Source organism: Crocodylus siamensis, chromosome 2 (assembly GCF_052110815.1).
Source record: "Crocodylus siamensis isolate JL-2025a chromosome 2, ASM5211081v1, whole genome shotgun sequence".
Lineage (NCBI taxonomy): Eukaryota > Metazoa > Chordata > Crocodylia > Crocodylidae > Crocodylus > Crocodylus siamensis.
Genome location: NC_143396.1, coordinates 194,730,908 through 195,748,367, shown reverse-complemented (window position 1 = coordinate 195,748,367; position 1,017,460 = coordinate 194,730,908). Strand labels below are relative to the sequence as shown.

The 1,017,460-nt window shown below is 43.7% G+C and overlaps 6 protein-coding genes and 2 long non-coding RNA genes across 38 annotated transcripts; 4 read left to right on the top strand and 4 right to left on the bottom strand.

The window, feature by feature from the left end:
• Nucleotides 1-276,976: 276,976 nt before the first annotated feature.
• On the top strand, nucleotides 276,977-432,807 carry SYT9 (synaptotagmin 9). 5 transcript variants are annotated; one of them, XM_090032770.1, is made up of 8 exons: nucleotides 276,977-277,466; nucleotides 346,515-346,863; nucleotides 350,494-351,040; nucleotides 416,477-416,597; nucleotides 423,541-423,712; nucleotides 424,761-424,890; nucleotides 425,435-425,588; nucleotides 431,573-432,807. In XM_090032770.1, the coding sequence occupies exons 1-7, from the start codon at nucleotides 277,319-277,321 to the stop codon at nucleotides 425,540-425,542; spliced, it is 1,575 nt and encodes a 524-aa protein (XP_089888896.1). In that variant the 5' UTR covers nucleotides 276,977-277,318; the 3' UTR covers nucleotides 425,543-425,588; nucleotides 431,573-432,807. The 5 variants fall into 5 exon arrangements, 4 of the variants coding, with proteins under 4 accessions (XP_089888896.1, XP_089888898.1, XP_089888899.1 ...); XR_016440265.1 differs by lacking the exon at nucleotides 425,435-425,588 and having other exon boundaries at nucleotides 424,766-424,890; nucleotides 432,030-432,806; XM_090032772.1 differs by lacking the exon at nucleotides 425,435-425,588 and having other exon boundaries at nucleotides 431,573-432,806.
• On the bottom strand, nucleotides 346,547-645,446 carry LOC149871560 (uncharacterized). Of its 2 annotated transcripts, none has more exons than XR_016440266.1 (5): nucleotides 645,221-645,446; nucleotides 641,637-641,686; nucleotides 481,575-481,638; nucleotides 469,700-469,758; nucleotides 346,547-346,665 (listed from the first exon to the last, which is right to left on the bottom strand). It is a non-coding gene; the product is annotated as an uncharacterized LOC149871560 (long non-coding RNA). The 2 variants fall into 2 exon arrangements; XR_016440267.1 differs by lacking the exon at nucleotides 346,547-346,665 and adding an exon at nucleotides 453,968-454,586.
• OLFML1 (olfactomedin like 1) lies at nucleotides 609,596-625,110 on the top strand. The gene is made up of 3 exons (XM_090032745.1): nucleotides 609,596-609,967; nucleotides 612,622-612,910; nucleotides 618,865-625,110. Exons 1-3 carry the CDS (start codon nucleotides 609,842-609,844, stop codon nucleotides 619,641-619,643), a joined length of 1,194 nt encoding a protein of 397 aa, XP_089888871.1. The 5' UTR covers nucleotides 609,596-609,841; the 3' UTR covers nucleotides 619,644-625,110.
• PPFIBP2 (PPFIB scaffold protein 2) lies at nucleotides 645,437-851,150 on the top strand. 13 transcript variants are annotated; one of them, XM_090032754.1, is made up of 30 exons: nucleotides 645,437-645,664; nucleotides 709,853-709,950; nucleotides 733,138-733,352; nucleotides 762,845-762,937; nucleotides 767,873-767,986; nucleotides 784,674-784,805; nucleotides 793,094-793,276; nucleotides 796,546-796,638; nucleotides 802,967-803,075; nucleotides 805,767-805,799; nucleotides 807,710-807,771; nucleotides 809,984-810,059; nucleotides 815,201-815,307; nucleotides 815,515-815,579; nucleotides 815,820-815,888; nucleotides 816,338-816,398; nucleotides 818,960-819,001; nucleotides 821,531-821,684; nucleotides 823,443-823,475; nucleotides 825,912-826,050; nucleotides 826,962-827,090; nucleotides 829,032-829,182; nucleotides 829,396-829,507; nucleotides 833,677-833,765; nucleotides 836,971-837,093; nucleotides 838,441-838,563; nucleotides 839,204-839,392; nucleotides 840,647-840,829; nucleotides 842,846-842,911; nucleotides 846,757-851,150. In XM_090032754.1, exons 2-30 carry the CDS (start codon nucleotides 709,887-709,889, stop codon nucleotides 846,826-846,828), a joined length of 3,081 nt encoding a protein of 1,026 aa, XP_089888880.1. In that variant the 5' UTR covers nucleotides 645,437-645,664; nucleotides 709,853-709,886; the 3' UTR covers nucleotides 846,829-851,150. The 13 variants fall into 13 exon arrangements, with proteins under 13 accessions (XP_089888880.1, XP_089888877.1, XP_089888873.1 ...); XM_090032746.1 differs by lacking the exon at nucleotides 645,437-645,664 and adding an exon at nucleotides 688,808-688,864; XM_090032751.1 differs by lacking the exon at nucleotides 793,094-793,276 and having other exon boundaries at nucleotides 645,558-645,664.
• Nucleotides 851,151-851,294: 144 nt separating this feature from the next.
• CYB5R2 (cytochrome b5 reductase 2) lies at nucleotides 851,295-864,646 on the bottom strand. The gene is made up of 9 exons (XM_090032774.1): nucleotides 864,463-864,646; nucleotides 864,181-864,318; nucleotides 862,564-862,636; nucleotides 858,035-858,141; nucleotides 856,347-856,476; nucleotides 854,774-854,857; nucleotides 853,254-853,339; nucleotides 852,296-852,395; nucleotides 851,295-851,670 (listed from the first exon to the last, which is right to left on the bottom strand). Exons 1-9 carry the CDS (start codon nucleotides 864,466-864,468, stop codon nucleotides 851,498-851,500), a joined length of 897 nt encoding a protein of 298 aa, XP_089888900.1. The 5' UTR covers nucleotides 864,469-864,646; the 3' UTR covers nucleotides 851,295-851,497.
• A 6,907-nt stretch (nucleotides 864,647-871,553) lies between these two features.
• Nucleotides 871,554-911,899, bottom strand: OVCH2 (ovochymase 2). Of its 10 annotated transcripts, none has more exons than XM_090032762.1 (21): nucleotides 911,782-911,899; nucleotides 909,118-909,227; nucleotides 907,668-907,759; nucleotides 905,455-905,627; nucleotides 903,968-904,063; nucleotides 900,472-900,623; nucleotides 900,027-900,222; nucleotides 897,415-897,438; nucleotides 892,145-892,235; nucleotides 891,903-892,036; nucleotides 889,809-889,949; nucleotides 888,753-888,883; nucleotides 886,282-886,375; nucleotides 881,224-881,355; nucleotides 878,942-879,022; nucleotides 878,123-878,217; nucleotides 875,720-875,782; nucleotides 874,983-875,178; nucleotides 874,478-874,629; nucleotides 874,090-874,253; nucleotides 871,554-872,254 (listed from the first exon to the last, which is right to left on the bottom strand). In XM_090032762.1, exons 1-20 carry the CDS (start codon nucleotides 911,870-911,872, stop codon nucleotides 874,092-874,094), a joined length of 2,406 nt encoding a protein of 801 aa, XP_089888888.1. In that variant the 5' UTR covers nucleotides 911,873-911,899; the 3' UTR covers nucleotides 871,554-872,254; nucleotides 874,090-874,091. The 10 variants fall into 10 exon arrangements, 8 of the variants coding, with proteins under 8 accessions (XP_089888888.1, XP_089888889.1, XP_089888887.1 ...); XM_090032761.1 differs by having other exon boundaries at nucleotides 871,555-872,254; nucleotides 875,720-875,789; nucleotides 878,031-878,217; XM_090032763.1 differs by lacking the exon at nucleotides 881,224-881,355 and having other exon boundaries at nucleotides 875,720-875,789; nucleotides 878,031-878,217.
• Nucleotides 901,755-935,420, top strand: LOC149871556 (uncharacterized). Its single transcript, XR_016440268.1, has 3 exons — nucleotides 901,755-902,046; nucleotides 903,978-904,093; nucleotides 935,015-935,420. It is a non-coding gene; the product is annotated as an uncharacterized LOC149871556 (long non-coding RNA).
• Nucleotides 935,421-964,336: 28,916 nt separating this feature from the next.
• Nucleotides 964,337-1,017,248, bottom strand: FAR1 (fatty acyl-CoA reductase 1). Of its 5 annotated transcripts, none has more exons than XM_090032742.1 (12): nucleotides 1,017,092-1,017,248; nucleotides 999,655-999,849; nucleotides 996,095-996,270; nucleotides 992,708-992,887; nucleotides 986,117-986,294; nucleotides 984,826-984,870; nucleotides 984,593-984,720; nucleotides 983,797-983,864; nucleotides 981,461-981,632; nucleotides 972,118-972,247; nucleotides 969,309-969,436; nucleotides 964,337-966,739 (listed from the first exon to the last, which is right to left on the bottom strand). In XM_090032742.1, the coding sequence occupies exons 2-12, from the start codon at nucleotides 999,841-999,843 to the stop codon at nucleotides 966,577-966,579; spliced, it is 1,557 nt and encodes a 518-aa protein (XP_089888868.1). In that variant the 5' UTR covers nucleotides 999,844-999,849; nucleotides 1,017,092-1,017,248; the 3' UTR covers nucleotides 964,337-966,576. The 5 variants fall into 5 exon arrangements, with proteins under 5 accessions (XP_089888868.1, XP_089888870.1, XP_089888866.1 ...); XM_090032744.1 differs by having other exon boundaries at nucleotides 984,602-984,720; XM_090032740.1 differs by lacking the exon at nucleotides 981,461-981,632 and adding an exon at nucleotides 981,957-982,128 and having other exon boundaries at nucleotides 1,017,092-1,017,247.
• Between the last annotated feature and the right edge of the window lie 212 nt (nucleotides 1,017,249-1,017,460).

Below are 1,017,460 nucleotides of genomic sequence, written 5' to 3'. Positions count from 1 at the left end.
CAGACCTGGAACCAGTTTGAAGCTGATTGTGGGTCCCAGCCCCAAAACTGCCATGGGGTTGGTCTCAGAGCTCCTTGTGCTGGGGATGTCAGAAAACCACATGTGCAGCTGGTGTGCACATGCAGTTTTTAAAGGTCTCAGCACATGGGGATTCTGGGATCAGGGAACCTCTTCCCAGTCCCAGGGTCTCCAGGGCTGCAATGTGTCAAGTGCCTTGCTCTGCAGCTCCCTGAGAGGTGTAAGGCAAGGCAAGCTGCAGGGAATCCCACAGCTCATCACCTGGGACCAGAATGTGCCTGGCTTCTCAACCTGTGGAACAAGGCAAGCAACCTGCCAGGGGATAGGGAGCCCTGTAGGTCCTCATGACCTGGTACCCCAGCCCAACTGATAAGCTCCATAGGCAGGGCTGCACCACCCGGCTGTCAGCCTGCCAACTAGGGCTGTGCGAAGCTTCAGTCACTGATTCAATTTGGCAGAGATTTGGCCCAACTTGGTGGCCAAATCTCTGAATCCGAATCGAATCAGGAGACCCTTTAATCTCTCTGAATCAAATTGGAACCCTCCGAGTTGATTTAGAGCATTTTGGAAAGATTCAATGATTCGGATGTAGACACAGCTTTAAATGTTTTTTCTACATACCTCAAGGTACGTAGAAGGCTTGTGAATGTTGAGATGCTGGGGTGGATGGAGCATCCCACAGGAGTGCAGGAGGGTCCCCAGCACTCTCAGCAGTGGACCTGGAAGTGGATCAGAAGTATGTGAGGGGTCTCCCTCTGCCCCCCGGCTCAGTGACTGGTGTTCTGGGTCTGGAGGGGCACCTGAGGTCTCTGCGCTGTCAATTGCCAAGCTGGAGGGGAGCGCAGAGGGGTCTCCTGTGTGCTTGGTGGTGGAAGTAGACCAGAAGTATTTTTGGTCCACTTCTGGGTTTGCCACTAAGCATACAGAGGAGCACCCCCAACATTTCTGTGGGACGCTCCATCCGCCCCACCATTGCAGCATTCACGAGCTATGCCTGATACCTTGAGGTATGTAGAAAAAACATTTAAAGCTGTGTCTATGCTGAATTGCTGATTCTCTGAATCAGCATTGAATCTTCAGATTCAGAGTTGGCTAAATTGAATTGGGACAGTGATTTGAATCAATTAATCGAATTGCTCTCCTCGATTCGGGCCAAATCCAAATCAAATACAGCCCATTCCGCACACCCCTACTGCCAAGCCAGGAGATCTGGCAAACATGCAGCTGCTACATGGTGGAACTAGTTTGCCATACATTCAGTTTAAGACGCAATGGAAATATGTTACAAACATATTGTGGCATATGTTTGTGGCTTCCCATTTTGGTGGTTTCCCATTTTCTTGTGCCATTAAGTGTATGAATGTTGGACTGGGTTACAATTTATGGCATAATTAACAGGTTAATCACATTTTAAGTGTAACATCTGCCAGTGCTCTGACCTGCATAAAGTAGTCCTTTTTTGCCTCTATAGTACCATTAAACCATGTCATCGATTCAGCTTAATCACCTTCCTCCCTCCCACACCTTTTTTTGATTTTCTAGAAGTCACAGAGTCTTTGACAAATGGAAAGGTTGAACTTTTTTGCTGGAGAGCAGCCTCTTCCCTCTCTCTGGCAAATGGTAGTTGTGTCCCATCCCGTCCCCCCGGGGGGGGCGGGCATCCTGGTTCCTGGCTCATGATGCCAGAGTCATTTTAGTTTTCTTTTCTTTTCTTGAATCAATGACTGTCTAATGTCAAGGACCGACCCACTGGGCCATAGATGCACATCCATCTTGCTGGCTCTCTCAGCAACTTTTCTTATTACAAGGCTAGTAGGAACATCAGGCTCTTAGGCCTGGAAGAAAGAAAGCCATCAAGTCCAGGCCTCTGCAGTCACAGGCAACTACTGAACAATTTCTTTCTTGTAGATCCTCAGTTTATGGCCTGTTTGTGATGATGCTTGATCAACCACACAGGTCTCTTGGGCAAAAAATGGTCACCACCAACACCTTTTCAAGTTGCTTAGGACTGCTGAGGCCTTATTGGGAATAGTGTGCTCTGTTTTGGGCTCCACACAATTTCAAGAAAGATTTGGACAAATTAGAAAGTGTAGTGGTTAAGCAACACAAATTAGAGGTCTTGGGAACATGACTTACAAGAAAAAGTTAGAAGAATTGGGCTTATTTGGTCTGGAGAAGAAAAGATTGAAGGGAGATTTGATAAGAGTCATCAAACAGCTACAAGGTGATGATAAAGTGCTTCAGGGGAACAGGACCAGAAATAACAGCTTTAAATTGAAATAACAGAAATTTAGTTTAAATATTAGGAAGCTTTTCACTATGAAACGACTGCTTAAAGAGGTCATGGAGCCTCAACCTTTAGAAAGTTTTGAGACAGGTTTAAGACAAAATGGTTTAGACAGGCAGGATCCTGCTTTGGACACAGGGTTTGACTAGATGACTTCTTGAGGTCCCTTCCAGACCTATTTTTCTAAATCAGCATTTGAGACTGAATAAGTGTTATGCTTCATACTTGCCTCAATATTGCTGTCAGCTAGGTGTGTTGGTTCAAGCAGACAAGCTTCCCTCTTCTGCCAGAATGCCTCCCTTACAGCCTGAAAACTGAAAACCTATTCTCTGATGAGTAGTGGGAGTTCAGGCAGACGAACCTCTGCTCCAAAGTGTGCTAATCAGACTTCTTGAAGCAGACTCCATTAACTGAGTCTGCTGGGGTATGCTAATTAGCACACTGCAGTAGTCTCCTTGACCCATATATTCAGCATCTCTGTATCTCAAAGTGGTGGCAGAGGAGCTTTAACTAAAGTTGTCAAAAGAGTTTTAGTTAAAGTGCCCCTTTTGAAATGCAGGATGTGGAACACACATGATCCTGCAGGTATTTAATTACAGTGGTTCTCAGAATTGCTTTAATTAAAGCATCCCCACTCCGCACATCTATAGAAGCCCCGTGATGCTTTAAGAGAAAGTGCCTGGTCAAAGGCACCAGAACCTACATTTACCCTACTCAGCTTACTAATACCATAACCACTAGCATACCTCAGGATATTCCTTCCCACAGTTCAAGACAGGAAACTTTAAGTACATGAACTGGCTTGGAAAATCCCTCAAATCCCATCATAAAGCCCAGATAGGAAATACCTGGCTACCAAAACAACACTGGAGCAAAAGGAATACACCCATCTGAATTCCCAAGATCTCTCTTGGGAACCACCCAAGAGACCCTAGGTGGTGGGCCTTGAGGTCCATCCAGCTTACTCTTAGCGTGGACTGCCCTGCTAACCTCTCTGCACACTATGGGCATTTATAGATGTGCTCCGTGATGGGGGGGAACTGGAATTAACAAGCTGCACTAATTAAAAGTACCCAAACATCACATGTGTCAGTGCCCCCGCACTGAAAAATGGTGGCGGGGTGCTTTGAATTGAAAGTCATTGAATGAGCTTTAGGTTAAAATGCCACACTTCGATTTTTCAGCCCAAGGACTCTAATACACATGACTGGAGGCTGCTGGAGTATGTTAATTTCTGCGCTCCAGCAGGCTCGATTAATTAAGTCTGCTCCAACACACTGGATTTACAGCACGTCAGGGCAGCCTCACTGCCTGTCGATAGGAGCTCTAAAATTCTAGGAGTCACATAAATCCCAAGCAGAAAGACAAGTCTTAAGTTTTTCCCATTCCCCTAGCACTAGCCCAGGGCTACTGCAGCAGCCCCAGGCAGGAAACCCCTGCAGTCTGGCTAGAGGAACACTAGGTAAGGTTCACCGCATCCCTCCTACTTATTCTTAGCATGGACTGTCCTACTTACGGCTGTGCTATTCTCTAACCCTGAGCCTAGTTCAGGCTGTCCCATGGCCCCAGGCAGGAGACCCCAAGCAGCCTGACGCTAAGAACAGGCTTGAAAACCCACACATCCCATTGCAAATGGCAGCCAAGAGCCCTAGTACTCAAAACAGACCTGGAGCAAAAAGGAACCCTGCCACCTCCATGCCTGGCTCCCACCATTGGAACCTCCCCAACCCCACCCTTAGGTGGAAGGCCAAAGGGCCCATCCCCTTACTCTTAGCACAGAGTGCCTTACCTATCTGTATCCTCACTACTACTTTGGGAGCTCTACCTAAGCGAAAAGGCAACTCTAACCATTTGCCTTACTCCAACCCAAGCCTCAACCCTACATCTAGTCCTAGCTTGGGCTTCTCAAGCAGCAGCTCCAAGGACCCTGACTGTATATCATATATATAGTCTCTATGTCACCCAGCCACTCGCTATGGGGCCACAATTTCCAACCTGCTTATTTTAGCATTGAATGTCCTACCTACCAGTGTCTTGGTTATAATTAATTCTGGAATTCCTACTAATCCCAGGCAGAAAGACAGTTGTCTCTAAACCTTTCCCATTTTCTAACCCTAGTCCTAAACTGAGTAGCCCCAGGCAGGAGACCCCAGCAACATGACTGTAGGGACAGGCTTAGAAAGCCCCCAAGTCCAACTGCAAAGCTCGCCAGGGAAATCCTTAGCAGCCAAAACAGCTCTGGAGCCAGGGGAAAACTCTGAACCCCCATGACTGACTCCACTGCTAGGAACACTCCCATTCTCACAAGTAGGTGAGGTGTCCTAGGGCGCAACCTGCTTACCCTTAGCAAAAATTTCCCTACCTACCAAGTCCCTAACTATAGCCTCAGGAACACTACAAATCCCAAGCAGAAAGATGGTTCTAAACCTTTCCTATTCCCTAACCCTAACCCTAGCCTGGGCTGCAGAAGCAGCCCCAGGCAAAATGTCTCAAATAGCCCAATTACAGAAACAGACTTGGTAGGCCTTTAAACCCTACCCTTCAACCCAGCCAGTAGGTTGGCATTTTGGCAGATGGTCCCTAGCTGCCAAAACAGTTCTAGAGCAAGAAATAACGTCCTACCGCCAAGCCTGCATCCCTCCCATCCCAAACTATAAGTGGGAGTCAGTGGGGAGAGGAGGCCCAGGATACATCCCACTTATTCCCAGTGTGGGCTTTCCTAGGTACTGATGTCCTACTTATAACTCTGGGAGTCCTACCAATCCCAGGCAGAAAAACAGCTTTTAACTTTTCCCATTCCCTAATCCTAGTTTAGACTGTTTCATCTTCCAGCAGATGATCCTGAGAAGCCTGACTACAGGACCCTGCTTGGAAAGCTTCAAAACCTCACCATTAAGCCCCCTAGCTTTCAAGATATCCTGAGATGAAAGGACCCTCCCATCCCAAACAAGGTGTCTCCTCTGCTTGGAGACTTCCCAGCCCCAACCCTGTGTGGGGGATCCCTGTGGTTCATCTCACTTACTCTTAGCATTAAGTGCCTTTTTTGGCAGGTAGGCATCTCCCAGTTAGGACTAGGGTTTTGGTGGTTTTCTGTCAGGCCACTGTCTCAAACCCAAGACCTTGGTTTAACCAGATTAGTCACTCAGCCCCATCTGCTCAGCTGAGTACCCCAGACTGGATACCAGTAGCCAGAAGCCTCCTAGGGTCTAGCCATCTGCCCACTCCCTGCTGCCTGAGTGGTCAGTTAGGTTCAGCTGCCCTTCCACTTCCCAACACAGGAAGATAATGGGGCTCAACCTGTACCCAGGCTGCTTGTCACAGCTTGTGCCTCTACCAGAGCCCTCGGCTTCTCAACCTGGTTCAGACTCCATGCTCTGCCTGAACCTTCAGCTTCCTAACCCAGCCTCTTCCTCAAGGTCTGACTCCAAGCTTGTTCTCCTGGCTACCTGACATGGCTTATTTTCTAACTCTGTGCTGACTCTTTGGCTCACCACCCAGAGCAGGTGAAGCCCTCAGTTCTGCAGTCCAAATCTAGCATGTCCACAGGGCAGATCTGGCCTACGGGCCAGATGTTGCCAATCCCTGCTCTATAATAACAGTATAATTAATCTCTGCATTTCACTGTATTCTGATGCCCATCGTTATAGTGACATTGCGTTCCCACTTCAGGGAAAAGCTATTAATGATGCACACAATATTGTGACATTCAGGAATAGTTGACTTCGTGCTGATTTTATTATTTGGCACTCTAATGAATATCAAAATAACATTGTTACATTTCCATAATCCTAACTGCAAAAGATGTACACTTTTATGTTTTTTTCTACTTAGGAAGCAACATCTTAACCACAGGGAAAAGACCTTACCAGCAAAATGGAATATATTTAGGAACCTTATGCTACAACATTTCAGTTGCTTTTCATTCTTTGCTCCACATGTAAACAAACGCATTTTGGGTCTTTATTACTATGCCTTCAACATGGAAACTCAGTAACTTCATGTAGTGTTTTGCCGTATTGTGGAAAGCAAGGCAATTACCATCTACCTGACTGTTATTTAGCTTCTTATCTTCCAGTTTCCAAAGCACAGAACATTTTTTGCCATAATAGATGGTTACATTAACTGCTCAGCAGGCAATGACATTTTTCACACTCAGCCCTAGATGGTCCAGTGCATCTAAACCGCTACTGTTATAGGCTTTACAATCTCCTCAGGTTCTTCAGAACAGTCCTGAAGAACATTGTTTACTCCACAGGCTGTATCAAAATAGCAAATATCAAGATGAGAAAGCCTTCTGATATGCTTAAAGCATCTACACAAGTGGAAAAAACAGAGATGCTGCTGACTTTCAATTTGTTTCCTGCAGTTTCAAGAGCTGATGTCAAGAGAATAGTTTCAAATAGGACTTTTTAAACATTCATCTGATGAATTTTAACTTCAGTCATTGATTTCCAACTACTGATATACGGCCACTAGCGCTGCATGAAACAACACCATTTTGCTTCAACTTCTGTTTCAACGGAACAGTGTTTTGCTTTGAGTTTAGTTTCATTTCAAAAGCACCATTCCATTTCGACTCATCGAAACAGTTTTGCTGTTTTGACACTGTTTTGAGTTTTGCCCACACCCCCAGAGGAGTCCAGCAGAGCCCTTCTGGAGGTGTGGGTGGGACGCTGCCACTGCCACCAGGGACTGGTGCTGAGAGCTAAGCCTGGTGGAGGGAGGCAGAGCACAGCTCTGGCACTGCGCTCCACTTCCCCACACACGGCTCAGTCCCACGGGGCTGGGAGCTGCTGCATGCTGAGCCCCATGGGGGAGGTGGAGCACAGAGCCAGTGCTACATGCTGCCTCCCCGCAATGGGCAGCAAGCCCCTGGGTGCTGAGCCCAGTGGAGGGAGGTGATGCACAGCCCTGCTGCTGTGTGCCACCTCCCTCCACCAGGCAACAAGCCACTAGGAGCTGAGCCTGGAGCAGGGTGGAGAGCAGCCCCAGTACTGCACTCCACCTCCCTCCACTGGACTCAGCACCCGGTGGCTTGCTGCCTGGTGGAGGGAGGCAGCCTGTACTCTGCCTCCCTCCACCGGGCTCACCTCCCAGTGGCTTGCAGCCCTGTGGACCTCAGCCCAGTGGCAGGAGGTGGACTGCAGCACCAGGTCTGCCCACCTCCTGCCACTGGGATGGGCTCCAGGGGGCTAGTGGAGCCGACCGGAGCGCAGCCTGGCATCAGGAGGCGGGCAGGACCAGCGCTGCACTCCCATCAGCTCTGCCAGCCCCACAGAGCGTAGCCCGGCAGCGGGAGACAGGGAGAGCCAGGGCTGCGCGCCCCACCAGGCTGAGCCAAATGGGGCTGTGGAGCCACTCTGAGCAGCACAGCCCTGGCTTTCCCCTGCCTCCCACCATGTGACTGCTGCTTCGAAACTCAAACCATTTTGAAAGTTTCAAACCATTTCAACTGGCCTTGTTTCATTTCAAGGCTGCTTCAAAGCCCTTCGTTTCATTTCAATTTCACTGTTTCGAGCTCAAAATGAGTTGAGACGAAACAGCCAGTGAAATTTCACACAGCTCTAATGCCCATTTGTATGCTTGCAGGAAAATGTTCCTTCCTACTCCAACATTTTAATAGCAGTAGCTTTAGTTTTGCCCTGATGAAATCTTAAGGGTACAGCATTCAGAGGTTTCAGAAAATGCGTCATCATCCTTAGAAGACAAGAGCAGTAGCTCATGCCTTGGAGTGAAACAGCTACCATTTTGCCTGACTCACCAACAATCTCCACTGTTAAAAGCATGAACCTCTGTAGCTTAACCTAAATAGGCTTTGAAACTGAGACCTGTAACAGACGCGTGTCCTCCTTACACAGGCACATGTGAACATGGCACACACTGTCAAAGCCTTGTTAGACTTTACACTATAAGCCAAATAAACCTTAAATTGTCTTAGTGTTATTCGGCTTAGTGGAGCAGTCACACCTTAAAATGAAAACCTTGCTCTGGCTGTCCACCTGCAAAGCTGTAACTTGCCATTAGAGGCTTGCTGAGCAGGGGCAGACTAGGAGCAGGACCCACTCGCTGCCCCTGCCAGCTGGAGAGCCAGCCTACTACTGTGTCATTTTTAGCAAGACCAGAGAGACCTGGGGAAGCAGCTTCCCTGGGGCTCTGTGGCCTTGCTGAAGCTGACACAGCAGCTTCATGCTGAGAACAGGGCTGTCAGGGCTCAAGCCTGGTGCCCTACTATCAGTGTGGAGCCACAGTGGCAGTTTCAGTGAGACAATATAGCTTTAGGGCTACCGCTCTGGAACTCGTTTGTTCTGCGCTTTAAGGGGCCTGATCCTTTTTTCTCCCGAGTTCAGGTGGTGTTCATCCCTGCACTGCCTCCAGCAGGAGCAGAGCCAGTCCAGGAAGCAGTGGGAGGCACTGTGCCCACCAGGTGCTCCAGAGAAAAAAGGGTCAGCCCCATGGAAGCCAGGCAGTGCTCAACTGGCTGGCATCCTAGCTGGCAGGATGTGAGGCAGTGACAACTTCCTAAGCTGCAAAGAAAAAAGCATCAGACCCCTTGGAGCTCAAAGCATCCTGGGATGCTGAAGGACGCCAACCTAGGCAAAATGGGAAGTGGCCACACCATAATAGAACAGGAACAAAATTATGCAACGCTGAGCTGAATAACAAGTGCTTTAAACCAGCGTTTCTCAAACCATGGGTCACAACTCAAAAGCACATTGCAAGAATATATCAAAAGGGCAGTGAACAAACTTTCAAAAATGGACTCTCCTTTAAAGGAGAAAAATGCAGGAAACGGTGGTTTTTCCCTTGCAGGCTGGCAGAGTTCCAGCCTGTGAAGGGCTGCTTGCTCCCCCACCTCCCCCCATGCCCCACATGTTACCATGCAGTTAGTTCAGAGCTCCAGAAGCCACCAACATTTACTGTGTAAAAGGCCCTTACATACATAGGCAAATACAACTTTAATGCAGAGGATGGTATCTGTAAAAATACCCAGATCTTTATTTAAAAAAAAAAAGCACATTAAAAACCTGTTTACACATCTTTTAGATGTTAATGAGCACCTCAACACACAATCAGTATCTATTCACATAGATGAAAAACAGCAGCTTCTTTTTAGTATTTTTATTTATAGTTAATTAGAAATAAACTTTTTTATCGAGAAGGACCAATATTTAGGAATGTGAATTTGCTTTTTGAGAAACTGTTTCCATTCATTTCAAGGTTGATATTAGTGATCTACATGTGCATATTAATGCACAACAATAAACTCAGATGCATATTGTGTCAGAGTTTATAACTGTTGGGCACCACATTTTACATGTGCACCTGGGTCTGCAGCACATAGAGCCAAGTTGGAGTAGCCCTGCCTGGTACGGGGCTCAGCGGGGTCAGACTGCCAGCCCAGGGCTGCTCCAACGCAGCTCAATGTGCTGCAGAGGGGCTGGCTGGGGCATGAGGGTGCTCTAGTGTGGGGCTAGCTAGCAGGCAGCCCCATACCGAAGCACCCTTGTGCCCTAGCCAGCTAGGTCTGCATGTACATGTGCACTGATATGCATGAAAAAACTCTGCAGCCACTAACCTGCTGTGGAATTTATTAGTTTCCTGTGGCCTAATAGGGCCACATGTGTAGTTGCTAAGACATTTATGCCAGACCTAATTAGGCAAGTCTGCAGCAAATGTCTTATGTAGACAAGCCCAATGAGTGCTTTATTAGTTGGAGGGGAAAAATGTGTCAAAACCTTTAGATAGATATTCTACTACATCTGATTTTTTTTTCCCTTCCTCAGAACTGTAGGAACTCTATATAAACTACTACTACTCCTCCCCTGTTACTCTATGTCGAGGCTTTGTAAAAGCAGTCAGGATGAGATGGCTGCCTGTCCTTTCCAGATCCCATGCAATATAGATTGGGTCACAAAATAAATGTAAATTATACCTGTGTAAGACCGTTGTGTGCTCACACCCTGAAACTGATAACTTACAGTTACTAACTACTTTTCATGGAATGCTTTGTCTAAGAATCAGTGAAGGGGAGAAGTGCTTTTGTCACAAGAGGACATGTAACTCCAACTTAAAGACCAGGAGAATTAGCAGCTGGCCAGTGATGAAGAAGTGGAATAATAAAAAAGAATTCAGATAGAAAGGAGCATGATACCTAGTAATGGACAGGACTTTTTCTGAAGTTTTTCAACTAATCATACTATCTTTTGGGGGTGTTGGTTGCAGCCATGTTGGTCTGAGGACATAGCTTGCAAAGAACATTTTTCTAAGTATTTAGTTGGTCTAATAAAAAATATCACATTTACCCAAAGAACCTGGTCAACTAATTATAGAAATTCTCTTTGTTCCCCTATTGGCCAAGCTGTTGCTAAGTCTGGGTATAAGGACTATTGTGACCATTTAGGCTAATACAGACAGTCAAAAACCTCAAGGGTCAGCTTTGAGCCTGTTTCTGTTTGCAGTCATGATGGATGTGTTTACTGAACAAGTAAGAAGGAGACCACCCTGGAATATGATGTTTGCAGATGAAGTGGTCATTTGTACTGAGAGTTTAGAGCAAGTGCGAGCTGGATTGGACCAATGGAGAGCAGTGCTTGATGGAAGAGGAATAAAGATTAGTTGATCCAAAATTAAACATATGCACTGTAAATTCTCAGAGGTACCTGGTGTTGAAAAGGTGATAATCAATGAGAAATATGTTCAAAATGTTGACAGGTTCAAGTATCTAGGATCAACTGTTCAGAGGAATGCAGAGTTAGATGAAGAGTTGAACCACCAAATAACAGCAGGGTCAACAAAGTGGAAATTTGTGACAGGAATATCATACGACAGGAGAGTACCAGTGAAGCTGAAAGGGAAAGTCTACAAGATGTGCAAGTCTGCTATTGTACAGAGAGGAGACATGGCCCCTGAAGAAAACTCAAGAAAGTAGATTGAATGTGACAGAGACAAGACTGCTCCAACGGATACGCGGACTGATGAAGATAAAGTGAGGAATACTTACATCACAGGATTAGTGAAGGTAGTGGGAACATCTAAGAAAGTACAAGAGAGAAGTCTGGCATGGTAGGGGCATGTTCAAAGGAGTCCAGAAAAATACGTAGGAAAAGAAGTTACCAGAATGGCACTACTGGGGATAAGGGGAAGAGGAAAACCAAAAATGAGATGGAAAGATATAGTGGAGAGGGACATGAGAGAGAAGGAGTTGGAAGAAAAAGAAACTTATGACTAAAGACTGGATCTGCAATAGTGACCCCATTTAGCCAGGATAAGTGAGTGAAGAAGAAGACAGACAGTCAAAAAGCCAGAGGTTGAATTGATTCAATCTTCGCAATTTAGTCTGTGTGTGGAGAGTGAATCAACATTATGTTTGATTCTGGAAATGCAGCCACATGCCTGGAATGGGTCAGGCCATAAACCAGGGGCTTCCAGAGGAAGTGCAAAGCATCCTAGGGGACTGTGAGTTAACCTGAACCTGAACCTGGATCTGGGACAGAAGTTCAGTAAACTGGTTTACTCTAAATCAGTTCAGTCTGGAACTACATCCATCCAGATTTATCTTACACTGGTTTTGGTCATTTTGAAAGTGGTTTATGTGCACTGAATTTCTGTTGTGTTACAGATTTGAACCAGTTTCCAATCACTTATACCAGTTTATGTGTATTTTCTATCCCTAGCCTTAAATGCTAAATCAGAGCCTGCTGCAAATGAAGCTGTTCTGATGGCACTTAAGCTTCAGCTGACAGGTGGAACTTGATTATTACGTTAGCTGCATAGATCAAGAAATCTAAACTATAAAAGCTCTGGCCATTCTACCTGGTTTGCACTCTCTCCCTCACCCATTCCCAAATGGCAGCTGACAGGAGTACTTTCTGGGTCTCTGAAAACATCTCTAAAGCAGATTCCTATATTCACCACTTCAGCTTGTTTCCTCTTTTTATCTTTACTTTCTGGGATGATCATAGTGCCAAATTTTTAGCTTAATCTCCACTCTGCACTCAGTTCTGCCAGTAGGTCTCAGCACAAACCAAAATGTCCCACTGAGTTATACTATGTCAGCTTTTAAATGTAACTTGATAGAATGAATTCCATTCCTTTTAGAATCCTAGCTATGTTGTATTCACAATATTTCAAAAACTACAGGCTATTCATCTACTTGGTATATTTGACAGCATTTTGTAATCATTTTTGCTCTTCCCCTCTATAGCAAGTAAGTTTTACCAGTAGTGTTCGAGTGATGGTGTAGCCATTATAGAACTATACAGGAGGCAAGGATTTGGTGGGGGGGATATTTTTTATTGGATCAACTACATGGATGTTTTACCAGTTATTTGTGCAAATCAACCTTCAGTAGCAGGCAGAAAAATAAATAAATGATAGATGTCATTTTACCTCAGCTCATCAAGCCACAAAATTGACATGGGGACCTGAAGGCACCTAAACTACCAGCAATTAGAGGAAATACCAAGTTCTTCAAGATGCAAAAATCATAGGAATGGTAGAATATTAATTTTTCTTAATTTATACAGAAAAATACAGGTAGAACAAGATCTGTTATATGGGATGTACCGAATGGATTATTTATGTTCGGTGGTTAAGAAGAAAGTAAGCTAAGACATTTATAAAAGTTAAACTCTTAATGTTCTGGGTCAGAATGATGCAGTCAGAGAACAGAAGCACACACTATAAACCATACATTTTCCATATTACCTCTAAAGCTGGTTCATTTCTTAAGTTTTCTATAATGTACATCACACAATTCTTTTCTCTACATTGTTGGTATTAGCGCTTAACAAATAAGCAGAAATGATCTACAGTCACTGAAGAGGACTTCAGCATAATGCAATACTGATTACTAAAATATAGCTTGAACCAGTGTAGGACTTCCAATATGGACTTAAAACTCTCTTCCGGTAATAGAAATGCAGTCCAGTAGATGGCACCAAGAGCCAATGTATGCGGTTGGTTGTGTAAAAACAAAAGAATAGGAACTGAATGCAGCATTGACTTGCATTCCCTTTGGCCTTATTAATATCAGTAGGCTTGCTTGAGATGTAAATCAGCAGTGAATTTTCTGCTCACTTTTATGTGTTATTGCATAACTATTGACACTATGTTAGCAAGAGGCTGACAACCTGTATGGGTCATGTGCTTAGCACACGTATGAATCTTTATTTTTATCCTTTAGTACAGAGATGTCAAAGTCCCCCAGGCCCTTGAACTGGATCCAAACTATGTGGCTTCTTGCGGGTCATGTGTGAATCACAAGGAGTACCATGGGCCAGGTCCAGACCCAGTAGTGCAGGTACAGCAAGGGTTAATGCAGTCATTGCATATAGTCTGCACCCTACGTATGGTTGCTGCCTCCAAATATGTGTTAGATCCTACTACAATGCATTTTGAATAAGCTTGCACCAGTGCTTCAGTGCTTATAAACTTAGTGTAGCTTTTATGCATACTTTCAGCCAGGTGATCATACTGTGTCACAGCAGGAAGAGTGTGCAGTTAAACACAAATTCAAAGTGTATTTCTGTTCCACTCTTTTATACCTGAGAAGTGTGTGCATCAAACCTGCATAATTGCATCTTACATTTTACTGATTAATGATCTTTACAAAGCAACATTACTACATACCTTTCTATGTTTATTATGGCTGGTGTTGGTCTTACATGCTCTCCTCCTGATCAGTCATGTTTGGCATCCTTCCACTTTACGATTTACAGATTTGTAAACATATTCAATTACAGCATCCCTACAAATCTGTTGTTTCTGGTTTGGTCTTATGTGCTTTTATCTTCTCTGCTAATTTGTACTATCCACCTCAGGAAGTTCTTGAACAGATCCCAAATGTTCTGATGAGCTCCGGCTCCCACAGCACTTTAGACTTGCAGACTTTTAACTCTCACTCTTCCTGACTTGCCTTATTGCCTATACAAACCACCCACTTCCTGCTCTGTGACGTTCCCTTAGGGTAAATACATACTGACCATATACTTTACCAGCCAAATTGTAAGAGGAGGATATTGACAGATATTCTAGAAGTAGTGATTCAGTTTGCTCCCCCCTCTGACCCCCACCTTCCAACTCTTGCTTAGAGTTTCTTTTAAGGCTGCAAAGTGTGCAACTATAAAGAATTTCTTCTCCTGATTACCTATTGCCAAAGATCATTCTTGTGAAGTAGCAGCTGTGGCATAGGATGTATTTTGTACCATGTTTTCATAGAATCATAGCAGGGCTGGAAGGGACCTCCAGAGGTCATGTAGGCCAGCCCCTGCCCAAGGCAGGATCATTTTATCCAAACCTTCCTACGCAAATCCATTGTCTAATCCAGTAGTACCCAAACTTCCTCCCAGTGGGCCATATGGGCAGTACCCAATCCATCCATGAGCTGGATCTGCCCCAGGGATGGTCCTATACAACCACATGGATAAGGGTGGGGGGGCAGCTTGGCTCTGAACCAATTGTGTGAGGGGAAGGGCGGGGGGGGGGGGGGGTTATGGCCTGGTTTTGTCCTGGCCCTGTGGAGGGAGGGGACATGGGCCAGCTGTGAGGTAGGACAGGGGTGGCCCAGCCCCAGTACGGATATGCAGGGGGCAGGAAGAGGGGCTTGGGAATTATAAGAGACATAAGAGAGAGCGCCGATCTCCCACATGGGGCTTGGGAATTTGTAAGTGGAAGAGGGTGGTGATATTGCCACTGTTCCCTCACTGCCAGAGTTCAAGACCTGTGGGAAGCCCCGCAGGCTGGATGTCATGGCTCCAGAGGCCACGTCTCACCTGTGGATCAGAGGTTGAGCACCACTAGCCTAACCAATTAGACAAACTACACAGTCAAGCCTGACAATGGCAAGACATGACACCCTAACCTGCCACAGGTAAAGCAGGGGACTTATGGTAGTCAATGCCCTGCTGCTGCAGAGGTTATTAAAAGTGTTCAAGAGATCCAAGGAAGAAGGCTGTGCATCCTGCTAAGGAGAAGGACAAAAACACCCATAGTCCATACTAATCTGACCATAGACAGTTAACAGCAGTTTTAAAATTTAGGACACATTATGCCTTACATACCCAATAGGTTGATCAAAGAATTAATACTAGATTTTTTGTGCTATCATTTTATAAGCATGATAAAACTTAAAACTTCTGGTCCTATCAGGTCCTATCCTTACCTAAAAGATAAGCAGGTTCTCTATTTGGCAGTCATGTCCAACTCCCAATGATAAAACACACATAAACAGCATTTCCTCTTCTCTTATGTCTCTTATAATCAGCAATATGCACCATGCAACACACTCAACCATGTTTTCCTGCTTGCAATTACTGTGTTCTGCATTTCTGACAATTGCTATTGCCAAACAGTGACTTCTGCTGTTCAGATAGGTTAGATAACCCTTACACAGAACTGCCACAAAATATAGAAATCATTTTAAAAAACAGTCTATGAAGCGAATCTTTTGAATAGTCCTATCTATCAGGACACTGAGAAAGTACCTCTCTGTGAACTTGTGAGTCATGATTTTCATATCCTTTATAGCAGTTTGAACAGGTTGCCTCCAAATGTATTTTCTGTTTTTAATAAAGAGGCCCTCATCCCCTGACTGTATCACCCTGATCTCACTGTGAAAGATATGGAGAAGTGCACAGCAGAGTAATGAGAAGCATGCAACAGAAGTATCATATTGCATTTGAGCCACAGAAAAAGAAACACTAGTGCTATGAGACATTCAGGCAAAAGTTCACACAACTGTTTAGGCAGAATCATATAGCTAGAAATTAGTCTAAGAGATGAAAACATAGGAACAGACATTTATTTTGTCCTCAAAGGATATGTTCTTTTAACCAGGCCTTTGGACAGTAACTATGCTTTGCGACTTACTGAATAGATAATTACTGTTTGTTATGCTTTTTCCCTTACTGGTTTTAATGGCAACAATGTAGGCTGGGTTCAACTCTTCAGGCCCCCTCACCCCTTGCAAAAATAACTAAAACAATGGCTTTAATCTACAGCTGGATGAAAAATGTCTAAACAAAACTAGTTTCAAAGCAAAACATTTAAAAAATAATTTTGAAAGTGTTGCAGCAAAACACTTCATACTTCCAAAACAAAAGAATAATAAAATAATCTTATCAAATTTAATTTTGGTTAAGTAGTAACTACCAATTATTAATTGCCAGTTACAGTACTATTTTAAAACCATTATTACATTTAATTTTGAAATGGTAAAATAAAAACTAAAAATATAAAACTAATATTTAAAAATCATATAACATCAAAATAGAAAAGTTTTAGAGGACCTTCACAGAGGTTTGGAACCCTTCTCACCCAGTGCCTCTGAAATATCTCATCTGGACTGGCCTGTGAAACTTTGCATGATATATCTTTTTACAGGTGAGGAGCAATGATTCATGGAGTCATATCTTGTAATGGTAGGGGACACTGTTCACATTTTCCCCTTTTGTTACAAAATCTAACTAGCTTTGGCCTGATGAACTACTAGCTTTGTCTTCATATTCCATGTGACATTATAGCCAAGGGTACCTAGAATAAGGGTACTGCTGCATTTTTGTATCCATTTCATAAATATAAACCATAATAAATAAGTTATATTCACTACTTAACCTTGCTTGAGATTTAGCTTCTTTCAGATGTACTGTTAGGGCTCTCTAACTTATAGCAATTGGTCTTTCTAGGTTTTCTAAGCAAGGACACCTCAACCATCTAGACCCTGCTCAAGGACAACACTCTAAATGTGGGCTCTAGAGAACAGCCCATAAGGGCATCATTAATAATGTCATTTTCAGTGCATGTGCAGACAGCATAAAGAGCATATGCTATATGAAAATGAAATTTAAAAAAAAAAATCTATTCAGTGGACAGTACATGTCCTGTACACTGAAGGAAGCAAGGGATTGTATATGATTGTAATCAAAGACTGTATCAAAATACATTTAGGGAAAAGGGAAAAAACTCCATTATCAGAAATGACAATCTGCATTTCCTGATTTGGGAGTACCTGAATTTTCAGCTTCAAAAAAATGTTGAAAGAAGGCTTAGTTATGAATTCTGATATCTGAATGACCTACCATGTTGGGCACTGTCTTAAGCACCGGCCAAATGTAGAGTAAGCAGAGTCTTCTGCCTGTCACCTCCCCTTCCGTCCTTTCCTGTCTTTGGGACAAGCTGCATAGGGAATGCAATTTTCCATTGTATCTCCCTGTTGTTGGGCCCACATGTTCAAGACAAGGTTAATTCAGTCTTAAAATGTGGTCAGTAGTGATACTAATCTTTTATTTAAGAGACAGTTTGACATTCAAATGGGAAAAGCAGGCAGCAAAAAAAAAATTAAAATAAAAAAATCAACATTTAAGAGATCCATGCAAAGGGTAGTCAGTAGCCCCTCTCCCTACTCTTGATGTCCCATGGGCAAAAAGAAAACTTCTAAGACCCACAAACATATAGGCCCCAGCTTTCTAGGGATATCTCTACTGGGGTGTGTTCCCATCACTAGGGGTGGGGTTCCCCAGCAGTTCCCAGAACAGGGGCTCTCAGCCCACGTAGCTGCACTCTACTTCATGAACAATGATTAATGAACCTTCACAAGCACCCACAAGCACCCCTTGTACTGCAGGTAAAGAGACACAGAGACAACTGCTGCGCATGACAAGTAAAGAAAATTCATGAAAAACAATTCTTTAGCACCTGACAAAGTGTAGCAGTGCAGCAGCTTAGGGACTACCTGGTTCAGTGAGTCATGAGCTTTCATAGACCACAGCCTACTTTGTCAAATGCTATGAATGGACTTTTAGAAACCAAGGGTTTAAAATAGAAAGGAATTTAAATACCAAGGAAAACACCGGTGGGAGAGAGCTCTGCTCCAATTCCAGTGTAGGTGGTTGTGCACAAAAACTCATGCATCTGAATCAGTTAGTCTCTACGGGCTCCTATACACATGCATGGAGCCTGCTCTGATGCACTGGAAATTAATTGAGTCTGCTGGAGCATAGAAATTGATGTGCTCTGGCAGACTTCTGTGTCACATGTATCAGCATCTCCATGCATCTCTATGCTGAAAAAATGGTGGCGGGCTGCTTTGGAATAAAACATGTTCGATGAGCTTTAGTTCAAGTGTCCCAACTCCAGTTTTTCAGCATGAGGATGCACAAGGACACTGATACACTTGACACAGGTGCTTTAAATTAGTGTGGCTCACTAATTAAAGCATCCCGCAGCATGTGTAAAACTGCCCTAAGATGCCACCCTGCCCTGCTGTCTGCCTGACTTCAGACTAACATGGCTACCACCTCTTACATAGTACCAGCTTTCTGAAAGTCAGACAGTTCTTGGGTAATGCTGACATTCCCTCATTATACCTGCAGGTGGCATTATAAGATTGGTTTTAGAACTGCCATTGTCTGACCACTGGATTTCTATAATAGAGTAATTAAGTAGCACAGATCCAGCCTGTGTTTAGAGAAAGTACACTTTGCAGAAAGCAGTTACTGCAAGCATAGGACAGAACAAGAGCAGACAGAGGGCCAAATCAGCCCTATTCTACCAGTGGCAGGAGAACTACATGAAATTTAACCAGGTTCAGATCTGGCCACACAACCATGGTTACTAATAGAGAAGAGCTAAGGCTTGCAAAACCTTTTAAGAGACATAACTGGTTTCTGGCTTCCTCATGCACTGAAAAGGAGAGGGACTTTTTCTCAGACCCAAAGAAAGACTTTGATGAAACACTCAGTGCTACAGAAACACCTACATTAGCTCACAAAGGGCTTTATTACATGATAATTTGGGGCTGCTCCTGGAGCTCTGAACCCCTAGATTTTGCACATTAATACTTTAAAGTGGTTTAAAGCACTCATTATGTGGCTCAAAGTTACGCTACTCCAGGGCAGGATTATCTCTTGTTCCATGCAATCCAGCTCCCGTTCCCCTAAGGTGTGGCCACTCCCCACAGATGTATTGGGGTGGAGTCTGGAGCAATCACACTCAAATTGCAGGTGCAATTGCTCCAGACTCCAAGATAGTACTAAGCCGATCACCATGTGCACAGCTCACTGTGTAAAGTGTAATAAGGCCCAAAGAGGAATCCAGAGCCCTGGTTTACTCATTTAAGTGCCTTACGAGTACATAGGGAGGGTCAGGCATCTCAGTGTGGGCTCCACAAAAGCCAGCATGTTGAGCACAAAACGAGTAAAGCCAGCAAGCTGAGCAGGAAAGACAATAGAGAAATTCTGAAGACAGGTATTTTGCCTGAATTCACACACCTTGATGGTGCATAAGCTCAGTATTAAGTGCACTTAGTATAAATGAAGTACTTGGTTTGACTCACAGCCTGGAATCCTCTCCCAAAGACTCACTCATCTTTCAAAAGAAGGGGCATAGGTGCTGTGGTTATTCTTGCTGCTGAAAATATGGTGAGAGAAGCAGGACTGGATAGCTGCCTTTAATACAGTGGTTAGACAACTTGCTCAGAGTGTGAAAGACAGGGCTCCAGTTCCCCACCTGAGGGGGTTCAAAGCCACAGCTGCTTTTCTTCTCCCTTCCCCTGGGAGAGTGTGAAAGCAGCACTGAGCTGCTCAGCCCTATCAAAATGGAAGTACTTTGGCACATATGCAGCAGCAGAACTCTCCATGGCAGGAGATTTTAACCTCAGCAAAGCTACCTCTAGATCTTAGGCAGCCCTTGTGTAGGGATTTCAAAGATCCCAGTTTTGGACTTGGGTTATTAAATTCTGCACAAGTTCCACTTTAGGAGTTCAACTCCTCGGTTTTTTTTGTTTTTTTTTTTTAATATTTCCCTAGGTGCCTGAGGCCCGTTTTTGAGCTTTCAGGTCAGAATTTAATTCAGTGTGTATGGGTATAACTCTACTGTCTTCACTGAAGTGACATTTCACTTGTACCAGCCTTGGAATGATTATGCTAAAAGAACTGGATATTGTGCAGTGGGTGTTATCACAGAGAAACTAGGCCAAGCAGATAAGAGTCTGGGCTGGAGCAAAAAATCTCTGAAGCTCAGTAAGTGACAAAGTAAGGTATAGGCAGATTTGGTAGCACCACTGTAATTATTGCTTATTAATACCTTTCTTGAATTGCTCTCTCCCTCACCAAACATTGTTTTCAGTTGCTTATAACTTTAACCGATTTAAAGTGTTTTGAATGAAGTTTTCCATACCAGGCCTGCAATTTTTTTCTTTTAATTTCAGCTAAAAGACTTCAACAGTTTTCAAGAATGAGAGCAGAGAAACTATGTTGTTTTACCCTAATTACAAGCTTTAAGAGCTCCTTGTTATGGAGTGGGTTTTAAAGTTCGATGGGGAGGTTGGGCTAATGTCCAGTATGAGCCTTTTGCTGTCATCATGAAGAACATGAGGCCCATCTGTGACCAAATTTATAAGCCCTGAAAAAAAAATCTTTGTTAGCATATGGCTTTAGAGATTTGTTAACATTGTGGTACCTAAATCCTCCCAAAGAATTCATCTGCACTGACCATGCTACAGGGCTATGCAAAGCTTTCTGTGTTCCTGGCTTCTGTAGTGTGAGCACTGGAACAAGGAGGAAGGAGCCTGACCCTCTTGTGCTCTCAATGGTTTGCTGCTGGAGCCTGAACAGCACAGACGAGGAGGAAGAATCAACACAGAGGACTGAGGAACTAGAAAGGGATACAGCAGGAATATAGGAACAGGCGTGTTGAAGGGGACAAGAAGAGGGGAAGAAGGCAGTTGAGGGAAATGAGAGAGCTGACAAAGGAAGCAAAAAGTTCGGAGAGAGCAGGAGCTGGGGGAGTGAAGAATAGGAGTTGTGCAATATGGAGTAGCTAGGAGCAGAGGATAGAGAAGGCTGGAGTAGATGGGGTAAAGGATAGGAGCTAGAGGAATGGATAAGCATTTGGGGGGAGTGGGACAGGAACCAGGGTCGGGGTAGATGTATAAGGGAGGGGGACAGGGAGCCTGGAGTTGGTGTGGAACAGATTGGAGGAGAGGGCACAGAGACAAGTTAGAGCCGCAGTGGCAGAAAGGTTTATACTCATTAGATCCACTCCCCTGCAGAAACTGTACCAGAACATGGGGGACACCTAAGTCTTAATATTCCTCTGCTGCCATCAAATGCCTATGAACCCACAAGCAAAATGCCATCACCAATGGTGATGTGTAGGGTGTGCATGTGGGTGCATGTGCACCCCGTGAGATTGGCAATGCACACCCTGAAAGAAGCACCACCAATGTTGCTGGCGGCACCTGCGGTCTGTTGCCTCTCACCACCCCTGCTTGTCATGAATATGGCCAGCAGCGTCTGCAGGCGGTTGCTAGCCACTGCTGACACTGCCAGGGGCATCTGCAGGTGGTTGCCAACCGCTGGTCAGTGCTTCCCACCCCCGCCCCTGCCGACACCACTGTGGGAGCTCCCTGCTTGCCACTGCCACGGCCCTGTCACCATCACTGCTGCCACCACCTGCAGGCAGTCACCATGCCCCTCCCCAGCCTCCAGGGGCACGTATCATCCATGCATTTCACCCCTGTAACTGGCTTCTATTACCAGCTACTCTTATTGCTAATGGCAGGGGGACTGAAACCTCTGAGCCCCACTGTTGACCTATATATTTCAATATCTACAGTTTGCATTTAATTAGCAAACTACATTACAAGAACATTAAAGATGCACTGTCCAACACTGCCTGTATAGTCTTTATTCTGCTTCCCCTTGTGCACAGGCATCATGATATTGTCTTTAATTCTCTAAGTCTCTCACTATTTTTACACAGGATCCCTGCTTTCTTTGGAGCAGGTGGCACTCTGGCAACAATCAGGGTGGGAGCATGAATAAGGCTGTTGACTAAAGATCCTTACCTGTTTATTGCAGAAGGTATAAAGCACGCAGCAGGTAAGGTAGGAAGCCATAAGAGGGTGATCTCATGGTAAATGCTCCACTTCGAAGTATAAGTCTCTCCCTTCCTGGGCACACAGTTTCAATGTGGTGTTGAGCAAATCAAATAAATGAAACTGTTCATAAGTGGCTATTAATTGTGTGTGTTCTTCATTTGTTGTCTTTTCAGTGCGAGACACACGAGGCCAGATTTGCAGAAGGGCTGATTGCTCACAGCTGTAACTGAAGTCAATGGGCACTGCACTGGGGACACATCATTGTGCTATAAAAATGCTAAGTTCTCTAAAAACTTGTAGATGTCTTGGTTTGGGCACCCAAAACTAATGAGCATTTTGGCCTCTCTCTCACTCAATTCTCTAGCTGTAAAATGGGCATAACAACAGCAGCTCAGAGGGTCATTGTGAAAATAAAATAATGGTTGAGAAGCACTCAGATACCAAAGGAAAGTAAGATGATCTGAAAAATGCTCACAGGGGAATGAATCATTTTATATTTAATGCAGGGTTTGGGTGATGTGTTTTAAATAAGGCTATATACTGAAGAAAGAGGAAATAGGTAGTATTTGAATAACCACCCATTCCACTAACTGTAGGGAAAATGAATGTAATCATCTATTAAAAAACTAAAGAAGCATGCATGCATGCACATGAGACAGCTGTTAAAAGGCTGTGCAGGCAACTGATGTCTTATAACTTTGAAGTGCTTCACTTTGCAACCGGCATGATCTTTTAAGATAGCTTTTCCTGTGGTAGCTCTTTAGTGTATATTGTGCTATGGACATTTTCTTTTTCCGGAAGAAATCCAAAAGGCAAATTCATCAAGGATAGTCAGCTAGTATATGGAAAACAGGAGTCCAGACAGACCTGTTCCTGAAAGGTAAAACCATATCCTTTGCCATGGGGGAAGATGTTCACTACATAATTTTAGTTCTAGGTTCTTTGCCTTTGTTATTACACAGCCTTGGTCCTGCCCTTATATGAGTACCATCTTGTACAACAAGTTCACTCGGTTTCTATAAAATTCATGGCTATCTTCCAAGGCTTCTGACATATTTTTCAAGACATCCTAAAATTATCAAAAGAAAATTCCTGTGAGAAGAATGAAATCCTTCAACAACCAGAACAAAATCCAACAAACAGAATCAATACAGAGGCATATCGTGGTAACTCTGTGCCCTGGGCATTGCTGGCTGCATGGCTTGCATGGAGACACTGAAATTTATGGCCCTGACATCTCTTGGCATTAAGTGACCTGTGCCTTTTCCTTCAAAATCTTGCATGGGTCAGTCCTTCCATCCAGATCACAGGACAGTTCCTCGCAACACAGACACCCACCTTTAATATATTATGTGCATTATGAGTGATTAGAGCTGTCCTCCAAGTGTGACTCGTGTAAAATCTGGATTCAATTCTATTCTCTTTTGAAGGTGATTCAAACTGCACTTTCCAAAAGAGTGCCTTGACCCCCTAGGCCATTAGTAATTCTGCAATGAAAGCATTCATATTCTCCACTGTAGCTTCACATACATAATTGAAGGAACCATTGGGCTAGAGGAAAAGAATGCAACCACTCGTCCTGCCTTCCATCCTAGTGAGCTGAATGTAATCACCTAAGAGAGGGATTTTCATACAGTCTACTTTAAACAGTCACAAGATAAATACATAAGAAGTCCTTGAGGCACAGACAGAAATCTAAAATCTATGCCCAGATGAGTGTTCTAATCCGGGGGGGGCAAAATGCGGCCCATGGGCCAGATGTGGCCCACCAGACCATACTATCCAACCTGCAGGATCCCTAAAAGAATTAGAAAATAAATATTTCTCTTGCCCTGGCTGCCTGTCATGTGGCCCTCGATGGCTTGCCAAAACTCAGTAAGTGGCCCTCCACCTGAAATAACTGCCCGCTCCTAATTAACCACTGAGCTGGAGAGTAATGTTTCCTTCTTCTCTCTCATTGGCCCAATGACTTTTCAATTATGTTATGCAACCTGGAATGGCTTCACCAGGAGTGGAAGTCTTCTACTACCACAGCCACTGCTTCAGGACAGTCAGTTGCATGCTTTTATGGGGAAGTTGGTGATATGGGTTTGAATGCCATCCAGCCAAGGAGGGAATTGTACCTGCTTTTCCTATCATTGGATTGCTCTAACCTCAGAGCTCTTGGATAAAATGGGATCACAATAACAATGATGTTTCATAAAGAAAGCAGCAGCTGACTATGCATTTTGCACAGAGCAGTCTGGTCGCGGTGCTCCGAGAGATCTGACTAGATCAAGCCCCTCAGAGGAGACAAACAAGGGAACGCCCAGTTCGTAGATCCCAGAGTGCCTTAGATGAGACACACAGCTGTTTAGCCATATGAAAACTGAAGTACTTCTCTTCAGAGAAGCAGAACGTTAGGTATGTAGTAAGCTTTACATGTGATAATGTCTTCAGACTTAGCTAGCAGCTGAGACAGGTGGGATTGGAGGGGGGTTAGTTATAATTTTGGAGTTTGCCTAAAATTCTTTGTAAATCCTGCTTTTGTAGATCTGCTGCTTAGAGCCTACTGTCTTCATCAAAGAAATTACCACCTTCTGACAAAGAGGAATGTTAAGCCCCTTTATGTGAAAGCAAGCATTGCTTGTCTAAAATAAAGTTGCAACTGAAGACAAACAAAACATTTGCTTTCTGGGTTTTTTCTTCGTGTATCCTTTTTCAACTCATATAGGAGCTATTAAAGAAAGCTAACAATGTGTTGTTCACTCATTCTCCTAATGACTTTAGAAAGCAATCACACAACCTCCAAAGTCTTCCTGACAACCTTTCTTCACAAATTGTTGGCAAGAACTACATTTAATAAACCTGTTATCAATTCTAGATACCTCAGCTGTAACTCAGAAAAAAACTCAACAACTGCAGATTATAGGGAAGAAAATTAAACTCTAAAGAGCTATGCAGCTTTAGGTGGGGAAGGGGCCACGTCGCATGTTACCCTTAGGACGTTGTTAACTGCACTTAAAATGCAAGCATCTGAGCATTCAAGCAGCAAAATGTGTGCTAAGTGCAATCACATCACAGCAAGCATTACCATACGACTACTTGGAACACATTCTAACTTTTAAGGCAGCCTGGTAACGCTTACTCCAATCCAAATAAAACACATGTCCCATGTGACAAGGCCTACAGACTGGGTCAGCATAGCTCATAAGGGCCATATCTATACTGCCTTCTTACCAGTCCCTAGGCAGCTGCTAAGAAACAAGCCTCACCTACTTGCTCCTGCTTTGACCTCTCCTAAATCCAGTAATTAGGGAGACTGCAAGGTTGGGAGCACTTGTTCTGTCTCAGAAGGGCCTAGAGCATGCAACTCAAGCTGCCAGACATTGGACTGGAGGGAATTGGAATGAGCTGGGTTTGCTTCTTACTGAAGGTAGTGGGTCCTCCAGAACAATATATTCATAAGACCAGAAGGTACCCTGCATTGTGAAAAAATATATGTCCTGTAATTACATCACAAAATAAAAAATACTTGCTTGAAAGAAATTATATAAGATCTAACCCAGTGGTTCCCAATCTGTGGGACAAAAATTTGCTGGTGGTACTTAAAGTTGAACTGAAAAATTTGTTGGTGGTACTAATCATTTTAAAGTGGTGGTGCACAATGTCAGCTTGGGAACTGCTGCTCAAATCAACAGTGATAGGAATGTAACTGCTCTTATTGCAGGAACCCAATCTAAACAGGAGCTAAATATTCCAAATATAACTCAACAAATGCTGAAGTTTTGTGTTTTTGAGTAATTTTGCATCTGTATTTTTAAACCAAAGTTTCACAATTTTTTTCATAGAGTAAGCCCCCATTTTACTTGAAAGACTATCTTAAAGACACCTCCTCTGACATTTAAGATGTATGGATCACACATTCACAGGACTGCACAAAGTCCCAAGCTTGCTGCTTTCTGAGGAGACTCCTTCAGCTTGAGTTGCAAGCAGAGCCCCTCTAGAGTTTACATGAGCGATGGCTAGAAAATGGTATTTAGAGGTTGTTTTGGGTAATTGGCTTATAGGTAAAGCAGATATGTAATAGCAAGGGTTAAATGATTTGTAAAAAGCCTGTCTGTGACAAAGTTTCTTCAAGGCCCACTGTGTGTGATACAGGCAACCAATGAACAGACATACAAGCTGGGAAATTGAAGACATGTTCCACACTGTTCCACAAGTGAGGTGGCATCAGGTCACAATGCCCAACTGCAGGGCCCTTGGGTTTTTGGGAAATAGACCAAATGAAGAGAAAACCAGTAAAGCCCAGATTAGGATGTATGCATGTGATGGATTTGTGAAACAAAGGATTACGCTGACTGTGGACAGTAAGACAACCCCTGAGAGACCAATCAGCAATGCCCAAAGATGAAGTGTCATTACAGAGGGAAAAAGTTACAAAAGGAGGAGAGATTTCAGGGCAGCAAAGGGTCCCCAAGAGGGGAACCACAGGCCACCATGCACATATGGCATATCACCAGCCCATCTCACCCTCACACTAGGGGAGTGGGGTTGTGGGCCTCGGCCTCCAGGCTGATGACATCTAACATTCAAGAGAGAACCTCAGAGTGCAGCTTGAATACTGGCCAGATGTACCTTGACTTTGTGCAGCCCTAGGGCAGGTAAATATAAAATTGTTTGTATTATTCTTATCTGCTATGACTGTATCAATAAAATTCACCTATTATCTAATGGAAAAGTCATAGTTGGTCTGAGGTTTTGGGTCCACCTGGAACAAGTCATAAAGTGGTGGTGCACACCTGGACAAGTCATTATCTGGGTCATAAATCCAGTGCCCACATATGTTCCATAACAGAGGCCTGGAATTGTACCATGATTTGAGTAAATTCTTTGCCAACTCTTGAAAGGGAGAGGACAATAGTTCCCACCAACCCTCTCATCTCTGCTCCTAGGCCTTCCCCTCCTACTCTTGGGTCTGACTCCATGAAACACTATCTACAGGCTTATGTAGGAGAAATAAATGTTATTTTTATTTTATAGATGGGGAACAGAGTCACAACATTCTATATATATAAAAGCCTTTGTCTGTCTGTAGCACTTTATTCACACTCTTCTTGGTTTACTGATGCAACCAATCAGAGGGCTCCAGGATTGTTCGGACAGGAGGTGGCAGCACAGTGGAGCACCGCCATGATGGCAGAGACAGGGGGGACAGAGCAGGGGGGTGGGGGCAGCGCTGATCCCTGAAGGCGGTGGTGATGGAACACAGGGCCAGACGCAGGGTGTGGAGGAAGGCGCATGGATGCAGAGGCGGATCCCACCTTGCTGCCGCATCACAAGGGGCAACAGGGCTGCATAAGAAGCAGGCTGGGGCCATCCACATCTGCCCCCCTACATGACAGTGGGGACTGAGGGCCCAGACCAGGCAGACGAGGCCAACAGCACTGGTCTCACCCCTCTGTTCTGGCACATGGGGCTGGACACAGGAGGGTGAAGGAGGTCACACAGGGTTGGAGGTGGCTCCAGCCTTACCGTGGCATCCAACAGATGCAAAAGGAAAATAAAAAAAACACAAGCACAAGAAAACACAACACTGGCCTTGGCCTTGCTCCTTGGAGGCAGAAGGGGACAGCAGGGACAGACTGGCATGGCAGAGTACTGTCATGAGGGCAGGGAAAGGATGGGATGGAGCGGGGGGGCACTGCCAGCAGTATGGTGAGAAGGGAGCCCCATGGGGCCAGAGGCAGAAAGGCAGCAGCATGGGACATTAGGTGGCAGTATTCCATCCCTGCCCTCCCCCCATCATTCTTGATGGGCAATTGGCTAATGATTAAATAAGGGCCTTGTCACACAGCACGCTTAGCATGTGTTTTATTTAGATCATGCTGTATTAAAGGTTAGAACATGTTCTGAGCTGTTCCCTAGTAATGCTTTCTACAGTGTCAACCCACTCTAGATAGGAACCAGCTGTGTCCATGTCCCCCAAACACTGATGCTGACACCGGGCACTGCAGTTCATATATCCACCTATGAGAATATGCAACCCCCACACCCAGCCTGTATACTCTCCATTGTGTGCCTACCACTGCCCACTCTGGGAATACCTGGCTCTGGCCTGATGGAGTGAATCAGATCTTTGCTGCTGTTGGTAGGCAGAGAGAGACAAGGGCAAGCCATGTCTGTGCCACTAGCAGTCTTCAACTGACTCTCGTATGGTGCTGAGCTGGGGCCAACAGTCAGCTGATTGCTAGTCCCAGCCTTGGCATCACACAGGAGTCTTGAACTTGTACTATCTTCATGGAGGAGACCCAGGATAAATGAACATGTGGCACTGTGGGTGCAAGTCTGATGTATGTTTAGCAAGTAACTGCTATACTCCCAACTTAGCCAAGGACAAAGGACATGCGGTGGCCAGAGGAAACACTTCAAGGACACCCTCAAGGTGAACGTTAAGTGTGGCATTGACACCACAAATTGGGAAAAAGTAGCCCAGGACAGGGTTACATGGCAATGCCTTGCAAGAGAAGGTATATCTTACTTTGAGGAAAACCGTTTCACCCTGGAGGCAGAATAACAACAGAAACAAAGGGAAAGGAAATAAGACTCAGAGAGTTGTGGTGGATGGGTCGGTTTCGACCTGGAAGAGTGTGGGCAGTGGGGTCCCGCAGGGCTCGGTGCTTGGACCGATACTCTTTAATGTCTTCATCAGCGACTTGGTCGAGGGGGTGAAATGTACTCTGTCCAAGTTTGCAGATGACACTAAGCTATGGGGCGAAGTGGACACGCCGGAGGGCAGGGAACAGCTGCAAGCAGACCTGGACAGGTTAGACAAGTGGGCAGAAAACAACAGAATGCAGTTCAACAAGGAGAAATGCAAGGTGCTGCATCTAGGGAGGAAAAATGTCCAGCACACCTACAGCCTAGGAAATGACCTGCTGGGTGGCACGGAAGTGGAAAGGGATCTTGGAGTCCTAGTGGACTCCAAGATGAACATGAGTCGGCAGTGTGACGAAACCATCAGAAAAGCCAATGGCACTTTATCGTGCATCAGCAGATGCATGACAAATAGGTCCAAGGAGGTGATACTTCCCCTCTATCGGGCGCTGGTCAGACCGCAGCTGGAGTACTGCGTGCAATTCTGGGCGCCGCACTTCAAGAAGGATGCGGATAACCTGGAGAGGGTCCAGAGAAGGGCCACTCGTATGGTTAAGGGCCTGCAGGCCAAGCCCTACGAGGAGAGATTAGAGAAACTGGACCTTTTCAGCCTCCGCAAGAGAAGGTTGAGAGGCGACCTGGTGGCTGCCTATAAGTTCGTCAGGGGGGCACAGAAGGGAATTGGTGAGTATTTATTCACCAAGGCGCCCCCAGGGGTTACAAGAAATAATGGCCACAAGCTAGAAGAGAGCAGATTTAGATTGGATATTAGGAGGAACTTCTTCACAGTTTGAGTGGCCAAGGTCTGGAACGGGCTCCCAAGGGAGGTGGTGCTCTCCCCTACCCTGGGGGTATTCAAGAGAAGGTTGGATGTGTATCTAGCTGGGGTAATGTAGGCCCAGCACTCTTTCCTGCTTATGCAGGGGGTCGGACTCGATGATCTATTGAGGTCCCTTCCGACCCTAGCATCTATGAATATGAATCTATGAATCTGTGGTCCATTGCTCCCTTTTACCACCACCATTGTGCCAGAGCCTGTAGCACTACCAGCCTGTAGCATTTGCCAGAGTCTGAGACTCTAGGATTAGCCTTCTTAGCCATCAATGGACTCATTTACAACACTTTACTTGACCTGTGGGAGTGATCATCCTCGACCATGAGGGATTGCCACTGCCAATTTAATACAATCTGGAAATACTTCTCCAACAAAAAGTCATAACTGTTCTATGATACCATTGCACTTGGCATGTGTTTTATTGCCTGAGTGCATGACCACTGGTATTTTAAGTACAGTTGACATTTTAAGTGTAACATGGTCCTAAAAATTGTCCAAGGTTACATGTGAAATTTTTGGCAGAGGCAGGACTTGAACTTACACTCTCTGAGTCTCAGGACAGTAACTCAACCAGACCATCTTTCCCTTCAAGTGATACCAGGCCAAATAATGTCTGCTGCTCTTCAACAGCCCATTTATGTTGCACTCTTAGAAAAGTAAGCACTACACAGAACTTTTCATTACAAACTTGGGAATACAGAAAAAGGTATGGATTAAATTAAATCTGAACAAATCAGTTTAAAAATAAACTGTGGGTTTCATCTCATATAAATAGCAATAATTGTTAACATGGAAATATTATTCTATGCTGACTCTTCTGAAGAAGAAGAAAAAATTGTGAAATGTCAATTCTTTTAAAGCAGTTATGTATAATGTGGATAACCGCACATAAATCTAACCCAGCTCAAATGAACCTTACTATGGTGCCCTGTTATAAACATTCAAATCCCAAGTAAGCAGACATGGGCGACTGCTGCCTCCTTAGTCAGGAGGGACACGTGCCTGCCCTCCCCCCCGCCAGTCAGTGACAGGGAGCAGGGAGTCCCCCCATGGCCTATCACATTGACCTGGAAACGTGAGTGGTGCTACTGGAAGTCCCAGCGTTGCTTCTTCTGGCACCCCCACTCCCCAGCCAGTGCTTGCAGGGGAGCATCAGTGCTCCCACCTGCCCCCCCGTCCATTGCCTAATCTGGCTGTCAAGGGGTGAACATGTATCCCTGTGCACCCCCTACGTGTCACCACTGTAAGCAGCCATATACTAATCAAACCAATCTAATAAAGAGATGGTAAGCCTAGTTTTAAATGTCACCTCTCCTCTGAATATTCAAACCTGCACTGCATGTTCAAATGAGTATTCATGTACATTAAAACACTTGACTGGCAAGTCCACAGGCAGTAATGTTGCCCACAGGGCATAATGTACTTGCAAGCTCAAGGGCAATCCAAGTGTTCTGTGCAGTTTTATCATGTAATGGTCCAGTCACTGAGAAGATTTGTGTTCCATCTCCCTGTCCTGCCGTAGGTTTCCTGTATGGCCTTGGAAAAAGCACTTGAGCCCAGATTTTAAAAAGAATGTAGGTAGAGTCCTACTCAGAAAGGCCTGAGAAACTTTTGAGTCTAAATCTCATTTTCAGAAGTTACATATGCAATTAGGGCTAAATCTGCAAAGGGATTGAGGTACCCAACTGCACTTTAATCCAACATTTAGATGGTATTTAAATCCTCACCTGCCAGCTAAGAAAACTCTTGCTGGTAAAGTCCTTGGTTGGTGGGTAAATCAACTAAGTCCTGATACCAAACTGCTTCTTACCTACCTCAGTCCCAGGATATATTTCTAGACTTGGTGATTCCCCAATTATCTGACCAGATGGTCTCAATCCAGCAGTCATTGTGATTGCATTCCTGCTGGATTATATGTAACACAATGTATGGCTTTGAATAAGCTATTCTTGTATGTGGTCCCTTATACATCAAGGATGTAAGACATCTTAAATGTCAGATAAGGTGTCCATATGACAGTCTCTCAAATAAAATCATCTCACAATGAAAAATGGTGAACTTCTGCTTTAAACATACAAGGGTCTTCTCAACAGTCCTTCCTTCCTCTGAGGAAGCCCATGCAGAGCCACACAGTGTATTTAAGGGTCCAGCATAGTATGTTTCGCATATAGACAAGCCTACAGGTATTCAATTGTAACATCAGGATATGAATACTTCCTTTATTCCATTCTTTATCTGTTTTGTATGTTTAAGTTATAGACTATTTGGATCAGACATTGCATCTCACTACAGTGGCTAGTGTAGTGGCTCCCAACCTTGGGTCACTACCCAAATTAGGGTTGTGGCGGGTCTGCCCATTGCTCCATCCCTCCCACCTACAGGGTTCTTTTGGTGCATGGTCCACGCAGCTCTTGCCGCCATTGCCCCCATGATCCCGGCCCAGTCTGGGTTCTCCTGGCACCACCAGGCATCAGTGAATTGGCAGCAGGGGCAGGGGTCGCAACCTGGATTTAGGCTAGTGTAATAAGATTTTTATGTCTGCTCGGGCTGTTATACACTATTATAAGAATAATAAATAAAAATAATAATGTCTGAAAATCTAAGCTCTGTATGAGGAATTCTTGTATAGAAAGAAGAACTGGGACACTGAATTGTTATTAGTTTTATGTCCCCAAGATAAACTTTGCTAGTTAAGAACCTTCAAATTTTGAATCCCATTATTGGACTACATGATGCAAGCTAGTATCTCTGCATGGTATAGCCAAATTACAAATTAACCCTCTCTTTAAGATAGGTTGTATCCTCTAAAAGATTAGTATTGTATGATCAGCCTTAATAACATTATCAAGCAATCTGTGAAAAGCTGTTTGCTAGACAGTGCACTCTGTCTCTGTGGCTAAGACTCCTGCTCTGTGATTAATGACTGTTCTGCTTTTCATTTGTCCCCTGCCAAGTTGCAGTTGCCCATCCTTTTGTATACTCCTCTTCTGAAAGCCAGAAGAGCATTAAATATCACCAAAGGAGGTAAGCTGAGGATGGGAGTGAGGGAGGAAGGGGGCAGGGAAGATTTTCAAAAATATATCAGGGTAAAGTTACCAAAGGTAACCAAATGTTCACATTTACATTTTAACATCCAGCAGCTCTGGACTCCCCAGTGTCACAGATTCACAGAAGGGATGGGCAGGACCTTGTGAGATCATTGGGTCCATCCCCCCTGCTCTGGGCAGTTGTGTGTCCAGTCTCCTTTTGAAGATCTCCGGCGTAGGTGCCTGCTAGGGCTGTGCGAAACAGCATCATTCCACTTTGACTTCCATTTCGATGGAACGGTGTTTTGTTTCGACTTTTATTTCATTTCGAAAGCACAGTTCCGTTTCATTTCATCGAAACTATTGTGTGGGTGTGAAATGTACTCTATCCAAGTTTGTGGGGTGAAGTGCACACTCCAGAGGGTAGGGAACAATTGCAGGCCAACCTGGACTGGTTGGAAAAGTGGACAGTACACAATAGGATGCAGTACAACAAGGACAAGTGACGGGCGCTGCACCTAGGGTGTAAAAATATTGAGCACACCTACTGGCTGGGAAGTGACCCTCACAGCAGCATAGAAGTGGAAAGGGATCTTGGAATCATAGTGGACTCCATGATGAACATGAGTCATCAGCATGATGAAATCAGCAGCAAGGCTAACCGCACCTTGTGTAACAGATGCATAACAAATAGATTCAAGGAAGTGATACTTCCCCTCTATGCAGCATTGGTCAGACTGCTGTTGGAGTACTGCATCCAATTTTGGATGCTGTACTTCAGGAAAGATGTTGATACACTCGAGAGGGTCCAGAGGAGGGTCACTCTTATGGTTAGGGGCTTATAAGACAAGCCCTGTGAGGAAAGACTGAGGGACCTGGACCTCTTCAGCCTCTGCAAGAAAAGGCTGAAAGGTGAACTTGTGGATGTCTACAAATTAATTAGGGAGACGAAGCAAGGGATCGGAGATGCTCTTTTCACCAGGGTGCCTCTTGGAGTAACAAGGAACAATGGACAAACTGACAGAGCAGATTTAGGCTAGATATCAGGAAAAACTTCTTCACAGTAAGGGTGGCCAAAATTTGGAATGGACTTCCAAGGGAGCCCCTCTTTCCCTTACCTTGGGGGTCTTTAAGAAAAGGCTGGATAAGCATCTGGCTGGGGTCATCTGACCCCAGCACTCTTTCCTGACTAGGCAGGGGGTTGGACTCAGTGATCTGTTGAGGTCCCTTCTGACCCTAGCACCTATGAATCTCTGAATCTCTGCTCTTTCAATGTTTCATCCACCCAGTGCCGGGAAGATTGTTGCTGATCCTGGCCCCAGCTGGCAGCACCCTGTCACCCAGTAGGCAGATCGGGGGCCTGCACCCCCAGGAGGAGTGCAGCACAGCACTAATCTTCCCAGTGCTCAGTACGGGCTGTTCCCAACACTGTTCCAGGTGCCAGGAGCAGCCTCCTGTGATCCAGCAAATCAACTGGGGGCCCTCCACACCCGTGGGAGTGCTGCAAGGCTCTGCTGACTCCTTCCCAGGGTATGGGGAGCATCGATCTGCCTGCCAGATGACAGGAGGCTGGTGTTGCCAGCTGGGACTGTCACTAGGCACAGCCTGTGCCCGGGATCAGGGCAGGGACGATTCCCCAGACGAGCTGAGCTCTGGTGCAGGTCCCAGGGCGTATCAGCTCTTGTGGGGACGTAGGGCCTCTCTGATCTTGGGGTGGGGGTGGGTCCCTGCACAAGCTGATTTGCCCCAGGCGCCGCACCCTCCTCAGGCCAGTTCTGGTATGGAGCCCAGGGCATATCAGCTCATGCAGGGACTCACTGCTGTCTGATCCCAGGGTGGGGGAGGGTCCCTGTACAAGCTGATTTGCCCTGCCCCTGCCTGCCACTGGCTCTAGGTGGCAGCACCAGCCTCCTGTGATCCAGGAGGCAAATTGGGGGCCGTATCCCCAGGAGCAGTTTGGCACAGCCCCCACAGCCCTCCCAGGGGTGTGGGTGTTACTTATAATTGCCAATTTATCAAATCAAGAGCAAGACCTTATAAAGGGGGATAAGGCAAAATGCCACATTTATTGAATACATGAACTAGACATAGAGGTTCGGACACACCACTCATACAGATACACACACATCATTACACACAGACATGCACAAAACAAACATTCCATTCAGATTTTATAGTTACCAGCAGCAGTTGCTGAGTAGGGGCATTGGGTGGCAGGCCCAAGACTGTTGAGAGATGATGGAGACAGCAGCTGGAGCAGAGTGAACAGACGTGTCTGTGCTCCAGAGGAAGCAGCAGTTGAGAGACTCACCCAACTTGGTATTTTCCAGAGACCTCTTTTATGGGGATTGGCATCCTTTGTTTTGCACTTTGGGGTTTTCCATACCCAGTTTCTATTTTTGCAGTTGTTTCTCATTCATCTTCTGCTTAGCTCAGCCTGAGGTCAGTTTGGTCATAAAACTTAGTATCTCAGCCTTGGAGTGTCCTTGCTCCCCATCTGGCAGGATGTGTGCATTCCTCCTCCTCGTTATCTCCTTTGTGCCCTAGGCCTCAAAGGGATTCTTCAGCCATCTATTAATTAGTTTACTGACTGGTAACTTACACATTTGGCACCTTGTTGCTTACAAACACAGTTAAATCTTCTTTTCCTGTCTCTATGCTATTCTCTCACAATTCACCCTTTCACATACACTCATACATAAAAGGGCATACAAAGTTCATTCACTTATGTCAAGCAAAAGAATACAAAATAGAGTTTTCAAGTTACTTACAGGACAAGACAAACATGGTTACGTTTCACTATTATTACACTCTATGTTAACATCAGCTACATTAGTTGAGTTCATGCTACACAGGTGGGCCCCGATCTGCCTGCTGGATGACAGGAGGGTGGTGCTGCTGGCTGGGGCCAGTGGCTGCACCAACCTTCCTGGCACAGGCTGTGCCTAGCGACAGTCCCAGCTGGCAACACCAGCCTCCTGTCATCTGGCAGGCAGATCGGGGCTCCCCATACCCTGGGAAGGAGTCAGCAGAGCCTTGCAGCACTCCCACAGGTGTGGAGGGCCCCCAGTTGGCTTGCTGGATCACAGGAGGCTGCTCCTGGCACCTGGAACGGTGTTGGGAACAGCCCATACTGAGCACTGGGAAGATTAGTGCTGTGCTGCAATCCTCCTGGGGGTGCAGGCCCCCGATCTGCCTACTGGGTGACAGGGTGCTGCCAGCTGGGGCCAGGATCAGCAACAATCTTCCCGGCACTGGGTGGATGAAACATTGAAAGAGCAGAGATTCAGAGATTCATAGGTGCTAGGGTCAGAAGGGACCTCAACAGATCACTGAGTCCAACCCCCTGCCTAGTCAGGAAAGAGTGCTGGGGTCAGATGACCATCCAGCCTTTTCTTAAAGACCCCCAAGGTAAGGGAGAGAGGGGCTCCCTTGGAAGTCCATTCCAAATTTTGGCCACCCTTACTGTGAAGAAGTTTTTCCTGATATCTAGCCTAAATCTGCTCTGTCAGTTTGTCCATTGTTCCTTGTTACTCCAAGAGGCACCCTGGTGAAAAAAGGCCCCAGGCAGCACCACCGACCTCTTGTGATCCAGGAGGCAAATCAGGAGCCCACACCCCCAGGAGCAGCTCAGCACAGCCCCCCCAGCCCTCCTGGGGGTGTGGGTGGGCCCCAATCTGCCTGCTGGGTGACAGGAGGCTGGTGGTGCCAGCTGGGGCCAGCAGCAGCACTGATCTTCCCAGCCCTGGGTGTAGGCTGTCCCAGATGGCAGGACCAGCTTCCTGTGATCTGGCAGGCTGATCGGTGCTCCCTGCACTCATCGGAGGGCTGCAGGGCTCTGCTGACACCTCCCAGTGGTGTGGGAAGAGTCTGGTGCTGCTGGCTGGGACCAGCACTGGGTACAGCCTGTGCTGGGAAAATTGCTGCTGCCTGTGGCCCCAGCCGGCAGCACCAGCCTCCTGTCATCCAGCAGGCAAATCGGGAGCTCACCTACACCCTCGGGAGGGCTATGGGGGTTGTGCCAGACTCCTCTTGGGGGTGTGATCCCCTGATCTTCCTGCCAGATGATATGGGAAGAGGCTGGTACTGCTGCCTGGGGCCAGTGGCAGCACCAATCTTCCCGGTGCTAGGTGGACAAAAAGTTGAAACAGCATCAAAACACCAAAACAATTTCAACGAAATGAAACAGTGCTTTCGAAACTAAACAAAACTCAAAATGAAACACTATTCTGTTGAAATGGAAGTCGAAGTGGAATAGTGCCAAGCAAAATGCCTTTGTGTCCTATACTATAGCACTCATGCCACAGGTTGCCTACCCCTGTTCTAGTTCCTTTTCCACTTGATAAAAGTATGCATTGTGTTATAAGTTATGATTAGGCTTGGCAAGATTAAATTTTTATCTATAAGCTTTGATAAATGTCAGTTTCACTTCACAGTCACAGATTGACAGAAAAATATTTCCACCAGTAATAATCAAAATTTATAGAAAGGGGACTGCAACAGGGAACGCTTTACCCCTGTTACTGGACTACAGAAAAAGAGAGATGGGGGGACAGAGGGCAGAGGGGTTAAAGAGGAAAACAATGAGCGGGCTAATGACTTGTCAATTAAGCAATTAGTTGCTCCTTCCAGCCTAATGACTCAGCAAATAAGCAATTAGTACTCTTTCACAGGTGCAGGAAGTAGGCTGGAGGGAGATAACAGACTACTATCCAGAGCCCACAGATAAGAAAGGGTATTTGGGGCTCCAGCATGGTGGCAGAAAGGTCTTGTCTGGACCAGCTTAGTACTGGGGCTGAGGGTGACTTCCACCTCTCCCATGTTCCCAGAGCTGTGGGAGTATCACTGCCTTTTTCTTCTGGTCTCTGCCTGCCCAGCTCTTTCCTGATGAATAAACAGTGATTTAAAGCATATATGGTTTATTGATTTGTGGATATTTACTTTTTTACATTTTGACATGACTTTATAATGCTGTTAACAGTATACTGTCATTAACTGTCTGCCCCTCCACACCCATAAGTTTACACAATCCTGAAAACTTCAATTAGTAAAATTATAAAAAGTAAAAATTAATAAAAGTCAAAATAAATGCTTCAAAATAAACACTGATTTCTAGCTGTCAACATTATTAAAAAATAAAATTTGAATTCTGCCAATCCTAGTGATAATGCTTCACACCATTTGTACTCCCTCTTCAAAATCCTAGATCCACTCATTTCCAGCATTCATTTTAATCTGTTTTTCAGTCCTAAACCACTATGAATATGCAGAGCTACAACAGGAAGGATGTATTTTGCTTCGTAACATCTTAAATGAGAACACTAGCTATTAATTGCTCTCATGACTATGCCTCCAAATACTTCATGACAAATGAATTGTGCTATACATTGGCTTTTAAAATCATTTGCTAGCTTAGTGATTGCGGGGTGGGGGAAGAAATCCTTAATGCTGTGCTGCTACAGACTGGCAAAAATGTAATGTTTCCAGATTACAGATCACAGAAAGAGATAGTCAGTGTTCAGCATGAAAAACAGATCTTTTTTCCCAGGAATAGCCTTGTTTAACACTCACAAAGTCTATAAGAAATTGCAGACATGATGGGTATGTCACCCTAATGTAATTAAAGCTGATGACAAAACTCCTATTGCCTTTAGAAATACAGACAATGCACCCAAAGGAATAAACCCATTTAAAGAAAGGACCTCTTGGAGCCTTCTTTTATCTTCTGGAAGTCCCTCAGTGCCCTGTTGATTAAAGTATATAAGGAAAACTTAAGATTCTGCAATGAGAATGTGGAAAGATCATTTAATTGGACTGATCAGTGGTGCAATCCTTAGGCAAGATATTTTAGGATTTACATATACATACCATATGTAACTACATGGCATGTGAGATTCACCCTAACCCATTAGGGATCCCTGAGCATTAAATAGCAAGTACAGAACTGTAAATCCACCCTTCCCCTTAATTGTTCTGAAGGGCCACTTTGTAGTAGTTCCATAAAATAAAGCATGATTGAAGGAGAGAGTATAGATATGGGAAAGTATAAGTATAAGTGAAAGGGTGCCTGGTCCACTTCTGGGTCCACCGCTGAGCACGTGGGGGACCCCCCTTCACCCCTCTCTGGCTTGGTGATTGTCCGCGGGGGGACCCCGGGTGCCCCTCCAGACACAGAACACCAGTTGTTGAGCCAGAGGGCTAGGGAGAGGCCCCCCACATACTTCTGGTCCACTTCTAGGTCTGCTGCTGAGTGCGCTGGAGAGCCCCCCATGCTCCACCCCAGCATCGCAGCACTAATGAGCTGCCTGGTACCTTGAGGTATGTAGAAAAAACATTTAAAGCTGTGTCTATGTCCAAATTGCTGAATCTCTCTGAATTGATTCAGAGGATTTAGATTCAATTCAGAGAGATTAAAAGGTCTCCTGATTTGATTTGGATTCAAAGCTTCGGCCACTGAATCAGGCTGAATCTCTGCCGAATCAAATCGGGGACTGAAGCTTTGCACAGCCCTAGTAAACACATTTGTGTAGCTCCTTGCAGTTCTTTCTTCCTCTGTTTGGGAAATTGGGATTGAGCTGTCCAGCTGGCATCCAGAATGTCATAAGAGAGAAGAAGCCTCCATGAAGTGGCCTGGGATTTTAAAGGAAAGGATTTTTTTTCACCTCTGCCTTCAACTCACAGTCCTGAGCTCAGCATGTGGCTTCAGGGTGAGCCATCTGCCCTACAACAGGAATGTAACAGTAATGTTTTAGTGTTTTATTAAACCATGAGGTTTGAAGGAAATAATGAGATGTATAAAAAAAACTAAAGCCAAACAAATGTAACATCTTTACAAATGAATACAGTGGGAGAAAATACAGCAAGTATATAAGGAATGTGGTTACTGGCATACCCACATGCTAGTGATTTCAAAAGAAAAGGTGAATATACTTTTCATACACTCTTAAATATAAAGCTATTTCACAAATTCTGTATAGTTCTCTTTTTCTACAGCTGCATTGTCTCTGAGATTCATAGAAGGTTATGTACACAGGTGCACCAAATGATGGCTTTATTTTGATCACTCACTACACACCAAGAGCAAACTCACCAAGGCTTGCTGACCTTACGAAGGGTGAAAAGCATCAAAGAAAACAATGGAATTTCTTACAAGCTCCTCGCTGTAGTGCCCTGCCTTCAGTAGTTGAAAAGGACAGGTATTCATAAATAGAGCTGCTATTCATGGTTCAAGTTTTATGTTAAGCATTCCCTGTTACGGGTTTATCTCTAAATCTTTGTTATTGGTGGGTTCTTAAATGTAACCACCTTGAACCAGATGACCAGCAATATTCATAGCTATAAGAAAAATGCACTTATACTCATTCTTCTTTCTTGCTTTCAGTGCTACGAAGAGGTTTGCCTAGTGCGTGGAAATTCCTCCAAGAAGAAGAGCTAGTGGTGTAAGCATCATCTATAAAATGTCTAGGTTCCCTATATTCTCAGTTTTTATTGCCATCATAGCTCCTTCTCTCCCCCTTTTCGGGGAGAGAATATATATTTAGGGCTTACACTGAATCCCTCCCCAAGTATGGTGTTTACTCTGAGACCCCCTCTACACATGCAGGTGAAAGTGTGATGGGAGCTAAAGCATGATTCCACAATCATGCCTCTTGCCATGCAACACATGCATGGCAGAAAGTGTAATTGTGGGATTGCGCATTAGAACCCACTGTGCCTTATTGCTGGTGCCTATCTTGGGCTCCCCCTGCATGGCAAGAAGCAAGTTCCCATGGCTGGGAATGTCATGCACCCCAATTGAGGGGCTTTAAGCTGCAGGAGCACCCCATGCAACCCTGGGTGAGGGGATTGTCCCTGGGGTGAATTCTCCTGCTCTGAGGGTTTGCCAGAAGGCACACTGTGGGGCCCAGTGTCTAAGGCTGTGGGACTCTGGGTCCTGGCAGATGTAAGGTGCTGTCCTGGAGTCCAGAGCAGCCGAGGCTGAGATTTGTCAGCTATTTCTGGACATGCATCCCTGGCTGGGCAGGGTATATGCTTGTGGCTGGGAGACCTGTCAGCTGATGGGGCTCCCAGCTGCAGGTGAGACCCTGCTACATGTGTAAATCAAAGCTTGATAGCTACCAGCTATAAAGTTAGAGTACATTTTTCAGGTCTAACTTTATAGCCGGTTGGGACTTTTTATTTTGTGATAAACTACTTTGCATGTGTAACTGTTCTCAATGTAATTTGCAATTAACCTGTTAATTGCACAATACCTGTAATGTATAAAGGGGGCCTGGACAACAGCTTAACAACTAACAGCCTGATCCTACTAAAACTCAGGACCATGCACAGTGCTTCTGTACTGTCTCATGGAAATAGACCTACTCACAGTAGGAAGCACTATATGTTCCAGTGTCCACTTTACTCTGTATGAGTATTTTAAACCCCAGTAAGAATGCCTTGGCATCCATAGCTGGAAATATATACCCACAATGTCACACTTACCTACTCTTCCACCTTAGAAAGGCAAGTGGTTTCATGAGGGATAGAAAGACATGTTTAGTATGCTTTTAGTTGTTAATAGGTTTTGGAATGAGAGTTTATATATCAAGTAAATGATCTCTATTTTGAAGCCTTATTTTTACAACTGATTGTAGACTGAGCCACAGCTCATATAGTCATATGCAGATATTCATGGAAAACAAAAAACTTGAAAGGAAGCACCATTACACAGATTATCTTTACATATATCAAGTACAGAAGGGCTTCTTCCTCTCTGCTTTTTTTAGTAAGGGAGTCACCAATGTCTTAATACATACAGGGGGGAGAGAATGTAATACACATGCATATGCTACATCTTACTGTGCCATGAAATATTATTGATATGTCACCCTTATTTCAAACTCTAAATACAGACCCTAGATTCCCTAAGCATGAGATTCATTGTTATGTGCTGTGCAAACATAGCTGAAGAAATGGTCTCTCAAATACTTGCCTTTCTTTGAGTGATCACCAGCTGGATAGGAAACAGCATTGTCAACATAGACATCTACCATCTGAGTTCCTTTGATTGATGACCAAGATAGGCATTTATTGTCCATGTAGCCCAACTTTAGAGAGAAGCTACTCATATAAACACAACAGCCAGATATGTGTCTGCTTGTATTGGAGAGAGAGAGAGAGAGAGAGGGAGAGAGAGAGAGAGAGAGAGAGAGAGAGAGAACACATTAGAAGCAGTGCAGTAGAATGGCTTGGTTGGTACTCACTTTGAATTTGGAACACATGCACGATTGACTCACAAATAATACAGTAATCCTAAACCCATGCTGATAAAATCTGTGCTAAATGTACAAATTAATATATGTAAATACATAAAGGAAGAACATATGATAGTGTAGGTATTCAATACATATGCACACAGTCATTTTTAACTATATAGTAAGAAACTAGCAATTATTCAGTGTGAAGTTTGCCTTTCCTATGTATGATTTATAGACACATTGGCTTTAACCACATAATAAGAAATTAGCAGCTCTTTCATGTGGTGTTTCCCTTCACTGTGTGTTTCATAGTTTCATAGTTTCATAGTAGCTAGAGTCGGAAGGGACCTAGGAAGATCATCTAGTCCGATCCCCTGCCTTGGCAGGAAAGAGCACCGGGGTCAGATGACCCCGGCAAGGTGCTCTTCTAACTTCCTTTTAAAAATCCCTAGGCTAGGAGCCTGCACCACTTCCCCTGGAAGCCGGTTCCAGGCCCTAGCCGCCCTGACTGTGAAGTAGCGCCTCCTAATATCTAATCTAAACCTACCCTCCGCCAGCTTGTGACCGTTATTCCTGGTCACTCCTGGCAGCGCACGGGGGAACAGGGACTCCCCCAGTACCTGCTGATCCCCCCTGACCAGTTTGTAGCAGGCCAATCCAAGAAGTGGAACTACTATGAACACTTCAGTAATATTATTTACCACTACTGTTTGAGCCACTAGCTGGATAGGTGGGTGAAGGTGGCTGAAATGTCCAACTCTTGCAAATTCTTTGATATTTCAATATCAAAGAATGTTTGACTGTGAGAAAAGCAGGTTTCAACCCTGCCTCTTGAACACTTCACAAGAACAAAATGAAGTACCAGAATGAGTGGCTACTTCCAACTCTGCTAGGGTGTGTTATTCTTTTCTTCTCCTTCATACTGGCCTCTATAGAAAAGCTATGAACTTCAGGTAGAACCAGACGTCACCTGATGTTTCATTTGTGCCACCATAATGGGTTTTTTTATGGCAGCCACAAGTGGTGAGCAAATAAGCAAATAGGCCTTGCTACCTTTTTTGTTGTTGTTTGTTTTCACCAAATGAAAGGAACATCAGCCATCCGAGAAAAGGTAACAACAGACTCTGTTGCTTCATTGTGGCAGATGGCTATTAGCTCCATGGCAGTAGAGTAGGGGCAGCTAGAGCTGCTCCTACTCTCCAGCCACCTCAATCAGGTGCTCCAGGAGCTTGAGGGGCCCTGGAGCACATGCCCACTTTCCCAGCTTACAGAGGGGTACCCCGGGGAATCTGAGTGCCTCTCTATAAGCAGGGAACCCAGGGTTTCCTGCTCAGCCAGACCCATCTTCTGTGATTGCAAGAGAGAGTCTGGCTGAGTGGAAAAAAGCCCTGCTTTCCTCCCTCAGCCAGACCCCTCCCCCTGGATCATGGGAGGGATGGGTCTGGTTGAGTGGGGATAGCAGGGAGATTACATTGCCTCGTGCCCCGTGCCCCGAACCAGCAACGGCAAGACAAAGGATGACATGTTTCACCAATGAAGCAGATGACCTGTGCCACGACACATTGCAGTATGACCCACTTCATTTGATGACTTCTATTTCTAGCCTAAGTAGAACCTGGAATTCAAAGACGCGTGCACTTCCAGCACAGCACTACAGTCAAGAGCATTTATTTAGAATCGAATATAGCACGCGGATGAACAGAGCTTCTATCAGCATCCAAAGAGAGGCTGCATGACTACACAGAGTAAGATGCAATCCATCTTGGCAGAGTAATGCATCTATGATGACAAGTACCGGAGTAGGCCATTTACTCTACAAAGAGGTTGAAATCCTCCTGTGACTGGTGTGTGTGAAAACTGCTTTCCTTAGTTGCCCATCTGTGTGTGTGTGTGTGTGTGTGTGTGTGTGTGTGTGTCCCTCTGGTGTTGATGGCATCATATTAGACTAAACAGCACTATTTGCTCATTAATGGATTTAATTTCCTTCATTTTCCTCTGTATAAAAAAGAAAACCTTCCAGAATTAAACCTTTCTGAATTGAAAGAGAAAAGAATGAACAAAAAAAAAAGATAGTAAGGTTTGTAATAAGATCTTTTTCCTTTCAAGTTCATTTTAGACTCTAATCAATTAATTGAATTCACCAATAATTGTAAGAACATCTTTCACAATCTTCCCTTGAAAATATAGGTATTACTGGGGGTTTTTTAGTTTTTGTTTTCCTTTTCACCTCACAATTTTCATTCATGGTTGAATGTTGCTTCTTTTCTTACCATAGCTTCTCTCTTATTTTTTGGGAACAAAATTAAAAAAAAAATCATATTAGGTCAATCCAAATATTTCATTCCAATACCAACTTTTTTTTTATTTTCATGGTTTATGACGCTTTGAAACAATATTTTAAAAAGGAAAGAAAATAATCTTTTCAAAACAGGACATTGTTCTGTTCCAAATATAGAAGAACTTGTGAACCATATCAAATACTTTCTTCCCTGCTTTCCTTTCAACGTAAAGTTTTGTTTAACATCACATGTTTCCAGAGAACATAACATTTTAAATTAATTGGCATTTTGTGATGAAAAAATTATTCCAATGGAAAATTTCCAAGCACTTTTAATGACAAACCCTTATGCATATGCTCAGTGTTCATCCAGGATATGTCCTCAGAGTATGCTGCATGCTCCAGTTATATTTAAATTACATCCCCAAATTTTGCATGTGTCAAGTATACTGTATGCATATGTTGGGGACAAACAAATATTCAGTACATTTTGCAAGCACACTGAACACTTGGGACTAGATGTTTGTGTTTTGTACGTGTGAATGCATGGAGGAAACATACAATGGGCTCTTTTCTGGAGTTATGCCTTCTTTTTTTTCCCCACCTCCTCCTGACTTTCTTAACCAGAATAGAAGTTGATGAATTGAAAGTATACAGTTTCTCTGCGTCTGGGAAAACATAAATAGCAAGGACAAAGTCAAAAGTCAGAATGGAGCTGCTGGGCACCTATCCACATGCAAGGGAATGGGATTACTTTAATTGGAGTGACTCCAGGAGCCGCTAATTAAAGTGCCCATAGCATCATGTGTATCAGCATCCCTGCACTGAAAACAGGCAGCAGGGGTGCTTTAACTAGCGTTTTAGTGAAAATGCTTCCACCACCATTTTTCAGCATGGGAACACTGATACACGTGATGCTGGAGTGTGGTAATTACCATGCTCCAGCAGACTAGATTAATCAAGTCTGCTTCACTGCACTGTAATTAATTACAGTGTCAGAGCAGCCTCAGTGCAAATGTATAGGTACCCAAAGATTTGTTCCCATTTTGGTATATATACTATAAAGTCAGTACAAATTTCTACAGATCTTTTATTAAGGTCTGGGAATAATGTTATTTATGATATGGTACCGTAAGCATACATGATGATTAGGCCCCCTCTACATGTGACAGGTATTGCACAATTAACTGGTTAACTGCAATTACCTGGAGACCAGCTACAAATGCAAAGTAGCCATTGCATGCTAAAAAGCTCCAAGCAGCTATAAAGTTGGACCTTGAAAATGTTTACTAACTTTTATAGCTGGTTGCTATCAAGCCTTAATTTGCATGTGCACCAAGGTCTTACCTGAAGCTGGAAGCCTCTCAACAGGGGTACATGGGGCTCCCAGTCACAGGAGCTTTCTGGTGCAGGGGGAGCCTAGGATCGGGATCCCTTGCATGGGCAATAAGATGTGATGGGGTCTAATCCATAATTGTGCAAATCTCATATTGGATTCCATTGTGCCTTTAACTTCACACATAGGCGGGTCCTCAGAAACCCAGGATAAATCAAGAAACTTACAGTATGAGGTAATGAGCTCTGTGTAGAAATACAGAGATTTCTTTATGGAGCTCCACTGGCTTCAGCAGTACTATGCATGCATGAAGGATCATCAGTATGAGTTCAATTGCAAATCGGGGTCATGCAGCATGGTGACAGAAAATGCAATGAATAAACACTTTAACACAAGGCAAGCTAATATGGTGAGAGTACAAAAAACTTAAGTTGATTGAGGGAACATTTTACCCTTATTTCATGTATTTCCCCTACAGGATATCTGGTTTTGCCTATGCATATTGTTTTTGTTTGTCATTTTCTTTGTTTTTTAAAGTTTTATTTAACTTTTGCTTCAGCATAATTCACTGCCCCCCCACTCTCAGGAGAACAGTGACTTATAGAAACATTACTGGGCTCCTAGCAGAGACCCACTGACTTCCATGGAAGCACACCAGGGATGCATCTGCCCCATAATGTTTTCCAAAGAAATTATAAAACAATAATATTTGAGGGGTTTTGTATGGCTATGAGGCTGAATCGTTCCTTGCAGCAGGAAGGGGGGAGACAAAATTGTAAAAGGAGGAATCATTTCAATTCTAATGCATGCTGGTATAGATCCTAATTTGAGCTAGGTAGTAAATAAGGCTTTATTGCCTCTGCCTTCAAAAACATTATATTTTCAAGGGGATAACCCTTGAAACAATAAAAATACATTTTTTCTAACTAAACAGATTAGATGAGTAACAGGCACCCCTTAAGGTGCAACTGGGAACCTGCATGTTCTCCATTAAGAACGAATGTCTGGAGCAATGTTCCATTTTCCTGGACAGGGACCTCCTATATAATAAGAGATGGTGCTATTGTTTACATTATCCCACATTAAAAATCAATTATCTGTGCTCTGCTTCATCACTCATTTGGCTGAATAGCTCTGAATTAGACCCCTTAGCATTTCCATTTGTTTTTGGCTTCACTCTCCAGGGCTATATTTCTCTCTATCTGCTTTGAGAGTGGTTAATCAGGTGCTGCCAAGGCACACAAGTAACATCCTCTGTTCTCTCTCCCTCTCTGCTACCAGTCCTGTCTGTCTACTCTGAGGCTCTATCACTAACTTCCATGGCTCTGTCAAACTGTCTCCTGATTTTATAAATATACAGATAAAAATGTGTTAAAGCTTGAGTAACTATTAGTAATATAAAGGTAAAACACTGAAGTGGTGATGCAGGCATTACAAATCAAAGACATTTCAACTAAGGTTGAATTAAAGAGAAATTGAAACATGGTCAGCTGGTAGAAATGCACACTTAGGCATCCAAATCATTTTAAGTCTGTCCTAGAACACTGCCATACAATAATCATACCATTGTGTTACACATTGTAGCATTTAAATAAACTGATTTTTAAACACTAATGCCTTTTTCCTACTCTTCCCCCCCATGCTGTCACAGGGTGTTTCTAATTCTGGGGAGGATGCACAGTCTTTGATAACTTGAATCTCTGTTGTAAGTTCAGAAGTCCCTTTGGCCAAAACTATGGGACCAAAGCAAGCACTTCCATAAATCAAGAGAAGAATGCATTTAACCCTTCCTAACTTACCCAGCCTGTATTTCCCTTTCTTAGGCAAGTCCAGATGAGCACAGACATTCATTTCCCCAGGGACAAGTAGCAGCAGCACACCTGGTGCCCCAGCAACCTTACTTGGGGTCCTGGGGGGCCTCCTGGGGCTGCAGCCATGGTAGGAAGCCTGGCTGGCAGCTGGAGCCTGGCTCTAGCCAGCAAGGCTCCAGTTTTGGCTGGCATGCATTGCCACCATGTGCACTGCACCACTTTTATTCAGAGTGGGTTATTCTGATCCTGGGATCTCCCAGGGTCAACCCCCCCCGCCCAGCACTACAAAGTTGCAGTGCAGGGAACACCTGCATGTGTGGTGTGTGGCACTGCACACAGGTCTCTGGCACATCCTTGCTCATCCGGATGTGGTCCTTGAGGCCATTGTTCCTAGTCCTGTCCCCTATGTCCACAGAAAAAAGTCCATTTCTATCCTTACTAAAATCACTCATCAGGTATTTGAAGACTTACCAAATCTCTCTCAGTATTCTCTTCTGCTGTCTAAGTAACCCTAGCTCTTTTAGCCTTTCCTCATAAATCTTGCCTCCCAGGCACCTAATCATTTTTGTTGCCCTGCACTATACACTTTCAAACTGTGTTTGAAGTGTTGTTCCCAAAACCGGACACAGTAGTCCAGGTAAGGCCTCATCAGTGTTGAATAAAGCAGAAGAATCATTTCAATCAATTTTCACATGACACTCCTGTTAATCCAACCCAGGATGCTATTGGCTTTTTTTTTTGCAACAAGAGCATGCTGTTGGCTCATTCAGCTTGTGGTCCACCATAACCCCCAGGTCCTTCTCTGCAGTACTGCAACCAAGCCAGTCATTCTCCAGGCTGTATTTGTGCATGTGGTTAGTCCATCCTGAATGCAGTTGCACTTTGCATTTGTCCTCATTGAATCCCATCTCATTCATTATGGACCACTTTTCCAGTCTATTCAGATCATTCTAGATCCTAACCCAGACCTCTGGAGTGTCTGAAATTCAATCAAACTTGGTGTCACCTGCCAATTTGCTAAGTGTTTACTTGATCCTGTCATCCAAATAATTAACACAGATGTTGAACAGTACCAGACCCAGGACAGACCCCTGGGAAACCTCACTTGATAGCACCTAGACATTGAGGCTTTGAGGACTATACGGATACAATGATCCAGTTTTGAATCCATCGTGCAGTACTTCAAACTGTATTTCCTTAGCTTGTAAATGAGGATGGAAGGCCATATAAAAAGCCTTGATAAAATCAAATATACCACATCCACCATTCTCCCCTCATCCAAAGAGCCTGCCACTTTATTATAGAACGAAATCAGGTTGGTCAGATGCATCTTGCTCTTTGTGAATCCAGGCTGATCACACTGTCCTCCTCTAGGTACTTCACAGTGGATTCCTTGAGGGCCTGCTCCATGATCTTTCCTGGTAAAGAGGTCAGGCTGACTGGTCTTAAGTTTCCCCAGGTCCTCTTTCATCCCCTTCTTAAAGAAGGGCACTACATACGCCCTTTTTCAGTCATCTGGGACCTTGCCTGACCTTCATGAGTTCTCAAAAAGGATAGCCAATGGCTCTGAAATTACTTCAGCCAATTTTTTCAGTACCCTCAGGTGCATCCCATCCAGCCCTGCCAATCTGAAAGCATGCAGCTTTGCTAATTCCTAACATGTTCTGGCATTATTCTAGGCTGTTTGTCTCCTTCCCTATCTTTGCTGCCAAGCTTGTAGCTGCCCCTATTTGTGGGAATTTACATAAAAAAGGCATTAAATACTTCAGCCTTCTCAGCATTGTTTGTGACTAGATTACCTTCTACATCCCATAAGGAATCTTTAGCCAGCCTGGTCTCCTGTTGCACTTCCCATTCTTCTGTCTCATTGGGATAGCTTGCTCCTGATAAGCTTTGCTAGAATTTCCCCTCTTTTTTTTTAAATGAATGAGTTACATGAGCATATTACGGCTTTACAGGTTGTCTGCACACTATTCCCCAAGGTATAGTCCATACTAGTAGAGAGCTGTGCTGCCTTAGGCATAAATCAGGGAATAGACTGGGATTTAAAATTCCTGGTTTGATGCCCCCACACTCTGGCAGTGGAATAAGTTACTTGCCCTTTTTGTGGAGAAGTTCATGCATCCAATAAGCCAATCATAGAAAATTAGGGTTGGAAGGGACATCAGGAGGTCATCTGCTCAAAGCAGGACCATCCCCAACTAGATCATTCCAGCCAAGGCTTTGTCTAGCAGGCTTTTAAAAACCTCCAAAAATGGAGAGTCCACAACCTGTGTGGGTAACCTGTTCCAGTGCTTTTGTATAGTCCTAATGAGAAAATTGTTGATAATATTTAACCTGAGCTTCCCTTACTGCAACTGGAGACCACTGCTCCTTGTTCTGTCATCTCCCATCACTAAGAACAGTCTAGCTCCATCTTCTTTGTAACCTCACTCAGATAGTTGAAGGCTGGTATTAAATCCCCTCTGCCTTCTCTTCTCTAGACTAAATAATCCCAGTTCCCTCAGCCTCTCCTCATAAGTGCCCCACCCCCTCACCATTTTCATTGCTCTCTGCTGGACTTTCTCCAATTTGTCCACATCCTTTCTGTAGTGGGGAGCCCAAAACTGAACACAGTACTCCAGATGTGGCCTCACCAGTGCTGAATAATCACTTCCCTTGACCTGCTGGCAACACTCCTACCTTTGCAGCCCAGTATATCATTAGCCTTCTTGGCAACAAGGGCACATTGTTGGCTCACATTCAGCTTATTGTCCACTGTAATTACCAGTGTAGTTTTTTGCAGAGCTGTTGCCCAGCCAGTCAACTCCCAGCCTATACTTGTACATGAGATTTGTTCCATCCTGAAGTGCAGGATTTTGCATTAGTCCTTGTTGAACCTCATGAGATTTCTTTTGCCCGAATCCCGCAATTTGTCTAGGTCACTCTGAATCCAACTCTATACTCCAGTGTATCTACCCCCCAGCTTGGTGTCATATACAAACTTGCTGAGGGTGCACTTCATGCTGTCTTCCAGGTCACTGACAAAAATATTGAACAAAACCGGCTCCAGGACCAACCGCTGGGGTGCTCCACTTGATAACGGCTCTCAACTAGATATCGAGCCATTGATTACTACCATCTGAGCTCAATGCTCCATCCAGTTTTCTATCCACCTTACAATCCATTCATCCAGCCCATACTTCCCTAGCTTGTCTTCAAGAACACTGTGGGAGACTGTATCAAAAAACTAGCTAAAATCAAGGTATTCCTCATCCACTACTCTCTCTGCATCCATACAGCCAGTCATCTCATCTTAGAAGGCAATCAGGTTGGTCAGACATGACTTGCCCTTGGTGAATCCATGCTGACGCTAATCACCTAATCTAGCTGGAAGATAAGGACTGATGAAAGATGGTTCTATTTATTCCCTACAATTTTCTTCCATCAAGGTTATTTGGCAAGCAAGATGTCTGGACAGAGTTGAATCTAGGCAGGATTGATTCCAGCCCCACACCTCACCACTCCTAAAAGCTGAAGCCACGAACAGGAATTCATTTCTAGCAGTGAAAACTTACAAGAAATTTCTACTGCTATAACTCTTTCCAGGAGATGAAGTAGTGTGGGCAATCTGCAGCCACCACATCTCATCCACTCTGCACCTTCACCAGATCCTGGTCACCCTATGTCTTCCCCAAACCAGAGAACTTCCCTAGGGAATGGGCAGGGAGCAGCTTTCTGTACTCTGTTCCTGGTCTCTGGGGAGTGGCAGTTGCTTCCTTCGTCTCCCAGACCAGTTTGGGGAAGGGGAGGCTGGGTTGGGGGGGAGCAGGGAAAAGTTCTCAGCCTATTTTCCACCCCAGGCAGTCCACAGTCTGGGGAAGAGGTAGGCATCACCATCACCCCTCTGCTCCATTTCCCATCTGAACCAGACCAAGACCAGACTGGGAGGAGAGTGGAATAGAGGAGTTCATTCTTGTGAAAGAAAGTCTGTCACAGGGAAGATATTCCAAGCTGATACCTGGCAAATTTTTACCTAAAATCAATCATATGGTATTGTCTCTACTATCAACTAAATGACTCCTAAGGCAAGGCAATTTTCCAGATTGTAAATAGCTTTATGTTTTAAATAGCATCACCAGAGCAAGTCCTTGGTTTTATTTCAGTGGATGTTTGCCAATACCCATAATGATCAGCCAAGCTTGGGAAAGCCTGCACAACTTGAGAAGCATTACAGTCAAGTTGCATCTATACTTCCTTTGGAGAATAATTCATATCTCTTCAAATCAACAGGACTGACAACAGAGTACTAAGGATGGCTGACTTGTTTCTGAAAGGCCTACACAATAAATTATATGTTTAACAAAGTTTAGCAGTGGTGGCTTCTGACATTTCAGGGTGGGTGAACAGAGCTGACAAAAGAAATCTTTTATCCTGTAACAATGTAATAAGTACAAAGACTGCAGAGAAACTACTGAGCTGTAGCTAGACAAATCAAAGAAAATTTTAAATAACTGGGTTCAAGGAAATAAAATTCAAGAAGAACAGAAGAAAAGATTATATTCATTTTTGCACTAACTTGGTTGCATGAAACCTTAAATTGAACTGGAAAAGATTAGGTGTTTGAACTTTTCAAGCCTTAGCTACAATGGCAGCACTATGGCAGTCAGAGCACATAGTGATCTGCTCTGTTGGCAGGAGTAGCTTTTCGGCTGCCAGAGTTAGGATGTTGTTACACATTACCCTTAGGCCATACAAAGAGCTCTTAATATGGGTGTGTCCACACTTCAAAGCATGAAAACTAGTGCAAAGTGCCCTCTAGGCATCTTAACCTCACTTTGGGTGAAGTTTATCTTTGAGCTGTGTTACCCAGCTTGTGTTACAGTTGTGTGACTGCTTCAGAGAAAATAACCAATTTTCAGTATTCCAGCATCCCAGGATGCACCATACCCTCCCCCCTACTTCCTTCTCTGTGTGGGAAAACTTTCTACCAGGGGCTGGTACTGGCACTAATCCAACCCCCTTCCCACCTCCAGAGGTTGAAGCCAAGTCTAAGCCAGCTATTACCTACCTGCCGTTATCACCCAGAGGCAATTAGAGGCAGAGAATGAACCAAAGGGAATGCCTTTTGACAATACTGCCAGCCCCTGGTAGCAGCATGACCCCTGCCCACTGGTTCCCTAAACCTGCCTACTTTTGACCCAATCCCAAACTGATTACACATGAGATTTTTCTTATTTTTAATTTTATTTTTTACTTCTTTCATTTTATTCTTTAGGATTCTCCTTCACTTTGATGACAGACTTCCTTCATTTCACCACAGCCCCTTGCTCTCATACCTGCAACCTACCTCTCCCATCCCACCCCCACCTAAAGCAGGTACCCTGGCTTTCCAGTGGCAAGTCACAGTTGTGCTGGTCAGATGGCATTAGGCCTTAACGTGTGACTGCTCAAAGCTTATCTTAACACCAACACCATCTACCATTCCAAAACACTTAATATAGCCCAAAAGTTAACAACACCCTTATACCACCTCCTCTGAGCAGCAGAAGCGCTACCAAGCCAAGTCTTCCTCTGGTGGTAGAACTGCAGCTACGCTGGGGGCTTTGCTGTCATATGTTTAGCAGCTACAGGCTGTGATCTTTTCATAAAACCTAGGGTTATATGGCTATGCGAGAAGAACTTTGCCAGCATACCACTTCAGATAAGTGTTGTAATATTAGCCCCATTGTATAGATTGGGAAACAGAAAGGGAGAAATTACTTGGTCATGGAGTGATTCAATGTCAGAAACATATTTGTTTGCTTTTTTTAACTCTGTATTCAGGAAAATACAGAAACAAAGCAATACCAACACAGGAATACACATGAGTTGCATGAGGTTGAAGTTACATCTTTATGCAAACTTGCTTTTGCCTTTTCCCTATTCCTGCTTCCTTTCACAGGTGTGTACCTTACCTTCCATTTGATCTTCCCATGGCTCTGTTTTCTCCCTTCTTCCATGGTTCATTTCCCTGTCTGCAGTTCTGACCTTAACGTGGTTCTGAACATGTGTGAAGATGCACCTGTGAGGTTCAGAGGCACAGGACAGTCACTCTGTCTTTCCATTTGCTTCATGTTTTGCCAAACATGTTTTCCTGCTTCAGAATACAAAATACATATATATAATATGAAAAACAAATCCAAATAATTCTTTCAAATGAATAAGCCTTCCATACCTCTTTCTCTTCCTTTTCCTCCTGTGTCATGTTACATACGCCTAAGACTTGTTAGGCAACATATTAATACACCATTACTTGTTGGAAGAAGGTATTATCTGTAGATTATTTCCTTTGGGAAATATGTATTACCCAGGGCATATCTAATATCCCCTGCCACATCTTGAAAAATATACAAGAAACCTGAAATTAGCCCAGTCAAAGCTTTGTTGTAATTCAAACTCTGTTTTTCTGCAAGCACATCTGGTAGAAAGTCAGTATAAATGGGACCTGAGATATCAGTTTTTATCGAGAATAGTGTAATATGATTCTGACATTTCAAACTCTTTCAAAATATAAATCTGTTCTAAAGAAAAAAAGAACTGCTTTCATTTTTATGATTAGAATTCAACAGTAATTGTTGAACCTGCATAAATGAAGCACAGAGGCATTAAAACACCGCACTTAATTATGCCTCCTGAACATTATTTAAATACCAATATTTACCTCTGAGTCTACATCTAAATTGCATGTTTCCAGACTGGCAGAAAGAGCTTTCTGAAGTCAATATGCAGATTGCTTTGGGGAAATGCATATAATAATTATGTACCCAATAGGACATTGTTTTCAATAGTTTGCAAGAGATTATACTGGTGAGTTACTTCTTAAAAATGAGCAGCTCCACTTGTGTGCAGTGCTAATGAGGTGAATCTGAAAGTAGTACCTCACTGATTTCAGAAAATATCCACTCATTACTTAACCCTTTATGATGAAAAATGAGTGCGTGTGTTTTCTACTGGAGAGGAGGGACTTCCGCCAAATACAGGAGCTGAAATGAGGGCAGTCAGACAGAGAGGCATGAGGTGGCTTTAATGGGACCAGGGAGGCCATACATAGAGAACCCCACAGAACTGGCAGGTCTACCTAAATGGTTTGATGGAACAGTTCAATAAAACCTTAAAGGGAACACCAAAACACTTCATAAGAAAGGAGCTGAGACATTAGGAGTCAGGGAGGTACCATAGGTCTTAACAGAATTCTCCCCATATGGATGAACTGCCATATGGGTAGCAGGCATAGGGAATCCTGGACTTAATTATGAAAGGGTAGGAAGAGCAAGTAGACACAGGTAAGAACCCAGTACAGCATATGTTGCAAATAAGGGAATGGTAATACAACAAATAGCTAAGGAGAACCTTCAGGGGCCCACGGAAGATGAGAGATCTCATACAATAAACAGGAATGAGAGCAATGGCCCAATGTGGGTGACAGTCTTAGTCCTCCTTCCTGACAACAATTCAAAATTAATGCTCTCTTGGCAAGGACTGTATCAGATTACAGGGCAAGTGAGGACAGTTGATTCTGAGGTCAGGCAGCTGGGAAGAAGAAAACTGAGTCAGATATATGAATATGTTGAAAATGTGGGGAGAAAAAACATTGTTAGTCGCATTATATCCAGAAGACCTTGACCCAGCCCAGGGGGGATAGGTGGCATATCAACAGTGGCACTAGAAAATTAGTTAACAGATCTGCAGAAAGAGCAAGCAGAACAACTGGTAAAATGAACTGGAATGGATGAGAAGCATAACCCACAAGACAGACCTCACCAGGGAAAGTAATATATGTGGCATGAAGGAACATACCAAAAACACTGCAACAACCCATAAAAGCAGAACTGGAAAAGATGTCAGAGAGTGGAGATAACAATAGAATCCCAAAGTCACTGGCAAAGTCTGATGGGGTTGTTCAGATGGAGAAATTTGCTATTGGATCAATTTTAGAAGGGTAAATGAAGCAGTCAAGTTTGATGAAACTCAATGGCTTGGATTGATAAATGCTTGAGAAGAACGGCCAGGCTTATTAAATCTCACCACGATCTGATCAAAAGCTACTAGCAAATCCCTTTTGAGCAAGAAACACAATAGAAAACAATGTTTTCTACCTAACGGGGCCCTTTAAATTTAAGAGGATGCTATTTAGTTTATATATGACTGCATCCACACAATATTTTATCCATATAACTCATGGATAAAATACTAGCAGCCCACCAAAATTATGCAGCATCCTATATGGATTATATAATATTTTTCCAATGTCTCAGAAGAGCACCTCAGAATGTTAAGAGCTATACTCCAAGACTTAAGAAAGGTGGCACTAACAGCCAAGCCTAGCAACTGTGTCTTTGGGAGAGAAGAGGCATGATATCTAGGAAAGCGGCAGATCCAACAACCCCTGGTAGATCAGGTCTAAGCTTTAAAGGACTATCAGCACCTGAGAAAAAATGTATGTGAACCTTCTTAGGCTTGGTCAACTATTATCAATGCTTTGTGCCAGGGCTTTCAAAGATAACACTTATCACAGCTCACAAAAGCCACAGTGTGTACCAAGGTCCAGTTGACAGCCAAGTACAAGCTAGCCTTTAGGAAAATGAAAGAAGCTCTGTGTACACAACCAGTGGTGAGAACACCTGATTTCATGAAACCCTTTCTTGGTACAAAGCTGATGCATTAGGCATGGCTTTCAGAGCAGTACTGTTCCAAAGGGAAGAGGAGACAGTACCCAATAGCTCTATATTAGCTGAAAGTTGTGTGGACACAAATGACCTTATGCAACAGAGAAAGAATGCCTGGCTATAAAATAGACCCTTGAAATATCATGGTACTTTGAAATGGCTGCAATGGACGAAGACTAATAATGCCCACCTGATACAGTTGTATTCAAGTCTGTAGTCCTATTACTTCTCTAGAGCATGCAGACCAGGGAAAAAACAAGTAAATGCAAGTAAAATCCATCCATAAAAAGCAAGGAAATCCATCTAGGCATGGCAGATGAGGAAATAGTTATCCAGGTAATTGGAGAGTCAAGCAGATAGTGATGATACCTGAGGGGCAGGATGGAAACCTAGAGTTACAATCCATGAATGGTTATACCAAGAAAGAACAGAAGCAAGATGAGGAGTCCACTCTGCTAAGCACTGCACAAACGCACATTTGGAAGCAAGTCCAGCTTCCCAAAAGATCAGCACGTAAATCAATATGACTCCTCAATATGACTCCAATATAAGTCAAATCCTTGGGAATGGAAAAGGATTTTATAGAAAGCAAATTGAAGTACATATTGATTTAGATGACTTGCTCAAAGAAAGTCTAAGACACAGACAGAATTTGAACTCAGATGTTGCTAGTCTTACTTCATCATTTCAATCATGTGACAATCCATTCTGTTCACCTTCTTACCCATGGGAAGCATCAGAAACAGTTGATTAAAAAAGTTAAAGGTCTGTCTAAGCCTAATACCCCATCAGGCTTGCCTGGTTAAGACAAACTCATTTCTACAGCCAACCACACCAGGGAACAATGAGGCTAGAACAGGTGCGAGCAATTATTTCGGGCAGAGGGCCACTTACTGAGTCTTGGCAAGCCATTGAGGGCTATGACAGGCAGCCAGGGGAAGATAAATATTAATTATTTAATATTTGGACCTTTGCTCATGTTTTTTTATTTTTATCTAAATATTTATTTTATATATATACATCTGGTCCCTGGGCCGCATTTTGCCCAGCCCTAGACTAGAATCACATCCAGCTACCTTGGATCCCCCACCCAACCCATTTACCAGGTACCCATTTGCAGCAAGGTGCAGCTAGGCAGGCCCTACAAGAAGAGGATCAAGGACTGAACCTGTTCAGCCTCCACAAGAGAAGGCTGAGGGGGGATCTAGTGGCCTGTTACAAAGTAGTTAGAGGGGACCAGAAGGCATTGGGGGAGTCCCTGCTCCCCCGAGCACTACCAGGAGTGACTAGAAATAACGGTCACAAGCTGGCAGAGGGTAGATTCAGGCTAGATATCAGGAGGCGCTACTTCACTGTCAGGGCGGCTAGGATCTGGAACCAACTTCCAAGCGAAGTGGTGCTGACTCCTACCCCCAGGGTCTTTAAGACAAGGCTAGACAATCACCTTGCTAGGGTTGTTAGATCCCAGTACTTTTTCCTGCCAAAGCAGGGGGTCGGACTTGATGATCTGCTCAGGTCCCTTCCAGCCCTACTAATTATGAAACTATGAATAAGAAGTAGTGTTTTACATGAGCTCTGAGTGAGGCCTTACCCCATGCCCATAGAGGCATAGTGAGATGCTTTAATCACTCTGCCATCATATCCTGAGAACCTAGCATGGACCTATAAACTCCTAATTATAAGAAAGCCCCCAGATTCCAACTGAGAGCTATGCAAGGCATTCGATAACTGCAGGACAGGGATATTTTTCACAAAAAACTGCTTTGGTTTTACTCATGTGCAAATAAGATTCTAATATCTGAGTTATAAGTAGTGACATAATATTGGATTTTTAAAACTGTTTATGTGAAGTTTAACTGAATGAAAGTCCTGTGCACATATGCTTAATTCTGCAATTTAGACTGGTGCTTTTTCAATGAATTAATAATGGAAGAATATAACAGAAGGACCCAATCTGGCATGCCAGATGTGAACCTCCTTGAATGTTGGGGGAATTCAGATCTGGATCCAAATGCTTCAGCTTCAGATTATCTGTACATACCACTGAAAATGCTTTCTGAAATTATTATTTGGCACAATTTTAAGGGAAGTTTTTAAGAATCAGTGCTAGATGTGTTAAGCTTTGTATGTTGCATGTTTGGGCCTACCTAATTAATATATGCACTAGATGGGGATACCCGATTCAGGCGCAATCACATGTGCCTGACCAAACTGATACATATATTTATTTGCATCTGCAAGTTTTGTTTCATTGTAAAGTATTGGCCTAATCCAAAATTCAACTAAGTATTTAGGCCCACGCTTCACTTAAAACACATTCTTTGATCCAATTAAAATTAGTGGACCTTTGCTCATGTTTAAGCATTTTGCTGAATCAAAGCCTTATTGGATGAAATGATCACAACCTGTAGTGGCTGTCCCTAGCAAGCAATTACTTGTTGACAAAAAATAGCATTTCTTCACTATAATGAAAGCAGTAGAAGCTAAAAGTTTTTGTACTATAGAACAATGGTTTCCCTTTCACATATGAATCAGGGTGGATCAGTGAAGAGCAGGGATGCCACCTCAAAACAATGTTTTTTAAATGACAACTTATACACTTTTTACTGACAACCACAGCTTTTTTACTGATGGATTTTTACTTGATGTAAATGTACTTTTTCTTCCAGATTTTCTATTATTTTAGGCCCTAGTCCTTGTAAAACGGACAACTATGTTTAATTTTTTTGTACTGAATTGCTCCTTTCCCTGTCAACAGGCATACTGAGTAATTTAGGAGCCTGAGTCCTTGGTAGGATAATTGGATCTGGATTGATTAAAACAAGTACTTCATGGAGGAATGTCCAGACTAGAATCAATCAATTCTAATACATATTTTAAAAATAGAATATGATTATCTTCCAATAAGATTCCATTTCCTTTGGCAAGAAGACTACATATGTTAATTGAACAGTAATAATATTTATCATTTTGTGCCTTGAAGGGTCTCAAAGCACTTAAGCTTTAGTGGCAATGAGGTAAAATAAAGTCTGAGAACTGGTTCTCTGTTCATAAAACAATGGTTAAAACATCAGAAAATTTCTTCTTGACGCCCCATTAATGTAATAAACAGATGAGATGTAACCACAGACATACACATGGTTCAGCATGCCTACTGACAAGTGACAGAATGGTTCAGTACAAAAGCATACCTATCTGTCTTTCCAGGACTGGAGCCTAAAAGAAAAGAAAATCTGGATTAGTATTGAAAATATATATGGTATATATCATGGAGCCACAGAAATCAGTGGTTTAGGTTAGATATTAGAAAGAACTACTTCACTGTAAGGGTGGCCAGAGCCTGGAATAGGCTTCCCAGAGAGGTGGTGCTCTCACCTTCCCTGGAAATCTTCAAAAGGAGTCTGGATAGGCACCTGGCTGGGGTCTTATGACCCCTGCCACCCCCAGTGCTCCTTCCTGCCCATGGCAGGGGGTCGGACTCGATGATCTGTCTAGGTCCCTTCCGACTCATTGATTCTATGATCCTATGGATGGCAACCTTACCTCTGGCTCTAGTAGGACTAGTTTTCATCCCAGATCTCTAAACTCCCAGCCCTGTGCCTTGACTACAAGATAATTTTGTCTCCTTATGAAGGCAAAAAACCCCATATTTCAGTATACTATTTGAATCATAACTGCAAAAGAGAGGGCAAAAGTTAAAGCCAGATTGTTGTTTATTTGAAGTACAAGGGAACATAAACATTCATTATAGTAATTTTATAAAATGGGATGTATAAATTTAGCAATCCAATTGCTTAATGGTGAGTCACAGCTATGTCATTAAAGTACAGTAATCATATGATTATGGTATAATAAGCCTCCTTGCTATATCAACTTTGGTAAATTAGGAGTGATGAATAAACCAACACAGGAGAGAGAGAGAAAAAAAAAAAAAGAAGAGAGGGTGATTTTTGTGTTTTTGTTCTAATTTGTTTTGTAAATGTACAACTATGCCAAATCCTTAGAACAGTTTTCCCCCTCTCTGTTTGTATCTCTATTGACTGCATTCATATTTAAATGCTACCATAAACACTATCTAGAAAAAAAGAGTGAAGCATTAGAATCAATTGAACAATATATAAAAATGTTTTTAAAAGTGTTTATCCACTTGTAAAGCATTCCATTAATTTTGAGGTAGGACTATATAGCCTTTGTTACAGAAGGGTAGGCATACCCAGGGGGTATGTATTTACCTCTTTTTATGAACCTCAGTCCTGTCAAAGCATATGCTTTCATTTTTCTTCAAACAAGTTCCATCATATAATTGATCTCAGTAGGGTTATTCCCATAGCTTAAAGTTAAATATGTACAAATATTTTTTTGAGGTCAAAGGTCTTAGGATTTAATTTTTCTGGGGTAGGGTATCATTTTTGATAATGTGTGTGCACAGTGTACAGCATAATGAACCACATCTTGGAGCAAATCTCTAGGTACCACTGCAGTTAATGCATTAAACAACAATGATAATGCAGACAAAAAGGATATCCACATCCCAATCATTAGGATATATGCAGTCAGAATACACGCAGCCCTTGATGAAAAGAATTTTCCATCAAGGAGGGTCATGGTTGTTTGGGGAAATGGAGCATACCTCCCAGGCACAGAGCCTTGACTCCAGCACAGTTGTACTGTTTTCTGTTGGCTCACGTAGAGTGTGTCCACAAATGCAGGCATGTGTGCTTGCAGCAGTTCAAATAGGAGTGGCACATATTTGAACCAGGGCTTTTTGCCTCAGCACACATGCCTGGACACACACTTTGGTGTGGGGTGATTTGGGCTACTTGGGGCAAAATAATCCTGCCCAGCTCCTCCTGGATCTGCAGCAGGGGGAGCTAGAGCCTGGGGCCAGCACAGATGCTGGCCCCAGCAATATAAAAATCTACACTTGCAAGTAGCTCAGGGCTACTTGTCCTCAGGAGCTTCTGAGGCCTGGCCACTTGGTATCTGAGGATACTACCCCTTGGGCTAGCTGGGCTGCTGAAGCAGCCCTAACATGAAGTGGCCCCCACCCCCTCTACCCACTGCAGGAGTCTGGCAGTGGGGACTGCTGCCTGGCTGTGACCTGCTGCCACCTGCCCAGCATCCACCCCCTTGGATCTGTGACCCCAAGGCTGCATTCCTACTAGACCCAGATGGGGTGCCCCCACTCTGCCATCTGGGCAGCTATCATCCAGAAGATATACTCCTTGTGGTGGCCCACTTTGAACTATCAAAGTATGTCCTCTTGGCTCCAAATGGCTAAGAGGTCAGCCACCTCATCTGCTCTCCAGTTGGGTCCCCAGTGCTGGCCCTAGACAGATTCCTCTGCCCAGATATCAACATTTGTCTCACCAGCAGAGATACTGGTGTTCCCCATTTAAAAACTGAAAATACTCTGATAAGAAACCAAAATTCTCTCATTAAAATACCAAAAATAGTGTTCTTTTGCTATTAAAATGAAATACCACTATATATAGAAAGATCAGTTGGGCAATGTTTTATTGATATATTTACAAGTGTAAACCAATTTGGAGCAGGGGGGCATTGGGGAAGTTTGTGGGGGTATAGGTCTTGTGCTTTGTGGCTGGGTATGTGGGTGAGGGATTTGTGGGGATGTCTTGGGGATGTGGCTGCTGTGGATGGATTGTGGGGGTGCTGCTCAGGAGGGGTGGGTCCCCTGCTTCCCCCCACTGGGCGCAGCTCCTCCACAGAGCACATGGACTGTCCCCCCCTCAGGGCCCACAGACCCCCCTACAGGGCCACAGCTTCCGCCCACACAGGGCACACACCCCCCTACATGGCTCACATGCACCCCCACAGGGCCCACTGCGCCCCTCCATGTGAACAAGTATCCTTGTAAAAGCATGTCTTTCCAATGGTGAAACTCCCGCCTACAAACTATGGCTCTGCATCCTTTCATCCCTACTTAAACACCACTTTGAGGGATTAAGTCAGGTTTAAGTGATACCCTGGCTCCATAAACATGAAAACTTCCACCCTAAATACAGACATTCTGAGCTGTCCTGCCTAGTGACAGAGAGTGTTGAAATTTCAGAAAATGAATCTGCTAGTTTCAATACCTTGCTTATTAATCAAGTGGCTTTTGGAACAGCCATCTCCAAACAGAGAGACATGGTAATGTTTTAACTGCAAGAAACTTGTAGCTTGTGGTTTTATTTACAAATTAATTTAATTTAAGCATCCAAGTCACACCATCCCATTTTTATATGCAGGTTTCTGAAGTCAATGGCATGCAAAAGGAGTGATCCGGCCAGTATCATGCCGGGAAACCCTTGGTTCCCAGGCCCAAATGACCAGCTACTTATTCACATCTGAGCTGACTAAGAGCAGCTTTTGCCACAAGTACAGAGCAGGGCTGGAGCTCCCACCTCCAGGACCATAGTGATACACCTTAACATAGTGATTCTCAACCTTTTTGACCAAAGATACTCCTTACTAGACACAAGGCCCCTCTCAGAAAATGCCAGCTCTTAGCTTTTATTTGCTTTTTTATTACAAAAAAAATACTAGAACACCCTGCTGTTGCAAAGAAAAACCACAATAGTTCATAGTGGTTTTGACACTACAGAGCCCTATGGGTGTGGACAGAAGTGACAATTTTTTATCCAATCTAGCCACACAAAGCAATCTACAGCCATGATCAAACACAAGTGCATGGCTACAGACTGCTTCAAAAATGGCCAATTAGGTGGGAATCTGAACCCTCATTGCATGAGGGGCCAGATGAAGATGTTTCAAAATAGAGCATCTTCTGTAACTTGTGTGACACCCTTAAAAGGATCTTGTAAGCACCCCCGTATGCAGCATCAGCCTGATTAAGAATCATGGCCTCAACCACTCTACCACTGCACATCCTTATTAACAAATGCAGAGGGCTTTCTTAAATCAGAAACTTGAATATTGGTATTAGTTAAATAAGCTTACAAAACATACCCATTTATGGTTTTAAATAGGATTCCTTCTTTGGGATAGATGCAAGGATAACATTGTATATAAGGATAACATATGACTAATTCAGGAGTTGGAAAAAAACCCATCAAATATTTTAATTAACTATCATTCAATTAAAAGCACAAAATCAAACAGCAGTTACCAGATGTTTAAATTTTCTTTGTTTATCCCTTTTAATGAAATAATACTGCATAAAAAAATTTTACGCAGTACTATCCATGTGCAAAAAACACTTTCTAAATATTAATTAAGAACATTTATGTATAGAAGGTAAAGATTTATGCTATTGTACAAGCAGGGAATTTGAGACCGAGAGGTTTAGTAGCTTACCTAGTGACATAGAGTGACCAGAAATATGATGTAGGCCTTTGTTCAGAATTGCGCTGGCAGAACACGTCATAAAAACAGAGGTCTTCCTGTGTTATTTGTACATTAACTTTGATGTAAAATAAGGGTCTTGTTTTTTTAAAAAAACTTTTGTATGTGCACAAAAGCAACATAAACATATATCAGTTGAATGATCAGGCATGCAGATATTTTCAACCCATTTGAGATGAAAACGAGGACCATTCAAAAACTGGTCCTTACTGCCTCCAGAATTTGCAGACTAGTAAATGGAATTGCTTCTATGCACCAAAATAAAAAATAGCACACGTCCTGCTTTAACATACATGAAATGGAAGCAAAAGTTTGATTGCTACAAACAATTTTCCGAAAGGTTTCAGCAAAGGTTATACCAGCTCTTAACCATTAAATGTAAACAGGACAAGAACTGGCATTTTGGCTGGCATTTCCAGAATGTTTACTAATTTGAGTGCATAAGCTCTAAGAAATGTTTGCATAATTTCACTATTTAAATCCAAGGACATATGGAGCATTGACATTTTAGGCTGGTCAATTTGATTTTAGTTCAGGAGCAAGATTTAGAAATTCTGCTAAAAGATCAGTGGAGAAATATTTGCATAGGAAGCAAATAGCTTTAGTTTATTGTCTGGTGTTTTTTAAAATAAATTTATCATATTTTTGCATCAGGAAAGGAGATAAAAGGAAAGTGGCTGAAGATAAGGATAGGGAAATGGAATATAGCTCTCTGGTTTTATTACTTTACCTTGTGCAGATCATGGCCTCCTTGTGCTTCAGGTAGCCCATCTACAAAACGGGCATATGAAAATTACCTACTTCAGAGGGGAGTTTTAGTGACAGGCCAAGTCCATTCTTAGACAGATGATTGAAACGCCCATTGATTTCAGTATAAATTGTGTTTTTATGTGAGGGCAGAATTCAGTCATTAACATCTGAACTGGGCTTTGAGATCCGTTAGTGTGCCTACTGTGTCACTTTTCTTCATCAAATCAAAAGGAAAAGGTTACAATGACTTACAAGCAGGAGGAGGAGGAGGAATTCACTTGGTTGCAAACTTGCAATGGTTTCCAAGTAAGAAAGGACCTGGTGTTCACTGGTCCATCTCAGCCTCAAAATACTATAGCATTTGTTCCTGGCCCTTTGGCACCTGGTGTCATAAGTTAATGACCTGCAGACAAGAGCCACCGCAGGTGAATTACAAAAATACCAAAGAGCAGAAGCTAAAACATTAGTCCATTGGCTCAGAAAATGGCTATGGCCTTCTATCAGTGGATCTACATGAGATCCTTCTCCTTCCTTTGATGACAAACCTAACTTGGGGACCCACCCCTTTGCTATGGAAGCTCAGATGCATTCCTTGCTGAAGGGAGCTCTCTCTCACTCCAGAATATCAGTTCATCCCTTTCCAGCCATGAGATCAGAGCAGAGGCCAGGCTTTTTGTGATCTATTATGGGCAATCAGGTGGTCCTCCTTTTGGGAGACTATGAAGAAATTTTTTCTCACCACCTACCTAACCAGGGCTTCCAGAGGTCGGGAAATCCAGAGGTCAAAAAACAAATAAACAACAACAAAAAAATTAATCGGAGCAGTGTGCACTGCTGAAAAGCGGAGCTGGGCCACCCAGAGCTGCAATGTGGCTGCCATCCAGGCTGTACCTGGCAGGATCACCATGGCTGTGGGCCTGGAAGGCCCCTAGGCCCACAATTAAAGCTGCTGCCAGCCTCCCCTACAACCCCCCAGGGTAACTTGCTGCACACCAAAGCACATGTGTCCCCGGTGTCCCTGGGGTACATGCAAGATGTACCACTGCTAGTTGTCACCAGGGAACCAAACATCCACATACATCTGGGCGTACCCTCGAAGGCTACCTTCTGCTCAAATAATGGGCCTAATTCTCTGCTGTGTGAATTGCCACAGCCCCATGCGCATCTATGGAACTATGGTAATTCATACCAGCTGAGGATGTGGCCCAATCAAACATGTTCCTGGATTGGAGGTGTCAAGTCAAGTGGAAAACTGTTAAAATAAAGCAAATCCTGTGCAGCACAAGTGAAGTAAAATAAGAGGTTTCCAGCAAGGGCAAAGAAAAAACTAATTGCTCCTGGGCAGATATAATTCAGAAAACCTAAATTCAGCCACAAAAATATTTTAATTTCCTCCTAATCCTTAGTGTTTCCCTTGCTGCAGCCTGGGCTGGAAACCAAAGTGATTTTTTTTTGTTGAATCAGCCCATTACTGTTAACTCAGTTATGTAATATCAAAAGAGATATTTAAAAAAGCAAACACAATAAAATCACAGCCTTCTACAAAGTAATAATACGTTTTTGAGAAAATCTGGTGAATCAAAAAAACCTGCACCAAAAAAAAGGGGGTGGTACATGTGGCGGCAGCCAGGCTTCTTGCTGCAGGAGCACCCCAGCTGCAGCTCACAGAGGTCCCCGCAACCGCAGGTAAGGATGCTGGGGCCAGCACATTTGGTGGACCCAGCCTCCCCCACCCCACCCATAAGTAACCTGCCATGTACCAAAGCATGCACACCTTGTGCCACTGCTACTTGTCATCCATGCCTGCTTGTCTGGATGTGCCCCTTGTAGGCTATTATTTTTGCTTGCTATGCTAAGTAGCACATCTTGTTAGCCACTTTTGAAAATTCCAGTGTCTATTTAAGGTTTAAAATGTTTCTCTGAAACATGGATTTTGCACTAATCTAGTCAGGACATTTCCTGAAACCCTACTACTAAAAAAGGCAAGGGACTGGAGGTAGGGGGAGTCAATGAATAGGCTGAAGAACAGAGTTCTGAAACAAGAGTTATATCTATTAACAATTTTACCATAGTCTTCAAGAAGGCCAGGACGTTACTCCATGATACTAGTGTAGTTTCCCTGGCAATTTAATTAATTTTTGCTTTTGTTTCCTGTCTGTCCTGTCACATGTGAATACGGCCACATGTGTATATGGTTAAGAGGGAGGAAGGAAGTTTACAGTTAAGACAGACAATCCAGGGTAAGATTTCAACCTTACCTCTCACCCTGATGACTGCAAACTCTTGTGGTCCTGGAAGATTTACCAATACAGCATTAGCTGAGATATCTGGTTTTAAATCAGAATTCCCTTCCCTTTTGTGTCTTCAACTTCTAGAAGTACCATTTTTGTAGAAATAAAAGGCAAATTATTTGTTCTGGCAGAAGAATGTAATCCTAATGCATTGCAAAGGCTTGTCCTGCAAAGTGACTGTTTAGCAGTAGGAGCCTTAACACATGAGGGAATCACACTGCAAGCAAACTGACTGTCTTTTTAGCATGCTTATATAAAAAAAAATACAGATTAAGACTCAATTCTTCTACATAATGGAAGTTGATTGCCTGAAAAGGATCCTGCAGTTCTTATGCTTTAGGAATTTATTCAGAATGCACAGATTTAACTTCAGACGGAAAGAAAAAATAATTTTATGGCAGGGAGAATTGTGGAGGTGACTGTCTACATGTCTCCAAGGGGAAATTTAATTAGTTCTGTGCTATGAGCATGCTGCAAATGCACATACAGAAACACAAAGCCAAGATGATGATGGAGACAGAGAATGAATGATTTACAGTAAAAAATGCTGCTAATACTTATATGACCACTTAAAATTTATTGAATAGTAACTGGTACCTTTAGCATTGTTCCTTAACTCCAATTATAATTATTATATATTGTCCTAAGGACTGCTTAGCACAAGGCACAGAAAAAATATTTTTTAGATATAAAAGCACTAGGGCCCCAATAATTATGCACATTGTAACGAAGATGTTATTCATTTAACCAGCATCAGCTTTTAAAGACACATTTTTCTTTCTTAAAAATGGTCCCAAGTAACTTGAAATTGGAGGGGATCTGGGACAGAAGTTTAATAAGCTGATTTAACATAAATCATTAAACTCTAATACTACATCTATCCATGCTCATCTTGAACTGATTTCAGCCATTTTGAAAGTGGCTGTGCCCAACTGGTCTCAAGAATATGCTCACGAGCCACTTTGAAGCATGTGCCTGGTGTCGGCCACTGCGTGGATTCCAGTGACTTCTGAATGAGCCCACGGTCACCCTGGGGAATGCCCAGAGACTTGCCTGTCACAACTTTGATGGTATCTTCAGTGGTGAGTTTTCTTTCAGTGGGCTCGTTCAGATTGGCTGCAACCATCAGCGGGTATCCATGGGGCTCTGCTGCCCCTATGCCCCATCCATGTGCCAGCCTCCAGGACAGCCCTTAGTGTTCACAAGGCTCACCCTCTGATGTCGTCTCTTCCCATCCCTCTCATGGAGAGGGAAACGATGCTTCGTCTCAACCCCTGCATTCCCAGGGTGTCTTGAGTTGCCCCAGGCCTCCCTATGGACCTCTCACTAAACCTGGTTGTTGGCCATGGTCCTTCGGCTATTCCTACCTTTTGAGTGACACTTCTGCCCCTGCTCTTACCTCAGGGCCTCTTGGGACTGATCCCCATCAAAAAGGGTACAATGACGAAATAACAAAAAAAGAAAAAAGAGAGAGAAAAGGACTTCACCAGTAGTTCAGGGTAGGGTCCTGGTCTGTCCCCTTTCCTACTCGTGTACTCAGTGCTTTATGGTCTTTGTCATCCCTCAACAATATCCGAGGTCCTCTCCTTCACTGGGGACCTACTCTGGTGCTCCAGTTCTACATCCCATGTTGCATGCCAGTGTTGGGAATGCCCGGAGTGGAAAGCGCCCTTGACGTGTGCCTCCTGCAGTGCCTCTCTGGCTTCTCCCTTGGTGGCGACTTTTATCTCACCTTGGCGGCATCCAGGGATGATGTCATCCACCCATGTCAGCTCAAGCCAGAAGTAGGCACAGCTATTTGGTGCTGGCACACTGCATCCACCTCCTCTCCCCCTGGAAAAGGTAAGATTGCCCTAGTTTCAGGGCTTTTTGTGTAATGGTGAGCTGTCCTATTCCCTGCCCCACCATGGGGGGGTCCCCCATCTCCTGATCTTCAGTTCTGGTTTCCCATCTTGCATTCCATGCATCTTTAAGGTCTGATGTCCCATGTCGTTGGGCCTGCTCTTGTCCCCACACCTGGATAAAAAATCTGCTACGATGTTATGTTTTCCTGGCTGGTGTGATATGTGAAATGTGAATGGTTGCAGGGCCAAGGCCCACCTAGTAATATGGCATTATCAGTCTTGACTGTACTCAACCATTTTAGGGGCATGTGGTCTGTCACGAGTTCGAATTCCCTCCCCATTTAGTACTGGAAATGATTGACTGCCCATCGAATTGCCGGAGACTCCCTTTCTATTGTAGCATACCGTGTTTCTGCCAGTAACAGTTTCCAGCTTGGATAAGCAATGGGTCTCTCTAGTCTGCCACCCTCTTGAGTCAGGACTGCTCCAATGGCAGTTTCTGATACATCTGTTTATAAGAAAGTTTTACGGAAGTCAGGTATATGTATTACTACGTCTTCGCAAAAGGCTTTCTTTAGATGCTCAAAGTTACGTGTCATCTCTGGAGTCCATTTTATGGTTCCTGTCTGTTGCCCTTTCAAGGCTTCTGTGAGGGGTGCTTCCAACTTGGAGAAGTAGGGAGCAAACCATCGGTAATAACTGGCTAACCCCAAGAATGACTGGAGTTGTTTGCTGTTCTGGGGTGTTGCAAATTTACATATGATCTCTACTTTGTTGGCCAGTGGTCTGATGGTTCCCTGCCTAACCAGGAAACCCAGGTACTTGGTCTGTCTTTGGGCCAGTGCACACTTCTGTGCCATCATCCTCGCCCTTTGTAGCTTGGCCAATAGGTTGTGTTGCACCCATGTCTGAGTAAATATGACAATATCATCTATGTAGGCTGCTGCATACTCTGCATGAGGAGCCAGGATCTGATCCATCAGCTGTTGGAATGTAGCCGCTGTCCAATGGAGTCCGAATGGCATACACATAAACTCATAAAGGCCCCATGGTGTCCCGAATGCTGTCTTAGCCTGATCCCTCTTAGCTACTGGGATCTGCAAATACCCTTTTGCTAGGTCCAGTGTCATGTTATACTGGGCCTTCCCTATGCACTGAACTAATCCAGCCATGTGGGGCATGGGGAATGCATCAAAGACTGTCAGTGTGTTCAGGCGACGGTAATCAATGCACAGCCATTGGGACCACGTACTGTCACTCCAGGAGGGATTACTGTCATATAACAGGCATCTCAGACCCACCCAGGCTCTTCACGGAAAACGTACTTGAATTCTCGCACCGTTGTTCGCATTTCGTATCTCTGGATTATTGATAGTTCTTCTCCTATCTGGACTAAGTCCTCTGCCTCTGATTTTAGCTCCTCCCATGCCATTCCCTGAGGGCTGAGGTCCTTTGGGTCACCGTCTGTGAACATGGCCCACCCCTGAGGATTGTGCCATTACCACAGGAGGTTCACATGGTAGATCTGTTTTTCTTGTAGATGGCCTGGTCTGTGGACCTTGTAATTAACCAGGCCCACCCAATGAATTATTTCAAAGGAGCCTTGCCACTGTGTCAACAGTTTGCTCGTGGATGTGGGTAGAAACACAAGGACCCTCTGGCTGGGCTCAAACTCCCTCTCTCTGGTATGGGTGTCATACTCTTCCTTTTGACGGAGCTGTGCTTCATGCATGTTATCCCTGGCGAGGTCCTGGGTGACCTGGATCCATTGTTGAAATTCTTGTTGATAGGTGGTTGGGTTCCTCACACCTCCAGTATCCTGCTCCCAGTCCTCCCTCAGCATTTGCAGCAGACCCCTAGGGCAGTGGACCAGTACAAGGTCAAATGGTGAATGTTTCATTACCTCTTGCAGAGTGTCTTGAATTGCAAATAATACCAACAAGAGGAGCAAATCCCATTTCCACAGATTGCCCTGTATACATCATCAGAAGCATCCGTTTTATGGTACCAATTAGATACTCGCTCAGGCCATTGGTCTGAGGATGGTATATGGAGGTCCAAAGTTGCCTAATTTGGTGGATGTGGCACACAACCCATAATATCCCCGACAAAGTTCTGCCCTTGGAGAGGATTTCTTTCAGTATCCCCATTCTCGCAATCTATTTGATAAATTTCTCTGCTATCCGTGGTGCTGTCGCTGCCTGGAGTGGTATCACCATGGGGTAGCACATGGTGTAATCAGTGAACACCAGTATGTACTGGTGTCCCGAACTGGTCTGAGACATTGAGAGGGCCCAGAGGAGGGCCACCTGCATGATCCAGGGACAACAGGGCAGACCCTACAATGAGAGACTGCAGGACCTGAACCTGTTCAACCTTCACAAGAGAAGGCTGAGGAGGGACTTGGTGACCATCTATAAACTCACTAGGGGGGACCAGAAAGGTTTGGGAGAGACCTTGTTTCCCCGAGCGCCCCCTGGCATAACAAGGAATAACGGCCACAAGTTGTTGGAGAGTAGGTTTAGATTAGACATCCATAAGAACTACTTCACAGTCAGGGCAGCTAGGATCTGGAACCAATTTCCAAGGGAAGTGGTGCTGGCTCCTACCCTGGGGGTCTTTAAGAGGAGGCTTGATGCCTACCTGGCTGGAGTCATTTGAGCCCAGTTTTTCTCCTGCACAGGCAGGGGGTTGGACTTGAAGATCTACTAGATCCCTTCCAACCCTACTTCTATGATTCTATGAAGGGCTCAACTACATCCATTGCTATCCTGGAGAATGGCATATCGATAATAGGTAGGGGTTGGAGTGGGGCCTGTGCCAGTGGCCCTCTCTCAACTTCTGGCATTCGGTGCATGCCACCCAATTGCAGACAACCTCCTCCCCTAGCCCTGGCTGATCACTGAGCCCAAAATCCCCAGTGGCAAAACCAGAAACGCACTTCTGCGGGAACTTCCGGTTTCGCAGCTGTTTCCAGGGGGTGCATGGCCAATCTCAGGGGTGCATGTGCACCCCCTACACATTGCCAATGTAGTCAACTATTTCCATACTCTCTGAATATCAGTGCATGAAACAAATCACATGGGTTGATGACTAAGTTTTTCTTTCCTCAAAACAGATTAGCTGAAAGTTCTTCAAATGCACAGGCATGATAATTGTGTTCACCAAGGGCAAGGGCCAGAGAACAAGTATGGCCAGATGCATTCTGTGCTCCAGCAAGTGTGATGTCTTCACAAATCATGCTAAAATAAGAGCTTCTAAATGTACTCCTCTAAATGACCCTGACAGGTAATTTAGAACAAAATCCTTAGTGCAGAAGATTTTTGAATTCTGCCAGCTGCCAGCTTAAGACTCAACAATCTTGTCATGTTCATTTCTCATTTTCTATGTGGTCAGAACTGTGCACACGTTTCCTGTGCTATAAGCTTGGGTTCACCAAGTCATAAAAGAACAGCAGCATATTTTTTTCTGAAAGGAGAAAAAAGTAGAAGATGAGGCCCTGCTTTCTGCTCAGAAACTTAATCAATGTTCCATTATACATCTTGTTTTTGAGGAAAGTTTCCCTTTTGAGCCATATGGACTAAACTCTATAAATGTAACAAGTTTACAGGTTTTTATTTTAATGACTAACATACAGCATCTGAAGGGAGGGCCAAGGTCAAATGAAGGCTGGTTTCAGCCAACTTTTAAACAATTTACTGCCTATTAGTCCAAAGCCATAATAAAAATATAATGCAAAACTGTTCTTCTGAAAGGAAAATAATCCTTGTAACTATACTGAAGGTGTCCAATTACACAGATGTACACGATACATCACAAGACTTCCTCATGCTCCAAACTATAGAGATCTCCTTTGACCAATTCTTTCATTTATAAAAAACCACTTGATACAGCAAGTTCCATTGAAAAAACATTCTTAGTTAAAGTTCTGGGAATTGTCTGTATATATTCTGACATTATGTCATTCTATCTGACATCAGCTCAATGCAATAAAATCAATCCTACCAAATTACAGACATATATCATCAGGCTACAAACCCTGTTTAGGTCTATAGGGATGAAGTAGGTCATGATGCCCACTTGCTTATATTCCAAGTGCTGGCTTTGGCAGATCCTAATTAGAGTTTCATTTGCACTAAGAATTGTAACTGTTATAACCTGGTCAAGGAAGGTGTGTGATGTAACAGGATCATTCATGCATTTTGCATTAAAGAATCATTGGATCAAATGAAGCAATTGTATTGACATCAGGGTCTACAACACAAGTTTTGCCCTCCTTGGGGAATGCCTTGATCATCAGGCTACATATGCCAGTCTTGCAGATTTCACTGCACAATGATATACCTTCAAAAGGATAGATGGAGTCTATAACATGGTGAGTAGGGCACTCTACTGAAAGGCAGGAAAAATAAGTTTGAACCTCCTTAGGCTAACAATGACACAGCAGCCCAAACTATTCACTTCAGGAACAAGTGTTCTAAACACTGAGCTATTGAACAAATGGTGCGTGGCACCACCATCATTATCATGACTTGAAAAAGCAAGCCAAAGGAATGGCCTCAGTTCTTAAGTTCAGGAATAGGTTGAATCCCAGTCTTACACAGGTACCTAATTTTGGGATTTAGATAGATGTCTAAATCCAGGAGACAAAATGAATTTCAGAGACATCCTTCTTGCCAGCATTTCCTATTGGCTAGTTTACCTGTCTCCCCTCTCTCATCAACATGCTGGTTACCATGGCTCCCATCCTAGGTACCTAATTCTTCCCATTCATTGGACACATCTACACGAGATGCTTTACTTAAGAGTAGCACAAATTCTTGCTCACTAAGTGTCACTGTCTACATGTACAGATGCTTACTATGCAATAAACTGTTCTAATCCTGAGTAAATTTGTTACCTATAAATATAAGTAGTAAATTTACTTGCAATTAGTTACTGTATAGTAATGCTCATGTAGATGCTGACTGGGAGCAAATTTGCTCCTGGTCAGCCCCACCACCAGGGGGCCACCCACAGCCCAACCTTTAAAAGTCTGCAGGGATGCTGGGGCCATGGGCCACAGAGTGACCAGCCTCTGGTCACTGTGAGGCACCACAGAGGCCTCCAACCAATCATGTTGCCATGCAGCTGCCAAGCCTACACTGTGCCCTTGAGCTGGGGGCTACAGGAGCCTGTCAAGTCTGCCAGCACTGAGGGCCATTTGCAGCCAGTGTCTGGCCACTGTGTCCCACTCCAGCTGGCCCCCCGGCCACCTGAAGCAGACTGTCCAGACCTCGCTGCTGATACCTGGCACACCCTTGCCGCATGCATGCCTGCCTGTTCTGCACTTTGCCCCTGTGCTGGGTGCTGCACACTCCTGCCCTAGTCCACCAGCACTGGGACTGTCATGCAGAGGCCCAGATAGCCATCAAGGGAGCCACACTGGTGTTCTCTCTGATGCTACACGCCACCTCCTGGGACTCCAACTGGTCCCAGGAAGAAGCCACAGACCTCATGGTGCTGTGGGTGGGGGTGAGGTCCTTAGCCAGTTTGCACAGAGCCGCTGCCCCAACATGCACATGTATAAGAGCCTGTCAGGCCACATGCAGGAGCACCGGCCTGACTGGTTGATGTACCAATGCTGCATAAAGGCCTTGCTGGCACAGTGGGTCATGGTCACCAACCACACCCATTGACTGGGAGCTGATTCTCTGAATCGCATTGAATCTTAAGATCCAGATTCAGCCAAATCAAATCAGGGACAGTGATCTGAATCAACTAATCGAAGCACTGACCCTGAGATGGTACAGAGTCACTTGGAAGGACTTGATGCGTTTAAGTCGGAAGGCCCGGATGATCTCCATCCGAGGGTACTCAAGGCACTGGCTGATGTCATTGCACAGCCACTGGCAAGAATATTTGAGCACTCGTGGTGCATGTGCCAGGTCCCAGAGGACCAAAAGGGCCAGCGTGGTCCCTATTTTCAAGAAGGGGAGGAAGGAGGATTCAGGCAACTATAGGCCAGTCAGTCTCACCTCCATCCTTGGCAAAGTCTTCAAAAAGATTATTAAGGCTCATATATGTGAGAGCCCAGCAGGAAAACTTATGCTGAGGGGAAACCAGCATAGGTTCACAGCAGGTAGATCATTCTTGACTAATCTAGTTTCTTTTTATGACCAGGTTACAAAACACCCGGATGCAGAGTAGGGGTAGATAGATAGAGGCTGTGACTTGGATGATTACACAGTCTGGTGGGTGGCAAATAGGCTAGAGGGTCGTACCCAGAGAGTGGTAGTGGATGGGCCAGTATCGACCTGGAAGGACATGGGCAGCGGGGTCCCGCAGGGCTCAGTCCTTGGACTGATACTCTTCAATGTCTTCATCAGTGATCTGAACAAGGGAGTGAAGTGTACTCTGTCCAAGTTTGTGGATGATACAAAACTGTGGGGAGAAGCTGACATACCGGAGGGCAGGGAACAATTACAGGCAGACCTGGACAATCAAGCACCTGCTGGCTGCTTGGCTCAGCCCTTAAAGTGGCAGGCACAGTGCCCTGCCACAGGCTGTTAATTGCTTTTTGTATTCCACTTTCTATTTTTTAAATATTTATGTGGGAACTGTCAGAAAACTATACTGAAGGGACAATATACTCCCTGGCTAACAATTTTTTTTTTTCCTAACAAGGATGAATGGCATCATTTTGAGTGAAGTAAGGGTATATTTGTAGCTTCTATTTCAACTAGCAAATGACTACTGGGGGCAGTGGCAATGCATAGGGGTGCACGTGCACCCCCTGAGGGTGCTGGTGTACCCCCTAACAGCCACCACTTCCTGGTTAGGCAACAAGTGAGGCAGGGGAGAGTTGGGAGCTCTGGTGCCCTGCCCTGCAAGTGCTGGCTGGGGAGCGGGGGCGCAGTTGGTGAGATCGGCCCTGGCGGAACACCCCCCACCCAGTCGCTGACTGGCCACTGGGGGGGCATATGCTCCCTCAATTCAGGAGGAACCAGTCACCTATGCTATTGGGCTTTATATAGGAAAGCTCTGCAGTAGTTAAAGTACCTTAGTTAGGGCCTTGTTACATGTTACACTGTGAGATGCAAAAATGCTAGCTTGCAGTCATACCTTCAATTTGAGTGGGACATCTGTAGGGAATGGTTACACATTAATGGAACAGGAGCTGGGTTATGCAGATCAAGAGATAATTCTACCCTGAAGTGGCATATTTTTGAGCCACATAACAAGTGATTTAAGCCGCATAAGGTATATCTACACAAGATGCTATGGCACTGCAGTGACACACTACGGCACTATAGCGTCCATTGGCAAAAACCATGAAGATGACACTACATCACTGTAGCAATGTGCTCCCTCATTATAATGCATTGCTACAGTGACATAGAGGCCAAAAATTACCATGTGTGGCTGGCACAGTGCAGTATGGGTTGTTACCGCACCATCTTTTATTACTTACAAAAGGAAGTGCTAAATGACGTGCCCATAAAGGTGTTAACTTTCAGACAATCCAGAGTTAAGAGCTACAGGAGCTGCCCAAAAATTAATGTGTAACAAGGCCCTTGAACTCTCATTTAGAGTACTTTTATAAAGTTCTGTAAAGTTAATTTGAGCAAAACTTCATCTTGTCTTTTCAAAGTTCCTATATAGGAAAATGTCACAACTCTCAGATCTTAATGAAATATCACAAAAATACAATAAATGTTTAGCCTACAATCGAAGTCATTTATGTATAAACAGACCAAGAAGGCAGTGATAAATAAGTCATTACAAGGAGTCACTTTGACCACGGTTATGATGATAGGTCTGCACAAGATTTTTACCACAAATTCAGGGGTTTACACTTTGACTGAAAAAGTTAGGGCCAGAACTTGGTTTATAACATCAATATTTTGGCAAGCTGTACTGCCTAATGCTCTGAATACACTAAACAGGAAGCCTAGTCACCCGATATAGTTAGGTTCTGGATTCTACTCTGTGGAAAGATGATTAAAATCTAAATTGTAACATTTAGCTGTTGGTCACCTAAGTCCTTCACTGGATCTGCCCCTTAATTTTTTACCAGTAAATTTTAAAATTGAAGTACTCCAGGTAATTGATAATGGGAATTATTTATGTTTGATATTCAGTGGGCATGTCTACACAATTAATGCACCATAGGATGTATTAAGTTTAGTACATGTATAATCAAGTATTAAATGAATGCACAGTAGCTGGCAGTACTGCACAGTAGTGTTGGTGCACCTCTTTTTAGTGATGCTACTGAACAGTAGCATAATAATACTGAGCAGTAGCATATTAGCACTGTTTGTGCCATGGCACGCTACTGTGCAATATTATTGGGTAGGGCTGTGTGAAGCTTTGGTCTCTGATGTGATTCAGCATTGATTTAGCCCTTTTTGGTAGTTGAATCTCTGAATTCAAATCGAATCAGGAGACCCTTTAATCTCTCTGAATCAAACCCTCCCAATCAATTTGGAGAGATTCAGAAAGATTTTGCAATTTGGACATAGACGCAGCTTTAAATGCTTTTTCTACATACCTCAAGGTACCAGGCGGCTCATCAATGCTGCAATGCTGGGGTGGTTGCAGTGTCCCACAGGATCATGGGGAGGGGGTCACCGGTGCATTTGGCAGTCCTCCAGGGAGTGCTCAGGGGAGCCCCCTCATACGTCCCCGGCTCAGTGACTGGTGCCTTCTGGGTCCGGGGGGGGGGCACCTGGGGTCCCCCCACAGCCAATTGCCAAGCCAGAGGGTGCAGGGGGACACCCCAGCAGTGCACTCTCCGGCAGACCCAGAAGTGGACCAGAACTACTTCTGGTCCGTTCCAGGTTCACCACAGAGCATGCGGGCCCTCCTCCCCCTTGCTCCTGTGGGACTCTACATCTGCCCCACCATTGCAGCATTTACAAGCTGCACCAGGTACTTTGAGGTATATAGAAAAAACTTTTAAAGCTGTGTCTATGGCTGAATCGCTGATTCTCCAAATCAACATCAAATCTTCAGATTCGGATTCAGTTGAATTGAATCAGGGACAGTGATCCAAATCGACAAATCAAATCACTGTCCCTGATTCAGGCCAAATCTGAATAGAATACAGCCCATTTCGCACACCCCTATTATTAGGCTACAGCACATTAGCGTCTCAGTTACTAACTGGGCGTGTCTACATATCTGAGGTACCTAAAAATCAAATTACTAATATTTTAAAATAAAATTGCCAATCTGGATTTCTCTGTCATAGGATTTGTAGGATTTTATTAAGATCTTAATCCTAGTTAGTTAAGCAATTAACTCCAATTTAGGAACCAAACTTGAAGGAAATCAATGAGTTAGGTGCCTACATACCTTCATGGATTGGTCCTTAGCATTTTGAAGTCTCTCCACTGCTTTATCAATGTTCAGTGTAGGCCCATTTAAATGGCACGTGTGTAGATCTATGACCACATGCCTTTTATCTTGCAATAATTCTCAGCCTGGGGATATACTCTTAGATAATGACAGATAGATACATGGACCTTTAGTATATAACACCTACTCTCCTTAATGGGTGTGCAAGTGGAATTTTTAGCACACTTACAGAAACACATGCACATGCACATGCACACACATACACACCTCTATCATGGTGATATAAGGCTCTTTGGACACCTTATCATGCTCATAGGATGTTTCTATTGGACTTTGGTTCAGTAAGTCTTGCTATGAGGGAGGGGGAGAGAACTCACTCCAGGATGTGGTTGAATTAATAAATAATAGAAAGGGATGGAAGGAAGAAGGGAAACTAATAATTAGGCAGTGTAAATTTCAGCTAATGGAGAAACTGACAGGTTATTCCCTCCAGGGGAGAAGGATTTAAGCTGGTACAGAAGGAGAGAGTATCACAGCTATTTAGCTACTCCAAGGCCACCAATCGGTGGAAATTCTGATTGCTGTCACTGTACATGTTTAGTCTTTGCCAGCCTTCCAGAGGCTAGAGACATCAAAGCAGAATGAGTGCTGCAAGGAACAATGCTCAGTCATATGATAAATCAACTTAAAACTACGAATTTGTTAATGGAGCATTAAGGCCTGTATCAGAATTTAGAAACCCTGGGACAGGATATGGAAGTGCCACTCCCTATCCTCTCCTTCCCTTTGTCTTTGTGTTTCTCCCTTTTAAAAGTACACTTGTCACACAAGGCCAATAGAAACATGCTGCTTAAAGAAATCTGGGGAAAGACATGAGGCCATGACTGCTCTCCATCTTGTGTGCCAGAGTCACAGAATCTCTCAAGTAGATTTAGATCTGGATTGCTTACATTGCAGGAATTTCCCTAGGGAAGATAAATACTGATTCCTGGTAAGATTTTCCTCATCTCCAAACCTTGAATGTGTTTTTATTGGATGAAAATGATCTTGTTCACATTTATGCTACACTGTAGAGGAAACCGTGGGTTGCCTGATGAATACATGATCAGTAACTTGGTATGATTCCATATAAGTATTTAACTTATCAGTTAAATAGATTTATTTTTTATCAAGGCTTTGCATTTCCTCTTAAGTTGTATGCTCTTACAGGAAGGCCATAATGCTTCTAGTCAAGGTGCAGTGGCAGATGTTGTATCATTGGGAGTATAATTAAATAATATGTATTTGGGGTTGAAAGAAGTTTCATTCAGGTTGAGTTTTATTCACTGATATATGTTGAAATCTTTGGTTAGTTAGATTTACTTTTGATCAATCCAAATTGAGCACCTTTCAAACAAAGTTTCATAGTTTCAACACAGACAAGTGCCAGGTGATGCACCTGGGGAGGAACAACTGGCACCATACTTACAGGTTGGGGAACTCCCCTCTTGTCAGCATGGAGGCGGAAAAGGATCTTGGAGTCATATTTGACTCCAAGATGAACATGGGCCGGCAGTGTGGGGAGGCAGTTAGGAAGGCCAACCGCACCTTGGCATGCATCCACAGATGCATCTCGAGCAGGTCCAAAGAGGTGATCCTCCCCCTCTATGCGGCACTGGTCAGCCTGCAATTGGAGTACTGCATCCAGTTCTGGGTGCCACACTTCAAGAGGGATGTGGACAGCATGGAGAGGGTCCAGAGGAGGGCCACTCGCATGATCAGAGGGCAGCAGGGCAGACCCTATGAGGAGAGGCTACGGGACCTGAACCTGTTCAGCCTCCACAAGAGAAGGCTGAGGGGGGATCTAGTGGCCTTTTACAAACTAGTCAGGGGGGATCAGCAGGCACTGGGGAAGTCCCTGTTCCCCCGAGCACCGCCAGGAGTGACCAGGAATAACGGTCACAAGCTGGCAGAGGGCAGGTTTAGGCTAGATATCAGGAAGTGCTACTTCACGGTCAGGGCGGCTAGGATCTGGAACCAACTTCCAAGAGAAGTGGTGCAGGCTTCTACCCTGGGAGGTTTTAAGAGGAGGTTGGATGAACATCTTGCTGGGGTCGTTTGACCCCAGTATTATTTCCTGCCATGGCAGGGGGTCGGACTAGATGATCTACTCAGGTCCCTTCCGACCCTAGAAACTATGAAACTATGAAAGGTTCCAGAACCCTACCTCTGATCTGAAGAAGACTGACAGGCCCCAGGGGAGGCTCATGTAGGTCAAGGGTTAGTGAGGAACTAGTTAGGGAACTTCTGGAGGGACTGGATGTATTCAAGTCAGCTGGTCCGGATGATCTCCACCCTAGAGTACTGAGGGAATTGGCTGAGGTCATTGCAGGACCCCTGATATGGCTTTACGAGCACTCCTGGTGCTCTGGTGTGGTGCCAGAGGACTGGAAGAGGGCCAATGTGGTTCCCATCTTCAAAAAGGGGAAGAAGAAGGACCCAGGAAACTATAGGCTAGTTAGTCTTACCTCGATCCTGGGCAAGCTTTTTGAGAAAATTATTCTGGCGCATATCCACGAGGGGCCAGTGGGAGAGTTTATGCTTAGGGGCAACCAACACAGGTTCATTAGAGGCAGGTCCTGTCAGACCAACCTGGTAGCCTTCTATGACCAGATCACCAAATCATTAGATGCAGGGGTAGCAGTGGACGCAGTCTTCCTGGACTTTCAGAAGGCCTTCGACACTGTCTCTCACCCCATTCTCATTAAGAAACTGGGGGGCTATGGTGTCGATACCCACACAGTCAATTGGGTCACCAACTGGCTGGAGGGCCGCACCCAGAGGGTGGTAGTGGATGGGTCATTTTCGACTTGGAGGGATGTGGGCAGTGGGGTTCCACAGGGCTCGATCCTTGGGCCCACACTGTTCAACATCTTCATCAGTGACTTGGACGAGGTGGTAAAAAGCACCCTGTTCAAATTTGCTGATGACACTAAGATGTGGGGGGATGTGGGCACACTAGAAGGGAGAAATAGGCTGCAATCGGAACCTAGACAGGTTACAAGGGTGGGCGGATGAGAACAGGATAGGATTCAACACTGACAAGTGCCAAGTGATGCACCTGTGGAGGAACAAACTGGCACCATACCTACAGGTTGGGGAACTCCCTTTTTGTCAGTACAGAGGCGGAAAAGGATCTTGGAGTCATCATTGATGCCAAGATGAACATGGGCCGGCAGTGTGGGGAGGCAGTCAGGAAGGCCAACCATACCTTGTCATTCATCCACAGATGCATCTCAAGCAGGTCCAAGGAGGTGATCCTCCCCCTTTATGAGGCACTGGTCAGGCTGCAGTTGGAGTACTGCATCCAGTTCTGGGTGCTGCACTTCAAGAGGGATGTGGACAACATGGAGAGGGTCCAGAGGAGGGCCACTTGCATGATCAAGGGGCAGCAAGGCAGGCCTAAAAGGAGAGGCTACGGGACTTGTTCAGCCTCCACAAGAGAAGGCTGAGGGGAGATCTAGTGGCCTTTTACAAACTAGTCAGGGGGGTTCAGCAGGCACTGGGAAAGTCCCTGTTCCCCCGAGCATTGCCAGAAGTGACCAGGAATAACGGTCACAAGGTGGCAGAGGGTAGATTTAGGCTAGATATCAGGAGGCGCTACTTCACGGTCAGGGCGGCTAGGATCTGGAAACTACTTCCAAGAGAAGTGGTGCTGGCTTCTACCCTGGGGGTCTTTAAGAGGAGGCTAGATGTACCTTGCTGGGGTCGTTTGACCCCAGTACTCCTTCCTGCCATGGCAGGGGGTCGGACTAGATGATCTACTCAGTTTCCTTCCGACCCTAGAAACTATGAAACTATAACATTCACACAATACTCCCCTATAGAAATCTCAAAATATTTTCTGTATAGTCTCTTTGCCACTTCCCAGATCACTATAAGACAATATAGTTTACCAAGAAACCATTTATTTTTTTCCTGGGTGTCACTGGAAGGTGTTGTATGGCTTTGGCCTTCTCTTACTCGGCGCCTTGCCCCCAAGTGACATCAGGGTAAGGTTTGAGCTCGGATGCCACTTGGGTGGTATGGGTGCTACCTTTACTTACCTGCTGTGACTTTGTTTTTGTTGGGGAGGCAGGTCCCTTCAGGTGGTGCCCTGAGGATGAAGACACCTCAATCCCTGTTCTTGCTTCTTGGGACTTCAAACCTCCCCTTTATCCCACCCTTACCACATCCAGAGCCAGGATGGATACTATCTTTGCAGGAGACTTTCCCTCTTCTCATGGCTTGGATGACTTTCCCTCTTCTCATGGCTTGCCCACCTCCAAGTGGGTCGGGACTTCCCGGTCAGTTTGCCCTTCACTGTAGCTGGTTCCTTGACTTCCTGCTGATTAGTGCATATGAGCTGGCCCTGTCTCAGCCTAGCTAGGGCTTCCAACAAAAATCAACACCTGGATTTCCACCAGAGGGTTCCCCCTGGGATCTCATGTCCCAGTGCCCCTTTTATGGTCCAAAGTAAAGAAGGAACTTGAAGGAATGGACGAGGGACCCACTTGTCCCTGCACCCAGGTGACTGGGGGTGGGCTGCTGTTCCATGCCCCACCCTAGTCTAGCTCCTCAGTTTGGCCAGCACTGGCCCCCAGCTAACTTGGAGTCACTCCCGGTCTTCCCCAGCTTGGATGAGTACGTGGTTCCCACGCTGGGTTGCTCATGCACCCACCCCCGCTGTGCCCCCTATGTGGGGTAACTGCTTCTGCCGGTGCTTCCCGCTTCCTGTGCCAGGGCCCTCCACTCCCCCTCTCTTGTCTGCAGCTGGGCAACCTTCCTCCTTGTTGCCTGCATCTCTGGGTTGACATCCTTTCTCCCCTCCGCTGGCGCCTCTGGATCAGTGCTTTCTTCTTCCTCCCACAGCATCTCTAGTCAGCGTCCTCCTCTTCCTTCCCCAGAATCGCTGGGTCAGCATCCTCTTCTCCTGCTATTCACCACCCCTCAGCTATTTTCCTGGCTGCTCTTTGAGAAGCCCACGGTTTCCAGAGGCTCTGCCCACATCCCTCACCAATCTGCAGCTGAAGGCAGCTCTGGAATTGCAGGGCCACTGCCTGCGCTTCCTCCCAGCTGCCACTCTTCAGGATCCCTAGGGTGAGTACTGGGGTGCATGGGGTGGGGTTCTGGGACCCCTTAGAGGGGCTTTCACTGCCCCTCTCACACTGAGGGTATTTTTATGTTTTCTTTTAAGAGTTTAATATATTTGCACTGAACACTGTTCCACCAAAATTAGAAAAGAAGTTGTCATCAAATTTATTAGTCAATAAAGCTATTTTTTCAATAGAATTTTTTTTCAGCATTTGAGGTAAGTGGAGCTTAATTTGTGGATGGAGCTTGAAGCATTTCTGTGTTTTCCCCTCAATTAAACAAGTATCCAGAAGCATAATAAAGCACTACTTCTCACTTATTAGTCAAGGCTCACCAAAAAGCTCCTCGGTACATTTTTCAGCCACAAAGGAGATTCATACCTGCCTTGCTTGAATGTTATCCCCCATGTGTTTTTCCTACCAAAAAAAAAAATTCCCAGTTTCATTTAAAACTATAAACAGTTTCATGCTCAGTGAAACAAGATTTAGACATGGATGTTTGATGGCCTCTGAGATACTTTCTAGTGTTCTTTCTGGAAACCAAGAGCAATTACAATATTGATGTTGCACACAAACATGTTGAAACTCTGCACTTCTTCCAGCTTGTCATTTGCTTTTGACAATGCAATCAGAATGTTTGGAAGTGAAAAGAAAAGCAGAAGCTACACAACCAGCACTTACAGAGCAGGAACAGAAGGGAAGCCTCAGGGGTAGAGGTAGTCTGTTTATGAAGCATTTGCTGTATCCATGTTTACCAGGATGGAGAACAATAGCAGAAATTACACTGAAATGTAAGTTCACTTTTTCATTATCCATATTCGAGTGAATAAAATCACCTGTCATTGACAATGCATAGCTGTAGAATTTTGTGGTAAAATACAACAGACATTTTAAAACTCAACAGTAGTAGCTGTTATTCCCCATTCCATTTTCATATTATGAATCTTGATAATAGATTGATGATAAAATTATGGGCTGACTTACAGTGCTTTCCTTAGGAAAGAGAGCATAAAGGGAAGTTCTCCTTGTCCCTAAGCCAGGGGTAGACAATGTTTTTTGGCTGGAGTGCTGAAAAAACCCACAGTGTCTACCTCGGAAGGTGCCAGAGTGCCTACATGCTGGAGCCCGGAGCAGCTGTTTGCAGCCTGCTGGCTGCAGCCGACCCACAAAGCAGTATGCTTGCAGCTGGGCTTGCAGCCTCCCAGTTGCCTGCTGGGAGTAGCCTGGGCCCTGTGGCTGGCAGCAGCTGCCTAGAGTCTGGGCTGGCAGTGGTGTGCCAAGCAAAATGGCCTTGTGTGCCATGCTTGGCACATGTGCCAGGGTTTGCTGACCCCTACCCTAAGCTCACCAGAAGCAAAACATACACAGCGGTCAGTGCAACAATAAAAGGACTCCATTTGGATTGTAGGAACTTGGATATTTATGAGAAGAGCTGTGTGCTCAATACTGCTGCTTGCAGCCATGTGGTGCAGTGTGCGCTCAGGGCTATTGTGAAATTCTCCAAGCACATGGAGCTTTCTGGTGTTACCCTCTCTAAATTCATAGATTCATAGATGTCAGGGGCTAGAAGGGACCTCCTGAGATCCCAGCAGTGATTGCTTGAGTCTAACAAGGCCAGATAAGGATTGTTTCCAATCCTTTTTGCCCTTGCTATGAACCTTTTGACTATCTTGAGAGCTGATTCTGCCTTTCCATAGCTCTGGGTATGTCTTGTGCTCAAATTCCCATTTTGTGCTAAATCTGTGGAATTTATCTGCTATATTTTGTGGCCCATGGTCTGAATACAAGGTACTGGGGGTATGTCATTTCTGATTACTGTTCTTGTTTGAGTGTCCTCTAGATAGTCCACCCCCCAAAAACTGGAGTAATAACCTACTGTGACTGTATAGACTGCTTGCAGATGTCAAAAAATGTAAAATAAAAACAGTTGCATTTTAAACTCAGCATGCCCCCACACCAAGCCCAGCACATGACCTGAAGAGGCAGTGTTGTTAGTTGGATCCAGGTTGCCCAACGTCTGTATAGAGCAGGTGCTTCAGTGGGGGTTTTTGGGTGCCTTTATCTAATAACTGATTGAATCAGCTTTAGCTAAAAGTGCCAGAAAAAAGCCTCACTGAAGGGCCCAATTTATAGACACTGCAGAACTGGGTTGAAGTAACATGCTCCTTCTTGCAGTAAAGTGCAGGGTTTTCTTGGGTTTTTTTGTTTTTAACATCTGCAAGCAGCCATAATTTCCATCACTAAACTCAAACAGGTGCATCTCAACCTTTTCCAAAGTTGTGTTAGGACTTCATGAAGCTGCAGCCTCTCCTTCTGTTTCTTGTCCCCATGTTCTTTGCACACCTCATACTGCTCTGTATTTGACCTCGTCTGGGAATTCATGCCTCCCCAGAAACACGCTGCAGTCATGCCTCTGTCCCCAGGTGAGAAGCATGTATTCTTTTCATAATATACTGTCTCAATTTGGCAGGCTTTACAGCTCTGTCACTTTTAAACAAGATCCTTTTTATATACATAGCTCATGCCTAACCTGCCAGGAGGGAATGATTTCCTGGGGCACTTGTTCCTTGTAGTCTGGCCACCCCTGGAGTACCACTCATATCACAGTCTGTAGTTATTCATCCAATTCCATGCTCTCCCATACTGTCTGGAGCAGGGATCCTCATATAGCATGCCAGGACAACCTGGGTGCCCTGACATCCTTTTAAGAGTGCCATGGGGTGCCAAGCAAACAATCCCCTACACACCTACAGACTTGGCGGCACCAAACTGACCAGCACCATGAAGGAAAGGGACCTAGGGGCAATAATAAACCGCAGTATGACTATGAGCCATCAGTGCGACACTGTAGCCAGCGGGGCAAATAATACTCTGGCGTGCATTAATTGATGCATCTCAAGCAAAACCAAAGAAGTGATTCTTCCGCTTTACTCAGCGTTGGTGAGACTGCAGCTGGAGTATTGTGTCCAGTTCTGGGTGACACACTTCAACAAGGACATGGAGAAGCTTGAGAGATTCCAGAGAAGAGCCACCCAGATGATCAGAGACTTGCGCAGCAAGCCAGATGAGGAAAGGCTGAGGGACCTGGGACTCTTCAGCTTAAAAAAGAGAAGGAGAATAGGGGACTTGGTAGCAGCTTACCACCACATCAGAAGTCTACATCAAGGACTTGGTGAACAACTGCTCACCAGGGCACCCTTGGGGAAAACCAGGAGTAATGGCCACAAGCCCCTGGAAGACTGTTTCAGGCTCAACATTAGGAAAAACTTCTTCACAGTTAGAGTGCCCAGACTGTGGAATAAATTCCCTCCAGAGGTGGTGCAATCGCCTACCCTGGAAATCTTCAAGAGGAGACTAGATGATCACCTTGCTGGGGGTCACCTGACCCACAGTTGACGTTCCTGCCTAGTGCAGGGGGGCTGAACCCAATGATCTTCCGAGGTCCCTTCCAGCCCCTTACAGTCTATGAATCTATGATGCGTAATGCACAGTAGTGTATTTTTACTGTGCATTAGCATATTAGCAGGGTTTTTGACATGACACTTTAATGCACAGTAAAATAGGCTACTGCACAGTAAAGTGCACATGAAAATGCACCCTCAGTGCATCTCATGCAGAAAAAGAGGAAGAATTTTGTTTTAAGTCTAGAACATTCTAACAGTGATCTTTTTCGTTTGAATATTGCTGTACAAGATGAAATACTAACTACGTTAGTCACAAAAGAGCTCTGACGTTTGTAATAAATCTACAGTTACTAATCTAGCCTGACATTAGAGAATCAGGGTGTAAGATGTTTCCTTGGAGGAGCAAATGTTTGTCATTTACTATATTATGTTAAAAAGGTCTGAGAATAGCTGTATTATGCTTATGACAAGTCTAGCACATTCAAAATGCTCCTTGGTAGTTAATATGTAAAAATGGTTCTTTTCCCACTACAGGAAGAAACATCCAACAGTAGTTAGGAATATATTTCATTAAAAAACCTAATGAAGCTTTTTAAAAAAGCAACCTAATTTACATTAAAAATAATCTATTTAGCCATAATTTTGTGAGGTATTATGCATATTTTCTGTTATTTCTTACTCTGAAAAAATTAATGATATTTCATAAAATTGAAAACAAGACTTTTGTTCTATTTAGGCAGCAGTGTGGTTTAGTATTTAGTCTAAGGAACTAGAATTTGGAAGCACCAAATCTTATTTGTATCTCTGGCACTTTTTCACTGCAGATCTATTCTTTATGCCTTATATTCACCACTGGTGTAATTGAGATAATGCTGCTTACCTACCTTTGTGAAGCACTTGAAGAGGCTGGGATGTAATGTGCTAAGTACTCAGTGTCATTACTGTGAATCCCTCTGCTTTTGCTGCTTGTTGCTCACTTGAAGTCATAAACTTCAGTTTCCCCACCACATCACAACTGATTGCTCTAGACATTATCAGGTTGTTACAGGGGAAAAAAGGCTTATCAGAACTAAGGGAGATATGGGCTGGGGACCTGGATACAGTAGGAGGAACAGATCTGATCCTTCATGGAAAAAGTAGATGTAGTTTCAGCAAAATAAACATCTATTACTGGGCACGTCTACACATGCATATTGATACAAAGCTATAAAATTTGGAGCAATAATCTTATTGCTCTGGAGTTTATTGCTCCAGATGTGCCATTTGCATGTGCACCCAGGACTGCAGCATGTTGAGCTGAGTCAGAGTAGCCCTGGCTGGCAGGAGACCTTTAGGTTTAGTCTACCAACCTAGGGCTGCTCTCCCCAGCAAAATGTGCTGCAGAGGGGCTAGCTGGGGCACAAGCGTGCTTCAGTGCAGGGCTAGTTGGCAGGCAGCCCCTGTATTGAAGCATTCTCATGCCCAGCCAGATGGGGCAATGTCTATATGTGCGCTGCTGCAGAGTAAATAACTCCACAGCAGGATATTACTCGTAAATACAGGTACTATCCTGCTGTGGAGTAAATTAATTTGCTCCAGCCTAACAAGGGTGCATGTGTAGATGCCAGGATGCTTATTGAGCAGCTAATTAGTGTACAGTGCAGCAAATGTCTCATGTAGATAAACCCACTATGATCTAAATCAGCATTGCTCCCTTGACTTTATTCAAGCATTGCTAGTTTGTCACAGCTGAGGACCTGATTCAGAGTTTTCCATTGCTTATATATTATAGGCATTCTTTCTATGAACATTACTAACTATGGCTATTTCCATATGGCATATTTACTGTGCCCATCAGTAGTCCCCTTAGACCTGCTGTGTTGCTAAGCTAAAAGCACAATAGTTATGCATACAATTGGCTTGTGTATGGCGAAGTGTGTGCTTTTGGTTGTTGAATATTATGGGGGTTTTTTGTGCGTGTTTTTTATGTAGGTAAAATGGTCCCTGTTGTTCTGGCCACATGCTCTGCATATGGAAGTTGGGGCCTTGTATCCAGGCAAAATATGTAAAATCCTCTGGCCTGATTGGCCAGGAGTAGTAAAAGCTTTTCAGGCAGATTGGTTAAGAGAAAGTCTGGAGTGTGGCACTCCCTGACTGGACAAGGCCAGGGTGATGTCATGAAGAAGGATATAAGGTCAGCTAGGCCGGTTTGGGGAGAAGAAGCTGCTAAGGGCTTCTGAAGAGTGAGTCTCCTCCAAGAGAAAAGGAATTTTAGATAACGAAAGAATGAAATCAGGTAGAGGAGAGAGAGAGAGAGAGAGAGAGGGAGAGCTATCCCAGTGTCTGGGAACTCCTCTCTTCTCCTTTTCTTCCCCCTTTTCTGAGGTTTTAAGGCAGGGGTAGGCAACATTTTTGACCAGAGTGCTGAAAAAAACCACAATATCTGCTTTGTAAAGTGCCAGAATGCCAGCATGCGAGAAAAACAAAACTGGGGCAGGGGGTACATGGCAAGACGTGCTGAATATTAATACAGTTAATAATCATAAAAGATACCCGTATTTTTTTACAGTAAATACCAGGTTTTCTAAAAATTCTAAATCTGGTGACAATAAATAAAACTTCATATACTACCTTTGTTTTTGGGTATTCATTTTTAGTTAAGCATGTTGTGATGAGAGAGAGAGAGACAAAAAAGGAGAGAAGAGAAAGAATCAGACACATACACGTGCACACAAAGAACCATACACACCACCCAGAACCAGACACAAGAATGCACGCACAGACACACAGAACCAGAGGCAGACAAACACACAGAACCAGATGGACACGTGCACAGTGCCAGGCTGCTGGGCAACCGGACAAAATTTGACCCAAAGATGCCATGGGCCTGCCGCAGCCTCTGTGGTTCTCCAGGGAGCCAGCCTCTGGGCTGTAACATGGCCCACCAAGGCCCTGGCCTGGAACTCGCCCACAAACCAGTTGCAGGGTTGGCACTAGGGATGCTTTGGGGAGGCTATAACCACTCCAAAATTAACCTTAGCCCCCCTTTAGCCACCCCTCCCAGCACTGCCACCACCCACCCCACACAGCTAAGCTCACAAAGGTATGGCACTCCTGGCAGGGGCAGCACCAGCCTCACCATCCCAGTGGGAGAGCTGGGCTAGCCCTGGGCTTGGAGCGGAGGCGGGGGGGGGGAGAGTTGGGTGGGCTCAGGTGCATGGGGTGGATTGGCAGCAGTGGCAGTGCTGGGAGGGGGGTAGCCTCTTGGCCCAGCTCCACCACTGGGAGGCAGCTAGTGCCATCCTTGCTCCGAAGCCCCAGCATTAGCTCCATATACCTAAGGGCAGATGGTGGGGGAGGGGCCTGAGGCAGCACAACCCTGGCCTCTCCCCTGCTGTCTGCTCTGAGGTACATGTGCAGTTGTTGCCAGCACAGAGCTGATGACAGGACTTCAGCACCCAGCCCAGCTGTTTGTAGCCAGCCTGGGCTCTGGGCAGCTGCAGCAGGTAGGCTGCAAACAGCTACCTGCAAATAGCTGCACCAGGCTCCAGAGCCCCAGTATCAGCTCCGTGCTGACAGCAACTGCACGTGCTCCTCAGAGTGGATAGTGGGGGAGGGTTGCGCTGCCTCAGGCCCTATCCCCACCATCTGCTCTGAAGTTTTGAGGTATGTGCATGCTGGCTGGAGCTGCAATCACTCCCCAACAGATGCACACACACCATACATGGGAGCAAAGATCAACACGCTCCCACTTCTCCAGAAGCAATGGAGTCCCTTGCAATGCAGAGGGAGGACCCATGGTCTCGAGCAGCTCCCTGTGGTGCAGTGAACCCAACGAGCAATTCATAGGACTCTCCAGTGTGGGCCCCCCCTCACCAGGCCATTGATGAAGGGCAGGTATAGGGGTGTAGGCCCCCAGAACCATCCTTTGGGAAGTCCCAAGTCCCAGACTGCCTGGGCATGAGCAAAGCCTCCCCAAGAGGGTGCCACTTACAGACTTTGTTTTGAATATTGTTTTTAAATAATATTGAGTATTTTCTTTTTTTTTCTTTTTTCTTTTGGCCTTTCTTCTCTGTAATAAATTTGGTTTTTGTGTTTACACTGCTGAGGAGGAGGTTTGGTTTATGTGGAACACACCAACAAATTTAGTGTTCCTAGATTTCTGGATGGGGGCTCAAACCATAGGTATAATTTATGAGGTACCCTGAAATGTGAACCCAGCCCTTCCTGCTGCTGACTGGTGCCTGGCAGAAGGGTTACAGTTATGTCCGCACAGGACAGCCACTGACTTAATTAGCTTGGGAGAAGGCTAACTGAATCTGTGACATGGCTGTGCTAATTAGCTTGCTAAAAGAGCTGTGAAGAAGCAGCTAAAGGTTTAGGAGGCAGCCTGCCTACAGTTATATGGCATGTGTAAGGTTGCTGTGCCTGGTAAATTTATCAGTATGGACATGGCTTCTACTGACCTCTCTCTTCAATGCGTATTCTTATGGCACACCCGTTGTCATAGCGTCTAATTGATGCCCATGGAAGTCCATGTCTCGTCTTCCCTGGGCCTCATTCCTTTTCTTAATTTTCTTTATGTAACATATGCTTTTTTATACAACATAAAAAAAAAAGTTTCACTTAATGGACAACAAGATTACTCTTGTTGTGCTAGTTTTGGAAACCATGCCCCTTGGGTAAATTTGCTTACCAGTCTCTCAGCAGATAAAGCCTGCATATCAAAGAGTTTTACATAATGGGCTCCACACCTCAGTTTGTGTAAATTGGCACAGCTCCACTAAAGGCGCTAGAACTACATAAATTTACATCCATCTGACCTCATTTGTTTAAAACAGATTTTTCTCTTCTCCATCTTCTCAGCAAGGTCATCATGTCAAACTTAAAAAAACAACACATATGCCCAAGGTTCCCAGTAAAGCCCAGCTGCATCTTTCCACATTTCCATGTCTATTGTTTAATGGTCGCCGCCATAGATTAGAGCTTGTAAATGCAAGTACTATCCTGCAGTGGCATCATGTATAATAAGCTTGAATAACATGATATTAAGCCGTTTTTATGGCTCTTGCAGCTGACGAAGAGAAAGAGAGAGAGCTTCTCAGCTATTCTTTATAGTTATTAGCCTGATTCCCTCTTTATTTCTCTAGCAAATTATTGTGTGTCTTGTTTTACCAATATGTTGTGAGCCACTTTGTATTCAATCTTTCAGATCTTCTGGGGAAGTGTGCATGAAGGAGAGAATACAAGAGGGTGCATCAAGTGTTCTGAAATGAAACAACGTATACTATGTAGTAATTAATATCATGGCTCCACACAGCAGACTAGTATGGTTTAAAATTAATTAATTCTCAAAGCACTTGTAAAATTAAAGTTCGATCAAAAATTGAAATGGCCAAAGGACATTCCTTTCAACAGCAAAATCCATTCATTCTCAATGTCATATTAGCACACTACTGGAAATACTAGGTTTGCAGTTTAAGGCACAGATGTTAGTATGATACAGTTCTGGCAAAAAAGGAAACTGCTGCTAGAAAATGAAATGAAAACTCTGGAATGCAAAGTCTGTAGCATTTATACTGGCCCATTTCAGAGGACTGCACGTAACAGCACTGTTTTGTTTTTACGTCTGTATCACCGTTTTGAAGGGACAGTGTTCTGTTTTGTTGTTTCAAAGCACTGTTTCGCTTTGTTTTGTCAAAACTGTTTCACTGTTTCGATGCTGTTTCAACATGTTTTGACATTTTGCCCATAGGCTATAATGGGGAATCACAAAAATGCCTATAACTGTCATTTCTTGCCTGATTCAAATAAAAACAGCAGGGAGGATAGCCCCACTGAGGCCACAACGTGTGTCAAGTTTCAAGGAGATCCCTAGGAGTTTCTAAGAAACTGCACCTCACACTGTTTAGAACAAAACTCACATCACTTCTAAATGTGAAGGCACAGGGGAATGAAAACAACAGCCAAAGTAGCCCCTGCTGAGGCTATGAAGTCTGCCAGGTTTCAAGGAGTGAGGTGGATGGGTTTCTGGGAAACTGCACCTCAAACTTTTGACAAGCAAAACTTGTGATGTGTGACTTTGTGTGTGTTAAGGCGCAGCAAAATGAAAACTGCAGGGATGGTAGCCCCTTATGAGGCCACAAAGCCTGTCAAGTTTCAAGGAGATAGGTGCAGGGTTTTCTGGAAAACTGCACCTCAAACTGTTCAGAGCAAAACTAGTGTCACTTGCAAATGTGAAGGCACAGAGAAAGCTCAGTTCAAAAAATGCTTTTTATGCTGTTTTTCCGTCCTTCCCCCAGAGCACTGGGATTGGAAGGGACCTTGGGATAGGATCACAGTTACTGGCCAGTCACGCAGTCAACATCAGAGCCGTCCTACCCCCCTTCTCACTTCCTCTCCTTAGTTTCCCTTTAGCTGCAAGCAAGCCCAGCTCTGAAACGCAAAATGTTTTGAAACTTTCAAAATGTTTTGAGCACCCTCATTTTGTATCAAAGCTGTTTCAAAGCCTTTTGTTTCATTTGGATGTCACTATTTCAAGCTCAAAACAGCTTTGAAACTAAATACTCATCGACATTTCTCACAATACTATTAGCTATGTCCATTGCGATCCCTCCCATCTATACCTGAGCTGTTGTGCATGATCAGAAGCAATCTAAACCAGCCAGCTCAGCTCAGCTGAGCTCCACAACTCATTCTGATGATCCAGATCAGCTTCAATGGTGCATAAACCCTGCTTCCTTAGACAGAGGCAGACCATGCTGAGTGATATTTGAGAATGAGAGTATGCACGTGGCTCAACAGAAAGTAACACTGATGTCCACCTTTTGCCCAATAACCTGGTGTGGTAGGGGTTATAACATTTCTTTGCAACAGGGAATTCTGGGTTCTGCCCCATGCTGCCTCGGTTATTTCCATTTTTAACTAATTACTGTCCAACTCACAATGACTAAATTGTTCCAGGTAGGGGCTAAAACCAGATTCCTTCCTCCAGCAAAGTGCTCTTCTCCCTAAATCACAGAGGGCGCATCTATACATTCTATTACAAGGCCTGAATAAATTGTGAAGCTTACGACTCTGCAGTTTATTGCTCCCAGGCATGCTGTTTCAACATGCACCTGGGAGCAATTAACTCTGGAACAATAAGCTCCACTGTTTATTCAGGAGCAGCATGTGGAGCTGGGTTAGAGCAGCCACAGCTGGCAGGAGTCCCTGGGGGTAAGCCTTCCAGCCCATCTCTGCTCCCCCTGGCTCAATGCATTGTGGAAGGTCTGGTTGGGGCACAAGGAAGCTTCAGTACAGAGTTAGCCAGCAGGCAGCCCCTGCACTGAAGCACCCTCATGTTCCAGCCAGCCCATCTAGCATTTACATGTGTGCTGCTGTGAAGCAATATTTACAAGTACTATCCTGATGTGGAGTACATTAGTTGACTCCAGACTAATAGGGGTTAATATGAAGATGCCCAAACATTTACTGAGCAGCTAATTAGCCAACCACACAGTAAATGTCTTGTGTAGATGTGCTCAGAGTCAAATTGACACTCTCCTCCTGGTGTCATGAAGTTTGCCTATTGGCTAACCAACATTCAACAGAAAAGGCTGGTGTACCCTCAGGGGAAGTAGAAGATGGGGATTTGAATCTCCCTCAGGCAGGTCCAGATGTCCCATTTCCTAAACAAGTGCTCAATGCAAGAGCAAAAGTGAACACCCACACCACCATCAGCTGTCTTCCAAAGCAAATGGGTTAAGGTTTGCTATGCTTGGCACTGCATTCAATATAGCTGTGAGGGTGTTCTGTTTCAGGTGAGCATCCCTCCCACACTGAACGATTTGTATTCCAATACTGTACCTTCCTTGCAGACCTGAGTCCTATGCTTGAGCTCCCAAGAGCAGGAGTTTAAACACTAAGTACTCCTGTGCTTAGTGTTCACACTGGTAAGCTGTAGGCACTTACATGTAGAATGAGTAGGTGGTCTATATCAGCCTTTGGAAGTACCTTGGAAAATTATTATATTTACATCAATACCAGGGAGACTGAAACTCTCAGTCTTCCCCAGGAGTGCTGTGAAGTATGACAAAGCATCGAGAATTTTGAGAAAATTTGCCTCACTATGGAAGGAAAGAGCTGTGACCTCACATTACCAGGATCCAGGTCCATCCCTATGTGGGGGTGGGGAGCAAATCAGGGTGACAGCCCCGGGCCCCGTGCTTTGGGGGCCCAGCATCCAGCTGCTCACTACCCTTCCACCCCCACTGCTACTACAAATGGCAGCAGCAGCTTTTTTGGGTCTGGGCCCATGGGATCAGAGTGGGGGCAGGGCCCTGCATGGGTTGATTTTCCCCGGGCCCCGCACCCTACTCATGTCACCTCTGCCAGGATTCATTCCTTTTTCCCAGAACTGTTTGTCATGTCTGCACTTGAATGTACAGATCTCAGATTGGCCTCTTCAGTTTTCTGGACTCATTGATGACTTGTCTATTTACTAGAACCCTGTTATCCCCATATCAAGGGAGTCATTGGCACATATATAGGAAGCCTCAGCACCTAGTCCTTTTGATTAGGATCACTTATACCTTCCCTCCTCTGCCATCTCTATCATACTTTAGGCATTGTGATACCTAAATGGAATTTAGGTGAGAGATTAATTCTGTAGGAAAGATTTACAAATATATTCTGCAAGTGACAGACAGGTTTATAACCACATACTTTTCCATTAATATTGGGCAAGCCTGTCACTTGCTGAAAATTCCCTTACTCTCCAGGGCAGACTGCCAAGAAGTCACAGTGGGAAAGTGTGTGTGGGGTGGGGGAGAGGAGGGAGGCAAGTCTTAACTTGCTGTAGGCAGGAAGTGATTACAAGGGTATGGAACAAGGGTCGATTTTGCTGTGCCACCCCCTTTCTGCTGAAATACACTGGCTAGCTCAGATTAGCTGCGGTGGAGCAGAAAGTTATCTGTACTTTGATAACATGCTGGCACAGACAGTTAGCCCTCTGGGAATCAGGAACATAATAGCTACTGACTGTCTTATTCTGACTGCCCAGATCACAACTTTATAGTGAAGCTTTGTAATGGGTTTTACAGGCTGAAATCCCATGTGCCAGTCTGAAAATGTAGAGCTCCAAGATCCTAATGTTAAAATCAGCAGCATCAGCTTTTCCACACTGTCTCCACAATTTACCAGAGTCTTAACATGAAGTGATACCACAGATAGCAAGAAAGTAACTTACCCCCAGTCCTCTTCAATTCTCCGTGTCTCTGCTGAAGTGGCATATCTGGGTGAAAATGTGTGCATTATGTGAGAGGTCAGTAGTGCTCAATATATTGGTCCTAAAAGCCGAATGTGTGGTGCAGGACCAGTCTGCAGGCCAGATATGGCCCTGTGCTACCTCCACCCACCTGATATGCTGGGATTGGGCCCCCAGGCTCTGGCCTGCCTTTGCCTGGCCCTACACATTGGGATCAGGCCCTGAGGCTCCATGCTGCCACCATTCGGTTCCCCATGCTGCCTGGGGGCAGCACAGAGCTGTGAGGATCCCTGTGGGCCAGGTGACAGGACATTAGGGGCCTGTAGGCATTGAGCACCCACTCACCACTTATGTTATGAGTGGGGGGGGGCAGGTGGGAACACCAGTGTCCCCCCTGGAAGTGCTGGCCGATCACTGCAGCCACTTTCAGGAGTGGCTGCTGCTGCTGTTCCTGGGATCACCTGAGGGACACCCCCCCCCCAGACTGCAGGATCACCCATGGGGGAGCCCCCTCTCCAGTCAGTGGGACTGGTCATGGGGGGGCATGTGCCCCTCCCTGACTAAGGTGGCACCAGTCGCCCATGCCTGGAAGCAATAAACTCTAGTGCAATATGCACCAAAATTTATTGCTTCACATTAATTGCAAGTGTAGATGCACCCAGTGAATACTAAAATCAGACTTCCTTATTCAATTGCTGCCCTGTATGCATATAACTTAACTGCACATGTAAACAACGTCTTAAGCAAACTGGTCATTTGCAAACATAATTAATATAATTGCATATGTAGCCAAAGCAATTACATGTCATATTTAGACAGACACACTCTCTTGCATGTGTAATTTTGGAAACATGAACCTTTGTCACTAACAGCCTACACAGAAATTGAACTGGCAACTTATAAGTGAAAGGCTCTTCTTCCTATTGCCAGCTTGCTCAGCCAATTGCACATTTTTCATATAGGGTATATGAAAGACTGGCACTATATGCATGATGGGCCCACAAATCCAAATCAAAGATTATGAGATGCTGTTTGAGGTGGTTTCTCAGATGCTTCAGGGTATAATGATATACACTGATCCTTTTTGCTCTTGAAAAGTACCCCTGCAGCAATTCAATAAGTTTTAAACATCTTCCAGTGGACCATTACTTATAACGCATTAGATGTCATTGTGGTCTCTCTCCAAGGTGCAATTTGGACCAAACTCCCCCAGCGATGTCAAGTGCGTCTCCAAGGTTATGCTGACAGTATTACTATTTGTGCCAGAGGCTCCACTGCGAGCAGGGCCATACTGCATTAGACAATATACAGAGAGATAGAAAGAGATGATCCTTGCTCTAGACAGCATACAATATTAATTGACAATACAGAAAAACTGTAGTCGGAGAAACTGAATTGCAGAGATGTGAAGTGACTATGTCAAGGTTAAATAGCAGATCAGTGGCTCTCAGGTCATCTGTGTTCCAGTCCAGTGCCTAAGTACTGACACCCCAGAAGAGCTAGAGGGCTTAAAAGCCACTGCATAATATATTATAATTCATAAGACTACTAAGATGCCCATAATCCAACTCAAGGAAAACTATACAAGAGCTCTGTCTTTATCCTAGGAAAAAATGGGGTTTACACATACATTTAGGAAAGAGCTTAACTGTATTGGGAAAGTAATATTACAAATTACAGGGACAATTATTTTCATAGAAGAACCCAATGCCATTCTTTAGTTTGATTCTTGGTTCCATTATGACTGTGGCAGAAGGCCACCTCTGGTTCTCCCCCAAAACCCTGATCTGTGACAATTTGGTTATCTCTTTAGGTAACCTAAAGTGGATACATTCCTGAAGGAGGGGAGGAACCTGCTCCCTCTGCCTACGTGCCTGGCATCACATACCTGGGTGAGGGGCTTGGGCTCCCCAGTGAGCTAGAGACTGCCAGTCTGCCCAGCAACCAGTGGTGCATTTCAAATTGGTTGACTGACAGCCAACAGGTGCTGGCCTCCATTGGACCAGGTAAATGAGGTCAGAAGGGCTATATAAATTAAGGACTGCCCAGGAGGAAGGGGCAGCAGCTATGAGGGAAACTCAGAGAGAAAGAGGAGAGCTGGATCATCTGAAACTTGCTCTCTCAAAACTCATGATCAAGGAACTGCCTGCCTCCAGAGGGAATCTCCACCTGCCTCTGGATGATACTTGTAAGGTACCTGAGATCTAACTAGATCTATAGCAGTAACTCAGATGCATGATCAAAGGCTACTCCAGCCACCCTGTTACTCTGTGGGATTTCTCTGATACTATTCAACTCTGTACCCTATTCCAACCCTACTCCTTGTAACCAATAAAGTTCTCCTTTGTACCTGGCATGGGAGACTTATTGGGTCTAGATTATGCCTTGGGGTCCCGTTGGTTCAACTAACTAAGGGAAACCACTACTTGTGCTTCTGACTGAGGGAAGCACCCCAAGTTCTTGAAGAGAGTCAAGTACCCTCGAGGGCTACTAGGCCTGTGTTTCCCAGGGGGCACAGTGCCAGAATCAAGCCTGTCCCTGGGTGGTGGCAGCTCTATCCCCAGGTTAGTGGGTGTGCTCCAGGAAGGGGGTCAGCCAGATGTGAGGTGCCCCCAGGGAAGCACTTGGAGCCTGGAAGGTGGTTGGGCACAGTGAGGTGGGTGGCTGATCAGAGGAGCACCCCCTACTGGCCTGCCACAATAACCACCAACCACTGCTGCAGCAGTTGCAGAGGTACTACAAAGCTAACCCAACCAGCTTCCGGAGGAGTTCCCCCATATAGGAGGATTCCTAAAAAGCTAACTATTTTATAACCATCTCCTCCAGCTACTTTCTAAACTCTTCATGACAAGCATTCTAGGGTGGAAGGAAAGATGATCAGGGCAACTTTATGCTACAGCAATCCTTGTTTAACAAAATCATCTCTTGGGGGCACAGGCTACCAAGGTTAATCTGAGTTGTGCAAGAGACTAAACTCAAGATAAGGGGAGGGCAGGGGGGGCACCTTTACTCTATCAACTCTATGACAAGAATCTTGCAGCTAGACCAAAGACTCTAGACTTCCTAACTTTTCCTTTTTATGCTTGCTTGCTTCAGAAGAGATTCTGAATTGAAACATAAGCAAATGACAACGAACAGAAGATTGAAACACACTCATTTATCTTTATGGTACAATTAAACCCTATAGAAGTTAAACTATTACCAAAAAGGAATATCAATCTATAACAATGATATAACAGATTTTATCTGAGAACTGTAATATCTGAATTCCTTAGGGCATGGGTGGCCAACCTACAGCACACATGCCACAAGTGGCATGAGTACCTTCTGTGTATAGCATATGACAGACAAGGGAGGGACAGGCAGTATTGGGTAGATAGGGCAGAAAATAGAAAACAGAGTGGTGAATCAGGCAGAGGGAGGGGAGGGGATGGGAGTGGCACACCTGCCAAAAAGGTTGGCCCTCAGACATTTAAAATAAATATTTTCTTTCTAGGGCAGGATCATCATATTACTGAAACAGCAACAAAATTATTTCAGCAATGTTATCTTTATCTACAGGATAATGGAACACTTAAGACAATTTTATTATAAAATGTCAAAGGATGGAGCTTCCACAATTCCATTTAGAAGGCTGATGCAGTAGCTAATCAGATTTTTTCTGCTGTTACCTCTTAAATTCTGTAGGTAACAGCATGTAAAAGTTTAAATTAGAGTGAGCTTTTCTTGTGAACACCACTTTTGAGACAAACAGATTAACAACTTTATATTATAAAAGTATTTATAATAGAACCCATGAATCAGAGAAGTCAGAAATAGGGACAACAAGTTTACAAAGTTAGGGTCATCTTCTGGGAGGTGGGAGATGAAGAGATATGGACATAGTTTCTAATTCTCCACTAAAAAAAAAATTGCCACCTTCAAGTAAAAGAAGTAAAAAAAATGAGGAATTTTCAGATTTGTGGGGGCCTATACAATTTTAATTTTGCTTCTTTGTGTACATGCACTCTGAGATCCAGTTAACTCATACTATTTTTTTGCATAGATTTGCTTGCCCAAATAGGCCTCATTTCAAGAAAGTACTTATAAATGGACTTAATTTCTGAGTATCCCCCTAGCTTAATGTGTTGTGAAGGGGCTGGCTGAGGCACAAGGAACCTTCAGTGCAGGACTAGCCAGGAGACAGCCCCCGCACTAAAGTACCATTGTGACCCAGCCAGCTCCTCCAGCATCTACATGTGTACTGCTGCAGAGTAGTATTTACAAGTACTATTCTGCTGCAGAGTAAATTAGCTGACTAACAGGGGTGCACATGAAGAAGCCAAGACATTTACTGTGCAGCTAATTAGTCAGCCACCCAGTAAATGTCTTGTATAGATGCGTTCAGAGTCATATCTCCACTCTCCTCCTGGTGTCATGAAGTTTGCCCACTGGGTAACCAACATTCAACAGAAAGGGTTGGTGTACCCTCAGGGGAAGTAGAAGATAGGGATCTGAATCTCCCTCAGGCTGAGGTAGGTCCAGGTGTCCCATTTCCTAGGCAGATGCTCAACGCAAAGCAAAAATCAGGCCAGCACCACCACCAGCTGTCTTCCAGAGCAAATGGGTTAAAGTTTGCTGCACTTTACACTGCACTCAATAGAGCTGTGAGGGTGTTCCGATTCAGGTAGCCATCACCCCCTCTGAATGATTTGTATTCCAACATTGTACCTTCCTTGCAGCCCTGAGTCCTATGCCTGAGCTCCCAAGAGCAGGAGTTTAACAGTCTCTTCTGCTGTTTGCTGGCAGAAACTGTTACACTTCTCCTTGGACCAAATATTGATATTTGATCCAGAGTTTTCAAATTTTTTTTATGCAGATACTTGCAAATTCAACATGTATAGTTCACACTAGTCCACCAATGCTATAGTTATAGGGACCCATCCCGTAAAGGCAAAGCAGAAGCTATTAAAAATAGTTTTAACAGAACTGGAAGGAACAAAATGGAAGAAAATGTAAAACAAAATGCTTATGCCTATGGCCTAGCCTACCTATAGCCTGAGAAGATCAAGTTACCATGCTAGTAAAATCATTAAAAAATAGGAACCCTTAAATGGGAAACAATTAGAGCTTGAATCTTTATGTCACTTGGCCAGTGTTTTAGTACTACTGGTGAATAAGGGGCAACCCAATGTGAGTAAATTTTATAGAACTTGGCCCTTCAAATATTATTTCTACTTTGAGAACAAATTGAGGAAAAGCAAATTGTTTTTAATTCACTCTGATTTATTTTATTAAATGGCCCATTGTTTTATTAAGTGGCCTATATTTTCCTTTTCTCTATTACATGTTTCAATGTGTATTTGTGAGGAAAATCAGCCTTTCCTCTGTTGCTGGCAAATGGTATATTGCAACAGTATTCATGCCACTACTGTTTTCAGCCAAGGACTTGGGAAATAATTGTGTGGCTCCTTCATTACAGAGTATAGCAATCATATACTGAGTCCGTTACTTTTTACCAGTGTTGCTCAAATTTCCTCTCCTATTCCCTATTATGGAAAAGGTGCTTTCTTGTTTACTTGTTCCTTCCTAGCCCTGAACAGTTAAATATGCTATTGCTCATTAAAGATATTGCTGGAGCCTATGAATCAACAGATGCACCAGTTCATAATAATATACCTAATCTATGATTATTATCAATTTTGTGTTTTATAAAATAATTTAATGTCAAAGAGAATCGTCTACACTTCCTATGAATAACAAACCAGGCTACACAAAGCTTCAGCTGCAGGACCTTGAAAATTACTTGCTGATAGCCACATAGTCAACATAAGCTTCACCATTACAATTCACATTCTAATGGAATAGGACATTCACCCATTATTTCTGTTGCTTAAATTCAGAATCATTCAATTTCCTTCCCAGCTTCTCTTCCTTGTATCCATGACAGCCACATCTTGCACAGTGAGCTTACTGAACAACACACGAAGTGTTGACACAAAGCAACAAAGTACCACAGGTAGGGAAAAACACAACAGTAACATGAGTTCTAAAGTCAACAGAGTTGTGATCCTTAGGTCTAATTAGTAAAACATATTCATTAGGGATTATGTCAAATAGAAAGAGTCAGAAGGTAAAGATGGTAGTTGCAGATTATTAATGAACCATTAACAAGTGATGTTAAAAGAAAAGAAAAAGAAACATAACTTTAAACAACCATATACCTCAAGAACAAATACATTTGACATTCCCCATCCCGCCACTGGCATATCAATCATCACTTGATTCATGAACAGCCTTAAGGACCAAAATATAGGGACCACCTGTAATGGCGCTGGGACACTTGGAGTTCATGAGGATATTTTGCTTTGTGGGTGAAATTTGTCCTAGTTGCTGCTCACACCTCCTAACAAGATTGAAGTGTAGCATTCATAGATTCATAGATGTAGGGTCGGAAGGGACCTAAGTAGATCTTCAAGTCTGACCCTCTGCTCATATGACCCCAGCTAGGTAATTATCAAGCCTCCTCTTAAAGACCCCCAAGGTAGGAGCCAGCACCACTTCCCTTGGAAGTTGGTTTGAGATCCTAGCCGCCCTGACTGTGAAGTACTGCCTTCTAATATCCAGCCTGAACCTACTTTCAAACAGTTTATGGCTGTTATTCCTTACTCCGGGAGGTGCTTGGGGCAACAGGGTCTCTCCCATTCCCTGCTGGTCCTCCCTGGTAAGTTTATAGATGGCCACAAGGTCCCCTCTCAGCCTTTTCTTGTCCTGTAGCCTCTCCTCATAGGGCCTGCCCTGCTGTCCCTGGATCATGCAAGTGGCCCTTCTCTGGACCCTCTCGATGCTAGCCACATCCCCCCTAAAGTGCGGTGCCCAGAACTGGATGCAGTACTCCAGCTGTGGCCTGACCAGTGCTGCATAGAGGGGAAGGATCACCTCCTTGGCCCTGCTTGTGATGCATCTGTGGATGCATGACAAGGTGTGGTTAGCCTTACTGATCACATCCTCACATTAGCGGTCCATTTTCATTTTGGAATCAATAATGATTCTAAGATCTCTTTCTGCCACTGTGCTTTCAAGAAGGGAGTTCCCCAGTGTATAGGTATGCTGCTGGTTCTTAGTGCCCAAGTGCAGTACCCTGCACTTGTCAGTACTGAATCCCATCCTATTCTCATTTTTCCACTCCTGTAACCTGTCCAAGTCCAGCTGTCCCTCCCTTCTAGCGTGCCCACCTTGCCCCAAATCTTAGTGTCATCAGCAAATCTGAACAAGGTGCTTTTGCTTTTCACCCCCTTGTCCAAGTGGCTAATAAAGAAATTGAACAGTGCGGGCCCAAGGACAGAGCCCTGGGGGACTCCACTGCCCACATCCCTCCAGGTCAAATATGACCCATCCACCACCGCTCTATGGGTGTGGCGCCTCAACCAATTTGCAACCCATCTGATTGTGTAGGCATCAATTCCATAGTCGCCTAGTTTTTAATGAGAATGGGGTGGGAGACAGTGTCAAGGCCTTCCTGAAGTCCATCCACTGTGACACCTGCATCCAATGATTTTGTGACCTGATCATAGAAGGCAATCAGGTTGGTCTGGCAGGACCTGCCCCTTATAAGCCCATGTTGGTTGCCCTTGAGCATCATCCCCCCAGCTGGTCCTTCCCAGACGTGCCCCTGGAAAATCTTCTCAAAGAGCTTCCCTAGGATCAAAGTAAGACTAATGGGCTTCCCTTTTTTGAAAATGGGGATCACATTGGCCTTCTTCCAGTCATCTGGCACCTAGCCAGAGTGCCACAAGTGCTTGTAAAGCCTTGCGAGGGGCCCCTCAATAACCCCTGCCAATTCCCTCAGCACCTTGGGGTGGAGAGCATCTAGACCTGTGGATTTGAACATGTCCAGCTCCTCCAGAAGTTCCCTAACTCAGTCCTCCCTGACCCTAGGCCTGGCAGAATCTCTCCTGAGTCTGTCCTGAATCTTGGTGGGGGAGTCCCAGTCCCTGCACAAAAAAATGGAGGCAAAGAAATTGTTAAAAAGGTCTGCCTTTTCCTCTGGTGCAACCAACAGATCGCCAAGCATGTCCTGCAGGGGCCCCACATTACCCAGTGCCTTCTTCATATGCATTTAAAAATGACTTTTTGTTGTCCTTGATCCTAGCCCTAGTTCCATATAAAGTGGAAACAAATGTTTATTCATCATAAAATGGGAACAAAAGTTTCATTTTTTTTTAATTTCCATTTTTTACAAGGCTTTACTTCACTGTCATCTTTACTAAATTCTAAAATTCCACAATTTAGTAATGATGACACTAAAGCTGAAACTGCAGAAGACTGCAAACAAAAATACACCAAGAGTCAAATATGACCTAGAGAAGCTCAGGGATCCCTCAATAAAAGCTGACTTCAAAATAAAAATTGGAAGAAAAAAACTCGTAATGCTAACTGTCTTACAAAACACTACAGACAGATTCATTCAAGCAATCAAAGAAACAGAAGCTTTGCTTGGAAGGGCTAAGAAAAAGAATCAACCAAGGGCGAAAAAGAAAATCATGGAAATCTGTGATACCCAACGAGCACTGTAAGTTAAACATTTTGATTCAGAATCTGGCAGTCTCAATCACAGAGAAGCAAACAGGAATGCAAGAAATTAAATAAGAAAGGTGAAAAAAAAAGACTGGATTCTAAACAGGTGTGAAGAAATTCAAAGTGGTTTTGAGAACAACAGCAAGAAAGCATTTGAGAGCCTGAAGAATATAACCAAAACACACCAAGCAAGAACCATGGCAGTAGAAGACAAGAATGGAAAATTGCTTACTGTAAACTATGCAATACATAAGAGATAGGCAGAGTTCTCAAATTAACTCTACAACAGTTATACCCAAACAGGGCCCAAAATACTTGACCAACTAGAAAAAGGAGGATTTGGAAGTACCTAAGAGGAAGACCCAGACATTTCAAGAGAAGAAGCAGAAGAAGCCATTCGAAGGCTGAAGAAAGGAAAACACCTGGGGAACCTGCTGCACTCTTGAAGACAGGTGCAATAAGCATGCTTCACAAAATTGGCAACATGATATGCAGGGAGAAAACTTGCCCAACCCAGCAGATGAAGTCAGTCATCATTCCCATTCCTAAAAAGAGGAATCTCTACCAACATGGAAACTACCGCACCATCAGTTTAATCAGCCATCTAAGCAGAGTACTTCTAAGAATAATACTGAACAGACTCAAGTAGATACTGTGCTGGCAGAAGAGAAAGCTGAGTTCAGAGTGTGGGAGAAATACTGCAGTCTTGTCAGATGCCTTAGAGAATTTCACAGAAACTGTATCAGTTATAGGGTGGAAGATCAACACTCTGACCTTTGCTGAACAGTCTGCCAGCGGAGGTGGTTCAAGCACCTACATTGAACACCTTCAAGAGAAATTTGGATGCTTATCTTGCTGCGATCCTATGACCCCAGCTGACTTCTTACCCTTCCGGCGGGCGGGCGGGGGGGGGGGGGGAGGGGGCGCGCTGGACTCAATGATCTTCTGAGGTCCCTTCCAGCCCTAATGTCTATGAAATCTGATGACATCAATCTGATAGCAGGGACATCTGAAGAGCTTCAAGAACTTATAGAATGCTAGACAAAACTGCAAAGAGTTATGGAATAGAAATAAGTGCTGAGAAAAGCAAAGTGATGACGACTTCCTAGATCAGGTGCAATAATGTTGATATGAAGATCAGCGTACAAGTGGCTTACTTGGCATGGTATAATTAGATGTGCTGAAGTGTACTACCTGTCTGGCAGGGCCTTTTTAGCGATCAATAAATATTCTCAGTGCCTGAGCCTGAGTGGTGTTTTCTGTTTTCACCTACCACAATTTAGACTGTACCTATTTTGAGCAGAAGGCTTCCCATGGGTTAAAATGTTCAGGTGAAACCGAAGGCTGTTTTTTCAGGGCTCCTACCTCCCCTTATACTCCATCCTTTCACCAACCAGCTCTTACTCCAGAATAAACTTAAAGTTACTTTATAAGGTTTAATGTCAATAATCCTACTTGATCCATTTAATTTTGTAATAGTCTTATCACAACTTATAACTGAAACCGTGTTGTTATCAGACTCACAGTTAGATGTTGTCCTTGGTCTGGGGTCCTGCTCTGGTGCCCCTCTTGCTGGCCACTCCTCTGACTGACTGGACTTATACCACCTTTCTTCTGTCCCTTCTCTGTGCAAGTTCTTCCCGGCAACTACCCTAACTTGTTGGTGCCAATTGTTTCCACTGTGCCAGCTTTCCTGCTGGTGCCAATCTTCCCCAGCATGCAGGCTCTCCTGCCAGTCTTCCCCAGTGTACCTGCTCCCAGCTACCTGCCAGCTTTCTTTTGAAGCTGGCTCAGTACTTCTAGCCAAACTGGAAGCAGCTGGCTGCCTCCCCATGTGCACCCAGCACTTGCCTAAAAAGCATGTCTGAGGCTGTGGGGGGTCTGTCCGCTGATCCTCTGATGCTGCTGACATGCTCACCTTCAGGTAGGCAGCTCCAGTGGCCCTTCCAAGGTCCTTTGCTTTTATCTCAGGGTCTGGTAGTCTTCCTCTTGCTGGTCCCTGCCCCATGCTCTCCGGGAGCATGGGAGATGCGCTCCTACAATCAGCGATGAAAAACTAGAAAGAATAACAAGTTTTAATTATCTGGGAGCCACCATTACAGAAGAGTTAACATACCAAAAGGAACTCAAGACCAGAATAGCCATTGCCACCAGCCAGCTACAAAGCTAATGAAAATCTGGATAAGTAGCAATATTACACTGAGGGTAAAGTTACATCTGCTGCATGTTGTGGTTATCTCTATGATGCTTTATGGCTGTGAGGTATGGATGCTTAATAAGAAGTTAGAGAACAGAATTGAGTCATTGAAATGTGAAGCTTTAGGAGACTGCTGCATGTCTTGTACACTGAGCACTGGAACAATGCGTCAAGCAGCAAATCAGTCAAGAAACTGGAGCCTGTGAACCACTGTTGGAGGCTATGAGACATGGTTCAGATACCACAAGAAAGCCGGACACCCCTGCCAACACCAGAATGCAGTGAAGGGAAAGAGTAAAAGAGTAGAATATTGGTTCCCAAGAAGAAGCAAGGAACCAATATTAGGGACTGGATTGGGCTCCAACTGACAGAGTGCACAAAGCTGGTGAAGCACAGGGGAAAGGGAAGGAGGGCTGTTGCAGCATTTGAGGTGCCCCAACAGTTGTAGCAGTCTCAGGACTGACCTGACCTGACTTTACTGTAAGACTGTGAAAGTGAGAACAAATATTTAAATTTCAAACCTGAGAAAGTTTGAATCAGTAATATTAGTGGAGATAGGCTCAGCATTGGCCACCTCCACAGAAGTGAATGTCAGCCTGCGTGCACAAAACAGATGGCACCGTACGTGTGAGGATTGGTATAGGACTGGGAGTGGACCAGGGGAATAGTGGCATGTGTAGCCAATGAGCTTACATAAAGTACAGCTCCTTTGACTCATGTCTCTGCATTGGAGGAAAAAGGGATTATATCTGCATGCCATGTCTGTTAGTCTCTCATTATTTAGCCACAACTTTGCCTATAGAAGACAGAAACTTCTGTTATATGAAGAGAATTTGTCCCTTGTTCCCATGCTGTCTGAGTGTCTAGGCTATTTGCTTGGATTGGAGTCTTCCCCATATTTTGATCATAAAAGCTAGCAGGGGCAGATCCAGAGGGGAGTGTGGAGGGGTATGGCTGTGAGGCAGTTAGCACAGCTTCATCAGGTTCTGTCCAGCTCAGTGCTGGCCAGGATCTCTAGACCGGGTCTCTAGGGTGGGAGCGGTGGAGGGGGGAATATTGTACTGGCTGTTGGAGAGCAACAGCAGCTTGGGCTCCCTGCACTCTGGCTGCTGCTGCTGCTGGGGGTTGTGCAGGCAAGAGCCTCTGCCAGGGACAATAGTGTCTCAAGGGCAGGGGTTGAGTAATTTGGAGGAGGCACCACAATGGGGATTTCCAGAGAGTTTGTGCTGGGAGGGTTCTGCAACCAGGGTATGGAGAGCAACTCCCCTAGCTGCAGCAGCCATGACCCACACCTGCACCTACCCCACAGCAGCAGCTAGAGTGGAGGCAGCTCAAGCTGTGTCATGTAACATTACCTCTACACCTGCTACTCGCCAGCTTTTAGTGCAAGATCCCCTCCACACAGGCCCAGGGACACGTGGGAGTGCCCCAGTGTCCCACTGCAGGATGTGGAAGGGGCTTTCAGCTCCCTCACCCATTGCCCCAAATCCTGTGGCCCAGGACAGGAAGCTTGGACCCACCTTCAACATGCTGCGCCCTCCCTCCCCCGCCCATGAGCAGAAAGCACCATGGGGCATGTCTACACAAGACGTTTATTGTGCAGTAAACTAGCTCCATAGTAAATGTCTCATATTGATACATGCAACCCCTGTTAGGCTGCAGCAAACTGATTATTTACAAATACTACCCTGTTGTGGAGTTGGGGGTTTTTTGCATGTAGCAATGTACTTGTAGACACTGATGGGGTTAACTGGGGTATGAGGGTCCTTCAACACGGGGCCTGCATACCAACTAGTCCCACACTTCAGCACCCTCATGCCTCAACCAGCCCCTTCACAGCACACTGAGACAAGTCAGAGAAGCTTGGGGCTGGCATGCTAACCCCACTATGTGCCCTGCCAGCCAGGGTTGCTCTGCCCTGGCTCAACATGTTGTGGTCCCAGGCTCATGTTCAAATGGTGTGCCCAGAAGCAATAAAATCTGGTGCAATAAGCACTGGAGTTTATTGCTTCAAATTCATTGCACACTTGGATGTGCTCATGGGGTCACAGCCCCTTTTCCCCTAGGTCTACCCATGAAAGACAATACAGTTTTCAGGTCTTCAGCACCTTGCAATTGTCAGATCTTTTCTGTAAAGAACATGAGAAGTGCCATACTGAGTCAGATCAGTGGTCCACCTAGCCCAATATCCTCTTTCCAAAGGTGTCCAAGGGCAACCTGGGTGACTGTGGGACTGTCTTCCTTTAATTTATCTATGCATAGCATATCTCTGGGCAGAGTTTCACGGGACAGCATTCACAAGCTCCTTAGATACATTCAAAGGACAAATTAAAAATCTCTATAGGCCCTTATCCAACATCTATGGAAATTAATCAGTCTCTTTTAACTGCCTTCTCTGAGGATTGATCAAGTCCATAATGCATATGGAATATATAACTACAATGATATACAGGCTTAGAGGACCTTTTATAAAATTATTTTACAGAAGCAATGAAATGTAAAAAGCTAGAAGTTGTAATAAATATTTGAGACACATTCTGAAGATTTGTTGCTAATTGTTAATTTTTAGATACTTAATTTGTAGTTAGCAATTGCAGTTATCACTTCCTAGGGCTAAAATATGAATGTAATTGAGAATACCAACACAATTTTTTTAAACAAACACATTCTTAGGGTAACTGAGGAGTCTATTCTCCCTCCATATGCATGTATTATTTTTATTAATAAATTATACCCACGAAAAAAAGACTCTTTTTTTTTTACAACAAGGATCTTAGCTATTTATTTACTTCTTAAAGTGAGACGGCAAAATAGCATGCAGTTATTAATGTGCACAGCAATTAAATTTACATGGGAAATCCTCATCACATGGATCTATGCCTCTTATTGACTTCTTTTCAAAGACAGCAAATATAAAAATATCCAAGGGTGAAATCCAGACTCATGAAATCAATTGTAATAGGAGCAGGGTTTGATAATACTTTGGAGTCAAAATGTGGCCTGGCTAGCAGGGCAGCTTACATGGGTAAAAGGTCTCCTATTTATCCCCATGACAGGATAGGAAGGAAAATACATCTGAAAAGCTGTCATATCTCCTACTGGCAAAAATGGGTTGGAAGAAAATGGAATGGGGTCAGGGCTGGGCTCTAACTAACCCCCACATAGTATCAGCCAGTGTAGCTGTTCTGAGTACAAACCCAGTTACTGCTCTGCCTGTGGCCAGGGTAACTGAAAGACAGAGTTCATATTTCTTTTCTGAGTTGCTTGTGAGGCAGAACAATCATAAGCCTCTTACTCTGGGCTCATGGCAAAGGCACCCCCGAGCCCCTAGTCTTGCTTTCAGCATTTTTGTTGGTAACTTTTGCATATGCTTTACTCATAATCCTAAACATTTTGGTGTCAGAGATTCTACTGGCAAAACAGATTCATTTAAATGATGTTCCTTAAGAACACTTTAAAGCAGTGGTCTCCAACCTTTTAAAATAGGAGATCACCTTTGGCATTTAAAAGCAACCCAAGATCCACTGTGCGCTGCTGCCACCCCCTCTGCCCCCACACCCAGGTAAGTGTGTGGGGAGGGAAGGGGAAGGGGGTGCAGAATGAGGCAGAGGGAGAAAAAATATTTGGAGGCACACCTCCCCACCAGGTAAGTCCCACCTGGCCAGGGCCGCACTCAATTTACCCCTGAGGCATTGTCCCTCACTGCAGGTGCCTCGGTCTATATCTCACACCTTCCCTCCCCCACAGACTGACCGGCTGGGCTGGGGCACGTGCATGCATGCACACAGGCACTCAGTCTCCCACCCCAGCCTTGGATCGACACCAAGAGGCTCTAAGATCTACTAGTGGATCTCGATTGGTGGCCACTGCTTTAAATGTAACTAGATCTGTGCAAAACTTTGTGCTCAGTAACTCTATGAAAACTAAAATTTTTGTCACTTAAAGTCTTTTATATTGATGTCAATGGACAGGGTTTTTTAAATTTAAGTAGAAATATGCCTTTTACTTTCAGTTAGTTATGTAATTTATTTTTATTGCACAATCAATTAGAAACAAATATCTTATTCAGTGAGGTCCCCAATTTTCTGATTTTGGTATGTTAAAAAAAAAAAAAAAAAGGTCACAGTCTTCTCAGATATGTCCAGCATTTTTAACTAATACTTTTCATGTTCCCTAAAGCTTTTTTCAAAATTTGAAATATCAGCTGCTGATGTTTAGGTTTAGTTGGCAATGTAGGTCAATGTAGTAATGTACCTGGTCCTTCCCTGGAAGAGAGAATTTTAATTTATAAAACTCTGCGCAAATGTTCATAGAGGCAAATGTTAAGATTACGTTCTAAAAGAATGTGTTAGTTATCCATATATGCCTATGATTCATGTTCCCTAACATTTGTGGCACTGAAAATTTCACTTAAATATTTGTAGAAACTGAACACAAAAAGCATGAATTGGCTAAATCTTTGTATGTTTAATATTTCAGACAAATGTTTGCAAAAAACATTTTGCATTATGTTTTCAGCTGTGATATTTTCCTTTTGCAATTCTGGATACAAAACCAGTATAAGTTTAGTTCTCCCAATATACAGTTTTGGCTTTGTGGAGATGGGGAGAAATCAAACAACCAGAAGTTAATTTTTTTGTGCAACTCAAGTCAAATTTAGTAATCACTGACTCAGCTTCAAGAAAGTATCCTGTTTCAGGAAAGTACCTCAGCATAGGATTAATTTTAATTTGAAATCAGCAGGATTTAAGCATATATTTCAGTGCTTTTCTAAATGTGGGTCTGAGTCCTGATTCATTGCATTAATATTAACAAGTTGCATACATTGAATTAAAAAAATGTTAACAATCATTCTTTTTGGTGACATGGATGATAACAATTCCATGAATATGTACTAACACAGTGGTTCCCAAACTGATCTGTCATCAAGTGGTATAGTGGTGCGGAGAGCCAATGCTAATGAACTGTTGCAAACTCACTAGTCACATAATATTAGGTTTCTTTGTAACATCCCACCAATAGCTAGTAAGAGACAATGGAAAATGCCCAATTAAGAACACAGGAAGGAAAGAGGCCTAAAAACCTAACTCTTTTTAGAAGACTGCTCCAGAACTTCATTCCTCTAATGGCTGGAAATCTTCTTCTAGTTTCTGGTCTAAATTATTCATAACCCATTTGTCCTTTTTTTTTTTTTTTTGAGGAGTGGGTGGGGGGAGAAGAGGTGGATGGTGCAGGATCATCCTTTACCATAACTTTCACCTCTTCTTTTTTAATGCACATTGCCTAGATACTCATTTTAGGGGCCCATAATATCCTCTCAGCCTTCCTTTCAGTAGATAATACAACCTCTTTAGGCCCTGGTTGGACATAAATTTTAGTGCTCTAAATAACATTGTATAAACGTTGAGAAAACAGAAGTATATGCCCTCTGTAGTGCTACAAAAGTGGCACAACCACTACAAAATTGTTGGGTGAAACAGCAGCTTCTCAGTAGTGCTAGATTCTATACAGGTGAATTGCACCATAAGAGGTGGTCTCTCAGTCTCCCCAGGATCCCACAGTGCTGCACCATCCCCAGTACCTCTTTGGTGCTCAGCTGTCATCAGGAATGCAATGCAGAAATCCTTGCAAGCCTTTCTGGCTCTGGTCCCCTGGTTCTGGCTGGGGGTGGAAGAGTAGAGCCACAGACCTAAGAGACATGAGGCTGCAGTGTTTACTTACAGGCTCCCCTTTCCTGGCTGGGAGGTGAAGGATGTGCAGAAGTGGTGCTGCAGGGTGGAGACCCTATCTGACTGGAGAGCACACTGGTGCATGCCTTTGTGATGATTTTGTAGCACTCGGGGGTGGGGGTGGGGGGCCTTAGCAAAAGGGTGTTATATTTGTCTACGTCTGTGAAACACTACAAAAATGTAGCACTAAAGTACCATAGCTCTTGCAGTCCCACAAATGTTCTGTCTGTCTAAGGCCTTAGTCTCCTCTCTCCATCCCCCAATCACCTCAATAGCCCTTGTCTGACTCAGTGGCATAACTAGGGCAAGATCACCAGGGTAGTAGTCCAGGATGCTGACTTGGAGGGGTGGAGAAAAATATCAGCTGTTGCTATAGCCATCCAATCTCACCAGCAACATTGCAACAGCCAGAAGTTACCTCTGCTCCCCTATGTGCTGCTACCTCAGGCACCTGGACGCCTCTGTCTATACTTTCTGATATATTGGTGACCACAGTTACACACAGTATTCCAGATGAGATTTTACCACTGCTTTGTACAATGGTATTAAACTCCTGTCTCTGTTAATGTCACTTGATAAATCTAGGATCACATTTCTCTTTTTCATAGCTCTATCGTGTTAATGAGTCGGTCATCCTGTAACTGATTAATGCCCTCAGGTCTCTCTCTCTTCCTCCGCTGTTACCAACTGACAAGTAAACAGATCAGCATATACCTCCATAAAACAACTTTTCCAGGAAAGCAATTCCTGAAGATTGCCACTTAATTGCAAACGAGAAGGAAGATACTCTCCCTTCAGCTGTGGTTTATACCATGCAAAAAAAGTTTGAAACTGATCTAATGGTTGTATCCTAAAGCCAGGAATTAGAACTCCTGAATTCCCCTTCAGCCTTCTCCACTGCTTTATTTTGTGAATTTGCACAGTTTCCATGTCTAAGCACCCCTAAGCTAACTGTAAAAGATAGCAGTTCTGTACTTTACAAGGTTGGTATGAGGCTTAATTAAGTAATACCTTTAAAGGGCTTGGAGATCCTTAAATAAATAACAACCATTATATAAGCACAAGGTATTACTGTGGCAGAAGTAGGCAAGTTTATTCAAATTAAACTTACATAAGTAACTCAAATAAGCAAATCAAGAATTTATGCAGTGGGTGCAATGTGTTTACTTACAAGAGAAATTATTCAAAAATATTAAGAAAAGGTACAGTAGGAATTTAAGTGCGTCATACCCTAAGGACAACAATAAACAATCTAGCTTCTTATAAGCCTACATTTTGCAGCATAATTACTGATATTATGGCACGCTAGGCTACTCATTAGAGAAAAGTCAAACACTAAGGAAGGCACCATTAAGTAGAAGTGGCTTTTTGAATATAAGACTAGTATAAACAACCTGCTCAAATATGTAACCAATTACTTTAATCAGATAACGCTCATTCAAGCAAAACCCCCAAAAGCCATGTACATTGTGTCTAGTAATAGCATTGATAAGCCCTAGTCATAAAATGTTAATTGTGTTCTATTAAAACTCACTAGCACTGCCTATAAAATTTTAAATACTGTTTGCTTCGTTTTTCCCTAATTGGTCACAAAAATGATTTCTACCTTTCAGTGATATGTGAAATCAGAGATGATTCAGGGACTTGATGGAGAGAAACACTTTGATGTTTTTCTGTGCAGTTAGAGGATCTTTAAGCAATAAATTACAATTATGTAAATATTAGTCCCCCTTGGGGATAAATGCCTCTTTCAGGCATAAGATGATTACAGCATAAAAATTATTAGATGTGTCCATGACCACACTGCACTTCTGTTCCTCAGAAAATGTTATGGAAGGGCTTAATCCTACTCTCAATGTAGTCAATGAATTTGGACAGTAGGTTTCATTTAATCTAACGCGCACCCTAAAAATGCACAAATTAATAATATCTCATGTACCATGTTATACCTACATGTATCTCCATAGTTAACAGTCTGATTTCATTATTAACAATACCTTCAATTTACATTAAGTATGTTGTCTGAGGATATCAAAACATTTACAGACAAAGAAGTGAAACTTCTCCCAAATACTCAAGCAAGGTAGTTAAGTATTATACTGATGTAACAGCTGGGCAGCAAAAGACTGTCCATAATCAGATATTATGGATAATACAGTGGGATTGTTTGGTGATGGGGAGGATTTGTTTATGTGAAATACACTCACGTTGCTCTTGACATTACTGCTTAGTGAATGATAGCTTGATCCGATGCTTGTGACTTGTCAGAGATTACAGGATTTGAGTGAAATAAACAGCTGCAGCTACATAAAGAAAAGAATGTATATAAAGAAAAACACATTTTTTATAACACTGATTATACTTCTAGCTCACTCCCTTTTTTTGGAACTTGTAGTTTGTTTTTCTTTTTCCTGTAGGTTAGTTTATTTTATGCTGAGGGATTTATATCTAATAATAGAAAATAAACAACATCTTCTTGAATTCTCTTTGGCTCATATATCTGTTTGTATAGTTATTAAGGGTTCAAATGTAATTTAAACACCAAACTCAGACTAAAGGGTGATGCTAGCCAAGAAATGGACTACCTGAACGTGATTTAGTGTCACACTGTTCATAAGTGGTAAGAGTATCCCTGGTGTAGATCAGTTCCACTGCCATACCAGCACAGCTGCATTGGCAAGAGCATTTAACCAAGGAATAGACAAGAAGAAAGAACACTGACATGATAGATAATGCCATGTCTAGAAGCATGAGCCCAAGGAACTGAGGTGATGGTAGAACAGTTATCATATAAATATCAATCCGTTGTCATAAGACTGAGACCAAGCCTGCCATTCTGTTTTGGGTGACTACTCAAACACTTGCTAGTTGTGGTTTTTCTGAGACAAAAGTTTCAGGACTTGTAGAGATTTGCCCACAAACTCAGGCAATTCTATTCTGCCCTAGAACCTACAAGGCCAGACTGCAGCCTCCTGAGCATGTTGAGAAGGGAAGCGTGGGGTGTGTGTACCCATGCTAGTGCAAATAGAATCCAAATTCTTCCTACATACCAAAAAAATGCTTGTATGTAGCTATGCAAGTGCCACTTAAGCACATAAGGTTAAAATGGACCTTAGCCCTAGATTTTTAAAAGAAAGGTACTGGCCAGACACTTAAAGATGGGCTCAAAAGAAGCATGGAATTCACATGGACCAGATGTTGGATCCTGGCTGGAATCCACAGTCACTGGCAGTTCCTTAATATGATGCTAACAGCCTTGCAGCAAATAGATAAGTCATTGGTGAGTCCATAAATGACTAAGGAAGTCAATCTGAGATCTGCAGGATTGACTGCAGACATGGCAAGTAGTTTTAGGCAGGAAGAGTAAATTCTGGTGATGTTGGGTCATGGATTACCCTTTGTCTCTCTCATTTATCTGCCTCCATAGTAGATAAGTTTGCTTGAAATGATCAATGCCTTGTTGCACATTCCAGCAGGGATGTCGGGGGACAATTCAGCACTTGAATCTCCCAGGTATTGATGTTAATGCTTTTTTTTTTCCCCAGGTTGGTCTTCAAGGTACCCTTGAATCTTTTCTTTAGCCCACCTCTACAGCAGTGACCAGTCGCCAGGATTCCATATGACATGTCCTGTCCAATGCAACTGGTACCATATAAATATAGCATTAGTGCTGGTGGCTTTTATTTGAGCTGGAATGCTGGCATTCATCCTTTCTGTCCTTCCAATTGACATGGAGAATTTTATGAAGACATCACTAATGGTAACGTTCTAAAACTTTCAGGTGTTCCCGATATGTCATCTAAGTTTCACACCAATAAAACAGAGTATGGATGATAATAGATATTTTGCTACAAATTCTCACACAAGAAAAGAGGTCATTTTCCTTTGTAAAAAAACCCCTATCAGTAAAACAAGAGTACCCATGAACCACACAGAATGCTAAATCCTGGAATCTTTAATCAGTCTTCAGTGGGAGTTAGCTAAGACTAAGAGCTGCAGGCTAATGCATCTATTAGCACACTTGGGGTTGTCAAAACAACTTTATACATGAATACTAGTGATTTAGTATGAATGATCAAGAGCAGAGAGCATAAAAAGGTCTTACTTTATGGCAAGACCTCCATGCAAAGTCCTATGTCATTGGTTCACGAAGCAGTGAAGAATTTTCAATGGGATAAACCAACCCCAAGATCATTCTTAAAAGCTCTTAAGCTTTTCAGTACGATGAAGATTTTATTGCACAGCACTAATAACTAGAGCTGTGCAAAGCTTCAGTTGCTGATTTGATTCGGCGGAGATTCAGCCTGATTCAGTGGTTGAATCTCCAAATCCTAACTGAATCAGGAGACCCTTGAATTTCTCTGAATCAAATTGGAACCCTCCAAATTGATTCAGAAAGATTTGATGATTCGGACATAGACACAGCTTTCAATTTTTTTTCTACATATCTCAAGATACCAGGCAGGTCATGAATGCTGAGATGCTGGGGTGGATGGAGCATCTCACAGGAGCCTGAGGCGGGGGGGGGAGGAGGTGTTCCCCAGCACACTCAGCAGCAGACCCGGAAGTGGACCAGAAGCACTTCCAGTCCACTTCCAGGTCCGCCAGGGAGCACACTGGACCCCCCCCCCAGCTCAGTGACTGGTGCCTCCTGGGTCTGGGGGGCACCTAGAGTCCCTCATGGGTGATTGCTGAGCCAGGGGAGCATGGCAGGGGGAGGGGAGCAGCATGCTCAGTGGTGGACCCAGAAGTGGACTGGAAGTAATTCCGGTCCAGTTCCAGGTTCACTGCTGAGCATGCGGGAGCCCCCTGCCATGCTCCTGGGAGCCCCCCGACAAGCATCCTGGGGGATGCTTCATCTGCCCCACCATCGCAGCATTTATAAGCCACGCTTGATACCTTGAGGTATATAGAAAAAACATTTAAAGCTGTGTCTATGGCTGAATGGCTGATTCTCTGAATCAGTGTCGAATCTTCAGATTCAGATTCACCCAAATTGAATAGGGACAGAATCAACTAATCAAATCACTGTCCCTGATTCAGGCCAAATCCAAATTGAATATGGCCCATTTTGCACACCCCTTTTGTACATGCTACTAATGAGAACGCTCTTCCTAATATCTAACCTAAATTTCTCTTGCTGCAACTTAAAATCATTGCTCCTTGTTCTGTCATCTGCCAGCACTGATAACAGTCTAGCTCCATCCTCTTTGGAACCACTTTTCATGGTAGTTGAAGGCTGCTATTAAATTCCTTTTCAGTCTTCTCTTCTCCAGACTAAATAATCCCAGTTCCCCCAGCCTCTAACCATTTTTGTCATCCTCTGCAACTCTTTCCAGTTTGTCTACATCCTTTTTGTAAAGGGGAGCCCAAAACTGGACAAAGTAATCTGGATGTGGCCTCACTAGTGCCAAATAGAGGGAAATAATCACTAGGGCTATGCGAAATTTCACCCAATGTTTCATTTCAAAGTTATTTCAATGCATTTAGAGCCTGAAACAGTGACATTGAAATGAAACAAAAGCCTTCAAAACAGCTTTGAAATTAAAAAAGGGCACTCAAAACATTTTGAAAGTTTCAAAACATTTTGAGTTTTGAGGCCAGGCTTACTGGCTTCAGCGCCAGTCCCAGCTAGCAGCAGCAGCCTCCTGTCATATGGTAGGCAGATCAGGGCCCACCCATACCCAGGGAGGGCTGCACTGGACTCCTCCAGGGGTGTGGGCCCCTGATCAGTGTGCCAGATGACAGGAGGATGCTGCTGCTGGCTGGGAAGATCACTGCTGCTACTAGCCTCAGTCAGTAGCACCAGGTTTCTGTCATCCAGCAGGCAAATCGGGGGGCCACACCCCTGGAAGGAGTCCAGCACAGCCTCTACAGCCCTCCCAGGGGTGCAAGCAAGCCCCCAATCTGCTTGCTGGATGACAGAAACCTGGTGCTACTAACTGAGGCTAGCAGCAGCACTGACCTTTCCGGCATGGGCTGCATCCAGTCGACAGCACCACCCTCCTGTCAGCTGGCAGGCAGATTGGGGCCCCCTGCACCCCTGGGAGGAGTCAGAAGATTCCTGCAGCCCGCACCCAGCACTGGGAAGATGGGTGCTGCCACTGGCCCCAGCCAGCAGCACCAGCCTCCTGTCTTCCAGCAGGCAGATGGGGCCCGCCCACAGCCCCAGGAGGGCTGTAGGGCCTGTGCCAGACTGCTCCCATGGGTGCAGGTCCCTTATCTGCCTCCCACATCGCAGGAGGTTGGTGCTGCCACCTGGGGCTAGCAGCAGGCAGGCCTGGGGCAAATCTGCTCGTGTGTGGGGGGGTGGGGTGCATGAGCTGATTTGCCCTGACTCTGCACCCTCCTCAGGCCAGCTCCAGTATGGGGCCCAAGGCATATCAGGTCATGCAGGAACCCACTGCCCCAATCCCAGAGCAGGGGATGGTCCCTGCACGAGCTGATTTGCCCTGGGCCCCACACCGACCTCGAGCTGGCTCTGGTACGCAGGGCAAGGGAAATTCCCCACACAAGCTGATATAATGTGGTACAGGGCTCGGGGCATATCAGCTTGTGCAGGGACCCACCGCCCCAATTCCAGGGAGGGGGAAAGACCCTGCACATGCTGATTTGCCCTGGACCTTGCACGGTCCTTGAACCAGCTCCGGTATGGGGCCTGGGACATATCAGCTCACGTGGGGACCATCCCCCCTGATTCCAGGAGGAAAGCTGCTTAATACACATGATACACATGATGCTGTGGCAATGCTGGATGGTTCTAATTATGACTGAAATGTCGACAAGCATGTGTATAGGCAGCCTAAAGTTCTAGGGCATAGATACCACACCAGAACTCAGCAGCTGTGGCAGCAAGCATACCTAATGTTTCTGGTGACCTCAAGTTAAACCCATTAGTTATTAGGAGTACTTTTAGCCTTGTATCGGTCTGTCTTGTCTATATTTTTTACAGCATCCATTCTCACTGTACCACTCCCTTAGCACATTAGTGCTATCATGGCATAATTCACTTTTCCTCTAATAACATAGCTACTACAGTGCATGTTCCTGCCAGTCCACATTACAGTATACTGGATGGGCAGGATGGACAACAGCAACATCATACTAGTGCTAGAGCTAGTGCTTCAACACTTACAAGCAAGACTCTCTGCCTCATCCATTCCTACCTGGGCAAGTTTTTATTTGTTTGCTTTTTTTTTCCTCCTTTCATAGAAGAGAAAAATATGTTCAATAAATAACAGGTCATGAATTCTGTTCAAATATAAATCCAAGTATATTTCTCTGCCGATGAGTTCTAAATATGAATTAGTATGTAGCATAGATATACCATAAATTGCAAATTAAATCTGATAGCCATATTACTATGGAATCCAATGAGAGGTAAAGGATTTTTCTGGGTGATATCTTTTATGGGACCAACTGCATGGGTGGGATAGGCTTAGAAAAGGTTTTGAACGCAATGCATACTTCTTCATGTCTAATAAATTTCAAGGTTCATTAGGTGAATAGAGATGTCTTTTCTTCGGATCGCATGCATTTTCACTGATGATACTTGAAATTTCTCTTTAAGGTACATCAAGCTGTCAAACTGTTATGCTGGATTTGTGGATCCTGCTAACAGACACACTCCAGCTTTGGCTGGTTGACAATGACATGTGTGAAGGGAACCAGACATTGCACTGTTTGTACTGTATTCCTATGGCATCAGTCAAAGCACTGTCAGACGCTAAATTAAGCTGTCACAGGGTATGTGTGTATGAGCACTCACACATTCCTTAGAGCCCAAGGTCATATGAAAAGAGGAAAGTTCTCCAAACTACTCAAGAAGCTAAATTAAGTCCAAACAAAGTCACAGTAATCCCCTTCAGCACCCAAAGCATAGGGTTAGGGTGGTGTGGGTGGTGAGGAAGAGGGGATTATTCTGGCCCCTGCAGAGCAGGGGAGAAGCAGCATCTTGCCTCATGTGGCCCTCCTTGGGTGACAACTACTGTGACTGCTCAGTAGCAGCGTGGGCTCAGGCTGCCACAGCTGAGAAAGAGACAGCAGCACAGGTTCCCTGGGGACCTCTCCTGATATCCCAATCTCTCATCCCCCAACCTGGGTGCAGGGCTGTGTTTCATGGCAAAGCCTCCCCAGGGGGGTGGTACAAATTCACCCCCTTCTTCCCCACCCCCCACACTCAACAATTACACTGCTGGGGACAGAGTCTGCCCCTTCGTGGCTCCTACTCTTGCAAAGACTCCTGGGGGTAAGAGATGGGGGGCAAGAAGGGGGAAGAGCCACAGTGGTGCCCCCTCTAGGTTGGTGCCTGGGTCTGGTGCCCCACTCAGCCCTTCTAGTGACACTACTGTTAATGGCCATGTTTTAGGTGACATAAATGAGTATTCATAAAGCATGTGATAGCTATTCTCTTGTATTCTTTCATATACCAAAGCTCAGGACTCAAATAGGTGTCTTTTTCTAACCTTCAGAGTTTAAAATTTGTGTGTACGTAGAATCATGTTTCAGGAAAAGAAGCTTATGATTTCTGGTCTTACAGAAGAAAAATATTTTCCTAAAAAAGTGAAAGACCTATTCTGCAATTATTTATTCCTTTTTTGGGCAGTTCATGCTGCTTCTATATAGTTTGGGCCTCTTCTGCCAAGATGCCCAGGTAACTTCTCTTCTTCAATACAGGGCTGGCAGAACAGAATTTCTGGAACACAAAAATGAAAACACTTATTCCTCTTCCATGCAGATAAAGATGCATGCATGTAGGGTGTTTTCTGCATATGCAAATCTGGCAGGTGTTTTCAATCACGCACATTATGCAGTTGATAATATTATAAGCTTCAAATTCAGAAATTTGAAAGGAAACACATAGGTACTGGCATATGACATGAATGAACAAAATAACCCAAGACATTTTGCTGATCAGACTAAAACTAAATATCCTGGTACAGGCAGGTAGCTAAACAAACAATAAATTACTATCTTGTGATGTATGTTTTCTCATATTGGAAGAGAATGAACCAAAACCAGAACTAGGAGGGATGCAGTGATGGATGAGTTGGAAGGGAAAATAACAACATTAAAAAATACTCCAGATCCCTTTCAGCAATGGAAATTAATGGAACATTGTCAATTAGTCTGAAAGACTTAGTATAATGTATCTGGAATATGTGTGATGGATAGTCTCTGTAACTCAATAATAAAGGTCAACACTAGAGAATTGTTCCCCAGCATTTACTGTAATTTGCTATTTTCTTTATGAAGGGGGAGAAAAAAGAACAACAACAAAAATCCATATACATTTTTTGCAAGGGTGAAATGTGTTGTTTTTTCCAGCTGTAGGGTTTTCCCATGTTCTCTGGAATTAGAGGTATTATTAGAAAAGTGGCCCTGATTCTGCAAAGACATCTGCATATATTTAATAATAATGGCACTCGAGTAGTTCCAGTAAAGTCAACAAAATTCTTAACAAGACCAGAGGGTAGGCTGTATGTTTCTGAATGTGATCAGATACACTGCTGTCATGCTGCTGTGTGTGATACCCTGATTTCGGCCACCCTTCCTCAACTTCAGTAAAATTTTGGAGCACGCACTGAATTTTCAACATGCAACTTGTCCCATTTAAGTAAATAAGATTTTTCACGTGCTTGACAGGTAGGTATATACTGGGTCATCTTGCTGAATTCGGGCACTAACACATGAGCGCATCATATTGACTACCAAACCCGCTTCTCCAGGTTATGCCATTGCACTGCCCCCCCTTTGTCAGATAGTGGCAGAGACTGAGATTTGGCAGGTCAGGTTCTTGTAAGAGAACAAACTAGTGACAAGGAGTTTGTGTCAATAAAACAAGGTGGATTAAAAATATAACCAAATTCAGCCAAAAGCAGTGCTAGGATGTGAGGCGGAAACATCTGCCTCAAGAATTGACTCTAATACGATAAGAAAGGAGGCAAAATCGCTTGCTAACAACCACATTCCTCCCCCACAAAAATCAGAAAAAGAAAAACCCTGTTACAAATCCCCACCACTCACCCACACACACTTCTTCCTAGACTAAAAACTTGCTTGCGAAATAAGAAAAAGAGCTTGAAAGACCGAGTAACATCTGGTGCTGCCTGCACATCAGTCTCAAACAGCGAATATTTCTCCAATATGAGAGAGAAGGCATTTTAAAGGAATCCCAAACCATTGTACTATTTTTAGATCCATTTAATACCAACTTATTCCCCTGACACGAGTGCAGCCATCTGTCAAATTCCTTCTGGAACACAGAAGTCAAATGCATAATAGATTTAGAAATTACAGAATACTCTACATAATGACAAGAACTCTCTTCAGTAGCTCATTAATAAGACATATCCTGATACTTCTATATAATTGCATTTATTTTTCTTATCCCCACTTGATTGCAATTAATTCTGGAAAAGGAGCGTCCAAAACTAACATTTCTATTGCAGCCATCCTCTGCCATTTGTCAAACAGATTCTCTCTCTCAAACCTGATCCTTCTGGAACCTTTTTAACAATGCCTTCAGGAGAAGAAACCTCATATAGAACAAGATCAGGAAGACATCTGCCACTCATGTTAACTCTTCCTCAATGAAGCTCATGTTATTAGGAAGAAAATTCAGGTCATGCAGTTTCTTTGATATGAGCCTGATCCTTAGTGCAAGCTACACAGGGATGCTGCTTTGATAGCAGTCTGATATGTTCAAAAAGTAAATAAAGAATAAAAAAGGCTCTGCTTGCAGTTGTAAACATTGCTAGGATGAACAGCATATTCAAGCCAGGTCCATCATGAGTAAAATTTTTATATGTGGGGTATCAGACTAAGTAGAGTCAAAGGTTCGATCTTTGGAGTAAATGTTCACAGGCTACATAAAAGAAAGCATGGTCCAGGGTCAACAAGAGTAACTTAGGATTTCATAAACCCAGATTCTGCTCCTCCTTTGCTATACATTCACTTAGGATGCCCCTGACAAGCTTTAAATATATTGGGTGAAACTGTGGCCTCACTGAGATCACTGGGAATTTTGCAATTGACTTCAGTGGACTTAAAAAGGAAGTCATACACCATGAACAGAGCTGGTAATGTTGTTTATTATAAAAGACACCAAATATTTTTCATGTACAACAAACACCTTTTTTTTCTAAAAGGAGTGGGCAAGAGGGGCAGGAGACCCAGGTGCTGACTTAGGTGGACACCAAAATTGTTCTGTACCCTCCCAAGGGGTCCCCCAAGTGTTGTTCCTGCTGCAGCAGCTGGTGTATGGACAGCAGCCTAGGACTGTTTGGGGTAAGACTCCTGTGCTACCCTGGCCTCCCACTCTTGCAAAGCCTCCTTGTTATGCCACTGAATTCAATGAAAGGTTTCAGCCATTTTCAAAAATGAGATCAGGGAAAAATGACTGTGTTAATGAAATTTTTACAGTGCTCCATGTTCTGCTGCAGTAACTTGAAATCTGGCAGAAGGATTGCCCTGGTGTCAGGAAGTGCTTGCTACTGCTCTCATGAAAAGTCACTCCCAGATGGCTAAGTGATAAAGTTTTCCAATGGCATCCATTTGCATAAGCTAATTAGAGACCATTCAGTTTGGCATCTACACTCTCCAGAACTTTTGTCTGGAAGAAGTACACTGTAGCTCACGGTTTCAAATGCTGGTTGGGGCTTTCATGATAACTGCTTTCTAGTCTGCTGTAAGCCACGATAGAACCAAGCACCAAAAGGCAGACCAGAGAAACTCTTGTCGTACACTGTCACCTTACTGGTGTCCAGATATGTGTGTGCCAAAGCAAGAGGAAGAAGCAACCTAATCAATGCAGAAGAGCTAAACAAGGGGGAAGAGACTGAGACAAAGAACAGTAAGGATAAGGGCAAGTGAGGGACTGGTACCTGATAGATGGGGTAGAGGCAAGGCTGAAGCAAGGGCAGAGAAGCTTAAATAAAACAGGCTTGGACTAAGAATGAGTAAAGGGGAGTTAGAGAGGCTGAAGACCTCATGAAGACTTTCTAGGAAAAGACTAGAATTCAAAACTGGAGAGACAGGAGCTGAGATGACGAACTGAGAAAGAGAGACTTGCACTGGGCAGCCAAAGCGAATGTGGTCTGGAGTTTGAGGAAACGCAAAGTTTAGGGTTAAAGGATCTGGCTGCTGGGGACAGGGTCACTGGAAAAGGCATAAAGGTTACCAAAGCATGTTGCTCTTCAGAAGCTGGAATGGAATGCAAAATTCTTGGGTCTCACTATTCCTCTCCCATCAGCAAATAGCTGTGAAACACACTGGCAAAAGGTCTCATTCCCCAATGCTACGCCACACAATCATGAAAACTTGTAATTGTTGTTAGCTCAAGTAGCAGAGGCTTCAGTGGGTCTAATATGCCAACTCAGTTGACCATAGATAAGTTTGCTTCCAGATGATGGAATGTCTGGGGGTTTTTCAGATTACTTTTTTAAAAACATAGAACATTACACCATCAAAGGGTATTAAGGATGCAAAGTCAAGCATTCAAAAGTTTGGAAATGCCAGAATTAAAGTTGCCCTGTATACATATGATATAGTCTTTAATTGCATGATCACACAGTATTTTTCCATAGAACCCCATCTCACTATAATCACAGTCATCCACCCTTTCTGATAGAGGCTGCCTATTTTTGGTGAAAGCTACAAATGTTACCTAGCTTTCAGATATACAAGTGCCTCTCTCCATACATAATTTAAAATTGTGCTTTCTCCTCTTTGATGCTGCACATGACCCCAGAATGTATAATAAATGTTTCAGTCCCATCTACTTAGACTGTAACCCATTTAGTGTTGGGACTCCTTGGATTCTGTGCGAAGCGGGAAACAGAGATTTGTTTGTTTGTTTTCTTCAGAGCAAAGCATATTGTCAATATTAAATCAATTAGTGTTTTCACAGTTTCATAGTTTCTAGGATCGGAAGGGACCTGAGCAGATCATCTAGTCCAACCCCCTGCCATGGCAAGAAAGAGTACTGGGTTCAAACAACCCCAGCAAGGTGTACATCTAGCCTCCTCTTAAAGACCCCCAGGGTAGGAGCCAGCACCACTTCACTTGGAAGTTGGTTCCAGACCCTAGCTGCCCTGACTGTGAAGTAGCGCCTCCTGATATCTAACCTAAACCTACCCTCTGCCAGCTTGTGACCGTTATTCCTGGTCACTCCTGGTGGTGCTCGGGGGAACAGTGACTCTCCCAATGCCTGCTGATTCCCCCTGACTAGTTTATAACAGGCCGCAAGATCTCCCCTCAGCCTTCTCTTTTGGAGGCTGAACAGGTTCAGGTCCCATAGCCTCTCCTCATAGGGCCTGCCCTGCTGTCCCCTGATCATGCGAGTGGCCCTCCTCTGGACCCTCTCCATGCTGTCAACATCTCTCTTGAAGTGCGGCGCCCAGAACTGGACGCAATACTGCAGCTGTGGCCAGTGCCACATAGAGGGGGAGGATCACCTCCTTGGACCTGCTCGAGATGCATCTGTGGATGCATGCCAAAGGTGCGGTTGGCCTTCCTATCTGCCTCCCCACACTGCCGGCCCATGTTCATCTTGGCGTCAATGATGACCCCCAGATCCCTTCCCGCCTCCGTGCTGACAAGAGGGGAGTTCCCCAACCTGTAGGTATGGTGCTGGTTGTTCCTCCCCAGGTGCATCACCTTGCACTTGTCTGCGTTGAAACCCATCCTATTCTCGTCCGCCCACCCTTGTAACCTGTCTAGGTCTGATTGTAGCCTGTTGCATCCTTCCAATGCGCCCACGTCCCCCCACATCTTAGCGTCATCAGCAAATTTGAACAGGGTGCTTTTTACCCCCTCATCCAAGTCACTGATGAAGATGTTGAACAGTGTGGGCCCGAGGCCCATGCCCTCCCAGGTTGAGAAGGACCCATCCACTACCACCCTCTGGGTGCAGCCCACCAGCCAGTTGGCGACCCATTTGACTGTGTGGGTGTCTACACCACAGCCCCCCAGTTTCTTAATGAGAACGGGGTGAGAGACAGTGTCAAAAGCCTTCCGGAAGTCCAGGAAGACTATGTCCACTGCTACCCCTGCGTCTAATGATCTGGTGATCTGATCGTAAAAGGCCACCAGGTTGGTCTGACAGGACCTGCCACTGATGAACCCATGTTGGTTGCCCCTAAGCATGCAGTCCCCAGCTGGCCCCTCCTGGATGTGTGCCAGCATAATTTTCTCGAACAGCTTGCCTAGGATCGAGGTGAGACTAACCAGCCTATAGTTTCCCGGGTCCTCCTTCCTGCCTTTTTTGAAGACGGGGCCCACGTTGGCCCTCTTCCAGTCCTCTGGTACCTCACCAGAGCACCACGAGTGCTCATAAAGCCATGCCAGGGGACTTGCAATGACCTCGGCCAGTTCCTTTAGAACTCTAGGGTGGAGATCATCCGGGCCGGCTGACTTGAATACATCCAACCCCTCCAGAAGCTCCCTAACTAAATCCTCGCTAACCCGTGGCCCAGGTGTGCCTCCCCCGGGGCCCGGGGGGGGGGCCCAGCAGGGAGGTGGCTGTTCTGGTCCCTACTTAGGAAGACAGAGGCAAAGAAATCGTTAAACATGTTAGCTTTGCCTTCTGGTGTGACGACCAAGTTTCCCATGGCGTCCTGCAAGGGCCTCACATTACCCGGGACTTTCTTTTTACCCTCTACATATTTAAAAAAGGACTTCTTATTGTCCTTAATCTGGGAAGCTAGCCCCAGTTCCATCTCTGCCTTGGCCTTCCTAACTATCCCCCTACATCCCCAAGCAACTACAGAATAGTCCTCCCTGGTGATGACCCCTTCTTTCCATTGGGTATAAGCCTCCTTTTTAGCAAGGAGACATTCCTGGATGCTTTTGGTGAGCCACGGAGACTCGTGTGTTCTCCTGCTCCCTTTGATCCTCATTGGGATTACCTCCCTTTGGGCTTGGAGGATCATCTCCTTAAGGAGCGACCACTCTCCTTGGACACCTGGCTCCCCTCCCCTCTGGGACCTCAGCGCTTCTCCAACTATCCTCCCTAGCTCGTTGAAGTTTGCCCTCCTAAAATCTAGGGCTGCTGCCTTACTGCATGCCTTTGCCACCTTGCGCTGGATGGTGAATTCCAGCAGGCGATGATCGCTGTCGCCAGGTGGTCAAGCACCCGCAGCTTCCTCACCAGGTCATCACCTGTGGCCAGCACTAGGTCCAACAAGGCGTCCCCCCTGGTGGGGCTGTGCACCTCCTGGGTTAGATGGAGGTCCTGCACTCTGGCCAAGAACCTGTGGGAGCGTTCACACCTGGCTGACTGCTCTTCCCAGCACATGTCCGGGAAGTTCAAGTCCCCCATGACTACCACATCCTTAGCCTTCACTACCTCTGTGAGCTGACCCAAGAATCCCTGGTCAAGCTCTTCTCCCTGGTTGGGAGGTCTGTAGTAGACTCCAACTGTTAAGTCCCTTTCCCCCCGATTATTAATCATACAACAACAAGTACATTTTAGCCACATGCCGATCAGATGCTACTGAATAATTTTAGAGGAATTTCTAGCCAAACAAGTTTTTCTTCATAATTACTAGAAATGTAATTGAAAAGCTGAGATTCCCACATGATTACAGAAACCAGGGATTTGGCCTGAAAACTCATAATTCTGCAACAGTAAGGCCCCTTCTACATCCGTAGGTAGAGGTGCAACTGGATCTAATGTGTGATCCACACAGTCATGCATTAGAACTAATCATACCATATTGCCAATATAAGGGGAGCCAGATCCTGTGCCACCCTGCATCCACAAGAAGCAGGCACTTACAGCTGGGAACCCTCTTTGTTGAGGGGGCTCCCAGACGCAGAAGCCACATGCAGCCAAGACCCAGAGTCCTGCAGCTGATGGGGCTCTGGGTCCTGGCTGTGTGTAAGCTGTAGCCGGGACCAAGAGACCCATGTGGGCTCTGGGGTTTCATGCACCCCTGAGCCTTGGCTATCATGGTTGCCATAATCTGGCTGGCTGCCCTGTCAGCTGATGGGCTCCCAGCCTTGAGGAGATCCAGCTACACATGCAAATTAAACCTCGATAGCAACCAGTTATAAAGTTAGTACACATTTTCAAGGTCTAACTATAGCTGGTTGGAGCTTTCAATCATGTGATAGTTACTTTGCACATGTAGCTGGTCTCATGGTAATTCATTGCACAATACCTGTAATGTGTAGAGGGGGCCTAAGTTTACGCATTGCTGCTCACTGGCACCCTGGCTGATTGAAGTAGCACAGAATGCAATCAATTAGGATAGCACATTTTCTCTACCCCTAAGGAATGACTTCTGTATTTATGAATATCTATATTATTCTTGGTGGATAACGCCTCTGAAAGTGTTTAGAATTAACTCCTGCTTCATTCTTCTGAAAGGAAGAATCTAATCCATATTGTCATAGCACTGCTGTGATTTACAATTTCGCTGAATGGCAAACATATTAAAATGTACTTCTTTAAATGGGCGAGAGGACAATGGGCTTGTTATTTCCTAGCTGCAATTTTCAAACCCAGTTTTAAAGCAGCAACATTTATTAATCTTTTATTCAGAAAATGTATAATTAATGTTTAAATTTAGCATAACTGAGCAATTATGTTACAGAAGATTTCCAGCTGAACAAGCTGATCACAGCTTATAGGGGCTCAGCCAAGGGAAGGGTTATTTTATGACATTATATTAGGGAATGTGGATGGTCCAGTGGTAAGGCTGCCCATCTGGAGACTTGGGGTTTATTCCCTTCCTCACATTGACTACCTATATCACCAGACATCAAGAAGACAAATATCTTTGTGGGTTTGGGCCTTTGCATCAGTTCACCTTATGCAGGACTTATGTAATATCTCCCTATATTATAAAAGCATTGTGGAGCACTTGGATTGTATGTACATAGGAAAGACTTGAATCAAACATTGCATTGAGCAGGAATTAAGATATTCTGCTAAGCACCTTAGAGGATCACCTCCTTGCAAAAGATTAAAGAGGCTTTAACAATTTTGGTCCAGGCTACAAGTAAATCCATACCCAGAGTCACTCTTGGTAATTTGTAACAATTGTCTCTTGTTCATTTAGAAACATACAAGAGGCCAGAAGCAAGGTATAAGAAAATGTCTGAAGAAAGAATAATGTTGCAATATTTTGCCTATCATGTTTGTAGTAATTACATCCTGTGCATGCAACAATATTTTACAAAAGAAAAGAAATATCATGAAAAGTTTTGCCCCTGGACCATCTTATCACCTTCAGTTTCTGGAACTGTAGGTACAGGGAAGTTTTATGAACTAAAAAAAAAAAAAAAAAAAGGTTTTCAAATAATTTAGCATTAACATTTCAAAGGTTACTATTTGCAATTCTAAATGCTACTATAAAAGGTAATCCAAAGCCTCCCCTAAAACATATTTTATATTTTCCACTCTGTCACATATACAATGCTGATGTGATTTACTGATGTCACTGAACTACACCGGCATAAGAGTGGTACAAATAAGCGAAGAATCAGACTGGCAATATGCAAAAGTTACCAAAAAGAAAAACTATGTTCAGAAAATACCAGGAATTACCTCAAGTTTTCTCATCTAGACCTTTCAAAATTCTAGAAATATATATTTTATGAGATCTCCATACATTGTGAATAGTCAGTCTCAAATATCTCATTCACTTCATGTTCTCAGGAAGCTCAAAGGTTCACTTGGCTTCATCTTCACCATAGCCAAAGAAAGCATCCCAGTTGTTCAACACAACACAAAGTTACACAAAGAAACCTGACAACTTTTGCGAGAAAGCGGTTTTTAAGATCAACTCTTTGTGGAATATTCAAAAGTCCTAGGAAACAAGTCTGCATGTTTCATTCATTTTTGCATTAATATTACTTTCTGGACCAATGACCCTACATTTTATCTTACAGTAAATAATACAGGAGCCTTGTGGAAGAAAAGGAATGGTCTTCTTTAATTCCCATGCATCACTGTGAAAGGAATGGTGGCATTCAATGAAATCTTGTCACAACTTCCTATGCTGTACCATTTTCATGCCTTTACTTACCTTTAATCTTTTTTGTTCTATACCATTCTTAATTCTTTTTAGTCTTTTTAGTCTTTCTTTAGTTCTCATTCTCTGCATTCTAGTGTTTATAGCAAAAAACACTAGCATTTTTTGCCATAAACACAAGGCATTCATAAGTGACAGAGGATGCAGAAAAGGCTGAAGTATTCAATGACTTCTTTACCTCAGTCTTCATAGGCAAGGTCAACTCCCAGATTACAGCATCTGACAAAGCATTCTGAGGAGGTGAGCAGCCAGCACTGATGAAACAACAGGTTAGGGACTATTTAGAAAAGCTGGATGTGTACAAGGCCATGAGGCCAGATGTCCCCTAAGGGTGCTGAGGAAGTTGGCTGATGTGACTGAAGAGCTGCTAGCCATTATCTTTGAAAACTTGTAGTGATTGGGAGAGGTCCCAGATGATTGAAAAATCTTTAAGAAAAGAAAGAAGGTGGACCTGATGAACTAATAACTGGTCAGCCTCACCTCAGTTCCTGGAAAAATCATGGAGCAGGTCCTCCCTCAAGGAATCTATTTCTAAGCATTTGGAGGAGAAGGTGATTAGGAATAGTCAGCATGGATTCACTAAGACAGTGGTCAGCAACTGATTGATCGGGATCAACCAGTGGATCTGGGAGCTTCTCGAAGTCAATCCTGGGCTAGGCCCCTCATCTTCACCATAGCCAAAGAAAAGATCCCTCTGAGAAGCAGCGGTCCATGTGTGCACAGCCTCAATCCAGCTTGGGAAACTTACTGAAGGGGGCTGAGGGCTGGGGGCTCAGGCCAGGGGCTGGTGGCTGGGGCCAGGGGCCAAGGGCTGGAGCTGGGAGCCAGGGGCCAGAGGCTGGAGCCAGGGACTGGAGCCAGGGGCCAGGGGCTGAAGCAGGGGCCAGAACCAGAGCCTGACACGGGCTCCCCAGCTCCAGGGAAGTGCTCCACTCCCCCACATCAGGGCCAGGGAGCGGAGCACTTCCACGGAGCCGGCTGAGCTCCCTGGCCCTGATGCCACATGCCTCCTTGCTCCCTGAGACAATGTGGTGGGGAGCAGAGCAGTGTCCCAGAGCCAGCGAAGCCTCACTGGGGCAGGCAGAAGCTCCTTCCAAAGGTGAAGCAAGGCAGGGATGAAGGCTGGGACAGGGGGCTGGCGCAAGATCCGTCAGCTCCGGGGAAGTGCTCCACTCCCCAGCCCTGATGTGGGGGAGCAGAGCACTTCCCCAGCCCCTGCCTCTCCTGGTGTGCAGCCTTGAAAAGGGTGTGCACAGTCACACTTTTAGTTATGCATGTCCATGCATGCACACACCTTAGAGGGAACCTTGGCTGGGGGTGGGGGCTAAGCATGTGCCTACATGTGTGCAGTCCATGCCCCCCAGCCCAGGAGGTCAGTCAGTAGGGGAGGGAAGGGGCAGATGCCCAGGGGGCACATGCAGTGGGGCTCAGGGCACAAAGGCCAGCCCACAGCTGCAGCTGCCTGCATCATGCACAGATCAGTGGAGCATGTGTCCCCTCCCCCCAAATGCAGGGCAGCGCTGGTAGCTATAGCAGCTCTGAGGTAGGGAGTGGGGGGTGGGGCAAGGGCAAGCCCAGGCCAGGGCAGGGTAGGGGCTGGAGCCATGAATGGCTTATCCGGGGGGGGGGGAGGTGGGCATGCAGCCTCAGAGGGCATGGGGGGGTGCCCCCAGATCTGCCTGTGGGGTGAGGTGGGTTGTGGGCCCAGCCAGCCTGTACTTGGACTAGGCAACTGTGGTGCTGGCACTGGAAGCAGAGCCATGGGGGAGGTGCTGCATAGCCCACCCAACCACTGCTCCCAGCTGCCCGGGAACATTTCTGGCACAGTCTTCCCCTTCCCCACCCCCCCGAGGACATGGGGGCTGGGGGCTCACAGGCGCAGGGGAGGACAGGCTGCAGCTGTGGGCTGAAGGGCTGCAGCAGGCTGCTCCCACCAAGCCTGGCCCATGCTTTGCTTAGCATAGACAGCAGCAGTGCTGAGAGCAGGGGTTGGGTGGGCTATGTGCCCCCCCTCACTGGGGCCCCACCCCCAGCACCACTGCCACAGCCACTTGGCCCGAGCACAGCCCAGTCGGGAGCAGCTCAGTGCCACCCCAGCCCCAGCCTGCCCCACCCCATCATCAGATCTGGTGGCATGTGCCCCCTGTGCCTTCTTGGGCTGCATGCCCCCCCTTCCCCATGTCCCCTCGACAAGCTGCTCATGGCTCCATGTCCCACCTCATCCTGCCCTGCCCCTGCTATGCAGGGCTTGCCCATCCCTCACCATCATTGGTGGGGGGCATATCAAAGTCCCAGAGGTGAGGGAGGAAGTAGGGCTAGGGCTGGGGCCCTGATCTGCCCACCCTCCCCTCCCCACAGGCTTACCTGCTGACATGGGGGGTAGATTTTTGATTCCCTTTAAATTCCAAAAGTGATCTCTGACCTAAAAAGGTTGGAGACCACTGCACTAAAGCACATTGGTCAGGCATGTGACTGCCTTCTATGATGAGATAACTGGCTCTGTGGATGCAGGAAGAGCAGTGGACATGATATACCTTGACTTATTTCCCAGAACATCCTCCCAAGGAAGCTAAGGAACACCAGATTGAGTGAATGGAGTGTAAAGTGGACAGAAAACTGGCTGGATCATCAGGCTCAGAGAGCAGTGATCAATGGCTCAATGTCTATTTGGCAGCCAGTATCAAGTGGAATGCCATAATGGTCAGTCCTGGGGCTGATTTTGTTCAACATCTTCCTCAATGACCTCAGCAAGTTTTCAGATGACACCTAAGGGTCACCAAGCTGACACTTCAGTTGACCATACTGAGAGAATAGTAGCTATACTGGAGGGTATGGCTAGACAAATGGGAGGCCTGGACCAAAAGGAATCTTCTGACAATCTAAGGACAAGTGCCAAGTCCTGTACTTAGGACAAAAAAATCCCATCTACTGGTACAGGATGGGGACTGACTGGCTAAGCAGCAGCTCTACAGAAAAGGACTTGGGGGTTACAGTGGTCAATAAGCTGAATATGAGCCAACAATGTGCCCTTGTTGTAAAGAAGGGTGATGGCATACTGGGCTGCATTAGTAGGAGTACTGCCAGCAGATCAAAGGAAGTGATTCTGCCCCTCTGTTTGACATTCGTGAGGCTATATATGAAGTACTATGTCCTGCTTTGCCCCCCCCCTACAAAAAGGATGTGGACATATTGGAGAGGGTCCAGCAGATGGCACAAAAATGGTGAGACGGCTGGGGAACATGACTTATAAGGAGAAGCTGAGGGATCTGGGCTTATTTAGTCTGGAAAAAAAGATACTGGGGGGGGATTTAATTTCAGCTTTCAGCCACCACATTTGGGAGTTCCATTGTGTTGGAGCACAGTGCAGGAGTGCACCATGCACTATGGTAGCAGCATGTGGGGTGCTGCCATGGATTGGAGTATCCACAGCCAGTGGGACTCTGATCTACAGCAGCCTATGGGGGCACTGCCACAGATGGGAGCCTGATGAGCTGCCAAATCTCCCATATGCACAATGGAAGTTGGTGGAGGGGGAGCCCAGGATTATGTACACTGGCAATAAGGATCTGATGCTGGAACCCCCAATAACACCTGCTTCCTTGCATGTCTGATGTGGCAGGAGGCATGATTGTGTGGGTCACATATTAGAGCCTATTATATCCTTAACTGAAAGTCTAGAGGGGAGGGCTGTGTGTGACAGGTGACAAGAGACAACAATTAGATTCAGTCACACAGTCATGGTAGTTTAAGGAAACAATGAGATTACATTGGTTAGCATAATTCCTGGTAGTTTCAGCATACCTGCAACCTATATACTGTTAAATTTTTGTAGATCATATAGAAACAAGAATTCTGAGGAAAAAATAATGTGGATACAGTATTTATAGGGATCCAATCTCAGCTGTGAAAGGCAACATAAAATAAAGTACAAAGATGTGTAACAAGTGCATGTTGGAGTCAATCACTAGAAGTTGATCAGCTTTGGGAGACAATGTCTTTTGGGGTAAGTACAGACAGTCAAAAAGCCCAAGGCTGAATTGATTGATTCAGTATTTGTAGGTTAGTTTAAGCTGCAGAAATTAAAACTGAAACAGAAGTGAACAAACATTTACCTTTCATCAGGAAATGTAGCCACATGCCTGCAGTGGCTCAGGCCAGAAGCCATGTGGTGCTAGAAAATGGCTCTCTGGTACATAGCCAGCATGGGCTGTGTGTTCACTTCTTCTTCCTACTGCCCCCAAGGTCTCTGGGATTTGCAGTCCAGAATTACAGCACCAGGACGCTGCAGGGTTGCTTATCACTTTCTCTTCCTGCTTCCAGGTGCCTCTGGGATTTGTAGTCCAGACTTGCAGACAGCAGTAAGTTTGAGCAGGGGAAGAGGTGTTTAACTCCTCTCCTTGGCCCCAGCTTTGAGCCAAGATTTGCCTAGGCAGGTAGTACTCCCCTCACCACCCCACTCCCAGCAGACTGGGCTGCATCCCCAGCTGGGTTTGCTCTTCCCCCACCTTATCAGCCAGCCCTCACTGCTTCAGATAGGAAGCAGAGGGCAGAGCCAGCATTGCTCTCTGAAGCAGACAGCCCAGCCCAGCCCAGCCCAGGGCTGCAAAACATGCTGGGATGATGGAGAACTGTGATTTAACTTGAACCAGGATGGGATCTGACAGAAGTTTCATAAACCAGTTTGACCCAAATCAGTTAAGTCTGATACTGTATTCAACCAGGTTTATCTTAAACCAGTTTCAAAATGTCTGAAACTGGTTTATGTGCACTAAGCTTCTGTTCTGTTACAGGTTTAAACCAGTTTCTGATCATTTAAACCAGTTTATGTATAACTTCTATCCCTAGCCATGGTGAATGGATAAGCCAGCAAGGACCATAAAACAGAAGTCAAATAGCTTATGTTTAATGTGAAGAAGAGAAGGTTTTAGTGGAGAGATGCAAAGAGAGGGATGACATCATTCTGGTAGCATCATGTATGGGTGTGAGCACAGCAGGACCAGAGAAAAACAGTAACTAAGAATGGGAGATAGGGAAGGTCTGGATAAGAAATTTAACTGAATGGATGGGTAGAAAAAGCCAAAAGTTAGAGAATTATGCACAACAAATCATCAGGATGATGATCTGAAGTGATTAATGAAACAGATGGGACAAATCAGATTATGATTTATTTAACCAGTTATTTTTGAGGAATACAATTTTTTGCTATTTTTATACTTAGTGGTTAGTTTAGAACTGTAATAAATAAGAGAGAGTATTGAACCAAGGCAAAAAAAATCTATTACTCTCCCATTATACTAAGTTAAATGTAAAGGCTCCATGTGAAGAAACAGAAAAAAATCTATATTTTGTATGACTAGTGCATATGCCTCCATATACTTGTCTATGGTAGGGTTATTTTCTATGGAGTTGGATCTAAAGGGATTGTTACAGAAACCTAGCAGCAAAGGCTTAAATATTTGTTTAGGTAAGGATATTTCTCCAGACAAAGTCAACAGGTTTTTAGCTGTGAAAAAACTCCTCAGTTCAACACTGGTCTCAAGGCTATTTACCAGAACTAAGAATCTGGGGATCAAAGGGCACTGATATCTTCATAGGTCTATCTAACTTCTAACAGGAGCCATTTATAACTTCATTAGGTCAATATAGATTGACTGAGAATCTAAACCTGGTCTCTAAAGAGAGGCTTTAAAACAGTACAACATAGGTTTTACCTCACCTTTCTTATTTTCCCTGAAATATAAAATCATATATCATCTCAAAAAGGAATCCCAGAAATATATGGTCAACCTAACCCTACAGGAGCTACATCTGAATGCTGTTTGTGACTTTATCTTGTTTAGAAATTTGAATGGTCCTTTTTAGTCAGGGCCTTTGCAGTTCAGAGCAAGGCAATCTAGAAGTAAAGGATTTTTTGTTGCTCAGCATCAACCATGAACTATGACCTTTAACAGGTGTACACCTTAATCTGGTGCCTCAGTGCAGTATACGTTGAACTAGCAACCTCAAGCAAATAACCTAGCCTATGACTGCTGTGGTTTAGTGAGTTGGGCAGCCAGACTACGGCCTCAATGACCAACTCTTCCCCCAATCTGTAAAAAAAAATAGATACAGGGGCTCGCTCTTCTCCCAAGTTTGAGACAAAAGGGTCTTAATACCTAAGTAGGTCCCTTAGGTGGTACCACAATACTATTAAGAGTTGAGAATCAAGAGATTTTGAGTTCTAAATGTATTTTTATTGGCCATGGTAATTATCCATCTTGCACAGCTTTCACTGTTAAGCAGCGGCTTATTGCCCTGCTGAGAAGTTAGACAAGTGATGACTAGAGCCCTGATCTATAATACAGCATATCAAAATCCTACCCACTTGTAGTCATTACCTCACAGAAAGAACCTGCTTTGCATTTATCTTTGTCTGTGCTCTGTGTAAAACAGGGCATTGGTGAACAGGTAGCCATTATGCATTATCTTCTAGTAGTTTGTTAACCAAGAACAACAGCCTTCCCTGGCTGCAAGCTGATATTTGTTAGTTCTAGAATTCAAGTGAACAAAATTGATCCCCCCCACAAATAAAAAAATAAATAAGAATCAGAGATCAAATGTATGCCAAGTGTGATGTGGGAGTTGTTACAAGTATACGAACATACTTTTATATGTTAAAATGCAAGATATTTTTTTAAAATTACAATAAAATACACTAATGTGGTTCAGTGTGGAGATTGAAGCACAGCTGGGAAATATCACATGTATGTTTTTTCATTTCACTTCAGTTCTAAACCCCTTTTGCATAAGCTTCATGCATGTTACATGGGTGTTAGATTCAATTACATGGTCATGAACCACAGAGGCTTGGTGTAAGACTGCGGATGGGGTCAGTGGTCCAGAGACCACGAGTAAAGGAAGTTAGAAATGGGAGCTCAGAGGCAAAAGGATGATCAAGGTGTGGATTGCAGTCCCCAAGGATGAAGGCAGGAAGCTATTCAGAGAGCCAGGAGACAAATCAAAGGACACACAATGGTATTTGTGAAGGGAAAGACAAACAACAGATGATGGTCACCCCATGTTTGGTGCGAGGGGGAGACTTCTCTCAGTTTCCCCAGCAACCCAAAGTGCTCCACTCTCCCTCGCTCTCCAAGGGGGTTGTGTAACACCAGGAAAGAACAGCCTGGGATCAGACCATCAGTACCAGGCTCACCTGTGGTGAGCAGAGCTACATCTCAACCTTGCTTGGGGGTTGCTGCTCTGTTCACTGCAGCCTACGGGGACCAGCAGGCTGTCAGTAGATGGACTTGCTGGCAGGTTCCCCATCCCTTGTAGAAAAGGAAAGCAGAACCCTTTGTTGCCCCTGTCTGAAGAGCACATCTCTGCCTGCTCATCCAGTGGTGCTGCAACACTGCTGCTGGGGGACTCCGCACATCTGTCCTTACCCTGTACTGCTATATTTTGTTGTGCTTCCAAATTCTGTGGCCAGCTGTAGATGCAGCTGCTGATTGGAGAAGCTCTACAATTGTAAACTCTCTTTCTTACTTGGGAAAATGTTAGTGTGGATTTAACCAGTCTCCTCACAGTCCAAAGGGAGTAGAATGGGTTGAAGAATCTGCATAGTTAAAAAATATCTAAGACAGTATGCCTTATTTATTTTGCTGGGATAAGAGGGGAAAGGGAAAGGGCTGGAAAACTGAAATGAGGCAAAATGAGCTAAAACAACTACAAAAGTGTAAGGCTATTAAAACATGACCCTTCTGCTGATGGATCTAATAGCAAAACTTCCCATACATTTAATGAGAACTAAATCAGGTGTACTTACATGTACCCTTTTAAACTGTTTTGTAAGGTTTGGATAAACTAGAACTTTTTAAACTGGTCTGGGCAAAATGCGGCCCCTAAAAATTTTAGAAAATTAATATTTATCTGCCCTGGGCTGCCTGTTATGCGGCCCTTGATGGCTTGCCAAAACTCAGTAAGCGGCCCTCTGCCCAAAATAATTGCCTGTCCCTGCTCTAAAACTTTTCAAACTCTGATCTTGCAGAGTGCCCCTTACACTTTCTGTGTATTTATAATCCCAGCATTCAAGAGGAAAAAAAGAGACAGAAGGGGGAGCAGTTGAAAGCATGTCAGGTATATAATAGCATAGGTCCAGTCTGACAAGGTATCCTGCAGTATAAGGAACGTCTGCAGCAGATTCTATATTTCCTTAATTCATAAATGTCTTTACAGGTTTACAATCTTAAAAGTAAGAGTCTGATTTCCAGTCTACATTGGTTTAAAAAAAAAACCCCACCAAATTTCAAGATTGTTCATATAGAACATTATGAGCTTTTGGGACAGAATCCTAAGATACAGTGAGAAGATAATATGGTTATTATGACTTATAGCTTCATTTCTGATGCATTCATTTGGTCAAGCAGAAGGTAGAGCATGGTGGCATTTCAGACTAACATGGTTTACCGTCTCTGTTTTTGTTTTTATATTTTACAATTGTAAACGTTATTATATTTTAACATTATAGAATTACATAATTTTGTTTTAAATATACCTTATTTTATTTTTAATATAATATCTTTTTAAATGTACCTTTCTCAGTGATAAATTCTGCCATATTCAGTCTTTTCTCTTCCCCACCAATTCTTTCCTGTTTGTGAGCAGCAGATCAAGAAGAGCATGGCCTCTAGTTGGCTACTCCAGCACTTATACCAGGAAGTTGTCCCCAGCACTCTCCAAAAACTTCCTGGATTGCCTGAGCACTTCTGTATTGCCCTCCCAGCAGATGTCAGGGTGATTTGAAGTTCCCCATGAGAACCAGGGCTTGTGATCAGGACACTTAAGCTAGCTGTTTGAAGAAACCCTCATCCACCACTTCCTCTTGGTTTGGTGGTCTATAGCAGACCCCCACCATGACATCATCCTTGTTGCTCTCCTCTCTGACCTTAACCCAGAGACTCTCAACAGCCCTATCTGCAGTTCCAGGCTCTTTTACATAAAGTGCAACTCCTTCTTCTCTTCTCCCCTGACCGTCCTTCCTGAACAGTTCATACCCATTCATGACAGTGCTCTAGTCATGCGAGCTCCCACCAAGTCTCCATTATTCCAATCACGTCATAGTTCCACGACTGTGCAAAGACTTACAATTCTTCTTGCTTGTTTCTCAGGCTCCCAAGTTAACTAGTTGTTTGCCCTGATTTCTCAGGAAGTATATGAGCACCTCCCCCACTGCCTCCTCCCGCTTGCTCTTCCTCCAGGTCTCCCACTTCCCCACTTACCTCAGGGCTTTGGCTTCCATCCCCCTTCAAACCTAGTTTTTGCAAGTTGTTGTTATCTGAATTTAATAGAAAGGGCTGGAACAAATCTTTAACAAGCGTCAGAATGACAGCAGAGATTTTCAGGATTGACACTGATTTAATCAAGGATGTTAATAATGTATTGATAATGATTTATTCTGTTCTTTCTGAACAGTGCTTTCATAAATTGATCATAACCTCTTTCTGAACAGATGTATGAATTATATTAAGTTAAACTGCATTTATTTATGTAGCTCACTTGTTCTTAATAGTAAGGAAGGAAGAAGAAACCATTAACATGTCAGTGTATCATCTTACATACACTCATTAGGTATGTACAGGCATTAAGTCAACATAAACTCAGGCATTCAGAGGATTAAATCTGACCAAAAAAAATGGTTCACCTGATCTAAGTTATCACACTTCCTGAGGTACACTAACTTAGATTGAGGGAGGGTTAACCTAATCTTGCAAATGCCTCCAAAGGTTTGCAGCACATCCTCAGGGCTGTGAAAATCTAGCAGTTTGCCCCAGGCTTGGAGCTGTGCTATTACCACCACCCTGACCTTGATCAAGCTATTTTTAGTCCCCCAACCTTCCCCCAACCAGGCAATTCCACCCTTCTGCCCCCCAACCACCCTCATACACCCACCAATCCTCTCCTGCAGACTCATCAAAACCCTCTGGGCTCGCTAGCCTCTCCCCCAGCCCGTCATTTATCTAGGGCTGTCCGTGCTGTTCCTGGCAGTGGTTTCTGGTCTAGATTTAGGCAGCTTAAATTAAGCCTAGCCTGGGTGTGCCCCCTGCCCTGACTCAACCTGGAGGTTGCACCTAGCAGCAGCAGGGCAGACCTGGCCTAGCTTCTAGCATACCCTATACACTCTTCCCATTGTCAAGAAAACTGCTGACCTCCAGCGGTGGCTGCTGCATTGAAACACCTAGACCCAGTGGCATCAACAGCCTGCCCTTTCTGCAAGGAGGAAGTGAAATAGATGCTCTTCCATGCTTTCCTGACTGCCTGTCTGGCTGCTTTCTCTAAACTCAGCAACCTCTTTGGCATACTACATTTGTACTTCTCCCCAAAAAAGTATATTTTCTGTCTCATATCAGGCAGCCAAAGAAAATGCCTTGTACAGTTTGGTCAAGTGGATGAAATGTTACAAGTGATTTTTTTCAGAACCAAAACAAATTTCTCCAGCCTAATCTATATTAGTATCTTAAGGTTTTCTGTAATTCTCAATACTATAACATAAATGCTATCTGCTGCAGCATGTAAATGGACCATCCAGCTGAAGTGTCAAGTTTGTTTCTTACTCTTACAAGAATGAGGAAATTTACATTGCAAGCTATATACTTAACAGAAAGCAATTAAAGCTTGCCCGCTTCCCCAAATGCTTTATTACATCATTGAGAGTCTGAGTTGAAAGGATGGCGTTAGATGTTTTTACTGATACCTAACTGTATCACATTCGATTTATCATGTTGTGATTTAAGTTTAGGGCTTATAAATGCCAGGGATAAGAAATATTACCAACATTACTGCATAAATAAGTCTTAGTGCTGTCAAACACCGAACACATGCTCCTCAGTCATTTGTTATACTTAGCCATCCACTTACAACAGTACAGCATTAAATTATGTTGAGTTTGTGCATGGTAGCGTCTTTCACTCTACTCTCTTATTTGGTTTATGCTGTTTTAATGTTATAGCATTTGACTTCCATTAGTTACCAAGCATGCATTAGACATTGCATTAGGCAATCAAGATCAACTTCAGAGTATACCATACTTGAAGGAAACTGAGTAGCTGAGAAGCAGCATTCACAGGTTTCTGTAAAAGACGAACCAACAATGACACTTTTTACTAGCACACCTTACACAAAAAAGCATTGATTCCACACTTATCAATACCTATTGATTTTAATGGTTTAGGTTCAGAGCCTAAATGAAATCTCAAGCATCTATAAAATAGCAGTGTATTTACTAGAATTCAAGATGATTACAAATTTAAGACAACCCCCACAATAATTAGATTATATACATGGAAAACTATAAATATGTTATAATTTTCCATGTATAACATCCAATTTGTGGAAGCTCATCTTAAACTCTTCCCCATCCCCATTCTATGGCAGGGAAAGCAGCAGCAGGGGGGGCAAGGGACCAGACCCTTGTCTCTTGTTCCCCTGCCACTTGCCTTCCCTGCCTGCCCCCTGCCATGTGTTTCTGCCCCCACACCCTGATCCCCTTTGCAACCTGCCCCCTGCCCCAACAACTGTGCCTGCCCACCTGCCCTCTGCCCCCCTGCAGCCTGCCCTCCTATTCTTTGCCCCCGCTGTGCCTGCCCATCACTATCTCTTCTCTGTCCCCAGCTTACCTTCTGCTGCAACTCTGTTCCACCTCTGGGGCAATAAGCAGCAGTGGTGGTCCCAGCCCAGCCTAGCCAGGGAGAAGCAGAAGGTAAGGAGGAAAGAGGACAGCTGAGGGGGAAGCTATGCAGTCTCCCCCACATCCTTCCCTCCTAAGCCACACATATGGCTCTCCACCACTAACCTGCTGTCTGCCTCAGGCTTGTACTTAAATGTAAGCCAAGGCTTTTCTTTCCCTATTCCGATTTCAGAAATAAACCTAGTCTTACATTTGAGTAAAGGTGGCATTTTATAAAAATGCCCTTCCCTGTTTGGTTATGTTGGATGCTCTTTATGTAGATAAATAGGCCACTGTAACATTATATTAAGAATTTAAGTTGTAATCAACATTTTGATTTTGTTACACCCCTTCTGTACAGCATTGTTCTTTCAACACATACTTTGAAAGAACTCACCCAGTTTTATTCAGTTCTCACTCATGGAAAACTCATATTGCTGTATGTGTTCCTTGAATGTCCCTTGAGGGCTGAATTACTAAAATTTAATACAAAATGATTCCCCATATCAGTAACAATGTCTCAGGACTGTGGTGCCCAACCTTTTGCCCAGCAGCCAGATGGTCAGCGCCCGGTCCTTCCACGGGCCAAATCCAGCCCCTAGGATGGGTGTGGCAGACACCATCCAGCTACGTGGAGGGGTGCAGGGCTTAAGCTGGCCCCAACATGGCTCCACAAGGGAAAGGACTTAAGCTGGCCCCAACATGGCTCCACTTGGCCCTGTGGGAGGAGAGGAGAGGGCATTGTCCTGCCCCAAGCTGGCCCTGCTGGGAGGCTAAAGGGAGCATGGCCTAGCCCTAACTCAGTCCTGCAGGGCTGGTGGGGAGAGGGCATGGCCTGGCCCCAAACCAGCCCCATAGTGGGGAGGTGGCATGGCCCAGCCCCAATCCAGGAGTAGGGGAGGGGGTATGGGCTGGGCTGGTGGGGGAAGGGAGCATGCACAGGGCTTGGAAACTTTGCAAGGAGGGGAGGCCATATTTCCCTGCTGGCAAATTTCTGGACTTCTTGGAGATCCCCACAGGCCAGATGAGATGTCTCGGTGCTACAGTTGGACAGCAGCCCAGAGGTTGAGCACGCCTGTCTCAGGATATTAAGAAACTGAAGCCATGTTTAAAATTGTCTTTACCTTTTAGCATTTAAACAGTCCATTGTCTCCATTTCACTCAGATGGAACAATGACAAATAAGATAGACAGTTAGTAATTTATTTCATTTTCTAGTTCTCATACAATAGCACAAGCTAGCAATAACTGGCTAGGTCACGCTGATCTTCAGATTCCAGCTGGGTGGCTTTGAAAGCTCTAGATGTAGCAGACAACCTGGAAGACTAAAGTGAGGCTTCCAAATAAATGACTTGATTTTCAGACATGATCGAAATACTCCATTCTTGTTGAGCACAACTCCAGATCCCATGGGGTAAAAAGCCACTGTTACTTGCATCCAGCCCACCCCCTTGCACAGGACAAAGACCTGAGTCTCTGGCTTCCTGATCAGTGTCCCAAGTATAGGGGCTAGAACATGGGAGGCTCCTCCTCCAACACATGCATGCAGGCTTGTGTGTCCAAAGTGCGAAGCAGGGGCCAAAATGTCCAAGTTTGCAGCTACAAAACTGCTCTTTAGATGCACTAATAAAAAAGACTGCAACACAAAAACTTGTTTCAAACTTAAAAGCAAAACTTTTAACTTTCATAGATTCATAGAAGGCTGGAAGGGACCTTGGAAGATCATTGGGTTCAGCCCCCTGCAACAAGCAGGAAAAATAACTGGGGTCAAATGACCCCCAGCAAGGTGTCTGTCTAGTCTCCTCTTGAAGGTTTCCAGGGTAGGTGATAGCACCACCTCTGGAAGGAGCTTATTTCACAAATTGGACACCCTAACTGTGAAGAAGTTTTTCCTAATGTTGAGCCTGAATCCATCTTCCAGGAGTTTGTGGCCATTACTCCTGGTTTTCTCCAAGGGTGTTCTGGTGAACAGTTGCTCACCAAGCCCTTGATGTACTCCCCTAGTGTTGCAGTAATCTGCTACTAGATCCCCACTCAGCCTTCTTTTCCTCAGGCCAAAGATTCCCAGATCCCTCAGCCTTTCCTCATATGGCTTGCCTTTTAAGACTCTGATCATATGGGTGGCTCTTCTCTGGACTCTCTCAAGCTTGTCCACATCCTTGTTATTGGTCTATAGTTACCTGGGTCCTCCCTCCTGCCCTTCTTGTGGATGGGCACAACATTAGCCCTCTTCCAGTTCTCAGGGACTTCTCCAGAGCACCACAAATTGTGGAAGAGGTTCACCAGGGGTTCCACAATGACTTCAGCCAGCTCTTTCAGCACTCTCAGATGAAGATCATCCAGTCCCACTGACTTTTATACATTTAATTTTTTTAATTGGTCATACACCAATTCTACAGTAGGCAATTACTTCTACCATGCTCATCCTCTACTCTACCTGGTACAGTTTTCCTCTTGGTCCAGTGAAAGACTGAGACAAAGTAGTCATTCAGGATTTCAGCTTTCTCCTGGGTACTGGTAACCAGGTCTCCTGAGTTGTTGAGCAGTGGCCCCACACTCCCATTTATTTTCCTCCTGTTCCCTATGTGCCTAAAGAAGGACTTCTTGTTGTCCTTGATTCCCATTGCTAACCTAAGTTCAGTCGCCGCCTTAGCCTGTCTTCCGATATTTTGAAATATCAGAAAGTAATTTTGACTATTTCTGAACAATTCGACTTTTTTTGAACCAAGTAATTTCCTGAAGTCTGCCATTTCCCCATAGCTGAGTTTTGTTTTCACAAATTGCTATTTTCTGACAAAATGGTTGCAAGAAAATTCAGAAACTTCATGGTGAACTACAGGCAGGGAAACTGGGTGTGTCTACATGAGATGCTTTATCGCGCGGTCAATTAATCTACTGCATAATAAAGGATCACCATCTATACATGTGTACGCTTTACAGTGCAGTAAATTAGTCTACTGTACACTTAGTTCCTACTTGTAAATACCTGTTACTACCTAACTAACTGCAGTAACACATGTGTAGGCACTGACGGAGCAAATTTCCTCTGCATCAGCCCCAAAATCAGGGGGCCACAGGGAACAGGAGATTTCTCTAGTCCTGGTGCTACTCAATTCATGGCTTCTCCCAAGAGCCAGGAACTAAACAGCACTGGGACAGGGTAGCTCTCTGCCCCACCCTGTCCCAGCACTGTTCAGTTCCTGACTCCCCACAGGAGCCAGGAACCAAGCAGTGCCAGGACTGGGGAGATCTCTGCTACCCGGCACAGCACGGGGGTGGCCAGGAGCTGTCCCACTTCTGAGGCAGTTCCCAGCCAGCCCCTGCCTGGGCAGGGATTTTCCCATGTAGATGGGGTCTGGCCAAAAGCTATCCTACTTCTGGGGCTTCACCATGGGTCAGAAATTTGACTAGTATACAGAAGTTATTTAAAGTGCTGTAAAATACAGCTCTTCAAATCTAATATCTCATTTAACAAATGGTTAATTCAAAGCACTATACCCATTTCTAAAATGCTCTAAAGACATGTTCTTCTATTAAATTAGAGCAATAAAATGCTTTAAATGGTGAAAAAAGCAACTTCTGTACACACAATAGGTCATATGGGCCACTGTGCTCTCTGAATGCTCTGTTGGGACAACAGAATTCACTCCATTTTTTCAATTCAGGTTTTGTTCAGAGGGAGGATTCACCTGATAATCGCCAATTAGAAATACAGAGAAGGACTTGCTTCCACACCTTTGTTTTCAATGAAAGCCTTTAGTCCCCGCCTACCATAATTGCTATACAATAGCAGCTTGTCATAGTTGCTGTATTAGAAAGTATCTAGTCTTAAATTGAAAAAAAGAAGAATTAGACCTGTTTAAAACAAATGAGTCATCCTTCAGGATTGTACAGATTGCTCCAGTGTTTAAAGCAACTAATATTATTTTTATGTTCCTTTGAACAGATATATGTGGAAACATATGAAGGTAAATACACACACACTATATATGTGCACACCCATTTAATGAGCAGCAGTTTTCTTCCAGAGCTTATTCCTGTACACTTAGTGCCCAAGGATTGCATTAATATCAGAGGCCTCATAGGAATTTTAAAATGCTCCAAGAGTAAAAATCTTGTGTTCCACAATATACTATAAACACACACTATGGAATGCAAAAAAATAAAGAAACTGGAGATCATATGATGATTTAGACCAAAACAGAAATCTTTGATCTTATAAAACAGAGTTACCATGGTAACAAACCTTCAGGAAGGAATGTGCTACCATAAATAAGTAATTTCAAAGAATTTCGACCTCTTTACTTCAGAGAATCTTTTTGCTTACATTTTAATTCACAACTCAAGCAGCCATGCTTGTTTCATGACGCATGCTAACAGCTATCACCATTAGTAGTCTCCTTACCAGCAAAATAGTACAATCTGCTGCCATACAATATTATTTATTAATCTTACCACTCTGAATAATGGATGCAAGTCATCAAATGCTGTAGAAGTTTAAAATACATTATGTTCTTAACAGCTTTGCAATGCACTTAGAGAAGACAAGAGCTTTAGTTTTTATTGGGGAAAAGATATAAGCTACTTCAAGCACCTTCCAAATTGCAGGCGTCTAACCTTGTGTCTTAAGCCCTATTTAAGTCATCCTGCAAAAAAATGAGAAGTCTGTAATTATTTCATTAAAAAAATGACACTTGTAAGATAAAATAAAAATATACAACATACACAACATTTTTGATGATGGGATATGCTATGCTGAAAAGAAACCACGTAAAGTATGGTTTCCCTTAGTTGATCTGTTTCGAATGGATATTCAGATTCCTGTCCACTTATATTATAATATTTATGTAAATCCAAATATGACCCTGCATTTATGACCTCTCCTGCCGGCCCCCCACTCCAAATAATTAAAATGTCTATATACAAAAAAATTATAAATTTGTTATAATTTTATAGGTATCAAATCAAATATTATTGGATGGTTGTCTTAAATTTGTTCCCTACCCTCCACTTCTCCCTGCAGTCTTCCTACTCCCACAGACACCTTGACATCCCCCCCTCCAGCCATAGCTTCCTGCAGCTTCTGCTCCCCGTCTCTACCCTTCTCCTCGCCTACTCCCTACAGTGTCTGACCCTCCTCCCCACTCTCCACAGTCTCTTCCCCCACTTTCCCTACCTCCTGCCCCCCACTCCCCTCCCACCGCCTTACTGCCAAATGCTGCTTAGGCTCCTGGATCAAGAGGCTCAGCATATGGAAGTGTAGCTCCTGCTGGATCAAGCAGCAGTGTCAGCACTGCGATGGGTCAGGCAGGGGATGGACTTTCCATCTTGTCTGTGCCTGGGAGGGAATCCACCCTGAGTCAGAGCCAAGTTGTACCTGGCAGTAAAGGGGAAAGTGGGAGGGGAAGGAAGCAGAGGGGGGCAGAAGCTGCAGAGGGGCAGGCAGCTGCTGTGGATCTGACTGTGGCCCTGACCCAGGCTCAGGACCAGAATCAAAGCTGCAGCAGCCACCTGCCCCTCGTCCCCCTGCGTTGTTTAGATTTGAGTAAATTTGGTATTTAAATTATGTATAGATATATAGTATACATATAGATAGCTATATAGCTATAAAAATAATGTAGAGCATATACACATGCGCACATGCACACACATACAACTGCTCTACACTCCTCTTTGCACTTAAGAGGCAATTAAACTAAAAAAGGGTGATTAATTGGCTTTACTGACATCAATTCAGCATTTCTCATTGATGATTCACTTTCAGATTCCAGGCTGAGTTAGCAGGACTGGCAGTGTGAACGGCCTTCTTTTAGTTATAAGATTTGGCAACTACTAAAATGCAAGTGTGGGACCCAGCATAGATGGATGGAATCCCTGACCAGCACACCACCTTCTAGCTAGGGCTGCCTGGCAAGGAGCCATCTCTAGAGTCTAAAGGATATCACAGTAGGGTCAGAAACATCCCTAACTCGGGCATTTTATTTTCTCTGGCAGTGAAAAATAATTTGCAAATTCACAATGTGAAAACCCAACACAAAGCCCTCTTTGGCTCTTTATTTCCCTTTCAATCTTAAGTGTTGTCTACGTTACATATGTCAAGTCTTTCACAGTTTAGCAAAGAAATGCTACATATAAATTTCTAGTTGTTTGGATTGTTAAGCAATTGAACTACTATGAAAGTGGCTGTTTTAGATATTTGCAACACTGTCTTGATAAATATGCGCTTATTATCTATTGTAAGTTAATAAAAATCAAAGCAGTTGGTTATCGTGGAGATGATTATAATTAGCCATCAGTAAAATTACATGATAGCAGGGAGTTTGTAGGGGGAAAAAACTTCATAATATAATTAAAAGTGCAGGCAAGCTACACAGCCAATTAAGTATAATTTGCCAATGGCAAGAGTTCTTGGCATTGTACTGCCACATGATATTTTCTGAAGAACGTTCATGCATCTGATGAAGTCTCAATCAGGGATCTTGATGAGAGGCCAAGGTTTAGTTGTTGGTTCTGGAAAAATGTTTTTTTTCGAGCTTGGTCCACAGCCCATTGAAGTTGGTGAGAAAGCAGAAGATGATGACAAGCAGGTTCAAAAGCCCTTGGTATTAAAGATAGCTGACAAATGTGTATTAGAGCTGAACTAAAATGAAAGTAGTTATTAGTTTGTGATATTTTAGTCTCATTCTGATTTTACAGATCCAAAAACTGAAGGGATGGTCAATACCAAGAGGAGGAGGATTCAGAACCCATTCAAGTCAAACCATCAGAGTTCACAGATGTGCCTTTGTTGTGAATATTAATACATACTGCAAGACATCCAGTAGTCGAGCAAGGGAAATATCCCCCAATATTTGAACACTAATAAAACCAGGACAAAGATACAAGCACTTCTCACTGGGCTTGGGCAATTATCTCAGTTTATATCATGAGAGCTGGTGTTTCTTTGTTCTCTCATGTCACAAAACTCCTACGTCCTCTTATACTTCACATTGCGTCTCGGGGCGGGGAAAGACTCTGGAACCTGGACTAGCACTTGTATTAAATACAATTCTGATGTTTCTTCATATTACTGATTATTCTCATTCAGGTTCTGCATCAATATTATTATTGAAGCATTTTCATCTTCATTCACAAGTCTGAATGAGAAGTTTTCACTTAAAAAATAAAGAAATAAAATAAAAGCTGAAGTCCATGCATTGACCTACATCTCCATGATAGCGACCAACTCTCTTGAGGTTAATCAGACTTCTACATGCAATTCAGTAGAAATGGATGCTTCTCAGAATGCTTAGTCTTCTCTGATGAAGAGCCTGCTATTTTAAAAGAAAGGCTTCTAGCACAATTAAGACATTTCTACCTAACATTATCAACAGAATCATGATCTCTGAAGTCTCATGGGAAACACTCATAGGGATAAAGCCAGTAAGTCCTGTACTATCTTCTTAAAAAGAACATGGGCTGTTCTGGAGGTTTTTTGAAACTCCCTATGTAGTTCTGCAGCAGAATTATATTCTAAAAGGTTTCTGGAGGATGCTCAAAAAATTCATCCAAATCTTTTGCATGTGGAGCATAATCATCATTATTTTCCACTTCAGAGTTAATTCTTCTCAACAGAGGTGATGCTTCTCGAGCTGCTCTTAAAATATGGAGTTAGTTTATCATATTTCTCCACAAAATTCAGACTAGGCCCAAAAGAACTATTGGCTGCAACTTCCTAAGAAGCCATGGCCAAATATAAACAAAATACTTTTTGGACCATACAGAATCTTAATATGACAGCTAGTGTAACTAAGCATAGTAATATTCTTGTACCTTTGTGCCATTGATGAATACTGAGACTATTTTTATATTTCTGCATAAAGTGATTGTTGCTTATGTATACTTATACATTTTTCAGATCATGCTTGCAGGCCTGGGCTCTATAGTAGCAGAGGAATAATTTCTACCCGTAGTTCAAATAATCAGATCCTGTGCTTCATATTAGAAGCATCCTTCATGTAGCAGACTTTCTGAATTTTACTTCTAATGTACAGTCATGGTTTCATTAAAAAAACAAACAAACAAACAAACAAAACAACCCCCCCCGCCAAAAAAAAAAGCTTTCTGACTGTCCTTGAAGCATTCATCATCAAATGAACAACTGAAATTACTTCCTCCCTTTCACCTCTTACCCAATGTCTAAAATACAGGCCAGAGCAGGATGGGCTGCAAGTCAGAATCTGGCATCTTTTTGTTCCTCTCAGGTCATGAACAGGTGCTATACTTGCATCAGAAAAAATAAGTGTACATAATTCAAGCAGTTTGTGTTAGAAAAATCTAGTGAGCCTGCCACAAGCAGGTAGCTCTTTAAACAGCAACTTCCATGTTTTCTAGAAACACTTGAAATGCCTGTACAGTTACACGCGGCACAAGGGTTGGCTACCTTCAGCCCTCAGAGAAGTCAGATCCAGCCCATGGAAGTCCAAGCCGGCATGGGAGAATCACTGTCACAGTGCTCCCCATCTCTTCCATAGTACTCCCTTCCACTGCAGAGTCTGCTGCTCCATGATATCTGAGCTTCTCTCACTGTAGACTGGCTGAGATCCTGGAAGGTGACTGCTCTGGGAAGGAGTGGAGCAGAGCCTTCCAGGCTACAGTAACAACAGGCTGGTAAAAAGTTGCCAACCCTTGACATAGTGCAATGCAGGTGAGTCCCTCAGGACCCCCAGAATCCTACAGTCCTTCATAAAAGAGGATGGAGCTAAACTGTTCTCAGTGGTGTCAGATGGCAGAACAAAGAGCAACGGTCTTAAGTTGCAGCAAGGGTAGTTTAGGTTAGATATTAAGAAGAATTTTCTCACTAGGAGGGTAGTAAAGCACTGGAACAGGTTTCCCAGAGAGGTGGTGGAAGCTTCATCCTTGGAGGTTTTCAAAACCTGGCTAGACAAAGCTTTGGCTGAGATGATCTAGTAGGGGATGGTCCTGCTTTGAGCAGAGGGTTGGACTAGATGACCTCCTGAGGTCCCTTCCAACCCTAATTTTCTATGATTCTATATTCCCTTCCTCCAAAGGGAGGGAGAGTGGCTGGCTACCTGATAACCTGCCCAGCAGTGAATTATCAGGGAGTCCTATGGACCCTGGTGCCTTACTTATTTGAGGAGTCCCAGGGTTGCTCAAGTGGTAGTGCCAATTCCTATGTTTGTCCAAGACTATTTAAGGAGTAACAGGCACTTTACAACCACTCCCTGAACAGTCTTTGGTCTCCCGGGGATTGCTCACGGCATGTTGGGAATGCCTGAGGGTGGTTGGGGCAAAGCGGGCAGTACATTCTCTTGACAGGAGAGACGGCAGCAGGCTATCAATGACTGCTCTCTTGGGGGCACAGGACTCAAGGAGCAGCCCTTATCATCCCCTGGCTAGAGCTCACTTCTGAGACATTGGTATAGCTGTCCTGCCTGGGTGCTGGAAAACCATTCTTGAAATATTTCCCTAGCACCAAGAATTTCTGGGAAATCCTTAGCATTGCAAGTGAATGCCTGTCCATATCCTCTGTATAATGAGTTGATGGTTTTAATTCATCTCTTAATTGTCAAATTTCCCTATCAGAATTGACACTAGGGGTGCACTGATAGAGATCTGGGGGGGGGCTCATGCTGACAGCCAACTTTTAAGGAGGCATATCAGCCAATACGATCCGATTTCTGATAGAGCTGCATGCATCTGGTAAGTCTGTTGCAGTGGAAGGGAAGGGAGGGAGGAAAGGGGCAGGGTCAAGTGCCTCTCCACCACAACAGACTTACCAGCTGCATGCAGCTCTCCATGCTGCTGGGCTCTGCTCCTCCCTGCCTACATGTTGTGCTGACACTGCACACATGCACTGGCATTTATTGGCTAAATTAAATTGGCCACATCAGGCCAATTTCCAATACAGCCAATTCTCTTTATATTGGTACCAATCTGATATCACACTGATGTATCGGTGCACCTCTAATTGACACCTCTATAGAAAATTTTACTGAAGAAACTAAACACAAGTGTTGTGAGGACTGTTCTGCCTTCTTTACACTCCTATTAGTCCATCCGGATCAGAGGATAGGTGGACTGTAAGGGGATGGCAAAAGCTTGTGCTCCTCCTGCAACCTATTTTCTGAATAGAGGAATTCTTGTCTATAAGCCTCCTTATCCAGCACTATCCTTAAGTATTAAATGCATTTTTAAATCATTTAAGAGGAAGGAGAAAAACAATACCTTTATAGCCAGTGTACCTAATGCACAAGCTTAAGACAGTAAATAGCTCTGACATTTGTATAACTTAATTATGACTGGCATAATTCAGACTTAATTGAAGTAGGCACCCAGAGGATTTTCCATTTCCCGATAAAGTTCATGGAAAAATTCCTGTGGACTTCAGTAAGAGTTAGATAGGACTTTTACTGGTCAATTCCTCTCTTGCCTAAATAACCTTAATAAGCAAGTAGCTTTTCTCCAGATATCCCTCTTGAGGAAACAGAATCTTTTCTGCCACACAAGCAATGTCCACACAAATGTGAAGAAAGCTGAAAAATATACCTGCCAACCCATGTGTACACATGCATCCAAACACTTTAGAAGGAGATTAAGAAGAACAATGCCAGGGATACTCAGTAAAGGATGATAATTCTGTACTGAAGGCTTACGGTACTCAGTTGTCTTCAATCAAAGTTGTTATTTGAACAAAATGTTGTTAACCTCTGACCTAGAATGCAGGACCACAGAGGTGGCATATAGCTACCATTAGTCTCCCTGAAAAATATGCTCACAGTCTAAGCCACTGAATCTATGTACAAGACATTGTTATTAAACCTTCTTCTTGGAGAACAGTAGCCCAAATTCAGAGCTGCAGCCAAGATGAGAGCTACGTAGGTCTTTGCTACTTAGGAAAATTGTTTCAATCTCAAACTGCTTAGCAACTGATTTTATTGAATGGATACAACCCTATAGATCCTCTTAACTGGGTTGGGAAATGCCTTGCATTTAGGTCAAGATGGAACTGAATTGACATAAAATACTTTTTGACTATGGAAATCAGTTATCCAGTGTCACAAGTTTTGATGTCTTGGTCATATGACCTTCAGCCCTCATTTCAAACATCTGTAGGACCTTCAGCCCTATATCTACACCACATCTGGATTGATTAATTAATTTAACATATTAAATTAAATCTCCTAGTATATGTAGATAAAAAGTATTAAATAACAAAGACATGTTTCACCAGAAATCATAGAAAATTAGAGTTTGAAGGGACCTCAAGACATCATCTAATCCAACATACCCTACATCCCCCAACACACAGCCATAACTCCTCACAATCCCCCTACCACAACACCCCGACTCCCACAACCACATCCACATAAGAGTAAGGCTATTTTTGAGCTATTCTGTGATCACCTCTATATACACACTACCCAAACATTTTTTGAAATAAAATTAAAATCCGTTATAGTAGATACTTGACTTTTAGCATATAGTTTGTTTGTTTTTTCCAGTTCCAAGATGGCAACCCCCCACCAAAAGGGTACTTCTGGGGGCAAAGGTCAGGGGCTAGAGGGTGGGAGTTCCAGTCCCAAGGTGGCAACTGGGGAAAGCCTGTCAAGGAGCGGGGAGACCAATGCAACTTAAGTGTCCCTCCAGCTGAAATAATTGCCCACCCTGGTCTAGCTCCATCATATTTGGAACTACCATTCAGGTAGTTAAAGGCTGCTATTAAATCCCCCCTCAGTCTTCTCTTCTTTGACTAAATAAGCGCAGTTCCTTCAGCCTCTCCTCATAAGTCATATGCCCCAGCCCCCTAAGCATTTTCATTGCCTCCCACAAGACTCTCCAATTTGTCCACATCCTTTCAGTAGTGGGGGGTCCAAAACTGGACATAGCACTGGTGAGGCCACATCTGGAATACTGAGTAGAGGGGAAGTTGCTGGCAACACTTCTACTAATGCATCCCGGTATGCTGTTAGCCTTCTTTGTAACAAAGGCATGCTGTTGGCTCATTTTTAATTTACTGTTTACTGCAACCCCCAGGTCCTTTTCTGAAGAGCTGGTGCTCAGCCAGTTAGTCCCTAGCCTGTATTGGTGCATGGGGTTACTCCGTCTCAAGCGTAGGACTTTAGACTCTGCTTATTGAAACTCATGAGATTTTTTTTGGTCCAATCCTCCAATTTGCCTAGATGATGAATTATAATGGCTTACACAAGGAAATAAAGGACTATACTGTCAGTATTCCAAAGCCAAATAAGCTCACAGGAAATGTTTTTCAGGAACATAAAGAAAAAATGGATTCCTAAAAACAATCTTTGAAAAAAACAGAACCACTGTTTCTTGTTGTCTGTCCACTGCATCATATTTAAGTCAGGAAACAGGGTCATTAGTGGTTTTCTGAGTCCTGATGGTTTCTGTTTGTACCAATATATTTGTTATCAGCCTAACAATGTATGTTTAGGAAAAAAACATAGCTATATTTAAGAGATACAAAAGTAAATCAACAAAGGAAAAATTGCAATTACAAGGGAACAATATAATTACACAATATTAACAAACTATGTCATCCCTGTTTCAGTGAATTGTAAACAAGATAGCATTAAGCAAAAAGGCTTCCAGGAAAGCTAAGTACTGTAATGAGGTCACTGGCTTAGGAAAGCATACAGATTGGAGTCCAGAGCAATTTTAAAAACTTGTCCTCTACAACATCAGTGTTAGGTTTTCAGCTTTCTCTTCTTCCTTTTTAGTGACAAGGTTATTTACCTGGGTAAAGAACCCACTCAATGGAAACAGCATAAATACTGTACCAAACTTTCATTAGATTCCCGTTTATTGTTTTCAATACTCTCTTTTTTAACTTCCTAAATCCCCTGTGTTTTATTTGCACCCTGTTTTATATTCTCTGTTTTCACACTATTATCACCTATCTATTTTTATCCTCTCCCCAGCTGCCTACATTAACTCCTTTATCTCAGAATTTAGCTTTTTGCCCTTAGATCTACTAATTTGCTTTTCACACTCTAATTCCTTTTTGCTTTCCCTCTGTGATGCAACACAACCCTTTTATCAGCTACCCCAACACATTCATCTTTCTTGCTTCTTCTCAAATTAATAACTCCAGAGAGATTTCCTAGCCATTCTATCCTGAAAGCACAAGTTAAAAACAGTAGAAATAGAATCCCCTTAAGATCTTCGGTCTGGAAGAAAGATTTATGTAGAAGAGTCTCATCTTCTAAAGGATCCTTTTTAAAATGTCTTTAAAAGTCCATTTACACTAAATGTGTGTGGAAAGTTGAGGTACATCAAAAGATCTTTCTGTAACCAAATACAGATGACCAGGAAAGTGTTGTAGTTGCATTGTACATTTCCTTTCAGTGTGTTGGTGATTTAAACGCCATTTGTGCTTATTACTAGTTCAAAAGTATTGGATGATGAGGAACGGGATTTTCTAATTCTAATACATAAGAGAGAGTAAGCAATCATTGTCAGAAACTTAAAAAATTGAAATAACCCCTTTGTGTTTAAATGGCCTAGAGTCCTAAAAACTCAAAATTTAAGTGGACATGAAGCCTGACAGACTATTGGGTTTCAAGCCTCTTAGAAGTGAAAACAGGGGATTAAACCTCTCACTTCCAATCGCTTTCAATAAATTTTAATTTATGATTTTTTTAAAATTTATAATAATTCTAAAAAGCTTTTTAAATATAGCCAATATATGGAATTTCTGTGAATTTTAAGTTTCTGTAATGTTTATGTAGCATGCACATCTTTCTCTTTTACTGAGATCTTTTGGAACAATTAAAAAAGCTCATTTAATGTTGGTATTGGAAAGATCTATTCTATTCTATCTATTGGAAAGATAAATTTTAACTCTAAAAAAATTAGAGCCACGTTTTCAGAAAATACACTCGGTACCCAAAGGCAAGAGCTGTACTTCTGAGGAGTGTACACTGTGTTTTCAAGTATCACGAAAAGGTCAAATTCTTGCTTAAACAAACAACAACTCAGCCTAACTAGGTTGCAGCAACCTGTACTTCCCTAATGAAAAGGTTACAGTAAAAGACACCTTACATGGTGAGTGGTGGGGAGGGGGTTGCGGAAGGAGGAGAATAAGGCTTCTTTTAACATAGAAAAAGAAGTGTTTAGAGTTCAAGAGTTTTAAGCACATTCATCTGCGGACTGCAAGTGAATTATTTTTCTGGATTTCAGTTGCTGTTTTACCGTATTTTATTTACTGCATTTTCCTATCTTTTGCCTTTGATATCACTTAATATTTAGACAGAAATCACTGCATTTTTGGCATCTGCTACTTGTATAATGTGTGCAAGATTGCCATCTCTTAGAAAACATTGGCTGCAAGATATTGCATATTGCTGGTCTTGAGTATTTATTTGTATTACACTATGATAAGAGTCATCTAATGCTCTGGAAGTTCTTGACAATCATTAATAAAACACATCCATCCATTACCTCTGATCAGATTAAATAATCCATAAACATAATAAACAACAAAAATTCACCCTCTCACCCAGTACTCATACCACTCCTAATGGGCATCTATCTCCTGGGCAAGGGAGAAAAAGAGGGTCTTACAGTGTCCCTTTATGATGAGCAGTTTGGGATGCCATTGATGCAGAGAAGCTAGGTTTAAAGGCCTGAAGCCCTAATTGAAAACATCCTATTTGCCATTCCTCATAGTATCAAGGGGGCTTCATTGCAGGCATTTCTGCTAGCCACAGTTGTTGCATTATCATCACAGGGTGAGAGGTGGTCTCTATGATAGAATTAAAGCTATTTAGGATTTCAATAGGTAAAAGTCAACCACCCCAGAAACCAAGAGAGAGCCAGTGGAAATACCAGAGCACATGTTCTGAAACATACAGAATACACACATTCCTTACTCTACATACAATATATGCAAACACACTGAAAAAATAGCATTACGTTGCAAAAATGTCTTTTCCTTTCAGTTTAGCAGGATCAATAATAGTTGTCACCTCTCTTCACCTTTACATTATTCTTAGCTTTTTCATTCCTCTAAGCCTATGAGATCAGACAGACTTTGCAACACAGTATCACTATAGAATAAAAGGAAATCTAAGGAAGCAATACCAAATGAACAATTAACTATAAAAATGCAATGGACTTCATTATACATGCTGAATAATATACTTAAAGTAAATACATTTTGAACATGAGTCGTCTTTTTTTAAAAGAATTCTGGAACAAATTAACTCCGTAATACAGCTACTTCAGACACAGAAGAAATCTTTGAGCATGTGGTTAATCTCTTACCAAGAACAGAACAGAGAGGATTTTCCTTCAGGAAGTTGTTAGATTTTGCAGAGACTAGGGCTGGCAAGCTGATCAGTTTACTGGTCTAATATTGTCAACTGACCAGTCAATTGACTGCATATTTTTGACTGGTCAAAGATTATAGTAATTTTACACACACACACAATAAACAAAGAAAAAAATCCCTACATTTTTTGTAGTTTTATTGACAAAATATGATTTTGATTGTTTTTTGATACATTTCTTAATGGACAATTTCTGCTTTTCCTGTGTCTTGTTTGAACCTATTGGCATTTTTTAAATACATTTTTTGACCAATATTTGATCAGTTGACTGAACTTTGCTTGATTGGTCAAATACCCAACCCTAGCAAAGATATGCTTTTTCTCAGGATCCACTAGCCAGGCACCATGATCCTTTTTGGTCGCCCCTGCAGAGTTGGCAGCCCATTTACACTGATTATTCCAGCTAAAACATTAGTGTTTGTAAAATTTTTAAAAAAGTGTTTGAAAGGGATCAGATGAAAATAGTTTTCACTGTAACACTGTAGCTAAACCACCAGTTAGTCAAAAAGGATTGAATGTTTGGGAGTCAGGATTAGCACTGTGTGTCAGATCATTTTCCTTCTACTTTGGGGTAGAGAAGCAAAGTTTGAGTATAAAACAAAAGAGAAAGATGTTTTGTAGTAGATGTGTGGAACGAGAAGAGAATAGTGGGCTCTACTGCTTGCTGAGAATATTATACAAAAATCTGAGATGACATTTTTAAATTCTACATGTCTTTTGGGGATTTTTTGTGATGGAAACTCCTAACCAGTTGGAGCTAAAAAAAATACATCTCCTTGCACTATTTTATTCACACTTAGTAAACACTGACAGTGTCTTCTAAAATACAGCTCTGCAGATTTTGAACAACACTGAGCACTCAGATAGGACCTTTTTATATCACTTTAGATGGGGTTTTAAAATATTCCAACCAGAAGCCACTTTTCCTAAAAGCAAACAGATTCCCTTTTAGTTCAAGTTGTACAACTTTAGTTTTCTCTGTCATAAGGCAAAGACTGAGATAGGTCTGGAGTGTACCAAAATGCCATTAGTGAGAAGTCTTAGGGTCTTGTAATTTTGCATAGCTCCTGGAGCTCTTAATCCCTGAATTGTCCTCAAATGAATACCTGAAACTACTTTTAAGTGCTCATTACATGGATTAAAATCACACCACTCCAGGGCAGGATTATCTCTGATCTGTGCTACCCAACTCTTATTATACTAAGATGTAGCCATGCTACGCCTTAGGGCGGAGCTGGGCAATTTTTTCAGTTGGAAGGCTGATTAGTGAGTTCTGGTGAGATATTGAGGGCTGCAAGAATACGCTCCTTGTCAAACTTAAGCGCCCTACCCTTGACAGGCGCCAAGCCCCCTGGTCACCACCTTGGGACTTGAAATCCTGCCCCTAGTCCCTGACCTTTGCCACCCCTCCCCTTACCCTGGAAGTATTCCTTTTGGGAAAGGGGTTTGCCATCTTGGAACCAGAAATCCTGCCCTGTCACATGGTCCATGATATCAAAAATCCACCCCTTGACTGCAAAACACTGCCTCTCCACAGGGCCCACCCTCATGGTGCATGGCCTGCCCTGGGGCCCTAAAAGATCTTCCCTCTAGGCCACGAGGCACAGGCATGACCCATCAGGTAGCAAGGAGTTGCAACCCCTCTAATAACCTGTCCCATCATCCTCAACCAATTGGTGGGGCTTTCAGAGGTATCAAACGTCCCCAAGTTGAATGGTGCCAAACCAATCAAGTTAAGGACTGCACACATAACATCTTTTAGAAAAGATCTTTTTAATGAAGTATAGATAAAAATAAATCATACTAAAAATGAAACATATACTGTAACATTTTAATTTTATTTCAAAAAATGGTTTTGTCCTGATTTGTGTGTTTGAGTAGTGCATATAGAGGGATTGCATAACAGCTCAAAATACTCTTGTATACCATGTGGGGGTCAGGGAGTGTATGTGGGGAGGGTGTCTAGAAGAGCATTGTGTGTGGTTGGGATGTGAGGTATGGGGGGCATGAGATGTGTAGGTGTGGAGGGGGGGTTGGGTGTGATGTATGTGGGGTGGGGTGTGTTGCTGGAGAGGCTGCCTTCCACCCACATGTATTTCTAATCCCACTGGGCAGATGGAGTTGGTGGAAGGTGGCTGGTGGCTAAAGCCCCACATAGTTGGGCTGGAGCTACCCAGCTTCCTGCTCATCTACTCTTTGCGACTTACCTGAACCCAGGTCCGCTACAGGTAGGGGGCAAGGAGGGAAATCAGTGCTGCCTGCCTCATTTGCACAAGACTGCAAAGAGGTGGGAAAGTAACTGCTGCTGGCAGGCAGCAAGGGAGATTTGGCTGCTCCCTAGATGGGACGTAGGGAGGGAACCAAAGCCTGGCACCACCTGCTTCCTTGGCTTCTATCCCATGTCCACCCAGTGGGGCTGCAGTTGAGCTTGTGCTGGCTCCTGCTGCTGCTGCTTCTGTCCCACCTGCCTGTCTTGTGCATCCACGTGTTGCAGAAATCTGCTATGGTTCGTTTCTCGGGAGGCGAAAAAAAAAACCTCTCAGTCACAGACACACTCCATTAGCAATACAAAAGGTATATATTTGCAAATAGGGTCAGAGAGAGAGACAAAAGATCAAACACTCTGCCCGCGGGGAACACTTCTCAGCAGGCTTTTATCCCCTCTCTCCTGAGCACGTGTACAGAAGCAGGAACTCTTACAACTCATTTCCGGTTCATACAAACATGTATGTGAATACGTCACATCATACATCGCATGTGTATTATAATTAACTACTTAAGTATGCGGGGTGGATAGGCTTATATGCATTAGCTTATTACGCGTGCTTAGAAAGAACTTCAGGTTACAAAAGGTTCAAGCTCAAGGCTAAGATGGCAATTATTCTTATCTAGCCTAAGAAATGTGGGAGCCATGAAAGAAAGTGTGATTTAGTGTAACAAAGAGATAGTAAATTTGCAGAACAAAGAGAGAGTGATACCTTAGTACAAAGAGCCCTTAGTAGCCTTTTTTTTTTTCTTTTTTCCCTTCAATCTCCAACCCCTCCCCTCTTCCACCAAGGAGACAAGGAGAGCTAGCAGTTGTGCTTTTCTAACAACACTATTGATAATGAATGCATTTTTAATAATATTTCTAACACACGTGCCAGGCTCCCTCCCTCCCACATACACTGGTCTGAGACCCTTTGCTTTTGTCCCACTCTTGCATGGCAGGGCAGGGGACTGCATGGATGGGAGATGGGACATGGAAGAGCTCAACTGCCTCAAAAGCAGAAAGGATGCATGTATCTCATGCCTTTCTACCTCCAGCTGTGCAAACAACTCCAAAGCCAGCGGGAGGGTGGCAAGCTATACCTCCGCTCTCCACCCCCCAGCATTGCTGCTACTTAATCTCCCTACCTAATGCCCAGAGCACTGCAGCAGGGACAGGAGGAGGAGCAGCAACTGGAGGTTGGAGGGACCAAGCAATTCCCTGGGTCTGCTGCAGCAGCATCCCCACTGGGAAGCTGTCCTTGTGGCTGGCGCCTGGGCCTTCTGTAAAACACTCCCCTCTTCCTGAGGAGCAGGGGAGGACCTTAGGGGCAGGTGAGAAGCCTAGGGTTGGAGGGAGGGAGATTTTTGTCTTGCAGTCCTCTGAATATGTGTTTGCACCAAACCAGGCCCCTGAATATGTGTTTGCACCAAACTCAAGCTATGGTAACACTGATCAAAAGTTGTGCTACTCACACTGTAAAGTGCAACAGGGCTCTTATACAACCCTGGAAATCCTACAAGTATGTAACTTAATTTTAGAGCAGGAAAAGAAATACAATGGCTAATTAGGGTCAAGTCTATTTTTAGGTAAAAATAACAACAATAACAACAATACACATCAATTAAAACCCAGGCTGAACAGCCATTGGCTTGTGCTCATGAGCAGTTTGTAATGTCCATTTATATTTGTCAGATTTGCACCATATAGACCAACTAAATCAGAGATGCAAATGGGAGGAAAATATGGATGCTTCTAATGATATCATAGGTGAATTCATAGTGCTTCCTACTGTGGGACAAGCTGGGGCTAGAACTGCTTTCACAAGAATGTACCAAAGAAGCACCTGCAACTTGATTTTCCATTTTGTTGCGAGAGACTGCAAACCACAAGCTAACGGCTAGAAAGTCCCAAACTTTGCAACCAATTTCACAACTATGTAACCCAAAGTAGGCCTGCGCTAATGGAATTTTCCAATACCTTGTAATCGAGTATATGAGCAATGGAGAATAGGCACTCGGGGTCGGCTTTGATCTGAGTCTCATGACTCCAGGCCGACCTGCTTGCAAGCAATAGAGGCTTTGTCTCTGTGGCTTGTGGTGTGACTCACTTCTGGGGACCAAATTGGAACTTAGCCTCCAGGAGCTCGAACGGCCCCTTGTGCAACACTACTGATGGGGAACCCATAGAAAAAACAAAAAATGAACCATGTAACAATCACAGCATGACTTGGAGGAAACATAAAAGCTAGAATATCAGCCATCAAGGTCTTGATACAGTTGAGATTCTATATTTGTTGAAGGTTATATTCTGCAAAGCTATGCCAGTTTTAAAGTCCCTGCTACAGTTGGCTTCTACCAGATATTGCTTTCAAGCAAAATTTGTAAGGGCCTTGTTACACTGTGAGCTGCACAAGTGTCGATTGATGTTAGTGCTAGATTAAGTGTGGAGCAGTCACACGTTCAGACCAGTGGAGGCCTGGAGGACTAAAAGGTAAGAACTGCCCCCGCTTCCTATTCTAGGCTTCCCACCGCATCCAGGATTCCCCCTCTCCCATGGGCATTACTTACTTGCGGCTGCCTGCACTGTTTGTCCCAGGGGCCCAAAGTTTCCCAGGCAGGAAAGGATTAATCTGTCTGCCCAGGCTGCTGCCCCAGAGAGCAGCAGCAGCAGGGGAAGGCTGACTATGCTATTTAACCCTTCCCTGCCTGTTCTTCTGACAGACAGTGGGGGCAACCACAAGTAGGCAGGGGAGGAAGGTGGGGGGAGAGCAGTGAGCAGAGGTCTGAAGACAGTGAGGGGGTGGGGAAGTGGGCCATTTACAGTAAGGGGTTTACAATAAGGTGTCATCTGTTGCAGACAATCCAGGCTCCAGGAGCCACCCAAAATTACAGTGCAACAAGGCCCCAAGTTAACAAATCAATGTCTTTGCCACTGAAAATCACAGTGGATGACAAATTTTCTACTGCTAGTTTGCATAATCAAGTGAATTATTTTGATTGATTCATTTTTTCCTTTCTCTACATAAAGCTAGCATGTCAAATATAAAGCAGCAAAGTTAAAGTGTACCCAATTACCTGAAATCTAGACAGTGTGACACTTTACAGCTTGCAATTGCTTTGCTTTTATCCATGACAATAAAATTTCTGTTAAATGAACTGCTTACTGCATTATTTACTCCTGCTACTTGAAGTGTTAAAACTTTAGAAGGCAATATAGATAGAATATTTTTGATAGTACAGTTATTGTACACAGGGTACCTACAATGGCCATGAGGGCATGCAGTAGAATGGGGGTACTTGGGAAGGCTCCCAGGGGTATGCAGCGGCAGTGAGGAGAAGTGGGGGCTGGGGCCACCAGCTCTTTGCACTGCTTGTATCACTGCATGTCACACACTTTTGTTTTTGATGCTGCTGTGCACCATCAGCATTTCCACTGCTGTGTGCCACCAGCACTCCCCCCCCGCCCCCTCAAACCACTGGGGGACAACTCACTCCACCCCCCACCTGCTTCTCAACCAGGCACCGGGGGACTCCCTGCATCTAAACTGGCCTGCGGGGATACTCCAACTAAAAAAGGTTGAAAACCCCGGCAGTAGAAGAATGGTTAAGATAGCTCACTATTGTTCCAAAGTTGTGATTTAAAGCCCCATTTTGGATTCATAGCAAAGGTCTGCCGCAGAGCGTGCAAGGGACCCCCCTGTCCCCCGGCTTTGTGACTGGTGCCTCATGGGTCTCAGGTGGGCACCCAAGGTCTCCGTGCAGCCTATCACCAAACCAGGGGGAGTATGGGGGGTGTCCCCAGAAGTGGATCAGAAGTACTTTGGTTCTACCGACAAGCATGTGGGGGGGACCCACTCCATGCTCCCATGGGATGTTCCATCCACCCCACCATCTCAGCATTCATGAGCCGTGCCTTATATCTCAAGGTACATAGAAAAAAACATATAAAGCTGTGTCTATGGCCAAATCGCTAATTCTCCGAATAAGAACTGAATCTTCAGATCAAATCAGGACAGTGATCCGAATCAGCTAATCTAATCACTGTCCCCTGAATTGGGCTGAATCCAAATTGAATACTGCCTGCTTCGTACACCGCAATAGCTCAGCTCTGGCATCAGCCCTGAGCCCAGGGCCAAAGATGTAGCTGAGTGACTGCCCGTCTCAGAATAGTACTTGAACATAATATGAGGCTTCTTCCGTTATGCTGATTTAGGGGGAAAAAACCTTGTCTTGGATTTGAGTAAATAAGATAAATCCAACTTTCATTCTGGTTTCTGTTAGATTTCAATGTTTTTAATAAAAAAGAAAGAAAGAAAACAGAAGCCTAAAAGTCTAAAAGCTTTTGGCTTTCATTAAAAAATTAGAATATTTTGATTTGCTGCTGCAGCAGCTAATAGGTTTTGTAGTTTGACTGTCTCATCCCCTGGGGGTCAGACTTCTTAGATGGACTTCATCTCTCATCATAGAAATCACATGATGCACGGCATCTTTTCTTATAAAGAAAGGAGGCCATCGCACATCAGGAGATATAGGCACGTACCAAACTGAGCAATAAAGAAAGGGAACAAGAAGGCACTCATACTGTCAATCCTGTGAGGCTCTACAGTTGCGTTACTGAATCATATGTTGAATCATGCTACTGTTGTTGAAAAAATAATTTTCATTAAAAACATTGACTTTGAATATTTCTTTTGATTCTCACAACATATTCTGGCTAGCTTTACTTTCTACTGGGGGGTATTTACATGAAACATTTTACTAAAGAGTTGACCAATTAGCTTCACAGTAAGACATCACCATTTACACCTATGGCCCTATTAAGCCGCAGTAAACTAACCAACTCTGCCAATGGATAACACTGACAGATATAAGTATTTCCTACACCTGAGTTATTTACTCTACTGCACTGCATGTGTATACACTGACCAGGGCTGTTGGGGCATGGAGGTGCTACAGTGCAGGGGCTGCCTGTCTGCTAACCCCGCACTATACCACCCTCATGCCCCGGCCAATCCCTCTGCAGCATGTTGAGCTGGGGCAGAGCCCCTCTGGGCTGGCAGGCTGACCTCCTGGGAGCCCCTCCAGTCAGGGCTGTGCCACTCTGGCTTAATGTGCTGTGGTCCTGGGTGCATGTGTAGATGTTGCACCAGGGTACAATAAACTTAGTGTGAACTACATCAGATTTTATTCAGGTGCACTAATTTCACATATAGATGTGCCCACTGACATTAAAACTTGATTGTTTGAATGCTTGTAGAAAGCCAAAGGGATACAAGCATGGTTGCCACCATTTTATTTTCACAGGGTAGAAGATGATTTGGTGGATGAGGGGGTTTTTTTATTTGTTCTTTTTATATATAGTGTTTACTGTGCTCTGAAAATGCCTGCTTATTCTGAGAGGTGGTGTGAAAACCTGATAAATTATACAAAAGAAAAACTTAATTAAACAATGTAAGTTGTTTCCAGTTACTCAAATGCAAGGGTGCTAGAGCAGTGCAGACCATCATCGTGGTTAAAGGTTGTTTTTTTTCCAATAAGCTAGCCTCCTTCTTGATTAAGTTATTCATTTCTTTCTGCCTTGATGAACTCACTTCCTATTGAATCAGAATGTCCTCTTTAAACGGTAACTAAACCAGGGAAATCTATAGCATATGGTATCAAAAGCCTGCTTTCTAAATGGTATTTCTAGAGGCTGACAAAAAGAATAATGATATAATATATTATTAAAATATGTTATTGTACCACAGATTGTTAAAATGAAGTACTTGAAAAATATAGCTAGAATACTGAATTAGTTCAGTAATTTATTCTTTCTGAATCCAATTTTATGAGGTGGAGATAATTTAGTAGTCTCTCACATTTGGTTTGAACACAAATGATGACTTACTTGGGTCATTGCCACTTTCTATTCTGTTTTGTTCTTTAAACAGGTTCAGTCCACAGTCAAGATGATTCTCACAAGTCTAAAGATTATTTAGAATTTTCAACGTGTAGATGTATTATGTTATATACTACAAAATTTCTTTCAAAAATTTCTCTTTTTCCTTCAATGTTATCATACACATTTAAAAATTCAAGAAAGTCAGTTGTGTCAAGCTACTTCACCAAAAAAAAAAATCATCCCAATAACTCCTGCAATAAAAGACACACAGCCTGATCAATCATTTACAGAGAATACGTCATTCTTCTATTTGGAACAGGATTAAATACAAATTGTGGAGACAGAGACATAACAGGGAATATTTCTTCTCCATAAATTTACCCAAAAAGCTTACCCAACTGTTTTTCTTTCCTGAAAGAACGGCTGCTGTGGAAAACAGCAACAATGGCAAAAACTGAAGAACATATTCACTAGAAAGGATCATCTGTTATACCGAGGGAGAAAAATTGCAGTTCATTTCAGCAAGACATACATTAGCCAGCACAGCTGAAAAATACAGGAAACAGTGCTTGTGAAAAACCAGCTAGATTAAGGGCCTGGTTCTCCGCTGAAAAGGTTTAATGGGCCAAGACTGAACTCTGGGCAGCTTCCCCACTTGCCACCTTCCCTCCCCTTGACCTACACTAGAGGAACACACATTCCTGCTGCCAGAGCTGGAGCTGAAAGGTGCAGGAAGAGGAGCAAGGTTCAGGAGGATGAGGCCTCCCTGCCCTCCCTCCTTTCTGGTGCCACTGTATCCCCTTAGTTATCACCTCGGGTTCATGCCCCAGTCACCCACCCTCCTTATGCTGCTGCTCCACTGTCTTGAAACACATGGCATCTTTTACAACTGCCCCAAGTGATATGTTATCATTAGGCAGAGATTTGCTCACTTGACATGCATTTAAAATGACTCCCCTAGGTGCAAATCAATAGAGAGGCATAGTTAACATCTAGAGCAGCAGAAGGCAACCTCTTCCAGCTGCAGGGTGGACTGACCCACCATGGATCAGACGCAAACAGATGGTGAGATGGGTGCTAGGACCCACAGCAAGCACTCCTCCCTGTGGTGGCATGGGCAGGAGAGCTTGCAGCTAAAGCCCCGGATTTCTGCGCTGCGATCCAATGGCACCATGAAACACATCTGGCCAGTCTGTCACTGGTCCCTGATCTAGAGCAGGCCGATTGGGCAGTGACCAGTCTGTCTGCAAACTGGATCCAAGTGGTGATCCTAACCCGGTGCTTGAGGCAACTGCAGTGGGCCTCATGTGGCTGAGCAAGTTGCAGCTCTGCCCTGGCCCAGCCCAGCCCACTCCATGGGGGAGAAGGGGTACAGCCCTGATCCAACCCTCCAATTGTGGGAGGGGGCATATTAATTGTCACTGCTCCCCCACCACCTAATTTCCTGATCCATGGGGAACCCCACTGGCCAAATGCAATGGCTCTACAGGCCACGTTTGTCCTGCAGGCTGGAGGTTGAGCACCCCTGAGCTAGCATGTTGCAGATGACTGACGGTGGAGTTAGATTATCAGGCCCACAGACCAAAGAATAAATTGCACCTTCTTGCAGGGTAGTGGAATGGCTTCTGCAGCATATGCTGTGTGAAAAGAATACTTTTTCACAGAATTCCCTATACCTTCCCAACCCTTTTCTCTTACTGCTTTCTTCTCTACTGAGACTTTTAAAGTCACTCACTTTCCCCATGGCTCCACTACTTCAACAATGCTCCTTCCTACTTTACGTCCTCATCTTCTGTATTTGCCTTTCTGCCTTGTTCCTTTCTACACTAGACAATACAAACTCCTTAAGAGATATCCAATATACTCCTTTACAAGCTTCCAGAAAGCTCTTTCTCTTTTGTTATTACACGATGATAATAACTAGAGGCAATCTTGCTGCCTTCTAGATTTCCCAAATTATTACAAAATATGCATACTTATTTTTGCTTTCTATCACCACAGTCCCCAAGCACTTTTGCAGCACAGCTTTAATTGGGCCTTTGTTAGTATGTTTGTTGGTTTTGGTTTTAATGCCCTATTCAGTTACCAACCTATTCAGTTACCAATTGACAGCAGTTAAGGGTTGCTTGTTTCCATATCCCTTTCTTTCTGTTATACTTTTCATAACTGGCAATGATGTTATTTTTAGGAGCACCCAAGCACCCCTAGGATTTTCTGAACACTGATGGCTTATTTGTGTTGTTGCTGCATCACAAAGCAGCCCTCCTACTCTGAAAAAAAAAACAAAACCCAAAGCCAGACAAATCTTACATAGTTTCCATAAGGGTAGGCTATAGCAGCCAGAGGCACACAATCATTACATGGATTATGTTAGGTAAGTACTTGTCTACACCAGCTGAAAGGAAAGATGACTCCAGCAGACATGTTATTATTGAATCTCTCTTCTTTGCACTGAGGAACAGCTGAACAAAAGAGGATAAAAAACTACTAGCCCATGCTCTGTACTGAAATAGGTCTACAAAAGGGGATGTCTTCATTTTGTTTTCACCAAGTTAAGATGTCTGTTGGCAGTTTTGTCATCTTTGACTTGTGTATTTGTGAATAAAAATAAAATAGTCAGGTGGTTTCTCTTCCAATTGCAAACTAAGTACACTGTAAAGTCTGTTACCACATAGTAAGTGAGTAATACTTAAATACCATATTTCCTTGCATACATGCCCCAGATAAAATTTTCGCCTTTATTTTGAAAGGAAGAATAAAGAAAAAAAGTTCATTCCTTGTAGTAAGTAATTGGATAATGGCAGCTAGTGAGCAAGCATGCTCGCTGTTCTGTCCTTGTGAGCCACGTGCAGATTTTATATTCACTTTTCCCTGATAATTGCAGAAACTGATCTTGCCCCATTTCATGCATCATGTGAATTATAATTTCCAGCAGTTGGCTTTTGGAAAAAGGGCCATGCTGTATGCAAGAAAATATGGTATTTACTATACCACAGACAGGTGGAAAGAATTTGAATCTGTATTTATGTAAATACATTTATACATTTATAGTAAATGTGGCAGAACCTATAGATGATAACACAGTTTCACAATAATTTGAAAGCACTTTCATAAAAAGATCAAAAACCAAAAAAACAAAAAGGAATCTCTGCTTTCTATACTATGTTTTTGCTACTGTAATTGAAAGATAAACAGCATAAGGTAGTAACACAAATATGTTAAGTACAGAAAATATAAAGTATGTACATGAGCAAACACAAGATGTTTATTTCCATCTGTTTAGACATCTTTTAAATAACCAAGAAGTTTAAAAAGTCTATAGGACTAGTTTCATCTGGTGGCTCATTGGTGGTTTCCACAATGAGGAAGCATTTAGGCCCTGTTTCTGCAATCCTACATAGAAGCATAAGCATATTCTAGTGGGTAGCCTATGGCAGGGTTGGTTATTTTTAAGTACATTTTGAATTCTAACAATAAATTACTGCATTTTACCAGTATCACTTAAGAGAAATGTACAATCCCTAAATAGGGTGCTTGTATGCTGCTTTTTTTTTTTTAAACAGTCAGAGAAGAATGTTTTTAAACAGATGTGTATGCATATTAGGCATACGATACATATTAAACAAAATGTCATGAAATAGTTCTTAAGGGTCAGTGTATGTGGCATGCACATTAATACAATCAGCTACACTGTAAAGTAGCTTTTTCTGCAATGCCTTCCTTTCAGTCAAGCAGTCTCCATTATACTATTTAACTTGAATTTTCTTCCCATTCTGCAATCTTTGCAAAGCAAGAAGGCATTTAGCGTATTTGAACTCCAATGTCACAAATTGTTCTACATGGGAAGAACCCTATACATATACAGAGGTTCACTGACATCAGTATTCCAGATGGGGGCCTTAGGACCAGACTATTATTGCCAACATCAAGCAATCAAAAAGTCAGGCATCAGGCCTTAAACAGATTCACAATTAAGAGACTTTTAAAATAGATTTGGCTTTCATACGGTTTAGCTTCTGGCTTTAATGAGAACTGGTTTAACCATGGGGGTTTACACATTTGGAGTTTAGGGTGAAATGTTTAAATTCCAAAAACTGAAATATTTATTTAAAAAATTGAAATGCCATCAGACATTTGCATTGTAGTAGTGCAGAGTCCTTGTTTTTCCACTCTTATCTTTGGATCAAGTCACTCTATACTTCCCATGAAGCTCTACCAACTACCGACTCTTTGGTGCAATTGCTCATGGGACATGCCTGGTATTGCTGGGAAGCCTGGCCCAAGGAAGAGAATAGGACCAATGAGGCAGCCACACCCCAGTTCCCAGAAGACAACAGGGTGACATGCCCAAAGTGCAACTCATGTTTCAGCCAAAAATGAAGCAGAAACATTTTCACATTAAAGTTTTCAACAGAAAGGAAGGATAGAAGAACGGGCAGAGGGATGGAAAAACTGTTTCCCTTCTACAATTATGGCCAGGACTGCTGTTAGATTTTTCAAGCTTCTCAATAGTCATGACAGCCCAAAAAGTGGTCTTTTTCTTTTTTTTACTCTGAAAACTTGAGTGTCTCATGTAATCACTTAAATCCATGATCTGGAACTTTAAAAACAGTCACCAATAGAACAAGACTCTTAATGAAGTAATAAGAAAACAATTTACCAGATTATTATTTTGGAAGCGGAGTAAGCTACTTAACACTTAAGGAAGCAGTCTATTCTTTTCTGGATGTCTAGGCACAAGTTGGCATTCTTTGGTGTGTGTGCAGCCCCTGCATGGCTACACGCAACTACACAGTCGTATCAGCTGAGCATGAGTAGTAGTGGCTGGGGCCCATACGTGTACCACTTAAGGACACCTAGTAGCCTTGGTCACGTGAATGGCTAAGGCACTCTTTTAGCAGACTAGAAGTCCTGCCCCCTCCTCCCTCAGAGGCAGTTGAACCAAGGCCACTTTTGGCTGTCAGCATGGCACTTTAAGCAGTGTAGGTCAGGCTAAGGAACACACTTGAGAAGCTAGAGTTTCTGGCTTCCTCACCTCACTCAGAAAGGGGTTGGCATTTTTCAGCACAGCACTCTAGCCATCACACCACAGATCAGACATTATTCACACTCTTCTCTAGAATACCTCTTAAAGTTGAGCCACTAACAAGTTACTGGAAAAAGAAAAAGGATGAAGTACAGTGCAAGGAAAATGCTTTTTTATTTATTTATTTGTTTTTGGAAACAAAAGTTTTGTATATGACCAAATCCACACACACACAAAAAATACATACATACTATGGCACCATAGCTTTCTCTTGCAGAAAAGCCCTTGCTCCTATTCTAAATCAATTTGATTTTCCTCCATTGATAAGCACCCAAAAAAGTGTAATTTTAAAAATCACAGGATTTGTTTTTTGTCTGACTGTCACCCATTGGCTCCTTGCACTGATTTAAATTTTGAAAACTTCATGAATAACTAACCTATGCAAACCGCTTTTTATGTTGTTTCATATAGTAGGAAGGAGATCCCTAGCATCTCTCTTCAATAATCTATTAATTTATATGGCATATGCTGGCTCTCCTTGCATTATTTTTACTCCATGAAATTTCTAATGTTAAAATATTGAAGTAGAATGTAGCTAAAAGAATTTGCACTCTTTGCTAGTGCAGGTGCTTTTTAGCCAATCTTCTTCCACTATGATAAATTTGAAGCAAAATTTATCCTTTGAGAAAAGCTTCTAAGCAACATTTTTAGTTAATAATGTATTGCTTCTTTTACAGATAAATACTGTCACAAGATATTAACACAATATGACAACAGTTCCATCCTCTAGCTAATATATTGTTAAGAACAGAAAATATTTTACCTACTATAAACTTTATCTTACTGAACAATCCAAAACAATTCAACACAAATAAATGCTTTGTACAAAATATTTGAAACAAAAATTCACTTCCAGCCTGGTTGCCAAAGTTTTTGATTCAGTCAAGAGCAGGTCACCTCTGGAAATCAATCTGGAAAAATCAGGTCTGATTCTTACATGTTAGCCAACTATATCTTTTTAATATATTTAAATTTTGTCTTGAGCCCTTAGTGACATATGCACTGCCCCTATCAAAGAAGGGACTGGCTATTAGGAGGAAAATATGAAAGTATAAAGAAAAATTTCACATATACAAATAAGGTGGGGGGTTTTCTACTCATTACTTCAAAATACTCATTGTTTCTTCAAAATACTTAGTTCTCATACAAACACTCAACTCCATATTTTGCAGACTGTCAAGCTGTCACACCAACTGGAACAAGTCATGCATCAGAGATCGACACTACCAAAGACATCTTATCAACATTAACGTTATCCAATAACAATGAAAGGAGTGATTATGAGCGTGACCAGGTATTCAAAAGTTTGTCCAAATCTATCCCAAGCATGCAGTTTGTCTAATAAAAGATATCACATGCAAAAATCCTTGCCTCTTGCATGTCTCCTAGACTACCACAGCCACAACAGCACTCCAACACTACTAAGATTTATCAAAGTCCAAAAAAAAAAAAATCTATAGAAACAGAAGAATTTGCACTGATTTTGCCAAACTGTTTTTATTTAAACCTATAGAAATATGGAAAACATAGAAATACTAGACAATTTTCCAAATGAAATGTTTTAATTTTTGCTTTAAAAAAAGATATTGTATATCTATATTTTCTTCAATTTTATTTCTTAAAAACTGACATTTATACTTGCTCAGAATCAAAATACATTCAATCTGAAATTTTTTATTTACTGGATTAGTTAGAGAACCAAAAATAAGTTATTTGCCCAGCTCTAACTCTACCTTCCATTTAGGTAGTATCACAACTGAGGTTTTTGTATGCTTTAGACTCAGATAGCCGTTGCTATCAGCAAATTTCTCACTCAGGTATTTATATTGGATCACAGCTCATCTCTTCCAAGCCAACGATAAGTAGAAAAGGAACTCTTTGGAGGTGGTTGCAGAAATATCTTAGCACCGCAGTCTCACTTAAGCTGTGTAAGGAGATCACAGGTTTTAGGGTTTTAGGGTTTGTTTGATGTTTGCACACCTGTTTGTTCTGTTCTTTTTCTTTGGGGACAAGGTTGCCTAAGTAAAGATCTGGAAACCAGGCCATATAGCTGACTGGCCTTAATACAGAAGCTGGGTAAGTGACCTGCTTACAAGATGGTTAAGCAAACCCTTTCTTAACTTCCTGCAGCTGACAACCCATCTCTTTACTGTTATGCACCAGGGCATGGGCAGTCTAGCCTACATTTGCATATTTACTCAAACTTAAGATGAGGTTTCTCCCCTCCCATTCTTCATGGGGTTGTGGGGCCCTCATCTTAGATTTTCATACTTGGGTCAGGGCCACAGTCAGGCCTACATCCCTCCCCTCCTGCCTTCTACAACTTTTGTCCACCTCCCCCCCCCACTCCCCATTTCCTTTCAACGCCCTTACTATCAGGTGCAACTTGGTTCTAGCTCTGGACGGGTCCCCTACCATGTGTAGGGCACATAGATACTGTCCCCTGTCCAGCAAAGTCAGCATTACTAATACTACAGCATTGCTTGCCCAGCTAGTCAGCAGCATGACACTACCACTGTTCCTCCTGCCGTAGCCATGGGAAAGGGATGAATTTAAGACAGCCCTCTGATAATTCAATTCCACACCTGGAAAGTTGCAACAAATTTATAGATTTTCTAGATATAGAACCTAATTATTGGGAGGTTGTCTTAAGTTTAAAGCCATCGTAGATACAAGTAAATACAGCAGTTACCCAAAGTGCAGGTATGGTCCAGAATGGGCCTCCCAGGGAGTTGAGGTACAGAGGGGTCTGGCATCAGAACTGGAGTTAGAAGTCATAGCCAAAGTCAGGACAAGCCAGGGTCAGAAGCCAAAACTAGAAACAAGGCAAGGCATAACCAAAATCCAAAGGCAAAGAAAAGAGCCAAAGTCCAAACCAAAATCATGGAATACCAAGGGTTGTACCAGAGTTGGGAGCTGGAGCCAGAGCTAGGAGTCAAAACCAGAAGACCAACAAGGAAGCACGCAGCCAGTTAAGGGCAAAAACTTTTGCCTTTTCCCAGGCAAGGAGACTGTAGGCTGGGCCTGGCTTTAAAGGGATGGAGCAAATGGGGCCTGCTACCTGTGGCTTCAGGGGGCTGATTACCTCAATCAGCCTGGCTGGGACCAGGGTGCTGTTTTGGGCTTGCAGCAGGTGGTGCTTGTTCTAGGGATGACTTGTGCTGAGCTCTTCATTGCAGAGGACTGGGTCTAGGGTTCTGGACTGACCTCATTACACTTACCATCTCAAGCACATTATTGCAGATGCCAAATTTAGTTTCCTTCTCTCAATCTACCGAGCCCCAAATCCTCTGAATCTGTTCTCACCTCTCCAATAGCCCAGCATCCTACAGCCCATAAGGCACTAGTTACTGGTTTCTTGTGAGTCCTTTCCTGACACCTTCACTAACATTTTGAAAAACCCACAATGGGCTGACAAGCCTCAAGCTTTATTTTTGCCATTTATCAATAAATGGTGGTTTTTTGAACAAGCATCCTATTCTGGCTCCAAACAAGAAAATGGGGTTTTATGGAGTCCTCAGATATTAAAGCACTATCCCATGTCCAACCACAGGTCTTACCTCCCACAACATTAGTTCATCACATTACCTAATATTCTCTACAAATGCCATGTAAAGGAGGTAAAATATGGGTCTTTGGACTACTTGAGTCAGTTATTACTTATATATCAATGCTCCATTCTGATAAGGAATGAACTAATTAGAAAAGCATGCTTTAAGATCAGAGCACATAAAAACTACTACACTTAAGTCTGTTGCTATTAGTGTTTGCAAATTTTATCCACTTCCATGAAGGCTGGCTGGCCACAGCTGTTTATTCTTTACCAAACAGTAGAAAGGATGAGTACTTGGGTAGACGATTTTGTCTTGTTTTTGGCTTGTTGCTATTCTGCCTAATGACTACCTAATGAGCATGACTCCATATATTATGATAGAGGACAACTATCAACTTAAGTCAAATCATATATTGATTCTCAAACACACTCAATATTTTTCCTAGCCTTTCCAGGACTATAATTCTAAGGTCTGATTTATTAATAATATTGACTATTGAGATGCACATACATATACATGACACAAAAACTATTACTTTATTTAGGGCCTACATTTTTTTTATCATTTGAGTGGTTCCAATGGAATTGATATTCAGGTAAGTGAGGGTTTTGCAGAATTAGGACAATTAATCCTAAACCCTTCAAGGAATCCACATTGTGTGTTTTACATAAAGTGAATATAACAGTCTTGGTCTTACAAAAAGATAATTAAAGATACATCCACTGATGTTTTACTGATGATTATTTAGAAGGTTGGAAAATACTTGGAGCTTATCAGTATTCTTTTCATCCAGGAGACAGTAATGTAACTAAAGTAAGGTGACTGGGACAGCAGTGCTAGGCACAGAATTAGGTGGGGAGGGGAAAGATAAAAAAACAGCAACTACCCCCACAGCTGCACAATCACGTCAGTGGCATAGCAGCAGTCAGAAGTCACCACTGCTCTTTGTGTCCGGCTGACTTGTTATGCCTTTGCAGCAATTTTCTCAGCAATCTAATAAAACTTGTCTGATTACAGCTAGGTCTTTTGGGAATACTGACTATCTGCTAGTTTGCAGATCCAGAAACTTCTACTTTTTTTTTTTTTTACAACTACTCAAAAATACTTTATTTATCAGCTGGGAAGCTCCCTTCTCTGACAGATATAGTGATGAAATACATTATTTTATTTTTCTTTCTGAAAACCCATGCTATTTATGTAACAGAACATGCAAGCAAGATTGCATTGAAAATTCCATCAAAGTTTACCTAGGTCTGTTTTTCAAACACATTAAACATACAAAGCTAATTATTTGCCCTCTCATTAGCTAATACCCTCTAACATAATACAAAGGAGCCATCAATGCCTTCTTTTTTTAAGGTACCCAACATATGATATTGACTTTGGGAATTTACCAACTATAATTTAGATATGTTGATCATCACAATAGACAAGGGGTCCATCTATTATTATTTCATTCCATTCAGATAAATCTACCTCCAAGCAATACTGGTATTAATCCGCTACAGCTAAGGGGAGGGAAGTTGCAAAAGAAAGATTTACCAGCCTTCACCTGGGAAATTTCACCCATCACTCAGCTTTTTTGCATGAAGACAGTTTCACAAAAAGCGATGGGAGGATCGGGACTCAACATATAATGTTATTTAAAATATGGTCCAGACCTTTTCAAGCTTTCTGGGGCTTAAAACCTTTTGTGGTACGTTTGTAACAAGCACCATGACTAGGACCTCTAGGTACTGAAGTCATACAAATAAGCAAACAGTACCAGAGAAATTGAGTAAGAAAAAAATAATTCCTTAAAATAAAAATACTGAATTGGTAATTAGAAAATAGAAGCTACCACAGTAATCTATTTTGATAGCATCCATGTGTTCTCTCTTAACACCAAACCCAGTGAAATGCGATCACTCTTGAAAAGGGGTGAAAACACACACAATTGAAGGTGACAGTGGTATGAGCAAAAGAAAATAAGGTGTCCATAGTATTTATACTCCCACCTAGTGCACAGAAGTCTTTTCATGATCAGGTTCAAGGATTTGGGAACAGGACAAGACATTCATCTCTCATCTCCCCTACAGGGGTGCCTTAGTTAATGACTAGTACAATAGCTCCTGTCTTTACCAAATACAAGAAACCTAAGTGGTCTCAATCACAGTAGCAGGTTTTACAGTACCTCTCCAACTCTGAGTCAACCTGTCTCTGAGAAGACTTTGCTGTCTCAACATAAAGGAGTGCATTCTGCTTGTACTTACTTCCACTTAGTATTTTCTGACCACCAGAATGGATTGCAGGAATTTTTTAAATTGATATACAGGTGAAAAGTGGGCAAAAAGACAAGGTGGAAATGCATTTCCATTTCTTAACCAGCTGTGCAGCTAACAAGTGTTTCTAGTCTCTGAAGAAAGGATTTAGAAACTCTCCCAAATGAATTTCTGAAGTCTTGCTCTTCTGAAGATACATTTTTTAGGCTGTTGCATTAGCTCAACTTTGTAAGGAATGGGACTCATGGATTCTATTCTGATACTGGCCCAAAGTCGCTTCTCCCTATCCTCCTTTGCCTACTAATGTAATATAAGAAGGAGATTTAACTCCAAATGCATAAGGAGCTGATGTGAGACATTAATTAATGGAGTAGAACATTAGACTTATACAGGCTTTTCCAGGCAATTACATCAGACTTGTAATTGTTGATTTTATCTCAAGTGTTCAGTCAAACATCTTCAGTTGCTTTTAAGTAAGAAATACGTAGGGAGCATAATAAAAATAAAATACTTATCACATGAAGTCCAAATCAAACAAAAACACAAAATAATTTGAGGTAAGTGTTTTCAGATGTGTTTTAGCATGTTTTTATTAAACGAACGAACAATGACAATACGATTTGTTTTTGAAGAGTAAGCTACTGTAGTGGACTTATCAGAGTAAATAGCTGTATGCAGATTTGCCACTTCTAAAGCCTTGAAGTATTATTTAAAGCCCAAGTGACAGCTCTTCTCATTGTATCCACATTTAGTACAACAATCCACTGAGACCTGGTTTATAAAACAAGTCAGCCAACGCAATCTGTGCAAAAACATGTAACTCTGTAAACTGGAATATGAAGCTATTGCAGGTTTTGTTTAGAATTCATGACTGAATATTTCAACAACTCTGTTTTAAAGCTTTTGTCAACAATAGGAATGAAATGTGAGATGTGTTAGGCTACGGAAAAACTGTCCATGGGAAATGGTAGAAACCCTTTTTGTATGGTAGACTGATAAAGGATTAGACTAGATGACAATAGTTTTATTTTTTCATAGATTCATAGATTGTAAGGGCTGGAAGGGACCTTGGAAGATCATCGGCTTCAGCCCCCTGCACTATGCAGGAAAGACAACTGGGGTCAGGTGACCATCCAGTCTTCTCTTGAAGATATCCAGAGTAGGTGATTACACCACCTCTGGAGGGAGTTTATTCCACAGTCTGGACACCCTGGCTGTGAAGAAGATTTTCCTAGTGTTAAACCTAAAACGGACTTCTAGGAGTTTATGGCCATTACTCCTGGTTTCCCCCAAGGGTGCCCTGGTGAACAGGTGTTCCCCAAGCCCTCGATGTAGACCTCTGATGTAGCTGTAAGCTGCTACCAAGTCCCCATAGCTTTCTCTTTTTTAGGCTGAAGAGACCCGCATCCCTCAGCCTTTCCTCACATGGCTTGCCTTGCAAGTCTCTGATCATACAGGTGGCTCTTCTCTGGACTCTCAAGCTTTCCCGTGTCCTTGTTGAAGTGCAGTGCCCAGAACTGGACACAGTACTACAGCTGCAGTCTCACCAATGCAGAGTAAAGTAGAAGAATCACTTCCTTGGTTTTGCTTCCTTGGTTTTGTGTAATGGACTTATTTTGTCCATTAAGTTCTATAGTTTTATGTTTTATGGAATAAATTCAGTGCTAACATTTTTAACAAAACAATGCTTGGATTAATAATGCTACAAACATTTTGCTTTGACATTCTTCATGCTTCTTTTCATGTCTTTGCATCTTTCAAAAATACTAGTAAACAAGTTTGCCAGGAGGAAAGTTTACAAACTACTTAAGCAGAGATTTACAAGCAGCAAAAAATAACATAATCATAGGTCTTGATTGGATAGCTACTCTCTGATTGGATAGCAACATATGGTTTGAACTTTATCTCATTTATATTACCCTATTATTAAATATGAAAATACTTACCATGAACTGTTTGTAAACAATCCATATGCAGAGGTTATTGACAGCAATTCAATAAATAATTTCTACACACATAATTTAAAAAACATTCTCCTAGCTGCAAAGTTTCTTGTATAAGTGATATTTTATGCAAATTTTAATTTTAAGTAATTGATTGACATATCTACAAAAAAATATGTAAAGCCATGAACATACTGCATTCCAAACTTGACAACTGTGGTAAGTGCTGAATGTATGGGGCTAGTTATTGGATGGGAGTATCCAGAGGCAAGAACTAGACCAGCAGTTCCCAAACTGGGTTGCAACCCCAAATGGAGTGGCAACATCAGCGGTTGGGGTCACAATGAACAGGGATCAGATTTTCCCAGTGGGTGGGACCCAGCATAGAAGGGAGCACCAGACTCTCATGGCTGTCAAGGTGAGGTGCAGCAGCATTGTGGGCAGGCAGGGAGCACCTTAGCTTGGTGGCCATGGCAGTGCAGCGCTCTCTCCCATGCCAGGTCCCACCCACTGGGCTATGCAGCTCCCGGGCGGGGAGGGGGGCAGCATAGCAAGAAGCCCACAGAAGGTAGCTTGCATCCTGCTCCCTACCCCACCATGGGCTCTGCTCTGGCTGTGCCAACTGCAGGGGAGGGGATGGTGGGTGGGGTGGGAACCAAACTCGATACTTTGCTCCACCACAGTAGCTGCCGCCTTCCATGGACATCAGCCAGGGCTTGGGCACTGCTGGGAGGCCTGTGAGCCCTGGCCCTGGGGCACCTGGGGGCTGTGGGGGCTGCGGGTCTAGAGGGAGAGGCACCAGCAGGGCCAGGGGTTGCAGGTCAGGAGTGAGGGGCACCTAGGGTGGTTGGGGGGCTTTGGGTTGGGAGTGAGGGGCCATGCTGTGGAAATGGGTCATGCTGAGAAAACAGGGTCATAAATGGGGTCACGCTGAGGAAAAGTTTGGGAAGCACTTAACTAGACAATACCAACCCACCTTATTTTCTTCTCTTGCCAATGTTCCCTCCAGCCAAATCAGTGATTAGAAGAGAAGCCACTATAGCCCCCTGTGGCTGACAAAAAACTCTGCAGGCACATCTGCACAGGGTGCTGGATATCTCTGACAAGGTGCATGGTAAGCAGAAGGCAGGGTAGAGAAGTACCTTCTAGATTAGTACAAGCTTTCATGAACTTATAGACTACCTTACAGACTAGTACAAACTTTCATGAACTGAAGTGCATGGTAGGACCAAAATGCAGTAGTAAAGTGCCTGATGCATGATATTTAGGAGTCCTGTGTAATCTGTTCAAAGACAATTTACTCATATCTGAGAAAATCACCAAGGACTTTATGCTGGCTGAGTTGTACTTTTCTCTATGAGTAGTTCTTCTGACTGTAGAATCTGGATCTGAATAAGTTGCATTATAAATTGTTTGACTACCTCAAGTTAAAAGAAAGGCTTCAAGGGAGGAAGAAAAAATAACACAGTGCAAGAATATGGTCCTTACCTTCTCATATTTCATTTTGTATGTACAATACATGGCAATAGTTTCCATCAGAATTCATGAATTCACAAGTTACAGAATATTTGACCTAATTCTAAGTTGGGAAGTTCTTATAAACTTAAAGATTTCTGCAGCAAAAAAGGCAAATAAGCCATTTTACATTAGGAAATATATGAAGATACCAGTATTCTAGTCTTCAATAGGAAATTGATTAAAAACTCTACAATGAAGTATCACTAAGACTGAAAATGTGATTAAATTGCGATCCAAGCCATTAGCAAACTGACAATTCCAAAGTATTTTTTAAAGAAATCATAGGAAAATGTTCCTCTTAACGTAGACCTTCTCCGTTTAACATACTTTCTCATTCTCCAGGGAAAGGTGAATACATACTGAATGTATTTCTTAAATTGCATTTGATTACTTCTGAGCTCTTCTTGAGATCATTTACAAAATCACTGCATTTAGCATTCAGGACTAGACCAGCTTTACTGTTCAGTGAGGCGGGACGAATCAAGGAAATTTAATCAATTAATTCCAATACATATTCTACTGACATTAGCTTCATAAATCTTTAAAATCAGTTAAGTCAATTCAAAATTTAGGAGGAACTCACTAGAAGATATTACAAGATAAAATATGAATCTCAGAAATTTCAATCGTATTCTATTTTAAGTCAGGGGCTTCAAATTCACGCAGCCCCATGCGATGGATAAGGGTCGCTGAACTGGTATGTGGGCTGGATCAGGACCATGCACCAGAATCTGGGTGCAGGGCTTGGCCAGTGGAGCAGCACACGCAGCATGCTTCCTGTGCTGGGCTCCTGTACTACATGCAGCCTATATTGCCAGTCTAGCCCTGTATGCTGAACGCAGCATGTACTGGCCCCATGCCAGGGCTTGTGCTGTATGTGACGGAAAAAAGACCCAATGCTATGAGCAGTGCACACAGCACTGAGGGTCTAGAGCGTGTGTTGCATGTGGTACCTACGTTGGCCCAGCCCTGTGTGATGGCTCTGTAACCAGTCTGGATAGACCCCCAGGCCACTGGTATATGCCAAAACCAGCATGCAGAGCCAGTCCAGACAGGCAGCACATGCAGCACATGTCCCATATCTGCTCCCTGTGTCATGTGCACAGTGACACCAGACAAAGCCAGTGCCAGCTGCACACAGGGCTGAACTGGTTGTGCCCACTGCATGCATGTAGCCCAATTTGGACTGGGCCTGGAGTCAATGCTCAGACTTAGTCTCACATGGGTCCCACATGCAACACACACTCCACACCGACCCTTTGTGCTGTGTGCAGTACACACAGTGCTGGGTCCAGCCCACATACCAGACTGGATCCTCCATGGACAATGCGTAAGGGGGCACAAGGGGGCACGTGTCTCCCCTGAGAGTGGCCTTCACCAGCCAGGAGTGGGGGACAACAGCCAGTGCTCCCCACTGAGAATGTGGGGGCACCGAGAGAAGCACTGGTGGCACTTCTGGGTTTGCCTCTGGCACTCCCAGTTTGCTGCCAGCGCTTCTGTCGGTGGTGGCGATTGGCTGCTGGGGGGCCCACCTCCCTCCCCACAGTTGGTGATCAGCCACTGGTGCCCCACCCCAGGATCAGGAGGCACCAGTCACCCATGAGCTGCACATACTACATATGGTACATGGGGTTGGTCTGAGACCCATGGACCAGACCATTTGACACCCCCATTGTAGGTATTTTAACATACTTCTGTTTATCAGTTTCATTTATTGATCATAAGAAAAAGCAATATACACAAGTCATGAGATCACAGCATCCACAAAGAAAATTATATACAGCCTTTTTCCATGAAGCAATGTCTAGGTTTTCTGTTAATTTTATTCAGCCTTGCCTGGGAACAAGAGTTTCCCTCAGTCCCTTTTATGACCGTGAAAGAGTTGATTTGCTTTGAATGCAGAGAGGGAGAGCAGAAGAGTCATATTCAGTCTCAACTGTGGAAGATGGCAAAAGAGGGAAAAAACTGTAGCTGTGGAGATCAGAGGACAGGAAGTTATGCAAGTTTTTGTAGGGACATACTAAACTATTCCATTCTAGGCCTCCAGAAGTAGTTCTGCCCCATTTTTGTCATGAAGCCTAATGGATCTATCTAGTCTTTAAGGGTGTGGACATATGTAACAATCAAACTATTCTCAAATATAACAGATTGGGAAGGAATTGGTTCACAATTGTTGCAGCTTCAGATGTGTCCAGTCCACCTGTACATGTCTTGGTATTTGAGTTAAAATGCCTAAATGTTTTAGGCATTGCTGTGGCTCTGACAGTCGGAGGTGGGTGAGGAAGAATTTTTGCACTCACGCTTTGGTGGTCCCAGGGGTGGGTGACTTGTGGCTAAGGTCATTCTCACTTTTCCGCTTTCCATTCTCTCCTAAACATGGATTTCAGTAAAGATCACTAGTCTGAATTTGACTGAACTCTGAAGTGTGCTTCCCTCGTCTTCCAGTAGAGGAGGAGTGCTTGGACCTACATTTTTGGTTTCCTAGGACCTGGGTGGGGGGCACATAATGAGGGGCTGTGGCTGAACAGGGAGTGAGGACAAAGCTGGTTGTTAAAGAATATCCTTTATTGAACAAACAGTAATAAAAGTACTGACAGAAGGGAAGAAAAAGGTTGTAGTAGAGTTCTGACCAAGTACCAGAGCAGCCAACCAGAGGGAATGGGAGTGAGGAGTGATGTAGTGTGAGATGCCTGCAAGACTGACCAGACCTATGTCAAAGGGTGCTTGATTTTTACACAAAACATTGACCTGATTAAAGGGAACTAGTTGAACAGAGTACTTGACTTTCCAGGTATACTTTTGAACCATTCCAGGCAGTTCTAAACAAATGTAACAGACTTGCATGTCTGTTTATTTCAGGTTTAAACTGCATTTAAACCAGTCCACGTGTTACATGTGTCCATACCCTAACATACAGTGTTACATAGAGCAGAAGGATTGGTGCCAGTGACAAAACATGTCCATCATATATTGGTAATGAAAGTGTGTTGCTCTACTGGTTCCAATAAAATGGAGTGTTCCCTAACTCGATACTGCACCATTTGTTATTAATAACAGCTGGAAACAGATGTCTTCAGTGGAGTGTGATAAGCTTCCAACAGGTGCCACACCCTGTACAGGATTCCTCTGGTCCATATCTGCAAATGCAGGGGGTGGGACTCCTGTGGCTTGCAGATATGTACTGGGGAATCCCCCTAAATGGGGTCCCCTCACTCCCCAACAAGTTGGAGGTTTCCCCACTTACCAAGACTTGCTCCTGGAATTGCTGGGGACAGGTCTGGGTGAGCAGGGAACCTTAACTTCCCTATTTAGGGAGATGTGCCCCGAGGTACCCCACGGTACCTCTTTCTGAGTGGAGAAACCCAGGAAGGTGGTTCAGGAGGATTCTGGTGACAGAACTAATAGACATTTGCCATGATAAGCAACAGAGTCTATTACTACTTTTTGTCATGCCACTGATATTCTTCTGATGTGTTGAAACAATGGGTAGTTCACCATTTGTGCAGCCATAAGATATTTTTAGGGCAGCATAAAGGAGATGTCAGGCAACATTTGTTTCCACCCAAAACGTAATGGGAATTGGAATAAGAAATAGCATTAAACTTAAAATAAATTGACACATTTAGAAATAGTTAACTTTTGTTTGGTTTCTCTTTTCCACTCCTAGCAGAGAACATACAGGAAAACATAGTAAGGACCTCCCAGAAGAACTGATACCAACCATTTCTACTTAACACTGACGTCAGCTTAAATTGTTTTAAAATAAATAACTTTTCCCATTTTTTAAATGGGTGGTGTTATTCTTGTACAGAGGCCATTCAACTCTCTTCTCAAACTGCAGAACGTAGAATAATTCAACCCTTAGGTGCACTGGGCAGGACGTTTCATTCATGCCTTATAGCAGTCAAGACTTCTGTTTTACATGCCAAATAAAGGTGCCTGAGCCTGCAGCAGTTGTTACTGAACCTTTTGCTGTGGCTCTAATGCTTACTTAATATTTTACATGAGCATTTATTGGACACTGGAGGTAGAGACAAAGTAACAACTGCTTTACTTTCAAAGAATATCAATGCAAGCTGTTACATTGTCTAAGTATTACAGCTGAATGGTTTTGTAGAATGCATGCCTAGAATATCCATTCCAACCTTAACCATGTTTCATGCAGGGAAAAAGTTGGGGAAATTTACCTAACTTGTAGTAATAGTGGATCATGCACAGTATCAGAGATGGTAACAGCTGCTGTGTGCCCCTGATTTCTTAAAGCAGCTACAATGTAAGTTTATCCATAATGGGCACATCTTACACTTGCAATTAGCACTTCACAATAAACTCCAGAGCAGTTTCCACTGGAGTTTATTGCTCCTGGTCACCATGTTTGCACATGTAGCAAGGAACATAGCATGTCGATCTGAGCTTTTTAGACTCAAAGCATCCCTGGATAGGTTCAAGGCACCCCTCTGAAAATGCCAGCTCTTAGTTTTCACTCCTTTTTTGACTTCAGAAAAAGTAATAGACCCATTTCCTTCTTACAAAGAACATGAAAGACCAAAGCTATGGATTTCTATTTAAAATCTCTGGGTTCATCTTGAGAATCTTGGTTGCACACCTAACAGAGCTAACATTGTGTGGCACCCACAGCACCCTTGAAATGCACTCCAGGGTGCCATAGTGTTGAATTAAAAATCGTGGTTCATTTCTCGGGAGGTGGAAAAAAAACTTTCAGCTACAGACACACTTTATTAGCAACACAAAAGGTATATATTTGCAAATAGGGTCAGAGAGAGAGACAAAAGATCAATCACTCTGCCCCCGGGCACAATCATTAGCAGGCTTTTATCCCCTGTCTCCTGACCACGTGTGCAGAAGGAGGAATTTTTACAACTCATTTCCGGTTCATACAAACATATATGTAAACATGTCGCTTCATACGTCCCATGTGCATTATAATTAACTACTTAAGTATGCGGGGCGGGTAGGCTTAATATGCATTAGGTTATCATGCGTGCGTAGATGGGACCCAAGGTTACTCAAGGTTCAACCTGAAGGCAAAAATGGCATTTGCTCTTATCTTAGCCTAAGAATGTGGGGGTCATGAAAGAAAGTGTGATTTAGTGTAACAAAGAGATAGTAAATTTGCAGAACAGAGAGGGAGTGATACCTTAGTACAAAGGGCCTTTGGTGGTTTTTCCCTTCAATTTCCAACCCCCCCCCCTTCCCTCTCCCATTAAGGAGACAAGGAGGGCTAGCAGCTGTGTTTTTTTTCTAAATCTGCTATTGATAATGCATTTTTAATAATATTTCTAACAATATCCCCCCTCGAGATGCTTTCTGATCTTTACTTCATTCGGGCATATCAAGATAATTACGAGGAATTTTTCTGAGGACCATGACCTTTGCAGCAGTCTGTGCTTTTAGAGGGACTGCTGCGACCTGCATTCCTTCTACTGTGGTGGTTATCAATCTAGTGAGACAAGGAATAAGGCAAGGGATAAAAATCAAACCAGTTAGAGCACACAAAAGCACAAACCCTACCTTTTTCCACCAGGGCCCTCCAAATAATTGAAACCACCAGTCCTTATTCCATGTGGTTTCCCACGTTTGTATTGGTACATGGGCTATTTTTCTAATCTCTTTGGCAATCTCTAAGACTGCTTTCCCGTTGTCATCTATTTGGAGGCAACAATTAGAAAGGTTGAGCTTTCCGCAGACTCCGCCTTCCTCTGCAAGTAAATAGTCTAAGGCCATCCGATTTTGGTATATGGCTGCTCTCATCTGAGAACTTTGTCGGGCCAATAACTCGAGAGCAGTGGCGGTCTGGTTAGTAATTACTTCCAAGACTGCCTGCAACCGGATGATTCTATTCAGCATATATATTGGTGTCCGGTATCCCCAACTCCCATCATTAGCCCATGTAGCTGGTCCATAATACTCAATAATCCTCTGAGGAGGCCACTCATCCTTCTTCCACTTTTGGGAGCTACCCTGTGTCAAACTTACATCAATACTTCTCTTGGCCCTTTTCCAATCATCATACAAAGAGACTCCTAGCTTATTTCCAACCTCAGACGGTAACAAAAAGAAAGCTGGTACAATTACTCCCATATAGCAAGTTCCTGTCCACCCCTGTGGTAGTATTGTATAGGCCCGTCGTCCGCAAATCCAATAGTATCCTCTTAAGGCCCTATTTTCTCTATTGGTGGCATTTGGAGGGGCCCAACCATAGGGCATCTCGGGAAACCCCAAGCCTCCTTCTGGACCCAAAGGACCAGCAACTGCGTGGCCTCCTTTCATGGAACATTCCCATAGCCCATCCTGGTTCTTGTCTGTACAATCTGTCCGATCATCACTTTGATTTGTGGCACTCCAATACTTATTAAACCACACAATTGTTCCATTGGGATGCTGCCACACTAGCCGATTATACCCTGGGCTATTAGGATAATAAAGCCGTTCTAATCTTGTAAGGTTCATCCACCTTACTTTTAAAGTCCATATGCAACGGCTGTGTCCCAACCTTTTTCCTGTACCATTATTACTGATGCAATACTCTCCTAACGCCACTTGGGAAAGTTCCCAACTGTGGTTCTCATCCCATTTTTGACTAGTACTTTTAACATCTGCCTTACTACTTACTAGCCATTTCGGGGCCAAAGGAAAAGCCCTCCAAGGCCACTGGCCTCTGGCCTCCCGAAGCCCCCCACAGGCCCAGCAGTTGGTAAGATTAAAAGTACCTGCAATTCTTTCCATCATATCAACATACAAATTTGTCCCTGGGGGAGCAATTTGGGAAAGCGAGGGTGTGAGCCAGCGGTTAAGGCTGCTCAATTCTGCTTCTTTCATTATGCAGATAACAACAAGGCACATTAAGATTCCCACCATATTTTCCCTTTTACTTTCTTGTCTAATTTTCTGAGCTTTGATTAAGCCGTCTCAGGCGCACTTGGAGATCACCAGTAGGTTCACAGCTCCACTTGCTGGCTTCTTGTTCCGAAGACGACTCAGCTTCCGGAGTGAGTTCGTCTTGGGAGATGTTGTCCTCTGACGCTTGTGGATGTCGTTTCACACGGGTATGGTGTATCCAACAGTCATGGCCAGTAATCTTTACAGCGGTGTGGGTTGTTAGAAGTACCTGGAAAGGGCCACTCCACCTCTCAGTCAAAGGCTCCTTTTTCCACCGCTGCACCAAGACCCAGTCTCCCGGGGAGAAGTCATGTACCGGTACATCTAAAGGCAGACGCTGAAAGGAGGCTGCATACCTGTGAAGAGAAAACAAGACAGACTGCAAGGCAATAACATATGTATGAAGTTCACTATTACCTAATTCAAAAGTTACATTCTCTCGCATCCCAGGAGGTAAGACTCGAGGTGGCTTGCCAAACATAATTTCATATGGGGTCAATTTGAGGCCCCGTCGGGGAGTGTTTCGAATGCAAGTAAGAGCTAGCGGCAATGCTCGAGGCCACTTAAGGCGTGTTTCAATACAGATTGTGGTGAGCAAAGTCTTTAAAGTTCTATTCATGCGTTCCACTTGTCCTGAACTCTGTGGTCTCCATGGTGTGTGTAGTTTCCAAGTAACCTTGAGAGCTTGTGCGACTTCTTGAACCACTCTTCCCACAAAGTGTTGTCCTTGATCCGACTCGATGGACTCAGGCAGGGAATACCGGGGAATGATCTCCTGTAACAAATACTTCACTACTGCAGCTGCAGTGGCAGTCCTGGTGGGCCAAGCCTCGACCCAACCAGAGAGCTGGTCTACCATGACAAGTAAAAACCCGTGATGTCCGGATCGTGGGAGCTCGGCAAAATCAATCTGCCATGCCTGTCCAGGGTACGCTGCCCAGGGTCTACCTCCCATTGGCACAGGGGGTTTCCTTCGAGGGTTTACTTTCTGGCATGTAATGCACTTGGTAGCAATGCGCTGAGCTTCTACATATAGCCCTGGGGCTACTGCTTGGCGGATCACTAGATCACCCATGGCCAAACCTCCCATATGGGTTCTTGCATGGAGCTGTTGCAGCACCTCCCGAAGCAATGGCCTGGGTATCATGACTTTCCCTCCTGGTACTATCCACCACCCCTGGGAGTTCTTTTCTGCACAAGCTTTCTGTGCAAATTTATCTTCTGCAGGGGAATACTGTGGGACTAAATCCTGAACGTATGGCCATATGGCATGGGACATAGCCTGCTTGGATACCTCTTCCGCTTCTCCCCCAATAAATGCAGCTTCCTTTGCTGCTGCATCAGCCTTTGCATTTCCAAGCTTATGCTTTTTCTCAGCAGCCTTCCCATGGGCCCGCACATGAATGACTGCTACCTCTTTAGGCTGGTGGAGTGCCTCTAGTAGTTTGATAATCTGGGGGCCATTAGCAATCTTATTCCCAGAGGCAGTAATGAAACCCCTTTCTTTCCACAATAGTCCGTGCGCATGGACTGTAGAAAAAGCATAGCGAGAGTCAGTGTATATATTAACTCGCTGGTCTGTCCCCAGCTGTAATGCTCGGGTGAGCGCAGTGAGTTCTGCGGCCTGTGCCGACCATGAGCTCGGCAATGACTCCCTCCATACTACCTTATCCAAGGTTACCACTGCACATCCTGTTCGTCTTTTTCCATCGATGACAGAGCTGGAGCCGTCCACAAAGTATTCAACATCTGGGTCTTCAATTGGGTCCTCAGCAAGATCAGGTCGCACCTGCGTGGTCTGATTCAGGACCTCAAGGCAGTCATGCGTCGGTTGCCCTGGCTCTGGCAGCAAGGTTGCAGGGTTTAAGGCTGTAGTATGTTTGAAAGTAAGTCCTGGATTAGAGAGCAAAAATATCTCATACCGTGATTGTCTGGAGGGGTTAAGAAATTTCCCTCCCTCAGTCCCTAGGATCTGGGGAACTCCATGAGGAGTGAGTATTTCCATATCCGCACCCATGACTATCTTCTGGGCTTCTTCAACAACCACTGCTGTGGCTGCCACAGCCCGAAGACAGGCTGGCCACCCGAGTGCAACTGGATCTAGAACCTTTGAATAATATCCCACGGGTCTCCAGGTCGGGCCCGATGGCTGTGTCAGCACCCCTGATGCAACCCCTCGATTCTCATGAACATACAGTCGATATGGCTTTTTACTGTTTGGGATGGCTAAGGCTGGGGGCTGGGTTAATGCTGCCTTCAGCAGATCAAAAGCATGCTGCATTTCTTTATTCCATTTCCATTTAGTGAGACTCTCCTTAGTCAGGGATTCATACAGTGGTCTAGCCTTCCCACCGTAATCTGGTATCCATAGTCGACAGAACCCAGTTAGCCCTAGGAATGCTCGCAGCTCCTTGGGTGACTTAGGTGGGGTTAGACCTTGAATCGCCTGTATGCGATCTGCACTCAGGGCTCTGACTCCTTTTGAGAGCTTATATCCCAAAAATGTGACTTCAGGCTGACATATTTGGGCTTTTTCTCTAGAGACTTTATATCCTTTTTTTCCCAGAGTGTTTAGGAGTGACCTGGTGGCTTCCTCGCAGACCTGCAAGTTTGGGCTTGCAACTAGCAGGTCATCCACATACTGGAGGAGAGTCACTGCGGTGTGTGATCCCTTCCATTCCCCCAAGTCCTTCTGAAGGGCAAGTCCGAAAATATGGGGGGCTGCTATAAATCCTTGTGGAAGAACTGTCCACATGAGTTGGGCTTTATGGAAAGTATCTGGATCCTCCCATTCAAAAGCAAACAATTTTTGACTCTCTCGGTGAAGAGGAATAGAGAAGAAAGCATCTTTCAAATCTAGCACTGAAAATATTTCAGCTTCCCCCGGTACTTGTGTCAAAATCGTGTGAGGGTTCGGGACTACAGGATGGTCTGAAAGGACCTTCTTATTTACTGCCCGTAAGTCTTGGACCAGTCTGTATGAGACCCCATCTGCCTTTGGCACTCCAAGAATGGGGGTGTTATAGGGTGAAGACCCTTCCACTAACCATCCGTACCTCTTGTATTTCTCTATTAACGGCTTGAGTCCAGCTCTGGCCGCTCGGCTGAGTGGGTACTGCTTTACCCGAACGGGCCCCTCCCCATCCTTGAGTACGATCCTTACCGGGGAGACGAACTTAGCTCGCGCAGGGGTTCCATCAGCCCATACCGAGGGGTCTACTCCAGTCATGTGATCTTCTGGACTTACTGCAGGGCGTCGGTCCTCCAGGAGAGCCATCTGATAGTTCGAGCTCTGCTTGACAGGTAGCTGGACCACCATCTGATCGTCTCTGAAAAAGATCTCAGCTTGCAATTTTGTGAGTAAGTCCCGCCCAAGGAGTGCAACCGGGCAACTTGGAGAATACACAAAGGAGTGCTCGAGCAAATGGTCTCCCACCTTGGTGAGGAGTGGTTTACAAACAGGGAGTCGAGTTTGCATTCCCTCAATCCCTTCTACAAGTACATGCTGTTCACTAGTTCCTGCACAGGGGGGGTTTTCTGGAATCATTGAAAATGTAGCCCCAGTATCCACCAAGGCTTCAAAGTTTTTGCCACCAACCCTAATGGTTACCATGGGATCTTCTCGGGCTCCAACCCGAAGGGTAGTGGTCTTAGATCCCTGTCCCCTTCATTCTGAATCCTCACCCTTGTCTTCTGCCCGCATGAGGTGACCTCTCGGTTCCCCCTCTCTCTTCTCCTTCAACTTCGGGCATTCCCTCTTCCAGTGTCCTTTCTCCTTGCAATAAGCACAAACATCTGCTCCCACTCTTTCTCCCTTCCTCTTCTGTATCCCAGCCTTTCCAGGGTTCCCTCCAGTTATAGCAGCTGCTAGTGCTGCCATCTGTCGCTGAGCCTTTTTATCCTCCTTGCGCTCCTGCACTTGCTCACGATTCCCATACACCTTATATGCAATTTCCACCAGCTCTGAAATCGGTTTCCCAGCACCTCCCTCAGTTTTCTGTAACTTCTTACGGCTATCAGCAGCAGATTGACCAATAAACATAAGATTTACCATGCGCTGGTTATCTGGGGCTTCTGGATCCAGATCCGAAAACCTGCGAAACGCCTCATACAGCCTCCCAAGGAAAGCTGAGGGATCCTCCTCTCTTCCCTGTCTCACCTCATACAATTTAGACAGATTGGTAATCCGAGGCACTGCCTTTCCCATTGCTTCCACTATAATTCCCAAATACCGTGCACTCAGCTCTCTGCCCTCTGCAGTATGATTGTCCCATCTCGGCTCTTCTACAGGGTAGGTATCACGCAGAGTACGACCAGCAGCACCCTCTGACTCAACTCTGGCTGCCGCAATACGCTCTGCTGTACCTAACACTAATCTCCTCTCCTCCGGGGTTAGGAGGGTCTGGAGCATCATCTGGACATCAGCCCAAGTGGGTCGATGAGTCTGCCCAATAGATCGAAACAAATCCCTCATCTTTTCAGGGTCTTCACGAAAAGAGGGGCTCTGATTTTTCCAGTTAAATAAATCTGAAGTGCTAAATGGGGTGTAGACAAAAGTTGCAGTGCCTCCTTCCCCAATAACCTCTCGCATCGGACAGTTCAACACCGGCTGTGACTCTACAGGCTTGCGCAAATAATAACCCTTATTTCCTGATTCAGATGAGGCACTTGGCTGAGGCTCACGCTCTAACTCATTAGGTATGCATTGGTACGTCAGTGGTGGTCTCTCTAAGGGAGGGGGCGGTGGTGCAGAAGGACTGGATGCCGAGGAGGCGTCTGACTCATCTTCGCTACCCGACAGGGCAACCGGAGCACAGGTCCGGTACTTAGCCAATTCAGAATCCCCCCCCTCATTAGACTCAGGAAGTACAGGCGGCCCCCCCCGAGCCTTTTTCTTAACAAGCATCACATGAGACTTTGCTAAGTAATTCTTAATCCAAGGTGGCTGATTTTGAACCACCCACAACCAACAATCAATATAAGGAAACTGATTCCAATACCCATTTTGCATAACAATTTCATGGATAGCTATCACTTCTTTTAGCACAAAGGATCCTTTCGGGGTCCAGTGGACCCCAAATGTTGGCCACTCGAGTTGACAAAACTTAGTTAAATCACCTTTTTTCATTTTTATTCCATAATCGGCCGGCCTTGCAAATTTATTAAAATGACGTAATAAGACTTTTAGAGGGGTATCAATATTGTTTTCTACACGAGAGCTACTCGTACCCATTTGCCCACAAAAATGCGCCCAATGCACACCAAATACCAAAAAGATCTCAACAACAGATGATTTACAATGAGAGCTAAGCCTAGAATTTCTCAGCAAACTTACACATCCTTTGTTTTAGATCCGTACACCAGATTGGGCAAAGGGAATTCGTATACTCACTCAGATACCCCAGAGATCTCGATCCAAATTCCAAAGTGTGTCTGCCTCTCCAGAAACTCAGAATTTACATAGGATACTTCCTTTAACTTCCCGGATATTTGGACTTAAACCTCAAATACCAGGGCGAGTCCAAAGTCGGCTCGGTGTGCACAAACCCCTGGTACCGGAGGTGCTCCGTCACTGAATTCCGGGGTAGTCCTCGAGAAGCCCCACGTTGGGCGCCAATTGTTGAATTAAAAATCATGGTTCGTTTCTCGGGAGGTGGAAAAAAACTTTCAGCTACAGACACACTTTATTAGCAACACAAAAGGTATATATTTGCAAATAGGGTCAGAGAGAGAGACAAAAGATCAATCACTCTGCCCCCGGGCACAATCATTAGCAGGCTTTTATCCCCTGTCTCCTGACCACGTGTGCAGAAGGAGGAATTTTTACAACTCATTTCCGGTTCATACAAACATATATGTAAACATGTCGCTTCATACGTCCCATGTGCATTATAATTAACTACTTAAGTATGCGGGGCGGGTAGGCTTAATATGCATTAGGTTATCATGCGTGCGTAGATGGGACCCAAGGTTACTCAAGGTTCAACCTGAAGGCAAAAATGGCATTTGCTCTTATCTTAGCCTAAGAATGTGGGGGTCATGAAAGAAAGTGTGATTTAGTGTAACAAAGAGATAGTAAATTTGCAGAACAGAGAGGGAGTGATACCTTAGTACAAAGGGCCTTTGGTGGTTTTTCCCTTCAATTTCCAACCCCCCCCTTCCCTCTCCCATTAAGGAGACAAGGAGGGCTAGCAGCTGTGTTTTTTTTCTAAATCTGCTATTGATAATGCATTTTTAATAATATTTCTAACAATAGCACCCTAGCTGAGAATCACTGGTGTAGCTCAGTGGTGCTCAACTTTTTTTCCCCAGCAGAGCTGCATCCAGCCTTTTTTCCATGGGGTAAATTCAGATGGTGGTCCTCAATCTGGCACCTGGCACACAAAGCTCTGTCCACAGTAGTCTGGAATAAAGTATCTTTTGAGCCAATCTTCACTTAGTTACTGTAACAGAAAACCCCCTGTTAGGAGGAGGGTTTGAGTGAGTAAAGGACTAGGGATTAGGCAGCTAATGAGACAATTAACTGTACCTGGTACTGGGGAAGAGACAAAGAGGACCAATCAGGTAGCTGGAAGGGAGCTGGGGTGAGGAATATAAAACTAGTTCCTGAGCTGGAGAGAGGCAGTCTGGCCCTGCAGGATAAAGAACTCTTGTGTAAGGTGGCCACAGGAGGTGGGCTGACTGGTGCCTATGCAGTACCATAGAGCCATAAAGAAGTAACCAAGGGGAAACCTTGGCTGCAGGGAAGTGCTAACCCAGGATTGGGAGGATTTTGTTTTACAGATGTCAGGCTGGCATTTATATTTTGGTTAGGTTTACTGGTGGCAGACCTGTCCCTAGGATATGGCAAATTGGGGTGACCACCCTGGGCCCTGTGCTTTTGGGGGGGCCCTGCAGAGCTGGGTGGAGCAGTGATGGCCCCTCCCATGGGGCCTACCCATAGCTAGTGACTCAGCCCTGAACTGCAGAAGCACAGAGATCTCCCCCCCCGCCCCACCTTTGTGGGGGTACCATGGCCCTGCACAATGTTAAGGGGGCCGCGAACAGCCCAATTTGCCCTGGGCTGCACCCGCCTGCATCAGCTCTGACTAGTGGACCGGAAATGGCTATAAGGGGTAATGAGGAGTCCACAGACAGGGGTGCTTGAGGGTACTCTACTGCAGTAAGCATCAGAGGTCAGGCCCCAAGAAAGAGTCAGAGACTATTGAGGTACAGGTGGATGCCAGAAAAGGGGGTTACTGTCCAGGCAAAGCTGAACCCCAGAGGCTGAAGTCTTGAACAGTAGGGCCAGGTGAATGGTGTGGCCAGAGAGGAAAAGGGGGCTGAGGCTGTGACACCTGAGACCCCAACAACTGCCTCAGAAACCTATGGAGTATGTCCCCTTCAAGGGGAAGTATCATGAGAGGGCAAAAAGGCCCCAGGTGTAGCCGATCAAGGCAGATAGATCAACTTACCCTATAAGATGACTACTGACCCTCAAGGACCCCTCCTATCAACAATAAACAACATCATGGCATGGCAGGTGAGTGATGGGAGGTGAGACAGGGTTGGTGAAGAACTGGCAAGTGGAGTATTCCCCTGTGGGAATTACCATTACCAATATGTGATTATATTCAACTACATAGATTTATGAAGAATACAATAAACTCGTTCAATGAACTCCTGTAAGACAAACCCCCCCCCCACCTATCCATGAGTTCTGGATATAATCGTGACCATTGCTACTGTGGCTTTTCAAGTGTCTCTTACTTTCCATAAAATAGATGCAAGTACTTTATGACTGTCTTATCTTCCCTGGATATGCCCTGAGAAAAGCAAGAGTCTACCTCAATCCTTACAGAATTTATTGATTTCAGTGGAGATAGATGGTGTTTCAAAACAGAATTTTAGCCCTGTCTTTTTATTCCAGATGCCAATGCTTAACAAGTAAAGACACAGTTCTTTGCTTAGCATATTTCATTCATGCTGCACTGCTCTTTATCATTTTTCTTGCTCTTATCTTCATGACTTTTCAGATCTGTCTTGCTTCCTCCTCAAGATGATATATTATATCTATTGATTTGCATTCCACCTCCATTTTTTCACTGCCATGTGTTATTATTTATTTATTTGTTTATTTATTTGGAGTAGCATAGGCTTATTTACATAGAGACTACCATTTATGGTTATTGCTGTATTGTCTTCCCTAAGTTGTATTACTTCCTAAATCATTTTATTTGCTGGGTAACTTCCTGTCTTTGGATTTCATTATGTCTGCTAAAACACCCATAGTGATAAGGAGGTAGATGTCTCAGTGTAATACATCATTTTACAAACTTAAACTATGTTTCTAAAACAGCACTGTCCCCACTTCCGCCTCAATGGTCAAACATGAAGTAGAATATTTAACTGACTTCTTCCAGGCATTCAAAAGACAGAAAGTTTCCTAAAAGTTTCCTTTTAGAAGGCAGCTTAAAATGGTGCATAAATATAGAGTTGTACTTCTTGATACCCTCACTTGCAAGAAGACCTCTATTTTACCTTGAAAAATTGCTAGAGCTTGAGTTCTGATTCTTTTTTCCTTAAAACTATTTGCAGTCACTAAATGTATCTGTAGCAGGACCATGCCCCAGGAGTGGCCGTGCTGTGTGGCCATGAGGAGGAATCTCTTGGCTCCTGTGGGACCCACAATTTTCTTCACCTGCCATGCCTTGATGGTACTATTATGATGTTAAGAGAGGCTGGCCCACCATCCCAGAATGAGCCCTTATTCACTTTGGCTGGCTGGTACCCCTTGCACCATCTGGCCCTAGTCTAGCTCCTCAGGCACTAAGTTATGGCCTTATGGCCCTACCAGTGCCTCAGGGTTCCAGGTGCCTTATGGGTTATATTCATGGGTTCCTTCTGCCCCTGTGGCCACACCCATGCCTTGCAGATGTCTCTCCAGATTTTATCACTGGCTTCTATGGGCTTCAGCCCTTTTAGCTTTTGCCTGCCAGTTACTCTAGCTGTGGACTCCTAAGCCTTGATCCACCTGCAGTGGCCTGGGACCTCAGTTCCAGCTTCATCTTTCACTTGCATACTCTGGGCACCCGGGCCCTGCCTTGTATGTACCAGGCCTGCCCTCAATCCCCAGGGTCTCTGACTCCAGGCTGGGCTGCCTTCACTGTCTCTGCCCTCGGCCCTCTGGGTCCCTGATCCTGGGCCAGGCTGCTCACCGCCTCAGCCAGCATCCCTCTGGTCCCTGACCCTAATCTAGTCTTCCTGTCACAGAGTGCCCCATCAGGAACCCTTCTGTTGCCTCCTCACCTCCTCTGTAACCACAACCTGGTCCTCTTGTGTCAAGCTCAAAATGACACGTTCTTTAAGAACATATACACAAGCAAACTGCTTCAACACAAAAATCCTCCCTTGCTCAGGTTCATGTTGCCCACAGGACATAGATCCCTTAGAGCTCTCTTATTCCTGCCCCTCTGGTGTCTTGGGTGTCTGCCTGTCTGCTTCCAGGATCTCATCTCTCTGTAGCATGCAAGGGGAGATTGACTGCTTGGCCTCAGGCACCGGGCTTATGTGCCATGAACCCATTCCTTTCATGAAGCTCCTCAGCCATGTGTTGGGGTCAGTGGTGATGTGTAGTAGGTGCACAGGGGTGCACATGCACCCCCTGAGAGTGCCGGTGCACCTCCTGACTGGCCATGCTTGCCACTTAGGTGATGGGCAGAGGGGGCAGGCAGGAGCCAGCTGCAAGTGCCAGCTGGGGTGTGGAACACCATTCCACTCTGAGAAGTGGCCACAGCCACTCCCAGAAGTGGCTGCAGCAATTGGTTGTCTCATGATTGGCTGCAGGGGGACTCCTCCCTGGTTGGCAAGATCAGCCATGGGCACCAGTCACCCATGCTTGGAGTTGATCCTGCCTTCTTTTGCTGCAGCAGCCAGCTGTTCTTTCCCTCTTGAAGTGACAGGGGCCAAGGCCCCTGTTACAATAACCATGACCTATTACGGATTTTTTAAAAACAAGATTTTATGATTTTTCCAATATTATAATACCATATATCATGGTTTATTTCAGTGATATACCTATTAATCTCTCTATGCATTTCAATTTAATAACCTATTAAAAATATTTCATAATACTAATCCATATAATATTTCATGTTTAAGAAAGAGTCAGACTCAGAGCTCATCAGAAGTTAAATTACCATCATCATGGTAACTACTGTTTATTCATAGCTATAATACTGTATTTCCCTGAATCCAAGACAAGCCTAAATTTAAGACAGACCCTGCAATAGTTAGATTCTATACACTGAAAATTTATAAATTTGTTATAATTTTCCACATATATAATTCTAATTATTGGTGGATCATCCTCACAACCACTGCAGTAGGGAAAGCAGTAGTAGGGGGGGCAGGTGGTAGAGATGGCAGTCGGGGGGGCAGGTAAGGCTGAAAGAGGGCAGAAACAATGCAGGGGAGAGATGGGTGGAAGAGAACCTGAGGGATATGGTGCGGAAGGAGGCATGGGGAGTGGAGGCTGCCCAAGGCAGAGGTAGGGGATGCAGAGGCAGGGGTGAGGCAGGAGGAAGGCAGCAGCTGCCTGTTATCCCTGTTCCCCCCGCATCCTCTTGCTGCCACTGCCTCATACTCTATTCCAAGATTATGGGTTTTTTTCCCCCCATGTTAAATGGCAGGGGATGACACCTCATCTTGGAATTAAGTACATACAGTAGTTTACGTTTTGTAGTTCAACATCATTTCTTTTTTTTTTTTGTTCATGTCTGGTGTACCAATATACTTACCAACCAAATACTTCTGGTAAAATTCAATAATGCCATAAAAATGTTTTAATATAAGATATTGTATTCAATGATATGTCTATAAATTCCTTTTTAGCTATATCAAGAATATGCTTAATGAAATTGCTGATTCTGCTTAAGACAATATTTTTGCTTTCACTGCTCATTCTTTTCCAGTTTAATGTTACACAATAGTGTAATGTTGGTAATATCTAATATACTATCTGATATAACAATTTGGATGTGTCCCAGTCCTGGCGCAAGGATTTTTAACTGTTCTTTTATCATTCTCTGAGAATTAGGTCCCTGTGTGTGTATGTGTGTGTATGTGCATGCATGTGTGTGAGAGAATGTGATATCACAAGACAACGTGGTAGTGGTACAGTGAATAATTTAACTACATGGGAAGTATAACAGAGGCAAGGATAATATTTGTAGCTTTCTACTACAGTCATCCCTGGTATAGGATCACAGGATGCCTATACAGATTTTCCAATGCATTCTAATTAGAACACTCTAACATTGCTGCAGCCCCCCGGCTTTAAAAAATGGCTGCTGCAGCAGCATTTTAACTAAAGCTTGTCGAATGAACTTTAGTTAAAGCATCTCACAGATATTTCTAAATGAGTGGGGCTTAATACATGTGACTAGGCAGCATGTTAATTAAAGTAGCTCTATGGGAACCACTCAATTTAAATGCCCTCCCTCCCCCCACACCTGAGCATGTGTATAGGTAACCCTAGTTACTATTGCAGAAGGGGGTTATCCCTAATGTATTAAAACTAAACTGAGCCAGTTAAATTACTTCAGTAGCTTTAGGATTTTCAAGTTGCTGTTACCTCCCTTAAGGTTTTTCTTATTTAAAAAAAAAACAATAGCTCAATACCCAGAACTATCTTTTTTGGAATACTTGCCTGGATGCATTCTGTCCTATGGTTGTAGATGCAGTAATCCTGCTCTAATAATGAAATCTCAGTTTTCTGTCCAGGTTAAAAAGCAAATGTAATCACAATCCCTTGTATAACCCTAGACATACAGCACATGTGGCTTTACAGTATATGATGTATAGCCTGTCATATCTTTGACATATCTTTACAAAACAAAGAAAACACTGAAATAATTCTAAATCAAGCAGGCTGTTGTGTGTCTGGGAGATGATCTCCTACTCAAGCATACAGTTATTCCTTGAGGCCTTTATTTGTGAGCATAAAATCAATACAGATTCTATGCACAAGGTAATAGATGCACTAGCCAAAACATATCTGAACATTAATAGGTTTTTATGATGAGTCATGAGCCAAAACATGAATATTAAATATAATCTTTGTTAATGCAGTGGAGGGAACAGATTAAATCACCAGATATAAGCCTGACTATATGTTGTCTTGTATTGAACATTGTTCTAGCTTGGATGTAGCAGGAATCTCATGAGAACCATTATTCCTATGAATTCTAGACTGGAACCTCACAAGGAACATAAGCAAAGCCAGCTCAAAATGGTTCCATATTTTTAAATCTGAACCCCAACACTTACTGAAATCAGTGGGCTTACCTAAATCAGTCACAAAATTCAGTTCTGGATATAAAGCCTATGGTGAGCTCAGAGGCCGGGAGGAGAAGGAGAAGGGGAAGGAAGAAAGAAGGGGAAGAAGAGATATGAGAAGCATCAAGGATAGTTATGCTCATTCCATATTAAAAGAACTGTGTAGAACTGAATAGGAAAGAAAATAGACTCTATGAAACAGGCAGAAACATATTGAATAGAGCAATCCCTTTCAAGAGGGATTTTTATACTATTCTGCAGAATTCTATTGCAGGGACAGAAAATTAAATTCTATGGTGTAGTTCAGAAGACTTACATGTAAGTAATGATTTTCTGGTTCTTTCTCATAAAAGATTGTAAGAAAGAGGAGACATCTATGATATTGAGGTCTAGGGTCACATTCTTCTTTGTACAGGAAAAGGATATGCCTATTCTGAACTTTAGCTGGACACCTGTCTAATATGTACAAAAACTAGTTTTACAAAAGCTCATTGGCCTTTCAGCACCTACTTGCCTTAAGTAGGACTGCATAAATGCAAAACAAAGAAAACATTGTTCTGCAAAACAGTGAAAAAGTAATGTGTCATGTAATGAGCACTGAGGCTAGGGACAGACATTCAAAAAGCCTAAGCCTGAATTTATTCAATCTTTGCAGGTTAGTCTAACCTGGCTAGGCTGAACTGCTTTGTAACTGCACAGACATCCCAGATATTCGGGCACATTCCTGCAGTGGCTCAGGCTGGATGCTGGGGGGCACTAGAGCAGCCCTCCTTTTCCTTCACAGTACTGAGCTGAGGGGGGCATGGCCAGACCTGGGCAGGATGCTCTGATGAGCCCAATAGGGAATTGATAATGGTGTTTATCACCCCTAACTCAGTGTTTATCACCCCATTAAGAAAACACCAGAGGAACATTACCAGCTATCTGTTGATTATGCCTGTTGATTCAACAGGGACTGTAGCCAGCATGTGGTCTGCCAGCTAATGCACAGACACCTCTCTGCAAGGCAGAAGGGAGAGGGAAATTCCTGCTTAGCACTCCTGTGGGGGAGGGAAAGAGCAGCCTGCAGCCTGTGCTGGAGCTGCAGCCAGGGAACAGAAGGGAGGAGGGGAGGGGCCAGCCCTGCTGTGGAGCAGAGAGCCCTGCCCAGCCCAGAGAATATGCCAGGATGCTGGGGATCTCTGGTTTATCTTAAACCAGCAAGGAGTCTGGGACAGACATTGCATAAACAGGTTTGACCCAAATTAGTTAGGTCTGATACTACATTCAGCCGGGTTTATCTCAAACTGGTTTCAGCCATTTTCAAACTGATTTATGTGCACTGAACATCTGTTCTGTTACAGGTTTAAACCAGTTTCTGATCACTTAAACCAGTTTGTGTGTAATGTCTGTCCTAGCCTTTATTTCTAAACCTTATGTAGTAAAAAGAAGAATTTTTATATCTTTCATGACGTTGAAATACAAATAAAGAAAAGATCAGGAAGACACTTCGTCAGAAAATGTTATTAGAAGGATTTAATTCCATCTTCAAGGAAAATACTTTACAATTCTCTCTACTTTCTTTTGGGCAGGAGTTATAACTGAAAATTAATTTAAAATTGAAACTTCTTTCATCCCAAGTTCTTTAGCGTTTTTCAAACATTAATTAAACCTCAGTGACCTGGGTTTATCCAACCATGGTGAAGTCAATAGACTGCCTCTATAGTTTAATGAATCATTGGTGTTCACATGTTACAGATGGAGAAATGGAGGCCTGGTGACCTTTAATATACAGCATGTTGATGTCACTGGGCATAACCCTGGGTAACTCAGAGGGATGGAAGACCATGAGTGTCAAGGAAGTCCTTCTGCTCCAGGCTCAGAAGAGCCAAACCCCCCCCGCCTTGCCCAACCTTTGTAACCCTTTCTTTGGCCCCTGCAATCTCCTGTTCTTCTGGAAAGCAGGCGAGCTAAAACTGTTATCTGTGGAATGCAAGGGCACCGCTCAGAGAGAGAAAGGAGGAGGGAAAGGGGAGAAAGAGGGAGGCCAGCTGGGGGAAAATCACTGACAGTGAAACTGACCGGGGTATAAAGATCCTGCTGTTGCAGGGTTAGGTGCGCAGGATTTGAGACTATACAGTCTCCCTGTGCCTTTTACTTGAGCTCAAATAAACTCTGTCTGCTTCTCCCCCAGTGTGTTTATTTGGCGAGACGCACACCGGGCAACGAACCCAATTGTTGCCTCCCTCAGGCACCTTGTGCCGGCAACAGTTTTGGCGCCCAACGTGGGGCTCGAGGCTAACATTTCGCCTTGCCCGGATCCCTCCTGGGGTCGACAATTTGCGGCAACAACCGACACCCAGCGCACACCGGTGGTTTCATCGGGGGCCTCGGCAGAGACGTGGTTTGATCGACCCCGGAGGGCACAACGGTACAACGCACTCTAATAGTGGAGAAGCGATCGTGGGTGATGGTGTGAAACCGGTCCCTTGGATAAGGTAGGATAAGCTCAGAGCATTGTCTGTTAAGACCTGGGGATGCCCAGTGTCTCCCTGTAGGACCCGGGGACGCCCAATGTCTCCCTAGAGTATGGGCAGGGACAGAGTACGGTTGGCAGGGCACGGTGTACACCCTTAGAACGCATTCTGACTAATTGGAAACTGTTTAAGTCAGATCTAATGACTAAAAATGATCTTAAAAGGTTTTGTACAGTGAAATGGCCTCAATATCAACTGGAGGATCAGGAAAGGTGGCCTCCGGAAGGGTCAGTTAACTACAATACAATCCTCCAATTACTCCTGTTTTGTCAGCGGACGGGTAAGTGGAATGAACATTTGTATGCACAATTGTTTATGGCTTTATGGAACAAGACAGATATTTTGCAGAAGTGTAATTTGACTCCGATAGGATCAGTAGTTGTTAGTGTTGAGTCTCAGCATTCCCCCCCCATTACTGTAATGCCAGAGTCGGCGTCCCCTTCGGCTTTAACACCTCCACCATATAAAGATCAGATGCCCCCGGTTCCAGAGATTCCTCCCTCAGTGGGATTTTATCCTTTACTTACTGAAACTGTAATAGCCCGGCCTGGGGCAGATGGGCGTGCAGCCCAGACCATGCAAGTATACACCCATGTACCTTTTAACCCGGTGGACCTGGCAGCTTTTAAAGCACAGGCTGGAGAATTTTCAACTAGCCCGAGTAAGTTTATCTCTGTCTTTAAGGGATGTTTAGCTAGTCACAAGCCTGATTGGGACGATTGTAATATCCTTATGCGAACCTTATTATCTGAAGTAGAGTGGAATCAAGTTATTTCCAAAGCAAGGGAGGAAGCACAGCGGAGGCATGAAAGGGATCCCATCAACGTTCCTGGTCCGGCAGAATGTGGTTCCCCTAGCAGACCCTGGATGGGACCCTAACAACCCTGTGGATCATACCTGTCTTACCTCTTACAAAGAACTGCTTATTCATGGGCTCAGGCACTCAGCTGTCTGACAATAATTGGGCAAAGCCATATGAAATAGTACAGGAGCTGAAGGAAAGTCCCGTTGCATTCCTACAGCGCATCCGAGACGCCATTCAGCAAAATACCAATGTAGACCCTGATGATCAGGCGATGGAGGTGATTATAAAGGGTATTTTTACCAGCCGTGCAGCCCCTGATATAAAGAGGAAGTTACAAAAGAAGGAAGACTTAATGGGTATGTCTGTAGCACAAATCCTGGAAACTGCAAACAGGGCGTATACTCTCAGAGGAGGAGAAAAGGACAAGAGACAAGTTAGAATGCTAGTAGCAGCAGTACAGGCTGGAGTCAGAGAAAGGCCACAAGAGGGTTGGAGAGGCAGAGGTATAAGGGATCGTGGGCATGGGCGCCTTGGCCCACAAGAAAGACGCCTGGGACGGAACCAGTGTGCCTTATGCTGGCAAGAGGGACACTGGAAGAATGAATGCCCAGAGAAAGGGAGAGACTGCACTCCTGTAATGGCAGCGGAAGGACAGGAGTAGGGGTGTCGGGGAAATGGACCACCCCACCCCCGGAACCCCGAGTAAAAATGCGGGTGGGGAATTCAGAAATTGATTTTTTGGTAGACTCTGGGGCAGCACGGACTGCTGTAAATCAACCTCTTCAACTTCCCGTAGCGGGCTCTCTCATCGTGGTGAGTGCCACGGGAAAAACGACTCAGTGCCCAGTGTATGCTCCTGCAGAATGTGCTCTGGGAGACCGGGCTCCTTCTCACAAATTGGTCTACCTTCCAGATTGCCCAACACCCCTGCTAGGACGAGACCTGCTTTGTCGATTAGGTGCATCACTGCATTTTACCCAGGATGAAATAATCCTCACATTGCCCCCTGGAAATGCATGGATAATGACCCTCGCGGTTGAACCCTTGGCTATGAACACTCCCCCAGAGTGGAACCAGTGGGAAGACCAGGTATACCCATTGGTATGGGCAAAGGGGGTCCCCGAAAAGGCTATACATAAAACCCCCATTAATATCCAACTACTGCCAGGAAAAGGTCCAGTACGAATCAAGCAGTACCCAATCAAAAAGGAAGCCAGAAAGGGACTGCAAGAGACTATAGACTGTTTCCTAAAGTACAGCATACTGCGAGAGTGTCAGTCAGCCTGGAACACTCCTATCTTGCCTGTACTAAAGCCTGAAGGCACATATCGACTGGTGCAGGACCTAAGGGCAGTTAATGAACAGGTTAAACTTTTCATCCCCTCGTCCCAAACCCGTATACCTTGCTGGCCTCCATAGGGGGGCAGTATACTCATTTCTCAGTTCTTGATTTGAAAGACGCTTTCTTTACGATTCCAGTTGACCCCCCCTCTCAGGAGATATTCTCTTTTGAATGGGAGGACAGAAAAAGGGTTAAGAAACAACTTTGTTGGACAGTATTAGCCCAGGGATTTAAGAACTCTCCTACCCTTTTCGGCCAGTCCTTAGCTAAAGACTTGGAGGAGTGGAATAATGAGCATGAAGTTCTCTTGTTACAACATGTGGATGATTTATTAATTGCTGCCATAGATTTAAACTCTTGCCTTAACGCCACGGTAAGCCTCCTAAACTTTATTGGACTTCGAGGATATCGGGTGGCTCAAAATAAAGCTCAAATTGCTCTCCACGAAGTACGATACCTGGGATTTCACATAAGACAGGGGGAGCGCCAGCTTTCAAGTGAGCGAAAGGAGGCTATATGCCAGGTTCCCACCCCAAGCAACCATAAGCAGCTCAGGGCGTTTCTTGGCATGGCAGGTTTTTGCAGAATATGGATCCCTGAATTTGGACTATGGGCAAAACCACTATATGACTGTGTGAAAGGGGCAGACCATGACCCCTTTTATTGGGCTCCAGAAGCCGACAAGGCATTTAAGATACTAAAAAGGAAACTAATGGAAGCCCCCGCCCTGGGTTTACCGGACCTTTCTAAACCTTTCCAATAGTATGTGCATGAACGAAAAGGGATGGCTCTGGGAGTGTTTACTCAATTGTTGGGGGCATGGAAACATCCCGTTGCTTATTTCTCCAAACAGCTTGATCCAGTTGCCAAGGGATGGCCAGCGTGTTTACAAGCAGTTGCGGCAACTGCCCTAATACTTGAGGAAGCTGAAAAGTTAACGCTGGGAGGAGTTGTGCAGGTGTATACCCCACATATGGTCCAGGCTCTGCTAGACGCGAAGGGGGGTCTCTGGCTCACCCAGGCTCGGGTGGCTTGGTACCAAGCTAAGCTTTTGGAGAACCCTGAAGTGACTCTGCAGCCCTGCCCCTCCCTCAACCCGGCTACTCTCTTACCTGAAACGGAGGAACAAGAGCATGATTGTTTAGACATCATAGATGCACAGTACTCCAGCCATGCAGACCTACAGGATCAGCCACTTCTGAATGCTGATTGTGAGTGGTACACTGATGGCAGTAGCATTGTTGTAGAAGGGCAAAGAAGGTCAGGTTATGCTGTTGTGACCCTCTATGATGTTGTTGAGGCCAAGGGTTTGCCCGCCGGAACATCTGCTCAACTTGCTGAACTGGTGGCCCTGACCCGGGTGCTAGAACTGTCAAAAGGGGAAATGGGTCAACATCTATACTGACTCTCGGTATGTTTTTGGAGTACTGCATGCCCATGCTGGCCTATGGAAACAAAGGGGGCTGCTGACAGCCCAAGGCTCCCCAGTGAAGTATGGACCCCAAATTCTCCGACTCCTGGAAGCTGTTCAACTTTCCTCAGCAGTGGTTAATGCACTGTAAGGCGCATCAGAAAGAGGATCAAGACGTAGCCGGGGTAATGCCCGGGCTGACAGAGAAGCTAAAAATGCTGCCACCCTGAGGATGCTGAAACCTGCTGACACCCACATGCATGCCCTCACTCCATCAGTGGGGGAGCTCCCGGATCCCCAGTACTCGTACAAATCAGACCCTCAAGCGTCATCTATCAAAGATCTGCCAGGAGGCCTCTCTGCGATGGCCCGATGCTTTACCCCTTGCTTTGCTTCATATCCGTGCCCCCTCCCCAAGGGAAGATTAGGGCTTAGCCCCTTTGAAATTATGTTTGGAAGGGCATGGCCTATGAACAGGATGCCGGTTCCAGCAGAGGAGTGGGAAATAGGATGTAATATTTTGTCATGGTATATGTGCTCTCTGTCTGCTGTTCTTTTTTTCTCTCCATAGGTACACTAAAGACTTGCAGCCTCTTCCGCTGGATGCTCCAGTCCACGCGTTACAGCCGGGGGATTTCGTGCTCATTCGTAGCTGGAAGGATGAGCCCCTCCAAGAGAAGTGGAAAGGACCTCACCCTGTCCTACTAGTTTCCCACACAGCGGCAAAGGTCAATGGACACAAGAACTGGATTCATCACGAGACAGACTTGGCATGATCTTTCTCCCGGCGTACGGAGTGGGCCGGTTAGCCAAGCTGTATCGTCAACTTTCTGCATTTCTTACAAAATTTGCCAATGACACTTTAGCTATTGAAAAGAGCCTTAACTCCGAGATTTATCAACTTCGTTTATTATCTCTTCAAAACCGTCAGGCTCTAGTTTATGTTTTGCCATCTCAGGGCGGGGTATGTGCTCTAATTGGGAACGAATGTTGTACTTATGTCCCAGAAAATTCCCAAGGTATTAACAAACACATTTCAGCTGAACAGGCTTTTGAGCTGTGGAAAAGTCAGGAACGTGAACCCCCTGTCTTTGATTCTCTCTGGAGCTGGTTGCCCAACCTCGGAGGCCTAGGAGCGGGCATCCTTCACCTCCTGATCACCAGTGTTATGTTGTGTTTAATTACTCTCCTCTTATTTGCGTGCTGTAACGCCCTCCTGCACAAAGCCTGTGCATCCCCCTCCCTGAGCGCTTCACTATACCCCTGCATTGAAGAGCCCAATCCTCAAACACTCAATCACTTTTTATCTTCAGAATATGAGAAAACTCAGCCAAAACTTTGTTGAGTATTCTCAAAGGGGGGAGCTGTTGGTGTCACTGGGCATAACCCTGGGTAACTCAGAGGGATGGACGACCACGAGTGTTGAGGAAGTCCTTCTGCTCCAGGCTCAGAAGAGCCAAAACCCCCCCCTTGCCCAACCTTTGTAACCCTTTCTTTGGCCCCTGCAATCTCCTGTCCTTCTGGAAAGCAGGCGAGCTAAAACTGTTATCTGTGGAATGCAAGGGCACCGCTCAGAGAGAGAAAGGAGGAGGGAAAGGGGAGAAAGAGGGAGGCCAGCTGGGGGAAAATCACTGACAGTGAAACTGACCGGGGTATAAAGATCCCGCTGTTGCAGGGTTAGGTGCGCAGGATTTGAGACTATACAGTCTCCCTGTGCCTTTTACTTGAGCTCAAATAAACTCTGTCTGCTTCTCCCCCAGTGTGTTTATTTGGCGTGACGCACACCGGGCAATGAACCCAATTGTTGCCTCCCTCGGGCACCTTGTGCCGGCAACAAGCATATACATGACCAATTCAGAAAGAACCTAAGAAGTCCTAGGTCCTCACTATGGCCATTGCCAGGCATACCTTTCAATCAGTAAGAATTTCTCTGATCTCCCATGAGGCTGGAAACCACAGCAAGAGAGCTTCCCTGGCCCCAGTTCTTGTCCTGGTAGAAAGCATTGACTAAATTAGGGCTGTGCAAAATGGCACCATTGCGTTTCAATGGAAAAGAGTTTTGTTTTGAATTTCATTTCTATTTGAGACTGCTGTTCCATTTTGTTTTGTTGAAACAGTTTCATTGTTTTGACACTGTTTTGGCATTTTGCCCATAAACTATAATGCGGAAGCTCAAAACAACCTATAACTTTGTCATTTCTTGCCGGATTTGGATGAAACTTGCAGGAATGGTAGCCCCTCCTAAGAGCATGAGGCCTGCCATGCTTCAAGTAGATAGGTGCAGGATTGTCTGGGAAACTGCACCTCAAAATCTTGAAAGCAAAAAACTCATGTCACGTGTATGTGTTAACCCACAGCAGCATCAAAACTTCAGGCTTGCTAGCCCCTCCCGAGACCACAACACCTGCTAAGTTTCAAGGAGATAGGTTCAGGGGTTTAGGGGAAACTGTACCTCAAGCTGCAGACAATAAAACTTGTGACACGGGTGACAGTGTGTGTGTTAAGGCCCAGCAAGGTGAAAGCTGACAGGGTGACATGGGTGCTTGTGGGACTGTATCTGTCTTGAGGCACAGGGGGGTGAAAACTTCAGGCCTTCTAGGCCTTGCTGCAGCCACAAAGCCTGCTAGTTGTCAAGGAGATAGGTGCAGGGGGAGTCTGGGTTCTGGGGCCCTGCACCTCTAGCTGCTGACAGGCAACACTCGTGACACGGGTAGGTGACACCGTGTGTGCGTTAAGGTGCACCCTCACTCAACTGACAACATGGCAGAAAGCAGGGCAGTTCAAACAATGCTGCCTTTTATGCAGTTTTTCCATCCCTCCCCCAGAACGCAGGGATTGGAAGGGACCTCAGGAAAAGATAACAGTCACTGGCCAGGTACACAGTCAATAATGAGAGCACTCCTTCCCCCTGCTTCCCTCCTCCACCCTTACTTTAGTTTCTGTTTCCCTGCAGGCAAGCCCAGCTTGAGCTTTGAAACTCAAAACGTTTTGAAAATTTTGAAATGTTTCGACTTGCCTTGTTTCGTTTCAAGGCTGTTTCGAAGCTCTGTTTCATTTCTATTTTGCTGTTTCAAGCTCAAAATGAGTCAAAACAGTGTTGAAATGAAACTGCTGGCAAAATTTCATACAGCCCTACTGACTGTACGATCCAGCTAGGGATCCTGGCCTGCAGAGCAAGTGAGGAGCAAGGGTTAGCTCCTCCTCTGTTCTGCTTCCCCTCCCCCTGTCACTGGGAACACAGCAGAGGGAGCCATTGGGCAACTCCCCCCTGTTGCCAGCTCCTCAGACTGGGATAAAACCTCCCAGCCTATTGCCCAAACTGGCCAGTCCCTAATCTGGGGAGGAGGAGAGCAGCATTACCCTGCCGTTCCCCTCCCCTCAGATCATATGAGGAGGAGAGCACACAAGACTTTATTCTTGCACCTGGAAGATCTGTCTCAGACTGGGGGACATGTTTCCCCAACAAGAAAGTGAATGAATGCTTATATACTTGTAGCTGCTACTGGGAACATAGCAATTCTCCCAGTAGAAATGTAACATCCATACATGGCCTATCATTTCTATATATAACTACAAGTCTTTCAGAAGAAAAGCCATAAAACAGGATCAGCTGCACAGCACAAAGTGGCACGGCACAAAAAGATTAAGTATATCTGTGTGAAACAGAAATCCAAAATAGAGAAATATGAGAAACATACAATAAAAAGTATACAAACCAAAAAACCATGATTGAAAAGAAGAAACAATAAGCTGGAATATTTCACTATAAGCAGCATGATTGATTCTAGCTGTAAGCCAATATTCCTACAATACTTTTCCCTACTTAAGAACGGGGGGAAGTTACTGCTTTCTTAGATCTCCAAAGGATTCACAGTAATTCTGCATGTAAAAGTGAATCGTACTGTAGCAAAACTCCACACTGCAAAGTTTGTGCCACATTAGTTCAAAGGCCTAAAAACAATAATGATTGGGAGTGTTTTTCCTAATGGGTAGTAGCAGTAGTGGCTTCTGCTGCCTAGAAAAAGCTGCAGCCCAGCACATACTCACATTTTATCCAAATACAGCTACTGTTAAAAAAAACCATGGATTTAGTTCAGATGAGAAATCTCTACTTTTCTTGTTTGTGACTGAAACAATTCAGATTTTGCTGCAAGGCAGACTGAAAACAGAACAGTAAAACATTTCTTCATTAAAAGTCTTTTTTCCATTGCAGTCCTGATGTTTGAACAGGTATTGGTCTTTGATTCGGACGCAGAGATCCTATTTCACAGATGGAACAATGGCTAGTTGTGCTTTAAATCCATAAATCTGACAAAATAGGTATTGAAACTAGTGGTTTTACTGCTCCTCACTATGAAGGAACAATTTGATGAACTCAAGAGATCTTAAACTCATTTTGCTGGTTTAATGTCACCTTAGGCAAGTCTCACATAACAGTGTAGTGTTAATTAAACATGCACAAAAATGATATTTTCTGAAATAGCTTCTTTAATCTTTTATTTGTACGGTGCCTTTATACTTTGTATGTTATAATTTCTTTGTATGTTGAAAATTTTCCATGCTAGACTTGTGCCCCAGCTTTCCAAGCCTCCGTGCATATATATCACCTTTCAAATCCTGTTCAAATCACCCATCCTGTTCAACATCTTCATTAATGATGTGGACATTGGAGTCAGGAGTGGACTGGCCAAGTTCGCCGATGACACCAAACTTTGGGACAAAGCATCCACGCCAGAAGATAGGCGAATGATCCAGGCTGACCTGGACAAGCTCAGCAAATGGGCGGACGAGAACCTCATGGTGTTTAACACCGAAAAATGCAAGGTTCTCCACCGTGGGAGGAAAAACCTGCAGCACCCTTATAGGCTCGGCAGTCCTACGTTGGATAGCACTACAGAAGAAAGAGACTTGGGGGTCATCATTGACCACAAGATGAACATGAGCCTCCAATGCGATGCTGCGGCTAGTAAAGCGACCAAAACACTGGCTTGCATCCATAGATGCTTCTCGAGCAAATCCCAAGACTTCATTCTCCCCTTGTACTCGGCCTTGGTGAGGCCGCAGCTGGAGTACTGCGTCCAGTTTTGGGCTCCACAATTCAAAAAGGATGTGGAGAAGCTTGAGAGAGTCCAGAGGAGAGCCACGCGCATGATCAGAGGTCAGGAAAACAGATCTTACGATGACAGGCTGAGAGCCATGGGACTCTTTAGCCTGGAAAAGCGCAGGCTCAGGGGTGATCTGATGGCCACCTATAAGTTTATCAGGGGTGACCACCAGGATCTGGGGGAACATCTGTTCACCAGAGTGCCCCAAGGGATGACGAGGTCGAACGGTCACAAACTCCTGCAAGACCATTTCAGGCTGGACATAAGGAAGAATTTCTTTACTGTCCGAGCCCCCAAGGTCTGGAACAGTCTGCCAGTGGAGGTGGTTCAAGCACCTACATTGAACACCTTCAAGAGTAAATTGGATGCTTATCTTGCTGGGATCCTATGACCCCAGCTGACTTCCTGCCCTTTGGGCAGGGGGCTGGACTCGATGATCTCCCGAGGTCCCTTCCAGCCCTAATGTCTATGAAATCTATGAAATTAGAACATCCCATAAATCAGGGAGGTATAGAAATACTGAATAAGAGTAATATGCTTTAGACGTGGTTTTGATTTCTCACTATGCAAAAGGTTACGTGATTGATCTTAAGAAAGTTTATTAGAATTGATTTATTGGAAGCACTTTGGATTGGTCAAACTCCACTCACACTGGAATTTTTAATTTTATTATCACATTTGAAAAACCACCCACAATCTTAATGGGAAGTTATATTTTGATAATTTCCTGCTCTATATGGGCACTGAAATTATCATTGTTTAGAAGCTGATGCAGAAGATGGAAAAATGCTCTAAAAAGAATAGAGGAAGATCTTGAATAACAGTGTCCAAAGCCAAAGCATCTCTATATGAAATCACTGCAAAGCAGCATCCATCTTCCAAATTAGGTAAGCTGTCACAAAAAGTATTAAATTTGTAAAATTAATGTTAAGCTATGGATTGGCTTCCACCCATTCCTTGGTCTTAGTCAGTGCATTATATGCCCATGTCCCCTGGTATTTGCACACTGCATATCTTGTATTCTGCATTGCATTATGTATGTGGAGTAAAAGTACATCTGCCTTGCCCATTCAATATCATAGTGTAAGATGAGACTACTTAAGGCTGTCTTAGATTGAAAGCTTGCCTTAAAATACATCTTCATTGTGAGGGAGCAGGATAGTGTCATCTCGGTTTGGGCAACTTAGTGTGGCAGAATTTCTCTCAAACATAAAGACTTGACACAAGGAGCTTACACAAGTTATATTTTTGTGCAATAAGGCCCCTGAAAGTGCAGTTGTGATGTTACACATTCACAGTTGCAGAGTGCATTTTTAAATGACCAATCATGCAAAAAATGAACTCTTGTTACATCAGTTCTTAGCTGAAGGCGCTCTAGAGCTGAGCACCTTAGGGAACTTTTGTTCAGGATCCTTGTGAGGGTTAAGTGTGGGCAATTCCATTCGCACCCCATGGACCTTTGCAAAGCTGGTTTGGTGCTCACGCTGGTGGGCATCAGTGCAGGCCTGCCCCCGAGCTGTCACAAAAAAGAGACAGTCTCTTCCCTGTGTAGCGGGGGAGGAAGGAAGAGGGGTGGAAATAGGAGTTGGAAAAGGTACCCCTGAGGGGGTTTTGGGGGGGAGCCAGCCCAGGCCCACAAGGCAAGGGGGCTTCATTCTCCCCTTCCCCCACCTCAGCTCCAGCTGCAGCAAAACTAAGCCAGCATCTGTGTGCTCCCACTGTCTAGAGGCTCAGGTGGGGGGTATAGGGGAAGGGAGCCCCCCCCACCTCACAGATCCATCCTGGATCCCCCCAGTACCCCAGCTGGGGTAAATGGGGGACAGGAGTGTGAGGAAGGAAGGGCTCCCTTTCCCCACCCCCTACTGCAAGTCTTTTGACATAGGCAGCATGCAGCTGCCAATGTGGCTTTGTGAGCAGGGGTGGGGGGGCAGGGCTAGGAAGAGTGGCAGGACCCGTGCAGGCAGGCTTGACCCCCGCCCCCAACAGGCTTGTTGGGTTCAGTTGTAGTCTAACTCATGGCTGCTTTGTGTAAAGCACAAGGAGTTAAAAGCTCCTCCCTGACAGGATGCCTAAATGTCTGTAGGCACCCACAGACAGGGAGGATCTCTCTGCTGGCTGCTGCATACAAAGGTGTAACTATGGCTTGCTTCCTTCTTGCACTCAAAGTGGTGCACTGAAATATTAGCTTCTGTTCTCAAGGGAGCCTGTATACTGCTACTGTGCCACACAGTACTGTTTGCTTCACTGATTTTTGGGACTAAGAAGTGACATGCATATTCTTCACAATAACTCCTTGCACGTTGCTCACTGCTTCACGTTTCAGCATTTTATAGAACACCTTTGATGTTGCATGCTAATGCCCTTCTGGATTGTACCTACATACAGCATCATGCCCCACATAGTGGGGGACACTGCCTCTCCCTCAATAGCTCTCATGGATTCTCCTTCACTCTGCATCATGGAACTGAGGTGACTCACTGCATTCATTTAAAATACTATTTAACAGGACCCTGAGGAAAGGCACCTTTTGATGACTCTCTCAAGAGGGACAATATTTCTCAAACGCACTTTAATCCAAAGCCAGCAATAATTCAAGCTATAAAGTAACAGCTTCAATACTAATTTAACTTTATTCCATATTAAACAATTAAGAGTAGAAATTATTGACATCAAAATTATATTTCATTATGCAGCAACCCTGTCATGGAGTAATCATCTTGGGGAAAGAGACTGAAAAGTGGAATATGGTAAAATTTACCTTAATTTACCCTCTCTGTCTTTAAAATAGAATATGAACTCACAGGGACGTCACTTGCCATTCATCCTCAGGTAGCACAACCGCAGATTGTAATAGAAACATTGCCTGCCTGTGGAAGAAGAACCATATTTACTTGCAGAAGTTAGGTAAGAACTATCTACAGCAGAAAGGCAAACAAGATTTGGCCCCACATCCTTGGAAGGATGCATTCCAAGAGCCATGAACAGGGGCAGAATCTTGACCAGCTGAGAATTTTACTGTGAAAAGTAACCTCTGCAAGAGTGATGTGATCTAACCCAGGGGTGTCAAAGTCATCTGGCCCTGTGAGCTGGATGAGTGACATGAGGCCAGACAACTTGCTGGATTGGGCCCATGAAGCTCAACCCCTTCTCCCTCCCCTAGCATACTGGTTCTGGTAGCTGCTCCAGCCAGTCTGGAACCTGTGCTGCATGTGGTACAGATCCCAAAGTGGCTGGAATGGGCACCGTGTGTGGCATAGTCTGGGCAGGTATATGCAAGGCAGATCCCAAACTGGCCTGAGCATGCAGTGCCTGCCTTAACCAGGTTGCGCCCCACATGGCACCTGCTCTGGGAACCCCACACATGATACCTGCACTCCAGTTTAGGGTGTATGTGGTGCTTGCAAGTATCAACAGATTTCCTGTGTGTTCATTCCTTCTATTTAGCAACCAAAAAAATCTATTACAGCATTTATACTTGTAGAGCCAATATAAGGTATAGCCACATGGCACAATTCAGTATGGGAAGAAACACCAGCTAGTTTTGAGTATGCTAGTGTTGAGCACCAGCACAGTGCTTCTCCTTTGTTAATCAGCCCAGCTGAGAAATAGGTAGGTCACCTTGGTGGAGCTCAGCACTAATTCAACTCTACTGCTCCCTCTGCCCACCTTTGCCTCCTCCTGCCCTGCACCTGCCTAGGCCTACACAGCCTTCCTCCCTCCCTCCCTGCTGCCTCCCCCTCCCTGCCACCTAGCCCCAACAACAGCTGCCACCATGACCCTCCCTGCCCTGTTCCTCTTCCTCCTGGGGGGCAGCGGGGACAGATGGTGGGGGGGACACCACCACCATGACACCCCACCCTTCACCCTCAGGCAGGGAGGCATGGGGATGTCCCAGGGCTTGGGTGGCCAGAGCGTGTTCGCTGCTATCACAAACTTCTCCGGCAGAGGCTCAAAGTTCGTCCTTCACAGCCGAGGCCTGCACAGCCCATCGCCGCCTACCCTCTTAGCAGCACATGCACAGTTGGCCAAACACACTACAGACAAACACACAGACAGACGCATAGGCTAAGCCCATATATGTATAGTATTCTCGCTCTCTCTCTCATATATATGAGAGAGAATACTAGTGGCGTTTCATTTAAATCCTGAAAAACTGTAGATTTGGGGTTCCTTTTTTTAAAATTGGGAATTTTTTAAATCAGAGAAAACCAGGATCCTGGGCATTCACTTTCTCTTCCCACAGTCCCTGGGATTTGCAGTCTAGAATTACAGCTGCAGGATTCTGCAGGGTTCCTTATCACTTCTTCATTCTGCTTCCAGGTACCTCTGGGATTTGTAGTCCACATTTGTAGCCAGCAGTAAGTTTGAGTGGGGGAAAGGGGTGTTTAACCCTCCCACCCCCAGCCAGGGTTTGCCTGGGGGGGGGCAGTCTCCCCCTGGAGACTGGACTGCATCCCCTGCCAGGCTTGCCCCCTCAACCCTCTTGTCAGCCAGCCCTCACTGCTCTAGCTAGGGAGGAGAGAGATGGGGCCAGCCCTGGCCTCTGGAGCTGCTTTCCAGCCCTGGGCTGGGCTGTCTTTCTGGGATTCTGGGGGACTCCGATTTAACTTGAACCAGGAAGGGACCTGGGACAGAAGTTTCATAAACCAGTTTGACCCAAATTAGTTAAGTCTGATACTTCAGTCAACCAAGTTTCTCTCATAACAGTTTCAGCCATTTTGAAACTGGTTTATGTGCACTGAATTTCTGTTCTGCTACAAGTTTAAACCAGTTTCTGATAACTTAAACCAGTTTATGTGTAATTTTTGCCCCTAGCCTTAGAGTAGCTCTTTATTCATGCACTGATCAGGTTTAAGATACAAAACCAGGAATTCTGCACTGCACTTTGGTTTCAGTGTTTGAGTTTCCACATCTGGTGCCCACATTATTTTTAATTAGCTTGTAACATACGGTGCACCACTAGCCTTTCTTGCTTTGGTCTGGGCCCCTGACCAATCTGGGATTCAGCCCCTTCCCAAGCCTCACCTCTTTCAGGGCTTCAACTCAGCTCTGTCCCAAAAAACAAAAAGGAAGAGTAACAGAAGGAAAAACAAAAGGATGTGTGTGTGGTTGGTAGGGGGTAGAATCACAGGGTGCTCAGCACTCTGCTCTGTGGCCTCTGAACCTCACAGCCATTGGGTGTTACTAACAAAGTGAACAACAAAAGGGAACACAGACCTCTATCTGATTAACGTAAACAGTCCTCAGTACTTCCCATGCACACTCACTCACTCTCTCTCTTTCTTTCTCCCTGTCAACAGAGGCTCTTCTTAGATATATGTCCTCTTGCTGGGCTTGTACTTTCCCTTGTCTCCCTAAAAGACTTGTCTTGCTTGGCTGTCAGGGACAGCAAACTCCTCTGTCCTGGAGGAAAGTTTATGTACCAGTCAGCCCCTCCCCACTGATCAGCTGATGAGACTTCCAGCTCACCTAGCTCAGGGGCAGCTAATTCTCCCCCTCCCCATCTTGTTATTTAGCTGGTGTGTCCTGCAGCTGGCTGGTTGTAGGCTGGGCTTTGTAGTGGATGAGTTTATAACCCAGGACTAGACACTTCTCCCCAGGCAGTCTGTTCTTGCCTACAGAAGGCAGCTTGTCCTCTCCTGTTCAGTTATGTGTCTATCCTGGCAGCTGGGATCTCCACTAGTCTTGCTAGAGCAGTTAGAGGTTTTTTTCTGCTGCAAGTAACTGTTCATTCCAACTGGTTCCCCTCTTGGGGTGCAAAAGTTCTGGTTTTAAAGGGTCCTTGCTGATTCTTCTTTGGTCCTCTCTTCCTTGTAACAAGGTTAGGGTTTCAGAGCCCTATACCAGGTGGGAGTAATAGGTTCCATCTCAGAATCCTAATTAAGTTTAGAGTTAAATACAAGTTGTTTGTGCCCATAAACTCAAGACCTACTATGAACTCTTGAATATAGTACTACAAGGAATTTAAATGGCATCTTTTGGATTCCAAACACTCCTTAGTTCTCATTAGACTGCAAAATACGTGAAAAAACAAGTTACATGCTAAATAGTAGTATCATTTTTTGTATTTATTATTGCATAACTCCTATACTTCATTAGACCATGAATTGGGGGATGTCAGAGGAAGCTTAGAGCAGATAACATTTAAGTTTTTTAATGTTTAAGGGTGCCTATACATGAGCAGAAAGTCTGCTCTGACATGCTGTAATTATAACACATTGAAGCAGACTCAATTCGAGTCTACTGAAGCGTGGTAATAACAGCACTCCAGCAGCCTCCAGGGTCTTGTGTATCAATGTCTCTGCACTTCAAAATGGTGTTGGGGGTGCTTTCACTAAAGCTCATTCAATAAGCCATTTTGAAATGCAGGGATGCTGATACACAAGATACCCTGGGTACTTTAATCATAGCAGCTCTCAAAGCCACTCTAATTAAAGTACCCTTCTCCCCCACTCCCAGAGCATGTGTATCAATTCCCTAAGATTTTAATAACATAGCATAACGGTGGAAAACTTAATTTTCATTTACACTCCCCTTAACAATTCTAAATCAGCTGTGGTTAAAGAAAAGTCATTGGTGATCTAATCATAGGATTATACTGGGGAGAATTAAGGGTTCTAACTGGGAAGTCATCATTTTAAAAGACTAAGGAAGATCATTCTTGGTAATGAAACTCTGATTCTTTCCATGGGATTGTAGGCAAGCAGTGGACCATTTATTTATTCCTGCCCCCATAAGCACACCTTATTTTTGGTGGGTTTATTAGTTCCACAGGAGGATTATACAGCTTTTACAATCAAAGTTTCTACATCACAGAAAAAGTGAGCTTTAGTCAAAACTACATACGATGCTACAGTACAGTAGCAATGAGCTACTGAACCATAGCTCATTGCTACTGTGCAGTAGGGTTGCTGAGTACTAACTGTGTGGCGACAATACTGTGCAATAGTAATGAGCTGCAGCGATGGTATTGAGCAGTAATGCCAGTTACTGCACAGTCATTTAGTACCTGCTTATGAAAGTATTAAATGACTATGTAGTAACAACTGTGCAGTGGGCTGCTTGTGTAGACACACCCACTAGAAAGCAGAATATACTGAAGTTTAAACCAAAAATCAGAGACTTATAGATGCAGAAACTAGTCAATATTAAATACATGATCAGCTTGTTCTTTTCCTCTCAAATATCCACCTCAGACAAATATTGCAGCTTCTATCAGAAAGCAGAGAGCAGCCTAGCAACAGAGTGGGTGTTTTTCCACTACAAAGGGAATAGACAGATCTAGAAACTCAGTTTCATGGCAAGGGTAGCATACTAGGTTGCAAATGGCAGCTGAATGGAAGAGTCTTGTTGACCAGACTTATCCCATGCTCAGAGTAGAGTGGAAGTGAGGTTCAAAAGTCTGAAGTTGTGTATCTTGGTCTGGAACAGACAATCTGAAGACTCATCTGCAGCTGCATAGTGAGTCTGTAATCTATTTCACTATATGTGGAATAAGAGAAGGACAATTATTACCTCTCAGAAAAAAACTTTGTAACACTTCATTCCAGACTTCTTTCTTATCCTATATGTGTTACCCCATAAGAGGCATGGGTTAAAAGGTTTAGTCTCTGGTGACATGGTGCTGTTTGTCATTGACAAGATTTTTGTTCTCAGCCCCTTGGAGGGCCACATAGCTTTGCATTTTCACCATTTGTTTTTAATATTTGTATAAAACCTTTTAAAATGTTTTAAAAGTCTCTTTCTCAGTAATTCAGATCATCTGTGGTGTCTTGACTGAGAGTTCCAAGCATTCTACACTTTCATTGCATGAAAAAGCTACTGATCTTTGGGAATTAAAATGGATCAAAACAGTGATAGCAGAAAATGGACATCTGCAATGACTATAATTAACTATGTCAAACACTGAAAGTGACAGAAGCATTCTACGAAAGAAGAACACTTTGATGCAGTAGAACTTCCTTGGACTGAAATAGTGTCCCAAAGACAGACAGATATTTTGCTTTCATTTAGATAGTCAGTGCTTAACACCCACTACCACTGCTGATGCTGCATACCAGCAGCCACCTCACTCCTGCCATCTCTATCCTATAAAAGGAGAGTTCCTGGTTTCTGAAGTCTAATGAAGTAATCAAGACACATGCCCTCTGTCTCCTAGTCTTCCTCAATCTAAACTTTTTTCAAGAAGACCTTTGAACTTTGCTTTACCTTTTCCTTATGTGATATGTGATGACTAAAAAATGGTATTTAGAAGTATGCTTTCAGGAATCAGCTTGTAGATAAAGTAGATACTGCATTAGAACAATGGTCCAGGGCAAGGATTAATTAGTTTCAAAAAGCCTGTTTATGACACAGTTTCTTACAAAGCCCACGTGTTTGAAGCCAGCAGACACACAGGCTGGAAAACTGAAGATGTGTACCACACTGTTCCATAACATGAACAGTGTACCCAAACAGAGATAAAGGACTCTGCAGTACTGGCACCAGGTTACAGTGCCCAACTGGAGAACCATTGGGATTTCCAGTTTTGGTGAACAGACCAAATTAAGAGACCTAGTAAATAACCAGATTAAGATGTGTACATGTGATGGGTTTGTTGGAATAGAGGAATGTGCTGACAGGACAAAATGTGGGCAGTATGATGACCGTAGGGAAATCAATCCATGAGAGAGAATACAAAAGGAGGAATTTCAGAGTAGCAAAGGGTCCCCAAGAGGGAAACCCGAAGCCACCATGGACAGAGGGCACGCCACCAGCCCATCTCACCCACCCTACTGTGTGTGTGTCTTGCAACTGAATTCAATGGGCATTACCATATATCTTATTCAGATGAATTACATTAACCTATCCTTGTGGTAGGTTCCCATTAGCATATTTGCCCAATATGGGCCATGCACATTATAATCATGGTCAGTGTTGGCAACAGTTAATCAACTTCATAGTTGGTTTCCATTACAGAGCACGTGCTGCTTTTAGCAGTAGTCCAAAGATAGTCAATGTGTTTAATGAGGTTTCTTTGTATGCAAGGGGCATTTTTTTCCCCATGCTGATTGGGGAGAAACCTTCTATTATATTTGAGTAAATATAGTATTTTACAAGGCTCTTGCCAAAAAGACTTGTGTGAAAAAGATGTGCTTTGAAAAGAATCTATAAGAGGCAGAGGATCTCTTCAGTCATTTAGGAACTTCAGTATTATCCTACTGGGCAAAGAGAAACACCTTGCAGAGGTTTGATTTCTAATTAGAATGTGAGAGACTGGAGTTGGATAGCATATCCAAGCTGCTCAATTAGGAAAGGCATTATTGCTCTTCTACTGTAAGCCTCCTTACTTCATCAGGACAGAAAATTGTTACAAATAGTTAATGCTTCATTCAGTCTCTGGGTAGCAACCTTCTTGGGAAATATAAAATTGTTTATATCAGAATACAGGCAACAGATACAGCCAGAGTTATTTTTTAATCTTTTTGTTTCCATGGAGACCAGTGCCCTGCATATGCTTCCCCTAACAAGTGTCTCAAAGTCAAATCACACTAAGTAAAGATTTAGAAACCACAAGACTGCCCAACACAATGTAATAGTGAGAGCTCTCCACCAGTTAGGTTTAGAAATCCTTAGGCACATTATTGTTGTTCAGCTCTTGCTGTCAATTCTTTGAAAAAAAATTTATTCCTAGTATTAGAACATGGCCCAGTTATGTTACCATTACAGCTACAGTACTGATAATTCACTTTGTCTTTCTTTTAAGAAAGCTATTATTGCAGTAAACTTTGAGCAACATACTTCATAATTCTCCACTTTCAAAAAAGGAAAAAATATAGACAGTAGTGCTTCATAACATATAAAAGCTTAACCATAAAAATGATAGATAAAGTATCAGCTTCTGCAGCTATGAAGTGATTAGAATGCTTGCAGGGGGAATTAGAAAGGGAGCGTGTGCTTAGGACTCCTTCACACACCCATATGCCACACCAGTGATTCTCTGAAGCTATTCTCTTGTTCTCTGGAGTCTCTACTTCCTGTCCTAATTCATTCTTTTTAAAAGTAGACTTGTAACTGTTAGTCATGAAACACCTCAAAATTGTAAGCTAAGTGAATACTGGTATATTACAGCCTGAAACAATAGCTCTAAAGGGTGTGAACTGTCCCGTTTATCCCAGAGAAGTGTTGCCTTGGATGTCCAGTGAGGATTATTTAAAATGTCAGTGCTGTTATCTATTTAATTCTTTACGTGAGTAGGGAGCCAGATGCAATTTATTGTGAAAGGTGTCTCATTATGGCATTTGGGAGATACTACTTATTCATCTTACTCTCAATTAAGAAGCAGTCAAGGAGCCTAGCATAGCTCAATATGGCTATATTCAAGCCCCACTGAGTATGATAAGAGTTTTAGTAGTATTGTGGAGCCCAGACAATACATGCTACCATATCTTGAACTTCTATTTACAATAAGCTGTCTCATTTTGGCAACACACATGGTTAGAATAGTATTATCACCACTGATTATGCACAGGGGGTGCACATGGGGGCACGTGCACCCTCTGAGATAGGCCTTGCACCCCCTGGAAGTGCCAGCTGCAAACCAGGAAGTGCAAGCAATTGCCTGCTGTAGAACACCCTCCCTGTTGGCAATCTGGTGCCCCCCAGACTCAAGAGGCATCAGTGACCCATGAATTTATCACCACCTTCCTCTGCTTCTCCATATAACCTGTCCCTTATACGTACCACATAGTAGGTAATAATCCAACTGACTCTTCCTTAAAGAAACTACTTATAAAGCTGTTCCAATTGTAAGTTAGCATTTCCAGCCATCTGCATACATGCTGACCTCCTGGTGCTCCCTCCAAAGTAATCCCTCCTGTTCTTCTCGCAGTATTCATTCCAAGCAGATTGCTATAGCACTGACAGATTTGGACGGGGGGCTTCACACCATTTTTGTGCTTCCTAGAGCAATCCAGAAGCCAGTAGAAATCCTAGAATGAGTCAGAGAAGCTTGGAAATGGTCTTAAACTAGTTCAGTTGCCAATTGTCTAATAGACCATTCCAGGCATAGGAAATCACCAGGCTAAGGACACTTTCTGTGACACTTTCCATGGGTGCTTGTACACATGATGAGGGTTTAGCGCCTCTATATTGAAAAAGCGGGTTTTTAACTGTGATGATTGAAGACCTACTGTTTCAATTTAGGGGCTTCCATCACTGTTACAGAGAGGACATGATCCTTTTTTCTTATTTTTTTTCCAGGAGCCTGCTTGCACCTCCCATGGGCAGGAGGCAAGGTACCAGCAGGTCAAGCAGCCCCCAAGCTGCAGGGGACCCTGATCCTTTCCTGTGTGGTGGCAGTGACCCCCAGGGCTGCCTAGGCAGACTGCTAGAGGGCTGGATGCTGCCCCAGCTCAGGCTTGGGGAACAGTTGGATTGAGCAGGGTGCTGCCTCCAAGGTGGGGCAGCACACGCTCACTAACTGCTTGCCCTGTGTTTGTAGTAAAAGTGGAACAGTGGTGTCCTCCTGTGTCAAAATATTATGTGCTAAGTATGTGCTAGATGATCTATTCCATAGTATTGTAGGATTCATGTCACAGCTTTGGAATGACACATCAATTACTGACAATAGCTCATATCTTACATACATGAGCAATATGCCAAGATACAGACTGCCCAGAAAGAACATGGAATATGCTTCAGATCTAGATCTGACTTAACTAATACGGACAAACCATTTGAGAATCCAAAAGTGAAAGGCAATTTGGATGAAGGTAATTAAGTAATGATAGAGCTCATAATTCTAAGGAAAGAAAGGAATTAGAGAAGCAAAATAATGACAGTGGACTACTGAAAAGTACATTTTAAACTTGGCCACTTAATAGGTAAAGTCCTATGGGAAGGAGCTATAAGGGGAAAGGAATTCAAGACAGTTTAGAGTTTCTAATGCAGAAACTACTCTGATGCAGAGGAGAGATAGAAAGTGTAGTTAAAGACTTATAAGGGTATGTCAGGAACCCCAATACCCTAAAAATAAATAAAAAATTAAAAAATTAAGCAGTAGATAATGCACAAAGTAGTCATACACACACACACACACACACACACACACACACACACACACAAAAGACGACACAGAGACTATTCAGTGCCTGTTTTAGTTCCATGTTCATTAAAAAAAAAGATTAATTGTGAACAGAATGCTTGGCACAGTTTATATTAATAACAAGCAGACCACATGATAGAATAGGAGAAGGGATTAAAAAACATTTAGATAAATTAGCTGTAATCAGGTCAGCAGGGCTAGATTAAAAATTTACTCTTGAGATCTTAAGGAGCTAGACAAAGTAGTCTCTGAATCATTGGTGGTCATCTTTGAGATCTGGTGGAAGAAAGACTGGAGAAAACCAAAATAGTAACTACCTTGAAAAAAGGGTAAAAAAACCAAGGACCTGATACAGACCAGCCAGATTATTCTGATATTTGACAGGATATTGGAACAAATTGGTAAACTATTTCTTTGACAGAATAACTGGATTGGGGATTCCAGAGAGGTATATATACCTTGAATTAGTAAGGCTTTTAAAACACACACCATTATGACAATTTCATCATTAAACTATGGGCTAGACAAGAATACTATAAGGTGCATGCAAAACCATTTTAAAAATCATAGATATTTTTTCAGTAGCCTGAAACCAAAGTAGGAGAAAATATGAGGCAATGTCCTAGCAAGGCTCTGTCCTGGATCTGACTAATCAATATTTTTAATAATTATTTGCATGATTGAATCAAGAGTCCTTTTTTAAAATTCTGGATGACAGCAGGGTTAGAGGAGTTATAATCACCTCAGAGAAAAAAATTAGATTTAGAAGTATACACTGTAAAGGTGGTCTAGAAGCAAACAAATGATAATCAATAAAGACAAAATGCAAAGTGCTATATTTAGGAGGAAGAGAAACAAGTCAAATGGACGATACAAAATGTGGAAGCAGCAATACTTCAGAAAGAGTATAAGGGACGTAGCAGACCACAAATTGGGAGAATCTATACAAGATGTGTACTGTGCAATTGCCTAATTAGCTGTGTAGTAAATGTCTTGGCATCTACATGTGTGCCCTTATTAGTCTAGAGTAAACTAATTTACTCTTCAGCAGGATAGTACTTGTATAGCACATATGTAGATACTACCCGGCTGTCTAGGGCACGAGGGTGCTTCAGTGAGGGGGCTAGCTGTCAGCTAGCTCTGTAGTGAAGCTCCCTCATGCCTCAATCAGCCCCTCCACAGCACACTGAGCCAGGAGAAGCCGCCCTGATCTGGCAGGCTGACCCGCAGGGCCCCTGCCAGGTAGGCCTGATCTGCCAGGGCTCCACACACTGTGCCTGAATTGACTGCCAAGCTTATTGCTCCAAAGTTAATTGCTCCCAGGCACATGTTCAAATGGCCTGAGAGCAATTAACTCCAAAGCAATACACTCCACATTTTATTGGGCATCATAATTGCAGGTGTAGATGCACCCACTAAGTGCAAGATCACAAAGTGAAACTGTTGCAAAAAAAAATAAAGAAATAAAATAAAATAAAGTCAGGAATGGGGTGGGGGTAGGAAGGAAGCTCATTCTGGAATGTATGATCCAGGCTATTGCATGCAAGACAAAAATATGGCAGTTATCCCATGAATTTGGAAACTCACTCAGTCTGCAGTCAGGTGTCTCATTTGACCCTGAGTTTAACCCAGATCAAAACTGGAGTGTTACAAGCTGCATGGTTACTCTTTCAGCAGTAAGTGGCTGGTGAGAGTATGCTTCCCAACAAGCTTGTCCCTAGAACTAACCACAAGAGTTGTAACCAATAACAGGAGTATAGCACAATGTGCCATGTAAAAGTGTCAGTACATTTGATACAGCATGTTTCAGAGGGACTTGAAGTGGAAAGTGGGACAGCAGATTTGTGTGTCTTCAGGATCTTAAGCTTGATCCTGGGACAACATCTGCTCATAGTTTTAGAGAATGATAGAGATCAGTGGTACTCAACCTTTGGCCCACAGGCTAGTTAAGTTGTATGGGGCTAGTCCATGGACTGGATCTCCATATAGCCTGTCCCTTATATGTACCACATACTAGGTAATAATCCAACTGGCTCTTCCTTAAAGAAACTACTTATAAAGCTGTTCCAATTGTAAGTTAGCATTTCCAGCCATCTGCATACATGCTGACCTCCTGGTGCTCCCTCCAAAGTAATCCCTCCTGTTCTTGCAATACTCATTCCAAGCAGATTGCTATAGCACTGACAGATTTGGATGTGGGGCTTCACGCCATTTTTGTGCTTCCCAGAACAATCCAGAAGCCAGTAGAAATCCTAGAATGAGTCAGAGAAGCTTGGAAATGGTCTTAAACTAGTTCAGTTGCCAATTGTCTAATAGACCATTCCAGGCATAAGAAGTCACCAAGCTATGGACTGGATCAGACCTTGAATGCCAGGATGGGGTCTGCATTCCCAGATCAGGCCCCATGCTCCTTCTGTCTAGCCCCCTATGCTGGCATCAGGCCCTGGGGCTCTGCACTACCTCTCTCTGGCCCCACATGTCAGGATTGGGTTCCAGGGCCCCTCACAGCCTCTGCCCAGTTCTGGCACCCTATGCCACCTCTTGGTATTGGGATTAAGAGTGGGATTTTGTTATGAGCAGGGCTCACTATAATGATATTGTATGGTAATTTGAAATATAGTAATGGAGTTTGTTGCTGCACATGTTAGCCCCAGACTAGTGCTCAGCAATGCTAACTTTGGAATAGGAGGTGCTGGGTTAAGGCAGGCCTTTATGGTCTATAGCAGGGGTGACCAACTGGTGGCCCACAGGCTGCATGCAGCCCCATTAGCTGATTGCTACTGCACTAGCATAGGGAAAAAAAACCATGTGGCATTGGGACTGCACAGTTGTTTAGTAATGCAGTCAGGTGCATATGTGGACATGCCCTGTAATCCTAAGGGCCACATTTAAATCCTCTCTCTCTGTGGAGAAAAGATTAATACAAGTGTATGGCATATAGAACTACCAAGACTCGAAGACAGAGATAATGGGTCTTGTGTAGCCTTCCTCAGTTTTTTGGAAAACTTTTAATATATTTTTCATCATGTGTTCAAGTTTCATCACAGGTGGCTCGACTTTTTTAAATGCTCATCTCCCTGCATTTCTCAAAAGAGGATTGTGTTCTCTTACAAATCTCGCAACCTGTTATGGTTTCTAAAGGAAGCTGTGCTCTTCTTAAAAGCTGACCTTCATTCAAGTGCATCTGCCATACATGCATAGCACATCCTTTCTTAACTGCATACTTTGTGACCTTAGCAAAAAAGGTGAACGTGAACACAAATGCACACACATGAATACAGTTTTCTCCCGATAGTTATAAAATGCTCCAGATAGTTACTCAATCCAGTGTAAATTCTATACTAGGATTCAATTGAATTAAATGCCTTCCATATAGCAAAGGAAGATCAGTTATCGTTCCAACTTTTGAATCACTTGCCATTAAATTATAAAATTCAATTCATTTTTCTGAAAAGATTATGGTGTCGGCCCCCTTTTGCCAGTATCATATTCTAACCTAATGCGCATATGGGTGCACGTGTGTGTGTGTGTGTGTGTGTGTGTGTGTGTGTGTGTGTGTGTGTGTGGAGTAAACACAGTGTTTAATCATACTTCCATATAGGCAATAGGCTAGATTATTCCAAGGACCAAGTTAGAACAAGCAGGAGTGTATTATGAATTTTTCCTGGATGGACACACCTCAAAATGAACCTCTTGGCTCCTTTTTTAACAATTTTCCAACTATTTAGTTAAGGAGTCTTAACTAAAGATACGCTTGCAGAAGGTAGGCTTCTGAACGACAGCCAGCATGGCTTCATCACAGGCAGGTCTTGTCTTACCAACCTCATCTCCTTTTATAATCAAGTAACTTGCCACCTAGATAACAGAGAAGAGGTTGAGAGAGTCCAAAAGGGCCACCCTTATGATCAGAGACTCACAAGCAAGCCCTACAAAGAAAGGCTGAGGGACCTGGGACTGTTCAGCCTGAAGAAGAGACAGCTGAGAGGAGACTTGGTAGCAGCTTACTGCTACATTAGGGGAGTGTGACAAGAGTTTGTTGAACACTTGTTCACCAGGGCACCCTTGGGGAAAACCAGGAGTAATGACCACAAACTCCTGGAAGACTGTTTCAGACTCAACATTAGGAAAAACTTCTTCACAGTCAGGGTGTCCAGACTGTGGAATAAGCTCTCTCCAGAGGTGGTGCAGTCGCCTACCCTGGAGATCTTCAAGAGGAGACTGGTCCTTGCTGGGGTCACCAGACCCCAGCTGTCTTTCCTGGCTGGTGCAGGGAGCTGGACCTGATGATCTTCCGACCTTACAATCTATGAATATCTATCATCGCTGTGATGCAGCAAATTCACTCTCACTATTAAAGCAAACACCCTCTTTTACTGAACTTTTCTCACAGTCCTGTGGGATTTGTTTTAATGAGGTTGCACCACTATACTTTCAGGGGTGAGTGACCCAGTGCAGTTAAACAAGGACTCACCTGAGCTAGGGTTTATTCTGTACAAGTGAATCTAAATCAACCATTTTGGGGAGGGTATTTAAACTGTTTCTCTTTTCACTGTAAAGTACATCAGCACTTGGCTGCACTGGAAACAGACATGACAACTTCTTGCTAAAAATGTGACTGTCATTTTTGATGCTACTGGAAAAAACAATTGATAAGTCAATTTTTCCCCAATATACATTCTGTTCTTACAGGCCAGAGAAATTTGAAAGGTCTCCTTAGCTTTAAATAGCACATGCTGCCTGAGATATGTGATAGCTTTCTTTCCAATGCTCAGACACTATAGTGCTTCATAATCGTTGAGCTTGCCTCCTGCTTAGCATATAGAATTCTATTTGCTTAAGAAGCCTTAGAGTTATCTTTCCTCATGGAAATATTTTTGGCAACCTTAATGAGAATACAAAAACCTGCTTAATGTGAGTAATTATAACATGAAATAGTATGTACAGGTGCATAAAGAGTGATTTACAATTATTAGTAATTGCTGCTAAATTAATTTATATTCCTGATCTGAAAGACTCATGATAAAGTATAATTTAAAGCATAGAATACATGCTGTGTGAAATGTTAAGGCTACACATCCTGCTAAATATTAGGGGATTTGCAAACAAATTTTCAAGCATGTTGCTGCATGCTTTTCCTACACTCTGCTATGGGTTACACGGCATATATCATTGAATGTATTATCAATATTCAGTATACCAACAAAAAACTTCACAGCAGTTAGGACCAGACCTCCAAGGTGCCGCTGCTTAGATAGCAAAGCATCTAAAATTTAGGCACCATGGCAAGCGAGTTAGGTGTTGAGGTTTTCCAGACAGTGAATAAGGAGGGTCTAGTTCTTCCCACACATGATCCAAGCCACTTAATCACTCAGTGGGAAGGCACCTAAAAAGTTAGCCAACAGGAAGCCAGGAGTGTCTTTAACTTCCTGTTGCTTGTCAGGAGTTTAGTTTACTCTAGACTGCAAGGGAGCATTTCTGTCTGGTCAAATCTATTAGTTGGAGGATACCTATCAGAACCACTAAAGCACAAAACCCTCATTCAGTTTATATCTACATGTGCAATTAATGCGCAGTAACCACAAGGTGCCTTAAAATGCATCTAGGAATATGTCTACATGTGTGCTTGCATTGGGAGCAAATGTGCTCCCAATGGGAACAGTTGAGTCCAGGGCTGCTCCTGTCCCCCTGCCCTGTTCTGCCCTCCTGCAGCAGCCTGGGTAAGCTCAAGGCTGGCAGGGGGAACAGAGTTCAGGCCTGAGCTCCAGAGAGCAGGGGGGAACTGTCCCAGAGCGAGGGACAGCTCCTAGTCACATGGAGTTTGGGATCACAACCTGACTCAGCAGCTCTGTCTTGGGGTGTTTGTCCTGTGGCTGAATGGCAACAGCAGCCTGAGCTCCCCCTCACTTTGCTTGCTGAGGGGGCATGGGAGCTTCCAGATCCCCCAAGAGCTTAGCAGTGTTGGGATGGGGGAGCTTTTTGTTTCCACAGTGCTAAGCTGGGGACAGAGAGCTTCCTCATCACCTCAGCCCTACCACTGCCCACAAAGTACATGCCCCAGTCTGCTCCCACTCCCCACCTGTGCCTGGGTAGATGCAGAAATGAGCAGCACTGGGATTAGGGACAGAGACCTCCCCTGTTTCCCTGCAAGTAAAGTGAAGGGAGAGCTCAGAACGCTGCTGCTGCTTGGACACGGCATCACCCCAAGTCAGAGCCACCAAGCTGGACTGCAATCCCAAGCCCTGCACCAGAGCCTGAGACAGCTCCCTCCTCCTGCCCCCTGCTCCCTGGGCTGGCCAGAAGCAAATTGCTCCCGGTCAGCATCTACATGTGCTCTACTGCACAGTAGCTAATACATCATTAACCTAGTACCTGTATTTGTTGGTCCTAGCAAGCAGCTCATTAGCTTAATTTACTGCACAGTAAGTCCCACATACTTGTAGACACTGATGCTTTACTGAAAGTTAGATTAGTCTAATGCATAGTAAAGCATCTTGTGTAGAGCATGAGCATGAGCAATAGTACCCATAGCATGTATATAGGCTTCTTGTGCCCTCATAACTTGGGGCTAGGGCACTTCCCTGAGAAAGTGGAGGCCTCTGTGGTCTAGGACCCCCTCATCCAGAGGAAGTTTGAATGAAAGGCACCCTCACTCCCTAGGATAGCACTCTAATTTCCCACCACAGGTCAGTTATTATTTACTTCTTTCCATTCCTTTTGAAATGGAACCATTAATACAGTCACTGGGGGGCGGGGTGGAGAAGAGAAGAAAAGTGCAGGGGGAAGTTTCTAACCCACAGGGCATCTCTACACATCAATATATGGTGATGTTGCTACAGCAACCCACCAGGGGAGTATGCTGCTACAGCAATAAAGCTGCCAATCATGTGTAGATCCACGTAATCGCTACATCACCATAGTGCACCATATGACTCCATAGTGCATTGTATAGATGTGCCCACAGAGAACAAGGGCCCAGGCCAGCAGCCACATCAACTGTGCCAAGTACGTCCAACTTACTCCCTTCCTTCTAGCCCCAAAAAGAAGTGTCAGAGAAGGGTGTAACTAATGTCTTACCTCTAGTGTGGTAATCACTGTGCTGTGTTGACAAGTCAGAAAGACCCATATTCAAACCCTCTATTTGGGACAGGGAGGAGGAAAGATGGGAGGGGGTCTCTCTTTCTCTCATTGCTAGCATGCACAACTGTGTAGTCATCCATATGTGCTCAGGGATAGAACTCCTCTAGGCATGTAAGTACCAAAAAATAATCAAAATGACCAAAAGGCCCAGAGAGAATAAAATGTTACTTCTTTTGTCTGACTGCTTAGATCTCAATTGTCCTACTTCCTAATCCTAGTTTAAAAGCACTTGTATCTTCAGCCTGAAGAGATTCAAATCCATATCTCCCACTTCCCAAGAAAGCACCTTAACAACTAGGGTATGGTACAATAGATGCCCATACATTCCTCTTGTTGAAGTTAGCCTACTGGCCAGGTAGAAGTCCAAAGGCTAGGTGGGAAGCAAGCAAGAAAAATGCAGTTCTTTGGTCAAATAATGGGAACATTCTTCAATTAAAGGGAAGTCCAAAGTTCTAGTCACTCCCAGCCAGGACTGTTTAAATTGGTCCAGCACCTGTCAGAGATTAAAGAAGTATGATGCTATGGTTGGTGATCTGAGTTGCTTCTTAACATATACAGTAGCTGAAGTCTAGACATATTTCAGGCCAAAAATGCCTAAATTCAGTAGGTGCCTTCATTTTAAATGATTTTGTGGCCACTGAGTGGGGTCACTTAGGATTGTTCTTTGTGATTTTAGCAGAATTTAGGCACTTAATCCTGTGTAAACCATTTAGATTACATTAGGGAAATATAGAGGAAACCCAGAAAGAGATTTTGCTTAAAAGGATACTACCACCACATGCTTTATATTATATTACTGTGTGTAACTGTTGCTTCTCCACCTTTTTTGTAAGAAAGAAAATGAAAGATGAGAGCCTCTTTCTTTCCATCTTTCAAGGAACTTCACAATCTACATTTTCTAATCATAATCAAATGACTGAATAAGAATGGTAAAAAATGTTCATAGGAAAATTTCAACTGATTTTTGGTTTATTTACACTTCTGCAGTATCAGAAGTGCAGTAATCACTGCAAGACTGATTTGATGCTAGATGTTCCAGTCAAATTGTATACAAAGTGTAGGGATTATGTTGCTCAAAATCAATGATTATTCCTTGTTGCTAGACTTGTCACATGAATATTGGTGAAGGTTGCTAAAACACAGACTCTTGGAAAATAAATTCAGGACTGTCAATTGCAAGTAATTTCTGATTAAATTCAGATTTGCTTCAGGCAGTTAGTACTAAGTAGTTGTGAGAGTGGATTACTTTTATCACTTGTGGTATGCAGACTGCTCTCAGGTGATATACAGAATAGTTCAATGCTTAGGAACATTAGCTGTCACTATAATTATACTGGTTATAAATTTAAAAGGTTGCATTGCAAGTACCTTGGTGGGAGACATTTGATCTTACATCAAAGCCAGAACAGCAACAGCATATTGGCCATCCAGACTAAGGTCTATCATTGAAGTTAGAGCTAGGTGACAGTAGCAAGGGCAATAGTAGAGTCATCTTTCCCAGAAAAGATTCCTACATGTTTCAGAGTAACCTCTTTTCTTAGCAGAAGATTAGGAAAAAAAGGTTGCCCTTTTCTACTTCAGAATGGACATGGCTAAAGATAAAAACAGCAGGTGAAACAAGAAGCAATTATCTAGAGGATGGTAAATAAGAACTCAGAAAATTGGGAATTATAAAGCACCATAATTAAGATCATGATTCTGGAAGGTACTAAGTGCCTCTTGTGAAGCATTGAGGTCTTTTATGTGAACACCAAGATCCAGCCTCCTATGCGTACAAGAGGCTCTCTCATTGGGCTTTAAGCATAAACAATTAAGCTAACTCTTACGCAGTAGGGCTGTGTGAAATTTTGCCGGCCGTTACATTTCGACACTGTTTCTACCAATTTTGAGGTTGAAACAGCAAAATTGAAATGAAACAAAGGCTGTCAAAATAGCCTCGAAACAAAATGAGGCTAGTCGAAATGTTTCAAAAGTTGAAACATTTCGTCCATAGGCTGGGGGTGGGAAGTCAGTCCAGCTGGGCTGACTTCCTATCCCCAGCACAAGATCCAGCAGGGGATGAGAAGTCACCCCAGCTGGGTTGACTTTCCATCCCTGGCGCTAGAGAGTGTGTGGGGGGATGGAAGGCAGCCCAGCTGGGCTGACTTCCCAAACCCAGCTAAACGTTGAAACAGCCTTTTTGTTTTGAGGGAACAGAATGCAACACCTGTTTCAACTCAAAATGAAATTTGATATGAAACACTGTTCTGTGGAACCGTTGAAACTCAAGGTGAAATAGAACGGTGCCATTTCCACAGCCTTACTACACAGCCTACTCTGGCTAATAAATTAATCAGAAGTCTATTGGAGGAGTCACTAAAATACTAGTATTTTGGAGACATGATTTAAATGTAAAATATAAGTGAAGGATAAATATCTTCTAATACCAGAAAGAGGCCTGTCATATAAGGTAAATTCAGAAGTAATGTATCAAATTAGTAGAAATAGGTCAGTTCCAGTTACTGAATAGCAGGCAAGGGAGCATGTAGGAAAAACTGCCTAGGCATCAATAAAAAGAATCAAGAACACATTAAGGCGGGGAAACAGAGTGAACACTAGCAGATGGTAGCACACTGACCTTATATTTCACAACAGTGATATTTAAAAACAACAAATCACGAAATGGTTTAGGAAGGAATAAAAATAAGTCTATATGTAATCAGAAACAAATAGGTACCAAATATGATAACTGGACAGACAGAAGTAGGCAAGACATTCTCAGAAGAAAGTCAATCATCTGCTTTGTCTTTTAGTAAAATTTCTAGATGATGGAAAAAATGGGATATTGACAAGAGCTCCATAATCCTTTCCTCATGTAGAGGGCTAAAAATTGTTGGGATGCTGCTGGAATAGTTGGGCAATAGTAGTGCAAGAATGGTAAGGCAATAGTGAAGAACAAGCTAGAGGAAATCCAGAAGTAGGAAGGGATCTGCATGGGCCTGCTTCCTAAAAGGAAGTGCTCCTTCTAAAGCCGGTAGAAGACTACTACTGACATCACTGAACCTTGGATCAGTTAGTAAAAATGGGTAAGACTGCTGCATGTTACAAAAGTTAAGAGAAGGGGAGTGAGTGAGTAATAAAGAAGCAATATTTTAAAAGACTATTTAAAAAGATGAGAGAAAGATCTAGAAATCAAAAGCATTATACATCTTGAAGAAATGGAGGTGAAACCAGGTATCTGCCATTAGAGATTGCTGTTACTGTATACTTGCAATAAATCCCACACTTGCAATATATGTATACTTGCAATATCCCACACTTAAATGGCACCTTCAAAGAGAAGATTTCAGAAGACTTTTCAGAAGTGGTTAAATGATCATTAGCCACCAATTTGTTTCTCTTATTTTAAAGAAAGCCAGCCATTAAGGAATACAGAGATCAACAAGAAGGTAGGAGCAGCCTTACATCCAGATTTTTGGAGGTGCCCTACTATAACGCAAAGGAGTTTCTAAAATAAATTTTTGTGGAAGTTACTGAAATAGCTAAGTAATCTCAAGGATGAAGCAGAAGGATGTGTGCTGCCCCAAAAGAAAACCTAACAGGCAAGCAAAAAAATCAGTTTAGAACAACTTTCCCAGTTTAGGCAAAAGAACTACTTCTTTTGCCTAAACAGTACCTAGAAGATAGTGAGGCAGAAGGCAGGGCAGGGCAGTACCTTAAGCTGCAAACAGATATAGCATTTCTTCAGGGAGAAAGCTTTTTGTCCCGCGATCCTACAGCTGTGCACATCCATTGTCCCACTGCAAGTACCTGTGTATCAGGTAAGATAAAATGTGCTAATGCAATGGTTCTCAACTTTTTCAGAGTCGAGGCACCCCTCCATAACTTTTCTGACTTTGGTAGTAATTGGGAACCAGTGTTGAGAACCAGTTAAGAATTGCAGTGACATAACTAGTCATTTTTGTGACCTGGACACAGAATGGGTTGGGAAAGGGAGGGTTAGAGGGGTCAGGCCACTTTATCAACCACAGGCTGGGTGATTGCAGTGAGGCCCCAAGGTGCAGTTCTCTGTCTCACTCACCCTCTCCTCCGTTAGCCCTTTCACAGATGCCAGGATCTGTATGGATATCCTGCCTGTAAAAGATTTAATTTGGCTGTATCTGTGAGAGAGACAGCAGTGAGGAGAGGGTGCCAGGCTGCGAGGGAAATCCTGACCAGCCATGCTCAGCCCATTTACCCAGTGGAGTAAACAGGCTCTGGGTGAACCTATGCTGAGCACAGACCCCTGCTGTCACTCCAGCGTCGCTCCTGGGCAGAGTGGTACCAAGTTCTGTCAAAGCCAGGAGGCAGGAAGAAGCGCAGGCTTCCCAGGGCTGCTTCTGGTGCCCAGTTCATTGCCCCCCATAGCCAGGGAACAGGGCTGTGTCTCCCACAGTATTTCCTTTGGGTGGGGGCAGGGTATCATTCCATCCTCCATTCTCCCCACATACACTGCTGGGCTTGGGGCTGTGCCTGCTCAGCTCCTACAGACATCAGCAGCCCAGGGCTGCTGCTGCTGCTGTGACAAAGAATCCTAGGGGGAGGGGGCTATACTGTCATATCCCAAGTGGGCACCTGGGGCTGCTGCCCCACTTGCCTCCCCTCCTTGTTACACTACTGCCTCCTGTGCATTCCTGTTCCCTCCCCATTGTCAGTCAGCATCCAGGGATCATCGTACTCCAGTTGCTGAACTGCAGCCAGACACAACTGTCATTCATGCCTTTCTTTCCAGAAGAGCACTTGGTGGGTGGACCCGGAAAGGCTGCAGCAGAGGAGCTCCTGCTTCAGCTGTTTCCTAGTCCAGCTGACATGTCCTTTCTGCAAAGAAAGGTGTGGTGGACAGTTCCACCTGGATGCAGCAGAGCCTAAAAAGGTCTCTGAGCACTGCTGCAGCACCCCTAAAAAGGTCTCTGAGAACCACTGTGCTAATATTTTTTCCCAGAACACTGTGCTTTGTGTCTGTAAGGTTATTATGACTCATTCCACGGAGAGACCTGTCAGGCTGTGTGTTCTTGCTGGAGAAGCAGCAATGCAGCTTGGAAGGACTACGTGTGTAAATGGCTGTGCTACTCTTGTTTTCATGTGGGTCAATACCTGGGACAATCAGGACTGCCTCCAAGGAGACATTTAGGGTGCAGACAGAAGTGACAATTTTCCCCATATCTGGCCACAGAAAGCAGCTGATAACCTTGACTAAACACCAGTGCACAGCTGCAAACTGCTTTAAATAGTGGCCAATCAGGTAAAAATCTGAATCCTCATTGCTTGAGGGGTCAGATGAAAACATTTAAAAAATAGAGATCTTCTGTAATTCCTGTCTGTGTTGCCTCCCAACTTCAAGCTGTTTTCAGAATGGGAGGGGAGAAAGGGAGTGGAGGGAGTCTGGTCTGGGGGTTTTTCAGCCCCTGCTGAAGTGTGGGGCTGGTGTATTGGAGACCCCCACCCCAGGTGGGTGGCAGCTGGCTGGGGAACCTCTAAAATGAGCTCCCTCCGCTCCCTCCCATTCTCAAACAGGGACAGGCTGGGAGAAAGGAGGGGGTGTTGTCAGGGAAAACTGGCTGCAGGCTCCCTAGCAGCTAGGTTCCTCTTCCCCCTGGAAGGCACAGTGAACTTCTGTTTGGTCTGGGGATCGTTGTAACTCAGAATGCTTCCTGCAAAGTGTTCTCAGTTACAGCGGGGAGTTGCACTTGTCTGCACCCCTATTTACAGCTTTAGAGTAACTCAGAGAGCAGCATGACCTTTCATAGACAATAGCCTTACCTTCTGTCTGATTTCAAACTAACATGGCTAACTATTTTACATACAAGATAGTTGGTATAAAGTGGCATATGCTCAAACAATACACAAGAATTGCTTGAAATCTCAGGATGCTGCAGACACATTAGTATGATTGATGAATTCATTTGCACAGGAAGAGAGTCAAGAGCAGTTTAGCTTTAATTTGGCTAAATCAGGTTAATGGTTATGGTTATATCCCTTATGCTTTTGTACAACTGATAATAAGACAACATACTATAAAGATTCAGCTGTTCACTGAAAATGTATTATAGCTCTTTCTTTATGTGCTTTCTAATGAGAAAAATTTCATCAGAAGATTTAAGCAAAGCTTTGTACAGGAAGAGAGTGTGCATCATTAATACCAATGCCTTTCTCAGCACGAAATACCTTTGCATAAGGAGTGCAAGGCACAGGTATGCATTGGCCCTTACAAGAACATGAGAATTTAGCTTTAAAATAAGCCTCTCTCTATGGAAAAAATCTTTATCGGTTTTTCTAGTGTAATTTGGTCTTCCTTTTTATTTCCTTCCTGATATTCCCCCAATTTGTTTTTCCCCATACTTCTGAGTAGGTGTCCAGCTCTCACCCTAGAATTGCATTCCTGTCTAATCTGTCCACTATTGCACTATTTCATGCTCCTTCACAGTTGGCAGCCCAGAGGTTGCAAGTATGAGGCCACAACATAAGTGTTCTTGGTGCAGCCTGTCCACTTCCAATTAATCTGCAGGTTCTGCTAAATATCTTGTCATGAAGAAGAAGGAAAAGGAAGCCTTTTGATACCTCTAATGTACACAGAGTTTTATAATTCTTCTGTGATGCTGCCTATGACCCTGGTTCTTTGAGATTTTGTATACCCCTCCCCCCACCAATATTATTGACTTCGTTTGGACTGGAAGAGGCATGACACTTCTCAGAATATGCTGTTTAAGATGATTTGTATGGGGAAGTCAGATCATGGTAATGGAGACCCATGTGTTAACCAAGTAATACCTATTTTTGCCAGTTATCCCCAGAAAAGTAGTAGTAATTTTATGCACTTAGAATTTTTTTAAAAATCTACTCTAATCAGCAGCAATTATGGAACTAATAACAATTGTTCTAGCTAGTGTTTTAGAATGTTTAATCCCTTTACATTAGCAATGGGATTCATAAGCAAAAGATCAGGCAGCAGGGGTGAATGCTTTAATCTTTTTCCTTACCAGTACAATTGGCACAGAAGTAGTCCATTTTACCCAGGGGGTTACAATTACATTTAAGATTTCATGTGAAGATGGCTTTCTAAAATTGAAAAGTCTGCATATTAACAGAAACACCATAGCAGGAAAGAATAAAGGCTATAGTAGCTAAGGATCATTTCTCCTCCCCAAGGTGTTTGAGGAAAAAGTAACTAGGTTTAAGAAGTGCAAGCTCTCATCAACAGCACTGACCTGAAGGCAACAGGATACTGGGGTTTTAAAAGTTTAGAACTTCTGAAGGAAGCTGATCATCAAATGGTCACATCTCTGAGCAAACATTTCATGGGATTTATTTATTTATAAATAAAAAGAGAGAAAGGAAGTAATGTTCTGAGAGAGGAAGGTGAATCTTGAGATTAAGGCACAAGACTGGGACCCTGTTTCCTAGTCTGCTTCAGACTTCCAGGATTTTATAACTAGAAACAGAGCTTTTTCAATGAACTAGTTTTGGATTTTTTGTTGGAAAAATGCATTTGCTGAAACCAGAGTATTGTATAGGAGCATTTTAATGTTAAACAAGCAAATAAACCAAAACCCTTTCCTCAGAAACAGGGAGGGGGGGAGGGGGGAAGAGAGTTCACACCCCAAAATACCCAACAACTTAGTAGCTGGGGTACTTAACTAGAAAACAAGAGAATAGAGGAAGGACTCTTGTATCCAATGCAAGCTTCCCAACCACTTATCTTGGGAGGTCTATTGGGAAGAAAGGAGGGAATCTGTTGCTTTTCATTTAGAATACTTTGAAATATCTTAGTTTTGTTCCATTGCATACAGGGCATAAAACGTTTTTGAAATCTAAAAGTTTCCTGGGATCAGAAAACCATTTCCCAAGCAGCTCTTGCTTTACCCATGTAAGCAAAAGGGGAAACCTGGCCTCATATCTGATATTCAGAACATTACTTGAGGCCAGAATCTAACAACTTGCATAGTTATATCCAGCTATCCTTATGGTGTGAGGCAACTGCAATGTAATTAGCATTTATAAACCAAATTTAGATCCTCAGACACAATGTGGAATTACAGAAAGCAGAATTTTAAAACAGAAAATAAGTAGAATTAAAGAAGTTCTGCAGTTTCACACACATGCACATGTTGTTACATGTAAGTGAAATGCTAAAAAAGATATAAGTGAAGATAAATGCTGCGCCATTAATTATTCAGGTTTCTATGGTATAGTTGTAGGTACTTTGATCATATGCAAGAGAACTCCAATCACAGTATGAACATGCACTTGCAGAGAGCATGGTGCTTTCACATATTTTATTAGTGCTTCTTCCCTGTAGACTTATTTAACTAATATTCATCTCACGAAAGTCCAGATGCAATTATTTCTAACTTTCTTTGCCCATCAAAGGGGTCTCTGATAATATCCTTTAATAATAATAATCATTATCATCATTACCAACAAGACAGTAGAGATTCAATCTTATTATGGACAGCTGCTGAATAGATTATATGGTTTTTCAAGAAAGACCAAAATTATCAACATACTTCTTGTTTAAAAAAAGGGATAAATTGAAATGACCTTTGACAATTTAATAAGTATGGCCATCAAAGAAATAAGACCTTTGTGTGGTCACATGTCTGGATTGGGGAAGTGCATAAACTAAGAAAAGTATTTAAGTGCTTATCAAAGTAAAAATAAAATAAATTATGGTAAGGACTGAAGACATGACTGAACTTAACCTTCAGAAAGAACAGCAACAAAGTGCTTATCTCCGAATCTGGGTACAGACAAAATTACAAAGCGGTTAATCAGTTTGCTTAAATGATGAAATGACTTGAAGGTCACCTCTTGCCCCAAACTTATGTGCCTTTTGTAGGTTACAGTTTGGATAAAGCACTCACCTCCCTCATACTAGACTTTCCCCTATCCCTCCAATTGATTAGCTTTAGTTTTTCTTCCAGTCTTTGGGACTATTGAAATTAACAAGAGACTTTCCATGGCCTTTGGATCAGGCCATTAGTGAGCCCGAAGCAGGTCTGCCCTGCCTCATCCTAAGCTCCCCAGCTAAGGGCTCCACCACTGCACAACACCATGTAGGCACGCTAGGTTGCAGGCTCACTTAACACCACTGCACTGCAATGCTGCCTTGGGTGGGAGTAGGAAGTGGAAACTAGAAGTGGGAACATGGAGACCCTGGCTGCTGCTGCTGCTGCAGTTGGAGTGATGGGGGCAGCAGCAACTGAGCAAGAGCCTGGAGACCCTAAGCTAGCCCCTCACAAGCTGCGTGTGGCCCATGAGATACCAGTTAGATTGCCCTGGCCCAAAGCATTTGTGCAGATCTGTTTTCATAGGCTCTTATTGTCAGCATGGCTCTATTCAGACCACATTTGTGTCAATAGCAGTGTTTGTATGGAATTCAGTGGGAAGTCTTTAGAGTTTTGCCCATATTTATTGATACATGTTTCTTTGTATACCTACAGAAAATCATTGATGTTATTAAATTAGAAAAAGGGAATCAGAGTAGGCAAGGACACAACCAGTGCCTTACTAGTGCAACAAGAGAAAACTAAAATGTTTCATATATGCTCAGAGGGTCCTAGGAAGATGACCATACCTCATGCTATAGTCAGGCTATACACACACACACAAACCCACCCAAATCTGACCAGAAGACCAGGAGGAAATTTGTTTTCCCGACCTCCAAATCTGGCAATCAGTTTAATGCTTAGTAGAGGACTCTCCAGTCAGGTACCTGACAGGTATTTAAGTGCCAGCAGGAGTATCAGCACACCAAAGACAAAATTTGCATCCTTAGCTGTGGCCAACGTTCAGTGCTTCTAAGAAAGGAAAAAAAAACCCCACAAGCAAGAAGCTAATAAAGCTTTAATGGGGTAAGGAGGAAGGAGAAATCTGACCTTGGTCCTTATAAGTGACCATTAAAAGCCCTGAAACATGGGAATACCAGGCACCTCCCACAGACATGAAGATATCTATTAGTACTAAATTACAGATCGCAAATACTTGAATACACATATCAGATGTGAAGATTAATGATCTGAGAATTACTTTGTTCCATCATATTATCCCTGTTGAGCTCATCTTAAAGCAGTTCAGGTTCCTTGCCCCTACTACTTTGCTTGGAAGACCATAAAAAATGTCACCCCTGTAATAGAAACTTTTTTTTCTAATTTCCAATCTAATTTTTTTCCTAACCAGTTTGTAGCCATTTTGTTTTGTGCCAGTATTACTTCTTATCTTAAATCAGCAATTCTCAACTACGGTGCTGCATCATCTTGGGGTGCCTCAAGATCCTTTCAAGCGTACTGCAAGTTGCCACACAATGTTAGCACTATTAGGTGCACAAACATAATTCACAACGTAAACCCAGAGATTTCAAATATGAATCCATAGAGCTAAAATATTTTGACGTGGTCTTTGAGCTCTTTGCAACAGAAAAACTGCTCAATTAATTTTCTGTGGTTAAAAAAACTGGGCGGGGGAGAGGGGATGGGGGAGAATTTAGAGCTGGCATTTTCCAAGGGGTCTAAAAAGGTTTAGAGCTATTATCTTAAATACTTCTCCCCCCTTCCTGATATGTATCCAATGAATAGATGTGTAATAAGTAGATGTGTCCCCTATCAACTTTTATTTTGCTAAGCTAAACAATCTAACCTCTATTATTCTCTCATAGGATATGTTCTCCATTCCATTAAACATCTAATGTTCTTTCTGTATGTATAATCCAGTTGAAATTAATCTTTTTTTGAATATTTGTGTCCAGGAGTGTATATAGTACTTTAAGTGAAGGTTTATTAATGCCATATACAATGATACTACTAGACTTCCTTGTCTGTTCTGAACATCCCTGATACAGGCCATATAATGGGTCACAATACAATGAACTTTGTCATGTCTGAGTTTTACCTATCGGTTAGAGTGCCGATGCCAGCAAAGCAAAAGACCATAATAACTTAGTAAGGATGCAGGCCATAAAGACCCCTCAGCACTAGTAGCCTTTATTTCTTTGCTGAAGGTAGCATTACAATTGGAGTTTGTTAAAAGTTGTTCTCCACACTTAGAAGCTTGTTCTCTGCAATGATAAGTATTGCAGGTGCCAATCACAAGGTTGACCTTTTGAACCCACTGAGGGCAGCCAGATGAATAATGTATCTGGGTCAAATGAATAGGTATCTAGGTCACTTGAATATGTATCTAGGTCACTGTGTAAAAATGTAATTGGCGGTCAATAATTATTCACAATTGGTATGAGGTGATTGGTCATTGCTGACTATAAATAAGAGCAGATTCCCGCCATTAAGCGGAGAACTCCGAGCACACCAAGGAGACACAGTCAGCAGATTGGCCGCCTGTAGACATCTCCCCGCCACCGACCTTCATTTGGCGTATCTCGTTCACCGGTTTATCTGATCGTCTCGTCAAAGAGCTCTCGGAAGTTTACTGATCGAAAGTGCATTATAGTTTTTCCCTGTGTATGAGCTGTTGACCAGTTCTGGGACTGTTGAGTCGGGCAGCTGCACCTAGCCTCCGGGTTAGAAAGCAAGGGCTTGGCTCAGGAACCCTGTGAACCAACAGACCCCTTTAGACCGTTCTGTTTTATGCACTGTCACTGAACAAGTCAGCTATCCTGCCTACGCTGCAACCATTGGTAGCGTAAGTACAATAAACCTTTCATACAACCAATATGCTTCAAGCTGCCTGGCTCCTACTTGCCGCTACTCCCCACCTGTCCGGTCATCTATCCTTTCTGCGTCAAGCCGGTCGTGCCGACCCAGGCTCGCAGGTCAAGGGTATGCTGGTTACGAGGTGCAACAAACTTGTGCACCCATATACTCAACCAACACGCTCTCTCTTTCTCTCTTGTCTTCAGTCCATGAGTCCTTATCTTACAGAAAAATGCTCTGCTTCACCTTGTGTAATAATCAATTATTCCTCCATATATGGCAATACTTCCTTACCATCTCCTAATGTCATAACTATGCATCTACTTCCTGCACCAAGGTTACTAATGAAAATTGATGTGTCCCGAGATCAAGTCTTGAAGAACACAATCAGTAGCCTCTCTGCAGTCTGATAACTCCCCTTTCAATATAACCTGATGTAGTCCCACTTCTGGCAACTTTTTATCCCTCTCATGATTAAAGAATGATCATGCCCTCCATTTGGAAAATAATTCCCCATGAGGTACGAGGCAAAGATCTAGACCAGGGGTTTCCAACCTTTTTGAATGTGGGGTCAGATCATAAACTTTTTATCACCCAGTGGGCCAGCGAGCCATAGTCAAAGACCTCACAGGAAGCAGAATCACATCACCCCCCCCGAAACCAAAGTACAGTGTTTACTTTCATTTCCCATCGCAGCACCTTGGGCCTCAGAAAACAACTTGGAGGGTTGCATGGCGGCCCATGGGCTGTATGTTGGACAAGCCTGGTTTAGACAGATTAGGTACACTGTCTAAGAACTCGGTTATTCTGTCATAGAAGGCTATTAGAGTGGTCTGATATGATCTTGGTTGAATAAAGACACATTGTATTTTATCACATTTTCTGTTCAAAGCCATATTCTGGAATATTCTGTCCATCATTATGTATTTCAAGAGCTTGCATAATATTGAATGAAACTAACAGGCCTGTGATTTCTGAGTCACTTTTTCCCAGGCTGAGATTTGCCTATTTTGCAACAGTATCACATTATTAGCTTATATTTACTTATGATCTGCTATATTCCCAGTATTGCTATACTGCAATTACTGCTGCCCAGCCAATTATTTCCCCATTTTGTATTTGTGCATTTGAGATTTCTTACATGCAACACCTTGCACTTGTCATTATTTAATATCATCTTACTGATTTCAGCCATCAAATTTCAGTTCGAGATTTTAATGCTGTCCTTCAAAATACTTGCAACCCCTCCAAGCTTGCTGTCATTCACAGACTTCATAAGTGTATTCTCTATCCCAGCATTCAAGTCATTAATGACAATAATAACTAATGCCAAACTCGCTACAAATCCCTGCACCATCCTGCTCTCCCAATATGACAACAAAATATTGATTATAACTCTGCTTCTGATTTTTTCAACTGGTTTTGTACCCACCTTGGATTAGTTTTGTCTAGCCCATATTTCCCTACTTTTTTTGTGATAATGTCACATGGGACTTTATTAAAAGCCTTTCTATGGGTGCATTACTTCTACTGCTTCCCCCTCATTTACTAATTCAACTGCCCCATCATAAAAGGGCATAACATGGTTACATTTGGTTAACATGGTTTGTTCTTGACAAGTCCATGTTGACTATTTCTTACCCCCTTATTATTTCAATACAGGTGTGGCCAACATGTGGCATGTGTCACAAGTGACACAGACAGTCTGTGTGTGGCATGCAGGAGATCAGGGAGCGGATAAGCAGCGCAGTGGCAGGTAAGGCAAAAAGCACAAAGCAGAGCAGATAATTGGGCAGGAGAAGAGGATCACGTGATGCTTGTGGAGGGTGCAGAGGTAATTGGTGTCAAGCCAGCCAAAGGCATTGGCTCTCTACTATTCTAACAGATGCTTATAAGCTAAAAGTTGATCCATTTGTTCCAGTATCTTTTAACTATCAAAATTAAGCTGCCTCACAGATAGTTTAAGTCCTATCTTTTCCAGTTTTTTCATGATAGTTGTTATGTTTGCTCTTCCCCAGTCCTCACAAACCTCACTCATCCTCCAGTCATTCTCCATGACAATTGCTAATGGTTCAGTCACCACCTTTAGGGCTTCATGGAGGCACCTCCATTCATTCAAGAACTTAGCAGGCATCAAGCTTTTCTTCTAAAGTGTGCCACCATTACCAATGGATTCTATTCTCTTCTTTGCCTGAGAAGACTCCATATACAACTCCCACCTCAAGGAGCATCCATTAGCACGAAAGTCTAAGCCATTCTGGGTGGGCTGGAAGGAAAGAAGGTCTAGAGCCAAGTGGTTAAGTCAATCCCCTACAAGTGAAAAGGCCTTGGTGCTGGTTCCTGTTCCAAGAATTGTTTTTTATATTTTATGAAACACCCTGAACCTCTGACAGGAAGGGTTGGGACCAGGCCTCAGCATGATTCAGCCTGCAGACTAGTTCTGCACCACCCATCTAGTAGGGGTGTGTGAAGCGGGCCATATTCAATGCAGATTCAGCCCAATTCGGGGGACAGTGAATTGATTTATTGATTTGGATCACTGTCCCAATTCGATTCGGCCAAATCTGAATATGAAGATTCAATGCTGATTCAGAGAATCAGTGATTTGGCCATAGACACAGTTTTAAATGTTTTTTCTCCATACCTCAAGATACCAGGCATGGCTTGTGAACACTGAGATGGGAGGGTGGATGAAGCATCCCACAGGAGTGAAGGGGGGGGTCCCCCATGTGCTTGGCGTTGGACCCGGAAATGGACTGGAAGTGCTCCCCCAACCCAGGAGGTACCAGTCACCAAGCTTGGAGGTGATGGGGGGAGGTCCCCCACATGTTCTATGGCAGACCTGTGTACTTCTGGTCCACTTCCAGGTCTGCAGCCAAGCGCACTGGGGACCCTCCCCCCTCCCAAGCTCCCCATGGAATGCTCTATCTGTCCCACCGTCTCAGTGTTCATGAGTTGCCTGGTACCTTGAGGTATGTAGAAAAAACATTTAAAGCTGTGTCTATGTCCAAATCATCAAATCTCTCTGAATTTCTCCAAATCAATTTGGAAGGTTCCGATTCACTTCAGAGAGATTCAAGGATCTCCTGATTTGATTCGGATTCAGAGACTTGGCCACCAAATTGAATCAGTGACTGAAGCTTCACATAGCCCTACCATCTGGCCCACAGGACCAAAAAGGTTGAGCACTGCTGATCTAAACCAAATAACTCATTCTTTTCTGCTTAATAACAAGTTCTGGGTTCTTCCTGCTAGGGTACTTTTAACAGCAGTAAAAAAACCTTCCTCTGATGGCAAACACAGTAGGATCTCTCTGTTTGTCTTCCAGCTACCCTAAGGATGCTTACTCACTGGCAAGCCATAAATGATGAAATAAGTGCTTTGTCAAAAAATGTCCAAAAGAAAAATTCTAAGTGATCAGCTCCTACTGGTTCTGTGACTTCTCCAGATTCAAGTGACAAATTGGGGAAATAGGAAACTTCAGATGCATTAGGCAGCTGGCCAGGGCCCAGCACCTCTTCCATCAGTTCATCCTCACAAGATCTTATTGTCAAAGGGAATGAAAGTAATCTGGCAGATTTTGGAAATGGAATAGGAGGCAAGAAAAGTATTATTCTGAAGGGTTAGATTTAAATAGTATCACCACTTCCAATTAACCAAATAGACATATTACATTAAAAGGAACTAAGTGTAAACAGGTTACCTTGTATTCTTATCAAAGTGTTCATCACGGTGTTGCCTGTAAGCCCCTGACAGAATTTCATGTCAACATGTGGCTTTAGTCATCTGAGTATAAATTATTAATGTTTGCTGTGGTAAGATTCTAGGAAATGTATGCCTCAAAGAAACAGCTTAACTTTTTCTATGATATTTAGCACAGCAGCAGAGTTCATTTATTTATCTGACACTCTGGGATTTGTTTTAACTGCAACAAACAAAGAAACAAGTCATTTGTAAGTCTGCTGAGAAAGAAGATGCCTGAATTGTCCTTCTTACAAAAACCTCATTGACTGTGCAACTGTCTGATAAATACTGGATGTCATAATTCTGCATACTGATAGTGAGTCAACCTCCACAGTGTTTAGCTTCTATCAGTAAAGCCCATGTAGAATGCTGTTTCCTTCTGTGCTCCTAAATAGCAGTTTTTTAGCTGCATTAAGTACCAAAAATGCCACTTACATTAAAGCAACAATTTTACTTCCCTTCCAGCGTGGGTGCATAAGTGTGAAAGTATATACTGATCATATATGGTAGGTTATGTGCATATGCAGCTACATACATGTACCCCTTGTGGACTAGTACCTATGTCTAAATCTGGAAAATGTAGGCAACCAGAATCTCAAGACTTAGGTGCTATTAGATGGAAGAGAAGGTTCCTCTCATAATTTTGTCCCAACGGCAAAATGGTTACACTACTCATTCAGAGGGCTAGATATTTGGTTCTCTAGACCTCACCCCTTACCCAGTCTGAACATGGGTCTCTGACATCCCTGCAGTATTTAACCACTATGTCACAGATTAAGCGTTATCCATTACCCTCTCACTTGTTCCTTTTGAGGCTGTGCTTCAGGATAACCAAGAGTGGAAGACAGCAGGAAGAAGACAGACAACAAGATAAAGGGTATGTGGTTCAGCAAAATGACTGCTATTCTAAAAGGGAGGGGTTTTGGGTTATAGCATGGACCCTTGCTCCTACTGGAGCAAAAATTTCCCCTACTCCATTGCTTCTTATCCAGAAGATATATTACATACACCTTCTTCCACCCACCATTACTATATGAAATAATTTTATTTGTTATGTAGCAGGCTCATGCTTGCAGCACTGCCACTAGCATATCCTGCCCATTTGAGGTGTGCCACACCAGGGTCTACTCATCCATCACAACTTGATGTTATCTGTGGTTTTACCTGGAGGTGTTGTCCAGTGGTTTCCCAGACTCCATGCGAGTCAGCTGGAACTTCTTTTGGGGGGCTCCTTCTACACCCCACCCCTTTCCACTCAGGTGGTTCAGATCAGATCTGGGTGTGCTGAAGGCAATGTTTGTTCCCATGAAAAGCCTGCCCTTGTGGTTTTCAGCAGGGATGTGGTTATGGCTTCTCTGACTCAGAGTAACTTAGACAAATTGTAGGACTGGGCCAAAAGAAATCTCATGAGGTTCAATAAGGACAACTGCAAAGTCCTGCACTTAGGACAGAACAATCCCATATGCCGCTATAGGCTGGGGCCTGACTGGCTGGACAGCAGCTCTGCAGAAAAGGACCCAGGGTTAACAGTGGACAATAAGCTGAATATGAGCCAGCAGTGTGCCCTTGTTGCCAAGAAGGCTAACAGTATTCTGGGCTTCATTGGTAGGAGCATTGCCAGCAGGTCAAGGGAAGTGATTATTCCCCTATATTCAGCACTGGTGAAGCTACATTTCATAGTTTCATAGTTTCATAGTTTCTAGGGTCGGAAGGGACCTGAGCAGATCATCTAGTCCGACCCCCTGCCATGGAAAGAATACTGGGGTCAAATTACCCCAGCAAGATGTTCATCTCACCTCCTCTTACACACCCCCAGGGTAGGAGCCTGCACCACTTCTCTTGGAAGCTGGTTCCAGACCCTAGCCGCCCTGACTGTGAAGTAGCGCCTCCTGATATCTAACCTAAACCTACCCTCTGCCAGCTTGGGACCGTTATTCCTGGTCACTCCTGGCAGTGCTCAGGGAAACAGTGACTTCCCCAATGCCTGCTGATCCCCCCTGACTAGTTTATAACAGGCCACAAGATCCCCCCTCAGCCTTCTCTTTTGGAGGCTGAACAGGTTCAGGTCCTGCAGCCTGTCCTCATAGGGCCTGCCCTGCTGTCCCCTGATCATACGAGTGGCCCTCCTCTGGACCCTCTCCATGCTGTCAACATCCCTCTTGAAGTGTGGCGCCCAGAACTGGACACAATACTCCAGCTACGGCCTGATCAGTGCCGCATAGAGGGGGAGGATCACCTCCTTGGACCTGCTCAAGATGCATCTGTGGATGCATGCCAAGGTGCGGTTGGCCTTCCTAACTGCCTCCCCACACTGCCAGCCCATGTTCATCTTGGAGTCAATGATGACCCCCAGATACCTTTCTGCCTCCGTGCTGACAAAAGGAGAGTTCCCCAACCTGTAAGTATGGTGCTGGTTGTTCCTCCCGAGGTGCATCACCTTGCACTTGTCTGTGTTGAAACCCATCCTATTCTCGTCCGCCCACCCTTGTAACCTGACTAGGTCTGATTGTAGCCTGTTGCATCCTTCCAATGTGCCCACGTCCCTCCACATCTTAGTGTCATTCAGCAAATTTGAACAGGGTGCTTTTTACCCCCTCATCCAAATCGCTGATGAAGATGTTGAACAGTGCGGGCCCAAGGACTGAGCCCTGCGGAACCCCACTGCCCATGTCCTTCCAGGTTGAGAAGGACCCATCCACTACCACCCTCTGGGTGCGGCCCACCAGCCAGCTGCCAACCCATTTGACTGTGTGGGTGTCTACACCACAGCCCCCCAGTTTCTTAATGGGAACAGGGTGCCTCCCCCGGGGCCCGAGGGGGGCCCAGCAGGGAGGTGGCTGTTCTGGATTACTGTGTTCAATTTTGGGCACCCTGCTACAGAAAGGACGTGAACAAATTGAAGAGAGTCCAGCAGAGGGCAACAAAATGGTGAGGGGGCTGAGGCACATGACTTCTGAGGAAAGACTGGGGGACCTGTGCTTATTTAGTCTACAGAAGAGGAGACCAAGAGGGGACTTAAGAGCAGCATTCAGCTACCTGAAAGGGAGTTTGAAAGAGGATGGGGCTAGACTGTTCTTAGTGGTGGCAGATAGCAGAAGAAAGAGCATCAGTCTCAGGTTGCAGCAAGAAAGTTTAGGTTAGATATTAGGAAGAATTTTCTCACTAGGAGAGTAGTAAAACACTGGAACAGGTTACCCAAAGAGGTGGAAACTCCATTCTGGGAGGTTTTCAAAACCTGGCTAGACAAAGCTTTAGACAGGATGATCTAGTTGGGGATGGTCCTACTTTGAGCAGGGGGTTGGAGTAGATGATCTGAGGTCCTGTTCAACCCTAACTTTCTATGATTCTATGACTGATAAACTGGCAACTGAACTGTCTTCACCAGGGCACCCCAAGGGAAAACAAGTTCTAATGGTCAGAAACTGCTAGAAGACGGTTTTAGACTGGACATAAGGAAAATCTTCTTTACGAGAGGTTCACCAATACATCAGTCAGATATTGGATTGGTACCAATATAAAGAAAATTTGCTGCATCGGATATTGGCTGATAATTTGGCCAGTAAATGCCATGTTATATGCAGTCACAGCACAGCACTCAGACAGCAAGGAGCAGGGCAGGTAGCATGGAGAGCTGCCTCCAGCTGGTAAATCCACTGTAGTAGAAGGGGAGGGAGGTGGTGGGAGGGAAGGAGTGTGCAGTGGGCAGAATCAATGCACCCCATAATGAGGGAGGGGGAAGTGGCAGGCACTGCCCAGGCAGGGTTGGGTGGGGTACAGGATGGAGGCATGGCTTATGGGGGGCAAGGTGGCTCCCACCACTGCTTGCACCCAGGAAAGTGGAGTGGGGGGGGCATGTATCCCCAGATCTGCATGGGGTGGCGTAGCAGGGCACTAAGGTGCCTGCTACTTGGAGAGCCGGGATAACTCCGCAAGTGCCAGTTGCTGGGGCAACTAGGGAGAGTCAGGGACACACACCTGCTAGCAGTCAGCTGACTGGAAGGGGCAGGGCCTGGGTCCCATTTAAACCCCAGGGCAGAGGCCAGGTAGGAGTTCCCTGCTGGCAGCCAAGGGGGAAAGAACTCTCCTGGAGTGAATAATGAGTAGAGGCCAAACTGCAGGTATGGCTTGAGATAGAACAACTCACGTGTGGCGAGAAGAAGGTTGGAGCCAGAGGGCTTAGATTGATGTTTTAGGCCAGGGGCTTGCATTTTGTTTGCTATTTAACAGGAGGTTTGGGTGAGGATGTTAGGGATTGGAGGAGGCTTCATAGGGGACCCATGGCGGCATGGGAACCCCAGCCCCAGGGAGTGGGCAGCGAGTGCCAGAAAGGGCATGAAATGTGAGTGTGCCGACCCCGAGCACCAAAAGGGTGCAGTATCGAGGGTGTGCCAACTCTGAGCACCAGGATAGGTATAGTATCGGGAGTTCTGAGTACCCAGTAAGGCAGAGAGAGACTAGGTCAAAGAGAACCTGAGTGCCAGAGAGGCGCCGGTAAGTGAGATTAGGCTGTGAAGACACAAAGTGTCAGTGAGGCGCTGATCGAGATAGGGCTGTAGAGATCCCAAGTGATAGTGAGCATCGAGTGAGACTGAAAAACATCTGTGAGGCTTGGGGCGTGGTACAGGGGTGGTTGGAGCCACGCATAGCTCATAAGGCTGGGGTGCACGGAACACCCATTACAGAAATGGGACTAGTAATAGCGGAAGAACCACAGTTATATATAACACCAAAGATGTGGTGAGCGAGATTTGAGGGTGCTTGTAGGCAGCTTGGCATGGTACAGAGGGCAACTAGGGGAGAGCACGGTGACCCCTAAGACACCCTTCCTGTTACAGGTGGGCTGCAGCCAGGGCTCTTCTTAGTGGAAGCGGGGCTCAGAGTGAGCTCCAACCACTTTGGGAGGATGCTGTATCCACTCCAAATTTCACCACTGAAATTGCTGCCATGTGCCCACCCAGCACAGCCCAGCTCTTCCCATTATGTGGGTGGAAGCGTGACATGAAGCTGGGCTGCACCAGGTGACTGGCAGCAGCGGCACTGGGAGCAGAGCAAACCTGCGGTGAAATTTGGGTGGCTGCAGCATCCTCCCAGTGCTGCTGGTGCCCACTCCGAATCCAGCCCCTACCAAGAACAGCCCTGCACAACCCAGCTGCTTCCCGCCCTGCCCTGCCCCATGCAGATCCAGGGGCACACTCCCCCTTCCCTGTGCCCTCCCAGGATGCAAGCAGCAGTGGGAGCCACCCCCACCCCATCAGCCGTGCCTCCATCCCGCACCCCCCACCCTCTCCCTCACTGCGGGGGGGGGTGTTGATCTGCCCCCCCCCACCTTCTACCACAACACACTTACCACCTGGAAGCAGCTATCTCAGATATCAAAGTGGTATCAGCTGATATGCCTCCTTATATATTGACTATCGGTATCGGCCCCAAAATCTCTATTGGTGCACCCCTAATTTTTACCATCCGAGTCTCCCGAGTCTGGAATAGAGACCTCCCAGAAGTGCTGCAAGCACCTATCCTGGATACCTTTAAGAAACACTTGGATTCTTACCTTGCTGGGGTCATCAGCTCCCTTTTGTATGGGGCTGGACCCAGTGATCTCCCAAAGTCCCTTCAAGCCCTAATGTCTATGAAATCTATGAACAATACTAGAACTGAAACTGCTCGAATGATGTAGATGAACTGGGCAATGATGCTTACCACATCCAGTGCTTTCCATCACTGCTTTAAGATTTGTGTGGTGTGATTTGCATAGTTCACGCGGTCCCACATTGTGCGTATCTCCTGGGAGAGCCAGTTCTCTGGATTAGCTCACACCTGGCCGCATATTGCAGTGTCTTGTGGGGCATTTCTTCACACCCGCAAGACCCTCATGATCCTCATACTTCCCTGCCAGGGGATTTTGGATCTGTAACCACTCAAATGCAGCAGACAGAACTGAAGGGTTCCCAGGTGGGTTCTTCCCTTCAGCAGGTCCCACTGATGCCTCTTGGGCTGCCCTCTTCCCATCCCAGCTGACCTGTGTGTCTCTGTTGGAGAAGTGATGAGTGGGCAAGATCAAGTTCAGGTCTGCACCCTTTAACCTGTCTGTTGTCACTCCCACACTAAGACCTGGTTTCTCTCTCCCAGGTGTCTGGTCATCTGCTGTGTTCTCTGGTTTGCTAGGGCTTCCTGCCCCAGGAAGAGTCTCTATCTTCAGCGCAAGAGGTAAACATGCACTCTGGCATCCCAGGGGTTTTTCAGTTGCCTTCTGACCTTTTGCCTCTTTATCCAGAAACTGGTTTCTGTGGGGTCATGCTGGTTCAGTTCTGGCCACAGGGAGAGCATCTGGTGGCACAACCAGTGCTCCTCCTTCTCTCCCCCTTGCAGTTCAGCTGGCAAGCTCCTTTTACTTGCAGGGCTTTTTGGTGCCAAACAAATCCATGAACCCCTTTCTGTAATCTGACCTCAGACTGGCCACCTGGACACTAGAGTTGTGGTAAGTGGGCTGTGAGCCTGCTGCAGTTGAATATCTCAGTTAAGAGAAATTGGAAAATTTCAAGAACAAGTTAATCTTCCTCTTTAATATGCAGCTATATATCAGGACCCTGAGTTTACAATCTTTACTCATTCAAGTAAGGTTTTCATGCAATCCCATCAATGGTGGCTCTGATTCAAAGGATATTTGAAGTTACACACACACTTTAAGGACATGATTAGTGCCTTCACTGCAAGATAAGCCTTTGCTCCCTCCCTTCTCCTTTGGGAAATCTGGACCCATTGAAAGTAAATTCAAGTTAAGCAAGTGTTTAAATACCCCTATGAATCAAGGCTGGTGAGATAAGGGAACATATTAATACAGAGTGCCAGGGTTGATCCTAAAATGTGACGGACTCAATCCAAAAGCCAAAGTTATTATGGAAGGACTAGAAAATTCTAAAGGAAATTAATCCCAAATGTAAGATTTGATTATATAGTGTTGGCCTGAATAGTAGTGTAAGACTAGGTTCAGATTAATAGTGGTAACAAAAGGATTTAGGGAATGTTCAGTTCTCCAGTGCAAATGTATACACCTTATGCATATGCTCATTAGGAAGGTTCAGAGAAGCTTCCATACGCTCAGTAGCAAGAGAGAAAAGAACAACAACAAATCATAACATTGGAAACTACTAGATATGAGTTGGTCACAGTTTAAAGCAACCCATTCACTTGAGTATTGCTTCCTAGGGCTGTGCAAAGCTTTGGTCCCAGATTCAATTCAGTGGAGATTCAGCCCGATTTGTTGGCCAAATCCCTGAATCAAAATTCATAGATTTCATAGACATTAGGGCTGGAAGGGACCTCGGGAGATCATCGAGTCCAGCCCCCTGCCCAAAGGGCAGGAAGTCAGCTGGGATCATAGGATCCCAGCAAGATAAGCATCCAATTTACTCTTGAAGGTGTTCAATGTAGGTGCTTGAACCACCTCCGCTGGCAGACTGTTCCAGACCTTGGGGGTTCGGACAGTAAAGAAATTCTTCCTTATGTCCAGCCTGAAATGGCCTTGCAGGAGTTTGTGACCGTTCGACATCGTCATCCCTTGGGGCGCTCTGGTTCCCCCCAGATCCTGGTGGTCACCCCTGATAAACTTATAGGTGGCCATCAGATCACCCCTGAGCCTACGCTTTTCCAGGCTAAAGAATCCCATGGCTCTCAGCCTGTCATCGTAAGATCTGTTTTCCTGACCTCTGATCATGCGCGTGGCTCTCCTCTGGAATCAGAGAACCCTTAATCTCTCCAAATTGAATCAGAATCTTCATATCGATTTGGAGAACTTAGGAAAGATTCAGACATAGACACAGCTGTAAATGTTTTTTCTACGTACCGCTAGGTAGCAGGCAGCTTGTGAATGCTGCAATGCTGGGGTGCATGGAGTATCCCACAGGAGTGGGGGGGCTCCCCAGTGCACTTGGCAGCAGACTCAGAAGTGGACCAGAAGTATCTTTGGGGAGTGCCGTGGGAGTCCGCCTGTGCCTCCCCAGCTTGGCATTTGGTGCCCCCTGGCCCTGGGGGGGGCACTCAGGGTCCCCCCACAGCCGATCGCCAACCCAGAGGGGCATAGGGGCTTCCCCTGCATGGTCCATGGTGGGCCCGGAAGTAGATTGAAAGTACTTCTGGTTCACTTCTGGGTTTGCTGCCGAGCACGTGGAGGACCTCCCTGCACTCCTGTGGGATGCTCCATCTGCTCCAGCATTGTAGTGTTCACAAGCCGTGCTTGTACCTCAAGGTATGTAGAAAAAACACTTAAATCTGTGCCTGTGTCCAAATAGCTGATTCTCCAAATCAGCATCGAATCTTTGGATTCAGATTTGGCTGAATTGAATCAGGGACAGTGATCTGAATCAACAGATCGAATCATTGTCCCCAATTTGGGCCAAATCTAAATCTGAATTGAATAGGGCCTGCTTTCCTTCCCCTTACTGTATACACAATAGTTATAAAGTAGCCCCCTCACATTTTTACAGGGTAGAAAAAGATTCCATGTAGAGGCAAAGTATGCATTATTACAGTCACTGTAGTATTGCTAATGGTCATCAATATTGCCTGGAGTTTAAGGATAGAGAATTTTGCCAGTTCTTCATTAAGGAATGAGTTCTCAATACAAAAATATGTACTTGCGCTAAATTTATTTATATCACAGATGAGTGCTATAGCATGGTGATTTATATTCTTGCTTTACCCTGGAGCAAGAATAGGGGTACTGAATCACCAATTTTGTAAAACACAAGTCAGCAAAATACTATATATAGATATATAGGCCTGATCCCAAAAGCTACAGATCACTCAGTCAAAATAGGGCATCAAGATAACCATTTTACTATCAAGTTCCCAGTCTGCCCAAATTATCATTAACTTTCATAAAAAATATATATATTTTAGGTTTAAGTTTGCTCCCTTGAGCTTTGCTTTGAGCTTGTGTTGGAATAAATATCTATTAACTCTTTAAATGTGTTATACTCATTCAGTTAGTGTCACAGTACTCCTTGAAGGAGAAAGTGCATTTATAGCAGTGAGCAACTGTCTTCTTTTTTGGATGGAATATAACCTGCCCAACATAGGCCACAAGCTGTTAACAGGTAAAGGCAATCATAATTTGCTTCGAGTTATAGGATGTTAGAGTAGAAATACCCAAGTTCCATCTGTGAAGTCTTATAGCTGGCATTCTGTAAGTGTCACACGTAAATGAATATATTGAGGACCCTGAATATAAGATGACCCCCCCCAATAATTAAATTCTATATATGGAAAATTTATAAATGTATTATAAATTTCTAGGTATAGAATCTAACTACTGCAGGGTTGAGCAATACTAACTGGAGGGTTGTCTAAGTATTGGAGGCACTTCCTCTGTCCTGTCCACTACTTCCCCCCTGTAGCCTTCCTGCTCACTTTCCCACCTGCACCTCCCCCCCACAGCTCCTCAGAGCCTCTGGCCCTCCCTTCAAACTCTCCCCAGTCTTTGCCCCATCCCCTACAAATTCTCCAGTCTCTCCCCTTTCCCTTCCCATTACCATCAGACTATCTGGGCTGCTCCATTTCAGAGCACAGCATGTGGAAGCTAAGCCCTTGCCTTGCCATACAGCAGTGTCAGCACTGCTGGTTGGCTGGGCTGGGAAAGGAGTTTCCATGTGCTCCATGCCCAGGAGAAATCCCAGCCCTGACAGCACAGGGGAGGGAAGGAAGCTGCTGTTGCTATCATTGTTCCTATTAGATGTGTTGTATTCCTCAATGGATGGCAGACTCAATATTGGAAATTAATGGGTACTGAACAGGATACCATAAACCTTTCATACAAAGCATTAGAAGTTTATGAACATTTGGGGATTTATTTTAAGATGATCAAGTGGCTCTGAATTCTTACAAGTAATGAATAAAATCTTTTGGTTTTCAAATTACATTTTCAAACATTGTGCATAATTACAGTTAAGTGCCCACACATCACAGTAAAAAAAATCTGATTTTTGACTATTTGACCAGCTCTACCTAATATTTCTCTCAGAGGTTTCTTTAAACTAATCTAATTAGCATTCATAAGTTTAAAATCCTTGGGTAAATTCTGCCATAGATTTGCAAAGATTTATATTATTTTTCTAATTTACTTTGCTCACAGATTTGATTGGTACAAGTGACAGTAGGACTAGGTCCAGATTTCCCAAAGGAGAAGGGAGGGAGCAAAGGCTTATCTTGCAGTGAAGGCACTAATGAGTGCTAGAAACCTAGGTTTAGTTTCTAGCTCTGATGAGGATGTGTGCACCCTTTAGCAAGTCACACTTTCGATGGTTGGATATTAGTAGATGACACTTGGATTTTTAACTCTCATGGAAACTTTTGACAGTGTCACTCACTGGATCTCACCCTCCTTATGACAAGATTTTCCCATCTTGCTGAGGAACTGGAAAGATACATTTGTTGATGTTTATGCACAGATGAGATGCTCTAGTGCAGTAGAGCTCAAGCTTTTGGCTAGATGGGTGGCACAGAGCCAGCCTGTAGGCCAGACTGGGCCCAGAACTGCTGTCTGGCACATGAGGAAATCAGGTCCTGTACTGATCCCATGAGCCTAATCTAGCCTCAAGTAGCATCAAAAAATCCTATTTTGATGTTTTCAAAATTAAAACTTTCAGTTAAAAAAAAGAAAGTGATGGTGCAAGGATTTGGAGCTTGTTCAAGGCTGAACAACAAAATGTTTTAATGGACCCAAACTGATTTTGCTTAAATGTTGGTTTGTAAAATTTTGACCTTTTTCCAATTCAGGATGGGGAAAAATTTCCAAAAATCTTAGAAGTTTTCACAGGATAGGAACGGTTTCCCAACAGTTTCCTGCTCAACAGGTAATTTCCTAAAGGTGTCTTTTATAGTTCAACTCCACCTTTGTCTGAGTCATGTCCAGAGTAGTGCAACACTTCTTTCCATCCATTCCTAACTTCATACTTTATTTCATGCTCTCTCTAGTAGCTGCAGTGCCATTTTTCACCTAATGCACAAAGCGTCCTCCTGCTCTTCCTAGGCTCTGTTCCTCCAGGAATCCTCCTTTTGCAGATCATATTGATAGTAGACATCCACAAGCCACATTTGTATGCCCTGCAAACTGTGTTGAAGTTTGATCCTAAATGCTATGAGACCAGATCTTATCTCTTCAGTTAATTTACTACAGCATTTTGCACATAATAAATGGAGAACAACAGTATGCTTGCTTCCTGGGTATATGGAGGTGTCCCTCAAGAAGCCCCAGGCCCCTTACATATATTCAGTTTTTCCTGCAAGAGTCACTGCTCTCCCATGAGAAACCATTTGCTGGACTCTGCTTCTCCAGTAGGGAACAGAACATGCTACCTTCACAATCTCCACATTGCACTGCAGGGAAACATAGGCTGACCCTGGGCAGTCTGGGTCAGCCAATTGGGTCAGCCAATTAGGACTGCCATATGCACTGCAGTCATTGGTCATTACTCAGGCAGACTACGAGAGCCTGCAGAACATTCTAAGATATGTGCACAGGCCCCTCCTGCAGCCCCATCATGTCAGCACTGCAAACTCTCTGCTCTTCAGGGCCTCAGCATTTGAATGTCTGCACACATGGCTGTAGGTAAATGTATCTACCAGGAGAACAAATCTGGGAGAATTCTTACTGGCAGAATAGATTGGTCCAGTAGGCAGGATTTCTTTCTTTCTTTTTTTAACAAATTCTCAGAGAAACTGAACAAGAACCTAAAAGAAAAGAAGCCATAAACAAGCCCGTCCCTCACACCTTGACACAGGCCTCAGGAGAAGCCATTTGCAAGTTAAATCTTAACTTGAGGATCCTTACTTTCATGCCTGCCTCTAGGTATCTTCCTTGTTCCAGTCACAAGCTCCTTCCCTCTCAGGCATACCGCTTACTGCACAGCTTGACTTGCTCCAGTTCAACCTCATGCAGAGAAAAGGGAGTCTACATATAGTCCTGCTTCCTTTCCTAACACACTAGAGTTCTCATACTTTTGGGAAACCAGAATGCCTCAACTTGAACCTCAGCAGCAGCAACTTGCCTAACATCTGGCTCACTCTTCAAAAAGTTATCAGACATTTATAGCAGGTTTGTGTTCCAATGCAGCCGTGACACCCCCTGGTGGCCACACAGTCCCTGTTCAGCTCCAACCTTAGGGTGCCTTCATCTCCTTACTTACCTGCCACACCTCTGATGTAGCTGTTTAATTAGGGGGAGGCTGCCTAGGGGTCCGAGAATGAGCCTAAATGTGGACTCCATCCTCCCCCTCCCACTCCCCACTCCCATGCCTCACAGGTGATACTCCTGATGTCACATGTCCCCCCGGCCTACGCTCCTCCTGGGCTCTGAGCTCCCAGCCCCAGTCCTTATCACCCCTCTTGGGCTACAGGCTCCTTGGCCCCCTTGGTTTCCAGCTGTGACCCTGACCTTCCGTCTCGCTATACCCTGGCCCTACGTCTAGGCCAGTTGAGATCTCCAGCGTCCCTGGTCCTGGTAGTGGTCCCTGACCTACAGTCTGCCTAGACCCTGGTCCCACTCCTAGGACAGTGAGATCTTTGCGCTCTCTGGCCCTGCTGATACTCTGCCCTCTCTTTGGGCTCAGGCCTTCCAGCCTCAGCCCTTACCCCTCTTGGGCCATGGTCTCCTTGGCTCCCTTGGTCTCCAGCTGTGATTGCAGACCTTCAATTTCCCTAGAACCTGCCCCCACTCCTAAACCAGATGAGATCTCTAGACTGGCCCCAGCAGTCTCTGGCAGTGATCCCTGACCTTCGGTCTCCCTAGACCCTATCCACACTCCTAGGCCAGTGAGACCTTCAGGCTCCCAGACCCTGCTCACAAACAGCTCTCCTGAGCTACTGACCTTGTTCTTAGGTCTGTCTGTTCTAAGACCTATGCTGTTCCCAGGCTCTGGCCTTGCCCCAGCCCTCTAGCCCTTTTTACCCTGTTCCTGGGCTCTGTGCTGCTTAGCTCTGCTGCCAGAGCTCCTCTCCCTGTAGCTCTCAGAGCAAGACTGCCTGATCAGCTCAGGCTCTGGGTTTATATAGCTCAAGTTCAACGCGGCCCCCCCCCCCCGCCGATCCTGGTCAGGTGCCACCTTAATTGGCCCCTGCTACATCTGCAGGCTATTTCTTAGGCAGTCTGCCTCCTTAAAGTGACAGGTGTGCTAAGTGCCCTGTCGCACCATTATAAACAGCACTTTTGTAATGCTGCTCCCTTGGTGTATAATAATGCATCATTCACTATTAAAGTTCAACAAAAATACTAGTATATTTTACTTTTTGTTCATTGTACACTAAAGGCAGAAACATTTATTACAGAACAAGATGGTACTCCATTTACATATTAGCAAACTTTTTTTGAGTGATCTATGGAACACATGTTAGTAATATCCAATGACTTGGCCATTGGGCCTTCCTTCAGCTACAGGGGAAAAGAAAACATGATATATATCAGTTGTTTAAATATATTTTTGAGACAGTACTTCTATTTACCAGTTTTCCTCACACCATATTTTCATGTATATTCATTAGATTTTTTTTTAGTTGAGCTGTACAAGAGGAATTGAATGAAAGGCAAACACTCAGGGCAAAGTTAAATAAATAATATATATCTGGATAATAATATCCAGAAAGATAGAGATATATAGACAAAACCACAGAAGCTGGACAGAATACTAGCTATAAAGCTAGGCAGCTAATTCAGCAAGAAATAAGCCACTCTATCAAGGGGTCAGATGTTGGATCAAAGTCTGGTTGCACAACAAGGAAGAAACTTCCTGACATGCCCTCAAATGCTTTGTGCATTTAGTTGCTGAAACATCCAGGGTAGGTGAAGGTCAGAGCTAGAGCTAGAGAGAATGTTGCAGGATTCTAGGAGATATTTGAAAAAGGAGGTGGAGGTGACTTTGTACAAGGGAATGGGAAGTAGAGTATACTCTAAGAAAAAAAGGATGAAGTGACCAGCATGACTAAGACAAACAGAACATTCAGAAAAGAAGACTAAGGCTATCAGAAAGAATGAGATCTCAGATATAAGACAGTATGCTATAGTGATCAAAGCCTACTTTGTACTTGAGCAACCCCATGGGGAGCTTAACTATGTTAAGGGTATTCACTTCATGCCGTTAGCTGATTTCCTTAACTTGCTGAGGTGTTTTATGTAAGAAGTCCACAGGTGATGCTCAGAAGAAGAGTGAGTGACTGGAATGAGTACATTTTACTTTGAAAGCAGATGTAGGGAGACTGTTTTTGGGGCTTTAGGATCCAGATGTCTATTGCATCAGAAAAATGTAGCAAGGGAGAAAAGAGTGGGGTGACATGGATGAGACCCACACAGCATTAATGTAGTTGGCAATAGCTAACTCTCATCATTTTTAGCGTTGTTCTTAAAGTCTGCGTTCTGGGAATGTGAAAAACTTAGCTCTTGCTTTTAGCTATATACCTAAATATAAATATAGATAACAGAAACAGCTAAGTTTTTCACATTCCCAAAGCGTAGACTTTAAGAACAACACAAAAATCATGAGAGCTGGTAACACTCTTTACGGCAGAAGACAGAACATGGACTTTGGAAACCACCAAGGTGCTTGAGTTCTTCACCCTGCCCCCAGCCCTGCTCCTCAGACAGGACTCTTCAGTGGTCATTTTTTTGTGTAATTACATATACAACAACTGTCAGGAGAAGCATCAAAAGCAGACTTAAATTCACACTTTTAAGAATCTATTTTTTCATATCAGATTTTTTCAGCTTTCATGAAGCTTCCCCAAGGGCAATATCAAGCAGCATGTGAGGGTGAACCTCAGAACCTAGAGTCATCTCCGTTAATAAGTTTGAGATGCATGAAAATCAAAAGGAGAAAATTACCCAGCTGTAAACAGCTTATGAAAATGAGGCAGGACCTAGAATATGCTTTTTTTCTTGTGAATAATGACAACATTGTAATGGGGATCCTGTTACTTTAAGGAGAGCATGGCAGATCAAGTTTGCTGTGAGGGCTGGCTACTAGGCAGCTAAAAAGCAGGCTAGAGAGCTAGATGCCAGAAACCAAGCAGGCCGCAAACAACAGCATAGCAGCTACCACTTCAGAGGGGACTGTCTTGGAGCTAGCTGCTCGTCAGCAAGCAGCCAAGGGGAGACCTCCAGGCAGCAGAGAATTAAGGACTGCAAGCAGCAGAGCTAAACTGCAGCAGAGGAGGGCAGGCTGGCCCCACACTGTCATGACCCCACCACTCCTGGGAGCTCCATGGAAACTGGTTACAGTGACCCAGGCAGGGGCTGTTGGGAAATGGAGACCCCCCACAGGCCCAACCTGGCCTATGAGCCAGACTGTGCCTCCGCTGCTGTAGGGAGAGGGGCTCTTGGGGGAAGTGGCTGTAGGAGGCAGACTTGCTGGCACCCAAACTGTCCCAGAGAGCTGCAGGGGGAGAAAAAAGGGGACTTATGGCCTGTGGTGAGGCAGTGACCTAGAGCAGGGTGGATTTCACTTGTGAAGTAGGCTGCTTGCATTTTTGTTGGGATTAGCTTGGTAGTAGAGGACTGTGTTGTGTCTATGTGGGAGGTGTGGAGGCCATAGAGGGGTGCCTGGTGGAGCTGGAGCAGCAGATGCAACACGGCTTGGGGCCATGCACCTAGACTGCAGAGGGCTGGAGGAGCTAAGCCAAGGAGGAGGTGAAGCTAGACCAGGCTTAATCCAAGGGGATAAAGCCCGGGGAGCAACGTAAGCCAGACTAGGGCCAGGGGCCCAGGGAAAAGAGGGGCTGTTACCAGGGCCAGAGGCCTGGTAGGCTGACTGAAGCATTTGACAGAGTGGGTCAGAGGACCCCATGGACAACTCAGAGTAACATCTGAGAGGCATGGATATGGCTACAGGGGAGGATGGAAGCCGCGGATTACCCATGAGGTGACTAATAGGGCTAGGAAGGCCACAACTTAGTGTCCAAGGAGCAAGGCAGAGCTGGATGGGGCTCACTCTGAGGCCCTGGGGGCAGCCTCCCAAAATCTTCCAAGTAACGTCAAGACATTGCGGCCGAGATAAAAGGGAGCTGGAGTGGAGGCAGGGGTCAACTGGCCACCAGGGGGCATTATAGCCATCCTAAAGCCCTGGTCCTGTCACAGGCACATATTTACAGGCAGTCCTCAGACTTATGATGCAATTGGTTCCATGATAACTCTGAAAACCGTGTCTTAAGTCGAAATGCTGTAATTTGGAAACAATTTTCCCATAGGAACAATGTTACAAATGGGGGATTGGTTCCTTTGTCACATTGAACACAACTGCCTCCACCTGGCCAGTCTGTTGTGGTGGAGAGTGGGGGGGAAGATCAGCGCCCCCACAGTGAGGGAGGGATCGGGGCTGGGGCAAAGGCTGCCCAGCCAGGCCAGGGGGAGCATGGGGAGGGGGTGTCCGCTGCGGGCCACTGGTTCGGGAGCTACTTGTCTCGCAGCTTGTCCGGTGGCTCTCACTGCTGCACACCAGGAAGTCATGCGGGGGGGTGGGGGTAGGGCGCAGGGGGCAGGGAGGCGTTGGGAGGCCAGCACGGCTCCAGTTGCTGCGTGCTGCTTGTCTGGAGGCAGTGCAGCAGCTTCGCTCTGCTCCGGCTAGGCAAGTGGCAGGAGAGCATGGCCCCCACTCCCAGCACCTTCCACTGCCCACACAGAGTGCAGCCCAGTGTAGCCTTGGCCCTGCCCACCCCGCGCAGATCCAGGGGCACATGCCCGTCCCCATGCCCTCTTGGGCTGGCAGGACGTAGTGGCGGGAGCCGCCTCACCATCTCCCCGTGCCCCCACTCACCCTGGCTGGGCAGCCCCTGTCCCAACCCCAGCCCCAGCCCCAGCCCCAATCCCTCCCTTGCTCCAGGGGTATTGATCTGCCCCACCATGCCCCACCATAGCAGATTTACCAGCTAGAGGCAGCAGTGTCCAGCATTGTAAGTTGAAACCCCGTCGGAACCTCAAAACTGCGTTATAATTTACAACGGTTGTAAATGCCATTTGTCATAACTCAAAACAGTCGTAAGTTGAGGACTGTCCGTATTTGGAATCATTTAAAATCTTTTGCACAGTGTTTTTTGATCCTGCTACCATTTTTTCTTCAGCCTTAGGCCATAAAAGTTTATCCTCTATTGGACTGTATTAGACCTATACAAGAAGTCACCTGGAATTTCTGCATAACCTTTATTCAGGTCATTAAGGCTTCCTTACTAGTCCTCCTTAGGATCATTTTCTGAAGAGTAGCTGAGTTCCAATGATATTAGGATACTGCCTATCAGATGAATGTGTCTAATCCCCTAATATAGCAGGATTTTAGTGATGCTGTAGAGCATTTAAGGGATTTTTGGTACAGGTTTTCTGTCTGATACAAGATAGACAATTTTTTTACTTATTTCAGGACCTGCTGTGATGAAGCAGCCTAGCCATCAGTCATTGAACAAACTCAGCAATGATATTTAACTAATTTTGACACACAAGCAGATTACAGCTCTCCTATGGAGTAAAACACTGAAAACTGCAAGGCTTATTGTTCTAAACACTGATGTATTATGTTATATTTATAAAGCTGAAATGATGGTAATAGATGACACCCACTTCTGCATAATGAAGCCTGAGAGAGCAATGAAGTAATGAACAAACAGTGGCTGTCATTTCTCTTTCTGCTCCTTCCCCACAGCCCTTAACATTGATCCTGAGGAAAGAAATTCATTAAATTCAAGCTCCCCTTTGCTATAGCAAAATATTTTAGGCTATTGTTTGTATTCAAGAGCATCTAGTATGATTCCATACTGCATTCTGAAAGAGTGATATCAAATTTTCCTTTGTGAATATAAAACATGTTTTGTATCGGATCTTTGGCACAGTGGATGGTCTCATATTAAGTATACAGACCAAAACAGTGGTGCATCTGTTTATTTTATATGCTTCCACCTTGAGAATATGCCCAGGACTTTATGGGGAAAATAGTTGCTCATTTCTTTCTTAAGGAAAATGAAGACACTGCCCAGTAAAGCATCTTCTGAGAACTCAATAAAGGTTGTAGAAGTTGTTGCCTCTCAGTCCATGGTGTGCTTTAGGCATTTTCACTTTTTGGAAACATAAGAACAATTGTCTGTAACTGGGAGGTGACAGAGAATAAAGGAGTCTGTCACAGCAAAAAGCAGATCATACCCAGGATTTCACAACAGCCTGTTGTCTTCTGTCCAGCATGGATTTCACATTGCAGTCTTTAGTAGTTTATCATAACAGCTGTTGACCCACTTCAGCTTTAAAAATCTCCTTCCAACCTTCCTGAATTAGTTCACTGTTCTGCATTCTTTTCCATCTTGATTTCCTAAAGCGTGCATCTTACTTTCTATCAAAGATACCATAACAATACAGTGAGCTATATACATCTAATCTATACAAAACAGAGAAGTGCATTTTATATATTGTACTAGAGTTAATTAGTTTATGGGTACAGTCCAGCTATTGTAGAAAGTTTGAAATGTAATTTCCCTGATATTGTTCCAAAAGGAGAATCATTTATGAATATCAAAATGCATTGTATTTGACTGCAGTCATCTGATAACTGACTTTTACATGATCTTGATAAATGAATGGCAGGCATGTAACTCTTAAAATGTGGATCTGTGGACTCTTGTTATTAGTAAGCCGGCTTCCTTTTAAATTCTGGGAGACATGAAAAACCTCAACTGTATAGTTCCTAATTGGGTAGGCACCAGTGGAAATTCATATAACACCAATAACTTTTATCTTGTACAGGGAAGGACAATATAATTGCAATGCATTGTCCATTAAAGATGAACTTCAGTTTCTTTAGCAAATGTTATGTTTTGAAATTAATGGTAAGAGCACTATGCTCACAAACAAGAGTGCTATAGATTCTGTCAACACAATGCTTGCACGGAGAAATTTTCCCTCCATTCAGAAGTGCATTTAATACATGTATGCCTCTAATAAATTCCATGAACCAGAAGTAAAGCATTCTAGGCCTGGCCATACAGAGAGCTAAATAATATATTCTCCAGCACTGGTTCATGATGGAACAAAAATGATAATATAAAAAAGATCTATTTTCTAGACTACCTCAAATAGGTTTGTAACAACAAACTGACTGCAACACTGAGAAGCATAATAGGAGGGTGGTGGATATCATCGGTAGGAAGCCATGTGGGACAAAGTTGAAACTGCTACCTCATCCATTCCATGCACCAGCACCCACAAGTATGTGCTGCTGATTTGCTCCAATTCCCAACATGCCAAATCTGGAAATGAGGTAGAGAAGCCATCCTGAGGGAGCTGTTTCACCTCCCCCCCCACCCTTTCCAGGCTTGCCACAGGTGGAGGAGGAGCAGATGAGTGGGGATTGCTTCTCATTGGTGCTCTCAGGAGTTCAAAGTCATGTCAATATAAACATATCTGAAAAGAGTGCTAGATCACTCCATCTAAGGCTATGTGTGATGCAGCATGAGATAGCTCAGTACCAATAGCAGTGAAATCATAGCAGCCAGGACTTCAGGACAAGATACACAAATCTGCCTGGGATCTTGGGTACTTATATTCAGGTAGCTATTTTCTACTGAAGTTCATGTTGCTGTGGCTTCACTGCTTTGGGTGCCCAAAGTACTTGGATTAAAGCTGTCGTAGGTATACTGAGACATGCTGCAACTGTACTTTGAAGTAAAGAGTGTGCATTATGCAAAGAGTGTGCATTATTTTACCTAGTTAGTGTTTTAAGTTACTGTATTTTCTTATATACAAAAGATTAGTACCATGGCAAGGAAGTTTGGCAAAGCTCAAAGCACCAACCAGTCTGCTCACCCCTTGCACACAGATCTGGGGGGCAATCCCCACCCCTACCCCCCATGCTTGCCCCAGAGTGCATGCAGCCAAGGGAGCTATGCTCCCCTTGTCCCGATGACCCCCCAAGTGAGCCACTCATAGCTCCGTCCCACACCCCGCCCTGGCCGGGCAGCGCCTGTTGGAGCCCCTTTGCTTCAGCGCCCAGGGTGGTCACCCCGCTCACCTTCCACTTGCTATGGCACTGCAAAAGATAAACGATGAACCGTGTTTTTGGAAGGCAGAATAAAGAAAAAAAGATCTTTCCTTGTAAAAACTGAGTAGCAGCAGCTAGGGTGACAAGACTTCTTATTGTTCTGCTCCGTGGATTGCCTGCAGAATAATTTTTGCTTTTGCTTGGTAAATGGCAAAAACTATTCATACTGTATTTCTCACTTATAATACACACTCTAATGTCCAGCCACTGGTTTTTGGAAAAAATGTGTCTTATATGTGAGAAAATGCAGAATTTTCTGGAAAAAGTCTTCCTGCCCATTAAATACTGTGTTACAGGTAAAATGCTTTGAAAATCTGTCATGTAGATAAAAAAAAAAAGATGGCAAATGAAAATAGTAGCGTTTTAGTAACTGAACTGATTAATCATTTTCAGAAGGAAAGCTGAAGTTGTTTTATGTATTTCAAGAACTTCAAATGTCCCTGGAACACATGGAACCATATAGTGAACACCTTTAATTCTTTCCATTCTATTGTAAAAGAATGCTGTTGTTTCGTTTTTGAGTACATTATATTATGTCTATTTATAGAACCTCACTGAAATGCACAGAGGAAACATGATCTAGTTGGAAAAAATGGCCTATTTTCAACATGGCAAAAGATTAATAGTGTCCCAATACACCACTCCATACTAGGATCAGTGTTGATTAACACAGGTTTCATTAATTATTCTGAAGAAGAGAGAGAACAATTAAAATATAGGTTAGTCAAAGATAAAGAAGACATTGAGGAACAAAGACAAGTTGCTGGGCCACACAATAGCAGGCATGATCTAATGTTTGCAAATGAAAGGAAATGCGCAGTGGAAGGAGTAATTTCAATTACTTTTAGACACCCTAGACTATGTTCACTGTTACCCTTCAGGAAAAAGACATGGCCATTATTACTGTGGATAGAGTGCTGAAAAACTATTTACAGCTTTCATGAATACATGCCTTGTTTAGTAGCATTTTTTTTTTTACCATTTACCTTTTAAGGTTATTACATTAAATAAAAGCTGCAGCTTCTAAACAAATACTGGTCTTCTTTCTACAAGGCTTTTCTCTGAAAAATATCCCACCATTGTTACCACAGACAAAGTTTTCCAAATTTCTTAGCACCTTTAAACTCCTGGCATTTTTTAAAATGCTACAAAAATGTTTCCATCTTTCCTCCAAAAGTTGAAAGTATCTCCCTCATTTGCACTCCCCAAATTATGCCAGTTTGTGTTACAGATGGTATAATATCCAATCCTGGGTTGGTGATGATCTTAAGTATCTGCAGGGTAAAAAAGAGCTTAGAACCCCTTTTTCCAAAGACTTAGTAGCATATTTATATAGCCTGAGCAGAACATGTCAGACCTTGAAAGTCCAGTTATTTTTGTAAAGTAAAATTAATGTAGATGATTTTAGAGGTTTTTGTTATATTCCACCCCATTCTGTACTCCTCTTGCAGAAAGAGTATCATGTTACAAGAACTAGTACAAGTAAAACTGTTTAAAAACTTCTTTTACATTCTTTTAAAGTAGATTTTTGGTAAACCATAGGGAAAAAAATATATGATGATCTCTTAATAAAGTCCCACAGAATCAAGTATTCTCTCCCTTTCTCACACACATGTGCGCACATGAATCCCTGAGACCATTTAATATGAAAAAGACATTGAGATTTGGTTTGGCATTCACTTACACAAAGTACGACTTGCAAAACCAGAAAAGGGTCAAACTGCAAAATCTGGATAAAGTTTTTGAAAACCTACAAATCCACCATTTAAAGATTTTCAGAGCCAAAATATAATTTTTTTGTAAAGGGATGTCTTTATAAGGTTAGAGTCACTTTTGATGAGACATGTTAATTATAGGAGATGCTACATTGTTTGACCCTTTGCACTATATGGCCCTATTTCAGTTGCTTATAACACTGCCATACCATAAGGCTTAGGACAGAAGTTACACAGAAACTGATTTAAAAATTCAACAAAGCAGAAGCTCAGTGTACATAAACCAGTTCCAAAATGGCTGAAAGGTTTAAGATAAACGTGGTTGAATGTAGTATCAGACTTAACTGTTTTCAGTTAAACCCATTTTTGAAACTTCTGTCCCAGACCTTTTCCTGGTTCAAGTTAAATCAGAGTCCCCCAGCATCCCAGGATAGGCTGTGTTCACTTCCTCTTCTTATTGCCCCCGAGGTCTCTGGGAGTTGCAGTCCAGAGTCACAGCAGCAGGACTGTGCAGGGTTGCTCATGACTTCTTCCTGCTTCCAGGTGCCTCTGGGATTTGTAGTCCATGATCACAGCCAGCAAGAATCTGCAGGGTTATTCCCTTCTGTTTAATACATGCTTACTTCAGAGAAAGGACTATTCTTGTTCAAGCTTTTATGAATTCAATGCCACTACCTTTTCCCCACCCACCCCTCCTCAGTCTGGTAGGCACTGCAACCCATGCAGGCAAACCCTGCAGTTATCTTTGGTCTGGGGCTTGGCAATGCCCTCTCCACTTGAGCACAGCTAGCAGGCTGGGAGATGTGCTCTAGCACCCCCCAACTTCTGGCTTGAGACACTAAAGGCATGTGCCTGCATTTCCTGAATCAAAAGTGAATGCTTTTGTTTGGAAGATTCGAGAACCTTCATGTTTTGGATTAGGTGTGAAATTGGGCAGGTCATACAGCTTTTTTTGTTTGGGCCTTATGCATCTTTTCCCTTCCTTCTTATGACCCACCTCATTTGGCCAAGTTATAGGCCTATGAAAAATCACAAAGGCAAAGTACAGCAACAGCTTACTACTCTTGCTAACATTGGGTTCTTCTACATATGCATTTGATCTGGGCTCAGTTTACTCTGGAATAAATTTGTCCAGATTAAACACTTCTGGGCAGGTATCTACACATGCAGGGATTAGGCAGCAGATTTGCTGCTCTTAGCACCAAACTTCTTGCAGCCCTGAAATGGGCACCCCCTGGGTGTTAGCCCAGGGGCTGGCGGGAGCACAGAGCCAGGAGACACTGTCTCCTGGCTTCCAAGGGCTGCCTGCTGCTGGGGCTGGGACAATGTCCCCCTGCCCTGGCAGGAAAGAGCTCCTGGCCCTGGCTCCCCAATCAGGGGCATAGGACTTGGAAAGAGCTGCACAAGACAGGCAGATCCCCACTCCCTGCCCTGATCTTCCAGTGGGACACTAGCAGATTGGTGAAGGGGGCTGGGACCTACCCCACCCCAGCAGCTCTTTCCAAGCCCTGTGCCTCAAACACCAATTGGATTATGGGGCTGGGACCTGTGTCTGACCAGGATGGTTCCTAATCCCCACCCTGCACATTGGGTAGAGGCTGGGCAGCTTGTTTACTGCTTAGCTCTGCAAGCTGGGAACTACAGGGGGGAAGAGGCTGGGGGTATTGTTTCCTGCCCAGCTGCATGAGTGCAGAGTTGAAAGGGGAACAAGATCCCTAGGCTGTCCCGTCCCCCCAACATCCAGCTCCATGATTGTGGAGATGAGCAGGGAACAGGTTCATCCCTGCCTCCACCAGCAGGGAGCTCCCAGTGCCAGCTCTGTGACTGCAGGGCCAGCTCCATGACTGAGGAGCTGGCACTGGGAGATAAGGGTCTCCCAACACCGCACTCCCCAATTGCCTTTTCAGAGCAAAGGGCTTGGAGCTCCCTGCTTCTGAGGCAGGGAGACATAGTCCTCACCCAGGCTGCTGTGGTGGAGCCTGCCCTGGCAGCAGGCAGCTCCTGGCAGTAGGGAACTATCTCCTGCTCCCTGGGGGATGGCTGACTGAGACCAGATTTTGTTCCTGATCAGGCATCTACATGAACATTACTGTGCCATTACTAAACTTGAGTAAATTTACTGCCTGCATTTGCATGTAGCAAATTTACTCATGATTAGTGAGGTTTACTGCATTGTTAGCATGTGCACGTATAGACGCACATGCTTAGTTTGCAGTAAACTATGCTAATGTACAGTTAAGCATTTTGTGTAGACACGCCCATTAATTCTATGCCTTCAGAAGCAGAGGTCCAAGATATAAAAGCTCCAACCACGTTGATGATACAGATAGAATTTCTGTTTTTCAATTTGCAAACATATTGCATTCTTTCGGTCTGAGGGAAAAGGCTTTTTTCCTCAGGCCTGAAGAAGAATGCATTCAAAAACTTGCCCAAGTCCATCCCAACCAAGCAGTTGGGCCAATAAAAGATATATCCACATAAATTCTTGCCTCTCATATTTCCTGGACTATCATGGCCACAACATCACTCCAACACTACCAAAAGCATGTTTTTCAATTTGCTTTTTAAAAACCTAGGGAATTACACAAAATGCATTTATGTTTGAAGAACTTTATTAAAGATTGCAAGGTGATGCACTGAAAAGTTAGGAAATTCCAGAATTACAGTGCCTGTGCAAGTTTGGGTATCTTCCTTAGTCACATGCATTATAATACTACTAGCAAATTGCCCAGCAAGAATGATAGGAAGTGAGGGGGAGTAGGGACGGATCGCCCCAGGAGAGGAGGGGAGAGGGAAGCTTGCATGCAGTGGTCACTGTCCTGCACTGCTGCTGCTTCATGTCCTGCCACACCCCCCTGCTCCGTGTCCAGCCCTGTGCCACCCCCCACTACTCCACATCTGACCCCATGCCACCCCCTACCACTCCGCATCCAGCCCTGCACCCCCCCCAGACTCCATGTCCACTTGGCCTGCTCTGGCTGGCGCACTCGGCTGGAGCCATGCCCCACCCATCATTCGTGACGGGCATTCTTGATGCAGCACTGGCTGGAGCCACGCCCTGCCAGGAGCCACTCCCCACAAGAGCATTACAGACAGACAGACAGACACTAAGCCCCTTATATAGAGAGACTCTTTTAACAGATGTGCTCATACTGTTTCTTATACAGGATTCCCTGACTTATTCAGTGTACAAAATGGATAGTATTCTGGTGATGAATCAGGGTCATGGAGTAAACCTCCTTATTTGTTGCAGGAGTTGAAAGGTGCATAATAAAGGAGGCATGGTATTGGAGGACAAGAAAGAAAAGTCCTATGGTTAATGCAGCTGGATTCTGCCCTCGAAAACTAGATTCTAACCATGCGGTTGACAAAGTGCTCCTTGGCAATCCTGGACAAGTCTCTTAAACCACACTTTTCACAGTTGAGCACTAATTATCCTAATTTTCTGAGTACCTGAGTAAGACACATGTGGTCTGATTTTCAGAATTCTTGAGCACTCATTCAAGGCTACAGCCAAAGCAAACTGTGCCTTTATCATGTGATATGGAAAGCTCACATGGATTCAAGTAAAAAAAAACCATGGAGACAGGATGTGAAAGTAATTTTACTAATATTATGAAGCACTTGTATACTATAGTGAGGAGCACATGGGAGGACATGAATAATTTTGTCTTAAGACCAGGGTTGAATAAAGTAAATAAGGCATGGGCCATATACTGAGAAACAAGAAGAAAACATGTTGAACAGCTGCTCACTAAGCAAACATAGTCTGTTAGTGAATAGTGTTAGAGAATTTAACTTTCCAACTTTAATAATAGGTGTGTGTGCATGTATTTTTGGAATAGATTTTCATCGTCTACATGGTCAGCAATCACAATGGGGAAAAGTAGGTAGTGATTCTCTGTCAGTCTCTAGCTAAAAAATCTCTACTGACATAAGTCACAGCTGTCAGCAGAAAATATGGTTATGATGACATATGGTCTCTGGATTCCATAGGCTTTGTATTGCTTCAGTGCAGTGTGAATACATCTGAGGGCCTGCCTGGATCCTCAGGCTTGACTTTGCCTTATAGTATTTTTATCTCTTTGTATTACAGTAGCACCTATGGACCTCAGTACCATAGGCAAGGCTGCCTGGCCACCCAAACTGGTACTACACAAATCCATAATGCTCATAGTATGGGAAACAAGCAAGAGGAACTTACCCTCCTTCTAGCTGCCACCAACCCAGACATAGTGGGGCTCACTGAAATGTGGTGGGAACCAACGCATGATTGGGTGGTGAATATCAAGGGCTATAGGATGTACAGGAGGGATAGGACAGGGAGGAAAGGTGGGGGCGTGGTGCTCTACATTAAGGAGGAATACACATCCTCATCACTTAGCAAAGAGTCAGAGGAGGGGGCACGCTGACGTGCTCTGGGTTAGAATACAAGGCAGTCGAGGAGAAAGAGACTTAACGGTGGTGGTCTACTACAGACCTCCCAACCAAGGGAAAAAGCTAGACCAGGAATTCTTAAGTCAGCTCACGGAGGTAGTTAGGTCAAAGGACGTGGTCATCATGGGTGACCTGAACTTTCCAGACATCTGCTGGGAAGAGCAGTCAGCCAGGTCTGACCATGTAGGTTCCTAGCCCAAATGCAGGACCTCCATCTAACCCAGGAGGTGCACAGCCCCACCAGGGGAGATGCCTTGTTGGACCTGGTGCTGGCCACAGGTGATGACCTGGCGAGGGGGCTGCAGGTGCTCGACCACCTGGGTGACAGTGATCATCACCTGCTGGAATTCACCATCCAGTGCAAGCTGGCAAAGCCTACAGCAAGGCAGCAGCCCTAGATTTCAGGAGGGCGGACTTCAATGAGCTAAGGAGAATAGTCAGGGAGGCACAGAGGTCCCGCAGGGCAGGTGAGCCAGGTGTCCAAGAAGAGTGGTTGCTCCTTAAGGAGATGATCCTCCAAGCCCAAAGGGAGGTAATCCCAACACGGATCAAAGGGGCAGGAAGGCGCAAATGCCCCCATGGCTCACCAAAAGCATCTGGGAATGTCCCCTAGCTAAAAGAGAGGCATACACCCAATGGAATGGAGGGGCCATCACCAGGGAGGACTACACTGCGGTTGCTCGGGGATGCAGGGGGGCAGTCAGGAAGGCCAAGGCAGAGATGGAACTGGGACTAGCTTCCTGGATCAAGGACAACAGCAAGTCCTTTTTTAAATACATAGGAGGCAAAAAGAAGGTTCTGGGTAACGGGGGGTCCCTGCAAGACACGCTAGGAAATTTATTCGTCACACCAGATGACAAATCTAACTTATTTAACGACTTCTTTGCCTCCATTTTCCTAAGCAGGGACCGGAACAGCCACCCACCCATTGGGCCCCGCTCAGGCCCTAGGAGAGTTGCACCTAGGTAAGTATTAGTGAGGAACTAGTTAGGGAACTTCTGGAGGGACTGGATGTATTCAAATCAGCTGGTCCGGATGACCTCCACCCCAGAGTGCTGAGGGAATTAGCTGAGGTCATTACGGGACCCCTGGCACAGCTTTACGAGCACTTGTGGTGATCTGGTGTGGTGCCAGAGGACTGGAAGAGGGCCAACGTGGTTCCCATCTTCAAAAAGGGGAGGAAGGAGGACCCAGGAAACTATAAGCCAGTTAGTCTTACCTCAATCCTGGGCAAGCTTTTTGAGAGAATTATTCTGGCACATGTCCATGAGGGGCCAGCAGGGGAGATTATGCTTAGGGGCAACCAACACGGGTTCATTAGAGGCAGGTCACGTCAGACCAACCTGGTGGCCGTCTATGGCCAGGTCACCAAATCCTTAGATGCAGGGGTAGCAGTGGACATAGTCTTTCTGGACTTTCGGAAGGCCTTTGACACTGTCTCTCACCCCGTTCTCATTAAGAAAGTGGGGGATTGTGGTGTCAGCACCCACACAGTCAATTGGGTCGCCAACTGGCTGGAGGGCCGCACCCAGAGAGTGGTGGTGGACGGGTCATTTTCGACCTGGAGGGATGGGGGCAATGGGGTTCCGCAGGGCTCGGTCCTCGGGCCCGCATTGTTCAACATCTTCATCAGTGACTTGGATGAGGGGGTAAAAAGCACCCTGTTCAAATTTGCTGATGACCCTGTTCAATTTTGCCGAATGTGGGTGGATGTGGGCACGCTAGAAGGAAGGAATAGACTACAATTGGACCTAGACAGGTTACAAGGGTGGGCGGATGAGAATAGGATGGGATTCAACACTGACAAGTGCAAGGTGCTGCACCTGGGGAGGAACAACCGGCTCCATACCTACAGGTTGGGGAACTCCCCATCTTGTCAGTACAGAGGCGGAAAAGGATCTTGGAGTCATCATTGATGCCAAGATGAACATGGGCCGGCAGTGTGGGGACACGGTCAAGAAGGCCAACCACACCTTGTCATGCATCCACAGATGCATCTCCAGCAGGTCCAAGGAGGTGATCCTCCCCCTCTATGCGACACTGGTCAGGCCGCAGCTTCGTCCAGTTCTGGGCACCGCACTTCAAGAGGGATGTGGACAACATGGAGAGGGTCCAGAGGAGGGCCACTCGCATGATCAGGGGCAGCAGGGCAGACCCTATGAGGCGAGGCTACGGGACCTGAACCTGTTCAGCCTCCAAAAGAGAAGGCTGAGGGGGGATCTTGTGGCCTGTTACAAACTAGTCAGAGGAGAACAGCAGGCACCGGGGGAGTCCCTGTTCCCCCGAGCACTACCAGGAGTGACTAGGAATAACGGTCACAAGCTGGCAGAGGGTAGATTCAGGCTAGGTATCAGGAGGCGCTACTTCACAGTCAGGGCGGCTAGGATCTGGAACCAACTTCCAAGAGAAGTGGTGCAGGCTCCTACCCTGTGGGGTCTTTAAGAGGAGGCTAGATGAACACCTTGCCGGGGTCGTTTGACCTCAGTACTCTTTCCTGCCATGGCAGGGGGTCAGACTTGATCCTCTCAGGTCCCTTTCGACCCTGCTAACTATGAAACTATGAAACAAAAAGACATTCCTCACTCTAAGAAGCTTATACAAGGCTCACATGACCCACTGGGTTTTTTTTCAGTTTGGTTCTTCTAGAAATACATCCTTCTAGGATCTGCTTGGTTCTTTGCAATTTGCTCCTTCTTGACCGTGAGTAGAGTAAAATGACTGCGCTTCCCAAGTCTAGGTCACGAGGGAAGGGGAGGGGCATAAAACAAATGTCATTGGTAATATTTGAGGAGGGAGACACTTATCTTCCATCCCCTGGTCTAACATGCTCCATTGAGCAGGCAGTTAACAATACTGACATTTCAAATACCAGCCCTGGTATCTGAATAAGAATGGAGAAGAGCACACATATCACAGTTATTGTTTAAGTGTGCAAACACAGTATCTTTTAGTCTCAAAATTGTGACAAATGTATATTTCAGTAACCACAATAGGTGGGGATTTACTGTTTCCCCCCCCTTATGTTAAATCTTAGATTTTTTGAAAAACACAGCAGAGTGAAAGAGCTGTCCCTGCACTGTTTGAATTGTGCTCAGTTTACACGTAATGTTTTACTGGCATAGCTGTAGTAGGATGTATATATTGCACCCCTACCTGATATAGCACTACAAGCAAAATCCTGACTATACATGCACTTTTAGGGCAAACACGCCTTTAGCCAGGATAGTTTATTCAGTTGGGGAAACTGTTTAAGATGTATCAGGAAACAAAACCTCTTTTGCCATTATAAACTATTTTTCCACTGAGGGGGTTTCTAAGGAGGCATAACAAGCAGGGTTGGCACCCTGGGCAAACCCTGCATGAGACTGGGGAGGGAGGAAGGAGAAAGCAGGAAGGTCATGTGTTCCAAAAGCTGGGGAGGGAGGAGTGCAAAAGTCACCTAGACTGGGGACTCAAGAGAGTCTTTGGCTGCTGCAATCATCTCCACGCAGTTTGCCCACCCCAGCTGTTGCTCCTACAGCAGCAGCATGGTGTCCATGCACCCGGCAGGTGCTTTTGCTGCCAGAACACAAACTCTGCAGGGGTGCAGGAGGTGATTCTGGCACCCCTAAGTTGGGTGTCACTCACCCATCCCTAGTTAAGCTACTGGGTTTCTGATACTTCATATCAGAAGTTGGCAACATTTTCTTGTGGTGGGCCAGAACAAGCAACAGCCCCCACTATGATCCAGCAGAGGCTGCCCTCTGTTTAAACCCTTGCTGCCCACCTGTAGCACAGCATAAGCAAAGCACCCCACTGCCATATGCTGCTGATGCCATGTCTCTGCCAGCCTGATTCAAAGGCTGTAGGTTGCCAACCCCTGCCTTTTACCACTATCCTTTTAAATGTAGGGAAGGGTTCCAATCCTCAATCCAAGTTGTCGTAGGTTACTCATCTGATCACTAAAGTAAACTGTTCTATGTAATCCGAAGCTTCATTTTTATTCTTCACAAATTAGATGGTAACAGTTAAACCTTTAAACCGTGAGCCAAGTATTAGCCTATGAATGGTTCTTTGTGGCACGGGGGTGTTTTTGTTTGTTTGTTTCAGTGTAGCCCACGGAAACTTGTTGACAGTGCTCAGTGTACAGGACCAGAACTGGGGAAAAATACATGACACATGATAATGCTTCTCCTTAATTTGCGTTCAACAATTGTTCAAAAGTCAGACATGCCTGCTCTTTTAAACTAACTGAAAATACCCCCCCCCCACACACATACACAGTTCTAATATTTTCTCCATCAGTAGGTTCTAGACAGTAAGTGCATGCATTATTTATTGAAAATAATTGCAAGACAATTAGTTGAGCGAAGGTAATAATTTCTGAATGGGAGTAGGTAGTGAGACACAAAAAAGGCATATGGTATTTTACACAGTATTTCTAAATAATAAATGCCAGCTAGAAAAGAAAAGCAGCATGAGCTTGACTGATCAAGAATAAGCAGAGAAAATGACATTTTCACAGGGGCGTATATTGATCCAGACCTCAGTTGAAGCCTATGGGTTTTGTTTTGTTTTTTTACACATTATCTCATTTGTGAAGTGTTCCCACAACACCCAGGTCTCTGCTCTAGGATTGAGGATTTCAAAGTATCCCTGGCTCTGTTCTCTACTGCAGTGGTTGTCAGCCTTTTTTAGACTCAAGGCACCCCTTAGTAGATTTGAGGCACCCCTCAACAGACTTGAAGCACCAGTCAGAAAGTGTTGCTTCTTTGTTTTTAACTCTTTTCTTGACTACAAAAAATAATAGAGCAGCTCTTCTGTTGCAAAAAACTCTGAAAGACCGCAGCATGGAAGAATTGTTTCAATGCTATGGATTCCTGCTTGATGTCTCTGGGTTTATTTTGTGAATCCTGTTGGCACACCTAACAGTGCTGACATTGTGTGGCACCCCGCAGCACCAGGATCTCAAGGCATCCAAGGGTGCAATGGCCCACTGTTTGAAAATCACTGCTCACACTGATCTTTAGCAGCTGACGTTTCTTGGGATGAGAAAAGACATGAACTTCTCTACTGTGTGCTGTGAAAACCCAGGGAGGACAATTTGGAGCTCTCAGGGAGTACAGTTCTACCATGACGGGAGGCATGGTTTTGTACTTCCCCTCATGCTCCCTCATTTCCCCATCAATGCTGTTATTATGCAAGCCATGCTTCACGCCCTTCAGCAAAATAAAGCACAAGTCTGGCTTCCACCTCCATGCCTCTACTTTTAACTGCAGACACCTGCCCTTCACACCTAGTCCTACCCTCCTCCCTGGCACTGTTTTGCCCATGCCCCTCCCTGCTGCCCTGTCTTGCATGTCTCTGCACTGCGCTTTCCTCTGTTCCCTGCCTGCTTGCTCTTTCCTCCGTCGCCCCACCTTACTGCCCCTCTTCACCTTGGCACTTCTCTACCTGCTCATCTCTGCCCCTGCCTTACGCCATTTAGGACGTCTCCTGCCCCTGCCCCCTGTGCTCTCTACCAGCCCCCTTCCCCACCAAGGCTTTGCCCAGTCATTTTCCTTCCTAATTCCCTCCCCGAGGCCATGCCCCTTGTCCTGTGGCCCTCCATGCTTCCCATGCACACTGGTCCAGTTCAAGCTAACCCCTGGGACCTCAGACGTGTGGGCTTGGGTTTTGCAGCTCTGCACCTATCAACCTAAGGAAAGGAAAGGAGAGAGAGAGAGAAAGAGAGAGATAAAGTGCCCAAAATATGGGAGCAGCTCCTCAGTCAACCTAAGCGTGTGTGCACATCCAAACTATGGGAGCAGCCCTGCACCAGTCAACCCAAATGTGTGTGTATGTGCGTGTGTGTGTCTAAACTATGGGCGCAGCTTCCTGTCAATCAACCTAAGTGTGTGCGTGTGTCCAACCCAAGTGTGTGCATGCGTGTCTATCCAGACTATAGGAGCAGCTCCCCATCAGTCAACCTAAGGAAAGTGTGTGTGTGTGGTGTGGATGTGTCCAAACTATTGGGAGTAGTGGCTCCATCAGTCAACCCAAGTGTGTATGTATGTGTGTGTGTGTGTGTCTCCAAACTAGGGGAGCAGCTCCCCAACAATCAACCTACCGAAAAAGAGAGAGAGAGGGAGTCTCCAAACTGTGCGAGCAGGTCGATCCGTGTGTGTGCGTGTAGTGTGTGCGAGGCGCTTTGGCCCGGGTTGTGCCTCTCCTCGGGGCGGAGGCAATGTCCGGCTGCATGCCCAGGGCCGCCTCCTCCTGCCCTTCCGCGAGCGAGGCGGGGCTGGGCTCCGCCCGCCCTCCAGCGTCGTCCCCCGGGGAAGTTGGCGGGCTCGGAGGACCCCGCGTGGCGGCTGGCTCCTGGCCGGCGCGGCAGGGCCGGGCGGCGCAGTGCGCGCCGCGCCCGCCGGGGAGCGCTGTTCGCGCGCCGCGCGGAGCCCCGGCCCGGCCCGGCCCTGCCACCGCGTGCAACTAGTGCCCCCGCCTCCTCCCTGCGCGGCGGTGCAGGCACCGGGGCACGGCGAGAGAGGCAGCCGGGCTTTGCCAAGGCGGGGGAGTGGGCTCCCCGCTCGGCGGCCGCCTGCCCGGCAGCACCGGCGGCGGCGGTGGCGGTGGCGGCAGCAGAGTGCCCGCCGCGCTCCCGCTCCGCTCACGAGGATGCTGGGGGGCGATGCCTGGCGCCAGGGAGGACGAGATCTGCCAGACCGCGCTGCAGCTGCTGGCCGAGCTCTGCTCCATCGGCGCCGTGGAGAGCGAGCACTGCCGGGACTTCGTGTACTACCTGCGGGACAGAGCCCGGCCCCGCCTCGCGCACTCGGGTACGCGCCCCCTCGCGCCCGCCGCCCGCGGCTCCGCTCTGCCTCTGCCTGTGTGTGTGGGGGGTGTAGTGTGTGCCTTATGCGTGTGTGTGTGTTATGGAGGTGTACTGTGTGCGTTACGTGTGCATGTGTGTTATGGGGGTGTGTAGTGTGCGCGTTGTGTGTGTTATGGGGTGTGTAGCGTGTGCGTTACATGTGTGAGTGTGTTATGGGGGTGTGTAGTGTGTGATTTGTGTGATGGGGTGTGAGGTGTGTGAATGGGGGTGTGTATGTGTGTGTTATGTGTGCATGTGCTACGTGGGCGTATGTGTGTACTGTGTGCGTTACATTTGTGTATGTTATGGGTATGTGTAGTGTGGGTGTAGTGTGTGGTATGTGTGCGTGTGCATTGTGTGTGCATCTGTGCATGTTATGTGTTTGTTGTATATGTGTGCATATTGTGTGTGTTATGTGTGTGCACTGTATGTGTGTTATGCGTATGTCTGTGTTGTGTGCATGTGTTATGTATGTGTCTATTTGTACGAGGTGGGGGTGAGTTACTGGAGGAGAGAGGGGGCAACAGCTCCCTATGGCTGCCTTGCTCTAACTTTGCTTCACTGCTTAGGGGAAAGAAAGAGACTCCCAATCCCCTCCGCCCCCCCCCCCAGACTCCTTCCCCCAGTTAGGACGGCAGGGGCTGCGTCCACCTCCCCTGCCCCCTGAGGAGAGGAGGATCAACAGGTTTTCCCCTTCATGAAAGGTTCCCTCTGCCCCACCCCCCGCCCCTCAGTCAGTCGGACGGTTTTTATTCACTGGGACACTATGGATTGTGTGGGATGGTTTGGATAGCCTTGATCCTGCCTCAGGCAGGGGGGCGGACTAGATGCCCCCAGAGGTCCCTGCCAGCCCTGCTTCTCCATGGGTGCGTCTGCACATTAATGCACCTTAGTTACTGCGCATTCCGTTTAGTACGTCCTTAATAATGTATTAACTAAATGCACAGTACCCAGACTTAACTGCACCGTAGTGCCGGCGCAATTATTTAGTGACACTTACTACGCATTAGAATAACACCGCACAATAGGCTACTAGCACCGTTTTGCAGTGACATGCTACTGCGCAGGATTATTAGGCTAATGCACCGTAAGCATCTAATAGCTATTCTTTCCAAGTCCAAGCACCACACTGTTGTGTCATTCCCCAGTGTCCTCCAGAGGGCTGGTGAAAGAGGAAACCCAAAGGAGGGAAGGGGGTTGTTTGAAGCGCACCTAAATTGCTAGCTTTCTTTTTCAGGCTAGCTGAAGAAATCCATAAGAGATCAGTGCATTAAGGGCTGCCCCTTTCCCAGGCGTGGATTCAGTGCCTTTAGGTCCTAGACCTGCTGGCAGGTGGCTGCACAATTATTGCTAGCTTTCACACCACATTAAATTGGAGTTGCAAAGAGCAGAGCTCCTTGTCAACAGCCCTGTAAGCACATTTTCATTATTAATAATAATTTTTTTAAAAACCCCAAAGGTATCATAGAATCACAGAGAAGTAGTGCTGGAAGGGACCTGCAAATCATCTAATCATCTAATCCAACCCCCTGCCTGAGGCAGGATTAGCCTACCCAAAGCCTCCTATACCATCCGTACAGTGTTTCAATGAAATATATTTGTACGTGCTCATCTGAAGGCAGCCTGAGTCCCAGATATCTTTTTTTGAGTTAGAGCTTATTCACTGTTTCATGATTCCATCCTTAGAGGTTGTTGAAACATGGGTAGACAAAGCTTTGGCTGGGATGAGATAATTGGATAAAAGACCTACTTTGAGCAGGGGGTTGGACTACATGACCTCCGGGGGTACCCCCTAACCCTCATTTTCTATGATTTCAATGATTAAGAAATTGCTTGCTTCCTGATATTAGTTTCAACCCACAAGTATCTTGTGAGCTCATTCAAACTATGACCTGAGTGGTCGGTCCTTGATGGCTTGAGCAAGTGATAAAGATTAACCATCTTTCTTGAACTCTGTGGTCCTTGCAATCATTCTCGATTTAATTCTAAAGCTCGTGGGTCTTTAAAACACAATGAAACCTAACATTTCTCAGGGCAATGCTTTTTTGTTTTGTTTTTTCCTTGAACTGGGTGTGTTACTTTACTATTTCAGTGATACAACAAGGCAGAATTAATCCATCTTAAGCATCATCTATCCGAGAGATGTATTTGTATTATGTCTTGAGCACGGCTGCCTTAATTTCTTGTCTCTCGAGATAGCGAGCTGATTTAAAACTTGCCCTTCAGCAGGCTTCTTAATGAGGAAGCTGAACTCCTGCTGCTGTTTAAAAAACTGTTGAACGTTTGATGTTAACTTCTATCAAAGTTCTAGATGCCTTTAGTCCTCAGGGGAAAAAGAAATTGTAGATTTTAAGTAGAGTTTAAAAGTTTGTGTACCATGTATGTAGATGGTGTGTGTTATGTATAAGCATTCCACCAGATTGGAGTTTCACAGGCGCAAAGGAAAATTAAAGTGACAAATCAATGAAAATCCATTTTTGAAAGAGTTAAAGTAAGAAAGAACTGGACTGCACTTGCAGTTTTCACACGGTGGTTGTGTTTGAGCTGAATATTACTGCACAGTACTTATTTACTGTTCTTTAAAGAAATTAATTTAGTCAGCATATTGCACCTCAGTTTTAGCCTCTTCTTCAATGTCTGTTGCTTTTTTAAACAAAGATTTTTACTGTAGTTTGGTGAATCTGATGTAGCTTTCACAAAGCAATCAAGTGACAAATACTTGGGTAGACATAAAAACCATCAGCAACCCAATGAGAACAGAAAACTGAGATAGAAAAGTCTTCTATTTACAATCAATGAAGTTTCTTCCTGTGTAGTTTGCTTGTTTCAAGGTCTATGTGCAACTATGCTATATCTCCATTCACTTAAAAATCTCTAAAATTAATTTCAGACATAAATAGTAAGAACTTACAAAATTACCAAAATAGGTAGAATTATTCACGAAATAATTAAGATTAAGGACATGAATTTAGTAGTTAAATATTTGATTCAAATATCATATCATATTTGTATTTAACTAATATCCATGATTGTGACTGTTTCTTTAGTTTTCTTACACTAAGGTATCACATGCTTGCATTTTAAATAATGATTCACAACAGGATGCATGTTTAAGTCAATTCTTGCTTAGAACAGTGAGTTATTTGTACTGTAAGGCTAGCCTCAGATACTTTTAGCAGCAAGATCTTACAGAAGTCACTTTGTATTTCCAGTAAAGTGGCATGCAGAAAAGATACCTGGCATTCTGTTTGGAAGTGTTTTAAAAATATGTTAACCAGTATAAACTTATATAAATGTTGCTTGTATAGTTGGAAGAAGATGGGATCTTCATTTTCATATACCACTTTTGTTAATGATGAAAAATGTTCCTTATTTTACCCATTTTTTTTCTGAAAACATTACTATAGGATGGGTTAATAGGATTTGTTGCAAGTCTAGTTTGTTACACAGTGTAGCTATGCTACACAGGTTTCCCTCTCTTTATGCAGCTTCTGTATGTGTGAATTCGCTCTTATATGATGACCCTTTTGATACCAAAAAATTGTTATATGCAAGGTAAAGTCACTCTTATGCTATTGGTGCGGTGGAAGCCTTCAGTCAGCTGCATTGTGCAGTGCATTGTGGGAGTGACATGCACCAAAATATGGTCTCCTGCGTGGATCTGTGCTCCTTGCTCATTGTCTGCAACACGTGTTTCTGTAGTTGTCCTCCCTATTATGGTAGTGCCCTGGGCTTGTGTGTACTGTCTGCTGTTGGTGAGTACCCAAATTGTCTTGTAAAAGTGGTAGAAATGGGTCTGGGGGTTAGTACTGTCGAGGTCTTAGAACATATCCCTATTTGTTATGTTGTAAAGTGGGCTCCTTTTATGTGAATTTGAGTTATGCACTGTTTTCCAGGAATGTATATACATAAAGCAAGGGAAACCTGTATTAGGAATTTATTAATATAATTTCACTTGCACTACTATAATTAATTCTATAATTATGGAGATGCATATAGACTGTCAGACAAATTAAATACCCAGGATTTCCCGGTACTGGAGTCAAATGCTCTAGGCTCAGAAGAAGGCAGTGTTTTCCATCTTCCAAGGTAGTGCCACTGCTTCCACTGTAGCCACTCAACAGCATATGGGCCAAACCTATTGTGATTTATTCATACAAGTGATGTCATTGAGTTATTAGCCTCTGTAGAAAGATTCATCTAGTTTTCAAGGGCTGGAAGGACAGGGACTATAATGTGAAACCACAAGGAAAAGTTTTGGCTGGAAACAGAGAATCAACATTAAAAAAATCAGCATTAAGTCGTCTTGTAACCAAGAGTTACATTAGCCAAACCAAATGATGTTTCTCTCAGGTATCCATAAATATTCTCAGACCAGACAAAAGAAAACCATCTAGGCTACAGCCAGACATTGCATTTGTCCTGGGTGAAATCCTATGACCCCAGCTGACTTCCTGCCCCTCGGACAGGGGGCTGGACTCGATGGTCTTCTGTGGTCCCTTCCAGTCCTAATGTCTATGAAATCTATGAAACCATTTTATTCTGGGGTGAAGTTGCTTGGATGTCCATATTGATTGTCCCAGGACAAACCTTAAGAAGGGTCCTGTGATAAAGTGCTAACAGTTTGTCCTGGGACATCACAAAGCATTCCTGAATGGTTGTCCCAGGAAGCAACAGCAGAAAAGTGGCAGTCCATTCAGCTGCCCACTGAACCCTGATTGGAAAAGTGATGTGTGTACATGCCACCTAAACACACACAGACCTTTCTGACTAAATGGGGTTACTAAAATAGTGACTAAAGCAAAAATTGGTGGACAAATAATGGTCAGCAGAATGACAGTTTACATTATGGCAGGGTTTGTACAAGAATGTATAAATACTATTTTAAAGTTTTTTCTTTTTTTGTCATGTATGGTTGTTTCCATGTCCTTGGGTGCTCACTTAATGCTGTTGCAACTTGAAAGAAACAATGTACAATGCTTTATTTCGCATGTAATTTACCCTACTATAGGAGGAAGGAAGAACTGAATATTCAAGAGACTGATATTCTATTCACTTTTCCACAAAGACTTCAGATGTGATGTTGGGCAGGTCACCTAGGGCCAAATTTTAAAGACCTCCAGATAACTAAGGACACAGAAAGGTACCTGGTGGAATTTTTCTATTGAATTCAATGGGAGTTAGGCAGCTGGGTAAATCCCACAAGGGCCATATCTATCTTTAGTAACCTCTACTTCTTCTTGCTCCTCCTCAGTTCTCCACTGGTAAAATGGTAATAACCACATTTCCCTGTTATACTGGAATGTTATAAATACATGAAAAACTTTAAGGCGCTCAGATACTATAGCACAGGGGTTGGCAACCCCTAGCACACATACCAGTGTGGCATGTGAAGGCATTTTGCTTGGCACCTATGCCTCAGGGCAGACAGTGGGGAAGGAGCCAGGGTTGTGTTGCCACAACAAGGATGAGGCTTCCCACAGCTCCCCTGCTGACTGCCCAGAGGTGCGTGTGCACTTGCTGCCGGCAGTGAGCTGGGGTGGGGCTCCACACACTTGGGTGCAGTGGCCTGCAGTTTACCCACTTCCTGCTGCAAGCAGCCCAGGCTCCATGGTGGGCAGCACTGGCCTGCCCAGAGCCCAGGCTGGCTGCGTCAGGTGACTGAGAGGCTGCAAGCTACTGCACCAAGGTCTGTGGATCCCCAGACCAGTTTGTTGCTGGCTGTGGATGCATGCATGCCTCAGGGTGGGCAGCAGGAGAGCAGCAAGGGGCCCAATCCTTGTTGTGGTGCCACTGCCCAGGCCCCTTCTCCACCATTCACCTGGAGGCACACATGCACCCACTACCAACAGCGAGTCTGGCTGGGGTTCTGCACACTTCAGTGTAGCAGCTTGCAGCCTCCCTGTGGCCTGCCACAGCTGGCTTGGGTTCTGGGCTGACCCCTGGCACCCGCCATGAAGCCTGGGCTGTTTGCAGCAGATGGAGAAGAGGCTGGAAGCCGCTACATTGAGGTCTGCAGAGCCCTGGCCCAGCTCGCTGCTGGCAGTGGGTGCCTGGATGGCGGGGAAGGGGTCAGGGCTGTGCTGCCACAAGAAGGATCAGGCCCCTTATGACTTCCCCATTATCTACCCCGGCAATACAATGTCTTACAAGTTGAGGTTGGGGTGTTTTTGGCACTCTGCCCAAAAATGTTGCCAAACCCCGCTATAGCAATTAAGACCTGTGTAGGAAAGCTACTTTAAGGGGCATTATAGGATCTTAGAAACAATCACCCAGTGAGGGAAGCCACTCATAAAATGTCCAAGCAAACCTGGCTAATGGACTTAATTAAAGGCAACAGGAAATTTTGCAGTTGAGGGATAAAAATTTGTTGCTGAAAATAAATTATGGCAACTTGCAGTCAAAACCCAGGGGAAGGTGGCTTGGTGAGGGTTTTTTAATTAAAACAGGACTTATGGCTGAAAGGCCGTAATTGTTTGTCGGTTTGCCTTTAAGAAATCCCTCTCCCAACTCCTCCCAACTTTTAACACTTGATGTGTGTCATACTGTCAGGTAGATCAGTTGTGCATCACAGGTAGCTACATATTTTTCAGACAGAACTGTGATTCTGAACCATAAGCCAAGCAAACATTTTGCAAAATGATCAGAAGAAAATGTAATATGATTCTGATTTAGAATCATAGAAAAGTATGGGTGGAAGAGACCTCAGGAGGTCATCTAGTTGAACCCCCTGCTCAAAGCAGGATCTTATGTAAACCATCCTGAGCAAGATTTTGTCTAACCTATTCTTAAACATTTCATGAACAACCCTCTCTCACAATTAACAGGCATGTGACCTGAAATGTCAAACACATGCTAACTTCAAAACTACCGGGACTTGCCACATGTGAAATAGCGAAATAAGGACACTGTCAGTCTCCTGCCAAATACTGCAGGGACAGAAGTATTTGTTAAAAAATACTCAAGAGATCCAAGGAAGAAGAACATATACCCCACTGGAGAGGTACCAGCTTAGCACAGGTGATCTCTTTGTTAACAGGAGTTGCTGCATCTTTTTTAGAGTAGCAAACACTAGTAAAGTACTGTGGATTTGCTGTCATTATAAATAGCTTTGGATGTTTCCCAGCTGGATGACAAAGTACTGTTCATCAGCTGTCATTTCAAAGGGTTATTGATACTACTTTTTGATGCGTTTGTGTGCCTTCCCCCCCCCCCAGTTTCATGCTGAAGTTCAACTCAGAGTAGAATTCCCCAGATTTCAGTTATTTGCCAGTGGCGGACCTGCCATTGCCCTTTGTAGATCTCTCTATCTCTGCTGAATTTCTGCATTGTCTCTTGTTATGACATGAGATGCCCTTCCCAGATTATCTTAACTTCTGATCTCTATGTACTCTGCTGAGTATTTGATGCAGTGCTGGAGTGCTCACAGCCTGGTAATCTGCTTGTTCATACTGCTGAAATATAAATATGAAGAGTTTATGTAAAGGATAAACTTAGAGGAAATTGTATGTAGGAGATTATATCAAAAAGACATTGCACATTCTGGACTGAATTGTTCTTCACTTTTCCTTTTTTTCCTTTAGTAAAAGAATGCAATTCTAAAAACTTACAATAAAACATTTAAAAAGGTCATTGGAAACTCATGTGGACTAACAGTAGGATGAAAAGAAAGATCAGGAAATGCTTATGCAGATAAGGGAGTCATATAAAAGGGCTATGACATTAATCATGGTGATTTTTTCATTAATGTCACACTGAGAAGAATAATAGCACACATATTAAGTAAAGTTTCCTATTCTTGCTGTCACATTTTGAGGATAAGCCAATAAGATCATAGGTTAGTTTTAATTACATACTTAAAAATGACCAGTATATGCTAAAATAGGATAATTGTCAGTGTTATGTATTTAGTGATAGACATTAGACATGAAGCACTCCATAGGTCATAAACAAAAGCTATGGATTTTTACAATAATGGAAAATCAGACTTTATTATTTAATCAAATTAAATAAAGCTCATTGCAACCAAGGAGTCATGATATTTAGTCATGGAAATGGGATGGGTATTGCAGGAACAACAGGAAAGGGCCAATTTACATTTATGTTAGTGGAATCTAGAGTCTTTTCATCAGTATTTTACTTAAATAAGTGTGTGCAACTCCATGTGTGTCAAGTATCCAAGTTGTAGCGATATTGGTCTAGAGTAGGGGTTTTCATCCTTTTTGGATCAGTGTACCCCTAGCAGCCAGATGTAGGGGGGGAAGTAGGGAGGCGGCTGGCATGGCTGGACGCAAGGGGGTGGGGGGTGGCGCAAGGCCATGTGTGAGCTTCCTCCGCCTCTCACATCCAGCCAGGTGGGTGGCACCTGTGCAGCAGTGCCGGATGGTGTGTGTCAGTGCTCCATCTCTGTCTGTCTGCATGTACCCCCAGTGGCCTTTTCAAGTACCCCCTGGTTTAGAGACAAAAAGGAATCAGGACTCATGGTAGAGGTGATATCTTTTGTTAGACCAAATTAATACTAGATTTTTGCAAAACAAATTCTGTTTGAAACAGGAGATTTTACCATACCTTCAACTCTCCTATAAACTTTCATTTCTACCCAGGAGAATTTTTACAAGCTTTTCTCCTATGCCTGAAGAAGGGTGTTTGTGCCTGAAAGCTTGCAGTTTAAAGATTTTTTTTTGCAAAAGTCTAGTTGGTCTAATAAAAGATATCACCTTTACCACGAGTCCTGATTCCTTTATGCAACACCACGTGGTTCTTTTAAACAGGAATAAGGTGACTTGGCTATGAAATAATTTATCAACAGAAAAACCAGACAAAAAAAAGTGTGAAACAACAGAGATGTCTTGATGGTATTCCTCCATCTGCTTGGCCTAAACACCAAACTTGATTAGCGAGAATTTTGCCTTAAACTTCTTACCCCTTAGTAAGGTCATGTTTTGTGAATGCACCCAATTTAAATAATGGGAGCTGGAATTTTTCTGAATAAAGCAAAATCCTTTATATGAAAACATTTTTTAAAGTTTGTATTAGGCCTGGGATTTTAAAGTTGCTTAAGAAAGTTCCAATTCAGGGAGTGTGTGATTCTCAATCCCCTTGGCTGCTTTGAAATATCAGGCAAGATTCTGTCATGTGTTTCATCCATCTGCCTTAACTAGGGCTAACTCTCCAGGAAGGTTTCTTTTCCTTTCTCTTCTCTCTTTCCTTTTCAATCACAATTAAAAGTATTTTAACTTCTTATGAGGGGCACATCCAACTTTTCATGCATGCATAACCTGAAACTGGCTCAGGCCTCAAACAGGTGTTCATTTCTAGCAGTGGACATTTTTTGAGAAATCTTTCTGAGAGAGGTAGCAATACAGTTCTGCAGCTGCCCCCACTTCCCTGTACTCAGTGCCTTCTCCATACCTGGGTGATGCAGTCTGGGGAAGGAATGGGGAACAGTGACTGTTCTACTTCTCCCCTTCCCAGGGGACTTGGGCAGTGAGGCAAAACTCTTTGCCTGCTCCTCAGACTGGTTTCATATCCTCATCCCACTGTTGGATGGTTGGGCGAGTGACTTCAAAGCTGGTGGGAGCAGGACGTGGGCTTGGGGAGAGTCTACCTGAGCCTACTCCCCTGTGCCCACAGCTACATGTCACTGCCCGTGCCACTCAGCCCAGATGTGAGACTGCAAGAAGTCAGCCCTTAAAGTGCCATACAGGGGGCAGGCAAAACATCCTCCTATGTAGCAGGTTCAAACCTAGTGCCTGCTGGAGACCCACCTGAGCCTGCTTTCCTGTACCACTGTCTTCTCATTGCCAGCTGTGTAGCTGGATGGTGGGGGCAGTGATTTCAAAGCTGACAGTGCTGGGAACTGGGCCTTGAAATTGCCGCCCCCACCCTCCTTATCTGGTTGTTGCAGACATCAAAAGGAAGCCATCAGGGCTGGGAACCCAGCTCAAGGAGAGCCTCACCTGCACTTGGTTCCTGGCCTCATTATCACTGCCTTTGCTCTCAGCTGGCAATGCCCAGTTTGGGAAAATGGTGCAGCTGCTGCTCCTTTCCCCTTCCAGCCTGGGGAAAAACCCCTGGCCTGTTCCTTAAACTGAGCTGTTGCAGTTTGGGGAAAAGGCAGAGAAAATTGCTACTTGTGTCCCAGACCAGACCATACCAGACAGAGAGGAGTATACAAGTGTTCACTTTTGCCAAGAGAGCTTCTGTTATGAGGGCAATCTTTCAGGTTCAGGTTTCTCACAGAGGGTTATGTTTTCCTGTGAAGAAAGGGAATGCATGCTTATACATTTGTAGTTTCTACCAGGAGAGCTGCAGTTCTGGTAAAAATGTAATGCCTGTGTGGTCTCAACTGATTTTGTTCACACTTTCAAAAAAGAAGCAACTTCAGAGATTACGTTAAGCATTAGAAATTTCAGACAAATATGAAAAAGTTAAGAAGTCATGAAGAAGAGAAAAAACATTTAATGATGGCTCTGATTTTACTTGCTCTGGGTCAGATTCACTACTGACTGCATATTTTATTGTGGTTATATTTAAATGTAAAATGCTGCTATACAGATTTGATGGTATTATCACTCGTTTTGCATTAGGGAAAATCAGTCCATAAGATGCATAGAGCATGAATATTTTCTGATGTTAGGACATATGAACTAGGTAGTTTGCAGCCCTAATTCCTTTGAATTTCAGGAACCAAAATACTGTTAAAATGTAACACTAATTCCATATTTTAGATAGGAACTAAATTCTGCTTTCCACTTTTTGAAAAGTAGGAGCAAATTTGGGGGATCTAAAGAAACATTTGTGGTTCACCTTTAATCTGAGATGCTGTAATGGTTTAATTGGTTTCAGGGCACATTTACTGTAAATGGTTAGGTGCTTAGAGATTTTCCATTGACACTAATAAGGTTAAGTACTTGGGTTAAGCTGGCAATGCTGTTTTAAACAGATAACTGTAAAATGATATGCTTTGAGAAAGAGGAAAAAAAGGATGATATGTGTGCTTATCAGCAAAGATTGGGGGACGCTTTTAATTGTTTGTTTGTAAAACAAAAAAAATGTTAGGGATGCAATATTAATTACAATAAATAAAATAGCAAAAATTATTTTTTCCAGACAAAGATGTTACTATAACATTACAAGAACTGCAGTTCTTAGAGTAGGGGTCTTTACTTCTTGTATGTATTCTGTGTATATACCTATGGTTATCAATTACAACTTGCCACTTAAAATTATGAGCACTGAGAGAGAGAGAGAGATGTTTGTTGTTGATAGGTATCATATTATTAAATTGTGATCCACAGGCTCTACCCTGATTCAGAAGAGTTGTATGTGATCTTGTACAAACTCATGTGGACAGATCCTTGATTCCACTGAAGTCTTTTGCAGTGCCAGAGCAACTTTAAGGCTGCTCAGAAAACCCAGTTGAGTTTTACAGCTTAGGAAATCATGAGCTGGCATGAAGCTAGGTTTTTATTACAGTCACACCTGACCTTGTACCACAACAGTCCTATGGATGCTGTAACTTGTATGCTCAGTTTTGACTTTTACTAGCAATGGGATAGGTAATGGAGTAAAGATTGCTAGCAGAAACTTTTCCTTTTCTTTTCCCCACATTGCACGGGGGAATTGATGCTGCTGAGTACTGTGCCCATGCTGTTAGTAAGAGGGCTACAATTAATCTGAAGAAAAACAAACCCTTTTCTTACATTCAGAAAACAACATAATTGCAGAGATTTAACTGAAAAGTTAAACCTGCCTCGTCAATTTAGACAATAGGCTTCATGGAGCAAATGAGAACTAGAATTTGTCTCATAGGTTTCCGGGTAACATTGACAAAGCAGAATCAATGTTTCTGGGGGGGAGGGATGGGGATGTAAACTCATTTATGAACTTCATGCTTCTTTGGAGCTGCATCAAACTTGCACTTGCCCATAATTTGTATCATGGTCCTTAAATATAACAGTGCTATGCTATAATTTATGGGGTAATGCCAACTACATTTGCAGTTTGAAACTTTTGACATTTTGTTTTTTGACAGAAGATGAATATATCCAGTCTTTACTGTATTATATTAGGTGTCCATTTGTATAAGCTGTTAAACAGACTGATTTGTTAGCAGTGACCTGCTAAAATCCCAGTACAAAACTAGATGAAGAATCACTTTATTTGACCTTCCTGTTGTTTGGTAGTGTTAGAATGATGTTGTAGCCATGATGCTCTTATGCAAGATGCAAGGATTTTTTTGGTTGATATCTTTTATTGGACCAACTGCATAGTTGGAATAGTTGCCTTCATATGCAAAGCATTCTTCTTCAGGATGTTTGCCTTTCTGTTATTTGTCCATTCTGTTACCTATTTGTCCTGCTATTTTGATGGCTGCATTTGATCCCTATTTGCATTTCTTTGGGACATGCAATTTTAACAGGTTTTAATGTAGTAACAATAGCAAATACCTAAAAAGATACCTGTAACCACTATTAGATTTGCTTCATGACATAAAAGTCCAAGGCAAAAATGTACATTTGGCAGAGAGGACACCCAGGTCTCCTCTCAGCTTGTCAAAACTTTATTTTTAAGGATGCTCATGTTGCCACTCTACCTATGCATTTCATAACATGTTGGTATAAGAGTATAATACCATATTTACCTGAATCCAAGATGAGTTTGAATTTGAGAAAACCACCCAATAATTAGATTGCAGAAATGAAAAATGATACAGTTGTTTTAATTTTCTGTGTATAGAACCCACTCATTAGAGGGTCATTTTGAATTTACTCCCGCCCCCCACCCCGGTCACAGGAAAAACAGTGGCAGGGAAAGTAGCCGCAGGGTGTAGGCAGCCTGCTCCAATGCCCCTTGTCCTTCCACCCTGCCACTTGGCCCCCTGTGCCTGCTCCCCAGTAGCCCTCAGGCTATTTCTGTGAAGGGGAAACTCCTCTATTGCCCTGTATGGGAGGCTGAGCCTACTGGCTCAATATGGCCAATACACTCTCTGGTACATAGGAGCCATAGGATGCTGTAGACCTTGCTGTTTATTTTTGAAGGTTTACATGGGGTATGAAATGACTTCTAGGTGGAGACACTCGTGTAGAAAGAACTACTTCAGCAGCAACCTCTCCCCACGTGCCCCTCCAGTAAGTACCCTCTCTCCCTGCCACTTGTTCCCTTCTGGTACTTGCTCCCCACCCCTTACATTTGTAGCTGCTCTGGCTCTGTTTCCCCTGTGCCCACAGAGTACCTGTCCCAGCTAGGCAATTGTGGCGCCTCCTGCTCTAGCCTGGGTCAGAGCCGGAACTGCAGCAGCTCCCCCTTCTCTGTCTTCCACCTTGTACCCCTTTTCTGCGGTTCCCTTCCCTTTCCTTGTCTTTCCACTTCCCTCCTCCCTTGTGTTTCCTCTTCCTTGTGCTCCCCTTTCTTTGTGCATTCCCCTGTTCTCCCTCCTGCACAGCATGCCTCCTTCCCCAAGTGCCCCCTGGCACCACACAGCTCCTTCTTCTATGCTCCTGACTGCCCCTTCCATTGCACTTCCCCCACCATTGCATGCACCTTTCCCCATGCTCCCCCATACACATGCACACCTGCTCCATATGCCCCCTACCTTGCTATGTGAGCTACCCTGACTTCATCTGGAGCTGCAGCAGCTGCTTGACTGGCCTGAGGTCTAAGACAAGATTTTTCCCCATGTAGAATGGGGAAAAAGAACATGTCTTAGATTTGAGTAAATGTGGTATGATACAACCTTAAAACTTATTTCAGTCTCAGTCTTTCTCCTGAGTCTGATTTTTTTCCATCTGTAAAACCCGGATAACATTTGTCTTTCTCTGCAGTGTTAGAAGTATTGGAGAGATAAAATAGGGAGCAGGTACCTAAGAGAAATAAAACACTTACATAGTGCATATATAGTCTTAGTGTCAATAACCTTCAGAGACTCCCCTCCTCTTTTTGCCCCATTTTATATTTGCTTCTCATTATTCCAGTGTTTACTTGAAATTCTTTAAGGCCTCTTGGTCTTAAAGGCTTTTACAATTTACAAAGAATGAATACAGAGCAAATGTTCTTGCAGGGTGCTTTTTCAATGCTTTCATTAGTATATCTTCTATTCTGCAAGACACTAAAGCATGCATCTGATATCAGACAGGTGCATAGTCACTGTTTTTTTATGGAATATTGCACATGTTTAAGTTAGGCATCTTTCTAAATAATAGCCTATATTCCAAAGCAAGACAGTATTGCAATGTAATGGGATATAACAAGGGTTATTTGAAATAAGCTAGAGGCATATGCTAGTTGTCTCCATGATGACATATGTTATGCTAAATCTTAGTTCCTCATCCTGTGCTACCTCTGAAAACCACTAATTTTGATTAATGGAAATACCTCTAGAGTAAGTAACGTACAAGTCTTGCCTTTGTACTGGAGGAACCTATAGAAATATATAGTAAAATTATAGGATGGATCATTCCATACATCCCTTAAATATTTATTAGAAACAATTCAAATAGGTTTGTGAAACAATATTGAAAATTAGCATAGTATATCATATACAAATCAAATAAACATTATTCGTCTACTGTCATCCAATGGCTTAGGAATTTTCGTAAAAACAAATATACTACCAGCGTGTCAAAATAAACAGTCATTTAGACCAATCATATAAAAAATGGTTAAGATAAAAAATAATCTAAAGGAAAACATAAGAAGCAACACCATTTTCAAATTACTACAATTAATTACAGCAGTGTCCCTCTTAAGTCCTAGCTTCTAATCTGAAATGCTTTTCAGTACTGCGTACATTACATATTGTAAGCCAAATTCTGTTCTCTTATGTATAGCTGTAGCTCCTGCTGAGACCTTATGATAACATTACTTGTGACAAGAGTTTAGTTTAATAGGATGTATATATTCTTGTTTGAGGACAAAAATCTGCTTTATTAAGATATTCTAAGAAGTAGGAATAACTTTATTTTTCACTTGTAGTCATTTGCATGCACAAAGCCCCACAGTTAATTTTTAATGGATCTATGGATTATTAGTTCCTTGTAAAATTTTTGTGAACATGTGTTAAAACAACGTCGTTGTTAAATAATGTCAGCATTCTAAATTGTTACATTTTGTGCTTATTTGAGTGACCAAAGTACAACTAATTGGTCATGTTTTTCTCCCTAAATACTCTCTAATTACTAGAATTTATTGCGGGTGCAGATGGCTCCATTTAGATATCTACTTGATTGGATTTAGATTTCTAGAGCTCTGAATACAAAGTTACTGAAATCAAAAATAGTAGTTGGGTTGGGTTGAGGTTTTTGCTAAAAAATTGACACATGCATAATTTGTCTTTATTTTTTTACTGGGCATTTGCAGGATTACTAAATATGCATGTCAAAGCTAAAATGAAAATGTATTTAATACAGTTTTATATCCTGATTTAGCTAGCAATCAGACAGTGCAAGTAGTCAGTGTAGACATAAATTTTAAGTTCATTTTTCCCTGGTACTTGAAGACATAATTTGGTGACATAGAAATCACTGTCTGTTGTGGGATTCACTGAAGTTTAGATAGCCGATATGAAAATAATTTCAATGGTATGGTCTACTTCCCTATGAAGGTGTTTATGTTCCTACTTAAGGCTGACAACTATTTTTCCCAGTTTGTATTAAAAGCCTCGTATGATAAGACTTCTATCCCTTCTCTCTCTCCATCGTTCAGTCTGTTGGGTATTTATTTTGTGATGCAGTAGAACCTCATTTTACACATATTCAACATACCTGAGTCTTGCATTTACGCAAGTTAATATTAGCACCCAAGCAGAAAAATAAACCCTGAGATGCGCGTTATTCATATATATACATGAGATGTGCAGACCGAGTCAAATGCAGTCATGTGCAGCTTGGGTTCCCAATCAGGATTCTGGAGTCAGGATTCAGCCTCAGTGTTGCCATTGTGTTCAAGATGAGTGCTTCTGATATTGATTCTACAAGTGCTTCTGCTTCTACAAGGGAAAGGAAAGCTATAACTTTGGAACAAAGACTTGAAGTTGTGAGGAGATACGAAAGAGATGAGAAGACAAAGGAAGTTAGATGTGCGACAGGACTCAGTGAGTCAACTTTCTGTACAATTAGGGACAACGCAGAGAAAATTAAGGAATCCTGCAAGAATGCTACATGTTTATCTCCTGCCCGCGTGTCATTAACAAGGTGGTCCATCATGGAGAAAATGGAATACTTTAACAACATGGATTGAGCACCAGAATCAAGAACACATGCCGCTTTCGACCCAGGTGATTCAAGCAAAAGCACGCAGCATTTAAGAAGTGTTAAAATATGATGATCCTGAAGCCAAGTGTGACGGGATGTGACCTAGGGGTGCCATGAACTCCCCTACTGCCCCCCCACTGTGCCAAATCGGGTTCAGTGCACCCTTGCTATCTCGCCCGCCACATCTTTGATGGTAATATTGTTAAAGGGAGGCTGCCTTTCTACCCTCTTTGGCACAGTGCCTTGAGATGTCCCAGTCAGTGCCCTGCCTTCAGTGACACAGTACACCCTAACCTCTGGGGCCCATCTCCCGTGCTCTTGCCCGCGCTGGGGCCCATCTTCTGTGTTCTCGCCCACACTGGGGCCTTGCCTCGCGATCCCACAATTGAGGCTCAGATGGCCGTAGCCATGCCTGGCCTCCAGACCCCCTTTCCAGGTCTTGTGCCCCGCTGGGCTCCTCCCAATCGAGGTTCAGGTGGCCGTAGCCATGCCTGGCCTCCAGACCCCCTTTCCAGGTCTTGCGCCCAACTGGGCTTCTCACCTGCGTCCACTCTGGGGCTTTACCCTCCCAATACTGCCCACACTGGGGCCGGGGTTGATACACCCCAAAACGCAGCACCCTGTCCAGCACCAGGAACCCCCACACTACTGGGGAGCTCCTATGAGGCCTCCTCTAACCCCTACAGCCTCACTCAATCCTCCAGTCTTATACAACAACAAAACAGAAAACTCCCACTCCTGTGTTCCAACATAAATTCCAAGCCAAACTGGCTAACCTTCTTTCATATCCCTACTAGGGTTTCCTCCACCCAGTATCCTCATTCAGAAACTGCTCAGACCATCAGGCTTCTCTGCTCTGCATTGCTCCAACAGAGCTCTACCTTCCTCAACTGCCAGAGGGGACCTGACCTCCAGCCTCAGCCTGGCTTGTTTATATAGGCCAGGCCCTGCCCCCTTCCGGTCAGCTGACCAAACTAGTTGTCTTGGCAACCCACACCTGTGTTGCCCTGGTGACTGGCAGCTGAGCCCATACTACTGTTTGTCAGTAGCAGGCACCCTAGTGCCCTGCTACACCAAGCCATTTAATGCAAGTGCTGGATGGTGTGATAGATTTAAAGCATGCCATGGATTTCATAATCTGAAACTGATGGGCAAAGCAGCAGCTGCTGATAAAAGTGCTGCAGATAAATTTTCTTCAGGTCTACCGGCTGCCATAGAGGAAGGAAGCTACGATCCGAGGCAAGTTTTCAACTTGGATGAAACCAGACTCTTCTGGAAATGTATGCCGAGTTGCACATTTATCTCAGTCAAGGAGAGAGCCACCCCAGGGTTCAAGGCCACAAAGGATCACTGCATGCTGCTGCTCGCAGCGAATGCAGCTGGTGACTTCAAGATCAAACCACTGATTGTTTACCACACCAAAAACCCTTGGGCGCTTCAGGGTTATGCAGAGGGGCACCTGCCTGTGTATTGGAGAGCCAACCAGAAGGGATGGGTTACTGGATCATTGTTTGAAGATTATTTTTCCAGTTTGCTGCAGTTGGAATTGAGGGCTTATTGTGACAGGCAAAATCTGCCTTTCAAAATTCTACTGCTTCTTCATAATGCTCCAGGACACCCCTCAAGTCTTGGTGACCTCCATGAGAACATTAAGGTGCTGTTCTTACTACCAAACACAACGTTGCTCATCCAGCCCATGGATCAGGACATTATTCGAGCTTTCTGAGGACCTTCAAGAAGCTTATCAGTGAGACAGAGTCAAAAGAAAAGGCAAACGTCAAAGAATTTTGGAAGGCATTTAACATCAAGATGGCCACAGGCATCATTGGAGATGCCTGGAATGATGTTACACAGCAGTGCCTTAATGGTGTCTGGAAAAACATCTGGCCTGCTCTTGTGAATGATTTCTGAGGCTTTGCTGCTGCTGAATTTATCAGTGATGCAAGGCATGAGATCGTCAAAATGGCTGTGTGTGTGGGCTTTGAGCAGGTCGCCAAGGAAAACGCGGCTTTGCTGCTTGATTCCTATAGGGAGGAACTCTCAGATGAGGATCTTGAGCTGGATAGGAAGTGCCATGAAGAGGAAGAGCCCATGGAAGAAAATGACAGGTGTGAGGGAGCGGCGACTAGGGGCGGCCGTGAACCCCCTAGCGCCACCTACCGTCACTTTAGGGTGACGTAGCACCCTCAGAATCTCGCCCGCCACGACTTTGATGTTAAGATATATGATGTGGAGGCTGCCAGTTTCCCTAATGGACGGTCTAGTTGTTCGTCCCTATTCCAGACTGGGGATTTTAATAAGCGTCCTGCCTTAAGGGCAATGCGTGCCTCCAAGCCTCCCCCTTAGCACGCCCCAAGCCTCGCAGCTATTCCGGGGGACGCTTGTATGGTCCCTCGCCCCTCGGGTGCCCCTTGTTCTCACTCTCAGGCACCGGGGCTCTTCGCCCACCTGGCGCCTCCTTGGGTCGGGCCCCAATCTCTGGCCCGTTCCCCACGCCCTGGGCCTATCACGCTGGCGCCCAGCCACTTGCTGGCGCCTCCTGTGTCGGCTCCACCAGCGCCGCTCACTACCGGCCCCCCCTGGGCCGGGTTCTAGCCGGCGCCTGGCTAATCGCCGGATCGGTCTGAGTCTGGAGCACTCTCACCGCCCTAGCCTCGGCGCCCTTGGGCCGGCACGCTCTTGCCGCCCTAGCCTCGGCGCCCTTGGGCCGGCACGCTCCCTCTCCCGGATCTCGGCTCTATCGCCGCCCTAATCTCGGCGCCCTCAGGCCGGCTCTCTCTCGCCGCCCTAGTCTCGGCACTCTCGGGCCGGCTCTCTCTCGCCTGGCGCACTAGCCTTAGCTCTATCGCCGCCCTAGCCTCGGCGCCCTTGGGCCGGCGTTATCGCCGCCCTAGTCTCGGCGCCCTCGGGTGGCTAGCTAGGCCTGGCTATTCGGCCCCTCTCTGGGGCCTTGCCCCTCAGGGCCGCTACCGCGCTCCCTGCGCGTTGCCCCTTTGGGCTTCCCCCCTCCGGGGCCGACACGCCACGCGCCCTATCTCTGCCCCGCTCTCGGGCCTTGCCCTCTCGGGGCTGACTCCGCGCCCCCGGCGCCCTGTCTCTGCCCCGCTCCGGGGCCTTGCCCTCTCGGGGCTGACTCCGCGCCCCCGGCGCCCTGTCTCTGCCCCGCTCCGGGGCCTTGCCCTCTCGGGGCTGACTCCGCGCCCCCGGCGCCCTGTCTCTGCCCCGCTCCGGGGCCTTGCCCTCTCGGGGCTGACTCCGCGCCCCCGGCGCCCTGTCTCTGCCCCGCTCCGGGGCCTTGCCCTCTCGGGGCTGACTCCGCGCCCCCGGCGCCCTGTCTCTGCCCCGCTCCGGGGCCTTGCCCTCTCGGGGCTGACTCCGCGCCCCCGGCGCCCTGTCTCTGCCCCGCTCCGGGGCCTTGCCCTCTCGGGGCTGACTCCGCGCCCCCGGCGCCCTGTCTCTGCCCCGCTCCGGGGCCTTGCCCTCTCGGGGCTGACTTCCGCGCCCCCGGCGCCCTGTCCCTGCCCCGCTCCGGGGCTAAACACCGCCCTTATGGGCTGGGGTCTATAACCCCGCACACTGCACCTCCCTGGCGCAATATAATGCCCAGCCACACCAACACTAGTGCCCCTGGCACTGTGCCTCAACTGGGCATTGGGAACCCCCAAGCTGTGGGGGAGCTCCCGTGAGGCCTCCTCGCTCCCCTACAGCCTCCCCAGTCCTCCGGATAAACTGTAACTTAATACTCCAGCCATCTGGCTATAACATAAATACAAAGGCTCCACACGCCTAACAACTCCAAGCCCCACCAGGGCCCGCAATCCTACCTCCAGTCAGGGCGATGCTGTTCCCTGCATCATTGCAGCCGGTTAGCGCGATGAAGTAGCCGCCACTAACCCCGGCCGCTCAGCTCAGCCGCAGAGCTCCTGCTCCTGCGGCAGCCAGAAGGAAACTGTGTCTCAGGCTCTGGCCTGAGCTGGTTATAAAGGCCTGGCCCTGCCCCCTTCCGGTCATGTGACCGCCTGGTTGCCCTGGTAACCCGGCACCTGAGCTGCCTGGGTGATTGGCAGCTCTGCCAATCACCCTCACAATCACGGAGCACCTCTGTGACTCCGTGACAACAGGCCCTCCCCCCGATTTCTCACGATGAAAGGCATGGCTGATGCGTTCAAACTTTTGGATGGCTACCTAGCCTTCTGTGTTGAAAATGACCCCAATCATGAAAGAAGTGCTAAGTTTGCCAGGCTGATGAAGGAAGCCAATGCCTGCTACACGGAGCTTTACAGGGAGATGCAGCGCTGCTCAGTGCAGTCTTCCTTGGACAAGTTCTTCAGGAAGCAGGACAGCACTATCTCAATTCAATCAACCGACTCTGAACCCTTGGGGAGAGATATCGCTGCTATCTTTTGATGTTTTTGACCTGGATGAATACTCAGCTCCCCACTGATGGATGGATTGAAGATTGTTGCATGTCGATTTTGTATTTTTTTTATTATTTTACTTGCAATGTAAATGAATAAATATGTTTACAATATATTTTTGTAACATTATAAAGTACTTGTCAAAAAAGGTTGCATTTGGTGTCTTTGGTGTCCTAAATGTGAGGTCCAAGAAACACGCCCCTCACTTGCCTATTATTTCCTATGGGAAAATTCACCTTGAGTTGCGCGAATTCACGATACGTGACGTTTCTCAGGCACACAATACATGTGTAAGTCAGGGTTCTATTGTATTTAGACTAATTTTTCTCATTTTAATTATAGCTCATTTTTGCTAGCTATAGCCTTATGTTTGTCATGGCTCTTCTAACATATGCCCATCTGTCCAATAAATATATGGACCATCTTAGAATCCACAGATATCTAGGATAGAGGGATTCCTTCTTCCCAACCAGGTCCCTTACATCTGAGCTGGGACTAGAGTAACGTGGGAGCTATGAGAGATGCTCTGTTTATCTGCATACCATGCACATCCATTCCCCCCTGCCCACCACCCCTAGTTGGGGTTTGTATCTTAACCCCTCTAAAATTGGCCCTCTACAATTAGGGTCTGTATCTTCAGCAGGCGAACTAATTGTTCTTTACTGGCATACAAGCAGGGAGGGATACAAGCAAGCAGACACTCTGCTCTAATGACTACTTAGATGGCTCCTACTTCTCCTTGGCCCCAGTGAGCAGAAGGCATCGAATCTTGTGTTGACCTTCTCACACCCCAGTAGCTTTTGGCTGAGAACTGTATCTAGTGCCTGAAGCAGCAATTCAGCTGATATGCTGCATGGAGTTCGTGTTGTCTTGATGAGGTTTGTGGTGTGGAAATGACACTATTATTTAAAGGAACATATTTAAACAACTATTACCAGTAAAAAAGGATCAGTCGTGCTAATGCCCTTGCAAGGGCATTGAGCCTATCCATGTGGCTGTTCTGCCACAGTAGGATGTTTCTGCTACTTCACCCATCCTAGACAGTTTCCTAGGATGCTACGTTTTCCAAATACTCTGGGTGTGTCCAGAGGAGTGCACATGTGCATTTCCTTGGGACATATAGCAGCGGCATATAGTTTGCAGGTAGTAAATTTACCACACAGTAAAGCCAAATAGTATTAATTGCATGTGTAGATGCACCCAGTGAGGCATAGCACACATCTGTGATTGTCCTAGCAGTGAGGCAGGGACTAACCCACAATTAAGTTACTTGTTCCTGCCTTTCTCTAGGGAGAAGTAGTAGGCTGCATCAACTTTTTACCAGATGTGAATTACTTTCAGCTCCGTGCTAGGAATCCTAGCTAATAGCTCTGACTCTTTCCTTGCTTATACCTGGGCATTTACATTTTTTCAGTGAATTCATTTATATTTAATAGGTGAGCTTGCATTTTGACTTTCTAGTTCCACCTTTTCTCCAGAAAATACAGATATTATTGCTGATTTACTATAGATCTATATTCATGGATTTTCTGTATTGGTAGGGATTTTTGCTGTACTTTGGCATTAATTTAAGCTCTTTTATGGCTTTATTTAGACTGAACAGATAGAGGGAGATTATTTTAGTTTAAAGCTTTACGCCCCTTTGATGTGAGGTTTGTGACATTGTCTGCTTTCAAACTGATAAAAAGATAAGTAAGTTTACAAGCCCACAATCTTACTTTGCTGGATGATCAGGAAAAAAACCCAAACAATTAAATATAGGTTTCTTATTTTAATAAAGTTAGTTGCAGTTTATAAAGAGTTTCTTTGCTAAATTTCAGTTTATCACGAAGTAAATATTTATGTGTATGTTCTTTAGTACTGATACCAATGAATATGTTATAGAAAGCTGATGGGTTTTTTGTTCTTTTCAAACAAATGGTTGAAGTAGAAAAACATTATACATAACAGCTGGTGTTCATACATTTATAACATTGGCTTTTGTAATCGCACTGAATCTGCATGGTTTTAAGATGCTCAATATGTTTAGCAGCATTTTATGGATACTGAATACTTGTTAAGCAAGTATTTTAGCTTTCTGTTCTGGCAAGCAGATACACAGCTAGGATTCATAGGATATTCATGATATGCTTAACAGGGTTCCAGAAAGGTGATGGGATGTACCTAAAACTGATGCAAAAAGTTACACTCTAAGCTGTCTTACAGAAGCTGGGGACATATCAAACAGTAAGTGCGAGTAGAATCAAAGGCATCAGGTCCCTCAGAAAATTATTTTGGATTACTTCTACTGGTATTAATGATTTCAGATTTTGGAGAATCACAATGTGTAGGAAAAAAAGGAATAACAGGTTGGATACAGAATTACTCCCAACAGTATACTACTTGCATTTTATCCAGTGTACAAGTCTCAAGCAATAAGGTTTTTGGCTTTTCCCTTGGGAGACTGTTTCCTCAGCCTAATAAATTTCAGTGATGAAGCTTGTCCAGATATTAGAATTAAGAATGGATAACATGAAACAATTATCTCATTGCCTGCTTACCATCCTGAATAATTCCTGTTCACCCCTGGTGTAGCCTGTATCTACTTGTGGCCACCTGCTAGCTAAGCATAAGATATTACATCTCTTTTAATCTGTCCTTGTAAATCAATCTCTCTAGTTCCTAGGTCACTTGTGCAGCTATTCTCTTAACTTCCTCCAATTTGTCAATACTTTTCTGGTAATATATTGTTCCAAAAGAGCCTTATTAACTTCCTGCTCTATTGCCTTTGTGAAGCTCAAATCTGCCCTGGGTTTTTTTTGCTGTCATAGCACATTGTGAATGCATATCTAACTTCCTGATGTGTATCAACCCTATATCTGTTTTCCATATTTTCATACATATTGCTGCTTCAGATTATTTTCCCCAGATGTTTTATCTTGCATTTTTAAGCACTGTATCATTTGACTATTTTCTGCCCATGTTCTAATCTCTTTACATCTCTCTGTTTCATTTCTCTTTTCTCAATGGTATTTGCAACTGCTTCAGTTTAGTGTAGTTTAAGAACATCATGAGTACTGTTAAATACCTTTTCTACCAATGAAAATGATAAGTAACAATGTATCTACACTGTCTCTAATATCAGGCATTGTGCCTTGTCTATTTTATGTCTATCAAAATGTTTTAATTATGGTGTTTCAAGACACCCTATAAAAGACTTCATTGGCATGTGTCATAGTTTATAACTAATTAGAACATGGTCTGAAGTAAGCTAGTAAGAAATTTCTTACCATAATATCCATTTAGAAGGGATAGTACATTACTAATGATAATGATATCAGCACAACCAAGAGTTTTACGCTTTTACAGTTTAGTTTGTGGCCGATGAAAAACCTTTCTGAACATCAAAAAGAGAGCTTTTGTATTTCCCCCCTCCCAGGTAGGTTTATTACATAAGATTAATAGTAGGTCATTGCATCTGTCTTGGAATGTTTCATGCCATAAATAAAATATAATAATCTCAATTCTCTGTTACTTATGATCTCAGCACAAAGAAACTATAAATCTTGTGGCTCTAGCTATGTAAGCTCTACTATCCCCTTGTTCATAGACCCATAGTGGTGGGGAGGAGGTCAAGGGGGATAACCAGAACACTGTGGCAATAGTCAGCTGCTGAAAAGATCTCTCTGGTGGATGGATAGCCAAAAGCTAGGGGGACCAGTCCTGAAGCTATTATGAATTTATCTGGTTTTCATGTGTATTAAAAGAATCACTAAAAAACTGTGCTATTTAGTTAATGCGCATTAAGATAGGCTAATGCTAATGTGCATTAAGCACCATTTAAAAACCATAGGCATTTATATGCATACTTTTTGGTCCCACAACATGCCAGAGATCTGCTGCTTTGGAGCAGACTTGATTAATTGAGTCTGCTCTGCACGCAAGGTGATGTGCACAGTGCTGTGTTGCATGCAGTTGTATAAGTGGCAAAATGTGTGTCAGCACCTATAAAATGGCAATGGTGTGCTGCAGCTACTTGTCCACAGGGAATGCCCCTGCCACACATGCTTTGGTATATGGCAAGTTGCCGTGGGTGGGGTAGGGAAGGCTGCTGGGGCCAGCACTGTGCTGGCCCCAGCAGCCTCACCTGGGGTCCTGGAGGCCTCCCAGGTCTAGGGCCATGGTGATTCTGTTACGCGGAGCCTGGCTGGCAGCTGCAGCACAGCTCCAGGTGGCCTGGCTCTGCTTTTCATCAGTGTGCACTGGTTGGGTATGCATTGCTAGCCAGCGCACACTTTTTTTCCGTGTTTTTTGTTGTTGATAGTCAGCGGTCAAAAAAGCCCACAAACCAGTGAAGAGAACACAGGACTGCTTGGCATGTGGCGCTGCAAACTTGTTTGAAGCACCACGTGACTGCACTTATCTAGACATGCCCAATATGTTTATAGTGTCAGGCATTACTTATCTATGCGCAGGTACACACACAGTTCAGCAATCAATTTCTATAGTCTTAAAATGTAACAAAATATTCTAGTAAATTGGTATTAGGTTTTGTTCTTCCTTCTCTCTCCTCCATCTCTTTAGGGTTCCCCCTCCCCACCTCCCCAACTTCTGTACCAGTGCCCTGTCTTCAGTCTTTTTCTGTCTTGTTTTCCTGCCAGTTTACTTTTATTGTGACTCTCTCCATCCAAAAATCACTGCCACCAATACCTTTTCCCATTTATTCATTCCCTTTTCAAACTTTCTTTGGTCAACTTCTCTCCCTGCTCTTTCCTTGAAACCCTTCATCATAACCAGCACTATGGCATTTATCAGTGATAATCAGTGCATCATATCTTATACTGTCATAATGTCCTATAGACTAAGACACAAAGGGTTCATCTACACATGCAGTTAATGCACTGAAAGCTTACTGCTTAGTGTAATACTGCGTAGTAAGCTTTCTCTGGGAGCACATCTACACATGCGCCTGTTGGGAGCAAATTTGTTCCCAATGGCCATATGCAGATGAGCGTGGACGCATGGTATGGGGCACTGCAGACCCATTTGTGATGCAACACACCACACATGCAGGTATTCATTGCATTTGTACCTTGCAGCATTGCGGGGGAGGGGGCTTGACCCCAGGGGATCTCAGGGTCAAAAAAAACCATGGCAAAAAAAGCAGGGCAGCACACACGGAGGCAGCATGGGCTGCCCAAAACTGGAGCCTGGCTGGTTGGAACCACACTCTGGCTGCTAGCCAGGCTCCCAACTCTAGGAGTGCTGTGACTGTGGCACCCTGAGGCCCCCAGGACCCCAGGAGAGACTACTGGGGCCAGCACAGTTGCTGGTGCTAGCCTCTCCTACCTGACTCATGGTGATTTTTTGTATATCAGAGTGTGAATGGCATGGGCGTTCCCCAGGGGTAAGTAGCAATGGCACAAGGTGTGCCGCTGTTACTTGTCCTTGTGGAAACAAATGGCCACACTCGTGTGGATGTGGCCAATAGGAGCAGTTCAGGGCAGGGCTATTCCTGCCCTGCTCTGCTCCCATTCAAAAGCCAGGGAGAGTTTTAGGCTCCCCCAGATGTCAGCTCCAGACTGGCAGAGGGCACCAAGGTCAGGCCTGGGCTCTGGGGTGGGGAAACTGTCCTGCCTTTGGAGCAGCTGCCTCCTACTCTGCACCCCTACCCCAATCTCAGAGCTGGGGCTAGGCCATTGTCCTCTGCCCTAGCAGCAGGCATTGCCAAGGCAGGGGACAGTGTCCCAGTCCCATCTCTGCTTTGCCAATGCACAGTAAATCTACTACTTGTATTTACAGGTAGTACAAAACTGTGTATTAGCCTATTTTAATGCACAGTAGCTGCGACTCATGATTACATAGCGATGCTTGTAAATGTAAAGTGTCTCGTGTAAATGTACCCAAAGTAAAGATGGTGGCTGCACCAATAAGATTTGGAATGGGGAAAAGGATCTAATGTCATTAGGATCCTATACCCTCATGCTAGATAGACCAGTCATAAGGAGAGATTGCTCCTGCAACTGTTGTGACTTTGTTCTATGTAGCCCTAAGTAAGAAAAGACCAGCTTTGTCTGGTACAAAAAAATGTTTCTAAGTCAGAAAAAAAATGAAAACTAGAAGGACTGAATGACACCAAACAGAAATGTCTACTAATATCAATTGAAAACTGTGTTATGTTCATGGGTGGTGACCAAGAAAATCAATGGACTAAAACTTCTGTCTATCACTGGTTTTCCTGATCTGTAAGTTTTCCTGGTCTATAATTCCAGTCAGCCAAAAGGAAGCATAATTTAAGACTCAGACCATCCAGGCGGTAGACAGGAAGGTATGTGCTTTCCCACTATGACTACCACCCTGTTTTCTGGAACCCCAATTCCACTGTGATACTGCAGGACTTTCATCATATTTATCTTAACAGAAAGTCTGATGTGAGTAGACCAGAAAGAGGCATTCAGATGACCTCACCACTTCTACAAGCTTTGGCTAAATGCTGAATTAGGGAATAGGACACTTGCACTCCTATTCTCACCCTTGCCCTCGTGTGTTCTTTTCCTTCCCCACCACATTTCTTGTGTTCTATTTTGCATTTTTAATTGAAAAAACAAACAAATGTAAAAAAGAAGCCAAGACAAAGGTTGGCTAAGAATGTAGTTTTCAAAACACTGCTATCAACCAGTGACCAGAAAGGCAGTTAAAAAGCATTGCTTTGAACAGCCCAATGCACATACAAGTTTGCCAGGCCTTGGGATGCTTTATAAAATTGTGTGCTAGATCTGCTTGTCTCTAGCAGAGAAGCTACAAGCAAGAGTCACCATAAAGGGAAACTGCATTTTTCTACCCTTGCTTTTCTCCTCTTTTATATTCTCCTTGGAAGTGGGAAATAGGATTGGATTTCAACATCAACTGCAGCAACAGCAACAGCAGCAGCTCCAGCCCATCTCAACTACTTTTCCTAAAATGGACTCTCTTTTTTACCATCTTTAACACTCTCAGAAACTGCCAAACGGACTCTTTACAGATAAAGAGGGAAGGAGGGGGCATTGCTAAAATGAAAGCTTTTGCTTCATAGTTACTTCACAGTTTTTAATGTTTTCTTTTTTTTTTTCTATCTCTTCACTGTAGAGGAGAATAGATTTTATATGGTGGCTGTTGCCATGGTATTAAACAGGCCAAGGTCATTTACACTGGAAACTTCAAACCACATTTAACTGTTTCATGTCACACAGTGACAGGGTCCCATTAACTCCTCTGTGACAAGTTGGGCCTATTTTTTCCATTTTAAATCGTAACTCCTCTTACCCTTAAATGGAAAGTCATTTCCCGTGTGTCACCATCAGCTCCTGCTGGCCTGAAAAAGCTTTACCATAGCTCCATCTGTCCATCCACGGTTAAGTAATCAAATGGATGACCACTCAATTCCTTGCTGATGGCTTTAGAGGGAAGGAGCTTCTGAAGTTCTGTGAATGTCCCAAGCAAGATAGCGAGAGCTGTGGGGGGAATAAGGCTTCCCCCAAACCACTAACCAACAGTCCCTTTACTTGATGCGTTCACTAAACTAGATGTGGAACAGCACTCCTGGCAGTCTCTCCTCTCCTTTTAGTATACTCTGGCTGGCATGAGATGTGTTTATTATACCTTTACAAAAGATTCTCTTTATTTGATCAATAAAAAAGAGTGAATCAGGAAGCGGAAAAACCACAGAATCACAGTTGGAAGAATAGGAATCTTGAGAGGTCATTTAATACAACCCCCTGCTCAAGGCAGTGCCATCCCAGACAGCCACCATTATGGTTAGAAAGTTTTTTTCTAGTTTCTTAATCTAAATCACCATTGTTGCAATGCAAGGCAGTTATTGCTTTTTGTCTCATCTTCAGTAGACACTGGAAACAATTGATAGCCATCCTTTTTAGATTTATACTATAGCCAGATACTCAGGCCTCCATGGACAGAAGCAGCCCCTAGGGTAAAAGGAGCTGCCAACACTGTCCTGCTTTTGCAGGCTGAGCCTGAAGTGAGGGAAGGGCTGGGAGGCTGAGTTGGGAAACATATAGCCAACCAAGGTGGAGAGGAAAGGTCCCAAACTGCCTGCTGCTTTAAAAGGTAGTGCAAGCCCTACTAGGGTGTTCAAAGAGCATCTATTAGCAAGGGCCAAAATGTGGTGAAGGGCTGTTTATTTTTCTTTTGTTTAGGGCTGTCAATTACTTGCAAGTAATACCCACAATTAATGCATTAATTTGATTTTTTATTAATTTTTTTAATACATGTTAATCACTGCTGGTGATGGGGGGGGGGAACAACCCCTCCCCCCTTGCTGCTGCCTGCCCCCCCCACACCCTGCTTCCAGCCAGGCAGTCACAGAGACGCACAAACACATGTACACACACACCGGCCAGCCAACCACAGACGTGCAGTCAGAGGTACACACACACACACCGGCCAGCCAACCACAGACGTGCAGTCAAAGGTACACACACACCTCCACCCTAGCGTTCTAAAGGAATTGGCCGAGGTCATTGCAAGTCCCCTGGCACGGCTTTATGAGCACTCGTGGTGCTCTGGTGAGGTACCGGAGGACTGGAAGAGGGCCAACGTGGTCCCCATCTTCAAAAAAGGCAGGAAGGAGGACCCGGGAAACTATAGGCCGGTTAGTCTCACCTCGATCCTAGGCAAGCTGTTTGAGAAAATTATGCTGGCACACATCCAGGAGGGGCCAGCAAGAGACTGCATGCTTAGGGGCAACCAACATGGGTTCATCAGTGGCAGGTCCTGTCGGACCAACCTGGTGGCCTTTTACGATCAGATCACCAGATCATTAGATGCAGGGGTAGCAGTGGATATAATCTTCCCGGACTTCCGGAACAGCTTTGACACTGTTTCTCACCCCGTTCTCATTAAGAAACTGGGGGGCTGTGGTGTAGACACCCACACAGTCAAATGGGTCGCCAACTGGCTGGTGGGCCGCACCCAGAGGGTGGTAGTAGATGGGTCCTTCTCAACCTGGAAGGGCGTGGGCAGTGGGTTCCGCAGGGCTCGGTCCTCAGGCCTGCACTGTTCAACATCTTCATCAGCGATTTGGATGAGGGGGTAAAAGCACCCTGTTCAAATTTGCTGATGACACTAAGATGTGGGGGGATGTGGGCACATTGGAAGGATGCAACAGGCTACAATCAGACTTAGACAGGTTACAAGGGTGGGCGGACGAGAATAGGATGGGTTTCAACACAGACAAGTGCAAGGTGATGCACCTTGGGAGGAACAACCGGCACCATACCTACAGGTTGGGGAACTCCCCTCTTGTCAGCACGGAGGCGGAAAGGGATCTGGGGGTCATCATTGACTCCAAGATGAACATGGGCCGGCAGTGTGGAGAGGCAGTCAGGAAGGCCAACCGCACCTTGGCATGCATCCACAGATGCATCTCGAGCAGGTCCAAGGAGGTGATCCTCCCCCTCTATGCGGCACTGGTCAGGCCGCAGCTGGAGTATTGCGTCCAGTTCTGGGCGCCATACTTCAAGAGGGGTGTCGACAGCATGGAGAGGGTCCAGAGGAGAGCCACCCGCATGATCAGGGGACAGCAGGGCAGGCCCTGTGAAGACAGGTTGCGGGACCTGAACCTGTTCAGCCTCCAAAAGAGAAGGCTGAGGGGGGATCTTGTGGCCTGTTATAAACTAGTTGGGGATCAGCAGGCATTGGGGAAGTCACTGTTTCCCCGAGCACTGCCAGGAGTGACCAGGAATAACGGTCACAAGCTGGCAGAGGGTAGGTTTAGGTTAGATATCAGGAGGCGCTACTTCACAGTCAGGGCGGCTAGGATCTGGAACCAACTTCCAAGAGAAGTGGTGCAGGCTCCTACCCTGGGGGTGTTTAAGAGGAGGTTAGATGAACATCTTGCTGGGGTCATTTGACCCCAGTATTCTTTCCTGCCATGGCAGGGGGTCGAACTAGATGATCTGCTCAGGTCCCTTCTGACCCTACACACTATGAAACTATGAAACATCAGCCAGGCAGGGTCCTGGGAATAGACTCAGCAGCTAGATGCAGGTAAAAGTATGGGCCGGGGGGGACAGAGGCTGGAGGATCAGGTTTTGGGGCCGGTCTAGGGCTTGTATACATGTGTGTACATCCAAAAATATTTATAATAAATTGGGATTCTATTATTGTTTAACTGCATGATTAAAGTTGCAATTAATTACAACTATTTTTTAAATTTCGTGATTAATTATGAATTTTTTACAGCATTCAACAGTCAGTCCTATTTTTGTTGTATTAACTTAACTTGTTTCCCTTGTAGAGAAGGGAACAGTGAATGGGTTTGGAGAGCCTTAATGCTTGGCCAGGTTGGGGAGGAGGAAATTGGCTTGGAAAGGACAGTAATGAGTCGGGAGGTGGGGGTACTCCCCTGTATGTAAGGCAAGGGAATGGGAGTGGGTAAAGATCAGAGGGACTGTGTATGGGAGGAAATGTAGGTTTGGGAAGTGAGTTTGGGTAGGGACAGGGGGAGGGGATATTCCACATGGTCAGAAGCAGGAGCAGGAGGGTTGGATGGGGTTGGGATGGTTTGCTTCTGAATTTGACTTATTTTTCTCTAAATGGGGGTGAGGGAGCAGGAAATTTGTTTGTATTTTAAAAGTTTTTTTAATTTCTGTATGCTTTTTCTCTTTTATTATAAACTGTCCTGAGCCTTTTGGGGAAGAAACCCAGCCACACTGAAGTTGGAAGCCCTGTTCTAGAGTATCCATGGCTGTAATGAATGGGCTACCTTTCCAAATCCTTACCTTTATGCGGCAGTCCCGATATTCTGTAACTTAGCTGCGTTGAATTCACAGGAAATATCTGTCAAGTACAGGAGAGCTGTTATAACAGGGATCACCATCTCAAACTGTGAACTGTTCATAAGATCATGGATTCACTGCAGTATATATCATTAATCTGCAGTTGTTGCTACCAGAGTGAGACTTTATTTTTAAAAAAGCAGGAAGAGAATATAATTATTACTATTGTACACATGAACTGCTGCATAACAGACATCTTTCATAAGCTTCTGTTTTTAGAATGCTTCAGATTGTTCCTAGTGTATGACAGTGAGTATGAAAAGGGGCACTGATCCATTAAGTATTCTTGACTGCAATATTAATGTATTTGACTTAAAAAGCTAAACATTGATCATTTTGTTTGCCTGTGGTTAGTCACTAGAAATGCTTTTCAGAGGTGTTGCTGACTCATACTTAGAAGTAACGGCATGACTAGGACATATTTAGTTTAAAGGAAAAGGAAGATATCTAAAAAGTGATTCTGGATTAGAAATGAAAGTATTTTTGCAGTTATGTTAGAGGTGTCCTAAATCTACCCTGCGAAGAAAATTTCTCTCTCCGTTGATACAACTCTTGTTTAAGAGAGTTTATATAGAGACAGCAGGGTCTGGTAGATCGGACAATGAGCTTGGATTTAGGAAATAAGGATTAATTCCCTAACTGTTGCTAACCTGTTGTGTTACCTTGGACAAGTATCTTCACCTTTTTGTGGTACTGCTTCCTTGTCCATTTATAGTTTGCCTCTGTGTTCTTTTGAACAAGACCCATCTCTGACTCTGTTTTCTCAGTTCCTAGAACAACAGGGCCCTGATTTCAGCTGGGGCTTCATAGTATAAATGTAATGTAAATAATAAATAATTATAAAATAATTCCCTGTGTGGGGATTGAATTAGTCTATAGAGCTGGAGTTATGGTGAAGTCATGATGGTCCAGGAAATATGCAAGAGGCACGGATTTTTGGGTGGTGATATCCTTTATTGGACCAACCACATAGTTAGAAAGAGATCTTGGCTTGGATCTGAGAAAGGGTGCCTTGTACCCTTGTATAAAAGCTTGTTTAAGATTCTCTCTCCTGACTATGCAGTTGGTCCAATAAAAGATTTGACACTGCTCCCCCCAAATCCTGGCCTTTAGGGCACAGACAGAAGTGATAATTTTTGGCTGATTTGGCTCCAAAAAGCAGTCCACAGCCATGACCAAACAGAAGTGCAGATTGCTTTAAAAGGGCCTGAGCTCATGAAAATCTGAACCTGCATTGCATGAGGATTCAGATGAACATGCTCCAAAACACAGTGTATTTTGTAACTTGTGTCTGCAGAGCTCCTATCCTGTCATTGTTTTCAGAATGGGAGCGGGGGGAAAGGCAGTAGAGGGACCTCATTCTTGGGATTTCCCAGTTGGTACTGGAGGGTGAGGTGGCTGGACTGGAGCCCCCCCATCTTAGGAAGAGGGAGTGTTGTTGCTACAGAGACCAGGCTCACAGCAAGCAGCTGGAATCCCCAACTCCCTGACCCAAGAGCAAACTTCTGTTGGGTCTGGGGTACATTGCAACTCATAGCACTTCCTGCAAAGCACTGTGCATTGCAATGGGGAGCTGCTCTTCTGTCAGTACCCTTAGGCCATGTCCAGATGAGCAGGGGTATGTGGTTTGTGGCACCACATTCACACCCATGGAATATTAAAATGTGCTCCATGTTGCAAATTTGCAGCACAGGGGCAAAATTTGCCACCAGGATTTCCCAGTAGCAACTCCCCCCCTCCCCACAAGAAACAAAACAAAACAAAAGCATGCACCAGAACAAATGGAGGCTTGGTCCTCCAGTGAGATGCTCTGCCTGTTGAATAGAGTGTCTCTATGCTCTATTTGTGCCCTGGCTGCCAAAGCACGCTAGAAGCCAGGAAGAGCTGGGCAAGGGCAGTTTGCCTACAGCGAGATGATGTGTTCTGCAACAAAGTGCACATGTAGGGGTATGCACTGTGGCACAAAGTACTAGCATAAATTTGTGCTGCTACTGTTGTGTCACTGAAAATGCACAGCCCTGGTCATCTGGAAATAGCCTTAATATCTATACACATTTTAATTCTGCAGTACTAGAAATGAGTGATGATTTAGATTGATAGGTTTGATAGGATACACTTTGGAGCTTTGATACACTTTTCAAAATCCTGCATTCTAGCATTTAAATCACCAATTAAAATTAGGCACTTTAAGAAGCATTTACTTGCCTAAGTATTGGTTGGAATATCCAGATATAGGATTTGGTTGTAGCACTTATGTTTGCAAGAGTGGTTTTCTGTGTAATATAAAACCAAATAGAGGACCTTTGTATAAACCATTTTACCTCAGGTTCTGGCTAATTTTTTACATTACATAAATAGGCATTTGAGTTTGCTTTCAGCCATTATCTGAATACCCCAAAATACTGCAGCCTGCCACTTCAGCTGGATACAGGGTTGTCAAGTATCTGCTGTGTGCGCATACCATTTGTGGACTAAAGTGGTTTTCATCTTAGTGCATGTGTAGATGAAACAGGGGCCCTAAATTGAAGCAGTGGGTTTTAATTGCTGCTGCTGCTTCAGTTTAGGGCTGATTAAACCCCTGTGTCACGCACACACCCTGCTGACTTACCTGCTTCTTTGGCAGGGAGGGAAGTGCGAGCTGCGAACGGGCAGAGAGGTCCCTGGGTGGGGCGCGGGGAGATCAGGCTCCCCACTTTTCTTGGGCAGAACCTGCTTTCCCAGGCTGCAGCCAGGCTGCCTGCAGGGCTTCCTGGGCTGTGGAGCTGCATGGAGCCCAGTGCTTCACTCTGCGGCTGTAGGGGCAGCACACTAAAACTCCTTGAAGGAATTTTAGTTTGCTGTGCCCCAGGTCATATAAGGCACATTATGTTGCCAAATTTCCTACAGCGACTGGAATTAATGCACAATGTCACCGAGGCTTGCAAACACTGACACCATTAAAGTGGTGCAAAAGCATTTAGCCCTCTTTAAAGTGTCGTGTGCACACGTCTCTCGTTTTGTCTACACGTGGCCATAGACTTTATTTTGGTCTTAATTTATTTGTTCTTCAGCATGCATCTTGGTATCTAAATTCTATTAGGAAACATCAACAGCCATAGAATGTCTGAATTATTTTTGTAGAATTTGCTTATAATATGCCAAGTTTCCCATATATGAAAGTTTCTGATGGAAGTTACAGAATTAAAGCATTAGTCACTTTCAACTGAACAATCTTAATGCTAATACTCAAATAATGGTTTAACTGAGTAACCTTAATGCTCCAGCTTCCTTTCATAAATCACTGGAAATTTCAAATGCACATGTCTACAAGGTTATTTTGCTAATTAGATTTAATAATATGATTGTATTAGATTTTTTGATCAAAATGGATATAATCTTATCCTTCACAATTTTCCCAATTCAAGGGAGAAAGCAAATAAATCATTTTCTGCTCTCTCTGTCTACTTTTTCAAAGGAATGTTTCTATTATTGGTCCTTTTAAATGTTTCTGTTCTTTGGGTCAAATTGATCCCTGGTGTGAAGGGGTGGTCTGGGGCTCATGTTACCTGTGGCACCCGTGCCAGACCAGCATATGGCACAGAGGACTGGACCCATGCCTAATCCAGCCTGCAGGGCCAGTCTGGCAGTAGTGCTACATTTAGCATGGCCTTGGCTGGCTCCGTATGCTGTATGCTGTGCTGGATTGGAGCCGGAGACCACTGCATGTAGCATGCAAGGTTGGTCTAGGGTGTGTGCTACATATGGTGACCACACCAGACCAGACCTGGTGCTGGATTAGGGACCAGTCTCAATGAAGTCCACAGACCAACTGTGCATACTGTATCCAGGGAGCAGAACTGATTCAGTGTGGGTGCCACTTGCAGTGCATGCCCCAGACTGGCTCTGTCGGTTCACGTAGTACACACCTGGACTGGCCCTACATGCTACATGCCACACATGGGGCCAGGGCCAGCATGTGCTGCATATGGCATGTGGGGCTGGAGCTAGCATTCACTCTGTAAGCAGCACATGTGGCCAGTCCAGGGCATGTACCACATGCAGTTCCCATACCAGCCCAGCCCTGCGGCTTGATCCAACACACGGGGCTGGTCTGTAGGTCCTGACTGGTCTTCAGACTGATTACATGCCCAGCTGGCCCATGGGGCTGGATGAATTTGACACCCCTGACACTCTTATTTTGAAATGATCTTTTTTGTTAACAAAACCAGTACCAATAAAGTATGATTCTTTTGGAAAGTTACAACTGTATGGCTGTGTTTTGGGACATGGTATAATTCTACCCATCTGCCAGTTATATGCAAAGAATGAGGCCAGGAAATTTCAACTCATGTCCACATGGGATTTGTCTGTTGGGGATTGCTCCAGTTTTGAGGATTGCCACAGAACAGGCAGAAGTCTTGCATTCCTCAGAAGCTGGGAAATCAGTCACAGAATCATAGAAAAGTAGGGCTGGAAGGGACCTCCACAGGTCATCTAGTCCAACCCCTCTCCCTAGGCGTAATCATCCCTGTCTAAGCCAACCTATACAAATCCATTTTCTAACTCTTAGCAAAACTACCCAGTGAACCCTGACACAAGGCAAGACCTAACAACATGTCACAGATAAAGCAGGGAGACCACGGCAGCCAATGTCCTGCTGCTGTAAAGCAGGTTGTTAATATACATTCAAGAGATCTTAGGAAGAGGGCCATGCCCCACTCCACTATCTTCCTCTGTGGTGTAGGGAGAAAAACCTTCACCATCCATAACAATCTGTCTGTGAGCTAAAAATCCTTTCTGACCCCATATGTGATGATGAGTCTGACCTGGAGCAGAGGGACAAGACCCTCTAGCCAAGAACCTCTGGCTTTAAGCCCCAGCAGGAGCACTGGTACTGCCCCTCATCCCCCCATCAAAATCCCCAGCCTTGGTTGCAGCCAACCCCCTCTGCCCCTAAAGAAAACTTAAAAAAACTCTGGCATGTGGCAGCTGAGGGGGGTGGGGGGTGGAATTCCCTTCCAACCCCTTGCGACCACCAGCAAAGCCCAGAAGCATGAGAATTACCCATAGCTATAGCTATGCCCAGATCATAGGTACAGCTATGCCCACATCCCTGACCAGTGTGGCTAGGTACAGACAGCCAAAGAGCCCAAGGATGAATCAGTTCAGTCTTTGTAGGTTAGTCTAAACTGCACAGATTAAACTGAAGCAGAAATGAACAGACATTTACCTTTGATTCAGGGAATTCAGCCACATGCCTGCCATGGCTCAGACCAGAAGCTGGGGGGGCACTAGAGCAGTGCTCTCTGACTATGTGTTCCCTTCCTCTTCCTGCTGCCTACAAAGTCTCTGGGATTTGCAGTCCATAATTATAGCAGCAGGACTCTGCAGGGTTGCTCATCACTTCCCCTACCTGCTTCCAGGTGCCTCTGGGATTTGTAGTCCACAGTTGCCACTAGCAGTAAATTTGAGCAGGGCAAGGCGTGTTTAACCCCCCTCCCTGGCCCCAGACCCCAACCAACCGTCATTGGTCCAGCTAGGGAACAGAGGGGTGGGGGCAGCCATGCTCTCTGAAGCAGACAGCGCAGCCCAGCCCAGGGCTGCAAAGCATGCTGGGATGCTGGGGAACTGTGATTTAAACTTGAACTAGGAAGGGATCTGGGACAGAAGTGTCATAAACCAGTTTGACCCCAATCAGTTAAGCTGGATACCTCATTCAATCAGGTTTATGTTAAACCAGTTTTGGCCATTTTAAAACTGGTTTATGTGCGCTAAGCTTCTGTTCTGTTGCATGCTTTCTAATCACTTAAAACAGTTTATCTGTAACGTCTGTCCCTAGCCTGGCTGTCTAACCTCTCCTTGAATACCTGCAGTAATGGGTAGACTAAAACTTCTGTAGCCAGTCTGTTGCATTGCCTCATTATTCTAAAAGTGAACAGGTATCTCCTGATATCCAATTTATACCTACTTTGCTGCAATTGGTCTGTGTCCTACTTTCTGCAGCAAGAGAAAAAAAGGTGTTCTTCCTCTTCAAGACAGTCCCTCAAGTATGTGAAGACTGCTGTCATGTCCCCTCTTAAGTGCCTTTTCTGCAAGCTGAGTGTGCCTTGCTCCTTCAACCGCTGTTTGTACAACTTACCTTCCAAGCCCTTTATTGTTTTTGTCACCTGCCTTTAGACCCTCTAACTTTACCACATGTTTTTTAAGTTGTGAAGCCCAAAACTACACACAATACTCTAGATAAGAGCAAGCCAGTGCAGAATAGAGAGGTAATATTACCTCCTGTGTCTTGTACCTAATGCTTCTATTGATGCATCCCAAAACTGAATTTGCTTTTTGTGGGGCTGCATCACACCATAGACTTAAATTGTGACTGTGATCTACCAAGACTCCCAGATCCTCTTCCATAGTGCTGCCATCCAGCCAGGTATCACCCATTTTGTATTTCTTTTTTCAGAATCATAGAAAATTTGGGTTGGAAGGGATCTCAGGAGATCATCTAGTCCAACTCCCTGCTCAAAGAAGGACCATCCCCAACTAGATCATCCCACTCAAGGCTTTGTTTAACCAGGCTCCAAGGATGGAGATTCCACAATCTCTCTGGGTAGCCCATTCCAGTATTTTACTACCCCCTCAGTGAGACAGTTTTTTTTCCTAATGTCTAACCTAAACTTTCCTTGTTTTGAGACCATTGCTCACTCCTTGTTCTGTCATCTGCCACCACTGAGAACAGTCTAGATCCATCCTCTTTTGAACCACCCTTCAGGTAATTGAAGGCTGCTATTAAATCTCTCCTCAGCCTTTTTTTCTTCAGATTTAGTAAGCCCAGTTCCCTCAGTTTCTCCTAATAAATCACGTGCCCATCCCCCAACCATATTTGTTGTCCTCCACTGAACTCTCTCTAATACATACATGTCTTTTCTGTTGTGGGGCCCAAAACTGGACACAGTTCTCCAGATGTGGCCTCACCAGTGCCAAATAGAGGGAAAGACTCACTTCCTTTAGTCTTCTGGCAACACTTGTACTAATGCAGCCCAGTATGCTTTTAGCTTTGTTTGCAACAAGGGCACACTGTTGGCTCATATTCAACTAATTGTCCTCTGTAACCTCCAGAACCTTTTCTACAAAGCTGCTGCTTAGCCAGTCAGTCCCCAGCATGCACCTCTGTATGAGATTGTTCTGTCCTAACTATGCACTTGTCCTTATTGAACTTCATGAGATTCTTTTAGTCCAATCCTCCAATTTATCTGGGACTTTCTGAATCCTAGCTATACCCTCCACTGTTCCCCACAGCTTGCAGTCATCTGCAAACTTGTTGAGGTTACACTCCATCCCAGGAGCTGGCAACATTTTGGGGTGGAGAGCCAAAAACACCCACAGCCTCCATTTGTTGGCCTACCAGGGGCCCCTTTCCTGCCATTTGCCCTGAGGCATGTGTGCCAAGCAAAATGCCTTTGCATGGAATGCTCTGGCACCCATGCCAGGGATTACCTACCCTTGCTCTATCCTCATCTTCTAGATAATTGATCTGGACAAAACTAGCCCCAGGATGGATACCTGGGGCACTCCACTTGAAACTAGCTGCCAACTAGACATTGAGCCATTGATGACTACCCTTTGAGCCTGATGGTCCAGCCAGCTTTCTATCCAGCTTCCAGACTGTTCATCGATCCCAGATTTCCTTATCTTCCTTGAAAGAATGTTGTGGGACACTGTACCCAAAACCTTGCTAAAATCAAGGTATATCATGCCCACTGCTTTCCCTGCATCCACAGACCCAATCATCTCATCATAGAAGGTAATCACATTGGTCAAGTATGACTTGCCCTTGGTGAATCCATGCTGATTGTTCCTAATCACCTTCTCCTCCAAATGCTTAGAAATGGATTTCTTAAGGGCTTACTCCATGATTTTTCCAGGGACTGAAGTGAGGCTAACTGGTCTGTAGTTCTCCAGATCCACCTTCTTCCCTTTCTTAAAAAAAATGGGTACCATATTTGCCCTTTTCCACTCATCCAGGAGCTCTCCCAATCACAGGGAGAGTTTTCAAAGATAATGGCCAGCAGCTCTGCAGTCACATTGGCCAACTCCCTTAGCACTCTCCGCTGCATTGCATCCAACTTTTCTAAACAGCTCCTAACCTATTCTTTCACCACTGTTGGCTGCTCATCTTCTCCTCAAACTACCAGCTGCAGTAGTCTGGAACGTACCTTGCCCGTGAAGGCTGAAGTAAAAATGGCATTGAGTACTTCAGGCTTTTCCACATAACCTGTCACTCGGTTGCCTCCCATATTTAGTAAGGGACCCACACTTTCCCTGCCCTTCCTCTTGGTGCTTACATACTTGTAGAAACCATTCTTGTTATTAATAAGATCCTTACTAGCTTCAACTCCAATTGTGCTTTGGCCCTCCTGATTTCATCCCTTCATGCCCAAGCAATACTTGTATATTCGTTCCTAGTCATTTGTCCAAGTTCCACTTCTTGTAAGCTTCCTTTTTGTGTTTTATCTCATTAAAGAGTTCCCTTATAAGCCAAGTTGGGCTTCTGCCATACGTGCCAGTCTTCCTGCGCATCCAGATGGTTCGTTCCCGAGTCCTCAGTAAGATTTCTTTGAAGTACAACCAGCTCTCCTGGATTTCCCTCCCCCCCGCCCGGACTGGCCTCACAGGGGATCCTGCCAATCAGTTCTCTGCTTTTCTGAACTCCAGGGTCCTTACTCTGCTGCTGTTCTTCCTTCCTTCCTTCCCTCAGGATCCTGAACTCAATTATCTCATGGTCACTGCTGCCCAAGTTGCCATACACTACTACATTTGCTACCAATTCTTCCCTGTTTGTGACCAGCAGGTCAAGAAGAGCTTGGACCCTAGTTGTTGTTTCCAACAGTTGCACCAAGAGGTTGTCCCAAACACTCTCTAAATACTTCCTGGATTGCCTGTGTCCTACTGTATTGCTCTCCCAGCAGATGTCAGGTGATACAAGTCCTCACATAAGAACCAGGGCCTATGATTGGGAAACTTCTGCTAGTTGTCTGAAGAAAGCCACATCTACCTTATTCTCCTGGTCTGGTGGTCTTTAGCAGATGCCCACCATGACGTACCCTTGTTGCTCTCCCATCTGACCCTAACCCAGAGACTTTCAACAGGTCTATCTCTAGTTTCTTACTGGAGCTCTGAGTAATCGTACAGCTCTTACGTAAAGAACAACTCCTTTTCTTCTCCCCTGCCTGTTCTTCCTGGACAGGTTGTACCCATCTGTGATAGTGCTCCAGTCATGTGAGCTGCCCCACCAAGTTTCTGTTATTCCAATCACATCATAGTTCTGTGATTGTGCAAGGACTTCCAATTCTTCCTTGTTCTTTCCCAGGCTCTGTGTATTTGTGTACAGGCACATGAGGTAACTAGCTGATTGCCCCACTTTCTCAGGAAGAATGAAAAGGCCTCCCCTGTTACCTGCTCCTGCTTGTGCTTCCTCCGGGTCACCAGCTTTCCCACTTACCTCAGGTTTTTTACTCCATCCCCCAGCAAACCTAATTTAAAGCCCTCCTCACTAGGTTAGTGAGCCTGTCTGCAAAGATGCTCTTCCCTCTCTTCATCAGGTGGACCCCGTCTCTTCCTAGCAATCCTTCTTGGAACAACATTTCATAATGAAAGAAGCCAAAGCCCTGCTAGCAACATCTGTGCAGCTACGCATTGATCTACAGGATGCGTCTGCTCCTTACTTGTCCTTTCCCCTTGACCAGAAGGATCAAGGAAAACACTGCTTAAATCCCTGTTCCCTTCACACTTGCACCCAGGGACCTATTTTCACTTTTTGATCTGCTCAGCAACACCCTGGCAGCATCACTGGTGCTCACATGAATGAGAAGCATGCGGTAAAGGTCTGAAGGCTGGATGAGTCTTGGTAATCCTTCCATGATATCTCAGATCTGTGCTCCAGGCAAGCAGCAGACCTCCAAGGACAATTAGTTAGGCAGAGTTATGGATGCCACTGTCCCACACAGGAGGAAGTCTTGAGCCACCACCACCCATTGCTTCCTCTTGGTGGCAGTGGTCTCAATCCACCAAACCTTGAGGAAGTCTGGCCTGGCCTCTTCCACCAACAGAACGTGCTCTGGTGGAGACTTCTGCTTTCTGTCAGAAGTAACAAGCTTTCAGCTTTCAGCTTCCAGCTTCCACCTTCCTGGGAGTCCATGTCCTCCTAGTTTTCTAGTGCCACCTCTGGTGGTCCTTACTTCACAGTCCTAAAGGTCTCCTCCAGCACTGAACTGATGACATCCTAATGATAGAGGATAATTTAGAGCCTTGCCACCTCCTCCTGTACCTCTCTTGCCTGCCCCTGAGGGACACCACCAGGAGGCACCACCCACACTGCAGGCACTCCCCCACGTGGCTGTCACTGGAAGGAACCTGCAAGCCTCAATCTCCACAACACCAAACGAGGACCTTGGTGGAAGCCTCTATAGCAAGTGGTCCTGCCTGGACAGACACCTCACAGGTGTAAGCAGAGGAAGAGGTGACAGTGACACTGACTCTGGAATTGCTATATCTTCCACCATTTCTCTGGGTCTCCAAATCTGCTGCCTCTCCCTGCCCTGTCTCCAGCACACCTTCCTTAGTAAACTCCCCTGTAAGCTGGCCTGCTCATTGCTTCTCAATCTCGAAAGGCTCCCTGTTCCCAAATAACCTACTTCACTAATAAACTCCCTACCAAACTCTCCTTCACTCTGGACACTTGTTAAACAAGGGGCTTAAGTATTGGTTTAACTGCTGAGTGTTAACTATTTATACTAAATCTATGTTCCTCTTAATTAAAGAAATTATTTACCTTAAAGGCTCCCCTTCAAAGACAAGGGCAGAAAACTGACTTGCAAACTACCCTGCTTGCAGTCCCTGTTTGTTCACTTCCTAGTCCCTTAAGGAGCTTCCTTTTATACTTTCCTGGACCTGGACTGACTTCGCTCCCTGGTTAGGGCTTTTGTCAGACACAGGCAGCAACCACCCAGCTAGCAGCTCTCACAGCTGCTCAGAGCACATGCCCAAGCACATGGCTCACCAAACAAACGCTCTTCAAGCCAAACATACACAGCCCTGTCTCATTTACCTTCCCAGAGCAAGATCTAGCTCCTGATGCCTTCCTCCTCTTCCTCTTCCTCTTCCCCATTCCCTTCCTCTTCCCATTACTTCACTTGCTCCCAGCAAACTGCTTGCAAACAACCCTGTTGACTGTCCCTGTTTCCTCACTCCCTGGTCACTTGGAGAGTACTCTTTTATACCCTCGTAGGCCTGAGTTGGCTCCACCCCTTGGTTAGGGCTTTTGTCAAGCACAGGCAGTAGTCACCCAGCTAGCAGCTCTCCCAGCTTGATGATTCTTCCCAAGGAGTAGCACCTTGCATTTGTCAGCATTGAACTTCTTCCTGTCAACTCCAGCCCAGTTTTCAAATCTGTCAAAATCTTTCTGAATTGTGCTCTCACATGTTCACAGTCCTTCCCAGTTTTGTGTTGTTTCCAAATTTGCTCAGAAAGCTCTCTATGCTAGCATCCAAATAATGAATAAACATGCTGAATAGCACTGGGCCCAGGACAGACCCCTGTGGGACTCTACTTGAAACCTGCTTCCATTCTGACATGGGTCCATTAATAATTGCCCTTTACGTGCAGTTACTGAGCCAGTTGTCTATTCAGCTTATATTAATTTTGTCTCCACAATCTTATTCTTTTGGATTACCCCACAGATCTGGTGGAGTAATGTGGACTAGACAAAATAGATACACATATGTAACAGCTTGGTGTTTCCAAGCTATTTCCTAAATCTTCCTGAATCAGTATGGCTCCTAAAAGCATATGTGCTATGGCTTTCTTGTTGGCTGTTTCTCCATCTCTCCATCAGGAAAGAATGCTGACAAGGCAAACATTTCTTTATACTGCATATTCTCTAGACATACTTTGCAGGTGTTATGAATGGTATGTTTAAGTAGTATGTTGTGTATCACGTGTACAATTTATTTCTTTGGCACTGTTAGTTACATTCCTTATCTTATTTATAGCTTTAATTACCATAATACATTCTGAAAGGCTGGGGCTGACTGGCTGGGCAGCAGCTCTGCAGAAAAGGACCTGCAGGGTTACAGTGGACAAAAAGCTGAATATGAGTTAGCAGTGTGCCCTACTTGCTAACATGGCTAACAGCATACGGGGCTGCCTTGGTAGGTGTGTTGCCAGTAGGTCAAGGGAAGTGATTATTCTCCTCTATTTTGCACTGGTGAGGCCACATCTGGAGTACTGTGTTCAGTTTTGGGCCCCCCCACTACAGAAAGGATGTGGACAAATCGGAGAGAGTCTAGTGGAGGGCAACAAAAATGGTGAGGGGCAAGAGCACATAACTTATGAGGAAAGACTGAAGCAACTGGCTTGTTTAGTCTAGAGAAGAGGAGACCAAGAGGGGACTTAATAGCAGCTTTCAACTACCAGAAGGGGAGTTCAAAAGAGGATGGAGGTAGACTGTTCTCAGTGGTGGCAGGTGACAGAACAAGGAGCAACAGTCTCAAGTTGCAGCAAGGGTAGTTTAGGTTAGATATTAGGAAAAATTCTCTCGCTAGGAGGGTAGTAAAACACTGGAACAGGTTACACAGAGAGGTGGTGGAATCACCATCCTTGGAGGTTTTCAAGACCCGGCTAGTTAAAACTTTGGCTGGGATGCTCTAGTAGGGGATGGTTCTGCTTTGAGTAGGGGTTTGGACTAGATGACCTCCTGAGGTCCCTTCCAACTTTAACTTTCTATGATTCTGTGAAAGGCACTTTAGAAGAAATTTGGCCATATTACAGAACAAACTGAAAAGTACTAGTACTCACAGCAAATTATTAGTGAACCAACCTAAATACCAAACTCCATTTCATGTTCTCTTTTATACTACATTCCATATATCTTTAATTAATACATTCTTTCAACTCTGTTCACCACTGTTTTGTCATATATTGTTAAATAATAATAATAATAATAAAGCTACCACTAACATCCAGAGGCCCAGCTATATTGAAAACCTATAGTACTCTATGTGCAGCATAAAGACAAAGTCCCTGTCAGAAAGTCTGCAGGGCAAAATGTTTGCAAGAAAGAATCTTATCAGTACAATACACACATACACAATAACATTTATCTTATTAGTTACTATTAGCATTCTCTACTTCTACTGGAATCAGAATGATTCCTGTAATTGATTTTGGCACTGCAACTGCAATGTAACAACATCTCTCCTGTGTTTCATTCTAGCTCTGGTCGAAAAATCTCAGTAGCAATTAGTAGTAATTGCTGTGCTGTACCTATCCTAAAAGTACATAATATGTTACTATTACTCTGTTGGGAACTCTTAAAATTAGTGCATAATTGCTTATAAAATGATTATTTAGAATGAGGGTCTTGGTGTGTGGGGTTCTTTTTAGTGATATAAATATGAATATTTTTATTGAAAGAGTAAAAAGGAACAGATATAATGCCTAAACCAATAGATCTCCTGCACATAAAACTTTCACTGACTTGCATGGGAGTTTCTAACATGAACAAACATAAACCTGGTTGAATGTAACATCAAACTTAACTGATTTGGCTCAAACCAGTTTATGCAAGGTCTGTCCCAGACCCTTTGCTATTTAAGGTAAGCCAGACACCCCCAGCATCCTGGCATGCTCTCTGGGCTGGGTGGGGCGCTCTGCTCCACAGAGAGCTCCTCCTCTCTGCTCCCTGGCTGGAGCTTGGCACAGACTTGCAGGCACAAAGCATCTGCCTGGCTTCTCCCTGCTAAACAGGGATTATTTCCCACTGGCCCCTGCCTTACATAGACACCTCAGCATTAGCTAGCAGACCACGTGCTGGCTACAATCAGTGCTGTGGGAGAGGACAGTGGCAGACAGGCTTTTTGGAGCTAATCCACAGGAAGACATGTTTGAGAAAAGTTTCATTAGTTAATGGAGACAGGCTTTGTTTTTTTAATGAGTTAATAAACACTAAGTTAGGGGTGATAAACATTGCCTGCTGGGGAGCTCAGGAGGGGGGGAATAATCAGAGCATCCTGCCAGGCCTGGCCATGCCCCCATCAGCTCTACCCTGTGGAAGCAAAGGGAGGGCTGATTTAGCCTGAGCTACTGCAGACATGTACCTGCATTTCTGGGATGTCTGTCTGAGTTACCTGCCTAGGCTAAATCAGTTTGTTAAACTAACTTGCAGAGATTGAATACATTCAGGCTCAGGCTTTTTGAATGTCTGTCCCTAGCCTCAGAGTCTGTCAACCCTGCAGATGGAGGCAAGATGCAGCATGTATAGACTGACCTAAACTACTTCTAATCTAGTAACTAGGAGAGTAGTGAAGGCACAGCTGTCCAGACTTCCTGCTGACCCACTAGGATCATGGGGATTTACTCAGCAATAAACATACTGTAGTCATCCCTCTAACTGCAGTGTAGAAATATTCTGCATGTGTGCTAGGAGCCTTGTACACTATTTGGACTAGGAAAAAGTGCAACAGAACACCCTTCAGTACAGTTTTTATTGTGACCAGAGCCCAGGAGAGGCAGGGCTAAACACACGTCTTCTAGGGTGAGGAATGATAGCCACTTAGCAGCAGAGTTGCAGGAAAAATGGTGAACGCTTTTATGATTTTTTTTCTTGTAAATCATCAAAATATTGCTTTCTTGATAAAATGTCACCTATTTCATAGGCTGGCTGAGGCAGCAAACATTTTCATGAAAATATTAAAATTTTCAATGACATTTCAAAAGAATCCGAATCAGCTGTAGCCACTAAATTCACTCTGGCACAGTACTGAGACTTACATGTATGTTTAGGTCCTTGAAGAGGACCTTGTGTTTGAAACTTCTTGGGGAAATAGAGAGGCATAAAAATATGCTTGACACTATGCATAAGCTGATCATACTAGTCAAGTGTACAAGGGCGTAGATCCAACGCACAGACTTGAACCATCTAGAAAACTCGAGATGCATCTTAACCAGGACAGAGGAACAAACTAACTCCATTTTCAGTCCTCCCATTAATGGAATAATTGCTTAAATTCCCTGTCACAAAATGGTTTTTCCTAACATGAATGTTTAAAAGCTATACAGTCTAATACAGAGGTTCTCAACCTTTTGAGAACTGCTGTACTCAGAAGAACCCCTCCATAACTTTTGTAAATTGAGCAGCACCCATTTCAAAAATTTATTTATTTATTATAGATCCTGTCTTCTTGAAGAGGGGCTGGGAAGGAGGAGAAGCAGCCATCAGGGAAGAGTCTATGCTGCAATAAGTAGGGGGAGGAGTTACTGTTGGAAAGGGTGAGCCTGTGCTTATCTCTTTACTGGAGCCTGTGTTTGTCTGTCCTGCAGCACCCTTCACAGGCACCCTGGTTGAGAATCATTGGTCTAGTAAATGAATCAAAAGAGGCAGGTGTCTGGCTCTCCAAACATAAACCATTGTTTTCTCCCACATAAGACATTCTTCAATGAGCCTAGAAAGGAATACATTTCTCCCAAAGATGGAGGAAGTACTAAATTGCTCATATGAAATTCATCTCCTGCCAGTTCAGCCTGGCAATTTATGCTATTTATACAGCCAAGGCTACTGTGGCCTGGCTAGGAACCTCACTGAGAGAGATTGTTTTGCCAGAAGCAATCTGGGAGAGCAAAGAAAATGGGGCCCCTCTTGCAGATGCAGTACAGCCATCCTCAAAATTGCCTCCCAAGTTAATGGGGAGCTGTGTTGTCACCTGCGGCACCCTAGGGCTGTGATTTTTGAGAATGGATCTGTTTTCCAAGTTTAGGCTGACTTTTTCATTCACTAGACTGTTCCCGGAGTACCAGATAATAAAAGCTCTCTCTCTTTTCAAGCACAGAGAATGAGACATTGCAGCTCCTCATATAAAAAGGACTAGCTGTTCAGGTTTTTCTGGTAAAAATATTTTTAGCAGATAGGCTACTGGACTAGCTAGACTAATTTAATTAAAATTTAAATCCAAATGAAAAAACCTAGCTCCTATTAGTTGTAGACATGGAACATACATTCATTCCTCTTAATGGCAAATGCACATTTTAAACACTTTAAATATATTCCATCAGAATTTAGGATAAAAAATAAGAAATTGTTCAATTTATTGCTATTATTTAGTTTTCTCCACTTGCAAAAGAAAGACAAACCTAAACTAATGGGTGATGGCATAAGTTAAAGAACATTCAGAATGGTTCAGTACATTTAATTTGGTTAATTATTTTGATATTCCCAATTCAATTAATTATCAAATAAATGTAAAATAATGCACAGATAATAAATGGCATTACTGCAGAATTTATTGTAGAACAGGTTGTGAACCAGCAGCTTGAAGCCCACAAAATTCTATATTTAAGGGCTACTAAATTTAAGAACAGTAGCACACACATACATCAAGGAGATAATTAGGGCCACTTAATGGAAAACAAATAATTGACTTTTATAGGAAACATCTTTTGTTAGGTGAGTATTATTGCTGAGTTCTTCACCTAAGAACACAAGCACATTTAAAAGACCTGTAATGTATTTTGTTATAGCAACTGATCACTATAGTAGATAATTTCCTTTGTGCTACATTTCAGTCTTCCTGGTAAATTGTCTTTCACAACTTATAATTTACAGTCAGCAATCCCTTTTAACTGTATTATGTGATGACATAATTCCTCAGTTGTTTCAGGGGGGGTTTCTGTCTGTTTATTATGTCAGATGGTAGTTTAAATCTGGGGATAATATGCCTACTGTCTGGCAGAAAGTCATTGGACTTGGATTTATTATTAAATGAAGACAGCTTTCTGAAAGTTAGGTGAGTTGTTAACCCATTTACAACTGCACGTTTTGGGAATGGCAGAGAGTACAACTAAAGGGCATTAAAGTGGATATACTTTAACCATATAATGGTACCACAATCATATCACAACTCCTTCATTTCATCTCATTTTGTTCCTCTATCAAAATAGATACAGGTCTGTGAGTGTTCCTTACCTAGAAAATGCTGCTATGATGTGATTGGACACAGGCTCCATTACTCACTTTGCCACTGATCTCCTTTGGGAACTTGAGCAAATCACTATTCTGTGCTGCATCTTTATCTGTTCCTCATCTGTAAAATGATATTTACCCCACATGTCATTGCTGAAACATCTATGGATGAAAAGTGCTACATGACCATTTTATGACTGTGATATTTTAATGGTCCTGTTTTCCAGGCTACTGGATGGATACATATGAGAAAAATAAACCAGAAAGACAGATAGACCTGTAAATATTTGTTTGAACATGTATAGCAATTCTGTCTCGATGGGCTCGCTTTCCATGAATTTGTCAGACTGAGATTTACTACTACAAATATTAAATGTTCCAGAGTCTGGGGGAGTCGCTTTCAAACAGTCAGTTGCCTTTCTGGGAGAATTTATTCAGATTTTGTTTTAATAATAACGCTCATCCAATCAGGAATTGAAACATTATCAATTATAACTAAGCAAAGATAGTGGAAATAGTAGATGATTAATTCTAATAGCAAGTGATAGTAAAAAATCTAGAAAAAAGATGTTCACTTGATAAAATTATAGACTGCTTAGGCATTCTACAGATAGAAATAGGAGAAATTTAATTATGTTGTGAATTATTCTATTAATTCTAATGGTGACTATTTACAAAAACCGTAAGCATACTATGTTAAGGGCAATCAAGGCGTTAAATCAAAGATAATCAAGAGGTTAAAGAATGACAAAATCCTTCTATTTTGTGAGTTTTGCTTATATTATCCCTGGTTCATTCATAATTTTCTTTAGAAAAGTCAAAATAAATAAGTAATCTCATGAATAAGTAATGTAAACTATTCCCTTTGCTTCAATTCACCATAATATTGAATTTTCATATTCCTGTGCTGGTGAGAATTAAAGGCTTCTTTTTGTTCAAAAGTGGATAGAGTAGTCTCCCTTTGGCCAGGCTGGTAGGGTAAACTCATTTTACATTTTTCTGATAACTGCATTTTTTCAGCTTTTATTACGATAAAAGTCGTGAAGAAATCTCTGCATCATATTGTTTTTTGTGTTGCTTAATATTTCCAGAGCCTTACAAAACAAGGAGTTAAGGTGAAGAGGAGGGCTGGATAGGAGTAATTTTCAGGACATAGTAAAGCACTATTTTCAGCAGACCGCTTTCTTTGACAGGTAGATAAAGGAAACAAAACAAAACCAGCCCTTGAGTCTCTCTTTCTCCAGATTGGAGGGCAACCCATTGAAGACTGACAATCAACATGGTTGTTATATACCACTTGAACAGAGGTATCTGTCCCTTCTCATAAGAGAAAGCCCATATCTCTGGGAAATATGCTTTCATAATAGAGTGATTACCACATGGAAACAAGACAATGTGTATACCTAAAACCAAACTAACATTTATGGCATTAAAAACATAGTATTGTTGTTGTCTATATCTGCATGGTGAAGATCATTTTCACAGTCAAGGACTAGGACTAATAGTGCTACAAAAATATTACTTCCCCCAAAGACCTTAAAACCAAAATAAAAGTTTTTCAGATGTTAACATACCCCTTTTCTGAGAGGTCTATTCTTTCTTTAAAATAAGAAATCTACTGCAGTTTTTCTCAGACGTTACATCTATTACCTGACAGAGGGTGAGTTTACACAAGATGCTAACTGTGCAGTAGCTGAATAATACTGTGCAGGAACGTGTCACAGCACAAACAATGCTAAGATGCTACTGCACAGTAGCATCATTAAAAAGGTATTCGCCAGTGCTGCTGCATAGTAACTCCTGATACTGCGCACTTATTTAGTACTTGATAATATAAGTACTAAATAAATGCACAGTAACCACTGTACAGAAGCGTCTTGCGTAGACATGCCCAGAGGAAGGAAGACATACAGATTCTATGGTTCCCTTTGTTATGTCTTCTGACATAGGAATCCATAGCATGGGCTCCGATGATGAGAAAGAGAGCAGATCAGGAAGGGATGCATTATTTAAACATTCAGTAATGCATCTTGACTTTTGCCAGCTGGGATCATCAGACAGCGATTTGCTTGGTATGATTAAAAAAATGTGCATGAAGTTTTTTCTCCAAAGCAGGAAAGGACTGCTAATGCATATCAAAGCTACTTGTTGCACTTTGGGAGGTAATGATTTCTCAATGCACCTTTTGTGTTTCCTTCATTTATAAAACATTAAGGAAAGTTTTTGCTGAGGGTCATCAGACTGATTCCTGGTAACCTTGCTAATTGGATTTCTTGGTACTACCTAATAAACAAACAAGTTTTCTACTTACGAGCCCAGACCTCTTACCGTAGCATCACAGCTGGATGAGCTCTCCTTCCAAATCTTGGTTCTCTGCATCTGGACCACTGGTGATTCAGTGGACTGAATATTCTGTGATAAAATCAAGCTAGGATAGTTGGAATCCAGAGAATATGCCACAAGAAACCTTGCAGATATGTTTCTAGAAATTAATTTTGGGGCAGGGTCTTGCTCCAATATGTCTATCAAGATAGGATGTGCTCTCTGAATACATCTCTTCCACAAAGCCACACAAATTCTCTCTTCTGTTTCAAAGCTTCCCAAGTTACAAAAGAACTGACAGCCTGTCCCGAACTAGATGCACTTCTACCTTGACCACTATAATGTTCAGGTATCAATATTAATCAGGTTCTACCACTGTCAAAGCCAGGCAGGTAGCTCATATATTGTGGCGAAGTAGCACATTCAAAAGGAGTTATGGAATCTGCACTAATGTTATTCCTTGCCTGGACATAGCAAGAAACCCTTCTTGAGGAGACTTCCATGAGAAGCTGTGATCAAATTAATTCTTATAAGGGCCACGCTGTCTAGGGCTAGGTACAGATATTCAAAAAGCCCAAGGTGGAATTGATCCAAGTTACGTGGTTTTCTGTAAGTGGCATACTTTAGATTGGTACGAATGAAGCACAGATTCGCCCTTGGTGGGGGGTAGGGGGCAAATCTTAGACTAGGTTTCATCATTTTTATTCCAGTCTATGCATGCCAGACTTCTGTTCTGTTACGACTATAGACCAGTTCCTAATCACTTATGCCAGTAAAAGTGTAATGTCTGTACCTGGCCTAAGGGGCCAGTGCATAGTCAGCAGAGGGGGCACTGGGCTTTTCTACAGAAGCTTCTAACCTCAAACTTATCTCAAATGAGCTTCATGTTAAGGTATGGGACTTTTCTGAAGAGAAATGTATTTTCACACAGGCATGTGAAATACCTGAATAAAGGAAAATGAGACCAATCTAATTTATCTAATTTAATCTATAACTTTCTGTTGATTTTCTAGTACCAAATTATAAGTTCAGTAAAGAAATGTATAGAAATAGGAAATACAGCTGCTAACAAATTTATAAATTATCATCATATAATACAATCGTTTACAAACATATTATATACAGCATTACCCAAATTTTGGGTTCAGAAAGCATTTCTTGAAACACTAGAGAAGTGTTACTTCTGCAATGACAGCCACAAGAAAATAGAATGCTATAGGTCAAATTCTGCCTTCTAGTTTATGTATGAAAATTTTACTGACAGTGAATTACGTACACATTTTATAGGAACCTCTGGTCCTATCTACCTACCTATCTCAATATCTAGGTAGGTAGGTGGGGGGAGGTTGCATGTAGCAGAGGTAGGGTATGTATCAGAAATCAGGAATCTTCTAAATAAAGGGTGAGCTGTAACACATGAGTTCTTGTAGTGTTCTTAAGAATCCAGGTTGCCCTTCTCTTCATGTTTCACTCACAGTGGCCTTGTGATAAATTGGTTTTCTTGAGAAAATCGAGCCCCCCCGCCTCTGAAATGACCCTTCTTGTTTTGCACTGAAAGGCAGGAGGCATGTTGGATGAGGAACAGCATAAAAGACACATTTTGTGTCTAAAAGGTATTCTATAAGTATAAAGCTCTGAAAAGAATGGAGGACAAGGATTTGCGTAAGTGTTTAAAAACCTTTCTTTCTCAGGTATCAGATAATGTTTATATTTTATTCTTAATAAATTGTAGTTGAACATCCACAGTACACTCTGCCCTGTGCATAACACGTGGCCTGATTCTGCTCCATGCTAAGGTTACTAGTTGGGTAAAATGAGTCTGTATGGTTATGACAGACAGACACTTGAAGAGCTCCTGGATGTAAATCAGGGGTTGCTCTAATTGGCATGAGGGGCTGAATTGTCCCTGTCATCTCAAACAATGAACAGGGGGAGAATTTGTCTTAATGCAATGTTTACTGCTGCAACCTTCTCACCTGAGAAGCAGAACTCTGGTAAAGATAGGCCCTCAGAGTGGCTACTATTTATAGGATCTGACAATCACTGTACCACCTTCCTTACCTCTTTCTCATCAGCATTCAGTAGCTTTTCCTATTTACAAACCAAGAGTCATGTCTCCAGACATAATGAAAGTATGGAGTTTGTGTGAACTGCCACTTGTGAAAATGACATAGAGGAGGCTCTGAAATCTCAGCTTAATTTTTTTAAATGAAGCCTGGATGTTTTAAAGGTAGTTCTGAGTGTTTTAAAAATAGCTTTTCGAGTATGAACAAAACACAAACAGATGCAGTACCGACTGCCTGACTCTACAGGAGCTTCAAAATCTTGCTCTGAGAGGCGAATGTCTCTGATGTATTTGAACAGATTAGTAAACTAGAAGCTTATTGATGATACTTTAAATATTAATACTTCTGACTCTCTTACTGCTGACAATTTTATCAGAGAAATCATACTAAGATACTTTCCTACAACTGCTTCGAACAATAGCAGACACTGGAAAAGGGCTCAGAAGGCAGCTAGCTGCCATAAAGGATTGCTTGGGGTTGGATACATGAGGAATTCTAACCCCTAAATTTAAAGTTTTCGATGTCCAAAAGCAAAAAAAGGAAGAAAGGAGGAGCTTCCCATCCTTGTATAATCCATCATGGAAAGTTAATAAAATGACGACCTTTTTAGTTCCATCAGGGCCCCTTCAACTTTTGAAACTCCCATTTAGGAAGTCACTGCTATGCAAATGTTATTACTGTCAGCTTTTAAAAACTGAAAGTTCAAGGTTGACATAAACATACAAAATTTAATATCAAAATGAATAAAGCATGAGGGATACTTTTGTGATTTTACTATACTTATTAGCAGAGGTTTTAGAGTGGTGACTGCTACTCAAATCTTGGTTTATCCTATGAATCATATGAAAATGTTTGCATACCTAACAGTGTTACTCTTGTGCACCACCTTTAACAGTATCTTGTTCACCCCAGGGTGCCAGGGCACATTCTGGTTGGGAATGACTGATACAGAGCCTTCGTAGAGAAAAGTAAAGTTTTTTTTAAATTCTTGCTAGTTTTACAATTTATAATGTTGTAATTTATAGAATTACAGTATAAAAACTGTAACAAAGTTAAGGATTATATTATAATTATTATATATTCAAACAGTCTTAGTAATAAATAGTGAAAACCACAAGAGTATTATTAAACTTGTCACTGTATATAGAAAGAGATTTGTGTGCTATGGCAACCCATTATCCAGGTTTTAGTATTTTACATTTAACTAGTTAAGGCTGTGATTCAGCAAAGCATCTCTTAAGCTAAACCTTATTTAGGAAAACACTTAAACCTACTCTGCTTTAAAATGTGTTTAAGTGCAAGTTAAATTAGCATGTGCTTAATGCCTTAATGAATTAGGGCCTAAATGCAGCTTCTTCAATTCAACAAAATCAGTACAAAGAATAGAATTGTTGAGATGAAGATACAAAAATAGATATAGCAAGGAAAACCAATGACAAGGGAATATATCTAGCCTGGGGTGTGTCTAAATGTGCATTAATGCACTGTTGTTATGGCACACTAAGTTTAGTACCTCTAAATGTGCAGTAACCAGTGCTACTGCGCAGTAGCACCAGCACACAGTCTTCTCATGATGCTTAATGTGCAGTAGACTACTTCTCTGACCTCAGGCCAAAATAATGCACAATGTTGTAAGGAGGAAGACAAAAACTGGTTGCATTTTGAAATGCAATAAAGGTTGTGGGGTGAGGGAAGGGGAAGGTTTTGAAATCCACTTAGAATGCTACAGCCAATTCTGGCTGGCAATGTTTTCTGCTTTCTTCATGTACCCTGATATGGGGATGTATCAGAAATGTAGTATGAGTTGTTTCAGCCAGATAGTTACTAATAAGTCAGCACAAGACTTTACTTCTGGAGGCCTTCATGCCAGAGCAACTTTAGCATTTTGGGTTAGGACTGGAAAACAATTTTTTGCTGCCTCTCAGCCATGGAAAACATCAGTCCTCCATGATTGCATCACTATGAACAGAGATGTCTTTATGACTTGGAGGAAGATTAGATTATCAGCCTTGCTTAACTCAGAATTTAACCTCACAAAGCTGGCCTCCACGTTTATACTACCTTTTCTCTGTTCTCTCCCTTGTCATCCCTGTTCTCTTTGCCCTGCAAAAGATGCATTTTGTAGGTGCCGGCATAAGCCTGTAATTAATAATTTATGTAAAGATTGTGTGTGTGCATGTGTGTGTGTGTGTGTGTGTGTGAAAGAGACAAGGAAAGAAAGACAGAGACAGGGTGGGAGAGGCAAGGCAGGTGAGGGGTTTGGATGGTAGGGTGAACTTTTCAAATTCTGTTTCCTTCCCTTTCCTCTTATTGCAGAAGAGGAGGAGTTTGACTCTTTGTGGTAGGTTCTGTGCATAGCTAGCAGTTTTAGGACTCAAAAAGTCTTAAGAGTAAGAATTGCCCAAAAAAGCTTTAAGTTACCATATTGGCTCCTTCTGAAGGGATCAGTGGCATCAGGAGTTCTAGGCAGCTTGTTACAAAAATTAGCTATTCAGTTGTCATGACTGGAAGAGAGCAAACATAGTGCCCATATTTAAGAAAGGGAAAAAGGAGGAACCAGGGAACTGCAGACTAGTCAGCCTTACCTCAGTCTCTGGAAAAGATCATAGAGAATATCCTCAAAAAATCCATTTCTAAGCACTTGGAAGAGAAGAAGGTGATTAGGGACAGTCAGCATGGACTCACCAGGGGCAAGTCATGCCTGACCAACCTAATTGCCTTCTATAATGAGGTGACTGGCTCTGTGGATGCGGGGAGGCCAGTGAATGTAGTGTAGCTTGATTTTAGCAAGGCTTTTGATATGGTCTCCCATTACATTCTTGCAGGCAAGCTAAGGAAATGTGGGCTGGATGAATGGACTGTGAGGCAGATAGAAAACTGGCTTAGAGAATAGTAATCAATGGCTTGATGTCTAGTTGACAGCTGGTATAAAGTGCAGTGCACCAGGGGTCAGTCCTGGGGCTGGTTTTGTTCAATGTCTTCATCAGCAATCTGGAAGATGGCTTAATGTGCACTCTCAGCAAGTTTGTAAATGACAGCAAGCTGGGGGGCTTAGTAGATACACTAGAGGGAAGGGCTAGGATTCAGAATGACCTAGACAAATTGGAGGATTGGGCCAAAGGAATCTCATGAGGTTCAACAAGGACAAGTGCAAAGTCCTGCACTTAGGACAGAACAATCCCATGCACTGGTACAGGCTGGGGGATGACTGGCTGGGCAGCAGCTCTGCAGAAAACATCCTGGGGGTTACTGTGGACAATAAGCTGAATATGAGGCAGCACAATTGGTTCCTGAAAACTGTCATGAGTTGAAACATCATAACTCGGAACCGATTTTCCCATAGGAACAATGTTATAAATGGGGGGTTGGTTTGTGAACCAAGGGCCAATACCCTATTTTAACCAAAAATAACCCAGGATTATGTACTCAATCAATTATAGATGAGTAATATAGCTACATTAATGTGTTTATATTGTAAATAGCAATCATATTGATTCAGAAGGACTTCTTTGAGGTGACTTTGCTGGATTTTTTGAAGGGCTCTTGGTTGGACTTTTTCAAGTGTTCTTGGCTGGAGTCTTCTCAGGAGTCTTGTCTGCTTTCTTAAAGAAAGTATCCAAGGAAGTTTGGACAGATGTTCTCCAGGGAGATGGGTGATGCAGCAAACTTGTTCCCTGGCGTGGCATTGTGTCACTTCAAGAGTTGTAAAGTCGAAATTGATGTCAGAAAGTTGAAACAGGGTGTCAGTTTATAAATGTTAATCGTGAAATGCTGTAACTGGAAATGTTGTAAATAGAGGACTGCCTGTACTGGGTACTGGGCTGCATTGGTAGGTGTGTTGCCAGGAGGGAAGTAAGTATTCCTCTTTATTCAGCACTGGAGTATTGTGTTCAGTTTTGCACACCCCATCCCTCCCCCACTACAGAAAGGGTGTGCACAAATTGAGATAGTCCAGCGGAGGGCAACAAATTGTTGAGGGGGCTGGAGCACATGACTTCTGAGGAGAAGCTGAGGGAACTGGGCTTGCTTAGCTGAGAGAAGAGAAGACTGAGAGGGAATTTAAGAGCAGTGTTCAACTACCTGAAGGGGGATTCAAAAGAAGATGGAGCCAAACTGTTCTCAGTGGTGTCAGATGGCAGAACAAGGAGCAACGGTCTCAAGTTGCAACAAGGGAAGTTTAGGCTAGATATTAAGAAGAATTTTCTCACTAGGAGGGTAGTAAAGCACTGGAAGAGGTTACCCAGGAAGGTGGTGGAAGCTCCATCTTTGGAGGTTTTCAAAACCCAGCTAGACAAAGCTTTGGCTGAGATGATCTAGTAGGGGATGGTTCTGCTTTGAGCAGAGGTTACACTAAATGCCCTCCTGAGGTCCCTTCCAACCCAAATGTTCTATCATTCTATGAACTCCACTGTAAGGTAGGTAAGTAGGTAAGAATGACCCTTATCTTACAAATGTGGAAATGGAAGTGTGCAGAAATGGAATCTGAAGTTTTCATACCCAATTTAATTTAATGGAGACTGCCACTATAACTCTAACTGAAGTTATTGGATGGTTAGATATTTGGTACATCTGGATCTGGGCACTTTTTTTTTTTACCCAGGCTTTGAAAATTCCATTTTGCGTTAGTTCCCAAAGACCATAGTGGAAATTAATATCAAAGCTGAAGGCCTTGGCTCTCAGCTCACTGCTGCATCCATTTTGCTGTGCTGTCCTTTTGTGGCCAGCGGTCACATTGACTCCTCAGTGAAGGAAATGTCAGATCAAAAGCACCTACCTGGTAAGGCTACTGTGTGGAAGGTATTATTTAAAACTGATCTAGAGATCTTCCCTAACAAAAAGATTGTGGCTGTTTATATAACCCACTCTGAGTGGCTAGAACATAGCTGTGAACCTCCAGTCTAACAGGAAAAAAAGTAACTGACATCTCTTGACTCTTTTGATTAGTTTGCACTAGTTAATTTTTAAGGGTACCTTGGCAATGGAAAGGGCTAAAACCTTACTTTTCAAAAAAGCAAGGAAGCAAGCTGAACTTCTCTTTTACATTTGAGTTATGCAAATTAGGAAGACCTCAGGCTGAGAGCATCGTGGATTTAAAAAGGCCACTTCTGTTCATAAGCATAAAAGAGCAGCAGAGGTTTGAATGTTCAGTTTTGTTCGTATCTGTTTCTGTGATTTAATTTTCTTTGGCTTTTACATTTTTTAAGATGTCTCACTTCTTTAGATTTCTTCTCATCTTTCATTTATATTTCCTTTAGTCTGTCTGCTTTCACATGTTTTCCTTTTTTATCTTTGGAAAAGAAAAAGAAATACAAGATTTCCAAAAATAGCCTCTGGAAACAGAGTCTACAGAAACCTTGAACATACTTTTTCTCCTCTCTGGGAATGGATAGGGGAAAAATTGAGTTTTTTACTGCAGTTCATTCTTGGACCCCACAAGGACATCAACAGTCTGATGCATGTTAAGAAAAAAAATTCTCCAAAGTTTTTTTTTAAGTTTTATATAAAACTCTATAGATAAAAGTAGTCCTGATCCCTAACATGAGTAGGCAACCTTACTCAACTGAAACTTCCTAAAACCCAATGAAGATTCTTGCAAAAAGCAAGGTCACTAGGCTCAAAGAAAGCAACACAGGGAGTCTGAGTGAGATGGTTCTATTGAACTATTCAGAAAATCATAGAATTTAGACGTGGAAAAAAAATGTTAGTTCATCCAGTCCATTCTGTGTAGGCACAGGGTATGCATGAGAGTACATGACTAAAGCACTGTCCAATCTAGTTTTTGAATGTCCCAATCAATAAGGTTTTCATCAGATTTTAAATGCATCTCACTGCCAGCTAGTATGGCTTCAGGTTCTTCATAAATGTTTATTTAATCTGTATTGCTGTTACCTTAAGTCTACTACTTGTTGCATCTTCACCCATGTTGTTGACTTCTCGGGACTTGGTCTATAGTTTAATTATGACTCTTTGAAAGGGTTTTGTACAGGGCATTTTAAGGGTTAGCTTCATAAAATTCTACTCTACATTCTTCTCACTGACAGGAAAATAAGTTACTGATATCAATAGTGAACTACTACTGCATCTCCCTCTGCTGGGTCAGCAACTCTGGTCTAACAGCTGGGGGTCTGGAAGCAAGATTCCAGTTATTGCCCATCCACTTGTTCTTGGAAAGAACAGACCAACAAGCAGACCTGCTTATTTGTGTGCTTGGGACCATGAGTTAGGTAGGAAGGTTTCACCTACAGTCTAAATGAGAATCTAGCCCTTGGCATTTACAACTTTAGATAATGATCTGATAGTGTTTGGTCTCCTTCCCATCATATCCTCTGGCAAATGCTTAGCTCAGACAATTGCCATATGTGGCTCATCTAATTTTTTTTCTAATAAGTCAGTAACCCCCTGATTTCTTCAGTTTTTGTTTTAAATGCTCTGGCAATTAGTGTTAAGATGTCCAGAACTGAAGGTACTAGCTAGAAAGTCTTATATGGGGATTCCACACCCAAACATAAAACGTAGAAAAGACTTCTTGAAGCAGAGAACCTGTTTTGTTCCAAGGTGTCGGTGTCAGGGGGAGCAAGACGAACTCCTTAAGGAGCAGGAATGAAAATTCCTTATGGAGGCCCAGTATGTATAGGTTTTACTAGGAATTTGAGAATAATTTACATGAAAATGCATTTGAAATGGAATCGTACAGAGGTTGTTCTGAGCTTTACTGCTGTTACCAACTGGTTCAAGGACAGCCAAGTATCTTAATGTGGTGTATTAATGTCCTTCCAAATAAAAGCTTGTTTCTACCTACTTTGCAAGGTAGCCCTCTGAAGTTACATGGCCAACTGAGTTCACATATACCTATTATTTCAGTCTGCTTAGGTTCAAACTGGCCCTCATATCAGCGGAAGATGATCACGTTCAGCCCCTTCTCTTGCTTACCTAGTGTTTAACGTAAGGACCTTCCCCATTTAACAATCCCCAGAAGAAGATCTGAACTCAGTGGTATCTCAGGCAAATTTCCAGTGACAGCTAGGAATTTTGGGGAGACAGAGAAATCACTAGTGACCCCTTAAGCCCTCCACACAGAGCATGTTCTGTATGTGTGAGAATTCATTTTATTTCCTTTTAAATGGGGCTGAACCTCCTCACTGGATTAGAGATACCCCTTCTGGTCCATGTAGGGAAAAAGGATACATGGCTTCTTTGATGCAGTGAGCTCACATGCTGTGGAAGAGATCTGAGGTCTTAACCAGAGTGAACATAAAACCTCCATTAGAGTACTGGGTTTGACTGATTTAGCACTGCATCACAGCTGTGATATAGGAACTAATGTGCCCCTCTTCTTGTGTAGAATGGGACCTTGACTTGGCCTTTATTCTTGCTTTTAAGTAAAATATAGTCCTATGATATTGGCAAATTAAAGTAACTAAATTCCAAAGGGGATGGTGACATAGCAGAAGCATTCAGTCTTCAAAAATAGAGAAATATGAGACTAAAATGCAGAGAAATCCTGAGGAAGAATATGGCATGATTCTATCTCCCTGCTGGCTCTGACTCTAGGGAAGTGCTGCATGCAAAATTATTAGGCACATGCTGAGACTGCAAACAAATGGATCCAACGTTAAAAAACCATGCTTTGTTTGCTCTCTTTTTTCATAGTAAGGAACTAGGAAAGTAAAAATGAAAATAACCCTGCATGACTGCAAAGGAGAAGATGGGTATGCAAGCAGGCTGAGATGTTTTGTGGAATCCAGCCAAGTGTTTGTTTCAGTCTATATTCAATGAGCGAGAACCCCTAGTGACAAAATTCTTCTTGGTGTGTTGGTATTTTGAACAGGTATAGCTTTAGAGCTGTTTGAAAAAAAACACACACACACTTTTCATGAAAAATTACTATTTTTCAACCTGCTGTGGTGCATTTTGAATGTCCTGAGAGCCAAGATTTCAGTTCAGCCCATTACAGAGAAAACCTAATAATGACATTTTGCCTGGAATTGCATCAGCATTTTGAAATCTGTCTTGCTCCACTGGGACCAGAATATGTTTGATGTGGCATGACTATACCAGGAAAGGAAAAATGTAGGAAGAATTTTCCCCAGGGGATCCTTTGGCATCACAAAAGTTCAAGCACAACAGTAATCCTTGTGGTCAAGACATTTCTCTGTTGCAAAACGTCAATATTTCATGTGCAGAGGAATGAAGGGATATAGCTGAATGGGCTGGCTCTTTAGCCCAAAGGAAGTGTTGAAACCCTGAAACAGCTTACTTAGAGAGGTTGTAAAATCTCCGTCTTTGTAGGTTTTTAAGACCTGGCTTGACAAAGCCCTGGCTGTATGGATTTAGTTGGGGATGGTCCTGCTCTGAGCAGGAGGTTGGACTAGATGACCTCCTGAAATCCCTTCCAACCCTTATGATTATATGATTCTAAGTTCAGAGAAAACAGGAATATAGTTAATGGAGCTGGGTAACTGCATAGAGTAGGGACCGTCGTCAAAAGGAATGGTGAACTATCTTGCTGTGCTGACATGTTACTGGAAACAGTTTTCCTTCTGAAGCACAGACATACCCGGTGCTGTCCCACAGCTGTTCCACACTGCCCCTACACCTAGACCTGTGCATTAAGTCACACAGCCTGAATACTTGGGAGGATTCGGATTTGCAGCTGCAGTCTGGAATTATACCAGATTAATCTCGTGTACATGTTGCAGCCGTTTTTGTAAAAACTGAGCTAGTACAATAGACTTACACCTGATATCCTGAGTTTTATCATAATTCAGGAGCTCTTTGAACTACATAGCTTTGGTATTTGTAAATATAAATGGTGAGGATCCTTTCTGCTCTTAAAACAGAGTAGAGCAAGTCACTGACATCAAGCAGGAGAAACAAAGCACAGGGGAATACAGATAAACAGTCTCAGAAAAACAGACATCTGGAGAGGTGGAAGGAAAATTACTGAGAAAAAAAAATCAATATGAAACAGTAAATATAGCTTAAATGAAAACAGCTCCATAGGATCCTCACACTGTTAAAACCAAAGAGAATGTGATTTATATACTTGTTACTTGTGGCTACACTGCCCCAAGCTATCACAATGCCCATGGGATAAAACACCCCTTGGTATGCACAGGAACAGGATCTGTTTGGTACTTGAAAACATGCAAGAGAGATGTTCAGTATCCAAAGTAGTTACCTGCAAATTATTGTCTAGGACCAAACAAGATTTGTTGACTTTGGTATTTAGCTTCACTACTATGTTACAGACACATACAAACACACACGACCTAAAGATCCCTATCAATGCTCCCCTCCCCCCCCCAAAAAAAACAAAACAAAATAACAACCCGAAAAGACCAAATCAAATCCTAATAAGAGAGGGTGAGAAAAAAAAAAGTTGTGAAAGAATAATCATTAATATATCTCCTTTAATCATACATTTAATTTCTTTAATAGCTCTCCTACCAACACACATCAAGTAAGTAGCTGCTATGAGGGAAACACTTGCTATGGATTTTTCCTGCATATATGATTCAGCAGTATTAAATCAGCACCTTGGGTATGCTAACATCCAGCTGATTTAGGTCAAGGAAGGGACTCATAGCTGTTTAGAAGACGCAATGTATTTTAGTACAGTCCATGTCTAGTCAAGCCAGTGTACATGGTAGGGAGTAGAAGCTAATGCTTGAAGCAGGGAACTGATGTAAAGGATTCTGGGTTCTGCTTCACCTCAGACTTACCTTGGAAAGCTACTTAACCTTTTCTTTCTTCAGGATATAAAGTATAATATAATTTTAGTACCCATCCCTTTCAGGGATCTTGTAATACTCTCATACTAAATGCTTATAAGGCATTTCAACTTCCTTAGATAAAAGTACAAAGTATTATTATTTTTATCATTTTGATACAGTCTACTAGCGGATTCATTTCCGTGATTCATTAGATTCATTTTATGATCTTGATTCAGTCTACTAGCTAAGTCTCCTCTCTACTCAAGTTATCACTGGAGTGGTGGATTGTTTTGGTTACCTCAAATGTTCAAAATTGTTTATTGCTTCCATGTATATTGGTGTTGTATATTCTCTAGTAGTGTTCCTTCATTGCTACCTTCTCTTCCTCTCTGGTCTTGACAAATCTCAATGTACTGTACTTATTTCTATCAAAATACTTCTGCAAAGATTTTAACTCAATGGTCTGAGCAATCTGCCACCTTTGCTCTCCTGCACCAGCTAGCTACCCACCTCACTACTGTCTTAATCAGAAATTTTTTTTCTTTACTTTCCAGGTGCTTACTGGTCTACCCTCACCCTATTTTCCTTACAATATTGAGGGATTAACCCTACTTCTATTATCACTCTTTACTGAACATTTATACTGCAAGAAGTACCTTTGTACTTTCTCTGATGTTCCCTCTTGTACATGAGAGGAGTTCCTTATTTAAATGTGGTCCTAAAATTCTTCTCTACCCTGGTAGCTACAAAAAATTGAAGAGTGGTTAGAAGTCTTGATCTGTTCCCATGCCCTTCCCCTCCTCCCAACAGATGCCAAAAATGATGCTGATCAGTACCCTCCTTGTTTTCATTTAATGGAAAGGAGGAGGACACCATGGGCCCTATTGGCTTGTGTTACTTGTTTTCTTAGGTTGGTATTTAGCACCACTCTAAGTTATTTAGCACTCTAAGTTGGACAGCTCCTGGGTAAGGCTGATATAGCAGCAACTGAATTATCATGCCCCAAAAGGAAATTTAGCTTTCCTATCCTGTGTGCTGTGGTGGGAAAAACCACTGGTGAAGTCTATAGCCATTCATTTTTTCCATTCATTCATATTACTTTTGAATACTCTATTTTAGGGTTGACTGAATGTATTTGACTCAGATTGTCATAAGTAACTAATTAAGTAACTAACAGCAAACTGTATGACTATACATCATGCAGTTATTTGACACTTTAGCATAGTAGTAAGATGGGGAAATGAGACTAAATTGACATTTAAAACTTATAAACAATATGAAAAATTGCACTGTTTTTGTTTGTAGCTTGATGCAATGAGACAGAGTTCTTACTAATTGTGCTTAAAGCATGATCTATTGTCTAACACACAGAGAAGCTCATTTAGAAAATGCCATTACCATCAAAGCAGCTGTTTCATTCAGCCATTTTCTCTAGATTCCACTTAAAAACAAACCAAAACAAATCAAATGCCTTTTCAAGCAGGAACCTATTTGTGTCAATGTGACTAAAGGATAGGATGCTGCTAGAGCTGCATGATGGGCTGGCAAGAAAATACCACCATGCTTTCTGTAATGAAAGGGGAAAATTGGAGGGAATTCAGAGAACAAAAGTAACTGTACCCAAAGTAAAGCAATGAGTAAGGGATGTATGACAACTATCAAAAAATATGTAAAGGGCACATCTACATGAGACGCTTAACTATGGAATAGCATAGTTTACTGCATAGTAAACATGTGCAGCTACATGTGCGCAAGTTTACTGTGCAGTAAACCCCCCTAAACACGAGTAAATTTGATACCTGCAAACACAGGTATAAAATTTACTCACAATTAGTTACTGCACAGTAACGCATGTGTAGACGTGACTCAGGAGCAAATTTGCTCCTCAGTCAGCCCTGCCACTAGGGGGCCAGCCTCAGGCTAGCCCCAGGGCTCTGAGTTGGGAGCCTCTCCTGCCTTTATGGCAGCCCCTGCCTCAGGCCTTTAAAAGCCTGCAGGCATTTTGAGCCCTGGGAGACTCCCAAAAGGGAGTCTGAGGCAACTCCAGGCCCTGTGTCCCCCTGGGCAGACTACATGCTAGCCTCATCAGCCTGCCTGTACCCTGGCACTGCTGCGGCACAGGCTGGATGCGGGAGCACAGGCACAACCAGTCAGTGCAGCAGTTCTGCATAAAAGTCAAGGCCTTGCGGGCACATTAGGTTGCCATCACTGACCATAATCGTCAATCAGGGAGTGCCTGTAAGTCCATGCCCTTTATGTGGCAACTGATGGACATCTTCACGCCGTGGGACCCAGGACTCACCTATGCTGTCTACAGCAGCAGGGGTGGCCTGCCCAAGCCCATGCCCCAGCCTGGCACCTGCAGTGACATGTTACCAGGGGAAAGCTCCCTGGGCATCCAGTGGCCCATCCCACTGAGCTCCCTGGCTGCAGTCTCCACCAGGAGCTCAGGGAGCCTGTGCCAGTGCCTGCCACCCCAGCTCCGCAGCCCCAACCCCCACTATGAGGTTCAGCAGGCCATGACACCACTGGCTGCCAGTAGTGCCAGAACCTCCATGGAGGGCGGTCCCCCAGCCAGGCACCTACCTGCTGCACCCTGCTGTCTGAGGACACTGCCCAAAGCTGCACACCATTCCCAACAGCCTTGATCATGCAGAGCCACTAGCCATGCCAGCCCCAGCCACATAGTAAACCTTCCCCACTCTGAAATAGCAGAGAGTTGGTTGGATGGCTCACATAACTGGAGCACTGTCATGGATGGGTGCAAATTGTCCCCAAAGGATAGACAGAGGAGAAGAGGAGGAAGAGTTGTGTTTTATGTTAAAGAACTATATGATTGCTCAGAGTTCCAATATGAAACTGGAGATATGCCTATTGAATATCTCCGGGTTAGGGTCAGAGGGGAGAGCAACAAGGGTGACGTTGTGGTGGGTGTCTCCTATAGACCACCAGGCCAGGAGGATGAGCTAGGTGAAGTTTCCTGACTACAGGCCCTGGTTGTTCAATCACCCTGATATCTGCTGGGAGGGCAATAGAGCAGCGCACAAGAAGTAATTGGAAAATGTTGAGGACCACTTCCAGTTGCAAGTGTTGGAGAGGCCAACTAGGGGCCATGCTATTCTTGACCTGCTGCTCACGAACAGGGAAGAATTAGCAGGAAATGTGGATGGCAACTAGGGCAGCAGCAACCATGAGATGATTTAAATTCAGGATCCTGAGGAAAGGAAGGACACCAACAGAGTAAGAACTCTGGACTTCAGAAAATCAGAGAACTGATGGGCAGGATTCCCTAGGAGGCCAGTGTGAGGAGGAAAGAAATCCAGCAGAGCTGGTTGCATTTTAAAAAAACCTTACTGAGGGCTCTGGAACAAACCACCCAGATGAGCAGGAAGACTAGCAAATATGGAAGAAGACCAGCTGGGCTTAGCAGGGAACTCTTCAATGAGCTAAAACACAAAAAAGAAGTTTAAAAGAAGTGGAAACTTAGACAAACAAATAGGGAGGAGTATAAGATTATTGGTTGGTCATGCAGGAATGAAATCAGGAAGGCTAAAATGCAATTGGAGTTGCAGCTAGTATGGGAGGTGAAGGGGAACAAGATGGGTTTCTACAAGTATGTCAGCAACAAGAGGAAGATCAGGAAAAGTGTGGGTCCCTGGCTGAATGGGGGAGACAACCTAGTGACAGATGATGTGGAACAGGTTGAAGTACTCAATACCTTTTTTACCTCAGTCCTCACAGACAAGGTCAGCTGCCAGTGTACTACATCTGGCAGCACAGTTTGGGTGAAGAGGTGAGCAGCTGACAGAGGCAAAAGAACAGATTAGGGATTATTTAGACAAACTGAACATGTAAAAGTCCATGGAACCAGGTGTGATGTACCTGAGGGTGCTGAGGGAGTTGGCAGATGTGAATGGAAAGTCACTGGAAGGTGGATAGAAACAGTCAGCATGGATTCACCAAGGGCAAGTAATACCTGACCAATCTGATGGCCTTCTATGATGAGATGACCAGCTCTGTGAATGTGGAAAGAGCAGCGGATATGATATACCTTGACTTTCATAAGACTTTTGATAGTTTTCCACAACATGCAAGCAAGCCAAGGAAAACCACTTTGGATGAATGGACAATCAGGATAGAAAAGTGGCTGGATCGTCAGGCTCAGAGGGTAGTAATCAATGGCTCAGTGTCTATTTGGCAACCCATATCAAGCGGAGCACCCCCAGGGTTGGTCCTGGGGTGGTTTTGTTCAATATTTTCATCAACAACCTGGAAGATGGGATAAAGTGTACCCTCCGCAAGTTTGCAGATGACACCAAGCTGGGTGGAGTAATAGATACATTGGAGGATAGGACCAAAAGAAATTCAGAGAGACCTCAACAAATTGGATGATTGTACCAAAAGAAATATTATGAGGTTAAATAAGGAGAAATGCAAAGTCCTGCACTTAGGACAGAACAATCCCATGCACCAGTACAGACTGGGGACTAACTAGTTAAGCAGCAGCTCTGCCAAAAAGGACCTGGGGGTTACAGTGGACAGTAAGCTGAAGTTGAGCCAACAGTGTGCCCTTGTTGCCAAGAAGACTAATGGCATACTGGGATGCATTAGTAGGAACATTGCCAGCAGGTCGAAGTGATTCTTCTCTATTTTGCACTGGTGAGGCCACACCTGGAGAATTGTGTCCAGTTTTGCACCTGTCCCCATCCCCCCCCCCCCCCCCCCACACACACACAAAGGATGTGGACAAATTGGAGAGAGTTCAGCAGAGGGCAACAAAAATGGTTGGGGGCTCAGGCACACGACTGATGAGGAGAGGCTAAGGGAACTGGGTTTATTTCATTTAGAGAAGAGAAGACTGAGGGGGTGCATCTATATCTGTAAATGGCTGCACAGGTGCTACTCATTTAGTACTTCCTTTAGCTTTGGCAAGTAATAAATGACCGTGCAGTAACCACTAAATGATGGTGCATGAGTTATTTCCAACCCCACTTTACATTAGTAACAAGCTACTGCATAGTAGTTCATTGCTATTTCACAGTAGCATTTGTGTCATGGATCATGTCCACCGAAGCAACGTCATCACAATGACAAGCTACATATAGTGTCTCATGTAGACATGCCATAGGGGATTTAATAGTATTCTTCAAGTACCTGAAGGGTGGTTACAAAGAGGATGGATTTAGACTGTTCTCAGTGGTGGCAGATGACAGAACAAGAAGCAGCAGTCTCATGTTGCAGCAAGGGAAGTTTAGGAAAGATATTAGGAAAACTGTATCACCAGGAGGGCAGTAAAGCACTGGAACAGGTTAGCGAGAGAGGTTGTGGAATCTGCATCCTTTCAGGTTTTAAGACCTAGCTAGACAAAGCCTTGACTGAGATGATATAGTTGTGGGTAGTTCTACTTTGAGCAGGAGTTTGGACTAAATGACCCCCTGAGGTCTCTTCCAACCCTCATTTTCTATGATTCTATGTGTTTAAATACCAAACAAGCAAGGAAACACAAACAAAATCAACCCTTCTGCCCCCCCCAAGCACTAGAACAGGATCCCTTTTGCTCTGGCCCCCGGAGGAGTGTGGTACACCCATGCAACAAGATGTTTAGCTCATATCCTGCTTCCTTTCTCCTTGCAACAGTTCTCTCACAGCTCTTTCCTTTGGGGTTTTAAGCTCCCAGTGGAACACTTCCTTGTTAGCAGAAAGCCCAGCAGCTGAATATCCTATATCCTTAGCACAGCTGGCTACCCTTTCTTAAGGGGGCAGAGCACCCTGTTACAGTCTGTTGAACCTTACTGTGCAGTGCTGACTTCCCACAGCGAAGGCTGTATGTCAGTTTAACATCTTCATTGCTTGTAACAGAATGTGTGAACATAGCCACTGAAGCTTGATAATATATTGCAAGGCTTTGCATATTTAATCTTTTAAAAACCTTCAGGTAAAGTGGAAGACACTGTTTAATGATTACTTTGTATTTTGTGCACTTTCCTTGTGTATCTTTTACAAACACCATAACAATGTTCCCCAGACTAGCATTTACTAACATAAGAGACTAATGAATAGATTAGGTTGAATAAAATAACTCTAAATGATGTTTCAAGCTCCTTTATAAAACATGTGAAATCTCAGGAAGCACTTCTTAGGTTACATGTAAATAATGTATTTCAAAGGCATAATTCTGTGTTAATATTTTATTTACATACAATAAAACTTTAATGACAATTTTTTTTTTCCCAGAGAAAGTGGAGAAGAAAACATTTTAATACATTTTTATGACCTGACAGTTGCTGCTATAGGTATTTAATTTTTCCAATCCAAGTTAAGCAATATGTAAAGAAAGCTTAGCTCTATATTGTGTTCCCCGTAGGAGATGCACAAATCTCTAACCAACTGGAGAAAAAAATAAATGTGAAATGTCTCTGTGTGTTCCTTCTTTGCAGATATCTCAGTAAGCTTGCTCTCCTTAGTTGTCACAGCCTGTGGACTTGCTCTGTTTGGTGTGTCTCTGTTTGTGTCCTGGAAGCTTTGCTGGATCCCTTGGCGAGAACGTGGCCTGCCTTCTGGGAACAAAGACAAGCAGGATTCGCTGAACTGTACAGACACAGAAACCAATGACCATGAGTATAGCGAGGATTACTTGGGACAGCCTACTTCCTACCCAGAGTCCTCCATGAAAATTAGCCACACTTCCCCTGATATTCCATTAGATGCTCAAGCAGGGACCAAGGAGAACTGTGTACACAATGTCCGAATGCATCGCCAAATCACAGAACCAACGTCTTCTGCTCGGTCAGTAGCACAATTTTCTTCTAATAATAAAATATTACTCTCCCTGTTTCATCCCCATCCATTTTTAGACAGTATGCAGACCAACAACAAATGTTTATTTTACCTGTCTTAATCACTTTAATGGTTATAGAAAATGATTTACTTGTTGGGCTGTGCTTTATGACAGACGGTTTAAGAGGGTGTGGCCATAATGGTAGTCCTTTTTTTTTCAATCACAAACAACAAATGCACCATCTGCCTACTCCCCTCATAAACAAGAAAATTTGCCAAAATGGTGTCCTTCGGAACAAGAGAACAGTCCAGATCTGATCCTGTAAAACATGTTCATTTATACTTATTGTGCTGAGGCTGAGCACTCAGTAATATCCCTGTGAAGATTTCAAAAACAACCAAAAAATAGGGCAAGCTAATGAAACACTTAGGAGAGTCAGAAATAGGATTAGAAGTGACAGAATTTAGTTACAGCATTGACTATGGGTGAAAAACAGACTGAATAAGTTTGGATGCAGGCACAGGAAACTGAACACCAGTATATGAGGGAACAGGAAAGGAGGAAGGTGTCAGTGAGAGTGTGGAAGGAAAGGTGATAAAAGGATTATTCAGCACATGGCCATAAAAAGATCAGCACTTGAACAGCCAATTAGTGAAGTTCAGCACTAGCCCCACAGTTATTCTGGTCACCTGAATTAGCAGGTTTGGCAAAAGCTCTTGACCACAGGCTGTTCTTTAAGATAAGGTGCTGTCAGAGCAGCTAAGAGCTAAGGATTAAGTTCAGTAATTGCCAATCTTTCAGTGTTAATATCTTGATCTAGATCAGGACTGTCCAACTTCTGAGTAGCTAGAGACCACATGCTATGCACCCTCCTTCCTCCCCCCACCCCCCATCACATGGGCTGCATGTCATGTGGGTGCCCCTCCAGGCCCCAAGCCCCTCAGACTCTGTGGGCCCTGCCATCGCATCCCATGTCCAGGAGCACACCAGAAAACAAGCTGGATGATGGGAGTGGAAGCCCAGAGATCTTGGCCTTAGCAACCAGAGTGATGGTAGAAGTGGCAGCAAGGCATGAGCTTGCAGGCCAAGAGTTGGACGGCTGTGGTTTAGATAAGCAAAGACCCCAGTAAACAACAGGAATGCTCCTGAGTGCCTGGATAAATGTCCTTGTCTTTTTCTCAATAGGCTGTAGATCAGTCCTAGGAATCTGTGACTATGGAAGCTGAGCCCAAGCAAAGATGCGCCGTTGCGTTACCAGCCACATGCAAGGCAGATTTCAAACTCTGGCACTGCCTCCTATTTAAGATATAGGACACACAAGCAGATTGTCAATGAGAGAACTTTTTTTTTTCACTGACAGTCCACAAGCTTTACGAACAACCAAACTTTTTTAATGGTGTATTTTTTACATAATTTAAAGGAAATGTAAAATACAAAAATACACACTTAATTGGTACAGTTCATAGGCACAAGAGGATTTTAATTCTCTCCCCCATACCCCCAGAAGCCAGGGACTTTTTAATATTCTCAGTACAATTCCCAGAGTTTTCTGTCATAGTTACATTTTCACTGTGTTTTTGTAAAGCAAAATTCTTCCTTCAGCAGTGAGAGCTAAAGTGAGAGCTAAAGCCTCACTAGGCACAAGACAGTGGAAGTAAGAAAATCCAGTGCTGAAACCATAAAGAGACAAATTTCTCAATCATGTAAGGAAAAGGAAGACTATGAAATTTATCCACTCAAAACAATTATATTTTCTTAGTCCTAGATCAGCAGCGCTCCCTACAGAAAAGCTAGTTTAGGACTGGGGAGTGACAGTCCTTGAAGTTTTACCTCAGAAGAAAGGGAAGGAGAAATTGTTTTGAACCCTCTTTCCAACCCTCCAAACACTTAAATATACAGTTTGGAAGGGACCCCTAAGAAAGGTACTGGAAAAAAACAAGTCCTGCTCATTTTAATTCCCTTCCTACATTCAACTGGAGCCCCTAATGCCACGTGCCTTTTCATATTTCCATTGTGTGTGAGCAGCTCTGACATGGAAGATGTGACATGCAGGCTGTATGAGAGGAAGCATGTGTATATGAGACAGTCTAGTACTTAAAACCAGGACACCAGGGTTCTAGTCCTTGATCAGTTACGAATTTGCTGTATATCATTTAATTTGTGTACTTCAGGTTTCCCACCTTGTCAAAGTGGATACTGTATTAACCCACAAGTCTGTATTTACCTCTTGTGTTGCATTATGTCCATGTTCTTTAAAGAAGCGTAGGGGTTAAGTTGTCTAATTTGTTTATTTGTGACACAATAATATTTTGTCATGGAAAACTACTAATGCATAACTACATAATTATGCTTTTATTATGTAGCAGGGGAGAAAAATTAGTTGGATTATAAGAGAGAGAATGCTTCTGTTTTAACATATACACACACATTTACAAGAAATGAATGATAATATGAGAGGAAATATTGCTGATTACATTCAGCATAAATAGTCTTGACTAACTGTAACCTAAGATTTTTCCCAGGTGTTCCCTTTTATGTTCACTATCCTTTGGTTCTTCAATATGATGTATGATTTTATGTATTAATAAGAAAAAATTGTAAAACTCATAAAGATGAGGGCTTTTACCTAATCCAACTTTCTCATCTAACTGCCCTACAGGGACTGCAAATTTGATTTCTGCCATCTTCTTGTGAAGTGGAAATTTCAATTACAATAACCAAGTGACTCCAGATAATAAATCTCATTGGACCGAAGCTAAAAGGAACTTTCTCTCCTAGGAGTAATAAAACTAAAGCAGTCTTTCAGCCTAACTACTTACAATGTTTATAACATCTGATGGTAGTTATAAGAGAAGGACCAAAGCAGAAGAAAAAATATTGATAGAGATGGGTAGCAAACCATTTAAATTAAAAAGAAACAGCTTGTAAATCAAATAGTAGTTTTTATTGATCAGTAATTAATTTACAGCTGTTGGGAAATACCTCCCTCCCATATTCAGTCTTTTTTCTTCCTACCAGATATCAATAAACTTGCCTAAAGCTATGTGATGGGTAAAGGGACAGATTCTCCTCTCCATTATATAGGCATAAACCATTAAATTGTGTGGGATTGGGCTGAATATTTATACAGTCCTTTCATGGCAAATAATAGGAATAATTATTATTACAAATGTACCTATGGGACTAATTTATACTTCTTGGTACTAAATTCATTGATTTCTGTGAATTTATATCTGGCATGGGAGGGCTGCATTGACAGTTATATGCAGTTGTATTAAATCATGTATACATTTATAACTCAATGGAAATAGGTGATCCGGCGGCTTTCCAATGAGCTTGGTTATTTGCGGGGAGGGGTGTTACAAGCTTCAACTGACTTTGGAGCGTATATTTTGTGTACTTAAGGTATAAGAATTGTGCATTATACAAGCATAATAAATCTAATGATGAAGATGTACTGTAATAATATTTCAATTATAGAAATATTGCTCTATTAAAAAGGGATAGTGTGCTATATATGTTCATGCTACCTAAAGGCATGATTAAATATGCCCAATGAAATTAAAATAATGTCCCGACAAGAATCACACAACACCTGACAATATAATCAATTTAGCTTCTTTCATGTTTTGCTTAAGGCACAATTCAATACGAAGACAGCTCAATCTTTCAAACCCAGACTTCAACATCCAGCAGCTTCAAAAACAGGAGCAGTTGACTGGGATTGGACGCATTAAACCGGAGCTGTATAAGCAAAGATCAGTGGACACTGATGACGGACGGCGAAACAACAGCAAAGCCTGTGGGAAGCTCAACTTTATTTTGAAATATGATTGTGACTTAGAGCAGCTGATAGTAAAAATTCACAAAGCTGTCAACCTGCCAGCAAAGGACTTTTCTGGGACTTCAGACCCTTATGTGAAGATCTATTTGCTTCCAGATAGGAAAACAAAACACCAGACTAAAGTGCACAGAAAGACCCTAAACCCCGTATTTGATGAAGTTTTTTTATTTCCTGTTCCATACAATGACCTGACCACAAGGAAGCTTCACTTCTCTGTGTACGACTTTGACAGGTTCTCCAGGCATGACTTGATTGGCCAAGTGATAGTGGATAATTTTTTAGATTTGACAGACTTTCCCAGGGAATGTAATATTTGGAAGGATATTGAATATGTCACCAATGTAAGTATCCCAGTTTTTCATTTTACAATTTTATATTTCAGTTTAACAACTTATTTATAACCTTGACCTGTTTTAAACTGATCAAATTGGTCTCTATGATGCATTTATGCAGAAAATTATTCTTTTGTCTCTCTATTGGCATTTGACCTCAATCCATAGAATGTGTTAATATATTTCCAGTCATCATTTTACTTTTATAGGATTTTTTTTAATGTAGAATCTATGGAAGTTAATCACATCCCTATTAATAACAGAGAAAAGCTAGAGAAATAAGCTTTCTAACCCCAATTTACCATGAAAAATGCTATTTTTCCATTTTCCCTTTACAGTTGTGTTATTTATTATCTGTCATATTTGTCTTAGCATACTATTTACCTGAGTGTACAAAGTGAAGGACTGTGTATGGCTTTCCTCAATCCTGCAAAGTCAGCTGACTTTGCATCTACAGCCCTGGTGAATTCTTGACTCTAAAAGCTGGCACTAGCAGTTACCAGCCAATGTCACATAAGATGTGGAAACACCAAACTGTGTGGCGAAACCCTTCAGTTCACATGCCAAGGATCAAGTCAAAGTTAGTACATTTGCGTAAAAGCATACCGCAGGCGGTTCTTGCCTGAAGTAAACATTAACAAATACAAAACAGGAGAACTTTTTTCTTTTTAACCTAAGCTATACATGTATATATGTATATATATTCCTGCCATCTCAAGAAATCTCTGGTATAGGACCTGATATAGGAAAGCTCACAGGGATCCAGGTTTTCTGTTTCCCGCAACCAAATGGCAAAAAACGCGGATTTCCCCTTTTACCCGAGAAGAACACATTTTTTCCTCATTTTAATGGAGAAACATGGATTTTACACTTTTGCAAAGAGCAGTCTACAGGCTGGAAGAGTTCCAGTCTGCAAGGGGCTGGTGGGAGCAGGAGGAGGGTGGTCAGGCAGGGAGCATGTACTCATGGCCACCAGGTAGCCTAGAGAGCAGTTCCTGCAGGTAAGTCTGGTGTGGGGAGGGGGATTGAAGCCCCATGGGGAGGGAGGGAGTTAGGCAGGGCTGGGGCTGGGGATGCTGCCCAGTCCGGTGGGCCATAGGGCTTGGGGCCCGGAGCTGGAAAGCATGGCTGCAGGGCCCCAGTGGGGAGTGGGATGGGGCTGTGGGTGGCTCATCTAGGGGGCAGAGAGGAGTGGGGCCAGTTTCCCATCACTGCCCATAATCCTAGGGGAACAGGGGGACCTGTGCCCCTCAGATCTGTGTATGGGGCAGGGGTGAATATGGGCTGCTCACTGTGGGCTTGGGCTCCCTGTCCTGTTGGCATCCCTCAGGGCCTCTGCAGCTCAGCAGGTGGAATCTGGCACAGCAGAGCAGAACAGGGCCAGGCACAGAAACTCCTTGCTTCTGTGAGACCCATGTCTCCTGCCTGCCCAGCAGCATTAAAGGCAGTGGCACAAGGTTTGCCCCTCACTGCTCCAAGGCGGGCAGGGGGCACATCACCAGGGCAGCACAGAGTTTGCGGTGACAAGGAGCTACCCTGTCCAGCCCTGCTCTGCCTTGCCATGCCTGGTCGCACACACTGGGCTGCAGAGGCCCCAAGGAAGGACAGCAGAGTAGGGAGACTGAGCCTGCAGCAGGCAGCCTGCAAACACCTCTGCCCCACACACAAATCTGGAGGGCACAGGTCCCCCTGCCCCAGCAGGAGTGTGTGCAGTGGTGGGGAGCTGGCCCTCTGCCTACGCCCACAGCAGACCACCTGCCCCACCCACAAGCTCCAGTCCGGCCATGCCACCCATGGGAGAAGGGGAGCCAGGCTCCATGCTCTGCTGTGCTGCAACAGTTGCCACCTCCCATGGATGGCAGCCAGGGCTAGCTCACTGCTATGAGAGGCAGGGGCCTGCAGACCTGGGTCCTTGGCTCTATAGGTCTGGCAGCTGGGGTTCCTCTCTGGCAGGACTGGGAGGGGCAGGGGGCTGTGGGGGGAGAAGTGAGAGGCACCAGCAGTGCCAGGGAGCTGTGGGGGAAGTGAGGGGCACCAGCAGATCTCGGGGGCAGTGGGTGGGGAGTGAGGGGCACCAGCAGGCAGAGCAGAGGGGAGGGAAGTGAAGGGGAATAGACATGACTCTGAGCACAGAGGAAAAGGGGGATTATCAGCTGCTTGAGGGATTTTTAAAAAGTCCCCAGAGATTCCCAAAGAGTGGTCCAGTCTGAAAGGGGTACCTCTGGATTCATCCCTGGTCTCATCAGCACAGTTTTAGTAAAGGTTTATTCTGGGATAAAGCAGGGAACACAGAGTATATGCTCATAAACAGGGTTTGTAGCTAATAGGGACCATATCACTGCAAATGATGCACAGCATGAGACATAGCCTGGTTTTGCCTAACGTTGGTATCCAGATAAAAGGTTCATATAAACAGGTTCTCACAGTATTTAGCTTTCCAATTAGCATTTCCAAAATTTCAAATGTTGTATTCAGTTTCATAAAATTATGACAAACTAGCACAGAATTATTCAAGAAGTTGGATTGAAGTACAGTCATTTGAGTTAGTTCTCTTAGTAGCCATTAAGACTGGCAATAAAATCGCAAATCAGCAAAACTCTGCAAAACTCTCTTAATTTCATCCAAGCTCTGAACGAAAGGCAAGGATTATGAACCTTTGAAACAAAACTGAGCTAGGTTATGCAAGCTGATTTATGGTTGTGAAGAGGACCTGTATCGACCCTGGCAGCTTTGACTGAGTTTAGCTTCGAGCATGTTGGTTGTTTCAAACCTGAAAGTCAAAAATAGCAAAAGGCCATGCAATCCCATTAAAGTTAATGGAGTTTCACAGCACATAAATCAACAGAGAATCCAGCACAAGTAGGTGTGAACCTCCCTAAAACACACACAAAAACCAACAAACCCCACAGAATTAAACCTGCCAAATTAGCCACAGCTTGGTTATTTCATTTGAAAATATATATATTTCAGTTCCTTGTGCATCTCATTACATTATATAGGCACAGGGTGACTATATGTCCCATTTTCTCTGGGACAATCCCCATATTAGAGGCTAGTCCCAGCTGACTGTTGGGAATTATAATGGGTGTCACAGAAATGCAGGGGTGCAGGGCACTGTCTGCCCAGGAGTTAAAGTGGCACGAAGCACCTTGTAGGTGGCCAGGCAGGCGCTGCTGCCTACCCAGCATGTGGCCCCACCCCACTTGTGAAACTGCTGGTGGGGAGGGAGGGGGCTGGGTCCCAGATTTCCCAGATGATGTCCCAGATTTTCAGGATTTCCTTATGGTCAGCTATAAAGGCAGGGATTGCATGTCCCATTTTACATCATTTTCTATTGTATTGTATTCTAGTCCAGTTTGACACAGCAATGTAACAATGCACCAAATTCACTTTTACTGAATATCTAACACAATAGTCTATTTCAAGTAAGTATTGCAGATTGCACATGAAATAAGCCAGCTTCACCACGAACACAAATGTTAAATTCACTAATTGGATGGTATCACACGAGTGTCTTCTTGCTATTTTCTAATAACACTAAAACTTTGTTTTGGTCAATCTACAGTGGCTTTGATTCTTCTCATTCCATATTCTGCTGCCATCTCAGGCTTTGAAATCTTTTTATAGTATCATCTTATGCAGTTGGTTAGTAGCAATAGATACACATTATGGAGGATAAAATACCTCCACAGCCCACAAAAGACATCTATAGAGAGCACTGCCTCTAAGCACCTTGTATATTCAAATGACAGTTCTTCTACTCTGAGTCTCTCTGAGCAGAAAGCTTCTTGCTCTGCCAGTGTTTTTTCCAACCTTACAGGCAGCAACAGCAGTGTGTGTAATGGAGGAAGTAATTAATAAATGGATCAGCCCTAGATGAACATGAAAGCAGGCTTAATTTGGCTTTTGTATATTTATCAGAAAAGTTATTCTGATTTCCAGCATGTCAGGATGGAGAAGCCTTTCTATTTTTAGGCTTGGGTTTGTTTATCTATTTATTTGTTAGTTTTATATCCTGCCCTTTCCAAAAGAAGCTTACAATAAACAGACAAACCACCCAGATAGGAAATAACAGCAGATTCCTCAAACAACAGCTCCAACTCCTCTCCCCCACCCCCACCTGCTGGTCCTTTAGGTAAACCACCATAACAAGCAAACCCTCCAGCCCATGTATCCCCAGTATGCCTTCCAACTGCCATTTAAATCCAAATACAAGAAACCTCTTTCTACTGTCCACACACTCCCACTCCCCTGGCTCATCCTTAGGAGAGATCCCTCCCGCTGTGCTCTTCAACGTCCCATCCAAACCCACCCCTCTTCTACAGATCCATGGCTGCCCCCACAAAACAAAACAAGCAAACAGAAACAAACCAACCCACCCAAAAACTCCATATCCCCCCAACAAACACAATGCTGAATTCAAAAGAACCTTAACAAAAAAAAGAAAAAGAAGGTCCCTGCATCCATCTCCATCAAAGCAAGACACCAAAGGGTACCCTTCAGCAGTGCACACCCAAGGAGGCCTGAAGGGTTTGGAAGGTTGGCAGGTTGGTTGGGTCCCTCTACCTCCATCTGAGCAGCCAAGATGTTACCTAGGTTTGGCCCCAACTCTCTTCCAGAGAGAAAAATGGGAGGAGGGAGTTATGGCAACCCAACTTTCTTCAACACAAGGATGTCTTCTGGCTGGGTTCTGAGTCTATCAGTAGCCTCTGATGCTTTTATGTAAAATAATTTTTAATGTTTTTGGTACTATCCTCAAACTCAGCTTTGATCAGAAACAGCATATGGCCTCAGGAAAAAAAAAACATATTTAGTTTTAAAAATAAAATGAATTGAGTGCACACAACTACCCCACATTACAGGTTTAGATAGACAAGGGTCACCTTCTGTATAAACTGCTTGTTAAATAAGGCCGTTCTGGTACACAGACAGTCCTATCGACTAGGCATTTTACATGAACTAGGTTCTATTGTGACCATTGTTTCATAATGACTTATTTTGCATTCTCCACATTTTAAACTCAAGTTAACTTGCAGTACTGTGGATCTGTCAAAACCAGAAATTAGAAGTGGAGAGTGAGGATACCTGAGGCACAAGAATAAATGGGAACTGGGATATATCCCACTTCCATTTTCCGGTTTGCCAGTTTCAGAAGTGGCCTGGTTTGAGACGTCTATAGCCTGATTTACAAAGGAATTAAGTGCCCACACCTTTAATTAAAGCCATTAGGAGCTGCACTCACTCAACACCTTTGAAACTCAGGACCTACATACCTCAGGATGGGCACCCAAAACTAGTGGGCATTTCTGTACATTTAAATCTTAACTTATGGGTGCTTCATGTTTGGCAGGTATGAAACAGCTACAGTAGTAAGCTGACTCACTGAAGCATCTTGAAATTCAATTAATCTCTATTAAGCATTTTAGTGAGCCTTGGGTGCTAAATATAAAAGAACAAAATATTGCAGCGTACTTGCTTGTTTAAGCAGCTGCCCTATTGGATAAACCCTAACAGCAGCTAGAACAACTCCAGGAGTTGAGCACATAAGTATGGCCTATTATACCTGTACCTTTGCAGTCACGCAGCAGGTATGGTCTATTATATCTTCTAATAAAACTGTTTCTCTCTGACTTGTCTTCCTGCCTTAATGTTAAGAAATTACAAATCTTTTTCAGGGTACACCCATTTGCAGTTGGTGACAATGATTTATTACCTTGAATTAGAGCAGTTTTATAAATGATCTAATAAATTGCTGGGGCAAGAGAGACACTTCCTGACACTTGATGTCTTTTCAGCTTCTAGACATAGTTATGCTTGTGATTTGGAATAGCCAAATGCTAGCTGAGAAAATTCATGCTTTCCTGAACGCATACAATAAGCTGGCATGCCTCCTTGTTCTGAAGAACTACTGTTGTCGCTCCCTTCTCCCGCTTTCCATTCTTGGGGAAAGCTGGAGCTAAACCCAGGCAACATCTTGGCTACCCAGATGGACAGAGAATGACCCATAAAAACTCTGTGTGTGTTCATTCGAGTTATAATTCCACCTTTGTACTGCCTCCCATGTCATCCACAGGTATGGAAGGAGCTTCTCCTTATCCTCTTCAGATTCCCTCTTAAAACTCTGTTTTATTTTAATGCTTACAGAAGTCATTAGTGATTATAAGATAACTGGTATGTAATCACTTCTTACCGATCATCTCATTGTTATCTTGGACTCCCGCTGTCTGTTACATCTACCTGTTGTGTCCAGTGTCCAGTGACAGAAAAAACAAAGAAAACCTCTGTAAGTAGAGTCTAGTCCCAATGGCCATAGTTTGCTTGCAAGGGATGTTTGGTTTCTGCCTGTTCTGGCCTGTTCAAATGTACAAAAAGGTTAAAAGTACAGGCAGTCCATTGGGATAGAGTTCTTAAGGCATGCTAATTTCTGTAGCCAATGGCACACAAAAGGGCATCAACTGACTGCCTTTCTCCCAAACAGCCAGGCACCTAGTTATTGCAGGAATAACAGGTGTACCCACTAAAGGAAGGAGCCAAGCTGTCTGCACTGCAGATGGGGTGGGGGGTGTAGTGGGAGACAGTGGGTTGCCTGTGCTAGCATGAATCCAGAGTAAGGCTCAACCTCAAACCTTTGGATCTACAACGAGACACTTTACCTGCTCTTTTACCACATTACATAATTATAAAATGTACAGAAAATGATTAAACAAGGACTTCAGGTAGTAAATGATTTTATGACCAATATATATTGAGGACATGTGTATCCTGTAGATTTTTCAAGAATCCAACCCAGTGTGGATGGGAAAATCAATTAATTAGTCTTCACACTTAGCATAGCCGCTAGTATAGTTGTCACATATAAGATAATTGCACTACAAAGTGATTTTGCCATACTTCTTGCACTTTGTGATAATTCACATTTTTAAGCAAGGCTGAATTTCTCCTTTTGTATTTTTCTTTTTTATCTACTGGCCTTGTTAATTGTGTTGTGAATGTTCAAGTTACCAGAAATGAAATGTAGATCAATCAGATTAGGAAGTAGCACACAGCATGGATAATATATAGATAGATTTGAGTTTTGAATATGTCATTAGGAAAGTTATAATAGCAATAACATGTTTTTGTATTTCAGCTGGATATAAGCACATGCTTAAGGGCTGTGACAAACAGGAGTAGGCTCAAGCACATGCTTATGCACTTTGCTTTACTGGAGTCTTAGATTGTAAATATTATGGGTTAGGCATTGTGTGTTTGTATGTGTTTGCAGACCACCTAACTGTGTAGTTCTAATTCTGATTGGGCCATCCAGCCATTCATGCTGTAAATGGTAATATAGATTTGGGCTAGGGACAGAAATTACACATAAACTAGTATAAGCGATCAGAAACCAGTGCAAATCTGTAACACAAAAGAAGTTCAGTGCATGTAAGTGTTTTCAAAATGGCCAAAACTGGTTGCAGATAAATCTGGATGGATGTACTATCAAACTTAACTCATTTAAGTTAAATCATCTTATTTAACTTCTGTCTCAGATCCCTTCCAGATTCAAATCAACTCATAGTCCCCTGGTATCCCAGAATGTTTTGCACTTTTTCTGCAAATCCCACAGGGTGGGCAGGATAGCCTTGGCCCATGCTGTCTGCTTTAGCAGGAAGGCATGCTCTAGCGCCCCCCCAGCTTCTATCCTGGGCCACTGCAGGCATGTGGCTGCATTTCTGGAATCAAAAGTGAATCTCTGTCCACTTGCTTATTGGTTCAATCTACACAGCTTGGACTAACCTACGAAGACTGAATCGATTTCAGTCTTGAACTTTATGACTGTCTGTATTTAGCTTTTGTTGCTGAATCTCAATAGCCATGTACTCTGAGGACAGGAGATCAAAATCTGAGCTTTGTGGCTAGCCTCAACATCTGTATTGAGCAGGCCCAAAAACTCAGATCCCAAGAGCTTCAAGACTGGTTCTACAAGTTAGGTTTAGTTCTAAGGGTGATAAATTGATTCAGCATAAATATGTTTCTCTTTTAATACCTAGCCTGTTACATTATATGAAGATGCAAGAGATTTTCTTCTCCCAACATGTATAGTCACAAGTTAATAATGTCAGACTGAATTCTGTATCTCCATTATATTAGCTGGTCCAGATTTTTACAGGAATAATCTATAATAGCAGTGCTCAATTTTTTGGCCCTGGGAGCCAAATGAGTGGTGCAGGCTGGATTAGGTCTGGAGGCCCAATCCAGTGTGCTTGGTACTAGAGCCCAATCCAACACACACTGGATCAGATCCTGGTCCTGCACACCATCTCATGCCTGCAGTCCCAGGCACTACCCCTACCCCAGCCCTGACTCCATTAACACCAGATCATGCCTGCTATCTCAACCTTATCCCCAGATCTGCGTATGCTGGATCAGGCCCACTGCCTCAGCCCCAGCACCATGAGCATGCTGGCCAGATCCTTTACATTGAGCCACGTCATCTGGCCTGCGGGACTTGGAAATTTGGTGGTGGAGGAGCAGTGGTAGTGTTAATTGCCTCTGCTCTCTTGCCACCAATTTCTGGACCTTTGGGGAGCCCCATGGGTTGGATCACACAGCACTGCATGCCAGATTTGACCCACGGGCTGGGAGTTAAGAACCCTGCTCTATAGCTACTCCTGTACTCAACACCTTTTCCCTGTCTCCTATGCATCTCTCACTCTTTTCACCTAGATAATCTCTTCTCTAGAGATTAAAAAAAAAAAGCAGGATGCTACCTGCAGGCAGGCTGTAGTACAGCATTTGCAATGTATCAATGGAATGTATTTTACACATGCAGTACAACCAAAACTTGAATCTGGAAAATCAAATGCAGTCTTCAATTATACCATGCAATTCTATTAACTATAATTACTATAGTACAAATGTAATTAGGGAACAATTCGTCCTAATATTTTTGCAATTCAGAGACAGCTCTTCTACAAGATGAGTGAAAGAGCACTTCCATAATTGTCACCATACTTTTGCTGTTTTAAAGCAGCGTAAGCTGGGGGTGTTGTACAAGGTTTGGTGAATTATTCAGATAATCTTATGCATTTTTACATAAAGTTAGTCCTCTTAAAATCTAAACATATATTCAACCAAGAGGGGTGCATGGAAAAAAACTCTTCCAAATCAAGGTTTGCTAATTATCACAATTTTTTTAGACTTTTCACTCTGCCACTTTCCAGTAGAGGCTATGCAAAGCAATTAGAAAGTCTGTGAATTTGTTAGATTCTCTGAAAAATCCAACCTCTCTAGATTCATTTTCAATACTTGGAACCAAACTTGAATTTATTCTTCTCACAGAATTGCACATACTGTACTTGCTTGAAATGCCTCAAGCTATTTTTAGCCTTTAATACCCACTAGATAGCAGAGCCATCAGTCACCTTTCTCTATTGAATAGACTCCTTTAGAATTTTAGGATTTCACATTTACCATGCTCTGTGCTCTGGTTTTGCCAGTTTGCATTTTGTTCTTTTTTTCACTGTTTCCTGTGTATTGCAGTGGTAGGTTGAGCATGGGTGCATATTTGTTCTTGCTGCATTCTATTAATTGAGAGCCAAACAAGAGGCAGTAGGTAACTGTGCTGCCTCAGCATGATGACTCATTTGCAATGACTAGTACATTGGGGTGGTGATTTGCAAAAAGGGTAGAAATGCATCTCACAGTGTTTCACTCTTTCCAACCCCCACCCTCTTCACCCTGCTCACATGCACTGAAAGGGAAGTAAAAGTCATGTGGAGGCTGCTGTCCCCACCCACATTCAGGTAGATCATGCAAGGGAATAAGGGGACCTTTTCTGTGGAGGCATAAGATGTCTCAGTTGAGTCTTAAAGACTCCACTGCCTACCTTATTAAATCAGCTGTGTCCAGCAGATGCTGGATACAAAATGCAGTTCTCTACACAGAAAAAAAGGATTATTGGCCCGTAAACATTACATTTGGGAAGCCTTGTGGTGCATGCTCAGGGGTAGCATACAGAGTCCACTGAACAGTTGATAAGGTCATGCAATTTACCAGGTGATCTGCAAGGGCAAGAATTTACTCTGCTTTGGACAGGAGCTCATTTGATCTTCAGAACTACCCACCACCTGTGCAGAAGAGAAGCTGAAGATGTGATTCAGTTCCAAGCTGACTCTAGAGGAATGGAGTTATTCACAAAGACGTATGCAGTTAGTCTATAAGGTGCACCTCTACTCTGCCTTTGAGATGACGCTAGTGAAGAACACCATGGAAACACTTCGTGAGGCTGAGATGAATCTATTGTAAAGACCTATGAAGCAATATGGTACTGTAACAGTATGTAAATGCATATAGACATTAATGACAGAGATTGATAAAGAATGAAAGCAACAAAAAGAGGAACCGTAAAAAGGTTACATGTGCTGTTCCCACCCCGTGCTACACAATTCTGCTCAGGCATCATCTATTTATAGTTTTTCTTCCAGGAGGATTTTAGCACCTGATCATCTATTTTGCATCAAATTTGAAAAAGGGAAAACATGAATCAACTTACTTCATAGTTTCATAGTTAGTAGGGTCGGAAGGGACTTGAGCAGATCATCAAGTCCGATCCCCTGCCTTGGCAGGAAAGAGTACTGGGGTCAAATGACCCCAGCATGGTGTTCGTCTAGCCTTCTCTTAAAGACCCCCAAGGTAGGAGCCAGCACCACTTCTCTTGAAAGTTGGTTCCAGATCCTAGCTGCCCTGACTGTGAAGTAGTGCCTCCTGATGTCTAATCTGAATTTACCCTCTGCCAGCTTGTACTACTCCTGGTAGTGCTTGGGGGAACAGGGACTCCCCCAGTGCCTGCTGGTCCCCTCTGACTAATTTGTAACAGGCCACTAGATCCTCCCTCAGCCTTCTCTTGTGGAGGCTGAATAGGTTCAGGTCCCTGAGACTTTCCTGGTAGGGCCTGCCCTGCTGTCCCCTTATCATGCAAGTGGCCCTCCTCTGGACCCTCTCAATGTTGTCCACATCCCTCCTGAAGTGCGGCGCCCAGAACTGGACGCAGTACTCCAGCTGCAGCCTGACCAATGCCACACAGAGAGGGAGTATCACCTCCTTGGACCTGCTTGGGATGCATCTGTGGATGCATGACAAGGTATGGTTGGCTTTCTTGACTGTGTCCCCACACTGCCGGCCCATGTTCATCTTGGCATCAGTGATGACTCCAAGATCCTTTTCCACCTCTGTACTGACAAGACGGGAGTTCCCCAACCTGTAGGTATGGAGCCAGTTGTTCCTCCCTGGGTGTATCACCTTGCACTTGTCAGTGTTGAATCCCATCCTATTCTCATCCGCCCACCCCTGTAACCTGTCTAGGTCCAATTGTCGCCTATTCCTTCCTTCTAGCATGCCTAGGTTCCCCCCACATCTTAGTGTCATCAGCAAATTTGAACAGGGTGCTTTTTACCCCCTTGTCCAAGTCACTGATGAAGATGTTGAACAGTGCAAGCCCAAGGACCAAGCCCTGCGGAACCCCACTGCCCACGTCCTTCCAGGTCAAAAATGACCCATCCACTACTACTCTCTGGGTGCGACCCTCCAGCCAGCTGGCGACCCATTTGACTGTGTAGGTGTTGACACCACAGTCCCCCAGTTTCTTAATGAGAACAGGGAGAGAGACAGTGTCAAAGGCCTTCCGAAAGTCCAGAAAGACTATGTCCACTGCTACCCCTGCATCTAAGGATTTGGTGACCTGTTCGTAAAAGGCCACCAGGTTGGTCTGACAAGACCTGCCTCTAATGAACCTGTGTTAGTTGCCCCTAAGCATAATCTCCCCTGCTGGCCCCTCATGGACATGTGCCAGAATAATTCTCTCAAAAAGCTTACCCAGGATTGAGGTAAAACTAACTGGCCTATAGTTCCCCAGATCCTCCTTCCTCCCTTTTTTGAAGATGGGAACCACATTGGTCCTTTTCCAGTCCTCTGGCACCACACCAGATCACCATGAGTGCTCGTAAAGCCATGCCAGGGGTCCCACAATGACCTCTGCTAATTCCCTCAACACTCTGGGGTGGAGATTGTCCGGACCAGCTGATTTAAATACATCCAGTCCCTCCAGAAGTTCCCTGACTAGCTCCTCACTGACCCTTGGACTAGGTGTGCTTCCCCTGGGGCCTGAGGGGGACCCAGTGGGGGGGCTGATCCAGTCCCTGCGCAGGAAAGTGGAGGCAAAGAAGTCGTTAAATAGGTTAGCTTTGTCATCTGGTGTGACGAACAAATTTTCCAGCATGTCTTGCAAGGGCCCCACCTTGCCCAGTGCCTTCTTTTTGCCCCCTATGTATTTAAAAAAGGAGTTGCTGTTGTCCTTGATCCAGGAAGCTAGTCCCAGTTCCATCTCTGCCTTGGCCTTCCTGACTGCTCCCCTGCATCCCCGAGCAACTGCAGTATAGTCCTCCCTGGTGATGGCCCCTCCCTTCCATTGGGTGTACGCCTCCCTTTAGCTAGGAGACATTCCCGGATGCTTTTGGTGAGCCATGGGGCCTTTTGTGTCCTCCTGCCCCTTTGATCTGTATTGGGATTACCTCCCTTTTGGCTTGGAGGATCATCTCCTTAAGGAGCAACCACTCTTCTTGGACACCTGGCTCACCTGCCCTGTGGGACCTCTGTGCTTCCCTGACTATTCTCCTTAGCTCATTGAAGTCTGCCCTCCTGAAAACTAGGGCTGCTGCCTTGCTGTAGGCCTTTGCCACCTTGCGCTGGATGGTGAATTCCAGCAGGCGATGATCACTGTTGCCCAGGTGGTCAAGCGCCTGCAGCCCCCTCACCAGATCATCGCCAGTGGCCAGCACCGGGTTCATCAAGGCATCTCCCCTGGTGGGGCTGTGTACCTCCTGGGTTAGATGGAGGTCCTGCATTTGGGCTAGGAACCTACGTGAGCTGTCAGACCTGGCCAACTGTTCTTCCCAGCAGATGTCTGGAAAGTTCAGGTCACCCATGATGACCACGTCCTTTGACCTAACTACTCCGTCAGCTGACTTAAGAATTCCTGGTCTAGCTCTTCCCCTTGATTGGGTGATCTGTAGTAGACCCCCACTGTTAAGTCTCTTTCCCCTCGACTGCCTTGTATCCAGAGCACTTCATTATGCCCCTCGTCTGACCCAGTACTACTTAATAAGGATGTGTATTCTTCTTTGATGTAGAGCGCCACACCCCCGCCTTTCCTCCCCATCCTATCCCTCCTGTACAGCCTATAGCCTTTGATATTCACTGCCTAGTCACGCATGGGGTCCCACCACGTTTCAGTGAGCCCCACTATGTCTGGGTTGGTGTCAACTAGCAGGAGGGTAAGTTCCTCATGCTTGTTTCCCATACTACAAACATTTGTGTAGAGGCAAATGAGAACTGCATAAATGAAGTTGTCAGTAAGTGTTTCTAACTAAGACTCAATTATAAATTGAGCAAGGAGTAGCTCATGACCTGACTGACCCCTGAAGATATCGGAAACCTACACAGGAGCTCTTCTGATGCATACCAGTCTTTTCTGGGGGCTTGCAGCACATCCAAGAATGAAGTAAGTGCCATGTAAAAATTACTCCTGAAAGATGATACAACCTCAGGCTACAAATATCCTCCTTTTCTTCTATTTGAGAACCCACTGCAAGGTTGCCCCAGGGGTAGTCATAGGATGTGGAAGTTTTGGTAGCCTAGCTCCAGTGGAGCTAAGCTACTCTCAGAGAGGAAGCATATGGCAAGAACATAGTACTTCTGTGGAGACAAGCATGTCCTACAGGGTGTGGGAGACAGAAATCTTACCCCACTGAAAAGACAGTTGGAACAATTGGAGGCACCCTGAGTCTGGGCCCATGGCTGTCCCTAGAGAAGAAAGTTATCAGTTCCAAGGTTAACAATTCTCTACGATATAAATTTCTATTTTAATGCACTGTTTTACTTAATCATGCCTTGTGCATATATCCTCTGTTAAACATTCACATGACAGGGTAAGGCAGAGTGTTTGCTGAAGCCACCTAACCAGTCCTCAGCAGTTTCCACTGAAGGAAAAGTGCTTTCTCACATATAATGGAAAAAGAAAAAAAACAAGCTCTACTTATGCCCTATTAAATGCAGTAGGGCAGGGTTAGCATGCAGCCTGAAATCCTGCCCTGCTGTTGTTCCTTCTGCAGCATCTGTGTTCTTTGGACTCCCACTACATCCTCCATCTTCTACTTCCTGTCCTTGTTCCTGGGGCTGTGGCAGCATAGCAGAAGAGGGTTGGGGTGCCTGAGCCAGGCACACAGTGCCAAGTGGCAGGGTGCTTCTGCTGCATGCAGCATGGGAAGGGGCCTGGTTATTCACACTGTATACAACAAAAGAAGGCACCAGACTACCTGCACTGCAGGTGTGTGGCACATGTAGCAGGGGAGAATTGGGCTGCCCATGTAGCATGCGCAACTGGAAGGAGAAACCATGCTGCTTGCACTGTGCATGAGGCCAACTTATTTACATGGCAGAGAAGAGCCACAGGGGAGCCACCTGTACCTCTTGCAGCCCCCCAGAACTGCAGGCCTAGTGATGTGTGGGCCCCAGTTGCTTGGAAGTTAGACGTTCCTGCAGTAGAGGACCCTACAAGGCAGATCCCAATTCTCTGCACCCTTACTTATATAGTTACTTGTGTGGTTCACCCCACTGAAGTCAGCAGGATTGTTCACAGGAGCAGTTAAACACATAACATAGTTATAGGAGTTGGGCCTTAGTGTGACATGTTGGATGTGACAAACATGACAGTTTATTGCAAGATCAGCCACTGAAAGCACTCTACAGCCATGCACTGACAGCAGTGCACAGCTCCAGAGCGCTTTAAAAATTCTTGATTGTGTGATAATCTGAACCCTCATTATATGAGGGATCAGATGAAGGCACTCTAAACCAGAGCACCTTCATTAATGACACAGCTGACACAACCAAGCCCTGCTCCCTGTGCTGTCTTGGGAATGGGAAGGGAGTGGAGAGAGCTCACAGTGGGGGTTGCCCAGCCAGTGCTGAAGGGTGGGGTGGGTATATTGGAGCCCCTCATGAGGCTCCAGTCCACCCACCCCACCATCCAGCACCAGCTGGGCAGCTCCCAAAATGAGCTTCCTCCACTGCCTTTGCCCCCTCCCATTCTGAAAACGGTGCTAGGGCTGTGAGGGGTGGCAGAGGGAAGTATTGCTAGGGGAGAGCAACTGCAGAGATTTAGTATCTCTAAATCACAGCTCATCTCCCTACTCCCAGAACCCACCAAGGAATATCTGTTGGGTCCCAGAGATAGCTGTAACTCATGGCGCTTGTTGCAAAGCACTATGAGTTACAGTGGGGAGTTGGACTTCTGTCTGCACCCTCTTCTGTGCTCTATTCACTGTTGCCACCTCCCAAGCTAAAAGTAGTCTAGCCATGTTGTACAGCAGTGTGCTTATGCCTGTAACTTTTGCTGGGAGCAAAGGGAGCAGTAGCTGCCTTGCTGAGGACTGGAATGAATCTGAAAAGTATTTCACATCATTTATTGTGGTGAAGTGACAAGCTCAGAAAGAGAGGTCATATTAGTAATGTCTGCTGCATCATGACATTTGAGATCAATGTAGCCACATTTTTATTGTATTTAGTTGCTTGATTAAACACTCTTTTCTTTAGGCAACCAGCAGTCACAGGACATAGCTCACCTTGGAGAATGCGTAGTCATTGTGTGCTCCTTACATCAAAAAGCATCAAATTAAACTTCAACTACAACTAGAGAGAAGAGATTTTTGACTGAGCAATGGCAGTTTAGTTGTGATAAATAAAGGGAAAGGCAAAGACTGACAGCTGTTTTGGGAGTGCTGAATGAACTAATTCTACACCCATATATGTAAGCCAAACCTGGCTCAGATATCAATCTGACTATCCCACCTCTCAAACACTTATGCCAGATGCTGCCTTTGGAAACATGTAATAGAGCTAGTTGGTAGCATGTGTTTAGGCACTCTTGACTTTTGAAACCACAGCTCTGAGTACAGTTAGGTGCAGGGCCAAACACTCATAACTCCTTGTGAAATCTATGGGAGTTTTGGGTGCCAAAGATCTTTCAGGAGAGAGAAAAGGCCTTTAATACATTTGTAGCAAGAAGCTCATGAGTTTTTATTGTCAGAACTGTGTTTCTAAACCTCCAACCAGCCTTAGTCTGGGTTTAAGCTAACTCCTATGCATTTTTGTCAGAATATCAGCACACCTCAGCTTTTCAGATAACTATTGAGTCACATAGTGCAAGTGGCTGGAAGGCGATCTACCATACCTGATCAATTTACCAACAAAAACTCCGGTTAAGCTTGAGATTTCAGGGTGGAATCTGGGTCCTGATCAGGCACAGAGAGTTTGGTCACTGACTGACTTTGCGAGTGAAGATTTCATCACTTATCATTTAAACCAGGAGCATTCAAGCCTGTTTGTAAGCCAGTTCTTGCCCACTGCCCCATGTCATTCAGCCTGTGGGGCTCCTCATGGATCCAGAAATTTGGCAGCAGGAGAAAGGTGGCGCAACTCTCCCACTGACAAATTTCCAGACTGATGTGTTTAGACTCTGTGTGCTGAAACTGGCACTGATGCCAGTGTGTGGAGCCAGGTAGGGGCAGCACTGGGCCTCAGGGTCCAATTCCAGCATGTGCAGGGCTAGGAGGAAGGGGTACCAGGCCCCAGAGGCCAATCCCAATATGTGGGGAGCTAGAAGGAGGGGGTGCACTAGGCCCCCAGGACCTAATCCTGGAGGTCTGGGGCAAAAGGGAGTGGTGCCAGCCCCCAGAGACCAATCCCAGTGGGCCCCTTGGGACCAATCCGAGCACAAGGCCCCAGAGCCTGTTTCCAGCAATCAGGGCAGAGAGGGAACAGTGCTATACCCTAGGGCCCAATCTTGGGGTGTCAGGCTTGATCTGGCCTGCAGACCAACCCTGCCCCACGCACCTGGCCTGCAGGACCAAAAGGTTGAGCACTATTGACTTAGAAACTTAGCAAGAACATACTTTGGGCAGGATCAAACACTGCATGGAATAAAAATGAATGAATCAACTGATTGCACCAAGATAAAGCACAGGGCAGCAAAGCAAATGAACAGCCTCCTTTAAATGTGTTCAGCTAGGTAAATACAAGGCAAAGCTGATCTCACCAGTTCAGGGTATGACTTTTTAAGGAAAAAAAAAAGCAGAGCTTTTTACTTGGTCTAAGAATGTCAACAGTGAAGTGAGATTGCAAGTGAGCTGATACGGCGACACCCTACAATTTGGAGATTTTAGGAAATTGACGGATTGACTAATTTAAGAAGTAATGTGGCCAATGCAAAACCTATACTGTAATCATAAGCATCTCACCAAAATACTCAGCTTTTTTACTGATACATTGTTGTAATCCCCCCATTGTTCTGCGTTCCCTCTTTCTCTACAGTCAAGTCCATCTTTAAAACTAACTTCTTCCATTAAACCTATCAATACTAACCTAAAACTATAAAATAACATCACCAAAAGGTATGGCCCAAGATGTTCAGAAGCAACTGTATTAGATGCCTCCATTTTGGAATGACTATGATTTTCTGCACCGTGGAGGCCAATTTCTGAAATGGGTTAAGGACTCCCACTCTGAAAATTAGGTTCCTTCAAGGTGTCAAACTAAGCATCCAAAACCGTTAGTCTTGGCTGAAAATGCTGATGGTGTGTTGTTCTCTATGTAACCCCATATCTTTTTTGCTTCATTTTGCTGCTGGAAGTCTACCTGGATACCTACTTAGATATCAGAGACATGAGTTTGAGCCCTGCTCTAGAATTGTGCAAAAGGCCATTCCCATTTGACTCCACTGTACATGGATATCTGGTTATTGAGATGGGGAAGTCAAATGTGACAGATGTGACCATGGTCACATCAGTCCCTTGTGTACCTGTTGTCAGCTGAAATTGGCACGCCTTAAGCACACTGGTACAATAAGTCACTATGCTTAGAAGAACCTTTAACCTTTCTAAATCAAGTAGGCTGTAATTTGTTTATGGTAGGGACTGAGTATAAAATTCGTAAAAATTGTAAAAGCACCCAAATAATTCAGGCACCAAGTACATTAAGTTCCACTGAAACTCAGTGAAACTTCAGCTCTTAAGTCACGTAGGCCCTTCAGAAAATTTAACCCTTTCTCCTCTCTTTGTTGTCTGTACTGCAGTAAGTACAACAAGCACTTAAAGAGTTGTATTAGTTCACCTACACATGAACATAAAGGTATAGTAACTTGGACAGTTTGTACAAAATCATGTTGTTTGAATGGACATATTCACTTGCCACCAGAAAGACAGTAAAAATACTTCACTCCCCCTCTCAAGACTGGTGATTTGTTCCCAGTACCTGAATATATAACCTATGAAAAACTTTCCAGGAGGAATAAAAGCTCTTGACTCTTTTTAGGTGCCCACAGCATTAATGCTCTTCTGTCTACATTTAGTACACTCTTGTTAACCTGCATCAGCTTTGCCTTGTGCAATCTTTAAGAAAGTAAAAGCACTCATGAGCTGAAATAGTCTTAAAATTGCCAGCTATAGAAGCCTAAATATAATGCAGAGACACAAGTACATGTGCCAGGATACAAGTGTTATGGAAACAGAATTGCTGTCACACTCCACAAAATCACATTTTCACCTGCTCATGCTGAAAACACCTGGAACTTGTTGGTGATGCATTTCATTGCAATGTCTGCAGTTCCCAGGTTAGTTTTCTCTCTTCTTCTCCCACTCTCTCCCCATAACTTCCTCATAGTCTTTAGCTTTATTTTAAAGCTTCTTTTATTGATGGTGTTCAAGTACATTTAGTGCAATATGGGTAAAGCAGCAGCTCTGGAGGTAGAAGCTTTCTGTTTATCCATAAGGGAGATAAATCACACACAATAGCAGCATGGATTCTTTTGCTTTCATATACCTAAGATTTCATGCCTTAATCTTGACATGGGGGAACCCTTGCTGAGAACAACAGACCTTTGCCTTTCAGTTAATATTAACAGCCAAAATACCAGTCTTGACTGAGTTATATCAGTGTGCTTTTGTTGCAAAAAAGGCCAACGGTATTGTATTAACAGGAGAGTCACTTGCAAAACTAGGAAACTGATCCTTCCGCTCTATTGATCACTGGTGAGGCCTCACCTAGAATACTGTCCAATTTGGAGCCCCAGTCCTTCAAGAAGGATGTAGACTGGAAAGAGTCTAGCACAGAGCATCAAAAGTGATTAGAAACCTGGGAAGCATGTTATATGTGGAAAGATGGAAAGAGCTAGGGTTATTTAATCTTGAGAAGAGAAGAGTGAGGGAGGATTTGATAACGGCCTTCAGATACCTAAGGGACAATTATAGAGATGAAGACGGGCTTTTTTCTGTGACTGAAGGGGTCAGGTCTAGGAACAAAGGACTGAAGCTGCAGCAAAGGAAATTTAGATTGGCGATTAGGAGGAACTTTCTGGCTATGAGGTGATCAAGCATTGGAAAAAGGTACCTACAGAAGTTGTGTAATATCTGGACATTTTCAAGAGCACGTTGGACAGACATGTGGCTGGGATAGTTTAATCAGGGAAGGTCCTGCCTTGAGTGGGAGGGTGGACTAGATGACATTGTGAGTTCCCTTCCAGTGCTACTTTCCTGTCATTGTAGCATGAGAATCCTTATGCTGATTTTCTCTGCCTTTTAGACAAGTGAGAAATTAACCCATTGCTTGTCAACTATGATGGATGGCAGTTCCATAAATACTGCCATTTGTTCAGGAGATTTTGCTATCATATACTTGGGTATATTAAGTAGCAGGTTAATTGTTTGTAGCAATCAGATGTAAAATTATAAATAGGGGCTGTTAGAAGAAGGAAAAAAATCTCCTAATTGAGATAAGAAGGTTCTTTGTGCCATGGCAGTGATGAAATTCTTCAGTCTCGTTATTAACACTTTTGGAGTGAGACTCTCTCCTTGTCTTTAATTTTAATTTCACTCACACTCCTCCTTCCTACCTTTTGCTATTTTGATTCCTTTCACATTTCATCACAGATAAGTTGTCCCTTTAATGTTTTGTGATCTTATTGCTGTGGCAATGAATATTTGTTCATCTGATTATTTTGCCTTTTAACAGGCGTGATCTGATAGAAGTAACTCCAGTTTATCTGACTACTTTTTTTCTTCCACCGACTTTATTGAAGCTTTGCTTGTTTATTCCACTGTATATTATTTGGTTATCTTGTAATTAAGTACCCACCTTTTAACACAGCTGTTCATTAAGAATCTTAAGTTACTTTCCCTGGCTTTGATTGTTCTTCTTTGAAATGCAGAGGTCTTATCTATATGAACCACTTAAACCTGTTACTTAAAAAGTAAATGAAATTCTGATAGGAATTGTTTAGTATAGCTAAAAGTGGTAATTCTGTCTAATAAACTACACATTGTTAAATTTAATTGTGTTTACAATTAAGAAAAGCCTCTTGCTGAAATGATAACAGAGTTGTTGTTAAGCTGTAATGATTCCTCTTTCTCAAATTTTCAGTGGATGCCACATTTAATTTTGGCATGCCACTGATACTGTTGCTTAGAGGGTTCTGCATTTTGCAGTGTTATGAGCCAATTTTGGATAGATCAGTGATGACCTCTATTAATAAAAAAGCAACAAAATTTCACAGATAATAGAATAAATCTGTTGGTCCTTCAAGAAAAAAATTGCTTGTTGCCAGGAAGCATAAAAGATGGAGACTAGTTTTTGGGACAAAAGAAGGATAGTTGGAGAGAGAGACAGAGAGAAAGGGACTGTCCAAAGAAAACCAAATAAAGGAGCAATATAAATTTAGAAAAAAAAACCCAATCTTCTCCTTCCTTTACAAAAATATATAGAATTACATGAAAGATGCTTATTCAAAAGCGAAAAAAGCATTTTCGTTATTATGTGAAAAAAATATTATCTGTATATTTTGGGAGCAAATTGCAGAAATTGAATCATTATAATAGCATCATTTTGACCCCAAATGAGAAATGGGGTCCCTTTAATCACTAGAGGGACACAAGATATGAAAAAACTTTAACTGTGAAACTTGCCTTAAGTATGGCTCTATAACCAAGGTAACATTTCTCCAGTGATCAAAACTGAACTGAAAAAGGGAGAGAAAGAGAAGGAGCTTATCAAGAACCATCAAGCTAGGCCAAATATTTACAGTGAATGCATTTTACATTACCTGCTTTCAAGAATTCAGAATATATAAGAGCTCAAATACACCACTTTTTCAAAACTGTTATCTTCCAAAATAAAACATGGTGAATTTTCATGAATAAGTTTCTTCCCTATTGGAAGCCAGGATCAAGGCTAGGACCCAGCCCCCGCTTCCTATTAACCTCAAGGAGATGCACGTTCTTCTTCCTGACCCCATGTAGCTCCTCTCTTGGCTGGCCTACCAGATTCAAAAGGAGGTGCGGAAAGAAAAATGGCTGATGATTAATTTTTGTCCTGGGGGTCAGAGCACTGTGCTGGGAAACTAGAAAGATGCATGTTCAAACCCCACCTTAGTAAGGTAAGGGGCCTAGAATATAGGTCTCTTTCTGCCCTGATCCTTGGGTAAAAACATGGGAGGGCCATCCAGCTCCATTTAAAACCCATGAGGGCTTTCCTAGATACAATTCTGTACCTTACATGTGCCCAAGACACGCACATTTAGAATTACTTACCTGCCTAGCCAGACCACAGCCTTTCACTCATGCTTAGCAGCCATGCAGACACTGTACAACTCATACTGCCCATGGAACAGGATTGCAAACTGTGTGTTAGTGCCAAAATGGCAGTTATACAGCAGGGTAGTTGCCATTTGGGTGCATAAAGTAAAATAGGTTTCTGTTCTTTATGTTTGTAAAAGCAATATGTCTTTATTAGCTCTTCCATAGAATCTGTATTAGAACCAATTACAAAGGAAATCTTTAGAGGATTCCTAATGTAAGTATTATGACTATATCCGTAACCACTTACAAGAGGTGTACATAGAGATTGAAAAGGACATCTCTACTACTGCCTCTCTCTCCATCTCCCTCAATGCTACCCAAGTATTTAGTTTCTAGTGTTTAGTAGTCTTTTCAAAGTTATCTGATAAAAATTAGTCTCCCATAAATGGCATAAAGGTAGGCTGTGCTTTAATCAATGCAGATAGCAAGCACAGAGAAAGCAATTCAACACTATGGAAAGGTGAAGGACTGTCACAAGTGGACAGCTTTCTTTATATCCAGGTTTAAGTGGCATGACTGTCAAAGCATAATCCTTTTTTTCAACAGAGCCCTGCCATTCTATTAGAAGTCATACTTAATTAAAGAGTAATTGCTTTCAATCCCTGGTGTGAACAGATAATTCTGTCTTCATGCTTCCTTATTTTTTAGCAGAGAGTAGTTAGGAAGCAGAGCACTGTATAATGTTTTTGGGAGTCATCTATCCTAAGTCAAGGTGGAGGGAAAAGTCACTGTACATGTCTACCTACAAGTTTAGTTTAAGTTGATATCTTCATTCTAGCTCACTGGCAACAGATATTAATAAATAATACATTATAAATGGAATATTTTAATTATTTTTAACAATTTCCTCTTTAACACGTTTTTCTCAGCTCTATTTGAAATCTTCATAATTAATAGGATACTGAGAAAAAACTTTCTTCCACCTCGTACTACAGAGGAAGTGAGAAAGAACTGACAACGAACAACATGTACCTGACTGCAACAGAAATAGATACAAAGCTAGAGGATGGTTTTTCTGCTTGATTTGAACAAATTTCAGTCTTCTCAGGGATAATGAACTCTTTGACTTACTCAAATGTAGCCCTCACTCCTTATGACAGAGCTGAATTTAGCCATCAAGCCATAAGTATTTATTTTATCCTCTCTTAACATCTGTTTTACCCCTATTGAGAGTTTTCTTTTAAGGTATATAAGGAAAGTCAGGTAGGCTGGTAGACTGCTTTCTGTTATAAGATACTGAGTGCCATGGTATTTCACAAAAATTTGAGGTACTTCTGTACCCCAAGTTTCAGCCAGAAGTATATATTCATTAATACTTGTCTCAGTATTAGGATTTAGACCTTCCATCTCTCACTTTGCAAAACTGTTTCTAATTCTTTCAGATATCACTGTTGGGAATTTATACCCCAAATGAGCAGCTGTTGCCTATCTGGCCCCTTGTATTGTCTTTTTGTCTTTACCTAAGATCAAAACCTTTATCCTTCCCATCTGAAATGTTCTTTACAAGGAAACAGCTGTTCTCCAAACATCTCTTCCAAAATAGAACACTTAACATTTCAAAGTTTTCCCTTTAGCTTGTCAACATTTCTAAAGCATTACAGTCCTGTCTACAAAGACAAATATTTGAGACTGGCTTCAGTGCTAAAAGCATTCTCCTTTAAAAAGGTTTAGTATTATGAAATCATTTAATTCACCCTCAAGGTGCTTCCATTTTAGAAGCTTTTGAAGTCTGATACCAAAGAATGGAGAGCTGTAAACACTGACATTTGTGGAAGGAGTGCGAGGTACCTTATTTACCTGAATCCAAGATGAGGTTTTCCCCCAATTCAACATGAGGGGGAAAAAAACATTTTGGATTTGAGTACAAAGGGGGGGGGGGCGCATATGGCTGCTGCAGCTTTTGACTTCGGCCGTCAGCCCAGGTTGGGGCCGGAGTCAGAGCCACATCAGCCACCTGCCCCCTGTCTATCGCCCAAAGCCTTTGTGCCCTCTTGCAGCCTCTGCCCCCTCCTCCCATGCCACTTACTGTCAGGCATGGCTCTGGCTTCACTCCCTCCTGCGACACTGGGGCATAGAGCCCGTGGAAGCTCTGACCCCTTTCTGGCCATGTAACAGCAGTGTCAGCAGCTTTGGCCCCTCTCCCTGAGCCCCAGGGAGAGAAAGGAGATGAAGTTGGTCTGATAATAAGCAGCAGAAAGGGAGAGGAAGGAAGCTGGGGGGGGAGGCAATGAGGGCAGAAGCTGCAGGAGGCTGAGGGTGGGGAGAGGCTGGGGTAGCAGGCAGGGAGTACAAGTGGCAGGGGTGTAAGAAATGCAGGGGGCAGGCTGCAGCAGGGACAAGTGGGTTGTAAGGGGGCCACCTGTCTCCCAACACAGTATGTCTCCCTGCCAGTGCTTTTCCTTCTGTAGCAGTACAGGAAACAGATTTAAGATGACCCTCTGTTAATTAGATTCTATACATGGAAAATTATAACAGAATTATACATTTTCCATATACAGAACCTAATTATCGGGGGGTCACCTTAAATTTGAAGTCATCTTGAATTCAGGTAAAAACATTATTTGCAAGGAACAAGAAGAATTTATCCCTTCCCAAATCTCACTAGTAAAGTCATGAAAATGTCACACACTATCAGATATAAATCATTAGAATAATGAAATACAATGGTTTTCACTAGCTTTAAAGTTTTCTTTCTTTTTCCCTTAAGTGAAAATCAAAACAATCAAAGGAGACATTGGAAAATGGAGATATAAAGTGTTTGTTTTGGGTTTTTCTTTTTCGGTGGGGGTAGTGATTATTTGACACACAGAATTGGTACCTTTGGGCAGAAAGGCTGCATGTAACAAATACAATAATTCAAGGAAGTGGCACCTGAAGACTCATGCAACACAGTTTAACTTGTAGTGATGGACCTACCAGCTTTCCTGAATAGTTTTTTGCTGATGTACCCTTCTAATTTCAGCAGTGTGTATGGGCTTCCCATATATTCTCCTTACATCTTGTTTTGTTGAGCAGGTAGCTAAATTGCTCTATTATCTCCCTTGGTTTCAGAATTCACCATTCCAAATTATTTTGGTAGAATTACCTTGTAACAATATGCATGACACATGGAAGCAGAATGAATCATACTAGCTTTTCATTCACACCTGTTTTTTAAATTGCATGGCCCTAGTTCAATGGAAGCCACCCCCTTTTTTTTCTTTTAGTTTGTAGCACATACGGATTTATTTTCAGAATTATGAATAATCAATTAGGTCCCCAGTTCAGCAAAGGACTTAGGATAGTTACAGAGATTACACATAAATTATATGGCTATGGATAGACATTCAAAAAGCCCAAGCCTGAATTGATTCAGTCTTTGCAGGTTAGTCTAACCTGCAGAGAATTAACTGGTTTGCAAGTGGATAGATGTTCAGTACATGCCTGCAGTGGCTCAAGCCAGAAGCCTAGGGGCATGGGAGCAGCCCTCCCTTCCACAGGGAAGCTGAGTTGAGGGCAGAGTGTGGCCAAGCCCATGCAGGCCCACCTCAGCGGCTCCCTGGCAGCTGGGAGCAATCCGGGCACACAGGGCTGCTGTGCCTCAGAGGGGAACTCTTCCCTTCCTCCCTCTCCCCCACCACAGCAGGGCCAGGAGGGGGGCCCTCTTCAGTGCTGGGAGGGGCTCTTCCCCCTCCTCCTCCTCCCCTGTGGTGGGGAGGGGAGGGGGTCTCTGTGAGGCTGCCTGGCCCCAGTGGGGGACTCTTCCCCCTACTTATCCCCCATTGCTGCAGGGTGGCAAGGCGGGGCTCTGTGGGCTACTGCCTAGCCCACTCCTCCCTAACCATGGCACAGGGAGGTGCTGTTCCATGCTGGGTGGAGCTCTTCCCCTCACCCTCTTTCTCCCCCTAGAGGGCCAGTGGGAGGTCAGAGCTCAGCTGGGCAGGGTGTGGGTGTGTGGGGTGAGAGGGAGGGTGGGGGGTGTAGGGACACACTCCCCCCGTGGCATGCAGCCTCCACTGCCTGGCAGCAGCAGCAAGCAGGTAGGTCAGGGTGCTCATGCCCAGTACAGGCACAACTCCAGCCAGCGCTGCACTGGGGGAGGAAGTGGAACCTGCCTTGTTCCTAAGGCTCTGCTCCCTGAGCCTGAGCCTGCAGCTCCAGCCTTTGCAGTGGGGTAAGCACTACACTGGATCCAACTGCTCCCCAGTCCCTGCTGTGCAGGGCCCCACACTCTGCCGGGAGTGGAGGGAGCCCCGCCCCCTGCTTCCCTACAGAATCCAGCGCGGGGCTTCCCCATTCGAGAGCAGAGCTGCAGGCACAGCGCAGAGCCACGATAGAGGCAGCCAGTGCTGCACTGGAGGCAAGGAGCACAGTCCTGTGCAGCCTATCCATGTGGCTCCATGCCATGCCTGCACCTTTGCATTTGTATGGGGAAGCCTTGCACTGGACTCTGTGGGGAAGAAGAGGGTGGGGCTCCCTCCACTCCCACCAGAGTGCAGGGCTATGAACAGCGGAGACTGGGGAAAACAGCTGGCTCCAGCATGGGAGTTCCCCTACTGCAAGGAGCTGCAGGCTGAGGCTTAGGAACCAGAGTCACGGGAGTAAGGCAGGCTCTGCTCCCTCTCCCCATGCAGTGCTGGCCAGAGCCGCGCCTGTGCCTGGCAGAAGCACCCTTATCTCCCCACCTGCTGCTGCTGCGAGGCAGCAGGGGCCGAACACCACGGGGGGAGTGTGTGGGGGTTCCTATACCCCCCCACCCTCCCTCACATCCCACACCCTGTCCAGCTGAGCTCTGTGCTCCTGCTGCCCCTCTGGGGGAGCAGGAGGAGGGCAAAGAGCTCCCCCCAGCATGAAAAAGAGCCTCCCTCTGCCCCCCCCCCACCGCTCTGGGGTCAGGCAGCATTGCATGGAGCCCCCCCCCCCAAGCCCTGCAGCAGCAAGGGGGGAGGAGGATGAGGGGGAAGTGTCCCCCACAGCATGGAACAGAGGCCCCCCCGCAACCCTGTGGGACAACCTACCCAGTATGGCCCCATTAAGGTGAAGGGGAAAGAGAGAAGGGTTAATTTCTCCCTCCCTTCCTTCCCTGCAGACTGGGTCTGCCAGCTCTAGGGCCACCACTGCAGCCCCCTCCCCTCTGCTCCCCATCAGACAGGCTGACTGTAGCTGCAGTGGGGGAAGGAGGGAAAAATTAACCTCCTCCCTACCCACTTTGCCTTAACAAAGCCATGCTGGCCAGTGTTTCTCCTAGGGCCAATCCCTGCTCTAGCTAGAGAGCAGAGAGCCCCACCCAGAGAGCTGGGTTGCTGAGGGTGTCTGGTTTATCGTAAACCAGCAAGGGGTCTGGGACAGACATTGCATAAACCTGTTTGAGCCAAATCAGTTAAATCTCATATTACATTCAACCAGGTTTACCTCTAACCAGTTTGGGCCATTTTGAAACTCGTTTATGTGCACTGAACATCTGTTCTGTTACAGGTTTAAGACAGTCATGGAGTGGGGGCAGGGCTGCTTTTCCCCATGCTCAGCACCAGCTTGTAACCCACCCCCGCTGTCAGTCTGGGCCCCGCGCCAGCTCTGTGTCTGGGCTCATGTGTCGGGGCTGCGCCGTGGCGGGAACAGCTGATCGGCATGGAGGAAAGCAGCCCCCTCACTTACCATGCCAGATAGTGTTTGCTGCTACTGCTTGCCCAGAGCTCGTGTGGTGGGCAGCCCAGAGGCGGTGGTGGCAAACACTGCCCGATGCCAGCAAGCAGGAGGCGCCACTTCCTCTGCACTGAGCAGCTGCTCCTGCCGCAGCACAACCCTGATGGGTGAGCCCAGATCTGGCGCAGGACCCAGGCTGGCAGCAGGGACAGGTTACAAGATGGTGCTGAGCACAGGGAAAAGCAGCCCCTTGCCCGCCCTGTGGCTGGCGCCTCATGCTGCAGCTGCTTGCAGCCCATGTGGGGCTGCCTGTGCCTGTACGGACAGCCCCGCATGGACTGCGAGTGGCTGCAGCAGGGAGCATCAGCCACGGGGTGGGGGAAGAGCTGTTTTTCCCCAAGCTCAACTTTTCCCTGGGGTCCTCCCTTACCATTCTCCACCACCTTACCTGAGTTTCCGGCACAATACAGCCACATAGTCCCAGGCCAGAAGCCCCTGCTGGGGCTTCCAGCTGGGGGGGGGGGCCAGGCAGGCCCTGTTGTTGCAGGAGCCCACCAGGGCTTCTCCTGGGTTGTACTGCCCCTGGCTCCTGTTATTTTTGACAGGAACCAAGGGCAGATAAATATTAATTTTCTAAATTTTTGGGGGGCCCCACAAGCCAGATAGAATGGCTTTGTGGGCTGGATGCGGCCCACGGACCGTATTTTGCCCACCCCTGCTACGAGTGATTGGAAACCAGTGTAAACCTGTAACAGAACTGATTCAGCTTGTGCAGAATTCTGAAGTTCAGCAGACATAGACCAGTTTTAAAATGGCAGTGCCTAGTCTAAGATAGACCTGGATGGATGTAATATCAGATTTAATCAGTTTAGGTTAGGCTGGTCTATTGAACTTCTGTCCTAGATCCCCTCCTGACTCAGATCCCCTTCCCCCAGCATCTCAGGCTGCTTTGCAGGTCACCACTAACCCCTCCGTACAGGTAAGGTAGGTTGGCTCACAAGTGCTTGTCTGCTCTGGCTGAACGCAGGCCTGGCCCAGCCCCTGGGGTGTCACAGAGGTAGGAGCTGGGACTGAGAGCCATGCAGTAGTGGGGGGCAGGTAAAGAGCAGAGCCTCCCTGCTACATGGCCCTACCCAGCTGTGCTTGCTTGGGTCTGGGGGTGGCTGGGGCCGGGGTCAGGCTTACAGGGTGGGGGCCTTCAGTCCCACACCCCTCTGCCTCCCATCAGTGCTGCCCAGCTTGACTAACACTGGGAGGTATGAGCTGGAGCTGAGAGCAGCACAGGGCTGCTACCCAAGCTGGGTAACCCTGGGTGGGGGTGGGGGTGGGGGAACTGGAGTGGAAGCTCTTGCTCCATGGGCCCAGCCCAGCCCTCCAGACTCAAGTAAGCACAGCAGGGGCGGGGGAGGGTGACACAGCAGGGGATCTCCACTCCACCAAACACTGCCCTGCTTGACTGTCAGAGAAAGGGCAGGAGCTAGAGCTGAGCCATGTAGTGTTCGGGGGAGTGGAGGGCCCTGCTCCATGGGCCCAGTCCTGGCCCACCCCAGACATGAGCAAGCACAGTTGGGGTGTACCTGCACAGCAGGGGACCTCCACTCCTCATGCTGCCTGGCTCTGCCGACAGCCCCGGCTCCTGCCTGCCTGTGTGGGCCGAGCTGGGAAACAGCAGGAGGGCAGGAGCGGAGGCCCCCACCACTCTGGCCCAGCCCTGACCCCCAAGCAAACAAAGCTGGAGGTGGTGCCCCTTCCCTACAGCAGCTGACACCCAGGGTAGTCACACCATGAGGCATGTGGGAGTGCCCCCGCCTTCTGGCTGTGTCCAGCGCAGTCATCTGCATACCCCTCACCAAACGGCAAATGTGTTCCGTTCACTCCTAATCCAATCTACGCAGTTTAGAGAAACTCTCATAGATTGGATCGATTCTGCCTTAGGCTTTTGGAATATCTGTAGCTAGCCTTAGAGTTCTCAAATCCCCTGCTAAAGCCCATGGGATTTAAGCAAGTGCTGAAGTGCTTTGTTGAACAGGCATTCTTGGCCAATACAGAATAATTTCCTAACAAAATATTAACTTGATCAGTGACATTACCCTGTGTTCGACAAATGTACTCAGACAAGTAAAGACAATATTCAGCTCTTTGACTTTGAAGGAGGATTTCAGTTCTGATACTCTACTAAACCTGCAGACCATGCACATGACAAGGGAGATTTTGTATTTGGTGAGAAAGCCAACTTTTAGAGCCAAGATCTATCCCATGGGTCTCAAAAAGGGAAAGCTGCTTTTGTTGTATAAAGGACAGTGTGGTCAATGTAAATTACGTGTGTTACTCTAGGCCCTTGGACAGACATTATTTTTATAGTACTACAGAAGGAAGTGTGCATGCATTGTAGTGCTACAAAGATGATGGACCTTCCACAAAAATGGCTGATTGACCACAGGAACTTCTTTGGAGTACTACCTTCTGTAGGTCTACAAGTACTGCATACCATTACATTTAGGGTGCTTACACAAGTGATATTTTCCACATGACTGGGCCCCTGAAAGCTCTCTACAGCCATGACTTATCACATGTGCATGCCTGCAGAGTGCTTTTAAAATGGGCAGTCACATGAAAAATTAACTCTGGTCAAATGAAGTCTAACCCTAGTCTAACGATCAAGATGCTGTAAAGCAGTGTGCCTTAGGGAACTTGTGTTCCCTTTTGAACAGTGACAGGGATGGGCTGATGCTTGTGTATAAAACTTATCCTCCACCTCAGCCTACTGCTCCCTTCCCCTACCCATGCCCAGGCCTCTTGACAGCAGCAGCACAGAACTTCTGGGTGCTTTTGAACAGCCAGAGCTGGGAGGCAGGGGGATGCAATGGAGCTGCCTCCCCTCCAGGGCTCAGCCCAGATTCTCCCAATACTTCAGCCAGGGTAGCTGGGGGTGGGGGAGACCACAAGGCTCTATTTCACCCCTGCCAGGTCTGGCTATTCAAATGCAGCCAGCAGCTCTGTGGTAGCTACTCCCTCCCCTTCTCCTGCTGACAGCCCCACAGCTGGGGTGGGGAGTCCAGGCTGGGGAAATGAGTGTTTTGGCAGCCTCCTTGGGTGATGCAGGCAGACTCCAGCCCCCCCACCCAACCCAACAAGCAATGAGTTGGGTCGGCAGGCACAGGAACTCTAAGTCATGGCACTTTATATAAAGCGCCATGAATTACAATGAGGCCTTGAATGTCTGTAGCCACCCATAGTGCTACAGTGGGTGTCCTTAGCCCCCCAGCATGCCAGAGTGCTCTGCTTTCCTTCCCTCTGCCTCCTGAGGCACTGCTGCCCTGCTCTGCTGAACAGCTGAAAGCATAGTAAAGCAGTAGTAATAGTAAGGCTCTGTAATAACCACTTCAGGGAGCATAGCTGCACCTGCTGATTGGCCGCTGAATAGTTGATTAGGCTGTGCTGGTGGCAGCAGCTGACCAGGCAGTGAACATTGCTCAATCTGCTCTTGGGGCTGCAGGTGACTTTCAGGCAATTCAATCATGGGCTCACTGACAGGCTTCCCTGGGGATTTAAGGAGCTGCCCCTATCACTCCCTGGTTGGTAGGCATGCTTTTAAGGGGCTTTGTAGCTTTCTAGTCAAGAGGCTCTGCATGTGTGCATACCCCAGTAGCTCTGTATATTTGCAGCCCTACAAAGTGTTAAGACACTCTCTAGTGCTACAAATGAATGTGTGTCCAAGGGCTAAGGCATTAATCATGTTTGCTCTTAAACTATATATACATCAAAAGCACACATCACCATTGATTTCCAAGGCCCTTTGCACATGTGATGAAGGGCCCTTGTACACATGATGAAATTGCCCCTTTTAGCAGTTTAATTGACCTTTTTAGCAATTTAATTGCATCACACTGTACATATGCGATGGCATATTGCGATCAGATTTTATCACAGTACACGTGCAGTGGCATATTTTGATATAACTGACTTTTTTATGTAGCAGAGTAAAACACCGATGTATTTTAGTTTGCTACATAACAAATTACAGTGATATATTTGGAGATGATGGCAGGGACAGGCCATGGGGCGCTGGAAGCCCAGGTGTGTTTGCGGAAGCTTGGGCTTGGTGGGCTTTCAGTGCCCCACACACTGTCCCCGCCACCTTCTCCAGCTACCAGCACACCCAGCCTTCCCGCACTGCCCCAGGGGCAAGCCAGCCCATTCCCAGGTGGTGGGAACGCAGCAGGGATGATGCACAGGGCACTGGAAGCTTGCCAAGCCTGAGCTTTCCTGAGCACGCCCAGGTTTCCAGCGCCCTGTGCACTGTTGAATTGGGCCAGATGCTGCCTGCAAGCTGGGGCAGCACCTGCACAGCTAGCACCCTGCCTGGGTGGCCCTGGGTGGTGCTGCTGTTGCTGCAGAGGGAATCACTGAGCCCCGCACAGCTCAGGGGCTATATAACCCAGCAGCAGCTCGCATGGGCAGGCTCCATGCAGAAAAAAAAAGCTGCAAGGGGCTCATTTTTGTTTTTTTCCAGCAGAGCCTGCCTGCATCTCCCATGGCTAGGGAGTGAGCTGCCAGTGGGCCAAGTGGCCCCTGAGCTGCAGGGAACCCTGGTGCTTCACTCCACAGTGGCAGCACCCCCCACGCAGTATCTGCCCCTTAGCACCCTGCCCAGGCGGTCCCAGAGGGCACTGTCTCCGCAGAGGGAAGTGCTGGTCCCTCCCACATCTCAGGGGCCACTCAGTCCTCTGTCAGCTTGCCCCCACAACCACGGGAGATACAGGCAGGCTCTGAGAGACAAAACAAAAAACCAGGCTTCTCACCACTTTTTTTTTCTTAGCAGAGCCTGCTCACATGAGCTGCCACCACGTGGTATAGCTTACTGGGGGGGGTCAGTGCTTCCCTCCATGGCAGCGGTGACCCTGGAACCACTTGGCTGGGCTGCTAGTGGGTGGGTGCCACCCAGGGGTTGCTGCCACTATGGAGGGAATTACGGTCCCCCTCCCCCCCTGCAACATAGGGCCTGCTGGCAGTCCACCCCCTGGCCACGAGAGAGACAGGCAGGGCCCAGGGCAAAGAAAAATTAAAAAAGGATTGGGCCCCTTGGCACTTCCCACCAACACACTTTGGCAGATCTCCTGCGGTGGGATGCTGGGGGGTGTGAGATGATGGGGGCCATTACTGTTCCATCACAATGACAGAAGTCCCTAAATTGAAATGGTGGGTTTTTAATCGACACAATTCAGAATCTACTGTTTAAAACCCTACCATTTCAGTTTAGGCCAGGGGTGGGCAAAATACAGCCCATGGGCTGAATTTGGCCCACGAGGCTATTCTATCTGGCCCACGGGCCCCCTAAAAAATTTAGAAAATTAATATTGATCTGTGCTTGGTTTCTGTAAAAAAATTACAGGAACCAAGAGCAGTAGGGCCCAGGAGAAGCCCAGGCAGGCTCCCACGACAACAGGGTCCCTTGGAAGCTGCAGCAGGGGTTTCTGGCCTGGGACCACATGACTGCCTCAGGTAAGGGTGGGGGTGGGCAGGGGAGGTCCCCAGTCAGGGAAGGAGCCCAGGGAAAAGTGCTCAGGGAAAAGCTGAGCATGGGGGTGGAAAGCGGCCCCTCGCCTGCCCCATGGCTGGCGCCCCGCACTGGGGCTGCCTGTACCTGCTCCGAACAGCCTTGCATGGGCTGCAAGCGGCTGCAGCAGGGAGTGTGGTCACAGGACAGAGGAAGGGCCACTTTCCCCCACCCCTGCCACCACGCTCAGCTTCCCTGCTCCTTCCTGGCACAGAGGAAAGCAGCCCCTCCCCAGCCCCGTGGCCAGTGCTCCCTGCTGCAGCTGCTCAGGACTGTCTGGAGCAGGTACAAGCAGCCCCACACAGGCTGCAAGCGGCTGTGGTGCAGGGTGCCAGGCATGGGGCAGGGAGGGGCTGCTTTCCCCCCCCCCGCCATGCTCAGCACCACCTTCTAACCCAGCCCCACTGCCAGCCTGGGCCCTGCGCTGGCTCCAGGCTCACCCATTGGAGCTGCACATGGTGACAGCAGCTGCGGCCCCCCTACTTGCTGCTCTTGGCAGTGTTTGCCACCGCTACCCCTGGACTGCCCAGCATATGAGCTCCAGGCAGACAGGAACAGCCAACACTGCCCGTTGCAGCAAGTGGGGCGGGGGAGGCTACAGCTGCTGCCTCTGCACACAGCCCCAGTGGGTGAACCTGGAGCCAGTACGGGGCCCAGGCTGGCAGCAGGGCCAGGTTACAAGGTGGTGCTGAGCACGGGGGCAGGGAAGCAGCCCCTTACTTGCCCCATGGCCAACACCCCGCACTGCAGCCACTTGCAGCCCATGTGGGCTGCAGCACCTGCAGCAGGGAGCACCAGCCATGGGGCAGACGAGGGGCCACTTTTCCCTGCACTCAGCACCAGCTTCTACTCTGCTGGTAAGATGGGGGTTGGGGCTGTGCGCTGCCCCCTGCCTGTACCACAGGGCTGGCGGGCACTGGGAGTGAGTGGGCGGGGAGCCAGCAAGAGCACGGGGCCCTCACCAGTGTCCTTGTGATGTAGGCAGGGCCTACAGCAGGGTGGCAGGAGCGTGAGGTCCCAGCAGACAGGGGCTCTATGGAGCCGGGCTAGCTCCCCGCTCTCCCTGTTGGTGCAGCCCAGCCCAGCTCCACAGTCCCCTGTCAGCCTGTGGCCTGCTTTGGGCCCCATCAGTGGTGGCCCTGAGATATTGGTTCCAAGACATTGGGACATTGTTCCCAAGATGGTGACCAAGGGTAAGGTACCTGTCAGGGGGCATGGCTACCCATGCAGCCCTCAACAGCCTGCCAAAACCGGGTAAGTGGCCCAAAATAATTGCCCGCCCCTTGTTTAGGGAGAACTAAGCTTCTGGCATGTGTACAAGCGCCCCATGCTTAAGCTTTCTCAGCTGACCACGTGGCATTATGGAAATCTCTGCTCTTCCAGTCTGTGGAGTTTTTGTCAGTGTATTGCAATGACCAGCCTGTGAAAGGAAAACGCTTATGGGATAGGGATGATATAAATAGGGGAAAACCTGTGGTAGAGGTAAGGATAAGCAAGAAGACATGCAAAATTAAAAGCACTTCAAAGCAAAGAAGAGCTAAACAGGGGTCAACTCCCTTACCATCTGCCTCAAGGCAAACATGTACCTACTGCCAGCAACGAGCTGTGCCACAACTCCGCAGACCTCAATGCAATGGCTTGCAGCCTTTCAGCTGCCTGCCACAGGCAACCTGGACTCTGCGCAGGCCCCTGCTGCCTGCCATGGAGCCTGGGCTGCTTGCAGTGGGGAGACTGCAAGCAGTTGCACCAAGGTCTGTAGAGCCCATCTCTTTACTGGCAGTGGGTACATATGTTCCTCAGGGAAGAGAGTGACATAGCCTTGAGGGGCCTGATCTTTGTTGTGGCAGTACACTCCAGACCTTTTTTTGCCATCTGCCCCAAGCCACACATGCCAAGCAAAATGCCTTCACATGCCACACTCTGGCACATGTGCGGGGTGTTGGCTACCCCTGAGATAAACTAACTGTACTTCTATCAAGTTTCAAAAGGCATGGAGATACAGGGCAGGAAATTTGCTTGGTCTCACTGTAACCAAGCAAGTAACCTTGGGTAAGTCACCTAATTTTCTCTGCCTCAGATTTTCATCCCATATAATGGGAATACTACTTCCTTCAAAACCAATTTCACAAGGCTATTAAGAATATTAAATAAATTACAGCCATATTCTACTCCATTATCCATGATGCCACACACAGTGAAACAGAGAAGGCTCTGCAGTGCCGAGAAAGGATGGTTACGGATGCCTTGAACAAACTTCCACATTTTCCATGCTGTGGAAATCTGTTTTTAAACACTTCTGCATATCCTTATTTTTATAGACTGGAGGCAGACACAGGCAGGCTGAGTAAGAAGCAAGGGATTAGGGAATGAGGTCCAGGAATCCATTGTTCTGCTGATCTATTAGCTAAAGTCTCTAAAAGTGTAGGAGACACAAAGCCAGCAAGGGCATTACCCCAAACCAAGTTTTAACTTGGAAAGGAAGAGTGTCATAGGCTCTGTGCAGTCTACTGGGCACTTCACGTCTGCTTTTGATTGTGTGTGGCAGGTGCTCAACTACTAGACTAATAGATCTAAAACACTGGCTAAGGCAAAGACAGTCCCTATACTGATACAGAAGCTACAGCTTTTACTGTTACAGTTCCTTATCTAGCTATGTGTTGAACAAACATGTACATTGCCAGAGTCCCACTACTTCATTTCCTCCAAGTATATGCTTTTTTATTGAAAGCTCTGTTAGAAATTACAGTATAAACTATAGATACTATTCATGTTATGTCATCTGCCTGCTGAATTGCTCATGCTTCTGGGTGTGGCTATTTCATTTCCAAGAACTAGCCACACACAAGAGATGCTTGCTGCTTTGTGCTGAATTTGCTTTAGGGCACCATGATATACATGCTGTTTCAAAATGTACATTATGCTAAACCAGTGCTCTTAGTGATGTTTGTCAGACAAGGGTCTTCCATGTCTAGCATTTTATTGATAATAAGATGGGAGTTGCAGTTGCTGCCTGTGTACAGACAAAAGGCAACAGGAAAAACTGTAGGGAACTCAAATCTGCCCTCTTGTATTATTTGTAAGAATTTCCCATACATAGGTTCACAAGCATGCTGGCTGAATGACCGATACAGAGGTGTAGCTGGGCAGCTCTGTGCCCTGGGCAGCAGTGACACACAGGGCAGCAACAATGACAGGGTTGCCACTGCCATTGGCAACTGTAAGCCAGCACCAACGACTAGGGCCCCTCTTCCTCCCTCCATGCTAGGGTGGCCACTGATGCACCCCCAGAATACAGAACATCCCCTTGGTGAGGGGTGGGACCACTGCCCCCTGGCCAATCAACAGTGAGGGGCAGGGCCACCGCCTCCTTGGGCATTTAGAAGCAAGGGGTGGGACTACTGAGTCCCTTGGCCAATCAGCAGCAAGGGGCACAGGGACCTCACCTCCCCCAGCATCAGCATTCAGCATAGACACTTGGCACCCAAGAATCTGCCCTGGCTACATTCTGGTCAGAGTTGGGCTGAGTGAGGTCAGTGAGTGATGGACGCCTGTGACAGTGCAGCCAGCTGCCTAGTGGGGCCGTCCCTTCCTTCCCCAGCAGACAGACAGGTTTGCCTGTCCCTGAGAAGAAATAATGGCTTTAATGAGCTTACCCAGCTGCCCAGGAGCCCAGATACTCCTTTGCCCAAAGCTCCCTCTTTCTGCGTAGTAGGACACTCCAGGGACTCAACAAGTCTATTATTCTGTGGGTGCAAAAACAGTGACAAGAGCCTCCTCCCAGGTCACTGGTGTTTCAGCAAATTCAAAGCCATTACCTTGCGCCAAGGCAGCACAGGGAAGTGTGCATGCAGACCAACTGCCCAGCTGTGGCAGTTCAGCTGCCCCCAGGGCCTGAGGCCACCCACATATGCCCAGCCCAGGGTTAGGGAGCTCAGGCATGCGGTAGAACCTCAGCTCTTCCTGTGCCTGTACATGTACTGCAGCCACGGCGCCTTGCACAGGCACAGAGCAATCAGCCCCTGGGATCCTCCACCAACCTCCCTCCCTGGCTAGCTTGGAGCCCTACTCCTCTTGGCTATGTACCGCCTTACCTCTTGGCACGAGGACAAATGATTGACATGTATTTCTACCAGTGTACTGAAAAATAAGACTTTTGCAGTCCATTCCTCATTCAGAAATGGACAGGGGACAAAGGATTTAAAAACAGGATGCTCTAATATAAAACAGGATCAATGGCCAGTTACTTGTGCTGGAAGTTACATGGTATACCGGCAGTAATATCTTCATTGAAGTACTACAAACAGATCAATTTTTTTAATAATCTTTTTGTATTAAACTTAAACCTCAGAATTTTCTTTTTTGTTGTTTTTTTACATATTCTCCATAAGTAACACAAGACTTATTTTAGTATATATAATTTTCAGGGCTTGTCTGTTAATCCATTCTCATTTTCTATAGAAAGCCTAAAATAAAAGAAATGCAATTGGAATCACACTGAGAAAATAAATTTCATTTACAAATTACTTAAAGCATCTAATATAGTCTGAAGTAGATGTATTGAAGGGGTAATTATAAAAGACAGGCCATTCACATTTTCTTCCAGTCATATTTAATCATATCTCTACAGATATAATTTGATTGAGACATTAATAGAAGCCTATTTTACTAGAATTCATTTTTTATTTGATTTAAGGTGTCATGAAAATAGAATTTTCCAGTCAGGAAAGGAATCACATGTTATACTAAGTAAAGAAAATCTAATGAGAATGCAGTTGGCACTTTTCTAGCGATGTACAAATGCAGTTAAAATCAAACATCTCCAACCAGAATTCTTTTTTCTTGATGGACATTGCTCATGTGTAAAACTAAAAAAAAAAGGCTCTACTTCCTTGGAAAATACTATGGTGAAATGACTGAAACTGTAGATGTGGATATCCTCAACTTGTACTAGAATTAAAAGCTATGTGTCATCATTCCCAATAAGACTTGAACCTCAGGTTCATTAAGTGCAGGAAATTTTAATAAAATGCTTTTGTTCTACACATGAGCCTGAACTAAATACATATTGCAAACTAAATCCACATATCACAACACATTCCATTTGCAATATAAGAAACTGATTTCCCAAACACATACAGCTTTTCTTTAAACTGATGACATACTTTGTACACATTTGGATGTAATGTCTGTAGTTACTGCACAGTACAAGTATACATCATTATTATAAGCTTAACTGAGTGAAACTCCACTAAAAAATAAATCCCTAAAAAGTTCCAAACCCCACATTATCAAAGATTGGAAGGACATAAAGTAAAATTTCATCTTGCAGCACAGAAGCATAATTCCATTAATTCTACTGAAGATTAAGGACTAACTGAACTAGGAGGATTTATTGGTTAAATCAAACTAATGCTTCATGCTGGCTGAGAAGAAAATGAATCAAGAGGGGATGTTTTTGAAAAATGAAAGATTATTACCTCCTATTACAGTTGTATCTAATTAAAACACTGGCAGTCCTTGATGTGATTCAAAACTTCAATTGATTTTGTTTTCTTATGGAAAAACAAATTTGTTTTTGTGTTATTTTTAGTTGGGGTAGTTGCCCCCCCCACCCAAGTGCTCATCAGTATCTTGCATACAGTGTCTCCTTTTTAAAATGATCATTGCAACTGCACGGGCTGCATGATACCAGGTCATGTGTACAAATCTACCAATGAGGGTGATATTAGAAAGCCTGCTGCTGCTTCACTGAGAATCTTTAGTAGGCTAAGTAATTGGTTTAAAACAGTAAAGAAAATCTCTCAATCCCTACTGCTCTTGACCACTGTTCTTTCAATATATACCTGACTGAAGAGCAACACTAGTACTAATAATCAAATGCATCACTTCCTGTGAGAGTTTCTGCTCTCATTACTATGGAAGCACTTAAGGTGATGAGGGACATGTAAGTACTATTTGAGCACCTTACAATCAGTAATAGATTTTATCCTTGCAGCATACCAGAAACAGTACTAGCCCTTACTTTACAGTGTGGTAATGGAGCACGTGGTAAAATATGTGAATCGGGTAAGCACAAGAAGTTTGTGGCTGAGCCAGGAACCAAACTCAAGTTCAGTCATCTATGTAATAAACCAGATAAGGTACCTAGGGCATATGACTGGCTATAGTAGTAACAGTTGCTTCTTAATTGTCTGTATCTTGTATTAGGGGCAGGATTGCAACAAACTATTTGCCTGTAGATGACACCATGTTTTTGAGAAACATCAGTAGGATACTGAGACATGCTTTTTCTGAAAGGCAGTGTAGCCAAGTGAATGAAAATGTAGTTGTATTTATTTCTGGGCAGGAATAGTACCACTACCTTAGTTAGGACTTGTTTTGCCTAACTTTGCATGTCCACTTCCCTCAAACACAAATTAATTCAGAGGAGAGACAGAATGTCCTGGGAAATCCCTGAGCCTCAGTACCATTTCCAGTCTCCCACTGCTATGTAATTTACAGATTTTTGTGTGCAAATTTGATTTAGCCTAACAGTCCCGAGGGAATCAGAAATGGAGCCATTAAGGAGTATGTTTCTACAGCTCTCTTTAAGGCCACACATTTCACTGTTTATAATAATGAGCTATACTCACCTCAACATCAGAATGAAGACTGTTGACATAATACCAGAGGATGATTTAGCCTGCAGGCTAATCTCCCAACAAAATTAATAATTTTTCTGTCTATAAATAAGGTGTGAAAACAGAGGAGACTAACAAGGCATTTGAATTACCAATGGAACTCAACATCTTAAAATATACATTATCACAGTATTCGTTTTACATAAAGAAATCAGATTAAATGAATTGGGGCTAATCAAAATCACTTGAAATGAATGTGTTAATAGCCAAATTGTTTTGAATAGCTTCCAATACAATTTGAATATACATCAAGTGTTGCTTTTACAAAAGGAGTGTGTGAGGACACAAGTAGAGGCTAGGTGAATTTCATACTTTGAGACTACAGCGGAAAATAAATATTTTCCTTGCATTTCCAACACAGAATTTCTTTTTCTTTGCCTAAAAGTTGCATCTCCACAAACCGGTAGCAATGGAACAAACAGGAACCTCCACCTCAGCTAAGTACAGACAGTCAAAAATCCTGAAGCTGAATCAATTCAATCTTTTCAGGTTAGTCTAAGCTATGTGGATTGAATCAATAAGCAAATGAACATTGTCTTGATTCCAGAAATGCAGCTGCATGCCTGCAGTGGCTCATACCAGAAGCCAGGGGGTGCTAGAGCATACCTCCTTGCTTGGTTGGAGCAGACAGTTTGGGCCAAAGCTATTCAACCCACCCTGGGATGTTGAGCTACAACAATCTCTTACATTTTCCCTTGAAAGCTCCTAATATCATTTGAACCTAGTTTTTGCTCTGGTAACGTTGAGGATGTTGTATTTGTATTTAAAATACAGAAAGCACTAGTTAATTTGCCACTCCAAGGGGCAAACTGTGGAACTATCAAGTAGTGCTCAGTTATTAGAAGCTGATAACTGAGGATTAAGGAAGAGCACTGGTTTAATTGCGTGTTGTTCTATCTTGGCAAATCATAGGTGACTCGTAGGGGAAGCATGGGGGAATGGGTGGAACGTGCCCCCCCTGGCAGGGCTGTCCCTGCTGCTGCGGGAGCTCACCAGCTCTGCCCCTGCCGCCAACGCCCACCCAGACTCAGGAGGCACCAGTCGCCCATGTGGCAAATTATCCCACAGGTGAAATAACCAGAGATTACTGAGGGTATAGACAAGCATACATTTTTAGTGGCTTTGGAAGAGGAAGGAGAGCTGCTGTTCTGCTCTGCAGTTCCCTCTACGTGTACAGATACAGCTGCGATTAGATCTAATGCACAACCTTCACAATCCCACCCCCTGCCATGCCACATACGTATAGTGTAGTTGTGGGATTGTGTGTTATATTCCATTGCACTTTATTGCTGGAGCAGGGGGAGCCCAAATCCAGGCTGCCCCTTCACCAGCAAAAAGCAAGCTACCACAGTTGGGACCCCCCTCAGTTCCATGCACTCCAGGCGCAGCCATGCCCCTCAGCTGCTGGGAATCAGCTAGGTCCTGGCAGCCAGTGTCCACAGCAGCAGGACTCTGGGTCCCTGTGCTGCTGGGACCCAGAGTTGGCAGCTGCTGAGGCAGAGAGTCCCCTCAGTTGTGAAACTTCCAGCCCCAGTTGGGCATGGCGCACCCCTGCGACTGGGAGCCCTGTCAGCCGCAAGGGTACACATGCAAACTGATGCTCCATAGTAGCCAGCTATATAGCTACTACACATTTCCTAGATCTAACTTTATAGCTGGTTGGAGTTTTTTATGGCATTATAGCTGCTTTGCATATGTACCTGGTCTTAAGGTAATTGCACAATTAACCAGTTAATACCTGTAATGTGTAGAGGGGGTTTATGGGTGCAAACAGTTACATTTGTTGCAGGAGTACCAGTCCATTGTCCCACTTTAAGTACCTTTGAAGTATGCAAGATAAAATGGGCCACCACTTACTGGTATTCCCCAGACAATGCTGTGTGTATCTGTACGCAGTAGCAGCTCATTCAAGTTAATTGCTAATCATTCAAGGGACAAGCTGTCCAGCTGTGTGCTCTCCCTACACACTGAGTTGGAACTTGGAAGGGGAAAAGGGCTGTGCTGCTCCTCTTTTGTCCTGGCTTTGGATTCAGATCCATCAGGACTATCTCAAATGAGACATCTGTTTACAACCTGTTACATCTGCTTGAGCCTGTAATAATACAAGTGAGCTAAATTGCCCTGACTTTGAACTCGGTAAAAGTATGGAGTAAGGTCTGGAGCAGCAGTTCCCCTTCTCCTTTTTTAAGCTGCTACAAATGTACATTTGCCCACACCCAGAGAGTGTGCACTATAATTGTCTGGGTATGTACACATAGTGTTGGCAGGATGGGCTATCTGCTTGGTACTGATAGAAATGTATAAGAAGTGCAATATTATGGAATCTGTCGTATTTTGATCTACAGACAGCTATAATAGTCTTTTATTTGAAAATGACGGCCTGACTGCAGAAAGCAAGCAAGTGATGAAGAAGTGAGGAGTTACTAGATTTTTTGCTTTAAAAGAATTTTGCCAGAATTCTCTCTTTAACAGAAAGGACAAAAACTAGGAAAAAGTGAAAAGTAGGCTAGAAAATGAGCAGATGTCACTGTCCCCAGTGTTCTTCCCAGCTTGGATTCTACTCAGACATATATTTTGAATGTTATCACACTTATGCATAATTCCACAGGAGTTTCACATAAAGGCTGCCTAAGCTTCATTTTGCTTTCAAACAACAATGAAAGCATTAGTTACACTCGCAGATTTTAGAAACTAGTCAATAATAGGAAGCAACCTGAAATAACCATACTTCCTTTTTAAACAATTATTCTACTTACCTTTCCAGTTTTTTATTTAGTTTGATATAAAAATAAATTTATTACACTGTCTCCAAAGATAGTTATCAAACTTTACTGCATATAGTAAATCAGAAATGTATATTTCTTTTATTTCTTTCCACTTTGCAATGCCAAACTGTAGCCTGGTATATTTAAGTAATGTTAGAGACACATGTAAGATGACTAAAGTGTAAAACCATAAGTTCACAAGCCTCATCTGCTAAACAAACAAACATAAAAATCAAGACTCTATAGTCTCAGTACCTCAAGTAAATGTTAGATTTTGTAGTGAGTCTAGGAAGTTTCCAGATCCTGGTAGCATAGATGTGTTTATTGCTGAACTTTCATGTTTAAGGTTAATATTAGAGTTGGTGTTAAAACTGGCAATTTCCTTTTCTAAAGAATATATCAATTTCCTTTTGGTTTCTGTAACAGTCCCTTTAAGAAAACAATTAAACATCCATAAACCAGACAGGGACCAGCACCAGATCCAAGCTCCAAAATTCCCAATTCTTTCCAATTTTGAAATTTTCACTTCTAGCTTCTAAAGACATCTCTCCAAACTGAGCCCGTGATCAGCACCAGGAAGTCCCCACGAACACACTCCTGTCCTGCGTGTGATCAAATCGAGCAAGTGAGCAGAAAAGACATCCTGAGGGTAGTGCTGGCATGCCTACTTAGGATATTTATCCTGCCTAATTGCCAGGCTGAGTCAGACATGAAACAACAACTAGTAGTACAGCTTTCTCCTCTGCAGTGATCTCAGGATCCCTACAGAGGCAGTACAGACATGTCATAACCAACTCAGGCCTGTCTCTATAATGAGCTCATTAATCACTGCTTACATCACCATTGTGAAGTACATGATAGGTTAGGGCCTAACTAGCGCACTCCAACTGCAGCCACTTTGGGGGTGGAATGCAGCAATTGTCCAGAATTTGCCGGTACCTATATATGTCTGTTTAGGGAGAATGCCCTATCAGTTAGAACCTGCCAAAGTAACTTTATGAGGCAAAATGATACTTTGCTGATTTTTTTCTCCATCAAAATTACCTTTTTGACAACATGGATATTTTCATGAGAAAATATCAAATTTTAGTGAGTACTCATTCAATATGTAAAATATTTCTGAAGGTTCCAATATTCAGTCCTGGAGTTTTACACAGGCTATTGTTCAATTTGCTATTTAGCTTTAGCTACATCTGCTTCTTTCTCAAACCTGAAGAATAGTACTTTGTGCCTGAAAGCCTGTCTAGAATCTCCCCCAATCATGTTGTTGGACCAGTAAAAGATATCACCCCCTTGCAAAATATCCTTGCTGCTCACATATTTTCTGTGCCATCAAGGCTACAACATCACTCCAATACTACTTTAACCTGAAAGTTTCGGTCTCACGAAATCAGCATTTAGCAATGAGAGAAGCATTTGCTGAAAAAGTCTCAACCCATTCTAGTTAACCCCTCCTAGAATAAAAGTAAATAGTTATATATCTCACCTGGAAAACTACTCCCAGCAGCACAGCACCTTTTAGCACAGGGGCAGGCAAATTACAGCCTATGGGCCACATCAAGCCTGCCAGGCACTTTCATCCAGCTCGCAGCACCCACTAACAACTGTACACTGCCCAGCCCTTCCACCCTCGAGGGTGGGAGTGAGGTGTCCACACATACAGCCCTGTCAACATACCCTGTTGCACCTTACTCCCACCCTCGTGGGCAGAAGGACCCAGCTAGGCCAGCACACTGCTTCCGGGAGGAGCTGCTCCTGCCGCTACTGGAGCCACCAGGACCTCCTCAGATTCCCCAGCATCCTGCTTGCTCTGGGCAGCAGGTAGAGAAGTGTGTGGGGGGGGAGTGAGCTGCAGCTAGGTGGAAGCACGGAGCGTGGGTCTGGGGCTAGTGGCAGCACAGAGCCCACGGCCCGAGGGTGGCAGGAGCGTGAAGCTTCGGTGGGCAGGTGTGGGAGGATGGGGATGTGAGGACTCCCCACACACTCCCCCACATGGAGAGCAGCCCCCACTGCTAGCAGCACCAGCAGGTGGAGGTGCTTGGGACCTTTGTGCCTGGTGTGCAGCTTGGGCCGGTGCTACGCATGGGGCTGGGGATGCAGCCCAGCCACCTCTATCATGGGGGCTCCACACGGCATGCATGCAGCTCCCACACTCACACGGCACCAAGGAAAACCCCATGCCGGAGCCGGCTGCCTTGTGCAGGGAAGTAGGGGAGGGCACCCCTCCACTTCTGGCAGAGTCCTGGGACCTGCATGGCAGGGGGTGGGGAAGGCAGCTGGCTCCAGCACAGGGATTTCCCTAGTGTTGCATGACTGCAGGGGGTGTACGAACAGTGCGTGGAGGCCCCATGATAGAGACAGCCAAGCTGTGCTCTCCTCCCCTGTGCACAGTGCTGGCCAGAGCCACACATTGGGCGTCACCAGGCATGAGTGTCCCTGCCTGGTGGTGCTGCCGGTAGCAGGGGCTGTGTGCCTTGTGGGAGAGTGTAAGTGGAGGAGACTCCACAACCCCCACCCTCCCTCACACCCCATAAACTTCACACATCCACACCCTGCACCCATACCCCCCAACATGCCCTATGCCCCCTGACACAGCCACATCACCTCACAAACCTCCCCATACACATGGCCCCCCACCATACACATCCCCTCACCCCCAACCACACTCCACATCTCCCATACATAATATACAAGAATAAGAGTTATTTACTGAGTTGATATATTTATCCAGATCATTCTCTGAGTTTATTTTTGAGTTATTATGCAATCACCTCTACATACAGTACACAAACACAAATCATGACAAAATTATTTTTGTAATAAAATTAAAATATGTTATAGTAGGTGTTTGACTTTTAGTGTATGATTTGTTTTTTTTCTGGTTCCAAGATAGCAACCTTCTCCTCCCAAAAGGAGTATTTCTGGGCAGGAGGGAGAGACTAGGGGAGGGGAGTCCTTCCAGTGGCGAAAGTTAAGTTTAAGGTTAAGGGCAGGACTTCCAGCCCCAAGATGGTGACCAGGGGGCAGGGCACCTCAAGTGGTGGGGCTACCCTTGCAGCCCTCAACAGCTCACCAAAATTCAGTATGTTGCCCTCCAGCCAAAATAATTGTCCACCTCTGTTTTAGCACCATGCTCAGCCAGTGTTTCTGTTTTGATTGGGTGGTGCCATGCACAGAGCCATCAGCACCACTTGATACCATACAGTGTCTGTTATGGTTTTCCTTAGAGACTGCTCATTTAATTATGGCCCAGTCTATACATTGTTTTAAGATCTGACAGGAGGTGGCAGTATGATTGCTGGTGGCTGTGGCATATGTGTGAAGCTTCTGCATAGCTCTTCCGGCAAAAATTGATGAAAAATTATTTTCAAAAAGAATTTAGGAATTACAGCCGTCTAGTTGCAGCTGAGTGTTGCTCACATACATAATCCTCATTTACAGAATAAACACAAGCACAATTGTTCTTCCTCCAATGCAATCATTTTCATCTGTTCTCTCATCAAGCTAAAGAGTCAGGCTTCTGTTTAGGAAACATTAAAGGCATCTTGTACCTGTAGCTTGTTTTGGCTTTAAGCATAAGATTCATAGAATCATAGAAAATTAGGGTTGGAAGGGACACCAGGAGGTTATCTAGTCCAATCCCCTGCTCAAAGCAGAATGATCCTCAGGTAGATCATTTTGCTTTAAATCTTTGCAGGCTGTATAAAGCTTCAGTCCTTTGGTGACTGACAGACATGCTGTTCTGCTGTGCTTACGTAAGAGCATATTGCAGAATCACGGACTTAATCCAAAATTACCTAAAATGTAATGTATGTAAATGTAAAAAATGTAAATATTTTAAAACAATTCCATGACCACTGCAAAGTGGCAAAAGCAGTTGAATATAAATACATTACTTGCTAAATTTACTTACGTGTGTTCATTTATTATAACTCTCTTTCAACAGGAATAACCAAAAAAACCCAAAAGTCATCAGTATAGTATTATGTAGGTGTATTTTTTTACTGCCCAAGTAGTACAGAAAACTTAATCTTTGGCAAAAATCTGCTCTACCAACCAAGTGTAATTGTTTCCTTAAATCAAAAATTGCAGTTTATTCCTTGACAATTACAGCAGAAACTGAGTGCTGGTATATGGCACAAAGCCATAAACCCAACCAATATATGCAATAATCCTCTGACATTTGCTGCTGGAGACATCTTATTTTCCTTTAAGAAATTGAATCTACAAATTGAAATATAAAATCAAGACTTGTATGTTTGCTGGATGTTATGGTAACAAAATGACCAGTAAGAAGGCTTATTTGTGCTCTCCATTGTAAAACTACTTTATCAAATAAATTAGCACCCTATGTAAAGTTGCATTTTATGTTACAGTGCAAGAGCATCATTTCATAAGTTGTCAAGACTTGAAATCCCCAGAGCAAAGTTTAACATTTCTGGAACTGAGACTGATAAAAACAGCACTCTTGTATGGTGAGATAGAACACCCTGCAGTAAAAATAAATAGAAGCAAGCCAGGAGGGAATAGAAAGGAGATTATAAAAAGCTCAGCCCACTAGAAATTGCCTAACTTTAGAGGTTTTATTTAGTAAGAAAATAATTTAATCTTTATAGGGTAATCAGTGCTGTAAAACACTTTAACTCCAGACTCACAAAATAAAATAGTGTTAGAGAATAGTACAAGGTATCAAACACTGATTGACTATTGTGTTGCAATTCTATTGGATCTTACAGATCAGGACTTTGTAACTGGCAGCCTATGGATTTGTGGCCTCTGGGTTCCCACCTGAGGGCCACTCCCCCAGCACTGCAGAGGTTGCTGTTGGTGAGGTCTCCTTGCTCCCCATCCCTCTTCAACTTCCAGTTCCTGCCTCTGCCACTGAGGGAAGAGTAGAGTGGCCACAGCACCCAGGAAACCCACAGCTTATGGGGCCTGGGCTTCCTATATTGGGGAGGGGGGATGCCCACACAGCACAGTGTAACAGAGGGGGGCACCAGCGGCATGGCACTGTGGGGTAGGGAGCACTGGCAGTATGGTGGGGGGTATGTGGTGTGTGCCTCGCACAGCTGCAACCCGCACAATGTGCAGCCCCTGGCTGCTCCGAAGTTGAACAGCCCTATCACAGATGATCAGGGTTTGAATGAGCTCTCTCAGCTGTTGAAGCTTAATGTAGTATGATTAAATATTTTTGAGTTAGAGAAAGACAGAGAATGGCATTATACCATTATGCCCAGTGGGGCAGGGGAGAAACCTGGGTTACAGGTTTCAATCTGAAGAACAGGTAAGTAATTTTGCAAAGTGGAATAGCACTGCAAGATCTCTGAGGCTACCCCCTCTCCTAACTGTAAAGGTCCCCAGTGCCTGGAATGTGAGATATGTGGGTTCTTATTGCCATTTCCTATTGGCTCATCTAGACCACAGTTTCTCAACCTGTGGTCCGCGTACCCCTGGGGGTACATGAGACACAGGCAGGCAGTATGCGGGTACCCCAACACTCTCTCTTGCCCTCTGTTCCTCTCTCTCTTGCCCCTTCCTTCTCTCAAAGCTATGGCACAACAAATTCCCCAGTAATAACTTGACATGCCAAGCTTCATGCGACACTGGGTTCAGCCCTCCTAGCTTTGGCCAACATCACCTCTAACCCAGGTACATACTTGAGTTGTGCACCCCTGGTGTAAAAGGTGGCAACCCTACCCACACCAGATCAGACATCTGTCATACCGCAGCCTTATATATACAGGCCTTCTTCCAACATATGGCACACGTTAGTCTTTTAATATAAAATCTCCTGGAAAATTGAGTGTTGGGGTACTTATTCGAATTTTCAGAAGTTAGGGGGTACTTTCTACTTAAAAGGTTGAGAAACACTGACTTAGACCATTCCTCTACTCAGCACGCTTGTTTTTGTGGATCCTGTTCTTAGGCACACAAGTCTCCATGTGCTATATAGAGAATCTAAGCATCTAATTCAGGCCTAGCTAGGCAGCATACTCCTAGAAGTTAGAATGGTTCCCTGAATGGTTCCCTGCTTGGGAGGATGGCCCCTGCAGAACATCCGGAAATTGGTACTGGTGGCTACTCAGCTTCTTCAGAGTAGTACTTAGCACTAAATTACCAGAAGTGCTGTCTTTCAGATGATAGAAAATAGAGATCTTGACCCGATTTGTAGTAATTAAAGATGCTGCTGTTCTGCCATTATAGATGTTGTATAAACCACACTGCTCTGGCCAAATTCCAAACAGGTAATTATATTCTTCCTCCCTTAATTTACTTTGTCTGTTCAAGAGTTACAGTGTGAATCTACACTTTCTGTCCTGACCTGTAATCTATTATTGATGTCTACTGTTAGAAGAGACACCTTCAACTTAAAAAATTCTGTCTGAAATTTTTACCACCTTTTATTGTTAAAATACCAAGAGCCGGGGGGAAAAAAACAAAAAAAAAAGATGTATTTTCTTTATTTTCATTTTGGAAATTGATAGTTTACTGCTTTCTCTGTATAATCAATCAGTCATCTCCTTCCTGTTTATGCACCCAAAGCAACGAAGGACAGAAAACATGTACAAACAAACAAATACTGACACACAAATTGGGGAGGTAGGTATGGAATTCTACCCTTATTTTTAATGGACTGGATTCAAGTTAATGTTTCACTTTAACTCCCTAAAGGCCATATTTAAGTGATAAACTGGGCTCTGTGTGTGTTGGGGTGTGTGGAAGAGCAGGTCCAGCTTCCTAGGTATATACTGCAACTTTAATGGTTGGAGATTCTCAGCTAAACCACTCTATAGCAAAAGCACGGTATTTTTGTTCTTGATTTTTTTCTGTTTTCATAGAATCATAGAAAATTAGGTTGGAAGGGACCGCAGGTGGTCATCTAGTTCAGCCCCCTGCTCAAAAAAGGACTACCCACAACTATATCATCCCAACCAAGGCTTTGTCTAGTTGAGTCTTAAAGACCTTCAGGGATGGAAATTCCACTGCGTTTCTGAGTAGCCTGTTCTAGTGCTTTACTATCCACTGAGTGAGAAAGGTTTTCCTAATATCTAACCTAAATTTCCTTCCTTGCTATAACATGAGATCATGGTTTCTAGTTCTGTCACCTGTCACCACTGAAAACAGTCTAGCTCCATCCTCTTTGGAACTACCCTTCAGATAACTGAAGGCTGCTATAAATCCCCTCTCCCCAAGTCTTATCTTCTCCCCTCCACCCAAGTCTTCCATTTTCCAGATTAAATAAACCCATTTCCTCAGCCTCTCCTCATAAGTCATATGCCCCCACCCCACAACCATTGTTGTTGCCCTCTATTGAACTGTCTCCAGCTTGTCCACATCCTTTCTGTAGTGGGGGCCCCAAACTGGACACAGTACTCTAGATGTGGCATCACCAGTGTCAAATAGAGGGGAAGAATCACTTTCCTTGATCTGCTGGCAACACTCCAACTAATGCAGCACACTATTCTGTTAGCCTTCTTGGCAGTGAGGACATATTGCTGGCTCATATTCAGCTTATTGTCCACTGTAATCCCCAGGTCCTTTTCTGCAGAACTGCTGCTTAGCCAGTCAGTCCCCCAGCCTGTACCGGTGCACAAGGTTGTTCCATTCTAAGTGCAGGACTTTGCACTTGTCCTCATTGAACTTCATGAGATTTCTTCTGGTCTAATCCTCCAATTTATTTAGGTTTTATTGTCAGAGATTTGAAAATTAACTGTTTCCCCAATTTTGAAAAAAGGCTAATTCTACTTGTTACCATGGGTATTTGGAAATATATAATTATGCACTTTAAGAGCTTTTACAAATGTGAGGAAGTTAAAAAAGCTTGAAGATAAATATTTTATAGGTTAATTCTCTATAGTACAGTCACTGTATACTCAATGTAGTTTATTAATCTCTTCTTATCTAACTTACGTCAACAGCTCTGCTCTTTCAGAATAGTTGTACTGTAAAGAAACCTTAAATTCTTTGTTTGTAGGGTTCAGAGGACAATTTTTAGAAAATAATTTATCCTTTTTAATATATTACTTTTTTCTATCCATGAACTATCTACAAACAGCTGTTCACTAACAATTGCTGGAATACTTTATTTCACCCTCAGGATTTGTTCTTGAATTATTCACTTTGCCTATGCCTTACTGTTTGTGCTATGTGACAAGTCATATGATATTGTATCTTGATTTGATAATCATTTCAGTCATAATTTCAGAAATATGAGACAGCTGAGCAAATTCCTCTGGCCTGAAATTTCCATTGAGCATATTCTCACAAGCACTGGCAAGGCTTTTGCTTTCTGTGAATGTTCTTGTGATCAAAGTTGCTTTTACAACCTTTAACAGGAAATGAATGAATTAACAGAAAATGAATTAACAGGAAATGAATTAAAAAGCTTATGAGTACCACTGAAACATTTTCAATGCACTTCTGTCTGTTGTAAATGATTTATCTTTATCATAAGAAAAATATATTTAATTAGAGAAATCTGCTTTTGACTATTAAAACTAATTATGACTAAATATCTATGTCATTTTACCTGGGTGTACTGAATTTATCAGTATATTCTTCTAAGAAGTGGTCATGCTCAAACCAACTTCATGGTATCCTATTCAGATACAATTTAACAATTCTTAGAAACTGATAACATGTTTTGAAATCCTCAGACAGACTGATAAATTCTGAGAAAATTGTGGCATTTTTGTTTTTATTGCAAACCACTGACAATAATCAAATAATGAACTGCACAGCAACTAAGTGGAGCAGTAGAGTGGACCACATATTTACAGATAAATAAGAAGTCCTATGTGTAGCTAGAAAAAACACAGATAAATAAAGGAGCTTCTTTGTGGCCTTCAGGAACAAATTACAGGCTGCAAGAAAACAGTTATAGCTTGTCATAACAGCTCATGACCAATCCATTAGAGATGATCCCCGATTTGAAATTTTCCAGAGTTTGGAATTTGGTTTTTTCCTTATCAACAGTGCCAAATTCCTTGAGGAAACAGTCACAAAAATGTGGTTTCACTCACTAACTCCTATAAATCCCTCAAGGAGTTGCATAGTTTTTTATGACAACAGAGAAAATTCTACAGCTTGGAATCTCAGTGGACATGGGGAACTTCCAGCCAAGTTCTTAAAGGTTTTTTCACCACAGTCAGAAAAGTCAGTGCAATATTTATGTACCACTTAAGAAAGTTTTCTCAATCAAAAAGTAACAATGTCTAGGTCCTCATCAGTGAAATTACACAGAGCCATTATGCATCAATCAGAGCTGAGTGCAGATTTCAGAAAAAAAATATTTCCTGTAAATTTGGTGATAGGACATACAATCCACAGATCTTCATAAGTATCAATTTGTCAAGCAACACTTTGATCTTCTAGCAATCACAATGAATCAGGGATATAGTGGGCACATCTACACATTCATTAATGCACTGCATTATGGGGTATTAAGTTTAGTACCTGTAATAACAGGTACTAACAATGTGCCATAATCAGCACTACTGTACATTAGCAGAGATTAATGTTTTTTGTGTGATGCTTAATGTGCATTGGACTAATCTACTGCACGTTAGCACATTAGCATGATTTTTGCTAGATGTGCTGCTGTGCAGTAGAATTAGCCCAATAGACATTAAGCGTCTTGTGTAGACATGCCCAAAGTGCATGGCAGCAGTCTGCTCCAAATCCAGTCTGTTTGGAGATCTTAAACAGGGTGACTCACATCTTGCACTAATTCTGAGAGTGGCTAACTCTTAGAGTATGTGCAAGATGTGATAATTGACAAAAGTTAAATCAGGGTTAAAGGCAGGTTGTTACTGACAAGTTTTTTCCTCCTTCAGCCTCAGCTTTCTTAACATTGGCAAAGGGACAGCATCTATTACTCTGTATCCAGATGCTCTTTTCCTCTTACACAAGCTGAGGGAAGCAAAAAATGGGACAGGTGTACAGAGATACGACTTTATAATTAATTCTGCTGATACCATCTTTGTAGGTAGCTGATGGAGCTCTACTACAGCAAATATGTAAGGAGAGGCATCACAGGCTACTAGACCAAGAAAAGACTGAGGCAAAGCCCTGCTCCCAACTCTGGTATTAACTCCCTCTGTGGACTTTGTAAAAAGCCTCGGCCAATATGTTCAGACTTGGAGGATTAGAGAGAGGTACCAAAATCCAGAAGTGCTGAGCATCTACAGCTCCCATTGAATTCACCAGATGCTGCAGGTGCTGTGCTGAGCATCTACAGCTCCCATTGAATTCACCAGATGCTGCAGGTGCTCCGCATCTTTAAGATCAGGCTACTTTTAAATTGTTGCCTAAATACATAGGTTCATAATTTCATACATGTACATTTGAAAACCAGCCTTTACCTCTCTGTTTCCTACTATACAGATGTGGAAAGGGAATAAGTCTTGTATATCTCACATAGTAATGACAGTTCCATAGCTAATGTTTGTAAAAAGTGGGTAGCATAAGAATTAAAAAGCAGGGAAGGATAGAGCATTTAACAGGAACATAGGGAACCTGGCTTTATTTCTGTTCTGCTTTAGTTTCTCAATTTATAAACTGGGGAAAATGGTAGCTCTTTTGTAAAGTGCTTTAAGGTCTATGGATGGAATATGTTATGTAAGATCTGGTATTATTAAGAGCTATCTGGAAGTTTTAAAGTTCATAACATAATCATCAGTTCTACATTTTTTCTAAAAGTTAATGCCTACATATAAAACCTAGCATAAATATAGAGAGGGTCCACTTTAAATCAAGAGACTTAAAACACAGGATCTGAAGATTATCTATACATGTTATAGATGCATTTATAACATTGGTATTTTTCCATATTTTGGTAGTCTTCACAAAGGATGGGTATAATAGAGACACATAAAAGGACAGGACACCTGTCTTCAAAAAGCACCTAACTCAGACAAACAACAAACAAATGGCAGAGAAAAGGATAAAACATGAACTTTGGTTTTTCTCTGCAAATTCCAATTAACCTCAAGTGGCGCTTGATATAGATGTTCTTGGATAATTTCTTGCAGGCATCCCAGCAGAAGTGGGTGTAACCTGAAGAACTTGAAAGTCAAATAAATGGCTCTATAGATCTGTGCAGGAAGGTCATTTGAAGATGGATAGACTCTAAGGAGTTGCAACATCTAACTTCCAGGAATATGCTGCCTAGCTAGGCCTGAATTAGATGCTTAGGTTCTCTATATAGCACATGGAGACTTGCGTGCCTAAGAATAGTATCCACAAAAACAAGTACACTGAGCAGAGGAACTGTCTAGGTAAGCCAATAGGAAATGACAGTAAGAATCCACATATCTCACCTTCCAGGCAAAGGAGACCTTTACAGTTAGGAGTGGGGGTAGCCTCAGAGATCTTGCGGTGCTATTCAACTTTGCAAAATTACTTACATGGTCTTCAGATTGAAGACTATAACCCAGGTTTCTCCCCAGCCCCACTGGACATCATGGTATAATGCCATGTCTTTCTCCAACCCAAAAAATATTTAATCATACCACATTAAGCTTCAACAGCTGAGAGAGCTCATACCCAACAGGCTGGAACAAAAGTCACTCCCTGAAACTGAACTGAAAGAGGCTTAAGCTTCTTCAGATACAGAAGGGATTTAAACCTGGATCTCCCACAACCTGGGTGAGTACTCCAACCAATAGCCTGTTGGGCTAAAAGGGTGGGAGGAGCTCATCCTTTGTATTTGCATGGAGCTGGGCATGTTCCATGAATGCTTTCTAGATCAGACTCTGCAAGCAAGATTAACTTGGGGATCTCCTACCTTGTGACTCTGAGTATGCCTGGGTGCAGATATGCAGATACCTAGGAAATTTTACAGATGAAAATTCAGCTACCTTCAGGGTTAGGAGGCAGATACACAATGTATAGTCTTCTGTGTCTCTCTCCTGTGCATTGTGTATGGAGATTCTTCTTGAGCCTCATCGTTATTCCTAGGGACGAACAGCTTGGTTACTGGAACAACTTGCCTGCCACATCTTTGATGATGATTGCCTTCAAATTGGAAAGGTGATGTTTAGTCCTGCCTCCCCTTGGCGTCTCCCTGCAGTCCTTCCCATTGTTCCACCTTTGTAGGGCTCCGCCTCCCCTACACCCCACCTAACACCAACCGCAATGTTACCACCTGCATTGTCTCAGGCTGATGTCCTGTGCCTTCTCAGTGCTCAGGTTCCTGGAATATGATGGCTACTGCGTAGGAGTGATGTTACTGATATGCAAAGGGTAGGTGGGTAAGTCATGATGCTCAATGCTGTGAAGGGCCAGCTGAGCTTAAGGTGAAAGCCAGTTCATGAATTCTTCCTCAGTTTCTCCTTATGTATTCTAGAAAGTGATCAGAAGGGGCTAGACACTGCTGTTTTGCATGCTGGTTTAAGGGTAGGAGTCATGCTTTTCTTACAAGATGTCCCAGATTCAAATTCCAGATGAGCCTTTTTGCCTACTGCAGTGGTACTCAACCCTTTTCCGCAGGGGTCCAGATGGCTGCAGTTCACAGGCTGGATCTGGCCAAGGTCCCAATCCAGCACCCAAGGCAGGCACAACAGGCACCATTCAGCCATGCAGAGGTGGGCAGAGAACAACCCAGCTGCACAGGAACAGGAAGGCGGGGAGGCCTGGTCTTACAGGGGGGAAGGTCCAGGGGGGAAGGCCAAGCCCCAGTTGGCTGCATGGGACTTAGGGTTTGGGAATTTGGCTGGGCAGAAGGTGGCCATATGAATAACCACTGCTCCCTCGCTGTGAAATTTCTCAACTTGTGGGGAGCCCCAGGGGCTATATAAGACAGCTCTGTGGGCCACATTTGGCCTGCAGACCAGAGTTGGATCACTGTTGGCCTACTGCCCTGGAACAGAAGGTATGGATGTGGCAGTTACTTGATAGAGCAAAAGCTGCCTTTCGGGTGGGCTCCAGTGGTGCAAACAGTGTATGGTACTTCTAAGACAGTATGCATGGAAGCCATGCAGAAGTTCTGACTTCAAGCTTCACCTAGTGCAATGGCCACCCTTTGCATCTTAGTCCTGTGGTTCTCAGATTCTGGTCCTGCCTGGGGAGTTCTTTTTAGGTATAGGTACAGCATTTCAGCACTCATGCAGGGAGTTGGCCTAAAGGAGCATTGAAATTCCTTCCAACTCCATGATTCTATTTTATAGTTAGCAATTCAGCAAAAAATTAGAACCAATCACAGAAGATAAGAAGCAGTCATTTGCACTTATATCATGCTGATAATTAAAAGTATATTCTTATTGGTGCCTAAACAATTATTTTAGATTAAACAATAGAAGTTCTGAGCCAAAATCTAGATTAGTTGGGCTTTTAGAAATTCAGAATAACCCTCCCCCCCATGCACATTACAATCATGTACTGACAATAAGCATCTTAACATTAGTGACTGCCTAATCACTTACCACTAGCAAGTAAAAGAACAAATACTGCACCTGTTCAGAGCAGCAACAGTAGCACGTTGCATCACTGGTGCCTCTGAGGCCAAATACAGTTTTTCAAGCTGTTAAAATTATGTTGGATGGTTGCAGTCATTCAGCAGCTCTCTTGCTATTCAAATGATTACACTAAGTATCTTCAAAACCCCGGTTTTCTTTTGTTATTTTAAGCCATGAAGCTATTGGTGTGATCTGACATTGAATTATCCAGGAGTTAAGAACAAGACTAAGATTGCAGTGCATATCAAAGCTGAAAAAACAAATGTTAAGTACAAGGCTAGATTCTCTGTTGGGCTCAAGGTTGCTGTCAGTTGCTGGTCATGGTTCCTTGAATCTGCCTGATCACTAGTTTCTTTGAGTTGTTTCAACATGTATTAGCTGACCGTGGTCCCCAAAGGCACATAGGACACTGAGGATAGCCAAAGTACGTCATGCTCTGACTACTCCTCACATCCATGTTTCTGATATCCCCATGAACCAAGAGGTTGGCACATGACTAATTTGAACTTAGTACAGGCAGTAAAAAAGCCTGAGGCTAAATCAATTCAATCTTCACAGGTTAGTCTAAGCTGCATAAATTGAACCAATAAGCAAGTGAACAGACATTCACTTTTGATTCCAGAAATGTAGCCACATGCCTGCAGTGGGCCAGACTAGAAGCTGGAGGGCACTAGAGCATGCCTCCCTGCTCAGCTGGAACAGACAGCTTGGGCCAAAGCTAGCCTGCCCACCCTGTGAAGGGGGTTTGCAGAGGAGGTGCAAAGCATCCTGGGATACTGGCGTACTGTGACTTAACTTTAATTTGGAAGGGCTTTGGGACAGAAGCTCAATAAAATGATTTAACCTAAATTAGTTAAGTCTGATATTACATCCATCCAGGGTTATCTTAAACAGATTTTGCTATTTTGAAAAAGAGTTTTATGTGCATTGAACTTCTGTTGTGTTACAGATTTGAACCCATTTCCAATCACTTATACCAGTTTACATGCAATTTCTGTCCTTAGCCCTGTAGTTGTTCTGCACCTCCTAAGGATTTCTCCGTGCTGGGAACCCTTCACAGAGGGGTATGCAGCTGGACCTGACTTCTCTTCACTGGAGGTCACAGAGCTAAGAACCTGCCCCACAAGACTTAAAGCAAAAAGTATTTCTGCTTAACTTCCATAATGATACCTCTCTTAAGAATTTAAGTTGGGAAAAAATGTCTAGCATATATACTGAAGAATTAGCTGGGTGTGGAAGTATGTTTGCTCCTTTAGGATTCATCCCATGCTTAACTTCTCAATTTATAAGGAGACTTAATCTGTTAACTGCTTGTAGCTGAATTTTCAGAAATAAAAATAAGTGACAGACAAGATTACTTAAAGATACACTCTGGGCAGCAGTCAGCTAGGGCTTTCCACTAATGGAAACTTCTTGTTCTTTTCTTTGATGTTCCCACTGGTATCAGCAGACCAGAAATCTACTGCTAAGAAGCAAACACAACTGCTGTTTGTTTGTTTTTATAGCAAAAAGGGAGAAAAAGCCCTAAAAAGATGGAGGAGTGTCATCCAATGAATAAGATACTGGTCTGGAACTATATCTGATTCCTGGTTCTGCCACTCATTTTCTGCTTATGACCCACTTTGCTTTTTAACATAAAGTACCAGTGAACCCAACAAGCATTCTCCAGCTGAGTTGGGGGGAGGGCGGGAGGGAGAGAGAAAGAAGGCTTAGATCCTGCCTGCAATGGCCCAAGCCAGCAGGCTGGGGCACTCTGGCAGCCTCCCAGGAAGCTGCTGGACCACCCCTGTTCTCAGCCCCACCCCTCACCAACTGGCAACTGTCAGTAGCAGCTGGGAAGGGTGGGGGGTAGAGCCCCCTCACCGCACAGCCTCCCCCAATTACCCCTGCTGGGATGATGGGGGAGCTGAGCCAGGCTGATATGTGGGGGAGGAGGGTTCCCTTCCCTTCATTCCCCATGCAAGCATCTTGACAGTGACAGAGCTGGGGGGAGGGGGGAGGAGGGAGAATGGACCCCTCCTGCCTTACAGGCCTGGCCAAGCTACCCCTACTGAGGTCTTAGCGAGAGCCAAGCCCACAATGCAGGTGGGGGCTCCCTTTCCCTCCCTCCTCCCCAGTTTTTCATGTGGCAGCCTCTACCACTGTCAAGACACTCACACAGGCAGGCAGTGAAGGGAGGAGACAGATTTTCTGTCTCCTCTCTGTGACAGCCCCAAGGGAAGCATTGGGTCAGTGCCCACCCATGGAAGCACCAGCCACACCCAGCCCCACAAAGCATCATGGGATGTGGACAGAATCACCCCAAATTAGCCCTTACAGGGAACCTATACAAAGGATCCCTAAGGCACTCTGCCCTAGAGCACCCCTGTCTGATACTACCTCAGACAAGGGTTACATTTTCACATGGTCAGCCATTTTAAAAGTGCTCTACAGCCATGAATGTTTCTTAAGTTACAGCTACAGAGTGCATTCAGGGGCCTCATCGCACAAAAAATGTAACTTCTGTATGCACCCTTTGTGCCACCTGTATGTCAGGGACATTCTCTTAGTCTGTGCCTATACAGTGCTAACCACAATGAGGCATCAATCTCAGAAGTTGGGCTTCTAAGTGCTACTGTAACACAAATAATGGAGGAAAAGAATTCTGTGGAATAATACCAGAAATAAGTTAAAACTGAGCCTGCGGTCTACTGGAGCAGATTAGACAAATACACTTTAAAAAAAAAATTGGAATAAGACGATCCCTCTGAGAATCCCAAAACAGAAAAAATGTATAACCTACAAAGAGAAAGCTCTTTCAGGCTGCTTAAGTCGGAGACATTGGGTGCATCTACACGAGACACTTTACTGCACAGTAGACTAATTTATTGTACAGTTAGGCCTCAACATGTAACCATACAGGTACTAAATTAACTGTGACATAGTTACTGTGCAGTAGCACTCATGTAGATGCAAATTTGCTCCTGGTCAGCCTAGACAGCAAGGTGCCACACGGAACAGGAAGGTGATCAGTGCTGAGACAGAGATCTCTGCTTCCTGTCCTGGCTCCCAGTGTGGAGCTGGCAGTTCCGAAGGGAAAGCAGGGGCTGGAAACCCAGCTCCCACCCACGCCCCAGAGCAGCTCTGCATGGTATGGAGCTGGCAGTTCCAGAGGACAAGCAGGGGCTGGGAACCCAGCTTCTCCAGGGGGCAGTTCCCAGCCCCAATTCACCCTCCAGAGCTGCTCTGGGAGGTGGGAAGAGGTTGGGAACAGCAGCAAGGCAGCTGCCAGAAAGCTGTGCTCCTCTACTTGGCAGGAGGCTTGCTGGCTGCTGCCTCACACCTGGGACAACTCCCAGTGAACCTCCTGCTGGGCAGGGAAGTCCTACCCAGCAGGAGGCTCATTGGCAGCTGTGTCCTCACGGTCACAGGACCAAGAGAGCTCTGCTTACTCCAGGGGCAGCTGTCTCCTGCCCCTGTGCACATCAGGTCCCCTCCCCATGTGCATAGGGCAGCAGAGCTCTCCTGGCCTTGTGCACACTGGGACTGGCGCTATGCTCCTTGCCAGCCCTAGAGCTAGCACCTGGGGAAGCTGGAGCTCCCCCAGTTGCTCCAGGGGGGCAGAGCAGGGCAGAAGCAAATCTGCTCCCAACAGGGAACATGTGTAGATGTGCTCTCAGGGAAGACTTACTGCGCAATATTGTACTGTGCAGCAAGCCTAATGCAAATTAAGAACACTTGTAGACATACCCAGAATTAATTAAGAGAAAATCATCAAGGCAGATAGCTATAGTTATCTATCAAATGTATAGATGAGATCTCTTCCTGGATAAACAACATTTCTCATCTGCTTAAGCAGAAATAAGAACTGTAGAATGGATTAAAAAGTGTTTCCTGACCTGCTTAGAAGATAGAAGGTATATGGAGCCCTTTGAGATCTTTCATTGAGATTCCAGTTGCCAAATAAATATTTATCAACCTGACTATTCATGCTCAATTATATTTTCAGTAATTCTATCCTAGTCTGGCCCTTGAAAAAAGATGCTTTAGTCCAAACTATTAATAACCCCCTCCCCCACACACACTTTTCATAGATTTCATAGACATTAGGGCTGGAAGGGACCTCAGAAGATCATCAAGTCCAGCCCCCTGCCCAAAGGGCAAGGAGTCAGCTGGGGTCGTAGGATCCCAGCAAGATAAGCATCCAATTTGCTCTTGAAGGTATTCAATGTAGGTGCTTGAACCACACCTCCAATGGCAGGCTGTTACAGACCTTGGGGGCTCGGACAGTAAAGAAATTCTTCTTTATGTCCAGCCTGAAATGGTCTTGTAGTAGTTTATAACCATTCAACCTCATCATCCCTTGGGGCGCTTTGGTGAACAAATGTTCCCCCAGATCCTGGTGGTCACCCCAATAAACTTATAGGCGGCCATCAGATCACCCCTGAGCCTGCGCTTTTCCAGACTAAAGAGTCCCATGGCTCTCAGCCTGTTGTCATAAGGTCTGTATTCCTGACCTCTGATCATGCGCATGGCTCTTCTCTGGCCTCTCAAGCTTCTCCACATCCTTTTTGAATTGTGGAGCCCAAAACTGGACGCAGTACTCCAGCTGCAGCGTCACCAAGGCCGAGTACAAGGGGAGAATGACATCCTGGAATTTGCTTAAGAAGCATCTATGGATGCAAGCCAGCGTTTTGGTCGCTTTACCAGCTGTAGCATCGCATTGCAGGCTCATGTTCATCTTGTGGTCAGTGATGACCCCCAAGTCTCTTTCTTCCATAGTGCTAGCCAGCGTAGCACTGCTAAGCCTATAAGGGTTTTCTTCCCAAGGTGGAGAACCTTGCATTTTTCGGTGTTCAACACCATCAGGTTCTCGTCTGCCCATTTGCTGAGCCTGTCCAGGTCAGCCTGGATCACCCGCCTGTCTTCTGGTGTGGATGCTTTGCCCCAAAGTTTGGTGTCATCGGCGAACTTGGCCAGTCCACTCCTGACTCCAATGTCCACATCATTAATGAAGATGTTGAACAATATGGGTCCAAGGACAGAGCCTTGGGGGACCCCACTGGTCACAGGACACCGTGATAAGTGACTTCCATCTATTACTACCCTCTGGGTCCAACCACGGAGCCAATTTTCCAGCCAGTGGATCATGGTGGAACCAAGGCCACAATTGGCCAGTTTTGCCAAGAAGTGATCATGGGATACCAGATCGAAGGCTTTTTTGAAGTCAAGATATATGACATAAATCTCCTCTCCCTTGTCCAGGTGATAGGTCACCTGGTCAGAAGGAAATGTGATTGGTCAAGCAAGACCTACCCACAACAAACCCATGCTGGCTATCCCTTAGGATGTTGGCGGCGGCCAGACCATTAAGGATAGCCTCTTTAATAAACTTTTCTAAGATCTTCCCTGGGATAAAAGTTAGGCTGATAGGCCTATAGTTAGCCAGATCCACTTTCCTCCCTTTCTTGAAGATTGGCCCCATATTGGCCTTCTTCCAGTCTTCAGACACTACACCAGAGCACCAGGAGTTTTCAAAGATCCGTGCCAGAGGCTGGGCTATGATGCGTGCCAGATCCTTGAGTACCCTGGGATATAGATTGTCAGGGCCGGCTGACTTGAAGCCGGCTTCTCAAGGTGTTCCTTCACGAGGTCAGCATTAATGGAGGGCAGGGGATCTCCCTCACCTGGACCTCCCTGTGTCATAGTGGGCATGGGCATCCTGTGGGACTGATGAAAGACTGATGCAAAGTACCCATTTAATAGGTTGGCTTTTCCCTGGGCGTCAGTTGTCAGTTGCCCCATCTGGTTCAGCAGGGGTCCAATATTGCCCTTGCTTTTCCTCTGGCTCTGCACATATCTGAAAAAGGACTTTTTATTGTCCTTTTTCACCCCCAAATCCATTTTTCTAGCTGCTAAAGTATACCTATCAAAATACCTTGAGTGCTCTTAAAATTTTTAACAGCAGTGTTAACAATATCCAGTAATGAACCTCTCCCCAAAAAACAAAAGCAAGAAATAATTATCGCTCAACCACCTCATCCTACACCCCTAGGCAAAACCAGGGCAAAAAGCTGTAACTTTAAAACATGTCCTGAATGTCCGTATTTAAAGCCTTCTAATAGCGGCAAGTGAATCACTGCTAGATGAAGTAGTAGGCAGAATTAATCAAATCTAGGATAATTTCATTTGTGATCAGGTGGAAAAACTGTTAGCCAATCTTTACATCAGATATCTGATTTCCTTAGAAGATGACACAGAAGCTCCAAAACTTCAGATTTTCTACCAGAACTTCCTTTTCCACATCTGCCTTTCTGAAACTAAGATGGTGAAAGCTGATCGAATGTTCAGCTAAGCAGGAGGGAAAGTTATAGGAGACTACTACTACAAATCAGGAGCTGTCAACTATCTTATTTTCAGTGGGGCTTCCTCTACCATTCTCCACCCACATCATACACAATGTTTAGCCTTACAAGACTTAGGCAGTTGCATCACATGTTGTTTGCTTGATATTCTTCCCATGGTTACTGCTATAATAAGTCCCCTACAAGCCGAAGCATCAAGAGTTCCAAAAATATTAGGAACATCATACTGGAAGGTACCACACCTGGGTCATGAATCCAGTCATCCACAATTGCAAGCAGCTAAGTAATAGACATTGAGAGCCAGATTCTATTCCATCTATTAGGACTAGGGACAGAAATCACACATAAACTGTTAACATGATTTGAAACTGGTTCACATCTGTAGCACACCAGAAGTTCAGTGGCATGTAAACTACTTTAAAAATGGCAGAAACTGGTTTAAGGTCAACCTGAATGGTTGTAGTATCAGAATGAAATGATTTAAGTTAAATGAATTTATTGGACTTCTGTCCCAGATCCCCTCTAGATTCAAGTTAACCCTCCCCCAGCAGATTCCCCCCACAGATTCAATGTTCCCCAGCATCCCAGGATACTTTGCACTTCCCTGGTAAACTTCCCACCTCAGCAGGGTGGGTAGGCTGGCTTGGTCCAAGCTGTCTGCTCCAGCTAAGCAGGGAGATGTACTCTAACACCTCCAGCTTCTGGCCTGGGCCACTGCAGGCATGTGGCTGCATTTCCGGAATCAAAAGTGATTGTCTGTTAATTTGCTTAATCTGTTCAATCTACACAAGTTAGACTAACCTGTGAAGATTAAATCAATTCAGTGTCAGGATTTTTGATTGTCTGTACTTAGCCTAGGTGTCTAAGTAGACTTAAGCACCTATGTGCTTATTCCACTCTGTTCAAGTCCCTGAAAATTCCTACTGCATCTACTTTAGTACCACATGATCATCTGACCCTTAAGACTGAGTCACAAAAAAGCAGTGAATTGAAAGAAGACTGATACACCTTTTGTATTGAGTTTTTCAGGGACTTGAACAGTGTGGAACAGAATCTCTCACCTGGTGCCTAAGTGCACTTGCACACCTAATAGATGTCATAGAATCTAACCTCTAAATCACAAGTGGGCAAAGTGGTAGATCCTGCCAGTGACTGGACGCCATTACCCAGCAGCCTCTGCCCGTGTCGCTGTGGCTGGTTTCCCTGGAGACTCTAGTAGTGGCGCTGGGGTCAGGGTTTCCATGGAAACCAGCCCCCAGCAGCACTGGTGGGGCATGCAGCTGGACAGGCAGCTGGGGATTGCTGACAGAAGGATTGCTGACAGAATGGATTGCTGTGCCCATCACCAGTCCCTGGTGGGAGAGGCAGCCTGAACCTCCTCTCATCCAGGGTGCAGATCTGGGGGCTTGCACCCCCGGGAGAGCTGCTAGGCTGTGCTGGACTCCTCCTGGGGGTGCAAGCCCCTGGATCTGTGCCGGATGAGAGAAGGCTCAGGCTGCAGCAGCAGAAGCAATCTTGTCTGATGCTGGGTGCAGCCCACGCCTAGCACTGGTCCCAGATGGGAGAGGCAGCCTGAGCCTCCTCTCATCCGGGGTGCAGATCTGGGGGCTTGGGAAGGCTGCGGGGGTGTGCTGGTCTCCTCCCAGGGGTGCGAGCCCCCAGATCTGCATGCTGGATGAGAGGAGGCCAGTAGTGGGCGAAGTCTGGGACCAGCACTGAGCGCAGCCTGCACCCAGTGCTGGGGAAGATTGCTGCTGCTACTGGTCCCAGGCGACAGCGGCATCTTCCTCTCATCCAGCATGCAGATCCAGGGGCTTGCACCCCCAGAAGGAGTCTGGCACAGCCCTGCAGCCCTCTCTGGGGTGTGGGCCCCTGGATCTGTGCACCAGATGAGAGGAGGCTGCTGCTCCCACCTGGGACCAGCGCTGAAGCCAAGTAGGCCCGGCTTCGAAACTCAAAATGTTTTGAAACTTTTGAAACATTTTGAGTGCCCTTATTTGGTTCTGACACTGGTTCAAAGCCTTTTGTGTTGTTTTGATTTTGCTGTTTCAAGCTTGAAATGCATCAAAACAGCTTCAAAAATGAAACACCCAGTGACATTTGCACAGCCCTATTGCATATGGTGTTGGACAGTTGATAGGCTTGCAGTAGCTCAGGGTTCTTGAGGCAAGTGTAGGGTCTTATTGAGGACATGCTTTAATGTAGATTACAGGGAATTTTAGATGTGCATGAGAATAATGAGGGCCAAGCTGCTAGCTGTGATGACCCTTTCTGGATTAGGTTTCCTTCTGTTGTTCACCCCCCTTCCTCTTGAGCTTTTAATATGCTTACAACACTGTGCAATGTATTATGTTGTATTTAATCATGTTGTATTTAATCAGTTAATCCCATGCTTCAGGGATGCTTCTTGTCAAGGGGGACATTCCCTCCCTGCTTTCTCCTTTGAATGCATAGCTATGCATAACTTTTTTTTTTCTTTTTTTTTTCCACATCTTCTTCTGAAGCCTTATAGATTAGCTATGAGCAAAGAGAGATTTGACAAAGGTAGGCTGATGCTTCCTGTGATTCTCAGAAAAGCCTTTCAGGCACTTAACTGATGCATATTTAGGGATAATGGATTGCCAGATTTGGGGTCAGGAAGGAATTTTATCCTTGATCAGAACAGAATGGACTGTTTAGGGTATTCTGTCTTCCTCTGTAGCGTGGGGCATAGTTTACTTCCTTAGGTTACACGGGTATACTCATTGGCAGTGCTCTTCATCTTTTCTGCTCTCTTTCTATGGTACATCACGATGTTTGTGGCCTTTCAGTTCCTTGTTTATTCTAGGATGTTTGGGTGCTTTATGGTATGCGGAAAGGGACAAAATGAATGTTCTTATGGATGTTTTTGGATTTAGAGCAGGGGGGAGGCAAAGTCTTGCCCACAAGCCAGATCAGACCTGCAGTGCAGAACACAGAGCAGAGCAACACCCACTCCTGCACTTGATCACTAAAATAGACCTCCTACCTCAGGGCAGACAACAACATTGTAACTAGCTTCACAGATCACAGCAGTGTAGATGTCAAAGTCTTGCCCGCAAACACAGCAGTTCGGGCAACTTACTACATACAAGTATTTTTTCCTCTGTACTTTCCAAGGAGAATTAAGCTTCTTCACATACAACTGTAATTCTTAAAAGCTGATTCTTTATCTTTAGTTAATCTATGCCTTTTAGGCAGATGGACAACCAGAGGCAGAGAGACAATTTTAATATTATTTATCCCTCTCTTCCCTTCTCTTTTCTCTCTTTTTAAACAGGACAATGTGGATCTTGGTGACCTGATGTTTTCACTCTGCTACCTTCCAACAGCTGGTAGACTTACTATTACCATAATAAAGGCAAGAAATTTAAAAGCAATGGACATAACAGGAGCATCAGGTAGGAATTACTCTCATGTTCAGTATTAAAGTTGTGTCCCTTCCCCCTTGACTTAAAGAACTGTCTGGTGTTGCTATTGTTGGCATTGCCATTGTCACAGGGTATGCAAAAACAAATTTTGTTAATACCCTGATCTATGGGCAGTCTTCCTAGCTCTCACCCACCACTCCTTGATGTTAGCTAATATACAGGTGCAGGAGGCTGCTCTGGTCTTATTGCAATGTTCACCTGGATTGTGGTCCTGTCCTTATGGGCCAGTTGTATAGCTCCATACCTCCTCTACACCATGCCCCATCCCTCACAGATGGCACTCTTACAGATGTTCTACCACTTGCTGATGCAACCCCTCTCTGGGCCTTCTGAATCCTCAGCCTCTCTCAGCCCCACTGAGGGCCCTCAGATCCCTTGGTCTCTCTTGGCCTCACTCAGGTTGCCAGACCCCTCTATTTCTTCTCCAGCCCTCTCTGGGCCCTCAGGCCCTTTGGTCTCACACAACCACTCCCTGGACTACCAGGCCCCTCAGTCCCAGCCCCTCTCTGGGCTACCAGCCTCTTTTGGTCCCTCATCCTGGACACTTTTAGTTCTCCCCTTCTTGGCCGTTCCCCAGGCCCATCCGGTCCTGCACTCTATTCCTAGTCGGTTGCTAGGCTGCTGGGCCCCTCTGGTCCCATTACACTTGCTGAGCCTCTCTATATGCATCAGGCCTCCCACTGGGGGCCCTTGCTGGGCCTCACTATCCAGGCCCTTGGACCCATTTGGTCCTGCACTCTATTCCCTGGCCCCTCACTGGGCCACTGGACCCATGCAGTCCCCGTCTTCCCTGGCCAAGTTATTTTTTGTCAGGATATGCTCCCCTAGCCTTCCCCCTCCATGGGGTATCCCACAGGGGGGTGGGAGTTGAGACTTTCTGGCACCCCATCCTCGCCTTTCCCTGGAGTGGCCCATGTGTGGCATTTCATGGAGACAGGCCCACCACAGGTAGCCCCACCACACTAACCAGCTGCAGTAGGGTGCAGTCTCAGGTCTTACCCAGGACCAATCTTCAGGCCTACCTGATCTTACTTGTCTCCCTCTGGGCTTTCCCTAGGTGTATATAACCCTCCTGGGCTGCTAACCACTGGGTCCTCTAACCCTGGCTCCATCTCCCCTCTGAGTCCTTCATCTCTGGCCCCCAACTCAGACCCTTTTCCTTGATCCCTTTTCATCAGGTGGCCTAGCAACAGCCTAGGCTGCACTCCCCTTGACTCTTTCCTCTTGGCTGTGGCCACACAAGGACCTTTGGCCTCCCTTAGGCCTTGGCCGCACTCCAGGCTTTCCCGGCTTTAGCAGTCTCTACCATGATCTGTTCACCTTTTGGCCCCTCCTGGGCCCTGGCCCCGCACAGGCCAGTTGAGATTCCCAGGGTCAGTATTGAGGCTGTCAGCCCTCTCATCTCTGTGGGTCTGCTCTCTCGGGCCCCTCCATAGATCACTCCCTCTCTCTGGGGTCACCCTGAGCCCTCCAAAGATCTTCTTTAATTGAGGGCTCATCCAGATCCCTCAATAGCCCCCCCCTCCCCAATGCCCCACTTGCTGGGTTCACCCAGACCCTCCACCAGGTCTCTCAAACACTCAGCCCCTCAGGGCTCACCTGGCTCCTCAGTAATTGGCCCACAGACTCTCAGCCCTCTCTCAGGGCTTGCCTGGTCTCTTGAGGCCCCTCTGCACTCAGCCCCTCCCTCTCTGGGCTCATCTGGCCTCTCACTAGGCCCCAGGCACTCAGCCTCCTTCTCAGGGCTCTGGACCACCATATTGTGTCCCGAGGAACCTCCAGCATCCCCTCAGTTCCTACCCAGACCTCCAGATATCATTCTCCTTGTTGGCATTCAGAAGCAGCAGCTTTCAGGGTGGGTGATGTTTCTTCACCAATGGGATTAGCATATTTCCAGTTCCAAAAAAGAGGACACCTCACTCCCAACCCACAGCTCCCTGGACCTGCCAGTGCTCCTTACTCTCTACCCATAGTCCCCCATCCCCCAGGCTATGCTGGTGCCCCTCACTCCTGACCCCCAGCTTCCTGGTGCTACCAATGCCTCACACTTCTGGCCAACAGCACCTCCTCCCCAGTGCCACTCCCAACCTGCAGTCCCCCCACTCCTCCAGCTCTGCCAGAGGAGCCCCCAGCTGCCCCTGCCCCAACTGGGCCAGAATGTAGTGGCTGCAGGAGCTCCATCTCCTGTGGGTGGTGGTAGAACAAGTCTGGGCCTGGCATGGGCTGGAGGGAGGAGGAGAGGATGCCTGTAGCACCAGGCTGGGGCTCCTGTGCTGCACCATGTGGCCTGGCTACATCCCCGTCACTAGGCAGCATCTCCCAGGAGGTCCGCCCCAGCAAGCATAGGTGCTGACCTCCAGTACCACTAGCCTAGCCATGTAGTTCCCCTCTGGCCCCAAAGGACCCCCCTCCCCTCCCCTCACTGGAGGGGCATGTGCCTGTGCCCTGCCATAGCCCACACTTCTAGTCACTATCCCTCAGTGCTAGCGTGACCCCAACCCCCTCATACACCGATCCCTTACATATCCCTCCCAGACAGTTCCCAAGCCCTGGCCCTCTACCCCCTGCCACCGTGACTTATCTGTATGCAGCTGCCAGGGCTGCTCCCATGGCCCTGCCTGGATACATGCCGTTCATGTGCATGTGCATGTGCATGCGCAGATGCACATGATGCCCCCTGTCTCCAATCACCCTCCCCCGACTTCCATCAGCAGAACAGAGCAAAATCCCAGACATTTGTTCAGACTTCAAAAAACCTCCTGGATGGAGATCAGAGGGCCTAAAAAAAGGACAAGTCTAGGAAACCCTGGACATACAGCAACCTTATTCACCAGCTCTCAAGATGTTATTGACAGCCCTACTCTCAGGGTCTAGGCTTATACCCTGTCCAAACCCAGCCCCCCTCCAATCAGGTGGCTCCCTTGATCAGGCCTAGCCTCATTTGCCAGCTCCCTGGGTCATCTGACTCTGCAATTAGCCCCGATCCTCACCTGCTCGTAGCTCAGCAAGCTGCCTGACCTCTTAAGGTGGCAGACACATCAAGTATCCTGCCACAGCCAGCTCTTCTGATGTTTGGTGTTTGTCTTAAAACCCTAAGCTGGCAGCCATTTAAATAGGAATGTTTCTGCAGTTTTATCTGGGGGGGGAAAATAGGTTTTAATTTTCACGGTTGCAAAGAAAAACTTAAACATGACTGATTGGAGTTGGTCATGCTGTGGTTGTAACCAAAACAATTTAATTTTTCACAACTTCGTAGTTGTTACAATATATGTTGGCTGAAAAGTATAGAATATCAACAGCTATTAGTCCAGTGCAAATGATCTTTGATATCAGGCTGAGATTACAAACTTCCAGAACCACTTCAGTAACTATTTTCAGGGCTAGCAATGCAACAAAGTAAAACCACTTTAAGGTTTCCCTACAAAAGGATCACTTTCTGTTTCAGTGCCTAACCAGGTTGATGTTACAGTGCTGTCAGAAAGGGCTCCAAACAAAACTCACATTCATACAAAAAGCAAGGTACATTTGCATCTTTAAAGACTAACTAAACCAGAGACGTAGAGCGTAACTTTTATAAACAGAGGGCTTACTTCATCAGATGTAAAGGGACTACAGGAAACAGGAAGATTAGAATACAAAGGGTAGGGAAGGGGAAGGGGAAGGAGAAGGAGAAAGAGAGGACTGCTGAGAGAGGCAAGGTGGGTAGGAGAGAGAGAAACAAAGCAATAAATTCACTGATGGACACAGGTCTTGGACACCACTGAAAATTTGCAATAGCTGTATCACCACCACTTTGCATCAGAAGCCAATCAACTGCTCCAGTGAGCTCTACACCCATAAGTCTTATCTTAAGCCCACCACATGTTCCATTATCTATTGTAGGGGTGGGCAAAATATGGCCTGCAGGCCAACCCCAGCCTGCCAACAGATTCAAATTCAGTCTGGCCCACAGGCGAATGGCAGCCAACTCATTGGATCTGGCCCATGGGCAGCTGGTGGCTCCAGCCACCACATAGTGCCAAACAAGCAGGTAGGACTGCTTCTGCCCAGCAGCATCAGCCCTTGATGCAGTGGCATTAGCTCCGGACTCAGGTGGGGCTTCTGTCTCAGCAGGCAGGCAGTGGGTTCAGCCAGCAGATTCCAGAGCCCTGATGTGGAACCCACAGGCAGTGTCCCAGCTGGTGATGCCACCTGTCCGGCATGGCAGAAGCTTCTGCCTGGGTCCACAGCTGATGCTGCCAGAAGGTTCCAGGTCTGGGCCCTGGGCAAAAGTTTCCACTACACTGGGAGGATGGCAGCATCAGCTGTGGCCCTGCAGCAAGGTCAGGAGCCTGGACGCAGAACCTGCCATCAGCTTCCACAGCTGATGTCGCCACCTTCCTGATGTGGTGGAAGCTCCTTTCCAGACCCCTAACCTGGAAGTTGCTGGAAGCAGGAGCTTCTACCATGCCAGGTAGGCAGGAGCAGCAGCTGTGGAAACTGGCGGTAGGTTACTTGTCTGGGCTCTAGAACCTGCTGGCTGCACCCACAGCTGATGCCACTGCCGCTGCGGCCTGGGTCCACAGCTGAGCATCGGGGCACCTGGCAAACTAGAGCTCTGACCAGGAGAGGGGAGATAAAGAGAAAGGACAAAAAAAGAAGAGAAGAGAGAGACAGAGAGAGAGATGGATGTGGCCCTCAACAGGTCTCCAAAACTCATTAAGTGGTTGGCCCTCCAGCCAAAATAATTGCTCACCCCCGGTCTATACCCAAGCTCCACATTACAACCAGATCTTCTCTGATTCCACTGACTGTGATGCATACCTTACTGATATGCAGCAAATATCCCTACAAATTACACTACAATCCTAAAACTGTAGCCACTCAAATCAAAATAGCCAGACTCAGACCCTGCTCCAAGCTCCTACAATACCAACCCTGAGACAAGAACAACAGAATCCCTTTGGTTGTCACCTACAGCCCTTAGTTTGAGCATCTCAGACACATCCTTATTGACCTCCAACTGCTCCTGGAAAAGGATGACTGCCTCCTAGTAGCCAGGGGGGACAAATCTGTTTTGGCTTACAGCCTCAAAACTGTGTCTCTCCAGCATCAGACCACCTAACCATTCCTTTCACCAAGTCACCGGACCTTGCTCCAGACTCAGATGCTAGCTGTTCCCCCTCATCAACACAAAGCACATAATCACTAGACCAAACAACACAGATTATAACATCCCAGGTTCATTTACTTGCATTTCTACCAACGTCATATATGCCATCACCTGCTTACAGTGCTCCTCTGCTATCTACATTGGACAGATGGGAAAATCCCTACATGGAAGAATGAATGAACACCCATCTCACAGTAATGCCAAAAAGACAGAAAAGTCCATGGCAGAATATTTTAACCTCCCTGAAAATTCCATCACAGACTACAGAGTGGCTGTTCCTAGAGAACAAATTGTTAAAAACAAGTCTGAAGAGGAAATTGCGGAAAAATAAATCATCCACAGACTGCACTGTTAACTATAGTGTACACTGAGACCCAAGCGAGTTCTTCCTTCTGTGTTTGCAGACTGTGCAGGGTGCCACAGTGAGAAATGTGCACTGAGGAATCTGCATGATTGCAAGCACGGGGGGTGGGGGGGACTCCTATAGGAGTTTCCTTTCCGTGCTTGCAGACCACTCCTAGGTGGCATCATAGTCTGCAGGTACAGACTGGGGAACCCTTATGCGAGTTCCCCCCTCATCTAAGGACCTACCAAAATTGCGGCAGAAGTCCACTAAGCATAGATTCCATAGACATTCAGTCTGGAAGGGACCCTGAAGGATCAACAGGTCCAGCCCCGAGCAGCAGATCCTTTAATCTTGTTTTGCCATGTGCCTCCCCCACCTAATTGGTGGAGGGGCCTCAGTGCCCCCACCACTTGCTGATTGATCAGAAGGCAAAAAGCATGGCATATTTAAAACTGCATTTTTTTTTTCCTCCTGGCTGATCAGCAGCAAGCAGTGAGGCTGCTGGGGTTCCTCCACCAGTCATGCGGGGGGGTGGGGACATGCAGCAAAATGAGCAAGATTAAAGGAGCTGCTGTACAGTGCACTTTTGCCATGATTTTGGTAGGTCCCTATCCCTCCCCACCTGCAGACATGTCACAGGAATCCCTTACATAGGGATTCCCTCATCATGCATTTCTTGCTGCCCAGTCCCAGGTTGGGGCACACATCTGCAACCAGGGAACCTCCACTTGAAGACATGTGCCCCATGTTAGGGTGAGGTATCCAGGGCTATTGCTTCACAGGATATGTCCCCTGAAGCCCTGAGAACTCTTGCCCAAGTGACTGGAGAATGTGGGCACCCATAGATGTAAGCAAACAGACATTGGCTGCATAAAAGTGACATAAATTATGAGTAGCATTGTCACTTTCACACAATTTAGGCATTTGTGGTGCAGCAAAGGGTGAAGATGCCTGTTCACTTGCATTTTGTGCCATAAACATTTTTATGGCATTACAAAGTAGTCAACCTCTGTTTACAGCCTAATATAACTAACCAAATACCAGTGAACACTACTACTGCCACTAGTATTCTTACTGTGTCAGGATTCTACAAAAGCTGTAAAAGTTATCACCTGCACAGGCTCTTATGAACACAGGAATGCATATTGTAAGTTAGTGGAAATGTTCATGTTCTTTGAGAAGACAGTATGGAAGAAACAGCTTCCTGAACAAACACGTTAATTGTTCATTATAAGCATTCAACGAGGAAAAACCTTTTAAACTGTGAGTGCCTCCCAGACATTTCATTAATAAGGCATTAAGATTCCATTTAGGTACATGTAAATAAACTATGCATATGTAAGGTTACTCTTTTTGCTTTGCGTTTGTGTTTTTATTTTTTTAAATCAACCAGCATCTTATTATGATTCATATAGATCCTTATGTGAAGGTTTCTTTAATGTGTGAAGGAAGGCGACTAAAGAAGAGGAAAACTTCCACTAAGAGGAATACACTTAATCCTGTTTACAATGAAGCCATAGTCTTTGATGTCCCTCCGGAAAACATTGACCAAATTAACTTGTCGATAGCTGTTATGGATTATGACCGGTGAGATGACTGTAGCTATTATTGGATACAAACCTATGATTCAAGAATTTATAAACCAACAGATTATAAAATAATGACTCAAATTAATATAGTTTTCTCTACAATTCTGGGAAATGAAAATGTTTTGCCATGCAGGCTTCAGCAAATGAATACAATTCTTAGTACTGTGAGACATCATTTCCTCCTTAGTTTTTGAGATCCAGAATAGTACCAATCTACTTTATGACTAATTTACATAAATATTAAGATTATATTCAAGAATATCACAAATATTCAAGAGAACATCAGTATTCTGAATGGCCCTTTATGGACTAAATGTTATTTCCTCAGAAGCATAAAAGCATTTTTGCAAGTATGGCATATAGTATACTTTACTTGCAAATAAGTGCCTTTGAAAAGATGTCCTATTTCTTCAGATATCTTACGTATCAGAAGTCTTATATAGCTATGGGCTGGATTCAAAGCAAGAATGATTAGTAGTTAATCTTATCTTTTTTCAAATACTACTGAACTTCTCTATTCATTAGAAGTAGAATGTAGGCAAATAGGAGTCCAAGTATCAATTTACTTCATAGAAAATCAACAGAAACAAAGGGCCATAAAAAAGGGAAATTATTATTATGTAGGTTATCTGTGAAGATGTGGATGAATCTCAAACTTATTTATTGTATAGTTCAGGGGTAGCCAGCCTGCAGCACATATGCCACAAGTAGCGTGGGCAGCCTTTGTGTGTGGCATGCAGCAGATCAGGGAGGGGACAGCACAGCAACAGATAGGGCAGAAAGCAGAGCAGGCAGCACAAGGCAGGTAGCAGAAAGCAGAACAGCAGATCAGGCAGAGGAAGAGGATCACAGTGGCACTTGGGAAGGCTGAAGGGATAATTTGTGGCACACCTGCCAAAAAGTTTGACCTTCACTGGTATAGCTGTACATTTTCTAGAGGAGTTAATTCTTACCACCCTTGATTATTGTCTGTTTGCAGAGAATTTAAATTATATTGTTCCAAGTGTAAAATTTTAAGAAAAAAATATTATGGAACATTTTCACAGTGTAGGTCACAATGAGGTCATCGGAGTGTGTCAAGTAGGCAACGATGCAGAAAGCCTAGGTCGAGACCATTGGAACGAAATGCTCTCGTATCCTCGGAAACCCATTGCTCACTGGCATCCGCTTGCAGAGGTAAGATTGCAATTTCCTGACCATCCATCTTTGCTGTAATTGTAAAAGCTCATTACTGTGAAACGAAAAGTTGAACAAACTCTTGTGAGTTAAACAAGTAGGATCCAGGTACATAGACTAAACCCAGAGAAGGATGTGAAACCCCTGTTTAAAATGGCATGAAACCAGTTCCTTTCATTTCCAGTGGGATGTAAAATATTTCAAACTTTTTTTTTTATAAATGCAAAATTAAAAGCCAAGTCTTCTACATAGCACTGTTTTTTATAACATTAAAAATGGGGTCATTTTCAATAGTAAACAAGATGGATCTGTTTAGATCTGCTAAGGTACAATTAAATAAAAAGTTAGGCTGTTATTACAAATATGGATTGTTCTCTTGTAATATTTTATTTCTATTCCACTGGCACACCCAAACTGATGCCTAATTGTCCTGAAAATGAAATCAGCCTTGGAATAGAAAAAAATGCAATTAGAAGAAACCACACAAACAGAAAAGCTTTTCAAGTTACAGTTGGCTTCCTATGTTTCTTTTGTCTTCATTTAGGGCCCTATTCAGCAGAAATGTTATGCAGGCCTTCTACGCATGGATGGCTGCCGAAGAGGCTTCCTCACCCTTTTAACCTATTCAGCAGAAATTTGGCATTCCTGTTGAACTATTAGGCATTTCCTATGGGGCATTCTGCAGAGAGTCCAAAGGGGTAAAAATATCCTTTTAACCCCTCTGTCTTACCCTTGCTCTCTTTACTTGTTAAGGAATACTAATCCTGATTCAGGAGATGTGAAAATTCATCACATAGTCATATCTTGATTTCTGAACATTACAATAGTTTACTTCTTACTTAGGCAAATCTAATGCAATTCACGATAAGACTCTGCTGTTACCTATGAATTACTTTTATTGCAAGATGCAGCACCTAAATTCAGAAGGTTAACCTAGTCACACTAATTTGTAAAGGTTCGCACGTATAAATGTGGTACCCTGTTTTAGCATCTAGCATAATAGCTCTCAGTGCAGAATGCTAGGAAGGATCATCTTGCTGATATTATTAACTCTGACCTAACCTGTAATGCCAGTGAGTTTTGCAGAAATATGATTATTAGGCACATTGTATGTACTAGAATGAAACTCTAGTTATATACAATGGTTGGCATTTTGCTTGGGTGCAGATGTCAAATATAAGTTTCAGTAGCTAATTGGCAACTACTGGGGGCTCTAGAAATGGCACATCTCCAGGACTGGTCACAATTAGTACTGCTTAAAAGACTACCTTAGAGATACTGCAGCACAGTCTTCATGATAGGGACCTCAAAGTGTTCACTGACTTTGTCTTGCCTGCAGGACTCAACAGGGCCTATTTAGAACATGGATGGTGCCAATATGTCTGTGGCACCCTTACACAAGCTTTGCAAAGGTGTAGGAGATCATAGCTATGTATAGGCATTACATTTCTAAGTGGAGAATCGTCGCTTTCCTGATATAAATTACAAGTATTCATTCAGTATCTACTAGGAGAAACATGCGCCTTCCAGAAGAAAGATTTTCCAGGTGTCAACATGGAAGATTTCCCTTACAAGAGGAACTCTCTTGCAAGAGTGAATGCTTGTATGGTTCTTTCCCAGTCTGGTCCAAGAAGTCGGGGCAGGCACACCCTCCTTGCCTCTTCCCCAAACCATGAAGTTCATGGTTTGGGGAATAGGCTGGAGACTTTGCCTTGCTGCTCCCCTCCCCTCCTGGACTGGTTGGGGATGGGGGAGGAGCAGCAGCAGTAAGGATCCTGGTCTTCCCCTAACAAGGAACTGCCAGGTGGATGACAGTGCTGCAAAATGGGTGGGAACCAGGCTTAAGAGCAGGGGTAACTGGTGCCTCCTGAGTCTGGGGGGGGACACAATTTGTGGGTGGGCCCCAGGGAGGACCTGGGGGTGGGCCAAAAGTCCATATCCACTCCTACACTCCTATACTTCTGTGCCACAATGTAGTTCCCCTCTCCCTCCCCCAACACACCACCGGCCCACACGGCAAAAAAACTTCCCTGTCCTGAGCAGTGCCAAGTCAGGAGCCAATCTCAGGAGGGGCACATGCCTGCCCCCCCAGATCTCTGCTACCAGTTGCCTTTGCTTAAGAGGCTACCCCCAAGCATAGTTCTGGCTCTCCTGGCTTTGAATTTACCATCCCTGCCACCCAGCTGGGCAGCATTGTGAAGCTGAGGGACCCCCTGAGCTTGCTTCCTTGTACCCATGGCTTCATAATGGGGGCAGTGATTTAAAAGCAGATTGGGGCAGAAAATGAGCTTGGGGAGAGTTTCCATGAGCCTACTTCCCCATGCCCTTGGCTTCATGTTGCTGTTCCTGCCACCAGTTGGGCAGAGGCAGCAGTTTAAAAGCCATCTGGTGACAGATTTTAACATCCTATGTTTAGGGAGCTCCTTCACCCTCACATGACATGTTAAATTGTAGCCCCTTCACTACCTTGCGAGTAGCAGTGGCAGCAGTGTGAAGCTGGGCATGCAGGAAAGTTTTCTCTGGACCAGGAGAAGTGGAGTAGCCACTGTCACCCATAATTTCTCCAGATTAGAATCACCCTGATCTGGGGAAGGCATGGAGAGCAGGGAAGAAGGGACAGGTGCAGGATAAATGCTTGTACTGCTTCCTCTCCCTGAAAGATTTCTAGTGGTAGAAATTTCTCCACCATTAGAAATGAATGCCTGTTCAAGACCTATCACCCCATGTATAAGTCCAAGAAATGTTGAGCACACAAAATTGTATCCACATTGAGAAGGTGGAAACTGGTTAAAGCCTTATTCCTGGTTATCAGTGGCATTTTATACCTTTTCAGCTTTGTATACCTTTTCAGAAGAGGCAAGAACAAAATAATGCTTTGTTCTGATTGGATGTTGAAAACAGATCACCTAACTCTTAACTGTAGACAAATAATGATTGTAGTGACTTGATAAAACAAGTGACCCACAAGAACCCAGAGTCTGGAAAATGCCTATTGGCAGGGGTTGTCCAGACTATTATATACAGCTTGAGTTTTCCTCTTGAGCATGATGAACTGTAATGGTATTGAAATTAGAGTCTGACATGTCTACCCTTTTTATAGACATCACTATTCTCTCAGTACATGTTCATCTCAGTAATTAATACAGGTCATTTTACATATATCTGGATTAACAAGATGCAGGTTTCTGTAATTCTCAGGAATCAAGTGTGTCCAAGATATAATAAGATATATGTACATATAACATCATAATTATGGTCCTTGAATCAGGATTACACCCACTGATAACCGAGTTGTTGAAACTTCTGTAGCCTCTGTGGCTAGTGCCCTAGGATACTGAATATTTGCTGAATAGGACCCTCAGTTTTCAACAATGTGAAGAGTCAGTTACTTAACTAGTCTGTTATCCACTTGTAAAAGTAAACCCTGGTTGGCCTCTGTTGTTCCCTATGAATTACTTGTATGGTCATGAGCATTGCTCAGATTTAGAAGGCAAACCATGTCCGTGCCTGTTTCATGGGATCATGGAGGGTAGCTTGGTTGTAACAATTAATATCATGACTCTGGAAATCACCAAGCATGGGGCATTTCTAGCAAAGTGTAGCAACCAAGCTGATTCTTACAGTCAATAGGTTTCTAGAGAAAGAGAGAATATTGTAATGGATATACTTACAAATCAATTTATTTAAGAATTAGATCATCCAACATTTATGGTACTGTCATGGCTACAAGCCCCAGTTAGGACTGGTGTCTCTTCTTGTCTCTTCAGGGCTAACATGGTTCCTGCCTAAAGGTCCTTAACGTCTAAGCTACTCTTGATTAGGTGAGAATAAAATGCAGTTGTCAATCTTAGGTGACAATATAATCTTTCAGAAAGTTGTGTAAAAATGGAGTGGTTTGAGTATTATGTAAATTGTAAATCCTCATTACTCTTTGCAGATGAATTTCCAACAGCTGTTTCTCAATTAAATACATAACACTAAAAAGAGACAAGCACACCACAGGTGGTTATGCTGTATAAACGTTCTCTCCCCGTAATACACCGACACAGTGTTGTATAGTATGAAAAATAATTTTCCAAGACATACTGTGTATAAAAAACTCTCTCCAATATGCACAAAAAATAATTGGGGGGGCGGGGAATCTTAATTAGATGAAACTACGTGGCAACTGCTGACTAATACCAGACATTTAAAAAGTGGTCACATTACCTGCCAGATCCAGGCCAGGACACATACAACATAGAACAAGAACCACTGGACTAAAATAAACTTTCACTAAAGGTTCAATTGTTAATGCAACTTCCTGCCTCAAATCCTTCCAGGTCAGTTTAATTTCAAGTATTTAATAAAGATCAGTAGAAGAAGTCTCACCTGAGTTAGGAGTACAGGATTTGCCTGTTAAGGAGAACTCCTTTAAGTCCCTGGACAATCAGTTTGTGTGTCCCATCTTGGAATGCAAAGTAGATGCCTGCATAATTTTCTAGTTTAACTACTATTCCCAGTGCAATGCTAGGATTAGTTACAGCAGTAGAAAGGGATGCTTGTGATGCAGGTTGTCCCACTTTCGATAGACGTAGGAGTCTTCACAGAACTTCTTCTGCACAGAACACCTCCAGCATTTTATAGGGGCAGCGTCAACATAAATGTCATATATTCAATGCTGCCTAATTTTGCAATTTTACTGCCAGTCTCACAATGGTTGGCGTTTACTTAAGGCCCTGGTTGCTGGTATCAACAGACTGAATAAGAGTCTCAGCTTTATTAAGAAGAAACGTAAGTTTAAAGACAATATATGCCCCAGTGTACCGTAAAAGCTCAGGACTTAGAAGGTGAAGAAAAAGAACCCAACATATATGATTTTCTTAATAATCTCCCACTTGGTATTTGAATTGTGAGGTCTGGGGATGGGAGCACTGTATATATTTTTTAAATGCCCGAGATAGGTTAGCACAACCACCCAGCTCTTCAGGACATGGTTAACTTTATTTCCAGGTATATATGTTCTGTCTACCTTTGTACTTCACTGAGCTCAGACAGTTAGATTCACTAGGCTAGGCAATTTTACATTCTGCACTAGCCCAATGATACAGTGGTCTTCCAATGTCACAGGGTAGCATTACAGTGGCAGGAATGGGGAGCAACCACTGTTATATTCTACTATAAAACTAACAGATGACTTGGGATGGGCTACCTTTGACCCTACTGCAGCCCCGCTTCCCTTTCTGAGTCTGACTTCCCAAACAGCAGGTGCAGTTATATCCAAAACATTTTGTCAGCAGAGGAAACCATCTATAGATATATTTCCACAATTTTTTCACATTACCACTGCTTGAGGTTATGCTGAACCCTGTACTGTGCTACCTATTTAGTCAATATTGTTTTCTGGAACAAAGCAAAATATCTCCTGTATACATTTAATATAAGTGCATTTACTAAGAGCCAATGGGCAAAAGCTAATTCAGGTTTTGCCATCAAGTTCAGTGGGACCAAGATAGTACCCACTGCTTTGTTTTCCTACTATAAAGCACAATTGTTTAAAGTGGAAGACAAATAAGTATGTGAGTTCCTCTCAGACTGAGACTGTTGCGGGCTAGGTAGAAAATTCTGGAAATCCATTGATAAAATATTGATAGCACATCACTGCTGCAGGACAATGTTAAAATACTTTTTTAAAAAAAACTTCTGGTTATTATTTGGTTTTGTAAAAAACTTTTTTTTGTAAATAAAACTTAAATTTGGACTTTGAACAGACAGATGCACATAAACCTTCATATCCAGGGCCCTCTGGTGCTTCCAGGGGAAAACCAGAAGACACACATCTCAAGCTCATGATAAATATGTTACCAGTCCATAGGGGTGTAGGTTGTAGCCGTGTTGGTCTAAGGACATAGGCAGACAAGGTTCTTTGGGTGAATCTGATATCTCTCATTAGACCAATTTAAATAGTTGGAAAACAATTTTTAAAGCTTGCTAAAAAATTGTCTTCCAACTATTTAGGTTGGTCTAATAAAACAGATCAGATTCACCCAAAGAACCTTGTCTTACCAGTCCATATGCATCTCAGCATTCTTTGACAGCTGATCTAAGCAGTGATCATGAAAAGAGGTAATGACAGCCTGCTATACACTGATCTGAACTCAGTCTCACTTAAAAAGTTAGAAGGAGTTTGATTAGTTTTAGTGGAGGTTGGAGACAATAAAAGATAACAAGTCAAATGTGAGCTAAATACACAGTATCAAAGACCTAGGGCACAGGAAATGAGGGTTAATTTTCAGCCTTTTTGTTTTGCGGGTAACATGGATAAAAAAGCAGGTATCTTCAAGGGAATTTAAAAGACATTTTAAAATTCAATATTACCTATCACTGAAGTCACACAAATCAAGAGGCATTATAGATGTATTTCACACTTATGTCACTTGACAGTATTAAAATATTAATGGAATCATTTTGCCATAAAAAGCAAAAACTATAGGAAACTCTTGAGCTTAAAAAAAAATCAGCTGACAGAAGAGGGGAATCTTTTAAAAATATATTTTGTTTGACCTACTTAGAAATAGAAGAGTGTAATTTCAGGTATTGTGTATACATATGTTTCAACTAGGGTGGAATTATTTTTAAAACCTTAAATTCGGCAGAGACAACCTGAAATGTCCTCAATTAAATGTTCTTTCCTTCTGTTTAGCACAATGCATTGTAAAATGACTACACCTCAGAATCAAATGGGAAAACAGTGGCATTGTTATTTATTTTATATATATATATATATATATATATATAGCAAAAGCAATCTGTAAAACAGTACAATTTGATAAAAAGCACTTGTGCTGGAAAAAACCAGCAGCAGAGCAGCATTTGTAACAGATGCTTAGAGAGAGTCTGCTTCACCTTGATTCCTGCTGTAATAAATGAAGGTTCTTGCTTGCACCATAATTCTGTTCTGAAGTGACAAGCCTTAAAGCATGTGAACCAAGCTGTGCAAATGTGAATTATACTTTAAGTGGAACTGTGCATTCAGTGCTGAATAGCTACAAGAACTGAATTAAAAGGTAATTTCTAATACAGTGGGTTGGGCAAGGAACTACAGTTGGAAGCACTCCAGGGTCCTGCAATTCTCTGAAAGGACCTCCCTCTCCTTGAAGGCATGAGAAATGTACAAATCCAGATGGCAGTGATGGACCTCACTCAGGAAGGATAACTTCAGGAATACCCATCCCAGCTACTAAGTGTAACAGCCGTGGCGTGGAGGAGAAGAACACAGAGGGACTGGAAGCATCCAGGTTTTGTTTTCCATTTTGTCTGGGTTTTTTTTTTAGTTCCTCTTATCCTTTGGCCAAACTTAGGCATCCCTAAAACTGGAATGTTTGTTTTCAGCTGCATGCTGGACAGTTGTCATTCTTTTCTTTTTTTACCACTCATTGCAAAGGTGTGTAAAGAGAACTGTGTTGTTTTGATATAACTTTGATTTTACTACACATGAACATTGTATTATACTTTACTCTTTCTTGTTCAATGAGTAGTCCTGGTATATCTGTGTTTCATGTCTAATTTTGGAGAGTAGAGTCACATCTTTATCCGGACTCTCTCCATTAGGTGGACTTTATCTTTGTTCAGTAGAGATAATGCATGATTCTTTTGCAGTAATGGTTGAGGGATAAAATAAATAAATTTAAATTTCTTAATTTTATAAAAAAAAGTATAACATTCTTCTAAACACCAGTAAAATGTACTGTGATTTATTTATATAGATCTAGTCTATACAAATAATTTGTTCTTAATAAAATGATGTAAGAAATTGTGAATTGTAATTTATTCCTATTTTGTATTTTAATATATTAAAGTTTAAGTAAATGTTTAAAGAACTCACAACTAATGCTCTAGATATGTTTTAACTTGATGTTTCTTGATAGGTGTTGTGCTAATTTTGATGGAATAAATGAGCTCAGAGTGTCAAAGGAGTTAACATGACCCTGACCCTGTTGTATGACATTCAACAATTAAATGTGGGTGGGGTTTTGAGTATGAAAAACCTCACTGTGCTTAAACCCCCGGCAACAATCAGTATTAATGAATGATTTGAAAGATTTTTAAAGATACAGAAAAAGAAAGAAAAGCAGCTAAGGATTTTGAATTAAGAACAGCTTCTAGTTTAACGGTGTTGCTTACATCATTTTCCTACAACCAAACTCCTGGTTTGACATTTTGTACACAGTATAAAAGATGCCCTTCTTGGAGAAAAGGAAAAAAAGCTCACTGAGATGAGCTGGAGCTGGTTCTGATAAAGTCAGAACTTTGCTTTCTCCAAAATAAACCCAGATGTACACAAAAGGACAGCAAGAAAGGAACAACAAAGAGAAAAAACACATCTTTTGCCTATATTAACTCTGACTTGCAGATTTAATTCTGCAGAAACACAGGATCATGAAAAGGTCTTTTCAGGTACACCGAGACTTTAGAAAGTTGAGCTGTTTCATACAATACTTCTAGCTGCCTTTTCAGTCACAGACTAACAGCAGTGTTGGAACAGAGACAGTTTTGGCTAGCTAAGTCAAGCCCTTATGAACAAAAGGCAAAGAGAGGGATAGAAAGAGAAGAAACAAGGTAGGAAAGGAAAAGGACACCAAGAGAGAATGTAATTCTTTTTAGAGCCCTAAAGGGGTGTACAGGGTGGAATAGTTTGTCCCATTGTTATTTTGAGTGCTATAAAGAAACAGCACTGAAAACTGATAATGCCTATAATGTTTTGCTAGTTATTACTTCTCTTTAAAAGCACTACCTTCTTTCAAAACACAATTTGAGCCTCTGTACTCACAGTAGAGATTTAAAACTATGAAGACTGTATGGCCGTGGTTGACTTTGTTTTCTGCTTTTTGTTCACAACTAATCTTGAATGTCATCAGCATCTGAAACAGCTTACTGTACCACAAATAAAACGTCCCATAGTAAGTAACATCAAACATGAGAAGTCAAGAGATCCTTCAGTTAACATTTAGTCAGAGTCAGTTAAAAAGGACACACTTTGATCCAAGCATTACCTTCAAGAGAGCTATACGGGGGATGGATGTGGCTCTCTGCATTTAGACAACATGAAGATATAGTAATAAGTAAATAATCGTTCTAAAAATAGTCTTCAGTGATACAATAGGACTGAAGATGTAACAAAAAAAAAAAAACCACACACACACAACTTACAAGGAACCTGAATCAAAGGCCATTACAATAAGAAACCAGAAAAGTAACTCAGAAAGGTGGCTTGGCCCATATTCATAAAAAGCTTCCCTTAATGTGGCAAACACAAAATCAACATAAAGTTTGGTGAGTAACCAATACAGAGGAATATATAGGAATAAAAACAGTTTAAAGTTATTACATTTACCGCCCACAAGTCAAACAATTGTACTGCAATGCCAGTAATTATGCCACTCCAATAATCAGTTTAAAAAAAGCAACAAAAAGATGGTTCAGAATATATATCTAAAAGAGAGCTATGGAGAGGCTCTGAAATGTCTCTTTTGGGGAAACTGTGTTACATACTGTTCTGTACCACAAACTAGCTTCTTCATGGCTAAAAGCATGGTGTCTAAACTGGAGAATTTGCCATGGTAGATTCTACCTGCTGTGTACAATGCATATAATATGCAGATTATTTATAATAAGATTTGCAGTACAAATTCTAAATGGAACAAACAAACACACTCCAGGCCTTGCAACAAAATCGGCAGATGATTAGGACTAAATCCTCCTCTCTCTTATTCTGGCTCTGCTCCTGGAAATGAGAAGTTCCCGCATTCATGACTGAGATCTGAAACCGTCCCTCAGTAGAACAGGAACAAAAAGGATATTTCCAGTAACAAGTGTAATCATTCTGATCTGTGTCGTTATACTGTTCTGCCATGCTAACATAGTGCCTAATAAGCTAGTGGCTATATTTAGAACTGTTTGCCATTTCCAATTTAATTAACTCCATGCCCCAGTTTGGCTCATGGAATCATTGAGAAGGTCATGGATTTGAACCCAATCTGATGAAACCTGGAAAAATGAAATAACCTGCAAACAATATTCAATGAGTTTATGCCCCAGTACAAATAGGAGTCAGGTTTTAAATAGTGGAAAACCTTGTAAATGTTCTTTAAGCTACAAGTTAAGCCATATTGTCCTTTTAGACACTAAGAGCTAATAGGAGCAACTAAAATAATAGATGATCTTTGTCACAGGGCGGGGTCACAGGAGTGGCCGTGATCTCTCCTGCGCCCCTACCATGCCAAGTTAGCCTTCCAGCACCCTCATCTTGCCCACCACGTCTTTGCTGTTTATATAATATTAATGGGAGGCTGCCTTTCCTGGGCTTCTCGGACCTGGTGCTCTTGCCCTACACGGATATCTCTTGGTGCACCCCCCCAGGGCATCGCGTGGCTCCTTCTGCCCCCAATACCGCACCCAAGCCTCGCCGGTGTTCCAGACGTTCTTGTGTCTCTATGTATGTGTCCTCCCCGGTATACGCTCCCTTTCCGGGGCCTCTCTGATATGCGCGCCCTCTCTGGGCCTTTACCCGCGCACTCTGCCCCCTCCGGGCCTTTACCTGCGCGCCCTGCCCCCTCCGGGCTCTTTAGACTTGCCCTCGCCCCTTTCAGGGGCTTCCCAATCAACTTGCCCTCGTCTGGGGCCTCTCCTGTATCCTCATCCTCACTGGATGCTCTAATCTTTTGCTTGCCTTTTCCAGGGCCTCTCCGGTATACGCACCCTCTCCGGGGCCTCTCTGATATGCGCCCCCTCTCCGGGGCCTCCCCGATATACGTGCCCCCCTCCAGGCTTCTATTCGCGCGCCTGCCCCCTCTCTGGGCTTCTAATTGCGCTCCCGCCCTTCTCCAGGCTTCTAACCGTGCGCCCGCCCTTCTGGGGCCTTTGAACTTAGTCTGCCCTACCTGGGCTCCCTATTCCCATATTCACGGCCACTCTATGGCCTATGCCTCGCACTTCTCGCGCTCGCCCTCCCCTCACTGGAGCCTATGCCTCGCGCTTCTCGTGCTCGCCCTCCCCTCACTGGGGCCTATGCCTCGCGCTTCTCGCGCTCGCCCTCCCCTCACTGGGGCCTATGCCTCGCGCTTCTCGCCCACTCTGGGCCTCGCTCGCGCACTTCCTGCACTTGGGGCTCAGGTGGCCCGTAGCCGTGCCTGGCCCCCTGACCCTTCTTCTGGGTCATATACCCCACTGGGCTTTACTCCCAATAGTGCACCCACTGGGCTGGGGTCGGGACACCCCTAATTCCTCCCCAGATCACCCCACTGGGGACGGGGTCAGGACACCCCAAAACGCCATGCCTCATCCACAGTGCCAACTCTAGCACCAATCGCTGTGCCCTCCCTGGGCACACCCCAAAACGCAGCGCCCTCTGTGCCGCCAGGAACCACCCCCGTTCTTCTGGGGTGCCCCCCTGAGGCCTCCTCCTTCCCCTACAGCCTCACCCGGTTCTCCAGTAGTACACAATCACCATCAAAACCAAACTCAAAGCCATGCCAACCGGTGGTAACCCAAAAATCAGCCTACCGGCTATAACATCCCATGCCACCCTGGCTCTCCATCGAGCCTCCCTGTCAGAGGCCTCTCCATCTCATCAGCATGCGGGTGCTCAGGCAGCTCTGCCTTGCTCTGCTCCGCAGCAGAACTCCTGCCTCTCAGCCTGTCAGAGGGGAACTGACTCCAGCCTCGGCCTGGCTGTTTATAAAGGCCAGGCCCTGCCCCCCTTTCGGTCAGCTGACCCACTCAGTTGCCTAAGCAATCTTCAGCTGTGCTGCCCTGCTGATTGGCAGCCAAGCCCTATTACCAATGCCAGTAGCAGGCACCCTAGTGCCCTGCTACAATCTTCTAAGATGTGTGCTTCCTCCACACTTTAAAAATCAACAGCTAGTTATCTGTATTTTCCCACCAGAGAACAAAAATATCCAAAACACGTGATCAAAAATAATCTTTGCATAAGAAACCATGCCTAAAAAAAAAAAACTGCAGTAAACATCTATAAGGCTTTACTATTTTGCATCTACCACAATATGAATGACAGAGCCTAAAATGAAGTAACCTAAAATGAATTACTAACAAAAGCATCTCTCAGCTATGACATTACTGGAGCTCAGTTCTGGATGTCCAAATGGGAAATGTCATTTTAAAAACCCTCACTTAAAATATACAAATATTTCAAACATGCCTTTTAAACAATTTTTTTTCTTTTGGAAAAAGATCCTCTTTTATGAAAGAAATCAACTACTATATATAAATTGATATTCTAAAATGGTGAATGTTTAAACTAAAGAATAAGAATTCAGAACTCATCAGTCATTCTCTCATCAAACTCAGCCAGGAACATATACTCTTCTGGAGGAAAAGGGGGGAAAAGGTCTTATTATCCCAGCACAGATACAATGTTTTGTAATGATGAAGTATAAGGAATGTTTTTTATCTGCAAAAACAGACAAAAGCCCATCGCAGAACACTTTAAAATGACAGGACACTAACCTCCCTGCACATTCCAACACTGACCTCACCTTAAACAGTAAAACTTTAAAAACCAACTTGAAAGTAAAATTGCAGAACAAGACATCCAGGCTAAGAACAGATAGTCAAAAAGCCCAAGGCTGAATCAATTCAGTCTTTTCAGGTTAATCTAAACTGAATCGATTGAACCGATAAACAAGTGAACAAACATTCATTCCCCTTTGATTCCAGAAATGCAGCCACATGCCTGCAGCGGCCCAGACCAGAAGCAGGGGGGTTCTAGAGCATGCCTCCCTGCTTGACTGGAGCAGACAGTCTGGGCCAGGGTTAGCCCACCCATGCCCTAAGGTGGGGAGGGGTCAGTTTGCAGATGAAGTGCAAAGTATCCTGGGATACTGGGAGACTGTGAATTGACTTGAATCTGGAGATGGTCTGGGACAAAAGTTCAAGAAACTGATTTCACCTAAATCAGTTATGCCTGATACAACATCCATCCAGATTTATCTTAAACTGGTTTGGGCCATTTTGGGAGCGGTTTATGTGCACTGAACTTCAGTTCTGTTACAGATTTGAACCAGTTTCCAATCATTTATACTGGTTTCTGTGTAATTTCTCTCCCTAGGTCTAGATACTGAATTGTGTTACACACGGTCTCAGCAAAGACTATGGATTCTTATTCCATTACCTAGACTAGTTGTTACCTGCAGCTGTTAACTCCAATATCCCTCAAGATATTTATTCCTAGTTTTCTAATCTATGCACTTGTTTGCTTCTCTCAACAGTGTCCTCTCCCTCTATCCCTTTCCTTTCTATTTTAAACCCTTCCATTGTGTAGTCCATGGGTGTTCAACTTGAGTGACCCAAGCCACACACTACAGGGGTGCATACTACACAGCCCAAAGGCTGTGCTGCACCTCAGTTGTGCCACCCCACTGCACTGTACCAGTGCCATCATGCCATACCACATGAACTTCCCCCATTCCTGCACCATGCCAGTACCCCAGACTGCTCCAATCCCTGGGTCTCCCTAAGACACCCAGTCATGCAGTCCCCAGCCCTGTGGGCTGCTCCACCCCCAGGGCAAGGGCAGGGAAAAGAAGATGGAGGAGGGAGAGGGATCCCAGGAACCCTGGTGACAACAACAGGAGAGTGGCACCTAGACTAGGAGCCCTGGGTTGCAGATTAACTCCCCTAGAACTGCATGCAGCCCACAGGCCTCAGGTTGGACAGCCTTCTGTAGTCCATTCATAAAATCTGATGCAAAAGGTTGTTGCCTAAGGAAGCTCATGCTTCTTTGAACCAACTAATCTCTAAGGTATCGCCATGTCCTACTTTCTGCCTTACTTCAGATTAACATAGCTAATCACCTCTCTGCTCATGGAAGGATTAGGGAAGTTCACTTCCACACAAGAATTCACATCAGTTGAGCTCTAACTGCTGGGATAAAGGGTACACTGGTGTACATTTCAACTCTAAAATAATATGTATAAATGAAGCCCTCATTTCCAGTGAAGAGAGAATCAGTGACCTATAGGAATTCCATATGCCTGATGATCTTAGCAGATGTGTGCAATCATACCTGTTCGACAGGATGTTTTTTTAACAAAATCATCTGCTAAGGAAATCCTACTAAATAACCAAACAGAAAGGTGAAGAAGAGCAATCCAAATACAAGTCTGATTCCCTATTTCCTTATGTACTATTCTATAGAAATAGACACTGGGCAACTTCTTGTTACAAAGTAGTCCCCCAGAGAGGAAAAGCTCTCAAGTGATCTGGATTTTATCTTGTTCCTGGGTCAAAAAAGCCAGAAGCACCTGCTGATTCCTGAAAGAAGCCTTCTGGAAGTCATGTAAGTACACTTGAATGAGCTGTAGCTTCCTACAGCACCATACCATTACATAACGGCACCACTGCACTTTACTACAGCTATCATGGTACACCGCAGATTTTGGTTTTATTCTATTCCTGTTGGGCTGCATGAAGCTGGCACTTGTCTCTTTGCATCCCAAGAGCCAGCAGAGGCTACAGAAGCAAACTGTCTTAATCATATCTTTTTCAATAGGTTTCTGCTTGCTTTATTTGTATTAAAGAAAGCAATAACCCTTGATAAGGTAAGCATGGCAAGGTGAAAGTAGGCAACTGGCTGAAGCCAAAGGTCAGAGAGCCAGGGGCACATACAGCCAGTCTCCAGCTTCTAAGGTAGAACTTGAAACCAAACACTGGTCTCCTCCTTTTGAAAATGCAATGACTACTGATGACTTTCAGCTCTTCCCCCATGTCAGCATAATTTAGAGGGAAGGAAGTTCTCTCTTAGCCTTCCTTATCGATAGTCCTGATTCTTCCACTTTTGAACAAAAAGTGATTTTCTTTCCCTAAGTTGCCCAGACATAATTGACCCTAGTTAACAGCATCAAACCCTTTTAAATGCATTTTGAAGAAAAGCAGATTGCCTTAGAAAGTTACCAAGGAAAAAAAAATCACAGAGTCAAAATGTACAACCAAAAGAATCCAGATGGATGCTATGAAAAGCACTGCTAGCCTGGGCACCAGCTAGTGTGGCACACTACATTAATATCAGCTGAAATGGGAAAATACAAAAGTCCTCTTGCAGCCTAAAGCTGCACCTCTGCCTGTCAGCTCAAAGTTCAATCACATGGACTCAGTGGATGGGAGAGGAAAGGCTGTACCTAATCTTTCTGCCTGATTTAGTAAGAAGGCCACATTTTTCCCTTCTCCACACACAGACACAATTTCTTTTCTAAAATATCTGCTTAATTTTGAACATTAAAATGAAACATCTTCAATTTGGGATAATACCAGTTTATGCTAAATTGTATCTTCCTTGCCCAAGAGCATGTGTGTACTTGCCCAAGAGCGTATGATGTGCTTTACCATCATAATAGTAATGCCCAGGTGCAGATCAGGGGGAGGGGGTAGTAGTGCAGTTGCACCCCACATCGATTCCTGGTCTACCCAAGGTTTAAAACCAAGTGCCTGGTAGTGGCAGCAACATTTCTCTTCAGGTAGCCATGATGGAGTTAACTGTCTTCATGGCTCATTATACTCTGCATGATTCCATCTAAGGTCTTCATTCCACAGGTGTTAACGAGCCTCTTTTTTTCATTGATCTTAGTGCTCCATTAATTAAGCTATTGCTTCTGCTGCACTTCTTTTGTCTGTTAACTGTTCCTGGTAATGTAGTTCCCATTTCACAGCCCTGCATGCTGTTTTTAACTCTAGCTAAAAACTTTAACGGAGGCTTGGAAAGAACTTTCAGTGAAGAGCTGGATGTATTGTCAAGATGCTCGAGAAGGATAAATTTTGTTTTATGAATCTTAAAAATCAAATGCCCATTTAATTCTAGTGACTATGGGACTAATGAAACAACATATTTTGATTATTTTTTGCTTGGTGCTGCTATTTTTTATAAAATATATATATAATATAGCAAATTCATATTTGCTTTTGCTCCCATCTTAAACTGAATGATACAGCCCTGAGCCACTGGCTTGTTAATAGCATTTCTAGTTTCTTCTTAACCTGATAAAAGTATGCATTGTATTATATGTGACCATGTACCACATCTACAGCTCTTCACCTTTTCAAAATCCTAGATCAGCCTATGGTAATGACTACCATAAATAGTTAATACAGTTTAAGTTAACATCTTTCAAACACCTCTAAGGATTCTTTGGGAGAGTTCCTGGGTGGGCTAAGGAGGGATCAGGTTCAGTGATATTGAAGATCTTTTTATTTCTCTTTCTGTTTTCCCCTTTTTTCACTTGAAGTTCCATTCTCTACTTTTTTTTTTGCCTTTCCATTCCCCACCTTCTATTTCCTGTTTCTTTCCCCATCAATGATGTTTTCCCCCTGCTTTAGTGACTCTAATTATGACTCAAGCAAAAATTCCCATGAAGCTAGCATAGGACCATCAAGCCCCATGCTCTGCCAGAAGCTTTGCCTGAAAAAGGACTGCATAAATTGAACAAATGTGCAAAGTTGGTAATGAGCTCTTCCAGCCATTACTCACAACTGTTCTATTATCACACCTGTTGGGATAGCATTTCCGATAATAAGACGCATCTTTCCCCTATGGTGACAGCACTAGGGAGGCAACTGCCTCTGTAGAATGGAAGAAGGATTTAGCAAGTGAAAAAACATGGTAGGATAGGTTTTGGGACTTGAATTAAAATAGTAGTAGCATTCAAATCTGATCCTTTTTTTTTAAAATTGAGAAAAATACAGGTTGCAAGCAAATCAATTATTGGATACTTCCACCTGTTTTGAAGTTGCTATTCATTTTTCAACACACACGGAAGTTAAAGGAATATTATAAGTTAATCAAATGTTTCTTTCTAAACTACAGAAATGTCCTGATATTAATCAAACACAATGCTCAGGATTATGTTTTCATCTGAAATCTCCAAATATGTGTTTCTGAGTGAATTAAGAGGGGGGTGATATTTATGATAGGAGATTATTTAAGTAGACTTACATAATTCCCGTTTATTTAAAATAAATGGCAACATTTAATTTAATAAAGAAATACAAGAGAGTAATTAAAAATAGTATTTAGAGTAAAAAAAAAATACTAACCTTTAATGAGACTGCCCTTAATGCATCTACCGCCTTAAAAATGGCTTTTGATTGTTTTGTTCTATATTTTCTTTCTATCTGCCACATCCTTCACTCTTTAAGGCTTCTTTCAATGAGCATAACAACATAAACCAAAGCAAGCAACCTGAAATCTCAATGCCATTATTTGTTAAGGATACTTGCATCAAAAGCACTTTTCAAGGGATAAAATAAGTCAGTCAAATTTTCAGTGTGTGAATAATGCAAGAGGCCATGCATTTAACAGAGATGCTTATCTAAAATGATTAGTTATTCACAGAGGCAAAGAAATGGCTAATCTGTGCTGCTATCATCCTTCATTTAACTTCCTTTTTGTTCTGCTAAAAATGACTGCTTGAAACATGCATAGACACTGTATACATATATACAACACAAAGTAAATGCCTATAAGCTGTACATAGAAAAAAATACCTCATCATGTACAGTCTAGAACTACATATTAATTTTAGGAAAGTGCACAGGTACGATATACATGAATAGACAGAAAGACAGCACATGTGACACTTCATATAATTTGTTGAATTTCTCTAGGACAGTCTATCAAGGATGTGACAGAACTCTGTGCGCTTAAGGAATTCAGGTTTGCAATATACTCTGTGAATTATCCTTTCTGCAGGAAAGGCAACTGAATCACTAAGAGATTAGATGCCTTTTCTCTTACCTGGCAAAAGTATACTCCCTTGTGGGCTCTATTATACAGTTAGTAGCACAAACTGTTTATGCAAATAATTATGGATGCCAAATAGAAAGCAAGGTTTCACAAATCTAGGACCAATTTATGCACTAAAATTACACACGCTATATATGGTTAGGAATACTTTCTGGCAACCAGAATCTTGGTTAGACTAAGGTCAGTTTATGATGTGCTAATTACACACTGTGGCCTTAAAAAGGTGCCAGAAACAGCCACTGAGGAATGCCCTACTGCTTAGTGTAGGTCAAGGACAAAAAAGTAAAAACTGGACATCTCTTCTTCTAGCTGCCAATATTGGGATTATTCTTTGCTTTCCAGGGACTGTACTGCTCCATGGGAAGCAGAGCATAAATCTGTGCAGGTAGAATAGGGAGAATGTAAAGGAATACAGTCACCTTTGACACCACTACTCCATTCCTGGGCTCACCACAGGAATGGAGGAACAGGCTGGACTCCCAATCCTTTGCTTTATACAAAGGCTCATATTTCTCTATCCAGAAAATACATCTAGATGTTTTCATTCCAAGAGTTGCGCAGACCACGATATTCAGAGAAACAGAGTAAAGAGGAGCTAGTCAGTCTACAACTGAATGGAAAAAGCCTTGCACCTACCCATGCAAGTGAAGTGTTTCACTTGTTTGATTGATCCCAATTAGTTCACGTACCACAGAATAAACCAACACACAGAAAATGTGATGCGTAAAAAACAAACAAGGTGGAAAACAGCTCAGTGAGTGGTTCAGCTGTATGTTTTGAATAAATTTAAAATGCAAATTTTTAAAATTTTGCCAGGAATCCTATCTGATCTGTGGTACACAAGCTTCATATTCCCTTCTGGGTGTAATCAAGGGAAGGACAATATAAAGGGATGCTGTAGATGCAAAAGGAAGGTGAGCTCCAGAGCAAGGTGAACCCGAGGAGGTAGATTTTGCTGTGCTTGTTTTCATGTGGTCTAACCATCCATGCTAATTACTGCTGACACATCATTTCCACACCATTCTTCTCAAAGCACTTCCAAACCTATTACAGATGGTAAAACTGTGATAAGAAGGTTGAGGCTCAAAAGTAGGGAAATGCTAGCATTAAGGTTGCCAGTGGAATCTTAATCCAGGTCTCTTGGGAACCCTGGGTGTATCTACACAGGCCATTAATGCACTGTAAAACTTACTGCACAGTAAAATACTTTCACATACCACAGAATAAACCAACATAAAGAAAATGTTGAAACATAAAAAGCAAACAATGTAGGAAAGCAGTTAGCTCAGTGAGTGGTCTAGCTATATGTTAAATACTGCACACTGAGCTTTTCCTGGGAGTATCTACATGTGCACCCACTGGGAGCAAATTTGCTTCTCACAAGAGCAGTTCAGTGCAGAGCTTCCTTGCTCTGCCCTCCTCCCTACAGTAGCAGGGGGGCTACAGGTTCCCCTGAGTGCTAGCCCCAGAGCTGGCAGGGGCCACTGGGGTCAGGCCCAGGCTCCAGGGGGTGGAGAGAGCTGTCTCTTCTCAGGGTCAGCTGCCTCCCAGTCCCAACTGTCCCGTCTACCAGCAGCTGTTTCCCAGCCATCTGGCCCTATCAGCACTGTCCCAAGGGACAGGGCTGGGAAACTGTCCCCGCTCCTAGCAGCTGCAGGGCTGGGGTGCAGGGAAAAGCTGCTGAGGGAGACAACAATATTCCAGGCCTGCTCTCTGATCAACAGAGGGCAGCACAGGTCTGGGATGCAGCTGCCGGGGGTGGGGGGTGGAGATGGGGGCGAACTTGTACATGTGTGCTACTGCATGGTTAATCTATTACCTGCATTTACAAGTAACAGCCAACCATACAGTAGATTAATTTACTGTGCAGTAAACACTGAGTACATGTAGACAGTGGTGCTTTACTGCACAGTAGATTAGGCTGCTGTGCAGTAAGGCATCTCATGTAGACAAGTGGTGTTGTGAAAAAAATACCTTATTTTCACATTACATTATCACATACTTTTATTTTCCATCAGGCTCCTAGCCCTGTCACTTTCTAGGAGGGACAACACTGAACAGATGATAGTTAATAGTTTGTTTCTTCTCTTTGTTCTATGTATAGCCCATGCCTTGTTTACCTTTCATACTTCGTTCTGGACATGAAATTATTAATTTCCTCATGCATTCAACACTATAATATCGGAGTACTTTATTTTCACAATACATCTAGGAAAAGATGTAGGTATGCTGCATCAGTTAACTCAGTGTTAGAGATGGGGAACTCTGTCACAGAGAAATTAAAATAAAAAATACCCACTAATTTTGGAACCCAGTTTCAGATACCAAGGATCTGATTTTTCAGAAGTACTTAGTATTTTATAGCATTGATATGTTCAGAACAGAGATTTAACTGACTTAAGTTGCATATAGGAGCACAAAACATTTCTGCAAATCATATCCCAAAGTCTCACATCAGACACTCGGAAGATGAGGAAGACACAATTAGTGACCAACTCTAAAAAGTAGAGGTAAGTGATTAGCTCACCATCACAAAATAGATTCCACAACTTCTCTAGATAGCTTGTTCCAGTGCTTGACCACCTTCATATCTAGAAAGTTCCTCCTAATCTCCAACCTAAATTTTCCCTGCTGCAGCTTGAGGCCATTGCTCCTAGTTCTGTCCCCTATGGCCACAGAGAAAAGTGCATCTCCATTCTTTCAGGAATTATCCTGCAGATATTTGAAGACTTATCAAATACTGCCACCCTATGCTACTCATCCATGTGGGCACACATGACACAGCTCGGAACAATCCTGGCCAGGTCATGAGTGACTACAGGGCTCTGGGGGCTGGGCTCAAGAGTCTGGGGGCACAAACAGATTTTTCCTCAATCCTCCTGGTCACGGGTCATGGGCCTCAGAGGGAGAGGTGTATCAGACAGGTCAACAGAAGGCTCTGGTGACAATACCATCACAAAGGGATTGGTTTCTTTGACCACGGTCTGCACTTTAGAGAGAGAGGCAGTGGCTTGTTGGGGAGGGATGGCCTCCACCTCACCCTGAAAGGGAAGAAGCTCTTCTCAGCCAGGGTGGCTGACTTACTTGACAGGGCTTGACAGGGCAAGGTCTGGGGGGGCAGGGACTGGGGACTCCTGCACCTGTCCTGTAGGTATCCGCCTTCGGACCCTGGAGGAACGGGTGCGGGGGCTCCTGGAGGAGGTTAGCAGGCTGAGGGGAATCCGTGAGGCAGAGGAGGAAATTGATAGGTATTTTCTTTCTCTGCAGGGTGGTATGACCGAGGAGAGGGCAGCCCGGGATGAGCCCTCCACTGCTGAGTGGCAGACGGTCTCCCGTGCCAGGGCTATTAACCATGTTGAGGCACCAGTTCCTCCTGTCCATCTGGAGAACAGGTATGAGGCCCTGGCAGCCCTGGAGGAGGAGGGAGCAGTGGAAGATACCAGGGAGGAGACTCTGCGCACACAATGTCCTGTGCGGGCGGCGGGAGTCAAGAGGCCTAAGAGGAGGAAGCGTCGCGTCATCGTGATTGGTGACTCCATCCTGAGAGGTACGGAGGACCCCATCTGTCGCCAGGATCCCTCAGCACGTGAGGTCTACTGCCTGCCCGAAGCGAAGATTCAGGATGTGAAGGGGATGCTCCAGTCCATCATCCAGCCCACCGATTATTACCCCATGGTCCTTGTCCATGTGGGTACTAACGATGCGGCCAGGAGAGCCCCTGATCGCCTGATGGAGGACTACCATGCTCTGGGAGGCGTGCTGAGGGAGATGGGCGCACAGGCGGTCTTCTCTTCCATCCTGCCAGTGAGCGGTCGAGGCAGACGCCACAAGATGTGCATAGCGGAGACCAACTGGAGGCTACAGGAATAGTGCTTCGAGGCGGGCTTTGGCTTCCTCAGCCATGACCGGCACATCGTGATGAGAGACATGCTGGGATGGGATGGGCTCCACCTTTCCCCTAAAGGTAAGCGTGTGTTCTCTTCCAGGTTGGTGAACCTCCTTCGGCGGGCTTTAAACTAGGCTCATCGGGGGAGGGGGAAGATGAGGGTGGAGGAGACGATGAACTACCATGCCCAGCAACAGCCAGCGAGCCCAGACCAATGGTCAAAAGGGAGAAACAGGTAAGTGATGGGGGACGGGGCATTGCTGAGACTAGGGGGTCAGTGGGCACAACCGTTGGAGGCCTCAAATGCCTCTACATGAATGCTCAAAGTATGGGGAAGAAGCAGGAGGAACTTGCCCTCCTCCTAGCTGTCACCAGCCCTGACATAGTGGGGATCACAGAAACGTGGTGGGACTCATCGCATGACTGGCGGTGAGTGTCAAGGGCTATAGGCTATACAGGAGGGACAGGATAGGAAGGAAAGGTGGAGGAGTAGCACTCTACATCAAGGAGGAATATACTTCCTCGTCAATTAGCAAGGGGGTAAAGGGGGGGCACTCTGAGGTGCTCTGGGTTAGAGTAAAAGGCAGTCCAGGGGATAGAGACTTAATGGTGGGAGTCTACTATAGACCTCCCAACCAGGGAGAAGAGCTCGACCAGGAATTCTTAGGTCAGCTCACAGAGGCAGTGAGGACTAAGGATGTGGTCATCATGGGGGACCTGAACTTCCCAGACATCTGCTGGGAAGAGCAGTCAGCTAAGTCTGATCGCTCACGTCGGTTCTTAGCCAGAGTGCAGGACCTCCATCTAACCCAGGAGGTGCACAGCCCCACCAAGGGAGACGCCTTGTTGGACCTGGTGCTGTCCACGGGTGATGACCTGGTGAGGGGGCTGTGGGTGATGGGCCACCTGGGAGACAGTGATCATCGCTTGCTGGAATTCACCATCCAGCGTAAGGTGGCAAAGGGCTGCAGCAAGGCAACAGCCCTAGACTTTAGGAGGGCTGACTTCAACAAGCTAAGGAGGATCGTTGGGGAAGCGCTGAGGACCCAGAGGGGAAGGGAGCCAGATGTCCAAGGTGAGTGGTTGCTCCTTAAGGAGACGATCCTCCATGCCCAAAGGGAGGTAATCCCAACAAGGGTCAAAGGGAGCAGGAGCGCACATAAACCCCCATGGCTCACTAGGAGCATCCGGGAATGTCTCCTTGCTAAAAGGGAGGCATACACCCAATGGAGGGATGGGGTCATCACCAAGAAGGACTATGTTACAGTCGTCTGAGGATGTAGGGGGGCAGTCAGGAAGGCCAAGGCAGAGATGGAGCTAGGACTAGCTTCCCGGATTAAGGACAATAAGAAGTCCTTCTTCAAATACATAGCGGGTAAAAAGAGGGTCCCGGGTAATGTGGGGCCCCTGCAGGACACGATGGGCAACTTAGTCGTCATGCCAGATGACAAAGCTAACATATTTAACGATTTCTTTGCCTCTGTCTTCCTAAGTAGGGACCAGTTCAGCCACCTCCCTGCTGGGCCCCCCTCGGGCCCCGGGAGAGACACGCCTGGGCCAGGGGTTAGCGAGGAGTTAGTTAGGGTACTTCTGGAGAGGCTGGACGTGTTCAAGTCCGCTGGTCCGGACGATCTTCACCCTAGGGTTCTACAGGAACTGGCCGAGGTCATTGCGGGACCCCTGGCGCGGCTCTATGAGCACTCGTGGTGCTCTGGTGAGGTGCCGGAGGACTGGAAGAGGGCCAATGTGGTCCCTATCTTCAAAAAGGGAAAAAAAGAGGACCCGGGAAATTACAGGCCAGTTAGTCTTACCTCAATCCCGGGTAAGCTCTTTGAAAAAATTATCCTGGCACACATCCAGGAGGGCCTTGTGGGGGAATGCATGCTCAGGGGCAACCAACATGGGTTCATCAGTGGCAGGTCTTGTCAGACCAACCTGGTGGCCTTTTACGATCAGGTCACCAAATCATTAGATGCAGGGGTTGCTGTGGATGTAGTCTTTCTGGACTTCCGGAAGGCTTTCGACACTGTCTCTCACCCTGTCCTCATCAAAAAGCTGGGAGACTGTGGTGTCGATGCCCACACGGTCAAATGGGTCGCCAACTGGTTAGAGGGCCGCACCCAGAGGGTGGTAGTGGATGGGTTCTTCTTGACCTGGAAGGACGTGGGCAGTGGGGTTCCGCAGGGCTCGGTCCTCGGGCCCGCACTGTTCGACATCTTCATCAGTGACTTGGATGAGGGGGTAGAAAGCACCCTGTTCAAGTTTGCTGATGACACTAAGATGTGGGGGGATGTGGGTGCACTAGAAGGGTGCAATAGGCTACAAGCTGACCTTGACAGGTTGCAATGGTGGGCGGATGAGAATAGGATGGGGTTTAACATTGATAAGTGCAAGGTGTTGCACATGGGGAGGAAGAACCGGCACCACACTTACAGGTTGGGGAACTCCCCTCTTGCCAGCACGGAGACGGAAAAGGATCTTGGAGTCGTCATTGACTCCACGATGAACATGTGCCGGCAGTGTGGGGAGGCAGTCAAGAAGGCCAACCGTACCCTGTCATGCATCCACAGATGCATCTCAAGCAGGTCCAGGGAGGTGATCCTCCCCCTCTATGCGGCACTGGTCAGGCCGCAGCTGGAGTACTGCGTCCAGTTCTGGGCGCCACACTTCAAGAGGGACGTGGACGATATGGAAAGAGTCCAGAGGAGGGCCACTCATATGATCAGGGGTCAGCAGGGCAGGCCTTATGAGGAGAGGCTACGGGACCTGAACCTGTTTAGCCTCCACAAGAGAAGGTTAAGGGGGGACCTTGTGGCCTGCTACAAACTGGTCAGGGGGGATCAGCAGGTATTGGGGGAGTCCCTGTTCCCCCGTGCGCTGCCAGGAGTGACCAGGAATAATGGTCACAAGCTGGCGGAGGGTAGGTTTAGATTAGATATTAGGAGGCGCTACTTCACAGTCAGGGCGGCTAGGGCCTGGAACCGGCTTCCAGGGGAAGTGGTGCAGGCTCCTAGCCTGGGGATTTTTAAAAGGAAGTTAGATGAGCACTTTGCCGGGGTCATCTGACCCCGGTGCTCTTTCCTGCCAAGGCAGGGGGTCAGACTAGATGATCTTCCTAGGTCCCTTCCGACTCTAGCTACTATGAAACTATGAACTATGAAACTATGAAACTATAGGGGGGATGGGTGATTAATTAACAGTTCTAGCCCAGGTCACGACAGCCAGAGTAGTAACAGACCAGGTAGCCCAACGGAAATCACACCAAATACAGCCTAAGGAAAGGTCATGTCCCAGCACACAGGGGAGCCCAGGGCTTCACATGGCAGGCTCAGCTGTCTGTACACAAATGCCAGGAGTTTAGGGAGCAAGCAAGAGGAGCTGGCCCTATTCCTGAATAACAATAATTATGATCTTGTAGGGATAATGAAGACCTGGTGGGACTCCATCTACTACTGGTCTGTAGGTATAGAAGGTTATACCTTGTACAGGAGAGACCATGTTAGGAAGAGGGGTGGGAGTGTATCTGTCTACATGAAGGAGCAATACACTTCCCTTCAAATAGAGTTTAGCAACCAAGAAGGCTGTCTTGAGACCCTCTGGGTTAAAATACAGGGGAGGGGGCATGGGGAAGGGGTCTATTACAGACCTCCCAACCAAGAGGAAGACCTGGATTGAGAATTCAATAGGGAACTGGCTGAGGCTGCATGCTCCCAATGTCTGGTCATCATGGGGAACTTCAACCTCCCTGACATCTTGTGGGAAGAGCACACAGCCAAATCTGAACAATCGCATAGCTTCCTCATGTGCATTGATGACCTCTACCTAACGCAAGAGGTCTACAGGCCGACTAGGGGAGAGGCACTGTTGGATCTGGTTCCAGCCAAAGGGGATGATCTGGTGAGTGATCTGAGGGTTGAGGGAAAGCTTGGTGACATTAACCGTGAACTGATCACTTTCTCTGTCCAGTGCAGGACAGGCAAGTGTATCAGTAAAACAGAAATCCTCAACCCTTGGGAAGGCTGACTTTCAAAAACTCAGTAGACTGGTCAACCAGGCACTTGGAGACCAGGTCCCCTTAGAAAGGGGAGCCCATGAGGAATGTTGTTCCTTAAGAACATAATCCTCAAAGCACAAGGAAACCCCATCCCATTCCAAAGGAAGTGCAGTTAGTGGGCTGAGGTGCCCTGTTGGCTCACTAGGGAACTTCTGGATGTCCTGAGAGAGGCCCAAAGAGAAAATCCTATGCCGGATGGAAAATAGGAGTCATCACCAAGGACTGTTAGACCCCGCCTCCATGCAATGCCCAATGACTAGGGAGACAACGGATCGATGCCATCATGCATCACCTGCATACATTGCTTAACTGCTTTATTCAAAATGGGGACAGCTTTGGACTAGCACCAACAAACCAGGGAGCTGCCACAAACATTAATTCTTTCTACACTTATACACCTTGGTTTATGCTCATTAACATTTATTCCACCTTTGTCCCTCCTTTGTTCCATCCATATTCCCTCCTATCTTAAGCTCCACTTCTGTTTACTGTTTACTTTATTAGCATGGAATTGCCTATGCATTTCACTTATTTACATGTCTTTTTGCTATGAGGACATGCCTAGGACCCTGACCCCAGCTTCTTTTGGTCACTTGCGGTATTTTGCTGATTTCTTCACCATCTTCAAGGCCTTGTTTCTGATTTATCTCCTGATGATAGCCGGTGATCTGCCTCCTGTTCTTCTTACACAAAGAGCTATGTATCTTACAACAATACTATGTTGTTAGGAAAATGGTTGCCTAAGTGTCTTGCAATGTTACTTTTAACACACCATTCTGCCTTGTGGTTAGCAGTTTTGCTAGGCCACAAGTTATAGCCTTTTTTCAGCTGCAAATCCAATGCTCCCTGTATCAGGGAGCAATGAGGAAGGAGCCCAAGTGCTGGTTGCTAGGGCAACCAGAGGGAGCCAGTGACTCATACCCATCAGTGGAAGGGTTAGGGCCTGGATCCCATTTAAACCCCAGGACTGAGTCCAGGGAGGCAGTTCCCCATGAGCGGCCAGAGGGGAAGGAGCTCTGCCAGACTGAACTAGGTGAAGAGGCTGGATTGCAGGTACAGCCCAAGGCTGGGGAAAGATAGAGCAACCCTGGTGTGGCAGGAAGAATGATGTTATTGCCAACTAGCAAAGATTTATGTTATAGCCTAGGGGCTTGAGTTTTATGTTTGCTGTTTACAACTGGAGGTTTGGGGTGAGGCTATTAGGGGACAGAGGAGGCCTCATTTTTGGGGGCACAGACCCTGGTGCCAGTGAGGGCACAGCTGTCATGGGGGGGTGTGCAAGCCCCAGTGCCGGTGAGGGCGCAGCTGTTGGGGGGGCACACAGGCCCCAGTGCCAGTGAGGGCGCAGCTGTCAGGGGGGGCGCGCAGGCCCTGGCGCAGGTGAAGGGTCCCTCAGGACAACTCTAAGCTGCTTGCCTGCTCACATGTTTTGGGGTCCTCCATTTCTGGCATGCATCTACCAATGCAGCTCAAGCAAAACCAGGGACATCGTCCTTCCTCTGTACTTGGCCTTAGTGAGGCCACAGCTGGGGTACCGCATTCACTTTTGGGTCCCTCACTTCAGGACAGACATGGATAAGCTTGAGAGAGAGTCCAGAGGAGAGCAACCCACTTGAAAGCAAGCCTTATGAGGAGAGGCTGAGGGACATGGGACTCTTCAGCCTTGAGAAGAGAAGTCTCAGGAGGGACTTGGTGGCAGCCTAAAAGTAAATAAGGGTGGTGGCACCAGGATCTGGGAGAACAGTTGTTCACCAGGACTCTCCAAGGGATAACAAGGTCTAACAGCCTCAAACATAAGGAAAAATGTATTTATGGTCCAAGTGTTCAGGGTCTGGAACAGACTCTCCCCAGAGGTGGTGCAAGCACCCACTCTGGACTCATTCAAATGGCATTTGGGTGCTTATCTTGAGGGGGTCATTTGACCCCAACAAACTTTCTGCCTATGCCAGGGGGGCTGGATTCAATGATCTTGCAAGGTCCCTTCCAGGCCCTAAGGTCTATGAATCCTCTCCAAGCTAAATAACTCTAGTTCTTTCAGCCTTTCCTCATAAGGCTTGCTTCCCAGATCCCTAATCATTTTTGTTGCTCTATGCTGGACTCTTTCCAAACTGTCCACATCCTTCAAGTTCAAGGCCCAAACCTGGACATAGTACTCCATGTCATTAGACTGTATAATCCAACCTGCAGAGCCAGCCCCAAGCCCCTATTATAAATTCCTTGTGGGAATGATCTTTCTAATACTCTGTCAATTGCAGGTGTTGTCAAGAATGATTTCACACTGGTCCTTTGGAGTCCACAAATTACTGACCCACCCCTGTAGTCTTTGCTGAAACAAACTTCCCACAGAAGATTTTTAAGTAGGACAGCCTGCAAATAAAATCTGAACTTTCAAACTCAAAGGATTCAATGAAATGCTATTTTGCCCCTGGAAACCCTACTGGACATTTAGTTGTAATTGCATGATTGACACTTTTCTAGTAATGCATATATCTTTTTACAGGGTCAAATTACCTTTCTTAATTACTCGCAATTAAATTACTCTACCATGGGCTGCAACTGTGTTTTTTGGGGGTTTTGATTTTGTTTTTTAAATTCTAAAACGAGCGGCATGGGTGCGCTTTGCGTTTTGCTTGTAATTGCAGCTGGTTTGTAATTACTGTCTGAGCCCTAAATTATAAGAGCCTGAGGCCCCCTGAAAAGACATAATTACCAAAAGAATATTGTACATACATTTTATTTGCACATGCAACCATCAATTAAATCATTACCATCTAATCCTGTACCCAGGCTGAGGAATGTTGTGAGCATCACTAATTCCTGAAGCAACTGTGAGATAGTGCTTATGCTAAGCAAGGCCTAGCATTAAGAACAATGCACTAAAACTCCCAGAATGCTTCAAGGAGGTTGAGGAGTCAGCGATTGACATTCTGGTAATCATTTTCTGACCCTTAGATGAAAAATGCTGACTTTCTGACCCTTGGACAATGATAAAAATAGCAGGCAAGCAGCTTATATTGTTAAAACAGGAAACCACATGGCTAAACCGCAATGATGAAAAAACAGCCGCATATTATGTCAGCCTTGACATTTTAATCCTGCTAAAACCAGCAAAACCTATAGATGAATAATGTATTTAAGTTATAGAAAATTAATATAAGAAACATAAAGGTCATTAAGAATTAACATAAGAAGCGTAAAAATTATAATACAAAGCTTATCACCTGAAATTATAATATTGATAAGTTAACTAAATAACCAATAGAAGTAAGAATTAAAAATGCATATGTATAGGTGTTATCATATATAATAGTAAAGTTATGTTAGATGCCTCACTGCCAACATGGGGACAGTTTTGTATCTTTTGTCTAAAAAAAGATAAGGGACTCCTTTTAAATGAGCTGTTGACCAGTTCTGAGACTACTGAATCAGGCAGCCGCACCTAGCCTCCGGGTTAGAAAGCAAGGGCTTGATTTGGGAACCTCATGAACCAACAGACCCCCTTTAGTTTACAGCTTTGTGAAACAATAAAAGTTTTAAATTGAACATCCAGGTCTGAGCCTGTGCTTAATTCAGTCCTTATATAATTCGGCATCGAACTCACACAGCTACTAATGCTTGTTTTCATGAGAAAAATTACAACGTTTATTGACTGTATTATGGTAAGTGCATTTCTCTTATGGAAATCAGGACTGAAGCGCCTTTTATCTCTTTCTTCAGTGAACAGGAAGCACAGTTATCAGTTCTCAACAGACAAGTGAAATGGAATATGTATTTATTGATGGTGAGTACTGCAGACATTAATTGTTCAGAGCCAAATCCTGACCTTTCTGCAACAGCCACTTAGACAGGTATTGCAAGGGTGTTCTCGCCATACATACAGTGACAGCACTCATTCTGCAGCTAGTATTGTAGTCTCAATCCTGGAATAATGTAGACAATGGCTCTGGCATGTCCACTCCAAAGACCTGTAATCAAAGAATGATACAGCATGAGGGATGGAAGGGACCTCAGAAGGTCATCTAGTCCAACCCTCTGCTCAAAGCAGAACTATCCAACTATATCATCCCAGCCATGGCTTTGTCTAGCTGTGTCTTAAAAATCTCTAAGGATGGAGACTTCACTACCTCTCTGGGTAACCTGTTCCAGTGCTTTACAACCCTCCTAGTGAGAGAGTTTTTCCTAATATCTAACCTAAACTCCCCTTGCTAAAAATTAAGACCTTTGCTCCTTGCTCTGTCATCAGTCACTACTGAGAACAATCTAGCTTCATTCTCTTTGTAACCACCCTTCAGATAGTCGAAGGCTGCTATTAAATCCTCTCTGTCTTCTCTTCTGCAGACTATGTAAACCCAGTTTCTTCAGCCTCTCCTCATCAGTCAAGTTCCCCAGCACTCTGACCATTTCTGTTGCCCTCCACTGGACTCTCTCCAATTTGTCCACTTTCTTTCTGCAGTGGAGAGCCAAAACTGGACACAATGGGTGCCTATACACATGTATCAAGGCTGCTCTGATGCGCTGTAATTACAGCATGTCAGAGCAGTCTCCATTAATCAAGTCTACTGGAGCACTCCAGCAGCCTTCCATGTCAAGTGTATCAGTGTCCCCATGCTGAAAAATGGTGGCAGGGGAGCTTTAACTAAAGCATGTTCAAGGAGCAAACTTACACTAAGAAAACAGCATGCCTAAAGCAAAATATGACTCTCCTGCCCACCTCTTTCCTTTTCAGTAGCAGTGGACATTGCTCTCAGCAATTGATCATAATTGCACAATCTTAACAAACACTTTTGCCTAATAGTTCAATTAATACCAATAAAAACATTTCTGGAATGAAAACTTTTCATTGTTTACGGCAGCATTCTCGAGGCTTGTTTTTTATGTCAGGACTACTTTTGAGGGGTGTTTTATTTAGCTTATGGACTCACTAAAATAGGTTGTTTACCCAAAAGAAATTGCTATTATTAATATACTTTCTCAACACACATTAGTCAATTTAATGGTGGAGGAGCTGTGAGGGGGCTGTTTTTTGTAATAACAAAATGGAGATGGTCTGGGCAAGATTAATGAGATTAGGGAATTAATCTAGTTAATTTATTAGATAGTATAAATATTACAGCCAGGTGCTCAGTTGGCTTGAAACAGCATAGCACCACTGAAGTCAATGGAATGCTTGACTTACAGCTGACGATCTGGCACAGCCTCTTTATTGCTTATCCTTGTGTTCCACTGCAAATCTGATCCACCACTATACAGGAACAAAGGACTGCTTTCCTCTCTTTGAAGGAAAGTAACTCTGCTGCCTTTTTCCTGTCTCCCTCACATGTTCTCCATTTGTCCACATAAATACTTGCGGATTGTGTCCATCAACTACAGACAGAAATATTGCCATATGGTGAACAGAAATTTAGTCTAGGCTTTAGGTATCAGACAAGATGGCCCAGACCATGTTTTATTTCACAGGAAGAGTACCTCCTTGCCTCATATCAGCCATGGGTGATTTTTCTTCAACGGTCACAGTGCAAGGTAGGTTTGGCTAGTTATGCCAAGATTGCCTGCCTTTATTTCTTTCAGATTTTGGTAAAGGTCCAACTTGTAGCACAATGAGAATTCCAGATTTCATCACTCAACATACTAATAATAGATTCAATGAAAAGGGAATGGTAGCATTTTCTTCCTTCGTGCTACCCAAAGTGTGCTCAAAATCTTTTCAGCTTTAACCATCACTGAGGAGAACACTAAAATAATCATTTTCATCTTTTTATCCTGAAGTCTCTCAAAGCATTTTCAAACCACATACACTTAGTGCCACTGAAAGGAACCTTACCCAGAGAGGAGTCATTTGGTCCAACAAGTAGAGCCCTTAAGATACCGGATACTTAGCCATATATTCCTTTAAATATTAACCAGAATCTTGTAAATAAATCAGTGATAATCTTGTAAAGAAAAAAAATAAAACTCATTTAATTTTACTTTTTATCTGTACAATGATGCCCATCATAAAACCTTTAACAGGTATGGAATATAGTCATAGATACCAACTGGGAGCACAAGATTTCATAGACATTAGGGCTGGAACGGACCTTGGAAGATCATCAAGCCCAGCTCCCTGCCCCAGGGGCAGGGAGTCAGCTAGGGTCAAAGGATCCCAGCAAGATAAGCATCCAAACATTTCTTAAGAGAGTCCAGAGTAGGTGCTTGCACCACCTCTGGAAGGAGTCTATTCCAGGCCTTGGATAACTAATGCATTCAGACCAACTCCAACATCCCTCACCCACACAGAAACACTCAGTTCTGCCCATATCAGCCATGTCAGAAAAACCTATTTATAGTAACATATACCTGGAAGACCAACGGATCTGGGTTTTGCTGGAATGAAGGTGTAATACAGTTAGATGAAGGAATAATCTTTAATGTATTCATAAATGCATCTTTGATTTCTGAAATTTCCTATTATGCTGCTTACCCAGAGCACCCCTCTGTGCAGTGATTTCTATTTTGGAAATAAAAGTCAAATCCAAACCCTTGGTGCTACAATGAAATGAAAAACACAGAGCTTTCCCTAGAGAGTATTAAAGAATGTACTGTGTAGCCCATTTTTCTCTTCTAGCAGGAAATTCTTGCTTTATTCTTTCTGTTACAGCTACCATAGTACTAAGTGGGACAGGCAGGTAGGCTTTTTGGTCTATCTAAAGTTGAAGGCCCTCCCTAATACTGGGGGGTTAATTCCTTTAGAAGTAATATCCTCACAATTCATCTCTTCAGCTGAATTTCCAGGGAGGTAAATGTATTCAATATATTTTCTAGCCATCACTTTTAATGGAAAAAAATGATATTTAGAGGTTTGCTTTTAGGAATTGCCTTGTAGGTAGAGTAGATATGCATTAGAACAATGGTCCAGGGAAACAGCAAGGGTTAATTGGTTTCACTAAGCCTGTTTGTGACTGTTTCCTTCAAGACTCTCTGTGTCTGGAACCAGCAGACAGACTGGGAAACTGAAGACATATACCACATTGTTCTTTGATAACCCATAATAAGATAAGGTGTCTAGGTCACAGTGACCAGCTGCAGAGCCCTTGGGATTTCTGGTTTTGGTGGATGGACCAAACTAGGAGGCTGGGACACTCCCAAATTAAGACACTGGTAAATGACCAAATTAGGATGTGTGCATCTGGTGGGTTTGGGAAACAAAGGATTATCCTGTGTGACAAGGCACTGTTGGTGCCTGCCATTTTAAGGGCTAAGCCAAACAGCCAGCAGGTGCTTGATTATGGTGGCTATTTTAGAACTCTGGCTACCTATATAAACAGAGCAGCTTGCTCCCAGTGGCATGGGAGCCCCCAGGAAATACCAGGCCAGTTACCACCCTGGTGAAAGGCAGGTTGGGGTGCCTTAACCCCTAGCCCCCACAACACTGTATGTACAAGGGGGCCAGGCATGGCTACGGCCACCTAAGTCCCCACTGGGGAGGGAAGCCCCATGGCCCCAGTGAGAGGGGGCAGAGATGTGGAACCCCAGTGAGGAGGAAACCAGATGGCTGAGATCCCAATATGTGTGTGTGAGTGTATATAGAGTTGCCCCAAGAGGGGCCAGGGCAAGCTTGGCCCTGGTCAAGTAATTGGCTGGCCACTACCCCAGTGAGGGATGCCCAAAAGACAGTATGTCTGCCACCCAAGGTGTGCAGTAGTTAAAGCCTAGGCCAAAGGGGTCTGCTCCAAGAGGGAGCAAGGTGGTACAAATTGTTGATGTGTGAAAGAAACCCTGTGAGAGGGGGTGGAGTGGGAGTGGCCCTAGTGAGAAAAGGGCAGTATGAATGTGTGTGTGTCTGAGGCCTGACAACAAGAGCTATGCTTGGTCCAGCTGTAGGCCAGGAGCATTATGTCACCTAGATGCCATCTGTGAGGTTTGGGCTGTGGTGTAGGGGAGGAACAGAGCTGAAGCTAGCACCACCCGGCATCGGGGCAAGAATAGGCAGCCTCCCACCTTACTGGAACCAATCAAGAAACAACAAGGCATGGCAGGAAAGGAGGCAGGCAGCTGGCCCAGAAACAGGAGGGCAGGCCAATGGCAGACCAGCTGAGAAAGCTCCCTGTTACATGCTGATAGAACAGAACATGGACAGTGACTACCACAGGGAAACCAATCAACAGTACCCAGAAATGACATAGGAGGAGAGAGATAATACAAAAGGAGGTATTTCAAAGCAGCAAAGGGCCCCTAAGGGGGAACCCAAGGTCACCATGGACAAAAAAAGTTATCAAAAGGCTTGTTTGCTTTTTTCTTACTACATGTATTAAGCATATCTTTTCTTCAGTCATGAATAAATGTGGTACATGCAACTCATACTGTAGTTGTTCTCTTTTGAACTGTAGTGTCTTTTGCTACAGTTCAGTTAAGGGTACACTTTTGGCTCTTCAGTTAAAGGAACCACATGCGCAGCCAGTGTTATCAATCAAGACCGAGTGTCACTGCTGTAGGTAGGTAAAGTTTTCTTTGCTCTACCAACTTGCTCAAAATAAGGAAATAAATGATGTAACCAGAAAAGATTTTTGTGACTCCACTAAATGATTCCCACTCTGTGCTCTTGTTTATAAGAAAACAGGAGGTAAAGTAAGAAACAGACACAGAAAAACAACTCTAAAACCTCATAACTCTTAAATTTCAGAATGATTTCCCATGATGTCACCTTAGTCTGAGCTGTCAGTAGTATCACAGAGCTAAATGGTTTGTAAGTCTTCAATATGTATACATTATTTTAAAAATTGAATGCACGCAAATTTATTTTAATTCAATCTTATGTACTGAATTTCCTCCTAAGATCTGGGCAGGCCAGTGTATGCTCAATTAAATATGATTTCAGTAATCAACCTAAAAATGTTTAGCTTAACTGCAGTAAAATGCTGTAATGTACCAAGGCTTGTAACTTTTAATAGGCATAGAACTTTTATCCATTTAATATCTGTCAGTATATCATGGTATATTAAATTGCAAACTTTTCAGCATAATGCATTCACCAGCCAAACACAAAAAATACAGCATACGACATTTAATAGGAGTGTTCTATTGAACAGTTTTGATGCCATATGAAAAGAATCTCCTTGGAATAGTAAGTCAGAATGAGGAGCATTTCACAAATAGATGTTAACTGGAGACAAGATAATCTAGTCTTGAATAAACTGAATTGAAAATAATTGCAGATATACTTGTTTTCATAAAGAAATGTTAACTTGTGATCTAAATCATACTCTTGCCCCATTGTCCTAAGTAGTTAGCTTTGCAAAACTGAGTCTATTTGGATAAGAACCAAGTGAAATAATGAATAGAAAATAAAAACAAACAAAAAAAGTACATAAAATCCTCTTCCCCTAAATGCAGTAGAAGCCAATAATGCTGTTCCTTACACAGACACAAAAAAATCCCCAGATTTCTGCTTCCTTTCAGGGTCAAGACCACAACCCCTTCCACTGGCTTTTTGTCCCTGGTACACAGAGCCTACAGTCAACATCCTAGTCCTTGTGTTTGCATTAAGGAAAAGTTCTGTTAATTCACCTTATTTAATTATGCTATTGATATATATCCAGATGCTTTAGATGGTAGCCCTCAGTAACTTCTAGCACAGAAATGGATTTGGTTGCCCTTTCTGTTGAACCTGCTGGGTTTAACAAGCTCTGTGATTGTCTTTGGATCCAACACTTCCCTGACAGCATCCTAAATCAAAATGAACTGCTTATATATGCATCAAACAAGAACATATATAAAGGTCACATCCTGGTTCTTTTAGGCCCCAGTCTCATCGGCTGCTGGATACATGGGTTACATGATTCTCTGGCAGGGAGTGCCAAGAGGACCCTGGCAACCTCTGAGCAACAGCCTTTCCTGCCTTGCCCTACAGGCCCCAGTGGGGCTACAGGGCAAAAAACACTTTAAAATACTGAGATGGGAAAGCCAGGTTGAACATATGGTTTTTAGATGACTTGGGGAATGAGACACCCCCATCCCAGGGTCCTAGGACTTCTAAAAACTGTGCATGCAGCTGGGCAGTCCCCTGTCTGTTTAAGAGACAGTTGGCTGCTTGTTGGATCTGGTTCCAAACAGCCCCAGGTCTCTAATTAGACTGGAGGCTATTCAGGGCTGTGTCCAACAACCAGCTGATTGTTGGTCTGGCTCTGAAAGCTCTCAGCCTGGAGCCCACTCATGTCTGGGACAGAGCAGCCCCTTGTTGATCTGTAGGATTAGAATGGGGGCAGCTCTGCAGTTATGCAATTGGGATTGGAGGAATTTTATGCCATACTCCAAACACTATACTTCTTGCCATACATGTCTGCCATGATGGGATGGGGCATAACATTCCTCCAATTCCAATTGCACCATTTTTTTAACATCTGCCAGGGGACTTAGGACAGCAAGCAAAAACTTCTCTCTGCCTGGGATCCACAAGTTCAAATCCATCTATGCAGAAAGTTACCTATTACATTTCTTTCAAGGAACCAATAGAAGTGATCTCTTTTTTTTTTTTAAGACAACGATGCAAGTAATTAGAGCGCTTGCCAGGGAAGTAGGAGGCCAAGGCTGAATTCGATCTTGGATATGGGAGTTCAAATGTAAATTTCCTATCTCCAAGGACAGTGGCATAACTATCCAGCTATTATCTATTCTAGGTGAGAAAGAAACTCTTCATTTCTCCTACTGAAGCATTCAGGGGAAACTGGTTAGGGCACATAAACCACTATCTGCTCCCATGCATGTTTTCGTCTTTGACGTGCATCTAATATTGGATAAAATACAGACACAGTACTGGGAGCACATAACAGAACCCAGGTCTTCCCTTTTCCAGGTGAGTGCATGAACCACTCCTTTACAGACCTGTTCCACCTTGTGCTCTCTAACTCAATGATTCTTGAGTTTTAATGCACAGTGGGATTGTGTATAAAAAGAGGGCCATCAACAATACTTCCTCTCCTGCCATCATTTCAAAAGAAAGCAGCAGCTACAACTGCATTTTGTGCTGAACTTACTCCTGTCAGTGTGTTATACACACTCTGAGAACAGTTGCTAGATTATGACCCTCCAGGGAGTTACATAGAGGAATGACTAACTTCTGGATCCCAGCCATGTTTAGGCATGAGCTAGGTCCTGAGTTGTTCACCTCTATCAAGATGGGGCAGTTCTGACCATGGACAGAAGTGCAACTCCAGACCTCTGGGGAACTTCAAAGTGAAAAAGGAGGCTGCTTATGGAGTTCAGAAGTCTCAGGCTGCTTATGGAGTTCAGAAGTCTCCAGTGCAAGGCAGCAGCTGAGCAGGATTTTCAAGATCACAATTTTGGACTTAAGGCAGAATTAGGTGCCCAAATTCTACTTAGGCAGCAAGTCCATTTTTTAATGTGGCACTTTGTAATAACTTTTGAAATAAGATCTACTTGGTCATACCTCAGCACCCAAACTCCACGCACAGGCCTGGTTTACCAACTTGTACCTGATTTCAGTATCAGGCCTAAGGGTACCTATAGACATGCTTCAATGCATTCCGATTAGAACATGTCAGAGCAGACTCGATTAACTGAGTCTGCTGGAGCATTCCAGCTAAATTAATAGTTTTGGTTTAATAAAAAAAAATATTGGATTTACCCAAAGAACCTTGTCTGCCTATGTTCTTAGACCAACACGGCTACAACTATACCCCCCCGAGCACTGCTTAGGAAATGCATCCCATTCCCACCTCCCCCAGCTTCATTTTAAGGAACAGATGCTTACATAATCCAGTCTAACATTTAGTCTCTTTTTTTTACTTTTAAACCTTAGTTACTGCTTCCCCTAATTCAGCATACAATCTCTGTCAGACATTTGCTTTCTCCCATCAGAACTGTGAGAGTGAAGGATACAATCCATGGTTTTGCATATAGCCTAGCACATGAAAGTATTAGTACAGTCCCTCAGTGACTCATTAAAGCATTTTACAGTCAAGTTGGAGTGCTCATTTTATGAAAATTATGTTTACATATTACTCCCCTCAAAAGAAAAGAACAAATATTCTCTTAAAACAACATATTGCTATTCCTTCAAAGGAAAATCTTTGTATCCTACTCACTTAACCTATTTAAAAAAAACAACAAAAAACACACTTTTGTGACCCAGACCTGCATGCATTGAAATTATCAGAGGCTGTGCTGTAAACTTCAATGGGAACTGAAATAGCTCTTGGTTTTTGCTTAAAAGCAGGTATTCTCCCAACAAATGACTTAAAAAATCTAGGCACAGATGTGCTGAATATTATAGATGACACAGGTGATGGTGAACGAAAAGAGAAGATAGAAACTGACAATTACAGCTGATCCCGTTGCTTCCTTTTCATTTTTTGTTTCAGAATTTATCAAAATAAAGCTTCATTTCAACACGAGTTTGGCATTATTAACTTGGTAGCATCCCAGCCATCTTCTCTGAATGGTTTATTACATCAGTGAAGACTATGAAAGGAGTGACTACATGGTGGCAACAAGAACATTTTAATAGCTTCTGTCAGACTTCTGGTAAGCCAGCCAGAGGCAATTCCTGCTGTCGCACATTTTTAATAGTTTAACATTTATATTCTCCATTACTGTCTAAGCCCATCAGAATAAGAAATGACAGTGCTGATCAACAGACAAATTGATAATGCACCCACAGGGCTTATCACTCATGGGCTAACAAATTTGACTTATCTAGTGAATTGATGATAATTGTGTTATAATTATTGAACAATCATTCTGCAATTATTTCACTTGCCATTTCACAATGGAGTGAAATTGCAATCATACCCAGAATATATTATAGAAATACTAACTGGTTCAGTGTATCATAGCATACAAATTTTGACAAACAGGTAATAAATCTTCAAATTGTAATTAATGTTCTAATCTAGCTCCCACTTCAGTGAGAGCAGGACTGAGACAACGCTGACCAAAGCCAGAAGCTGTGGACACAGCTAAAAACTATTCATATTTTTTGTTTTGTTTTTATTGGTGTGTGTTTTTTGTTTTGTTTTGTTTTTACCTATAATGCTCTCAGAACCACTTGGTCTCTTTTTAACCCCCTTTATCTCTCTGATTTCTAAAGCCTCTAAGTACAGCTAGGCTGGACTTTCCCCATCAGAATGATTTTTCAATAGAAAATTTGCTTTCTCAAAAACCTAACTATTCCAAAGGAAAATTTCAATTGTTCTGGAAAAGTTTATTTTTTCCAGTCAAATACTTTTCCCACTCCTGCAGCTTCTCCATATCTCAGCAGCCAGCACTGCTAGGATCCCTGGGTCTTTGGCAGGTAGTTATGGAACCAGGGCAACCAAAGTGTCTGGGCTCTTTGGCTCCCTCAGATGGGCATCATGCGAGCCAGAAGTCCCAGCAACATACTTCATTTTAGGAATACTGAAATACGTTTCCAAAACAAAATAGCATTGGTTTATTTTTGCAAAACTGAGTTTTCAAAAGTTCCATTTTTTCATAGAATTGATATTGCATTGCCTACTATGTTCTCTGCCTAAGCAACTAGGAGACACAGTAAACTAAATGTTTATAAAAATAGGTCTCTCTAGATCTGATTGTACCTACTCTGCATATATATGTATTGAACCAGAGGGTGCATTGGGGGAGGAAAAGCAAATGCTTTTTATTAAAGGAGATGCTGTTCCCCTTGGGACAGAGGCATTAGGTGTTCTGCAGAGGGTCAGTGCACTTGACCCCTATAGGATCCCAGGGCTCACACTAAATCCAGGCTCCAACCCAGTCAATTTCTAAGATCTATATGTTATACTTGTCCTCCTGCCTTGCCCATAGCCCCCTGTCATAAGTCTGTCTCTGTCTACTCATGAAAGCATGAAATACTTAATAAAAATTACCAGTGTCCTGCCACTAACTAACATGTTACAGCAGTCAGCTTGGTGGTATATGGAACAGATAAGTTTTTATACCACGTTCTGAAGCTCATAAAACTCATACTTCAAGGAACCAACAGAAAAACTATGTTCTTAGGTTTCAATACTGAAATTAATGGGAGCCTTGGCACTATCTTATATAATTTGGTTGGGCCTACAAGCAGTTCCTAGGGGCAAGTCTTCAGAGTTGCATCTGTTGAATTGGCCGCAAGAGTGATGGAGCCAATCATAACTACCACAAAAAAAAAAGATATAGGCAAAGCAGAAAATAGCTGGGTCCCAAGTCATATAGGGTCTCATAGTTTTAGATAAAGACCCAGTGTAAGAAAAGCACAGCATGCTAACTTCATGTGCTTAAAATGAATAGCACCAGTAGCATAACTAAGGCAGGGCAACTGGGGCAGATACCTCGGACACTGCCTTGGAGTGGGGATGGAAAAATAAAAGTTAATGTCAGAGCTGCACAATTACAATGGCAGCCAGCAGCAACTTCATGTCACCACTACTCCCGTATGTCCTGCTGCCCAGGGTGCCCTACTGCCTTGTTATGCACTTTTGAGGACTCAACCATCCTTACAGACACTAAACATAAACCACTTAAAAATCCTAAATTCTGGATTTAGAAAAGTGACTTCTGACTTTAGGTACCCAGTTCAAGACACATGTTAAGGAGGACTGATCTGTAAAAAATGCTGAGCATGTGCAATCAGGCCCTGCCTTTCAGGTTCAAGAATGTGGGCACCTTAGTCAACAAAAAACTCTTAAAAATGTAACTGTAACTAAGGTTTGTGGGGCCAAATTGTTTCCCTTTGAAAGCCAAGTCAAGGCATAAAATGTTCAAGGATGTCCCCATGGGACAAGATCATCAGAAATAATTTGACATATTTCCATGCTCTTCAAGATAAAACTATAACAAAAAGGAGTGTTGGCCTTCTGCTATACACTACAATAAACATGGTAATAGTTTAATCCATATATTTATTTTTAGCCGGTTCTTTTCTGGTATGATGGGGGGTTTGTTACAATGTCCCTCCTTCTGGCTTTCAACTATAGAATAGGTTTCCTACTTATTTTTTTTTATCTCTAGTAGCACTGACACTCTGTCTAACTATGAGTAGCATTATCAGAGGAATAATCAATGTCTGCTGAAACTCTTGGGACCCAGACAAATAAAACCTAAATAGCTTTACTCAGAGACTCTTGCCCATAGTTTAGAATAAATGCTTGCATTTGGAAATAGAGCGTATATCTTGTAAATCTTGCCTGTAATTCTCTGTCATGTGGAGAGAACTTTATTTTAAGCAATGAATCAGAAAGTGAAAGACCAGAGAACTGGAAGAGAGGGGGGGAAAAAACCGAGTAATGATGGGAAAAAAAAGCGAGCATTAGAATTAAAGGCAATCATGTAGAAAAATCCCTGACAACTCTAGTAGGCTGTGGGAGAAGAGATCCATAGGCACAAAAACAGAAAGAAATAAAAGCAAAGCCTTTGTAAAGATCAGTGGAAATGAAAGGAGGGAACTGGAGCTAGATATATGCACTAAGCCTTACCTGTTATTTCAGGATGGCAAAGCCAAACTACTCTTTGAAAACAGACTATGAATAATGTTCTATGCAACACTGCTTTGTAGTCATGATTCCTGACCTGTTTGACTCTAGAGATGAGCCTAAATCAAAATCTCTCCAATCTGTTTCCCTCATGGAGAGAAAAATTGTGACCTCCAAGCATCAGAAACAACCACAATAAAATAAAGAGTCAGAGGTTTTATTTCTCTTAAAATCTATCACAGCTGATTAGTTATTCTGGTGTTTAAGTGCAGTGCATTGAAGCATGTATGCATGTATGAGGAGTCCCAACATTCTAGCAATCACTAGGAATGCGATTTCTTCTTATAGAAAGCAGCATGCACTAGCAATAAAACAAAACTATATTTGAGGAAGAGATATAAAGAGTGCAAGTAGTATTATCAAATCCTTGTTTGTGCCAATTATGTCTTACTCTGGAAGGGGTGTGACAGGGGAAGGAGGCCAACACCACCCTAGGGGAAGGTTTGGAAATGCTTTCCAAACCTCTAGACTAGAGACAGAAGTTGCACATAAACTGGTATAAGTGATTAGAAACCAGTTCAAATCTGTAACACAACAAAAGTTCCGTGCACATAATCCACTTTTAAAATGACTGAAACCACTTTAAGATAAACCTGGATGGATATATCATCAGATTTAACTGATTTAGGTTAAATCAGTTTATTGAACTTCTGTCCCAGGTCACCTCTAGGTTCAAGTCAACTCACAGTCCCCCAGCATCCCGGGATACTTTGCACCTGCCTTGCACATCCCCCATCACAGGGTGGGCAGGATAGCCTTGGCCCAAGCTGACTGCTTCTGCTGAGCATGGATGTGTTCTCTAGCACCCCCTAGCTTCTGTCCTGGACAACTGCAGACATGTGGCTGCATTTTCAGAATCTAAACTGAATGTCTGTTCACTTGCTGATTAGTTCAATCTGTGCAGGTTAGACTAACCTGTGAAGATTGAAACAATTCAGCCTCAGGCTTTTTTGATTGTCTGTATGCAGCCCTACAGAGTTCTGAGGCATATCTAGAAACATCATCCTAAGTATCCGGCCTAATGCTCACCTCTACTTATTGCATCCTCCTCCTCCACCCACTTTGAAGCCCAGATACAAGAAAACTAAAAGGAATGCATGCAATAAAAAGAACAAAAATATTTTTCTATGATCTTCTCAGAAGCCAACTCCAGACCTTGAAAGGACAAAGTCAGGACCAAGGGCAGGGAGTATCAGTAAATATAGTGCTGTAAAAGGTTTTTTACCATACTGCACTGTATGCAGAGAAACAAACAATTTACCAGTAATACCATTCTTCTAGCAGTAATTGACACCTTGTGGAAACTGCTGAAAAGAAATCCCTTTACAAGCCAATAAGTCTTATATTTCCCTCCCCCCACCCCATTTATTTTTGTTTATTTTGCTGAGGGATTTTGCATGGAAATTAGATTTTGCTTCTTAGGAATTCATTTATTCCCACTGCGGCTGCTGCTGCTGTCCTACCTCCAGTCATAATCCTCTGCTTGTTACACTTCATTTCTGCATCAGTGGATTATACTGGGTGGCAACAATAAAACAGGAACAGAGTAAGGTTTAAATTAAGATTCTGTTTTCAGGCTGGCATCCAGATACTGTTTCACATCTGTATTCCTTCCCAAAAAGTTTTCTAATGCACCTAACGTCATCTGGTCTACTATAATCTGAAGTGTTTTTTTAAGACAGTTCCTGCCAATCATAGAAATTACTTGACCATTTGATGATGTGGACAAAAGCAAATAAAAAGGAAAATGAAATGGGGTTTGTGTGGTATGGAGGAGATATTTATATTAAATTTCTCTCTTGCCCTGTTATTTCTCTTTTGTAATCTTTATGTCTTTCCAGTGATAGCTGCTTTTTGTTCCCATGTCTTACTACTAGTGACTCAGTTAAAACCACACTATGAAATGATGAAAAACTTAAACTAGAAAAGCAAGGCAATTTCTACTGGTGAGAATTTTCAACTTGTGAAAGAATCACACAAGGGAAGTCACAAAATGGTCCGTTGGTGGACAGACTTAACAGTAGACAGGACAAAGCACTAAATGTAAGAGTCCCCAATATTGTGTTTAAAAAAAAACTCTCCATAAAGAATTCAAAAATAGTATTTTGGGGGCATATGTAGTACTTCCCAGGATACACAGTGTGCTATGACTTATCACTGACATGCATTTGGGGTGATTCACATGGTACACTCCTGGTTTCATTTGAAAGGCTGTGGTGTTACGAAAATGCTGAGTTTGGCTGTGAGGAGTCAGATTATCAGTATGTACCAGAGTCCACTTCTATGGAGACAAGCTGCAGGACTGAGACCTTGAAAGACTATTATTGTTGATATTGTAATTACTCAGTCATTGCAACACAATGGATACAGGCTGTTAAATAGATGCATTTAATCCTTTAAATAAATGTTGTTATTGCATTTTGCTTCCCTTTATATCATACAAGATACTATGACAGACATCAATCTAAATAAATAAGTACATTTATCTGACAGAGACTTAGATCACTTCTGAGAGCCTGAAACATACTTTATAAGTAAAAAACTAATAAAATATCAATGCAGTTCATTTTTGCCACTACTTAGAATCTGTAAAAAGTACCAACGTGAACCAAACGCCCTTGATAACTTTAAGACTCAGAAATAGTGGTAAAAATGTACGTAAGCTATAGGCCAAGCCATACAAAGACCCACAGGGAATGAACGCTGTCAAAATCAGCACTGTATTGTAGTGACAACATCATTTTTCTTTTTAATTTCTGTTCTCTGTGAGTTTGGTCTGTGAGCAAAGGCAGGTTACACTTTTACTCAAAAGTCGCATGTAAACAGAAACATATCTGGTTGCCATGAACATCTGCCCTGGATTGCCTGGCATTTCTGATGCTCCAACTGCCACCCAGCGCAACCAGTTAACAGAGTGAATCCCTACAGTGACCTTGCCTTGCAGGCCATACTGGCCCAGCACTGTGAGCTTGCACTTGAGATTACATGGAAAAGGTAGCATAACAGACAGTCACCTATGCTGGTAAAGGCTGTCCTGAAGCTTGGCAGTAGGGCTCAGTCCTTCACCCACTCACTTGCACCAGAGTGGCCAGCTGGGGTCACCTGACCCTCCAGTTCCTCCATATAAAACCCTGCCCCAGAACAGGAAGTGTCTGGGCAGCAGGACTCAACCTGATCTCAGAGTGTCTTGCTGTTCCCTCCAGCTTGTGCTCTGAGTCGGCTCCCTACTTGATCTCCTGGCTTCTTGACATGGCTTACTCTCTGAGTCCACTCCCTGCATGGTCTCCCTCCCCCAGCTTCCTTACTTGATTTATTCCTAAACCTAGTTCTTGGATTGACCTCCTGCCTTCCTGACTCAGCTTGTCCCTGAAATCTGCTCATCCCTCTTGTCCCTGGTTGGCACCTTGATCCCCGAGTGGCCCCACACCTGGCTGCCCACAACTCAGCATGACGGAGGGTTGCCACAGTGGTCTGTAAAGAGGTTTCCCCTTGCACGCAGTTGAACACTGTCAACCAAACTTGAGCTTATGTTCATTTTCAGCATTGGCAGGGGGCACTGGGCTGCCACTTACCATTTGCAGACAAGGGTTGAGTCCTTTATGCATTGCTCCTCAGCCAGTTCTGCAAAACCCTAGTCAACAGTAGCAATAGCATACAGATTATTAGTAACTATATTATAACTACATAGCTACTCAATAATGTATACAGTAAAAAGAGCATATTATAGCAATACTAGTACCTCCTTCAGTGCAAGCTGCTTTCCACTAGCAATGCAACACACCACCATCTGTCTTTGCTGAATATGAGTGCTAGCCTGAGAGTTTAAGAGATTTTTCTATATTTTTTTTCCCCACAGTAAAGCCACAGAAAATATTTGAATTTTATTTTTTCAACATGTACTCAGAAACTGAATGAGGCAACAGTGTATACTGTAAAATCATTCAATGGTGTCAAAACTGTTTTAAATATCTCCCACATGGTACTTTCAGAAGGTGTGATCATTATAAAGCTATTTTGTAAATACTCAGCATTTTCCATTCTGCTCTGTAGCCAACCAGCTGGACCACAATCTTTTAAGTATGTTCTACTTCTTTGAACAAGTATAGTATAAATGTTTCTTCTCTCCTGTCTGCAAAGAGCAAACAAGAGTCTGCCATACCACATTTCAGTACTACTGAGGAATGATTTCAGATATGTTTAAATGAATTAAAGATTAACTGAATAACAGTATGAGATACTGGTTGTTGTTGACTATCAAAGTCTTATGGGTAGCACTAACCTTTCTAACTTATCCTGTTCCCACTAAATCAGTAGAAGTTTATAGCAGTTTGCTACTCCTGAAGCTAGGCCATAAGTCCTTTGTTTGCAGTGTTTGTGGTCAGCATCACATTTACATTAATCAAATGGTTTCAGTATCTTATTTTATAGCCAGTACCCTAACATATAAAAGCAATTACAGCAAAGGGTGGCCTGGCCATCCATAACATCAAATGCATGAATGCAAGTTATGATTATGGAGGACTCTGCTATAAAGCAGATGATGTTTCAAAACCAACAAGCTGAGATCTCAGCTTTGAATACTCCAAAAAACCTTCCTAAACTAAGCAAGTATTGGAAGACTAGGTGTTCATTGTCTATATACAACTCTTTTGTACTTTGGGACAAATTATAGAGCACTTTGTAAAACTTCAACCATGTAAGACCTCAGTGTAGTTCTTTACCTACAATAATCACCTCTTATTTTTAGAACAGGAAACACATTTATACCACCTAATGCTTCCTTTTAGATTGGCAGCTCTATGGATTCTCATTATGCTTCTGTACAGCACTTGATATAATAGGGTCCAACTGGGCCATGGAATTTAGGTGCTACTGGAACATATGTTTTAAATAAATACTGCCAGCTTCTGATTTCAGAAACTACAGAATCATTACACCTAATCTGTCTGGTATATTTACTCTGTTTACACAACAGGTATATGAGACAACGCAGTTTTTTTTTATTATTATTATATGTAAAACATGCCACCGATAAGTATTCAGAAAAGCATTAAAATAAGTGTTCTTCAAACTAGTAACTTCATGTATAGCCAACTGTGTAGCATCTACTCCATTTTTCAGGTTCCCAAAATGTATAAACTCATAACTGTAATATATGTGCAGATAAAAATACAGATCAAGATGTTTATATGGAAGAAAGAGCCATATAAAAATCAGCATGTAGGCAGGGTTTCTAACAATGAAGACATAATCCTGACTTCTGCTTACTTCACAGGACTAGCAGCACAGGAGACTGAAATCCCTTACAAAATTAGCAGGCAAAAAGGCAAGCAGAAAAAACCTTGTTATTGTCAGGATGGACAGCTGTTTTAATTGTTCCTGTTATAGCATTTGCTACTTTTCTTCTTTTTGCCATTACAAATTGTCCCTAAGAGCAAATAATTTTTACAGATTTGTTCATTATTTGATGACTATTTTGGGCTAACAAATTATAGTCTCTAAATGGCTTGTGAGCAGCTCATTGTGGGAATTCATCTAAGAATCAAATATTTGCTGTTCAAGCTGTGTGACTGACTAGTAACCAAAGTGGCATAGTAGTTTTAGTGTTCCCTAAGCTAACTTACAGAAAACAGGAGGAATTCTGAAGCATATCTTCAACTGAGGTCTGTAAATGCTACTTCAATAATAATTACAGCACTAAAAATAGTTGTCATCGCTAAGACATTTTCTGAGGGAGGTGAACACAGCGCAATCAGGGGTTTTAGGGTTTGATTCAGCAAAGCACTTAAATATATACTTAAACTGATGATGGCAGTTAACTAAGACCCAAAATTCAGCAAAATGTTTAAGCAAAATTTAAGCTGAAATCTTTGGTAAAGGAATTTATAAATACTGAGAGAGGATTTTAGAATGCATATTTTGGCATTTTAAAACCAAATTCATTATGGCTTTATTGACAAGCACTCTAGCATTAATCACTCAACAAACCAATTAGTAACAAAAAAAAAAGTCAGCCTGCTACAAGCTTCAACAGGTGCCAACTACAACAGGAAAAAAATCTGAGGGTGACTATTTATTCATGTAGCTTCACCCTCACTTTTCTTCCCATTGTAATTAGCATCACAGTCCTTTTCTGACGGCCGTATCTTGAAGCAACTAGGAAAACTTGCATATTCAAATGCTATGTGAGCTACACTGGTAGGAGCTGTAATTCCTGCTGGGTTACTGAAGGCAGACAGGTCCACAGTTAGAGACTAGATGAAAAACAGGTTACTGATCCTCCAGGTTCAGGAGGGGGTGAATTTAAGCAATCACCAACAGACTTGCCTTGTAAAAATAAAAAAATCAAGTTATAGAAGTACAGGAAAGCAGACAACAGGTGTGCCAAAGAAAGAGACCCAGACTTGGCAGAAATGACAAATCTTGGTGAAAGCCATCAGGGACTGTGGGTTTCTGTTTAAGTAGCTTTTGGTACGTTAGAACACGAACTGAAAAAACAGAAGTTGTTCAGGTGATGAAAGGAGTGGACCGAAATAGTCCTGAAGTCTTTTGAATTAAACAATGTTGATGGCCAGGGGCCAACAAAACAAATATTTAAAAATCATAACCAAGATAAATTATATTCAAGAAGCAAGCATCTCAAGGAGCAAGAATTAATACTTAATGTTAATTCTTAATTCCAAAGCAGAAAAATCGCTTATAGTGGGAGCCAATTAATAGTCAAGTATTCAAAGTTGCAAAGCATTCTTCAGCTGGAGATGTCACAGCAGTTTGCAGAGGAAAGTAATTCCCATTTAGCAATGACAAAACAGACAGAGGTGAAACGAGGTTGCCCAAGATCACACAGCAAGTCACTTGCAGAGCTTCGATATAGTCCTGATCTCCTCATTCCCTGTATGGTGTCCTGTCTCCAGGACACTTTTTCCTCTATAAATTTCCTGCACTTATTATTTGCATAGCAGCTTTTTCAGGTTCCTCTCCATTCTTTCATCATGTTTCATCTTTACAGATTCTATCTATTGTGCCAATATTCTGCTCTGGTTTGAGTTGGTGAAATCCCCATGATGTCAATGGGGCAACATGGACTGTAGATCAGCGCAGTCAGTTTTTCCATTATTGGTCTTCATGTCCTACAAGCACTCTTTACAATGCCTCTGTCAACTTACATGAAAACTGCACACAAATGAGGTAATTATGCTTAGCCAAATCACCACAGCAAACTATGAGGGACTAAATTAATGTTTTGCCTAAAGCTGTCAGAAGTGCCAAGTTTTCCCGTTATTACACAATTCATATGTTGTGTAGGGCAACAGAATAAAATAGAAAGCCATGAATTGCAAAAAGCCAGCTGAGAGCAAAAGACACACATATCTATAGTGTATGCATCATGCAGGAACACAGAGTAAAGCTGCTACCTATCCAAAATATCAAACATCGGCTTATAATTGTGCCTAACAGTAGGAAAAATTTGAAGCATAAACAATTTTTTAAAATAACGAAATAAAGATTAGTTACCACGGAGACGTCATCAGTTGCCTTGGGGTTTAAGGGAAGACAATTAGCCTACAGGATAGCTTTCAAACACTTTTGTTCCAACCTTTTAGAGTTTTAGTAATGCAGTGATCTGCTGAAATAATTATTCTTGCTCTGCATTTTCCCAGCCAATATATTTTACTGCATACTTAAAATTAAGTGATTATAGATGAAAACCTTTCCATTCAAATATTTTAAATTGAATTTATAAAAGGCAAGCCTTAAGCTTTGATTTCTTTATGGTAGACGCAAAAAAGCCAACTACTTGTTACAGGAAACACTTCAATTCACTTGTATTTCTCCAACCCTTTCCATTTTTGCACACATGCACATTTTTCTCTTTTATAAAGCTGTCCTTGGAAGAAAAAAAATGTTTCACAGCTTGATTCACGTGTTATATGCAAAATTGTTCTCTGCTAATGTTCAGTTTGCAAATGACAATCCTCATTCAAAAGACAACAGAAGTACCCATTGTGTAAATGTGTTTGCAGCTACAAAACCTAGTCTTTTTCTTCCTTTAAAATAAAAGGCCTATCTAGGATTTATGAAATGTAATCAGGGCTAGAGACAGAAATTACACATTAACCAGTATAAATGATCAGAAACCAATTCAAGTCCGTAATGCAACAGAAGTTCAACGCACATAAACCTCTTTCAAAATAAAAAGGAAAAAGGACAGAGGGAGAGGACACTGTTGAGACAGGCAAAAAATGCATAGATTAGAGAACTAAGAATAAACATTTTGAGGGATATTGGAGCTAACAGCTGCAGGTAACAACTAGTCCAGGTAATGGGATGAGAATCCATAGGCTTTGCTGAGACCATGTGTAACACAATCCAGACTCTGGGCCTAGGGACAGAAATTACAGAGAGACCGGTATAAGTGGTTGGAAACTGGTTCAAAACTGTAACACAGTAAAAGTTCAATGCACATCAACTGCTTTCAAAATGGCTGAAACAAGTTTAAGATAAACCTGGATGGATGTAGTATCAGACTTAACTGATTTAGGTTAAATTAGTTTACTGAACTTCTGTCCCAGATCCCCCCCATGTTCAAGTTAACTCTACAGTCCCTCAGCATCCCAGGATGCTTTGCATCTCCTCTGCAAACCCCAGCTCCCCCTCCCCTTTAAAGGGTGGCCAGCTTATTCTTGGCCCAGGCTGTCTCCTCCAGCTGAACAGGGAGGTGTGCTCTAGCACTCCCCAGATTCTGGCCTGGGCCACTGCAAGCATGGGGCTGCATTTCTGGAATCACAAATGAGTGTCTGTTCACTTGCTTATTAGTATAAGCTGTATAGATTGAACCAACTTGCAAAGATTGAATCCATTCAGCCTCAGACTTTTTGACTTTCTGAATTTAGCCCTCGTGTTTAATCTAATGACATTGATAGCACTACTTACGTGCTTCATTGGGCACATGCTTTCCTTGAAGTTATGCTTATAACTAAGCGTTTTTTTTCTTTGCTGAATTAGGACCCTCTTGTCTCAAATACCAAGAATAATGTTATCCATATGTTCAAAGTACAGACCAATTTTCAGTGTGTAAACCACATCCTTTGGTTTTGCCTATTCTTCATTTAAAAAAAAAAAAAAATTTAAAAAACTACAGCAGGGGTCAGATTCTCACCTCCACTCTAGCCCCTTTCTAATGGATAAAAAAAAAAAAAAAACAGCATCGAAAAGGATTTAGCTGGGGAACAACAATGCAGGCACAGGAACAGAGGAATTCACTTCTTCAGGCTACCACCTAAGGACTCTCTCACAAACTTGGCATAGAGATTATGCTCGGATGTGCTTTGGAGATGCTTCTGCCCACAGTGGGACTGAAGAAGGCTGCCATAACTTCCCATTTAGTAAAAACTGGATGAATGTGCCATGCCACTAGTCTGCTGCATCCTATGTACTTCTGAGACAACTGAGCCTTGAAAGTGTCTAGTTGCTGTTAGTAGGTGCATGATTGATCTCAGATTGCCTGATGTCTTCCCCTTGAAAAGCAACGTGGCTGTCCAGTATCTCTAGTCCCTGCAACCAGTCTCTGAGACACGGCAGTCAATTACATACATACTCTCAGAGTTCTGCTGGGGTTGAGAACACTGCATTTGCCAATTTAACCTCTTTGGCTTACAGTGGTGTGACCATTGTAACCAGAGGGACTGTAGTTACAAAAATCTTAAGTGATTTTTTTAAAGAGTTCTAGATCTTTCAAAACTCATAGAAAGCCTGAGATCGAGATTATTTAGTTGAACTTCATGCCAATTCATCACAACAGAACTTTTGCAGGATATTACCAGTTTCAACAAAATATTCATCAGGAAAAAGTTTTTCAGATCCACAATGGAATTTCTAAAATAGACAGCAGACCAGATAATTGTTTGTAGGTCAGGGTATTCATTTTGGGCATGGGAGACTCACAGTCAAAAGCTTTGCTCTGCCCGATACAAACTAGAAGCTTCAATGTGTTATTTCTCACACCTCACCCTGCTTGTCAGGCTGTGGACAACTCAGGCATGGTCATCTTCCTCTATTTTTTTTTTGTAAAAATAAAAATCTCAAAAAGTCTTGAGGCAGGCAATGAAATATTCTGAAATCTTGGAAGGATTCATACATGGTGAAACAGTTTCCTGCCCAGCTTCAACTAAAAGCCACTGGCCCCCAAGGGCAGTGTCAGTAATGACCCTCCATTATAGTCCTTCATGATGCCACCCTTCCAGGACAGAGTAGCTGTCTGGAACGCCGATTAGCAGACAGATCTCAAACAAAAGCCAAACATAGACAGTGCTAACACTTGTACTCTGAGCACAACAAAGAATTTGTCATTTGATACAGATTAGGGGTGCAGCAATAGAGATTTTTGGGGCCAATACTGATAGATGATATTTAAGGAGGCACATCAGCCGATACTGATCCGATTTCTGACACAGCTGCCTCCAGCTGGTAAATCCAGTGCTGTGGAATGGGAGGGGGCAGGGAAAGGGCATAGAGGGACAGATATCAAGGCCCCTGTCGTGAAGGAGGGGGCAGAGGCAGGGGGAGGTGCTTCCCAGGTGGAATGGCAGGGCAGAAGTCATGGCTCATGGGGACAGTGGAAGGTGGCTCCCACTGCTGCTTGCACCACGATGGGCATGGGGGGGGTGTACCCCTTGGATCTGCATGGGATGGAATGGGCTGCAGCCAGGGCTGCATGGGGGTTTTCTCAATGGGGGACTAGGGCTCAGAGTGGGCACTGGCAGTACTGAGAGGATGCTGCATCCATCCCAAATTTCACTGCTGCTTAGCTCTCAGCACAGCTGCCACCAGCCAGAGCCCTGGCTCAATGTCCTGCCTCCACCTACATGCCAGGAAGAGTCGGGACTGCACCAGGTGCCTGGTGGCAGTGGTACTGAGAGCAGAGCAGCAGCAAAATTTGGGGTGGATGCAACATCCTCTCAGCCCTGACAGCACCTGCTCCAGGCCCAATCCATTCTGAGAAGAGCCCTGTGAAGCCTTGGCTGCAGCCTGCCCCACCATGCACAGATCTGTGGGGCACACACCACCACCCCATGCCCCCTGGGGTGCAAGCAGTGGCAGGAGCCACCTCCCTCCTCCATGAGCCATGGCTCTGCCTCCCCCACTCCACCTGGGCAGTGCCTGCCCTTGCCCCCTTCCTCACTCTGCGGGGGCCTTGATTGGCCCCCCCATGCCCCTTCCCTCCCCTCTCCCCTTCCACCACACTGGACTTAACAGCTGGAGGCAGCTTTCTATGCTGCTGCCTCTGTTCCTCACGGCCTGAGTGCTGCACTACGGCTGCACATAGTACAGGCATTTATCAGCCAAATTACTGGCCTCATCACACCAATATCCAATACAGCCAGTTTTCTTTACATCAGTACTGATCCAATATCGAACCGATGGATCAGTGCACCTCTAATGCATACATATCTCATTTTCTACAATTTAGTCCCAGGACTGTTCCCATCCAGCTCAGAATCAGAAGGGCTCAAAGGAATCTTAAAGCTGCCAGTCTGCTACCTGTGGCTAGGCTGTAAACCCCTTGCAATCTCTGTTAGAGGCAGCTCTCATCTTCTACTTGCAAAAAGGCAGAACTAGCCCTAAGACTCACATCAATAACATGTAGTTAGGACTCACAGCTCATTTCTCTAAATCAGTGGTGCTTAACACCTCTAACCCTGCGGGCCAGATGAATGGTGTGGGTTCAGTCCCTGAAACTGATCCAGCACAAGATCAATCTTCAGGCACAACTCAGCATGCTGGCACAACCATGTACAACACATGTGGCCACAGCACACCCGTTCATGCTGGATCAGTTGCAGAGAGACTGCACACTGGCACAATCTGGTGTGCAGGGCAATATCATCTGGACCTCAGAGCTCCCTGCAGGTCCAGAAATTTAGCAGCAGAGGGGCAATGGCAGTATTTACTGCTCTGGTTCTGGGGTCAATCAATGCTGCTACCTCTCCCCTGCCACCAAAATTCTGGAGCTTGTGAAGAGACCCACTGGCTGGATAACTGCTCAAAACAGATATAATTCCATAGCAACATCAAACTGATATGGGAATGATTTTTCAAACCTTGCTACTAAATGTGGCCTGATTTGCAGAGATGCCTTGCATTGTTCACTGATGTCAGTGGGATTTTTGAGTGTGACAAACTTTTGAAAATCAGAAAACTACTACTGAGGAGCTTTACCATGGATTTAGAAGCCTAACTTTAAGGTTATGTACAAACATTCAGAAAGCCCAAGGCTGAATTGATTCAGTCTTTGCAGGTTAGTCTAACCTGCAGAGATTAAGCTGAGAAAACTGGATAGACAATTACTTTTGATTCAGAAAATGGAGCCACATGCCTGTAGTGGCTAGCACATAGCCAGCAACACTCTCTAGCACATAGCCAGCACGGGCCATGTGTTCACTTCCTCTTCCTGCTGCACCTGAGGTGTGAAGCCTCCCCTGCCCCCCACCATCACCATCCCTCACCACCGCTGCAGAGCCATAGCCATGGAGCCATATAGCCAGCCGCATGTGAGCCCTCCCCTCCTCCCCCCAGCCAGTGGGCTGGGTGGCATGTGTGCAGTCCATACATGGCAGGCACCACCACACTGCACCCCATGTCACTTGCCTGCAACGCCCCCCCACAAGCTGGCATGCAGCTGCCACCACCCCATACCACCACAGAGCCATGCAGCTGGTCATGGGGCATAAGTGGCAATGCAGCGGTGGCCACTGCATGTGAGGCCCTGTTTCCCCCACCCCCCCGGCTGGGTGGCATGTATGTGGCCTGCATATGACAGCCGCCACTGCACTGCTGCTGCCGTGCCCTGCGGCACTTGCCTGCCAGGCCATGCAGGTGGCTCTGGGATGGCAGTGCAGGGTACAGTGGCACAGTTGCGGTGGCAGCCTCCACGTGCGAATCCCCCATCAGGCTAGCCAGCGTATATGTGGCCCACAGAGTGGTACCCCTGCCCTCACCCTCTAACCCTGCTCCTGGGAGTGGACATAGGGGCACACTCCCCCACTTCTTGATCTACGCCCCCAGCACATTCCCTTTCCTCTGCCCTGCCTTGTTCCTCCCCCCCCCCCCCCCGCACACACTTACCTGCTGGGGTGGATGTCTGTGGGTCTGGGGGGCCTTCAATTTTTATCATGGATTTTGGGGTTTTAAATCAAAGAATTTGCAATTTTTTAAGTCAGAGAAAACATGGATTTTCCCTTTTAGCACAGAAATCCACGGATCTCTACTTTTGCAAAGAGCTCTTGCAGGCTGGCACATCACCCTGCTCATTTCCCCTTTTTTAAAATCAGAGAAAACACAGATTTTCCCTTTTAGAAGAGAAACCCATGGATTTTCCCCATTTGCAAAGAGCTCTGCAGGATGGCAGAGTTCCAACCCCTTCCAGGAGGGGAAGGGATAGGGGAAAGGGCAGGGACACTCACACTTACCAGAGTCTGCTTCAAGCTCAATGTTCTTGCTTGAGGTAAGTGGGGCTTGCGGGGCAGGGAGGTTTGCAGCCAGTCAGTGCCCAGCCAGCTGCAACAGCCCCCCCCACCCCAGCTGGAGTGCCCAGCTGGGGAACACCCAAGCTGGGGCTGAGAGAGCAGGGAGACTGCAAACTCCAGCCCCTGGCCAGAGTGCTTCAGGGGCTGAAAACCTCTCCTGTTCCCAGCCAGATCCCAAGCTGGCTGGGGGGCTGAGGGAGCAGAGAGGTTTGCAACCAGCCGAGCACTCCGGCCAAGAGTGGGGGCACGTTGCAGCCCTAACCCTCCCCCAGGCTCTCCAGAGCACAGAGTGTGCAACTGACATGGCAGGGCACAGCAGGGCCATGCAGGAAAGCTGCCTGCTGCTGCAAGTTCCACACTGCCCTGGCCATGCTTCCTCTGTGTGCACAGAAGCAGTGCAGGCTTGAGCCCCTTGCTGCTGCCCCCATCTGCAGGGGAAGCATAGCCAGGGCAATGTGGAGCTCACAGCAGCAGGCAACTATAGTGTGTGCCCCAACAGTGTGCTGTCGTGCTGGGTTGCACACACTGTGCTCTAGAGGGCCTGGGAGTGGGCAGCAGGTGGGAAGCATGAGCCTGCATCATGCAACTGCCCTGCACCCCCCCCAGATTTGGGGGGTGCGGGTTCTCCCTGCTCCCCAGGAATGCATGCTGCCACCAGGAACCAGCCCAAGCCCACAGCAGGTGGTGGTGGGAGCTGGCTCATGCCCCTGCTGCAGCAGCCACTGCCTTCTATTAGGGGCAGGAGGCTGCAGACCTGGGTCCCTGGCCCCATAGCCCTGGCAGCTGGGGCCCACTCCAGCAGGGTCAGGGGGTGGGGGTGTTGTAGGAGGCATTTAAAAAAACCCAAATCCATGGTTAAAATTATTAGAGAATTTGCAATTTTTTTAATAATGGAAAAACAGGATCCCTGCTTATTACTTCTTCCTGCTTTCAGGTGCCTCTGGGATTTGTAGTCCACAGGTTGCAACCAGCAGTAAGTTTTTAGCAGGGCAGAGCAGCTGTGTACTTGGGGGAGGGAGGGAAGGGAAGTTTAACCCCCCTCCCTGACCTCAGACCCCAGACAGGGTTTTCCTGGGGTGGCAGAGCAGTTCCTCTGCCTCCCCCCCCCCCCCCCAACCCTTCCCTGCTGGACCAGACAGTACAGCCCAGCCTAGGGCTGGAAAGCATGCTGGGATTCTGAGGGACCGTGATTTAACCAGGAAGGGGTCTGGGAGTTTTCATAACTTATTTGGGTCAAACCAGTTTAAGTCTGATACTACATTCAACCAGGTTTATCTTAAACCAGTTTCTGCCATTTTTAAACTGGTTTATGTGCACTGAAATTCTGGTCTGTTACAGGTTTAAACCAGTTTCTGACCATTTAAACCAGTTTATGTGTAACTTCTGTCCCTGGCCTAAATACCTGGATCTGTGAAGTCTGATTTAGAAAAGCAGTGTGTTGCTTTTCCATGTTAGCTAAATAAGCCCTGTGAAAGCAAACGCTAATATTTAATAATAGTGTAATATTTATGTTCCCATTTGTAAAAAGGTCATGGGAGCACTTAGGACAAATGTCTGTCATTTGTATTCATGTTAAGTAACATTTTGCTCTCTCAGAAGTTCCAGTGAAACAATTCATAGCAGAAGCTACTATTCAAAGGGAGTAAGTGTGACAGAATCTCATCCTTGCCTTGCCCTGTGATGTTTATAACAAACAAGGCTATAATAACTCCCTAAACATCTAACATACTTGTTAAGTTTATGAGTTATATTCTTCCCAGAAATGGATTGAGCACCTGATTTTATACTTTTATGGACTTTCTAAAATTATTTGTGTCTGTGCAGTATCAGCATGCATAATGTCACACTTTACTCCCACTTTGTACAAAGCACAAAACCACACAAGATATAAAAGTAGTATAAAATCAATGTACAAATGTACCTTCATCCATTTCCATTTCTGTAGTTGGAGACAGGTGAGATTTCTACCTGACGTACACAGCAACCTGGAAAACAAGTGAAGAATGAGTTTAAGTGGGCTGATAAATGAAGCCATCTGTAACTTCTATTATGAATCAGAAAAATGTGAGATTAACTGTGAGCATCACTATACATTCTGAAAGCAGAACCATATTGAAGAAGAATGAATGAAGCAGATGTTTAAGTGTGTAAGAGTAAAAAAAAAAAAAAAGCAGAATGTAGCACGTGTGGCAGTTACTCCAATACAAACTCCTCTGAAGTCATTCAAGGCATCTAAATGTCCTACTCTGTTTTGTTAAAAATAATGTACAATTAACTCGCTTTATAAATACCTGTTAATGAGAAGTCATTCCAATTCCTGCTAGAAAGCAGTCAGTGAAATATATAATTGGGGTCCAAAAGAGAAAATAGTGGTGGCCATTAGGCCTGTGCAAAGTGGCTAGTATTCGCTTCAGATTTGGATTCAGCCAGTTTGGGGGATAATGATTCTATTCGGTGATTTGAATCACTATCCTGAATCAATTCAGCCGAATCCAATTCAGAGATTCAGCTGCTGCTGAATCAGCGCAATCACATAGGCCGTATTCCCTGCCCGCTCTCAATGGCTGCCCCATCCACCCCAGCTCCCAGCTCTGTTTTTTTTTCCCCAAAGTCTCCACTCACTGGCTGCTGCCCAGCAGGGGGAAATCCCTGCTGCCCTTCACTGCCCCACACTGCATGGGGAGGCTCTGCAGGAGCCCCCAGAAGCCCTGAGGCTCCTGCAGCAGCTGGTGAGTTTGAGGGGGTGTTGGGTTTTTTTCCTTAAAGTGCCAGGAGCTGGGATGGGGGGTGGTCAGGGGCTTGTGGCACAGCCCTCCATGCAGTGTGAGGCAGTGGGGGGCAGCAGGGATTAGGCCCCCTTCCTAGCAGCACCCAGTGGCCGAGTTTTGTTTTGTTTTTTAAAAGGCTGGGAGCTGGGGTCAGGTGGGGCAGCCTTGTGGGGAGCAGGCAGGGGATGGGACCTGGCAGAGGTCCCCCCATGGTCCCCTCCCACTCCTCCAGCCCCTCCTCCCCCACCTCCTACTTACAAACTCAGAGTCTGGGTCCAACTCCCTGCTGTAGCGGGCAGGGACTGCCTGAAATCACCGAAGCTCTCCAAATTGATTCTGAGAGCTTTGAATCAATTTGGACCTTTTAATTGGTCCCCTGATTCAATTCAGCTTTGGAGATTCAGCCACCAAATCAGGCTTAATCAAATCAGCACCCAAAGCTTCACACAGCCCTAGTAGCCATTATGACACATCAGTTAATTTTAGACAATTATCTCAGTATATGTAGCAGCCAAAATAAATGGAATTCTGTAAATACTAAGAAACTTATCTGTATATCTTAGGTAAATCTCATAAATATTTAAATGTTACATGTTCCTTTTTAGCAGAATTTTGAGCCAGATTGTGCCTATAATTGGGCATACAGAAGTTCTTCCCCATTCTGATACTACCTTCCTATACAAGGTGGACTAAAATGAATATATTGAGGCAGAATGGGTGCTACTGCTAACAAAAAATAAGGGAAACTCAAACGTACATTTATGTCATCTTGTGACTTGTGGTTTCACACGAAGGTACTTGAAAATGTAAGACAGACATGGCAAAATGATGGATTAAAGGATTTAAAAGCAAGATAGCTGCTGATTTTGTCTAACATTTCTGAGGGAAATAAAATATTTTTCATGTTTTTTATAAAAAGTCATTTCTTATTACAGGAGATTGATCCAAGGTTTGTGGAAGGAAAAACGTGTGTAGCAGGCAAACACAAGGTTGGGTTCTGAAATGATGATATCCCCTCCACCCCCCATCCTATTCACAAAAGCCTATGATGATGCTGAATCTATTAACATCAACAATCTGTCCTTCACCTAGAGGTGCATAGGAAGACTGATAAGAGCTTCTTAACCTACATCTCAACATTCACTTAGATGTTACAATGTAGATCTAATTAGCTAGGTCTTTTGAAAAGAGAACACATTCGCAAACAAAACACCTAAGAAATGAATCAGCCAGTCTAAAAGCTGCTATTATAGTCTTTTAACACCTAAAATGAAATGGACTATTTCTGGGTATTAGATCTAACTAAAATCTTTATATTTCTAATACTTTATACCCTCCTTTAATCTTGTAAATCTATTTCAAAAGCAAAGCAATTAGCTCCAATACTTCTTCTCATATCATGTAATATAAATAAAGGAAAACACATTTCCATTAGTGGATTTTCAATATATGGAAGCAACTCAGCCATTTTTTTTTCTTGTTGCCTTTGAGGACTATAGACTGATAGACTATAACTCTGATCTGAATATACAAATAATAAATACATCTGAGCCTTTGTCTGATTCAGTGAAATAGGGATAAACTCTCTATAAAATAGAGATAACAGCATTCATTGTGAAGTACTTTGAGATCACATGGTGAAAGATAGTATGTACATTAGCCTTATTATAATTATTATGTTTCTAATGCAGCCTGAACTTCAGTAAAAGAATCACTTATGATACTTCACAACATTTCTTTAACAGTATTTTGTTTCTTAAAAAGAAGCAACAATTGTCTTGTAGCACTATATAGCCCATCTCTATCCGGAAAACTGCAGGGTAGCTTGGATATCTGTATCAGATATACCTAAGAGATACCCAAGCTAACAGTCAGGATTCCCAGGCTGATATATTCAGCTTCTCAGCAGGCAAATAAATTCATGCTGATCTCTTGGAAACTGCATTTTATGAATGTGTCATATGACTTTCGCGTAACTTTAACATCAAGAGCTGAAAATCTGAAAACCTTAATTTTTGTTGGTGATTCTCTTACCCGCCTAATATCCAACAGACCTTCTGTTAAAAAGGGCACAAAATTATCTTAGCCAACTGGAAAAATCCTTCTCTTGCTCCCCTTTCCCATGTTGTTTGATACCAATGTGCTTTATGTGCTGAGACCTTGATTGCTGGACAGGGACATGCAGACAGGGGATTGTGGCCCTGCCCCGGATGCTCGCAGCAGTGACAGCATGGTCTGAAGCTGGGGCAAATCCCTATTCCACTGCCTGCACACCCCTGCCTGGAGAATGAAGGCTGCAGATTGCAGCTCTGTCCTGGCTTTGGACCACACTGTCATCACCGCAAGATCCAAGCCCAACTGTGGAGCAGCTTCACACCCTGCTGTGTGCCCTGCCAGCACTGCTGGGGATGGTCTCCAAAGAAACCGCAGCACTATCACAGCACAACTGCTGCTGGGGTCTCCATGGAAACATGTGAACAGGGGCTGCTGGGAAATGGAGTCTACCATCAGCCAGAGCCAGCCCATGGGCTGGACTTCACCGGCCCCTGGTCTAACCTCAATTTTTATTTACCTTTACCTACTGGCCAAAATTTTAAAGTGTGAGTTAGAGCACCCAGAGCTCATCAGCCTCTAAGGGCAGCCTCCCATCTTTGTTAATACCATCAAGGTATGGCAGATGTGGCAGCAGGGTGCGACCCTGAGTGGCTGGAGTGACAGCAGTAAGGTCATGACCAGGGGGATCATGATGGCCTTCAGGGAGCATGCCATCACAGTAAACCACTTACATTAATACAGACATTAGTTAAATACTGGCCTTATAACTGTTTAAGGCCACGGTGCTCAAACTTTTAGGCCAGCGGGTAGTACCCAAATCCTCCATGGGCCAAATCCAGCAGGGCCCTATCTCACCATACAGGGAAGGGGTGGCAGGGGCAACCCAGCCCCAACCCAGCACAATGGAAAGGGGCCTCAGCTGGCCCCAATCTGGCCCAATAGCAGGGGGCACTGTCACTCAGGCTGGACTTTACTGCTCCATTCAAGCAGGGAGCAGAACATGTCCTCTTCACAATCTCCACATAGTGCTGGAGGGAAAATCAGGCCAACCCTGAGCATTCTGGGTCAACCAATCAGGGTTTCCCTGTGCACCGATGCCACCTATCTCCAGGCAGACTGAGGGAGCCTGCAGAAATGTGTGCCCAGGGACCCCCTGGCTGCATAGCATCAACACTGCTTTTCAGGGGCTCAGCATTCAAATATCTGTTTAGGGGTCTCTAAGTAAGTTTTTCTACCAGGAAAACAAACTCATGAGAATTATCCCAAATCATTTGAATGTGTGTACACAGCCTATGTCTATGCTACAAGTTTTTCTACTGCTCAGAATGCAAAATGATCTCAGCACAAAGGAAAAACTGTAACCATACTGTTCTATCCTGACATATTCTCTTTGGGACATAAAGCACTGCAGCCATCATTGCAAATCTTTGCTCATCCTAATTCTGGAATGCTAGCAACTAGGGCTATGTGAAGCTTTGGTCCCCAATTCAATTCAGTGGAGATTCAGCTTGATTTGGTGGCCAAATCTGAATAAAATCAGAGGACCCTTTAAGCTCTCTGAATAGAATCAAACCCTCTAAACTGATTCAGAGAGATTCTGAAGATTTGGAGATTCAGACATAGACACAGGTTTAAATGTTTTTTCTACCTACCTCTAGGTAGCAGGCGGTTCACAAACAGTGCAATGCTGGGGTGTATGGAGCATCCCACAGCAGTGAGGAGCGCTCACCAGCACACTTGGCAGTAGACCCAAAAGTGGACCAGAAGCACTTCCGGACAATTTCCAGGTCTGCCAGGGAGCACGCAGGATGCCCTCCTGCACTCTCCCTAGCTCAGCAACTGGTGCGTCCTGGGTCTGGAGGGGAGTACCCAGGGTCCCCCCGTGCCTGACTGCCGAGCTGGGGGGTGGTGCTGAATGCTCTGTGGTGGACCCAGAAATGGACCGGAATTACTTTCAGTCCACTTCTGGGCTTGCCGCTGAGCATGTGGAGGGCCCCCCCCACACACACACACTCCAGTGCTATGCTCTATGAGCCCCAGCATCGCAGCATTCACAAGCCATGCTGGTACCTTAAGGTATTTAGAAAAAACTTTTAAAGCTATGTCTGTGGCTGAATCGCTGATTCTCTGAATCAGCATTGAATCTTCAGATTCAGTCAAATCGAATCGGGGCAGTGATCTGAATCAACAAAATGAATCACTGTCCCTGATTTTGGTCAAATCCAAATTGAATAGGGCCCACTTCACACACCCTTACTAGCAACCACATCACAGAAATTTCCTGCATTGGTGTAGGAGGAAAAAAGTATTAGCTGCCATCTGCACTATCTAACCTATCTACTAAGAAAATCAAAGGTCTACCAGCAGCTACCAACCTTTCAGGCTACCATGGTTCAAGCTAGTTTCTGTAGGTAAAGACACACAATGTAGTAAATATGGCTAACATCACACCCACCCAGTTTTGATTTCCCCAGCACAAATAACCAGGTATCCATTTACAGGTGTGTGCTATTTACAATATCACCGACTGAGAAGTCTAAGATTTAAAAAAATCTTATTGTAGAAATTCTAGCCACACTTTGTTCTAAGAGCTAAGAATCTTATTTTGTTCCTTACATAATTAATTGCAGAAATATGAGTATGGACTTACTTCAAATAATTACTACTCTGAAAATGAATAATTGCATATTAAACAATATAACTTCCTGAATTTTCCATCTTAAAAGATGTTTAATCAAAGTAGTGGACTCCGTATATGCCAACATATTTTTGGAACAATTTGAAAACTACCATGGGGAAAGTACATCTTTATCTATATCTTTTGTCTACAAAGAAATGTCTGATTTTTTGAAAATATAGGGGGAAAAGCCCACAGATTTTTTCAAACATGCAATTATTTCTTAAGGAAAATGGGACCATGTCTTACTATATTCAAGACTGGTTAAAGATAAAACTTCAAAAATATTCTGACTTTATTGATAAAATAAGTCAAACCCCATATCAATTACAGACCAACAAAGGATGTCTGATTACACAGACACTGACTCAGAACATGACTAGACAAGATATTATATGAAAGCAGTAAAATCAACCTGGAAGTTTTACTTTACCTAATAAAATACTTATTACAGAAAATAACTCTTTTCTCTTTAAATATTTACATGACTGACACATTTTGGCTTGTTTTCATTAGACATGAAACATATCATATTTGGTAGTCCCAGCTTTAATACAAGGTATTTTCAAACTTTCTTAGAGATATCTGAATTATTATTGCATGTATTCACTAATAATATCAGCCTAAATGACAACTGGCAGATAATTTTAAAGTTCATTTACAGCATTCACATCTTATTTTCATGTGTCTCATTCTGTTAAAGCCATTATCAACAATTCTACATCTGGGAAATTAGTAGGTGGTACTTGAGAAAGAGTCAAAACGGAAAAATAGTAAGTACTGATTACATGACAGTGTACGTACTTATTAAAAGCATATATATTAAATAAAAAGTGTTTCTCTGAGTCTAAGATTTGTAGTATAAGAAGCCAAAAAGTGGCAAATCTTGGCAATTTCTCTTATGGTGCCCTAGGGTATTAAAACAATATTATCATTATCTTGGCTTCTAAATGAAAGATGTTTGCAAACAATTTCCTATCACACTATACAAATGGCACCTATCAAGAGTCCAATATAAATACTATCCAAAATTGTTATTTCAAGGATGATTCTGAATCCCAACAGGCAGTTAAAGCCCTGATACACACACACCCATACTGAGCTGGATAGAAATTCCATGTCTTGCCTCCTCTTCTTCCTGATTATGTGCATTTCAATTTTTTTTTATTATTAAGAAACCACCTGCCATTATTGTGCCTCGTGCCCCTCCTTAAAAAGGCAGGCAAGTATCAGTTCCCCATGCATCCTGAATTTTGCCCTCACTGGTGAATTAAAACTAGAATAATGTGTATTCCTTACAGCAGGAGTGGGCAAAATATGGCCCATGGCCTGGATCTGGCCTGTGGAGAGGCTTTGTCCACCCTGCAGTGGGTCCCTTGGTCCCACCTGGCCCAGCCATCACCCGGCTGTGGCACTTCCTGCTGCCCCCTGGGCATGCAGTGGGGCTGGGGAGGCTCTGTGGTTAGACTGCCTTTCTAGGAAGCCCAGGCAGCAGCAGCTTCTTCTGGCTGCTGCCACCACTGGCCTCAGCCCTGTGCTACCAGGGGGAACCTGTGTGCCCAGCCCCGACCTGGAGTGCCTCACACCTGCTCTGGACTCATCCATCCAGGCTCAGCAGCAGTGGCAGCAGCAGCATTGGCTGAGCAGACATTGTTGCTTGGTGCAGGAGAAAAGCAGCCACTCCCCCTCACCACTGCTGAGCAGTTCTTAGTACAGCTGCCCGGAGCCCGCACTGGGCAACCCTGCATCACTGCCACCCAGGCTGCCCTGTGGCTGCTCTGCACCATCACCGCTGCTGTGCTGGGCAGTCCAGAGGCAGCAGTGATGACGGTGGAGCCACAGGGCAGCCTAGCGCAGCAGCAATGCCTGGCACGGGCTCCAGGTGGTTGCACCAAGAACTGCCCGGCAGCAACGAGGCGGAGGGGCCACTTTTCCCCTGTGCTGAGCTACAGTTTCTGCCTGGCAGCTGCCACTGCTGAGCCTAGGCAGAGCATGTGCGGGGCATGCCAGGTTGGGACTGTTTGCATGGGTCTCTGCTGGTACCATGAGGCTGTGGCCAACAGCACCCGGAAGGAGCAACTTCAGCCCCCAGGGGGCAGCAAGATGCACCACGGCTAGATGACATGGAGCAGGTGTGGGGTGGGACTGAGGCTGCGTGCTGTTGGCGGTGGTGGGGAGGCACTACAGGGTGCACAGGCTCCAGGCCATTGTGGGATGGGGGTGGGGTCAGGTACTGACCAGCTCAGGGGGGCTCCCCTGCACAAAACACCGTGCCCTCAAACTTTCCCCCACAACCACATCCTCCCCACACACAATCACACACCCTTCAAACACTGCACCTACCCACATTCTTCCTCACACACCCCATACATGCACCCATGTGCCTCTGGGAGGAGCCCTGCTCACTGCTACATGCACACACCCCACCAGATACAAACACCTTCAGCCACCCTCCCACTCCACACACCCAAGAGTCTCCACAAGCCCCAAACCCACCCATCCAAACCCTCTCACACCCCCTGCAATATATAAAAGTAAGATTTCATTTTGAGCTATTATGCAATCACCTCTATATATACGCAATGCAAACACACACAAATCAGGACAAAGTATTTTTTTTAACTAAAATTCAAATATATTATTGTGGATGTTTGATTTCCAGTATTTTTTTCTAGTTCCAAGATGGCAAACCTACTTCCTAAAGGAGTACTTCCAGGGGCAAGGGACTTCTGGTGGCAAAGGTCAGGGGCTAGGTGGTGGCACTTCCAGTCCCAAGATGACCAGTAGGAGTCAGGGTGCTTGTCAAGAGGTGGGGCAACCCTTGTAGCCCTCGACAGCTCACCAAAATTCGTTAAGCGGTCCTCCAGCTGAAATAGTTGCTCACTCTTGCCTTACAGGGATTGACAGAGATTATAGCTTTTTCCCTCCCTACTCTTGCCATCCCACAAACTTGCTTGAGAGAATCAAGGTGTAATACAAGCTTAACACATCTCTATCATTTGGCCTAGATCATCTCTACTGACACAAGTAGTTTCCATTCAGCAAAGACAGGGAAATGAATTCTAGAGAAATCCTCCCTATCACAGAACAGGGACAAATCCATAGAAGAACAATACTCTGCTAAAGTTCACCAGAATGTCACCAGACCAGAACTATCATAAAAGAAATTCTTCAATGGCACTCTACAAGAGCAGCTAAAGCAATGATACTACCTGGCCTATTTAAAGCCAACAGCTCATGTTTACATAGAAAACCCCTTTACACCTTGTTGTGTCATCTGCTACTGATGTAAACAGTTTAGCTCTACCCTCTTTCAAATCTCCCTTCACAGAGTTGAAGGCTACTGTTAAATCCCCCCTTAGTCTTCTTTTCTCTAAACTAAATAAGCCTAGTTTCCTCAGTCTTTCCTCATAAGGCATGTCCCCCAGCCCCCACATTATTTTTGCTGCCCTCTGCTGGACTCTATCCCATTTATCCACATCCTTTCTGTAGCAGGGTACCCAAAACTGAACACAGTACTCCAGATGTGGCTTCACCAGTGCTGAGTGGAGGGTAATAATCATTTATCTTGACCTACTGGCAACCCGCCTACCAATGCAGCCCAGTATGCCATTAGCCTTCTTGGCAAAAAGGGCACACACTGCTGGCTCATATTCAGCTGATTGTCCGCTGTAACCCCCAGGTCCTTTTCTCCAGAACTGCTGCCCAGCCCTTCAGTTCCCAGCCTGCACCAGTGCATGGGGCTGTTCTGTCCTAAGTGCAGGACTTTGCACTTGTCCTTGTTAAACCTTATGAGATTTCTTTTGGCCCAGTCCTCCAATTTGTCACTCTAGAATCCTAGCCCTACCCTCCAGTGTATATACGGCTCCCCACAGATTGGTGTTATCTGCAAACTTGCTGAGGGTGCGCTCTGAGCCCTCTTCCAGGTCATTGATGAAAACATTAAGCAAAACTGACCCCAGGACCATCTACTGGGGTATTCCACTTGATACCAACCGCCAACTAGACATCAAGCCACTGACAACTACTCTCTAAGCCTGATGCTCCACCCATTTTTCTATCCACCTTACAGTCCATTCATCCAGCCCATATCTCCTTATCTTGCTTGCAAGAATCCTGTAGAAGACTATCAAAAGCTTTGCTAAAAATCAAGGTACACCACATCCACTACTCTCCCCACATCCACAAAGCCAGTCACCTCATGACAGAAGGCAATCAGGTTGGTGAGTCATGACTTTCCCATGCTGGTGACTTTCCCACGTTGGTGAATCCATGCTGACTGTTCCTAATCACCTTTTTCTCATTCCAGGGAGTGAGGTGAGTCTGACCAGTTCATGATTCTCTGAATCCTCCTTCTTCCCGTTCTTAAAAATGGGCACTATATTTGGGACCTTTCCAAATCACCATGAGTTTTCAAAGATGATGGCCAATGCCTCTACAATCACATCATCCAACTCCCTCAGCACCCTTAGGTGCATCACATCTGGCCCCATGGACTTGCAAACATCCAGCTTTTCTGAGTAGTTTCTAACCTGTTCTTTCAGCACTGAGGGCTGCTCACCTCCTTCCCAAACTGTGCTCCCTGGTACTGTAGTCTGTGAGCTGACCTCACCTGTGAAGACAGAGACAAAAAAAGGAATTGAGCACTTCAGCCTTTTCTTCATCCTCTGTCACAAGGTTGCCTCCCCCATTCATTAAGGACCCACACTTTCCCTGATCCTCCTCTTGCTACCAATATACTTGTAGAAACCCTTCTTGTTACCCTTCACACATCCCTTGCTAGCTGCAACTCCAATTGCATGTTGGCCTTCCTGACTTCACCCCTGCATGCCTAAGCAATGCTCTTATAGTCTTCCCTAGTTATTTGTCCACATTTCCACTTCTTATAAGCTGTACTTTTGTGATTTGGTTTATCAAAGAGTTCCCTACAAAGTCAAGCTGATTTTTTGCCATACTTGCTAGTTTTCCTGTGCAGCAGGATGGTTTGTTCCTTAACTCTCAGTAAGGCCTCTTTAAAGTATAACCAGCTCTCCTGGACTCCTCTCCCCATCAGTCCTCTGGCTTGCTAGGGGATCCTGCCCATGAGTTCCCTGAGTGAGTTGAAGTCTGCTTTTCTGAAGTCCAGGGTCCTTACTCTGCTCTCCATCCTTCTTTTCCTCAGGATCCTGACCTCAATTATCTCATGGTCACTGCAGCCCAAGTTGCCATCTCCTAGTACATTCCCCACCAAGTGTTCCCTGTTTGTGAGCAGCAGGTCAAGAAGAACATGGTCCCTTGTTGACCACTCCAGTACTTGCACCAGGAAATTGTTCCCAACATTTTTCAGAAACTTCCTGAATTGCCTATACATTGCTGTATTGCCCTCACAGCAGATATCAGGGTCACTGAAGTCCTCCATGAGAACCAGGGCCTGTGATCAGGGCATTTGCACTAGCTGTTTGAAGAAAGCCTCATCTACCACTTCCTCCTGGTCTGATGGTCTATAGCAGACCCCCATCATGACATCACTCTTGTTGCTCTCCCCTTTGACCCCAATCCAGAGACTCTCAACAAACCTACCTCCAGCTTCATACTGGAGCTCTAGGTAATCATATGGCTCTTTTACATAAAGTGCGATGCCTACTCCTCTTCTCTCTTGCCTGTCCTTTCTAAACAGTTTGTACCCATCAATGACAGTGCTTCAGTCATGTAAGCTATCCCACCGAGTCTCTCTTATTCCAATCATGTCATAGTTCTATGACTGTGCAAGGAGTTCCAATTTGTCCTGCTTGTTTTCCAGGCTGTGTGCATTTGTGTACAGACACCTAAGGTAATTAATCAATTGCCCCGATTTCTCAGGAAGTAGGAAAGCACCTCCCCTGTTTCCCTCTCCTGCTTGCTCTTCCTCCAGCTCTTCCACTTTCCCACTTACCTCAGGGCTTTTGGGTAGATCCACGTCCATTACCTCCCCACTTATCCTTCCTAATAGATTTGAGTAAATATGGTATAACTCTAAAATGAGTTCCCCCACCATTCACCAAAGCAGAAAAAAATCCAAGTTTTTAGATTTGAATACAGGCCAGACAAGCAACTCCTGCAGCTCTTGATGTGGTCAGAGTGACTCATACAACAGGTTGTGGGGTGCTTGGAGCAGGGTGAGCACAGGGAACAGCCTGTGTAGTTTGGGGGGAACATGAGGAAGGGGCATAGCATGGTGTGGGGAAGGGATGAAGGAGGGAACATGAGAGAAGGGATACATGGAACAAGGGGAGCATGGGGAAAAGGGCACACAGTACTATAGGAATGGGTGCATGATATGGAGGAGTACAGAGGAAAGGGCAGCTAAGGGAAAGGGGCATGGGTAAAGGAATACATGGAGCAAGGACAGCATAGGGAAGGGGCACATGGTGCAAGAAGAGCACAGAGAAAGGGAAGTAAAGAGCAAGGAGGAGTGTAGGAAGGGGGCAGGAGGAAGGGGCACATGGAGCTGCAGCTCCAGCCCTTATCCAGACTTGGGCTGGAGACTTGAGCCACTGCCTGGCCCAGCCCAGGTGTTCCATGCCCCCAGTGGAGGCAAAGTCAGAGCAAAGATAAACAGTTGGGGGCCAGGGAGGTAGGCACCAGAGGGAGACAAGTGGCACAGGGGAAAAATCACTGGGTGGGGGGACAAGTGGCAGGAGGCCAGGCACAGGATGTATGGCAAGTGGCAACAATTAGACAAAGGGTGCAGGGCAGGTTGCTTCCTGTGCCATTACTTTCCCTGTGGCAGTGGTGGGGGGCATGAATTTAAGAAGACCCTCCAATAACTAGATTCTAGACATGGAAAATGTAAACACATTTATAATTTTAATTCTGTAGAATCTAATGATTTGGGGGTCATTTTAAATTGGAAGTCATCTTGGATTTGGGTAAATATGGTAATATGCTGAGATCTCTCATCTCCATATCTCTGATGAAGCCACAGAAATTTCTGTGGTTCTACTCATCTACTGCAACCCAAATGCCTCTTCATTGGGAACAGAAACAAAGCAGGGTTTAGATATTGTACTGGAGCAACTTCTGAGCTAAGTACAGACATATGGAGGTTAAATTGGATTTAAAATGACCACCCGATTTAAACGTAGCCTGTCCCAGTGCCAACCTTACAGACCCACATCCCACAGGTGGCTTACAGACACGGTCTCTGTGACCAGCTATCAGTCTAAACCTGTAACCAAACATAAGCTCCATATACACAAACCAGTCTGAAAATTGCAAAACTCAGTTTAAGATAAACTTCCATCTATGTAATATCAGATGCATTCAATTTAGGTCAAACCAGTGCATGGGACTTTTTCCCACTTCCCTACGTAGCCCTGGGGCTGGGAAAACCCAGCCACTGGCCCAAGCCCCAGGGTTGCTCTTTTCACTCCCCCTTCCCCCTGCACTGATCTATTTTTTGCCCCTCAGGCCTTTACTCCACCCCAGCCAGTGCTCTCAACCAACATCCCACAAGTAGTTCCAGGTGCAGCCACTTTTATCAACGTTTGGCACTGCTAGAGCCGAGCAAGTAAGTTCTGGTCAGAGGAAGAGTGGGAGGGATGTGGCTGACAGTAATCATTTCTGAGTTGTCTTCTGGAAGACACCTTCCTGGGCCCCTTTAACTCTCCCCCACCCCAAACCCCACCCCCATCCCCCACCACCCACTTGTCAATTAGGCATGACCTGCTCCTGCTGGGAACTGAACCATCATCAGTGACACTATATGACAACTTGGCCACCTTAAGTCTCTGATTAGAGAAGTGCTAGGTAACCAAATCAGTGCTTCTCCCTTGAGAAAAGTGTCCATATGCATACACAATAAACATCCCAAGGGCTCTGAAATGCAGATGTGCTTGGGCTCAGGATTTAACCTTCCCTTTTCCCCTCCTTTAAAAAACAAAACAAAACAAGAGGTGCACAGGAAAAATGCTTGAAAGTGCCTGGAATCTTTCATGATTCCACATCCTCAAGTAATTAGTAGATCTCCTTTAAACGTCTATGGCCTCTCTCATGTGTTCATCCAATTAGTACTTCCTTTGTCACCATCAATGTCAGAAGAACAGAATTCCTGCTGGGTAGCAGCATTAATATAACATAAAGAGGATGAATTTTCTATTTGATCCTTATGGACCTCACTGTGCAATTTTCATAAATGATAATAGCAGCCACATGGCAACATTCCTGTGCATCATATTGAAAATATTGCTTTAAATATCTGAGAGAAATGCACAGCAGGATGGAAGTCCCCTGTTAATTTTTGTTTCTTTCTTGGAGTGGGTAATGCAAGTAATGTGCTCATAGCCTTTGCAAGGAACCTTTTAAAATAAAGTTCCAATAATCAGCATAACAAATTAAAACCTCATACTAGGTTAAGCATGTACTGAAACATTTTTAACTGAAGTTTTCCATTGGGAAATGGAGTTTTACCAGAATCAAAATATAATGATTTTGAGGAAAGTTGTGATGGGGAAAAGCTGAACTTTCTCATTTTTGTTAGACAAAGTCAAAACATTTTATTCAATCAGCTAATAATACCCTGTCTTCCAATATAGTAAAACTATTTGAACTTTAAATTTGATTAGTTTTACTGTGACATGCAGGTTATCAAAATGATAATTTTATATTTCTATATTACGTTCAGTTGAGAGGGTGTGCACACACGCACAAACACACACACACCAGGTCTGGGCTTCCATGCCTTCCTCATCCTGTCTGTATTCCCTAGCCTATTCTGCCTCCTGCTTTTCACCTGCCATGACTTGATGTTAATCAATATGTATTCAGAGGGAGGCTGCCCTTGAGACCAGGGTAGTCCTTGCCTTGATGCCTTTAGGCTATTATCATGGCCTCCTTGCTGCCCCTATAGCCATGTCCACGCCTCACTGATGACTCTCCATCTGCCCTGTCATAGGGACTATTTTCCTCATGCTCTCTCTCTCTCTCTCCCTCTCTCTGTCTACACAAAATCTGCACTGGGCCTCTAAGATCCCAACTGTTCTTCAGGCTTCAGCTTTTTTGGCTTCCAACCCTTTTCCTCTTGCTAAGACCACTCAGTTCAGGTCCAGTATTTTGGGTCCTGGTTCTCCAGGTCTCAGCCCTGCTGCAGAGGGTGTTTATCAGGTATCCTCCTCATGACCTCCTCTATCCCTATAGCCACTTCTAGTCCACCCAATCCTTTAACTTCATTCCAAAATAAAGCATCTGAACAAAAATCACGTTATGGTTATAGCAAAGGTTCCCACTGTCTAGAGCTGCCAAGGCTTCCTTCCACAGGAGTTCCTCTCACTCTCATTCATGTCTGCTACCTGCAGACTAAAACTCTCCTACCCTCCCAGCTCTGGCCCTGAGCTCCTAAGCTTAGCCATTGTTGGGTACCTGGCCACTACCCTGAAGGCGAGGGAGCTGTCTAGTAGGGACATGTGTAGATGAAACGAGGGCCCTAAATTGAAGCGGTGGGTCTTTTAAAAACACCACTTCAATTTAGGGCCCTTTAAACCCCCAGGTCATGAACACACCTGCCACACTTACCTGCCTCCTTGGCAGCGGGGGGGAGGGGGGTGAGCTGCCAGCAGGCAGAGCGGTCCCTGAGCTGCAGGGTGGGGCTGGTGCTTCCCTTCACAGCAGCAGTGCCCCCTCCCAGTGGCGGCACCTGCCTGCAGGCACCGGGCTCGGGCAGTCCTCAGAGGGAAGCACCGGGCCCCCACACAGCTCATGCAAGCAGGCTTCAAGAGGAAAAAAAAAGATCAGGCTCACCACTTTTCTTGAGTGGAGCCTGCCCTCCTGAGCTGCTGCCAGGCTGCCTGCAAGACTTTCTACACAGCCCCTGAGCTGAAAGGAGCCTTGTGCTTCACTTTGCAGCTGTAGGGGCCACAAATTAAAACTCCTCAGAGGAGTTTTAGTTTGCTGCGCCCCAAGTCATTTGAGGCATATTACGCTGCCAAATGTTCTACAGCATCTGTAATTAGTGCCCAATACACCGCCAATACATGCAAACACCACACCAACACCATTAAAACAGTGCAAAAACATTTAGCCCGCTTTAAAGTGTCATACACACACACCTCTCATTTGGTGTATACACAGCCTGGATGTTCCTTAATAAGCTGCCTGGCTTCCCCTGTGTTGCAGCCTTTCCTAGCTCCTTAGCTGCTCCTGGACTACAGGCTTCAACATCTTTTGAGCTGCCTGCTGCAACCCCTTTCCCCTGCACGTCCCAAAAAATCTGGCTCCCAAAAGGGGTCTGCTCCCCTCTCCTTTCCCTGGTAACAGGATTTGGGTTCCCTGTTACAACACACAAACACATTCACACACTTATATACATGTATGTATGTGCACATGCACATATATACTCATATTTTGTGTTGTGCTTTGATATTATCTAAAGAAAAAATACTTTATTAAAATTAAATAATGGAATGTTATCAAAATGAACCATTTAACGATTTTCTTCAGAATTTTCATTCTGTGGATTATTTAATTATTTCAGGGTTTGATTCAGTTATAGAACCAAAACAAATTTTGAAATTGTCAAAATCTTCTGCAGAATGGAAATTACATTTTCCAACCAGTCCACAAATAAGAAATTTGTCTTTTCAGTTTTATCCAGGTCCTTATCTGTTCAAGAAGAGTTATCCAAATTAAATATAGGAATCCACATCTGTTCACTTTCTATCCATCTGTCCTTAAACTGATATTATTGAAGTCTAGCTTTAATCCTCTCAGCAAATACATTGTAGCACTCTTATCTTATACAAATGGGTCCCAGGAATGTGACAATAGGAACCCTCCATCGTTGATGTGTGTGGGTAGAATCCAAACGGATGCTAATGGAAATTACTTGCTAATATTAAGAGAAAATAGACTCTGCTCTAAAACACAACCTGGAGTAGAGAACTGCCTGAGACTGTCCCAACTCACAGGAATACACGATCCTTTCTGAAGCTCCAGGAAGTATACAAATTAAAAAAACCCAAAAGACCATGAATCATCACCAGTGATTTGGGCACTTACACACATGCTCCAGGAGTGTGGGGGACTTTAATTAGAGTAGATCTAAGAGCCACTCTTGGAGCTGCTCTAAGTAAAGCACCCAGAGAATCTCATGCATCGGCGTCGTCATGCTGAAAAATGGTAGTAGGAGTGCTTTAACTAAAGCTCATTAAAGAAGCTTTAGTTAAAGCACCCCCGCTACCATTTTTCAGTGCAGGGACTCAGGTACATGAGATGCTGAAGTCTGCCAAAGTGCACAAATTACCAGACTCCAATAATTGAAACTGCTCCAACGTGCTGTAATTACAGTGCATCGAAGCAGCCTCACTGCTTGGGCATAGGCACCCTCTGGTATTAAAAGGCAAAAGCTTCTACCATTTGAGTTAATGGAGTGTATTTGAGCCCAGAGGTACTGAAGGCTCAGCTTGGGGAACACAGATGAGTTACACAATCTGAACCTACAAATGCTCCTCCCTGCTATTTTCTCTGCAGCCAAACCCTGATGCAGGCTGATGCAGAAGGTGGGAGGGTAGAGTAGTGTTTCTTTGGGGTACAGGCATTTTCCCCAGAGCACAGTGACTGCAATTGTCCTTTGTCTTTTCATGAAAAGTGCAAGTTAGGGAATGACTATTGGGCCCTCCATAGCTCTCATCCACACTAGGGCTAAGAATAATCTTGCTTTTTATAAGAACTCTGCATTGTTTGAGTTTTAGGGTCTAATTCCTAAAAATTGTTCAAGGCTCCTTGAAATTGTGCAAGGGGATTAAAACGGCCTTAAAATAGCAGCTAAAGATTCTCCTAGAAGAGAGGAATCCTCAGGAGAGTACAAGGCTAGCACTGCTAGCCATCAAGCTTTCCCTCTTCTAGTTCTTTTAATACAGCAGGCTTGGGGAGGCTGGAAAAGGGTGCAAAATTGACAATGGCTCCAAAGTACAGCACACTCTGGCAATCCTGCTCAAAACCTGCAACTTGAGAGGCTGTATTAATTTGTACTGAGGGAACTTCAGACTCATGATAACAGGGTACTGCTTTGATCACCGGTAGTTTTATTTATTAAAATATTCTCCTGCTTTTTTTTCTAAACCTGGAACCGAGACTATTTTAAAGCCTAGCCCTTTAGCCCTTTTCCTAGACACATTCTAAATTGGCTACAACTTTGCCACAAATTAATCACTTACATATATGATTAGACCTTGGAAGTAACATAACTTGGGGGTGGGTGAATGAGGCACCACACCCAGGCATCAACTTAGTAACCCATAAAGGAGGCTCCCTGGGGAACTGGTATTGTGGCAACAGCAGCCACTAGATGCAGGGACACTGAACTGCTGCTATATTAGCAACAATTGGGTGGATAGATTGCATCACTGCAGCTTGATCCAGGGACCTTTAGTTTCTGGAGTAGGTAGGACTCCTGCCCCATCTTAGATCCTCTGCCCTTATTCTCCAGCAGGGTGTTCTGCAGGGATTAAACCCTGCTAGTTATGCCTTTGGATTTGAAATATCTGCATGACTTTCTTTGTCATTAATACTGTCCATATAAGTTAGACTACTATTATCCTGGCAGGTCTACACACGCATTAACATGCTTTAGGTAATGCACGTTAAATCTAGTACCTCCCCATTGTGAGTACCAGGAAAATGAGTTTTGACCTTTCTTAATGGACGTTAACTATACAGCACAGGGTATCTATACGCATACCTTTTTATCCCACAGTGCGCCAGAGATCTGGCAGGTTGGAGGAAACTCAATTAATCGCAAGTTTGCTCTGCATGTAAGCCAATGCGCACTGCGCTGCACCACATACAGTTGTATAAGTGGGCAAATGCACAGAAAATGGCAGCACATTGGAGGTATTTTAGTTCAAAAACACACCACCACCATTTTCTGCGCACTAACGCACATTTAGCTGCTTATACAATAGTATGTGCCATGGTGCCGGGCACTTTTAAGAGTCCAGTGCTGTGGCATGAGCATGTGTGTAAAAGCCCACTGTTTTTTAAGTGTTGCTTAATGTGCATTAGCTTATTTTAATACACATTAACTAAATAGCACGAGTTTTTTTAGTAATGCTTTAATGCACATTAAAATAGGCTAATGCACATTAAAGCACATGTGCAGACGCACCCTCCTTCAACACAACTTTACAATGCTCCCATCAAATATGCCTTGAAGAGAACAATTTAAACCCAGTCTACCAATTTGCATTGCTATAACACACAGCTTTGCCCTGTCTCCAAAACTGATTATATGTGCACCATTTCAAATATAACTGCCCCCCCCGCAAATAAGCGAAACAAAACCTCCAGGTATTTCTATTCCAGCACTTTTGATCCTTGCTGATATTTTTATAAGTTTTGTTTCCTTTACTAGTGGTTGATCAAAGAAAGAATGATTATCAATGATCTACCAGGAAAAATAATATAATTACTCTTTATCCAACAATTTGTCTTTGTAATAGAGTTATCAAGACCTTTGATCTTGACTTTGCATTAACAATCCCACTTCAGTCATTTGATCAGGTAGAGCTCTGAGCAGTGCCAAATCCTTTTAGAGGAGGACATGTAGATTTAACTTGAAGCTATATTACATTTACTTTCAGGACAGAATTTCATGGCTGAATTGCCCTTGGTGCCCAAAGGAAGGAAGAGCATATCAGAAGCCTTTCCACCCTCCCCCTCAACACCCAATTCATAGTATAATACCCTGAATGGCACTCATTACAGCAATATACAGTACCTCAGAGAACCTTTAATGTATTTATCCTCAGAACACACTTATGATGTAGGAAAGTGGTATCATCATCTTTTCATACATGGGAAGCTGAGGCAGAAAAGTGAGGGGGATTTGCTTTCTATTACACAAAGAAATCTATTGCAGTGTGGGACAAGCTGGGGCTAGAACTGCTTACTCTTATGCTTTATGCTTTCACAAGAATGTACCAAAGAAGCACCTGCAACTTGTTTTTCTGCTTTGTTGCGTGAGAAGGCAAACCACAAGCTAACGGCTAGAAAGTCCCAAACTTTGCAACCAATTTCGCAACTATGTAACCCGAAGTACGGCTGCGCTAATGGAATTTTCCAATACCTTGTAATCGAGTATATAAGCAATGGAGAATAGGCACTCGGGGTCGGCTTTGATCTGAGTCTCATGACTCCAGGCCGACCTGCTTGCAAGCAATAAAGGCTTTGTCTCTGTGGCTTGTGGTGTGACTCACTTCTGGGGACCAAATTGGAACTTAGGCTCCAGGAGCTCGAACGGCCCCTTGTGCAACAGCAGGACTGGGATTTCAACCCAGGCCCTAGGCTGGGTAATCCTTCATTTCAGAAGCATGGTGGTACTGCTTAGGGCTAAGGAGAAAAGCCCGGACAGTGGGGTCCCATCCATTCCTTTGCCCAGACTTGCTTTGACCCATGCTCTTTACGGTACTGAGTTTGGTGCCAGCAGCTCTCACTGGCCTGTGCCTTTACTCTACCCCTTCAGGCACAGTCAAAATCTGTATTTTCCCTATATCCTTTTTTAAACCAAGAAACAAGCGAAAGACTAGAAAGAATTTCAAAGGAAGGTATTTAATCCCCAGTGTTTCTCCACAGTCTAATAGTGTGGACATATTATAATACTTACGTTTTATAAAGTACACAATGGACGCATCTATACATTCATTAATGTGCTTCTGCTACTGCACATTCAATTTACCACTTCTGGTTGCCTCTAAACGTTCTGCAATGCTGCTCTGACACCCTGTAATGACAGTGCATCGGAGCAGACTCGATTAATTGAGTCTGTTGGAGTGTGCTAATTACTCCAGCCACCTTCTGCATCTTGAGGATCAGCATCCCTGACCTTCAGAATTGTAGTGGGGGCACTTTAACTAAAGCTTGTTCAACATGCTGCTTTAATGCACAGTAAAATAGGCAACTGCACATTAAAATACATGTGTAGACATCCCCATCAAAGAGGAAAACAACCTGAGCCTCCTGGTTTTTACCTATTTTTTGTCTCATTAGCTTGGGCCCATTTTTAGTAAGGTACACTTACCTCACTTAGTTTCACTGTGCATTTGTAGGAGAGAGGAAAATCGCCTATTTTTCAATAAAAAAATTATCTGAAACTTATTTTTAAAATCCTCTGATCTCCACATTTCCTGCAGAAAATAACCAAATAGTCATTGCAATAAAAAATGTGAATAAAACTATTTAAAATTAGCCTAAAGAGAGAAGCCAGGGGTGTATGCAAAATTTCTCTCCCCGCTCCCAAAAAAACCCTGTGAATTTTACCAAGAATTGCCAAATGTACAACTCCTAGTTGTACTCAGCAAAAGATTATTCCCCACAGTGTATTTTTAGAGGTTATCAGTTTCATTGTAAATGTCTCTAGTGATGCTTTTTTCATGATTTACCTTGGAAAATTGCTCCACAGTCTAATAGTTTGGACATATTTTCTGGTTCTTCAGTTGAAAATGCCCTTTTCTTAATGCCCATTCACACACCAGTAGCTACCCTTTGTCTGAAATTTAATTCTCAAATGAGCCTATCTGGCCTGAGCTCTGTTAGAGGGCTTAAACAGATGACAAAAGATGACAGGCAACATATCTCCTTTCACATAGAAGTATCTCATAAATTATTAATCTGACCCAAAAAAAGATTATAATCAAAGACTAGGAGGGGCCCCTTGAGCACTGTTTGTGCATAATTCAATCCTCTGCATCATGAAAGCTTGGGGAGCTAATATGTGACTATGGAGGAACGTATGTGTATGAAGTTCAGAAATGGGGATCTTAAAAAAAACATTGGATTATCCACTACTGAACACATGTTCCAATATATGAAAATACTTTCTACTGCTCCTATGGTCAGCTTTGTTTTAAAGAGCAGAGAGAAATACTATTTGTATTCTGTCTAAATTATGATTGGATTATTCCATTATTTTTAATAACAGATGTCAGGAGAAATGATAAAACCCCTTTAGTCCCTTTCGGGAGCACTTCATTTAGATAGATACTTTGCTTGCATTGTTTCTGTGACACACAGAAAGAGGAGCAGAATTCAAATTGTACTTCTTAACAGAGGTGTAAATTTTCACAGAACCAAGAGAAACACAGCTATATGAATATTACTGAAAAACAGGAGCACTGGACATGGCTTCATAACCTAAAACTGCATAGTACTGGCTTGCAGTGGGTCAACATGAGCAAAAGAAGGAATTAAAAGATTGTAGCTCAAGTACCCACTTCATGATCTGCAATAGCTGTACCAAAGTTACCTCTACCCTGCTCTCTACTACAAACACAAGATGTGGATATGAACCACCTGTGCATTTTTATTGCATCTCAAAAAGGAAGACATCTTCAAATTATCACTGTTCTTATAGTGAATTACACAGAAAGCAACTCAATTAAACCTTAATTAGTGCTCACTGAGCTGTTCTTAACATGGCAGGCTACACACACACATACACACACACACTATCTCTGGTAAACAGTAACAACAGCTATACCTCTTTATCCTAACCACCACCAATATGCCTACAAAAAGGAGATATGGAAGGATTTGGTGGATAAACGGTAAAAAAGTGCTGGTCAAGAAAAAACAAATTTCAAAATTAGCCTTGAATTATTTCACATAGGGCGAAGAAGCATTGCCAGGCTCTTCAGGAATGCTGCACACAGTATAAATGTGCAGGTGCTCATTGCCGACTTGCACTTTACGTTGAAAGAGTGAGCAAGTAGCGTACTGTCCATTTGGTAAAATAGGGAAAATGTACATGTCACAAAACATTTGGCAAACTGTAGCTAAAGGAGAGCATCTATATTAAATCTTATCTAAATTTAATCTATATTCAATCTTATCTGATCATGCAGAGAAGGGCCACTCGCATGGTCGGGGGCAGCAGGGCAGGCCCTACAAGGAGAGGCTCAGGGACCTGAACCTGTTCAGCCTCCACAAGAGAAGGCTGAGGGGGGATCTAGTGGCCAATTACAAACTAGTCAGAGGGGACCAGCAGGCGTTGGGGGGAGTCCCTGTTCCCCCGAGCACTGTCAAGGAAAAATCTTAAGTTTGATGCTGCCATCACAGGGAGTTGAAACTACAGACAGGCCGCCAGAATGTGCCCTCTGGGTGACCTGGAGGCTTGTCAATCACAGAGCATGAGGTAATCTGATCTAACGCACATGCTCAGTTCACTGACTGCATGATGTAATTTGACTAGAAATTTCTCTGTGAAGAGCATTCTGATTGGCTACCAGATTCTTATAAAAGGTTTGTGAGCCACCACCTGGGTGTGGTGAGGTAGTGTGTGTGCGTTTTGGAGGAGAGACTGTGCTCGATCCTGTGAGCAGAGGCTGCCTTTGCAGGGACTGTCTCACGGGGAGAGAACGATCCTGTGAGCAGAGGCTGCAGACGGCAGGGACTGTGAGGCGCGAGCAGAGGCTGCGGATGGCGGGTGGAGCGACTCGTCTTTTTGATCTCGGTTATGGGACTGTTTGGCTTCGATTTTGACTTCGGCTTACTTCGTTCTGGCTTCTCATCTCCAACATCGGTTTACGGACTGTCTTTTGGACTGGCGTCACGACCCCGTTCCTCAATTCACTACATTACAGTTTTTGTTGTTTGTTATCCCGTTCATGAGCTGTTGACCAGCCCTGGGACTAGCTAGTGGGCAGCCGCACCTATCCCTCAAGGGGTAGAAAGCAAGGGCTCGCTAGTGAACCCCGTGGGCCAACAGACCCCTTTGTTGTTTGCTATACTGTAACTGAAAAAATAGCTGAGCCTCCGCTTCCCAAGCATGAGTAAATAAATCATCTTTGTTTAAACTTCCTGTACAGCTCACACTCCACCGCCACTAATCCCACCTGTTCGTATTCCAATTGCCACCCCGGCCCACCGTGACCTTGGGGCCCGATTCACTAGGTGTTCAGTTACCCCGACATGGCGTCACGAACAGGATTCATGGGAGGCGAGTTTGAGTCTGAGTTGATTCAGAGCTGCCCATGGCGCAGCGGAGTCCGTCCAGCTGGCGACCCAGACGACTTGTGGGCCCATATCGTGTATCATCAGGCCGTGGATCCTGCCATGAAGATGATTGATGGGTATCTGTCCCTCTGTGGGACAAGCGGGAAGGAATGGGCCGTACGGCTTAGCCCTGGAGCCCTGAGCTGTGTTATGCAGGACCCCCGAGCCATTTATCACCCAAGGGAAGAGACAGGGCCCATTTCCCCGGTCTGCGTGAAAACTTTGGGCGTGACAAGCTCCAGCCCGATGCAGGAGTTTGCCCGGTGCATGAGGTATTTGAAGGAGGGAGGAGAGGACTCCCCTCCGGATGGGTTTAGCTGTCCGAGCCTCATGGCCGGATCAAAGGGGCACGAGCTGCTAACCCAGCTTCGCGAAAGCCTTGAACGGGATGGAAGAAAAGAAAAGTGGAAGGGGCTTAAATGGGAAAAGGGTCAGATGATAAAGGTCCTTTTCCGAGAGTACTTGGTGGTACTGAAAGAACTCTCCGAGAATTTGGCTGAGCTGCTGTTACAAGATGGCACCAGCCGCTCTGAAAGCGCACCAACCCCCACGCTGACGTCACTGCCCGCCAAGATTCCTCCCCCCTCCTTCACGTCACCTGCTGTCCCGCCCACCTGGGATCCGCTTCCTCCGTCGTTTGTTACCACCCCTGGATCGCCTCCACAACGTCATTGGCCTCCAGCAACAGCGCCACCTCCCGAGTCAGCATCACCGCCCCCGTACATGGATCGGCGCCAATTAGAGGACATACGCGAGTATTGCAACCACACAAGCTGTCAACGTGCAACTAAGAGCGTGGGAACAGAAACAACGGAGGAAACAAACAACTGCCAGAACACGAACACGATTGAAACCAATAGAAGCAACAAACTGGAGTGTGTAACTGCATACCCAATTGCAGTACAAAAATTTGTAACCGGGCCACAAGGACAGATGCAGACGACAATAACCACAAGATCTAGAAACTGATTGGAAATTAGTGAGCTCAGGAAAGATACTCAGATCCACGACCATGAGACACCTATCGCATGGTTAGGGCATCTAGTAGCGGAAGCTGGTAGCAAAACTGTTAATCAAGAAGAGGCACTACAGCTAGTAAGGAATTCCAGATGGAGTAGAGCGAAGGTGGTTGATCCCGTTCCGGTATTGGCAAACCAATACTGGCCAATACCAATACCTGCCTTGGCAGTAGAAGCCTTACAGCGAAAAGTTCACACCTGGCATGAGAGTTCAGCTGACCGTGCCAGTGCTGCCTCACTGGTATACGCTGTGATCGGGGCATCTTATGCTCATTGGAATCCTACGTATCAACCGTTAAACCTGACACCAGCCCAGGTACAAGGAGCATGGCCACACCAGTATGCTACCACCCCTGAAGATGTACCATGTCTGGCTGAAGCCATCAACGCCGCCACTAAGATTTATGGTGGGGACCAAGGAATCACTGCTAAGCTGCTGTTAAACACCTCCATCAATTGTCCTGTCATCCACACTCTGGGCCGGTTGGACCAACTCCAAGGGGCGATAAAGAAAGTGAAAGTGAACCTCACTTCTAGTGAAAAGTATGAGACTATCAAAGTATACCCAGTGGAGAACTGATCATCAAAACCATTACGTAATTCACCGCCTCAAAGAACACCAACAGAGAGGGCTATATTCAGCTTCCTAGTTAATAAATCGGGACTGACCAAGGAGAAGCTGAGACGATAAGGGGATGATGGTCAACGAGCCCCAGCAGAGACCCTAGGCTTCCAGGAATATAGTCCCAAGTCAAAAAATGAGTGACCACCGTCGGCATGAATCCGGTGACCGGCGGCTGTGCAGATTCTGAAAAACAGAGCAATGAACAGACGACGGACTGTGAATTGGAGCAGAAAACGGTAACACCTATGGTTGAAGGAGGAAAACGATATGGTAATAGGAAAAATACGGTTGACATGGTTAAGGAAAATGATGATCCATGGAAAGTAGTTAGATTTTCAGAGACGGTGCCAGAGGAAGAAACGGTCAGTGAAATGGTACGGGAGAAGGATGCGGTCCGTCAAACGATTCACGGGGAAGACGGAGAGGTAATGATGATGAGCTTCATGAAACTACTAGACGACGATCAACGACCTTATGCCACGATTAGCATCCAGAATCTGGACGACCCCCTGGATGAAACCATTGCAAAATTCTTGCTTGACACGGGAGCCCAGGTCAACGTAATTAAACCATCCATCCCACACAAACGAACGAACAAAATCATGACAGTACAAGGGCTAAACTCAGCGTCAGCAATGTCACGAGTAAAGAACCTCGTAAAGGATCACCACTCGATGCAGTATTAGGACATGTCAACATCTTAGGGATACCAGGCATTCGGGCGTTACAGCTGAAGGACCAGGTGCTCGAGGCACTTCCGATAAACATCTTACCGGAGCGAGAGTGGCACCGACCATCCCTACGGATAACCACAGTTTGGAGGTATACCCTGATATACCTGATACCATCAAATCCACCCTGGCTGTGAATCGGCACAAAAGAATGAATTGTTGGGGTTCCGGGAAGTAATACAACACTGTCTACAACATCATGATGGAACACTTCCTATACCAGTCATTGCCATCGATTCGCAGTATATTTATCGAATCGTGACTGGCACAGCTTCGCCGTCTGAAAACGCTGACCTCTGGCAAGAAATATATGATTTACTGTCCGAATTTATGACGTTACCATTGATAAGGCACACAAGGTCACACCAAACGGATACAGACCCAACCCATGAGACAATGGACCAGTTACTGGGAGTAGTGACCGTGAAGGACATCGAAAACAAAGTATGCGTGGACCCATACCTGGAGCGGCTCCACAAGCACTGGGGTCATCCAGGTCCTCGAGCATGCCAGCAGAGATGGCGCAAGGAATCAGGAAACCACTCAAAACACGAGACCGACATAGACTGGAAAAGGGTCACCCAAGCCTGTAAGACCTGCGCCACAGAGAAAGCTCACCCGACGAGCAATCTCAAAGGAGTCTTAAATCTGAAAACATTTGCACCTGGGAGATCATGGCAGGTGGACCTGTTAGGCCCTCTACCCGGGGCAGCGGCCCCTAACAAAGTGATAGATTTAGGAACACGACAGGTCACCGTCGTGCCCCTTCGGAAGACCCATGTGGTGGCCATGATTTCGGCCCTAATCAGTATCTTTGCAGTCTGGCAAGTACCTAAAGTAATTCAGTCGGACGGGGGACCACCCTTCACATTGATTGCCATCAAGAAATTAGCACGCCTCCATAACATAAGCTGGCACCACCATATGCTGTACCACCCCCAGTCCAACAGGGTGGTGGAGCGAGCTGTAGGGCTGTACAAGGAAGCTCTGTGCCTGAAGGGACAAGGGTCATACAAAAATTGGACTAAATTTAATCATGAGGTCCTCACGAATTTAAATACTGGAAAAGAGATGTGGAATCAACGAAACATTGAGCCAGTGGAACCATGGAAACAGAAATTCAAAACGTCTGAGCTAGTGTGGGTCACACTCCCTAACCCAAAAAAATCACCATCTAAAGGTCCTAAAGGGTGTAATAGAAAAAGCAGAATATTATCCTAACACTTACACAGTGGAGCTCGGAAAAAGTGGGCAGAAACTATTAGCTCACCATAACTGGCTATCTAGGTGGTCCAGCACTAACACCATTACTTAGGCCCAAAATTTAATCTTGTATATAGTTACATTATAGAACGTAGACTGTCCTGTTTGTTTTGTGTCGTTCCAGGTTCATCGCTGAGACGTTAAGAAGCATCACAAGCACTACCAGGAGTGACTAGGAATAACAGTCACAAGCTGGCAGTGGGTAGATTCAGACTAGACATCAGGAGGGGCTACTTCACTGTCAGGGCAGCTAGGATCTGGAACCAACTTCCAAGAGAAGTGGTGCTGACTCCTACCCCGGGGGTCTTTAAGAGGAGGCTGGATGAATAAATATCTCACCAGGGTTGTTTGACCCCAGTACTCTTTCCTGCTATGGCAGGGGTTCGAACTTGATGATCTGCTCAGGTCCCTTCCGACCCTACAAACTACGAAACTAAGGTAGCCATGTGGAACATCCTAGCAGGTCTGAGCTATGCAGAGTTACCTAAAGGTTTTGTGTAATCAGTAATTTTCAATGGCTTCTATCCCTACAGAACACACACTCAACACTTAGAGAAGAACCAAAGGGTAAGCAGGGGGGCTGGGAGTCTAATATGGAGTGTTGCAAAGATTATTTATGGTACATGGGAAATCCAGTGTACATGCACATCTTTGCAATAAATGGCATTTAATAGAGGTTCATAGCAGCTTCTGTTAATCTGTGCAAGACTCGATTGCTGACTTAACTCTGGCTGTTGATCAAATGATCAGCAAGTCAGGAAAACTGGCATAGAATGATGGTATCACATAATTTTGCAGATTATAGGAAATCCAGCCTAACTTCTCCTTCCCTGGGTCATGAGCCATGTGTCAACAATGCAGGGCCTCAATGAGCTCTAAGCAGCTCCAGAATGGCAGTGGAATGCACTTTTTGGATGATGAAAGGAAGATGGTGCTGCCTCCAAATCTGTTTAGATGCCAATATTTAGATGGGAATGCTGACTGCATAATTGTCATAGGGAGTATACCACACTGTATCTGTATGGCAGGATGAAAAACATAGAAAGTGAAAGAATCATAGAAAATTTGGTACCTGATAACTGCTACCCACAGCCCAAATATATCTCTGTAATAAGCGCTGGGTCCAGTACCCAGGAAGAATGCAATATCAGAGGCAATCAGCATTTGCATTGTGGGAACATCTGATTGTAGCAGGGCACTGGAGTGTGTCTGCTCCTTTCAGGTAACAAGCAACCTGAGAAGCAGCTTTCAGGTAGCAAAGGCGGTTAATTAGGGACTCAGCTGACCAGCAGCAGGCCTGTCTGGAGCTGTATGAGGCCTGGGCCTGAGCTGATCAGGCAGTCCAGTTCTGGGAGCCACAAAGTGAGGAGCTCCTAGCAGCAGAGCTTGTGAATACTGAAAAAGCAACTCTGCAACCTGGGAACAAGGAATAGTACCTGGGACAGAAAGGGGCTTGTTTATATGGGCAGGTCGCCCTGGTTTATGCTAAGCCCAGAGTAAGTTTAAGTACCTGCCAGAGGGTGAAGGTATTTCTTATTAAGTTGTACCAGCAGTTTAGCCTGGGACCCTGCAAGGGCAAGCAAGGTCTACTTAGACAGCCAGAAGCCTAAGACTGGCTGAGTGTGACCCAGCAAGGAGTGTCTGGGAGTGTGATCAGAGGATCCAGGCACACAAAGCAGGGCTTAGTGAGAGAGAGACCAAAGAAGATCTAAAGACATGGAAAATGTCTGAATGTGGGACCTAGAGGTTCAGGAGCCAGGGAGAGGTTCAGGAGCCAGGGAATGACTGAAAGTTGGAGTGGAGGGTCTATGGGCCTGGAGAAGGGACAAGAGCTACACTAGAGGGGCCACAAGTATGAGAGGGGCTATGAGTTGGTCAGGAGAGTCTGAGAAGGAGTAGTAGTTGAACTAGAGGGTCCATGAGCCCAGAAAGGGGTGGGGGGAGGGCAGTGTGGGACCAGGGTCCAAGAACCCACAGAGGGGCATGAGTCCAGAGAGTCCAACAGCCTAGGACACAGCCATGTGTGGGGTCTGAGAGCCCAGAGGCGGGCTATACAGGTGACCACAGTGCCAAAAAGAGCCCAGAGAGAGGGGCTGAGACTATTTCAGATGACATCATTGAATAATAACACCTAAGAGGCTTGGGGCATGGTAGAGGGGCAGAACAGAGTCATGCAATTTATCCTTAAAGCTACAATTGCCTTGTAGAGACACAGGCATCTTAAGAGGATCTATTGACCCTCAGGGTTAAAATGAGACTAGTACAGCCGGAAGGACAGCTGGTAGACATTTTCCATAACTGAGGCTCACTCTAAGGCCCATAGGCAGCCTCTGTTAATTAACCTTTAAAAAGAATGAGGCGCGGTGGGCGAGCAATCAAGGGAGGGTGAGATTCAAGTCAGAGCTGGGCAGGAATTGCACAGCCACCACTGGGTGTTATGTCAGACCCTGGGGCTTGGATCTGTTCCACTGATGCTCAACTACCAGCCATCCAAAAGCTGTTGCCTTTGGATAGCAATTGGCTTTTTAAGACCACCATATGGGGTTCTTGTTTATACTGGCATCAAGTCTTCAAATCACCTCATCTATTTGTGTAATTTTCTGATGCAGAAGAGGCTGTTGCTACATGCTTTCCTATAAACCCTCTTTGGGTCTTTTGACATAGCTTATGAAACACCTTGAGTAGACTCTGATCTCTGCTAGGCCCTTTCATGGTGGACCACAGTAGAAAATTAGACCCTTGGGCCTAAGTGTCATCCCTGGAGTCAATTTCATTGTGCCCCTTGTACAACCAACTCAACTGAAGATGTAGATGGGTCTGGCTGAGTGGGGAGCTCAACTCTGAAGCCATGAATTCTCCTGGCTTTTTATGGATCTGGGTGGGTGAGGCCTCTTAATGCACACATTAAGGTAGGCTCTTGGGCCTTCATCATTTACAAGATAGTGATAGCCCTAGGTGGGTTTTTCACCCCATTTTTCCAAGGGAAAGTTGTGGTGGGGCAGCCACAATTCCCTCTTCTGCAGACGAAGAGAGCAGGGAGCACTGGTGGTGGGGAGGGGGGGTGAAATGTATTAAATGTTACTGTTTTCAAAACCAAAGGGAGGATGTAAGGCTTTGGGAAGAAAGGAAGCATAAACTTAGCTTGGAAGGGTAAAAGTGTGTGCATGAACATAAAACCAACAACAACAAGCACAGCTTGAAGGCCAGGAAGCAAGGATTACATTTCAAATCCAAAATGCCATTACTTATAGCAACTTAAACCAATCAAATAAAGCATGTAAATGATATATGGAGATCAGAATGAAAACTAAAGAATCCATTTGAAATCTGGAAGCCAAATCAACAAACAAATGGTATTGATGAACCAAAAGAATAAATACATACTAAATCAAAAACAAACACTGAAACAAATGCCAAGTGAGAATCAAAAAACAGAACAATGAACAGACGCAGAAGGACTGGAAAGGGATAGCACAAATGGTAGTATTATCTGCCTATATTATTATCAAGTCCCAGTCCCTGCTCTTGCTTCTGGAGTACATGAATGCCAAATGAGACAGGATTTCTTGTTTTCTGTGATATGGTCACTGTGGGAACATCAACCAGGCAGATGCCTGCAGAGATGCATGGGCTTATGTGGGATAAGTGCCTGGGTTATGGTTTACACAGTATCTGGGCTGCCTCTGGCTGATGTGGTAGAGCACAGCTTGCATAGAGAGTCTGGTCTTCCAGTCTCTCTCCCTTTCAGCTACTTCCCTCTCAGAATTTGCTCCAGGCACTGTAGCTGCTCCTGCACCTGCTCCAGAATCTTTCAATCTGTCATAACTCTGGTCCTTTACTTTATGGAATTCACCCCCTTTCCATTTCAGGATTTTGCCAGCAGCACAGTTCCTTAGGCTTAAAGGAGAAATCACAGGCACCCAGACAGTAGATGCCTTCTTGGTGGCAGGGCCTGGAAAGAGAAGAACAATGATGCTATTCATCTGTAATGGATGGATATATTACAGATGACTGGCATCAATTCACTGTACTCTTAAAAAACAAGGCCAGAGTTTTGCAACTTCTGCTGCATTTAAGGATTTCAAATTAAAAGCTGGGGGGGGGGGGGGGGGGGGGGGGGGGGGAGGGTAGGTGGGCTGCAGGGTTTGCCTGCAATTACAGCAAAAGAGTCCTGGGCAGATAGGGGGTAGACAGAACAGCCGGAAGAAGGAGCATGGAAGCAGTTTGTTGGATTTCTCATGGCCCATTCCCCAGCACACAGGTCAGACCACTCACACCGGTGAACAGTTTCTGAGTCCAACCCAAGCTCAACAGCAACACTAACAAGCAAGATTAGAATGGCTGGTAAAATGGCAAGGTCAAGATGTGGGTGATCTGTATGTTTGGGCTCAAAAATCCCCTTAGCAGCATAACAATGCCTAGGAATGTAAGTATAAACCTTAAATCACCCAATTTCTCAGCAATGGAGCAAATATTACAAATAAATGGTCACTCTCCATGAATTATGTACATGTTAAATAAAAAACAACATTACTGCAAGTGGCTTTAGATCTGCTATAATTTCCAGTCAGCACTAATTTGGACACTGCAGTATATCCTATATGACTTTCCCTCAGAGACCCTGGAAATATCAAGACATCTTCCACATTCTAGGAAGTACTGTTAAAAAATAGAGTATCATCTACTTATGGTACCTATATAGGCCTTATTATTGTGCTATCCTACCACTTGATAATCTTTAGCATATTTAGCCTCGTTCCATCCTACAAAGTAGAAAAGTGCTTTTTACAAATGGGTTTCTGAACCACAGGCACTCAGATACTCAAAGAAATCTAGGTGCTTAGCCAAAGTTATTTGCCCAAGGTCACATAGAAAGTCTGCAGCAAAGCAAGGAAGTGAGCTGGAGTCTCGATCCATTGGTCTAACCACTGGACCATCCTTCTCATTATCAGACAGCAACTCAGATCCACTGCAGATCAGAGGCAGGGTCACTCTCCATGAATTATGTACATGATAAATTTTGGTCCTTTTTCTTATCCATTAATTATCCATGAATAGGTTTTGATTTTTAACAGCAAACAAATGTGCTTGTTGTTTGAAAATGCTCAGCAGCTGTTCTGTTAAAACACAGGGCTCAATCCTGGTAGGTGCTGACTACTGTGGCCCCAGTTCAGCCGAGCATACAAGCACATACTTCACTTTAGGCATGCAAGGAGATCCTGGGAAGATAAGTACATACAGAATGCGCAGCACCTTTCAGGACTTATTCAGTAAACTCTTCCACACATCTGGTAAGACCATGTCTGACAGGAGTGTCTCTACTGAAGCCTTTCTGTTGGTGACTCCGCCCTCCTGTTATGGGCCAACCGCCTGCTTACTCGCCTGCCATGCCTTGATCTTAATTGATTAATCGACTGATGTAATTAGTGGGAGGCTGCCCACTTTATGTGTCCCGGTGCCAAGGGTGCTATCTGTGGCTCCTTTTCCACCCCTACACTGCAGCCCAAGCCTTGCAGATGGTACTTACGTAGTTTTTGACCTGGGCTCTGTTGTGACTTGGCTCTTTCCTTTACCTCCTTGGGGCTTCTCGCTGCCCCCCATCCCCTTGCTCTGGGGCTTCTTGCTGCCCCCTTGCTCTGGGGCTTCTTGCTCCTCACGGCTCTCTCTCCAGGCTTCTCACTGCCCCCTTGCTCTGGGGCTGGGGCCAATGCACCCCAAATGCTGCACCCTCTCTGGTGCCAGGATCCCCACATTACCGTGGAGTCCCTGTGAGGCCTCCTCCAACCCCTAATAGCCTCACCCAGTCCTCCAGTTAAAAACAGTGAACACAAAAACACAAAGCCCCTGGGCTATAACATAAAAAAACTAAACTGTCCGGCCAAACAACAGTCAATCCCTACCAAGAAATACTACAACCCATAGCAGCGATCAAGGGATGCTCATGCAGTTGGGCTTCTCCCCTCCATCTGGACTGACTGAGCTCCCCCTCCCTTGGCCGCCAGAGTGGAACTGCCCTCCTGGCCTCATGCCTGGGGCTTAAGAAGGGCCAAGCCCCTTCCTGTCAGTTGGCCCCACTGGTTGCCCTAGCAACCATCACCTATGACTCTGGCTGCCCTGGTGACTGGCAGCTGAGCCTCCCCCTTCTTGCCACTAGGGTCTCTCGCAAGCTGTTTTCTGCTCTCAGGCACAGGGCACCTGAGTGCTCTGAGACACCAAGGTAAGACCATGTTTGTCAGACAAGATACAAGACTAGATGGACCCTAATATTGAACAATTTTGCTCTAAGTTACTATGGTGACTCTTGCTTCCAAGGCCCACAATTATCTCCATATTGTCTCTTCCCGATAGTGTCTCCTGTTATCAGATTCTCTTTATGTACTATAATTTGCTTTTAAAGTTCCACTCCAGATACAGATTTCCAAACCTTCTGGAAGAGCTTTGCATATAAAAAGCCTTTAACCATGTTGCAGGCTTGTTTCCTGATCCCCTTCTAAAGTAAAGAGAATTTCATTGCCAGGAGAGGAACTTAGTTCAATTAATGGAAAAGATCTCCTACAGATACATTTTCACGGAATTCAATTTTAATGAAATTTTCTTCTGTACACTCCAGCTGATTATGTACAGTCTGACAACCCATTAACTAAATGCAAATGCAACATTCAGAGAAAAATTAGTCACAGAATTCTAGGATTATAATGTAACTTTACTTCTATTACATTCAAATATAGGCAAACAACACTTACAATATCAAATAACCACTGCTTCTGTTTTCTGCAGCTAAAACAGGCTTTGGCAATCACAACATTTTTATATGCGTTTACCATACTGAGATTTATTTGGGTGCTCTTCAAAAGAGCTTTTGCCTAACTCTTTCATGAGCAAAATTATTTGTGCACTTCAGGCCTGCTACTACAAGCCACTGAGTAACTTCTGAAACTGCAAGTGCCTTAAACTCAGTGGGCGTGTCTACACAAGGCAATGCACAGAGGACTAATTCTACTGCGCATTAGTGCAGCTGGCAAAAACTGCTCATGCACTAATATGCAGTAGATTTAGTCTAATGCACATTAACATCACTTAAAAAGCATTCATCTGCACTAATGCACAGTAGCACCAATTAGAGTACATTTAGTGCCTGTTATTACAGGCACTAAACTTAATGTGCCGTAATTATGGCACATTAATGAACATGTAGACATGCCCAGGGACTATAACAGGAGTTGATGGGGCATAGCACTTCTAGGAGAAACATCACACCTAGCAGGATCAAGCCTGTAGCTTGTGGACCTTACAATTTAATCATAAATACTGCTCGAGCCATTCTATTATCTGAATTATCCAGAAATATTATGCTATCCAGACCTGTCAAGTGCTATTCATCTCACTAAAAGCTTATGCAAGTAGGCTTCATGAATACCTGCAGCCTCCATTGAATTCAGATGGGCTGCAGGGTTGGCCTGCAATTACAATCTACAGCTGCCACAGTCCCCTAAGAAATCTGTTGAGCAGACAGATAGGTGACTTCAGTTTCACTGTCTCTCCCTCTAGATTTGACTAGGAATGAAGCAGCTGTAAAAAGTAAAGCGGAAGCAGCAGTAAAATAAGGCTGAAGCAGCAGTAAAGGTGTATTTTACTGTAATAAACCCTGTATTGTGTGTCTGTATACACAGGCACCCTATTTCCCCTTCTACATATCCCAAGCCTTCTGTCACCTCTTCCTTAGTGCCAGAGAGTCTCTCCCCATTTATCATCTTTCATTGTCCTGCACACCTCCAAGAAAGTCAGCTATTACCAGCTTCTCCCACCCCATAGAACACCCTCCCCAAACCTAGCTGCTCTCAGCCTTCCCCACCTGGATGCTCCTACAAATATAGCTGTCCCTAACTTCTCATGTCAGGCCTCTTTCCCTGAGCCTCTAAGCTGCTGCCCGCACCTCCTATTGGCTGTCTACACTTTTAATTACAACCAGGCACTCTCCCCACACTAACTCAGCTTCTCTAGCAGTGCCCTGCTACCTGCATCTTCCACTCCTGCACCCTACAAGCTCACATTCCCTTACCTGTCTCCTCATCCCCACAAGAACCTGATTACACTATCCTCCACAACACCAAAAACCCAACTTCCATTTTGCCTGCTCTACTCAGTAACCTGGATAGCTTCACCTTCTGTCAGATATTCCCACAAATCTATTCCAGCCTTCCCTCCCAGACAGTTCATAACCACTTCCCTGAAAGCCCATCACTACCACTAACTTACCCCGGTTGTCAGTTTTGTACAGCTCTATGTACTATCCAAGTTGAAATCTATGATCATATATGCAAATATACAAATCCTTTAATTAGCTAATCTGCCAACAAAGTTACAAGATAGAACTTCACAAAACTTAGGTTATACAAGGGTGTATATAAATGTTGGGTAAGTCTGCACAACAAAGTTGTCTCAGAATCAGGTGAAGGAAAGGAAAGAAAAGTGATTAAGGCACAGAACCATTATGAAAAGCAGGTTCAGTTCTCAGCAATATTGCAGACTTCCTGCATTAATTTGACCAAGTCTCCAAACATTTCTATCCTCTTTTCCTCTATGTCTGTAAAGCAGAGAACAAGATGCAGTGGAACACCGAGACTTAATTCATTAGTGTTTATAAAAGTGCTAGATGATCCTCAAGAAGTACAAAATATTATTGTGCCTTATCTCACCACCAATTTTAAAGCAGAACCAGTTACTGAAACCAATATTTATGTATAATTACTCACTGGCAAGTTTTATAAAGTAAGGTAAGATCACCCTTGAACAATAAATGAGGTAAATAGGATTGGACTATTCATTTTTAATAGCCAAATTTAAGGAGACAATTTTATTCCTGTTGTAGCAAACAAATCACTATTGAATCCCACCACAAATTTCCCCCATTCATTGCTTTTTCAAAGTGTTATCCAACTGTGATCTCTCTCTTATAACTTGTTTTCTGGTGCTGAACCTTGAAATGAACAGTAACTACTCCAACTCTGCCGCAGACACAGCTTACTGTTGTGCATTCAGATGCAGCCTAGTGTGGACAATACTTTCTCTCTCTCTCTTTGGAGACCATACTCTTGTTCATTTTCATTGTTGTTTTTCTAATAGAAAATAAAATAGAAAATAAAATCATACAGCTACTCTTGGTCTAAGGAAAACATAACACCACTTAAAATATTTTGAGCACTCTTGCTTATTACAAGTTTGAGTTTCATCACACACTGACCCAGGCATTTAATAGCCTCACCATTGAAATTGTATTGTTTGAATTGTATTTTTTTAAATAAATATCTCTACAATTATCCCTCTACAATTAATGACCTCTTCTTATTGGACAGTATATGTAAACAGAACAAGTTTTTTGCACACTTGAACACACAAATACAAAAAAGACATCTGGACATAGATATTGTAGGGTCTGATGGAGTCTTGTAGGATTTGAGAGATCAAGTCCCTCATCCATAAATTTTACACAGCTGGTATGATTAATCCCTTGGCCTTCAACTTATTTATTAGTCTGCCTAACTGTGGACTTCTAGTTCAAATATTTGTGCAGACAATGTTGTCATGGTCTTTCTTCCTCATATTCTAAGATCCACAAGAGTTTATGTGCTAAGATAATGAAATTTTTGCAGCCAACAGCTCTGTTATTTTATTTGTGTAACCTCTGCTGTTTTGCTTTAAAACACACATTAAAATAAGCACAGATCATTTAAAACAGGATTGAGAGCAATTATAATAAGAATTTATTGAGAAGGAGCTGCACTTATTGCTAAATCAAACTAACAGAATATATTAATCTTTGCCAGTTGAAGGAAGATACTTAAGAGAATTTCTATTTTTACCAAGATGTTTCTTAGTATTCTGCTATTGTTAATCTATTTTACCTTGGAAGAAAATGTTCTGGGTGACTCCAGTGATTGTGAAAGGCAGAAATTATGAAATGCCATTGGTATGCTACTGCTTCTTCAAGTTCATGTTTCAGCATGAATGAGCTTTACATTAAAGGAAAAAAGGAAAGCAAGAACAAAAGTCAAGTCTTCATGAAAGCTCACTGTCTCATGTGACACGCTGTATGAACTCTTGTCTGCCTCACAAAATGGCAAGCCAGGAAAATTCTTAAAAAAATAAAAGTGCTCTATACTTAAGAGAAAGTCTGAACACCAGTACTACAACAACAAAGGAATAACCAGGTTCTTGACAAGATCCTTCTGTTAGAAATATTATTAAAAATGCATTATCAATAGCAGATTTAGAAAAAAAAAAAAACACAGCTGCTACCCCTCCTTGTCTCCTTAATGGGAGAGGGAAGGGGGGGGTTGGAAATTGAAGGGAAAAACCACCAAAGGCCCTTTGTACTAAGGTATCACTCCCTCTCTGTCCTGCAAATTTACTGTCTCTTTGTTACACTAAATCACACTTTCTTTCATGACCCTCACATTCCTAGGCTAAGATAAGAGCAAATGCCATTTTTGCCTTCAGGTTGAACCTTGAGTAACCTTGGGTCCCATCTACGCACGCGTGATAACCTAATGCATATTAAGCCTACCCGCCCCGCATACTTAAGTAGTTAATTATAATGCACATGGGACGTATGAAGCGACATGTTTACATATATGTTTGTATGAACCGGAAATGAGTTGTAAAAATTCCTCCTTCTGCACACGTGGTCAGGAGAGAGGGGATAAAAGCCTGCTAATGATTGTGCCCGGGGGCAGAGTGATTGATCTTTTGTCTCTCTCTCTGACCCTATTTGCAAATATATACCTTTTGTGTTGCTAATAAAGTGTGTCTGTAGCTGAAAGTTTTTTCCACCTCCCGAGAAACGAACCACGATTTTTTTAATTCAACAATTGGCGCCCAACGTGGGGCTTCTCGAGGACTACCCCGGAATTCAGTGACGGAGCACCTCCGGTACCAGGGATTTGTGCACACCGAGCCGACTTTGGACTCACCCTGGTATTTGAGGTTTAAGTCCAAATATCCGGGAAGTTAAAGGAAGTATCCTATGTAAATTCTGAGTTTCTGGAGAGGCAGACACACTTTGGAATTTGGATTGAGATCTCTGGGGTATCTGAGTGAGTATACGAATTCCCTTTGCCCAATCTGGTGTACGGATCTAAAACAAAGGATGTGTAAGTTTGCTGAGAAATTCTAGGCTTAGCTCTCATTGTAAATCATCTGTTGTTGAGATCTTTTTGGTATTTGGTGTGCATTGGGCGCATTTTTGTGGGCAAATGGGTACGAATAGCTCTCGTGTAGAAAACAATATTGATACCCCTCTAAAAGTCTTATTACGTCATTTTAATAAATTTGCAAGGCCGGCCGATTATGGAATAAAAATGAAAAAAGGTGATTTAACTAAGTTTTGTCAACTCGAGTGGCCAACATTTGGGGTCCACTGGACCCCGAAAGGATCCTTTGTGCTAAAAGAAGTGATAGCTATCCATGAAATTGTTATGCAAAATGGGTATTGGAATCAGTTTCCTTATATTGATTGTTGGTTGTGGGTGATTCAAAATCAGCCACCTTGGATTAAGAATTACTTAGCAAAGTCTCATGTGATGCTTGTTAAGAAAAAGGCTCGGGGGGGGCCGCCTGTACTTCCTGAGTCTAATGAGGGGGGGGATTCTGAATTGGCTAAGTACCGGACCTGTGCTCCGGTTGCCCTGTCGGGTAGCGAAGATGAGTCAGACGCCTCCTCGGCATCCAGTCCTTCTGCACCACCGCCCCCTCCCTTAGAGAGACCACCACCGACGTACCAATGCATACCTAATGACTTAGAGCGTGAGCCTCAGCCAAGTGCCTCATCTGAATCAGGAAATAAGGGTTATTATTTGCGCAAGCCTGTAGAGTCACAGCCGGTGTTGAACTGTCCGATGCGAGAGGTTATTGGGGAAGGAGGCACTGCAACTTTTGTCTACACCCCATTTAGCACTTCAGATTTATTTAACTGGAAAAATCAGAGCCCCTCTTTTCGTGAAGACCCTGAAAAGATGAGGGATTTGTTTCGATCTATTGGGCAGACTCATCGACCCACTTGGGCTGATGTCCAGATGATGCTCCAGACCCTCCTAACTCCGGAGGAGAGGAGATTAGTGTTAGGTACAGCAGAGCGTATTGCGGCAGCCAGAGTTGAGTCAGAGGGTGCTGCTGGTCGTACTCTGCGTGATACCTACCCTGTAGAAGAGCCGAGATGGGACAATCATACTGCAGAGGGCAGAGAGCTGAGTGCACGGTATTTGGGAATTATAGTGGAAGCAATGGGAAAGGCAGTGCCTCGGATTACCAATCTGTCTAAATTGTATGAGGTGAGACAGGGAAGAGAGGAGGATCCCTCAGCTTTCCTTGGGAGGCTGTATGAGGCGTTTCGCAGGTTTTCGGATCTGGATCCAGAAGCCCTAGATAACCAGCGCATGGTAAATCTTATGTTTATTGGTCAATCTGCTGCTGATAGCCGTAAGAAGTTACAGAAAACTGAGGGAGGTGCTGGGAAACCGATTTCAGAGCTGGTGGAAATTGCATATAAGGTGTATGGGAATCGTGAGCAAGTGCAGGAGCGCAAGGAGGATAAAAAGGCTCAGCGACAGATGGCAGCACTAGCAGCTGCTATAACTGGAGGGAACCCTGGAAAGGCTGGGATACAGAAGAGGAAGGGAGAAAGAGTGGGAGCAGATGTTTGTGCTTATTGCAAGGAGAAAGGACACTGGAAGAGGGAATGCCCGAAGTTGAAGGAGAAGAGAGAGGGGGAACCGAGAGGTCACCTCATGCGGGCAGAAGACAAGGGTGAGGATTCAGAATGAAGGGGACAGGGATCTAAGACCACTACCCTTCGGGTTGGAGCCCGAGAAGATCCCATGGTAACCATTAGGGTTGGTGGCAAAAACTTTGAAGCCTTGGTGGATACTGGGGCTACATTTTCAATGATTCCAGAAAACCCCCCCTGTGCAGGAACTAGTGAACAGCATGTACTTGTAGAAGGGATTGAGGGAATGCAAACTCGACTCCCTGTTTGTAAACCACTCCTCACCAAGGTGGGAGACCATTTGCTCGAGCACTCCTTTGTGTATTCTCCAAGTTGCCCGGTTGCACTCCTTGGGCGGGACTTACTCACAAAATTGCAAGCTGAGATCTTTTTCAGAGACGATCAGATGGTGGTCCAGCTACCTGTCAAGCAGAGCTCGAACTATCAGATGGCTCTCCTGGAGGACCGACGCCCTGCAGTAAGTCCAGAAGATCACATGACTGGAGTAGACCCCTCGGTATGGGCTGATGGAACCCCTGCGCGAGCTAAGTTCGTCTCCCCGGTAAGGATCGTACTCAAGGATGGGGAGGGGCCCGTTCGGGTAAAGCAGTACCCACTCAGCCGAGCGGCCAGAGCTGGACTCAAGCCGTTAATAGAGAAATACAAGAGGTACGGATGGCTAGTGGAAGGGTCTTCACCCTATAACACCCCCATTCTTGGAGTGCCAAAGGCAGATGGGGTCTCATACAGACTGGTCCAAGACTTACGGGCAGTAAATAAGAAGGTCCTTTCAGACCATCCTGTAGTCCCGAACCCTCACACGATTTTGACACAAGTACCGGGGGAAGCTGAAATATTTTCAGTGCTAGATTTGAAAGATGCTTTCTTCTCTATTCCTCTTCACCGAGAGAGTCAAAAATTGTTTGCTTTTGAATGGGAGGATCCAGATACTTTCCATAAAGCCCAACTCATGTGGACAGTTCTTCCACAAGGATTTATAGCAGCCCCCCATATTTTCGGACTTGCCCTTCAGAAGGACTTGGGGGAATGGAAGGGATCACACCCCGCAGTGACTCTCCTCCAGTATGTGGATGACCTGCTAGTTGCAAGCCCAAACTTGCAGGTCTGCGAGGAAGCCACCAGGTCACTCCTAAACACTCTGGGAAAAAAAGGATATAAAGTCTCTAGAGAAAAAGCCCAAATATGTCAGCCTGAAGTCACATTTTTGGGATATAAGCTCTCAAAAGGAGTCAGAGCCCTGAGTGCAGATCGCATACAGGCGATTCAAGGTCTAACCCCACCTAAGTCACCCAAGGAGCTGCGAGCATTCCTAGGGCTAACTGGGTTCTGTCGACTATGGATACCAGATTACGGTGGGAAGGCTAGACCACTGTATGAATCCCTGACTAAGGAGAGTCTCACTAAATGGAAATGGAATAAAGAAATGCAGCATGCTTTTGATCTGCTGAAGGCAGCATTAACCCAGCCCCCAGCCTTAGCCATCCCAAACAGTAAAAAGCCATATTGACTTTATGTTCATGAGAATCGAGGGGTTGCATCAGGGGTGCTGACACAGCCATCGGGCCCGACCTGGAGACCCGTGGGATATTATTCAAAGGTTCTAGATCCAGTTGCACTCGGGTGGCCAGCCTGTCTTCGGGCTGTGGCAGCCACAGCAGTGGTTGTTGAAGAAGCCCAGAAGATAGTCATGGGTGCGGATATGGAAATACTCACTCCTCATGGAGTTCCCCAGATCCTAGGGACTGAGGGAGGGAAATTTCTTAACCCCTCCAGACAATCACGGTATGAGATATTTTTGCTCTCTAATCCAGGACTTACTTTCAAACATACTACAGCCTTAAACCCTGCAACCTTGCTGCCAGAGCCAGAGCAACCGACACATGACTGCCTTGAGGTCCTGAATCAGACCACGCAGGTGCGACCTGATCTTGCTGAGGACCCAATTGAAGACCCAGATGTTGAATACTTTGTGGACGGCTCCAGCTCTGTCATCGATGGAAAAAGACGAACAGGATGTGCAGTGGTAACCTTGGATAAGGTAGTATGGAGGGAGTCATTGCCGAGCTCATGGTCGGCACAGGCCGCAGAACTCACTGCGCTCACCCGAGCATTACAGCTGGGGACAGACCAGCGAGTTAATATATACACTGACTCTCGCTATGCTTTTTCTACAGTCCATGCGCACGGACTATTGTGGAAAGAAAGGGGTTTCATTACTGCCTCTGGGAATAAGATTGCTAATGGCCCCCAGATTATCAAACTACTAGAGGCACTCCACCAGCCTAAAGAGGTAGCAGTCATTCATGTGCGGGCCCATGGGAAGGCTGCTGAGAAAAAGCATAAGCTTGGAAATGCAAAGGCTGATGCAGCAGCAAAGGAAGCTGCATTTATTGGGGGAGAAGCGGAAGAGGTATCCAAGCAGGCTATGTCCCATGCCATATGGCCATACGTTCAGGATTTAGTCCCACAGTATTCCCCTGCAGAAGATAAATTTGCACAGAAAGCTTGTGCAGAAAAGAACTCCCAGGGGTGGTGGATAGTACCAGGAGGGAAAGTCATGATACCCAGGCCATTGCTTCGGGAGGTGCTGCAACAGCTCCATGCAAGAACCCATATGGGAGGTTTGGCCATGGGTGATCTAGTGATCCGCCAAGCAGTAGCCCCAGGGCTATATGTAGAAGCTCAGCGCATTGCTACCAAGTGCATTACATGCCAGAAAGTAAACCCTCGAAGGAAACCCCCTGTGCCAATGGGAGGTAGACCCTGGGCAGCGTACCCTGGACAGGCATGGCAGATTGATTTTGCCGAGCTCCCACGATCCGGACATCACGGGTTTTTACTTGTCATGGTAGACCAGCTCTCTGGTTGGGTCGAGGCTTGGCCCACCAGGACTGCCACTGCAGCTGCAGTAGTGAAGTATTTGTTACAGGAGATCATTCCCCGGTATTCCCTGCCTGAGTCCATCGAGTCGGATCAAGGACAACACTTTGTGGGAAGAGTGGTTCAAGAAGTCGCACAAGCTCTCAAGGTTACTTGGAAACTACACACACCATGGAGACCACAGAGTTCAGGACAAGTGGAACGCATGAATAGAACTTTAAAGACTTTGCTCACCAAAATCTGTATTGAAACACGCCTTAAGTGGCCTCAAGCATTGCCGCTAGCTCTTACTTGCATTCGAAACACTCCCCGACGGGGCCTCAAATTGACCCCATATGAAATTATGTTTGGCAAGCCGCCTCGAGTCTTACCTCCTGGGATGCGAGAGAATGTAACTTTTGAATTAGGTAATAGTGAACTTCATACATATGTTATTGCCTTGCAGTCTGTCTTGTTTTCTCTTCACAGGTATGCAGCCTCCTTTCAGCGTCTGCCTTTAGATGTACCGGTACATGACTTCTCCCCGGGAGACTGGGTCTTGGTGCAGCGGTGGAAAAAGGAGCCTTTGACTGAGAGGTGGAGTGGCCCTTTCCAGGTACTTCTAACAACCCACACCGCTGTAAAGATTACTGGCCATGACTGTTGGATACACCATACCCGTGTGAAACGACATCCACAAGCGTCAGAGGACAACATCTCCCAAGACGAACTCACTCCGGAAGCTGAGTCGTCTTCGGAACAAGAAGCCAGCAAGTGGAGCTGTGAACCTACTGGTGATCTCCAAGTGCGCCTGAGACGGCTTAATCAAAGCTCAGAAAATTAGACAAGAAAGTAAAAGGGAAAATATGGTGGGAATCTTAATGTGCCTTGTTGTTATCTGCATAATGAAAGAAGCAGAATTGAGCAGCCTTAACCGCTGGCTCACACCCTCGCTTTCCCAAATTGCTCCCCCAGGGACAAATTTGTATGTTGATATGATGGAAAGAATTGCAGGTACTTTTAATCTTACCAACTGCTGGGCCTGTGGGGGGCTTCGGGAGGCCAGAGGCCAGTGGCCTTGGAGGGCTTTTCCTTTGGCCCCGAAATGGCTAGTAAGTAGTAAGGCAGATGTTAAAAGTACTAGTCAAAAATGGGATGAGAACCACAGTTGGGAACTTTCCCAAGTGGCGTTAGGAGAGTATTGCATCAGTAATAATGGTACAGGAAAAAGGTTGGGACACAGCCGTTGCATATGGACTTTAAAAGTAAGGTGGATGAACCTTACAAGATTAGAACGGCTTTATTATCCTAATAGCCCAGGGTATAATCGGCTAGTGTGGCAGCATCCCAATGGAACAATTGTGTGGTTTAATAAGTATTGGAGTGCCACAAATCAAAGTGATGATCGGACAGATTGTACAGACAAGAACCAGGATGGGCTATGGGAATGTTCCATGAAAGGAGGCCACGCAGTTGCTGGTCCTTTGGGTCCAGAAGGAGGCTTGGGGTTTCCCGAGATGCCCTATGGTTGGGCCCCTCCAAATGCCACCAATAGAGAAAATAGGGCCTTAAGAGGATACTATTGGATTTGCGGACGACGGGCCTATACAATACTACCACAGGGGTGGACAGGAACTTGCTATATGGGAGTAATTGTACCAGCTTTCTTTTTGTTACCGTCTGAGGTTGGAAATAAGCTAGGAGTCTCTTTGTATGATGATTGGAAAAGGGCCAAGAGAAGTATTGATGTAAGTTTGACACAGGGTAGCTCCCAAAATACCTTTTAAAGAAAGAATTGTATTTCTAGCATGGCAGACCCAGGGTATTTTCTAGATGCTAGGGCTCTTTTATCAGGAATGCAATCAGCAGCTATTTTGCCATTCTAAACCAAATTTTATTTTCTTTGTCCTAGACATAAGAAATAATTGATTTTCATATCAATTGTTTAATTTTATAAAGCTTATGATACATTCCTACAGAATATGATAATATTTTTCAGTAGGGATATATTTCTCTATTAATTTCCCTTAGTTTTAGAGAAGCTCCCACAGAAACATATTACAAGTCTAGAGAACACTATTGGTTCTCTATTAAGATCTATGGGACTTTTCTATAAACCATAGCACACACAAAGCTTCCAAATTCACAAATGCACCTCAGCATATTCTGGACATAGTTCCCAACCTACGTATACAAAAATACAACATCAGAAGCACTGCTTTATTATGAACTGGTCCTTTAAGCTATGCAAATAATTGGTTTTCCTTTTGTTGGCTATATCAAACAACAAAAACAACATCATTTTGGGCAGTAAATTGAAAGAAATTCTCTTCTGCACAAATTAAGGGTGCAGACAGAAGTGCAGCTCCCAGCTGTAATGATTTCTGCAAAGTGTTCTGAGTCACAACATTATCCCAGACCAAACAGAAGTTCACTCTTTGTTCCAGAGGGAGGGGAATCTAGCTGCCTGTCACCAGGTTCCCATAGCAATGGCCAGGCTCTCTGCCAGTGCTGCTGTTTTCAGAATGGGATGGGGGAAAGACAATGAAGGGAGATCTTTCTTGGGACTTCCTAGACAGTGCTGAAGGGTGGGGTGGGTGAATTGCAGCCACCCCCCCACCTTGTCAAAGGGGTGGCACTGAAAACCTGCCCCACCCTCTAGGGGGGCGCTGAAAAACCCCCAGACTGAACTCCCTCTGCTCCCTTTCCCCCCATCCTATTCTGAAAACAGCAACAAACTGGGAGCTCTGCAGATACAAGTTGCAGAAGACACTGCATTTTGAAATATCTTTATCTGATCAGATTTTCACCCAATCAGCCATTTTTAAGCTGTTTGCAGCAGTGCACTTGTGTTTGGTCACAACTATAAACTGCTTTCTGTGTCCAGATCAAGTGAAAATTGTCACTTCTGTATTCACCCATGATGTTTTGTTTTCAGGATTTTTTGTAATCAAGTCAAAGAAGGTCAAGAGTCAAAGTAGGATTTAGGTATCATGCACATGGAAAGGGAAATGGGAGTGACTGTCAAACTCTTCTTATGAAGGTTTTTCATTTTGCATGAAATAATTACATATTAATTGCAGCCAGAATTGGAGCACAGTTGTCTGTCCTTCCAGGTGACTACAACAACCACGAGTCATTTCCATCCTACTTGGCCTTGTAACAGGGAGCCAAAGGCATAACAACAGTAGGCAGAACCTCTGTTGGGGTAATTTGCCTGCTGGGAGGAGCACAAGATCAGGTTGCAGAAGATCTCAGTGAAGAAAAATCCTCCTCTCTCTGTGTCCCTGGTCTGAGACAGCTCAGACCCCAACCCCACTTCTGATTCAGCTACCTGGTCACCTAGACAACTGAGCTGTAAAAAGTCCACAGTGAGGAAGGAGCTCACTTCTTCCTTTGTCTTGGAGCAGGCATTTTGAGGAAGGGGACAGCAGTCATTCTGGAAACACAGACACAGAAGGATGTGCCTCCCTGAGAGACAGACTCTCTGGAAGATTTGTAAGTACAAATCTGAAATTTGGCTACTAGTTTAGAACTAAGTTTTCAGTCATTTGTTAAAAGGGCCACAGGCTCATATTTTAAAGGTTCAATTTATTTTGCTCAAGGCATTTTTCTTTTAGGATTTCTGTGTCCTGTACCTCTTTCCCATTCTCCCCCTCTCCGACCAATAAAATACTATCTGTTGAAGTGTGCCTGGCTGTGAATCTCTGAAGGGAGACGGGTAAGACAAGCCTTTATAGCTCTCTTTGCTTGGCTAACTAAGGTGGGCATGACTTTTTACTTTCCTCCAGTACAGAAGGCTCCTTTTGAAAGCTTCAGGCTAAAAGAAGCACCCAAAATACCACAGTGGACTCAGCACCCCTTATGTATACAGGGTCTGTGTACTGCGGACTGCACAGAACTCTAACAGAGACCAGAGCCTGGGTGGTGGCAGCAATTACTCCAGGCTTGTGGGAGGCACCCCAGGGGCAACACCTGAAGCATGGTTTTGGTCAGGCACAGTGAGGTGGGTTGCTCAGCATTGTAGTGCCCCATACTATCCCACCATGCTGAAAATAATAGCAAAGGATGGCAGGCAAGAGCAAGGGGAAGGGGTGAATACCTGGAGAGCCAAAGTAAGAGCAGGAACTTTGAGGCTTCCAAGGGCTTAACAGTCACCCCTGGAACATGGCCCTGCCTCAGACCTATACTGATACTTGTGAATGGGACTTGGGAATCTAGCTGAGAAACTAGATCCCAAAATTCTTATTTATTTATTATGTATTTATTCATTCATTCACCAACTTTATTTATCATCGCAAAGAGTTTCAGACCTTCTCAGACCCAAGAGAAGCATCAGCAACAATCTTCTCTCTGGAAATCTATGGATCCAAATATCACTACAGCTTGGTAAATAATTCAACCTTACTGACAGGTCATAGCATACAGCTAGTGAGTCACTGTTGACACATATACACATTCATTAATCACAGCTCTTTACACTGGCACAAAAGCATCGGTTATTTTTTAATGGTCTCCCTTGTTCTCTGTGGTTCATTTTCTGAGGTTTTTGGGCAGAATAAGTGGCAGGAATGAAAAAAAGCTCTAGCAATAGTGATAGGAAACAGACAGACACAGGCAGGGTCTGGCAGAAAAGATTCTAGTGAGTCAGCATCCTGACTGGGGAAGAAGCAAAGAAATCCCATCTCTTCTCTAATATAGCAGCTGCTAAATCGTGCCCTCCTGGAGCCATTCCAGATTGTGAACAGCCTTGTTAACAAGGATTACCTCCACAGAACTGCAGAATCCAGCACCTCCTGATGTGAGAACTATCAATATATTTCTCATAGAAATTCATGAGTGCAGGAGATGGAGCTTTCTTAGCAACTGGTCGATTAATCTACACTTGCCTCTAAATGCCAATAGTTAAGATATCAGTGGACCTGAATGGAGTAAAATGAAAATAAACCTTCCTGGGGTAGTGTAACATGTAAACAGAGCTTTTGAAGGATCCAAAAGATTAAGACCAGAACCTAGACCTAACACCAGAGAATAGCTGTGGGCTACTGTGGTAGGTTTGCAAATTTTTTTAACACTGAAAAGGAAAGATGTAATCATCTGCACAAACTGTAATTTGTTTACTTTCAACTTACTTCCAAGCAGAAGGTCCTAGTTCAAGCAGAAAATTGTGATGTAAATGGGTTCAGGAGACCTGGTGGGACAGTTCACATAATTGGAGTACAGTTATGGATGGGTATAGTTATTCAGGAAGGTTAGAGAGGGGAAAAAGGAGGAGGTGTTGTCCTTTACATAAAGGCAATCTATACATGTTCTGAGGTGCAGTACAAAGTGGGAGGGAAGCCTGTTGAAAGCCTCAGGTACAGGTCAGAGGAGAAAGATGCAGGGAAGGTATCATCATGGATATCTGCTACAGCCACCAAATCAAGAGGAAGAGTTGTATGAGCCTTCTTTAAAATGACAAAAGCTTCCAAATCACAGGACCTGGTTCTCACAGGGGACTTTAATTATCAGGACATCTGTTGGGCGGGAAACACAGCAGTGCATAAGTGGTTCAGCAAGTTCCTAGAGTGTGTTGGGGATAACTGTTTGATACAGATGGTAGATTTTGCAGCTATAGGGGAAGCTCTTCTTGATGTATTGCTTAGAAACATGGAGGAATTAGTTAACAGTAAGAAGGTGGAAGGGAACTTGAGTGACAGTGGCTGTGAAATGATCCTAATGGAAGAAAGGAAGGAGAGTACCAGAATAAGGACACTGGACTTTACAAAATTCAGCGTTAATAAAATCAGGGAATTGGTGGGCAGGATCCCCGGGGAGGCAAATCTGAGGGGAAAAGGAGTGCAGAAGAGCTTGCTGCACTTTAAAGAAGCTTTTTTAAAAGCACAGGAGCAAGGTATCCTGAAGCAACAGAAGAATGGGAAGTTCAACAGGAGACAGGCCTGGCTAGACAGAAATATCTTCAATGAGTTGAAACTCAAAAAAATTATTCCGCAAAACGTGGAAACCTGTTTATAGTAATCGTGAAAGAATATAAGCATACTACACGAGCATGCAGGAAGAAAATTAGGAAGGCCAAGGCATGACTTGAGATGCAGCTGGCAAGGGACATAAAAGGCAATAAAAAGGGATTCTACAAGCATGGCAAGATTAAGAGGAAGACCAGAGAAACCATAGATACATTATAGAATGCAGAAGGCACTCTAGTTATGAATGATGCAGGGAGAGCTGAAGCATCCAATGACTTTTTTACTTTAGTCTTCACACACAGGGCAGGTATCAGGTGATGAGTGCAATTGGCAGCAAAGATAGTGAAGGAGATCAACAGTCTGGAGCAGGAGATGAACAAATTAGGGATTCTTAGAGAAGCTAAATGCTCTCAAGTTGTCAGGGGCAAATGAGATGTGCCCTAAGATATTGAAGGAACTGGCTGAGGTAATTTCAAAGCCATTAGCTAGCCTCTTCAAGAACTTGTGGAGGTCAGGTGAGATCCTGGCTGCCTGAAAAAAGGGCAAATACAGTACCCATCTTTAAGGAAGGGAAGAAGGAGGATATGGAGAATTACAGGCAGTGAGGCACACTTTGATGTCTGGAAAGATCATGGAGTAGGTCCTCAAGGAATCCACTGTGAACCACCTAGAGGAGAACAAGGTGATCAGCATGAATTCACCAAGAGCAAGTCATGCTTGACCAACCTTCTATGATAAAGTGGCACACTGGGTGGGGGAGTGTAATGTATGTGATAAACCTGGATTGTAGCAAGGCTTTTGACACATTCTCATTAATGAGCTAAGGAAATACAGACTAGATGGAAGTGCAGTAAGGTGGATCTAAAACTGGTTGGATCACTGCTTAACAAGTAATCTTCAATGGCTCAATGTCTAGTTGGGACAAGATATCAAGTGGTATTCCTCTGATGCCTATCCTCGGTCTAGTATTGTTCAACATCTTCATTAATGGTTTGTATAATGGAATTAAGTGCATGCTTAGAAAATTTGCAAGTGACACCAAGTTGGATGAAGTTTCAGCCACTCTGGAGGGTAGGACTAGGATTCAGAATCTCCTGGATGGACTGGAGAAATGGTCTGCAATCAGTCAAATGAGATTCAACAAGTCAAGTGCAAAGTCCTGCACCTGGGATAGGATAATTGCATGTACAAATACAGACTGGATAATGACTTGCTAAGTTGCAGTACTGCAGAGAAGAAGCTGGGCGTTACAGCAGACCACAAGCTGAATATGAGCTAACAGCGTGCTTTTGTTGTAAAAAAGCAGCATACTGTTGTTTTAACAGGAGTGTCACTCGCAGATCAAAGGAAGCAATTCTTCTGCTCTGTTTGGCATGGGTGAGACTTCACTTGGAATACTCTGTGCATTTTGGGGCCCCGTACTTCGAGAAGGATGTGGACAATTTGGAAGGAGTGCAGGACAAGAAAAATGATCAGGGACCTGGGAAGCAAGACTTATGAGGAAACCTGGAAGAACTAAAGGAATTTAGTCTGGACAAGAGCAAAGTGAGAGATGGAGATGGGTTTTTCACTGTGTCTGTAGGGGGCAGGACTAAGAGTGATGGCCTCAAGCTGCAGTTAGGGGGAATTGAGGTTGGAGATTAGAAGGAACTTTCTGACCATGAGGGTGGGCAAGCACTGGGAAAGGCTACATGGAGAAACTGTAGAATCTCCATCCTTGGAAGTTTTCAAGAACAGGTTAGACTAGGGGTGGGCAAAATGCAGCCCATGGGCTGGAAGCAGCCTGCCAGGCCATTCAGCCCACAGGGCCCCTAAAAAATTTAGAAAATTAATATTTATCTGCCCCTGGCTGCCTGTCATGCGGCCCTCGATGGCTTGCCAAAACTTGGTAAGCAGCCTTCCACCTGTAATAATTGCCCACCCCTGGGTTAGACGGACACTTGGCTATGATGGCTTACTCAAGGATGAACCTACCTTAAGCAGGGGGCTGAGCTAAATTACCTTGTGAGGTACTTTAAGATCCTATCAACTTCAGCCCCAGAAAGAGTGACTACCAAATACTTTTCATGCAAAAAATTATCACAAAAAGGGCACATCCTGCCCTCCTAAAGACTGAGCTTCCTGGGCCCAAAACCCTGACTGCAGTTAAACTGGTGGTCCCCAAGCCATGGATATGAATGATTTTGTCTGCAAAGCAGGTGGCAAGCACATCACAACAGACTGTAGGTGGCTGTTTCTGGGCAGAGGCAAGCTGAAAAACTAAGCCATTCACAACCTAGAATGGCACATCCTTTAAAAGGGTCTATACCACAGTAAGTCAGCTTCAGTACAGGTCAAAAGCTCTCTAATCAACTGCCTTGCCACTTCTGATGCCTTAGATGTCCTGTATGTGAAGGCGATTTGGACCAGCACATTAATGGGAGTGGATGCTTGTGTGCAGCCATGTCTATAATCAATGTGCTGTTCCACAGTTCAACCAGGCCATTGACAGAGTAGCTGCCAAGGACAGTGGGAATATCTCCCAGAGAGTTCTGAAAGTCTCAGAGTAGAAAGAAATAAGAAAACTGGGAAGTGAAATATAGAAAATATATTTAAGTAGTATTGACTCAGATCAGAATGTTTTGAAGTTGTCTGTATCCATATGACGTTAACTATATTTTAAGGCAGCTATCTCAGCCTTACAGGCAGACTTCAGTGGGACTATGCATAGTCCATAAAGTTGAGCCTTTGCAGGACTGGGCTTAAGTAATTTCTATTTTATATCAAAAGTGAAACAAATCATTTTTTCACAAAAATATTTATGTTCACTCCTGGCAATGACAGAGCTGTTGAGAGATTAGAATATAATTAAATACTGAGTGTTGGGAAGTTAGAGTAAAAAGAAATAAAATTTCTGCAAATTACTTTGGAGGGTGTAAAATGTACCAAATATTTCTTCAAATTATTTTCATTATAGGATAGAAAAATCCCTTTATTTTAAAACTGATTTATGTGTTTGGAATGTTCTAATTTAGTGCTAAATGTGCCATTTTGGAACAAGGCATAAGAATAAGAAAGATTCATACAAGCCCCATTACCAAGTACCCAAGCAGCCACACTTGCCGTAAGTCACCAGCTAATGAACTCTGCCCCAGTTTAAGAATAGCAAGTGGCCATTTAGAGCCACCTGGGTTCACAATTTCCAGGCCAGCCAACAGCACTGACTTATTCTGCTATGGCAAGCCTCCTGCTTCTTGTACACTCTAGTTTTCCTGGTTCCTAACTCTAGCTGTTGCCTTTTTCCAGGCTTGAGCTTTGGTTTTCCTTACAGATCTGTGTTCTGGTTCTTGACCCCCAGCCTGGCTCTGTGTTCAGATTCTGATCTCTGGATTTCTCCTTGAACATGGTAGCTAGGCTTCTGACCTTCCAGATACTGACCCTGACCTGTGCTTTGGGTGCTGCACTGGGATTTCCCCCTGGACTTGGAATTCAGCTCCAGGATTCTGTCCCAGCCTCTGGTCCCTGAGCCAGTTCTTGGTAGCTGGATCATTAGGCCAGGCCACCTGCAACCTAGCCCTTTAAAATGTTAAACAACTTCAGAAGGAAAGTGGTATGAATGGAGTGAAAAGACAGCTGTGCAATCTGATCATTCCAAAATGTAAAGCTCTACAGTCCCTTTGTAGATGCATGTGCTCATCTTTGCAGCTGGGCTCAGGGTGCTTTTTCCAAGTCATTGTTATTTACAGTTTTAACTACATCAAAACTTATTGTTGTTCTGTGCACTAAGGACCTTTCTGTCATAGACTAGCAAACTGCCCAGCAAAAATGATGGGGGGTGGGGGGAGGACAGAGCAGCTGGACCCAGAGCGGCCGGGGGGTGGTGGTGGAGTGGGCCTGGACCCAGATCAGTGGGGAGGGGGGTATAGTGAGGCTAGATCCAGACTCCGGCCCAGCCCCACTCCAACCCCCACACCACTCTGCCCTGCCCCCGCCGCTCCGGGTCCGGCCCCGCTCCACCCCCAGATGCTTCAAGTCTCGCCCTGCTCTGCCTACCCCCAGCTGCTCCAGGTCCAGCCCCGCTTCACCCCCTGCCTCCCCGCTACTCTGGGTCTGGCCCAGGTTTCTACCCCTCCTCCCCAGCTGCTCTGGGTCCGGCCCTGCTCTACCCCTCCTCCCTGCCACTCTGCATCCAACCCTGCTCTACCTCCCCTCCTTGCTGCTCCAGGTCCAGCCCTGCTCCATGTCTACCTGGCCCACGTCTGTCTCCCTCCCACCCTGCCCACTGCCTCCTCCTCCCCGCTGGCTGTTCTGCAGGGTGTTGAGGCTGGATGGCAGGGGGGCACCACCAGCATGATCCCCGGCCCCTTCGCCCTCAGGCAGGGAGGCGTGGGGAAGCCCTACTGCTCAGGCAGCCAGGGTGTGTTTGCCACCACCACAACCTCCCCGCAGCAGTGGCTCAAACTTGGGCCTGTGCAGGCTGGGCCTCCAACCAATCACCATCCACCTTCTCAGTGGCACATGCAAAGTTGCCCAAAACAGTTAGGGACAGACAGACAGACAGACTAAGCCTGTTATTATATTACATTATGCAGCCAAAGAAAAATCCTGGGTGGGTAGCTGCCATAGGACTGGCTAATTGCATTATAGTCCAGGAGGACACAGACCTATGACTAGGATCTAAAGGAATTGGCCCTTGTTCCCATTGCTATCTGATATCCGTGTAAATCTGCAACCAGCCACATCTCTCAGTGATGGACTCAAATCTGAAAAGCCACTAGTGACAGTTGTTTTATCCTGGAAGAGGAGCTTATGTCCTATGTTAACAGGTAAGTTAATATAATTGAGAAGCAAGCAGTTGACAAGTCTTATTTTGGGGTACTGAAGAAAACTACAAACATGAACACCAAATACCTGCAACTGTCACTGAATTTAGTGGAAGTTGCTGGCTCTCATCTCCTCTCCAGGTCAGCTTCTACGCCAGAATGTATGTTAGGGTTTTAAGAGCTAAGAAAGGGTTTTAAGAGCTAAGAAGTATGGATACAAGGTCTCAGGATGTACAAGGCCAATCTGGAGAAACAGTAATACCCCTTTTGCCTGTAACTTGCAAGGATGCACACAGTAATTAGAAGCAAGTTAGAAAGTATGTACACAGTAATAAATCTGGAAGAAAATAGCTAGCATGGATTTCAAAGAGAATTTTTTTTTATCCATAATAATGGTTAGAAAAGGTTATGGAGATGATTATGGCATCTCATTCAAATTGTTTTGATATGCAAAAGTCATCTCTTGCTCAAACTGTAGATCAAATGAACTCAGGGTCATATATGAGAGAGCATTACAGAATGAGCACTAATTACACGCATCTTTTATTTATGTGTAGAAACCTCAGATAACTCTTACTCCCCCATTCCAGCCAAACAAATACATTTCAGATTCAAATACAACCCCTGGTGACTGACATTCTGCCACACGCTTTGATCCTATTTTGCCTAAGGACTATAATAAGGATGGCTGTAAAAGCAGATGGCTTATTTTGGTTCTGTTACAATAATGTAAATCAACAGAATTACTAGTGGTGTCCTTGTGCTTCCCTGTCATTCTGTGTCCATTTGTCTGGTGTCTCTTGTCTGATTACTTACATAGTAAAATATCTTAGGCAGGTCTGGCTTTTGATTGTCTATTTGTACAGTGTCTACTACAGTGGTTTTCAACCTTTTTTCATTTGTGGATGGAGATGTGGACTCCATGCTTTGAGGTCTGTACCTCCACCTACAATTCCTTTGAATTTCTTTTAATTTTGAATCTTTCATGGACCTTGGGCTTTGTTTCTTCAGCTTCCAACTAACTGAAGCATGTGGTCTACATATAAAGTCATTAGTCACCATCACCACAATTATTAGCATGTGTCAGTCTTCAACAAACACATCCTTATGCTCTACCTTGACTATGAACAGTATTGGCATATATTCTAGTCATTTTAATGTTGTTCTTCTTAGTAATACTGGGGTGATTCAAGACTTCTGCAACTCTATTTACATCATGTTTTCAAGTGTTTTTATTCAGGTATTCTCCTGCTCTTTCCACTTAGACCATTGACAGGTTTAGCCAGTGTTTCTCTATTAGGCATTTTAAAAGTGACCTTTTTTATACCCAGTCCTAATATACCCAGTCACCTTTTAACAGTTTAATAAACTATGCAACGTTTGGGCAGAGTTTTTCTTTCTTATATAGCTTTTAAAATTTGTGCAGACACACATACATGCATATGCATACAGTGTAACTATACACATAGATACAATCAGGTGCCTGATTTTCATACAGTCCAGCACAGGCTCATCCAGTTGCCTCCTGTATGTACAACAGTACTCAATACACTGGTAATTCAGGTAAGTACTGGCTTACAAGAGTACCTAATGTTAACAATATACTTAGTCTATTAAATCCATCATATAAGGTATTTTCCCCTATCCAAGTTAATTTATTTAGTTTCTTAAATAGTTTAGAAAGTAAAAGGAAAGATGGATAAGTCCTAATTGGAAAATTGTTAAATTAGAACTAATATGTGATCCTTTTTCTACCAAATTCTACACTTGTTTCATTATGACACAAGACATCAACATGTGTGCAGCCAAAATGCCTTATTCCCCCTTTCCCTCCCCCAAAAATTTTAAAATGACTGTATTAGAAAGCTGAAAATGTTCATAAAGCCATGTCTAACTAGCTTCTACTGAAATAAGCAGAAAAATACTTCAATGGTACAAATTTATTTTTTTCAAACTGCTGCTTCTATGTGTAATAAATGCATGGAGAAATCAGTTTAGGAAATGTGGCACACATCAGTATAGAGCCCACCCAGGAAAGCATTAACCACCCTAATTCCACCTAATTTTAGTGGGAATTTAAAAGAACATTCAACCCAAGAGCAGGACAAAGAGTTTCAGTTTATATGCCAAAAATCCCAAGTTTTAAACTGACCTAAACCAAGTTTCAACTTAGAATAGGTATAGAATCATAGAAAATTAGGGTTGGAAGGGACCTCAGGAGGTCATCTAGTCCAACCCCCTGCTTAAAGCAGGATGAGTCTCAACTAGATCATCCCAGCCAAAGTTCTGTCTAGCTGGGTTAGGAAAACCCCCAAGGATGGAGCTTCCACCACCTCTCTGGGTAACCTGTTCCAGTTTTTTTTACTACCCTCCTAATGAGAAAATTCTTCCTACTATCTAACCTAAACTTTCCTTGCTGCAATGTGAAACCATTGCTTCTTGTTCTGTCATCTGCCATCACTGAGAATAGCCTAGCTCCATTCTCTTTCAAACCACCCTTCAGGTAGGTGAAGACTGCTATTAAGTCTCCCCTCAGTCTCCTCTTCTCTAGACTAAATAAGCCCAGTTCCTCAGAAGTCATGTGCCTCAGCCGCCTAACCATTTTCCTTGCCCTCTTCTGGACTCTCCAACTTGTCTACATCTTTTCTGTAGCAGAAGACCCAAAACTGGACACAGTACTCCAGTTCCCCCAGTCTTTCTTCATAAGTCATGTGCCCCAGCCCCCTCACCATTTTTGTTGCTCTCCACTGAACTCTTTCCAATTTGTCCACATCCTTTTTATAGTGGGGGGCCCAAAACTGAACACAGTACTACAGATGTAGCCTCACCAGTGCTGAATAGAGGGGAATAATCACATCCCTTGACCTTCTGGTAACATACCTACCAATGCAGCCCCATATGCTGTTAGCCTTCTTGGCAACTATAGCACACCGCTGGCTCATATTGAGCTTGTTGTCCAGTGTAACCCTCAGGTCCTTTTTTGCAGAGCTGCTTCCCAGCCAATCAGTCCCCAGCCTGTACTGCTGCATGGGATTGTTCCATCCAAAGTGCAGGACTTTGCACTTGTCCCTGTTGGACCTCATGAGATTCCTTTTGGCCCAATCCTCCATTTGTCTAGGTCACTTTGTATTCTACCCCTACCCTCCAGCATATCTACTACTTCCTTCAATTTGGTGTCATCTGCAGATTTTCTGAGGGTGCACTCTATGCCATGTTGCAGGTTGCTGAAAAAGACGTTGAACTAAACTGGCCTCAGGACTGACCCCTGGGAGAATCCACTTGATACCAGCTGCTGACTAGATATTGAACCATTGATAACTACTCTCTGAGCCCAATGCTCCAGCCAGTTTTCTATCCACCTTACAGTCCAACCATCCAACCCATACTTCCTTAGCTTGCCTGCAAGAATGTTGTGGGAGACCATATCAAAAGCCTTGCTAAAATCAAGGTACACCACATCCACTGATCTCCCCTTATCCACATAGCCAGCCACCTCATCATACACAGCAATCAGATTGGTCAGGCATGACTTGCCTTTGGTGAATTCATGCTGACTGTTCCTAATCACCCAGTCCAGGTCTCGGCGCCACACTTCAAGAGGGATCTGGACAACTTGGAGAGGGTCCAGAGGAGGGCTACTCGCATGATCGGGGGCAGCAGGGCAGGCCCTATGAGGAGAGACTCAGGGACCGGAACCTGTTCAACCTCCACAAGAGAAGGCTGAGGGGGTGATCTAGTGGCCTTTTACAAACTAGTCAGACGGGACCAGCAGGCACTGGGAGAATCCCTGTTCCCCTGACCACTACCAGGAGTGACCAGGAATAATGGTCACAAGCTGGCGGAGGGTAGATTCAGGCTAGATATCAGGAGGCGCTACTTCATGGTCAGGGCGGCTAGGATCTGGAACCGACTTCCAAGAGAAGTGGTGCTGGCTCCTACCCTGGGGGTCTTTAAGGCTAGACAATCACCTTGCTGGGGTCATTTGACACCAGTACTTTTTCCTGCCAAGGCAGAGGGTCAGACTTGATGATCTGCTCAGGTCCCTTTCTCTCTGTATGTGAAAAAGATGCAAAGATGGCTAGAGTGACAAGTGCTGCAGAACCAGACTTGTGCTTCCAGCTAACCAGGCAGGATCTGCTGGGCCATTGGGAAGCCCCACAACCATAATAGAAAGCACATGGGTTCTTCATCAGGAATTCTGCACAGCAGCTGGGTGCAGAATGCCATCCCTAATAGGCTGGAGGCTCAAGTGGGAGGATACAAGAAGTTGCCGGAACTTAAGAGTGAGACTGCTGGATGTTGAAGGACAGGACTTGAACTAGAAATAAGTGAGAGGCAGCCAAGCTGCCCACATTTTTTGATTTTCATAAAAGATGGACTGTCAGGGATTCCTGGCATGAAACCCAGGGTCCTTGTCCAGGGATTTTGCTTAGATAAAACTTAGTTACCCAGTGCCCAGCCAACATCATGGCCAAAGCCAGAGTTTGAACATGGACAGTCATACAGAGGCCTGAGGCAGGAGTGTAGGGGTGGAGGAGCTCCCAATACGGACCCCATACGGATCAAGTCAACAGGCCTTTCTTTTGGTGGCTATTAGCACAGAGAGCTCTCTAGAATGGCTGGTACACTGCCCTTTTAAAAAGTTCAGTGATTTCTCCTATTGTAAGCTTGGCTTGCACTTCACTTTCATGTGGAGCTGGAGGAAGGGGCTGTGACTGTTTTGGTGAAAATGTCAGTGTTAATGCTGAAGCCATCTCTAATTAAAAAAACAACCCTCTGGATCACCTCCAGAAAGAAATAATATCCTCCTTTTCTCCTGCATCAGAAAAAAATCACGCAGTTCACATCAACCAAGTCACTAGCTGCATTTAGGGCCTACTGCAAAACCCATTAACTTCAATGGGTTCAGTGGAGTCATGTGCTCAGTTCTTGCAGTTCAGCTTGTGGAAAAGACACTTAATAGGGGTCATGATTGCAGTCTTTACATTTCTGAAGGGCTGCCATAAAAAAGAGGGAAAACACCTTTTTTCTCTTGCTACAGAGAATAGGACATGAACCAATACCTTGAAGTTGCAGCAAAGTAGGTTTAGACTGGATATCAGGAAAAACTTCTTTGGAGTTAGAACAGTGAGACAGTGGAATAGACTGCCTGAGGAAGGCATGGATTCTCCATCATTGAAGCCATTCAAGAAGAGGTTGGACTCAGATTGGTCTGGGCCTACCTATACTTGTGTTCTTTTATGGGTATTTCCCATGTTTCTGGGATTTTCTGGCTGGCACATGGGGCCAGGAGGAAATTCTTTTCCCCTCCTGCTGCTGTCAGGAGTTTTTTTAAGCCTTCCTCAGAAGCCAGCCAAGGCAGGGGATTTTTATTGGGGCATTCCAATGCTCCTACAGGGACTTAAAGCCAGAGTCTTGCCCCTCTGCTCAGAGTCAGACCAATCCCCATATTTGGGATCAGGAAGGAATTTTAGTGTGTGGAGGGGGGCATAGCCCTCTTCCTGGGATTTCTAAAGCATATTTTAACAACCTTTGCAGTGACAGGATGTTGTTCACAGTCACTCCCCATCCTTTATCTGTGACAAATTAAGGTATTATGTCTTGTGATTATGTCTTGTGTCATGGCTGACTGTGTAGTTTTGCTAATAGGTTAAATAATGGATCTGTACATGAGGGTTTGGCTAGGGATGATCCTACCTCAGCCAGGGGTTTGAACCACAGGACCTGTGGAGATCCCTTTGTGTGTTGTTTATCTATGATTATATAACCTATAGGACCACTTTGCATCTATTCCTTGCCCAGCACTGATAAAGCTCCTTATTCCTCACGTTATTTCAATTAACAGTAAATGGCAAGGGATTGCCTAGATCTCTTAGGTACTTTTATGTCCCCTATTATAATGTCTGAGCCCCTCACTACTTTAATAATTGTATCCTCATGACACTATTATTCACATTTTACCAAGCCAAGTGCTACTTGACATGCCCAACATTACACAAGAAGTTGGTCGCAGAGCAAAGAATTATCCCATGATCATACCTTAACCACTGAATCTTTCTTCCTCCCTGTATGTGAAAAACGATGCAGCATAAGTGCAGTATCAGTATTAGTATGAACATCTGTGCAGCGGATTTGCAGAGCTTTAGCTCTGCAACTGCTGATCCATCTGCACAGCATAACACATCACTGTCATAGGGCATGAAAGTGCCCTGCTCCTAAAGAAGGACAGGTGTGGGTTGCCGGGGCAACACCAGAGGTCAGCTGACTGGAAGGGGGCAGGGCCTGGCCTTTATAAACAGCCTAGGCTGAGGCCAAGGAGGCAGTTCCCTTCTGCCAGCCGTGAAGGAGACAGCTGTACCAGGAGTAGGCAGGGTTGGAAAGCCTGACGACTGAGCAGCTCCATGGGTGAGAATACCAGGCAGAGGAGCCCTGGCGGGGATGGAGACAATGATGAGCCAGAGAACTTAGGGTTTATGTTTTAAGCCAGGAGGCTAGCATTTGAGTTGGGTTTTTGTGTCACAGCTGATTAGCTTATGGTTTTGGTTATTGTTACCACCGGAAGACCAGGTGAGGCTATAAGGGGTGGAGGAGGCCTCATAGGAGCTCCCCAGTAGCGTGGGGGTTCCTGGTGCCCTGGGAGGGCACAGCAATTTGGTGCCAGAGAAAGCACAGCAGTTTGGCGCCGGAGAGTGGTGCTGCGTTTCGGGGTGTCCCGACCCCAGCCCCAGTGGGGCAGCATCAGGAGGAGCCCAGTGGGCATAGGACCCGGGAAGGGGGTCTGAAGGCCAGGTTAGGCTAAGGCTGCCTGAGCCCTATTGAGCAAAGCCCAGTAGGGCATAGGACCCGGGAAGGGGGTCTGAGGCCAGGTACGGCTAAGGCCACCTGAGCCTCAATCACAGGAATTGTGAGTGAGTGCATTGCGAAGCCCCAGGAGAGGGAGAGCGCATTGAGGGGCCCTGGAGAGGAGCCCTAGGAGTAGGCATCTAGGGACACGAAGGCCCAGGGAGGGCGAACACATAGAGGGAAGCCCAGGAAAGGGCAAGAGCATAGAGAAGGGCCTGGTGGGGCCACTAGGCGAAGGCAGGCCAGGAGAGAGTCCATGAGGGCGTGGGCCTTAGGAACAGACTCAACAACATCCAGAATATCTGAGAGGCTTGTGGCGTGGTATTAGGGGTGCTAGGAGCTATGCATAGCCCATAAGGCAGAGTGCACCTAATCAATCTGTGGAAGCAACGGCCGAAATAAATACTAGCACCGTGTCCAACGGGACAGAAGGCAGCCTCCCTTATCAACTATTGAACCATCAAAGATGTGGTGGGTGAGAACGAGGGTGCTTGACGGACGACTTGGCATGATAGGGGCGCCAGGAGAGATCACAGCCGCTCCTGGGTCCCCGCCCTGTGACAATCACCTCTTTCATAGATTTCATAGACATCAGGGCTGGAAGGGAACTCGGGAGATCATCAAGTCCAGCCCCCTGCCCAAAGGGCAGGAAGTCAGCTGGGGTCATAGGATCCCAGCAAGATAAGCATCCAACTTACTCTTGAAGGTGTTCAATGTAGGTGCTTGAACCACCTCCGCTGGCAGACTGTTCCAGACCTTGGGGGCTCGGACAGTAAAGAAATTCTTCCTTATGTCCAGCCTAAAACGGTCTTGCAGGAGTTTGTGACCGTTCGACCTCGTCATCCCTTGGGGCGCTCTGGTGAACAAACGTTCCCCCAGATCCTGGTGGTCACCCTTGATAAACTTACAGGTGGCCATCAGATCACCCCTGAGCCTACACTTTTCCATGCTAAAGAGTCCCATGTCTCTCAGCCTGTCATCGTAAGATCTGTTTTCCTGACCTCTGATCATGCGCGTGGCTCTCCTCTGGACTCTCTCAAGCTTCTCCACATCCTTTTTGAATTGTGGAGCCCAAAACTGGACGCAGTACTCCAGCTGCGGCCTCACCAAGGCCGAGTACAAGGGGAGAATGACGTCCCGGGATTTGCTCGAGAAGCATCTATGGATGCAAGCCAGCGTTTTGGTTGCTTTACTAGCCACAGCATCGCATTGCAGGCTCATGTTCATCTTGTGGTCAATGATGACCCCCAAGTCTCTTTCTTCTGTAGTGCTATCCAACGTAGCACTGCTGAGCCTATAAGGATGCTGCAGGTTTTTCCTCCCAAGGTAGAGAACTTTGCATTTTTCGGTGTTAAACACCATGAGGTTCTCATCCGCCCATTTGCTGAGCTTGTCCAGGTCAGCCTGGATCACCCGCCTATCTTCTGGCATGGATGCTTTGCCCCAAAGTTTGGTGTCATCGGCGAACTTGGCCAGTCCACTCCTAACTCCAATGTCCACATCGTTAATGAAGATGTTGAACAGGATGGGTCCCAGGACAGAGCCTTGAGGGACCCCACTGGTCACAGGGCACCACGATGAGTGACTGCCATCGATTACAACCCTCTGGGTCCGACCACGGAGCCAGTTTCCCAGCCAGCAGATCGTGGTGGAGCCAAGGCCACAACTGGCCAGTTTGGCCAAGAGGTGATTGTGGGATACCAGATAGAAGGCTTTTTTGATGTCAAGATATATGACATCCATCTCTTCTCCCTTGTCCAGGTGATAGGTCACCTGGTCATAGAAGGAAATGAGATTGGTCAAACAAGACCTACCCGCAACAAACCCGTGCTGGCTATCCCTTAGGATGTTAGCCTGGGCCAGTCCATCAAGGATGGCCTCCTTAATAAACTATTCTAAGATCTTCCCCAGGATAGAAGTCAGGCTAACGGGCCTGTAGTTAGCCAGATCCACTCTCCTCCCTTTCTTGAAGATCGGCACCACATTGGCCTTCTTCCAGCCTTCGGGCACTACACCAGAGCGCCAGGAGTTTTCAAAGATCCATGCCAGGGGCTGGGCTATGACGCTCGCCAGCTCCTTGAGTACCCTGGGGTGCAGATTGTCAGGGCTGGCTGACTTGAAGGTATCCAGCTTCTCAAGGTGTTCCTTCACGAGGTCAGCATTTATGGAGGGTAGGGGATCCCCAACACCCGGATCTCCCTGTCCCATAGCAGGCATGGGCGTCCCATGGGACTGATGAAAGACTGACGCAAAGTACCTATTTAATAGGTTCGCTTTTTCCTGGTCGTCAGTTGTCAGTTGCCCCATCTGGTTTAGCAGGGGTCCAACATTGCCTTTGCTTTTCCTCCGGCTTCCCACATATCTGAAAAAGGACTTTTTGTTGTCCTTGATGCTTGAAGCTAGTTGGAGTTCAGTTGCAGCCTTGGCTTTCCTGGTTTGCTCCCTGCAGGACCGGACCAGCGCAGAATAATCTTCCTTGGAGGTGAATCCCATCCTCCATCCTTCGTAGGCTTTCCTTTTTAGCCGCAGGAGGTCCGCTAGATCCCTGGAGAGCCAGGAGGGCTGCTGTGCCTCCATGTTGGAATAGATTTGGCTTGTGCAATGAGGATTGCTTCCTTAGGAAGCAACCACTCTTCTTGAACTCCCATCTCCCTGGGGTCATGGTCCCTGAGGGCCTGACCGACAAGCCTCTTGAGCTTGTCAAAGTCGGCTTTTCTGAAGTCAAGGACTTCTGTGTTGCTGACTGACTTGCCAGCTTTATGGCTGATGGTGAAGGTGATCAGTTCATGGTCGCTGTCACCCAGCTTCCCATCGATCACTAGGTCGCCGATTAGGTCGTCCCAGGTAGCCAGTACCAGGTCGAGCAGCGCTTTGCCTCTTGTTGGCCCATAGATTTCTTGAGTCAGGTAGAGGTCATCCACGCACGAGAGAAAGCTTTGCGACCGCTCAGATTTTGCTGAGTGATCTTCCCACGAGATGTCCGGGTAACTGAAGTCACCCATGACAACCAAGGTCCTGGAGCAAGTGGCCTCAGTCAGTTCCCGGGCGAACTCCTGGTCAAGCTCAGGACTTTGAGTGGGAGGTCTGTAGTAGACTCCCACCGTTGTGTCCCCTGTGCCATTTTTCCTATGAATTTTTACCCAGAGGGTCTCTAGCTGTCCATGCCGGTCGTAGAGAGCTACACCCCCGCCCCTTTTGTCAACATGATCCCTCCTGTACAGGGTATAGCCCTCTATACCCGTGGTCTAGTCATGGGTGGAGTCCCACCAGGTCTCTGTTATCCCAATGACGTCATAATTCTTTGCACTGAACAGGAGGAGTTTGTCCCCTTATTACCCAGGCTCCTGGCATTAGTGTACAGGCAGGCAAGTGTGCCCTTAGGGGCTCTTGCCTTGCCCACAGATTGTGCCAGGGCTGGGGCAGGGGTGGGCTCCCTTAAGTGCCTTGGTCTGCTGGCTTTGCAAGGGTCGCTCAGCGGGCCAGCAGTGGCAGTCGTCCCCCCATCCCCCAGCGGGCTTAGTTTAAAGCCCAGTGGAGCAGGTCAGCCAGCCTGGCTGAGAAGAGCCTCCTCCCCAGGGGAGAGAGCTGGAGGCCATCTCTTCCCAGCAGCTCGCTGCCTCTCTCTCCAAAGAGCGGGCTGTGGTCATGGAAGCCAAAGCCTTCCCAATGACACCAGCTCCGCAGTCTTTGGTTCACTGTGTGGATCCTCCTCTCCCTCCTCAGCCCATAGCCCGAGACTGGGAGGATCAACGAAAACACCACCTGAGCTCCCAGACCTCTAAGCCCCGCTCCCAACTCCCTGTAGCACCTCATGACCTGGCTGGGGGTGCTCCGAGCCATGTCATTGGTGCCCACATGAATAAGGAGCATGGGGTAGTGGTCTGTGGGCTGGAGGAAGCTGCGGGATCCTCTCCGCAATGTCTCGGATGCGGGACCCCGGGAAGCAGCAGACTTCCCGGGCTAAGGGGTCGGGGCGGCAGATTGCCCCCTCAGTGTCCCGCAGGATGGAGTCTCCCACAACAAACACCTTTCGCTTTGACCGGTGGAGAGCGGGGCCAGTAGCTGTGGTTGAGCCTGGGTTGCCTGTGGGAGCTGGCAACTGAGCAGGCTCTGCTGGGGCTGCAAGAGGTGCGAACCTGTTGCTAAGCTCCGGTGAGGGAGGGGCCTTGGTGCGGCGGGCCTTCGGGCCCTTGACCACCTTGGTCCATGCCCCTGACTGGGCAGAGCGGGAGGTCCCAGAGTCCTCCTTAGTCACGGAGGGAGACAGTGCTCTCCCCTGTGGCTCCCAGGGGAGAAGGGCCTGGCAGTAGGAGTCTATCTCCTGCTCGCAGTCCCTGATGACACGCAGTCTCTGGACTGTGGCCTGGAGCTCCTCCAGCTGGCGCGCCAGAGACCCCAGTAGGGAGCAGACCCCGCAAGGGGAGGTGGCCATGCTCCCGGGCCCCAGAGCCTGAAAAAGGGACAGGCAGCCCCTGCAGCCAAGAGCCAGGGGCTCCGTCTGGGTGGCCATCTCTGAGGCGCCCGATGGGGGGCTGCAGAGCCCGAGGGGACCCTCGGCGTGCAGCGTGTGCCCATCCGTGTCATGCCTCTGGTAGGCTGGCTACGGCTGGGGCCGACTACTGTGGGGGGGTCGCAGGTAGGGTCTCGTGCCCTCCCACGCCCTCCCCTGCGCGAACTCCGCGCTAACTCAAGCACCTGTTTATGCAGCCTGTTCGCAGGGCTCCCTGGGGGGCTGGGCCAAGTAGGGTCCTGGGCGTGGGCTTGACCCGGCCCGGCACCAGGCAGCGGCCTCCTCCCAGGGAGCGAGGAGTTAACGCCTTCCCACCACGAGCCCGCTTACCTCCGGCTGTGCTGGGGGTCGGCAGGGGGCTCTGCGGCTGCTGAGGGGGTGTCTGGTTGGCTTCAGGGGGGCGGGGGTGCAGCAGGCTTCACCCGCGCATCTCTCACCACTCCAGAGCCTAACTGGGCTTTTTTTTTTTTTGTTCCCTGTTTGGCGGGCCCTTTTAAACTGCGTGCATGCGCAGTGGGCCTGCCGTCGGGGAACGCTGGTTTCTCAGGCCAGGGGAGCCCTGCCTGGGATTTGGGGGGGCCCTGCCCTACAGGAGGGGGACTGGTGAGTACCCCACTCTCTCTTGTCACTCCCTGGGGGGCTGGGCCAAGTAGGGGCCTGGGCGTGGGCTTGACCCGGCCCGGCACCAGGCAATGGCCTCCTCCTAGGGAGTGAGGAGTTAACCCCTTCCCACCATGAGCCCGCTTACCTCCGGCTGTGCTGGGGGTCGGCAGGGGGCTCTGCGGCTGCTGAGGGGGTGTCTGGGGGGCTTCGGGGGAGCGGGGACACAGCGAGCTTCACCCATGCGTCTCTCACCGCTCCAGAGCCTAACTGGGCTCTTGAACTTTACATAGCTCAAAAATAGAGAGAATCTATTAGGAAGTCCAAAGCCTAAGTAACCGGGGATCAAATTTTGCCCTCATTTACACCTAGACAACCTCAATTTAATTTTCTTGCTGCCCCAATTCTTTACCCCTCACAGTTAAATTTCACTATTAAAGTACAAGTTTGCTCATCAGGCTAGTGTTGAGAATGACCAAAGCTTTAAATTACCAAAATTAAACTGTGCAACACGGCACCATTCTATTTCGACTTACATTTTGATGTTTCAACAGAACAGTGTTTTGTTTTGAATTTCATTGTGATTCAAAACCACTGTTCTGTTTCATTTTGTTGAAACAGTTTCGACGTTTCGCCCATAGGCTATAATGGGGAAGCTCAAAACAACCTATAACTTGGTCATTTCTGGCCTGATTTGGATGAAACCTGCAGGAGTGATTTAGCCACTTCTAAAGGCATGAAGCTTGCTAAATTTCAAGGAGATAGGTGGAGGGGTTTCAGGGAAACTGTACTTCAAAGTCTTGAAAGTAAAACTCATGCCACGTGTAAGTGTTAAGCCACAGTGGGGTCAGAACAGCAGGCATGCTAGCCCCTGCTGAGGCCACAAAGCCTGACAAGGTTCAAGGTGATAGGTGCAGGGATTTAGGGAAAACTGTACCTCAAGCAGTGGACAAGCAAAACTTGTGACATGGGTGACACTGTGTGTGTTTAAGGCGCAGCAGGGTGAAAGCTGCAGGCCTGCTAGCCCCTACTGAGACCATGAAGCCTGCCAGCTGTCAAGGAGACAGGTGGGTGCAGGGACTTCTGAGCTCTGGGGCCCTGCACCTCTGGCTGCTGACAGGCAAAACTCATGACATAGGTGCTTGTAGGACTCTTTCTGTCTTGGGGCACAGGGGGGTGAAAACTTCAGGCCTGCTAGGACCTGCTGCAGCCATGAAGCCTGCTAGCTGTCAAGGAGATAGGTGCAGAGGGAGTCTGGGTTCTGGGGCCCTGCACCTCTAGCTGCTGACAGGCAACACTCGTGACATGGGTGGGTGACACTGTGTGTGTTTAAGGTGCGCCCTCACTCAACTGACACCATGGCAGAAAGCAGAGCAGTTCAAACAATGCTGCCTTTCATGCAGTTTTTCCATCCCCCAGAGCGCTGGGATCGGAAGGGACCTCAGGGAAGGATCACAGTCACTGGCCAACTACACAGTCAACAGTAACAGCACTCCCTTCCCCTTCTTCCCTCCTCTTCTCCCTCCCTCTCCTTACTTTAGTTTCTGTTTCCCTGCTGGCAAGCCCAGCTTGAGTTTCGAAACTTGAAACGTTTAAAAATTTTTGAAACACTTCAACTTGCCTCATTTTGTTTTGAAGCTGTTTCAAAGCTCTCTGTTTCATATTGATTTCACCATTTCAAGCTCAAAATGAGTTGAAACAGCATCAAAACAAAACTGCCGATGAAATTTCACAGAGCCTTACTAGCCAGCACCAAGGTTCCCTCTAAGCTGCATGAACGCACAGCCACACGTGCTTTAAAACCATGCCACACATGAGCTCATTAATGCTACGCACCCACCCAGTAAGGAGCTGGGCTGCGGCTTCATGAGGTAACAAGCTGAGCATGGCAGAGGCACCGAGGCTGGAGTGGGACACTTATGGAGGTAAGCTCAGGCAGCGGTTCCTCCCTGAGGTCATGTGCTGCCCGAGGTGAGGCGAGGTGGGGACAGGGGCAAGGGCTGGGGGCTGGCTCTGAGGAACTTCCAAGGTGCCATGTACCTCCTTGCTCCCAGAGGCATGGCAAGATGGGGATGGGGGCTGGCACAGGCTCTGGTGGAGCTGAAAAACTGCTCTGCTCCCCACCCCCAATGCCACATGCCTCCTCACTCCCAGAGGTGAGGCAAAGTGAGGCAAGGTGGAGGGCTGGGGTCAGGAAACTGCTATGCTCCTGGCAGTGATGTGAGGTGGCAGCTGAAGCCAGAACCAGGAAACTGCTTCACTCCCAGCGGTGATGCAAGAGCTGGGGCCGGGACTGGGACCAGGAAACTGCTCCACTCCCGGTGTTGATGAGGGGGCTGCGGCCAGAACTGGGACTGGAAAACTGCGGCCAGGACCAGGACTGGGAAACTGGGACCGCTCCTGGCGGCAAGGTGGGGGCTGGGACCAGTGCAGGCTCTGCCAGCATGGGAAAATTGCTCCGCTCCCCAACCCCAATGCCACATGCCTCCTCACTCCCAGAGGTGAGGCTCTGCTCCCAGAGGCAATGCAGGGACAGGGGCTGAGATTCCTGGTTTTGAGGGCCTTCACTATTTATACACTGCCAATATATGACATTTATGGTGCAGTAAAGCTAGAAATGGTACAAGTTAATTTGGTTGTTATCAGGCATGTTAAATAAGTGAAAAATAAAAACAAACAAATTCCAAATGAATACCCAATCCTTCTACTCCCTAAAATGCATTCATCTTTATATTCATTTTACAATGGCCAAGCATAAGAGGGTGAATGCTGAAAGGGCGAGGTGGGACCAATTTGGGAACGGACCAAAGTGGCACGCTCACAGACCAAAGTGGAGCATTCACAGACCACTACACCTTAGAGGCAACTTTGACCAGCACCACAACTGAACAAGACCTGTGTGTCATGATAGACAACAAAATGAACATGAGCCACCAATGCAATGCCGTAGCTGGCAGAGGTAATCAAACACTGGCATGCATCTACTGAGGCATCTCATGCAAGGCTAAAGTTGTCATCCTCCTGCTCTACTCAGCCTTGGTGAGACCACAGCTGGAGTACTGCATCCAGTTCTTGGTGCCGCACTTCAGGAAGGATGTGGAGAAGCTCAAGAGGGTCCGAAGGAGGGCCACAAACAAGATTAGAAGCCTAGAGAGCAGGTCGTATGAGGAGAGGCAGAAAGACATAGGAGTTCAGCCTGGAGAAGAGAAGACTCAGAGGGGACTTGTTGGCAGCCTATATCAGGGAAGTATATCAGGGCCTGGGGAAGCAACTATTCACCAAGGCTCCCAGGGGAGGACTACAAATAATGAGCACAAGTCAATTGAAGACCACTTCAGACTAGACATAAGAAAAAACTTTATGAGTCAAGTACCAAGGGTTTGGAACAGGCTCCCCCCAGAGGTGGTACAGTCATCCACCCTGGCAATCTTCAAAAAACCTCTTTATGTCCATCTTGCTGGCATCATCTGCCCCTGCAGGTTTTCCTGCCCAAGTGCAGGGGGCTGGAACCAATGATCTTTAAGGTCCCTTCCCTAAAAACTATGAAACTGGAGCTTTTTACTGTCATTGTACAAGTTAGGAAACCATGGGAGACTGAGGGCTAAGGTTGGCAAACAAAAGTGGCAAATGGATAGGAGATACACGATAAGTCATTATGATACACAGATTGGTTGCTATGTAGGCCTGGTCACAGTGGGGGTTTAATCCTCAGGGTTTTGTTTTATGACCCCTAAATTGAAATGGTGGGTTTTTAATTGAAACCCTCTGTTTCAATTTTTCTGTCACATAATGGCGAGGGACCCAATCTTTTTTTTTTTTCTTTTTTTTTTGGAGTCAGAGCCTATGCACAGCCTGGGGGCAAGCTGCCAGTAGGCCAAGGAGCACCTGAGCTGCAGGGGCCCATGGGCTTTCCCTCCACAGTGGTAGCACTCCCCAGAACTGCTCAGGTGGGCTGCTGCACCAGCTCAGAGGCAACACTGAACCCGATGCAACTGCTTCCCAAGCCTGCCCATGGAGCAGCACCTGGTGGGCTTCCAGTGGTCAGGCTCAGGAAACAGTTGGATTGGGCTGGGTGCTACCTCTGCATTGGGCAGCACCTGACCTGCCAGCAGCCTGCCCAGGCAGCCCCAGGGGTGGCAGCCCCAGGGGTGCCACTACCATGGAGGGAAGCTCAGGGGCCACTTGGCCATCCAGCAGCTGGCCCCTTGGTTGCAGAAGTGGGCAGGCTCCCCCAAAAAAGAAAAAAAGATTAGGCCCCTCACTGCTTCTGCCTTCACCAGGCACCTGCTGAAAACAGAAGTGGTGAGGGGCCCAATCCTTTTTTTCTGTGCACTCTCCCGACCTCTTCTGTGGCCAGGGGGCAAGCTGATAGCTACAATGCATTGTTACAAACTAAACTACATCCAGATGTAGTTCAGTTTGAAATGATACAAATTCATCTACCCCGCCCCCCAAACTGGTGCATGTATAATGTGTGATGCCACTAAACCACACAAATTATATTTTCGTCACATGTACATCATGATGACCATCATGTAGACAAGTGCCTAGGATCTCAGTTTTTTAAATGGGTAGTTACCCTCGCTCTGTGTGACTTGCCACCAAGGATGACCTTGATCAGCAATGACTGGGAACCCTTAGACAGAAGAGGAGCTTCCTAAGAAAGTCACCAGTAATCACTTGCTCTGACACTATTTCTTAACCATTCTTTTCATTCTGACAGTTTTCATAATTGCTGTTTTACAAACCTGCTTAGTTTCTAGACCAGCTGGAATCATGAGGTTACTATAATGATGGACTACTTTTGAATGAGGCCAATAATTAAAAAACTAACTCCAGTCTTGTGATAAATCATAGGCTACATAGAGCCTTGCATGCTTCTTTCTTTGCACAGTTAACATGCTGTCAAGGATGATATCACTGTTCTATCGATTTGGAAGATTTCAAGCAAAAAGCTAAATTGTTCCCTAGAACACCATTTCCTGGCTGGTGTACTGCCCCCCTCCCCAAATGCTCCACGATCAGACAATGTGCTGGAAAAGGTTGGGAAACACTGCCCTAGATAAACAACACTGCATTTAGGATGGAAGCTTAGAAAGAGAAATTTCACCTGCCTTGCATATTTACATCAATGTTGAAGAATGGAGAAAAATCAACTGAAAGTCAGTATCAATAGGGAGCCTCAGTGATGGGATTCAGGACTCACAATGTATATGTGCAATCTAATAAGAACAAGTAGATGCAACCAGGGTTGCTTTGATCCATTTACAACTTGCTTGTTTATCAGCATGTCAAAGATCAGAGCAAAATGAAGTACAAAGTACAGAGATTTCGTTTACAGCCAGATGCAAACATTTTCCTTTCCAAGCCTAGTCCAAGATCTTATTGTGCTTTTATGAAAGGATTAATGTTTCTGGAGATCAGAAGCTATGGGTAAATGACCTGCCAATTTGTTAAAGTCCCAGTTTGTTGAAGTCTGTGATCAGATCTCATTGCCCTCTCATACATTTCTCTAAGAATAGCCACAATCTGACTCCAAGGGCAGGTACAGACATTACACTTTTACCAGTATGAGTGATCAGAAAGCATTCTATACCCATAATAAAACAGAAGTTCAGCACATGTATACTGGTTTAAAAATGGTGGAACCTGGTCTAGGATTTGCCCTCCCTGCCCACAAAAGGGCAAATATGTGTTCTGTTCGCTACCGATCTGAACTACGCCACTTACAGAAAACAGTGCAACTTAGATCACCTCTACCTTGGGCTTTCTGAATGTCTGTACCTAGTCTAAGTGCCAGTATTTATGTCAATTAATGTATTAATTGCTTTAATAGCAATGCTGAAAAGTGCCATGAATTTATCTGATATATAATAAATTAGGTAAATTGAGCCATTCCTTGAAATGAGAACAAAGCAACTTCAAATACCTAATTTTCATTCTTTACATTTAAACTGAAATAAGGTATTTGAAAAGATCCATTCAAAAATATCTGGAGGATAATGGAAGAGGCTGTTGAGTAAGTAAAGTGGATTAAGAAATAGCTGAAGTTTAATTAGTTAAACCAATCTTTACTCAAAAAATGAAATTTTCAATGTTCATTCACCTTGGAATTCAAAACATTTTAATCTAGACAATGTCTCTTGCTACAGTTCCTCAGTATCAACCCATTCATTTTCTTTGGGCTTCATAGTTACTTATCTTCTTTTTCCTATATGTGCCCATCTGGCCTTGAACATCTGGTCATGTGCTGCTCAGGCCCGGATGTTCGGTGGTGTTCGTTCGTCCGCCCCATTATGTCAAGTGGGTGTCTCTTCCCGGAGTAGTCTTCCCCAATCTTGCCTGCCACAATTTCTAATCTTGTTTCAGTGGTTGGTGTCAGACTACCAGGGTTCTCTCAACTATGAGATGGCTATCGGGTGATCTTCTGCAAGGCTCCACCTCCCCTATACCTCGCCCTTATACCCAGCCTTGCCAGGTTACAGTTATTCTCCTGGCCAGGCTCCTGGCTGTTGAGCCCCTGACTCCCTTTATGTGGCCAATGAGGTCTGCCCTGCCTACATTATGCACCACCTGTGGTCAATTATCTGGTCTATGAGCCTTCCACTTTCCCCAAAAGCTAGCAACTCTTCTAGAGACTTAATAATACTTAGGATGCCTGCTCTGACCTACAACCCCTCCAAAAGTAGGAAACACAAAATCTAAACCAAAAAAAAAAACCCCACAGATTCAATCTGAGGGACCCCTAAGTCCCCTCTCCCAGGCCTCTTCCTTGGCCTGGCCACTAACAACATGTACAGACCCTCAGGTCTATTTCAGACTCAGTCAGTGGTCCGCTACCATTCCACTCTCTCGTCGTCCCACCAGGGACTTCTTAGGGCCACCGGCGATCCTCCCATGGGTGTCTGTCCACCTGTCTCTCGCCATAACCATGCCATGCCACCGAGGGCCATCGTTCTCAGGTTCTCCCACTGCCCTTGCCTCCCATCTCCCACCTGGCATACCTCTTCAGCTTCCCTGGTGCCCTCAACGGTCCCACCTGGTTTAATGCCATAGATTATGTTGGCTTCTGTAGCCCCTCGACCATCGTGATGGATAGTGGCATCTACCTGTGTCCCTTGGCTCTCTTCTCTGGGTTCCCAATCCGAAGGAGCCGCCCTCGGCTCTATTCTCTCCCCACAGCAGCCAGCAGTCTCTGGCTTGCCGTGTGCTCTGCTGCATTCTTCCCTGCTGGGGGAATCAGCTTCCGGCTCCTGTCACCCCTGCAGGGCCTCCAGAGCGACTGCTCCTGCTGGTGCTCCTGCCAGCATCAATTCCCCTTCTTCCTTGCTGGCGGCCCCTTTTATCCCCACCAGCCGGCTTCTGCGGCTGACATCATCCATCGGCCATAACTCTATAAAGACATGACTGACGCACCGCGTGGGTCCCGCCTCTAGCTCCGCCATGGATCCTGCTGCAGGTAAGCAGTTTTTATTTTATTTTCTGTTATTTTCATTTCTTTCAGTGGGTTCCTGACCCCAGGGCTCCCCCCTGGGTCTTTGGGGGTCTTCCCCTCTGTTTGTCCCTGGGACACTATAGACAAAAGGATTTAACTGCTTCTGGGCCAGGAGTACTGTATTCTATACCAGCAAGTAAAACGTTATTTTATAAATGGTATGTTTCATTTAATTAATATGTTGATATTTACTGCTAGGTCTCATTTCAAGAGAGCACTTTAAGGCAGCATATCATGCTGTATATTTTTTATCTAGAGTTTAACTTGGTAACAGGAGTGTACCAGGCATGACCTTCAACAAATCAACTTATAAATATTAATTGGAGAAAATTGTACGGACAGGTACATGCATGTCATGGTATGATTAAAATTACCTTGCTAACAATATCCAGATGCAATCTTTTCTCATTTCCATCTTGCATATATTAGGTGGCATGATCTAATCTTTCCCTAGTTCTTTAAGCAGCTGTTGTAGCAGCCTTGCTGGCCTGTTTCTAAGTTTAGAACACTGTAGACTTAAATGATAAGAACAACCATTATTTAATCAGAACAATGAAGGCAAAATGATTCTCTTTATCAGCTGTCAATCACAAACAGAATTTGTCAAAAGGGACTATTCATTTATGAAAGAAAAATTGCCCAAGAATGAGACTTAGTGTAACATAACTATCTGATATAAATTATATATTAAATGTAGTAAGATGAATGCCACTTGTGAAGAAAGCTATTTACTTATCATCCTGTTACATAAGATCTAAAGACTACTATATAACCGAGTCACAGATTTGAACTGGTTTATTGAAATGTTTTACGACTATAGCAGCCTAAACAAAGTCAACAAAGCTTGATTTATTTGTTGTTTTAATATAGTGGATTATATTGTTATCAGTACACAAAATATTTAGTGGCAACCTAAGACCAACCATATGCAAAAATCTTTACAGAAAATTATGACATGGCCCCCAAACTACAGACTGCTCAATGGCAAATAGATAACTGCAGCAGGTGGCAATGGTGTGTTACAAAATGGCTACCCTGATAACTGTTTCTGATTGTATAGGTATAATATAAAATGCAAGCCCCTCTGACATCCGTAAGAGTTGTACCCATTGATGTCAACAATGCCAAAAATTCATCCTAAAACACTATTTTGTCTTTTAGATTTAGGGCTTCATTTTTACTTACACACAGGCCCCTTTACATACCTTGCATACTGTTAGAACAAAGTGTAACTTTGCACATGATTTATCAGCCCCATATACACCATTCCAGCAGCATAAATGATCCTGAAATCCATTCTAAACAGGAAAACTATGTCCATCAATGCTGCAGTATATTTACGTCAGTTAGTGGTATAACATTTTCTACCAAAATAGTTACAGCATGGATGACGTTTCATCAGTATAAAGGTAATTAATGCATATAAAGCCAACATACTGGGTGGGTTAATGGCTTCTGCAATCACATCTAGGACTTCTGTAACTTGATGCATGAGGCCCTCCTGCCTGAGCTAAGAGACCCCCAAACTGTTAGCCAATGCCAGATTTGACTCATAGCCTAGCCACCCCTGTAGGGTGACAAAATGCTGTATCTACTGGGCAAGGCTCAGTTACCAGTATAGCTTGTTATAACTCAGGCTTTGTCTTTACTTAATTGTAAAGTCCCAGACCAACAACATAGCTGTGCTGGCAGAAACCCTTACTATAGTTGCAGATATTCTGTATGGTTGTGCGAAACAGGCCATATTCAATTCGGATTCAGATCACTGTCCCCAATTTGATTCAGCCAAATCCAAATCTGAAGAGTCGATGCTGATTTGGAGAATCAGTGATTGGGCCATAGACACAACTTTAAATGTTTTTTCTACATACCTCGAGGTACCAGGCATGGCTCATGAACACTGCGATGCTGGGGCAGATAGAGTGTCCCACAGGCATGCGGGGAGTCCCCCACGTGCTTGGCAGCAAACCCAGAAGTGTACTGGAAGTACTTCTGGTCCACTTCTAGGTCTGCCAGGGAGCACACAGAGGGGCCCCCTCCAGCTCAGCAACTGGCTGCGGGGGGACCCCAGGTTCCCCCCCAGACCCAGGAGGCACCAGTCACTAAGCCAGGAGGGTGTGGGGGCCCCCCATGCACTTTCAGGCAGACCCAGAAGTGAACCAGAAGTGCTTCTGGTCCACTTCCGGTCTGCTGCTGAGCACACTGGGGAACCCCCCACGCTCCTGTGGGATGCTCCATCCACCCCAACATCACAGTGTTCATAAGCCTCCTGGTACCTTGAGGTATGTAGAAAAGAACATTTAAAGTTGTGTCTACATCTGAATCTCTGAATCTTTCCAAATCTCTCCAAATTGATTTGGAGGGTTCCGATTCGATTTGGAGAGATTAAAGGATCTCCTGATTTGATCTGGATTTGGAGATTCAGCCACCAAATTGGAATGAATCTCCACTGAATCAAATCAGGGACTGAAGCTTCACACAGCCCTACTATTCTGATCAAAAAGTGCTTCTTTAATGCAGGGGTTGAGCATGGTTTTATTGATTGGCACAACTTTGCCAGTAAAGCTGTGTCTGCAGTAGCAGCACTTTGCTGGTACAGCTTGCTGGTATTCTTATACTGGTAAGACACTCCTAGTATGGTCACGGCTACATTCTGGTGTGGGAAAGGGAATAATTAACACTAATATAAGTGCTTTGACAGTGGTGTAATGGCATCCACACTAATGGGCTGCTTGTGTGTTTTACTATCTTCTAATATAATAAAAGACTTTGTCTGTCTGTTTGTGTCTATCTGTCTGTAAAGCTTTTGAGCAACTGCGCATGCACTGCCAAGAGGGTGCGAGGTGATTGGCTGCACAGCCTGGACTGCGCAGTCCCAAGTTTGAGCCACTGTTGGGGAAGTTTGTAGTGGCAGTGAACACGTCCTGGCCACCTGAGCAGCAGGGCTTCCCTGTGCCTCCCTGCCTGAGGGCAAAGTGGGGGGATTATGGTGGCAGCACTGCCCCCCCGGTTGCACATGGAGTGGCCAGGGAGGGAACAGTAGAACGGGGCCAGAACTGAAACGGCGGGGGCGGGGGGAGTAGAGTGGAGCTGGAGTGGCAGAGGGGGTGAAGCAGGACCGGCCAGGGGAGGTGGAGCGGGGCTGGACCTGGAGTGGCAGGGAGTGGGATAGAGTGGGGCCAGACCTGGAGTGTCGGGGAGGGAGCCTGGACCTTAAGCAGCTGTATGGGAGGGAGATGGACCTGGAGCACTGGGGAGGGGGCCAGATCCAAAGCAGTGGGCAGGGGGCTTGGAGTGCTGCCAGACCCAAAGTGGCTGGGGGGGGTGGGAGGCCAGACCTGGAGGGATCGGGAGGCAGGGGTACAGCAGACCCAGACCCAGAGTGGTGGCAGGGGGGCCGGACCCAGAGCAACAGGGAGGGGGCCCAGAACTGAAGCAGCTGCAGGGATGGGCAGACACAGAGCAGTGGGGAGACGGGGGGCGTAAAGCAGGCCTGGACCCAGAGCAGTGGCAGGGGGGGCCAGATCTGGAGCAGTGGGAGTGAAGTGGGCTTGGACCTGGAGTGGTAGGATGGGTGCGAGTGGCCAGGGAGGGTGTAGTGTGGAGCTGGTACCCGGAGTGGTCAAAAGGGCAGGGGGAGCGGGGCCTGGGTGCAGGTCTGGCCCTGCTCTACGCCCCCTGCCACTCTGGGTCTGACCCCACTCCACCTTCCCCTCCCCCAGCCACTCCAAGTCCAGCCAGCTCCTTCACTACCCACCTCCCTCACCCATCATTCTTGATGGGCAATTTGCTAGTACCTATATAATTGCTGTGGTAAAGCTTTTTCGTATAGGCAAGATTAGTGTAAATAAGAATTGGGCCCTTACCATAATCTAGTTTGGTAACCCTAGAGAGAGACATGCCTGGGCCAGGGGTTAGCGAGGAGTTAGTTAGGGTACTTCTGGAGAGGCTGGACATGTTCAAGTCCGCTGGTCCGGACGATCTTCACCCTAGGGTTCTACAGGAACTGGCCGAGGTCATTGCGGGACCCCTGGCGCGGCTCTATGAGCACTCGTGGTGCTCTGGCGAGGTGCCGGAGGACAGGAAGAGGGCCAATGTGGTCCCTATCTTCAAAAAGGGAAAAAAAGAGGACCCGGGAAATTACAGGCCAGTTAGTCTTACCTCAATCCCGGGTAAGCTCTTTGAAAAAATTATCCTGGCACACATCCAGGAGGGCCTTGAGGGGGAATGCATGCTCAGGGGCAACCAACATGGGTTCATCAGTGGCAGGTCTTGTCAGACCAACCTGGTGGCCTTTTACGATCAGGTCACCAAATCATTAGACGCAGGGGTTGCTGTGGATGTAGTCTTTCTGGACTTCCGGAAGGCTTTCGACACTGTCTCTCACCCTGTCCTCATCAAAAAGCTGGGAGACTGTGGTGTCGATGCCCACACGGTCAAATGGGTCGCCAACTGGTTGGAGGGCCGCACCCAGAGGGTGGTAGTGGATGGGTTCTTCTCGACCTGGAAGGACGTGGGCAGTGGGGTTCCGCAGGGCTCAGTCCTCGGGCCCGCACTGTTCAACATCTTCATCAGTGACTTGGATGAGGGGGTAGAAAGCACCCTGTTCAAGTTTGCTGATGACACTAAGATGTGGGGGGATGTGGGTGCACTAGAAGGGTGCAATAGGCTACAAGCTGACCTTGACAGGTTGCAACGGTGGGCGGATGAGAATAGGATGGGGTTTAACACTGATAAGTGCAAGGTGTTGCACATGGGGAGGAAGAACCGGCACCACACTTACAGGTTGGGGAACTCCCCTCTTGCCAGCACAGAGACGGAAAAGGATCTTGGAGTCGTCATTGACTCCACGATGAACATGGGCCGGCAGTGTGGGGAGGCAGTCAAGAAGGCCAACCGTACCCTGTCATGCATCCACAGATGCATCTCAAGCAGGTCCAGGGAGGTGATCCTCCCCCTCTATGCGGCACTGGTCAGGCCGCAGCTGGAGTACTGCGTCCAGTTCTGGGTGCCACACTTCAAGAGGGACGTGGACGATATGGAAAGAGTTCAGAGGAGGGCCACTCGTATGATCAAGGGTCAGCAGGGCAGGCCTTATGAGGAGAGGCTACGGGACCTGAACCTGTTTAGCCTCCACAAGGGAAGGTTAAGGGGGGACCTTGTGGCCTGCTACAAACTGGTCAGGGGGGATCAGCAGGTATTGGGGGAGTTCCTGTTCCCCCGTGCGCTGCCAGGAGTGACCAGGAATAACGGTCACAAGCTGGTGGAGGGTAAGTTTAGATTAGATATTAGGAGGCGCTACTTCACAGTCAGGGCGGCTAGGGCCTGGAACCAGCTTCCAGGGGAAGTGGTGCAGGCTCCTAGCCTGGGGATTTTTAAAAGGAAGTTAGATGAGCACCTTGCCGGGGTCATCTGACCCCGGTGCTCTTTCCTGCCAAGGCAGGGGGTCGGACTAGATGATCTACCTAGGTCCCTTCCGACTCTAGCTACTATGAAACTATGAAACCCTTATCTGCAGAGGTGATAACGGTTTACAAACTTTTTGGATCAAAGGTGTTTTAAGTAAGGATGTCAATGCTGAAAGACAAAGTAAGGCAAACAGGTCAGCAAGGAATAGGAGGTTGTAGGTAGTATGTGGGGATTAACAGGAGAATATCTGCCATCCCAAGAGTTATTACTGATTCAATCACACTGCTTTACAGAACACTCAGTCTTCTGGATTAGACAAAGACTTTCCCCAAAAGCATTATGTTAAGGCAGAGCATTTATCTCTCTCTTCCTAGAGATGAAACAGACCGACAGAGATGTAAGTGGAAAGCCAATCTTTGGCCCGATGAAGCAGATCTCCCTAATTATAAATCAATACTGTGATTTTGGCAAGGGCCTGTAAGTAGCTGATGCTTCAGAAAAAGGGAATAATCTTTCACAGTTTACCTGGCCAGATGTACAGTTCTCCTGCCCATGGAGGAAATTGCCCTTCCATTACTTTAGAAGTGATTAACTTATACATTAAAGTATGAGATTTGCTTACCTAGAAATCATTATGTTAGTTTGTACTTTGTACATGAAAATAATATGAATGGACACAAAATTATCTAGTCTTGTAAAAAAGAAAACAAACCCATCAACAAAAACCCCCAAGACCTCTTAGTGAATTGATGCTGAAGTGAATTCACCAAATACAATTCACTTTGCCTCAAGAGAAGTACATGAAATATTTAAACTGCAGATTTTCTTTAAAATCTTATGCAAAGGTAAGATCATTTCTGAGAGTTCTTTGGAAACAGAATAAATTTAGAATAAATATTTAGAAGAAAATAATCATATTGTTGTCATCTGGCCCTAACTGCTTAACTATTTGCTTTCTAAGTTATCAACATTATGTAAGCTCAGCTCAAGCACACATAAGCAGCCCAGGGTGGAAGACAAGCCTCACTCGTAGGATTTGGGATTTATTGATGCCTGAAGCCAGGAATAATTTCACATTCCCAGCTGATACCTATGAGATTCTATGACATTGTCACAGGTTAAACCTCCCCATTCTGGGATTAAAATGATATTATTCAAGAGTGGTTTAAAGCAAGCCTACAAATCTAACTAGGGGGATACATATGACCAGTATGAATGATCCTGCATCTTGGTAACCTTTTCAGTATTCAACAAAAACTTTTTTAGAAGGGTCTGAAAAAAAATCTACAGCTTTTCTTCCCCACCAATGATTTGAAATCCCTCTATACTTTCTGGGTTTTGTACAAAGTAGAAAAACTGTTCTTCAAAGATACCCAGAATAATTAGAAGCAGAAAGAAAATGAATGTCTATTCTTATAAAATTTCCAGGCCAACCTTTGAAATTCAACAGTAGGAAACTCTTTTTAACCACTGCTAATCCATTCAGTTTGGGGTGTGACTACTCAATCCATTGTCAATGAACCCTCTCTGGTGACACTGAAACAATCCACACTGGTCCAAGAAGCAATCACTGAAATACAGGCATACCTCAAAGATATTGCAGGTTCGGTTCCAGACCACTGCAATAAAGCGAATATTGCAATAAAGCGAGTCACACAAATTTTTTGGTTTCCCAGTGCATATAAAAGTTATGTTTACACTATACTGTAGTCTATTAAGTGTGCAATAGCATTATGTCTTAAAAAACAATGTACATACCTTAATTAAAAAATACTTTATTGTTAAAAAATGCTAACCATCATCTGAGCCTTCAGCGAGTCGTAATCTTTTTGCTGGTGGAGGGTCTTGCCTCGATGTTGATGGCTACTGACTGATCAGGGTGGTGGTTGCTGAAGGCTGGGGTGGCTCTGGCAATTTCTTAAAATAAGACAACAATGAAGTTTGCCGCATCGATTGACTCTTCCTTTCACGAAAGATTTCTCTCTAGCGTGTGATGCTGTTTGATAGCATTTTACCCACAGTAGAACTTCTTTCAAAATTGGAGTCAATCCTCTCAAACCCTGCCGCTGCTTCATCAACTAAGTTTACGTAATATTCTAAATCCTTTGTTGTCATTTCAACAATGTTCACAGCATCTTCACCAGGAATAGATTCCATCTCAAGAAACCACTTTCTTTGCTCATCCATAAGAAGCAACTCCTCATCCATTAAAGTTTTATCATGAGATTGCAGCAATTCAGTCACATCTTCAGGCTCCATTTCTAATTCTAGTTCTCTTGCTATCTCCACCACATCTGCAGTTACTTCCTCCACTGAAGTCTTGAACCCCTCAAAGTCATCCATGAGGGTTGGAATCAACTTCTTCCAAACTCCTGTTAGTGTTGATATTTTGACCTCCTCCCATGAATCACAAATGTTCTTAATGGCATCTAGAATGGTGAATCCTTTCTGGAAGGTTTTCAATTTACTTTGCCCAGATCTATCAGAGGAATCGCTATCTATGACAGCTATAGCCTTACGAAATGTATTTCTTAAATAATAAGACTTGAAAGTCGAAATTACGCCTTGATCCATGGGCTGCAGAATGGATGTTGTGTTAGCCATCATGAAAACGTTATTAATCTTGTTGTACATCTCCATCAGAGCTCTTGGGTGACCAGGTGCATTGTCAATGAGCAGTAATATTTTGAAAGGAATCTTTTTTTCTGAGCAGTAGGTCTCAACAGTGGGCTTAAAATATTCAGTAAACCATGTTGTAAACAGATGTGTTGTCATCCAGGCTTTGTTGTTCCATTTATAGAGCACAGGCAGAGCAGATTTAGCATAATTCTTAAGGGCCCTAGGATTTTCGGAATGGTAAATGAGCATTGGCTTCAACTTAAAGTCACCAGCTGCATTAGCCCCTAACAAGAGAGTCAGCCTGTCCTTTGAAGCTTTGAAGCCAGGCATTGACTTCTCCTCTCTAGCTATGAAAGTCCTAGATGGCATTTTCTTCCAATATAAGGCTGGTTCGTCTACATTGAAAATCTGTTGCTTAGTGTAGCCACCTTCATCAATTGTCTTAGCTAGATCTTCTGGATAACTTGCTGCAGCTTCTACATCAGCACTTGCTGCTTCACCTTGCACTTTTATGTTATGGAGACAGCTTCTTTCCTTAAACCTCATGAACCAACCTCTGCTAGCTTCAAACTTTTCTTCTAAAGCTTCCTCACCTCTCTCAGCCTTCATAGAATTGAAGCGGGTTAGGGCCTTGCTCTGGATTAGGCTTTGGCTTAAGGGAATGTTGTGGCTGGTTTGATCTTCTATCCAGACCACTAAAACTTTCTCCATATCAGCAATAAGGCTGTTTCGCTTTCTTATCATCCGTGTGTTCACTGGAGTACCACTTTTAATTTCCTTCAAGAACTTTTCCTTTGCATTCACAACTTGGCTAACTGTTTGGCGCAAGAGGCCTAGCTTTCGGCCTACCTCGGCTTTCGACATGCCTTCCTCACTAAGCTTAATCATTTCTAGCTTTTGATTTAAAGTGAGAGACGTGCGACTCTTCCTTTCACTTGAACACTTAGAGGCCATTGTAGGGTTATTAATTGGCCTAATTTCAATATTGTTGTGTCTCAGGGAATAGGGAGGCCCGAGGAGAAGGAGAGAGACAGGGGAACGGCTGGTCGGTGGAGCAGTCAGAACACACACAACATTTATCGATTAAGTTCGCTGTCTTATATCGGCGCGGTTCGTGGCACCCCAAAACAATTACAGTAGTAACATCAAAGATCACAGATCACCATAACAAATATAATAATAATGAAAAAGTTTGAAATATTGCGAGTATTACCAAAATGCGACACAGAGACACGAAGTGAGAAAATGCTGTTGGAAAAATGGCGCCGATGGAAAAATGGTGCCAATAGACTTGCTTGACGCAGGGTTGCCACAAACCTTCAATTTGTAAAAAACGCAATATCTGCGAAGCGCAATAAAGAAAAGCACAATAAAACAAGGTATGCCTGTAGATTCATTATTTCTGTTTCTATGACAACATGTGTCTTGCATCTTTCCTTGTTAATAGGGCAGTAAGTCACTCAGTCATAATCAAATTTCTTTTATTTGTGCATGCTTCCCCTAGCCATCATCAAATATCATGTGCCTCTCCTGTCTGGAGAATCCATAAAGCTACCACTCTTTAGTTTTTGATATCCATTTGTTCAACTCTGAACACATTAGCAGGCTTCTCTGGTTGACAGTAATAGTTCATTAAGCTGTGTTTTTTCATGTTACATTAAAACTATGCAGAACCTTTCTTTGTCATTCATCTTATACTGTCCATCAGTATCACCTGCCTTTCTAATACCTTTTTGGTCACAGATCTGTTCTTTCATAGTTGTTTACATTCAGAGTTTGTGTTCCTTCATTCTACTAGTAAGGTACATACACTTCAGACTTGGTTTTCAATTCTTTACCTGCTTTTGGTCCATTTGTTTTATGCAATTTTCTTCTCCCTCACTCTCACGTATGTTCCAGAAGGACTGCCTGTCTAAATAGTCTTGATCCTTTCAATTTGAATAGAAGCGTCCTGATATTTAATAAATGCTATCTACCCAAATGCATTCCAGCAGTCCAATGAAACGAATAGTCACCTAGGCACTAACTGGGGGTTTGAAAGTTATACAATTTTTTTTTAATTTGCCTGGTTCTTATATTTGGTATCATGTTAAGAGAGATCTTTTCTGCCTTTATTGTGATGACTAATGCTTACGTTTCTTAACATAGATTTCAAATCCTCTTCTTCTACTTCTAATTACATTATTTCTTGCATGACTGACCATAGCAGGCTTCTGATAACCCTATCTGTCCAGTTCATTCGAAAAAAGTATTGAGGGAATAGGAGTTTTAATTAGATTTGCTTTCAAAAACATTTAAACATGCCAGCTGCTGAAATTGTCACTCTTGTCATTTTCAGTGCCAAATGAGGGCTGCTATAATGCATCTATCACCCCAGAGAACCTCTGGTCTCAGTCTAGCCCTTTAAGATTCTTGTATCAATTATGAGAAAATGTGCAGTTTCTTGCTAAGCAACTAAGGAGAAGCTTTCAAAGGAGTTAAAAGAATTTGGTCTACTGATAGTAACTAAATCCTTGGATGATGGTGTTGCTATGGACGCAGTCTTTCTAGACTTTTTAAGAAGGCCTTTGACACCATCTCTCACCCCATCCTTATCATTGATGCCTGCACAGTTGGATGGGTAAACAATTCGCTGGTGGGGCGTACCCAGAGAGTAGTGGTGGACAGGTTGTACTCAAACTGGCGAAATATGAGCAGTGGGGTACCCCAGGGCTTGGTCCTCGGGCCTGCACTGTTTAACATCTTCATCAGCGACTTGGACAAGGGGGTGAAAAGCACGCTGTCCAAGTTTGTTGATGACATTAAGATGTGAGGTGAGGTGGACACACTTGAAGGGAGAGAAAGGCTGCAAATAGATTTAGACAGACTACAAAAGTGGGCAGATGAGAATAGGATGGGGTTCAACGTAGACAAATGCAGGGAGCTCCACCTTGGGAGAAGGAATCCACAGCATACATACAGGCTGGGAAGTTCCACTCTTGAAAGCACAGAGGTGGAAAAGGATCTTGGAGTCATTACTGACTCCAAGATGAACATAAGCCACCTATGCCAAACTGCAGCCAGCAAGGCCAGCCATACCTTGTCATGCATCCAAAGGTGCATCTCAAGCCGGTCCAGAAAGGTGATACTCACCCTCTATGTGACTTTGGTTAGGCCGCGGTTAGAGTACTGCATCCAGTACTGGGCGCCACACTTCAAAAGGGATGTGACTTGCCTGGAGAGGGTTCAGAGGGCCACCCACTTGGTGAGAGGGCAGCAGGACAGGCCCTATGAGGAGAGATTGAGGACCTGAACCTGTTCAGCCTCAGCAAGAGGAGGCTGAGGGGGGACCTGGTGGCTTCCTACAAACTCATCAGGGGAGATCAACAGCAAATAGGTAGAGCCCTTTTCTCCCCAGCACCACCTGGGGTGGCAAGGAACAATGGTAATAAGATGAGGGAGAACAGGTTTAGATTAGAGATCAGAAGGCAATATTTTACAGTTAGAGTGGCTAAAATCTGGACCCAGCTTCCCAGGGAAGTGGTCCTCGCCCCTACCTTGGGCATATTCAAGAGGAGGTTGGATGATTGCCTGTCTGGGGTCTTGTGAATCCAGCATTCATTCCTGCCTGTGGCAGGGCGTCAGGCTAGATGATCTGTTCAGCTCCCTCATGACCCTAGCTACTATGAAACTATGATGACTCTTGCTAAGACCCTAGCCGTAAGTGGGCACAGCTCACATCTAAATTACTCTAGACTATAAGAGTATATTCTCTTGGGCATGTGTCTAAACATGCAGGGATATGGAAGCAGATTTGCTGCTCCTAGCAGTAGATGGTTCACTCCCCCTGGGGTCCTGCACCGGCCCCCTGCCACCACCAGATGGAGCTGGAGGCTCTCGACGCAGCTGCCTGTGGCTGGCAGCCATCTTTACAAGGCAGCCCTGATCTCTGCTCCTTGGTCACCTGCTTTTCTGGCCTGGAGCAGTGTGCAAAGCACAGGGGCAGCACACAGTGGCTCTCTCACTGTAGTCTCTGCCTTCCTGCACCATAGCTGCTCCAGTCCCTACCCTGGCAGCAACATCCAGCACCCCAGGCTCCTGCTGGCCATGAGTGTCCCTTAATATACACCTTCATACTACTTTGAATACCTTTATGAGTATGCCCATGAAACTCCCCAACTTCTTAAGTTTCAGGAAAAGAATCCACATTACAATGATACTTTCATGGACACTGTTCCCCTTGAACTCAGGTAGGTTACAATGGCAGGAACTAGCTACTAGCATGGATATTCTGGGTCCTTTTTTGTATAAAGCAAGAACAGAACCATAAATCAGTGACAAGGGCAAATGCAGTACAAAAGAAGCAGTATCTTCACATTCTTACAGCCTTGTGGATGGTCAAACCTTCTTTTCCAAAAGATGGAGCACATTGTTTCTTTGTCTAGGAGTTTCTCACTCACATATAGTATGGGGTACTTGTGGCCTTATAATTGTTTGAACAGAATGGCCACAGAGGCCCTAATCCAAGGCATAGTTTTTAAAATAAATTTTTGCATGAAAACTAGACTGTGCAAGACTGAGTTATTACAGACCATTCACTTAATCTCCTGAAATACCTTGTCATACAGCAATTACAGGTGATTTGCCAAGAGGCCAATTTCTTGACAAGATCTCTGGAGGTTTCCATCACTGAGACACATTTTGGCACAAACCATTTCTAATGGCTGAATAGATCCAACATAGATCATAATTGACTTTTTGGTCCTTACAATAAGAGTATTTTCCACCAGCCCAATGCTCTCTCTTAAGGGTACCAATCTGTTCCTGATTAAATGCCACAAGTGTTTTGAATATCTCTTTCACCATTTGCAGCATCTTAGGTTTACTATGAGACTGGTATAAATTACTCTTATAGGATAAGAGTGATGTTCTAAAATGGGTGGATCAATCCTTATGGCAGATTATAACATCTAAACAGTTTGCAGCATAGCAAAGATGAGACTGTAACATGTTGCCCATCAATTCTGGAAAGCATTCTGGTTCTTCAATAATCCAACCAGCATTGTGAGAAGTTGAACAATTTGATTAAGGTGGCAAAGGCTGTTACTTCACAGGAGTCAGGGATTGTGCTAATAGCTTTTGGCCAAATGGATTTCCCTCTAACTTCTAGTACCTGTTCCAGAATGTAGTAGATGTCAGCCTGTAGAAGGTGACCATGGCACCCTTCAGTGATCAAACTAATTCTGTTCTTCACTCCAGCTCCTCAGAGTATCCCCTTTGCTAGTTCATCTGCTGTGGCTTGATGTAACATGCAGGCAGGCTGCCCCAGAATCTTGGAAGTGATCCGGGCAATGCCGTCCATGGCCTCAGTTCACTTGCTTTGCCAGACCCTCAGTTCTCCTCATCACCAACCCCTCAGTTCACTTACTCATTCTACTTACTTATTCTACTTATTGCTTCACCCTGCTGGCACTAAGCTTATCCTCTTCATACCGTTCCTGAATCTATAGGCCCTAATAACTTTAAGGCACTAATTGTGGCCCTCTTGGCCATAATCCTGCCTTAAGACCTCTAATTGTACCCTCCAGCCACCTCCATTACCACAGCTATGCCTCACAGGTGTCACTCTGGATTGGTTTCTCTGGACCCTCTGGCCCTGTTGGTCTGCCAACCCACTGGGCCCCTGGCCCTTGCAAGGCTCAGCCTATTTTCCTGGGTCTAGCCCTGTCTGGATTCATTTATGTGGGCCCTCTGGCCTTGTCTATCTGTCAGCCCACCAGGCCCTTGATGCTTTAGCTGGCCTCTGGGCCCTTGGTCCTGTTTTCTCTGAGTTAGGTTCATCCTCAGCCCAGGCTTCAGCATTAGCAGCCTGCATCTGGCCCTGACTTGGCTGCAGTCCCTCCCAAGTTCCACCTTCGCCGTGCAGACCTCAGCCCCCTCAGCTTTGGCCTATCCCCAGCTCTTTGGGTCTAGGCTAGGCTGGCATTACAGTCTGGCCCCACCAGGCACCCTCTGTGGCCTCTGTCCTCCCCTATAACCACAATGTGATCCTCTGGTTAAACTTAAACATGAAACACAAATGTGAGCCTACCAGTCTCTAGCACAACCTTATACCTCAGCCTAAACCTACTAGTCTTGCTGCAAACCCCAGCCTGGTTTCAACTTCCCTGTAGCTACTTCTGGAGGCATGAGCTTCTGTTCAGAGGATTAGGGCCTGAGTGATCACTCTGGCTCAGGCCTGAGCTTATATCTCCCTGCCCTCTACCCTTTCCTGAACACATGCCCCCTGTCACCCCTTAGCTCTCTTGCTGAGCCTAGGCATCCCCCTTTAGCCCAATGAGCTACCAGCTCTTTTCTGCTGCAGGTTGCACATCTGAGCTCATAGGCAACTGGTAGGGGGTGCATTGGGGTGCACATGACCCCCCCAATGGGGCCGGTGCCCCCCTGACAGCTGGCACTAAGCTATCAGTAAGGCTGGTATCCCCTGACAGGGCCACCACCATCAGCGTCTTCTGTGGGTGGCCCCCCCAGATTCAGGAGGCACCAGTCACTCATGTCTGAGCTGCTTACTCAGTAGCTGGCATAAGCTCAGCTGCCCACATCAGATTACAGTTCCCACCTGCTGCTCTCCCCTCTTACAGTATCAGGAGCCTTGGCCCCTTATTACAGCCATACAAGGATCAAATGGGATTCCTGCAGGCACTTGGTTCCTCATTGTGTATGCATCTGTGGCTTTAAACAGATGTCTCATTTGAGGCAGTTCTGATTGTCTCAGGTTTTGATTCAGATCAAAACAGGTGTGACCTAGCTCTTTCTATTTGGTGGCTAGGAGAGCACACAGCCTAACAGGCTTGTCCCCAGAACAAACTACAATTAAATGAGCTGCAGTTAACTACAGATGCACAAGCAGCATTAGCACATTTTATCCAACATATGTTACAGGTGAAGCAGGACAATGGGTGTGAGCATCAATGGGTGAGGATTCTGGCAAAAAAAGGCTCTCCCAGGAGAAATGCAACATCTGTTTACAAACTATTGTGCCTGAGAAGGGTGACACACCCACCCCCACTCCTGGAGAATACATCTCTTTACAGATTCCCTGATCTGCCAAAGTTGGAAGCTCTTCAGATTAGTTTGGTTAAAGCACACTAGCCTCCCTAGCAAGCAGCACACAAGGGAATGATACAGCTAACTTTGCATTCATCCATGTTTGACTCCTCAACCTGACTGACCAAGTATGGTGTAGAACCCAGATCAGTTGTACCTGGGTGGCTCAAAACCCATTTAATTTATAGTGGTGGCTGAGTAAAAGGTGAGCCATGCAGCTGTTTGTTGCTACTTTTGCTTCCAAGACAGCACTTCTCCATTCAGCTGGAGCACAAATGCAGTCCTGTGTAGCTGACTAGAGAAGTAGCTTCCTTTAAAATAAAAGTCAAAGGAAACAGCGGGAGCATCTTCTTGCAGCTGTAGATGACCACCAGCTGTTTCATAAGCCCTCAATTTACCAGAGGCTATAGAAATTAATTCTACAAATTATCCAGGTTCTGCTGTACCCACTTAGATCTAGGGGGCAACACTTGGGCGTGACTCTGGAGGGAGGCCTGAATTCATGTCCCAATGCCACAGCATACCATAGCAGCTCTACTATCAATTTTGTCAACACAGTACAAAACATGATGTTCAAAGACATAGCCCTAAAAAAACCTCCCTGCTGTCACTTTAAAAGTGGTATATTCTACAAAGTGATTTACATTAGCAATGTAGACACAAAGTATAAAGTCTAATCTTTAAGGACTGGGAGTCAAGATGTCTGGGACTTCCTTCCAGGTTTGGTGTTGAATTGATTGTTTTTTAGACAAGTCACTGTAGGAGATTTTAATAAGCACTTATGTCAATGGAATTTATACCCAGCATGCTCTCTGAGTTGGGTGGGCTCTCTGCTCCACAGCAGAGCTGGCCCCTCCCCTCTGCTCCCTGGGTGGTGCTCCGACCCTCCATTGAAAATATACATACATTTAATGTAAAGTGCCAAGTATGGTGCTTAGTTAAAATTCTGTGCAATAAAATCACAAAACAATGCTACACATTTCCATACACATTACAATGATGCATATTCTGCTTTGTTAAAAATGAGATGTACTTACATAAATTACAGTGAAAAAAATAGAAGGAATTGTACAGTAATAGTTTACCTAGTAAATACTTTGGGACACTTCTCTAATTCTATATCTTTTCCTCGGTAGCCTGTAAGCCTGAAACACCCTCTCAAGCCACATTCCCCAAGCCAACACCCTGTCTTCCTTCCAAACTTTCTCAGAGCCTATCAAGAGTAAATTACTTTGCCATTAAAAATCAGGGCTTCCGTCAAAATGTGTGCCTAACTGTATATCTACATGATATTACTAATGTAACCTTTATTCTTACAAGCCTGTATTGCTCACTTTTCCCTATTGCTTCATATCTAGAATTATATCATAAGAACTCCACACCCATTCTGTGCATTTGTTTTGAAAAGTCACACACACATTAATATAAAAAAAGAAAGATAAATAGTAATAATTTAAAATATCTCTGTGTAACAACTGTCATCTTACTTGTAAAAAGGACTTGAACCTTGGGACTTCCAGAGTTAAAAATATAAGCGTCTATGCATCTTGATCTTAGAGACTAGGGGTTTTTTGCCCAACAGCTGAAGTGTATCCATATCCTTTGGAGGTTAGGCACAGAGGGGAACAAAGTAATACACACTTAATAGTGTGTGATGCATGGTCACTTGTACCAATATCAAATAATCTGTTATACAGCCTTTCTGTAAGATCTTTTTGGGCAAATTTTGTACTTGCACTTATAGAAGCTATTCTGGGTAAGAGAAGGAACCTTCATCATGTGAGATTGTAAATCTGAAAAAGTGTGACAGATCAGTAAAACAAAGTCATAATGTGGAATTAGGACAGAAAAGAGAAGAGCAGTTTTTGCCTAAGGTGATAGATATAAAGCTATATACAGTACTTCATCTTAATGACAGTATTCATTTTTATCTCCTTTACCTGAAGAAGCCAAATGACAAAATAACCATTTGAAGCAACCAATCACTTTTTGAGGATTCAGACAAAAAAATTCCAGTGTCTATTGTCATCACAATTAGTCTGAAGGATATTTGGGAGGTAAGAGATCAGGAACAGTAGTCTACTGTAGTTAGGCCATAGTGTTCCCTGAACAGTCAAAACGAAAATGAAACAGAGTGGATATTTGTGATAGAATTTTATAATGAAAGAGTACAAAAAAGCAAATGAGAAAAACAACATTAGTGCTGCTTGCTCTGTAGCAAAACTGAATTCTGTCCTGATCACTTTCTTTTAGGAATCAAAAACTATATAAAAGGAAGTACTGACATGAGATTATAAAGAACTATATAATTGCTGTATGTGTCTCCTACTTACAGCCTGGCTTAAGAGCATAGTATTCCTTCTAATATGGTTTATAGGTAAGCAATTGCTATTCCAGGTGCACCTATCTTAAAATATCAAGAGAGTAGTCCCTGTGCAGCTGGTGAGTGGCAGCATCCAAATTGACTAATACAGTTTGCAGGAGACCATCTGATTTCTGTGTATTATCCTGAGGAGAGAATGTCAATGGCCATCTATGATACTGTCTGCTGTTCAGATTGGCTTCAGCATGGTAGAACAAAACAAAGAGCATTAATTTGAAAACTGCTACACTTTGGAAATATATTTGAAACCAGTGAATACTTTTATTAGGCATCATGCTCAATAGTGGATTTCTATCCTGGGGTCAGGAAACCCTGAATCCTCTAATTAAATATATTGAGATTCTGGATTTGCATATTTCCAACCAAAACCTAGACCTGTTTTCTACCTTCAAGTCTTCATTCGACTTATTCTGGACTCAGATTTTTTACCCCATTCCCCCCCAGTTTTAGACTCTGCAGGAAACATTATTATTGTCAATTACACATATTTATGATGGTGCCTAGGACAGTGGTTCTCTAAGAGGGAACCCATGCCCCTGTTACTAGGAAGGCCAAAGAGGGTAGGAATGGTGTAGCAGGAAGGGCACTAAGGAGTAGCAGCCCAGGTAGACTGAAGCAATTGACTTCACCTGGTCCCTGGATGCAGAAGACCCAGTCATATAGCCGGAAGGGGGCTGGGCTTGGAGGGCCAGTGACTGTCATCCTTCCCTGAGGTCCCTTCCAATCCCAGCGCTCTGGGGGAGGGATGGAAAAACTGCGTAAAAGGCAGCATTGTTTGAACTGCCCTGCTTTTTGCCTTGGTGTCAGCTGAGTGAGGGCGCACCTTAACACACACACAGTGTCACCCACCCATGTCACGAGTGTTGCCTGTCAGCAGCTAGAGGTGCAGGGCCCCAGAACCCAGACTCCCCCTGCACCTATCTCCTTGACAGCTGGCAGGCTTTGTGGCCACAGCAGGGCCTAGCAGGCTGGCAGTTTTAACCCCCCTGTGCCCCAAGACAAACACAGTCCCACAGTCATCCATGTCATGAGTTTTGCCTGTCAGCAGCCAGAGGTGCAGGACTCCAGAACCCATAATCCCCTGCACTTATCTCCTTGGAAGCTGGCAGGCTTTGTGGCCTCAAAAGGGGCTAGCATGCCTGTAGTTTTCAACCTGCTGCGCCTTAACACACACACAGTGTCACCCATGTCATGAGTTTTGCTTGTCTGCAGCTTCCCTGAAACTCCTGCACCTATCTCCTTGAAACTTGGCAGCCTTCATGTTTTGACCCCACTGTGGCTTAACACATACACGTGACATGAGTTTTTTCCTTTCAAGATTTTGAGGTGCAGTTTCCCTGAAACCTCTGTACCTACCTCCTTGAACCTTGGCAGGTTTCATGGCCTGTAAAGGGGCTACCATTCCTGCAAGTTCCATCCAAATCAGGCTAGAATTGACAAAGTTATAAGCTGTTTCATGTTTCCCCATTATAGTCTATGGGCGAAACGTAGAAACAGCGTCAAAACTGTTTCAACAAAATGAAATGGAACAGCGGTTTCAAATTGAAACGAAATTCAAAACAAAACACTGTTCCATTGAAATGTTGAAATGCAAGTCAAAATGGAACGGTGCCGTTTCACACACTCCTAGTACACAGGGCCTGAGGGGGCTGACAGGCCAGGTAGCTGCACGGGGCAGCTCAGGCCTTCCTGCAGAATTTGACAGCAAGACAGAGACCATCCCAGCAAGGGGGGAAATCCCTGCAGCCAACCCACAGAGATAGAGAGATGAGCCAAGTCCACCAGAACTGCTGGGAGTCATGAGTTACCCAAAAAGGGGGCCGCAATCCCAAAATGGGAAGAAGGCAAGGATTAAATTTGTGCACTTAAAGTTGTATTAGGAGATTACTATGAGCTGCTTTATTTAGCCTGCTAGTGTGCCTGCTAGTGCACCCCTCAATACCTGCTTTAATTGTATTGCTTATCTTTATGTATTGAATCTATTTAATATAATCTCACTTAGCCTATTGTTTAAGCCCTGCCAGGTTTTAACTGTTGACCTATTGTCTAACCTGTGTTTTTACCATTGAGTGTTCACTTACTGGGTACCTGGAGGGCCCTGCTGAGGGTAGGGGCTGTAAACTAACTGGAAGACCAAAGAGGGTCAAAGCCTATGCAGATGTAGTGCCTTCATCTGGCATAAACCTAGCCAATCTCAGTTGGGTATGTTTAATAAGAGTTACTGTTTTTTAAACATATATACATTGTGGGGGGATGGGGCGGACCACCTAGTGCTGGTCCCCCGTATCCCCAAAAATGGCCCCTGGAGAAGAGGGGAAATCTGCTGTCCGGGTCGCACTTCCACCGATCTCGCCTGCCACGACTTGATGGAATCTGGGGGGGGTTCACCCGTGTGGGGAAGCGAGCAGTCCAGACGAGACTCCCCAACTCTAAAGTCCAGGGGTCCTGAGGGCTCCTCCTCCCCTACACCTTCACCCGGTCCTCTGGGTCTGTCGCCACCTGGGTGGCTCCCTACCGGGGCTAGCCCCTAGTAGGTCACCAGGTCAACGAACAAGATAATATAAAGTCAGTTCACACATCGCTGCCCGCTTGTCTGGGGCGGAGGTTATTTTCCTTTGCCCAAGAGCCTTCGGCCCCAGTCGGGCGGGGACCCTGGGTCCCTTAGTCTGTCCACCAGTCCCGCAGTGGGGTTCCATCCTCCCACTGCAGGACCCTATGAATCCTCACGGTACCTGGCTTAGGCTGGGTGCCATTGCCTCCTGCGGCCCTGGGGTCAACGTACCCCTACCGCCTGTCGCTCCCGACCCAGGGGCACGTTGGGGCTTACCTCTAACCCCGCGGGTCTTGTTAAGTGGCCAAATGGCCTGCAGCCGCCGGAGAAGGGTCTTTGCTTCGGGGCTCTTCTTACACGGATCCTCCGGATCTGGCGCCACCGGCTCCGCTACCCCAGCTCCGCTGCCACCAGCTCCACTACCACCGGCTCCGCTGCCACCGGCTCCACCGCCCACGGCTCCGCGGTTCCCAGCTCCGCGGCTCCCGGATCCGCCGTCCCCAGCTCCGCGGCTCCCAGCTCCGCTGCCGCCGGCATAGGCTCCTGCTGGAGCCTCTCCCTCCTCCTGTTTGGGGTTGGGGGAGGCTTCTTTTATCCTTCCAGGCTGGTCCCGGCCCGGATCTGTCCGGGTTCCGGGAAGGGAAAGGCTCCCAAGCCCACTTCCGGGTTTGCACCCGGAAGTTAGGCGGAACTCCGCCGTTTTCTGCCTGACCCTGGCCCCCTGGGGCCTTGACCCCTTCACATACATACATACACATGCATATAGGTACACATATGTATACATACACATATATGTGACATGCTCGGGCGGGATGGGCTTCACCTTTCCCCCAAAGGTAAGCGTGTGTTCTCTTCTAGGTTGGCTAATTGTCTCCAGTGGGCTTTAAACTAGGCTTGTCGGGTGAAGGGGAAGACGAGGGTGGAGGAAGCCTTGGACCACTAAACCAAGTATCACCCACAAGAACAGCCCAGCCTAGACCAATGACAAGCAGAACAAATACCCAAGTAAGCAACAGGGGCCTGGGGAGTAGTGGGATTAGGGGGGCAGTGTATGCATCTTCAGGAGGCCTCAAATGCCTCTACGCTAATGTTCATAGTATGGGGAACAAGCAGAAGGAACTTACCCTCCTAGCTAACACCAACCCAGACATAGTAGGGCTCACTGAAACTTGGTTGGACCCAACACATGACAGGGTGGTGAATATCAAGGGCTATAGGCTGTACAGGAGGGACAGGACAGGGAGGAAAGGTGGGGGTGTGGTGGTCTATGTCAAGGAAAAATACACATCCTCAATGAGTAGCACTGGGTCAGAGGAGGGGCAGACTGAAGTGCTCTGGGTCAGAATATAAGGAGGTCAGGGGGAAAGGGACTTAATGGTGGGGGTGTACTATAGACCACCCAACCAAGGGGAAGAGCTAGACTGGGAATTCTTAAGTCAGCTCACGGAGGCAGTTAGGTCCAAAGGACATGGTCATCATGGGTGACCTAAACTTTCCAGACATCTGCTGGGAAGAGCAGTCATCCAGGTCTGACCACTCACATAGGTTCCTAGCCTAGATACAGGACCTCCATCTAACCCAGGAGGTGCACAGCCCCACCAGGGAAGATGCCTTGTTGGATCTGGTCCTGCCCATGGGCAACGACCTGGTGAGGGGTCTGTGGGTGTTTGACCACCTAGTCAGGTGACAGCGATCATTGCCTGCTGGAATTCACGATCCAAAGTGGCAAAGGTCTTCAGCCAGGCAGCAGCCATGGACTTCAGGAGGGCGGATTTCAGTGAGGTAAGAAGAATAGTCAGAGAGGCACTGAAGGGAGGGGAGTTGGGTATCCAAGAAGAGCGGTAATTCCTTAAGGAGAAGATCCTCCAAGCCCAAAGGGAGGTAATCCCAACAAGGATCAAAGGGGGCAAGAGGGCACAAAAGCCCCCACGGCTTACCAAAAGCATCCGGAAACATCTCCTAGCTAAAAAGGAGGCATACACCCAATGGAAGGGAGGGACCATCACCAGGGAGAACTATAGCTCTGTTGCTCGGGGCTGTAGGGTGGTGGTCAGGAAGGCCAAGGCGGAGATGGAACTGGGACTAGCTACCCAGAACAAGAACAACAAGAAGTCCTTTTTTAAATACATAGGGGATAAAAAGAAGGTACCAGGTAACGTGAGGCCTCTGCAAGACATGCTAGGAAATCTAGTCATTGCACCAGACAGCAAAACTAACCTATTTAACAATTTCTTTGCTCCATTTTTCTAAGCAGGGACAGGGTAATCCCCCACACTGGGACCCCCGTAGGCCCCAGGGGAGGCACACCCAGGCCTAGGGTCAAAGAGGACCTCAGCAGGGAATTTGTGGAGGGACTGGACGTATTTAAATCAGCAGGTCCTTATGATCTCCACCCCAGAGTGCTGAGGGAATTAGCAGAGATCATTGCGGGACCCCTGGCACGGCTTTATGAGCACTCATGGTGCTCTGGCATTGTGCTAGAGGACTGGAAAGGGCCAATGTGGTTCCCATTTTCAAAAAAGGGAGGAAGGAGGACCCAGGAAACTATAGGACCTCGGACCTGGGTAAGCTTTTTGAGAGAATTATCCTGGCGCATGTCTGCAAGGGGCCAGCAGGGGAGATTATGCTTATGGGCAACCAACATGGGTTCATTAGAGGCAGGTCCTGTCAGACCAACCTGGTGGCCTTCTATGACCAAGTCACAAAATTCTTGGACGCAGGTCTCGTGGTAGACATAGTCTTTCTGGACTTTCAGAAGCCTTCGACACTGTATCTCACCCCATTCTCATTAAAAAACTAAGAGACTGTGGCACTGATACCTACACAGTCAGATGGGTCACTAACTGGCTGGAGGGCTGCACCCAGAGAGTGGTGGTGGACAGGTCTTTTTCGACCTGCAGGGATGTGGGCCATGGGGTTCTGCAGGGCTTAGTCCTCAGGCCTGCACTGTTCAACATCTTCATCAGCAACTTGGACAAGTGGGTAAAAAGCACCCTGTTCAAATTCACAGATGACACTAAGATGTGGGGAGAAGTGGGCACACTAGAAGGGAGGAATAGGCTGCAATCGGACATGGACAGGTTACAGGGGTGGGCAGATGAGAACAGGATGGGTTTCAACACTGACAAGTGCAAAGTACTGCACCTAGGGAGGAAGAACCAGCACCATACCTACAGGCTGGGGGACTCCCTTCTCATCAGTGCAGAGGCAGAAAAGCATCTTGGAGTCATTATTGATGCCAAAATGAACATGGGCCGGCAGTGTGGGGATGCAGTCAGGAAGGCCAACCACACTTTGTCATGCATTCACAGATGCATCTCAAGCAGGTCCAAGGAGATGATCCTCCCCATCTATGCAACACTGGTCAGGCCTCAGCTGGACTACTGCATCCAGTTCTGGGCGCTGCACTTCAGGAGGGATGTGGACAACATTGAGAGGGTCCAGAGGAGGGCCACCCGCATGATCAGGGGCAGCAGGGCAGGCCCTATGAGGAGAGGCTACAGGACCTGAACCTGTTCAGCCTTCACAAGAGAAGGCTGAGGAGGGATCTGGTGGCTGTTTACAAACTAGTCAGAGGGGACCAGCAGGAAGTGGGAGAGTTCCTGTTCCCGCAAGCACTACCAGGAGTGATAAGAAATAACCGTCACAAGCTGGCAGAGGGTAGATTCAGATTAGACATCAGGAGGTGCTACTTCACTGTCAAGACAGCTAGGATCTGGAACCAACTTCCAAGAGAAGTGGTGCTGGCTCCTACCCTGGGGGTCTTTAAAAGAAGGCTGGATGAACACCTTGCCGGGGTCATTTGACCCCAGTACTCTTTCCTGCCATGGCAGGGGGTTGAATTTGATGATCTTCTCAGGTCCCTTCCAAACCTACCAACTATGAAACTATGAAATTATGTTTTATACATTTATTGACACTGTACTGTAAAATTAAATCTGTAAATAGTTAAATATCTTTGGGAGTCCCTGGTCTTTGCTCTGCTCTGCTCTGTATGGAGAGAGGTGAGCTGGCCTGAAGCTAGGCAGTCACACTCCCACCCGCTAACATCCCTTCAGTTAAAGAAGGGGGTACCAGCCACATACCATGAGATTGGAATCGCAGGAGGGACTGCTGCCAAAGCAGGGCCAATATTTGGGAGCTGAGATCTTAAACAGTAGACCAAGGCTAAGGGTACGATCAGAGGCAAAAGGGGCCACAGCTGTGACAGCTGAAGCCCCACCAAGTGCTCAGAAGCCTATGGGAGCACTCCCTTAAAGGGGACGCACCCAAAGGACAGCTCAGGCCCCAGGTGGGGAGGCTGACATGGTTGGGCAGGCAAGGAGACTGGTGAGTTTACTACGCATGGCAGGCAAGAAACTGGAGGTGAGGTAGAGCTGGCAGGGCAGAGACAGCAGACAGGTCAGACCACAGAGAGGGGGAACCAGGTGCCAGGGTGGTATCCCCCTCAAAAGAGTACCATACTCTCGACCTCATTAGACTTGAGGCAGGCCTCATTGGACTTGAGGCACCCCTTGGAAAATGCTAGATCTTAATTTTTAGTTATATTTTTTTACTACAGGAAAGTAATAGAGTAATTCCACTGCAAAGAACTCAGAAAGATCACAGGGGGTCCAAATATTTTTAATGCAACAAATTCCTATTGAAATTTTTGGTTTGCTCTTGTAAATCATGTTTGTACACCTAACAGTGCTAACATTATGTGGTATCCCATGGCACCCTTGAAAGCATCTCAAGACAACCCAGCCATGTCACCAGAACCCCATCATGGTAGATGCCATACAAATAGAATATAAAGATACTTTCTCCCCAAAACAACAAACAAACCTCTTCAGGGAAATGAGTATCTGTTTAATAAACCCTGAATATTTCATCTGAAAATCACTATTTACTTAATTTTAGGAAAAAAATATCTTTGTTAATGCAAAAAGATATGAGAAATATGTATGAAAAAGAGAAAGCACAACACTAACAAAACTATATTTGTCTGAATCCAAGACAACTTCAAATTTAAGAAGACATCCCCTCACACACATTAATAATTAGATTCTGGACATGGAATTTTTTACAATTTTCCATGAACAGAATATAATTAATGGGGGAAAGGGCTGTCTTACATTCACCCCCTCCCCACATCTGTGACAGGAAAAGCAGTAATGGGAAAACAGGTGACCAGCCCCTACACCTTGCCTCCCCTGCCCCTTCCCCACCCACTTGTACTTGTGCCCCTGCTGCCTGCCCCCTCCAGCCACCTACCTCCCTAGCCATTTACCTTCTGCAGAGCATCTTGCTCTGAGGCAATCAGAAGCATCAGATGGCCCCAGCTCAAGCAAGAAGCAGCAGCTGTGGCAACTGTGTCCTGGGCCAAGTTTGGTATTAGGGCCAGAATCAAAAGTAAGGATTGGGGTGTTGGGGGGGGGGGGGCGGTAGAGGAAACAATTAAGGAGAGGGCAGGCAGGCTGTGGGAGTTGGAGGTAGGATGGAGGTGAGAGCAGGCACACATGGTCTCTCCTGCACACGTCTCTCCTCCCCCCATATGCCACTCCCCTGCAGCACAAATCACCCTGGCCTGGGGTGGGTGGCAGGTTGGCTCCAGCTTTGCCCTGGGCCGAAGGGCCAGGGCCACAGTAGTTGCCTGCCCAGCCAGTTTTCAAATCCAAGACAACCACGGTGACTGCACCAACTATTGTGGCATTTCACTGTTAAGAATTGTTGGAAAGGTCATTACTTAGGTGGTGCTCGGAAGACTCAGATTCTTGCTAAGTCTGATTACCCAGAGTCACAATGTGGCTTCACAGTAGTAGGTCCACCATAGATATGATCTTCTCACTGTGCCAAATCCAAGAAAAACGTAAAGAACAAAGGGGACCCTTCTATACTTGCCTTCATTGACCTGACGAAGGCCTTCAACCTTGTCAGCAGAAAAGGCCTTTTCAAATTATTGGAAAAGACTGGCTGCCCACCAAAACTTCTCAGCTTAATCTGCTCTTTCCATGATGGGGTACAGTCAGCTATATGAATCCATGTCTGAGGCTTTTGAGATTCAAAACCAAGACAAGCAGGGCTGTGTCCTTGCCTTGACCCTGTTTGGGATTTTCTTCTCTCTTTTTCTGATATATGCTTTTGGAACTACCACTGAAGGAATTTATCTACATACATTCTTAGATGTAAAAGTATTCAGCCTCACAGGCTTTAAAGCAAAGACTAAAGCATGGAAAGTTTTGATTCATGAGCTGCTGCTTACTGATGATGCTGCACTGATAGCCCACACAAAGAGCAAAATTCAAAGCTTCATTAATCACTTCTCTTCTTCCTACCAAGAGTTTGGTTTTACAATCAGCCTCAATATAAGCATTCTGGCCCATGACATTGGTTGATTCATCACCAGAGATCACAATAGGTGTAAAATGTGTTGGATGTTGTAAGTAAATTTACGCTTCCTGTCTCTGTTATTACCAGCAATTTGCCACTTGAGGTCAAACTGAATACCTGTATTGGCAAAACGTCATGTATTATGAGCAGGTTGAGCAAACAAATGTAAAACAACAGAAAACTGAGTGTTAAGACAAAGGTCAAGTCAAAGAATATCAAGTTTTCATCATCAATACTTTTTTATGGCAGTGACTCCTGGACCACATAGTTAAGACAAATGCTTCAACAGTTTTTACTTACTTTGCCTTCATTGCTTTCTAGGACTTTCCTGGCAGGTCTTGGAATGTGCAAAATTCTGATCATCAACTCTCTTCCCAATCAGCATCAACTCTGAAGGTTTGGTCATATGCAGAGAATAGGCAATAGTTGTATGTTCAAAGATCTCTTGTATGCAGAACTCTTTACAGGAAGACTATATAGGCATCCTTATCTCCATTTCAAAGATGCTTGCAAAACTGATGGGAAGACAATGAACACTGAACCAAACAGTGGGGATAAGATTGCTGAGGATCAGAGTGATTGGAAACAATCTTTTAAGCTTGAAATAAAGGCTTTCAGGGAAAGAAGAACGCAATGTGCAGAGGTAAGAAGACACTTCAACAAGAAGCCTGCATCACATTTAGAACTGTTAGACATGAACATCACATGTGATAAATGCAGCAGGGACTGTCACTCAAGAACTGGGCTCTGCGGGCACACTCACAGATGCTTAATGAGCTGATGCCTCACTAGATGCAAATCAATTGTCTCATAAGACAGACAGATGCCTATACCTAGTGTGTGCTTATAATACTAGAAAAAAAATCCTAATCAAACCACCACTTCTTCACCACCCTTTGATGTGGTTTTACCAATTTGGCTGTCATGCTATAAATTGTGTTTAAGTTAAGGTGTTCTGAAAATCTGGACAGGATATGACACCTCAATTTCTAAATAACAAGCTAACTATTATTTATGAAAGAAAACAATTAAAGAATTCAGTATTAGTCTCCAGGGACAGACATTAAGCCTATTAGATGGGCATTCATGGTATTAGAAGTTTTATAGCCTTTTATTTTATGCACCATCATTATAACTCTGTAAGCATCAAAATAAATTGCAGGTAACATCAAAATGGAGTGGATGAAAATCTTTTGAATTTGCTACTGATAATTCTGTCTGTCAAAACATCACAGAGTATAGCCCCCATGGTACTGCAAAAGAAAATACCTTAGGAATACCTTAGCTCCATTAGGAAGCCATTTATAGTTTGATGAGCTTGTTTTCTGCTGAGAGTGGGAAGTGAAGTAAACACTGCTGCATGTGAAACAGAATTCCAGCATTGTATCCATTTGCTAAAGAAATAAACAGCCTACTACTTATCCATTTCATCCTTCACCCACCTGCCACCACTCCACTCTGATTCTTGTACTCTCGTCTTTTACAAGATCCAATATAAAAACAACCTAAATATTAAAATTCACTCCAATATTGCACAGTACCTACTGTAGGTGCCTAATTTTGTCTACTTTGAGTTCCCCACAAACTCACTCTAGTCCACCACAGAGGAGTTCTCTCTCCAATCCACTCCTTGCTCCTCTTTGCATAGCTGTACAGGTGTTGTACATGCTTGCTGCCCCTGTGTTAAGCAATCAGACAGACCTCTCTCTCCTGCCACTACCAGCACATCCAGAGCAAAATATACTTCTAATGAACAGGACCAGATTACAAATCTCACTTTATTGTACCAGAAGCATAGTTCAAAGGGAATAGACATTGGCATCCTTATTACTGACAGCTCATAAAGTTTTTGCCAATGATCTTGGTTTTCTCTGTTTAAAAATCCAAAATTCTCTCATTAAAAAAACCAAAATCCATATTTTTCTGCAACTTAAATAAAACACCATTATACCTATATCTATAGGTATCAGTTGAATACAATGTTTTTGATATATTTACAATTTCAAAGCAATTTGGAAGCCTACCTATGCCTCAGTCATTATAATAAAATGAATTCTAAATACCTATATATTTTGCTATTTGACTGTCATTCACCAGGACATAGGTCCAGCTGCAGCTGTCCCTGGAGCTGCTTTATGGTGCTGAGCAACACTAAAATCTGCTGGTGCCTTGCCCCTGCCATTGCCCCTCACTCCCAATCCACAACCCCCCAGCCCTGCCAGTGTCCTTCACTCCCGATAATAACACTTGTAAAACTCACTGACCATGTCTGCTTGTAGGTATAGTCCACAGATGCTCTAAATCTAATTCTAATGTCATAATTTATTACTTTTATTTTTCTAAAGTACTGTGCATACAATTTACAGGCTTTTAAAGTTAAAGGATCAAAATGCAAGAGTTTTTTGGTAACATATTTTATTGGACCGATAATATATTTGGGAAAAATGCAAAACAAACTTTGGGGCATAAATTGTTCTTCTTCAAATCCAGGAAAGGAGTGGATACAGACAGCAAATACAACTATTAAGTTGATTCAGTAAAAAATGTTACCAAACTATGCTTACATAAACTCCCTCATCATCACATCACTACAGGTACAACAACACTATGGCCCTCCATTAACATACAGGATCAAAAACATTTGTCCTTTTTAATAATATGATAGTACTTTTGTTTGTGTATTTAATACCCCAGGGTGCAAGGTTGAAATCTAATCAACATTTTAGATTACAACGGACTCTTTTTTAGAAAATGTTGAACTACTGGTAGGTGCTCCTGATATCAAGACAGACCGTCACAGAAACACATTCTGCTCTGTTTTCTGACACTATAAAGCATACTTTAGCTTCTAAATAAAAGATTTAAAGCATGCTTGCAACTGCAACATTTATGACTATGCTTTTGCCTAGTCCATTGAAACCCTTTGTAACAAAAGAACTTGGCTTCCTGCTCTAGGCCTGTGTATACGTATAATAAACTTCATTCAGGCAGGAGAGCTGCTTTTTTATTTATGGATTAATACTACAAGCAGCTACAAAGGGTACGATAAAGAAAATTCAGAAAAACATATTCTAAAACAAAGATATTTTACATTCACAAGCCCTATATACAGAATATTATTCAGAAATGGAAAATTTGCAAATTCTGGTTCAAAGTGGCTTGTATTATGATGGTAATGCATAATACAATAACTGCATAATAATCATCTATGGATGTCTCTTCTCATATCTTTTCTAGCTGCATCATTGTGACGGGGCAAGCTTTCATGCCCGGTGCAAGCACTGGCCTGCCTCCTGTCTATAAGCTAGCCCCCCACTGCATTCTTCTGCCACGCCTTGATGCAATAATATTGGGATGTTAATCAGGTGGGAGGTTGCCCATTTTGAACCCTGATGTTTAGGGGGATATCCGCAGCTCCATTCCACCCCTACACTGTGACCCAAGCCTCGCAGATAGCATCCACCAGTGGTTGCACCGAGTCTTTCATAAGACACACACGGAAATAGACAAACACACACATACTGGACTCCAAGCCATTGGCCCCCTCACTGGGGTCTGCCACCCCATCCGGCTCAGGTGGCCATAGCCATGCTTGGCCTCTTCTCAGGGTCCCTGCAGCCAAAAGACTCAAAAAAGCCTGGGCAGTGCTCCAGGTCCCTCCACCAACCTGGGACCTGCCTCAGGACTCCCATGAACCTGGGCTCCCCCTGTACCAGTGGAACCCACCAGGAATGTAGCGGTTGGGTTATAAGGTACCCCACACTCACCTTTCACCAGGAAGGTGATTGGCTTGGCATTTCTTGGGAACTCCCCCACCACAGGGAGCCCCACCATACTCCCCCTTCACTGGCAGGGTGCAGTTTCATATTTTACCCAGGACAAATGAGGCCTCCTCCTTCCCCATAGCCTCACCCTGTCCTTCCAGTGTTGCTGACAGAGCTCAGCAAAGCAATGTTTCTCCTCTACTGGCTGATCATGAACTGCCCTCAGGTCAGGGAGCTGGGCCTTAAAATGGCCACCCCAATCAGGCACCTGCCCCTCCCTGGCCCAATCCCTTTAAGTGGCAAGCACTATCAGTGCCCTGCCACAATCATTCATGCAATCTGAGTTCAACAGGTTGCTGAATGCAGAATACTTCTGCAAATTTTCTCAAGTTCATTAATTTGGTCCTCTTGGCTAAATATCTTACAGACAAAAAGCCCCAGGCTGAATTGATTCACTCTTTGCAGGTTAGTCAAAGCTGCATAGATTGAAGCAATAAGCAAGTGAAGAAACATTCACTTTTGATTCTGGAAATGCAGCCACATACCTGCAGTGGCCCAAGGCAGAAGCTTGGATACGTTAGAGCATGCCTCTCTTCTCAGCTGGAGCAGACAGATTGAACCAAGGTGAGCCTGACCACCCTGCAAGGGGGGCAGAATTGCAGGGGAGGTGCAAAGCATTCTGGGATGCTGGGGGAGTGTGAGTTAACTTGAATTTGGAGGGGGTCTAGTACAGAAGTTCAAAAAATTGATTTAATCTAAATCATAGATTTCATAGACATTAGGGCTGGAAGGGACCTCAGAAGATCATTGAGTCCAACCCCCTGCCCCAGGAAGTAAGATGAGGTCAAAGGATCCCAGCAAGATAATCATCCAAATGTCTCTTAAAGGAATCCAGAGTGGTACTTGCACCACCTCTGGTGGCAGTCTGTTCCCACCCTTGGGGGCTCAGACAGTAAAGAAGTTCTTCTTTACATCCAGCCTGAAATGGTCTTGGAGGAGTTTGTGACTGTTTGACCTTGTCATCCCTTGGGGTGCTCTGGTGAACAGGCGTTCTCCCAGATCCTGATGTACACCCCATATATACTTAAGACAGCCACCAGGTCCCCCCTGAGCCTGCACTTTTCCAGGCTGAAGAGTCTCATAGCTTTCAGTTTCTCATCATAAGGCCTCTTTTCCTGCCCTCTGATCATGAATGTGGCTCTCCTCTGGACTCTTTCAAGCTTCTCCACATCCTTTTCAAAGTGTGGAGCCCAGAACTGGATGCAGTACTCTAGCTGCAGCTTCACCAAGGCTGAGTACAGCAGGAGGATGACATCTTGGGATTTGTTAGAGAAGCATCTATGGATGCAAGCCAGAGTTTTGCTCACTTTGCTGGCTGCAACATCACATTGGTGGCTCATATTCATCTTGTGGTCAATCATGACCTCCAAGTCCCTTTCAGCCATGGTGCTAGCAAGCGTAGCACTGATAAGCCTATAAGCATGCTGCACATTTTTCTTCCCAAGGTGGAGTACCTTGCATTTTTTGGTGTTGAATGCCATCAGGTTTACATCCACCCATTTTCTGAGCCTGTCAAGGTTGGCCTGGATCACCATCCTGTCCTTGGGTATGGACACTATACCCCAAAAGTTGGTGTCATCAGCAAACTTGGCCATTCCTGACATCAATGAAAATGGCATCACATCATTAATGAAAATGTTAAAAAGTATAAGCCCAAGGACTGAACCATGGGGTACCCCATTGGTCCCAGCACACCACGATGATCGATTTCCATCAACTACCATTCTCTGGGTCCAACCTTGGAGCCAGTTCCCCAACCAGTGCACTGTAATGTAGCCAAGGCCACAGTTGGCCAGTTTTTCTATGATGTCATCATGGGACACCAAATCAAAAGCTTTTTTAAAATCAAGATATATGATGTCAATCTCTTCTCCCTTGTCCAGGTGACATGTCGCCTGGTCGTAGAAGGAGATGAGATTGGTCAGGCAAGACCTACCCACAACAAACCCATGCTGGCTCTCTCTCAGGGTGTTGCCTTCAGGCAGTTTGTCAAGAACGGTCTCTTTGATAATTTTTTCCAACATCTTCCCCAAGATAGAGGTCAGGATGGCGGGCCTGTAGTTCCCGGATCTACTTTCAGCCCTTTCTTGAAGATAGGCACCACATTGGCCTTCTTCCAACGTTTGAGCACTTCACCTGAGTGCCACAAGTTCTCAAAGATCCAGTGCCAGTGGCTGAGCTATGCCAGCTCCTTAAGTACAGGGTGTAAACTGTCTGGGCAGGCTGACTTGAAGGTGCTCAGTTAAGTCTGATATGACATCCATCTAGGTTTAATTTTAAACTGATTTTGGCCATTTTGATCATAGACCTCCTTCCTCACAACTCTCCCTGACAGCTGTCAGATAGTAAACCCAGAATATTTTTTTGTCTTTTGAAGCTGGGCCTCTGGCAGCAGTTGGAAGGCTTTGCCCATAGGCAACTAGGGCTGCTCCTTCCCATGTGCCACCACGGCCACAGCTGTGGCACTGGCCATAATGAAGAAAGTCTTTCCCAATGTGCTTCTGAAGCTCTGCCCATGGGAAACCCTTCCAACAAAGCCAGAGCTCAAGGATCTCAATCCCTGTGCACTGGGACAGGAATTGGGGAGGGGGAGCTCCGCACATAACCCCATGTTGGGCTGCAGATGTGGGGTTCTAGACTGCCATGGGGAGGAGAAGCCTATCTGTTATGGCAGTGCAAGCTGCCAATTGCAGACTTGCATGTGAAGCTGTAGGTGTGGGGCTGTCAATTGCCATGAGGAAGAAACTCCCCCCTCCCACCTCTTGGCACATACAACCCTACGCTTGCAGCTCCAGAGGCAGGGGGGCAGCATTTAAAGCCTAGAGATTGGTTAGGGAGACTGGGAGCTGTGAAGAGGGGCTGGGCTTTCCCAGCCCATCAGCTGGTAATGGGGGGGGGTTGCATAACTCAGGTTGCAGCAGTAGACTGCAGTCCAAGTCACAGAACATCTTCTGGGCTGCCAAAGGACACTGCAGAGGTTCCAGTCGACTGGGGATATGTACAAGCATTCAGTTATTTATGCAAACACTTGAACCCCAATCACTTTAGACTTCAACCTAGTCCATGGCAGTGGAGCTTTCCACTGCATCAGCCATGTCTTCCTCATCTGAAGTCTTGTGAACCCCTGTATAAAGCATTTCAACTGGTAGAACTGTAGTTCCACCAGCTGAAATATAGCACTTATACCCAAGGAGTATTTCAGGGTGGTACCAGGAGTACTAACATAATCCTTGTTACACCGCGTTCCATGTATTATATAAAGATGAGTAAAGGCAATATATACCAGAGTTGAAATTCAGCTCAGTGCAGACAGTCATCTTCAGGAATATGCACAACCTATTTCAGGGACTTAAATTTGACTTAAATATGATTTAGGCTTTCTGCAAGCTTTCTGCACATTGCTGAATTTCAGCCTAAATACTTTAGTCTTAAATAAATATAATTCCACTGACCCCACTGGAACTATGCTAGAATAATAGCTATGCAGATGAAATCCGAATCGGACATTTTTATCATATGGGGTGATTCTACAGGGCCATATTTTACCACCTCCTCTAACTTTGGGCAGTACTTTACTTAAAAGACAGTTCCACACAGAACAATGTGTTTTTTTACCATGAGTCCAAGTAGTCAAATTTGGCCCAGAGTGTTATGTATTTCCATAGATCTGTTGTAATGGCTCTTCATTCATGAGAACTCTTCAAAGCAATCATTTGTCGGTACAAATTCACACATGAAATATACAGTATCTATATACGATAAATAATAATTAGTTACTGATTCTTAATATCTTGCACTGTGCTCACGATGGTACATGTCCATTCTCTTTTCAAGCTGCTTTACAAGCTTGGCTATAAAGTTTTAGTGTTTCCTCCTCAAGCTGGCCCTTTGTGTAACTGAGACCATCCTTGGGGATACTCTAAATTAAATCTGATGACTAAAATCAAAAGGGACCATCAAGAAATGCCTATCTGTCATAAACTGTGAAAAAGAGTGGTTTAAAGATATTAGACTGGCTGTATACTACACAGGATTCCACCTTAGATAACAGGAAAAAAATCCTTTGAGCTAAGTCAGCAGCCAGCATTGCTCCTTTGCAACACTGAAGTGCACAAATCAGCCATTGCAAATCCAAGGGTCCAGCCCAAAGTACTTAGGTACAAATGAAATTCTATACTAAAAATTATACAATACTGCTGGGCAAGCTGATTTCTTCATATTCTCACTAAATTCTAACAGGTGATGAGCATAAGAAGTACCCAGGTAAGTGAAAAGGGTCCACAAATGCCCAGGAATCAGGAGGGGTTGTAGGCATCGATAGGAGGCATTAAATGCCTTTACACTAATGCTCAAAGTATGGGGAATAAGCAGAAGGATCTCGCTCTCTGGATAGCTAATACAAACCCAGACATAATAGGGGTCAGTGAACCCTGGTGGAATTCAACCCACGATTGGGTGGTAAACATTAGGGTCTACAGACTATACAGGTGGGATAGAATGAGGAGGAAATGTGGGGGTGTGGCGCTGTATGTCAAAGAGCAATATATGTCCTCAGATAACAGGATGGGGTCAGAGGAGGGGCAGACTGAAGTGCTCTGGGTCAGAATACAAGGGGGTTGTGGGGAAAGAGACTTAATGGTGGGGGTCTACTACAGACCACCCAACCAGGGGGAAGAGCTGGACTGGGAATTCTCGGGTCAGCTTGTGGAGACAGTTAAGTCAAGGAATGTGGTCATCATGCATGATCTAAACTACCCGGACATTTGTTGGGAGGAGCAGTCAGCCAGGTCTGACCACTCACATAGGATCCTTGCTGAGATACAAGACCTCCACCTAACCGAGGAGGTGGACAGTCCCACCAGGGGGAATGCCCTGCTGGTCCTGGTCCTGTTCCTGGTCCTGGCCACAGACAATGGTGAGGGGTCTCCAGGCTCTTGACCACCTGGGTGATAGCAATCATCGCCTACTGGAATTCACCATCCAGTGCAGGGTGGGAAGGGCCTACATCAAGGCAGTAGCTCTTGAGTTCAGGAGGGCTGACTTCAACAAGTTGAGGAGATTGGTAAGGAGAGGCATTGCAGTCCCAGAGAGTAGGGGAACTAGGTGTCCAAGAAGAGTGGTCATTCCTTAAGGAGATGATCCTCCGAGCCCAAGGCGTGACAGCCCAATGCAAGTCAAAGGGGGCAACAGTGCTGAAAATCCCCCTTGGCTCACCAAAGGCATTCAAGACTGCATACATCCAATGGAAGGGAGGGGCTATCACCAAAGAGGATTATACCTCCATCGCTCGAGTCTGTAGGGAGGCTGTTAGGAAGGCTAAGGCAGAGATGGAACTAGGGCTAGCAACAAGGATCAAGGACAACAAAAAGTCCTTTTTCAAATACATAGGGAGTAAAAAGAAGGCACCAGGCAATGTGGGGTCCCTGCAGGATACATTTGGCAATCTAATTGTTGCACCAGATGAAAAAGCAGACCTTTTTAACAAATTCTTCGCCTCCATTTTTCTGAGCAGGGACTGGGACATCTCCCCCACCAGAATTCAGGATGGACTCAAATGAGATTCCTCCAGGCCTAGGGCAAGGGAGGACCAAGGAACTTCTGGAGGGGCTGGACATGTTCAAATCAGCAGGTCTGGATGCTCTCCACCCCAGGGTGCTGAGGGAATTGGCAGGGGTCATAGCGTGGCATGGCTTTATGAGCACTTGTGGTAATCTGGCCAGGTGCTAGAAGACTGGAAGGCCAATTTGGTCCCCATTTTCAAAAAAGGGAGGAGGGAGGACCCAGGCAACTATAGGCCCATTAGTCTTACTTCGGTCCTGGGGAAGCTTTTTGAGAAAATTATCCAGGAACACATCTGTGAGGGACCAGCAGGGGGGATGATGCTCAAGGGCAACCAGCATGGGTTCATTAGGGGCACGTCCTGTCAGACCAACCTGATTGCCTTCTACAATCAGGTCACAAAAATCACTGGACGCAGGTGTTGCAGTGGATGCAGTCTTTCTGGACTTCAGGAAGGCCTTTGACACTGTCTCCCACCCCATTCTCATTAAAAAAACTAGGCAACTGTGGCATTGATGCCTACACAGTCAGATGGGTCACAAATTGGCTAGGGGGCTGCACCCAGAGAGCGGTGGTGGATGGGTCATATTCGACTTGGAGGGATGTGGGCAGTGGAGTCCCCAATGGCTTGGTCCTCGGACCTGTACTGTACAATTTCTTTATTAGAGATTTGGATGAGGGGGTGAATAGCACCCTGTTCAAATTCACTGATGACACCAAGATTTGAGGTGAGGTGGGCACGTTAGAAGGGAAGGATAGGATACAGCTGGACCTGGACAGGTTACAGGGGTGGGCAAATGAGAATAGGATGGGATTCAATACTGACAAATGCAGGGTGCTGCACTTGGGCAGTAAGAACCAGCAGCATACCTACAGGCTGGGGAACTCCCTTCTCAAAAGCACGGTGGCAGAAAGAGATCTTGGAGTCATTATCGATTCTAAAACGAACATGGACTGCCAATGTAAGGATGCGATCAGTAAGGCTAACTGCACCTTGTCGTATCCATAGATGCATCGTGAGCAGGTCCAAGGAGGTGATCCTCCCCCTCTATGTGACACTGGTCAGGCCACAGTTGGAGTACTGTGTCCAGTTCTGGACACCGCACTTCAGGAAGGATGTGGCCAGCATCGAGAGGGTCCAGAGGAGGGCCACTAGCATGGTCAGGGGGAAGCAGGACAGACCCTATGAGGAGAGGCTACGAGACCTGAACCTGTTTAGCCTTCACAAGAGAAGGCTGAGAGGGGATCTAGCAACCAACCATAAACTTACCATGGGGGACCAGAGGGGAATGGGTGAGACCGTCCTCCCCTGAGCATCTCCCAGAGTAACAAGGAACAACGGCCATAAGTTGATTGAGAGTAGGTTCAGGCTAGACATCAGGAGGCACAACTTCACAGTCAGGGCAGCCAGGATCTGGAACCACCTTCCAAGGGATGTGGGTGCTGGCTCCTACCTTAGGGGTCTTTAAAAAGAGGCTTGATAATTACCTAGCTGGGGTTATATGAGCTTAAACTTACTGTCACAGGGCGGGGGCCCAGGAGTGGCCGTGATCTCTCCTGGCGCCCCCTACCATGGCAAGTGGGTGTCCATGCACCCTTGTTATCTCACCCGCCACGTCTTGCTGGTAAATATTATAAAAGGGAGGCTGCTTTTTTACCCTCTTGAGCACGGTGCTCTTAGTTATCCCAGCCTTTGTCCCATGTAAATCGATCTAGTGCACCCAGCCCTGTGGGCTTTGCGTGGCTCCTACCACCCCTAATACCACGCCCCAAGCCTCTCAGTTGTTCCAGATGTTGTTGTGTCTATGGTCTTGCCTTAACGGCCCTCCCCAAGGCCTCTACCCGTACTCTCGCCCTCCTTCAGGCTTCTTCTACCCGTACGCTCACCCTCCCTCGGGGCTTCTTTCATAGATTTCATGGACATTAGGGCTGGAAGGGACCTCGGGAGATCATTGAGTCCAGCCCCCCGCCCAAAGGGCAGGAAGTCAGCTGGGGTCATAGGATCCCAGCAAGATAAGCATCCAATTTACTCTTGAAGGTGTTCAATGTAGGTGCTTGAACCACCTCCGCTGGCAGACTGTTCCAGACCTTGGGGGCTCGGACAGTAAAGAAATTCTTCCTTATGTCCAGCCTGAAACGGTCTTGCAGGAGTTTGTGACCGTTCGACCTCGTCATCCCTTGGGGCGCTCTGGTGAACAAACGTTCCCCCAGATCCTGGTGGTCACCCTTGATAAACTTATAGGTGGCCATCAGATCACCCCTGAGCCTACGCTTTTCCAGGCTAAAAAGTCCCATGGCTCTCAGCCTGTCATCGTAAGATCTGTTTTCCTGACTTCTGATCATGCGCATGGCTCTCCTCTGGACTCTCTCAAGCTTCTCCACATCCTTTTTGAATTGTGGAGCCCAAAACTGGACGTGGTACTCCAGCTGCGGCCTCACCAAGGCCGAGTACAAGGGGACCAAGGCCGAGTACAAGGCCCCAGTATGCCCTCCCTGGGGCTTATCCCGATACGAATGCCAATCGTACCTGGCCCCCAGACCCACCTTCTCAGGTCACTCACTTGCACTGGGCTCCTCGCCCCACACAACACTGCCCCACTGGGGCCGGGGTCTATACAAACCCCAAAATGTGGCACCTTCTGTGGCACCAGGAACCCCACCACTACTGGGGAGCTCCCATGAGGCCTCCTCCAACCCCTACAGCCTCACCTGGTCCTCCGGTGTAACAACAAACAAAAACCATAAGCCAATCGGCTGCAACACAAACTCAGGCCTCCTGGCCAAACATAAACCCTAACCCGTCATGCTCTTTGTCTTCCCCAAATCCCTACCGGGGCTCCTCTGCCTGGTATCCTCTCTCATAAGGTGCTCAGGCCCTCAGGCTCCTCAACTCAGCCTGCTCCCAAAGAGCTCCATCCCCCACAACTGCCAGAGGGGAACTGCCTGCTTGGCCTCAGCCTAGGCTGTTTATATAGGCCAGGCCCTGCCCCCTTCCTGGTCAGCTGACCTCAGTGGTTGCCCCAGCAGCCCACACCTGTCCTTTAGGAGCAGGCAGTTCAGTGCCCAGTGACACATCTCCCCCTCCCAAGTTTCAGTCTTACTAGGAGTGGGGCATGAAAGTGCCCTGCGACACTTACCAAGGGTCTTATGACCCCAGTATTCATTCCTGCCCAGGGCAGAGAGTCAGACTTGATGATCTGCTCAGGTCCCTTCCGACCATAAATCTATGAACCTATAACTGAATTTAGGGGATTTTAAATTCCTTGTGAGGAAGTTTAATGCAAAAGGTAATTGAGATCATGTATGACTGCAGGCTGTTTGAGAAAGTTTATGAACAGTAATAACAAAGGCCATTCTTTCTCATCCTGCCTGTTTAAACAGTAACATAAAGTCTTGGCAAGTAAAAGGGGCCTTATATCATTAGGTCAGGATGCAACTACTCTGTACACAGAAAGCAGCAAGTAATCCAAATAGAATTGCTCTATTGGTACACAAGTCCAATAATAATGCTTGCTATTCTGAGGCACCTTTTATCCAAGACTCACAAAACACTTTATAACCATTAATCAATTAAGTCTTACTTCACTTGTCATCTGTCACAGAAATGCAGAAACCTATTATTAGAAACACAACAGCTGTTTAATAACACAGAAAAACTATATGCAACAGCTAGGATGAGGAGTAGCCAAATGAAATTGGAAGAGGAAGTAAATTATCAGAATTAGAATTTGTCCAGAAGAGCCAGTTAAGACCCCATCCTCCTTTTTTTCACCTCACAAAAAACCAAACAATCTTGGAGCTTTAATTAGTCAATATATAGCCAGGTGTGTATCCTGAACAATTTCTCAGTACCACAGTGCTGTGTCATTGATTCAGCACAGCCCAGAAGGGAGTAGATTTCCCCACTTGAAATCATTAATATAATTTCCTCAGCACTTAAATGTTTCTTAGTTGTCTAAGGATGAATCTTGTCTGACTGAACCAGCCTGGGGGGGAGGTGAGGGCTGGGGAATCACAACAAAGGATGTCCTAGGCTTTTCTATCTCTGGCACCCTGTCTGCTAGGTTCTGTTTCATCGATCCTTCTCTTTTCTTCTCCTTGTCTTCATCTGGATTGCCTGGTGGTCTTCAAATCTAGGTTTCTCTCCCATCGTGCTGCAATCCATTGCCTCTCTGCTGCTCGACATTCTCTCTTCCTGTCGATTTCCTCATCTAGAGTCCATAGTCATCTGAAAAACCCATGCTGATCACTATCACTCCAACACTAAATCTCTAACTAAGCAGGGCTTTATTAGGGGTCCCTTCTTAAACTATCCACTATGACTGGCCCCCTCATCTAGTCCCAGACTAGGTGAGAACCACTTCTGCTTGGTGAGAAGTAGATCTTCTGGATTCCAAGTTGGTTTTTCATTTAGGGCGATTCTCAGCATATTGTTATTGTTGTCATTGATAGTAAGATCGAATCATTATTTCTCTATTTTTCCTCCATTTGGCAGCATTAACTGCACCCATTATAATATATACAGGGCACAGGTTTGACCATCTGGGAACAGATGCCAAACTGAAATATTTTCCAGTGGCAGCATCTGGTTTATATGCAAGAGGCAGTTGTGCTAGCAGCTTCAGAGATGCCTTTGGGTCTGTTACGTGGTGAGGCTGCAGATGGATTGACTAGGCTGCCAGATCCTCCTGGATCATTTTTGCTTTAACTCACCTTCAATTTGCAACATTTGCTCTTTATGGTTTGTTGACCAAAAAATAAAACTTAGTTTTCCTGCTCTTTAACAGAAATATCGTATATATACAAACATATCCATCCCCCTTGTCCCCGTGGTCATGCATATTATATATCATCTAAATTTGCCTTATAAATGTCAATACCACAGAATCAAAATAATTAAGATGCTTTGGGATTATCCTGGAAGTGGCAAGAACTATACAAAAAACAGGAATTCATCAACTTGCAAGGAGGGGTCTACAGCAAACTTAAATCCTTAAAATTAGTATCCGCTTCTTTATTGTAATGATCAAATTTCTGTCCCACATATATTAGTAAAACAACATTCCTAAACTTATTCTCAGAAATGTTTGAACCATTTTTTTGGCTGAATTTTTAAAAACAAAACAAAACAAGTCAGCCTGAAACAGTCACTAAGAATAGGAAATCTGAGTAAAAAATGGTTAAAATACCTCGACATTTTAAACAACTTGAATAAGAATTTTACAACTGGAAGTGATGGACAACCTTAGTCACCAGTATCGCTTCCAGCTATGCCTGTACATACTAAGATTTTTTTCACTTTCACAGTCCTTCCTATTGGACATGCCATGCCAGCTTTTCATCACTAAACACTGTATGACCATAGTTGAAACTACTGTTTGAGGCAGTGCTAGTTATTCTCTGTAGAGCAGGTCTGTGTTCCTTTCAGACTACAAAGAAATTCAACACACACATACTATATGTACACATACAGCACAGGTTTGTTAACACTGCATTAAAATTCAAAGAATGTGCTACTGTAGAACTACTGGAAGAGGCAGACATCAAGGAAAAGCAAGGAAAAGGAAGCCTGGCTAAATGGAACAGGAAGCTCATGATGTACAAAGGATTTACGTCAGCTTCTATAAAGCCATTGGGAAAGAAGGGCCAAAGAATTTTTCATATAACATCACTATGACATTTCTGTCAGTGTAGTGCTACTGAATGATTCACCTACTAGCAAGTCCAGAAGAATAGAAAATGATTTATGAGAGGGGTCAGGAAGGAAGTTACAAAAAAGGGAACTAATGGATAAGTTTAATTTGATACATATAACTAAACCAGGGCAGAAAGTAGTGTACTTTCATGTTGCCTTTCAGATGAGGATCCTCAGGTTAGTGCTCTTCCTAGCCAGATTAACTGGCCAAAACAATATTCATGTGGCATAAATCCACATATTGGCACTCGTAGTATAGGGACATATGCAAATGGCCCCCATTTTCTGCCATGATGCAAGAAAGTAATTCAAGGAATCATACTTAGGCACTTACACACAATCAGGCCTCCTTAGTCTGAAAGCATTCAAACCTAGATCGCTCTCTACTTCTCTAATTGAAGCTAATCCATTGTAGCCCGAAAAGCATTAGACCAGAATAAAAGCAAGATAAAATGACTGTAGCCCTGAATGGCTGTGAGAATTGGAGTCCTGGGTTCTGGCCTCTCTTCTTAGGTTTATTAATGATTTAAACCAAATAACAACCCTATGTAAAATGTACAAACACTGGCAGCAGTGATTAGAACTCAGAACCTCCTTCTCCCAACTGAGTACCCTCAGTCACTGGTCCGCAGAGTCATAATCCCTCTAATATTGTTCATTTTCCTGTCTCATGCTTCTTTGGCAACAGTGGCCTAGCTTCGATTTTTTTGCTTATCTTATAGCCTCATGACTCTTGAACTCCTATCTGTACTGTGGCCCAGTACATAGTAATGAAGACAGTCTCCTTTGAATTGGGAAAAGTAGCATAGATTCTGGAGTGCCTGGAACCCAAATCTTCAATTTTCTGGGTAAGTGTTATAACCACTAGATTGCTATGCAAAAGGAGGGTACAACCACATCCTCTTCTTTCTTCTAGGGGTGTATGTAGATGAAATGGCTGTCTGAGAGAAAGGGGTCATGGTTACTGTGTTTTATGCTGAACTCAGTGCTCTCTGTGAACATTCAGCATACTCCAAAGGAATCAGTCCTCCCCCTGCCTAGGTGGAGTTTATACACTGTCCCAGCTCCATTCTGCACTACAGTGAAGCTTACATGGCAGTTAGGTGCTTAGGTTCTCGGACTAGGATGCTTCTGTCTCAAAGTCTAAATTTAAAAGTGTCCATTGTTCCTTCTGGACCAAAAATTAGGCACCAAATACATTTAAACACCAAAGCTGCAGAAGTGGCATTATTCACAGCTGCAGAAGTGGCATTATTCTAGATCACTTTTGTCACTTAGATGTCTAAATTTACCTGTCTGGATCTGGTCCTTTCTCTTGCAACAATCAGAGCAATGCCCAAGGATCACATGACTAAGAAACATCCAGGCAGAACACTAGTATGCCCCTATGGGGCACATCCACACATGCAAGCACCTGCGCTTGCAGCAGCTCAAACAGAAGTGGTGCAAATTTAAGCTGGGGCTTTTTGCTTCAGCGCACGTGCTCAGACATGCACTTTCTTATGGAGCAAATTGTGCCACTTGGGGCAAAATAACCCTGCCTGGCTCCTCACGGATCTTCAGCCAGGAGGAGCTAGAGCCCAGGGCCAGCACCTGTGCTGTCCCAAACAGCATAAAAAGCTACCCTGTCCTGGCCCCAGCAGTATAAAAAGCCACCCAGGCAAGTAGCTCAGGGCTACTAGCTCTCAGAAGCTTCTGGGGCCCAGCCAGTTGGTACCAATTGATACCTGGGGACAGCTGGACTGCTGAAGAAGCCCTGAGAGTTCCCTGCACCCTCTACCCACTGCAGCAGTCTGGCAGTGGGGGCTGCTGCCTGGCTGTGACTTGCTGTGCACCTGCCAGACTCAGATGAGGACTGCAGAGCCAGTAGAACCATCTGCCCCTCTGGGCCAGCTACCAGTGGACTGTGGTTGCAGGGTTGGCCTTTGTGCAGCACTACTGTCATTTGCGTCCCCTGCCCAGCCATCTGGGCAGCTTTCTCCTGAAAGATGTTCTGGGTGTGGTGGCTTGCTTTGAACTGTCAAAGCATGTCCCCCTGGCCCCATTGTCCAGGAGGTCAGCCACAGCCAGATGGGATTGGGTGATGGGTCTGACCAAGGCAGGGGGAGGGGGTGTTGGGGGGACTCGCAGGGGGAGGGGCCAGCTTCGCAAGGGGTCAGGGGCCTCAGGGGGGCTGGCGGGTGGAGGGGCCAACCCCAGCAGGGGGAGGGGGCTCAGGGGGCTCAGAGGGGCTGGTGGGGGAAGGGGGGCTGGGGGAGTGTGTGGGGCCATCGGGGTTCCCCCCATGCTCCCCTCCCCCTGCTCCAGCCCCCCAACCCCTTACTCACCGGCACTGGAGCCCTGGTGCTGAAACTTGCAGCCTGGTTGGCCAACACACGGCCAACCAGGCTGCAAGTTTCAGCACCAGGGCGAGGGGCCAACCATAGAGACACTCTGGCAGTGAGAGCGTTTCTGTGGAGGACCCAACCTCTGGCTGCCTCAGGGCACGGTCAGAGACCATGCCCTGCACCACTTTTTTAAATATTGATTTTTTTTAGACCCCCTGGATATCCAGGGGTCTAATTTTCTCCCCACACTGCAGCTCAGGGAACACTTTCTTGTTCCCGCATGTGCCTGTTGCCCCACCTCAAAGGGGTATGAGGCAGGGCAAGAGACATGTGTGCACTTGTGTGGACGTGCTCATGGTGTGCTAGCTACTTAGTGTGAACATTGACCATGTCTTCATGGAAAACGACACTTCTTAAAGTGGAGAATGGACCTCCATAGTATAAAAATGCTGCACATCCTCTGTTCCAGAGAACTACAGCAGGAATTTTATGCCTGAGCATATGGACACATTAGTCATGCCCTAGCTACTCAGCTGTTCAAGGAGAGAAAAAAGGCAAGGCCAAGCTGGATTGCTTGCAGAGCAGGACAGACTTTTACTACAACCCAGTAAAAGACCATGATGAAAGCAATTAACTTTCTTTTTTAATCAGTGAACGTGAACAGCTACTTACAGGAGTCACAGTGTCTGCTAAGTACTAGAGATTCTACAGATTTTCCCCACGTATTTTATGATCCTATACAGTTTTTATTTAGATTAGATTAGAAAGGGATTTTTTCCTCTTTCAAGACAGACATTCTATTTTATTCCTGAGAAAAGCCTCTTAAACCTGCACATTCTCATGAGGAGCTTTCGTCATTCACTGGAATATAAATGTCATGACCTCAAAATATAATATGCATATCTTTGTGCAATGAGTTCTTCCAAGCACAACAGAAATACGATGAACCAACGGGTGGGGATTTACTACATTTGAAACAAAGGTCCAGAATTGTATATGCCATGCACAGATGCAAGACATGTGGCCTTCTCTTGGACATAGATAATTTGTTGGCAATAGAACCGAGCCTGAAGACTGAATTCAGTGCAGCAATGACAGCACAGAGATAACTGCTAATCATAGCCTGTTGGCTTCTTTAGAAGCTGTTTTTCAAAAAAGAAATGGGTTACCTTTTCAAACACCAAAGTTTAATAGATAATACACCTCCTGAGTCATTGTGGTCTGACTCAAGGCAACCTGATCAGAAACACTGACATTTTTATGGAATAACTCTGACCTTGGAGAGAGAATAAAAAGTACAAAAATCCTTCTCTCAATTGCAATTTATAAACATACAAATCCTGAATGAATCATTTCAATGCAATACAGACTGAAAGACCATGTTGAAATATGCTGCAAGTACACCACGCTGGTGTTCTACAACCCCAAATTGCCAAGAAACATAGCATTAAAGACAACCCAAATTTAGAGAAAGCTTTTTATTTCAAGTAAGCTGTAATACTAAATGGGCAAAAAATCATGAATCATATTTTTGAATCATTTAAAAAATAAACATAATACAAAGCACATTTGGCTTTCCAAGAATAAATCTATGAACTGAACTGTAGGAACACTACAAAACACTGTCTATGAATACTTCCAATTTTAAACATTTTCTTACTATGTTCATGCCCCTTGGGTGTTCACTTTCCACAAATATCTGTGGATAATGTGATTTTCAACCTTTTTGGATTCAACATTCCTTTTGTTAGACTCAAGACCCCTTAGCAAGTGCCAGCTCTTAGTTTTCACTTGTTTTTTGATACAGCAAAAAATAGAGAAATTCTTCTGTTGCAAAGAACTGAAAAAGACCACAACAGGTCAGAATTTTTTGACACTATGGTTTCTTCTTTGAAATCTCTGGGCTTATGTTGTGGATCTTGTAGGTGTCTGGACACAAAACAGAGCTAATAATCCCATGGCATCCCATCTGAAAAAAACCTGATCTGTGTATTAAGGTTTACTGGTGTGACTAGTTACCAAAAGGAGCATGAATATTCATACATTTCAAATGGCATAATAGCCAATATTAGAGGAAATTTTGAATTACGAATTTTACATGCTTTAAAACAAATGTGTTTTTTTAAAGGTTAGTCATTAGTCTACTTGCAAATGGAAGTGGGGTAGGGATAAAACCAGTGCTTTAAACTTGGTGTGCTCCTGTGCTGAGCCCAGAAGAGGCAGTACCTTAGTCGCACCCAGCTTTCCTAACATCTGTAGAGATCCAGCGCTTTAGTGGGGCTTTTTTGGTGCTTTTATCTAATAGCTGATTGAATCAGCTTTAGCTAAAAGCCCTGAAAAGCCCTGCTGAAGTGCCTGATCTATACAGATACTATGGAACCGGGTCTAAGTAACATGCTGCTACTTCCAGTACAGCACATTTTGATTTTGAGGCAGGGGTTTCCAAGTCTGTCAGCACCCTAAGTACAGGGAAAAGAATCAATACTAACTGAGTTTTGTAGCTATCCAACTTGACATCTATTTCTATAGACTGTACTCTATAAAACAATGAACCAGGTGCATAACAAATTTCTTCATGAATAATTTCAAAAAAGGAAGTCGTGAGAATGTCACAATCTGTTTACAGGTGAAATTCAGTGATACATTACTGATTATGAATTATTCAAACAGCTTGAGTTATAAACCAGTTAAGGTAAAATAAACATGCATCTTGACCTTGCGATTTTCTTTACAGGCCTGATTCTGTGAGACAACTAATACTTCCTCCAAGGGAGTGAATAATCCTGAATTATGTTCATCCCAGAGTGTGTTGGGGGCACCCACAATCTAGAGGAAATCTACATCTCTTGAAAGACTGTTTATACACTTGCCTATTTCTGAAGCATACTGGCAACTGATTTACATAACTGATTTATTTAACAAAGAACAGATACATGTTTTGTTTTTATCATTTTGAACCACATTTCTCACTACATTTTATCTCTTTATTTACATATGGAATTATACACAAGCCATTATTTTATCTATTACCTAGTTCAAACTGTGTCTGCTTCCTTCTCAGATGTGAGGAAGGGTACCTTGTGCCAGAAAGTCTGTCTAAGATCTCTATCAACTATACAGTTGGTCTAATAACAGATATCACCAAAGCCATTCTTATCTAACTCAGACAGTTTTAAATTTACACTTTAGTAGAATAATTCTGCTTTCCAATTATAAAGCCATGAGAGCCCCCCAGTGGAAGCCAGCAAGTCCCAGCACTCAGACCCTGCTTTGCTCTCTTTTAATGCAAAGCATATTATCCTCCTCGTGAATACCACACTGGTATGATATATCATGTTTGGCTCTGGGAATGGATTTCAAACTGACTTTTGACATTTTAATTTCTTGCAGAAAACCAAATCACTTCATCTAAGGGAGAAAAGAGGAACTTTCCAAATAATTTTTTTTCTTTGGCAGAGTAGAACAACAAGGGTTGATTTCACTTCAGAACAAAAACCTGCAAGTTCACAGATGAGAGCACTAGTAGAAAGGGGTCATCAGCTCCTGGCTAGTGCTGGTAAGGAATAGGGGTGTGTAAAGTGGGCCTTATTCAATTTGGATTCAGATCACTGTCCCTGATTCAATTTGGCTGAATCCTAATCTAAAGATTTGATGCTGATTCTGCGAATCAGCCATTTGGACACAGACACAGCTTTAAATGTTTTTCCTACATACCTCGAGATACCAGCATGGCTTGTGAATGCTGCAATACTAAGGTGCATGGAGCATCCCACAGGCATGTCGGGGGGCCCTCCATGTGCTCAGAGGTGAACCTGGAAATAGACTGGAAGTACTTCCAGTCCACTTCTGGGTCCACCGGGGAGCACGCTGGGGGGCCACCCTGTGCCCCGCTGGCTCAGTGATCAGCTGTGGGGGGACACCAGGTGCCCCCCCCAGACCCAGGAGGCACCAGTCGCTGAGCTGGAGAGGTGCAGGGGTCCCCCCTGCATGCTCCCCCAGTGGACCCAGAAGTGGACCGGAAGTGCTTCTAGTCTACTTCTGGGTGTGCTGCCGAGTGCGCTGGGGAGCCCCCCTGCACTCCTGTGGGATTCTCCATGTGCCCCAGCATCACAGCATTCACAAGCTGCCTGCTACCTACAGGTATGTAGGACAAAGATTTAAAGCTGTGTCTATGTCCAAATCTCTGAATCTTTCTGAATCTCTCTGAATCGACTCAGAGGGTTTCAATTTGATTCAGAGAGATTAAAGAGTCCTCTGATTCAATTCGGATTCAGAGATTTGGCCACCTAATCAGGCTGAATCTCTGCCGAATCGAATCAGGGACTGAAACTTCACACAGCCCTAGTAAGGAAGACACATTTTGGGACACAAGTGTAACAAAAAATCAGCCATGCATATGGTCACTCATGTCAGTGAAATTTACCTGCCAGAAAGCAATAGAACCTAGTCTTAGGCTTGGAGCATTCCCCTTTAGATGACTACTGCTATTAAATATCATTGTCATGGATATAGCTCCTACAAACATTTGAAGTATTTCCCTGTTGCTCCTGCAAAATGCAAGCAAGCAGATGGACAGCAAATACAAGTCTGAACAAGGTTAATAGATGGACAGGTATATAGTCTTTCTACTAAATGCTATTACAACTTATCAAAGCTGAAGGAGAATTACTGTATTGGATTGCCGTACATAAATTCAGAGCTATCAAGATCCCTCTACACTGAAATGAAAAACAAAATTCCGCTGCTATGCGCATGATTCCATATACAATTAATATTTACCCTTTGCCTTGTTTATAATAGTTACATTTTATTAAAGAGCATGAAATAAGAAAAATAAAGAACTAAAGTACCAATGTACTAGAAGGATAATTCTACTGATGCATCAGGCTTACTAGCCGAACCATTCTAATGTATGTATGCTTAGAGCTTTAAAATACACAGTACTAATATAGAAAGCTGCAAATCAGACAAAATCTCTGGTTCAGTCTATTCCCCAATCCTACAGAAAAAAATCATGATTTAATGTATACATAAATGGTACTCAACTTTCCAACCCTGCAAACCAAATGAGTGGCACAGGGTTGGATCCCACACAGGTCAGCATGTTGTGTTGGTCCATGGATGCCGGCTCAGCCTTGTGCACCCGGACTTAGCCACTCACCAGCCTGACCCCATTAACCAGGATCTGGCCATATACTGCTGCAATCTGGCCCACAGAGCCACATTATCTGCCCCATGAAGCTTGCCACAGATCTGGAAGTTTGGCAGCAAAGGAACAGCAATGGAGCAACATTTCCTTGCTCCCCTGCCACCAAATTTCCAGACCCTTGAGGATCTCCACAGGCCAAATGATACAGCTTCATGGGTTGAATCTAGCCCACAGGCCAGGGATTGGGCTACCCAGATATACAGTATTAACACAGATTTTTGGAGAAAACTACAGACCTGCTCTCAGCCAGATTACATATGAGTAAATGTCATTTTATGCATGGATTATGTTAAGAAATAAATAGTATAGGTGGCTTTCCTATTTGGCCTGGTGGTTAATGGGTGGGGGGGTTAACATCTGGACCAGAGCACTTGATGCAGCATTCTTCTATTGAACTTACTAACATCATGAATCACAGAGCAAAGAAAAGAGGCTCATGTGACATAAGCAATGGGTTTTTTACATGCCTGCTTACTTATGTCCTTTCAAAGGACATGTCTATTAGTTATCAGTTAGGTCTTCTGACTGATGGAAGCACAGGCATAGCTGCAACATGATATAGTAAGTAACCTCAATAGGAAGTTTTACATCTAACCATATTGCTCTAGTATAGTTTTAGTCCAGTGTAACCCCATTTGAAGTCATATATCTACACTGATAAAAAACTAGAAAAGAACCTTGACACTTCTCCAAAGCTCAGTATTCTTACTCAATTATTCTCTATAATAATTTGTCTCATATGTGTCTTTGTCATTCTGTCTGTCACACTCAAAAAAACATATTTGCACTCACTTTTGTGGACTTTTAGTGATTGATTTCAATTAGTTATGGTGAACTTTTGGTGTCCTAGCAAAAATTGTCCCTTAACACCCTTACTTTAACCCATAACACCCTTACCAAGGTGAAGCAGAGAATAGACTGCAATTAAATGCAGAAAGAATGACAAGAGTAAGACAAAAGAAAATGAATGAGCAAAGAGGACATCATAGAAGTCATGCAATGGAAAGGCAAAGAGTTTGCAGAGGCAATAGAAAAAAGGCTGAAAGAGTGGAGAACAATAGATTCACTGAAGATGAGACTGAGGAACATAGTTGGGGATTGATGAACGTGGTGTGCCAATTTTGTAACTCTTTAAACTTCCAAGCTGAAAGACTGTCAGATGGCCAATTCCAGAGCTGTTGTCATAAGGGTAAAGTGATTCTGCCTCCAAGAAGACTGTTTCCAGAGTATCTGTGGGATTTGATGATGAATCGGAAGAATAAGCATTACCAGAACTTTAACACAAACATTCGATCGTACATCAGTACATTGCCTGTTGAGCAAAAATCATTGTAACAAGATGTATCCTTCAGGGACCGTGTCAAGAATTGAATCCAAATGCACCATGCATGGAAAATCATCAATGTCTGAAGAAATATATGAAGGAGTTTAGAGAGGAGACACTTGGAAATATTGATAGATACCCATTGTATAGAAGTAGACCAGGCAGAACAGCTCAAGGTGGTAATGACACAGTGGATAACAGAAACATGGTATCCTATAACAAGTAGCCTATTTTTGCCTGTCATACACTTTCTTAAAAACCTGAACAGCAAGCAAAGCAAAGATGACACTAAATGATGAAAAAAAGATGTGGTATATACTGAGAGGAAAAAGCATTGACAAGGGAAACACACATTTCCCTCAGAAGAGCAAGGTGCTGATTGGTGGGCATATTCTTAAAAAAAAAAAAAAAAGAATAAGCAGGTGCATTCTTCTCTCTTGTTTCTCAGAGACTCATCTGCAAATCCCTAACTGGTATAATGTAGCTATGGTAGCAGTAAAGAACCTTTTCAAAAGGCAGAGCACAGAAAAAAGGGTATGGTTGGGTTGCAGGGGGAGAAAGCTTTTGGGGGCATGGACCATCTTCCCAGTCTATGCATGTACAGGGCCTCAGTGTGTCACAATAATGTACAGTAACTAAAAGACAGTATATGTCTTGTATAGGTGTTTCAACAAGGAGAACAATAGAAGAAAGGAAATACAAAACTTATTTTTCAGCCACAGCCTAGAGGATTCTCTTCCTGTAGGCTGCATCTGGTAAAGATCATAGTTCCAGTTTAGCATGTTTAGTGAAAGTATAGTTGGATGATCACCTGTCTACTTTGCAAATCTTTCCCTTGGAAACTCCTGCTTTTTCAACTGCTCCTGATATTGGGTAGATCTGAAGCACTAACACCAGAAGGTATCAGACAACTCAATTTCTTATAAAGCATGCTTAACTATATAGAGCCTGTTTCAGATTGACATAGCATATTATGAACCTCCTTTGTGTTAGAATAAAGGGAAAGAAAGAGGTAGTCATTTGTACTCTGCTTTTAAAGTAGGGAACTAATGCTCTTCTGATATCAAGCTTATTACTATTTTATTTCCTGTGAGCATTTAGGATTCATACAACAAGATGGCAGAATGATGCTTTGAGAATGATGAAAGCTTTTTCTTATTTGTTTGTTTGACTCTGGTGAGGTATGGAGGACCACCTCATTATCACTGAAAGAATAGAACTGTTTCTTCTCTGATAGAGCTGCCACTTCAGTTAGGGTGTTATAAGATGTTACCTTTACCACTTGTTAAATGCTCTTAAGACACATCTTAAGATGCATTAGGGCAGGAAAAGAGGAGCTAAGTGCCCTCAGAGCATCTCAGTTATACCTCCTTGGGAGATGATTACCTCCAGCTGATGTTAAGCAGCTCAGGTTGCAGTAATATCATTCTGCTCCATGGGGCCAATCCCAGAAATTTGTGGATCCCCAGAAGCCCAGGATGCACCAGTGCAGTAGGGACATGTAGGGGGTGCACATGCACCCCCTGAGAGCTCTGGTGCACTCCCTGACCAGCCACACTCCCCACTTATGCGATGGGCAGGTGGAAATGCAAGTGCCCCTCCCACAAGCGTCGGCCGGGGAGTGGGAGGGCCAGATGTAGCACTGCAGTCACTTCTGGAAGTGCCTGCTGAGTTTTACTGTGAAAGGAGTCCCCCCTCATCCCCCCACCAGTCAGTGAGGGTTGGCTGCGGGGTTGCGGGGTCCCCAGCTTGCTGACTGGTTGCTGGGGGGGGGGGCATGTGCCCCCCCCCGACTAAGGTGGAACCAGAATTAGCATGTGCAAATTGTAATATGTAACAACACCCTTAGTAGCTGTGGTTATAGCTACTAAATAGTCTACTGTAGGAGACAGAAAATAATTATGAATGTGAACTCCACTACGGTATTCTGTAGTATAGCCAACTTCCCAAGAGGCTGATTGCTTATTTTTGGAGGATGTTCCAACTTACAAATTTATATGAAACAAGATACCAGGGAGTATGATATCAAGTGTCTACTTTTATTTAGATTGAGGATAGTGCTGACAGTCATAATCTGCTCTTCCTGGTTTCAACATGGAGGAGGATCCAATTTGCAGAAGACTCATGTAATGTATTTTCTCTTGTTTCTTCATACATCAGTGAGTGAAAGTGGTCTACATATAATTCATGTTCTGACAGTTTCTGTGAAGCCATTATGATGGTTATTATGTGTCAGAGAAAAAAAAAGCCTGAATGCTCTTGGCCCCATCCTCAGGATACTTGGTTCACCTTGAAGACTAGAGAGTGACACTACATTACTTTTCCAGGTTGTCCCCCAATTCTGGAATAAAACTCCACAGGCCAATACTATACCTATTTTCCTATTATTTTGGGGACATGAAAAAAGACAGTAAACCACAAAGCCATCTTCAGGAGCCGAGGACTATCATCCACTGGGGCAGCTCTCCCCAGCTTTTCTCGGCTCCACTCTTCTGCTCGTCCCTTGCTGGTCTGGTCTCCTGGCCAAACATACTGTTCTTTTATAGCTATCTGGGGCTCCGCCCTGGATTGCAAAACATCCAGTCAGAGCAAGGGGTGGTGAAAACTTCACTGGGACCTCTCCTCCTGGGAGCTCTGATCCCGGATCATAAATGCACTAATCAGTAGAAGGGGGAGGCACGCTCTCCTGGTTGGTGGAAGAAATTCCACTAATGGCTCAGCATCCTGTTCGAGCTGGCAAGCTGCATGCAAGCTGTGCTGCAGCCAGTGCACCCGCTACACTTGAAATAGGGTTTTCTTTTTCTTTTTAAATACTTTAATTTACATTATTTCAGTTTGTTGGATTTCAGAGTTTTTCTTTTGGGGGAAGAGGAAGTTCTTCTTGAAGACAGGTACATGGCCATTATGACCTCGCAGATTTGAAGAAAAAGATGTTCCAGGCACTGGACATGTCCTCTTATATTTTAACCCATCACAGTATTGCTGTTTTTCAGAATTATACACATCTTGGCATTTTTTGTAAACAGATACCTCTATAGTTTCCTTTCTCACCCATACAAATTAATCCTTTGCCCTCCCTCCAGCATGCATGTAAGCATGTGAGTCTTGATTTAGTACATCATATATTACACTCAGCCCTGGGAGCAGGGAAAATATATTACACTCAGCCCTGGGAGCAGGGAAAGCCTGCTCGGGCCCCACACAGTGCACACCCCAGTGCACAGAGCCTCGGCCCTGGGAGTGGTGAAAGACTGCTCATCAAGCCTCATCAAGCTAAGGTGCTCTTGGAGAATCACCAGTCCCTTTCCTCCTACAGGGACACTGGACCTGGGGCCAGAAAAGACAGAAGGCAAGGCCTTGGACCCCAGCCTACAAAGAAGGAACCCCCTGCAGCATGCCAGAGCAGCAGCCTGGTCCACATGGGGTGGTCCACATCTCCACTCAGGACAACTGTGAATTCAGGAAATAGGGGCTTCTCAGGGGAAGAGATGGAGAAAAGGAACCCCCCCTCCCCCCCCAGCTCCCTCCTTTCAGAGAACTGGATGAGAGTGTACCCTGCCAAATGGGGAACTGCACTTAATATTTTGTAAACTGGTTGTACTGTGTGAGTTGTTATATTTTAGCTGCTAAATAATTTTAAGGTTATTTTCTTTTGGAGTTTATTTTTCTTGTTGTTTAATTTGTTGAGTATTATTTTGGGAATCTGGTACTTACCTGCTGGAGGCCTGCATGGGATCGCCCTGTGGGCCTAGTGGCTTACCTTAAGGATCTCAGGGTCCTGGGTAAGGGGGCTGCTCTCAAAGAATACCCTATGCAACCCCTTCCTGAATATAGTTATAAGTATGTGTATGTATAAGAGTGTATAGTGATTAATTTTCTCTAATATTATTTATTGCTTTGGGATACACACACACACACAGACACACACACATAAATCATTATATGTTAAATAAATTCTGTATATAATTAAGAACCTTCTGTGTGGTGTGGTGTGGTGCTATACAGAATAGAGGGATCTGTACCTGAGTCACAGCATTCCTCTCACAGCACTGTTGCCTGCCCACCTATCCCATCCAATTGAGGACAGGGCACACCCTTGGCTGTGTCTAGGCTACACAAGTAAAGATGTTTACCCTGAAGATAGAGAGACAATCAAATCCACAGTGTGCTTCATTATGGCTGAAGATTTGATGTCCAAACACTCTCAGATTTTATGGTAATAGACAGCAGTATAAAACCCAATAGACAAGACAGACAAAGTTCTTCTGTGCCCATCTATCATCTTCTGTTCTGGTATGAACATATGTGTAAATAAATAAATACAAAAGTACAAAAACGGTTTTAAACTGTGTTACAGTAACCACTGTGATTTTTCAAAACTACCAGTACAGATATTGTGGACCAGATATTCACCGGGTACATTCACCATAGTCTCACTGACTGCAATAGTTTACACTAGCTGGGACTCTGGCCCATTGTGCTGTTGTTGGTTTTAGGACGGCAGATGTGTGTGTGTGGTGGGGGGGGGTTGGTTTGTTTTTATTTAATATAATTTGGCCTAAAGGCTTTATGTAACTTAGTTCTGAACATCTGGGATTGATTACAGGCTCACAAGCTGGAAAGCATTCATCTGGCTTTTAGAAATAAACACATTCAGCTCAGTGCATACCACAACTTCATTTTTAATGATAGACTGCAGAAGCTTAAACAGCCATTTTAAATCTTTAATTTGCATACCCTCGGTATTTTTAGTCACTTTTTTCACACCATAGTATCAGGCAATAATTAAGTTAATTTTTATTGCTTTTCTTTATTTTTTGTAAAAATTCATGAACAATGGCAAACCTGCAACTAAGATTCTTGTCAGTTTCACTTTTCACAAGTATCGTGGGAGAGGCCCAATATGTAATGCAAGATGCAGCACTGATGCATTACATGGATCGGCGTTTTCAATCTTTAGAGGTATGTGCTATCTTTATAAGTGGATCACAGAAATATTGTATTACTGCAGATGAAATTGAATGTTTTTGTATATGCTAACAGCTTTTAAGTTAGTTATTAGTCAAATAAGGCAGTTTTCTCCTTGTGGAAAACAAAATGAATACATGTAGCTGATAAAACTTACAAATGTAATTATTTTATCATACTATTATCAATCATATGACATAATTTGATAATGTTATATCTTTATTTCATTAAAAAGAGCCAAATTCTTCTACCAGATTGATGCAACCCAATCAATTAAAGTTTTGCACAAAAAAAACCAACCTGTGCAAATATTTAAATTTACAATAAATCCCAGGACAATTACATTTCTTATTGTCATCAGTAGGCTAGGTGCCAATGAATAATGTACACATACAAGATTTAAAAAAACTTTATAAGTTTTTATCTCTAGCTGAATTTAATTTTTTTAAACTTTGAGCATATTTGCACCTTTAAAAGAGATTGAAATAATCCCATGTAGTCTGGGAGATTAGATAAAGATTTTGCTTCCATTTAATTATATAAGAAGCGGCTGCATGTCCCCCTTAAGGGGCAGGTATAGAAAACAGTGAACAAGGAGGTAAGAAAGAGTAGGCAGGAGCTTTGGGGAAATGGATTGGTTGCTAATAGGGAATCTTGGATAGGCAAGGTGGATTGTGTGGAGGACTGGTGTATGTTTTGGGGGTATATCAAGAAGAGGAAAATTTGGGGAAGAAACTATCTTTCTTCAGTATTCTTCAGTATATGCAGTAAAACTGAAATGAATACTGACTATTAAAGAGGAAGACAGAAGCAAACAGGGTACATGGATGAAATCACTTTGTTATGCCTGGAACACTAACCGCATTTAATACACCTGCCAAAGATTTTAATAATAAAACAATAAAATAACAACATAATTAAAAATAAAAAAGGCATAGGAAGTTATGGTTATATGTAAATATGTAACTTAACCCATTGAATAATCAGCATAAAATATCAAATGAGCAGGCCAGACATAAACCTACAAATTATCAACAATAAAGTGGAACACACAGGCATTATCCCCATTGTAAGGCTATTTATTCCTCAGTCACAGAACAGCTCAAAATGGAAAGCTTGAAATCCAGGTTGGGTTCTACAGTTGAAAACCCAATATATTAACTGATTAGGCTCCCACACTTAGGTGTCTTCCCTTGGAAGCTTGTACTTGTTTATCAACTTTAACATACATAGGAGGTAGCACATCATAAAATTAAGGCTATAACATTAGCCTAGGGCTCAGGAAACCAGTATTATGTTCCCAGCTTTGCTACTAGTGCTGTAACCCTTCAGACAAATCATTTTGCATCCACACCTCAGTTTCTCCATCTAAAATAACAATATTTTGTACTTTGAGAGCTACAGATAAGAACTGTCTACTTAAATCTCTTCCTCTTTCATCACTTACTCTGTTAGGAAGTTTGACCCAACTAAAGAACTCTACAATTTTCATAGTGATTGCCATTTGGGGGGAGTCTCAGTTTTGGATGCCCAATCTGAAACACAGAATCATAGAAAACTAGGGCTAGAAGGGGCCTCAAGATGTCATTTAGTCCAATCCTCTGCTCAAGGCAGATGGTCCTTATCCAAACCATCCTAAATCAGTCCTTGTTTAACCTATTCCTACAACTGTACAAACAAACCCGTTCAACAATTGCACAACGCATATCACTTTAAAATATGAAGAACACTCTCACTTGCCACAGGTAAAACAGGGGAATGAGGGTACTGTAAATGGCTACTGTTGCAAGGGCTGTGAAAAATACCCTTGAGACATTCAAGGTTCCCCTTCTCCCCCTCCCTGCCACTACAGAAAAAGGCAAAAAACCCCACAGTCCATGCCCACCTTCAAATCCTGAGTTTTAGAGGGTGACTATTCAGTTCTTCTCGAAAAATTGATATCTCCACTTAGGCACCCAGAATAACTTTTGAAAATGTACAGCAAAGCATACTGGTACCGATGGCTATAGAAACACATGGGTCTTTTGTATATTGACAAAGTATCAACTTGATTGCCCCATTTGTCATGTTTTTACTTCACACTTTTCACATAACCTCCTTCCCAAACATAGCTTTTGGGGGTCAAATTTCAATCTCTCTCTTATATGACAGAAGAGAAGCAGTAGTGTTAGCTCAGATCAGATATCTGCTGGGTTAGCAGAAGATCATTATATAAAATGTTACTGCTTCCTGACTCCAGCAGCTATGCCTGTGTGCACATTCTTATGAGACTGACTCACTAGAGCTCCTAAAGAGGTGATTTTAAGGAGCTTTTGGAAGAAAAATTCATCACTCAACTCCCTGTTCTGAACCCCCAATTACTTCCACAGGTGGAAGCCTAGGAGAATGGCTGTCTGCCTTCATATCAAAGGAAGTGTATATATTTAATAAAAACTATGAATTTTATGGATAGTGAAACATGTCCTCTTCATGCACATAAATGCCAAGAGATAATGAATTAACTTTAAAGGGGGTAGAAGAGACAACTAGACAGAATGTCTAGTATTGCTCTGTTTGTTTGTTAACTAGTCATGATTTGATTTTTTTTTCTGTACAAAATATGCACAGTTGCAGTATAGATATATATGTATTTTGTATTCTAACTCAAGAACAGGCTGGAAAAATGCAACCAAGATATAATGGATTATGTAGAAGAATTTCGGGACTTCTCAAAGAGGATAATATCACGCCTAGAGAGACTGAATGTTTATAAGACTGAGTTTAAAAATGAAGTGGAGCATTTGTTAACAAGAGTTGAAAGAGCTCAAAGGGACATCGACTATTTTGCTTCTGGGAAAGACTCTGATGCATGTGTAGAAGTAGATGAAGACCTAGTAGAACAGCAACAAATTGAAGAAGCAGAAGAAAGAAGGAAAATTAAGCTCCTGCTTAATGCAAGTAAGAACTGATTATTTTTCAAATTTAGATCTATGAGAGCAAATCCTCTAACACATTTACTCTCATACATCATGAAGTATAAGCATATGTTTTTGGTACTTGCAAATGCATAAATATTGGTCTTTCCACATACAAAAGTGCATCAAAAATAGAGAGCAAATGTAATCATCTCATTTATATACAGACTCTGTTAAATGTTAAATTGATTTTTTTGGAAACAATTTTTCTGGACCAGAGGCATTGTGTCTGTTCTTACACAAAGTGCCAGAAAAAACACCAGCCTCTCTCAATTTGTTGCAGCTCTGTCAAGTAATTAAGTATCTTTTATTTTTTTGGACAGAGCCTTGGTCCAAAGGTAATTTTTGAGATAATACAATTACTTAATCCACTCATAATTTTTTGTATTTTTTCATATTATCTGTATTTCAGTGTCACTTACTGACTTACACGAATGCAAATTTCAATGGTGAGTTTGAAAATATAACATGTAGAAGTACTAATATGAAGCACATATACATTTTATGTTTTATTTGAAAATTCCTGCCCCCTAAAATGTCATCCTTAAGAAGTATTTTGCTCTTATGAATGTAGTAATGAAGTGTATGCATTGTAGTGATGTATTGGAAATTTTAGGTTGTCTTCTAATTTATTTTATTGCCAATCAGAAACAGCATGAAGTTGAAAAAACAAAACAGATTATTAAAAATAGTAATGAAAATCTTTCCAGAAAGCTACAGGACACATTCTAGGCTGATGTAAATCTTCCTTGCTGCATTGAAGTCAAAGGAATTATATTTAGTTTTAATCAGCTAAGGGTCCCCTCCTTAATCTTCTCCAGCAATCTGTTAGCAAAGGGTTAAAGTAAATCCTAGTGGTAATAAAACTACCATTTGCTCTCTGATTGTTCAGCTTCCTCCTCTGCCATTTTCCACTGCTCTGAATGTCACAGTTTATTTCTTCCTTAGTCTTGGGATGGTCAAATGTTTGGTCATGTTCCCTGAGTCCTGAAAATTTTTTTCTAAGAGTCATGGGAGGAGGAAAGTTTCTCACCCTTAAGCATTCTTGTATGTTTAAAGTTATCCTCAGTGGTAAGTGATTTACACAAGCTAATTGCATTTTTGTAGGGCATTGCAATCAAAAAACTGTAGAAAAGAAGGGCTGGAAGTGACCTAGGAGGTCACTGAGCTCAACCCTGTGTTCAAGGCAGGATCATCACTATAAACCATCCTATACTAGTGTTTACCTAATCCAGCTGTGCTCAACCCCTGGTCTGCAGACCAGATCCAGACTACAGAGCCATGTTCCCTGGCCTGCAGAAGTCTCTAGGAGTCCAAAACTTTGGTAGCAGAGGGAGTGGTAGCAGTAATTACCACTTCCCTGCTGCCAAATTTCTGGACCTGTGACAGCATGCTGGATCTGTGTGCAGATGTGGCTTTGGGCCTGATCATGGGACACAGGAGCCAGCTGGAGCTGGTGTGGGGCTGAGGGAGGTGGCACAGTGCCCGATCTGGCCAGTGGACTGGCCCCAGCCACTCATCCGGCCTGCGCAAGCAAAAGGTGGAGCTCCGCTGGTCTAACATAGTCTTAAAACTGCAGGAACAACCCTCTTGCACAAGTACCAGGCACAATGCCCCAGAACAGCAAGAATACTATATCTTGCCACAGGTAAGGCAGGGGGATAAGGACACTCTCAATGACCTATTGTTGCAAGGACAGGAAGTCATTTGTTAAAACAGGCTCAAGAGATCCAAGGAAGAGGATCATGTCCCCCTGCTATAGAAGGGAAAGTCCAAGCTAATCTGGCTGTCATATAAAAATCCTTCTTGATCCCAAATGTGTTGATCAGCCTGACCCTAAATGAAGAGGCAAGATCCTCTAGCCAGGAACTTCCACGTATTTTAGCCCCGGTAGAAGCACTGGCACACCACAGTCAAAGTCCTCAGTTTTAGCTATAGCCAACACCCAAGGAAGGGAAAAATAAAAACTTGTATGCATCTATTGGCATGTCCATTATTTATTCCATGATTTAACAGCATAGTCAATGTTTGGAGCCTTGTTCCTCAGGTGCCCAATTCCCTGTAGAATACGCTTTCCACTGCTTGCATAATTCTTAGCTCACATTGGTTTTTAAACACAAAGCTATGAGTTAATTGCTATTTTATTATAATTAGTTACTGAAGGCCAAATATTATGGCAATGGCAAAATGATAAAATGTAGATTTTAAAGCACTTAAAAAAAATCTGTTTAAAAAACAGTGATCCAATGTATAGCAGAACTGCTTCTCTACTATTCTATAGTAGCGTCTTTTGCACAAAATTTTCCAAGATATTTTTGAGGGGTACACTGTAAGTCCCATATTGTTCCCACTTTTGATGTGACTGTGATTCATTGATTGTAGGGGTGCACCAACAGCCGATTTTAAGGAGGCATATTTCATAGATTTCATAGACATCAGGGCTGGAAGGGACCTCGGGAGATCATCGAGTCCAGCCCCCTGCCCAAAGGGCAGGAAGTCAGCTGGGGTCATAGGATCCCAGCAAGATAAGCATCCAATTTACTCTTGAAAGTGTTCAATGTAGGTGCTTGAACCACCTCCGCTGGCAGACTGTTCCAGACCTTGGGGGCTCGGACAGTAAAGAAATTCTTCCTTATGTCCAGCCTGAAACGGTCTTGCAGGAGTTTGTGACCGTTCGACCTCATCATCCCTTGGGGCGCTCTGGTGAACAAACGCTGATATCAATCCAATTTCTGATGTAGCTGTGTGCAGCTGGTAAGTCTGTTGTGCTGGACAGGGGGGGAAGGGGCATGAGTGGGGCAGATCAACACCCCCTGTGGTGAGGGAGGGAGGAGGCGGAGGCAGGTACTACCCAGCCGGGGTGGGACAGGGTGCAGGACACAGCTGCGGCTTGTTGTGGGGGGGACAGCTCCTACTACTGTGTGCACCCCAGGAAGACACAAGGGGATGTGCCCCTCAGATTCGTGTGGGGTGGGGCGGGCAGGCTGAAGCCGGGGCTGCACCAGGCTCTTCTCAGTGGGAGCCGGGCTCATGGTGGAGGCTATGGAGCAGGCTGGAGCCACCCCCAAATTTTTCCATAGCCCCACAAGAGTCCCTCTCCCAGTACCACTGCTGCATGCCCAGTGCAGCCCCAGCTCTTCCCAGCATGTGGGTGGAGACAGAGCATTGAGCCAGGGCTGCACCTGGTGCAGTTGTGGTGCTGGGAGTGGGGCTATGGGGTGGCTACAGTGAAATTTGGGCTGGTTGCAGCCCCCTCCATGGCCCCTTCCCCAAGCCCAGCCCCTGCTGAAAAGAGCCCAGTGCAGCCCTGGCTCCAGCCTGCATCTGCAACCTGTGTAGAACCTGGGGGCACATGTGCGCCCCCCTCCCCCATGCCCTCACTGGGTGTGCACAGCAGCAGGAGCTGCCCCCCTGATGAGCCACAGCTTTGTCCCATGCCCCACCCCACCACAGCTGGGCAGCGCCTGCCCCTACCCACTCCCTCCATCACTGCAGGGTGCTTTAATCTGCCCTTCCCCTTCCACCACACCTGACTTACCAGCTGTACACAGCTCTTCATGCTGCCAGGCTGTGCTCCTCGCTGCCTGCACGCTGTGCTGTGGCTGTGTGCACACAGGGACATTTATCGGCCAAATTATTGCCCTCATCAGACCGATTTCCAATATAGTCAATTTTCTTTATATTGGTACTGATCCAATCTTGAACTGATGTATTGGTGCACCTCTAATTGATTGACATTCATTTCATTAATTGCACAGCAGGCATGCCTGATTTTCCAACCCTTTGCTTATGAATGGATTGTACCGTTCCTTCATATCAAGCATAAAATGCCTTTGGGGGGTCTGACAAGCTCTAAATATAGCTAGGTCCTGATCATCTCCAAACCTTAGTGTTAACTAAAGTCCCTAAAGTGTTTGGGTAAGGGGCATCAGTATCTATGAGTGCAGAAAGTACTGCTTTGGGGAGGGAAATAGAATCTTTCCACTGACTTCAAAAGATTTGGATTGGGCCAAAGAAAGAGACTGTTTTTGACTTTTCCTGTCATTCACTTTCAGAACTTCCTGCCTTAGGGCACTGCTTGCTCTGCTTGGCAAAAAAGACTGCACTTTATTAAAAGACATTCTTTAAGCTTCAAGGAGTATTTCTTCTAATTCTTTGCTTCCCTTGGCACACAAGCAGAGTGTACATTGTAATAAAATGTTTGCTGGAAAGAGATGGGCATTTGATAAAGAACCTAGGTTCTGTACTGGATAGCAAACAGTATCTGCACAAAGGGGACATAAAATGCTGCCAGTTTAGAATTGCCCATTAATTCTGGTGGTCAAATGTTGCACCTATTTTGTACCACTGTAATTAAAATACTGCTTCATCAGCCACATTCCTTGTACTCCTGACATGCCTCTAGCCCAAGGGTTTATGACAGGAATTGTTATGCTGGTCCATCAGGTTACATTTCAGAGATGGAAAGTTCCTGACTGTGATCTGGATACTTTTCAGCACCTCCATGCTGCAGGAGTGATGAAAAGGGCATTCAACATAGTCTAGTGTGGCAGTCCTTATATTATTGCTTCTTTTTAGGATACTGTATTTTTTTATAAGAATATTTGTGTTACTTAAGGAACTATAGGCAGTGACTGAACTCTTCCTTGAGGCAGATAGTATGTGCAGTAAAATTCAAGACGGCAGGCTTTAATCTGCATGTCTTCTATAATTAAAAAGCTTGATTCTTCTCTTATACTAGGAACCTCAATAAAAAGAAGGAAATTACACCTGTGTAAAAGAACCTGGGGTAACTAAGAATAGAATCAAAGGACACGTCTGTTTGGTGCAAGACAACACTAGATAGAAGAGTGCTGCCAGCTCCCATATTGGGTGTAGATGTGTTACTGAGGTGCTGAGCACTAGGATTGTGAGAAGCTTCGGTCCCTGATTCAATTTGGCAGAGCTTCAGCCTGATTTGGTGGCTGAATCTATGAATCCAACTTGAACAGAGGACCCTTTAATCTCTCCTAATTGAATCAGAACCCTCCAAATCAATTTGGAGAGATTTGGAAAGGTTCAGCAATTTGGACATAGACACAGCTATGTTTTTTCTACATACCTTAAGGTAGCAGGTGGCTCATGAATGCTGTGATGCTGGAGCTCATGGAGTGTCCCACAGAAGTGCAGGGGGGCTCCCCAGCACACTTGTCAGCAGACCCAGAAGCGAACCAGAAGTACCTCCAATCCACTTCCAAGTCCACTGCGGAGCATGTTGGGGGGCCCTCCTGTCCCCCCCCGGCTCGGTGACTGGTGCTTCCTGGGTCTGGGGGGGCACCCTTGGTCCTTTCATGGCTGTGCACTCCCTGGCAGACCTGGAAGTAGACCAGAAATACTTCCAGTCCACTTCTGGGGTCACCGCCGAGTACATGGAGGGCCCCCACGCGCTCCTGTGGAACACTCCATCTACCCCAGCATCTCAGTGTTCACAAGCCATGCTGCTACCTCAAGGTATGTAGAAAAAGCATTTAAAGCTATGTCTATGTCCAAATCGCTGATTCTTTCATCAGCATCAAATCTTCAGATTCCGATTCAGCCAAATCAAGTCAGGGACAGTGATGCGAACGAATCAAATCACTGTCCCTGATTTGGGCTGAATCCAAATCTGAACTGAATATCGTCTGCTTCGCACACCCCTATTGAGCACATGCCAGGACAGTCAGCACCTCAGCAAAGCTTACTGGTGCATGTGCAGTATGTTCTCAAGACAGAACATGCTAGTTATATCACATAAAATGTATTTAGCCACAGCCCCTTTGTCATCACCTTTGTTGACATTTCAAACCTACCTTAATTCTGAATGAAAAAAGGACAAAGAAATGCAGAAGGGAGAATCTAGAGGATGCATACATATTCTTATTTTATAATTATTTTGCATTTGGATTTCTTTTGTTACAGGCTGTGACAACATGCTTACAGGTATCAAGTCTCTAAAAATAGTGAAGAAGACTGGAGATGTTCATGGCTCTTGGATGAAAGATCCAGGCAAAAAGCATCCAAAGATTTATTTCTTAAACAGATCCAAGAATAACGTTATTTTGGAATTTGCAAATATTAGGGCATTCATGGAAAGCAGTAACATGCTAGCAGCCCGGAGAGTTGTCCTACCAACTTATTGGCAGGGAACTGGCCATGTCATATATAAAGATTTCCTATTTTATCACAGATATGGTTCCTTAAATGAGATAATTAAATACAACATCCACAAGAGAAATATAACTGACCGAATGCTCCTGCCAGGTGCTGGACAGATGCCAGCTTATCAACTGTTTCCAACCACAAAAATAGATCTTGCTATCGATGAGCAAGGACTATGGGCAATCCATGCAGAACCGGACATTGGTGGAAACCTTGTCATCACTAAAATCAACCATCACACTATGGCTGTGGAATATACTTGGGATACATCATGCAACAGCAAGAATGCTGAAGCTGCTTTTATGGTCTGCAAAACCCTCTATGTTGTGTACAACACTCCCAGTGGAGGCACATCTCGTATAGAATGTGTGTACAATGTCTTGGATGCTTTAAATACTTATGAAGTACCTCTTCTACATTTCCCCAAACGTTATGGCAGTCATTCAGTGATGCATTATAACCCCAGAGAAAAGGAGGTGTTTGCCTGGGGTGATGGATCCCAGATCATCTACAAACTTCAAACAAGTCAAAAAGTTTAAAAAGTGTTGAAAAATTCATCAGATGAACTTAAAGGAAGTACACCAAGTTTTCTTCCTACTTATGTTCAAGGAATTTCCTTATTTTTCTATTTGCTATTAGCTGCAACTGATTAAATAAGCATTAGGTAAAAAAAAGACTAGACTTAGGCGGGGTCTTAACAAGTAATAATGCTTGATCATAACCAACAGATTCTGAATTTGAAAACAGATATACATTTGAAATGTTAAATAAAGTTAAGAATTGTCACACTGGATCAGACTAGTGCTCCATCTGGTCCAGTATCCTATGTTCAGCAGCAAATGGTATTAGATACAATTGTTAGGAACTTCACAGGGTGACACCACAAGATGATTTTCCCTTTTAGAGAAATTTTTCTATACAGCCCTAATAGTAGGCAGTGGTTTGTCACATGAATCAGTAGTTCCCAAATATCTTGTTCAGCCTGACTAAACCATCCCAGTCAAATCTTTGTCTAACTTGCTGTTAAAATCTTACAAGGATGAGGATTACATATCCTCTCTGGATACTCTGTTCCAATGTTTAACTACCCTCATAGTAAGAAAGTTCTCCCTAATATCCAAATAAAAATTCCCTTGCTGCAATTTAAGACTGTTGCTCCTTGCTCTGTCTTCTTTCTAACCTTCCTCAGTCATCTCTTCTCCAGACCAATCTACTTCTTTCAGCCTTTTCTTGTAAGTCATGTTTCCCTGACCTCTATTCTAAACCTAAATATGCATTACATTTTTAAAGAGTCTTTTTTATTAGTTTTAGATTTTCCACCTTTCAGTTTTATTGAATGAAAAATCATTTATGGGTTATGACATAGGACAAGTGTAAGTTCTCATTCAATCTTCTCCATCAAGATCAAGACAAAAGTCCTCTTGAACCTAGCAGCCAATTGAGCTATCATGGTTAAAGCAAATTAGTTTCTTAGCCAGTGGCATACAAAGGAGTCATGAGACTAGTATCATATCCGGCTACCTTTGACTCACCAATTTGAATGAGCACTTACAACAGCTGTGTCTAGTAGGGTCAGTCTGAGAAACAAATTTGATGGCAAAGCTTGAATGCATGCCAGAGTGGCATATTTTAACTTCTCTGCCACTACTTCCTGGGTTTTTCTAGGTCACTTATTTTTGGTATGGTTTTAGCATCTTCTCTTGTCAGTTTACTTTGTAAAACTCCAATTTTTCAGTCTCACTTAAAGAGACATTCTTCATACTTGCAAACATTCTTCCTACTTACTTTTGAATCCTTCCTTTAATTCTGCCATATCTTTTCAGACACAAGATGACCAATATGTACATGGTACTCTAGGTGAGGGTACCATTAAAACATTATGAACTATTGATACATTTCAAAGGCACAAGTGTCTTTGTTTTCAAAATTAAAAAAAAAAAAAGAATAGCTCTGGATTTGTGACATATAAGTAACAGCTTCAGGTTTTGGTATCTAAGGAGGGCTGAAATGCATTACACTTTTTAAAAAACTGGTGCTGGAAGTACCATACTGCACTGAGTTCACAGAAAATCACATTTTGTTCTTTACACTGAAAGAGCTGTTGTTCCCTTCTATAAATAGCCTCAACAGAACAGCCAAACATCAGGGAATGATTTAAAAAAAATCCAGAATATAGCCAGGAAAACAGAGACTAGATCGATGCTAGTATGTTTTAGTAAAGGGAACTACATAATCATAAATAGCCTAATAAAAGACAATACTAAACTTGCATATAGTTAAGTGGAGAAAGCAGGAAGTGTGAAAATTTAAAAGAAACAAAAAGTGAACCCTTACAAACTTCAAAGAAGATTCAGGTTTGGTTCACTTCTGGAGAAAAGTTTCAAGGCTATTTTTATTTTTAGGAAGAACATGTGCACTAACAAACCCATTTCGAGAAGTGGAGCCCCTGAGTGCTAATCCTAAATCTGCTATTGATTTGTTGACAATCACTTGACAAGTCACTTAACTTTTCAGAGCTTCAATTCCCACCCCCATCTATAAAAAAAAAATGACCAACAGTCCATCACAAAGCTCACTGAAGTCCATGCTAAGAGTCACAAGGCTTTCAGTGGCCCTCAGATAAGACTTCTACTGTGTAGCCAAATTCTTCCTCTCCCTTGAACTAGTTTTGTCTCAGACTCACAGCAGCTGAGGCAAAAACCAGCTGCTGAGGACCAGGGAGAATTTCTCTCTGCTCCCTGAGGCTGCCTGAGACTCGCAGGGGCTAAAGCAAACAGCTCTGGTGTTCGGGAGGGGAAGAATCCCCCTTAGCTCCCTGGGGCTGCCTGGGCTAGAGGGCTCTGGGCTCATGTGGGGAGAAGCCCCCCACAGTGGGGGCTCCCCAGTGCCCCCATTTTGTGCTGCATGGGCAGGCACCCAGCTGGGAGGACTTCTTCCTCCCTCCCCTGGCAGCAGCTGAAGCAACTAGCAGCTGGGAAAGGGAGAGGGTGGGGATGATTCCCCTCAGCTCCTCAGGGCTGCCTGGGCTGGGGACCTCAGGCTGGGAGAAACCCTTTGAGGGGGAGGCTCCACCAAGGTGAGCCAGCACCAGGATGGGGATCATTAACCCCCTGTGAGGGGAGCGCAGGAGGTTGGAGACTCTTGGCTGCACTGGCAATGGCCAGGCTGGGAGATGTGCTCTAGCATCCCCCTCCTACTGGCCTGGGTCAGTGCAGGCCTTCCCCTGCCTTTCCCAATTGAAAACTTGAATGTCAGTTCAGTTGGTTATTAGGGCTGTGCAAAGCTTCAGTCACTAATTTGATTCAGCGGAGATTCGGCCCGATTTGGTGGCCGAATCTCTGCATCTGAATCAAATCAGGACACTGGACACTGGAAGCCTTGGATTTGATTCAGAGAAATTTGCTGATTTGGCCATAGACACAGCTTCATATGTTTTTGCTACATACCTTGAGGCAGCAGGCATGGCTCGTGAACACTGAGATGATGGCGCAGATGGAGCATCCCACAGGATCATGGGGGGAGGGGCATCCCCAGCGTGCTCATTGGTGGACCCAGAAGTTGACCAGAAGCACTATGGCCGAATTGCTGATTATCGGAATCAGCGTCAAATCTTCAGATTCAGATTCGGCCGAATCAAATCAGGACAGTGATCCAAATCAACTAATCCAATCACTGTCCCCTGAATTGGGCTGAATCTGAATCGAATACAGCCCAGTTTGCACACACCTATTGGTTATGCAGGTTAGAGGAAGCTGCCCAGATTGAACCGGTTCTGCCTCGGGTTTTTTGACTGTCTGTACTTAGCCACATTGGCTTGTTACTACCAGATTGCTGATAAGTACTTGGTTGCTGGTAAAGATATGCTATATTATAATTACCTAAAAATACTTACAAAATCCTGTAAATTGCTATGGCAGGTTCCAGATGCATATTAAGAGTCATACTCTGCTCTGAAGAGCTTAACTTCTATGGAACCATCTGTTCTTTCTCTCCTGAGCGTGTCACCACTAATTTTTTTTCTGAGCAGGTCACCTGCCCCCCACACACAGCTGAGCTGACCCAAATCCCAGATATTGGACCATATTTAAAAAAACAAACAAACACCTGGACAGAAAGCAGAGGATCCAAAAAGAGGACATGTAAGGTTATGCTTTTAAGACCTCATCCTGAAAAATCCTGAGTCTCTGCAGTTTTCTCTATGTTAGCCTAGATCCTGCAAGATTGTAAGAACCATCAATTTCCACTGAAGTCAAAAGGAGTAGAAAACATTGGTATCTCTGAGGATTGGGCCTGAAAATATAACATGAAGAAACAATTCAAAAAGGAAGGCAATTACTGGAGAACTAGGAAGTATTCCAGAAGGTTTCTTTTTTAATTTATTTTTTCACATGAGGGAGCTGAATGGAGAGTAAAGGCACTTGGCAGGGAAGTAGTAGGCAGCATGACAGAAACCTGAGACTTTGAATACAAGATGAAAGGACAGAAAGCTGAGAGGATTAGGATGTGCACGTACAGCAAGAGCAGGAAATTGCATTTAGAATAAACTGAAAGGCCATGAGTAGTGAAGTAGAAACCATAAAGAGAAGGTTATAATAGTTAAAGGCTTTGTCAAGGGTCTTTTGTAACTTAGTTAAGTGACTGCCCAATTTTCCTTGAATTAAATTAATACAATTGTACAATGCTCACCCAGACATCTCACCAAATGTTTTTTTCAGGCTGATTCTAGATCTGGTTTGCTTAGTCTGAGCCCTTGAGCCAGAAGCAGGAATAAGTGGTTGTAATGTATAACAAATACTTGAGAAGTAGCCTGAATTAGCATTTGTAAAGGTGTTAGCAAATGAAATTAAACTGGCAAACAATTAATTTGACTTACAATAGGATTGGAAAGCCTAGTCTGAACAAGGCCAAGATGAGAAGTGACTAAACCATGGTCATGAGCTTTAGCAGCATAGAAAGGGTGGGTTTCTGCATTTATTAAAGAAGAAAGAGCATTCATGCATATAATGTGTATATATATATTTTTTAAAGATTAACAAGGGCTTTAGAAAAATATAAAACAATAACCAAAATGGCTAAGTCTTTTTTGCAGTTAATCTTCACTTGTCTCTTGGGGCTACACAGAAGTATGGAAAATATAATTTATGAAAAAGCCAAATAGTCCTCATGAGTTTACTCTGTTCCAGAAAGAACTTGCCTTAATCTGGCTTGCTCTTTTATTTGAAAAACAAGAAGACCAGGGCCCTGAAAATTCAGAAGTCCCATTTTCAGGCCCCAAGCTAATCTTGAACATCCCATGAAAGAGGGAGAATTAAACAAACAAGGTCTGATTTGTGTCATCATAACTTACAACATTTTTATGCAACAGTTGGCAACTTTTTAAAATGGCAGACCAAAAAACCTGGCTCAGGTTGGAGGCAGGCTGATGCTTGCAATGTAGTACCTAGTCATGGCTCATGTGATGCCCACCAGAGCCATAACAGCCAAACCCCCCAGAGTCATAGGCTGGATCTGTGAACTTGATCTGACCTACAGGTCATACACTGAAGATGCTCAGATGGGATAATGCACTCTCTGTCTAAGCTACTTCCACTTTTGTTAGCGTCAAACCCCTATAATTTTTCAGTACTCTTTACTTTTTACTGAGCACAAGCTTTCACTCTCTTCATAAGTAAGCCATTAACTTTTTTCTAGTAAAGTACAGTATAGGATTCTTATAGGCAAGGAACCATAATGAGATGCAAAAAGCTGTCCTTGAGACAAATAAGCATGAAAATAAGTGGGGGAAAGCAAATGCTGGCATCTTTAGATTGAACATATTTCAAACCACCAGGAAATACTGGGTACAGTGTATCCTAGTAGCAGTTCCTGAAAAAAAGGGAGGCTTTCTGCTGAATTTATTTTCCCCTATTGCATTTTGTGTGGAATGGGAAACATGCCTTCTCTTTACATTTTCTGAAATTAACTTGTTTAACTAAGAATGAACCTTAAATAAAGAGTCTAAACATATGTTTATAAATTCTTATACATTTTAACTTTGAATAATTTAGTCAAAGGAAACAAGAATTCCTCACACCAGTTATACTGTAATTTAGAACCAGGCAATTAAGAACAATTACTTCAAGTCCTACATTTCCATTAAAATTACAGCTGTAGCAAATTAAATCTTACATTGATATATTGTCTCTGTTTATTAATTTTTAAAGATACAAAATATTGTAACATACAATCTAAGAATGCAAGAGTCTGCAATATACCATACATAGCTGAATTAGGTATTTCTCAGTAAAAACTTAAGTATGCAAACCTCCCCTAAATGAAAAGGAAGACACCATGGGCAATTGAGCAATACTAGAGTATACAACAAATATGTGTATATCAAAAACAGATGGCAAGACAGTAAATAAGTAGGATTATTACAATGATATTCATAGGCTGTCTACAACAACAATAATAATAATAATAATAATATAAAAGCACTGCAAAACTGTGTGTTATGTGTTTAATAGGCAGATATCCAAAATATAGTTACAATCTGGGGCAAGAGTGTAACCATATACAAACACATGCATATGTTCCTACACACATAGTTGCACACACACTCACAGAATTATTACTTTCTAGATTTCAGAAGTCATAAGCCTTTCTGTTATCATACTGAAACTCTTCTAGGAGAAGTCTATATCATATTGTGGTTAAATATTTCAGCTCTAAAAATGGAATTTGTATATACATGAAATAACTATTAAACTAGTTTACAAATATTTTATTTTAACCAAAGTGAGGCTAGGTAGGTAGAAAACAAAACAGGAAATTATCAATCAACATAGTAAGGTTCTGCAGCAGAGATAATGGACAAACTACAGATATCACTAATCCTGAGCATCTGGACAATGTCTAGAGGCACTCTGCAAATTTTATTACATTAAATCATTCAAAAGATCAGACCATTAGGTCTTGGGGCACACACAAAGACTTTAACTTGGTATTATAATATATTCAACCCTGTATCTGTAAACATATAGAATCGATGGTTCTGAAAGGATATTAAATTTAAGTTTCTTAACTATAAACACAATTCACATTTTACTAGAACACTTCCACAAGAAAAGTCTCTCTGTATCATAGATGGTGTTCTCAGCAGATGTTCTTATTAGAATGCCTTTTTGCTTTTGCAAAACTAGGGCTAAAGTACAGATTGAATCAAGTCAGTAAATGATCTTGGAAAAATTAAATCTGCATAGAAGAATTATATTCATTCACTGCTCAGGAAAGATGGATTTAAAGAAATATATGGTTCTATATCTTAGAATTGCCATTATAACTATGTCTCAGAACAAGGTTTTTAAAATTTTTTGTATTATTCTTTCATAGATAATTTATACTTGCCAAATCTAAAAACATACAGAAAATTGTGTCTATAACATACATGGAATAATCCACTAAATAAACAAGGTTACACTGTTTGCTCTGGCACCATCCATTCACCTCAAGTGAGGTCATAGGATTAAGCCCCAAAGTTATTTTCTTGTGTAGATGTAAGATTTGAAAATGATGATATACCTTCAGAAGAATGGCTATATCTCTAAGTGTTATAAAGACTTACCTTAACCTCACTTCCACATTGCATTTTATCCCAAAAACTTTTTTCAATGTATCAGTGAAGAAATTGACATGTTACCAGCTTTTTTGGCATGTTACCAACACCTTATTAGACCTTAATATTTAAACAGGGTATCAGCATCATGCAGTAATGTGTACCCCTGCTCCCCAGTGCTTGGCATTTCCTCCCAACCTGCATTCTCTGTTGCTCAGCCATCCCCAACAGCCACCCCTGGCTTCTTGAAACTAAACAGCATCTTTTCCCAGATTCCCAAAATTACCGTATTTTCTCATATACAACATACATCTTTTCCCAAAAAACAGTGGCTGAAAATTACAGCATGCAGTATATGCTCGAAATATTATAAAAGCCATTTTTTCCACTTACTGGCCAAAAATGAAAATATGATCTGCAGGCAACTCACAGGGAGCAGAACAATTAGCAAGCTTGGCTGCCTAACTGCTGCTACTTAGTTACTTACTAAGCTATAAGGAAAGATTTTTTTCTTCATTCTACCTTTCAATAACAAGGTTCACATTTTAGTCTGGAGCATACTATATACAAGAAAATATGGCATAAGTTATGCCTCTAAATGGTACATTACTGAAGTAAACTATAAAGAAGTCACTTTATAAAAATCTAGAGGGGAAAAGCCTGAACTTTAGCAATCAGAATTGATTTGTTAAGAACAAACCATGTCAGACTGATTTAATCTCCTCTGACAAAGTCACTAGTTGGGTAGATGAAGGGAATACAGTGTACAGGAACTTTAGTAAGGCTTTTAATAAAGTCCCATATGACCTTCTCAGAAGCAAATGGGAAGAATATGTGCTAGTTAAAATTACTACAAAGAGGACAATTTGCCCAGTAACCAAAACCAAAGGGTAATTATAAATGGATCAATGACAGAATGCTAGGAGGTTTCAAGTGGGGTTTAACAGGAGTATGTCCTGTAGGGGTTTTGGTAGATCACAAGCTCAATACGAGTCAGCAGTGCGATGCAGTCATGAAAAAGCAAATGCAATTTTAGGCTGCATCAACAGGAGTACTACATGTAAGATAGGTAAGGGGGTAGTCCCACTCTTCCTGGTGATGACTAAGTCTCTCCAGGGTTGGCAAGCTGATCAACTGGCCATTCAAATAACATTAATTGACTGCCTATTATTTGACCACAATCAACTGTGGTCAAATATTCCATCAAGCCAAAAATACCCTTGTGTAGGTGGCAACATACCCTTTTATTGCATAAAGATGTCATTTATTAGAAAGGGAAGGCATAAGGAGCTCTTTGCCACCCTTCCCTGGAAGAATCAAGATCTGCACACACACACGCACGCGTGCATGCACGCACACACACACATACACTCTGTTTAGGAACAAGTACCCCCTAACTTTCTCCTCTCTCCTGAGCTATTCTAGCCTCCCTTTTCTTCCTCTCATTAAGTTCTGGGATAAAAGGAGAAGAACTCTTCAGTCTTGAACATTATTCACATTGATACTTAATTAACATTTTTAGCTAAAATTCAGTGCAATGTTTTAAATTTTAATTTAATTATTTCACAATAACAGCAAATGAACTTATGTAATTAACATAGATATCTAACCTGCAGATAATCAAAGTCTCTTTACAGATCTAGGATGTGAAGAAGTTAGAAAGAGTCCAAGGGCAAGCGATAAAAATGATAAAGAGGTTAGAAGCCAGGCTGTATGAAGAAAGGTTGAGAGAGCTAAGCATGTTTAGCTTAGAGAAAAAGCTGGAAAAGGGAGGCAATGATATCAATCTTCAAATATCAGAAAGGCTGCCATAAATACAAGAGAAAACAACTCTTTTCCATCATTACAGATGGTAGGACTTGAAGCAATGGCTCTAAATTTCAGCAAAGTAGATTTAGATCAGACACCAGGAAAAACTTCCTTACTGTTAGAACAAGAAAGCGGATGAACTGCCCAGGGAAGTAGTGGAATCTCCTTCACTGGAGCATCTCAGGAAGAGGCTGGATAAGCATTGGACAGGGATGATTTAGGACCTTGCATGCAGATGACCCTCGAGGTCCTTATGATCCTATGATTTGCTTAATAGCTTGGTGATTCAGGCACTTGCCCAGGAAGTGAGAAACTTGATTTCTAGGCCCACTTCATCCTGAATGGGTTTGTACCCATACCTACTTCTTAGGGCAGTGCCAATCAATGGTGTAACTATAGTGGGACAAATGGAGTACTGGCCCCAGGCACTCACTTAGAGAGAGTATTAGCATGGTCCCCTCCAGCCCCAGAAGTCTTTTCCATGGGAGATGTAACCATGTGCAGATGGGACAGAGAGAGACAGTCAGGTGCAGCCCCATGCCCTGTAGTGTATCTGGAGGAAGTGGAAACAAATTAAATATATTCCATCTGCGCCCTGCCTCCCCCACTTTATAGGCTTTGCCTTGGGATGTCCAGTCCTTCACCCAGAAGCATATCTGCGGGGGGAGGGGGAAGGGGAACGAATGGGGCATCAGGAACAGCACTGGAGAGTCTGCACCAGTTGGGCTGCTGAACCAGCATGCAGAGAGCCCATCCCTCAGCTACAGTAGGCAAGCTCACACTGCTACAGAGGAGCTGTAGCAGCTGCTACCTGAGATCAGAGAGCAGGGACAGGTATGATCCTGAACCCCCACTCCTGTTTTATAATGGTCAGCATAATTCCCTCTTCCATTCCCCCTGCCCCACATTTATTTTGTTATGCCTCTGGTGCCAATTGCGCCAGGCCATGAACTAGGCAGGACTTGACACCTCTCCCCACCTCCTACTAAAACTGGGACACTGGATGGAAAGGAATGTGAAGATCACAGAGCCCATGGGAGCATGACTGTGTACCCCAGTGAGAAGTACACTTTCCCAGGAAGAAGGAATCCTGAGTTTTACCTGCTTCTCTCTTCTTCTGGGGCTAGTTACCCAGTTCATCCAAATGCCTCTGTCTTGGCAGCAGAGGCTGAAACTCAAAAATTCCTCTCCTCCTCCACTACCAAGTACCAAACCACTATGGGTACATTTTCTCCTGTTTGCTCCCTGGCATAATGCATTTAACATTAGATAGCCACTGGTCAGGCAAAAGAAATAACAGCAGAGGCCAAAACTCAAAATATCCTCAAGCAAGAGAATTAGGAAATGTGAGTTCAAATTTGCGTAGGGTGAGGTGGGCCTAGAACCCATTTCCTGACAACTGCCTTAAGACCTGCGCTAGTGAGCAAAAGGTAAGCAGCAGCACCACCACCACCACATTGATCTCAACATCAAACAGTGTCTGAGCATGTTTTACCTGACAAAGGATCTGGAGAATTAGTCAGAATGTAAGTGAATTACCAAACTGAATTGGATCATAAAGTGTAAGTGGAGCCTTTATACCTATGTGCTCACAGTAGATTACTTCTGAGCATGAACAGCAGACCAAGTCTAGTTGCCCAGGTTGGTTTTTTTTCAGGCCCATGCAAAAAGGTTCAAATGAAAGTCCATAAAGAATCTAGGTGCCTTAGCAGAATTTTGGCTGTTACAAAAGCTAGAATAGGATCATATTTAGTGACTTTGGTGATCATAAACATATGATCTGACCCATAGTTACCAAAAGTAATACTAAAAGGTTTAATTGCATTATTTGCCTGGGACTGGAAAGTCAACTTTAGTAAAAGCACCTAGTTCTCAGTATGAGGGCAAGCTCAAGTATGAATTCAGCTCACACACATTAGGGTCTACTTTCAAATACATTTAGTTGGGCTCCTTGGCACCAAGGTTCAACCACCTGATATCCCCCACCCATCTCATCCTTGGGCATTTTCATTAGGGTTGAAATATTTTTAGAACCAGCACATTATAGAAAAGGTTAGCCCCTATTGGACCCATTAGCATTTTCCTTTTCAGCAGTCATATTGGGTGATGGAACATTGCCGAGTGTAATGAAATGCTCATTCCTTTGACCAGTTCAGCAAACTAAACTGGTTTCCTGAACATCCAGGAGCATATAGGTCTCTTGTCTGGTAGTAAGACCCTAATCCTGCAAACATGTACATGCAGAACTACCCCCGATATCAAAGGCAAATATGTACATAATTATTTTCAGGCTCTAACAAATTATAGCAGACTTCAGACTAAACTATATCCTTTTCTTCTGTAATATGTGCATGATGAGAAATCTCTATGATATGTTTCCATTTAAATGAATTGTATTTGTGTATTTGGTGTACATGAGTATATTACATGTTTTGTCAATCTTGGAATTTCAATAAGATTGTGATTTCATAAATTTCATAGACATTTGGGCTGGAAGGGACCCCAGAGGACCATCAAGTCCAACCCCCTGCCCCAGGGGCAGGAAGTCAAGCAGAGATCATAGGATCCCAGAAAGATAAGCAGTTTCTTTTATAAACAATTCATTCATCAAATAACCAAAGATGCAACTTCTTTTTTATGAATAAATTTGCTTTATTATAAACTATTGGCTTAGAACAGTGATTCTTGTACTCATCCAATACAATAAAGGATGTATACAGATTCCAGGCAAAGTATTGGAATTAACTGCGTGTGTACACCTGTATACGCAAAGCAATTCTGATTGAAATAAACATTTCATAACTGTGCTTCATAAGCTGCACATTGTGAACTACTAAACAGAATAGAACCAGGAGCAGAAGAGGCCTGCTGTTTTGGAGCAGAAAGAACTGGGTTCTATCACCAACTCCATTCCCAATTATCCCCAATCTTAGCACTATAAACTTCAGCACAGTAAAAGTCATGATGTTTTAGGCTGCACAATGTTACAGCTGATTTTAACATCACATGTTCCCTATGAGGGAGAGTCTCTTTTGTCCTTCTTGTACTCTCAATTAGTACACGATAATACAAAACTTTCTTGGAAATCTAAATTCAAAATTTTCAGTAAATGTGCTTTAATAATGTATGTGCCTCTTTTGTGCTGATTTTCTGTGGACTTTCTGAAGTTTTACGGGCAAAACATTTATGGATAGTGAAACACAAAGCCCATACACATTACTATTCATGAAAATAAACATTTAAAATGATCTGTACATGTTTGTATTAGCAGTGCTTTCATGTCCATTCAATCCATAAAACAGAAAAATCATCATTTATCTAATCTAATCTAATTACATCCAGGCAACAGATCGTGATTTCCAATATTCATAATATGAAACATTCTGCCATAATGCAAAATGATATTATGCAAACAGGAAAAAAATCACAAAATACATTATTTGTCTTTAATAAATCTATTATTAAGGAAGAAACAGACATGAATACCTTGGAAAGCCAAAATTCCACTAAATTTAGTTAACTTTTTGGCTCCATCCAGAAAAGCACAGCCGTATGGTATGTGGCACCTCAGACATGTCTGAACATATGCCATGTTCAGTTGTTCCTCATGCTGCAAAGGAGTAGTGCAGAGGGTCTTTTTAATCCCTAGATATCCAGGGGTCAAAAAAATTCGCTGAAAAAAAAAAGCGGAGCACTGCACACGGTGACAGTATGCACTGCCCAAAGCCAGAGCCTGGCCAGCTGAAGCCATATTCTGCTTCCGGCCAGGCTCCACACAGCAGAAGCGACGTGGTTGCAGCCCCAGGAAGCCCCCAGGATATCCAGGGGTCAAAAAAACCTGCTGAAAAAAGTGGAGCACTGTACATGGCAGCAGCATGCATTGCCCAAAACCAGGTAAGACTGCTGGGCCGAAATTCCTCTATCCCACCCAGGGCGACTTGCCATGCACCAGACATGCATGGCACAGGTGTTCCCCAAGGACAACTAGCAGTGGCATAAGGTGCGCCACTGCTAGTTATTCCTGGGGAAACAAACATCCACCCATGTCTGGATGTGACACCTAAGTGCACTGAAAACCTAGAATCAGGTCTTATGTGAACATTATGGCTGGGAACTTTCAAGCAACAGGGCAGATAAGAAAGCATCATATCATTTATCAAAAATAATAAGGTATTCATAACCTACAAACACTTAAAACTTTTGCAAGAGCAGGGACCTCTCTCATACCTTGCCTCTGAATCACAGTTCAGATCTGGACTGAGAAAAAGCAGTTGCTATCAACAACTCCAACAAGCAGAGGATGATCCTGCCCCATTTAAAATGGTTTAGTACACTTCACAGAGCTGTTCCTGAATTTATATCTAAGCAGTTAACTAAAGATCATGCTCATTAAAACTATGCAAAGTTGAACCTTGTAAAAACTTCACAGCAAAACTTGAGTATATATTCTTGAACAACTGATTAGATTGCCTAGAAAACCGATGTAATAGCTAAATGGGTAAGGTAGGGGGTAAAAATGTATTTATCTGCACAGACAAAACTCAGAGGGCATTTATAGATGTGCTCCAGGAGATAGGGCAGCACTTTAATTAGCACAGCTCCAAGACCCCTTCTAATTAAAAGTTTCATAGATTTCATAGACATCAGGGCTGGAAGGGACCTCGGGAGATCATCGAGTCCAGCCCCCTGCCCAAAGGGCAGGAAGTCAGCTGGGGTCATAGGATCCCAGCAAGATAAGCATCCAATTTACTCTTGAAGGTGTTCAATGTAGGTGCTTGAACCACCTCTGCTGGCAGACTGTTCCAGACCTTGGGGGCTCGGACAGTAAAGAAATTCTTCCTTATGTCCAGCCTGAAACGGTCTTGCAGGAGTTTGTGACCGTTCAACCTCGTCATCCCTTGGGGCGCTCTGGTGAACAGACGTTCCCCCAGATCCTGGTGGTCACCCCTGATAAACTTATAGGTGGCCATCAGATCACCCCTGAGCCTGCGCTTTTCCAGGCTAAAGAGTCCCATGTCTCTCAGCCTATCATCGTAAGATCTGTTTTCCTGACTTCTGATCATGCGCGTGGCTCTCCTCTGGACTCTCTCAAGCTTCTCCACATCCTTTTTGAATTGTGGAGCCCAAAACTGGACGCAGTACTCCAGCTGCGGCCTCACCAAGGCCGAGTAAAAGGGGAGAATGACGTCCCGGGATTTGCTCGAGAAGCACCTATGGATGCAAGCCAGCATTTTGGTCGCTTTATTAGCCGCAGCATCACATTGCGGCCTCATGTTCATCTTGTGGTCAATGATGACCCCCCAAGTCTCTTTCTTCTGTAGTGCTATCCAACGTAGCACTGCCGAGCCTATAAGGATGCTGCAGGTTTTTCCTCCCAAGGTGGAGAACCTTGCATTTTTCGGTGTTAAACACCATCAGGTTTTCGTCTGCCCATTTGCTGAGCTTGTCCAGGTCAGCCTGGATCACCCGCCTATCTTCTGGCGTGGATGCTTTGCCCCAAAGTTTGGTGTCATCGGCGAACTTGGCCAGTCCACTCCTGACTCCAATGTCCACATCATTAATGAAAATGTTGAACAGTATGGGTCCAAGTTCCCAGAACCTCACATATATCAGCGTCCCTATGCTGAAAAACGGCAGTGCGGTGCTTTGAACTAAAGCTTGTTGAATGAGCTAAAGTTTAAAGTTCCCGGCTCCCATTTTTCAGTGCAGGGATGATGATACACGTGACACTGGAGTCTGCTGAAGCATGGTAATTAATACACTCCACCAGACTCAACTGAGTCTCCTCTGATGCGCTGTAATTATAATGCATCAGAGCAGCCTCCCTGCATGTGTCCAGGAACCCAGAGAGATAACCTCCTACCAAGAATACTGCAATTGTTTCATAGTCACAGAAGTACACTATGGAGCATAGATGACTCGTAGGGAGAGTACGGAGCGGGGGGGCTACATGCCCCCTATAAGATTAGCCATTGCCAATGCCAACACTGGCTTCTGTGGGTGGTCGCCTATTGCTGCTCACAACACTCTTTCCCTGCCTCCTCCACCGATGCTGTCACTGGCTTCTGTGGACAGTCACTTCTTGCCACTGGGCTGCCAATGCTGCCACCCACAAATTGTGCCCACCCACTCTCGGGAGGCACCAGTCGTTCATGCTATGGAGGAGGTAAGCAGCAAGAGTTATGCAGTATTAAGCAAACAATTGGTGAATGCAATTGTCTCATTCTCATTGAGAAATAACACAAAGAAGCAAACAGTATTTGTCAGAACCCATAGCTGAAAATACAAACATTTGGACTGAAGTCTAAATGTAAGTGTTAATTTAGGGGAGTTAGATTATAGGTAAGAGCTTTGCTTGCTTTACAGGTGTGAATATGAACACACTTAAAACAAAAACGTTACTCTAATGTCCATGAACGTTTTCAAATCAAGCATTTTAGTTGGACTAAAGTAAATTACAGGCAACTGTGGAAGATCAGTTGATGGGGAATGGTTATCTGCTATGAAATAGCAGCAAGGTAGAAAGTATACTGCAGAAGCATATAACACACCACTAATGTGAAGTAAAGATCCACACCAAGATTTGATGGGGAGACATGGGAGAATGCATTAAGAATGGAAATACTTTTAACTTTTAAGTGAGGATGAAGGGAGATTGTGTGGTATTTTGGCCATGTGACAAAGGAGAACTAGAAAGTGGTTACTATTATTATCATTGCCCAGCAGGTCTTCCCAAATTATGTCAAATCTACAATGAATTAAAATATTCATCACCATGCACGATATTAATGCACTTTAAAAATTAACTGTAACTGTTTATAGGCAATAAATTGGAAAGTTAATTAACACTGTTTGCAGGTGTGTAATTACTTATGTTGTGAGACAGGAGCCCTCTGCTGGGAAATTTATAGAAAGAAATTTTAAGAAATATACTCTTTTACACAAAAAGCTACCAGCCCAGTTTAGAAACGGATATACAAAAATGTTATAGTGAGGAAAAAGTACCAGAGTTTTAAGCACATCACCTGCTCTGCCATAACTATTCACGTTTAAGCTGTTACCCTGTGGTAGATGCAATCTAATCCACAGTGCCTTAGTCCTCAGTTGGTATACTACTACAAACTATTTTTCATGTAATGCACAGTAAAGACAGTTACCATAGTGCATGCAGTAAAGCCCTATTCACATGTGCCTCATAGTAACTTGTTTGTACAGCCATGCCCCATGAGACACACACAAAGATGCAGTAGGGAGGCCCTCTTCCATTCTTATTATTTTCAGTAGGTTTCAGTGGCTGTTATCCAGAAGGACTTTGATCTATAGATCAGTCACATATCTGATTAAAATTGACAGTGTTCTAACCATTCTTCTTTCTGTCTAATTGGAGGGTAGAATCCAGATATTTTATGAATTAAGATAGCTGGAAACAATAGGAAAAATCTGCCCAAGCAATGGCGACAGAGGAAAATTGATCAGCCCCTATACTGTTTAGTTGGAATGGTTTGTAAGGCACAAAGGCTAAGAAATGACTGGCTACAGTTTTATGTAAGTATGCACCCATGTGTATGTCAGAGAGAGAGGCAAAAGCACAGGTCTTTTTCCATTGAGGGGTAAGCTATTTCAGATGAGCTTTTGTTTACTGTAGGGTAAGAGCATGCCTACAGGCACTTACTGTGGAGCACCTGAAGTACTGTAAAGCACTGTCCTCCTTCACCTTGCAGTAACTTGTGTGTGACTGTGCCTACAGGGAGAGACAGACATAACACCTGACTCATTCCAAGAATGTCACTGATTAGCTTCAAAAGTGTAGCATAGAGGGAGGATTAATTAACAGTTAATGGGCTAATTCACTTCACATTGGCTGTCAATTCCATGCTCATTCTGTTCTATTAGGTGCCCATTAGGTGCTCAGCAATGACAAGTGTTTACTGCTACAGTCATAACCACCCACCCACCACAAGCAGGGGGCACAAAGCTTGCACCTCTCACCATAGACCCTGGCTACCCCTCCTCTTCCCCCTGCAGATAAGGTTTGGTCCAAGGGTCCCAAGCATGGAAGTAAAACTGACACAGAAGCTTTCTGCTGCCCTCCCCCTGTAAACTGTGGTCTCTGTAGACAATAGAACTTTTGGCAATAGAGTCCTAATTGCATCCCAGAGCAGCCCAGTTGCCATACTTGGCTTGGGGAGGTGAGGAGCGGCACAGTTTGGAATACCTGGAGGACCAACACAGAATACTGTGTCCACACATAACATTGAACTGATTCAAGGATGACCAGCTCAAAATAGTACTTGATTGTCCCAGCATGCTTCTGAAATTTTCCAGGAAGTTTAAGCGCATGTGAAGTAACATAGATGTCTGGACTCTTGGAGTTTAACATGTATTTAGAACATTCTAAGTGTTCTGTTTGTCCTCATCACAGTCTGAGCCCACTGCAAGGGACAGAGAAAGGATACTCACAATCCCAGTCTTAATTTAAATACTGAACACTAGATGGAGTTATTTCCTTATTATTTTTCTTCCCTACTTTTTGGTCAGCTATTTCTGCCTCAAATATAATTTAAATTAGTTAAATGTAAAACAGCTTGATAAACGGTTCTCTTTGTTTGCACGTTCTGTAATGTTGCAAGCAAGTAATTGAAATGCCTAACAGAATTATTGCAACCACAGTGCAGTTGGTCTGTCATTAGCATGTAAAAGTGCAAGGTGACATGTATTTCACATCATTTAGGAGATTACTTAAAGGAAAACACTATGATGGACATTAAAGCATACAAATTGCTGGGGAGTGTTCAGTATTCTATCTAAACTATTACACAGAGAGCAAAAAGTACAATAAATAATTTCAGGTTCAGCATCAATGGCCTATTACATTTCTTCTCCCATCAGGTTCAGCAGAAAACTTTAGGTATTTTTTTTGAGAAGGCAAATAACATCTCAAAAATATTCATCTATAAACTTTCACTTAGTCCACCATGATAGTGGAAGTATTTTTTTCTGGTTGTTCTTCTTCAACCCATCCTTAGCTGAAAGTTTACCCAGTTACTAAAGACTACCAACACAATGAAGTCACTGCTGTTTCTCTATCAGACAGGGCTCAGAAAGGTTTTCCAGAGGTGCATGTGGAATGCCCACAGAACTGATGATCAGCTGTATGAGCGCAGATTAGACAAGGAAAGGACTGCCTTTCTGTATTAGGGCCTTGTTAAACCTTATGCTGAAAGTTGCTCAAATGTTAATTGGCTTAGTGGACCTGTCTCACCTTAAGGCAAAAACCTGCTCTGACTGACTTTCACTTGCACAGCTGTGACTTGCCACTAGAGGCTTGGTGAGCTGTGGCAGGACCAGGAGCAAGGGGCAGGACCAGCTTGCTGCTCCTGCAAGGCAGAGCAAGCTGGTCTCAGCAGCAGCAAGCAGTACCTACCATCGCTGCTGTGACTAACTTGTTCGGCCAAATAGGAGCAGTATGAGCTGGTCCCAGCAGCAGTGGGAGGCACTGCAGCTGCCTGGCACTCCAGAGCAATGGCATTCGCTCTACCCAATGTGCCTGGGACTGAGGCGCTGTGCACAGCACTACTGCACCCCCATGTCCCCACTTGCCCTGACTCAGTAGGGGCCACTGCATCCTGGGATGATGAAGAACTTCAATTTGGGTGAAACAGCTGTCTGGAGTGGTCACATCTTAATGTAACAGGAGCAAAATTAAGAACATTAGTGATAATCCTGCCCTGGAGTGGCATAACTTTAAAGCAAATAATGAGTGTTTTAAACCAGTTAAAAGGTGTCAACATACAGCCAATCCAGGGGTTAAGAGCTTCAGAAGCCACCTAAAACTACCATGTAACAAGGCCATTAAGTCTCTGGGTAAAGTCTGCTTGCATAGGAAATTAGATGGATAGTTGAGGGAAGGGGCATAGGGGGCAGGGGTACAGATCGAAGCCCCAGTGGTAAGGGAGAGAGTGGGGCTAAGTCAGGGGCAGGTGCTGCACAGCTGGGGCAGGGCACAGGACAGAGCCATGGCTTGTCTGGGGGACACAAGGGAGGAGCACCTCCTGCCACTGCACACACCCCAGGAGGGCCTGGGGGGGCATGTGCTCCTGGATTTGTTCATGGGGCAAGGCTGGGCTGCTGCTATGGGCTGTGACCAGGGTGGTGCCAGGCTCTTCCTGGTGTGGGGGCTGGGCCGGGGCTATGCTCAGTGGCACAAGGAGGGAGGCCTGTGGGGGGGCTACAGTGAATTTCGGGCTGGCCACAGCCTCCACCCCCATAGGCCACCTCCCAGTGCCACCACTGCCTGCCCCATGGGCAGCCCAACCCATCCCAGCCGCCTGCTGAGAAGAGCCTGGCAGCACCTGAAGCCCAGCCCTCAGCAGCAGCCTGCTCTGCTCCACATGCAGATCTGGGGGGTACACCCCCCCATGCCCTCCTCCTGGGCATAAGATAGAGAGAGAGATAGGGAGAGAGAGAGAGAGAGATATCTCATGCCCTTAATTATATCTATATTAATGCATATATTAATAATGCATTTAATGTTAATTAGTATAGCCTACCTTATATCACATAATGGGTAGCATTAAAAACAAGAAAAAAATATAAACAAGTAAATAAGCTGAAACTTTGAGACAGGAGTACACTTGTTAAAAAAGGTTGAAAACCCCTGCTTTACTGCAAAGTTTTATTTCAGACACCATAATGTGCTGCCTGCTATCAGCTGATGACATTTATTTAACTATTTCTAGGAACCATGGGGTTGGGGCTCGGTGAGTTCAGTGCCCTCATGTGCATATGTGCTGGATAGGACCCTGGCTGCTGCTCTCCACAAGCGTGCATGCATGTGAATCCACACAGGAAGAAGGATGCAGAGGCACGCACACACATGTGTGTGTGTGTCCACCTTACTCCTGTCTCCCCAGCTCAGTGCCTGCCAGGTTCTAGCTGCCCCTCCCCGCAAACTCGGGCAGGAGCTGGTGGGCAGAGCAGGCCGCTGACTGCAGGGGGCAAATGTCACTGCAGCAGCCAGAGGTTTCCTTGCCAGGGAATGAGGGGGAGGGGGCATTCAGTGACCACTGTGGGGCAAAGGAACGTTTGCTTGGCAGTGCTGTGCATAGGAGCTGAGTGGCAGGCTGGCCGACAGGCAGCACAGCAATTTCCCCTGCATATGCTGTGTGCTAGGCTGGAGGAGGACATGAGTGTGTGTGTATGTGTGTGTGCGCGTGTGTGTGCCCCTATTCCCATCCGAGATTTCTTTACCCAACCTAGATTTCCTTAAAAATAATATGGTTGCCCTATTTTTGTGGCCATGGTCATTCAGCAAGTGATTATCAAAGGAATTAGTCACATGCAAAGCTTAAGTACATGAAAAAGTCTTTGCACATTCAATAAATTTTTCTCCACAAAAATGCAAACCTCTTAACTTTGTTATCTTGACCAATAATGCAACACTGTGACATTGAGAAAGAAAAGGAAAAAAAAAACCAGTCAGTTCTGCTCAATTAATTTTTACCAGCAGAATAACACATACATGTAACTACAGGGATAACTAGCTAAAAATGGCAAGTTGGTTATTTCTGGAGGTTACCAGTGAATTGCTGACCTTGAGCACCCAATAGGTTACAGGCAACTTTCCAGTGACTCCAGAAATGAAAGGGGGAAAATTCCCAGTAGAGGTGATTAAGAAAGCATATAAGTCATTATTTTGGGGGGTTCCAGCTTCCTTTTTGCATAGACCTACTTTGGAAAGCAAGGTTCTACCCTCTTTCAATAAGGTTCTTTGTTAGAAGAGGAAAGTACAGCCCTAATACAACACAGTCTTTGTGACAGTGTCTCCATTGCTACTGAAAACAAACAAGTCATTCTTAGTGAATGTGGAGATATTTCTAGAATGGTAATTAGTCGAGAAACCAGTACAGCTGGGTTTGTGGATTCAAGGCAGTTTGACAGAATGCATCTGAAGCCAGGTCTACACTGGGAGTTAAAAAAAAAAAGAATCATGCTAGGAAACAGGGCAATTAACACATATTAAACATAAGTTAACGTTAGTGTGTAGTGCTACAGTCAAAAGCCTTTTTAACTATCCCGACTATCCAGAAAATCCTTGCCTTTAATATTAGTGTAGACAGGGAATTCAGATGATAATCACAACCAGCTAACTTTTAAACACAACTGTTTTTATACACATTAAGAATGAAATCTTGTTTTGTATCACATGAGTTAAAACACTTTAGTTAACGTATTTTCTAACATGGCACATACTCCCAGTATAGAAGGGGATCTTAGGGGGCCAGAACGAAACAGCAGACCTTGAAGATGCCAGAAAGCTGTCAGTTTATCTTTGCAAAGTAACAGAATTTTGTCAGTCCATAACTGAATTTTAGGACAGATTACAGTATCCATCCAGCCTTTTTGTATTTAAAATTCATCAAAATCCCTTAGGCCCACGTTAGAATTGTTTTGGGTATAAAAAGATGTTCCATTTCCTTTTCTTCCAATATCCTATAAATGTACAAGACCACCGTCCCACTTTGTGAAGTAACAGAGGTAAAATGTGCATATACTCTCCCTCCCACACCTCTCAATCTTTGGTAGGGAAAATAAGAATCCAGTGCAAAAACAAGTTTAAATCAGTGTAAGACCTTTGGATTCTTGTCAATTCTACTTTTTTTTTAGCCCCTTAGTACGAATCTTTCAAAAGATACTAAGTTTCATTCCCCATTTCTCCTTCTTTTATGCTAAACAGGTTCTTTCTACAAGTTTTTGTTCTTGTATGTGCTCTCTCGAGCCAAGACTGCAAACACAACCATATAACTAAATTAAAATCTTGCATAAGGGTTTTTGGGATTAGGGCCTGTGCCAGACGATTAACCAAGAACAGAACACCTTATGGCACCCTTTCAGTGTTTCAAATACCGCTGTGTTTTTTTAAATAGTTAAACAAATGTCATCCATTGATGGCAGTCAGCACATTTCAGTGGCTGAAGTAAGACTTCGTAATAAGGCAAAGCAAAAGTATGGTTTTAATTGCCTTGCATATATATTACAACTACTTACATTTTAAAATTTCATTTTCTGCTAATTGTCCCCTGTTGTTTAGTCAACTCACTAGAAAACTAACATGAACAGAAGCACTCACCATACAGATGCTGTGAAGGAGCTGTGTCATTGCCATGCATGCTTGACGCCCTATTTGGATGACAAGAACAATACAAGAGAAACTGTTAGCTTCTGGATTAGCAACTCCAAAGTGACTGATCAGCAAACCCTAAAGACCACACCATGCACCAATTTATGTGAGGCTAGAAATAATAATTTAGATGAATTAATAAATAAATAAGCAAACACATTAATAAAATCTCATTAGAGAGAACTGGAAACCTCCATCACTAGCATTTACAGCCAACTATGCTTTTATTTTTCTCTTAGAGACTGCCTATAGTAGAGAGCCTTGAAACTTCACTTACAGCATAGTTAAAACAGCACACATTTTAGGGTAAAAAATCAGCATAACCTACGTTGGTTTATGTTATCTTTCTACCATCAAGAACAATGCTGGATTAGGGCTTTTAGCAGTATTAATTATGCTGGCAATAATCATGCCACTAACCAATACTAATTAAACTTTCAAACATCAGCCAGCTCAGTTTCTATATTTCTGGAGAGAGGTTGTTAATCCTATTAGCCTGAAGTCAGGCAGAAGGCAGGGGTCAGCCTGTAGCTGTGAAGAGATAAAGTCCATTTTCTCTGGATCAAAGTCCTGTAGCATAAGTTACCACTGGAAAATTCCTGGTATGCAAGGAGCAACAATAAGAACAACCTGAACCATGAAATATTTGTCTAATAAAACTATTGCTTCTTGAATTATTTTTAATTGATTATTTCATCTGCTGTATTAATGTGCATAGGTGAAGATTCACAGAGTCACTAAAACAGAGTAGGAAGCTATCTGCCAAACTTCCATTTCTGTCATTGTAATTCTACCCCATACTTTTTGTTTCTGCAGTATTTTTCCAAGCAAAGGTTCAAATAACCCAGATGCTGGTTCTGCAATGATTGCCTCAATGTACAGAGCTCAGTACCACACCAAAGCCCAAAGTATGGCAGTGGTGAAGTTCTATAAGCACTGAGAAAGGCAGACTTTCCAAACATAGATGAGATAAGACTATAAGAATTGTCATTTACTGGGTCAGATCATAGGTTATCTTGTCCAGTAACTCACATAGCGGTGTGCTCTGCTCTGTGTCCCCCCTGGCTCACTAGTTATTAACCTTTAACTGTCATTCCCGACCCTGTTTTGTTATCATTTGTCCCAAGTAATTAGTTGTTGCCTTTTTAGAAGCCTCCCTATTTAAACCAAGCTAATAGTTTACCTAGTGTGCCTGGGCCCACGACAAATAGGCCTGTGTCACACAGCAGTGTGCTCTGCACAGTCCCCTTGGTACACTAGTTATTAACCTTTAACCGTCACTACCATCTCTGTTTTGTTATCATTTGTCCCAAATAATCATTTGTTGCATTTTCAGTAGCTTCCCTGTTTAAAAGAAGCTAATAGTTTATTTGGTCCTGTACCACGCAGCAGCATACTCTGCTTGGTCCCCGCTTGGTGTACTTGCTTGAAACCTGTGGCCCTCACTCCCTTCCATGCTTTTTTTATTGTCCTACAAATTCAGTTGGCACTGGCCAATACTATTAATGGGGACAGGGGCTAACCATTGCTCTGTAGACAGAAGGCTCACACTACCAACATGTGTCAAATAGGCATGTGTCATAGTGGCAGCCAGCAGATGCCAAAAGGGAAAACGAACTGGGTGGAACCAGGATTTTTTCCCCCACTCCTCCGCTTTCAAGAGGAACATAAGAGGAAAGATAAGCCCCTGGATTCTACAGAGAGATAAAGGAAGCAACATTTATCCCATTTCACTGATGGGGAAACTGAGCCTCAAAGAGGTGATACACCTCATTTGTAGGTACACAGGGAATCAACAACAGACTTAGAAACAAACCCTGGGTTTGGTGCTTCCCAGCACCAAAGCCTGGTCCACGCACAAATGTTTTCTCTCTAGTGGCGAGGAGCATGGGCTTTTAGGGCGCCTCTACACATTCATTACTGCACTTTTACTAATGAACGTTAAATTTAGTACCTCCATTGTGAGGTATTAGAATAGGCACATTAGCCTATTTTAATGTGTATTAGTGAAAGTGCATAGTTTTTTGTGATGCTTTAATGTGTATTAAAGTGCATGTGTAGATGCATCCTTAGAGAAGAGTTAGCCAGGTATATACAACCCAAGCTGTAGCCTTGCAGTTCTTGACCCTCCTAGACGCGAGACACCTCTCCATGCCTTTTATGAAGCCAGTGGCACCCTCTTGCAAACAGCTGCTTCATTGCAGGGCTACCTCCTGGCAGAAGGCTGGGCAGGAAAGCAGCCAGGCAGGAAGATTCACAGAGAGTTATAGAAATTTAGGGCTAGAAGGGACCTTGTGAGATCATCAGATCCAGCCCCCTTGCTCTTGGCAGGAAAGACAGCTAGGGTCAAGTCAGTGTCAAATTATGACATTCTGAGGCCCTAAGGTACGTCCAGTTTAAGAGGCCCATATGATAAAAATAATCCAATGTATGTATATTTTTATCATATTAGAATAAAAACATCCATATTTAGAGAGTCATTTTCCCATTTAATTTTACCAACTGATTATTATAAAATTTGATAGTGAGTCAGTTTTTTCCCCCTTATTTAGAGGCCCCTCACATTATGATGGCAAGCTGTAGCTTAAGTGTTGTTGTTTGTCCTTCGGAGTGTTGATGGCTGCATCCAGCAGGAGGAGGGGAGGGAAGAAGAGGGAAAAGAAGTGGGGAAAAAAAAGGGAAGGAGAAAAGGGGAAAGAAGGAAAAGGAGAAAAACGGGGAAAGGGAAGACAATGAAGTGGGGTGGGGCTAGGTCACATGAGTGCGTAGGTGATTTATAAGTCTGATCTTTGCTTTGAACAACCTGCTGCAGCAGAGGCAGGGGAGCGATGAGGATTGGGTATGGGAGGTTTTCTTTTTCCTGACCACGCGTTTCTTCATTGCATCTGCCATGTGTTGCTATTCGAAGGCCAGTGCTCTGTTCTGGATTTGGCACCTCCAGGGTGGATGGTCGCAAGCAAATTGCTCCCATGACTGGGTCAATGCTGAAACTCTTGAGGGACACCCTTAGAGTGTCCTTGCATTGCTTTAGGGTGTCCTTGTACTGACAGAAAAGAATCTGGATCTGTAGCTTAAGCTTAAAGCTGACACTGGATCAAATAACCCCAGCAAAGCATGGGTCCAGGCTCCTTTTGAAGATCTGTTTTTTTTTAAAGAAATTTTTTGTGCTCCAAGCCAAATCTGTGAGTCAGTGCAGAACCATAAGTAGCCCTACAACCGACAAACTTCCTCCACCCCTACCAGGGGCTTCAGATATTTCCAAAGTCTCTTGGTGGGCATCCTAGGCCCAAGCTAGGAGGGGGTTCAGACGTCCCGAGCTTCACCTGCCCCCAGCCATACGGCTGCAGAAGCAAGCTAGGGAGAAGCGGCCCTTTTCCATAAGGTGAGCTTTACGCCCCAACTCCTCGGCAGGTAGTAAACTGGACCAGAAGAACAGTTGCCCCCGGGAGCGCTTCTGGAAACCACCTTCCTGGCCCCAGATACAGGCGGTTTCCTTCTTGAGGCTTCCAGGGCAGGTGCCAGCCTCGTCCTACCTGTCTCCTCACATCTGGATCCTCGCCCTGCCGTTGCCCGCTCCTCTCCTCACACCTGGAGCCCGCGGGGAGCCGGCCCCTCCCGGCCCCCTCGCAAGGCTCTGCCTGAGACCCACGAGCACCACAGCCCCGGGCTCCGCGCAGCGCGGCTCCACCCCCCGCCCCGAGCCGGGCTGTGCCCGCCCCGCGGCTCCCAGGCTGCCTTGAAAGGGCACTGAGTGCTTGGAAGGGCCACCGCGTCTTCTCCCTGGGCACCGGCGTTGTTGGCGGGCCGGGGCCACCCCGGGGAGGAGTAGCGCGGAGCCCCGCGGCGCGTCACGCGGGAGCAGGAGCAGGAGCAGGAGCAGGAGCAGGAGCAGGAGCAGGAGGTGCCAGGCGGGCGCTCGCTCGCCCCGGAGCCGCGCGGAGGGCTGCGCTGCATTACCCGCCCGGCCGGGCTCCGAGGTCAGTGGCAGATCCCGTCCCCTTCCCGCACCCCAACTCTGCCCGGGGCTGGAGGTCGCTGGGGTGCACCTCCCCTCGCGGGGCTCGGGCATCTCCCAGGTTTCCCCTCCCTGAAAGGGCTCTTCCTCGCGAGTTGCTCTTGCTGCTTTGCCCCACCACGGCGGACTTGGCGGTAGTGGGAAGTGCCCTCCCAGCAGCCCAGGTGAGCTCCTGCGTGTACCTCGCTGCCCCAGTGCTTGTTGCTTGAACCCGCAGTTGACTGGACATGAAGGGGAGAGCTGTCCGGAGGGGGGAGACCTCTTGGTAGAGGCGATTCTCTTTGATTAAACCAGCTTGATGATGATGATGATGATTATTAATAATAATATTTGCAAGCTTTCAGGCTCAGGTGCCCTTCCTTAAGAATGCAAAGGTTGTAAAATTTCTCCTAGGTGGAAATGAAACTTCATACTGCACAGGAGGGGGGGAGAGAGAGAGACCAGCTGGATTCAGCTGAGCACGGGATAGAAACCTGCCTCTTTCCTTAATTTGGTTTCCCAAAGCCACAGCCCTGCTGCCCATTCATCAGTGTGGTCCTGCTCTGTTTGTTTCTTCCAGTCGGGATGAGACGGAGAAGAATCTGGGTCTGAGCAGTATTTCCCTAATGGAGACAAATGCTCACGAGAGAGGACCACAGGAATAAGCTGGCCAAGTCGGCACCCAGGCTCAGTTTGAGGGGTTAACCTTCTTGCTCTGAGTGATGTCCCCGTCACACTGCAATAGGCCAATGCCGTTCTCTCAGGAGTTCTGTAGTTACTAATACAAGTCCAGTGCCTCAAGCAGAAAGGGGGAGGCAGGAGTGTGTGGTGCTGTCTGATGATCTCCTATTTCACAAGTGGTGACTATGATATGGCTATCTCGCCCTGGATGTCACAGCTATAAAATATCCCCTGCCCCATCTTTACAAAGCACAAGTAATTGAATCCTTTTATCTGTTCAGACTTTTGCTACATAGGATGTAAGGTATCCAAGGCTCCATGTAGGTGCCAGTGGGATGTGAACAGTTGCAGGGAATTTCCCTGCCTTTATGCAGGGGGATTGTTGTTGCACTACCTTCCCCCCCCCTCACCTTACATTCAGTATTTTCCTGTCATTATTTACCAAAGCAATATAGTGTTATGCTTTTAAAATGGGAAGAGCAAGTCATCAGGCAAGCTAGCAACTAAGGTCAACTGTAGTATTTGTTCATGTCTTGAAATGTCCATTAGCAGCACATTTTGCTACCCTTGTGTTAAGGGGACTGAACTGTATCCAGTTCCTCATGGTGAACTTTATGGGGAACTTATTTTCTCACCTCCTCCAAAACCATCTGCTTTTGGTATTAAGAAGCAGTAGCTTCTGAGTGATTTGTATATATGAGTATACCAAGTAACAATGAACTGGCTAAAGAACACAGGTCTGAAACTCTTGTGATGACAAGGACAGAACTGGTGGGATAGGGGAGGTACCATATATATACACAATATGAAAAAGAGCCTACAAAATCAAAAAGCATTCAAGTGTTTTTTAGAACTTGAGAGAGATTGACCATAGAGAAGTAGGGCTGGAAGGAACCTCTAAAGGTCATCTAGTCCAACCACGTACTTGAGAGAGGATCTTCCTTTGTATACAACCCATTATCTAAACTCTGCATAAGACTACCATCAACCCTGATGCAACAAGGTTGTATATAGGAGGGCTCCAAATTCCCCTTCACTCCCAGTCTAGAAGGATATCTGTATTGTCTTTTGAGATGACACCTATCATGATAAGAATCAGGCTAGCAAATTTAACTCTGTAGATTTTAGAGTGACGCATCAGTAAGAGTCAGGCTTAGGCCCTGTTTTGCATGTGGGTCAGGAAACATGGGTTATGTTTTGACTTGGGTACTGAGTCACTGACCTGCTTTGTAACCTTGGGCAAGTCGCTTAATCTCTGCTTACTTCTGTTGCCACCTTCATTCTGTGTCTGGCTTGGTGCCAGCCTACAAAGAGACAGAAAAGTTATGGTTAGCTAAGGCTGTTAACTGAGGCTGAGGCTGTTAACAGACAACTGGTTTGATTAGGATTTGAGTATTTTTGTCTCTCAGTAAACCCCAGATCTTAGAGATGGACAAGGCCATTGTCACGCATAAGGTATCAGTGGTGTATCCAAATTAATACTTTGGTTCATTAATTAATACTATTTAAGCTGCATGTATCAAAACAGGAGCAGGACAGTTGTTTACACAAGTCATATCTCAGACTAAATTGGTCGTCAGTTTAGCCTCAACCTGTGCAGTTAAATTGCCTCAAATCCTTGTGTGGATGTGCTCCTCCATCAGAAAAGTGCCTTTAGAGTCCCAAAAGAATCAAACTGAAGAAAACTAGAGCTCTGCTAAGGATTTAAAGCTCCCCTAAACTGAGAAACTTACAGGATCTTGGCTGATTTCATCACATCCTCAGATGTCTATTGTATGTCCTTAAATAAAATTTAAATTGTTCCATATTCATCCAAATGAATAGAAATGCCTTATTTTTTTAAAGTTTTGATTGGGGGGAAAACGAAACCAAACCTCAGTCAGTTTGTCACACAAACATAGCCACTGTTTTCTTTCAATACAGGTTGTCAAACAAGTTTTCTCAGTATTTTCTAAACACAAAACAATGGGTGAAAAGTAATCGCATACAGAAACAAACCAATGTTTGATGCTCACCCTTGTCTAAGGTGATAAGCAAAAGGCTTCAGAAATCTCTTCTGGTAGTATTTTGTTTAAGAGTGTTGTGCTCTTCAAATACTTGGAGGTTGTTTCATGTTGTCCCCTCCACACCACTTGGCCTCTCCATAATAACAATTAGCCAGTGTACATGTATTTAGTTTATTGCATCTTAACATTAGTTGAGATTTAAATACTTAATTCCTTAATACTAAAATCCAGCATTCAGTCCTTTTTGCTGATATATTTTTTTTGAATGTTCTTCTGTTTGTCAGCCTTTTTCTATGGTGCATCATCAATTCTTTATTATCAACTTAGGTCATTTTGAGGAACTGCCTGAAGAAATAATTTAGACCATATTTTTTCCAGGACTGATAAGCTTTTCTCCTGATCTGTCTAACACGACTGAGGTGATAAGAGGTTTTTTAGTCTAGCTGCATGATTTTCTTATTACAAAAGAATCTCTCTTATCTTCTCTTTCAGCTTCTAAGTCCAGGCAGTCCTCGGACTTAAGACGCGGTTTTCAAGAACCTATTGTGTCATAAGTCAAAATGTTGTAACTCGGAACCAATTTTCTCATAAGAAACAACGTTATAAATGGGGTGCTTGGTTCCTGAACCAAGGCCCAATACCCTATTTTCACCAAAAAGACCCCAGAAGTTTGTACACGATATATTACTCACATTAATGTAGCTCAGTTATAGATATTTGTATTGTAAATAGCAATCATATTGATTTGGAAGGACTTCTTTGAGGTGACTTTGCTGGACTTCTTGAAAGGCTCTTAGTTGGACTTTTTGAAGGGTTCTTGGCTGGAGTCTTTTCAGGAGTCTTGCCTGCAGGTTTTTCTGGAGTCTTGTCTCCTTCGTTAAAGGAAGTGTCCAAGAAAGTTTGGACAGAATTTCTCCAGGGAGATGAGCGACACTGTGAACTTGTTCGCTAGTGTGGCGTCACATCAGATCAAGCATTGTAAGTCAAAACTGATGTCATAAAGTTGAAACAGTGTCAATTTATAAATGTTGTAAGTGCGAAACATTGTAACTCGAAACGTTGTAAGCTGAGGACTGTCTGTAGCTACTTTTAAATGGTGAAAAGCAGTGCCATCATTTTTTTAAATGCTTTAGCTCGGTATTCTTAGACTTTCTTGTTAAAGTAGGAAAAAGAATTGTACTTTGTGCTTGTTTTGTTTCCTATAAAGCCATTCCACAGGAGCAATAAAAATCTATTTAACAATTCATTGTGTAGAAGCTCATGAAAGCCAGAAGCTTTAAATGCAAAGACAATTCTTGTGGTAGTGTTGGAGTGGTGTGGTGGTGATGGTCCAAGAAATATGTGAAAGGCAAGGATTTCTGTGGGTGCTGTCTTTAATTGAATCAACTGCATGGTTGGGATCATTTAGACAAGCTTTTGAATGTCCTGCATTTGAAAGCTTGTCTAAAATTTATCCCAACCATGCAGCTGGTCTAGTAAAAGCTACCACACAAAAATCCTTTCCTCACGAATCATTCTTTTTCAAGCAACCAAACTTGTAAAGCTCACAGCATCACTATAACTGGTCTTGGTTTGTGTGGAGATTGGTGCCCCTATCCTATGGCAAAGAATTGACTTTGAAAAAACCAGGGTTCTCCTCTTAGATTAAAAGTGCTGCTGGCTTCGTTTGAAGAGACTCCAAGTAAGACATGACGCAGACTGAAGGAAGTCTTTTCTCTGAGGGGCAGTACTGAATATGGCAACAGAACTGGATGAATTCATGTGAAGTTTTTTTACCTACCACCTCAACAAAGCTGAAACAGTGAGCTAGATAAGGTGATGCTGGGCAAGAAACTTCTTTGTAGGTCTGTCTCTAGTTCCAAAGAAACCATTATCCTTTACTTTTAGGTCCAAACTGGGAAAGAGGTTAGGTGGGTGGGTCATTTTACTGTGACCCAAGGATTATCACTTTGGGACATTTTCTTCAGTACACGGGGAAAAGAATTAGACTATTGGCAAAGTAACTGAACACACAGGTTGTTTCATTCCTTATTTGTATATGTAGTTGATGGCTGTGTTTTCCCAAGTATAATATCATTCGAATATTTTCATGGTTGCAAAGTCTTGGAGTGCTTGTGAGCAGGGATGTTTCACCTCTTAAGGATATGCAGAGAGACAGTCTATTTAGTTTTCCCCAGTTTCTGCCTGGGAACTTGAAGCAGTAGATTTTAGGGTCTCTTTGACTAAATAACTAAATTCAGTCAGCCCTGTTGGATGCTGTTAAGTACCTGGGGAAAGGGTTACTTTGGTAAAGCGCACAGATTTTTCTACATGAAAGACAGTAGAGAAGTGTACACGCCTCAGAGGAGAGGACTTCTCAGCCCCCTGGAAAGGTCTGCTATAGGAACAGGTGAAGCTCTACAAATTAATTTACCAAACTTTGTGGATGGAGTAATCCATTTAAGCCATAATATGCAGCATAAAGCAAATTTATTTACTGCTGCAAAGTCCAGGTGGAGTGAATTAAAATCATCACAGCAGGGAGTTTATTAATTAAACGCCATTGTTAACTTCTTGACTTTACCCTCCTTCAGTTCAGAGATGCTTTTTGTTAAAGCAATTGTCATAATGCTATTTATTTATTTGTCCAGTGCGGTGTACTAACTAGCACCTGATGACAAGAATTTTGAATAGCAACTCTGTGGGCAGGGACAGATACTTACTTCAAATAGTTTCAGAAGGGGATATGGATCTGCAGCTCCAGACTACTCGGAAGCTATTACACTCTAACTCGGTGGTTCTCAGCCTTTTTAGACTTAAGGCATTCCTTGCAAAATGCTGGCTTAAGTTTTCATTAGTCTATAAAATAATCAAATAGGTTTTCTGTTGCAAAAAACCCAGCAAGCCCACCTATTTGAAATCTCTGTGTTTTATCTTGTGAATCATATTTGGATACCCAAAGGTGCTAACACTGTATAGCACCCCAAGGCATAATTGAAAAGATCTCAAGGCACCTCAGGGTGCTGTGGCACCCCAGTTGAAAATCACTGCTACCTGTGCAGGAGCCTGTATGATACAGACACAGTAAAACTGCTCGGAGTTTAAGACTGCCTCCTCCAGGGTTAAAGTTGGGGCAAGTTAGCTCACTTGTATCGCTATAGGCTTGTGCACATGTACAAATTTAAGTGTAACAGCTGTTGCATTCTCTTGAACAGAGACCCTCCACCTCTTTTGAAACTGCTCCAAGTGAATGTTTGTTCATGCCTGACGAAAATGCAGCTATATCAATATTAGATTTTTATGGAGGGGAAAAAAGGTGTGTGAACACAGGCTTCCTACTGAAGAACAAGATCATTTGCCACTGGAACCATGCTCTCTCTGGGGAATGAAGCATATGGTTAAGCGCTATTGTGAATCAGAAAGTATTAGGCTAGTTCTAATATTAGGCATGCTTCTAGCTTTTCCCTGAAGGTGTCTGTCTAGCCCTCTGGAAATGGCATCTATTTATATAGATGTGTCCGTTCCAAAAGCTCTCAAATTGTTTAACTGTTCATAGAGATAGAAAACAGTCCCTCCTGGTATACATGACAATTGGGACAACCACTTTAAAGTAGTAAGTGCAGACAGAGTGCCAAGTGCGGTTGGCACTGCAGTGGGAATGTAGGTAGGCAATCTATACGTGCCAGATTTGGAACTGAGCTTTCACTCCAGTTACAGCTAACTTTTTAATGGCAATTAGGCATCCCTTCGGTTTTGAAACGCTGTTTCTGGCATTGACATCCTATCCTTAAGTAAAAAGGCCAAATTTTCCACTGCCTTTCACCTTTTGTGAAAATTAGTTGTAACATGCTAATAAATCAGGGTATGGTTTATGTTCTTTCTTCATAGATGTTAATTAATGACTCCCACAGCTGAGGCAGTGGGGAATCAATAGCATAATGCACCAGTAAGTGATATCAAAGAGAAACTTGACCTGTTAAATCATCATCACCCTTCCTTGTAAGTCTACCATCCCCATTCCAACTGTACCCATCCAGGTTTATGCAAAATACAGGATTTCAGCAACATGTTCACAGGCAGGTTTTCAAGTGTTCATTACCCAGCAGCCTTGAATAAGAACCTTTGGAAAAATCTCTTAAGGGTGTGGGAAGTAAAATGATCATCATGTATAACCACCACGTAGAAAAAAACAGACCTTCAATTTGGAAAAATGTAATTGAAAAGAGGCATTTTTTTTCATGCTAGGATGCCAATAAACTCTAGTCCTGAGAGCCTGTTAGTGAAAGCAAACAGCACAATTGGAGGCCTCTACTGAGGGTCCCTCCATTCAGGTCTCCAGCAACATGTTTTGTTGACAATCTGTAGGTATATCTTTGCTGTCCTCTGTGCCATTTTGATGTCAAGTATATGTGTGTATCTTTCTCCTCACCAAACAGAGGAGTCATTGTATTATTGTACAGTAGCTGAGATTTCTGGGGGCTCCTTTAGATGCCATCACACTTTTATCTGCATATGTAATGTGCAATCTACAGAGTCACACCTCCTGCCATGCACACATGACATGGCAGGAGGTATGATTGTGGGATCGTACATTAGATCCCATCACACCATATTGCTTTGGACCTAAATCATGGTTTCACAGACTTTGTGGAAATTAAGAAGTCTGGGGTTGCCTGCAAAATTCATTTTAAACATGAGCTGCAGGGCTTGCAGCAAGGGCAGCGTGGGGGGGATGCTGCTGCCGCTCCAAGCAAGCTTCCAGATGTGCGGGGCTTGCAGCAGGGACAGCACAGGGGACAGTGTCACTGCTGTAACACATCTCAAGAGGCTCACAGCAGTGGCCGCTCCCACAGCTAACAACCCTGCCACAGCTGTGAGCCTTGTCAGCTGAGGGCCTGGCAGCAGGTTGTGCACCTCTGTGACTGGGAGCCCCTCAGTTGGCCACATGTTCAATTAATGGTGTGATTAGAACAAGCTGCAAAGTTATTGCATACTTTTTTCTTTTTTTTTTGTGGAATATCTTTGTAGCTTATTGGGTGAGCATGTAGCTGGGTCACAACTTGAGGGGTGATTATGTGGTTAATCATGCCTTAAGTGTAATGTGTAAAAGGGGCCTGGGAGATTTTTCAAGGATATATATCATCAAGCAGAGTCCATCTTGCTTCTTGAACCTGAAGTAAGGTGGCATGGATGTGTTTAGTGTAAGTTATCATTGCACATGGAGGGGTAACTACAGGAAATCTTTATTCAGACATTCATGCATGCCTGAAAGAACAAAAATTGTCTGACAGCAGAGCTGTGGCAGCTGAACACAGTCTCTGAGGTGTAAGGTTATTCTAACGGTGCTTATAAGACATGTTTGGGAATTCTGCAGGATACACAGGACATAAGTCGTAATGTTGTGATATTGAAGAATTGATTTTTTTTTTTTTTTTTTTTTTTTTTTTTTTTAATCTGCATCTCTCTTACTACGTTTTGAGCTGTTAAGTGAAGCTAGATCATTTCTGCAGTGTGGCACTATTTGCTCTTTCATATAATCCTTTCTGTCTTCTGTCACCCTAGATAATTTATATCGGGGTGAACAACCCTGGGGGGCCAGAGTATGGCATGGAGGCTAAAGCACGGTATATAAAAGAATTTTGCTTGGCACACACACATCAGGGTGGATGGCAGGAAAGAGGCTGGGGCTGCTCTGCCACAACAAGCATCAGGCCCCTCCTGGCTCCCCTGCTATCTTCCTCTGGCATACCAACATTTTACAAGCTGAGAATTGTGACTGATTTTGGCTCTCTTCCCAAAAAGGTTGCTGACTCAATTTTATATCTTGATCATCATTGCTGTATTACCTGAGCCCGGGAGCAATCTTGGGTTTTAGCCCTCTCTGTCCTACTTTTTGTCAGCCCCTACACAATCAATTCCCTTTTTCTGTACAGTTGGGCAAATGCTGATACTTTTATTTTGGTTTAAGAGTGAATGTGACTGGTTTTAATTTAACCATGACTTGATAATTCCTAGCTAGCTATTTTACACCTGTATCCTCAGTGATGCAAGTATAACTATATAACCTAAGAATTAAAACTATTGGCTGTTCAGGGGAAAAAAATATTTCTATATCCTGTAAAAATAGTGGCTATACTTTTTATTAAGAATCATGCTGAGAAATCTGAAATTTACTTGGATTAAATAATACTGTCCTTAATGAACTGTAGTACTTAGAAAGTGTTCCTGTTAAAATTTGAACATTTGGTATTTGACAACGTTCCTGTCCTATTGCTGTTCATTTTCTCTTTTCAAATTTTTAATTTTAGTCCTTGATCCTTCTAATATTTGTGCACATGGTTATTTATAGTAGTGCAGTTCTACAAGCTAGCATGAGTTTTTATGGAGGTGTTTACTCCATTTATCTTGGTTTTTTGGGGGGTTTGTTTTTGTTGTTGTTGTTTAAAAAAAAAAAAAGTGGTGCAGAGCAGAGTGGAGTTACTTATAAATTATATGTAAGTACTGATGCATGAGAACATGAGGAGTACATAAACATTCATGCATACTGTGTATAATTTGGTTTTAAAGGATATAATCTACAATGCCTGTCTTATATAAGAAACAAATAGGAATGATGTTTTTCAAAGTTAATCTTGAAAGTTTTTTGTCATGTTAAAATCTTGATAAAGGAGATAATTAGCTATCTGTCAGATCATTAACAAATGAATGGGGAACTCCATGGCTTCATTAGGAGAAATAGTCATTCCAAATTATCTCCCTTTACATGTGAGGGTAAAGATCTGCTAGGCACACAGCTGGGTATCATTCTTAATTTCATTTTCTTTAAATAGGGGAAGTTGAAAGCTTGATGATCAAAGTGACAAGCACTTTCTTAAATGTTCATGACAGTAGTATGCATGAAGTTCACTTGGATAGTGAAGGTGTAGAGTTCAGTGGAGATTGGGAGAGGGTCTGGCTATGTACTGAAGAAGAAAAACTGACAAGGCTGGCCATGTGGTGTGATCGAAACATGCTGTTTGAGTATGAAATCGTGGAATTGATTACTGAGAAACTGCTGTGTTGGCATTAACAATGCAGTAATTGGTGACCAAAGACCCTTCTCAAACTACCTGAAGCGGTCTATGTTTATGTGGAGTTTGTGTTCAGAGAGAGGGAGGAAGATTTGGCAGGCTTAATTTCTCCCTAAGAACCTTGACAATGGTTTACAATACTGAGTTGTGGAGCAGCTTTCTGGAATTAGTCTTTTTTATTTTAAATACCATATGCTACTTAGCATCTTCAATACATAGTATTGGGAGTGTAACAGGCCCAGAACATGGCTCTGATATAGGTAATAGTAATTGTTTCTCCAGGACTTTGTATAAACATATGATGTTTGTTTTTATTTGAAACAGTAATATAACAGATCTAAATGTTCATAGAAAGCTATTCTAATATCAACAGTATCTCAAGTCGCCCAACTGTGCACAGATTTACACGGTTGCTAGTGATAGACTCAAGCTTCAATACTTGGATTTGGATTTCAAATGTGCACAAAATTGCAGTTCTAATTCATTCCATTCTGGAAATATAGGAGGCTAGCAAAATTGAACATTTTTTCCAAACTCAGGGATTGGGGGGGGTGGAGGTTCTTAATCACTCTCCAGTTAGTTGTTGCTGCTTTTGTACAAGAATGTAGCTTTGTGTACAGATTTCTACCAAATATAAGTCCCACGTATGAAAGAGAACATTTTTGTCAAACTTAAGAAGGAGTCTTTAAAACACTGTGAATTATGATTTTCTTCCAGTGTAGTCCAGATGGTAGCATCTGCTTTAATAATACATAATTACTGTATCTCATTTTAATGAAATTGTACTAAGATTTATGAATATAACTTATGAGGCTGATGCATAAGTATAATTCAGTCAGTCCCCAAACTAAAGTATTCTGATGTCTCACTCTAGAGATAATGTTTTGTCTAGAGAAGACCTCAGAGCAAATGTAATTTCTTAATGACATAAGAGACTAGCATTAAGAATTTCTTGGAAGTAAAGCTTCTGCACTATGCTTAGCTGATAACTTCTTATAATACAGTACAGGATAGCTGGTGCATATTCAGATTCCCTCCTCCCCCTGCCCCCAGAAGGTTGTACAGTTCTTGCTTGAATTAGTATGATCACGAAAATTATGCATGTGTTATGCAACATACTGGCTCCATTAAAGTGCAGACTTATTAAGGTAGTTGGTACTATTAATCAAAATAATAAAAAAAGTTCTTGTACCTTCTCCATACATATCAACTATGTGCTTTGTAGAATATTTATTTTGTGTAAGGGCATGTTGTCACATCACATTTTAACCTGAGTCCTTACCTGGATTTTAGCTTAATTTCAGCAAGATGGGAAAACCTTTGACTTGGAAGTGCTTTAAGCCTGAGCAGGAATACAGAGGCCTGAGCCTGGGCTCCAGTTTTAGTCCAAGAGTTAGTTAAAAAGCCTGAGGCTGAATCCATTCAGTCTTTGCAGGTTAGTCTAAATTGCCTGGATTGAGTTGTTAAACAGGTGAACAGATATTCACCTTTGGATTCTGGAAATGCAGCCATATGCCTGCAGTGGAGGCATTATTTTCCATTTATAATCTGGTTTAATCTAAAGAAATTAAATAAAACATAAAATAATGGCTCTGATTGTCCTCTTGCTTGCACTGATTTTGCACAAAAATATACGCCTATTTATTGTAACGCAATGTTCTTTCCCTCGGAATACTAACACTGAAAAGCAAGGAATCATGGAGAAATAGTGTGCCTAACACAATGATAATCTGCAAGTGTTAGCTCAGTTTTATCACAGCATTCAACAATATAGATTTATAAAACTCAGGAACAATGTAAATACATAGAATTGTAGTAATTATATAGTATAGATTCCCAACAGAAAACCTATTACAAGATAAACTGTATGTATATATGTACAATGTCTTATTGAGAAATAAGGTATAAACAGGATGGACTCAAGATGGTGTATTAAACTCTGAATTTTCAGTTCATGGGTAAACTGAAGGTAATAGCATTGTGCATTGAAATTGTGTGTATAGGCATTAGTATGTCAAAGTAGAAAAGTATCATGACTGTAATGGGCCTTTTGCTTGAAGATGGGTACTGCATTTATTTGAATCCAAGATAAGGATTGGACAGATGTTTGGCTGATATGATCCTGGCACCCATTCCTGGGGGTCGGACCTGATGAACTGTTTAGGTCCCTTCCGACCCCAAGCACTATGATACTATGATAAAATTTTTCTCCAATCAGCATGGGGGGGCAGGAGGGGGAAGCCTGGTCTTGGATTTGGATACCAACCTGGGGCAGGTGGCAGCTCAGCTCTGGCTTTGGAACCAGGCTCAGGGCTGAAGCTGGAGTTAAGCTGCCACATGCTCTGAACTGGGATGGCTAATTTGATGGGGGAGGGGGTACATATACATAGGAAGGGAGCAGGGACTGATGGCCTTGGCCTGGAGACAACAGCAGTTCTCAAGCAGGGTGACATGCATTGTTATTAGCGTTAGGCATGCAAACATGATTCCCAGGATAAACCCAGATTTCAGATAAAAATTAATTGTGTTAAAAACATTCTGTCCTTTTGTGGGTCTTTCTGGGTTCTTTGTAACAGAATTGCTGTATTATTATTATTATTATTAATATTTTTTATTTTATTTTTTGTAGTTAAAAATGAGTGAAACCTAAGAGTTGTATTGATTCCAAAAAGGTTGAGAACCACTTGGACTAGAGGACAGCATTAGTTTGGGAATACTGGTACAGCAATAGTTAATTTAAAAAAATCACATCTCTTCCATTTTAAAATATTGTGCATCTCAGAGAGAAACCTTTAGCCACCTTTTTTGTTTCCTGTGTTCTTCCTCTGGTAGAAACCTTTAGTCTGAAAAATTGAGTGCCAAATGAGGAAAGTATGACCATTATAAAAAGTTTTTATTTTAGAAATATAAACTTCTAGGCTGAGGAGAATGAATGAATTTCTGGGCTGTGGTAGAATTTACTGTGGTTTTTTTGCATACCATCTCAAGAAGCAGGCTGTGCAGTTCAGTGCCAGCAGGATTGGGCCCTCAGCTGATACTACTAGCTGAGTTGAACTAACTGCCTGACCATGTCTGCTGAGCCTGGTGGGCACCCACCTTGAGACCATTATGTATGGCCAGCATGAAAACTGCAGAACAAAGGTGGCTCATGCTGCCAAACCTTTTGTCAATGAATGCCCCAGCTGGTACAAAAAGGCCCCAGTGGATTTCTAATCCATTACCTTAACCACTCAGCCACAATCTGGGATTTTCCTTTCTCAGCTAATTGCCCTAAATAATGAGCTACAGAGTTTGGCTGTACCTCTAGAATCCTCTAGACAACTGGTGCTCAGATTCTGGACTGTGAGCTAGGTGTGTCTCATGAAGCTGTCCTTTGGCCCATGAATCTCTCCATAGGTCAAGAAATTTGGAAGCAGGGGCACAGTGACTGTGTTTAATTGCCACTCCCCTACTGTTAAATTTTGTGACCTGAGGGGGATGCTTGTAGGTTGGACGATGTGGCCCTGCACACTAGATTGTAGTGGGACACGCAAATGGGGCCAGTGCTCAGCCAGACTGCACAGCAGATCAACCCTGCATGTGGGATCTGGCCCAGGAACTGATCCCATAAGACCTATCCAGCCTACAGGGCCAGAAGTCTGAACAACACTTTTCTAGACCTTAATGGCTGCAGGAAATAGGTGGGACAGTGTCAATAACTTGAATAAAGTCAAGATACAACTCTATTGCTTTTTTTTTCTTAGTCACTCATCTAGGTATTCTGTCCAAGAAGAAATTAGATGAGTTTGACCCAGTTTTAAATATCTGGGGGGAAAGAAGAGAGAGGGGATATCAAAAATGGGAACCTTTTAAAAGTTTTTTCTCTAGGGAACAGAAACTACCACTATAGATCAATCAAGTACTTTTTGTCTCTAAAAATAGTATATAGCAGGCGCTTTTGGAGGAAGATGTAGGAACCCTGCAAGAGGCAGATGTTGGTTAATAACATAATATGTTCATAACATAATATTTCATTCAGAACTGAAATAATTAGGCAGTGGCTGTAGCCTGGAAGCATAAAGTTTAATAAGAGAGCTTATATATTCTTGATATGTATATAAATATTCTGTGCTTTTTTTAAAATGACTTACTAGCTTCAGCTGTTCCTTGGGTTGTGAGGTTTTTTTTCAATCTAATTACAACTGAAAATGTTTCACTTTAAATGTAAATTTTAGTTTAACTTCCCTTGCTATTTTATTGTGAGTGTGGTTCAATTCCCTCTTCAGACCAGAAGGCCTGTGATTTTGGTTTTGTTACTCTAATCTCTTCTGTATTTTTGAAAATCCCTTTTTGAGGTGAAGTGACCAATATTCAACATTTCATCTAGAATTCTCTGCACTCCTGCTCATTCAGTTAGCTTGTTAATGTTTCTTGGATGTTCTCCAGTCCTCTCTGCTCCTAATTAAGCCAATATTGGCTGCAGATTTTGCTTTGCTGTTACACATTCGCCCTTCTAAATCAGAGGTGTTCAACTCCTGGCCATCAGGCCAGATCCAGCACCAAGCAATCTGTCCTATGGGGCTCCCCACAGGTATGTGGGGAGCCATGTGGTCCATGGTTCTGAGGGCTAGATCGGGTTGGTGGGTGAGTCCAGCACAGGACCCAGTTCAGCCCTGTGTCACTTATCTGGCCCATAGGGCCAAAACGCTGTGCACCAGTGTTTTAGGTCATTAATAAATTAAAGCATAACTTCACTGGTCAGAATATGGTTTTGATAAAAATTAACCATTTCTACGTTCTTTCTTGTATCCAGTTTTTAATCCATGATAGTATTTAATCTAGTACCCTCTGAAAATTCAGCATTTTTGGTATCCACTTGTACCGGCAGCAGTGGCAGTCCCTTGGAGTCAAAGATGATGTCTGTCAGGCTTGTTGGGTCCTCAGGTGACTAAGAAGCCTGATTTTTCTGGATACAGACATTCTTCAGCAATGGGGGCATGCTGTGGTGTGGGGGAGTGGGACTTTCAGCCCCAGGTTGGTCTCCTTCTCCTTCCACCACCATTCTGCCTCAGTATCAAGTCTTTGGGCCTCAAAGTGGTGCGTGCCTTGGTGAACCACACCAAATGGCCAGCAGCTTGCTCCTCCCAGCCGTTGCTGTCGATGCTTTCATGCTTGAGGGTGATCTTGAGTGCATCTTTGTACCATTTCCTTTGGCCACCTGTTGAATGTTGGCCAACGGAGAGTTGGGGAAATGAGAATCTGATGGGGGAGGCAATTCTCAGACATTGGAATGTGACAGCCTGCTCATTGAAGTTGATTTCTCAAGAGCAAGGCCTTGATGCTGGTAAACGCAGCTTCATGGAAGGTGCTTGCACTCATCCAGTAATCCTCCCATTTGATCCCCAGGATTCGATGCAAGCACTGCTGGTAAAAGCTGTCAAGAGTCTTAATTGCCATCGGTAGACTGTCCAGGTTTCACTGCAGTAGAGGAGGGTGGTCAGCACAACAGCCTTGTAAACCAGGACCTTCATCAACTTCCGAAGATCTCTATTTTTGAAGACACATTGTCACAACTTGAAGGTGGTGGCACCGATGCAGTTGACCTGGTGCTGGACCTTTTCATTGGTAGTCCATCGAGGAGAGGTGGCTGCCGAGATACAGAAAGTGCTCCATGTACTCCAGAGCCTCCCCATTTATGTAGATAGTACGAGGGATGTTCAGCTGGCCTATGGAGGGTTCATTTCATAGACATTAGGGCTGGAAGGGACCTCGGAAGATCATTGAGTCCTGCCCCTGGGGCAGGGGGCTGGACTTGATGAAGTCAGCTAGGGCCAAAGGATCCCAGCAGGATAGGTGTCCAAATGTTTATTAAGAATCCAGAGTAAGTGCTTGAACCACCTCTAGAAGGAGTCTATTCCAGGCCTTCGGGGCTTGAACAGTAAAGAAGTTTTTCCTTATGTCCAGCCTAAAATGGTCTTGTGACCGTTTGACCTTGTCATCCTTTGGGGCACTCGGGTGAGCAGGTGTTCCCCCAGATCCTGATGTACACCCCTTATATACTTCTAGGCAGCCACCAGGTCACCCCTGAGCCTGTGCTTTTCCAGACTGAATAGCTCCCACAGCTCTCAGCCTCTCATCTTAAGGCCTGTTCTCTTGTCCTCTGATCATGAACATGGCTGTCCTCTGGACTCTCTCAAGCTTTTCCACATCCTTTTAAAATTGTGGAGTCCAGAATTGGATGCAATACTCCAGCTGCGGCCTTGCCAAGGCCGAGTACAGTGGGAGGTTGACCTGAGATTTGCTTGAGAAGCATGTATGGATGCAAGCTAGAGTTTTGTTCGCTTTACCAGCTGCAGGTTGGTGGAGAACCTTGGTTTTGGTGACATTCAAGGACAGGCCAAGTCTCTTATATGAAGTGTTGAAGAGATCTAAGGTCGCTTGTACATCCTCTGCAGAGTAAGCCATCACGCAGCAATGGTCCACAAACTGAAGGTCATAGATGTCCTTGGTAAGTTTCGCTTTTGTCCAGAAGCACCCAAGACTGAAAAGTTTCCCGTCCAGTCGATACTGGATACTGATGCCAGATGGTATCCGTTATTTTATGTTCCAAGACTAAAAGATCACTGAGTTCCTTTGCAGAGACGAATCTAATTGGATCCTCCCCTAACATTATCTTAGATGTTTTCTTGCTACGAATTGTTTCTTGTTATCACTACAACAAATTTGCCAAGTATAGATCTTAGGCTTATTGGCCTATGATTTGCTTGGGTCACTTCAAAGCATTTTCTACAAATTATTTGTACCAAGTTTGCTACCTGGCTGAATCAGTGGCTATTTTAATGTGAACTTGGTGATTTTTGTTAGTGGGTCTTCTGTTAACATTCTGAAGTATGTTATCTGACCTAATGGTTTCCTCTCTCTCAAAAGACCATTTTGCTCAAGCATGTTATTTTCTAGAAATATCTTTGCTACCATAACAACTAATGTAAAGAAATACTTAATTTTCCTTAATTGCTTCCTGTCATCTGCTGAGATCTAGCAAAACATCATTTTTGGACAAGATTCTTACTTCTGATGTACTTAAGTCATTGCTTGTGTTTACCCATTTAGCTAGTTGCTTTTATAAAGGCCAGACTGGATTTCTAATTTACCTTCTTTCCTATGGCTGCTGTAGCTTATACTCTTCTCTATTGGCTTCCATAGCAAGGGTAAACAACTTGCAGTGTGCGGGTCTGATCCGTCTTGCAGAACCATTGGATCTAGTTTGGATCTAGGCATGAATTTTGGCAGCAACAGAAGACTTTGTCCCTGTGGTGGCAAAGGAAGAGTGCCAGTAGACAAGTGGTGGCAGTGGCTAGGTTCTACCACCCCCCACCTCTGACTTTTGTGGTGGATGATTTCATCCTGTAGGCAGAAAATGTTGCTATCACTCAGATTTCCAAACTTTTTTGAAGGTCTAGATAGTTTTTTTGGACTATCTGTTTCCTTAGCTTATTCCTTGCCTTCCTCTGGTTCAAGAATTTAAATGTTGTCTGAGATTATAGAGAAGCTGTAGAAAAAATTTCCCCTGTGAAATATTTTTGGTAAAATTTTTAACTTCAAAAGTGCAGTCAAACTGGAATTATTAATCTGTTTTAAGTACCACTTGAAACGAGATTAGCTATTGAGTTCCTACCACTTTATAATACCAAAAACAGCCTTCGAGCAAAGGAATTCTTTCATGTTGAGGCCAAATCTCCTTTCATTTATAAATTGTAAGCACTCTTCTGAGGGCCAAATACCCTTACTAACAAAGAATAATAGCTTACATGGAAATCAAAGAAAAAGACTGTGTTTTAACAACAGGTAAGGAACTCTAAATGCAACCATAAATTGAAGGAGAACTGCTCAGTGCATTACAACACTGAAGCCCAACTTTTTGGCCCTGAGGGCCTAAGGAATGGGACAGGAACAGTCCCAATGTGCCAGGACTGGGGCCTGGGGCTCAGCACTGCCTCTGTGGTCCTGCATTGGGTCCCTGGGCCCTGGTACTGTGAGTCCCAGCCCCCCAACTCTGGGATTTGGCCCTGGGGCCTGGTGCCATCAACTCCCCCGTATGTCAGGTTTGGGCCCTAGGGCCCAGTGCCACCTCCACCCAGCAATGTGAGCTGTGACTGGGGAGCTAATCCAGGATGCAGGGCTCAGAGCTCCCCATGAATCCAGAAGTTTGTCAGTGGGGGAACAGATCTGGCCCGCAGGCCAGGGATTGAGCACCCGTGAGTTAGAGAGATCCTTTTTTCCAATGAGTAGTCAGTCAAAGAACGCTTATTTTTACTCTACTCTTCTGTACAGCAAAGACTTGGTTACTGTGAAGTACAGAAACTTGACATAATCTCCTCTTCTTTTCAAATAGCACTTCCAATTTCCTGTTATGACCCTGTATTCAAAAACCTGTGTTTAGAAAGCTGAATTACCGTGTGTACATTAGATACAGATATCTTTCATCCACATACATACAATATATGAATACTGAGCATGCAGCACATGCTGACCATGCAGTATGCAACATAGAAACAGAGGACTTTCCCTACAAAGCCTCTAGACCTAGGGGTAGAGATATGGACATAGAGATGTGTAGGTTATGAATAGAGGAATGTGTGGAGCCTTTACTTTCTTCCCAAAGCTAAAGCACCAGTTGAACAGGTGTAAGGATGGGGTTGGAGAGGTAAATTCAGCAGATTTCTGAATTCAATCAGGGGCATGTTAATTGCGTGGGCGTGAATTGTAGTTCTCAGAATCATACTTTTTTGCTTTTATTTTTTTTTTTTCCCCCTGGTTTGCTTCTCAGACCACACAGGTACTGGCCCTTATCGTAAGCTGGGAATAAACTCTTAGTTTAGCCTGTTGTTATTTAATCATACTGTTATATGAGCCATAATTGCATTATTTAGGTCTGGCTCTTTGCTATGCACCCAGGGTTCCTCAGCTCCCTAAAATTGGCTGTGACACTTTTTTTGTGGGGAGGATAGTCAGTTGTGGCTCCAACCTGTGCTTGAGTCACATGAGTATGAGATGCTGTAACCTTGATACTATTATTTGAGCATTATTAAATGATTTTAAGAATAATTTTAAATAAATGCAGGTATCAGGCCTGGATTTCTTTTAAATTATTTTTACGTTGAACGATTACTTCTTAAAGACGAGAGGAAGGTTCGTTCCCTAAGATCTAAATGTTGAACTCTCCAGAGTTTGAAGTAGTTATGGCCTGATTTTTTGCAGAGAAGCTAAGGACCCAAGTGGTAGCTGCCGTCAGTGGAACCAAGCTCTTTGTGAAAGCAAAACTTGTCACCAAGAAGGATTGGATTGCTTTGTCCTGTAATAAAAATGGCATAATTCACTGGAGTATTTTTAAATAACGTATTTGTTGCGGAGCAATTTTTCACACTGATACAAAAAGGTTCACCTTTTCATAAATATCCACTAATTTGAGGCCTTAGTTTTTGGGTGCCTACTCTGAGATCAGAAGAGGCCTCTCAAAAAAGTGTAATTTCACTATGAGATTGCAGTGGAGGCTGGTATTTTTTACACGCCACATTTTGTTTTTCATGATGAAACAAAGCTATCTCTTGAACTTACCATAGCAAACTTTAAAGATATCAATCACTCTAATACTAGTGCTAACTGGGAGTAACTTGATACGCTTTTATAGCCCAATGTAAGTGAGGTTGTTGTGGATAGATACCATTATGTTCAGATTTGTTTCTAAATAATTTAACATTGGGGATTTTGTAAATTAGCTAGAGAAGCAAGAAACTCCTGCAGAAGCTGAGTATCATATCCTAAAGAGAAGCTGACAGCTATGAAAGATTAATGACCTTTGCATGCCCATAAGCTTAGAACAGTGTATTATTTTTGCAATCTTTCACTAACTAGGCTCCCATAGATGCAGGAGATAATTGGTTAATATTGTGGTAAGGTTGTTGCCTGAAGAAACTACATGCCTTTTATTTACTAGGTGTATGGTCCCATTGCAAATGTGATGGATATTCTTGAAAAGCTCCTCTGGGACAAACCATCAAGTTCTCTAAAGTAAAACAGGATGTATTATATCCTGATACTAAATATCCCCTCTGATGTCATTGCTGTTCACTGCTATAACTCTGCTCCAGGGCTTCCATCCTTGCTGTAATGACATTATTTAGACAACTTGAAACAACACGAGAGCTCTGCTTTATTTATCTTGTATGACACTGCTTGTTTTTTTTTGTTTGTTTTTTTTAAATCCATTTGCTTCAGAGCTGATAAAGTTATAGTAATTATTAAAACAAGTGTTGTGTATTACTAGCATTTACATTATTAATGATAAGTTTTCAGAGTTTTTTTCCCCAATGTGTTTATACAACTTCCGTGTAGGCCAGAAGTTGCATGGTATGTAGTGTGGCGGGCTTGTCGATACAGCCGGCTTGGAGAATTTTCACTGTGACTAGTGAAGTGCGTCCACCAGGAGTGGAGTGGGGGTGGGGCGGGGAAGAGAGGATAACCCCAGACCTGGCTGCAGCCTGCTCTTTGCAGGTCCAACAGCATTCTGGGGCAGAGCCTCTGGAGTGAATAAAAGGAGCTGCATGCCCAGCACATGGCAGACTCGTTGAACAGAAAAGAGGATGGGTAAAGAAGCTGATATGAGCTGGCCAGCAGGTGGGACCTGCGTCCTGAAGAGCCCAAAGAAACCTCTTTGCGAGCGAAAGCAGTGAGCGACTACATCCCCAGCTGCACCGCGGGTTACATGGCCTCAGTGCACAGAGCACAGACCCTGGGAGCTGTTCATGGGCACTTGCGTCTACAACCCCTGGGGTGAGGCCAGGGACCCGCTGCACGGGCTGGTGCATGGACCTGAGACCCTGGGAGCTGCATGAGGCAGCTTGGGTCCGCAACCTCCAGTGAGTAGCTAGGACCTTGGTGTACCCAGTGATGTGTGGAACCCGGACCCTGGGAGCAGCTTGAGGTGGCTTAAGTCTGCAGTCCCTGGCAAACAGCCAGAGAACTTGGTGTAGGTGGGACTGCATGGAGCTAGACCTTGGGAGCCATTTGAGGTGGCTTGGGTCTGCAGTCACTAGCACAAGGCCAGTGGCTTGGTGCAGGCAATGTTGCATGGAGGGTCCAGGAGCAGACTGAGCCTCAGCACCACATGACACAGCTCAGGCCTCCAACCCCCAGCAGAAGGCAGAGCCCTCAGTGCATGCAGTGGTGCACAAGGCCACCTGTGGGCAGCAGCCCAAAGGGAGCCAGTGGCCTGGGAAGCCCTGCCCGCAAGGAGCAACTTGGCCAAGGAGACGGGACCACCTGTCCAGGTCCTGGAGTCATGAGTTGTTGGGGAAGGGATTCCCACAGTGGAGAAGAGCTAACCTTGGCTGTGAGGCAATTAACCCTCAGGCAAGCTTGAGCTAACTGGTTGTTGAGGAGCCTTATATTTTGTAGGAGAATGCGCCCTAGTATGTGACACTGCACCTTATGTTTTGCGGACATTTTAACTTGCTATATATCTATATAGATAGATAGATATCTATATAGATAGAGTATGAAGTTTATACTTAACAAGGGACACTGCTGGGACCCCTTCCCTAATGGTTATATATACTTACCTGTACTTTAACTGTGTATATTTGTGTTTTGACTGTTGTTTAATTATATTTATACGTGCTCATCTGTACTTAACTATTGGTTGTCTATTTTAGACCTACTGTCTGTCAACACAATGCTTAGGGCTACCTGGAAGGGTGTAATCTTTCAGCTTTTATTTGTAGGACATAGTATTATATGATAATTGTATATTGTGTGTGTGTAAATACGTATGTATATAGTTGTTAGGGTTAGAAGGGACCTCAGTTGATCATCCAGGCTGACCCCCTGTCCTGGAAGGAAAGAGTGCTGGGGTCATATGACCCAAGACAGGTGCTTGTCCAGTCTTCTCTTGAAGACCCCCAAGGTAGGGGAGAGCACCACCACCCTTGGAAGCCTATTCTAGATTCTGGCAACCCTTACTGTAAAGAAGTTCTTCCTGATAGCCAACCTAAATCTGTTCTCTGTCAGTTCGTAGCTGTTCTTCCTGGTAATTGCAAGGGGTGCCTTGGTAAATGGACCACCTCCGAATTCTTACTGTCCCCCCCGCCCCGATCTTAAATTTGTAAACTGCCACAAGATCCCCTCTCCTCCTTCTCTTGTGGAGGCTGAAGAGATGTTCCAGGTCCCTCTGTCCCTCCTCGTAGAGCCTTACCTGCAGGCCCCTAGCCATACAAGTGGCCCTCCTCTGGACCCTCTCAAGGTTATCCACATCCCTCTTTGAAGTGTGGTGCCCAGAATTGGATGCAGTACTCCAAATATGGCCTGACCAATACTGCATAGAGGGAAGTATCACCTCCCTGGACCTGTTTGAGATGCACCTGCTAATGCATGATAGAGTGCAGTTAGCTTTGCTGATTACTTCGTCACTTTGATGGCTCATATTAATCTTGGAGTCAACTATGACTCTGAGATCCCTTTCTGCTGCTGTGCTGCTGAGAAGGTCATCCCCTAGCCTATAGGTGTGTTGGTGATTCCTTCTCCCTAGATGCAGCACTTTGCAGTTGTCTTTGTTGAACTACATCCTGTTATTTTTCTGCCCACTTTTTCTAACCTGTCCAAGTCCACCTGGATTCTATCTCTTCCCACTAGTGTGTTTAACTTTTTACCCCATACTTTTGTGTCATTCATAAATTTGAACAGAGTGCTCTCCATGCCCTCATCCAAGTAAATTTGAACAGAGTGCTCTCCATGCCCGCATCCAAGTCGCTGATGAAGACATTGAATAGCACAGATCCAAGGACTGAGCCTTGGGGGACCCCACTGCCCACAACTACCAGGCCGATACTGACCCATCCACCACCACTCTCTGGGTGTGACCCTTAAGCCAATTTGCCACCCACCTGACCATGCAATCATCTGTCACAGCCACTCAGTTTGTTTATGAAAATAGGATAAGAATAGGATGTTTATTAATAGCAATTATCTTAATTTTTTTGTATATATTAATAAATCTGTATATAGTTAAGTATCTCTTGTCCTGGCCTGACTATAGGGAATACAGGGATCTGGCTGACATATTGTAGATCCCTCTCGCAGCACTCCTGCCTGCCACCCATCCCTTCCATCTAGAGAGGGGACCACAGTACTTGAGTGCACCCAGGTTACTGTAGCACAGTTTTTCAAGCCAGGAGTCTATTTACTTTTAACAGAAAGTGTCTGGCTTTGGTTTGGTTTAATTGAGGTTGCTTTGAGACTCAGTTAAACATGATATCAAATGCTTTTTCTCTTTGGAAAAAATGATTAGCTCACTAATATAAAGACATACTGGCCACGTCTACGTGAGATGCTGACTATGCAGTTGTTACTAACATACACAAATACTAAATGACTGCAGTAACCTGAGTTGAGGTACAGTAGCATCAGTGAACAGTTTTTAGGTAATGCTGACTGCACAGTAGCTCATTACTACTGCTCAGTAATGTCACATGCTTTGTGCCATGTGATGCTACTGTGCAGTAGTAACAAACTACTGGGCAGTCAGAATCTTGTGTAGACATAGCCACTGACAGCTTCAGAGAAAGCTGTTGTGTTGTGGTTGTGTTTTGTGTTATGTTCTGCTAGCAACCCTAGGGGTCCCAGTATAGAATGATTAACTAGTGTCTTTACTACTATAGTAGTGCCTGACCTTTCTCAAAGCAGCTTTAGTTACTGTTGATGATGATGATGATAATGCTGGTGGTTGGCCCATACAAGCATATTTCCCCATAGAGTTACTCTAGTGCTACCACAATGGTGGAAGAAGTCCATATGTGCATAAGAAGCTCAGTATAGAAAAGGTTATGTGTACATACAGGATGATTTTGAAAAGTGAGAAGAATATAGGATTCTGGAAGCCTAAAGAAATTGCTGGCTTGTTGCCCCTCTTGGCATGAGACAGTGTAGAATGCACCTCTGTGAGTTACCGACAGGCTAACCAGGTCTTAAACCCATTGAGCAATGTGTTCATGAAGTGAGAAAGGGACCAACAGAGAACCTTATTGAGAGAATGTGGAGAACTCATGCATATGCTCTATGCCCTTCTGGTAGATCCTGACTCTCTCACTTCATCTGCTCCCTATGTCCTAAAATGCTGGAAATTGTCCACTCAGGAACAACACAAGTTTTCACACCCAAATTGTCCAAACGGGTTGAAGGTTTTTGAGGGCTGTATATCATTTAATGTTTGGGGTCCATAAACACTAGCAAAACAAATGTATTGAAAAGAAATCTTGAGATTTTGTGTTTGTGAATGTGAAAGGAAAGTTCCTTGTTGTAACTGAGTTTTAAGAAATAGTATAACTAGACATTTAAGGTTGTTAATATTCTGTTTAAATGAGAATAAAATGTGTCTCCAGTATAAAATACAGCTGCTCCTTCATCGGTTGGAAGCATGAACTTCTGGAAATAATGGATTCCTGTTTGCACAAAAGAGAGGATACCTTTAGCCAATTAAAATGTTTACTTAATAACATGTCAAATAACTTGACTTTATTAACATAAAGACTTTCATATGCTGTTATGTGCATCACACTATGAATCCAAACAATATAGTCTTTCAAGCGTGCGTTGTCACTAATGGGAGCTGTTTGGTAAAATGAAAATAAATACTATTCCTTAATCATATTACAGTCTTGTAAAGATAAGGAAGAAATAGCATTGTGACTGTTGCTAAATTGAGCTTTGCTACCCTATGAAAAATTAATAGTTGTTTTATTCATGATGTCAAGCAATGTGATATGCACCCATTATAAAGCTTTCTTTTTCATATCAACTGAACCCAGCTGGTAAAGTTGCTAGGTATGAAAGTGTGTGATTTTAGTGAAGAATATGTAGAAGAGGGAGTCAGGAGATTTGGACTTCTGTTACTAGATCCTAGTACCTGTTGTGACTTTGGACAAATCACCTTACCTTTCTAAAATGGAGCTTTATATGGTCCCACTTCTTATCCAGCCTCCTTCAGTCTATCCTTAAAAGTGCCATGTAAAAGTTAAATATTTATACTTGGTAACATCATGGGTCCATAATAAGAAATACAGCTCTTTATCATTTTGGCAGATGGTATGTCTGGGTGTCCCAGGCTAGGGACAGAAGTTACACACAAACTTGTTTAAGTGATTGGAAACGGGTTCAAATCTGTAACACGACAGAAGTTCAGTGCACTTAAACTGCTTTCAAAATGGCTGAAACTGGTTTAAGATAAACTTGATTTAGGTCAAACCAGTTCATGGAATTTCTGTCCCAGACCCTGTCAAGCTAACTCAGTCCTGCCCCTCCCCACCCCATTCTTCTGCCTCATTCTGCTGGCCAAGGCCAGGGCCTGGCCATGTCCCCTACTCTCTAGTCCAGTGGGGAGTGAGGGAAAAGCCTGGGAGGGTCACCTTCCTCCCCTCCCCCTCCCCCCCTGCCACCCGAGCAAGGATTTGGAGAGCGTGACTAGGGGAATTGTTGCTGGCTCCAGGCAGGAATGGGGAGTAAAGCCTCTGCTTTGGGCTTTCCCATTCCCTGAAACTGCCCCTTTTCCCCATGCACAGGACAGCCCCCACTTGGAAGCCCTGTAGGTGGAGGGGGGTGTTTTCCCTCCACCCTAAAGTCTAATATTAAAGTCTGGTAACAAGCAGGGGGGAATTTCTTCCCTGCACCAGGGCAGGAGGGGACCTTGCCAGGGGTGGGGAATACCCTCTGAGGCTGGGGTGCCCCGCCAGCCTTGGGCTAGTGGGCCTCTTTGCCCCTGGGGGTGGGGGGAGTGCAAGGCTTTGATGGGGCATGTGTTGGCAGCCAGTCAAGGATGAGCCCTGCTTGGCTGCATTCCAGTACCTTTTGGCAATGGCTGGGAGGCTGGGATGCATGCTCTATTCCCCCCCCCTCCCCCCCCCCCCAGCTACTGGTATGAGCCACTGGAGGTGTCTGACTGTCTTTCCAGTTTCAAAAGTGAATGTCTGTTCACTTGCTTCTTGGTTCAGTCTACACAGTTTAAACTAACCTTCAAAGATTAAATCTATTCAGCCTGGAGCTTTTTTAATGCCTGTACTTATCCCCATAGTCCATCCCTTCTTCAGCCATTGTTGTGCTATGTACTTTTGTGGGTGGAAGCTTTTCCTCAGCTGATATGGAGTTGTCATCCTCTCCTCAGTCAAACGTAGGGTACCTACAGAAAAGGTAACTGCTCAATAACAGCTGGTTAGAGGGCAAAACAGGACTGTCTTTTTATAAGTACTACTACTCTTGTCCCCAAATAATGACTCTTCAACACACACTAATTAACACCTTGACCACTTTGCTTATGTGCTCCATTTTTTTCCTGTTTTATTATCTTAGGCCTAAATCCACACAAGGGCTTCAGCACTGCAATACCTTTAGGTGCCAAATGGCATTTGTAACTTCAAATCTAGGCACTTAGGCTCCCTGTAAAATGCCTGCAGAAAGTTTGGTGCTTAGGAATGAAATCCAACACAGCTGCAATTGAATAGGGAGATGTATAGGCCAGCCAATAAGAAATGCTGTGGAACTGAGTTTAGCCAAGGCCCTAATACTGGATACTTAACACTGGGCTTCAGGGAGGTGCTTCCTTCAACAAGGGACTTAAAGCTACAAACTCAATCCTGGCGTGATGTTCTCCCAAAACATGCCTGGAGGAGGTGGAACTCTCTTCCTTTGTGGCATCAGCTGTTACAGAAGTTGCCTGGGAAGGTAGGAAGCATTCTAGATTCAAAGCCTTTGCTGCCTACAATAACTTGAACACATATCTGGTAGCCCTGTAATTCAAGCATCCACCTATGCTTGTAGTTGGCGGTGCAGGGGATGATTTCCTACTTCTTGCTGCTGAGGCTGGAACTACAGTTTTTTGTTTTTTGTTTTAAAGAGCTAATCCAGCATTTGCCAGTAACCTCTCATGTATGTACAGAAAGATTCTTTTTCAGTCTATTTAACTACTTCAGTGCCTAGTTCATTCAGAGCTGAGCAACTTAATTGGGGGCAGAGCAGCAAGGGAGTTGATCTTTATCTGATCTATGAAACAAATGGATGTGAGAGATCTACTAATTCTAAAATCATAAAGGATATGATAACCCAGAGAGAGAGGTTCAATTCAAAGAGGGGGACACTAATCCTTCAGCTAGGCTTACTGTATGTCATTACAATGTGTTTTGGACCTGGCAGGTAGCCAGGTCCTAAACTAAAGTAATTGAATTAATAGTTTAATTGAACACTTGTAAAAATCTTTTTACTAGTGTTTTAGTATTTCCTGCTTTAGGGCTAGGATCCAGAATGACCTGGATAGACTGTAAAAATGGTCTACAGTCAATCAGATGAGATTCAACAAGTACAAGAATAAAGTCTTGCACTTGGGAAGGAATAATTGCATGCCCAAATACAGACTGGGTATGATTTGGCTAGGCTGCAGTACTTCGGAGAAGTACCTGGGGGTACAGTAGACCCTAAGCTGAACATGAGCTAACAGTGTAGTCACTGCAAAAAGAGAAATGAAAAAAGGCAACGGCATACTGGGTTGTATTAACAAGAGTGTCATGTGCAAATCCAGGGAAGTGATTCTTCCACTCTGTTCACTCTGAACACTATGGGCATGTCTACACATCACCTTACAGCAGGGGTGGGCAAAATGTGGCCCAGGGGCTAGAATGGGCTGGCGGGCCATGTCTAACTGGCCCACAGGGCCCCTAAAAAATTTAATATTAAGCTGCCCTGAGCTGCTTGTTATGTGGCCCTCGATGGCTTTCCGAAACTCAGTAGGTGGCCCTCTGCCCAAAATAATTGCCCACCCCTGCCCTATGATGCACTATGGCAATGTAGCAATCACATGGGTGTACACATAATTGCCAGCTATGTCACTGTAGTGGTGCACTCTCCTGGTACAGCACGCTGCTACAGCAACATAGTGGGTGATATCTAAACTTGTGTCATGTGCAAGGTGCAGTAAGCGCCCATACAGCGCTGTGCTTTAGTACTTCCAAACAGAAGTACTAAAGCATTGCACCATAACAATATTGCTGTATGGCAATGTGTAGACATGCCCTGTGTGTCCAGCTTTTGGGCCCCATGCTTCAAGAAGGATGTGGACTGAGTCTACCACAGAGCAACAAAAATGATAATGATCTTGGGAAGCAAGGCTAATAGAGCTAGGTCTATGTAGTCTCAACTAAAGGGAGATTTCAAATACCTGAATGCTAATTACAGGGCAGATTGACATGGAACTTTCTCTGTGGTCATAGGGGGCAGGATGAGAAGCAATGCCCTCAAGGTACAGGAAAGGAAATATAAATTGGAAAATAGGAGGAATGTATAAGGGTGATCAAGCATTGGAACAGGCTACTTAGAGAGGCATGGTTTAGTCAAGAATGATTCTGCCTTGAGTAGGATGCTAAATTAGATGACCTCATGAGGTCCCTTCCAGCTCTACTTTCTTATGCTCCTTCCTGTGGGACAGATTCTGTCAGTGGGATTATGCAGGAAGTAAACTAATGCTATGAGTACAAAGGTGCTTCATCTGGTGGTATTATCATTTTAAATAAGAAATGCAATTTTTTTTGGATATTGAATATAAACATTTTATAACTAGAAAAGAGATCTGAAAATATGTGGAAAAAAAAGAAGTAATAAATGAGATTTCATTAATCTTTCCACTTTCATTTGTCTTTCATAACAGTATCCTTAAGGCCTCAGATACGGGGATAATCTAATAGGTACATTTTTGACAGGCCTTGTTTAAACACAAAACTAGTGTCAATGTAAATAAGCTGATTTAGAAATGGATTTAATTTCAGTGGATGCAGCCATGTTACACAGACTCTTAGATTTGCTTAAAGGTACCTTTTATATTGTTTAAGCTTTTGCATTTCTTCTGATTTTAAAGTGAATCAGTTAATATGACTTATTAAGGGAGGTTGAAGTCTAGCCTTCAGATCATGAATACTTATAGACTGGATTTGAAGACCTAGGAGATTTTGTTTCAAATTTAGGAGCATTAGAAATGGTGAAGTAATAATTCATTAAACAATAATTGAAAAGTTGAATTCAAATCCTCCGTTTTATTATCAGCTGTAAGAAGAGACTAGTTCACCTTGTTTTCAGGTACGTTTACGTTTAATAAAGACCCCTAGCTTGCTTTCTTGTATGTGCAGTGTACCCATGTTACAACTTGGATACTGTGCGTTGGCACAGCTGATAAAAGAAATTTTCCTTGGAGAAAGGGATCATAACTCCACACCCATTTTCATCATAGATTTAATAGATTTCATAGACATTAGGGCTAGAAGGGACCTCGGAAGATCATTGAGTCCAGCCCCCCGCCCAAAGGGCAGGAAGTCAGCTGGGGTCATGGCATCCCAGCAAGATAAATATCCAATTTACTCTTGAAGGTGTTAAATGTAGGTGCTTTAACCACCTCCGATGGCAGGCTGTTCCAGACCTTGGGGGCTCAGACAGTAAAGAAATTTTTCCTTATGTCCAGCCTGAAATGGTCTTATAGTTTATGACCGTTCGACCTCATCATCCCTTGGGGCGCTCTGGTGAACAAATGTTCCCCCAGACACTGGTGGTCACCCCTGATAAACTTATAGGTGGCCATCAGATCACCCCTGAGTCTGCGTAAATGTAAAATCAAAATGCCCTGTCTACAGTTAATAGGTTGCCTCCTTTATTATTCCTGATTGAATTTGTTTTTATTCAAAGCCAGGACTTACTTGTGTAAAATATTGCTAGTTCTGGTAGTGTACTTGTGTATGTGAAGGTTCCACTCTTCAATACCCACAACATGTTCTTCATAATAGTTGCACAAAATAATTTTGACAAAAACACTTAATATTGTCTGGATCAGTTTACAACATGAATTATGAGCATATTCCCAGAACAGGGTAAATAGTCTTTAAACCAACCTATTGGTCATATTCAGATACCACAAATGGTTGCATCAAGCAATTTAAGGTGAAAAATTATGAATAATACGTTAGCATCACAGTCAATTTTACATATCGAAATATCATGTTAGTACTTTTCTTAAATTATATTATAAACCAGATTTAGCTTTGAGCTGCTAATTCTTGTGAAAATCATAATTGTCTTGTTCTCCGTAGGATTGCCATCCAAGTTAACAAATTTGAATTGCAGCATGCACCTTGTAGTGAAAATTGGTCCAAGAAGTAGCTCCATTAGACACTGTCTGTTTGGGATTCTTCCCCTCTGCTGCCTGAGCCTTCCTGTCCCTTTTACCTGAAAATCCCTCTGGCTAAAAATCACTTGCCAGGATTGTATTAAAGTAGAAATAGAGTGCTTGGCTCTTAGTGTTAACCTTCCTTTTGTGGTGTTTTTTTCTGCAAAACAAAGGAATCTCAGACAGTCCTGACTGTATCCAATGTCTACTGGAGCCAGTTCCTTTGCTAGTCTTCATCTAATTTAAAGCGGGCTTAACACTCCCAGTCTGCTTAATCACCTCTTGGGTGCAGTTATATTAGATGGATGTTTTAATTCTAGACATAGAAAGCTTCATATCAGCAATTCTTATACTGTATTTCATTAGCACATTTACCATAGCATATCTCTGCTATATGCATATAATTTTTGTGCATGTTCCATGTGTCATATTATGAACAGGTTAGTATATATCATGGGGGGGGGGGTTGTTTTGCTTTGTTTTAAGTGTTCACTTTTTTTTCTTTTTTAACTGTTGCACATAAAATAATTCTTGAGGAAGATGTGCATATAATAAGAGATAATGTGTTACAATGATTTATATAGTTGTAATTTTATAGGGTTTTTTACATGTTGACCTCTTCTTTGGGATAGAAAATATTTGCTCAGTGGATTAGAGTATTGGTCAGCAATGCCTGAGGTAGTAGGCTAGAATGGCCCAGCTCGAGTGTGAGGAAGGCCGGACCTGGGACCCAGCTGCCCTTGTTGCCTCTGGTTTTCCCAGCTGGACCATAGAATGGGAAAGTTCTGTGTAGTGAGGGGCCATTGCCACCAGTGCTAACAAAATCCCAGCTCTATGGGCCAGTTTGGGGCTGTTGGCCATGGGTTGCCCAAGCACTGGATTAGTACTCCTAAAGCTGCTTTTTTATATTCTATGGGAAATTATATTTTCCCTAGTTCCTAAACTACAAACTGTTTTGTCTTCTTTACATTGTATGGAGTAGGGTGATGAGCCACCTTTTGCTACATTGTTTAAATTTTATATATATGAAGATTGTATAAATAACAAGCCTGAGGATTCTTGTGTTTTGCAAGCAACTTGGGAACACTAAGTGAATGGCCTTGCTTGACTGTGGAGAAAGCTGCTTTTAAAAGTGCATTCAGATCATGACACTATTGTTCTCTGCTAAGTAAAACTGTGAAATATTATTTTTATACTTTTGGTATAAATAAGGTGATACTGCTTTTTGAATTTTTTTTTTACCACAGATAATACATATATCTTGGCTCTTAATATAACAAATATCAGGGTGACAAACTTTGCAAGATACAGAAACGGGACACATACCATTAAAAAAAAAATTGGGGGTTATTGTATATGACATTGCATTCTATATTTAAGAACGGTAGTTCAAAATTAAATAGCATCTTACCAATGTGTTTTCATAGATAGATTTCATAGACATTAGGGCTGGAAGGGACCTCGGGAGATCATCGAGTCCAGCCCCCTGCCCAAAGGGCAGGAAGTCAGCTGGGGTCATAGGATCCCAGCAAGATAAGCATCCAATTTACTCCTGAAGGTGTTAAATGTAGGTGCTTGAACCACCTCTGCTGGCAGACTGTTCCAGACCTTGGGGGCTTGGACAGTAAAGAAATTCTTCCTTATGTCCAGCCTGAAATGGTCTTGCAGGAGTTTATGACCGTTCCATCAGATTTGTTATTCAAAAAGTTTGTGTGTTTTGTAGTTAAGTACATTTTTCTGGCAAACATAAAAATAAATAAAACAAGCAGTGTTCATGTTGATTTAAATGTGTACTTCCTATCAGATCTTGCAGATTATAGGAGTTTGCATTTCACTTGGCATTTCATGATACTGGGACAAACCAGTGAACAAGGGCAGCAAACAGGGCAAGCAGTTTGAAGGCCGTTTTGTCAATTCACAGGTCAATATGCTGCCCTCTTTTCTCCCCACCCCACTGCTTTAAGGGTAGTGCCTTTTAACTTGGTGTGAGGAAGCTGGGAGAGAATCCTTTGGGGCCAAGGAACACCAGAGTTCTCTAGGGAAGGTATGCTTGGAAGAAGGGCAGTAAAAAAAAAAGAGGCAGATTAAGAGACCCAGGGAAATGGCTGGAAGACATTGCAGTGCAGAGCCACCACCAATGCCTCTGCTTGCACCTGTGAAGTTTCTGTCCAGACAGAACTGCTCACATTGAGGCTTCCACCCAGGTCCAGGTTTGGCATTTTGGGGACTGTGGCTTGTGCTCCTTCCAGTGACAGCCAGATGGGGGAGTGCCTCCCGTGTGAGTGGTGCCTCCTGGTGGTATGTCTCAGGGAACAGGCAAGAGAGCTACAGGAGGAGGTGGTGAAGGTCCAAAGCATCCTCCATCTTGAAGAGTTCATCTGTTCGATGCTGGAGGAGACCTCTGAGACTATGGAGAAAGAACTGCAACAGGCAGCTCTAAAGAAGGGAGAGGAGATGCTGCCATGCCACCTTCCTGGGAGACCAAGTAGAAATCTTCATCTCCACCTGCAGCAATTCATCTGGAGAACAGATATGGAGCCCTAGCAACAGAGGGTAGACAACATGTTCCATTGGTGGAGTAGGACAGGATAGGCCTTTGCAAGGTGGGAAGGATAGAGATGATCACCACCAAGAAGAATTGAGGGGTGGTGGTGGTGGTCAGAGACTTTCTTCTATGGGGGATGGAGGGAGCCATCTGCTGACTTGACCTGTTACCTCAGGAAGTCTGCTGCTTTCTTGGAGCCTGGATCCAAGACGTCATGGAGAAATTATTGAGACTCATCCAGCCCTCTGACTTCTACCCCATACTGCTTATCTATGTGGGCACCAATACTACCCTGAACAGATTAAAAGTGACTACAGGGCTCTGGGTGTAAGGGTGAAGAGGATGGGTGCACAGGTGGTGTTCTCTTCAATCCTTCCAGTCGAGGGAAAGGGCCTGGACAGGGGCAGGTGCATCCTGCAAATCCAATGCCTGGTTGTGCAGGTAGTGTTGCTAGCAGGGGTTGGACATTTTTGACCATGAGATGATGTTCTAAGAAGGCTCGCTGCAAGGAGATGGGATCCACCTGACGAGGAGAGGGAAGAGCATCTTTGCAGACAAGCTTGCTAACCTAGTCAGGAGGGCTTTAAATTAGGTTTGCCAAGGGATGGAGACCAAAGCCATGAGGGAAGTGACCTGGAGGAAGAGCAAGCAGAAGGGGGCAGCAGGGGAGGTGCACTCATTCTTCCTGAGAAATCGGGGCAATCAACTAATTACCTCAGATGCCTGTACACAAATGCACAGAGACTCAGAAATCAGCAGGAAGAATCTGATGTCCTTGTACAATCATGGAACTATGATGTGATTGGAATAACAGAGACTTGGTGGGATAGCTCGTATGACTGGAGCACTGTCATGGATGGGTACAAACTGTTCAGGAAAGACAGACAGGGGAAAACAGGAGGAAAAGTTGCACTCTGTGTAGAAGATCCAGTATGAGATGGTAGATAGGCCTGTCAAATATCTGGGTTAGGGTCAGAGGAGAGAGAAACGGATGATGTCATGATGGGGTTCTGCTATAGACCGCCAGACCGGGTGGAAGTGGTGGATGAGACTTTCTTCAAACAGCTAACAGAATTTGATTGAAGGCCCTAGTTGTCGTCCTGACATCTGCTGGGAGGGCAATACAGCAGTGTGCAGGCAATCTGTGAAGTTTCTGGAGAGTGTTGGGGACAACTTCCTGGTGCAAGTGCTGGAGTAGCCAACTAGGGGCCATACTCTTCTTGACCTGCTGCTCACAAACAGAGAAGAATTGGTGGGGAATGTACTAGTACAGGGGATTTCAACCTTTTTCAACACATGTACCCCTTCTGTCTCAAGTTTCAGCTCATGTATCCCTTTATATTTTTTCTTGTTTTTAAGGGGTGGCACAGATCAAGGCCCCCATGGTGGGGGAGGGAGAGGAGCTAGGGCAGGTGCTGCACAGGTGAGGCGGGGTGCAGGGCAGAGCCACAAGTGGCTGGTCTAGGTGGCGTGGGGGGCAGGTTCTGCTGCTGCATGCACCCTGGGAGGGCATGGGGGGGGTGCCCTCAGATCTGCACTCAGAGCGGGGTGGGCTGCTGCTGCAGGCTGGCACTGGGGCAGTGCAGGGCTGTTCCCGGAGAGGGGGTTTTGGGCCGCACTGCACTCAGGGTAGGTAGGGGCAATGCTGAAAAGGGGGTTGGGGGGGGCTATGATGATTTCTGTAGTGGCTGCAGCCCCTCCCATAGGTCCCCATGGTGAGGGAGGGAGTGGGGCTGGGGCAGGTGCTGCACAGCCAGCGTGGGGCACATGACTGAGTCAAGGGGGGGGCAGCTTCTGCCACTACGTTCACCCTTGGGAGGGCATGGGGGGCATGTGGCCCCAGATCTGTGAATGGGGCAGGGTGTGCTGCCACTGCAGGCTGGGGATGGAGCAGCATTGGGCTCTTCCTGGTGGGGGGCTAGGCCAGGCTGTGCTCAGGGTGGGTAGTGGCAGCGCTGGGAGCCGGGCTATGGGAGGGGCTGCAGCCATCCCAAAATTTTCTGTAGTCTCCCCAGCTCCCCCCAGGAGCCCAACACCCCCCACTGGGAAGAGCCCGACTCTGCCCCAGCCTGCAGCAGCAGCCTGCCCTTCCCTACAGTGGCACTGGGAAGGGCAGGGACGAGCGGGTGGTGGCTGCCTCCCTTGGCTATGCACCATGCCCTGTGCTGCTTTCCCATGGATGGTCACATGTGCAGCTCCACAGGCTGCTGATAGGCCCCACATCTGGCTAATTGTGTGCCGCTGGAGGCAGGCACAGAATGCACTCCACCCTCCCCCCACCATTCAGACCCTCACAGCTCTGCAGGAAGGGGTGGCTGTTGCGCCTCCTCACCATCGGCTATTGGCTGAGGACAGTGGCCTACCAGTCGATCAGAAAAGTGAGCTGGAGTGGACGTGGGGGAGGCACCACAATGTGCCATGTGGGGCTGGTGATGCCTAGTGCACCCCTCCCCTGGGTAAAAGGCTTAGGGTGGGAACATGCCTGGGGAGACACCACCGCCAAGCCCACTCGCACGCACTCCCTACAGCCTTTCTAAGTATCCCACATGGTACATGTACCACTGGTTGACAACCCCTGTACTAATAGATGGCAACTTGAGCTGCAACAACCATGAGATGATTGAGTTCAGGATCATGAGGAAAGGAAGGAGTAAGGACCCTGGACTTCAGAAAAGCAGATTTCAACTTACTTGGGGAACTCGTGGGCAGGATCCCCTGGGAAGCCAGTGGGGGGGGGGGAACTCCAGGAGAAGTGGCTGTGCTTTAAAGAAACCTTACTGAGAGTACAGGAACAAGACACCCTGATGAGTAGGAAGTGGTTCTTCCCCTCTATTCAGCACTGGTGAGGCCATTTCTGGAGTACTGTGCTAGATATTAGGAAGAATTTTCTCACTAGGGTAGCAAAGCACTGGAGGTGGTGGAATCTCCATCCTTGGAGGTTTTTACAACCCAGCTAGACAAAGCCTTGTGCAGCATGGTCTAGTTGTGGATGGTCCTGCTTTGAGCAAGGGGTTAAACTAGATGACCTCCTGAGGTCCCTTCTAACTGTAATTTTCCAAGATTATAATTAAATTGTCTTAGATTGGCTACACCATGTGTCAGTCATTCTGGGGCTGTGTAAGCATTGTGTATGATGTGGTAGGGGTGGGGCTGTGCACTGCACTGTAGTTGTTTTGGCTTGACTCTTGTTAGGTGGTAAATTTGAACTGTTTGAGGGGAATCTGGGACAAATGCTGTCCTGGAATCATTCAGCCCAGGACCAGGACTTGATGTTTACATTTAGGGACTGTCCTGCCCAATTAAGGGAAGAGCTGTCACCCTAAAATGCCAATAAATGTTGATGCTTCAAATGCCAGAACTAGTGGTACAAATGGAGCCCCTTGTGCTGTTTGATTGGCCAAAAATGTCAGAATCTACAGCTAAGGTACCTTCTGTGTTGAGGCCTGACATGACTTTTGCCAGGTAGCTTTTAGCACTTCCCAATTTAGAACTAGAAAAAAACCTATTAAATAATTGTCTAGTCTCATCTTCCTGTGCATGCAGGGCCTTTCCCTGCAGTCATGTGTTCCCTAATAAAGTTATAACCATATTTGTAGTGCTTTATCTCATTTAGTTAAATCCAATACATGTCTTTTCTCCTTGTTTATTACTTAAAATCATCAAGGAAATAAGGTGGTAGTTTTATAATTGGAAACCTCCAATGTATAATTAGTTTTATAATTGGAAACCTCCTTGAAGTGAAAACCTTTCCTATGGTAGCCAGGTAAAGGCTGAGCTACACAATTCTGGTAGCATTGTTGCTCTGTACAATAAACTCATACATAATTAAAGCATAATTGGTGTGAAGGGTTGCAAGGTCAGTCATAAGTTAAGTTTTTTCTGTACTTGTTATCTCTTGCCAAAATTATATAGATAACATATCTCATATTCAAAGAAAACAAATTGGTTCAGCTGACGGTGAAAAATCCAAGATATTTTAAATGTTCATGTCATATGTAAAAATTAGTTGAGGAAAAGAGTTTTCTAAAATTGATGAATCATCTTTGAGACAAGAACTGCAGAAATTTATTTACTTTGACACATGCTGTTATTTCTGCATCGGCTTTTATACTTGGGGAAAATGTTACACAAACCTGAGTCAGGACATTCAATTAGTGTCAGTATTAACTATTATCTCTGGAAGAGTTACTGAATGAAACCCCTATCTTAATGTTGTCCTTTAAAAGAACAAACACACCCCAAAACAGCTATAGCAGTTTGTGTAATTAGCATAGTTTTGTATTTACAGTGTTTTTTGAGAGGGGAGCGTTTTTTTCAAAGTGTGTTTTTTATTGCAATGTGCAATCTCTGTTTTCAAATTAACAAGCTGAGCATGTGTTCAAGTTCACAAAGTCAAATGTCTGTTTTGACTAAGTAATCATTGGAACAAATTCAAGGGTATTTAGTTCACTGCACTTCTCACAATTTTGTATGTGTTAGTTCAAAATGGCATAATTCTAATTCCTTGAGATTTGTGAGTGCTCTAACTTGCACTAATCCACAGTTCTGGTCCTCCCCAACCACTAGGCTCTACTTGGTTGGAGATACTCTGGAGGTGGGGGGAGTGAGATGACAGCCCACACCATAGCAGCATGTCGGTCGTCTTGTTGGTAGTGGGCCTGATCCTTCTCTCTAGGAAAAATATGAAAAAGAGAGAGAGAAATCCCCAAACTGCTAGACTACAGACAGCATCAGGAAGACACTGTGTGCATTGTAGCTAGCAGGAGACAGGCTGAAAGCCCAGTGTAGCTGTGGAGCCCATAAGACAAATGGCTCTGCTAGAGAAATATAACTGTGAGAATACAGGCATCTGTTCTTGCTGGATCAGAAGGTTTGAGCAGTTGTGGATGGTTTCGGGTTTAGCAGAAAAAACACAGGAATACTAGGTAGATGCCCTCATTTTTGCCATGAGAGAGGCTGCAGATGATATCCAGTGTCCTCCCCCGCACTGAGGAAGAAAAGAAAGAGAATAAAAAATCGAGAGAGGCTTTTGAGGCCCGCTTCATAGGGAAAAGAAATGTTATTTATGAAAGGGCCACATTTTTAATATGAGCTATGAGGGGAAACAGCTGAATTGTTTATTACTGCAGTTCATGCTCTTACTGAGCACTGCAATCCCAGAGTTTTGAAAGAACTCCTAAGAGAGGGGATTGCTGTAAGCATCAGAGAGGACAGTTTATCAGCATAACTCATATTGGCAAAAGCCATAACAAAAGTTAAGATGCAAGAAACAATGAAGTAACAGCAGTATGACGTACAGGCTAATATTGCACCTACAACTTCTTCAGAGGGAAAGGGACCCTCACATCTGGGATACAATATAACAATAGAGGAAACAAATACTTAAAAACAATCAAGAAACTTTGATAGTGAAAGCAGTGAAAGGTTTGGCAGCAGTGGCAAAATACCAAGCCACCGTTAGCATCAGTGTCCAGCCATAAGTACAGAATGTTGGGCAATAACATAGAATCATAGAAAATTCAGGTTGGAAGGGACCTCAGGAGGTCATCTAGTCCAACCCCCTGCTCTAAGCAGGACCATCCCCAACTAGATCATCCCAGCCAAAGTTTTGTGCAAAAGGCTGTGCAAAATTTTGTGATGTGTTTTGGGTCATTTTGGCGCTCAAGACACTGAACCTGAAACTAATTGGAAGGCTCCAAAACATTTCAGAAATTTTTCAGAGAATTTCAGAGTTTTGGAGCCAGGATTGCAGGGAAACAAAAACTAAGCAGGGGAAGGGGAAATAATTGGGGGAAGAACTGCTCTGATATTGACATCTAGATCCTGGTTTGATGCCCCAGCTATCTGATCGGTTCCCCCAGCTCTCTGATCGTTTTTACAGCTCTTCCCAGGGGGTGTGGGCCCCCAGTCTGCACACAAGGTTTCAGTAGGCTGCTGCCGCAGGCTGGGGCCAGTGGCAGCCGCTTGGCATAGCCACACTGAGCGCTGGGAAGACTGTTGCTGCCACTGGCCCCAGCCTGCAGCTGCAGCCTGTTGAAACCCAGCACACAGATCCGGGGTCCTGCACCCCGCCCCCGCCCAAGAACTAGGGGAATGATCAGAGGTGGGGAATTGAACCAGGGGCTGGGGAATCCCTGCCACACAACCTGGCTCTGCAGGAAGCAGAGATACACTCCAGGGTCTCCTCACTGCCCCTGCCCACCCCATGTAGCCAGGGCAGCACAGGGTGGGCAGCAGCAGTGAGGAGACCCCAGCATTGATCTCTGCTCCTTGCAGAGCCGGTCACATGGCAGGGACCAGCAGGCTTGCTTGCCATTCTGCGCTGCTTCCCCGCCGTGTGACCCAGTGCAACTGGGATCAGGGATCTGTGTGGGGGTCTCCTCACCTGCATGGAGGGCCGTGGCCCTCCCCCTCCCCTGGATGAGCCACCCATGGCCCTGTCCTGCTCCCTGCTGGACCCCCAAGCCCTCGGCCCCATGCCCCACCTGGCTGGGTAGGGCTGTGCGAAACTTTCCTTGCAGCCCATTCAAAACAGATTCGGAGGAGATTCATCAGAGCAAAATAGGACAGTGATCCAAAACAAATCTGTCCTGCAAAACAGCCAAATCCGACAATGTTCATGAGGTCCTCATATCAGACAGTGGACCTCAGTTTACCTCCGACTTACTCCTACAATTTTCAGAGAACTTTGATTTTTCAGTACAGATTATGAAACAGCTTCTATGTAAATTCAGAGATCTGTATCTGACACGTCTGAATTATCAATGTACACCGCTAGCATCAGGACTTTCTCCAGCTGAACTGCTCATGGGATAACACCTTAGGAAGCCATTATCTATGGGACCAATGTAGCTTAGCCCTAGATTGCTCGCCCTACAGGACTTTAAGAAACAAGATACTAAACTAAGACTTCAGCAGCAAAGAAACTTCAGTATTTGACACAGACCAAAACCACTACCAGAGCTGCTGCTAGGACACAGAGTCCTAAATGTTTGGAACTATTCAAAATATGGAAAAACCCCACTAGATCCTACTTAATGGAAACTCCAGAGCATTTTCTCCTGAGAAACAGGGTTTATCTTCAATATTTTCCTCCCATGGGTGGATCTAGGATTTTGAAAAGGGCTACGCAGATGTCACGACATGTTATCACATATAACCAACTCATATATTTTTCTCCAGTTGAAGAGAAACTAGAAGCTTTACTGCTTCCACCTCAACATGAAAAGGATCAACCGCCAAAAGGGACTGAGGCAGAGCATGGAAATGAACCTCCTCCTCCTGGCTCAGTGAGAGACAGGAGCTCCCAGGAGAAAAAGGCCTGGGAGACTGAGCAGACCACCATAGAAACTTGACCTTTAAACAGCCATTTATAGTTTATATAAATGATGTATATTAAACAGCCATTTAGGTGTATATTTTATTTGGCTAGTATAGCCCTGTAAGTAGTTTTAAAGGTTATAGTTTATTATTAATCATTTATAGTTTGTTGACATCTAATCTTGGATTCTTTATTGTTAAGAAAGGGAGATGTGGAGTGATCACAATCCTGGTTCTTCTAGGTCCTCCTCCCTACCCACTAGATAGGCTGTGCTAGGGGAACAGCAATAAAGGTTAGAGAATCCCTGGGGGTAATAAGATTACAGCCAACACCATGGCTTACATGTGCCTGTCTCCTTCCCAGCACAAAGTCTTCCTTGCAGCACACAGGTTGTTAATTCAGCAAGATAGTGATCCTGTGGTCAGGCTGAGGATCTGGGCCTGTGTGTTCTTCACACAGGCACTCAGTGCATTGACTAGAGACACTATTGGTTCTTTAAATTTGCTAAGTAAGTTGTCCAACTTCATTTGACATCTCCTTACTTTCCACCACTTCACCAGAAAGCAATCGCCCTTTTTTTTTTCTGTGTTGGTCCTCCAGCAGAAAACTTGCTATTTAAAAATATCTTCCCCTTCACCTGTACCCCATTTTTCACAAAAAGTTGTTTAAAAATAATGGGTTTCTCTCTGTTATCTTGTACTTCATAACCCTTTTAAATTTCTCCCATTCATTCACTTCCAATATGCTAGTATTTGAAGAGTATTTTTAATATAAATGAAACTGCATCTATTTGTATTGATGTATAGCAACCCAGTATTTTTGGAAGGAGAGGCCTGGAGGGTACTATATAAGTTAATATTACTTAAGCCATTGCAGCCATCATCAGAAATGCATCTATACCCAGCAGCTGTGGAAAGTTATTTAGGGCTAGAGACTACACTTAATTAGGAAAGTATATAAAGTTTTAAAAGGCCAGGATATGCAAATGAACACCAGAACTGCCAGACCATGTCAAGGGGAGGAAGCAGCAATCATGAGCTTGCATGGTGATTAATTGCAAGTGCAGGGTATGTGGGGAAACAAGAACTCTTAAAGGCTCAGAAATCTGCAAGCTCTCAAAGAAAAGCATGCAGACTTTTCAGGGTTTGACCAAGCCAGGGGAAACGCCCTGTACCTGGGTCTATGAAGGTAGTTTTCCTTAAGTGTTCCTGGGGATAACTGTTCTTCTGGTGTGGTTTAGTACCCACCAAGGTGTTGGGGCTTAAAGCCCACTTTATGGAAATAGGATTTTCCTCCCTAGCTTGTTCCTGTGGCCATATGGCTGAGGGCAGGCAAAACCTGGAGGCATCTGAACCCCCTCCAGGCTTGGAGCTGCATGCAAAAAGACTTTGGAAGACTTTGGAAATATTTGAAGCCTTGGGGGGGCAGGGAGGGAGGGATGGAAGGTGTCTGGTGGTTGTAGGGCCATTTATGGTTCTGGTCTGACTCACAGATTTGGACTTGATTTGGCTTGGAACATGAAAAATTTCTTTAAAAAAAAAAAAGATGTTTCTTTGTACCATGGAGTAATAAAATGATGACAGCAATATGTTACTTGTCATGAATCAAATCATATTTCAAAATCTTTGACCTCCCTGTGAGCTTGGTATTACTATTTGCAATACATAATGGAGAAAGGATAAGGCACATAATACTCCAAAGCCACCCAGTATCAGAGAGCAAAGCCTGGATTCTAACACCAGAATTTTTTCAGGAGAACCACCTCTTTGGATAACTAACAAATCTGACAGTTGATTATTAGGCATAAGATTGAAAAACATGTCCCTGGAACAAGAGAGTTTGGGTAGTGTCCCTCTCTGACTTGCTTCCATGGAGGCATAACTGGCTACTACTGAACCCTGGGGGTGGGGTGTGGATCACTGCACACAGTGAAGGAGCAACAGCTGAAGATTTGCTGCATGTGGGGGATATTTAAAATCCACCCCCCCATATATCTGCTGCCAACCATTTAAACGTCAATTTTAAGCAGCAAAAAAAAGATGTGGTGTTTGCTTCCCCAGCTGCTTCTCCTTCCCCCATGCATCCACTGCCAGCTGCCACAGGGAAGATCAGGGTGCCCCATTCACCTACACATGGTTACGCTACTCGGACAGCTAAATCAAGGCCATGAGGCAAGTTAAAATTTGGTTCAGGTTCTTAACAGTTAAGATTATGAAGCTTTTATTTAATAAATAGAAGAATTAAAACATTGTATGGAGCGCAGCAAAGTGTGAACTGAAGTTGATCTCAAAGGCCGTGTGTAGATGAAATGAGGGGCACATGCGCACAATACTTTAAAGTGGGTTAAATGCTTTTACGTTGCTTTGATGGTGTTGGTGTTTGCACGCATCAGCACTGTATTGTGCAGTAATTCCAGACGCTGTAGCAAACTGGGTGGGGTAATGCGCCTTAAATGACTTGGGGCGCAGCAAACTAAAACTCCTCTGAGGCATTTTAGTTTGCTGTCCTACAGCTGCGGAGTGAGGCTCTGTACAGCTCGGGGGCTCTGCAGGAAGCCTGTGTAGGCAGCCTGGAAAGGCAGGCTCCGTCCAAGATCTCCCCCCTGCCCCTGGAGCCTGCCTGCCTGAGCCGTGCGGGGACCGGTGCAGCCACAGAGGGAAGCAGTGCCCCCCAGGACTGCCCAAGCCGAGTGCCTGTGGGCAGGTGCCACTTGGGGGGGGGGGCTGTTGCTGCTGCGGAGGGAAGCACCAACCCCACCCACAGCCCAGGGACCGCTCCACCTGTTGGCAGCTCACCCTTCCCTCCCCACTGCCAGAGAGGCAGGTAACTTGGGGGGTGGGCATGACACGGCAGGGTTTAAAAGGCCCTAAATTGAAGCAGTGTTTTTAAAAACCCACCCCTTCAATTTAGGGCCCTCATTTTGTCTACACACACACAAAGAGAATTGTCCCCAAGGTGTAACAGTTCTTTTAAAGACTATTGTTCTTCACCTGTTTTAAAACTGGAATCTCTGAAGTAACTGCCTCTGTCCCGTGTACAAACCACCTTTCTGGTCTTCAGATTCTGATTTTGCATGTAAATCATGTGCAGTGGAATTAAGCGTGTACTGTATAAATCAAAGGAAACACAGAGTATTAAGACCTGTGTCCTCTTATCTTCCTGAAGGATCCTGTTACTTGAGTAATTATAATAAGCAGCATCACAATCTTTTTATTTTGTGGGTTGGGCTCTGAGTTATTGTGAGCATGTGGTTTAGGGGTGGTGGTTATATTCTGAGCTTGTCATTTGCTTTACAGTAGTGAGATGTAACTATTACCAATGAGAAGTTTTGCTGCAAAAGTATAACCTTAGGGACCTGAAAAGGTGAGTGAGTTTTTGTATCTAGACATTTCCTTGTATTTGCTTTTAACTTTTCATGTTATACGGTAATTTTTTCTTTTAAAACTGGTAAGGTTTACAATAGTGATCCTTCAAAATATTTTGTTTTTCTTTCTTATTCTTCTGTATGTAAAAAATAATTCAGTCCATTTTGTTTTAAAATTTTGAAGTGTAGCATAATATAAAAAGTCTTACAAACTGGGCAACTGTTACTGTCAAGTAAGGAGAGAGCAAGAGATTTACAAAGAAATACCAGCAGCCGAGTACTACTGCTTTGGGGATTTATTTAAGTGTTCCATTAAAGATAGTTCATGCTAACAGCTACTCAGAATTAGGGTTGAAACTACCAGTCATGCAGGATCTAGGAGCTGCTTGTATTCTTGTGCTTAGCTCAGGCAAAGAGTGGGAAGGGAGTGTCTGGGAAAAAACAAACTTGCCTGAAGCTGAAGCAACAGGTAAGTCTAGAAAAAGATGTTAGGCAAGTAATATTACATTATCGCCCCGGAACAATATACACCATTCTGGTTTTTGTTTTTTTATTAATTTTTATTTATTATAGAGCTGTTGGCTGTTTTTACTGTGCCTTGACTCAGTTGAATAAATAGGTGTTGGCATAGAAGGTGTAGTATTCATGTGAAGTTGTGTAAAAAATATGCACCTTTCTACCAAAAGTTCAGATATTTTGTTGCTTGCATTTTAGCTGTTCAGCAGTGAAACTTTTTTTTTCTTTTACCTTAGGGTTTGTCTGTTTTTTGTTAATGTCTAAAATCAGAATACAATGAACCAATTTCATGTTCACAGTGCAGTGTCAAAATATGTACCTTACCTCTGGTCAAATGCATGCACGCACCCAAGTGCTATATTTCATGTTTAGGAAATGCTAATATTCTGTCATCCCAAATGGTTTATAAATCAATTCATTTCCTGGATTAAGACTACGGAAAACAATAGCCCCTGGTTTTACAATACTAATGGGAAACAGATAGTGAAGTTCAAAAGGTGGTGGTTTAAAGGCACTTTATATATTTTATATATATTCTTCACCAGTCCAAGACTAGTTGCACACAGAGTATGACAGCTGTAATTTACAGAAGCTATCAGTGGCTTCAAGAAGCTATTACACAGCCAGGGATTGCTAGGCCACATGTCAGCAAAAGGACCAGTAGCATAGAGGGCCTGTATGGGAGCCATGTGCTCAGGAGGACTCTGTTCCCAGCAGTGGAATGCTTCTTCTGGGACTGGCCAGCCTTCAGGTTACCTTGCGCTAACAGGGTGTTGCAACCCAACCCTGCTGTACTTGGGGAAAAGGGGGCAAAAAGTTTTTCCTGAATCTATTAATTGCACTGACAATACAATGCAGATGTAGCAAAGGATAGAGAACTCTAACTGAACTTGATAAAACAGATATGTTTCTTACTATTTTTGATATAACATTGAGTACTCTGTTTCCCATCTTGCTGCTCTAGTTTTAATCTTGTACACAATAAAAATAAGAATGTTGTCTGTAAACTAACTTGAAATATGGGGTTTCCCTTTTACATGTTTCCCGTGATAACCATATGTGTTAATTGTAGAAGCATTTGGGTTTGCTTGAATGGGAACCAAACAAAAACATTTCAAATTTCCTGTAAAATGAAATTTTGGAGAAAAAATTATTTTGTGTTGAGATATTTTGTTCAAACTTAACTTGTTTTACATTTATAACAACTTTGTTTTCAGGTAGGATCTTTCCATTTGCATAGGATTGCTTTTATTACATTCTTTTTCTATTTTTCTGAATAAAATGTAGTTGAAATTGACAGTTCCTGGAAAAAGCACAATATTTTTATAAAATGGCATTTTTCAATGAAAAAATCTTATCAGAAGCATTTTGACCAGCTCTAAATGCAGCATATTCTACTCTAATATGGGTTTGGCAAATTTTTTTTTTTCTTTCACACAAAACAAACTTAATAGAAAGATGTACATCCCTCTTTTGGAATTCTTAATCCTTCCAAAACAGTTCACCCTGGATGATTGGTTGTAGCTTGAAAACTAATGTTTGACCAAGATGAACTTTACTCAGGCCCCAGTTCAGCGAAGTATTTACGCATGTCCTCAAGTGCTGGACTTAATGGGCTGTAGTGCATCTCTGCTGCTTTCCTATCTTAACTGTAGATCAGTCCAAAGAAGTAGTTGTTAAGCAATACAAAGCTTGCACTCCCTCTGGGCTTGCTCTGCTAATCTATAGTGGTTTTTCTGCTAGCATTAAGTCAGGATAGATAAGCAACTGAGAGAATTTAAACTAGAGCAAACAGGATGCAATTGAGAAAAGGGCAAATTTAAACTATATATCAAGACCCTTGCCTGCATGATGAGATTATGGAAGACAGTTGAAACTGGGAAATAGCATAAAGTGGTGAAGGCCCTACTGTGTAAATAAATGATAGGGTGAGAACTAGAACATGTATTTATGGAAACTCTACAACTCTACTGAATGGCCAAAAGACCTATTAAATGTACTGTTTCTCCAAATTCCATGATTTTCTGAAGCTTGGGGTACCTTTGGTTTAGCTTTTATTGTTTGTTTGTTGTTTTCCTCCATTCATCCCTCCCCCCTCACATTCTCACATGAAGGCTTTTCTTAAATTTCAAAATAAAAGGTGAATCAATTTTTAAAATCGGAGATCTTTTTCACGAAAAACATCATTAATTTGTAGAGAGACCTAAAAATTCCATCATCTTTCTAACCTAAAAAGTATTAGAAATCCAGCTTCCTTCCAAGTCTTTGCCTGTGAGAGACCTTATGGGCAGTTTAGTTTCATGCCTATGACAAAGTTATTGGCCTGTTTACTGAATCATCATTTTTAGCAAGTCAAAAACTGAACAGTAAATTCCAAACAATGCAAACCACAGGTTCTTCCACAAATAGAAACTCTTAATGCCTTTGTTTGAAAATCTTGGGAAGTTGAGAGGTAAGCTAAACAAGAAAATCAGTACAGAAAGTGACTTAATTTTGTTACAACATCGAAGTTTATTTCCCTAAACTGATGAAATCAAGATTTAAAAACTTGAAATACATGTTTTGCTAATAGAAACTTGGGATGTGAGGTACAGGTGGCAATTAACAGTGGCTTTTGTGAGCTATCTTGTGGGTAACAGAATTTGACAGTTGGGCTAGGAACAGACATTCAAAAAGCCCAAGCCTGAATTGATTCAATCTTTGCAGGTTAGTCTAACCAACAAAGATTGAACCTATTTGCAAGTGAATAGACATTCGCTTTTGATTCTAGAAATGCAGGCACATGCCTGCAGTGGCTCAGGCTAGAAAGCGGGGGATGCTAAAGCGAGCCCTCCCTTCCCTTCTGCAGCAGCTACAAGGCTGGAGGGAAGCTGACCTGGAGGACATGTCCAGCCCCCTGTCCCCCTGGCAAGCTGCTATATATGATTATGTATGATTGGGGAGGGGTTTAAACCTCCATCCTGGCCTGCAGTGACCCCAGCCAGGGTGTGCCTGGAGGTGGAGGGGGGAAGCAGCCCTTACCAGGCTTGTCCCTGAGGTGGGGGGGCATGGACAGACACTGGCCCAGGCAATGCCTCAGACAAAGTGGGGCAGGGAGGGGGATCCAACTCCCCTGTCTCTCCTCAGGCATGGGAACAGGGACCTTGTCCAGGGTCTGCATGGCTCTTCCCCCCTACTTGTGTAACGGGGGGGGCCAGGCCAGAGCCAGCTGGTATGGGGCTGAGGCTGTGGGGTGAGCCAGGCTGGCCCATGGATGTTGCTGAGGGTGGACATGGAGAGGCTAGCCTGGGCTGGGCTGCAGGGGCCGGGCCCTTCCCAGCAGCTGTGGCTTAGATTTGGGCCATTGGAGCTGTGCGCCTGGATTGTTCCTGGCTCCCTGCACGCAGACCAGGTGGAGCTGTCATGGAGTCACAGCCAGCCCCTGGCTGCAGAACTGTGCCAACCAGCTGGCTGTGGCTCCATGACAGCCCAGCCCGGCAGCATGGAGTTGATGTTGCTGCAGCTGAAGGCAGACACCTTGGCAGCTGGACTGGCCATGTGGGATGTGTTAATCATGCCCATGGCTGCCCAGGCCAGCTCAGAGGCATTGGCAGGCCTGGAGCCCAGCAGCTGCCTGCCACAGGGGCTTACGTACCTGCAGCAGCCACTGTGCCCATTCTCCATTACTCTGCAGCACCTGGCCAGCTGCAGCTGCACCAGAAGCTGTGCTGGCTGGGGTGGGCTGGGCTGGGCTGGGCTGTTCTACCTCCCTCATTGCCAGCTGCCACTGCCACTACTGCTGTTGCTGCCACCCCTGCTCCGGCCGTGTCACTCTGGGTGGGCAGACGGGAAACTTCAGTGCATGGAGATTTGACTCCAGCTTCTGGCATCCTTCTATCCACTCTGTCTGTCCAGCATGATGAGCAGCCCTTGTGGGTGGGTGGAGTGGGTGGAAGGTGGCCGGAAGCTGGAGCCAGAGCTGGAGCTCTGTGCACTGGGCAGAAGCTGCCGGGCTGAAGCTTCTCCCTCACCCCTTTCCCCACTGCCTGGAATGGCATAGCAAGGGAGGAGGAGGAGCTGAAGGTAAGGGCAGGGGTACAGCAACACTTGGCCAGCTGCAGCCACAGCTGCACTGGGAACAGTCCCGCCAAAGCTGTGCGCTGGCAGGGCTGTTCTTCTCCCCTCACCTCCAGCTGCAGCTCCTGCCCCTGCCATGCTGCGCTGCTTTAGGATAATGGAAGCTTTAGCCCTGCAGCTTCTGCCCAGTGCATGGAGATCCAGCTTCAGCTCCTGGCCACCTTCCACCCACTCTGCTCACCTATGGGAATGCTCGTCGTGCCGGGCAGATGAAGTGGGTGGAAGGCATCTGGGACCTGGAGCCAGAGCTCTGTGCTGGGCAGAAGCCACCAGGCAGAAGGTTCCCACCTGCCCACTGAAAGTGGCACAGCAGGGGTAGGGGCTGTAGCAGGCAGTGGGAGCTGGAGGCTAGGAAGGCAGAATAGGCTAGCTGGTTCCAGCCATCATACAACTTCTGGTGAAGCTCCAGCCGGCTGGATGTTGCACAGTGAACACGAAATGCAGCAGCAGTGGTGGCTTCAGACACCCAAGCCCCCACGGTGGGTGGCTGCTGGGCTCCAGGCCCGCTGGTGCTGCTGAACCAACCCAGGCAGCTGCGGGCATGATTTAACATGTCCTGCGCAACCAATCCAGCTGCCAAGGTGCCCACCCACAGGTGAAGTAGCTTCACCTCCACACTGTTGCCTGGGCAGCTGTTGCCTGTGCCACTGGCCAAGGCTATTGCAGAGCCGCAGCCAGGTAGGAAGGACTCTGCTCCCACAGGCCAGCCCTGGTGGGCCCTTCTTAGCTGGCTGCAGCTCCATGACAGCCTCACCTGGCCTGGGCACAGGAAGCCAGGAGAAATCCAGCTGCACAGTTCTTGTGGCCCCAGCCCAAGCCACAGCTGGCTGGGAAGGGCCCAGCCCCCATGGCTCAGCCTGGGCCAGCACCTCTGCATCCACCCTTCAGCAGCACCCATGGGCCAGCCCAGCTCAGCCCACAGGTACAGTCCCAGCAGGCGGATGGCTGGGCCATGCCAGCCAGCCGGCTCAGGCCATATCCATGCCCCTGCCACTAGTGGCGGTGGGGGGGTACCCTGGGTTGCTTCCCCTGGCCAGGCAGACCCCAGCTGTGGTCCCTGGGGGGAAACGGGAAGGACTGGGGGATAAACCCCCTCCCTGCTACTTTGGCCTTAGGGAGCCATGCCAGGCTGGTATCTGGCCACGCCCCCACCCCTGCTCTGGCTAGAGAGCAGACGGGTGGGGCCAGCCCTACTCTCTGGAGCAAATGGCACAGCCCAGCCCAGGGCTGAAGAGCATGCTGGGATGCTGTGGGACTCTGGTTCAGCTTAAACCAGGAAGTGGTCTAGAATTTTTATACACCTGTTTAATCCAAATCAGGTAAGTCTGATACTACATTCAACCAGGTTTCTCTTGAACCCATTTCAGCCAATTTGAAACTGGTTTATGTGCACTGAGCTTTATGTTCTGTTACAAGTTTAAACCAGTTTCTGATCACTTAAACCAGTTTATGTGTAACTTCACAGGATCTGATTTAATCATATTGCACCATAAACTGTTAGGGCTAGCCTTGGTGCCATATAGTCAGAAGTTAAAACACTTCTGTTGCTTATTAGAAGGGAACACTGAAATTTTTACTTTCTTCCGTGGTACTGGCTCTGGAAATCAAGATTAGGTTAGGAAAGCTACTGTCTTCTGTATACAATATAAAGGAGCCAGCCTCTGGATCCATTATTCAAGGTGAGTGCATCTCTGCATAATGTGAGTGCATTTAGAAATACACAAACACATTAATTAACAGATTACTGTTTTCACTGTTTCTTGAGGCACTGTATGATTGCCAAATATACTGTAGAGAGTAATTGTTGACAAGTTACGGCAGGTAAATCCCTTTAGAAAGCAATTCTTTTAACATGGAATCCTTATTATAATTTATAACTCCTACATAAGATGGACACTGCCCTTGCATGAAAAATAGTTTTGTTTGGTTTTAGACATTTGTTTTTGGTTACATAAATCTGTCTTTTGGGAGACATGTAAAACTGGGATCTTGACTTCTGATTATGCCTGCCAAGACAATTGTTCCCATGCCTGATTTCCCTGATTTCAAAGAGGTTGGAGATTATGAACAGCTAGTTATAAGAGATTTTTCTTCCTAGAGCTTTTTGCAGTAAAGGTGTTATCAAATGTCATTGATGCTAGAAAAAAGTCAGGAGTAAAAGGTTATTGGTAACCACATTTGATAGTGTTTCACTTCTGCTTTTTTTCCTCCAATCAAGTTGCCCATAACTACAAACTGTAAAGGGCAAAGCTAGAATTAGGGCACAGTAACTCTTGACTCTTATATTCTAGGGTGTTTGTACACATTATGGGTTTCTTAGATACACCTCACAAAAATTGCTGTTTTGCTAGTTTAGTTGTGTGTGTAAATACATCTTGACATCTTTTTATCATGGTAATTTCAATGTATCGTGGTAAATTAAACCACTTCCGACATGTTATGTTTTTAGCGTAGCCAATTGTTCCACCCGGGTTGTTTTTTTTTTTTTTTCATTAAAGTTTTGCAACCTGTATTCTCAGACACAGCTAAAAACGCCATTTTCCCTGTTCTGCCATGATTTGTCCACTAGGTGGCACTTAGATTCACTTAGATTCTAGTGGTTGCAGAGCAGCCACTAGATGGGTAATAATTTTGATCCTTTCCACCTATCAGGCAGTTCAAGAAACAGGTTAATTAATATTACTTTTTGTTGGACTGGGTTTTTGGTTGTAGCTATGTTGATGTATGGACATAGGCAGTACCCTGGGGTTTTAAACTTAATGCAGTTTTTGTCTGTCAGCAGGATGACAAAAATGGCGCCAGGTTTAAAACCCAGATGTTAACTTTTGCTTCCCTGCAGTCAAAAGCGGGGCCCCTCTACAAGTGTGGCTGGTGGAAGTGGGGAACAGGGCTGGGGCCTGGCCAGCCGGGAGTGCAACACTGCTGCGTGGGGGGGTGCTTGGAGCTCCACACTGCGCTTCTACAGACAGGCGGCAGCACTAGAGTGGGTAGCTTGGGAAGCTATAGCCCCCTAAAATTCACCTTACCACCCACATAGCAACCCCCCACAGAGCTGCAACCCACCCACAGAGGCGCGACACAGCGCTCCTGGCCTGAGCCTGCTTGGCATGTGCGCAGCGCAGCCTTGAGGAGGGGAATTCTGCTCAGCTGGGCTGAGTGTCCTTCTTCAGCCCAATCAATCACAGTGCTGGTGAGGGGAACTGAGCAATGAGGCTCGGTTCCCTTCCCCAGCCCAATCCTAGTGCTGGGGAGGGGAATACAGTCAGGCTGCTTCAAAACTCAAAATGCTTTGAAACTTTGAGGCCCCAGGAGTACGCACTGAAATTCGCCTTCCCCAACCCACCACTGCTCACCCCCACATCCTGGGCTTGCACAGTAGGGGCAAGGCAAATTTTGGGGTGGCCATAGTTCCCCCCAAGCTGCCCTAGTCCCACCCATGTGCACCAGGCTCCAGAGCCCCAGCTGGGCTTTGTGCCAGCAGCACCTGCGTGCACCCCTTGGGTGAACAGCGGGGGAGAGGTGTAAGGCAGCACAACCCCTGGCCCCACCATCCACTCTGAGGCATGCATGCAGGCACCGCCAATGCAGAGCTGGTGCTCCATAGCTCCGGCACCAGCTCCACACTGGTAGTGACTGCAACACACTCTTCGGGGCATGTGGCTGGGGATAGTTGGAGGCAGTGCAACCCCAGCCCCTCCACCACTGTCCACCTGGAGGCCTGCATGCATGTACTGTTCAAGCCCTTCCCTCATTCTGCGCCTTGAAATGCATGTTGCAGTCACCGCCAGTGTGGAGCTGGTGCCAGGGCTATGGAGCACCAGCTCTGCATTGACAGCACTGGCATGCATGCCTCAGAGTGGATGGTGAGGGAGGAGTCCAGGGTTGCACTGCTTCACCCCTCTCCCCTACTATCCACCCAAGGAGTGCACATAGCCACCGCTGGCCCAAAGCCTGGCTGGGACTATAGAGCCCAGTGCATAGAGGTGGCACCAGGGCAGCTTGGGGGGACTATGGCCACCCCAAAATTTGCCTTGCCCCTACTGTGCAAGCCCAGGATGTGGGGGGCTGAGCAGTGGTGGGTTGGGGAAGGTGAATTTCCCTGTGTACTCCTGGGGCCTCTTCAGCAGCTTCAGGGCCGCCTTGGACTTCTCATCCTGGTTATTCTTGTGAATTTCTGCTGCTTCTGGACCAAGGCCTTGTTTGTCTGTTTTTCCTGGACAGAAGCAGCATCGTGAGCCCACCTAGCACTAAGGCCTACCCCTCCAGGGTCTGCCCTAAGGATGGGATGCCAGATGGGATCTCCCCTGGTTGGGCTAGGTCACCCCAGATTGAAATACGTGCTTCCTTTGGGACCCTCCTGACCCCCACCATGCCCTGCTATTGTGACACCCAGTTGTGATTTGTGGATCAGTAATCTTTCCCAGCAACATTTCCCACAGGACAGTCAGACTTTACTGCTATGGGGAAATCTGATAGGAAACATTCCCACCACCGTTAGCCACCCTGACTTGACTAACTGGGGGCCAGCTTAGAGCCAGCATCTCCAGAGGGGGGAGGTCTCATGTTATGTACCTGCCCCTCTGGTCCAGGCAGTGCCCATGGAGTCAGTCTGGATCTCAAGATTTACCACCTGTTTTGTGGACTTTCCAATGGCCTTAAGGTCTTTCAGCTTCTCCTGCTTCTCATACTATTTGAGCAGCTCCTTCTGCTTCTGCTGGTACATTTTCTTGAAGGGCACTATCAGAGATGGAGGCAGTAAGGGCTCTAAGCTGGATCTCAGGAGGCCTGGAGTCAATTCCCACCTCTACCATCCGTTTCCCCATGCAAACCCAAGGAAAGGACATGTCCCACCTCTTCCCAACCATCCTGTGTGGAGGACCAATCTGTCAGGATATCCTCCATTGTGGAGATATCTGGTTAGGCCCAATTGTAAATTACTTAGCAAAACAGGCTTTTAGAGGGAAAAGTTGGGTTTCCTAATCAAGCCATATTTTGAGCTAAAAGCATCTGCTTATGGGGGGATTGCTCCTCAGTGCTGCCAGTGCCCTTCACTCTCAACCCGCAGTCCCCTGCCACCCCCAAGGGCTGCTCATGGCTGCCCTGTACTCCCTACCTGCACCCCCCCATTATCCCCCAGCAACTCTCTCTTGCTGCCTGCCAGCCCCATTGAACTGACCAGCAGGGAGCTTCTGCCCAGCTTTGTCTCTGTGGCTGTGGACATGCACTGGGCCAGGTCAGGCTGGGAGCACCACACCATGCTCCTACAGGCAGGTGGTGGCTCTGGGAGGGGTGGCTACAGGGGGCTAAGGTGATTTTGGGGGCCTATAGCCCTTTAAAGCCCCCCCAGTTCTGCCACCTGCCTGCAGAGGCATGGCACAGGGCTCTCAGCCTGGCTCCCCCATATGGCGTTGTGCTGCACTCCTGGCTGGCCATTGTGAGAGTGAAATAAACCTAGAGAATATCTTTAGCTACAGAAACCCGATAACATGGACAAGTGCCTATAGTTCTTTCCTTCAGACAGCATTGTTGAGGTACAGAGGATAGGTGAACCTTGTATGAGCAAAGAACAAACAGCAAATTAGTAACATGGTTGCTAATCAGATGAGCCTCCCATTTAGTTTTGTGAATATTTCACTAACTGCTGTGGAGACAAATGTGTGCATCACAGGTTTACTGATTTGGAACTGGAGAAGGTAGTTTTTACTTGATAGAAAACATATTTCCAAATGAGTTATAACAATTCCTGTGGTGGAAGTTTGGACTCCTAACCTTAGACTTCTTTCAGAGTCTTAGTGCTGGAGTGAAATGAATCATTTCCCTTTAATACTCACTTCTATTTTATGCCTGATTGATTCTACATGCTAGTGATTATTTCCAGGAAGCTTGCCACTGTAAGAATAAATGTGGGTGTTTAATTACCACTTATGTTCCTAAAAGTGGACAATGGAACTACCACTGAATGAATACCATATAAAAATATCTACATATATGGAGAATTTTGAGATAATTAAAATATTTACCATAATAAAGATGCCTATCCAAGGCTATCAAAGTACTTTTAATACAACTAATCATATAATAAATACAACTAAATAAAAGATCAGCAGGATTTAAATAATCAGTCCCACAGGAATCTAGCTCACTTACCAACCACCTGGCCCTTTCACATTCTAGGAAGTGTACCCTCAGAATAACCCTATCGAATAGATTTGTCCTGCAGCATGCCCAGAAAATTTCATTCCAACTCAAGGACTAAAAGCTCTCTCTATTCTTTGGAAAGCAACTTTGTTTAATTAGTGAGAAGTATAAAAAGGTTGAATTTAGCATCCCCTCAGCTAAAGAAAAAATAAAATAAAATAGCAGTGATTAAATCTAGCATATTATCCCAGCCTATCTGCCCTTCTATATTACTATGTTCTCTGTTTCCTATGTTACCATCATATTCTTGTGCTATTAAGAGACACCTTACTATCATATTGTTGTGATATTAAGAGGCACCCCTTCTTAAATTCTTGCTTTTAACAGGTTTTGCGTCAGGCAGTAGAGATTGGGAAAGTGAGTTGTGGCCAAAGGTAGACACTCTTGGTAGTACCACTTATGTCAAGACTTTTGCATGGCTTGATTTGAGTTAAATGTAATTTCAGGTGAGCATGGAATTCCATAGATTAAAAAGAACGTAACCCTCTTTCCTGCCCTTTCTATGAAATAATTTAACTGTATTTGTTTGTAAATTATATGCTAAAATATAAATGTTCCAATGTAACAGGTGCTTCCATGGCCCTGGGACAAACTTGGCAATGAGCTTTGCTCATCTTAGCATGTAGCAGCTCATAAATGAAGTGTTGTGCCATATATTATGTATGTATGATCTCAGAGCTATACTCACAAGAAAAAAAACCCATCACCAGTGAATCACTGGACCAAATACCAACTCAACAGGTCATGCCAGAGTTAGACATGGAGCTCATGGTAAAAGAGCTAAGCCATGCCATTGGTTCATTATCAAGTGGATAGATTACTGGAAAAGATGTTACCCCAGCAAAAAATATCAAGCGCAGGGAAAAAAAGCCTGCTACCATATCTTCATCAGTTGCTACTCAAATGCTGGAAAAAAGGTAAGATACCACAAGATGTGTGTTACTTAAACACCATCGCTTTGTCTATAAATAAAAGAGATGAGGGCAACTGCAACAACTGCAGAGGTATCTTGCTACTTAGTCTAGCAGGAAAAGCTTTTGTGAGGGTCATTGTGGTGCACCTCCAACAGCTGGCAAGTTGTGTCAACCCAGAATCTCAGTGAAGATTCAGGGCTGGAAAATCAACCATAGATATATTTTCCCCATGTCAACTTCACAAAAAGTACAGAGAGCAAAACTGACCATTATACATCGCCTTCATGGATCTAACTAAAGCATTTGACACCATCAGCAGAGCAGGCCTATTTGCAGTCCTAGAAAAGACAGGATGCCCACCAATCCTGTTAAGTCTTATGTTCCTTACACTACAGCATGAAAGCAACTGTTCAGTTTGATGGGTCCACTTTGAACAGTTTTGAGATGAAAAGTGGAGTGAAGCAAGGATGTGTTCTTGCCCCTTGTGGCATCTCTAGTGGACACTGTGAGTACCATAACACCCCCTTGGCCAGGGTTCCCTAACTCGCCTGCCATGACTTGATGTTACCTGAAGAAAGGAGGGGTTCAGTGGTGTTCTTCCTGAGCGACCCAATGACAGGGTACTCACAGCAGTGCCACGGTGTTCCTTGGGCCTCCATCACCTCTACACCCCATCTGCTTGCCAACCAATTGGGTGTTCTGCTCATGGTTCTACCATTCCCAGCAAGCCCTTTTCAAAGGGGTCCAGCATCAGCTTCAGTGCCAATCAGTTGCCTACATGTTAAGGCACCTGGAGCCTCAGACCTGAACTCCCGTTCTCTGGCATCTTTCTCCCACCAAGGGAGAGGGATGCTCCTTGGAGCTTTGAAATTAAGGTGGCTGGGGAAAGACCATCGCCAGCCTGAAGCAGGACACTGTTTCCCCTGCTTTGGATGCGAGGGCAGTGCCTGCAACGCTGCTATTGGCAGCCTCTGGAGTGACCGCCTGCCTGGTGAGCTCCCCACTGGCTCTCTCCCTCTCTTCCCCACCAGTTTCCAGTGGGGTTTTTAAATTTCCCATGGCAGTGGCATCAGCTGCCACAATTAATTGGCCACTGCCCTGCCCAGGAAGCAGCCGTTTGAAAAGGCAGCCTAATGCTGGCTCGCAGGGCTGTAGCTGCGGCTGCAGCTGCAGCTGCGGCTTTGCTCCCGAATGTAAGTTTACTGGGGCACAGGGGGCCTGCTTGTTCAGCTGAGGAATGCCTGGGGCTACCCCCAGCACCATTAGTGCCTGTGGGGTCTTCTTGCTGCCACGCTTCTACGTTTTTTGGAATCTTCTTCACTTTATGGAAAGTAGAGTATTTCTTCACACAAGATCAGATGGGGAAACTCTTCAACCTGTCATGACTCAAGGCAAAGACTAAAGTTAGAAAAGTGCTTATCAAGGAGCTTCTATTCACTGATGATGCTGCCCTTACAGCCCACAACAGAGACCTACTACAAGAACTCATGGATTGCCGTTCAAGAGCTTGTCAGTAGGACTGTGCAAAACTTCACTCGTTGTTTTGTTTCAACAATGTTTTGACTCATTTTGAACTCAAAACAGCAAAATCAAAATGAAACAAAGGGCTTTGAAACAGCCTCGAAACAAAATGAGGCTAGTCAAAATGTTTTGAAAGCTGAGCTAAGTTCATTTCCCCAGTGCAATCATCACGCTAGGGTTAGGAACTCAGCCCAGCTGGGCTAACTTCCTTTCCCCAGCCCAACCTAGTGCTGGGGAGGGAAACTGAGCAATCGGGCTCAGTTCCCTTCCCCAGGCCCAGGCAGCAGCACTGGCTTCCCTCCCTCATCTGGCAAGCAGATCAGGGGCCCTCAACCCTGGGAGGACTGCCACAGCCCCAGTAGCCCTCCTGGGGCTGGGCCCTGATCTGCCTGCCAGATGAGAGAGGCTGTTTCAGGCTTCCCCATCATAGCCAATGGGCGAAACATTGAAACAGCGTCAAAATAGCCTCACTGTTTTGACAAAGTGAAATGGAACAGCTGTTTAGACTCCAAATGAAATTTGGAAACAAACACTGTTCCGTCCAAACCTCAAAACTCAAGTTGAAAACGGAACAGTGCCATTTTGTACAGCCCTATTTGTCATTATTTGCTCTCACTATCAGCATAAAGAAAACAGTTGAACCAGGACGGGGAGTTTTACAAGATCCATCAATCGCCCTAAATGAGAACCAGCTAGAAGTAGTTCAAAAGTTCAGCTACCTAGGTTCTACAGTGACCACCAACCTGTCACTGGATGAAGAACATAATGTTTGTATTGGAAAGGCTGCTACCACATTCAGCAGACTAATTAAAAGAGCATGGAACAACCCAAAGCTTACCATCAAGACCAAAATGCTAGTGTGCAAAGCTTGCGTACTCAGCACTCTCATGTGTAGTGGGGAAACATGGGCAACTTATGTACTGTCTACTACAGACCACCCAACCAAGGGGAAGAGCTAGACCAGGAATTCTTAAGTCAGCTCATGGAGGTAGTTAGGTCAAAGGATGTGGTCATCGTAGGGGACCTGAACTTTCCAGACATCTACTGGGAAGAGTAGTCAGCCAGGTCTGACTGCTCACGTAGGTTTCTAGCCAGAATGCAGGACCTCCATCTAATAGGAGGTGCACAGCCTCACTAGGGGAGACTCCTTGTTGGACCTGGTGCTGGCCATGGGTGACGACCTGGTGAGGGGGCTGACAGTGCTCAACCACCTGGGCGACAGTGATCATCGTCTGCTGGAATTCACCATCCAGCGCAAGGTGGCAAAGTCCTACAGCAAGGCAGCAGCCCTAGATTTCAGGAGGGTGGACTTCACTGAGCTAAGGAGAATAGTCGGGGAAGCACTGAGGTCCCAGAGGGGAGGGGAGCCAGGTGTCCAAGAAGAGTGGTTGCTCCTTAAGAAGACGAACCTCCAAGCCCAAGGGAGGTAATCCCAACATGGATCAAAGAGGGCACGACAGCGCAAAAGCCCCCATGGCTCGCCAAAAGCATCCAGGAACATCTCTTAGCTAAAAAGGGATGCGCACACCCAATGGAAGGCAGGAGCCATCACGAGAGAGGATTATACTGCGGTTGTTCAGGGATGTAGGGGGGCAGTCAGCAAGGCCAAGGCGGAGATGGAACTGGGACTAGCATCCCGGATCAAGGACAACAAGAAGTCCTTTTTTAAATGCATAGGGGGCAAAAAGAAGGTTCTGGGTAACGTGGGGCCCCTGCAGGACACCCTAGGAAATTTGGTCGTCACACCAGACGACAAAGCCAACATATTTAGCTATTTCTTTGCCTCCATTTTCCTGAGCAGGGACCAGAACAGTCACCCTCCTCTAGTCTTCCCTCAGACCCCAGGGGAGGTACACCTAGCCCAAGGGTTAGTGAGGAACTAGTTAGGGAACTTCTGGAAGGACTGGATGTATTCAGATCAGCTGGTCTGGACGATCTCTACCCTAGAATACTGAGGGAATTGGCTGAGGTCATTTCAGGACCCCTGGCACAGCTTTATGAGCACTCGTGGTGCTGTGGTGTGGTGCCAGAGGACTAGAACAGGGCCAATGTGGTTCTCATCTTCAAAAAGGAGAGGAAGGAGGACCTGGGAAACTATAGGCCAGTTAGTCTTACCTCAAACCTTTTTGAGAAAATTTATTCTGGTGCATATCCACAAGGGGCCAGCAGAGGAGATTATGCTTAGGGGCAATCAACATGGATTCATTAGCGGCACCATACCTACAAGCTGGGGAACTCCCTTTTTGTCAGTACAGAGGCAGAAAAGGATGTTGGAGTCATCATTGATGCCAAGATGAACATGGGCTGGCAGTGTGAGGATGCAGTCAGGAAGGCCAGCCACACCTTGTCATGAATCCACAGATGCATCTCAAACAGATCCAAGAAAGTGATACTCCCCCTCTATGCAGCACTAGTCAGGCCACAGCTGGAGTACTGTGTCCAGTTCTGGGCGCCGCACTTCAGGACGGATGTGGACAACATGGAGAGGGTCCAGAGGAGGGCCACTCGCATGATCGGGGGCAGCAGGGCAGGCCCTACAAGGACAGGCTATGGGACCTGAACCTGTTCAGCCTCCACAAGAGAAGGCTCGGGGGATCTAGTGGCCTGTTACAAACTAGTCAGAGGGGACCAGCAGGCACTGGGGAAGTCCCTGTTCCCCCGAGCACTACCAGGAGTGGCCAGGAATAGCAGTCACAAGCTAGCAGAGGGTAGATTCAGGCTAGATATCAGGAGGTGCTACTTCACTGTCAGGACGGCTAGGATCTGAAACCACCTTCCAAGAGAAGTGGTGCTGGCTCCTACCCTGGGGTTTTTAAGAGGAGGCTAGATGAACACCTTGCTGGGGTTGTTTGACCCCAGTACTCTTTCCTGCCATAACAGGAGGTCGGACTCGATGATCTGCTCAGGTCCCTTCCAACTCTAGAAACTATGAAACATGAAGAGAAAAGGTTAAACAGCTTTGCCTATGCTGTTTACACCACATACTCAACATCAAATGATAAGATAAAGTTACCAGTGCAGAGGTTCTTCAAAGGGCAAATTTACCAAGTGTGACAGCCCTACTCAGAGAAGATTGTGCTGCCTAGGCCATCTGAGTAGATTGGAAGATGGACGTATACCCAAGGACATGCTGTACGGAGAATTATTGGAGGGAACGAACAACAGGATGCCCCAAGCTTTGCTATAAAGACACATTCAAGTGAGATATGAAGGCATTTGGAATTGATCCTGGCCAATGGGAAACATTGGCAACTGATTGGAACAAGTAGTGTCATCGTCTCCACCATGGCATTAAAGTACACAACAGGAATTGGCTTCGACAGCTTGAAGAGAAAAGTCTATAGGAAGCAAGCAGCTCCCAAACCACCCAACTCTTATGCAACCCCTTCCACAGAACATTTGCAATGACTTACACAGAACATACAAATCTCGGGCTGGACTATTCAGTTACATGAGACATTGCAAACCATTTATGTCATAGGCTGCAATTTCCACCATCTCTCGCAGACAAAAGGATGCTATAAATGATCCCATGCTTTTTTAAAAATGCTTATTCGTTTCAGACTAGTACCCAGAAACTTATACGGCTTTGCAGCCACACTCAACATGAATGTAGTCTGATATTCATTCAGGACCAACCTAATTTCATATTTTCCAGGTTATTGAATAACTGAAATAGACTTGATTTTATATATCAGTTTATCAACTTGTGCCTAAAGGACTCAAGTCTTCCCTAAAAGCAACTTCAAATGCACAAGCATCCTTATCCATGATTCAAAGCCTAGAGCTAGCCACCAGAGCCCCACAAATGAACAGCTCATGAAGAACAAAAATGCTTCCAATGGAAGGCTCCTTGTAGGAATGTTACAGTATGTAACAGAGCACAGGGTGTGCTCTGTTGCTGCTGCCCATGCCTCTAGGAGTAAGGCAGCCTGCAGCTGTTGCAATACCCGATTTAGGCACAGGTGCCTGACTGGGAATAGGGACCAACTGTTCATGAATGCTGCGTGTCCCCAGAGGCTTGGGGGGCATGGTGAGCTCCCACAGATGGTGGCGGTGCTGTTGGCAGTGGAAGCATGTCGGTGGCAAGCAAAGAGCTCCTGCAGGTGGGTGCAGCACTGTCGGTGGGGGGGGGGGGGGAGCGAGCACTGACCAGCGGTGACCACCCACAGATGCCACCGGCAGCATCAGCAGCAGCCAGCAGCGATCACAGACTGCCTGCAGATGCCCCTGGCAGTGTCGACAGTGGGGGGGTGGGGGTGAGCAGTGACCGCCCTGCAGGTGCCACCAGCAGTGTCAGTGGTGCTTTATCACAGGGGGTGTACTGCCATGCTCAGGGGGTGCCTGTGCACCCCCTGTGCATCACCAGTGCAACTGTTCCTTATAAGAGCAGGAGCCTGAGCAGCAAGGCCAGCAGTCTGCTGCTTGCAGCTGGGAGAACACCACCTGGCTGGAGCTTGTGGCAGAATGCCGGGCTTGCGATTCCGGCACTGCTTGGGGAGCCATGGGCTTTGCAGAGCGGGCGAGCGCGCGGCTTGTGGGGCGGGATTGGAGGTGGCTTTATAACCGCCCTTGAGGTTCGCCAAGCTGGCGCAAGTAGATGACTTGGAGTAAGTTGTTAGTTTCTTTGTAATAAGTCTATAGGATGTCCGTTGGTTCACGAGGTTTCGGAGCTAGCCCTTGCGTTCCAACACTGGAACCAGTCCAATGCTAGGTGCGGCTGCCAGCTCCTTAAGTCCCAGAACTGGTCAATGGCTCACTGAAATGGGATGTTAGTAGTAGAAGTTATTACAGAGCAGATATAAGATAAAACAAAAGGTTTTATTCACTCACCTGGCCTCACCCTCTTATGAATAAGAGAGGAGGCCAGCTGGAATGAAGTTGCAGTAAATATAAGTATAGAGAGCATAGATATGCTGTCTAAGCTATGAAGAGAGGCAGTCGAGAAGTGGAGTCTCCGATGTTTCTTCAGTTACAGTATGCCGGATACAAAGGGGGTCTGTTGGTTCACGGGGTTCCAGAGCAAGCCCTTGCGTGTCAACACTGGAACCAGTCCAATGCTAGGTGCGGCTGCCTGCTCCTTAAGTCCCAGAACTGGTCAACAGCTCATAAATGGGATGATGAATACAAAACTGTAACACGGTGAATCGTTGTCGATTGTCGGATTTTCGAGGCCTTGGTTTTTGCTGGGATACGCCCAGGCGGGGAGGCTGAGAACTGGCTGCAGGGTGATCAGGCCTACAGGATCGTCCAGTTGTCGTCTCTGCTACTTCCTGCCTCTTTGCCTCTTTTATAGATGTTGGTTGGACTGCTTCTGTGACACTAACTATGATATAAGCTAAGCATGCAGGGATAGGATAGTTTCTTTTACACAGTAATTGCTAGGCAGATTTTCTACATAAGTTTCGTTTCTGCAAAAATGACACTTCTAGATAAGAAATGAAATTTACAGAATGTGCATATGTAGCTTAATGCCAGCGGAGAAAAGTACAAAGCGCTCATTTTGATTAACAGTCAAGACTTTAAGGTTACATAAATGTGAGAGTGCCGCACGGCAGTTATACAGAAAAAAAAATAAAACAGTTACAGAGCTGCTGCTTGTGACACCTTGGAGGTAAGGGCAGGAGTTATGGTGTTGGCTGGAGGCTCCTAGTTCTAGGGCATGACTTAAAACTAACCTGCTGGGGCTGATTGGTGTGATGTGACTGCCAGTGGCAGGGCAGTCTCCAGGAAATGCCACACCTGGGGCCTCCCCAGGGGAGGGCGAGTATGAGGCACCAGAAAGCCTCAGCCCCTGCTGCCTTGCAGGTGACGCCGTGGAGGGGAAAGGCTAGGGGAGCACACCCCAAAGAACAAAGCAATGGCCCAGACTCACCATGAGTTTTGAAGTGGGGTCCTGGCCAGGTGAAGGGGCCAGAGACGGGCCCAGCTTCACAGTGTGATCTGAGGCTGCGCTAAGGGAGCTGGGAGTAAGGCTCCAGGAAGGTGGGGCCCTGAGCCTACATGGATCTATGTGAGAAACTCCTAAGGTGAAGGGACAAGAGGAGTTTGTGCTCAGTGTAGGGTAGGGGATAAGACCCAGCGTACGGAGGGGGAATGGGGCTTGGAGCCCAGAGTGGGGTTTGGAGCCCTGAATGGGAATGGGGCTTGGAGCTCAGACTTGCTAGGGGCTACAGCCTAGACCTGGGATGAGGCTTGGAACCCTGAATGGGTAGAGGCTGGGAGCCCAGAAGTGGGATGGGACTTGGAGCTCTGAGTGAAGAACAACAGAGAGTCCAGTGAGAAAGCACTGGGACTATGAGCTCCAGGGGGCAGTTCCGTGTGAGACTCTAGAGCTTGGGTCCCAGTGTATGACACTAGAAGAACATGGAGACCATCTGCAAGGCATGGGACATAGTATAGGGATGTTTGGAGCCGTCTAACAAGTTAGTCTAAGTTGTGTAGATTAAACTGATAAGCAAGTGAACATAAATTCAGGTTTGATTCCAGAAATGCAGCTACATGCCTGCAGTGCCCCAGGCCAGAAGACAGGGCACACTAGAGCGTGCTTCCCTGGTCAGCTGGAGCAGACAACTTGAATCTGGAGGGGAGTTGGGATAGAAGTTCAATAAACTGATTTAACCTAAATGAGCTCAGTCTGATACTACACCCATCCAGGTTTATCTTTAACTGGTTTTGGCCATTTTGAAAGTGGTTTATGTGCATTGAACTTCTATTATGTTACAGATTTGAACAGTTTTCCAATACTTCTACTGGTTTATGTGTAATTTCTGTCCCTAGCTAGAGTTTGGAGACTTTCAAGGTCAGGGAACACAATTTATACCTTCCAGCCTTATAGGAGGACAGACAGAACACAAATGTTGCAGCCCTTTGAGATCTTATCACTAATGTGTGACTGGCATATGATGTGACAGGAAGGTAGGCATGTCAAAGTAAAAGGCCAACTCAACTCTATTATGGACACTGGTTCTGCAAATTGGATATGAGAGAATTTTACTGTAAAAATGTTCTTAGCACAAGCAGCAAAACGGCTGTGCATTTTCTAGTTTTCTGTTTTCTGTTTTTTTTTGTTTCTTTTGAAATGTTATCTGTTGATAGCAGTAGCTGGTATATGACAAATAATCTAGCAGGGAAATTTTGATCTTCGACTCATTCAGAACTGAGATATTTTTGGAAAATATCTCATGTTATCAAATGGGACTCTGAACTTTCAATAGAAACTGATTTTAGAAAAATGTAGTGATAAGGTAGGAAGGCAATCAGCAGGACTCGTGGGGGGATGCAGACTGTGGGTAAAAGATTCTGAATCCACTGGAATCCCCAGGAATGATGTGAAGGCCACGTATGCTCAATTCCTTCTTAATGGTGTCATATTAAGGGTGGGAGCAAATCACACCTTTTATCTGGATATGTCAACTTCAGTTGAAGAATGAGAGTTTGAGTTTCAAGCCTTCCCTTTTTTAATTTCTGTTTATAGTGAAATTATTTATAGAGAGAAAAAAAACTAAAAAACCCAAACAAGTAACTGGAAATGCTGGTTAACAGTTATTGCTAGAAGTGGGAGCAAATTGATTGGCCTCCATAGTATTGTGCTTTAGTTTGCTGATATATGACTTCAGCTTTTTCATTTACAGTGGTGGAGCAAGAAATACATTTGCTAAAAAAAATGTGCCTAAGTTATGCAGATTATATTTGAACCAGCTGCTTTTTTTATTTTAACAGTAGGAGGAAGAAAGATCTGGAAAAGTCAGACATCATGGCTTCAGATGCAAGTCACATGCTGGAAGCGGCCCTAGAGCAGATGGATGGCATTATTGCAGGTAGGATTATTTTTGAGCCACCTAATTTTTGCGGGGGGAGGGAAGGGGGTGGGCACAGCATCTGACCTAAAAACACCAAATGTTACTAGCTGCAATTTACTCTGAAAGCACTAAGAGATCAAAGTGCTTGGTGCCTCATATAGTTAAGCACTTTTTGTTGATTAGTCTCTTTCTTTCAAGAAACACACCCTTTTTAATGAGAAACAACGAGGAAAACTTTGTGTCTGCAGGATTACTTTCAGAGATTTCATAGGTTTTATAGACATTAGGCTGGAAGGGACCTTGTAAGATCATCAGGTCCAGCCCGCTGCCCAAGGGGCAGGAAGTCAGCTAGGGTCAAGGATCCCAGCAAGATAAGCATCCAAGTGTTTCTTAAAAGTGTCCAGGGCAGGTGCTTGCACCATCTCTGGGGAGAGTCTCTTTCAGGGTTTGGGGGCTCGATCACTAAAGAAGTTTTTCCTCATGTCCAGCATCAAATGGTCTTGCAGGAGTCTGTGACCATTTGACCTTGTCAACCCATGAGGTGCTCTGCTGAACAGGCACTCCCCCAGATCCTGATGCACACCCCTTATATACTTATAGGCTGTCACCACGTCACCCCTGAGCCTGTGCTTCTCCAGGCTGAAGAGTTCCATAACTCACAGCCTCTCTTCATAAGGCCTGTTCTCTTGCCCTCTGATCATGTGCGTGGTGCTCCTCGGGTTCTTTCAAGCTTTTCCACACCCTTCCTAAATTATGGAGCTTTCCCTGGATACTTGGGAGGAGAAGGCAAGGGAGGGAGGTTGCCTTCTGCTGGATTGGCAGGGGCAGGTAGATTGGAACTCCCCCTCCCCCCGGGTGAGAAGCTCCAACCTACTGTCCCCCTGACTGCAGTGGGGTTGAGAGAATCCCAAAATGACATCCCTCCCTGCCTTCTCCTCCGATCCAGAGACAGCAGCTGCAGATTGCTGTGCTGCAGCCAGAGCAGACAGAAGTTAATTAAGTCACTCCATTTAGGAGTGGCTTCATTTGAACCCTCATACAGTGTACAGTCAGAGAGCTCTGCAGCTGAGCTTTTCTATTTGGGCACAACTTAGAGCAATTTCAAGGGGCCAGTCACATGACAAATGTAATTTCTGTCTGTGCTGTTAGTGGCCTTCAGGTTTGCACTGACACCCATCACCATGTCTGACCACATTCCCAAAATAAGTATCTGTGCAGGTCCATGTCTTACCCTCTGCACAATGGGATAGCACTTGATGCAGCTCTCAATGTGTAGCAGCACCCACTCAGTAGCTCATTCTCCCTAGTGCCCGGGAGGATGACTCCAGCCTCTGGCACATCAGTTATTAGTTTCTTCCCTGCTTCCCAGTAATAGGTTTAGATCTCAAAATGGAGCCTCAAAATGTTGTTATCCCCAGCAAGAAGTATATACATATCCAGGTTTTGTTTTTTATTGTGAAAAATCTGAGATAGCCACAAACATCCACTTTGTTCTGCTCCTTTATAACTTTATGTAAAACATGTAAGTATGATAATTTCTTTAATTAAAAAATTATGCTGTATAGAGTGCAACACAAAATATAGTTTTAACTAGTAATAGATCACTGAGATCCTATTTTTCACATTTTAATATACCATAAAACATGCAAGCAAAATGTTTCCTTCCTCTTTCTCCCAACCTGTCTTGCTTAAAATGAGAATACAAATATTTGATTCCAAAGACTCAGTTTCTAAAGAACAAACATTTTTCTAAACAAAGCAAGCTTAAGGCAGTTTTATCTTTGATAACAATTTTAAATGCATATTTCTTGAGTGTCAGCATAAGCTTGTAAATTGCTTTTGAAAATGGAATTCATGCACCCAAATCACATAGGTACTACTGAACATTTTACATTATATACGGCTTCCAAGTTGGAACTTCAACAGTTCAGGCAGGTGGATGATTTTTATTTTTATTTTCCTTGCTTTAAAAAAATAAAAAGGAAAAATGAACCAAGCAGACCCAGAACATATATTAATTTAATTTAGATGACATCATCCAAGATTGGCAAGTGTTATTGTGTTTGGGGGTTTTTTGAGCGGGAGATTGGCAGAGAAGTAAAGTTGTTTATGACTAGCATGGGCTTTAAGGGATGTCATTCCTAAGAATTTTGTCAGCTACAGCAGTCCATATTCTGTAATTAATTGTAGATGCTTCCTGACATAACTCAAATTCTCTGAAGTCCCCTACTGTGAACTCTAGGCAAGATGATATATATCTTCTAGGTCACTGAGTGATATAGATGTTTTGTTTAATGAAGTTTCCAGTCGTATGTAGAGAAGGAGCTCACTTTAAATAACTTCTACAATCTTGTTTCTGAGAGGGCCTTTAGCATGATAGAATTTATTGTCCTTTTCATGCCTGTGTGGAGTCGCATTGCTATTCAGTGAGCCTTTCCAAATGACAGTTGTGCCTTTTATTCAGGAAATGACTGTTTATAGATATAAGTGTATATGCTACTGAGTTAGATGAGACAAGGCTGGATTAAATTAGATGACATATACATATGCATTATATGCACATATGTCAGTGTACCTAGAACTTTTAGGGGTTTACTACTGGTCAGTAAGTAATGAGATTTTAATACTGGGGTTTTGATTGTGCCAGTTGATGCTTTTTTTCCTCCCTTCACTTGGTTGTCACAGTACTGGAGATGGGAATAGAACAGGAAAGAAAAGCAAATAGCACACAGACTCTTACACACTACACAGCAGACTGAGCATCCTGCTCACAGCTATTTTGCAGCAGTGTTGGTGTTTATGCTCTGGAAATTTAACTAATAAACATTTGGGCATGCTTATGGGTTCATTGAGTTCTTTTCTACCATGCAGAGAGGGGTGGTGAACAAAACAAAAATATCTTGGAGGGAGATCATTTTTGTAAGGGTTTTACATTGCTCAAATTTTGTCTCAAGTCTGTTAACGTTCTGGTTAATTTGCAGTTATAAAGTTAAAAATTAATGATTGCCATTGAGAATACATCTTTTTTTTTTCTTGAATAAAATCTCAAGAAACCATAAATCAAAGTAAAGTTTTAATTTTTAACCTATATATCAATGCTTTTCTATATAGGTAATAGTTTCCACTATTGTTAGGGAAATTTGGTGCGCTTACCTGGAAACAGCCAACCAATCCACCGCTTGATGATTTGGAGATCATACTTGTCTACCTTCAGAATTTGGACCACACAGAAAAGCACCTCCACACTTTCCCTTTGCAAATAGCATGGGCCTCACCATGGTTCTGCATCTCATTTCTTTTCCCACTGTGACATGGAAACCTTATTCTTTGAATATAGGTTACAGAGCAACATAGATTCTGACCCTGTGTCTCTTAGTGCTTTCAGAGTAAGCCCCCATATTTTTTATTGTAAAAACCTGCAATTGACCATGTCCCTGAAGCAGGTTATAGATTGTGTAGAACCAGAAACTCCATACATAACCAAATGGTATAGGTTCATTTTGAATTGGCAACATGAAGAAGAGGGAGGTGGGTCCTTCTGCTACCCTTAGATATTTGGTGGGGAATATACTAAAATTGTGTGCTTGTTGTTAGAAGTATATTTTTATCTTTTAACTATCTCTTAATGGGCCTTTTCCTTTAATTTTTAAGGAACATTCTTCGATACTTTAAATAAATTGGATGCTTATCTTGCTGGGATCCTATGACCCCAGCTGACTTCCTGCCCTTCGGGCAGGGGGCTGGACTTGGTGATCTTCTGAGGTCCCTTCCAGCCCTAATGTCTATGAGATTTATGAAATTTATAATAATAATTGTTTAGGAACCTAATGGCCCTGTCACCATAATATCCAAGCACTTTTGCAGTCTTTAATGTCCTTACTAAAGCATGCCTGTGATGTAGAGGAGATATGCCTATTATTGCCATGTTACACTTGGGAAACTTGACCATGGAGATGGACATTTGCAGTAAGGCAGGGAATTTAATTCAAGTAGAGATAGCGTCCTAACCATTAGACCATCCTTCCTATGATCAGGATACAGGACTGGTTGAAAATGTTGGTAAACTTGAGAAACAATATCCTGAACTAGTCAAATGCAGCACTAAAACATGGGAAACAGGCTGCCCCCATTAAGAGAAAATCTTTATCATTTTGAAATCCTCTCTACTTGTGTTAGAAAAATGGATATAGCTTTCTTTTAATGTTACTGATGTCTATATAATCTTGGACAAACTAAAATGTTTAGTGCTAGATGCAGGTGAAGTGATTTTGTTAGTTGAGAGCAAAATGAAGTATGTCATTTGGCCACTCTACAAGTATAACCTTCCATAACTTTTGCAATGTCCTTTTCCCCCATAGCAGTCTGATTCAGAGAACAAGCATCTTATCTGACGCCTGAGCATGGATTCAGGTTATTATGCTTGATTCAGAATAGCAACCTGGTTACTATCCAGATTTTATTCTTCCTCTGCTTTTGCTTCATAAAACAAGCATCAGGGTTTCTTTTCTGAACTCCAATAGACAGGAATGCTTTGTTGGTCACCATGGGTATTGTCCCAAGTGATCAGAGGGAAAGTGAGGCAAGCTTCCTGAGGAAAGGAGAACTGGACACTTGGCAAAGAATAAACCAGGACTGACAACTTTTCTAGGAGGTTAACCCTGCTACAGTGCAGTATCAAGATACCAAACCAGTTTTGTGTGAGCTAGACTGGGTACTGGAAGCAGTCTAGCTGTGGTAGTATATGTGGCAGATCTATTTATGGGCACCTATATTTTTGCAGTTGGAGTTTCAATCTTTCTCAAATTTTAATGGAGCCAACCTATGTCTATAGCTAGTCCCAATGAAAATATTCTTCCTGTAGACCATGCAACTCAGTGCAATATAAAATATACCAACATCAGAGCATATAAAAGTAAGATTGTCAAGAAAGATTATCAAATTGAATTGTATGGGTTTGATTGAATTTGACAGAAGGGTCAGTGTTCCCAAACCTTTTATGCTTCAGTGCATGTATTCTGATAACTTGCCCCTGTAGCTGTTATGAATTAGGCATGCTGAACAATTAGTCTTAATTAGCTGCTCACTTAAAATTTCCCTTGAAGTGCAGAAAAAAATAATGCTGTTGCCAATGAACAAGACTGACCTATTCGCCAATATGCTTGCTAATATTAAGCAAAAAAAAACTCAGCCTAAAAAATGTTCCCATGTGTCCCTGTTGCGCAAAAAGGGAACATAACTGTGGCAATACGCTCCTCTGTGGTTTTGAGTTAGTCGTTTAGCCTCTTCCTTCTTTAGCCTCTTTGACAAAATGCATGCCTGTGTTACAGTGGGGCTATGAGATTGATTAATTAAAAATACTCTGTATTCATTAAGTTCAATTAAGTATTATTTAATTGTTTACATCACAGATGGTTTCTCTGGGCTACTCTCTTGGGAATCTATTTTTGGATAACCACAAGATCTAAGAAGCCTTATAATAAGATTTTAATTTTTAGCAGCATTATGGAACAGAGATGTTTCTATTCTTTTCAACTAGGATTATTAAACTAACCCTTGGTAAAAAGTTGTTGCATTTGTTTGTCACTGAAGGAAACGGATATTAAATGGGTTCTTTGAGTGTGTACAGTGAATGCAATGTAATAGTTGAAGAAGTAGATACTTAACAATTACAAAAAAGCTTGTCAGATTGCTCATATATAATGTTTGTTTAAAGTTTCTTGAGGGATAAAACACTTGCAATCATCCTGTGACAATGGTAACATACTAAAGAGACTAAAATTGCCTTTCATGGAAACCATCTTGAAGAGATCCCCAGAATTTTAGGTTCAGTTTTTAAAAGGTTTTCCTCAGGGTTCTGGCTGTCGAAGCATAACATAGGACCTCTCTTCTTCACATCCAGCCCTGCTGTCTTTACAAGAAAGTATGGAGTGATGCTGATTCCCTATCTAGCAGTGTAATGCATCTCTTCATAGACCACCAAGCTAGCTCAAGCATAATGGTCGTCTTAAAGTGGAGATGAGAGCAATGGATGAAACATACCGATAATGTTTGTTAAGTCACGTTAGATTCTAAGTTATATGCACACCAGAGTAAGTTTCTTTATTAATTTCCCAGTGGCCACATGCTTTCCTCATGAATAACCACCCACATCATTGCCAAGTTCATTTTAGAGCTTAGTATCTTTTTCTCTTGAACAAGAGTAAACCAACCATCCTTCTTAATACAAAAAAAGGGGGGGGGAACTTACTGCTCCATTTCAGAAGTGTTTGAAATGGCTCAAACGGAATAGGTAATGCTTACTATATTTCTCTTCTAATCAGTAATTTTTTCTTTTCAATGTACGGCAAATATCGTGGAGCTAATAGGCAGTACAGATTTAATGGTGTGTTTGGAGAGGGTGAGCAAGTCCAGAGTATTCTCCTTGTTTCCTTATCCTGGTTCATTTTATCCTTTTGCTCCCTTCCAGCTATCTTGGGGATCATGGTATTTCAAAGAGGGATGGGGAGGAGAGAGTCTGTAACATTTTACAAGTTGTAATAAACAGAAACTACAGATTTTTACTCGGGCACTGTATTGACAAAGGCTGAAATTGAAATAATGATACTGGAATGGAATAATTGAAGTAAAGAGCAAGTAGTTTCCTCTGGGATCAGAGTAATTAGATGCCAATAGTTGCAGTGGCTGAGGCTCATAATCTTTGTTGGCTGCATGGCACAAGGGATAATACAACTACATTGTAATTGTCTTAATAGTTTGTGCTTCAGTTAGAATTTTGTAATTCTATTGTTTCTTCAAAATATACACATAAATAAAGTTGAAAGCCTGAAATGTGTAGGGCTCAAACAAAAGAGAGAAATAGCAAACACTGTAGATGTCATCTCCTAGCATTAGACTTTATTTAAAACTATGTAAATTTTACATCTCATTCTTGTATCCCATCAAAAGGGGCTTCTTAGATTGCAAGCTAAAACCTTTTCCAAATTCACATAGTTTTATAGATTGATAAATGATTTGAGACAAGATCCTGACAAAGTACATCTAACATTAACCTATCACAAGAGCACCAGAGAAAATACCTATCACAGTCTTATGAAAACAATACAGGCCTCAGTTTATCTTGGCAATAAATAAGGAAGGGAAAGAAAAAGTTAATCATAACATTTAGCCAAAAGCTTGACTGACCTGGTTAATTGTGAAGAGTGACCTGGTTAATTTTTATGAAGGATGTTAAGTGATGATATTAAGTTCAAAATCACTCTCTGAAGTTCAGCTTTACTGAATTCTGCATTAGCTCATCCTTCATCTGTCATCAGCAGTGACATACTTAAACATGCAAGGTAATAGCCTCTCAGAAGCTTGATTCAGTGGGGAACAAATAGTATAGCTCTTACAAGCATTCTTGAGTCACATCCATATCACACCTCTTCCAAACACTTTTTCAAGTGGGGAGTAGGGCAAGGTGTCCAAGTTCTGTCTTTGCCAGATATTAATTCTCTCTCCTGTAAGAGCATTTGTCTGAATTGCATACTTCCTCATTTTTTTCAGAGCTGTTTCTCAGCTTAGCTATCTCATGGAGCATATATGCATTAACTAGCTTTAGTTTGTTTTGATTTGGATTTTTATTGTTGCCAGCAAGCATGTATGTGTGAAAATAGGCATTGCATGCCTCAGCAGACTGGAATTATAAGTGCTTTACAATTTACATACAATTTAGGTGGAAGTCAAGGAGTTGCATAAATTATTGGGTACAGTTTGGAGTTTCAAAAAACAGGTTAAATCAAGATCTTGGCAACTGCATGATGGTTGCACATGTGTGGCACAGCTCGTCTCATTCTTTACCCCCTGTTGCCAGAACAACCTGAACTTTGGAATTTCCTGAATTTTGAGTACAGCCCTGCAACTATTTTGGCTATTATCCCAAAAAACCCCTACGTCTCATTCTATTTTTATATGTTAGGCATACTGTCTCTTTAGGGAAAAGCTATGGTCTGAAAACAAGGCAAGGAGTCAAGAGGTCTTAAGTTCTAATACCCTTTATGAAAGTGATTGATTCCTTCTGTATAACAGGGACAATACTACAAGCTTTCTGAAACTGTTGAACATTAATAAATCCCTGTAAAAGTTCTCTAAGGATATTACCTTTTAAAAAGTTATATAAGTATTTTTAATCCCATATTTATGTATGACAAAACTGGCCTATGAAAAGCTAATTGACTTGGCCAAAGTCAAATGTTGAGTTATTGGTCAAGTTGATACTGGTATTCAGGCATTTGATGTCCAGTGCATACATTGCTGCTTCATGGAACAGGATTTTCATTCCATTCTAGTTAGGGCTGAGATGATTAGCCATCTTCCTCTGTTCTTTTGAAGTATTAATAACATCTAGGTATTACAGAATTAGGAAATGCAGATGCTAATATAGATTGTGTAGCATGTTAAATACAGAAAGGATATTATTCCTGTTATAACTGTATAGTTCTCTATATTTCTTTTTCTAAAATTACTTTTTATTTTTTTTTAGATTAAATGTATCATTAAAAATTTGTAAACAATGGAGGAATGTTCTTAATTTTTCCCCTGTATTTTAAAAAATCTGCCAGTAGTTGTCCTCCCATAGTTCTGCCAAAAAATATTATGGGCAGCCTATGCAAATATCCCTAACAATAAAATATAATAGGAACTTACTTTATTGTCAGGTATATGCAGTGATGTACAATAGATTTGGCACAGTCAGCATCTGCAAAAACTAATAATTGTATCCCTACTAAGAAAATATGCCTTACCCACAAATTGTATCATAGGTACAGAGACAGCAAAAAGGATTGTTCATCCATAGTTCAAATACAAGTAAAAGAAATGTTGGAGACATACATCACAGCAAGCCAAAGATGAGTACAAAATTAGACTGCTGGTAGCTCTTTCTCTGGTTCACAAAACATAAAGCAAAGGTCACAAAAGCAAGCGAAATAATTTTAAAATCAAGAACTCTGAACAACCAGAATAAGCCATTTAAGTTCAGCAGGCTAACTCCAGATGCACAAGCCTACTCGTTTCAAACAACTGAAGCAGAGACCTATAGGAAAATTTCTAAATCAACATACTAAAAAAGAAATTGCATCTCAGTGTTTTGTCATAGATCTATTCTAAAACTGTAGCATTTAAACCATGTGTGCTAAGTATAGTATTATATAGAGGTTGATGGAGATGCTTAGATAGATTATGTTGTTATTCCTAAACCAGAAGGACAATATTAAGATCCTGAGAATTCAGAGCATTTGTCTGCCCTATCTTATTGTACCTTCAAACCAGAGGTGGCTGTCATTTGATGCCAGCCATTATCTTAGCCAGAAATTACCAATTCTATGGGAGGGCTCTCTGTGCAAAAGGATTTGGATTGGTTCAGTCAACACTTTTAAGTCCTTCACTGCTTGGACAGGTCTTCTAGCAAGGATAAAGGAGTGGTTATACCACAGCTGGAGTGACACACTGCTACCCATATGCATTTGGAAAATCTGTCCCAATAACTTTAAAAATCCTTCTCTAACTTCTGTCTCAACTTCTCAGGAAGGTGTTTCCCTGAGCTGCATCCTGCCACATGAAGGTTCACAGGGTTTGATCTCTTTTTGTCCAAGTTTAAAAGTTGGAGGCATAGTGAATGAAGCATACATGAATGAGAAAAGAAACACAGTTTAATTTGTGTGATTTGTAGTTTGGGTGCCAGTTTTACAGACATTTGGCCAGTACTGAGAGCCTGATCTGAGGTAAGGGAGGTTTGGATGGGATATGGGGGTCTAGTGAGACCATGGTGGGGTGGGGGGGTGGAATTCAGGTGGCTAGCAGTATTTTTTATTTTTGGGGGGGGGGGGAAGGGGTTGGTTGGTCCACGGGGGAGCTCTCTGTTTGGAGGTAGCATGGGGAGGTCAGGAGGCTAAAAATAGCCTGGTTGGAACAGGGTGGAGAGAGGTTCTCTGATCCTGCCACATGCCCCCATGGACCCACTAGCCCCCCTGGCCCATCCACTCTTCCCTCAACCCTGATTAACTTAGGTTGGGCTCCCAGAACTGGCTGAATGTCTGTAAAAACCAGCACCAGATTGTTCCCAGTGCCAGTTTTACAGATGTTTGCTGGTGCTGGGAGCCCATTCTAAGTAAATTGGGGTTGGGGGAGGAACAGGTAGGAATGGTGGGGATAGCAGGTCTGCAAGGTCCAGGGGAGTTGGCAGGATTGGGGGGAGTGCTAGCAGGACTAGGGGAGTTGTTTGGTCCACAGTCAGGGATTTTTGCATCTGAGCGAAGGGCTAAAAAATAGTCCAATGTTAGGGTAGGAAAAGCACAGCTTTAGGGCTTGGGAAAATGACTGGGCTTTTGCAGTCCTAGGGCTGTATTCCAAATATGTCCAGGTATTTAGTTAGATCAATATAAACTATGCCCAATCTAACTTGCTGTAACTCTCAAGTGAATTAAGTTAGATCAGGACATTTTTTGCCTGATTCAACCGTCAGGGAACACGTGTACAATTTGGCACTCGGATCAACCTAACTAGGGATCTAATACGGTTTGCACATGGGTGATCTACATTAGATGGCCATTTTTTACCTGATTCAACGTCCAAACGTGTGAGTGTAACATCTGTACATACCCCTGCCGACTGACTAACAGATACTGCCTAACTAACTAGCTGTTACCTGAGGAAAAACCTCAGCCTTTTGTTAGGGACCTTCTCTAAGTTATAACTAATCATAGAATCCTAGAAAATGTTGGTTGAAAGGGACCTCAGGAGGTCATCTAGTCCAACCCCCTGCTCAGAGCAGGACCATGCCCAGCTTGATCATTCTGGCCAGGGCTTTGTGAAGTTGAGTCTTAAAAACCTCCAAGGATGGAGATTCCACCACCTCTCTGGGTTACTTGTTCCAGTGCTTTACCACCCTCCTAGTGAGAGAGTTTTTCCTAATATCCAACTTAAACCTCCCTTGCTGCAAATTCTGTCACTGCAGGAGAGAGGCTTAAAATTCAGTCTCATAATGGTAAAGAAAATTCGAATTTAGCTAAAGGACAACTGTTCTTGCTCTAAGGCAGTGGTTCTCAACCGTTCTTAGACTCAAGGCTCCTCTCAGAAAATGCCAGCTCTTACTTTTCATTCATTTTGTGACTACAGAAAAATAATAGAGCAGTGTTTATGGTGCAAATAACTTGGAAAGATTACAACATGTCAACTTGTTTTCAACGCTGTGGATTCCTATTTGAAATCTCCGAGGTCATCTTGTGAGTCATGTGTGCACTCCCAACAGTGTTAAATATGTGGCACTCAGTGGTACCCTTTAAAAAGGGTTCCCTGATTGAGAATCAGTCTTTGAAGGTAGCTATAGATCACATACAGTTCCAAAGTCCATTGGTACTGTAGAAGCAAGACATTTGAAAACAAATACAAACACAGAACAGAAGAGGTGGTAGGCAGTCTAGGGAAAAAGCATTTAAAACATGCTGGCTATAATCCCATAGGATTAAGAATCTGCACAAGGATTCTTTTGTGGTTTAGAAATCTGTTGACCTATACTCCAACTTCATTCATCTGAATCACTCTATTGTCAATTAGGGGCAGTAAACAGATCTTGAAGATGGTCAGATTTAAATAATATTTTAGCAGCATCCAAAGAATTCCTGTATGCATGTCCAAAGATATATTTTGTTTTGAATACTAACTTTATTTTCATTATAAGCAGAGTAAAATTTGAAAAAATAAGAAGCTTGCAGTATAAAGATCTTGAGTATAACTTGAGTATAGTGAGCTTTGTGATAATTTGAGTCTAAATGCCTTCCCTTTCTCACAGATCAGATTTTTTTTTAATGCTTTAAGATTCAGCTTTTCTTGATGTGGCATTCCTGTTCTTTAATTGTGTTAACACCCAGCTTTCTGGTCTAGAGTCATGAATTTGGGGTCTGCACTGAAATCCTGTGGGATTTTTTTTCCTCTTTCCCTGTTAAACTGTTTTTTGTTAGATTTATAGCTGTCTGAGCTGAAGTGGACCCTATTTTCCAATATGTAACTTGAAAGGAAACTGCAGGCCTGAACTCTACATCCCAGCACATATGAGGGAATAATTTAAATTATGGAGCTGGCTTGGATATGGCGTTTTAACCAATCACTAGTGGATTGCTTTAGCGGTTGAAGTCCCTGTGCTTCAGGGATAGACAAAGCAGAATGCTACATAAGATATGCATGTATTTCTAATTTTAAGGATTTTTTTTCCCCATGTCCCTCACTTCTCCCAATTTAACTAATTTGTATCCACTATAATAGGACCTCTGTGTAGCCCTCTGTGGCAAGGTAGAGCCATACTCCTTTTGGAGTCACCATGATTCATTTCATAACAGTGTCTGAAGAAGTTAGTTTGGCTCCCTCCTCCTTCCCTTCCCCATGCCAAGCATTCTGCTGCAAAAATGGAGTTCAGCTATGTGTTTTATTCACCCCTTATCTTTGGTTTATCTAAGTTCAGGTTTTCAAAGCCATCTTCATGGGGGGGAAAGGGAAAGAATCTTTTTTCACTTTTTAAAAGAAAGTAGAGATTCTCTGTATGTAGAAGTATAAAGGATAGACTTTGCAGCCCAGGTGCTGACCCTAAGTAAAAAAAAAAAAAATAAAAAAAATCCAGTTAAATATTTCTATAATGTATTACAAGCTGATATCCTGAGCATGTTGGCTGTTCTGTTGTGTTAGAGACTGGTCAATGATTAAACTTCTACAAAAATCATGTGGTCCTATTTACATACAGTTTGACATTGTTCTGATTTAAAAAATAATTATTGTGTAAAATGTGCATTTTCAACATATCCTAAGGTATCCTCCCTCCACAGAGATTAATTGTACCTTTAGGAAACTATTCTGTATTGATGACCAGACTAGGATAAAGTAGATGACAGTGCAGTTTAACAGAAAAGGTTTGAGTCGTCTCTTACCAGGAATTGCTTTCTGACTGTTTTCAATTTGGTGCAAAATAAAGAGACAAAATATGTTAAGGATGGAGACAGCAGAGCAGGAACTGAGAGAAGTAAAATAATACTGGGGTCAGTGGCTTGTATGGAAGTGGAGAGATGGATAGAAACAAAGGAGTAAAAGTATATAAAAGAAACAGTGAATGGAGAAACATCAGATTGGGCAAGAGTGGATTTTAAACTGTTTGTACATGATTTGATAGCTCTGGTAACCTTTTTTCACAAGACTGTTACATGTATTCTTTTCCAAATTGGTTACATATTTGCCCCAGAGCAACCTTCCCCTGGAATTAGCTGATTCACCTCAAAGAACTTTGAACTCCAAATATGACATTTATCATCACAGAACAGGAGCTAACAACTGCAGTTCTTTTCCCTCACTATCAAATCTTGTTGAATTTACCATAGAACACTAATGAAGCTGTATACTTACTACAGCTATATCTACACATTCAAATAATCTAGGAACTTCTCTCAGGTTTACTCCCTATGTAAAGAAAATTACCAAGAGCCACATGTATAGACATTCATGTGCCGAGGCCCTGAAAAGTAGAGAACTTGCAGTGCTGACCCTGTGCAGCTCCAGGGAGGGTGATGGGGGGCTTATGCACACATCTCAAGCTCTGCAGGCTCCCTTAGTCTGCCTGATGACAGATGGCAGCAGTGCATAGGGCAGCCCTGATTATCTGACCCAGACTGTCTGTGGTCAGCCTGTGTTCCTTTCCAGCACAATGTGGGGATTGTGAAGGGGGGCATGATGTACTTCCTGCTGGAGCAGCAGAGCCAAGTGACTGACACATTGGCTCCCTGGAAGCGGGGGAGAGAATGCTGAAGGACACTTGTTTTCTTCTGAGAGAAGCCACAAAATATACAGACATATGTTCTGCCAAAAGAAACTCTCCCAGGAGGGATTTAACCCTGGCTATTCCCATGTTATTTTTCTCTTGGTGTAGCCATTTTTACACTGGGAGAAAAATCCTGAACATTGTGCAGCAACTCTTCCAAGATAAACTGACTGTCTATATGAGGCCTATGAAAGCAAAAGTCTGAATTGATCAAAGCCTCAAAAGTCTTCAAACCCCCAACCTGCCCTTTGCCATCTTCCCGCTTACCACGTTCTTTCCCCTTCTCTCTCTCTCTTCCTTTCTCTCTCTCAACCCCCTCCTCCTCCTGCCCCCCCCCCCCAAGGATCAGAAACCCATGGTGCTAGGCATGGTATCGGCACAGTACAAGATTCCAATCCCAAATATAGACAAAAGACAGAAGAAAATAAATCTTATAGAATTACTTCCTTTTCCAGAGAGGTAACTGAGGCTAAGACAGAGCAAGCAACTTGCATAAGTTTACAATGTGAGTTTTTGGCAGAGCTGGTCAGCCCAACTGATTTCTGAGTTCCAGTGAAATGCCCATCTATGCTTTAAACACATTTATCCCCACACCTCCCCTTGAGCTGCTTGTCAAAGCAAGCTTATCAAGAGGGTATGTGCAGGTTCTCTTTTTGACTTTAGTATCATCTTAGATTTTAGTCCTCAAAGCAAATCTCGTTCTTGCATAGAAGTACCGTATCTGTCTGGTGTCACACCTTGCTTGTGTGCTTTGCAGCTTCAGCATGGAAGTAGTTAAATTAAACTATTTAATTAAATATTTCCTTTTACTTCCTTTTTCAATTTCTTTATTCTTCTGCATTCCATCAAATAAAAGTTATTTAGGAAGTGAACAAGAGGAAGTTGGTCAGAATGCATTTCAGTCCTAGGTTTGTTTATCAAGTGAAATAGGACGCTGTACTAAATCAAATACTGAATGGACTAATGCATTTCTCCCTTACTTTTCTCCCTAGGCCCTGCCTCCAGAGGAATTTGTCTTTTTTTTTTTTTTTTTGTCTTGCAGACAGAGAATGAAAGGGTTGCAGTGGGAACCTGCAGCTCATTGGGTTAAAAATAGCACTGAAAAGTATGTGCATGTGTTTGAGGGGAAAGAGGGTTATGTTCTCTCAGGCCCCCTCTACATGGGTAGGTAAAGGCACAATTAGATCTAAAGCGTGATCCACACAAATGTGCTTTCTGCTATGCCACACATGCATCTATTCTTGCCAAGCTTGGGCTCCCTCTTCATAGGCAAGAAGCAGGCACCCATGGTTGGAAGCCCTCTTTGCTCATGAGGCTCCCAGCTGCAAGGATCACACACAGCTAGGACACTGGACCCAGAGACCCCTACATGAGGCATAGCCCTGTATGGGGTCCTGTGTGGGCACCTGCAAGCCTTAGGGATCAATGAAGCTGCAATCCCCAGGGTTCCAGAGGTATACCCATGGCTGGGAGTCCTATCAGCTCACTGATGGGGCCCCCACCTATAGGGGAGACCCTGCTACATGTGCAAATTAAAGCTCAATAGCAACCAGCTGTAAAATAAGTACACATTTTCAAGGTCTAACTTTATAGATGACTGGAGCTTTTTACTATGTGATAGCTGGTCTCAAGGTAATTGCCAGTTAACCACAGTTAATTGCATAATACCTGTAACATGTAGAGGGAGCTTTAATGACACAACAGGGCGTGTGAGTATGCTCCCTACCCAGAGAATGAGTTACTTCAGGGGTTTTCAATCTATTTGCTTGGTGTGCCCCCAGAAGCCAGTTGACAAGAGGGGGTCCCCCAATGGCTGATCAGTGACTGGGGGGGGTGGGGAGTCCTCTGAGCACCTGTGGCAGTGAAAAGTGCTGGTGGCCCTGCTCCCTGCTTCTTCACACTACTGCCGTGTACCCCCTGGGGCCATCCAAAGTACCCCATAGGTATGTGTATGCCTAGTTGACAACCCCTGAGTTACTTATATAAGGGCTTGATTGTGCCTTATACTGGGCACTTTGACCAGTCTACCAAAATATTTAGGCCTGTTCTTATTCTTTATCCTCCAAGTAGTCCCATTGACTTCAAGTTAAAGGTGCTGTACTGGATCAGGGCTGAAATGTTTGGCACCTTGCAAGACTGAACTTTAAACTGCCTACACAGCAAATTTATTGTGCCAAGCAGCGTAATGATGCTTTTGGATGCATCCAAAGCAGGGTAGCTGTGTCAGTATGATGACTTGGGTGCATTAAGTAGTAAGAGCGGGCTAACTGGTATCCAAAGCACCATGTGGAAGTGACTAACTGCTCTGTGCACAGGCTGCTTCCTAAACAAATAGCAATGTAATGTGTTAGAAAGTACCACTCCCTGGCACAGTAAGTTTCATGTAGAAACATGCCCATATTCCCTGGGTGTAATAATTTGTGAACAACCTTGTCTGCCTCATCAATAGAGAAGATATTTTATTGCGTTGAAGACTAAACTTTATTAAATAAAAAAAAGACTTTAGAGTTGTGTTTTTACTTACTGATTATACCTGAAATACAAGGTATGCTGTTTCCAGTAGTAGGTCTTTCTTAATTACTCGCATGATCAGGGGACAGCAAGGCAGGCCCTATGAGGAGAGGCTACGGGACCTGAACCTGTTCAGCCTCCACAAGAGAAGGCTGAGGGGGGATCTAGTGGCCTGTTATAAACTAGTCGGGGGGGATCAGCAGGCATTGGGGGAGTCACTGTTCCCCCAAGCACTACCAGGAGTGACCAGGAATAACGGTCACAAGCTGGCAGAGGGTAGGTTTAGGTTAGACATCAGGAGGCGCTATTTCACAGTCAGGGCGGCTAGGACCTGGAACCAACTTCCAAGGGATGTGGTGCAGGCTCCTACCCTGGGGGTTTTTAAGAGGAGGTTAGATGAACACCTTGCTGGGGTCATTTGACCCCAGTACTCTTTCCTGCCATGGCAGGGGGTCGCACTAGATGATCTGTTCAGGTCCCTTCCGACCCTAGAAACTATGAAACTATCTTTTTTTCCCAAAATTCCTTTACAGTATTACTGAAGGAGTTCTCTATTTATATCTTCCAAGGAGTAATGATCTCATTTGCAACATGTGTATATAATGAAAGACAGTAGCAAGACTAAGGAACCTCTTAGTCTTCCATTACGTCCTTCCACAAATATTAATGTTCATAGATATTAAGGAAACACATCAAGAGACTTGTTTATCTATCAAGGCCTGGTGGGACTTGCTCAAATGAGGAAAAATTGAAAAGATCAGGGCTTTCAATTGTAAGACAGCTTTTACCACATGTTTTAAAATGAAAACAACAGCTGAATTCTTGATTAGCTAATGCATCTCATGGTCTAAGTTGGGAGTTAGCCTGCAGGCTGGTTCCAGCCCACAGAACCATTGCATCTGGCCCATAGAGGATGTGGTGCTTTGGCTGCATTCACTTTCCTCATGCTACCATAAGGGCAACTGCTGGTGGTGGCCAGGTCCTACCACCTACCTACCTATCCACCTCTAATTTGAAGTGGGTAACATCCAGCCTTCAGCCAAAAATGTTGCCAGGCCCTGGTCTAAGTCATTGTCTGCCTCAAGACTTAAAATCCCATAGTGCTCACAATTGGTTCACAGTCATAAGCAACTGAATATATTGGCTTCTGTGGAGTGTTGAGGAGCCTGACCTTGGAAGGAGGATGTCTTTGAGGATTTTAACTCATTTTTGTTTTTGTAGAATATGTTAATAATGAGAAGATAAATATTATCTTTTGTTTTGTCTTGTCTAGTTCTGTTTGCTGCAAAATACAAAGATTGCAAATCATATCAGGAAAGATAGCAGTAAGAGCAAAGCTGGAAATTCTGAAACGGAGTCTATGCAGGATTGATTGATCTCCTATTTGACACCCTTCCCATTAACGAGAGATTACTGTCTTTGAAACATGCTACTAAAAATGACAGGACTACCATCCCTCCAAGGCACAACATGTAATAGCTTCCTAAATCATAGCGTGTTAGAGTAGGGTCATGCAAATCCAACATGCCTGTGTCTCTTGAAGCGTCTTCTGAGATGCTGGGTACATTCATACACTGAAAAACAGAGAGCATTGAAAGTTCTTAGGACTTTTTGGCTAAAGACAGACATTACACATAAACCAGTTTAAGTGATCAGAAACTGGTTTAAATCTGTAACGGAACAAATGTTCAGTGCACATAAACCGGTTTGAAAATGGCTCAAACTGGTTTGAGAAAAACCTGGTTGAATGTAGTATCAGACAACTGATTTGGTCAAATCAATTTATGCAATGTCTGTCTCAGACCCTTTACTGGTTTAAACTAAACCAGACACTCCCAGCATGCCTGGGTGGGGCTCTCTGCTCAACAGCAGAGCTGGCCCCTCGTCTCTGCTCCCTGGCTGGAGCTCAGCACAGACTTGCAGGCACAGCAGGGTCTTCTGGCTTCTCCATGCCCCCCTCCTCCCCCTTCTTCCACCACTCACTGCTTAAGCAGAGATCCCTTCCTCCTCTCTCCCACAGCATGTAGTATGCTAGCTAATGCTGTGCTGAGGCAGATAGGACAGTATCTGCTTAGGGCTTTTTGGAGCTAATCAACAGTTCAGTTGCTGATGTCCCTGCATTCCTTCCTCTAGAAAAATCTGTTTAAGAAGAGCTTTAACTAATGAGCGAGGCTTTGTTTTCTGTCGGGGTGCTAAATGCTGATAACAGAGCTGATAAAGGCTATGTTACCAAGGGCGAGGGGACCCCTCCTTAATCACAGTGTCCTGTTGGGGTCTGGCCACACACCCCTCAGCTTACCCCTGTGGAAGGGGAAAGAGGGCTGCTCTACCGCCTCCCACCTTCTAGCCTAAGCCACGGCAAGCCTGCATTTCTGGAATGAAAAGGGAATATCTATCCATCTCCAAATCAGTTCAAGCTTTGCAGGTTGACTAATCTTCAATCTTTTCCATTCAGGTGCAGGCTTTTTGAGTGTCTGTCCCTAGTCTTCAGGTTCAGACCATGAAGTCCAAATGCTTGTCAAAGCAGAAACAGCCACATGAGGCATAGCCACGTGGCAGAAAACAGATCATTTAGAAGAACGGCTTGTTTTTATTTAAGTTGCATATCCTAAAATTTGTGACTTTTTTTTGCAGGATTTATTGCATCCACTTGTTGTTTTTAAAGGAGGGATATTTCTTTCTCTCTTCCCTTTACTCGGATATTTTAAAAACTAAAAAATATTTTGTAGGACTGATTTAGGGCTTGCTACGCATCAGGTGTATCAGACATTGGCTGCTTCCTATTAGAAATGTCCTAGTTTATTGAACTTTCTTTAGAATTTATAAATTACCTTTATGTTTCATTCAATAGATTTTAAATGTAAATGGGACCTTATGTGTTTTTTATTAAACTTTAGAGTACCATCCTGTAAGGGATAAAACTGTGAGCTCATTGGAAAGATAACCACCAATCTGAGTACAAAATTACTTCAGAACATGTACACCTTCCTATAACAGATATTTGTTAACTGGAGTTGGGAAAGCAAGTTAGCATGAGCTAAAACAGCAACTATACTTTTGAAAGGGAGAAATGCTATTTTTTTTTAAAAGGCCCTAAATTGAAAAAAACAAAGGCAGTTAAGTTCCTAAGAGGAACTGTGGGTGCAAGTTAAGGAAACAATACTGGAGTCTCAAGAGGGCTGTGTATTTTTTAATGAAGTGGGAAACAGGAAGGCAAGCAATAAACCAGGCAAGGTTCATTTTATTATTTGAACCAACTAGAACCTTCATAGTCTGGGGTTCTGCTTTGGTGGTTTAGTTTTTTGGGGGGGGGGTTAGTTTTGGTTTTATTTGCTCCACTTTGCTTGAATTGTAATAGACAGCATATGATAGAAAACTAGTAGAGCTGAAATGAAAATTGAAAAGGAAAATAGCTAAAGACAGAAATAAACAAGAAAAAAAATGCCTGGCATATCAAAAGAAGGAAGCCTGCAAAGACCACATAGGATCCACTTGATCGCCAGTACTAGAAGGAAGCAATTAAAAAAGATGAGCCTATTTCTGGGAGGTAAAATTATTGTGTGTCAACCTTCACAGCACTAGAGAGTGGGAAGGCACTTAACAAAGGCCTGTTTCTTACTGGAACTTAAGACCAGGGTTTTCTAGCTGAAGTAGCAAAAGAAGACATACAGGATCAAATTTATAAATTAAAAAGCAGAAAGTTACCAAGCCCAGATGGTATACATCTACAACTCCTAAAAGAGCTTAAGAATAAAGTGACTTTACTAAGTTGCTAACAGATATAGAATCTTGCAGGAAAAAGAAACAGCTGCTGATAGATGGGAAGTAGCAATATACTATATTTAAAAAAGGTTGTAGGAAAGTCGAAGCAGTGCATACTTGTACATCTGGGTTTTAAATTATATCAGTTCATGAAAAAGCATCTTGAGAATTACTCTAAACAGCTAAGTGAAGACTTTTGCTCAGTGTGCAGCTGTGGTCAAAAGAATAATTAAGATGTTAGGCCAATAAGGAGCAGATGGAGAATAATACAGAAACCATGATTTTTTATGAACCAGTGTTGTGACCTCATTTGACATGCAGTGTTCCATATTTGTCATCCCATCTTAAAAAGGAAGTTACGGTGTTAGAGAGGACTCAGAGAAGGACAATGAAAATGCTCAGATGCCTGAAAAAAATTTTAACTGAAGACGGGGACAAAATTGGCCAATTTGTTTACCTTCCAGAGAAGATGCATCAGAGTGGATATAATAAATAAACCAAGCAATGAATTGTAAAAATATGGTAGAATAAAAACTTCTATTCCCCCTATCTTATCATAAAAGAACAAGTCTCAAAATCAAAATGGATACAAGGAAAATACAGTTTTCAAAGAACTTCTAATTAGTCTACACCAATCATTTCCGCAATCTATGGAATCGTGACATAGGATGTTGCTAAGGCCAAAAAACTTAGCAAGGTCGCTGGATTTTTGCATGGGTACTGCTATCTAGACTAAAAAACCCCCGCAAAAAAAGTTTTGGAAAAAAAAAAAGCTACCTCATGCTTTGGGGCTTACAGTAGTCTCTTAACTAATAGGTGTTAACTGACTTTACAGTCTCTTAATATGTGTAATTTCATGGAGAAATGATTATCCCACGTAAGGCTGCTGTGGAGTTTCTTGCTCCTTTTCTCAGAAGCATGTTGGTTATTGGTATTGGACTGGATGGAGCACACATATCAGATCTTCTAAGGCAGTGGTGCTCAGCCTCTGGCCAGGCCCCAATCTGGCTGTGCAGGGGGAAGGGGGCATGGCCTGACTCTGACCTGGCTGTATGGAGCTTAGGAGTACAGCAGAAGTTACACTCCTGGGATATGTACAATTTTGTGCCTGCATAATTTCGCATGTCAAATGTATAAATGTGCATAATCACATAATATCACATAATTCCCCAGGGTGTAGCTGGTGAATGGGAAGGGGAGCACCTGCCTTCAGGAGTGCGGGATGCGTGTGGGATTTGTGCATGGGTGTGGATCCCCCTGCCACACACCCCATACTCTGTGGTGCACAGCCCTTGCTCCGGGGGCAGCAGCAGGCCCGCAGGGCATTCCTGGCTGGGGCATAGCCCCCAGGAGTGTGTCTCTGGCAAATCCCAGCGGCGGCATGTGGCTCCTGCCTGCAGTGCTGTGAGCCCCACATGCTGGCACAAAGTCTGGCCCAACTGTGTACACCAGCAGGCCGGGCCAGGTTGGCTCCATGCAGCCCCTGGAATTTGCTGGAGCAGTGTGCAGCCAGGGGGCTCTGCCTGCTGCGGCCAGGAGCACCCTGGGGGCTGTGGGGGGGGGCATTTGATGGTCAGGGGCTATTCATGAGGGAGGTGTTTGGGGCGGGGGTTGTGCTGGGGGAGGGGACGTGGTGGGGTGTTGTACATGCGGGGGCATCCCCCACAAACCCCACAGACTCCCTGCACAAATCCTATGCATTTCCATATCCCCCCCCACAAAGAACACACACACACCCCTTTGCAGCCCCCCCACAAATCCCACGCACTTCCATATCCATACCCATCCACAAAACCCACTCATTCACACCCCAAGCCCCTTCATAACCACCCCCACACACCCCCAAATCCCCCCACACTCATCCCACCCAGCCACCCCCACCCCCCACACAAGTACCAGCCCATATTTCTAAAAAAGGTTAAAATAGCGTTATATTTGATTTGAAAAAATATTAATTAACTGCACATAATTTTGAATTTTTCTGTGCATAATTCCCTGGGGTGTAGATGGTGGTATTAATTACCAGTTCTCCCTGTCACCAAATTTCCCAACCCATGGGAAGTCCCACAAGCCAGGTGCTAGAGATCTGTGGCCTGGATTTGGTTCATGGGCTGGCAGTTGTGCACCACCACTCTAAGGCAGCTCCTGAGGTTTTTTCCCCGCTTAGTCTTTTCAAGAAAAACCTTTTTCCATTTCAGCACCTATACATTTATCCCAGATTGTTTGGGTGGGAAAAAAGCTTAAATCTCTAATGGCTATCCTCTGTGCTATCAAATTTTTCTAAGTAAGGGTGTTATCAATTGTTATTGTACTGGGAAACTTAAAAAAGACTTTTCCCATATTGAAGCACTGGTCCAAATGTGTGAATTTTTTGCATTTAGGGTCAATGTATAGTTAGCACCTGAAGGAAGGGGGGCATTGGTGAATAAATTACATTTACCTTAATTGGAAAGTGTCTCCTCCTTATCCCATCTTGTTGGTTTTTTTGGAAGGTTAAGAAAACTTTTATATCGGCTTTCCATTTAAAATTGCCTATCAATATTCTGGCAATTTCAGTTAATACCAAACTGATATTGTGGTGTGGGTGTTGAATATGTTCTGTGTCTTGAGGGAAACTCTCACATAATTTCAGGAGTTTATTTCAAGAGGGCTGGGAGGGATCCACCAGGCATCTGTATAGCCAACTCTGATTCTTCTACCAAAGCAACTTTCTTTTTCTCCCATTGTGGTAATAAAGCCTGTTTTCTCCTAAGTTTCCTGATAAAATGATTCATGCAGCTGTCTTACAGTATAGGAGAAAAATACCATTATGTTCAGGGTCTTTCAGCTATGTGTCACTGAAGAACTAGTGACATCTAATGGTTGGCAAAGATAACTGCAGGTGATGATGGATTTTTTTAGTTTAGCTAAGATCCGGTATTCCCTTCAATCTGAAAAGGGTGATTTATTAGCTAACTCGGAAGTGCTATGAGAAGAGTTCTGGGTACATCCATAAAGCAGCATCTGGAGCATGAATCTTGTAGTATTGTATCTATATATCTATTAGTGACCTGGTTTTCAAAAAATCTCTCTTCCCTCCTTTTACTTAATTCTTTTAGGTACTAGGGCAGCTGCAGAGTATACAAATGGTATCTATGACATTATGTCACCTGCTCCATCAGTATATTTGGGTACATTCCAAATTCTGCATCTCCTAGAAGACCTGAAGATGGCACTAGAAATGTTAGAGGACCCTCGAGAGAGAGAATCATTAAGGAATCAGATACCAGGGGCCACGGCAGCATGCATACGGGAATGGCTGGAAGATAATTTGGTGAGTAGTTGGTAGCAGCTCTTCCATTTGCTTCACAAATAACATTGACCCCTGTACCTGATGCTTTTTTTTTTTTTTTTTTTGGTCCTGGAGTTCAAACAGCACTAATTTAAACAAGTTTTACACCTGAAAAATGCTTTGTACTAAAGACTGGCACATTAGAAGGTGGAAAGTCTAACAAAGTGGTACAGGTCTCTGTGGTGGGGGAAGCAGAAGGAGGTAAAGGGAAAACAATAATGCTTTCTCTTCTGTTTTGTTTCCACTGCCTTCCTCTGAATAAAAACAGTCACATGAGACTATTTGCAACTAGGTGCAGAACCTTTTTCCCTTCAAGGTCCCTGTTTCAGGGTATGACTGTAAGCCAGGGCTGGGCAGTTATTTCGGACAGAGGGCCGCTTACCGAATTTTGGCAAGCTGTCAAGGGCTGCATGGATAGCCCTGCCCCTTAACAGGTGCCCTTCCCCCGGTCACTATCTTGGGTTCTGCCCCTAACCTCTGACCTTTACCACTAGAAGTCCCTCCCCTTGCCCCTGGAATTACTCCTTTGGGGAAGAGGGTTTGCCATCTTGGGGGGGGGAAAAATTGCATACTAAAAATCAAACACTCATAAAAATATATTTTTGTCCAGACTTGTGTGCATTTGTCCTGTATATTCAGAAGTGATTGCATATGGGGGTTTGTGGGGATGTGTATGTGTGTGGGTATGGGAGCCATGTAGTGCAAAGTGGGCAGGCAGGAAAGTGGGGAAAGAGGTGGGGGGGAGAGTGGAAGTGAGCGGGAGTGTGAGGCCTGTATCAATGTCCTGGGGCCAATGCTCAGGGCCCATAGCAGGGTGGTAGGGGCACGGGGTGTGGGCTGGCAGGGGTCTGTGGAGCTGGGCTGGGCTGCACCAGCAGGGACAGGGGGGAGCTGATCTGGCTCCATAGAGCCCATGCTGGCCGGGACCCTGCGCTCTTGCCGCCCTGCTCTAGGCCCCGCTGGCTCTGGCCCCAGCCCCAAGACACCAGTGTGAGTCCTATGCTCCTGCCCAGCTGCCACTGGCTGCCGCACACCCACTCACTCCCAGTCCCCCCACCTCAGTCCCGTGGTACAGGTGGGGAGTAGCATGGAGCCCTGACTCTGCGCACCCTGTACGTGCCAGTCTTGTCTGAGCAGTGGTGGCGGGGAATGAGCTGATGCTCAGCACGGGGGAAAAGCACCCCTTCCTCCCCCATTGCCAGCACTTCCTGCTGCAGCCACTCGCAGCCTGCATGGGGCTGTCCTGCCTCTGCCACATCACTGCCACCCCGCAGGGCAGTGGTGGCAATGGAGAGCAGGCACAGGCACCCCCATGTGGGCTCCAAGTGGCTGCAGCAGGAAGAGCCAGCCACAGGGAGGGGGAGTGGATGCTTTTCCGCTGCAGTGAGCACCAGTTTGCTCCCCAGAAACTGCTGCTCTGTGTGGAGGAAAGTGGCCCCCCCGACTCACTGCCACTGGGTAGTGTTTGCTGCAGATGCCTGCCCAGTGCTCATGCTGCACTAGGCGGTGGTGCAGCTGCTTCACCGCTGCTTCTCTGCTGCCCAGAGGGGGCTTATTCAGCCACTGGCCCTAGCACAGAGCAGCAGCAGCTGGAGTCTAGCTGGGCAAACCGCGCTCTGATGCCAGCAGCTGAATAAGCCCCCTCCTGCCGGGAGGAGGCTTGCCCCAAGCACAGAATAGCAGCTTCTCAGAGCGCAAGCCCCTTCCCAGTGGGGACCATGCTGTGGAGTGCTGCGAGAGGCCTGCAGGGCTCTGGCCTGTTCGGGACCCAGCATTGCTGCGCATAGCCGGTCACAGCTCTGCTGGCCCTGCAGTGCAGCCCCTCACTGGCAAGGGGCTCACACTCCCCCACAGTATGACAGGGGCTGCCACCCCCCAATAAGGGCCCTGCCATCTCCCGCTGCAGTGGCAGGGAGGAGGCACAGCGGGGCAGGGACGGGATTATTCTTCCTTCCAGCCTCTGACGGAGGGGACAGCCAGGGGCCTATTCTAAGCAGGGAGTGAGGGGGGAATGCTGGGCAGATTTGGCTCCGGTTCCTCCTGTTGGCACAGGAAGGGGAGAATTAAAGCCCTCTCTGGGCAGTTCAGCCTGGGTTGGCCCTGCCCCCCACCACACCACAGCTTCCTTGCAAACAAGGGCCGCTCTAGCGCCCCTCAGCATCTGCCCTGAGCAACTGCAGGCATGTGCCTGCATTGCCTCAGTGCAGACAGCATATTTGTCCTGTTACTAACCAGTTCAGCCTAGACAAGATAGACTAACATGCAAAGGTTGAATCAGTTCAGGCTCTGGCTTTTTGAATGTCTGTCCCTAGCCTTGAAAGATAAAAAGACCTCACTGGAGGCGAGAGAGAAGAAACACAAGTGGAATGCCAAAATTCTTCTCCAAAGGCACTGGTTTGGTACTTATGATCTCGACCAATAATTTTCAAAGTTTCAGAAAAGTTTAGTTGTGTTGATGGGTGAGGGTTAAATTTGTTGTATCAGTCCATTTTGCTTCCTCATCATTTATCTTTACTACCCTGTTTCACTTGCTTTTTAGCTGCCTTGAAATTAACATATGCTAATAGTTCTGGAAGGTCTTCCCCTTTTAGGTTTTTTTGTTACCCACTTTTCTGTCTACATACTTTAGAAGTGCTGTTCTCTGAACCAAAAATTTGGAAACATGAAAGGAAGTTGGTGCAGATTTTAATGTAGTTTTTTATTTTGCTTTTTTAAAAAGATTTCATTTAGTTTTTTATCATTTGAATCTGTATCAAATCCTAGGGCATACTCATATGCCGAGTTCTAAGTGAAAATTCAGTCAGAATCTCAGGTCCTGGCCTTTGTGGGAAGGTGAAGGAAGTTCTTTTAATAATATAAAGTTTTAGTAATTCAGGCAATCCTTTACATTTTAAAGCATCATGCACACTCTGATTATCCCTGAGCTACAAAGTTCAGGTGAGCTGGGATCTGGTGCTTTTCATAGTTTCATAGTTTGTAGGGTCAGAAGGGACCTGAGCAGATCATCTAGTCCGACCCCCTGCCTTACCAAGAAAGAATACTGGGGTCAAATGACCCCAGCAAGATGTTCATCTAACCTCTTCTTAAACACCCCCAGGGTAGGAGCCTGCACCACTTCTCTTGGAAGCTGGTTCCAGACCCTAGCTGCCCTGACTGTGAAGTAGCGCCTCCTGATATCTAACCTAAATCTACCCTCTGCCAGCTTGTGACCGTTATTCCTGGTCACTCCTGGCGGTGCTTGGGGAAACAGTAACTTCCCCAATACCTGCTGATCCCCCCCTGACTAGTTTATAACAGGCCACAAGATCCCCCCTCAGCCTTCTCTTGTGGAGGCTGAACAGGTTCAGGTCCTGCAGCCTGTCCTCATAGGGCCTGCCCTGTTGTCCCCTGATCATACGAGTGGCCCTCCTCTGGACTCTCTCCATGCCGTCGACATCCCTCCTGAAGTGCGGCGCCCAGAATTGGACGCAATACTCCAGCGGCGGCCTGACCAGTGCCACATAGAGGGGGAGGATCACCTCCTTGGACCTGCTCGAGATGCATCTGTGGATGCATGCCAAGGTGCCTTCCTGACTGCCTCTCCACACTGCCGGCCCATGTTCATCTTGGAGTCAATGATGACCCCCAGATCCCTTTCCGCCTCCGTGCTGATAAGAGGGGAGTTCCCCAACCTGTAGGTATGGTGCCGGTTGTTCCTCCTGAGGTGCATCACCTTGCACTTGTCTGTGTTGAAACCCATCCTATTCTTGTCCGCCCACCCTTGTAACCTGTCGAGGTCTGATTATAGCCTGTTGCATCCTTCCAATGTACCCACGTCCCCCCACATCTTAGTGTCAGCAGAAAATTTGAACAGGGTGCTTTTTACCCCCTCATCCAAATTGCTGATGAAGGTGTTGAACAGTGCGGGCCCGAGGACCGAGCCCTGCAGAGCCCCACTGCCCACGTCCTTCCAGGTTGAGAAGGACCCATCTACTACCACCCTCTGGGTGCGGCCCTCCAGCCAGTTGGCGACCCATTTGACTGTGTGGGTGTCTACACCTTAGCCCCCCAGTTTCTTAATGAGAACAGGGTGAGAGACGGTGTCAAAAGCCTGCCGGAAGTCCAGGAAGATTATATCCGCTGCTACCCCTGCATCTAACGATCTGGTGATCTGATCCTAAAAGTCCACCAGGTTGGTCTGACAGGACCTGCCACTGATGAACCCATGTTGGTTGCCCCTAAGCATGCAGTCTCCTGCTGGCCCCTCCTGGATGTGTGCCAGCATAATTTTCTCGAACAGCTTGCCTAGGATCAAGGTGAGACTAACCGGCCTATAGTTTCCCGGGTCCTCCTTCCTGCCTTTTTTGAAGATGGGGACCACGTTGGCCCTCTTCCAGTCCTCCGGTATCTCACCAGAGCACCACGAGTACTCATAAAGTTGTGCCAGGGGACTTGCAATGACCCTGGCCAGTTCCTTTAGAACTCTAGGGTGGAGATCATCCGGACCAGCTGACTTGAATACGTCCAACCCCTCCAGAAGCTCCCTAACTAAATCCTCGCTAACCCGTGGCCCAGGTGTGCCTCCCCTGGGGCCCAAGGGGGGCCCAGCAGAGAGGTGGCTGTTCTGGTCCCTACTTAGGAAGACGGAGGCAAAGAAATCGTTAAACATGTTAGCTTTGCCGTCTGGTGTGACGACCGAGTTTCCCATGTCATCCTGCAAGGGCCCCACATTACCCGGGACCTTCTTTTTACCCCCTACATATTTAAAAAAAGACTTCTTATTGTCCTTAATCTGGGAAGCTAGCCCCAGTTCCATCTCTGCCTTGGCCTTCCTAACTGCCCCCCCTACATCCCCGAGCAACTACAGAATAGCCCTCCCTGGTGATGACCCCTTCTTTCCACTGGGTATAAGCCTCCTTTTTAGCAAGGAGACATTCCCAGATTCTTTTGGTGAGCCACAGGGGCTTGTGTGCTCTCCTGCTCCCTTTGATCCTCGTTGGGATTACCTTCCTTTGGGCTTGGAGGATCGTCTCCTTAAGGAGTGACCACTCTCCTTGGACACCTGGCTCCCCTCCCCCCCGGGACCTCAGCGCTTCTCCAACTATCCTCCTTAGCTCGTTGAAATCTGCCCTCCTAAAATCTAGGGCCGCTGCCTTACTGCATGCCTTTGCCACCTTGCACTGGATGGTGAATTCCAGCAGGCAATGATCGCTGTCACCCAGGTATGGTCACTGACTGCTATAGTACAAATGCAAGCTTCATAGCCCCAACAGGTAGGTTACAAGCAGTGTTCTACCACCTGACTTTAAATTTCTTGTTCTATACTAATCTTGTAAATAATACGTATTCCGTGATGCAGTCGTTTTTTTCATGGGGAAATAGAAGCCACAGTTTCCTTTTAAGACATCAGTATTCACAAATCTTGCAACTCTGTCTAGTGCTTCATAAATTGTGTTGATTTGTGTATAGCATTTGGGCAGTATGTTTTACCGAGCAAACCATCTCTTAGGTCTCTTGTGAAATACGTTAAGTCTCCTGTGTTTTCCTGTAGTTTTCACTTTATCTATAAACTCTGAACCATTTTTTATTGTTGCATAAGGTTTGTCCACAAAAGGAAGTGAGTGCACAGGAAAGCAGGGTATGAATCTTAGTGAACTATAAATTCTGACCCCAGCTTTGCGTGCACTAATTCTCCTTATTTATAAAAGTATATCTAACACTTTCTTAGCATAGATGTAAAAATGGAAAATTGTCAAAGTAATTCCCAAAGAATTCTCCTACTAAATGGTAGCAGCTCTGATCAGGCATCAGGGACAAATCTGACCAAAAAGATAGGTCAGCAAAGTCTGCAGTGAACCTAGGTCATGCATTCCAGATTTAAGAACCCAAGGCTGAGAATGTCACAGTTTCAGGCCTGAGTACTAAAATCAAAAGATGGATGGAAACCCAAAATAAATTAGTGACCAGTACACTCCAGGCAATACAGACATAAAATACCTCATATAGCAAGCCCTGCCATTCTTTGCTAAAAGCAGCTTCTGAATAGTCCTTGCAAAGTGCTTTTTGGTAATTGTGGAGGAAAAACATTGCAAACATTGGGTGTTATGACCAGAACTTTTGTAATTAATAAAGCAAAAATCAGAGTAGGGATATCTCATGATTCAAATTAAAAACACTGTCTAATAAAGACCAGAACAAAACCTTCCATGGGAACAGATTACCCCACATACAAACTCAAAGTTTCTTGCACCTTCTTCTTGAAGATGCACCAGCAATTGTTAGAGACTTCAGGTCTGAACCAGTATGACAGTTCCTATATTGTTTAACATTCTATAGAAAAAGATGGGGTAAAAAAATATTCCTGTTATTCCTAGCTACTCCTGCCTGCATATCCAGGAAAAGATGGGGAAAAAAAATACCAAATTCCTCTTAATAGATGAGCATGTGTCTTTTAATAGATGAAACAAGTATGCGAAATGTAATTCTAGACTGATTTTTGCCTTCTGCAATTTGATCGATAGCCAATATATTCCTATGTCTACCAGAATATGCCAACCATTGACTTCACTATACTGATATAATTTTAGAATAATAAAACTCTTTTTATCTAAAACACTGTCCAGTCTGTCCCCTCTCTTCATGCCTATTAAGTTTTTTTGCTCATGTGTATAGCACGTCCACATTAAATGCTGAAATGCTCGGGGAAATTTCACAGCCATAAATGACACCACATAAAGAAGAATAATTGACTCTTTGTGAAATGCAGAGTATCAAAACAAGAAAAAAATGACCCATCAAACTACTCGTTGCTTTTTTATCAGTTTTTGGTAAAGGGCTAATGCAAATGACTACTTAAACTCCTTGCAGCAAGTTTTTACTGAGTGCAGAATCATTTTCCCTTGAAGGAAAAAAAGCTTGTTGAAAAAAACTTTTCAAAATAAAGTTTAATGTTGACTGTGTAGACACAATTCACCGTCCCTCCTTTTATTGTAAAAGAACACAACATCTGAGTACTAGTTCTGTTATAAAAGAGAAAAGTAATTGCATCTGGGGATTTGTAACTGGATACAAAACCTTTCACCTCTAGGTCACCAGTTCAAATGTGGCCCCACGTTGATAGTGACAGAAACCATATGTTGGCTGTTCTGTGCACCTACAATATAAGAAAGCAGATTGGTGACCCTAGTCTAGTTCTTCTGTACTGTATCAATGTGTAAACCTAAAGTCTAGGTAAAGACATTCAAAAAATCAGAGTTTGAATTGATTCAATTTTTGCGGGTTAGTCTAACCTGCATAGATTGAACAGGCAAGCAAGTGAACAGACATTCACTTTTCACTCTGGAAATGCAGGCACATACCTGCAGTAGCTCAGGCCATAAGCCAGGTGGCAAACCCTCCCCTGGAGGGAAATTAAGCTGAGGGAAGTGACATGGCCAGGCCTGGGCAGGCCTAAATATTATTAGGGATGGATTTAAACCCCCACCCTAGCCTGCAGGGACCACAATCAGGGTGTGCCTGGAAGGGAAGAGGGGAAGCTAGGGGTCCCCAGCCCCTCCCATCCTCACTCACTCACTGGCTGGCAGCAGGAATGGGAGTGGGACCAGACCTTGGAAGCCCGAGAGGAAGTGAGTGTATAATCCCCCCATTGCAGGGGTGGGTGGCACAGGCACTGATCGGCTTCACTTGTGCAGCTGGGGCTGTGGTGGCCAAATGCCAGTAGTTTGAGGGGAAGGAGGGATTTAAGCCCCTCATTGCATGCAGCAGCAGTAGGGTAACCAACATGGCACCCTGGGCCAAGTCCCTCCAAGGAGCAGCCAGCTGGCCACAGGGGAGCAGGAGGGAAGGAGGAGGGATGTGACCTGGCTGTGGGGGGGAGGTGGGGAAGCCAGGACTAGTTACAGAGCCTGACTGCAGAAGCATGGCCTGAGCTGGGGCAGCCCCAGGTGGCAAGGATCCCCCAAAGTGGGGGCTATGGTTTGCAGGTGGGCTGCGGCTGCAGTGTGGCTCCCTGCCCCCTGCCTCTCCTGGCAGCAACAGTGGAGCAAAGCATCGTGGTGGACAGAGGTGAGGCACCTGTCACAAGCTGCCTGCTTGCAGTGGCACCAGGCACTCAGGGTCGGCTGTTACAATCCAGGGGCATGGGCAGTGGAGGGGGAAGGCAGTGGACCACTGCAGCCTGGTGTGGCCCAGCCCCTCAGCCCAGGAGTGCAGCCCAGTCCATCCCACAGCAGCATGCCCCGAGCACCTGGTTCTGCCGCAAGCAGGCAGTGGGTGACAGGTGCCTCACTTCCGCACACCACAATGGTTTCCTTTGCCACTGGGAGAGGGAGAGGCGGGCTGCTGCAGGCCAGTAGCTGTCTACGCTCCTGGTCTGTTGGGCCAGGCCAGACCGGGCTACAGCACTCCATTGCCTCCCTCTGCTGCTTCCCACATCCCAGCTCCCCTCCAACCACAGCCAGGTCACATCCCCCAACCCTCCAGCTGGCTGGTCACTCCTTTGAGGGACTTGGCCCAAGTGCTGTGGTGTGGGCCCTGCTTCAAGCAATCTGCAGCATGGGACAGAGTCAGCACCATGTTAGTACCCCCACCCCATTGCTGCCTGCAGTGGGGGAATTAAACCCTCCCATTCCCCTCAGGCTACTGGCATCTGGCCGCTGTGGCCCTGGGTGCATGAACGGAGCCTATCACTCTATCAGTGCCCACACTGGCACCCCTGCAATGGGGGGATTAAATCCCCCTTCCCCTGAAGGTACTGGAACCTGTCCATGCCCCCTCTCCTGCCACTGGAGCAGTGAGTTTGGTGGGGGCTGGGGACTACTGGCAAGGGCTGCTACCCCCCTGCCTGGCAAACCTGACAGGACTCTATTGCAGGGTTTCATACACCCCTGTCCTTTCTCAGCCGGCTGGAGCAGTGATAGTGCTCTGACTAGGGGGGAGAGAGGTGGGGCCAACGCTGCTTGGCTGGAACAGACAGCACAGCCCAGCCAGGGCTGCAGGGCATGCTGGGATGCTGAGAGACTCTGATTTAACTTAAACCAGGAAGGGGTCTGAGACACAAATTCCATAAACTGGTTTGACTTCAGTCAGTTAAGTCTGATACTACATTCAACCAGGTTTATCGCAAACCAGTTTCAGCCATTTGAAACTGGTTTATGTACAATGAACTTCTGTTCTGTTACAGGTTTGAACTGGTTTCTGATCACTTATACCAGTTTATGTGTAACTTCTGTCCCTAGGAAAACCTTATCTTGGTCAACAAAGGTTCTCATGTGTTGCGTCTGCATTAGCAAACTTCATAAACACAATTCAATCCTTTAATCTGTCATACAGATAGCACTTTACCTTATTTCTAGGTCTTCTTACCTTATGGAGGGCATTTCAGATATCCCTGAGTTGTAGAACAGTGGTTTTCAACCTGTGACCTGGGGATTCTTGGAGGTCTGCAGACCATATCTAGGGGGTCTGTGGAAGATTACTCTAATACATGCCACTTATAATTCAAAAGAGTCCACGCCTCCATTCAAATATGGAAAAAAGTTGAAAACCACTGCTGTAGAGAATAGAGTCCTCTTGCAGCAACTGAAGTGCACACACCCTTATGCAGTGGCCAGTACAAACATATTAGGACTCCCTGCCCGAGGAGCTTACAAATTCTACTATTGCTACCACCGGTGGTGAATTGCAGCTGCAAAGTTTGCTAGGGTGGATAAGGCCATGGAGTTTGGGCTGACTGGATCAGGATTGAGTTACATTGACATGCTGATGAACACAAAGTTTCAATGACCATTATCCATGTTATACAATATTCTATAAATAAATGAGATGCTTTTGGCCGTTAGGTACTTTTCACAAGCACTAAATCTATTTTAAATTTAACACAATTAAAATGGTAGCATTCTCTAGGATGTTTGCTGTACTCTAGATATAGGTATGTAGGATTCCAGGAAATTTAGCTATGTTCTTATAATAATAGGAATAACATAACCAAGAATTCTTTACCTGTATTTTTATAAATGTCTGCTTTAATTTTTTATTGTGAAAACAGTGGTGGGGACCACAGTTTAAGTAGAATTGATTTGTGAACTTCTGAAAACATGCATCTGATCCAAAAAGATTTAAAGGGAATGATATAAGCCCCTAAGTACAATCCATCTGTCGTACTGGAAATTAAATTCAGTAAGGCCATTGGCTCAAACAACAAGGCTTATAAATTTTCTGTCTTTCATCCTGAGATTTGAGGTTCTAGAAGCTACAGTGTGACTTTGCAAAGAGATTCCATTGAAGCTCCTGATGTTTCTGTAACATTAAGGACTTGGGACAGACATTACACATAAACTGGTTTCAGTGACCAGAAACTGGTATATACCTGTAGCAGAACATGCGTTCAGTGCACATAAACCAGTTTCAAAATGGCTAAAACAGATTAAAGATAAACCTGGTTGAATGTAGTGTCAGACTTAACTGATTTGCATTAAACCAGTTTATGCAATGTCTGTCTCTGACCTGTTCCTGGTTTAAGTTAAACCAGAGTCCCCCAGTATCCCAGATGTTTTGCAGTCCTGGACTGAGCTGTGTATTCCAGAGAACAGGGCTAGCCCTCTGCTCCCTAGCCAGAGCTCCAGCAGAGAAGGCAAGCACAGCAAGGTCTGCCTTGCTTCCCCTTGCCCCGCATCCTCCCCCCCCTCCCCCGGTTGTTTGCTGCTCAAGTAGGGATCCCTTCCCTCCTTCCCTCCCACAGAATGGATCCCAGCCCCATAGACCCTATGCATGTGGTATGCTAGCTAATGCTGGCAGGTGACTCTGTGCGTGTGTCTCCAATTTCACTGGGACAGAACAAAGGCAGACAGAACAGTGTCTGCTTAGGGTTTTTTGGATCTAATCAACAGGTCAGTGGTAATGTTCCCTCCCTTCCTTTCTTTGAAAAATCTGTTTAAGGAGAACTTGAACTAAGAGAGAGGCTTTTGTTTTGTAGATAGGCTGATAAACATCATGTTATCAGGCCTGTGATGGCTCCCTCACCTGTCAGGTTTGCAGACAGTATGAACAAGCAAGGATGGGGAGATTGAAAAGCTCAGTATCATCAACAGATACATTCACCCTACACACATCCTTTGCCTCTCAGAGTGCTGATCAGGGGCTGGGGGCAGGAACACTCCTGCTCCTAGAGCAGTGAGTAGGGAAAAGCATGGGACAGTGCAGGCTGGGTGGGGGTTTACACCCCTCCCTAATCAGAGGGTCCTGCTGGGGCCTGGCTATGCCTCCCCTTTACCTCCTCAGCTCAGCATTGTAGAAGGGAAGGGAGGGCTAGTCCAGCAAACCCTGGCTTCTAGCCTGAGCCACTGCAGGTATGTGCCTGAATTTCCTCAGTCCAGAGAGAATGCCTGTACAGTTGCGAACTGGTTCAATCTAGGAAGTTTAGACTAACCTGCAAAGAATCAATTCAGGCCCAGGCTTTTTGAATGTCTGTCCCTAGCCAAAATGTATTCCAAAGCTTTACTATATTTAATGGATGTGGTACATCATTCTGTGCATCCTTCCTTTGAAATACTTAACTGCATGGCATAAAAAAATCAGGAGTCTATGGAGGATGTAAAGAGACATTGCATTTGTCCCAGGAGAAGGCCTTTTGTCCCGGAATCCAATAAAGGTTCAAGTCCCTCTGAATTATGTGGGATAAAATATGCTAATGCTTTTTTCCCAGGACAGGGCTGCATGCATCTCTAAGTTTATTGAAGATCATTCCTTGGACAAACCAGCGAGCTGGATGCTCTCACTAGCCACCTATGTGGAGAGGAGCAGCAACACAGCATGGAAAGGCAATGTGTGTAAATGACTGTGCCTCCTACTTTGATGAAATTCAAATCTTGGACAGTTGGGCCTGCATGAAGAGCTTACTATTTGCAGCTAGAGCGCCAAACAGACAAAATGTGCATGGGGTATTGGCCCCAATAGCTATGTTAGTTCAGTGTTTTGGTAGAGAAAGGAAAGAAGGAAGAGGTGCATCCAGTCCTCGCAGGCTTTTGAGTGTACCTCAAGTTTCTAGCGCCACTTGGAAGACTGATTCCAAATACAGTGAGACAAGCCTTCCCCTTTTGTGGCAGGGTAGGTGAGTCAGAATTAAGACTGTAGTTTAGAACAGGACTATTGTTTTGAAAAAGCAAAGGTGTTTAATTGGGCAGCTGTAATGTTCTAATTCTTTTGAGAATCTATGCCTCTGGGTGACCAGAACTGTGTTTAGAAATGCTTTGTGCCCAGAAATATCGTTGTCTGGCAAACTAAAGAGGAAGCTAGAATTATCATAGAGAACTGTCTATGAAGCAACTTCAGTATCAGAGTTATTTGTTAAATATTTGAGTAGCTCAGTGACCAAATGGCATATCATAAAGTGGGTAGTAATTTCAGCATTAAAAACCACTGACTGTTTTGACTTGGTGAGCTAAATGATGCATATTGAGTTATCTCTTTTTTTGCTAACTCCAAATGTAATTCTGCATTGCTAGTGTGTGTGTGTTACCACATTTTTGCACAGACCCTTTTCCCTTAAGAATGTTTGACTTCAGTTCACTTAAAATGATTATAGCCTAATTTTAAAACAAGTGAGAATCCTATTTCACTGAAACCTAAAGGAAGACTTGCTTCAAGTAAAAAGTCTGTAGTTACTTCAACATGGAGCATTATACATTGGCCTTTAGTGAGCTTCTGACTCTTGAAAAAATGTCAGTATTTTCCTAACCATATTCATTTTTAAAAAATTAATTCTGGCAAACATGATAACTCTGTTTGCCAGATGGTGGGGAAAAAAGATGAGTAGGAAAATCTGATATAAATATTTTTATATACTTTTGAATTCTAAGCCATGCCCACCTCCTAATTTTGATGTTTCGCAGTAATTAAAAATAGCACTTACTATTTTGTTTGTTAAGTATTTTAAGTATCAAAAATTGTTCAAGGAGAGTTTTTCTGTTCTCTTAACTAAGTTTCAAGTTAACCCTTATGTCCCAGTTGAGCAGAATGCTAGAATTGTAATAAGTTCACTTAGGCCCCTAGAAGGTGTAATTTCCATGAAGCAACAGGTAATATTGCTTTTTGGAAACTGTGACACCATGTGGTCTGCTTCATGTTCACAGAGTAAGCTGTTCAAAAGAAAGTGCCCCAAGAACTTGCTCTGCCAGCCCTTCAGCAAGGGGAGCTAGAGAACTGCTGGCAGGGTTGGTCAGAAGAGAAGAAACTCAAGGAAACATTTGAAAGATATTTTGATACTTTCAGTCATGCTGCTAATGAAAACTGAGCTCTGAGCTCCCCCTTGGCTAGGGAGTGGCAGAGTTTGAACTCTCCCACTTTATGAAGTGCTTTTGTGTATGTGCTTTTTCTCTCCCCCCATCTTGTCCCCACCACTAGCTTTCCAAGCAAATCCCATTCCCCTCAGATTACTGTTGTTGATAAGTAATGCATATTATGTTGTTTCTGTTTACATTCTCTTTCTCAAGGGGAAGAGATGAAAATGCTCTTTTAAAAAAGCTTCCCCTCTAGAAAGCAAATCTCTGGTCATTGCTGCTGCTTCTGTACCATGTGGCACCACTGCCCATGGCACAGTAATGACCAGTTATCCTTCTGGTGTCCACAGTAAAAATGTAGTTTTCTCTATGTAATTGGGGATGATCTTTAGGAGCAGAGATCCCCAGGCAGTGTCTGAATATGGGTTGTTGTGAACCTCTGCCATCAGGGCACCATACTTCAAACTGTACTTGCCACTGCCATTGAAACATCCTCTCCTTTTATTAATATTGAGGGGGCTCAGCAATATATTTTCAAGAATCCAAATTTGGGGTAGAGTGATTCTCATTAGCTCTTAGAAAGATTTTGAATGATGGAAATGGAAAATTAGTATTTATCAAAATATCTTTCAGATGTTTACTTGAGTTGCTTCTCTTCTTCAGCAAAGCAATTGACAAATATGCTTTTAAAAAATTTCCTCTTTCTCTTTGTGTCAAACAGTCTACTTGTTGATGGTTTTTCATTTTATGTAACATCCTGCCAGAGCAATTTCAAGTGCTTCCTATTGATTTAATATGATGCACAGCTCTAATTATTTTCAAATATCAATGTTTAAAAGTAATTACTAGGTTTTCATTTGTTTTTTTAAAGAGGCTAAAATGTGAACTGCAAAAAATAAAAAAATCCTTTGATTGAAAGACTTGTTATCAAGGAAAGAGAGAACTTACCTAGTTTTCATGATCAATTTAAAAAAAAACCCCTGAAAAAATATACTTCAATCTACATTGAAACGTGTTTGGTTCAGCTGGCCGGATGTAAGGGCCATGTTACATGGGACACTTAACATGTGTTAAATGCACTTACAATGCTAGCTTCTGTGTATTCAAACAAGACGGTATGTGTAGGGCCGTAAGAAAATTGCAATGTTGTGAACTACGTGGGAACTGCAAAAACTGGAACTCCACACTGTGATTTTTAAGGGTCGCAAGCATAGGTAGCAGAAGGCCGGGGCTAACAGGGCTTAGGCCCCTCAAACGCAAGTAGTACAGAGGGCCTCAGGGCAGCCTGGGCCCGGGCTCCAGGCAGCTGTGGCAGTGGGGGAGGGCAGGCTGTGAAGGCAGGGGAAGGACAAGGTGGGGGCAGCAGATCGAGGTCCAACAGTGAGGGAGGGAGGGAGTGGGGCAGAGGCAGGGGCTGGAATAAGTGGGGCCCTGGGGTAGGTGGCTGGATGCGTAGAGCCTGGGCAGCTCGTCCAGGAGCCTGGGGGGGCTCCTGCCGCTGCACTCACCTTGGGATAGGCCCGGGGGTCATGTGCTGCCTGGACTTGTGCACGGGGCAGAGGCAGACTCGGTGCTGGGCTCTGTGCCCTGCTGCCCTGGGAGCCAGCTGCCATGCATGACGTTATGTGCCTGCTCCCGCTGACTCCCAGAGCCAGATCCCAGAGTAGTGCCAGTGGGACGCAGAACGCAGCAGGCAGACCAGTTCCACCCCACGCACAAACCCGGGGGGTACATGCCGTCTGGGCCGCTCCTGAGGTGCGTGCAGTGGCGGAAGCCACCCCCTCTCATCCCCCTGCGTCCCTGGATGAGCCACCTGGGCTCTGAATCCCACAATCCACCCCAGCCCCTGCTTCTGCCCAACTTCCTTCCTCCCTGTGGGAGCCTCAATCTGCCAGTATTGCTACACCAATAAACGGAAAAGACTCCAAAGCCTCCTGTACCTGCTTTCATCCAAGATATGTTATAAGACCCTGGCTTCACCATGCTGGCTTTCAGAAAAGGAAAGGAGAAAATATATTATTTAAGTTGGAAGCTGAAAAGTGTACGTGCTTTTAAGATACTATTGCGGCTTCCAAGTGGACAAAGAAGATCTTGGGCTTCTGCATTTCTTGTTGTGGGGCAGAAGCATGATCACAAGACCTGTGTCACTTACTCTGTTCTACTCTTTATAAGGACTTGAAGTCTTCAACAAAAATAGTGGCTGCCATAGCAAGCCACACACAAACCATTTTACATGCAGAATTCCTCATAAATGTACTTCAGAGTTCTAGCTCTTTATCAGTGTTCATTGATCTTCTTGGTCCTGTATTCTGTGGGCTGCCTAGTCCAAATAGGCTAGCATGCCTTTTGTATTTTCACCCAGGGAGTATCAGTTGGTCTCGACAAAGCAGCTAATGGAAACCAGCATCTTGCTAAAGATGCCTAATCTAGGGTGTTTTAAGTTTTACCGTACTACATATTAAAGGAACCTTTGGCACAAATGGGTGGATTTTTCTCTTCAAAGCACACACAGATCTCTTGAGAAGTTCTCATTTATAATTCCCAAACTGTAGATGCCCTCTTTGAAAGCGTAAGTCACTTTTCTCTTGTGAAACCTGGCCCTGATCCTATTTCTCCCAGTCCATAAGGATTTTATATCTCTCCCAAAGTCTGCCCACCATAAGCACTAAAATTGTTAAGAACAGAAGTAGGGAGTAAAGACAGGCTAATAGACGTGCTTAAAGTGACGAGATATCCAGAAGCTTCTTCACAGCTCTGAACCATACTGCTGACCTAAAAATTTAAATAACGTTCATTGAAAAGGTTGGGCAAAAGCGTGGACTTGGGCTGCTGATATGGTAGAAAACTAAATGTCTTTATGATGAATTTGACCCTTTTTATCTTCAGAAGCTGAAATGTATGGAATTAGAAATTTCCAAATTCCACGGCAGGGAGGACAACAGAAAAGTATGTGTTGGCTGCATAATGTAGTTTCTTCTTTTGTCCTTAACCCTCCCCACATAAACCATTCTGTAGGGATTGTTTAGAGGAGGGGTTGTCAATCAGGGGTATGCATACCCTCAGGGGTACTTAGAAAAGTCTTTGGGGGTACACGTGGGAGAAAACTCCCCACACATCTTCCTGCTGCTATCCTAATGCATCCTGACAATATTTACATCATAATACAGTGTTTATAGGGTCTCAACAAGACTGGCAGAGAAGCAGTGAAGCTGAGAGCAGCCATCTCCACAGTCTCTTCTGCCCCAGAGATGTTGGAGCTTCCACAGACCTGGAGGGGATGTGAGGAATTTATCACAGAGTAATCCCTTTCCAATCCCAATGGATCTATAATTTTCTCTTTCCCTGCCACCTGTGCAAACAGAAGACAACACTGGGTCTCTAACTGTACAATCTGTAAATTAAGGGTCTAACACATACTGCATCTTGGTAGTTTTAAGTAGTGTGTTGTGGCAAATCTCCTATTTGAAGTGGGATTAAAGAGTACTCAACTTTCTTAAAGTAAAGGTAGTGCATAGACCACAAAGTACTCACAACTGCATGGAGTATTAGCTGTGTAGTTTCTGTAGATTAGTAGGGAAGAAGTTCAGTTAGCTAACTCTCCTGATACTGAAAGGGATATTTGATATTGAATCAGTAGCAGCAGTGATCACTTGGCCTCTTCTGAGACCCTGGGATGGGAAGATACTTTTTTCAATAGCTTCGGACTACAAACAGCAGAATTCAGGAGCTATGTTAATTCAAAGATTATATTCCCATTGCTTCTATAGCTTTCTTTATTCTTGCATTTTATGTGTCGATTTCCTTCGGGTGGGGGAGACACTGGGAAATATGGAAGATAATACTACCTAAAAATACTCAAGTGAAATTCTGAATCAACCAAGAAGGAGGGAAATACTGTTCTGGATTTAAAGGAGTGGGTTTTTTTAAATATAAGAACAATTAGAAGTCAACAATCAGGGGGGTGGGAGGGAGGTACTTATTTCCTGGATAGAAAGAATAATGGGGCAGTATAATGGCAATCTAATAAAAATAAATATTGCTAAACTATAACTTTTTTTTTCTTAGCTTATCTGTATGCGAGTTGAGATTTAAATGTCGGCATTCTGATTCATGTATGACACATTTGTTTTTCTATATTTATTCACTTGGTGCCTTTGGTGCTTTGGGGCAAAGCTCAAACCGGGTGTAACACCCAGCATGCAGGTGACAGGTTAAGAGCAGGCATGTGACTGTTAGGAATGTACATTGTCAACATACCTAGCCGACAAGGTACTGACTGAGCGTGAGATAACTGGGAATTTAGATATGGTTACACTTTAGTCAAGAAGAATGCCTGTAACAAAATCAAGGGGCAGTTGCATGAAATCTGGAACGAATCACCAGACAGAAATAAGGTATGTTAGTAATTTAAAATACTCTTACAGAAGAGAGCCAGTGTTCACCTAGCTGTGAATGTTATATTGAAACAGCGTTGATCAGTAATACAATTCTCTTTGAACATTATTAATCAATGTCCTCCACGGCTGCCAAACAGAGACATTAGGAATGTCAAAAGTTTTTAAAGAATTATAAATGACTTTATCTAGCTCATTAAAGCAAAATGGGGCAGGGAAGCTCTTGAGAGGCAAGGTAGTATCAAAAATAATCTGATACTGAGGAGCTGATGTCTCAAAGTTATAACAGCAAGTCTGGTATCACACTAGAAGTACTGCATAATGTTGATCCAGTGCTTGAGAGAAAATTATTGTTCAGAACTGTTTTATTGTATGATTGTTCATCCCCAGCCCTGCCTCCAGCCAGCTGTCAGCAGCCAGGGGGAGTGGAGAAGAGGGAAATCCTGGCATCTGTGTCCTTGCTTCTGTGTTCCTGCATGACAGAATAGAGAGGGGAGGGGGGACTGCCCCCCATGATGGGCACAGTAGGGAGCAGTCCCCCCTCCCCTCATTGCTCTGACAGTGGAACTATATGCGAATGCCCTTTTATCTGCTGGAAATCCTATGGCTATGGGAACACTTTTGTCTTAGCAAGGTAGTAAGCCCCATCTCTCCAATGATATGATGCAGCATAGCCTCAGGCCCGCCCCCCCCTCCCCAATAACTATGTGTGTATGTTTTTTTTCTGCATAGGATGATATGATCTGAACCCCATTTTTTAATTTCTTACAATGTTCACATTTTTTCCCCCACAACAGTTTTCTCCTAATATGGAATTCTTTATTGCTAGTTCCAGGTTTCCACTGATAAAAATCTAAAGAGGCTGAGAAACTGGAGTATATAAGGAAAAATGAGGATACAACCATAGCTCTGTGTGAAGGAACTAAAGGAACACTATAATGAGAGGAGATTCCCTGAGTCTTCTCCTCACCCCCTTATCCACCAGAACCATTGCTTTGACTATACATTCATCTCAGCATTGCAAGTTTGAAACATTGCCATGCTGTGCAGCTTCAGCTCTAACAGAAAAAGGCTGTAAAAAGTTGGGAGCGTGCCGCTGTCCTTTGTGAAAATGAAACATTGCCCCCTCTGGCAAAAGAAGTGTTCACAGAATACTTGACTTCATCCGTAAGGGTCCTTCTTGAATGCCTTCTATTTCTCAGTGTCTTTTGTAAGAACAGGCAAGCAATTCAAAGTGCAGGGCTTAGTTTTAGGCTTAGCCCCAGCTTGAAATAAACTGAGAAACTGAGTAGTGCTATGATAAACACAGAGTAAAACAGAGACAGGAAATGGGGGGTCTTTGGGTAATGAGTTCCAGCCTCTCTTGAAACAGAAAGCCAGAGAAGGCATTACTTGAAAATAGTTTCTCAGTGACAGCTTAGTAATTTTTAGCTTGTTCTTTTACCATTAAAAGGGAATGGTTATTGCAGGTTTAGACTGCTATTTTTCCAGAGACCGACTGGCATGATATATCTTTTGAAGCCGTTTAGAATGATATTGCCGCTTGTTGCTAAATGTGATCTGCACTAAAACAAACAGATGCTCAGTCTGAAGTTTGTACAGTTGTGTGCTGCATATACATCCGTCGGAAGCATTCGGGAGAAGTCTGAGACTCAGAAGACTTAAATAACGTCTGAACATGGATCCATGTTTTTATATGTGAGGGAAGGAATAGGAAGAAATCACAGTTGTGTTCTGCAGAACAAGGCTTTATCCCCAACCCAAATAGTTGCTCTTAAACCTGGAAATATAATTGCTGAGATGGGCCCAAAGCATGGATTGTGAGATTGATATTTACAAGCACTTTACGTGGCTAAAGAGGGTAAGTAATTTATTGTGTTCTGCTGGCTCTTTGTGACAACTTATTATCGCTAACAAATTTCAAACTGTACAGCATAATGAGGAAAAATACAGCTAATGCTTCAGGTTTAAACTATTGCCAAGTTCTTCATGAGAAACTAATTATAGGCATATTTCCATAACAGGGAAAACAGCTGTTTTTGTCCTTAAAATGCAGCTAAAATCAAGCTTCAAACTAATGGTAAAATGATATTTTATTTTACTTCCATGAAACCTCCAAGCTGCTTCTGAGACTGTAAACCTACAAGGTGCATCCATGTAAGAGTTTATTATATGAAATGAGAGTATGTTGCTTATAACCTACTCTAGGATAAAAGGGGGTGTTTGCTTAACAACAGTAGTTGTTCATTACTTAACCCTTTGTGCATAGGTGTAAGTGCAAGGAACTCCAGAATGGGGGGGGGGGGGAATCTGTTTGTTTGTGGTTTTTTTGGCTTTTTCTTTTTTTAACCTATTTGTTTATATATTATAAAAACAGACTAAATGCAGTTGAACTCTTAACTTTGTGATGAATAATATAAACAAATTTAATTCCCTAATAACTTGATGAGATTATTTTTGTCTTTTCTGCAAGTAAGTAGGTGCTTGCAGTAAAATGTTCATTTCATCTAAGAACCAAGTGATTTTTAACGCTCTTAAATGCTTTCTTGACTTCATGTATTCTTCAGTTTTTAAAGGTTGTAATAAATAGGCCATATGTAAATTCTTTAAGGTAAAATGTATTTGTCCCATTTAAGTATTAGTTATCTTATTAAATAACTTTCTCTGTAGGTAATAGCATATTTAGCTTTCATACTCCCCTTTATTATTTTGCAAAAATGTCTAGCTTTAAGCATTTCATGCAAATATTTTCCATGAAAACATTTGTATGATTATGGAATCAAGCAAGTATTCTTGCAGTTTTTAGATTTTGCCTGTTAATGTATTAAAGTTGAAATGTGTGGTAACTGACTATAACTATGTGAAATAATGTAAAACGAAATTATTCTGATTGTGAATGGTAAACAGGCTCTTCATTTAGGCTTTGCAACTCTGATTTGGCTTCTTGAATGCATGTAAAGCTTCACTATGTTATTTTAATCTCTGATAAAGGGTGAAGCTTGAGAAACTTGAAGCTCACTTTTAAAAACCTTACGGGAAATATTTGGTTCATTTCTAGAGGCCCTTGTATTTCTGGATGGGGGTATGCAGCAGGAAGTGGCAGTTGATAATTTTACTATCTAAAGTTAACCTGTGCTTTGCACATATAAAGGATAGGTAACTAACTTGTAACGCTGTTTTCGCTAGGTTAAATGTTATATTTCTGTTTTTATTGAAATAAGTTTTCAAACGATACAGTTTTCCTTTTCCTGCTTAGTATCATCTCTCCAAAGTTAGGTGCATCAAGTACAGGCTAATCAGAAAGTCCATCCTATATTGGAAAATGAAGTTAGTAACACATGTAGGTTTGTTCTAATAAAATGGGAGTGGTCAAGGAAGTAACTCAGTGAGTTGGAGTCTTCAGAGTTGACTTTTAAACTGTCTTGGACATTGCAGACATACCTCTAATCTTGTGTTTCTTAGGGTAAAGAGTACATAACACCAGTGCTTTAGAAATAACTCATTTTTGAAATGGCATATAAAAGGACAATTGAAACTATATCTGAACAGGATGTGTAAGTTCTGTTAAGAGTAGAGACTGTGTTTTGTATTGTTTTGAAGAAATGAAAGTTTGATGGCATTGCTGAAGTTGTGTGCAATTCCTTTTATGTAGAGGACTATAAGGCAGAGCATCGATACTGCCCCCTTTTCTTAAAGAAAAAGTTGTGTGAGGGAAGGGAAGTGAGGAATAGAAATAAGAAGGCTGCAAATTATCTTGCACAGCTTGCAGAAGAACTTGAGCCATTACGTTCCCAAATTTTTTGATATGTGATAAAATGTAGAAATGATCTAAGTGATTTATTGAATTCTCATGCCATAGAATGCTGGTGTTGTGTCACATGTTCTCTGGCACCAGTTGTGATAGCATATTAAGATTTCAGATCCTGTAATTGTAAGCTAATGCTCTTTGGCTTATAATAAAAGCACTACTTCCCCCACAGTAAAGAATATTTCTCAGTAGAGAGCAACTGGAAATGGTCTTCCATAACCTTCAGTGAACTGTGCCAAAGCAGGCTTCAGTTTCACCATGAGTTGAAAACGCTTAAGGGATAAGGATCAGTTGTGATGTCGCAGTTGGTTAGGTGGCATAGCTGGATTCGCATTACAGTATACAGTCTCTGGACTTCAGCTACATGACTGGAGTGCAGGAACAAATGCAGGATCACAACACTCAGGCAAGTTAAAAAAAATGGTGGTGTTTTCAGATTCTCAGGAAATAAGAATCAACTTGTAAGCAGCAGTCTCCTGTGACATTTAAATTGCACAGCAGAGCCTATACTGTGATAGCTGTAAGAAGAAAAACTGCTTAAATAAGGTTCAATTAAATGCCACCACAATTGAGCTCTGCCAAATATGCTTTCCTAGTAATGAAAAGATTTGTTAAGAGAGCAGTACCAGAAAGGGTTCTAGTCTCTGTTTGGTTATGATGAAAGGGCAAGTGAACAGATCCCCAAAATGCAGCAACTGGCCCTTGGTCATACAGTCAACATGGTTAAAATCTTTCCTTTAACTGGTAAGAAAGATATTACTAGTTGTGGTACTGTTGTTCCTCATAAACACAGGGAATGCATCCCCAAACCTGTAATATTTTGCCTACTAGTGGGGGAAAAAAAAGCAATTCAGTTGTACCTAGTGCATGCTTAGCAAATTGCCATGCTCAGAGAAAACTATTTCTCATTCATCAAGACATTCATCTTATATTCCCTGAGAAGTTGAATGAGAACTGGCAGATACACATAACTCTATGCAGGTGTTATATGATTTTATGTTCAATCATTTACAATGATGGAGACATTCAGACCTTGCTAGTGTTATGAGCACACCCAAGTATGTACAGCTGTGGTGGCCATGTCAATTTATATTGATGCAAGAGTGCCTCTCAGCAGTTTCAGTCCTTGTACATGCAGTGGTCCATTTCTAGCACTGCTGCTAAAGAAACAGCATATTTCTTGTGGAGTGCTAACTTGGTGGTAGTTGCGATTCCTTTCAAGCCGTTTTACAGAAAGGTGGATTTATGAATCGGACCAGTTTGTAACTAGGTCAGACATCACAGTTTCCCTAATTTAAACATTCTTTGATGGAGTGTGAAGCCAGACATTGAAGAGGAAGGGATGAGCTCAAAGGGTACCCCTCTTGCATACAAACCTATTTCAGTTCCCCGGATTGGGGTCTTCGAAGTTTCTTAGAGAATTTTATATTTGCTCTCAATCACCAGTTTTTACTGTCTTCCCTTTGATCTCTGGTGTTCTTTCCCTTGACTTTAACTAGTACCCATGTTTCTGAATCAAATCTTATCCTGAGTTGACAGCATTAGCTAATAATATTTTTAAAAAATGTTGATCTCTATTGGAAGTTGTGATATAAGAGTTGTCTGAGATCATTAATGATGCCTTTAGTGGCCCAGTTAATTTAGTTGATGGTTGTTGACTGGAAGTGTAATGGACAATCTTCCACCGTTTGTGGAATATCCAGTATAAGGGCAATGCTATTACCTATTTTCATCTGTAGGGAAGAACATGAAATGAAAATACCTGTTCTTGACTCTTGTGTTTTGCTTTGGACTTTGGGTATTTCTACAGCATGTCCTCACTCTGTCTTGTTAGGGAGGCTGCCAAACACATCCTGGTCCTGCTTCCATGTACCAAACCCAGAACTGTGCTGGTAAAACTACCATCAGTGACCATCCTCACACATGGCTGTGTGGCAGCAGAGCTCAATCAGCCACCCATGTAGTAGGGCCGAGGCTCCCAGATTGCGACCCAGAAGAATGGCAGGTGCTCCAGGGAATGCCAGCCCCAGGTTGAGCCCAGCTTATAAAGACTCGCTGGTCCCAATGGGAGGGGAGGAACACAGTAGCAGAGTTTAAAATTTACCCGGAACAGATGGGCAGGAGGACTGGAAGTGGCTGTAGCATTCCAGCAGCAGCCACACAGCAGAGGAATTGCCCCTTCAGGGGCAAATGGTGGGAACTGTGGAATCAAGCGGCTCTCATTGAAGCCAGCTGAGAGGAGCTGGGTAACTTCCCAGAAGGCAGCGACTGGTTTTCTGCAGTGATGATGTACAGACGGGAACCAGAACTGACAAGACAAGACAGAAAAGTTGTGAGTGCTACAGCTGAGCAAAGGGGAAGGGGAACCAGCTTCCCCTAGTCTCAGTATATGGACCGTGTTTTGATTTGGAGTTTTACCTCCTGAGCTGAGGAGATATGCCGGTGCAGAGTGTTTTTATTTCCTTTATCCTCAATGCCGGGAAAAGACTTCGGGAAATTGTCTGAACATTCTTTACCTGTGTTTATCATCTGGGAAGCACCAGGCAGGGTGTAGAGGAGACGGAGCCCTGAGACACAGGACTTGTGGTGTCTGTGTAAGGGCTGTATGAGGGCATTGAAGATCAGCCTCTCTGTTTTTTTATAATACCAAAGATGTGGCAGGCAAGAACTTATAGCACTCATGCAGACGGACAAACTGGCAAACTGTCTACGTCCTGAGGAACAAGCATACCCACTCCAGGCGTGAAGTCCTGTTGGGCAGCAAAGGACAATCATTGGAGGTTACACTGTAGTATAGCAGCTTCATTGACAAATTTCCTGGTTTGGCACATGCAGGAACAGGTGGACTGCTGAGGACATACCCAGAGGCATTGCAGCTAGGACCTGTGCTAGGTACTCCAGCTTCAAAAGCCATATTGATCTATCATGTTCAGTCCTAAATGGGGGTACACCAGTGCTACCACTTATCTCAATTCTATTTGTATGAGCAATAAAATTATTAATTTTCATTGGGTGTGCTGGGGCAGTTGTCCCCACCCAACTTTCCATTACTAGCAATTTACTGAACATGAAAGTCTTATGGTCTCTATAAGGATTTTTCCCCCTAAAGATTTGTAGTTGTCTGGTTACAAAACTAGGGAAAAGTTAAGTATAGATTAGGTTTGCCAAATACTGCCATCTGTCATATCCATTTGCCCACATAAGGTCAAAGAATTCTGGCCACAATTCATACTGCATAGGCATGCACAAATTCCCCTAGCTCAGCTTTGCCCAGTTTTGGATCATATGATTTCATCTCGTGGTAGTTTACTACCGCTCCCACTTAGAGTTAGAGGACGGAGAAAGAAGAGAGACCTGTCAATGATCTTCCTCTTCCTTCTAGAAGAAAAGAGAGAAGAGCTACATGTCCAGCATCCCCTTGCAATATTTCCCTATCATGATCAGGTAGCTCTAAGCCTTAGAGTCTAAGGTACCAATAGATGAGATTAGATTATAATCATATCTATTGAATAGGCTATGTGCCTCTTCCCTATGTAAGCATTGTGAGATGCAAGTACTGGTGACCCAGAATAATTTAAAAAAAGAAGAGTTTGAGTGTTCAAGTCCTTAAATCTGGGTGTAGGTTATCAATTAGAGGGCCTCAAATTGTGGTCCATGTACTGCTGGTAGACTAGAAAACTGGCTGGTCCCCCATTGCTGGCTGCATTTTTTGTTTTCAATGGCCGAATTACAATAAAAGACAATATATTAACTGTGTCCTGAATCTTACTTTTTCCATGAAAATAACCGCTGCAGCTGACAGTTCTTATTCAGTTACTAGTGGAACTGGAAGTGATTCACATGACTGTGAGAAGGAGGAGGGGGCAGCTGCAATGCAGTCTTTCTGCAAAGACATCTGTGACTTGCCAGAAACATTTGAGAACTGCTGATCTAAATTACTGTCAGCTTTATTATTTTTTTTCAGTATGACTTCCCTAGTAACAGTGATGAATTACTGTCTCAGTATATTGCTCATCCTTTTTTTTTTTTTCAAGTAAACTGTAATGAAGATTCCTAAAGATGAAAGTTAACGTACACAAGGAAGCCACAGAAAAGTGTTAGTTTTTGTCTTTTCTCATATAGTCATTATCTTCTCTATGTGCTTGCTTAAAGGGGCTTGCTTTTGCAAACTGTGAAACATTAAACTTTGAGGGTGGATGTAGAAAATCTGAACTCTGGCTTTGGTTCTGTTCCTAAAGTAAAAGTTGTCTGAAGTAGTGTTCTCATTTATTTTTCCCTTTTCAGCTCCACATCTTATATTTCTCAGGGATTAAGTCTGATGCTATTATAAAATAAAAACAGATCCTGCCCTGAAATTTGTAACTCTTGCCATATATTCTGGAGGAACACTTAAGCTTTTTTCTTGGAAGAAAATCGTTCAATGACTGGATCACAACATAAGTGATTCTTAGAGACACAGCAGGTGTTTCCAACGTTATGTCCAAACTACAGGAGAGAATAATATTGCTGGGAAAGTCTGTAAAAACCTGGGGCAGGTGCTGGGATGAATCCATATTTGAAGCCTTTACTTTAACTGGGGAACAATGGCAGATATGCAGAGGCTAAGTACAGACATTCTGGGGGTTAGGGAGAGGTTAAATTGATTCAAAATGACTGCCCAATATTAGGGAAGTTGAGATGGAGGACTAGCAGGGAGCTGGGGGTCTGCTGGGGGTTGGGGGGAGGTGTGACCCATGAGGGGTGTGGGCAGGCTGACCCACAGGTGTGGGAGTCACACCCATACCCCCGTCCCTCTTGCCCCTCCACCCAACAGGACTTACTTGCTTGGCTCCAGCAGTGGCAAATGCTGATAAAAGTGGCTGCTTCCCAAGTGGCCTGTGAGATGGAGGTTGGGATGGCTGACTGGTGGTGGGGGAGGGCAGAAGGGTCTGAGGGGGCAAAAAATAGCCCAGTACAGGTGGGGGGTGTGCAAAGAGCAGCTGGGGCCAGTGGCTGGACTTTCCCAGCCCCTGGGCTGTATAGGGAAAATGTACAGAAGTTCCATACACCAGTTTAACCTAAATCAAATTTGATACTATATAGATCCAAGTTGATCTTTGTGAGAGGGGCAGTAAAGCCCCTCTAGTGTGTCTCAGACCCCTGCTGCATGCACCCCGATACTCACTGCAAGAGTTCAAATGAGCGGCAGCCGGGGAGAAATGCGGATGCAGGCTCCGCAATTCCAGAGCTGCCTGAGCCTGCATATTGGCGATCAATAGGGGCAGAGCTTTGGAGAGATGTGGGCTACTCAAAAAGCAGCTGGAAGCACAGATGAGCAGCCAGTGGGGGAAGAGCGGGATGCTGGCCAGGAGACACCGTCTGTGGAGCCAAGGATCACAAGCCTGGAGTGCAGGGAAACAGAGTGGAGCATCTGCCAGAGGGCTCTGGCAGACTGGACAAGAAGCCCAAACCTAGGGGGTCAAGGGAAACCTGGGAGCGACATCACAGCCCCATTAGGGAACCCAGGTATGGTGGCTGGGGATGGTGGCAGAGCTGCTAGCTCTCACAGACAGCTCAGCAGGGAGGAAGGTGCAGCCCAGTGTGGAAACTATGAGCCCCACCAGCTTGGGAGGAACAGGAGGTTGACCACGAGTCAGCTGGGACCCAGAGGCAGCCCACCCTTGCCCTGCACACAGATCTGGGGGGCACCGCCCCCCCATACTTTCCCAGGAGTGCACACAGCAGTGGGAGCCACTCTCCCTCCATCTCCACACCCTCCCAAATGAGCCACTCGCAGCTCCATCCCACATCCTGCCCCGGCTGGGCAGCACTTGTTGATGCCCCTTTGCTTCAGTGCCTGGAGTGGTCACCCTACTCACCCCCCACCCCCTTGCTATGGCACTGCTTACCCCTCGCCCCATCAGTGTAAGTACTCTATTATATTACAGATACACTGCTCTGGATGGAGTGGGAGAATTTCTGGGAACAGCTCCCCAGTTAAGCATTATCTACTACACAACTCTGTGGTTCTGTCTGTTCAGTGTAGTATCTTACTACTTCACATTTCCCAAAAACTTGAGTCCTTGATTCTGCTTCATTGATGTCTGTGGGAGGTTAAACTGACTTATTTGAAATGGGGTCAAGCACTCTTTCTGCATATATTGCTGTTGCTTCCATCTGTTTCACAGCTCTTTATTCTTTGTCTAAGTGGTACTATAAAAACTGTTGCATTAGATTATTTTTAAGGTGCATATTTGCATGGTCACTGACAACAATATTTACTGCTATGTTCTAATTTGACATTTATTTTTTTCTGTCTGCTTGTGCAGTGAGTTTACTTTAGATCTAAAGCTGATTAAACAGTTGTAGTAGTTCCTGATAATTTTCTAGCTGAAATATAGGTTATAAAAACCCACTGTTTTTCCTTATAGCAATAATATTCCTTTAAAAAAAGGCATATGATAAACTATATCTTTTCAGATATATAGTAGTTTTCTATGGGCTTGTTCAACAGAAAAGCCAGTGCAAAGGATTTCTTAGACTCTGGATCAAAGCAAGCAGCCCTTTATGTAGCATTCCTGCTTGAGCCATGTCTAGTGTGAAATGTTATTGATGGAAGTTCTTGATGTAGCTCAGTTTGGTATGCTTCATTTTTATAGTTTAGATGGCCATTAGTACGTATTTCCACACATAAGTGTAAGTTTATGCAACTTTGATCTTGAAGTGGGTTTTGTGTTTCACACTGTTTACAGGTGTCTGATGCTTTGATTTCTTTTAGATTAATCTCATAACTTCTATCGTAAGTGGCTGTTGGTTGCTTTGGGGGAGAGAGATTCTTTTATCTTTTTGGTTTAATTATAATCATATATTTTCACTGTCATCATATTCTAGGGAAATGTATTTTCCAAATTCATAAATTTGGAACTCAGCACAAGTATTGCATTTATGAATTTCCTACTTTATATGGGCAATATTTATTGGAATGTCTCAAGAAAAATAAAAACATGGGATCTGAAAGAGATGTCTACATATATAACCCACTACGGGCTCATTGATGGCAAGTGATGTGTAAATTATAGCATGACCTGGAACCCGTCTTATATAAAATGAAAAAGTATTCTCCCATGAGTCAAGAATTATGCAAAGTTCAACTGGATAGAGAACAAAGTTAGCCAAAAAGCAGAATTAATGGGACACACCTCCTGTCTCCCTGTTGCTCTCAATCTGGTTTTGGTTGGAATTTGAGTGAAACCAAAACTTGTCCTTATTTCCCACACATTGGAAGTTCCCTGGGGCCTGTGGCTGCTTTGTAAGATAGACATTTGTCGGATTTGCTGTTCCTTGCTTCAGGACAGGATCTGTGGTTCGAGAGTAGCCCTGCCATTCAGCCCTGGTGATACAGACCATGGGATCCTGTCTCATGACTTCCAGACTCTGAGTCCCAGGTTCTGAGCCAGAGGTGGGAATCCCTAGACTTCCACTTACCAGCTGCTGGAATCCAAGGATACCTGGTGCTGGGTTTTACATATGGATAATCTGTCCTGGAGCCACAGACCATGCCCAGATAGACCACCCAGAGAGAGAGACAGAGAGATCTAGAGCTTCCAGAATCTCTAGTTCAGTACATCCATTGAGTCAATCTGTCGTGGTATAATGGACCCTGGAAGTACATGGGGTATTTAGCACTGGGGCAGTTGATAGGAGTCCTGGTAGAACTCTAGCTAAGACTTGGGAAAGTTTTACTTAATCTGACATGAAAGTTAGTTTTTGCTGGAAAGTTTTCCAACCAGTCCTAAGGCAGAAATACTCAGCTTTGTGTCATTCTCTTATTTTTAGGGATCTAGAATATTCAAATTTCAAATGTATATTAAAAAGTACCTTCAAACTGCTTGTGGCATACCAGATTGCTGTCTGCAAGATCAAACTCTGAATGCTTTGTGCATTTATTTTGAATTATAGCAACCACCCAATTATACCTCGCTTTCTGTTAGCTATTGCTTGACATTTTCATTTTAATTACTTAGTATTTCTTTTCTTTAGTCTCAGGTGAATCATCATTCTTCAGCTAATAATGAAACCTATCAAGAACGATTGGCACGATTAGAAGGTGATAAAGAATCCCTCATATTGCAGGTATGTATAACAGCATTGGTATTTACTGGATACAAATTAGAGGGAGGAATGGAAGATGTATGAAGCAATCTATCTCAGGTCTGTTTCGTAAAGCAATAAATCATACCCTGTACGAGAAACATTGGCTGGCCTGTGAATGTAAATGTTGCTGGATTGGAGGAAATCTTAAGCTTGCAGCTAATCAGGCTGGCTATTATCCAGTTTGTTTTTGTATATGTAACATATAGGAAAAAATGAGGCAGTGAGCAAGAAGTAAAAGCATATGCAGAATGAGATGCTTTTCATGGGCCTCTCAGCCCAAGTTAATGACACTGTAGAATAATCAGATATGCCTGTTCCTAGTGATTGCTCTGTTTTAACTGAACTAATTTTTGTAGAGAATATGATTTTTGTGTCATCCTTCTCTGACTGAGTGGGGGCGGTGTTTGGTAATCGTGTTAGTCTGAGACAAAAATAAATGCAAAAATCTAGAACTCTTGGTTCAGAAATGATACCTTCTATTAGACGAAGTAAGACGTCTCAGAAAGACGATTTTTTTTTTTTTTACAATTTCTTAGTCAGTCTGATGAAAGGTATGATCTCTGAACCAAGAGTTCTAGATTTTTGCATTTCACTGAGTGGTGCACACATTACATTCCTTTCTCCCCCAACTCCAGAGGCTCAGCTGCCATAAATCCATAGAAGTCAGTGGAGTCATGTCAAGTGATGCTTGTTGAGGACCTGTCCTTCAGAGTTTATCACTGTCTATGGATGTCCAGTTGCACCATTGCCTCTGTATTATGGTTCTGCCGTAATATGCTATGAGAAGATATGACAGATATGAGAAGTCCTGCAGCATGTTGCTCAACATTGTACGCTAAATTGAAAGGAGAAGTTGTGAGTCAAATGCACTTCCAGATGGCCCTTGTGGTCATTATTGTCCTGTGGGACATCTGACCTCCAAAACAAAACACATGGGGCACCAGGAGTTTTGGGATCTGGGGAAAATTACAGAGGAACTGATATCCCCCCAGTGAAGTGCAGTTTTTCAACGTGCGCTACTTCTACCCACTAAGTAGCAGCCCTCTCAACTGTCCTTTATCTTCTTACCCCAATGAGAGTAAGTTTTTTGACTTTCTAGAAAAGCCTGTGACATTTGGCTTGCCCAAATCCTGGTTCTCTGTTACAAAATCCTTGCCTTTGAATTACCTAAACTACTTCCCATCCTCAAGAATCTAAAGGGATGGGAGAATTTAATGATAACATCCAAAGAAAATTTAAGCCTGAAACTGATTCAGCTTCTGCCAGGCTTCCAGCTTCTCTGTTTCCCAAGTCTTTGTCTGCAGCAGGACTTCTGCCCTATGTGAAGAAGTATTATGCTTGGAGAATATAATGCTGCACAGACATAGATGAAAGTCCTTGGGTTTTTCTGAATATTTTCTCCTTTCCTGGATGTCAGAGCAGCTGGTCTTAAAAACCTAAAGCAGGAGCCTGTCTATGTATGCATTCCCTTTGCATCTATAATTAACTCTTTGTCCATGCCTGACACATGTGGATACATTTTTTTTTTCATCTTAGTAATGAGTTTCTATGAAAGTGTCTCATGTATGTGTTTCTGTTCTCATTTGATTTAATTTACCGATTAAAGTTCTCGTTACCATTATAAAATAAACAGTAAACCCATCACAAGACATAATCATATGGCTTGTCTTGAAGTCTTCATACCACTCTAATTAGAATTGCCATTAGCAAAAATTCTGCAGTTAAACTGTTTGAAATCCTGTTTAAAATCATAAATGTTGAGCTCTAAGCATGCTTAACAACCTGTTTGGGTTTGTCTGCAAAGGAATTTCATAAAACACCATCAGCCTTAGGAATCTGTGGCTGCTTACAGACTTGGGGGAGGGGTGGGGGGGAACAATGCTTTACTTAGAACTCAGCACGCTTCAGCACCAAACCCAACACATGCCCAGAAGAGGAATTACATTAGTTGCACCTGACTTTCCCAATGTCTGTATAGATCAGGCACTTTAGTGGAGTTTTTGGTGCTTTTATCTAGTAGCTGATTGAATCAGCTTTAGCTAAAAGCATGAAAAAGCCCTGCTGAAGCACCCCATCTGTACAGATACTGTAGAGACAAGTCAAAGTAGCGTGCTGCTATTTCTAGTAAAGTGCTTTTTTCCCCCCACGTCTGTCAGTGCCTTACATGACTATCCTCAGGAATCAGGTGAAAGTTGGTTATTTGGCATTTCATTCTAACTCATTCTCCCACCCCAACTTGCCTTACTACTGTTTTGTGTTACAGTAGTACTGAGTGAGATCCCGACTAGGACTAGAGTCCCATAACATGCACTTGGTAAGAAGAATAGGCCTGCCCCACAGTCCTTCCAAACTAAATCAACAATGTCTAGACTTCTCAACCTGAAAGTGATTTTTTTGTTGTGGTTTAAGAGCCATAACACAGACTTCAGGCCAGATTCAGTGTCCCACATTATATCCATTTGCCTCTCAGAAAGCCTAGAGGTGATAGAAACCTTCTGCAGGACCCTGTTGGTAATTTCACGAGTGTGAGGTGGCTCCCAGTGGGCATGTGCTTTCTAGGCATAGTGGGTGCAAGGCAGATAGGCCCAGGCCTTATAGGATCAATTGTTCCCCCTTCTCCCTCCCCTGTAGTGTGCCAAGCCAGTTCAGCATCCCTTTCCCCCCCTTTCCTGGCTCACCCAAGTTCCTAAAGTGGCCCTCCAGCCAAAAGAGTTACCCACCCTTTCTCTAAGCACAACCCAGTGACCTGAAGGCTTTGACAAACATGAGGAAACAGTGAGTTTTAAGCTGCTCCCATCTCAGTACTGAAACATTCAGCCCATACTTGCAAAGCAGCTGGGATCTTCTTAAATGACTTTGTGGGTTACCTTAAACATTAAAAATTTTCCTTGTGGATGACAATATCAGCCACCACTTTCTCCAGCTGAGCCTGGCTTCCCCCACAGCCTCTCAACAGACCCATCTGGAGTGAAGCAGGAGCAGCTCTGGGGTCCCTTCTGCCCCTAGGGCAGCTAGAAGCAGCAGCAGGGATGGGTAGGTCCTGCCCTTCCTGTACCGAGAGTTGTAAGTAAAGAGGGTGAGGATGAGAATAGAAGTGGGGGGCAGGTGCTGCTGAGCATGAAGGGGAAAAGGAGAGCTGAGAGGAGGGGGTTAGATTCTCACCTGCTTCAAGGGCTTAAAAAAGTCCCTAGCTGCTGCTCCTGTGACATGGTCTGGACTCTAATATGGACCCAAGCATCCAGAGCTGCAAGGAACCAGAGCGTCCAAGTGAGTTAGGAGATTGAGTCAAAAGCCTGTGCGCATCTAAGCATTACCTTTTATTGAGTGCATCTTCAAAAAAACTGCCCAAGCAGGCCCTTTTCTAAGCCTGTGGGTTATGGAACTCCTGCAAGACAGTGACATACCTGGCTGTGAAAGCTTGTGCTGGAGGTGACGATGCCATTCATGTTGTTATCTGAACTTCAGTTAAAAGTGAAATCTATGAAATCTGTATTTTGTGGGTTCATCCTGAGGGTTTTTCTTAGTAAAGCTAAGTTTCAAAACTGAAGGGTTTATTAGTTCAGGATAAGGATGGGCTGGGAGGGGTGGGATTCTAGTGCTTAGAATAATAGCTTGTGTATACTGAACGACTCTACTCTGAGGCAGGCAAATTATGGTTAATCAATTCAAGACTAGGATGCAGGGCAAGGCTTTGAAAACAGCAAGGCAAGTTCAGAAATCCTGCCATGATAGGATGCTAGTATAACATTATTTCTAAAAGATTGTTATACATGGCTCTGGTGTGACTGTTGCATGTTGAGTAACTGTTGCATATTTCTGAAGCCCAACAAATTTGTCAGGCAGCAAAGCTGGACCTGCAAATGCTTCTCCTAGCTTCTGTAAGTTGCTGGGCTGCCTGCTCCTATATGTATTTCGGGGGATTGTTCTAAAGACATTATAACTTTTGTAAGACAATCTGTCTCCTTTGTGTATGTTCAGAGTCCTAAATAATAGTAGCTAATAATAAATTAATGCATAGGATCATAGTGCTAAATAATAGTAACTAGTAATAAATTAATGCATAGGATCATCCTTCAGGTGCTATCATGTCTAGGCCAAAGGGCTATTTGTTCCCCACCTCTGTAACCTTATGGTGAATATAATTTTCTGAGCTTTAGGTTTCTGGGCTAATTTGGTGGGCTCTTCTCATTCTGTTTATTGTCCACACACTGGTTTATTACAACCATTCGTATAATTCTTCAAGATTATTACTAATTGTTTCCTGCACAGTGATTCATTGCCTGTGTTTCAGTTCTTTTGCCTTCATGTTTTGGCTTGTAGAGCTTGGAAATTTTGTGGAGCAGAGCTTTGTTGCTGCTAAAACATGCCTTTTTACATATTGCATTCTTTTATAGCTTCAAAAACCTTTATTGATAGGTAAGTTGTTCTCATGTGTTTGTAAGTAGTTAGGTAATTGGTTAGTTTCCTAAAGAAGAGTTTTATTGTTTATCCACTCTAAGAAGGGAAGTGCTAGTGGGAGCTGAAATTGTAATGCCTGCTCTGATAGCACTTTAAAGTATTCTTTGTTCTAATTTATTTATTTAAAAAAATATTGGCTGTATGCATGCTACTTAAATTTATTCAGGCTGCTTATGCATAGTTTGTTGGCCCTCCCAGAGACACTGGGTCTTTCCTTTTGACTGTAAAACTACAAGTTGACCAATGCTTTCAAAGCAAGCAATGTTAGGTAAGACTCAGAAATTATGCAAGTTTTGATACAGGAAGATATTAGGATACTCAAGACTTAAAATTTTAAGGACTTTAAGTAGCAGTTGGCTATAAAGGTACACTGTCATCTTGTTTGCTTTATAAAGAAGCAGTCTTATTTACAGTCAATTTACCAGTGTTTTTCCTGCCCTTGTTCTCAAATTACAGGTGAGTGTCCTCACAGACCAGGTGGAAGCTCAAGGAGAGAAAATTCGGGACCTAGAAGTCTGTCTTGAGGGACATCAGCTGAAACTTAATGCTACTGAAGAAATGCTTCAACAGGTAAAATCTAGATTTTGAGGAACATGTGCACATTTCTGATTCAGGACTGCCCTAAGTAAACAGATACAGAATAGATTTGCCTTCTTGTAGTGTCTCCTCCTTGCATTATGCAGTGTTTTTATTTTAAAAAGGTTTGTTTGATTTCCTAATATACAAGGATTTTAGTAGTTGGTTGTGTAACATTGTAAGCAGAAGGCATGTAAAATGAAACCATTGTGTATTATTCATAATACTCTGCTAAATGAAGGCTGGTGGAAAGCTGGGCATAGATGAATAACCTGTTAGACAAGTCAAGTATATTAACAAACTATTAGTTTCTGTAAGTTTTTAAGCAGAAAATGTTACAGATATATTTCCTGCTGTCCCGTGGCTTGATCTGAAGCTGAACTATAATATAGTATGAGGTTGACATGAATGCCAGTACCAAATTTAGTCTTTTCTCTTCACTCATTTTAAGATCTTTGTTCTATTTTAAAGTGTTACTAAATCAAGAATCTTTCTTTTCTTATTCCAAATCCATTTGTCTGCAAAACCACAGTTTGCTTTCAGTTTACTGTGACCGTAACCCAGTGGTTCTCAACTTTTTTTAGTCTCAAGGCATCCCTCATTAGACTCAAGGCACTATTTGGAAAATGCCAGCTCCTAATTTACATTCATTTTTTGGCTGGGTGCAGAGCCCCAGCCCACAGAAGGCAGCCTGCCTCCATCCTGCATGCAAATTTAGGGGGCATTTGCCCCCCATGTCTTTCCCCCCATGGTGCGTGCAGCAGTGGAGAGCTGTGCCCTGTCCTTTACCCCTGGAGGAGCCTCCTGCAGCTCTATCACACAACCTGCCCTAGCCTGAGGCCCCACTCACCCCAGCTCCTGCTTCTGCCCCTGCTCCCCTCCCTGCCTCACCATGGGGACCCTGATCTGCCCCCCTCCACCTTTCCCTCCACAGACTTACCTGCTGGGCACTGTATATGTGTGCGTGTGCACGTGTTTGTGTTTGTGTGTCTGTGTTTCTTGCCCTTACTCCCAAGCCACAGGCCCCCCCAGCCCTGTTGCTGCCCCTCATTCCAGACCCACAGTGCCCTGCGTCCTGCCAGGGTGTGCAGGGACCTCCCCCTCCCCAGGCTCCAAGCCCCACATACACATCCACAGCCCCTCACACCTCCACAAATTGCCCCCCACACACATGCACACACCCCCAACTATACAAAATACCTGCATAATTTTGTACAATTTTGAGTTTTTCTAAACATAATTTTGAGTTTTCAGCTGTGCAATTAAAATTGTGATTAATTGCAGCTAATAAAAATATCTCTAATAAGGGTTTTTGGTTTGGGTTGTTTTCCTGTTTCACGGACAAAATAGACAATGGATCTAATATTGCCACAAAAATATTGACCATTCCTCTTTACTGGAAAATTATCAGTTCTGATTGCTCTATGGAGGAACTGTGGATTACGAGCTGATTCAACAAAAGCTCAGTAGCATCTCTTTAAATCCCTTTGAAATCAGAGGCACTTAAATATGTGCTTAAATAATGCGTTTCAGTGTTTCATTGAACAGAAATAGATTCTAACACCAGTTAACAATGTATGTAAGCAGTGTGTTTAGATCAGGTTAACATTGATATTAAGATAACTTTTAGTTTAAAATTGTTAAACTAAACATAAAAACTCCCATAGAAAGCCTTAGAAAGTCCTTTCCTAATATAGAGTGTAAAATACCTTAAAAGTAATTCTTGTCAACAATTACAAATGGCTTTCATTTTATAAAAATAAAATTTATATTGCATGGTTTGAAATCAAAGCCCTTTCTACATGTTTTCTGTAATCTGACCATTATTCTGCAGAGATGATTAATGATATAACTGTTTAACTCTTGGCAAACTGAAACATAGAGGCTTAGACCCTAATTCTGCAATGAGTTGTACAGTAGTGGACTCCTGAATCTGCAACGCTTACTGCAAGGCCAAGGCCAATTGCCTAAGATCATGCCATGAGATGATGAAAGAGTTAAGAATTAAACCTCAGAGATGGACTCTTAGACTCAAAGTATTGCATGCAGTACTCGCTTTGTTTATATTAAACATTTTCTATATATGGCAGGCATTCCTGTTACTGCTTCCACTGTTTCTGGGTAGGAGTGTCTAGCAGTGGTAGGCTTAAATGTGTTGTTTCTTTCATAGTAAAGGTTTAAAATAGTTTTTATTTTAAATGTGATAATTACGTAAATATTGGCATATTGACTAATTCACATTGCACCTGTAAGTGAACAGTATCTCCAAATTGTCCTAGTGTTTAGGACAGAATTATCTTTAAGTATTGCAAATTAACAAATTTTATTATTTGATTATTTTTGCAGTTACTGGCTGGTGTAAGTCCCAAACCTCGAAATATTTTCACACATGCTTAATTTTAACTACACAAGTTGTCCCATTACACTCCAAGTTTTTGGGGTTTTGGTTGGTTTTTTGTGGGGGAGGGAGGTTGTTTGTTGTTTGTTTCGACTTTCAGAGTCCCCAAAAGAATTAGTATTGGGTGCTGTGTGAATGATTGGGGTTCTTTTTCAACATCTGAATTGAAAAATTGGGGGAGTGGGGAAGAAGTTCTAAACCAGCTGAATTCTGAATTTAATTTTTTGTTTTGTTTTTGTTCCTTGAATACAAATCAGATAAAATTGCTTTTTATGTTGAACAAAACATTTCGTTTTTAGGAACTTGTAAGAAAAAGAAACAGGGCTAAGTTCACTAAACTTTGAGAGGACAAGACAATAGTGAAAGTGCATTCTACCTTTTAGCTAATTAAAAACAGTTAAAACAATTCCCTCTTCTGGTTTTGGAATACTTGAAACCACGTTTCCTATCATACAAGAGAATATCCGGAATAGCATGCCACTGGTTCTCTATCTGGTTTGACTCAAGTCACCACTTGTCTTTTAAGTGCAGAAAAATAATAGAGCAGTGATTCTCAACCAGCATGCCATGGCACCCTGGGGTGCCTTAAGATCCTTTCAAGGATGGCATGGCTCAGTATAATCAAAGCTCCCCACCACTTGGCATGGCATGGCGTGGCATGGATGAAGCTCCCTGAAATCAAATGATCCAAAGCCTGATCCAGTAGCTCCAATGGTCAGATCAAGTCCATAGGCTGTAGTTTGCCAACCCTTGCTCGACACTCTTCTAAGCTTGACCTCTCTCTCATTTCCTCCTGTTGGAGCAGTATCTCCTTTACTTAGTTCTTCCATAGTTAAATGCTCACTGAACCACAGAAAGGAAAGGGGTAGAATGAGGGTGCAGACAGATGTGCTGCTCCTGCTATAACTCATGGCACTTCACTGGAAGAGCCATGAATTACAGGAATCCCCCACACCCAACAGACATTCCCTGTTGGGGTTCAGGGGTTGGGGGATTGAGCTGCAGTTTAGAGTAGCTTCAGGTCTGCAGCTGCTCTCCCCTAACCCCATCTTTTTCCCTCCCAGCCCCGGCACCATCTTCAGAATGGGGGGTGGGGGAAAGAATCAGAGGGAGCTCATTCTGGGGGGTGCCAGCAGGTGTTGGAGGGTGGGCTTTGTGGATTGGAGCCCCCCTGAGGTGGGTGGGCTCCAATCCACCAATCTCATCCTCCAGTGCCAGCTGGGCAACCCCAGAATGAGTTTCCCTCACTCCCTTCCCCTCCTCCCAGTCTGAGCTCGGAGCTGGGAGCAGGGCTGGGCTGTGTCAGACCAGCTCTACTCCTGGCGCGGACTGACACAAGTTAATTAAGGTGCTCCACTTTAGAGCATCTTCATCTGAACCCTCTTGTAATGAGTGTCAGATTGTCTCAGGGCAGCCTCTTTTAAAGTGCTCTGCAGCCATGCCCTTCTGTCAGGGCACCACTGTAGAGTGCTTTCAGTGGCCAGTCGTGCAACAAAATCTAACTTGTGTCAGCACCCTGAGTGTCCTCTAGTGTGATGATTACAGCAGTTGCTTCAAGGTATGATGCATGGATTCCCATGGCACTTGTGCTTATTTATACAAAGTAGAGAGGAGTCGGAGGTAGAGGCTGAGAGCATTCCTGGAGTTTGGTGATTGCTCTCACTCCTGCAAGATGCAAGGATGTGTGTTTGTCACAAATCCAACTCTCAGGGGCCCTTAGAGCCCCAAGTTTGTCCCAACTGTGCTCCTGCTCGTCTCAAGGAACAGGCTGAGGTTGCTCTGAGGTAGCTCCCTATCCCAGAAAGCCTCAGCTCCACTGCTTTTATACCAGATCCTACAGCTGCAGTCAGGCAAACTCTGCCAGCCCCAGATGGCCACCCCGTTGGATTATGAAATAATAATCTAAGTGGGAAGGACTAGCCCAGAATATCACTCGCCCAGAAATTATTCTTTCTGCAGGCAATCAGTAAAGACCCCAACAACACAAAGATTTATGAAGTAGAAGAAAAGAATTATACAAGCAAAACTGACTGGAGGTTTGGAGACAGAAGGGCAAACCAAGAAAAGTTCCTTACCCTCTCATCTCTCTACACCTTAGCCTTCCTGAGAGTCTTGCCCCATCATCAGAAAGCAACCTTCCTGCTGATTTTCTGCGAGCCCTGGTCAGTGGGGTTTCTCTCATTTTTCTTCTCCCACAGCTAACTGCCAAAATCCTTCCAACAAGACCCTCCCTCCTCCCCCCATATTCTCAACATTTATCAGAACTCTCTAGAAAATTCTGATAACTTCACCTAAAATCCTTTGGCTGGACAGGCCATTCCTCTCAGCTGTCTTTGCTATCTATGCTTTAGGGCCCAGCCACTTCTGCCTGTGTCTGGGAGTGGCAATTCTTCTTGCCCTGGAGCCATAATAGCAATAGAGTTTAGCAATTCTGCCCACTCCCTTTCCTTGATTAACTTGTATCCAAAACCATAAAGATATATATAGACAGCATAACTTAACCTATACAATGATGGCAGTAACATAAATGGATACAGGATAACACTGGTTTTCCAACGAGACCATACATATCAGTACAACAGAACACAAGAAAACATTCAAAGCATGCTGTGAACCCCCAAAATGCAACAGGATTCATGACACTGTTCAGATTTCATCAGCCAGAGAAGGAAATGGTACTAGGGCTCTCATAGGCTGAGTGAGAGCTCTAAAAATTTGACTATTAGATGAAAAGATGATAGCAGAGGCACTATGTTTTTAAGCAACGAAAAGTATAAAATTATTTCATCCATAAATACTGGTTTCGCTTACTTTATGCTGTACATGCGTTCCTGGAAAATGGCACATAACTCAAATTTGCATAAAGGTGACCCACTTTACAATGTAACAAATAGGGATACATTCCAAGACCTTGACTGTACTGACCCCCAGGCCCATTTCTACCACTTTTACAAGGTAATTTTGGTACTCGCCAACAGTTGACAGTATATACAAGCACAGGGTGGTGGTGAATGTTCCCGTAAGTTGGGGACAGCAACTACAGAAACACGTGTTGCAGGCAATGAGTGAGGAGCACAGATCCACACAGGAGACTATGTTTTGGTGCATGTCACTCCCACAATGCACTGCACAAAGCAGCTGACTCTGGACTTCTACCACACCAAATGCATAAGAGTGAATTTACTCACATATAACAAAATTTTGGTATAAAAAGTGTCCTTGCATAAGAGTGAATTCATACATACAGAACCCGCATGAAGCGAGGGAAACCTGTATCCCATTTTTCAGCCAATTTACTGTTGAACATAAAAAAGTCACTCTGGTCTACTTCACAGTACAAGTCACCTTGTCTTTCAATAATTTGTGTGGTATTATTTCCCCCTCTGAGAACCCCCATCTTACTCACCTGCAACATATTGAACTACAGTGACTCTCTCCCAGTGAAATTTTAATTGAATTCGTCCTTTCCCTCTTTAATTAAATTGGAAATGGAAAGGAGATCCTTCTCTCATCTTGAAAGAAATTAGCATACATTAATAGAAATCGTTTTAAGCCAAAAAGTGGCATGGATTAGCATCTTATTTACTGTTCTGAAAATAATGATAATATATGTTGGTCCAGAATGTTCTCTGCCTTTTAATTTTATTTTCTAATAGATGATATAATTTGAGTTTTCTTAAAGTTACTTGTGCTTCAAAAATGCTACACTTAGATGTTATCACTTGAGTATGATTTATTAAAGTGCAGTTAGTAAGATACCTGATAATATCACTGCATCATCCATGTGTAATGCTGCCCTGCAAAATACTTACCAGCTGAATGCAGGCTAGCAGGAACTTGTCCACTATATAAGGGTAGGGCCATTGGCAAAGAGTCTTTTGGCAGCTGGTTTATGGGTGGTTATTCTGGACACTGTCATAAAGCTACCATGCACACAACTTGTAAAACATTGGATAAAAATAAACTACTTTCTGTGTATTAGTATTATGCAAAATATCCTTCCATTTCTTATAGAGGACTGTAATACACAGTCTAGTAGTGACACTCAGGTATTGGGAATAGAAGTACAGACTGTTGGTATGTGGCAGGAGGGTGTGATTCTCCAGAGCAATGCCTCAACATGTTCAGAGAAGTATGAGGGAAAGGGGTTACTCAACCTCAAAGAGGCCAAGCGATTCTGTCATGGATATCATATCACTGTTGCACACATCTATAGATGTTTTCTGATCTTGATATGCCAGGTTTACCGTGTCAAGATCGGCATTTCATGTTCTCTAAAAGGAAACTCAGAGCATGCTAAGAAAATGGTGGTGGGGCACTTTGAACTAAAGCACATAGAACATGTTTTATTTCAAAATGCACTGCCACCATTTTCTCAGCACAGAGATGCCCTGCACTGCTGATATATGTGACGTGCAAGGCTGCCAGAGTGCATCAATTTACATGCTCAACAGACTTGATTAATCAAGTCTGCTCCAATCCACTGGAAATCCAATGCATGGTCTCTGCATGTGTGTAAGTGCCCTTATTCAGGTGGCTTCCAAGTTGCACTGGTACTCCTCTGCCAGTAGATGGCTGGTGAAAGCACACATCCTGTCCAGCTTGTTAAAGAATGATCCACAATAACCTTACAGCTGCATACCATAATGTCCTAGGAAAAAAAAATAGCACATTTTATCCTGCAGGCTTTGGTGGGACTTGAAGCAGAACAGGTGTGTTGTATATCTGTAGGGTCCCAGGACAAGTGCAACATCTATTTACAGCCAAAGAGAAATATCTAAGAGATAGATGCAAGATTCCTTTGATGGTATGTTTTATTGGACCAACATTAAACAAGCTTTCAGATGCAGCTTCTCTTTCTTTCCTTAGGTTTGAGGAAGAAGGAGATACAGCCAAAGCTAAATATTAGTTAGAAGGATTACTTTTGTTACAGATTACTTTAATGCAAGTAATTATTTTAACACATATTTAGCTTAGTCTGAATCTACTTATTTCCCAGACATGAGGAAAGGTATTTTGTGCCAGAAAGTTTATCTAACATCTCTCCAGCTAGAATTTTGGTCAAATAAAAGATATTATCAAATCTTTTTTCTTTCATTTGCTCTGGACAGTCGTGGCTACAACATTACAACCCAGCTTCACCATGAGAAATATTAATTTGTTTCTATTTGATACTCTTAAGTCACTGCATCTTTAAAAAATGAATGGTATCTATGCTGTTCTCTTTCATGGATGAGTGATGTTCCTGATCACCTAATACTTTCATTTCACACTTTCCTTAAAAAAAACCCCAAAACTATTTCTTAGTAGCAGGAAGAGAGACATCCTCCACTATGTTAGTTCTGAGAACCTTCTCCTGACAATATATTTGTCTACAATAGGGTTGGAAAGTAGGCCTGTGTGAATAGAGAAGTATTTGAATCAGATTTCAATTTGGCCAATTTGGAGGACAGTGATTCAGTTCGGAGATTAGGATCACTGTTCCAAATAGATTCAGCCAAATCAGCTTTGGAAGATTCAGTGCTGATTTGGAGAGATTCGGTGATTTGTATCAGCCAGGGAGAGGCAGGCATAGCTGGGTAGCTGCAGGTTCTCCCACAGGTCCTCCAGCTATGCCTGCCTCTCCTTGGGCAGGGGGAACTGCAGGAGAAGCCCCCATGGCTGTCCTGCCTGGCCCCATCTCCACCCAGCCCCAGCCTAGTCCCAGCACTTTAAAAAAAAAAGAAAAAAAAAAAGAAAAAAAAAAAAGCAAGCCCTGCACTCACAGGATGCAGCAGCAGTGACTGGGGCCTCTGGGTGCTTGTGGCAGAGCTCCCCCATTATTAAACATGGGGCAGTGGGGGGCCGCAGGGATTGCCCCCCTCCCCTGGCACCTGCTCAGCAACTTCCCCATGGCGTGGGTGCAGCACAGCTTGGCAGGGTACCATGTACTGCCTGGGAGCTGGGGCCACTGGGGCTGAGTGGTGCTGGGATCCAGCTGACGCATGGAGCCACCCCAGCTCCCAAAAAGCATGCAGCACTCTGCTGAGCTGCACTACACCCATGCCATGGGGCAGCTGCTGTGCAGGTACCAGGCAGAGGAGAGCAATTCCTGCTGCCCCCCACTGCCATGTACTGTGTGTAAGGGAGGGGCTCTGCCACGAGCACCCAGAGGGCCCAATCGCCACTGCTGCAGCCAGTGAGTGCAGGGCAGGGATCACTCCACTCCCCCCGCCACTTGGCATTCATGTGGCAGCTGTCACGTCTGCCGCTGCTGCGCCCTGACAACAGCCCTTAAGGGTGGGGAGGATTGGGCATGGCCCCAAAGTGGTGAGGGCAAGGGTGGGGGGAGCGGGCCTGTTTGCCCCTTCCCCAACCAGATGAGAACTGGGGGTAGGGCCAAACACGGGACTCCATCTCTGCCCACCATGATGGTGGTGAGCACGCCACTGCTGCCCAACCACCACTGGGCCCCGACAAATGCCAGCAGGGGGGGCACGGTGACAGTGCCCCACTGCCACTGGGCTATGCCAACAGCTTGGAGGGAGGGAGGCAGGGGACCAGGGTGGGGTGGCAAGTGGATGCAAGCCGGGCAGACCTGGAGCGGGGGGGTGGATGGAAGCAGTGGGGGAAGAGGGGAACAAGTCCAAACCTGAAGGGGAGATAGGGTGGGAATGGGCCCAGACTATGGGGGGAGGGGAGGAATGATGGGGGAGCAGGTCCAGACCCAAAATGGGGGGGGAAGGGGGGCAGATACGGGCCTGTGTCCAGGCCCCTGCTCCATCATTCTAGACAGGCAGTTGGCGAGTATATTTATAAACACACACACACACACACACACAGAGGTTTTTATTGTTATCTCTCTATATATATATAATATAGCGAGAGAGAGACACAAATAATCTCTCTCCCCTGAATCAGCCACGTCAAGTATGGAAACAGTTAGGAAGCAGAATATTTTTGCCAGTAGTGGTTGTTATAACTCTGAAAGTTATTTATTTATAAATATATAACCTTTATAAATGTGACCTTATTAAAGCTCTAAATAATCTTTAGAGTCCTCTGTACATGCATTTTCTATAACAACCACTTAGGAGAGTGATATTTAGGAGAGAGATACTTGTCTCCATAGATTCTCTGCATGTTATGAAGCCTCATGGTAACACATTTTTTTGGTTTAAATTTAAGGCAGAAGCAAAATGCTCATATCAATATGGTGTTCTCCTTTTCTCTCCAACAGCTAACCATGGTTGGAAATTTTAGTACCTCCAGCCATCTTGCATTTGGCATATGTTCAGTGATAACTGTTCCAGATAACTGTGTAGCTTGTTTAGCTTTCCCATAATATCATGGTGATGGACAGCCAAAATCCATCAGTCAAAGGATCTAATAAACAATTGAAAGTTGACTTGGTACTCTTTCTTAAGCATTTAAATAGAAAGTAAAGGCTTGAAGACAAATCAGTATGATATTTCATGCTTTCCCCCTGCCAGGGCCAGGTTCTAGCTAGCCATTGTATGGGTACAAGAGATGGGAGGTGTACAGAATTCTGTTCTACTTTGGAAGGGGAGCCTAATATTACCCTGGAGAACACAGTGCCTCCCACAGGAAACAGGAGCTTTAAAGAATGCAAGGAAGGAGCAGTGTGAGGGTAAGGACTTGTTTGTGGTGCAGGTTAGCTTTTATGTAATTCCTCCTTGTGGTCATCTTTCTTATAAGCATAAGGACATAAGAAGTACCATACTGGATTTTTCCAGTGGTCCATCTAGCCCAGTATTCTGTCTCCAGCAATGGCAGAAATGGATGTTTTAGAGGAAGAACATTGAACCGGATATATCTGGAATGATCTACTCCCTATTCAGTACCATCCCTGGCATCCACAATTACTGATTCAGAGATACCAGAGGAAACATCTCTAGCCATTCTGTTCAACAGATATTAATAGATTATCATCCATGAATTTGTCTGGTCCCTTTTTTAACTTGGCTATGTTATCTGCCTCTCCCACCTCCTGTGGCAGTGATTTCCACAAGTTAACAATGTATTGCATGAAATACTTTCACTTATTACTTTTAAACCTGTCTCCTACTAATTTCAGTGGGTTCCCCCTAGTTCTAGTATTCTGGGACTTGGTGAACAGCAGTTCCCTTTTCACTTGATCCACACCCTTCATGATTTTCTAGACCAGAGGTGCTCAACTTCCAGTTCATGCAGCCATGGCATCCAGCCCCCATGGATCAGAAAATTTGGCAGTGAGAGAGTGGTAGAAGCTCCGCATGGTCAGATCCAGTCCTGCCAGGGCCATTGCCAGTCATGCAGCAGGATCAGGGCCGGGCCCCACCCCTCCCACATGTCTGGGTTAGGCCAGGCTGCTCCTTCTCTTCCCTCCACCATGCGTCTGGATCGGGGTCACTCTACCCGCCCCCCACCCCTCCCACACACACACACGCCCAGAGCTCAGAGCCACTCTGCCCTCCCACTCTTATCCTCCCCCACCATGCATCTGGATCTGGGCTGGGCTGCTCTTCCCCTCCCCGCACTGACAGATGGATTATCACCCCCTGCTGCACACCCCACGCTTGGCCAGATTGAGCCCGCATTATGCTCAAATAACCTGTACTAAGTTGCTCAAATAACCTGTACCTTTTTCAGTTCTAATACATCCTTTTTGAGATGTGGATACCAGAACTGTGCGCTGTATTCAAGATGTGGGTGAACTATGGATTTCTAGAGTGGTATGATGTTGTTCTCTGTTTTGTTTTCAATGCCCTTCTTAATGATGCCCATTGATTTTTTTGGTCACTGCTGCATGTTGAACTGTATTTTTGTAGTTGAGGCTATTTTTCCCCATGTGCATTACCTTGCACTTATCAACATCAAAGTCCATCTGCCATTTTTTTGCCCCCTCACTCACCTTGGTGAGATTTTTCTCTACAGCTTCTCTTTCTCAGTTTGGCATTTGACTACCCAAAATAATTTGGTATCATTTGCAAACTTGGAAATTTCACTGTGTATCCCCATTTTCAGATAATTGGTGAAAATGTTGAACAAAATGGATCCATGTGGGACTCCATTTTTTCTGTCCTTAAAGAATCTCCCTCCATCCCTGAAAGTGAAAGTTTAGATCTGCCTTTTGTTTCCTATCTTTTAACCAGCTCTCAGTCCACTACAGAACCTTCCCTCCAATGCTGTGGCGACTCAGACTTTTAAAAGGTGTGGTACCTTGTTGAAAGCTTTTTGAAAGTCCAAATATATTATGTCAACTGGATCTGCCTTGTCCATGTGCTCCTTTTCACACTCATAGAAATCCAGCAGACTAATGAGCCAAGATTTCCCTTTACAAAACGCATGGTGACTCTTCCATAGCAGATCACATGTGTCCATGTGGCTGCTGATTTTATACTTTGTTATGAAATCTACCAACTTTCCAGGGTTGGAAGTGAGGTTCATTGGCTATAGTTCTCAGGAGCATCTCTGGAGCCCCTTTTAAAGATGGGTGTTATGCTGCCAACTTTCAGATAAATGACATCTGGTCCTAGTAACTTATTAGTATTTATCTTAATAGGCAAGTGGGCCAGAGTCCTTTCTCAGTTATGCCAGTGTAAATATGGAAGAACTGTTCAGCTCACAGAGATTGGCTGGCTGTCAAGGGTTGCACTTTGTTACCCTAGATATTGAAGCCCAGCTGAGTTTCAACACTTCTTTATGATTTGCAGTAGCTAGTTGCCAGCAGCTGGCTTGTCTTGAATGTTGTGATATACTCTGCGCTGTTTCAGTTGTTCTGTATGTGACTTTTTAGAATATCTAGTTGTATGGCATAGGTAAGCATCACAGAAATTTTGCTTGTTTACTTTTAGTATAGGTACTGATCTGTCCTTTAGACTATGCAAATGACTATTCAAATTGTCAACTGGCGAGTTTGGTGTTTTCCATTGCTTGGCAATGTAATATGCACACAGTGAATTGGAGAGTTGTAATTCACTGTCTGCTACTGACTTGCACCATTTCATGGAGATTACACATGCACGTTGCTCTCAGCTGTGTTTTGAGTTAAGCGAATATCTTATTTCTACCACAGCTGACACACAGCGCTTGAAAAGTGCAGTCCTCATTAGTAGTGGTTCTTGCTGAATTTTGCTTATCAGGTAGGTCTCAAATGTTTTTATTTCCAAACTGCTTTACAAGAATGAAAAGAACAAACTCCCTGTCTTTGGCAGAGAATATATGTGCAGAATAATTTTTTCTTACCCAAGTGAGAATTGTCCTTACAATTTCTCTAGTAATGTTTAGCGTGCCTTTCCTCCAGTTTCTGTGGGCTGCTGAATATTTTGGAGGTTGGTGTTCTTACTTAATTTTGGGTTATAAAGTCAGTATGCAGTGTTCTTTTCCTAAACTATCCTATTTCAACGTGTAACCTTATAAACAGCTTTACAATAACTGCTTGCTTCCAAGGTAGATAAATCTGTGAATTTTGAAAGTAATAGCACATGTTCAGATTTAATTGGGATTATGAAAAAAGGCACATTTTAATGTAAACATAAAAAATGCTAATTTATACAATGTATTCTGTGTGTGGTAGAAATAAATTTACATTTAGAAATAAGATGCATGTTTAAGTTTTGCCATGCATTAAGCTACATAATGTAACAGCTTGTGAATGACTTATCTTAGTAGTTAGCTCTAAAATAACATTTTTCTTAATTTTTAAAAAGTTCTTTTAAAGAAATTGCATTGAAAAATACCAATTAAAAGAATTTTTGTCAGTTCTTCATTTGAAAAAGTAAGGTTTTAATTTGGCTTAACATCTCTCTAATTGAAAATCTTTACATTTTATAAATACAGCATACTTGTAGAATTGGTTCTATTTTTGTCCTGCACTTTGGTTCCTTAAAGATCATCCTAAAACCTCTGCAACCCAAATTACCATTTTGCATCTCATATATTATCTTTTTTGCTTCAAACATTAATTTGTATTTTCTTTTCTTACAACTGCATATTTATTCAACTTGGTTTAAAATTGCATCATATACCACCAAAATACTCTATAATTTCTCTGTAACAAAATGGGTCACATTCTACTAATGAACTGCTCAGTATGAGCATCTGCTTGAAGATGAAAATAATTGTTTCCAGATGTTATACATTTCAAGAAAGGACATTTACTTTAAACTGCACTATCAAATCAAAAGTTAGACTTTTTCATCCAAGATAAATAGTCATCTGGCATAAATCAGCATAGTTTCATTGAAGTCAGACTTTAAGTAGGTAGCTGTGCATCTGTTTTGAAGTCAAAGGATATACATCAACTTCTATTAGCTTTAGAACAAATTGTAAAGATTAGTATAAGTTGATGATAAAATCTTTTGGTGCCAAATTCCTCCTTCCCTGCATTGAATAACAAGTAGAACTATTTAAATCAATATAGGACCACAGGAAGATTAAGGCATATTCACTGCAGGAAATCACTGTGCAAAATCTTGAATATGTAGGGGAATGTGGCATACTGCTTTCTAAGGTTGGATGGTGCATGCTTGTGGCAGTAGATGGGTTTCTGCTACAAGAATTGCTTCATTTATTCAGCAGTGTTTCTGCTGAATACTATAGCAGGAACCCTATAGCAGGCCCTCTGTAGCAGGAACATCAAATTGAGTCAAACCAAAAAGGAAAAGGTTATTTCTATTCATGAAGAATGGAGTCTGCTAAGTGATGTTTTAAGATGAGAACCTCAGCAATTTCATTCTTACCATTTTTTCCATGGCACTACTTGTTAGCAGCAAGTTTGAAAGAAGAAAGCAGCCTTTTGCTTGTGTTGCATTCAATATGGAAATTAGCAGTTGTGATACTAAAGCTGCTCCAGATTGGGATGCTATACACCTGTGAACAATGATTCTTTACAGGTTGCTGAAGATATACTCCTTTATTCTTGCTTTTCAGGAAGACTGAAAAGCTAACATCATTTATAAGGGTAGCTTTTATAATATATGACATTTCTAGATCTCTGCTTTGTAAACACAACTTTCTGGTGTGAGGAGCAGTCACTTAGTATAATTATATTTGATGATTGTTGGAACAAGGTTTCTGACTAGAAAGACAATTGCATTTAGCCCCCAAAAATAATTGAACATCAGACAGAGATACAGTGCTCTGAGAGCTGCATAGGCAGAGGCATAAAGCACAATTCTTGTTCTGAAAGTACACTTTTACTTCTAGGATTATCAGTCTGACATCTACCTTGAGAGCTGGGTCAATCCACAGAAGTTGAGATGCTCTTTCATAAATAAATACAGTTAGCTACATATGATCTTTTTTTTGTTTGTTTCTCTTTAATATTTTGGGAGGGTGGACCATTTATGAACTTGGAAATCTAGTAGCTTTTCCTTTATCTTTCTTTGGTGCTCATTGAATTCCGATGCCCAGCAGAATCCATGAGGCTGCTTTTCTGTTTATTTTCCTGTCTGTGTCCAGATACCATTGACAGCGTCAGCAGGAAATGGGCAAAGTGCTGGGAACAGTGGGTGGTTTAGCTAATTGCTGTGGGAGTGCAGATGGGAGTCAATTACTATTTTAAATCTGGACAATATTTCCCTCCAGATTTAAACAGTTTAGATATGGATTCTGTCTGGGTTTCAAATAAACAGTGATCAGAAGTTTTAAAATTAATCTTTGCTTGTTTTGCTTTTTCAAAATGCTTCCTTGGTTCTGTGCCATAATGTAAGTACTTAGTCTGCCCACCAGTATGAGATGCAGATTCTGATCTCAGTAACATCAGTGCACATCCAGAGTAACTACATCATCATCACTGAAGTTACTCCTGATTTACATCATATAGCAGAGACCAGCCTTTCTTTAGTAACCCATTTCAAATTTTCACAAGGACTTATGTAACTTAGGCACCTCAGTTCTATTCTAAAAGTGGTTTAAACATTAATATGCCTAAATGCCCTTGACTTTCCATGAGATTCAGGCTGATTAAACATATGTATCACTTTCACAAATGGAATAGAGGTGCTAGAACACTTCTGGGGGGGGGGGTTGTGGGGGCGTTTCTTAATGATAACTATGTATTATCTTTTTGAAGTCTTTGATCTTGGCTTTCTTGAGACCAGTAGTTGAAGGGTATGAGGAGAATACAGAGAAACACATTCCAGTTTCAGTGATAGCAGATTGATACAAGGTTCTTTGTCCAAAACTTGTCATTTTCTGCCATCAATTTCTAGTACTTCTAAAAGTACACTGAGGTCATCTAAGCACAAATTATGGCCAAATGTTTTTTTTGTTTACATGGATTGGTTTGGACAGCATTGTCTCCTGTGCTTAATGTAGTTAAGTCTCAGCACTTTCCATTCAATACTCCTCACTTAGACAGGGTGCATGCTTTTGAGAAATCAACTGGTACTCCACTGTGCAAAGAAGAATTACAGGTGATTTCAGCATGGTAGAAAAGATTTGCTTATCATGATCAGGCAATGGAAGGAGATTTTAGGTATTTCCTAGGTTGCCATGTTGTGGAATATACTTGGCTAAATAACTTTATAAAATGTAATCTAAATATAAATTATTGTAATATTGAAATCTAGTTCTTTCTTGGTGAGGATTGTGGAATTCAGACTCTTGCCCATGGGACTATAAAAAACTGTGTGAAAAGATTTTATTTGGTACACTGTTTTCTACTGTGCCATGTGAATATTTGTGAAATATTATGTATGCTTGTGTTCATTCAGTTTCCACAGAGTCTTCCAGCTAGTGACTTGCCCACAAAATAGCTCAGGCACAAACATGCTAAAAAAAATGTTCTTTAGTAATTTGCAAGGAAGAACACTTAGGAAAAATAGCTGCAAAAATCAGTGACACATAGTTGGAAAAGGGTAGCAAAAGTTATTCTATTCTAAGTCTTCCACTCAGTCTCCTGGGTATTTTTTTTCCTTTTGCCGATAGTAAAAACAATTCCTTTTCAGCTGTTTTCAGCCGAATAGAGCCTTCTGGTGAACTTCAAAAAGTTTTCACTCAAATATGGTATAATTCTTTCAATTCCACAAAAACATGTATAGCAGCTACATTTCCCAACTGTAATAAATACTTATGTTGAATGCGTCTGCAGTGCCATGCAATTTTTGCCGAATAAACAGTGGGGGCACGTGGCTATAAAATGAGGTTTAGAATCATCTTGTATTTGTAGAGAAGGCATAAACTTTGGGTAGAGACCTTCTGTACTTACTTATCAATGAAGAATCTAGTGTGCTGTACATATTCATATAAATCATGATTACTGTGTGTCGGTTGAGGGGAACTCTCCTGTTCTTTCAGGAGCTGCTAAGCCGAACATCACTAGAGACTCAGAAACTAGATCTAATGGGAGAAGTTTCGGACCTGAAGATAAAGCTGGCTGGTATGGAGAAGGAACAGAGTGACTATGAAGAGAAGCAGAACAAGGCTGAGGTGAGTCTCCTTGCTGACCTTTTGATGCTTAGTCACTTGTGTACATTCAGCTTCTACAGGCTTACTATCATTTGGAGAAATATCAGGGCTGAACTGAGTGTGCCACAGTAGCTTTCCAGTTAAGGTATTCTTTGTGTATCTTCGGTACTGCAAATCACTAGCAAATATGAATGCATCTTCTTCAGTCTCTTGTTTTTCTTTTTCTATGTACAAACTTCCAAAGTTACAGGGCAGCTTTAGTCAGATACAGAGAATCTTTTCTGGAAGGATGTAGTAAAACAGGAAATAACTGAGCCTTTCCCTTTCCACAGGAGTTGGGGAATGAGAAAAGCAAGCAGTGATATTCAGCTGATTGGGGCTACCAGCCTCTCAGGTGCATCAAAGCCCTTGACTTCAAAGCACTCCTGAGACTGGGGGCACTGATCAGCTGACTGGATTGCTAATTGCTCGTGCAGCAGGCTCCACACTGGCAATAGGGCACAATTGGGATCTAATTGCCAATCTCACTATTGCACCATGTGTAGCATGGCAGAAAGAAATCATGATCATTGGGATCATGGATCCCATTGCATTTTTAACTGAAATCTGTCAGGGGCCTTTATACTTTAAGGTAGAATCATAGAAGAGTAGGACTGGAAAGGACTTCAGGAGATGATCTAGTCCTGTCCCATGCCCTCTGCCCCCATCCCCGACCCTGCTCAAGACAAAATCATCCTTATAAACTATCCTAAACAAGTGTTTGTCTTACCTATTCTTAAAACTTCATGTATTCTTAAAATCTCATGAACAACCCCCTCATAATTACCAGGCACAAATCCTTAAAATGCTGAAGTAGCATTAGAGCGATGTTATAGCCGTGATGGTCCAGGAATTATGTGAGAGGCAGGGTTTTCTTACAGTGATATATTTGACTGTACCAATTACATGGTTGGGAAAGAGCTAGACAAGCTTTCAAATGCAAGACATTCTTCGTGTATGAAGAGTAAAAGCCAACACAGCATAGTGAAAGCCAGCACAGCACAGCACAGTATCATCGGAAGATAAAGGAGAAAAATTCCCAGGAGTAGAAGATAAACAATTAGCAAATGAAATGAAGTTTGATTATTAGAAAATCAAAGCCTGTCAAATGGGTGCTAGGAACACCCTTACTTGCCACAGATAAGTCAGGGTATTATGAAGGTATTTTTGTTCCTAGATGACTAGGACTTGTTCCTAGATGACTTGATAAATATGAAATCCAGGTCATGCTGGGAAGATATCTTCTCCCCATAATATAATGTTTGCAACAAGTTCTCAGTTACATGAGTGTACAAATGTATGTTTACCCAGGCATACCTGTAACATACTGTCTTACTGTTCACTTTTCTGTTGCCCCCTTCCTCCCCCCTTCTTCCCCCACCTCCTCTGCACATGCTTTTGCATCACTCTGCCCAAAGGTTTCTGGCAGTGGTTGAAAGCCAGGAAGATAACAGCATCCCTTCTAACATCTGTGGCCTCCCCAGACTCTTTTGCTCATAAAAATCAGTCTCTTAATTGTAGAAGGCCTAAGCAATCTCCTTCAAGCCTAAGGTCTGAAGAGGCCTGTGCAATCTACTTCACAAGAAACTGTCCAAATCTCTTGCTAAGAGGTATGTGCTCCCAAACATTCAAATCTCCCGTTATCCTCTACCAACATTAAAATATCCTAGTATAATAATTTTTGGGGATTAACACTATTTTGCCCCCTAAAACGTCTGTAATTTAAAAAAAAGAAACCTCCCCTTTTCAGCAAAATCTATTCTGAAGAGAAAAAAATGGCCGTCTCAGACTGTTCCTTGTACTAATGTTTGTAGAGGCACACTTACAGTCCACTTAAGTGCTTCAGGGAGCCACAACTGACAAACTGAGAAAAATCTCTATAACGCAACTAAGGCATGTCAATAACGACACATATCAAGTGAAATTGAAGTTGCAATAGATATTTGGAACAGACTTGCTGTATGGCAGGATGGAAGGGGTGAAGCTGCAGAGGACAGGATAGAAAAAAGTTACCTCCACTAGCTGCTGCTTTGTCTGGGCTGCCCCTTTCCATGCATCAGTGAATTGCTCTGCTTAGAACAGAGTTCATGATTGACAACAGTGAGTGTGATGCCAAAGGGATTTTAAGGGTGCAAACAGAAGTCTCCACTGTAACTCAGAACGCTTTGCAGGAAGTGTTCTGAATTACAACGCTCCCCCAAACCAAACAGAAGTTTTGAAACAACTTCATCTGAACCTTCATGTAATGAGGGTTCAGATTTTTGCCTAATCACCAGCCATTTTTTAAGCTGTCTGCAGCTGTGTGGTTTTGTTTGGTCACAGCTATAGATCGTTTTCTGTGGCAGGATTGGGAAAAAATTATCACTTACATCTGTACCCTGAGTTACCACTACCCAAGAACAAATGCCGACTCGCCCAGAAGCCATACACTAGCTAAGCCATGTTAAGTTGCATGCTAATTATATTGCACATCCAGACTTGTTTCATGCTATTGTAAGGAATAGATTTAAAACAAAAACATATTCAAAAACAATGTATGAAAATTTAACTAAATATGCTTGCAATATATTATGATTCTTGACTGACTTATTTCAGAACAATATTATCTAGTTGACCTCATAGAATTTAACATTAGTTTCCTGGTGTTGGGGCAATATCTGGCAAATTAAGATAGCCTTCCAGAAGTGAATGAGTTTTACCTGTCAAATCCATTTCAGTTTATCATGTGCAATTTGCAGCTGTGGTTTGTGTTTGGTTTTAGTTAGTAACAAAGAGGCCGCTGAGTATCTCTAAGCTTCTTTTCAAGATATTAATTTCATACCAAATGCCACTTGTCCCTGGCTCTCCAAAAGCACGTGCTAAATTGAAAGTGCTATTTTTATCCCTCTAACAGAAGGGCCAAGATAATAGATATTTGTATGCAGACAGACTTTTCTGAGTTTTACAATTTTACTGTTCTTTTCATATAATGACTTCTCTTACAGCAGTGTGATAATCTGAATGTTTCTGAGGCCATCTCTAAAATCTTATCTGAAAAGGTCTTAGTTTTGAAGATCCAGATTGCTTGGCTGTTTTTAGGGGGGGAGGAGGGGGGCTTTTTGGGGTGGGGGAGGGTTAATTTCAACAAGTTGTGATAGAGCTTCAGTATCAAATGACATGTTGCAATTAAGATGCCTGTGCTACGTGAGCACCCAGACACAAGCTAGCCTTCTATTAGGAGGTGGCAGGAACAACTGTTGTGCTCTTCCCCCACCGCCCACTCCCTCTGTGCTCCTGGCATTGTGTATTGTGACTCTGTTCATGAGCTACTTGCTTGATGACAGTCAGTCTGTGTAACATACACAGTGACATGTATTAAGGGTAGTGCAGATCTGCACTCTCTTGAGCTTCATGATGCATAAACGGGTGTAATCGCCAGGGACTTGGTGAAGAGTCTAGAAACAGACCTGCCACTTCTATTACTTTTCTAACCCTGATTGGCAGGACTGTGAGTTGTGTCCCATGTGCAAATTTTCCCCCTACCCTTGCATGGCAGCTGAAGGGAGGAAATGGCTCCTGAAAGGTTTTTTCCCCCAATTTTCATGCCACCATACCTGCATAGTCTTTCCCTTTTCTCTTGCTTTGGATTGATAAAAGCATGGGACTACTACTTGTATCCATGCACTGGTTGGGTAAAGCTGTCCTGTATCTCTTGCCTTACTGAGAATATGTAGGAGTGGAAGTCTCTGAGTCCTTTCCTAGTCCTATTACTTATTAGGGCTGTGCGAAGCTTCGGTCATTGATTTGATTCAGAGGAGATTTGGCCTGATTCGGTGGCCAAATCTCCAAATCTGAATTGAATCAGGAGACCCATTAATCACTCTGAATTGAATCAGATGCCTCCGAATTGATTTGGAGAGATTCAGAGAGATTCGATGATTCGGCCATAGACACAACTTTATATGTTTTTTTTATGTACCTTAAAGTACCAGGCATAGCTCATGAACGCTGCAGTCGTGGGGCAGATGGAGCATCCCACAGGACCATGGGGGGGGGGGCCCAGGTGGCTTGGTGGTAGACCCAGAAGTGGACCAGAAGTACTTCCGGTCCACTACTGGGTCTGCTGCGAAGCACGCAAGGGACCCCTTCCTCCCACCCCCAGTTCGGCGACTGGTGTCTCCTGGGTCTGGGGGGGCAACCTGCAGCCAATCTCTGAGCTGGGGAGATGTGGAGGGGTCCCCCACATGCTCAGTGGTGAACCCAGAAGTGGACCGGAAATACTCTATCCGCTCCATCCTCCCCACCATCTCAGCATTCACAAGCTGCACCTGGTAGCTCAAGGTACATGGGAAAAACATATAAAGCTGTGTCTATAGCTGATTTGCTGATTCTCTGAATCAGAATTGAACCTTCAGTTTCAGATTTGGCCGAATCAAATCGGGACAGTGATCCAAATCAGTGAATTGAATCGCTGTCCCCTGAATTAGGCTGAATCCAAATCCGAATCGAATACTGCCCTCTTTTCATGCCCCTATTGCTTATGTGTTTGGCCCTGACTTTTTTCTGCAGAGTCTCCTGTGATAAGAAAAAAGATTTAAACAGTAACAGTGACAGTAAATCTAATCTGTGTCACTTTTTTAATGCTAGGTAGGAAAAGTTACATTCGAGATACAAAGTTTCCCCAGGGACTTGAATCCCTGCCAGACATACAGGTAAAGCTGCAGTGTGATCTCATGCATGAGCCACACAATTGTGCTTCCTGCAGCACATGCATGGCACTCCGCCTACATCAGCAGATAGGAAGCTCCTACAACTGGGAGCCTCCTCAGCTCATGGGGCTCCCAGCCTCAGGGGCATATCATGTGGTCCTGTGGCTGGGAGCCCCATCAGCTGATCCAGATTCCCAGCTATAGGAGTGCACCATCAGAACATGGGACTCCCAGCCACAGAGGCTCACCTGGCCACATATTCAATTAATGGTGTGATAGGAACCAGGCTCAGAGTTATTCACATTTTTGTGGAATTACTTTGTGGCTTATTCCTTGGTTTATAATGCTATTAATTACTTTAAAGTGTGAGCAGGTTACAACTTAAGATGCGATTAACTGGTTAAACATGTCTTAAGTGTAGTATGTGACAGAGACCTTAAAGAGGTACTTTTTGTTTGTATCTAGAAATTGATACCAAAATGGAACCTGTTTAGCTTGAGTTTTTCTCTTGCTCTAAGGCAAGTATAGCTAGATTTTTCTGACTGTAAGCCAGAAATCACCCTTCCTCCCCCACCCCATGCCTTTCCCTTCCCTTCTCAGAACAGAGGTAGGAAGGCAGGCACTATAGGACTGTGCCATGTTTATCTCTGTGGTGGCAAGAGAAGAACCCCCTGCAGCTGGTGGCATGTGGAAAGCACCCGCTGCCAAAGCCCTATTTTGCCAGATACCACCAAAACCCCACCTCTGTGAATCAGATCCAATGGCTCCACAAGCCGGATCTGGCATGCAGGCTTTAGGTCTCTGACCCCTGCTCTAAGGCATCTATCAACATGATTCTTTTATGTCTCAGAGGGCTAGTTCTGCTAATGATCACTGTTGCTACAAAGCTTTCTGCCTCCCCTTGGTCTCCATCCAGGCTTTATAAATACATGGGGGTAGAGTGGCAAAAACAAAAAAGTGCATTCAGTGCTTCTGAATGTTCTTGCATTTATTTAGATGTGGGTCTGGTTCCAAACTTTCCAAAAGAATAGGAAAGTTTAGATGTTCTCTTTGGCTCAAGCCAAAGTCTGGATATAACAGTTTCATAGACTTTAACGCTACAAGAGAAGAGGCCTGGCAAAGGGGATGGACAGAAAGATTACAAGAAGCAAAAAGAGCTGAAATGAAATCAATGCTAGTCTTTTCCCTCTAAGAGAAGAACAGGAATCAGCAAAGATAGAGACTACATCTGGAGCTTTTCACTTTCTCTTCTATGGAGCTCTTGTGCCTGCCTTCCAGCCTTTTTACTGTGCTCCAAGAACAGAATCCCACAATGGGAGGCCATGCATGTCTGCTTGCTACCGACTTGCCTCAGGGCAGACCTGATAAATTAGAAATAGTAGGACTCTCCACTTCAGCAAAGAGGCCTCCCACATATCTGCTACTGAACGGTTGCACTGGCCTGAAAAGGATCTGTAACTAGAGAAGCTGGCCAGTCTCTTCTCCGTGTCAGTCCATAAGTACAGACATCTACCTTGCTGCTGCACTTATGCAGCAAATGGTTCTGCAAACTCTCGTGCAGGTTAGTGGTATTCCCCATTCCCTGACAAAGACAGGTAGGATCACAATGGGGATTTTCCAAAGAAATAAGGAAGTTAGGCACCTTACCTTGGTAAATTGTGGACTAAAGTTAGTAACAATCAACAGGGATTTATTGGTACTGTGTTAAATAGCACATGCACACACGACACCAGCCACTTGATGAAACTGTGATATAAAGAAACAAAGTAGGTGTCTCCATAGTATTCAGATTTTATACAAAGCTGGGTGCTTTCCTGATGTTCTGTATTGCAGCATTCTGATAAAATGGCAGCCTTCACCAAAAAGGAACTTCCCTTCACTCCTGCCCTTTGTTGTTGCAAAGTGGCTCTGTATCTATCCAATGTATGGCATCTGTCTTGGTGAGCTGGTACCCAAGTAGGCAGGCTGCAGCCATGACAGTGCAGTAGTCTACAAAAGAACAGGTGTTACAGCTTCCATATGCCAGGGGCCAGTTTCTTTTTCTAAATATCTTAATTTGTTGAGGGTTTTTGGCTCAATTTAGGCTGTAGATATATCATTTATCTACAGCCTAAAACTTCTGCTGGGTGAGGAAGAAACCTGACCAGAGCATATATTTATGTCCTGGTTCAACAAATGACTTAAAGATGTGCTTAAACAGGATGAGCACCTGCTATGCTTAATCTGGTGCTCAACACAGTGAAAATATCAGACCTGTAATTTTTTTTTTAATATCACTTATATCACTTATAGTGATAGTGATTCTTTTTGGAGAATAAAAGGGGGCCTTTGTGTATATTTAAAATTGGCAATGGAGTCCTGTGGAGATGCTTAGGACTTTGGCTGTCTTCAGCATGGAGGTGTCTGTAACATGTATGCCTACACTCTGTAAGTTCTTCACCTGTACAAAAATGTTCTGACTGTTACTGACCATAACTGCAGCTATCTTTGTATTGACTGGACTTCAGAAAAACTCCAGATAAGCATAGAACCTCACCAGAACATCCATGTTTCATAATTGAAAAAATCAAAATCTCTTGAGTGTCTCTAGGTATTTTACTGACAGTTAAATGTCCCATCCATTCAAGGGATGGATCAGGGTCATCAGATTTACTTGATTTAGGAAAAATGCAAATCTGTAATGTATAGGTTTTCAGTAAAAGTTAATGTTGAGAAAAAGGAACCCCAATGTATCACAGTTGCTGGAAAGTCCTTTAGGATTCTGAGCTTTTAGTGCTGATTTGTTCTTAATTTGCTTCCATAACTGAAAATGTTTTCTTTTGTTGCTTATGTCAGGGTAGATCTTCTCCACATGATTGCTTTTGTTTTATGATGTCATTTGGTCTTTTCTGACATATGCTGCTAAACTGTTTCGCATGATCTCTGTGTTAAGATTCTGCCCAATTTTATATGGCTACATTTGTAGTGTAAGGGTTTGTTGTTGTCACGCTTCCTAGTCCCAGATACAGACTGGCCTGCTAGTAAAATGGAGGTTAACTAATTCTATTTTCTGTGTGAATGCCAGTGGTTAAAAATAATGTGGCCACAGACTTATGGTCCTAACTGATCTCTTGGCAACTGTCCGAGTTGATATCATAAGTTAACATAACCAATGTCACTTCAGCAAAAAAAAATGATGCTTGTGAATCCTGTATTCATTCATGTCCCAAAACAGCTTCTACCACTGGTCAAATTTGATAATAATGTTTTCAGTTGTCCTGATATCTGACTTAATCCTGCTGCACAGGATTGCTGAAGATGTTGGCCAAATTCTGATCTCCACTCTGATGTTCATTCTGAAGAATTCTAGTTCATCTATCCTGTTGGTATTTAAACACTAACTCAGTGGACCTTTTCTAGATTTATGGCAATGTATACCTCCATCATGAGGAGAAAATATAGTTTGTTCTTTTCCAGTTTGCCTCTTAACTTCATTGTATTTTTCAATGTCATGACTACAAAGTAATACACTTTACTTCCTGCCCTCATTTCTTCCTTGACCTCTTTTTTTTCTTTTTACCTGTCTTTCTTTCCTGTTTCCAGTCAGTAGTAAACCTGATCAGTGAGCTACAGGAGCAGATGTGTAGACTGCAGCTGGAAATAAATAGTAAAATCCAGGAAAGAAAGTCTCAAGATAGGAAACCTGACCTGACAACTAATGGTCCTCAGCCTAGCACAAGATCAGTGGTAGAGGCCCTCACCCAGAAGAATTGCTCTTGGTGTGATGTATGAGAAGTACCCCTTAGCATGTGTCTGTGCATTGCCTCTTTTCTCCACCAAACTGAGTTCTGTTAATCAGAATAGTGTTTTGAGCAGTAGGCATTAATCTGTGTGGCTTTTTATTACAGTGCTGTGTTAATATACTAACCCTAATAATAAATCAAGGCCAAGTACTGCTCCTGTTCATGCCTTTGTAATCAATACACAAATACCAGAGAAGGAAATACATCCTTCACATTGTAAATGGTATCCATTTCACTTTTAGCTCAAAAGTGTTTTATTATACCTGCTCTGTTCTAGAACAAAGTCTGTATGATTTACAGCAGCATAGTTTCAAGTCTTCAATCATATGTCATGAACTGACATGGGGAATATGGGAGATTATTAATTCCTGAATGTTTGAACTGCTTAACACATTTACAACAATGAAGTTACAGGTAAATATGGTAAGAACATCTAGAAGGTCTCTAAAATAATATTGAACTTACTTTTCTTTCATACTGTTCATTGCATGTATTCTCATTGGATTAAATGACTGGAAAGAACCACAATCAGACACTTCATTTTGCATTTAAAAATAAGGAAATCATGATGCAAAAATCTGTTTATTCCCTGTAGCAAGCACTTATGAGAAGCTTTTTGAAACTGACAGTACAAACATCCACTTTATTTGATCAAAGCCACTGCGCATGTCAGGGTAAAAGCTACTTTGCTTAAGCTGCTTAAGTTGATTGGAGGTGGAATGACATTGGTATTCCCATCCTAAAGCCCATTTTAAGACTTGGTTTTTAGTGGTATTTTGCTTCAGTTTTGTACCTCTAATTACAGCATGGATTCCAAATGATTCTGCAAATAATCCTCTCAGAGTTCTTTATATGTGTTTTCCCATCATTTCTCTTTCATTTTTTTTCTGTCCTACACAGATTTGGTTCTTACTAAGCTTCATTATGTTTAATAGTTTGCCATTGTCAGTATCTGCGAACAGTGAGATGTTACGCTACCATATGAACCACATGTTGAAGCAGCAAGTTCAAAATCATATTGAAAAAATGTATATCTTTGTGTCCAGAAAGCACATCCTAAGAGATATTGTGCTTGTATTCCTTGTCTCATTTGGGATGGCTGCTTAATGCATGGAAACATATATATCGGATTTCTGGATTTAGGTTAAACTTCATCCTCTTCTAGACTTCCATTCAGGGAACCCCAGTTCCACAATGCTAGTCCCAAAGTTAATTGGTACGGTTGATTTCAAGAATGAGCATTAAAGTGACAGTTGTGTTCAAGAAGGGTATGGGAGACATTTAAGAAACAAAACTTAATTGAGGATGGGCAGCTGTGGATAGAACCAGTGACAAAGCTACATCCCTGTTTTGGATGCATTTTGAAAGTGCATTGGGCACCACCATAAAAGGCAAGAAAAGTTGTACTTTAATATGCCAAAATACAGACATTACTAAACATAACATTTAGTGCTTGGAAAATTTACCCAATTTACCCAGTGAGCAATGATTAAAACCCTTTGTTTTAATCCACTTTCTTTTTAAGTAGGTCTTAAAGGATCTTTTCCTAGACTTCCTTCATTATCCAGTTCAGTAGGAGCCAATCTTTTTGGCTGGCCTGCCACAAATTAACACCATAACCTCCCCAAGCTCTGATACCCTTCCTCTGCCAGCTGCTGCTCTTCTTTTTGTTCCCTACTCTGTGCACCCTGTTTGAACTCCTGCTCTGCTTTCTGCTCCCTGCCTTGTGCTTTCTGCATCATCTTGTGCTTTGCTTTGTGCTTCCATCCCTGTCTACAACCTGTTCCCTCCTTGATCTGCTGCATGCTACATGAAAGGTCTGCATGTCCCACTTGTGGCACTCATACCACAGGTTGACCACCCCAGTCTAAATCTTCCTCCTTCCTCCCTCCTCTCCTTTGAAACTTTCTTTCCCTTCATTTTGTTCTTTGCCTCCTTTCACACAGTTTCTTTTTCTTCTCTTGTAGATCTTTCCTCCAAATTCCATGTTTTTGTTCCTCATGTCCTTGCCCTCTCCTCTGCCCATTCCACACATTCATGTGTCTATATCCACTCATACAAGGATTTTATTAGACTCTTAGGCCTTATCCCCATGAGCAGAGGCACATGGGTGCCCCAGAGGAAAAAAAGCAGTGGCCAAATGGGAAAAATGCTCTGGGTGGAGTAGGGGAGGCTGGGACCCCCAGCGTCCGGGCTGGTCCAAGCAGTCTAGCTTGGGGTCCTGGGGACCTCCTGGGGCTCCAGTGGCTGTGATCCAAGTTTGCAGAGCCTGGCCAGCAGCTGGAACATGGCTCTGGCCGGCCAGGTTCCAGTTTGAGGTGGCATATGCTGCTACATGTACACTGCCCCACTTTTTTCCATGTTCTTTTTTTGATACTAGGATATCCTGGTATCTAAATTTGGCTCTGCACTGCAAATGTGCAGTACAGAGAACCATATCACATGCATGGGGTGCATTTTGCATAACCTCAAAAGCCTTTGAGGCACCAGAAAATGCATGTGAGTGCTCATGTGGACACGGCCCAAGAGGGTAAACCTACCAACCAAAGGTGGGGAGACTTTAATGAATGTGATTAATCTTGCAGTCCCCATGTGACATGGGGAAAAACCACCTGCACTTTGCAGATGGGAAATGAGCCATGGAGGGTGTAAGTGACTTGCCCAAGGCCTTGTAAAAAGTCTGTATCGGAAGAGAAAATTGAACCTAGGTCTCCAAAATCCCTGATGAGTGCCCTAAGACTATCATTTTTCTGTCATCCTAAAGGCTCATAAAGAGCATTGCTGTTGCTCTTTCCCTCCATCGGCTCTACAGATACTGTTACTCTTTCTGTTCCTCACCATCATTTTTTGTGTTTCTTTTGGAACATAGCTGTAGTGCCTTCCTTTGTAGACCATCTGTACAGAGAAGTAACTTTGTGCTCAGTGCAGCATACATGCATCCCCTATGCCAGGGAGCTCACAATTCACAATGGCCAGATAGACAAAGGGCCTTCCCCAAAGTACGGCCCTTGAACACTGTCATTGAAGTGTATTTAATCAGTCAATAAGAAAACATTCCTAGCAATAATGAAGGCAAATCACAGTAGATTTCATCGCTTAACCTGTGGTGCAAAAATAACAAGGAAAAGTTTGCTGTGCGTGGTTGGTCCTACATTTGCTGGAGTGTGTCATGCATGACACACTACATTCTTTCAGAGAACTAACACTTGTCTGAGTCTTTGCATTTAGCTGGTCTATATTTTATTTTTGCAGAGCCTGCTACAAGAACTCAAACATCTCAAAGGAAAAGTGGAAGAGCTGGAAAATGAAAGAACCCAATATGAATGGAAATTAAAAACGACCAAAGTAAGCAGTGAATTTGGCGTTTAATAGTGAGTTATTTTACCTGGAAGCAGATGTGTACCATTTCTCCCTGTACTTACTTTTCTTGCATTTGCTATATTTCAGTAATGACTGCATAAAGTGAGGTTTTATTTGAACAAACCCATCCAATATACAGTTTGCCTTTCAAATCTCTTTCCTGCACTCTGTTGTCCTTTTCTGTTTTTAAAAACTAGCATATTGTATAACAAAGGAATTGTTTTTGGGCAGCAGATGTTTATTTCAAGCTTTTCTATTTTACTGTCTCCATATCTGTTACAAGTCACTACAGAGAAAACTCTTTAGCCTGACTGTCACAGTTACCTCAATGTGGGGAAATGTTCCATTGGGAAGGAAAAATATGGCACTGCTTAATAGTGTTTCCTTACCCTATGAACAACATTAATAGTTTTTAAGATCAGAAAGGACTATTAGATCACCTAGTCTGACCTCTTGTATATCAAAGAATTTCACCCACTTTCTTTCCTTTATTGAGCTCTAGTAACTTTTAACAAAAGCATATCTTCCAGAAAGGCATCCAGTCTTCCACCCTGCCATCAAACAAACTTTGGAATACTCTATCAAACAAATTCATTTCCTAGCCACCACAGTGAAGATTTGCAATTGCTGTGCCACCACCACGTTGTATTGGAAAACCACTGACTGCCACAGCTACCTTCACACCAGCACACCATCCTAAGCGCACCACTAGATCCATCATCTAAGCCATGCTCTGTTACAGCCAAATCTATTCTGATCTCACCAAATGGGATACACATCTTGAGGATCTGGAGCAGGAACTCCCACAATTACAATGATGTACCAAAGCTGTGGCCATGTAAATCAGCAAATCCAGACACAGCCTTTGCTCCAACCTGCTACAGTCCCAATCCCAAAAGAACAACAACATAATCTATCTAGTTATCACTTACAGCCCCAAGCTTGGACACATCATTAATGACCTCCAACCCCTCCTGGAAAGGATAACACTTCAAGATAGCCATGGGGGAAAAGGGTGGCACTGCTTACATACAATCCCCAAACTGCAAACAGCATCTCTCGATCAGCAAGCTACCTCCTGTTACCACCAGGTCACCAGGCCTTACAGTGGCCCCAAATGCAAGCTGTGGCCCCTCATAACACAGACCACGTCATTACTGGACCAAATAACAGAGATAATAATATCAGTGGTTCATTCATCTGCACCTCTCCCCACTTCATGTACACTATCAACCTTACGGTGTCGCTCTGCTTTCTATATTGGACAGGAAAGGCAATCTCTACATGTCAGAATGAATGAACATCAGTCTGACATCAATTCTGGAAACACATGAAGGCCTATGGCAGAACACCTTAACCTCCCTAGATATTCCATTGGTGACCTCAGGGTAGCTGTTCTTAGACTAGTTAAAAGGGAGGTGTATACCCAATGGAAGGGAGGGGCCATCACCAGGGAGGACTATACCTCTGTTGCTTGGGACTGTAGGGGGGCAGCCAGGAAGGCCAAGGTGGGGATGGAACTGGGACTATCTACCTGGATCAAGGACAACAAGAAGTCATTTTTTAAATATATAGTGGGTAAAAAGAAGGTACCAGGTAATGTGGGGCCTCTGCAGGACACACTAGGAAATCTGGTTGTTACACCAGACAGCAAAGCTAACCTATGTAACAATTTCTTTGCCTCCACTTTTCTGAGCAGAGACCAGGTCATCCCCCACACTGGGACCCCTGTAGGCCCCAGGGGAGGCGCACCCAGGCCTAGGGTCAGTGAGGACCTAGTCAGGGAACTTCTGGAGGGACTGGATGTATTTAAATCAGCTGGTCCTGATGATCTCCAGCCCAGAGTGCTGAGGGAATTAGCTGAGGTCATTGCAGGACCCCTGGCATGGCTTTACGAGCACTCATGGTGCTCTGGTGATATGCCAGAGGACTGGAAAAGGGCCAGTGTGGTTCCCATTTTCAAAAAAGGGAGGAAGGAGGACCCAGGAAACTATAGGCTTGTTAGTCTTACCTCGATCCTGGGTAAGCTTTTTGAGAGAATTATCCTGGCACATGTCCACGAGGGGGAAGATTATGCTTAGGGGCAACCAACATTAGAGGCAGGTCTTGTCAGACCAACTTGGCAGCCTTCTATGACCAGGTCACAAAATCCTTGGATGCAGGTGTCATGGTGGACATAGTCTTTCTGGACTTTAGGAAGGCCTTTGACACTGTTTCTCACCCCATTCTTATTAAAAACTAAGAGACTGTGGCATCGATACCTACACAGTCAGATGGGTCACTAGCTAGCTGGAGGGCCGCTCCCAGAGAGTGGTGGTGGGCGGGTCATTTTCAACCTGGAGGGATGTGGGCAGTGGGGTCCCCCAGGCCTCGGTCCTGGGGCCCGCACTGTTCAACTTCTTCAACAGCGACTTGGACAAGGGGGTAAAAAGCACCCTGTTCAAATTCACAGATGACACTAAAATGTGGGGAGAATTGGCATGCTAGAGGGGAGGAATAGGCTGCAGGCGGACCTGAACAGGTTACAGGGGTGGGCGGATGAAAACAGGATGGGTTTCAACACTGACAAGTGCAAGGTGATGCACCTGGGGAGGAAGAACCAGCACCATACCTACAGGTTGGGGAACTCCCTTCTTGTCAGTGCAGAGGCAGAAAAGGATCTTGGAGTCATTATTGATGCCAAAGTGAACATAGGCCAGCAGCGTGGGGACGCAGTCAGGAAAGCCAACCACACCTTGTCGTGTATCCACAGATGCATCTCAGGCAGGTCCAAGGAGACGATCCTTCCCCTCTATGCGGCACTGGTCAGGCTGCAGCTGGAGTACTGCATCCAGTTCTGGGTGCCGCACTTCAAGAGGGATGTGGACAACATGGAGAGGGTCCAGAGGAGGGCCACCTGCATGATCAGGGGCAGCAGGGCAGGCCCTACGAGGAGATGCTACGGGACCTGAACCTGTTCCGCCTCCAGAAGAGAAGGCTGAGGGGGGATCAAGTGTCCTGTTATAAACTAGCCAGAGGGGACCAGCAGGCATTGAGAGAGTCTCTGCTCCCCCAAACACTACCAGGAGTGACAAGAAGTAATGGTCACAAGCTGGCAGAGGGTAGATTCAGGCTAGACATCAGGAGGCGCTACTTCACTGTCAGGACGGCTAGGATCTGGAACCAGCTTCCAAGAGAAGTGGTGCTGGCTCCTACCCTGGGGGTTTTTAAGAGGAGGTTAGATGAACACCTTGCTGGGGTCGTTTGACCCCAGTACTCTTTCCTGCCATGGCAGGGGGTCGGACTTGATGATCTGCTCGGGTCACTTCCGACCCTGCTAACTATGAAACTCTGAAATTTTAAAAAATGAACTTGAACGAGAATTTGCAAAATAAGAATTCATCCACTGACTGGACTGTGTTACATATGGTCTAATTGTGACCTGTTTAATTTGGCTGAGCATGGTGCTGTCTGTTAACCGAGACAGGTAGCTAGCTAGCCAAGTTGGTTGGAATTCTACCTGACTTCAGACTAACACAGCTCAGCCAAATATGATCTAAACAAGGACTAGAGATTCTCATCTCATTATCTGGATTAGATTTCGTAACCCCTTTGTCCCTTTAAATTTATTACTTGATTGCCTCTCCCAGCACTACCCTCCTCACCACTCCCAGCCCCGCCAGCTCTCCCTCCCTTCCTTGTTTTTTGTGTTCAAATCATTCTCTCCACTTGATACACTTTTTGCCCATGTTCTTTCGTATAATGTATTAAAGTGAGCTTAGTCTCACAAAAGCTCATACTATACATCCCAAGTTTATTTAGTCAATAAGATACAACTCTATTCTGCCTTCATCCAGTCTTCATGACATCAGTAGGTGCAGAAACCACCTCGTTGCTTTGTAGTTTGTTCCAATTGTTACCCACAGTCTCTGTTTAAACAGTTGTGCCTTATTTCTAGTCTGGATTTATCTGGCTTTAATTTTCAGCCATCAGTTCTCATTAAGCATTACATTGCCAGATTAAGGAGTCTTTTAGTACCAAGTATATTCTCCCTGTCAAGCTGGAATCAATATCCTCTTATGTTAATATTCCCCATTTAGCTTTGTAGGACTAGTTGCTTGGGTAAATTTCCTCTTGTATGATCAGAACCTGCAAAACTATTTCAGATTATTTAAGAAACAGATAGTTTGCACAAATCACAGCCTAATTTAGATATAATGTTTATTACTGACCTCATTAATTAACAAATTCATTAATTATTTATACTGTCTGTGTTGGGTGAATGTGTATATATAGTGGAATTAATACATTAACTTGTTTATATTTAGCATTATACATTATTTATATTTAGCATTTTCTATGAAAATAATAGGTCTCTTCTCATCTTCCTGGACAATAAATGTCCTGAGAAGTGGTGGGAATTATTTTTTTTGGCTGCCTAGGGGCTTACGGATTTTAAGAAACAAAAGGGGAAGGGTTGTGGGGTCAGAAGGAAGAGGAGAAAAAAGGAGGGAAACAAAAGAAGATAGCTTACTAACTTATTTTTCCTCCTTTCTATATATAGATTAAACATAAACTTGCATAGAAATGTTTAAGAGTGTCTGCTGAATCTACGTATATATAGATATATCCATTTATAACAGGAGGAAAGGAAGAAGATAGCTTATTATCTTCTTTTTTTCTTCCTTTTATCTTTTCTTCCTTCTGCTCCCACAACCCCTCCACTTTTGCCTTCAAAATCTTTAAGCCACTAGGCAGCCAGAAAAATAATTCCCACCACTACTGGATAGAAATGAGTGGGAAAGGATATGGGGATGGCAAAGAATCAAAATGCAGGGCAGGCCTAGAGGAAGAGGAAAGTTAACTATAAAAATACCATGAACATAAGTGAGAACTGAAAGCTGAGTGTTCAGGAGAAACTGAGATTGAATAAGGTGTAAGAGAGAAGTCTACATCTGATATTAGGAAGTTTGCATTTATGTCTTCCTGTTGCTCCACTTCTTATATGAAAAATTGGAACAGATCCATGTCTGAGTTATTAAAAGCTACTTAGTCACTGGGAAGCATGGTAGCCATTCCGGAGATACATTTTAAACTAGATTCTTAAACTAGATTCTGCCATCAGGAATTGCAGGCAGAAGTGCTGAACCTTTGCTGCCATCCAGCTGTCTGCTTCCTTCATGTCAAATATCTTGTCATTTACTAACCTAAACCTCTTCCCTTCCTGACCGCCAAATCAAGGGACTTTATTCATATGCTGAGAGCCTTGTTATGTATTAGACTCATAATGCAAGATGCTATAATTCTCTGTCTGTTAGAAAAGTTATAACTAAAGCATAGTATATTTTCACTGAGCAAAATGCACACAATATGAATCTTCTTTCTCAAATAATGAAGTGTGTTCTGCCACCTGCTTTTGGACAGACTAACATGAAATAATGTAGTTGCCCTGTTGCCATCTTGGCAGCCCAGTGGTTCTTTTCCTTTTTATTTTCGAGGTCTTTTAATGTTGGAGATTTTACCCACTCAAATGGACAGCTTGAATTATAATGGTCTGGATCAATTTACTGTGTTTTCACTCCTGTGGGTAGTTGTTTTTTCAAGCTACTCATTGTTTTGGCTGTATTTGCAAGAAAAAATATGTGAATATGAGAGAACATAATTTTACCATGTGTTTGAGAAAAGAAGCCAAACTTATTAGATTCTTAATTCATGACAATGTCACTCTATTGATTGATTTTTTTTTTAAATGTGATAGAAATAGAAATGTTAAAATAGTAAGTGCTATATCTCTTTCAAACTATAATTAACATTAAGAAAATAGTCATCTGTATTCATGGTGAAAAACAGAAAACTTGTCAAAGATATGGGCAACTTTCCAAAACTTAGGGAAAATAAACTGTTGCTTTGGGGTTGCCTTGCCTCACAATCCTCAGATTTCCCTTTTCACACCATGTTGCCAAACTAGTTAAAGCCTTATGTATGCTGTATGGAGAACAACTTCCACAAATTCTTTCTCTCAGTTCTTGGTTTACGTAACAAGGTCACAGCCAGATCATATCTGATCAGATAATACGACTGAATCCTTAAAATCATACCATCACCACAAGGCATTCTTTCCTTGAGCTAATTTCTATTGAGAACCAATGAGTTCCTATAAAAGGAAGAGCTTTCCCCTGTGTTAGTGGTGTTCTTATGGGTCTATGCATATGTAATGCTTACAAATGACTGTATCAGGGACTGAGCACTATTCGAAGTGAAATGATGCGAGTGTTTTGTGGGAGGAAAAGGATCAGCAATACTCCTATTCTCAATTTCTGTTGTGTGCTTACAGGCTGAAATTGCCCAGCTTCAAGAGCAGCTGGCCCTCAAAGATGCGGAAATTGAACGTTTACAGAGTCAGCTTGCTAGGACGTCAGCACATAATGAGATTGCGGAAAGAGGTAAAAACAGATTGGGCAGAGGGAATGGGGAGTGGATCACAGCTTGAAGTAGAAATGTTTGTGTTTAGTTCAGTGAGGCTACAACTGCTCAGTATTTAAAGTAACATAAGGAGCACATCTACATGCGATGCTTACTGCACATTAGCCTAATAACACTGCGCAGTAGCATGTTGGTTAAACACCATGCTAATAGACTACTGCGCAGTGTTATTAGGCTAATGTGCAGTAAGCATCACAAAATAACCATGCACCAGTGCTACTGTGCATTACCTCTAGTTACATGCATTTAGTTAGTACTTTATTAAGCAAGCACTAAACTAAGTGCTCAGTATCTAAGACGTGCTAATGAACGTGTAGATGTATCCAAGGACACATAACAGTACAACTAGGATTTTTTTTTCCTGGAATGTACAGGGAAGGGTGATCTACTGAAACTAAATACAAAAAAATTGATAGCTGCACTGTGCTGAAACTTCTAATTGAGAGCTCTGTTTTAATATAATCTAATGTAATCCCTATAACAATATTGTTTTTTAGAACGTACTTCAAAGTTTTATGAAAGGTTGTTTCCGATTTCTGTAAAAATGTTCTTTATCACTTCACAGAAGTAGCCACGTGTACACCTTAGCTATTCAAACCTTCCAGAACGTAACTCTCTCATTCCAGATCATCTCATGTTCAGTCCAGTATGTCTTAAATCTGTGTGAGCAATATCAGACAGTGCCACACAGAACAGGTGATGCCATGAATCACTGCCCTTCTGTTCCCAGCCAAACTCATCAAAATTCCCCAGCGGGTTGTCTCAACAGAATTTTCATCAATATTGGGATGTAGCAGAGGCAATGCTGTGGGCCTGTGAAGCCTTTCAATGCCTTGACCCCTCTCAAGTGATATCTGCTGAATCACTGCACAATGAAATTAGTGCACAATAAAATGGGATGTAAATTTACAACACGCTACCTAGCCTGTGCTAATCTGGTGTGTTGACAGGTAAACCCAAATTCTGTTACTTTTTATGCACCTGAATAGCAGTTAACAAGCCATGTAAGTAGCGTTCTCAGCATTTATCAACAGTTTTCCCTCTGTTATCCATGCTGTGTGGACACTTAAGTGTTTATATTCCTGCTGTGCATGCTCAGTATATTATGTACTGGCTTGGCAGATTTGCAGCTATGTATGCAAGTCACAGAATTGTAACCAGACAAAACCCCAGTGAGAGCAGGGAGAGGTTCCCTTTGTTTTAGCCCCAGTAGCTGAGTGCTTAGGGTACTCACTCAGGAACCAGGAGACCTGAGTTATAGGCCCCTCTCAGTCCCCACTCCCCTGAGCAGTCAAGAGAGTGGGATAAGTGGATCCAGAAGGAAGAGAATGAACTAGAGGTTGGTTCAGTGAGATAGATGCTGCTCCTGAAAGGAACAAACCCAGGGTTGTAGCTGAACCATTGCTCCAGATGGAAGAGAAACTTCCCTACTGTTTTCCATCCATTTTATCCTGAAACTACTATATGCAGTTTGCAATGGCTCAGCTTCTAAAGGAGTACCAAAGAAAGGACCGGCTAATTCCTGATCTATGGTATAGTACTTAAAGCACTGTGCCAGGAAGTCAGAGAAACAGGGTCAAACACTGTCTGTGTGAGGGTTACCTAAAACCCAGGTGTCTGCTTCCAGCATGAGTACCATCAACACACAGCTTTGGTGCTAAAACTTGGGAGGGTGGTCCTCCTGTTTTTTTCCCAGGACTTATGCCCAGCGTACATGTGTACATAGCCATGTAGCTACTTACCAGTGCACAGCCTACTGTGTATGCACACGAGCCATGTAGTCACGTATGTCCACAGTGCAGATATGCTAGAATCGCAAACTTTGGGTAGTGATAAGTGCCAAAAATACCACTTATGAGGCTGGGCAATAGAATAGACAGAGGTAGTTAGTTGGAAATCAGGCAGAAGGGTAGAGGTGCCACCCTGCCTTGCAGTCTGCCTTTTGTACTTACTGCATGGTAATTCATACCTTGGCTTATTGCTCATGAGCTTCTTTGAATAAACAAGCCTTCTGTCTTCTCTACCAGAAATAGACACAGTCTCGCCATTTATTATACATCACTTCTTGGATGCTCTTTCAGTCCATGTTCTAACACACATTAGAATCTGTCACATGGAGTCTGTGATGCTGGTTTCAGTCAAATGCAGAGCTTGTGCATGTTGGGTGTTCAAGATTTGCATGTATTACTAGAAAATATATTTTCCCTAACAATGTTATGAAACTTTAACAGTTAATGGAAAAAAAAATGTTTTCAGTTAAGAAAACATGATTTTTTTTTTCCTTGGGATGTCCAAAGAATTTTAAATATCCTGGAGGAAAAAAATCTTGGCCATTTTACCAAAGAATCAAAAGCTCAGAAGGTTTTTTTTGTCTGCAGTAAACATCTCCTTGATACCAATGAGAAAGTGTGTAAGCAAAGTTCATTGTGGTCAAGTTATATTTGAATGGAATGGTACACAGTAATAGTAATATCTTCTTTACGAAAGGATAGCTGACATCAAACTTGAAGGTCATCTTCTGAGACAGACAAGAATAATAATGTCAAGGTCTATTTATTATGCTTGAGTGCATATTCTTATGAAGTTGCATTTTTTATCTAATCTGTGCTTTTTCTACATACTTTATTGACTTTCACCATTTACCATCGTAGAGGAAGTTTATAGGAGAAGGCTAAAAGAGAAACGTAAGCCTTGAGATTCACTATCTTACTGTTCCTTTTCACACAAATTATAGCTAAAATGCACTTCTGCAGCAATAATTCAATGTCTGTTTACATTTGGCTGCTGCATTATAATATTTATAAGACATTGCTTTCATTGTTTGCAGCAAGCAGACAGCTACTAGCCCTGCTTCAATCTTGAATTAGATTTATCATTTCAAACGAATATTAAAAAATCTCACAGGTCTGCAAATCAGATGTTGGACTTTAAAGGGACACTGCCAAGGTTACAAGGCCTAAAATTTGATCTTTGCATGTTAATTCTGTGTGATAGCTAGTATGCTTACCTTTTAAAAAAAAAAAATCTTTTGTGGATTTTAAAAGATGGCTGTGTTCAAAAGCATGCTTAACTGTTATTTTCACCAGTGGGGTATAAGGGAAAACATTTTGGTAAGGAAATACATTTTTGTTCAGTCTTGTTTGAAGCGTTTTTGAAGCACTGTGAATGAAATTTATTTTAAAGTTATTAGATATCACTGCCTTGATACCTGTCCTTTTAAAATCTAACAGTGATGAATGAAAATTAGGTAAACAGTGATTTTTAAAGCAATTTTTTTTTTAAATATATGGCTTTTCCTTTAAATCTGATTGCTTGCTCACTGCTTGCTGGTTTTTGCATTTGTTTAGTTTTGATTTGGCTGTGTTACTGCATGTCACACATTGACTAAATGCTACTTTTTGCAAAAGAAATATGTATGCAATAGATTTAACATAACTTTTCTTAAATGTGTTAGTGATAGTACAGCCATTGGAAGCTGTATGGGTTTTAAGGTAACTGGAAGAAATATTTACAATCTGAACGTGAAGTTGGATGCTCAGTATTTTAGCTATTCAGTGTAAAACAATTAACTAATAAGACTTTTTACAACACTAGTTCTCATTTCTTTCTCGCCCCTCCCCCTAGCCTTCCATTTACTTAAGCATTACATTTCATTGCCATCTTTGAGAACTGATGGCACAGTTTTTTGTAAACTGAATATCTGCATTTGAAAGTCTAGAAGTGTGTCCATTGTGTGGTGTCAATGGTGGATATAACACAATTAGCGTTCTTCTTGACCATCTAGATTTGGTTGCTGCAGTATAAAGTATGGGGACAGTCAGTGGAAACTGTACATGGAGAACCAGTGGCAGATTTGGGCCTTTCACTAGTTAAGAAGTCCCACTTTATGGACAAAACATTTTCAGAGACAAGTTTGCAGAGATACAATTTTTTGACTGCAACTTAGGGAACAAAACTACACATGCCGCATTGTAATGTACGGTACAGTTCTGTATTAGCTATTGTTGGAGGTTGCTCTCAGTTTTTCAATTTTAGAAATGTTTTTAACAGATTATGCAAATCTTTCTTTAAGCAATGGACACTACAAAAAAATGTAAAGTATTACTGTAGGTTGTCAGACGTTCTGATTTGTAGTCTCTCATCACCATTGAGAGTTAGGTTTCCAGATATCTTAGATAAACAACATTCCCAGTGAGGAGAATTTATTTTCTTTAGTTGTTTAAATTATTTCCAAAAGCTGTGCAGTAGAGGAGTTTCTCAAATATTTCAGAAAATATGTTCCAAAACTTTTGCAGTTGAACCATTAAGAAAATAAAATACTGTGTAGTCTGTTTCCAAAAACTAAAAACACTGTATGGTTAGAAACATCCTTTTTAACAACACAGCACTTGGAAAGCTAAATTGTAGTTTGAAGAGATTCCCCAAAAGTGATTGTTTGTCACCATTTAGCCTTAATTAGGTTATGCGTTGTGCACTCAGATCCTACGCTGACAGGCCATGCAAAAAATAAAAAATAAATAGAATGGAACAGAATTGCCATCTTACATATTAAATATAATAGTATTTTTTTCTTGCCATTTTAAAACTATTTTAGATCAAGAAGTTCAGCGACTGAAGATAGGAATGGAATCGTTACTGGCTGCAAACGAAGAAAAGGTGAGATAATGATATAAGTTAGCATGTCCATATCTGTATAACCAATACTGCTGTGACTTGGAGAATTTTACTTGGGATTATGGGACCTACTGGGTTGGCCTTGCCTCACCAGCCAAGGTACAGCACTCGCAAAGTGCTACTTTTTCTGCAAGCTCTTGCATCTGACAAGCAGAGGTCCAGGGTTTTATGTTCATTTCTCCTTTTCTGCCTGCAAGATTTAGTAATCTTGGAGCAGCAGTTTGTGGCCTATCAACAACTTTCCCACACAATTTTCCATTATAAAATCTGAATCAAGTTCCCTGTGTGATAGGAAGTGAGTCAAAATTGTCTTTTAAATCTGAAACTGAGGTCCTAGGAGCAGCACAAGGTCTGAAGACTGCCAAGAAAAAGCATTGCAGTATTTGACCAGCTTCAAATTCCAATGCATAAAAAGTGCTGCTTATTTTTGCAAGAGAATTCAGCCTTGAGGGATTTTTTGTTTTTAATAAATTTAAAATCAGAGCACTCTAATAGTAATTATCCAAGCCATGATGAGCATCACTAAATTTTTAGTGGCAGTATGTAGAAGGTATAAGCAAATGGCATCCAAAAGCATCCCCCCATATGGCTTGTTGCTGTAAGCAGGAAGCACTGAAAGGGTAACTGATAATTTTAGAGATTTAAGCATCTCATAAATGAATGTGATTCATAACAGGCTGTGCTGCTTTAATTCTCGGAACAGCCAAAAATTACATCTGGACAATAAGACGTGGCATTATCTTCTGGCAGAGCTCTTACAAGTCTGTGTGATGTTTTGTATCCTAAAAGGAACACAAAATATGTTAGCCCACTTGTACTGTCAGAGGCTGTGTTTATAAGGATGGAATGGCTGTTCTATTAGAGACTGCAAAGTATTTAAACATGGGAGTAGTGGCAACCCCGGGGTACTTACGTGTATTATTCAGAGTTGCCTGTTTGTGTAGTCTTGTAAAATGAAACATTCCTCCTGAGAGAAAACCCTCTCAGAATTATTTAAATTCAAATGACTCCATTTGCCATTTAGGACAGTAAGTGAAGTAGTCAGATGCTTAATTTATTTTCAAGTAGCTGGATACTGCTGTTTTTAATTTTACATGATACGCACATTTTTATTTTTGGCCTGGATAGCACAATCTGTCCCCTCTCATGGAGAGATGTGACTTCATTCATGGTTAGGCTAGAAGCGGAATTTCTTTTATGAGCTGTTTTACCTAAATACTCAATGCCTGTAAGGAGGATCAATATCATCTGGTCCCCTTCCTACCTGTCAAACTTCTCCTTTCTATCTAAGTATGTCTACAATACACTGAGTGATCACTCTGTCTGCAGTGTAGCATAAACATAGGCCACATAGAGATTTTTCCATCTGTGCCAGGAGAAAAGTCTATACAAACAGAGAGCTGTACAGACATTCAACAGATACCTTGCAGAGAACTGGCTTTTCGCATTAAATTTAAATTGCATAGCTACGAGGAAGATTTTACTCCTGCCAGTCTGAATTGAATGTTAATACACTTCTCAAGTAAGGATAACACCCAGTATCCTACAGTCCTCTCTGCTTTCCCTCCTTGGGAAATGGCCCCCCATTTGTAGTCGACAGCTACAGCATAGACATATCCCTCTGTGCAGTGTCATACACCACAGTAACATTTAGCTAGTCATTCTGTATTTACTCGAATGCAAAGCATAGGGATTAACATGTGGGAACAAGCCCCTTGCTTTGGATTGAGCTACGGGGAGTGGGGCAGGAGGGAAGGAAGGGGGCAGGATGCTGCTTAGGTTCCAACTCCTGCCCTGACCCAGGCTTGGAATTGAAGTTGGAGCTGCAACTGCTGCCACCTCCTGCCCCCATAACCTTGGCCCAACATTGTCCCCTTGTGTCTGCAAGGCCATTTGATTCCTTTGCCACCTGTCTTCCTGCCGCTGCTTGGCCCACTGCAGTGCTGGGGGAAGGAACACATTTCAAATAACCCCAGTCTGTCTTTAAGATACAGAATCAGATTCTGTATATGGAAAATTATAACAAATTTATCAATTTTTCCATGTGTAGGATCTAGTTATTGGGAGGGAGTCATCTTAAATTCAAAGTCATATTGGATTTGGGTAAATATGGTAATATGCATAGCTTATCTTATCTATAAATTTATGAGTATTAACATTTGATATTCTGTACATAATTTTTTCCCCTCCCCAGGATCGTCGAATAGAAGAGTTAACAGTGTTGCTAAGCCAGTACAGAAGGGTGAAGGAGATAATGATAGCAGCCCATGGTAAAATAAGCATTGCAAATTATATTTTGATGTCTGATCTTTTCAAATATTGTGTGCTCTGTAATGAATATTCTTCATGAGGACATCAGTTGTAGGCGTCAAAGGAATGCATAAAGAAGTCTGTTTAAGGAAGCTCATTATAGAAAATTATAGAAAAATAATTTATATTCTGAAAATTATATGTATTCCACTTCGGTTCATATACTTTACTTCATATGAGAAACCTGGGGTAAAAGCCCACTGGGAGATTTAGCTTCTATTCAGAGGGACTTGTGTGGGTGAATGTCCCTATTAGCTTCAAAACTCTTCAGTTGTTTGTTTTACATCATTTAATGGTAAAGCCCCAGGTTGGATTGTAATTCTGGTATTCTGTGGTCTACTTGAAATTGAAGATTTTTGTAAGTTAGATAATTTGTAATTGTTGTTTGTTTTACAGCATTTAGGAACTCCAGTAAGAACTGGGCTCCAATTAATTTTGAGATTATAGAATCCCAGAGAAAAACTCTGACCTCAGAGCTCAGTACTTGAAGAGAACAGTAACTGTTATAGCAAAAAGTGGGAAGAGAAGGGAGAAAAACAGAAAGATGGTTAACATGGGGTTTATCTATGTAGACATTCAGGAAGGTTAGTCTTATTTAACTAAAAGTGTGAATTTGAATTGCATTAGTTAAACTGCATTAAAATACTCTATAGACACTTCTATTCAGAATTAACATAGCTGAAGTCTGATTTAGCTTAATTCACTTTGGAAAGTCAACAAAGTGCATTGCTAAATGTTGGGCATGGTTTTTCTCTTCTTGTAATTCTAGCACGTAAATAATAGGTTTCAGTGCTGCAAGATGACTCCAAAAGACGTTAATGGGATGATGATGTCCTACTATTCAGATTTCATGCACATTAGTCCAACTCCAAATGTTGCAATAGTGATCAGATATCAAAGAGTAAGCTGAAGTGCTGGTTGCAATGTGTTTCTGAACAGGTGGTTGTTTTTCTTTTATGTAAGTGTTTTTACAGTAAGCTTGTTACAAAGAACTTTGTTCTCAGAGGTAATTTGACACTATTAAAGAGAGCCTTTTTTCTTCTTTTCCTTCTTTCTTCTTTTTTCTTCTTTGTTAAAAGGAGAGATAGCAAATATAGTATAGTTTGCCAAAACAAATCCTCACTGCTGACTTCCTGGGCAGCTGCTGTTTTGGAAAAACTTGGCATTAGCAAGGTCTTATAAAGCATTCTCGATCTTCTGTCCTGCTGGCCACTGCTCTTCTGATGTTAGGTGGAGCAATTCCAGCCAGCAGGTACTCACTGTTTAGGGTGGTGGACTTCAGACATCCTGTGATGCATCAGCAGCTATCATTCAGAATGGGGTTAAGGCACTTAGCATATATGGATCTGTCCCATACCGGGCATCTGTGCTCAGCAGAGGAGACGCTGAGAGCCAGAGCAGTGGTTTGGATGGGTGAGGGGCTACCACCCACTTTCAAATTGGTGAGTTTATACAGAATGTTGTTACAAGCGCTCACCTTTGCTTTTGTCTTCATGATGCGTTCTTTGCATGAGAGGGTTCAATTGAGGGTGACTCCAAGGTAAACTGGATTTGGACAGTGGGATAGTCGGGTCCCTGACCATGTAAAGTTGAGCTGGTGGTTTGCCTCATTGTTTTTCATATGCAAGACGCATACTTGTGTTTTCACTGGGTTGACATGTAATTAGTTTTCAGTGTAGTATGGGGTTAGGCCAATTAATGCCCCACTTGAGGACTATTTGACGTGGTCAAAGCCCGTCTCCTCCCCACCCTGCCCGGCTCAGCAACTCCGGTCCTCCTGGGTCTGGGTGGGCACCCAGAGTCCCCCCATAGCTGATTGCCAAGCCAGAGGGGTGGGGGGGCACATGGTCCCCGAACTGGACTGGAAGTACTTCCATCCCACTTCTGGGTTCACTGCTGAGTCGTGAAGGAGCTCCCCTGCACTCCTGTGGGATGCTCCATCCACCCCAGCATCGCAGTGTTCATGAGCCGTGCTGGTACTTTGAGGTATGTAGAAAAAACATTTAAAGCTGTATCTGTGTCTGAATTGCTGATTCACTGAATCAACATTGAACCTTCAAATTTGGATTTGGCCAGATTGAATCAGGGATAGTGATCCGAATCAATGAATCGAATAATTGTCCCTGATTTGGGGCAAATCCAAATCCAAATCAAATAGGGCCCACTTCACACATCCCTAATGTACAATGAAAGATCTTGCAAAGTACAATAAACAAGCACAAGCATGTGTAACAAAATGGTTAGATGTGGTATAGAGACATGAGAAAAAGCTAAAACATTATTTAATTAGGAGTTGCTAAAGATTTTCCTTGTCCAACACACTAATTATGTTCTGAGAATGGGTGGTGTTTTAGGGTAGTCTTATTGTGAGTCACTCACTTTATTATTCTTCTATCTATGAACAATAATTTGGGCTACAGACTTGTCTGTGAGGAGCTGGGTTTTGATTGTTGCCCCTATTCCATTTTAAAATATATTTATTTTCAATTATTTTTGAACATGTGCACAATGGGGGGGGAAAAGTAACGCAAAAATTAAGTCAGTCTACTTGTACAGGGCCCTTTTTTGTTTTTATAGGAAAAACCTCTTGTCTGAAAGTACCTGAGGATCTAACTATCCTGCAATTGAAGGGGCAATGGCAGCTCATGTAAGCTAACTTGACCTAGCTTTAAATTGTTACTGGTTCAGATACCAATATGAGAAAAGCTCATGACAGTATGGACTTCAACACCTCCCTGGATAAATGCTTGGGAGGCTCAGGTTTGAATACATAAGCTGTGATTGCACATTTAGATTGCAGTGTTTTCCCCATGTTGAATTTGGGGGGCAGGGGGGTGGTGTCTTGGAATCAAGTAAATAATAGCAATGCTGTTACCACTACTGATTTGGTGCTATTGTAAGAAATCTTATTGTGCTTGGTTAGGTTTGGGAGATCCTCTTGAACCTGGAAAGTATTAGTAAGTTTTTAGCCTTTAAACATGTTTGCCAGTGCTGTTATTTGTTTACTACTTACTACACAGTAATGCAAGACTGGAAGAGAAGGCACACAGTCACCAGTTTTTCTTAGGTTTTTTTTTTTTTTTTGGGTGGGGGGGTGTTCCCTTTTCAGAAGGCTAGAAGTCAAAAAGGAAAGCTAAAAGTAATTTTCCTGTTTCTGACCTACCTTCCATTGTGTTTAGTTGCTAATCTGAATAAGGTGTTTGTTAGGCAGTATTTGTTCTATGTAATTATAATCCTTTCCAGGGGCATAATGTAATTCTTATGGGTTTTTCTGAAATACAATCCTGCTATGACCCAGTTTTTTTATAATTAAATACAGACCATTTTGGAAAAAGTCTTTAAATTTGTTAACTTATGGAGGAATATTACAACTTAATTGGCCAGATACCTGGGTTTCTCCCAGGATTCAGAACAGTATTACAGGTGAATACAAAACAGCTTTCAAAGTTTTTATTTATTATTTTTGAAAGTTTGTTAGATTTTATGGATTCTTTAATATAGTCTGTCTTGACAATTCTCTACTTAGAGAAACATCCTAAAATTGTGGTGAGGCTCATTTCTTGTTTGTCTAGGTTTGGTTTTTGTTTTACTGGGTGGAATTTGTTTAGATTTTCTGTAGAAAATCTTAGCTGTTTATATAGGGGAGAAATTTCAATCAGCATACATTTTTTAAAAATCTCCTCCAAACTATATCAGAAATTCATATTAATGTAAAGAAAAAGCAAAATGGTTGCGCACATATATGACTTCTCTTTTATCTCCCATGAATGCCTTACCAATTGATGTAAATCAGTATTTTATACTTTCTTAGAACAGCATCCATTGAAGATGAGTTTTGTTAGTATATGTCAGTAAATGTATAGGTTCTATAAATCCAACTAATAATGGATAGCAGAATTACTATGAAGTTGGTTTATGATTCATATCAGCTGATTGCAATTATCTTTGGACTTGCTGATTTATGGTAAAGAACTGTGAAACTGCACCAAATTTCTTGCTATAAATTACTGAGTCCTGACATCCTGGTGTCATACTTTTGTCAATAATAGCAATACCCTCTGGCTAGTTCACTTTTTCCACAGACTGACCTTACGAGATTAGCTTCCATGTTAGGGAAATTTTAAAACATTACACATTCAGTTCTGTCATTATTTAATTTAACTGTAGTGGTTTTTCCACAAAGATAGGAAGTGCACATGTGCACAAGATCTGTTCAGATATTACTTGAGCAAGTTGTAAGTCTTGACATCTCTAGTTTGAGTCATTGTACAGTACTGTAGGTGTTTTAAAATGTGTTATTATAAAGGTTAACTCTCAAAGGAAACTTTATTCTGCTCAGATATTCAGGAGGTAGGCATATCTCTTCTTTTTCTAAATTAGGCCAGCACTCGTGATGGTGTCTCTGTCTCATGTAACTTCAGCATCTGCTTTAGATTTACCTTCCAGCTGTCCAAGTCTGATTCAGGTGTGTTAATGGCTGCATTGACCCATAGTGTAGATTTAAGAGAATGTAACTTACCAGAAAGTTGATCACAAATCTGGAAATATTTGTTAGTTCTGTGCAGCATCTTCAAATGGTGGAAGGTATCATACTACATCTGGTACTGAAGGACCCAGCACCTGTGGGGGAAAGTATTCTGTAGGTTGAGTTGTAAAACAGAGACTCTAATAAGAGCATTATCAGTGCCTCAGCTATGGTGAAGAAGAAAAAACTTTTGTTTTTTTTCCTTCTGTGCTCTCATTATCATTCTGGTGAAATATGAATCATGCATTATCCACATTAGTAATAGTTTGTCAGGCTAAAATAACCCTTGACTTTGAGTACTGGAATGTCAGGGTAGGTATATTTCTGTGTTTAGATAAATTTCTAATTAAGACTTCACTTTGGGATGGAGCAGGAGAAACTAGATTATGATGGAGACCTCTTATTCAAAAACACATGCCTTTTACTAAAGGAATGCAGTGTTTTCTCCTTGTATTTCTCCATTTTTTAAAAAACACTGTAAAGGGGGATATAGGGCAGCTCTTCATGAACATGTAAGAACCCATTTAATATTCATTTTTGTCTGTAAGCCTCCTAATGTACCTTTAATTCTTTCAGGCTCGTCGGACAGAGTTCTGTCTGGTGGCAGTGAAGAGGAACTTGAAACAAGCTTGAGGAAGTGGAATCCTGTGACTAAACCCCAAGGAGAACTACTTAAAACAGAGGTATTTAACAAACTCATTATTTAAAACTAAATCTCTCTTATAACAGCCCTTGCTCACACCCTTGATCTTAGTATACTGGATCTTGACCCAGTATAACTCAGTGCAGAATTTGTCCATGGGTGAATTGTATGTTTGCTGGTTGCTCTTCAAATTCAAATACTGCATATGGATTAGAATCATTAACTGGGCCTTATATGTTTCACGTAGGTACCTCCAGCAGACGTGTCACCAACTCTGGTGTTGCCAGTAACAAAAAAAGCTCTGGAAATCAGGCAAGATCTGTGTTTCATGTTTTCTTTGTGAATTATAACTAGTGTAAATAATCTATTCATGTATTAATAAAATAATATTAGATATAAAAATAATACATTATCTTGCATTTTCTTGTCTGTGACAGGATGAGGAAGTACTGCTTGTCATGTAGGCTGAAAATGCTGCTTTAGTTATGTTGTATATTGAGAAGTATAGATAACCACAAAACTTAAAATAAGCTATTTTATTCTGATTAACAGTGGAAGTATTCCAGTTCCTTCAAATAACCTAATTTCTCCACATGAGGAATCTTCAGAAATCAGAAGTAGGCAAGTATACTATTACTTGAAAAATGTGTCCCAAGATTTGGTTGAAATCTGCAGAACGTTTAGCTGGAAATCTTCTTGTGATTTTTCCGTCAGATTTTGATGGTTTTAAAGGTTCCTGTCTATTACAAATAACTCCAGGATTTCTGTTTTTTGTCTTGATGAAAGGCCCTTTAAACCGCTACTAATAGAAACACCATAATGTTATGTTAAATATTAAACTAGTTTTACTGCACCCTTTAATTTTGGATCTATCTTGGTCTCCTGCTGTCTCTTTTTCTCATTGGGTAACTTGGCTAATAATGTGTCAAAATAGGTGAACAAAGAACTAAATTGTCTATGGATCCTATTATCATAAATATAATCATCTGGCTAATATGCATTATTCCTTCGCGGTTATTTTGTATTTATTCTCAATTTTTTTCTCAATTTAATTTATTGTATACTTTAAGGGTTCCACAGAAAAAACTGTCGAGTAGTCTAGAGGACTTGCAGAGTGAATCCCTGGAAAAGGTTAGTTTAAAAATAGTTCAAATTTTTCATATTTAATGTCAAAACTGAGAAATATATGTCGAATATAGATATTGACTGTAATGTACTTGAGCAACCAGTGCCAATACTGAATCTACAAAAAGGCTTGTGACGCTGTAATTCAAAATCTTTCTTTCTCCACGTCCAAACTTAGAGTGAACAAAATATTTGACTTGTCCGCACCAAAACATCCTAAAAATAAGCTGTGCAGCTAAAAAAGATGGAGTATTGCAAAAGATGGAGGAAGCAAAAACTGTACTGAAGTGAAATATATTGAATGTGTAAATAAGAATGAGAATTAATCTTTCTGTGATTAGGTTAAGGGCATATGTTCTTTAAAACTGGTGCAAGGGTACTATTTGAATAAGTAATACTTTTTTTTTTCTTTTTAAAAGTAAATATTTTTATGGAGTGGCCACATTAGCACTTGTACTTCCTCAAAATATTTTATTTACCTATGTTTCACAGTATTGTCTCCAGATCTAGTGTCTAATGCTGTTAGTATATGGACATTCATCTCCTGCTAAATCACTGTTAATGTTTCTGTTTTATGAAATTCTACAGCGTTTCTTCACTGTTGTAGATTTATCTTACCAAAAATTTATAATGCTTTTTCTGATGTAGCAATGGAAACAATCGTGAACACAATTAACATGTATTTCTTTTATGTATGAAATAACTTTTATTCCAGAGATGTAAGATAACCTACCTTTAAAATTATTTTAAAATAAATTAAATTACTAAATATTGAGGCAAAGTAACTATTTCTGCCCAGGATTGTGATTACTTGTAAATGTATGTATTACTTCCCATGCTAGACATCTGATATATATGAATGGCATTACTGAAGCTGGTGTTGCTGGTACCTTATTTAAACAGGGGAAGCAATATTGTTAATACCAAAACTTAAATACATTTCAGTTTGGCTTCCTTTTCAGCTCGTTAAAGTCTTTATTTCCATACAATCAATTGGTTCATTTTGGGGGGTTTCTGAGCTATTATTTCAATTTTGCCTGAGTATTGTTGATTTTTAGAATATGCTGAGTTGTAAAATACTAGTTGTCCATGCACATTAATGCCATTTAAATATGTAACCATATCTATAATAATATGGTCAATTCCCAAGTTTCTTCAAATTTTCTTAAAATCTTTTCTGTTCTCTTTTGAGTTTTAGTATGACTGTAACTAATTAAAATGTTTGAAATTCATTTTGCACACATTTTATTGCAGTGATACAAATGGCAAATGAATCAAGGACTAACATTTTTAGTTCCTTGTAGAATGTTAAAGGTCTATTTCCCCCTAGATGTTCTCCTCCATACCCTATTAATGTTAAAAAACTATACATTATTCATGGGTAAAAATTGATCCATCGGTCTGGGGTGTGGGTTGCCAGGTCTCAGAAAAAAGGCATGTAGTTTGAAGAGAAGCTACATACAGAAAGCTGCAAATAAGTTAGTTTAAACTCCAGTTCAGCAAACCATTTATACAACTACTTAAGATGAAGCACGTGAACAATCCCAGTGAAGTCTGTGGGGTCTAAGGGCATGTCTACACAGCGCCCTATGGTGACGTTGTTACTAAACCAAGTTACTGTACCTTTTGGAAGTACTAAAGCAAGGTGCACTAACCACCCATATGGTACCGTGCGCATGGCACACAATTAGTTTTAGCTGCTACTTCAGCATAGCAGCATGCTAAAACAGGGGAGCACACTACTACAGTGAAGTAGCTGCCAGTCATATGTAGACTCATGTAATCACTACATCACCATAGTGTGACATGTAGATACACCCTAAGTATTTGTATAAGTGGTTTGTTCAGTATTTATCACTTGTTAATATGGTTTAAGACTATGCTTCCCTGCATTACTGAATCAAGGCCTTTATTTTTTGGTATTCTCTCCTTGAGTCCAATGAGCTAATGCTGAGGGTCCTGTCTTACTTGGAGCTACAATATTTTGCATGAAACATAAGACAGCGATACTGATTATTTGCAGGAATTAAATATCACATGGCATTTCTTTTTTTTAAATAAAAATTAGTCTAGTCAATCTGACTTAGGTTACCATTTCTATAATTACATTTCTACTCAAGTTTTTTCCACAGCTGCAATTGGCTAAAATGTTCTTCCCTTTCTAGCTGCTGCTGCTATAAAATATAAGGTTGCTGTGGGTTCTCAAAAAGATATCCCACTCTTAATCAGGCAACAACAATTTTTGGTTGAGGTGATTCCTATTCTATAGGCCTGATTCAACTCTTGCTGAATTGTAAGGCAAAAAAAATTGACTGGCCTTAATAAAATCTAGATGGGATCTCTGTTTTGTAAAATGGTTGGACTTGAAACATTTGATTTTGAATATTTATCATTTTTAATATCTGAGGAGAAAATAGACCTTTTAATATCAATCTCTATAAGCAGCATAACTACCCTAGACATCAGACTAAAACTGTTGTTTTGTGTTTTTTATATGTGTATACTAACAATTGTCTGTTACTTTTTTCCATCAAAACTTTGAAATTACCTTCCCTGCAACTCCATAGTATGTAGACGGCAAGCCAGTAGACCCTGTTGTAGAACAAGAGGTATATTAACTGTATCTTAACTCCTTTAATATTTACCCGCTATAATTGTGATTTGGTTTGGCTCTTTTTTCACTTCACATCTAGTTTTTCTTTAATATTTTGTAATGTTAAAATATATTTTTTTTAAGTAAGCGGGGGGGGGAGAAATCAGGTATTTAACAGAAAAAAACTTAGAAAGATTCAATAGTTGGAAGGTAAAATTAAGCAGATACAAGAAAGAATTTTTAAGAGTAAACGTTAAAAAAATTATACTAATTATCCGCTGGATCAATTTGCTAAGGGATGCAGTGGATTCTATACCATATGAAATATTTGGATCAAGAATGGGTGTCCTCTTCCTATAATTTAAACTACAGTTTTTGATTTGATTCAGAAGTTAAGTAAGGTTCTCTGGATTTTGTTATGTGAACTAGATTAAAACCAGAAGAGACTATTGTCATAAAGTCATATGAAAACAGGAAACCCGTTAAGACCTTGCTGTCTAGTATATGTTCAATCCTGCTGTACACAAGTCTGATCCAGCTCCTGTGATTGCAGGCTACAGTAAAAAATCTTATTCATTTCAATGTGAATTGAATCTAACTGTAAAAAATATTACATGAATCAGGAGTTTATATTTCTTACCCTCACTGGTTCATCAAAGAAGTGGAGGCATTAACCCCCCCCCCCAAAAAAAACCCAAATATTGATTATTATGTAAAGCTTTTACATATTAACCATACTAATTTTGTAAAGTAGATTACAAGTTAGCAGTGTAGTACACCTCTGCATTTCCCATGTGTTTTTACTAGCAATAGTTGCAGTTGAAACTACAAAATGCACAGGTAAATGTAGGGTTTCTGAATAAGGGTTACATGGTAGATTTCTGTGGAATAAATGTCTTTCTTTCCTTCTTCCCAAACGTACCTTTCCTTGTTACCATTATTTCAGATAATGCTAAGATAAAATTTCTCCAAAGAGCCTATTTACTCAACTTCTGTGAAGTACATGGCCATGTCCAGTGTGGTGGCCTCTCATCCTTTCATTTGAATTAAACCCTGATCAAGAAGGGATATACACATTCTAATCAGGTTTAGCCCCCACTAGGATAATAATTCAAAGCTGACAGCAGCAAATACACCTGGGAAGCATATACTTCAGATTGAAAGTAGTCTCATTAGACTCAAAACTACCAGATTCATATCACAAAGGCAGCTTTTTGAAAGTGCATCTGTAGGGTTTTTTTTAATGTACCCATTATGCACATTTAAAAAGTTTGGGCTAGCAAACTAGATGATCGTTTACTTTAGGGAAATGCAAGTTATTTCTATGCTTAGGATAGCATGTATAACTAAAATATAAGTGCTTCCTTTCAGACAAATACATTGAATGTTGAGCCTTTGGGAGACTTATCCTGTGAACTACCAGGCATAAATTCTGCCACCTTTAGTATCCCATCGACTTGAATGATGATATGTGCAGTAATAAGCACTTGTGGCTGAGGGCAATTCTAGGCTGGTTTCTAGTTTAGTATGAAAGAAGCAAAAGCTCTGTAGAATAGTTAGTGTATTTTAAACAGTCATTCTAAACAGACTAGATCTAAAGTATAGTTTTGTTCCTATGTTTCCCTCTAAAAGTTATAGTAAAACTATTAGTAGTGAGAAAAAACATTTCCTATAGGTTCATGTAAGGTATATTAAACAGATAGGGAAATTAATTTAACTGCATGTAGTTATTTAGCTATAGTTTTATAAAAAACCATATTTTTATTAGTACCACCACACAGAGCCCCAATACACATTACTTTTTTGTAGCAATTAATGTGTTAATTCCAGGGTCTCATCCCTGCCCCAGTGCAGTCCTGCATAAATAACAAGGGTGCTACAATCAGCTAAGTTTTGGCCCTGGCTCTGGGATCATGATCCTTGGCTGCTCCTACACTGACAAGTACAAAAGGCACATATGAGATCTAATCCCTGATGTTTGTGTGCCAGGTGCCTGAGAAACCAAATGTTTCTGGGAATCACATTATTTGTGTGTGGAGAGGGAGCAAAGGCAAGAAATGGGGAGAATGGGAGATCGCATTAGAAAAACTAACTGAAAAAAAGGAGCAGGGCTCAGGCAAATACAAATTAGTGAGTGGAATTTTTGGCCCCGCTACTGTCAGTGAGGTTCCCATCAGTGGGGCGAAACTTTCACATATTGGAACCGCCCTGGGGAAGGATGAAAGAAGGGTAGAGAAGAAAGTGCTAATGATGAAACAAGCACAATATGCTGAACAATATTTAACATATTAACATTGTGTCTACTTACTGACCTGGTCTATCTTTGGGCAAGGGAGATTCTATTCCTTATACAAGATGCAAGCGTTGGTTCAGCTAGAAAGAAAAATTGCTTTTCTGTTTTAACTTTAGAAGGTAGACAGGAACACAGATTCAGATTTTGAACACTTTTTGTGAATTCCAAATATTTTTAACTATCCCTTAAATTAATATAGTGTACATATTCCAAATATTATAGCTTTTCTTTTTCTTTATAAAAACAACCCAGAATAAGCCACACGTGAAAAGTAGCAAATATCAGACCTTACCTGGGAAGCTGCTTCGACCCACACCTAATGGAGATCATGGAGTTTACAATACATCCACTTCCCCAAATGTATTTGGAATGAATGATAATGACGACAGCAGCACAATGAGCCTGAGTAAGTATTCAGACTTCCCTGAGAAGGGAGATGGAATAATTGTGTATAATCATTGTGGCACCAGTTCTTAACCCTTTTAGCCTCAAGGCATCTCTCCAATCTTTTTTGAGAGTAGATCTTCTTGGTCTTTTGCGGGCTAAGATCAAATATAGCTCATAGATTCTCTACTGGGCACCCACAAAATTCAGAAGAATTTACAGAGGGATGCCTTGAAGCTAAAAAGGTTGAAAACCACTGGTCTAGTCAATGGAAATGGAACAGCTTGCTTCAGGGAAAACTCTTGATCATCTGTACCATTATCAGTATAACTCATGGATATCTATAAGAAAAAATTATTTTGTAGAGGCAGAAAAGACCCAGGAGATTTAAAAGCTGACATAAATTATGATTTCATTTCCTTTCAAGTTGTTTGTTTTCTTAGCAATGCACTTTGTGTATTAAAGTACCACAGTAAGCATGTGGTGGGGATGTCTACATGAGACACCGCTGTGCAGTGGCTATTGTGCATTTATTTAGTACTTGTATAATCAAGTACTAAATAAATATACCATAACCAGAGTTATGGCTCAGTAGCACCAGTGAACACCATTTTAGTGATGCTACTGTGCCGTAGCCTAATAGTACTGTGCAGTAGTATATTAGCGCTGTTTGGGACGTGCTGCTGCACAATATTATTTGGCTACTGTGCAGTTAACATCTCATGTAGCCATGTCCACTGGCATTCAGAGAGGGTTTTAAGGCAAGGTAAGTTAAGTGCCTCATGGTCCTCTGTTCCTTTGAAAAACCTATCTTTAATCAGTTAAGTCCCTGTTCCATCATTTGAAAAAATATTATTATCCTCACAGTGGAGCAAGACACCTTTCAGAATTCCCATGAAAAAAATTCAGTAATGTGACATGATTCTCACATTTTTAAACAACCCTAGTTAATATGCATTAGTGCATTATTGCACAAAGCTGCCAGAACTAAGAGGAAGCATTTCAGATGTAAAATTTTAGTTTGAATACAAAAAGGTGTCCCTCAGATTGCGTACATGTTTCCGTGAGTCTCTGCACTGTACTGTGAGGTCTATATTAGTTTTGCTCATACCTGAAGGATGGTGGTACTAGAATTAGTAATTTTAGGAAGATTGTTGTTGTGTTTCTAAAAGGTCATGACCCCATAAATGTACTGCATTGAAAGAGTAAAAATTTGTGTTAAAATGTTTCAGGTATCCTCTAAAATTATTAAAATAATTATAACCTGCTCCCTTTTTTTTTTTCCAATTATTCCCAGTCAGCAAAACAGTTAGCAGGGGTTAGCTGCATGTTCATTGGTCAAGGCTTATTTCTTTAAATAAATAGTTATTGTATAGTTGCTTTTGGTCTTTTTGTTTGTTTTGCATCTTTCATTTCCCCATTTTAAAAAAAATTCCATATAGATTTGGAGTTTGTTCCTTTTGAATTTTTGTTTTTAAATCTGGAGCTCTATGTGATTGTCATCATGTTAAAATTAACTGGAAAAATGTAAATATATATTAATAAAAAAGGTCCTCATTATCTATTTTCATATGGACAACTTGCTTAGAGCTTTTCTGGGTTCCCCAAGTGCCAGTTTTAAAGCTGATCCAGCTGTATTTGTAGTGTAACTTTGCTTCCTATCATTTTTCTGTCTTTGATGCCTTGTTCATTCCTTTGCTTTTCTATAACTTTATTTTGCTGGTATTTTCCATCATCTTTGCTTCTTCATCTGGCTTTCTGCTTTTTGGAATGACTGAAGATCGCATCAGGAGTGTCAGTGCACCAGTATTAGGTATTGTATCCAGTCAAGATACAACTATATCCTCACTGTGAATTTAATTTCTTTGCTTTCTCTCTTTTTATTACTATTTAAAAATATTACTTGCAGCTGGGGCATCCCAATCAAATTAGCTGGATGTCATCCTAAAACAAAAGACGGTTTTCCTTCCAAACTTTAACATGTGATTTTTCAAAACTTTTCAACATTGCCCTCATTAAGCTTCCATTGCAAAAGTAAGGTTCCCATTAAATTTAAGAGAGGTGCATTAGACCAGTGATGAGAGCTTTTGAAAAATCCTATTTTAATAGAACAAAAATTGCTAATAAATCCCTGAAACAAAGGTTGTAAAATAAATTTGCCCTTTAATTGTTTTGTTTCATCACCTGTTCTTGTGACAGCCCCATGGTTCAGAACCCCACTGTAGCTGCATACACTCATTAAAATAAACTGGGAGAATTCTCTCAGTTTGCTCTCCTTGTACAGAAACTTAGCAAGAGCTGCATATACAGACATTTGAATACTGAGGACCTGAAGAACAGAGAGCTTGAAGTGCTGACACTTTGCAGCCACAGGGAAAGGGAGAGAAGTCATATGCATACGTCTCAGCATGTTCTGCAAGCTCCCTTACTCTGCCTGTGACCAAAGTGCATAGAGCAGCCCTGATTGGCTGACCCTGACTGCCCATGGTCATCCTGTTTCCGTGCAATACAATGTGGAGATTGTGAAAGGGGCATAGGACATGTCCTGCTCTCTGCTGGGGCAGCAGAATCCAGCGAGTGAAGCATTGTCTCCCTGGGAGGGGAGGGGAGATGATGAAGGATGTTGTTCTCTTTTGAGAGAAGCTACAACATGTACAGGCATTCATTCCCCCAGGAAAAGTTGTGCAAGGAATGATTTAACCCTGGTTGCTGCCAGGTTATTTTTCTCCTGGAGCGGCCATTTTTACTCTAAGTGACAAAGCCTGTATGCTCATGGTGTCTCCTGGGAGAGTAGCAATTCTCCCAGAAGAAACTGTCTGTACAAGGATGTCACTGTACAAATATACAGCAGTAATTAGCTCCCTTCCCCCTGGAGCTTATAATAAAAAATTGCTTTCCTGTGCTTGAGCTCTCACTGATTCCACTGTGACGTCCATGCACAGGGAGTGGAATCTCTCATTCAAAATCCACAGTGTAAATCTCAGAGGGGAATTGTGTCCTTAGTTCAGAAGTGCAAGTGAATGTCTGAGTGCAAGTAGCAGTACAAGTTTGAGAGTCTTACCAAAGTGATTTGAGAAATACATCAAAGTAAGCATTAACTGTACATAGAAACACGCTCCCAAGTAGGGATTAGTCCCAGTATCTACACAAGTTGCTCAATCACTTCCCTATCTAGGAAGGATCTAGAGAAGAATTACAAGGGTTAACTGCAACAAATATCGGTCCTGGTTTACTCTGTTCTTTTGTTGTTGTATTTCAAGGATCAAGGGCAAGGAGAATTATAAATAAGTTTAGTATTTAGTATGCAGTCTAGTATCTCCTGGTTTCACTAATCTACAAGGATTCTCTATTATGCAGCTTTTCTGTGGTATGTCATGGTTTCTTATAGTGTTTGACAAATCAAGATTTCATAGTTATCATAACAGGCAAAATTTTGACTGGCATAGTTCCATTATTTCATCTCATCTTCACACACTAGTGTCACCTGGAATAACATTATTATAATTGGAGAGAATTAGAGATGGTTCCAGTGAATCTTTGATTCGGAAGCTTCGGATTGATTCGGACCTTTTATTTGTCTTGAGATTGGATGCAGAGATTTGGCCACCAAATCAGGCCGAATCTCCTCCGAATCAAATCAGCGACCAAAAATTTGCATAGTCCTACTAAATATGGTAAAGCAATATGGAGCCACAATATGGCCCTCACCCCGTTCTGACATCCTAGATATCTCACTTGGCCATCTGCCACAAGGCAGCCATGTCTTATGTCTAATATTGTTTAGTGTATGACAGAAGTCAGTACCCCTAGTTGTTTCTGTACAAATCAGTGGTATTGATGCTGTACAAGTTTGGTTTTTCCAAAGACATGTTAAGTTCTACTCCAGTTAAATAATGTGAACATACTGATATAATTGAGGGTAGTCTTTAGCCTTTTCACTGTATTTTAAGAACTAAGATTCTTTGAATTAGTTCAAAGATAGCTTTTAGAGGTGAAGCTCTTTGGGATTCCATTCAGTTTTTACTCAGTATTTCTTGGGCATCCCGCTTTGACAGTCTGTCTCTGGTTGTATGGCTAACATGTATTCTTACCTTCTGCACAGTCGCATTTGTTTAGCATGAGTCCACTTTTAAAGCTAACTCAGCTTTAGTATTTGTCAATTATTGCCTTCCAGATAATTATTCTGAAGCTATCTTGTGTTTTTATTGTATTATCTCAAGAGTATCCCATGTAATTGTTTTAACCTCAGGAGAAACAGAGAATGAAGATGGTACAATAGCTTCAGACGATCTTTCGCCCCTCTGTTCTGGAACAGACACAGGTCCACAGTCTTCGTTATCTCCAGACTGTAAAAGGAGTCCAAAAGGCATCAAGAAAATCTGGGGAAAGTAAGATCTTGTACATTCTATATCAATGTTCATTTCTCAAACCTCCTGTGTTCATGTAACTCAGATGTTTTCACACACTTACAGACAGAAAATAAATTACAGTACTAATACAAGAGCCAAAATGCTATAACAAGAAATTCAGAAGTCCTCTGATTTCTTCCTGTAAAGCATGTTAATAAAGAGGCCAAAAATAATTGTTTTTTATCTTTGTCACAAGTCTTCTACTTCTGCAAATAAAAGTTTGGACTTGACCCTGGGCCATCATAGGTATTTGTCTACTTTAAGTCACAAATAATGTAATAGTCATGGTTGAGATATCAGGGTACAGTCTCAGAACTGAGCAGCATAACTTACACATCTCTTGGCTTTCTGTTTGGTATAAAAGTCTTATTCTCAACCTTTTACATCAGGGGTCTTATGGCCTGTGAGCCAGATCCAGCCCATGGATGTGGACCTTTGTCGGCATTCAGCAGCAGAGGACTTTGACTGTGAGCACTCTCCCCATGCTGCCACAGAGAGAAATATTGGTTGTGGGAACTCCTCCAAGGCTGTTGCAGGAAGAAGCACTGGCAGTACTCGGGGGCCCCAGTGCCAGCCTGCCTGCCTCTGAGCTGGGTTGGGTCAGAATGAAAAAGATTACCTGAAAAGATTACCTACCCCTCTTGTAGCTTTTCTGAATGGTATCAAATAATAAACCTAATACCTAAATAACATATTTTTTTCTTAATACAAAATTTAGCAAGTAAAATTATGTCAATATAGGAGCAAGGTTATCTCTCTCTGGCATCTATGTTTTGGAATTATTGGAGGACCATTGCACCTTCTAGTGTCATGACATTTTCTGGATGAAACGAAAATGTTGCATGTTGCACTCTAACATTTGATGCCTTGGTGTTCTGCTCTCTGAAAAGAATAAGAAGAACTCAGTCGGGTAACTTCCCTGCAGATGATCTGGGCTTGGCCGAGTTCCGTAGAGGTGGTCTCCGTGCGACAGCTGGACCTCGACTATCAAGAACAAAAGAAACAAAGGGGCAGAAGAGGTAACGCCTTTTTTTTACTTGATGTGCATATTCTGTAGTATAATGTTGTCTTGTTAAATTGTCGATACAGTGAAACACTCCTGTTCTGAAGTACTGTATTTTCTTGTGCACAACATTTGCCTCTCTTCCCAAACATCAGCCTCCCCCCATGCACAAACACACCAAATTGGGGTGCATGTATTAAGCTGATTTTGTGCCTGGGATAGAAGCTCCACAGTTGCATTGCTGTTCAAGCAACTAAAGGAGTCAGTTGACTCCCTCAGTAATTCACTGTTCTTCACTCCAGAGGTGTTAACAGTTGCCTCTCTTTCTTAATAGTCTAGCGGTTCCATCAGTTAACCTAACCTTTCTTTGGGCAATTTTAGCTGCTTCTCATCCCTCTACTCCTATTTCACAACCTTGGAGATTAGCTTTTCTTCAGAATCATAGGTCTACCCAGAGAGGCCAGTCCTCAGTAGCAGTTAGGGTCTCAGTTTTCATTAAGCAGGAAATGGAGGGCGATTCATCTGAAACTTAAGCTACATCCCTGCTCTGGTCAGCCATAAGTCTAAAAAAAAACAACCTTTTTTTACTTCATTCTGTCTTTCAAACACAGGTGTGTGTTGCATGTGGGAAAATGCAGCCTATTTTGCTCAGCATGCTTAACTACAAGTAAGCTTGCACTGTAGCTGAGGTATGTTTCTTTTCCAGAAGATTCCCTTTTCCTTCCCCAAAAGTGGTGAAGGAGCTTGCCTCTACTCCTCCCTCCAGTTGCATGGAATAATGGAATTACTGATTGAAAGGTCTGGGAGGCTATAAATGCCCTTGTATAACAAACCCTTCTAAAAGTCAGTAGAATATTACACTTATAAAAGACAATAGAGTATTAATTTAAAACTGTAGAGCAGCCCCTCTTGCTCCCTTCCCCCCCCCCACACACAAACATCCCAGTTTAGCCTTGCCTCCTAGATGCCTGTCTAAATAGAAAGATCCTACAGTGCTTCCAGAAGATGTCCAGGCCTGGGCTCTGGTGGGCCTCACAGGAAGGAATTCCAGAGTGACTGCCAAGAATGACATACCACATGTTTTTGGCATGCAAACTTGGCACATTGGTGCTTAAGGAGGTTGTTCTTGGCTGACCTTAGGGTTTACTATGGAACATGAAGGAGAAGGTGTCCATTAGGTACATAGGGTCCAAGTCATTTAGGACCTTATAAGTCAAAACCAGCACCTTGAATTGCACTAAAAATGCTATTAGGGGCCAGTAAAGATGCCGGAGCACTGGATTTATGTGCTCCTGAATGCCCGCTCCTATCGAAAGGTGGGCCAACTCATTCTGCAACAGCCGCAGCTTCTGGACTGTCTTCAAGAGCAGCCCCATGTAGAGCACATTGCAGTAATTTACTGTCAAGTCATGAATGATGGTGGCCAGATCCAAGTCTGAAAGAAAGGACCACAGACTGCTCATCAGATGGAGTTATTGAAAGCCACTCCTAGCCATTGAAATGAGATTTGTAAGTTGAGGCAATATGTTTTAGTAGATCGACTACTAAAGTTCGGAAAACTTGAAGACAAGCTTCCAGGTTTCAGTTGCCCATCATCAGGTCTGAGAAAGTAATAGTCACATTCCATGCTACATGTGGGTTGGAAAAATTGCTTTATTTTAACCCAAATATATTAATGGATTTGACCATTTGAAAGGGAAGTGAGTTACTCTGCACCAAGATATTCTGATATTTGATCACTTGTGATATAAAGAAAAATTAACAGGGATGGGTGAGAGGTAAGTTATAACAAGCCATAAAATCAATGTTACCAGTAAGTCAGTGATTTTTAAATCTCTCTCATATCCCTGAACCTTAACAACTACAACACCATCCCTATTACATATCAAGCTAAAGATTTCTTTCACAGTACTTTTCACAGTAGCCTGATTTTTCATAGTAAACTTGTGCTTTTCAGTGACACCAATGCACCCTTTGCCCAATGGAGTACTGAAAGGGTTTGCAACTGGCTTGAGGACTTTGGTCTTGGTCAATATGTTATTTTTGCCCGGCAATGGGTGAGCTCTGGCCACACACTTTTAACAGCAACACCTCAGGACATGGAAAAGGTAAGCAATCTAGACTTGCTTCTGTCAGTCAGATGTGAACGGTTAATTTTGTACCATTGCTCACCTTCAAAATCCAGCTCAAAATACAATAGCTAATGCAAAATAGTGTTTAGTCTCTTGTAGTAAAACTTAAAATCAGTGTTTCTCTGTATTGGTACTGAGACGGAAATTACCATATACGAGACAAATTACTTATTACTGTTGTTGTTACAGGAACTAGGAATAAAGCATCCTCTGCACAGAAAGAAATTAGTCTTGGCCATAAAATCAATAAATTCAAAACAAGATGATAAGTCTGCTCAGTTGGATCATATCTGGGTGACACGTAAGTGCTGGTAGAAATGGGGGTCGGGTTTTCTATGCCAGTTGCATAGTAACTAAAATGTTCCAAGTATTTTCTCTAATCTAGTGAATGAGGGATTCTCTCACAAATGTGTTGCAGTCAGCTGATGACATGATTGTTTGCTTACCAAGTATGCTGGACAGCAGGGGTGGGCAAAGTCCAGCCCGTCAGCCAAATCTGCCCTGCAGTGGACTCCATTTCCCAGCAGCTCCTGCCTGCATGGCTGGGGCCAGTCTCCATGGAGAGCCCATCCACAGCAGCACTGTGATAGCACAAGACTAAGGTTGCCATGGAAACCAGCCCCAGCTGTGCTGGCAAGGCTCGTGGAAGGACAGGGCAAGGCAGGGGGCTGCTCCAGAGCCCTGGGATTTTGAAGTAGGGGCAGCTTGGTCCCAGCAACCCCTTCCCATGATCTGCAACCTGCATGTTCAGGGAAGGGGCATGCAGGCAGCAGATCGTGGCTCTGCCCCAACTGAGGACCACACTGTCACTGTTGCAAGGAGCTAGGGCAGAGCCATGGTCCACTGCCTGCACCTCCCTGTCTGGAGCATGTAGGCTGCAAATCACAGCTCTGCCCTGGCTTCTTGCAGCAGTGACAGAGTGGTCCCAAGCTGGGGCAGAGTTGCAATCCGCTGCCTGCGCCTCCTTGCCTCAAGCGTGCAGGCTGCAGATCGTGGCTCTGCCCTGACCTCGGACCAAACTGCCCCCACCACAAGATCCCAGGACTCCCATGCCCTGCCCTGCCCTGCCCTGCCAGTGCAGCTGGGGTTGGTCTCCATGACAACCCCAGCCTTGTGCTATCACAGCACAGCTGTGGCTGGGGTCTCCATGGAGACTGGCCCCAGCCATGCGGGAAGGGGTTGCTGGGAAATGGAGTTAGCTGCTGCCCAGATCCACCATTTTGCCCACCCCTGCTCTACAAAGTTGTCAGCTGGAAGATATAATTAGCAGGGTATTTTAACTGTGCCCATAGCACAGTCTGTTGCAGCGTGGGATGCTCAAACTAACTTTAAACAAAGTAGGTCAGATACCAGAAGTAGTTTAGCCATGATCAGCATGGTCTAATTTACCTTTCTTGGCAGGCTTATTTAGCCTACACTGTAGTCCATCCAGCTGTGGCTAGAGTGCTTCTCTTACTTCAGCTAGTGTGGGTATCCTTGTGCATAACTGCCATGTTCAGTGTAGACATACATTTTCATGTTTATTTTGTAAAACTTTGACGTTTTTAAACAAATATGAATTTTCTATTCAAAGTTCACTTGGTTTTTCATTCCTCTAGAAATAGACTGTGTTGTAGAAGCCACGTGTCCAGCACATGCTACCTTATAAGCAGAGGTGCTCAATCCCTAGCCTGTGAGCCAGATCTGGTCAATGGAGCCATGTCATCCAGCCCTGGACAGTTCCCTGTGGGTCCAGATATTTGGCAGTTAGGGTTTAGTGGCACTGTTTCATAGATTTCATAGACATTAGGGCTGGAAGGGACCTCGGGAGATCATCGAGTCCAGCCCCCTCCCCAAAGGGCAGGAAGTCAGCTGGGGTCATAGGATTCCAGCAAGATAAGCATCCAATTTACTCTTGAAGGTGTTCAGTGTAGGTGCTTGAACCACCTCCGCTGGCAGACTGTTCCAGACCTTGGGGGCTCGGACAGTAAAGAAATTCTTCCTTATGTCCAGCCTGAAACGGTCTTGCAGGAGTTTGTGACCGTTCGACCTCGTCATCCCTTGGGGCGCTCTGGTGAACAAACGTTCCCCCAGATCCTGGTGGTCACCCCTGATAAGCTTATAGGTGGCCATCAGATCACCCCTGAGCCTACGCTTTTCCAGGCTAAAGAGTCCCATGGCTCTCAGCCTGTCATCGTAAGATCTGTTTTCCTGACCTCTGATCATGCGCGTGGCTCTCCTCTGGACTCTCTCAAGCTTCTCCACATCCTTTTTGAATTGTGGAGCCCAAAACTGGACGCAGTACTCCAGCTGCGGCCTCACCAAGGCCGAGTACAAGGGGAGAATGACGTCCCGGGATTTGCTCAAGAAGCATCTATGGATGCAAGCCAACATTTTGGTCGCTTTACTAGCTGCAGCATCACATTGGAGGCTCATGTTCATCTTGTGGTCAATGATGACCCCCAAGTCTCTTTCTTCTGTAGTGCTATCCAACGTAGCACTGCTGAGCCTATAAGGATGCTGCAGGTTTTTCCTCCCAAGGTGGAGAATCTTGCATTTTTCGGTGTTAAACACCATCAGGTTCTCATCTGCCCATTTGCTGAGCCTGTCCAGGTCAGCCTGGATCACCCGCCTATCTTCTGGCGTGGATGCTTTGCCCCAAAGTTTGGTGTCATCTGCAAATTGGCCAGTCCACTCCTGACTCTAATGTCCACATCATTAATGAAGATGTTGAACAGTATGGGTCCAAGGACAGAGCCTTGGGGGACCCCACTGGTCACAGGGCACCATGATGAGTGACTGCCATCAATCACAACCCTCTGGGTCCAACCACAGAGCCAGTTTCCCAGCCAGCGGATCGTGGTGGAGCCAAAGCCACAACTGGGCAGTTTGGCCAAGAGGTGATCGTGGGATACCAGATCAAAAGCTTTTTTGAAGTCAAGATATATGACATCCATCTCTTCTCCCTCGTCCAGGTGATAGGTCACCTGGTCATAGAAGGAAATGAGATTGGTCAAACAAGACCTACCCGCAACAAACCCGTGCTGGCTATCCCTTAGGATGTTAGCCTGGGCCATTCCATCAAGGATGGCCTCCTTAATAAACTTTTCTAAGATCTTCCCCAGGATAGAAGTCAGGCTAATGGGCCTGTAGTTAGCCGGATCCACTCTCCTCCCTTTCTTGAGGATCGGCACCACATTGGCCTTCTTCCAGTCTTCGGGCACTACATCAGAGCGCCAGGAGTTTTCAAAGATCCATGCCAGGGGCTAGGCTATGACGCTCACCAGCTCCTTGAGTACCCTGGGGTGCAGGTTGTCAGGGCCGGCTGACTTGAAGGTATCCAGCTTCTCAAGATGTTCCTTCATGAGGTCAGCATTTATGGAGGGTAGGGGATCTCCATCACCCGGATCTCCCTGTCCCATAGCAGGCATGGGCATCCCATGGGACTGATGAAAGACTGATGCAAAGTACCTATTTAATAGGTTGGCTTTTTCCTGGGCGTCAGTTGTCAGTTGCCCCATCTGGTTTAGCAGGGGTCCAACGTTGCCCTTGCTTTTCCTCCGGCTCCCCACATATCTGAAAAAGGACTTTTTGTTGTCCTTGATGCTTGAAGCTAGTTGGAGTTCAGTTGCAGCCTTGGCTTTCCTGGTTTGCTCCCTGCAGGACCGGACCAGCGCAGAATAATCCTCCTTGGAGGTGAATCCCGTCCTCCATCCTTTGTAGGCTTTCCTTTTTAGCCACAGAAGGTCCGCTAGGTCCCTGGAGAGCCAGGAGGGCTGCTGTGCCTTCTTGCTGCCTTTCCTCCATGTTGGAATAGATTTAGCTTGTGCATTAAGGATCGCTTCCTTGACAAGCAACCACTCTGCTTGAACTCCTATCTCCCTGGGTCATGGTCCCTAAGGGCCTGACTGACAAGCCTCTTGAGCTGTTAATTGTTGCTCCCCTGCTGCCAGATTTCCAGACCAGTGAGGAGCCCCAGAGGTCAGATAATGTGGCCTTGTATGCTAGACCACTCCAGTACATGACTGGATCCAAGTGCACAGGGTAGGGTCAGGTCAGGCCAGGCTGGCAGATGAGGTTGGGTTGGGTCGGGTTTGGTTGGATTGGATTGGCCTGGAGTGCAGCTGGGTTTTGTCCCCAGAGGTTGCATCTATAGACCAACCTCACGTAGTAGCTGGACTGCAGACTGACTCTGCACCACTCATCTGGCCTACAGGGCAAGAAGATTGAGCACCACTGTTCTAAAGCATTTCTGGAATCACTCATAGGGCCTGGTGGGAACTGCTTTCAGAAAGAAAGATGTCTGAAAGGGATGTGAAAAAGAATAGAAAAGACTGTATGAGGCTTTTGGAGGTACTGGGGGACTCCTGTGTATACGTTCATGTGTGTGTAAAGTAGCAGAGATGAAAGGCTGGTCTTTAAGGTCATGTATTGGACTGAAAAGATTTCCTAAAGGTGGATTGGTTTTCTGTGCTATTTTTATGTCTGCAGGATGGCTTGATGATATTGGCTTACCTCAATACAAAGATCAGTTTCATGAATCCAGGGTGGATGGGAGAATGCTTCAGTATTTAACTGTGGTAAGATGGCTTGCCATAAAATCCATTTCCTTCATTTGGACAGACTCTGAACCCTTGAATTTGCTGACATTGAGAGATGTGGACCTGGAACGTCTGCAGAAAGAATTTGAGTAGCTTTTCAGCAATTTTCCTGTTCATCTTGGGCTTATTTAAAATGGTAGAAGTAAAGATCTTTGCAAGAAAAAATATAATACATAGTATAAACACAGTCATCTTTGCCCTAGGAATAGACTAATGGAGATTATGTGACTAGAGTTGGTTTCTGTAGGATGGATGTCTACCCATTCCAGGCCAACACAGTGAAACTGAGGATAAATTGAGCCAGGGTTTTTTCTATTCAAGGGTAACAATGTTTAGCAAGTAGAAGCTATCACTGTATATGATACATAGTGGGTGCATCTATATGTGCCATTAACATCCAACTATATGTCTGGAATTTATTGTTCCTGAGAAGCTCCTGGGCATGCAGTTTACATGTGCACCTGGAAAGCATCACATTGAACCAGGTCAGAGCAGCCTCAGCTGGCAGGGGACCTGGCAGGGGTCAGACTGCCAGTCTAGGGCTGCTCTAACTGGGCTTAATGTACAGAGAGGCTGGTTGGGGCATGAGGGTGCTTCAGTGCAGGGCTAGCTGGCAGGTAACCTGTGTATTCAGGCACCCTCATACCCCATCCAGCTGTATCAGCATCCACACATGTGCTGCTGTGCATGAAAAAACAAGTACTAGCCTGCTGCAGAGTTTTATTAGTTTCCTGAGCCCTAATAAGGGTGCATGTATAAATGCTGAGATGTTGACTGCATAGCTAATTAGTCAACTCTGCAGTAAACATCTCACGTAGATGTGCCCAGTTAGACATTTGCCAAGCTAGTATCACAGCTGTGCAAGCTACAGCAATGTTTAAATATTTGTTGCTGGTATATGCTAGAACTCTAGCACCATTCTTTCATGTAATTTTTGTTTTGTAACAGCTATGAATGTATTTGTAGCAATTTAGCATTTGCTGCAGAAAAGCGTGGATTTCCTCCTTTAAAGGATAAAGGTGTGGGAAACCACAGGTTTCCCCTTGGAGACTGGAAGAGTTCAAGCCTGCAAGGGGCTGCTTGGGGCTAAGGGGGAAGGGATGCAGAGTGCACGCATGGACATGGTAACCAGGCAAGGTGGTAGAGAGCAGTTCCTACAGCTCCCTCTAGGTAAGTCTATGGGGATGGGGTGGGGGTACAGGCAATGCAGCTGCATTGGCGTGGAGGAAGAGGCACAGCACTCCCCTCTGGATTTCTGTGCCCACAGTGGGGCATGGAACTGCAGACAGGCCTGACCAGCTCCTGGAGGAGCCACCTCTGTGGCCAAGTGGATGGGACCCAGCATAGGAAAGGAACCCAATGCCACTATGACTACCAAGGTGAGGCAACCCCTGGATGCCTGGCAGCAGCAGGAGGCACAACTCCATGCTGCTGCCACTGCTGCAGTTCCTTGGCAGCCACAGTAGTGCAGCACTCCCTCCTGCACTAGTCCCACCCACTGGGCTGTGGGGGTGGCTGCTGCCCAGAGCTGGTCCACCCTGGCTCCAACCCCATGCCCTATGCTCCACTGGGCACAGAGATCTAGGGGACATGTACCCCACAGCATGTTACCTGAGCCAACACCCTCCTTCCCCACACACCCAACCTCTTCATCTGGGGGCAGAGGGTACAGGGGTAGTGGATTGGAAGCAAGGGGCACCAGCAGGGCTGGCGGGGTAGGGGGCAGTGCATTGGGAATGAGGGGCACTGGCAGAGCCAGGAGGCTGTGGGCCGGGAATGAGGGGCACCAGCCAGGGGGCAGCGTGTCAGGAGTAACGGGCACCAGCAGGGCTGAGGGAAGATGCTGGGGGGCAGGACCAGGGGGATGTGGGCCAGGAGTGTGGGGTATTGGCAGGACCAGGGGGCTGTGGGTCAGCAGTGAGGGTCATTGACAGGGCCAGGCGGCTGTGGTTCGGCAGTGGGGGGCACTGGCAGAGCCAGGGAACTGTGGGTCAGGAGTGAAGTGTATTGGCAGGGTCAGCAGACTGTGGGTTGCGAGTGAGGCACACTGGCACAGCCTAGGGTGCCCTACAGGGTAGGAGTGAGGGGCACAGGCAGAGCCAGAGAACTGTGACTTGGGAGTCAGGGGCAATGGCATGGGCAGGGGCAGGGCACCAGCATAGCAGGGCTGCTCAGCACTACAAAGCAGGGGGGCAGGCAGTCACAGGTAGACCTGCATCCTGGTGAGTGAAGGGAGCAGGGGGAGCTCTGTCTTTCCCTGGGAAAAAAAGAATCAAATGCCAAAATATATAGGTATTTAGAATGTATTTTATTATAATGATTAAGGCACTGGTAGGCTTCCAAATTACTTTAAAATTGTAAAGATATTAATAAAATACTGTGTTCAACTAATATCTATATATATAAAATGACATTTCATTTTAATCGTAGAAAAACATGGAATTTGGGGGGGGCAGTTATCAGAGTTTGGGATTTTTTATAAGAGAATTTGGAATTTTTATACAGAAAAAAACAGGATCCCTGCTGATTTAGGGTCTAAATACTACTAGAAATAGCCTGTGTACATTTATCAGGGAGTCCACTTTCCTGGTAGCCATCATACAATTCTAACATAGCTATAGTCAACAGTTGTCATCTCAGTGTGGGCAGAACCTGTGCTCAGAAATGCCCCAAGCTTAGAGCCATCTGCAGGGCCATTATTAAGTATCTTACACTTACTAGACCAACAGCCTGGGCAGTTTTTATCTTAGATTTTTAGGTTATTTTTTGCTTTGTGTTACATGGTGACTGTTTTTCCTATAGTTGTGGACACATGTACCCATTAACATGTGGCTACTAAAGCTATTTCAGTTCAAGGAACTTATGAACATGTGGGGCAACTTATTAATGGGGTTTAGCCTCATCTGAGCTGCAGCAGATTTACCATGGGATGAATCAAATGTGCCTGTCTTTCAAGTGCCTGCCTTCCAAAGCACAGCGATGCTGTGATTTCCTCTGGCTTCATTCGTATGTCCATAGGCCAAGGGGAGTATGCATCTTTAATTCACCAAAAACATCCTTTATTGATCTACACAATTACACAAATTGCACAGCAAGCTTAGAACTTGACTCTAACCTCCCAGGAAAAGTTGTTTTTTGGGTTTTTTTAGTATGTTATGCTCTTAATTAAGCTTTTTCTTTTCAGAATGACCTTCTGTTTCTGAAAGTCACCAGCCAGCTGCATCATCTCAGTATTAAATGTGCCATTCATGTGCTGCATGTCAACAATTTCAATCCCCACTGCCTACGTAGGAGGCCAGTCAATGAGGTAAAAAAGAAATTGTTTCTCAAGTCTAGTGTTACCACCAGTGCTTGTTTATCTCACATCAGTCAAGGGTCAGTTTGAAGGGGAATTAATATAGTGTACAATGTACAAGCTGTGGCTGCCAGGAGCTGAGTCTGGAATCTCCTCAAAGGAAATGCCACAACCCTAGGAGGCAAACAGTGTAAGATAATGCAGACCTCCTTTTCATTGCACCAAGCCTAAATGCGTAGGACTACGCTATCTTCTACGTTCCTGTGTGGAAGGGAAGCCAGTATCTTCTGTAGGTACCTGGTGCATAACTGGTTGAAATGAGATGTAATCAAGAAAAAGATAGCTTAAACTGAATTTATGGAAAAACTACCATTTTATACTATGGAATAATTTTTAAAAGTGCAAGGTATATGACTCATACCTTAGCATATAACCAAATACGCTCATGGGGATCAGGTTTATACTGTCAGTGGAATAGAATGTAATGGCCATGGATATATTCTATCTGCAGACAAGGTTCTTTGGCTAAATCTGATCTTCTATTAGATGAACTCAAATAGTTGGAAAATTTCTTCTTTGCAAGCTTTCAGGTTTCAGGCTACCTGTGAATTCTGCAGCTGGTTGAACAATCGTTGAATATTCAGAGAATGTTCAGCAAATCTTGCTTAGAAATTATTTAACCATTTTTCATCATTCCCCCGTAACTTTTATCAAAGTGAGCAGATCATTCATGTGTATATCAACATTTCATAAGTTGTTTGAATAGGTTATTTTGAATATTTCATGGTTATTTCCTTAGCTGCCTTAGTTTCTCTGATTCTTTGATCACCTTAAGCAGCATTTCCAGCAGCCAATATTAATTTATCCTTACTCTGGGTAGCATTTGTATTTGAAACCTTTGTACTGGGTGCCTTGATAATATAGTATTAGGCTCCTCAGAAATACAAAACAGTCTAATATATTTTTGCAAGGCAAGCATTCTTTTATTGCATAGTATTTTTGGTGTCTTGCTTTATTTGATAGAGAAGTTATTATGGGTTCCACCACTAACAGAATTAACTTACCATCTCACTAGTCAGTTAAGAGTCTACCTCTCTTCCGTGGGAAGTATGAGAAATTAAGACGAGTACCTTAAAACTGGGGGATACTGATTTGGGGGGGAAAAGAAGGAACACTTTAATAATAACTGATAACTAATCAGGCATGAGTGATAAATCCACTTGCTGTGCTTAAATCTTTTTCAAGCGTTTACCAGTTTTCTTATCTGAATTGGATTTAGGTGCATATTTTACTATTCGTTAAGAAGTACTTTGCCACATAATTATATTGTCACATCATCTTTTTGTTTTTCTTTAACAGAACATTTCACCTTCAGAAGTAGTTCAGTGGTCCAATCACAGAGTGATGGAATGGCTCAGATCAGTAGATCTGGCAGAATATGCGCCAAATCTTCGGGGGAGTGGGGTTCACGGTGGTCTCATTGTGAGAACTGTTTTCCTTTTTTTTCCATTTTTTAATGAATATACTAACCTTTTTTTCCCCCAAGTAACCTTACCAAAACTTTTTGCTTAATTTTCAAACATGAAACAGGAAGGAGATATGTACTTGCATATTTATAGTCTGATTTAGTTTGCTCAGTGTTGAACCATCTGAAAACATTCTGAATCTGCTACACGCAAAATAATTTTATAAGCAGGATGGTGTCTCTGAGTATTTTAGTGCTTATCCAGAATATTTCAGAAATAAATTACTTAGTAGAAATTACTTACTGATAAACAATCACCAGAGTACCTCAAACAGATCAAACTCAACTTCTGAGCCAGAAGTCTGTCACAAATAAAGAATAGTACATACTGTGCTGCTGAGAAACTTTCACCAGCAATCAGGAAAGGGAACTAGTTTGGACTTAGGAGATAAGAAATTAAAAGCAATTTAGTAAAGTCAGGAAGCTTTGAGTGCAATGGTTTCCCTTAATATTGTTTTAGGACTTTTGGTATTAGAATCATCGGTATGTTCTTATTTAGTTAGCATTGTAGGATGATCTTTTTTTTAAAGCCATTTGACATTACAAAGATTCAGCCATATAACAAACAAAACTTTATCAGGTTTTTTTGCTTAATAGATTCTTGAACCTCGCTTCAATGGTGACACATTGGCAATGCTGCTTAACATTCCACCTCAAAAGACCCTTCTGAGACGCCACTTAACCACTAACTTTAATGTGCTGATTGGGCCAGAGGCACAGCAAGAAAAGAGAGAAATAATGGAAGCCACAGCTTACACGCCTCTCACTACAACTGCAAAAGTTCGGGTATGCTCCTTTCTGAAGAGAGGAATTCTTGAACTTCTGATCTAGTTATCAATTTGCTTTTATTTTTTTCTTGCCTTTTTTTTTTTGGTAATAGAATAGGGGGGCAAACTTGGGAGGTGGGAGAAGTCAGTTATGAGTTCAGTTAAATTTTAGTTATTCCCAATTTTATATATTCAGCACAAGTCTGTCTTCATGTACTGAAGAAATAAATGTGCATCAGCACAGCCATTCCTTAAAACTCTCTAAAACAATATTTATATTTAGTATCATCTGTTTCCTAATTTAACAGAGATTTAACCAAGTTAAAAAAAATCTATTCTATTTACTGGCAAACTACATGCACCTTTTTCTAAATATTAGCCTTCCAAAAATGGGTGCATGGTTTCCATGCCAGAATGGAGGCATGGGGACATTGTAACAGCTGCCAGGGCTGGCTGGCTCTGTGCTGGGCATGCAGGAGGGGTGGAGTAGACTCTTCATTGTCACTCGTTCTCTTTTCGCAGCTAAAGTTTTAGCCCTTTCACAGCCACAGCTGAAATGGCAGCCACTTTTGGCTGTAAGAGAGTTAAAGCAGGCAGCCAAGAGCTGCTGCCAGTTTGGCACCAGCTGTAAGAAAGGGTTCTTTAGCTGCAAAAAGAGAGTGAATGGCAGAGTAGATTCTGTCCCTACTCAATGAAGCCTGTATTCAGCCACACTGGCACACACATTAATAAGATTTGGGGATAGCTGTTTGCAACATGATAAACTGAATTTATAAATTAAGCCTATAAACACTTAATCACAAGTAACTTTACTCATATAACTAATTCATTTTTTTCAGCTGAGCAACTTATTTATGTGCTATGCTTAGTATTAATACCCATCATTCAAGAAGGCACTGAAGCATATGCTTAATATCATTCTTATTTAGAAAAAGTACTGAAACCCACAATCTATGGATGTGATATTCAGTAAGGCACTTAAGTACTGTTACTGTTCTCAATTGCAGTACTCATGCCAAAAGTTCTGCAGTTAGTACAACTGACTTCAGTAGGACTGTTCATGTACTTAATGTCATGCTTTCACTTAAGTTTCTTGCTAAATCAGAGCCTATTTTACTAGGTAGACAATAGAAATTAAGTTAAAAGCATCTAGAGTATTATAGAAATTGCAGAAAGTAGCTTTGGAATCAATACATGCAACTTCAAACTAGACTTCACATCTGAAAAGACAGTTGGTTTTTCTCACATACACTTTGTTTTTTCATAATTTTAGCCAAAGAAACTTGGATTTTCACATTTTGGAAACCTAAGAAAAAAGAAATTTGATGAATCTACAGATTACATTTGTCCTATGGATACAAGTCCAGGTGCAGCTAATGGTACTCAGAAGAGCTATGGTGGCTACAAAGGATTTAGTCCACTTTCCTCTGATAAGGAATTGGACAAACTGGATCAGGTGGGACAAACAGAGTGATGTCATACTCATCCCTCATTCTCCTCATGCATTCCAAAGCTTGCAAATAACATTGTTACCATATAACAAAATATGTGCTGCATCCGCATGAACTCATTGAGAACATATGGGCTATGGACATTTTGAAGAGTTTTATACTGAAAATGTCACATTATCTTTCTAAGTGTAAACCTACCCATCCATCTGTAAATCCTTTTTTCAGAAACATAAAAACTTTACACTTCGAAGATCAATGTATTTTGCCTGTACATTTGAGGGTCATGGTAAAAACATTTGGTGTTTTTACTTTTAATTTTCATAATTCATAAAATACTGCACAGGTAACTCCTTTTTATCTTTGTAAGTGGCTTATGATGTAATAAATTTATTCAGACTACTTTGTACAGAGCTATCAGGAGACTTCAGTCTCAAAAACTGGACTGTATATTTTTAATAGACTTGTTAGTAGAAGAGAGCAACAGTTTCACTCTTTGTGCATACATACATGTATGAATTAATTATGCTTAAGCAGTATATGTAAAAGATGCACCACTAATGAACACTATTATCATTGAAATAATAAAATAATACTTGAATAAGCCCATTTTGCTATGTATGTAGTGATCCCTTTCTTTTGGTAATAGAATTGAGTTTATATGCCATACCTCTAAGTAGCCAAAGGCTGAAACCGTGACAACTTTTTAACATCTTCACTGTGAAAGTCTGTACAAAGTGATGAAAACCTTCAAAAAGGAGCTACTGGGTACTTGTATAGATTCTGCAGAGCACAAAAGCCAACCAGGGCAGACCTTTGCCTAGTATAAATTGTCATAATTCCATCTATTGTAGTGGATCAGTGACATTTTACACCAGCTGAAGATCTGACTTGGAAGCACTTTTCTCTCTAGAGCAGAAAGCAGTTAATGATCACAAAATTGAAAAGACTAACTGCAATCATTTTTCACCTGCATGATTTTACCGCATCTAACATCTCATTTTTGCTCATCTGAAATGTAGTGTCTTACTTAATCTTTTTTTTTTATTTAATGGATGTTTTGCACTGCACTGTTTAGAGGAGGCAGGTGGAATTAATGCTTTTTGTAAAGGCAATATGGTTCTCATTTGGGATCTCTTATGTTAGTGTTTTCAGAATAAAATATTAAGCATACAACGGAAATGAAAGCGGATCAAAACCTAATAGAGTTAAATGTCTAATATCACTAATCTAAATGTAGTTTGATCCTTTTTAGTGACTGAAGGGATAAGAAATGTCCAATTACTTAGAAAACAGTAGCAAGTGAGTGCATTTACCAATACTCATAACCCCCATTTCAGTTACTCAATACAATTGTAGAAGTTGAACCAAATACATCTAACATCAAAGCCTGATGAAATTCCACCTTCAGTTAAACAAATGACATGGAGAGTACATAGGTAAGAGTGTACGTACACACGCCTGTCTACTGAAGAATTAGTGCTTTTAATGAATAACAAATGAACCCCTTGACATTGTAGGCCATCTGACATCATGAAGATTGATATCCTTTTATTAGAATCAGCAAGACAGCATGTTGGGTTCTTGTATTGCCTGTCTAGTAGGAATGCACCACACAAGTTATTAAATATATCTTGAAATGCTTCTGAATGTTGTGACTATGACTGTAACAACTGCCTAATTTAGGAATATATCAATAGGTTCACATGAAATATAGTGCTAACTCTGTGGAATATATTTACCAGCTGATCAAGAACACTGGTTCTCTTGATGAGAAATCTGTCTTCCTGTCATTACTGCATTTTCATAGTATTATAAGGCATGTTGGCATGGTGATTTTTTCCCCCTTTTGATTTGTGAGTTTTTGTATATTTTTGTTACTTTTTATAATATTCAGAGTAGCAATTTATTATGCCAAGATTTTCTTTTTCTCAAGTCAGGGACACCTTCCAAAGATGCATATAGAGTCTAAATAAAATTGTAGCCATTGTCTTATTTGATCAAGTTGCTGAATGCTTTTACAGATGGAACATTCAGAAGGAACGGTAATGCAAATAGGGGCTCTTTCTCAAGGCATAAACAATCTCACGGTATGTATCAACTTGCACTTGCTTTAAAAGTCACAAATATATCTTGCCAAAATTTGGGAAAATGTAGTCATTCCAGGTAGAGGTAACCCAATATATCAGTCCATATTGTATCGGCATTGATAAAAGGAAAATTGACATTATTGGTAATCAGCTTTTTTTGGCTGATGTGGTTGACAGTGTCACCAGTAATGTCACAGGATGCATGCAGACAGCACAGCAGCTTGGAGAGCAGCATCCATCTGGTAAAAGTGTCGGACAGGAAGGAGCGGAAGGGAGGGAAGGGAGTAAGGGGACAGATTGAGGCCCCTGTGATGAGGGAGGGAGTGGGACTGGGCACGGGACGGAGTCCTGAGTGGCTCATCGGGGGGGGGGGGGGCTCTTCCACTGCATGCACCCCTGAGGAAGCCATGGGGGGCACATGCCCCCTGGATCTGTGTGCAGGGCGAGAGTAGGCTGCTGCTGTGGACTGGGACCATGGGCAGTGCCAGACTCTTCCCGGCAGGGGGGTTGGGCTGGGGCTGTGCTTGGGCAGGTGGTGGCAGCGCTGGGGTGGGGGAAGAACGGACTACCACCCCGTAGCAACCCCTCCCAGCACCACCACTTCTTGGCCCGAGTACAGCCCAGGCCCAGCCCTCCCACTGGGAGGAGCCTGGTGCTGCCCATGGTCCCAGTCCACAGCAGCAGCCCATCCATACCCTGTGCACTGATCGGGGGGCCACATGCTCCCCATGGTTCCCCCAGGGTTGTGTGCAGCAGTGGGAGTCGTGCCCTGCTGATGAACCACTCGTGGCTCAATCTAGCGCCCAGCCCCACTCCCTCACCGCAGGGGCCTCATTCGGCAACCCCCCACCTCGATCCCTCCCCCTGCCCCTTCCCCCCCAACAGACTTACCAGCTGGATGCTGTTCTCCAAGCTGCTAGGCTGGATATGGGCAATTGGATCAGTATCAGTCAATATCGCTCATTAATAATCAACCACTGGTATCGGCCCCAAAATCTTTATCAGTACACCCCTAATTCCAGGTGATTTTCAAGGGTAAGACTCTGGAAGTGTCCTGGTTTTACTTATCTGCATCTTGGTTCTGGATCCAGAATTTAGCATTTTCTTATTTTTAAAACCATTTTTAATCCTTTATCCATAATCTCAGATTTCAAATAGGGTGTAATTGATGTGCTGGATCCATGGCTTCTCCTCACCCTCTGCCCAGGGCTGTGTCACACGTTACACTTAAGACATATTTTATTTAGATCACAGTAAGCTTTACTACGAGTTAGAAAGTGTTCTGGGCAGCTACATGTTCTCAACTCTGTGGACAGAGCTGGGGACAGCTGTGTGGTCAATCAGCTGTTTGTCAGTCTTCGCTCCTCCGCCGCCCCCCCACCTTATCCCCCTCCTACCTCCAGAGCTGGTTTAAGGCTCTGGTGTGATGGAAGGGCTGGAACTGACGACCATGTGTCTGTCTGTCATTCCCAGCCCCAGCACCATACTAGAACTGGTGAGGACCACTGGTATTATCTTCATGGTGCAGTCCCACAACAGCCTAGCACATATTATTTAATGCTAAATGGAGATATTCCTACCAAAAAAAGTCTTAACTTTACTACCGTAAGATAGCACTTAGCATGTGTTTTCCTGCTTGAATGCACAAATGCTCATGGTTTTAAATGTAATTAACACATCCTGTGTATAATGTGAGACAAACTGGTACCTGTACTTAACAAAAACGGGTTCCGAAATTGCAGTTTTTCAATTTAACAATCTTGCGAGCAATGGCTGTCCCATCTCCCTTAAGAAGTGCTTACTTTCACTGAACAGAATCCTAAATATGGACAACACACTGTATAAAATTAACTATGCCATTGATGCCTGTATTTGTAAACTAATTTTAGAAGACAAACCTGCTAGAGGGCAGAATGAACAGTTATGTAAGCTTCCTCTGCATAGTGGTAGGCATATCTACATGTTCTATTAATGTGCCTGAATGAACTCCAGCACAGTTCATGCTGGAGTTTATTGCTCCTGGGAGGTAAGCCTGCCAGCTCAGAATTGCAGTGCCCTGGCTCAATGTGCTGCAGAAGGGCTGGCTGAGGCATAAGGGTGCTACAGTGCAGAACTAGCCCAGCAGGCAGCCCCTGCATTGTAGCCTCTTCATACCCCAGCAGTCCTCAGGCACCATCTACACGTATGTTTCAGTGCACTAAATTCTGCTGAGGGATTGTACTTGTGTTGGGCAGTACTATCCTACAACAGGGTTAATTAGTTTACTGCAGCCTAATAGTGCCACGTGTGTAGGCAGTAACACTTTACTGCAGAACTAATTAGTCAGCGCCCACAGTAAAGCACTTGTGTAGATGCATGCAGTATCACCTAAATGTAAGAAGTTCCTAATACTAATCAACCTGCTACATTAAACTACAATGAAGAAACCAGTTTCATTCTGTTAATATTAGCAACATATTTCAACTGACTGATAGTACACCCTGGGGAATAATGCAATTATGCGCCCACGCAATTTTGCGTATTAAACGTATGACTGTGCAAAATTGCATAATTTTACATAATTTAACTGTGGGAGGGCTCTGTGCCTCCACTTCTATGAAGTCAAGGCACAAAGCCGTTTGACTGTACAGCTGGATAAGTGGGGAGGGGAGCTCCTGCCTGCGGGAGGAGTGGTGTGGGTGGGAAGGTGTGGAGTTTGTGGGTGGGTATAGGCCGCATGACATTGGGCCAGGCTGGCCAGCCAGCTCAGTGCCTCCATGTGAGGCTTCCAGCACTCCAGTGGGAAGCTGCATATGGAGGCAAGCAGGAGCCTGCCTAGCCCAATGGTACATGACTCCATTTGCAACTTCCCACTGGAGTGTTAGAAACCCAATGTAGAGAGCTGGCCTGGCCCAATGGCATGTAGATTGGGAGCAGCACACCATCAGTCTAGGTGGGAAGCCGTACATGGAGGCATGGAGTCGCACGCTATCAGGGCAGGTGGGCTCCTGCTTGCCTCCATGTGCAGCTTCCTGCTGGAGTGTTGGAATCCCCATGTGGAGACGTGGAGTCTGTCCAGACCAATGGCACGCAGCTCCTGGTCCATATGTCATTGGGCCATGCCAGCCAGCTCCATGCCTCCAGATAGGGCTTCTAGCACCCCAGTGGGAAGCTGCTCATGGAGTCATGGAGCCTGCCCAGCCCAATGGCAGGCAGCTCCCACCTGCAATGTCATGAGCCCCACACGCTGGCACAGAGCCAGCCTGGTCTAGGCAAAGGCGCATGCCAGTGGGTCAGACAGGCTGTGCCAGCAAGTGCAGGCCCTGAGACTCAGCCAGAGGCACGTGCCGCCAGCGACTTTACCTGCTGTGGCCATGAGCACCCTGAAGGCCTGCTGCCTACTGCCACTGAGCTGCCAGCAGTGGTGCACCATGAGGGGAGATGTTGGGGGGGGGCACACCCACCTATAAATCCTCCCACACACTCCTCTTCACAACACCCCTCAAATCCCCAAACCCCATTCACAAACCCCACATGCACACATACCTCCCCACATCTTCACAAAACCCCCCACACCCACCCCCAACTATACAAAGTACCTGCATATATTTCTAAAGTACATTCAAATAGTGTTATATTTAGTTTAATTTGTAAAATAAATAAATAAATTAAATTACTTTTGCATAATTTGGAGTTTCTGCACATAATTTTGAATTTTTCTATGCATTATTCCATGGGATGTATAATAGTAATAATACAGCAAATTCCATCTGTTGTGAATCAGGTTTTATTTTGGTTCCTTTCCCAATGCTATATGCATCTAACTGGATACTTACGTAATCCACATTCTGTTCTCTCTCTTTCAGAATATGCTAAGCCAAGATGAAATGCTGAATGACAATAGATTTTTAACACCCACGTTTGAAGACTGGAGATGATGTTTCAGCATGATCAAGAACACTAATACCTCACACACACATCCAGATAACTGGCCAAGGAAACTGGGTGCTATATGGCAGAAAATAGCGTATGCTTTTCTGCTAATGAGACATAAGTTATATGTCATTGATACAGCAACACTTTACAGGTAAAGAAAAATATACTGGGTACCCTAATAAGTATTTTTACCTAGATGTTAAAAAGAAAAACTATGCAAAATAATTTCTCATCCAGAGTTGAGAAGCAAAACCAGTAAAAGATGTCTTTGCAGATATATAGTGAATTTGTGCACAGCTGCAAGCAAACTTTTATAATTTTGTACTTTTATAATTACTTTCCACGTAGGGATTAATGTAAGTAGATTGGCACCATAGCCACAGGTTCAGAGTCTTCCTGAATTAAGTAAAAGCAATGAGGACAAGCCTTTAACAATTCCAACTGCTCCTTTTCTCCTCGACCAAATGGTGCAGTAGGTGCTATCCTGGGGTCTGGCAGACAGCTACAATGTTTACAGAACTGTTGCTGTATAGACAGGGCTAGTTTAGGAGCTTGAGAAAGCTGTCAGTGGGGGAGCAGGAACTTTGTTCCCTCCTCTTGTACCTCCATTTGTCTCTGCTTTCTCTGTCCTGCTTATAACATTGGGATGGAGAGAGAAGACAGATAAGCTTTCACACCTTGTGAATGGCCAGCAGCAAAAGTGAGATGATGTAGTGGGCATGTTCCCAGAATAGGCCAGGAGGGAATACATTAATCCTTACTATGCTTTTTCTCTCTCTGCCTAAAACCAGCAACAATTAGAAGGACAATTTGAGACTCTCGGGAAAGATGAGGGACCCAAAAGGCTACTTTGCTTAGTTTTTCTTGGTACTTATTATAAACAGAGTGCGCTCATAGTCAGGGAACAGACCTAACACCCAGCGAAGACAGCCTGCATGTTGACTTTCTCAGACCAGGGTTCAACACTCCCTCTGCAGTTGCTTTGAAGTGCATGCAATGGAACTGGCATGGGGTTTGTTGCAAGTGACGACAGATCCTTGTACAAATGGAAAGTTTTAGGGAGTTCTACTGTATATAGCCTTCTGCTATAAAAAGCAAAACCTAAGGAAGTACTAATGGGCCAGTGGGCTCTGAACATTTTGAACTTGCCTGAACTGTGAGTCAGAGTGGCATACAGAATGGAGTTCCCTGAACTCAGAACAAGCAATTGGAGGTGATCAGCTGTAAGGCCTTTACCAGCCACTTTCCTTCTGTCACTGAATTGCTTCGTGCTACTGTAATTAAATGTATATGAACTTTGGATAGTCTCATGGCAGAGATTTGGCCAGAAACAAGCTGTGATGTTTGCACGAGAACCTGGTGATTTTTTTTTTGTAAACCTTATGCTGTGTTTTGTTTCATTTTGTTTCTGCTTCCGTTTGCTGGCTCCCTTCATTTCAGGTTCAGTCTTACTGAACATTTTCCCATTTGTGACTCTAAAGCCAGGGGGAACTTAAGTGACTTTTTTATGAAGCTTAGTTTGCCACTTCACCTCAGAAAGCTTTTGTATAAATGTTAATTATAGGAATTAAAGCAGCTATTTTCCACCATGTCTATTCTTGCTGTATAAAGGATATGGTGAAATTGTTTAATTTATATACTTGACAAAGACTGGGATTTCCATGGGAAAGTCCCATTGGAGTTAGTGGGATCAGCTACACCTCCACTCAGCGCTTTCAAAAGGCAAGGAAAGGAGTATTAATTATCAGCACAGGGGACACTAAGCATCTGAAATGTTCAGTGATGAATTAACCCACAAATGCAGGAATGGTGACTCAAGTGGCACCATTACCAGTACAAGAGAGGAAAGCAGTGTTACACTGCTGGCATATTTCCAGGAGGCCTGACTGGATTTTTTTTCTAATGTAACACTTTAAAGCTTGTGTGTCATAGTAAAGTCTACACAACAATTTAAACAAAAGTTTATCAGATTATTTCAATTTCTAATTTTTGCCTATGCTAAAAAAAAAATCAAGCTAGCAGGATAGAGGAGAGAGAATGGTTCAAGGAAATGCAAAATGTTGACATCTGTGCTGTCACATTGTAGTGAATAAATTCTGGCTGTTTCTCTATCTCCTGGTGACTCTTTGTAGTAATTTCTACACAAGCGTGGCTGTGGGGAAGTTTAGGCTGATTCCTCTATGCCTATATTCTCTTCAGTAGTTAATAAATATCCCCTAACTTGGAATAACTTCTGAACTTGGTAGACACTGAACAAATGCACATAGTAAAAGTATCCCAGTGAACAGCAGTTTACAGGCAGCCAACATGAAATGCTGTCAGTCTGTAAGACTGAGGTACCTTACTCAATGTACTGTGGTAAGACCTCTTCTAGCACTTGGGATCTTCAGCCCAAAGCCTTTCCCAAATTTAAGTCCTTGCATGTTTCATTTCAAGGAACTGAGGAAGGCTCATTTTTCTTTTAAAATAGAGGTGCTCCCTTGAAATGCAAAATTTACCAGACTAGAGTGCCACAGGTCCCACTCCCAGGGCAGTTAGTCATTAAACAAAATACAGAAAGTCCTTGGACCATTAGAACTTGCACCTCCTCCTCTCTAATAAATGCCCTAACTAGTAGGCAATGCTGTCTTACTCTCTTGGCCAAATGAATCTAATTCTTCTCTGCACAGTGGCACACTTCCAATGAGCCACTCTGAAGAGAAGAATTGAGAATAGCCTTTTAAGCAGGTCAGAATTACTATTTCAGATTTAAGTCCTTTTTTAGCCTTGTTATCTTAGGGTCCTGCCACATATTCAAATTAAAGCTGGATAGAAACCAACTATAGAGCTGTTTTATATTTTCAAGCACTACCTTTGTAGCTGGTTGGCTCTTTTTATAGCTGGATAGGCATTGTTAGTGTGATAATTACTTCACAGATGTGGCTGATTTAATTTATTGCACCATTAACCCATTAACTGTGTAACACACATAACATGTAGCAGAGGCCTTAAGCATCTAAATTTTGCTATTTTCCCCTGCTCAGGCCTATCATTGTTTCCTTGCCTCAAACTTTGATCCTTCCTTCACTTGAATTGTCACTGGATTTCATCAGTAAGGTACCAAGAAATATTTTTAAAAGTTAGCAATTCTTTGGTCCGGTCTTGGTTTAAAAGTCTTATGTGTAAGGTGTGTGGGACTTTACAGTTAAATAAAGAACATAGTTCCTGTCCCCCAGATCTTCCAGGGTTAAAGCATAGTACAGTACAAATAAGGCCTGAGGATAGAATGTAAAGCAGTAGAGTCATTAAAGAGATTTTTTTTTAAATCCAAGTTCCCCCATCTTTTGCCTCCACCCACCACCTGGGGCATAACCTGCCTGCCTTGGCTGTGCAGGCTGCTGGTCTTCTGGCACAGAGCAGCAGCAGCATCCAGGCAGGAAGGTTACCCCTTCCCTACCTGCTACCCCAGGGCAGACAGGCTGGACAGCCACAAGTAAGAGGGCAGGAATGGAGAGGGAGGGGGGCAGTGAGAGGGGATCTGGAGTGCCTGGGGAGGTGTGGCAGCAGTGCGACTGATCTGGGCCAGTGGAAAGGGTATTTACACTAAAGTGGAGCCTACAGTGGTTACGCCTTAGTGTAACATGAGCTGATCAGAGAGAATCCTACCCTGGAATGACATAACTTTGAGCCACATAACAAGCACTTAAAACTAGTTTCAGGTATTAATGTGTGGACAACCCAGGAGTTAAGAGCTCCAGGAGCTGCCCAAAATTACTGTGCAACAAGGCCGTAATCTAATGTCACTAGATACATTACACTGAACTGCAGTGTAAATATCAGTTATGCATTTGGCAGTGACAGTTACTGAAACCCTCTTTCTTCAACGGTAGTTAAGGTAATAAGAAAACATAACCTAGAATAATGTTCAGTGCAATGTGGTTCAGTGAAAGGTTAAATATTAGCCTCCCAAATTAAGCTGTATTCTGAAATGAGAATTCTTATTACAACAATAAAGCAATTTTGAGAAGCTTTGAGAATTCTATTCAGCATCCCTGAGCCACTGCCATTTCTTCCCAATCTTTTTTGTTTTCTTAGGATTACCAAGACTTTTATCCCTTGTTTCACAGGGACGAAGGTGATGCAACAAAAACATAGTCATGTTAATTAGTAAATTACTTGTAGGGTCATGCCATATACTCCTAATGAGTTGGGAAAGAGCTTCAGACTTCAGGGCACAAACGCAGGCTCCTGAATGTTGATCCTAACAAATTAAGCAAATGAACAGAACTTCTCCCTTCCTCAGATACAAAATTTTCTCAGTACAGCAGTGAAGGCAGAGCATGTCAGGATAATTGAATGCCAGTGCCTAGAGTCTCCTGGCCTTTAACTTTATACAGTAATACCATCTTCATACTTTAATCTTATAAATATGCAACTCTGTATCTTACTGCTTAATGTAGGGAGGTTAAAGAATATTACTCAATAGGGCGTGTGTTATAATATTGAAAATTTATGTAGGAATACAAAAGATTTAAGTAACTAGGCAATAAAATTCTTGACATTCAACTTAAAAAGGAATAGAGTCTACATCAGAGCATTACATTGCTCTAAAAGAGCTGCAGTATAGAGGATTATCACAGCATGTGCCAGGAATATAGTATGTTTACTGATGTTGTTCAATGCCTTTTCATGTTAATAAGCAAACATGTTATTTTTGGAATAACCCAGTTTGTCCAGACTGGGCTGACAAGCAAACTGAATCATAGGAGGTGGCCCACACATCAGAATGATGGAATCATTGCCAGGTGGAGGAAGATGTGCTTTAATCATGTCCACAGTGATGAAACCAGAGCTGTACTTCCAATCTGAAAGACAAAAGTGACAAGGGATGCTATTAGTATCTTACAAAGATTTGAATATAAATTCATATCGAGAGTCCCATCTGTATCTTCAGCAATGCTTACCCTTCACATGTTGCTGTTTGTGGGCTGTATGCACTATCACCACTGCAAGAAGCTACTTGCACACAAGGATAGGACCACACCACTCCGAATAAAGCCAGGCACTTGGCTCCCAGTGTTTTAAGAGGGAGGTAAATCTAACAATTCACATTCTCATCTCTGGTGCCTGCAACTGCAGCCTACCAGGACCTAACTACTGTAAGCACCACTTTTCTGTTGTGCCCATGACAGCTTGTCTAACTGAACTCCTTAGTACCTGCCAATGTAATATGATTCTGCTGAAGAAACAAGAAAAAGAGAAAACACAAAGCAGCAGAACTATAGATTTTGCTGGGAAGTCCAGGGAATGAACTTTGCAGCAAAGGTTTACAGAACAACTTCTCATTTTAAGACGAGTTTCAAGATAGTAATATATTTTAGAAGGGCTCTGATAGCAAAGGAATGGGTACAGTACAAATGATGTATACAAGGAGGCCCTGTATACAGAGAGAAGGACAAAAAGATCTTTTTTCATGCATCAGCAACCTACCTTGAGGAGGCCTGTCCAGTGTGTACCACAGTTTAAATTGACTGGGGTGCTTCTTAGCAACCTCCTCTAGCTCTGTTCTTAATAGTATGTCTTTTTCTGTCTAGAAAATGGAGAGCCAGAGAGAGAGAGAATTATTTTCCTCCAAACTATCTCAGTGCACTGAGTAATACAAACTAACAGAGCTAACTTTGTTTTCGGCAGTAAGGGATCACAGGTAGTTCAAAGTTACACAGTTCTCACCTCCTCTACCTTTCAGTCTTCCTCATTTATAACTATTAAAGTAGCCAAACTAAGCAAGCAGGTTTTTTTCCTCTTAAATATTTGGTAGTTTATAACATTTCTTTGCTATAAATTCTGATTTAAGAGTGAAATTAATAGACTTAACACCAAGCTACATGATTCCTTTAAAGGAGTGTTAAAGGATTGATTTAAAAAGACATATCAAAAATTCAGACTTATGTTCAGAATTACTGTTAGCCCATTTGGCCCTGTCTTGGTCTCTTAGCACTGGTGTTTTTGCAAATTTTGAAGTGGAGGTGATCAGGCATACCAGTTTGAGGTAAGAATTTCACATAAAACCTTCCTTTCAGGAATGAAAAATTTCTTATAGTTTTTCACAATAAGGTTCAGGATAATATTTTGTTTAAGAGTAAGAGAAACCCAACTTGAATCTAAGCGATTCAAATCTAATGCAGTTAATCATGATCTCTCTTGTAATTCCTGCTACAAACCACTTTTAAACAAAATATATCAAAATATTCATCAGATGTTTGTCTTCCCATAGATATGTGTTAAATATATATATAAGTGAAGAGAGACTATCCTGAAGAGCATTCACTGAATCTATATAGAAAAGGAATTTTCTGGGTTAAATACCATAACAGTTTGAGCAGTTCAAAGTCCTGTGGGAGGAGCAGGGAGCACAGATTCTGGCAAACAAAAGCTACAGCATATTTACCTGATTAGCAAAAAGTAGGTAACATTTTGTGTCATCCTTGGGGTCCTTTGTGATGTGACGAATCAGCTGCAACATTGGTGTAATTCCTATTCATAATAAGAGTCACAAATGAGCTTTTTCTCTAAGCCCATCCACAGATTGCAATGCAGAAGCAGGCAACTTCACTGAGAGTTTTGTCTGCATGAGGCCCAGGATCAAGGCCTCACATCCCAGTTTACAACCCATATCAGCTTTGATGTTCCATAATTTCACTCCAAAAGTGACCAAGTAATATTTCACACCTAGGAACGTCCATTTTCAATATTAATTCATTTAACCCTCACAGCACTTTCATAGTAAAGAGAAGGAAATATTGTACATAGGGTAAAGGTTTAAGTGATTTACCCAAGGTCATGCACTAAATCAGTTTAAGAGCTAAAATTAGAATGTGTGTAAATTATTGGCTCTCAAGCCACACTGAAGACCCTATTTTTGTCTTGCTGTGGTAGATAGCAATTAATACTGTGCCAGGATGCTATCATGCTATCATGTCTGCAATCAGGACCAATTAGCTACTGACGAATAGTGGTAAAAATTATCTGGGCTCTGAAGATCTTCAGCACTGAAGAATAGAAACCATTGGATATTCAAGGTGTAATATGTTCACTTCAAGCAAATAACCACTGAACTATTAAATCCCTGTATCAGTGCAAGCACTGTTAGGTAGTAGCTTGAACTGGTAATAAAAACAATAATTCCATGGTAATAAAATGTGTGTGTGACATTCATTACAATCCTCTGATAACCTGTATGCTCTTTAGCAAAGTGCCCACCCTTAGCACAATGACATGGCGTGTTTGTAGACGTGGCTGTGGTTTAGTCCCCTAAACTGAAATGGTTGGTTTTTAATTGCAGTAATTAAAGAACCACCATTTCAATTTAGGGGCTTCTGTCACTATTACAGTGAGGGCCCTGATCCCTTTTTTTTTTTCCTTCTGTGGAACCTGCCACATCTCCCGTGGCCAGGGGGCAAGCTACTGGGAGGCCAAGCAGCCCCCAAGCCCCAGGAGGTCCTTCCCTCTGCGGTGGTGTTGCCCCCGGTGTTGCCCCAGCTCAGAAGCAGCACCCAGCCCAAACCAACTCTTGCTGGGCCAGCGTCTGGCCTGCTAGCAGCCTGCCCAAATGGCCATGGAGGAAAGGACCGGGGCCCATCACAGCTTAGGAGCTGCTTGGCCTGACCGCAGCATGCTCCCTGGGCACAGGAAACACAAGCAGATTCTGGGGGGGAACAAGAATCGGGCTCCTCCCCACTTCTGCCTTCAGCCCACTTCTCCCTGGCAGGAGGGGGCAAGCTGTCAAAAAGCCACTATGTTGCAAATAGCTATGTTGCAAACTAAACTACATGCAGATGTGGTCTAGTTTGCAATGCAGCAAACTCATTTAAATTGTTAAAAAAAAAACCTGCACGTGTACAGCGTGACACATTTAAACTGCAGAAACGGGCAATTTTTGTAACTTGTACAAGCAACCAATAGTTTCACCTGTTCCCCCAGCTATCATCCCAAGATGCTTTGCAAACTTTATCTGTGCTTCAGACTTCTTGTCAGGCTTGATAGCAAATTTACCTGGAAGAAACACACAACATTTGTAAGTAAATGAACTGATGAGTAATCCATACAGTTGCTATGCAAGGACAATTACTGCTGCCTACAGCTTAATTCACTGTGTCAGGTCTTCTGGTCCAGCCAACCAGTGCTCAGAACAGAAAACAGATGGAAATGACAGAAGTGGCTTTATTGTACCTTGGTAGCCTCTCTGGACTTCTTCACCGTCCTGGATAATTCTGAGCAGAATCAAGGCTAACCAAATTGTAGCCAGCTATATTGACCCTGAAACACTATCTGGCAGCTGTGAATTGATGGAGTACTATGGCCCCACGCTGAAGGGCCTAAGGGTGGTGAGTAGCACTGTCTCTGCCAGGGGAATTCTCAAGAGGTTGGTAAATCACTTTTACTCTATGAAAGCACAGCTGAAGATCTCACCTTTTAGTAACAATATTCAACAGATCTGCAATAAAGCAGTCAAATGTGCTGCACACTTAGGTAAGACCCTTTTTATTACTGTATTTGTAATTCTTTCAGCTCTTGCTACAAGAATCCAATTAAGCCCTTGGCAGTCATAGCCAGGAAACTGTGACCTCTAATATCCAGGCATGAAAACAACCAGACAACTTCTGTTCCACACCAGAAGATGCCACTGCTTTACTCAAATTTGAAAATTAGATGCCATTTGCAAAGCAATTAGTCTCTACAAACTAAGCCAACCAGATAGTTCTACACAGAGCATTTTTCACATGCACACTCTGATAAATCATTTAACAGATTTGTAACAAATAATGAGCTTTCCATGCTGTTGTCTGTAGTGCTGCCGTTGTCTGTGGCAACTGAAACACAATAGAAATGTGTGTGGATCTAGGTGTTACATGGGTCACTGAGTCCCTCTAAAAGATAATGGACTTATCTGTATATTATTCATAAGGGCCTGATCCTGAAAAGTACAAAGCATCAGCGCTTCTTGCATAAATCTGAGGTGCATGAAGCAAATTGCCTTTCTCCTTCACAGCCACCTCAAGTGAGAGTTGTTTGTATCAGCAGGTTGTTTCCTCCCATCCAGAATGAGCTACATGCAAGAGCCTTAACCAAGTCAAGCCTGTTTTAAAACTAAAGTGGAATTGGTTCCCAGCCAGGGAGTTTATTTAACTGCAGTAACGAATTTCCTAAAAGGGCAATGCGTAGGGAGGCTTGCAGTGTGAAACAGGCCAGGACCGTCTGGTACAATGATCACAGCAGTAATGTATAAAGAACTGAATTACCAACACCTAACACGAGGGCAGGGTGAACAAGGAAAGACTGCACCACTCTTCCCCCTCCACTATGGCCAACTAGGGCAGGCTTCAGTCAAAAAACATAGGAATTCTTTCTTGGTGAGAGAGACCTGGGTTTCTTCCTGCCATTTAATTTCAAAAGAAAGCCATGTCCTAAACTTAAGCCCTCAAGCTTTAAACTGCCCTTGAAAATAACTAAATTCCCACCTTCCATTTAAACATCAATGTACCTGGCCCCTTATACACAAGAAGTCCATTTGGCCCTCTGAAGTCAATAGTATCTCCAATGTTCATGCTGTTTAAGTACTGGGACATCTTTCCACCTTCAGGGAATTTAGGACTGACATTCTTGTAGTAGACCTGAAAAAAAACCAACCAGTGGCTATTTGTGTCATAAACCAGTTAGGTCCCAGGTAGCAGTGGTAATTTTTTTTTAAAAAACAGCCTTTTGCTTGCCTGCAGTTACACTAAGCATCTGAAATATGATCCAGAAAATCCCTTGCTTTCAAATATGTTTGTCCACTGTAGCCAGAAGCCACTGCAATTCTACAAGCAAAATGCTAATGCTGGTATTTCACCACCACCCCTGCATGCAGCCCAGCTGAAGAAAATGTAGGCATGGAATGCACAATACAATATTTGACCTTCAAACTAGGATGATTTCATGGCAAACTTCCTCCAGGGTGGGTTGGTTGGTTTCAAGTGTATTCAGCAGCCCTGGAAGGTACCCCGTACTAATAACTATGCTGTTTGACAGTATCAGTTTAAATTTTCACAGACTTTTTCTTCCCAGGCAAACACTGGTTTGTACAGTAAACAAGCTGGCCCAAATCCAACTCCCTCTTCAGGCAGTTAAGTAGCATTTATGCAGAGTTTAAGGCCACCCACAGTTTTCAGATCCTCCCTGCCATGCAACTCAGCTTGTCCTTCTAAGCATGCTCCAAAGGGATCAGCTCCAGTCACTTACTTTCTGCTGTGATCCAATTCCAGTTTTTCTCAACCAGAGTGCTGCTGCACCCTGGGGTCCCTTAAGATTCTTTCAATGGTGCTGTGGAGTGCCACAGTGTTAGAACTGTTAGGTGTACACACTTGAGTCACAAAATAAGCCCAAGTTTTTAAATAGGACTCCAAATATTAAATACCTTCTCATTTGTTGTGGCCTTTCTGAGTTCTTTGCAACAGAAAAATTGCCCTATCATTTTTCTGTAGTCAAAAAAATGAGTTAAAAATGTGGTATTTTCCAAGGGATGCCTTGAGTTTAATGAGGAGTGCCTTAAGTCTAAAAAGGTTGAGAATCACTGTCCTATTCCATCTAGGAAGACACATAATCCTGTGAAATCCCCAAAAGTTAATCACAGAAAAACCAGGACTGCGAGGAGGACGACGACTTGCCTATCATTGAGCCCCATCGTTTAGTGGTTACGGCATTTCTTCGAGCAATGGAATATCTAACTTATAGCCCCCTCTGTCTCCCACAGCCAACAATGCCTATTACTCAGAAAATGTATTCATACCACTCCTGTAGAAGCTGGCTTGGGGGGCACTCAAAAGAGGAAGATAAGTGGGACATGAAAAGAAGAAGCTAAAGGGAATGTGGTTTGGGGACTCAGTAAAACAGCTTCTGGAAATGAAAGGTCCCTGGGTGTTGTCTGCTCCTCCTCCTCTTTAAGCATTTTATACAGGGACTATTCCATGCAAAATGCAGAAACAACACTGAGACAAAGAGACAAAGAATAAATGTGGCCAGAGGCCAAATGCATGCTTAGGAGGACACGGTGTGCTGCACAGTGGGGAATAGGAACTAAAACTCATGTACGCAGACATAAATGGCATTTACACAGGTGCTACTTGCTTGCTTGCCAAGGGAGCTGTATTTGAGACAACCAGTTAAATGGCTTGAACAGAAACTAAAATTTACCTTTATAATTAAATCAACATAACCTTTTATTTCATCACTGGAAACTGGTGTGTAGGCCCGGATCACCAAACTACCATTGATTTTGGCAGAAAGATAAACATGTTGGCCTAAAAAGAAAGAAAGTTACAGTATTGTCATCTCATTTTCAGCTTTAAGGGTTTGTACTTTCCAGGCTTGGGAGAAAAAGAAAACAAAAAGGAAGGAAAGGTTGGGAAAATAAAATGCGTGATCTTAGCCCAATATAACGTATTGTGATGCAAAACACAATGTTAAAAAATAGCCTAACAGTATTACTAATGTATCCCATAATCGAGTCATCTAACACAGAAACATTCTTCATTACATTTCTGCAACTTTTAATCCAGTACATGTTGCTGCAAAAAATGTCTGTTCTTTAGATAGATAATCCTGTATTATGACATAAAAATGGAATGCTATCCACATACAGAATATATATGGTAACTACAATGCTATGAATTTGTCTGCAATTATGAAATAAATTGTGAAACTATAAAATAAATCTTACTATTTTTGCATATTAGACATTACCTGAACTCTGTCCACTAAACCACGTTAGAACTGCTTTGAGTACTACAATCCTGTGTGTATTATGTGGAGTATGGCTTTTCCCACATCATGCTAATAAATATAATACCAACACACAATACCATGGACAAATAAATAATTGCATTCACATACACATAATTCCAGATCTCTACTGAAGAAAAAATAAAGATAGATAATAGCTACAATTTTTACAAGACAATATTTGTTAGATGTACACCTTGCTGGGGTCGTTTGACCCCAGTACTCCTTCCTGCCATGGCAGGGGGTTGGACTAGATGATCTACTCAGGTCCCTTCCAACCATAGAAACTATGAAACTATTTTTGGTTTTCTGCAGATAGGCAGCCAGTATGCAGAGGGACTAAAATTTTACCAGCCAACTCTTCCTAGAGCAACATCACCACAATTTCTGTTTCTCAGATATACCACAATTTCTGTGGTACAGTGGCTGGAACAGAGCTAGCCCCTGCAGTCTCTGTTCTGCTCACGTGCATCCTGCTTTTGAAGGACATACTGAGTTACATATGAAGTGAGACTCTTTCCAAACATGTTTTTTACAAACATATTGGGTATCTACCAGCAAAATAGAAGTATATGTGATTTAGCTTATTGCTGCTCTAGCCTGATGTCTGGTGGGTTTCCAGCATCTCTTCCTTCTCCTATATGTCAGTGATGACCAATGATTCTTGTAGCCTAGTGTTAAGTATATACATCTAAGAAACAAGCTATTATGTCACAAACTAATATTAAAGCATCTCAGGGGGATACTGGGACTGGACATTTGGGAAGCAGGAAGTTGCAAGTTAAATATTAACAAAAGAACTGGCTGATTATTCACATCATCTTTGCCTATATAGGTTTTTACTGAAGCTTTCTCTTTTAAGGCACGTGAAAACAGGTATTTTACTAGTCTCACAAACCAAGGCAGAAAACCCCAGTTTTAGGAACCCATAGTGGCAATGTGAGTATTCTGCAGCTGGACTGCAGAATCAGGGCTTCTGAGCACAAAAAAGCAGTACTGCTAGAGAAACCCATGTTCAAGTGACACTTTCAAAAAGTAAAGTCCCTAGATTAGATCCCACACAAAGCAGCAACCACGTGACCTATGAAAGAAGTCAATTTAAATACTAGGTGAAAGTGTTTCAGGAGTAAGAAATAGTGAGGGAGAAAAGATCAAACAAGAGTAGACCTGGGGTATAGAGAGGCAGTGGGGGCTGCTTCATGTAGTCATTCACCTTTGTTTTCCTTCATGGACAAACAAGTATTTTTCATACTATCCACTGGAAGACAAGAGGATCTGTATAAAAGTGGAGGCCAGCTGTTGCCATTGATTTCATTGTTTCATAGCATCTGACAAAGTAGACTGTCACCTACAAAAGCTACTGCCTCTCTGAACAAGTTAATCTCTAAGAAGCCAGCCTTCCCTGCCTTCTGCCATTGATTAGCAATTTTCCTGAAAACAACAAGCTCAGCCTGGGAAAAAAAGGACACAGGTAACTTGCAGAACAGGAGAGCTCATGCCGTGTGCGGCTTGAAACAGCCAGGACTATGCAATTTGGAAAAGAGCCAGATTGGAAAGAGTGCTGTTCAGGACAAGAGGGTCGTTGACCCTTGAGCAGGTTATCCTCAATTCAAGGTTCACAGTTCAGTGGCATCAGCAAAATACCCTTGGCAGACCCTAATTTCCTGAAAACTTTATGATAGAGAGGAGAAAAAAAAAGCTGGCAGATATCTGCTGAATGCCTGAAGAACAACAATAACACATCTCTAAAATGTACTATTCTTCCTGTCTCCCCAAATCCATTGTTAACGGGCTATAAGAGTGAAAGCCTGCAACCTCTTTCTCATCTAACCATGTCTACACTAGAGTCAAAGGTGTGACACTAGCTGGTGCAGGGAAACCTGATCTAGCAGTCAAGAAGTCAGCTTGGGTGCTTTGAGCAGCAGAATCAGGGCAACACAGCTGCCTATGTATTTACGGATTTTGCTGCCTGCACTCAAGCAGCTACACGTGATCAGAACCCATGGTAGCAAGTTGATAGCTAACTTAGACACATCTACATTAGCTGCAATCAGATCTTTGACTACAGTACAGGATCCTCTAGAACAGCGTTTCTCAACATGTGGGTCATGAGCCCAGAATGGGTTGCAATATATGAAAGGGTTGTGAACAAACCTTAAAAATGAATTCTCCTTTAAAGAGAAAAATGTGGGAAACTGGCTTTCCCCTTGCAGACAGTCAGAGTTCCAGCCTGCAAGGGGTTGCTTGGTGCTCCCCATACCCTACACCCCTGCCCCACGCACCCACCCTCTGCCCCACACTGGAGGGCTGGAGTATGGGGGCAGGGAGCAGCAGGTCAGAAGTGTGGAGGATTGGGTCAGGACAGGCCATCTATGTTTACAAATGGATCTTGGTACAAAAAAGATTGAGAACCACTGCTGTAAAATTCAAAAGCAACTACCATATATTTTTAATATAAGACAACCCTGAATATAAGATGAATCCCCCAATACTTTGATTCTATATATGGAAATGTATACATTTATGATTATTTTCCAGATGTAGAATCTAATGATCAGAAAGTTGGTTTGAATATATTCCCTTCTCACTGCTGCAGCAGGGAAAATAGTTGCTGAGGGAGGAGTCAGTTGGCCTCGATGCCCTCAGTGCCCACCCCACTTCTCCCCCGTAGCCCTCCTGCCCCCATTTACTGTCAGACCCTCCCTGCTCAGGCTCCTTCCCTGAGGACATGACAGTAAGGGGGGTAAAGGGACAGAGGAGAGGGCAGAAGCTACAGAGGAGGACAGGTGACTGCTGTGGGTCCAACTCTGGCCCCAACTCGGAACTACAGCAGTTGCCTGCTCCCGCGTCCCAATTTGAAATTCAAGCGACCAAAAACACTGACTTCAAAATAAATGTACATACAGTAATTTCCACTGGTCCTCTACATTTGATAACTTGCATATATGCAATTTATTATGGGTACTTACAGACTTAACTCATCCAGAATTGATACATTTTAACATGTTGCAAACTGCTGAAAGTTTTAGCCCAGCTGCTCCATAAACACCCTGTTGAGCAACACTTTCGTAATACAAACTATACATTATATTAATCCAGAGCCAAAAGGCGCGATTCAGTGTGGCTGGGAAGAGCGAGGCTACACGGAGAAGGTGGTTGCCCTCCGCTGCCTTGGTGATGCGCCCCCTGAGTATGCTGCTGCTTGCAATGTGGCGCTCACAGCCTCGCCGCGTGGTCTCGCTCTTCCCAACTGCGCCTGCTGGGCTGCAGAGGCACCCAGGGCAGGGAAGGACAGAGCGAGGAACGGCAAGCAGCCACCTTTCCCTGTCACTCTGCTACCCTCTCCCAGGTGCCTCTGCAGCTTGGCAGGCACGATCTGGCATGGCTGGGCTGGTTCTTTGAGGGGCACAGCCCTGCTTTTCAGCCCTGGCACAGGAGGAGCTTCACTGGGGCAGTGTAGGGCGAGCGGCAGCAAGAAGATCCCCGTGCAGCTCCTCCGTTCCTTGCAGCGCCAGGTTGCAGGGGAGGGAAGCTGGACAGCAGCTGTCCCCTACAGGGAGTTCCCTGCGGTGCTGTTCTCAAGGGCGCTGCAGGGAGCGGAGGAGCCACATGGGGATCTTCTTGCCGCTGCTTACCCTGCGCTGCCTGGGTGAAGTGCCTCCTGCATGCGGGGCTACAGCGAGGGCAGCAGTGCAGGGCAGCAGCAAGCACAGGGGGTGCATTACCAGGGCGGGGGGGATGGAGCTTATGGTAGCATGAGTGAAATACATGTACGGGTACAATAGATCAGAGCTGGTGAAAAGGCCTGTCGTCATAATATGGCAGGATGAAATGTTCAATCCCTTGTTTTCCTGAACAGCAAATTAACTCTTTGCTCCTTTTTTAAGCGCTCTGTTAAAATCCAAAACTTACAAATAAAAATAAAGTGTTTTAGTATTTACCTACTGGTAACCCCAATACATGATCTGGCGATGGAAGCTGAAACCGAAAACGCTTGGTATCGTGGCTGATCTCCTAGCGATAAACAGAGAGACAAAGACCTGAGTATTAGAACAATTCATAGAGCATGCAGCATTGCTTTGGCTTTGGAAAACAGCACAGTAAGCTTCAGTAGTGAATCTACTCTCCATTTATATACAAGCCAACTTCGAGACATGAAGCACAACTGGTCTGACAGCAATCTGCCTGATCAAGACTTTCAAACCTAGTTATAAAGAACTTGATCCTAAAGACTTAACCCACAGTGAAAATGGGAAGTGAATTTTGCCTAAGTAAAAAAAGGCTACACAAATGAACAAAATATCTTTAGACACTCTCTCATCATTGTGTATTGGACATATTTCCTGATGTATGGTAGGATTTCCAGCAAGGCAGGACATGTAAAGGCACAGCCTTCCTCAAGATAAATTTGCAACTCCAGTTTCTCACGCATATAAAATTAAAGGTTAGGATCTGTATGGCCAAATAAACTAATCCAACCATTTGTAAAAGCTAGCTGAATATTAATGCAGGCATAATATTTTAAGAACCAAATTAATACAGTAAACTGCTTGCAGATGTGGAACCCCGCCCCCCAAACAGTGCTTTACTTTGAACTTGGTACATCCCCACACCCAGCCCAGCACATGCCCGGAAGAGGTGTTGTATTAGCTGTACCCGGCTTTCCCAGTGTCTGTGTAGGTCAGGTGCTTTAGTGGGCTTTTTGGGCACTTTTATCTAATAGCTGATTGAACCAGCTATTAAAGTGCCAAAAAGCACCACTGAAGCATCTGATCTATACAGACACTGCAGAGCTTGGTCAAAGTAACACACTGCTGTTTCTGATAACCTGTAATGTCTGGGGAAAAAGATTCCAAGATGCTTCAGCTTTACCCCACAAATGTATTATAAACACTTGGAAAATAGAGGATCCTACACTAAGTGATGCAACTTTAGAAACATGCATAGAGAATAAAAGGTTATCTGGCCTCCTCAGGCCCTGCTTTCCCTACCAGTAAGTAAGAGAGGAATATTAATATTAAGCTTCTCATAGAGCATACTAAAGCATGTGCAATTAAACACTAGCCCAAACTGACAACAGCAACATCCGCCTTGCACTTTGGAGTGCCAGCTTTAAAATCTGACCTTGGATCTGAACCTAGAGCACAGCTGTCCACCATCCCCATCCCGCCCCCACTCTCAGGACTTTGAGCTTGCTGGCTTTGAAATCTGTGGCTTGAATGTATGTCTATAGCAGTCAGCGAAGCGCCCTGCAGTTTTCGGTGGAAGATGGTCAAGATGATTAAGTCGTAGCAAGCCACCTGCTCAAGCAGTTCCCCAGTACCACTTGCCCCTGCCCCTTGGTTCATCCCAACCCACTGGACTCTGGTCAGCGTCAGAGCCAAGAACAGACCCCAAATCTCAAGGTCAGCCCTGTGCTCTCGCTGCTCAGCCGCATCCCCTCCCCAAGACGAGGGGAGCCACACGCACGCCGACATCACACGAGTTGAGGTCGCGGATGTTTTTGGCACTGCCCAAAAACGCTGCCAACCCCTGGCCTAAAAGAAGGGCGGTCTCACCTCTTTCTCCGCCAGGGCCAGCGGATACTTGGTGTCGGGATCCCTCAGCGTAATGGGAGCCCGCGTCCTCGCCGCCTTGAAGACGAACAGCAAGGCCGAGGCGCCCACGACCAGCGCCGCAGCGAGCACGGACAGCTCCTGGGGACGGCAGGGCGGGAAGGGCCGTGAGAGGGTCGGGGTCGCCTCGGGGTGCGCGGGCGGGGCTGGCAGGCAGAGGCAGGAGGGGAAAGGCTGAGGCTGCGCCGGGCGAGCCCCGCTCCCGCCCACCCGCGACCCGCTCACCTCCATCGCGGCCGGCTCCGCGGGCGGCCGGGGCTGCGGCGCCGCGAGACTAGACCGCCGCCGCCGCGTCCAGCCCGCCTGGTGCCCTGCCCCGGCGCCTCTCCCCGCCGCCCTGCCCCACGCGTCGTCTGCTCGCCCTTCACTGCCGCCGCCCCGCCCCCCCGCTTCCTTACCTTCTGCACCCTTTGAGGTAAGGGACTGCTGTTAATGAACCCGAGGTACCCGGGAGAGTAACGCTGTGCATGTGTGTACACAAAAATGCAAAATCTAGAAGTCTGGGTTCAGAGATGATACATTTTATTAGACCAAATGAGAAACTGCTAAAAAAAATGGTTTTCTGCAAGCTTTTGGGCTCTCTCACATGTATACACACACACACACACAAATAAATATACACACACATTTATTTATATAATATATAAAGCACATCTGTTATATATATATATAAAAATAAATGTGTATATATTTATTTATATGTCTGTATGCGTGTGTGTGTATACATATTTGTGTGTGGGGGAGGTGTAAAAAAGTTACACAATGTAGCTGTACTACTTAAATTTCACATCATAGTGATTAATTTGTGGTATATACATAACTATATACACACACACACACACGTAACCTTACACTGGGCTTTTTTTCTTCTTTTTATTTATGTAAAAAAAAAAAACTAAAGGAAGTAATTTTATTTTTTTTAACAAAGTTGCTCTACACCCACATATATATATATCCCCCACATACATGCATACACACCCCACACCCAGACAAACTAACCCAACCATTTGTAAGATCTAACAGAGTATTGATGCTTGCATAATATTTTAAGAACTCAATTAATGGTAAAGGCCGGGCAAAAAAGATTCCAAGATTCTTCAGCTTTAAGCATCAGATGTCCCACAGCTGTGTGTTATAAATATTTGGATAATGGGAGACGGAGATCTGTTAATTTTGGGTGTCCAAAGACCTGAGATTCAAAGATTATTGTTGCAGTTCATTTAACATTTCATCTGTTCAGAGCACAACTATCCCTGGTGTTCAGCGCTGCTGCTATTCAGACATGAAGTGTTTCAAGTTGGCTACGCAGAAAACAAGGCAAATACATTGGTTGAGGGTGAAAAGCTTGATTTAAATTGGACTAGACTTTCACTGAATCACTGCTTGCAGTGTCTGAGCTAGCTGTTGTATCGCTACAGGGTGCTGCACTGTGGTAGATTAGATATATTCTAGATATAAGGGAAGGAATACCAAGAAAAATTCCCGTTGTATGTATAATGAGCATCAGTACAAGACAACATAAAGCACAGAACCCCACCCCCAGCCGCGTTAATTCTTCACTTTGCAGTGAGCATGCTTGTAGAGATATTGAAAAAAAAATTGTTCAGTTCCATAGATTTCATAGACATTTGGGCTGAAAGGGACCCTGAAGGATCAGAGTCCAGCCCCCTGCCCCAGGAGCAGGAAGTCAGCAGGGATCATAGGATACCAGCAAGATAAGCACCCAAATGTGTTTTGAAGGCATTCAAAGTGGGTGCTTGAACCGCCTCAGGTGGCAGTCTGTTCCAAACCTTGGGGGCTCGGACAGCGAAGTTCTTCCTTACGTCCAGCCTGAACCGGTCACAGCGGAGTTTATGAATGTTCAGTCTCGTCATCCCTTGGGGGGCTCTGGTGAACAGTCGTTCCCCCAGATCCTGATGAGCACTCCTGATAAGCTTATAGGTGGCCACCAGATCACCCCCGAGCCTGCGCTTTTCCATTGCTCTCAGCCTCTCATCATAAGATCTGTTTTCCTGCCCTCTGCTCATGCATGTGGCTCTCCCCTGCACCCTACCATGCAAGTGAGAAGTGTTGATTATGAAAGAGAAATACAAACATCCTATTTCTCAAACCTCTCATTTTCTTAGTTTCTATTATTTTTACTTCCTTGTTCCCTCTGTGTTCTCTCACCTGACTGAAAAGCAAGAGATTTAACATCAACATACTGTTCAATATCCCCATTTCTCAGACTGCCAGAGAACAGAGCTGTGCTCTGGAAGATTCCGTGGCTTACATATAGTCAAAAAGCCTGAGGCTGAATCGATTCAGTCTTTGCAGGTTGGTCTAAGCTGCAGATTAAAGTGAAACAGAAGTGAACAGGCATTTACCTTTGATTCAGGAAATGCAGCCACATGCCTGCAGTGGCTCAGGCCAGAAGCTGGGGGGTGCTACAGCATGTTTCTCTGGCTGTGTGTTCACTTCTTCCTATTGCCCCCAAGGTCTCTGGGATCTGCAGTCCAAAATTACAGCAGCAGGACTCTGCAGGGTTGCTCATCACCTCTTTTTCTTGGTTTCAGGTCTCTCTGGGCTTTGTAGTCCATAGTTGCAGCCAGCAGTAAGTAAGTTTGAGTGAGGGAAGGGGTGTTTTACCCCACCTCCCTGGCTTTAGACCCCAGCTAGGGTTTGTTGGGGGGGGGGTGCATTCCCCACCATAGACTGGGCTGCATCCTTGGCCCCCCTGCCCTTGTCAGCCAGCCCTCATTTCTCTGGGTAGTGAGCAGAGGGGAGGGGAGGGGCCAGCCCTGCTCTCAAGAGCAGACAGCACAGCACAGCTCAAGGCTGGAAAGCATGCTGGGATGCTGGGGAACTGTAATTTAACTTGAACCAGGAAGGGGTCTGGGACAGAAGTTTCATAAACCTGTTCAATTCAAATCAGTTCAGTCTAATACTACATTCAAGCAGGTTTATTTTAAACCAGTTTCAGCCATTTTGAAACGGGTTTATATGCACTGAGCTTCTGTTGTATTACAGGTTTAAACCAATTTATGATCATTTAAACTCATTTATGCGCAACTTCTGTCCCTAGCCAATGGATTCATCGCTATGACTAGAGGATTCATGGAGGTGCACCCCCTACAAAAAGGCACCGCCAACACTGTTGCAGTGCTTACGGGTGGTCACCACTTGCCACCACTGGTGTTTGCCACTGCCAACACTGTCAGCAGTGTCTGCGAGTGGTCACCAACCCCTGCTTGCAGCTCACCGCCCCCCTCCCCTAGCACTGACAGCGCTGGGGCTTCTGCGGGAGCTTCTGCTTACTGCCACCACGCTCCTGCCGCCGCCGTGCCCCCCCAGCCACCAGGGGAACATGTTGTTCATGCTAAGTCAGCCACATATAATGGACCATCAGTTGCATACCCTCTCCAAGCATGTGCCTCATAACTAGACCCACAGACTTCGGACAGTATGAGACATATAGCAAATGATGTTAGATTTCATTACAAAAAATACTAACCGAAGTGGCTTTACTACTTAAATTCCATAGTAGTGGTTAATTTGTGGTATATATAACTATATATACAGACACACATATTTATAAACTTACACCATGCAATTAAATTTTATGAATAATGAAAGTAAATTGATTTTTTTAACAAAGTTTCTAGATACTCAGTTTGCATCTTAGAGTCAACTAAACAGCTCTTGACACTTGAAAAAGGAACCTTTCAAACTTCTTGAGGGAAAATTAATGCTGAAATCTACAGCATATTTTTAGTTTCAAACAAATGGCCTTCAAGATGTATACTGTGACAAACAATTGCAGAACTATGGGACTAGATTATTAGTGACCTCCTAAATTATGCTTTTGGAGAGAAACAGAACTTCTCGTTAAGTCCATTGATAAGATAAAGACCAGAAAGAAACCTTGTAAAACTTGGATGAATTTCAGGACAGGATTTTTATCTAATCTTTTGACTAGAGCATAAAATGTGAGGATTCTTTACTAACAGTGTTGATAGTAGAAAGTGAAAAAAGTCTCCATTTCATAGGATCGTAGGAAAGTAGGGCTAAAAGGGACCTCACAGGGTTATCTAGTCCAGCCCCCTGCTCAAGGCAGGATTGTCCTTGACTAAACCATCCCAGTCAAGCATCTGTCCAATCTTGAAAATTTCCAAGGATCGTGATTCCACAATTTCTCTATGTAGCCTGTTCTAATATTTGACCACCCTCATAGTCAGGAAGTTCCCCCTAATGTCCAACCTAAATTTTCCTTTGCTGCAGCTTGAGGCCGTTGTTCCTACACCTGTTCCTACAGCCAGAGAGAAAAGCCCATCTCCATCTTTTCAGTAATTGGCATTTAGGTATTTGAGGATTGTTATCAAATCCCTCAGTCTTTTTTCCTCCAGATTAAATAACTCTACCTCTTTCAGCCTCTCCTCATCAAGTCTTATGTTCCTGGACCCTAATAATTATTGTCACTTTGCACTAGACTCTTTCATAGAATCATAGAAAATTAGGGTTGGAAGGGACCTGAGGAGGTCATCTAGTCCAACCCGCTGCTCAAAGCAGGACTATTCCCAAATATATCATCCCAGCCAAGGCTTAATATAGCCAGGTCTTAAAAACCTGCAAGGGTGGAGATTCCACCACCTTTCTGGGTAACCTGTTCTAGTGCTTTACTACCATCCTTGTGAGAAAGTTTTTCCTAATAGCTAACTTAAACTTCCCTTGTTGCAACTTGAGACAATTGCTCCTCATCTGCCACCACTGAGAACAGTTTAGCTGCAACCTCTTTGTAACCACCCTGCAGGTAGCTGAATGCTGCTATTATATCCCTTCTCAGTCTTCCTTTTTCCAGACTAAATGAACATTTATACACATGCTCCAGGAGTGGGGGGAAGGAAGGGGGTGGCGCTTTAATTAGAGCAACTCTGAGAATCACTAATTAAAGCAGGCAGAGCACCTCATGTATCAGTGTCTCCAAGGTTCAAAATGGCAGTGGGGGTGCTTTATCAAAAACTTGTAAATTGAGAGTTAGATACAGTGTCCCCGCTGCCATTTTGAAAGTGGGGATGCCAATACACGAGATGCAGGAAGTTGCTGGAGTGCAGTAATTGCCATGCTTCAGTAGACTCGATTAAATCCAGTCTGCTCTGAGGCACTGGAATTACAGCACATCAGAGCAGCCTCCCTGCTTATGTATAGGCACCCAATAAGCCCAGTTCCCTCAGCCTCTCCTCAGAAGTTATGTGCCCCAGCCCCCTAACCATTTTCTTTGCCCTCCGCTAGACTCTCCAAATTTGTCCACATCCTTTCTGTAATGATCTAACAAGTTATGTATCCATCTTAGAGTACTTAGAGTTTGTATTTCTTTAGCTTGTTAATGAAAACGTCATGGGAGACGGTGTCAAGGGCCCTGAGCAAGTCAAGCTAAATCAAATCCACTGTTCTCCCTGCATCCACAGAGCCTGTCACCTTATGAAAGATGGAAATCAGGTTGGTCAGACATGATTGACTTACTCTTGGTGAATCCATGCTGGCTGATTACCCTGTTTTCCTCCAGATGCTTCACAATGGATTCTTTGAGAATCTGCTCCAAGATCTCCAGCTATCCAAGTCAGGCAGACTGATCTGTAATTCTCTGGATCTCATTTCTTCCTTTTTCAAGGATGCACACTATCTTTGTCATTTTCCAATCATCCTCACCCAACCTCCACGAGTTGTCTAAGAGGGTAGCTAATGGCTCTGAAATTACTTCAGCCATTTTCTTCAATACCCTAAATTGCATCCCACTCAGCCCTGCCAACCTGAAAGCATCTAACTTGTTTAAGTAATCCCTAATTTGTTCTACTACTCTAGGCTGTTTGTATCCTTTCCTATCTTTGCTGCCAGCCACACTTATCTGGTAGCTGCCCCAATCTTTGATGATAAATATCAGTCATACCATACCAATCTTAGGCTGAATTTTGAATCATATGAAATTCTTACCCTTTCTCCAACATATAGCCTCATTCTTCTCCCACTTGTTTTACATAGTGGTAATTTGCACTGGGATAAGTGCAAAAAAAATTATCCCTCTTTCTCTGAGAAGAAAAAAAAAGACAAGGTCCTTGTCTATGACCTCAATATTGAGGCAATATTTTGTTATTAAAGATTAGGATTGGGGCATATAAACTCTGTAGCCTAACAGGGTATAGAGGGAAGCAAATAGCATAATGGAATAACAGGTCTAGTAATGGTGTGTGAAAACAAATGGGGTATACCAGAGTGACATCCCACAGAACCCCATATGCATATGTCCCCAAATCTTCCACTGGACCTTCCTCAGAAACAAATGGGCATGGTCAGAAGAAAAGAGAAGCCAGGAGTATCTCTTGTACCTGCTCCCAGGCAAAGTAGAGAGAATACAACCTAAACCACTAGTGATCTAGATTCCACTTGAGCACAAGGTAAGGAAAAGAATGTGGGCAGCATGATATAGCAGCTAACTATGCTGCCCTTCATGCAAAAGGCAGTATATAATATAACTGAGAGTTGGGTTCTGTGTTGTTTTTCGGTGACTCCCTAAGTAGGGACTGAGATTCACAGTGCTTCTCAATTGTTCTCCTGTGAACATACAGTCAGCATTTACATTTAAGACCACATCTGCTGCAAGTCCCAAGCCAGGGCCAGGCATACATTTCTAATGCAATGGATAGACTCTCTCAAAAGAAGCTTTTATATTAGAGCAAGATCTCCACTTCCTTGCAAAAGGTACTGATTTCTGTGTTAGTAATTAAAGGTTCATTCTTGCAAACCCTTTCTGCCAGGTATATCACCTGTCATTAAATATTTTCAGGATTGCACTATAACATACTCTGGGCACATCTACATGAGACATTTACTGCAAAGCAGACCAATTAGCTCCACAGTAAATCCAGGCACATGTGTAAATGGCACTCCCAGGAGCAATTAACTGTGTGGTAATAGCACATGTAGAGGCCTGCTCTCTCTAGGCCTAGCATTTCAGAGCTACCTAAGTAGACAGCTGGTCATAAAGGAGGCCTGGTTAGACAGCAATGCTACCAGCTAAATTAGTTTGTATACACCAGCTCTGTATACTTGTTCTGAACATTAAGCTCTCTTTTTGTTCTACAGTAAACACAACACAGAGCTTTAATTTGCTTTCTTGCAGCATTACAGAGAAGACTATCTTTATTCACATATCAAGAAACGCATTCTTTTACCTTGAATTTGGATACTTGGGGTCAAGTTTCAAGTCTGACAATCCTACACATGTGAATCACTTATTGTTATTTAATCTACATTGGCACCATACCAGAGTTTCAAACCCAAACAGTTCAATCTACAAAATCTCAGGCAACCATTTTCAGTGCACAAATTTATTGTATGGTCAGATATGCTACATATGAAATGTTGATCCAAATCCATAGGCTTTACTCAGTCTTTACATAGCCAACACTTTAATTACTGATTAAGTAGTAAAAGATGCAAACTAGTCAAAACTAATGCATGTATATGACTGATTTCAAACCCACTAATAAAATGTTAGCAATTCATAAAACTACAGTTTCAGTTTCAAAGCCAAACATCATGGTCCTGATATTTTTCTCATTAAACTAATGAGAATCATTGCAACCAAATGAGTTAAACTGGTGTAGAGCTGAGTTGACTGAAAGGCAAGTCAGGCCTAATAAGCTTATGAAAACCAGCTTTATTGTTATAAAAAGATGCAAAGGCTTAAAATGCATTTTATTACTATAAATGTGTCCCTTAACTTACAGATCCACTGAGTTTTCCAAATACAAAATGAGGAGTTCAATGTCCAAAAGGCACAGAGGAATTTTAATCTTAATTGTGAGTCACGAAATGTATATGCCATTCAGGAGTCACAGAAGTAAGGTCCTTGAGAGTCATAGAGGAATTCCATTATGAAGGTAGAACCACTGGAGCATATGATACAAGATACCCCCAGTCACTGCTGAGTTTAGCTTCTGTCTTGAAAGTCTGAACAGCTTGATGATAATTTGTGTCTTGCCTGTATATGGTAACAATGTATTCATATTAGCAAAAGGCACACTGTTAACTCAGTTCTACATGGATTATATTTTATGTAAACAACGCCTCAGCAAGAATCTCTGTAGTTAATGTGTCACCAAGACTAATCCTGATGGGCAAAATCATAGCTAATTTTAATTACTGCTGCTAAAGACAGGCACCATAGGGACAGAGGAGTCAATTATTCTGCATCTTAAGCCACTCCAGCAAGGAAGCAGAGTAATACCATGTATTTAAGCAGTTGGAGCCAGATCCTTAACTAGTACAAATCATAGCAGCTATACCTAGTCAATGCTGCTCTGATCTTCACCATATGATCTGTCCCCTAAAGGCTGACCCACAGCGTTTCAATATGCTTCCCAAACACTTGATTCCTATTACTGAATGAAAAGGCAAGCCCCCACTGCTCTAGTTCTAGTTCTGTTCCCATCAGAGTAATTGGTAATACTTTCAATGTGCTCACTGTGAGCCTTAAAACTTTCTTTGCCTTCAGCTCTCTAGGGATCCATACAGTGTCTCCACTGCAGTTTGAGCACACTCCAGCAATGCTTCAAATAACATGGTTTATATCTATCATGTGTGGTTTGTTCTCTCATCCTTCTAATACCAGTAAATATAATTTGATAAATCTGCACATGATCTTTGATTGCTGCTGAAGCACATACCAGGCGTGTCTACATGAGATGCTTAATGTGCAGTAGACTAATTCTACTGCACATTAGCAGGCACAGCAAAAACCATGCTAATACACTAATGTGCAGTAGTATTAGTCTATTTCACATAAAAACATTACACAAAAAGGATATGATCACACTAATGTGCTGTATGGCAGCCTACTGTGCATTTATTTAGTATGTGATTATACAAGTACTACATTTTATATAGGCACATCCACCTAAAACTAAATTTTCACATCAATTCAATCAGGAGTAATTTTACTGAAGTGATGCCACTGTCATCAAGTTTGGAATCTATTTGGGAATGAGTTCAGACAGACAAATAGGTTGTAAGATAAATTCTGCCCATAGTTACCCCTGTGGAACCTCATCAACTGAAAGGAGAAATCATTGCGTTGATTTTTTCTTTTTTGGATCTATAGGCTGAGTTTGTGCTTAGTGTATTGGAAGTCTATTACAATGTGACTCTTCAGAATTGCTTTTGAGTGTTATACTATGAAACTGAGTAGATATAAGGGAAGAAAAACAGAAAAAAATGTAAAATTTCCCGTTTAAAGTCTGTTAAGGCTACACTCATCCATGCACTGGAATAATAGAAACTCCACTGAAAATGTTTGTTAACTTTGAGATTCCCAAGGAAGGCTACTGCAATACCCAGAAGCTTGTCTAAGTCTTTCCCAACCATGCAGTTGGCCCAATATAAGTTATCAGTCCAAAAAATCCTTGCTTTTCCCATATTTCCTGAATTGTCATGGCTACAATATCACTTCAGTGCTAACCTTGTTAATCTTGTGTAATTTCATTCTACTGCCCCCACCCCCGACTCCCGCCACAGATCTGCCTCCCTCAAATCAGAGCAGCAAGCAGAATTAAAGAAACATACTGCTCACATGAAGAAATGAAACAGAAAAAAAAATAAAGAGTAGTAATACATCCTAAAGAATTCTGGAGAAGATTTTCAAAAGTGTTTATTGATTTAGGATTCTTCTATAAACAGCAAGTGAGATTTGGGCCACTTGAAAGAGGACTGAATTTCAGGAAGCATTCAGCATCCACCCTTTTAAATCATACTCCTTTAAAGGTGCCTCAAGCTAGGTACCTTAAAAAAGAGCTTGCCTCATTTTGTTTTCATACATACCACTACTCAATGTGCTGATTGATCCAGTCCATGAAAACAGCAACATTTGTATAGACTCCTGGGTAGCCGTTTCTTCCACAACCAAAGCCCCAGCTGATTATTCCATTGAGGGTATAAAATCCTGAATCTTCTGAAGGACAAACTAATGGGCCACCAGAGTCACCCTACACGAGGTAAAATGGCTTATATTACTCAACAGTTCTTTGTTCGTGCCATTTTGGCCACACTGCTGGAATGGCAAAGTGTTTCCTGATTAATCTAATAAGCCTCCTTTGTGCACAGTAAAACAATTTCCACCACTCCTGTCTCTGAACTCCCCATTTCAAAATCAAAGCTCTTGCTAATTCCCCAATAAAAACCAGACCTGCATTTTTAAATTAAAACTTACTGTACATGAATCCTTTCCCTCTTCTTGAGGAAATCCAGCACAAAACATCCTTTGGGTCACTTTACCAGAATGGTTCGCGTAGTACTTCTGACATGTCTCAAGCACAAGGATGGGGACTTCCAGCTGCTGCAGCTTTTTGGTCTTTTCTCTGTCTTGAAGTGAAAGACATCTTAAAAATTAGCCACAAGGTTTGTAGATCAAAAATACCCTTTCCTCTATCAATGCAAGACTGCCCTCTATTGTGCAGGACCGCCCTCTACTGTGCATTCCCTTGTCCAGCTTTCCCCTAAAATAATTAAACTAATGATGCTTCCACCATATCCCCCTTTGAGATTGTCCCCCTTTTATACCAACTGGTCATTTTATTCCCATGTATCCCTCCCACAATCTACATAATCATAGAAGCCCAACAAAGATACGATTAACTTTCCCACATGCCCAAGAGCACTTGCTAAAATAAAGTGTTCATACGGCATGGCCCCATTAAGTAGAGAAGGCTGTGTACCTTCATCATATGCACCCCATCCTGTGATAGTGCACACTTGGGAAGGCTGAACCTCCTCTTCTTCCTCTGGAAGGCACACTGGGCGCACATAGTGATTAAATTTTAAGGGCTCTGTCAATTGCAATAGCGCAATGTCGGACTCCATGGTGGTCTTGTTAAAATTTGGATGCATGATGTATTGCTTCACTGATCTTTTCTAGGAGAGAAGGTAGGACATAGCAATGCATGAGTGAGTTGGGACCATGGTGCTTTATAGCGTTCTAGCTTTCCATAGCATTAAGAAGAGCAGACTTTCTTAATGAGTAGTTATTGAAAGCAACAGCTTCTTATGCTAGGTAAGGAATACACACCTTTAGGACACAGGGAACAGAGACTATTCAGGAAATTATTTTCTCTATTTTTCCATGACAGTAGGGATCTGCACTAGATTATTGTTGTTTTGGACAGAGTTAGCAGGCCCTAACAGATGTAAATCCACAATACTGGAGCAGACCTGTCTGCAGCATGCCCCAGCTATACACCAATCCCTTTGCACAATGCATTAGGTAGAGTCTGGAGCTTCGCTACTGCTCTGAGCAGAGTGCGCTAGCCCTTAACCTTTCTTGTGCAAATACATGGCCTTCATTTACATTTGTGCAGTTATTCAGCCGCCACATACTATACCAGGCTGCCGCATCCCAGACCATATCAATTAGTGAAATGCATTTAGTATACAATTGAGACATCATTCATAATACCTGACTGTGCTCTTGCTCTGTAATATCATGGAGTCCAGCAACCACCATCCATAAATCTTTGTACTGTTCCCTCAAATAGAAGAAAGTAAGGACATGCTCAGAGCTAATTGCACTCTGAAGAGTATCAGATGATTAACCTTACCAAAATAAAACACACCATCAAGCAAGGCCTGCCATCTGGATTAATTTTAAACCAAGGGAAAAATCAGGGGAGATCACTCTCATAATTCAAGGGAAATTTTCCATTGACTTCAATAGGAGCATGACGAAATACTGTGACTTGCCGGCAGAGTCAGCCAGTAGAACAATTTGAGCTGAGAGAGGAAGGAGCTCTTTAGTTACTATGCTTCGGCAAAACACCTAGCAAACCAGTGTGGTCCGCTCTCTAGACAGAAAGAAATTTTAACCCTGTTCTTTGAGGTTATTTCTCCTAAAAAAAAAAATAATAATAATTTTATAGAATCACAGACCAAACATACAACAGAATAGCTTTGTTGCATCCTTTACAGCAACAAAGAAGTGCAGTATTTAACTGTGTAGATCAATTTACACAGAATGATAAGACAACACTTAAGGATGTTGATTTGAGGGGATTATAGAGATTTTTTTTTTTTTTTTTTTTTTAAACAGAAACATAGTACACCTTTGGGAAAATTTCCAAAGCCACCCAAGTTACTTAGAAAAACAAGACTGAAATTCCTAAAGTGGCCTGGGCACTAATGTTCATGTTCCATTGAAAATGTAGTGGGTTTAGAATCCTACATGCTTAACTCACTTTGAAGGCAGGACTAAACATTTCTGAAAATTTTACCCCAACCTTTAAGACAATTTCAAAATTATTTCAGAATGTATGTAGGAGCAGTGGGAGAAGATGCTGTTTGCAGAAATAGACACCCCCCTACCCCTAACACACACCCCCCCCCTTACTCCATGAAAACATAGCCTGTTAGTAAGAAAAGGCGCCTTAATTTACATGTGCTTTTACACAAAGATATATTTGATTATACAAGAGAATGAAGACAGTCATATACATTCTCTTAACATCACCCAGAAACTGCTCAACAATTACTTTCTGCAACTGGGTATATTTTTAAAAGAATACTCCTGCTGAGGTCCACAATCAACTCCTTAAAAAAAAAGAAGTTTCTTCTGGCCCAGAATGTTAATGATCACCTTAATAACAGCAAGCCTTTTAGCTCAGGCCTGAGACCCATGGAGATCATAGGGGACCTTCTGGATTTGTAGGTGCCACTGCAGGACATTCCCAAATGCTGTCCCTGTGCACAGGACAATTCCAAAAGCACCCCTCCTCCATCCCAAAGCTGGCAAAAACAAAAAAAATATTTTGGAATTAGACATTTCATTAGGCCATTAACAGATAGACATTTGAAGTGGATTTTTTTAAATGAAGTCCCCCTGCCAGAACCATTACACTTTGGAGAGCTTCAAATTCAGAGCACTTCAGGCCATGCACAGAGGTGCAGCTCCTCTGTCATGCCCTCCTTCCCCCAGTTGGAGCACTTCAATATAATCCCAGTAACATTCAGTAGCATGCTTTCCAGCCGAGGGTTGCTTGGTCCTGCAACTCCACTCATCTCATCCCCACAGATGGGTAAAGGGTGTTGCAGATAGCCAGTAATCGCTCTCCTGTGCCTCCTGGTTCCAGAGTCCTGGGGCTCAACTCTGCTCAGCAAATTCTTAAGTGCCCCTGTACCAGAACCAGGAGACTTGAGGCCCTGCACCTTCCCACGAGACCCAGAAGACCAGAGCCATGGGGGCACATAGGGAAAGATTTCTTTCATGTCTTTCAGGCTTCAGACACTGCTGAGGATGACCAAATTCACAGGACAGAGATCACTGGCTGTCCACCCTGTCTATCCAACTCTTCCCGCAGTCACCCTGTGGGGGACAAGGGTAAAGAGGAGCACTGTGAAGTGGTGGAGGACCAAGCTACCTCCTGTCATGTTATGCTTAAGCATGCACACAATTGAGAGTGCTTTAAAATGAAGCACCTCAAAGAAGTTGGTGTTTCATCCAGAATAATTTTTGACTGCTTCAGCCATTTTTAGAGCACCTTATAGGGTGTGTAGGTGAGTTTCTGGCTATTTGAAGTGCTTCAAGCATAATGTCTGTCCAAGATCTTAGTTTCTTTTTATGTAGCAATCTGATTGAATGAGAAAATATTAGCTGCTGATGCTTTTAAACTGACCTAACAGAACAAAACTCCAGACACAAACATCACGTCATAAGGGCATCTTGTGATAAAGAACTACTCACTGAAAACTAGGAAGATCTACCCATGTGTACCTACTTATGACTAAAGCAGTGAGCAGCTGTGACAACCCAGTCTTTGGCAAAAACTGCTCCTCCACACACATGTTCTGCTGAAATCTGGATGCTGACCTGCCAAGGCCATGAGTAGGGTACAGCTTCCTCACCTCCAACTATCCTACTGAAGAGAAATCTGGGTTGGTTTGAGGGCACTCCACAGATATAATCTGGAACAGAAAAGGTTCACAGAATCAAGGGAGGACTGTTTTCAGGAAGGGGCTTGGGGCATTGTTTACAATGGGCTTAACCTGCTTTTATAGTAGCAGTATCATACCTCATGAAAATTTGCTTAACCCTAAACCTCTTCCATTGCAATGGATCAAAATGTCTAGGGTCAATATCACCAGGAGAGGATTCTCTTTTTAGGTACAGAATTTTGCAGGGGAGAGTATGTCTGCCTATAACAGCATTATATAGAAACATAGTGCTTTATATGTTATCTTGAAGAATTTAGGCTCAGGCCAGTAATATTTTGTGAACTCACCTCATTCTTTATAAATCTTTGAGGCAATTAAAGGAATTTTTAAAACTATGGCCATGATTCTCCATTGTCCTTCACCTTGTGCAATGATTTACTTTGATGTGAAGGTATATAACATTTTATACCACTGCGTATTCTCAGCAGAGCAGCATTTTACTTTTGCTTTCCCCTAGCATGAAAGAATGTACAAGACGAGAAGCACATGACAGCAAACCTATATTATCCTAAAGACAAACAGCATGAAGCTACTAATTTACATTTCTGATACTCTTAGTGCTTCTCAGACAAAGCATTTCAAAACAACTCAAGGAACAACCAAAACTAACCAATGAGTATCCTGTGAATTCTAAATACTATCCAAATTGTATTCTGTATTTCCAGTGAAGAAAATTTATCCTTGACTTCCTTACCTGGAATTTCCGTTTCATTTATGGCCACATGGACATCTTCAAGAAATGTTGTTTCATTGTTTGAATCTGATACATTTAAATCTATAACAAGTGAAAATAACATACTGGTTATCACTGTGTTACTCCAAGTTTTATCACAAAAGCAAACTGGTAATTTTGTGTAGTTTGCAACCTTTTGCAAAAGAAAAAGATCTAATGATGATAAATTTTTTTTGGTACCTCTGCTTTATTACATTCCATAGTTGACTCTTTGGTGGAGCTGCTATTCTAAGACGACTCAAATAGGGAGCATTTTTTCTGAGTGCTCGGAAAATGTTTAGCCTCCAAATGGTTACTACCATGAATAATAACGGGCACATCTATACAAGATGCTTTACTGTACAGTAGAGCTGATTACTGCCTAGCAAGTGACATCATCTACATGTGCTGATCCTTACTATACAGTAATTTGCTCTACTTGGCAGTTAATTTGCTACCAGCAAACACAAATAGAAAATTAACTGCTGAGTAATTACTGTGCAGTACAGCATGTGTAGATGGCTGACCAGGAGCAAATTTGCTTCCGGCCGGCTAGGCAGCAGGGGGAGGGAGATTGGTACCTGCCCCTGGGAGCTGCCTACTGCTAGGGTGGGCTCTGTCACTGGAGCCTAGGCAGGGACAATGTTCCCCTGCCCTGGCAGCAAAAAGTTCCCAGCCCCTGCTCTGTGATTGAGTGAGGGCTGGGAATAATTTCACAGCCCCACCTCTGCAATGATCATGATTGCACAGAAGGGGGTGGGAGCTCCCTGCATAGGAGGAGTTCCCCACCCAGCCTGGAGCTGGCTGGGATCTGCCCCGGCCAGGGATCTGCCCCTGCTGGCTGGAATCTGCCTCTGACAGTTCCCAGCCAGTTCTAGGCTGCACAGAGAAGTCTGCACGTGGAGCCTGGAAGTGGTGGGAGACTGTCCCTTCAAATTTTTCCCAGTCCCATGCCCCAATCAGGCAGTCAAAGCACAGTCTTTCCAAGCCCTCTGCCTCTGATCACAGAGTGGGGGCCGGGAGCTCTCTGCTGCCGGGGCAGGGGGACGTTGTCCCTGCTTAGGCTTCACCACAAGCCTGCCTCGGCAGCAGGCAGCTCTTAGGGACAGGGAGCAATGTCCTAGCCCCTGCCAGGTGACAGCTGTCTCCTAGCCCCATGCTCCCTGCCAGGCCCTGGGCTAGCACCCAGGGGGAGGCTAGAGCTCCCCTGGCTGTTCCAGGGGGCCAGTGCAGGGCCAGAGAGGATGGGAGCCGACCCCACTGAGTAGCTAAACTCACTGGGTCAAATTCTGGGTCTGTTAAAGTCGATTTAGTTTTGCTGTTGACTTAAACTGAGTCAGAATTTCACCTGTCGTGTCTAATGCATTATTCTTGTGCAAGCTTAACTCAAGACCTTTGTAGTGCTACTTCTGCCTGGACTTATCTGGAAGGTGTTTATTGCAGGAAAGATTTTTCTCCTTTTAAAGGTGGGATACAATAAAAAAAACTAGTCATGGCGAATAAGCCATGAAAAAGCTGACTGAAAAAAACAAAACATCCTATAGGAACATGTCAACTTACTTGTTCATTTGGAACTGAAAACAAAATCCAAATGAAGACTTTTGAAAAATGTCAAAATATTCTATTTTATCCTTTCAATACAGATTTTTCATTTATAAATTGTATGTTTTTGAATCTTTCAAAACAAAATGTTTTACCTGAACCCTCTCCAATTCTTTTTCTCTAGAAATGTTTATGAGACTGTTGACATTTCTGTTTTTTCCAAATTCCTTATAGAATGAAATTCTGAGTCTTGGCCATCTCTGCATAAAATGATAACTAGCAGCCCACATAATCTAGAATGGTTTTTCACCATCAGTCTGCTTCTTGATACAGGCTACCAGGGCATAGATGGAATGCATATTTTAAAATATCAATCAAAATGTGTGTTACTGTCCATATTTAGGACCTTGATTTGCTACAGCAAGTTTTTAGGTTGGGATTGAGTATCCAGCTTGAATTTATAAGTATGTAATTCACACCTTTATCTAAAATGTAAGCCTATGGGTTTTGTAAGCACTGCCTTTCTACGTCCACTCTATAGAGTAGACCTTTCATTCCAAGGCCCAGTGGATTCATAATGAACTTTTCTAATGGCCACAAACTGGTTCAATTAGGATCTACTCAAAGCAAAAATCAAATGAACTATTAAGATTCCCTGCTGAGCCTTCTGTGCTGTCCCTGAGGAAAAGCAGGCTGCCACTTGTATTCATTGCTTCCTTTACCTGCCATATGAATGAAGGAGATTGTGGCTCGAAATCCCCCAAAAGTTTCTGTTTCATCTGATTTAAAGATGATCAGCATCACATTAGAGAAACTCAGGACAGGAGGTGGAACAGCAAATCCACAAGACTTGGCTGGAGATGATAGAACAATGATCCACAATTGATTAGAGAACTCCACATTTTGGAGGCAATAGAAAAGAAGGGGAAGAAAAAAGAAGGAAGGATATATTTTTCCAAAATACAAATATGTATAGAAATAAAACTATACATTAAAACTAACTTTTCACTAACTAACATAGGTGCAACTTAAAAATGAATCTGGCGCACCAAAGTTTACCACTGATACCATGAAGCTAGCAGGGATGTTCAATGTCTCCTTTCCTCTGCAAGGAAGTGCTGCTACCCCAGCAAAGACACAGAAGTAGTTAATGTTGGTAATATTCCCAGTCTCCACATTTCCTGCTCTGTCTGGCCCCATATCAAAGCAACACTCTTCAGTTGCTTTCAGACCCCTAAACTACAACACTTCCATTTATTGGAAAAGTAATAAAGACCTTGGGTCATGGCTCCAGCTCTATACTTTTACACATGAAAGACATATATAGCGGGCAAAGCAGTGGCCAAGACAATCCTGCCTTTCCAGAGTGACCTACAGGAGTCACTGCAAAAGAAATTAAGGTTAGGACAGGCTTAAGGACTTCTTAGGACTGCACCCAACAACACTGGCTTTTGAATAAAGGGTGGTACTAACTACCTGACCCTATTTACTGGGAATAGGGTCAACAAAGAGGTGAACTGTGCCAAATTCTCCTATGCACACTCATGTAAACTAGAAGTAACTCCAGTGAGGTAAACAGTGATAGTAATATCAAAGCTCAACTAAAATAAAGAAAAGGCCTCTGAAAAGCAGGTCTCATAACTATTTTGTTTAACTAATGTTTCAAAGACTAGTGCTATAAAACACTCATAGTACTAATTTCCTTCCTTAAAATATAAGAATTTAGGAATGCATGTAATATACAATGTAGAAATGCCTGAGATTTTAATGACCTATACATGCTTATATGGCAGAGAAACATCAAGACAAGTATAGAGCAGTGATTCTCAACCAGAGTGCTTTGAGATCCTTTCAAGAGTGCTGTGGGGTGCCACATGATGTTAGCATTGTTAAGTTTACAAGCATGTTTCACAAGACAAACCCAGAGATTTCAAACAGAAATCCATAGTTGTGGTTTTTCTGAGTTCTTTGCAACAGAAAAACTGCTCTACTTTCGTTTTGGTTTTTTTTGCTTACAGAAAAATAGAGTGAAAACTAAACTGTAATTTTCCAAGGGCTGCCTAGTTGAGACCCTTGGGTGTGTCCCCATGTGCAGGGTTGTGCAGTTGCCACAGCAAAAATAGCAGGAGTACAAATTTGTGCCACTGCTTTTTGCCTCTTTGCACGCCCCTGCACATGGGGTTGGTATGGGGTAAGTTGTTGCAGGTGCAGTAGGACAGGCTGAAGCCAGCACTTGGGGTGGCTTTAGCAGCCTGGCTTGCAGTCCTGGGGGCCTCCTGGGGCGGCAGCAGTGACAATCTGTGCTCTTGGGCTGGCCAGGCGCCCTTTCTGGTGGCACACACTGCTACTGTATGTGCTGCACTGCTTTTTTAGCAGTGTTTTTTTCATTTTTTTTATACCAGGATCTCCCACTGTCAGAAAACCCACCATGCTGCCCATTAGCATCACATGCACTGCATGTGCATTCTTGGGGATGCACCCCTTAGCCATGTGCAGACAAGCAAGCACATGCATGCTGCGGTGTCTCAAAGCAGTTTGAGATGCCACAAGAGGCATACTGGAATTGAAAAAATGTTCCCTGTGCTGCATATTTGCAGTGCAGATTCTAAATTTGATACTGGGAAATCCCGGTATAAAAAAAGCATGCTGAAAAACGTTGTGCAGGGTGCATTCCTGAAGCATGCCCTGAAGCAACTGGACACAGTCTTCCAGAAAGACACTCTAGCACCTAGCCAGAGTATCTCTATGTAGCCCCCCCCATGGCGTACAGCTTCCCTGCAGCAGCAGCAGGCTGTCAAGGTGCTCGTGGACAGCTCCTGGCAGAGGCCCGCAGCGGCTGCACATGGTGCACTGCCAGCCCAGCCCGCTGGTGCACACCCTCAAACAGGACCAGGCCAGATCTTGCTGTCACCCAGGCTCCTGGGACCACTCATGAGAGCTGTGCACCCTTGGGTCCTGCCTTCATGTGTCCCATGCACCACTGCACCGGGCCAGCTCCATGGAGGCAGGACCCTGCCCAGCTCAAGGGCACGTTGCTCTTGTGCGAGTTGCTAGGAGCCCAGGAAGCAGCAAGAGCTAGCTTGGTCTTACCTGAGGGCACACACCAGCAGGCTGGGCCAGTGCAGTATGGCTCTCTTCCAGGAGCTGGCCACAAGCAACCCGATGGCTATTGCTGCTGCGGTGAGGCTGTGCACCGTGGGGAGGGGGGCGGGGGACCCACCCCTCCCACATAGTCCTCCCACCCCCACAGTTCCCCCATACCCACAACACCCCACAATCTACCCACAAACCCCACACCCCACCCACATACCCAACTCCCAGAACGCACACTCACAGCCCCCTACACAACCCCCACAAACCTCATCCCCACTAATCCTACACCCACCCACAAACCTCCCCAAGCTCCTGGCAAAAACCTCACACCCCCTCCCCCACACAAATCTCACACCCTGCATACCCAACCACCAAATGGGATGGGACCGGCTGGTGGGAGCCACAGCTGCACGGGCAACTACCACACTGTAGCCCTGCCCCATGCCCATACTGGTGCTGGGACATGACATGCAGCTCTGCCCTGGGAGTGCTCCTGGTCCCAGAAACAACTTGAGGGGTGCAGGAGGCTGGGCTGCAGTGTCCGTTCCACAGCCCAGGTGTCCATGAGGTTCTGGCAGCCATGGGCCTGCAGGTCTAAGGGGGAGGATGATGTTGTAGGTGACAGCAGATCACAGCCAGGCAGCTACCCCCACTTCCAGACTGCTGCAGTGGGTAGAGGGTGCAGGAGCCACTCTAGATTAGGGCTGCCTCAGCAGTCCAGCTGGCTCAAGGAACTAGACCCAAATGGGGATTGTATGGCTGCCTGGGGGTAGTATACAAGCACTACAGCACAGCAACCTGCATCTCTGGCTGCCAGTAGGCTGTGGCTGCACAGTTGGCCTGCAGTCAGCACTGCTGTCATGTCTTTTGGTGCCGCCACTCTGCCACCTAGGCAAATATCGTCCAGAAGATGTGCTCATTATGGTGGCCCACTTTGAACTGATGAAGTGCGTCTTCCTAGCCATTTGGGGCCCGGACATCAGTCACCTCATCTGCCCTCCAGCTGGGTCCCAAATGCTGGCCCTGGATAAGCTCTTCAGCCTGGGCCCCACCACTTGCCTCACCAGAAGAGATTCTGGTGTTCCCTGTTTTAAAATGGCAAATTCTCTGACTTAAAAAAGCAAATTATCTCATTAAAATACCCAAAATCTGTGTTCTTCCACAATTAAAATGAAACTCCACTATATAGAGAGAGATCAGTTGGGCAATGTTTTATTGATATAGTTACAAAAAAATATTAATGTGGAAGCCTACCAGTGCCTCTATCATCATAATAAAATGAATTTTAAACATCTATACACTTTGGCATTTGCTTTTGGGTTTTTTATCATAGAAAAATCAGAGCTGTCCCTGCCCACTTTGCTCACCAGGATGTGGGCACGCAGGGTGTGAGATTTGTGAGGGGATGTGAGGTTTGGGCACAAAGGGGTGTGGGGGGATTTGTACATGGGTGTAAGGTTTGTGGGGGGCGGGTTGTGGGTGGATTGTGGGGGAGTTTGTGGGTGTGGAGGGACTGTCCCATGCCCACCCACCCCTCAACCCACAGCAGCAACAGCAGCAGTGGCCATCAGGGTGCTCATGGCCTGCTGTTGGCAGAGACCCCTGGCAGCGTTGCACTGCCTCAAACCCAAGATCTGCACATGGTTCTGGCCCAGTCGCTGGCATGCACCCTCAAACACAACCGGGCCACTCTTGCTGTCACCCACAGCTCCTGGCACTGCACACAGAAGCTGTGCACCATCAGGCCAGGCCAGCTTCTGCCTCCATGTGGCCCATGTGCTATCAGGCCAGGCCAGCTCCATGGAGGCAGGAGCTAACCTGGACCAATAGTGCATGTGTGGTGCCAGGAGCCAGGGGTGACAGCAAGAGTGGCCCAGTTCTGCCCAAGGGTGCATGCCAGTGGCTGAGCCAGCACCATGTGCAGCCACCAGACCTAAGGTGGTGCTATGCTGCCAGGGGTCTCTTGCAACTGCGTGCCATGAGCACCCTGATGGCCACTGCTGCTGCTGCAGGGGGGCTGTGCACCATGTGGGGTCAGGTGGGAGACCCACCCCTCCCAAGCAGTCTCCCCCATGCCCACAGTCTTCCACCCCCCCCATGTCCTTGCTTACCTGGGACAGAGCCTGGGTCTGAGCCATCACTGCAGCTTTGTCCCATTCCTATTTGCCCCAGCACGATGAGGCAGCATGGTGGAGCAGCAGGGGCACATGGCAGGTATAGAGACAATCTGGCCAGATGCCAGAGCATCTCCTTGGAGGACCCAGCCTCTGGTTGCTTGGACATGTTGCAGGAGCATGTCCTGCATTGGTTTTTCCGGCATGTTTTGATTTTGGGTTTTTTTATATTGGGATTCCCTGGTATCAATTTTAGAGTCTGTGCTGCAAATATGCAGTGGGGGAAACATCTTTTCATTCCTAGCATGCCCCATGGCATCTCAAAGTGCTTTGAGGTGCTACAATGGGCATGTGCTCATTTGTCTGGACACAGCTCTTGAGTCTATGTGGGGTGCCTTAACTCTAAAACATTTGAGAACTGATAATGTACAGGATAGCATCTGGCAGTAGAAAAATGAAATTGGTTTTATATACTGTCACTTTTTTACTTGAGATATGGAATCAAGTCAGGTCTGAATTGATTCCCTGTATTAGGAAAGGAAAGGACAGGACAGGAATAAAAAAACCACAAACCTATTTCCTCCTCTTTTGCTGAATCCTCATATACTGTCACAGAGTCATAGGAGCAGTCTTCATTTTCTTCGGTTTCAAAAGACTGATAAGTAAGCTAGAAAGGGAAGAAAGAATCAGATTGTGGAGCTGAGAGTAAGAGATGGGAAAGACCATTTATAGGTCTTTAATACACTAGATGATTTTTCTAAAAGGCCAAGTTTTAAGATAGATGATGTATACCTATAAAATTAATACTACCATATTTATTTGAATCTAAGATGAGGGGTTTTTTGAGGATTCAGAATGAGGGAAAAACCCATGTCTTAGGTTTGAGTATGGGCTAGGCAAACAGCTGCGGAAGCTCTGAACAGAGCAAGGTAGCGGGTGCTTGGAGCAGAGGGAACATGGAGGGAGGGGGCATGTAGTGCACTGGGAAGCATGAGGAAGGGGTGCATGGTACAGGGGAGAGCAAAGGGGAAAGGGTGGCAAGAGGATTGTAGGGAAAGGGATGCGCAGAGCAAGGGTTCGGAACCTTGGAAAAGGGACTTGTGGAGCATAAGGAAAGGGCACGGTTCAAGGGTAGCATGGAGTGAGGGGAGTGAAGAGAAAGAGGAAGGGTGCATGCAGTGCAGGGGGAATGAAAGGGAAAGAGTTCTCAGCGATGTGGGGAGCACAGGGAAGAGGCAGCAAGAAGAGTGCAGGTGAAGCAATGTGTGGTGTGATGGAAATGGAGGAAAGGGTGGAGGGGAAAGGGCATGGGAAAAGGGACATGTGAAATGCAAGGGAAGGGCATGGAGGAAAGGGAACAAGGGGAGAACAGGAAGGGGCATGTGGAGCAGTGGGGGTGCACCTCTGTTCTCAACCCCAAGCAGGGCTGGAGGCTGGATCTGAAACTGCTGTTCCTGCCTTGGCTGGCCAGGTATGCCATGCCCCTGGCAGACAGAACCAGATTTGGGGTGTAGGGGAAGGGAAACAGGCACAAGAGGAGAACAAGTGGCAGAAGGGAGAGGGCAGTGGGGTGGGGACAGGTGGTAGGTGGGAAGACGCATTGGCAAGGGCAGAGGGGGTGACAAGGAGCATGGGGCAGGCTGCCTGTCTCCATAGCTGCTGCTTTCTCTGTCATTAGTTTCCCTGCAACACTGGTGTTAGTGGGGGTGAGTTTAAGACAACCCTGCAATAACTGCATTCTAAACATGGAAAGTTAAAACAAATTTATAATTTTCTATGTCTAGAATCTAAGAATTGGGAAGCCATCTTAAATTCAGTCATCTTTGATTTGGGTAACACTGAAAAATGCAAGGTTCTCCACCTTGGGAAGAAAAACCTGCAGCATCCTTATAGGCTCGACAGTGCTATGCTGGCTAGCATTATGGAAGAAAGAGCCTTGGGGGTCATCATTGACCACAAGATGAACATGAGCCTGCAATGCGATGCTGCGGCTAGTAAAGCGACCAAAATGCTGGCATGCATCCATAGATGCTTCTCAGGCAAATCCCGGGACGTCATTCTCCCCTTGTACTCGGCCTTGGTGAGGCCACAGCTGGAGTACTGCGTCCAGTTTTGGGCTCCACAATTCAAAAAGGATGTGGAGAAGCTTGAGAGAGTCCAGAGGAGAGCCACACGCATGATCAGAGGTCAGGAAAACAGACCGTACGACAACAGGCTGAGAGCCATGGGGCTCTTTAGCCTGGAAAAGCACAGGCTCAGGGGTGACCTGATGGCCACCTATAAGTTTATCAGGGGTGACTACCAGTACCTGGGGGAACGTTTGTTCACCAGAGCGCCCCAAGGGATGACGAGGTCGAACGGTCACAAACTCCTGCAAGACCGTTTCAGGCTGAACATAAGGAAGAATTTCTTTACTGTCCAAGCCCCCAGGGTCTGGAACAGCCTGCCATCGGAGATGGTTCAAGCACCAATGTTGGACACCTTCAAGAGCAAACTGGATGCTTATCGTGCTGAGATCCTAAGACCCCAGCTGACTTCCTTCCCTTTGAGCGGGGGGCTGGACTCAATGATCTTCAAAGGTCCCTTCCAGCCCTAATGTCTATGAAATCAGTACAGTAGATTTTATCATCAGAAGTGTATGAAGAGAAAAAATATATTGTTATTCCCTGGCCAATAAGAGAAATACTATTTTAATTTATGTTAAGAATAAATCAAAACCTCAACTACAAACATCCTCCAAATTTTGAAGACAACTGACTTTATGCTGGGATCCAGATCTACATATTACAGCTGGTTCCATTGGGTCAGACCAATGCATCAGATGTAAAATGTCCCCACTTGTTTTTGGGGCAGGAAACAGCTGTCACCTGGGAGCACTACATAAGAATCAAAAGTATAAACAGAACTAAAAGTTTGTATCATCAAATCTTAATATCTTAAATGTAATTTAAACTGAATTTGTCTTTAAATTTATAATTTGTTTCTTAGTACATCAAATGATCTAAGCAAAATGAAAGAAGGAACAGGAAGGGCTTATATTGTACCAGAATGACATGGTCCTCCGGAGCATGAATAATCCAGTGACACTGTGCCAGGTTACTGTAGGGTTCAGGATAGTGCATGCTTTGTATCACCCCTGCTTTAAAGAGGACAGCTAAGGACCCACAGCCAGAATCTGGAAACACACACAAGGAAAAATCAGAAGGAAGCAAACACTTTCCTTGTTTTATGTACAAAGGGAAAGCTGCCCTTAGATCCTAGCAGTCCCAGTGGAAAAGAAATGCCACCCACCGCAGTAACAACCTTCTCCTAAATTTGCAAAGAGCAGTCTGTAGGCATGAGGGCCTGCACTGAAGGCCAGAAGACTGCATGTCTTTTTTGGAGATCAGAATGAAATGATAACCCAGCCAGGGGATGGGATCCTGCCGATACAGTCTGGGGCAGCAGTTCCCTTAGATTGAGGGTGACTGGAGCAACTGCAAGCTGTAGAAGCCCTCATATAGGAGTTCCTTTATCAATGAATGAAGCCAGTTGCCAGCTACAAATCCAGATACACACATGCACTTTACTCTAATCAGCTCTTCAGTAAAGCATCACCATCTACACGGCACCCCTATTAGGCTGGAGTAAACTAATTAACTCTGCCGCAGGATAGTACTGCCCAACACAAGTACTACCCTATGGCAGAGTTATTTACCCTACCACAACACACATGTAGACAGTGACTGGGGTTGGCTGGGGCACCAGGGTGCTACAGTGTGGCGGCTGTCTGCTAGATAGCCGTGCACTGTAAGCACCCTTATGCCCCTGCCAGTCCCTCCACAGCCCATTGAGCAGGGGCTACTCTGACCTAGCTCAATATGCTGCTGTCCTGGGCACGTGTAAATGTTGCATCCAGGGGCAATAAACTCTGGTGAAAACTGCACCCACTTTCTCCTTTTTTAAAGCCCCAAACCAGGCCTCAGCATGAACTCAAAGTTAGCCATCACTTCCTCAACACACATGTCTAGCAACACAAGTACAGAACAGCTAACTTCAGGTGGGCACTGACTTGGTACAATGAACCGACAAGAAATGTTTAATACTACACTAACACTTACCAGGAAGAGCATCCGGTGAAACTGCTTTGTATGTCATGGAAAATCCAGCTCCATACTCCTTATTATCAGAGACAAATTTCAGCCTCACACTGTTGTAGCCCACTAAAATTGGTGACGGAGGATCATCACCACAGAATTTCCCTGCAATTAGAAAATTACAATAATTTAAAACCTCAAGAAAGTTCTTTGAGAAAATGTATACAGGGGTAGCTACTAAAAGACTCAGCCACAGTAGCTGGTTGTAAATTTCCAACAATATGAATACAATTACAATTCTTATAGGCTCTTAGTTTATTGGCTGCCTGCCTTCTTCTCACTATCTATTTAAAATAAAATGAAAGAAAAATGCGTAGTGACAGGTTGCTAATAAGACAGACTAACTTCCGGTGATTAGCTGGGCTAATCATGGTTATGTATGTACTCCTATTCTGGATATGCAAGTGTGTATAAAGCCATAAAAATGTAACTGGCCAGAAACTCACAACGGATATTTAATAGAAATGGCAGGTTGTCCCATGTTTTAGCCCTAATAGCTGAGTAGTTAAGGCACTTAGCAAGGAAGCAAGATAACTGGGTTTCAAGGAACCCTCCCCTGCCCTTCCCCTCCCTGCTCAAGGGTTTTGAACCTGTTTCTGAGTTCTTAGCACAGTACTTTAACCACCACACCATCATTATCCACTCCTTTCTCCAGTGCTCCTTTTGAAGATGGCCCCCGGGCAGCCAAGAGCAGGTAATATGTAGGGGCAGGACAAAGAATATTAAAGCAGTGTACCCCTGGTGGTTGGATGTGGAGCAGTGTATCCCCAGCGGCCAGACGTGGAGGTGGGGGAGGTGCATGGCTCCACACGTGGAGGTGTCATGTGGGAGCTTCCCCCACACCCCGAGTCCAGCCAGGTGTGCGGTGCCGGCACAGCATGGTGCGCAGCAGTACTCCATCCCTGCCCACCCACGCATACCCCCTAGGGCCTTCTTAAGTGTCCCTGGGGGGTATGCATAGCCCTGACAGCCCCTGAACTAGCGGAGATGCAGATCAGTGGGATTGCTACTGCCCTGGAGGAAAGGGGGCTATGGGTTCTACCCTGGACCCTTGTTCCCATTTGGACCAAATGTCCCCACTATGCTGCTTTCCCATCTATTTTATCCACTATTAAATGCAGGGGCCAGTGGCTGAAGGAGCTGGACAGAGGACTGGACTAATGCCTAATTTATGGTGTGCTGGCTAGAGCACTTTGCTAGGATGTAAGAGAAATATAGGTTCAAATTCCCTCTGGGTGAGAGGACCCATAACCTAGATCTCCTGCTTTATAGATGAGTGTCCTAACCATGCAGCTACAGGGGCTACAAGATGAACAGGTTTTCCTCCCTCTCCCTTTTTCCAGGAGTTGCGCTCAGCTACATGCAATGCATACCTAAGCAAAGAACAGACCATGGATGCTCAGTCTATGTATGTATGTTTGAGCGTCCACACTGCAGGGGTAAGTCAACTGCAAGCAGTGTGTAAGAGACAAAAACTGAACTTGCACAGATAGTAAACTGCCATTTCAGCATGTGAAGTAAAACAGAATTCTGTTCCAAGTCTATGTCAGTTAAGTATTTCCATTAACTGCAGCAGTAGTAAGCTGTTATCTAGCAATCAACACAATAGAAACAGAGATGGGCTGCAAAAGAGCTTTGACAGTCCACTTTTTTGCTGAAACAACGGCCTATCCTGGCCAATATTGAGACTTGAAGACTGGAAAGAATCTGTTGTTTCCTTGAGTCCCCTCGTGGTTTCCTTGAGTTCCTTCAGTCCCCTTATTGTTTATGTTCATCTGCTATCTCTTGTTTTAGACTATGACCTGTATGAGACAGGAACTTACTCTATTCTGTTTGCGTACAACATCTACCACAGTGAAGTGCTGGTCCATAACTCGGATTTCTAGGCATTACCATAATACCAGCACCACCATATATAACATGCACAAATAGGTTATGTGTGATCAGTGGGTTGTACGTAATGAGAGACAGCCCAAAACTAATGGATCTAGTTTAATTAAAAATTAATATTGATGGACTTTCTAAAATATTTCATAGAATCAGTAAACAGCAACTCACCAACAAGCCTGTCATCTTTTGAATACACCAGCAGGGAATCATAGTCACAGAACGTGTCTGGCTCTACATCAAAGTGGGAAAAATTAAGAAGTACGTGCATTCCTTTTGGGACAAGAAGAGTCCACACACACAACCTGGAAAGATACATTGGGTAAGTTCCTGTTTACATATCATACGACGAATTAGAACTGCAAAAGTATTACAAGTAGTTTTGGAAGAAGGAATGTATTTCAGCTACTCACTGGTTGTTTTCGTAGAAATGCTTGGGACTTTCAGGGAAATGTAATGACCCTTCATTGCCATGCAGCTTGCCATCCTGACTGCTACATGAGGCTGCATTGTGGGATTTGAAATGAAACAACAGAAAGTTAGGTTGTATGGAACAGTAGAGGTTCTTCTGATATCCAAGGGAGATTAGTTGTAAGATTTCCCTACCACATTTTTGTCATGAAATTGTTTTTATCTTCTGCCTTTCCTCCCCAATTGTATGAAAACAAGCCCATTTTAATGCATAGTGAGATCAGAAAAAACCCTATTGAATTTAAATTCTTTCATAATGTTAGTTTAAAAATGTAAGTGCTGTAATTTTTATAATGAACAAGATACCTGACCATTGAAGAATTGCATACAAATATGCACAGAGGAGTTGCAAACCAAAACATGTAAAATAATACTAACTCTAAAATATGCCCAATTTCTCTCTAATATTTTGATTCAGTGCTGCAGTAGGCATCTCTCAGCAGACTGGTACATCATTAGGCATATTTTAAGTGACAATAATTTCATTTAAGTGCTCAAATAAACTCAAAAACATTGTTACGAGTAGAAGTAGAAGTTTTCCCTACTGGCTTCCCCACCTAACAACATTCCATAGTTTACCACAAAAAAAAACAACCCTCCCAAAATAAATTATTTTTCATTATTTGTGACTGTGTTTGGATCTATACAGGATAAAAACCAAAAACACACTTTTCACTGACAATTTGGCAGCTAAGCACCTAGTTTCTATTAGGAATCAAAGCAAAGGAGGCACCTAGACACCATTTGTTCCTCCTGAAATTTTCTCTACTTTGATAAAAATTAATTAAAATTTAAAGACCCAATTGACATAAGACTGGTTTCTATTACACTTAAGTTGACCTGCACCTGACTACATAAACAGTACAGGTGTGATAGTAAGAATGTCATGATCAGTTTAGCCCCAAAATCAAATTAATCATCCTTCACATAGTTTGCTCACTCTCTGCATTTTCATCCTGGAAGTACTAAAAGTGCATCTCTCTCTTACTTTCTGTATAGAATCAATTTTACTTTACAGTTCTCAAATGCTGCTTTAGTTTTCATTCCACATTTGCATTTCAGTATCATTTATTTTTACATTGGGACTTCTATGGGAACTTTTTTCAAGTGCCATTCATTTCTTTTTGAGAGCAACAGGACTTAAACATATGCCTATATTCTTTACTATATAAGAACAAACTTATTATATTTACTCAAATTTAAGATGAGATTATCCCCCCATTCAACATGGGGGGGAAAGCTCCTCATCTTACATTCACATACAAAGAAACCTCTTAAAATGCATTAGCCAAAGCAGCACCTGCTCAGTAATGAAAACCAACCAACTATAAAGTTGATTACATGCAGCCAACATGGAGCATGATTACCAAACACATAACTAAGGATCCTGGTTCTCTGTTTAAAAATCACAAATTCACTCATTAAAAACCCCCCAAAATCTGCATTTTTCCATTATTAAAATGAAACATCACTCTGTATGTAGGTATTAGTTGAACACAGTGTTTTATTAATATATTTATAATTTTAAAGCAATTCGTGCCTCGATCACTAAAATAAAATAAGTTCTAAATATCTATAAATTTTGGCATTTGATTTTGGGTTTTTTTATCATGGAAAAATCAGAGCTTCCCCTACCCGCTTCACTCACCAGGATGCAGGTCCAACAGTGGCTGTCCCCCACCCCTGCCACACCCCACTGCTTTGTGGCACTGAGCAATCCTGATATGCCAGTGCCCTGCCCATGCCATTGCCCCTCGCTCCCAAGCCACAGCCCTCCAGCCCTGCTGGTGCACCTCACTCTTGAGCTAGAGCAACACCCCCCCCCCAGCTCTGCCAGTGCTCCTCACTTCGGACCCGCAGCCCCCTGGCTCTGCCAGTGCCCCTCACTCCCCAGCCACAGCCCCCTGCCCCTCCCAAACCCAACCAGAGAGAGCCCTCAGCTGCCAGGGCTAGGGGACCAGGGACCCGGGTCAGCAGCCCCCTGCTCCCTCCCCCCCAGCAGTGCCCAAGCCCTGGCTACTGCCCATGGGATGTGGCGGCTGCTGTGCACCAAAGTGGAGTGTGAAACCCAGCTCCCCCTCTGCCATACACGGCACCGCTGAAACCTGTCAGGAGAGCAGATGCAGGCTGGCCGCTGTGGGCCTGGGTGTCCCCACCCTGCTGCCTTCCCCCAGCGGCCTCCGTAGCCCAGTAGGTGGGACCTGGCGTGGGAGAGCAGAGCACAGTAGGGAGGCTTGGTGTCACTGCTGGGAGCCGTGAGCCACCATGGCAAGGTGTCCCCTGCCCACCTAGCACCAACAGGGGGCACAACTCTGTGACACCACATCCACTGCTGCCAGGTGGGAAGTCAGGGCCTCACCATGGCGGCACAGGGCTCCTGGCAGTGGTACCAAGCCCCCCTGCACCACTCTGCTGCACCGGGCAGAGCCAGGAGCCCAGAGCCTGCAGCAGCCAGTCCATATCTGCCTCCGCCCTGCACACAGATCTGGGGGGCAAGTGCCTACCATGCCCCCCCCAGGAGTGTACAGAGTGGCAGGGAGCCAGCCCACTGCTACCCCACTGATGAGCTGCTCACAGCTCCCTGCCCGGGCCCCTTGGCCATGCATTCTCATCCCAGCCCTGGACCCCAAGCCCCACAGACCCCAGCCAGGCAGTGTCCCAGCCCTGCCCAACTCTCTCCCTCTGTCCCTCACTATGGAGGCCCATTTTCCACCCTACAGACCTACCTGTGGGGAGCTGCAGGAGCTGCTCTCCACATTGCCTGGCTGCCACATACATGTGTGCACACAGACATACATATGGCACCCCCTGCCTGATCGCCCTCCTCCCACTCCCCCGGGCCCCTTGCAGGCTGAAACTCTGCCAGCGTGCAAGGGGAAACCCTCTGTTTCCTGCATTTTTCTCCTTTAAATGAGAAAAATCAGCTTTTTTCTCTTAAACAGAAAATCCACATTTTTCTCCTTAAAATGAGAAAATCCATGTTTTTTTCACATTTTTCCATGGTGAATGGAAAAGCTGGATTCCTACACATAACCCATATCGGGCAAACACTGGTGGGAAGCTTTGTTTTTTGTGGCCCTTAAAAAAGGGCAACTGCTTCCCCTGAGTGGAATAAGCACCTGACCTGGACGTATTGCAATACTAGGCTAGCACTTGGAGAGACCAGAACAAGCTCCAACACCCTCCTTTGGTGCCACAAATGCTGATGGGAACTTCTTTGTTTTTTGTCCGGGTGAGATCCTTAAACAAATAGGCAGGCATTCCTTCCACAGGGAACTGGCATTGGGCCTAGAAGTACTGCAATGTGACCTTAGACAAAAAGGCAGAAATGCTGATAGGAACGCTTTTTTTTTTTTTTTTGGTAGTAATTTGTTTTATGTTCCAAGCCAAATTAGTCAAATCAATTCCAAATCTGTGGGTCATTCAAAAACCACATGTGGCCCTACTACCAGCAAACATCCTCCACCCCTACCTGGGGCTTCAGATGTTGCCAAATCATTTGGCAGGCATCCTACATGCAGGCCCAAGCCTGGGAGCTTGCAGTTCAGACACCCCCAGGTTTCACTTGCCCTCACCCGTACAGCCACAAGAATAAACTAGGGAGCATCTCCCATTTCCATAAAGTGGGCATAAAGCCAATGTCTTCCCACAGGCAATGAATATGGGAAGGTAACCATACATTACTTCTATGGGCACTACCCCACACCAGAAAGGTGGTTATCCCTTGTCCCTGGGAAAACCACCACCTTTTTTTTTGTGCAAATATATACAACTCATACATACATATACACACATATATAAAGGTGATTCCTGTTTCTTCAACAGCCTTAAATATCTGGCAAACATCATCAAATGGGGCCACAAAAATTCATCCAGAAGCCCTCTGTTGTCTCCTCTTTCAGCCTATTGAATACAATTAGTGTGGGCCTGCCCTCCATGAGCTGGAGATAGACCAGGTTGCCCTGTGCTTCATCTATATATACATTTTCGGAGGACCCCAGGACTCATGACAAGAACACTAAATTCTAGTCTTGGGTGGGAGACTAATTAGCACATGGATCCTTTGTGGGGGATAAATGGAGTACATACTCTCTCTCTCTCTCACACACACACACACACACACACACACACACACACACAGAGCAGTGCTGAGGTGTGGGGTTAGCATGACCTGAAACTGTTGATTCTGCTGGGGCCCAGCCCAATGAAATATGTGGCAAGTTATGAGCCTTTCAGTTTTGGACTAATATCATGCATAGTTTTGTATATGTTAAGGTGCATGATGTCAGTTATGTTTTGTATTATGTAATCCTTGAAAACGTTATGTTTTGTGAGGCTTCTGCTGGGGTCATTTTAGACTTCTGGCTTTGTTTGTTTTCTAATAAAATGTTTAAAAAAGACAAAGTGTGTACAATAGCAGAGGTTCCCAAAATTGTTCTTGTTGCATACCTGCTTCTAGATTTACCAACTACCTGCATACCCCCATCAGCATACATTTTATATTTTAATTCCTTAAATGCCAGCTATTATTATAATGACATCTGCCATTACACAATTTCTCCCATGTACCACCCAGAGATGTCTTGCATGCTCCCAGGGGTACAGGTACCACAGCTTGGAAACCCTGTACTATAGTATAAAGGTGCTGCTTGAAAGTGTGTTTATGGAACACCTGCACTAAAACTTGCAGCAGTTTCAAAAAAGGTAAAATGCATCAATTCTGGATAAGCTAAGTCTATGCAGACCCATAGTATGAACTCAATGTTTTCAGATTTGTTCCTCATTTCCATATGATCAGAAAGAGCAGGGTCTGACAGTAAGGAGGAAGTGGGGGAAGGAACTGCAGGGAGAAGGAATTGGGGGACCACATGCCTCCCCCAGATTTATTTTCCCTGCTGTAGCAGTGGGAGGTGGACAAATTCAAGGCAAACCTCCAATAATAGGATTCTATACCTGGAGAATTATAACAAATTTATACATTTTCCATATTTAGAATCTAATTATTGGGTTTTCTTATATTCAGGGTCACCTTATAGTCAAGTAAATATGGTAGATTTATGAACTACAACAAATATTTAAACACTTTGCTGAATATTGGCATAGGCAGACAACATTTTTCCCCATCACAGATGATGTAACAATCACAAATATAGCATGGAGAATTTTTTAAAGCTCTAACACAGGCAGACGATTAAATAGGATCTGTACTCACCTGTAGAACTTTTCATTTTCAAGTCTAGTCCAGAAAGAATGGATGGGCAATGGAGGAGAAAAAAAGAGATTTTAGTAGACTACTTTTGGTGTCAAAAATATTTGTAGGTTTTACCTCTGTTAGAATTAACATTTTTTTTTCCAAACACAAGCGTGATTTTTATCCAACCTCCAAATCTGAGCCAATATTTGCCACCTTTTAGATTTTGTCCTGGCATAAAATGCTCATCTTGAATAACTTTTTAAAACTCATATTTAGTCAGTCAAATCCTACTTTATAACTATTTTCACTAAGTTCAACAATGGGTTGAGTAAGGAACCCTTATGAATAAGGGCAGTAAATCTGACTGCTGTTGACAGACAACAGTGATTCTGGGTCTGATTCTCATCTACATGAAGGACTTTTTTTAAACTACATAAACAATAGATCTGGCATAGAGAACTGGATTTTTGCATTCCTCAAACTGTCAGGTTTCCCCTAAAATGTTTAAATTTTTCCTGGGAAAATTGAGAATGTTTGATTTTTAGATGCCAAAACCCAACATATTTCAGCATTTGACTTGTTTATTCAACTACAAGTTGAACTTCCCTGAGAATTTTTAGTTTTTTCCTAAATTTCCTGTTGAAAATATATTTTCCAGTTCTCATTATAAATTCCATCTAATGCACATATATTCTTACTTATGTTTCTATATTCCTTAATTTAATTCGAAGAAATGTTCATATTGAAGAAATTATTAGCTCAACTAACTGGTTTTCATGCTAAATTCAGTGACCTGTGTGAAGTGTCACAACTGTGTGAAGTGTCACAACATGAATCTATCTACATCTTCTGTTGTACTAGCTTGGAAATGCTGGAGAATTCTCATGCTGATCCACTACATATTTCACCTTCTTCTGTTCATAGGGAAGGAAGAGGGTTGAGAGACGGAGAACTCTGAAACTGTTCTAATGCTTGATCCAGCACACTTTGTGTGTGTTGATCAAATTAAAATTCAGAAATAGACCCAGTGAATACAAACTAAGGCATATTGGTTTGGGCCCAGGATATAAACAGCTGAATATTTAAGAGTCGCTCAATGAAAATTCTAATTTAAAACATACACTGGACTCACTGCCACTAAGTTGTCTTGGGAGAAGATAAAAGAAAAGGAGAAGATAAAAGAAAACAGCAGTCATTATTTGAATTTGTTGTAAGGGTGCTTGTACACACGATGAGAAATCATCATTTGTTAACATAATGGCATCACCATGTGCATGTGCACAATTATTTTTTCATGTTAAAACATATTTGAGTGTGGCAACTTAGATCACTTAAGATGTATTTTAGTTTGATTGGGCAAACTGTCCCATAGTGAATAAAAAAAAAAAAAAAAAAAAATCATGCACGTGTGCATGTCTGGTGGCCAAAGCAGGTGGCAGGGACAGTGCATGGGGTGATGAAAGCCCAGGTGGCTTGTGGAAGCTCAGGCCTGGTGGGCTTCCAGTGCCTTATGTACCATCCCCACCACCTTCTCTGGCTCCTAGCACACTCAGCTGCCCTCCTGCCACCTTCTCATACTGCCCCAGGGGCAAGCCATCCTGTTCCTGGGTGGTCCCAGGTAGCAGGAAGGAGGCAGGGACAATGCATGGGGTGCTGGAAGCCCATCAAGCCCAAGTTTCCCTGGGCACGCCTGAGCTTCCAGTATCCCAGGCACTGCTGAATCAGGCTGGGTGCTGCCTGGGAGCTGGGACATCACCCACCCAGCTAGCACCCTGCCCAGGCAGCCCCAGGGGGACACCACTGCCAGAGGGAAGCACTGAGCTCCCCTACAGTCCAGGGACTGTATGACCCAGCAGCATCTTGAGTGGGGAGGCTCTTCCTGGGGAGGGAAGAGGAGGGGGGGAAAAGTACAATCCTTTTTTTGTTTGTTTGTTTGTTTTCTTTGTGGAGCCTGCCACCTCTCCCATGGCTGGAGGATGAGCTGCCATCAGCCCCCGAGCTGCAGGGGACCCTGGACCTTCCCTCTACAGGGGCGGTGCCCACTGGGGCCGCCTAGACAGGCTGCTAGTGGGAAGGTGCCACCCAGGGGGCGCCATTGCTGTGGAGGGAAGGACCAGGACACCCTGCAGCTCAGGGCCCCCTTGCTGTGGGAGAGGTGGTCAGGCTCTGTGAGTGGGGAGAAGGATTGGGCCCCTCGCCACTTTTTTCTTCCCCCACGGGCAGAACCTGCCCGCAGTGGGGGTGGGGGGTGAGCTGACAGTGGGCCATCACTGTTCCATCATACTGATGGACTCCCCCAAATTGAAACCATGGGTCACAATTAAAAACCCATAAATTAAAAATCCACTGTTTCAATGTTGGGGAATTAAACCCTGCTCAAGTGTGCAAGCACCCAAAACGTTTAAGCCTTCCTGTTCCCATGAAGCCTCAACAACCTGAGTGCTGCTACATACCAGTGTGGCCTAGTTACCAGCTTAGTTAAAGCCGCATCACAGAAACTTACTTCTATGAACCAAACTAGAAAAAAATGGAGCTATGAAGAGCACTCTAAAAGGTCACTGCCTTCACATCATAAGGCAGCAAATTTATTATATGATGTAAGTTTTTTAATTAGTTTTTTTTATTATTACCAGCGTTGATCTTTCCATGAATCCAGGAGAGCACCTTCCTGAGATCTGTGAAAACACCTGGTGATCCTCTCTGGTCATAGTTTTTCCGCAAGTTATTAATCCAACCACGAGCACAGCCCATGCCCCAGGAAGTCACACCAGCCAGAGTCCAGGCACCATGCTTACGCCGGCACAAAAGAGGACCCCCAGAATCACCCTACAATAAAAGAAACCCATCTTACAGGAAAGCATATGAAATTAACTCCTGTGTGAAGGAAACAGACATGAGAATAAAATGAAGAAAAGGTATAAGCAGGTTCTACTATGTGGTCATACTTCAAGAATTAAATTGTGAAAAGAAAAACACTCTTGGTAGTTGTATAATGCAGGACATCTGTCCACACACACACAAACTTCAGCTACAGCAAGACATTGGCATATCTGTAGGTTTCTCTGTTCAGCCAACCTGGCATGCATCCTTTCCTCCATCTGGAAACCCAGCACACATTAAAGTGTCACCTTGGATTGGTTTTCTCAAAGTTAATAATATTCTAGAACATTCCTTGTAATTCAGGATTGGCAAGTTCACTTCATGCAAAACTTGAGGAAGGTTTCCATCTGAAAAAGAGAAAGTAAAGAAAAAACAAGTTAGCATTAAGTTGCTAGAGAGACTAGAAGGTGAACTTAAAACTTACCATTAGTGGTATAAGAAAAATAATTTTATTTCTGCTAATATTTTCAATGTTATTATAGACCATTAAAATGCCCAGAAACTTTCTTTGAAAAATAACTCTTTGAATAGCCAACCTTTAGTTGCATAAAATTTCAGGTGTCCTGTTTTGTAGTATAGGCCCATAGCCACCAACGACATCTCTACAGGGACTAGGTCTGCCCATTAAGATGCACTTGGTCCTATTAAAATGCGGTTTTAAAAAAACAGGCAAAATCCAGCATCTTAAAGCAAAAATCAGACCACGTCAGAAAAAGAAATGGAACTACATTTAATCAACTTCCTCCCATCAAAAGACAAAAAAAAAAAATCTGTGAATTGGACCAGATTGTAACTATAAAATAAAAAACTTATAAGTTTTTCATGTGTTGTTCAGAATATTTATTACAAACCTACATTTACATAGAAACACCACAATTATCCCTGATGGTTTTATAGTATCCCTACAACAGCTATACAACATGAACACAAATCTCTTCACGTTGCTTTAGCTATTAATGATAACAGGGGCAGATCCAGAGGGTTTGCACTGGTGCACTTTGATACCTGCTTCAATTGCCTGACAGTGGCAGAAGCATTTATAGTCAGGCAGTGCTGGGGAAGTCAATTGTCTCTCTCATGGCTCATTATAATCTACTTGATCCCTTGTAAACTCTACATTCCAGATGTGTTAACAACCCTCTCCTCTTTTTGATAGGCTTGATGTTCCACCAATCAAGCTATCCTTTGTTCTGTAATTCTACTGTCTGTTGTATCCTACTGGTAATGGAGCTATTTCACAGCCCTGAGGATTGTCTTTAACTCATTCCAGTGAAGTTATATTTGTTTTCACTTCCTTCTTAAACAGAATTATACAGCCCTAGGCCCCTCATATATTAGTAAAGCTTCTCGTTTATTTTTAACTGGGGAAAAACAAGTGGTGTTTTCCATGTGATGACGCAGCTCACCATCTGCACCCCCCTTTTCAAATTTCTAGATCTGCTCATAAATGATATGGCATGAAATAAGTACCCTGAGGCCTCATAGCTATGTGTTTGAAGAACAGTTTAGCTTTAAAAATATGAATTTATAGGTGTTTTGGATAGTAATTCAAGATCTTTCAGCAAGATCAGCTGCCCAATACAGCCACGCATGGCAGAGTAAGGGAAATAAGGTACCCCCTTCCTATTTACCAGAAGTGGGGTGGGGGGAAAATCAACCACCCTGCATGGAAACAACTCCTCTTTTACAGGGAAACTCTTCCTGAGGACTCCACAGGAAGCAGCCATATTTGGTCCATCTCTCCCTCTCCCTCCCATGGCTTCACAACGGGTAAGGCTCTAGTTCGGAGACCCTGGCTTCCTTGGTGATCTGTAGCACCTCCACCTCTGAGAGCTCCTTTCTGGTCAGCTCCCAGGTTTTCTTCTTTTAAAGAGAAAGGCTATCCGAGTACCAAATGTCCCAAACAGCACAGCAAACTCTGCTCAGAACAGTTGTGAGCTGTTCCATGGTGCTGTTCCATTCCCTCTGTTCTTCCTCAGACTCCACGTGGTCTGTCCTGGGACTTTTCTGTCTGTCCTAGGACCTTTTCTATATTCTCCCTGTCCTCCCTAAGACTCCCCCTTTCTCCTCAGCCCCAGTTAGCCATCCTTGCAACAAAACATTTCTAAAACTATAATATTAACCTGAGGACAATGCTCATCCAATACAATTAAACAAAGTCATGGAGAACCAAAGTTGTCTCTTGGCCCTATTGCCAGGCTCAAACCACCATCTCTCCCTGGGGTGAAAAGAGCATCTAGATGCCCTGTTTATAAAGCTATTTACAATAATTATTTTCAGCAAAGCCTGCTCGTACTGAGTCCTTCCCCAAAGCGTTCCCAATAGGAACTGCAGGAGATTTATATACATGCTCCAGGAGTGGGGCAGAGGGGGGCACTTTAATTAGAGCTGCTCCAAAAGTCTCTCTAATTAAAGAGCCCAGAGCATCTCATGTATCACCATCCCTGCACTGAAAAAATGGCAGTGGGGATGCTTTAACTAAAGCTTGTACAAGCTTTAGTTAAAGCACCCCTGCCACCATTTTTCAGCACAGGGACGCTAATATATGTGAGGCTGGAATCTGCTACAGTGCAGTAATTACCACGGTCCAGCAGACTTGATTGAGTCTGCTCCAACACGCTGTAATTACAGCAGGTCAGAGTAATATATCCCACTAAGCCTTTTGTCACATACCCTCTCAGGCATGTGGACCCTCTACAGCCAGCACAGCTGAGCTAATGTAGAGGTGAACGTGCTTGGCACTACTTTTCAACTTGACCAAGGAGGAAGCCAAGGAACAAATTTTCACTTTCTTAAAAAGCCATAATTTGGTCTCTTATCTGTTTTTGAGGGGAATGCAGCCAAACAAAACTTGCGGTAATTTATGACCAAACAGTTATTTATTGAATTTGCTTCAGTTCACATTTAAAGACAAGATAGCAATCTATATCACTTTCCAAGCAGCTGAACAGAAAGTAAAGTTTAAATGTTCAAACAAAACACTTGGATCTATTATAGAACTTAAAGTTACACTGCTTTTTTTGGTAAAACTTTGGCAGTTGGGAAGAGATTCATCTATGTGGAAAGGGCTAGCACAAAGCCAAGGAACCTCTTAAGCCCCGTTTTAAGGTTACAATGCTCATTTATAGGTAGTTTCTTCCTGGCCCTTCTATGACCTACATGCATAAGTTGCCTAGAGTTTTGAGCTGTCTACAGTTGTTTTTAGGTTTCAGATATAAACTGAACCAAAGTAAAACTGAGCAAATTCAAAAAAAGGCTACTGCTGCGAATTACAATCCCAGTTAAAAGAGTTCCCTCCTGTAGCATTTACACCATCTGTCTGCTGTGTACATGTAGGCACGCTGCACGAACTGTAGTACATTTCAATAGAAAAACAAAGGAGCTCATAGATACAAATATTAGTACTTTAGCACAAAAAGTTCTTTGGATACATGATATCTTTTATTAGACCAGCTAATAGTTGGAAAATTGTTCTTTGCAAGCTTTCAGCACAAACACTATTCTTCAGGCACAGGGAGAGTCTGCTGGTGTTGTGTGTGCTCTCCTGGGTAGAACAGAAGCCAGTGCAAAATGCAGGTCTGTGAAAATGCAAATGCATGGCAGTGAGGATCTAAGGGAATGGGAGACAGTGGGTCAGAGACAGGTTGGGGGTGGTACTTAGGCATTTCAAAGAGGAACTCCAGTGGCTTACTCTCTCTCAGACGGCCCCAACCACAAGTGGTGCAAATGTAGCCTGGATCAAACTTCTCATCTGGATCAGGAAGGCATGCTGGCGCAACCGATGGACCTAACATGAATACACATATGGAACTTCTTGGTAAATATGAAAAAACAATTTTAGCTTTGCTTTCCTTTTTATATGGTCCTTCACTATAGACCACTATGGGTTCGTGTGACAGCCGTTACAGTGCTGTTCTTGAATCCAGGGCCACATCCACACACATGCAGACATTTGTTTCCCTGGGGACAAGTAGCAGTGGCACACCTTGCGCCCCTAGGGAACGCCCATGCCATGTGCCCTCTGGTGCATGGCAGGTTACCCCAGGTAGGGGAGGCTGGTGTCAACAACTATACTGGCCCCAGAAGCCTTACTTGGGATTATGGGAGCCTTGGAGAGCTGCAGCTGTGGTGCTTCTGCAGATGGCCAGGCTCCAGTTTTGGGTGGCACACATTGCCACCATGTGTACTGCCCCACTTTTTTTTTTTTTGAATGGGGTTTTTGAACCTGGGATTTCTCCCCATTGCAAGGAAGCACAACAGGGAACACCTGCATGTGCAGGGTGCCAAAGACAGGTCTGCGGCACCACATTCTGCACATCCACACTCGTCTGGATGCAGCCCAACAGTCTGTGGTACACTGGCATAAGCCTGATGTTTCATAGAACTTGGCCTAGGGGCTAGCTCATCAAGTCATCACTTTAGGTCCAAATCTAAGTTTTTATTTGGAAACAAAATCTTATCCTAACAATTGCAAAGAAAGCCATGATAATGTGAAGCAAACAGATGTAGGCCTGAGTCTGAAGAGTGTGCAGTGAATTGCACCATGCACCTCAGTGTGGTTTTAACACCAAGACCAACTGCTCTGCATTAACATTATATGACTATCAACAGGTAACCTGGCAGTCATGCTCAGTTTGGACTTGGGCTTGTTTATACCATGGTAGTAGTAACAGTCAACTCAGCTGAACTGATTTTTTTCTGACTCACCTCTAGATCTCCAAATACAAAGTCAATGCAAACTGTTGCATCATTTAAAGGTCTCTTATGTTGCATATTTGACTACGATTTATTTTTTCTGTGAAAAATATACTTAAAATTCTGTATAAAATATTGCCCTAAGCAATAACCTTAAGAGTGTTAGTCAATAAGATAGTCTGTGGGTTTGACCATGAGCGAGTGGTACGTCCCCAGTCTGGGGGGCACCAGATCACCAACAGGAGGGGCGGCCTGAGGCCAATCACTGATGGGGGGATAGGGGGTCCCCCAGTGGCCAATCACTGAGCCAACAGCAAAACCAAAAGTGCACTTTCACTGGCACTTCTGGTTTCACGGCTGGTGCTTCCAGGGGGTGCACAGCCAATCTCAGGGGGCACACGTGTACCCGTGTGCACCCCCCTATGCATCGCCAATGGTTTGACATTTCCAGTTGGAAATTATTGCCTAGAACTATGACCTTACCAAATCTGAAGGAACCCTTCAACTTCACAAGGGCAATGTCATAATTCATGGGTCTTCCAGGATTGAAATTTGGGTGTTTAATGATGGACTCAACAGGCAGAGTCTGCTCTTCCGCCTCCTCAAGACTCAAATCATAGTCTCCTGCAGTGACATTCAGGTAATCCAATATATACCTGTAGGATGGTTAAGAAATGTTGAAATATTAAAAGTGGAGATACTTAAAAATGAGAGAAAACATTCTTAGGTTATTGGTTTTAAACATCATCAGCAATGACAACCTTAATATATCACCATCCATCCACATATCTAAACATTAATTGATTAGGCCTTGCAGTCCCCAGTGGGGTGGCAGAGATGGGGAAACCAAAGTACAAAGACATGAAATTATTTACTTAAACCACAGAATGAATTTGTGACAGATATGGGAAATTCCTTATTTTTGGTCCTGTGCTCTAAACATTAGATCTCTGGTGGGTCTGGTCCTCTGTTCTCTCTCTCCCCACCTCCTCGCCCCCCGGCCACCAGGGCTTCTCTACTCACTCCCACATTCTAACTACACCCTACACCATGCTGTCCCCTTCCAGCCCACTCCTGGCTTTAGGCCTCCCATCCTTGCCTCCCTGTCCCCATATGGACTTCAAAAAAGCTTACCTGAAACCCAGCAATATTACTCACATTGCTGAATGAATGGTCCATGTGCTCATGCTTTGACACCAGGTAGTGCTGCTGTGTGCCTGTCAGAGCTTCAGTCAAGCCATGGCTGCTTGGTGTTTTTATTGATGGCTAAAGTGTTGGTTTTTTTGTTTGTTTGTTGTTGTTTTTACAGACTTTACTGATAGACACTTTGGTCTTTTGGGGTTTGGTTTTGTTTTGGTTTTTCTTTTTTAATTACAGTCAGTAAATTTACTGACAGTTGGCCACCCTGGTGCTAGCCCTCTGCATAGCAATGTTTTTTAATCCTAGATCTTTGTTAATTAGCTATACTGTGATACAAAACACCTATCTAAACAATAGATTTGACAATAGTATGCTTCTTTATTTGGGACATCTGGCTTCTAAATAGAAATCTATTTTAATCTCATGAGACTCACATTTTCATAAAGATGTCTAGCTCTAGCATTTGTTCCCTAATGCTTTTGGGCACCTTTGAAAATCCCCAATTTTTTTTAAAGTGTAGATAAGTGAATGACTAGAAAAGAATTTTTTCTGTTATTATTAAAAACTGAACCCTGCTCCATTTTTTCCTCTCCTCAGTAATTCAAGTTATTTCAGGTAAGAGAAATTACTTGCATTATACACTGATGAGCATCTTAAACCATAGGATTTCTTAAAGGGAGTGTTAGTCTATAGAGCTTTACCTCAAACAGAAACTGACTTAATTCAGACTCAGCCTCTCCATTCTCCCTACTTTGAGGTCTTTAATTGCCACAGGAAGCCAGGCCAGTTGTAACACTGCTTATTATTAAAGAGAGCATCTCTCTAGCAATGCACTGCGTGGTATCGTGAAAAAGCACTAGCTTAGTTTGAACTTGCAGGGAAGAGTGCAACCAATTAAATCTCCAGAGAACAATGTGCATTTATTTTTATGCCCTCTTGTTAATAGGCTACAAATTATACATGTTTAATAGATAAAAAAAAAAAAAAAAGAGACACTGGAGATAATTGGTTAGTTCATTTGAAATCTTTCACTTGAGATTATTGGTTCCTAGAATCTCTCTCTCCTCCTCCGCCCCCTCTACCTACCCCCTCTCCCAACTCTGGCAGTTCAGTTTTTAACATCTCTCTTTTAATAAAATTGCAGTTTGGGAAAGGTCTGGGTTTTTGTGGTTGTTTTGAAAACCCTAGACTTCAAAACCCCTAGTTACATAATTACATTTGTAATGTACAATGAAGGGCAGATTGAGCCTTTTGCGCACTGCACTCTGCTGCCTTAAGTATTACAGTCTGTTACTATTTGGCATAAATTTTACCCCAAACTGCGAGAACAGTGTTATTGGTTTTAACACTTCCCAGGTTTGTTTAACCTTAGCAAACTACTTCGGAACTATTAGGAGTTCTTTGATCTCTTAGACAAATATTTTTAGGAAGCATTTTCCAAAAAGAAATATTCTTAGAAACAAACTTCACATGCACATGCCACTGCACAAACATTTTTGGTAGCAATATTCATTTTTGTTCTTACAAAGCCTTGTAGACAAATTCTTCATTCATACCTGTCTACAACACAGTGAGCTGCTGTGACCACCCACTGAGCAGAAACAATGGTGCCTCCACAGAAATGTCTTTGCCTTCGTTTCAAGGAAACCTGTAATCACAGAGAATGGCATCAAGTAAAAATCTGTACATCTACTCTGATCACATTCTCAAAGCCTTCATAAATTTGAAGTTAATACTGCTTACAAAAATTTAAAACCACTTCCTTGGCTTTCATGTTGTCATTGGTTCTAAGAAATACTCACTCACAGCTCCCACTGAGCCACAGTATGTGTTCAACACACATACCCAAAAGCACACACCCCTACCCAAAAGACATTTTCCTGTTGAGTTCGGAGGGATTGAGCCTGCCTGCATGAGCCCTCTCCTCAGCTCCATCAGTTCCAGGACTGGCAGCAGGGGGGAGAGGGAGAGGGAGCAACCCCGAGCTGCTGACTGGGGTTTGCTGCCCAGCCTGAGCTGGAGTTGGAAGGTGGAACAAAGGCTCCTGCTTCACGTCCCCCTCCCCACTAGTACCCTAGAAGGAGAACTGGGGGGAGCCAGTCTGGCACTAAGAGGCGGGGGGAGGAGGGGGTTTGTTCCACCCTCTCCACCCCCCACCCCGCTCAGGCCAGGCAGCAAGCCCCAGCCACCAGCTTGGAGCTGCTCCCTCCTTTTGTCTCCCCCTCTCACTCTCTCTGCTGACAGCCCTGGGAGGATTGGAACTTAGCTGCATCAGTCCAGCCCAACGCATGAAAAAATTAACTCTAGGGAACACAAGTTCCCTAAGGCACTCTAAAGCAAAGCACTTTCATCTAATACCTTATTTGAGGAGAGTTAATTTTTGCATGATTGACCACTTCAAAAGTGCTCTACAGCCATGCATGTGTAGAGTGCTTTCAGGGTCCCAGTTCGCATGGAAGATATAACTTGTGTAAGTGTGCATGGTTACAAAGTATATACAAATCAAAGAAAGATTACTGATATATGCAGCATGGGAGAGGGAATGAATTAGTGTGGAATCTTTCACCTGTAAACTACTGACTGTCATTCACACCAGTCACTAGTTCCTGAAAGTCTTGAGCTTTCATAGCTTTTCAGTGGCCTTTGTGAAACAGATCTGCAGTCTCAGATGAACAACCACCAAGAACCACAGCTTCCCAAGTGTTACTTTCTTGCGATTAGTGATGTTTCCTTTATTTTCCCAACACCTTCACCCAGCCCTATTTATTGCAGATCCACATTGTCTTTAAAACATGGTAATTAACAAAGCAAAATGTTTCTAGGAACTCCCTTCTTCCTCTATCTGCTTCAGTGCTTTTGATAAAAGTAGCATGGGACTCAACAATACAACATCAAAAGTGCCAATAAGCACATAGGATACCTGCCTTTGCTTTTGTTATATCTATGAAAAGTTGGACCTTTGCTCTGAAGGTGGCATCAGATAAAACAGTATTTTCTTGTACTAACCTGCCATGGATGGGAGCCTTGTTCCACCTGGTTCCCACCAACAATGCGTGTGAGGAGGTTGAAGTAACTCCATGGCTTTGTCTCATGTGGTTTCCACCCACACCTAGGGTCTGGTAGGAACAAACAAAAAACAAAATGAAAAGGAAAGAAAAAATGAAACCACATTTCTGTGCCACATTCTATACAACATGCAGACATTTGAAGATAAATCAGCTAAGATGCCCATAAAGATCCATCCTGTCACCCTATCATACAAATAGCTGGAATCTCCTTGAGGGTACCTGCATACAGCCTACAGAATCAGAAAGAGTTTACTAACTTCTTACTCTGGATCTGAGTGATCCTTTTTTCTTTTTTTTTTTAAGCAGAGGGTTGGAAGTAACTTCCAGGGTCAAGTCTAATCCTTAGTTATTGCAGTTAATTCTCTTACATAATTTATTTCAGAAACTGATAACACTTCACCTTAAAACTATTCAGCTCCCTACCCCCCCCCCACACACACACACCTCCCCCCTTATTCCTATTGAGAAAAAGGTTTTGTGCCTACGTTTGACTAGGGTGAGAAAAGAGTAGCCGGCTACCTGCTACAAGAATTTTTCTTTTAGGCTTAAGAAATACAAATAATTACACCTTTCCCCTAGAACAAATAATGTAAGGCAAACAAAAATATTTTTGTAAAAGTAAAACTTCTAAATCCCTATTTATTTGAGCCCCTTAAATCTCAAATGCCAAATTTTGGGATAACTCCTGCACAGTTATGGAAACATCCATCATTTAGCTAAATGTTTTTGCTTTCCTTTTTGGACAACTGGGTTTGAATTGCACATTATGTAAGTTTCGATAATCAACAGCTTAAATTTCTCAAAAGCATTGAGTATTTGCCTAACATTGCTACTATATAGGTCTGTGCTAAAGCTACCCAGTGTGGTCTTGTGAGGCAGATAAAAATACTTATAACAATAATATTGAACCTTTAGTGGTTTATGTTTAAAAGCCAAGCATCTAATTCTGGCAACCTGCATCTAGAGAAAAGAGAAGGGTTTGACTGCATTTCCCAAACCAAACAATTTGTTCAATTGCTCATTTTTGAAAATTGAGTCCGAAAACGTGTTTAACTTTCCCTCCTCCTGTGACATGAATGCATTAAATATTTATTTAATTTATATTATTTATAATATTTATATTTATTTAATGAAAGCAAGTAAGATGTTCAGCGTATTGGAGAGGAGACTACTTAGTTTGGGATCTTTCACTGGTACGCTACTGATTCTCATTGTAGAGTTGTATGACAAACTACCAGAAAGTCTTCAAGAATCAGCAGCAATAAAAATATGCCAAGTATATACAGTGGTGGGTGAGAGATCCCTGTAAAGTGTTTTGAAATCCCAGACAGAGTTTCTATAATATACATTTAAAGGGGGATTTCTAAAAGTGCTTGGGGGCTGCCCTAGCTGTAGTCAGTGGGAGCCGTGTCAGGTGAATGCTGATGCAACCGCTAAATTAAATATTTCATTCAAAACTATAGATGAAATATGACCTTTCCTATATGTGAATTTTATTATAGAAATTTTTCCCAAGTTTTATTTGACAAACATACAAAACAAAATATTCTTCTTTTTGGATTTCCTGTCTTTTTGTTTATCAATATTTTTCTAGTTCTCACTCCAAAGGCAAAAGACAAAAAGGGAGAAAGTGACCCAGTGAAATAAAAGGTATCTTTGTTTTGGCTCAGGTAACCAAAGTCAATTTAAGCTTTAAGTGTGAAAACTGACAGAAAAATAATTTTCAAACTCAAAATACAATTTCTCTCTCTTTTTTTGGTTGAATATCCTAAACATTTTGGTACAATATCAGTATTTCCCCATATAAATAATGGTCTCTCAACCACCACCACAGTGCAGTGCAGCTGCCTGAGCGGGCACAGTGCTCCCACAAGATGAAGACACCAACCTCCTCACTCTTAAGAGTGTTTGAAAGTGTTTCCAAAAAATGCTTCAGGGACACCTGACTTCAGAAGTATGAAAAAAATTCAAATTAAAAAAATTAAAAATTTTCCTTCCACAAGTGTAACTTTGTAAGCATCTGACAACTGAATGATGTACTATCAGATTTGCCAAAAAACCCATAAAATTTATATTAATATTACTACTATAGTAATCCAGTCCTTATACACATAGACATGCACACTTTCCAAACAACAAATATATTGCTCACAAGCCCAAAAAATACTACACTTTTTTTTTTTTTAAACAAGCAAAGTGGAGAACCCATACAAATAGCTTGAGTTTGACATTGTATGGATTAACTGCACTGTATTTTATATCTGCCTGTAACTCAAAACAAGCTACATTCACCATTTTAAAAAGGAAATACTTGGAAATCCTCAAAATGACTGCCCACTTCTGATGGTGACTGTCAGATGCCTAGAGCAATTAGCAATGCAAATAGTGATTTTGTGAAGCATAAAGAAAATTGAACACAAAGATTAAAAGAATCCAGACTTGTCCTTGCACTTTTGCTGCCTAGATATTTCTGTTGTTTAAAGATCTATATGAAAAAAAGTGAAATCATTGCTTCAGAAGCCATGTACTGTCTTGTACCAGGTAAGATTCTGACCTTTTGCCTTTACAATGGTTAAAACCATCTCCTAAATTGTGATCCTACCTTTTCGTACAGATAGCAGTGCTGAGTTTCCATCTGCTAGATAAACTATTCCAATCGTGAACAAAAGCAGTTTGTGTAGTGCTACTGGCATTTTGAAGGTGCAAGTGACTGAGTAAAGATGAGAAGACTTTTTATAGCGGGAACAAAAAAGAATATGTAACGCAGTGGGAGAGTAGAAATTGACTAATTAAAGTAGAGGTTACTCATTAATCTGGCCATAAAGCATTTACTGGGCACAATTAAATTTTCCAAATTTAACCAAGCATGATACCTTTATAAAAGCATCATATTACCAAAGTCTTTGTTGCTCAGTACTTTCTCAAGTTTCTCAGGAACCATATATTACTACTGCATGGTCCCCTACTAACCTTCCTATATACCTATATATTCAATACATTTCTTATATATTCCCAATATCCCCATATACCTATAGACCTCAGGGGTCAGGAGGAATCAATAGTAATTCTAGTTACATTAGTTTCACAGGTTACATGTAAAGTTTATATGAACCTCATGTACTATACTTTATATTTTTAGCCAGCATGGCAGAAACCAGAGAAATGCATTAACAGATTATTGCATGTTGATAGCATGTTCAGTGATGTGCAAGACAAAAGAAATTAAGCCACATTTTCAAATGATCAGCGAGAAAGATCTGGGCATTGCCCATTCAGCCCTACAGGTTAAGTGATTTAGATACCTAGGTCTGATTTCAGAAGCAATTTAGCAACTTAATTATGCCTACAATGCAGTCCAGACAGTTGCATCTCAGCAGGATAAATTAGCTTCATGCTGCCCTGAGTTGGTGCCTGTACTGTTAGTACTGTTGTTGGTGCTGAGTTGGTACTGTTGGTGCCTGAATCAGCTTTCTTAAAACTCAATTAAGTATCTCAAGGCTACATGGCAGTTTAGGCAAACCACAAGGATATTACCACATACATTTGGAGAGGATTCAAAATTGCAGTGGTTGTTATGTTCTAATGATCATGCATGGACAAGCTGAAAATGATATAAATGTAGCAAAACAGATCCAACTTTAAAACCGGATGCAGAAGTCTTAAAGTTGGTGCATTGGATTAGTTTCCAGCTTGTCCACACATAACAACTAGAACATAACAGCCACAACCCTTTTAAAACAGCTCCAGATGTATATGTGCCCATACCTTCTGTTTCTTTGAAAGGCAAAGGGATTTAGGCAGATAAAGCCCTTTCACCACCATTTTGAAATTTGTTTTCTTGGGGTTCTCAACCAGGTAGAAAGAGTTGATAGGCCACACAGGAAATCCTAGAGAAGAGAATGCTCCATCATTTATGAACATTTTTCCTTGTTAATTCCTGTAGTAGGCAATTACAGACTGGTTTGAAATACTTGAAATTACATGATAGATTTGACCCAAATATCAGCGCAGCAGTCCATCACAAGAAGTGACCCTATACACATCAAGGACCAAGATTAGAGATCACCAGTTTGTGCTACCATTGAAGAGTGTATGTTGAATACAAATCCTGGGAAATCAGGAAGACAAGAAAAAAGACCACCAAGGAGAAAAATAATAGCTAACCCCTTATTAAATCTGAATGAAGACAAAGCACGCTGTCATTTTAAACCAGCCGAACTGGTCACAAGGAACTCGCAGCTCCCACTGTTATTGATGGATATATTCACAAAAAACAAAAGCAAAAATACCTTTTCCCACATAAGTATATGAGTTTGAATGAAATGCGTGTCTATCTATATCTAGACATCTAACACCTCAAGTAAATTCACTGAGGCAGCCCACAGAAATAAATCCACCCAAGGGACTACCTACACACAGGGAACATGTCACAGCGAGTTCCTAAATCTTTGCTGCATATATTCTCATTTCAATTACTCATGGATTCCACAGTGCCCCATGTGACCCACCACTCTTTCAGCCCCTTAATTCATTCTTACATTATAGCTTCTTACCACTCACTTCCCCTGTCAGTCACAGGGTGCTGGCAGATGCCATATTGCTCTGGACGTGCAATTTTTCAGCCAACCTCAACTACATAGAAACCATGCCCTGGAAACACATATACAGCTGCTATTCTGCCTTGGAAACACGCATACAGCTGCTATTCTGCCTTCTATTGTAAAAAGAAAGGCTCTCTCATCCTGCTGTTTTACTATCAGCTGTGGAGACTGCTTCTCTCCAATTGTTTCTCCCAGCCTTATAAAGCAGAACATTAAATTGGCTCCAGGTAGTGCAGAATTCACCAATTACCCTTTGCTGTGACATCTTTCAGGATGTTTTTGACCCTGGCATGAAGTTTGTGTTTCATATTGGTAATTTGACACATAGTATGCACACAGCATCACTAATAATAAGAGTAAGCAATCAGATCACTTGGGATTCATAACATAAAAAGAGTAATATAATACTTACTGTGCAATGACCCTGGGGTTCAAAAAGAAAAAATGTAAACAGCATGTTCTATATGGTCCTTGTCACAAACAGGAGCAGGGGTTCTCTCGTCTTGTCACTGGTCTTTGTTCTCTGCCTCCACTGCCTCTTTGTCTTCCCCCTGCTGCATGTAGGATAAAGATAAGAGCTTCAGGCAGAGGCACTGATGATCCTGTCCTCATTCTCTAAAGTCCTGATTACTATTGCTCCCAAATCTTTCAGTGTTGACAGTCAGCATCTCCTACATCATTCTCATGTGGGCTAGAGAAGGGCTGCATTTGGATGTGCTCCCCTCTTTGCCTGGTGTTAAGAATCCAAGCTCAGATCTGGACCCATATTTTGTTACTGGTCCTGGTCATAATAGGGTCAAGCCAAATGCCCCAAACCCTACAGACCTGAAAATGTTGGTGTTTGAAATCCAGATCTGGGTCCGTATACTCAGAGTTAGAGGAGTAGGCTGGAAGAGACCTCATGAGGTCATCTAGTCCAATCCCTTGCCTGAAGCAGGATCATCCCTATCCAAACCAAACCACACAAACCGTACTCTAAACTCTACATAAGACTACCATCGCCCCTGACACAACACAGACCCAATCCCATAACCTGTCACAAGTAAAGCAGGGGAACCATGGCAGCCAAAGTCCTGCTTCAATGAAATGTTGTCAAAATATGCTCAAGACATCCTGGGGAGAGGGCCAAGACCCCCACCATCATCACACAGGAAAGCAGATTAATGGACAGGCCAGCTGGGCACAAGCCCAGGGGCCACTACCAATTTGGGGCCCTGGGATTCTTAACAGCAGGGAAGCAAAAGCTGCGGTTTTAAAACTTGATTTAAAACCATGGCTTTCACATTTAATTTCCTGAGAGCTGGGAATGGGGCCCCTCCCCCAGTGGGGCTGGGGGGGGCAGGGCCACACTAGCTGGGAGTGCTGCATAGCACCACACCGGGGGGGGGGGGGGGCAGGAGTGCCATACTGTGCCCCTGCAGGTGGGTGGTGATGCTGGGGGGTGCTATAGCCCCCTGCATGGGACAGCCAGGTAGCAGAGCCCACGGGTCAGTGCAACAGAGGCTGGGCAGGAGTGAGAGGAGCAGTGGGGGGAGAGGAGGAGGGAGCTGCTTCTGAGTGATTGGGGGAGAGGGGAGGTCTGCCATTAGTTCCAGTGCTGGAGGGTAATTAGGCTGCGGGAAGTTTGATGGGAAAGACACTTAAATGAACAAATAACATTTATAACAACTTAGGCTCTTAAAGTTCAGCTAGCAAAACTTGTTAAACTGCTTGTGAGAGGTCACCGGGAAAAAATGCAAGTTTTAATGATTAGATAAATGAACTTTTTAGTGTATTCCATGCACCTTAGAAACTCTGGCTTGAAAGGTTCACAAATCATGAAACTCCATCAGTCATTTCCCATAGATCTTACAATTGTATTTTCTTTGTGACTCTAATACTCCTTCTATGAAGCAAAGTTCATTTTAGATTATTTCAATAAAAGCTACACCTGGATTTTAATTCCAGGGAGTCTGGTTTTTCCTCTCTCACCAGTTTATACTCAAAGTAATTCCGCAGATTTCAATATAATTACTTTTGATTTATACCGGTTTCACAGGAGAAGCAGAATTTTCCAAACGAAATAAATGTTGGTATTACGTGCCATTTCCCAAAGGTTATAGGAAAAGGCTGGGTTCAAAGCTCCTTTTATTCTTTAGACAATACAAAAGACACTTAATAAAAAAAAGCACAAGCAGTGCAATTTTATGAGACTTGTTTCTCCTCCAGTCTCCTGTCTCCCTGTTTTTGTTTTATTCAGGGTATACATTTCAGAAATGTTGACCTTTCATCCACTTGATTATCCAGACATTCCTTTACCATACTTCGGCAATCCATTTATAAGAAGGGAACTCAAGGCACTCCCCCTTCAAAACCATCCTTCTCTGACTCAAATGGCTCAATTTTCTACCCAACCATTACATTTTTTTCCCAGCCTTCCTCAGAGATGTACCTGTGGCCTGTGCTATCATTTATTAAAGAGATTAAATTAGATCAGATTCTATTAGATTAGATTACATAGATGCATATAACTGAATTTCATCTCGGATTGGGGGATGTTTCATTGGATTATCTCAATTTCTTGGAAATGCCTAAGTAAACAATACCTGTATTTGCAACATTACAGGCAAGGATAATAAGGCCTAAAGCACTGTTTCTTAATCCCTGGGTCACAACCCAAAAGTGGGTCACAACAATATTTGAAAGGGTTGCAAACAGTAACAGAAAAATGTGGGAAATGTGGGTTTCCCCTTGCAGGCTGGCAGCCTTCCAGCCTGTAAGGAGCTGCTTGGGGCAATTAGAGGCAGGGAGGTGCCATGTGCATCTACAGGTGTACATGCACATGGCTGGCATGCAACCAGGCAGAATGGTGGGAGCCGCCTGGGCAACTGGATGCAGGTAAGTCTATGGGGAACAGGGTTTAGAGGGCCAGGGCTTGGGGACTGCCCAGGAAGCTGTGGAGGTGGGGAGCATGTGTGTGTGGCAATGGTGTGTGAAGAGGATGGATGTGTGAGGGATAGATGGATGGATGGGAGCAAGTGCCTGCCATTGCTGGGGGAAGGTGCCTAGGTGCTGGCCCTATGGCAGGGTGGAAACACTTGTCCCTCCAGCAGGGGAAGGGGCTGGGGGAGCCCTTTAGGATGCTGGAGAGCTGCATAGCCAGACTGGCAGTGCCAGAGCTGGTGCCTATGCTCGCAGGGTCAGGGCAGCTAGGAGACTCTGTTTGTTAGGAGGCTGTAGTCAGGCTGCCTGGTGCAGCATGAGAGCCCCAGCCCAGGATGGGGGTGTCACAATCCTCCCCTCCTCCCTCCACTCTGTGCCAGGACCAGTCTCACTCCACAGCCACCTGGAGCTGGACCATGGCAGCTACAATGGCTCTAGTGCAGGTGGGACAGAGCCAGCTGGGGGCCCCATCCAGCAGGGCTGCAGAGGGGCAGGGGGCTGCAGGCCAGGAGTGAGGAGAAGGTCACCCCAGCGAGGTGACTGTCTAGTCATCTCTTGAAGATTTCCAGGGTAGGTGATTGCAACACCTCTGAAGGGATTTTTTTCCAGTCGGGACACCCTAACTGTGAAGTTTTTCCTAGTGTTAAGCCTGAAACAATCTTCTAGGGTGACCTGGTGAACAGTTGCTCACCAAGCCCTTGATGCATTCCCTTGATGTAGCAGTAAGCTACTACCAAGTCCCCTCTCAGCCTTCTCTTTTTTGGGCTGAAGAGGCCCAAGTCCCTCAGCCTTTCCTTGTACCGCTTACCTTGCAAGTCTGATCATCCGGGTGGCTCTTCTCTGAACTCTCTCAAGCTTTTCCATGTCCTTGTTGAAGTGTGTCACCTAGAACTGGATGCAGTACTCCAGCTGTGGTCTCACCAATGCTGAGTAACCCGGAGGAATCACTTTCTTGGTTTTGCTTGAGATGCATCAGTTCATACATGCCAGAGTAACGTTTGCCCTGCTGACTACAGCATTGCACTGATGGCTCACGTTCATACTATGGTCCTTTATTACCCCTAGGTCCCTTTCAATTATGGTGCTAATCAGTTTGGCACCACCAAGCCTATAAGTATGTTGGGGATTGTTCATTCCCAGATGCACTTCTCAATGTTGAACTGCATCTGGTTCTGATCTGCCCTACTTGCCAGACGGTCTAAGTCTGCCTGTATCCGCAGCCTATTTTCAAGGGTGACCACGCTCCCCAATAACTTGGCCAGCAAGCTCTTCACCCCCACATCCAAATCATTGATAAAGATGTTGAAAAGCACTGGACCCAGCAGGGACCCCTGAGGGACACCACAGGCCACTTCTCACCAGGACGACACAGATCCATTCAATGGATCTCTCTGGGTCTTATTCCACAGCCAACTTCCTACCCACCTGACTGTTGAACAGTTAAGCCTGCAATCCTCCAAGTTTCCCCATGAGGACATCATGGGATACCAGCTCAAAGGCCTTTTGGAAGTCAAGGTATACAATGACGATCTTTCTTTTATCCAGGTGGTGAGTTATGTGGTCATAGAAAGAAATGAGATTGGTAAAACAAGACCTACCCATGATGGAGCCATGCTGGCTGTCATTCAGAATCCTTCCTTCTGCAACCATATTTCACATAGACTCCTTGATTAATTTTTCCAGGATTTTCCCTAGGATAGAAGTTAGGCTAATTGGATTATGGCTGCCTGGGTCCTCTCTCCTCCCTTTTCTGAAGATGGGCACGACATTGGCCCTCTTCCAGTCTTCAGGGACCTCCCCTGAGTATCATGAGTTTTGCCAGAGGTCCCATGATGACTTTGGCCAGCTCCTTCTCAGATGAAGTTCATCTGGTCCAGCTGACTCTATAAATGTCTAACTTTCCTAACTGATCATGTACCAGCTAAACATCAACAGTAGGAAGGTGGTCATTCCTACCATGTCCATTTTGTACCTTATCTAATATGATTTTCCCCTTAGTCCAGTGAAATACTAAAGCGAAGTAGTCATTCAGGAGTTGTTTTCTCCTGTGTGTCGGTAACCAGCTGTCCCAAGTTGTTAAGCAATGGCCCTGGGTTTCCATTTATTTTCCTCCTGTTCCCTACATATCTAAAGAAGGATTTCTTATTGTCCTTGATTTCTGTAGCTAGTCTTAAATTTAGTCTTCGCCTTAGTCTTTCTTATCTGCTACCTACAACTGTGGATCATTGTTGTGTAGTCCTCCTTGAGGACTGTCTCAAGCTACCATTATTTGTATGCTTCTTTCTGTTTTTTCCAAGAGAACCACAATATCCCTGTTAAGCCAAGAGGGCTTACCAGCCTTTCTGCTACCTTTCCTCCAAATGGGAATGGACTTTTTGGGCTTTGAGGAATGAGCACTCTTCATGCATCCCTTTTGCCTCCCAATATGAGGACAGCAGTTGTATACGACATCAGAGCAGAATTAGCGTTTGGAGAGATTACAAATTTTCTTAGAGAAGCCTAAATGTAAAAGCATTACATTTAGATCAACCTAACCATAACTGTGGCTAGGTTAGGTTTGGTTCACAGCTAACTCTGAGAAAATAGGGCCAGAAGGATCTGCAAGTGTTCGTGATCCTTTTTTTATTCACTTGCCATAAATATTCATACACATGCTTTTTCAACTGCTAGAATATTTCTGGAAAGCAAAACTCTTGTTGATGCCAAGGCAAATATGTATACGACAAAAGGCTGGTACCAGAAGTGTTTGACAAGTACCGTCTTAAAATCTCTTCAGTTTTCCTTTATCTGTTAATAAAAGCTTTAGTCACCCTACGGTAAGAAACAATACTATAACAGGAACAAAGGGTCAGACACACAAACATTCAAAGCAAATAGTTCTCAGACAATCTGCAAGATCAACTATGTTCCCATGGAGTGTCCATTGTCTGTTTTAAATTCCAGCACCTTTTCTTTGATCCTGATCTGTAGGCATACATTAGTTTCCTCCTTGTAGGAGAGCTGATGAGGATTTTTATTCACATTGAAAATGGTTACTTTGCATTAACTGAAACCCAGTGGAACAGACATGGCTTGATTCAGCGTCATTTCTTTGGCTGAGATATTTCTGTCAGTACTCACACAGCCTCAGCAGAAGGATCCAGTTTTATAGTTCCTTTCATCCTTATTATCTGCAGTTGTTTCTTCCAATAACTTCTCAGCAATTTAACCGAATATTCTGGAGCCCAACCCTCCTCACAATCAGGGAGGTGGCGTTGCAAAATATCCCTAAAGCAACTATAGTTTTTTTACAAGGAAAATCAGAGGAGTGAAATGCTGACCCTATTAAAGTCAACGTGAGTTGCTATGGCTAGGAGTTCCACAAAGGCATTTATCCATTTGAGCTGCCCTGAATACATTAAGCATATTGAGCATTTTTGTCTTATTTGAAAATAATTACACTGTTTCCCTTGGCTTTTCTCTGAAGCTCTCCCTTCCATCTGTTCTGTTCCCCTCCCACAGGCTCTGTGACTCCTATATCCTTTCTTTATACTATTGTCACATAAGCACTCTCTCTCATAACTACTCTTTTTTCCTTGGCAGAAGTTTTACTGTCACTGATCTTCCTCTCCTCTACATTCAGTCTGGCTCTTTTCCAAGCTCTGTTGCCCATACTGGCAAAAGCCTGGTCCTCTTCTCTCCTGGATGCTCCTCTCCCACATGAGGGCAAGTTTTCCCAGTTCCAACTAGGAGCAGCAGTGTCACCCCTTCCTGAGGCTTTGCCTACTTGGGAAAATCTGGGTGCCAAGACCAGTCAGCCTGTGAGCGTCTCTCTAGTTACCTGTTCTTCAGTATTTCTGCCCAGGGGTCAAAAATTGCTAGTTACGCCTCTGGGTACACTGCAGCTACATGGGTGCTGATATTGGTGGTTTCTAAGCCACAGAACATGGGGAGCACCATTATTCTCACAAACTACTTAGGTGTGTATGGACCCTCCTTGCCTGCAGACAAGAGCAAGAGGCCATAATGTGGACAGCAAGCCTAGTTCTTTGTTTTGCTGCAATTCATTTCTTCTTCACAAAGAGCTTAGAGGTGCTTCCAATTTAGAAGAACTTGGAAACAGGAAGGAACCAGTCCCATGTGATCTGCTAGCTCTTTTCAGGCCCCCAGTCTTCAGGGTTAAGTCTGAGTATCATTGCACAAGAGCAGATAGCCACTGAAATTTGTGTAGGGCTTTATCTTTACTCTGAACTAGTTTACCTTACTAAAGTGAGCCACAAGAAATTGTGTGTAGAACAAGATTTAGGTGTACCACATTGTGATGCAATGGTAGTTCAGTCACTTCTGTTTACCTGCTCCTTTTTATAGCAATGATCCCGAGTTGGTTGAACCACATTTCTTAAGGAATGTTCCTCCCTCCGTATCTTTAAAGATGGCATGTTGCCTAGTGACTGATCAAAGGATAATTGGGAATCAAGAGCTGCTGGTTCCGTTTTCAGCTCTTGGGAAAGATGCAGCTTGTGTGCACCTCCATTTAAGCTTCCGAAACATGGAACTAATAGAATGTGTCAGCCTTCTGTTGCTTGTGAGGTCTAGGTTGTTAATACTTGGAGATCCACAGATAAAAGACAGGAAAGATCTTATTCTCATTAACAGCAAGGCCCTTTGACAACCATTGAGCAGCATCAAGAAAACTTAGTGTAGGAGTAAGCAAATGTTACACTTACCTTTACACTGACAAAGATGTACAACCCAGCTTATAGTTTCATAGTTTCTAGGGTCGGAAGGGACCTGACCAGATCATCTAGTCCGACCCCCTGCCATGGCAGGAAAGAGTACTGGGGTCAAACGACCCCGGCAAGGTGTTCATCTAACCTCCTCTTAAAACCCCCCAGGGTAGGAGCCTGCACCACTTCTCTTGGAAGTTGGTTCCAGATCCTAGCCACCCTGACCGTGAAGTAGCGCCTCCTGATACCTAATCTAAACCTACCCTCTGCCAGCTTGTGACCGTTATTCCTGGTCACTCCTGGCAGTGCTCGGTGGAACAGTGACTCCCCCAGTGCCTGCTGATCCCTCCCGACTAGTTTATAACAGGCCACTAGATCCCCCCTCAGCCTTCTCTTTTGGAGGCTGAACAGGTTCAGGTCCCATAGCCTCTCCTCATAGGGCCTGCCCTGCTGCCCCTGATCATGCGAGTGGCCCTCCTCTGGATCCTCTCCATGCTGTCCACATCCCTCTTGAAGTGCGGCACCCAGAACTGGACGCAGTACTCCAACTGTGGCCTGACCAGTGCCGCATAGAGGGGGAGGATCACCTCTTTGGACCTGCTCGAGATGCATCTGTGGATGCATGACAAGGTGCGGCTGGCCTTCCTGACTGCCTCCCCACACTGCCGGCCCATGTTCATCTTGGAGTCAATTACGACTCCAAGATCCTTTTCCGCCTCTCTGCTGATAAGAGGGGAGTTCCCCAACCTGTAGGTATGGTGCCGGTTGTTCCTCCCCAGGTGCATCACCTTGCACTTGTCTGTGTTGAAACCCATCCTATTCTAATCTGCCCACCCTTGTAACCTGTCTAGATCTGATTGTAGCCTGTTGCTTCCTTCTTGTGCCCACGTCCCCCCAAATCTTAGTGTCATCAGCAAATTTGAACAGGGTGCTTTTTACCCCCTCGTCCAAATCACTGATGAAGATGTTGAACCTGCGGAACCCCACTGCCCACGTCCTTCCAGGTTGAGTAGGACCCATCCATTATCACCCTCTGGGTGCGGCCCTCCAGCCAGTTGGCGACCCATCTGACTGTATGGGTGTCTACACCACAGCCCCCCAGTTTCTTAATGAGAACGGGGTGAGAGACAGTGTCAAAAACCTTCCAGAAATCCAGGAAGACTACGTCCACTGCTACCCCTGCATCTAATGATCTGGTGATCAGATTGTAAAAGGCCACCAGGTTGGTCTGACAGGACCTGCCACTGATGTCATATACAACTGCTGTCCTCATACTGGGAGGCAAAAGGGAAACCTAAATGGGAATGGACTTTTTGGGCTTTGAGGAATGACCACTCTTCATGCACCCCTTTTGCCTCCCAGTATGAGGCTTTTACATTTAGGTTTCTCTAAGAAAATTTGTAATCTCTCTGAATGCTAATTCTGCTCTGATGAACCTGTGTTGGTTGCCCCTAAGCATGCAAGTCTCCTGTTGGCCCCTCCTGGATGCGTGCCAGAATAATTTTCTCAAACAGCTTGCCTAGGATCGAGGTAAGACTAACTGGCCTATAGTTTCCCGGGTACTCCTTTCTCCCTTTTTTGAAGATAGGAACCACGTTGGCCTTCTTCCAGTCCTCCAGCACCACTCCTGAGCACCACGAGTGCTCGTAAAGCCGTGCCAGGGGTCCTGCAATGACCTCGGCCAATTCCTTTAGAACTCTAGGGTGGAGATCAGCCGGACCGGCTGACTTGAATACATCCAGCCCCTCCAGAAGCTCCCCAACTAAATCCTCACTAACCCTTGGCCCAGGTGTGCCTCCCCCGGGGCCCGAGGGGGTCCCAGCAGGGAGGTGGCTGTTCTGGTCCCTAGTTAGGAAGACGGAGGAAAAGAAATCGTTAAACATGTTAGCTTTGCCGTCTGGTGTGAAGACCAAATTTCCCAACGCGTCCTACAAGGGCCCCACATTACCCGGGACCTTCTTTTTACCCTCCATGTATTTAGTTTAAACAAAACCTATCCCCACCTCCACAGCTACATACCAAATATTGCTTAACCCAAGAAATTCCCTTTGATGGAAGCTATTTGCCAAATATTTGACTCATTCACCACTTCCCCCCTGCACCAGTGTTCTTGCCTCTTCGGGAGGCATTTAGTTATGCTTTATTGCTTCCAGCTAACTAAAGAAAGAAGTCAGAGGGATAAAATTAGAAAGGCCTGTGTCTAAGTGCTTTTTCTTCATCTTACTCTAACCTTGAAGCTCTTGTGCTGATCCATCAGAGCACAGGATGAGATGTACAAAAGCACAAGAGCTGGCTTTGTGTTCAAAGGCATGGACTGTATTAAGTACATACAGAAATTGGATGGGTACCCTCTGGAAACCTTTTTTCCTAGAACACTTGGACTTTAAATGTTCAAGCCTAGCTTCTAAAACTGCATCAAGGACTTACCCCATTTGTCTATACAGATTTGGGTGCAACTTCAGAGGCCAGGTTTGAAGATTCCAGAGCCTGTTCTAGAGTCAAGGACTGGGGGGGGTGCAACACTTCCTCCCTCGCGTCCTTCTCTTCGAGAACGCTCCTATTTTTCCTGGTCTATGGCAAATGGTGTGGAGCAGTGAGTTATTCAAAAAGATGTGCTGATTATCAACATTCTTACATGTATTTCAGGCTATTTCCCTTACCAGTTTTTACCACCTTTGCAAAAGTAAAGCAAAACAAACAAACAAAGAAACCCCAGCATGCTTTTGGTCAACAATAGGATGTGGGGGGGGGAGGTCAACAATATCAACAAATACAAAGTATTACATGCATTTCAAGACTGCTGCACATCAGAGGCTAAATGCACTTTCTTTGAGTTAAAAACTGCTGTTTGCAGCATAACTGAAAGGCAAAATAGATAATTTGAGCTTATTTTGTGCTTTTGATCTGAACATTTCCACATGCTCCCAAATTAATGGCTGTACAATATTTCACATGTTTACCATTCTCTGACCTCTCAAAAAACTTTTAATAATCATTATTCTGCACCTACAGAAAGTCTGCAATTGCTTTGCAAGTTCCTGCAGTAAGACAAAAATATTGGTTAATGAGCTGTTCTCTCAGACCAGATTCTTAGCAAGGTTAAAAAAGTTACTATTACAGTCTCCTCTCAATGGAAGAGGCAGAGGCATCAACCAAGCATTTTAGGGGGGAAAAAAATCCACATTGGTGTCACAGGCAGCACAAGCTACTACAGTTTCAGGACTTATGGCAGTATGGCATTTTCATGACATACCAAACATCAAAGGGAACAGTTTCCACTGCAACTAGACAGTAAACAATCCTTACCAAGAAAATTCCTAGTTTTATGGATTTCTTGACCTTCTAAGGTTTGTTTGGTTTTTTTAATCAGTTTGTTGACTCAGAGGAAGTGATCCTGTTCTTTATATTAAAGTTACAGCCAGAGATAACACAGCTCCAAGTATCATAATTGCCCTACTCTTTTCTTCTCTTTGGACCCAATTGTGTGCGATGCTGACTGCACCCAAGGTTCTGTAGATTCTCAGCTTGATCTTCACCAGCATCTGGAGAGTCTGCAGTGATACACATGTCAAAATACAAGCCCTTGTTACAGAACTACCAAAAAAAGAACAAGTACTCAGGTGACAATCAGCAAGTCATTCTTATGTGCAATTTTGCAACAGATGTTCCTGGGTCCTCCTCAAGTATTCTTCTCTTAATACAAGTACTTTCTTCCACAGAGGTTTTAAGAGGAGTTGGTACCTGCAATTTCATTGTGGACAGGTTTGGTCTGTGTTAACTCATTTACTTTACATTCAGAACAATGCATTGTCTTAGCAGGGCTGATTTCTACTGATGTTCATGCCTCCACGTATGATATTTGTAGAGTTACCAAAGAAACTGTACATGTCTCTATCCCAACAAGTTCATGCATGACACATCATGGCTCAGAATTAATATCAACTACATGAAATTTAATTTTTAGTAGCGTTCAATGAATGCATTTAAAGGTTATTTTGGGCTCTGATTCTACTTGGGAACGGCATTTATAATCCCAAACTGCTGAATAATGCTTATAATGGCAAAGAACTGAGAAGCTCTGCAAGACACAGTAAGTAGATCAAACCATTGCATTTTCTTCTTGAATTTGGCTATGTTAATATAAAATATGCAAATTGTGCTGGTCGCATAACACCAAGGATACTTCTGAAGTATGAACCCAGCCACTCTGCACATTGATTTGCAAGACGATGCTAAGGAATGGTGCTCCAAATGCATATTATGGTCTTGGTACCAATAAACCAAAATTGTTTCATGTTTTTGTAGAACCTGTAGCTTACGTTTCATCACTAGGACCTTTCAAAGCAGGCAACCTCTTAAAGTTGGTTTTCATCCGGACTGTGAGACCTATCAGAATAACTCAGCACTACAGAGGAGAAGTTCGAAGCCAATAAAGTCCACCTGATCAGTCAGTAGTAACCATCTTCTCTACCCCAGGAAACTGGAAAGCAAGATAGGACTTTGTTTTTTTCCCCCCACACTTAATGTCCAGATCCAAAAATATCATACTTCTTGGGAGGGGCCCAGTGCTAAAGGCACTCAGAGAATGGAAGAACCAAAGAGCAGTCACAATGGCCATAAGGTTGGCACCTTCATTTTTGGATGAATGCAGGTTTCTAACTACAGGCATACCTCGGAGATATTGCAGGTTCGGTTCCAGACCACCGCAGTAAAGCGAGTCACACAAATTTTTTGGTTTCCCAGTGCATATAAAAGTTATGTTTACACTATACTGTAGTATTAAGTGTGCAATAGCATTATGTCTTAAAAACAATGTACATACCTTAATTAAAAAATATTTTATTGCTAAAAAATGCTAACCATCATCTGAGCCTTCAGCGAGTCATAAACTTTTTGCTGGTGGAGGGTCTTGCCTCGATGTTGATGGCTGCTGACTGATCAGGGTGGTGGTTGCTGAAGGTTGGGGTGGCTGTGGCAATTTCTTAAAATAAGGCAACAATAAAGTTTGCCGCATCGATTGACTCTTCCTTTCACGAAAGATTTCTCTGTAGCATGCGATGCTGTTTGATAGCATTTTACCCACAGTAGAACTTCTTTCAAAATTGGAGTCAATCCTCTCAAACCCTGCCGCTGCTTCATCAGCTAAGTTTACGTAATATTCTAAATCCTTTGTTGTCATTTCAACAATGTTCACAGCACCTTCACCAGGAATAGATTCCATCTCAAGAAACCACTTTCTTTGCTCATCCATAAGAAGCAACTCCTCATCCGTTAAAGTTTTATCATGAGATTGCAGCAATTCAGTCACATCTTCAGGCTCCATTTCTAATTCTAGTTCTCTTGCTACCTCCACCACATCTGCAGTTACTTCCTCCACTGAAGTCTTGAACCCCTCAAAGCCATCCATGACGGTTGGAATCAACTTCTTCCAAACTCCTGGTAATGTTGATATTTTGACCTCCTCCCATGAATCACAAATGTTCCTAATGGCATCTAGAATGGTGAATCCTTTCCAGAAGGTTTTCAATTTACTTTGCCCAGATCCATCAGAGGAATCACTATCTATGGCAGCTATAGCCTTACGAAATGTATTTCTTAAATAATAAGACTTGAAAGTCGAAATTACGCCTTGATCCATGGGCTGCAAAATGGATGTTGTGTTAGCAGACATGAAAACAACATTAATCTTGTTGTACATCTCTGTCAGAGCTCTTGGGTGACCAGGTGCGTTGTCAATGAGCAGTAATATTTTGAAAGGAATCTTTTTTTCTGAGCAGTAGGTCTCAACAGTGGGCTTAAAATATTCAGTAAACCATGCTGTAAACAGATGTGCTGTCATCCAGGCTTTGTTGTTCCATTTATAGAGCACAGGCAGAGCAGATTTAACATAATTCTTAAGGGCCCTAGGATTTTCGGAATGGTAAATGAGCATTGGCTTCAACTTGAAGTCACCAGCTGCATTAGCCCCTAACAAGAGAGTCAGCCTGTCCTTTGAAGCCAGGCATTGACTTCTCCTAGATGGCATCTTCTTCCAATATAAGGCTGGAAGTCCTAGATGGCATCTTCTTCCAATATAAGGCTGGATCGTCTACATTGAAAATCTGTTGCTTAGTGTAGCCACCTTCATCAATTGTCTTAGCTAGATCTTCTGGATAACTTGCTGCAGCTTCTACATCAGCACTTGCTGCTTCACCTTGCACTTTTGTGTTATGGAGACAGCTTCTTTCCTTAAACCTCATGAACCAACCTCTGCTAGCTTCAAACTTTTCTTCTAAAGCTTCCTCACCTCTCTCAGCCTTCATAGAATTGAAGCGGGTTAGGGCCTTGCTCTGGATTAGGCTTTGGCTTAAGGGAATGTTGTGGCTGGTTTGATCTTCTATCCAGACCACTAAAACTTTCTCCATATCAGCAATAAGGCTGTTTCGCTTTCTTATCATCCGTGTGTTCACTGGAGTAGCACTTTTAATTTCCTTCAAGAACTTTTCCTTTGCATTCACAACTTGGCTAACTGTTTGGTGCAAGAGGCCTAGCTTTTGGCCTATCTCGGCTTTCGACATGCCTTCCTCACGAAGCTTAATCATTTCTAGCTTTCGATTTAAAGTGAGAGACGTGCGACTCTTCCTTTCACTTGAACACTTAAAAGGCCATTGTAGGGTTATTAATTGGCCTAATTTCAATATTGTTGCGTCTCAAGGAATAGGGAGGCCCGAGGAGAGGGAGAGAGATGGGGGAACAGCCGGTCAGTGGAGCAGTCAGAACACACACACAACATTTATCGATTAAGTTTGCCGTCTTATATGGGCACGGTTCGTGGCGCCCCAAAACAATTACAATAGTAACATCAAAGATCACAGATCACCATAACAAATATAATAATAATGAAAAAGTTTTAAATATTGCGAGAATTACCAAAATGCAACACAGAGACACAAAGTGAGCAAATGCTGTTGGAAAAATGGCACCGATAGACTTGCTTGACGCAGGGTTGCCACAAACCTTCTATTTGTAAAAAACGCAATATCTGCGAAGCTCAATGAAGCAAAGTGCAATAAAACAAGGTATGCCTGTATCTGCTGCAATTGGATAGAATACAGGAAGTCCCCAAAAGGCTTGATACTCAGCCCTGCACTGCTTCTATAACTCTCCCCAATTCCTTGGCTGCGAGAGAAGATGGGAATAGTAACTTATCGTACAGATATTTCTTTGAACCCACATACCTAACTGAATAAGAGTTGCTCAGAGCCCTGACACTACAAAGTTTAGTGTTAGTAGCATTTTGAATGCTACAGTCACATAACTGTGCCTCTAAATCAGACCTTCCCTACCCACGAGCAAGAACTATCATTTCTGGTACCCAAGAAAGCTAAATGCATGGTCTGTGGGCAATCAGCAATGGAAAATTACAAAGCAAGCTCTCTTTTATGAGAATAAGCTGCTATATACCCCAGGAGTTCCTGCCTGGGAAAAGTCAACCAGGGCAATCCTGCTGGCTGCAGCTGTTACCACAGAGCATAGACATTTTGAAGGATAACTAGAGCATGTGATTTACTGTTTTATAAATTATTAACAGCACTTGAAGTTGCACCTGGAAGCAAGTGAAGGGTAGCAGAGCATGGAGCACCAATATTATCTGCTCCTACCACCCTATTCCATTAAAAGGCTTCACTATACCTTATGAGTGCTATTTAGGGGTTGCACCAAGCAGTTGATATTCTGATGGTCTAGTCTGGAGGTGACAAAAGCATGGACTCATTCATCAGGGAGAAAGGATAACGATTTCCAGGCTGTCTGGAGAGGATTAAAGGTCTGCTTTCAGGAGAACCAAGGGCTCTCAGAACTTAGGGCCCTAAATCCTCAAGAAAAAGTACCTGTGGTCATGGAACCAAACTCCCTCCTTCCACCCCAGATGGCTGTAAATGTCAATGCTGACCACAGAGGTCTGTGGGGGGTGAAGGACACTGACCCAGTTAGAATAATGCCACAACCCACTTCCAGACCACAACTGAATATTGATGTACCAGTTTACATTCATCACAACCCTTGCAAAACCAGTCAGCCAAGGCACTTAAGGGAGCCAGCCCTGGTACGATCTGTGGGCAAGGCAAGAGCCCCCAAGGGGAGACTTGCCTGCCTGTACACAAATGCCAGGAGCTTGGGGAATAAGTAGGAGCAGCTCGTCCTCCTGCTCAATGCAAATAATTATGACATGCCAGGGATAATGGAGACCTGGTGGGACTCCAACCATGACTGGACCTCAGGTATAGATGGCTATACCCTGTACAGGAGGGATCATGTACATAAAAAGGTGCAGGGGTATAGCTCTCTATGTTAAGGAAAGCTACATGTCCCTGCAAGCTGATATTGGCAACCAGGGTGGACTGCTAGAGACCCTCTGGGTTAAAATCCATGGGGAACACGGCACGGGGAACACAACGGTGGGAGTCTACTACAGACCTCCCACCCAAAGTCCTGAGCTTGACCAGGAGTTCGCCTTGGAACTGGCTGAGGCTGCATGCCCCAGGACCATGGTTGTCATGGGTGACTTCAATTACCCGGACATCTCGTGGGAGGATCACTCAGCAAAATCTGAGCGGTTGCAAAGCTTCCTCTCGTGTGGATGACCTCTACCTGACTCAAGAATTCTATTGGCCAACAAAAAGCAAAGCGCTGCTCAATCTGGTACTGGCTTCTGGGGATGACCTAATCAGTGACCTAGTGATTGATGGGAAGCTGGGTGACAGTGACCACGAGCTGATCACCTTCACCTTCACCATCCACCGTAAAGCTGGCAAGTCAGGCAGCAACACGGAAGTCCTTGACTTCAGGAAAAGCCGACTTTGACAAGCTCAGGAGGCTTGTCAGTCAGGCCCTAAAGGGACCATGACCCCAGGGAGAGGGGAGTTCAAGAAGAGTGGTTGCTCCTCAAGGGAGTGATCCTCAGTGCACAAGCTAAGTCTATTCCATCCTTGGAGGAAAGGCAGCAAGAGGGCATAGCAGCCCCCCTGGCTCTCCAGGGACCTAGCAGACCTCCTGAGGCTAAAAAGAAACGCCTACAAAGGATGGAGGACGGGATTGACCTCCAAGGAGGGTTATTCTGCACTGGTCCGGTCCTGCAGGGAGCAAACCAGGAAAGCCAAGGCTGCAACTGAACTCCAACTAGCTTCGAGCATCAAGGACAATAAAGTCCTTTTTCAGATATGTGGGGAGCCGAAGGAAAAGCAAGGGCAACATTGGACCCCATCTGAACCAGATGGGGCAACTGACAAACTGAGGCCCAGGAAAAAGCCAACCTATTAAATGGGTACTTTGCGTTGGTCTTTCATCAGTCCCATGGGACGCCCATGCCCACTACGGGATAGGGAGGTCCAGGTGAGGGAGATCCCCTGCCCTCCATAAATGCTGACCTTGTGAAGGAACATCTTGAGAAGCTGGATGACTTCAAGTCAGCCGTCCCCGACAAGCTACATGCCAGAGTACTCAAGAACCTGGTGAACACCATAGCCTAGCCCCTGGCATGGATCTTTGAGAACTCCTGGTGCTCTGGTGTAGTGCCCAAAGACTGGAAGAAGGCCAATGTGGCACCCATCTTCAAGAAAGGGAGGAAAGTGGATCTGGCTAACTATAGGCCTATCAGCCTGACTTCTATCCTGGGGAAGATCTTAGAAAAGTTTATTAAAGCGGCCATCCTTAATGGACTGGCCAACACCAACATCCTAAGTGATAGCCAGCACAGGTTTGTTGCAGGTAGGTCTTCATAGTTTCATAGATTCTAGGGTCAGAAGGGACCTGAGCAGATCATCTAGTCCAACCCCCTGCCATGGCAGGAAAGAATACTGGGGTCAAATGACCCCAGCAAGATGTTCATCTAACCTCCTCTTACACACCCCCAGGGTAGGAGCCTGAACCACTTCTCTTGGAAGCTGGTTCCAGACCCTAGCCGCCCTGACAGTGAAGTAGCACCTCCTGATATCTAACCTAAACCTACCCTCTGCCAGCTTGTGACCGTTATTCCTGGTCACTCCTGGCAGTGCTCAGGGAAACAGTGACTTCCCCAATGCCTGCTGATCCCCCCGACTAGTTTATAACAGGCCACAAGATCCCCCCTCAGCCTTCTCTTTTGGAGGCTGAACAGGTTCAGGTCCCGCAGCCTGTCCTCATAGGGCCTGCCCTGCTGTCCCCTGATCACGCGAGTGGCCCTCCTCTGGACCCTCTCCATGCTGTCCACATCCCTCTTGAAGTGCGGCACCCAGAACTGGACGCAATACTCCAGCTGCGGCCTGACCAGTGCCGTATAGAGGGGGAGGATCACCTCTTTGGACCTGCTCGAGATGCATCTGTGGATGCATGCCAAGGTGCGGTTCGCCTTCCTGACTGCCTCCCCACACTGCCGGCCCATGTTCATCTTGGAGTCAATGATGACCCCCAGATCCCTTTCCGCCTCCGTGCTGACCAATCTCATTTCCTTCTACAACCAGGTGACCTATCACCTGGACAAGGGAGAAGAGATTGATGTCATATCTTGACTTCAAAAAACCCTTCCATCTGGTATCCCATGATCAACTCTTGGCGAAACTGGCCAATTGTGGCCTTGGGTCCACCACGGTCCGCTGACTGGAAAATTGGCTCCGTGGTCAGACGCAGAGGGTAGTAATAGACGGAAGTCACTCATCATGGTGTCCTGTGACCAGTGGGGTCCCCCAAGGCTCTGTCCTTGCACCCATATTGTTCAACATCTTCATTAATGATGTGGACATTGGAGTCAGGAGTGGACTGGCCAAGTTCACCGATGACATCAAACGTTGCGGCAAAGCATCCACGCCAGAAGACAGGCAGGTGATCCAGGTTGACTTGGACAGACTCAGCAAATGGGCAGATGCAAACCGGATGGTGTTTAACACTGAAAAATGCAAGGTCCTCCACCTTGGGAAAAAAAACCTGCAGCATCCTTATAGGCGTGGCAGTGCTACACTAGCTAGCATTATGGAAGAAAGAGACTTGGGGGTCATCACTGACCATGAGATGAACACAAGCCTGCAATGTGATGCTGCAGCTAGTAAAGCAACCAAAATACTGGCTGGCAACCATAGATGCTTCTCAAGCAAATCCCAGGATGTCCTTCTCCCCCTGTACTTGGCCTTGGTGAGGACACAGCTGGAGTAGTGCATCCAGTTTTGGGCTGCACAATTCAAAAAGGATGTGGAGAAGCTTGAGAGAGTCCAGAGAAGAGCCACGTGCATGATCAGAGGTCAGGAAAGCAGACCTTACGACAACAGGCTGAGAGCCACGGGGCTCTTTAGCCTGGAAAAGCGCAGGCTCAGGGGTGATCTGATGGCCACCTATAAGTTTACCAGGGGTGACCACCAGGATCTGGGGGAATGTTTGTTCACCAGAGCACCCCAAGGGATGGCGAGGTTGAATGGTCATAAACTACTGCAAGACTGTTTAAGGCTGGACATATTTCTTTACTGTCCGAGTCCCCAAGGTCTGGAACAGCCTGCCATCGGAGGTGGTTCAAGCACCTACGTTGAACACCTTCAAGAGCAAATTGGATGCTTATCTGGCTGGGCTCCTGTGACCCCAGCTGACTTCCTTCCCTTTAGGGCTGGAAGGGCTGGACCTCAGAAGATCTTCTGAGGTCCAGCTTCCACCACCCAATGTCTATAAAATCTATTAGTCTCTTGACTACATCATTGCTGTCCCACTTGTAGGTATTTACAGGGCACATCTAGACAATACCAAGTCATAACCAGGAATACTAATCCTCTTGTAAACCTAGTCTGAATGGGAACCTTTGTCTCACATGAACAAAAACTACGTTACCCCAGGTGCCACCAAAACCCTATTAAACAGGGGGCCTATTTGGACATTACCTGTGTACCACTGACTTAAATGGACATTTTTCATTTACTCGTGGGCAAGGGACCTCAGGACATCTATAGGACACAGAGGGAAAAGTGATCAACAACTTGCAGGACTTCCCTTAACCCAAATGGGTTAACATGGGCCTCGATTTTCATGGAGCATTATTATACTAGACACTTGTATTATGGCTATGCCTAGAAGCTTTTATCAGGGCTTCTGTACATTAGGTGCCATATATTATAGATGACAGATCCTGCTGCAAAGACTCTATGATCTTCCAAGGTCCCTTCCAGCCCTAATGTCTATAAAATTTATTAGTCTCTTGACTACATCAAAAGCTTGTATATAATGACAGCTTTATGGCTTAAATTACCATTTTCATGTGTCAGAAGATATTTGTCAATGAAATTTGGTTGCGTGTTCATTTTAAAATATGTGAATGGATAAACTCTGGTTATAGCTACATCAGACCAGAGAACTTCTTATGAAAGCGTAGTGCTTCCAGCTATGCTGTAATGTAGCTGAGAGCTGGATTTGGCCTGCAATTCTTAATCATGTCAATGCCCTATGTCAATGTAAGTAGACTTGGTATTTTGCATTTGATCAAACTTAAAAAGGTAAGGAAACTACCTTCATCCACATTTGTTCCATTTTCAGTCCTGCCATCAGATGGCAGCATAACACTAGCTCTTGCACTTAAACAGCTGTTCTTCATCTGACATTTTAGGCCCAGAAAGAGGAGGAGATCCCTATTGCAACTCCTAGCACTTTGCAGGAAGCATTCTGAGTTGCAACCATGCCCGGTCCAAACAGAAGTTTGCTGTTGGGTCTGGGAGCTGGGGATTCCAGCTGTTGGCCAAGAGCATTCAGCCCAGTCTCCATAACAACAACACTTTCCCCCTCCCACTCATAACCTGTCCCTATTTTCAGAATGGGAGGGAGGAAAGGGAGCAGAGGGATCTTGTTCTTGGGGGTCCCAGCTGGCACTGGAAGGTGAGGTAGAGGGGCTCTAATCCATCTATCCTGCCCTCCAGTGCAGGCTGAAAAAACCCCAGACCAAGCTCCCTCTGCTGCCTTTCCCCTCTCCCATTCTGAAAACAGCAACAGGCCAGGAGATCCGCAGACACAAGTTACTGAAGGTGCTCGGTTTTGGAACGTGTCCCTCTGAACCCCCACGAGGGTTCATATTTTTGCAGGATCAGGCCCTTTTAAAGCGGTCTGCAGCCATGCGCTTCTGTTTAGTCACAGGTGTAGACTGCTTTCTGGGGCCAGATCAGACAAGAATTGTTCCTTCTGTTTATGCCTTTTGAGATTGCCCAGCTGTGAACCAGTGCTGCAGACATCTGTTAAAATAAACACCCCTCTTTCATCTTTGTGTTAAAAAAATTCTGAGAAAGCCCTGGCTTTCGTACCTTTAGTTATGCTGGCAGGGAGATTGTGTTCAAACTAGATGAGATCTTGGCAATCAGCACAGACAGATTACAAAAATCTTGTTTACGAACTTCTCATTAGATTGTAGGAAAAAATCTTAAACTGTTTTTTTAAGTGCAGAGAGTGCCTTGAGTGAAACCAAAGGATTTGTGAAGTTATCTAACCACAAACACTCTAAAAACTTAATAATGGACAGCAGCAATATTTGATAAAACTTTTTTTTACTGTGTGATCATACAGGCGTGACTTGTAGGATTGAGTCATGTGCTTGGGCATGAGATTGTCATTTGGAACATTTCTTTTTTACCCACAGGGGGAAGCTGAGCTGGATTCATGCTGAAGAAAGGGCAGGCAAGTTACATAACCTCTGTCTGTGGAGAACTTAAAGCTCATAGAATCAATGGAGGCCTTCACAGGACTGTCTGGGTCTGTTTTTCTGTCCTTACCAACCAGTGCTCACCTCGCTCAAAACGGAGGGATTTGTCTGTGGATTGCATCAGTGAAAACAGCTGTGAGAAGACCTTTTGTCACAAGAGATCAAGTGCTTAGGTATTGTTGGCAGGCAGCAGATGAAGTTCTGTATACTTTCCACCAGAGGAACCAATGCAGAGCAATCTGGCAGCCACTGTACACAACAGGTTGGGAGAGGGGAAGGGAAGAAAAATTTGTTCTTTTAAAACTAGAGGGTAGGGGATGTTTCAAAGAAGTGGGATGTAACCGCTTGCACTGGCCAGAAAACAAAGAAAAAATTGTTTTGTGAAAAAACTGAGTATGACATTTCTTTCTGTTCCACATCAGAACAAAAACAATGAAACCTTTCAAAGAGACATTCAGAAACAATGCCCATCACAAATGCAGAATAGCCATTAGGATAGGTCAGAGATTCTCAAGCAGGGTGCCACAGCACCCCAGGGTGCCCTGAGGTGCCACACAATGTTAGCATTGTGAGGCAGGCAAACATGATGCACAAGATAAACCCAGAGATTTTAAAATAGGGATCCATAGTTGTGGTCTTTCTGAGCTCTTTGCAATAGAAGAATTGCCCTATTTTTCTGAAGTCAAAAAAGAGCGAATACTAAGAGCTGGCATTTTTTGAGGCAGGTCTTGAGTCATAGATTCATTGTTGTTTGGGTCAGAAGGGACCTTAGTAAATCATTGAGTCTGACCCCCTGCCCTGGGCAGGAAAGAGTGCTGGCAGTGGTGACACAGTGCACCCCTGAGAGCACTGGTGCCTCCCCTGCACGTGCCGGCCAGGGAGTGGAGAGCCATGGCGCTCCCAGAAGTGGCTGCAGCCATTCCCAGTCAGTGAGTTTGGCCAAGCCCCACCCTCCGCAGTCACTGACTGGTCACTGTGGGGACATGTGCGCCCCCCCCCCCCCCCCAACTAAGGCAGCACCAGTCACCCATGAGTGCTGGGGTCAGACAACTCCGGCCAGGTGCCTGTCCAAAGTTGATCCAGGGCTGCCTCGCAACTAAAAAAGGTTGAGAAACACTGGTCTAATCCAGTGCTGCTTGACCTTTCAGCCTGCCTGAAAGATTCATCAATAGGCTAGATCTGATCTGTGGGCCTAATCCAACATGAGATGCTGGCTCACCTGGGCCCCAGGTCAGCCATTCCCATGTGACTGCATCAGACCCTAGCTTAATTTAGCCATGCAGAAATGGGGCCCAATCCCTTTGCCACTTGGGGCCAAGTCAGCTGTGTAAGCCTTAGAAATTTAGCAGCAGGGGAGCAATGGCAGTGTTAATTGCCAGCACTTTCCAGAAAGGGCAAATTTCCAGCCCTGTGGGGAGCCCCATGGACTGGATTACACAGCTCTGAGGACCAGATCTAGCCTGTGGGCTGAGGACCCCTGGTCTAGGCTATTCCCTTGGGTTGTGGTAACCCCATGTTCAGGTCCCTCTTCTGAATAAGGCAAAGAAGCAGCTTAAACCTAAGTCTTCTACATCCCAAGCAACTCTGCAACTGTGGTACTGAAAACTGTACATTGAAGTTGTCTCGCTTCAGAAACAGGAACTCTTGTGAGCGGTGCTGCAGGGATGACTGGCACTGGTCACTGTAGATGAGCTCATTCAAAGTTGTAAGGCCTCTGCAACTGCAGCTGGGCAACTAGATCAGCAACATTCAACCCCTAAGCAGGGCCAGCTGAGCCCAAGCATGAACCTGAGCCTGCTGATTAGTTCTAGAGCTGCTTTTAAAGAGAATTCTTGCAGCACCTGGCTCCTGCTGCACAAACACACTGGCTTCAGTCTGCAAGTAGCTCTCATCTGTGTAATCCCTGTGTATGTTTAAATTGACTGTTCCTTCCCCCCCCCACCACACTGACAGTCTATTCATCATCTGCTGAAATTATATCTATTGTTCCTCTAAAGAATTCACGTTTTTGCCAGACTCTGAGCTCTGCATCCTGATTCTGCATTCCTGCTTGCGTATCTAGTCCCTGAACTTCAGAGCCTCAGTTTGACCTTGACTTGCTTCCTGACATCTGCTTCTGGTAACCCCTTGACTCAACAGGTGAACCCCAGTTTGACTTCAGCTTGTCACCTGACTACAGATACTGGTAACACCCCCCACCTCTAATCAGTAGGCTTAATATTTCTGTGGACCCTGACACAAGCAACTCCAGGTCCAGAATGACTCCCGGGTATAGCTGTGTACCAGGAGTAGGAAAGAAATTGAAGAAAATACCCAAAGTGGAAGAAAGGAGCAACTAAAAGCACCATGACAGCTAAAGTTCTCTGGCAACACAGAAGATAATTAAAGATGGTATTTCACTTTGTGTCTGCCTTTTCTCCCCACACTGACACCTATTGCTTGCAATCAGATGGTAGTTTTATTTCTGGCAATGGCAGGTTATGCAGCACTTGATGTGTCTATTGGTTTTCTGTCAACTCAGAGAGCAAGGTAAGTATGAAACTACATTATAAAAATGGAAGAGTAATGCACTGTGTCTTTCATAAAAATAAATACAGCAAAGGTATGTTTTTTACCTAAAAGGCTCAAGAAGAAAGCAAAACTTTGGAAGAATATGCAACTAGTCTAAGCCAGAAGGCCAGTTTTTATCAGGTAATGCCCAAAACTGCAAAACAGAGTGTGATTGAAATATGAACACAAAAATTCAGAGAGCAAAATAAGTGGGAAAGCCACACTTAATCCTTGAAAGACCATTAGAATTTGCCAAGCAACAGGTATCACCAGACCATGATTGAAATGTATAGGACAGGGTTCAGATAGGACCCTGTATAATACAGGGTTTGAATTACAGGGGAGCTCCAGGGGGGCTGAACCCCCCCCCCATAAAATGAGAACCCACCTGCAGGCTGGTCAGGCCCCAGCCCACCCTGCACCTTGCCAAGCAGCCCAGGCAGTGGTGGCAGCAGCTCCTTCTGGCTTCCAACGCTACAGACTACCTCCCCTCCCTCTCCTGGAGTCAAAGTGTAATTCAAAACCTGGTATAGGAGGACAGAATCTGTAAACAAGACAAAATCCAAAATACCACAAGAAAAGAAACCCAAGGCAGAAAGGCACGCAGAACCCAGAGTCCAGCAAAAACAAACACATGGAGCAACCTGCACAAAATATGACAATGACCAGTAAATAAAAGATGCAAGACCTGTAATGAATGATATCACTTTGTAAAAGTTTGCAAGTATCAGCAGACTTCATACACCTTGGATAAAGAGGATATCAACAATTCCACCAGCTCAAATACATTCTTTAGAGCAAAAAGATACTATTGCAGCAGATGAATAGACTGTCAGTGTGAAAGAATACAGAACATTCAATTTAAGCACGTACAGATCAGTATGTTGCCAGAAGGCTGGTTTTATCATTAAGTAGCAGCAAAAGATAAAAAGGTAATACTTCGCACTCATAGCCGAGAACGTGGGTGACTGATGCCTCCTGAATCTGGGGGGCACCCAATCACTGGCCACTGGGGGACCTTCCCTCCCACTCAATCACAGAGCCTGGAAACACTGGCAGCAAAACCAGAAGTGCTGCTAGGGGACCAACCTCCGCCCCATCAGTATGCCACTGCAGGGTGGGCATGCCAAACACCTGCTGACACCGCCGCTGGTCCTGTCAAGGGGAACACTTCACCCCCCCTTTGTGTCACCTATGGCCGAGAATGTCCCCCATCTACAAGAATAGGTGTACTTGATATATAGCTAAATAAACCAGAAAAAATGTATAATGGCAAAGAGAAAACCGGGGGGGGGGGGGCATTTTTTTTTTTTAAATGCAAAATCCTTGGTTTCATCAAGAGGAAATATTCACTGTAGGCACAGAGGATCAAATTACTGAACACATATTTGTGGACATTCCTCATTAGAAAAAGCAGCTCTTAGCCAAGTATAGGAAGGCACAAAATGCTGTGGGGGCCTTGATCTGTACCCTTCCCCACCCCCTTCCTGTCCCCCCAGCTCTTCCCCTTCACAGGTTTACCTGCTGGGTGCTGCTCTACATGCTGCATTCCTGTAGGGTTAGTGTAGTTCATTTAAAAAAAAAAAAGCGTGTTGGGGGGGAGAATGTAATATGATTATGGGTGGAGGCATTGATATGCCCGTGCCCTGCCCCCAACTCCAAAGTGACTCCCCCAGTTCTGCTGCCCCTCACTCCCTACAATAACTGCCAGGGCATGTGGGGACCCCCCCCCCCCCAACCACACACACACTTCACAAATTCCCCACACACACCCCAACCATATGAAGTACCTGTATAATTTTGCATAACTGCATTTTCTGCACATAAAATGTTGAGTTTTTAGCTGTGCCATTAAAATTCTGATTAATTGCAATTAACTTTTAAGCATTTGACAGCCTCTATATTATATATATTCCAATACTTGCAAGGAAAAAAGGTTTGAGTCAAATAGAGCCCACCCCAAATATTTTTCTGTGCTAGAAGCATCTTTATGGATCTGGTACATATCCTTCTAGAAAAAGAGTACATTTGAACAAGGATTTTACATGTGCACAGAGAAATGGTTCTCAGGGATGCCAAACCTAACCTGAATTGTATTTTTAAAGGGATTTTCCAATTAAATATCATTATACTTAAATAGAAGAAGTTTTAATACACAAGCCTAAAAAAAAAAAAAGTTTCACATTTTCAAATTTTACCCGAAGCTAAAAAAAACAAAAACAAAAAAACCCCCCCTACTTCCTCTGCCAGAAGGGGACAGGCAAGTACCTGACTAAGTGCATAGAAGCTATTATTGTTGGTTTTGTTATTTTTTTTTACACCTAAGGATTCACAAATCAAACTCAGGAGAGAGTTGCAAATACTTGTACTTTCTAGTGTATTTGATGTAAGTGCATGAGTTCACAGTCCTGAGTTAGACTTATGCTCAATGGGAGGGAAAAAATAATGTGTGTGGGGGGGGGGGAAACACCACAGATATCTGTTTCTGCCATGTGCAACAAATTTGATAAAAGAGCATAGGACAGCATAGGAAAGCAGTGTCTCAGAGCAGAATAATTTTTAATGCATTTTTAAGTGTAAGGTCAATACAAACCTTCACCCTCTCTAGATCAGCATTCCCCAGCCTACAGCTGAGTTGCAATATATTGCTGATGAGACACTGTAATGTTGCTTAAAGCCACGGGAAATTAAAAGACTAAAACAGGCTGAGAGGAACACCAGAGTATAAAGTCAGCACTGTTGCACAAGCCAGCAAGAGGTTGGGGACTACTGTTCTAAATGGTTATCCTCACTTCCCTGACGAAACTTTACTGGAACATACTGCAATCAAATAGGCAACTGTGCATGTTACATTGATTTTAGTTAGACATGACATTGCTGCCAGAGAAGCATCTCACAGTGGGCTTGCATTTAATACATATGGATATATACCATTATTCTGCTTCAGAGGACTATTATTTAATGAAGCAACAAAATTACTTCCTTATTTAAGTTCTGACCAATTGTGTGCCTGCTTAACACATGACATTGTGTCTAAATTGATATGGATGTGGGAACAGGCAGACATTTAAGAACAAAAGTTTGTGTAAGCAGAAGTCAGAGGGATAGGGAGTATACCCACAATTATATATCCATTCCAGGTAACAATTTATTGGAGTTTGTTGACACAATTCTGGCATACTTGAACTGAGAGCACAGTTATCTTTTGCCAGTTCTACTAAAGTGTAACCAGGAAAATACCAGCTTCCTAAAGAGAAGCTGGCTACAACTACTGACTGATAGCATTTCCTTCACTGGGAAAGTCCGTGTGAAATTCTGCCATTGATTTCAGCAAAAGCAGAAAAGGTCTTGAAGCAGAGATGCTCAGTGGCTGTTGCTCTGGACTCAGTAGCTTCTGAATTCTTTTCCTGCCCTCTTCCATAAAGTAGTCCTAGCTCTGACATCTTTCTGAAGTGCTCTGCATGCTATGAATCTTGACTCATTTCTAGGCAGCCTCATAATAAGAATTTGGTAGGTTTCAGGGCCCCTCCTAATTTGCAGAACAAGGGGCAACATTTGGGTCATCAGGAGTTAATAGCTCAAGTCATAACAACTCTTAGGTAAAACAGCAGAGGCAAACAGATAAGAGACTGCAAAAAGCCCGCATTACCCAACAAGATCATACAAGGTTTGTTCCTTGTGCACTTCAGTTGTGTACAGGCAGTCCTTGGACTTAAGAGACAGTTTTCAGGAAACGATTGTCTTGTAAGTCAAAACATTGCAACTCAGAACCAATTTTCTCATAAGAAACAATGTGATAAATGGGGGATTGGTTCCTGAACCAAGGCCCAAGACCCTATTTTCACCAAAAATACCCCAGAATTTTGTACTCGATCAATTATAGATGAGTAATATAGCTACATTAACGTATTCATATTGAAAACAGCAATCATATTGATTCGGAAGGACTTTGAGGTGACTTCCCTGGACTTTTTGAAAAGCTCCTGGTTGGAGTTTTTGAAGGGTTCTTGGCTGGAGTCTTCTCAGAAGTCTTTGCTGCTTTCTTAAAAAGAAAGTGTCCAAGGAAGTTTGGACAGATTTTCTCCAGGGAGATGAGCAATGCAGAGAACTTATTCACTGGTGTGGTGTCGCATCAGATCAATCAAGCATTGTAAAGTTGAAGCTGATGTCATAAAATTGAAACAGGGTGTCAACTTATAAATGTTGTTAAGAGCAAAATATTGTAACTGAAATGTTGCAAGTCGAGGACTGCCTGTATTTATCCAGTGATTACATTTGTGAGTTTAAACACTGTTGATAAAGCAGAGACTGCTCTCCACAGGGAGTTAAAGCCAGTACCCATAAGGAGAAAAATTGCCAGTTACCTTCCAACTCAGAACTGTTAAATCCTGGCATCCAGTTCTGAGCCTTGGGCTGTGCACAGACTATCAAAAAGCCTGAGACGGAATCAATCTCATCTTCGGCGGTTTCTTGAGGCTGCAGAGACTGGACCAATAATGAGTGGAACTTGTGGTCACTCTTCAGTTGGGGAAGCCTGGCAGATGCCTGCACAGGGGCAGGCCAAAAGGCAGGGGTGGTCCTGCATGCCTCCCAGCCTGCCGCCATTGCCGAGCTCAGCCAGCCTCATCCAAGCTGGGCCCACCTTTGACTGGCTGTCATATGCCCCCTACCCCAAACTCCCTTCTGTCTGATGCAGGGAGAGGGAACCCCAGCTGGGGGAGGGGGGGAAGATGCACTGTGACCAGATTGGGGGTCCCCTCCCCCCTGCAGGTCAAAAGCCAAGACTTTCAGGGGGTAAGTCTGAGCAGCCAGGCCAGGACAGGGGAAACCTAGCTGGGCAGACTACAGCTCATGGGGAGCCTAGGGCTGGGTAGGGATGTCCCCCCCCCCGGGCTCACCCCAGCTTGGAGGGCTAAGGTCAGGACTGTGGCTGGGAGTCTGTTTCCCGCCCACTTCCCTGCCAGGGTGATGGAAACAAGCAGGACATTGGTTTCAGGAGTAAAAAACCTGCAAATCTCATTTGACATGAGACCATACCTCACGTTTATGGAGAACTCTTGAAAACAGCTTCAGTACAGCAAGGATTAGAAACCAAAAAATAAAGATGGAACATATTTTTAAAAGTGCTCATGAGATTCTAAGCCAGTTTCATGATTTTCTGAAGCTTGACTCAATTAAGTGGCAGGAAGGTGACAATACTAGACTCCACAACATAGAAAAATTAGCACAGCCCCCTCCACACTGCCACCGTCTTTCCTCTCTCTTGCCTTTTGTATACCAATTTCCTTCTCCTTATACCCTGTTTTCTGCATATGCTTTCACAACATCCAATTAAATGAACCTGGGTTTGCGAAGCTTGTGCTCCCTCTCATCTTTCTTAGTTTATAAAGGTGTACATTTACCCTGCTTTATAGCAGAATGACGCAGCCTGCATTTCACATCGCAAGCTGAGCTCAAATAGCTGTTCACTAAAGAATACAAAGGGTGACTTATGTAACAGCTAAATAGAAACAGGATAAACGCAGAACACCAACAATGCCATTTTATAGCCACCTTCCACATTATTTTACATCTTTATTTCTGAACTCCTACAACCTCAGAGAGTAGTTTTACCTAAATTACTTTTGTTAGATATGATCTTTTCAATGACTAAGTAGCATGAACATCTAAAAATACTTTGTTCCCCCCATTTTTAGCATAGTAGGAAGCTTCATGCCACATACAGACCACATCATACTAACCCAAGCAATCCAACCCCATCTGAATTACTGTAATTCATTGCATTTCAAGTTGAATGTGCAAATAATACACAGGCTTCAGCTGGTATAAATCAAAGCTGCCTGTGAACACATTAGGCCCATGGACAAGCCCTTTCCCCACCCCAGGAGTGCCAGTCAACTTCCTATGCAAATTTAAGACTCTAGCACCAATTCTCAAAGCAATTAATGGCTTAACCGTGAGCCACACTAAGTCCAAATTTCAATCATGCATCACTATAGCCACTAGGATTTGCATTATCCCAGAGAAGTGCAAAGCTCAGGAGAAAACACATAAGAGCAAGGACAAAACATTCTCTGTTAAACGCATCTGGTTAGGGACCAAGCTTCCAGAGGAAATGAGGCAAATGCTGAGGTCTGACCATCTTAAGAAATGCTGTGAAGTCCTACTTTTTAAAAGAGCTTTTCCACAATAATAACTGATGCTTCAAACCTCTTCTAACCAAACGCATGCTTTAGAAACTAAACATTAAAATCCCCTGCCCCTAAGCAGTATTCTAACACCCAAAGGGAGAAGGACCAGAAACTCCACAACATCCTGTAAGGAATCTCTATCAGAGGTCTAACTGGGCAGTTCTGCACCTTGGGCAGCAGCACTCAAAGCAACAGCCACAGCCAGGCTGTCAAGGGTGGTGTGGTACAGCAGCTAGGGAAGCAGTGGCAGCAGCTCCTATGATTGCATCTCCCCTAAATCAGTGCGTAGTGCTGGTAGTCTACTTGTCTCTCTGTTACACTACTGCTTTCCCTTGCCAAAGTACTTATCTGCAAAGTACTCAAATGTTACAACTGCTAAATAAAACCCTAATTTATTAGACTTTTTTCACTTACGAGAATAAAATACTTTATAAAAAAAAAAAAAAAAAAAAAATCACATTGGTCGTATCTGCCCCTCATAAGATCACGTATTTTAGAAAACTGTCTAGCTTGGGAAAGGTGGAAGACACAACATCCAAAAATGAACAAAAAAGCAGGGAGTTCTCTATGCTGGCCTCTTTTCTGAGTAAGTTTAATACAGTAAATGCATATAGGAACTGAAGGCATTAGCACGCTTTTTGGATCATGCCTCATTGTCCTTGGAGCTGTATGGCTATGCAGAGCTAGATGTTGTCTACACTTCAAAGAGTTTGCATCTAGGAGGATACTTAAATTAAGATTTCAAAAAGTCACCTAACGTATTTGAACATGTAATTCCCATTACAGTAAGTGGTTATTGGATATCCAATTCCCTTTGGGGGTCTTTGTAAAACTTAATTTTTTGTGAGTTAATTGACAAGTGTTAGATCTGTACCAGATGAAAGCGTTATGAGAGAAAGACTGCAAAAATGAAGAGATGCTGCACTTAAGATATAGCCATTGCTATGGGAATGTGAGTTATTTGGTCCCAAACATCAGAATTTCACAACAGAGGGTGGCATTGAGTTGGAGGCAAGTGCCAAGAGCTGGGACATACAAACTTAGAGTACGCAAGAGATAGGTGTGTAGGTGTGCGGAACAAAAGATGAGCCATCACAAAAGAGATTAAGAAGGATTAGCAGAGATTGGTATGCAGTATATATGCATCAATGAAGTTCAACAGAACAGTCCCTTCAGGAGCAAAATACACATTTGCTAGAATACAGCAGTGTTTTTAGTCTTTAAAAAAAAAGAAACCTAGAGTGTATAATACTATCACCACTGTCCAACCTACTGGCAGATAAAAACAGGAGTATTCTTACAGCAAAATCCACAGCACAGCTCTGATTTTTAACCTTTCTCTGTGGTTCTTGCTCTTTTAGTTTATAATGTGAACTCATCAGCCAACAAGTCCAGTGAAACAGCAACAGCATCTGTGATCTCCAATTAAAATTGTCAGCACTTTCACTCAGCCATGGATTCCTCTGCTTTGAAGTCCACTCCAAAAATTAACTCCAGAACAAAGCTCTCTCTCAGTGTCTCTCTCTGGGCGCTTGTACATGTGACACTTGTCACGATGTACACGTGATGAAAATGTCATTTGTGCAGCTTAATGGCATCACATGTGTTCCAGTTTTGGGGGCTTTCGATGAGTTTGCATCATTGCAGACTAAATTACAAGCAATCCCCACTTAGCGCTCTTAATTGGTTCCAGTAAAACTGAGCTCTAAGTGAAACAGCGTTAAGCAAAACCTATTTCCCCATAGGATTTCATGTAAATAAATATAAAATTGGTCCTGCACCACCTGCCAACCCAGACCCCATGCTCCTTCAGCCCTGCCAGCTCAGGCCCTGTACTCCTGCCAGCCCTGGCCCTGCTGCTCTCAGCAAGACACGACATGGGCTCCGCCAGGGAAGGCATCGTCTCCTCCCAGTTTCATTGTTCTGGCGCCACAATGGCCCCTGCTGGCCCGCACCCACCAGCCACCAACACACCTGTGCACAGCCCCAGCCACCCCACCCATGGGGCCTGAGTCAGGGACACACCTCCCCAGATATTTATGGGAAGGAGACAGCAGGGCTTTGGCCAGCATGGGGGAAATAGTGGCGCACCCACCTGCACCCGCTCTGCCCAGCGGGGGCTCCCTCCAGGGCACCCAGCACTGGGACTAGCCACTGCTGCCAGATCACTGCGGGCTTAGGACGGCATCTGCGCTCTGCGGGTGAGTGCATGACCAGAGTGGAACAGGGCACAGGCAGCAGCCCAGGCGCAGGGGGGCTCTGCAGCCTTGGGCCTGCTGTGGCCTGGGGTGGAAGACATGGCGCACGTGTTCTTGAGTGGTGACACACACCAGCCCAGGATGAGTACTCCAGCCAGTCCTGGCCTCAGGCCCCATGTTCCTGCCACCTTGCTGACCTTGGCCTGGGCACTGGCCCGGGCCCCATGCTCACATCCCTGCCCGCTGGCCACTCCAGCACCACTTGCCAGAGCAGACCCTGGGCTCCTGCAACCCCCTCCCCGCCCGGACCCCTGCTCACTGCCACTCACTGCTTCACTCAACACCGCCACCATCGCTGCTTCCCCCCCACCCCCAGCACCGAATGTTAGAATGAAACGTGCTGAGCACCAAGTGAAACCAGGTAGGTATTTTAAATACCTGCTCTACCAAAATGCAGTTTCACTTATTGCAGTTCATTGGGGGTTGCCTGTACATCTGGATATTGCTTAGCTGCAATGCATCATTGCAAACTATCAGCTCATCCCCCAGCTGCAGGAAAGGTGGGTAGTCTCCGCAGAGAAAGAGGACTGGGCCTCTTGTTGCTCCTGCTTTCAGCAGGCACCTGCTGAAGGCAGAAGTGGCAAGGGGCCCGATTTTTTTTTCTTTTCATTATTTTATTTTTTTAAGTAGAACCTGCCAGCTTCACCTGCAGCCGGGGGGGGGGGGGGAGTGGCTGGTGGGCTGAGTGGCCTCTGAGCCATGGGAGCCCCTAGTCTTTCTCTCCATGGCAGTAGCACCCCCTGGGGCCATCCAGGCAAGCTGCTGGTAGACCAGGTGCTGGCCCAGCTTGGAAGCAGGATCTGACCCAATCCAAATGTTTCCTGAGCCCACACGCTGGAAGCCTGCCAGGTGCTGCTCCCTGGGCAGGTTCGGGGAACAGTTGGATTGGGCTGGGTGCTGCCTCTGAGCTAGGGCACCCAGTCCTCTAGCAGCCCACCTGGGTGACCCCAGGGGGCACCGCTGCCACAGAGGGAAGGACCAGGGCCCCCCTACAGCTTGGGGGCCACTCAGCCCACCAGCAGCTCACTTCCCAGCTGCAGAAGAGGTGGGCAGGCTCTGCCAAATAAAAGGGGGGAGGGGGGGAAAGGATCAGGTCCCTCACCGATGGAAAAATTGAAACTTTTTTTTAATTGAAAGCCACTGTTTCAATTTAGAGGGTATAGAAGAAAACCCTGAGGACTCTCCCCACCCCCGGGTCATATGTATAAGCATTCTCCATCTCTCTAGCCAGAGAAATACTTAAAAATAAACAGATTTTCCTTAAACCTGCAGTTTGTCAGGTCCCATGGTTTTCAGCTGAGCAATACAATCAAAGGGCCATATTTAGTAAGTAACTGAGCTTACATTTTTCGTTTTTCTACTTTTAATTTAACTTCTCTCATTTGTTTCCTATTCACTTTGACATTTCCAGCACACGTGGCTTAAATTTTCTAGCTTCAAGCTCATTTAAATATTTTAAAATAAAATGGGTGCTTACAGAGCATCCATTTTAATTGTTATCTTTAACCATGCCATAGTGGTGAATATAAACTACTTAAATCTAGTCACCCAGGGACTATAAACTGCAAGTTGCTATTACTATGGAAGAAGCCAATTGTCAAATTATACAGGCCTGAGTTTTTTTAAATACTTTCTAACAACTATAACCTTTTCTTTTAATGCTTTTCTTTTAATCAGAAATACAATAGGGACAGGCTTGGGAACTTACGGTGGTAGTTCTACAGTCAGAATGATTAAGAAAAATGTAAACATATATGATTTCATCATAAACATTGCACGCGTTTTCTATGCTTTTAGCTATAGCTTCTATTGCTACACTCCCCCATTTTGGTTGAAGGGGGTTGACAGGAGATTGCTCTTGAAGCAATTATAATATGCCAGAGAAGTTTGATAGAGCAGTCTTTACAACAGCAAAATCTGCTTCTGCCAGAACATGGTGTTTACTTTTCAAAAGCTAAAATGTACAATGACTAATCAATGCCACAACTAGTAAATAAGAGCTGCAATATCTATACAACAGCCAATCTCCCCTGCTCTTTCACTTCACAGGTAAGCTGGAGTATTGCCAGAAGACAAACTTTTATTTTGCTTAACTTTTGAGCAAACTGTTTTCTGACTTTTTTTCTTCCAGAAAAATCAGCATTGTTCCCTCACACAAATTTGATGCAGGCTCACGGCCCTCTCCTCTTCATTAAAAGGTGCATGCGCATTTTACCTTAGAGGAGGAAAGAGAAAAAACACTCCAAAAGGTTCCTCTAAAAGAAAATTACCATAGATGGGAGGAAGCTTGTGTCCCTAATGAGGACTCCATAATTTGGAGAGAAAGGTAGCAAAGCAGTTCTGCTCCTTGAGAACTTGTGCACTGTAGGTGAAAGCAGCTGGAAAGGTACAGTACTTGTAATTAAAACAAAAACACAAAACAAAAACAAAACAAAACAAAAATTTACATTGCTTTGATATCAAATATGTACAGAGCGCGTATATAGAAGCCAATGACTTCCAGAAGATTTGTATATTAAAAAAATTGAATGCAAAAGACTAAATATATCCTGTTGGGTTCTTGGCTTAAGTCAAGTGAATTGAAGTGACCTGATCCCTTTTCTTGGCATCTACTCCAAGGTATCTCATGTTTAGAACTTGGGCACTTAGCAGTTTCTGAAAAATCAAGCCCCTTCAAAATGATTTTGGAGGTTTTTATATTTGAATGCACAGCAAGAGACATCGGCTGCTTTAGAAACTCTTGGCCTTTTGCTTTAAAAATCAGCCTCATTTCACTTGCGTAGCATTTTCTGTTCCTTTTGGAGACCCTGATCCTGCCAGCAGCTCTGAGTAAGCTGCTCTTCATGGCTTGTTCCTGCTATCAGGTGAGAGACCTTATTTATGAGAAATAAAATCTTACCCTATTTTTTTTTTTTTGGTATTGATCTGTGCCAATTAAATATGCAGAATGTGCAAACTGCCATTAGCAGACTGACAAGTGATGCTCCAAGCCTGTTGAGAATTAACAATGCTAACACTTTTTTTTAATTCAATAAAAGTTAATATTAAGAGTACAAGATTCAAGATACAGCTTTCCCACAAGCTAATATTTTACAGACAGAGCTATTAGATGCAAGATACATACAGTATTAAATTACAAGCATGATCCTTCCAAATAAATGAAAGGGTTATTCCCACCCCCCATGTACTATTTTAAGCAATGAAGTATCCTTTTGCAATTAATAGTTAACCACAGAGCCTAGCAAGCCCCCAAAGTCTACTCATACACACCACTTAAAGTGACATGCTCTCTCTCTTGCTCAGGCACAACTAGGATCAGTGTTGTTTCTCTTTCATTGTAAAGAGAGATCTGCTCTGCAGTGGGTAAGCACTCTTTGAATTAATATGAGTTCCTGAGTACGTTCAATTTTTTTGGCCAGTGCAAAGAGGCTTTGTACTGAGACAGCAAGAGAGAAACATAAGCCTGATTGCTCTGTTACCAAGAGCAAATGTTACCTTTTATATGGGTTTCAAAAAAGCAAGGCTTTTCCTCAGGGCCCATTTTCTAGTTTACCTCACGCAAATACCACTCGAACCTAAAGAAAAATTCTATAACCCTAAAACCAATCAGGTAGAAAATGTAAGGCAGGTAAGGAAAAAAGGTAAGTTACTGTATTTTCCCAGTTATAAAAGTCAAACTTGCATATAACTGAATCTCACATGTTAAGGTTCAATATAAGGAACAACAGCTTTTTCCCTGAATGCAAGCTAATATGCTACAGATCCAGTCCTTGAATGGTTATTGCCATTACAGAGTCTCACAGGAGGATCAGATAACCAAGGACAGGGCTCAGAAGGGGCCCAAAGCATCGACTGTACCAAATATCTGTCAGCTCAGATTTGACCTCTAAGTGTCAGCAAAGTATATTCGACTAATTTGTGTTTGGGGGGAATGAAACATTGCCATCATTTAACGTTTTTAGACTCTAGCTTCCCGCATTTTTAGTTTAGTGCTAGAAATTTTCATTACTCCTTTCCGACAATAGTTGCACTGTTCACTACAAAAAAACCCCCAAACACATACACTCCATAAACCAACATTAAAAACGCACTTATGTATTTTTAAACATTTGCACTTCTGAAGCATATAGTGCAATGCACCCTGGCCCAGGGTGCAGATTGGGTGTGCCCGAGACACTCTCCCAGGGTGCTTCCCCACCTTTGGGGTGACCTTATACCCCAAACCCCTTTCTGCTAGCTGACCACTGAGAACCAGCCGAGATGAGCCAGAGGCCAGTCCCATAGCCTATGGCACCTTAGCACTACTGTCTTGCTCAAGTCTGGCCAGCCATTAGCAGAGGGGATTTGCCAGCTAGAAGAATCACACCCTTATTGGGCCGCATGCTCAGAAAAGATAGATCTCCCTTTTCATAGAATGGGTGAACTTGTATGGTCAGACTCTAGAATCACAAGCGTCAGACAACGAGCGGTTTCGATAAAGATAATCCAAAGGATTTACTATAATGAACAGGAACCCACTTAAGAAATGAGTAACCATATGTTGGGATACAGACAGATATAAGAGTAAACAAACAAAACAACAGAACAATAACCTGTTCTTACCCTAAACCTTAAATCCAAAGATGCAGTTCCTAGCAGCTTCTACAGGTTAAGAAAGCAGCTTCAGTCTCTGACCCATAAGAGACACCTGCAATTTCCCCTGCCAGCTTGCTCTACTCAGCCTCTTTGGCTGAGGGACACCCCTGTACCATGGGAAGACTGAAGACAAAGCCATGCCCTGAATACAGCTACTTATTTGGATATTGCCTCTTGATTCTAGAGGGGCTCACAACGTCAGTAACTACCTGCTCCCCAAGCAACCAGCTGAAGTGTGTCAGAGGCCAAATCTGTGGTTTGTGTATGGTGCCTTGCACTGCAGCAAGAGAGGTAGTGCTATGCTTGCTAGAGCAGACATCTTCCTTGATCTAAATCAAGACCAGGAGCATATGTGCATCTTTTCAGACATTTACTAATCCAATATACAGTTTCTCTGTAGCCAGATGTTACTCTATGCTAGAGTTTTTGCCTTTTAAAATATAACTTAACCATTGTCTGGTCATAGCCTGGCTCCCATGTGTCAGAGCAAGTAGGCATGGGTGATGAGTCAAACTCCTGGCAAATGACGATTCTCAGCAACTACCTCTTCAAAATACAAGTAGGCGCAGGCTAAGTAAGTAAATCTCTGGCTCACTAAAGGAACCTTGGCTATGATACAAATTAGTCAATATATCAAAACTACATTTATAATCACAATCTATACAGACATAAGACCAATAGGGCTGAATGCAGTTTGATATTACTTCTACATAGAGACTACACATGCCATATTAGCAAAATTAACTCAAGAACATGTACATGACACCCCACAAACTTCCACTTCATCTCAGATAGCTCAGCAAGGTTTCCTTCCAGCTCACTGTATGGGGTCTTTTCTGGCACTGTGGCATCAGTGCTGACCTGCCACTTGGACTGTGCCCAGAACCGGGAGCCCAAGGTTTCCCTGCTTCCTACAGTAGGGCTGTAGGTTGGGAAGCCTCAATTTACCACAGGGCTTTTGAGCTTCTGCCTTCAGGATAAAAGATTAATGCCTGCCTTTCATTCTAATGAAGTAGATGAGGGAAATCTCTGGGAACTGTTACATGGTGGCCATTTGGGTCACCCAGCCATTGTGGCCCTTTATTGTATGCAGAGCCCATGAAGGGTGGTAGTGAAGCAGATGGGCCTGTGAGACACAGGGCAATGGAACAGATAGGCCACACTGATTGGCTCGTCAGGGAGCCCTGCAGGGGATCTGTTGTATACAATTATATCATATTGTTCTGATAGGGTGTCAGGGTGACTTACAAGTCAACTATGATTTTGATGGTTCTTACTGAAGGTAAAAGGTCATCCTATAAGTGGAGCAATACAGTGTGCAAGTGTGTCAGGTCAGATGGGAAAGCACACCTGACACGGGTACCAGACTGGTGGTTCTCAACCATTTGGGATTTGAGACACCCTTCACTGGACTCAAGACATCGCTCCATAACTTGTGAGGTAAGTGGCACTCAGTTTCAAAAACAAGATTTATATACATTACACTGCTTGCTTCATTGTTCTCAACCTTGGTTGAGAATCACTGTACTAGACTGGAAGTATTGTATTTTTCAACTCTCAGAACAGTATTTTATGCAATATTAATTAGGAGACTTGCTTTAAATTGCTGCACTTGAATTCTGAAATTCAGCTTTGACACAATGAAAATAATTAATGGCTGACATGAATTAATTGTATCATCTAAAATTCAGACAATTCTGTATTTATGCTTTATTGGAGGGTGCATGCATTTTCAGTTTAAGAGAATAACAAGCCAGCTAGGAGTCTATGGAGTCACGTGTAGCACAAAACCGATGAGTCTAAAAAAATAAAATAAAATAAAAAATTAGACCATGGAGGAAGACAAGTAAAGGTGGGATGGGAACCAAAAAGAGATGTGCACGTAATCATACAGGAGCCAGAATAAAGGCAACAACCAAAACATTTTGTTAAAGTTTGTGAAATTTTGGAAAAATCGTCCAAGTATTCAACAGCTAACTAGATTTGCAAAATATGGACTTCCCTTTATGAACTGTTTGACCTCAATCCCTGGAAAGAATTGGGGGGGGGGGAGGGGGAAGAAACATCAAAAGAAACCATTAAAAACAGACTAATAGAAGATAACATTCTGACAAATCGCCAACACTGCTTTGTTGCAGGTACATCTTGTCTGACCAATCTTATTTCCTTCTATGACCAGGTGATGTGTCATCTGGACAAAAAGGAGAAGAGATGGATATTATATTTTTTAGATTTTAAGAAAGACTTTGACCTGGTGTCCCATGATTTCCTTACGGAAAAATTGGGGAATTGTGGCCTCGAAAGTTTTACGCTTCAGTGGCTGAGGAGCTGGCTCCGTGGACAGACCCAGAGAGTGATAGCTGTTGGTACCAAGTCAACATGGCACATGGTGACCAGTGGCATCCCCCAGGGCTCCATTCTCAGACCTGCAATCTTCAATATGTTTATAAACATATTGGACTCGGGTGTCAGAAGCAGACTGGATAAGTTAATTGATGACACTATGGGGAAGTGTGATCACCCTAGAGGATAAGCTGGCAATTCAGGTTGACAGACAGGCTTACAAAAGGTGCGCGGGTCAAAACCTGAAGGCATCCAACACTAAGAAATGCAAGCTGCTCCAGCTCAGGAGAAAAAACCCACACCACTTACAGGCTTGGCCGTACTACACTCACTAGCACCATGACCAAAAGAGACTTGGGGGTCATGACTGATCACAAGATGAACATGAGCCACTAATGCAATGCCACAGCCAGCAAAGCAACCAAAATTGTGGCTTGCATCTACCGATGCATCTCAAGCAAGACCTGGGAGGTCATCCTCCCACTTTACTCGGCTTGGTGAGACCACAGCTGCAATACTGTGTCCAGTTCTGGGCTCCACACTTTAGAAAGGATGTGGAGAAGCTTGAGAGGGTCCAGAAGAGAGCCATGTGAGGAAAGGCTGAAAGACATAGGATTCTTCAGCCTGGAAAAGTGCAGGCTCAGGGGTGATTTGGTGGCAGCCTGTAAGTACATAACAGGTGTGCATCAAGAACTGGGAGAACAACTGTTCACCAGGGCACCCCATGGGAATACAAGGTCCAATGGTCACAAACTTCTGAAAGGCTGGACATAAGGAAAAACTTCTTTACTATTCAAGTCCCCAGGCCCTGGAAAAGACTCCCCCCAGAGGTGGTGCAAGCACTTACTCTGGATACTTAAAAAAAAAAAAACCCCAAAACAAACAAACAAACACACACACACACACACACTTGAATGTCTATCTTGCTGGGATCATTTGACCCCTGCTGACTTCCTGCCCTTTGGGCAGGGGGCTGGACCTGATAATCTTGCAAGGTCCCGTCCAGCTCTAGTGTCTATGAGATCCATGAACTTGGAAGAGTTTTAAGAAACCCAAATAATGATTACTGTGACATTTAAATAACCTTTATAATGAACATACCAGTTCTACTCAGGAGTTCAGAGATAAAGACCATTGCTTGGGAAATGTTAAATATAGAAGAATTATATTACAATAGTGAAGTCCCACTTGAAGGAAGGACAACAGTTCCATACCTGTGCCTCCTCTCTCAGGTCTTGCAAGATAACCAAGAACACCACTGACACCTGAAGTCTCATACAGATTGTGGTGAAAGAGACTTCAAGGTATAATGCATAATGGGAACTTTTTAGTAAAGGAAGTAGAAAAGGATTGCCTATATAAAAGAAACCACCTTACACAAGAGGTCATTTCTATCCTGCACATCCCCAGCCTCATTTGTGGATGCTTCTAGTTAATGCTTTTAGACTCATGTCCACAGAAGTGTAGAGAAAAGGCAATGAAATCACGAATGAGATCAGTACCAATGGCAATAGGATGACAGGACTTTGGGATAGTACAGAAGACCAGGCAAGTCAGGTAGAGCAAAGTTGTGAAGGAATTGGAAACGGAAGACAAACAGCAAACAACATGGAGCTAGTGCAGAGTCACAAAGGAGATCTGTTACAGCAGGGCTAGGCAGCATGACAAGCAGGTGACCCCAAAAGAAAAACGAACAATGAAACCTGAAAAAAATGTCAGGAAGAGAGATGTGTTCAGTGCAGATGTTCAAGTAAGCAGCTGGGCTCATATTGTTCTCCTCTGGTGAATATGGCAATAGCTTCAGCCTGTTTCATTTCTCCTATCCTATTAGGTGAAACTGCCCACTGGGTCAGTTAGCTTGATTCCTTCTTTCCTTCCCTCACCAGCTTCCTAGTGCTGCTGGAAAGAAGAGGGGCAGGAAGCCTAAACTACAGCAAAGGGTGGAAGCAGCGATAAAGCAGAAAGCAGCCAGAATTGGCTGTATGAAAACCTGATAACAGCATAAACAGTCAAAAGTCGAAGTCAAAGGTCTTTCTGAGCCTAGAGACCGATCAGGTTAGTGCAGTTAGGGCATGCCAGTTTCTATAGCCACAGCACACAAGGGAGTAATGTGCCTTGCATTACATCCAGGTACCTTTGACTTTACAACCTGAATGATTAAGCTAATTTAAGCAAGGATGGCTTTTGACACAAAGGCAGAGCAAGGTCCCAACTCACACCTCTGAAGCCATCTCAAGACCCTTTAAGTGTTCTCCCAGCATATCCACGAGTGAGTTTGTATGCAAAAGTGTGCATAGGGGTATGCACATATGCATTGCATAGGAGTCGCCGTTAATGGCAAGAAGGCCTGATGTGCATGGTGAGGGCATGAACTGAATAGGCGGAGAGGCCATTAGACCTCCATCTCCCAACAAGTAGGCCAGCTGGCCCTTCAGTGGCTGACATGGAGAACACTGATGTCTCATCACAAGGTGTGGCATAACTGACAGCTACACAACCTCTTTGAAAGAAGTTCTCACTAAACAGACCAGCTTTACCAGTGGTAAAAGGTTAGTGATGAAGGAAGGAAAACATGACTGCAAAGAGGTTTTATGGCTTTAAAAAACAAATAAAACCCAGAAAACACATGAAAACAATCAAGGCATGTGATGCCATGCAACACCCAAGTCACACCTTTTATTTCTTAATCACACATTTCAATGGCTTACTGTGAGGGATTATGGGTTTTATTATAAATCTGTTTTAACAGTGTTCATGTTGCAGTACTGTTGTGTCCGTTTCCCCCACTTGCATGTACACAGGGAAAGAGTCCCACTTCATTCGCTGCTCTAAACAGAGCAGACTGTGTGTAGGACAAGACATGATGGAGCTCCATCTACAAGGACTGGAAGCTCCAAGGAAGCTGGAGGAGACTTAAACACAATATGGGACTGAGCAGCCAGGAACACATGGTGTCAGCTGAGTGAGAAGGCAAACATCCAGGCAACTATGGGGCTCATGGCTGTGCAGATTAAAGGAGAGAGAACAGCTGAGCTAACTTTCAGGTGCTCAAAGCAAGACAGAAGGAACTGGGGACAGAGGGACTGCTTAACCCTTTGGAGGAAGCAGAAAACCTCTGGATAGGTGCCCTTTACCTTTATTGTAGAGAATTTGTACGCTTTGCTGCTTGAAACTTTAGATTGCACTTTTTCTTCCTATTAGAGGTATAGCTTCTCTTGAACTAGAAGGAAGGTCCTGGAGGCAAGACCAAAGCAAACCAAAGAGGGTCAAAGACCAAACAGCCAGGATTTTACAGTTGGAAGGAATCTAGACACCCATTCTTGCTCTATCAGATCTGAGCTGGCTGCTAGGGGCATCCTCAGAGACTAGACAAGGCCAGACTGGTTCCAAGGTAGCACACCCCTGGGGGAACCATGACACTTACAGACTGTCAGGTTTTAATATATGTCTGAAAGTTTACCAGTATTGGAGGAAAATAATTAGAGCAGCTACAAGAAACTCTTTAGAACAGAGACCTGTTTTAATTATATAAGCATTCTGTCGCTGCTCGCATTCAACTCAGAATAGCCTGTCCACTGAAAGAAAAAAAAAAAAAAAGAAAAAAAGAAAAAAGAAAAAGGAGCTCTCCATCAAACGTCTAATCTAAGTTTCATAGTCGGCAGGGACCTGAACAAATCATCAAGTCCAACCCCCTGCCCTGGGCAGGAACAAGTGCTAGGATCATAATACCCCAGCCAGAGATCTATCCAGTTCATCCTCAAGGCTGCCCTATGTGAAAAGGGCAATTATTAGACCTGGATGCCAAACACATGTGAAGTCACCCTGACTGAAGGGAGCATCTGTGTTCAGATTACCCCATTCAGACACAGAAGCCAAAATACAGATCACTGCTGGCACCTTTGGGAATAACGTTGTTGAAATGCCACAAAGGAATAGGATGTGTGTGTGTTCATTTCAAAAGGATTAAACTATCATTTTAAACTAAACGCATGTACAGATAATTGTCAGCATTGCTCTGGCATTAAGTACATTTTAATAATCATTTTGTGGTCCCAATATGCTCCTGGTAAAGGTTAATTTAAAGCTGTAATAAGAAACCAAGTTACTTGACAAGTTACTGCTACCTTTAAAAAATGGTCAAAGAATTATTACATACTGCAGCTGTGCATTACAGTACTTCTTCCCTTTCTGGAAAGTTTGGCATCTCCCCCACTTAAAAGTATTTTTAGTTCACAGATTCAGAGAAACAGTAGGTCAATATTTCCTACCGTATTTAAGTCGCATTAATACTCTCTTTCTCTATAGAAAGAAAGTAAACCTGTTCCTTAAAAAAAAAAAAAAAAAAGGAGAAGGTTTAATGTTAAAAATAAACTCACTCTCAGTATATTTCTAACCCAAATTTGGATCATTATCATCAGGAAAGCTTCTACAGAACTGTACAGCACTAAAAACACATTTGCCACTAAAATACCCAGATATTAGAAGCCCAAGTCACATTCTCTGCTGATTGGTTCATTTTACTCAGACGGGCATAGGTTGCTTAGCATCCAGCATTCACCCTGGAATGCAGGAGCCAGCATGAGAGACCAACACATCCAGAATCTGACTTATTAGCCTAAGTGCAGCACATTCCTATTAAAAATGAATGGGCTTGGTTTTAAATGAGGGTGACTGAGTGAAAGTTACCTCCCAGGTTTCTCTTTCCAAATCAAATATTTAACAGAGGAAAACCACAGGTGTCAATGACACGGAGATTAGTTGTGGCTTGAAACCACAAGGAGTACTGAAGAGCAGTACTTGGAATCATCCTGTTCGCAAATAGCTTTGTATACTTTAGCTAAGTACATAATACATTTGGAATAAGATTTGCTGCAGCAAACAAACTGGGAGACTTATTTCCCCACCAAGAACTAAAATCTTCTTAAATTATTTCTTAAGATGTAGGTCAGGCTTCCCTATTGTTTATTTCTACTGCGTACCTCAGTTCTGACATTAATATAAATATATACATTTCTGGGTGTAAAAAAAAAAAAAAATCTTTTCAACATAATCCCAGCACTTAACTGCCTGACCCTCAGTGTGAGTCGCGCTGTACGAATGGATGAATGAGCAGACAAAACCTGGCCTAGTTCAAGTTTTTTGGTTTTGTTGGGGTTTTTGGGAGGGGGGTTGGGGGGGGGGGGGAAAGGGAGGAGGGCCAGGGGAGTTTAAGCCATTTGAAATAACAGGCACCTAAAGGAATGCCAAAACAGATTCCAGTGGAGCAACAGACCCACTTCCAGAGGTTTGGGAGTTCCTACCAGGAATATTATATTTCTGGAGACAGATTCAGCCAAGATGCGGAAGTCAGTCTAATGGATTCAGAGTCCTGCAATGCAATATGGAGGAGAAAAGTGATCTCTCAGATGACCAAGTCCAGACTATATATGGCTTAAAGTGAAGTGCAGAGTAGATGCTTCTCTAGCATACAAACAGAAGATTAAAAATCTGAGCCCTGCCTACACATCTTCTACTATTGGACTAAGAAAGTTGAAATTCTTCTCCCAGCCCAAAAAAAATCATATAAAATTTGAAATTCAGAGGGAGGTGGAGAGATTCTGGTTTGACATGGATTCTATTGCTGGAAGCCATCTATATGAGCGTATTGCAGAAAGAGTGCTATAACTCCAATAATATGTGCCATATGTACTTGTTACCTGCTTATTAAAAAAGTCTTTTAAACAACGCACTATCCCTCTTACAAAATATAATAGGATCTTTCTTAAAATCTGATAAAAATACACATTGAGTTTCAGTTGTACAGCTCTAATGTAAGCAGTGGGTTTTCATTAATCAAAAGCAGAATTACTTGCTTAGCCTTAGTTATTTGACAGAAAGTACCAGAGATGACAAGTGCCAGCATACAAAACAAAAAGAGCAAGTCTCTGAGCTAAGCTGCTTACAGATCTGCACTAAGTAACAGACAAAAAAGGAAGGGTATTTGAAAAACAAAACAAGTGCAAAAATGACCATAGGGTTGTTTGGAAAATGTACACATGCACAAACAGCTAACTTTTCAAATGCCTTTTAAGATGCTAGTGAAGAACTTCCTTAAATAAAAATCCTTGTGCAAGAAAAGGCATAAGCATAGCTAGTCACCAGGAACCCAGCTTTTCCTCTTTAAAGAAGAAAAAAACCCCCAAAACACACACAAACACAGATTTTCTCTTTTGAAGCAGGAAACTGCAGATTTCCCCTTGCAGGATGACAGAGCTCCAGCCTGTAATGAGCTGCTTGGGGCTGAGGAGAGGAAGGCAGGGGGTGCCATGTGCATGCATACACAAACATGCTGCAGGTAATACAGCCAGGCAGGGTGGTGGAAGCAAGCAACTCTGGCAACTGCATACAGAATGACTTGGGGGCGGGGGGGCATGCCCCCCCCTATTTTTGCAGACAGCAGGACAGGACCCCAGCAGGCAGGGCAGAGCAGGGTGGGGAGGCAGCAGTAACAGCACCAGGTCAAGAGCCCCATACTAGTCACACCACCAGTGTCCACACCTCTTTGTCCCCTACATACCTGGTAGAGGGAGTGAGTTGGGGGGCCAGGCAGGGGCCAGGACAGTCACAGCTAGATCCAAATCTTGGTGAGAAAAGAGGGGGCAGGGGAAACACTGATTTCCCCAAGATAAGCACACCCCCCACACACACAAAAACCCGAACATCAAAATATATAGGCACTTAGAATTTTTTGTTATTGTTGTTAGTGACGGAGGCACTGGTATGCTTCCAAATTGCTTTAAAATTGTAAGTGTCAAGAAGGAATTGTGCGTTTAGCTGATGCCATGTCTATAGTTGCTTTTTTTCCTTTAAGTCATGGAAAAACATGGATTTGGGGGTTTAAAACAAAAAAAACAAAAACAAAAATCCAAAATTCTGGTTATTTCCCTGGTTAAAAAAAAAAAAAAAAAAATCTCTTGCAGTAAGTGTAAAGGCCTCTTGTACTAGTACAGTAAAAGCTCTGTTATCTGGCACCCCCTAGGAATGGGGGATGCCAGATAACAATATGCCAGTTAACTGAGCAGTCCTAGCTGCCGCTTCTCCCACCACAGCCCTCCGCCCCTCCCACAGGCCCTGTGGGCTCTGCAGGACAGGGAGGCGGGCCCCACACAGCATGTTATGCCCTCGGGCCATGGGGGGGGGGGGGGTCCAGCAGTGCAGGCTGCTTTGCCCCCAGCCGTGAGGGCTCGGAGAAACTGGAAGTGCTGAGGTGGGCACTTCCAGTTTCATTTTTCCTTACAAGCCGCCCTGCCAGTTAAACAGAGCATGCCAGCTAGTAAAGTGCCAGTTACCACAGAGTTTGCTGTATATACAACTTGTTAAGAAACAGGAAGTAACCTTCTTACAGTAATAGGAAAGCAATCATTGAAATTACTGTAATACCTATTCAAGTAATGCTAGTTCTGGAGTTTACAAACTCATGTCACCCTGAAGTGCCATGGTCAGCCAGGTCCACAGCGTTCTTGCAGGAAGCCAGCTGGCAACTTCCACAGGAATCTTCACCCACCTGCTTAGGGACATAGGAAAGAGGCAGCTTGAGTGCCAACAAGGCCAAGACCTTCACACAGTTTAAATAATAGTTTAATACAAGCACCATCTGTGTGGCCATTTCCCCATTCACCCTTTATACTGTACTTGAAATAACTTCTGTAGGGTGGATAGAGCAGGGAAACTGGTTCATTCAGTTACCTCCTGCCCGGGGGGGGGTGGGGGGCCGGCGGTGGCGTGGCAGACTTGATGATCTACAAGGTCCCTTCCTTGATGGATAAATGCCACTTATACAAGCACTGCCACTAGTAGGGTCAGCAGAAAAATTACAGTTCAAGTGCTTATGACTAAGTTAGAGCTTCCTCTTATTTAAGACACTTGAAACACATTGGCAGGGGGTATAGGAAGATCTCTCTTTTGTATGATGTCTTGTCATTATCGTTAGTACTGATGTACTTCATCAGTGCCAGTTTATCAAAGACTGCAGAATAAAAATTTCCAGCATTCCTATTTGAAATCAAGCAGTTTCTGGGTCATACATAGTTCAATTCCCATTCAATGGGCTAGCAAAAAAACAGAAATTAGAAAGATCAGTTCATCATCTGCTCAGTCCCTTGCCTGTGCCTTCTCATGCTTCATCCTACTTCTCCACTCAAATGCTAAGACTGCTACCATTTTTCATAAGTAGCAATTTAGTTTGATGTGGAACATCTTAATCTATCACTAACCTGGAATTCCCCCCTTTAAATGGATTCTCATCCTATTATTCCCTGAAGAACTCTAAATATTTCAATCCCTCAAATACATGAGGGATTATCATGCTCCCTGCCTCTTTTTTAAAAATCACTTAAAAATATATCAATCCAGTCAAGCCTTGTTAGTTCTTAATCTTTTTTTCATAACATAAAACCTGGTCTCTCCTCACCTCTCGTTGCTATTATCAGGTTAATTTTTGCACTGTTAATATACTACAAGTCCAGAACTAAGTAGTTTGTTTTCTCAGGTCACAATGGAAGAGTAAAACAAAACAAACAAAAAACCTGTAATCCATTTTAGGGTACATTTATACCAATGCAAGAAGAGTGGTGTACAGATGACAAACATATGAACTGGAATAATTTTGCTTAAACAGGTGAAAAGTTGCTCCTGAAAGAAGCAGGTGTTAACACCACCAAAACTGTAGCAATTCAGATCTGCTCTCACGCTCCCCAAGGCAAACATTTGCTAAATAAAAAAGTTAATCACCACCTACTCTGGCTCAGCTTTTTCTACAGAGATCAATCAGTTCACAAATCTAGAGAAAAAACATCTTTGCTTGTTTGTTTAACATATACCCCTTTCATCTTTTTAAAAAGAGAAATGAAGTTACCTTGAACCAGGCTGGGGCTTTAGGTTTGTTAGACTCCTTTAGGCATATTGCTTATAGATCAGGGAATATGTGCACACAACTTTTTTAAAAAAGAGCTTATAGATGCATGTATACAAACAAGCAAGCAGCATTTTGCTTTGCTTTAAACTTGACATGCTCCTGTGCCAAGCCCAGCACGTGCCCAGAAGAGGCAGTGCCTTAGTTTGGTGCTTTTATCCAAAGGCAAGTCAAAAATTGGACATTAGATAAATGCACCCAAAAAAGCCCTGCTGAAGCACCTGATCTATACAAATGCTGCAGTGTCTGGTCAAAGTAACATACTGCTGCTTTCAGCAAAGCATGTGTTGTGCGGGTGTTGGTTTGCTTTCTTTTAAACAAAAAGTCTGCAAGCAGCCATAGTACCCAACATGGAGACCTATCTAGAATAAGGACAATATGTTCAGTATATTTCTGAAGTAAATGAGTCACCTTTTTATTTCTCACTGTAACATGCACTAAGTGCTTAAAGCTGTCATTATTTCAGCCTTCACATGTTCTGGAAAGGACAGGATGGCAGTGTAATTAATAGTTACCTACCGATATGAATCACAGATCTGCAGAAGGAAGCAAGCCAAAAGGGAATGCCAACTCTACACCAAAAACAGGAACAAGACAGTACCAGGAAGAAAGATGGGAGAGATTAAAGCATATCCTGGAAGTAGAAGTGCTGTTATTTTTAAAATTCAAGGAAAAACAGAACTGGAAGTCAGATTAAGTAACCAATCATTTTACTTACAGATTCAGCAGAAGAAAATGAATGAAAGAAGCTTCTTCAGATAAAGCCAGAAAACATGTTTAAAAAATAAAAACCAGAGAGAGACCTCCATTTCCTTAAGTTCTCTATGCACTAACTCATCTTAAAGGTTTAGGACATCACATTGCACATTCAAGGCAGCAGCATAGATGACTCCTGCTATTCACCAAGTTATTCCATAGTTTCTAGAGTCACACTGAACACTTAAAATAGTGTTCAATATGGAAAAGATTAAAGGGCAGTACAAAGACAACATCAATTTGCTGATACTTTTCTACAGAAGCCCTTTGTTTAGGGATTTTCCTTCATTCCATTTTTAAAATTCTCAATTTGTTTCCAGCCTATGAAATAGCACTGGGTAGTCTTTTAATAGCTATACCTCCTAACTTTCTTAGAGGACACCTTTTCATTTAAGCCTAACAACATTTAGCCAAATCCTACACAATCATCTTTATTCATTAAACTTCTGTTTGCCTCTGTTTCCATAATTGTACCTTGCAAATTTGAAATGTGCGTGTCAAAAGTTACGCAAATCTAGCACATCATGCATACATGTGCAATCTTTTAAAAAAAAGCAAATGGAAAGGGAAGTTAGCTTCATGATTTAACCCATGAACACTATTTCTGAATTAAGGAAATGGCAACCGGCTCTCCTCAAAAGTTTTAGACATTCAGTGATTGTCGTACTTGGATTACAACTCAATCCTTTAAGCCTACAGTACTGTACAGTGTTATGCACATATCCTCAATATGCTTATGTTACTGATGCACTTATTTTTTGTACAGCTGCTGCTTTTTATTTGTGTAAACGTATTCACACATTAAAGGTATCTAGAGATTGGAAATAACCAACCAAATGGAACCAGTTGTATCAAAGTTTTAATCTTCACTCCACACAACAGAAATATACCTAGCCACACACTTTAATACCACTCAGCGCAGTCTGTCCTGTTTGAGATGCAGAAAAGCAAGACAAGGGAAGAACATACAAAAATGCATGTATAAGAACAATCAGGATGGATGCTCAGAACACAAGTTTATACTATTTACAATTGAAGTATCCCATGCAATTTAAAACATGAAAAATCCAATGCACTGAAGATGTAATAAATACAACAACACCACATTTTAAGGGATTTGTTTTATTTTTGGTTTACAAACAAAAAAGGCACCCAATGTTTCTATTTATACCTTATAAAAAGCATACAATTTGACTTTTTTCGAGTTTAGAATCCATCTCTATGGCAGAAAACCTTATTACAGGCCAAAAAAAAATCTTCTCCTGGTCCCAAATTTTAAATACCAGTATACTTGTTTAGTGACCACCTGATTTTAGTCTCCTCCTCAGATCAGATCCCACTGATTTTAGTGACTCACAAGACATAATTTACCCTCTGACTGTACCCAAGTATAGAACCAATGTATTATTAAACATTTATAGTTCTGAAACCAAGACAGAATATAATGAGAACTGAACTACTAAAAAGGTGGGGAAGGAGGAGGGAAGAGTCAGCAACACCGTAAGACCCCGATATGAAAAAGTGCTTTCAGACAATTTGAGTGACTGATTGACATGGAATGATAAAACAAAAAAAAAATTTGATGAGTTTATGTACAGAAGGAAAACAAATTAAAAAAAGATTAACCCATAGCATAGCCAGCCATGGTCTCCAAGCTAACACGCATCAGATTTTAAAAGTAGTAAAATTTATATAGTGGAGACTGAAAATAAATTCAAGTTATGCAATTAATCCACAATTATTTATTCAAAGTAAATAGTATTCAACATTATGGAACAGAGAATCAATTCAGTGGTGTTATAGCTTCCTCAGTTTAAAATGAATTAACCCCAAAGTAGCTATCTACAAATGACAGAGTTACAAACAAAGTAGAAATATGTGAACATAACTGACATTTCTTCAATCTTGGTAAGTAATGTCTCTTGGCCAAGAACAGAGAGGGGTGGGTAATTAGATCCTAATCACCCTCTGCAAAAGGCTACATTTTGCCAACTATATTTTTCAGGTTCAACAAAGAGGATGCCCAGAGGCAGCTATAACAAATATATAAGGAATAGCACATTTTAAAAGTGTAACATCCTGAATCAAAGAAGCCACAATTAATTTTCTGCCATAGGTCTCTCACACTTCAGTGTGGTCCTAGACCAGAGATTTGTATAATTGAAGAATTATATACATAAGTGGCTTAAAAAGGAACTACGGTTTAACTACTTACTACATAATATTTAGCTTCAACAAGGAAGCTATCATCATTCCGAAATTAGATATACACCTGCACGAAAGAAGGTGCTTGCTTTTAAAGTTAGTATTTCCACAAGAATAGCAAAATAACCTCTTTACACACTTAATTCAAATAGGACAACAAATCAGAATACCAAGGTCAGCGTATTATATAAATTTTGTACTATTAGTTCATAATTTATCTTTCCAAGTTGATTCAAGAATACATATGCTGATTTAAGTACAGTACAAATGGATCATTAACGAGTGTACACCACACTGGTATGTCAATAAAAAAAAGGAATGCTAAAAAAGGCTTCAAATTCTATGCAACACAATTAAAGGGCAAGTCCAAATTGTTACATTAAAATAGAATTCAGCTCTCTTGCAAGTAAGTTACTACTTTTATAAATGCATTTCCCCTCCAACAAAAAACATGCCAAAAATAGACTTCTTCAAATTTAAGCAAGAGTTCACTCCTAAATATTCAAGTTAATAAACGTGTCATTTGTTAATCAACGTACTAAAGTTTTGAAGCAGGATTCCTCTTCCTGTATTTCCCCAGTTAAAGAGGGCATATGTGAGTGTCAAGCTTCTAGAATTGCAATCAAAAAACAATTTTCACTCACTGAAGTATTGATGATGCTATATTTTGGCAAAACAAAAACATTTCATCTTTCTGGAAACAGTACAATTTGCCCAGACAGTTAAGTTACAAATACTATAAACAGTAGCAAAGGACACAAAGTATCCTCTGGAACAGCCTAATACCTTACATCAGGGGTGTAATTATTACATCAGATATTGATGTTCCATCATTTAGGGTGAAGAGTAAATCAACCACTGGCATCTTTTTTTATTCTTTTTAAATGTTGTTTAAAAAAAGAATTGTAACACAATCTGTTCCGCTTTCAAACATGCAAATACCTCTCAAATTTTAATGAGAGTATCTGTGGGGAAAAAACAGAGTCAATTTGCATTCTTAAGACTAGATTAGACAGCCTTCCAACTATAATAGTAATTTCTTTTTGTTTTAGTAATTCCCATCACATGCTTGGATTAACTTGGAGATGGAAGAAATAGTTGCCAAAAGCAAAAACAGAACAGCCAGAGAAAGGAGCCTCCCTCCAATAATTGACAAAGATCCACTCTCTCTCATATTGGTTTTCGCCCAATTGTAAGCCTGTTACTCTTTTGATTTAGATGTCTTGAGCAAATAGATGTTAAGGCAAATTTTAAATCCAGGTCCTCGCAGAACTGCACAGTTACATTGGTCAGTGGTCCAAACACTCTCTCAGATCAGTTTTTTTTTTTTTTTTGGGGGGGGGGGGGGACAGGGAAGGGGTTAGTGCTAATATTAAAAATTTATTTAATACCAGTTTTGATCTGGCATTCATTCAAGCATTTTATTTCTCAATTTTCATGGAAATACACAATTAAAAACATTACATATACTGCACTGTATATATTTTTCACACTCCAGCTTTAAGATGATTTGATGCTTTTACAAAAGATGAGATGATGAAGTACGTTTGACAGACTTTGTGCAGTTAGATCACCATATGCATAGATGTCCTAATGCTAGAATTCTCAACTTCAATATCTCATAGTACTGGATGCTCTAAAGTAGGAAAGGAACTTGTAGCACAGACTAACCACGAAGTACCAGATGTTTCTTGCCATCTGTGATCTTGCAATAAAGATACGCCAGATCAGGATCACAAGAACTGTGTTGAAACCATAGCGTATATTTCTTAACCTGGGAAAAATTAAAAGAAAAAGAATTTTAAAAAAGTGCTGTAACAACAAGATTTGCAGAGAGGGGATGCAGAGGAAGGTTGCAAATGCAGCCTCTAAGATCTATAGCAGCTAAACTGCTTCACTTTTGTTTACCTCAGCTTGCACCTCTTGGCTGCACCCGGACAAGCATGGGTGTGCCGTATGTGGCACTGCAAATCCATCTGTGGTGCCATACACTGCACATTCCCTATGCTGCTACCTTGCAGTGGGCAGGGTAACCCCAGTAGGTCCCGGGATAAAAAATCCACACAGAAAGCAAATCAAAAAACAAACAGAGCGACACACATGGCACCGTGCACACTGCCCAAAACTGGAGCCTGGCCAGCTGGAGCCACGCTTCGGCTGCCAGCCAAGCTCCCAGCTGCAAGAATGCCACGGCTGCAGCTGCCCAAGACTTCCAGGACCCCAAGAAACAAAACATCTGTGCTCGTCTGGACATGCCCCTTGTGACAGTATCAGATCCAATGGACTTGGAAGAAAGCTAGATCCAGAAGGTGATTATTACCATAAAAAGGCTTTGCTCTTCAATCCTAACCAAGCCAACCATAAAAGTATGGTCAGCAAATTTTATACTCTGAACAGAAAATACAATTTACCATAAAGAAGGAATTCCTTGATGCATATACAAGCAGTATAGTTATACCCTGTATTTTTAAAAATGACAGCTCTACAGGCAACCATATCAAAAACAAAAACAGAGGGATAACCAAAACATTCTTATGCTTAGTATAAAGCATACTAGCCTTAAGTTTATAGCTAACCAAAAAAAAAAGTCTTCTGAATAGGAGAAGCAAACAAAAGCAACCAAACAGTAAAAGCTAGGTGTGCACTGATAAAGAGACTTTTTGGGCTGATACCAACTGTCAATTATTAACCAGCCATATTAGCTAATACTGAACCAACTGCAGATATGCAGCCCAGCAGCTTGGACAGCACCATCTGGCTGGAAAGTCGAGGGGGGATGGTGTGGAGGGGGGTAGATTCAGGCCCCCACAGTGAGGAAGGGGGAGTGGGGCAAGGGCACAGCCATGGTGAGGCAGGGCATGGGAACGAGCTATGGCTCATGTGGGGAGTGAGGGGAAGGCACTCCTGCCACTGTGTGCACTCCAGGGGAGGTGCCCCCCCACCCCCACATCTGTGCATGGGGCAAGGGTAGGCTGCTGCTACATGCACCAGGCTAGAGCCATGTTCAGGGTGAGCAGGGTGGGAGGCAGTGGCACTGGAAATGGGGAGTTCTGGGGGGGGCACAGCCACCCTAAAATTAGTCATAGTCCCCCTTTGTGCTGATGCCTACCCCAAGCATAGCCTGGGCCCAGCCCCCCTCCATCAAGAAGAGCCCAGCACAGCCTCTGGCCCCAAGTGCATAGCAGCAGTCTGCCCTCAGATGGAGGCATGTGCCCCCCCATGCCTCCCCTCAGGGTACACACAGCAGCAGGAACTGCCTCTCTGCACATCCCAGATGAGCTGTAGCTGTCCTGCAGCTTACCACAGCTGTGCAGCACCTGCCCCAGCCCCCACCCTCACTGCAGGGGCCGAGCTACTCCCTTCCATGGTCCTCCTCCTCCCACAGGCTTACCAGCCAGACACTACTTTCCAAGCTGCTGGGCTGCACTCCTGGCCATGTGCATGCAGCACTTAAATACAAAAAAAACCATGGCAACATTAACTCAGCCACATTAGCCAGAAAAAGCTGACTGCAGACCAACTCAATTTTCCTTTGATCGGTGCCAATACAATATGGACCAATGTATGCATGTACCTCTAGTAAAAATCAAGACATGCACTTCAACTTTAGATTCTCTCCCTTTTAAAAAGGAAACTAAACATTTAAGCAGACTAAGGCATTACAAAGATTTAACATTTCTTGATAATGCATTCCCAAAATGGGTCATCTTTTTGGGTGGAGATTGAAGGTAGCAGCACCAAATTAGGTAGAAGGGATTTTTGGCACAGTAAAAGTCTGAAATAAGCATAACTAGTACAATTCAGTTATAGACATGAATTCCAAATCAAAATACACCCAAGCAACAGCCATAATAGAACTATTTCATTCTGTAGATTACATTGCCCCATACCCTTGTGTTTTTTGTTTTTTACTACAGATTACTGCTTTAATTTATAGCAATGTTTACACCTTAAAAGCACGGTGAGATTCACTGAAATACATACCAAAAAACATCCCAAGGTGCACTAAAATTCTGGTAACACCTGTACAGAGTAAAAGCATTAAGATTCTTCTGGCACGTAGCCGACTCAGAAACCAATGCATTCCTTATGCCAAACAAAACGTTTCTGCAGTTGCAAGACATACTGCATTGGAGTAAGGAACTACAACAGATCTGTCAATAAGTACCACTATCCTCCAAAGTGAGGGCATACAAGACAGCACTCTTGAATGCTACTGTTTTCTAAAAAAGAAAGATCTAACCGTGATACCCATTACTCTAACAACAACAGTTTGAGGCAGGCAAAGATAGAAAGACATTAAATACTTTAAGAGGTAACGAGCTGATATATTAAGAACTTACTTATTCAAGTGTTTCCTAGCTGCAGGGAGACCAGACATTTCCTCATTGAGTACATATTTTTTAGTTCCCATACAGTAGTTCTCCATGTACTCTGCCCAATGTAGCTGTCGAACATCAAAATTAAATGTCTGTTTAAAAAAGAAAAAAGGGGGGGAGGGGGAAAGTTTAGCCATTAACTTCTTCTCCCAAGAAAAAAAGGTCATCTATATTAAAAAGTTCTTATCTCCTAATTCAAAAAAGGACATGACATAGACCGGGTGTCACTATACCAGATGCAGAGATGAAATTAAGTAATTATACTGGGCACTTTAGCCACAAAAAGAATCCAAAGACCTAGATTCTATTTAGTCTGTACACACGTAATCTTTGCCAAGTTATCTGATCACCCAATAGTTCATCTTTAATCTGTAAATTACCCTACTTTAGAAATACAATGTTTTCTTAATTTCAGTAGCGTCTGCAAGGCACTTAAATGATTAGGCATTTATTCTAGTCTATTTTCACATTGAGGGCTTTCATATTAGTTTTGTGGCTTGTTAATAATGAAGATGAATCTACATAGTTCTTCAGCATTTTACCTTATGCAATTCTGAATATGATATGGTACAGTTTAGTGCACTCTGAATCTAGAGAATCCCGTGTTCCATGTATATTACAGACGGCATTTCTTCACCATGAGAGATTTTTTTAAAAGTGGAACTTCATGTTTCAGCATCATAGCTAGATTCTTTCATCTCAAAAGAAAATGTTCAATGGAAAGCAGGGCAAGTCCCACAGAACATTACAGTTTTCCTAGTCTTACCCATGTCACATTTCAGATAAAAAAAAAAAAAAGAGCTAAAAAGGTCCTAAGAAGGTCAAAGGCCAAACAGCTTTGTAACTGGAACAAGGTAGGCTGACTTGTAAGCTGCTTATTTTGCAAGTCGACGGCATAAACAAAATGTGAAATGAGCTCACTAGGGAACACTGAAAAAATATTCAGGAAAAATAAGTTGTAACAGGAGGTAGCACCCCTTATCCAGTAGTTGATACTAACAGCTCAGCATTCCAAGTAAGTTAACATTTAAAAGATACATGTCACGATACCCATATAAATGCATGTATATGCAAACCATATAGAAAAAAAAACCCCTACACACACACACCAAACCTTTCACACCAATACTGCCTGGAAGTTCACAGAAATTAAGTTGTTAAAAGCAGAAACATTTTAAGATCAAGCTTGGAATATTTAACAATTATTTCAAGCCATGAGATCTCTTTATGCACATTTTCTTCTGAGAATCATCTTGACAGCAGAGGCTATTTGGAGGCCCTACAATAGGCCAAAGAGCACACCATTTCCATGGGATGTCAGAACAGGAAAGCAGCAGAACTGCACAGCTTAGGAAAACTACCTGGAATTAAAATTTAAAAAAAACAAAAACATCAACTGGCTGCTGTGTTTGATCAAGGAAGTGTAACATGCAAGTTCTTAAGTTAGGATTTTGGAGACCGAATTCCAGAACCAGGATTTGATTGCTTGGTTTCTTAATAGTTCTGGGTTGCATTTAACTTTTAAAATATTAACCCTATATTCTTCAGGAATTTGTATGCAATAATATTATAATGTATGCATAGTGCAACTGTTTCTTTTTCAGCTGGTTTACCTAGTTTAGGCCTTCTCCATACATTGCTTCTTGAAGATTAAAAAGGCAAGTATCCCACAGTTTACTTTCAGGCAAGTTATTGTATAATAAAAAGGTCACCGATTCACTGCTCTCCCCACCTGAGGTAGGCAACTGCATGCCACGGCAGACACCATTACAAGTGTTAATCACAGATCCCCAAAGCTGTATATCCTGCTGTACCACACGTGCATCATAAAACATCCCATTTTGGAGATCTGTGATGAAGTTTGTGGCATTTAACGTCTGAAGAGGCCTTATGTTCTGCGTCTCAACATTAATCTATTGTGTCATGCATGAGCATATACCCCACAACCAGAGGGATAGAACAGAAAGTTCACCATTCCCCACTCACCCACCCTGAACTAGAAGTACAACAGCTAGAACCTCTAGGCCAGAACAAATATATTTATCAATGAAAGTACTTCCAGGAGACAAGTCTACCCACTTTAGTTTGGTTTCATTCATCTTCTCAATATTCCATCACCCCCCGCAGCCCCTCATGTTAAAAGATTAAACCAAAAGAGTAGAGTTTTCCTGTGGACAGAATACATGAGGACAGAGTTCTTAGGTTAACATTTATGTATTTCGTTTACATTTTCTGCCTAGTCCAAACTGTATTAAGCCTCTTTCAGCAGAATTAAAATGTTTTAAGCTTTGTCTACAGATCTATTTCCTGGAAACGCTTTTAAAAAGCCTAAGACTGTGTGACTTCCCAGAGTGCCTAATAAATAAATTCAAAGGCTTTAATGGTCACACTTGTCTTACCTGACCATAGTGTGCAATGTAACAGACCATAGAATTTCTAGCCAAAAAGGCATGGAAGAGAGTTATAGTATTTCCTAAATGGATCATTATCAAAAAACAAAACAAAAAGTTTCTACTATATCCTTCCATACCAACAGCAGTCTGTAAAAACAGTATCGTCTTATTCATAGCAGAGACAAAGCCATGATAGTTCCAATACACTGCGCACCTTTTTGTTCATTTGATTCAAACCCCACCCCCCCAGATGACTGAATGGCACTACCTTTAAAAACACTTTCCAATAGCCCATCTTAAATGAACTCCTATTCCATTAGTTTCTCATGGACTCTTCAAACAAACAATCCTCAAACTCATGTTATGCAAACATTACTTGCCTTTTTGTCTTCAGGGCTTAGCTGGTTCATTAGCATAGTCATATTGTCAGTACTCCAGGTCCACGAATTGCTTGTAAAGTACTCTAAAAACATCAATGCCTTGTGAAGACGAGTTATTGCTTTCATCATCCTGTAGTCCAAGCAAGGGAATTTACAGATTACAAACGTTAGTCCGATTCAAAATCAACATCTCCAAATCACCATTTTCCCCTCAAAACTATGCATTAAATACTGTGTATTCCCAGTTTGCCCAGTGCACAAAGCATATTTTAACAGATCATATTTCTGCATACTGTTTATTTTGTTAATAAAAAATAAACTAGATCGTTACACTGGATTCTTCACCAGCAGTTACAACCAGAAAACTTTGGGTTCAGTGGCCTACTATGTTAATCTAGTATCTGTACCTTTTCCAGGGTGTTTAGAAAAAGGTGGCTCTACAAAAAGACTGAATATAGATTCTCAACTATAATAGCTTAGCTGGTGAAACAGTACTCTAAACCAAATCTTATGACACAGCTAATCTACAAAATAGAAGTTGTTGGGGAAACTGCACTTGTAATGCAACGTCAAGTAAACTGGAAAAAAAGTTATAAATGCACTCCCCTTCATCCTAGAACCAGCTCTGTAGAGGATCAGTTCCTTTGTACCAAACAGAACCACCCTACCATGGCTGCAAATAAACTTCAAGAAGCCAAAAAAATATGGCTGAAGATTGACATAATAAGAGGCACAGCCAGGCTATACCTCTTGTTTCTGCTATGCAGGTACCAGGGTGAAGAAATGATTAAATATCTGTCCAGGCCACAGTAGATCCCTTTTGCACTGTGAGATACTCATCTCTGAACTGACAATACAAAGTAGCCACTCCAGAGGATGATACCTAGGAGTATGCAGAAACAGTCTATCATCCTTTACTTTCCAAGTTAAGCAACTTGCCCAACTAGAAATTCAGTGGGTTCTGTTATAAGGATCAGTTTCAGGAAGTCTACTTTTGATGAGCAGAAATACTGAGCTGTACTTAAACTGACTTTTTTGTTTTTATATTAGGGACATTACACATTGAGAGGAGAGAGAATTGCCTACTATTACAATGCCAAGGCTAGTAAGTCAACTTAATGCTAGTCCTTGAAAGTAGTATTTTCTTTCCCAGTCTTGCAGACTTCTACAGAAGTACTTCCAATCTGATCTGATCCTTACAACTGAAGGCACCAATTGACATAAGCAGGGGACAAAAGGGGAAAACAAAAAAATCCCAGCACCAACATGAAATGGATTTTGGAAAGCAAGATTTGCTCCATAACTGCATGGTAGCTCACAATAAGCTGATACATTCACTGTTAACTGTTTTTCTTGTAAAGGTTGCCTCTACAATTAAATACCTGTAGGTGGGCTATGGCAGAATCCTGGAAATTCGATCAAAGCAATTCAGTCATTAGCAATGCATGAATGCGCCCTAGTGATTTAAGAAGCTGACATCTCAGTGTTATTTACATCACTTCTATCTCCTGAAGCACAGAATCCCAAACCAGGCAAACAAAAGGTCTAACAGGTAGGAAGGAATGTGAATATAAACAGCAGGCCCTCCAAGAGCAGTTCCAGGTAAGTAACTTTTCTTCTGAGACCCCTGTGAATCTACACAATTCTTGCTATAGTCATATCTATTGTGGACTTAATTTACACAAGTGTAAATTCACAGTCCACAATAAGTCAGTCTATAGTAAGATTTTGAATACCAAAAGAAACGGGAAAAAAAAAAAAAAGCTTGCATTAGAGCTTAATGCATCTGGCTGCCCCTGCTAAAAACTACTAGCAAGGGAAAATATGGTAAGCTCTAAAAAAGGCCTCAAGAGCCTCAGCAGCGTGTAGCTACTCTGCATACTATCTTGTTTAGTTGTTCTTAAAACTAAATGGAGCTCATCTGGTGGGGAAGCCCTCAAAGGATCAACACAGATGTCCCACTCACAGAACTGATTCCACTCACATCTCTCATCCAAGGCTGGAAGTGGCAATTGCAGGACTAGTAGTAACTTAACTCATAGATACAACACAGGGCTGATGTTTGAGAGAATGCTTTTGATTACACAGTGCTACAACCAGTGGGGAAAAAAAAAAAAGTGAAGGTTTTGGTGCCAGAAACAGAGTCAGCAGGGTCAGGGCCACGGATGGTTTGAAATCCAAGATCAAGCAGCACTCCAAAAAGTAGTATTTGATGGCTCTAAAGTCTCTTTAGATAGACAAAGGTGAACCAAGGCAAAGGGCGTTCCTTTCCTGGGCCTGCATCCCAGTCTAGAGTGGGGGATAGATCAGCAATTCTAAACTGGTGTGTTGTCAGGCATGCCCAGGTGTGCTGCAGCATTTTGGGCTGGAGCCATGCCCCCAGCCTGCTGCTGCTGTGGACAGACAGATGGGGAGTGGCTCCAGCCAGCCAGGGGGTGTGGCTCCAGCCCAAAATGCCATTCAGCTGGCCATGTCACCCCTCCCAGTCTGTGTCTGGCTAGCTGTACACCCCCCTCCCCAACTGTGCTGCAGTGCTTTTTTATTTGGCAAGTGCACCGTGGGGTAAAAAAAAAAAAGTTTGCACAACGTATCCCAGTGTTTCCCAAAGATGAAGTCTAAAACCAATAGCAGCAAACCAAAGATTCAATATTCCAGCTTCAGCAGTGCCAAAGACATACAAAATGAATCACAACACAGGCTCTGTTTGAGCATGAGAGCTTAGAACACTATCCTGGCCTAGTGTTGGCAAGCTTTCCTAGAAGAACTTAAGTTCTTACTTTTATATAGCTCTGGTATGTGAATGCCACTGAAATATTTCACACACTGCAGAGGCAGTGACCAATAAATTACTACTACTTCATCATGGTGAACCAAAAGCATCTACAGAGATACTGATGTGATCTGGAAGCTATTTGTGAGATTGTAAAGGAACAGTTAAAACTGACCAAAAAAGTCTATGAAAGATCTGTATAAGAGAATTCTATTCTCTTTAAAAATCAGCACTGAAGGTGGTACCGACTTGGAGGCTGGGGCTCAAGCCTTGCCCATTTAAATGGAGAGCTTTGGTGCTAAACACCGTTTTAAAAAGATGATACTGCAGCTTGATGGACTGGTACAAAATGTTTCCAAGTTTTAGTTCCTATTTGCATGCTCTCCATTTCTGCTGCCAGAACAGATGAGTTCAAGGCAGAAAAGCCTAGCCTTAACATGTACAAGCATCTCCAAAACATTAAATAATGCACATGCCTATTCAGTTGCCAAAAGACAAGTGAGCAGACAGAATGCAATTAAATGTTCCTCTTCGACTCAGTGTTAGCCAGTGACCCTGAAGGCTGCAAATGGAATACTGTATTTTTTTGGGGGGGGGATAAAACCAGAACTGGGCTAAACTAAGGGGCTAAGACCGACTAAACAGGAATGACTAGGTTCCTTATCTTTGCTGCAGTTGCATAGAAGACACCCTCCTTACTACCCACCAAGATGTCAGCAGACAGTGTCACTAAGGGGGCATTCATGTAGCCCCAACAAGCAAGACTCGCATACGTTCCACTACAGCTTCAGTGGTCATCATATCCTATCCTGTCTGGAAGTTGAAATTCAGATAACTAACAGGACAGGAGTTCCACTGTTTATAGACCTGATCCTAAAGTTTTGGGGTTCTGTTTTTTTTGGTTTTTGTTTTTTTAAAAGGAATATGTATTTTAGATTGTTACATACACTTAATAAGTATCCTGCAAGTAGTAAAACATCACCACAAAACAAAAAAGTCAGCCATCTAAAATTTGTTACTACTGTAGCACACTTTCTGCTAGTAGCCACAAAACGGTCAGAGGCTTTCAATATATTTTCTTCATTGTAAAATTCAAATGTCAGTCATTTTCAGAGGCATCATTGGAGAACATGCAGAATTCTAACTGAAGTTATGTAGATGTATAACCAATGCTATTAGCACTTGAGACGCACACCGAACATGAACAAGGGTTTTAAACCAAAACAGTTTGTTAAAAAAATTTTTACAGATATATGGAATAAAATAATTACAAATATGTTTGAGTTTCACTCAAGCCAAGTTATTTGTTTGCCTTTAAGCACTATGTATAAAACGTCTTTCTGAAATGCAGCCAAACTAAGAATAATTCTGCTTTCAAATAAAGGCCAGGTTCTCCAGTAAGCCACCACTCTGTGGATGTGCAAGCTTTGGAATAAAGCTTATTACTGCTCTTATTGCCAAGTATAAAAATAAATAAATAAATCCATGAGAAATCTGCTACATTAAATAGGTAATGAAAATTTCAGTTTTTCATGTAAGCATGGAATGAAGGTACAAGGGAACACAAATAAAGTTAAACATTTGTAATAACATGAAACTTCTATAACTCTAAGAGTTAGCAAGAACAGAAGGGACTTCAAGCAAAACTTTAAAGCCACAGACTACTTTGCTGCTAAATTCTTAGTTTATGAAGCTTCTTGTTGCATTACAGCAAGACACTGGCAGGGTCTTTGAGAAGCACACAGTGAAATTCAAATACCTGGAATATTGCTGTAACATTACTTGTAAGTTTTAATATGCTATGGATTCTAGTTCTGGAAGGGCAAAGAGGAAAAGCAAGTGTGAAACCTTATTCTGCCATGCATCTGCTTGCATACAGCCTAAGACAGTCAGTGGCCTCCTTGGCCAAAGGCAGAAGTTACACATAAACGGATTTAAGCGATCAGAAACTGGTTTAAACTTGTAACAGAACTTAAGCTCAGTGCACATAAACCAGTACCAAAATGGTTGAAACTGGTTTGAAATGAACCTGGTTGAATGTAGTATCAGACTGAACTGATTTGGGTCAAACCAGTCTATGAAACTTCTGTCCCAGACCCCTTCCTGGTTCAAGTTAAAAAAAATATATATCAGTCCCCCATCATACTTTCCAGACCTGGGCTTTGCTGTGCTACCTGCTCTGAAGAAGAGCTGGCCCTGCCACTCTGCTCCCTAGCTGGAGCAGTGAGGGATGACTGACAAGCCTAGCCGGGGATGCAGCCCAGGGTACAGGGGGGACTGCCCCCTCAAGGCAAACCCTAGCTGGGGGCTGGGGCCAGGGAAAGGGGTTAAACATCCCTTCCCCTGCTCAAAAACCTGGCTGTGACTGGACTACGAGTCCCAAAGGCACCTGGAAGCAAAAAGAAGAAATGACCAATCTTGTAGAGTCTTGCTACTATGATTCTGTACTGCAAATCCCATAAAAATCAGGGGCAGCAGAAAGAGGAACAAACAGCCAGAGAGTTGTGCTCTAGCTCCCTGGCTTCTGGCCTGAGCCACTGCAGACACCTAACTGCAGTTCCTGAATCAAAAAAGGTAAGTGTCTGTTTACTCTCATTTCAATTTAATCTGCACAGTTTAGACTAATCTGCAAAGACTGAATTGATTCAGCCTCAGGCTTTTTGGACTCTGTACCTAGCCCTTGACCTCAGCAAATAGTGTCTTCTCCAAATTACTTATAGAACAATGTTTTACCAGAGCTGTATTGTACCACAGACTGATGATCATATTTGATTCCCTGTCTGAATGATTAGTTGGATCGTCTTCTGATATCTTCCCATAGCAGGAGAAGCTGAAATGACCACAATATTCTTTTTAAAAAAAAAAAAAAAATAGCATCCAATCAGCTTTTAGATGTAAATCTGAATGGAAGTATAACATTTATATACCAGCTTGAATTATTCATATCTTTCAGAATGCTCCCTGGTTCTCAGACCAGTATGCTTGAAAGGGAAAAAACAGTTATTACTAGGAGAAACCCCTAGTTTTGCTCAATAGGTGTAATCTTCACTCGTTCAGTCTTAGCACTGCATGAAGAGCACTATATACTAAGCACTGAAGAGTTTGCGATTTAAGATCATACAAATGATATTCTTATTTATTACTGGCTACACATCTTAAGTAACAATTTCCTAGACTTGGCTAGGATTGCCAAATTCCTGACTAGGGCTCTACGCTACACATTCAGTTTCTCACAGAGCTATAAAAAACTTATAATGGATCAGTGTTTGAAAGTACTTGAACAGGTCAGATAAAAAGAGGGCTAAAAATACTGTTTGTTTATTTGTAATCATTATACAAAAGAGTATGGCAACTTGCACAAAAGTTAAGTAGTAAACAGCTGTATTGTGATACAAGTGGTTAGGTTTCTCAAGGTATAACACTTGCTAAAGCTACAAATGTGCTATTAGCACTGCTGACTACTATTTATATGATACCATTATTATCAATTCTTAGAGATAACATTAGAGTCCTACAGTACACATTAGTTAAAAAACCTGGAGTAGAGGGTTGTATCCATCAAGTCTTCCTTCCCCTTCCTTAAGTCTGTGTATAATATGCTAAAAGATGATAAATTTTACAGTGTGCCCACTTTCCTGAAAGTCCTCCAAGTGTAGAAATTAAGGGAAAAAGACACTACTGAAATTAAAAATAGTAAATATCTGAACTGCTGATATGATTAAATGCATGCTCTCTCACACAATTCTTTGAAACTATTACGCCCTAAAACAGGACCAAGAGAGCAACAGGAGTGTGACTGAAAAAAAATTATTGAAGAGAACACTACAAAATAAATACAAAGATCCTGTTATTATGGTTCAGTGTAGAAAGACAAGACAAGAGTCACTACTGCAGAAGCAACTCTAATGAGGTTCCACCCCCCACTCCATTGAGGTCTCTCTTTTACTATGGCAATGGAACACTTGCTCCAGTATTTTATTTTATTTTACGAGACAAGTCAGTTGATTTGTCATTTATAGGATGTAATTTTTTTTTTTCCACATTGCGAGCAACGGGCAAAGAAGTTACCTGTGGGGGGGGGGGGGGGGGAGGTGGCATTCAGCACATCATGGCTTCAAGTTTCAATAAAGAAACGGTATATGGAAGGAGTGATAAGCGGTTACTGTGGAGCTAGTGATGTAAGTTTCACGGTTGATTTTGCCCAGTGATTTTTGCTGTAACCATATATTGCAGTTTTACAGAAGTCTCTCACCATGATTTAATGTGTTGAACATTCCTTTTTTTGGTCATAAGAGCGAGCAGGTAATCAAGAGCCCCATTCTAGCAACAGGGCTTTTGCACTCAAAACAGCATGAGCATAAGGAACCCAAACTGTCTTTAATCTAATTTGAGGCCCCAGGACAGAAATTCTGCTACCTAGTAGCTGAAGCTTTTGGTTCCTGTTCCCTGGTCATGCCTGCTAGCCACAGGACCAAGAGGAGCACCCAACCACAGCAGTGAACTTCAAGCCAAGAAAGTCTTCAGGTGATTTAGTTAAGCTGCCTTCCAAATGTACTTTGCTCTTGCATGGGTTCTTTTGGTAACTTTAAAGATCCGGCCCACACCGTGTATAATTAAGTTGTAATAACAAAACAATCTAAAACCAATATATTTAATAAAATGTAACATGCAGTGTTATATATTGCTATTCCTCTGAATAGAAAATTAAAAAACAAAACCTGAAAGTCTAAGGACATTGCCCATGTAGACGGGATACAATGTGAAGGAAAAAAGGGTCCTGGTAAGACAAACCGAGTCATCACCGCTAACAAACAGACAATGGTTTCAGTAATGCACAAGCAAATTGGTAGTTGAAGGAAGACCATGTCTTCTCATCTACTATTAGTTATCAAAAAGATTCCAATACTAAAGAGGCATCTTTTTTTTGTCTTTCACAAAAGATTCTTCCACACAGTGTGCCCAGCCATTTGAGTTAATTAAAAGTTTTTAACCAGCCTAAATAACTGTTTCTCTCAATTTAGTATCATGCAGCTCTCTTGATATCTATTCCACCTGCTTAAGTCTTGCATACATTGGGAAAACTCACTCACTGCTTGCCCATTGCTGCTGTTTTAAAAGCAGTCATCTGTAAGAGCCTTCATGCTGACAATTCTCCATGAACTGGAAGAGATCTTATGTAAATTTAGTACCTCACCATTTGTAAGAAGACTTTAAAAAACCCCAGTTCACATCTTTGGGATTCATATAAGTAATCCAGCAAGACAGAACTAGGTCTGACTTTTCCAATATATCCAAATAAAATTAAAAACCTAGCAAAAAGGGTTTTGTACCCCTTCTCTCTGGGTCACCCGAAGTAGAAATCCAATGATAGGGACTGAATAAGATACATTTCTCATTACTCCTACTAAAACTAGTCAAATGGGAAACAAGAAACAGCAATTATTTCAATGACTTCTGAAATTCAGTTATGCTTGTGGCAGTCATTTACTGATCATTCTCCCTCCCACTCCCCCAACCCAAGACAGACTAGCATTTAAGTAGACCCAGTCTTGTGTGTAGCTATTGCTACTGGAAGACACCATTCATGGTTTATACTGCAATAGTACCTACACGCGGGCCTTTATTGCATTAGGCATTGTACAAATTGAATGCTTCTTACATCTTGGACTATAAAGCTCTTTGGGGTGTTTGAATGCTAATATGAGCACATGTGCGCTCTTCTACATTTTCACCAAGACAGCTCCAAGGTCAAACAAGTTTGGAACCCAAGACATGGTTTTGAGGATTACCTTTTCCTACTGGAATCATTTTAAAGCATGCTGACAATGAATCTCTTTTTAAAAAAAAAACCCAAAACCCAAACAAACAAGCTCCCATAGGTTTGATCTAAAGCCTGGGATAACTGAAAAAAAAAAAGTAGTCATTTACTATACGTGTTATATCAAGTTTCTAAATATGGAAGCAGAGTAGGTTTTCAGGACGTTATTGAACATAAGTGTGTCATAAAAAAAAAAAACACAGCAGAGACACATCAAGGACTACACTATTTAAAACATTTAAAGTAGTGGGGGGAGCAAAACAAACAAGATCATATTACTACTTAAATGTGATTTAGTTATGTTTGTTTAGTTGAAACCATATCATTTTCCCACTTCAAGAAAAAATAAAAGTGTGTTAGCTAGACAAGAACTTGTCTATTATAAACTGAATGGAGTGGCAAGATAAAAAAAAATTCTGAAAATGCCCCGTACATGCCAAATAACATTTCATCATCTAATAAAAAAAGAAAGAAAAACAGACCCCCCCCCCCCTTATTTCCCCTGCCACTCATTTTCAGTTTATAATAACAACAATCTTGGAGCTGGACATCTCATAGAGCATAGAGAAAGGTAAGGATTACTGGCCTGAAGCACAAATCAAAAATCAACTTTTCCCCAGCCAAACGTTAACTCCTCTGAAACACCCAGCCACTTGATTGTTATTGCTTGTAGTCTGCAAGTCTAAGAGAAAGCTCATGCCATTGCCTTAATCCACAAGCTTCCACCACCTTAGCAGCAAAATGGTCCTTCTTACCATGGCTTCTGACCTGTCAACCTGAGAACAACATCACTGAATAATGCAGGCAGTATATGGCCAACTGTTCTCCAGAACTGAAGCAAAAGGGAGTTGGTGTATATTTTTACATGGGGACGCCTTACTGTTTGTTCTAAAGGATTCATCTTGAAACTCAAATTTAGATAGCGTTCTGTAGGAAAAATAAGGATCAACATATTTTGAATTTCTATTATTCAAGAAAGTGCTTGTATTTAGGTCTTGAATTTTACAATTTGTCTTGACATCAATTAATACTCTGAACAAAAGTTATCCAAAAATAGTCATCCTTGTTAGTGGGGAAAAAAAAACCTGAATGCAAGTACTTCTTCTCTTTCAGAAAAAGGATTCAACCACAAGTATAAGCATAAATCAGAAAAAAATCAACATTAATATGCACTTTTGTAAGCATGGTGTGTTTAAGACAAAAAAAAAATCAAGTTGGAGGAACAGACAAGACAGAGCTAGTCACCATTACCTTGGGCTTCTTCCAGTAATCCTGAGGTAGATATCATACAGGAATGCTGGGGCCTTATGGCTTACAGCAATCCAGTAATGATATAAGAGGTGATTGGAGGTTAGATTTACATTGGGCCGTCTGAAGGCCTGTTCGAGAGGATTCCTCTTGAAAGTAGAAATTACATGGTATTCTGAGAAAAAAAAGTTGCGTAACAGCTTTGATAATAACCATGTAAAATTTAAGTGGTTTTCAAAAGTTACTATGTACAATATTTACTCCCGAATTTTACTCAAAATAGACCTCCCAGATGTTTCTAAAATCACCTACAACAGATAAAACAGTTACAACTGTTGAACTTTTAAAGTGACAGTCTGACAGCAATTAATGCATCAAGACCGACTTCATAATTTTGACTTTAGTTTTGTACACTTCGCTGTAGCTTCTCTCTTTCTGTTCCTCTTATTTAAGAAAGTCTAACAAACCCCTTTGATTGCAAAAACACAGACTATTTGCTACTTTTTAAAAAAAGAATGATTTTTTTTTTTAATCATAGATATTTCTCAGCATCTGATCTGTACTTCAGATGACAGATTATTCACTACTTCTAGAAACATTTAAACAAAACAAGACAAAAAAAAGCTATTCAGCCACTATTCTGCATTTCTTGCACAACCAAAAATATTCAGAGGTAAATGGGATTTCTAGGTGAAAGGGAAAAAAAAGTGCAGGTTGGTACCATTAAATAGTTACACACAAGTTTATCTTACCATTCTAGTCACTTCCCATATTTTTCAGACTAGTTTGAGAGAAAAAACTATTCTAACCATTAACTAGACTGGGATTTAATTAAAGACCAAAATACAGTAGTTTTCCAATCAGTTTGCCTGCCATTAAAAGCTTTAATATACAATGCAAAAACTGAGTAAAGCTAGGAAAAAGTCTGAACAATTTTCTTGATACTAACTTTTAAGCTAAACATAGGCCAAGTTCATAAAATGAAATATCCAAATCTAATAGACACTCCTCTGAATATTCCCTAAAAAAAAACAAAACAAAACTGACAGCTGCTTAAGTGTTAAATAATCTCACTGAAAGTGAAAACATTAAATTTTAAAGAGTAATTTATGGTATGTGTGCAATAATTATTAAGAGCCAGTCTTTTGAATGTAGAATTATATTAAAAAGTTGAAAGTAGCTGGCCACATTTTCTTGGAGAATGATTTTCTTTGTGCAAGTTTTATATTATGTAACTATTTAAGGGAAACCAGTGCAAGACGACATTCATTTTTATTCATCTGATGCAACTCTATGAAGTAAAAGGCTGCTATCATACCTCTCAAGTGTGCTACACAGCCCAAAAGAGATTTTTGTGCATATTTCCTAGATGCATCTAACAAGGTTACCACTAAACTCATTAATTTGGAAATACTGCTCTAGTATTACCAGGTTTCTGATATTCCCTCTGCTCAGTGCCTTACTCTCCATTCTACCAACCTGTAGCAGGCAGATTAGGTTGTGGTAGCAGTTGGGAGAAGAGCAAAAAACTCATACTATGTGAAGGTAGAACGTGGCAAAACAGAATATAGGAAGAAAAACTGAACAGAGAAGGAAAAAATGGTGTGCCACATTGCAAAGATGAGAGGTTTGGCTGCTGTATATCCAATTTATTGCTTTTTAAAAAAAAAAAAATATTATTTACAAATAGTGGTCTCAATACCTCAAAGTTACAGAAAATTTCTACTAAACGCACTTAAAAGGGCCTTCTGGCAATTAATTGGTTGCCACAGCCTCAGAAATTTTCTTTCTATTAAAAACTATGGAGGACATACAGAAAAAGAGAGAGAGAAGGGCAACATACCAACTTCACCCCAATGGAAAGGATTGGTGCCGCCTGTTGTACAGTTGTACACCATGACATTTCTTGGTCTGAAAAAGATTAAAAGGCAATTGAGCAAATTAAAACCAAATAGAATTTTAGGTAATTGTTAAAAAGCCCACATTTATCCAAATCCCTCTTACTCTCTCCAATTATGAAGATGGGGACAGTGGAGGATAATCTAATTATTACAACTGTGTGCACCTACATCAGTAGTTCACAACCTTTTTAGACCCCAGGTACCCCTCAATGGACTCAAGGCACCCCCTCTATAAACTTCAATGCTTAGCTTCTTGCAGAGGGGCTTAGCATCAAGGGTGGAAGGACTGGCGAGGCAGGGACAAGCCTGTGCTTCTCACATCTTATGGCACCCTTCTAATGGATCTCATGATGCCACAGCACTGGCCTACATGTTCCCAGCATTTTTCTTTAACAGCTGTACTGATTCTTTCCTCTCAGAAGAAATACTCCAGTTGTAGGTATAAGAAGTGTTTTAATTAAAAACAACTAACCACTGAAGGAAGCAAGAAGGCATTTCTATTCCTTCATGTATACCACAGCACCACTGGCTAAGGGCACTACTGAGAGGTGATGTCTTCCTCTTCAGTATCAGATGCTTGCTATTATAAAATTATAAGCTTGAGAGTTAGTATGATAAATCTTAAATTCCTTTATGTTATGCAAATAGCAAGACACCAATTAGCAATTAAAAAGAGGTTAGATATAACAACAGCAGATCACACCATCACATGCCAAGTGAATTAGTTTGCACTGTCACCTGTTATACCTATTCATGCCAGAATACCAGGCTGCAGCCAGTGTTGCATTGACAACCACATCTACTGGAACAAGATCTGCCACTGCACTGTTGGAGGCTCTCATTGTTCGAAGAATTCCTTTTCCTGCCTTAAAGAACAAAACAGAAGGCCCACCAATAAAACATTTCAGACTTTACTTTTGTCTTGGAAAGCCAACAATATCCATAACTGTACTAAAAATATATTTACTTACAGCAATAAAAATACCACTAGGTCCATTGAAGTTGTCAATCCACCCCTATTGTGAAAAAGAAAGATTCAGTTAAAGTGTACTGAGTTCAACTGTTTATAAAAATATTTCTGAAACAAACTGACCAAGTAGGACAAGCTTCTTTTTACCTTTATAGCTTTACAGATAGGCAGAAGGTAGGGGAAGGTGGCATCTGAAAAATTAACTGGTTCATGGGCCACCCTGCCCCGTTTTCAGACTAGCACAGCTAACTATTTCTATTTACGCATAAAATATATGAACAACACTTATACCATATTACTTTTCATATTCTGCTTCTCACACATTTTTACTTCAGAAAATGACTTCTTTTTTAAAGTCTTCTTTAGTGGAACACCAGTAACAAAGTTTCTTACTGGCAGTTAACTATGACCTCAGCAGAGAGGCTGCTGCAATGTCATTACTTACTCAAACTGATTTTCTGTTGTTGTATTAGTTTGCTAAGAACTTTATAAAGGCTATTTATAGTAAGAAACTTCCTTTTACACTAACAGCTGTTCAAAAAAAAAAAAAAAAAAAAAAAAGGTGGGGGGGCTTTTTTGTTGGTTTTGTTTTTTTTTTAAACTTGAACCACCAAAGCAATCATCCTAAAATAGCCATCAAGCAGCAATGCAGTCACTTATTAGATTTTGATTGTTTTCTTGAGGAGGACTGTTTTCTCCTTTAACATGTGCATTTGCAAGCACAATTTAGGGAACTAAAATCTTGGAAGATTCAATTCTGTTATGAAAGCTGCCTTAAATGTCATTCACAGGAGGACCATACAATGTTGGCAGGATGCTTCAAATAATACATAAAGACAGACATAAGAACTCCTTCCCTGCTTTACTAGGGATACAATACTGCAAGTTCTTGGGTTTTTTGGCCGGGGGGGGGGGTGCGGATTGTAGGCAGCCTCCAGTTTTCGTTATGACCCCTTAAACTAGCACAAGGTAGAGCAGCTTGAAAGAGAAAAATAAACTGGAGCAGGAAGCAGATGACTAAAAAAAAAACCCACCCAAATGTGTACGTGCATTTGTCAGACCCACACTGCCCCAAGGTTTTAGAAGTAATTTACCCTTTAAAAATTCATTACAAACTTTCAAGTACACAAAAACCAGAAACTAAAGCAGTTTGATAATATAGGTTGGTATTCACGAGTGATTAAACTGCAGTTTGGACTTCTGACCTAAAGTCCTTGCAATGAACCAGGATGCATTCACTTTACAGGCTAAGAAACAGATGAAGTTATTCAGTGGGAGACAAAGTGACTTACAGGGAAAGGCTCCTTCCAGCTGGCACCAACAATGGATGGCCTTATGATGCCTATGTTCAGTTTTGTACCTTCCTGCTGCATCACATATTCTGCTAAGGCTTTTGTATATGTGTAAGTATTAGGCCTAGTGCCTATCAGTTTTGGGGTAATATCATTTATTAGACCATCATCCATCCACCTAAAACAAAGACGACACACAAAAAAAAGGATTTAATTATTGCACACTTTACTAGAAGAGGTGCATTTATGTCTGAAGGAAAGCAAAGCAAACAAATTAGAAACAGTTGTGGTGGGAGGAGAGGAAGCATTTATGATCAAATGTCTTTCAAGCCACCAACAGCAGCATAAAAATGAAACTTTAACATTTCCTACTAAAAGATTTGTAAGCTTATAGATACAGCATGAAGTAAAGCAATGGATTCTCCTGTAGTATTTCAAGTTAAGCTTATAAAGCTTTATAAGCTATTTCAAAGCTTTGTAATCACTCATACGTTTCAACAGGAAGTGAATTAATTTTAAGAACTTGAACACCTTTTTCCCCCCTGCAACTCTAGCCACAGCTCCCACTGAAGTAGACTACACCTCACAAAAGAGTCCAAGAGAGGCCACACAGGCCAGTATGCACACTGAAGTTGAAAGCACTCACCTACATGTAGTTTGCACAATAGATTTCTGCAAATAAAATTTACCTCATACTCAGCTCCATAACCAATTCAATTTCCAAAGATTTGACTTAAAGAAAGGAAATCTTATGCTAGGACCAAACACTGATGCCATAAAAAACACAAGAACAACTGCATTCAGAAGGATCAGAATTTAGTCTTTAATATTACATTGGTTTCTAGATCAGAACTGTTAAAGCTGTCCAAAACTGAAGGGATGGGTAGAGGGTAGGCAGAGGAAGTGAACCGAAAGAAGAATGTCCGTTTCAGAAGCCTACCAGCTGTAAACAGCTATAATACTCCTAGTCTAGAAACAAGAGGTAGCATTAAGGGCTTATATAAATTGTTGTATTAAACACTAGACTATTTCAAGTACTTTGAAGATGTCAAGTTTAATGGCACAAATGAAGTCTGATCCCAATTGCAAAACCAATACATCTTGCCATTCCACATGTGCGTGGCAGGAAATACAGTTTTGAGGATCAGGGATCCAATCCTAATAGCTCTTTCAAAATGCCGGTGCACATGGATTGCAATGCAGAGCTGCTGGGTTCACAGATTTGAACTTGCTGGGCAGGCCAAGCCAACTGACTCCCCTCAACTGGTACTTGCAGTGGTGACTCATTGATAGTCCCCCATCTGGGGCTGTTGGCACACAGTTTTGAACCTGCAAAGGGGGAAGCTCAGATTTCCATCATGCAGCACTTGAGCAGCCCCAGCTACACTGTCAACAAGGACTGTTGGTATGGGGAACAGCATAGCCCAAGATCTCCTACCCAGCTGGGGCTGCTCTTCTCCCAACACCAAGAATCAGAATGAAAAGTATATAACATTCCAATTTAAAGATACTGTACAAACCAGCCACAAAAGATGTTCCACATATAATATAGGTTTGTCATTTTATGGTGCCATAAATTGGCTGAACATGTTCCACGTTATTATTTATAGTACAATTAATGTGTTAATCATGGCATAAAATGTAACTTCTGCCTGGGACCTGCAGTAAATGAATATGAACTGCATTTGTACACAATGGGGGGGAAAAAAAAATTTAAGTGTATGAATTTTGCTTTAGGATAAATTGTTTGGGTTATGCTGAAGTGTATCCAAGGTAAGAATTTGTAGCGGTATAACTTCAAAAATTTTTGACCCCAGCCACACACTACTGTACCTAGTCATGAAAGCAAAAAAGACTGGAAAGAGCACAAGCATGGGGGGGGGGGGGTGTCACATTGCAACAACTTGGTAACCTTATTTTGCTCCTATTCTTGACCTCCAGTGCTTCCCCCCACCCCCACTTTGCTGGAGATCCTCTGCACTAGTTTGGTATTTGAGGGGTTCTGCAATCCTCCAGATAACCTTCATGTGACAGCAGGTCTGCCAAAAATCAGAATCCTATACTACCAGCAGTGCTCAAACAATAAGCAAACTGATTTCTGGATATGGAATGGTAAAAATAAATAAATAAATAAATAAATAAATAAATAAATAAAAAAGCAAAACACACCAAAAAACCCACAATCTAAATTTATTAGTTCCCATAGGTCTCCCATAGATGTTTACACTAAAAACAAAAACAAAAACTTAACCCATTTGCCAAATACAGAAAGAAAATGTTATTCTCTAGCCTGATTTAAACAAACCTTAGTACATGTACATACCCGTACTGAACCATGCAGAGCTACTTCCAATAAAATCTGAGATCGTTCTAGGTATTATTCAAAAAGGGTAACAAAAGAAACCACCTCACAAAAGAATGTGACACTCATGCCAACTACTTGATCAAGAGATATTTCTTGTCAAGACATTAGGTACAAGACTAGGAACATGGCATTTAAAATGAAGTGACTGGATTATTTCTGGTCCTGGTATGTTTCCAAAAATACTGTGTGGCACATATACTACAACCAAGGAGAAAAAGTCAGATGCATTGCCTTTTGTATTCTACTATGCACATTAACATTAAGATTTCTCACAAATCAGAAAAGCAATTTCCATTCACTTTCCTAAAGAAGGATTTTCCATTTACATATCACAGTATCTAAGTTGTCAGAGGATGCCAAGTTGCTTGATTTCCTATACATCAAAAAAAGTGAGGACGTATTTTTCTCCAAGTTTCAGGATACCAGTCTAAGGAACTTAGGAATAGCTTCCTTTTATAACAATACACATGGCAGCAGCATTATATATTCTACTTATCAGACAGATCCTTTGTAATTCTTCCTCTACATAGCATAAGTCTGCGATGTAAAACAGCAACCCCATAAGAACCCATTCACTTTGATGATGCACTTGTAGAACATCCTTTACCTGTGCACACCCAAGCACTTAACACCAAGTCATTGCCACTAGCATGACACTCACTTCTTAATTCTTTGAAGGTAAATAAATGCAGCATCAAGGAATGTTTTACAAGGGACTTCTGAATGAAGATATAGAGTTCTTGTAACTGGGCTTCCCCTTGTTGCCCCAAATCCCACTTTGCTACTGAGTGAAGGGGGGGGGGAAAGGAGGGAGGAGCAGTATTGCAGTGCATTACAGAGTAATGCATTCTGTAGTATTCTCACACTCAGAAGGGTTGTTTATTCACTACAGGATCAAAACATGGAGACTACTCTGCACGTGGTCCAGCTCCTCCACTTACCTGTTACATTGAATTCATTTACTACTGCTGCATAATAACCTTTCAATTAAGAGTCATTTGTGTTGTAAATTAAAAGAAGTGACACTTTGGAAACCCCAGAGAAAGGCATTATACTTGGACTGTAAAGTAAAAACAGAAGCAGTGTGTTATGCTGCAGCATGAACAGTTGAAAGGGGTGAATAAAGGCCCAGGGGGGAAGGAAAGGGAAATGCTATCATTAAGCCTACTAGTTATGTTCAAGCTCTAGGGGGTATGTATGAAACCAGAACGGCAGGTTTTACTTACTCAGCATTCTTCCATTTCCTCTCCTATCCCCACATCAAGAAATAGGTTAAGCAGGAGCATGCTGCTATTTGGCAATACAATTCTGAATTGGTAGGTCTTCAATTCTTTAGCTATCATTCCCACTCCCTGCCCCACCCAGCCATGATATAATTGAATTAGGAACAAAACAGCAAAGGAGTAGTTCATAGCAGGACCTGAATATTACTTTTGTGACAGGACTTATAAGACTGGCACTATACAGGTTTTACAACAGCATTACACCCAGTCAGGGGAAAGAGGAAAGGGAAGTAAGCTTTTGTTTTTAAGAACAATGACTTTCCTTCTGCAAAGAAATTAGACTGCCCTCTCAGTTTTTTTAAAAAACAATGCATCTTCTTCTCCCCACCACCCTACACCATGCAGTATTAGATCTTCCTTATGAAGATTCCTACAGAACCGATACCCAATAACTGAAATTAGGATCAACTATTGGCACCAGTTTCCCTGCATAAAAAACAGGCATCTGTAAGTTTTAGTTTAGGTTTCTTTTCTGGGGTCCAGTGAAGATAAATCTCTAGCTTCACGATTAAGCTACCATAAGGACACAGATATACGGTTAATAATGTAGGGCAATCTAAAGTCAGATGGAAGTCCTAACATTGTATGCAAACACCTTTCCTCAGCAAGTTCTTAAATTTTTGTTGTCCAGGTAATTAGAAGCCTGGATCAAGTTGACAGCAGAAGCTAGAATCTTATTTCTTCATTTAACCTTATGCTTATCTGAGCTCTGATCCCATGACCTTTAATGTTTAAAGCAAGATATGGACTAGCCCACTTAACTATAATGTTCATTAATACCTTCAGATAGTTTCAATTAACTAGGAATTTATGTGTTTCCTGTTCCTTCATAGTTAAAGCAAAATAGCAGATGCCCTTCTGTTCAAATACAATCTACATTATAGTATTTGCTCCTATAAGCAGGTATTGCAATACAGTCTTTTAGAAATTGTTTATGCAGGTTAACCATATACTTTCCCAAACATCTCACTGTAAGGATTTGGTAATTAAGCCAGAAAAGAGAGCAGAGTAGGATCACCTTAAAAAAGACAACACTGATAGAAGCTTTTTTTAATTGAATTATTGTAAACATATCCCTTCCACAAATTAGAAGCTTTTTGTAATCTTTCAGTTATGTTATGTCATGTATATGGATCAGTCTTGTATTCCCACAAGTAGGGGAACAATGTGTGAAAACTTCAGAAAAACAACAGATAACACTTTAAAACTAGGAAATATTTTCTTGGGGGGTGGATTTAATGGCAGTTGCAGTATCCAAGTTAGTCTAGAATTATATTGTCAATTTGAAGGTGTTCTAACTTGTTGCCTAGGGAAAACAGTGAAAATGCATGGAGAGACTCATTTCCTCTAATTTTTAAAATAATTTAGCTACTTAGAGCACCTTCATGAAAACTTTAAATTATTATTTCACCCAAATGATGCGCCTTTGATTACTATCTTTAAAAGACAGGTCAGTATGTTTCTTTTATGAAGCTTTTACAAAAGGTATGTTATGATACTTCTTTCATGAAGATATCAAACCCATTGTTCCCTTACTTGAAGGCAGTCTGATAACCAGGGATCCTGGTTTCTCCGATTTAAAAAGAGATCCCCAATTTTTGGGTTAGAAAAAGCAACATTTTGCCGTGATCAAACTGAAACACCGGGGTGGTTGTGGATGGGTGCGCGCGTTTCGGTTTGATCATAGAAAGATGTGGATTTGGGGGTTTGTTTTTGTTTTAAAGTAACAGAAAACCAGGATCCCTGCTGATAACTTAATATTTCAAATTGGCATGCCAACTCCACCTACAAAGCTTCCCACCCAAGTCACTGTTGCCTTTGGGAATTGTTGGCCAAATGAGCTCACGTGCATCTTAAAAGGTGCTGGCCAATTTCAGCTCCTGCACTGTTTTTCCTGATGAATATTAACAGAGACTCTTGCAAGTCTTCCTTATTCTCCCTAATCCCACAGCATTTTAGATCAAACCGAATTTACCCTTCATTTTATTTCCAACTTTAAAATCAGCAAAAAAAGACAGTAGTTGGGCAGAAAGTGTATTATTTGCACAATCAGGAGAGGGCTCAAATGGTCGGTTAGCTCTGGATGTTTCAAGGCAACCAGAAAGACAGTGACCAATGGAATTAAGTTACTGACATCCTTAAGGGTTCCAATGCAAAGAGCAAGAAAGATTCCCTGCACCAAAATCTGCAACTAATCTTGCTGCAGCCAAAAATCCACAATTTTGAGCATTCCAAGACTGGCAGGCAGCGAAAGACTTTTTACAGTTGGACTCAGTTGTCAAGTCCAAGTTAAATTTTCCAAGTTCTCTTCCCCCTCCCCATTTTTTTTTTTTTTAAATAAGAACCGCCAGACAAGGGTAGGACAACTTCAAAAAGTATAAATGAAGTCTAAGTTTACATGGTCTCAAGTCTTTAGTTATAATGAGTTTAATGCATCTCTGTCAAAGACAGAAGATCTTTAACACTTTTCTTTAAATGTAAAACAGCCAACAAGATAATTCTTACCTCAGCTCTACCTAAATGATTTACTTATTAATGTCACTTTATACTAGCAAATGGTGCTGTCATTCAGCAGCCAAGATATCAGCTACTTATTCCCCTGTCCTGCAAATAACCATTCAGCTAAATTTTTAAAACAAGAAAACAGCATACAGAGTACAGTGTGTAGGGTACAGACCATTCTTAAAATCAGAGGTAGTTCAAAGAGTTACCAAAAGATTGGGGAGACTTTAGTATTAGAGGTCCAGAAACACCATTAGTCTGAAGTAGAATTAGGTTGACCAATTGTCACATTTTTCACCACTGTTTAACAGGGAGGAAATAAGATAAGAATTGTGTGGCAAAGATTAGCAAATAGTCTAAAGAAGAAAAACAGCATGTATTCCCTTTGCAAATATAGGAAGTGGGTGTAGATTAGTGAAATACCAGAAAAATATTGCATACTCTAAAGAATCTATCAGTTTCTTGGGGTCAACTGGAGGTGGATAGACGATTTCTTCAATATGCTTCTGATTGCAATATGCATATGCAGTTGAAAAATGCATGAATACTTCTAGCTTCTTCATTCGTTGAGCCAGGTGGATGAGCTGTTGTGTTCCAATCACATTTAATTTAACAGAATCTCTGTCAGGGAAAAAGAGAGATAAAAAAACTAGATGAGCAACAGTGAGCCTGCCAGAACAGTAAGCTGATGTGAGGAGTTCAGTTTGGACACATTCATAGCTCCGCCAAGAAAGAATTACACCAACATTTTCCAACAGCTTGTCCTATTTTTAGATGTCCCAAGCTTCCACAAACTTTCCTTGGAAAAGTATTCCACAGTCTGTCTGGAAACTGGTCAATACTCAGCTTAACTCCTCCATAACTTCATTCCATTTGTATAAAAATGTAGGAATAGAAATAGACTAGTTACCATGTGATTTTATAAGGATAAAATCACAAAGTAGTCAAATTTATTTTACAGATCACCTTGTGCTTTTTCCTGTGTGACCTCAAAGTATCTGACGTAACATTTTAGCCAGAGATTACCAAGAGGCCTTCCCACTTCAGGTGGTCAGCCCAAGCCACACAAGAGATCAGTTTTTATCAATACATTGATAAGCTCTAAAAACAAACTGGATTTAGGTGGCAGTTGTTTGTTGATATTACGCTACTTAAGAGAGTTTAAAAAGTCTGAAGGAGCAAGGAAAAATCTTACAGCAGAAAAAGCTGAATGCATGAACAGTAGCTTCTAATGTGAAAACTGGAGAACAGTTCTGAAATAGGATGCCTGAATAGAAATTTGTCCCTGCTTTTCATTAATAGCTAAACAATATGTATAATCATTCAGAGCCCTTAGGTGCTGGAGAGAGGCAGGCAACACAGAGAATCCAAGTCATAGATTTTTTTTTTTTTGATGATTCAGGGCTCCCTATGGGGCTTAGTCATGTCCTTGCTTCCCCTACCCAGAACAGAAGCTAGGCAGTGTGCTGCACTGGTACTCATCTGTGTCCTTTTCTGCAAGGCTCATCCACTTTAGAAAGTAGTCCCACTAAGAAATGGAACACAGGAGAGTAAAAATCATTAGAATAAAATTAAAATTTTCCACAACCTGAGGTTTCAAGTTAAAGCCCCTTGTCTTGGATTCAGTACAAGCTGTGAGGCAGTCAGCTGCTGCAGCACCAGTAAACTGTTGTGTGACTTCGGAGCCAGAGTCTGAACTGAAGCTGCTGCCTTCCCCACCCTCACAGGAGCTCTGGCTCCAGACCCACTCAAGACAGAGCACAAATCACATGGTTGCTTCAGCTCCTGCCCAGTCCCACAGCAGTGGTTGTTGTGGCAAGAGCTCTGGAGCCAGGGTTAGAGCCACCACCACTACTGTACAGGTGGGCAGGAACCAGTGTGTCCACATGGTCCATACCCCAAGCCAGAACGGTCTGGAGCCGGAGCCATGAGGAGTTCTGTCCCCCCTTTACCACCCCCCGCAAGGAAGATGGGAGGGGGCAGGGCAAATTTAACACAACACCCCACCAAATAAGTTTAAATGGTTAAAAGTTTTCCCATGTATAGAATTTAGTTACTGGACAGGCAACTTAAATTTAAAAAGAGTCATCTTGGATTTGGGTACATATGACAACTACGATCTGAAACTTTGAACTACTGTTGCCCTTACAACAGCTTCAGGAGCTTCAAGTAACCAAAGAAAGGACCAAAAGGTCAAGTGTATCCAAAACAAGCTGCACCAAAAGTATCTAACTTTTGTACTTCCAAGAAAAAATACAAGGTGAAGACTGCAGGGGGCCCTGATTACAGACCAACCCTGCAAACAAGATTAGTGCAAAGTGATGAGGGGGAGGGGGGAAAAAGACAGGCTGATCAAAATATGTAGTTTCTCTACAAGAGTTAGTTGTTTTAGTCTCACTGTCTTTACCACTCATGGCATATTCATTTCTTCCTTCTCTTTTCTTATCTACTTTTCCTCTGCAGGTTTCCTAATTCTACCTCACATGTTACCTTAACCTAGATCCTACAAGCTTTGTCAAAAAATTTCCAGTTCTTGCCATCTCCCTGGCCCTATTTTGCATACAGAGTGCATTATTGCTACCCATGGGATCCTCACTACTCTCCCCCCACCTCAAAGTGGAAAGTCAGACCTGTGTACACCCTACCTGGTTCTTGAGTTGAGTAGTGGAGGTTGTTCACAATTGCCGAACACCAATTTCAACTGGTTCAGTCCATCCACATCCATCTCCACCACTAGCTTACCTTATACCAGAGCTCAGAGCAACAAGAGCACATGCGTGAAGTGGGCAAAGCCTGGTTGAGCACTTCATCTCAGGAGAGGAAGATATTTTTGGCAAATCTTAATTGGGTCAAGTCTGTTTGGAGAGATTTTATACAAGCCTTTTCCTACCCTGACCTGAGGAAGGACACACTTCATGCCCAGCAGCTTTTCTGAAATCTCTCTAAAAACTAGACAGTTGGTTCAATTAGGGGAAAAAAGAAAAAAGAAAACACCTATCCCCTGCAGCTCCCCCAACAGCCTTGCTTCATCATCTTGGGCATATGCTAAGCCTCAGGGCAGAAAACCTTCTTACAGATCTACCCCCATGGCTGTCCTTAGGAGAGGGCAGAATCAAGCAACCACCCCATGCTTTAGGGCCTGCCCCCCACATAGAGTTGGGTGGAGTGGCTGCAGCAACCCCGCACTGCTGCTGGCTTGACACCTGGCTGCTCAGCACCCTCTCCCCAGCCACTGAATCCACTGCTGCTCAGCACCTCCCCCCCTACCCTCAAATCCACTGCTGGCTTTCTTGCGTCTGGGGGCAGGGTCCCATGCAGGCCAATTTGCCCCAGGCCCCACACACCACTCTGGTCACCTCCATCTACCCCCAGCCTCTTCTACTGATCTTTGAGGTTTAGTGCTAAATTTTGAAGAAGACAGTAGTAGTAGATTGGGAAGTTAATGTGTGGATGTGACTGCTTTCAGATTCAGTCTGACTGATCTACACAGTAACCAGCCATCTTCTCTTCCTTCAGAAAAAAAGGGAAGATTTGCTTCAGCTGCTGACAATTTTTTTTTTAAACTAACACACCCCAACTTTAAATAAGTATTTCAATGCTATACCTAGTCATAAGGACCTGATGACCAGCAGAGAAAAGAAAGAAAAATAGTCCTCCCCTTCCCCCCAGCTAAAATGTCTCAAACTATAAGAGTGAAACTTGCCATGAGTGCTTCAATATTTTTTTGCTTGCAATATTTTATGGAAGAGTTAAAATGGTGCCCCTTTAAAGGCTGATGTAGCAATTCAATATAAAAAGCTTCAGTTTGAGACAAGGGTTTACACTCACCTTAATGTTTCATTGAATCTGACTGTAGCCGCACAATGGAATACAATATTAATGCAGTCGATGAGAGTTTCTTTATCCTGCTCACTAAGGTCCAGTTCAGGCTGTGTAAGTTCACTAGTAACTGCTATTATTTTTGTTTTAAAGTCTGGTTGTTCTTCTCTCAACCTGTCAAAGAGCTGTCAGAGTAAAAATTACATTACTACATTAAAAATCAATGAGATGAGCAGTTGGATTTCTACTTCAGCATATGTAAGAGACAGACAAGTCTCTTCTACTTATACAAAGCTGTGCCATGTTCGTTACTTGTTAAGTATATGCAGTGGTGTAATGAAGATAAAATAATCCTGTAGTCAGGTAAATACACATAACAAGGTTCCCCCTGGCCTTCCCCTCCAAACTTTCCCCAAAGCGGGCCAGTGGGGAGGCCCCTGTCTTACAAACAAAACTCTTGGGGTAGAGGCAATATTTTTTGTTAGACCGTGTGAGGGAGTGAAGAAAGAACACAACCGGGCAGGGGCCCTGGAAGATCAGGAAACTGACTTACCCAAGGGCTCTGGTCTCACATGCCTGGATACTGCTGTGTGTCAATGCTTTTCTAAATGGTATTTCCTCCAGATTGAAGGAGGAAACCCAGCATTGGCTCTTCTGAGCTGGCACATTATGGGTGGGAACAGAGAAGATTGGAAGTAAGGAAGCTCCAGGGCAGCTGGGACCAGAAGCAGCCATCCCAGCAGAGCAGAGCGCTACCAACAACTGGGAGATGGAGATAGAACAGCTGACACCATACCAGTCACCTGTGAGCCAGCCCAGCCCAGCAGCAGCCAAAAAGGGCTGCAACACAAGCCTGAAGAGATTGGCTCTGTGACCAGGAGAAGGAGGAACAAGCAGGAAAACAATGGGGACACAACCTGAAAACCTAGCTGAGTGAGTCCTGATTATTTTTTTCTTTCTATTGCTGTGGGAAGTTTAAGTGCTGCTGGAAGTGCAGCTTCATCCTTTAAGCCTCTCGGGGGGAGAGTGCTAACAAGGGCACCCACGGTGTCCTTAACGGAGTTAAACCTAGATTTTTTGTTTGACTGCCCTTGTAACAGAAGTGCATCCTCAGTGATGCTTTTACTGAACTGTAACCTAGTCTTAAGGGACACTGGACTAAGCCTGTCCGATTTACCTGTCAATGAAGGCAGTGGGATAGGCCAAAAGACAGGACATTGTATTTTGTGGTGGTCCTTGAATAAGAACAAAAGTGGACTAAGGGACCTTAGGCTTGGACTATTGTAAATGCAAGTCCTGTGAGAAGGGATCAGACAACCCTGCACAGATTCCAAGAAGAGACCCCTATATCTGAATTAATAAACAGCATCAACATGGTGGTAGGGGCAAGGGGCATAGCAGAAAGAGAAGCCCCCAGAAAAAAAGTCTGCTAGAGTATCCCGGGATTGTACCAATCTGTAGACTGTTCCTCCCCATTTCATTACACTCTTGCCCGCCATGACCTGATGAAGTCTAAAAAAGGCACTACAAATGAGGATATCCTGGGACTAACTTACAGATGGCACAGACGAGCAAGAAATGCAAGAGACATGGACCCCAGCCTTATCTGGCGAGTCCCTGACAGACCAACTAGATAGTTGCAAAAAAAAATTTGCAAGCTTTCAGGCCGAAACCTTTGTCAGACAAAGGAGAATTCAAAGACTGTAAAATTTCTCCCAGGTACAAAACAGAACTTCATATGACTATCAATACCTGGGAGAAATTTTACAGACTTTGAAATCTCCTTTGCCTGACGAAGGGCATTTGGGCCAGAAAGCTTGCAAATAAAAAAAAAAAAAAAAAAAAAAAAAAAAAAAATTTGAAACTATTTAGTTGGTCTAATAAGAGCATGAATGACCTCTACTCCAAGAGCTTTGTCTGCCCATGCCTCTGGATCAACATGGCTACAAACATCTTCATCTTACACTGGCATACAGGGCTGAAGGGAAGCAGACAGCCTCCTGCCCCCACCCCTGCAGTTTTGTTTTGATAAAACTTCATTTACACAAATAGCACCAATTAAGGGGGAGGGGGGGTGAAAACAAACCCACTCAAACTCTAAAATGCAGATCCCATAGTAGGATTATACGGAGGCATGAATAGCTAGTAACAAGTTTGTGGTGGAGATGGAGGTGGTTAGATCTCCACAACTGTACTAGTGAAATGCCAGCATAGCTTATTCCAGCAGCTCCAAAAATCAGAGTTCTACCCAAACAGAATGCCAATTTTCTTTACCAACAAGACAAGCAAACAATGGGCAGAGAGCATCACAACTACCTGTTACTGATTCCCCAACCTGAATGATCAGGTATTATATTTTCTATGAGCAAAAAAACACAAACAAGAAAACAAAACAAAACCCTCACACTCATGAAGTTCAATAAAGGACAAAGTGCAAAATCCTGCGCTTGGGATGAAACAATCCCAGGGACTGGTACAGGCTGGAGACCAACTGGCCAAGCAGCAGCTCTGCAGAAAAGCAGCTCTGGGGGTTACAGTAGACAATAAGCTGGATATGAGACAACAGGGTTAACAGCATACTGGACTGCATTAGTAGAAGCATTGCCAGCAGATCAAGGGAAGTGACTATTCTCCTCTATTCAGCACTGGTGAGGCCACACTTGGAGTACCGTGTTCAGTTTTGGGCCCACCATTACAGAAAGGATGCGGATAAATTAGAAGGAGTCCAGTGGAGGGCAACAGAAGTGGCTATGGGGCTGGGGAACATGACTGATGCGGACAGGCTGAAGAAACTGGGACCAAGTCTTCTCTTCTCCAGACTGGAGGGATGGTGAAATTTAAACAGCAGCCTTCCCTGAAAGGTGATTCCAAAGAGGATGGAGCTAGACTGTCATCTGCCACCACCAAGAACGGAACAAGGAGCAAGTTGCAGCATGGAAATTTTAGGTTAGATGTTAGGGAAAACTCAATAGGAGGATAGTAAAACACTGGAACAGACTACTAGAGAGGTTTTGGAATCTCTATCCTTGGAGGTTTTTAAGATCCAGGAAGATAAAAGCCTCAGGTGGGATTATTTAGTTGGGGATGGTCCTAGATCACCTCCTGAGGTTCCTTCCAACCTTATGTCACACCTGTGCAAACAAGGTAAAGCTTTTGGTGGAAATCTACAGCAGGGTTCAAATTCAAGCCTATGAAGCTGTAACAAGAACCTTTACCTGACAGAAGCAATTTTAACTGTATCCAAACCAAGGCCACATTTGGTTTAAGATGTAGCCAAGTCAGTTAGTTCAAGCAGTACAGACATGAAGAAAATACTAGAGTGCAGTCCCTCCTGTAGAGGTGGGATTCCATTACTGGACTGTAGCCATAGAACAAATCACTACAGTGCATTTCCCTCTTGATCGAAGAATTCTGAAAATTTGATGGGGCTTTGCATTTTGCTGCAGAGGCCAGAAAGTCATTAGCAGAATTGAAGAGTTAGAACAACTTGTAACAAAAGGTTTACACTTTCCCACCGTTTCTAAAGTGGCCATATTATCATTTCCTAGCACCGTCTTTTAGAGATTTACCTTACAGCTGATCATTTCTTCCACTCGCTCTTGAGGATTCTGTTCTGCCTTGCGTCTCACTAATACATAAACAGCTTTTACTTTAGAACAAGACCGTAGCAGCTTCTCCAGAAGCACTTTTCCCAAGAAGCCAGTAGCTCCTGTGATGAGGACATTCTTTCCTTCATAGTATTCTGGGATGGATACCATTGTGACCTAAAGAGAGAGAGTTTAACATGCATTAGAAAAAAGTTTAACTATCATTCAGTAGCTTGCATGAAGTATAAACTGTAGACAGGAACACAGAACCAGTGGTTGAGCCAGGAGTTCAAAATTAATTTTTCCTCTACTGATAGAGGGCATCAGAGACAGACCAGTCTGTCATACACAAACGCCTCGCAGCTTTGGGGGGGGGAACAGGAGGAGCATCTAGCAACTTTTTCTTTCCTTTGAAAGAAGAAAGTCACACTCTGCAACATACTGCAATTAAAACTTGTTCTAAAAGTGTAGTTGGCCCATGTGGATATTTCACACATGCTCACTGAAGACAAGGGACCAGGGGACCCACTGCTGGCTCATAGTTCAAAAAGTATCCCTCCTTTGCCATTCCTTTTAAGCTACGTGACTGAACTGTAGAACAAACTAGGGCAAAAAACAGAAAGTAGAATGATCCCCAAAAAGATAAGTATATTTGGTCATTTTAAAAGTGTTACTTTTATAGGAATATTAAAAAAGATTTGGCTGGCATAACTGCACTAGAAGAACATATTTCTGAAGTAGAACAAATTTGGGGTTAAAGGGCACATCCAGATGACTGCAGTTGTTTGCATCCCCAGGGACACGAAATCAGCAGCACACCTTGTGCTGCTATTTGTTCCTCCCTAGGGATACCTGTGCCACGTGCGCAGCAGGTTATCCTAGGTGGGGTAAGGGAAGCTTCCTTGGAGTCCTGGGGGCCTCCCAGGGCAGGAAGCCCAGCCAGCAGCTGGAATATGGCTCCAGCTGGTCAGGCTCTGGTTTTGGACAATGCACACTGCCACCATGTGTGCTGCCCTGTTTTTTACCCTAGGACCTCCTGGGTTCAACAAACAAACAAACAAACAACATAATTCAAGGTAGCAGGGTGGGCAACACCTGCATGTGCCATGTGTGGTGCTGCAGACAGGCCTGCAGCACCACATAGGCTGTGTCTAGATAATTGTGGACATACAGTAAGAGGTCAAAAAGTTAAAAAACAAAAATAAACCAAAAACTATAATAATCAGCAGCATTTTTTAGAATTATTTTGTGCCTTTTCTGAAAGATTCAGAACAATCAGATAGAGGAAGCAAGAAACTATCAGCCACCACAAAAGACTCCCAATTTATACATGAGATTAAGTTAAAATGTTTTACCAGGTGAGCAGGACACTAATTCTTCTTTTAAAAATACTTCTGAAACAGATTTAAAAAGCTGTCACTCTCTCCATCTTGCTTGCACAAAAGAGGAGGGCTGGACAAAGCTACTTGCCAGCCTTACTGCTTGTTTAGGTGGAGTTACTCTACTGATAACAAAACGATTCTTATTAGCAAATAGAAACAAGATTGCAAACAACCTAGAACAATATCAATTTGCTTATCAAAGCTATTTGATGAATATTCATCTTTCATTACTGCTGGTGAATATGACAGCTTGCAGCACAGGTTGCCTGTGCTATAGTCAAAGATGCGACTGCAGCTCATGTAGACACACCCAAGTTTGCTTGGGTACCGACAGAAGCTGCAGCAACAGCACAGAGCTCAACAAGAGCAAGATGCCCACCTATTACCCAGAGAGGTTTGACAGATTAGGATGAATCTTGTGCTGAGTGTTAGCTACTTCGAAAGCTAACTTAGAGACCTATAAGAAATTCCAGTTATCCGAGTATAGAACAAATACACCCTTGAGAACAACAAGTGGCATGGCATTTTCAGGGGATGCAAACTATTTTCCTCATACTTTAAGGTGTCATCTTACTACCGAGTATAGATGCTTGAATTCAGGAGGATATGGTAAGCAAATTCCTTATGTTTCCTTAGTTATTTAGGGATTCATTTAGCTAAGGCAACAATTAGATGACCTAATAATCAATTATCATTTTTTCTTCAAAGTTTCTTCCAAGCCAACTTAGAAAATACCGTAACATTTTCTAGAATGATGCACCAATATACCAACTCTTTGGCCAGGGGCAGAAATTACACAAACTAGTTCAAATTTGTAACACAACAGAAGCTCAATGCACATAAACCAATTTCAAAATGGCCAAAATCAGTTCAAGATGAACCAGAACAGGTGTAGTTTAAGTCAGTTTATTGAACTTGTTCTAGATCCCCTTCTGGCTTGGGCCACTGCAGGCATGTGGCTACATTTCCACAATCAAAAATGAATGTCTTCATTGGCTTACTGGTTCAATCTATGCAGTTGAGACTAATCTGTGAAGATTGAATCAATTCAGCCTCAGGCTTTTTGACTGTCTGTCCTTAGGCTATGATAAAGCCATGTCCCCTGCAGTTTTAAAAAGCTGCAACAAGTATGAACAGTGCTAAAAGCAATTTACCATTTTAAAAAAACCTCACCTTCCTATGCAATGCACACTTGAATTGTGTTAAATTTGATAAATTTAATATTATGTAAATATTCATACCTCTAGACTGAGCATGTATTTATTTAGGATTTCAAAAATACAGAAGTAGTAACAATAAAAATTAATTTTCACTGCTATTAGATTAGGTTAGAATGTTAGAAGAGAAATTAGGTTTACAAAAAAGTAAAACAAAACAAAAAACCCCAACAAAATGAAAACAAACCCCCCACACACAATATTTGTGGCCAATCTCACAGACAGAAGTTTAGTGCCCAGTTTAGGATTCAAGTCCCTTCACCATTCTTTCCCTTCATTTTAGTTAGAAATACTGGCTGCAAGGGACCCAGTTCATAAGTGAGAACTACCAGCAGAAAGCAGGAGTTGAAGGCTATTTGTACGATAAAGTGTAGCACAATCTCAGAGATGTCCAGGTATGCCATGCACAGAAAGTGAGTTCATAATGATTTATTTTAGACCCACATTATGGGAGACATCCTGCTCCCCGAGGGGGAAGAGAGGCTGCAATGCCATCCTTACCTAGCTAGGCCAAACATTTCCTACTATAAACTATTTAACAGCACAAATTTAGAGAAATCACAGGGGACATTACAGAAAAGTAATGCAAATTGTATGCCGAATCTAAACCGTGGATCTGTTTGGTCCTAAGGCTAGGGACAGACATTCAAAAAGCCTCAGCCTACACTGATCAATTTTTGCAGGTTAGTCCAACCTGGCTAGGCTAAACTGGTTTGTAACTGTACAGACATCCCCTCTGAACTGAAGAAATGCAAGCACATGCCTGCAGTGGCTCAGGCTAGAAGCCAGGAGGTACTAGAGCAGCCTTCCCCCTCTTCCACAGAGGAGCAGAGAAGGGCATGGCCAGACCCCAGTAGGATGCTCCAGTTAGGGAGGGGTTCCCCCCTTCGTTGCTCCTGACCAGCCAGGCAGAGAGTTGATAACAGCATTTAGCACCCCATAAAAACAAGAGCTTGAAATAATAAGAGGTTTTTCTTAAACATGTTTTTCCAGGGAAGGAATGGAGGGACATTACCAGCTAGCCTGTTGATTAGCTCCAAAGAGCCCCAAGTAGACAGTGCCCCATCTACCTTATACAGACCTCGTAGCATTAGCTAGCATACCACATGCTGGCTACAGTCTATGCTGGGGGCGGGGTGGGCAGGAATTCCTGCTTGAGCAGGGAGTGGGGGGTAGCATGGGGCAGGGGGAAGCCAGGCAGACCCTGCTGTGCCTGCAAGTCTGCACCAGAGGGGCAAGGCCAGCTCTGCTGTGGAGCCAAAAGCTCCCCCCACCACCCCAAGGCTGCAAAGCATCTGGGATGCTGGGGGACTCTGGTTTAAGTTAAGTCAGGAATGGGGCTGGAACAGACACTACATAATTGGTTTGACCCAAATCAGTTCGGTCTAATACTACATTCAACCAGGTTTATCTCAGACTTAAGCTGGTTTGTGTGTAATGTCTGTCCCTAGCCTAAAGATGCAGATATAGCAACAACCCTGAAGGGACTTTCCTGCCTTACCTCCTCCCACACTAACTGGGCTGATACTGACACAGCCAAAAGTTTGGCTATTTCTTTACTCCAACATCTAAAGACTACTCATAAATTGGATACAGGTCTAAGAGCAATGTGCATCTCAGCCTCAGCCCTTACTGTGATCTTCTGAAGTTAGGCTCTGGACCCAAACTGTGTCAGATGTCCTTTACCAGTCAGAGCGCTAGTTAGCCATGTTAGTTTGAAATCCATTTATAAAAAAGGTAGAAAAATCATGCCCCCCGCCCCCAGCTGAATCAGAGATGGAGCTTTGAGTGCCCATGCTCACTTTATCATATGGTGACCAAGATGTATGTCATATTTGGGGGAAGAAAAAAAAAGGCACCATTTCCCTTGTCCCACTGGCATTTTTTTGGAAAACTGCTGGCAACCCAAAGAGTTGCTGACTATTCCGAGGTTTGGCTGACTTTTGTTGTCAGAGTAGCAATAGTACACTACAGTGATTTCCAAGCAACTGCCTAGGAAGCCAATAATGCTAGTAACCCCAGCCTGAAGTTTCCCCACTCTCCTTCCAGGGAAGGGAAAGATGTACAGTGTACACTTCCCACAGATACTTCCCAGATCTAATGCCAGTGGTCATAAAACAGTCTCCTCTTGCATCTCCAACCCCCTTTTAATTCTACACAGTAAGAAGGAAAAAAGAAAAAGGCACTACTTCAACTCCAGGGACAGAAAAAGGTATTTCTGGCTGTGCCTGGCTCCCCCAGGCACTCCTGGACTAGGAGTAGCCAACAAGTGGTGGCACAAATGCCACAGACAGCCTTTGCATCTAGCACAAGATATTAGGAAAGGAGCAGAAAGCAGAGTAGGAGATTGCCACTCCAATCTCCTTCCTCTGCCCATTTGAGGTGGGTCTGAAGCTCAACTTGTGGCACTTGCAACTCAGCCACTGCCAATCCCCTGATGCTCCAAACTTTCCTCCTTATTCTGCCCTACTGTTTACCAGGTGCCACCAAAAAGGCATGGCAAACACTAACAGGGAACAGCAAATTCAGTGGTGAGGGCACAGAGCAAGAGCTTAAGTGACAACTTTAAATACACAGCTCTTAAAAAGAAAGAAACAAAAACTTAGCAGCCACCCCACTCAGACCTTGGCTGCCAGATGCAGGCTCTCCACTAGCTAGATCCACTCCTAGGTTGCCAACCCTTGCTCTATATCCAGGAACACACCTTCCCTCGATATCAATTCATGCCAGTAGACCTGTAATCCAAACCACTAAATCTGTTCTAAAAGATTCCAACCTGCTGATGTTAAAAGTCTGGAATTGGTCTGTGAAACTGAGGCCAAGCTCCCTTCTGATATTCAAATACAGAAAACAGTTTAGGTATCAAGCCAAGTCTGCAGTGAGCAAGTAGTATCTTGCTGCTTACAGACCCTCATCTAAACCAGCTTGTGCATATAGTACACTTGATAGAATGCGATTCAACTTGTTTGTAAAAAAAAAAAAGGGGGGGGGAAGAAAAAATAAACAAACACACACACCAAGCCAGCCTGGCCAAGTACCCCAAAGAGGCAGAATTAAGGTTGGCATTCATCTTTTCACTAATATTATTTAAAACCAGGTGGGAAGGGAACAGGAAATCTTCTTGAAATTAACTCTTTCTCCTCAAATGCCCTTTCCTTTATTTGACTGCTGGTCAGCTTTCTGCTCCCTGTACTCACCTAGATAGTACTTTGATTTCTGCTCCCTGCCTTACCAGCCACTATGCTGCCTGCCCCTCCAAGTCTGCCACATGCTATATATAGAGGCTGCCCAAGCCACTTGTGGCACCTATGCCACAGGCTAGCCATGCCCAATTAAAGTTTATTTTGGAGGCAAAATAGAAACCTCATAAAACAAAGGCATATTAAGTTTGTAATATATGTTCTGTGAATTGCCCAGTACCTTGTGCCAGTCTTTTATTGCTAGGGTCAAATTAAGACCTGGCAGCACTAAAATTCCCTCTACATTAGCACTTACCACATCAGAAAGAGGTGGGCGGAAATGCATGAAAGAAGAAGAGAAAGATTCACAGGTGCAAGGGATTCATAAGCATTTCCTTAAGAGTTCTTGCCCTGAAGCGAGAATGATCTGGACTGTCTGGCTACCTGGTTTACTCACACTGAAAGCACAGGATTTAAAGACTTTGTTAACACAGAAAGGAGTAAAGTAATTATTTTCTTAGCCATGTTGTTCCTTATTCTCTGTAAAAAGTTTCTCAGAAAGTGGCCACAGAAAAAACACATGTTGGTAAAACTTAAATGCAGTTCCTGTATTCATAAGCAACAGGTTTAACCAATGCTAATAAATTCAGAAAGTCAAAAAACTTCTGTTCAGCATGAAGTTGTTCAATCAGGTTCTTTGAACCCAAGACAGAGTTACAGCTCTACAGGCAGTTAAAGAAAACCCAGACAAAAAGCTCCAATATCTTAGCCAACATTTCTTCTCTCAATAAGAGGTTCTAGTGTCCGAGGCCAAGCAAGTGCTATTATGAAGCATACAATAGCACTCTGTTCGCCTTCACAGACATTGCAGAAATATTTAACTCACTGCTTCAAAACAAAGATCTCTATGAATGTCTAGGTAACAAAACTTTAAAAATCTGCTGTAAGAACAGAATGTAGAAGTCTTCTCAAATCACAGGACTGGCTTTCCAAATGTGTTTAAAAACAGCTTGGACTCCACCTTGGTGATAGTTTTCCAAAGAGTTAGTGTTAGTCTGAAGTCAAATAGAAGACAGGCTAGATTTTCCAGAGCCAGCCTTCTTGTGAGTCAGAGGTTTTCTTGATATCATTATGAGCTGCAGTTGCTGTAATGAGTTTTTATTCAAGGCCATCAGTCACACTAGTCTGGAGTCAGGCAGAAGGTTGTCTGTAAAGTGTCACCTTGCCCTAACTAGGTTCATAGAGAGATGCTGTCTATGAGAGCTGAGTCTACCTTGTCAGATGTATTCTGAGCATCTGACAAAAGCAGACCATCGCCTATGAAAGCTCCTATTTCCCCAAATCAGTTAGGGCAGGCAGAAGATAAATCTCCAAAGTGATTTTCATCCTGCAATTCTAACAGAAGTTTCAGTGCTAAGATCTCTTAAAGGAGGACCAAAAAAAAAAAAAAAAAAAAATGCGGGGGAGGAGGGAAGGATAGGGAGTGCTATATGAAAGAAGTGTGCGCAAGCAAATACATTTCAAAAAGAAAAAAAAAAAGAAGAAGTCAAGCATAGGTTATCAGAGTGATGGGGAAGGAGGAAACATGTACATATTAAAAATCATGTGAAATCTCTGTACCACAATGAGTACTAAATACAGGATCTTACCATACACAAAACTCAAGTTTGGTACATTTAACCAAGCTTATTTAATTGTACCAGTGGGAGAACTCACTGTATGGTTTGACCAAGCAAGCAAATTTTGTGAATACATTATTCAAAGAGCCCTAACTGGCCACCTGGATGTAGAATCCTAATATGAAACGAGTAATACATGAACCAAGTACAGCATGTGCGTCTCTGGTCCAAAAAGAGAAATTAACTGAGCAACCCAAAAAAAAAAATAAAAATAAAAACCAGCAGAGATCTGGGTTTTCCACTTCCCATAGAAAAAAAAAAAATGCTGCAGATTTCTTATTTTTAAAAATGGACAAACCTGCGGATTTTGCAGTTTTGCAAAGTTCCAGCCTACAAAGGGCTGGGGAGGAGCAGAAAGAGTGTGGTCAGGCAGGGGGTGCCACGTGGAAGTATATGCACATGGCCACCAAGCAGCCTGGAGAGCAGCTCCTGCAGGTAAGCCCGATTGGGGGAGAGGGGGTGGGAATGAGGCCCCAATAGGAAGGGAGTGAGTTGGACAGGGTTGGGGCTGAGGCTGCTGCCCAACCAGGCAGTGCGTGGGGCCAGAATGTACAACTGCAGGGTCCCAGCAAGGAGCAGGATGGGGGTGCACGTGGCTCATCCAGGGAATGAGGGGAGGCTGGCTGGCTCCCCAAGGCTGCATGCACTCCTGGGGGGGGGGGAGCAGGGGGGACCTGGGTCCCTGGCCCCATAGCCCTAGCAGCTGTGGGCCCACTTTGGCAGGGGACTGTGAGAAGTGAGGAGGGTCTGGACCTGCATTCTATGAGCTAAGGGCACAGGGGGAGCTCTGATTTTTCATGATAACCATCCCCCCCCCCAAAAAAAAAAAAATCAAATACCACAATGTATTGGTATTTAGAATTTATTTTATTACAGTATAATGATAGAGACACTGGTAGGCTTCCAAATTGCTTTAAAATGAAATAACAGAACCATAGAAAATTAGGGTTGGAAGGGACCTCAGGTCATCTAGTCCAACCCCCTGCTTAGAGCAGGGCCACCCCAGCCAAGTTTTGTCTAGCCAAGTTTTGAAAGTCCCCAAGGATGGAGCTTCTACCACCTCGCTAGGTAACCTGTTCCAGTATTTTATTATCCTCTTAGTGAGAAAATTCTTCCCAATAGCTAACCTAAACTTCCCTTGCTGCAACTTGAGACCATTGCTCCTTGTTCCGTCATCTCCATCCTCTTTCAAACCTTCTGGTAGTTGAAGACTGCTATTAAGTCCCTTCTCAGTCTCTTCTGCTCTAGACTACATAAACCCAATTCCCCTAGGCTTTCCTCATACGTTATGTCCCCCAGCCCCCTAACCACTTAGCCTCCACTGGACTCTCTCCAATTTCTCCACATCTTTGTTGTAGTGGAAGGCCCAAAATTGAACACAGTACTCCAGATGTTGCCTCACCAGTACTGAATAGAGGGGAAATAATCACTTCCCTTGACTTACTGGAAATATATATAGGTATCAACTGAACATAACATTTTATTGGTATATTTACAATTTTAAAAAAAAAACAAAAACAAAAAACACCACAGAGTTTGGGGGTTTTAAAATCAGATATTTTGCAATTTCTTAATCAGAGACAACCAGGATCCCTGTGAGGAAGAGCTCTTCAGGAAACAATGGTCACCATGATGAGGTGGTTACAGCAAGAAGATTCACATGTCTGGACTATGTCAAATGAACATAAGCACAATATGGTCCTGGAACTTGACCAATCAGGCAATATGCAGAACTTACTTCCTCATCTCCACCCATCCCCCAGGTCCTCCACATTTCCTACTTTCTGATCCACTTTCAAGACTATAGGAAATACTAATTCTTGCCACCTACATACACAAAACGTAGATCATGTGGGGAGGAGGATGGGGTATTTAATAGCAGTATACTTTGTAGTTTGGAAGTTACTTTTCAAAGCTAGTTTGAATGTAAATTGTATTAAATGGGAGTGAAGATTTGCATTAGTTTTGCCCTTTTGAGGCAGTCTGGCTAAGACTTCTTACCACTCATTTCTTGCTACCATTTGGTACCATAATGCTGTAGAGCTACTGATTTCAGAAGCAATTAATACAGACTGACAAATGGAAGATAACTTGAATTCATTAACAGAGCTAGAGAACCAAATCCAAAGTTCCCAACTCCTTGCCAGCATTCTATAGATGACATTAACTTTCACATAAAAACTGAAGTGGCCTTGTGCAAACAAAGTTACCTTTAAGACATTGTGGCTGTCCTATCAAGGTCATATTATCTTCCGTATTCTATAAAGCTTCCTTGTCTGTATTCCAACTACACTTGAATAAGGTTTTTTCTTTGTTTTATGTTTTTTAAGCTAGGACAGAACTTAAGTTTGGACCACTGTTGAGCTAGTGTACATGACACTGCAGCTATGCGGAAATACAGGACAGCTTGTATTTCTGGTATATGCAAGAGCTCCCTACCACAAGCAAACCTTGTGCTCATTGAGCTATACACACTTCAGACTCATTTTGTACCAGCTGAGGTTCCTAGAGGCATACTAAAGAAACACCATCAAGAACAAAAGTTTGATGACCTTTTCACACCTTTAAGAATGAGTGCTTACAACAAAATATTCCTCAGAAGTAAAGCAGGTTCCTGATCATTTGAGTATGTGGGAAGGGGGGGAGAGAGAGAGAGACTATAAGAGCTGTTAGGGTACACACAACCCACCTTTGTTTTTTCTTTAAAGTAAGTGGTTAACCCATACCATCCCAACCCCCAAAAAGAGCTGTTCCTAGTTTATAGACAAACTCTTTAGATCAGCTTATAGCTAGATCAACACAAAATGATTGTAAAAAGATTCCTTCTACTCAATATTTAGCTTGATGTATTTGCTTTTTTCCCAGATGTGCAAAGACATTTTATGCCCAAAAGCTTGTCTTTTCAATATCTCTAAATATACAGTTGGTCCAATAAGGCATTAAACAAGTCCCGCCTGCATCCTTACATCAACTGATATTGGATCAACCTTTAAGTTTAGTAGTTAAACTGGAACACAATTACAGTACATTGTGGAGCATTCCTTGATTATAAACTGTTCAAAAAAAATCACAGCCGAGTATTCACCCAACAAAAAGAACAGGTACAACTTGTCAGAAAGTCCCATGCTACTGTCCTTCGCTCTACTCAATTCAACAGCGTCTCCATGTTGCCCAAACTCAGCTCTCAGCCAGGCTATGCCTAGTTCTTGAGGATGAAGTGTAGTTATGAGCATCGTATCAATTGTAAAACATAAGCCAAACATAGTTCACTCTTCCCCAATCTCACACTTAAAGATTTCATCCAAGAGAACCGTAAGAAGAAAGAGCAACTGGTAATTAAAATAACTGTCTGTTCTACGTAGAACTGAAATGTGTTACCCATATTTTATGCTGCAACAGAACATCAATTATTTGTTGTAGTGTACAAGTTGTTTAAATACATAAGAACAACCTTTATAACCAAAGTATTCCATTTAGCAGCATAATTAGCAAAGCTGACTGGAACCTTGGAACCAGCTATTAAAGCAGCCCTGTTCCAATTAGGTTCCATCAGTTTTGATGAATAGTGCTTTCAAAAACAAGGTACAGACCTCAGGAGAAGCACAAAAAGCTTAGTTCAGGATATGCCTAAACAGGGGTGGGCAATTTATGGCCCACAGGCAGGATACAGCCCATGAAGCCATTAGATCCAGCCCACTGAACAGGAAGGGGGGCGGACCCTTCACCCACACTGCACTGTAATGCACCACAGCCAAGCAGACAGGCAATCTACCTTCAATTCTGGCTGGGCCCACAAAATGCTGCCAACTCCTGGCATAAGCTATTGCTTACATGGAAATGCAGTAAGAACATAGCTTTGTCTTCAGTCCAGAAACCAGGTACTTAGAACAGAGAACTCTGTATTGCTCTTTCCTTTAACAGAATCAGCCAAACCAATATATGCAACCTTTTCCACCCGAATCATATCTAACAATATCACTGGAAGATATTTTAAGTATCAGTACACTCACTAAATCCTTGTTTGCTGCCACAAGGAGTTAATAAGCCAAAGATAAATGTAGTTGCATTATGGGAATATGGTACTTCAATTGGCTAAATACCAAAGTTGTATATTTAAAAAAAAAAAAGAAAAACAAAATAGCTTCCACTTCCCACCTTCAAGCTAAAAGCAGCATGCTTACTATTTTGGGTCTGTTATTTGGGTACTGGTACTTTGCAAATCTACCTTTCTTCAATCCACAAGCTATGTACTTAGAATAGAGTATTTTGTATTGCTTTTCCTTCAACAGAATCAACCAAACTGTTTCTGTTTCAAGACATTTCAGTACAGCAGGGTGAAACTATTAAGGAAATTACTAATGATGTTCTGTATGTTAACATTTGTTGCATTAGATTTAAAAATTTTCCTCTCCTTTTCTTGCTTTGAAATAAAATTAAACCTTTTTAAAGTTTGTTAAATTATTTTATACACTCCCAAAGACAAAAACTGCCTAAATCATGTTGGGTGGGGGGAGGCCGATAGGACTTGCCTGGGACAAAGCCTCAGGTTTCTGGTCTCAATACCAAGAAGGGCAGAACATGAATTTCCTACATCCTAGCCACTCTTATTGCGGAGTGACAATTCTCATTTTGAGCAAAAATTCCACTTAGGATCCAAGAAGCCATTGCGATAAATATTTTCTTAACATCTTATAATACAAAGTGGTTTCCACAGGAAAGGCCAGTTGGGAATTTTCACAGTCTTTTGCTGAACTGAGTATATTAGACAGCCAAGATAAAGAATCACTTGCTAGTATTCAGAGCAGAACTACACATGAATTCTGTGTGAGATTCCCAAGATTGCCAGTCAGATTTCTTGTGCTTGAAGAGAGCATGACCAAGAACATGTAGGACCAAGTCCCTTAAGAGCCAAGAAGTCTGTCCCAAATCAGTTATTGCTTCTTTCTAAGATGATTTCCCCTCACTACCACCACCACCCAATGATGGTTAGGGAATGGATAAACAAGAAGTCTCTCCCCAGATTACTGCTTGGATAGTATTCCCTCACAAATACATATTCTTATACAGACAATTCCCCACCCTCAGCTAAGCAGCTGCTGCTGCCTCAGTAGCTCCAACCCTTCCTAGTGCTATTGTGGTCAGAGAAGCACAGTAATCTCAGGAGGGAAAGGTAACCTCTGAGCAACTGTTGCTATAGCAGAGCAGAGTTTACTGCCAGAAACTCAATCCCTCATCATACACTAAAAGGAAACAGTGGGAAAGCAATGAAGTACCAAGACATAAAGCAGACATGGAAAACAACTTAAGAATTCAGAAGCCCCTTCCACAACATCCAGCTAGCACCAAATTCAGTGCCCACTTACAAAGAGTCAACAAAATGAGTGCCCACCATGTAATCACCTCAATTAGATAGCAAGGCATTTTGGCAGGATCTAATTAAGGGGTGTTTGGGTTGGGTTAGGTTAGGTTGTTGGAGAGTTTGGGAGGAAGAGGGGAGGAAAGCAATAGTCATTTAAAAAAAAAAAAATATATTGAATGATTAAAAATTTCAAAATACAAAAAACCCCAGGATCTTCATTTTCTCAAATTCACCCCAACTTCCCTATAAATAGGGAAGCCATTTAAATTGTAAGTCTGAAACTGTTTTCTACTTCCAGAAAAGAAAAAAAAAAAAAGTAGTATAGCTGTTACTTTAAACCTATACTTACTTTTATAGTGACACTAACCAATTGCCCATCAAGAATTTGGCATTCATTTTTCACAAATTATTTCTTTCATAAATAAAGATTTCATAAATCTTTTTCATTTAAGATGTTAAATGAATTAGTTTGGTACTGCCAGAAGCTCCAAAAAGTTATTTTCTCCAAAGCTAGGAACAGACATTCAAGAAGCCTGAGTCTGAATTGATTTAGTCTTTGCAGGTTAGTCTTCATTCCAGAAATGCAGGCACATGCCTGCAGTAGCTCAGGCTAGAAGTTGGGGGTGGGGCACTTGAGTAGCCCTCCCTTTCCTTCCATAGCACTGAGCTGAGGAGGTATGTGGCTAGACAGGAGGCTTTGATTAGGGAGCATCCTGGCCTGCACTCTCTCAGGCTTTTTCCTGCTCAAGGGACAGGAGTGTTGCCAGACCCCAGCCCTGGGCTAGCACTCAGTATTGTGCTAGAGTAAAAAAAGGGGGTGGTGGGGGAGTACAGTGCTATTGATGATACTGAGCTTTTTCAATCTCCCTCTCTTGACAGGGCTGCAAAGCAGCATGGGGATGGGGGCTGGCAAGACCCACAGTGTTTATCAGCCCATCAGAAAAACAAAAGCTTCTCTCATTAGTTCGAGCTCTTCATTCCATCCTTGGAAAAAGTTGTTGAGAGACATTACCAGCTAACCTGTTGATTAGCTCCAAAGAGCCCTAAGTGGACAATGTTCCGTCTGCCTGTCCCAGTGAAATTGGAGATGCACACAGACATCTCTTCTGTTCTGCATTAGCTAGCATACCACATGTCTGGGGCCTGTGGAGCTGGGATCTGTCCTGTGGGAGATGTAGTGACTCCCCCCTCCCTTACAGGCACAGCGGGGTCTGCCTGGCTTCCCTCACTGCTGTCTCCCCTGGATCTCTGGCTAGGGAAAAGAGAGACAGGGCCTGTTCTCTGGAGCAAAGCGCACAGCCTAGCATCTAGGATGCTGGGGGATTGTGATTTAAACTTAAGCCAGGAAAGGGTCTGGGACAGACATTGCATTAACAGGTTTCACTCAAATCAGTTAAGTCTGATACTACATTCAATCAGGTTTATCATCTTAAACCAGTTTAAAAAATGGCTGAAACTGGTTTACGTGCACTGAACTTATGTTCTGTTACAGGTTTAAGCCAATTTCTGATCACTTAAACCAGTTTGTGTGCAATGTTTGCCCCTAGCTCAACAGTTAAGATTCATTAACAAGTAAAAAAAGTCACCCTGACCATAGACTGGTACAGAAGGTGCCAACAGTAAGTGGCAAATTTAATTACAGTACATGTTAGACCTGTTGACACACTGGGGGTGGGGGGGAAAGAGAGGAAGCAGAAGAGAGGCAAAAACCGAGTTTAAGAGGAAGGCCTGAACTAGGAAGCAATTCAGTTCAGAGGACAACTAACTCTTACACAGGACTGAGAAAAGGGAGATGGTTATTATTAAAAGGACTATAGGAAGAGGAAGTGGTCTCAAAAGGAAGAGCTTCACTGGTGAATACAACAGGGACCCCTACAACATACCCCAGTATATGTTTCTCTATAGAAGCTTGTTGTTGAAAGTCAGATTTCTAGCTCTTCAGTATCTGAAAGGCTGTCTTATCAGTCATAGCATAGTAAGAATGTAGTTTTTCCCTAGCTCACCTGCTGCAACTAATGTCATTTTTCAGAAGGTCTGCTGAGACTCGCATCATGATGCTAGTAAGAGTTTCAAAGGTGTTGTTCAGAAGGCTGTGGAGGAGGGAGCAAGTAGCAGGTGCATCTAAATGTGTATTTCACACTCTCTAGTGTTTGGAAAAATGTCAAGCAAGAGCAAGAACTGGAATTATCCAGAGTGGAAAATTCCAGGAAGGGCTGGCATGTAAGAGAACCCCATTGTCTTATAGCACCCAAAAGACTGGAGAGAAACATTTCTGGCTAGTGAGAGACCACCTCAGTCAGTCTACAGAGACCTCTATTTAAACTCTTGTAATAGTCAGGGTACTAGTAAGAGGCTGATGCTCCTTATAAGCAGATTGCAGCAATATGCTAGGAATCTCACTAAATCACCAAGCTTCTCAGAAGATCATCCCTGAATTCAAGGCTCTTCCCTACTCATATCTAACAAGCATCAGGTACATTTTCATGCGCAAGGACACCCCCTACCCCCATCCCAAAAATACTGCCATCTTACAGAAAGCTATTTTAAGTTACAGCTACAGCATGTTCCAATACCACACAGTTATGCTTGCATCCATCTTGCAGTATAAGTCACTAGTTAATAAGTGGGAGGGAGCTGAGCAGACTGGTACCTTTTGAAAGTGTATTATTACTATTACATATAGAGTCTCTTCAAGGAAACTCATCTTAAGTTGTCTTCCAATGAAACTGATGCATAGTTTCATCTATGTATCATTTTTGTTAAAAGGCATAATAAATCAAACCAGATTATATCCCATTAACCACCTTTACACAAGATATTAGAACGCTTTCACTCTTAAAATTAACAGCCTACTGCCCAGGTATTACAAGACAAAGCTGAAGGTTGCATATTGCCTCAAACATGTGCAACGGTTTAGAACAAACGCACAAGTTGATCTTTTGGGTAAAGGGAAAAATTTCCGCCATGTGTCGATACCACTATTACTAATATCAAGAAACAAAACTAGAAAGAGCAAGTCAGAGTCTTCTGGATTTCACCCTTGCTACTACTAAAAACAGTAGATTTTTTTCCTAGGGAAAAAAACAGAAATTCAAAATTTAACATACTAAAAGCTCTCAAACATCTTTGTATCAGATTGTAATAGCTTAAGTGATTTAGCCTCCAACTTCTTGACTAGACTGAGCATATAAGAAAGATAACAGTGTTTACATTATCAGCAGGAGCTTGTGGATTAACCTGCTGTAAATCAACAGTAACATGGAGAGTGGGAATGGATGGGAGGCTCATACAAGAGAGCTCACATTAAAGATGGAGACATTAAAAAAAAAAAATTAAGAAAATCCAAGATGCGTCTCAAGTACCAACAAAATGGTTTGCACCTCCCAGCAAACTCAAGGCAGCAAGCGTGCGGTTCCTTTATGGCATAATCACAGGATCCGAGCCAACAGCAAAACAAAACGGATGGACAACTCTCACACAAAAATGAGTGGCCTTCAGACTCGGGGCTGCAGGTCCTGGGGCTGGCAACAGCACATGCCAGCCTGCCTTTCCTTCAAGGTTCAAGCAGGGCAAGGCCACAGGACAGGGCTATGCTATGGCAGAGTAGATTTGCACCCAACAGCCTAAGACAATGGTGCTCAACCTTTCCACCTTACAGGGTTGGACCTGATGGGGCCCTATATGCCTGACCATTTCTAGCACATAAGGAAACCCAAGCCAGCAGCAACACAAAAGAGAGGCTGGGCATCACTACAATGATAGCCCTTTACGTTCAAGGCTGCAGGTCCTGGGGCTGGCAGCAGCACCGCCCAGCCTGCCTTTCTTTCAAGCCAGGCAAAGCCACAGCACAGGGTCACATCAAGCCAAGGCAGGGAAGACCAGCACCTCACAAAGGCAGCCGTCACAGGCCAGTCACAGGCCAGATCCCTCGCATGCCTCACGCAGCCCCTGGGGCCACACACCCCGGCAGGCTTCCAAACCAAGCAACCCCTTCACTTATTAAATAAGCAACTTGTACTTGGCGATGGAGACAACCAGAGCTGTGTGGTACAGGAACACGTCACTTCAAGCAGCGCTCTGTAAGATGGTTTCCCCAGTATTTTGGGATGTGGTGGCAGAAATGCCCTTGCACTTCAAAGCGTAAATGCAAGGAGAGTCCTTGGAGAAGCCCAGCGAGATGCCTCGCACAGCGCTACAGTCCTCTCATCGGGAGAGGAGCCATCCAGACTGCCAAGTCCCCCCCCAGGGGGAAGGACAGCACAGAGGGAGGCCGCAGCTCCCCCGCGGCACGAGCCGGGCCTAGCCCAGCCCAGCCCCTTCCTCCATTGGGCCCGGCCACCCCGCACCCAGCTCGCCGCCCCCATGCTGCCACAGCGGCGATGGAGGGGGGGGACGCGGTTGCCAGGCAGCCCGTGGAGTGGGGGAGAGACGTACGACCCGGGCTCCCCCAGCCGCCCATCAACCCCGCGCCCAGAACACTCCCCCCACCTCCAGAATCGGCTGCTCCAAGCCCGCTGGGTGACAGGCTCGGGGTGGGGCGGGCCGGGTCAGACCACTGCGGGGGAGGGGGGGGGGAGCGGGCCGCACGCGACGCCACCCCTACCGTGATGCCACCTCCGCTGAGCTAAGCAGAACGCTCCTCGCACTGCGGTCACTGCTGCTGCCTTCAGCAGCTGGCTTGGAGCGAGCCGCTATTATTGGCAGCCCCCGGCGTGGCAGCCGTGCCCCGATTGGGTTGCGGCCACGTCACTCTCCAGCCCAAGGCCACTTCTGATTGGCCAATTTGGGGAGTCTTCCCTGCCTCTCCTGGAGGGTCACCGCGCCCGAGTCCGGCGCGAACTGGCCAATAGGGGCGAGAGAACGGCCGCTGCCATCTCCGGCGCGGCAGGGCCAGCCCCGCCCCCACCCGCGGCAGGTCCACGCGCGCGCCCCCGCCCCCGCCGCCTCTGACGTGAGGTGGCAGGTTCTAGCC

Coding starts and splice junctions, on each gene's coding strand:
- SYT9 (XM_090032770.1), top strand. CDS start 277,319: ATGCCTGGCGCCAGGGAGGACGAGATCTGCCAGACCGCGCTGCAGCTG. Junction 346,864..350,493: donor GAACCAACGTCTTCTGCTCG/GTCAGTAGCACA, acceptor GTTTTGCTTAAG/GCACAATTCAATACGAAGAC. Junction 416,598..423,540: donor GGACATAACAGGAGCATCAG/GTAGGAATTACT, acceptor TGATTCATATAG/ATCCTTATGTGAAGGTTTCT.
- OLFML1 (XM_090032745.1), top strand. CDS start 609,842: ATGGCAAACCTGCAACTAAGATTCTTGTCAGTTTCACTTTTCACAAGT. Junction 609,968..612,621: donor GGCGTTTTCAATCTTTAGAG/GTATGTGCTATC, acceptor TTCTAACTCAAG/AACAGGCTGGAAAAATGCAA. Junction 612,911..618,864: donor TAAGCTCCTGCTTAATGCAA/GTAAGAACTGAT, acceptor CTTTTGTTACAG/GCTGTGACAACATGCTTACA.
- CYB5R2 (XM_090032774.1), bottom strand. Junction 862,637..864,180: donor TGGCCCTGGCGGAGAAAGAG/GTGAGACCGCCC, acceptor GTTTATCGCTAG/GAGATCAGCCACGATACCAA. Junction 851,671..852,295: donor ACTGGACAGGCCTCCTCAAG/GTAGGTTGCTGA, acceptor TTTGTCTTTCAG/ATTGGAAGTACAGCTCTGGT.
- OVCH2 (XM_090032761.1), bottom strand. CDS start 911,872: ATGCCAGTAGCACTACACAAACTGCTTTTGTTCACGATTGGAATAGTT. Junction 904,064..905,454: donor GAAGGGTTCCTTCAGATTTG/GTAAGGTCATAG, acceptor TATTCATGTTAG/GTCCATCGGTTGCGCCAGCA. Junction 875,790..878,030: donor GCTCACTGCTTTAGTCATAA/GTAGGTACACAT, acceptor CTTCTATTTGAG/GGAACAGTACAAAGATTTAT.
- FAR1 (XM_090032742.1), bottom strand. CDS start 999,843: ATGGTATCCATCCCAGAATACTATGAAGGAAAGAATGTCCTCATCACA. Junction 992,888..996,094: donor AGATTCAATGAAACATTAAG/GTGAGTGTAAAC, acceptor TTTCCCTGACAG/AGATTCTGTTAAATTAAATG. Junction 984,721..984,825: donor CTAGTGGTATTTTTATTGCT/GTAAGTAAATAT, acceptor TTGTTCTTTAAG/GCAGGAAAAGGAATTCTTCG.
- PPFIBP2 (XM_090032754.1), top strand. CDS start 709,887: ATGGCTTCAGATGCAAGTCACATGCTGGAAGCGGCCCTAGAGCAGATG. Junction 709,951..733,137: donor GATGGATGGCATTATTGCAG/GTAGGATTATTT, acceptor TAATTCTTTTAG/GTACTAGGGCAGCTGCAGAG. Junction 762,938..767,872: donor AAGAATCCCTCATATTGCAG/GTATGTATAACA, acceptor CTCAAATTACAG/GTGAGTGTCCTCACAGACCA.